The 1,153,433-nt window shown below is 36.4% G+C and overlaps 1 protein-coding gene, 3 non-coding genes and 1 pseudogene across 4 annotated transcripts; 3 read left to right on the top strand and 2 right to left on the bottom strand.

Annotated features, from left to right (window-relative positions):
• The first annotated feature begins 267,226 nt into the window (after positions 1-267,226).
• LOC136154901 (U6 spliceosomal RNA) lies at positions 267,227-267,333 on the top strand. Its single transcript, XR_010660603.1, has one exon. It is a non-coding gene; the product is annotated as a U6 spliceosomal RNA (small nuclear RNA).
• An 18,119-nt stretch (positions 267,334-285,452) lies between these two features.
• DACH2 (dachshund family transcription factor 2) lies at positions 285,453-1,077,062 on the bottom strand. The gene is made up of 12 exons (XM_065915301.1): positions 1,076,433-1,077,062; positions 894,990-895,028; positions 777,647-777,759; positions 589,155-589,286; positions 502,952-503,110; positions 465,456-465,628; positions 449,838-449,973; positions 316,631-316,809; positions 316,388-316,535; positions 304,228-304,374; positions 301,449-301,514; positions 285,453-289,040 (listed from the first exon to the last, which is right to left on the bottom strand). Exons 1-12 carry the CDS (start codon positions 1,076,945-1,076,947, stop codon positions 289,036-289,038), a joined length of 1,812 nt encoding a protein of 603 aa, XP_065771373.1. The 5' UTR covers positions 1,076,948-1,077,062; the 3' UTR covers positions 285,453-289,035.
• LOC136154917 (U6 spliceosomal RNA) lies at positions 606,718-606,820 on the top strand. The gene has a single exon (XR_010660618.1). It is a non-coding gene; the product is annotated as a U6 spliceosomal RNA (small nuclear RNA).
• LOC136153825 (ubiquitin carboxyl-terminal hydrolase 10-like) lies at positions 639,470-643,948 on the bottom strand (annotated as a pseudogene).
• On the top strand, positions 769,869-769,975 carry LOC136154867 (U6 spliceosomal RNA). Its single transcript, XR_010660573.1, has one exon. It is a non-coding gene; the product is annotated as a U6 spliceosomal RNA (small nuclear RNA).
• Positions 1,077,063-1,153,433: the final 76,371 nt, after the last annotated feature.

The following is a 1,153,433-nucleotide window of genomic DNA, read 5'->3' as shown; positions in this document are numbered from 1 at the left end:
CCAGTTTATAATACAGTTCCTGGTAGTAGACTCTTACTACTTTTGCATTTCTGTGGAATCGGTTGAAGCTTTTTTTTTTTTTTTAAATTTCTACTTTTCTTGATTTTAGTCATCTCTCCTTTTTTCTTGATGAGTCTGGCTAAAGGTTTATCAATTTTGCTTATCTCTTCAATCAGCTTTAATTTCATTGACCTGTGGTATCATTTCTTTGTCTCTATTTCATTTATTTCTGCTCTCACCTTTATGATTTCTTTCCTTCTGTTAACTTTAAGTTTTGTTTAGGTTTGTTCTTCTTTCTCTAGTTGCTTTAGGTATAATATTAGGTTGCTTATCTGAGATTTTGCTTCCTGAGTTAGGGCTTCCCTTGTGGCTTAACTGGTAAAGAATCTGCATGCAATGCAGGCAGACCTGGGTCAGATCCCTGGTCTGGATTGGGAAGATCCCCTGGAGAAGGGAAACGCTATTCACTCCAGTATTGTGGCCTAGATAATTCCATGGACTGTATAATCCAAGGGGTTGCAAAGAGTCGGACAAGACTAAGTGACTTTCACTTTCCTGACTTAAGAATATATTGCTATATACTTTCCCCTAAGAACTACTTTTGCTGTGTTCCATTGGTTTTAGATCATAGAGTTTACATTTTATTGGCCTTTAGGTACTTTTTTAAATGTCCTTTTTTATTTCTTCAGTGATCCTTTCGTTGCTTAGTAGCATACCGTTTAGCCTCCACATGTTTGTGTTTTTTACAGTTTTTTTTTCTTTTTTTTCCCTTATAGTTTATTTCTTTTCTCATAGCATTGTTGTGAGAAGAGATGCTTGGTATGATTTCAATTTTATTAAATTTACCGAGGCTTGCTTTGTGACCCAGAATCTGGCCATCATGAGACAATATTCTGTGTGCATGTAGAAAAATGTGTATTATGCTGCTTTTGGAGGAAATGCTCTATGAGTATCAATTAAATCTATCTGGTCTCATGTGTCATTTAAGGCTTTTATTTCCTTATTGATTTTCTGTGTGGATGATCTGTTGTTTTGCAGAAAGTTTTCACTTTTGTCTCAGGTTCAAAAGATTTGTCAACAAAATAGACCACTCATTATATACAGATAAATGATACCAGCATTTATTAGAGAATTATCTAGCTAACTTTTGATATAATAACATTAAAAGAAAGGAGAAATAGAAGCAGCAGAGAATACATCACCAAATTGGGTTTTGACAAACATCCAGACTTAAACAGTGCTGGGAAGTCCTGTGACATGGCACATCTGGAGTCCCAGTTGGGACAAGGTTCCAGGCAGCGTGTCCTCTCCATTGGTGAGACTTCAGAAATTAGAGTTTGGGGCTCCCACTTATAATCCCAGGATGCAAACTGGCATCATCATCAATCAGTAAGCAAATTGCCGCTCTAATATCATGTTAATGCTGTTTGTTTTTTCTTGTAAAATTTTTCTTGTAAAATTTGGAATACTGGTAGCCTGAGGCTTGGCTAAGACCCCCTCCAGGGGCTCAACAGTTTCTATCTTTTCTATGGTGCTGCAAGTCTTGTTCTCATAATGGGCAATCAGGGTAGTCACAGTCAGGGCAGTGTCCAGTCAGGTTAGAAGCAAGATCAAAGTCCTGCTCTACTTTGTCTCTGAAGCCTAAACAAGACTATTTACTTAATGTCCCTATATCTGTCTATTGATGAAAGTAGGGTGTTAAATTCGCCCATTACTGTTGTGTTACATTTGATCTCTCCCCTTATGATTACTGTGTGTGTTTGTGTATGTGTTCAGTCATGTCTGACTCTTTGTGATCCTTATGGACTGTAGCCCAACAGGCTCTTCTCTCCATGGAATTTTCCAGACAAGAATACTGAAGTGGGTTGCCATTTCCTACTTCAGGGGATCTTACCAACCCAGGGATCAAAGCTGTGTCTTTTGTGTCTCATGCATTGGCAGGTGGATTATTTACCACTGGTGCCACCTTGCCTTATATATTGAAGTGCTCCCATGTTGGGTGCATAAATATTTACAAATTTTATATTTTCCTCTTATATTGATTCTTTGTTCTTTATGTAGTGTCCTTCATTGTCTCTTAAAATAGAATTTTTTTATAATTGGATATTTTTCTTATAGGAATATTGTAGCTGCAGCTTTACTTTGACTTCCATTTGCATGTAATACCATTTATCATCTCCTTGGTTTCAGTCTGTAGGTATCAATAAGTCTAAAGTAGGTCTCTGATAGCACATATATAGGTCTTGTTTTTGTATCCATTCAGCCAGTCTGTGTCTTTTGGTTGGTGCATTTAATTCATTTCAGTTCAGTGGTGTCTGACAGTTTGTGACCCTATGGACTACAGCATGCCAGGCTTCCCTGTCCATCACCAACTCCTGGAGCATGCTCAAACTCTTGTCCATCAAATTAGTGATGCTATCCAGCCATCTCATCCTCTGTTGTCCCCTTCTCTACCTGCCTTCAATCTTTCCCAGCATCAGGGTCTTTTCCAATGAGTTAGTTATTTACATCAGATGGCTAAAGTATAGGAGCTTCAGCACCAGTCCTTTCAATGAATATTTAGGATGGATTTCCTTTAGGATTGACAGGTTTGATCTCTTTGCAATCCAAGGGATTCTCAAGAGTCTTTCCCCACACCACAGTTCAAAAGCATCAGTTCTTCAGTGCTCAGCTTTCTTTATGGCTCAACTCTCACATCCATACACGGCTACTGGAAAAACTGTAGCTTTGACTAGATGGACCTTTGTCAGTAAAGTTATGTCTCTGCTTTTTAATATGCTCTCTAGGTTTGTCATAGCTTTTCTTCTAAGGAGAAAGTGTCTTTTAATTTGATGACTGCAGTCACCATCTGCAGTGATTTTGGAGCCCTAAAAAATAAAGCCTGCCACTGCTTTCATTTTTTACCAATTTACTTGCCATGAAGTGATGGCACCCGATACCATTATGGCAATTATTGATATGCATGTTTCTATTGCCATTTTCTTAATTGTTTTGGGTTTGCTTTTGTGGGTTTTTTCTTCTCTTCTTCTTTTGTTCTCTATTGGTTTGATCACCATCTTTGCAGTTGTGTTTGTGTTGCTTTTTTTTCCTTTTTAAGTTTGCTGTTATGACGTTTTTATATATCACTCTATATTTGTACAAGATTGTTTTAAGTTGCTGGTCTCTTTCCCACTTAGAAGAGTTCCTTTAATTGTTGCAAAGCTGATTTGTCGGTGCTGAATTACTTTTGCTTCTTTGTAAAATGTTTGATTTCTCCTTCAAATTTGAATGAGAGCTTTTCTGGGTACAATATTCTTGGTTGTAGGTTCTTCCCTTTCATTACTTTAAATATATCATGCCACTCCCTTCTGGCCTGCATAGTTCCTGCTGATTAATTAGCTGATAAACTTCTGATAGTTTCCTTGTATGCTATTTGTAGTTTCTCTTTTGTTGTTTTTAATATTTATTTGTACTTTTTTAAAAAATGTAATTTGATCGCTATGCATCTCAGCGTGTTCTTCCTTAGATTTATTCTGCCTTGGAATCTCTGTACTTCATGGAGTTGGGAGATTTGTTTCCTTTTCTATGTTAGGGAAGTCCCAGCTATTATTTATTCAAATATTTTTTTCAGATCTTTCTCTATTTTCCTAGGTGTCCTATAATTCAAATATTGGTACATTTAATATTGTCCTAGAGATCTCTTAGACTGTCTTCATTTCTTTTCATTATTTTTTCTTTATTCTCTTCAGCAGCAAAGATTTCCACCATTATGTCCTCCAGGTCATTTAACTGTTCTTCTGCCTCATTTGTGCTGCTATTGATTCCCTCCAATGCATTTTTTATTTCAATCATCATTTTATTCATCTGTTTCTTCTTTAGTTCTTCTAGGCCTTTGTTCAACATTTATTGCATCTTCTCCATCCTTGCCTCCATTCTTTTTCTAAAATCCTGGATCATACTCACTAATATTATTCTGAATATTTTTTCCTATCTCCATTTCACTTAGTTGTTTTTCTGGGATTTCATCCTGTTCCCTCACTTGGGACATAATCCTCTAACATTTTATCTAATCTAACCTTCTGTAATTCTGGTTGTTATTCTGTAGGCTGAAGGTTCCAGAATCATATTGTTTTTATTCCTATAGCTTTGTAATATAGTTTGAAATCAGGGAGTGTGATAACTTTAGCTTTGTTTTTCTTTCTTAAGATTGCTTTGATTATCCATGATCTTTTTTTTTGTTTGTTTTCATGCAAATTTTAAAAATATGCCATTGGAATTTTTGATAAGAATTGCACTGCATCTGCAGATTTCTTTGTATGGTTTTATTAACAATATTAATTTTTACAATCCATGAACATGAAATATCTTTCCAATAATTTTTGTCTTATGCCATTATTTTATCAATGCTTTTAGTTTTCAGTTAATAGGGTAAATTTAATAGGGTAAATTTCAGTTAATTGGGTAAATTTATTCCTAGGCATTTTATTATTTATGATGCAATTGCAAGTTAATTGTTTCCTTAATTTCTCTTTCTTACAGTTTGTTGTTAGAAAAAATAAATCCCACAGATTTCTTTATATTGATTTTTTTTATCTTAAATGAAAAACTTTCAGCTTTTTTACTAGTAATATGGTTCTAGCTGTGGTTTTGTCATATGTAGATTTTATTATGGTAAGGTATGCTTTTTCTATACCTACTTTGTAAGTCTCCCTTTAATTTTATTTATGCTAACTAGTTTTGTTTTAATCCAACATTTAATTAATAGTTTTGAATAACCAGTTTTTTTTATTTTAAAATTTTGCTTTTCTCTTTTCTGATTGGTTAAGTTCTGCCTTCATTTTTCCTTTGGATTGCATTTCAAAGGTTAAGTTATCATTGTTATTGTCTTATTTTTAATTTGGGTACTTCATTTCTCTAATTTATTTTCTTTTTTGTTTGTTTTTTTCTAAACAATATGATTCAATGATATTGCTTCAAGTATAATTCTAGTCAGCTTTCTTCCAAATAAGAGGTTTGCTATTTGCCCATGATGAAGAAAGAGTAACTGAATATACTTGTCTACCTTAAGCAACCAGAATACAGCTCACCTTATATTAGTCAACTGTTCACACATCAGACAATATGAAGTACAGTATTATGATATCCAGATGGATGAATACAAATCATGTGAACCTTATTATTTTTCTGGATTTTTTTCTTTTTTTACTGGAGAGATATTCTGGATTACAGAACCTGGAAGTCTACTATAAGTAGAAGATAACAGTGTTGCTGAGTCTGGGAAAGAGAGAGAGATCAGAGTTTAAAATGTTTGATATAGCATGGTGTTATGGAACATAGATGCAGAAAGTGGAAGACATGCAGAAAAGAATTTTCACAAATCTATATAGAGTTTCCCTTTGAGCCTTTATTGAATATTAAGATACAAAATATATATGGTAATATCCCACAATACAGGGCACAAAACAGTTTGGAGATAATGTTTTATGGTTTCTAAAGTTGGCATATGTCTAGAGAGTTTTTACCAGTCAGAGAGGAGAGTATTCAGTGATCACCCAGGACATTCAATAGAGATCCTACCAGAGTCATGGGGTTACAGTATAACCAGAGTAAAGGCTATTCTATTACCACTCTAAAAATCTTAAAAACAAGTTTCAATGGATTTAACTACACTGCAATTTAACTATTTTCTAGTAGAAAATCTGATTCTCAAAATGAAAGCAACAACAACCAGACATTGAACAAAGTAACATTCACAATGTTCAATATGCAATCAAAATTCACTAGCTAGACTAAAAATAAGAAAATCATTTACCTATAAACATGATAAATAGCTATCAATAAAAATAGACAAAAAGTTAATATCTAAGAGATGAGCATTTTCTGCTAAATTCTGCATGCAGACAGGTACTATAGCTTTCATTATTTCTACTCTTTAAATGTCTAAAATTTAATTTTTAATTATGTATATCATCAGTTCTCATAAATGGCCCATGGGTACTTACAAGAACTTTAACACTGACCTCTAAATGAACATTATAGTCAAAATTATTCCCCCATCCCTTTTCAGGTTGAAAATGCTAAATGAATTTCACTTTAGAAAAGATAACTTTAAATAAAATATTTTGGTACACACCTAAATCATCTAAATCCTTTTCAATAATAGAATTGTGAGATGTTGAGATTCCAGAGAAAGAGCAATGCAGATTAGGTGTTAAGACTAATAAACAGTGGAAAATATTAAGCAATGACGTGTGTATTATATTTTAGTGTTAATTTCTATAGAACAAGTTGGATTACAGAGTATGTAAATCATAAGGGAATAAAAAACTGACCTGGGTTTTAAACAAAAATAGTTGGAATTATGATAGGCCTATGTTCAGACAAAAATATTTAATTAAAAAAAATAATGTGAGTAAGACCCTGATGCTTGGAAAGATTTAAGGCAAGAGGAGAAGGGGATGACAGAGGATAAGATGTTTGGATGGCATCACCGACTCATTGGACATAAGTTTGAGTAAACTCTGGGAGTTGGTGATGGACAGGGAGGCCTGGTGTGCTGTAGTTCATGGGATCGCAAAAGAGTCGGACATGACTGAGCAACTGAACTTAACCGAATCTGAGTAAAACAATGTAGGGTAATGGCCATGGTTCAAAGTTAATATTAGATTCCAATATTTGCAATGCAAAATTTTAAATCATACATTTGAAAATAAAATCACACTATAAAGTTTCCCTAAATTAAACTGCCACTGTAATTTTTCATGCTAATAAAACATTTGGATACCATATATCCAATGCAATTTGGGGTATGGATTTAAATTACTGACATAAGAAAATGCATCTAAAGAGGTAGAAAGTGGGATTAGAAAACCTAGAAAAAATCTGCTTTGATTGCATTTATCAGTTTATTCATCATTGCATGACAAATAGAAAATTAATAGACTACTACAATGGCTAAAATCTAATTACTTATTAACCATAGGAAGTTCTCTACCCTGGTGTCCTGTTTTTAATTTAGCCTATCCTTTAGTGGGGGACCACAGGAACAATCTTTTATTTCCAAGATAAAGTACTTATAGAAAGTTGTATTAATTATGGCTTGGTCTTTCAGGTAACAAATTCCCATTTTGAAGGTATATTGGAGCCCACCACAGTCACCTTATTACAATGAATTAAGGAGCTCAGTGTCAGAAACTGGGATATAGGATCAAATACTAAAACTCCCTAATTAAATAATCTCGGGAATTACAAAGTTTTTAGGAGCTTGGCTAGAAGCCAAGGATGAAAATCAAAATATGTTTCTTGACATTTCACAATATCACACAGCAGTCAAGAGGATCATCTCAAGAATGTTCATATTTTTGACAGAAAAAAAGTTATCTAGTTATTCTTCAAGTTAGCTCCAAAATTCTGCTATTTGTTAATTAATATTTGTGGCACAAAATTGGTATAAATACTCAACAATGACAATCTGTTTGTCATTAGTTGTTATGCATCACTTTTTATGAATACAGAGATGGTTGACAGAAAGTAACATTTCATCCTTTCAGAACCCAAGCTGCTTTACAAAGGGGTGAGTGAGATTTAATTTGGATAAGTTGGATATATTTCAATAATTTGAAGTTAGCTGGACCATAAACATTCCCATACTTCTTCTTTTCCTACAATCCCCAGATACAGAAGTCAGTTTGAGGGATGAAGCACACAGTAACCATTTCCTGTTATTTCGTTCTTTAGTTTTGAGTGGCTTATAGAATTCTGAGGGTCTTGTATGGAATAATAGTACAAAAATACAAATATAGCAGAGATATAAGCAAGGGAGTGCTAAAGTTTTCTTGTAATCTGACATCAGGCCCAGCCCCAGAAAAATACAATTTGGTGATATATGGGCATGCTTTTATGCAAGAAAGAGAGAACAAAGTCAAAACAACATATTGTTTACCACTCAAAGAATTATAGAATTAGAAATAACCTTTTTGTCACACCTTAATAAAGGAATTAACTTGGACAAAAATTATCAATGGTTAAAATAATTAGATGGAAAAACATAATTAGATGGAAGTTTAACTGAGGGACTTTACAAAGGTGGGATCAGGCTGTCACAAACAGATTCATAGAACAATCTTAAGGGTACTAATATCGGGACATATAGACATTCCTTCTGATGTAATGTGATAATAAATAAACAGAAGTGTTCTAATCTAACCAAGTATTCTTAATCTATTTAAGAATTTAGAGATCACTTCTGCTTTACAGGAGTTATAGAAGCTAGGGAATAGGTTAAATGACAGTAGAAGAAAGCAAAGAGACACATCCAGAGTGCAGGGCACTGTATAGATTAATTGACCTAATATCTCCAACTTAAGAAATGAAAATTTAAGGAAAGAACTCTCCTCTTACTTTGCTCAATTTGTGTGTACACATAAAACTGTTCTGAAAATAAAATCCACATATAAATAATTAAAGGAAGAAGAAATTATTATAGAAAAAAAGAGATTTGACATAATGACAAACAAATAGAAGGACTTGGTTTGGATCATGATTTGAACCAATCAATTGCAAAAAGCAAATTTTTAGACAAATGGTGAAAGTTTACTATCCATGAAGTTGATTAATGTGATTTAGTGTTCATCAAGTCTCTGTGTGATTAGGGAATTATTATAAATTTTTAGTGTGATAATGATATCATGGTTATGTACTAATTGTCTGTTCTTTTAAGAAATTCAGACTGAAGTATGAAGTATGCAGGGGTAAAATGAGATAATATGCAGGAGTTTAAAATACTCAAATTTACAAAAAGAAGAAAAATGGATATAAAAATCAAGAGTGGCAAAATCTTGATAATTATACTGTATGTCAAATATGTTTATGTAAGTTCATTATATTATCCTCTATATGGCTCTGTGTTTTTGAAATTTTTCATACTACATTGTTTAAATAGCAAAATACAAAAAAAAAGTACAAAATTTTCAGAGTAAAGGGTATCCCTTCAAATTAAACATATGTTGTTTTATGAAAATTTTCCTATATTGTTATATCTTTTGGTGGAATGTTGCTAACATATCATGAGAGAAAGAGAGAGTAGAAAGCACCAGAAATCCACTTTTCCACCTTGACATCAATTTTGTTGGAAGCTTTCCAAATATTTATTTTGGAAATAGTTTATTTGGATGCTTGAAGCTACTAAGAACAGTTTGATAAGTTGCAATTAATTCAGTACATTTCAGGCATGAGTGCACCGAAAGCTGCACATGCCCAATCCACCATTACAGTGGCAGGGAACTCTCTTAATAGTAACTCAAATTTCTGGTGCATCATGCCGGACTCATTGTGGATTATAGGATGTTGCCCTGGAAAGAACATAGGCAAAACACTCTCCAACGTAAATCACAGCGGGATCCTCTATGACCCACCTCCCAGAATATTTGAAATAAAATAAAAAAATAAACAAATGGGACCTAATTAAACTTAAAAGTTTTGCACTGTACTGAGATTTTAAAAAAAAATGTACAGGGGAACATAGGAAGCCAACATCAGAAGATATTTGAGAAAGCCTGAAATATTCAATGAAAACAGATCCTTGGAATAGAGAAACCTCACAACAAAGACAAAAACAACATAACAATAATAACAACCATAAAACAATAAAATCTAGGGAAGGGGAGAAGCTGATTTTTTAAGTGTTACTGCATTAAACAATTCAAAGCTCCAGGCTTCAACAAGAAAATCACAGGCTCTGAAACAAAGCAGGGAAATATGGTGAAATCAAAGAAATTAAATTAATTGACAGAAAATATATCTGATAAAATCCAGGCCCTGGACTTAACTAATGGCTTTAAAACATCTTTCACAAAATATCTCAAAGTGCTATATGGAGATATGAACATGGCAGTAAAGTAATGCATGGACAAAACAAGAATATCATTAAAAAGATATCAATTATAAAAAAAAAGTATCAAAAAGTAACCCTTAAAATAAAATAACTGATATGAAAAATAGAGAAATTCAAAAGTGGACTTGAACAAGTGGAAGAAATAGTAAATGTGAAAATATAAATACAAAATGGTTGAGTATTAGGAACAGAGGAAAAAAAGAATTAATAAAGTTTAAACAGAGCCATCAAGAGAAACAATCTGCATTTCATGCAGATTCTTCATCATCTGAGCCACCAGGGAAGTAGTAATTACTTAATGTAAATTAATTAAACACTTCAATCAAAATACAAGCTGGCAGAAAGTGTTTAAAGAAATAAAACAAATCATAGCTCCAAAAACACAAAGAGATTGAAAGGATGAAAAAAGATATTATAGGAACCAAAGCTTAATAGCTATAAAATTTACTTTAAATAAGAAAATATATACACCAAAAGTAAGTTATATACTAACAAAAAAGTACCATACAGTAAGAAAGTATAAGAATTACATGTATGTATGCACTAAAACACAGACCCTTTATATATGTAAAGAAAATTGACAAAATCAGAGGGATAGATAGTTCTACAATAATAGCTTGAAAGACTTCAATACTCTACATCTGTCAGTGGACAGACCAACTACACAAAAAAGTGTAATGGAGTAAGTTGTTCCACAAATTCATATGATAGATCCTAAATCTTGGTACCTCAGAATGTGACTTAATTTAATTCAAAAAGGTGGTTAAATTAAAATGATGTCATTAGGGTGAGTCCTAATCCAACATGACCAATGTCCAAAGGGCCAGAGGATATTTGGCCACAGATATGTATAGAAGAAAGACCATATGAAGACACAGGAACAAGGTGGTCATTTACAAAACAAGGAATGAGAATTCTGAAGATACCAATCTTGACAAAATGTTGCCCTGAACGTCTATTCAGAGAAAATATATTTCTGTCATTTAAGCCATCTAGTCTATAATAATTTCATTGCAGCAGTCTTAGTAAAATAATGCAGATTTTGGTACCAATACGTGGTGTACTATTATAACAAATCCTTAAAACTGTGGAAGTGGCTTTGACCCTGGGTAATAGGTAAACAACAATATTGCATAGGAACATGGAATGTTAGTCCATGAATCAAGGTAGACTGGAAGTCGTCAGAGAGGAGATGGCAAGAGTGAACAACAACATTTTAGGAAACAGTGAACTAAAGTGGACTGGCATGGGAAATTTTAATTCAGATGGCCATTGTATCTACTACTGTGGGCAAGAATCCCTTAGAAGAAATGGAGTAGCCCTCATGGTCAACAAAAGAGTCCAAAATGCAGTACTTGGGCACAATCTCAAAAATGACAGAATGATCTCTCCTCATTTCCAAGGCAAACCATACAATATCACAGCAATCCAAGACAGTGCCCAGCCACTAATGCCAAATAAGTTGAAGTTGAATGGTTTTATGAAGACCTACAAGATGTTCTAGAAGTAGCACCAAAAAAAAAAAAAATGTGTCCTTTTATAGGGACTGGAATGCAAACGTAGGAAGTCAAGAGATACCTGGAGTAACAGGCAAGTTTAGCCTAGGAGAACAAAATGAAGCAGGGCAAAGGCGAACAGAGTTTTGCCAGGAGAATGCACTGATCATAGCAAACACCCTTGTCCAAAAACACGAGATGACTCTACACATGGACATCACCAGATGGTCAATAACAAAATCAGATTGATTATATTCTTTGCTGCTGAAGATGAAGAAGCTTTATATGGTCAGCACAAACAAGACTGGGATCTGACTGTGTCTCAGATCATAAACTCCTAATTGCAAAATACCGACTTAAATTGAAGGAAGCAGGGAAAATCACTAGATCATTCAGATATGACCTAAATCAAATCCCTTACAGTGGAAATGATAAATAGATTCAAGGGATTAGATTTGATAGACAGAATGCCTGGAACACTATGGATCAACGTTTGAGACATTCTGCAGGAGACAGTGATCAAGACCATCCCCAAGAGAAAGAAATGCAAAAAAGGCAATATGGTTGTCTAAGGATGCCTTACAAATAGCTGAGAAAAGAAGAAACCCTAAAGGCAAAGGAGAAAAAGAAAGATATACCCACATGATAGTAAAGTTCCAGAGAATACCAAGGAGATATAGGAAACCCTTCCTCAGTGACCAATGCAAAGAAATAGAGGAAAACAAAAGAATGGAAAAAACTAGAGATCTTCAAGAAAATTAGAGATACCAAGGGACCATTTAATGCAAAGATGGGCACAATAAAGGACAGAAAATATATGGTCCTAGCAGAAGCAGAAGATATTAAGAAGAGGTGGCAAGAATATGCAGAGGAACTATACAAAAAAGATCTTCATGACCCAGATAACCACGATGGTGTGGTCACTCACCTAGAGCCAGACATCCTGGAATGTGAAGTCAAGTGGGCCTTAGGAAGCATCACTACGAACAAAACTTGTGAGGTGATGAAATTCCAGCTGAGCTATTTCAAATCCTAAAAGATGATGCTGTGAAAGTGCTGCACTCAATATACCAGCAAATTTGGAAAACGCAGCAGTGGCCATAGGACTGAAAAAGATCAGTTTTCATTCCAATCCCAAAGAAAGGCAGTGCCAAAGAATGTTCAAACGACCTTACAATTGCAATCATCTTGCATGCTAGCAAATTCATGCTCAATATTCTATACATGAGGGTTCAACAGTCTGTGAACTGTGAACTTCCATATGTTCAAGCTGGATTTAGAAAATGCAGAGGAACCAGAGATCAAATTGCCAACATCTGTTGGTGTTGCCCTAATGGTCCAGGAGCGAGCAAAGAGAATGAAGCAGAACACGAAATCTGGTGCAATGGGTCCTGCAGCCTCTATTGGACTGAGGTGCAGAGTTCACCCTGAGTCCAGCTTTTATTCCTAAGTGCAGACTACAAGAATTCCTTTGATCTTATGTTTCTCAAGACACCTGTCATGTCAATCACGTACTCCTAAATTTCAGGGACTGCATTGACTTGGTACAGATCTCCTTCTTTTTACTCCACTCCATTCCCTTCCGGGCTAGTCTCAGGAACAATCAGCAAGTGTGTAGGCAGCGTTCATGCCAGATGCCGACCTGGAGTTCCAAGGTCCATGCTTTCATAATCAAAGTCATACTCCTTTCTGGGTCTGGCCTTAGGGTTTGTAACAAGGTGACTATTCTTAAGGAAAAAATGAAAGATAATCATTAACATAGTTTCTTAATATATGCTGTTTTTGTAGGTGATATTTCTGTGGTATTTCTCAAGGTTGTGAAAGTATATTATTAGGAATTCCCAGTACACATTGGATCATAGAAAAGGCAAGATAATTCCAGAAAACATCAACTTCTGCTTTATTGACTATGCCAAAGCCTTTGACTGTGTGGATCATGACAAACTGTGGAAAATTCTTCAAGATATGAGAATACCAGACCACCTGCCCTGCCTCTTGAGAAATCTATATGTATGTCAAGAAGCAACAGTTAGAACCAGACATGGAACAACGGACTGGTTCCAAATTGAGAAAGGAGCACGTCAAGGCTGTATAATGTCACCCAGTTTATTTAACTTATATGCAGAGGACATCTTGCAAAATGCCAGACTGGATGAAGCAGAAGCTGAAATCAAGACTGCCAGGAGAAGTATCATAACCTCAGAAATGCAGATTACACCACCCTTATGACAGAAAGTGCAGAGGAACTAAAAAGCCTCTTCATGAACCTGAAAGAGGAGAGTGAAGAAGCTGGCTTAAAACTCAACATTCAAAGAAACTAAGAACATGGCTTCCAGTCTCACCACTTCATGGCAAATAGATGGGGAAAGAATGAAAACCACGACAGGCTTTATTTTCTTTGGATCCAAAATCACTGCAGATGGTGACTGCAGCCACAAAATTAAAATATGCTTGTTCCTTGGAACAAAAGCTATGACCAATGTAGACAGCATATTTAAAAGCAGAGACGCTACTTTGCTGACAAAGGTCCATCTAGTCAAAGCTATGGTTTTTCCAATAATCATGTATGGATGTGAGAGTTGGACCATAGAGAAAGATGAGCACTGAAGAATTGATGCTTTTGAGCTGTGGTATTGGAGAAGATTCTCGAGAGTCTTAAAGATAATCCATCTTGAACATTCATTGGAAGGACTGATCCTGCAGCTCCAGTGCTTTGGCCACCTAATTAGAAGAACTGACTCTTTGGAGAAGACTCAGTTGCTGGGAAAGACTGAAGGCAGGAGGAGAAGGGTATGACAGAGAAGGAGATGGTTGGTTGACATCACCAACTCGATGGAAATGAGTTTGAGAAAGCTCTGTTCAGTTGGTGATGGGCAGGGAAGTTTGGCGTGCTGCAGTCCTTGGGTTCACAAAGAGTCAGACAACACTGAGTGACTGAACTTAACCAAATAGATAGACAATGAAATAATTTTGAAATATATATTAGAAAAAGACTAGATACAATTGAACCGCCTTTTGAAAAAAAATATGGGCATTAAAGGCAATTCGGGTGAGGTCTTAGACAGAAAAGACTGATGAGTAAACTAATCATATAGATGGTAAGTAAGGAAGTAGGATTCTTGAACAACATAGTAAGCTAACTGGACCTAGGTAACTATGAGAAATACTCCGCCCAAAAACAGCAGAATACACATTCTTCTCAAATGCACATGGGATAGTCTCCAAAATAGACTATGTATTAGGCCACAAAATAAATCTCAGTACATTTTTAATGTAGGCATGTTTCAAAGTATCTTTTTAACTATAACATGAAAAGGTTAGAATTAATAGCAGAAATAAAACTGGAAAATTTACAAATATGTGGAAATTAAAAAATACTCTTCAATTAAAAAAAAACTTGTTAAAGAAGAAATCACAAGAGAAATTAGAACATACTTAAACACAATGAAAGCAAAACATAACATATCAAAACTTATGGGATGCAATGAAATCAGGGCTTAGAGGAAAATTTATAGCTGTAAATTAGAAATGAAGAAAGATCTCAAATTACTAACCTAACTCTACACCTTAAGGAACCAGAGAAGAAAAAGCTATTCTCAAACTAGTAGAAGAAAAGTAACAATAAATATTAGTATGAAGAAAAACAATATAGAGAAGTAGTGGGAAAAGATTAATGATTCCAAAAGTTATTTTTTGGAAAGTTTGACAGAATTAACAAAACTTTAGCTAGACTAAGGGGAAAAAATGCAAAAAACTAAAATTTTAAAATAACTGAAAACACAGCACTAATGATGAGAAAAGATTTGTAAGTGTGTACTACAAACATTTTTATGCCAACTAATTAGATAATCTAGAAAAAATAGACACATTTCTCAAAACAAATTATAAAATTTGACTCAAAAATAGAAAATTTCAGCATACCTGTAACAAGTTAACATACTGAATTAGTAATCAAAATATCTCCAATAAATAAAATCCCTGGATTAGATGACCTCATTGGTGAATTATACAAAGATAATTATACAAAAGAAGTCTTCTCAATTTCTTCAAAAAATTTGAGGAGGAAGGAGATTTTCATAACTCATATTCTATGAGACTAGTATTAATCTGATAACAAAGACATACAAAAACATCACAATAAAATAAATTACAGGCAGTATCCCTTATTAATATAGACACAAATACTCAATAAATATTAACAGACTAAATCCAACAGCATGTGAAAAATAGTTATTTGCTTGGACAAAGTGGAATTTGTCCTTGGAATGTGAGGGTGATTTAACATAAGAAAATCAGTAGAACTCATTAATTTAGCAGAAAAAGAGGGGGAAATATGTGATCATCATAATTAATTCAGAAATGCATGTGACAAAACCCAACACCCTTTCATTATAAAAAATAATTCTCAGAAAATTAATAATAGAAAGAAAATTCAACAACATGAAAAAATAATTTATACATTAAAAAACTACATTTAACACTATTCCCAATGATGAAAAACTGAAGATGTACCCTTAATATGAGTAACAAGACAAGGATACCTGCTTTTATTGCTGCTAATCAACATGATAATAGAAGTTCTAACTGGATGTATTGACCAAAAAAAAAAAAGAAAATGAAATGAGTACAAATTAGCAAGGAAGTGGTATAACTTTGGGCTTCCCTGGTAGCTCAGCTAGTAAAGAATCTGCCTTCAATGTGGGAGACCTAGGTTCAACCCCTGGGTTGGGAAGATACCCTGGAGAAGGGAAAGGCTTTTTTCTCAGATGAGATCATCTTATATATAGAAATTCCCAAAGAATCCACAATAAAGGGAGTATCACTAATAAATTCTCCAAAGTTGCAGGGTACCTGATCTAAAGCCAATTGTTTCTACAAACTGGCAATAAACAATCTGAAAAACAAATTAAGAAATCAGTTTCAAACCTCAACAAAATTAATATTAAATTAAAAAAAATTTAAAAATGAACAGAAGACTTAAATTGGCATTTATCCAGAGAAACCATACAGATGGGCAACAAGTACATGAAAGGATACTTAACATCACAAATTATTAGAGAAATGCAAATCAAAACCATAATGAGGTATCACCTCACAATGAGGTATCAGAATAACTACCATCAAAAGTAGTTTACAAATAATAAATGCTAGAGAGGGTGTGGGCAAGAGGAAACTCCTAGAGTTTTGGTAGGAGTGTAAATTGGTGCAGCCATTGTGGAGAACAGAATGGAGGTTCCTTAAAAAAAACCCAAAAATCAAAACTATAAATAGAGTTGCCATATCATTCAGTAATCCCACTTCTTGGCATATATTGAGGAAACTATGATTAGAAAAGACATTCATCCCAATGTTCATAGGATCATTATTTATAATAGCCAAAACATAGACATAACTCGAGTCCATCAACAGATGATTAGCATAAGAAGATGTGATATATATGTATATGTGTGTGTCTGTGTACACACACACACACACATATACATATATGTGTTTGTTTTTCAGTCACAAAGTCGTGTCCAACTCTTTGTGACCCCATGAACTGCACTGCAGGCTTCCTTGTTCTTCACTATCTCCCAGAGATCTCAAGATTATGTCCGCTGAGTTGGTGATGCTATCTGTCTTATCCTCTGCTCCCCTTTCCTCCTTTTGCCTTCAATCTTTCCTAGAATCAGAGTCTTTTCCAATGAGTCGTCTCTTCACATCAGGTGGCCAAAGTATTGGAGCTTCAGCTTCAGTGTCAATCCTTTCAATAAATATTTAGGGTTGATTTCCTTTAGGATTGACTGGTTTGATCTCCTTACAGTGCAAGGACTCACAACAGTCTTCTCCATTACCACAATTTGAAAGCATCATTTTTTCAGCACTCAACATTCTCTGTGGTCCAACACTCACATCCATACAAGACAACTGGAATAAAACATAGTTTTAACTAATGGACCTTTGTCAGCAAAGGATATCTTTTCTCTTTAATACACTGCCAAGTTTGTCATACTTTTTCTTCCATGGGGCAAGGAACTTTAAATTTCATGGACGTAGCCATGCACCGTCCACAGTGATTTTGGAGTCTAAGAAAATAATATCTGTCACTGCTTTTACTTTTTCCCCATCTATTTTCCATGAAGTGAAAGGGCGAGATGTCATGATCTTAGTTTATTTTTCAATTTTGAGTTTTTAAACAGATTTTTCAATCTCTTTAACCCACATCAAGAGGCTCTTTAGTTACTCTTCAATTTCTGCCATTAGAATCATATCATCTGCATATTTGAGGTGGTGGATATTTCTCCTGGTAATCTTGATTGCAGCTTTTGATTCATACAGACTAGCATTTTACATGATGTGATATGCATATAAGTTAAATAAACAGGATAATAATATACAGCCTTGATGTACTCATCTCCCAATTTTTTTTTTATTTTTTTAAATATTATTTTATTAGTTGGAGGCCAATCACTTCACAACATTTCAGTGGGTTTTGTCATACATTGACATGAATCAGCCATAGAGTTACACGTATTCCCCATCCCGATCCCCCCTCCCACCTCCCTCTCCACCCGACTCCTCAGGGTCCTCCCAGTGCACCAGGCCCGGGCACTTGACTCATGCATCCCACCTGGGCTGGTGGTCTGTTTCACCATAGACAATATACATGCTGTTCTTTCAAAACATCCCACCCTCACGTTCTCCCCCAGAGTTCAAAAGTCTGTTCTGTACTTCTGTGTCTCTTTTTCTGTTTTGCATAAGGGTTATCGCTATCATCTATCTAAATTCCGTATATATGTGTTAGTATACTGTAATGTTCTTTATCTTTCTGGCTTACTTCACTCTGTATAATGGGCTCCAGTTTCATCCATCTCATTAGAAATGATTCAAATGAATTCTTTTTAACGGCTGAATAATATTCCATGGTGTATATGTACCACAGGGTCCTTATCCATTCATCTGCTGATGGGCATCTGGGTTGCTTCCATGTCCTGGCTATTATAAACAGTGCTGCGATGAACATTGGGGTGCATGTGTCTCTTTCAGATCTGGATTCCTCAGTGTGTATGCCCAGAAGTGGTATTGCTGGGTCATATGGCAGTTCTATTTCCAGTTTTTTAAGAAATCTCCACACTGTTTTCCATAGTGGCTGTACTAGTTTGCATTCCCACCAACAGTGTAAGAGGGTTCCCTTTTCTCCACACCCTCTCCAGCATTTATTGCTTGTAGACTTTTGGATAGCAGCTATCCTGACTGGCGTGTAATGGTACCTTATTGTGGTTTTGATTTGCATTTCCGACCCAATCAAAAAAATGGGCCAAAGAACTAAACAGACATTTCTCCAAAGAAGACATACAGATGGCTAAGAAACACATGAAAAGATGCTCATCATCTCCCAATTTTGAATCAGTTTTTTGTCTCAGGTAAGGTTCTAACTGTTGATTCTTTGACTGCATATAGGACTCTCAGGGAGGCAAGTAAGGTGATATGGTATTCCCCTCTTTTTAAGAATTTTCCACTGTTTTCTGTGACCCACACAGTCAAAGATTTAGCATAGTCAGTGAAGCACAAGTCGATCTTTTTCTGGAATTCCCTTGCTTTCTCTATGAGCCAACAGATTTTGGCAATTTGATCTCCAGTTCCTCTGACTTTTCTAAATCCAGCTTGCACATCTGGAATTTTTCAGTTCGAGTACTTCTGAAGCCTAGCTTGAAAGACTTTGATCATAACCTTATTAGCATGCAGCGTCAGCACAGCTGTACAGCAGATTGTACATTCTTTGGCATTGTCCTTCTTTGGGATTGGAATGAAAACTGAACTTTGCCAGTCCTGGGGCCACTGTTGAGTTTTCCAAATTTGTTGACATATTGAGTGCAACACTTTAACAGCTTCATGTTTTAGAATTTTAATTAGCTCAGCTGGAATTACATTACTTCCAATAGCCTTGTTTGTTGTAATACTTCCTAAGGTCCATTTGACTTCACACTCCAGGTTATCAGGCTCTAGGTGAGTAACCAAACCATCATGACTATCTGCATCAATAAGATTTCTTATAGTTTTTCTGTGAATTTTTGCCACTGCTTTTTAATCTCTTCAGCTTCTGTTAGGTCCTTATAGTTTCTGTCCTTTGCCATGCCCATCCTTGCATGAAATATCCCCTTTACAACTCCAATTTTCTAGTCTTTCTCAATCTATTGTTTTCCTCTACTTCTTTGCACTGTTCACTTAAGAAGGCCTTCTTGTACCTCCTTGCTATTCTCTGAAACGTTGCATTCAGTTAGGTATATCCTTCCCCTTCTCCCTTGCTTTTTCTTCTCTTCTTTCCTCAGCTATGTGTAAAATGTCCTCAGACAACCACTTTGCCTATCTTGCATTGCTTTTTCTTTGGGATAACTTAGGTCACTTTTTCCAGTACAAAATTATGAATCTCTCTCCATAGTTGTTCAGCCACTCTGTCTACCAGATCTAATCCCTTGAATCTATTCATCACTTCCACTGCATAATCATAAGGGGTTTGATTTAGGTCATACCTGAATGTCCTAATGGTTTTCCCTACTTTCTTCAGTTTAAGTCTGAATTTTGCAATAAGGAGCGGATGATCTGAGACACGGCCTACTGTGACTCCTTAATTTTGTATGCCAATCCCCTATGCTGGAAAGAACTTCTTTTTGGTGTTAGTTCTAGAAGATCTTATAATTCTTCATAGAACCAGCTAACTTCAGCTTCTTCAGTATTAGTGGTTGGGGCATAGACTTGGATAACTGTAATCTTGAATGGTTTGTCTTGGTAATGAACTGAAATCTTTCTGTTGTTTCTGAGACTGCATCCAAGTGCAGCATTTCAGACACTTTTCTTGACCCCTTCATGGATCACAGCCTTATCATGGCAAAGGGGCTTGTCAAACTCAATTAAGCTATGAACCATGTTGTGCAAGACCACACAAGATGGACGGGTTACAGTGGAGTGTTCTGACATAATGTCGTCCACTGGAGGAGGGAACGGAAAACCATTCAAGTATTATTTCTGAAAGTACCTCATTAACAGTATGATAACACAAAATGACACCAGAATACAGCCTCCCAGTCAGAAGGTCTTCAGTTGGAACACCTACTGAGGAAGAGCAGAAGGCAATTACTAATAGATGCAGAAAAAATGAAGTGGGTGGGCCAAAGTGGAAATGACTCTCAGTTATGGGTGTGTCTGGTGGTGAGTGTAAATTTTGATGCTGTAAGGAACAATATTGCATAAGAACCTGAATATTAGGTCCGTGTATCAAGGTAAATTGAATGTGATCAAGCAGAAGATGGAAAGAGTGAACACTGACATCTTAAAATTCAATAAAGTGAAATGGACAAAAACAGGTGAATTTAATTTAGATGACTGTTATATCTACTATTTGGGGCAAGAATCCTTTAGAGGAAGTGGAATAGCCCTCCTAGTCAACATATATGTACACACACACACACACAATAAGATGTTACTCAGACAAAAGAAAAAGAAAATAAATGTTATCGTTAGTGACAACATGGATGGACGTAGAGAATATTATACTAACTGAAATAAATCAAAGACAAATATATGATACATGAAATAGACAAATACTAAATTATATCACTTATGTGTGAAATAAAAAACAATAAAAATGAATCTATATACAAAACAGAAACGGACTCTCAGACATAAAGAACAAATTTATGGCTGCCAAAGAGGAAAAGGAGGGGAAGGGAGAGATGAAATAGAAACACAGAATTAACAGATACAAACTACCATACTTAAAATAAGGTAAAAAAAAAATACACAAGAATTTACTGTATAGCACAATTAATGTTTGCATTAACCTAAAATGGGAGATAATCTGAAAAAAAAGCATGAATATATATATATGTATGTATGTATATATATACACACACACACACATATATATATGTATATACACACACACATATATATGACTGAATCACTTTGACAAACAACTGAAACTAGCATTGCATTATAAAATATTTCAATTAAAAAAGAGAAATCAGTTTCATTTCCAGTAGCATCTAAATGAATAAAATGTTTGAGAATATATCTAGTCAGTGAGGTGAAAGACTTGTGTTTGATATCTTTGAAACACTGATGAAAGAAACATCAGTTCAATTCGGTTCAGTCGCTCAGTCATGTCTGACTATTTGCGACCCCATGAATCGCAGCACGCCAGGCTTCTCTGTCCATCACCAACTCCTGGAGTTTACTCAAACTCATGTCCATCGAATCGGTGATGCCATCCAGCCATCTCATCCTCTTTCGTCCCCTTCTCCTCCTGCCCCCAATCCCTCCCAGCATCAGGGTCTTTTCCAATGAGTCAACTCTTCGCAGGAGGTGGCCAAAGTATTGGAGCTTCAGCTTCAGCATCAGTCCTTCCAATGAACACCCAGGACAGATCTGTTTCAGGATGGACTGGTTGGATCTCCTTGCAGTCCAAGGGATTTTCCAGAGTCTTCTCCAACACCACAGTTCAAAAGCATCAATTTTTAGGCACTCAGCTTTCTTCACAGTTCAACTCTCACATCCATACATGACCACTGGAAAAGCCATAGCCTTGACTAGATGGACATTTATTGGCAAAGTAATACCTTTGCATTTTAATATGCTATCTAGGTTGGTCACGACTTTCCTTCTAAGGAGTAAGCATCTTTTAATTTCATGGCTGCAATAATAAAAAGATCTAAATAAATGGAAAGACATTTTATGTCATGTATAGGATTACCTAATATTGTTAAATTGCCTGTACTCCTCAGAGTTTTGCAGATTTAATGCCTAATCAAAATTTCAACAGCGTTTTCACATAAATGAAAACACAAATCCTCAAATTTATTGATTCAAGAGACCTTGAATAGCCTAAAATAATCTTGAAAAAGTAAGATGAATTGGAGTACTCACACTAGCAAACTTCGAAATTTCCTATAATGTTCAGTTTAGTTCAGTCGCTCAGTGGTGTCCAACTCTTTGAGACTCCATCGACCAAAACACGCCAGGCCTCCCTGTCCATCACCAACTCATGGAGTTTACCCAAACTAATGTCCATCAAGTTTGTGATCCCATCCATCCATCTCATCCTCTGTCGTCCCCTTCTCCTCCTGCCTTCAATCTTTCCCAGCATCAGGGTCTTTTCAAATGAGTCAGCTCTTTGCATCAGGTGCAAAAGTATTGGAGTTTCAGCTTCAATATAAGTCCTTCCAATGAACACTCAGGACTGATCTCCTTTAGGATGGACTGGTTGGAGCTCCTTGCAGTCCAAGGGACTCTCAAGAGTCTTCTCCAACACCACAGTTCAAAAGCATCAATCCTTTGGCACTCAGCTTTCTTCACCATCCAACTCTCACATCCATACATGACTACTGGAAAAACCATAGCCTTGACTACATGGACCTTTGTTGGCAAAGTAATGTCTCTGCTTTTAAATACACTATCTAGGTTGGTCATAACTTTCCTTCCAAGGAGTTAGTGCCTTTTGATTTCATGGCTGCAGTCACAATCTGCAGTGTTTGGAGCCCCCAAAAATAAAGTCTGACACTGTTTCCACTGTTTTGCCATCTATTTCCCATGAAGTGATGGGACCAGATGGCATGATCTTAGTTTTCTGAATGATGAGCTTTAAGCCAACTTTTTCACTCTCCGCCTATTATCATCTCATAAAAGCAATACTCAGATTTAAGTCTATATATATCTATATACAAAATTTATGTGAGCAAAACTACAGAATCAAATGGGTAAAATGAAAAGAGCTAAATAAATGGGAAGTTATTCCACGTTCATGGGGAGGAAGAATCAACATGGTCAAGACGTTGGTTCAAATTATGTTTTGGATATCAACAAATTGATCCAAACTGATCCAAAGATGGAGAGACAAAAAACTCACACTAACCAACACAATATTAAAGGATAAGAATAATATTTAAGGGTTGATGCAGAGTAATATTGGAGGGCTGATGCCACCTGATTTCAAGACTTATTATATAGCTACAATACTTAAGACACAAAAGTATTGGGAAAAGAATAGACAAATTGATCAGTAGCACAGAATATGCAGTCCAGAAATAGGCACCAAAATCTATAATAAATCAATTTTTGTCTAAGAAGCAAAAAGAATACAAGGGAGCAAAGAGACTCTTTGAAATAATTGGATATCCACAAGCAAAAAAGAAGATAATCTAGACCCAAATTTTACATCCTTCACAATAATTAACACAAAATTAATCATAGATCTAAGTGCTGAATGTGAAACTATAAAAATCTTAGAAAATAACATAGAAGAAAAGCTAGACAACTTTGAGTATGATAATACCTTTTAAATACAACACCAAAGACATAATTCATGAAAAAACTTGATAAATGGACTTCATTAAAAATTAAAAACTTCTACCTATGAAAGACAGTGTCAAGAGATTAAAAATCACAGACTAGGAGAAAATATTTTTTAAAAGATACATTAGATAAAGTACAATTATCCAAATCAGATAAAGAACTCCTAAAATTCAACAATAAGAAAATAAACAAAAATAGTTTAAAAAATTGGCCAAAGATATTAACAGATACCTCACCAATGAAGATACACAGATATCAATCTGTGATAAAAAATTATCACAATATTGTAATTATCCTCCAATTAAAATAAACTAATTAATTAAAATAAGGCAATAAGAAAACATGATTCAAGGAAAAAAGAAGGATACTGAAAAGTCAAATAAAAAGTTATTCAAAAAACAAAGAAAGAAATAACTATGTGAAAAGATGTTTCATATCTTTTCATCAGGAAAGTGGAAATTAAAACATCAATGTAGTATCATTATATATCTATTAGAATAGCCAAAATGCAAAACTCTGAAAATACCAAACCTGATGAAGACGTGGAACAAGAGCTTTCATACATTGCTGGTTGGGGAGGCAAAGTGGTTCTGATATTTTGAAGGGCAGTTTTGTGGTTTCTTATAAAACTAAACACATTCTTACCGTACAGTCCAGCAGTCACACCTCTCAGTATTTGCCTGAAGGATTTTAAAACCTGTATACACACAAAAACCTGCACATGGATGTTTATAGCAACTTTATTCTTAACTGTGCAAGATTGGAAACAACCAAGATGTAGTTTAGCAGGTGAATGGATAAACTATGGTGCATTCAGACAATGGAATATTATTCAGTGCTAAAAATGAGCTATCAAACTGTGAAAATACATAAAGGAACCTTAAATGTATGCTGCTGCTGCTGCTGCTGCTGCTGCTGCTGCTGCTGCTAAGTCACGTCAGTCATGTCGGACTCTGTGCGACCCCATAGATGGCAACCCACCAGGCTCCTATCCCTGGGAATCTCCAGGCAAGAACACTGGAGTGGGTTGCCATTTCCTTCTCCAGTGCATGAAAGTGAAAAGTGAAAGTGAAGTCGCTCAGTCGTGTCCACACTTCGAGACCCCAAAGACTGTAGCCTACCACACTACTCCATTCATGGAATTTCCCAGGCAAGAGTACTGGAGTGGGTTGCCATTGCCTTCTCTGTTTAAATGTATATGTCTAAGTAAATTAAGCCAATCTGAGATGGCTACATATTGTATGAGTCCATCTACATGACATTCTGAAAAGGGAAAACTGTGGAGACAATAAAAAGATCAGTGGTTTCTGGTGGGGTGGGTGAGGGAGAGATGAAGAGGCAGAGCACAAAGGGTTTTAGTGCAATGAAAACATTCTATGATATTAAATAATGTGCACATGTCTTTATATTACATTTTCCCAAATCCATAGAATATACAACACCAAAAAGGAAATTGTAAGAGAAGACTGAGAGTCCCTTGGACTGCAAGATCAAACCAGTCAATCCTAAAGGAAATCAACCTTTCATTGGAAGGAGTGATGCTGAAAATGAAGCTACAATACTTTGGCCACCTGATTCGAAGAGTCGATTCATTGAAAAAGATCCTGATGCTGGGAAAGATTGAAGGCAAGAGAATAAGTGGGTGGCAGAGGATAAGACAGTTAAATAGCATCACCGACTCAATGACCATGAATTTGAGAAAACTCTGGGAGATAATGAAGAATAGAGTAGACTGCCTGTGTACTCAGTTGCTTCAGTTGTTTCTGACTCTGCAAATCTATGGACTGTAGAGCCTACCATTTTCCTTTGTCTATGGGATTCTTTAGGCAAGAATACTGGAGTGGGTTGCCATGCCCTCCTCCACGGGATCTTACAACCCAGGGATGGAACCCATATCTCCTGCATCTAATGCATTGAAGATGAACTCTTTACCCACTAAGCCACTAGGGAAGTCTCCAGAGAAGACTGGAATGCTTCTGTCCCCATAGGGTCATAAAGACTTGGACATGATTTAATGAATGAACAAGTCCATTTAAAGTTATTACAAAATAGTGATCATATTTCCCTGTGCTGTACAATATACACTTGTTGTTTATTTATTTTATACCTAGTAGTTTGTACCTCTTAATCCCTTATCTCTCTCTAGCCCCTTCCTCCTTCCCTCTTCGTAACAGTTTTTCTCATATAAGTGATCATGTAGAATACTTGTGTTTCTCTGTATGACTTACTTTACAAAGTATAATACCCTCTATATTTGAGAGAAGTGGAATTTTTAAAAAATGCAAATATCTTTATTTTCTAGCTTAATGAATGTTTTGTAATTTTCATATCTGCTTCTGCATGCAATTTGTTTTAAAATGCTGTTTGGGTTGAAATATGTGAAGAAAATGTGGCCTCACATAGACAAATAGTTAAAAGAAAGTGCCATACAGACAATCAGGAAAGTCTCAAGGACACCAGGTGTCTGGGACCTCTATTTAAGAAAGTTTATTTTTTATAACTCTCTTTCATGCTACCCTAGGCTATGCCAAGAAATCAACATCCTAATCTTCTATATTTCAAAAATCTTTTCTTTCAGTTCTGTCTTCTGCATCCTTATGACCACTACTTTCATTTAGACCCTAATCATCTCTCATCTAGAGTCTCAAAATGCCTTTCAATCTAGTCTCTGTATTTAACTTGATTATTGCAATATTGCAATAACCTGATTATTGCAATTATTGTCCTTAGAATGATTTTTCTAACATGCAAATCTGACCTTATCACTCCCCAGTTCAATTGTTATTTATCAATTATCTTTATCAATTCTTTATCAAAAATTTTTATCAATTATCAGATCAAGTCTAATTTTCTTTAGGTAGGCTAGAAGACACCAGCATTCTGGCCTCTTTCTGTCTCACCAATAATTTGTACTATAGTCATATTGAACAAAATGGTATTTTTCATTTTCTACGTACTTTGTATTGATGTTGTACCTGTGTGTTATGTTCCTTCAGTTCATAATGCCCTTTCTATCCCTTATCCACCTGTGAAATCCTACTCTTCTGTCAAGCTTCAAAGGAGGTATAATTACCTAACAATTCCTTCCCTTCCCTTCTCCATTAAAGAATTGGGTGGTTTTTGATATCTCCAGCTGAATAGGACTAGAGGAACCATGTATTAACCCTTCACAAAATTATCATCAAATAAGACACGTGCAATGAATGTCTAATTTTCTTTTTTTTTTTTTTTCATTTATTTTTATTAGTTGGAGGCTAATTACTTTAAATGGAAAACTTGGAAGAAATTGACAAATTCTTAGGAAAGTATAACTTTCCAAAACTGAATCAGAAAGAAATAGAAGATCTTAACAGACCCATCACAAGCATGGAAATTGAAACTGTAATCAGAAATCTTCCAGCAAACAAAAGCCCAGGACCAGGTGGCTTCACAGCTGAATTCTACCAAAAATTTAGAGAAGAGCTAACACCTATCTTACTCAAAGTCTTCCAGAAATTTGCAGAAGAAGGTAAACTTCCAAACTCATTCTATGAGGCCACCATCACCCTAATTCCAAAACCAGACAAAGACGCGGCAAAAAAAGAAAACTACAGGCCAATATCACTGATGAACATAGATGCAAAAATCCTTAACAAAATTCTAGCAAACAGAATCCAACAACGTATTAAAAAGATCATACCTCATGACCAAGTGGGCTTTATACCAGGAATGCAAGGATTCTTTTATATCTGCAAATTAATCAATGTAATACACCACATTAACAAATTGAAGGATAAAAACCATATGATTTTCTCAATAGATGCAGAAAAAGCCTTTGACAACATTCAACATCCATTTATTATAAAAACCTTCCAGAAAGCAGGGATAGAAGGAACATACCTCAACATAACAAAAGCTGTATATGACAAACTCACGTTAATAATTGTATAAGGAATTAGTTATTTTATTTATTTATTTATTTTGGAATCAGTTCTGACAGGTCTACCTGTTCCACTGGTCTATTCTTTCATGAATTCCACATTGTCTTGATTCAGAAAGTGAGTTCAGTCACTCAGTTCTGTCTGACTCTTTGTGACCCCATGGACTGCAGCACGCCAGGGTTCCCTGTCCATTACTAACTCCCAGAGCCTACTGAAACTCATGTCCATTGAGTTGGTGATGTCTTCCAACCATCTCATCCTCTGTCTTCCCGTTCTCCTCCCTCCTTCAATCTTTTACAGCATCAGGGTCTTCTCCAATGAGTCAGTTCTTCACATCAGATGGCCAAAGTATTGGAGTTTCAGCTTCAGCATCAGTCCTTCCAATGACTATTCAGTGCTGATTTCTTTTAGAATTTACTGGTTGAATCTCCTCGATCCAAGAGACTCACTCTCAAGAGTCTTCTCCAAAACCACAATTCAAAAGCATCAATTTTTTAGCGCCCAACTTTCTTTATAGTCCAACTCTCACATCCATAGATGACTACTGGAAAAATCATAGCTTTGACTAGACTAAACTTTGCGGGCAAAGTAATGTTTCTGCTTTTTAATATGCTGTCTAGTTTGGTCATAGCTTTTCTTCCAAGGGTCCAGCATCTTTAAATTTCAAGGCTGCAGTCACCATCCACAGTGATTTTGGAGCCCAAGAATATAAAGTCTCTCACTGTTTCCATTTTTCCCCATCTATTTGCATGAAGTGATGAGACCGGAGGCCATGGCCTTGGTTTTCTGAATGTTGAGTGTTAAGCCAACTTTTTCACTCTACTTTTTCACTTTCATCAAAAGGCTTTTTAGTTCTTCATTTTCTGCCATAAGGGTGGTGTCATCTGCATATCTGAGGTTATTGATATTTCTCCCAGCAATCTTGATTCCAGCTTGTGCTTCATCCAGTCTGGCATTTTGCATGATGTACTCTACATTTAAGTTAAATAAGCAGGATGACAATATACAGACTTGACATACTCCTTTCCCAATTTGGAACCAATCTGTTCTTCCACGTATATTTATATCTGTTGCTTCTTGACCACGATATAGATTTCTCAGGAGGCAGGTAAGGTGGTCTGGTAATCCTGTCTCTTTAAGTATTTTCCACAGTTTATTGTGATCCACAAAGTCAAAAATTTCGACAGTGTCAATAAAGCAGAACTAGATGTTTTTCTGGAACTCTCTTGATCTTTTGATGATTGAACAGATGCTGACAATTTGATCTCTAGTTCCTCTGCCCTTTCTAAATCCAGCTTGAGCATTTGGAGGCTGTTGGTTCATGTACTATTGAAGCCTGGATTGGAGAATTCTGAGCATTACTTTGCTAGCCTGAGAAATCAGGGCAATTGTGGTGTATTTGCCCATTTTTTGGCATTGCCCTTTTTGGGATTGCAATGAAAACTGACATTTTCCAGTCCTGTGGCCACTGCTGAGATTTCCAAATTTGGTGGCAATTTGAGTGCAGCACTTTCACAACATCATCTTTCAGGATTTGAAATAGCTCAACTGGAATTCCTTCACTTCCCCTAGCTATGCTTGTTGTTATGCTTCCTAAGGCCCACTTGACTTTGCATTCCAGGATGTCTGGCTCTAGGTGAGTGATCACACCATCGTTGTTATCTGGGTCATGAAGATCTTTTTTGTATAGTTCTTCTGTGTATTCTTGCCACCTCTTCTTAATGTCTTCTGCTTCTGTTAGGTCCATACGATTTCTGTCTTTTATTGTGCCCATGATTGCACATGAAATGTTCTCTTGGTATCTCTAATTTTCCTGAAGAGATTTCTAGTTTTCCCCACTCTATTGTTTTCCTCTACTTCTTTGTATTGATCACTGCAGAAGGCTTTCTTATCTCTCCTCGCTATTCTTTGGAACCCTGCATTCAAATGTGCATATCTTTCCTTTTCTCCTTTGCCTTTAGCTTATCTTCTTTTCTTAGTTGTTTGTAAGGCACCCTTAGACAACAGTTTGCCTTTTTGCATTACCTTGATTGCTATAGCTTTATAGTGGAACTTTAAGCTAGGTAGTAACAACATTGTTCTTCTTCAATATGGAATGTCTATTCTGGATTTTTTCCTGTCCATATAAATTTTAGCATAAGTTTCCAATATCCATAAAAGAATTTGCCATGGTTTTGATTGAGCTTGCATTGAATCTATAGATGAAGTGTGTATTTTGACAATCTTGAGTCTCCCTGCCCATGAACATGGAAAATCTCTAATTTGTTTTTTCATCTTTAATTTTCTTCATCAGAATATTACAGAAATCCTCATAGACCATGTATATATTCTGTTAGGTTTTTACATAAGTATTTTATTTTGGGGGGAGGTAGAATAAATGATACTGTGTTTTCAATCTCAAATTCCACTTGTTCATTGTTGGGATTTTGTGAAGAAATTGTATATATTAATGTTGTATCACATCACCTTGCTATAATTGAGTATTAGCTCCAGGAATACTTTGCTATTTATTTAAGATTTTTCTGTTTAGATGATACTGTCACATAATAACAAAAACAGTTTCAAATCTTCCATTTCATTCTGTATACTGTTTATTTCCTTTCCTTACCTTATTGCAATAGCAAGGACTTCTAATATAATGTTGATAAATGATGAGAGGGAACATTGCCTTGTACCTGGTCTTAATAGGAAAGATTCAACTTTTTCACTATTCATGTATGTGATTAGCTTCAGGTTTGTTTGTTTTGTTTTGTTTTTTTTTTTTTGACAAGCTTCAAAAAGTTGAAAAAATTTCCCCTATATCCTGGCTTATTGAGACTATTTAATTTTATCATAAATGGGTGTTGAAATTTGTCAATTTTTTTTTTCTATATCTATTGATATAATAGAGTTTCCTCCGTGGCTCAGCTGGTATAGAATCCACCTGCAATGTAGGAGACTTGGGTTTGATCCCTAGATTTGGAAGATCCCCTAGAGAAAGGAATGGCTACCCTCTCCTGTATTTTGGCAAAGAGTCAGACACGACTAAGCAACATTCACCTTGATATAATTACATGATTTTTCTTTTGTTTAGCCTGTTAGTGTGATAGATAAAATTAGTTTCTTTTGGAATGTTAAACCAGTGCATACTAAGGATAAACCATGCTTTACAATAGTATTTAATTAATTTTATGTATATTTTGGATTTAAATATCAAATACTTTGTTGAGAATTTTTGCATCTAAGTTTATGAGAGATATCAGTCTGAGCTTTTTTTTCTTGTAAAGTTTCTGCCTTTTGCTTTAACTGACTTATTTTTAACTGAAATATAATTGCTTTACAGTATTGTGTTCATTTCTACCAAAATATCAACATGAATTAGGCATAGGTTTACCCATGTCCCCTCCCACTTGAACACCCCTCACTCCTCCCTCTCCATCTCCATCTCCAGGTGGTCAGTGAGCCCTAGTTTGAATTCGTTCAGTCATATAGCAAATTCCCATTGGCTATCTAGTTTACACATGGTAATATATGTCACCATGTAACTCTCCACACCTCCCACCCTCTCTTGCTTCCCAGAATGACCCGTGTCAATAAGTCTGTTTTCAATGTTTGTGTCTCCATTGCTGTTCTGCAAACAGGTTCATCGATAACATTTTTCTAGATCCCATATACATATGTATTGAAAGTGAGGTGAAAGTATTAGCCACTTAGTTGTGTCTGACTCTGTGACCCCAAAGACTGTAGCCTGCCAGGCCCCTTTGTTCATGGAATTCTCCAGGCAAGAATACTGGAGAGGGTTGTCATTCCCTTCTCCAAGGGATCTTTCTGACCCAGGGATCAATCCTTGGGTCTCCTGCACTTAAAGCAGATTATTTATCCTCTGAGCCACCAGGGAAGCCTATATGCATTCAGTTCAGTTCAGTTCAGTCGCTCAGTCGTGTCCGAGTCATTGAGACCTCATGAATCTCAGGACGCCAAGCCTCCCTGTCCATCACCAACTCTTGGAGTTTACTCAAACTCATGCCTATCGAGTCGGGGATGCCATCCAGTCATCTCATCCTCCGTTGTCCCCTCCTCCTCCTGCCTCCAATCCCTCCCAGCATCACGGTTTTTTCCAATGAGTCTACTCTTCGCATGAGGTGGCCAAAGTACTGGAGTTTCAGCTTCAGCATCAGTCCTTCCAAAGAACACTCAGGACTGATCTCCCTTAGGATGGACTGGTTGGATCTCCTTGCAGTTCAAGGGACTCTCAAGAGTCTTCTCCAACACCACAGTTCAAAAGCATCGACTCTTTAGTGATCAGCTTTCTTCACAGACCAACTCTCACATCCATACATGACCACTGGAAAAACCATAGCCTTGACCAGATGGACATTTTTTGGCAAAGTAATGTCTCTGCTTTTTAATATGCTGTCTAGGTTGGTCATAACTTTCCTTCCAAGGAGTAAGCGTCTTTTAATTTCATGGCTGCAATCACCATCTGCAGTGATTTTGGAGCCCCCAAAAATAAAGTCTGACACTGTTTCCACTGTCTCCCCATCTATTTCCCATGAAGTGATGGGACCAGATGCCATGATCTTAGTTTTCTGAATGTTGAGTTTTAAGCCAACTTTTTCACTCTCCTCTTTCACTTTCATCAAGAGACTTTTTAATTTCTCTTCACTCTCTGTCATAAGGGTGGTATCATCTGCATATCAGAGGTTATTGATATTTCTCCTGGCAATTTTGATTCCAGCTTGTGCTTCTTCCAGCCCAGCATTTCTCTTGATGTACACTGCATATAAGTTAAAAAAGCAGGGTGACAATATACAGCCTTGTCATACTCCTTTTCCTATTTGGAACCAGTCTGTTGTTCCATGTCCAGTTCTAACTGTTGCTTCCTGACTTGCATGCAGGTTTCTCAAGAGGCAGGTCAGGTTGTCTGATATGCCCATCTCTTTCAGAATTTTCCACAGTTTATTGTGATCCACACAGTCAAAGACTTTGGCATAGTCAATAAGGCAGAAATAGATGCTTTTCCGGAACTCTCTTGCTTTTTTGATGATCCAGTGGATGTTGGAAATTTGATCTCTGGTTCCTCTGCCTTTTCTAAAACCAGCTTGAACATCTGGAATTTCTTGGTTCACATTTTGCTGAGACTTGACTCAGAGAATTTTGAGCATTACTTTACTAGCGTGTGAGATGAGTGCAGTTGTGCGGTAGTTTGAGCATTCTTTGGCATTGCCTTTATTAGGGATTGGAATGAAAACTGACCTTTTCCAGTCCTGTAACCACTGCTGAGTTTTCCAAATTTGTTGGCATATTGAGTGCAGCACTTTCACAGCATCGTGTTTCAGGATTTGAAATAGCTCAACTGGAATTTCATCACATCCACTAGCTTTGTTCATAGTGATGCTTTCTAAGGCCCACTTGACTTTGCATTCCAGGATGTCTGTCTCTAGGTGAGTGATCACACCATTGTGATTATCTGGGTCGTGAAGATCTTTTTTGTACAGTTCTTCTGTTTATTCTTGCCACCTCTTCTTAATACCTTCTGCTTCTGTTAGGTTCATACCATTTCTGTCCTTTATCGAATCCCTCTTTGCCGAAATGTTCCCTTGGCATCTCTAATTTTCTTGAAGAGATCTCTAGTCTTTCCCATTCTGTTGTTTTCCTCTATTTCTTTGCATTGATCGCTGAGGAAGGCTTTCTTATCTCTCCTGGCTATTCTTTTAACTCTGCATTCAAATGGGAATATCTTTCCTTTTCTCCTTTGCTTTTTGCTTCTCTTCTTTTCACATTAGTATATGATGATTATTTTTTTCTCTTTCTGACTAATTTCACTTTGTATAATAGGCTCTAAGTTCATCCACCTCATTAGGACTGAGTCAAACATCTTCTTTTATGACTAAGTAATATTCCATTGTATACATGTATCACAGCTTCTTTATCCATTCATCTGTAAATTGACATCTAGGTTACTTCCATGTTCTAGATATTGTAAATAGAGTTGCAATAAACATTGGAATATTGCAAAAAAATTGAAAAATCATGTGTCTTTCTCAATTTTGGCTCCCTCAGAGTTTATGCAGAGTAGTGAGAGGATAACAGGCAGGAAAGCTATGGATCCCCAAACGGAGGAAACAGGCTGCAAGTGTCAGACTTTTTTTTTTTTTTTAATCTCTCTCTTAAGTGGCAGGAGGAAACAAACTACAAGTGTCAGACTTTTTTCCCTTTCTGTATACAAAATTAAAAGGAGGCTTATTTTAAAATTCTTTGTTGCCATAATGACATCCGGTTCCACCTGAAATTAACTTTTCTCAAACCTTGAGCTAACCAATGCATTTTTCTTATGGAAATATTTTTCTTAAGCTATGTTAATGAGCTATGTATTTACTTTAGACTCTGTCTTTGTTCAAGTCAGTTCCACCTAATACTCAGACCTGTTAATGTTTCAACAAACCTGTATGTTTTACTCATGGAAATGTTCTCTTAAGCTATGTTAATGAAACTATGTATTTGCTCAGAAACCTGCCTTTCTTCAAGATTCATAGCAATTGTTTTTAGCCCAGGATGACTCACCTTGTGCCAATGCTATCTGAAAATGCATGTTGTGGGTGACGGACCTGGTGCAATTCTCTCAGTTTTGAGGCATTCCTTTCTCTAATTAGCAGCTTGCTAATAGGTGTATAACTTCTTGCTATAAACTAGCAAGGGGGCACTCTTTCTGCCCCCTTCTGATGTATATGTCAGATTTCTCTATCTCTTTTATACTTTAATAAAACTTTATTACATAAAAATTCTGAGTGATCAAGCCTTGTCACTGACCCTGGATTGAATTCCTCTCCTCTGGAGACCAAGTATCCTGGCATTATTCACTGCTCATAGCAGCAACCTTTCAGTAGTGGGATTGCTGGGTCATGTGTTGGATTTATTTCTAGTTTTTAAGGAATCGCTATACTGCTTTCCATCAATTGCATTACCACCAACAGTGAAAGAGAGTTCCCTTTCCTTCACACCCTCTCCAGCATTTATTGCTTGTAGATGTTTTGATGATGGCCATTCTTACCAATGTGAGGTGATGCCTCATTGTACATTTGCTTTTCATTTCTCTAATAATGAACAGTGTTGAGAATCTTTTTATGTTTTTACTAGCCATCTGCATGCCTTCTTTGGAGAAATATCTGTTTATATTTTTTTTTTTTGCTAATTTTTGATTAGGTTGTTTGTTGTACTGGTATTGATTTGTATGAACTGCTTGTATATTTTTGAAATTAATCCTTTGTCAGTTGTTTCATTTACTATCATGTTTTCCAATTCTGAGGTTGTATTTTCACCTTATTTATAGTTTCCTTTGTTGTGCAAAAGATTTCAAGTTTAATTAGATTTCACTTTTATATTTTTGTTTTTATTTCCATTACTCTAGGAGGAGGATCATAGAGGATCTTGCTTTGATTTATGTCATAGAGTGTTCTGCTATGTTTTCCTGAAGGAATTTTACAGCTTCTGTCTTATATTTAGGTCTTTAATCTATTGTGAGTTTGTCTTTGAATGGTGTTTGGAAGTGTTTAATTTCATTCTTTTACATATAGCTGTCCAATTTTCCTAGCATCATTTATTGAAGAGGCTCTTTGCCCCATTGTATATTACTGCTTCCTTTGTCAAAAATAAGGTATCCAGAGGCGTGTGGGTTTATCCCTGGGATTTCTATCTTGTTCCCATGGTCTCTATTTTTTTGTGTGTGTGTGGCATTACCATAACTTCTTGATGGCTATAGCTTTGTAGTATAGTCTGAAATCAGGAAGGTTGATTCCTCCAGCTCATTCTTTTTTCTCAAGACTGCTTTGGCTATTTGGGATCTTAGTGTGACCAAGTGAATTGTGATTTTTTGTTCTATTTCTGTGAAAAATGCCATTTGTAACTTGATAGGGATTGCACTGAATCTGTAGTTTTTATTTAGTGGTATAGTCATTTTCACAATATTGAGTTTTTCAACCCAGGAATATGGAATATTTCTCCATCTGTTTATATTGTCTTTGATTTCATTTAGCAGTGTCATATAGTTTACTATATACAGCTCTTTTGTCTCCTTAGGTAGGTATATTCCTAGGTATTTTGCTGTTTTTATTGCAATGGTAAATGGGATTCACTCCTTAATTTCTCTTTCTGACATTTAATTGTTAGTATATAGGAATACATGTGATTTCTGTGTATTGACTTTGTATCCTGTCACTTTTCTAAATTTGTAGATAAATCTATTAATCTTTTGATGTTATCTTTAGGCTTTTCTATGTACAATATCATGTCATTGGAAAACAGTGAGAGTTTGACTTATTCTTTTCCTATTTGGATTCCTTTTATTTATTTTTCTTCTGATTTATTTATTTTCTTCTTATTGCCATAGCTAACATGTCCAAAACTGTGTTGACTAATAGTGGTGAGAGTGGGCACCCTTGTCTTGTTCCTGATCTTGGAATACTTCCTGTTCTTCATCACAGAAAATAATATTTTCAGTGGGTTTATTATATATGGCCTCTATTATATTGAGGTTTGTTCCCTCTATGCTGATTTTTTGAAGATATTTTTTCATAAATGTTTAATTTTGTTGAAAGCTTTTTCTGCATTTATTGAGATTATCATATGTATTTTTCTTTCAATTTGTAAATATGGTGTATCACACTGATTGATTTGCTTATACTGATGAATACTTGCATCCCTGTGATAAACCTGACTTGATCATGATGTATGATCATTTTAATGTGCTGTTGAATTCTATTTGCTAGAATTTTGTTGAGCATTTTTGCATGTATGTTCAATACTGATCAGTTCAGTTCAGTTGCTCAGTCATGTCCGACTCTTTGCCACCCCATGAACCGCGGCATGCCAGGCCTCCCTATTGGCCTTTAATTTTCTTTGTTTGTGTTGTCTTTGTCTGGTTTTGATATCAGGGTGATTGTGGCCTCATAGAATGAGTTTGGAAGTGTTCCTGCCTCTGCAACTATTTGGAAGAATTCTATAAGGAAAAGGGTTAGTTCTTCTCTAACGTTTGATAGAATTCATCTGTGAAGCCCTGGCCCTGGGCTTTAATTTTTGGGGAGATTTTTGGTCAGTCTTTTGATTTCAATGCTTGTAATTGTCTTGTTAATAATTTCTATTTCTTCCTGGCACAGTCTTGGAAGATTGAAATTTTCTAAGAGCCTGTTCATTTTTTCCAGATTGTCCTTGTTATTGACATATAGTTGCTTGTAATAGTCTCATGATCCTTTATATTTCTGCTTTGTCTGTTGTAACCTAATTTTGTTCATTTCTAATTTTGTTGATTTGATTCTTCTCCCTTTTTTTTCTTGATGAGTCTGGCTAATGGTTTGTCAATTTTTGTTTATATTTTCAAGAACCAGCTTCTAATTTTATTCATCCTTGCTATTGTTTCCTTCATTTATTTTTCAACTATTTCTACTCTGATCTTCATGAGTTCTTTCCTTGTATTTTTTAAAAATCATTATCCTGTTGTTTTAGGTGTAAAGTTAGGTTGACTATTCAATGCTTTTTCTTGTTTCTTGTATTAGGTTTGTATTGCTATAAATTTCCTTCTTAGACTTCTTTTGCTGCCTCCCATAGGTTTTCAGTTGTCATGTTTTCATCGTCATCTGTTTCTAGGAATTTTTTATATCCTTTTTGATTTCTTCAATAACCTGTTGATTATTTAGAAATTTATTGTTTAGTATCCATGTGTTTGTGCTTTTTTACAGTTTTTTCCCTATAATTGGCATCTAGTTTCATAGTGTTGTGTCAGAAAAGATGATTGATACAATTTCAATTTTTTTAAAATCCTGAGAATTGATTTGTGACCCAAAATGCTGTCTATCCTGGGGAATGTTCCATGTGCAATTGAGAAGAAATTGTATTCTTCTGCATTTGGATGGGAAGTTCTGAAGATATCAATTTATTCCATTTGGTCTAATGTTTCATTGAAGGACTGTGTTTCCTTATTAATTTTCAGTTTTGATGATTTGTCCATTGATGTAAATGGGGTGTTATTGTGCCCTACTATTACTGTGTTGCTGTCAATTTCCCCTTCATGTCTGTTAGTATTTTCCTTATCTATTGAGGTACTCCTATGCTGGGTGCATAGATATTTACAATTGTTAAGTCTTCTTCTTAAATTGACCCCTTGATCATTATGTAGTATCCTTCTTTTTCTCTTGCAATATTTTTGTTTTAAAGTTTACTTTTTCTGAAATGAGAATTTCCTCTCCAGCTTTCTTTTGTTTTACATTTGCATGGAGTATCTTTTTTCCATCCTTTTACTTTCAGTCTGTATGTGTCTCTAGGTCTGAAAAGGGTCTCTTGGAGACAGCATATGTTGGGTCTTTTTTTTTTTTTTCCTTCATTAAGTCATTCTGTGTCTTTTTGTTGGAGGGTTTAGTCCATTTATATTTAAAATAATTATTGATATATATGTTCCTATTGGCATTTTCTTTATTACTTTGGGTTTGTTTTTGTAGGTCTTTCCTTTCTCTTGTGTTTATTGTCTATATAAGTCCCTTTAATATTCATTGTAAAGCTGTATTTTTGGTACTAAATTCTCTTACCTTTTGCTTTTTTGTAAAGTTTTTGGTTTTTTTTCCCCGTCAATTTTGAATGAAATTCTTGCTGGGTAGAGTAGTCTTTGTTGTAGACTTTTTTTTCCTCAGTACTTTAAATATATTCTTCCATTCTCTTCTGGCCTACAGGGTTTCTGCTAAAGATCAGCTGTTAATCCTATGGGTTTTCCCTTCTATATTACTAGTTACTTTCCCGTTGCTTCTTTTAATATTATTTATTTGTGTTTATTCTCTGCTAGCTTGATTATTATGTGTCTTGATGTGTTTCTCCTTTGTTTTATCCTTCATGGGAGTCTGGTATTCTTGGATTTGATTGACTATTTCCTTTCCTATCTTGGGAAAGTTTTCAACTATAAACTTTTCACAAATTTTCTCACTACATTTCTTTTTCTCTTCTTCCTCTGGCACCTCAATAACTCGAATGCTGTTGTGTTTAATGCTGTTCCAGAGATCTCTGAGGTTATCCTCAGTTATTTTCATTCTTCCCCTTTATTCTGTTCTTCAGCAATTATTCCTACCATTCTGTCTTCCAGTTCACTTATTCATCCTTCTGCTTCTGTTAATCTGCCATTGGTTCCTTATACAGTATTTTTAATTTCAGTAATTGTGTTATTCATCTCTGTTTCTTTATTCCTTATATGTTCTTAGTAATTGCTTTAATCCTGTTGGTTGCAACTTGTATTTTCTCCATTCTATTTTTGAAATTTTGAAACATTTTACTATCATTATTCTGAATTCTTTTTCAGAGAGTTTGCCTATTTCCTCTTCATTTTTTTTATTTTTTTGGTCTTGTGCATTTCTAGTTTGTTTCTTCATTTGTGAAATACTTCTCTGTCTTTTCATTTTTTTTGAATTTATTGTATTTGAGGTATCCTTTTTTCAGGCTTTAAGACCAAATTCCTTCTTCCTTTTGCTTTCTTCCTTTGGTGCACCAAATTGGTCCAGTGCTCTGTGTAGGCTTCTGTTGCATGTGACCTCTGCTTGTGCTCTGGGGGAGGAGGTAATTTGTGGTTTTTCTTGTGTTTTTTCCTCTGTTTGGCAGGACTGTGTGAGGTGGTAATCCTATTAGCTGATGACTGAGTCTGTGTTTTTGTCTTGTTTGTTGCTTGGGGCATTCGTCCTTCCCTGGGTGCTACTGCCAGTTGAGTGATGATGTGTCTTATATACAGGAGGAGGCCTTCATAGGAGTTCTCACTAAATAACACTCCCTAGGGTTAGGAAATTTCTGACAGTCTAGAGTCTTGTTGTCAGCACTCCCACTCCAAAGGCTCAGGGCCCAGTCTCTGGCCAGGGAACTAATTTTCCACAGATGGTTTGTTATGGCATTATATGATACTAAAACAAACACACTAAAACAAGAAATAAAATGCAAGCTTCAGACAAATGAAAATTGCAAAATAAGGAAAATGCTAAAAAAAAAAAGGGGGGGGGATATACACACATAAACAAAACCAAAACAGTCCAAAAAGAAAAAAAAAAAGTAGAGAAGATTGACTTGGTGAGCAAAGGAAACCAAAAATGTCATCAAGCAGTTAAAAACAAAGCTAGCTATAGAATAAACTGGAAAGAATACCAAGGCAATGTGCCAAATGGGGAATGAAAGCAAAACAGACTAGTAACATGGTGAGAAAAAGAGAGAAAAGAAAGAATAGAAAAGCAAAGTTAAATAGATGTAGATAAAGGGGATATATATATAGATATAGATATATATAATAACTGCTGCAGTTACTCATATATATGAATAACTGCAGCAGGAAAAGATTAAGAAAAGCAAGCAAAAGAATATATGTAGCAAAATAATATTTTAAAAAAAATCAGAACGGTAAAAAAAAAACCCTCAAAACCACAAAAGGGGAATGTAGAGACAGATGTATTTAAATGAAACAAAAAATGTGATTAACAAAGAAAAGGAAGAATGTTCAAAATCATAAATAGATTTAATAGTAGTAATAAACAACCACAGCAACAGGAGGGAAAAAAGGAAAGAAGAAAAAAAAAATCCAGAAACAACTGCTAAACAAGTTAAAATATAAGAATAATAATAGTTTTTTGTGGATATAAGCTGTCATCATCTTTTCTCTTGCTCTGAGTCATGGTCCACTTCGCCTCCCTAGAATGCTCCCCTATACTGATCTGGTCTCTGGACCTGTTGTGGGGGCAGTTCAGACTTTAATCTCATCTAAACCTGTATGCAGGACAGGAAGCAACAGTTAGAACTTGATATGGAACAGCAGACTGGTTCCAAATAAGAAAAGGAGTAGGTCAAGGCTATATATTGTCACCCTGCTTATTTAACTTATATGCAGAGTACATCATGAGAAACGCTGGGCTGGAAGAACCACAAGCTGGAATCAAGATTGCCAGGAGAAATATCAATAACCTCAGATATGCAGATGATACCACCCTTATGGCAGAGAGTGAAGAAGAACTAAAAAGCCTCTTGATGAAAGTGAAAGAGGAGAGTGAAAATGTTGGCTTAAAGTTTAAGATTCAGAAAACTAAGACCATGGCCTCTGGTTTCATCACCTTATGGGAAATAGATGAGGAGACAGTGGAAACAGTGTCAGACTTTATTTTGGGGGGCTCCAAAATCACTGCAGATGGTGATTGCAGCCATGAAATTAAAAGACGCTTACTCCTTGGAAGGAAAGTTATGACCAACCTAGACAGCATATTAAAAAGCAGAGACATTACTTTGCCAACAAATGTCCATCTGGTCAAGGCTATGGTTTTTCTAGTTGTCATGTATGGATGTGAGAGTTGGACTGTGAAGAAAGCTGAGTGCAGAAGGATTGATGCTTTTGAACAGTGGTGTTGGAGAAGACTCTTGAGAGTCCCTTGGGCTGCAAGGAGATCCACCCAGTCCATCCTAAAGGAGATCAGTCCTGGGTGTTCATTGGAAGGACTGATGCTGAAGCTGAAACTCCAGTACTTTGGCCACCTCATGTGAAGAGTTGACTCATTGGAAAAAACCGTGATGCTGGGAGGGACTGGGGGCAGGAGGAGGAGGGGACAACAGAGGATGAGATAGCTGGATGGCATCACCAACTCGATGGGTATGAGTCTGAGTAAACTCCGGGAGCTAGTGATGGACAGGGAGGCCTGGCATGCTGAGATTCATGGGGTCGCAGAGTCAGACACAACTGAGTGACTGAACTGAACTGTACTGATTCTTGTGTGTTCTTTCCTGTCTGTTCTCCTAATGTTCACATTTGTCAGTCCTAGTGTGTTTTCTTTTGTGGGACCTCTCATTGTCTTTTTATATATTCCATAGACAAAATTCTGCCTAGTTGATCACGTGGATTTAATGTGAAGCTTGTACTACTGGTGGGAAGGTTTTGATTTTTCTTCCTTAGCCACACTGCCCCTGGGTTTCAATTATGGTTTTATCTCCACCTCTGTGTATGAGTCATCTACAGGGGTTTGCTCCTGAAGCTGTCCTGGAGGACTTGAGCCTGCCCCAGTGAATACTTGGTGTAGAGGTTATGCAGCCACTTGGTTCTCAGGGCACCTGGCACTACCAAATGCTTAAGGGATCCAGTGGCTAGGGCATCAGAAAATATGGTGTTCCTAGAGCTTTTCCTAGCCTCTGGTTGGTCTGTCCCATTGGGGATTTCACGAGGGGGTTGCACAGGAGGATGAATCACGAGGACCCTGGCAATGTTGGATACCCAGGTGTGCTGGCAGCAATTGTTACAGGAAGTATGGCCCTATTAGGGATTTTTCTAGCTTCTGACAGGCTTCCCTGGTACCTCAGATGGTAAAAGCATCTGCCTGCAATACGGGAGGCCCGGGTCAGGAAGATACCTTGGGATAGGAAATGGCAACCCACTCCAGTACTCTTGCCTGGAAAATACCATGGATGGAGGAACCTAGTAGGCTACAGTCCATGGTGTCGCAAAGAGTTGGACATGACTGAGCAACTTCACTTTCTTTCTTTCTAGCTTCTGAAAGCTCTGGCCTAGTGAGGATTGAGCATGGAGGTGGCACAGCTGCTTGCATCATGGGAACTCTGGGGGCAACAAGCATTCGGGGACACCAACTGCCTCCACGATAAGAGCTCTGATCCTATTAGAGTGTTTTCCTAGCCTCTGTTAACTAGCAATCAAAGGGTCTCTCTCGCTGGTCCTTCTCTGTTGCTTGGCCCATTAAGACATTTATAGAATCCCCCAGTTGGGGTCCTTTTCTGTTTCTTGGTGCCTCAGACACTTGACAGCCCACCCTGGCAGGGACCCTTCTCTGTTGCTTTGTGTGTCAAGTGCTTAAAGAGCCACCCTCTCTGGGGTCTTTCAGCTGTCTGGTGCTGACATGTGAGGAGACAGATTACAGAGATGGCTCAGTCCCATGTGTGCGACTCAGCACTGTCGCCCTGCCTCCATGTTTGCCTGGCTTTCTTTCACAAACATTGCCCACGGTAATCTCCTCCTTCAGGTTCCCTTGGGATGTCTCCCCACAGTCAACAGCAGACCTTGCCCTGGGATTACTCTACAATCTCTATGCTCTAGCTCCCAGTCACTGTGTTCTCTAAGGAACTTGAGTCTCTGTTCAGGTACATAAGGCAAGAATTCTCTGTATGATTCTCATTCCATTAAGACTGTCACAGATCAGCTGCTTTACTCTCCAACAACCTCAAATGCTTCACCTCTGTCCCAAACATTTGCCCTAATGTGGGGATCTGATTCCTGTTTCAGTTCCCCCACTCCTTAGGTGCAGATCCAGTCCTACTCACTCTCCTATTTTCTGCTCTCCTTCCTTTGTCTTACTAAGTTTTGCATTGTTCTGTATATTCTTTTCTCATTGTCAGGTACTCCTGCCTGCTCTCAGCTGTTGTTGTGCAAGATCTTCTGTATCTGGAAGCATATTCTTGATGCATCTGTGGAGAGAGATGTACTGCATGTCCACCTACTACTCTGCCATCTTGGGTCTCCTGCCTTCTTTTGATATTTGTGTTATAGTGCCCTCATAAATGGCTTCCCAGGTGGCTCAGTGTTAAACAATCTGCCTGCCAAGCAGGAAACATGGGTTCAGTCCCAGGAGAAGAAAATGGCAACCCACTCCACAGCCTGGTGGGCTATAGTCTATTGGGTTGCAAAAGAGTCAGACATGACTTAGCAACTAAAAACAAACAAGCCCTCAGAGAATGACTTAGGAAGTATTTCCTCGGCTTCCAATGTCTGAAAGAGATTGTTAAGAATAAGTAAAATTTCTTAAATGTTTGGTAGAATTCAGTTATGAACCCATCTGATCCTGGTGTTTTCTGTTTTGAAAAGTTATTTATTATTGATTCAATTTCACTAATGGCATAGGCCTGTCCATTCAAAGACTCCAACTATGGTATTGGATTCATCTGTTTCTTGTTCAGTTCAGTTCAGCCACACAGTCCTGTCTGAATCTCTGTGACCCCATGGACTGCAGCACACCAGGTTTCCCTGTCCATCACCAACTTTCATAGCTTGCTCAAACTCATGTCCATCAAGTCGATGATGCCATCCAACCATCTCATCCTATGTCGTCCCCTTCTCCTGCCTTCAAGATTTCCCAGCATCAAGATATTTTCCAGTGAATCAGTTCTTCACATTAGGTGGCCAAAGTATTGGAGTTTCAGGTTCAGCATCAAACCTTCCAATGAATATTCAGGACTGATTTCCTTTAGGATCGACTGATTTGATCTCCTTGCAGTCCAAAGGACCTTAAAGAATCTTCTCCAACACCACAGTTCAAAAGCATCAATTCTTCAGTGTTCAGCTTTGTTTATATTCCGACTCTCACATCCATACATGATTACTGGAAAAAGCATAGCCTTGACTACATTGGACCTTTGTTGGCAAAGTAATGTCTCTGATTTTTAATATGCTGTCTAGATTGGTTATAGCTTTTCTTCCAAGGACCAAGCATCTTTTAAACTCATCGCTGCAGTCACCATCTGCAGTGATTTTGGAGCCCCCCAAAATAAAGCCTGTCACTGTTTCCATTGTTTCCCCATCTATTTGCCATGAAGTGATGGGGCCAGATGCCATGATCTTAGTTTTCTGAATGTTGAGTTTTAAGCCAACCTTTTCACTCTCTTCTTTCATTTTCATCAAGAACTCTTTCGTTCTTCTTCACTTTCTGCCATAAGGGTGGTTTCATCTGCCAATCTGAGGTTATTGCTATTTCTCCCATCATTTTGTACTAGCTTGTGCTTCATCCAGCTTGGAATTTCATATGATGTACTCTGCATATCAATTTTTGCTTCTTGTAGTTTGATACTCTGTTGTTAGGTTTAGACATATTAGGAATTGTTATGTCTTTTGAGAGAATTGACTATTTTATAATTTTGTACTTGAGCTACAGGGAAATCAAACCAGAAATTCCTAAAGGAAATTAACTCTGAATATCCATTAGAAGGTCTGATGCTGAAGATCCAATTCTTTGGCCACCTAATGTAAAGAGCTGGCCCATTGGAAAAACTCTGATGCTGGGAAAGATTGAAGGCAGGAGGAGAAGGGGACGATGGAGGATGAGATAGTTGAATGGCATCACTGACTCAATGGACATGAGTTTGAGCAAACTCAGGGAGATAGAGAAGGACAGGGAAGCCTGCTGTGCTGTAGTCCACGGGGATGCAATAAGTTGGACATGAGTGAGTGACTGAACAACAACAAAAGGAGAAGGGGGCATCAGAAAATAAGATGGTTAGATAGCATCACTGACTCAATGGACATGATTTTGAACAAATTCCCAGAGATAGTGTAGGACAAAGGAACATGATGTGTTGCAGTCTACGAGGTCAGAAAAAGATTCGGACATGACTTAGTGACTGAACAACAACAACAATGCCTTCCTTTAACCTTGATAACTTTCTTTACATTGATATCTACTTGTATGAAAGTAACTGTTGCTGATTCATTTTGATAAGTGTTAGCATAATATATTCTCCCCATCTATTTACATTTACTTTATATGTGTCTTTATATTTAAAGTGTCTTTCTTGTTGACAACATATACTTGGGTTGCATATTTTATCCATTCTGACAGTTTCTGTTATTTTATTGCTGTATTTAGACCATTGAATTTTAAACGATACCATATTCATTATGGTTTTCTTTTTTGAACTTGTCCAATATTTTTACTTTTGAATTTCCTTCTTTTCCTATCTTTTGTGATTTTAATTTACTGTTTAATATGATTCCAATTTATCTCGTTTCGTAGCATATCAGTCATGATTTTTAAAAGCTGTTTTTAGTGGTTGCCCTTGAGCTTGCAATATACATTTACAACTAATTAATGTCCACTTTCAAATAACACTGTACAATTTCACAAATAATATGAGTACTTTTTAATAATAATATAATCATAATTCCTTTCCTTATGTAATTGCTTTTTATTTCACTTATATATAAGCATAAGTAAATATATGTATAGATATGATAAAGAATAATAATCAAATATGTTGTTGTTATTATTACTTTTACCCAACTATTATCTGATTGGTCACTTAAAACTAAGAGAAATTAAAATTATATCTTGCCTTCTTCAATGCCTTTTCTTTCTTTATGTTGACCTTAGTTTCTGACCTATATTATTTTCCTTTTTCTAAAGAATTTCTTTTAATATTTCTTACAGGACATGTCTACTGACAACAAATTCCCTAAATGTTTCTGTGTCTGAGAAAGTCTTTATTTCTCTTTCTACTTTTGAAGGATAATTTTTTCAGAATACAGAATTTAGCTTAGTGTGTTTTTTCTCTCAACACTTTAAATATCTTACTCCATGCTCTTCTTACTTAGAAGAGATATCAACCTGAGGTTTTCTTCTCTTGTAAAATTTTTTCCTTCTTTTGATATTAGAGGAATAGTATCCACATAGAGGGTTTCCCAGGTGGCTCAGTGGTAAAGAATCCACCTGACAAGCAGGAGACATGGGTCCAACCTCTAGAGAAGAAAATGGCAAGTTTTCTGAGGAGAAATTAAAAGTAGTCATTATTTTTATTCCTCTATATATGTTTTTCACTCTGTCTTCTTTCAGAATATTTTCTTTATCTTTGATTCTCTGTAATTTGAAAATTATATGCCTATATGTAAATCTTCCTTAAAATGTATTCTGCCTGATGCTCTCTGAGTTTCCTGGATGTGTGTTTTGCTGTCTGATATTAATCTGAGGAAATTCCAAGTTATTATTATTCAAATATTTTTCTGTTCTTTTCTTTTTTCCCTTTCTGGAATTTCAGTTATGGCTATGTTACACCGTTTGTAGTTTTCCCATGGTCCTTACATATTCTGATTTTTCATTTTTTTTTCAGTTTTTGTTCTCTTTGCTTTTTGAGAATTCTATTGCTATATACTGTAGCTCAGAGATTTTTTTCCTCAGTCATAGTCAGTCTCCTAGTAAGTCCATAAAATGTATCCATTATTTATTTTACAGTATATTTTATTGCTAGCATTTCTCTTTGATTCATTCTTAGAATTTCCATCAGTCTGCTTACATTTCCCTTCTGTTATTACATGTTGCTCACTTTAATCTTTGGCGCCCTTAGCATATTAATTATAGTTGTTTTAAACTCCCAAAGTTATACTTCCAGCATCCTTGCCAAGTCTCGGTTTCTTGTTTGCTTTACCTCTTCAGAACACTTTTTGGCTTTTGGCATGCTTTATAATTTTTTCTTGAGAGCCAGAATTGATGTACACACATACCCCAGAGCTATTGTGTGTCTGCTTCCAGACCAACGCTCTGAAGCAAATGCTGAAATAAAGCAAGCCGAAGAATATTTTGGTTGCCAAGTGCATATAAAAGTTAAGTTTACACTATATTTAGTCTATTAATTGTGCAATAACTTTATGTCTAATAGTACATACCTTAATTAAAAATGATTTATTGCTAAAAATGCTAACAATCAGTTGAGCCTTCAGTAAGTCATGTTTTTGCAATAATAAGAGTGAAGATCATTAATCACATCACCATAACAAATATAATAATAATGAAAAGCTTGAAACATAGTGAGAATTATCAAACTATGACACAGAGGCACAAAGTGAGCAAATATTTTTGAAAAATGGCACTGATATGATACCTTTGCTTAAGGCAGGATTGCCACAAACCATCAATATGTTAAAAAAAATTTAAAAAAGTAATAGCTGCAAATTGTAATAAAGTGAAGAACAATAAGTTGAAGTATGCATGTACTGGGTAAAAGAAACAGTTATCAATAGGCTTTTATTAATGTGATAGTGAAGTTTGAGGAGAGGGTATGTATTCTATATTCCTATAATTAGGTTGTAGTCCTTCAGTGCAGCTATACCTCTGAACTTGGAACTTTACTAGTTTTTATGTCCTTTTTTTTTTTCCCTTAAGGTGGGACAAGATGACTGCACTTGGCCGGATTTGGGTTATTTCCCTTCCCCAGGTCAGTAAGGTGGTGATAGTACCCAAGAGTTTAGGCTGTGTTTGGCTAGTTTCCTCTGGGGGCCAGGCTTGTGAAGAAGAAGTGAGTGCTGTAAAATATTTCAAAATGGTGTGTTTTCCACTCCCTCTGCCAGAAGTCTAAGGATTCTTTTTCCCTTTTTTTCTGATGCTTACTGTGGGAATCTGGTTTAGCTCTTATAAATATAGCTTACAATATTGTGGGCCACCCCCATAACTAAGTCCATCCTAGAGTTTTTAACTCTTGAATAATCTGCAGTGAGCATCCATTAAATTCTTAAATTATAGATCAAGTTTGCTTTCCTTGGAACTGGTTTTCATGGTTATTTATACTCATTTGTCTCTGCTTCCATATGCTATATCTCCATGTCTTCCCCTATCAGTCTCTCCAACCTTGGGAGCAGTGATTTGTTCTTTGTCTCCACTGTTTTGTGGTTGCAAGAAGAGTTACTGGATGCAAGATTTCCCCATCTGTTCAGCTTTTTACTTGCTCTTGGGAAAACGTGGTGGTGTCCAAACTTCTTATATGTAGAACTGGGAAACTGGAAGTCTAATATTGAGTTTTCAAGGTCTTTAAAGTCCTATATCAAATGAGGGATGTGCTAATTTCTCTCTGAGTCTATAACTTGCGTTTTCTTTCTTTTATTTTTATTTTTCTTTCTTTTTTTTTTTTTTAATTTTATTTTATTAGTTGGAGGCCAATTACTTCACAACATTTCAGTGGGTTTTGTCATACATTGACACGAATCAGCCATTGAGTTACACGTATTCCCCATCCCGATCCCCCCTCCCACCTCCCTCTCCACCCGACTCCTCTGGGTCCTCCCAGTGCACCAGGCCCGAGCACTCGTCTCCTGCATCCCACCTGGGCTAGTGATCTGATTCACCATAGATAATATACATGCTGTTCTTTTGAAACATCCCACCCTCACCTTCTCCCACGGAGTTCAAAAGTCTGTTCTGTACTTCTGTGTTTCTTTTTCTGTTTTGCATATAGGGTTAAGAACTCCTAGAGGAGGACATAGGCAAAACACTCTCTGACATAAATCTCAGCAGGATCCTCTATGACCCACCTCCCAGAATATTGGAAATAAAAGCAAAACTAAACAAATGGGACCTAATGAAACTTAAAAGCTTTTGCACTACAAAGGAAACTATAAGTAAGGTGAAAAGACAGCCCTCAGATTGGGAGAAAATAATAGCAAATGAAGAAACAGACAAAGGATTAATCTCAAAAATATACAAGCAACTCCTGAAGCTCAATTCCAGAAAAATAAATGACCCAATCAAAAAATGGGCCAAAGAACTAAACAGACATTTCTCCAAAGAAGACATACAGATGGCTAACAAACACATGAAAAGATGCTCCACATCACTCATTATCAGAGAAATGCAAATCAAAACCACAATGAGGTACCATTACAAGCCAGTCAGGATGGCTGCTATCCAAAAGTCTACAAGCAATAAATGCTGGAGAGGGTGTGGAGAAAAGGGAACCCTCTTACACTGTTGGTGGGAATGCAAACTGTTTTCTTTCTTTTAAAAATATCTTTCAAAAAACAAAAATTCTCCATTTTAAAGTAGTCCAGCTTTTATAGTTTTATAATTTTAGATCTTACATTTAATTTTACAATCCATTTTGACTTATATTTGCATATACTATAAAATAGGGTTAAACTTTATGTTTTTTGTATTTGGATATTCAGCTGATTCAGCACCATTTGTTGAAAACACTGAAACTTACTGACTAATTTTGGCACTTTGTCAAAAATCAATTTATCATAAATTCTTAGGACTATTTCTGGACTCTTTGTTATGTTCTATTGATATATTTCCCTATCTTTATTCCAATACTTTGGCTTCCCCGGTGGCCCAGTGGTAAATAATCTGCCTGAAATGCAGGAGCCTCAGGAGGCATAGCATCAGTCCCTGGGCCCAGAAGATTCCCTACAAGAGGGCTTGGCAACCCACTCCAGTATTCTTGCCTGAAGAATCCTATGGACAGAGGAGCCTGTGGGCTACAGTCCATAAGTTCACAAGAGTCAGACATGAATGAAGTGACTGGGCACACATGCATACTATACTTTACTGTCTAAATTATTGTAAGATTGTATTAATAATAAGCATTGAAGTCTGATAATGTTAGTTTTATTAATTTGTTATTATTTTAAATGTTTTTTTGACTATTCTAAGTTCTTTGAATTTTTGTATGCACTTTAGATCAAGCTTGTCAGTTTCTACAAAAAGACTCACTAAGATTTTGATAGAAATTGTGTTGAACCTATGGTTCAATTTAAGGAGACTTAACATTTTAGGAAAATTGAGTCCTCAGTTCCGTGAGTGCTTTCTATTCTCCTTTTATTTCTTTAATTTTTATTGATATTTTGTATATTTCAATGTTCAAATTTTACACATAATCTGTAATACTTATTTCTAAGTATTTTGTATTTTATTCCACTTTAAGTGATATTTTAGATTCATTTTCAAACGATTCATTGATAGTATGTGTGTGTGTGTTTGGTTGCTTCAGTCATGTACAACTCTTTATGAACCATAGCCTGCCAGGCTCCTCTGTCCATTGTACTCTCTAGGCAAGAATATTGCAGTGGATTGATATTCGCTCTTCACAGGGACACAGGGATTAAACTCATGTCTCCTGCATTGTAGTCGAATTCTTTACTAGTGAGCAACCAGGGAAGCCCTTCGCTGATAATATACAGCATTCAATTAATTTTTTGTATATAAAATTTGAATCCTGCAACTGTTCTACTTTCACTAATAAGATGTAGCTGGGGGTGGGGGGTTGTTCTTTTTTGTTTTTTAGATTTTATATGATCTGTTAATAGAGATAGGGTTACTTAGTTTTCTTCCAATCTGGAAGCCTTCTCCCCCATGCCCATTCCTCTTGCATTATTTCACTGACTGGAGCTTCCAGTACAATGTTAAATAGAAGTGGTCAGAGTAGACCTCTACTTTGTTTCTGGTTTTAGTTGAAAACATTCACCCTTTCCACAATAATTGTGTGTTATCTGTGGTTTGGTTGAAAATTTTAATCAGGAATCGATGTTAGATCTTCCTGCAACTATGTTAATGACCACGTGTTGTTTTCTGCTTTCTTCTTTTACTACGTGGAATTTCATTGACTGATTTTTTTTTTTTTTTAAAGATTTTCTGGTGGAGAGGTTGAAGCTTGAGCTTCTGGACACTACTATCTCAATACTTAATTGTCACTTCATACTAATTGAAACTTTTAATAAAATATCTATCTGCTCCTATTTTCTCATTTGATAGTTTAGACTATATTTGAGCTGGGAGGATCATTTTGCTTGGACTATCACAGTAGCTACAGAATAGGAAGATTTAAGAAAGTGAATCAATTTTTTAAAAGGACTTTTTTAAGTAAGCTAAGAGGATAAGGGAGATTCTGAAAGGGAAGAGAGTTGTGATGAACACTCCAGGCAGGAGCAAGGGCTTTGAACCTGATTGCTTCTCTCATCAAATGTTTCATGTCAGACACCTTTGTTCAATCTGTGTTCTTGACCCACGCATAAGAACATAACTCTTTCCATTCAGAATTAAGGGATTTAAACTCTCCTTAGAGGCTGAAGTGTATCACTAAGAGCAAGTCGGTACAATATTGAATGTCATGTGTGTTGAAAGAAAGCAAAGTGTGAAAAACTATGAGAACAATGAAGAGGCAGTGATTAAGTCTAATTCAATACAGGCATACCTCAATGATATTGCAAGTCCAGCTCCAGACCACAGCAATAAAATGAATATCAAAATAAAGTGAGTCACACAATTATTTTTTGTTTTTCCAGTGCATATAAAAGTTATGTTTAGACTATATTGTAGTCTGTTAAGCAGATGATAGCATTGTGTCTAAAAAAATGTACATATCTTAATTTAGAACACTTTATTGCTAAAAACTCTTAAACATCATCTAAGCTTTCAGTAACTTACAACCTTTTTACTCATGGACAATTTAAAAAATTGCTAAAATTAACAAAATATGACACAGAGACATGAAGTGAGCAAAAGCTACTGGAAAAAAATAGCACCGATAGACTTATTCAATTCAGGATTGTCACAATTATTTATTTTGTAAAAGATGTCTGCAAAGTGCAACAAAATAAGGTATGTCTATAACTTTTAAAAGTTTTTATATAGAAGATAGAGTGATTGAAAGAATGAGTGTGTGAGTGTTGCATTGCTCTAGTTCATATTGATTGCACACATTTTCTCATTCTGAATGTTTGAAAATACTAGAAGGTGCATATTTCTATATAAGACATTTCCTGGTTCTCTTTCTGGAATTTCTCTTGGTTTCTTATAGTCCTTCCTATTTGGTGCCTGCACATAAATGCTTAGCTCTTCCTGAGATATGGTGTTTGATACCTGTCCCTTCAAGTCTGTGTTGGACAGGCACATGTCTGCAATCTTCCAAAGGATTTTGAAGCCCCCCCCCAACACCCCCTAAGTACAGGATTAAGTATTTTGAAATAGAATAAGAAGACAGACCTTTATCTCCTCTACCTACATTTCCCCCAAATTAGCTTTAAACAAGGTGATAATGTTTAGGAGGGAGGAGCCACCCAACAAGAAGCACAAAGTGATTATTTTCTTCAACATTGGGAAGTAAAGAGTTTGCTTTGAATGCTGTGTATTGAGGGCAGGTTATCATTAAGGAGTTAAACTACTTTCCAAGTTGTTTTTGATGAAATTCTTGCCCCAGGGTTTAACAAATCTCCCTCTCTAATTGATGGTTTTTCATTGACCACTTGTGATCAACAGTTTTACTTAAAAATGTATAAAGACTGGTTCTATTATTGCCACTAGAAGGTTTTGATTTGTAATTACAAACCAGGAAATCTAGAACCACTAGATCTTATAAAGAAAAAAAAAAGACAGACATTTTAGTGCAAACTATGCAATAATGTATTCATCAAGAACAACTGTGCTGTGCTGTTTGTAGCATGAAATACCATGGATTTTTTTTTTCTTTAAAGTTTTTATTGTTCTATTCCACTTGTTTTATAGTGAAATTAGTGATTACATTTATTCTAGAAAGTTTCGTAAGCAATTATCTGAGAATATAGATTCATACAAACAAACTGTTGAGTGCAAGGCAATATGATGAGGAGGACTTGAGAAGGACATATATCAAGGGTTAGAAAAGTTTTCCATTAAGGACTAGACAGAAAATATTTTAAGCTTTGCAATCCATTTGAGCTCTGTCACAACTACTCATGATGTGAAATCAACCATGAGCAACACATAAATGATAAGCATGACTATTTTATGAGAACAGTTTAGTTTATTTATGGACAAGAAATTTAAGTTTTATATAAACCTCACATGTTACAAACATATTTTTTTAAAGTATCCAATATAAGCAAATATAAAAAAATAAAAACAAAACCAAAAATCATTCTTAGTTCACAGAAAAAGGCAGAGGAATAGATTTGGTCCATGGGTCATAGTTTGCTAAATTCTGATTCTCAGGACCCTCTTGTCACTGCTTGAAAAGTACCTGACAGAATGGAAATGAGTATGTATCTTTGCCTCAAGATGTAACCATATATATCAGTCTTACAGAGGCATCAGAGTTGGTAAAATGTTGAAAATTATTTATTTATTCAAACGAGATTTTCTGCATGACACTTCCCAATAGTAACTGTTCCAATAAACACCTTCATATGAGGGGATTTTACCCAATGTCTTAATACAATGCGTTGTGCTAGAGGTAAGAATGTATCACTCTTTCACATTCAGCAAGAGAATCTTCAGTTCCTCTCTGACTTCTGCCATAAGGGTGATGTCATTTGTGTATATGTGGTTTTTAATATTTCTCCCAGAAATCTTGATTCCAGCTTGTGCTTCATCCAGCCTGGCATTTCACATGATGTAGTCTGCATATCAGTTAAATAAGCAGGGTGACAATATACATCCTTGATGTACTCTTTCCCAAGTTGGAACCAGTCCATTGTACCATGTCAATTTCTAACTGTTGCTTATTGACCTGCATACAGAATTCTTAGGAGGCAGAGAAGGTGGTCTGGTATTCCCATCTCTTTAAGAATTTTCCACAGTTCTTTGTGATCTACACAGTAAATGGCTTTGGCGTAGTCAATAAAGCAGAAATATATGTTTTTCTGGAGCTCTCTCGCTTTTTCTATGATCAAATGGATGTTTGCAATTTTATCTCTGGTTCTTCTGCCTTTTTTAAAACCAACTTGAACATCTGGAAGTTCAAAGTTCACATACTTTTGAAGCCTGGTTTGGAGAATTTTGAGCATTACTTTGTTAGGATGTGAGATGAGTGCAATTGTGCAGTAGTTTGAACATTCTTTGGCATTGCCTTTCTTTGGGATTGGAATGAAAACTGACCTTTTCCAGTCCTGTGGTCACTGCTGAGTTTCCCAAATTTGCTGGCATATTGAATGCAGCACTTTTAACAGCATCATCTTTTAGAATTTGCAATAGCTCAACTGGAATTTCATCACATTCCCTAGCTTTATTCTTAGTGATGCTTCCTAAGCCCCATTTGACTCAAATTCTAGGATGTCTGTCTCCAGGTGAGTGATCACAACATCATGGTTATCTGGGTCATAAAATTATTTTTTGTATAGTTCTTCTTTGTATTCTTGCCACCTCTTTTTAATATATTCTACTTATGTTAGGACCATACCATTTCTGTCCTTTATTGTGCCCATCTTTGCATGAAATCTTCCCTTGGTATCTTTAATTTTCTTGAAGAGATCTCTAGTCTTTTCCATTATATTATTTTCGTCTAATTTTTTGCATTCATCACTGAGGAAGACTATATCTCTCCTTACTATTCTTTGGAACTCTGCATTCAAATGGGTATATCTTTCCTTTCTCCTTTGCCTTTGGATTCTTTTCTTAGCTATTAATAAGGCCTCCTCAGACAACTACTTTGTCTTTTTGCATTTATTTTTCTTGGAGTTTATGTTGTAGTATTTCTTCCTGAAATGTTTGGTGAAATTTATGAAAAGAGTCATCTGAAGCTGAGGCTTTCTTTGTGGGAAGTTTTATAACTGAAAACACAGCTGTTCAATAAATATAAATGTATTCAGTTAATCTATTTCTTCTTGAGATGGCTTTGTAGTCTGTGTCTTTCAAATAATTTTCATTTTTATTTACATTATCACATTAATGCTGTAATATTCTTTGTATTATTTTCTTTTTTCTTTTTCTTTTATTCTTTTTTTTAAATTTTTTTTATTAGTTGGAGGCTAATTACTTCACAACATTTCAGTGGGTTGCTTTACAACATTTTTAAATGTAGCCACTTATGTTTTCATTTTGATAGTGTTAGTATTTTATATATTTATGCTTCTTTTGACATGATCTGTATTTAAAGTTAATTATTTTAGACAGCACTCATGAAAGTGTTAGTCTCTTAGTTGTATCTGACTCTTTGCAACCCCATGGGCTGTAGCCTGCCCAGCTTCTCTCTCCACAGGATTCTCTAGGCAAGAATGCCAGAGTGGGTTGTCATTCCCTTCTCCAGCGGACCTTTCAAATGCAAGGATGGATCCCAGGTGTCCTGCACTGCAGATGTTTTCTTTACTGAATGAGCCACCAGGTAAGCCAATCTTATTTTTGATCCAATCTGACAATCTCTGCATTTTAATTAAGTGCTTAGACTACTTACTTTGAATGCAATTATTTTCATTGGTTTTAATTATATCTTGTTACATTTGTTTCATCTGTTTTTACTTGTCTGCTTTTGGATTGGATTAAGTTTGTTTTATACTTTTATCTTTTTTGTAATATTATTAATTGCTTTTCATTTTGTCACTTTAATGCTTTAGTGTTTCAGTTCAATTCAGTTCAGTCACTCAGTCCTGTCAGACTCTTTGCGACCCCATGGACTGAAGCACACCAGGCATCCCTGTCTATCACCAGCTTCTGGAGCTTACTCAAACTCAAGTCCATTGTGTCAGTGATGTCATCCAACCATCTCATCCTCTTCTGTCCCCTTCTCCTCCTACCTTCAGCCTTTCCCAGTGCCAGGCTCTTTTCCATTGAGTCAGTTCTTCGCATTGGGTGGCCAAAGTATTGGAGTTTCAGCTTCAGCATCAGTCCTTAGAGTCAAACTTTAAATTCATCACATGGCCAGGGAGGCCTGGCATGCTGCAGTCCATGTGGTTGCAAAGAGTCAGACACGACTGAGTGACTGAGCTGAAATTAAATTTAACACAATTTATTTAAGTCATATTATCAGGCATTCTGGCCTTCACTATCTCCTAGAGTTAGCTCAAATCCATGTCCATTGAGTTGGTGATTCTATCTAACCATCTCATGCTCTGCCACCCTCTTCTCCTTTTGCCTTCAAGCTTTCCCAGAATCAGGGTCTTTTCCAATGAATCACCTCTTCCCATCAGGTGGCCAGAGTACTGGATCTTCAACTTCAGCCTCAGTCCTTTCAATGAATATTCAGGGTTTATTTCCTTTAGGATTGACTGGTTTGGTGTCTGTCTTGTACAAGGGGCTCTCAAGCATCATCTCCAGCACCCCAATTCAAAAGCATCGACTCTTCCAAGTACTCAGCCTTATTTATGGTCCAAATCTCACATCTATACATGATTACTGGAAAAAACATAGATTTGACTATATGGACCTTTGTTGGCAAAGTAATGCCTCTTGTTTTTGATGTACTGCCTAGGTTTATTATAGTTTTCTTTCCAAGGAGCAAATATCTTTTTTTTTTAACTTTTTTAAAAACTATTTTTAATTGAAGGATAATTGTTTTACAGTATTGGTTTCATTTCTGCCATGAATCAAAATGAATTAGCCATAGGAACAAATGCCTTTTAATTCCATGGAACCAGTCACCATTTGCAGTAATCTCAGAGCCCATGAAAATAAAATCTGTCATTGCTTCCACATTTCCCCTTCTATTTGCTATGAGGTGATGGGACCAGATACCATGGTATTAGTTTTTTGAATGTTGAGTTTCAAGCCAATGGTTTCACTCTCCTATTTCACCCTAATCAGGAGGCTCTTTAGTTCCTCTTCATTTTCTCCCATTAGAGTGGTATCATCTGCATATCTGAGGTTGTTAATATTCCTCCTGCAATCTTGATTTCAGCATGTGATTCACCCAGCCTGGCATTATAGAGCATGTACTCTACATATAAGTTAAATAAATAGATTTACAACATACAGCCTTGTTACTCTCCTTTCCCAATCTTGAACCATTCACTTGTTCCATGTAAGGTTCTAACTATTGCTTCTTGAGATGCATACAGGTTTCTCAGGAGGCAGGTAAGGTTGTCTGGTATTTTCATCATTCGAAAAATTTGTAAAAATTTGTTATGATTCACACAGTCAAAGGCTTTAACAATGAAGTCAATGAAGCAGAAGTAGATTTTTTGTCTATATTTCCCTTGCTTTCTCTATGATGCACTGTATGCTGTCCATTTGACTTCTGGTATACTATGAATAAAGTCTGATGCTGTGAAGAACAATATTGCATAGGAATCTGGAATGTTAGGTCCATGAAACAAGGTAAATTTGACGTGGTCAAACAGTAGATGGCAAGAGTGAACATTGACATTGTAGGAATCGGTGAACTAAAATGTACTGGAATGGGCATATTTCATTCAAATGACCATTATATCTACTTCTGTGGGCAAGAATTCCTTAGAGGAAATGAATAGAGTAGGCCTGATAGTCAACAAAGGGTTCCAAAATGAAGTACTTGTGTTCAGTCTCAAAAACAACAGGATGATTTCTGTTCGTTTCTGAGGCGAACCATTCAGTATCACAGTAATCCAAGTCTATGCCCCAACCAGTAATGCTGAATAAGCTGAGTGATTCTATGAAGACCCACAAGACCTTCTAGAACGAATACCCAAAAAAGATGTCCTTTTAATTATAGGGGACTGGAATGCAAAAGTAAGAAGTCAAGAGATACCTGGAGTAATAGGCAAATTAAGCCTTGGAGTACATAATGAAGCAAGGCAAAGGCTAAGAGAGTTTTGCCAAGAGAATGCAGAGAAAATTTGGAAAACTCAGCAGGGGTGACAAGACTGAAAAAGTCAGTTTCCATTCCAATCCCAAAGAAAGGCAATGCCAAAGAATATTCAAACTAAGGCACAATTGCTCTCATCTCACATGCTGGCAAATTAATGCTCAAAATTCTCCAAGCCAGGCTTCAACAGTACATGAATCATGAACTTGCAGATGTTCAAGCTGGATTTGGAAAAGGCAGAGGAAAAAGAGATCAGATTGCCAACAATTTAGATGATATAAAAAGCAAGAAAGTTCAAGAAAACATCTACTTCTAGGTTGATAACAGAGCCACTGTATCAACAATACAGAGGAAATTCCTATTGACTATCTATTTTACATATGGTAATGTAAATTTCCATGTTACTCTTTCCATATATCTCATCCTCTTCTCCCCTCTCCCCATGTCCATACGTCTATTCTCTGTGTCTGTTTCTCCATTGCTGCCCTGTAAATTCTTCAATACAATTTTTTTCAGATTCCATATACAGGCAATAGAATATGGTATTTATCTTTCTCTTTCTGATTCATTTCACTCTTTATAATAGGTTCATCTACCTCATTAAGACTGACTCAAATGTGTTCCTTTTTATCGCTGAGTAATATTCCATTGTGTATATGTACCAAAATTTCTTTATCCATTCAACTCTTGATGTACATCTAGGTTGCTTCCATGTTCTAGCTATTGTAAATAGTGCTACAATGAACATTGGGAGGTTCTAACCAATCTCTTTCAATTTTGGTTTCCTCAGGGTATATGCCTAGGAGTGGGATTGCTGGGTCATATGGTGGGTTTTTTCCTAACTTTTTAAAGGAATTTCCATACCATCTTCCATAGTGGTTGTATCAACTTACATTCCCACCAACAATGCAAGAACATTCTCTTTTCTCCACACCCTCTTCAGAATTTATTATTTGTAGACTTTTTGATGAGGGCCATTCTGACCAGTGTGAAGCCATATTTCATTGTAGATTTGAATTGGATTTCTCTAATAATGAGTGATGTTGATCATGTTTTCACGTGTTTGTTAGCCATCTTTACGTATTCTTTGGAGAAATATCTGTTTAGGTCTTTCCCCCACTTTTTGATTGGGTTGTTTGTTTTTCTGGTATTGAATTGTATGTGCTACTTGCATATTTTGGAAATTCATCCTTTGCCAGTAATTTCAGTTGCTATTATTTTCTCCCTTCCTTAGGGTTGTCTTTTCACCTTGCTTATAGTTTCCTTTGCTATACAAAAGATTTTAAGTTTAATAAGATCCCATTTCTTTATTTTTGCTTTTATTTCCATTACTCTAGGAAGTGAATTAGAGAGGATCTTGCTTTGATTTCTGTCACTGACCATTCTGCCTACATTTTCCTCTAAGAGTTTTATAGTTTCTGGTCTTACATTTAGGTCTTTAATCCATTCTGAGTTTATCTTTGTGTATGGTATTAGGAAGTGTTCTAGTTACTTCGTTTATATGTAGCTGACCAGTTTTCCCAGCACCATTTATTGAAGATGTTGTCTTTGCCCCATTGTATACTCTTGCCTCCTTTGTCAAAAATAAGGTACCCATAGGTGCATGGGTCTATTTTTGGGCTTTCTATCTTGTTCCATTGGTCTATATTTCTGTTTTTGTCCCAGTACTATACTGTCTTGATGACTTTGTAGTATAATCTGAAGTCAGGAAGGTTGATTCCTCCACCTCCATTCTTCTTTCTTAAGACTGCTTTGGCTATTTGCAATTTTTGTGTGTGTTTACATATGAATTGTGAAAATTTTTGTTCTAATTCTGTGAAAAATGCCACTGGTAACTTGATAGGTATCTCATTAAATCTGTAGATTGCATTTAGTAGTATAGTCATTTTCACAATATTCATTCTTTCTACCCAGGACATGGATTATCTCTCCATCTGTTTATATCATCTTTGATTTATTTCATTAGTGTCATAATTTTCTGTGTACAGTTCTTTTGTTGCATGGGTTAAGTTTATTCCTAGATATTTAATTATCTTTTTTTGCAGTGGTGAATGGGATAGATTCCTTAATTTCTCTTTCTGATTTTTTATTGTAAGTATATAGAAATGCAAGTGATGTCTGTGTATTGATTTTGTGTCCTGAAAATTTGCTAAATTCTGTGATTAGCTCTAGTAATTTTATGACACTATATTTAGGATTTTCTATGTACACTATCATGTCATCTGCAAACAGTGAGAGCTTTAGTTTTTTTTTTTTTTTTTCCTAATCTAGATTCATTTTATTTCTCTTTATTCTCTGATTGTTGTAGCTAGGACTTCCAGAACTATGTTCAATAATAGTGGTGAAAGTAGAAACCCTTGTCTTGTTCCTGGTCTTAGGGGAAATGCTTTCAGTTTTTCACCATTGAGAATAATGTTTCCTGTAGACTTATCATATATGGCCTTTACTATGTTGAGGTAAGTTCCTTCTGTGCCCATTTCTTGAAAAGTTTTCATCATAAATGGGTGCTGAGTTTTGCCAAAGGCTTTTTCTGCATCTATTGAGATTATCATATGGTTTTAATCTTCCAATTTGCTAATATGGTATATCACATTGATAGGTTTGAATATACTGAAGAATCCTTGCATCCCTGGAATAAACCCAAGTTGATCATGGTGTATGAGCTTTTTGATGTGTTGCTGAATTCTGTTTGCTAAGATTTTGTTGAGGATTTTTGAATCTATGTTCATCTGTGATATTGGGGCATAGATTTCTTTTGTGTGTTATCTTTGTCTGGTTTTGGTGTCAGGCTGATGGTGCTCTCATAGAAAGAATTTGGAAGTGTTCATTCCTCTGTAATTTTTTGAAAGAATTTTATAAGGATAGATATTAGCTCTTCTCTAAATATTGGATAAAATTCTCCCTGAAACCATCTGGTCCTGGGCATTTGTTTTTCAGGAGATTTTTGATTACAGCTTCAATTTAAGTGCTTGTAATTGGGATTTTTATAATTTCTATTTTTTTCCCTTGTTCAGTTCTAGAAGATTGAACTTTTCTAAGAATCTCTCCATTTCTTCCAGGTTATCTATTTTACTGCCATATAGTTGTTCATAACAGTCTCTTATAATCCTTTGTATTTCTGCATTGTCTGCTGTAACCTCTCCCTTTTCATTTCTAATTTTGTTGGTTTTATTCTTCTGTCTTATTTTCTTGATGAGCCTGGCAAATGGTTTGTCAATTTTGTTTATCTTCTCAAAGTGAAAATGAAAGTGAACTCAATTAGTCGTGTCCGACTCTTTGCAACCTCATGGGCCGTAGCCTACCAGGTTTCTCCATCCATGGGATTTTCCAGGCAAGAGTGCTGGAGTGGATTGCCATTTCCTTCTCCAGGGGATCTTTCCAACCCTGGGATTGAACCCGGGTCTCCCACATTGCAGGCAGAAGCTTTACCATCCGAGCCACCGTGGTGCTAATCTTTTCAAAGAGCCAGCTTTTAGTTTTATTCATCGTTAGTGTTGTTTCTGTCATTTGTTTTTCATTTGTTTCTGCTAGGATCTTTACAATTTCTGTCCTTCTACTTATTTGGGTTTTTTCCTTCTTCTTTTTCCACTTGTTTTAGGAATAAAGTTAAGTTGTCTATTTGATGCTTTTCTTGTTTGTTGAGGTAGGATTGTATTGCTGTAAACGTCCCTCTTAGAACTGCTTTTGCTGCATCCCATATGTTTTGAGTTGTGTTTTCATTGTCATTTGTTTCTATATATCTAGAAATCTATATTCTAGAATATATATATATAATATATGTACAAATATTTTTATATTATATACATAATATATAATTATATATATATTTCCCTTTTGATTTCTTTAGTAGCTTGTTGGTTATTTAGAAACGTATTGTTTAATCTCATTGTGTTTGTGTTTTCTACACTTTTTTCTTGTAATTCATATCTAGTTTCATAGTGTTGTGGCCAGAAAAGATGCTTGACGCAATTTCAATTTTCTTAAATTTACTGAGGTTTGATTTGTGACCCAAGATGTGGTCTATCCTGGAGATTGTTCCATGTGCACTTGAGAAGGTGTATTCTTCTGCATTTGGATGGAATGACCTGAAGATATCATGAGATCCATCTCTTCTAATGTATAATTTAAGACTTGTGTTTCCTTTTTAATTTTCTGTTTTGATGATCTGTCCATTGGTGTGAGTGGGGTTTTAAAGCCTCCTGCTATTATTGTGTTACTGTCAATTTCTCCTTTTATGTCTGTAAGTGTTTGTTCTTATGTATTGAGGTTCTCCTATGTTGGGTGCATAGATACTTGCAATTGTTATGTTTTGTTCTTGGTTTATCCCTTGATCATTATGTAGTGTCCTTCCTTATCTCTTGTAATCTTTTATTTTTTCTTAAGGTCTATTTTGTCTGATATGAGAATTGGTACTCCAGCTTTCTTTTGCTTCCCATTTGCGTGGAATACACTTTCCCATTTTCTCACCTTCAGTTTATGTGTGTCCTGAGATCTGAAGTGGGATTCCTGTAGATAGCATATATATGGGTCTCGTTTTTGTATCCATTCAGCCAGTCTGTGTCTTTTGGTTGGAACATTTAATCCATTTACATTTAGAGTAATTATTGATATATATGCTTCTATTGCCATTTTCTTAATTGTTTGGGGTTGATTTTGTATATATTTTTCCTTCTTGTATTTCTTAACTATATAAGTCCCTTTAACATTTGTTGTAAAGCTGATTTGGCGGTACAGAATTCTTTTAACTTTTGCTTGTCTGAAAAGCTTTTTATTTCTCCATCAATTTTGAGTGAGATCTTTACTGGGCACAATAATCTTGCTGTCTCACACACAGGATTATCATTACCACCTTTCTAAATTCCATATATATGTGTTAGTATACTGTATTAGTGTTTATCTTTCTGGTGTACTTCACTCTGTATAATAGGCTCCAGTTTCACCCACCTCATTAGAACTGAGTCTTTTTAATCGCTGAGTAATATTCCATTGTGTATATGTACCATAGCTTTCTTATCCATTCATCTCCTGATGGACATCTAGGTTGCTTCCATGTTCTGGCTATTATAAACAGTGCTGCGATGAACATTGGAGTACACATGTCTCTTTCAATTCTGGTTTCCTCAGTGTGTATGCCCAGCACTGGGATTGCTGGGTCATATGGCAGTTCTATTTCCAGTTTTTTAAGGAATCTCCACACTTTTCTCCACAGTGGCTGTACTAGTTTGCATTCCCACCACAGTGTAAGAGGATTCCCTTTTCTCCACACCCTCTCCAGCATTTATTGCTTGTAGACTTTTGGATAAAAGCCATTAGGACTGGCGTGTAGTGGTACCTCATTGTGATTTTGATTTGCATTTCTATGATAATTAGTGATGTTGAGCATCTTTTCTTGTGTTTGTTAGCCATCTGTATGTCTTCTTTGAAGAAATGTCTTTTTAGTTCTTTGGCCCACTTTTTGATTGGGTTTTTTATTTTTCTGGAATTGAGCTGTAGGTGTTGCTTGCATATTTTTGATATTAATTATTTGTCCATTGCTTCATTTGCTATTATTTTCTTCCATTCTGAAGGCTGTCTTTTCACCTTGCTTATAGTGTCCTTTGTTGTGCAAAAGCTCTTAATTTTAATTACTTCCCATTTGTTTATTTTTGCTTTTATTTCCTACATTCTGGGAGGTGGGTCATAGAGAATCTTGCTGTGGTTTATGTTGGAGAGTGTTTTGCCTATGTTTTCCTCTAGGAGTTTTATAGTTTCTGGTCTTACATTTAGATCTTTAATCCATTTTGAGTCTATTTTTGCATATGGTGCTAGAAAACGTTCTAGTTTAATTCAGTTTTCCCAACACCACCACCAGAAAATTACTAGAGCTAATCAATGAGTGTAGTAAAGTTGCAGGATATAAAATTAACACACAGAAATCCCTTACATTCCTATACACTAGCAATGAGAAAACAGAAAGAGAATTTAAGGAAACCGTCCCATTCACCATTGCAACGAAGAGAATAAAATACTTAGGAATAAATCTACCTAAAGAAACAACAGACCTATATATAGAGGACTATAAAGCACTTATGAAAGAAATTAAAGATGACACAAATACATGGAGAAATATACCATGTTCATGGATCAGAAGAATCAATATAGTGAAATGAGTATACTACCCAAAGCAATCTATAGATTCAATGCAATGTCTATCAAGCTACCAAAGCTATTTTTCAGAGAACTAGAACAAATAATTTCACGATTTGTATGGAAATACAAAAAACCTTGAATAGCCAAAACAACCTTGAGAAAGAAGAATCGAACTGGAGGAATCAACCTGCCCAACTTTACTCTCTACTACGAAACCACAGTCATCAAGACAGTGTGGTACTGTCACAAAGACAGAAATAAAGATCATTGGAACAAAATAGAAAGCCCAGAGATAAATCCACGCACCTATGGACACCAAATCTTTGACAAAGGAGTCAAGCATATACAATGGAGAAAAGACAATCTCCCTTACTGCTTTTAATATTCTTTCTTTGTGTTTAGTCTCTGTTAGTTTTAGTATGTGTGTTGGCCTATTTCTCCTTGGTTTTATCCTGTATGGACTCTTGTGCCTCTTGAACTTGATTGGCTATTTCCTTTTTCATGTTGGGGAATTTTTCAGCTATAATCTCTTCAAAAATTTTCTCATACCCTTTCTTTTTATTTTCCTTTTCTGGAACCCCTATCATTCAAATATTGGTGCATTTGATATGGTTCCAGAGGTGTTTGAGACTGTCCTCAGCTCTTTTCATTCTTTCTGCTTTATTCTGCTCTTCAGAAGTTATTTCCACCAGATTATTTTCCAGCTCACAGATTCATTTTTCTGCTTCAGATATTCTGCTATTAATTTCTTCTAGAGTATTTTTAATTTCAGTAATTGTGGTGCTTGTTTCTGTTTGTTTATTCTTTAATTCTTCTAGGTCTTTGTTAATTGATTCTTGCATTTTCTCCATTTTGTTCTCAAGGTTTTTGATCATCTTTGCTATCATTAAAATGAATTCTTTTTCAGGTATTTTATATATTTCCTCTTCATTTATTTTGAGTTCTGTGTTTCTTTCTTTCTTTCTTTTTTTTCTTTTTTTTACTTCTGTGTTTCTAGTTTTTTCCTTCATTTGTGCAATATTTCTCTGTCTTTTCATTATTATTATTTTTAAGTTATTGTGTTAGGTCTCCTTTTCCCAGGCTTCAAGGAAAGTTGGATTCTTTCCTTGAAGAAGGTTGAATTGTTTCTTCCTTTTGGATTCTGCCCTCCTAATCTTGGTCCAGTGGTTTGTGTGAGCTTCATATATGGTGAGATTTGTGCTCAGTTTTTGTTTGTTTGTTTTTCCTATGATGGGAAAGGCTGAGGGGGATTGCAAGCCTGTCTGCTGATGATAGGGTCTGTATTTTTGTTTTGTTTGTTGTTTAGATGAGGTGTTCATCACAGGGTTCAACTGATGGTTGGGTGATGCCAGGTCTTTTATTCAAGTTGTTTCCTATGTGTGAATTATCACTATTTGATACTCCCTAGGGTTTGTTCTTTGATAATCTACGGTCTTGGATTCAGTGTTCCCACTCCAAAGGTTCAGGACTTGATCTCTGGTAAGGAATGAAGATTCCACAAGTGATTTGTTATGGCATTAAGTGAGATTAAAACAACTGTTCAAAAAGGAGAGACCAAAGATGAATCCCTGAGAAATGGCAGTTACAAAATCAGGCAAATAATAATTAAAATGATGGAAAATATACATATACATTCATGAGCAAAGTGAACATAATTCAACAAAGATAAGGTTCAGTAGAAAACAAAGGAAATCAAAATTATATTTGCCAGTTAAGAACAAAGCTAACTTAATCACAAACTGGCAAACAAAGCTAATAAAAGGTGCCACATAGGGAATAAAGCAATGAAAACAAAACTAAAAAATGTTTTGAGAAGAAAAGAAAGAAAGTAAAGAAAGAAAGAATAGATATGCAAAGCTAAATAGAGGTAGATTAAGAATATTTATATACATTAAAGATTAACTGCAAGGGGAAAAGAACGATAGGAAAGGCAAACAAAATAATAAATGTAGAAAAATATAGTAGGCTTTAAAAAATTAAAATTATAAAAAAGAGAAAAGAAGAAAAAAACAGAAGAAGAAAGGAAAACTCCACAGAGCTGCAAAAGCCCAATGTAGAGACAGAGGTTTATAACAACAATAGAAACTGTGTCTGAAAATACACATATGCATATACACGCATAAGAGAAATCAATACAATCCAACAAAATAAATTGCAGTAGACTGAGCCGGCAAACAAATGAAATAAAAAATTATATCTACCAGTGCAAAACTAATTAAACCACAAACTGGAAAATAAAACTAAAACAAGGTGCCAATTGGGGAATAAATTAATGAAAAAAAATTAAGAAATGTGTAGAGAGGAAAGCAGTGAAAGAAATGAAATAAAAAATAGATATGCAAAATCAGGTAGAGGTAGATAAAGAAGATTTATATATGTTAAAGATTAACTGTAAAGGGAAAAGAACAATTAGAATAGCAAAGGAATAAATGTAGGAAAAATAATAATAGGTTTAAAAAATTAAACATTAAAATTAAAAAGTAAAAAAGAGGAAAAAGCCACAGAACTGCAAAAGCCCAACATAGAGGCAGAGATTTATGACAACAATAAAAATGTGACTGAGAAAAAGAAAAAAAAAAAGCTCAAAAACCTAATTGCATTTCTTAGTGCCAATAAAATTGAAAATTACAATGGGGAGAGGGGGAGAAAAAGAAAAAATCCAAAATATAAGAATAATAAATGTTTTTCTTGAGTCACTGTGGTCTGAGTCCTTTCCCTTGCTGGGAGTCACAATCCACCTCACCTCCCTAGGATGCCCTCCAACACTGTGCTGATCTTTGGACCTACTGTGGGAGCAGCTCACATTTTTTTTTTTTTTAACCATGTAACTTTCCTTCATTCCAGACCCTAAGGAATATATAGAAAAAGAGAAAAAGGGGTGGGTGTGGTTAATGTTCAGGGCTTCTTTGTGCTGATAAATGAGGGTCAGGGATTTGTGGTCTGGGAGGAAGGAAGTTTAAGGCTTGTAGTGTTGATTTTTTATTTTAGCCGTCAGGGTCTCAAGCAAAGAATAGTCTTCACTTGGTCTCGGGAAATGGCTTGGATTCAGTCTTGGAGGAATCTCTGAAAAGATTAAACAAAGAAGGTCCAGAGGTGAGTAGGACCATGATAAAAATGAATGATCCAAGAAGGGGTAAAGGTTATAAAAGGTTTTTTGTAGTCACAGGGGAGATGTAATCTTCAATGTGTTCGAACATGGATCTTTGAGGACTTAAGACCCAGATATTTGTCAGAAGTTATTCTAGGAATAATTGTATCTGTGATACTGGCAGGGTCATCCATTGCCATTTGAGGCTGGTGGAAACCGTGAGAACTTTAGAGTTGTAGGGCCTGTGTGAGAAACTTGATAAGTGTTAGTCTGGCAAGCATTTTCATCATTGGGCTATATAACCTTTTTTAACCGGGTGATGCGTGTCCAAGGGGTGATTTTTTTTTTTTTTTTTTTTTTGCAGCATTAGGGATCAGCAGAATTACCATGTGGGGTCTTTGTCATTTTGGGGTTAGATCTGAGTGGGACTGAACTGTCATATAGACTTAACCTCTTATTTGAAGAGATGGGTATGGAAGATTGGGGTGTGGTCGAGGGAATAAGTTATCTATATGTCATCAAATGACATCTCGTATCTGAGCAAGTAAAGGGAAAGGAAGTTGGGAAGACAGTTTGGGACTGTCTTGGGAGGGGGAAAGACCCAAAGGTATGGGCCTCCCATACATGGCCTCGAATGGACTGATATTTAAAGGTTTTTTTGGTAAGGCCCAGAACTTTAAGAGGGCTAAAGGGAGGAGTTTAGTTCAGTCTTGATGAAATTCGATCACTAATTTGGTCAGAGTTTCTTTTAGAGCTTGGTTGATTCTCTCAACCTTTTCAGAAGACTGGGGATGATAAGGAATGTGAAACCTCCAAGGAACTGGAAGGGCTCATGCAATATTTTGGGTGATTTGGGATGGGAACTCAGACCCGTTGTCAGACTGGAGGGAGGAAGGCTTTCCAAACCTTGAGAATATTTCAGTAAGAATAAGCTGAGCCACATTAGGCCCTCATTTGTTAGTAGTTGGGAAAGCTTTAATCTACCTAGAAAATGTATCTACAAAGACTAGGTGAAATTTAACCCTTTTTACAGGTGGCATGTGGGTGAAACCTACCTGCCGGTCTTGTGTGGGAAGATGTCTGTGAATTTGGTGAGTGGGGAAAGGAGGGGGGCAAATGTTAGAATTAGGATTTGTCCATTGACAAATGGTGTAAATTTGGGTCAGATTATTTAAATAAGTCATATCATCCTTAGTCAGTTTAATAAAGTTCTGAGGGAAAACGTTGAGTACTTTTGCAGAGGGGTGGAAAAGGGAATATAAAAATGAAAGAAATGTGTGCATGTTAGGCTCACCAATTTGGACTATAGTAAAGACAGGACTAACAGAGGCAGCATGCTGCTTAGTTTCGTGATCTGTTATATTGTTATAAAAGGAGATAGGACTATGTCACTGATGTCTCTGGCAATGTATTACAGCAGCTTGTTTTGGGAACTGAGCCACATGGAGGAGTTCAGAAATAAAAGAAGCACTGAGAATAGGTGTGCCCTTCTGAGTAAGCCATCTCCTCTCTTTTTAGATTATAATGTTATAATGTTAATTAATATGTTATAGACATATTTGGAGTCAGAGTAAATGCTTATCCTTTTGGTTTTGGCTAGGGTCAAAGCTTGTGTAAGAGTTAATCAGTTCAGCCTGTTGTGAGGTTGTGTGAGTTGGGAGTGTGGCTGACTTGATGAGGTGAAGGGGGTAACTTTGTTGGGCTGTCCCTGAACTATAGTGTATCAAGCCCCAAATGAGGCTTGTTTTTGGGCAGTGTCATCTGTAAACCAGGATAGGACTTTGGGGTCAGTAAGGGACTGATCAGTTATATGTTCAAAGGGATTAATTGTCAAACCTAAGGTCTGAACACAGTCATGAAATAGGTGTTTTGTTTCTGGGTCTGGAGCTGGTGTAGGGAGTAAGCTAGCAAGATTAAGAGGTTTACAAGGCATAAAAGAAAGGGATGGGTTGAGGAGGTGTGTATGGAGGATTTGTAGTCAAGCAGGGGACAGAGAAAGAAAAGCCCGATGAGAGAGTAAATTTTTGAAGGAATAAGGTGAGCATACATTGAGAGGAGAATTTTGGGCTAGTTTTTGGACTTCAGATATTAAGAGGGTGGTTGCAGCTATGTAGGAGAGAGTCTGTTGTAGAGGTTGTGGGTAATAAGCTGGCGGGGTTAAGGGGAGAGCAGGGGAATAATGAGAACTGAGGGTCAAGGACAAAGGCATGTAGTACCTGTACCCTGGAAAGGGGGAGGGAGAAGAAAGCCCGATGTGATAGTAAGTCTCGGAAGGTGTGTGGAGAACAGACTGTTAAAGGGGCATGTCTAGAGAGTTTATTTGCTTCAGGTACGAGGGCTGCAATAGCAGCCATGTCCTGTATGCAGGGAGGCCACCCCTTGGTTACCATGTCAAGCTGTTTTGACAGATAGGCTGTGGGATCCCAGGTGTCTCCAGCCCGCTGACATAGAAGTCTCAGGGCTGGTCCTTGGTTGGAATGGGCAAAGAAAAAGAATGGTCTGGTGTGATCTGGCAGATGGAGAGTTAGCACTCGGAGGAGGCTCTGGGTGAGCTGGCAAAGAGGATTGGCCAGTGAGGAAGGGTTAAAGAGGGGTTCATCCAGACATCTTTTAGTTGCTTCATAGAGCAGCTTTGCAATAAGGGAGATGTTAGGGATCCAGATATGGAAAAAGTTTAGGAGGGCGAGGATAGACAGGAGTTCTCTTTTTGTTTTTGGAAGTGTACAGTTAATTAAGGCCTGAGTTCTATCTGGGGGAATAGTTTTTTGTTGGTGGAATATGGACAGTCCCAGGTAGGTGGCATCTGTCTGTATTACTTGGGCCTTGGATTGGGACACCTGATAACCCCAGGATCCCAGGGTCACAAGGAGTTTGGCAGTATGTTGGAGGCAGAGTCTTTGTGTTGGGCTACAAAGGAGGTCATCTATGTATTGGAGGAGATGACTTGGGGCTAGGTCGAGTGTCTGTAGGTCCTTTTGTAAAGCCTGTCGAAAATACGTGGGGGCTGTCTCTGAACCCCTGGGGGAGAACTGTCGATGTTAATTGTTGGGAAGCATGAGCCTCGTGGTCTTGCCAGGTGAAGACGAAAAGGGGTTGGGAAAGGGGATGGAGGGCGATGCAGAAAAAGGTGTCTTTGAGATTTAATAACGTGAAGTGGGTTGCAGTCAGGGGTATGGCAGACAGAAGGCTGTAAGGGTTAGGGACTACTGGGAATGTCAGTGTGATGGCCTCATTGATTTTTTGCAGATCCTGGACCAGTCTCCAAGAGTTTGGTCTCTTCTTTACTGTCAGAATAAGGGCGCTATGTGGTGAATGGGTAGGAATTAAGATAGAAGCCTGAAGAAGATGGTTTCTGATAGGCTTAAGTCTCTTGTAAGCCTCCAGGTTGAGAGAGTACTGTTGTTGGGTAATTATAGTTGAGGGGTCCTTTAGGGTAATGTGGACTGGGGGATGATGTTTGGCTATGGATGGGTGATCAGTGTCCCAGACTTGGGGTCTAACACAGGTAGATCCAAGGGAAGGTCAAGAGTGAGTGATAGGGATGGTCTAGGTGTCATCTGCATGCAGAATATAGAGACTGTATTGAGGGGGGTTATGGTAATAAAGACCCCCAGTTTGGATAACAAATCTCTCTTTAGGAGTGTCATCAGGTACTGAGGCATTATGAGGAATGAGTGTATGAGGTCAATTTTCTAAATTGACAGAGTAATGCAGGGCTGATTTTTGGCCTTAAGGGAACTCCAGAGGCCCCCTTGATTGTGAGTTTTGTGTCTTGAGTTGGGCTAGAGTAGGAAGTTAGGAGAGAAAAAGTGGCTCCAGTGTCTACTATAAAAGAGATCTTTTTTTTTTTTTTTTGGCCACTACCCAGTCTACCCTAAGTTCTGAGCTCGTGTCTGAGACATGTGCCAGGGGGCTGGAACCTGGGCCCCATCATTAGAGCAATTCTCGTAGGATTGGGCTGGGGTTTGGGGGAGAAATGGGGTCTCTCCAGGGGCGCCAGGACATCCCTGTGGATATTTCACTCTCCGGGTCTGGGAGGTTGGGACCTCCCCAGGGGAGTCAGGGCGTCCCTGGGGACAGTCCACCCTCCAGTGTCCCCACTGACCACAGGTTGGGCATGTTTTTGTGGGGGGCCGTAGGTTCAGGCATGTCTTTGTCCAGTGTCTTGACTGGTTGCCTCAGAAGCAAGGTACGGGGGGGTCTTAAATTTCAGTCTGGGTTGACTTGGGCCGGGCTGATCTTAATTGTTGCTGCCAAAAGGCATATTTAGCTTTTCTCTCATGATCTTTTTTTCTCTTAGCCTCTTCCTCTCTATTATTGAACATCTCGAAGGCTATTTCTAGAAGGTTTCTTTGGGGGGGGGTCTCAGGGCCCTTTTCTAGCTGGCATAGTTTTCAGTGAATATCAGCAGCTGACTGGTTTATGAACTGGACATGTAGGTACAGAAGTCTGGCGGGGGTGGAAATATCTAGATTAGTGTAGTTTTGGAATGCCTCAGTAAGCTGTGAAAGAAAAAGGGCAGGATTTTTATCTTTTTTGTTTGTTTGTTTGTTTGTTTGTTTGAGTCATTTCTCTAATCTTATCATAGTTAATATGAATGTGAGATCTTTTTAGCATTTTTTTTAATAAACAGGTGATCACATGATGTAGGTACTGGATGTCAGCATCACCTGCTTGATATGTCCACCGTGGCTCAGTTAAAGGGACTGAATCATCAACCACTGGATTAGTCTTATCTTGGTTATGGAGCTGATCAGCATGAGTCTGGACTGCCTGTCATATCTGTTTCTTTTCATCAGGGATTATAGTGGCATTTATGATGTAATAAAGATCGTTTTAGGTTAAATGATACGTTTGTGTAAGGTGGAGGAATTTTTTTTTAATCTAGCAAAATCTGAAAAGGATTCCATTTTTTTTTTCCAATTTGGCTCATCAGAAATTGAGAAAGGCACATGAATCCATGTAGGGCCCTCCAGTCCCTCTGCCTCTCTGAGAGGAAATGTGTTTGCTTCAGGTCTTGGCCAATGAAGGAGGGGTGGAAATCTCTTTTGGGGTTTTGGAGTCATCACTTTCTGTTTTGGAGGAAGAAGGGATAGAGGATGGGGTCTCATCTCATCTGGAAGCTTTTTTCTGGGGGGGTTGGTAGGGACAAGACTCATCTGTCTGGTCAAAATTGGGGGCTAAAGGTTTAGGGGGTCTTTTAGGGACTTTAGATTTGGATTCTTTTGTAATGGAGGGGGAGAGAGAGCAGAGGAGGATTTGCTAGGTAGAACAGTCTTTGTAGAGAGGACTGCTTTTAAGGTCTCAGCAAGCTTGAATATAGGGGATCTTTGACCATTTGCCATTCCATTTGATGAAGTTAGTGAGATCTGATAAAAATACTGAAATCAAAAGTCCCGAACTCAGACCAGAGGTTTTGGTTGTCTAATCGGTATTGAGCCCATATCTGTATACAGAGTTATTTTAAGCAGTTAGCTTTGAGTTTGGTGAGTAAGAGTGGCTTGAGATTTTTGAGAACACAGGTCAGAGGGGAATCCTTTGGGACATATTGGCCAGACCCCATAATTGAAAGGCAAGTAGAGGCTCATATTGGGAGCTCGAGTCATCATTTGTAGTCGCAATAGGAGTTATGAGAAGAGAGCTCTGTGTTAAGGTGGAGCATTCCCCACCATCGCCTACAGAGTGGCCCTAGGCCGGGTGTCCCTGGGACCTGGAGAGGACTGAATTCTAGGGCGCCTCTAGAACACCGTCTGGATCTGACCTTAATCTAGGGGCTGGCTTGAGTGGAGTGTTCCATGTAAAGTGGTCAAATGGAAAAAGGCCACTGTCCTGGAATTGGTCGGTCTCATGGAAAAGAAAGTGTAGAGAAAAGAGGAAGAGAGAGAGAGAGAGAGAGAGGCCAATATTCTTCGGGTTATGTGAAAAACCAACAAAGTCCTTACACAGGACTTGTACCATTCACGAAGGCACAGGGCGTCCTCTCAAGGATATCTTGAAAGCCTGGGCAGGAAAATGAGCTCAGCAGGTTTCCATGCTCTGAAGAGCTGGTGGTAGAGAATGAGATGGAACCTCCACCTCGCGGGTTTCGGCAGCAAAAATGTAAGGTAAGGGAGTTAGAGAAGGAGAGGTTCAGAAAAAGAACGAGACCAGTACTTTACAGGACAGATCACCTTTAATGAGGCGAGAAGGGGCAGCAGTCAGAATAGTGAGCTGCTGCACTTATCCAAGAAAAGAGTAAGTATATATAATCATGTATGTGGAAAGTTAATGTCTTAAGGGGACCTGTTCTTCTCCAAGGTTGTTCAGAGTAGTTATCTCTTGAAGGGCTGGGGCAAGGAATTTAGGAGATCGGCCAGAGGCTGGACTAGCTGGGATCTGGGTGTAATCAAACTTAATGCCATTTTTTTTTTTTCCTTCAGGTGAGAGAGTTCTTAGTTTTGCATAGAATGGTTGGAAGGACCTGGAAGGGAGTTTTAACTCCAGGTTATTTTGAGCCATGTAACTCTCCTTCAATCCCACCCTCACTTTCTCCCAGAGTCCAGCTCAGATTCTAATCCAGTCCTACTCCTGTGTGTTCTTGCCTCCAATGTCCACAGCTATCAGAGCTAGTGTGTTTTCTTTTGTAGTAGCTCTCAGTGGCCTTATAGGTGTTGCATAGACACAGAGTCTGCTTAGTTGACCATGTGGATTTAATCTGCAACTTGTACAGCTTGTGGGAAGGCTTTGTGTCTTCTTCCTTAGCCACACTGCCCCTGGGTTTCAATTGTGGTTTTATTTCTACCTCTACATGTGAGTTGTCCACTGGGGTTTAGCTTCTGAGGCTGTCTTGGAGGGCTTGGGTTTGCCCCTATGAGGGCCAGGTGTGAAGGTGGTGCAGTTGCTTGGGTCACAAGGGTTCTGGCAACACCAGGTACTCAGGGGATTGGTGGCCAGGGCAGCAGGAAATATAGTCCTCTAGAAGGGTATGGAAACCAGTCTTGGCCAATATGCTCCAGTATTCTTGCATGGAGAACCCCCTCTCTGACAGAGAATCCCGGCAGGCCACAGTCTTACAGGGTTGCAAAGAGTCGTACATGACTGAAGCAACCCTGTGTGCATAGACACAAAACATTTTTTGCCTGTCAGCTCTGCTCCAATGAGAGTTGAGTGTGAAGGTGGCACAGCTCCTTGGCTTGTGGGGACCCTGGTAGTGCCAAGTGTGCAGGGACACATACTGACTCGGCCACAGGAATTATGGCCCTATCAAAGATTTTTTTCAAGCATCGTATAGCTGGCAACCAGAAGGCCTCTTTGAGCAGTCTTTCTCCATAGTTCCACCGTTCAGTCTCTTAGAGGGCTCCCTTACCTGGGGGTTCTTCTCTGTTTTTTCAGCATGTCAGGCACATAGAAGGCCCACACTGATTGGGGTTTTTTTCTGTAGATCGTCATGCCAGGCACTTAAAGGGGCACCCTGGGTGAGGTTCTACTCTGTACTTCAGTGCATGAGGTGTTTGATGGGCTAGCCTCTCTATTGTTTAGCTGCGAATGCTGGTGTGTGGGGCGAGAGAAGCTATGGAGATGGCTCCACCCACTTTGCATGACTCAACAGTATCGCCTTGCTTCCATGGCTGCCTGGCTCTTCTTCACAGGTATTTCCCACCACGATTTCCTCCCTCACATCCCCTCAATCCATCTCTCCACAGTCAACATCAGCCTTCACCCTGAGATTGCTCCATGGTCCCTAAACTCCAGCTCCCAGCTGCTGTGCCTTCCAGGAGACCAGAGTTCCTGTCCAGGCTATGCATGGCTGCAGCAAGGACTGTCAGATTCTCATTCCATTTAGGCTGCCACAGATCACTCTCAGCCTTAAATGTTTCTCCTCTTACTCAGACAGTTGCCCCACTGTGGGGATCTGACCCCCTGCTTCAGTTCCTGCACTCACTGAAGGCAGGTCCAGTCCTACTAACACTCCTGTATTTCCCCCTAAGTTCCTTCTTCCTACCAAGTTTTGCATGGTTCTACATATTCTTTTCCACTGGTCAGGTATTCCTGTCTGCTCTCAGCTGGTGTTCTGCATGCACTTCTGTGCCCGAAGGTGTATTCCTGATGTATCCTTGGAGGGAGATATACTTCATGTCCACCACAATATTTATCTTTCTCTTTCTGACATACTTCAATCTGTATAATAGGTTCAAGGTAGGTTCATCCACCTCATTAAAACTCACTCAAATGCATCCCTTTTTATGGCTGAGTAATATTTCATTGTGTTTATGTACCACAACTTCTTTATCCATTCATTTGTCGATGGACATTTAGGTTATTTCCATGTTCTAGCAATCATAAATGGTGCTGCAATGAACAATGGGGTACATGTGGCTCTTTCAACTTTGGTTTCCTTAGGGTATATGCCTAAGAGTGGGATTGTTGGGTCATATGGTGGTTTTATTTCTAGTTTTTAAAGGAATCTCCATACCATCTTCCATAGTGGCTATATCAATTTACATTCCCACCAACAGTGCAAACTCTCTCCAGCATTTATCATTTGTAGACTTTTTGATGATGATCATTCTGACTGGTGTGAGGTGATATCTCATTGTAGTTTTGATTTGCATTTCTCTAATAATGAGTGATGCTGAGCATCTTTTTATGTGTTTATTAGCCATCTGTATGTCTTTTATTTGTGAAAGACATTTTTGCTGGGTAAATAATTCTAGGCTGATATTTTTCCTTTCAGTATTTACAAGATTTTGCTCCACATTCTTTTATCTTACACACTGTTTTGAGGTTTATTTTAAATTTAGATATAGTTGATGTACAATATTACACATTAAAGATGTACAACATAGTGAATCATAATTTTAAAGGTTATGCTACATTTAGAGTTATTATCAAATATTATCTATATTCCCCATTATGTATAATATATCCTTGTAGCTTATTTATTTTATATATCATAGTTTGGACATCTTTATCCCCTAATTCTATCTTGCCTCTTCACTCTTCCTTCTCTCACCTGATAACCACGAGGTTTTTCTCTATATCTCCTTTTGATATATTCAGTGGATTATTATTTTTTTTTTTGATTCCACATATAAGTGATATAATATATTATTTGTCTTTCAGGACCTGGATTATTTTACTTAGCATAATATCCTCTAAGTCCATACATACTGTTACAAAGGGTGAATTTTAATTCTCTTTTATGACCTAGTAAAATTCCTTTGTATATAACTACCACATCATCTTTATCCTTTCTTCTGTTAATGGATACTTAGCTTGCTTCCATAACTTGGCAAATGTAAGCAATGCTGGTATGAACATTAAGGCACATGTATTCTTTTTTCAAGTTGATATTACTGTTTTTTGATTACATACTTAGTAGAATTTTTGAATCATTTGGTATTTCTAATTTTAGTTCTGAGAAACCACCATACTGTTTTCCAAAAGTAGCTGCATTAAATTCACATTCCCACCAGTAATGTAGGAGGGCTTTATTCCCTTCACATCTTTGCTGATATTTGTCTTCTGTGGTCTTCTTGATGATAGCTATTCTAATAGTTGTGAGGTAATATCTCATTGTGATTTTATATAGCATTTCTCTGACGATAAATGATGTTAAGCATCTTTTCATATGCCTATTGGCCATCTGTATATCTTCTTTGGAAAAGGATTTTTCTAGTCCATCTTCCCATTTTTAGAAATGCTGTTTGTTTTTTATATTGAGTTGTATGAGCTTTTAATACCTTTTGGATATTAACCCCTTGTTGGTCATAACATTAGCAAATACTTTCTCAGATTCAGTAGGTTGATTTTTCTTTTGGTTGATGATTTTCTTTGCTGTACCACAATACTTGCCTTAATGGGTTCTGTTATTTGTTTTTGCTCTTATTTATTTTGCTTTAGCAGATAGACTTGAAATATAGTCCTATGATTTATGTCAAAGGGTATTCTGCTTGTGTTTTGCTCTAGAGTTTTTATGCCTTCCAGTTTTATGAGTTTCCTTTTGTATATGGTAAGAGAAAATGTAAAATTTTCATTATTTTACATGAAGCTATCCAGTTTTCACAGCATCAATTATTTAAGAGTGTGTTTTGTCCATTGTAGATTCTTGCTTCCTTTATTGCACATTAATAGATCATAAATGCATGGTTTTATTTCTAGGTTTTCACATCTATTTTTATTTTTTCAAGTAAAGCGTAGTTGGTTTACAATGTTTCAGGTGTATAGCAAAGTAATTAAGCGTGCTCTCTCTCTCTCTCTCTCTCTCTAACAAAATGTGACCATGGCATAGCAACAGACACATAGATCTATGGAAAAGAATACATGTGTGTGTGTGTGTGTGTGTATATATATATATATATATATATATATATATATATATATATATATATGTATGTATTCTTTTCCAGATTCTTTTCCATTATAGGTTATTACACGATACTGAATATAGTTGAATACAGTTCCCATTGCTATACAATATATTCTTGTTGCTTATTTATTTTATATATAGTAGTTTGTATCTGCTAATCACATACACCTAATTTGTCACTTGCCACTTTCTTCTCCCCATTGGTAACCAAAAGTTTGCTTTCCTTATCAGTCAGTAAGTTTCTGTTGTTCATATATGCTCAAATAAATTCATTTGTATCATTTTTAGATTATACATATAAGTAATATGTAATATTATATTACATATTAATTATTGATATGTAATGTCTATAAAAGTCTTCATCCCATTTTTTGATGGGGTTATTTTTTTTTTCTTTTTACTTGAAATTGTGCTGTGTGAGTTTTTTTGTATATGTTGGAAATTAATCTCTTGCTGGCCACAGGTGACATAGTTTGAAAGCATTTCTCCCATTGCCTATGTTGTCTTTTCATTTTCTCAATGGTTTCCTTTGGTGTGGAAAATATTTTAAGTTTAATTAGGTAGCACTTGTTTATTTTTGCTTTTGTTACCAGTACTCAAGAGGTGCATCCAAAAAATTTGCTGCAATTAGTGTCAATTTTATTCCTATGCTTTCCTCTAGGAGTTTTATAGTATCCAAATTGCATTTGCATTTAATTATTTAATCATTTTGAGTTTATTTTTGTTTATGATACCATATGATGTTATAATATTATTCTTTTACATGTAGCTATTCAATTTTCCCAGAACCACTTAGCGAAGAGACTGTCTCTTCTCCATTTTATATTCTTGCCTCTTTTCTTATCTAATTGACAACAAGTTCATGGGTTCATTTCTGTGTTTTCCATTCTGTTCCCTCAATCTATGTGTCTGTTTTCATGCATGTACCATAAAGTTTTGATTACTGTAGCTTTGTAGTATAGACTGAAGTCAGAGAACTTGATTCCTCCAGCTTCATTTTCCTTTCTCAAGATTGCTTTGGCTTTTTGGGGTCTTTCTTGTTTCTATTGAAATTTAATAATTTTGGTTCTGGTTATATGAAAAATGTCATTGGCAACTTCATAGAGATTGCATTGTATCTGTAGACTGCCTAACGTTTTAAGGAGATTGAGTCTTCCACTCTAAGAACATGATGTATCTTTTCATTTGTTTGTGTCATCTTTAATTTCTTTCAACATTTTCTTATAGCTTTTGGAGTACAAGTCTTTTTCCTCTTTATGTGTGTTTATTCATAGGTGTTAAGAGAGTTAACTTAGGCAGGTTGATAAGGAGCCCAAGCTTAAGGACCCTTTCAGGAGTAGGTAAATATTTTTCTTTCTTTTTCACATTCTTTTGCCTTAGACGAGTAGGCCTCATAGGCCACAGTATCTCTTGTTCAGGATACGCTTTTGTTTTTTTGTTTTTTTTTTATTTGAATATATATTATGGGAGAAGGTCTGGATAAAAACTGCCTCAGCCTTGTGCTCTGGGCTAACATCTTCCTTCTGGCTAATCTCATGCTGATGTCATCCCAGGATATATGTTATGGGAAAGGGTCAAGGCAAAATTCTCATAGACTTGAGGCTTTCTTTTTTTTTTAATCTATTCTCAGCAGCTAGCTGAGAAGTATATAAGTTCCATTTAAAGTAGTGAGGCCAATACTCTTTCTACTCACTTCTGATGTCTATGTCAGAAGCTTTCTCTGTCTTGTCACTTTAAATAAAATTTTGCACACAAAGTTCTGAGTGACTGAGACTTTCTTTGGTCCTGGAGTTAAATGTTCTCCTTCAGAGACCATGAATCTGGCTGCACCATTCATCGTAAGCTATCAGTGTTTGCTCTTTTGGATACAATGCAGAACAGGATTACTTCTTTAATTTCTTTTTCAGATAGTCTGTTTGTAGTGTATAGAAATGCAAGATTTCTGTATATTAATTTCATATCCTGAAACTTTACCAAATTCATTGATTAGAGCTAGTATATTGCTTATTGCTGATTGTCTTTATGATTTCTATGTATAATGTATCATCTACAAACAGTAACAGTCTTGCTGCTTCCTTTACAATTTGAATTCCTTTTATTTCTTTTTCTTGTCTGATTTTGGTGTCTAGGGCTTTCAAAGCTATGTAGAAAAAGAGTAGTGGGAGTGATCATCTTTGCCTTGTTCCTGATCTTAGAAGAAATGCTTTTAGCTTTTCACTGTTGAGTTAGATGTTAGCTGTGAGTTTGTCATATACAGTCTTTATTATTTTAAGATATATTCCTTGCATGTCAACTTTCTGAGATTTTTTTATCATAAATGGATTTTGAATTTTGTCAAAAATTTTTCTATATATAATGAGATAATCATATGGCTTTTATTTTTCAATACGTTAATTTTGTGTATCACACTGATTTGTGGATATTGATTATTCCTTGTATGCAAGGGATAACTTACATTCGACAACTATATATAATTTATTAATGTATTGCTGTATTTGACTTGATAATAGTTTGCTGAGGACTTTTGTATTCATATTCATTAGTGACATTGGCATGTAATTTTGTTATTTTGCTAATCTTTCTCTGTTTTGGGTATCAGTATGATGTTGGCTTGATAGAATGAGTTCAATGAGTTCAGAAATCTTTTATCCTCTTCACATTTTAGAAATGGTTTGAGAAGAATAGGTGTTAACTCTTCTCTAAATGTTTGGTGGCATTCAACTCTGAAGCCATCTGGTCCTGGACTTTTGTTTATTGGTAGTTTTAGATTTACTGATTTAATTTCATTACTGGTAATTGTGCTCATCTTTTCTGTTTCTACCTGGTTCATTCTTGGAAAAAATTTACATTTATAAAAATCAGTCCACTACTATGTTGTTGTTTTTTTTTTTTTTTTTTGCATGTAGTAATTCATAGTAGACTCTTTTGATCATTTCTATTTCTGTGGTGTTGGTTGTAAACCCTCCTTTTTCATTTCTGATTTTATAAATGTGGACCCTTTCTCTTTTAAGTTTCTCATTGAGCCTGAATAATGTTCATCCATTTTGATTCTTTTTTTAAAAAAAAAAAAAAAAAAAAAAAAAAAAACCTTCTGGAGGTCTGTGGTTCCTTTTTATTGTGGAGGTTTTACCCAGTGGGTGGGGTTAGATGATTGGCTTGTCAAGGTTTCCTGGTTAGCGAAGTTTGCTTCAGTGTTCTGGTGCATGGAACTTGATTTCTTCCCTTTGGAGAGCAATGGAGTGCCCAGTAATGAGTTTTGAGATGGGTCTATGTGTTAGGTGTGACCTTGGGCAGCCTGTATGTTGACGTTCAGGGCTATGTTCCTGAGTTGCTGGAGAATTTGTGTGGTATGTCTTGCTCTAAAACTTATTGACTCTTGGGTGGTGGTTGGTTTCAGTGTAGGTATGGAGGTTTTTGGACGGTCACTTATTACTTAAAGATCAATGTAGTCAGGAGTGTTCTGGTGTTCTCAGGTTTTGGGCTTAAGTCTCCTGCTTCTGGATTTCAGTTTTATTCTTCCTGTAGTCTCAGCACTTCTCCAACTATACAGCACTGATAATAAAACTTCTAGGTTAATGGTGAAAAGATTCTCCCCCGTTAGGGACACACAGAGAGGTTCACAGAGTTACATGAAGAAGAGGAGAGGGAGGAGGGAGATAGAGATGAGCAGGAGGAGAAAGAGGGGGACTCAAGAGGAGAGAGACAGATCTACACAGTTGTCTGATCCCAGAGTGTTCTCCGTAGCCCAGACACCCACAAAGATTCACAGAATTGGCTTGGGAAGAGAAGGGGAAAGGAGGAAATAGAGGTGTTCTGAGGTAGAAAACAGAGAGTCAAGATTGGGAGAGAATAATCAACACACTCCTGAATAAAAATGGGAGCAAAATACTGGATTCTTAAGTGTTCACAATTTATATCACATACTGAAAAACAAAAATTAAAAATCTAGAGTAGAGTTTAGACTCTTAAAAATACTATATTAAAAACAAAAACCAAAACACACACAAAAAATTTTAGAATATATGAAATTTGGTTTAAAAATAGGGCTTCTCATTTTTTTTTTTTTCTGTAAGGTTATAGCGTATTGAAAATGAAAATTAAGGAGTAGTAGAGGAGTACTAAAGGACGTCAAAAGAAATAAGACAAAAACAGAAATAGAAAATAGAAGAGAAGAAGAAAAAAGAAAAAAAAAGAAGGGAAAAAAAGAAAAAAAATTGTTTTTCCTAATTAAAAAAATCATAAAAATCTATGAAAATGAAAGATAAGGAGTAATGGAAGAGTAATAGGGAATTTTAAAGGAAAATAAAAGAGAAAAATGAAAAAAGAAAAAATTAAAAAAAATTTTTTTTTTTCCTTACTTAGAAACAAAAAAAAGGTAAAAATATATCTAGGAATTTCTCTGGAGCTGTTGCAGTCAGTGTGGGTTCGCTTCAGTTTTAGATAGCTCCTCGTTCCAGCTTACAATGTGAAACGCCCCAACATTCGAATAATAGGAGTCAAGAAGAAGACGAAAAGAAAGGCCATGAGAAAATACTCGAGGAGATAATAGCTGAAAACTTCCCGAAAATGGGGAAGGAAATAGCCACCCAAGTCCAAGAAACCCAGAGAGTCCCAAGCAGGATAAACCCAAGGCGAAACACCCCAAGGCACATATTAATCAAATTAACAAAGGTCAAACACAAAGAACAAATATTAAAAGTAGCAAGGGAGAAAGAACAAATAACACACAAAGGGATTCCCATAAGGATAACAGCTGATCGATCAATAGAAACCCTCCAGGCCAGAAGGGAATGGCAGGACATATCTAAAGTAATGAAAGAGAATAACCTACAACCTAGATTACTGTACCCAGCAAGGATCTCATTCCGATATGAAGGAGAATTCAAAAGCTTTACAGACAAGCAAAAGTTGAGAGAATTCAGCACCACCAAACCAGCTCTTCAACAAATGCTAAAGGATCTTCTCTAGACAGGAAATGCAGAAAGGTTGTATAAACGTGAACCCAAAACAACAAAGTAAATGGAAACGGGACCACACCTATCAATAATTACCTTAAATGTGGAATGCTCCAACCAAAAGACAAAGATTGGCTGAATGGATACAAAAGCAAGGCCCCTATATATGCTGTCTACAAGAGACCCACCTCAAAACAAGAGACACATACAGACTAAAAGTGAAGGGCTGGAAAAAAATATTTCACGCAAATGGAGAACAAAAGAAAGCAGGAATCGCAATACTCATATCAGATAAAATTGACTTTCAAATAAAGAATGTGAAAAAAGACAAAGGAGGACACTACATAATGATCAAAGGATCAATGCAAGAAGAAGATATAACAATTATAAATATATATGCATCCAACATAGGAGCACTGCAATATGTACAGCAAACGCTAACGAGTCTGAAAGAGGTAATTAATAGTAACAAAATAATAGTGGGAGACTTTAATACCCCACTCACAACTATGGATAGATCAACTAAACAGAAAATTAACAAGGAAACACAAACCTTAAATGACACAATGGACCAGCTAGACCTAATTGATATCTATAGGACATTTCACCCCAAAACAATCAACTTCACCTTTTTCTCAAGTGCACACGGAACCTTCTCCAGAATAGATCACATCCTGGGCCATAAATCTAGTCTTGTTAAATTCAAAAAAATTGAAATCATTCCAGTCATCTTTTCTGATCACAGTGCAGTAAGATTAGATCTCAATTACAGGGAAAAAATTGTTAAAAATTCAAACATATGGAGGCTAAATAACACGCTTCTGAATAACCAACAAATCATAGAAGAAATCAAAAAAGAAATAGAGGATCTTAACAGACCCATCACGCACAAGGAATTCGAAACTGTAATCAAAAATCTTCCAGCAAACAAAAGCCCAGGACCAGATGGCTTCACAGCTGAATTCTACCAAAAATTTAGAGAAGAGCTAACACCTATCTTACTCAAATTCTTCCAGAAAATTGCAGAAGAAGGTAAACTTCCAAACTCATTCTGTGAGGCCACCATCACCCTAATTCCAAAACCAGACAAAGATGCCACAAAAAAAGAAAACTACAGGCCAATATCTCTGATGAACATAGATGCAAAAATCCTTAACAAAATTCTAGCAAACTGAATCCAACAACATATTAAAAAATCATACACCATGACCAAGTGGGCTTTATCCCAGGAATGCAAGGATTCTTTAATATCTGCAAATCAAACAACGTAATACACCACATTAACAACTTGGAAGATAAAAACCATATGATTATCTCAATAGATGCAGAGAAAGCCTTTGACAAAATTCAACATCCATTTATGATTAAAACTCTCCGGAAAGCAGGAATAGAAGGAACATACCTCAACATAATAAAAGCTATATATGACAAACCCACAGCAAGCATCACCCTCAATGGTGAAAAATTGAAAGCATTTCCTCTGAAATCAGGAACAAGACAAGGATGCCCACTCTCACCACTGCTATTCAACATAGTGTTGGAAGTTTTGGCCACAGCAATCAGAGCAGAAAAAGAAGTAAAAGGAATCCAGATAGGTAAAGAAGAAATGAAACTCTCGCTATTTGCAGATGACATGATCCTCTACATAGAAAACTCTAAAGACTCTTCCAGAAAATTACTAGAGTTAATCAATGAATATAGTGAAGTTGCAGGATATAAAATTAACACACAGAAATCCCTTGCATTCCTATATACTAACAATGAAAAATCAGAAAGAGAAATTAAGGAAACAATACCATTCACCATTGCAACAAAAAGAATAAAATACTTACGAGTATATCTACCTAAAGAAACAAAAGACCTATACATAGAAAACTATAAAACACTGATGAAAGAAATCAAAGAGGACACAAGCAGATGGAGAAACATACCGTGTTCATGGATTGGAAGAATCAATATTGTCAAAATGGCTATTCTACCCAAAGCAATCTATAGATTCAATGCAATCCCTATCAAGCTACCAACGGTATTTTTCACAGAACTACAGCAAATAATCTCACAATTTGTATGGAAATACAAAAAACCTCGAATAGCCAAAGTAATCTTGAGAAGGAAGAATGCAACTGGAGGAATCAATCTGCCTGACTTCAGACTCTACTACAAAGCCACAGTCATCAAGACAGTATGGTACTGGCACAAAGAGAGAAATATAGATCAATGGAACAGAACAGAAAGCCCAGAGATAAATCCACGAACCTATGGACACCTTATTTTTGACAAGGAGGCAAGGATATACAATGGAAAAAAGACAACATCTTTAAAAATTGGTGCTGGGATTACTGGTCAACCACTTGTAAAAGAATGAAACTAGAACACTTTCTAACACCATACACAACTATAAACTCAAAATGGATTAAAGATCTAAATGTAAGACCAGAAACTATAAAATTCCTAGAGGAGAACATAGGCAAAACACTCTCCGACATAAATCTCAGCAAGATCTTCTATGACCCACCTCCCAGAATATTGAAAATAAAAGCAGAAATAAACAAATGGGACCTAATGAAACTTAAAAGCTTTTGCACAACAAAGGAAACTATAAGTAAGGTGAAAAGACAGCCCTCAGATTGGGAGAAAATAATAGCAAATGAGGAAACAGACAAAGGATTAATCTCAATAATATACAAGCAACACCTGAAGCTCAGTTCCAGAAAATTAAATGACCCAATCAAAAAATGGGCCAAAGAACTAAACAGACATTTCTCCAAAGAAGACATACAGATGGCTAACAAACACATGAAAAGATGCTCAACATCACTCATTATCAGAGAAATGCAAATCAAAACCACAATGAGGTACCATTACAAGCCAGTCAGGATGGCTGCTATCCAAAAGTCTACAAGCAATAAATGCTAGAGAGGGTGTGGAGAAAAGGGAACCCTCTTACACTGTTGGTGGGAATGCAAACTAGTACAGCCACTATGGAAAACAATGTGGAAATTTCTTAAAAAACTGGAAATAAAACTGCCATATGACCCAGCAATAACACTCCTGGGCATACACACTGAGGAAACCAGATCTGAAAGAGACACGTGCACCCCAATGTTCATCGCAGCACTGTTTATAATAGCCAGGACATGGAAGCAACCTAGATGCCCATCAGCAGACGAATGAATAAGGAAACTGTGGTACATATGCACCATGGAATATTTCTCAGCCATTAAAAAGAATTCATTTGAATCAGTTCTAATGAGATGGATGAGACTGGAGCCCATTATACAGAGTGAAGTAAGCCAGAAAGATAAAGAACATTACAGCATACTAACACATATATATGGAATTTAGGAAGATGGTAATGATAACCCTATATGCAAGACAGAAAAAGAGACACAGATGTACAAAAGAGACTTTTGTACTCTGTGGGAAAAGGTGAGGGTGGGATGTTTCCAGAGAACAGCATGTATATAATCTATGGTGAAACAGACCACCAGCCCAGGTGGGATGCATGAGTCAAGTGCTCAGGCCTGGTGCACTGGGAAGACCCAGAGGAATCAGGTGAAGAGAGAGGTGGGAGGGGGGATCAGGATGGGGAATACATGTAACTAATGGCTGATTCATATCAATGTATCACAAAACCCACTGAAAAAAAATAAAAATAGAAAAAAAAACATGACTTGGTTTCATTGTTATTCTCTATTGATTATTTGGTTTCTATTTAATTTATTTTTGCTCTGATCTTTATTATTTATTTCCTTCTATTATTGTTTTTTCTTTTTGTATCTCTTTTCTTTTTCCTGTTCTTTAATATGTAAGGTTAGATTGTTTATTTGAGGTTTGTTTTTATTTGTTTGTTTTGTTTTTTTCTGTTTCCTGAGATAAGCTTTTATTGTATCTTTATCTTTTTCTTGTTCTTGTTATTTTATGCATAAGGGTAGATTGTTTATTTGAGGTTTTTTGTTTGTTTGTTTGTTTTCCCTGTTTCCTGAGATAACCTTGTATTGTTAGAAACATCCCTCTTAGAACTGCTTTTTCTATGTACCAAAATTTTGGATTGTTGTGTTTTCATTTTTTTTTTTTTCTCTAAGACTTTTTATTGGGGGGATTGGCTTCCCTAGCGGCACAGCTAGTAAAGAATCTGCTTGCAATGCAGAAAACCTTGGTTCAACCCCTTGGTTGGAAAGGTTCCTTGGAGAAGGGAAAGTTTACCAGCTTCAGTATTCTGGCCTAGAGAATTTCATGGACTATATAGTCCATGGGGTCGCAAAGAGTAGGACACAACTGAGTGACTTTCACTTTCAGGATTTTTTTTTCTCTTCTATTTCTTCCATAATCTGTTGATTGTTCAGTAGCATATTATTTGATCTTTATGTGTTTGTGTTTTTTGCAGCTTTTTTCTAGTAGTTTATTTCTAGTTTCATAGCATTGTGATTGAAACAGATGCTTGACATAATTTCAATTTTCTTAAATTTGTCAAAGTAGTGGCCTGGCATATGATCTATCCTGGTGAATATTTTATACACATTTGAAAGCAATGTGTATACTGCACTTTCAGATAGAACACTCTGTAAATCTATTAAGTTGATTTGGTCTAATGTGTTATTTAATATCAATGTTTCCTTATTGATTTTTCTGTCTGGATGATCTGTCCATTGATATGAGTAGATTGTTAGTCTTTTGTGATTATTGTGTTACTGTTGACATTCTACTTTAAGTTTGTAAATATTTTTATGTATTTGTGGGTTGATGCTCCTCTTTTGGGTGCTATATATTTACAGTTATTATAAATTATTGGATTGATCCATTGACTATTATGTAATCACTTTTGTCTCTTTAACAGCCTTTTTTGTAAAGTCTATTTTGCCTAATATAAGTATTGCTTCTCTAGCTTTTTTTTACTTCCATTTTCATGGAATATATTTTTGCCATTCCATCCCTTTCAATCTGTGGCTGTCTTTAGATCAGAAGTGAGAATATTGTAGGAAGTATTTATGCAGATCTTTTAAAAAATTCATTCAGTTACTCTCTCTTTTGATTGAACATTTACTTCATTTATATTTACAGTTGCTGTTGATATGTATGTCTTATTGCCATATTGTTACTTGTTTGGGGGTTGTTTTCATAGATTTTTTTCTTCTGTTTTTTCTTTTGCTCACTTGTTATTTGATGACTGTCTTTAGTGTTGTGTTTGAATTCCACTTTTTTTCCTGTATATACAGTAAAGATGCTTGATTTTAGTTACTATGAGGCATATATATTTGTGATTATTTGAAGTTGCTGATCTCTTAATTTCAAATGCACTTTAACAACTCTTCATTGGTACTCTCCTCTCCTCACAATTATAGTTTTTTATATCATATTTTATATATAGTTGGTTTTTTTGTGTCCCTTAATTGCTTATTGGGGATACAGATGATTTGTATTACTTTTGTCTTTTAAACTTCAAGTTTTGTGTGTGAATTATTTCTTCTTTACTACATGCTTATCTTTATCAGTGAATTCTTTTTATTTGGTATTTCATTTCTAGTTGTGACTTTTTATTTTTTGCTTAGAGAATTTTGTTTAATATTTATTGTAATTTTGGTGTGGTAGTGCTGAACTCTTTTAGCTTTTGTTATTTTGTAAAGCTTTTGATCTCTCTATTAAATTCAAACGAGAGTCTTGCTGGTAGAGTATTCTTGGATATAGCTTTTGCCCTTTTATCAGTTTAAGTATATTTTGCCACTCCCTTGTTTGCAGAATTTTTGATAAAATATAATCTGATAGCTTTATGATAGTTGTTACTTTTCCCTTCTGGCTTTTAATATTCTCTCCTGAACTTTAATCTTTTCCATTTTAATTACAATGTGTCTTGTTGAATTCCTCTTTTGTTTAATACTGCATGGGACTTATTGTGCTTTTTGGACTTGGGTTATTCTTTTCATGGGTTAGAAAAAATTTCGGTTATTATGCATTCAAATATATTCTCAATCCCTTTCTTTCTCACTTCTCCTTCTGGGATCCACATAATGTAAATATTAGTGTGCATGATGTTGTCTCAGAAATCTTTTTAACTGTCTTCATTCCTTTTCATTATTTCGTTTTTCTTTTTTGTTCAGCATCAGTGATTTCCACTATTCTGTCTTCCAGGTTACAGATTTATTTCTCTGTATCATTTAGTCTACTGTTGATTCCATCTAGTGTATTTTTCATTACAGTTATATTTTTCATCTTTGATTGTTTATATTTTCTAACTATTTGTTAAAAACTTCTAACTTCTTGCTCTGTGTACCCATTCTTCTCCTGGCTCTTTGATACTGTTTACAATCACTACCTTGAACTCCTTCTTGGATGGATTGCCTATCTCCAGAAACTTATCTGGAACATGTTCTTATGTTGCATCATTTTGCCTAAGCTGTTGTTTCCTTTCCTTTTCTTTTTTTTTTTTTATGTATCTAGTAGGTTAGATATATTTCCTGATCTTGGAGAAATGATCTGTTGCAGGATATGTCCTGTGAACCTCAGCAGCACACTCATCTGTCATCATCTGAGTTATATGTGCTAGGGATTCTCCCTATGAGGGCTGTGGGAGGTCCTTCTGTTTTGCTGAACTCACTTTGTGGAGGCCTGAGTTGATCTGTGTTCCACTTGCTTGCCAGGCCCTGACATGTATGGAGACTGAAATCTACTTGTTAGTAGGACTGGGAAAAGTCAGCTGACTGCAGAACCCATGGTCTCTGGAGATTATACCAGCTCACTAGTAGGCAGAGTCATGGTCCAGAATATTCTAAGGCTGTTGATTATGCACTTGTGAGTGAAGCCTCATGCTGGGGTTATTGATAGTTTACTGGTGGGTATAATTGTATTCTGCAATTTGGTTATAGGACCCAGAGATCCAAGAGTGGGTGTTGGATCAATGTGCTGGAGGTTCCTGGCACATTTAAGGACATGGTCTGTGGTCTTGAAACATGTGTTATAGACAGGGTCAGAGTTCAGATAGTCCTAGGTAGACTGTATCTGCAAGCTATTGGATTGTAGCTTTCTTGAAATCTGATATCTGTCCCTGCTTGAAAAGACTGGTCCAGAGGCAAAAGTAGCCTCCTTGCAAGGAGGGCCAGTACCCAGAGAATTCTGGGGCTGATGCCTGTCCACTACTTGTTGTAACTGGATCTTGGTCTCTCCAGTGGGTAGTACCATGCCAAGGCAAAGTTGTGGGCTCGGTAGGACTTAAGGCAACCTATCTACAGATGGGTGGGATTGTGTCTCTGCTCAGTTAGTTGTCTGGCTTGATGCCTCCCAATACTGGCACCTACAGGCTATTGGGTAGGTCCATGTCTTGGTGCTAATGAGCAAGACGGAGGATTGCATAATTGTGCTTGTCAGCACTAGTGTCCTGGTAGAAGAGATCCTTAAAATGGCTTCCACCAGTGTGTATGTTACCATGGTGAGCTGCAAGTTGCCTCCTGTCTTTCTGGAGACTCTCCAATAACAGTAAGTAGATCTTACCCAGACTTCTCTCAAATTACTGCTTCTACTCTGGGTTCCAGGGCATGTGAGATTTTATATACTCCCTTTAAGAGTGAAATCTGTATTTCCCCTAGTTCTCTGGGTCTTTCAATATAAGTGCTGCACACATTCAAAGCTAAATGCCCTGGTGGCTCATCTCCCCTGTACAAGACACCCAAGGCTCAGATTTCTCAATCCTTTGGAAGAGCCTCTGCAATGCAATCATTTTCCCGTTTGTGTGCTGTCCATGCTTGCTTCTTGGAAGAAAAGCTATGATCAACCTAGACAGCATATTCAAAAGCAGAGATATTGCTTTGCTGACAAAAGTCCATCTAGTCAAAGAAAGTGAAAAAGTGAAAGTGAAGTCACACAGTTGTGTCCAATTCTTTGTGAACTCGCGGTCTGTAGCCTACCAGGCTACTACAGCCATGGGATTTTCCAGGCAAGAATACTGGAGTGGGGTGCCATTTCTTTCTCCAGGGGATCTTCCCCACCCAGGAATCAAACCCGTGACTCCCACATTATAGGCAGACGCTTTACCATCTGAGCCACCAGGGAAGTCCAGTAGTCATATACGGATGTGAGAGCTGGACTGTAAAGAAAGATGAGCCCCGAAAATAGATGCTTTTGAACAGTGATGTTGGAGAAGACCCTTGAGAGTTCCCTGGACTGCAAGGAGATCAAGCCTGTCAATCCTAAAGGAAATCAGTCCTGAATAGTCATTGGATGAACTGATACTGAAGCTAAAACTCCAATACTTTGGCCACCTGATGTGAAAAACTGAGTCCTTGGACAAGACCGTGATGCTGGGAAAGATTGAATGCAGGGGGAGAAGGGGATGACAGAGGATGAGATGGCTGGATGGCATCACCAACTTGATGGACATGACTTTGAGCAAGCTCCGGGAGTTGGTGATGGACAGGGAACCCTGGCGGGCTGCAGTCCATGGAGTCGCAAAGAGTCAGACACGACTGAGCAACTTAATTGTCTGACTGAAGTGCTGTCCACCCAGTAATACAGGACTTGAATGTAATGTGAGTTCACTTTCCTATCCCATTTTGTTCTAATCTCTTATTTATGTCTTTAGCTGCAAAATATCTTTTTGGTAGTTTCCTATATTTTTTCAGTGGTTGTTCTTCAAGTAGTTGTGATTTTTGTATGTCTTTGAGAGAAAGTAAACAGAAGATCTTTCTATTTTGCCATCTCCATTCATGCACAGTTTTTGATAAGCAGTTTGTTGTCATCTTATCTTTGTCCCTCTGTATGTAACTGACCTTCTCTACAACTAGTTAATGACCCTTCATAGTACTTCACCTGATGTCCCCTGAATTATAAGACTTTCCACTCTTGAGTAGTGGTAACAGAAACTATTTTAAGACTTGTGTGAACTTCATGCAGAACTTTCTCTAATCTTTTCAAGTGGTTTTTTCCTTGGCCTTGGGTAGGTAGTTTCCTTATACACATTCATTGGTCAGTACTCAACTGAATAATTAACAAATAATGTCTATAGCTCTCTAGATTTCTCTTTATGTGCATGCCTGTTTTCACAATACTGTGAACTCTAGATACTTTGGCTTGCACATATTCTCCACACTTTACCTTCAACTCAGATGAATTGTCAATCTTGGTCAGGTTTTTCCTCCCTGTGTAGCGGACTGGAAACTTTCTCCAGGAAATAGTCCAGTGCATTCATAGTATTATTTTGTTTGGTTTTGTAGTGTTTATAGGTATAACAATTACCATGTTATTCCATCTTGGTCAGATATTTTTATAAAGTTTTTTCTGCTGTCTTAAGATACTGAACAACTAAACTGATGGCTGGTATCTAATATCAACAGCTGGGCAACTAAAATTTTTCCACCTAAACCTTGGTGAAACATGGAGAGGAATAAAGATTTAGATTGCTAAAGCAAATTTGATTAAAATTAAATTTTCAGCTTTCAAAAGTTTTCCATATATTTTGTGAAATATTTCACTGAATGAACAATATCTCACTTGGTAAGCACTAATAATCATAAACATTCATAGGAGAATAGAGACTTTCAAAAGATGATATTACTCAGCACAGTGTTAATTAACTGACTCTATGGGTCATAGAATTTTCTTAGTAAAAATCATCAAATAGCTGTTGCTGAGAAGGTATTAAAGATGCTTTGCTAATATTTCTTCATAAAGGTAAAGTTTAGAGCATTCTATTTGCACTCTGAAATTACTTCCATTATACAGCAAGCTGCTATACTCATAGTATCAATCGTGTAAAATTAAATATAAAAGATATTGAAATCACTGACTATCTCTGGGGCACCCTGTGTTATTCACATAAGTTTGTTTGAATACAAGACAAATGCAGGCTTTCTTTTAACCAGAAATAACATTGTCATCCACTCTTATTTAGGCATGCAGATAATATAAAAGAATTACCTTCTTAATGACTAAGTTTTGTTAAACTGATTTTGAAACTTACCCCAACAAATCTGACATTTTATTCTGCTGTGAAGAAAGCTATAAATGAGTCCCTGTTTTGAAACAGCAAAGTAGCTTCCAGTGTAACAATTAACTAGTAACATATGCCACTGCTGCCAAGATAATTTTTAATCCTGTTAAACATTAATGCAGCATTTTTGCTTCTGTCACAATAAGGCAATCATCTGTGTTTGAAGCTGCTGGGAAACTGGGCATATGTTTACAAAGGAGAAGAAACAAAGAAAGGCAAATAAGCAAGAAATTCACATTTATAAATCTGGTATCTAAGCTCAATCGACCAGAACACTGATGCAAGCTTCCCTAACCAGGAAACCTTGACAAACCAATCGTCCAACCCCACCCACCGGGAGAAACCTCCACAATAAAAAGGAACCACAGACTACCAGAATACAGAAAGACCACACCAAACACAACAATCTAAATAAGATGAAAAGGCAGAGGAATACCCAGCAGGTAAGGGGACATGAAAAATGCCCACCAAGCAAAACAAAAGAGGATGAGATAGGGAATCTACCAGAAAAATAATTTAGAATAATGATAATAAAAGTGACCCAAATCTTGAAAAAAAAAATGGAGATGCACATAAATAGCCTGGAGACAAGGATTAAAAATATGCAAGGAATTCTTAACAAGTGCCTAGAAGAAATAAAAAAGAGTCAATTAAAAATGTATAATGCAATAAATGAGATAAAAAAACACTCTGGAGGGAACCAACAGTAGAATAATGGAGGCAGAAGATAAGATAAGTGAGGTAGAAGATAAAATGGTGGAAATAAATGAAGCAGAGAGGAAAAAAGAAAAAATAATAATCAAAAGAAATGAGGACAACTTCCGGGACCTCTGGGACAACATGAAACGCCCCAACATTTGAATCATAGGAATCCCAGAAGAAGAAGACAAAAAGAAAGGCCATGAGAAAATACTTGAGGAGATAATAGCTGAAAATTTCCCTAAAATGGGGAAGGAAATAGCTCACAAAAGTCCAAGAAATCCAGAGAGTCCCAAACAGGATAAACCCAAGGAGAAACACCCCAAGACACATGTTAATCAAATTAACAAAGATCAAACACAAAGAACAAATATTAAAAGCAGCAAGGGAGAAATAACATACAACACACAAGGGGATTCCCATAAGGATAACAGCTGATCACTCAATAGAAACTTTTCAGGCCAGAAGGGAATGGCAGGACATAACTAAAGTAATGAAAGAGAATAAACTACAACCCAGATTACTGTACCAGCAAGGACCCCATTCAGATATGAAGGAGAATTCAAAAGCTATATAGACAAGCAAAAGTTGAGAGAATTCAGCACCAACAAATCAGCTTTCTAACAAATGCTAAAGGATCTTCTATAGACAGGAAACACAGAAAGGCTGTATGAACGTGAACCCAAAACAACAATGCAAATGGCAATGGGATCATTCTTATCAATAATTATCTTAAATATAAATGGGTTGAATACCCCAACCGAAAGACAAAGCCTGGCTGAATGGATACAAAAGCAAGACCCCTATATATGCTGTCTACAAGAGACCCACCTCAAAACAAAGGACACATACAACTGAAAGTGAAGGGCTGGAAAAAAAATCATGCAAATGGAGACCAAGAGAATGCAGGAGTTGCAATACTCATATAAGATAAAATAGACTTTAAAATAAAGACTGTGAAAGAGACAAAGAAAGACACTACATAATGAGCAAAAGATCAATCCAAGAAGATGATATAACAATTATAAATATGTATGCAGCCAACATAGGAGAACTGCAATATGTAAGGCAACTGCGAATGAGGATGAAAAGGGAAATTATCAATAACACAATAATAGAAGAAGATTTAATACCCCACTCACACCTATAGATAGATCAACTAAACAGAAAATTAACAAGGAATCACAAGCTTTAAATGACACTATGGTTCATCTAGACCTAATTGATAGCTCTAGGACATTTCACCACAAAGCAATAAATTTCACCTTTTTCTCAAGTGCACACGGAACCTTCTCCAGAATAGATCACACCCTGGGCCATCAATCTAGCATTGCTAAATTCAAAAAAATTGAAATCATTCCAATCAACTTTCCTGACCACAATGCAGTAAGATTAGATCTCAATTACAGGAAAGAAAAAAAAAAAGAACTATTAAAAATTCAAACATATGGAGGCTAAATAAAATGCTTATGAATAACCAACCAATCATAAATGAAATCAGAAAAGAAATCAAAATATGGACAGCAATGAAGGCAAATGAAAATATAACAACCCAAAACCTATGGGACACTGTAAAAGCATTGCTAAGGCCAAGGTACATAGCATTACTGGCTTACCTGAAGAAACAAACACACAAACAAAAAAAAGTCAAATAAACAACCTAACTCTACAACTAAAGCAACTAGAGAAAGAAGAAATGAAAAACTCCAGGGTTAGTAGAAGGAAAGAAATTTTAAAAATTAGGGAAGAAATAAATGCAAAAGAAACTAAAGAGACCATAGCAAAACTCAACAAAGCTAAAAGCTGTTTTTTGAAATGGTAAACAAAATTGATAAACTCTTACCCAAACTCATCAAGAAACAAAGGGAGACGAACTAAATCAACAAAATTAGAAATGAAAATGTAGAGATTAAAACAGACAACACTGAAATAAAAAGGATCGTAAGAGACTACTACCAGAAACTATGCCAATAAAAGGGACAACTTGGAAGAAATGGACAAATTCTTAGAAAAGGATAACTTTCCAAAACTGAACCAGGAAGAACTAGATCATAACAGACCCATCACAAGCATGGAAATTGAAACTGTAATCAGAAATCTTCCAGCAAAAAAAAAGCCCAGGACCAGGTGGCTTCACAGCTGGATTCTACCAAAATTTAGAGAAGAGCTAACACCTATGTTACTCAAACTCTTCCAGAAAATTGCAAAAGATGGTAAACTTCCAAATTTATTTTATGAGGCCACCATCACCCTAATACCATAACCAGACAAAGATGTCTTAAAAACAGAAAACTACAGACCAATATCACCAATGAACATAGACGCAAAATCATTAACTAAATTCCAGCAAAGAGAATCCAACAACATATTAAAAAGATCATGCAGCATGACCAAATGGGCTTTATCCCAGGAATGAAGGGATTCTTTAATATCCACAAATCAATTAACGTAATACACCACATTAACAAATTGAAAGATAAAAACTATATGATTATCTCAATAGATGCAGAAAAAGCCTTTAATAAAATTCAACATCCATTTATGATAAAAGCTCTCCAGAAAGCAGTCAGAGAAGGAACATACATCAACATAATAAAAGCTATATATGACAAAACAACAGCAAGCATTATCCTCAGTGGTGAGAAACAGAAAGCATTTCCCCTAAAGTCAGGAACAAGACAAGGATACCCACTCTCACCACTACTATTTAACGTTGTGTTGGAAGTGTTGGCCACAGCAATCAGAGCAGAAAAAGAAATAAAAGGAATCCAGAGAGGAAAAGAAGAAGTAAAACTCTCACTGTTTGCAGACAACATGATCCTATACATAGAAAACCCTAAGAACTCCACCAGAAAATTACCAGAGGTAATCAAAGAATATAGTAAAGTTTCAGGATATAAAATTAACACACAGAAATCCCTTGCATTCCTATACACTAACAATGAGAAAACAGAGATAAATTAAGGAAACAATATCATTCACTATTGCAACAAAAAGAATAAAATACTTAGGAGTATATCTACTTAAAGAAACAAAAGACCTATATATAGAAAACTATAAAACACTGATGAAGGAATCAGAGGACACAAATAGATGGAGAAATATACCGTGTTCATGGAATGGAAGAACCAATATTGTGAAAATGAGTATACTACCCAAAGCAATCTATAGATTCAATGCAATATCTCTAAAGCTACCAACAGTATTTTTCAGAGAAATAGAACAAATAACTTCACAATTTATACGGAAATACAAAAAACCTTGAATAACCAAAGCAATTTTGAGAAAGAAGAATGGAACTGGAGGAATCAACCTGCCTGACTTCAGGCTCTATACAAAGCCACAGTCATGAAGACAGTATGGCTCTGGCACAAAGACAGAAATACAGATCAATGGAACAAAGTAGAAAGCCCAGAGATAAACCCACGTATCTATGGACACCTTACCTTCAACAAAGGAGGCAAGAATACCCAATGGAGAAAAGGCAACCTCTTTAACAAGTGGTGCTGGGAAAACTGGTCAACCACTTGTAAAAGAATGAAACTAGAACACTTTCTAACACCATACACAAAAATAAACTCAAAAAGAATTAAAGGTTTAATTAAAGACCAGAAACAATATAACCTCCTAGAAGAGAACATAGGCAACACACTCTCCGACATAAATTACAGCAAGATCCTCTATGGCCCACCTCCCAGAATATTGGAAATAAAAGGAGAAATAAACAAATGGGACCTAATTAACCTTAAAAACTTTTGCACAACAAAGGAAACTATAAGTAAGGTGAAAAGACAGCCTTCAGAATGGGAGAAATTAATAGCGAATGAAGCAACAGACAAAGAATTAATCTCAAAAATATGCAAGCAACTCCTGCAGCTCAATTCCAGAAAAATAAGTGACCCAATCAAAACAATGGGCCAAAGATCTAAACAGCCATTTCTCCAAAGAAGACATACAGATGGCTAACAAACACATGAAAAGATGCTCAACATCACTCATTTTCAGAGAAATGCAAATCAAAACCACAATGAGGTACCATTACACGCCAGTCAGGATGACTGCTATCCAAAAGTCTATAAACAATAAATGCTGGAGAGGGTGTGGAGAAAAGGGAACCCTCTTACACTGTTGGTGAGAATGAAAACTAGTACAGCTACCATGGAGAACAGTATGGAGATTCCTTAAAATACTGGAAATAGAACTGCCATATGACCCAGCAAACCCACTCCTGTGCATTCACACTGAGGAAACCAGATCTGAAAGAGACAAGTGCACCCCAATGTTCATTGCAGCACTATTTGTAATAGCCAAGACATGGAAGCAACCTAGATGCCCATCAGCAGACGAATGGATAAGAAATCTATGGTACATATGCACAATGGAATATCACTCAGACATTAAAAATGATACACTTGAATCCATTCTAATGAGATGGATGAAACTGGAGCCCATTATACAGAGTGAAGTAAGCCAGAAAGATAAATACCAATATAGTATACTAATGCATATATATGGAATTTAAAAAGATGATAATGATAACCCTATATGCAGGACAGAAAAAGAGAGACAGATATATAGGACAGACTTTTGGACTCTGTGGGAGAAGGCGAGGGTGGGATGATCTGAAAAATAGCATTGAAACATGTATATTATCTCGTGCATAACAGATCGCCAGCCCAGGTTGGATGCATGAGACAAGTGCTCAGGGCTGGTGCACTGGGAAGACCCAGAGGGATGGGATGGGGAGAGAGGTGGCAGGATGTATCAGGATGGGGAACACATGTAAATCCATGGCTCAATCATGTCAATGTATGACAAAAACCACTACAATACTGTAAAGAAATTATCCTCCAACTAAAAAAAAAACAAAAACAAAAACAAAAAAAAAAAACAAAACCTTGTATCTAAAGTCTAAGTCTTAAAAAAAAAACACCAAACATTATTTATGGAGTTTGATGGCTATATGAACACTTTGGATCTGCGATTGCAGCAGCAACTGCTTTTTAACTTTTACATAAATAAGTAGATTTTTATTGCATTATAGGACACGTATTCATCCATCTAAATCTGGAGTTAAAGAATGTAATTTCACCTAGAAGCTTTGTTAATAGTGGTTTACAGTGTTTGCTTAGAGCTGAGCTTCACATATTCAGAAAGAAGAGGTGTGAGTGTTTCAAAAATTGCTTAAATTCAAGTGTGGTAGACCTATAATTTAGAGACTTCTTAGGAAACTCAGTGATAAAATACATGAAGGGAAAAAAATGTTAGTTTAAGGAGGTTAATCTGTTTACTAGTCACAAATGGTTATTAACCCGTTGCATGGTGAAATAGTAGCTTTTGAATTGTTACCAATCTGTGTATGTAACTGCTAGCCATTGCCTTATTCATTTGTGGCAAAGTGAATGAACCTTGAGAGCATTATGCTATGTGAAATAAGTCATACAGATAAAGAGAGATATTGCATAATCTCATTTTTCTCTGGAATCTTAAAAAGTTGAATGTGTATAAACAGTAGAATAGCGGTTGCCAGGGACTGGAGGTTGGAAAACATGGTCACAGATACTGGTTGTTGTTGTTGTTGTTCAGTCGAACAGTTATGTCCAACTCTTTGAAACCCTATGGACTGTAGCACATCAGGCTTCCCTGTACTTCACTATCTCCTGTGGCTTGCTCAAACTCATGACCATTGAGTCGGTGATGCCGTCCAACCACTTTATCCTCTGTTGTCCCCTTCAGAAGACAGATACTGGTTAGAGGACACAAATTTTAGTTATAAAATAAGTAAGTTCTAGAGATATAATGAATAGCATTATGATTATGATTAATACTTATATACCTAAATCAAATCCCTTATGATTACACAGTGGAAGGGAGAAATAGATTTAAGGGACTAGATCTGATAGACAGAGTGCTGATGAACTATGGATGGAGGTTCATGACATTGTACAGGAGACAGGGAGGAAGACCATCCCCCAAAAAAAAGAAATGCAAAAAAGCAAAATGGCTGTCCGAGGAGGCCTTACAAATAGCAGGAAAAGAAGAGAAGTGAAAAGCAAAGGAGAAAAGGAAAGATATATCCAATTGAATGCAGAGTTCCAAAGAATAGTAAGGAGAGATAGAAAGCCTTCCTCAGCAATCAATGCAAAGAAATAGAGGAAAACAACCGAATGAGAAAGACTAGAGATCTCTTCAAGAAAATTAGAGATATCAAGGGAACATTTCATGCAAAGATGGGCTCAATAAAGGACAGAAATGGTATGGACCTAAAAGAAGCAGAAGATATTAAGGAGAGGTGGCAAGAATACACCAAAGAACTGCACAAAAAAGATTTTCATGACCCAGATAATCACAAACGTGTGATCAGTCACACTCACCCAGAGCCAGACATCCTGGAATGTGAAGTCAGGTAGGCCTTAGGAAGCATCACTACAAACAAAGCTAGTAGAGGTGATGGAATTCCAGTTGAACTGTTTCAAATCCTGAAAGATGATGCTGTGAAAGTGCTGCACTCAATCGGCCAGCAAATGTGGAAATCTCAGCAGTGACCACAGGACTGGAAAAGTTCAGTTTTCATTCCAATCCAAAAGAAAGGCAATCCCCAAAAATGCTCAAACTACCACACAATTGCACTCATCTCACATGGCAGTAAGTAATGCTCAAAATTCTCCAAGCCAAGCTTCAGCAATACGTGAACCATGAATATCCAGATGTTCAAGCTGGTTTTAGAAAAGGCAGAGGAACCAGAGATCAAATTGCCAACATCTGCTGGATCATGGAAAAAGCAAGACAGTTCCAGAAAAACATCTATTTCTGCTTTATTGACTATGCCAAAGTCTTTGACTTTGTGGATCACAATAAACTGTGGAAAATTCTGAAAGAGATGGGAATACCAGACCACCTGACCTGCCTCTTGAGAATCCTGTATGTAGGTCAGGAAGCAGCAGTTAGGACTGGACATGGGACAACAGGCTGGTTCCAAATAGGAAAAGGAGTATGTCAAGGCTGTATGTTGTCACCCTCCTTATTTAACTTATATGCAGAGTACATCATGTGAAATGGTGGGCTGAATGAAGCACAAGTTGGAATCAAGATTGCCAGGAGAAATCAATAACCTCAGAAATGCAGATGACACTACCTTTATGGAAGAAAATGAAAAAGAACTAAAGAGCCTCTTAATGAAAGTGAAATAGGAGAGTGAAAATGTTGGCTTAAAGCTCAACATTCAGAAAACTATGATTATGGCATCCGGTCCCATCACTTCATGGCAAATACATGGGGAAGCAGTGGAAACAGTGGCTGACTTTATTTTTCTGGGCTCCAAAATCACTGTGGATGGTGATTGCAGCCATGAAATTAAAAGACACTTGCTCCTTGGAAGGAAAGTTATGACCAACTTAGACAGCATATTAAAGAGCAGAGACATTACTTTGCCAACCAAGGTCCATCTAGTCAAGGCTATGGTTTTCCAGTGGTCATGTATGGATGTGAGAGTTGAATTATAAAGAAACATGAGTGCAGAAGAATTGATGCTTTTGAACTGTGGTGTTGGAGAAGACTCTTGAGAGTCCCTTGGACTGCACGGAGATCCAACCAATCCATCCTAAAGGAGATCAGTCCTATGTGTTCATTGGAAAGACTGATGTTGAAGCTGAAACTCCAATACTTTGGCCAACTGATGTGGAGAACTGATTTATTTGAAAATATCCTGATGCTGGGAAAGATTGAGGGCCAGAGGAGAAGGGGGCGACAGAGGATGAGATGGTTGGATAGCATCACCGACTCAATGGACAGGGGTTTGGGTGTACTCCGGGAGCTGGTGATGGGCAGGGAGGCCTGGTGTGCTGCAGTTCATGGTGTCGCAAAGAGTCGAACACGACTGAGTCATTTAACTGAACTGAACTTGAAAGTTGCTAAAATTGTAGGTCTTAAATATTGTTACCAATAGTCACGTTGTACAACTTGTACTCTCACATTATATGTCATATATATATATATATACACTAAAGAAGGAGAAAGGCTTTTCTTTCAGTGAATCTTATATTTTTGGCAATAAAGACAGGAAATAAGTGAATAAATGAAATAATTTCAGATAATGATGAACACTACGAAGGTAAAAAAGACAAAGTATTACAGTTTGATTGCAGGGATTAAGAATAGATGGAGAGACAGACAATACTAAACAATGTGACCAACTGGGCTAAGAGTGTTCCAGGATGAAGAAACAGCAGAAATACTCTTGAGACAGGAAAAATGAATAGTATGTGTTGTCATGTGCTTATTGGTTTCACATTACTTGTTCTCTAACTGCTTTATTTGTGTTTTTTTGTCATCACATGTTAATTGTAAGTTTTCTGAGAGTATGGATACTGTTTTATACTTTAGATTTATACTATAGAACTTAAAATGGAATGTTCTGCATAAAATAAATTTTAAATAAGTGCTTATTGAGTATTTTTATTACTTAATGTTTTAAATAAAGCAATTTCTTTCCTATTCTTGCAATAAATAAAAAAACACCTGGAAAATTTCTTAATTGTCTATATTTAGAAAAAGTAATTGCCTCTTTTCTTTATTCTTTGAATGTTTATTAAGCCATTACATCTGCTTTTATAGTTAAAAAATAACACTTAATTGCCAAGACTATATCTACATACCATAAGACACTTTACTAAGATGTGAAAAAAGATATATCAACAGAATGGGAAATATGGAGGAAAGGACTTGCCTCATATAACTATTCAGAAGGGCCCCCAAAAGGTCTATTGGCCTAAAAATTCACTTTTTCCCAATGGTGCTAAAAGTTTGACATCAAAATCATTACTTTTCACCCATGGCTGATTCATGTTGATGTATGGCAAAACCCACCACAATATTGTAAAGTAATTAGCCTCCTATTAAAATAAATAAATTTTTTAAAAAATCATTACTTTTAGGGGAGTATTCTCTGTTAACATCAAATACTCTGAGAGGAACTTTACAGTCAATCAGTTGCATTTATGTATCATTAGTGTGCCAATACGTTTTTAATTATCAGCTGGGTACGAACAGTGTAAGTGCTTAGGATATGAAGCAAATGTGATTAAGAATGCAGAGAATGAGCCACAACACTCCCATTTTCCTCTTTGATTAATATAAGTAGAATGTTATAGTATTCTCTCCACTCCTAGATTTATGATTTCTTTATAATAGTAATTTTCAGTGGGTGGACAACAGTATCTCTTTGTAAGTTTAAAAGATCTTCTGGCCCTCCCAGCACATCATGGGCTCCTAAGCAACTACTGCAGAGGATTCAACTCCCAGTCACTGAGGATGAGGAGGCTCCCAGTCCCTGTGTGCCATCCATCACCTTACTGGACATTTGGTGAGGGAGTGAGAGCATCACCTGTATAGCCTTCAGAGAAGACAAAGGCATCATCATCTCAGCTACTGCTGCCATTTTCGCCTGCAGCTGCTTGCTGAATTCTCAGTCATCCACAGTGAACCCTGTTTATAGTCCCTTGCAGTCCTGGGGCTCCTTATGGCAACCCAAAGAACATGACTTACATAGGTTACCCCATAGCCTATCCAGTTGCAGCCCCTGCCTACAATCCCAGCCTATACCCTGCCAGTAGCTCCCCTTATGCTCCAGCAATTCTGCTGATGAAATAAACCTGGCCAGAGAGCTCATCTTCCTGTGCCACTGAAGCTACCTATTTCCACCTCCCAGTGGACACCAGGACTGAGAGCCAAACTTACCAAACATCCTCTGTGCCTTTCAGATATACTGAGGGCACATCATACAAGGTCCTACCAACCCAGAGTAATACTGCTCCAATCCCCCTACTCCTCTTCACCCAAACCCTATCAGATGGCCACGAATCCAATCATAAGTGCCTACCCCCAGCAGAATCTGTATGCCCAGGGAGCCTAGGACATACAACCAGTGTATGCTGCCCAGCCTCATGTCATCCACTACACCATGGTCATCCAGCCCAGCAGCACTCACTCTGCCATCTATTGGACACCAGTCAACCCTCCCAAGACCAATGTCATGGCCATGGGCATGGTGACTGGCACCACCATGATGGTGTCAACATGCACCCTGCTGATTGCATCACAGCACACAGCAATTGGGGCATACCCTGTCTTCATGCAAACATACAGGGTGCCAGGGACCCTTGCATACAGCTACATGCCCCACACTGATAAAGCCTGCAGCCCACCCAAATCTAGAGTTACACATTTGTATGCAGCTATTCAAGTCCTACACGGGTGCTGGAGCAGCTCCCTGGCAGCACCACCTCTATTTGCAAGAGAAGACAACAGAAGTGCAAAGGTCACTTTATGCATCTTTAATGGTTTTGGTTTTTAATTTTGGCTTTTGTAAAAACTGCTTTTTCTAATCTCCTGCCTCTACCCACTCTCCCCCTCTGAGGTGCTGCCCTCCCAATTCCACTACCGCTCCTACTTGACCAGGCACATCCTCTTGCCTCCTCTTTCCTTCTCCAAGCATCCAGTCCCTAGAAGCTTAGTTTAGTGGCAGACAGAGAGTGGGGTTTGTTGCAGTAGTTCACCTGAAAGCATGATTTCCTTTTCAAGACCATAATGAATGTGACCCTTGTGTCCAGGGTAGGAACTCAGCTGTTAAGCAGGTGGATTTTTTTTTTTTTCATTTTTCTCAAGCAAGATTAGTTTCAGACCTTACCATATCCTGACATAAATGAAATATCTTCTGAGAACCATCACAACAGACCAGAACAAAACCACCTGATTTGATAGGAGTTTTAATAGTAGCTTAATAATACCCCAGATAAGGACCTAGGAAAACCAGATCCTTTCTTTAGGAGAACTTGGGGGAGGCAAGGGGGACACTGTGGGACGGCAGAAGGAAGAGAGTCGAGAGGCACTTGCCTGCTGGCTTTGGTTTATAAGGTCTCTGGTAGAATTGCCTTGGCCTGGACCCTCTAATTTGCACAGTGATATTAACAGACCAGGCAATTCTTCAGAAGGTGATTTTGACCTCAGAGCTGCCAAGCAGTTGCAAGATGGTGGGATCCCAGCCTTCCAAATCTTTGGAAGCCAGCTTCCCTCTGTAATCCAGACCTTAGTCTTTGAGCCCACATGGATCCACTCTGATGAGGAGTTTGCTCCTGATTAGAGTGGAAACCTATGGCATTTCTCTCCTTTCCCTTTGCCCTTCCCAGTGCCATGGCTCACCTTGGGGCTCATTTGCTTATGGTACTGGAAGACAGGCCAGGTTCTTGGTTACCTTGTGCCATTCCCCACCAAAGTGAAGGAATCACATTCCAGGTTGGTGCTGGTGGCTCTGAGGGTCAAAACAGTGAAAGAAAAGCAATAACAATAGACATTTCATAGACTCATTGAGCTGAAGGGATCTTAGCAATCATCTCAACAATTCCCCTATTTGATATGAGAAAACAGAGGCCCAGAAAAGAGGAAAGGACTTCCCCGGAACTTGCAGTAAGTTAGCATTTTTTAAATTCAGCCTTCCTGCCTGGAGCATGTTGTTCAGGAAAATTTACTTAGGGATGGATTGACTTAGTTTTGTAAAAATGAAGTCAGAAGCGCCCACACCTGGTGGCTCTGGAGCAGTCTCTGGCCTTTTGCTTCTGCTCTTTTCCTCCATGGATTTCAAAGGCAGAGACTGAAGAGTGGGTGGAGGTCACATGGGGGCAAATTGGAGGAACAGAAATTGCAAATGATGAAACAGCATTTGGAAATTCTGTGAAGACTTCTGGAACTCTCATCCTATATCTGACTCCAGCCCTAGGAGAAGGAGCAGGTGGACTGGCTAAAGAGGAGCCCATGCTTTTAAGACAGTAGTCCCTCATCCTGAGAGGAGAGGAGAAGTAGACATGGGGTCTTCTGGGAGAATAGGAACCCCTGAGTCAGAAGGACTCATTACTCTCAGCCAGGATCCCAATTGTCTAACACTGCCCACCCTGCACCCAGTACTTGGCTAGGCCGGCAACTCCTTTGGGGGTGGGGGGACAGAGGAACATTTTATTGTACAAAATGGGATCATTGATAACATTTAGAACTTAAATAACTCTCTTCATTTTAAATTCATGCATCCTTACGCCTACTGCTCATGTCTCCATAAAGGAGGAAATAATCAGGAAATCCCTTTGACAGAAGGACCGCAGAGACGAACTAAATCAACAAAATTAGAAATGAACATGGAGAGATCACAACAGACAACACTGAAATACAAAGGATTATAAGAGCCTACTACCAGCAGCTATATGCCAATAAAATGGACAACTTGGAAGAAATGGACAAATTCTTAGAAAAGTATAACTTTCCAAAACTGAATCAGGAAGAAATAGAAGATCTTAACTGACCCATCACAAGCACAGAAAATCAAAACTGTAATCAGATATCTTCCAGCAAACAAAAGCCCAGGATCAGATGGCTTCACAGTTGAATTCTACCTAGAATTTAGAGAAGAGCTAAGAGCTATCTTACTCAAACTCTTCCAGAAAATTGCAGAAGAAGACAAACTTGCAAACTCATTCTATGACACCACCATGGCACTAATACTAAAACCAGACAAAGATGCCACAGGCCAATATCACTGATGAACATAGTTGCAAAAATCCTTAAATAAATTCTGGCAAACAGAATCCAACAACATATTAAAAAGATCATACACCATGACCAAATGGGCTTTATATCAGGAATGAAGGGATTCTTTAATATCCACAAATCAATTAACATATTATACCACATTAACAAATTGAAAGATAAAAACCATATGATTATCTCAACAGATGCATACAAGCCTTTGACAAAATTCAACATCTATTTATGATAAAAACTCTCCAGAAAGCAGGCATAGAAGGAATATACCTCAACATAATAAAAGCTATATGTGACAAACCCACAGCAAACATTATCCTCAAAGGTGAGAAGCTGAAAGCATTTCCCCTAAAGTCAGGAACAAGACAAGGGTGCCCACTCTCACCATTACTATTCAACATAGTTTTGGAAGTTTTGGCCACAGCAATCAGAGCAGAAAAAGAAATAAAAGGAATCCAGGTTGGAAAAGAAGTATGAAATTCTCACTGTTTGCAGAGGGCATAATCCTCTACATAGAAAACCCTAAAGACTCTACCAGAAAATTACTAGAGCTAATCAATGAATATAGTAAAGTTTCAGGATATAAAATTAACACACAGAAATCCCTTGCATTCCTATACACTAACAATGAGAAAACAGAAAGAGAAATTAAGGAAACAATAAGATTCACCATTGCAACAAAAAGAATAAAATATTTAGGAGTATTTCTACCTAAAGAAATAAAACACCTATATATAGAAAGCCATAAAACACTGATGAAAGAAATCAAAAAGGACACAAATAGATGGAGAAATATACCGTGTTCATGGATTGGAAGAATCAATATTGTGAAAATGAGTATATCACTTAAAGAAATCTATAGATTCAATGCAATCACTAACAAGCTACAAATGGTATTTTTCACAGAACTAGAACAAATAATTTCACAAGGTGTATGGAAATACAAAAAACCTCGAATAACCAAAGCAATCTTGAGAAAGAAGAATGGAGCTGGATGAATCAACCTGCCTGACTGACTTCAGGCTCTAATACAAAGCCACAGTCATCAAGACAGTATGGCACTGGCACAAAGACAGAAATATAGATCAGTGGAACAGAATAGAAAGCCCAGAGTTAAATCCATGTACCTATGGACACCTTTTCTTTGAAAAAGGATACAACAATATACAATGGAAAAACGACAACCTCTTTAATAAGTGCTGCTGGGCAAATTAGTCAACCACTTGTAAAAGAATGAAACTAGAACACTTTCTAACACCATACACAACTATAAACTCAAAATGGATTAAAGATCTAAATGTAAGACCAGAAACTGTAACACTCCTAGAGGAGAACATAGGCAAAACACTCTCCGACATAAATCACAACAGGATCCTCTATGGCCCACCTCCCAGAATATTGGAAATAAAAGCAAAAGTAAACAAATGGGACCTAATGAAACTTAAAAACCTTTTGCACAACAAAGGAAACTACAAGCAAGGTGAAAAGACAGCCCTCAGAATGGGAGAAAATAATAGCAAACGAAGCAACAGACAAAGGATTAATCTCAAAAATATACCAGCATGTCCTGGAGCTCAATTCTAGAAAAATAAATGACCCAGTCAAAAAGTGGGCCAAAGAACTAAAGAGACATTTCTCCAAAGAAGACATACAGATGGCTAACAAACACGTGAAAAGATGCTCAACATCACTCATTATCAGAGAAATGCAAATCAAAATCATAATGAGGTACCACTACACGCCAGTAAGACTGGCTGCCATCCAAAAGTCTACAACCAATAAATGCTGGAGAGGATGTGGAGAAAAGGGAACCCTCTTATACTGTTTATGGGAATGCAAACTAGTACAGCCACTATGGAGAACAGTATGGAGATTCCTTAAAAAAAAAAAAAAAAAAAAAAAAAACTCCTAATAGAACTGCCATATGACACAGAAATCCCACTCCTGGGCATAAACACCGAGGAAACCAGATCTTAAAGAGACACATGAACCCCTATGTTAATGGCATCACTGTTTATAATAGCCAGTACATGGAAGCAAACTAGATGCCCATCAGCAGACGAATGGATAAGGAAGCTATGGTACATATATATAATACATAATGAAATATTACTCAGTCATTAAAATGAATTCATTTGAATGATTTCTAATGAGATGGGTGAAACTGGAACCCATTATGCAGAGTGAAGTAAGCCAGAAAGATAAAAATCAATACAGTATACTAACACATATATATGGAATTTTAAAAGATGGCAATGATAACCCTATATGCAAAACAGAAAAAGAGATACAGATATATAGAATAGTCTGTTGGACTTTGGGAGAAGGCGAGGGTGGGATGTTCTGAGAGAATAGCACTGAAACAAGTATACTATCAAGTGTGAAACAGATTGACAGCCCGTGTTGGATGCATGAGACAAGTGCTCAGGGCTGGTGCATTGGGAAGACCCAGAGGGATGGGATGGGAGGGAGGTGGGAGGGGGCTTCAGCATGGGGAACACATGTAAATCCATGGCTGATTCATGTCAATATATGACAAAAACCACTAAAATATTGTGAAGTAATTAGCCTCCAACTAGTTAAAATAAATGCAAAAAAAAAAAAAAAGTCAAAGAATTCTTTGCCTAACACAAGGTCAAAAAGATCTATTTCTATTCCTTTGTATTCTTTTGGTAGTTTTAAGGTTTTAGCTTTTATGTTTAAGTCTTTGATCCATTTAGGGTTAATTTTTGTGTATGGTGAGGTGAGGGTTTAAGTTCATATCGGTAGCCTACTGTCCCATCATCATTTGTTGACAAGATTGATCCAATGTTCAAATGTGCCCTGACAATTCTACAAGACACTGAATTGTCTTTGTACTTTTGTTAAAAATCAATTCAGCATATATAAATTTCATGGCTTTCTTAAAAAAAAAAAAAAAAAAAAAAAGGCCATCCTCCAGAAAAGAAAATGCAAAAAGCAAAATGGTTGCTTGAAGAAGCCTTACAAACAGCTTAAAAGAGAAGAAGAGAAGCTAAAAGCAATGGGGAAAAGGAAACATATCCATCTGAATGCAGAGTTTCAAAGAATAGCAAGGAGAGATAAGAAAGCCTTCCACAGTGACCAATGCAAGGAAATAGAGGAAAACAATAGAATGGGAGGGACTAGAGGTCTGTTCAAGAAAATTAGAGATACCAAGGGAATATTTTATGCAAACATGGGCAAAATAAAGACAAACAGTTTGGACCTAACAGAACCAGAGTATATTTAGAAGAGGTGGCAAGAACACACAAAAGAACTATACAATAAAGATCTTAATGACCTAGATAACCACGATGGTGTGATCATTCACCTAGAGCCAGATTTCCTGGAGTCCCAAGTCAAATAGGCCTTAGGAAGGGACACTATGAGCAAAGCTAATGGAGATGATAGAATTCCAGCTGAGCTATCAACCTCTGCTTCTTTGACTACTCCAAAGCATTTGACTGTGTGGTTCACAACAAACCGTGGAAAATTCCTAAAGAGATGGGAATATCAGACCAGCTTACCTTTCTCCTGAGAAATCTGGATGCAGGTCAAGAAGCAATAGTTAGGTCTTCCCAGTGCACCAGGCCCGAGCACTTGTCTCATGCATCCAACCTGGACTGGTGATCTGTTTTGGAACAATGAACTGCTTCCAAATTGAGAAAGGAGTATGTCAAGGCTGTATGTTGTCGCTCTGCTTAGTAACTTATATTCAGTGTACATCATGCAAAATACCAGGCAGTAAGAAACAAGCTGGAACCAAGATTGCTGGGAGAAATATCAATAACCACAGATATGCAAATGACACCACCCCTATGGCAAAAAGTGAAGAAAAGCTGAAGAGCCTCTTGGCAAAAGTGAAAGAGGAGAGTGAAAAAGCTGCCTTAAAACTCAACATTAAAAAAAGTAAGTTCATGGCATCTGGTCCTATTACTTCATGGAAAATAGATGGGGAAACAATTGAAATAATGCCGAACTTCATTTTCTTGTGTTCCCAAGTCACTACAGTTGTCAACTGCAGCCATGAAATTAAAAGATGCTTACTCCTTGGAAGAAATGCTATGACAAACCTAGACAGCATATTAAAAAGCAGAGACATCACTTTGCCAACAAAGGTCCATCTAGCCAAACTATGGTGTTTCCAGTAGTCAAGTATGGATGTGAGAGTTGGACCATAAAGAAAGCTGAGCACCGAGGTATTGATGCTTTTGAACTGTGGTGTTGGAGAAGACTCTTCAGAGTCCCTTGGACTTCAAGGAAATCCAACCAGTCCATCCTAAAGAAAATCAGTCCTGAATATTAATTGGAAGGACTGATGTTGAAGCTGAAGCTCCAATACTTTGGCCACCTGATGCGAAAAACTAACTCACTGGAAAAGACCCTGATAGGAAAGATTGAAGGCAGGAGGAGAAGGAGATGACAGAAGATGAGATGGTTGGATTGCATCACTGGCTCCATGGACATGAGTTTGAGTAAGCTCCAGGAGTTGGTTATTTATAGGGAAGCCTGACGTGCTGCAGTCCATGGGGTTACAGAGAATCAGATACAACTGAGTGACTGAACTGTACTGATGACATATGATTTGGAACATCTTTTAATATACGTATTTGTCATCTGCATATTTTTTTTGGTAAGATGTCTATTAAGGTCCTTGTCCCATTTTATAATTGTCTTGTTTTTTTTGTTTTTCTTTTTTTTTCCTTGAGTTTTTGAGTTGTTTGTAAATTTTTGGTTAAATTTTTATTTATTTAATTTGATTAACAGTAAAAGTTATATTATTTTAAAAGTGTGATGCCCCTTATACACATAGATAGTGAAATAATTGCTATAATAAGGTAATTTACATATATATCCTCACATATATCAAAATAGTTGCTGTTTTGTTTGTGTATGTGTGCTGAATGCATGTGAAATATACTCTTTTAGCAAATTTCCTGTATATAATACAGCATTAACTGTAGTCATTGTGATATATGTTTGATTTCTAGAACTTATTATCTTCAATACCTGGAACTTTGTACCGTCTAACCAACATCTCATTTTCTTTACCTTCCCATCTCTGGTAACCACCATTCTATTCTTTACTTCTATGAATTTAAATTTTTAGTTTCCACACATAAATTCATGAGGTAATTTTCTTTCAGTGTCTGGTTTATTTCACTTGGCATAATGTCCTCTGGCTTATTTCCTTCTATATTGGGATAACAGCATTTTATCAAATGGGGATTTGCATGTATTTTCTTCCAACCTGTTGCTTACCTTTTCATTCTTCTGACAGTGTCACAGATCAATTTCTCATTTTAATGATATCCAATCCATCAACTGTTTTTATCAAGGGTCATAACTTTTGCAATGTATCAAAAATTACTGCAATAGAGAGTCATTTAGGTCTACTCTCATACTGACTTCTGGGAGTTTCATAGTTTTGTGTTTTATGTTTAATGTATATGATCCATTTGAGTCATTTTTGTGAAGGATATGATGCTTATTTTTAAGTTATTTTTACTTTTCATTATTTTGGCATATGAATGTTGTGTTTATCTATCGATATTTGCTATTGAATACACTTGCTGCATTTGTTGCTTTTGCCATTTTGTCAAAGATTAATAGACTACATTTATAAGGATCTATATTTAGACTCCCTAATCTGTTCCATTGATCAGTTTGTCTATTCTTTCACCAATAACACAGCCTTGATTATTGAGACTTTAGAGTAAGTCAGTCTAAGATAGAGTCAGTCTTTCAACTTTATACTTCTTCAATATTGAATTGGCTACTCTAGGTCTTTTGTCTCTTCATAAAAACTTTGGAACTATTTTGTTAATGTCTACAAAATAACTCGCTAGGATTTTGATTAAAATTGCATTGGATTTATAAATTATACAATTATGTTAGAAAGATGGACATCTTGATGATATTGACTCTTCTATTCAAGAATAATTAGTTTCTCTTCATTTATATATTTCTTCTTTGATATCTTTCAATTAGTGGTTTCTAATATGCACTGTGTATATATTTTCTCATCATTTTCACCATAGGGGATTGGAATGCAAAAGTAGGAAGTCAAGAGATAGCTGGAGTAACAGTCAAGTTTGGCCTTCAACTAAAAATGAAGCAGGGCAAAGGCTAACAGAGTTTTATCTTAAAGGACATACTGGTCATAGCAAACACCCTTTTCCAACAACACAAGAGACAACTCTATATATTAACATCACCAAATGGTCAATACCAAAATCAGATTGCTATATTTTTTTTGCTGACAAAGATGGAGAAGCTCTATACAGTCAGCAAAAACAAGACACGCAGGTGACTCAGATCATTGCCTCAGATAATTAGTTCCTTATGCAAAACTTAGGTTTAAACTGAAGAAAGTAAGAATCACAACTAGGCTATTAAGGTATGACCAAAATCAAACTCTTTATGATTACACAGTACAAGTGATGAATAGATTCAAGGGATTAGATCTGATAGACAAGAGTACCTACAGAACTATGGACAGAGGTTCATAACATTGTATAGGAGGCAGTGGACCAAATTATCCCAATGAAAAAGAAATGCAAGAAGGAAAAGTGGTTATCTAAAGAGGCTTTTCAAGTAGCTGAGGAAAGATGACAAGTGAGAAGCAAGGGGAAAAGGGAAACATATACCCAACTGAAAGCAGAGTTCCAGAGAATACCAAGGAAAGATAAGAAGGCCTTCTTCAATGAACAATGTAAGGGAGCAGAGGAAAACATTAGAATGGGGAAGACAAGAGATTTCTTCAATTGAAGACATCAAGGGAATATTTCATGCAAGGATGGGTATGATAAAGGACAGAAATTTAAATGACCTAAGAGAAGCAGAAGAGATTAAGAAGAGGCAACAAGAATAGTCACCTCTTCACAGAAGAACTATGCAAAAATGAAGACTAATGACCCAGATAACAATAATGGTGTGGTCACTCACCTAGAGTCAGACATCTTGGAGTGGAGATCAAGTGGGACTTAGTAAGTAATACTACCAAGAAAGTTAGTGTATGTGATGAAATTCCAGATGAGTTATTTCAAAACCTAAAAGATGATGCTGTTAAAGTGTTACATTCAGTATGCCACCAAATTTGAAAAACAGCAGTGACCAAAGGACTGGAAAGGTCAGTTTTCATTCCAATCCCAAAAAAGGGTAATGTCAAAGAATGTTCAGACTGCCATATAATTGCACTCATTTCTAATGCTAGTAAGTTTATGCTAAAAATCCTTCAAGCTAGGCTTCAGCAGTATGTGAACTAAGAATTTCTAGATGCACAAGTTAAGTTTAGAAAAGACAGAGGAATCAGAGATCAAATAACAACATCCATTGGATCATAGAGAAAGCAACAGAATTCCAGAAAAATACCTGCTTCTGTTTCATTAACTACACTAACACCTTGGACCTTGTGGATCACAACAAACTGTGTAATAATCAAGAGATGGGAGTACCAGATCACCTTACCTGTCTCCTGAGAATCTTATATGTGGGTTAAGAAGCAACAGTTAGAACCGGACATCAAACAATGGATGCTTCAAATTTGGGAAAGGAGTATGTCAAGGCTGTATATTTTCACCCTGTTTATTAACCTTACGTGCAGAGTCTTCTTGTTCTTCTTGAAGTTGCTCAGTTGTGTCCAACTCTTTGCGACTCCATGGACTGTAGCCTACCAGGCTCCTCCATCCATGGGATTCTCCCAGGCAAGAATACTGGAGTGGGTTGCCATTTCCAGAGTATATCATGCAAAAGGCCAGGCTGGATATGTCACAAGTTGGAATGAAGATTGCCGGGAGAAATATCAACAGCCTCAGATATGCAGAGATACCATTTTAATGGCAGAAAGTGAAGATGAACTAAAGAGCCCGTTGATGAAGGTAAAAGAGGAGAGGGAAAAAGCTGGCCTAAAATTAAACATTCAAAAAACTAACATAATGGCATTCAATTCTATCACTTCATGGCAAATAGAAAGGACAAAAGTAGAAGCAGCTCAGATTTTCTTTTCTTGAGCTCCAAAATCACTGTGGATCGTGACTGTAGCCTTGAAATTGTAAGACACTTGCTCCTAGGATGGAAAACTATAACAAAACTAGACAGTGCATTAAAAAATAGAGACATCACTTTACAGACAAAAGTCCATACAGTCAAAGCTATGGTGTTTCTTGTAGTCATGTGCAAATATGAGAGTTGGATCATAAAGAAGGCTGAGTGCCAAATAATTGATGCTTCTAAAGTGTGATGCTGGGGAAGTCTCTTGAGAAAAGATTTCTGGGGAAGACTTTTCAAGGAGATCAAAGAGGTCAGTCTTAAAGGAAGTCAACTCTGAATATTCATTGAAAAGATGATTACTGAAATCAAAGTTCCAATACTTTGGCCACCGATTCCAAGAGTTGACACTGAAAAAGACCGTGAGTATGGGAAAGATTGAAGGTAAAAGAGAATGGAGTGGCAGAGGATGAGATGGTTAGAGAACATCACCAACACAATGGATATGAATTTGAGCAAACTCCAGGAGATAGTAAAGGACAGAGGAGCATGGTGTGCTTCAGTCCATGGATTTGCAAGAAATGGAATGACTTAGTGACTGAACAGTGGCTGATTTTGGTTCTTAACCCTGTCTCTTTGAAGTGTGTGTGGATTTGTTTGTTTGCTTTGCTTTCTGTTATGGCTTATAATTTTTTATAATGTCAGAAATGATGCATTGCATGAGAAAGAATATATAATGTTACTTAATATATCAACTGGAGATAAATAAATTTTATAAGTATTATTATAAAATATAACTTAAGCACTTGTTTTAGGTCTAGAGCACTTGGTCTACTCATTTGGTCTACATACTGAAATTCAAGTTGTTGTAATTTTTAAAATATAGATATTCCAGTCAACATATTTGCAATTTGATTAGACAATAAGATTATTTTACTTTCTATTCCTTCATCACTTTATGTCAAATATAATCTTCTGTGGATGTTTTTTATTTCACAATAAAATTATCATGGAATAAGAAATTCATCTTAAGTTTGTTTTCTAGTGAATATAATTATAATTCTGAATTTAACATGAATAAGAAGCCATGCTATTCTTTCACAAATTGAAATGCTTTATATTTTTTCTTTAATAAAAAATGATTTTCAGATATACAAACCATATTGATATACAAAAACTATACTGACATCAAGACAATATGGTACTGGCACAAAGATAGAAATATAGATCAATGGAACAAAATAGAAAGCCCAGAGATAAGTCCACGAACCTATGGACACCTTATCTTCAACAAAGGAGGCAAGAATATACAATGGAAAAAAGACAACCTCTTTAACAAGTGGTGCTGGAAAAACTGGTCAGCCACTTGGAAAAGAAGGAAACTAGAACACTCTTTAATATCATACACAAATACAAATGCAAAATGGATTAAAAATCTAAATGTAAGACCAAAAACTGTAAAACTCCTAGAGAAGAACATAGGCAAAACACTCTCCGACTTAAATCACAGCAAGATCCTCTATGACCCATCTCCCAGAATATTGGAAATAAAAGCAAAAATAAACAAATGGGACCTAATTAACCTTAAAAACTTTTGCACAACAAAGTAAACTATAAGCAAGGTGAAAAGACAGTCCACAGATTGGGAGAAAATAATAGCAAATGAAAAAACAGACAAAGGATTAATCTCCAATATATACGAGCAACTCCTGAAGCTCAATTCCAGAAAAATAAATGACCCAATCAAAAAATGGGCCAACGATTTAAACAGACATTTCTCCAAAGAAGACATACAGATGGCTAACAAGCACATGAAAAGATGCTCAAAATCACTTATTATCAGAGAAATGCAAATCAAAACCACAATGAGGTACCACTATACGCCAGTCAGGATGGCTGCTAGCCAAAAGTCTACAAACAATCAATGCTGGAGAGGGTGTGGAGAAAAGGGAACCCTCTTACACTGTTGATGGGAATGCAAACTAATACAGCCACTATGGAGAACAGTGTGGAGTTTCCTTAAAAAACTGGAAATAGAACTATCATATGACACAGCAATCCCACTCCTGGGTATACACACTGAGGAAACCAGATCTGAAAGAGACACGTGCACCCCAATGTCCATTGCAGTACTGTTTGTAATAGACAGTACATGGAAGCAACCTAGATGCCCATCAGCAGACGAATGGATAAGGAAGCTGTGGTACATATACACCATGGAATATTACTCAGCCATTAAAAAGAATTCATTTGAATCAGTTCTAATGAGATGCATACAACTGGAGTCCATTATACAGAGTGAAGTAAGCCAGAAAGATAAACACCAATACAGTATACTAATGCATATATATGGAATTTAGAAAGATGGTAATGATAACCCTATATGTAATACAAAAAAAAGAGACATGGATGTGCAGAACAGACTTTTGGACTCTATGGGAGAAGGTGAGGGTGGGATGATCTGAGAGAACAGCATTGAAACATGTATATTATCAACTGTGAAACAGATCACCAGCCCAGGTTGGATGAATGAGAGAAGTGCTTGGGGCTGGTGCACTGGGACGACCCAGAGGGATGGGATGGGGAGGGCAGTGGGAGGCGGGTTTGGGATGGGGAACACATGTAAATCCATGGCTAATTCATGTCATTGTATGGCAAAAATCACTACAATATTGTAAAGTAATTAGCTTCCAACTAACAAAAATAAATGGGAAAAAAATTGTTATATTTTTTAGTACACTTAAATATAGAGACATTCATGTTTTTTGATTACTTATTCTATTTATTTCCTCGATCTTTCTAATATGAAAAATTTTATTTCATTGCAAATTTATTTAATATAGTAATTTATTAACAATATGAACTGGACAGCTTTGCAAATGGCTTGCCTTATTACATTTTGGCACTTGAATAGCCTTATTAGCCTGACTTAAAGCCAGCACAAAAATTCAACTATTAATCCAGGGATACATAAACATGAAACTGCAATAAATCTATTAAAGTTTTAAGTAAGGCTATTTAAGTAATGGTTTTGAATTTTTAAGGTTACTCTAATGATACTACTTACAAGATGATTACCATGCTTTTATATAATTCATATGGCATGAAAAATTTTAAATCAATTATCTGCTGATCAAGACCATATTTATTTCAACTGTAACTTGACCTTTATTATTTCAAACAAGACCTTCTCCTTTATCTAATGTCTAAAGTAAATTTGCAATTTGCTTAATCATTTACTTTTGTCTACCACTTTAACTAGTTCATAATGTTAAGAAAAATACTCTAATCTCATTTATGAAAAAATTGGTTTAAAAATAATGGTTATATCATGCATCAGTTCAGTGCAGTTGTGTCTGACTTTCTGTGACCCCATGGAGTGCAGCATGCCAGGCTTCCTTGTTCATCACGAATTCCCAGAGCTTGCTCAAACTCATGTCCTTTGAGTTGGTGATGCCATCTCACCATCTCATCCACTGTCATTCTTTTCTCCTTCTGCCTTCAATCTTTCCCATCATCAGGGTCTGTTTCAATGAGTCAATTATTTGTACCAGGTGGCCAAAGTATTGGAGTTTCAGCTTCAGCATCAGTCCTTCCAATTAATATTCAGGACTGATTTCCTTTAGGATGGGATGGTTGTATCTCCTTGCAGTAAAAGGGACTCTCAAGAGTCTTCTCCAACACCACAGTTCAAACACATCAATTCTTCAGCACTCAGCTTTCTTTATAATCCAACTCTTGCATCCATATATGACTACTGGAAACACCATAGCTTTGACTAGACGGACCTTTGTTGGCAAATAATGCCTCTGATTTTTAATATGCTGTCTAGGTTGATCATAGTTTTTCTTCCAAGGAGCAAAGCGTGTTTTAATTTTATGGTTGCACTCACCATCTGCAGTGATTTTGGAGACCCCCAAAATAATGTCTCTCACTGCTTCTATTGTTTGCCCATCTATTTGTCATGAACTGATGGGACCAGATGCCATAATCTTAGTTTCCTGAATGTTGAGTTTAAGGCAATTTTTTCACTTTCCTTTCACTTTCATCAAGAGGCTCTTTTGTTCTTCTGCACTTCTTGCCATAAGGGTGGTGTCTGAGGTTCTTGACATTTTTCCCAACAATGTTGATTCCATCTTGAGCTTCATCCAGCCCAGCATTTTGCATGATGTACTCTGCATATAAGTTAACTAAGCAAGGTGACAATATATAACCTTGAAATATTCCTTTCCTGATTTGGAACCAGTCTGTTGTTCCATGTCCAGTTATATCTAACTGTTGCTTCTTTAAATAATAATAATAATAATAATTTCTCTATTTTAATTGGAGGCTAATAACTTTTTAATATTATAGTGTTTTTGCCATACACTTTATGGGAAATGGATGGGGAAACAATGGAAACAGTGTCAGACTTTATTTTTTTGGGCTCCAAAATCACTGCAGATGGTGATTGCAGCCATGAAATTAAAAGACACTTACTCCTTGGAAGGAAAGTTATGACCAACCTTGATAGCATATTAAAAAGCAGAGACATTGCTTTGCCAACAAAGGTCCGTCTAGTCAAGGTTATGAATTTTCCAGTGGTCATGTATGGGTGTTAGAGTTGCACTATGAAGAAAGCTGAGTGCCAAAGAATTGATACTTTTGAACTGTGGTGTTGGAGAAGACTCTTGAGAGTCCCTTGGACTCCAAGGAGATCCAACCAGTCCATCCTAAAAGAGATCAGTCCTGGGTGTTCATTGGAAGGATTGATGCTGAAACTCCACTATTTTGGCCACCTCATGTGAAGGGTTCACTCATTGGAAAAGACCCTGATGCTGGGAAGGGTTGGGGGAAGAAGGAGAAGGGGCGACAGAGGATGAGATGGTTGGATGGGCGTCATCGACTCAATGGACATGAGTTTGGGTAAGCTCTGGGAGTTGGTGATGGACAGGGAGGCCTGGTGTGATGCCATTCATGGGGTCACAAAGGGTCGGACACGACTGAGCGACTGAACTGAGCTGAACTGAACTGAATCAGCCATGGGTATACATGTGTCCCCCATCCTGAACCACTCTCCCTCCCCATCCCATCCCTCAGGGTTGTCCCAGTACACCGGCTTTGAGTGCTCTGTTTCACGCATTGAACTTGAACTGGTCATCTATTTCACATTTGGTAATATGCATATTTCAATGCTATTCTTTCAAATAATCCACCCTCGTCTTCTTCCAGAGTTCAAAAGTCTGTTTTGTTTTTTTTTTAAATATCTGTGTCTCTTTTGCTATCTCTCATACAAGGTCATTGTTACCATCTTTTTAAATTCCATATATATGCATTAATATACTGTTTTGGTGATTTTCTTTCTGACTTACTTCACATTGCATAATAGGGCTCAGGTTCATTCACCTCATTAAAACTGATTCAAATGTATTCTTTTTAATAGCTGAATAATATTCTGTTGTGTACATGTACCACAGCTTTCTCATCCATTCATCTGCCAATGGACATTTAAGTTGCTTCCATGTCTTAGCTACTGTAAGTAGTGATGTGATGAACATTTGGGTACACTTGTCTCTTTCAATTCTGGTTTCCTCAGTGTATATGCCCAGCAGTGGGATTGCTGGGTCGTATGACAGTTCTATTTCCAATTTTTCAAGGAAACTCCACTGTTCTCCATAGTGGTTATACTAGTGTGCATTCCCACCACCAGTGTAAGAAGGTTCCCTTTTCTCCACACCCTCTCCAGCATTTATTGTTGTAGACTTTTTGATAAAAGCCATTCTGACTGGTGTAAAATTGTACCTCACTGTGGTTTTGATTTGCATTTCTCTGATAATGAATGATGTTGAGCATCTTTTCATGTGTTTGTGAGCCATCTGTATGTCTTCTTTGGAGAAATGTCTGTTTAGTTCTTTGGCCTCTTTATTGATTGGGTCATTAGTTTTTCTGAAATTGAGCTGCAGGAGCTGCTTGTATAATTTGGAGATTATTTCTTTGTCAATTGCTTTCTTTGCTATTATTTTATGCCTTTCTGAAGGCTGTCTTTTCACTCTGGTTATAATTTCCTTCACTGTGCAAAAGCCTTTTATTTTAACTCAGTCCTGTTTGTTTATTTTTACTTTTATTTCCATTTCTCTGGGAGGTGGGTCATAGGGGATCCTGCTATGATTTATGTCAGAGTGAGTTTTGCCCATCTTTTCTTCTAGAAATTTTATAGTTTCTTGTCTTATATTTATATCTTTAATCCATTTTGAAGTTGTTTTGTGTGTGTGTGTGTATGTTGTTAAAAAGTGTTCTAGTTTCATTCCTTTACAAGTGGTTGACCAGTTTTTCCAAAGAGATTGTGTGAAAGAGATTGTCTTTTGTCTATTGTATATTCTTGCCTCCTTTGTCAATGATAAGGTGTCAATAGGTGTGTGAATTTATCTCTGGGCTTTCTGTTTTGTTCCACTGATCTATATTTCTCTCTTGTGTCAATACCATACTGTCTTGATGACTATAGCTTTGTACTATAGTCTGAACTCAGGCAGGTTGATTCCTCCAGTTCCATTCTTCTTGCTCAAGATTGCTTTGGCTATCCGAGGCTTTTTGTATTTCCACACAAATTTTGAAATCATTTACTCTAGTTCTCTGAAAAATGCCATTGTTAGCCTGATAGGGATTGTGTTGAATCTATAGATTGGTTTGGATAGTATACTCATTTTCACTATATTGATTCTTCCAATACATGAACATGGTATATTTCTCCATCTATTTGTGTCCTCTTTGATTTCTTTCATCAGTGTTTTATAGTTTTCTATATAGAGGTCTTTGTTTATTTAGGTAGACTTATTCCTAAATATTTTATTCTCTTCGTTGCAATTGTGAATGGAATTGTTTCCTTAGTTTCTCTTTCTGTTTTATCATTGTTAGTGTATAGGAATACAAGGGAATTCTGTGTGCTAATTTTATATCCTTCAAATTTACTGTAATCATTGATTAGCTCTAAAAATTTCCTGGTGGACTCTTTAGGTTTTACTATATAGAGGATCGAAGAGTTGACTCAATGGAAAAGACACTGATGCTGGAAGGGATTGGGGGCAGAAGGAGAAGGGGCGACAGAGGATGAGATGGCTGGATGGAATTGCTGACTCAATGGACATGAGTTTGGGTAAGCTCCGGGAGCTGGTGATGGACAGGGAGGCCTGGCGTGCTGCAATTCATGGAGTCTCAAAGAGTCAGACACCACTGAGCGACTGAACTGAACTGAACTGAACTGAACTGATGTAGAGTATCATGTCATCTGCAAACAGTGAGAGTTTTACTTCTACTTTTCCAATCTGGATTCCTTTTATTTCTTTTTCTTCTCTTATTGCTGTACCCCAAACTCCCAAAACTATGTTGAATACTAATAGTGAGAGTGGGCATCCTTGTCTTGTTCCTGAGTTTAGGGGAATTGCTTTCAAAGTTTCACCATTAAAGATAATGTTTGCTGTGGGCTTATTATATATGGCTTTTATTATGTTAAGGTATGTTCCTGCTATGCCTTCTTTCTGGAGGGTTTCATCATAAATGGATGTTGAATTTTGCCAAAGGGTTTCTCTGCATCTATTGAAAAAGTAATATGTTTTTTAACTTTCAGTTTGTTAATGTGGTTTATCATATTCATTGAATTGTGAATATTGAAGAATCTTTTTCTTCCTGGGATAAAGCCCACTTGGTCACGATGTATGATATTTTTAATATGTCATTGGATTCTGTTTGCTAGAATTGTGGTGAGGATTTTTGCAGCTATGTTCATCAGTGATATTGCCCTCTTGTTTTCTTTTATTTTCTTTTTGTGGCATCTTTGTCTGGTTTTAATGTTAAGGTTATGGTGGACTCATAGAATGAGTTTGGGAGTTTACCTTCCTCTGCAATTTTCTGGAAGAGTTTGAATAGGATAGGTGTTAGCTCTTCTCTAAGTTTTTGGTAGAATTCCCCTGTGAAACCATCTGGTCCTGCCCTTCTGTTTGTTCAAATAATTTTGATTACAGTTTCTTTTGTGTGCTTGTGATGGGCCTGTTAAGATTTTCCATTTCTTCCTGGTCCAGTTTTGGAAGGCTATACTTTTTCTAAGAATTTGTCCATTTCTTCCAAGTTGTCCATTTTATTGGCATATAGTTGCTGATATAGTTGCTCTTAGTATCCTTTGTATTTCTGTATTGTCTATTGTGATCCCTCCATTTTCATTTCTAATTCTGGTGATTTGATTCTTCTCCCTTTTTTTTTCTTGATGAGTCTGACTAGGGTTTTGTCTACTGTATTTAACTTCTCAAAGAACCAGCTTTTAACTTTGTTGATTTTAGCTATCGTCTCATTTTCTTCTTTTTATTTCTGCCCTAATTTTTATGATTTCTTTCCTTTTCCTAAACATGGGGTTCTTCATTTCTTCTTTTTCTAGTTACTTCAGGTATAAGTTTAGGTTATTTATTTGACTTTTCTCTTGTTTCTTGAATTAAGCTTGTGTTCCTATGAACCTTCCACTTCACACTGTTTTTACTGAATCCCAATGCTTTGGAATGTTGTGTTTTTATTTTCATTTGTTTCTATGCATATTTTGATTTCTTTCTTAATTTCTTCTGTGATTTTTTGCTTTTTCAGAAGCTTGTTTTTAACCTCCATATGTTTGTATTTTAATAGTTTTCTTTCCTGTAGTTGACATCTAATCTTATGGCATTGTGATCAGAAATGATGCTTGAAATGATTTCATTTTTTTTTTTTAATTTTACTGAGGCTAGATTTATGGCCCAGAATGTCATCTATCCTGGAGAATGTTTGATATACACCTGAGAAAAAAGTGAAATTCATTGTTTTGGGGTGAAATGTCCTATAGATATCAATTAGGTCGAATTGGTTCACTGTATCATTTAAAGTTTGAGATTCCTTGCCAGTTTTCTGTTTAGTTGACCTATCCATAAGTGTGAGACTCCCAGTATTATTGCATTACTTATTGTATTGTATTACTGTTATTTTCCACTTTCATACTTGCTAGTATTTGTCTTACATATTGTGATGATCTTATGTTGGATGCATATATATATTTATAATTGTTTTATCTTCTTCTTGGAATGATCCTTTGATCATTATGTAGTGTCCTTCTTTGTGTCTTTTCAGAGCCTTTGTTTCAAAGTCTATTTTATCTGATATGAGTATTGCTACTCCTGCTTTCTTGTGGTCTCCATTTGCCTGAAATATCTGTTTCCAGCTCTTCATTTTCAGTCTGTATGTGTCCCTTGCTTTGAGGTGGGTCTCTTGTAGACAACATATATAGGGGTGTTGTTTTTGTGTTCCATTCAGCCAGTCTTTGTCTTTTGGTTGGGGCATTCGTCCCATTTACATTTAAGGTAATTATTGATAAATATGATCTCATTGCCATTTACTTTGTTGTTTTGGGTTCACGTGTATAAACCTTTCCTGTACTTCTTATCTAAAGAAGATTCTTTAGCATTTTTTAAATTTTTTTTTAAATTTTATTTTATTAGTTGGAGGCCAATTACTTCACAAGAGCTGGTTTGGTGGTGCTGAGTTCTGTAAGCTTTTGCTTGTCTGTAAAGCTTTTGATTTCTCCTTCATATTTGAATGAGATCCTTGCTGGGTGTAGTAGACTGGGCTGTAGGTTTTTCTCTTTTTTCACTTAAAGTATATCCTGCCATTCCCTTCTGGCCTGAAGAATTTCTTTTAAAAGATCAGCTGTTATCCTTATGAGAATCCCCTTGTGTGTTATTTGTTGCTTTTCCCTTGCTGGTTTTAATATTTGCTCTTTGTGTTTGATCCTCACTATCTTTAATAATATGTGTCTTGGGGTGTTTTGCCTTGGGTTTATTCTATTTGGGACTCTCTGGCTTTCTTGGTAACTGTTACTTCTTGATCTACATACATATTACTCAGGAGGCAGGTAAGGTGGTCTGGTATTCCCATCTCTTGAAGAATTTTCCACAGTTTGTTATGATCCACACAGTCAAAAGCTTTGGTGTATTCTATAAAGCAGAAATAGATGTTTTTTCCTCAAATTCTCTTGATTTTTTGATAATTCAATGGGTGTTAACAATTTGATTTCTGGTTCTTCTGCCTTTTTATAATCCAATTTGAACATCTGGAGGTTCATGATTCACATATTGCTAAAACCTCACTTGGAGAATATTGAACATTACTTTGCTAGCATGTGAGATGAGTGTAATTGTGCAGTAGTTTGAACATTCTTTGGCATTACCCTTCTTTGGGATTGGAATGAAAACTGAACTTTTCCAGTCCTGTGGTCACTGCTGAGTTTTCCAAATTTTCTGACATATTGAGTATAGCACTTCCCCAGCATCGTCTTTTAGAATTTGAAATAGCTCTATTGGAATTCCATCACTTCCACTAGCTTTGTTCATAGTGATGCTTCCTAAGACCCACTTGACTTCACATTCCAGAATGTCTGGCTTTAGATGATTGACCACACCATCGTGGTTATATGGATCATGAAGATCTTTTCTTGTATAATTCTGTGTATTGTTGCCACCTCTTCTTAATATCTTCTCCTTCTGTTAGGGCCATACCGTTTCTGTCCTTTATTGTGCCCATCTTTGCATGAAATGTTCCCTGGTATCTCTAATTTTCTTGAAGAGATCTCTAGTCTTTTCCATTCTACCATTTTCCTACATTTTCTTCTTTTTTTTAATAGTTGAGAAAAGAAGAGGAGCTAAAGGCAAAGGAGAAAAGTAAAGATATAGCCATTTGAATGCAGAGTTCCAAAGAATAGCAAGGATAGAGAAGAAAGCCTTCCTCAGTATATCATGCATACAATTTTTTTTAAATTTTTCCAAATTAAATATATTGCTTGCAAAAGGTCTCTTGTGGAAATGTATTTCTGTGTGGTTTATTTTTTTTCTTTTATATTTATCCTTTACTTTTAAGTATTAGATAAACCTTCCTGAGACTGCCTTTTACAGTTGTGTAGTGGTTGCATATTGTTGGTGTCTCCACTCTTTGCTCAGGTTGATCCAAGAAACAATAACCCCACTTCAGGCAAACATCAGGGAAGTATTGGAAGCCCCAGGATTCTCCAAAGCCTCTGTTTGATATGAATGCATACAGGTGGTTGTGCCTGAGAGCCTTCTATAATTATTTTGCTACCAAATACATTACAGTTTAACTATGTGTGTGTGAGGGATGTGTGTATTTATGTATAGAATCATCTGCAAAGACCGTGCAGTACTAGGCACTCAGTTTGCAAAGGAGGTAAAATGGCCTTGTATACAAAAGAATGCCCAAGGAATTGACCTTTTAACAGTTTTCCTTGTTTCCATTTATTAAGGTTTTTTTTTTTTTTTTTTTTTGTAAAGTTTAAAACAACCAAAAATTGTCTATCTAGGAACTTTTAAAAGGGAATTCATAGAGAAGAAATAATGAGTCAATGTGTTTTTGGACAGTGCAATATCTTTCAAGTACAAAATAATATGCACTTTAGGATGTGCATTTTCTTAGTAAGTGAAAAATGAAAAATTGAATTCTACACTTATTGTAAATTAGCCTAACAAAATATGAGTCGATAGGTTGATAATTTTAGTAAAGTTTATGTTTATATGGGGTGTTTTGAGTAAGATGTCCAATTATGGAACCTTAATTATTTTCTCATTGAAGCAAAAGTTAGTAAAGAAGTTCAAAACATTTTATGTAATTGACCAGATAGTAGATAACTCTGGATTTGTGGGCCATGCCATCTCTATTAGAATAGAATGAATGAGTCCCAATCAAACTTTGTTTACAAGTACAGGCAACAGGTTAGATTTGGCCCAAAGGCCAAATGATAGAAAAATAATGGATGCTTTTTTTAAAATTTATTTATTTATTTTTTTTCAGTGGGTTTTGTCATACATTGATATGGATCAGCCATAGAGTTACACGTATTCCCCATCCCGATCCCCCCTCCCACCTCCCTCTCCACCGGATTCCTCTGGGTCTTCCCAGTGAACCAGGCCCGAGCACTTGACTCATGCATACAATGGATGCTTTTTAACACATTGTAAGTATAGTTCTGGGCTTCCTTGGTGGCTCAAATGGTAAAGAATCTGTCTGCAGTGCAGTAGACCTGGGTTCGATCGTTGGGTCCAGAAAGTCTCCTGGAGAAGGAAATGGCGACACACCCCAGTCTTCTTGCCTGGATAATCTATGGACAGAGGAGCCTGGTGAGCTAGAGTCCATGGGGTTGTGCAGAGTCAGACACAACTAAGCAACTTTCACTTCCCTTCAAGTATACTTCTAACTTTGGAAGGTACTGCCATAGATTAACATTATAAGCAAAATAAGTGCAATGCTGATTTTCAACAGTGTCCTTTTGACATATTATCTTAAGGAATTTCATGATAGATATACCACCACTTGTAACAGTGTTAAATATCATTTTACTGTTGATTAAAAGCAATCTTATATATAAAAAACATACAGCTGAATATTAGCAAAGCCAATTATATGTATAAAAAATCAAGTAGGTTGCATCTGTTAAGTTCAAAGAGATTGATTAGATTCTGTAAACCTTAATGTTGAACTAAAATGTTGATTTAACTATGGGATATCTCACTTGAAGATAAACTATCAAGTAAAAATACAGATATCTTTTAAAAAAAGATAATGAAAGTTCAAAATTCATGGTAATCACATGAATTACTACTCTTTCTAATTCCATGAGGGTTGGTGACTCTGGGAGTAAAGAAAATGAAATTAAACTTATATTTATTGTTATTGCAAAGTATTTGTAAATAATTCTGGGTATATGTGTGTGGAATGGGTCATGTGGGAAATGGAGGAAGTAGTTACCAGGGACAGACAACTTAACTATACAAAGATATCTATTGTGTTGTTGAAGAATCAACTATTGAATAGTACTATGATAGAAGACCAACTCATTGGAAAAGACCCTAATGCTGGGAAAGATTTAAGGCAGGAATAGAAGGGGATGACAGAGGATGAGATGGTTGGATGGCATCATCAACTCAATGGACATGAGACTGGGCAAGCTCCCGGATATGGTGAAGGACAGGGAAGCCTGGCGTGCTGTAGCCCGCGGGCCCATAAAGAGTCAAACATGACTGAGTGAACAAGAAGAGCATTTTCTCTAGAGACATTGCAGATAAATCTAAAAAGTATACAGAAAATACATAGCAGTGATCAATAATGAAAAAAGCAGTGAAATGAAGCAGATATGCTATCTTTTCATCCTGTAATACATTTATTATCTATATTTTTTATGCATAATTATAAAAGGAAAAATGAAGACAAGTATTTAAAGGGAAAATATTAATTAGCACGTTCTTGACTAGTGATAATAAATACAATACCATGACAGTTTCTGTATGATATGGAAGCAAATATTTCTTGGATATTTTAATATTGAAAGAATTAAAGTGGACACAGGGGAGATATTAATGACAGGTAAGAGCAAAGATGACACATTAGACTTCAGGTCTTTTTTCAAATGAACTCTGTGGCTTTCTCCACTGGTAAGCCTGCTTTCAGAGCTACTTCCATGATATCTATAGTCTTGAGCAAGAATTCTATGTAAATTATAATCATTTTTTTGAAATTTTAATGACTTAAATTTCATCTACTCCCTTTTTATTTCTAATCTGCAAAACAGTAGAAATTATTGAATTTAAATTTTTCAAAGAGTTCGCTATACACATGGGTAATTCTTTAAAATAAAAGAGTGTAAATCTTTTAAATTTGCTACTCATTCTAGAGCTATTCGAAAGACATTTTGTAATTACTTACGATTCATCTAAGCAGGAAGACTGTATTTCAAGCTTTTACTACAGGTGATTTTTACTGAACAGAATTCAGGGAATTTTTTTTTTTCCCTTTCTTTTTATGTGTCACATTAAATAATGTTGAGAAGAAAAAAGGTTTTGTGGTACACAGCCTCAGGTTAAAATTTAAACAAAAAGATAAAGAGCTTTGAAAATAAGTCCACATTCTGCAAGATGTGAACAATATACAATATTTAATGCTAAACAAGTTGAAATTTTTTTCCATTTATTTTTGTTATTTGGAGGCTAATTACTTTACAATATTGTAGTGGTTTTTTCCATACATTGACATTAATCAGTCATGGATTTACATGAAAATTTTTGATTTATTTTTATGTTTTGATAAAAATATGAAAAAGGTGAGATCTCTGACATACACTCAAGCAAGTCACAATCTATGTGTCATACTGTTTGCCTAATATGCAAGTTTGTTGTAGATGGAAGATCAACAGCTATAGCCTACAAGTATTCATTTTGATATGTAAGAATGCAATAATTACATGAGTACATGTACTATGAGTACCTATGTACTAAAACCTTCACTTGGAACAAGAATGTGTTTGAAACACAATACACTCAACAAGAGGAAATATATCTGATATAGTATAGTATTTCTATATTATACTGATATCGTATTTCTAATTAATCATAGTTTTAAATAATATTTCTCTAAATGTTTTTTTTTTCTTTTCTTTATGAAAGTAATAAAAGCTTGAGCATTTCCAGCTATCTAGTTTGACATTCATTGTTGTTCATTGTTGATTAGTAGGAAACTCCAAATGGGAATTTTATCTCATTAATCATGTCATATTACAGGGATTAGGACAGAAAAAAAAAAAAAAAAAACTCTTCATGCCTCACAGCAGACATCAACTGTCCAGTCAGACAAGTGAACAAATACAATATGAATAGAATATCTTCACACTAATTAAAGGTCATCTGCTATAAAATCGTGAGCAAGAATTGCTTAGATTATGCTCTAATTTCCACTCTCTGCATAATGAATAATATGAGAACATACTACTAGCCTTTCAGTTTCATGTTATTTTGTCCCAGCCCACAAATATGATTATTTAAAAATCCACACCAAAAAAATTAGAGGCACATCATCACATTAAATTGTACAACAGCATATAGCATGAAATAAAATTATGAAATTGCAATACTCTCTTTTGGTGTTAAGCTTTGCATGTACCTTTTTATTAATAGAAGAAGATACTTATTCCTAAATTCAAGATGAAAAACAATTCAAGTGTATCAAAACTAAAGTTAACAATAACATTTATAATCGACTCGTGGCACTTAGCATCTTTTCATTATGAAGTTCAATAATGTATAAAGTGCAGTTCAAACCATAAGATCATTCATCAACTAGTTGTTAATCACCTTGGCTATTGGAAGTCACTAGGCACGAGAGACTTCCCTGGTGGCTCAAATGGCAAAGAATCTGCTTGCAGGGCAGGAGCAAGTCCTGGGTTCAGGTAGTTCCCCTGGAGAAGGGAATGGCTTACCCACTCCAGAATTCTTGCCTGGAGAATTCTATGAACAATGGAACCTTGCAGGGGCTACTCTCCATGGGCTCACAAAGAGTAGGCATGGCTGAGCAACTAACACTTTCACATTCAAGCCTGAAAACAGAGATCCTGTGACTCTTCCTTTGGTTTGGCACAGATATTGCATCTATGAGATATACTTAGTGATTCCAGAGCTGCCTTAAAACTGCCTTCATTTTCTCTTACACTCAATGTCTTATAAAGCAAGACTGTGGCTAGGATTAATTGAATGTTCTCCACTTAGTTGACAGTTAATGTTATCAACCAAATCCAGAGATGAGAATGATAAAAATAAAAACTATCTATGAAATACTCTAACTATTATTTAGGCCTTATTCATTAGCACCTTATGGCCAATAGAGTAATATTAGGGATGATAAGGCAGCTTTTCTATATGATACATTAAGTAGTATATGTGCTGACTCAAAATTAATATTCCATGAAGAAAGTGGCAAGTAAAATCAGAAATACATTGGTCTTAACACTCAAAATGTCTGACAAAAACCGTAGCACTTGAGAAAGTAGTGTAAATACATTCTATAGTTTGGCCATTTCCCAATCCCAAATGAACATGCTTGTGGATTCTAGCATCCACACACCCACATACAAATACTTACAGAAATGCATGCATTTACACACACTGTGACAGGCAGAATTTTAGGATGATTCCCAAGATTCCTGCCCTCCTATTGCACACAACCTATATGACTCCCTCCACTTGACTGTAAGTGAGAAATGAATGGGATGGGTATCACTCCAATAATTGTGTTACATTATACTGAAAAGAGAATTTGAGTATGTTAGTAATTTTTCTAATCAGTTGACTTTGAATTAATTAGAAGGGAAATAACCTTGACCAAATGTGAGGAGCTCATAAAAGAGAGAATAAGCAAGAGATGTTCTCCACTTACCTTGAAGAAGACTGCCACTTTGTAGAGAAAATGATCTGGTAGGGAGCAAAGTGCAGCCCTAGGAACTAAGGGCTCCAGGCCTACAACCACAAAGACTTGAATTCCTCTGAGAACCAGTGAACTTGGAAGATGACTCCAAGACTCAGATAAGATCACAGCCTCAGCCAACATCTTGAGTGCAGCCTAATGATATCCTAACAGAGAACCCGGCTAACCAATGCGCAGACACCTGACTCAGAAGATAATAAACTTGTGCAATATTAAGCTGCTGAGACTGTATTTATTTATTATGCAGCAATAGAAAATACTATATATACACATATATACACACACTTTTATGATCATATTTCCCCACTTAATGCCTGATATTATTGGGCATTTTTTATGCATGTCTTAATCATTAAATAACCAAGTCTGATAGACATTGGAACATTATAAATGTTGCTTATTCTTACACATCTCTAGAATGTTTCCTCTGGCCAATGCAATTTACTTTAAATCCAAGAAATGTGGGATCAAATATGAAATCCAATAAGCTAACTTTCTTGTTTTGTTTTTGTGAGGAGGATACATCATTCAGAGAAATCACTAATATATCCTGTTATTTTCATTTTTTCCTAATATGCTATTTTGAACTTGACCTGAAATCTTCAAACTGTCTAAACAATCACAAAAGTGAGAAACTACAGAATTGCCCTTGAGACAGCCATTGATTTTATAGTAGTCTCATGGGATTCACCTACTAATACCTCTAAAAAGACTTTGCTAAAATACATTCATCCTCTCAAATGACTTCATCAACTACTCTTAGATAATGCTGACAGAGATAACAAGCATGAGTACTGTGTGTTTTCTGATTCTATACTCATATTTTCCTCCTTCAAATTAAAATCTCACGTGACACATATTTTTAGCTATCTTCTGAGCATTTCCATGTGCATACAACCCTAGATATCACAAATCAAAAAATTCAAAACAGAACTCAGTCAGTTTTTCTCCATACAGCCAAATTTTGTTGCCCAATTTTATTTTCTGCATTGGTGAACATCATTATCATCCTTGTAACTACAGAAGTTCAAAATTTTGTTGCCATAACTATAGTCTATCAAATATTTTCTTTTGAATATGTTGAATAGTTCATAACTATTTTCATTTGAATAAAACATTTAAGATATACAGTGAAGTCTCCCTACCATTTCTGTTCCACATCTGCTCATTTCTACCCGACTCTCAATCAGACAAAAGTAATCATTTATATTAGTTTATTTTGTGTACTTCCAAAGATTTTTGTGCATGCAAAGATGAAAAGATATCCTTATTTCCCTTACTCTTTACACAAAATGTAGCATATCAAACATTGATTTGTAAGTTTTTTTTTTCTTTTAATGTCTTGTTTTCATTTCCTAGGCAGTGCATTGACAGTCTCTTCATTCTATTATTGGTGAATAATATTCCATTGTATGTATGTAATAGTCTTAAAATCTTCCTTTGATGGAAATTTCCATAATTTCCAATATTTTACTATTAGAAAGAAGCCTTCAATGAAAACTTCAGTACAAATGCCATTTTTCATGTGTGCTAGTAAACATGCAATAAATTCATTCAAGTATAAAACTCCAGTAAATTGAATTTGTAACTTGATAGTTATTATTAAATGTCTTTAATAAATTGTGCACTAAAGTGCATTCCTACTCACAATTCGTGTCAATTTCCCCAAATTTAAACAAATCTTCAGAATTTTTGAATGTCTTATAATAAATAAATGCTAGTTCAGTGTAGTCTTAATTGCTTTCACTTAATATAGGTTTCACTAAACAACTATTATTTTTTTTAATATTTTAACAGCTGTATTGGTATATAAGTCACATATCACACAATTTAAATCCACACATTTAAAGTGTACAATTTGATGACTTCTGATATATTGTTGCTATTATTATTATTATTAAAATTAATTATTAAAATTAAATGATTATTTAATTATTAAAATTTAATATTTAAAATTTAATAATTTTTAATTTAATATATTTAATTTAATTAAATTAATTAAATTTATTTATTTAATTAATTTAATTAAATAAATAAATTTATTTAACTTAATAATATTTAAAATTTAATAATTAAAATTATTGATTATTAAAATAATTTAATTTTTTATTTACCACAAATGATCAAAAAAGATGTTTAAGATCCCTGTAATCCTTTAAACTTAAATTTTAGTTCATTTATTTTATTTTTTTACATTTTTAATTTTTGTTTCATTGTAATGTATTTGATATGTAACATTTTTGTTTTAGGTATACAACATAGTTTGATACATATTAATATTGTAAAATAATTACTACTATAAGTTAATATCTATCACTTGCAGTTACCATATTTTCCATTTTGATAGGTTTTTTTATTGTAAGAAAACATATTTAACACAAGATTTGCCATTTTAAATATTAAATGTACAATTCACAGCACTAAAGACACTCACAGTGCTGTAAATTATACCCGAGTGCAATCCTTTTCATCAAGCTATAATATTAATAATATGTCTTTCAATTATTCATTATTGTAGAACCAATTCATTGAGGTATCACTGAAATACAAAAGTTGTATGTATTTACTCTGTCTTCTCAATGTGTTTCAGGTTTTACCTGTGAAACTATTACCACCATCAAGGATATAAACGCATATCAAGCTTCCTAAAATTTCCTTACACTTTGTTTACCATTATTACTTTCAGTATTACTTTATTTCATTTTTGTTAAGGATACTGAACATAAGATCTATCCTCTTAGCACACTTTAGGTGTAAAATAGAATTGTTGTTGTTGTTGCTGCTCAGCCACTAATTTGTGTCCAACTCTTTGCGACCCCATGGACTGCAGCATGCCAGGATTCCCTGTCCTTCACTATTTCCAACCGTACTTTGAGAGCCATAATCCTAAACCCATGCTCAAGTCCGTAGCTTCTTCTCCCTTCCTACTGGCTACTTCTTTCTTTGGGTTGGGTATTCATTTAAATCCTAATTTGACCTATTCTGACTTATTTTAAGCCTTCAAATTAATGTAATGGAAATTTTAACTGATATTGTTGCTTATGAATTGAGTTTATCTTTGTTAAAATGGACAAATCAGCATAATGATGATTCTAAAATTAGTACACAGAGGTGGGATGTGAAAAACATTTCAGAAAAATTGGCAGGAAGAGGTTTTCCAACTACATAATGCTACTTCCCATATTCTGATGCACCCACAGAGGCCCTGTGTCACCCTTTTGTCACTTCATTTTTCATGCATGCAAATTACTGTCTAGTGAGCAGTAATTATTATTGATGGAAATAGATTGTGTATTTTGGTTTTATAGAGCAAAAGTAGATTGAAAATCATAGGCCAGTAACTTCTAAATAATTAAGGGTGAATTCAGAAGTTATAGCATTATTAAAATTCATTTGTTTAAATCACAAATATTACTGTAGACAAGGAACAGTTGGTTATGCAAATAAATAGAATCTAAGGATATCTTATTTTAGATTCAAATTCTATTTGAAAATATGAGGTAAATAGCAAAAACTTTAAATATCTATTTATTATTTTCTTAAAAGAATGTAGAATTATGCTTTTCTCTTTTAGTTTTGTATCTTTCTATTATTGATCAATAACACTGAATTTAAAACTCTGATTTTATCTAAAGTGGTTTAGCACTAATGAGCAAAAAGAAGCAATTAGAAATGTTGTGCTACAATTGGGCAGGTGAGGTGAAATTTTCTCACACTGAGGACACCGTGGCAGATGAGAGGGTCACACATATCCTTGGAAGAAAGCCAGCTTATTAACGGATTTGACCATGCAAAACTTATTGAAATCCCACTAGAACATCAAATGCCACATTATAATATCTTTACCGAAACCTCTGTCATCCCATATATAAATGACATTATCTTCCTTTTCTTTTTTCACTTCTTCCTTCATTTCTTTCTGTATTTCTCTAATTATGTATTTATTCTTTCTTCTTTGAACCATACATTTTCATTTACAACAGAGTACAATCAATGAGGATAAGTTTTGAGGTCTCATTTTTTATTAATGATTACTTTTTTGGTTAAATATTGCATTACTCAAGAAAATATTCAGATTGGTGTATCAGCTTAGTGTTTTTTAATATTAATTAATGTATTTTAATTGGAGGCTAATTACTTTAAAATATTGTAGTGGTTTTTGCCATAAATTGACATGAATCAGCCATGGGTATACATGTGTTCCCCATCCTGAACCCCCCTCCCACCTCTCTCCTCATCCCATCCCTCAGGGTCATCCCAGTGGACCAGCCCTAAGTACCCTGTCTCACGCATCAAACCTGGACTGTCGATCTGTGTTACACATGATAATATACATGTTTCAATGCTATTCTCTCAAATAATCCCACCCTCACCTTCTCCCACAGAGTCCAAAAGACTGTTCTTTACATTTGTGTCTGTTTTGCTGTCTTGCATATAGGTTCATCATTACCATCTTTCTAAACTCCATATATATGTGTTAGTATACTGTATTGGTGGAGAATGAAATGGCAACCCACTCCAGTATTCTTGCCTAGACAATCCTGTGGACTGAGGAGCCTGGTTGGCTGCTGTCCATAGGGTTGCACAGAGTCGGACACAACTGAAGTGACTTATCATGCATGCATATATTGAAGAAGGAACTGGCAACCCACTCCAGTATTCTTGCCTGGAGAATCCCAAAGACAGAGGAATCTGGTGGGCTGCAGTCTATGGGGTCACACAGAGTTGGATATGACTGAAGTGACTTAGCAGCAGCAGCAGCAGCAGCATACTGTATTGGTGTTTTTTCTTTCTGACTTACTTTGCTCTGTATAATAGGCTCCAGTTTCATCCACTTCATTAGAACTGATTCCAATGCATTATTTTTAATGGTTGAGCAATATTCCATTGTGTATATGTACCACAACTTTCTTATCCATTCATCTGCCGATGGACATCTGGCTATTGTGAACCGTGCTGTGATGAGCATTGGGGTATGCATATCTCTTTCAACTATGGTTTCCTCACTGTGTATGCTCAGCAGTGGGATTGCTGGGTCATATGGCAGTTCTATTTCCAGTTTTTAAAAGAACATCCACACTGTTCTCCATAGTGGCTTTACTAGTTTGCATTCCCACCAACAGTGTAAGAGGGTTCCCTTTTCTCTGCACCCTCTCCAGCATTTGTTGTTTGTAGACTTTTTGATATCAGTCATTGTGACTTGCATGAGATGGTAACTCATTGTGGCTTTGATTTGCATTTCTCTAATAATAAGTGATGTTGAGTATCTTCACATATGTTTGTTAGTCATCTGTATGTCTTCTTTGGAGAAATGTCTGTTTAGTTCTTTGGCCCATTTTTTGATTGGGTCGTTTATTTTTCTAGAATTGAGCTGCAGGAGTTGCTTGTATATTTTGGAGATTAATTCTTTGTCAGTTGCTTCATTTGCTATTTTTTTCTTCATTGTGTAAAAGTTTTTAAGTTAAATTAGGTCCAATTTGTTTATTTCTGTTTTTTTTTTTTTTTTTCCATTACTCAGGGAGGTGGGTCATACAGGATCCTGTTGTGATTTACGTCAGAGAGTGTTTTGCCTATGTTTTCCTCTAGGAACTTTATAGTTTATGGTCTTACATTTAGATCTTTAATCCATTTTGAGTTTATTTTTGTGTATGGTGTTAGATAGTGTTTTTGTTTGCTTGTTTTTTTTTTTTTATAACAGGTAAACAACTGCTTTACAATGTTGCATTGGTTTCTGCCATACTGCAATGCAAATTAGTCATAATTAACCTAGAGAGGGGTAGGAAGGAAGTGGGGGAGGCTCCCTCTTGACTTCCTCCATCCCACCCCATTCTAGGTCATCACAGTGTCAGGCAGAGCCCCGCTGTGTTATATAATAGCTTCCCACTAAGTTACATATTTTACACATGATAGTATGTATATGTCAATGCAACTTTCTCATTCCATCCTACCGTCTCCTTACACCCACTGTGTCCACAAGTCTGTCTCTAGGTCTGCATCTGCATTTTTCCCTGTAAATAACTTCATCAGTACTTTTTTCTAGATTCAATATGTATAAGTACGTGTGTTAACATATGATATTTATTTTTCTCTTTCTGACTTCACTCTGTATAACAGACTCTAGGTTCACCCACCTCACTAGAACTGACTCAAATCCATTCCATTTTATGGCTGGATAATATTCCACTGTATATATGTATCACATCTTTATCCATTCATGTGTCAATGGACATCTAGGTTGCTTCTATGTCTTGGCTATTTTAAATAGTGCTGAAATAGACATTGGGGTACATGTATCTTTTTGAATTGTGGTTTTCTCAGGATACATGTCCAGTAGCGGGATTGCTGGGCTATATGATAGATTTATTTCTGGTTTGTTAAGAAATCTCCATACGGTTCTCCATAGTGACTGTATCACTTTACATTCCACCAACAGTGCTATAGAATTTCCTTTTCCCAATATCCTCTCCAGCGTTTATTCTCTGTAATTTTTTTAGATAATAGCCACTGTGATTGGTGTGAAATGATACCTCACTGTAGTTCTGATTTGCATTTCTTTAATAATGAGTGATGTTGATAATCTTTTCATGAGTTTATTGGCTATCTATAGCAGCATTGTTTTCTAAATATTAATGATTAAATATTTTGTTTTTTAATAAAATATTAGAGATTAATACTCAGAAATATATCTTCCTAAAACTGTGTTTAAAGTTTGAAGAATTTTTCCTAGAGGAAGGAGATCAAGTTGGCAGAGTAGGAATACACTGACTTCACCTCCCTCTATTAACACATCAAAAATATATGTATATAGGAAGCAACTCTCACTGAAAAAAACCTGGAGACTGGCAGAAAGGCTCTTCTACAACCAAGTTTGTAAAGATCTACAGTGAATCAGGTGAGAAGTGAGAAGAAGTGACTGTGTTGTGCCCTTAGCAGGGAACACAAAGAGGAAGGATATGTTACAGGCCCAGGATTTGACTCTGGGGAGTGGGGAGTTTGAGCCACATATTAAGCATGCCAGTCCTAGATCTAACACAGGAAATGTGAGTTTATTTGCTTAGTTTGAAGAGCAGTGAGTCTTACTAGAGGGCAATAAGAAACCAAGACTCTGCTCATGAAGACCATACACACACACACTTGCTTAATCCTGGGAATAGTGCAGAGGAAGCAGATTGTCCCTGTGGCCACCACAGCATGCAACCCAGCCTGTTTGGGGCATTTGCTCAAACTCTCCTTCTTTAGCACAGCTCTCTAGCAGGGCAAAATTTCTATTGACAAGGTGAGTGTGTAAACTGGAAGAGAACAGAACCAACTTGGACTTGATCCTACCTCTGAACAGGACAAAGGAAGCCATTAACAGCCCAGCCCACACACAAAGGCAGGAGAAAAACTCTCTGGGACTTTTATCAACTTCACAGGGCCATCCATCCCGTATGCACCCTGGCATGAGCCATGCACTCAGTCCAGTTCCCCTCACTCCAGCACTGCTTTCCAGTCAGGCAGAGGTTGTTATTGCCAAAGAGAGTGTACAAACATAGAGAGAATAAAATTAGCTCAAACGCAAACCTAAGAGCTTCTGCTCCAGCACCATGGGCCCCAATCTTGCCCCCAGTAGAGTTGTAACTGTCACTAATCACAGAAGAAGCCAAGGCTCACACAGAGCACACATAGCTCAAATCCCACCCACCCAACTCCAGCCCAACCTCCCACCAAGGTGAAAGCTGCCAGCCCACCTGGCAGATGTGACCCATGCTCATTTTAGATGGTATTGGGTGCATTCACAGTTATATAGCCATAGACTCATACTTCTTTTGTTGCTGGCAAAAATGGCTTTCTTTGCCCACTAAAGCTGAATAAAAAATACAGAGTTTGGAGGAAATAGAAATGTGTCTTTAATTTCCAGCTAGCAGAGAAGGGAACACAGTAGGCTCATGCCTCAAAAACTGTGCCCTCTCCATGAGAAGTCTAGGGGCTTATATAAGATGAGGGCTTACAGTCAAGGGTTGGTTATGAGGAACAAAGGTATATTGATTTCTTCCTCTTGCATTGTTTCAAAGACAGTCATAAGCTGATATCAGTAACCCAGTAATTGAGTCTTGTAGTTCTGTGTCTGTGTGACCTTCTTCCTGATATGTAAAAAGAAGAACTATAAGGGGAAGGGTTTTGTAAGGGTATACGCCAGATACAGGGTGTATCTAGCATATAGTCAAAGAAGAATAGGTGCAAAGTATAGTTCCAACAGAGTTGGAGGGCAGAAAAGCAAACTTAGTTACAGACATGTAGAGTTAGTAGCAGTTACAGTAAAAAAAAATAAAAAAAAAAAGAAGTGTTCAGGCCTGCTCACTGTTCTCTTTAAATTCTTTGTTCTCAGGAACCAGAAAAAAAAACAACTCATTCTTCTTGTTCCTTTTCACTGCAACAATTTCAGAGACAGTTCTCCCACCAAAGTCACTGGGCAGATACAGACTGCATAGGGATATTTTCACACAATGAAATCAATTCAAGCCTGGAATAGGAATTGCTTTACCTAATTTCTTATAGACAAAGGAAGTTAAACAAGATGAGAAGTCAGAGGATATGTTTCAAATGAGAGAACAAAAAAACTGAAAACAAACAAACAAAAAAACACCTAATGAAATAGAAATAATTTACCAGAGTTCAAAGTGATAGTAATAAGAATGTTAACTGAAGTTTGTAATGGACTATATAAACAGAGTGAGCATTTAAACAAGGAACTAGAAAATTTAAAAAAGATCAACCAATATTCAAAGCTGAAATAAAAAAAATACACTAGAAGGAAGTAACAAAAGTATAGGTGATACAGAAGAATGTTTAAGCGATATGGAAGGTACAATAATGTCAATTATCCAATCAGAGGAACAACAAGGAAAGACAATTTAAAAATCAATTAAAACAATCTAAAAGAACTCTGGGACAACAACAAGCATACCAACATTTGCAAAATAGGGGCACGAGAAAAGAGAAATGGGGGGAAGGGAGATGAAAAATATATTTGAGTAAATTATGTTCAAAAACTTTCCAAACCTGAGGAAGGAATAAATATCTAGGTATAGGAAGCACAGAGGGTCCAAAACAAGATAAATATAAACAGATCCATATCAAGACACACCATAATTAAAATGGCAGTTGTTGTTGTTGCTGTTTAGTCATTAACTCGTATCTGAGTCTTTGTGACACCACTGACTGCAGCGTGCCGGGCTTCCCTGTCCATCTCCCAAAGTTTGCTCAAACTCAAGTCCATTGAGTCAATGATGTTATCCAACCATTTCATCCTCTGTCAGTCCCTTCTCCTTCTATCTTCAATCTTTCCCAGCATTAGGGTCTTTTCCTGTGAGTCAGTTCTTTGCATCAGGTGGTCAAAGTATTGAAGCTTCAGCTTCAGCATTGGTCCTTCCAATGAGTATTTAGGACTGATTTTCTTTAGGATTGATCTCCTTGCAGTCCAAGGGACTCTCAAGAGTCTTCTCCAACACCACAGTTCAAAAGCATCAATTTTTTGGCGCTTAACCTTTATGCCCCAACTGTCACATCCCTGCATGGCTACTAGAAAAACCGTGCCTTTGACTAGACGGACTTTTGTCAGCAAAGTGATATCTCTGCTTTTTAATAAACTATCTAGGTTTGTCATAGTTTTCTTCTAAGGAACAAGTGTCTTATAATTTCATGGCTACAATTACCATCTGCAATGATTTTGGAGCCCAAGAAGATAAAGTCTGTCACTGTTTCCATTTTTCCCCATCTATTTGACATGAAGTGGTGGGACTAGATGCTATGATGTTAATTTTTTTAATGTTGAGCTTAAGCCAGCTTTTTTCACTCTGCTCTTTTACTTTCATCAAGAGGCTCTTTAGTTCCTCTTCACTTTCTGCCATTAGGGTGGTATCATCTCCTTGTCTGAGGTCGTCAATATTTTTCCTGGAAATCTTGATCCAACTTGTGATTTATCTAGCCTGACATTTCCGATGATTTACTCTGCATATAAACTGAATAAGCAAGGTGACAACACACAGCCTTGTTGTTCTTTTCTCAATTTTGAGCCAGGTGGTTATTCCATGTCTGTTTCTAATTGCTGCTTCTTGACCTGCATACAGATTTCTGAGGAGGCAGGTAAGGTAGTCTGGTTGTCCCAAATCAAAAATAAAGGAAGTATTGTAAAGGGGGCAAGAGGAAAACAATCATATAAAAGGGAATTCCCATAAGGCTATCAGCTTTGTTCTCTGCCGAAACGTTGCAGACCAAAAGGAGCTAGCATAATTTATTCAAAGTGCTGAAAGGGAAGAAGCTGCAACCCAGATAACTCTATCCAAGAAGATTATAATTTAGAATAGAAGGAGAGAGAAAGAACTTCTCAGACAAGAAAAACTAAAAGAATGTATCAATGCTAAACTTACCCTAGAAAAATGTAAAAGTTTCTGTAAGTGGAAAACAAGTAAGAAATTATAGTAAAGAAAACACTCACCAGGAAAGGTAAATGTATAGTAAGGACACTTATGTAACCAGGACAAAGATTAAAAGGCAAAAATTATATATACAGATTTAACAATGGCAAACACTTAAGGGATCTGCTATGGCTGATAGGATAAGACTGAAAGTAAATGGATGCAAAAAGATATGCAATGCAATTGGAAATAAAAAGAAAGATGGGATAGTGATAATCATGCTAGACTTATAGACTTTAATCCAAACTATATAATAAAAAACAAGGAAGGAAATTAAGGGGTCAATCCAAGAAAGTGATGCAACATTTGTAAACATATATGCATATAATATAGGATAACCTTTAATATATAGAACAAATATTAAAAACATAAAGAGAGAAATTGACACAAATAAAATATTCATAGGGGCCTTCACACCTTAATTACATCAATGGGTAAATCATCTATATAGAAAAACAATAAGGCAGAAATAGGTTTAAAAGACACACTATGTCAGTTGGACTAATAGATATCCACAGGACATTCCACTCAAAATCAGGAAAATACACATTCTCTTCAATTAGACACAAAATATTCTCCAGAATTGACTGCATGCTAGGCCACAAAATTAGTCTAAACAAATTTAAGAGGAAAGAAATCATATTAAGCATATTTTTTTAATGACAATGCCATGAAAGTAGAAATGTATCACAGAAAGAAAAGTGGGGAAACCACAAGCATGTGGAAACTAAACAATGTTACTAAAAAACCAAAGGGTCAAAGGAGAAATCAAAGAGGAAATCAGAAAATGAAAATGATTAGAGAAATCCTAAGGGATGCAGCAAAAGCAATTCTAAGAGAGAGGTTTATTACTCTATAAGTCTACCTCAAGAACCAAGAAAAATCTCAAATAAACAACCTAACTTGACATGTCGGAGAAGGCAATTGCACCCCCACTCTAATACTCTTGCCTGGAAAATCCCATGGATGGAGGAGCCTGGTAGGCTGTGGTCCATGGGGTCGCTAAGAGTTGGACACAACTGAGCGACTTCACTTTCTCTTTTCACTTTCATGCATTGGAAAAGGAAATAGAACCTACTCCAGTGTTCTTGCCTGGAGAATCCCAGGGACTGGGGAGCCTGGTGGGTTTACGTCTATGGGGTCGCACAGAGCCGTACACAACTGAAGTAACTTAGTAGCAGCAGCAGCACCAACTTGACATATAAAGGAATTTAAAAAAGAACTAACAAAGCCCAAAGTCAGGAGAAAGAAGGCAATAATAAATATGAGATTGGAAATAAACAAAATAGGGACACCCCAAAAGGAAAAAAAAAAAATCAGAAAACTAAAAACAGTGTTTTCTTGAAAAAGTAAATAAAATGAATTAGCCTTTAGCCAGGCCATTAAGGAAAAGGATAGTAAGGACTGCCCCCCCCCCAAAAAAAAAAAAAAAGTAAGAAATGACAGAGGGGAACTTCCATATCCTATCACAGAGATACAAAAAAAAAAACAAACAAAAAAAAAACACCATAAGACATACTATAAACAGTTACATGCCAACAAATGGGGCAACTTTGAAAAAAAAAATATTTCTAGAAATAAACACTATCTCAACTCTGAACTGGGAAAAAATGATAAGCTGAGTAGACTGATCACTAGAAGTGCAATTGAATCAGTAACCAAAAAATCCTAGCAAGCTAAAGACCCAGGCTACACTGTGTCACAGGGGAATTACATCAAACATATAAAGAATAGCTAATATCTATCATTCTCAAATTATTTTAAAAAGTTCAAGTATGGAACACTTACAAATTAATTCTATGATGTCATCTTTATCCTGACACAAACCAATAATGTCAATACAAGAAAAGAAAATGATAAGCCAATATCTGAAATGAATCCATCCAAAAATCCTCAAGAAAATATTATCAAAGAGAACCTGGCAATATATAAAAAAGAAGAAGATCATGAAAGATGGTGGGAGAGTAAGATGTGGAGATCATCTCCCTCTCCACAAACACAGACAAAAAGTATAGCTGCATGTGAAATAGCTCCTACAGAACACCTACTGAATGCTGGCAGAAGACCTCATACTTTTAAAAAGGCAACATAGGAGTAATGGGTCTTATACTGTTGGTGGGAATGCAAACTAGTACAGCCACTATGGAAAACAGTGTGGAGATTTCTTAAAAAACTGGAAAAAGAATTGCCATATGACCCAGCAATACCACTTCTGGGCATACACACCAAGGAAACCAGATCTGAAAGAGACACGTGCACCCCAATGTTCATCACAGCACTGTTTATAATAGCCAGGACATGGAAGCAGCCTAGATGCCCATCAGCAGATGAATGGATAAGGAAGCTGTGGTACATATACACCATGAAATATTACTCAGTCGTTAAAAAAAATTCATTTGAATCAGTTCTAATGAGATGGATGAAACTGGAGCCCATTATACAGAGTGAAGTAAGCCAGAAAGATAAAGATCATTACAGCATACTAACACCTATATATGGAATTTAGAAAGATGGTAATGATAACCCTATATGCAAGACAGAAAAAGAGACACAGAAGTACAGAACAGACTTTTGAACTCTGTGGGAGAAGGTGAGGGTGGGATGTTTCGAAGGAACAGCATGTATATTATCTATGATGAAACAGATCACCAGCCCAGGTTGGATGCATGAGACAAGTGCTCGGGCCTGGTGCACTAGGAAGACCCAGAGGAATCGTGTGGAGAGGGAGGTGGGAGGGGGGATCGGAATGGGGAATACGTGTAACTCTATGGCTGATTCATATCAATGTGTGACAAAACCCACTGAAATGTTGTGAAGTAATTAGCCTCCAACTAATAAAAAAGATTTTTTTAAAAGGCAACATAATCTCTGCATTAAACAAACAGTAAGGAGACAGCAATAAGAGAGAGAGAGAGAGAGAGAGAGAGAGAGAGAGAGAGAGAGAGAGAGAAGGAGTTGGGTCAGGGGAAAAGCTGTAAAGGAGGAAAATGTTTCTGCATGCTCAAAAACCCCTCATAGGTGGGGGCTGGGTGAGCTTCAGAACCTCAGAGGGGAGCACAGCAACAGATGCTTAGAAGGCAAAATGGAGAGAAGTCAGCACAGGGGTTGTTGTCGACCAGCACTTCAAAGCTGAGACAGTTTACATACCTGCTGCTGTGAGGGGGATTGGATGCTGAGGCTCAGGTTTTGGAGACTGGACCTCACGGAGAGGACTTGGGTTGACTGCCATGAAGATAATCTGGGCAGGCTAGTACAACACAGCAGAGAGAGTCCTGCGAAAAGCCTGGGCCTGCAAAAGAGATTGTTGTTACAGGGACTCTCTAAATCTGCATGCTTGCAGATCACAGGACTTTGCATTCACAAGTGCCACAAATGGGATGAGCTGGTTGTGATCTGAGAGTCCAGGGGTGGGCATGCCCTCAGACCTGACACCACCAAGGCTAGCATGAGTTCTGGAGGTGGGGAGATGATATGGGGATGTGGTCTATGACCATAGAGGTGGGCATGATTGATGGCTGCCATAGTGGTCAACAAGCTGTGAGCAGGTACAGGTCACTACACACAACTTCCTGGGAGTCTATGAAGTTTGGCACTTCAGAGGGACCCATGTCTTGGGTCCAATTCCCTTGAGAAAGTACACAACTCACTTCCAACTGGCAATTTCCAGCAGGTCTCTACCAGCACAGGAACTTTCCACACACCCCAGTTGTGTCTGCCTTACCCTTTGTTCTTCCCAGCCTAAGTGAGCCTTAATAAGACTTGTCCTTCAATCCTTCTTGTCTGGGCAGGAACAATTACCAGAGGGCGGCCTACAAGCAAAGACTGGGCCAAAACCAATGCATAGAACCAAAAGTTGTGTTAACAAATAAGAGAATTCACTCCTGTACCTGCAAGTTCAATGAATTAAATTCCCACAGTTAGCTTAAAACTGTGGGGTTTGGGAGCACTTGTAGATTTTGGAAGCTAGTAAAAGCTGGATTAAGGCCAAATCTGAGTTGAAGCTAATCCCAAATCATCCATAGCACATTCAGAGACATTCCAATAAATATTGGAGGACTTTCAGAATAGGCAGATTGGCTGGAGTTCACTGCATGGTGAGGAAAACTATCATCACAGCATAATGTTCTTACTCCCACTCTATAAATTTTTCTGTTTTTCCTTTTTTGTTTCATTCTCTTGTTCCTTATTATTAATCTTTAATTTTTATTGTTTAATTTTGGCTTTTTTAATGCTTTTGCTTTTTTAATTAATTTATCTATTTTTTTATTTTTTATTTTACTTTATGTTTTTCATTTATTTTTATTAGTTGGAGGCTAATTACTTTGCAATATTGTAGTGGTTTTTGTCATACATTGACATGAATTAGCCATGGATTTACATGTATTCCCCATCCCAATCACCCACCTGACTCCCTCTACACCCGGTCCCTCTGGATCTACCCAGTGCACCAGGTCTGAGCACTTGTCTCATGCATCAAACTGGGCTGGTGATCTGTTTCACCCTAGATAATAGACATGTTTAGATGTTGTTCTCTCAAAACATCCCACCCTCGCCTTCTCCCACAGAGTCCAAAAGTCTGTTCTGTACATCTGTGTCTCTTTTTCTGTCTTGCATATAGGGTTATCATTACCATCTTTCTAAATTCCATATATATGTGTTAGTATGCTGTAATGATCTTTATCTTTCTGGCTTACTTCACTCTGTATAATGGACTCCAGGTTCATCCATCTCATTAGAAATGATTCAAATTTATTCTTTTTAATGGCTGAGTAATATTCCATGATGTATATGTACCACAGCTTCCCTATCCATTCGTCTGCTGATGGGCATCTAGGTTGCTTCCATGTCCTGGCTATTATAAACAGTGCTGCAATGAACATTGGGGTGCACGTGTCTCTTTCAGATCTGGTTTCCTTGGTGTGTATGCCCAGAAGTGGTATTGCTGGGTCATATGGCAGTTCTTTTTTTTTTTTTTTTTTTTAAATATTATTTTATTAGTTGGAGGCCAATCACTTCACAACATTTCAGTGGGTTTTGTCATACATTGACATGAATCAGCCATATAGTTACACGTATTCCCCATCCCGATCCCCCCTCCCACCTCCCTCTCCACCCGACTCCTCAGGGTCCTCCCAGTGCACCAGGCCCGAGCACTTGACTCATGCAGCCAGAAAGATAAAGAACATTACAGTATACTAACATATGGCAGTTCTTTTTCCAGTTTTTTAAGAAATCTCCACACTGTTTTCCATAGCGGCTGTACTAGTTTGCATTCCCACCAACAGTGTAAGAGGGTTCCCTTTTCTCCACACCCTCTCCAGCATTTATTGCTTGTAGACTTTTGGAGAGCAGCCAGCCTGACTGGCTTGTAATGGTACCTTATTGTGGTTTTGGTTTGCATTTCTCTGATAATGAGTGATGTTGAGCATCTTTTCATGTGTTTTTTAGCCATCTGTGTGTTTCCTTGGAGAAATGTCTGTTTAGTTCTTTGGCCCATTTTTTTATTGGATCATTTATTTTTCTGGAGTTGAGCTGCAGGAGTTGCTTGTATATTTTTGAGATTAATCCTTTGTCTGCTGCTTTGTTTGCTACTATTTTCTCCCAATCTGAGGGCTGTCTTTTCACCTTGCTTATAGTTTTCTTTGTTGAGCAAAAGCTTTTAAGTTTCATTAGGTCCCATTTTTTTTTTTTATTTTTGCTTTTATTTCCAATATTCTGGGATGTGGGTTATAGAAGATCTTGCTGTGATTTATGTCGGAAAGTGTTTTGCCTATGTTCTCCTCTAGGAGTTTTATAGTTTCTGGTCTTACATTTAGATCTTTAATCCATTTTGAGTTTATTTTTGTGTATGGTGTTAGAAAGTGTTTGAGTTTCATTCTTTTACAAGTGGTTGACCAGTTTTCCAGCACCACTTGTTAAAGAGGCTGTTTTTTTTTTCTATTGTATACCCTTGCCTCCTTTGTCGAAGATAAGGTGTCCATAGGTTCGTGGATTTATCTCTGGGCTTTCAATTCTGTTCCATTGATCTATATTTCTGTCTTTGTGCCAGTACCATACTGTTTTGATGACTGTGGCTTTGTATTAGAGACTGAAGTCAGGCAGATTGATTCTTCCAGTTCCATTCTTCTTTCTCAAGATTGCTTTGACTCTTCAAGGTTTTTTTGTATTTCCATGCAAATTGTGAAATATTTGTTTTAGTTCTGTGGAGAATACCGTTTGTAGCTTGATAGGGATTGCATTGAATCTATATATTGCTTTGGGTAGTATACTCATTTTTACTATATTGATTTTTCCAATCCATGAACATGGCATATTTCTCCATCTATCTGTGCCCTCTTTGATTTCTTTCATTAGTGTTTTATAGTTTTCTATATGTATATCTTTTGTTTCTTTTGGTAAATTTGCTCCTAAGTAATTTATTCTTTTCATTGCAGTGGTGAATGGGATTGTTTCCTTAATTTCTCTGTTTTCTCATTTTTAGTGTATAGGAATGCAAGGGTTTTCTGGGTGTTAATTTTATATCCTGCAACTTTACCAAATTCATTGATTGGCTCTAGTAATTTTTTATAGAGTCTTTATGATTTTCTATGTAGAAGATCATGTCATCTGCAAACAGTGAGAGTTTTACTTCTTATTTTCCTATGTGGATTCCTTTTATTTCTTTTTCTGCTCTGATCGCTGTGGCCAAAACTTCCATAACTGTGTTGAATAGTAGTGGTGAGGGTGGGCACCCTTGTTTTGTTCCTGACTTTAGGGGAAATACTTTCAATGTTTTAATATTGAGGATAATGTTTGCTGTGGGTTTGTCATATATAGCTTTTATTATGCTGAGGTATGTTCCTTCTCTGCCTGCTTTCTGGAGAGTTTTTATCATAAATGGATGTTGAATTTTTCAAAGCCATTTTCTGTATCTCTTGAGACAATCATATGATTTATATCTTTCAATTTCTTAATGTGGTGTATTACATTGATTGATTTCCAGATATTAATGAATCCTTGCATTCCTGGGGTAAAGCCCATTTTGTCATGATATATGATCTTTTTAATATTTTGTTGGATTCTGTTTGTTAGAATTTTATTAAGGATTTTTGCATCTATGTTCACCAGTGATATTGGCCTGTAGTTTTCTATTATTTTTGTGGCATCTTTGTCTGATTTTGGTATTAGGGTGATGGTGGCCACATAGAATGAGCTTGGAAGTTTACCTTCTGCAGTTTTCTGGAAACGTTTGAGTAAGACAGGTGTTAGCTCTTCTCTAAATTTTTGGTAGAATTCAGCTGTGTAGCCTTCTGGCCCTGGGCTTTAGCACTTTGATTTCATGTTTGGGTTCTCCAAGTATCTTGTATCTTTAAATTTTCAGTAAACTTTAGAAAGTCTTAACCATATACTTTTTCAAATATTTTTCTTCATCAGTATTTTTCACCTTAGCTTTTAAGTATCCAATGATGCAATTGTTAGACACTGCTATTTTCTCCCATTTTCTTGACTCTCTTGTTCATTTTTCTTTGTGTTCTTAAGTTTGGAAAATTTCTGTTAATCTGTCTTCATGTTTGCTATTTCCTCTATTGCCATATTTTGCTTTTGAGCCCAGTCAATAATTTTCTTTCAAATATCCATTTTAAGTTTTTAAATGTTAATTTTACTTTGAATAGTTGTGCTGTAAAATTTCTACTTTATGCCACTAACTTATAGCTATTAATGCATCTCAAGAGTGCTAACCTTCACTTCATGAAGCATGGTTATGACAGCTATTTTAAAGGTTTTGATAATTCTAGCATCTGGTTTTTCTTACAGTTCCATATATTATATTTTCCTTTGAGGATTCAGATTTTTTCTGTTTCCTCTTTTAATATCAAGTAATTTTGCATTATATTCTAAACATTTTGAATATTATGGAATAAGTGTCTGGATCCTATTAAAAATCTGTACATAAGATAAATTCTTTTATTTTTGTTGTTGTACCAGAAAAATCTCCCTTGTTGGAGTCAGTCTTCAAGTTCTGTCTCACCTTTTGTAGGCAATTGTTCCAATATCAGTTCAGTTCTTAAATTTTGTTATAGTATTTTGCTGTGCCCAGGGAATGTATCAAAAAGAAATTTTCTGGTACTTAAATCGCAATTTGTATCAAGTTCAGTTCTCAAATCCTTTCTTATAATTCTTTGGGTCTGTTAATGTATGCATAACTTGTGAGTGAGACCAGAATGCATAGAAATTTACACACTTTAGAGTTACCTTAAGGAAAAAAAATTGCACATGATAAATGAAAAATTTTAATCTCATCCAAAATTTCATATTTATGATGTTCTCTGATATATCTTTTAAGGAACATAGTACTGAAGAAAACCTGAGGAAGCCATATTAATTAACTGATTTCTTGCATTTTATTTTTGTCAAGAACTAAATAACAAATTAGATACATAGGTAAAATAACATACAATCAAAGGCATTAATGTGAAAATTATAAAGAAACTCTTTAAATAAATAAGTTAAAGAAAATGTATGGAAAAGTGTGATACGGTATTTTAAAAGACCCCAAGACTATATCTAAATGGAAATACAAAAGATTTTCATAATTTATAACAATGTATGCATTTGAAAAAAATGAAATTAAAAACCAAAATGAATTAAAGAGGATCCAAATTAAAAAAAGGTAATTCTTTTCTGGAGTTGATTTAAATTCAGAAAAATCTCTTGCTTTACTTACACTATTTTAGTTTCAAATTTGAATATTTTAGAAAGCAAAGGATTTCTAGATTTCAAAATATTTAACAAAGTCTATGAAGCTAACTGCTTAGTTAGAGAATCACCTTTTATGTAACATTAACTACAGAATATCAAGCAATTACCTGAATAAGATTTCAGAAAACAATATCCGTAATAAGCAAGTTTGGAATGATTAGGTTTACTGTTGGAGGGCAGTATGGCACAGTGGTTAAGAAGGCATGATCTGAAGTCCCACAACACGTTGCTTTTCTGTTGTTGTTTGTTTTTGTTTTTTGCTTTTAATTTAGTTACTTACTATCTCTGTAGTATTAAACAGATCACTGAAATTTACTGTCCATTAATTTTCTCATCTGGAGAAGGCAATGGCACCCCACTCCAGTATTCTTGCCTGGAAAATCCCATGGACAGAGGAGCCTGGTAGGTTACAGTCCATGAGGTCGCTAAGAGTCAGACACGACTGAGCAACTTCACTTTCACTTTTCATTGTCATGCGCTGGAGAAGGAAATGGCAATCCACTCCGGTGTTCTTGCCTGGAGAATCCTAGGGACGGGGGATCCCGGTGGGCTCCTATTTATGGGGTCGCACAGAGTCGGACACAGACTGACGTGACTTCTCAGCAGCAGCAGTAATTTTCTCATCTGTCAAAAGAATAATAATTATAAAGACATCATAGAGCTGTTGTAATGATTAAATGAGTTAATATAACTAAAGTATTATCTGTCAATAATTAATTAGTAAATGGTAGCTATTATCAGTATACTAAAAAATGAGAAATGGCTTATAGTTGGTCCCACATGGTCGTTACATCACAATTCAAACTTTAAAATTATTTTTTTTTTTAAATTTTATCTCTCTTGATCTAGATGAATAAAGACAACTCCATATTGCTAAAGTTCATGCTAAATTCAGCATAAAATTCACTTTTTAGCACTAAATATCAGATATGTTTTGAAGTCCTTTTGAGCATCTATCACCTGACCTTGGAGTTGCCACTACTGCACATATATAACCTTGTAAATGATAATGTGTCAGTACAGTTCTCAGATGCTAGCTAGAGACATTTAGGTTTTAGAAGCAAAAGAGCAAACTAATACAGAACAAACTACAGTGAACACACCTTGCATTACTTCTTGCTATTTAGGGGAATCTATATAAAATGAAATTTCAAGGTAATAACATGTAAACTCATAATATGTCAAATATTTTTAGCTCATTTTGTAATATTCTTACAATATACAATCATTCAGTTACTTGTTTCACAAAATTTGTAAATACTTGTGCCTCTTTCCTTTACTTAAATAGTGATGCTGGGACAAGGGTGTCAAAGTTGACACACTAACTAAAAGAAGCTAGCCAAAGAAACTGAGAAATAATTTTTTTCAAGTGTTATGTGGTGGTGAGGATGTATTAACAACAATTTTATGAAAATGGAAATTATAAATATATTTGGTGAGAATTCATTTATACCTTTTTACATTTTAAACAATCCAGTATTTTTAACTCTCTATCCTCTCATAAAGAGCTCAATATAGTACAACTCAGCTGGAAAATATCAAATCTATTATGTAGTCCACAAAAGTATAAATCAAAGCTGGAAATGATTTGGGGCTCAACATTTTCAGGAAAGGCAGTGCAAATATTGGAAATAACTAGCACAAAGAACCAGACTTCAAGGCTTGGAGGATTTATTTGTACACTTTATAATGACCCATATATGAGGGAAATAAAATGGACAGGGTGTTGTGTAGGTTCTGAAACCAATTCCTAGCTACTGATTTGTGTAACCAAATGCTTTCATTACTTGTAATACCATAAAGGATGAAGATCAGATGTAAGAACATGATTTTCATGGAAAATGTTAACCCCTTCAGGCTTTGTAGTAATATTTCTAACATCTTATTAGGCTCATGAGTAAGATAGTGAAATGTTTTGTCAGCCTGTCATGAAACAATCTATCTACAGCTTAATAATATTGCCCATGAATTAAGTTTGTTCATCTTAATATGTAGAACATCCATAAGGAAATCGCAGATCAAATAGTAATTAAATGCTCTAGCTTACATCCTTATTTTTAGCATGTGTAAAATGTAAAAGATTATATCCCCAAAAGAAAAACTGGACAGCCAAGGTAAAAACAATGAAATTAGAACACTACCTAGTACCATACACAGAGATAAACTCGCAATAGATTAAAGACCTAAATGTGAGACCAGAATCTGTAAAACTCTTAGAGGAAAATATAGGGAGAACACTCACTGATATAAATCAAAACAAGATCCTCTATGACCCACCTCCTAGAGTAACAGAAATAAAACAAAAATATACAAGTGAGACCTCATCAAACTTAAAAGCTTTTTCACAGCAAAGGAAACTATAAACGATGAGAAAAAACAACCTTCAGAATGGGAAAAAATAATAGCAAATGAAACAACTGACAAAGGATTAATTTCCAAGATATACAAGCAGCTCACACAAGTCAACACCAGGAAAACTATCAACCCAATCAAAAAGTAGGAAAAATACATAATCTGACATTTCTCCAAAGAGGATATACAGATAGCTAACAAACACATGAAAAGATGCTCAACATTGCTTATTATTAGATAAATGCAAACCAAAACTACAATAAGATATCACCTCAAATCAGTCAGAATCGACATCATCAAAAAATGTAAAAACAATAAATGCTAGAGGGAGTGTGGAGAAAGGGGAACCCTCTCACACTGTTGGTGGGAATGCAAATTGATACAACCAATATGGAAGATAGTACAGAGATTCCTTAAAAATCTAGGAATAAAATCACCATATGACCCAGCAATCCCACTCCTGGGCATATACCCTGAGGAAACCAAAACTGAAAAAAATTCACATGTATCCCAATGTTCATTATAGCTCTATTTACTATAGTTAGAACATGGAAGCAACCTAGATGTCCATCAACAGATAAATGGATAAAGAAGCTGTGGTACATATATATATTGGAATATTACTCAGTCATAAAAATGAACACATTAGTCAGTTCTAATGAGGTGGACAAACCTAGAGCCTATTATAGAGAGTGAAGTAAGTCAGAAAGAGAAAGAAAAATATCATATACTAACATGAATATATACGGAATCTAGAACGATGGTACTGATGAAATTATTTACAGGACAGTAATGGAAACACAAACATAGAAAACAGACTATGGACACAGTGGGGAGTGGGGTAGGAAGGAAAGAGTGTAATGTATGGAAAGTCTAACATGGAAGCGTATATTACCATATGTAAAACATATAGCCAATGGGAATTTGCTGTATGACTCAAGGAACTCAAGCCGGGTCTCTGTCACAATTTACAGGGTTGGAATGGGGAGTGGGGGAGGGGACATATGTATATTTATGGCTGATTCACATTGATGTTTGGCAGAAAGCAACTAAATTCTGTAAAGCAATTTTCTTTCAATTAAAAAATAAATAAAAATTTTAAAAATATTATATTTCCAAAAGAACAATTGTTTTTCATTGTTTAAGATGTATATTGCCTTAATATTATACTTTGTCCTTGTGTTCTTAAAAATAAAAGTTAATCACCTGTATATATGACATTTAATTACGTGTGTTGTTAAGAATTAATTGTAATTCAGTTACTTGAAACCTGTGTATTGTCAAATTTGGTCAAATCACCTGAATTATAAGTGAAGATATTGGCCTTTGGGTGAATTTGGTTTTGATATCAATATTCCCCTTACCAAAGTAGAATGTTCTAGTCAAATTCCATTATAATTCCATTTTGTGTTTCCTTTCTACTCTAGTAAAAGAAGATAGAACATTACATTGATTTATTTTCTCTAAACCAATAATATATCTTAGTGAGAGGATCCTTGAGTAATCTATTTCTAGATACCACTCATCAGTTTTATTGAAATCTGAGAATGTGGTTTTAAGCATTCATTTATTTGATAAATAATTATTGAATACTTACATTGTGTCAGGCACTATTATAGAAGCTGATGATTTACCAGTGAACATTAACAAAAGCAACAACAAGCTCCTGTCCTTATTGTACTCAAGATCTAGTTGGAAGAAGGTGTGGAAAAGGGAGACAAAGAAAAACCATAAATATAAAAAATACTACTTGTATATTGCCTAATTTAAAGATACTCTTTTACCAACTCTGCCTCATGCATTGGTGTTAAGACACTGTAGTGACAAAGAGGAACTCTGATCTATTTACATGGTTCACCTTCACAAAGTCCCCATACTTTATCCATAAAAGTCCTAACGATTGCAGCAAGAGTAAAATTTAGTTTTTAATTAATAAGCAGTAGTCATTGAATAATGGAAAGATGAGTCTACATAATCATTTAATAGAAAAACCAGTTACACCTGTTTTCTTAACCATTATTTCATCATGCAAAATAATTAGAACCAACATTTAAATATATTTTTCACTGCAAGCAATAAGATGACATATATAGATATAGAAGGAATGACAATGACTAAACTCGAAGAATTTCATTTTAAAAATTTCAATGGGCCATTAAGTTATTTTTTACTTTAGAGATTTTTTAACAGTGCCCAAATGGAAATATTGTTTATAATTTTACAAGAAAACTTTGTGAATGTTAATGGAACTATTATTCAATACTTAACACTTTTTCACATCTCTTCCCACTGATTATGGGCCACCTGCTAAAGCATGGAAATAGCCTCATTATAACAAACAAGATGTTATAACGGTCACTGTTTAAATATCATTCCCCTGTAAAAGTGTTTACCATTCTACTGTTTGCTTGCAGGTCAAAAAAATGACAATGGTCACCAGTTTATAGAAGCACTTTCAGATATGCATTAGCAATTTAATTCCTTAAATCGGCCTTGAGATAAATATAGGAAATCTCTTTTTCCAGTTGAAGATGATTTCATCTTTACTTTTCCTCCCCCAATATTGGGAGGATACTGCTCTGGGCACATTATTTTAAATGCATTTTTATCTTTCTGGCTTACTTCACTCTGTATAATCCCCAATACAGTATATTAACACATATATATGGAATTTAGAAAGATGGTAACGATAACCCTATATGCAAAACAGAAAAGAGACACAGATGTGCAGAACAGACTTTTGGACTCTGTGGGAGAAGGCAAGGGTGGTATATTTCGAGAGAACAACATTGAAACATGTATATTATCTAGGGTGAAACATATCGTCAGTCCAGGTTGGATGCATGAGACAAGGGCTAGGTGCTGGTGCACTGGGAAGACCCAGAGGGATCGGGTGGAGAGGGAGGTGGGAGGGGGGATCGGGATGGGGAATACATGTAAATCCATGGCTGATTCATGTCAATGTGTGACAAAAAACACTACAATATTGTAAAATAATTAGCCTCCAACTAATAAAAATAAATGGAAAAAAAAAAGAAAGAAAAAAATGCATTTTTATTGGATGTCTAAGAAAAGCTTTATTTTGATTGATTTCTACTATACCTGCCTTCTAACTTTCTGCTACACCTGCCTGCTACTATACCTATTGAGACCTTGGTAGGTCAGATGGTAAAAAGTCTGCCTGCAATACAGGAGACTCGGGTTCAATCCCTGGGTTAGGAAGATCCCCTGGAGAAGGAAATGGCAACCCACTCCAGTATTCTTGCCTGGAGAATTCCATGAACAGATGAGTCTGGCAGGCTACTGTCCATGGAGTCACAAAGAGTCGGGCACGACTGAGCGACTTTCATTCACTCACTCGTACTTGCCTATCATGTGGGTTTTGTAAAACAATAGATATTATTAACACCTTAATTCATTATTTTTATCTTAAATAAATACATGGATTGAGTATTTACATGACATGAAGAAAGAAAAAGTCATTTTATGGTAGCAAATATATACATTTCCAAGTCTTCTACTTACAATTTTGGTATTTCTGTTCTATTTTTCCCAAGCTGTCTACATTCACAATGCTAAACAACTAACAGTACAATTTTAATGATGTTAACGATTTGCATTTGAACCATGCCAATAATTATAGTAGCTAATATTAGTATGATTTATATTAATTTATTATTTTCTCTATGTCACTCCTAGTTATTTCATAGGAATATTTTCTAATATACGGAATAGTTCTATTCACCAGAATTGAATTCTATACAGTTGTGTGGCTACAACTTTTATTCTTGCAAGTCCACATGTGTGTATATATTTGAACTGTCAGAGAGTGATCTCTGGAATCAATGGGGGTACAGTTGTTCAATAACATAATTTATAGTGTCTTATGCAACAGCTATAAATGCAACTACTGTAAACAAAGAGCTGATTGGCTAATAAACAACAAATATGTATTATGCAAACAAAATTCTACAGATGTCAGGCATTTTAGTATCTCAGATCAAGCATTTTGGATACATACATAAGACTTATATATGCAATTAAATGGTGCATTTTCCTAAGAAGCAAATTGCATTTCAGCACATTTGTAGGTGTGTCTTTCTAATTTAAGTATGGAGTATTTTAAAAAAATGTATGAGAGGATTCATGAGAGCAGTGACTATCACAATTTTTAAGAGGATTGTTTAATATAAATAATAGAAATTAATATGTTTATGAAGACCATTGATATATAAGTGAATTCATAGTCATAACTAACATATCAATTAGTTGACTCAAAGTTATGTTTGTAGCAATACAGAGACTATTTCACTTGAAAATCTACATTAAAATGTAAACAGATGATAAAGGTTTATCATTGGGTTGGAAACTCCTATTCCACATTAGAAACAAATGTAAATATCCAAAATTATTTTTGTCCTTAGCCTATTTAAGACATAGGCAAATGGATATGTAAATAAATATTGTCATTGCTTCTGCAGCACTTAATATTAATTTTTTTCTCTTGTTGGCATAAAATGTAAGCAAACTGGAGAGTCTAAGAACATTATTCTGATAATTGAGTACACATGAGAATCATTGTACATGAGATTTCATTGTGTAATATGATATAAATCTTTCTGAGAGCTCAACTTTTACTAAATTTACAAATGGTGATTTTTCTTATTAAATACAGAATAGAGGGAGGATTGCCAGAGGATTCAAACCTTTTAAACTATTTTCATGATGATTTTATTTCTGCCTATTCTAGAAGTCCTAGCAAACTGATAAAAGAAAGTAAGCATTCCTCAACATTTGCCTACTGTATATAATAAAGGTGAGATCTAAAGAATATATTCTGTTCTTTCAGTGGAAAAACAATTTTGCATTTAAACATGCAGTATTAGTCTGCTAAAATACAATAACCTTAAAAATATTTGGATCTCAACAAATGAATATAATTAATTAAACTAATAGTATGCTATGTTTATCTATGCTTAAAAAACTGAAAATGTGAAAATAAATGGTTAATGAAAAATGAGAAATGTCCATAATTGGGCCTCAGCATAATAGTGATTTTTGTTTTAATCAAGTTAAAACATTTAAATATTTTATCATTAATTTATAATAAAGATATTTCTTATCTCCTCAAAATGTGATTTTCTTTCCTCAAAATACCAATTTTATAATTTTTGGATAGTTAGCAGACATTTTTCTCTGTATTCCTTTGGTTTAAAGCTTTCTTTTTTATTTTAATTTTTAAAACAATTATTACCATTTTTTGTTAGCCTACAGGAGAGGAGGGAAGCTCAAGGAGTGGATGTACGTAAACATATAGCAGATTCACACTGTTGTACAGCAGAAACAAACACAACATTGTAAAGAAGTTATACTCCAATTAAGCATATGTATGTGTGTATATATATATGTATATGTATATAATCATGAAAAAAGATATATATATATATAAAAATAATCATGCAGAAAAGTTACTCTTCACATCATTGAACACTGCATCAAAACCTTAGTATTTTACTGAAAACAAGATCCTGAAAGCTATTTCATCAAAGGGATATGTTTCTCATTACTTTAGAAAAAATGCAGACTGTCTAAAACTCTGTTAATGCATTTGAAAATGAAGGAAAATTTTAATTAAAATATTTTCCACTGACAGTCTAAACACAAATTTAATTAAAATTTTATGTATTAAATGCCTGCTATGTACATAACATTAATTTAGTATGTTTCTTAATATAATTCAAATTGTGTTTTCACAATAAAGAAATACTTCAATCTTATCTTCAATGAGCTGTGAAAAGTATTTAGAGTTGGTAACCTAGGTCTATGCATATATGTGTGTGTTTATGTTAGCAAAGCAACAGTACACTTTGTAGAAAGATCCAAATGCATTTAAATATGCAATGTTAAAAAATGCTTGTGTTAACTATATCAGTAGACACAAGACATCATTGAACTTGAATATTTTTGTAATGTACAGAATATTTTTTTAACCTGTCAGTGTTAACCCTAATGAGAATTCATGAGACATATTCACATAAAATATATACCTTTGCTTTAATTTTAAACTCATTCAAGATGTAAATGATTGCTTTAAAGAAGAAACTGAATATTAATCTATGAAAGAAAGTAAATAAGAGATTTAGCACTGGTTAAGTAAGCAAATTATTTGACTGGCTTATTTGACAAACATCCTATTAATTTGTTTTCAATCATTTCATCCTTCCAGTCATGCATTTTTTTTTCATTTACTCATAGAACAAAGAGCTATTGACACACTCTGTTCTGTGTGCCATGGTAGATATATAAGACTATATCAGTGAAAATATATTATGTACTTGTTCTCCTGGACCTTCCAGCTTAGATAAAGAAACAATTATTTTCCTGTCAGGAAGCATTTAACAAGAGGCTTCCTGTGTGCTGTTTTGGATCTGTCAGGAACCCTCTGGCCCTTATTAATTCCTGAATATTTAGAGGAGAGGCATGCCTTTCCCAGGACTGAGGAATCCAGGCATTTCTCATTAAAGCGATAAGTACCCTCTTCCTTTTTATGAACCATAAGGTAAAAGGTGATTGTTTGTAACTCTCTCTTTGATAGGGATCACGTTGTTTTGTAAATCTGGAATTTTAATCTTTATCTTTGTTGAGAATAACTACCTTATATATGCCCACACCTTGTTGATTAAAACAACTTTGCTCCATCAGAGCTTTGGTCCCCATGTCTGCCTTTCTTTCTTTCTTTCTTTCTTTCTTTTTTCTTTCTTCTCTCTCTCTCTCTCTCTCTCTCTCTCTCTCTCTCTCTCTCTCTCTCTCTCTTTCTCTCTCTCTCTCTCTCTCTCTCTCTCTCTCTCTCTCTCTCTCTCTCTCTATTTCTGGCTGATTCCCTGGAGCTCAGAAGCCAGCTACATAACCCAGAGAATATTAGCCTCTTTACTTATTTCACTCTCTCATCGTTGACTCCAGACCACCAGGTTCCGGTCCATTAAAGGGCCAACATTTTCCTACATCAAAAAAAAAAAAAAATTACTATTCTGATATATGTTATGAGTAAACAATACAGGGTGCTGTGAGAGTATGTGACACATAGACTTTACTATTCCAGAAGAAAACAGAGGATATGAAGGAATAAATGGTATGATTCTGAAGAATGAAGAGGTATAAGCCAGGTGAAGAATTTAGGGAAGAAAGATCAAGCAGAGTGGCAATGTCTACATATAAAACTGAAGCAGTGGTTGAAGGAAGTAATAACCAAAGAGAATCATCTAAGCAAAAGACAGGAAATAATTTTAATCAATGATATGCAAAAATAAATGTTACTGGATTTTTCTCCTTAGATCCAAATGCACAAGTTTTCTTACTATTTTCCCCATAGAAAAGTAGTATTGTACAGGCAACATCTTGTGAAATAATACACTACACAATTGCAGCTCCAAACCAAACTTATGAGAATTGTAATAATTCCTAGAAATACATTGTCTCACAGATATTGCCACTTGAGAAGGTAACTCATAGTTATTTTTCTTTTTAATTCTCACATTTCTACAAGGTTCTTGAGTGACGAATTAGACAAGTTACAGATATTTACTGACTTCTCAGGGGTTGGATGGAATATCAAAGGTATTCACATGTAATTTCTTTTAAAATTTTGAAAAAATAAAGAAACAATGTAGGTGATCAGTTTAGAGAGTCTAGTGTTACTTCTCAGAGGTTTATTGAGTTCTGATGAAGAGTAAACCATATACTGTGCAAGAGTTTAAGTTAGAATACATGTTAGATAAAACCCAAGGCCACAATTTATCAGAAAGTTGACTTTCTTTTCGTGAGAGTAAGGGGAGATTTTCTTTGATTTAAATGGTCTTCTCATAGCATATCTCCCTCTAAAATCACTAAATGAATACATCTAACATGGAAATAATGGAATAGTTTAGTATGCAACTTGTCCCCTTCATAGATCACAAGGTTTTCACGGGAAAGGGGCTTGCATAATTCAATGAAGTCATGAGCTATGAAATGCAGGGACACCCAAGACAGAAAGGTCATAGTGAATTGTTCTGACAAAACATGGTCTACTGGAGGAGGAAATGGCCACCCACTCCAATATTCTTGCCTGGAGAATCCCATGGACAAAATGAAAAGGCAAAAATATATGATCATTTATACCTACTACTATGGGCAAGAATCTCTTAGGCAAAAAATGGAATGGCCTTCATAGTCAATAAAAGAGTCTGAAATGCAGTACTTGGGAACAATCTCAGAAACAACAAAAGGATCTTAGTTCATTTCCAAGGCAAACCTTTCAACATCAAAATAATCCAAGTTTATTCCCCAACCACTAATACTGAAGAAGGTGAAGCTATGAAGGCCTTCAAGACCTTCTTGAACTAATACCAAAAAAGATGTCCTTTTCATCATAAGGAATAGGAATGTGAAAGTAGGAAGTCAAGGGATACCTGGAGTAGGCTGGTTTCGTCTTGGAGTACAAAATGAGGCAGAACATCTCATTAGAACTGATTCAAATGAATTCTTTTTAACGGCTGAGTAATATTCCATGGTGTATATGTACCACAGCGTCCTTATCCATTCATCTGCGGATGGGCATCTAGGCTGCTTCCATGTCCTGGCTATTATTGGCCTCCAACTAATAAAATAAAATTAAAAAAAAAAATAAAGGCAAAGGTCACATGCCACCTCAAAATGAGGCAGAACAATTGTTAACAGAATTTTATCAAGAGAACACGTTGGTTGAATGATGACGTTGTAGAAGGAACCATGTCCAACTCTTTCTGCAAGGGCACCAAAATCCCAACGAGCTATTGAAAAACAATTGACAGAAGGAGGCTGGAACCCAACAAAAAATAGATACTCCATATCCAAAGTAAAAGAAGACGCTGCAACAAGAAAATAGGAAGGATGCAATCACAATAAAATAAAATCCTATACCCAGGAGGTGGGAGACTCACAAACTGGAGAATAAAAATACGAAAGTTCTACCACTGTTGTGAAGATTCTGATTCCCACTTCAGTCTTCTCAGCATGGGAATCTAGCAAAGAGACTGGGAATCCCCAGGGAATCTGACATTAAAGGCAAGAAGAATTTGATTACAGGACTTACAAAGGACTGGGGGAAATAAGAGACTCCACTCTTGAGAACACAAACAAAATCTGGCCCACACCAAGACCCAGGGAAAAGGAGCAGTGGTCCCACAGAAGACTGAACCAGCCCTAACTGCCAGTGTTGGAAAGTCTCTAGTGGAAGCGTGGGTTGGCAATGAATCAGCATGGGGATTGGGGCACTGTCAGCAGCAGTCCTGAAAAGTGCCCTTTGGCATAAGCCCCCTTAAAGGTCACCATTAACCCTACCACAGAGCCTGTAGATCCCAGGGCTGGGTCACTTCAGGCTAAACAATTAACAGGGAGGGAGACCAATCTCAATCAATTTTACTGAGGTGAGTAAAACTCAGGAAAAATTTAAGTTTTACTGAGCAAGTTCCTGCCCACCAGAAGAAGACCCAGTTTTTCCTACCACTAGTCTCTCCCGGATGCTGGGAAAAATTGAAGGCAGGAGGAGAAAGAGACAACAGAGGATGAGATGGTTGGATGGCATCACCAACTCAATGGACATGAGTTTGGGTAAACTCCGGGAGTTGGTGATGGACAGGGAGGCCTGGAGTGCTGCAGTCCATAGGATCCCAAAGAGTTGGACACAATTTAGTGACTGAACTGAGCTCCTTCCCATAAGGAAGCAGATACAAGTCTCTTAGCCTCATCCCCCAGAGGGAAGACAAAAGAAACAAGAAGAACCACAATTCCACAGCAGCTGGATAGAAAACCACATCAGAAAAAGTTAATTAAAATAAAAAAGTAGAGGATTATGCCCCAGATGAAGGAACAAGGAAAAACTCCAAAAAAAAAAAAAAAATCTAAATGAAGTGAAGATAGGCAAACTTCCAGAAAAATAATTCAGAATAATAATAGTGAAGATGATCCAGGATCTCAGAAGTAAAATGAAGATGCAATAAATGTTTACCAAATACCTAGAAGAATTAAAGAACAAACAGCAATGAACAATACACTACAAGGAATCAATAGCAGAATAACAGAGGCAGAAGAACAGGTAAGTGACCTGGACAATGGAATGGTAGAAACCACAACCACAGAATAGAATATAGAAAAGAGAACGGAAAAAAAAATGAAGACAGTTTAAGAGATCTGGGAGACATCATTAAATGTACCAACACTTAAATTATAGGGATCCCAAAAGCAGATGAGAGAAATGACTCAAGAAAATATTTGAAGAGAGATTAAAATCTGAAAAATTCCCTAACATGGAAAATAATCAACCAAGTTCAGGAAGTGCAGTGTCCCAGGCAAAATAAATTCAAGGAGGAACACACTGAGAACCATACATAAATCAAAATTGGCAAAAATTAAAGACAAAGATTAACTATTAAAAGCAACAAGGGAGAAGCAACAAGGGAACTCCCGTAAGGTTATCAGTTGATTTCTCAACAGAAATTCTACAAGCCAGAAGGGAATGGCAGAATATATTTAAAGTGATGAAAGGAAAGTCCCTACAACCAAGAAGACATCACCCAGCAAGACTCTTGTCCAGCTTTGACAGAGAAATCAAAAGCTTTACAGACAATCAAAAGCTAAGAGAATTCAGCACCATCAAACCAGCTTTACAACAAATGATAAAGGAACTTCTCTAGGCAGGAAACAAAATATAAGGAAAAGACTTACATAATATAAACCCGAAGCAATTAAGAAAATTATAAAAGGATTATACATACAGTTAATTACTTATGTAAATGATCATATGTACCAACCAAAAGATATAGGTTGGCTTGTTTGATGAAAAATTGTGCATGTATGCATCTCCACTTACCACTTCATTCTATTTAACCATCCTAATTTTATGCAATTATTTTGTATTGTTAGGTTAATAATGTTTCCATTATGGCTTGCAATTTTAATTATATTTTATTTTTTACCTGACTATTAATTGTGAAAACCGTCAAACATCTTTTACTGTTATGATAATGTAACTATTACTTGCTTAATACCATCATATCATGACCAGTCTACAAAAAATAATTGAATTCTTTATCATTAAAGCTACCATTTAATAGAAAAAAGAGCCTGTGATCACTCTCTAAAATCCAGATGCGTATCAGAATTATCTTGGAATATTTTTTGAAAAATACAAATATCCAGGTACTGCTTTTTTTCTCCAAAACTCCAAATGTGATTCTAGTGAGCAATCATGTTTAAAAACAACTAAACAATCTGATGATCTATGTATATAGTTCTATGTATTTTAGCAGCTAGTATTACTGTCAAAAGTTTAGAAAGTTTATTGTTTTAGTTATTAAAAATTTTTTGGAATGAGGCTTGAAACTTCTAATCCAAATTTGAGAATATAAAGAAATACTAGGTTGTAAAAACAAAACAAGAAATTAACATGATACACTATTTTTTTTAACATGATACAGTATTAATTAAAGTAAAAGCTTTGTTCAAATTTCACAAAATTTTATGCTAGTGTCCATTATTTATTTTCATAACTTATTCAAGATTCTATATTGCATTTAGTTGCATTGAGCAACTTCAGCTGCATGCAACAGATTCTGGTAATTTTTTTTTACTCTGTTGCAAACATTTTATAATATTCCCTGTTATGACTTCACTAAATAATTTTATGGCATCATTTAAAAATGGAGATTTAATTTCCAAATACATAAGTTTTGAAACATATCTTTGATATTAATTTCTCATTTTGAGATTTCTCATTTAAATATTTTCTTCTTGCAATCACCCTCTGTGTTTTTCAGTTTTTTATCATTATTGAGGCTTACAATGGCTAAATCTAAGATCTCTCTTGGTAAATGTCACATTGCACTTGAAAATATGTGGAATATTTTCAAAATATCTTTTGATATTTATTTCCAAAATAATTCCACAGAGATAAGAAAACAGATTCTGTATGATTTCATTACCCTTAGACTGTGATATTTTTGCACCATGTTTTATGTCACTGGATATGTTCCAGTTGTCTCCTAGTTTATAGTATACAGGAACTTGAATAGAATTTGCATCCTATTGCTGTGTAAAAATTGTATAAATCTTAACTATATTGAGTTGATTTATGGTGGTTTTCAGGCTACTATAACCTTCTATTTTTCTATATATTCATTCTGTTAATTTTTGAGTTTGTTATTGAAACTCCAATTTATCTATTTTTAAAGTTGTTGTATAGAGTGGAACTATATGAAACTTTTTTCTTTATTTTCCAAGTCTCCTATAAATGTGTCACCATTATTTCTTAATTTAAATAATATAAAAAAGAGAGTGCACTGCTCATAGTAAAAACACTTTTCAAAGAGGCCAAGAGAAAGTTCTCCAGATCGTCAATACCAAAGTCAGGCTGATTATGTTCTTTGCAGGCAAAGATGGAGAAACTTTATATAGTCAGCAAAAGAATACCTGGAGATGACTGTGACTCAGAACATGAACTTCTTATTGCAAGATTCAGGCTTAAATTGAAGAAAGTAGGGAAAACCACTAGGTCAATAAATTATGACCTAAATCTAATCCCTTATACAGTGGAGGTGACAAATAGATTCAAGAGATTAGATCTGGTAGACAGAGTGCCTGAAGAACCATGGACATAGGTACTTAACATTGTACAGGATATGGTGACCAAAATTATCCCAAAGAAAAAGACATACAAGAATGCAAAGGGGTGGTCTGGGGAGGCTTTACAAATCATTGTGAAAAGAAGAGAAGCAAAAGGCAAGGGAGAAAGGGAAAGATATACCCAACTGAATGCATATTTCCAGAGAAGAGCAAGGAAAGATAACAAGGCCCTCTTCAGTGAACAATGGAAGGAAATAGAGGGAAACAATAGAATGGGAAAGACCGGAAATCTGTTCAAGAAAATTAGAGATATCAAGGAATATTTCAGTCAAGGATGTGCACGATAAAGAAAATAAATGGTCTTTACCTAACAGAAGCATAAGAGACCAAGAAGAGGAGGTAAGAATACACTGAAGAACTATACAAAAAACTACCTGGATAAGGACTATGGTGTGGTCATTCACCTAGAGCCAGACATCCTGGAGTGTGAGGTCAAGGGGACCTTAGGAAGTATTACTACAAACAAACCTAGTGGAGGTGACAGAATTCCAGCTGAGCTATTTAAAGTTCTCAAAAATGATGCTGGTAAAGTGCTGCACTCAATATATCAGTAAATTTGGAAAACTCAGAAGTGGCCACAGGCATGAAAAATTTCAGTTTTCATTTCAATCCCAAAGAAGAGCAATGCCAAAAATAGTTCAAACTGCCACACTATTGCACTCATCTCACATGTTAGCAAATTTGTGCTCAAAATCCTTCAAGTTTGGCATCCACAGAATGTGAACTGAGAAATTCCATATGTACAAGCTGAATTTCAAAGAGGCAAAGAAGCCGGAGAACAAGCTGCCAACTTTCATTGGATTATGGAGAAAGCAAGAGAATTCCAGAAAAACATCTACTGCTTCACTGACAACACTAAAGCCTTTTCGTGGATAACAGCAAACTATGGAAAAAAAAATTTTTTTGAAAACTTCTTTAAGAGATGGGTCTATCAGACCACCTTACTTTCTCCTAACAAACCTATATGCAAGTCAAGAAGCAGCAGTTTGAACTGGACATGGAACAACTGACTGCTTCAGAACGGGGAAAAAGTATGACAATGCTGTATATCGTCACCCTCCTGATTTAACTTACATACAGAATGCTGTGCTGGATAACTCACAAGCTGGAATCAAGATTGCCAGGAGAAATGTCAACAACCTCAAATATGCAGAAGATACCATTTGAATGGCAGGAAGTGAAGAGGAACTAAAGAGCCTCTTGATGAGAATGAAAAAGGAGAGTGAAAAAGTTGGTTGAAACTCAACATTAAACTAAGATCATGACATCTAGTCCCATCACTTCATGAAAAATAGAAGGGGGGAAAGTGGAATCAATGAAAGATTTTCTTTTATTGGGCTCCAAATTTACTGCAGAAGGTGACTGCAGATATGAAATTTAAAGATGCTTACTTCTTGGGGGAAAAAGTTATGACAAAACTAGACAACATATTAAAAGCAGAGACATCACTTTCCTGACAAAGATCCATATAGTCAAAGCTATAGTTTTTCCAGTAATTGTGTACGGATGTGATAGTTGGACCATAAAGAAAGCTGAGTACTGAAGAAATGATGCTTTTGAACTGTGGTGTTGGAGAAGACTCTTGAGAGTCCTTTGGACTGCAAGAAGATCAAACCAGTCAATGCTAGAGACAATCAACCCTGAATATTCATTGGAAGGAGTGATACTGAAGCTTAAGCTCCCATACTGGCCACCTGATGTGAAGAGCAGACTATTTGGAAAGATCCTAATGCTGGGAAAGACTGAGGGCAAAAAGAGAAGGCAGAGGATGAGATGGTTAGATAGCATCACTAATTCAATGGACATGAATTTGAGCAAACTCTGGGAGATATTTGAGGATGGAGGAGCCTGGTGTGCTACAGTGCATGAGGTTTCAAAGAGTTGGACAAAACTTATGGACTGAACATCAACAATAACAAATGCAATTTGCAATAAAAAAAAATTTAGAATCTACTTCACAGAAGCAGCAGACATAGAGACAAAATAAATGAGGAAATATTAAGTTGGATTTTAAATAACAGTTTTTTTGTAAATTGATTCCTGAGTGTGAATATAATCATCCATCTTTTCTTTAACAAGTATATATAATATGCTTGTACAAAGTTTTTCTGGAGGCTTTGAGAAAAAGATTTGTAAACTTTCTGTGTTCATTTCTAAACATAAAAGCAAAAATCTCTCTCACACATGACATTTCTGATGAAGCTTAAGAAATATAATCGGTCAACTTTTTTTATCATCAGCTGGTACCACTTGAATGAAAGACAGATCACTTTTTAAAACTAAGTTTTTCTATTTAAAAAAATCTATTTTAAAGTATGTTAGTGAAAAATTTAGGTCCTTTTTCTTCTTCTGGCACATTATGCAGCTGTTTGGAAAACTTCCAATTTCCTTACACTGGAAGATACCCAGAGTTCAGTCAAAAAAATAACTATTTCATAATTTTGCTTACTAATTAGAGTGCTCATATACCTTCTTGTTTTATTGAAAACCATTTATTTCCTGGGCTATTTTTAAAATACAGTATACATTGTCTTGTTATTACCATTTATAAATATTCTGTAATACAAAATAAAATGTAATATGTCACACTACTAACTTGACACTTAATTTTTATTTCAAAAATAATAATTGACACATAAATGTTAATAGAATTACTCTTTGCAACTCCTTGAGCAGCACAATGCCAGGTCTCCCTGTCCATCACCAACTCCCGGAGTCTACTCAAGCTCATGTCCGTTGAGTTGGTGATGATATCCCACCATCTCATCCTCTGTCATCCCCTTCTCCTCCCACCTTCAATCTTTCCTAGCATCAGGATCTTTTCAAATGAGTCAGTTCTTTGTATCAGGTGGTGCAAGCATTAGAGTTTCAGCTTCAACATCAGTCCTTCCAATGAACACCCAGGACTGATCTCATTTAGGATGAACTGCATGGACCTCCTTGCAGTCCAAGGTACTCTCAAGAGTCTTCTCCAACACCACAGTTCAAAAGTATCAATTCTTCAGTGCTCAGCTTTCTTTTTAGTCCAGCTCTCATATCCATACATGACTACAGGAAAAACCATAGACTTGACTACATGGACCTTTGTTGGCAAAGTAGTGTTTTTGCTTTTTTTCTTTTTTTTAATTGGAGGCTAATTACTTTACAATATTGTGGTGGGTTTTGCTATATATTCACATGAATCAGCCATGGGTGTGCATGTATTACCCATTTTGAATCCCCTTCACACCACCCTCCCCATCCCATCCCTCAGGGTCATCCCAGTGCCCCAGTCCTGAGCACCTTGTTTCATGCATCGAACCAGGACTGGAGATCTATTTCACATATGATAATATACATATTTCAATGTTATTATCTCAAAACATCCCACGCTCGCCTTCACCCACAGAGTGAAAAAGTCTGTTCTTTACATCTGTGTCTCTTCTGCTGTCACGCATATAGGATCATCATCATGAGCTTTCTAAACTTCATATATATGCGTTAATATATTGTATTGATGTTTTTCTTTCTCACTTAGTTCGCTCTGTATAATAGACTCCAGTTTCAACCACCTCATTAGAACTAATTAAAATGCATACTTTTTAATAGCTGGGTAATATTCCATTTTGTATATGTACCACACCTCTTACCCATTCGTCTGCTGATAGACATCTAGGTTGCTTCCATGTCCTGGCTATTGTAAACAGTGCTGCAATGAACATTGGTGCACACGTGTCTCTTTCAATTCTGGTTTCCTTGGTGTGTATGGCCATCAGTGGAATTGCTTGGTAGTATAGCAGTTCTATTTCCAGTGTTTTTAAAGAAATCTCCACACTGTTCTCCATAGTGGCTGTACTAGTTTGCATTCCCAGCAAGAGTGTAAGAGAATTCCTTTTTCTCTGCATGATCTCCAGCATTTATTGGTTGTAGACTTTTTGATACCTGCCATTCTGACTGGTGTGAGATGGTACCTCATTGCAGTTTTGATTTGCATTTCTCTGATAATCAGCATCTTTTCAAGTTTTTGTTAGCCGTCTGTATGTCTTCTTTGGAGAAATGTCTGTTTATTTCTTTGGCCCATTTACTGATTGGGTTGCTTATTTTTCTAGGTTTAAGCTGCAGGAGTTGCTTGTATATTTTTGAAACTAATTCTTTGTCAGTTGCTTAATTTGCTATAATTTTCCCATTCTGAAGCCTGTCTTTTCACCTTGCTTATAGTTTCCTTCATTGTGAAAAAGTTTTAAGTTTAACTTAGTCCCATTTGTTTATTTTTGCTTTTATTTCCACTACTCTGGGAGGTGGGCCACAGTAGATCCTGCTATGATTTATGTCAGAGAGTGTTTTACCTATGTTTTCTCCTGGAAGTTTTACAGTTTCTGGTCTTACATTTAGATCATTAATCCTTTTTGAGTTTATTTTTTGTATAGTGTTAGAAAGCGTTCTAGTTTCATTCTTTTAGAAGTGGTTGAAAAGTTTTCCCAGCACCACTTGTTAAACAGATTGTCTTTTCTCCATTGTATATTCTTGCCTCCTTTGTCAAAGATAAGGTGTTCATACCTGTATGGATTTGTCTCTGGGCTTTCTGTTTTGTTCTATTGATCTACGTGTCTGTCTTTGTACCATTACCATACTGTCTTGATGAGTGTTGCTTTGTTGTATAGCCTAAACTCAGGCAAGTTGATTCCTCCAGTTCCATTCTTATTTCTCAAGATTGCTTTGGCTATTCAAGCTTTTCTGTATTTCCATACACCTTGTGAAATTAATTGTTTTAGTTCTGTGAGAAATACCGTTGGTAGCTTTATAGAGATTACATTGAATCTATAGATTGCTATGGGTCGTATACTCATTTTCACAATATTGATTCTTCCAACCTATAAACACGGTATATTTATCCATCTATTTGTGTCCTCTTTGATTTCGTTCATCAGTGTTTTATAGTTTTCTATATATAGGTCTTTGGTTTCTTTAGGTAGATATACTCCTAAGTATTTCATTATTTTCATTGCAATGGTGAATGGTATTGTTTCCTTAATTTCTCTTTCTGTTTTCTCATTGTTAGTGTATAGGAATGCAAGGTATTTCTGTGTGTTAATTTTATATCCTGCAACTTTACTATGTTCATTGATTAGCTCTAGTAACTTTCTGGTAGAGTCTTTAGGGTTTTCTATGTAAAGGATCATGTCATCTGCAAATAGTGAGGGTTTTACTTCTTTTCCTATCTGGATTCCTTTTATTTCTTTCTCTGCTCTGATTGCTGTGGCCAAAACTTCCAAAACTATGTTGAATAGTAGTGGTGAGAGTGGGCACCCTTGTCTTGTTCCTGACTTCAGGGGAAATGCTTTCAATTTTTCACCATTGAGGATAATGTTTGCTGTGGTTTTTTATATATAGCTTTTATTATGTTGAGGTATGTTCCTTCTATGCCTGCTTTCTGGAGACTTTTTATCATAAATGGATGTTGAGTTTTGTCAAAAGTTTTTTCTGCATCTATTGAGATAATGATATGGTCTTTATCTTTCAATTTGTTAATGTGGTGTATCACATTCATTGATTTGTGAATACAAAAGAATCCTTGCATCCCTTGGATAAAGCACACTTGGTCATGATGTATGATCTTTTTAAAAAGTTGTTGAATTCTGTTTGCTATAATTTTGTCAAGCATTTTTGCAACTACATTTATCAGTGGTATTGGCCTGCAGTTTTCTTTTTTTCTTTCTTTTTTTTTTTTGTGGCATTTTTGTCTGGTTTTGATATTAGGGTGATTATGGACTCATAGAATGAGTTTGGAAGTTTACCTTCCTCTGCAATTTTCTGGAAGAGTTTGAGTAGGATAGGTGTTAGCTCTTCTCTAAATTTTTGGTAGAATTCACCTGAGAAGCCATCTGTTCCTGGGTTTTTGCTTGTTGGGAGATTTCTAATTAGAGTTTCAATTTCTATGCTTGTGATGGGTCTGTTAACATTTTCGATTTCTTCCTGGTTCAGTTTTGAAAAGTTGCACTTTTCTAAAAATTTCTCCGTTTGTTCTTGGTTGTCCATTTTATTGGCATATAGTTGCTGATAGTAGTCTATTATGATTCTTTGTATTTGTGTTGTCTATTTGGATTTCTCCATTTTAATTTCTAAGTTTGTTGAACTGGTTCTTCTCTTTTTTACTCTTGATGAGTATGGCTAATGGTTTGTCTATTTTATTTACTTTCCCAAAGATCCAGCTTTTAGCTTTGTGGATTTTTATTTTGGTCTCCTTTGTTTCTTTTGCATTTATTTCTGCCCTAATTTTTATAATTTCTTTCTTTCTACTAATCATGGGGTTCTTCATCTTTTTCTATTTGCTTTTTGTATAGAATGAGGTTTTTTATTTGGTTTCTCTCCTGTTTCCTGAGGTAGGCTCGTATTGCTATGAACCTTCCCCTTAGCACTGTTTTTACTGAATCCCATATTTGCGGTTGGTGTGTTTACATTTTCATTTGTTTCTATGCATATTTTGATTTTTTTTTTATTTCTTCTGTGATTTGTTGGGTATTCAGAAGTGTGTTTTTTAGCTTCCATATGTTTGTATTTTTAATAGCTTTTCTTTCCTGTAGTTGACATCCAATCTTACCACATTGTGATCAGAAAAAATGCTTGAGATGATTTCAATTTTTTGAATTTACCAAGGCTAGATTTATGGCCCAGGATGTAATCTATCCTGGAGATGGTTCCGTGTGCACTTGAGAAAAAGGTGAAATTCATTCTTTTAGGTTGAAATGTCTTATAGATATCAATTAGGTCTAACTGGTCTATTGTATCATTTAAAGTTTGTGTTTCCTTGCTAATTTTCTGTTTAGTTGATCTATCCATAGGTGACAGTGGGGTATTAAGGCCTCCCACTATTATTGTGTTACTGTTAATATCCACTTTCATATGTGTTAGAATTTGCCTTACATATTGCAGTATTCCTAAGTAGGGTGCATATGTATTTATATATATATCTTTTTAAATTTTCTTCTTTAATTGATCCTTTGATTATTATGTAGTGTCCTTCTTTGTCTCTATTCACAGCTTATATTTCAAAGCCTACTCTATCTGATATGAGTATTGCTACTCTTGCTTTCTTTTGATCTCTATTTGTGAAGAATACCTTTTCTCAGTCCTTCACTTTCAGCTTGTATGTGTCCCTTGTTTTGAAGTGGGTCTCTTGTAAACAACATATATAGGGGTTTCATTCATCCAGTCTTTGTCATTTTGTTGGGGCATTCAACCATTTACATTTAAGTTAATTAGTATAATAATCCCATAATTATATTATTATATTATATAAATAATTATATATATGATTATATAATTATATTATAATAATCCCTTAGTCCTGGGATGCCACAGGAGCGGCCGAGAGGAGCTACCACATGCCCGAGGGCAGGGGCGGCAGCTGAGAGGAGCTACGTCACGCCTGAGGTCAGGGGCGGTGGCCAAGAGGAGGAACCCCAAGTCCAAGGAGTTGAGGCTTTGCAGGCACAGGAGGGCTAAGAAGAGCTACTCCAAATTCAAGGTCAGGAGGGACAGCTGTGAGAAGATATTCCCCATCCAAGGTAAGGAGCAGTGGCTGTGCTTTGCTGCAGTAACTGTTAAAAGATATCCTATGTCCAAGGTAAGAGAAACCCAAGTAAGATGATAGGTGTTGCAAGAGGGCATCAAAGGGCAGGCACACTGAAAACATAATCACAGAAAACTAGCCAATCTGATCACATGGACCACAGTCTTGTCTAACTTAATGAAACTATGCCATGCCGTGTGGGGCCACCCAAGACAGATGGGTCTTGTTGGAGAGGTCTGACAGAATGTGGTCCACTGGAGAAGGGAATGGCAAACCACCTCAGTATTCTTGCCCTGAGATCCCCAAGAACAGCATGAAACAGCAAAATGATAGGATACTGAAAGAGGAATTCCCTAAGTCGGTAGGTGCCCAATATGCTACTGGAGATCAGTGGAGAAATAACTCCAGAAAAGATGAAGGAATGGAGCCAAAGCAAAAACAATACCCAGTTGTGGGTGGGACTGGTGGCAGAAGCAAGGTCTGATGCTGCAAAGAGCAATATTGCATAGGAACCTGGAATGTTAGGTCCATGAATCAAGGCAAATTGGAAGTGGTCAAACAGGAGATGGCAAGAGAGAATGTTGACATTCTAGGAATCAGCCAAAATGGACTGGAATGGGTGAATTTAACTCAGATGACCATTATATCTACTACTGTGGGCAGGAATCCCTTAGAAAAAATGGAGTGGCCATGATGGTCAACAAAAGAGTCCGAAATGCAGTACTTGGATGCAATCTCAAAAATGACAGGATGATCTCTGTTTGTTTCCAAGGCAAACAATTCAATATCCTGGTGATCCAAGCCTATGCTCCAACCAGTAATGCTGGTAGAAGCTGAAGTTGAATAGTTCTATGAAGACCTACAAGTCCTTATAGAACTAGCACCAAAAAAAGACATTCTTATCATTATAGAGAACTGGAATGCAAAAGAAGGAAGTCAAGAAACACCTGAAGTAACAGATAAATTTGGCCTTGGAGTACAGAATGAAGCAGGGCAAAGACTGATAAAGTTTTGCCAAGAGAACACACTGGTCATAGCAAACACCCTCTTCCAGCAATATAAGATGCTACAGATGGACATCACTAAATGGTCAATATCAAAATCAGATTGATTATATTCATTGCAGCCAAAGATGGAGAAGCTCTACACAGTCAGCAAAAATAAGGCCGGGAGCTGACTGTGACTCAGATCATGATCTCCTTATTGCCAAATTCAGACTTAAATTGAAGAAAATAGGGAAAACCACTAGAACATTCCAGTATGACCTAAATCAAATCCCTTATGAATATACAGTGGAGGTGAGAAATAGATTTAAGGGACTAGATCTGATAGACAGAGTGCCTGATGAACTGTGGATGGAGGTTCGTGACATTGTACAGGAGACAGGGATCAAGATCATCCCCATGGAAAAGAAATGCAAAAAGGCAAAATGGTTGTCTGAGGAGTCCTTACAAATAGCTGTGAAAAGAAGAGAAGTGACATGCAAAGGAGAAAAGGAAAGATATTCCCATTTGAATGCAGAGTTCCAAAGAATAGCAAGGAGAGATAAGAAAGCTTTCCTCAGCGATCAATGCAAAGAAATAGAGGAAAACAACAGAATGGAAAAGACTAGAGATCTCTTCAAGATATTTAGAGGTACCAAGGGAACATTTCATGCAAAGATAGGTTCGCTAAAGGACAGAAATATTATGGACCTAACAAACAGTAGATATTAGATAGAGATGGCAAGAATACATAGACGAACTGTACAAAAAAGATCTTCATGACCCAGATAATCACGATGATGTGATCACTCACCTAGAGCCAGACATCCTGGAATATAAAGTCAAGTGGTCCTTAGAAAGCATCACTATGGACAAAGCTAGTGGATGTGATGGAATTCCAGTTGACCTATTTCAAATCCTAAAAAAAAAAAATTAAAAAAAAAAAGATGCTGTGAAAGTGCTGCACTCAATATGCCAGCAAATTCAGAAAACTCAGCAGTGGCCACAGGACTGGAAAAGGTCAGTTTTCACCCAATCCCAAAGAAAGGCAATCCCAAAGAATGCTCAAATTCCCACACAATTGCACTCATCTCACATGCTAGAAAAGTAATTCCCAAAATTCTCCAAGACAGGCTTAAGCAGTAGGCGAACCATGAACTTTCTGATGTTCCACTTGGTTTTAGAAAATGCAGAGGGACCAGAGATTAAATTGCCAATATCTGCTGGTTCATTGAAAAAGCAAGAGAGTTCCAGAAAAACATCTATTCCTGCTTTACTGACTATGCCAAAGTCTTTGGTTGTGTGGATCACAGTAAACTGTGGAAAATTCTGAAATAGATGGAAATACCAGACCACCGGACCTGCCTCTTGAGTAACCTGTATGCAAGTCAGGAAACAACAGTTAGAACTGGACATGGACCAAAAGTCTGGTTCCAGATAGGTAAAGGCTATATATTGTCACCGTGCTTATTTAACTTATATGCAAAGTACATCATAAGAAGCGCTGGGATGGAAGAAACACAAGCTGGAATCAAGATTGCCAGCAGAAACATCAATAACCTCAGATATGCAGATGACACCACCTTTATAGTAGAAAGTGAAGAGGAACTAAAAAGCCTCTTGATGAAAGTGAAAGACAAGAGTGAAAAAGTTGGCTTAAAGCTCAACATTCAGAAAACTAAGATCATGGCATCTGGTCCCATCACTTCATGCGAAATGGATGGGGAAACAGTGGAAGCAGGGTCAGACTTTATTTTTCTGGGCTCCAAAATCACTGCAGACGGTGACTGCAGCCATGAAATTAAAAGATGCTTACTCCTTGGAAGGAAAGTTTTGACCAACCTAGATAGCATATTAAAAAGCAGAGACATTATTTTGCCAACAAAGGTCCGTCTGGTCAAGGCTATGGTTTTTCCAGCGGTCATGTATGAATGTGAGAGTTGGACTGTGAAGAAAGCTGAGTGCCAAAAAGTTGATGCTTTTGAACTATGTTATTGGAGAAGACTCTTGAGAGTCCCTTGGACTGCAAGGCGATCCAACCAGTCCATCCTAAAGGAGATCAGTCCTGGGTGTTCATTGGAAGGACTGATGCTGAAGCTGAAACTCCAATACTTTGGCCACCTGATGTGAAGAGTTGACTCATTGGAAAAGACCCTGATGCTGGGAGGGATTGGGGACAGGAGGGGAAGGGGACGACAGAGGATGAGATGGCTGGATGGCATCATCGACTCAATGGACATGAGTTGGTGATGGACAGGGAGTCCTGGCATGCTGCGATTTATGGGACTGTAAGCTGTCGGACATGACTGAGTGACTGAACTGAACTGAACTGATGATCCCATTGCCACTTACTTTGTTGTTTTGGGTTCAAGGTTATATACCCTTTCTGTGTTTCCTGTCTAGAGAAAATCTTTTAGCATTTGTTGGAGAGTTAATTTGATGGTGCCGAATTCTCTTAGCTTTTTCTTGTCCATAAAGCTTTTGATTTTTCCTTCATATTTGAATGAGATCCTTGCTGGGTTAATAATCTGGGTTTTAAGCTTTTCTCTTTCATCACTTTAAGTATGTTTTGCCATTCCTTTCTGGCCTGAAGAGTTTCTATTGAAAGATCAGCTGTTATCCTTATGAGAGTCCCTTTGTTTGTTATTTTTTGTTTTCCCCTTGCTACTTTTAATATTTATTCTTTGTGTTTGATACTTGTTAATTTGATTGATATGTGTCTTGGGCTGTTTCACCTTGGGATTATCCTGTTTAGGAGTCTCTGGATTTCTTGGACTTGGGTGACTATTTCCTTCCCCATTTTATGGAAGTTTTCAACTATTATCTCCTCATGTATTTTCTCATGGTCTTTCTTTTTGTCTTCTTGTCTGGGACTCCTATGATTCGATTGTTGGGACATTTAACATTGTGCCAGATGTCTCTGAGGTTGTCCTTGTTTAATTCTGTTTTCTTTTTTCCTCTTTGCTTCATGTATTTCTACCATTCTATCTTCTACCTCACTTATCCTATTTTCTCCTTCCATTATTCTACTGTTGGTTCTTTCCAGAGTGCTTTTGATTTCATTTATTTCATTATTACTTTTTGATTGACTATTTTTATTTCTTTTAGGTCCTTGTTAAACATTTCTTGCATCTTTTCAATCCTTGTCTCCAGGCTATTTATCTGTAACACTATTTTGTTTCCAAGATTTTGAATTATTTTCTCTATCATTATTCTGAATTCTTTTTCATGTAAATTCCCTATCTTTTCCTCTTTTGTTTGGTTTGGTGGTGTTTTTCCTGTTCCTTTGCATGCTCAGTATTTTTCTGCCTTTTCATGTTATTTATATTGCTGTGTTTGGAGTGGCCTTTCTGTATTCTGGCAGTTGGTGGTTCCTTTTTATTGTGGAGGCTCCTTGCTATGGGTGGGGTTGGACAGGCGGGCTTGTCAAGGTTTCCCAGTTAGGGAAGCTTGTGTCCATGTTCTGGTGGGTGGAGCTGAATTTCTTCTCTCTGTAGTGCAATGAAGTGTCCAGTAGTGAGTTTTGAGACGTCAGTGTGTTTGGTGTGACTTTGGGCAGCTTGTATATTGAAGCTCAGGGCTATTTTCCTGTGTTGCTGTAGAATTTGTGTGATATCTCTTGCTCTGGAACTTGTTGGCTCTTGGGTAGTGCTTGGTTTCAGTGTAGTTATGGAGGCTTTTGAATGAGCTCTTATAGATTAATGTTCCCTGGAGTCAGGAGTTCTCTGGTGCTCTCAGGTTTTGAACTTAAGCCTCCTGCCTCTGGATTTCAGTCTTATTCTTACAGTAGTCTCAAGACTTCTCCATTTATACAGCACTGATGATAAAGCATCTAGGTTAATGATGAAAAGTTTCTCCACAGTGAGGGACACCCGGAGAGGTACACAGAGTTATATGGAGAAAAGAAGAGGGAGGAGGGAGATAGAAGTGACCAGAAGGAGGAGGAGGTTTCAAAAGGGGAGAGAGTTAGCTAGCCAGTAATCAATTCCCTATGTGCTCTCCACAGTCTGGACCCCTCAGAGATATGCATGGAGTTACACAGAGAAGAGAAGATGTAGGAAGGAGACAAAGGTGACCAGGAGGAGAAAAGGGGAAATCAAAAGAGAGATGCAGATCCAGCCAGTAATCAGTTCTCTAAGTGTCCTCCACAGCCTGGAACACACAAAGAGATTCACAGAGTTTGGTAGAGAAGAGAAGGGGGAGGGAAGAGATAGAGGTGACCTGGGTGATAAAAAGGAGAATCAAAAGGGAGACAGAGAAATCAAGCAAGTAAACTCGCACCAAAGCAAAAATGAGTCCTGAAGATTGGGTTCTTAAAGGTACAAAATTGATAACAAATACCCAAAAGCAAAGATTAAAAATCTAGAGTAGTTGTTAGACTCTCAAAAATACATTATTTAAAAAAAAACAAAAACAAAAACAAAGTCACAAACATTATAGTGTCTTTTTTTTTTGCAACATAACAGTAGATTGTAAAAATGAAAATTAAAGGAGTAATAGAGGACTTAAAAATTTTCGAAATTTAAAAAATGATAATAGTAAAAATATATCTAGGAATTTATCTGGAGCAGTCGCAGACAGTGTGGGGTCACTTCAGTTTCAGATAGCTCCTTGATCTGGCTTATATTTCTCAAGATCTATGGGCCCCTTCCATGTAGTCGGTGCTAACAACAGGGTTTTATTCTGTTGCACCTGTCACTTCTGAAGTGGTTCCCTCTGTTTGTTTTAGCTTTTTCTGTTTGTTGGTCTCTTCAGTGTTTAATTTCTGCCCTGACACAAAGGGGTGAAGGTGGTTACTTATTTAGGTTCACTTATTCAGTAGTGCTGTGGGGAGGGAGGAACACTGCAAACAAATATCACTGGTGTATGTGGGGAGTGCTCACAGTATTTCAGCCGCACTGGGTTTGCCCACCACTCTCGGCATATGTGCTTTCATGGGCCACACTTCTCAGACTCTAGGTTGCTCTGCTGGGAACTGTCTGAGGCGGGCCATGGGTTGCATGTACTTTAAAGGTCTAAGCTGCTCAGGTTCAGGTTCTCGTGTACTCCCCAAAGGCCCAGACTTGGTTTGGCCTGCATTTTGTGCCCTTCCCCGACCCGAGCAGCTCAGATGACCAGGTGCTTGGCGAGCAGTCTTCCCCAGTTGGAGGCTGTGTCTTATCACCTCCTCAGTCCTAGCTGCTTGGTTTTCTGGCTGTACAAGAGGTGCGCCTTCTCAGGTGTGCCGTGTGTCTCTTCTGGGGAGCTGATCTCTGGTTGCTACTCTCCCGGTGGATGTCAACCGTCCAGAAACTCAATAATTCTTGGTTAGCAACAGAGCCTGTTTGCAGTTTCATAGAAAATGCCTCTCTGGAGCCGCGATTGCACCTTTCCAGCTCTGGCTGCCCCCTGACTGCTTGTTTCTGGTGGGGGATGGGCCGATCCATGCCTGCTAAGTTTCCTCTTATAGTCTCTCTGTCCTTTGTTCTGTGAGCAGGCCTGGCAATGCCTCAGGTTAGGGGTTTTCATAGAATCGTTCTCTCTCTCGCTTGCTCTCTCTCTCTCTGGCTATTCCACAGTTTGGGCTGCTATCTCATGTTAGTTCCCTCAGATTGCCCTCAGGGCATTCAAGTCCAGTCCTTACCCTAAGCAATGCAGTCCACGCCAACCTGTTCAGTCCCCGCTTGCTGGTGGTGGCTGTGAGCACTGGGAGTTGCTATTAGGCACATAATTTGTGGGTTTTAATTAATTATTTATTTTTCTTCCCAATTATGTTGCCCACTGAGATTCCAAGATTCCTCACAGACCCGCCAGTGAGAGTCTTTACCGATGTTTGGAAACTTCTATTTTAAGACCCCCTCCCGGGAAGGATCTCCATCCCAATCTCTTTTGTCTATCTTTTTATCTTTTCGGTTTTGTTCTACCTCCTTTTGAAGACAATGGGCGGCCTTTTGGAGTGCCTGATGTCCTCTGCCAGCATTCGAAAGTTGTTTTGTAGAATTTTCTCAGCGTTCAAGTGTTCTTTTGATGAATTTGTGGGGGAGAAAGCGGTCTCCCTGTCCTATTCCTCCGCCATCTTAGTACTGCCCCTATGTGGAATCTTTAGGGTTTCCCATGTATAATATCATGTCATCTGCATGTAATGACAATTTTACCTCTTCCCGTCCAGTTTGGATACAATTTCTTGTCTGATTATTGTGGCTAGAACTTCCACTACAATGTTTAATGGAAGCGATGAGAGTAGGCATCCTTGTCTTCTTTCAGATTTTAGCAAGATTTTCATCTTTTCACAATTATGTGGGTTATGAATTTGCATAAATATACACATTGCGATAAGAGATTTTATTACCATGAATGAAAGTTGTTGTTCAGTTGCTCATTCATGTCTGACTCTGCAACCCCATGGACTGCAGCACTCCAGGATTCCCTGTCCTTCACCATCTTCCAGAGCTTGCTCAAACTCGTGTCCATCGAGTCAGTGATGCCATCCAGCCATCTCATTCTCTGTCATTCCCTTTTCCACCTGCCTTCAATCTTTCCCAACAAATGGGTCTTTTCCAGTGAGTTGGGCCTTTGCATCAAGTGGCTAAAGTTTTGGAGATTCAGCTTCAGCATCAGTCCTTCCAATGAATATTCAGGACTGATTTCCCTTAGGGTTGACTGATTGAATCTCCTTGCAGTCCAAGGAACTCTCAATTGTCTTCTGTAACACCACATTTCAAAAGCATTAATTATTTGACACTCAGCTTTCTTTATGATCCTACTCTCACATCCATACATGATTACTAGAAAGAATAGCTTTGACTATACAGACATTTGTTGGCAAAGCAATGTCTCTACATTTTAATATGTTGTCTAGGTTTGTCATAGCTTTTCTTCCAAGGAGCAAGCGTCTGTTAATTTCATGGCAGCAGTCAGCATCTGCAGTGATTTTGGAGTCCAAGAAAATAAACTCTGTTACTGTTTCCATTGTTTCCCCATCTATTTTCCATGAAGTGATGGAACCATAAGCCATGATTTTAATTTTTTCAATGTTGAGTTTTAAGCCAGTTTTTTTTTCTTCTTCTTCTCTTATTTCACCTTCATCTAGAGGTTCTTTTTTTTTTTTTTTTTTTTTTCCTTTCTGCCATATGGGGGGTGTCATCTGCATATCTGAAGTTATTGATATTTCTTCCAGAAATCTTGATTCCAGCCTGGCATTTTGCATGATGTGCTGTGCATAGAAGTTAAATAAGTAGAGTGACAACATACAGCCTTGACATATTACTTTCCCAATTTGAAACTAGTTCATTGTTCCATGAATATTACCAATTTTTTTCCTGCATCTTTTGAGATGATTATGTGGGTTTTGCTTCTCCTTTTGTTGAAGACAATATTACATTGATTGGTTTGCATATTTTGAACCATCTTTGTGAACCTGGGATGGCATTTTCCACAGATAATCCCAAAGTTTATATGGAACCATAGAAGATCCAGAATTCCTAAAGCAATCTTAGGGCAGGGGAACCTAGAAGCATGATCCTTCCACACTTCAGACAATACTACTAAGCTTCAGTAATCAAGAGAGTGAACCATAAATAAGGCTGACTGTAAAGCGAGTGCAGAGAAAAAGAGAGCAAGCCAGGCAGTCAGGCAAGAAAAGGGAAATTTATTAGAGGGAAAAGAGAAGGTGACTGGCCCTTAAGGAGAACCTGTATCCTCCCTTTCTGGTGGAGTCCTTCTTATAACCCACCAATGAAAAATTCTCTGAAGGGATGGTCACATAACTCGAGGTATAGAATCTGGTCTTCTCACAGCTTTGAGAAGATAGGCACCCAGTGAGATGACAGGATGCCATTTGGGCAATCTGGTCAGTCTCAAGGATCACTGTGATTTATTCTTTGTTTGTGAGGTTGACATAACAAACCATCTTATCAATGAGACCCCATGTGGGCCCTATCATTCCAGCCTTTTTGATTTACGATAAGGGCCGAAGGTCAATCTTCTGTAACTGCCTCCTGTGGGACAGGGGCATCATGGGGGTGAGATAAGAAAAGTCTGGAATGTGGGTCAAGGGGATTCATGTGGGGTCAAAGTTTTTGATAATCTGAGTAAGTTAGATGCAGCTCATGGATAGATTGGTTGGTGAAGGCTTGTAAACGATCCTGAAGAAATTTTGAAAAAAAAAAATATATTAAACATGGGCTGAAAGTTAGAATACGGATAAGTAGAGGGAGAGAGCCTACAAAAGGTAGGACCCAGGACATCCAATTCCAATTGCTTAACCAGTTTTCCCATGAATTACTGAGGTGTTGGTGTGTTCTTGAGGCCCTGTTTGTCAGATTTCTTGCTGCTTCTTTTACAACGCCTGATTTATTGGAGTAGAAACAGCAGGCTTCCTCCAAAAATAGGCATAGGCCTCTTTTTCTGCTGTAAAAAGGTCTAATCCTCCTCCGTTTTGGAGGACCCCAGCTGCTAGAGAATCTAGATGGTTTTGAAAAGTGATAAGGCTGTTAGCTATTTCTTCTAGGCTGTCAGTGAAGTCTTTACAAAGGCTTTGATGGTAATTTAAAGAGGTTGTGAGTACTGTGGTCTCTGCCCCAATCCCAGCAGCTATTCCTAAACTGATTAACAGAGGAATGAATTGAATTGGCTGTCTGGGTCAGTTATGAGTTAGCGGGATAGGAAGGGTCTTATTGTTAGGAGCAATAGAAATATCTGGGGTCAGATATACCAGTGTACATGTTCCTGTCCAGTTAGTGGGAACACATAAATAGGTAGTGGTTCCACATAAAAAATATATTCTAGGAGTAAGAAGACAACAGCTGAAATCGATAGCAAATAGGAGTCTTTCTGGGAACTTGTTAGTAGTCTCTGAAATGGACAGTGAACTCACCAGTGTAGCCCCTTCAAGAGGAATACTTACACCATATGCAGAAGGGAGTCTCCATGAGAAAGTAAGAGAATGCCCTGCAGTTCTTGAAACGTGGTGGACAGATCGGCCTGAGGGAAGGAGAGATGTGAAGTGTGATTACAGAAGTGTGGTGGTATAGTTCTTAGTTGTGGGTAAGAATAGTTTATAGAGTTTTGCTTGGAAAAACAGAAAAGAGCCTGTTGTAGACGAATGTCAGAAGTGGTGGGTCCTTCTATAGCTGGTCCTTTATGAATAGAATTGAGATCCGTAAGGAGGGAGGTCAGTATCTTGTCAGGATTGTGAATTTGATCAATTGAATATAAATAACATATGTATGATAAAAAGAGAGATTTTCCTCTATATGTGTGATAAACAGAAGTGTTTATGTGAGTCCATTTATCCGTGGAAATGGGGAGTGCCGATCCTATGGGTGAGGAGATGGATCAGCATATCCAGCAATCACTGGCCAAGGTTGGGTTTGAAGTACTGAGCAAATGATTGGTCAGATTTAGAGTTCTGAATAGGTAGGCAAGATTTGGGGCAGGGTGAGTTATAGGCAGGGTATTAATATGAGCCAGGCTAGATCAGAGGTGGGCTTGGGATAGTAATAGAGGCTTAGAACTTTGAGAAAAGGTCTCTCCCAAGAGTAGGAGTGGGACATTTTTGGAGTATGAGAAAAGAATGGGGAAATGAGTAGAGGTAGAGGCTGGGTGCAAGGTAGAGGCTCAGTTATTTGTGGCATAGATATTAAACTGTCAACCCCCATAATGGAGACCTGAAAGACCTTGTTTTTTTCTGGAGTAGGCAGGCATAGCAGAGTAAGTGGTGCCCCTGTCAATGAGAAAGATTGGCATACCTGCCACTGTAAGGTAGAGGTGATGAGAGTCGGGGCCTGGGGCCCTGGGCACCTCCAATCTTCAGTGGTGAGTCTGAGGAGGCTGGGCAGAGCTGGGTCAGAGAACTCCTGCTTGGGACTGGGAGGGGATCTCCAGATCCCTAGAGGGGTAATTGGGCAGTCGATCTTCCAATGTGCCTTTATGCCACAGCTGGGACATGGACCTGGAGGGGGCCTTGGCTTTAGGCATGAGCAGGTCCAGTGGCCTTCTTTTCTGCATTTGAAGCAGGGCCCAGGAGGCTTCCTTTCTTTGTTGGTTGACGGAGGCTTGGAGCCATGTAGGGCAGTGGCTAAAAGGTGGTATTTGGCTTGATCTTGTTGGGCATTCTCTAGCTTTGTTTCTTCTTCCCGGTTATTAAAAATCTTAAAAGCTAAATTTAAAAGATATTGTTGAGGGGTTTGAGGGCCTTCTTCTGCCTTTTTTAGATTCTTTCAGATATCTGGGGATGACTGGGAGATAAAATGGGTGTTAAGAACAATGGTGCCCTCGACTGAAGTGGGGTCTAATTTTGTATATTTTTGTAGTGCTTCTGTTAACCTGACTAGAAATTGTGCCCAGTTTTTGTCTAGTCATTGAGCTATTTCCTGGAGCTTATCTAAGTTGACAGCTTTATGCCCTGCCTTTTGAAGGCCAGCAATGAGACAAGCAATCATATGAATACAGGCTGCTCACCCAGGTCTCCCTGCCTGATAACTCCAGTTGGGGTCACCTTGGGGGACAACCATTTCCCCTAAGGGCTTAGTGTCATCTGTCCTGTGTATCTCATCAGTATGTGCCTGAGATGCTTGCCATACCTGTTTCTTCTCTTCTAGGAGAAGAGTGGAGGAAAGGATGATGTAAATATTGTGCCAGGTTAAGTCATAAGACTGGATAAGATACTTGAATTCTTTCAGATAATTGCCAGGGTCTGAGGTGAAGGAGCCAAGACACTTTTCAATCTGAGATAGATCGGTGAAGGAGAATGGGACAGGAACCCAAACAATGCCTTCTGCTCCAGCTACTTCCCATAAAGGGAGGAGTGGAGCAGGGGAAAGAGCGGGGTCCTGCAGTGAAGTTTCCTGTTTTAAAGTTATTTGGGTCTTGGTACACGGAAGGGATCTAGGAGGTTGGGGTAGAGCCTTTGGACCCTCAGGGTAGAGGGTGGGTGTGAAGTCTCAGAGCTTATCTCAGACACAGGCTGGGGAGGGGTGTTGGGAGCTGCCGCCATGGCAGAGACCTGCACTTGAGAAGGAGGGAGGAAGCGGGGGACATAAGGTGGAGGTTGTGGAACTGGATCTGGAGTGACTGCAAGAGGACTGGGAATGATAGAGGGTAGGCTGTGGTGGGAAGGGTGGAAGGAAGAAGAAGAAAAGTCTGAACAGGGATCGGGAGACACTGTATTAGGAGGATGTGGCCCAACGTGGGCTAAGAGTATTTGAGAAGTAGAACAGGATTCACAGAGAGAGGGTCAAGAGCAAAGAAAGCCTGAACATAAGGTATTTCTCCCCACTTGCCATTGTGGCGGCAGAAGCTGTCTCGTAGAGTATTATAATGGAGAGTTCCACTTTCTGGCCATTGGGACCTGTTATCAAGTCTGTATTGCAGCCAGAGAATGTTAGAATAGTAAATAAGTCTTTTTGATCTTATCTCCCCTTGGAATCCCAAAGGTTTTAGGTTTCAGAGAAGGCATTCTAGAGGAGTAGATTGTGAGAATTAAGATTGAGAATTTCCCATTGTGGCAGAATAGGAAGGGTAGACAAGGGTGAGGGAAAGTGAAGTGAAAGGTCCAAGAGAAAAGGCATCCCTGTTCTCAGGACCTTCTCAGAGAGTAATAATAGTCTGCTTTGAAATGGGTTCCCCCTACTTCAAAGTCAGATGAGGCACAAGGCCAAAGGCCTGAGGGTCATGGGGATCCTCCCGCCTAATGGTGGGACTTGGAAACAAGGCAAGGGAGACAGACGATCCAAGAGAATGGGGTTTCACTCCCTTGTAACCGATGGATGAAATGTGGGCTGGTGTGTGGGTGTCAGTCCAGCAAGGCAAGTGGAGAGTCCTATCCCGGAGCTCGTCTCAATTTCTTGGCAAGTTGCAAGGGAGGGGGCTACCAGAGGTGGGCTTGTGAAAGGAGCCCATCCAGTTGTGGTGGATCTTCCTTCCCAGGCTCTGGCACCAGAATGTAAGGTGAGTGCAAAGAAAGAGAGAGTGAGCTGGGCAGTCAGACAAGAAAAGGGAAATTTATTAGAGGGAAAGTAGAGGGTGACTGGCCCTTAAGGAGAACCTGCATCCTCCCTTTCTGATGGAGACCTTCTTATATCCCACCAATGAAAAATTCTCTGAAGGGAAGGTCACATAGCTGCAGGTCTGGAATCTGGTGGTCTCACAGCTTTGAGAAGATAGGCACCAGTGAGAAAACAGGATGCCTTTTGGGCAATTTGGTCAGTCACAAGGATCACTGTAATTTATTCTTTGTTTGCAAGGTCGATATAATGAGCCATCTTATCAATGAGACCCCATGTGGGCCCTATCACTGACCACCAAAGAACAGATGGTTTCCAATTATGGTGCTAGAGAAGGCTGTTGAGAGCCCCTTGAACAGCAAGGAGATCAAACCTGTCAATATTGAAGGAAATAAACCCTGAATATTCATTGGAAGAACTGATGCCGAAGCTAATGCTCTAATATTTTGGCCACCTGATGCAAAGAGCTGACTCATTGGAAAGGACTCTGATGATGGGTAAGATTGAGGGTAAGAGGAGAAGAGGGCAACAGAAGATGAGATGGTTGGATGGCATCACTGGCTCAATGCAGATGAGTTTGAGAAAACTCTGGGAGATGGTGAAGGACAGGGAAGCCTGGCATGCTGCAGTACTTGGGGTTGCAAAGAATCAGACACAACCTAGTGACTGATCAGTGAAAACCCTTCTCAAACAAGATGGCATAGTAGAAGAACATGAACTCACTTTTTCTTACAAAAACATCAAAAATAGTAACTAATGCCTGCACAACCATTAGCAAAATAATAATAATAATAATAATAATCTGGAACCCATCAGAAAAGATATCCTACATTCAGAGAAAAGAAGAAGCCACAAGAAGAATTTAGGAGGGATACAATCATGATAAAATAAAATCCCACACTTGCCTGTTGGGTGGTCCACAAACTGGTAAATAATTATATCACTGAAGCCCTCCCACAGGAAGTTATGAGCCATACATCAGGCTCCCAAGCCTGGGGTCTGGCAACAGTTTGAGGAATCCCCAGTGAACCTGCTTTTGTAGGCCAGTGGAGTTTAATCACAGCAATTCCACACACTGGAATAACTCAGGCCAAAAAATCAACAGTGTGGAATCACAGACCCAACCATCAGCAGATAGACAGCTTAACATATTCCTGAGCACACTGCTGCTACTACTGCTGTCACTTCAGTCATGTCTGACTCTGTGCGACCCCATAGATGGCAGCCCACCAGGCTCCCCTGTCCCTGGGATTCTCCAGGCAAGAACATTGGAGTGGGTTGCCATTTCCTTCTCCAATGCATGAAAGTGAAAAGTGAAAGTGAAGTCGCTCAGTTGTGCCTGACTCTTAGCAACCCCATGGACTGCAGCCTAGCAGGCTCCTCTGTCCATGGGATTTTCCAGGCAAGACTACTACCCACTAAATACACACCTTGACACAACTCTGCCCACCAGAGGGACAGGACCCAGTGCCATGCACCAATAGGTAGGAACCAGTCCCTCCCACCCGAGAGCCTGCACAAACCTTTTAGACAACCTCACCCACCAAAGGACAAACAGCAAAAGGAAGAAGAATTACAGTCCTGAAGCCTGCAGAACAGAAACCACAATCACAGAATGTTAGATAAAATGAGATGGCAGAGGAATATTTCCTGGATGAAGGAAGAAGATAAAATCCTAGAAGAACAAGTAAATCAAGTGGGGATAGATAATCTACCAGAAAAAGAATTCAAGGTAATGATAGTGAAGATGATCCAAGATCTCAGAAAAAGAACGGAGGTACAGATCAAGAAGATTAAAAGAAAAAAAAAAAAGTTTAACGAAGACTGAGAAAAACTGAAGAACAAACAACTCATGCAGCTCAAGGTCCAAAAAAAAAAAAAAAAAAAAACCAGCAACAGCCAAGAAATGGACAGATGACGTAAATAGTCATGTCTTTAATGAAAGTGAAATAGATCACCAGTCAAGGTTTGATGCATGAGACAGGGTGCTCAGGGCCACTGCACTGGGATGATCCTGAGGGATGGGATAGGGAGGGATGTGGGAGGGGGGTTCAGCATGGGGAACACATGTACACCAATGGTTGATTCATGTCAATGTATGGCAAAAACCATTACAATATTGAAAAAGTAATTAGCCTCCAATTAAAATAAATAATTTAAAAAAAACACACATAGCAAAGAGGACATGAAAATGTGTGTATCATTGCTAATTATTAGAGAAATGCAAACCAAAACTGCAATAAGATATCACCTCACACCAGTCAGAATGTCCATCATCAAAATGTCCACAAACAATAAATGCTGGAGACAATGTGTAGAAAATGGAATCCTCCTACACTGTTGGTGGGAATGCATTGAATTAGTGGTACTGCCACTAATGACAATAGTATGGAGTTTCCTCAAGAAACTAAAAATAGAGCTAGTAAATAATCCAGCAATACTATTCCTGGATATATATCCAGAGAAAATCATTGTTTGAAATTATATGCCCCAGTGTCCATAACAGTGCTGTTTACAGTAGCCAAGCACAACCTAAATGACCATCAACAGGGGAATAGATAAGGAAGAAGTGGTACATATATACAATGAAGTATTACTCAGCTATTAAAAAGAATGAGATAATGTCATTTGTAGCAACATAGATGGACCTGGAGGTTATCATACAAAGTGAAGTAAGTCAGGCAGAGAAAGACAAATGTAGTATGATATCACTTATGTGCAGAATCTATTAAAAATAATACAAATGAACTTATTTACAAAACAGAAATAGACTCACGGATTCAGAGAATGAACATTTGGTTACCAGTGTGAAAGGATGGGGGATGGGATAGATTCAGAGTTTGGGATTGACATATACTCACTGCTGTATTTCAATAATCAACAAGGACCTACTAATGCAAAGCACTCTGTTCAATATTTTGCATTAACCCAAATGGGAAAATAGTTTGAAAAATATTAGATACTTGCATATATATAAGGTATTCACATTGCTTACACCTAAAACTAATGCAAAATTGTTAATCAGCTCTATTCTAATATGAATTAAAAATAAAAAAGAAAAGAAAATATTAACCCTTCTTTTTAATTTTTTTTAAACTCTTCTTCATATTTCTTTATCTTGAGATTGTTTTAGTTCTTCTAGGTCCCTTCAATTTCTATATGATTTTTATGATCAGCTTGTTAATATCATCCAAAAAATTAGCTGAAATATTTTATATGGATTTGACAAAATCTGTAGGCCTGTTTGAGAAGTACTATCATAAAAAGCAATGTTATCTTTAACGCATGAAAATGGGATGTATGTTTACTTAGTTATTTAGATCTTTAATTTCTTTCAACAAAGTTTTGTTATTTTTGGAGTCTAAGTTTTGCATTTAGTAGTTTGCTAAATGTATTTCTGAATATTTTCATTGTTGTTGATATCATTTTAAATAAAGCGGTTTCTTAAATTTCATTTTGCATTGTTTGTTGATAGTGTGTAGAAACAAAATCCTTATTGTATATAGATCTTGTGTTCCACGAATTTGCTTAACTCATATTAGCTCTAATAATTTTTGTGTGTATGAGTGGATTCCTTAAGAATTAGAGCATATGGGATAGGGAGTCCAATTTTCTTGGCCACACCAGTTTTGAGTAATCTCTGTCACACTGAGCTGGGTTGTAGAAAGACAATATGTAGCTCATAGCTTAAGTGCCACAGATTCTTTATATACTTCCCAACATTTTCTTGAATAACAGTTTATTCATTTTCCTTATCCCCTTAGGACTATTTTCAAAGATGTTAACACCACCTCCTACCACATCCACATAGTCACTTGCCCTCTCTCCTTATTTTGCAATGAATGCTCTTTAGAAAATTTCTTTTCAATTTTCTTTTCCACTATATATGGATGTTTCTATGAATAGCAAAATTTAATGCACATAGCTGAACTCTTACCATTTACAACAATATGATAAATTAAATTTTCTCTTTATGAAACATAAAATATAATAGGTCATTGAGTGAGAAGGGAAAACACATTTTGACATTCATTTTGCTGTAACATTGACTGGGCATGTGTCTTCTCCCCTTGGCTTATTTTTTGCTGATGTGCTTATAAAGGCTTCCCTTGTGGCTCAGCTGGTAAAGAATCTGCCTGCAAAGTGGGAGACCTGGGTCCAATCTCTGGGTTGGGAAGATCCCCTGGAGAAGGAAAAGGCTACCCACTCAGCATTCTGGCTGGAGAATACCATGGACTGTATAGTCCATGGGATCACAAACAATCGAACATGACTGAGTGACTTTTTTTTTTTTTTTTTAATAAAGGCTAGGGCTGCATTTGTGCCTGTAACCAGGCAGTGCTTTTCCCAGGAATCTCTCTGGGGCCACAGATGAACAAAAGCCAGTATGCTGTTTTTTATTATACTGTGTTTTTATGTATGTTATCTCATTTAATTCTTACAGAAATTCTGTATGTAAATATTATGCCTAGGGCTTCCCTGGTGATTCAGTGGTAAAGAATCTTCCTGCCAATACAGGAGACGTGGGTTCAATCCCTGATTTGGGAAAATTCCACATGCTGCAGAGCAATGAAGCTCATGAGCCACAACTATTGAGCCCATGTGCCACAACTACTGAAGTCTGCATGCCTTTGAGCCCATGGTCTGCAACAAGACAAGTCACTGCAATGAGACAACCCCACACTACAGAGTAATCTCCCCTCTCCACAACTACATAAAAGTCTATGCAGCACAAAGACCCAAGTCAGCAAAACAAATTAAATAAATTTTAAAAACCCTTAAAAATATTATGTCTGACCTACAAACAAATAAACATCCTGACAAAAATTTTAAAAAAAGCAACTAGATGTGGAGGGAAAGGTTTATAACATTTTGAGGGGGATCCAGGATAACGTTATGGTGTTCATTAGGTTGGGTAGGATTTATTTAACTATACACAAAGAAACTATGCATACAAAAAATGGAAAGTGATAAATTGGCCACTCTAAACTTAAAATATTTTTCAACATAAGATGTCAAAACAAAATTGATAGTAGGTGACATTAGCAATGTACACTGCTGGGGCAGGATGCAGAAATAACACTTCCAAATTAATAAGATAAACATAAATCAATAAAAGGGGCAATGTCTGCAAATAGGTAATTAAAAAAAAAGAATGGCCAATGAACGTATAAAAATACTCAACTTCCGAATTAATCAAATAAATGCAAAATATAAAATGAAGATATCATTTCACATCCATTAATGCTGGTCAAAACATCAATCAGACAATAAATGTTGGCAATGATATAGAGAAACAGAAAGTCTAACAAAATGAACTTGGGATCATAATTTGGTACTATTATTCTCAAGAGCAATTTGACAATATCTAGTAAAGTTCAGGATGCACATATTTAACAACCTGAGATTTTCACTTATCAGTAAATTCCAATTTAACATATTTAAAAGCGGAACATTTATAGAAAGAAATGTATAAAAATGTTCATTGTAAGCCTCGTGGTGACAGAAATGAAAAGAAAAATCAATAACTTATAAAAGAATAATTGAGTCTAAATATGCACCAATTGAAAAGTGGATAAATATATTTTGGTATACATTTAATAGAATCTATTCAGCAGTGAAGATGAATTAACTAGATCAAATGTATCAATATGGATAAATCTTTACCACATTAGATAAAACATGTTACATACCTAAGTGCAATATCATATCATGTATATAAAAAGTTACAACATCAAATAAATTTACTATATTATTAATCAATAAACAGATATACAATGAGTGATTACACAAACTCGCATATGTATGAACAGGCGTGAAATTCAATAGTATTCAGTAGAGCAATCATTGATGAGGAGAAAGACAAATATCATAGATGAGAGGCACACATGGTACTATAGCTATGTTTATAGCATTTTCTTTCTTTATGTTTTGCTTGGTATTATTAGTCTTTATTTAATGATGTAATTTTCAGGTATACCTCATTATAATTCTATATCTGTACACACTACAAATTGATCACCACCGTGAATGTCATCATCCATAACCACACAGTTGACTTTCTTCACTCATTTTGCCAACCCCAAAACACCTTTTTCTCTGGTAACCACTAATTTGGTTTATGTATTAGTTTGTTCTTGTTTTATTTTGTTTCTTCATCTGTTTTATTAGTTAGATTCCTCATATGAGTGAAATTGTATAATATTTGTCTTTGACTTTTTGCATTTGGCATAATACTTTCAAGGTTCATCTATATTATCACAAGAGGCAGGATTTTATCCTTTGTTATGGTGAATACTTTTTCCTTTTAGATACAAGTATAGATATCTATATAATTAGGTATGCACACATATACACCACATCTTCCTTACCATTGTATTCTTCAATGAACACTTATATTGTTTCCATATCTCAGCTATTGTAAGTAATAGTACAATGAGCATGCAGGTGCACATATCTTTTTGATTTAGAATTTTTGGATTTGATACCAAAAGAAAAGGCAGAAAAGACAAAAATATTAAACTAAACTAAAAGCATCTGCACAGCAAAGGAAATCCTTGAAAAATTAAAAAGATAACCTACTGAGTGGGAGACACTATATGTAAATCATATATCCAATAAAGTTTAATATGCAAAATGTATGAAGAATTCATATAATTCAACAACTGAAAAACAAACACCTGATTTTAAAATGGGCAGAGGATCTGAACAGACATTTTTCCAAAGAAGAAATACAGATGGCCATCAGGCACATGTAAAGATATTCAACATCACTAAGTTTTTGGAAAATGCATATCAAAACCATGAGATATTGCCTCGCACCTGTTAGCTTGGCAATTATCACAAAGATATCCCTGTGTGTGCTCAGTCATTTCCAACTTTATGCAACTCCATGGACTGTAGCCCACAAGGCCCCTCTGCCCATGGAATTTTCCAGACAAGAATATTGGAGTGGGGTGCCATTTCCTGTTTCAGGGGATCTTCCCAAACCAAGGATCAAAGCCACGTCTTCTACATTTCCTGTATTGGCCAGTGCATTCTTTACCACTAGTGCCACCTGGGAAACTCATCAAAAAGATAAGAGATAACAAATGTGGGAGAGGATGTAGAGGAAACAGAACGTTTGTATAGTTAATGGGACAGCAAACTGGTGCAGGCACTATGGAAATCCGTATGGAGATTCTTCAAAAAAAATAAGATTTAAACTATCAAAAAATAAGATTTAAGCTATCATATAATCCATAATTCTACTTTGGGGTATTTATCCAAAGAATATGAAAACGGTAATTTGAAAAAATATATGCATCACTATGGTCACTGCAGTATTTTATTTATTTAAGAAATAATTTGAAAAAAATATGGGATAGTATTAAATTTGGAAGTTCACACATGGTTACTTGCTTATAATATTATTTTCTACATGTTCTGCATTTGAAATGCCTCATAACACAAACCATGTTAGAAATTTTGAAGAATTTCATATGTTAATTTGAAAAGAGAAAACAGAAGATAAATATTATAGCTCTTTTAAGTATTAGAAGATTGTGGGATAGAATATTGATGAGTCTCATTCTGTGTTTATCTCAATGGTAGAACAGAAAAATGAAAGCTTGACATTATATAGAGAAATATTATGATACAAAAGAAGAATTTTTAAATACCTTGACTAGTAGAAATGTGTGTTCCTTTTCTCTAATCCGGCACTCTTACACATCAAGGAGAAACTTTTTTGGATGCTATAGCAGGGATTCCTGTACTAGATGGAAAACTGTATTAAAACTTTTTGATTATCCTCTTTGTCTTTATGATTTAATTAAAAGATCATCCTCAAGGAGAAATAAGAGATTGTAATACAACTCAAAATTTGGTGGCTTTTGTGATTCCTTGACTTTAATTTTTTTTTAGTAACTTCACAGCATGTTGGTATATTTTGTGACCAGAAGCAATATTAAAAGAAGGGAAAGGCTACCCATTCCAGTGTTGTGGCCTGGAGAATTCCATGGACTATATAGCATCAGACATGTCAGACACGTCTGACAGTATATATATAGCGTTGGACACATCTGACAGCATCGGACACTACTGAGCAAATTTCACTTTAACAGAAAAAAGTTTCAAATGATCTTGATGGGCAGAATAATGTGGCCTAAAATAACAAATATTACATATAAAAATAGGACATTTACAACATATACCCACAGCCCAATTTAAAAAAAATCTATACAATACAAAACAAGGGATTTTTTTTTTTTTTTTTTTTTTTGCCCTTGTGAAGAAAACAATGGTGAACTCCATCCCAGACTAAAGATTAAGCATAATGACAAGATGGTCATTTCATTCTTACAATGCACTAATATATATCACTGTCTAGAAAATTGAATTGATAGTACAACAGTTATAGATGACATAGTTAAAAATATGAAACCAGAGACAAATTACCAGATGCTAAGGGTATTCACAGCATTGATATGTGAAGAAAAATTAGAGGAACTATAGAACTGGAAAAGGTAACTTAAAGGGAAGGGAAAGCAATAGCTCTTGCCAAAGATAAAAATGCTCTCATGTGGAAGAGGTATTAGCTTTAAGACTGATGATTATTTCTGATCAATTTAAAGAGAAAAAAATGTTCTAAAGATGTAAAGATATCCTACAACGCAAAAGACAATCTATTTTGTGACATAGTAAGTTTTTAAGCATTGAGGGCGTTTAAGCTTATATTGGATGACAATTTTCAGGAGAGTTGTTTCTGGCATTTTTGCATGAGGTATGATTCTCCCTAAAGAACAAGGTGAGCATATATTAGTACCAAATTATTACCAACATTAGTGGTAAAAGTAAAAGTACCTTTTTATGAAGTCTTGGAAGATTATTATTTATTTAAAAATAATAGAACCATTCCACTTTGCTTTATCAAATTGCTTTTGATTTTGATTTTATAATTACTTTTTGTTTTGAAAAATAGTATTATATCTAATTTAAGAAATCAAGAAAATGTATGTAGGAAAATGGAAATAACACAGTTTGTTGTACCATACCAAATTAAGCACACCAGCTGAATATCATTCTAGGTAATGAGTTAGAAATATATAAAGGTAGACGGATGGATGGATGGATGGATAGGTAGGTATTCAAATAAATAATGATAGATATATAAACTAATAGTAGGAAATGCTTTAAAAGTATTGGACCATAATGTATGGATTATTTAAAAATTATATTCAATGGAAATTTACATGCATTTAACAGAAGAAGAAGGGCTTCCCCGATGGCTCAGTGGGTAGAGAATATGCCTTCAATGCAGGAGACTTAGGAGATGTGGGTTTGATTCCTCTATTGGGAAGATCCCCTGGAGAAGGGAATGGCTACCCCCTCCAGTATTTTTACCTGGAGAATACCATGGACAAAGGAACCTGGAGGATTCAGTCCAAAGGGTCACAAAGATTCAGACATGACTGAGTAACTACACACACATAAACCAAACAGAGCAAGAAACTGAAAATGAAGGAAATACTAAAGATTTAGGGAGGGGGCATTCTGTTTTTTTCATTTATTTTTATTAGTTGGAGGCTAATTACTTTACAATATTGTAGTGTTTTTTGCCATACATTGACATGAATCAGCCATGGATTTACATGTGTTCCCCATCCTGATCCCCCCTCCCGTCTCACTCCCCATCCCATCCCTCGGGGTCATCCCAGTGCACCAGCCCTGAGCACTTGTCTCATGCATCCAACCTGGACTGGAGATTTGTTTCACACTTGATAGTATACTTGTTTCAATGCTATTCTCTCAGATCATCCCACCCTCGCCGTCTCCCATAGAGTGTAAACGTCGTTCTATGCATCTGTGTCTCTTTTTCTGTTTTGCATATAGGGTTATTGTAACCATCTTTCTAAATTCCATATATATGCGTTAGTATACTATATTGGTGTTTATCTTTCTGGCTTACTTCACTCTGTATGATGGGCTCCAGTTTCATTCATCTCAATAGAACTGATTAAAATGTATTCTTTTCAATGGCTGAGTAATATTCCATTGTGTATATGTACGATAGCCTTTTTATCCATTCCTCTGCTGATGAGCATCTAGATCACTTCCATGTCCTGGTTATTATAAACTGTGCTGCAATGAACATTGGGGTGCACGTGTCTCTTTCACATCTGGTTTCCTCAGTGTGTATGCCCAGAAGTGGGATTGCTGGGTCATAGGGCAATTCTATTTCCAGTTTTTTAAGGAATCTCCACGCTGTTCTCCATAGTGGCTATACTAGTTTGCATTCCCACCAACAGTGTAAGAGGGTTCCCTTTTCTCCACACCCTCTCCAGCATTTATTGCTTGTAGACTTTTGGATAGCAGCCATTCTGACTGACATGTAATGGTACCTCATTGTGGTTTTGATTTGCATTTCTCTGATAATGAGTGATGTTGAGATTTTTTCATGTGTTTTTTAGCCATCTGTATGTCTTCTTTGGAGAAATGTCTGTTTAGCTCTTTGGCCCATTTTTTGATTGGGTCGTTTATTTTACTGGAATTGATATGCAGGAGATGCTTGTATATTTTTGAGATTAAACCTTTGTCTGTTGCTTCATTTGCTATTATTCTCTCCCATTCCTAAAGCTGTTTGTTTGCCTTGCTTAAAGTTTCCTTTGTTGTACAAAAGCTTTTAAGTTTCATTAGGTCCCATTTGTTTATTTTTGCTTTTATTTCCAATTTTCTTGGAGGTGAGTCATAGAGGATCTTGTTGTGATTTATGTCAAAGAGTGTTTTGCCTATGTTCTCTGCTAGAAGTTTTATAGTTTCTGGTCTTACATTTAGATCTTTAATCCATTTTGAGTTTATTTTTGTGCATGGTGTTAGACAGTGTTCTAGTTTCATTCTTTTACAAGTGGTTGACCAGTTTTCCCAGCACCACTTGTTAAAGAGATTGTCTTTTTTCCATTGTATATCCTTGCCTCCTTTGTTGAAGATAAGGGGTCCATAGGTTCGTAGATTTATCTCTGGGCTTTCTATTTTGTTCCATTGATCTATATTTCTGTCTTTGTGCCAGTACCATATTGTCTTGATGAATGTGGCTCTGTAGTAGAGCCTGATGTCAGGCAGGTTGATTCCTCCAGTTCAATACTTCTTTCTCAAGATTGCTTTCGCTATTCAAGGTTGTATGTATTTCCATACAAATTGTGAAATTAATTCTTCTAGTTCTTATGAAAAATACTGTTTGTAGGTTGATAGGGATTGTATTGAATCTATAGATTGCTTTGGATAATATACTCATTTTCACAATATTGATTCTTCCAATCCATGAACAGGGTATATTTCTCCATCTATTTGTGTCTTCTTTGATTTCTTTCATCAGTGTTTTATAGTTTTCTATATATAGGTCTTTCGTTTTTTAGGTAGATATACTCCTAAATATTTCATTCTTTTCATTGCAATGGTGAATGGTATTGTTTCCTTAATTTCTCTTTCTGTTTTCTCATTGTTAGTGTGTAGGAATGGAAGGGATTTCTGGGTGTTAATTTTATATCCTGCATCTTTACTATATTCATTGTTTAGCTCTAGTAATGTTCTGGTAGAGTCTTTATGGTTTTCTATGTAGAGGATCATGCCATCTGCAAACAGTGAGAGTTTTACTACTTCTTTTCCTATCTGGATTCCTTTTATTTCCTTTTCTGCTCTGATTGCTGTGGCCAACACTTCCATAGCTATGTTGAACAGTAGTGGTAAGAGAGGGACCCTTGTCTTGTTCCTGACTTTAGCAGAAATTCTTTCAATTTTTCACCATTGAAGATAATGTTTGCTGTGGGTTTGTCATATATAACTTTTATTATGTTAAGGTATGTTCCTTCTATGCCTGCTTTCTGGAGTGTTTTTATCATAAATGCATGTTGAATTTTGCCAATGCCATTTTTTAATCTATTGAGATAATCATATGGTTTTTATCTTTCAATTTGTTAATATGGTGTATTACATTGATTGATTTGCAGATATTAAAGAATCTGTGCATTCCTGGGATAAAGTTCACTTGGTCATGATGTATGATCTTTTTAATAAGTTGTTGGATTCTGTTTGTTAGAATTTTGTTAAGGATTTTTGCATTTATGCTTATAGTGATATTGCCCTGTAGGTTTCTTTTTTTGTGGCATCTTTGTCTGGTTTGATCATTAGGGTGATGTTGGCCTAAAAGAATGGGTTTGGAAATTTACATTATTCTGCAGTTTCCTGGAAGAGTTTGAGTAAGATAGGTGTTAGCTCTTCTCTGAATTTTTGGTAGAATTCAGCTGTGAAGTCACCTGGTCCTGGGCTTTTGTTTGCTGGAAGATTTCTGATTATAGTTTCTATTTCCGTGCTTGTGATGGATATGTTAAGATCTTCTATTTCTTCTTGGTTCAGTTTTGGAAAGCTATACTTTTCTAATAATTTGTCAATTTCTTCCAAGTTGTCCATTTTATTGACATAGAGCTGCTGGAGGTATTCTTTTATGATCTTTGCATGTCAGTGTTGTCTGTTGTGGTCTCTCCATTTTAATTTCTAATTTTGTTAATTTGGTTCTTCTCCCTTTGTTTCTTGACGGGTCTGGCTAACGGTTTGTCAATTTTATTTATCTTTTCCAAAAAACAGCTTTTAGCTTTGTTGATTTTTGCTATGGTCTCTTTTGTTTCTTTTGCATTTATTTCTGCCCTAATTTTTAAGATTTATTTCCTTCTACTAACCCTGGGGTCCTTCATTTCTTCCTTCCCTAGTTGCTTTAGGTGTAGAGTTAGTTTATTTATTTGACTTTTCTGTTGTTTCTCAAGAAAAGCCTGTATTGCTATGAACCTTCCCCTTAGCACTGCTTTTACAGTGTCCTATAGGTTTTGGCTTGTTGTGGTTTCATTTTAATTCATTTCTATGCATATTTTGATTTCTTTTTTGATTTCATCTATGATTTGTTGGTTATTCAGAACCGTGTTATATACCCTCCATATGTTGGAATTTTTAATAGTTTTTTTTTTTCCCCTGTAATTGAAATCTAATCTTACAGCATTGTGGTCACAAAAGATGACTGGAATAATTTCAATTTTTTTGAATTTACCAAGGCTAGATTTATGGCCTAGGATGTGATCTATTCTGGAGAAGGTTCTGTGTATACTTGAGATAAAGGTGAAATTTATTGTTTTGGTGTGAAATGTCCTACAGATATTAATTAGGTCTAATTGGTCCATTGTGTCATTTAAAGTTTTTGTTTCCTTGTTAATTTTCTGTTTAGTTGATCTGTCCTTAAGTTGAGTGGTTATTAAATATCCCACTATTAATGTGTTATTGTTAATTTCCCTTTTCATACTTGTTACCATTTGCCTTACATTTGTGGTGCTCCTATGTTGGGTACATATATATATATATATATAATTGTTATTTCTTATTTTTGGATTGATCCTCTGATCATTATGTAGTGTCCTTCTTTGTCTCTTTTCACATCCTTTACTTGAAAGTCTGTTTTATCTGATATGAGTATTGTGACTCCTGCTTTCTTTTGTTCTCCATTTGCATAAAATATTTTTTTCCAGCCCTTCACTTTCAGTCTGTATGTGTCCCTTGTTTTGAGGTGGGTCTCTTGTAGACAACATATATAGGAGTCTTGCTTTTGTATCCATTCAGCCAGTATTTGTTGGTTGGGGCATTCAACCCATTCACATTTAAGGTAATTATTAATAAGTGTGGTCCCGTTGCCATTTACTTTGTTGTTTTGGGTTTATGTTTATACAACCTTTCTGTGTTTCCTGTCTAAAGAAGATCCTTTAGCATTTGTTAAAGAGCTGGTTTGGTGGTGCTGAATTCTCTCAGCTTTTGCTTGTCTGTAAAGCTTTTGAATTCTTCTTCATATCTGAATGAGATCCTTGCTGGGTACAGTAATCTGGGTTGTAGGTTATTCTCTTTCATTACTTTCAGTATGTCCTGCCATTCCCTTCTGGTTTGAAGGGTTTCTATTGAGAGATCAGCTGTTATCCTTGTGGGAATCCCCTTGTGTGTTATTTGTTGTTTCTCTCTTGCTGCTTTTAATATTTGTTCTTTGTGTTTGATCTTTGTTAATTTGATTAATATGTGTCTTTGGGTGTTTCACCTTGGGTTTATCCTATTTGGGACTCTCTGGGTTTCTTGGATTTGAGTGACAATTTCCTTCCCCATTTTGGAGAAGTGTTCAGCTATTATCTCCTCAAGTATTTTCTCATGGCCTTTCTTTTTGTCTTCTTCTTCTGGGACTCCTATGATTCGAAAGATAGGATATTTCACATTGTCCCAGAGGTCCCTAAAGTTGTCCTCATTTCTTTTGATTCTTTTTCCTTTTTTTCCTCTCTGCTTCATTTATTTCCACCATTTTATCTTCTATCTCACTTATCCTATCTTCTGCCTCTGTTATTCTACTGGTGGTTCTCTCCAGTTTTTGATCTCATTTATTGCATTTTTCATTTTTAATTGACTTCTTTTTATTTCTTCTAGGTCCTTGGTAAACATTTCTTGCATGTTTTCAATCCTTGTCTCTAGGCTATTTATCTGTATCTCCATTTTGTTTTCAAGATTTTGAATCATTTTTATTATCATTATTCTAAATTATTTTTCAGGTAGATTCCCTATCTCCTCCTCTCTTGTTTGGCTTGGTGGGCATTTTTCATGTCCCCTTACCTGCTGGGTATTTCTTTGACTTTTCATCTTAGATTCCTGTGTTTGGGGTGGCCTTTCTGTATTCTGGTAGTCTGTGGTTCCTTTTTATTGTGAAGGTTTCTGCCAGTGGGTGAGGTTGGACGATTGGCTTGTCAAGGTTTCCTAGTTAAAGAAGCTTGTGTTGATGTGGGTGGAGCTGGATTTTTTCTCTCTTGAGTGTGATGGAGTGTCCAGTAGTGAGTTTTAAGATGGGTCTATGGGTTTGGTGTGACTTTGGGCAGCCTGTATATTGATGCTCGGGACTATGTTCCTGCGTTGCTGGAGAATTTGCATGGTATGTCTTGCTCTGGAACTTATTGGCTCTTGGGTGGTGATTGGTTTCAGTGTAGGTATGGAGGCTTTTGGATGATCTCTTATTAATTAATGTTGCCTGTTGTCAGGAGTTCTCTGGTGTTCTCAGGTTGGGCTTAAGCCTCCTGCCTCTGGATTTCAGTCTTATTCTTCAAGTAGCCTCAAGACTTCTCCATCCATACAGCACTGATAATAAAACTTCTAGGTTAATGTTGAAAAGATTCTCCACAGTGAGTGACACCCAGAGAGGTTCACAGAGTTACATGAAGAAGAGGAGAGTGAGGAAGGAGATAGAGGTGAGCAGGAGGAGAAACGTGGGACTCAAGAGGAGAGAGTCAGATCTAGGCAGTACTCTGTTCCCTAAATGTTCTCCACAGCCCAGAACACCTGCAGAGATTCACGGAAATGGATTGAGAAGAGAAGGGGGAGGGAGGAAATAGAGGTGATCTGGGGGAGAAAAAGAAGTGTCAAAAGGGGGAGAGAGTAATCCAACCAGTAATCACACTCCTGAGTAAAAATGGGTACTGAAGATAGAATTCTTAAATGTCCAAAATTGATATTAAATACTGAAAAATAAAGATTAAAAATCTTAAGTAGAGGTTAGACTCTTAAAAATGCAATATTAAAAAATAAGCAAAACACAAAAAATGTAGGAAATATATATGAAGTTCGCTTTAAAAATAGGGTCCTTTTTTTCCCAAGGTTATAGTGGGTTAAAAAAATGAAAATTAAGGAGTAATAGAGGAGTAATAGAGGACTTTTTACAAAAACAAAAAAAAATTAATTAAAAAATAATAATAGTAAAAATGTATCTCGGAATTTCTTTGGAGCTGTTGTGGACAGTGTGGGTTCAGTTCAGTTTCAGATAGTTCCTTTTTTCCAGCTTATAGTTTTCAGTATCTATAGGCCCTTTCCAATGTAGTCAGTGTTAACTACAGGGATTCTAATCTTTTGCACCTGCCACTTCTAAAATGATTCCCTTCATTTATTTGGCTTCTGTTTGCAGGTCTCTACAGTGTCTAACTTCCGCCCTGACACAAGGTGGGGGAGGTGGTCTCTTGTTTGTGTTCACTTGTTCAGTCGTGCTATGGGGAAGGAGAGGCACTGCAAACAAATATCACTGGTGTGTGGGGGGAGTACTCGCAGTGTTCCAGCCACACTGGGTTTGCCCCCACTCACGGCATGTGTGCTCTCCCCATCTACACTGCTCAGGCTCCAGGTTGCTCTACAGGGAGCGGGCCCTGAGTTGCGTGCATTTCCCAGGCCTAAGCCACTCAGGTTCAGGTTCTCAGGTACTCCACAAAGGCGCAGACTTGGTTGGGCCTGCGTTTTGTGCCTTCTCTGGTCCAAGCATCTCAGGAAACCAGGAGCTCGAGAAGCGCACTCTCTTCAGGTGCAGTGCGACTTCTCCCCTCCCCAGTCCGAGCCTCAGTTTCTGGGTGCGCCCGGTTCGGTGTGCCTTGTGTCTCTTCTGGGTAGCTGATATCTGGCTGCAACCCTCCTGGCAGATGTCAACCATCCAGAATCTCAGGAAGTCTTTGGTAAAATCTGGAAGCCTGTTTGCAGTTTGGTAGGGGATGCCATCTCTGGGGCCGAGTTTGCCCCTTCCCAGCTCTGGCTGGCGCTTTCCTCCCCCCTGCCTCCTACCTCCAGCAGGGGATGGGCCGGTCTGCAACCGGCTAGCTCTTCTCTGGTATTGTTCAGTCTTTTGTTCTGCCAGCAGGCTGGCTGTGCCTTGGGTTAGGGCTTTTCACAGGTTAATTCTCACTCTCTCTTTCTTACTATCCCACAGATTAAGTTGGTATCTCACGTTAGCTCCCTCAGATTGCCCTCAGGGCATTCAGCTCTGCTCCTTACCCTAAGCAATGCTGCCCGTTCCTCTCCGTTGAGCCCCCACTTGCTGGTGGTGGATGCGAGTGTCTGGGGTACTTTTCTGCTGGGAGTTGCTTTTAGGCATGTTATCTGTGGGTTTTATTTATTTTTCCTCCCGGTTAGGTTGCCTTCTGAGATTCGAAAACTTCCCCCAGACCCTCCGGTGAGAGTGTTTCCTGGTGTTTGAAACTTGCTCTATTAAGACTCCCTTCCTGGGATGGATCTCCATCGCTACCTCTTTTGTCTCTCTTTTTATCTTATATTTTGTCCTACCTCCTTTCAAAGGCAATGGGCTGCTTTTCTGGGTGCCTGATGTCCTCTGCTAGTGATCAGAAGTTGTTTTGTGGAGTTTTCTCAATGTTCAAATGTTCTTTCCATGAATGTGTGGGGGAGAAAGTGAGCTCCCTGTGCTATTTCTCTGCCATCTTAGCTTCTCCTCCCAAGATTTTTAAAAATATTACTTCATCATAAGAAATTATTTCTTTGACTAATAGCTCTCATGTATATTCTCTGCTTCTATGATTTAAACTATTTTAGATTCCTCATGTAAGTAGTAGCATATAGTATTTGTCCTTCTGTATCTGGCCTATTTTACTTAACCCAAGTTCTAGAGAACAGCTATGTAACATAGCACCTATAGTTAATAATACTGTATTATATACTTTAAAATTAGTCAAGAAGGTAGATCATATATTGTGTTCTTATCACACAAAAATATTAATAGTAAAAAAATGACAGAAAGAAAACTTTTGGAGGTGATGGATATGTTTATGGCTTTGATTTTATGGATGTATAAAAAAAGTGAAAATGTTAGTCACTCAGTTGTGTCTGACTTTTTGCAACCCAATGGGTACTTGCTAGGCTCCTCTGTCCATGGAATTCTCCAGGCAAGAATACTGGAGTGAGTAGCCATTACATTTCCAGGAGATCTTCCTGACCCATGGATTGAACTGGGGTATCCTGCATTGCAGGCAGATTATGTACTGTCTGAGCCACCATGGATATATATTTATCTCCAAACTCATCAATTTGTATTCATTATGTATCGCTTTTTAATATCAATAATATTTCAACAATGTTTTTTTTAAAAAAGTTGTTTCTTGATATTTATCTGTAAGTATAAGAAAATAGATTCTGAAAAGAAAAGTTTTCATTTTGTATCTTTAATTCCTCTTAAGTTTACAGAGTATCTGTTGGTTCTGTGGTATAAAAGACAGACATAGTATTCTTACATGTTGTCCTACCTCCCTCTCTTCCTTTTCCTGACTTGAGATTTATGCTATTATTTTTACACCATCAAGATTTATAGTATTTAAATATCTTTTGTTATTCTAATTTGCTCCTTTATAATTATATGATTTGTTTTTATTTTATATTTCTCTTATTCACTTCATTTCATCATTAGGGTGTTTTTTTTTTTTTTTTCCTCAAAAACCTTTCACAAGTATTACTTCTTCAATTCTTTCATATCTTTGAATGCTTACTGCCTTTATGTTTCACCATTTTTTTCCTTAGGGAAGAATCATTGGGTCACATTTTCTTTAGGAATAAAATGTTTTTCTTGAAATTCAGTCACCTAACCATAAACATGTCTTACTGTGATCATTTCATGTCAATTATTCCTGGAAACTTTTTGTAGCTTTTTCTTCATTTCCTGGAAAGTCACTTATACTATATATTTTAATAATTTTCCTAATCTGTAGGTTGAGTTCTTTATTTTAGACACAGCAGTTATCCACATAAGAAATGGTTTTTGTCTTCTATATCTATTTTGTTCTGCTTGTTTGGTCTTTCATAGTTGTGTTCACTGTAATTATCTTAAGATTTTCTTTCATATTAGTAACTTGCTTTTTATCCATATATGTTATTTACTCTTTCTAGTTTATTAATTATCTAAAGAAGTTTTGATTCTTGATTTATTGTCAATAATCTCATTTGTTTAATCCAAGCTGATCTAGAATAAACATATTTATGGTGACTTTCCTTGTGTTCCTTGGCTTATGTTTTCTTTAGGTATAATTTCGTTCTCTGTCTTTTGTATTAACAATGTCTCATTTTTTTTTTTTTTTTTTTTGTAACACATTGCCACAATACCCATGCTAAATGTTTTTTTTTTAGCTTGTTCACACTGTGGAACCCCTGAAACTTTGTTCTCATTTAAGATAGGTGATTTTAACTCCCTTGCCAATGCTTTTGAGAGTTAAATATTTCCTCTAAGGACTAGTTGCTTGAGACTGGCCCCATCCACTTTTTCTGTAGCCTGCTTTCATGGAGAGAAGAAAGGACAATTTTGTGCTGGGATTCCTTTTCCCAGGTTTTGTTTTATCTGCTACACCAAGATATACTCTCCTAATTGAAAAATGTATTCCATTCACTTAGTATATATCCTCCAACTTAAAATTCACTCCATTAATTCTTCAGTTAGCCTTAGAATATTCACTTCTGTCAGAAAAATTCAGTCTCACAGCTTCCTGTTTTACACTTGAGAAATTGAACGTTTTCTGCCGTATCAATAAGCAAAGGATGTCACTGTCATCAGCAATTGTAGCCACAGTTGATAGTGAGCTTGTGAGCCCTGAGGGAATGCAGGAAGTAAAGAATACCTGCCACCTAGCAGGCACCAGGCTGAAGCCTCTCCTTATGATAAGTCTTGAGGAAACTCAGGATGTGAAAAAAACAGGATACTGACTGGAAATAACTGAAATGTATATCAAAGAAATTATTTCAGTGAGCCCAGATTGTTGCATCTTCTCATACATAATAAAATGTTGAATTCCTTAACTTGGGATATCTGGTTTTAATTTATAATAAGTTTTTGATGCTCAAACAACCTGACCTTTGTTGCAACACGTCTATGTAATCTGATTCCTCCTCCCCATCTCCTCAGAGCAGTTCTCTCAGGGTGACTTGAGGTGCTGTCTCCTGGGCTTAAGTCCTAAAAATTCCCACAGATTAAAACATAACTCTTAACTTTTAAGTTGTGAAAAAGTTTTTTTAAGGACACACACTTATGTCTCCCGCATCTGTTTTCTCTAAGAGAGTCAAAATGTGCTGTCTGCTTGGTCGCTCAGCATTGTCAAACCTTTGCAACCCCATAGACTGTAGCCCGCCAGCCTTCTCTATCCATGGGGATTCTCCAGGCAAAATACTGGAGTGGGTTGCCATGCTTTCCTCCATGGGATCTTCCAACCCAGGGATCGAATCCAGGTCTCCCACATTGCAGGCAGATTCTTTGCTGATGAGCCACCAGGGAAGCCCAAGAATACTGGAGTGAGTAGCCTATCCCTTCTCCAGAGGATCTTCCCAACCCAGGAATTGAACTGGGGTCTCCTGCATTGCAGGAGGATTCTTTACCAGCTAAGCTACCAGGAAACCCAAGAGAGTCAAAATAGGGATACCCAATTAGTCTGCTTTTCCATTTGGCAAAATGTGTGAAAATTCTCAGGGTTTTGCGGAATCACCATTAGTTTCTAAAATGTTGGAGTGAGGTGGACCTTGTTATATTTCTCTCTAATAGCTGTTTCTCCACAATATCACTTCTTTCTTTTCTTGGTTACCACTTTTTAAAACTAATTACATTGGGTTATGCCTCTAGTTTAGGTTTTGATTTTTTTCTTATTAATTAAAAAAAAATGTGTTTTTGTTATTTCCCCCTTGTTAATATTTGTTGAGTTTTATTAATCATTCTTTTAAATAAGAATATGAGAAAGATTAGAGGAATAATATTCTCTTAGGGAGTTTTCTTCTCTTCCATTTAAAACTGAAGATCTGAAGATTTGCCTTTGTATGGCCCAAATTTAAAATCATTAGAAAATGAGAAGATGACCTTGAGCCTTATGACTAAGTGATTTTAAGAAAGTTTCATTGCAAACAACATCTTCTGAACTGTTCTAAAATATAAAGATGCACTACTCACAAAAGTATGAAATTTGTTTCCCATAGAGATAATGCACACCTAGATCACAAAAACATTATATGAAAAGTATAAGACTTTGCTAAGTGAACATGTTTTACGTGTGCAAGTAATGTCAGAAGTTTTATTTAAAGTCAAAAAGCAAAGATCTATAGTTTCCTTGGAGTTATTTATATTTATTTTTCATTACTATTTCATTTTGTTCTCATCCACTATATTTCCAGTATCAAAATATTAACATTTATTCCTATGGAATCATTGTGGTCTTTGATATAACCTAATACAGCAAGAATGTGAACAAATGGAAAAAAAATTGCCACTTAATTGCATAAATTAGAGATAAAAAAGATATATTGATTACCTTGTCCAGTGTCTTTCATTTTCTCTAAATATTTGTTTTATTTTTTATAAAAGTCATGGTTTTGCTACTAGACAAAAAGCACATTTATTTGGTTTTATGCTGAATGTTTAAATAAAAATTCAACCTTATCAGCCAATACAAAGTCCTATTTTAAATTTATGATGTTCAGCTAATTTTATGCATTTTATCCTCCTAGCAATCATGTGTGCATGCTATCATTTTTTTTTTCCAGGAAGAAAATGCTGTATATGAGTTCCAAGTTATTTCAATGTAACCTAAAGCCTGACTCAGTAAATATTCTGACAGGAAGAGAGTAAACTCTAAGTGATTTTGGCAGTTATAATATTATGCCCAATTGTTACAGCAGGCAACTGACTGGGTAAGAGCAGAGAAATGGGAGCAGGGGCCAGGTGGCAGGAAATCAGGCATCTTGTAAACAGCAGGGGTTCATGGACAGACAAAGAAAAGCAGGAAACCTCCAGACCTAGACTGACAGGAAACCACACACTTTAGGTGATGAGTGTCCTGGTAGCAGACAAAGAAAGGTGGAGAAAGATGAGAATCTCCTGCATCCAAACATAAACTTACGTTCCTTATGCTCTCATTACAATAAAATTAGCCTTACCGATAAGAAGTACCCATCATGCTCTGAGGACATAACACTTTTGATCTAAGTTAAATAAGGACGAAAGTCCCTCCTACCCTGAGGAAGATGGAGCCAAGAAGAAAATCAGGGAATACGACCCCTACACTCCCCCTTCCCCAGTGAATACTCTGCTCCTTCATTTGTATGTCCCTCATAACTGGCTTGCCAAGAAACCCAGGGTAGCGACTTCTCGCCTTTTTACCTGCTCTCCCTCTGAAAGTATATTCTGGCTTAAATAAACTCTCACTTTACTTTCTCAACCTCCCTGCTTCTCTGAATTCTTTCACTATGAAGAAAGAACCTCAAATTTACTGGGAACACAATAACAAATTTTACTTCTATGTAATTAATCTGTAGGACACACATTCCTAGGCAGTATGTTAACAGCCAGAATTATATATAACTTCAAAAATACTTTAACTACTCTCTCACATTGCTTTTTAATATAAGTTCCTATTCTGTTTTAGCATAACACAAAATCTAGAAATTTGTTAATGTTGAATTTTCACTGAGGTAGTAAAGTCCCTGAAATTATGAATGCATATCATTTGTAAGTATAAAGTCAGAATTAAGAACTTAGATGCCAAAAGTAATACTAATATGTATGTCCATCAAACACAGAAGCAAAAACAGATGAGGAGTCATTGGCTATATGTATTATTTAGACAGTTAACATACAGGGAATATACTCACCAAAGAAACAGATAAGGATTGAAACAAACAATGTAAAAATAATTCTGGGAAAATCTGAAGATAAAGAATAGTGGGTATAATAAAAAGTGTTACCCTAAAGAACTGGACATAACCTGGTGGGAAATAGATGTACTACTGATCTCAGGTGGCCTCAGCCTGCAGCAGCTTGAAGTGAGGTTTCAATTCCTAAGCCAGAGATTGAGGATTGAGGTCAGGTCACTGCATCAAGAACACCAAATCTTAGTCACTAGACCAGGGGTCAGTGACCCTTCAGCTTTGCAGAAATAGAATTCTGACAAATATGGAATGTAATGAAACAAGTAAAATATTTATTAGGAGGAAAAAGAGTACAGTACATGTGGATGAACACATGGGGAAACTCAGAGAGTGTCCCTGAGTTCTGCCCTAGTGGCAGTTTAAATCACTTATATGGGGCATTTCTTCTGGGATTCCTTTTGCCAATCATTTTGAGTGTTCTGGTTTAGAGTCCATATTTCGTATCTCTCAGGATCCTTCTATGTGTGTACATACATCTCTTACCTACATGGATTCTACTGAAGATGTCTATGGGTAGAACATCCTTTTGTGTCACTCTGCTTTTGCATCACTCCCCTTTTGGATCACTCCCCTTTGCATCACTCCATCACATCACCTTCAAATAGTCTTTTCATGTATGTGTAATCACCTTACTTGGAGAAAGAGAAATATGCTGTTTGGAAGTCCCAGCCTCCTGTCTCAATTGTCCTGCTATTCTTGTTCTGGAATTTCAGTCCACAGGGAATGAGTTTGGTCAAATAACTCACACTGTCTCATTCAAGTGACCCCAGAATGTCGGCTTCTGTTGTTCTTTCAGTAGGATCTGCTATGGGAAGTGACTAGAGTCCCTGTATCATCATTGTCCTGTGATGCCCTAGAGAAAACAAACTAAATAATCAGATTAGGGAAGCAGGGGATAAAGATCAGTAAAAGACTATTATAAGCAGAGGCTCAAGCAAGGGTCGGAATCTGGTTGAATGAGGTCAGCATATATTTATTAATCTCAGGTTTGAAATGTAGTATCTTTATCTATTTCTAAAGTAGAAGGTCGGAACCTCTTGGTCCCAGGCCTCTTTCTTGGACTGAAAGGTCTTAGCTGCATATTTGCAACAGTATGAAAGGCAATAAAGCACTAGGAGAAATATAGCATAAATTAGTATGACTGAGAAGAGGAAAGTTTTAAGAAAATGGAAACCTCCCATTAGAAAATTTGCAATACTTTGTGGAATCGATGAGAAAAAGTTAAGAGAACCAGTTTTCCATTTCCCTGCCCATATTGAATAGTGAGGATTGGTGGTTAATTGTTGAAGCCAGGTGTCTTATCATCAATTTTTTTTTTTTTTCAATATTGGCCTCTACCTGGAAAGAGATGTTAATGTATGTGCAACAAGAAGTGTTGGCAATTGCACATATCCTTCCTTGTTCTGCTAACAGATAATCCAGGGTCAGATAGTTATTAAATATCACCTTGGCTAGTGAATCTAGAGATTTCTATAAATTAGTAAGACAGCATTATTGTTAGCTGTAGCAGTAAGAGTAAGAGATATGTTTTTAAGAATATGTTGGTGGGTGGCTACTCCCCAACGTGGTAACAAGATTTACCCAAAGAAATAGGCATCTCCATCTGGGATGCCACCAAGAAAATCTCCAATTAGTCAAGTAAATGTGTTTAATGAACTAGAGCAGTGCATGGATTTGTTTAAGGGCTGGATTGAGAAAGGAGTAATCAAGGTTCCCAGCATATACTGTGTGGACATGGAGACATTGTTTAGGCAATCAGTGGCTCATGGTTTCTTATCTACCTGTCATACAAGAACATATCCTGGCAGGGCACTAATGGGCTTAAGTAAGGTTTTAAGACCTAGCCATGCAATCCTATTGTTATGGAAGTGTTCTCCAGCAATATACTGAATGCATTCCATCCATGTCCATCCTAATACCTGTTCCTTAAATGTGGATCATTCTTCCTTCTGATAATGAATTAAAGTTTGAGAACAAATATGTAACTGGAATTATGGTTTAGAAGGGGCCATTAAAAAGTTCTGGGGTACTTTATGCCAATCATTCATCCTACCAGTTTGACTTCACATTTTCCTTCTGTTGCTAACAGGATATTTAAAATTATAATTTTATTCATCAAGAAAAACAATTTTGACCCAGTACATTACTGTTATAAGTCTTGGGTCTCTGGCAGAAGACCAATTTTCATCAGGAACTTGGCTAAAATTTCTTATGGGATGGACAAATGTGTCACCATGGCCCATGATGGACTTAGCTCAGGGTAAAAAAAATTCAGCATTCTGAGTAAAGGAAGCAAGAGTTTGTGCAATGCGAACCAGTGAGTTGTCTGTCCATCCTGTGCTGCTGTGCTTAGTTGTTCAGAAATATCTGATTCTTTGTGACACTATGGCCTATAACCCGCCAAGTACTTCTGTCCATGGGGATTCTCCTGTAAACAATACTGGAGTGGGTTGCCAGGCACTCCTCTAGGGGAACTTCCCAACCCAGGAATTTAACCCAGGTCTCCCACATTCCAGGCGGATTCTTTACCATCTGAGATACCAGGAAAGCTCATCCTGTAGGTAAGGGAAACAGACATAGAAAAGTTAAGGTAATTGGTAGCTTCATAGTAACACGAGTCAGGGTTATATGTAAATTACCTGGCTTATGCAGAGAAGTTCAGTGAATTCCAAGAGCAAAGGTGAGAGCAGAGACAACAATAGTTACATAAATCAGTCAAAGAATATTAATTATTATTCTATAAGTGGATTGGATAAGCACGATGGTGTGATCACTCACCTAGAGCCAGACATCCTTGGATGCAAAGTCAAGTGGGCCTTAGGAAGCATCACTACAAACAAAGCTAGTGGAGGTGATGGAATTCCAGTTGAGCTAGTTCAAATCCAAAAAGATGATACTGTGAAAGTGCTGCACTCAATATGCCAGCAAATTCGGAAAACTCGGCAGTGGCCACAGGACTGGAAAAGGTCAGTGTTCACTTCAATCCCAAAGAAAGGCAATGCCAAAGAATGCTCAAACTACAACACAATTGCACTCATCTCACATGCTAGCAAATAATGCTCAAACTTTTCCAAGCCAGGCTTCAACAGTACATGAACTGTGAACGCCCAGATGATCAAGCTGGATTTAGAAAAGGCAGAGGAACGAGAGATCAAATTGCCAACATCTGTTGGGTCATCGAAAAAGCAAGAGAGTTCCAGAAAAATATCTAGTTCTGCTTTACTGACCATGCCAAAGCCTTTGACTCTGTGGATCACAGAAAACTGTGGAAAATTCTGAAAGAGATGGGAATACCAGACGACCTGATCTGTCTCTTAAGAAATCTGTATGCAGGTTAGGAAGCAACAGAACTGAACATGGAACAACAGACTGGTTCCAAATAAGGAAAGGAGCACGTCAAGGCTGTAAATTGTCACTCTGCTTATTTAACTTATATGCAGAGTACATCATGAGAAACGCTGGGCTGGAAGAACCACAAGCTGGAATCAAGATTGCCAGCAGAAACATCAATAACCTCAGATATGAAGATGACACTACCCTTATGGAAGAAAGTGAGGAAGAACTGAAGAATCTCTTGATGAAAGTGAAAGAGGAGAGTGAAAATGCTGGCTTAAAGCTCAACATTTAGAAAACTAAAATCATGGCATCTGATCCCATCACTTCATGGCAAATAGATGATGAAACAGTGGAAACAGTGTCAGACTTTATTTCTCTGGGCTCCAAAATCACTGCAGATGGTGATTGCAGCCTTGAAATTAAAAGACGCTTACTCCTTTGAAGGAAAGTTATGACCAACCTAGATAGCATATTAAAAAGCAGAGACATTACTTTGCCAACAAAGGGCCGTCTGGTCAAGGTTATGGTTTTTCCAGTAGTCATGTATGGATGTGAGAGTTGGACTGTGAAGAAAGCTGAGTGCCGAAGAATTGATGCTTTTGAACTGCAGTGTTGGAGAAGACTCTTGAGAGTCCCCTGGACTGCAAGGAGATCGAACCAGTCCATCCTAAGGGAAATCAGTCCTGGGTGTTCATTGGAAGGACTGATGCTGAAACTGAAACTCCAATACTTTGGCCACCTGATGTGAAGAAATTACTCATTGGGAAAAACCCTGATGCTGTGAAAGATTGAAGGCAGGAGGAGAAGGAGATGACAGAGAATGAAGTGGTTGAATGGCATTTCCGACTCAACAGACATGAGTTTGAGTCAACTCCGGGAGTTGGCGATGGCCAGAGGGGCCTGGTGTGTTGCAGTCCTTGGGATTACAAAGAGTTGGACATGATTGATCGACTCACCCGAACAGAAGTGGATTGGAGTACCTGGAGGTAAAAGGAAGATAGTAGCTATTCGTTCTTAGCCTAGGGTCTAATAAGTTATTTTGTCCTTTTTGAATGGTAGCTTCAGGTCTTGTAGTGGCTCACTCTTTATCCACCTGAAATTTTAGCTTGTCCTGCAGATCCTGTGGAGATTTAGAAGAAGGGATGGATTCACTGGGATAGCTGAAATGTGGGCATTCACGTTCCTATAACATATTAGTGGAGGTTTAATCAGGACAGGTGAAACTATCTGGTGACCCCTTGGAGTTTTACTGTCATAGTGGTGCTCAGCAAGACTTGGTAAGAACCCTTCCATTTTGGGAGTAGCTGATCACCAAGGGCCTCATCCCATGGACATAAGAGCAGAGCAGTATACAATCCATAGGGTCACAAAGAGTTGGACACAACTGAAACATTTTAGCATGCATGCAGGCCTAATATAACTTGTTTTCTATATGGAAAGAACTGTGTTGGGGTTTACAATATATCCCAGATACTTAACTTGTTGCTTTAAGATTTGTGTCTTTGTTTGAGGAACTCTGTAGCCCTGGAGCCCAAGGAAATTAAGGACTTCAATGGCATTTTGATCTGAGGCTTCCATGGAGGGACTATATATTAAAATGTCATCTACATACTGTAAAATGGCAACGTCTTTTAGATGTATTTCCCTTAGTGCCTTTCCTAGGACCTGCACAAACAGGTGTGGGCTATCCTGAAATCCCTGAGGCAATACCGTCCAGGAATATTATTGCAGTTGGCCTGAGTCAGGATTAGTCCACTCAAAGGCAAACAAACTGTGATGAGGAATGAACTGGGGATACAAAAGAAGGCATCCTTGAGATCAAGTACAATAAATCATTAGCATTATCAGGGATTTGGGTTAATATGTTAAAAGGATTGGCTACTAGGGGTTGTATGGGGACCACTGCATTGTTTACTATTCTAAGTTCTTGGACCATCCTATATCCCCCATTTAGCTTAACAGCTGGCAGAATAGGAGTGTTGCACAGAGACTAGCAGGGCACCAAGGGGCCATGCCTTAAGAATTTATACATGAGGGATTATAAATCCTTCTTCACTTCCAACTTCATAAGATATTGTTTCTTGTTAGGATAGGAAGTTTCTTGTCCATAATTCTTACAGCTTGGTCATTTATGACCTGTCCAGGGATTCCTTTGTCCCATCTTGAATGGTCTACTCCTTGTAATATAAGACTGGAAATAGGATCTTACTCTTCTGGCCAGTCTCTCTTAGTTAACATCAAAATAAAGGGCTGCTTGAGGCCTCATAACTGGAGTATTGCCCCAAGGGAGCTCAGAAAGGCCCTCCCACAGAGAGAGGTAGGACACTGAGGCACAAATAAAAAAAACATGTGAAATCAACCTCTGCTCAAATTGGCAAGTGAGAGGCCCAATAATGTAATGAGTGCAAAGCTTTCCATTGACACCAACCACAATACAGCTTTTGGAGGAAAAAAGTCCAACATGAGAGATTAAGACAGAGTAAGTGACCCCTGTATCAATTAAAAAATCAGTTTTCTTCCTGTTATGTCAAGGACTACCTGGGGCTCCTCGTTGGAGATAGATATCTCACTGAGTGGAGATACCTAGGCCAAGGGAGCTCATTCTGGCAATCTTGGGCCTGGTGGCCAGTTGACTTGTGTTTGTAGAATTCCCCCTTTTGGTCCTACCTCCAGATGAATAGTTGGACTTTCTTGATAGCTGAACTTTCTTGGCCCCCTTGGGTTGCCTGGAGATCAAAAGGCATGTCTGACAGCAATGGCTATCAGTTTTGCAAGAGTGCTAGCCTGTCCTTTCTCACATTGGGATTCTCTCTTCCTCCTGATCTTGGTCTCAATTATTAAACAGCCCAAAGGCCACATCGAGGAAGTGGGGCACAGTCATTTGTAGGCCAAAATGTAGCTTTTGGAATTTCCACCTAATATCAAGGGTGGACTGGCTAATAAAGTGCTATCCCAGCAGGGACTGACCTTCAGAAGTGGAGGGATCTATATTGGTATGTTTCTTAAGTGCCTTCATAAACCATTCATGAAATTTCTATTTCTTCTCGGGTCACTCCTTTAACCTTTTCATAGTTAACTGGCTTTTTAAATATCATTTTGCATCCCTTCTGTAACACAATGGATCATGTGCTTCCTGGCTTTAGTTCCCTCCCTACTGTTATAATTCCAAAAGTGTTTGTGATTTGGGACTGCATCCTCATCTATAGCATAATATTCTGGTTGGTCTCTGGCAAGCTGGTCAGTGTGAACCCTGGGCTGCTATCCAGATTTTCTGTTTTTTCTCAGGAGTAGAGCAGGTAGATATAATTACTTGGACATCCTTCCAAACTAAATCATAGACCAGAGTGACTGCATAGAACACTTCAGCAAACTTACTAGAGTCTAGAAAATCGACTCAGTTTCTGTTTGCCTTGGGATAAGTCAGTTAAAGAGAAAGGCACATGTTGCCATTTTCCTCTTCCCTTGTTGTTCAGTCACTAAGTCGTGTGAGACTCTGTGACTCCATGGGCTGCAGCACACCAAGTCTCCCAGAAGCTCTGGAGAAGTGGGAATGTCATCATGAGTAGGAGGAGCTAGGTTTCTGTCTTGAGAGATGGGAGAGCTTAGAAGGGAATCATCTAAAATGTTGGGAGAGTTTTCTGGTTCCCCAAGTTTTGAATTATAATAGCCAGATAGGGTAGGATTTTCATAAAGGACCATGAAGCCTGAACATAGGCAGTCTCACTACACTTTCTCATCCTTTGGCAATAAAGATTCAATTGCAGAATGGTATTATAATTTAGAAACCTGTTTTCAGGCCATTTTTCTCCATTCTACAACTTATACAAAGGCCAGGCACTGCTATAATAGATTTAAATTTATTTTTTAACCTTTCAATTAAAACAAATGCAATTCTTAAGGATACCCTCCAGAAGTGTTTGTTCTGGCTTGATGGGGGATCTTTCCATGTTGAGCAACCTACAACTGAGAACAAGAGAGTGCTCAAAGAATGAAATTCAGTGTCCTAAAAACGTTTACCAGGAATCTCTAACCTAAAGTTGTTCAGGTTGTCCCCCAAATACCCTTTGAACCTGATGGGGTTTCAAGCATCCTCTACTCTCACCTCAATTTCTGGCCAGGCACCTGTGGCCCCTGTGATACACTGTGCAGGACACCCAGCCCAACATGGCCAAAGAAGGGCCTTTGAACCAGTGTAGACCAGTTGCCAGGACTTTCCTCAGTGGGGATTCCTTGTCTATAGAGTTTATGTCCTATGATAAGTTTCCCTATGCAACTGTGCATCTATAAAATATATTTCTGGTTTTCAGCCAGCCTGATAGGCTGTCCATAACAGTAGGTAGGCTGCCAAGGCCTGAAGTGAATAGGGTCTGATGGATGCAAACAACCCTTGGAGAAATTGGAGTTGGGCGCTATGAAATATGGCACTGGGTTCAAGGCTCAAGGTCAGCCTTCTGAGAAATTTTCATAGTAGATTTCTGGGCATTGAATGAGGTGAGAGACTAGACAGCAGAAGAACACAAAATCATTTGCCCTATCTTCCTGACAGCTAAGATAGAATTGCGAATCATCTGATGAATTCATCTAATACAGACAGAACAAATTTTGACAGTGGCAGAGACAGAGTTTAGAAGTGCTATCTAGGAAATCCTTCCCTAAAAGGGTGCAGAGATAAGAATTGAGAAAGAGAGCTTGTTGTGCAAGTAAAGTGGGAAAGAAAAGTGTAATGGAATGTTCCACATGGAACAGTGAGAGAGGTAGAGCAAGAGTAGAAGAATGAGAGAGAGGTCCCTTGAGCACCTGCATGATGGAAAATTACATTTCCATCATGTCCCAGAGAAATAGTGTCAGCTGTCACCCAAGCATTATTTGAATCTGCCTGACCTGGGGAATTTCCCTGCCACCTCCATTGTTGTTGTTATTGTTGTTGTCTCATTTATTTCTATTAGTTGGAGGCTAATTACTTTACAATATTGTAGTGGATTTTTGCCATACATTGACATGGATTTACACGTGTTCCCCATCCCAATCCCTCCTCCCGCCTCCCTCCCTATCCCATCCCTCTGGGTCTTCCTAGTGCACCAGCCCTGAGCACTTGTCTCATGCATCTAACCTGGACTGATTATCAGTTTCACCCTTGATGGTATACTTGTTTCAATGCTATTCTCTCAGATAATCCCATCCTCGCCTTCTCCCACAGAGTCCAAAATTCTGTTCTGTACATCTCTTTTTTCTATTTTGCATATAGGGTTATCGTTATCATCTTTTTAAATTCCATATATATGCATTAGCATACTGCATTGGTCTTTAGCTTTCTGGCTTGCTTCACTCTGTACAATGGGCTCCAGTTTCATCCATATCTTTAGAACTTATTCAAATGAATTCTTTTTAATGGCTGAGTAATAGTACAATGTGTATATGTACCATAACTACCTTATCCATTCGTCTGCTGATGGGCAGGTTGCTTCCATGTCCTGGCAATTATAAACAGTGCTGTGATGAACATTGGGGTGCACATGTCTCTTTCAGATTTGTTTCCTCAGTGTGTATGCCCAGCAGTGGGATTGCTGGGTCATATGGCAGTTCTATTTCCAGATTTTTAAGGAATCTCCACACTGTTCTCCATAGTGGCTGTACTAGTTTGCATTCCCACCAACAGTGTAAGAGAATTCCCTTTTCTCCACACTCTCTCCAGCATTTATTGCTTGTAGACTTTTGGATAGCGGCCATCCTGACTGGCGTGTAATGGTACCTCATTTTGGTTTTCATTTGCATTTCTCTGATTGTTGAGGGAAGCCATAATGCTGCAAGGAGACAGAGGTTATGTGCTGTGTGTCTTGGAAAAAAAAAAGTGAAGGTGAGAGCCAGAGAAGGAAAGCAAGAGCAAAAGTCAGGAGCCTTAAACTGCAGGTGGGCAAAGTCCCTGGTTTACCTTGGCTTCCCAAATCCCCAGGCTTCAGTACCACTCTGACTTTTATTTTATTCATTTATTTTTATTAGTTGGAGGCTAATTACTTTACAATATTGTAGTGGGTTTTGTCATACACTGACATGATTCAGCCATGAAGTTACATGTATTCCCCATCCCGATCCCCCCTCCCACTTCCCTCTCCACCCACCATGGAATATTACTCAGCCATTAAAAAGAATTCATTTGAATCAGTTCTAATGAGATGGATGAAACTGGAGCCCATTATACAGGGTGAAGTAAGCCAGAAAGATAAAGAATATTACAGCATACTAACACATATATATGGAATTTAGAAAGATGGTAATGATAACCCTATATGCAAAACAGAAAAAGAGACACAGATGTACAGAACAGAATTTTGGACTCTGTGCGAGAAGGCGAGGGTGGATTGTTTCGAGAGAACAACATTGAAACATGTATAATATCTATAGTGAAACAGATAACCAACTTTTATTTTAAATTACCTGTGTTCTAGTATAATAACTTTAAAAGATTAAATATTATACTTTGGCTTATAAATCATTTTACTATGTAAATTTTCACTCTTCATATATAACATGCACAAAGAGAGCAAATGTCTTATAAACTGGTCTCCTAAATAGTGTATAAATTGCTTAGTTTCAATTGTTTGATAATCTTTGATGTTTCTGCATTCTGTGCACTGGAGAAGTATGCAGACATTATAATACGATGGAAAATCTTAATTTTTCTTTCGAAAATTGGCAACAACATGAGTTAAAAGCATGATAATGCAACATAATCTACTTCTAAATGCTTTACATTTTAATATGGTTAAAGCTAAAGCAATAAGTAATTTTAGAGATTTCCCCTTGAGCTACATAGTTCTTTTCATATGTAATTATTCTCTCAGTGCATTAAATAATGCTATAGTTCCCACAGCTGTATGCACATCTATAAATCATTAATGAGGCAGTTAACTGAAGCAAAACTATAAAAGATTTTCATTACCCAGCAGAGCCATGCTTTAATTGATTTCTAGCTATTTACAATTAATTTTTCCTTTTGGAATAATGGTTGAAAATAATTTAAGATTCTCTTATTCACACAGAAATTAGAAGTTGTCTACTCATCCAAAGTTTTCTTTTTTTTTTCCCTTCTATATAACAGAATCTTCAGTGACCACTATGGAGCCTGAGGAGATATTTTTTACTAGATTAAACCCCATCTCACTTTCCATTTAACCCTCGCTATTTGTCTCCCTCCCACTTAAAATGGGAAAAGGAGATTTGGGGGAGTCCAGAAAGGAAAAGAAAACTCTTTTGCCCCGAAATGGGATATGGATAATGAGCTCAGTGATAGATATTTTGGGGAAAACATTTATTGATTATGGTTTGAAGGGCTGTCTTTATTTAATTTTACTTATAAATAGAAGGTAAATGCTTACAGTGTTATTTTTATTTCTGTCATACAGCAACACAAATCAGCCATAAGTATACTTAAATCCCCTCACCCTTGAACCTCCTTCTCCCCTTCCACCCCATTCCACCCTTCTAGGTTGTCACAGAGAACTGGTTTGAGCTCCCTGTGTCATAGAGCAAATTCCCACTGGCTATCTATTTTATGCATATGTGTCAATGCAAGTCTTTCAAATCATCTCACCATTTCCTTCCCCAACATTGTCCACAAGTCTGTTCTCTGTCTGTGTCTTCATTGTTGCCCTGCAAATAGGCTCATCAGTACCATTTTTCTAGATTTTGTATCTAAGTGTTAATACAGAATATTAGTTTTTCTCTTTTTTGGCTTACTTCACTTTGTATAATAGGCTCTAGGTTAATTGACCTAATTTGAACTGACTCAAATGCATTCCTTTTTATGGCTGAGTAATATTCGATTGTATATGCATACAGCTAATTTTTCCATTCATCAGTCAATGGACATCTAGGTTGCTTTCATCTTCTAGCTATTGTAAATAATTCTTCAATGAATATTGCTGTACATGTTTCTTTTTGAATTATGCTTTCTTCTCACACAATAGCGGCATTATTGAATCATAATAGTTTATTCCTAGCATTTGAAGGAATCTCTATATTGTTTCCATAATGGTTATATCAATTTACATTCCCACCAAGAATGCAAGAGGACTCCTTTTCCTCTACAGCCTATCCAGCATTTATCACTGATAGAATTTTGACGATGGTCTTTCTGACCAGTGTAAAGTGATACTCCCTTATAGCTTTGATTTATGTTTATCTAATAATGAGTGATGTCGAGCATCTTTTCATGTGTTTATTAGCCATTGGTAAGCCTTCTTTGGAAAAATGTGCTTATGTGTTCTGCCAACGTTTTGATTGGGTTCTTGGTTTTCTTCCACATTGAGCTGCATGAGCTGTTAATACATTTTGGAGATTAACCCTTTTGTCAGTTGTTTCATTTGTTATCATTTATTCCCATTCTGAGGGCTGTCTTTTTAACTTGTTTACATAGTTTTATTTGCTGAGCAAAAGCTTTTAAGTTTAATTAAGTCCTACTTTATTTTTGTTTTTATTTTCATTATTCTAGGAGGTGGATCAAAGAGGATCTTGTTGTGATTTATGTCAAGGAAGGTGCTGCCTCTAGGATCTTTATAGTTTCTGGCCTTACATTTAATTCTTTAGTGCAGTTTGAGTTTATTTTTGTGTAGGTTGTTAGGAGGAGTTCTACCTTCATTCTTTTACATGTAACTATCCAGGTTTCTCAGCATCACTTATTGAAGAGGCTGTATTTTTCTCCATTACATTTTCTTGCCTCTTTTTTTCACAAATGTTTCCCATAGCTCCATGGGTTCAACTCTGGATCATCTATCTTGCTCCACTGGTGTATATATATATTGGTATATATATATATATATATATATATATATATATATACCTATACCTATATATATATATATATATTTTGTGTGTGTGTGTGTGTGTGCCAGTTCTATACTGTTTTGATGACTGTAGCTTTGTAGTGTAGTCTGAAGTCATGGAGGTTGATTTCTCCAGCTCTGTTTTTCTTTCTTTAGATTGCTTTGGCTACTCAGGGGCTGTTTGGATTGATTCCTTCATCATCATGTAGTGTCCGTCCTTATCTGTTTTATATAATTTCCTTTTAGATTACACATATAAGGAATGTCATAAGGTATTTCTACTTCTCTGTCTGATTTACTTCACTCCATATAACAATTTCTAGGTCCATCCCTGTTTCTGCACATGGCATCATTCCATTCTTTTTAATTATTGAGTAATATTCCATTGAATATAGTTACCACATCTTCTTTATGCATTCTTCTATTAACAGATATTTAGGTTGCTTCCATATCTTGGCTATTATGAATAGTATGCCACAATCAATACTGGGTGCATGTATCCTTTTGGATCATGTTTTTCTCCAGATATATGCACAGAAGCGGGATTTTAGAATCTTATCGTAACTCCATTTTTAGTTTTTGTTTCTTTGTCTCTTTGTTTTTGTTTTTAAGGAATCTCCATACTGTTCTTCACAGTGACACTGCAAATTTACTTTCTGTCCAAAAGTACAGGATGGTTTGTTCTTCCCACACTCTCTCCAGTGTTTATTGTTTGTGGATTTTTTGATGAGAGCCATTTTGGCTGGTGTGAGGTGAAATATTATTGTAATTTTTATTTGAATTTCCCTACTTATTAGCTATGATGAATATCTTTTTGTGTGGCTATTGGCCACCTGTATGTCTTCTTTGGAGAAATGTCTATTCAGGCTTTCTGCTCATTTTTTGAGTGTTATTTTGATGCTGCTAAGCATCTTAACTTGTTTGTAAATTTTGGAGATTAATCCCTTATCCTTCACATCATTTGCAAATATTTTCTCCCAATCTGTGTGTTGTCTTTTCATTTCATTTAGTGTTTCCTTTACCGTGCAGAAAACTTTTGAGTTTAATAGGTCCCATTTGCTTATTGTTGCTTTTTTCCCACTATTCTTGGAGATGGATCCAAAAAGATGTTGCTGTGATTTATCTCAGAGAGTGTTTAGCCTGTTTTCCACTAAGAATATTATAGAGTCTGGTCTCATATTTAGGTCTTCAATCCATTTTTAACTTTTTTGTATTTGGAGTTAAAGAATGATCTAATTTCATTTTTTCCATGTGACTTTCCAGTGTTCCCAGCACCATTTGTTGAAGAGACTCTCTTTCTAACATTGTGTAGTCTTGCTTCTTTTGTCATAGATTAATTGACCATAGGTACATGGGCTTATTTCTGACTTTTCTATCCTGTTTCATTTATCTATATTTCTATTTTTAGGCCAGTGCTGTACTGTTTTTATGACTGTTTTGTAATACAGTTTGACGTCTGTGACTTTATCCAGCTCCATTTTTCTTTCTCAATATTGACTTGGTTATTCAGTGTCTTTTATGTCAACATACAAATTCTGAGGTTTTTTTTGTTCTTGTTCTTTGAAAACTTCCTTCGGTTATTTGATAAGGACTGCATTGTACCTACATATTTTCTTCAGTAGTATAGTCATTTTAACAATTTTGATTCTTCTTATCCAAGAACATGGTATATTTGTCTATCTGTTTATATCTTCTTCCCTTTCTTTCTTCAGTATCTTATAGTTTTTGGAGCAAAGTGTTTTTGTCTCCTTAGGGAGGCTTATTTCTAAGTATTTTATTCTTTTTGATGTGATGGTAAATGGAATTGTTTCTTGAATTTCTCTTTCTGATCTTTGGTCATTGATGTATAGAAATGCAACATATTTCTGTGTATTAATTTTGTAATCTGCAACTTTATCAAATTAATTGATGAGTTCTAGTAGTTTTTTGGTGGCATCTTTAGGATCTTCTATGTAGAATATCACATCACCTGCAAAGAGTGGCACTTTCATGTTTTCATTTCCAATTTGAATTCCTTTTTCTTCTTTTTATTCTCTGATTGCTATATCTAGGACTTCCATAATTATGTTGAATAAAAGTGGTGAGTGTGGATATTCTTGTCTTCTTCCTCACCTTAGGGTGAATGCTTTCACCACTGAGTATGATACTAGCTGAAAGTTTGTTGTATATGGCCTTTATCACATTAAGGCATATACCCTCCATAACCACTTTCTGGAGACCTTTTATTTTTAATAATAAATGGGTGGTGGACTTTGTCAAAAGCTGTTTCTGCATCTATTGAGATTATCATATCATTTTTATTCCTCAATGTCCTCCTGATGTGGTGTATCACATTTATTGCTTTGTGGATGTTGAAAAATCCTTGCATCTGTGGTATGAATCCCACTTGATCATGGTGTATGATGTTTTAATATATTGCTTGTTATGGATTGCTATTATTTTGCTGAGGACTTCTGCATCTATATTCATCAATAATATTGGTCTGTAATTTTCTTTTTTTGTGTGGCATCTTGGTATCAGGGTGATGGTGGCCTCATAAAATTAGTTTGGAAGTTTTCTTTATATAATTTTTTGGAACAGTTTCAGAAGGATAGGTGTTAACTCTTCCCTAAATATTTGATAAAAATTCTCCTGTGAAGTCATCAGTTTAATCACTGTTTCAATTTCAGTGCTTGTGATTGGTCTGTTCATATTTTCTATTTCTTATGGGTTCAATTTAGGGGGACTATACATATCTAAGAATTTTTTTTCATTTCTTCCAGGTTTTCTATTGCATTGTCATGCAGTTGTTCATAACAGTCTCTATGACCCTTGGTATTTCTGTGGAGTTAGTTGTAACTTCTCCTTTTTCATTTTTAATTTTATTGATTTGGTTAAACTCCATTTTCCCTAATGAATCTGGCTATGAGTGTATCAATTTTATTTTTTCTTTTTAAGGAATCAGCTTTTAGTTTCATTGCTCTTTGCAACTGTTTTCTTTATTTCATTTATTTCTGCTCTGATCTTTATTCTTTCTTTCTTTCTACTCACATTAGGTTTTGTTTGTTCCTCTTTCTCTAGTTGTTTTAGGTATAAGATTAAGTTCTTTATTTTAGATTTTCTTGTTTCTTGAGGTAGGATTGTATTGTTATAACCTTCCCTCTTAGGACTGCTTTTATTTGTCTATAGGTTATTTTTAAAATTTTCTCTTTGAACTCTTGAGTCATCCATAGGATCCCTGGTTCAGGAAGTTTCCCCTGGAGAAAGGAATGGCAACCCATTCCAGTATTCTTACCTGGGAAATCCCACTGACAGTGGAGCCTAGAGGGCTGCAGTCCACGGGGTTGCAAAGAGTCAGACACAACTGAACATCTAACACATTTGTTGTTAAGTAGCAAATTGTTTAGCTACCACATATTTGTGGTTTTTTGAAGATTTATTTTTCTTTATAGTTTATTTCTAATCTCCTAGTGTTGTGGTCAGAAAAGAGGCTTGATATGATTTCAATATTCATAAATTTATGAACTATTGTCCTGTTGTCCAGAATGTGGTCAATCCTGGAAATATCCCATGTGCCTTGGAAGAATGTACAGTCTACTGCTTTGTGATGGAATGCTCTATAAATATCAATTAGGTCCAACTCGTGTAAATTTTCATTTAAGGTCTGTGATTCCTTATTAGTCTTCTGTATGGATGATCTGTCCACTGATGAAAGTGGTGTTTTAACGTCCCTCACTATTATTGTGTTACTGTCAGTTTCTCTCTTTATGGCTTTTAGTATTTGTCTTATACATTGAGGCACTTCTCAGTTGAGTGCAAATATATTTACAATGTTTATATCTTCTTATTGGATTGATCCAGTGATCATTATGTACTATCCTTCCTTGTCTCTTATAACAGTCTTCATTTTAAAGTCTATTTTGTCTGATATGATTATTGCTATTAAAACTTTCTTGTGGTTTCCAATTCAGTGGAGTAGTTTCTCCCATCCACTTTCTTTCAGTATGTAAATGTCCTTAGGTCTGAGATGGGTCTCTTCTAAATAACATGTATATGGGTCTTATTTTTGTGCACACCTAGGACTGTGAGGAAAGCTGAGTGCCGAAGAATTGATACTTTTGAACTGTGGTGTTGGAGAAGACTCTTGAGAGTCCCTTGGACTGCAAGGAGATCCAACCAGCCCATCCTAAAGGAGATCAGTCCTGGGTGTTCATTGGAAGAACTGATGTTGAAACTGAAACTCCAAGACTTTGGCCACCTCATGCAAAGAGTTGACTCTTGGAAAAGACGCTGATGATGGGAGGGATTGGGGACAGGAGGAGAAAGGGATGGCAGAGGATAAGATTGCTGGATAGCATCACCGACTCGATGGACATGAGTTTGAGTAAACTCTGGGAGTTGGTGGCTGACAGGGAGGCCTGGCTACAATTCATGGGATCACAAAGAGTCAGACACGACTGAGCAACTGAACTGAACTGAACTGAGGCAATCTATGTCTTTTACTTGGTGCATTTAATCCCTTTACACGTAAGGTAAGATATGTATGATCCTATTACCACAATCTTAATTGTTTGGAGTTTATTTTTTGTAGATTTTTTTTCTTGCTCTCGTGTTTCCCTGCCTAGAGAAGTTCCTTTAGCATAAGTTCCTTTCCCTGCTATAAGTGAAAGCCCACCTTCACCTCCCTAGGAAGCTCTCTAAAACTCAGGGGGAGGGGCTGGTCTCTGGACCTGCTGTGGGGACAGTTTAAACTCTAATCTATTCCTACTTTTGTGTGTCCTTATGTCCAATGTCCACAGATGCCAAAGTTAAGACTTTTTTTTTTCCCCTCATGAGAAGACTCATTGTCTTTTTATATATTCCATGGACATAGAGTCTATTTAATTGATCATGTGTATTTGATCTGCAGCTTATACAGCTGGTGGAAAAATTTTTTATTCTCTTCTTTAACTACTCTGCCCTTGGAGCTCAAGTGTGGTTTTATCCCTACCTCTGTATGTGGGTCATCCACAGGAGTTTGCTCCTGAGGCTGCCTTGGAGGTCTTAAGTCTGCCCTAATGAAGGTCTCACATGGGGATGGCTCAGTCGCTTGGACTGTGGGAACCCTGGGTGCTCTAGGTGTGCAAGGACGCCGACCACCATGGATTTAAGACATATTGCACATTTAGATTTTCTTTTCTAGCCTCTGACTACTCTGCCCAGTGAGGACTGAGCATGGGGGTGGCAAGGCTTCTTGATTCACAGAGACCCCAGTGGTGACAGGCGTGCAGTGAAGCCAACATCCACGGGCACAGAAGATATGACAATATTAGAATTCTTTTCTAGCCTCTGAAGCTGAAGTTCAAAAGAAGGACACTGACTGCTCCTTTTCTATTGCTCAGCACAGCAGATACTCAAAGGGCAACCCTCACTGGCATCTTTCTCTATTGGCCAGCTTCCCACACCAGCATTTGGGGAGAAAGTCTATAGTGATGACTCCAACACTTGCATGCAACTCAGCAGTCATACCCTGGCTCCGTGGCTGTCCAGCTTTCCTCCAAAGGTATTGCCCACCACAGTCTCCCTCCCACATTGTGGGCCATCTCCCTGCCATCAACAGCAATCCCTGCCGTGGAACTGCTCTCCAATCCCTATGCTCCAGCTTCTACCTGCCACACATTCTGGTGGACTGTGTCCTGTCTGGGGTATGTAGGGACATGGAATGAACTGTCTGTGTGATTCTCACTCCATTCAGACAGTCACAGATCAGCTGCTTCACTCTCCAACTGCCTCAAATTCCTCCCCTCTGTCCAAACTGGCTGCACTGATATAGGGATCTCACCCCTGATTCAGCTTCTCTACCCTTTGGGTGCATATTTGGTCCTGCTCACTCTCCTCCTTTCTTTAGTCCTATTGAGTTTTTCATGGATCTATATATTCCTTTCTGTAGGTCAGAGGCTCCTTCCAGCTCTCAACTGGTGCTCTGTGAGATCTTCTGCATCTGAACGTACATTTGTGATGCATCTGTGAAGAAAGATGTACTTCACTTCTGCCTCTTCCTCCAGCATCTTGTCTCTTTGAAGGACTATTTTTCATTATTCCTTAATTCATGAAAAAATTCAATGTTAGTAGTGAAGACCAAATAAAAGTTTGAATGTAATTAATATAAGTATAAATGAAACTACCATGTGATAATGAAGGATATGTATAAAACAATTACCTTTCAAATATAGTAAAAAAAAATGCTTTGATATTTATAAAATCATTTTATTTTACTATACCTTAATGCTGTAATACTAATATTCATATGCCACATTTTTATATTTCATTTTTCTATAGGTCATCATCTCCCATACACTGTTATGCAATAGTCAATCAAGGCAAAAGGATTATTCTTCTCTTGTTTTACATTCAACAATGTTAGAAATATCATAGAGAATAAAATAAAGAAAAGCAAGAAGACTAAATTATGACTGATATAAAGTTAAGGAACCTATTAAATAAAACTCTCATCACAGTTTTACTATATTTAGGGAAAATTGTATTCTTTTTGAATTTTGTTCTTAATGATCATTCCTATGACTGAAATCATATGTCAGCAAATTTAGAAAGCTCAGCAGTGGCCATAGGACTAGAAAATGTCAGTTTTCATTCCAATCCCAAAGAATGGAAGTGCAAAAGAATGTTCAAACTATTGTTCAGTTGTGCTCATTTCACATGCTGGTAAACTTATGCTCAAATTCCTTCGAGCTAAGCTTCAGCCGTACATGAATAGAGAACATCTGGATGTACAAACTGGATTTAGAAAGGGCAGAGGAACCAGAGATCAAATTGCCAACATTGGTTGGATTATAGAGAAAATAACAGAATTCCAAAAAATTCTACTTCTGCTTCATTGAATATGTTACAGTTGTTGACTGCCTGGGTCACAACAAACTGAAAATTTTTTAAAGAGATGGGGAAACCAAACCACCTTTTCTGTCTCCTTAGAAACCCATATGTGTGTGAGGAAGCAACAGTCAGAACCAAACATGGAACAACTGACTATGCCAACACTGGTAAAGGAATACAACATGTCATCCTGCTTTTTAAATTTGTACACAGAGTACATCATGAAAAATAAAAAGTTGGATGAATAACATGCTGGAATCCAGATTGCCAAGAGAAATATTAACAGACTCAGATATATAGATGATACCACTCTAATGGCAGAAAGTGAAGATAAGATTTAGGGGCCTGTTTATCCGTTAATGAAGATGAAAGAGGAGAGGGGGAAAGTTGGCTTAAAACAATGTTAAAACAAACAAACAAACAAAAAAATCTTCAGATGATGGCATCCAGTCCCAACACTTCATGGCAAATAAAAGGAGAAACAAGGGAAACAGGGACAGATTTTATTTCCTTGGGTCTCCACAATCATTTTGGACTATGATTTCAGCCAGGAAATTTTTAAAAAATGCTTACTCCTTGAAAGGAAAGTTATGACAAACCTAGACAGCACATTAAAAAGCAGAGACATCACTTTGCCGATAGAGCTGCACATAGTCAAAGCAATGGTTTTCCCTTTAGTCATATATGGATGTGAGAACTGGACTATAAAGAAGACTGAGCAGTGAAGGATTGATGCTTTCAAATTGTGATGCTGGAGAATACTCTTGAGAGTACCTTGGACTGCAAGGAGATCAAACCAGTCAATCCTAAAAGAAATCAACCCTGAATGTTCATTGAAAGGAGTGATACTGAAACTAAAATTCAAATACTTTAGCCACCAGATATGAAGAGCTTATTGGAAAGACCTTGATACTAGGAAAGTTTGAAGAAAAAGGAGAAGTCAGCATCAGAAAATGAGATGGTTAGATAGTATATCCAAATCAATGGACATGAATTTGAGCAAACTTGGAGATATTGGAAGACAGGAGCCTGGCATGCTGCAGTCCATGGGTTGAAAAGAGCCATACAGGACTTAGCAACCAAAGAACAGCAACAAATAAATGAAATCTGATTCCTAAGTTTCTACCTATTTAAAGTAAACTACTCTGTTGTTTCCCAACAAAATAGTTATTCTCACTTTATTGTCCCCAGCAGCTCGAGTATTCTTTTAGGAAATCTGATTAGTTGGACTTCCTCTTAGTTTGAAGAGAGTGGCTATTAACACAGATGCAAATAATTTCCTATGAAATTCTTGCGAACTATTTTCCTACATAAACATCAGTATGTAACAACCATCATGAATATCCAGATAGTGAGTTGTCTCTTTACATTTTTTTGGTATAATTTACAATTCAGTTTAAAAAGAGTAAATCTTTGAAACAAAAGCAGTTTTCCTTCACTGGAGAAACAAAAATATCACATTAAGTGGAACTGCTCTAGAAATATAAAAGTGAAATAGATGATCTTTGTCATTATTTCCTCCAAATTCCCCATTTTGTATGTTTCACTTGGACTCAGTAGTTTCTCTGTCTGCCCTATACACATACTTATTTCCTTTTAAACTTCCCAACATATTTTTTTTCTTTCTTTTACTAAGAGTAATAGCTGCAATTACATTTTTTCCTGGTAATATTATTTTAACAGAGACTTATGTACTAAATAATTTTTCCTTCCCTAATTGATCTTTAACTCAGTCTTGCTCCTTGGACCACATTCCTTAATATGTTAAAGCACTTACGTTCTTTTTTTTTAATAAATGTATTTTCAAATGGAGAATAATTGTTTTAAAATATTGTGTTAGTTTCTGCCATATATCAGCATAAATCAACTGTAGGTATATGTATGGTCCTTCCTCTTAAAAATCCGATCCCATGCCTGTAGGTTGTCACAGATCACCAGTTGGAACTCGCTGCATCATACAGCAAACTCCCACTTGCTCTCTATTCTACATATGGTAATGCATATCTTTCAGTGGAACTCTCTCAAATCACCCTACCCTATTCTTCCCCCACTGTGTCCATCTGTCTGCTCTATGTCTGTGTCTTTATTGCTGCCCTGCAAATATGTTCATAAGTACCATTTCTCTAGATTTTGTATATATGTGTTAATATGCAATATTGGTTTTTCTCTTTCTGACTTATTTCACTTTCTATAATAGGCTCTAGGCTCATCCACCTCATTAGAACTAACTCAAAGGTGTTCCTTTTTATGCCTGAATAATGTTCCATTGTATATGTACCACAGCTTCTTTATCCATTCATCTGTTCATGGACATCTAGGTTGCTTCCATGCCCTGAAGGTGAAGGTGAAGTCGCTCAGTCATGTCCGACTCTTTGAGACTCCATGGACTGTAGCCTACCAGGCTCCTCTGTCCATGGGATTTTCCAGGCAAGAATACTGGAGTGGGTTGCCATTTCCTTCTCCATGTCCTGACTATTGTAAATAATTCTGCAATGAACACTGTTGTGCAAGTGTTTTGTTTTGTTTTTCAGTTTTGGTTTCCTGAGGTATATGCCCAGTAGTGAGATTGTTGGAGATTGATGAACCATTTTATTCCTAATATTTTAAGGAATCTCCATACTGTTCTCCATATTGGTTGTATCAACTCACATTCCCACCAAAAATGCAAGAATGTTCCCTTTTCTCCACACCCTCTCCAGCATTTACTCTTAGTAAGTTTTTGATAATGGCCATTATGACCAGTGTGAAATGATACCTCATTGTAGTTTTAATTTACCTTTCTCTAATAATGAACAATACTGAGTGTCTTTTCATATGTTTATTAACCATCCATATGAATTATTTGGAGAAATGTATTTAGGTCTTCTGCCCACTTTTTGATTGCGTTGTTGGATTTTCTGATACTGAGCTGCATGAGCTGATTATATATTTTGGAGATTAATCCTCTGTCAGTTGTTTCATTTGTTATCATTTAATACAATTTTGAGGGTTGTCCTTTCAGCTTTTTACAGTTTCCCTTGCTGAGCAAAGGATTTTAAGTTTAATTAGGTCTTATTTGTTTATTTTTGTTTTCATTTCCATTATTCCAGGAGGTGGATCATAGAGGACCTTACTGTGATTTATGTTAATGAGTGTGCTATCTATGTTTGCCTCTAGGAGCTTTATAGTTTCTGGCCTAACATTAAAGTTTTTGATGCATTTTGAGTTTATTTTTTGTGTATGGTGTTAAAAGGTATTCTAGTTTCCACTCTTTTACAGGTAGCTGTCCAGTTTTTCCAGGACCACTTATTGAAGAGGCTGTTTTTTCTCTATTATATATTCTTCTTTCCTTTATTATAGATAAAGTGCCCATAGGTCAATAGGTTCATTTCTGGGCTTTCTATCCTGTTCCATTGGTCTATATTTCTGTTTTTGTGCAATGCCATACTGTCTTGATGACTGCAGCTTTGTAGTATAGTCTGAAGTCAGCATGGTTGATTCCTTCAGCTCAATTTTATTTCTCTATATTGTTTTGGCTAATCATGTTCTTTTATGTTTCCATAAAAATTATGCAATTTTTTTCTTATATTGTGAAAAATGTTATTGATAATTTGACAGGGACTGCATTGAATCTATAGATTGCTTTGGGTAATATGGTCATTTCCACAATATTGATTCTTCCAGTCCAAGAATATGATATGTCTCTCCATCTGCTTATGTCATCTTTTATTTCTTTTATAACTGGCATATACTTTTCTGCACACAGCTCTTTTGTCTACTTAGGTTAGTTTATTCCTAAGTATTTCATTATTTTGGTTGCAACTGTGAATGGGATTAATTCCTTAATTTCTTTTTCTGCTTTTTCATTGTCAATGTATGGTAATATAATGAGCTTTTTTTATATTACTTTTATATCCTTTGAATTTACTATATTCATTGAGTAGCCATAGTAATTTCCTGGTGGCATCTTTAGGGTTTTCTATGTATACTACCATATTATCTGCAAACAGTGACAGTTTTACTTCTTCTTTCTATCTGAATTCCTTTTATTTCATTGTATTCTCTGTTTTCTGTTGTTAGTACTTCCAAAACTATGTTGAGTAATAGTGGCAAGAGTGGGCGCCCTTGTCTTATTTTTTATTGTAGAGGAAATGCTTTCAGTTTTTCACCATGGAGAATAATGCTTGCTGTGGATTTGTTATGTGTGGCCTTTATTTTGTTGAGTTGTGATCCTTCTATGCCTACATTCTCGAAATTTTTATCATAAATGAGTGTTGAATTTTATCAACAGACTTCTCTGAAACTATTGAGATGATCTTAGATTTTATCTTTCAATTTGTTAATACAGTATATCACTTTGATCAATTTGTGTATGTTGAAGAATCCTTGAATAGTCAGAAAAAACCCACTTGATCATGATATATGATTCTTTTAATGTGTTGTTAGATTATGTTTCCTAGAATTTTCTTGAGTATTTTTTCATCTATGGTAATCAGTGATAATAGCTTGCAATTGTCTTTTCTGTGGCATCTTTGTCTGATTTTGATATCAGGGTGATGTTGACCTCATAGAATATGTGCAGATTTGTTCCTTCCTCTGCAATTTTCTGGAAATATTTGAGCAGTATAGGCATTAGCAGTTGCCTAAACTATTTCTGCTTTATTGACTATGCCAAAGGCTTTGAGTGTGTGGATCACAATAAACTGTGGAAAATTCTGAAAGAGATGGGAATACCAAACCACCTGACCTGCCTCTTGAGAAACCTGTATGCAGGTCAGGAAGCAACAGTTAGAACTGGACACGGAACAACAGACTGGTTCCAAATAAGAAAAGGAGTATGTCAAGGCTGTATATTGTCACTCTCCTTATTTAACTTATATGCAGAGTACATCATGAGAAATACTGGGCTGGAAGAAGCACAAACTGGAATCAAGATTGCCAGGAGAAATATACCTCAGATATGCAGATGACACCACCCTTATGGTAGAATGTGAATAGGAACTAAAATGCCTCTTGATGAAAGTGAAAGAGGAGACTGAAAAAGTTGGCTTAAAGCTCAACATTTAGAAAACTAAGATCAGAGCATCTGGTCCCATTACCTCATGGGAAATAGATGTGGAAACAGTGGAAACAGTGGCTGGCTTTATTTTTCTGGGCTCCAAAATCACTGCAGATGGTGATTACAGCCATGAAATTAAAAAACCCTTACTCTGGAAGGAAAGTTATGACCAACCTAGATAGCATATTAAAAAGCAGAGACATTACTTTGCCAACAAAGGTCCATCTAGTCAAGGCTATGGTGTTTCCAGTGGTCATGTATGGGTGTGAGAGTTGGATGGTGAAGAAAGCTGAGTGCCAAAAAATTGATCCTTTTGAACTGTGGTGTTGGAGAAGACTCTTGAGAGTCCCTTGGACTGCAAGATCCAACCAGTCCATCCTAAAGGAAATTAGTCCTGGGTTTTCATTGGAAAGACTGATGCTGAAGCTGAAACTCCAATACTTTGACCACCTCATGCAACGAGTTGACTCACTGGAAAAGACCCTGATGCTGGGAGGGATTGGGGGCAGGAGGATAAGGGGACGACTGAGGATGAGATGGCTGTATGGCATCACTGACTCTATGGACATGAGTTTGAGTAATCTCTGGGAGTTGGAGATGGACAGGTAGGCCTGGCGTGCTGCGATTCATGAGGTAGTAGAATGTCGGACATGACTGAGTGACTGCACCAAACTGATTGACTGAAACTTTTGGTAGAGTCACATATGAAACCATCAGGTTCAGGACTTTTGCTCATTAGAATATATTTTATTACAGGTTTGACTTTTGTGCTTGTGATGGTCTGTTCATATTTTCTATTTCTTCCTGTGTCAGGTTTGGAAGGCTATAATTTTTTAAGAGTTTTTCCATTTCATCCAAGTTGTCCATTTTAGAGGAATATAGCTGCTGATAGTCGTTTCTTATGTTCCTTTTAATTCCTATGGGGTCTGTTGCAACTTCTTTTTCATTTCCAGTTTTATTGATTTGGGTCTTCTACCTTTTTTGTCCTCAGGAGACTGGATAATGGTTTGCCATTTTGTTTATCACCTCAAAGCTTTCAGTTTTATTTATCTTTGCTAGCGTCTACATTTCTTTTTCATTTATTCCTGCTCTGATCTTTATGATCGTTCCCTTCTACTAACTTTGCGGGGGGAGGGGTTGAAGCAGAAGTTGTTCTTTTTCCAGTTGCTGCTGTCACTCGCCTCTAGTGTATTTTTTTAAGTTATTGTATTGCTCATTGCTGATTGTCTATTTATTTCTTCTAGGTCCTTGTTAAATATCTGTTGTATCTTCTCAATTCCCATCTATTAGGTTGTTTATTTGATGCTTTCATTTCTTGAAGTAGGCTTCTATTGCTATAAACTTTCCTCTTAGCACTGTTTTTATTCATCCCATAGGTTTGGAATTGCCGTATTTTCATTTTCATTTGCTTTTAGGTATCTCATTTCTTCTTTGCTTTCTTTACTGACATATTGGTTATTTAGAAATGTGTTGTTTATCCTCTGTGTATTTATGTTTTTGTAGTTTTTTTTTCCTGTAGTTCATACCTAATTTTATAGCATCCTGTCCAAATAGGCTTGAAATGATTTATTTTTATTTTTTTTTAATTTACCAAAGCTTGAGTTGTGACCCAAGATGTGATCTCTCCTGCAGAATATCCTATTTGCACTTGCAAAAAAAAATAATGCTGTTTTTGTATAGAATGCCCTGTAGATATCAGTCAGGTCCAACTGGTCCAATGTATCCTTTAGAGTTTGTGTTTCATTATTTATTTTCTGTCTGGATGATCTTTTCCTTGGTGTGACTGGGGTCTTAAAGTCCCCCTCTATTATTGTGTTACTGCTGATTTCCCCTTTAATTGGTATTACAACTGGCCTTGTGTATTGATGTGTTCATATGTTGGGTTCATATATAATAGTTCTATCTTACTCTTGGATTAATCCTCTGATGATTATATAGTGTCCTTCCTTTGTCTCTTATGTGGTTTCATACGAATTTTAGAACAGTTTTTTTAATTTTTTTTATTCTGTGAAAAATGTGATTTTTTTAAAATAGAAACTGTGTTAAATCTCTAGATTGTTTAGGGTAGTATGGACATTTTTTTTTTAAGTTCCTTGCTTACTTAACTGTGCCAGGTCTTAGTTGTGGCATGCAGGATCTTCAGTCTTAGTTGCAGCAGGCGGGATCTTTGGTGGTGGCAAGAGGGATCTAGTTCCCTGACCAGAGATCAAATCCAGGCCCCCTGTATTGGGAGCATGGAGACTTTAGCCACTGGACCACCAGGGAAGTTCTTAGTATGGACATTTTAACAATGTTAGTTCTTCTAATTCAAGACCATAGAATATCTTTCGATTTATTTTTAGCATCTTCACTTTCCTTCATGAATGCTTTCTAGTTTTCAGAATATAGATATTTTACATCCTTGGTTAAACTTATTCCTAGGTATTTTTTAAATGTAATTTCAAATGGGATTTTCTAAAAATTTTCTTATCTGATATTTTAATATTAGTGTATAGAAACACTGCATATTAATCTTGCATCCTCCTATCTTGCTGAATTCACTTTTTTGTTTTAATCATTTTTGGTGGAGTCTATAGGATTCTCTGCATAAAGTGTCATGTTGTCTGCAAATAGTGACAGTTTTACCTCTTCCCTTTTAATTTGGATACCATTTATTTATTTTTCCTGTCTGATTTCAATGTCTATGACTTCCAATACTATGCTAAATACAATTGGCAAGAGAGGGGATCTTTGCCTTGTTCTTGAATCTAGAGGGAAGGCTTTCAGCTTTTTATGTGTAGAAAATTTTCAAGGTTGCATTATAGGTACATATGCTTTTCCATTACTATTCTCTTTACATTTTTATGTATTTGAATTTTTTCATATTTAATGGTCTTCTTCACTGCCTTAAAGAAGAAAATAAACTACTCTTACTGCATGTCTTTGCTAAAGTTAGCCTCTCTGCCAGAAATCTCTAATATCCAGCCCTCTTTAACTCATTAACGCCTAGTTGTGGTTATAAGTGCATGATTTGATGTATATGTCACCTCCCAGGTACTATGCTAAGTTAAGTGCCTGTGATCTATATTTCCAGCAGAAAATATTCTTTTATATTTAGCTATTGATTTAGCTCCCACCCTCCAATTCTGCCTACTAAACTGTGAATTCCTTGAGGAGAGAGATTTATTATCATGGTATAAAGCAAATTGCTCAGTACATGGTAGATATTCAAAGAGTTTTGTATAAAATAATCAATATACTAGGGATCTACACTGATGCGATTGCTATAATTGCTAGGATTGCCAAAGGAAACAAAAATAAAAATGCCTGTCTTCAAAAAGTTTACAACATAGGGAGGGAATACATGGATGTGAAAATATATAAATATATAATTGCAATAAATGAGATAAATGCTAGTTGAAGATATTTAGTTAAGATTTGGATGAGCTGAAAACACAGTAGGTTTAACAAAAGCTACTGAAATCACAGAAAGAAATGTTCAATGTGTCATCATGTACATATGTATAAATAATATGGATTTTTAGGAATCAGCATTTTATTATATCACCTGACCTAGCCCCTGACATTAGCATGATGGATATACAGGCAAGATGGACAAGTTTTAGTGGGAAAGTCTGGTTTGTAAAGAGAACATTTCAAAGTAAGGAACACAATCTCAAGATTATAAGTGTGAGTAGAGTAGATTACTACAGTGGGGTTTTATTTAGTACATTTCTTTACCTTTTATTTGTTTTTCTACCCTTCCTCATTCCTACTCTCTCATCCTTATGTCAGTGCTTTGATGCTCTAGATTATTTTTCCATTTTTATGTAAATACCCTTCTTCCATGGCTTAACTTGGATCTAAGAATTAAATTTTCTGAATAATAAATGGTATGTACTTTTCATGAGATATTTTCTTGTCTTTATTTTCACCATGTATACGTATATTTATTTTCAAATTAAAATACAAATAATTTAAAACAACAACCATAAAGTGCAATTTCTAACAAAGTAACTTCAGATGTCTTGGAAATAAGAAGTAGGTTTTTCTGCCATTGCTCCTGTCCTTTTATTTAGGCAACTGGTATCTTTGCCAACACATGGAACACTGAAAACACTCTTCACCTATATCACATTTTAACCTCACGTTAAGTTAGCTGTGGGACTTTCTTGGTGGCTCAGAATGGTAAAGAATCTGCCTGGAATGCAGGACACATGGGTTCTATCTCTGACTTGGGAAGATCTTCTAGAGAAAAGAATGGCAACTCACTCCAGTATTCTTGCCTGAAGAATCCAGTGGACAGGGGAATCTGGCAGGCTATAGCCCATGGGGTCAAAAACAGCAGGACACAACTGAGCGATTAACACTTTCTCTTAAGTTAGCTATAATTAGCAATGGATACTAGAACTTCTAAAGTCACATGCTTAATATTGATGCCTTAAAATAAAAACATTGTATTAGAGATTTAGAAAAACATAATTGTGAAAAATACATTTCCTTTCCTGAATAAATTCAGTTTTATTGCATGGTTTTAGCTAATATGTAAATGATAATTGTATATATTTATAGATATCTCAGTAAATTATGTAAAAAGCAAATAATTTTTCTGTAGATACATTCAATCTTGATCATTAAATATAATTGTTCACAGGAGTGTTTTCAAGGTTCATAGAATTACTTTTAATGAAAACGCTGTGACTGATTAGCAGATATCAAGGCCTTTAAAAAACAGATTTCTTCTTGGAATTTTACTAAGTAGCTATATTCACACATCTATAATATTTTTGTGCATATGGAAAAGTTAGGTTATGTTTTTTTTAAATATTTGAAATCTAACAATTCTCTAGCTCCACTTCATAATTGTCAAAGTAGCTAGAGCTAGAGGCAACTAGGGTTCTTCAACTGTCAGAATATGAATACAGAGGAGAATAGCAAGAATAGCAAGGAGAGATAAGCTTTCTTAAGCGAACAATACAAAAAATAGAGGAAAGCAATAGAATAGGAAAGACTAGAAAGCTCTTCAAGAAAATTAGAAATACCAAGGGAGCATTTCATGCAAAGATGGGCACAATAAAGGACAGAAAAGGTATGGGCCAAACAGGTATTAAGAAAAAAAAAAAAAAAAAAAGATCATACAGAAAACTTGCAGCACTGTGAAAGCTAAATGAAGTACAAAGGAAATATAACTGTGGGTCATATAAAGGATGCAATTTTTTTTGAATTCCCAATAAATAACCTTCAGCTCAGAAAAAAAAAAAAAGCAAAAAAAAAAAAAAAAAGAGGTGGCAAGAATACACAAAATAATTATAGAAAAAAAGATCTTAATGATTCAGATAACCACAATGGTGTGATCACTCACCTAGAGCCAGACATCCTGGAATGCAAAGTCAAGTGGGCCTTAGGAAGCATCACTACGAACAAACTTAGTGGAGCTAATTGAATTCCAACTGAGCTATTTCAAGTTCTAAAAGATGCTGCTGTGAAAGTGCTGCACTCAGTATGACAGCAAACTTGGAAAACTCAGCAATGACGCAGGACTAGAAAAGGTCACTTTTCATGCCAATCCTAAAGAAGGGTAATGCCAAATAATATTCAAACTACCACACAATTGTGCTCATTTTTCATGCTAGTAAGATAATGCTCAAAATCGTTCAACCTAGGCTTCAACAGTACAGGAACTGAAAAGTTACAGAGCTTCGCAGGTCAGATCCCAAGGAGAGGACTGGATGGGCTACCATGAAGACAGTCTGAGGGGTTTAGTTGGACACAGTTGAAGGAGTCAAGGAAACAATCTAGGCTTGCCAGAGAAGCAAAATATTATTTTTGTGGGATGTGAGAGGGGAAGGATATGCTAGCCAGGAAGATTCCAATTTCATGTACTCACAGATGGAAAGGTACTGCCCTCATGAGCTCCAGAGGTGGAATGAGCAGTGGCTGCGATCTCCAGCTCCATAGGTGGGTATGATGGCTAATGCTGCCATCAAGCTGTGAGAAAGCACAGATCACTTCCTATATCCTCTGTGGAGCCTGTGCAGCCTGGCACTGCTGAGAGTCCCATGAACTGTGATCAACTCCCCCAAGAGTACACATGGCCAACTTCAGGTCCAGACACCCTAAAATACACCTCTAGATACAGCACTGCCCAACAAAGGAAAAATATCCAGCTTCACCCACCAGAACACAGGCAGCTGTCCCCTCTACCAGGAAATCTTCACAAGGCACTGGTCCAAACCCACCCACTGGGGGCAGACACCACAAGTAAAAGGAACTATGACCTTGCAGAAAAGGAGATAAAAAACACAATAAGTTAAATATAATGAAAAGAGAGAAAGAGAAATGAAACAGATGAAGGAGCAAGGTAAAAGCCTACAAGATAAAACAAAGGAAGAGGAAATGGGAAGTCTAACTGAAAAAGGATACTGATTAATAACAGTAAAGTTGATCCAAAACCTCAGAAATAGAATGGAGACACACACAAGTAGTTTGGAGGCACAGAACAGAAAGATACAAAAAATATTTTGCAAGGACATAGAAGAACTAAAGAACAGGCAATCAACAATTAACAAAACAATAACTGAAATTAAAAAAAATACACTAGAGGGAACTGGTAGCAGGATAAATTATTCAGAAGAGTGGGCAAGTGAGCTGGAGATGGAAATAACTAAAGCAGAGAAGAATAAAGGGGAAAAAGAAAGAAAAGTAATTAAGACAGTCTGAGAGACCTCTGGGATAACATTAAGTGCACCAACATTTGAATTATAGGAGTACCAGAAGAAGAGAAAAAGAAAGTGCATGATAAAATCCCTGAGGAGATTATAGTCAAAAACTTCCTTAACATGGGAAAGGAAATATCCACCTAAGTCCAGGAAGCTCAGAGAGTCCCATAAAGGATAAATCCAAGGAGATAAACACAAATGCACATAGTAATAAATAATGAAAATTAAACACAAGGGAAAAAATATTAAAAGCAACAAGGGAAAAGCAATAGGTAACATAAAAAGGAATTCTCATAAGGTTAACAGCTGATCTTTCAGCAGAAATTCTGCAGGCCAAAAGAGAGTGGCAGGATATACTTAAAGTAATGGAAGGAAAAAGTCTACCACTATGATTACCCTACAGAGCAAGGATCTCATTCACATTCAACAGGGAATTCCAAAGCTTTCAGTTCAGTTCAGTTCAGTCACTCAGTCGTGTCCAACTCTTTGTGATCCCATGAACCGCATGACACCAGGCCTCCTTGTCCATCACCAACTCCCAGAGTCCACCCAAACCCATGTCCATTGTGTCAGTGATGCCATCCAAACATCTCATCCTCTGTCATCCCCTTCTCCTCCTGTCCTCAATCTTTCCAATCATCAGGGTCTTTTCCAATGAGTTAGCTCTTCACATCAGGTGGCGAAAGTATTGGAGTTTCAGCTTCAGCATCAGTCCTTCCAATGAACACCCAGGACTAATCTCCTTTAGGATGGACTGGTTGGATCTCCTTGCATTCCAATGGACTCTCAAGAGTCTTGTCCAACACCACAGTTCAAAAGCATCAATTATTCTGTGCTCAGCTTTCTTTACAGTCCAACTCTCACATCCATACATGACTACTGGAAAAACCATAACCTTGACTAGATGGACCTTTGTTGACAAAGTAATGTCTCTGCTTTTTAATATGTTGTCTGGGTTGGTCATAACTTTCCTTCCAAGGAGCAAGCAACTTTTAATTTCAAAGCTTTAGAGACCAACAAAAATTAAGAGAATTCAGCATCACAAAAACAGGTTTACAACAAATATTAAAGGAACTTCTCTAGGCAGGAAACACAAGAAAAGAAAAAATTCTACAAAAACAAACCCAAAACAATGAAGTAAATGGTAATAGGATCACATATATCAACAATTACCTCAAATAGAAATGGATTAAATGTTCCAGTCAAAAGATCACACTTACTGAATAGATACAAAAGCAAGACTCCTATAAATGCTATCTATAAGAGACCCATTTCAGACCCAAAGACACTTACTGACAGAAAGAAAGGTGCTGGAAAAAGATATCCCATGCAAATGGAAATCAAAAGAAAGCAGGGGTTCAATACTCATACCAGATAACATATATGTTAAAATAAAGACTTACAAGAGACAAAGAAGGACACAAGCTAATTATCAGGGATCAGTTCAAGAAGATATAACAATTGTAAATACATCTCCATGCAACATAGGAGCATGTCAATACATAAAGCAAATACTAAGAGACCATATAAGGGGAAATCGACACTAACACAATAATAATGGGGGACTTCAATATTCCACTCACCAAACGACATCATCCATACAGAATATTATTAATAATAAGGAAAAACACAAAAGGGGCAGAGCAGTAAAAAATATAAATATTTTCATGTTTAACTGAATTTAAATAACTAATACCTTAGAAAAAGTACATGCAGTTTTAAGTCAAATATATGTTCCCCATTTGTTGTTCACTCGCTCAGTCACATCCGACTCTTTGAGACCCCATGGAGTGCAGCACGCCAGGTTTCCCTGATCTTCATTATCTCACAGAGCTTGTCCAAACTCATTTCCATAGAGTCAGTGATTCCATCCAACCATCCCATCGTCTGCCATCCTTTTCTCCTCCTGCCTTCAATCTTTTCCAGCATCAGGGTTTTTTAATGAGCCAGCTGTTCACATCAGGTGGCCAAATAACTGGAGTTTCACCTTTAGCATCAGTCCTTCCAATGACTATTCAGGGTTGATTACCTTTGGAATTGACTGGTTTGATCTCCTTACAGTTCAAGGGACTGTCAAGAGTCTTCTCCAACACCACAGTTCAAAAGCATCAATTCTTCAGTGTTCAGCCTTTTTTATGCTCCAACTCTCACATCTATAAATGACTACTAGAAAAAACATTGGTTTCACCATACAGACCTTTGTTGACAAAGTGATGTCTATGCTTTTTAATATGCTGTCTAGGTTTGCCATAACTCTTCTTCTAAGGAACAAGAGCCTTTTAATTTCATGTCTGCAGTGATTTTGGAGACCACAAAAATAAAGCCTGTCACTGTTTCCATTGTTTCTCCACCTATTTGCCATGAAGCAATGGGACCAGATGCCACGATCTTTGCATTTTGAATGCTGAATTTTAAGCCAACTTTTTCACTCTTCTCTTTCACTTTTATCAAGAGGCTCTTTATTTCTTCTGCACTTTATGCCATAAAGGTAGTGTCATCTGCATATGTGAAGCTATTGGTTATTGATATTTCTTGACCTGCATACAGGTTTCTCAGCAGGCAGGTAAGGTGGTCTGATATTCCCATCTCTTTAAGAACTTTTCAGTTTGTTCAGATCCAGAAAGTTCAAGGCTTTAGCATAATCAATGAAGCAGAAGTAGATATTTTTCTGGAATTCTCACTTTTTTTTTTTTTTTTTATGATCCAACAGATGTTGGAAATTTGATCTCTGGTTCCTCTGCCTTTTCTAAAACCATCTTGTACATCTGAAAGTTCTTATTTTACATACTGTTGAAGCCTAGCTTGGAGAATTTTGAGCATTATTTGCTAGTGTGTGAAATGAGTGCAATTGGGTGGTAGTTTGAATATTCTTTGGCATTGACTTTCTTTGGGATTAGAATGAACACTGGCCCTTGCTGAGTTTTCCAAGTTTGCTGGCATATTGAGTGCAGCGCTTTCACAACATCATCTTGTAGGAATTGAAATAGCTCAGTTGGAATTCCATCATATCCACTAGCTTTGTTCATAGTGATTTTTCTTTTCCTAAGGTTCACTTGACTTCACACTCTAGGATTTCTGGCTCTAGGTGAGTGATCACACAAACATGGTTATCTAAGTCATTAAGATCTTGAGCCCCATAGCAACCATAAATCAAAAAACCTAGAATAAGTACCACGAAACTAAAAATGAATGGAAAACAAGTATACTACTAAAGAAAAACACCAAACTATATAGGAAGAAACAAGCAAAAAAGGAAATAAATCAGCAGAGGAGAATCACAAATAATAAAATGGCAATAAGGACATATATAACTAATTGTCTTCAAAGATAGTGAAGTAAAAGGATGTGGGTTCATCTTCTTCTGTGAGAACTCCAAAATGACAACTAGCTGCTGAACAATTATCCACAAGAGGATATTGCAACTCACTAAAAGAAGATATCCCACATCCAAGGACAAAGAAGAAGCTACAAGACTGTAGGAGAGGCATAATCACATTTAAAACCAAACCTCATACCCACCAGAGACACTTGGAGGACACAAACAAACCCTTGTGTGTACCAGGACCCAGGGAAATGAGCAGTAACCCCCACAAAAGACTGAGTCTGACCTGCCAGTGAATGTTTGAGGGTCTCCTGTGGAGACATGAATCAACAGTGGCCTGCTACATAGAAGCGTGGCTGTGGCAAAAATCCTCTTGGAGGAGGTTGTCATTAGTCCCATCATAGACCCTTTGGGCAGCTGATCCACATACTGGAGAATAATTATACCAAAGAAGTTCCTGCACATTTGCGAAGACTCTAGGCCCTACAACACACTTCCCAACCTGGGGTTCTAGCAAAGGGACTAGGAATCCCCAGGGAACAAGAATTTGAAGATCAGAGGGATTTGATTTTAGAATTTCCACAGGACTAGGGAAGCAGAGACTATTGGAAGGCATAAACAATGACCTGTGTGAACCAGGACCCAGGAGAAAAAAGCAGTGACCTCAAAAGAGACTGACCCAGACTTGCATATGAATGTATGGGAGTCTTAGGCAGAAGAATGGGTTGATGCTGGCTTGCTGTGGAGTCAGTGGCACTGGCAGAAGCATTCCTGGGAGGTGCAGAATATTAGCATAAGTCCTTTTGGAGGAGGTTACCAGTAGGTCTAACACAGAGACTATAGTTCTTCTGAACAGAATACAAGACTCCAGGACTGGGCTGTCTCAGGCCAAACTACAAGGAGGGATCACAGACCCACCCGCCAGCAGAAAGTTTGATTAAAAATTTATTGAGTATGGCTCTGCCCAACAGAGAAAGACCCAGTTTTCCCCACAACCAGTCCATCCAATAAGGAAGTTTCATAAGTCTCTTATCCTCATCCATAAGAGGTCAAACAGAATGGAAGCCACATTCACAGAAAACTAACCAAAAAGATCACATGAATTATAGCATTGTGTAACTCAGTGATACTATGAGCCATCCTGTGAGGGCCATCCAAAATGGACAGGTCATGGTGGAGAGTTATGACAAACGTGATCCACTGGAGAAAGAAATGTCAAGTTACTTCAAAATTCTTGCCTTGAGAACACCGTGAACAGTACAAAAAAGCAAAAACAGTTGACACTGAAGGATGAACTGCCCCAGTTCCAGAGGTATCAAAAATGCTACTGGAGAAGAATGGAGAACAGTGCCAGAAAGAATGAAGAGGCTGAGCCAAAGCCGAAATGAGGTCCAGTTGTGGAAGTATATAATAGTGAAAGTAAAGTCCAACTCAGTGAAGAACAATATTGTATAAGAACCTGGAATGTTAGGTCTATGAATCAAGGTAAATTGGAAGTGGTCAAGCATGAGATTTGAACAGGACTTCCCTGATAGCTCAGTTGGTTAAAAAAAAAAATCCACCTGCAAAGCAGGAGACCCCAATTCAATTCCTGGGTTGGGAAAATCAACTGGAGAAGGGATATGCTACCCACTCCAGTATTCTTGGGCTTCCCTTGTGACTCTTCTGATAAAGAATCCACCTGCAATGTGGGAGACCTGGGTTGGGAAAATCCTCTGGAAACAGGAAAGGCTATTCACTCCAGTATTCTGGCCTGGAGAATTCCATGGACTGTATAGTCCATGGGTTTGCAAAGAGCTGGACACAATTAAGGGACTTTCATTTTCACTCACCTCATTTCAAACATGAGGTGGCAAGAGTGAAAGTCTACATTTTAGGAATTAGAGAACTAAAATGGATGGGTACAGGTGAATTTAGTTCAGATGATCATTATATCTACTACTGTGGGCAAGAATCCCTTAGAAGAAATGGAGTAGCCCTTATAGTCAATAAAAGAGTGCAAAATGGGTGCAATGATCTCTCTTCATTTTCAAGGAAAACCATTCAACATCACAGTAATTCAAATCTATGCTCCAACCACTAATGCTAAAGAAGCTGAAGTTCAATGGTTCTATGAAGACCTACAAGACCTTCTAAAACTAATACCAAAAAAGATGTCCTTTCAGAATAAGGGAATGGAATGCAAAGGTAGGAAGTCAAGAGATACTTGGATTAACAAGCAAGTTTGGCCTTGGAGTACAAAATGAGCAGGGCAAAGACTAAAAGAGTTTTGCCAAGAGAATGCACTGGTCATAGCAAACACCCTCTTCCAACAACAGAAGACATGACTCTACACGTGGACGTCACCAGATCATCAATACCAAAATCAGGTTGATTATATTTTTTGCAGAAAAGATGGAGAAGCTCTGTACGATCAGCAAAAACAAGACCAGGAGCTCACTGTGGCTCAGATCATGAGCTTCTTGTTGCAAAATGCAGACTTAGGTTGAAGAAAGTAGTGAACACCATTAGGCAATTCAGGTATGACATAAATCAAATTCCTTATGACTATACAATGGGAGTAGCAAATATATTCAAGGGATTAGATTTGATAGAATTCCTGAAGAACTGTGGACAGAGATAGCAACACTGTATGAGAGGCTGTGACCAAAACTATTTGCAAGAAGAAGAAATGCAAAATGACAAAACGGTGGTCTGAGGAGGCCTTACAAATAGCTGAGAAAAAATAGAGAAGTGAAAGGCCAAGGAGAAAAGGAAAGATATACCCATCTGAATACAGAGTTTCAAAGAATAGCAAGGAGAGTTAAGAAAGCATTATTAAGTGAACAATGCAAAGAAACAGAGGGAAAAAATAGAATGGGAAAGACTAGAGGTCACCCCAAGAAACTTGGAGATACTAACGGAACATTTCATGCAAAGATGGGCATAATAAAGGACAGAAATGGCAAGGACCTAACAGAAGCAGTGGAGATTAAGACGAGGTGGCAAGAAAACACGGAAGAACTGTACACAAGAAGTCTTTATGACCCAGATAACCATGATGATGTCACCTAGAAGCAGACATCCTGGAATGTGAATTCAAGTGAGCCTTAGGAAGCATTCCTATGAACAAAACTACTGGAGATGATGGAATTCCAGCTGAGCTATTTCAAATCCTAAAAGATGACACTGTTAAAGTGCTGAACTCAATAAGCCAGCAAATTTGGAAAATTCAGCAGGGGCCACAGGACTTGAAAGCTCAGTTTCCATTATAATCTCAAAGAAAGGCAATGCCAAAGAATGTTGAGACTAATGCACAGTTGCACTCATTTCACACATCAGCAAGATAATGCTCAAAATTCTCCAAACTAGACTTCAACAGTACATTGACCATCAGATGTTCAGGCTGGATTTATAAAAAACAGAGAAACCAGAGATGAAAATACCAACATCTGTTGGATCATAGAAAAAGCAAGATAATTCCAGAAAAAACATCTACTCCAGCTTCATTGACTATGATAAAGTCTTTGACTGTGTGGATCACAACAAACTGAAAAATTCTTAAAGTGATGGGAATAGCAGACCACCTTACCTGCCTCTCGAGAAACGTGCATGGAGGGAGGTGAGAGGGTGTTCAGGATGAGGGGACACCTGTACACTTGAAGCTGATTCATTTTGATATATGGCAAAACCACCAAATATTATAAAGAAATTAGCCTTCAATTAAAATAAATAAATTAAATTTTAAAAAAGGAAACAGAACGAGACATGGAAAAACGGACTAGTTTCAAATTGCAAAAGGAGTACCTCAAGGTTCTATACTGTCACCGTGCTTATTTAACTTATATGCAGAGGACATCATGCAAAATGATGGGCTGGATGAACTAAAAGCTAGAATCAAGATTGCTGGGAGATATGTCAATAATCTCAGATATGCAGATGATATTACCCTTATGGCAGAAATTGAAGAGGAACTAAACAGCCTCTTGATGAAGCTGAAAGAGGAGAATGAAAAGGGTGGGTTAAAACTCAGAATTAAAAAAACTAAAATCATAGCATCTGGTCCTATCACTTCATGGCAACTAGATGGGGAAACAGTAGAAACAGTGACAGACTTTATTTTCTAAGGTTCCACAATCACTGCAGATGGTGACTGAAGCCATGAAATTACAAGACACTTGCTCTTTGGAAGAAAAATTATGACCAACCTAGACTGCTTATTAAAAAGCAGAGACTACTTTGCCAACAAAGTTCCGTATAGTCAAAGCTATGATTTTTTCCAGTAGTCATATATGGATGTGAGAGTTGGAGCATAAAGAATGCTGAACACTGAAGATTTGATGCTTTTGACTTGTGGTATTGTAGAAGGCTCTTGAGGGTCCCTTGGACTGCAAGGTCGTTAAACCAGTCAGTCCTAAATGAAATCAGTACTCAATATTCTTTGGAAGAACTGATGCTAAAGGTGAAGCTCCAATACTTTGGCCACCTGATGTGAAGAACTCACTCGTTAGAAAAGACCCTGATGCTGGGAAAGATTGAAGGCAGGAGGAGAAGGGGACGACTGCAGATGGGATGGTTGGATTGTATCACCACCTCAATGGACATGAGACTGAATAAGCTCTGGGAGATGGTTAAGGACAGGGAAGCCTGGTGGGCTGCAGTCCATGGCATCACAAATAGTCAGACACAACTGAGTGACTGAACATCAACAATTCGAAATTAATTGTTTTGAATAGTGCAATATAGGAATTCTATTTAATTTGTCTGCATATATCTATCTAGTACATTCAACACCATTTAGTAAACATAATATCCTTTCCCCAGTGAATGTTTTTGACTTCCTTGCTGAGCATTCATTGTCCATATTTGCTGAAGTTTGTTTCCGGGCTCTCTATTCTGTTTCATTTGTCTATGTGTTTTTATGACAGTACCATACTCTTTGATTACTATAGATTCATAGTATTGGAGAAGGGAATGGCAAACCACTCCAGTATCCTTGCCTGAGAATTCCATAAACAGGGGATCCTGGCTGGCTACAGTCCATGGAGTCGCAATGAGTCGGACATGACTGAGCAACTAATGCTACACTACCATACTCTTAGCTTACTATAGATTCATAGTATAGTTTGAAATTAAGAAGTTCAAGATGTCCATCTTTGTTCTTTCTCAGGTTTGTTTTAGCTGTTCTGGGTGTTTTGTGGTTCCAAACAGATTTTAGGAGTTTTTTTCCTATTTCTGTGAAATACGACATAGGAATTTAAGTAGGCATTTCATTTAATTAAAAATGGCTTTGGGTAAGATGGATCTTTTAAAAATATTAATTTTTTCATTTCATATACACGAGGTATGTTTCCATTTGTTTATGTCTTCTTCATTTTTTTCATCAAAGGTTTAAAGTTTCATCTTACAGCCATGAGAATGAAGGAAATTCGTCCATTTACTAGATGGATGGACTTTGCAGGCGTTATGCTAAGTGAGAAAAATCAGCCCAGGACAGAACTCATAAAGTCTGACATCATTTAAATGTGAAGTTTTAAAATTTTGAACTCATAAAAAGAGTAGAATAGTGATTATCAGGGGTTGGGATTTTGTTAATTAAGGAGTTGTTGGTCAAAGGATACAAACTTTCAACTAGATGATGAATGTCTCTGAGGTCTTATGCACAGTTTTGTGATTATAGTCAATAATACTGTATTATATATATATCAAAGTTGCTATAGGTCTAGATTGTAAATGTCTTTAACTCAAAAAATGATAATTACATTACATGACGGATATGTTATCTAATGTTGTAGTGATTATATTGCAATATATAAATGTATCAGATCAACAAAATGTATGTTTTAAACACAGACTACATTATATGCAAATCATATCTCAATAAAGATAAAATAAAAGAAACTACTTGACAGTGCTGAGAACTGATTAAAAAACATCCATAAAATTGGGGATTTTGAAGGGAGCTAAAGTCTCCTGGAGAAGGAGATGGCAACCCACTCCAGTATTCTTGCCTGGAGAATCCCATGGACAGAGGAGCCTGGTAGGTTACAGTCCATGGAATCGCAAAGAATCTGACATGACTGAGCGACTTCACTTTCACTTTCAAAGTGGCCTCAGCTTTGTACCACCCACAACCTCCCAGTAGCCCAGTGGGGAAGAAAGCATTCACCCAATGTGGAATTCTAACAGATTAGCAATAATTGAATACATATTTATCACCAAAAATCACAGAAAACACACAGGCAAAAAATCCACACATTTATATCCTCAGGATTTGTTTATTACAATTATTAAATGCAGAACATGAGATAACTACAGCAAATATATAAGTAATAAATGAAACTCCAAAAATGAGTAAACAAAAATAGTCTACACAAAAACAAAAATAAAAAAGGGGGAAATAATGTCCATGCATTTAAAATGTGAGCTTAATAACAAAGAATCCCACTGGGTCAATTAAAAATAAAATCAGGTAAAGTGGAAGAGGCAAGTAGAAAGAACAAAAGAAATTGTACAAATTCCAAAAGTAGATAATACAAAGAATTTAGGGGAAGCAATATATTTTTATAAAAATATAATTGATATATAACATTATGTTGGTTTTAGGTATACAGCATAATGTATATATGTATACATATATGTATATGATATATGTATACATTGCAAAATGATTATCACAATAAGTCTAGTCAGTATCCATTTCACACATAGTTATGAATTTTTTCTTTTGATGAAAAATCTTCAGATCTACTGTCTTAACAACTTGCAAAATACAATACAGTGTTATTAACCATAGTCACCATCCTGTTGTATACTACATACCCAAGATTTATTTATTTTGGAAATAAGAGTTTGTATCTTTTGAATATCTCCACCTATTTCAACCTCCACCCTCACCCTGTCTTGCACGTCTTATAACCACGGGTTGGTTTTTTGAACCTATAAGTTCACTTTTATCATTTTTTAGATTTCACATACAGTATAAGTGGGATCACATGATATTTGTTTTCTCTTTATGAAATATTTTACTTAGCATAATGTTCTAAAAGTCCATCTATGTTGTTTCAGGTGACAGAATTTCTTTCTTTTTAAGACTGAACAATATTCCACATGTGTTTGTGTATATACAAAATGGAATTCTATTTGGAGATTACACATTCTTCTCAGGCTCACATGAAACATTAACTGAGATATTAATAGTACACATTCTGGACCATATAACAAAGCTTAACAATTTAAAGAATAGAAATGATACAATGTCTACTCCCAGACCACAGGGGAATTAAACTAGAAATCAATATAGAAAGATAGATAGAAAAATCCATAATACTTGAAGATTTAAGAACACACTTCTAAATTAGACAGATGTCAAAAGAAGAACTCTCAAGAGAAATTGTAAAATATTTGAAACTAAATGAAAATAAAAATACAAGCTATTAAAATTTGTGAACTGCAGCAAATGCAGTATCTATTGAAAACCTATGGTATTGATGTATATATCAGGAAAGAAGAAAGTCCAAAATCAATAATTTAAGCTTGTATCTTAGGAAATTAAAAAGTAGAGCAAATCCAAAATAGGAAGAAAAAAAGAAATAACAAATTTAGAGCAGAGATCAATGACACTTGAAACAGGAAATCAGTAAATAAAACTAAAAGTTGCATCTGTGAAAAGATCAATAGAATAAAGTAGCCTTGAGACAAAGTTAACAGCAAAAAAAAATTAATATTAGAAATGAAGCAAAGAAAATCACTACAGGGCCAGACAATATTAAAAGGATAATACAGAGATATTAGGAATAATTCTACATCCACAAAATTGATAACAAGGATGAAATAAAATGGATGAAATCTCAGTTCAGTTTAGTTCAGTTCAGTTGCTCAGTCGTGTCCGACTCTTTGCGACCCCATGAACAGCAGCACGCGAGTCCTCCCTGTCCATCACCAACTCCTGGAGTCCACGCAAACTCACATCCATCGAGTCGGCGATGCCATCCAGCCATCTCATCCTCTGTCGTCCCCTTCTCTTCTTGCCCTCACTCTTTCCCAGCATCAGGGTCTTTTCAAATGAGTCAGCTCCTCGCATCAGGTGGCCAAAGTATTGGAGTTTCAGCTTTAACATCAGTCCTTTCAATGAACATGCAGGACTGATCTCCTTCAGGACGGACTGGTTGGATCTCCTTGCAGTCCAAGGAATTCTCAAGGGTCTTCTCCAACACCACAGTTCAAAAGCATCAATTCTACTGCACTCAGCTTTTTTTATAATCAAACTCTCTCACGCATACATGACTACTTGAAAAACCATAGCCTTAACTAGATGAACCTTTCTTGGCAAAGCAATGTCTCTGCTTTTTAATTTGCTATCTAGGTTGGTCATAAATTTCCTTCCAAGGAGTAAGTGTCTTTTAATTTCAAGGCTGCAATCACCATCTGCAGTGATTCTGGAGCTCCAAAAAATAAAGTCAGCCACTGTTTTTACTGTTTCCAGTCCCATCTATTTGCCATGAAGTGATGGGACCAGATGCCATGACTTTAGCTTTCTGAATGTTGAGCTTTAAGCCAAGTTCACTCTCCTCTTTCACTTTCATCAACAGGCTCTTTAGTTCTTTTTCACTTTCTGCCATAAGGGTGGTGTCATCTGCATATCTGTTATTGATATTTCTCCTGGCAATCTTGATTCCAGCTTGTGCTTCCTCCAGTCCAGCGTTTCTCATGATGTACTCTGCCTATAAGTTAAATAAGCAGGGTGACAATATATAACCTTGAAATACTTCTTTTCCTATTTGGAACTAGTCTGTTGTTCCATGTCCAGTTCTAACTGTTGCTGCCTGACCTAACACCATCAGTTCTGTTCAATTCGCTCAGTTGTGTCCGACTCATTGTGACCCCATGAATCGCTGCATGCCAGGCCTCCCTGTCTATCACCAACTCCCGGAGTTTACTCAAACTCATTTCCATCGAGTCGGTGATGCCATCCAGCCATATCATCCTCTGTTGTTCCTTCTCCTCCTGCCCCCAATCCCTCCCAGCATCAGGGTCTTTTCCAATGAGCCAACTCTTCACATCAGGTGGCCAAAGTATTGGAGTTTCAGCTTCAGCATCAGTCCTTCCAATGAACACCCAGGACTGGTCTCCTTTAGGATGGATGGACTGGCAAGAGTCTTCTCCAACACCACAGTTCAAAAGCATCAATTTTTCGGTGCTCAGCTTTCTTCACAGTCCAACTTTCACATCCATACATGACCACTGGAAAAACCATAGCCTTGACTAGATGGACCATTGTTGGTAAAGTAATGTCTCTGCTTTTTAATATGCTATCTAGGTTGGTCATAACTTTCCTTCCAAGGAGTAAGCATCTTTTAATTTCATGGCTGCAATCACCATCTGCATTGATTTTGGAGCCCCCAAAAATAAAGTCAGCCACTGTTTCCACTGTTTCCCTATCTATTTCCCATGAAGTGATGGGACCAGAGGCCATGATCTTAGTTTTCTGAATGTTGAGCTTTAAACCTAACACCATAGACAAAGGTAAATTCAAAATGGATTAAAGACCCAAATGTACGACTAGAAACTATAGAACTCTTAGAGGTAAACATAGGCAGAACACATTTTTCTTATGTTTTTTTAAAAATTATGATAGTCATAGATGTACAATCCAGTGATTCAGAATTTTAAAAGGTTATACTCCATTTATAGATATTATAAAATGCTGATTGTGTTTCCCATGTTGTACAATGTATCCTTGCAGCCTATCTTACATCTAACATTTTGTACCTCTTAATTCCCTGCCCCTTCTTTGCTCCTCTCCTTTCCTCTCTGGTAAGCACTAGTTTGTTCTGTATAGTTGTGAGCCAGTTTCTGTTTTGTTATATTCTCTCATGTGTTTTATTTTTTTAGATTCCACATATAAGTGATATTATATAGTATTTATCTTTCTCTGTTTGACTTTTTTCTTTTAGCATAACCTCCTTCAGTTCATCCGTGCTGTTGTAAATGGCAAAATTTTCATTCCTTTTGTAACTGAGTAGTATTCCATTTTATATATGTACCATATCTTTACCCATTTTTCTTTTGAGGGACACTCCCACATCTTAAGTCGAGTGTTAGACGTTCAGTCATTTCCAAGTCTTTGTGACTTCGTGGGCTGTAGCCAGCCAGGTTCCTCTGTCCATGGAATTCTCCAGGCAATAATACTGGAGTGTGTTACCATTCCTATCTCCAAGGGATCTTCCTGACCAAGACATTGAACCTGGGTCTCCTGGATTACAGGCAGATTCTTTACCATCTGAGGCACCAGGGAAGCCCAAATTGCTTCCATATCTTGGCTATTGCAAATAATGCTGTAATAAACTTTGGGGTGCACATATCTTTTTAAATTAGTAATTTTAAAAAAATGTATATATACACAGGAGTGGAATTGCTTGGTCATAAGATAGTTGTATTGTTTAGTTGTTTTATAAACCTCCTTACTGTTTTACCCAGAGGCTGTACCAGTTTGAGTTCCCATCAACAGTGTACTAGGATTCCTTTCTCTCTACATCTTCAACAACATTTGTTATTTGCATGCATTTTGACTATCACCACTCTTACAGGTGTGAAGTGGTATCTTTTTGTGGTGTGATTTGCTTTTCCATAATGATTAGTGATGTTGAGCATCTTTTCATGTGCCTGTTGGCCATTTACATTTCTCTGGAAAAACTGCCTATTTAGTTCTCTCTATTTTTGATCTGATTGTTTAGTTTTGTTGTTGAGTTGCATGAACTGTTTAAAAATGCCTGATATTAACCCCTTGTCAGTCATGTCATTTCCAAATATTTTCCCCCATTCAGTAGGTTTTCAACATTTTATCAATGATTTCCTTTGATATACATAAACTTTTAAGTTTAATTAAGTTCTATTTGCTTATTTGTCCTTAGTTCTTTTCCTTTAGGAGACAGAACCAAGAATATACTGTTGCGTGTTATGTCAAAGAGTGTTCTACCTATGTTTTCCTCTAGAAGTTTTATGGTCTCCAGTCTTACACTTAGGTGTTAAATCCATTTTGAGTTTATTTTTCTATATGATGTTAGAGAATGTTTTAATTTAATCCCTTTACATGTTGCTGTCTAGTTTCCCCAGCACCACTTAGTGAAGAGATTGTCGTTTCTCCATTGTATTTTCTTACCTCGTTTGCCATAGGTTAATTTACCATAAGTGTGTGGGTTTATTTACGGGCTCTCTATTTTTTCCCATTGATCCAAATGTCTTTGAAATTTATAATCTCCCAAGGCTGAGCCAGGAAGAAATAGAAAATATGAATACATCATTACCAGTAATGAAGTTGAACCAGTAATTTAAAACACTCAACAAATAAAAATCCAGAACCAGATGGCTTCACAGGTGAATTTCACCAAACCTTTAAGGAAGATTTAATGCCTATCCTTCTCAAACTATTTCAAAATATTGCAGAGAAATTATATGGAGCCAGAATCATGCTTATACAAAAGCCAGAAAAACATTTTTAAATGAAAATTACAAGCCAATCTCCCTGATGAACACAAACACAGCAATCCTCAACATATTAGCAAACCAAATCCAACAGTATGTGAAAAGAATCATATCTTGGGCATGCATGGTCTTTATAATTCCCACAAATCAATCAAGGTGATACACCACATTCACAAACTGAAGGATAAAAATCATGTGATCATCTCAATGAATACAGAAAAATGTTTTGACAAAACTCAGCATCCATTTATGACTAAAAACTCTCCAGAAAGTATCTATTGAGGGAGTATAGCAACATAAAGAAGGCCATATATATTTTCTGGTTTATTTCTGCCCATTTTCGCTATTTTCTATTTCCTTTTATGCTGACACTTTTCATAATATTTTAAATCAAGTGCTTAGTTCACTTATTTTTTATTTCTAAAATAAAAGCACAAAGATTAAAAGAAAAAAAAAGTCACATATGATAAACCCACAACTGGCATGATACTCAATGTTAAAAATCTGAAAGCATTTCCTCTTAAGATAGGGAACAAGACAGTGAAGCTCACTGTTGCCTCATTTTTTCAGCATATTTTTGGAAGTCCTAGCCACAGCAACCACAGAAGAAAAAGAAATAAAAGGAATCCAAATTAAAAAGGAAGAAAGAAAAATATCACTGTTTTCAGAGGACATAATCTTATACACAGCACATCACAAAAGAAGTCACCAGAAAACACACAATGAGTTCAGTAAAGCTGCATGATACAGAAATCAATATATAAAAATCTATTACATTTATGTACACCAATTAACAATTTGAAAGAGAAAATTAATATACAGAATTGAATGGAATTCCTGTTTGTGGTAAAGATTCTGCCTGCCAATGCAGGAAATGCAAGAGACACAGGTTCAATCCCTGGTTCAAGAAGATTCCCGAGAGGAGGAAATTGCAACCCATTCCTGTATTCTTGCCTGGGAAATCCCGTGGGCAGAGGAACCTGGCAGGCTACAGTCCACGAGGTTGCAAAGAGTCAGACACTATTTTGCACGCACAACTGAGCATGCACACACACCCTAGTTCATACCGCAATTCTGTTTTTAACTTTCTAAGGAAACTGTAAACTGTTATCCACAGTATTTGTGTCTTTTGACATTCTCATCTGCAGTGTACAAGGATAACAATTTCTCTATATCTCTACCATCAAAACTCATTTTTTTCTTTTTTGTTGTAAATTATAGTCATCCTAGTAGATGTGATGTGATACTTATATGTCATTGTGTAATTACTGGTGTTGAACATCTTTTCACATAATTAACCATTTCTATATTTTCCTTGGAGAAATGTCTGCTTAAGTACTTCCTCTGATTAGTACTTGGGATATTTATCTTGTAGAGTTGTAGAAGTTCCTTATATTTTCTGGGTTTTAAACCAGTATCTAATATATGATTTGCAAATATTTCCCCATTTTATATGTTGTATTTCATTTTCTTGATATATTTGATTCACAATAGTTTTATTTTTGATGAAGTCCAAATTATCTGTTTTTTAAAATTTTGTTTGTGCTTTTGTTACTGGTGGAATTGTGTCCCCCAACCATTCACATACTGGAATCACAACTCCCAGTACTTTGGAATTTGACTGCATTTGGAGACAGGGTTTTTAGAGAGGTAATTAAGTTAAAATGAATTCATTAGGTTTGGCCCCAATCCCATATGACTGATGTCCTTTTTTTTTTTTTTCCCATTCATTTTTATTAGTTGGAGACTAATTACTTTACAATATTGTAGTCCTTTAAAAAGAGGATATTATGATACAGAGGCACACACAGGGAATGTGAAAACATTTTGCTATGTGAAAACACAAGAAGAAAATGGCCACCTACAATTCAAGGAGAGAGACTCCAGAAGAAGTCAACACTAGTGACAACTTGATCTCAAAATTCTGGCAAATAGAATAGGAAGAAATAAATTTATGTTGTTTTAGCTGCCTTGGATGTGCTATTTTTTATGGCAGCCCTAGCACACTATTACTGTGTCATATCTAAGAATACATAGCCAAATCAAAGTTTATGTGATTTTTTGCCTCCTTAGCTTTCTTATAAGAATTTTATGGTTTTACCTCTTATATTTAGGTTTTCAATGAATTTTGAGTTAACTTTTTATATGATGTGCAGTAGGAATTCAAATTTATCCTTTTTCATGTAGAAATTAGCTTTCTATCTCAACATCATTTGTTTAAGACATTATTCTTTACCCTCTGAATGGATTTGACACCCTTGTTAAAAGTTAAGTGGCCATAAATGTGTGGGTTTACTTCTGGACTATCATTTATATTTCATTGGCCTATATATCATTTTTCCAGTCATACACTGCCATGTAATGTAACTTTAATGTAACATTTAATGTAACTTTGTGGTAAGTTTTGAAATTGGGAATAGAAAATCTTCCAAATTTCCTCTTTTTTAACGCTGTTTGGTTATTTGGAGACTCTTGTGTTCCACGTGAATTTGAGGACTAACTTTTCCATATTAAAACAATAGTCTGTTGGAATATACATAGAATGTGTGAATTTGTAGATTATCAGAATATTGCTAATATCTCAAGATAATTTAATATTCCCAACCATAGCGATGGGCTTTCTTTCCATATATTTAGGCCTCTAGTTTTGTTAAAAAATATTGTCTCATTTTCAGCATACATGTTTTCACCTCCTTGGTTAATTGTATCCCTAGGTGTTTGGATCTTTTAAGTGCTATTGTATTGGGATTGCTTTCTTCAATTTCATTTTGATTATTCATTGTTTACAGTACAATTGATTTTTCTGTGTTGGTATTGCATACCACAAATTTACTGAACTTATTTATTAAATTTAGTAATTTTGTCATTAAATTTTTTGGATCCTTCCATGTATAGAAAAGTGTCAAGTGAAAATAGGAATAGTTTTTCTTCTGTCTTTCCAAATTGGATGCCTATTATTACTTTTTCTTTTCTAATTTATCTGGATAAAATTTAAAGCACAATGTAAAACAGCACCATGGTAAAAATGAGCTTTCTCGTCTTGATCCTGACATCATAAGAAGAGTTTTCACTTTTCATCACGATGTATGAAGTTAGCCTTTGGTTTTTCATTAGTGCCCTACAGTGTGTTGAAGAAGTACACTTTTATATCTAGAGTTCTGAGTGTTTGCATCATGAAAAGGTATAGCATTCTGTGTAGAAAAAAAAAAAAATGCCTCTTCTGCATGAGTTGAGATAATTGTGTTTTTAACCCTTTGATCTATTATGTTTTATTACATTGATTTATTTTCTTATGTGGAGCCACTCTTGTATGTTTGAGATTAATATCATTTGTCAGGATGCATAATCCTTTTAGTATTCTGCTGGATTCAGGTTTCTATTATTTAGTTGAGAATTATCCCATCTATGTTCATAAGGGATATTGATTTGTATATTCTTTTCATGGTGTCTTCATACGGACCTGTTATCATGTTAATACTGGCCTCATACAATCTGTTAAGAAATGTTCTACACTCCTCTATTTCTTCCAAGAGTCTGATAAGTACTGATGCTATTTTTTAAAATGTTTGGTTAAATTCATCAGTAAGGCCATTTAGTGCTAGATTTATAGAAAAATTAATGGGGTATAGTGACGCCACAGTTCCATGTATTTTCAGGTGTACAACATAGTGAATCAGTTATACATATACACATATCCACTCTTTTGTTACATTATTGTCCCATATATGACAGTATTGAGTATTGAGTAGAGTTCCCTGTGCTATACAGTGGGTTCTTACTACTTATCTATTTTATATATAGTAGTGTGCAATTATCAATTTGAGTCTCCCAATTTATACCTCCCACCATCCCCTGGTAAACATAATTTGGTTTCCTACGTCTGTGACTCTACTGTTTCGTAAGAAACGTCATTTGTATCCTTTTTTTAGATTTCACATATAAGTGATATCACATGATATCTGTCTTTCTGTATCTCATTTCACTCATTATGACAATCTCTAGGTCCATTCATGTTGCTGAAAGTGGCATTATTTTGTTCTTTTTTATATCTGAGTAATATTCCACTGAGTGTATTATCACATCTTCTCTATCCATTCCTTTGTTGATGGGCATTTAGGTTGCTTACGTGTCCTGGCTATAGCAAACAGTGCTGCAAGGAACATTGAGGTGTGTGTGGCTTTTCCAATTATGGTTTCTCCAGGTATATGCCTAGGAGTGGGAATGCTGGGTCATATGCTAATTTTCCCCTTCATGGATCACTGCCTTCTCATGGCAAAGGGGCTTGCATAACTTAATGAAGCTATGAGCCATGCCATGCAGGGCCACCCAAGACAGATAGGTAATAGCAGAGAGTTCTGACAAAATATGATCCACTGCTTGCTAGGTTTCAGCATTATGTGAACCAAGAATTTCCTGATGTCCAAGTTAGATTTAGAAAAGGAAGAGGAACTAGAGATCAAATTGCCAACTTTCACTGGATTATAGAGAAAGCAAGGAATTTCAGAAAAACACCTATCTATGTTTAATCAAATAAACTAAAGTCTTTGACTGTGTGGATCATGACAGACTGTGGAAAACTGTTATGAGATGGGAATGCCAGACTATCTTACCTGTATCCTAAGAAAGCTGTATGCAGGTCAAGAAGCAACTGTTAGAACACTGTTTGGAACAACTGATTGGTTTAAGATTGAGAAAGGAGTACAACAGCACTGTTTTCTGTCACCCTGTTTGTTTAACCTATATCCTGAGTACATCATGAGAAATGCTAGGAATCAAGATAGGTGGGGGAAACATCAACAACCTCAGATATGCAGATGATACTACTCTAGTGGCAGAAAGTGAAGGGAAACTAGAGAACTTCTCAATGAGGGTGAAAGAGGAGAGTGAAAGAGTCCACTTAAGACTAAATGTTTAAAAAAAAAAAAAAACTGGGATCATGGCATCCAGTCCCATTACTGCATAGCATATAGAAGGGGGAAATGTGGAAGTAATGGCAGATTTCCTCTTCTTAGGCTCCAAAATCACTGCAGACTGTGATTGCAGCCATGAAATCAGAAGATGGTTACTTCTTGGCAGGAAACCAATGACAAACCTAGAGAGTGTTTTGAAAAGCAGAGACGTTACTCTTCCAACGAAAGTCCATATAGTTAATTAAGGCTATGGTCTTTCTACTGGTCACATACAGTTGTGAGAACCAGACCATAAAGCAGGCAGAATGTCAAAGAATTGATGCCTTCGAACTGTGGTGCTGGAAAAGACTCCTGAAAGTTCTTTGGACAGCAAAGAGATCGAACCAATCTATCTTAAGGGAGATCAACCCTGAATATTCACGGAAAGTACTGATGCTGAAGCTGAAGCTCCAGTGTTTTGGTCATCTAATGTGAACAGATGATTCATTTGAAAAGTCCATGATGTTGGGAAAGATTGAGGGCAGAAAGAGAAGACGTTGGCAGAGGATGAGGTGTCTGGAGGGCATCACCAATGCAATTAACATGAACTTGGGCAAAATCCAGGAGGGGTGAGGGACAAACTCCGTGTGAGGGGCAGGAAGGCCTTGCGTGCTGTAGTCCATGGGGTCACAGAGTCAGACACAACTGAGCGACTGAACAACAATGGTAGTTTCATACCTAGCTTTCTAAGTAAGCTCCAAAATGTGCTCCAAAGTGGCTATACCAATTTACATTCCCACCAACAATGAAAGAGGGCATCCTTTTCTTTACACCCTCTCTGGCATTTATTATTTGTAGATTCTTTGATGATGTCTACTCTGGTGTGAAGTGATACATCATTGTAGTTTTGATTTGCATTTCTCTGATAATTAGCAATGTTGAGAATCTTTCCATGTGTGAGGCCATCTGTATATCCTCTTTGGAGAACCATAAACTTAGATCTTCTGCCCATTATCAAATTGGATTGTTTGTTCTTATGATAATAAGCTGCTTAAGCTGTTGGTGTATTTTGAAGATTAATCCCTTGTCAGTTGTTCTGTTTGCAAATACATTCTCCCATTCTTAGGGTTCTCTGTTTTGTTTATGTTTTCCTTTGTTGTGCAAAACTTTTTAAATTTAATTAGGTCCCATTTGCTTATTTTTTTCTTTTATTTTCATTACCCTAGGAAGTGGATTAAAAAAGACTTTGCTGCAATTTATGTCAAAGACTGTTCTACCTCTTCTCCTTTAAGAGTTTCATAGTATCCTGGCTTACACTTAGGTCTTTAATCCATTTTGAGTTTATTTTTGTTTGTGATGTTATAGAGTGTTCTAATTTCACTGTTTTGCCTGTAGCTGGTCAGTTTTCCCAACACTACTTATTGAAGAAGTTGTCAGTTCTCCATTGTATATTATTGCTTATTTATTATTGATTAGGTGACCATGGGGTTATCTCTAGAATCTATGTCCACTTGCATTGATCTATATTTCTGTTTTTGTGCCAATACCAAGTTGATCTGATTACTGTAGCTTTGTCTTATAGTCTGAAGACAGGGAGCTTGTTTTCTCTGGCTGTGTTTTCCTTTCTCATGTTGGCTTTGAGTATTTGGGGTCTTTTGTGTTTCTGTACAAGTTGTAATATTTTTCTTCTAGTTTTTTGAAAAAATATCATCATTAGTTTGATAGGGATTGCATTGAATCTGAAGATCACTTTAAGTAGTATAGTTATTTTCATAATATTGATACTTTCCATTCAAGAACTTGGTATATTCTCTCCATCTGTTTAAGTCATCTTTTATTTCTTTTATTACTATCTTAGAGCTTCCTGAGGGCAAGTCTTTTTGCCTCCTTAGGTAGGTTTATCCCAAAGATTTCTTTTTCTTTTTGTTTCAATGGTTAGCTTTAAAATTTCTCTTTCTGATCTTTTGTTATGGTATATAGAAATGCAAGAGATTTCTGCATATTCATTTTGTATCCTACAATTTACCAAAATACAATGATGACCTCTAGTTTTCAGGTAGCATTTTTAGGATTTTCTGCGTATAGTACCATACATCTGCAAATAGTGATATTTTGATTCTTCCTTTCCAGTTTGGATTTCATTTTATTCTATGATTGCTCTGGTCAGGATTCCCAAAACAATGTTGAATGATAGTGATGAGAGTGGACATCCTTGTCTTGTTTTTCATCTTAGAGGGGATGTTTTGTTTTCTTCACTTTCAAGAATAATGTTTGATGTGAGTTTCTCATATTTGACCTTTCTTATCTTGAGATAGATTCCCTCTCTGCCCACTTTCAAGAGAGGTTTTAATTATATATGGATACTGAATTTGTGAAACATTTTTCTGCTTATATTGATAGTATGGTTTTTCTTCATCAGTTTGTTAATATGGAGTATCACATTGAATGATATGCATATGTTGAAAAATCCTTGCATCCCTGGGATAAATGTACCTTGATCATGGTACATGATCTTTTATTTATTTATTTTACTTTACAATGTTGTATTGGTTTTGCCATAAATTGACTTGAATCCTCCATGGGTGTGCATGTATTCTCCATGCTGAACCCCCCTCCCAACTCCCTCCCCATCCCATCCCTCTGGGCCATCCCAGTTCACCAGGCCTGAGCACCCTGCCTCATATATCAAACCTGGACTGGGGATTCGTTTCACATATGATAATTTACATGTTTCAATGCCATTCTCCCATATCATCCTGCCCTCTCCCTCTCCGACAGAGTCCAAAAGACTGTTCAATACATCTGTGTCTCTTTTGCTGTCTCATATACAGGGTTATCGCTACCATCTTTCTAAATTCTATATATATGTGTTAGTATACTGTGTTGGTGTTTTTCTTTCTGGCTTAAATCACTCTGTATAACAGGCTCCAGTTTCATCCACCTCATTAGAACTGATTCAAATGTATTCTTTTTAATGGTTGAGCAATATTCCATTCTGTATATGTACCACAGCTTTCTTATCAATTCATCTGCAGATGAACATCTAGGTTGCTTCCATGTCCTGGCTATTATAAACAGTGCTGTGATGAACATTGGGGTACATGTGTCTCTTTCAGATCTGGTTTCCTCAGTATGTACACCCAGGAGTGGGATTGCTGGGTCATATGGCAGTTCTACTTTCAGTTTTCTAAGGAATCTCCACACTGTTCTCCATAGTGACTGTAATAGTTTGCATTCCCACCAACAGTGTAAGAGGGTACCCTTTTCTCCACACCCTCTCCAGCATTTATTGCTTGTAGACTTTTGGATAGCAGCCAGCCTGACTGGCGTGTAATGGTACCTCATTGTGGTTTTGATTTGAATTTCTCTGATAATGAGTGATGTTGAGCATCTTTTCATGTGTTTGTTAGTCATCTGTATGTCTTCTTTGGAGAAATGTCTGTTTAGTTCTTTGGCCCATTTTTAGATTAGGTCATTTATTTTTCTGGAGTTGAGCTGCAGGGGTTGGTTGTATATTTTTAAGAATAATCCTTTGTCTGTTTCTTCATTTGCTATAATTTTCTCCCAATCTGAGGACTGTCTCACCTTACTTATAGTTTCCTTTGTTGTGCAGAAGCTTTTTAGTTTCATTAGGTTCCATTTGTTTATTTTTGCTTTTATTTCCAATATTCTGGGAGGTGGGTCATAGATGATCTTGCTATGATTTATGTCGGAGAGTGTTTTGCCTATGTTCTGCTCTAGGAGTTTTACAGTTTCTGGACTTACATTTAGATCTTTAATCCATTTTTAGTTTATTTTTGTGTATGGTGTTAGAAGGTGTTCTAGTTTCATTCTTTTACAAGTGGTTGACCAGTTTTCCCAGCACCACTTGTTAAAGAGGTTGTCTTTTTTCCATTGTATATCCTTGCCTCCTTTGTCAAAGATAAGGTGTCCATAGGTTCGTGGATTTATCTCTGGGCTTTCTATTCTGTTCCATTGATCTATATTTCTGTCTTTGTGCCAGTACCATTCTGTCTTGATGACTGTGGCTTTGTAGTATAGTCTGAAGTGAGGCAGGTTGATTCCTCCAGTTCCATTCTTCTTTCTCAAGATTACTTTGGCTATTCGAGGTTTTTTGTATTTCCATACAAATTGTGAAATTATTTGCTCTAGTTCTGTGAAAAATACCATTGGTAGCTTGATAGGGATTGCATTGAATCTATAGATTGCTTAGGGTAGAATAGTCATTTTGCCAGTATTGATTCTTCCAATCCATGAACATGGTATGATTCTCCATCTGTTTGTGTCCTCCTTGATTTCTTTCATCAGTGTTTTATAGTTTTCTATGTATAGGTCTTTTGATTCTTTAGATAGATATACTCCTAAGTATTTTATTCTTTTTGTTGCAATGGTGAATGGTATTGTTTCCTTATTTCTCTTTCTGTTTTTTCATTGTTAGTATATAGGAATGCAAAGGATTTCTGTGTGTTAATTTTATATCCTGCAACTTTACCATATTCATTGATTAGCTCTAGTAATTTTCTGGAAGAGTCTTTAGGGTTTTCTATGTAGAGGATCATGTCATCTGCAAACAGAGAGTTTTACTTCTTCTTTTCCTATCTGGATTCTTTTTACTTCTTTTTCTGCTCTCATTGCTGTGGCCAAAACTTCCAACACTATGTTGAATAGTAGTGGTGAGAGTGGACACTCTTATCTTTTTCCTGATTTCAGGGGAAATGCTTTCAATTTTTCACCATTGAGGGTGATGCTTGCTGTGGGTTTGTCATATATAGCTTTTATTATGTTGAGGTATGTTCCTTCTATTCCTGCTTTCTGGAGAGTTTTAATCATAAATGAGTGTTGAATTTTGTCAAAGGCTTTGTCTGCATCTATTGAGATAATCATATGGTTTTTATCTTTCACTTTGTTAATGTGGTGTATTACATTGTTTGATTTGTGGATATTAAAGAATCCTTGCATTCCTGGGATAAAGCCCACTTGGTCATGGTGTATGATTTTTTTAATATGTTGTTGGATTCTGTTTGCTAGAGTTTTGTTAAGGATTTTTGCATCTATGTTCATCAGTGATATTGGCCTGTGATTTTCTTTCTTATTTTTTTTTTTATTTTTGGCATCTTTGTCTGGTTTTGGATTTATGGTGATGATGGCCTCATAGAATGAGTTTGGAAGTTTACCTTCATCTGCAATTTTCTGGAAGAGTTTGAGTAAGATAGGTGTTAGCTCTTCTCTAAATTTTTGGTAGAATTCAGCTGTGAAGCCATCTGGTCCTGGGCTTTTGTTTGCTGGAAGATTTTTGATTACAGTTTCGATTTCCTTGTGCGTGATGGGTCTGTTAAGATCTTCTATTTCTTCCTGGTTCAGTTTTGGCAAGTTATACTTTTCTAAGAATTTGTCCATTTCATCCCAGTTATCCATTATATTGGCATAGAGCTGCTGGTAGTAGTCTCTTATGATCCTTTGTATTTCAGTATTGTCTGTTGTGATCTCTCCATTTTCATTTCTAATTTTGTTAATTTGGTTCTTCTCTCTTTGTTTCTTAATGAGTCTTGCTAATGGTTTGTCAATTTTGTTTATTTTTTCAAAAAACCAGCTTTTAGCTTTGTTGATTTTTGCTATGGTCTCTTTAGTTTCTTTTGCATTTATTTATGCCCTAATTTTTAAGATTTCTTTCCTTCTGATAACCCTGGGATTCTTCATTTCTTCCTTCTCTAATTGCTTTAGGTGTAGAGTTAGGTTATTTATTTGGCTTTTTTCTTGTTTCTTGATGTAAGCCTGTAATGCTATGAACCTTCCCCTTAGCACTGCTTTTACAGTGTCCCATAGGTTTTGGATTGTTGTGTTTTCATTTTCATTCATTTCTATGCACATTTTGATTTCTTTTTTGATTTCTTCTATGATTTGTTGGTTATTCAGAAGCGTGTTATTTAGCCTCCATATGTTTGAATTTTTAACATTTTTTTTCCTGTAATTGAGATCTAATTTTACTGCACTGTGGTCAGAAAAGATGACTGGAATGATTTCAATTTTTTTTAATTTTCCAAGACCAGATTTATGGCCCAGGATGTGATCCATTCTGTAGAAGGTTCTGTGTGCACTTGAGAAAAAGGTGAAGTTGATAGTTTTGGGGTGAAATGTCTTATAGATATCAATTAGGTCTAGCTGCTCCATTGTGTCATTTAAGGTTTGTGTTTCCTTGTTAATTTTCTGTTTAGTTGCTCTATCCATAGTTGTGAGTGGGGTATTAAAGTCTCCCACTATTATTGTGTTACTATTAGTTTCCTCTTTCATACTCATTAGAGTTTGCCTTACATATTGCTATGCTCCTATGTTGGGTGCATATATATTTATAATTGTTATATCTTCTTCTTGGACTGATCCTTTGATCATTATGTAGTGTCCTTTGTCTGTTTTCACAGCCTTTATTTGAAAGTCTTTTTTATCTGATATGAGTATTGCGACTCCTGCTTTCTTTTGGTCTCCGTTTGTGTGAAATATTTTTTTGCAGCCCTTCACTTTTAGTCTGTATGTGTCTCTTGTTTTGAGGTGGGTCTCTTGTAGACAGCATATATAGGGGTCTTGTTTTTGTATCCATTCAGCCAGTCTTTGTCTTTTGGTTGGGGCATTCAACCAATTTACATTTAAGGTAATTTTTGATAGGTGTGGTCCCGTTGCCATTTACTTTGTTGTTTAGGGTTCACGTTTATACAAACTTTCTGCATTTCCTGTCTAGAGAAGATCCTTTAGCATTTGTTGAAGTGCTGGTTTGGTGGTGCTGAATTCTCTCAGATTTAGCTTGTCTGTAAAGCTTTTGAATTCTCCTTCATATCTGAATAAGATCCTTGCTGGGTACAGTAATCTTGGTTGTAGGTTATTCTCTTTCATTACTTTCAGTATGTCCTGCCATTCCCTTCTGGCCTGGAGTGTTTCTATTGATAGATCAGCTGTTATCCTTATGGGAATCCCTTTGTGTGTTGTTTGTTGTTTCTCTCTTGCTGCTTTTAATATTTATTCTTTGTGTTTGATCTTTGTTACTTGGATTAATACATGTCTTGGTGTGTTTCGCCTTGGGTTTATCCTGTTTGGGACTCTCTGGGTTTCTTGGACTTGGGTGGCTATTTCCTTCCCCATTTTAGGGAAGTTTTCAGCTATTATCTCCTCAAGTATTTTCTCATGGCCTTTCTTTTTGTCTTGTTCTTCTGGAATCCTATGATTCGAATGTTGGGGCGTTTCACATTGCCCCAGAATTCCCTGAGGTTGTCCTCATTTCTTTTGATTCTTTTTTCTTTTTTCCTCTCTGCTTCATTTATTTCCACCATTTTATCTTCTACCTCACTTGTCCTATCTTCTGTCTCCGTTATTCCACTCTTGGCTCCCTCCAGAGTGTTTTTGATCTCATTCATTGCATTATTCATTTTTAATTGACTCTTTTTTATTTCTTCTAGGTCTTTATTAAGCATTTCTTGCATCTTTTCAATCTTTGTCTCCAGGCTATTTATCTGAAACTCCATTTTGTTTTCAATATTATGGATCATTTTTATTATCATTATTCTAAATTCTTTTTCAGGTGGATTCCCTATCTCCTCCTCTCTTGTTTGACTTGGTGGGCATTTTTCATGTTCCTTTACCTGTTGGGTATTTCTCTGCCTTTTCATCTTGTTTAGATTGCTGTGTCTGGAGTGGGCTTTCTGTATTCTGGAGGTCTGTGGTTCCTTTTCATTGTAGAGGTTTTACCCAGTGGGTGGGGTTAGATGATTGGCTGGACAACTCATATTTAATGTGACTCTACTTCCTCATGTGTTTTCCTCCAATGTCCACAGCTGCTAGAGTTGAGTGTTTCCTTTTGTGGGAACAATCATGTCCTTTTGTATATTCCAGAGAAAGAGTCTACCTATTTGATTGTGTGGACTTATTCTGCAACTAAAAGACGATGCTGTTAAAGTGCTGCACTTAATATGGCAACAAATTTGGAAAACTCAGCAGTGGCCACAGGCCTGGAAAAGATCACTTTCCATTCAAAACCCAAAAGAACAGCAAATCCAAAGAATATTCAATTCACACAATTACACTCATTTCAGTGTTACAATTTTATGCTCAAAATCCTCCAAGCTATGTTTCAGCATTACATGAACCAAGAACTTCCAGGTGTTCAAGGGCGAGTTTAGAAAAAGAAGAGGAATGAGAGACAAATTGCCAAAATTTGCTGAATCAAACAGAAAACAAGGGAATGCCAGAAAAGCATATACCTCTATTACATTGACTATGTTAAAGCCTTTGTGTGGATCATAACAAACTTATTTTGTTTGAAAAACTGTTAACAAAATGAGAATACAAGACCATATTACCTGTCTCCTGAGAAAACTGTATGTGGGCCAAGAAGCAGCAGTTATAACATTGACTGGTTCAAGGCTGAGAAAGGAGTGCAACAAGGTTGCTTATCATCACCCTGTTTATTCAACTTACACACAAAACACATAATGTGAATGGCCAGACTGGATGAGCAACAAGTTGGAATAAAGATTTCCAGGAGAACTATTTACAATCTCAGACATGCTTCTTGGTAGGAAAGCTCTGACAAACTGAGATGTTGTGTTAAAAAGCAAAGACATCACTTTGCTGACAAAAGTTTATATATAATCAAGGGTTTGGTCTTGTAGTTATGTATGGATGTGAGAGTTGGACCATAAAGAAGGTAGAGCACTGAAGAATAGATGCTTTGGAACAGAAAAACTGGAGAAGACTCCTGAGAGTACCTTGTAAAGCAAAGAGATGAAACCAGTCAATCTTAAAGGAAATCAACCCTGAATACACTTTGGAAGGATGGATGCTGAAGCTAAAGCTCCAATACTTTGGCCACCTGATGCGAACAGCTGACTCATTAGAAAAGACCTTGATATTGGGAAAACTTTAAGGCAGAAAGAGAAAATGGTGACAGAGGTTAAGAAGGTTGGATGTCATGGAGATGGCCAGGGACAGGGAAGCATGGCATGCTGCAGTCCATGTGGTTATGAAATGGAATGTTTTAAATGGATATGCTCAAATTGCAAATAGAACACACATAAATGTAATAAAATATTTTCATAAGTGCAATGAAAATGTCAATTTACCACTCTATGCCATTCCCAAGTATAGTGCCTTGTGTATAAATTGTTGTTGTTTAGTCACTCAGTTGTGTCTGACTCTTTGTGACCCCCATGGACTGCAGCAGAACAGACTTCCTTGTTCTTCACCATTTCCTGGAGTTTGGTCAAACTCATGTTTATTGAGCTGAAGATACAATCCAACCATCTCACCCTCTGTCATCCCCTTCTCCACGTGCCTTCAAATCTTTCTCAGACTCAGGGTCTTTTCCAATGAGTAAGCTCTTTGCATCAGGTGGCCAAAGTAATGGAGCTTCAGCTTCAGCATCAGTCCTTCCAGTGAATATTCATGATTTATTTCTTTTAGGATTGACTGATTTGATCTCCTTGCAGTCCAAGTGACCCTCAAGAGTCTTGTCTAGTGCAAGAGTTTGAGGTATTAGTTCTTCAGCACTCAGCTATTTTATTGTCCAGCTCTCACATCTATATATGACTATTAAAAAACCATAGTTTTAACTGTATGGACCTTTGCAGGCAAAGTAATGTCTCTGCTTTTTAATATGCTGCCTAGGTTGATTATAGTTTTTCATCCAAGGAGCAAGCATCTTTTAATTTCATGGCTGCAGTCTCTGTACACAGTGATTTTTGAGCCCAAGAAAATAATGTCTGTCACTGTTTCCACTGTTCCCCATCTGTTTGACATGAAGAGATGGGAACAGATGCCATGGTCTTAGCTTTTGAATGTCAAGTTTAAAGCCAGCTTTTTCACTCTCCTCTTTCACCTTCATCAAGAGACTCTTTGCTCACTTCGGCAGCACATATACTAAAACTGGAACGATACAGAGAAAATTAGCATGTCCTCTGTGCAATGAGGAAATGCAAATTCATCAAGTGTTCCATATTTTTTTCAAGAGGGAGCAGACATATATACCTATGGCTGATTCATGTTGAGGTTTTTTTAATTCCTCTTCACTTTCTACCTTAAAAGTGGTGTCATCTGCATATCTGAGGTTGTTGACTTTTCTCCCCGCAATCTTTTTTTTTTTTTTCATTTATTTTTATTAATTGGAGGCCAACCACTTCACAACATTGCAGTGGGTTTTGTCATACATTGACATGAATCAGCCATGGAGTTATATGTATTCCCCATCCTTATCCCACCTCCCACCTCCCTCTCCACCCATCCCCACAATCTTGATTCCAGCCTGTGCTTCATCCAGCCTGGTATTTCATATGATGTACTCTGCATATAAGTTAATAAGCAGGGAGACAATATATAGCCTTGACGTACTCCTTTCCCAATTTTGAGCCAGCCCATTGTTCTATGTCTAACTACTGCTTCTTGATTTGCATACACGTTTTGTAGGAGGCAGGTAAGGTGATCTCATATTCCCATGCCAATATCACTGATGAACATAGATGCAAAACTCCTTAACAAAATTCTAGCAAACAGAATCCAACAACATATTAAAAAAATCATACACCGTGACCAAGTGGGCTTTATCCCAGGGATGTAAGGATTCTTTAATATCTGCAAATCAAACAATGTAATTCACCACATTAACAAATTGAAAGATAAAAACCATATGATTCTCAATAGATGTAGAAAAAGTCTTTGACAAAATTAAACATCCATTTATGATTAAAACTCTCCAGAAAGCAGGAATAGAAGGCACATACCTCAACATAATAAAAGCTATATATGACAAACCCACAGCAAGCATTACCCTCAATGGTGAAAAATTGAAAGCATTTCCCCTAAAATCAGGAACAAGACAAGGGTGTCCACTCTCACCACTACTATTCAACATGGTTCTGGAAGTTTTGGCCACAGTAATCAGAGCAGAGAAAGAAATAAAAGGAATCCAGATAGGAGAAGAAGAAGTGAAACTCTCGCTGTTTGCAGATGACATGATTCTCTACATAGAAAACCCTAAAGACTCTACAAGAAAATTACTAGAGCTAAACAACGAATACAGTAAATTTGCAGGATATAAAATTAACACACAGAAATCCCTTGCATTCCTATACACTAACAATGAGAAAATAGAAAGAGAAATTAAGGAAACAATACCATTCACCATTGCAACAAAAAGAATAAAATACTTAGGAGTATACCTACCTAAAGAAACAAAAGACCTATACATAGAAAACTATAAAACACTGATGAAAGAAATCAAAGAGGACACAAACAGATGGAGAATATATACCGTGTTCATGGATTGGAAGAATCAATACTGGCAAAATGGCTATTTTACCCAAAGCAATCTATAGATTCAATGCAATTCCTATCAAGCTACCAATGATATCTCTGACAGAACTAGAACAAATAATTTCACAATTTGTATGGAAATACAAAAACCCTTGAATAGCCAAAGTAATCTTGAGAAAGAAGAATGGAACTGGAGGAATCAACCTGCCTCACTTCAGACTATACTACAAAGCCACAGTCATCAAGACAGAATGGTACTGGCACAAAGACAGAAATATAGATCAATGGAACAGAATAGAAAGCACAGAGATAAATCCACGAACTTATAGACAACTTATCTTTGACAAAGGAGGCAAGGATATACAATGGAAAAAAGACAACCTCTTTAACAAGTGGTGCTGGGAAAACTGGTCAACCACTTGTAAAAGAATGAAACTAGAACACCTTCTAACACCATACACAAAAATAAACTAAAAATGGATTAAAGATCTAAATGTAAGTCCAGAAACTTTAAAACTCCTAAAGGAGAACATAGGCAAAACACTCTCCGACATAAATCACAGCAGGTGATTTATGACCCACCACCTCTATGACCCACCTCCCAGAACATTGGAAATAAAAGCAAAAATAAACAAATGGAACCTAATGAAACTTAAAAGCTTCTGCACTACAAAGGAAACTATAAGCAAGGTGAAAAGTCAGTCCTCAGATTGGGAGAAAATTATAGCAAATGAAGCAACAGACAAAGGATTAATCTCAGAAATATACAAGCAACTCCTGCAGCTCAATTCCAGAAAAATAAATGACCCAATCAAAAAAAAATGGGCCAAAGAACTAAACAGACATTTCTCCAAAGAAGAAATACAGATGACTAACAAACACATGAAAAGATGCTCAACATCACTCATTATCAGAGAAATTCAAATCAAAACCACAATGAGGTACCATTACACGCCAGTCAGGATGGCTGCTATCCAAAAGTCTACAAGCAATAAATGCTGGAGAGGGTGTGGAGAAAAGGGAACCCTCTTACACTGTTGGTGGGAATGCAAACTAGTACAGCCGCTATGGAGAACAGTGTGGAGATTTCTTAAAAATCTTGAAATAGAATTGCCATGTGACCCAGCAATATCACTACTGGGCATACACACTGAGGAAACCAGATCTGAAAGAGACACGTGCACCCCTATGTTCATCACAGCACTGTTTATAATAGACAGGACATGAAAGCAACCTAGATGCCCATCAGCAGACAGATGGATAAAGAAGCTGTGGTACATATACAACATGGAATTTTACTCAGCCATTAAAAAGAATTCATTTGAATCAGTTCTAATGAGATGGATGAAACTGGAGCCCATTATACAGAGTGAAGTAAGCCAGAAAGATAAAGACCAATACAGTATACTAACACATATATACGGAATTTAGAAAGATGGTAATGATAACCCTATATGCAAAACAGAAAAAGAGACGCAGAAATACAGAACAGACTTTTGGACTCTGTGGGAGAAAGCGAGGGTGGGATGCTTTGAGAGAACAGCATCGAAACATGTCTATTATCTAGGGTGAAACAGATCACCAGCCCAGGTTGGGTGCATGAGACAAGTGCTCAGGCCTGGTTCACTGGGAAGACCCAGAGGGATTGGGTAGACAGGGAGGTGGGTGGGGGAATCGGGATGGGCAATACATGTTAATCCATGGCTGATTCATGTCAATGTATGACAAAAACCACTACAATATTGTAAAGTAATTAGCCTACAACTAATAAAAACAAATAAATAAAAAAGAATTTTCATTTGTTGTGATCTACATAGTCAAAGGCTTTAGCGTAGTCAATGAAGTAGAAATAGATGTTTTTCTGGTATTCTCTAGCTTTTTCTATGACCCGATGGATGCTGGCAATTTGATTTCTGGTTCTTCTGCCTTTTTAAAATCCAACTTGTACATCTGGAAATTCTGGAATCATGTACTGTTGAAGCTTAGCTTGGATAATCTTGAGCATTACTTTGTTAGCATGTGAAATAAGTTGAATTGTGTGGTAGTTTTAACATTCTTTGGTATTGCTCTTAATTGGGATTAGAATGAAAACTGATATTTTCCAGAACTATGCTCACTATTAAGTTTTCCAAATTTGCTGGCATATTGAGTGCAGCACTTTCATAGCATCATCTTTTAAGTTTTGAATAACTCAGCTGGAATTCCATAACCTCCACTAACTTTGTTCATAGTGATGCTTCCTAAGGCATCACTACTTTCTAAGGCCCACATATAGTATATAAGCATTCAACAAATATTTAGAGAAAAAAAGGTAAGAAGGAAGGAAGTAAAGAAAGAAGAATAATTCAGAATATTTTTGTTTTCAGATTGGTCAGATACCTCATATAATAATAATAATGATGGTGTTGATAATTGCTATGTTTTTTTCAATGGACTTTAATAATATATAGAATAATAACTAATCTGAATTTTGCTGATGGGCAATAAATGATTTATATCTCTTTTACACTTGACCCTCAAAAAACGTTGACACTCAGGGGCACTGACCCACCACACAGCTGAAAATCATGTAAAGCTTTACAGTTATTCCGCCCTATCCAAAGTTCTGCATCAATGAATTCAACCAAACTTGGATCAGTAGTGCTATGTTTTAATGAAAAAATGTTGTAAATCAACCCTCATAATTCAAACTTCTGTTGTTCAAATCAACCGTACTTGGTATATATGAAATTTAATATAATTTCTTACTTATATTGTAACCATAACCACTACCATTCTACAACTACAAACATAATATTCTGCATAGGTACAGGTATACAAGTCCATTTGTATATCTGTAGGCAAACCAACTCTTTTCCTCTCTTTTATGAGTATCTATATTGTCTGTATAAGAATATGTGTACATGCATGTTAATAACGTGTCTTCACCAAATAATTGATGTCTTAGCTATAATTTTTCACTTTCATGATTATATCCTAAAATATTTAGCAGTGGCTGTTTTTCAAAACATTGCTTGATTCACACATTCAGTCTGGCATTAATCCACTTACATACATTTGAGGACTGCCATTTTAAAATCATAGTATAGTACTATAGTAGCCCGTCAGGCTCCTCTGCTCATGGGGTCACAGAGTTGTACACAACTTAGCCACTGAACAAAAATTTAAAATCATAGTAACACTTTTATATATATTGTTATATTCCATACAGTCAAAACAGACCATATATTAATAATCAGAAACTGTACTTTTGTTACCTGTCATACATCTTCTATATTGATTATCAACTAAAATTTCCTTTAGTAACTATTTTAGATAACTCGTAAATCCAATAAGCCTGTCCTGATGATGATGCTGCTGATGACTTTTAGCCATTTAGTTAAAGGAAACTAATATCAAATAGATGCTTATGGCTTTTAATCTGTACATAACTGGAGACCTTTTAATTTTCAAAGTGGAATCATTTAATACTGGAAAAAAGTAACATGCTCTGTCAACAGTTTTTCACTGGTGATTGTTATCCTGTGAAGAAACTCCTATTTAAAAAACATTCAATAAATCAAAATGCATTCAGTAGCAATCCATTATTACCACTTGTCATTAGGTATTGTGAGACAGGCCATGTTATAAATGAATATTTTAAACATTAAATTGTATAATAGGTAATGCTGTGCAGATGGCTGTTGGAGTAATGCTTTTATGGCATGAAAGTTGCTGCAGTGCCTTAGGGCTTCTACAAATGATTTCTCTGGACTGCAGTCACAGATAAACATTTTGCTCCTTTCTGTATTCATCACTGAGGGCTCCCTCAGATATAGGATACATTCAACATGAAAGAAATTTCCACTGAGAAATATTACTATTATGGAGCTCTTTGGTATCCTTGAAATGTAAATATTATTTATCACTCGGAGATATTTTCTGGCAGCTTGATTCACATAACAGTTACACAAAGGCAATATTAGGATTCTTCTTAATTAATTTTAATGTCACACTTAGGAATCAATGGTTACTTGTTGATAATCCTAATTTGCTCACATTGAATGTATGAAAAAATTCAGCAAAACAAAATATTAATGTCATTTGCCAGTAGCTTGATGCTTAAAAGTCTTGTAATGGTAAATTAGAAATCAACATTTTACTCACCAAGCTAATATCTGTGCAGTTTAGAGAAACATAAAGCAAGGTTTGAAGGAAAGTCTCAGAGATTCCAGCCTGCTAAGCTCCTCTGTCCATGGAATTCTCCAGGCAAGAATATGGGAGTGGGTAGCTATTCCCTTCTCCAGGAGATCTTTCTGACATAGGGATGGAACTCTGTTCCCCTGCCTTGCAGGCAGATTCTCTACTGTCTGAGTTACCAGGGAAGCCCACTAAAATTACAGTTGTGGGAAGTTAAAGAAAAATCAGGCAGGTGGCTCCTGAAGTTCTTTATTAAATGTCTACCATTAAACTTTACTTTTATTCCTTATATTATACTGTTGTAAATTCACATAGAGTTGAGTTGTAAGAGAAAATAGCAATTCTCCTTTAGTCAACACTGAGGGAACTGTGTCCTCACTGTTCCCTGTACACTCTACACTGATAAACTTATGCCCAAAGGCTTCATGCTAACAGGTCGTGGAATGTTAATGATATCGATGAGTCTGAACTGACATTCTAGGTGTGTTAAAAAGTTGGCTGCACTGTGACAGAACTTCAGATGTCATTCCATCAACATTTTCTTTTACCACTAAAGCATAGCAGGATCATAGCTTGGAGTTCTGAAGGATGGTTTATTCTCTCTATTTAATTTATTGTGGAATTCTAAGAGCTAGTCTCAACAAGAAAAGAAAAATAAAGACTTTTATTGGTCATCTTGCACTATGTTATTAAAAAAAAAATCTTGGCCTAAGTCAGAAATCTTTTTAAAACTCCAATATTCACTAAGACAAGAAGGACTGGACACATTTGATAGAAAATATCCCCTCCCCAATATTTTCCTTTTTTTGGCCACTCCACATGGCATGTGTGATATTAATTCCCTGACCAAGGATTGAACCCACTCTGTGCATTAGAAGCATGGAGTCTAAACCACTGAATCAACGGGGAAGTTCCAATAGTTTCCTTTTAATATAACTTCATTTCCTTGCAATGGGAAGGACAACTTGCTTTCAGTCCCACCAGCAATATCCAGCAAAATTGTTCCCTAATTTTGGCTGCAACTGAGAACTGTGACTTTAGCTAAATCTAGTATGTAAAAGAATAATTATTTTTATAAGTTCTAGAAAAATCTGTTTTTAACAGGAGACACAAACGCAGTTTGCTGTGTATTTGTAGCAGTGGATATCAGCTTCAACTGAAATGTACATAATGATGGTTAAAACAATGATTTCTTCAAAATAATACAACACACATTAAGAGAATGTGTACTGCGTGCCAGGTGTTGTGTTAAGAACTCAAGAAAAGAATTAGCTCATTTATTCAGCATACTTCCTTTGAGTGTGCTGAGAGCTATGGGGAATATAGAGGGGAATGCAGAATATAAATGATCTCTAGTATAGTGAGGAGAGGAATACAAATAGTCAGTATAGTGTCACCTGCTAATCATGACAATAAAGCTACCATTTATTGAGTGCTAGACACTGTTCAAATTATTTAAATAATTTTAAGCTTTGTACCAATCTTGTGGGTACTGAAATCTATATTTCAAACAAGGAAATTAAAACTCAGAATGAGTAAATATTGTGTCTAATGACACAGAGACAGAGTCAGATCTCAAACTTAGTTGTCTGGTTCCAAAGCATATGTATATTAACAGGGAAAAGAGCAAAGAGCTATAAAGTCAGTAAAAAGTGGACGTTGTGAAGAATTTACAGAGAGGAATATAATTGTGCTAAGTTTTAAAGACCAGGTAGGAATTAACCCGATGGAGAAGAATTAACTGGCAAGGCTGACTTTTATATTGAAAACTGTCAGCACACACAAAAAAAATTGCATGTTACAATCCATGCTAATAATATTTTTTTCTTTTTTTAAATTTATTTATTAATTTTAATTGGAGGCTAATTATTTTACACTATTGTGGTGGTTTTTTCTTTACATTGACATGAATTAGCCATGAATTATATTAAATGGCAAATAAAAACATGATGTCAGGATAAGAGAGAGGCCATGGAAGAAAGAAAAAACCTTTATATGTACATTTAATGGCACTTCTTCCCTGTTTTTTGAACAAGGTCATACATCTTCATTTTTCACTTGGCCTCACAAATTATGTAGCTGGCCCTAGGTACTAATCATTTTAGACAGAAAGAATATGAGAGATATAGGGAAATGGAGTCATTAAATCTTATATCTTGCATAGATTGTGTGTGCATATTTGGTGTGTGAGGGAATGTAGTAGGAATTAGGGTAGAAGAAGTAAGACTGCCTTGAATGCCATCCTCAATTAAGGAAAATGTATTGAAAAATTAGTATTAATAACAACATGACTTAAATAAGGTCCAGGTAAAATCTCTCTAGTAGGTGGATTTATGATGGAATGAATAAGAAAGACTAGAAGCTGAAAGACCAGATATGCCCTGAAATTCTCTAGGTAGGGGAAAATAGAGATTTGAAGTAATAGAGTGGCAATTTGAAAGAAAATGATTTTGAAAGATATTTCGGAGACAGAACTGATATGTAATGTTCAAATGGATATGTCCAGCAGACACTTGGAAATATGAATCCAGAAATAGCTGTGTTCCATAAAGACTATCTGTTAAGTCTTCATCTATGATCATGAATTATCTGTCTCTGATTTCTGGTCATTCACATTCTTCAGAAGTAGTTTCTAATTCCAGAAATAAGAAAATCAGCTTGAAACAATAAAATATTGTTCACAAATTCTCTGGACTTAAACCATAGAGTGGTTTAAGTCCTTTAGACTGTGATCTAAAGTTTTACTCTTAGTATTAATAATGTTTAATCAGCTTGAGTATCCAACCCTGAGACTCATGTCACTCATGCCATACTTTTTAGAAAAATGTTCTGAAAAGCATCAAGTATATATAATGAAGGACTATAGAGAAATAAAAGAAGAAATGTTCCTTTATAAACATGTCAGATAGTTAACATTAAAGGAAATGGTAAAGACAACTTACCAAATGCCTATACAAATGTCTGCTATGGTAATAGTCATATAAGGTAAAACTGGTCATCCTCATCATTGAGGATAGAGGATAAAACACATATTTTCTCTTCCAACAGTTGCAAATATCATAAGAAATAAGGAAGGGTGACTTAACCTGGGAAGATGTTTTAGCCTTGAAGAATTGGAAGCTTTCAGGGACTTCAGAACCCTTCAAGCCCTATGGACTTTGGAGTGAGTAACTTGTATTTGGGGTCATCTCTAATATTTGAGAAATAGTGGATCACAGAGAAGAGAAAACCAAAGGAAAAATAGAGATGATAATATTTTAGTCTTATTTTTTCCTAGAATAGGAAGATACTGAAAAGAGAAGGATTTTAAGGAACAGAGGTAGAGTTTTTTCTGGAAATAAATTTTATCTTTGCTCTAACACCTAGCTAATGGTGCTCATCCTTGAGGTTGCAAGTGAGATGTCATTTTTTCCAGGAAGTCCTTCTTAAACTCCAGGTCTTAGAAGTGTTCCCCCAGAAACCTTTATTCTTCACCCTCAGACCACACAAAATGTGTAATTATGTGTAAAAGTATTGTGAGGCTTCTGAAGACAATGGCCTTTGTTGTCTTATCCATTACCACATCACAACATACACCAAAGAGCTCTGTAAGTATTTTTTGTATGAAAGAATGAATGAATGAATGGAAGAAATGAGTGAGTGAATAAATGGTCTATTTTGGAGGAATCTTAGTCTTTGTGTAAATGGGCATATTGAACAGTTAGAGACCCACATCAGAAGATTCTGAATGCAACAGATTTCAACCATCAAAAAGTAGGTAGGAGAGAATGGACATTATTAAAAGCAGTCACAGAGACAGTAAAAATTATAGTTGTCTACTGGATATAGAAGGAAAAGTAAAGAAAACTGAAATGCAGATTCCCCAGCAAGTTAGCCCATAAAAAAAAAAGAAAAATACACTCAGTTGTGTCCAACTCTTTGAGATCCCATGGACTGTAGCCTGCCAAGCTCCTCTGTCCATGGAATTCTCAAGGCCAGAATACTGGAGTGTATAGCCATTCCCATCTCCAGGGAATTTTCCCAAACCAGGGATCAAACCCAGGTCTCCTACACTGCAGATGGATTTTTTACCATCTGAGCCACCAGGGAAGCCCAAGTTAGCCCATAAGAAAAAATAATTATGATCCTGAATAATAAAAAAAGAAAATTAAGCCTTAGAAGATGTGGAAGTAGGAAGTGTATATATGTGACTGCTTTTAACCTCGAATAGTTCTCCCCCCAATATTTTAGTGTTTAAAATAACTTTAGTAATCAAAACAGTACAGTATTGACCTAAAAAGAGACATACATATCAATGGAATAGAATATAGAGCACAGAAATAAATATACATTTATAGGATCAACCAATTTACAACAAAAGAGATGAGTATACAATGCAGAAAGGATAGGTTCTTCAATATATGGTGTTGGGAAAACTGGACAGCCAATACAAAGAAAGAAGCTCAACCACTGTCTTACACAATACAAAAAAGGCAACTGAAAATGGATTAAAAATTTGACTGTAAGACTTTCAACCACAGAATTCTTGGAAGAAGACATTTAGTGTAAGCTCCTTGGCATTGGTCTTGCCAATGATTTTTTGGATTTGACACCAACAGCAAAAATAAACGGGACTACATCAAGGTAAAAAGCTTCTGTGTAGCAAATGAAATGATCAAAAAATAAATAACTAAATAAAAAGCAACCTGTGCAATAGGGCTTCCCTGGTGCCTCAGTGGTAAAGAGTCTGCCTGCAGTGCAGAAGACTGCCTGCAATGCAGGAGTAACAGGTTTGATCCCTGGATTGGAAATGACCCTGGGGAAGAAAATGGCAACCCCTCCAGTATTCTTGCTTGGGAAATCCCATGGACAGAGGATCCTGGTGGGCTACAGTCCATGGGGTTGCAAGAGTTGGACAAGACTTAATGATTAAACCACCACCAAAACCTGTGGAATGGAAGAAAATATTTGCAAATCACATGTCTGATAAGGGATTGATATCCAAAATACATAAAGAACTCATATAACTCAGCAAAAATTATTTTTATTAAAAATGGGTCAGAGGAACTGAATAGACAGTTTTCCAAAGATATCCTAGTGGCTCATAAAATGATGCTCAACATCACTAAACATCAGGGAAATGCAAATTAAAACCACAATAAGATATCACCTCATACATATTAGGATAGCTATTATCAAAAAGATAAGAAATGTATTGGAGAGGATATGATTAAAAAAAAAATGAACACTTGTCCATTGTTGGTGAGAATGTTTCCAGTCATTATGGAAACCAGTATGGAGTGTCTTCAAAAAATAAAAATTATAGCTACCATATGATTCAGCAATTCCACTTCTGAGTATTTATCTGAGGGAAACAAAAGCACTGTCTTCAAAAGATACCTGCACCTCTATGTTCATTCCATTATTATTTACAGTAGACGAGACATAGAAACAACTTACCTCTTCATCAAAGAATGAATGGGAAAAAAATGTGATATAGTTCAGCCACAAAAAAAGAAGGAAACTCTGCCATTTGAGACAATTTGGATAGAACTTGATGACAAGTGACATTATGTTAAGTGATAAAATCAGAGAAAGACAAATACTGTACTATCTCACTTATATGTGGAATCTAGAAAACTCAAACTGATAGTTACAGAGAATATTATTAGCAGTTGACATGATGGGGGGGTGGAAGGTAGATGAAATATGGGTAGGTGGTGAAAATATAAAAACTTCCAGATATAAGATAAGTTCTGGAGATGCAATGTACAGCTTAGTGACTAAAAAATAGTTTTAGTTGTTGGGAGAATTTATTTATGACTCCACCTTGTTGCCTGTCAAAGTGGTATTACTATTAGGCAACCCTGGGTTTCCACCTGGAATGTATTCAAAAGTTTCATTGGTGAGTAGGTTTTTCCAAATGAAAAAGGTGTTTTCCCTATCAGTCTTGTCATCTATAATGTCTATCTTTGTAAACCAACAAAAATATAATTAAACCAATAGGATATCTGAACTGTAAATAGAACCACATATCCTTTAAAACTCCCAGTTACTAACAATTTTGTCCATGGGGAAAAATTAGCTTCATTTTGAGTTCTATATTAGACCTAAAAGATATAGCCATCAGTGCATATTTAGTCAGAGAAGGCAATGGCAACCCACTCCAGTACTCTTGCCTGGAAAATCCCATGGATGGAGGAGCCCTGTAGACTGCAGTCCATGGGGTCGCTAAGAGTCAGACACGACTGAGAGACTTCACTTTCTTTTCCCTTTCATGCATTGGAGAAGGAAATGGCAACCCACTCCAGTGTTCTTGCCTGGAGAAACCCAGGGACAGGGGAGCCTGGTGGGCTGCCATCTATGGGGTCACACAGAGTTGGACACAACTGAAGTGACTTAGTAGCAGCATCAGCATCAGCATATTTAGTAGCAGGATATGAAATTATTGATAGTGATGGAAGCAAGGATTTCATTGGACTGGGAATGTTGTAGAGGCCCTGACTTTAGGGTTAGCCTGAACATAGAGGTACAGGTGGTAGGGGATGGACAAATCAGAGAAAGTCAGATCTTGTCTTCTCAGGTGGTAAAACAGTATACATCTAAAAGTAACAAAACCCGTGAAACTTTGGATAGTAGGAAAGGAGATGACAGAAAGATGGAGCCATTTTCATACATTGTTATACTATGTAGAATTAAATAGTTACTAATATTAGTAAAAATGAAAGAATTAAATTGAGTCTTCAGTTGAAATGTTTATTTCAAATAAAACTCAGTTTATGGTTTACGATTTTATGGATTTTTGCAGAAGCTTAAATCCAAATATTAGATCTTGCCAAGAATATTTTCTTGACTTTGATTGACCCACAACATGCCTCACATTTTCATAGTTGACTAGAATTTTAAGCCCTGGTGAAAACTGACAGTAAGTGTGAAATCCTTAATTACAATAAACACTGTTTAAAATTAGAAATATGTAGAGGAAATATGAAAGTTATTTTAAGGCTTGTTACTGTCTCTTCCTGTATCATTTCCATTTAAATCATTCTAGAGTACTTTCAGATTAATCTTTCAAATGGGTTCCTATTATATGCTTATTGCCTACCCATTCACTGTGGTCTATGATTTTGTCCCATATTAACTGATGGAACCCAGGTCTCCTGCATTGCAGGTAGATTCTTTATAGTCTGAGCCACCAGACTATATTAACTATCAAACCTTATCTCCCACGAATTCTGTGTTTCCTTTTAGTGGATTCCTCAGTGTTTCATGATGGAGAAGTCAATGGCACCCCACTTCAGTACTCTTGCCTGAAAATCCCATGGACGGAGAAGCCTGATAGGCTGCAGTCCATGGGGTCGCTACAAGTCGATCCGACTGAGCGACTTTACTTTCACTTTTCACTTTCATGCATCGGAGAAGGAAATGGCAATCCACTCCACTATTCTTGCCTGGAGAATCCCAGGGACGGGGAGCCTGGTGGGCTGCCATCTATGGGGTCACACAGAGTCGGACACGACAAGCAACTTAGCATCAGCAGCAATGTTTCATGAACAGTATCTACCACTCCAATTTCTTACTCTTTGGTTCAGCTGGTACTAATCTCTTATCTTCAACCTCCCCCTTCAGTTCTACTTGTTCTTTAGTACTCTATTCAAGTTTTATAAAGACTATCCATTATTCTTGCATACAACATGTTCTTTCTCCTTTAGCCTTTGAACCATGCATATGGGCATTTAGCTATAGCTTTTATAGTGATTTATAATTATTTATAATGTAAACCCTGTTGTTTCAACTCATAATTTTTTTACATAAAAATCATTTTCAATGTTAAACATTGAATTCTACCTAAATACTTTTAAAATTTCCATTCTTCACTTTGACTAATTAAGACAGATTTTTTTCTTTGGTGTGTTCATGTCGCCTTGGAATTTCAAAATCTTCACAGCTTGCTGATCTCAGATGGCATGGCAATCTAAGAGTCAAGCTCTAACATCTTTTTAAACATAAATTGTATCCAAAGTGTTTTGAGTTTAACTTGTTTTACTAAAAAAAAAAAAAAAAAAAAAAAAAAAAAGTCATCCAAAAGTGAAGAAATACCCTCCCTCATCAAAATACAATGAATTCAGATATAGTCTGAAAAGTTCATTGGTTCAAGTCAATTGGATTTGTGTTTATTGTAGTGTATACTGGTCAGCAGAGGTCTCTGATTAAAATAAGTGATGGAAGTTGTTGATAGGTCATTTCCAAAAATTTTAATAAATATACCTCCTATCCCAGGCAGCCTTATCATTGCTAAATCAGTATATTTGCCTTCCTGGAATTTCTGCCTCCTGTACTTCTAATGTATCAAGGTTTAAAGCAGGGTCCCAGGTCTGTTTTCTCAGTTCTGCTATCATTTTATTTAAACTATAAATGCTAAGGAAGTATTGCAATGCACCTAGATAATGCATAAAAATGGGAAATCTTATATGACTAGTATGGGGCCAAGAAAGGGAACTTTTGTTTAAACTTTTAAAGAGCCAAGATTCAGAATTATCATCACGATTTAGGCATTTTATATTTGAAATGACTACCACTCTTCCCAGTGATAGTCAACTACCTTTATACATGACCTTGCTTTTATATTTCACAATTTAGTTGCTCATCGACTTCAAGGAAGATAATTCTTTTTTTAATTTCCAAAGTTGATTTCAATAATTCATTGATAAAAGAAGACATGTTTTTTGTGTATATACTGTGTGTGTGCACATGCGTACACATGAATGCAAAGAGGAATGAAACTATGTTGAATCATTTTCTATTACCTGTAATAACTGATGGATTGCTATTGTTTTAAATAAGAACCCACTAGCTATGTGTGTAATTGGGAGTGTTTTTCCTTCACCAAATCCAAGTTCAAGTGGCAAAATTTTGGTTCAGTATCACCTTTGACCTTTCTAATATTGAGAGCTGTCTAACAAATAATAGTTCTGTGGCATTATAATTGTTCAAATAGCAATTGTGTGTTTATCTTTGAGAAGTCAGGCAGTTGATAACTTTCAAAGATACTCGCACTCATTCCCTAATCTAACATCCTAAGTTATTGTTTCAATGCTATACACACAGACACTTTTCCCTAAGTAAGAAGGCACAATGTTGGTATTGGTGGAGGGGACCTTCATGACCAGATCCCTTGGGGTGCATTTATATATGTATTAGCTAGTTGGGCAGAGTGACAAAAATTGGACCCCCTAAAAGGTTAGTTGCTTTGAAGGGCATGGGAGGACACTTATACCAAGATTGCAATTATACATGAAGGTACTGTGAGTATGTGTGGAGGTGATAGCAGTTGTGTTCTCCCATCATTACTGCACAAGCAGTGAACTTGAGGTTGCTGCTGCTGCTGTTGCTAAGTCGCTTCAGTCGTGTCCGACTCTGTGCGACCCCATAGATGGCAGCCCACCAGGCTCTGCCACTCCTGGGATTCCCCAGGCAAGAACTCTGGAGTGGGTTGCCATTTCCTTCTCCAATGCATGAAAGTGAAAAGTGAAAGTGAAGTCGCTCAGTCATGTCCGACTCTTCACAACCCTGTGGACTGCAGCCTACCAGGCTCCTCCATCCATGGGATTTTCCAGGCAAGAGTACTGGAGTGGGTTGCCATTGCCTTCTCAGGAACTTGAGGTTAGAGTCCCTTAAATATGTATAAGACTAATCTAGCTCCTTTAGACATAGTCTGAATATAACCTGTATGTTTTCCAAAGAGAGTGCAAGGAGAGTGATGGAACACTGATCCTCCCAACCCTAGAAGAAGGCATGTACCTGAGAAAAAAATGACATACAGTGAAATCACTGCCCTGCAATGAAGGAATTCCTATCCTCTACCTGGCTTCTTTCCTTAAGGTTCTTATGTTGTAGAGGAGAAAATAAGTAGTGAGGAGGAGACTGTGGAAGAGTAGTTAAGGGTTTACCTTGAAATTGCAAGCAGTTTTATCCCAGGAAACATGGTGGTGGAGGGTGGGTTTCATTCTCTCCAGATGGACCAATTAAGTGGGCTTCATATAACCAGTAGATTCCTGTAGTTGCTCTGCTAGTTAAGTCTGGTTATCTATGCAACCCTGAATCAAATCACCCCCATCAATGTTAAGCCAAGGTGGGTAACTTCTAAGTAAGCTTAACTGTAGAAAATATTGAACACTTGGATCCCTGAGAGATGGGCAGTCAATTCCATAGATGTCCTCTGATCATGACATTAAGCTTTAAATAATGTGACTCTGAATATCATATGATTAACTATTTGGTACCCTGTTTATTGTGCTATGGTAAAGATAGGACATACTACCAGAGCAAACCTGTTTAATCAATAAAAATTCTTGGGAATCTTTTCTTCTAGAGTAGAGGAGGAGCTTTAGCATTTTTAGGACTCTTATTAAAATTTTATAAAAAATGATGGTGATGAGGTGATAGTGAGAGGACATATTTGTGGAAGAAAGCAATCTGGTTCACAGACAGAAGACCTACAATCTTTGGCTGACAAGATAGAAGCACTGTGAGATACAACACACCTTTTATAAGAAAGGATGAGGAGTGGAAGTGGCACTGTACAGGAAAAACTGAGGGTTCCTTGTTGAACGAGAATTTGGGTGAGTTCCAGGATTTTAGTGGACATGACCTGAGGAGAAGGTAAAGACAGACTAAACTGTAGGGCCGGGGCTATGGTTTTGGCTTGTGATTAGGTTCTTTTTTTTTTTTTTTTTAAATTTTGCTCTGTTTTTTCATTAGCCTACAATGCTTACTATTTGGAGATACAAGGATACTTGGATTTTGTTTGGGCCTGAGTAGATATGTGTCCTTCACATTTCTGTTTTTCACTGAAAGTGAGAGAAGCTCTTTTGAAATAATAGATATTCAGAAAATATTTTCCAGCTCAATTCACCACATATTTCCTGCTTCCTAGTACATCCCTTCCTCCTTGACGAAGGTTTACTAAGCACACACAGCCAGGAAAAGGAAATCTGGTGTGATTCAATAAGAACAATTGGAGACAAGAATATTGGCCAGTTTAAATAAATTAAATGGAATAAGTTGATTTGTACTATGACTCTCCTTCAATAATTACAGTTGGCAACTTGAAAATAAACACTCAGTTCAATTGACAAAGTCATAATGCTTTTATTTTACTGAAGTCTAGCAAGTACATTTTTAACAAATTTAACTTAATATATAGTAGAACAGAGAAACCATACATGTTTCTAGTCTCTAACACACTACCGCATTTTTTCCCTTAAAAGACAAAAAGCCAAGCTGAAGTGAGCATAGAAAAGCATCAAATATGGTCAAGTTACTTTAGACATTAATATTTAGCTCCTATTAAACTGGTCAATCTAATGCAAAAACAAAGCTTACATCATTGTTTTTAAAATGCACACACATTCTTTTTTATAAAAAATGTAATATAGATTGAATAACTCCTTCAGTAAACAAAGGTTTGCTGATAAAACAATTAAAATAACTCTATGTTGGATAGTTTCAGAGATAAACTGGAATCACAAGCATCTTCATTTATGTAAAGTCAGTGAGGACCTTTCCAGCCAAATAAAACTATTGTGCCATTGCTAAACAGTAATAGTTACCTCCTTTAAAAAAAAGAAAACGAGTTAGTTTTTCTGAGGAATAAACGTAATACGTGGTTTAAAATACTAAATTTCTATCTTCAGGAACTTAAAAGATCTGATGTAGCAGACTTGATTTTAAATTGGTAAAATTAAAATTTCTCAACATTTCTATATGCTAATGTGTCAGTTTTCAAAGATCCTTTGAGTTGCATGCTACAGCTTCTGGTTTTTCCACAGTACTGAAGACATCAAAGACTGAAAAGAATCTTCAAAAACTATGATGTCTATGGTTATCAACATTACTTTTCCTTTTGTACAGAATGCCATTTTGAGATCCTTGTATTTTACCGAAACAAGGAAAAGAGAATATCTGGTTATGATCTAAAGGTGGTGACAGCTTTAAAGAAACATTTTGTTTCCTCTCCCCAGGTTAAACGAGACCATGTATACTGCATGAAAAGAGACAAATTGTGAATATCATTGAAACCATAGTATTTAGTCAAACTGGTATCTATTTAAATATTGATGATCAAGAGAATTCATTCCATCCTAGAGTTAGAAAAATATTTCATGGTAAAAGTTATAATTGGAAACAATTTTCAAGAACAATTCCACCTCTTTGTCTAACCTTCCTCTTTTCTGTAACCATGGCTTATAGTCCCAATATCTATTCAGCTATCTCATAAAAATTGACTTTTGGTGACAAAAGAAGAAGAAAAGAAAGTGTTGGGTGATCAGTACAAATCCATCACTCAGGCTTAAAAAACACTTAAATTCTATGTTTGCATCATCTTGACATATAAAGCAGAATACATTATCATTGTTGGACTGATATGTCTCGTGTAAAATATTAATTCAATCTAGTCAAAGCTTAGAATTGGGAGGAGGATGACAATATACCCCTTTAATTTATAAATTCTTTAAAATACTTTCAAAGATAAGGTAATAGAAGAATAAAGGATGTGGTTCTATGTTAGTCAGACCACCTGAAGGATCAGACTTCATTAGAAGGCAACCAAGCATTTTGCCTTAGAGCCCGTGGAATTCATTTGAACTTTTCCGGGGAATAAGAAAACAAAGCTTGAATTTTGAGAAAATATCTAGTAATCTGTCATTCTAGAGAATCATTTAGACTCCTTTGTGGTGTCTGAGAATATTTATTTTGACAAAATTCACCAGATAGTTACTCAGTTTTCCAGTCATCTCATCCTCTGTATACACAGCCTAAATGTCAAAGGAAAGCACCTCAACATTAAACAGCAGACACTCATTTTACCAGAAATAAAATTTATACAATATAACTAAAACTTAAATCATGCAATACAAATTGTGAACATTACAAATTTGAAAGTAAATAGTAAACAAAATAACATCCTGTTTAAAAAAAAGTACATAAACACAGTAACAATGGCAAAAAGCAATCACCATTTGTCCTCTAGCAAAATGCAATTTCTAAAAATCTCCCTCCTTTAATGTTTATTTTTGTCTTTATTAAAAAAGACAAACATATTTACCCACACTCTTCATTAAATGTGCCAATTTATAAGGCTTATCAGGAATTGTTTCCACAGAAGTTCAAAAATCCAAAGAAAAACTAAGCCAGCAAAAGATAGTATTAATGTGATTTTTTTCTTTTTTACTTAGGATACAGTAAGTTGATGATACACAGTAGTAAAACTTTTTTTTCTCCTAATTTATAGGTTAGTAGCAAAGTAGACTCCTGTGCAGCTTGCTCTACAATGTTGACATAGATTCTGTTTCTATTTTGGATACGCCAATACTGTGATCATAGGGAAAGAGGCAATACTGACCTGCTAACTGACACTGATCCTTGGAGCAATCTCAAAGTTTGCCACATTTCAATCTCAAAATACATTTCAGCTATAATATGAGTGATTTATCACTTAGTAGTAGCTGTCAAAGTAAACTCTGAGATAAAACAAAAACATCTGGAACCATAATCAGAGGAGAACAGTAGCTGAATTTTAATCCAAATCTGGCATGCTCACTTCATTAGGAACAGGAAACAGCTAATTAGTAATTGAATGCTTCATGTTTTTAAAAAGGTTTGTACTTTAGCTCCAAACAGAGATGATCTAATATGCATTTTGGATGCAAACAAAACTAAAGATCAGGAAGAGCAATGAACATAGCCTCTCCAGAGGAATGTTAGGGAGTTTGGGAACTTACAAAGGGTGACAAACTGACATTTCAGGAGAGCTGGCAGAGTTTATTGCTTTAAGATTTATAAGATAATTAAAAGGGGGAGTTCAAATTCATACATAATTGACCATTTTAAAAATAAAAGTAAAGGCCCATACAGTCTATTGCTTAGTACAGTGCTGTTTGACATGGGCATATCCCATGGTACAGGAGTCTGGTGTGTCCTCCATACAGGAGATGAGCCTCTGCTCATCAGTTTTCTTTGAAGGGGAATACCTGGTTGTTCCCAACTCAAGTAAGTGTGAGATTTGCCTTCTGTGGTACATATCTGATGCTTATGAAATAAAAAGCTAAAATCAGGCATCATAAAGAAATTGGATATGTGGCAAAAGGCCAGAAGAAAATACATGGGGATTTCTTATAATTCAACTGAAGTTAATTAAACATGTCTATTTGTAAAAATATATAATTAGTTTTTTTAAGTAGCAGTTAATTTGAAAATACTGTTCAGTTTCCCCTATAGTTCAATATAAGCTGTTTGACTATCAAATAATGAGACATTCCAGGATGTTATTTTTAAGTAACACCTCTTTGTTATTCATTTCAAAAAAATTGATATTAATAAATTTCTAAAAAAATGTATTTGTCTCAGTTCTTCATAATTTATTTTTTTAAAATTTATTTCTTTATTTTAATTGGAGGCTAACTACTTTACAATATTCTGGTGGTTTTTGCCATACATTGACATGAATCAGCCACGGGTGTACATGTGTCCCCATCCTGAGTCTCCCCGGCACTATTTGACTGAAGTGGGTTAAAGCAACATACCTATTCCATACAAATAGATCTTCTACAGTATATAGAGAGCACCAGATGTCTTAAAAAATCCTTCAGAGCATGGAATGACTGGAATGTTACACTGATATGAATTAATGTGATGTTTTATAACATGTAGGGAAAGTGGCAATACCAATAGAAATTGTATGTACTCCCACAGGGAACTGGTTATTGGGGAAAGCATAAAAACTCAGTTGGAATTTTTCATAGAATGTGTGGTATCTCTGTCATATCAGAATTTAATTCTAGAGCAGATGTAAAAATAACATAATGGATTAGTTTTTGCTTGGTGGAAAGAGAGCACTTTAAGAGGCAAATTGAGTTTTTTGATACTATTTAGCACATTGGAGTACTGCTGTATTAGATTCTTTTGTTGTTCTTGTTTATTTGCTAAGTTGTTTCCAACTCATTTGAAACACCATGGACTGTAGCTCCTCCCAGGAGCACCAGGCCCCTCTGTCCATGGGATTTCCTAGGTAAGAATACTGGAGTGGGTTGCCATTCCCTTCTCCAGGGGATCTTCCTGACCCAGGGATTGAACTCACATCTCCTTCATTGGCAGGTGGTTTCCCAAGGGAAGTCCTATTAGATTCCTAGGAGGCATGAACATAATGATAGGTATTTGCCGCCAGTCTTTGGTGGGTATCCATTAAGTAAACAGTTAAATTTACTTGAGGCCATTTCTTGGGCATTTCAAGCAAAATGGCCCATTTGTTTCTAATCAGTCGAGCAGCTTAGGCATCTGGCCATGTCTAGACAGAGGGTGAGCAATGGAAATATCCATGATTTGACTGACCCATAATATCTGCCTTTCTCCATATATATATATATATATATTTCTTGGTCTGTTTACTTGTTGATAGCTTAATGAAGAGGAAACAATATTGAAGATGGAAGGATAGCAGAAAATAATAAAGGGGTATTTTTTTGCTGCTTAGGTATGTGTTTTTATTGTTGCCTTCTATACATGTAAGGAACAAACTAGAAGAAAGGTTTTAAATACCTTGCTCTACCATCAACAAATCAAAGAAAGAACTAGGTGTGATAAAAACCTACAAACTAGAGCTCTCTATATGTCCTTAGAGAACTCTGCAGGCAATGTGTTTCTTTTAGAAAGGTGATCTTCAATGAAATGATAATAAATATTGATTATTTGTACATATGAATTACCTCCTCACATTAATTCCTATTAAATCTCAGGTCACCCAAATATAAAGCTATTTCATAGCAATTACAGCTTAAACTGGGTTTGTCTGCATTTTCATTTCTGTCACACCATTTAGAAATAGCATTTTCTGTGTCTTAAAAATTCTTGCACCTACTTACCCCACTAGGATGATCCGGGTTTAATGTGATAATGTTTATGAAGCACTATAAACTCCGTGGAAGAAAAGGGTTATAAGAGTGTAATGTATCATGTTCAAACATCATTATTATTCCCTAAACATTGTGAAGCCCATTCTCTAGCACGTTTTTCTTGTATGTGCAAGGTTCTAATCATCAGTAATGAACAAATAGTAATCAATGATTCCATATTTTAAGAATTTGAGTATGAATTTCAAAGAATTACAACACTAGATAAGCAGGTAACTGCTACAGCACCCTATTCGTGCCTATGGTCAGTTGGAGTTCCGGCATCAGTGTTCAGGCTGCACAGAAAAAACAATAAAACCTGGTCAAAATTTCATTCCAACAAATGAAATCCAAAATCCACTCCAAAAAAAAAAAAATCCAAATGAATTTCACTAAAAAACACAAACCGACTTTCTAGTATTTTGCTGAGCTATACATTTTCAAGACTTGAATAAAGCTGTGTGCAATAAATGTATTACTTCATTACAAATATCCTTATATCATATGTTCATTTATGTGAGCCTCATTCTATTAAAAGCAAAATTATACAAAGGTTAGCAAAATTGTAGATTTGCATAATTTAAAGCTCAATCAAATACTCTGGGTGTGATATTGACAATATTAAAATTGCCCAAATGATATTCCCTAACTCCAAAATATGCATTATGAGCCCCTTGTGCATGTTCTACTGTTTTACAACCTGCAGTGAAATGCATCACTAGCTTAATAAGCAAGACATTTAAAAAACATATTTATTTCCCTTTCCCAATCTAAAACATGAGTAAAGATTCACACCATTTTCTCTGAATCAAAATTTTTGTTAATGATTGCAATTTCCTTTCAGCATGAGATTTCCTTCCCTAACAGGACGGTTAATTAAAAGCAAACTCTCAATTTAAAAACAAACAAACAAAAAAAGAACAACTACTAAGAAACATGTCTATAATGTTTTTGAAGGCTAAATTTAAGTGTAGAAAATTATTTTTTCTACCCAGGACTCATATTTTCTTCCAAGTGTTGCCTCAAATCTTATTCACTTATATAATATAAACAAAGTGATTGCCTTAAGAACTACTAGGCTTCATCACAGGCATATTTTGAGCTACTAAATCTTTCTTTTTGTGGGTAGCTAACTTATTCATGAACAAATGCCAATATTTTATAAATGATTTACCCTGCTAAGTATTACATTTCTATTTTCTTGAAATTTGTTTAATAAGTGATATGCTTCTAATTTGCAAATGGGCATTATTTTACTTGGTACTAAAATAAAATCACATCTAAAAGATCATGTTATCCTAACTTGAATAAGAGAGAGATAAATCATGCTGGTCAATGGTCCACTTTAGTCTTAGGTTCAATTCAAATTAATTTTATGCAGTTATTTGTCAATTCTGAAATATGTTCAGAATGTGATAAATAAGCAACAGTAATAAGATGACTTTGAGGTCCAGTTAGATATTAGTACAGTAATATTAAAGCAGTGCTTCTAATCTGAGAGTTTGAAAAGTAGACCATTTGAAAATAGTGGCAGATTTAAGGAAAAAAAAAAAAACGAGTAACACTTGAATGCTCTTTCTCTAGAGAAAAGCAAAAGCATTGTTTTAGAATCATTATCAGATTGATCTAGTGTTTATTTTTATAATGTGGTGGTTCTGCAAAAAATAAATAAATAAATAAAAAGGAGATTTAATGAAAATTATAACGACTTTGTCTTACCAGTCCTAAAAGTTTCTGACTTACATGTTAGTCAAAACAAGTACCATTCTTCTTTCTCAAGATTACTTTGGCTATTTGAGGTTTTTGTATTTCCATACGAATTGTGAAATTATTTGTTCCAGTTCTGTGAAAAATACCATTGGTAGCTTGATCTTGAGAAAGAAGAATGGAGCTGGAGGAATCAACCTGCCTGACTTACAGACTATGCTACAAAGCCACAGTCATCAAGATAGTATGGTACTGGCACAAAGACAGAAATATAGATCAATGGAACAGAATAGAAAGTCCAGAGATAAATCCACGAACCTATGGACATCTTATCTTTGACAAAGGAGGCAAGGATATACAATGGAAAAAAGACAACCTCTTTAACAAGTGGTGCTGGGAAAACTGGTCAACCACTTGTAAAAGAATGAAACTAGAACACTTTCTAACACCATACACAAAAATAAACTCAAAATGGATTAAAGATCTAAATGTAAGACCAGAAACGATAAAACTCCTAGAGGAGAACATAGGCAAAACACTCTCTGACATAAATCACAGCAAGATCCTCTATGACCCACCTCCCAGAACATTGGAAATAAAAGCAAAAATAAACAAACGGGACCTAATGAAACTTAAAAGCTTTTGCACAATAAAGGAAACTATAAGCAAGGTGAAAAGACAGCCCTCAGATTGGGAGAAAATAATAGCAAATGAAGAAACAGACAAAGGATTAATTTCAAAAATATACAAGCAACTCCTGAAGCTCATTTCCAGAAATATAAATGATCTAATCAAAAAATGGGCCAAAGAACTAAGCAGACATTTCTCCAAAGAAGATATACAGATGACTAACAAATGCATGAAAAGATGCTCAACATCACTCATTATCAGAGAAATGCAAATCAAAACCACAATGAGGTACCATTACACGCCAGTCAGGATGGCTGCTATCCAAAAGTCTACAAGCAATAAATGCTGGAGAGGGTGTGGAGAAAAGGGAACCCTCTTACACTGTTGGTGGGAATGCAAACTAGTACAGCCGCTATGGAAAACAGTGTGGAGATTTCTTAAAAAACTGGAAATAGAACTGCCATATGACCCAGCAATCCCACTTCTGGGCATACACACTGAGGAAACCAGATCTGAAAGAGACACGTGCACCCCAAATGTTCATCACAGCACTGTTTATAATAGCCAGGACATGGAAGCAACCTAGATGCCCATCAGCAGACAAATGGATAAGGAAGCTGTGGTACATATACACCATGGAATATTACTCAGCCATTAAAAAGAATTCATTTGAATCAGTTCTAATGAGATGAATGAAACTGGAGCCCATTATACAGAGTGCAGTAAGCCAGAAAGATAAAGAACATTACAGTATACTAACACATATATATGGAATTTAGAAAGATGGTAATGTTAACCCTATATGCAAAACAGAGAAAGAGACACAGATGTACAGAACAGATTTTGGACTCTGTGGGAGAAGGCGAGGGTGGGATGTTTTGAGAGAACAGCATCAAAACATGTATATTATCTAGTGTGAAACAGATCACCCGCCCAGGTTGGATGCATGAGACAAGTGCTCAGGCCTGGTGCACTGGGAAGACCCAGAGGGATTGGGTAGAGAGGGAGGTGGGAGGGGGGATCGGGATGGGGAATACATGTAAATCCATGGCTGATTCATGTCAATGTATGACAAAAACCACTACAGTATTGTAGCTTCCAACTAATAAAATAAATGGGAAAAAAATAAAAAGGACACTAATCCCATCAAAAAAACAAAAATACCAGTACAAGTCATCGTTTTATTGTAAATGGTATGATAATGAGTATCAATCCCTCTCATTTGTATTTAACTCACTTTATTTTTGAGAATTAATTCTTTAATATACCATTTTCTCCTTTATTTAATCTCTAGTTCTTGTAAGAAACAACCTCAAAGGGGATGTGGATACCCTGTTATTCTCATATGGAGATAAAATATAAAAATATGTTTACTACAACTATATACTAAAGACCAGATGTTTTATATATCAATTATATGCTAAATAGTCCACCCCTCCTAAAATCTACATACACAAACAGAAATGCTAGCTTCATATGTATTTTATAAGGCATAGTAATAATATCTTGTTATTATATTTGTTAAAGAATATGGATTTAATTTATTGCTGAGGAAGATCAGGCAAACATAATTTTACTAAAATTAAAGCAGAGAAGCTGAATGACTTCTCAAGTTTAATAACTGAGTTAACCAGTTAGTAACTGAGAAACCCTGACTACTAGACCACTCTTCTTCCCACTACTTCATTGTGCCTCCTAGAGATGAGTTTAAAATATCAATAAAACTTAATGTATTCAATACGCAGACCTGAAAATTTTGAGCTACACTAAGTGTTCTAAAAGTTTTTGAACGTTACTTTCCAGCGAGAAAGAGAAAGAAAGGGAAAGGAGAATATAAAAGCTACTATTCATGGGATGCTGACTATGCTAGAAGGCATACTAAGCCATTCTAATCATTTATGTCATATGTGGAATGCCATATCCTTTTACTACTTCTTATTGTAGATCATGTCATGGTAAAAGAGGTAAGCTGCTTATGTTTCTATGCTATTGCAGTAAAAATTCTAGGGTCATATACACCACCTTTTATAAGTACGGAAGTTACAAAATGCTTTGGAAAAGTCAAATTTACTTGAGTTTTGTATAGGATGTACAGTGGAGAAATTTTAATGCAATATTTATAATTATAACTATGTTCTTCTTTTCGTAACTTTTAACTACTTCCTTTTAATGTTGAATTGTTAGAAAAACACTATAAAACTCAAAGTAATCATAATATGAAATCAAAATATGGAGAAAATGTCAATGAGAATAATGTAAAAACATTAAATGTTTACTTGAACATTAAAAATGACCACTTCCAACATTTCCCATTGAAATGCAACTATCAGGAGATTGTAAGATTTGAGTTGCAAGTTTTGACTCACTCATTTTAGTTATTCATCAATGGTGGGATCAACAGGACACTCATTTGTATTGTTTTGAAGAAAGTAAGAGCACTTAAATTTGGAAGAATAGGGAAATAGAAAAGAAAAACATAAAAAAGATGCTTTCTTTATTTTTTTCATTTATTTTTATTAGTTGGAGGCTAATTACTTTACAATATTGTAGTGGTTTTTGTCATATGTTGACATGAATCAGCCATGGATTTACATGGATTCCCCATCCCGATTCCCCCTCCCACCTCCCTCTCCACCCGAGCTAATAGAGGAATTGGTGAACTTGTCCAAATATCCATTTGTAATACTGAAGTAGTATCCAACTTTAATATGCAGGTTATTACCAGTGTTCAAGTATTAAATATGTAAGTAATAAACTTTCAGGTTAATGGATTAAGGAGCATCAAGGAGGTCTGTATAAAATTCTGAACAATATTTTTCTTTAAATTAAATTAAATTTCCAAATGGAATGCTATATGGCCATCAAAAACCTTTATGCTGCTATCCCACAGAAAGGAATCCTAGCATAAAATTAAATAAAAATCTGTTAAGGTCTAGTTCCAATATGGTGATGTGAATTTAGCCACAAATAGAAAATTTCTTTGTATTAGTACTTAAGCTTCTCCTCATAGTTTCAGATAGAAAAGAGAGATTGTATTTGTGTAATTTTTTTTATTTTTTACACCAATCTATGCAAACTTTTAAAGTGGAAGTGATTATTAAATTATAATTGGCTTTAGTCTATTTTGGCTAATTAAATATTACACAGAAATAATCCTGTTAGCAGATCTGTGTAATAATGGCACAAAGACACGATCCTTTTTCTGATGGAATATGTTACTAATGAGTGAGCTAACAGTAAGCCTGAACTTGCAACATTTTGTGCAATAGAACAGGAAAACTTAGCCAATCAAAAAAAAAAAATCTGAGTCTTCAAAGGGAAGGGAGACTGGGAAGGGGGAAATCTTGAATGGATTTATGATTTGGATTTCTGGATTCAGCCATGCCTGAATCTATCCTTTGAAGTGTCAATTAAGTCACTTCATAAGTTACCTTTCAAAATTAAATTCCCCAAGAAAGAAAAAAAAATAGCACAAAGTTCACCAGGTTATACAAATACTAGGTAGTGCCTTTCTTTTCTTTTTGGTCCAATTTTACAGCATCAATCCTCATTCCAAGAGTAATAAGCATCTTGGTGTAGAGCCACCATATATTTGCATGTCAGCAATATAATAATTTTATTTTTAAGTGATGTGACAATAATGACATGTGATTACAGACTTCTATGAATATGCTGGCTGTTTTCTTGAGTAAAATACAAATATGAAAGTAAAAAATAAAACCTAGAGTTTTAATTTAAGAAAGGTTTTCCCTTTGCATGTTCCTCAGCTGTATCTGGCTTGCTAACTGAGATAGGGTGACTCTTAAGCTAAAAAAAAAATTGTATTGCATGTGTAAAGAGAATGGAACATAAAGTGAGTGATTAAATAGTTACGTGCATTGAGTTAACCCTCCTTAGATTATAGTCAGAAAGATCTGTTAATTAATGAATTAGCCCTGTAGTTTCTAAAATGCTTAGTGACAGATCAATCTATTTTGCCTTGTAAGTCTCACTATCTTTCTATCCCTACAACTACACTTTCATCTATTATGTGAGTGATATATAGCTGGAATTCTTAGATCTGTAGATGAGATTTTCTGTTATCATAATTAGCATGACAGCTTTTAGTCACTGCAAATATTCTTTAACAATGCAGTGGTAAGTGGTGTAAACTAATCCACGAAAACCAGCCCTAAAGTACAAAGTAATGTTTGTCACATCTTCCTAAGAAAGAAATATAAGCATAATATATGCTATAATCTGACAAGTATTTCACAGGAAAGAAGTATGATATGGGTTGGGAAGTACAATCAGTTAAAATAATGATCCTTTGGAGGATGAAGAAAATTAGAGACAAATAATTTGTGGGAAAGAAAGTGAAAAGAAAGAGCCTGTTTAATGAATCTTACAAGGAAAAAATACTGCTTTAAATAAAGATGCTATGCTAGGATTTTTTTTCCTGTGGGAGTGTGTGCTACAGCCTTTTTCCAATTATAATGGCAGTTGCAGTAGAGTTTCTCTGGGTGGTAAAAGTCTCTCAATCTTAAAGGAAATATTTAAGAGGAAAGAGGACCCATTTCTCACATTCCTTCTAATTTCTAGCAAACTATGTATTTCTGCTTTATATGAGAACTCTTCCACTTAACAATGGGAATATTAAAGTGCCTGTGTATATTTTCCAACACAGTACAAGACATCAAAGGGGAGGGAAATTAATGGTTATGAGGGTAGGGCAGGAAATAGTCCATAAAGAGAAAGATGTAGACCACACACTGGTGGGACTTAGTAGCAATGACTGTAGAGGAATTCTATCTGTTCTCCTTCTACTTTTTCTTGTCATATCACATATGTGGCTAGAAATCATGCAATTTCTCTTTTCCAGTCCACTTTACTTGCTCCTACCATCACTTTCCTTGATACTTTATCAAATTCTTCAATGACAATTTAGCTCAAGGGTAATTTTTTTCAATAAATATTGATATGTCATCTTAAGATCTTTGGAAAAGTGTTGTTCTAGGTTACCAAGTGAGCAGCAAAGAGAGAAGATAATGAGGTATTAAAGGTTAAGGAAGGAGAGAGCAAAGTTCAAACTGATTTTGAGAAAATAAGAATAGACATATTCATATATATATATTTCACAGTATAATTCTATTTAAAATTATGTATTATAAACATATATACATATATTAAATTACATCGTAAAATATGTGTTCTTTTTAACATAGAGACATCAAGATTATGTCTTCTACTTTTACAGTCAAACAACACTTTATTCACCTTTCTTTTAATTCTTCGGTGACATCTTCACCAAACACTGCATAGATGAGATCATAGGTATTATATATTAAAGTGGTAAGCTTAAATTCTTTGAATAAGCTCTCACATTTTTTTTTCTGAACAAAACTTGTTCACAGAGGGAAAGGGGAGGTTTAATAGGTTTATCTTTTATACCAAAGTTTGGTTTACTTTTGACATGTAAGTTGGATTGAATATCCACTTCTGGTGTGTTAGTATCAAAAAGAAGGAAAAATCATTTAAGATTCCATTCTATTTATTGAAAAATATCAGATTAAAAACATATTCCAGTGTTTAATCATGTTTTGTCATTGTCAAACATGTAGGCAAAAAAGTAAATATGAAAATTAGCCAAAGAAATTGGCATTCTTCTTGCAAAAACAATTCCTAGATTGTTTTGTTTTGTTTTGTTCCCCAAACAAATGCACTGGTAGAAAAGAGAGCAATGTGTCACTGTGCCTTTGTATTTTATGATGTTATTGCAATAAATATTTAAAAATAATATTTTATTTTGCTACTAGAAAGCCAGTTCATGAAGGCTATTTAGGAGCTTCATGTTCTGGATTTGTTTTATCTGTTATTGAGATGATATCAATTTTTAACATTTAAGAAACATGCACTGTACCAGTAGCTCTGAATGATGAAATACAGTCATACAAAAGTTAAATAAGGTATAAACATGCAAAAGGAGAAGTCTCCCTTCAATCATAAAGTGATTTTATTTTCTGTTCAGCAGTTCATGTTACTGCTGTTCATGCTAATTAATTAAAGGAGCTGTTGTTATAATGTGCAAACAGGGAATCTGAGAAACAGAGCGGTTTTAGGTCTTCAAGTGAAGTTAAGTCAATCTTGGCAAGAGAAATCAAATGTAATGAAATCACTTGTCAGTGCTAAGCTTGTGAAAACTGTGAAGTTTGATTAGGGAGTAAAAGGATTATAATTAGATTTCCAATAGGATAATAACTAAATGGCAGAATGCAGTAAAGAGAAGATATCACTTTGTTAGCTAATGGTACTGCATTTTGGCTTTAGTTTTCATCATCTCACTTGTAGTTGTGCTAATTTAATTTGCTTTAATCAGCAAAAATGCACTACACAAATGATATTTGAGTATCATTTGCAAAAACCATGGATCTGAAGGTACACTTAATGACAACCAATATGCTTATTTTATGTGAAAAGGAGATTAGTTGATAAGATGGTTGATGTGTGTCTTGCAGGCCTCCAGCTTTGTTATGAGAATCTTGGTGGGAGGATATTAGTATACATCCTTCACTTCCAGAAATAGTGGACACTGCTCTCAGAATGGGTGTGTATTCATTTTTTGATCACCTTATATTATACAGGAGGAGTTGCTATATAGCCAACTAAAATATAAGGAATACAGAAATCCTTTTATCAGAAGGTGGTCTATGCATAATAACATGTCTGTCAAAAAATACTCAAAGCATAAAAATAATAACTAAGCTGAAGAGATTTAGAAAGCATATAAGTATAGAAGTACATGGGCAGTTTGTGGAAATTATCATAAAACCATACAGGACTTTACTACTTCTGATGATATCCAAGCAACATTCTTCCAAATCCTCTTTAAGCTCTCTTAAGGACATGTCACAATGCAACTAATTGACTTTCAAAGAAAGAGCACTAAGTGAATGACAGATTTCTACCCAACAGATATATTGACAATAGAAAGAAAAAAAGACTTCACTGATGCTGGAATTGTTTGCTGTGATGGAGATGGGTTGTGAAAATAGCATTGTATTAGCATGCATGAATTGACCCTCACAGACAATGCTAGGAAATAATCGTCCAAGTTAAAAAAATTCCTGTTAAAGAATACAGAACAAGCTACCACAAACCAGAAGGATGGAAGTGAAAAAGATGAAAATAGTATCAAAATATGTCACAAAAAAAAATCAAGGTAACACAAAAGAGCAAAATTATCAGGCAGAAGGGAAAAATAATGGCTAAAATTGCATTTTATGTCCACCGACCATTATATATTGTTTCAAGTTCATAGGTACATATAAAAGTACTTTCTCAATTCTGAACATCTTAAACAAAAAAGGAATATTATTGGGATGTTTTGATAATTATTTGAATTGATTGATTCAATGAACTATTTTTAAGATTAACTCTGATAATATTTTCAGGAATTTATTCACCTAGTTAATAGAATAAATCAACTTTTGCTCATAAAGTAATTTCTTCTAGATATTAAATTGTGACCTACTATCATATTAATACAAGGCATTTACTCTAGCTTTTCATAAATTGATGAACTTTATCATTTATCATATTTATATACTGTGCTAAGGAAGATGAGAATGTGAACTTTTACATTTTTACCATATTTATCAAGAGTACTATTTAACATAACCTAAAAATCAGATATTTAATAAAATTATTAACCATAATATTTTACCATATATATGGAAAATGTTAACTACAAATGCTAGAAAATTTGACTTATAATTTGAAAAGTATATATAAAAGTTAATTTCCTTGCTTTAAAATATGTTCTATCTCAATCCTTTTAAAAGTAGACCTAATTTTCTCATATTTAGCTAGCAAAAACTAAGAAAGCTTATTAAAATTATGCTCACTGAATACAAATATTAAATGTGCCCTCTCCTAACCACAAGTTAATATCAAAAGCCATTCTTTGCAGACTTCATTAAAATAAAAGACTGAGCCAAATAGTGAATGTAACTTTTCCTTATATCATCTAATTGGCCTTCTAGGAATAAATTATCTGTTTGTTGCACTGAAACGAACTAACTTTAGGACAGTTCAAAATTTATATTTATTTCAGAGTTAGGAAAGATGCTATTACTGGGGACTAAAGGAATTTATATATAATATAGATAGATATAGATAAAGATACATGGGCTTCCCTAGTGGCTCAGAATCCGCCTACATTGTGTAAAGATTCTGCCTGCATTGTGGGAGACCTGGGTTGGATCTCTGGGTTGGGAAGATCCCCTGGAAAAGGAAATGGCAACCCACTGCAGTATTCTTGCCTGGGAAATCCCATGGACAGAGGAAACACACACACACACACACACACACACACACACACACACACACACACACACACATATATATATGAATAGCTATGAATGGTGAGTATAAGATTAAAGGATAATTAAAGGATAATAAAGATACAACCTGCTGATGGTTTACCTTTTACAGTTCCAAAGATGACCTTATATCTCACTTAAAGGAGGGCCCAATCAAGCTCAACACTCCTTAAAGACTCCGTCTATATTTGTGTTTTACAGATTGACAAGGGATCAAATGCTTTAGACTTGCTCAATACTACCTTGGACCTGTGGTGGCAACCTTAAATAGTGGTAGTCCACAACTAGTGGGGATTTATTTACAAATTTCACAGTGGTAAATTGGATAAACACTGAGTTCCATTCACATTGGCTTTGCTAACACAGAAACAGCCTTTAAGTTGAGAGAAGAAAGTAGGTAAGCAAAAGAGGCATAAGACACAGCAAAAGCTTTATGGGCTACACATGCATGCTTCCACACTTAGTAAAGTTAATACATTAGTTAAGTCTCTCCAACTGCAGCAGAATCAGGCATTTCCAAAAGATCCATGATCTTTGACACCCCTGGATTTGCAAAGATGATGTGCAAAACTTCATGAGTGAGGGTTTCTAAATTTTCTGAAACTGCCACATAAAATGGTGATCCACAGACAAACCCACATGGATCTTTTAGTCATATCTGGTTCTGTTGTCTTCATATAGATCCAGTCATTACACCATGGAAAGGCATTGATTAGTTAAACGTCCAAAAGGCAACATTTCTATGGTTGTGTCCTTTTTGAAAGTTAGGTAACTGTTTTTCTTGTTTGTTTTTTTATTTTATTTTATTTTATTTTATTTTAAATATTATTTTATTAGTTGGAGGCCAATCACTTCACAACATTTCAGTGGGTTTTGTCATACATTGACATGAATCAGCCATATAGTTACACGTATTCCCCATCCCGATCCCCCCTCCCACCTCCCTCTCTACCCGGCTCCTCAGGGTCCTCCCAGTGCACCAGGCCCGAGCACTTGACTCATGCATCCCACCTGGGCTGGTGGTCTGTTTCACCATAGATAATATACATGCTGTTCTTTCAAAACATCCCACCCTCACGTTCTCCCCCAGAGTTCAAAAGTCTGTTCTGTACTTCTGTGTCTCTTTTTCTGTTTTGCATATAGGGTTATCGCTACCATCTATCTAAATTCCGTCTATATGTGTTAGTATACTGTAATGTTCTTTATCTTTCTGTTTGTTTTTTATTAGAGTGAGACATGAATATGAAAATAAATGTAATCTGCATATAAGGGCTAGAAAACTGCATTAGAAAGACAAAGAAAAACTCCAGTGGTCAAATTCAATTTTTATTTTTAGTTGTGTTTGCACTCCAATGAGACTCTATATTAATTTGTTTTGCCTATTTTCTTACTACTAAATAATTTTAAACATTTTAAAGGATCTAAGCAGTTATGGGAATCCTACAAATTATGAAATACAAGTCCTGCTCTTATTTTCACATTTAGTCAGTTTCTAAAATATCTAAAGTTGGCATCAGAACTTAAATATTGATAAAAATGTTGCCTAGAATACTTTGAAAATATTGACAGGTTATGATTATTGTACCATTGTCTTTTACAAACAGTAAAGTAGCGAGATTTAAAAAGTGTATTATTGTACACTGCTAAAAAGGCAAATTATATTCACATTTTGTATTTTTAGACTATGCCTAGCTTATAGATGTACATTATTTTAACACGTAAACATACAAGAAATTTGCTCACGTTGTATATGTAAAATTCTTAGTCCCTAAATACATAGTCTCAATAAACATTACAGACTTTTACCCTATCATGAAATAAGAAAAGTTTTATTTATGTGAAAAGTATTATTATTTATTATGAGAGTATTACTTATGTATTATTATTTAATCATTATTATTATGCATTATTTATTTATGAAAAGTATCAACAAAGGAGCTCATCCCCATCCAACCCTCTGGGATCACATATTGAGTAGTTGTAGAAAGAAGTAGGCTGTTACTGTACCTTGCATAGCAGAACTATCATGAGGAGTTCCAGTGTTCCCTATTTCAATATCCGGAAGCACAGTATCTGAAAGAAGTGACACTCAAGATTACAGTATATTCTATTTTTCCTGATTCCATTTAAGTATAGACTCTCAGCTGGCCAGGGTCTTGGCCCTATAGTAAACATGAGACTTTGAGTGGCATTTTGATTTTTTTTGTTTTGTTTTGTTTTTTTGTATGTCAATATATTTTTAATGGTAGTGTTTAGAGAACCACTGACTGAAACCTCCATGCCTGGCCAGGCACCATAGTAACCACGTGCATGAGTTATCTTACAAAAGGTGGTCCTGGTAAGGAACGCAGAACTAACAAGCTACTACCAACTGGAAGAATTCGGGAAAGGTCAGAAGGAGAGAGGAAACACCAGTCCATATGTCCTACCAACCTCCTAAAATCCTCACTGGAATCTATCTTTGCTGAGTGATGTGCGTGCCACCAGAAAGGACCCTGAGTCAAGAGTGATTGGCCAGAGACAACTTGGAAACTAATCTAGCTATCATAAAATCCAAAACTGTGAGCCACATGGCAAAGCAGTTTTCCTGGGTTCCCTCATCCTCCTGCTCCCCACCTAGGGGGCCCCTTCCCAATAAAGTAACTTGTTCCTCCTTGGATAATCCATTGCCAAGTGTTAGGCAAGAGCTCACTCTTGGGCCCTGGAAGGGGCCCCCTTTCCTACAACAGTAAGAAGGAGGATTATAAACCTTAGCGAAATTCTACAATTGGGCATATATTTCCAGGTATATAGTAAATACCTATTTATTCATTTTACTCTCTAGAGATAAATCTCAGGAAAACAATCTATCCATAAAAACCCCCTCAGACTATCAAGTAACATGCCCTGGCTATGGAATAAGGAAAAAGTTAATATAATTACCCCATTCTTATGTATATTTTCTATTTGTGAAATGTGATAGATGATTATCTCTATGGTAAATGTACATGAACACAAAAACACAGATTATGATTTCTGGTCTTTATTTAGTACTGGCTCTTGGGGCCAAGAGATACATGAATTGTTTAAAACAAATAAACAAAAAAACTTGAGGAGAAGAAACAAGGAGATGGGTTTCTTATTTTCACTTTTAAATATGATTATCTAAAAGTTATTCATATTCATGAAGCACAGCTTAATATGGCCATTTCTGTATATAAATTGCTCAGACACCCTTGGGTAATATGATAACAGATGCCTATGTATCATCCAATGTCATCGAGGATTAATGTGAGAAAGAAATGATTTGAATACAAGTTACCCACATGCTGTAAAAACAGACATTTTTCCTTTGTAACAGAGGACACTGGAGCTACAGTGGAATTCACATATGGGTGGATTTAATATAAAACTCAAGAGTCCTCAGAATTACATCTTCAGAGCCTCAAATCATGAGTGTACTGAACATTTGCTCTATTGTTGGCTCCCATTGTCTAAGATGTTCCACAGTATGAGATATTGATGTATTACTATTTATCCTCTCTCTTCTGTGTCTCAATGAGGCATTGCTGTCGTGAGCTAATAATCTAGTTCTGTATTTCTATTAACTGTGAGGACAATGATTTAAGAAAGTCACAGCAAAAAGGGAATTGAATTTTTAGGAGGTGAAAATATGATTGAGCATTTGTATGGAATTCTCTATTCATTCTTAGTATATGGCACTTGAAGAAACACTCTTTAAGTTCATGCTTGTGTCATATCATGTATGGAATATGTGTACATGTATGTATAAAATTCTTAGGCTTATCCTTATTATATACACATATCAGTTAAATATACCGGCTGTTAATATGCTATGAAAGAAGAACTTGAATAGTCTATGAGATAAAACTATGTTGTAGAGCTTCATAACTTAAAACAGAATCAGAAAAATTTGGAATTAAGAGATTTCATGAGAAGCACCTCTTCTCACAGGAGCTCCAGTAATTTATTTAGAACATTCTTTTTCAACCAGGCACTCTTTCTTTTTTTCAATTTTTTTTTTTAGTTGGAGGCTAATTACTTCACATTTCAGTGGGTTTTGTCATATATTGATATGAATCAGTCATAGAGTTACACGTATTCCCCATCCCGATCCCCCCTCCCACCTCCCTCTCCACCCGATTCCTCTCGGTCTTCCCAGTGCACCAGGCCCCAGCACTCGTCTCATGCATCCCACCCAACCAGGCACTCTTGAAGCCCTCATCACTGATACAATCTACATTAAAGGAGCCAGCCTTCTAAAGCTTATTAAAATAAATGAAACATTAAAACAAAACATCAGCATATTTTAACATGAATGGAGATAAAATACATTTTAAGTGTAGGGAAGGTATCAATATTACTTCTGCAAAAACCAGGAGGATTTCCTGTTATTCCTAAGCTATTATATTTATATCTCCCAGAATAGGGATTATTTTGACAGATTTAATTAATGACCTAAAACACCTGGCTTCAAATTAATGTATTAATTGTGTGCTTAGTCACTCATTCATGTCTGACTCTTTGTGACCCCATGGACTGTAGCCCTCCAGGGTCCCCTTTCCATGGAGATTCTCCAGGCAAGAATACTAGAGTGGATTGCCATGCCCTCCTTCAGGGGATCTTCCCAAGCCAGTGATCAAACCCAGTTCTCTTTACCATTTGAGCTACTTGGGAAGTCCTGATGTATTAATTGTTCCTGAATAAAGTCTCTCCCACTCCACCTCCCTCCCTCACCCCCTCCCCTTTGTGTACCCTGATTGTGAAGTTCCAATTCACACACTACCTTTCAACATCCTTAGTCCACTGTCACTAGTAGTGACTTGCTTAAGTGCTTGCTCCACTTGCTCCCTGCGCTTTGATTCAAATTCCAAGGCTTCTTGTAGCTTTTTCTTTGTTTTTTTCTCCTTCTTTAGGCGCTTTTGCATGGTAGCTAAAATATGGAAAGGGAAGTAGTTTTCAAAGGCTTGGTCATTGAAATCAATTTGCCAGTTTTGATGAATTATAAAAAATAAATACAGATTCAGGTAGATACATAAATGTATGATTAGCTTCTTTTGATTCCAATTATCATCAGACCCAACCAAAGAGTATTCAATCATATAACTGATTTGTTATTGCTTCCAGATCTCCAGTAAGTAAGCTCTATAATACACATACTTTTATACAATGTTGGTGGTATTACTGGAAAACTGTTTTCTACCTTGACTACATGAATTTAGTGATAACATTAAATATTTCATAAATTTGTTAAGAAAAGTATTCTTATTATTCATCAGATTATTCCTTTACATACTTCAAAACACAAAAAAATCATGAAAATCTTCAGTGAGTTTCAAAACATGGTATGTTTTTTAAAACTTACAATGTCTAGGGTCTATTTCTCTGAGACGTTACTACTTTTAAGGGACAATATTTATCTCTTTAAGTATATGCACATATCATCAGACTCTGCATCTCTCCGTATATTTATATTTGAACCTATCTACATATTTTAAAGGGAATAATATTCAGCAATCATTTTATTAAGCAATCTATAAAAGCACAATAGCATTTTTCATAAACAGTAAAGGAAATGAAGAGTTGAAAACAATTATAACTCAACTCTCAATGCTTTATATCCTAACTAGAAACTTTAACTGCCCTAATGTATAATTGTTACTATACTCTGAAACCTTTAAATCTGTGACAATTTCTCAGATAGAATTAGTGAACTTTAGTAATTATATTGGTACACAGCAGGGCTCTAACAGGGTTCTAAGCAAACCAACCTTCACATTCTTCCAAAATCAGTTTTTAAAAATTAAGGTATTAATATCATGGCAATAGAAAATTATTCAAGGAACATTAAGCAAAATTATAAAGTATATGATATTTAAAAAGTTAAAATATTCATGTACATTTAAAATATTTCAATTGCAGTAAACTGAGTAAGATTCTAATTTGAATTTCAATTGCTTTATCTCACATTTCAATGTCTGTTCATATAAATGACCTTCAGCAATTTGAAAACAATCACTCATTTAAATGTGTGCTTATTTCAGAGGACTAAGGTAATAACAAGATGAAAATCTTGAAATAAAGACACAATGAGAATGTATGGTTTCTGTTCCATTTTTGAAAAACAGCTGCTAAATAAGGTTGAACATAAAAAGACCTTACTATTATAATTATACTTAATTATCATTAAAATAAAGCATTCAGTAAATCATTTAACTCAAAAACATAGATTTATTCAAATTAATGTATAATTTAATGTCCATGATAAGACAAAATTTTGCTTCTAGTAAAATTACTTATTGAAAAATATTCCATATGTTAATTCCCTTGAAATTTATGATGCCATATATTATAAACAATGCCAGAGGATATTACATTTATAATTATATAAACATAATAACTATATTTATTTAGGACCTTTCATATATTGAACATTTTCCTGGAACTATGTCTCATTTAAATCTTACCAAAACACAATAAGGAAGACATTGGTATCTCCACCATATAGAGGAAGAAACTTAGTCCTTGAGATGTTACAAAATTCACTCAAGGATGTGAGGGCGATCTGGTTGCGACATCTGTCACCCCACTGATCGCCAGGGTTGATTCAGCTGATCTGGCTGGTTAGGCGGGTGTCCCCTCCCTCCGTCACTGCTCAGTGTGCGTCCCTCCCGAAGCTGCACGCTCGGTTGAAGAGGACGACCATTCCCGATAGAGAACCTGTCCTCGGTCAAGGGTATATGAGTAGCCGCGCTCCCCTGCTAGAAACTCCAAACAAACTCTCAAAATTCACTCAAGATCCCAGAATCAGTTGTTCTCATAGCCTTAGGACCAAAGATCATATAGGTAGTTGCTTCAAAGCCTGAGGTCATATAGTTGGACAAGGACCAAGATAGATGAATTTCAACCTTTCTTGTAGCTCTATCTTTATTTGATTCTAAGTATTTAATTTGTAAATAATATTACTCAGTTCAGTTCAGCCGCTCAGTCCAGTCTGATTCTTTGCACCCCCACGAACTGCAGCATGCCAGGCCTCCCTGTTTATCACCAACCCCCGGAGTCTACCCAAACCCATGCCCTTTGAATCGGTGATGCCATCCAACCATCTCATCCTCTGTCGCCCCTTTCTCCTCCTGCCCTCAAACTTTCCCAGCATCAGGGTCTTTTCAAATGACTCAGCTCTTCTCATGAGGTGGCCAAAGTACTGGAGTTTCAGCTTCAGCATCAGTCCTTCCAATGAACACTCAGGACTGATCTCCTTTAGGATGGACTGGTTGAATCTCCTTGCAGTCCAAGGGACTCTCAAGAGTCTTCTCCAACACCACAATTCAAAAACATCAATTCTTCGGTGCTCAGTTTTCTTTATAGTCCAACTCTCACATCCATACATGACTACTGGAAAAACCATAGCCTTGACTAGATGGACCTTTGTGGACAAAGTAATGTCTCTTTTTTTTAAATATACTGTCTAGGTTGGTCATAACTTTCCTTCCAAGAAGCAAGCGTCTTTTAATTTCATTGCTGCAGTCACCATCCACAGTGATTCTGGAGCCACAAAAAATAAAGTCAGCCACTGTTCCCACTGTTTCCCCATCTTTTTGCCATGAAGTGATGGGACTGGATGCCATGATCTTAGTTTTCTGAATGTTGAGCTTTAAGCCAATTTTTTCACTCTGCTCTTTCACTTTCATCAAGAGCCTTTTTAGTTCCTCTTCACTTTCTGCCATAAGGGTGGTGTCATCTGCATATCTGAGATTATTGATATTTCTCCCAGCAATCTTGATTCCAGCTTGTCCTTCATCCAGTCCAGTGTTTCTCATGATGTACTCTGCATATAAGTTAAATAAGCAGGGTGACAATATACAGCCTTGACGTACTCCTTTTCCCATTCGGAACCAGTTTGTTGGTCCATGTCCAGTTCTAACTGTTGCTTCCTGACCCGCATACAGGTTTCTCAAGAGGCAGGTCAGGTGGTCTGGTATTTCCATCTCTTTCAGAATTTTCCACAGTTTATTGTGATCCACACAGTCAAAACCTTTGGCATAATCAATAAAGCAGAAATAGATGTTTTTCTAGAACTCTCTTGCTTTTTTGATGATCCAGCAAATGTTGGCAATTTAATCTCTGGTTCTGCTTTTTCTAAATCAAGTAACACATTCTTGCTAGGAATCACCTACCTAACTACCTAATAACTACCTAACCAAAGGTAGTTAGATAGAATATTCAAGTATGAAACATCGCTCTCATGGGAGAAAGATACTCAGGGGTTCATACTATATATGTATATACAAATGTGCATATATACAATTTTACATATGTTCTTTATATGTGTATATATGTTGCTACTATATTATCTATAAACTTGAGGAGACATTATCTTTTAACTCTAATATCAATTTTCTCCTTTTTTCTTTTCAATAATATGACTTCGAATAGAGTTCATACTTTGTCAGCAAAAGTAGGATCACTGAATATGAAGTACTTGGTCAGATAGAAAGGAAGTTAAGTGATCATCCAGTAATAGATGATCATGTTGAGATTCACAGAGATGAAGAAGATAGTTTCTCTAAGTCAATGAGGATAATAGGAATAATTTTTATTGTATTCATCATAAGGTGTAAAGTGTTAAAAACAGTGCTTAGCACTTAGCAGTCAGATGATAAGCATTAGCTAACAGTAGTGGTAGTAGTAGTGATGATAGTAGTAGAAAAGACAGTAATGACAGTAATAGTAATGATAATAGAATAATAGTAGTAGTATTACTATTATATCATAATTATTAAATTTATTAAATACAAATGCTTCATGGTAAATCTGATAATGCATCCAATATTAAATCTACAATGTCTAGGAATTTTTTAAAGAAAATAGATGTGGTATCAATTACAAAGACTGACCTGAAGAGTCTATAAGAAGTAAACAGAAATCAGTATGGTTAGATCCCTAAAAGTTAGATGCCAATTTTAATGTATGTAGTTTTTCATAAATCAATTTGTGAGTGTTGCTATATTAAACATAAAATTATTTGTTTTTTGTTGTTGCTTAATCACTGTCATGTCTGATTCTTTTGAGACCCCATGGACTGCAACCTGACAGTCTCCTCTGTCCATGGGATTTTCCAGGCAAGAATACTGGAGTGGGTTGTTATTTCCTTCTCCAGGGTATCTTCCTGACCCATGTCTCCTGCATTGCAGGTGAATACTTTATCACTGAGCCACCAGGGAAGCCCGAAATTATTTGTTACTTTTGTATAAATAATGTCCCTACAAAAGAAATGTGCTTTTATGACTCTTAATCATAATAATTCATAATTGCCCTCTGTTCTTAAACAGTAGCAGATTAGACACCTTCCAACCTAGGGGAGAGGGGAAGCATCTTCCAATATCATATCATTTTGCCTTTTCATACTGTTCATGGGGTTCTTGTGGCAAGAATACTGGAGTGGTTTGACATTCCCTCCTCTAGTTGACCACATTTTATCAGAACTCTTCTGACCCATCTGTCTTGGGTGGCCCTGTACTGTATGGTTCATAGCTTCATTGAGCTATACAATCCCCTTTGCCATGACAAGGCTGTAATCCATGAAGGGGTTAGAGAATAACTTCAGAAAGAATGATGCAGCTGGGTCAAAGTGGAAGTGACACTCAGTTCTGGATGTATCTGGTGGTGAAAGTAAAGTCTGATGGTATAAAGAACAATATTGTATAGGAACCTGGAATGTTATGTTCATAAATCAAGGCAAGTTGGATGTGTTCAGGTAGGAGATGGCAAGAGTGAACATCAACATCTTAGGAATCAGTGAACTAAACTGGGTGGGAACAGGTGAATTCAATTCAGATGACCATTACATCTACTGCTGTGGGCAAGAATCCTTAGAATAAATTGAGTAATCTCATAGTCAACAAAGCAGGTTAAAATGCATTACTTGGGTGCAATCTCAAAAATGACAGAATCTTTGTTAATTTCCAAACCAAACCATTCAACATCACAGTAATCAAGTCTATTCCCCAATCACCAATGCTGAAGAAACTGAAGTTGACTGGTTCTATGAAGACCTACAAGACCTAAAAATAATAACAAAAAAAAAGATGTTCTTTTTGTTATAGCATATTGGAATGCAAAAGTAAGAAGTCAGCAGATACCTAGAGTAATAGGCAAGTTTGGCCTTGGAGTACAAAACGAATCAAGGCAAAGGCTAATAAGAGTTTTATCAAGAAAACACACTGGTCGTAGCAAACACCATTTTCCAACAACCCAAGAGATGACTCTAAAAATGGACATCACCAGATGATCAATACAGAAATCAGATTGAGTACATGTTTGCAGCTGAAGATGGAAAAGTCAGCAAAAACAAGACTGGAAATTGACTGTGGCTCAGATCATAAGCTCCTTATTACAAAATTCAGGTTTAAATTGAAGAAAGTAGGGAAAACCATAAGACAATTCAAGTATGACAAATCAAATCCCTTATGACTGTACAGTGGAGGTGATGAATAAATTCAAGGGATGAGATCTGGTAGCAAAAGTGCCTGAAGAACTATGGATGGAGTTTCAGAACATTGTATAGGAAGCAGTGATCAAAACTCTCTCAAAGAAGAAATGCAAAAAGGCAAAGTGGTTGTCTGAGGAAGCTGTACAAATAGCTGAGAAAAGATGGGAAGCAAAAGGCAAGGGAGAAACAGAAAAATATATGCAACTGAATGCAGATTTCCAGAGAATACCAAGGAGAGATAAGAGGGCCTTCTTAATGAACAATGCAAAGACATAAAGTAAAACAATAAAAAAGGAAAGACTAGAGATCCCTTCAAGAAAACTGGAGTTATCATGCAAGGTTAGGCATGATAAATGACAGAGAATTAAGGATCTAACAGAAGCAAAAGAGATTAAGTGACAGGAATACACAGAACTACACAAAATATCTTAATGACCTGGATAACCATGATGGTGTGGTCATTCACCTAGAGCCAGATATTCTGGAATGTGAAGTCAAATGGGCCTTAGGAAGCATTACTATTACTCCACTAACGAACAAAGTTAGTGGAGGTGATGGAATTCCAGCTGAACTATTTCAAATCCTAAAACATGATGCTGTTAAAGCGTTGCACTCAATATGTTGGAAAATTTGGAAAACACAAATGTGGCCATAGGACTTGAAAAGATATTTTCATTCCAATCCCAAAGAAGGGCAATGCCAAAGAACGTTCATTCAACCAGATAATTGTACTCATTTCACATGCTAGTAGGGTTAGGCTCAAAACTCTTCAAGCTAGGCTTTAGTAGTATATGAACCAAGAACTCCCAAATGTACAATCTGAGTTTAGAAAAGGTAGAGGAACCATAGAAAAAGCAAGAGAATTCCAGAAAAACATCTGCTTCTGCTTCATTGACTATTCTAAAGCCTTTAACTGTGTGGATCACAACAAACTGTGGAAAATTCTTAAAGTGGTGGGCATACCATATCTCTTTATCTGTCTCCTCAGAAACCTGTATGTGGATCAAGAATCAACAGTTAGAACCAGATATGGAACAACTGACTGGTTCAAAATTGGAAAAGGAGTACAACAAAGCACTATGCTCTCACCTTGCTTATTTAAATTATAAGCAGAGTACATCATGCGAAATACCAGGCTGGATGAACCACAAACTGGAATAAAGATTGCCAGGAGAAGTTTCAACTGTCTCAGATATGCAGATAATACCACCCTAATGTCAGAAAGTGAAGAGGAACTAAGGAGCCTCTTGATGAGGATGAAAGAGGAGAGTGAAAAGTTGACTTGAAAGTCAACATTCAAAAAACTCTGATCATAGCATCTGATCTCACCACTTCATGGCAAATAGAAGGGGAAAATTGGAAGCAGTGACAAGTTTTCTTTTATGGGGCTGTAAAATCACTGCAGAGGGTGACTGAAATCATGAAATTAAGAGACACTTTCTCCTTGGATGGAAGCTGTGACAAACCTAGACAGTATATTTGCCAACAAAGTTCCGTACAGTCAAAGCTATGGTTTTTCCAGTAGTCATATATGGATGTATGTGTTGGACCATAAAAAAGGCTAAGCACAGACGAATTGATGCTTTCAAATTGCTCTGCTGGAGAAAACTCTTGAGAGTCTCTTGGACTAAAAGGAGAGCAAACCAGTCAACCCTAAAGGAAAACAACGCTGTATATTCATTGGAAGGACTGATGCTGAAGATGAAGTTCCCATAATTTGGCCACCTGGTGTGAAGAGCCAACACATTGGAAATGACCCTGATGGTGGGAAAGATTGAAGGCACAAGGAGAAGAGTGAGGCAAAGGATGAAATGACTACGTAGCATCACCAACTCAATGTACATGAATTTGAGCAAACTCTGGAAGATAGTGGAGGACAAAGAAACCCAGTATGTTGCAATCCATGGAGTCACAAAGAGTCAGACACGACTTATTGTCTGAACGGCAATCATAATAATACATATTGCATACCAAATATAAAAAATGTATTAATTTCTCCAAAACTTAGAAAGACAATTTAGCCTTTGTTTTCTAGTATTGAATCACTTCAGCAAGATAAAATAACGTTTAATTCTTCTAAAATGCAATTGTTGAATTTCCATTTTGAACTAAGCTTATAATTTCTAGGCCCTAAGGAAAATATCTAGTAAAATTTACTTATTGATACAGATTTCTGAATATAATGTTATTTTGGAATAATATAAAGTTAGTGGATTTTACTCAAATGGTGTAACCTTTCCTTGTTTAGGGAAGTATTATGTGGGTTGTAAATTTTCTCTCCCTTTCTTGCCTCTCCTTCGTACTCTTTAACTGTTACTAACGTTTGCTTTGTGATCATTCTATAGAAGATTAAGCAAAAAAGGAAAAAAGCTAAAAACACAACAACCACTCGCTGTTGTATAGTATTTTATGGAGAATATAAGGAAGAGGTCGAAATTATTGGTTAAAGTAAAATTTTGAATTTTATTCAATTTTGATACAAGCTAGTCTCATTATCCATGTCTGCAGATTATCAAATGTCTACCCATTGTTGGAAAGTTATTTCTATTTCTGAAGAACATGTCTTCATTCTCTCCCTTTTGTGTCCATATGCTACCCTATTTCAGTCCTCTTCACCACTGTCTAGATGAGGGAAATCTCCTTTTATATAGCTTCCTTGTTTCTAACCTCACTCAAGTCCCCTTCCAATCTATTCCCAACACTGGAGTGTTCTATCTAATTCAAATCAGACCAGATCATTTCCCTGTTTATCTTTTAATACTTCTCATAATCTACAGGTCAAAATCCAAGGTAATATTTTCCATGATTAAAACTCTCCTTTATAATTTACCTTCTATTTTCTGCATCATTTCTCAACATTTACTTTATAAAAGTCAAAGTCACAGTAATAAAAATCTGTATACACTTCCCCATGTTTTAGGTTTCTTGCCTCCATGCTTGGGCTTCCCTGGTGGCTCAGTTGGTAAAGAATCCATCTGCAATGTGGGAGACTTGAATTCGATCCCTGGGCTGAGAAGATCTCATGGAGAAGGGAACGGCTACCCAGTCCAGTATTCTGGCCTGGAGAAGTCCATGGACTGTATAGTCATGCTCCTTGTTGCAGAATTAACAAATCACTCAGGTACTCTCATGCCCTTTCTTTCTTGGCTTACTGATTCTTCAAGACTCAGATTCAAGTGGCAGCAGTATCAGAAAGCCTTCCTCAACCATCAAATCCCCAGAGCACCAAGTTGAATTAACTATCCTCTCTATATATAAACATATATAAATTCATCATTGCTCTTACCACTTTGTCTTAAAATTAACTGATTGGCTGTGCTAGTCCTTTAAAATGTAAACCTTTCAAGGACAGGAACTGAGTGTTATTTATCTTCTACCTTCAGAATCTAGTGCTGTTCTTGGCAAAGAGTAAGCATTTCATACGTAAGGATTATTTTTTTTTACAATAGTGAAAGATGTTTATCAGTTTTCACAATCAATAACAACACAAAAAATAAAAGATAATTAAAATTGCAAGCCATAATGGGAACATGATTAACAACAATATAAATAGTTACATAGAATCTTGGGGGTCAACAACTGGAAGTGCATACATATACATGTTTTCATCCGCCCAACCAGTCTATGTCTTTTGGTTGGTGCATTTAATCCAGTTACATTTAGGATACTTATCCTAGATAATTATATGAACCTATTACCATTTTCTTAATTGTTTTGGATTTACTTTACTGTAGGTCTTTTCCTCCTCTGGTGTTTTCTGCCTAGAGAAATTTCTTTAGCATTTGTTGTAAAACTGGTTTGGTGGTGCTGAATTCTCATAACTTTTGCTTATCTGGAAAGCTTTTGATTGATTCCTCAAATCTGAATGAGAGCTTTGCTGGGTAGAGTATTCTTGGTTGCAGTTTCTTCCCTTTCATCATTTTAAGTATATTCTGCCATTCTCTTCTGGCTTGTAGAATTTATGTTGATAAATCAGTTGAGAGCCTGAAGGGAGTTCCCTTGTTTGTTATTTGTCATTTTTCACTTGTTGCTTTTAATATTTTAACTTTGTCTTTAGTTATTTTCTGGTTGATTACTATGTGTCTTGATGTGTTCCTCCTTGGATTTTTTGGTTGATTATTTTCTTTCCCATGTGAAAGAATTTTTCAGCTATTATATCTTCAAATATTTTCTCAGGTCCTTTCTCTCTCTCTTCTCCCTTTGGGACCCCTATAGCGTGAGTGTTGGTGCATTTAATATTGTTCCAGAGGTCTCTTAGGCTATCTTCATTTTCCATTCTTTTTGCTGTATTCTCTTCTGCAGCAATGATTTCCACCATTCTCTCTTCCAGGTTATTTATCTGTTCTTCTGCTTCAGTTATTCTATTAATTCCATCTGGTGTGTTATTCATTTCTGTTTCTTTTTAGTTCTTCTAGGTTTGTGGTGAACATTTCTTGTGTCTTCTGCATTGTTTGCCTGAGATCCTGGCTCATCTTCACTATCATTACTCTAAATTCTTTTTTTCTGAATTGTTGTCTATCTTCACCTCATTTAAGTTGTTTTTCTGGAGTTTTTTTTTTTTTTTTTCTTGTCACTACATCTGAGGCATAATTTTCTGCTTTTTCATCGTGATTACTTTCTATAATATGGTTTTTGTTTTAGCCACTGTGAAACTGTACTTCTTTTTTCTTCTTCTGTCTTCCCCCTGGTGGATGAGGCTAAGAGGCTTGTGTAAGCTTCCTGCTGGGAGTGATTGATGATGGGAAAATCTAAGTCTTGCTCTGATGGGCAAGGCCTTGCTCAGTAAAGCTTTAAACCAATTATTTGCTGATGGGTGGAGTTACATTCCCTCACTGTTAATTGTTTGACCTGAGATGAGTCAGCCTTGGGGTCTATGGATTCTATATCTAGGGTTAATGGTGAATTCCATAGGATTTTACGACAAGGGGGACTTTCCTGGCCTGATGTTGCCAGTGTCCCACCCCTGTGGTGAGCCCCTGCAAACCCACACCTCCACAGGAGACCCTTCAACACTAGCAGGTAGGTTTTGTTCAATCTCCTGTGGGTTCTGACTATGTGAATCATAACAAACTGGAAAACTCTTAAAGAGATGGGAACACCAGACCATCTTACCTGTCTCCAGAAACCTGTATGCAGGCCAAGAAGCAACAGTTAGAACACTGCATGGAACAAATGACTAGTTCAGAATTGAGAAAGGAGTATGACAAGGCTGTTTATTGTCACGCTGTTTGCTTAACTTATATGCAGAGCACATCATGCAAAATGCCAGGCTAGATGAGCTACAAATTGGAATCAAGATTGCTGGGAGAAACATCAACAACCTCAAATATGCTGAAGATACCACTCTAACGGCAGAAAGTAAAGAGGAACTAAAGAGCTTCCTGATGAGGGTGAAGGAGAAGAGTGAAAAAATCTGGCTTAAAACTCAATATTAAAAAAATTATGATCATGGCATCCAGTCCCATCACTTTATGGCAAATAGAAGGTGAAAAGGTGAAAGCAGTGACAATTTCCTATTCTTGGGCTCAAAAATCACTGGGGATGGTGACTGCAGACATGGAATTAGACGATGATTGATTCTTGGCAGGAAAGCTATGAAAAACCTAGACAATGTGTCATTTTGCCAACAAAGATCCATATAGTCATATCTATGGTCTTTCCAGTAGTCATGTATGGATGTGAGAACTGAACAATAAAGAAGGCAGAATGCCAAAGAATTGATGTTTTCAAGCTGTGGTGCTGGAGAAGACTTTTGAGAGTCAGTTGTAAAGCAAGGAGATCAAACCAGTCGGTCTTAAAGGAAATCAACCCTGAATACTCTTTGGAAGGACTAATGCTGAATCTTCAATAATTTGGCCACCTGAGGGAAACAGCCAGCTCATTGGTAAAGACCCTGATACTGGGAAAGCTTGAAGGTAGGAGGAGAAAAGGGCAGCAAAGGATGAAATGGTTGGATGGCATCACTAATTCAATGGACATGAACTTGGGCAAACTCCAGGAGATGGTGAGGGACAAGGAAGCCTGGTGTGCTGCATTTCATGGGGTTGTAAAGAGTTGGACATGACAGTGACTGAACAACAACCTGGGGGCTCACTGCTCCTTTCCTCTGGGTCTTGTTGTGTATAAGATTTTGTTTGTGCCCTCAAGTCTAGAGTCTCTTTTTCTGCCAGTCCTGTGGAAGTCCTATAATCAAATCCCTCTGGCCTGCAAGGCTGGATTCCCTGTGGATTCTCAGTCCCTTTATAGATCCCCAGGCTGGTAATCCTGACATGGGGTTCAGAATCTTCACAACACTGAGAGAACTTCTTTGGTATTATGGGTATGGGATTTGATTTTATTATGATTGCACCCTTTTCACAATCCCAGGCTATATCTGAGAATATTTCGATTACTACTGAAAATATTTCCAACACAATGTTAACTTTCTTAGTTATACTGAACTTGTTAAACTTACTTCTGCTTTGAAGCTCAACTGCCAGTTGTCTTTCAAGGTTTTCTCTAATTTCTCTCTCTCTATAGAGCTCCATTCGCAGTTCCTTTTTTTCTTGTTGAATCTGCTTCTCTTGAATGCGAGCATTATCCAAAGCCACTTTCAGTAAACCCTGTCAAAGTACAGCAAATGACATACAGTTCATCTTATCTGTTTTAATTTCTCAAATGTGAAATAATTGATGTAAGTGCTAATGTCTTGTATTACATTTATTTTGTTTATAGAAATATTGTTGACCTGAATGTTGGTCAACAGAGTCTCCACAGAGGACAGACTATCAGCAAAAATGAATGGTCCAGGGAATCCAGGAGGCAATGCCTGCCCAGGAGTCAGTTGGATCTTGTCCAAGGGTGACTTCATCATTGGAATTTGAACAGGTACCTCTTCTGTAAAAAACAAAATTAATATCAGAAGGTTCATAAACTAATAGCTCAAATATTTCACTATGTTTCCTTCACCTCTAATAGCATCTATAAAGATTTTGTTTCTACAGCTAACTGATGGAAAACTCGTAATTGGAAGTCATACCTATTTTCCACCTGACTCTAATTTCTCAAAAATAAATGTTCCAGTAAAGAATCTGTGAAAATGAAGCAACATTTACTACTAACTGGCATAAAGTTTTTTAAAACAAATTTAAGATATATTCATTACTATCTATAAGTTAAATGATCCAACCATTACTTAGTAAAACATAAATTGCTTTATAGTTTTCTCTTTAAATGTATCTATATATCTATGTCTATATCCATCTATCTCCATGTTTTAATACATTTATTGGAATATAATTTACATATAATGAAATTCACCTTTTTCAATGTATGCATCACTAATTTTTACATTGCACATCCATTACCAAAACTCTATTTCAGAGCACCTCATTAACCTCCAAAATAATCCTTATGCCCATTTATATTAATCTCCTTTCCCACTTCAAGCCCCTGACAACTACTAATCTAATTTTTGTTTCTACAGGATTGCTTTTACTAGGTATTTACATAAATAGAATCATACAGTAAGTGGTCTTTTTGTCTGTCTTTTGCTTGGCATATTTTTTTGAGGTTAATCTATGTTGTGGCAGGTATCAGTGGATTTTTTTTTCCTTTCTATTGCTGAAAAGTTTTCTATCTCGTGGATATATTACTTTGTGTTTAATCATTCACTAGTTTAGGATCTGAACTGTTTTCCAGTGTTACCTCTTATTTTGAAGACTATTTCTTATGAAAAAATAATAATCTATGTTGTAAAGCCACAAAGTATATATTTTCTGTCCTTTTATTTGTATATTAATTTCTCCTACACACTCATGACTTTAATGAGATTCCTTTAAAGCTTCATATGAAGAGAGAGAAATAGAATTTTTGTCTAATAAAATATTTCAGATTTGCTTGGCACAGATACATCTATATACAAAAGGAATCTCCTGTTACTTTGAGAAGCTAACTAATTGACTATCTACTTGAATTCTGGTTGAAAATCTTTTGTGTGAGATGTATAAACCAGTTAGCAAAATTTTCGCTACAATTAGGAATTGGACCTTTTTTGACATATATAAAAATACACTGCTACAGAGGTAATCATGGAAAGTAATCAAAGTCTGATATTCTTAAATGGCTACAATAGCAGTGTACAGTGCATCGAATAACAGCACCTCAAACAAAATTATTCTATTCACCACAGTTTGTTTATTTCAGTAAATGAGCACACGGAAACTTTGAAAGTATGCATCTCTCTGGTCATAAAAATTTTCAGTGACCCTATATATTTTGAGACTTATTCAAAAAAACAAAAATCTAGACTTGAATCTAGACTAGAAATCTAGAATTTTCACATGGTTTGAAAACAAAACTCTAGCTATTGGTTCTGGTCCTTGTAAGGACAGGAATATGGGTTTGTCATAGTCCTCATTTTTCGATTGCCCAAGCAGCCTATATACTTAGTGTGCAGAGTCTTGAACCCCATTGAATTCACAGGCATCATGGTTTGCTGTGGGATGTCCTGTGTGGAAACCTGTGGCATACAATTGTGGGAACCTCTGTGGGATTACTTAATGGGATGGCATTATCTCTGAATAAAGTACTCTTATGTAGATCACCTCTATAATTTCTAATTTTCTAAAGCCTATAGAGATAAAAATGCAAACAATTATTTGAGAGAATAAAGGTTCACATTATTTGAATCCAAAATGTTACAGGGCATTTGAATATTGGTTTTAAAGAATTCAATAGTATGCATAAAATAAACAATGGATTTTCTTTTTGTACAGGAAACTATAAGGAAAATATCTATAGCACTGGCACAGAGACAGAAATATAGATCAGTGGAACAAAATAGAAAGCCCAGAGATAAATCCATGCACCTATGAACACCTTATCTTTGATAAAGGAAACAAAAATATACAATGAAGGAAATATAAATTCTTTTAACAAGTGGTGCTGGGAAAACTGGTCAACCACCTGTAAAAGAATGAAACTAGAATATTTTCTAACAACATACACAGAAATAAACTCAAAATGGATTAAATCTCTTAATGAAAGACCAGAAAAATCTCTTAGAGGAAAACATAGGCAGAACACTCTCTGACATAAATCGCAGCAAGATCCTCTATGACCCACCTCCCAGAGTAATGGAAATAAAAACAAAAATAAACAAATGGGACCTAATTAAACATAAAAGTTTTTGCACAATGAAGGAAACTATAAGCAAGGTGAAAAGGCAACCTTCAGAATGAGAGAAAATAATAGCTAATGAAACAACTGACAAAGAATTAATCTCCAAAATATACAAGCAGCTCAATACCAGAGAAATAAACGACCCAATCAAAAAGTGGGTCAAAGAACTAAATAGACATTTCTCCGAAGAAGACATACAGAAATGTATACAAAGAAATGTAAATCAAAACCACAATGAGGTACCATCTCACGACAGTCAGAATAACTGCCATCAAAAAGGCTACAGAAAATAAATGCTGGAGAGGGTGTGGAGAAAAGGGAACCCTCTTATATGTTGGTGGGAATGTAAACTGGTACCGCCACTATGGAGAACAGTGTGAAGATTCCTTAAAAATCTGGAAACAGAACTGCCAGCAATCCCACTGCTGGACACACACACCGAGGAAACCAGAATTGAAAGAGACACGTGCACCCCAATTTTCACCGCAGCACTGTTTACAATAGCTCGGACATGGAAGCAACTTAGATGTCCATTGGCAGGTGAATGGATAAGGAGGTTGTATATATACACAATGGAATGTGACTCAGCTCTAAAAAAGAATTAATTTGAGTCAGTTCTAATGAGGTGGATGAAACTAGAGCCTATTATACAGTGTGAAATAAGTCAGAATAAGAAACACAAATACAGTATATTAGCGCATATATATGGAATTTAGAAAGAGTAATGATGGGTAGGGTAATGATGACCCCATATGTGAGACAGCAAAAGAGACACAGATGTAAAGAACAGCCTTTGGGACTCTGTGGAGAAGGCGAGGGTGGGATGATTTGAGAGAATAGCATTGAAACACGTATATTACCATATGTGAAATAGATGCCCAGTCCAAGTTCGATGCGTGAAACAGGGCACTCGAAGTCATTGCACTGGAACAACCCAGAGGAATGGGGTGGGGAGGGAAGTGAGAGAGGGGCTCAGAATGGGGGGACATATGTGCCTGATTCATGTAAATGTATGGCAAAACCCACCACAATATTTTTAAATAATTATCCTCTAATTAAAATAAATATTTTTTAAAAGGAACGTATTCCCAGGAATCGTTTTTTAGTAAAACTGACAAATAATATTTTGAACCTAAATGTTTGATGTATGTCTTTTTAAAAAATTTTTTTTTATTAGCTGGAGGCTAATTACTGATGTATGTCAGTAATTGCTTATAAATTAACCCTAACCTCTTACAGAACTTGTCTTTCTTCCTTCCTTCTCTCCCTCCTTCCTTCCTTCCTTTCTTCCTTCTTTGTCAGTAGCAGTTTTGGAAGAGGCAAAATATTCCAGAGAGAATGAACACAAATTCTGTGAACTATTTCAACTACAAGGTTTGAACATTGGAAGTATCTTATTAAAAATCTAATTTATAAAACATGTCTTATGCAGCAGCTGTAATGTCTCAAAAGCTTATTTCTCAACAACTAATGAAGCAGTATTATGCTTTATTTATTGAAGTCTTTATTTAGCTAGCATTTTGTCTTTTGCATATGAGTGCATTAAGTGGATAGACAGAATGACTTCACAATGATTTATCAATATTAATAGTAATTAGGTAGTTTCAACATATTTATATTGATGTTTATAAATCTTCAAGATGAATCTATGTAGCCTGGTAGAAGATCTATTTTTTACAAAATGAATGACTACAAAGTTAGAATGTTGACTTCCTGATGATTCATAGATAACATAAGGTTTCTCCTGAATAAATATTTTGCATCAGGGCAGAGTTCTTAAAAATATGGGTTATTTGTCATGTCTTACTCTACACACACATGTAACCTCAGTGGTCAGAATCTGAGGAGTATTCTATTAACAAAAATCTGAAAAGGAAAGCAGTACATTAAGTATGCATAAAACAACATTAAAACTACATTAAAATCACTAGAAATCTTCTATTTGGAGATTAATGAAATTCCATTAAATTGGCTGAAAGGAAAATTACTATTGACTATGAAGACAGGTTGCATGGTCTATGGTTTGCAATGTTGCTGTACAGTAGATTGAAGTTTCAAAATGGTATTACTCTTCTTTAAAGAGATAGACACAGCTGAATTAGGTGCTGCTTGCTGCAGTGAGGATCAAATGCAAAAAGAATCATATTTCATCAGACCTAGTCAACACCAGGAAAATAAATAGAAATATAAGAGATATGCAGGCAATGATTCATTTTGATAATCTGGCCCAAGAGAGACACATAGAGACAGCACACAGATCTAAGCTTCTACTAAAAGACAAATAGGACACAGAGGGTGGGAACTGAAATGACAGTAGAGCAGAGATCACATCGATTTTCAGCAGCAGTTTTCACATGGATGACATAACCCTGGACTCTATTTGGCCCATTGTTCATATCCTACCTGTCCCACAAGCAATATATTTCCTAGTCCTAGAAAAGGGCAATAAAGAAGAAGGATTCTACTTATGACTTCTTATGATTAAGTTTCTGTGCAAACCAAACATGCTTTTCCTGACCAAGGTCATAGTGCATGTTAAGGTCCATAATAGTCAAAAACTAGTTGAAGTGTATTATATTTTGGTGTGTATACATGAAAACTGTCAAAACATTCATCATTTTTTTTTCTAATTTAAATCACAGGCTACAAAAATGAATGATCTGAGTAGCACTTACATTTTCCTCAGAGTTTGAATAGATGTAATTTTATGTAGGAATTTATTAGGCAGGATTGGAAAATCCTAATTGGCAATGAAATTAAATATGGGCAAATGCAAGAAATATATACTGTTAGTGAAATAAGAGAATCTCTTTGTAATCCAGAGAGAAAGAGTTTTGTTTGAGCAATTTTATTTAAAAGGCTAGTGGTCAAGATACATGTATTAAGATATTTAGCAACATATACGATGCAATGGCATAAATTAAAAGATAAAGATAGAACTACTGCTATCTAGCTGAGGATATGAGCAATGTTTAAATTTATTGAAGCAAATTGGAGACTACTTTTATTGAACGTGTTTGTTAAACCTGCCATACTTTGCAATAGCACTTGGAAATTCATTTAGAGAACAAGCTGTTAATTTTAATATCTTACTTGTAGGGCCCAGATGAATAGATATAAAAGTTGACAAGAAGGTTATTTATAGAAAAAAATATAAACACGTTAAATGCTCAGGATGGAAAATTCATTCTAAAAATTAAAGTCAATGATGCTGGAGACTTTCTACTTTACTCTAGTGTTTTTTTTTCACTTTTCATGGGGTTAAGTGTTTCTTCTTTCCTCTAGGCTTTGAGGATCATGATATAGGAATAGAAATTGAACACAGCTGAATCACTTAGCAGTGGAAAAATGCAGCCACCTACCAGGTCATCAGCTTCCATTCTTTAACAAATAAAGTAAATTTCATTATTTGATTTGAGAGATTTCCCCTAAATAGAGCTACCCCAGGGGACTCTCTTTTGTTGGTGTCATTAGTATTACATTTGGCACAAGCAAGACACCTGCTTCCCTCTTCCAAAATGAGGAATAATAACAACAACAAAATGACCAACTATTGTGAAATGATCTGACCTGCATGAATATGAGGTCATGGTCTGAGTTGAACAATGACTCAAGTGTTGCCATCATTAAATTTGAAAAGAAAAATTTGATTCCCAAATTGTTTTATTTCTTTAGGGAATAAAAAAAATAATAATGCTGATAAATGAAAACAGAAAGTTAGTAGCAAAGGAATGAGGGGTCACCAGCCTGAGAAAGTGAGGCAGAATACTTTTAAACCAATTATGGCCCTGTATTGCTCTAGATGCTTAGATTAGCAATGTGTAAAAACAGACTCCCTTTATAAATGATTAATTAGAAATAAATCATCTTTCAGATAAAATAGTATGCTGATAATAAATATTATATTCAGTGAAGGGTTTGGAGGAAGTATGATACTCAGTCCCTGTCATTAAGAAGCTGACATGTTATTTTGGAAAAAAGTAAGCAAGTTATAGAAGTGTACAATTATGTGTGAAATCATGTGACATAGATTAAGTGCCCCTGTGAGTTCAAAGAATGAGAGATCACTGTGGTCTGGAGTAAGTACTCAAATTAACCTATTGACTCTAGTTGAAAAATGTTCCCAGTGTCCTTAGAATAAAGTCCCATGGAACTTCTCTAGGTTATTAAGTGTCCCAATAAGAAAAAGTTTCCTTGCTCAAACTAGTGTTGAAAAAATTGGTTTGAACAGTATTAAACAGATTTCCTTAAAGCAAGGGCTGCCAGATAAATTACAGGGTGCCCAGTGAAATTTGAATTTCAAATAAACAACAAATTATTTGTTTACTTACTAATAAGTATGCTAAAACATTCTATGGGACATCCTTATGCTAAACAATGATTTGCTTAGCTGAAATTAAATCTTACTGAGCACATTGTTTTCATTTTTATTTGCTAAATCTATTAAAACAGAACATATCAGAACCTTTAAAATGCTAATTATAATATTAACATAGTTACAAGCTAAAACAGATAGCTGAGACCATAGTGACAAAGACTAATATATGCTAGAACTGGACTTTCTGTGTTTGCAGTACTGCTCTGTGATTTGCTAGTCCCTGGAAAATTTCCTTAATCTTTCTGTGCCTCAATTTACTCACCTGTAAAATTAAGATAATAATAATAATTATATTATAGGGTTATCATAAATATTAAGAAAGTAATATTTGCAAAGTTATTCAAAGTAAAGGCAATATATGTGTTTGTTAAATAAATTGTTTATTGAAAATTACCAGGAATGGAAGAGGAGGCTACAGTAATGTATTTGACCAACTAAGCATCCACTAAAAATCCTCTTTTGGTAATAGTTGGATGAGCCTGGCTTCACCCTAAATTAGGCCAATGTTATTTTCTCAGTTATCAAAGGTCTGAGAAAACTTCCTAATCCAAGACCAGTGGTTCTCAGTTGGGAGCAGTTTTCCTGCACAGAGGACAGCTGGCAGTACCTGGAGACATTCTTGACTGTCAAAACTGAGGAGATAGGGGTGTGTGCTACTGGCATCTAATGGTAGAGGCCAGGGATGCCCAGCCCCCTCCTCCATCCCCATCAAATAATTATCTGGCCCAATTGTCAATACTGGTTGAGAACCAGAACTGTTTCAAAATTATATAGGAAAATCTCAATGAATGAACAGTTAACTAGATATCCCTTTCTGTACTAAACTTCTAGAGAGTTTAATATGCTTAATAAGACAATAAGTTAAAGTCAGTGATTTAGAACTAGCACAGTAGTTTACATGGTATGTTTTAGAGTTCTTAGACATTTAATTTCAGGTTCCTGACTTCAGTTCTTTGCTCAAATTTCACCTTATTAGTGAAATTTATGCAAAACATCTGATTTAACATAGCAGCCTGAACCCCATTTCCATCCCCTTTGCATGATTTTCCTATAAAATTGATCACCATTTAATATACAATAACTTATTTACTTGCTAATTTTGTTACATGTTTCAAGGATTCCCAGCTAGCTCAGTTGTAATGAATCTGCCTGCCAATGCAGGAGACATGGATTCAATCCCTGGATCAGGAAGATGCCCTGGAGGAGGAAATGGCAATGAATTCCAGTATCCTTGCTGGGAAAATTCTATGGACAGAGGAACCTGGTGGGCTACAATCTGTGGGGTCGCAAAGAGTTGGACATGACTGAGCACGCATTTGGTGGCAGTGGTTACATTTCATTTTATAACAGTATACTCTCCATAAGAGTGGGGACCTTTTCCTGTTTTTAATTTTCCTATTGCTGTCTATCTGGTATTTATTAACTAACAGGCATCTACAACAGTTGTAATGATTTTGAATACATACCAATAATCTTAAACCATGAGGTAAGACTTCTGATCATCAGATTTATTCCTTTTTTCCCTTTCTATTTAAAAAGGTAATATAGTACATGAATACATAATTTTAAAAGCTTTTTTTTTTGTACAAATATGTGGTGAAAGGAAGGAATAAATAGAGGCCTTAAGTAGAGTTTCTTGTCAACTCTCAGTCTCTGCAATAGAATAAATTATTATAGTCTACAGATGTCATGGATTTCCCTGTTGGCTCAGATGGTAAAATGTCTGCTTACAAAGAGGGAACCCGTGTTCGATCCCTGGGTCAGGAAGATTCCCTGGAGAAGGAAATGGCAACCCACTCCAGTAATCTTGCCTGGAAAATCCCATGGACAGAGGATCCTGGGAGGCTACAGTCCATGGGGTCGCAAAAAGTCAGACACGACTGAACGACTGAACGACTTCACTTTCATAGATGTTATGATAAACTGAAATTTTGCAATTTCAAAAAATAGTTGATATAGTAATCAAAATATGCCTACTCTATATTTATTGAACCAGTCTGCATATCCTAGTCCTTTGAGGGCTAAAAAGAGCAATGGTATATACACATTTTTCTCTCATCTTTGAGATGTATTATTGTATTAAAGCAAATCTGACTGATTTTTTTGAAGTACATCTGTATTTTCTAAAACACAGAAACAGAAAAAAGCTGAGGACTTGGAATAGAAAGAAATTTCATACAGAGAATAGAATTTGATCTAAAAACTGCAAGATAGACAAGAATTTCCAATATACAATCACACAGCACCAGAGGCATGTACAAGTCTGCTTCAGAAAACAAGCCCAGTTACCTCTGTGAAAAAGGCTGCAAAGGGGAGAACATTAAATGAGTGGGAAGTTAATATATAACAGTCTGCATTAGAAACTGGCAAACAGGAGGCAGGTGTGGTTATAGAGGTAAAGTGGGAAGGAAGCTGATGCTTTAAAGAGATGTGTTTAGGAAAAATGGGGGAGAGAGCAAATATTTCCATCAATCAGTTGATCCTTCCAGGTGATAATGTTTCATTGCCCTGGCTTATCTGCAAAATAGCCTCAGGGTTCTAATATAACCCTGCTTTTAAACACTTACTGGAGGTTCAGTCATCTAGCTGACTGCAGATGCTATAAAGCAGATTTTTCATTTTGCTTCCCTGCCAGGAAATGTGCAATCATTTCCATCAAACAGGGAGGAAAATTCTCTTCTTAATCTGGCACAAATCAGGAATAAGAATTTACTGCTCTGATCTGGCAGTCCTGCTAACTTTAAAATCACTGCTTTTTTTTTTTTTTTTCCCACTTAGTTAGCATGTCTAAGTAGATCGGTGGAAGGTACAGGGGAACAACTTATTAATCCAGTACCTTAACAGCAGTGGTTCGTAAACTTTATCATGCATTAGAACGTCCTAAAGTTCTTTAAAAAATCATTTCCAACTCCCAAATTTTCTGATTCAGTAAGTTTAGGGTAGGGCCTAGCAACTGGAATTATTAAGTGCCCAGCTGATGTTCCTGCTGTGGGGATCACAGTTTGAGAAACCACTGAACTATATAAAAGTCAATTTTGCTACATTTAAAGATGATTAATATTGCTTCTTATTACAATATCTTTTAAAAATACTGGTCTTTACCATTTTAAGAAATTTCAAAATGATACTGAATTTTAAACATGTATTTTCACAGCCTCAAGAAATTGTATAAAATTAGAGACACATCAACTAGACTGTTCTACAGACTTAGAGATTATGAAGACCAATTTACACGGCACTAAAAAAAAAAAAAGTGTATAATGAAGCCTATTTGTAACAAAGGATCAGGAAACAACAGTTAAAAAAAAGTGAGTCTATACGGGTAAAAGCAAAATACTTTTCCAAGAATGAATTTAACATAAGCAACTGTTCAGTATGGAAAACAGCAGTTATATGGATTAATCCTTGAGTACTATTTCATTGTATTTGTGAAAGGTAGAAATTGGATATTTTGGTAGGATTAAAATGAAAAATTAAAGATGATTCAAAGTTAGAATGACACTGTCATTTGAATGACAATAACATTTTGGCAAGAACAGTCTATGTGATGGATTATAATTTGTCACCTTCTATAAATTCTGTAATGAGGAATATGTAGATAATTATATAGGTTTGACATTTATATTGACACAATCACTAATAACTCTGCAATTACACCCACTTATGACTTGGAAATATTTATACTTTTGATGTTACCACAGTACCAATGATATAAAATTGAAAACATTCTTTTATTCATTAAGTATCTTTCTCTTCTCTCCATTCCTCTCTCTGTGTCTCTCTCAGACATAGAAAAATGTATGCACAAACATTGAAGAGAATATATACTGATCTTTCTGTTTTAGCTAGTAAATAAAAAAATAAACTGAGGCATAATATTTTTATAATAGAAAGCAATTAAGAGGGTTTTTTTAAATGGATGGGTCTTGAAATCATAATCACAACACTATTGTAAATCTAGTCAGTTCAAAATCATGCCAATCAGTTCAGTTCAGTTCAGTTCAGTCGCTCAGTCGTGTCTGACTCTTTGTGACCCCATGGACTGCAGCATGCTAGGCCTCCCTGTCCATCACCAACTCCCGGAGCTTGTTCAAACTCATGTCCATTGAGTCAGTGATGCCATCCAATGATTTCATCCTCTGTCATCCCCTTCTCTTTCTGCTTTCAATCTTTCCCAGCATCAGGGTCTTTTCCAATGAGTCAGTTCTTCACATCAGGTGGCCGAAGTATTGGAGTTTCATCTTCAGCATCAGTCCTTCCAATGTATATCCAGGACTGATTTCCTTTAGGATTGACTGGTTTGATCTCCTTGCTGCCCAAGGGACTCTCAAGAGTCTCCTCTGACACCACAGTTCAAAAGCATCAATTCTTCAGTGCTCAGGTTTTTTAATGGTCCAATCATTTAATTATTTTACAAAACTGAATTTTCTTTAAATAAATTTTAATTACTGGAGCAAAACACAACAATATTTACATTTTTAAAAAAATTTTCTGTGTAATGTTGGCATTAGGACCATCAAAACTGTTGCTTCTCCTTTGGAAATCTCTGAAGTTTTGTCAAAGAAGCAAGTACCCATTAATAATGCTCAGTTCAACAATCTTCACCAAATGCACAATCTTATTTTTAGATAGTGCCTATTGCCATGAGAGTTTATACCATCTGCTGGACAAATTCTTTTAGGAAAATTATGTAAATAAATGATAACAAAATAATAAAAATATAATTCATAAGATATATCCAAGGAAGCAAGGACGGCTAAACATCATCAACAGAACAAGTAAATATGCCATTTTCTTTCATGTTTCACATTACCTCTTCCTCAACTATGTTTCTAGTTAGGTTGTATGGCTTATTGCAATTTTACTCACTTCTATTTCAACATTCACATCTAACGTTGTGATTTTTATCAGAAGATTTATTGAGTACTCAGTTGTGCATGGTATTGTGGTGCCAATTAAAATGAGTTCACATATTTACAAATTGAAAAGTATTGCAGTGATTTCCTTTAATAATTATATTAGAAATCTCAATTACAAAATTTTCACAAATGTATCATTCAGGGTAACTTCAATAGTTATTCAAAGGTTAATCACCAGATACACCACTTTTTTATTTTAATTCCTTTCTTTCCTGAAATGTATGCTTCTGCTGTTTTACTTAAAACACAACAAAGTTGCCTGAATCTGTGTCTTGGAATATCATATCTCTTAACTTCAATGGCCTTTATTGTAGAATACAAAGAATTACCTGAGAAGTGTTTGTGAGAGGTTTAAGTGGGAAAACAAACGTGGAAGTACATAGCACTGTACATAGCATATGAGGAGAAAAAGTGAAAGTGTTAGTCGCTCAGTCATGTCCAGCTCTTTGTGACCCCATGGGCTGCAGCCCGCCAAGCTCTTCTGTCCATGGAATTCTCCAGGCAAGAATATGGGAGTGGATAGCCATTTCCCTCTCCAGAGAATCTTCCTGGCTACAGTCCATGGGGTCACAAAGAGTAGGAGACAACTGAGCAGGTGTGTGTGTGTGTGTGTGTGTGTGTGTGTGTGTGTGTGTGTGTGTGTGTGTGTGTGTATCCGTCAGTGAGTCAATTCAGTTGCTCAGTCATATCTGATTCTTTGCGACCTCATGGACTGCAGCACGCCAGGCCTCCCTGTCCATCACCAACTCCCAGAATTTACTCAAACTCATGTCCATTGAGTTGGTGATGCCATCCAACCATCTCATCCTCTGTCATCCTCTTCTCCTCTCACCTGCAATCTTTCCCAGCATCAGGGTCTTTTCAAATGAGTCAGTTCTTAGTATTAGGGGGCCAAAATATTGCAGTTTCAGCTTCAGTAACCATCCTTCCAATGAATATTCAGGACCGATTTCCTTTAGGATGGACTGGTTGAATCTCCTTGCAGGAGATATATGTGTATATTATATATATATATATATATATATATATATATATATATATATATATACTATTAAAAGCACATGACATAAAGCACATGACATGCATGATCTAAATTACTTTAATACTACACAAACTGATCAGAACTACCCAGGTAATTTCTTAGTTCTCAACATCCAGTGACAGTTTAGGTTCCTCTGATTTTCTCTGTTTTCTTTACGTATCTGATCCCAAATTTATACATATTCATAATCAATGATATTTCCTGTGAGAAAAAAAATATGTTTTTAAGGTTTACTTTGCACAAAGCCCAACAAAAAACAGTAGTTTATATTAAGTGTAATTCTCTAAAATTTTCTGTATCTATGAATGTATAAATATTGTGAATTCATCCAGAGGAAATATGTAGTGAGGACAAATGGAAATAAAAACAAAATTAAGAACTAATATATCATATATTTAATTATTAATATCTTATAAATGTAAAATGAAGCAGGGCAAAAGCTAACAGACCATTGTCAGAGGACACACTGGTTATAGTAAACATTTTTCCAATAACCAAAAAGACAGCTCTAAAAATTGACATCACCAGATGATCAATGTTGAAATCAAATTGATTATATTCCTTGCAGTCAAAGATGGAGAAGCTATATATAGTCAACAACAACAAAAAAAAAAGACTTGGAGCTGACTGTAGCTTAGATCATCAGCTCTGTATAGCAAAATTCAGATTTAATTGAAGAATGTAGGGGAAAACACAAGACAATTCAGGTGTGACCTAAATAAAATTCCCTATGATTACACAGTAGAGGTGACAAGGGATTAGATCTGGTAGATAGAGTGCTTGAAAAACAATGGATGGTGGTTCATAACATTGTACAAGAAGCAGTGGTCAAAAGCATCCCAAAGAAAAAGAAATGCAAGAAGGCAAAGTGGTTGTCTGAGGAGGCTTTACAAATAGCTGAATAAAGACGAGAAGTAAAAGGCAAGGGAGAAAGGGGAAAATATACCCAAATGAATGCAGAGTTCCAGAGCATGGCTAAGAAAGATAAGAAGGCTTTCTTAAATGGACAATGCAAAGAAGTAGAGAAAAACAATAGAATGGATAAGACTAGAGATCTCTTCAAGAAAATTGGAGATATCGAGGGAATATCTAATATAATGCTGGGCATGACAAATGACAGAAACAGTAAGGATCTAACAGAAGCAGAGGAGATTAAGAAGAGGTGGCAAGAATACACTGAAGAACTATACAAAAAAAAGGTCTCAGTTACCTGGATAACCATGATGGTGTGGTCACTCACCTAGAGCTGGACATCCTGGAATGTAAAGTCAAGTGGACCTTAGGAAGCATTCCTATGAATAAAGCTAGTGGAGGTGATGGAATTCCAGCTGAATTTAAAATCTTAAAAGATGATGCTGTTAAAGTGCTGCATTCAATATGTCAGCAAATTTGAAAAACTCAGTGATGACACAAGACTAGAAAAGGTAACTTTTCATTCCAATCCTAAAGAAGGGCAATGCCAAAGAATTGTCAGACTACCATATACATGGGCTCATTTCACACATTAGCAAAGTTATGCTCAATTTTGAAGAGACAGAGAAACCAGAGATCTAATTGTCAACATTAGCTAGATCATAGAGAAACCAAGGGAATTCCAGAAAAATCATACACTTCTACATCATTGGCTATGGTAAAGCCTTTGACTATGTGGGTCACAACAAACTGCAAAATTATTAAAGAAATGGGAGTACCAAACAACCTTACCTATCTCCTGAGAAACCTGTATGCAATTCAATTATCAGCAATTAGAAACAGACATGGAACAACTAACTGACTGGTTCCAAATTGGGAAAAGAATATGACAAAGTATTTATTGTCACCCTATTTATTTAAGTTATATGCAGAGTGCATGATGCAAAATACCAGACTAGAATAATAACAAGCTGTAATCAAGATAGCTGGGAGAAATGGCAACCATTTCAGATATGCAGATTATACTACTCTAATGGCAGAAAGTGAAGAGGAAGTAAAGAGCCTCATGATGTGGGTGAAAGAGGAGAGTGAAAAAGCTGGCTTGAAATTCAAAATTCAAAAAATAAAGATCATGGCATCTGATCCCATCACCTCAAGGCAAATAGAAGGGGAAAGTGGAAGATCTGACAGATTTTCTTTCCTTGGGTTCAAAATCATGGCAGATGGTGACAGCAGCCATGAAATTAAAAGACATTTGCTCCTTGGAAGGAAAGTTATGACAAACCTACCCAGTGTATTAAAAAGTAGAGACATCTCTTTGCCAACAAAGGTCTGTATAGACAAAGCTATGGTTTTTCCAGTAGTAGTTTGGATGTGTGTGTTGGACTGTAAAGAAGGTTGAGCACTGAGGAATTTTTGCTTTCAAATCGTGGTGCTGAGAAGACTCTTGAGAGTCCCTTGGACTGCAAGGAGATGAAACCAGTTAATCATAAAGGAAACCAGTCCTGAATATTCATTGCAAGGGTTGATGCTGAAGCTGAAGCTTCCATATTTTGACCACGTGGCGCCAAGAGTCAACTCACTGGAAATGACCCTAATGCTGGGAAAAACTGAAAGCAAAAGGAGAAGGGAATGGTAGAGGATGAGATGGCTAGATAGCATCACCAACTCAATAGACATGAATTTGAGCAAACTCCCGGAGATAGTGGAGGGCAGTGGAGCCTAGCACGCTGCAAACCATGAGGTTACAAAGAGTCAGACAAAACTTAGCAACTGAATAACAACAGCAATCAGACTTGAATATATCACCCAAACTTTTGTACTAGATTCCAATTCTATGTTTTTATGATTCATTTATTTGGATAAAGTGCTTTAAGTAGCAACATTCTAACATTTGATTCCAATGAAATTGTATTCATTTTAGTACCATATATCAACCATTTCTGCATTTGACCTATACCTGTCTTCATATTCCTTTGGTTTACTTTAAGGAGCATGAGTTTATCTAGTTCCCTGAGAGATTGTCATTTTCCTAATCTGAATTGATCAGTATGAAAAATCACTTTTCTCACTCCTTCTATGTTGACTGTCACCTCCCAACCATCATTTAGCTCCCATTTGGCATTTTTCCAGTGTTAAAAAAAAAGTTTTTATACAATGTTGGAAATTACTTCCTACTCTTAGTTGCTGACAGTGCAATCCATCCTATCTTCAGTTAAAACACCTATGTTAACAGATAATGAAATATGCCATAGTTAGCCTGTATTTTCAAGCATAATCTACATCACAGTTTCTTGGGAGAATGTTCTAATAACCCAAGTAAACATTTAAGTTAACTTGTCTCTGAGAAAATCTGATTTAATTAAAAAAAAAAAAAAACTTTCAGAGAGTAAAGGCAACACAATATGCTATTCTAGCCTTGACATTAATGTATCAATAATATTATTGCTTGCAACATCCTCTAAGCTATCTGGACACTTATAATATGTATTATTTTTCCCACTTACTAAGAAAGTGAGCGCTATGGTTAGCAATATTCCATTAAAAATACTTCATAGCTTTTTAAACTTTGTCAACCCTTCCAAACATTTAAAGTAATAGAGGCCAAATTTTCAGGTCCCAGATGATATTTATCATTTACTTTTCTAAAAAAATAAAACATCTTATAAAGATACATCTTCTGTCTTTCCCTGTTTAGTCTTCTTATATAGTATATCCCATGCCATCCACTGAAGCCAGAAAGTATAGACAGGCAGTAGTAGGAGTATGACACAGATGTAAAATACCCTAATAAAATAGAGATATACAATTGGAGCAAATTACTCAGGTCTACTATAATAAAAGGCAGGCCTTAAAACGGTATTACACTAGTGATACTGGCATTCCTATGGGTATGTTGCATATACACTTTCAAAGCTATATGCCTTGTTCAAATGACATGGCCTTTTTGCAATAATGTTTATGTCCAAGAAGATCCAGTGCTTATAGAGAATGTAGTGTCTAGGGAGTCATAAAGTTGGTAAAAACATATTTCTCCATAACAGTTTAGTACTTTGAAAAATTCAATCGCAGGGGAAAATATTTTGCTGTAAATATCTTAAAAGGCTTATAAAGGCAATGGCTTCCCATAGCACTTATTTAATAATTTTAAGAACTAGAATAGATATAGATCACAGTTCAAATCCTTTTCCTTGTTTATTTTTTTTCTTTTTTTCTTTTCAAATCCTTTTTAATTTCCTTCATTTTTCTCAGACTTTGTTCATTAATTTAAACAGATTTTAAGTGCAATGCAAACTGTGTGCTAAAATGATAGTGAAAAATTTGGGTGCCAATTTGTAACATTACAATGTTTACCAAAACAAAGCCAAAAATTGCATTTTCCCTCTGCATCATGTTTACTCTTTCCACAGAAGGTATTGTTTGATGACTATAATTTAGCAAAGAAGATTGACATTTTACATATCCAGTGTGCTATGTATGCTTTCATAAGGTTGACATGAGTTAAAGTAGGGAAAAATGACCTGTGCATCCCTCATGGTAGTAGAGTTAGAGTTTAACTTAGAAGCAAAGAGAGTCAAATCCTAAATTCAGGATTTGGAAAGTTGAATTTTGCAGCATATGTTTTTGTTTACAAGCTTTTTCAATTTTTTATAAGTTATTTAAAAATTAAATTCTTCACTGTTATATGTTGTCCCTGTTCAGGTCTCATAAATTTCATTTCCATATTTGTGAACAGGAAATGTAAGTATATGTGTGTTTGCATATGTATGCAAATATTCTCCACTATCATACAGTGAGGAGATCAAAATGATCCAGTAAGAGGATGTGGAACTCACCTCCCTCCACATACACAACACAAATACATCTCCATGTGGAAGAATTCTCACTGAAACCTGGAAACTGAGAGAAGGACTCCTGTTCAAGCAAGGCTGCAAGAAAGATACACACATAATAAGATAGGAAGGACAGATAAATGAGGAGCAGATTGGAAGCTGTGCCCCAGGGAGGGGATTCAGAGGGAGAGCAAGATTAAGCATGTGGATATTCTTCCTGGGGAGTGAGCAGTTCAAGCCACATATTGGGCAACTGAGTCCTGGGATCTGACATAGGAAAGATGAGTCCCCTTGGTTATCTGGAGGACTAGTCCCAGTGGGAGTAATAGGAGGGCTGTGGGAAGCTTGAACCCTGCTTGTGAGGAACACACACACATAAACTTGCTGCTGAAGGGATGGTAGAGGGCAGATTAAAACTGCACAGGTGGCTGACTGGTTTCATGTAACTACACAGGCACATGCCCCCAGCTTGAGGCAAGAGAGAGCGCTAGTGCTGCTTCTTCATTTTGCAGATCCACACTGGAGCAAGAGCTATGTGACCAAGAAAAGAGCTCAGCTGTGGACAAAGAAGTGATTAAGACCCAAAGTAGTGTATAAGAAGGATGTTCAGTTCAGTTTAGTCGCTCAGTTCTGTCCGAATCTTTGCGACCCCATGAACCACATCACGCCAGGCCTCCCTGTCCATCACCAACTACCAGAGTCCACCCAAACCCATGTCCATCGAGTCGGTGATGCCATCCAACCTTCTCATCCTCTGTCGTCCCCTTCTCCTCCTGCCCTCAATCTTTCCCAGTGTCAGGGTCTTTTCAAATGAATCAGATCTTCTCATCAGGTGGCCAAAGTATTAGAGTTTCAGCTTCAGCATCAGTCCTTCTAATGAACACCCAGGACTGATCTCCTTCAGGATGGACTGGTTGGATCTCCTTGCAGTCCAAGGGACTCTCAAGAGACTTCTCCAACACCACAGTTCAAAAGTATCAATTCTTAGGCGCTCAGCTTTCTTTATAGTCCAACTCTCACATCCATACATGACCACTGGAAAAACCGTAGCCTTGACTAGACGGACCTTTGTTGGCAAAGTAATGTCTCTGCTTTTTAATACTTGTGATGAGATCAGCCATTATTGACACTTACAAAGTGAATATATCAGAAGCAGCCCAACCTCTGTGGTGGAGCTTACACAGCTCGAGCCCTAACACATACTGACAGCCCACACAGACCCTGACTACTCTGAAGCACAGTTCTACACAAGAGTAGAGGCACCAGAGGCCAATGGTATAGATTGGTTGTGAAGGACAAAGGGGGCTGAGGCCAAAAGAAGGCATCTAATTTGGCAGGGCAGCCATTGTAGGTGCTTACCAAGGCAGTGCATCAAAAATAACCCTGTCTTGTCTGCAGTTTGACTGTTACAGACCATGCAACATGAGACACCACATGACCATCTATTGCTCCAGCAGTGGTTCCCTCAGGTTCAAGGGGACTCGAACTGGGAAGAGAGAGAGCATATACTTGAAGGGAACAGACTAAGTTCAGACCTAAACCTCAGGACTTCTGATCCAGCAACTTGAAACTTTCCCCTAAACCTAGTAGTGCAATGACAGCCACTAAATAGAGGGGAAGCCACAGCTTCACCTTCTACCAAGGCAAGAGTTGCCAGAACACCCTGGGAAAAACAAAAACATGACTCATGTTCAAATCATATCCAACTCTCCCACCAAAGCTACTGGACACAAGCAGGGAGTATCAGGATGTTCCCACATAAGGACAACCTTCAAGACCTCATCAAGCAAATATTTCACCTAACTTCATAGAGACATAGAAAGTTAAGCAAGGCGAAATGATGGATGAATTGGTTTCAACTGAAAAAACAACATTAAAAAAAATCTGAAAAATCAAATAATGAAATAGAAACAAATAACTTACCAGGTAAATAATCCAAGGCATTAATTATAAGTATGCTAACTGAATTAGGGAAAATAATTTAAAATTCAGTAGGAATTTTAATAAGAAACTAGGAAATAAAAATAACAAGTCAGAATGAAAAATACAATAACTAAAATGAAAAACACACTAGAAGAAATTAAGAACAGACTAGCTGATATACAAGAACACATAAGTGATCTGGAAGGTAGAATAATGGGAATCATCCAAAAGGAACAGCAGAAAGAAAAAAAAAAAAGTAAAGTGATTACAGTATAAGAAATCTTTGGATAACAATGAGTGTACCAACATTCTGGTTCCTCGGAAGGGCAAGATAGAGAGAAAGGCATTGATAATGTATTTGATAAAATTACAGCTAAAAATTTCCCATATCTAAAGAAGGAGCTTGTGAGCTGAGCCACAGTCAGCTCCTGGTCTTGTTTTTGCTGACTTTATAGAGCTTCTCAGTCTTCTGCTGTGAAAAGTATAACCAATCTGATTTTGAACTGACCATCTGGTGATGTCCATGTGTAAAGTTATCTCTTGTGTTGTTGGAAGAGAGTATTTTCTATGACCAGGGCATTCTCTTGGCTAAACTCCTTCCACCTTTGCCCTACTTCATTTTGTATTCCAAGGCCAAACTTGCCTGTTACTCCAGGTACCTCTTGAAATCCTACTTTTGCATTCCAGTCCTTTATGATGAAAAGAACATATTTTGTTGTTGTTGTTAGTCTTAGAAGATCTTGCAGGTCTTCAGAGAACTGTTCAACTTCATCTTCTTTGGTATTGGTGTTTAGTCATAGACTTGGATTACCATGATATTGGGGGCTTCCCTCATAGCTCAGTCAGTTAAGAATCTGCCTGCAATGCAGGTAACCCGGGTTTGATTCTTGGGTTGGGAGGATCCCCTAGAGAAGGAAATGACAACCCATCCCCGTATTCTTGCCTGGAGAATCTCTTGGGCAGAGGAGCCTGACAGGCTATAGTTCATGGGGTCACAAGAGGCAGACACAACTTAATGACTAACCACCACTGTGATATTGATTGGTTTACCTTGGAAATGAACCAAGATCATTCTTGTTTTTGAGATTGTACCCAACTACTGCATTTCAGACTCTTTGTTGATTATGAAGGCTACTCCATTTCTTCTAAGTATTCTTGGCCACAGTAGTAGATATAATGGTCATCTGAATTAAATTTGCCCCTTCCCATCCATTTTAGTCCACTGATTTATAAAACAGTGAAGTTCATTCTTGCCATCTCCTGTCTGCCCAATTTACCATGATTCACAGACCTAACATTTCAGGTTCATATACAATATTGTTTTTACAGCGTCAGACTTTACTTTCACCACCAGACACATCCAGTACTGGATGCCATTTCTGCTTTGGCTCAGCCTTTTCATTCCTTTTGTAACTATTTCTCTGCTCTTTTGCAGTAGCATATTTGGCACCTACTGATCTGGGTGGGTTCATCATTCAGTAACATGTCATTTTTCCTTTTTATACTGTTCATGGTGTTCTCATGGCAAGAATGCTGAAGTTGTTTTCCATTCCATACCCCATTGGACAGAATATACATATTCAACTTATGAGGCCACTATATTACATAAAAATCAGACAATGATACCACAAAAATTGAAAATTATAGTCCAATATATTTAATGAAAATAGATGTAAAAATGCTCAACAAAATATTAGCAAACGGAACCCAACAATTCATAAGAAGGATGGTATATCATGATCAAGTGGGATTTATTCCAGAGATGCAAGAATGATTCAACACTTGAAAATCTATCAATATAATATGACCATATTAACAAAATGGACTACACAAATCACATGATTATCTCAAAAGATTCAGAAAACCATTTGACAAAACTCAGCATCCATTCACAATTAAAATTCTTCTCAAGAGTAGCAGAGATGGAATATAGGTTAACGTAACAAGGTCCATTTATGACAAATCCACAATTATCATATTCAGCTGTGAAAACCTGAAATTCTTTCCTCTAAAATCATGCATAGATCAAAGATGTCACTTTCTCCACTTTTTTCAAAAGTCTTGAAGGTCCTAGACCCAGCTGTCAGACAAGAGAAAGAGATAAAGGCATCTAAACTGGTAAGGAGAAATATGAAAACGGAGAATTAGTAAAAATTAGAGGAAAGTACCAGAGAAGGCAATGGCAACCCACTCCAGTACTCTTGCCTGGAAAATCCCATGGATGGAGGAGCCTGGTAGACTGCAGTCCATGGGGTCAAGAAGAGTCGGACACGACTGAGTGACTTTACTTTCACTTTTCACTTTCATTCATTGGAGAAGGAAATGGCAACCCACTCCAGTGTTCTTGCCTGGAGAATCCCAGGGACGGTGGAGCCTGGTGGGCTCCCGTCTATGGGGTCACACAGAGTTGGACACGACTGAAGTGACTTAGCAGCAGCAGCAGCAGAGGAAAGTACAAGAGTCACTATTTGCAGATGATATGCTACTATGTTAAGAAAACTCTAGAGTATCCACAAAGAAAGTGTTAGAACTGATAAATGAATTTAGTAAATTTCACAGTGCAAGATCAATATCTATTTTTTTCCTCTGCACTAATAAAATGGTATCAGAAAGAGAAAGCAAGAATATAATACCATTTAAAAATACACCAGACAGGAAACTGAGTGACTGGGAACAGGGAGGTGATTGAGACACACCGTACACCTGGGACAGTGTGCTCACCAAGCACCTGGTTGCCTGAGATCCTTGGACATGGGAAGGGCACAAAATGCAGGCCCAGCCAAGTCTGTGCCTTTGTGGAGTACCCAAGAACCTGAATCTGAGCAGCTTAGATGGGGGAAATGCATGCAACCCAGGGCCCGCTTTGGAGAGTTCCCCTTCAGGGCAACCTGGAGCCTAAGCAGACCGGGAAAGCACACGTGCCATGAGCTGGGGCAAACCCACTGTGGTTTATATACTGTGAGTACTACCCACACATGCCAGTGATACTTGTTTGCAATGTTCCTCCCTCCAAATAGCACAATTGAACAAATGAGCCTAAATAAGTGACCAGCTTCACCCTCTTGTGTCAGGGAGGAAATTAGACATGAAAGAGTCTTGCAAATAGAGGAAGCCAAAATAAGCAAACAAGAGGGAGGTGCAATAGATTAAAACACTGTAGTTAGCATTGACTAAGCATTGGAAGGGGCTTATAGAACTTGCAAAGAAGTGTAAGCTGGAACAAGGAACTATTTGAAACTGAACTGACCCCATGCTACCCTCAACAGCTCCAGAGAAATTCCTAGATATATTTTTACTATTATCATTTTTTTTATTTTTAAGTTCTTTATTACTTCTTTAATTTTAATAACCTATTATTACTTGCAGAAAAATACCCTATTTTAAAGTAAATTTCACATATATATTTTTATAACTTTTGTGATTAAATTTGTTATGTATTTTTAATATTATATTTTTGAGAGTATATCCTCTACTCTAGATTTTTAATCTTTGCTTTTGGCATTTGTTGTCAGTTTTGTATCTTTAAGAATCTAGTCTTCAGTACCCATTTTTACTTAGGGGTGTGATTACTGGCTTGATTGTTCTCTCCCATTTTGACTCTCCCTTTTCTCCCCCAGGTCACCTCTATCCCCTCCCACCTCCTTTTTTTCTCTACTGAACTCTGTGAATCTCCCTGGATGTTCTGGGCTATGGAGAACACTTAGGGAACTGACTACTGGATAGATTTGTCTCTCCACTTTCAACTGCTCCTCTTCCCCTCGTGGCCATGTCTATCTCCCTTCTTCCTCTTTTTTTCTCTATGTAACTTCGTGAACCTCTCTGGGTGTTCCAGACTGTGGAGAGCACATAGGGAATTGAATACTGGCAAGATTGCTCACTCCCCTTTTGATTTCCCCTCTTCTCTTCCTGGTCACCTCTATCTCCCTCCTCCTTCTTCTCTTCTCTATGTAACTCTGTGAACCTCTCTGGGTGTTCTTCACTGTGTAGAATATTTTCACCATTAACCTAAATGTTTTATTATCAATGTTGTATGGATGGAGAAGTCTTAAGACTACTGTACAAATAAGACTGAAAGGCAGAAGCAGGAGGCTTAAATCCAAAACTTGAGAACACTACAGAACTCCTGAATCCAGAAAACATTAATCAACAAGAGCTCATCCAAAAGCCTCCATACCTACACTGAAACCATGCTCCACACAAGAGCCAACAAGTTCTGGAGCAAGACATACCATGCAAATTCTCCAGCAACACAGGAACATAGCCCTAAACATTCAAACACAGACTGCCCAAAGTCACACCAAACCATTATACACCTCAAAACTCACTACTGGATACTTCCTTGCACTTCAGAGAGAAGAGATCCAGCTCTATATACCAGAACACCGACGGAAGTTTCCCTAACCAGGAAAACTTGACAAGACACTCGTCCAAACCCACCCACAGGGGGAAAACTCCACAATAAAGAAGAAACACAAACTTTCAGCATGCAGAAAGGCCACCCTAAACACAGAAATCTAAACAAAATGAAAAGGCAGAGAAATATACAGCAGGTAAAGGAACATGATAAATGCCCACCAAACCAAACAAAATAGGATGAGATAGGGAGTCTACCTGAAAAAGAATTCAGAATAATGATAGTAAAGATGATCCAAAATCTTGAAAACAAAATGGAGTTACAGATAAAGAGACTAGAGACAAGGATTGAGAAGATGTGATAAATGTTTAAGAAGAACCTAGAAGAAATAGAGAAGAGTCAGTCAGTAATGAAGAATGCAGTAACAGAGATCAAAAGCACACTGGAGGGAACCAACAGTAGAATAAATGAGGAAAAAGAGAGGATAAGTTACGTGGAAAATAGAATGGTGGAAATAAATGAAGCAGAGAGGAAAAAAGAGAAAAAAGAGTTAAAAGAAATGAGGACAACCTCAGAGACTTCTGGGACAAAGTTAAACGTACCAACATTCGAATCATAGGAGTCCCACAAGAAGAAGAAAAAAACAAAGGCCATGAGAAAATACTTGAGGAGATAATAGTTTAAAAATTCCCTAAAATGGGGAAGGAAATAGCCACTCAAGTCTAAGAAACCCAGAGAGTCACAAACAGGATAAATCTAATGCAAAACATTCAAAGAAACATATTAATCAAAATAACAAAGATCAAACACAGAGAGAAAATATTAAAAGCAGCAAGGAAAAAGCAACAAATAACACACAAGGGTATCCCCATAAAGATAACAGCTGATCTTTCAAAAGAAACTCTTCAGGCTGGAAGGGAATGGCAGAACACACTTAAAGTGATGAAAGAGAAAAACCTACAACCCAGATTACTATACCCAGCAAGGATTTCATTCAAATATGAAGGATAAACCAAAAGCTTTACAGACAAGTCAGAGCTGAGAGAATTCAGCACCTGCAAACCACCTCTTCAACAAATGCTACAGGATCTTCTCTAGACAAGAAACACAGAAAAGATGTATAAACTTGAACCCAAAATAACAAGGCAAATAGCAAAAGGATCATACATATCAATAATTGCCTTAAATGTAAATAGGTTGAAAGCCCCAACCCCCCCCCAAAAAAAATGACTGAATGGATGAATGGATACAAAAACAAGACCCCTATATATGCTGTCTACAAGAGACCCACCTCAAAACAAGGGACAGATACAGCCTGAAAGTGAGGGCTGGAAAAAGATTTTCCATTCAAATGGAGACCAAAAGAAATCAGGAGCAGCAATATTCATATCAGATAAAATAGACTTTAAAATAAAGACTGTGAAAAGAGACAGAAGGACAGTACATAACGATCAAATGATCAATCCAAGAAGATATAACAATTATAAATATATATGCACAAAACATAGGAGCACTGCAATATGTAAGGCAAATGCTACCAAGTATGAAAGGGGAAATTAACTGTAACACAGTAATAGTGGGAGATTTTAATACCCCACTGGTACCTATGGATAGATCAGCTAAACAGAAAAATAACAAGGAAACACGAACTTTAAATGATGCAATGGACCCATTAGATCTAATTGATACCTATAGGACATTTCACCCCAAAGAAATGAATTTCATCTTTCTCTCAAAAGCACAGGGAATATTCTCCAGGATAGATCATGTCCTGGCTATAAATCTAGCTTTGATAAATTTGAAAAAACTGAAATCATTTCAAGCTTCTTTTCTGATCACAATGTGGTAAGACTAGATGTCAACTACAGTAAAAAAAAAAAAAAAAACTATTGAAAATACAAACATATGGAAAATAAACAACACATTTCTCAATAACTAACAAATCATAGAAGAAATCAAAATAGCAATCAAAATGTGCACTGAAATGAATGAAAATCAACCCAAAACCTATGGGATAAGGTAAAAGCAATGCTAAGGAGAAGGTTCATAGCAATACAAGCTTAATTCAAGAAACAAGAGAAAAATTAAATAAATAATCCAACTTCACACCTAAAACAACTAGAGAAAGAGGAAATTAAGAACCCCAGGGTTAAAAGAAGAAAAGAAATCACAAAAATTAGTACAGAAATTAATGGGGAAAAAAAGGATGCCAACAAAAATCAATAAAACTTAAAGCTGGTTCTTTGAGAAGATAAATAAAACAAACAAATCATTACCCAGACTTATCAAGGAAAAAAGAAGAGAAGAATCAAATCAACAAAATTAGAAATGCAAATGGAGACATCACAATAGGAAACACAAAATACAAAGGATCCTAAGAAACTACTATCAGCAGCTATATGCCAATAAAATGGACAACTTGGAAGAAATGGACAAATTCTTAGAAAAGTAGAACTTTCCAAAATTGAACCAGGAAGAAACAGAAAATCTTGATAGACCCATCACAAACACAGAAAGTCAAAATGTAATAAAAAATCTTCCAATAAACAAAAGCCCAGGACCAGAAGCCTTCATATGGGAATTCTAACAAAAATCTAGAGAAGACCTAAAACCTATCCTACTCAACCTCTTGCAGAAAATTGCAGAGGACAGCAAACTTCCAAACTCACTTTATGAGGCCACCATCACTCTAATACCAAAACCAGAGAAAGATGACAAAAAAAAGAAAGAAAGAAAGAAAAAAGAAAACTACAGGCAAATATGAGTGATGAACATAGATGCAAAATTCCTTAACAAAATTCTAGCAAACAGAATTCAACAACATATTAAAAAGATCATACATCATGACCAAGTAGGCTTTATCCCAGGGATGCAAGGACTCTTTAATATCTGCAAACCAACCAATGTGATACACCACATCAAAAAATTGAAAGATAAAATCCATATGATTATCTCAATAGATGCAGAGAAAGCCTTTGGCAAAATTCAGCATCCATTTATGATAAAAATCCTCCAGAATGCATGCTTAGAAGGAACATACTTCAACATAATAAAAACTATATATGATAAACCCACAGCAAACAGTATCCTCAATGGTGAAAAATTGAAAGCCTTTTCCCTAAAGTCAGGAACAAGACAAGGGTGCCCATTCTCACCACTACTATTCAATATAGTCTTGGAAGTATTAGCCACAGCAATCAGAGAAGAAAAAGAAATAAATGGAATCCAAATTGGACAAGAAGAAGTAAAACTCTCACTGTTTGCACATGGCATGATCCTCTACATAGAAAACCCTAAAGAGTCCACTAGAAAATTACTAGAACTAAACAATGAATATAGTAAAGTTTCAGGATATAAAATAAACATGCAGAAATCCCTTGCATTCCTATACACTAACAATAGGAAATCCCTATACACTAACAATGGAAAAGAGATCAGAATACCAGACCGTCTGACCTGCCTCTAGAGAAACCTATATTCAGGTCAGGAAGCTACAGTTAGAACTGGACATGGAACAACAGACTGGTTCCAAATAGGAAAAGGAGTATGTCAAGGCTATATATTGTCACCCTGCTTATTTAACTTATATGCAGAGTACACCATGAGAAATGCTAGGTTGGAAGAAGCACAAGCTGGAATCAAGATTGCCAGGAGAAATATCAATAACCTCAGATATGCAGATGACACTACCCTTATGGCAGAAAGAGAAGAGGAACTAAAAAGCCTGTTGATGAAAGTGAAAGAGGAGAGTGAAAAAGTTGACTTAAAGCTCAACATTCAGAAAACTAAGATCATGGCATTTGGTCCCATCACTTCATGGGAAATAGAAGGGGAAAGAGGGGAAACAGGATCAGACTTTATTTTGGGGGGCTCCAAAATCACTGCAAATGGTGATTGCAGCCATGAAATTAAAAGACACTTACTCCTTGGAAGGAAAGTTATGGCCAACCTAGACAGCATATTAAAAAGCAGAGACATTACTTTGTCAACAAAGGTCCGTCTATTCAAGGCTATGGTTTTTCCAGTTGTCATGTATGGTTGTGAGAGTTGGACTGTAAAGAAACCTGAGCACTGAAAAATTGATGCTTTTGAACTGTGGTGTGTGTTGTAGAAGACTCTTGAGAGTCCCTTGGACTGCAAGGAGATCCAACCAGTCCATGCTGAAGGAGATCAGTCCTGGGTGTTCATTAGAAGGACTGATGCTGAAGCTGAAACTCCAATACTTTGGCCACCTCATGTGAAGAGTTAACTCTTTGGAAAAGACCCTGATGCTGGGAGGGATTGGGGGCAGGAGGAGAAGGGGACGACAGAGGATGAGATGGCTGGATGGCATCACCGACTGGATGGACATGAGTTTGAATAAACTCCGGGAGTTGGTGATGGACAGGGAGGCCTGGCGTGCTACGATTCATGGGGTTGCAAATAGTCGGACACGACTGCAAGAATGAACTGAACTGAACGATGGGATAATAGAAAGACAAATTAAGGGAACAATTCCATTCACCATTACAATGAAAATTAAAATATTTAGGAATAAATCTACCTTACAAAAAGACCTATATATAGAAAGCTATAAAACACTGATGAAAGAAATCAAATACAATACAAATAGATGGAGAAATACCATGTTCATGGATCAGAAGAATCAATGTAGTGAAAATGAGCATACTATACAAAGTGATCTATAGATTCAATGCAATTCCTATCAAGATACCAACGGTATTTTTCAGAGAACTAGAACAAATCATTTTATAATGTGTATAGAATTACAAAAAAAAACAAACAAACAAACAAAAAAAACTAAAATAGCCAAAGAAGTCTTGCATAAGAAGAATGAAACAGGAGGAAACAACCTGCCTGATTTCAGAGTATGCTACAAAGCTACAGTCAGTATACATACAGTCAGTATACATACATGCATACATACAGTCAGTATACATACAGACAGTATGGTACTGACACAATGGCAGAAATATAGATCAATGGAACAAAACAGAAGGCCCAGAGATAAATTCACAAAGCTAAGGATATCTCATCCTTTACAAAGTAGGGAAGAACATACAATGGAGAAAAGACAATCTCTTTAACAAGTGGTGCTGGGAAAACTGGTCAACCACTTGCAAAATAATGAACTAGAACACTTTCTAACACCATACACCAAATAAACTCAAAATGGGCTAAAGATCTAAATATATTACCAGAAACTATAAAACTCCTAGAGGAAAATATAGGCAAAACATTCTCTGACACAAATCATAGCAGGATCCTCTAAGACACAAATTAAAAAGATGGACCTAATTAAACTTAAAAGTTTTTGCACAATGAAGGAAACTATAAGCAAGGTGAAAAGACAGCCTTCAGAATGGGAGAAAATAATAGCAAATGAAGCAACTGACAAAACATTGACCTTAAAAATATGCAAGCAGCTCCTACAACTCAATTCTTGAAAAGTTAACGACCCAATGAAAAAAATGGGTCACAGAACTAAACAGACATTTCTCCAAAGAAGACATACAGATTGCTAACAAACACATGAAAAGATGCTTAGCATCACTCATTTTCAGAGAAACGCAGATCAAAACCACAATGAGGTACCATCTCACACCAGTCAGAATGGCTGCCATCAAAACAGCAAATGCTGGAGAGGGTGTGGAGAAAAAGAAATGCCCTTCATGGTTAGTGGGAATGCAAGCTAGTATAGCCCCTATGGGGAATAGTGTGCAGATTCTTTAAAAAAAAAAAAAGCTGGAAATAGAACTGACATATGACACAGCAATCCCACCGCTGGGCATACATACCAAGGAAACCAGTATTGAAAGAGACACGTGTACCCCAATGTTCATCGTAGCACTGTTTACAATAACTAGGACATTGAAGCAACCTAGATGTCCATCATCAGATGAATGGATAAGAAAGCTGTCGTACATATATACAATGGAATATTACTCAGCTATTATAAAGAATGCTTTTGAATCAGTTCTAATGAGGTGGATGAAACTGGAGCCCATTATACAGAGTGAAGTAAATCAAAAAGAAAAATCCCAATACAGTATATTCAATCATATATATGAAATTTAGAAAGATGGTAACAGTGACCCTATATGCAAGATAGCAAAAGAGACACAGATGTAAAGAACAGTCTTTTGGACTCTGGGAGAAAGCGAGGGTGGGATGATTTGAGAGAATAGCATTGAAACACATATATTACCATATGTGAGATAGATCGCCAGTCCAGGTTCAATGCATGAGACAGGGCACTCAGGGTCAGTGTACAGGGATGACCCTGAGGGATGGGATTGACAGGGAGGTGGGAGGGGGCTTCAGAATGTGGGATACATATACCCCTATGGTTGATTCATGTCAATCTATGGTAAAAACTACTAAAATATTGTAAAGTAATCAACCTCCAACTGAAATAAATTAATTAATTTTAAAAAATGTGCCAGAAAGTATAAAATACTTTAGAATAAACTTAATTGAGGTGGTTAAAAACATATACTTTGAAAACTATAATGTAAATGATGAAGGAATTTGAAAATGATACAAAGAAATGCAACAGTATTCCATGATTTTGATTTAGAAGAAATAGTATTGTTAAAATGTGCATAATACGCAAAGAAATCTACAGATTTAATACAATTCCCTATTAAAAATTGCTGTTGTTCAGCTGCTCAGTTTTGTCCAACTCTTTACAATCCCATGGATTGCAGTATGCCAGGCTTCCCTGTCCTTCACTATCTTCCAAAACTTGCTCAAACTCATGTCCATTGAGCTTGTGATGCCATCCAACCATATCATCCTCTGTCGTCCCCTTCTCCTCCTGCTCTCTTTATTTCTCATCATCAGGGTCTTTTCCAGTGAGTCAGCTCTTCTCTTTAAGTGGAAAACCATTTTAGATTCAGATTCAGCATCATTCCTTCTAATGAATATTCAGGGTTAATTTCCTTAGGATTGACTGGTTTTTGTTCCTTGCAGTCCAAGGGACTCTCAAGACTCTTCTCCAAAACCACAGTTCAAAAACATCAATTATTCAGCACTCAGCTTTCTTTATGGTCCAAATCTCACATCCATACACGACTACTGGAAAATCCATAGCTTTGACTAGGCAGACTTTTGTTGGCAAAGTAATGTCTTTGCTTTTTAATATGCTGTCAAGATGTGTCACAGCTTTTCTTCCAAGGAGCAAGTGTCTAGTAATTTCATGGTAGCAGTGATCCTCTGCAGTGATTTTGGAGCCCAAGAAAATAAAGTCTGTCACAGTTTCCATTGTTTCTCCATCTATTTGCCATGAAGTTATGGGAATGGATGCCATTATCTTCATTTTTTAAATGTTCAGTTTTAAGCCAGCTGTTTCACTCTCCTCTTTTACTTTCATCAAGAGGCTCTTTAGTTCCTCTTCCCCTTCTGCCATAAGAATTGTGTCATCTACATATCTGAGGTTATTGATACTTCTCCTGGTTATCTTGATTTCAGCTTGTGCTTCATCCAGCCTGGCCTTTCACACGATGTACTCCGCATATAAGTTAAATAAGCAAAGTGACAATATACAGCCTTGATGCACTCCTTTCCCAATTTTGAACCAGTATGTTGCTCCATGTTCAGTTCTAACTGTTGCTTCTTGACCCACACACTGGCTTCTCAGGAGGCAGGTAAACTGGTATGGCATTCCCATCTCTTTAAGTGTTTTCTACAATTTTTTGTGATCCACACAGTCAAAGGCTTTGCTGTAGTCAGTGAAGCAGACATAGATGCTTTTCTGGAATTCTCTTTCTTTTTCTCTGATCCAGTGAATGTTGGCAATTTGATCACTGGTTCCTCTGCCTTTTCTAAATCCAGCTGGTACATCTGGATGTTCTTGGTTCTCATACTCCTGAAGCCTAGCTTGTAAGAATTTGAGCATACATTTGCTAGCATGTGAAATGAGTGCAATTGTGTGGTAGTTTAACATTCTTTAGTGTTGTCCTTCTTTGGTTTTGGAATGAAAAGTGACCTTTTCCAGTACTGTAGCCACTGCTGAGTTTTCCAAATTTTCTGCCATATTGAATTCAGCACTTTAATAGCATAATCTTTTAGGATTTGAAATAGCTCAGCTGGAATCCCATCACTTCCACTAGCTTTGTTCATAGTAATGCTTCCTAAGGCCCACTTGAATTCACCCTGCATGATGTCTGGCTCTAGGTGAATGATCACACAATCATGGTTATCTGGGTCATTAAGATCTTTTTTGTTTAGTTCTTCTGTGTATTCTTGCCACCTCTTCTTACTCTTTCTGCTTCTTGTAAGTCCATACCATTTCTGTCCTTTATTGTGCCTATCTTTGTATGTAATTTCCCCTTGGTATCTCTAATTTTCTTGAAGATATTTGTCACTTCCACTGTATAATGTAAGGGTGTTTATTTAGGTCATACCTGAATGGCTGAGTAGTTTTTCCTGGTTTCTCAATTTAAGTCTGAATTTTGCAACAAGGAGCTCATGATGAGAGCCATAGTCAACTCCTGGTCTTGTTTTTGCTGACTGTATAGAGCTTCTCCATCTTTGGCTGAAAAGAATATAATCCATCTGATTTTGTTATTCACCATTTGGTGATGCTCATATATAGAGTCATCTCTTGTGTTGTTGGAAGAGGGTGTTTGCTAAACCTGTACATTCTCTTGACAAAACTTTGCTTTTGCCCTGCTTCATTTTGTATTCCAAGGCCAAATTTGTCTGTTACTCCAGGTATCTCTTGACTTCCTACTTTTGCATTTCAGTACCCTATGATGAAAAGGACATCTTTCTCAGGTGTTAGTTCTAGAAGATCATGTAGGTCTTCATAGAACCATTCAACTTCAGCTTTTTCAGCATTACTGTTTGGGTCATAGGCTTTGATTACGCTAATCTTGAATAGTTTGCCTTGGAAATGAATCCAAATACCCTATCAAGTTCCCAATGACATTTTTCATAGAACTGAATAACTGACATTCAAACTTATGTGGCAACAAAAAAGACACTGAATTTCCAAAGCAATCTTAAGGAGAAAAAGAGCAAAGCTGAAGGTCACGCCCTTGAATTCAGACAATACTAAAGGTCACTGTAATCAATACAGTATGGTACTAGCAGAAAAACAGACAAGATCAATGGAAGATAACTGAGAGCCAAGAAATAAATTCACACATTTATTGTCAGTTAATCTACCAAAAAGGCGATAAGAATCTACAATGAAGAAGAGACAATCTCTTTATTAAGTGGTGCTGGGAAAACTGGAAATCTACATGTAAAATAATGAGATCTCAGAAAATTTCTTCACACCATATACAAAAATAAACTTAAAATCGATTATAGACCTGAATGTAAAACCTGAAACACTAACGTTCCTAGAAGAAAATACAGACAGAACACACTTTGACATAACTGTAGCAATAATTTTTTGAATTTGTCTCCTAAAACAAAACAAATCAATGCATTTAAGTTCAAACACATTCTAAAGGATCAATATTCATTACCCTCCCCCATATTTTGTGTTTTTAGTAACATATTTTACATCTCCATGTTTATCCTTTCAGTGTTTATTGTAGGTTAGTTGCTTTTACAATTTTTTGTCTAGTAATGTACATACTGGCCTATTTAAGGAGGTGATCTTCAATTCTTTCTTTATATTTGCCTTTTCTAGTGAGCTAGTTCTTTTACTATAGATTCTTACTTCCTTTCCATTTAGAAAAGACCCTTCAACAATTCTTTTAAGGTAGGTTTAGTATTGCTGAACTCTTAGCTTTTGCTTGTCTGAGAAATAATTTATCTCTCCTTCTATTCTTTCTCTTAAAATTGAAATATAGTTAATTTACAATATTGTGTTAATTTCAGGTATACAGAAAAGTTATTTGGTTCTACACGTGAATATGTATATATCTATATTTGTTTAAAAAATATTTTCCATTACAAGTTATTACAAGATATTGAATATAGTTCCCTATGCTATAGAGTGAACACTTGTTGCTTGTCTTCCTTCTATTTTAAATGATAACCTTTCTGGACAGAGTATCCTAGGTTGCAGGCGTTTCCATTCAGCACTCTGATGTCATGCCACTCCCTTCTGGCCTGCAAAAGTCTCTGGAGGAAATCAGTTGATAGCTTTATGAGTAATTCTTTTGTAAATGACTCTTTTTTTTTTCTTGCTGCTTTTAGAATGATCTGTATTTAGCTTTTGCTATTTAATTATGATATGTCTTCTTGTGAGTATGTTTGAGTTAATCTTGTTTGGGACCCTTTTAGCTTTTATAACTGGATACAGTTTCCTTTCTTTAGGCTTGGGAATTTGCCAGCCATAATTTCATAAAATACATTTTCTACCCCTTTTCTCATTCTGGGAACCCTATAGTTTGTATGTTATTATGCTTAATGTTATCTTATATATCTCTTAAGCTGTTTTCAATTTTTATGTTGTTTTTCTTTTTGCTGTTTTTATTGGGTGTTCCATCATTCTACCATCCAGATCACATAGGTATTCTTCTGTATCACTTAGTCTACTATTCATTCCTTCTGGTGTGCTTCCTATTTTAGCTATTGAATTATTCGTTCATCGTTGGATTTTTAAATAGTTCCCTGTTCTTGTTAAAATGATCAATGTATAGATCGATTATTTTCTCTAATTCAGTTAATGTTTTTATTATGAATATTTTCAATACTTTATCTGATAAATTGCTTATTCTTCCTTATTTTTTCAGAGGTTTTCTATTGCTCTTGAAATTGAGAGCACTACCTCTGCCATTTCACTTTGCTTAACTTTCAATGCCTCTATGAATTTGGGTGAAACAGTTATCTATTGCGGTCTTGATTGAGTGTACTTGTGTACAAGCATCCCCATGCAGACTATGTGTGCCTAGTGACTATTGTGGGAAGGTTGGATTTGACACCAGTCATATATTTCTTCAGGATGTTATGGCAATTATCATTATGGAAAAAGGTGAGGCTGAAGACAGAGGATCCAGCAATTCATTTCTAAGCATACATCTGAAGAAAATGAAAGCACTACTCTGAAAAGATACATGCACTCCAATATTCATAGCAGAATTTTCTAAAAAGTCAAGGTATGAAAGCAAAGTAAGTATTCATCATGTCCATCAACAAATGAATGCAGAAAGAAAATGTGTGTGTGTGTGTGTGTGTGTACACATATATGGGCTTCCCTTGTGGCTCAACTGGTAAAGAATCAGCCTCCAATGCAGGAGACCTGGGTTTGATCATTGGGTTGCGAAGATTCCCTGGAAAAAGGAAAGGTTGCCCAATCCAGTACTTTGGCCTAGAGAATTCCATGGACTGTAGAGTCCATGGGGTCGCAAAGAGTCACATACACATACGATGGAATACACAGTTCAGCTCAGTTGTTCAGTCATGTCTGACTCTTTGTCACCCCATGGACTGCAGCACACCAGTCTTCCCTGTCCATCACCAATTCCCAGAACTTGCTCAAACTCATGTCCATCAAGTCAAGGATGCCATCCAACCATCTCATTCTCTGTCTCTCTCATCTCTCTCCCTTCTCTTCTCACCTTCAATCTTTCCCAGCATTAGGGTCTTTTCCAATGAGTCAGTTCTTTGCAGCAGGTAGCCAAAGAATTGGAGTTTCACCTCCAGCATCAGTCCTTCCAATGAATATTCAGGACTGACTTCCTTTAGGAAGGACTGGTTTGATCTCCTTTCAGTTCAAGGGAATATTACTCAGCTCTAAAAAAAATAATGGAATTTTGCCATTTGAAATAATATGGATGAATCTAAGGATATTATACTAATAGAAATATGTCTGCCAGAAAAAATTAAATATGATGATAACACTTGTATGTATAATAAAAAAAATTACAAACGAATGCATATAGTGAAACAGAGACTCACAGATAAACAAGAAAATGTAGAGGTTACCAGTAGAGAGAGGGAAGGAGAGAGGGACACATTAGGGATAAGGGAGTAAGAGATACAAACTAATATGTATAAAATTGGTAAGCTGAAATCAGAGACAACATGGCAAAGGAGAAGAACAAGTAAATGAAGTGGACACAGGCAATCTACCTTAAAGAAAATTCAGAGTAATGTCAGTAAAAATAATCCAAAATATAAGAAAAGGAATGGAGGTACAGATTGAGAAGATATAAGAAATGCTTAGCAAAGACCTAGAAGAACTGAAAAACAAACAGAGATGAATAATACCATAACTGATATGAAAAATTCATTAGGAGGAATTAACAGCCGAATAACCAAGGCAAAATAAAGAATAAGTGACCTTGTAGACAAAATGGTGGAAATCACTGCAACAACACAGAATATAAGAAAAAACTGAAAAGAAATTAAGACAGCCTAAGAGACCTCTGAGCCAACATAAAACAGATCAACATTTGCATTATATGGATCCCAGAAGGAGAAAAGAGAGACAGAAGACCTGAGAAAATACTTGAAGAGATAATAGCTGAAAACTTCCTAACTCAGGAAAGGAAATAATCAGCCAAGTCCAGGAATAATAAAGAGACCCAGGCAGAATAAACCCAAGGACACATAGCAATCAAACTGTCAAAAAGTAAAGACAAATATAAAATATTAAAAGCAACAAAGGGAAACCAATAAATAGCATACAAAGGAATTTCCATAAGGTGATTTCATAAGCTGATTTTTCAGCAGAAATTCTGCAGGTCAGAAAGGAGCAGAGAGATATATTTAATGTGATGAAAGGGAAAAACCTACAATCAAGAATACAAAGGCTCTCATTCAGATTCAATGAATAAGTTAAAAACTTTAAAGACAAGAGAAAACTAAAAGAATTCATCATCATGAAACTTGCTTTAGAATAAATGCTAAAGGAGCTGCTATAGCCAAGGGAAGAAGAAAAATAAAAGAGGGCAACAACTAGAAATAAGAATATCACAAGTGGGAATGCTCACTGTTAAAGGCAAACATACAATAAAAGCTGGAAATCATTCATAAACAAACATGATATCAAAACCAGAAACCATGAGAAGAGTACAAATGCAGGAAATGGGAACTGCATGCAACACTAAGAGAGTAACAACTTAGAACAAACTTTATGTATACAGACTGCTTTATCAAAACATCATGGGAAATACAAACCAAAAAACTAAAATATATACATCCCAAAATAGGAAAAAGTAATCCAAATACAGCACTAAAGATGTTCATTAAACCATATGAGAAGGGAACAAAAGAAGAAGGGGAAAAAAAAAAAAAAGAAAGACCTACACAAACAAATCCAAAACAATTCAGAAAATGACAATTGTAACATACATACATATCAATAATTACCTTAATGTAAATAGACTAAGTGCTCCAACCAAAAGACAGAGATTGGCTGAATGAATACAAAAACAAGATTTGTATATATGCTGTCTAAAAGAAAATCACTCCATACCTATGTATACATAAAGCCTGAAATTGAGGGCATGAAAAAAGATATTCTATACAAATGAAAATTTAAAACAAAAACAAAAAAAAACAGGAATAGCAATACTAATATCAGACAAATGGACTTTAAAAAAAAAGCTATTACAAAGAGACAAGGAAAGACAGGAAAGAGACAAGGAAAGAAAGATTGGTCAAGGGACCAATGCAAGAAGAAGATAAAACAATTATAATTATTTATGCACCCAACATAGAGCACCTCAGTACATAAGGCAAATACTAACAATAAGAAAAGGGGAAATCCACAGTAACACAATAATCATAGAGTAACACAATAATCATACTTACACCAGTGGACAGATCATCCAGACAAGAAATTAAGAACAAGCCTTAAATCATACATTAGACCAGAGGGACCTAATTGATATCTTCAAGAATTTTCATTTTAAAACAGCAGAATTACACTTTTCTCAGGTTCACACAGAACATTCTCCAGGATAAATAACATCTTGGGTCACAAATCAAGCTTCAGTTGCTTTAATAAAACAATGAAATTAGAATACCTTCTAACACCAAACACAAAAATAAATTCAAAATGGAATAAAGACCTAAATGTAAAGCCAGACACTATAAAATTCTTATAGGAAAGCATAGGGACAACACTCTTTGACATAAATCACAGCAATATCCTCTTTGATCCACCTCCTAAAGTAATGGAAATGAAAGCAAACATTTGGATCTAATTAAACTCAAAAGCTTTTACACATCAAACCATAAACATGATTAAAAGACAACCCTCAAAATGGGAGAAAAAATTACAAATTAAGCAAGTGACAAAGGATTAATCTCCAAAATATACAAGCAGCTCATATAGCTCAAAATCATAAAAATGAAGAATCCAATCTAAAATAAAATGGCCAGAAAACCTATACAGACATTTATCTAAAGGAGAAATACATTAGCCAATAAACATTTGAAAAGATGCTCAAGATCACTCATTATTAAAGAAATTCATATCAAAACTACACTGAGATATCACCTGACACCAGTCAGAATGGCCATTATAAAATATCTACAAATAATAAATGCTGAAGAAGAAGTGGAGAAAATAAAACTCCACTACACTATTGGTGGGAATGTAAACTGATACAGCCATTATGGAAAAGGGAATGGAGATTCTTAAAAAACAAAACAAAACAAAACAAAAATAGTATTAAATCTACCATATGACCAGCAATCCCACTACTGGACATATACCCTGAGAAAACCGCAATTTAAAAAGACGCATGTGCCGCAATACTCATTGAAGAATATTTACAGTAGTCAGGACGTGGAAGCACACTAGATGTCCATCAGCAGATGAATGGATAAAGAATTTCTGGTACATTTATACAATAGAATATTACTCAAGTCATAAAAAAAGAATGAATTTGAGTCAGTGGTAGTGAGGTAGATGAACAGAGAGCCTCTTATACAAAGTGACGTAAGTCAAAAAGGGAAAAACAAGTATCATATATTAGCATATATATATATATATATATATATATATATATATATATATATATATGGAATCTAGAAAAGTGGTACTGATGAACCTAGTTGAGAATGGATTTCTGGACATAGTGGATGAACATGAGGGCGGGATAAACTGAGAAAGTAGCATTGACATATATATGCTATCATGTGTAACATAGTGGGAAGTTGCTAAATAACACAGGGAGCCCAAACTAGTGCTCTGTGATGACCTAGAGAGGTAGGATGGGGGGAAGGGAGGGAAGCTTATGAGGGAAGGGATATATCAATGCAAAATTATGAGTGATTCATATTATTCTACAGCAGAAAAAAAAAACAGAAAATTGTAAAGCAACTTTCCACCAATTAAATTTTTTTAATAATTGCATAAAACTTTAGAAAAATATAAAATAAAAGCTAAATAAATGGAGAGCTACATAACTTTAATAAATGTATCAAAAATAAAAAGCAGATAATAAATATATATTGTACAGCACACTAGGAAATATAGCCATTGTTTTATAATAATTTTAAATGGAATATAATCTATGAAAATACTGAATCACAGAAAGGATATGGTAAAAGGGTTCTTTCCACATGCTTGTTTTTTCCCCAAAGAGTTTATTCTCTTTTATGCATTTCAACAATCACTTTTTTATCAATTGGCTTCTTTCTTCAAAATTTACTAGTGGTTCCCAACTGTTTATCCAAAAGAATATGTTTACTATTGTGAAATGTAAAACCTTTACCAACTACTTATTCAGCTATCTTTTTTTAAATCAATTATTTGTCTGTCAAAATACTGAAACCTCTTAAATATGTCATACATATTAATCAATCTTTCCAGTCTCCTAAAGTTTTCCAGACCACTGAAGATAGTAAAGATATAGTTAGTTTTTATTTTTCTTTGAGATAGAAAGAATTAATAAGTATCTATCTATTTTAGAAATGATTTGTACCTTCAATTTCCTACTGGACACTTTCACTAAAATATTCAATTATTATGTGAAAACATTGAGAAAGGAAGTCTATTGCTTTATTAAGGTTGATTATCATACAGCATGGCCCAATGCTGTAAAGAGAAATATTGCATAGGAACCTGGAATGTTAGGTCCATGAATCAAGGTAAATTGGAAGTGGTCAAACAGGAGATGGCAAGAGTGAATGTCGTCATTTTCGGAATCAGCGAATTAAAATGGACTTGAATGGGTGAATTTAACTCAGATGACCATTATATCTACTACTGTGGGCAGGAATCCCTTAGAAGAAATGGAGTAGCTATCATAGTCAACAAAATAGTCTGAAATGCAGTACTTGGATGCAATCTCAAAAACAACACAATGATCTCTGTTCATTTCCAAGACAAACCATACAATATCACAGTAATCCAAGTCTATGCCATGACCAGTAACACTGAAGAAGCTGAAGTTGAACGTTTCTATGCAGACCTACAAGACCTTCTAGAACTAACACCCAAAAAAGATGTCCTTTTCATTATAGGGGACTGGAATGCAAAAGTAGGAAGTCAAGAAACACCTGGAATAATAATCAGATTTGTCCTTGGAGTACAGAATGAAGCAGGACAAAGATTAATAGCGTTTTGCCAAGAGAATGCACTGGTCATAGTAAATACCCTCTTTCAACAACACAAGAGAAGACTCTACACATAGACATCACCAGATGGTCAACACTGAAATCAGACTGATTATATACTTTGCAGCCAAAGATGAAGAAGCTCTATACAGTCAGCAAAAACAAGACTGGGAGCTGACTGTAACACAGATCATGAACTTCTTATTGCCAAATACAGATTTAAATTGAAGAAAGTAGGGCAAACCAATAGACCATTCAAGTATGATCTAAATCAAATCCCTTATGATTATACAGTGGAAGTGAGAAATAGATTTAAGGGACTAGATCTGATAGACAGAATGCCTGATGAACAACGGATGGAGGTTCGTGACACTCTACAGGAGACAGGGAGCAAGAATATCTCCAAGAAAAAGAAATGCAAAAAGCAAAATAGCTGTATGAGGAGGCCCTACAAATTGCTGAGAAAAGAAGAGAAGCAAAAGGCAAAAGAGAAAAGAAAATATATACCCATTTGAATGCAGAGTTCCAAAGGATATCAAGGAGAGATAAGAAAGCTTTCCTCAGCTTTAGAAAAAAAAGAAAGAAAGAAAGAAAGCTTTTCCTCAGAAAGAGAGGAAAAGAATAGCATGGGAAAGACTAGAGATCTCTTCAAGAAAATTAGAGATAACAATGGAACACTTCATGCAAAGATGGGCTCAATAAAGGACAGAAATGGTATGGACCTAACAGAAGCAGAAGATATTAAGAAGAGGTGGCAAGAATACACAGAAGAACTAAACAAAGAAGATCTTCATGGCCCAGATAAGCAGGGTGGAGTGATCACTCACCTAGAACCAGACATCCTGGAATGTGAATTCAACTGGACCTTAGGAATCATCACTACGAACAAAGCTATTGGAGGTGATGGAATTCCAGTTGAGCTATTTCAAATCCTGAAAGATGATGTTGTGAAAGTGCTGCACTCAATATGCCAGCAAATTTGTAAAACTCAGCTGTGGCCACAGAACTGGAAAAGATCAGCTTTCACTCTAATCCCTAAGAAAGAAATGCCAAAGAATCCTCAAACTACCACACAATTGCACTCATCTTACATGCTAGTAAATTCATGCTCAAAGTGCTCTAAGTCAGGCTTCAACAATATGTGAATCGTGAACAACCAGATGTTCAAGCTGGATTTGGAAAAAGCAGAGGAACCATAGATCAAATTGCAAATATCTGCTAAATCATTGAAAAAGCAAGAGAGTTGCAGAAAAACATCTATTCCTGCCTTATTCACTATGCCAAAGCCTTTGACTGTGTGGATCACAATAAACTGGAAAATTCTGAAAGAGATGGGCATACCAGACCACTTGACCTGCCTCTTGAGAAATCCATATGAAGGTCAGGAAGCAACAGTTAGAATTGGACACGGAACATCCTGGTTCCTAATAGAAAAAGGAGTACGTCAAGGCTGTATATTGTGACCCTGGTTATTTAACTTATATGCAGAGTATATCATGAGAAACCCTGGGCTGGATGAAGCACAAGTTGGAATCAAGATTTCTAGGAGAAATATCAATAACTTCAAATATGCAGATGACACCACCCTTATGGCAGAAAGTGAAGAAGAACTAAAGATGAAAATCTTGATGAAAATGAAAGAGAAGAGTGAAAATGTTGGCTTAAAGCTCAACATTCAGAAAACTAAGATCATGGCATCTGATCCCATCACTTCATGGGAAATAGATGGAGAAACAGTGGAAACAGTGGCAGACTTTATTTTTGGGGGATCCAAAATCACTGCAGATGGTGACTGCAGTCATGAAAATAAAAGATGCTTACTTCTTGGGAGAAAAGTTATGACCAACCTAGACAGTATATTATAAACCAGAGATGTTACTTTGCCAACAAAGGTCCATCTAGTCAAGGCTATGGTTTTTCCAGTATTCATGTATGGATGTGAGATTTGGACTATAAAGAAACCTGAGCACCAAAAAAAATGATGCTTTTGAACTATGATATTGGAGAAGACTCTTGAGAGTCCCTTGGACTGCAAGGAGATCCAACTACTCAATCCTAAAGGAAATAAGTTCTGAATATTCATTGGAAGAACTGATTTTGAAGCTGAAACTCCAATACTTTGGCCATCTGATATGAAGAATTGACTCCCTGGAAAAGACCCTGATGCCGGGAAAGTTTGAGCACAGGAAGAGAAGTGGACGACAGAGGATGAGATGGCTGGATGACATCACCGACTCAATGGACATGAGTTTGAGTAATCTCCAGGAGTTGGTGATGGACAGGGAGGCCTGGTGTGTTGCTGCCCATGGAGTCGCAAAGAGTCAGACACGATTGAGTCACTGAAGTGAACTGAACTGATCATCCCACTATAATCCTCAACCAACTTTGACTTCATATCATGATTCCTATATTGTCATCATTTTTTTTTTCATTTTCACTATCTCTTACGAAGGCTTGAACCCTCCTAATTGCTTTAACTCTTTTCTCTCTTTTACCGCTTTCATAGTTCATCTGTCTAAACAGAGCCACTTAGTACTACCTTTAAGTTATCTTCTGTTCCAACCACTTCACACTTGGATGGTTAAAACAGTTTCGTTAACTGGAGCTCAGAGCTTTAGCTTTTCTTTACCCTATTTCATTCTGGGCACTGCCAACAGATTAAATTTCCCCATATCAGTTTAATCTCCTGTGAACAAACTAATAGGCTCTCAAGGATCTCATTTACATTATCTTTTATGCTTCATCCACAAATATTCCTTTATGTAATGAAATACAATTACAATCTGTATTTTTCAAATACAAATACAATTACAATTGTATTTTACAATTGTACAAATACAGTTGCAATTCTCAGCTGTAATCAACCTGTCTCCCTGTTAACTACTACTCACAAAACTTTCTAATTTCTTAATTTTTCTCCAATACATATATCTAAAATATTACCCCATCCATTCCACATTTCTAAGTGTCATCTATCTTCAAGATCTTAAATTAATGTTCTCCATTAAAACTTTTCCTGAGTTAATTTTCTGAAGCACACATACAGAAACTTGTGCTATGTACTAAAACATGTCTCCCATAATGCTAATTACAGCTTTTATCTGTAACTAAATATTCATGTTATTACCTTAAATCCCTAGTCACACATTAAATTAGTTGAGTATGGGGGGTATTGACTACTTGCTGTTGTTTAGTTGCTAACTCATGCCTGATTCTTTTGGAACTCCTTAGATTATAGCCTGCCAGTCTCCTCTGTTCATGGAATTTTCCAGGCAAGAATACTGGAGTGGGTTGCCGTTTCCTTTCCCAGAGGATCTTCCTAACTCAGGAGTTGAACTCATGTCTCCTGCACATCTCCTGCATTTCAGGCAGATTATTTACCACTGGGCCACCAGGGGAACTCACTGCCTACTTAGTTTTCACTTTTTCCTCTGTAGATGCTATTTTTGCCATACACACAGTTGACATTGAATGTATACTTGTAGTTTGATTTATAAATTACATAGGACAAAAATCAATAAGTTAAAACGGTTATGACACATCAAGACTTGAAACACAGAAGCAATAAAGCCAAATAGATTTCTAAATTCTGAATCCTTAGGAACTTCCCATGATCTCAATTTAAGGCAAGGACTTCCCTGGTGGCTCAGATGGTAAAGCGCCTGCCTACAATGTGGCAGACCCAGGTTCAATCCCTGGGTCGGGAAGATCTCCTGGAGAAGGAAATGGCAACCCACTCCAGTATTCTTGCCTGGAAAATCCCATGGACGGAGAAGCCTGGTAGGCTACAGTCCATGGGGTGGCAAGAGCCGGACACAACTGAGTGACTTCACTTTCATTTTATTTTGTGGTTAGAGTGGGATGGGATTGTTAGAAATTGTAGATATGTATTGTGGTGAGAAAATCATTAATGAGAATAGGATTTTGAGGTACTAATTCATTACTGAACAAATCTCAAAATCCAAAATGAATAAGTTTTTAGAGGCTGCAGATAAATGCATGATTTCCATAACTTTACTTGAGAACATTTCTTTAGCCAACATTATGTTTGGTTGGAACTAGATTCTTGTTCTCTGACAGGGATTGTATATATATTTTTAATCTTTAATGGAGTTTATTCCTCAATTATACTTAATCTTGAACATTACATTTTCTAAGAGACTAACCATAGTGGTATAAAACTTGAGCTGTTTCTGTACATGCAACTATTTTAATCTTTTTTGTTGAAACTAGTTGGTACACAACATTTAGTAAATTGGGATAAAAAGCATGCGTGCATAGTCAGTTACTCAGTCATGTCTGACTCTTTGTCATGCCATGGACTGTAGCCCTCCACTCCTCTGTCCATGGAAATTTCTAGGCAAGAATACTGGAGTGGGTTGCACAAAATGACAAATTTCAGTGGCTAAAGCAATTTCTTGTGATTTTGCTGTTGAGGTTTCCAAGGTGGCTCAATGGTAAAGAACTCACCTGTTAATGCAGGAAACGCTGGAGGCTTGGGTTCGATACCTGGGTGGGGAATATTCCCTGGAGAAGGAGAAGGCAACCCACTCCAGTACTCTTGCCTGGAAAATCCCATGGATGGAGGAGCCTGGTAGGCTCCAGTCCATGGGGTCACTAAGAGTTGGACACGACTGAGTGACTTCACTTTCACTTTTCACTTTCATGTATTGGAGAAGGAAATGGTAACCCACTCCAGTGTTCTTGCCTGGAGAATCACACGGATGGGGTAGGCTGGTGGACTGCCGTCTATGGGGTCGCACAGAGTTGGACATGACTGAAGCGACTTAGCAGCAGCAGCAGCAGTATGTTGTCATTAAGGATTAAAAAGAAAGTTACATAATTAATTACAGACTTCCTAGATGGTGCAGTGGTAAAGAATCTGCCTGCAGGCAGGAGACACAGGTTCGACCCCTGGGCTGGGAAGGTACCTGAGATTAAATGTGTATATATATATATATATATATATATATATATATATATATATGTTTTTGAACTGTAATGTTGGTGAAGAGTCCCTTGGATTGCAAGGAGATCCAATCAGTCCATCCTAAAGGAGATCAGTCCTGGGTGTTCATTGGAAGGACTGATGCTGAAGCTGAAACTCCAATACTTTGGCCACTTCACTGGAAAAGACCCTGATGCTGGGAGGGATAGGGGTTAGGAGGAGAAGAGGATGACAGAGGATGAGATGGCTTGATGGTGTCACTGACTCGATGGACATGAGTTTGAGTAAACTCCGGGAGTTGGTGATGGACAGGGAGGCCTGGCGTGCTGTGATTCATGGGGTTGCAAAGAGTCGGACACGACTGAGTGACTGAAGTGAACTGATATATATATATATATATATATATATATATATATATATATAATCTTAAAGAGTTGACATGTTTTCTGATTGAATTGATTATTCAATTTAATTTTAAAGGGCAAACTCTGTGTGTGTGCATGTGCATGTGTGATTGAGTCAAGAAATATAGAAAATATAGAATTTCTGTAGCACCGATTTGTTACTCTAAGTTGAGTTTCACCTGGGAAATTGAATTATTGTTGTTTTCCTTTGGTTGATTCCAACCTTCCACTTTTGTCAAACTGTACATCTTTGGGGAAATAGGTGACATCTGTTTTTCGTATCTTTAGAAAAAGTATCTTTATAAATCATTTGGCATTGTATTTCATATGCAGAAATGAAAGTTAATTCTATGCCTCAATATCTCTATGTACAAATCAAATATTTATACATAAATATATAGTACTTGACTGTTTTTTGTCTCTTATCTGCCTTCAGTGTTTCACATATAGAAGTATCTTAAACCTTATTCAAATGAATTTAGAATAACTCGGAGAGATAGTGTTGTGTTCTGTTATTTAAGGCTTAATACATGTCAGACTGTTTTTTACATGTTTAGAATAAACACAATAGTTTAACATTGCCATTGAAGATAGTTGAAAGGCAGAGATATATTTTCCAAATTGTATGGAGCATTTGAAATATGGAGCATCTTTTGGTTTTGCAATTAACATTACTGATACCTGATGCAACCTTTTGGGTCTTAACGATATTCAAGAGGTTGTTACAACCTAACAGTTAGGGGAAACACACCTCTGTTAGCCATGCAAACAAAACACAATCCAAATAGTTTACTACCCCTTTAAAATCTAACCTACTATTAAATACATGAAACTGGAAAGCATGCAAAAATATCCACCAGAGACAAGGTTGATTTTCTCCTTTCATGACGAAGATAAAACTACCTCGTGGGAGCCACTGTCCGTCTCCATTACTGAAACCACAGAGAAGCCTCTAAAATTCAACCATTTGTTATAACAATAACAACTTTGCTTTTCTTTCATGAATCATTAATCATGGTTACACATATTTTTACATTAATGATTAAAATGATCTAGAGAGTTATGTAGGTTGAGAATAAAAATTTGACTTAGGGGAACAATATAAATCCTCAAATGTAGATATGTGGAATTTCTTCCAAAAAGACATTGAAATCCTCACAAGTTAGCAAGTTAGCCCCATATGTAAGGAAAAATCAGTGAGGGAAAAGTATAATTACATGAACTTTTGGAGTAGAAAGAGCCTATGTTGAAAATGTATACCTCCTACATATTCTTAGAACCTGATTCAACTTTAATCAAACAGACATTTTATTAAGATGGGGAGAAAACAAAAGAAAAACTTAAAAGTGAACTCCAGTGATTTAAAAGTTCTGTCTGTGTAATATAATACAACTAAGTTTTCTTTTACTATCTGATTTTGCCTGAGCTATTATTCTCCTCACCTCTGTAATTCAGGCACTGGGAAGAAAAGAATCTTCCTTAAGTAACAGTAAAAGAAAAGGGAAATCCTCATTTGCTTGATGTGGGGCATTATCGATTAAAATAAAGAAATTATAGAAAAAATGAAAATCGGAAAACAGCATTACAAATTTTGTGTATCACTGTAGTTCAACAATTGTGGCAAGGCATACAGCATGCAAAAACACAATGAATTTCATCGACTGTGGTTTCAAATAATATGTTCCATCACAGCTATGTACTTGAGAGGAAAAATAGTATTTTTTATGTGTCACATTCGAGCCAGTGTATCTGTTTTTGTAAAAAACAGAGTAAAATGAATCTTTTAATTTTCACTCAAAAGTGTCAAAACACAAAATCGTTTTCCATTTAATCTTCTAGAGACTTTCTTTGTCGGCACTAGATTTTGATGGTACTTATTTTGAGTACCTCATTAAAGACAATGATGATAAAAGAAAATTATTAATATGTCCTGAGGAAAATACTATTTACTCTATTAGTCTTAATTTTTTTCACAACTCCTGTTCATTAAATGAAAACAGTTTCCCAATCCAATAATCACAATGCCACATTGTAATTGGCACAGGAAGTACTAACAGGAAAATATTACAAGTATTTATAAGAATTTGTAAGGCAAATGGCAATCCACTCCAGTACTCTTGCCTGGAAAATCCCATGGACAGAGGAGCCTGATAGGCTGCCGTCCATGGGGTTGCTAAGAGTCGGACACGATTGAGCGACTTCACTTTCACTTTTCACTTTCATGCATTGGAGAAGGAAATGGCAACCCACTCCGGTGTTCTTGCCTGGAGAATCCCACCCCTGGTGGACTGCCATCTATGGGGTCGCACAGAGTCAGTCAGACACGACTGGAGTGACTTAGCAGCAGCAGTAAGCGATTAACCAGGAGTACAGTGAACATTTGAGATGCTATATATATATATATATATACATTTTTGTTTTATCAAAACATCAGTAAGAATTATCATCAGACTAATTTGGGTATGCTGGTTCCATCTATGTCCTCATCCATCACTTAAAGTAATTGGTTTGGCTACTTCTTTACCATGATGACAACCATGACATCAGCACTAGCTGCTTGTGGTTTGGTCCCTGCAGGATGCAAATATATCAGCTGTGATAAAATCATGCCAAGCATTCACAATCTAACGGTCAGCAGCTTGCTTTTGAGGTCCATTTGTGCATGTGGATCTCATCTCCACTCTCCTACTTAACTTTCCTGGAACTTCTGGTACTGCTCTCTATTCTCCAGCTTGAAGAGAAAGGAAAGAGAACCAAGATTAAGGAAGGAAAGAGGGGGTTCCAATTTCCTCTTTCCCTGGTTCCTCCTGTATATTCCTAAAAAATTTTGCTTCTCATGATGTAACTGTCAATCACTGAGACATAAATAACTGCATCTCGTATACAACTATTTTGGGGGCCAGTTACCTCAGTTTATCTTTTTCTGCAAACTTATGAGAAGATTCTCTAAAATGTAATTTGGAGAAGCATATAGGGCATATATGTGACATATAGAGAGAAATGCCTTTGAAATTCTCAAGTTTTCAAACTCTAGCTCTTTGCAATTTTACCTCTATCCTATTTGCCTTTAAATTATGAAAAAATTCTAAGACTTTCTCATCTTAAAAAGAAACATTTCTTGATCATACCCCCAACTATCATACCATTTCTTTTCTTACTTTTGTATTAATAGCAAAAATCATTGAAAGAGTTATTTGCCAATTCTATTTTTCTTATTAACTTACTTAAATTTTTGTGTCCACGTGTCCACAGACTGCTCTTATCAGTTCAGTTCAGTTCAGTCACTCAGTCATGTCCGACTCTTTGTGACCCCATGAATGGCAGCATGCCAGGCTTCCCTGTCCATCATCAACTCCCGGAGTTCACTCAAACTCATGTCCATCGAGTTGATGATGCCATCCAGGCATCTCATCCTCTGTCATCCCTTTCTCCTCCTGCCCCCAATCCCTCCCAGCATCAGGGTCTTTTCCAGTGAGTCAACTCTTTGCATGAGGTGGCCAAAGTATTGGAGTTTCAGCTTCAGCATCAGTCCTTCCAATGAACACTCAGGGCTTATCTCCTTCAGGATGAACTGGTTGGATCTCCTTGCAGTCCAAGGGACTCTCAAGCATCTTCTCCAACAACACAGTTCAAAATCATCAATTCTTCGGTGCTCAGCTTTTTTCACAGTCCAACTCTCACATCCATACATGATCACTGGAAAAACCTTAGCCTTGACTAGATGGACCTTTGTTGGCAAAGTAATGTCTCTGCTTATATGCTGTCTAGGTTGCTCATAACTTTCCTTCCAAGGAATAAGTGTCTTTTAATTTCACGACTGCAATCACCATCTGCAAGGATTTTGGAGCCCCAAAATATAAAGTCTGACACTGTTTCCACTTTTTCCCCATCTATTCCCCACTCTTATAAAGGTGGCCAATTATTTACATGGTAATATGCAAAGATCAATTATTAGCCCCAATCTTATGTATCAGCTTTTGGCACAGTGGATTATGCCATCTTTCTTTTCTTGTAATTAATTAATTTATTTTAATTGGAGGCTAATTACTTTAATATTGTAGTGGCTTTACCATACATTGAGATGAATTAGCCATGGGTGTACATCTTTCTTAAAGTATATCCTTTATTTGAATTCTGGGGAACTCTTCTCTGTTAGTTTTCTTCTTACTTCATTTACTATGTGCTTTGAGTTTCTTTCATGAGTTCCTCTTTATCTCCAAGACCTATTTTGATGACTTGGGGCTCAGTTCTTAGGCCTCTTCTCATTTCTCTTTAATCATTCCTTTTCTTGATCTCATTCAATATCATGGCATTAAACACCGTCTATGGGCTTATTATTCCCAATTCTACATCTCCAGTCTATCTTTCACTACAACTTTAGACTGTATATCCCACTGCTTACTCAACATTTTCATGGGTGTCTCATTAGTAACTTAAAATTTGCAAGACCAAAACCAAGCTCCTTATTGTCTCCATTTAAATGTTCTTTCTAGAGGCATTCCATTTCGGGCAATAACAATGTCATCCTTCCAAGTGCTCAGAATAAAAAAAGTCTGGCATTAACATTGATTCTCTTCTTTCTTTAACACAACATAACAACTCTTTCAACAAACACTTTGGTCTATACTTCAAAGCATATCCAGAATCGGACCACTTCTGCCCACCTCCACAGTTACCTCTCTGCCAAAACACTATAGTCTCACATCATATCACTGCAGTTTCATTCTAACTCCTCTTGCTGCTTCAGCCCTTCTTAACCAGTATTCAAAGTAATCCTTAAGAAATACAGGTAAAGTTATATATTTCCTCTGTTCAGAACACCTCTAAAGCCTTCCAATTTCGGATATAGGCTAAAATCTTTAAAAAGAGCCTAAAAGGTCTTGGGTTATCTGGCTCCCTTTACCTCTCTGCTTGTATCACCTACTACGCTCCCACTTACTCTGCTTCAGCCATACTCCATCATCAGGACTCTTACACTTGTTATTCTCCTTGGCTAGAATGATCTTCCCTCAGACATCAGTATCATTATGGCTAGCTCCCTCATCTACTTCAGCTCTTTATTCAAATGCTACCTTCTGTGAGATCTTTCATAGCCACCTTATTTAAATGGAATGCATTTCACTTCTGCCAACACAGTCCATCCCACTTTCTATAGCACGTGAAAGTCTCTCAGTTGTGTCTGACTCTTTGTGACCCCATGGACTATCCAGTTCAAGGAATTCTCCAGGCCAGAATAGTGGAGTGGATAGCCTTTCCCTTCTCCAGGGGATTTCCCCAACCTAGGGATTGAACCCAGATCTCCCACATTGCAGGTGGGTTCTTTACCAGCTGAGCCATAAGGGAAGCCCAAGAATACTGGAGAGGGTACCCTATCCTTTCTCCAACAGATCTTCCCAACCCAGGAATTGAACTGGGATCTCCTGCATGGCAGGCAGGCTCTTTACCAACTGAACTATCAGGGAAGCCCAAGATATCACTATGTAACATTCAAATAGGTAGATGATAGATATATAAACATGGATATGTATATACATTATATAAATAGTTTACCTTATGGCCTGTCTCCTCCAATTAAACATACCCTCCTTAGGAGTATATATTTCTGGCTCCTTTATTTAATACTGTATATGTAGCACTCAGAATGCTGACTCGCACATAGTAGTCATTCAGTAAATGTTTGCTAATTTAATACAAGAAAAATTAAAACACTATTATGACTCTATTCAATTTGGGCATAACAAATGCTATTCATTTTACACACTATTATTCATTGAATAATTCAAATATGAGATTGTAATTTTCTTTTCTAAAGTTCTAAACTAGTAATTAAGTTTTTCATTATTACTGGGCATTGCATGCATTTGACTTGTTTACTTAACTAAGTAATAAGTTTGTTGGCAGTAAATACTATTACTTCCACTTTTTAAATTATACTTTATTGCTTCTGTATTTCATGCTTAATGAATGACTATTCAATGATATATATAACTTAAAGGTGACTCAAATTGACAGGTCTGTATGATTTTTACTTCTCTGTTAAAAAGCTTTAATTTGGGATGAAATTTTGATATGTTACCTGAGACATCCTTACAGATATTGTCTATTTATATTCATAACAAACATAGGCTGTATTGTCATTAGAGTTGAAAAATAGAGATTGATCTTTCAAAGGAATGTGGAAAAGGTTAGTAGCAGAAAGTGAGTTTGACAAGATATTTATTTCAGAAATGAAAGAATTTTTGTCTAAGTAAACCATTCAAATATGTCATTTTTATTCAGAGAGAGACAAAAAGTATCATTGGGGATTTTTTAAAACTATCTAAAAGACACAAACATAAATATTATGAATGTATATGCACTTTTTAGGAAAATAAGTACTTCTTATATTTTACCAAAACACTGATATTTAAGGAAATAAGACAAACTCTGAAATAGAAAACAGAAATTGGAGGGTCCCTTAATGTCAAGAAGACTCTCTTTTGGTAAAGTTTCATAATTTAGTAATGCTTCCTCCCATCCACCAGTGAGAACCCAACCCTCTCTTCTCGGACCCTATTAATCTTCAGGGACAAGTATGAAGGTGTACATAAGTATTCTCATCAAAATACTAACCTTCATAAATGGATAAATTTAAGAAAATTATCTTGTTCAAGGTAAGTCTGAGCTTTCCAATTTATTCACCATTCTCAGTTATTTTAAAGTATGTGCCATTTTGGAGTTTTCATGAAAGTAGCGCATGATCTCCTTTACCTCTTGCCTAATGCTTAGGCCAGACAGTCTGGAAAGAAACATGTTCTAGCCATTACGTATGCAGGTTCTGGAGTCAGAAGGTCTAGATTCAAATTAAGTTTCCACCACTTATTTAGTGACCTTAAGAAAATGTCTTCCCTTTAGGCCTTATTTTTATCATCTGTGGAATGGGGATCAAAATAGTACCTATAAGGTCATTCTGAAGTTTAAATGAGTTAATACTTGTAAAGTCCTTAGAGCCAGGCTTGGTCTTAAGTTAGATATTACAAGGATTTGATTGTTACTGCAGATGGTGACTGCAGCCATGAAATTAAAAGACACTTACTCCTTGGAAGGGACATTATGACGAACCTAGATAGTATAATAAAAAGCAGAGACATTACTTTGCCAACAAAGGTCCGTCTAGTCAAGGCTATGGTTTTTCCAGTGGTCATGTATGGATATGAGAGTTGGACTGTGAAGAAAGCTGAGTGCCAAAAAATTGATGTTTTTGAACTGTGGTGTTGGAGAAGATGCTTGAGAGTCCCTTGGACTGCAAGGAGATCCAACCAGTCCATCCTGAAGGAGATAAGTCCCGAGTGTTCATTGGAAGGACTGATGCTGAAGCTGAAACTCCAATACTTTGGCCACCTCATGCAAAGAGATGACTCACTGGAAAAAACCCTGATGCTGGGAGGGATTGGGGGCAGGAGGAGAAGGGGACGACAGATGATGACATGGCTGGATGACCTCACCAACTCGATGGGCATGAGTTTGAGTAAACTCCGGGAGTTGGTGATGAACAGGGAGGCCTGGCGTGCTGCAATTCATGGGACCTCAGAGTCGGACACGACTGAGCGACTGAACTGAACTGAATATTATTTCAAAAATATTTTGGGTGGGATAAAGTGTAAGAACAAAGTCTAAATGTGAATTCAACATTTCCTTGGTAGCAAGCAGCACTGTACTTTAGTTGTTTTATCTGCCTTTAGATTTCTACTGTTCTACTCTGCTTAACAACAATATAAACTGAGCATATTATCATCCTCTATACATTTATTCATATCATATGGAACACTTCATATTTCAATCTACTTAATCAAAACATACTCTTTATTCTGTCGTTAAACAAAGTCCCATCTCCTCCATAAAGCCTTTTGTAACCACCTGAACTCACAGCATTGAGTTGCCTATACTAGTCATTAACAAAGTGGTCCTTTCCTGCTTTGTGGCATTCCCTTTTTAGATGTCCTTATTGTTCCTAAATACACTTTTAAGGTCTTTATAGGGAGAACGTTTTACTAAGCATCTTTATATTAATATAGCACTTAGAACACTGCTTTGCAGACATCGTAGATTCACAAGAAATATTAATGTTTCACTTTATTTTGTATAAGGTAATAATGTAATAAGATGGACATCTCTAAATTTCATATACAAAAAGAAACTTGTCTCATGATTTATATTCAATCAGCTCAGTTCAGTTCAGTCGCTCAGTCGTGCCCGACTTTTGCAACCCCATGAACCACAGCATGCCAAGCCTCCCTGTCCATCTCCAAATTCTGGAGTTGACCCAAACCCATGTCCATTGAGTCAGTGATGCCATCCAACCATTGCATCCTCTGTCCTCCCCTCCTCATCCCGACTTCTATCCTTTCCAGCGTCAGGGTCTCTTCAAATGAGTTAGCTCTCCGCATCAAGTGGCTAAAGTATTGGAATTCCAGCTTCAACATCGGTCCTTCCAATGAACACCCAGTGAACCTCCTTTAGGATGGACTGATTGGATCTCCCTGCACTCCAAGGAACTCGCAAGAGTCTTCTCCAACACCACAGTTCAAAAGCATCAATTCTTCTGCACTCAGATTTCTTTATAGTCCAACTCTCACATGCATACATGACTACTGGAAAAACCATAGCCTTGACTAGATGGAACTTTGTTGGTAAAATAATGTTTCTGCTTTCTAATATGCTGTCTGGGTTGGTCATAACTTTCCATCCAAGAAGCAAACGTCTTTTAATTTCATGGTTGCAATCACCATCTGCAGTGACTTTGGAGCCCAGAAAAATAAAGTCAGCCACCGTTTCCACGTTTCCCCATCTATTTGCCATGAAGTGATCAGACTGGATAACATGGTCTTAGTTTTCTGAATGTTGAGCTTTAAGCCAACTTTTTCACTCTCCTCTTTCACTTTCATCAACAGGCTCTTTAGTTCTTCTTCACTTTCTGCCATAAGGGTGGTGTCATCTGTATATCTGAGGTTATTGATATTTCTCCTGGCAATATTGATTCCAGCTTGTTACTGCAGCCCAACATTTCTCCTGATGTACTCTGCATATATGTTAAATAAGCAGGGTGACAATATACAGTCTTGACGTACTCCTTTTCCTCTTTGGAACCAGTCTGTTGTTCCATGTCCAGGTTTAACTGTTGTTTCCTGACCTGCATACAGGTTTCTCAAGGGGCAGGTTAGGTGGCCTGGTAATCCCATCTCTTTGAGAATTGTCCACAGTTTATTGTGATCCACACAGTCAAAGGCTTTGGCATAGTCAATAAAGCAGCAATAAGTATTTTTTCTGGAACTCTCTTGCTTTTTTGATGATCCAGCAGATGTTGGCAATTTTATCTCTGGTTCCTCTGCCTTTTCTAAAACCAGCTCAAATATCTGGAAGTTCATGGTTCACATATTGCTGAAGCCTGGCTTGGAGAATTTTGAGCATTAATTTACTAGTCTGTGAGATGAGTGCAATTGTGCAATAGTTTGAGCATTCTTTGTCATTGCCTTTCTTTGGGACTGGAATGAAAACTGATCTTTTCCAGTCCTGTGGCCACTGCTGAGTTTTATAAATTTCCTGGCATATTGAGTGCAGCACTTTCACAGCATCATCTTTCAGGATTTGAAATAGCTCAACTGGAATTCCATCACCTCCACAATCTTTGTTCATAGTGATGTTTCCTAAGCCCCACCTGACTGCATATTCCAAGATGTACGGCTCTAGGTAAGTGTGAGTGATCACACCTTCCTGATTATCTGGGTCATGAAAATCATTTTTGTACAGCTCTTCTGTGTATTCTTGCCATCTCTTCTTAATATATTCTGCTTCTGTTAGGTCCATACCATTTCTGTCCTTTATTGAACCCATCTTTATATACTCAATCACATATAAACATAAATGCATTGTCATTTGTATGCATATAAGCATCATGGCATCCAGGCCACATCACTTCATGGCAAATACATAGGGAAACAATGGAAACAGTGACAGGTTTTATTTTCTTGGGCTCCGAAATCACTGTGGATGGTGGCTGCAACCATGAAATTAAAAGATGCTTTCTCCTTGCAAGAAAAGTTATGACAAAACTAAACAGTATATAAAAAAGCAGAGACATTACTTTGCCAACAAAGGTCTGTATAGTCTAAGCTTTGGTTTTTCCAGTAGTCATATATGGGTGTAAGAACAGGACCATAAAAAAGGTGAGTACCAAAGAAGTGATGCTTTTGAACTGTGGTGTTGGATAATACTCTTGAGAGTCCCTTGAACTGCAAGGAGATCAAACCTGTCAATCCTAAAGGAAATCAACCTTGAATATTCATTGTAAGGACTGATGCTGAAGCTGAAGCTCCAGTACTTTGGACACCAGATGCGTAGAGCCAATTTATTAGAAAAGACCCTGATGCTGGGAAAGACTGAAGGCAGGAGAATAATGGCAGGCAGAGAACAAGATGGTTGGATAGTATCACTGACTCAGTGAACATGAGTTTGAACAACCTCCAGGAGATGGTGAAGGACAGGGATGCCTGGCATCGCAGAGTCAGACACAACTGAATAACTGAACAACAAATAACAGAAATCATGCAGATGCACACTTATAAACAGTGTGATGAATAGCCTCTGTTCTCAATGAACTTCCATGAAATAGAACTCAGCTAATACCTCCCACTTATCTTTTCCACTAAAATTATAGTTTGCAGCTTGTTAATGGAAAAGCACTCTGTAAAACACTTAAGCCACTGTGTCAGAAATGCCATTGATTGTCTTTATTACTGGAATAACAACCCCCTCAAACTGTAATAGAAAGTAATATGATCATTGCTTTTGGCAGCATCATTAAACTGGGCAGTGAACTACTTCAAAAAGCTCTGAGTGTTAACCATTAGTTCAGTTTTAAGTATGTAGATTTTAACAGCCAACTATGCACTGCAGTGTACCTGAACATTTAAAAACACCATTCAGACTTAATTTTACTGAAATGTTAATGACCAGAACAAAACATTAAAGGCAGAAAATAGAAGTGATTATTTCAACAGATGAAAGGAAACAGTAAATGAAAGCTCATGTTTTAAAAGGGTGGCAGTAACATCTCTTTTTAAGGAAATGTCCTAAGTTCAAAACACCATGGAGTTATTTAAACTGCTATTTACATAGGATTTTATTTTTTATTTGCAAATACATTTCCCAGGGGAAAAAAGTAACAGCTTTTGTAAATTTGAGTGAATATTTGTTTTCAAAGAAAAACTTAATTAGTTTCTAAATGCCTAATTTGGAAAATTTCTAGTTTTCCACAATGATGAGAAATAGGAATAAATTACAAAGAGATAAAATGAGCATAATCGGAAAAATAAAAGAAAATTATAAAAGCTGATTCTGAAAGTCTCTGGTATGTGGTGGTAAAGGAGCAGACTGTGAGATGTAAGAATTTCATTGACTCTTTCCTATGCCACCAATGGGTGACTGTGAGAACGTGTTCAAGTATTAAAGAGGCAAGGAACATAAATGCTGAAAAATATCATGGACCTGAAATTGTTCTCATTATTGCTATGTTGATATTTACAAGTGGATATTTGAAGGTGTAAATTTAAATCATGAAAGGGTAAAAATAATCAAATAATGGTATTGAAAAGTACTTTGAAAGAAAATTAACAATTATTTGCTAATAAAATATACTGGGCTAAAATCAGGTTCATGGTAAACCACGCCTAAATCATACGTATTATATATAGACACAATAATTTCAGCACTTCATTCGATCAGAATTCTTTCCTTCAGGAAAAATGTAATTTTGTTGCACTGAAACCAATAGCCAAATTTTACTCTGAAAATTTCACACAGAAAATGCAAGTAATGAAAACTAAGCAAATTACCTAGGTATTTTTGTATACCAGGCATTCAAATTTCTAGCCAAGATTTATGATTCCTTCTTAAACACTGTGAGAAACTCTTGTCAGGTTTTACTAAGTTAGAATAAAAACTGGAATCCTTTTCAGGGCATAAAATGGGTTATAGCAGTTTAAAAACTAAAACTACGATGAACTGGTTACCCATATATATTGTCCTTTGGATTAGAAAGAATAATTATTATAGGTAGAAGTACTTTGAAGTTGAATTTGTAGAGGGAATTTTAGCTTTCTAAGTTAGATTTTAAGCTCCTGCAAAGTTAAATATAGACTTGCATAGTTCTTGTGGGTGAGTTATAATTTCCTTAAAAAACAATAACACAAACATGAGCGTCTCTTATAAGTAGGGAAAGATATGTCCTTAGGGATTCTACAAATGTCTTTTACTGATGATAATGTGGCTCCATTAAGGCAACTCAACCAAGGATTTCATTTCATAATGTGTCGTTAGGAGAGCTGTTTCAGAACATTAATTCTATACAATGGGGGTAGAAATATAGGGTGTATTTTTGACAATTAAAATTGAAATAACAACCTTGAAAGTGTCTTCTACATTTATGTGTCTCAACCTATTCAAATATGATGTTCTATCACCACTGTTCTCAGAGGAAGGAAAAAAACACCCACGCCTTATTGTTATAATGATTTCATAAACTCAATTTTTTCATAATTTTGTCAGATATATATAATGAAGACTAGTGGGTACTTTGCACTCTACTTGAAAAGCATGAATGTTACTATAAGTTTGAAATTAGGAACAACAAAAAGCACTATAGCAACAGTAAGAGCTATACAAGTGCCGAGTATTATATTAAGCACTTTATAATTATTATCTCAATTAATCCTCATAACAACATCATAATATTGGTACTATTGTTTTCCCATTTTCTAGTTGAGGAAACAGGCTTTGAGAGGTTAAAGATGCTTTCTCAAATCACACAACAAAGCCCTGACTGACATCAGATTCTGAAATCTTACTAGTTGTCTTTTAACTATGCAGCATAATGCTCGGCTTGCAATAACACTTTATTAATATATAACCAGTTCGCAAACCCCAAAAGTTATACTCTGAAAAATAATAGATGTTAGGATGATGAGGCTTTGGTTTTGAGTTTTCCTTACAGCAAAGATTCTCAGTCATGTTTGCTAATAGGGACATGCCTAAATTATGTGTTTAACTAGGTGAATAGGATTCAAGAAGCCAAGATATGAAACCTAATCAGGTTTAGCTGAACCTAGCAACATACACACTTCTTTAAAAACAATGTAAAATTCAGTCTTCTACAAAAGAAGCAGTGTCATGAGAAAACTTGGGTTTCAAGTTTTGTAAACGTTGCATTTTCAATATTACGGTGTCAGTCTTCATTCACTCTTGACAAGGTTGTCAATCAAATAGCAATCTGGTTTTATAAGACTTTAAACAAAGATCAAATAAATGATACTGCTGAGTTAATATTATCTTCCCACTTAAGCACTTTCATACTCTAACATCAATATTAAATTCAAGCTATTCTTTCAAAGCAAACAAAATGATACAAACTTTAGTATCTCTCTTGCTCATGGAAACCATAATTTGTAGATCGACTTCAGATATTTGTGAAATAGTAGCTTGAACTTATATTTTAAGGAATTGTAATTTAGAAAGACTTTTCAGTGTTTATCTTTAAATATTTTGTATATTTTGTTTAATAGTAAGAGATAATGCAGTTAAATGTGAAATATAATAATTTTCATTCTCACTTTAGATCAATAAAAAATGAAAGGCATCAAAAATCAATTTAATAAGCAAATAAATTCAGCATACCAAAGCAGTGCAAATGCAACATTAACAGCCTCATCATCAAGTTGACTTGTCAGTAACTCTGAGCCCAACTCCTGGATACTATGTCACTATAAACGTAAGTTTTAAGCAAGCTCAAATGATGCTCAAATGAAAAGACCATAATATTTTTGTTTGGTTTTCCAAAAGTGGTAAATGTCACTGTAAACCCCAAAATCTACTACAAGAATAAGCTAGTTAATGTATACACTGTAAACATGTACTGATGTCATATGTTAAGGGATTAATGTTTGAGAACATTAGCCATCTTCAGTGATCACTTTACAAAATTCTCTACTTAACTAGCATTTTCTGTATACCACTGGAAGTATGATGTTGTATTAGGCACCAATGTGTCAACTGAAAACAACGTGTGTGTGCCTAGTCACTTATTCGTGTCTGACTCTTTGCGACCCCATGGACTGTAAGCTGCCAGGCTCCTCTGTCCATGGGAATTCTCCAGGCAAGAATACTGAAGTGGGTTGCCATGCCCTCCTCAAGGGATCTTCCCAATCCAGGGATTGATCCCAGGTCTCCAAATTGCAGGTGGATTCTTTAACATCTGAGCCACCAGGGAAGCCCAAGAATACTGGAGTGAGTAGCCTATCCCTTCTTCAGGGGATCTTCCTGACCCAGTAATTGAAGTAGAGTCTCCTGCATTGCAGGTGGATTCTTTACCAGTTGAGCTACCATGGAAGCCCGAAAATAACTAAAGAAATGCTTCATATTTTAGTTGTTTCTATTATTAGGGCCCTAGAATATTTCAGAACTAAAATAATATTGCAGTATTTGGTTATGGTTATTATAATCAAAACATGTTACTTTCCTTTGAAAAATAAGATATTCGGCCACACTTGAGAATTTGACTTTGTCACCTTATTACCAGTTAGTGATAGAAACTGCTGGGTAAGATAACTCTCTAGCCATTTTTGAGTAAAGGAATTGATAGATTTATAAATGTATTCTTTATCCCCAGGTACCATTTGGTGTTGAGAGTTGGTCAGGAAGAAAAAGCAGAATTTTGTTTTATGTTTGCAACTGTCTGGGGAAAATGAGCTAATTGATGTGGGCAAAACTGATGCAATTCAAGTAAATTGCTTACAACTACCTCAAATCTAAAGTAGCCAAGAATTCTTCATGATTCTTCAAAAGATGTTTCTGAAGCCAAGAGACTGGTATTTGAAAAGTCTTTGACATGATGAACTTATGATTCTTTGGACTCCACAATAATTTTTCTGTGAAATTTTAGTCATCCACATGAATATTGGGCATACTGATGCTTGAATAACAAGTGGCTCATATATAGTCACTGATCGGTATGTGTTTGTGTATGTATGTGTACTCCAAAATTAATGGTGACTTCACTGAATATTTCCCATATAAAATGAGGGTAGAGTAAAGGGTCATTGTAATTACAGCCTTCTACTATGGTATACCAGTAGAATCTAACAGAGCTTCTGGTATTATTTGTGGTGTCAGAATTCATAATAGCATCCTGTCATTAAAATACTAAATGTGACCCTTAAGGTGAAATGACTTTACCTTAACCTACTGTGATACTGCCAAGAATATAAGAAGGTCTATATCCTTGATTTCTATATGATTATATACTTACATGTATATGTTTTATGGTTTTTAAAAAATCATAAAGTCATGTTATAACACTCCAAGCTATAGCAAATGAGATAGTGATATACATATCTTGGCATTTTTCTAAAAATTAGTTGGAATACATGCAAAACAACTTTTTAAAGATATAGATTTATCATTTAAATTAACTTTATCATAAGGCTACTGAATCCTCTCCAAGATCAATTATTTTCAAATAATTGCAAGAAAAGTCTCTAGATTCTGTTGAAGTTTTCTTCCACATAGAGACAGTTAGAAAGACATGAATGCTAATTTAAGCACAACTGACAGTTTTCAGTGTTTTGCTGTCACTTCAGTTGTGTCTGACTCTTTGGACTCCATGGACTGTAGTTCGCCAGGCTCCTCTGTTCAGTTCATGGGGATTCTCCAGGCAAAAATACTGGAGTGGGTTGTCATGCCCTCCTCCAAGGGGTCTTCTCGACCCAGAGATCAAACCCATGTCTCTTATGTCTCTTGCCTTGGTTGGCAGAATCTTTACCACTAGCACAACCTCAGTGCTTTACCTAGAAAAAATTTGAAAATCTTGCAGGGTTAAAAGGGAAATATAAGTATAATTATTTTCAAAAGTAGATATTAATAATGATTCTTGAGTTGTTCTAAGTCTTTGTTAAGTAGATATTAATAATGATTCTTGAGTTGCTCTAAGTCTTTGTTAAAACCTTCTTTCATAGTCTCAATCTTTACCTCTATTCTTTTTTCTGGTTCATCTTTTTCTATCATCTTCACTATCATTACTCTGAAAAGCTTTTTCTGATTGGTTGCCTAAGTCCACTTCAGTTAGTTGTTTTTCTGGGGTTTTATCTTATTCCTTCATTTGGGAGATAGTCCTCTGACTTTTCATTTTGATTAACTTTCTGTGATCGTGGTTTTTGTCCTGGAGGCTGCAGGACTGTGGTTCTTGCTTCTGCTGTCGGCCCTCTGGTGGCTGAAGCTATCTAAGAGGCTTACACAAGCTTCTTGATGGTAGGGACTGGTGGTGGGTAGAACTAGCTGTTGCTCTGGTTGGGTCAGTGGTAAAGAACCCACCTGCCAATACAGGAGATATGAGGCATGGGTTTGATCCCTGGATCAGGAAAATGCCCTGGAGGAGGGCATGACAATCCACTCCAGCATTCTTGTCTGGAGAATCCCATGGACAGAAGACCCTGGTGGGCTACAGTTTATGGCATCACAAAGAGTCAGACACAACTGAAGCAACTTATCACAAACACACTGGTGGGCAGGGCTCAATGAAATTTTCATCCACTTGTTTGCTGATTGGTGGGGCTGCATTCCTTCCCTATTAGACCTGAAGTGATCCAGCCCTGGAGTCTACAGTCTTTATGGTAGGGCTAATGGAGATAACCTCCAGGAGGGCTCATGCCAACAGGTGCTTCCTAAGACTGCTGCTGCCAGTGTCTTTGTCCATGTAGTTAACCACTGCTGACCCACACCTCAGCAGGGGACCTTCCAACGTTAGGAGGCTAGTCTAATTCAATCTCCTATAGGGTCACTGCTTCTTTCCCCTGGGTCCTGGTGTGCACAAAATTTCGTGTGTGCCCTCCAAGAATGGAGTCTCTTTCCCCTGGTCGTGTGGAAGTCCTGCAATCAAATCCCACTGACCTGCAAAGTTAGATCCCCTGGGTATTCCTAGTCCCTTTGCTGGATCCACCGACTGAGAAGCCTGACACGGGGTTGAGAACGTTTACAATAGTGGGAGAATGGTATTATTGTTCTCCAGTTTGTGAGTTACCCACCCAGTGGGTATGGGATATTATTTTGTAATTATTGTGCCTCTCCTACCGCCTCATTGTGATTTCTCTTTTGTCTTTGGATGTAGGATTTTTTTTTGTGGTGGGATCCACTGTCCTCCTGTTGATGGTTATTCAATGGTTAGTTGTAATCCCAGTGCACTCACAGGAGGAGGTGAGTGCATGTTTTCCTATTCTACCATTTTGAACCAATCTCCCCAGACATTACTAATCATGAAGCATTGCCCAACACTCAATCTTTCTCTTTATTTTTTATATTGATAATTTATTGGCTTGCAACAAAATTAATTAATCATTTCAGAAATATAAAATGTGATAATTCATGTTTAAGTCTGGCTTAAAGCTGTGAATAATTTGTTTGTTAGAAATACTATTCCATATACTACCATACAGGAAAAATACTTGTTATGATAGCAAAAATAGAGCAAATTCTTAATTATCTATGCAAACAGAAGATGGCAAAGAATGGAAAAATCTAATACAGGGGATAATTCATTTGATTATGGATTAGAATAGGAGACATTAAGTCCTCTTTTGCTCAGAAAATGGAGATTTTAACTTAACCTTCCTTCCTAATTGCTTTGCTTAAACTACAACATGTTCCCAAATCTCCATTTTCTGAGCAAAAGAGGACTTAATGTCCCCCTATTCTAATCCATACTGAAAATGGACAGTAGATTTACTTTTCAAAGCAGTGTTTTCATCACACTATTCTAAGACTTGTAAAATAAAATATTAACACTTCTGAAAACATCTGATCTATAGCTGGATCCCACTGGTTTTTCCTACCATTTCATCTAGAAGCTTCTAATGGAAGAACTCTTTTTCAACATGAAAAAACAGCAGGCTGTGTCCAGAAGATATTTTGTGAAGGTGGTCAGTCAATGTGTTATAGGGCAAAGAAAATGCACACCTGTGTTCAGATTTTGGTGTAATGCTTACTAGTTGTGTCAAAGTGGACAAATTGCATACTCTTTCTGTTCCCCAATTTTCTCACCAAGTTCTTTGAGTAGAGCCCATATGTTAAACACTTTGAATTTGTCGATTATTTAATTCATTAAATATAGATAAATATAGCCTAGGCCACTTGAGTTAGCCTGAGATATAAATTTGCAATAGAGAATTCACAAAGTGGTAAATAACAGAAAAAGGCAAATTAAGAGTTGACATCAGTTATAACTCAGTTAATAGTAACTGGAGGAGAAGTGTGTAAGAGCCTATACTCTAATTATGCCCATAGATTCTCAGAGTAACTACTCACCCACACTTCTGGCAGGTGGCCTCCAATTTGATGCTTTCTAGAAAAAATACAATTTAATACTTAAGGGACATATCTTTCTCTGTGATATTTTACTTAAACTATGGAGGAAGGGTAGAAATACATGTTTAAATAAAGGTATAAGCTCAGTTCAGTTCAGTCACTCACTCGTGTCCAACTCTTTGTGACCCCATGGACTGCAGCACGCCAGGCTTCCCTGTCCATCACCAACTTCTGCAGCTTGCTCAAACTCATGTCCATCAGGTCAGTGATGCCATCCAACCATCTTGTCCTTTGTTGTCTCCTTCTCCTCCTGCCTTCAATCTTTCCCAGCATCAGGGTCTTTTCAAATGAGTCAGCTCTTCGCACCAGGTGGCCAAAGTATTGGAATTTCAGTTTCAGCATCAGTCCTTCTAACGAATATTCAGGACTGATTTCTTTTAGGATTGACAGGTTTGATCTCCTTGCAGTCCAAGGGGCTCTCAAGAGTCTTCTCCAACACCAAAGTTCAAAACATCAATTCTTCAGTGCTCAGCCTTCTTTATGGTCCAACTCTCACATTCATACATGACTACTGGAAAAACCATAGCTTAACTAGATGGACCTTTGTCGGCAAAACAATGTCTCTGCTTTTTAATATAATATGGTATCTAGTTTTGTCATAGTTTTTCTTCCAAAGAGCAGGTGTCTTTTAGTTTCATGGTCACAGTCACCATCTGCAGTGATCACTTTCCTCTTTCACTTTCATCAAGAGGCTCTTTAGTTCCTCTTCACTTATAAGTAAAATGCAAATTATCATCATTATAGAAAATAAATATTGCCTCAGAGGTTCTAGCCAATGAATTTACCTCCATTCAAATCTTTTGCAGCCCAAAAGTAGTTAAAGCATAGGTATTTAGTGATATTACTTTTCTTACAAAAGTGAAATTTGCTGGTCTGTTAAATCTCTAATGTTTAATTATTAAAGACAATTGTTTACTGCAATGATTAATTAGATATGTCAAGCCTACACAAAGTTAAACAGCTGGGTTTTTTGGTATGGTGTTTGATCTGCTTCAGGGAAACTTGTTCCTTCCACTTTACAAAATGGGGAAGAAGAGAGTTTAAATGCATCACTAAAATACATCAAACCATATTAATCAGCTGCAAGTGAGTGATTGGTTTGTCCATCAGCTCTCAATTTGTTTCAACTGTAGATATTGAGGATATAAGCAAAACTGGACTGAGTACTTCTGGGAGGAAGAACAAATCCTTGGACTCAAGATGATGTATGTCAAAAATCATCACGATATTGTAAAGTAATTATCCTCTAATTAAAATAAATTAATTTAAAAAGAAAGGCAATGTAAAAAGAAGAGACAATCAAAATATTAAAAATATCATAAAAGTATAAAAAAGATACAAAGAACCTTGATTATGAAAAAGAAATAGGTTTGAAATTCGTAAAAGCAACTCACAAAAGAATACAACATAGAGTAAGTTAGCGTGGATATCAGAAAAATCTTCAAGGAACCGGACCTTGGAAAGCTGATTAGGATTCAGTTAGGTAAAGGTGGAGTGTGAGGTTTTTCCAAATTTAGTCAATAGCTTGAACAACATAGCAATTTGTGAAGATAGAGGTAGAAATGTGTGGTGCACACTCAGCAAACAGTGGTTTAATCTAATTCAGTGCAGAAAGAGAAGATAAAGCTGGACATAAAGTCTGAGGACATGGTAAAGACAGTGATGTATTGGAACTGGTTCACACTAGTTTGCCAGAGGAGACTGTTAGCATCTCTTTCCATGCCTTCTTTCAGTGACTTCCTGTTGTTAGCTTGAAACTGACAACAATAGAAGAATTTACATCACAAAATTTGGCAAAGTCTCCAAGTCAACACTGTTATTTATTTATTTATTGAGAGCCAGGTAACAAATCCTTTTCAGGACACTACTGTGCTTAAAAATTTTAATGCCATAGTCAGGAAAATATTTATCGTAGGAAACAACTGTGAAACATTGAGAATTTTAGCAGAGAAATGATAACTTATGAGTTACCTTCCTTTGATCTGAAAGTTAAAGCCACAGACAAGGATAGGGTATTTAAAAGAGAAATTATTTACAGAAAGAAGAGTTCTGAGGAAAGAATGTTAGGAAAGAGAAAAAGCAGAAGCAGTGACAGATTTTATTTTCTTGGACTCCAAAATCACTGTGAATAGTGACTGCAGCCGTGAAATTAAAAGACGCTTGCTCCTTGGAAGGAAATCTATGACAAATTTAGATGGTGTATTAAAAAGCAGAGACATCACTTTGCTGACAAAGATCTATATAGTCAAAGCTATGTTTTTTTCCAGTAGTCATATACAGATGTGTGTTGAATCATGAAGGCTGAGTGCTAAAGAACTGATGCTTTTGAATGATGCGTTGCTGAGAATTGATGTGGTGCTGGAGAGAATGTGAGACTAGAACCCAGGGTTTCTGACTCCAAGATTTATGTTTCCTACAATAAGTTGGTTCACATATTCCCCTTGTCTTAGTACTTATTAAATTGCAAAGTCATGCTCCTTAATTGAGTTAACACGTAAACTTAATGATTTGGTACAATGTCTTGATATACGAGGAATGACTAAGACATAGTGAATAAGAATGTGTTCAATGACTCAGATATGAAACCTAGTTGTTCTTGCATGAGACTTTGGCAAGAATTTTACTTCTCTGTGCCTCAATTTTCTCAAGTGTAAATGAGAAATTTAGCGTGAATATTTAATGAGACAATCCTTTCAAAGCACTTATAACAATATATGGCAATAAGTTGGTCATAAATGCTAGATACATAAATGCTAGATACAGCAGCCCCCTTATCTGTGGGCAATACATTTCAACACTCCCAGTGGATGCCTGAAACCAGAGATAGAACCAAACCCCATATATACTATTTTTTCCTATACATGCATACCTATGATAAAGTGTAACTTGCAAATTAGGTACAGGAATGGATTAATAACAACTAATAATAAAATAGAACAATTATAATAACACAGTATAATAAAAGTTATGTGAATATGGTCTCTGTCTCTCAAAATATCTTATTGTACTGTACTTAAAATTCTTGCAATTATGTGAGATGACAAATACCTAGATGATGAGGTGAAATGAGGTGAATGACATAAGCATTGTGACATAGTATTAGACCTCTACTGACCTTTTTGTTTTTTTCTATTGACCTTCTTATAGTATATCAGGGGGCTCATCTGCTTCGATTGATCTTGGATCATCCAGCCATGACTATGTGGATGACTGGATAGCAGGAGCAGAAAATGTTGATGGTTGTGAATACTGAATGTGATGGAGTAGGATGGCACAAGTTTTCATCATGACACTCAAAATGGCATGCAATTTAAAACTTATCAATTGTTTATTTCTGGGATTATTCATTTAATATTTTCAAACTGTGGTTGACTTTGGTTAACTGAGACATGGAAAATAAAACTGCAGATAAAGGAACATGTGCTTAGATCACAGCATTGTAAAAAGCAAGAGGCACTTACTAAAATTCAACAGTTAAATGTGGTTTTATATGCGGCTGGGATCTTTCCGGATTGATGGCACTCTGATAAGTAAATGCTGGAATTTATTAAAACTCTTCCATGTAAGGTGAAACAGTAAGTATCAAAGATAAATCAGTGATTGTGCTCATCATAGTATATTCTGCCTTAATGCCACCATCTAAAATATAGTGTTCATAAGTTTTTGAAATAACTACAACAGATGTCATGAGAGTACAAATTACATTCAGAAACAATAACAAGGAATAAAATTTCAAACAAAATAAGGAGTTTTTGTGAACATCAATACTTTAGCATGATTTAAAATATGTTTTACGATGCAAACAAAGGTTTTTTTATAGGCACATAATACATTTTCAATAAATTAAATATGGCCATTATAAGAAACACAAAAGATAGCCTTTTAAAATTATTTTAAACCTATGGCTGATTCATGTCAATGTATGGCAAAAACCACTATAATGTTGTAAAGTAATTAACTTCCAACTAATAAAAATAAATGGAAAAAATAAAATAAAGTTATTTTAGCAAATTTGTTTCCATAGCAAGGATTATACATCAGTTTTGAAATCAAACCAAATATTAACAGTGGAAATGCACAAATATTGACACAACGATAAAAAAAATGGTAACCTCTCTCCTTTTCAAATGCAGTTTTGCATCAGATTTACACATTTGTCAAGTTCTTATTTCAAAGCTCAAGCACTGTTAACATACTTTTCAGAAATCATTATACACTGTTTCTAATGATTTCCTCATAGTGGATTTTCTTAAAAAACAAAACAAAACAAAAACAGGAAACATTAATTATCTGTTACCATCACTTTTTACTACTTAATGTTGCATATAACAAAAATGGACTCAAAAGATTGAAAAAACAACAGCTAGTACATTTTTAAAAAATTTTCTATTCCTATATTTTATAGATACCCTCACACTGTGGTATCATTTGTCTTTGTTTTTTAGATGTCTAATCTAATGTAATGGCATGGTTGTCCATTTTTATCATGTCTTCAAAATAAGAATCTTTTTTTCTCTCTCTGTGAGAGGCAGAATAGTGATGCTACTCCACAGATACCCAGATCCTAATTCCTAAAACTTGTGAAAACATTACCTTACAAGGCAAAAGGGAATTTGTAGATGTGATAAAGCTTAAGAACATGAGATCAGGAGATATTCTTGGTTATTAGGATAGATCTAAGATAACTGCATGGATCATTAAAAAAGAAGGGAGAAGAGTGGGTCAGAGAGATACAACATAAGAAGATCTAAGCCCACCATTACCAACTTTGAAAATAGATGAAGGGGGATGTGAACTAAGGAATGTAGATGGCCTCTAGACACTGGGAATAGTACTCAAGGACAAGCCAGTGAGAACACATGGACCTTAGTCCTACAATCACAAGGAACTGAATTATGCCAGCAATCCAAAAGGCCAGGATATAGATTCTTCACTAGATCCTCCATAAAGGAAAACCTACTGCCAACACTTCGATTTTTGGTCCACCATATCAGACTTCCATGACCTACTGAGAAATAAGATAATAAACTTATATTGTTTTAAAACACTAAGTTGGAGGTAATCTTGAAAAGTAGCAATAGAAAACTAACACTTTTTATAATAAATTATTTTATACAGAAGTTTCCATAGATTTTAATTTTTCTTGAAAATATGAATAAAATAAATAAAAATGGGACCTCATAAGGATCACCTGTTATATTTGACTATAAAAATTTCAGCCATTCTTATTTGTTATGTGCTTCACTAAGGAAAATAAAACATGTAATCATCTGAGTTAGGTCAATTAAAATTTATGAAGCAACAGATATTCTGAATCAAGTAAGAATCTAATTCATAGACCTAAATTTTAAGATTTTCTGACTTTCTGAAATTCAAATTCAGATTACATATCTGGAAAGGTAATCTTAGTTAAATATTTTGAAACAGAAAAATCTACACTGACAAGACATCGGGGATATTTAATTGTACTGATGTAAGGCACATCATGGCATCTGGTCCCATCACTCTATGGCAAATAAATGGGGAAACAGTGGAAACAGTGGTAGGCTTTATTTGGGGGGCTCCAAAATCACCGCAGATGGTAACAGAAGCCATGAAATTAAAAGACACTTGCTCCTTGGAATAAAAGTTCTGACCAACCTAGACAGCATATTAAAAAGCAGAGACATTACTTTGTCAACAAAAGTGCATCTAGTCAAGGCTATGGCTTTTCCAGTAGTCATGTATGGATGTGAGAGTTGGACTACAAAGAAAGCTGACTGATGAAGAATTGATGCTTTTGAACTGTGCTGTTGGAGAAGACTTTTGAGAGTCCTTTGGACTGCAAGGAGATCCAACCAGTCCATCCTAAAGGAAATCAGTCCTGAGTGTTCATTGGAAGGACTGATGCTGAAGCTGAAACTCCAGTTCTTTGGCCACCTGATGAAAAGAGCTGACTCATTGGAAAAGACCCTGATGCTGTGAAAGATTGAAGGCGGGAGGTAAAGAGAATGACAGAGGATGAGATAATTGGATGGTACCACTGACACAATGGAGATGAGTTTGAGTAAATTCCAGAAGTTGATGATGGGTAGGGAGGCCTGGCATGTTGCAGTCCATGGGGTCACAAAGAGTTGGACATGACTGAGTGACTGAACTGAACTGAAGGCATATGAGAGATGGAAAGGAGATCTTAACAGGCATGAATCTGTTTCCATTGGTTTCTTTTGGGCTCAAAAATTTGCTTTTAACTATTTTACTAATAATTATGAAAGAATCCTAAAAGTATTTATAGAGAATTCTATTTTTAACACTTTCATTTTTAAAACAAACAAACAACAAAATTACCCTACATATAAGTAATTCTAAATTAACAATGTAAAATGTAGTTTCATATTCATTAATACAACAGGCTTAAGAACAACACTGAGAGGTTAAATATTATTTCCATCTTACAGATAAGGAAACTAAGACTCAGAGAGATTAATTTATCTAATTTGTCATTGATTAATTACTTAATTCATTTATATTATTAAAGGTCAATTATCTACAAGATACACTAGCTAGTATGTTGGAAAAGGACAAAGGACTTACAGCTTTTAATTCCAAATATGTTTCTCATTCTACTACTTTGCTTGTGATAATATTTTTTTGTGTGTGTGGGAGGTTGACATGTTAAGAAAACAAACAAACAAACAAAGAAAAAAACCAACTGTGAATTCCTCAATCTGAATTAGCAGCATGGAGAAAGAGCTCTACTCTTTCTACACATTATAGAGAATAAAAAATATTCAATTTCCCCATTATCTAGAAGTTGGCTTACTGATTCCAGAAATTAGCAAAGCACCTTACCAATAGAAGACTTTCAAAGAAAAAATATGAAAATGTGGGAAATAATCTCACCTTTATCACATTTCCACACTTACTGAGTAGTACAAGATTTATGGAAATTTATTTTAAAAAAAACACTGTTTATTTGAGATTAACTGCCTGTAGATTCTAAGTTAGAGATATAAGCCATTTATCTTGCATTTATCTTTAAATACATACTCCCTTTGTTTTGCTTGGAAAGCAGGATATTAGCTATATGAATATATATGTTTGTATATATACATATAATGATATCAGGCTTAATAGATTTATAATAAGTATCTATCAAAATATATCTATATAAGCATTCTTTTCTTATAGCATCCTATATCTTCAAATAAAGTAGCTTAATAGAATCCATGTTTAATGCTGTTAATGTTTTATTAACTTTTATTAAACTAGTAATTGCTTTCCATGAGAAGAAATGCACTCTTTGTCAATCAGGAAATTGGTGCTAAAGTCATGTATGGACTAAAACAGCAAGAGACGCAAACAAATTATATAGTGCTTTCAAAGTGGCATGCTGGGTACAAATTTAGTCAAAAGGAGTAAGTTAGAAATTAAAGTAAGTGCAACACTAATTGGCGTTTTAGCTTCTCTTTTCAGTGGCTCTCTCAATTTCTACATCTTTTTCAGAACAGTAAACATTAGCTTTTCATATATTTTTTTTTCATTTTTCATTTATCTCTGTATTGTCTATTTTGTAAAGATTTCAGTGCATAAATCCAAGAGAATAGATATCTTAAATGTATTCTGTATTCACAGAAGTATACCGTTAGCCATGTCAGTTACTGAATTCAACAAGATAAAAGTTCTAAATATAGAGGAAAATTAATGCACAGATGTAAAGCTATTGTAGCCTCACTTAATATAGCCTAATCCAATTAGTCTATTATCAAAGCATGGGATTTCTTTTCTACCCAGGAATTTAGGTTATACAAATCTTTACTGGACACAGTTTCATTACCTAGGTGATGTGACATATGAAATTTTCACAATGGCTTCTAATCATCAATCAAAAAATTCTCCTTGTTTTGGAAAAAGCACTCTTGAAGTCTGTTACCCTAATGCCACTATTCACTCATCCCTTCCCATAACTGCTGAACTCCAAAAGGTAATTGAACATTCTATTTCCAACTGTAATACAACACAGATACTTAATTATATTAATTATGGTTCCAGAGATAAGTTCTTGAAAATTTCTTAGCCATTTTCTATTTGAGTATTACCTTTCTTCTGTGTTCTCTATTCCCTTCTTCAGAGAATTCACCTAAACAAGTGTTGGAATGAGGTGCCTTACCCTCATTTCCCTTAAACTTTCATATTTTCCATCTGCTTGTCTATCTTTACTGCATACTACACGATTTCTTCAAATATATCTCCAAGTACACTATTTCTCTCTTTAGGTTTGTCTACTCTGTTGTTTAGCCTATTCATCAAGCTTTTAATTTTAAATATTATATTTATTTCTAACAACTCTATTTTGTATTTTAAAATATGTTGTACTTAAACAATATCAATTAATCTCATTTTTTGTTTCTTTAGGGAATTCATATAAAGTATAAAAGGACTATACATCTGAGTTCCTTAGATGTCTAAATCTATGGAGTTTTCTGTGTGTGTGTGTGTGTGTGTGTGTGTGTGTGTGTTCACAACATGGAGAGGTTCACATCCTCTCTATACATTTTAAAATTAATTTATTTATTTTAATTGGAGACTAATTATTTTACAATATTGTGGTAGATTTTGCCATACATTGAGATGAATCAGCTACTGATGTACATGTGTCCTTTCCGTGCTAAACTCCCCTCCCACCTCCCTCCCCAACCCATCCCTCTGAGTTGTCCCAGTGCACCGGATTTGAGTGCCCTGTTTCACACATCAAACTTAGATTGGTCAGCTATTTCACATATGGTAACATACATGTTTCAATTCCATTCTCTCAAATCATCCCTCCCTCGCCTTCTACCACAGAGTCCAAAAGTCTGTTCTTAATATCTGTGCCTTTTTTGCTGCCTCACATTTACGGTCATCATTAACATCTTTTTAAATTCCGTATATGTGTGTTAACATACTGTATTGGTGTTTCTCTTTCTGACCTACTTCACTCATATAATACACTCCAGTTTCATCCACTTCATTAGAACCGACTCAAACGTGTTCTTTTTAAGAGCTGAGCAATATTCCATTGTGTATATGTACCACAATTCCTCATCCATTTGTCTGCCAATGGGCATCTAGGTTGCTTCCATGTCCTAGCTATTGTAAACAGTGCTGCAATGAACATCGGGGTACATGTGTATCTTTCGATTTTTATTTCCCCAGGGTGTATGCCCAGCAGTGGGATTGCTGGGTCGTATGGCAGTTCTATTTCCAGGTTTTTAAGGAATCTCCACACTGTTCTCCATAGTGGCTGTACTAGTTTGCATTCCCACCAACAGTGTAAGAGGGTTCCTTTTTCTCCACACCTTCTCCAGCATTTATTGTTTGTAGACATTTTGATAGCAGCCATTCTGACTAGCATGAGATGGTGCCTCATTGTGTGTTTGATTTGTATTTCTCTGATAACAAGTGATGTTGAACATCTTTTCATATATTTGTTACCATCTGTATGTCTTCTTTGGAGAAATGTCTGTTTAGTTCTTTGGCTCTTTTTTTTTTTTTTTTTTTTTGATTGGATAACTTATTTTTCTGGTACTGAGCTGCATGACCTCTTGTATATTTTGGAGATTAATTCTTTGTCAGTTGTTTCATTTGCTATTATTTTCTCCCATTCTGAAGGCTGTCTTTTCACCTTGCTTATAGTTTCCTTCATTGTGCAACAACTTTTAAGCTTAATTAGGTCCCATTTGTTTATTCTTGCTTTTATTTCCATTACTCTGGGAGGTGAGTCATAAAGGATCTTGTTGTGATTTATGTCAGAGTGCTCTGCCTATGTTTTCTTCTAGGAGTTTTATAGCTTCTGGTCTTATATGTAAATCTTTAACCCATTTTGAGTTTATTTTTGTGTATGGTGTTAGAAAGTGTTCTACTTTCATTCTTTTGCAGGTGGTTGACCAGTTTCCACAGCATCACTTGTTAAAGAGATTGTCTTTCTTAAACTGTATATTTTGCTTCTTTTGATCAAAGATAAGGTGTCCATAGGTGTGTGGATTTATGTTTGGGCTTTCTATTTTGTTCCATTGATCTACATTTCGGTCTTAGTGCCAGTACCATACTCTCTTGATGATTGTAGCTTTGTTGTATAGGCTGAAGTCAGACAGGCTGCTTCCTCCAGTTCCATTCTTCTTTGTCAAGATTGCTTTGGCTATTCAAGGTTTTCTGTGTTTCCATACAAATTGTGAAACTATTTGTTCTAGTTCTGTGAAAAATACTGTTTGTAATTTATTATGGAGTGCATCAAATCTATAGATAGCTTTGGGTAGCATACTCCTTTTCACTATATTGATTCTTTCAATCCATGAACATGGTATATTTCTCCATCTATTTGTATCATCTTTGATTTCTTTCATCAGTGTTTTACATTTTTCTATATATAGATCTTTTGCTTCTTTAGGTAGATTTATTCTTAAGTATTTTATTCTTTTCATTGCAATGGTGAAAGAAAGTGTTTCATTAATTTCCGTTTTCTCATTGTTAGTGTATCGGAAAGAAAGTGATTTCAGTGTATTAATTTTATATCCTGTGACTTTACTATATTCTAGCAATTTCCTTGTGGTGTCTTTGGGTTTTTCTATGTAGAGGATCACGTCATCTGCAAAAAGTGAGAGTTTTATTGCTTCTTTTCCAATCTGGATTCCTTTTATTTCTTTTTCTTTTCTGATTGCTGTGGCTAAAACTTCCAAAACTATGACAAACAGTAGTGGTGAGAGTGGGCATCTTTGTCCTGTTCCTGACTTTAGGGGAAATGCTTTCAATTTTTTTTGCCATTGAGATAATGTTTTCTGTGGGTAGAATATTGCTAAGGATTTTTGCATCTATATTCATGTGATATGAGAAGGTAGTTTTCTTTTTTGTGGCATTTGGTCTAGTTTTTGTATTAGGGTGATGGTGAAATCATTGAATGAATTTGGGAGTTTACACTCTTCTGCAATTTTCTGGAAGAGTTTGAGTAGGATAGGTGTTATCTCTTCTTTAAATTTTTGGTAGCATTCCCCTGTGAAGCAATCTGGTCCTGAGCTTTTGTTTGCTGGATTTTTTTTTAAATTACAGTTTTGATTTCTGTGCTTATGATGGATCTGTTAAGATTTTCTATTTCTTCCTGGTTCAGTTTTGGATGGTTATACTTATCTAAGAATTCGTACATTTCTTCCGAGTTCTCCACCTTATTGGCATATAGTTGCTGATAGCAGTCTCTTTTGATCCTTTGTATTTCTGTGTTGTCTGTTGTGATTTTCCATTTTCATTTCTAATTTTGTTGATTTGATTCTTCTCCCTTTTTCCCTTGATTAGCCTGGCTAACGGTTTGTCTATTTTATTTATCTTCTCAAAGAACAAGCTTTTAGTTTTGTTGATTTTTGCTATGGTCTCCTTTGTTTCTTTTTCATTTATTTCTGCTCTGATTTTTATGATTTCATTCCTTCTACTAACTCTGGGTTTCTTCATTTCTTCTTTGTCTAATTGTTTTAGGTGTAAAGTTAGGTTATTTATTTGATTCTTCCCTTGTTTCATGAGGTAAATTTGTATCATTAAGAACCTTCTTCTTAGCACTGCTTTTATTGAATCACATCGGTTTTAGGTTGTTTTATTTCATGTTTCTATGCATATTTTGATTTCCTTTTTTATTTCTTCCATGATTTGTTGATTATTCAGAAGCATGTTGTCTAGCCTCCATATGTTTCTGTTTTTAATATTTTTTTTTACCCTGTAGTTGACATCTAATGTTACCACATTGAGATCAGAAAAGATGCTAGATATTATTATAATTTTTTTTGAATTTACCAAGACTAGATTTATGTCCCAGCATGACATCTACCCTGGAGAATGTTCCGTGAGCACTTGAGAAAATGGTAAATTTCATTGTTTGGGGTGAAATGTCCTATAGGTCTAACAGGTCCATTTTATCATTTTAAGCTTGTGTTTCCTTGCTAATTTTCTGTTTAGTTGATCTATCCATAGGTGTGATTGGGTATTATTTTGTTACTCCCAGTATTATTGTGTTACTGGTAATTTCCCCTTTCATACTTGCTATAATTTGCCTCACATACTGAGATGCTTCTGTGTTGGGTGCATACATATTTATAATTGTTCTATCTTCTTCTTGGATTGATACTTTGATCATTATGTAGTGTCCTTCTTTGTTTCTTTTCATGGTGTTTATTTCAAAGTCTATTTATCTGATATGAGTATTGCTACTCCCGCTTTCTTTTGGTCTCCATTTGCATGAAATATATTTTTCCAGCCCTTTACTTTCAGTCTGTATGTTTCCCTTGGTTTGAAGTGGGTCTCTTGTAGACAGCATATGCAGGGGTCGTGTTTTTGTATCCATTCCGCCAGTCTTTGTCTTTTAGTTGGGGCATTCAACCCATTTACATTTAAGGTAATTATTGATAAGTATGATCCCTTTGCCATTTACTTTGTTTGGGGTTTTGTTTTGGGTTCAAGTTTATAAACCTTTTCTGTGCTTCCTATCTAGAGAAGATCCTTTAGCATTTGTTGAAGGGTTGGTTTGGGGGTGCTGAATTCTCTCAGCTTTTGATTGTAAAGCTTTTGATTTCTCCTTCATATTTGAATGAAATCCTTTCTGGGTGTAGTAATCTGAGTTGTAGGTTTTTCTCTTTCATCACTTTACATATGTCCTACCACTCTTTTTATGGCCTGAAGAGTTTCTAGTGAAAGATCAGCTATTATCCTTATGCGGATCCCCTTGTGTGTTATGTGTTTCTTTTCCCTTGCTGTGTTTAATATTTGCTCTTTGTGTTTGATCTTTGTTAATTTGATTAATATGTGTCTTGGGGTGTTTCACCTTGAGTTTATCCTGGTTTGGACTCTCTGGGTTTCTTGGAGTTGGATGGCTCTTTCCTTCCCCATTTTAGGGAAGGTTTCAACTATTATCTCCTCAAGTATTGTCTCATGGCCTTTCTTTCTGTCTTCTTCTCCTGGGAGTCCTGTGATTCCAATGTTGGGGCATTTAACATTGTTCCAGTGGTCTCTGAAGTTGTCCTCATTTCTTTGAATTCTTTTTACATTTTTTTCCTCTCTGCTTCATTTATTTCCACCATTCTATCTTCCACCTCACTTATCCTCTCTTCTGCCTCAGTTATTCTACTGTTCGTTTCCTCCAGAGTGGTTTTGATCTCAGTTATTGCATTCTTCATTACTGATTGACTCTTCTCTATTTCTTCTAGGTCCTTGTTAAACATTTCTTGCATCTTCTCAGTTCTTGTTTCTAGTCCATTTTTTCTGTAACTCCATTTTGTTTTCAAGATTTTGGATCATCTTTACTATCATTATTATGAATTCTTTTTCAGGTAGACTCCCTATCTCCTCTCTTTTGTTTGGTTTGGTGGGTATTTATCATGTTCCTTTACCTGATGAATATTTCTCTGCATTTTCATTTTGTTTAGATTGCTCTTTTTTTGGTGCCCTTTCTGTAAGCTGAAATGTAGTGGTTCCTCTTTATTGTGGAGCTTGATCTTTGTTTGTGTGGTTAGCCTAGTGGTTTTTCAAGGTCCTGGTTGTGGGAGCTTACATCTTTGTTTTGGTGAGTGGAGCTCGATCTCTTCTCTCTGGAATGCAGTGAAGTGTGCAGTAGTGAGTTTGGGGTGTCTATGGGTTTGGCATGTCTTTGGGCACCTTTTCTTTTAATGCTCACTGTCGTGTTTCTGCTTTGCTAGATAATTAGTCTAGTATGTCTTGTACTGGAACTTTTTGGCTCTTTGGTGGAGCTTGGTTTCAGTGTAGGTATGAAGGCTTTGGGGTGACCTGTTTTCTATTAATGTTTCATGAAATCAGGAGTTCTCTGATGTTTTAAGTGTTGGAAATAAGCCTCCTGCCTCTTGCTTTCAGTCCTTCTCTCACAGTAGCCTTAAGACTACTCTATTGATACAGCACAGATGATAAAACATCTAGGTTAATGGTGAAGCAGTTCTCCACAGTGAGGGAAGACCAGAGAGATTCACAGAGTTACACAGAGTAGAGAAGAGGGAGGAGGGAGATAGATTTGACCAGGAGGAGAAGAGTTGGAGTCCAAAAGGGAGAGAACAATCTAGCCAGTAATCAGTTCGCTACGTGCTCTCCACCGCTTGGAACACCCAGAGAGATTCCCAGAGTTAAGTAGAGAAGAGAAGGGGGAGGAAGAGTATAGAAGTGAAATGGGAGAATCAAAAGGGGAAAGATCATTCAATCCAGTAGTCACATCCCTCCTTTCAAAGAGAATGGGCTGCTTTTCTGGGTGACTGGTGTCCTCCACCACAATTCAAAACTGTTTTGTGGAAGTCGCTTAACATTCAAATGATCTTTTGATGAATTTGTGGGGGAGAAAGTGTTCTCCTCATTTTATTCCTCTCCCATCTTGGGAACACTCCAATTACATATATTTTTAAAGTGCTGTCTTACAATAGATAAGAATCAAGTAAACCAAACTCTCCTTTATATTTCTATTAAAATAAATATATTTTCGTTTAGGTTAAACATGAATGTAGATTGTGTAGACTAATAATACTACTCTAATAGCATACTAGAAAGCTTCTTAGACCAGAGCTTCATGAATATGACTGCTGCTGCTGCTAGGTCACTTCAGTCATGTCCGACTCTGTGTGACCCCATAGACAGCAGCCCATCAGGCTCCACCGTCCCTGGGATTCTCCAGGCAAGAACACTGGAGTGGGTTGCCATTTCCTTCTCCAATGCATGAAAGTGAAAAGTGAAAGTGAAGTCGCTCTGTCATGTCTGACTCTTCACGACCCCATAGACTGCAGCCTACCAGGCTCCTCCATCCATGGGATTTTCCAGGCAAGAGTACTGGAGTGGGTTGCCATCTATGAGACTATTAATGTAGAACTTGTAATATCAAGCAAGTTTCTATTATTTGAGCTCTCACATTTAAATTCAATATAATCTCAAATACTTCTTTTAGAATTTAGCTCCCTTAAAAAGGTTAGTGCACACACACTCACACACATACACACACCATGACTCATTCATTATTTAAGAAAAGCTCTTGGTTAAAAATAACAGAAGTACATTTTCATTACATTCAGTTTGTTTTATGTGTTATTTCTGGCTTTGAAACTGATGGTCTAAATAGGACTATTTTAGAACTATAACAAATTTCTACATCAGGTTCGAATAATTTATAAAAAGGGAAACCCATTCACAATGATCACAATAGATCAGTGTCAAAAGTGTTGTAGTCTATCTTGACAAATTTTGATAAGAAGAAATAAAGAACAACAAAAAAAAGGAGTTTCTAAAAGATATAAACTACTAGCTTGATCTGTCTGATTTGAGATTTGTCAAATTACTCCCAGAAGTACTATTATAGCAACACATCCTTATAAGCAGAATCAGATTCTGCTCTAACATGATTTTCAGATATGGGCAATAGAAATTGAGATAAAACTAGGTTAAGTTATTAAAAACTCCATGTCTTTTTAATCTGGAATGCTAAATTAGTGTTATTAAAGACTTTATTTTGTCATCATTTTACAAAATGGGGAAAATGAATGGCTGATCTTTAACTTGTATAGATATTAATTTATAAATATATAGATAGATATATTTACTAGAAAAACTTCACTGATGATGCACATAAAATCATGCCTTGAATGATTTACCTTAAAATGGTATGAAAAAATTCTAACCATGACTGATCCAAACTAGTAGGTCAAAAAATACACAGGTGTTATAAAATAACATTGCCTTTTACAATCTTTGGATTTAATGTGTAGCTTGGTTTCTCAGCTCATTGTGCTTTGTTCACTTCATCTGGATGCTTTCAGGTTAACTGTTAGAAAACTTTCTGGAGATTTAATCCTTATATCACTTTTGCCTATTGCTGTTTCAGGTCTTGTGCACCTGTTTTTTTTTTTTTTCTATCCTTTCATCACTTTAAAAAAATTAATTATCTTTTGTCAAAGGAGTATCTCCAAGTGTACAATATGTTTTTCCTCTAATAATATATGTTAGGCTAAAATGAAGTAACAGAACACTTCCCAAATATTTCTATAAAGCCAGCTTCCCAGTTTATCCTATGAAGCAGTAATTCCCTGATGCTAAAAGTAGACAAAGACATTACTAGAAAGAAAAAATAAACTATTAAAAATATAAATTATGAATATAAGTGCAAAAAGTTTTCAGCAAAATATATAAGGAAGTGAAACTCAAAAACAGAAAAGTAAGTATACACAATGACCGAGAAGACTTTATGAACAAAAGTTTAGTTCAACATAAAAAACAGTAAAAATATCTTTTTGTGATGACATGATATGTCATGTAGAAAACGCTTAATACTCCACAGAAAGCTTATTAGAACTAGTAAACAAATTTACTAAAGTTGCACAATTCAGAATCACCATACAAAAATCAGCTGTTTATTAGTTCTATACACTAATAAAAAAACAATAACAAAAAAGAATTAAGAAATCAATCCTAAGTACAGCTGCATCAAGAAGAATAAAATACTTAGCATTAATTTAACCAAGGAGGCGAAAGACTTGAACACTAAAAACTAAAAAATATTGAAGAAATTAAAAGGCATAAATAGAAAAATAATCTCATATTCATGAGTCAAAAGAATTAATATTGTTAAGATGTCCATATTACTTAAAGTGATCTAGAAATTTAATGCAATTCCAATTAAAGTCTTAATAGTATTTTTATATAAATAAGAAAAAAACAAGTATAAAATAGAAGTTCAAATGACCCCATATAGCAAAAGAAAGAAGAACAAAGATGGCGGCATCATACGTCCTGATTTAAAATTAACCCTAACTCCAACTCTAACACTAACCTCATCCCAAAGTTGTAGTAATCAATAGCATGGCCCTAGCTTAAAAATAAACATGTGGACCAAAGGAACACAGAAATAAACCCATGTATATATGGTAAACTGATCTTTGACAAAGGTGAGAATACACAATGAGAAACAGTCTGTCCAACAAAAAGGTACTGGGAAAACTGGATATTCATATGAAAAATAATAAAGTTGCCTTAAAACATAAACAAAAACTGACTCAAAAAGGATTAAAGACCTGAGATTGTAAAGCTCCTAAATTAAAGCATAGGGGGAAATATTCATGGCATTGGTCTAGGGTATAATTTCTTTGATATGCCACCAAAAGTGCAAGCAAAAAAGCAAAAATGGTAAATAGTTATGCATCATAAGAAAAAGCATCTATATAGCAAAGGAAAAATAAATGTAGTGAAAGGGCAACCTATAGAATTGGAGAAAATATTTACCAACTATATTATGTGGTAACATGTTAATATAATTACCAGGGAAAATCAAATCCAAAGTGACATATAACCTTACATCTGTTAAAGTAGTTTTTTTTTTAAATATAGGAAATAACATAGCATAGAATTTACCATCTTAACAGTTTTAAGTGTACACTTCAGTATATTAAATACACTCACATTGTTGTGCAACCATCACCACCATCCATCTCCATAATTATTTTCATCTTGAAAACTGAAACTCTATCCAGTAAATAATAACTCCCTGATGGCAAATAGGGTAAAGAATCCACCTGCAATGCAGTAAATACAGGAGAGGTGGGTTCAATCCTTGGGTCAGAAAGATTTCCTGGAGGAAGAAAGGTCAACCCACTCCAGTATTTTGCCTGAAAAATCCCATGGACAGAGTAGCCTGACAGGCTACATTCCAAAGGGTCATGAAGAGTCAGATATGACCGAGTGACTAAGCACAGAGCACACCACATTTATCCTTTCCCTAACCCCTGGTAACCACAATTAGATTTCTGTCTCTATTACTTTAAATATTCTAATTACTTTGCAGCAGTGGAACTGTACAATATTTGCCCATTTTGACTGGATTAGTTCACTTGGCATAATGTCCTCAAGCTTCATACATATTGTAGTATATGTCAGAATTTCCTTCCCTTTTGTTTGTTGTTATTCAGTCACTAAGTCCTATCTGACTCTTGTGACCTCATAGACATAGCAGGCTTCCCTGTCCTTCACTACCTCCCAGAGTTTGCTCAAACTTATGCCCATTGAGTCGGTGATGCCATGCAACCATCTCATTCTCTGTCATCTCTTTTCTCCTGCTGCCCTCACTCTTTCCCAGAATCAGGGTCTTTTCCAATGACTCAGCTCTTGGCATCACGTAGCCAAAGTATTGTAGATTCAGCATCAGCCCTTCCAGTGAATATTCAGTGTTGATTTCCTTTAGAATTGGCTGGTTTGATCTTCCTGCTGACCAAGGGACTCAAAAAAGTCTTGTCCAGCACCACAATTCGAAAGAATGGATTCTTCAATGCTCAGTCTTCTTAATGGTCCAACTCTCACATCCATACATGACTACTTGAAAAACCATAGCTTTGACTATATGGACCTTTATCAGCAAAGTGATGTCTCTGCTCTTTAATATGCTGTCTAGGTTGATCATAGCTTTTCTTCCAAGGAGCAATTGTCTTTTAATTTTGTGGCTGCAGTCCCAACCTGCAGTGATTTTGGAGCCCCCCAAAATAAAATCTGTCACTTTTTCCATTTTTCCCCATCTATTTGTCATGAAGTGCTGGGACTGGATGCCATGATCTGAGTTTTTCAAATGCTGAGTTTTAAGCCAGGCTTTTTCACTCTCCTCTTACAGCTTCATCAAGAGGCTCTTCAGTTGCTTTTATCATTCTGCCATTAGGGTGGTATCATATTTTTAATAGAGGTTGTTGATATTTATCCAGGCAATCTTGACTCTAGCTTGTGATTCATCCAGTCTAGCATTTGCATTATGTATTTTGCATATAACTTAAATAAGCAGGGTGATAATATACAGCCTTGACATACTCATTTCTCAATTTTTAACCAGTACTTTGTTCCATACCCAGTTCTAACTGTTGCTTCTTAACCTGCATACAGGTTTCAGGAGGCAGGTAAGGTGGTCTGGTACTCCCATCTCTTTAAGAATTTTTCACAATTTGTTGTGATCCACACAGTCAAAGTCTTTAGCACAATGAAGCAGATGTAGAAGTTTTTTTGGAATTCTATTGCTTCTTCTTTGATCCAAAGGATGTTGGAGATGTGATCTCTGATTCCTCTGTTTTTCTAAACCCAGCTTGTCCATCTGAAAGTTCTCTGTTCACATACTGCTGAAGTCCAGCTTCAAGAATTTTGAGAATTACCTTGCTAGCATGTGACATGAGTGCAATTGTACAGTAATTTGAACATTCTTTGGCAATACCTTTCTTTGGGATTGTAATGAAAATTGATCTTTTCCAGTCCTTTGGCCACTGCTGACTTTTCCAAATTTGCTGACATATTGATTGCAGTTCTTTCACAGCATCACCTTTTAGGATTTGAAATAGTTCAGCTAGAATTCCATCCCCTCTGCTAGTTTTGTTAATAGTAATGCTTCCTAGTGAAAGTCACTCAGTCGTGTCTGACTCTTTGCAACCCTATGGAATTCTCTAGGCCAGAATACAGGAGTGGGTAGCCTTTCCCTTCTCCAGGAGGTCTTCCCAACCCAGGGATCAAACCCAGGTCTCCTGCATTGCAGGTGGATTCTTTACCAACTGAGCTATCAGGGAAGCCCTTTTAATGCTTCCTAAGGCCCACTTGAATTTTACACTCCAGGATGTCTGGCTCTAGGTGAGTGATCACATCATCGTGATTATCTTGGTCATGAAGATTTTGTTTTAATAGTTCTTCTATGGATTCTTCCCATCTCTTCTTAATCTCTTCTGCTTCCTTTTGGCCCTTGCTGTTTCTGTCCTTTATTGTACCCAATTTTGCACAGAATGTTCCCTCGGTATCTCTAATTTTCTTGAAGAGATCTCTAGTCTTTGCAGTTCTATTGTATTCCTTTATTTCTTTGCATTGTTCACTTAAGAAAGCTTTCTTAGTTTTCCTTGATATTCTTTGGAACTCTGTATTCAGGTGGGTATATCTTTCCTTTTCTACTTTGCCTTTAACTTCTCTTTTCTCAGCTATTTTTAAGGTCTCCTTAGACAACCATTTTACCTTCTTGCATTTCTTCTTCTTTGGGATGGTTTTAATCACTACCTCCTGTAGAATGCTATGAACCTCTGTCCATAGCTCTTCAGGCACTCTATCTGTCAGATCTAATCCCTTGAATCTATTTGTCACTTCCACTGCATAATCCTAAGTCATTTGATTTAGGTCCTACCTGAATGGTCTAATGGTTTTCCCTTCTTTCTTCAATTTAAGTCTGAATTTTTCAATAAGAAACTCATGGTCTGAGCCACAGTCAGCTTCAGGTCTTGTTTTTTGCTGACTATATACAGCTCCCAAGATATGCATAAATCATATTTTGCTTGTCCATTCATCTTTAAGTGGAGTCAGGTTTTTTCCTTACTTTAGCAAGTCTAAAATTTTGCTATGAATATGGGTAAACAAATATTTCTTTAAGACACTGCTTCAGTTCTTTTGAGTATATATCTGGAATTCAAGGTGATATGTCAACTCTACTTTAAATTTTTTGAGACACCTCCATGGTGTTTTCCACAGAAGCTATGCAATTTTATATTCCTACCAACAGTGTACAAGTATTCCAATTTTTTTGACATCTATGCCAATGATTTTGTTTTCTGTTTATTTTTTAATAATTGTCATCCTAATGGGTATTACATGGTATCTCATTGTAGTTTTGATTAGAATTTCCTTAATGGTTAGTAATGTTGAGTGCCTTTATCATGCTTTTTGGCCATATCATATATCTTTAGAGAAATGACAGTGCAAGTCCTTTGTCCATTTTTTAATTGCTTTCTTTATTTTTTAAATTCATTTTTAATTGGAGGATAATTGCTTTACAATGAAACAGTAACACTGAAACATACATATTACCATATGTAAAATGTATATCAAGTGGAATGTTGTTGTATTACACAGGCACATTAACATGGTACCCTGTGACAACCTAGAGGGGTGAGATGGGGAGGTTGGAGGGAGGGGTATATGTATACCTACAGCCTATTCACATTGTTGTATGGCAGAATCCAATACAACATTGTAAGATAGTTATTTTTAAAAGATGAGAAGTGTTTGTGAGAATATGGAGAAATTGAAACACTTGTACATTTTAGTGTGAGAATATAAAATTTGGCAGCCACTATGGAAAATAGTATGTAAGGTCTTAATTTTTTTTTTAAATAATTACCAAGTGATGGATTCTTGGTATATACCCAAAATAATTGAAATCAGGAACTTGAAGAGATATCTGAAGTCCCAAATTCATTGCTGCGTTACTTACAACAACAAAGATGTTGGAACAACACAAATCCACATCAATAAAGAAAATGTGGTATGTATACATAATGAACTATTTAGTCATAAGTAAGAAAATTCTGCCATATGCAACAACCTGGATGAAACTGGAGGATATCATGCTAAGTGAAATAAGTCAGTCACAGAAAGAAAAATATTTTATGATTTCATAATATGAGGTATCTAAAATAGCCAAGCCAATAGAAACAGGGAGGAGAATTGTGGTTTGTCAGGGGATAGAGGCAGAAGAGTGGGAAGCTGTTGTTCAACAGACACAAAATTTCAGTGATGCAAGATGAATAAATTTCAAAGATATGCTATAAACAATGTGCCTACCATTAAAGATAGTATTTTGTGCACTTAAAATTTTGTTAAGAATATAGATTTCACGTTAAATGTTCTTATCACAATAAAACAATTGTAATTATTATTTTAGATAAGATTTTCTTTAAAAATTAAAACAATCAATGTAAAGCATTTTGTTAATAGAATAAAGGACAAAAACACATGATCATCTCAATTGAAGCAGAAAAATAATATGACAATATCTAACACATATTCATGATAAATGTGCATGTACAATTAATAAGACCTACAAAGAAACTTCCTTAACCTGATAAAAAGTATCTATGAAAAACCCTCTGACAGACAGAAGTGCATACAGAACACCAGTTGAAAGTGGATAGAAGTACCTGATCAGTGGAAAAGAATATATAGAACCATGCAAAACTCTGTAGAAGGAAGGAACTAGGGGAAAATACAGGAGTGTTAGTAGAACTGGACCTGCCCTCAGCTGGTAGGGGAACTGAAGCAGAGGTCTGATCCCCACGTCAGGGCAATTTTCTGAGTCAGAGGAGAAACATTTAAGGCTGAAAGTGAAACAGGTGATCTGTGGCACCCTAAATGGAATGAGAATCACAGTTCTTGCCGCAGCCATACATACCCTGGACAGGGACACATGGACCCTGGAAGGTACGGCAGCTGGGAGCTGGAGTTTAGGGATTGTGAAGCAATCTGAGGGCAAGGGTTGCTGTTGACTGTGGAGAGATGGATCGAGGGGATGCGAGGGAGGAGATTGTGGTGTGAAATGCCTGAGGTAAGGCCTGGCAGCCATTAAAGCAAGGTGATACTGCTGAGTCACACGTAGGAGGTGGAGCCATCACCAGAGCCTCTCTTCCCCACATGCCAGCATTGGCAGCTGAACAGTAGAGAGGCTGGCCCATCAAATGCCTGATGCACTGGACTAGAGTAGGATTCCACCAAGGGTTGCCCTTTAAGTGCCTAACGTGCCTATCTACAGAGTAGGACCCCAGCCGGGGGGGCCCTCCATGTGCCTGATGCACTGAACAACAGAGAGGGACCCCAGGCAAGGAAGCCCTCTAAGTGCCTGAACAGGCGGAGCTACGGAGGAAGACTGGCCAAAGAGGCCTTCTTATTGCCAGCTACAGGAGGTTAAAAAAAAAATACTCTGATAAGGCCATAATTCCTGTAGCCGAGACAGTCCATGTCCCTGCACACTTGGTGCCACCAGGGTCCCCACAAGCCAAGCAGCTGCGCCACTTTCACGCTCAACTCTCATTGGGGCAGAGTTGACACAGGCAAAAAAAATCTTGTCTATGTGCACAGGGTCACTTCAGTTGTGTCTGACTCTTTGTGACCCTGTGGACTGTGGACTGCCAGGCTTCTCTGTCAGGGAGAGGGGCTCTCCAGGCAAGAATACTGGAGTGTATGGGCAATACTGTTCACCATACCCTTCTAGAGCACTATATTTTCTGCTGCCTTAGCTGCCAACTCCCCCTGAGTACCTGGTGCTGCCAGAAACCCTGCAACCCAAGCAGCTACACCACCTCCACACCTGGCTCTCACAGGGGCAAACCCGAGTTCACCAGTGCAGCCTTAGGAGCAAATCCCAGTGGACAACCCACATGGAGAGGGGGAAATAAAATCACAATTGAAAGCCAGGGGCAGTGTGCCTAAGGAAGAAGACCCAAAACCTTTCCAGCTGTACAAGCTGCAGATTAAATCCACAGGATCAATTAGGCAGACTCTGTGACTATGGAATATATAAAAGGTCACTGAGAGCTCCCACAAAAGGAAACGCACTAGTTCTGATAACTGTGGACACTGGAGTGTCCACACAAAACAAGGCAAGAACACACAGGAGTAGGACCAGATTAGAATCTGAGCTGTCCCCAGAGCAGGTCCAGAGATGTTGTGTTGGAGGGCATCCTAGGGAGTTGAGGTGGACTGTGACTCTCAGCGAGGGAAAGGACTCTGACAGCAGTGACTCAAGAAAAACATTTATTATTCTTACATTTTGTCTTGTTCTGTAAAATTCTTTTGGATTTTTTCCTTTTCTTTTTTTTTCTTTTGTTTTTTAAGCCTCTGTTGTCATTGTCAATTTTATTGGCACTATGAAATCTATAAGCTTATGAGCATTTTCTTTTCCCTCAGTCACATTTTTAATTGTTATAAACCTCTGCATCTACCTTGGGCTTTTGCAGTTCTGTGTTTTCCTTTTTTTTTTTTTAACCTTTTCTCTTTTTAAAATTTTAACTTTTTAAACCTTTTACTATTTTTTCTATGCTTATTCATTTAGTTGCTTTCCTACTCTTCTTTTCCCCTTGCAATTAATCTTTAATGTATATAAATCTTTTTTACCTACCTCTGTTTAAATTTGCATATATCTTCTTTTTTTCTTTTCTTTCCTTCCTTTCCTCTTAACGTGTTTGTTAGTTTTATTTTCACTGCTTTATTCCTCAATTGGCACCTTGCTTTAGTTTTGCTTTCCAGTTTGTGCTTTACTTAAATTTGTTCTGGTAGATATAATTTTTGGTTCCCTTTGTTCACCAGGTCAATATATTGTACTTTATTTTTGTTGGACAGTTTTGATTTTGCTTATGGGTGTATATGTATATGTGTATATTCAGTTACACTTAATGGTGTTATAAACCTCTGCCTCTACATTGGGCTTTTGCATTTCTGTGGAGTTTTCCTTTGTTTTCCTTTTTTCTTCCTTTTTTTTTTTCCTTTTCTCTTTTTTATAATTTTAATTTTTTAAAACCTATTATATTTTTCTACATGTATTCCTCTGTTTGCCTTTCTTACTGTTCTTTTGCCATTGCAACTAATATTATCTTCTTCATCTACCTCTATTTAACTTTGCATATCCATTCTTTCTTTTCTTTCTTTCCTTTCCTCTTAATATATTTGTTAGTTTTCTTTTCATTGCTTTATTCCCCACTTGGCACCTTGATTTAGTTTTGTTTTCCAGTTTGTTCTTTAGTTAGTTTTGCTCTTAATTAGTAAATATAATTTTTTATTTCCTTTGTTTGCTGGGTCAATCTACTGTACATTATTTTTGTTGGACTGTTTTGACTTTGCTCATGGGTGTATATGTGTGTGTGTGTATTTTATTATTTTACTTATTATTTGCCTGATTTTGTAATGGCCATTTGTCAGGGGTTCATCTTTGGTTTCTCGTTTTTGGATTTTTTTAAAAAATTTCATTTAATGTCATAATAAACTACTTGTGGAATCTTTGTTCCTGACAAGAGATCAAGCCCTGAACCTTTGGAGTGAGAGTACTGACTCCAAGAACCTAGACTACCAGAGAAATAACCCTAGAGATGAGAGAGTGAAAGTCTCTCAGTAGTGTCCAACTCTTTGCAACCCCATGGACTTTACAGTCCATGGAATTCTCCAGACCAGAATACTGGAGTGGGTAGCCTTCCCCTTCTCCAGGGATCTTCCCAACCCAGGTATCGAACCCAGGTCTCCCGCATTGCAGGCAGATTCTTTACCAGCTGAGCTACAAGGGAAGTCCAAGGGAAATAACCCTAGGGAGTATCAAATAGTGAGAACTCACACAAAGGAAACCACTTGAATACAAGCCCCAGCATTACCACCAGTAGCAATCTGTGCCAGACACCTCATCTAAACAACAACCAAACAAAAGCACAAACCTAATCATCAGCAAACAGGATTAACACTTCACTCAGCCTTGCCCCTTAGAGCAAAAAAAACAAAAAACAAAAAAACAAAACAACAACAGCAACAAAATAACTCAGCACAAATCTCACCCTATAGGAAGCTTACACAAATCATTGGACCAAACTTAGGAGGGTAGAAACCAAAAGTAAGAAATAATTCAACCCTGAAGCCTTGGAAAAAGAGACCTCAAATACAATAAGTTAAAAAAAAATGAAAAGGCAAAGAAATATTACACAAATGAAGGAACAAACCAGAAACTCAGAAGTTGAAATAAATGAAGAGGAAATAGGCAAACTACCTGAAAAAGAATTCAGAATAACGGTAGTAAAAATGATCAAAAACCTTAAAAACAGAAGGGAGAAAATGCAAGAATCAATTAACAAAGATATAGATGATTTAAAGAATAAACATACAGTGACAAACAACACAATTACTGAAATTAAAAATACTCTAGAAGCAATCAATAGCTGAAGATCTGAAGCAGAAGAACAAATCAGTGAGCTGGAAGATAAAATGGTAGAAATAACTTCTGAAGAGCAAAATATAGAAAAAAGAATGAAAAGAACTGATGATAGTCTCACAGACCTCAGAAAGTGAAAGTTTCTCAGTCGTGTCTGTCTCTTTGCGACCCCATGAACTATACAGTCCACAGAATTCTCCAGGCCAGAATGCTGGAGTGGGTAACCTTTCCCTTCTCCAGGGGATCTTCCCAACCAAGAGATCAAACCCAGCTCTTCTGCATTACAGGCAGTTTCTTTCCTAGCTGAGCCACAAGGGAAGCTGCAGAGACCTCAGGGACAATACCAAACACACCAACATTCTAATTATGGGGTCCCAGAAAAAGAATAGAAAAAGAAAGCGTATAAGAATATTTTTGAAGAGATTATAGTAGAAAATTTCTCCAACATGGAAAAGGAAATAGTCAATCAAGTCTAAGAGGCACAAAGAGTCCCATACAGGATAAACCCAAGGAGAAACACACCAAGATGCATAATAATCAAACTAACAAAGAATAAACACAAAGAAAGAATATTAAAAGCAGCAAGAGAAAAGCAACAAGCAACATTCAAGGGAAACCCCATATGCTTAACAGCTAATCTTTCAGCAGAAAATCTGCAGGCCAGAAGGGAATGGCAGGATATATTTAAAGTACTGAAAGAGAAAAAACTACAACCAAGATGACTCTACTCAGCAAGGATTTCATTCAAAATTGACTGGATAAATCAAAAGCTTTTCAGACAAGCAAAAGTTAAGAGAATTCATTACCACCAAATCAGCTTTATAACAAATATTAAAGAAAATTATATATAGTCAAGAAATAAAAGAGAAGAAAAAAAATCTACAAAATCAACCCCAAACAATTAAGAAAATGGCAATAGGAATATATATATATTTATATTTACATATATAGTTAATATATATTTATTTAAATATATATATTTATATTTAATATAAATGTATATATTCAATATAAATAAATAATATATTTAAATATATATTTATATATATTATATTTATTTATATATATTATATATTGTATTTATATATATTATATATATTAAATATATTTAAATAAATGTATATATTTAATATAAATAAATAATATATTTAAATATATATATATATATATATATATATATATATATATATATATATAATTACTTTAAATGTAAATGGATTAAATGCTCCAAACAAAAGACACACAGGAGTTGAATGGATATATGTTGTCTACAAGAAACCCACTTCATACCTAAAGACGCAAATAGACTGAAAGTTAGAGGATGGAAAAATATATTTCGTGCAAATGGGAAACAAAAGAAAGCTGGAGTAGCATCAGACAAAATAGACTTTAAAATAAAGAATATTACAAGAAATAAGTAAGGACACTACATAATGATCAGGGGAGCAATCCTAGAGGAAGACATAACAATTGTAAATATCTATGCATCCAATGTAGGAGCACCTCAATACATGAGACAAACACTAACAGACATAAAAGGAGAAATTGACAGTCACACAATAATAGTAGGAGATTTAACACTCCACTTACACCTATAGACAGCTCATCAAAACAGAAAATTAATAAAGAAATAAGTTTTAAATGATTTATTAGATGAAATGGGTCTCACTGATATCTTCAAGACATTCCATCCAAATGTGGAAGAATACACACCTTCATCTCAAGTGCACATGGAACATTCTCCTGGATAGACAACATCTTGGGTCACAAAACAAACCTCAGTATATTTAAGAAAATTGAAATCATATCAAGCATCTTTCCCAACCACAATGCAATGAGACTAGATATCAATTACAAGAGAAAATGTAAGAAACACAAACACATGGAGATTAAACAACAAGTTTATAAATAACCAGTAGATTACTGAAGAAATCAAGTGGGAAATAAAAAAAAAAAAAACTTCTAGAAACAAATTACAATGAAAGCATGACAACTCAAAACCTATGGGATGCAGCAAAAGCAATTTTAAGAGAGAAATTTAGAGCAATACAATCCTTCCTCAAGAAATAAGAAAAACATCGAATACATAACCTAACTTTACACTGAAAACAACTGGAAAAAGAAGAAAAAAATCCTCTAAATCTGTAGAAGGAAAGAAATCATAAAATCTGAGCAGAAATAAATGAGAAAAAAAATGAAAGAAGCAATATTAAAGGTTACTTAAACTGAAAGTTAATTCTTTGAGAAGATAAACAAAAATTGACTAACTTTTAGCTAGATGCATCAAGAAAAAAGACAGAAGAAACAAATCAAAAAACTGGAAATGATAAAGGAGAAAAAGGAGAACTTACAACAGATAATGCAAAAGATTATACAAAGGATTATAAGACTATTATGAACAACTATATGGAAGTACAATAGACAACCTGGAAGAAATGCACATCTTAGAAAAGTTCAATCTTCCAAGACTGAACCAGGAAGAAATCGAATTTATGAACAACCCAATTACAATAAATGAAATTGAAGCTGTGATCAAAAATCTCCCAAAAAAAACAAAATCCCAGAACCATATGGCTTGACAGGAGAATTCTATCAAACATTTAGAGAAGAGCTAATGCCTATCCTTCTAAAACACTTTAAAAAAAATGGCAGAAGGAACACTTCAAAACTCTTTCTATGAGGCCACCATCACCCTGATACCAAAACCAAAGACAACACACACAAAAAAAGAAAACTACAGGCCAATATTACTGATGAACACAGATGAAAAAAATCCTCAACAAAATTTTAGTAAACAGAATTCAGCAACACTTCAAAAAGCTCATACACCATGATCAAATTGGGTTTATTCCAGGAATGCAAGGATTCTTCAATATACACAAGCCAATCAATGTGATACACCATATTAACAAATTTAAAGGTAAAAACCATATGATAATCTCAATAGATGCAGAAAAAATCTTTGACAAAATTCAGCATCAATTTATGATTAAACCTCTTCAAAAAATGGGTATAGAAGAAACCTACTTCAACATAGTAAAGGCCATATAAGATAAACCTAGAGCAAACATTAATCTCATTGGTGAAAAACTGAAAGCATTCCCCCTAACATCAGGAACAAGACTAGGGTGTCCACTTTCACCACTATTACTCAATGTAGTTCTGGAAATCCTAGCTACAGCAATCAGAGAATAAAAAGAAATAAAAAGAATTCAGATTGGAAAAGAAAATGTAAAACTCTCACTGTTTGTAGATGGCATGATATTGTTCATAGAAAACCCTAAAAATATTACCAGAAAATTACTAGAGCTAACCAGGGAATTTAGAAGTTACAGGATACAAAATCAATACATAGCAATCATTTGCATTTCTATATAGTAACAATGAAAAATCAGAAAGAGAAATTAAGAATTCAATCCCATTCACTATTGCAACGAAAACAATTAAGTGTCTAGGAATAAACTTGCCTAAGGAGACAAAAGAACTGTATTCAGAAAATTATAAGATAGTAATGAAAAAATTAAACATGACATAAACAGAAGAGAGATATTCCATGTTCCTGGGTAGGAAGAATCAATATTGTGAAAATGACTACATTATCAAATGCAATCTACAGATTCAATGTTATCCCTATCAAATTATCAATGACATTTTTCACAGAAGTAGAACAAAAAATTTCACAATTCATATGGAAACACAAAACACATCGAATACACAAAGCAGTCTTCAAAAAGAAGATTAGAGCGGGAGGAATCAACCTTCCTGACTTTAGATAATGCTACAAAGCTACAACCATCAAGACAGTATGGTTGGCACAAAAACAGAAATATAGACCAATGAAACAATATAGAAAGCCCAGAAAAAACTTAAGCACATTTGGGTAACTTATTTTTGACAAAGGAGGCAAAAATATACGATGAGGAAAAGACAGACTCTTCAATAAATGGTGCCGGGGAAACTGGACAGCTACATGTAAAAGAAGAAAATGAGAACAAGTCCTAACACCGTTCAGTTCAGTTCAGTCACTCAGTCGTGTCCAACTCTTTGCGACCCCATGAACCTCAGCACACCAGTCCTCCCTGTCTATCACCAACTCCCGGAGTCCACCCAAACCCATGTCCATTGTGTTGGTGATGTCATCCAACCATCTCATCCTCTGCCAATCCCTTCTCATCCTGCCCTTAATCTTTCCCAACATCAGGGTCTTATCAAATGAGTCAGCTCTCTGCATCAGGTGGCCAAAATATTGGAGTTTCAGCTTCAACATCAATCCCTCCAATGAACACTCAGGACTGATCTTTAGGATGGACTGGTTAGATCTCCTTGCAGTCCAAGGGACTCTCAAGAGTTTTCTCCAACAACACAGTTCAAAAGCATCAATTCTTAGATGCTCAGCTTTCTTTATAGTCCAACTCTCTCATCCATACATGAATACTGGAAAAAACATAGCCCTGACTAGACAGACTTTGTTGGCAAAGTAACGTCTCTGCTTTTTAATATGCTCTCTGGGTTGGTATAACTTTCCTTCCAAGGAGCAAGCGTCTTTTAATTTCAAGGCTGCAATCACCATCTGCAGTGATTTTGGAGTCCATAAAAATAAAGTCAGCCACTGTTTCCACATCTATTTGCCATGAAGTGATGGCACCTAACACCATACACAAAGATAAGCTCAAAATGGATTAAAGACCTAAACAAAAGACCAGAAACTATAAAACTCTTAGAGGAAAACATAGGCATAATAATCGATGACATAAATCAAAGCAAGATCCTCTATGAATCACCTCCTAGAGTAATGGAAATAAAAACAAAAGTAAACAGGTGGGACATGATTAAACTTAAATCCTTTTGCACAGCAAAGGAAACTATAAGCAAGGTGAAAAGACAACCCTCAGAATGGGAGAAAACAATAGCAAATGAAACAACAGACAAAGAGTTAATTTCCAAAATATACAAGCTGCTTATAAAACTCAATGACAGAAAATCAAACAACCCAGTTAAAAATTGGGAAAATACCTAAATAGTCATTTCTCCAAAGAAGACATACAGGTGGCTAACAAATACATGAAAAGATGATAATCATAACTCATTATTAGAGAAACACAAATCAAAACTACAATGAGATATCTTCTCATACTGGTCAGAATGGCCATCATCAAAAAGACTACAAACAATAAATGCTGGAAAGAGTGTGGAGAAAAGGTAACACTCTTGCACTGTTGATGAGAATGTAAATTGATACAGCTACTATAGAACATAGTATGGAGATTCCTTTAAAAACTAGAAATAAAACCACCATACGACCTAGCATTCCCACTCCTAGGCATATACCCTGAAAAAACCAAAATTGAAAAAGACACATGTACCCCATTGCTCATTGCAGCACTATTTGCAATAACTAGAACATATAAGAAACATAGATGCTCTTCAACAGATGAATGGATCAAGAAGTTGTGGTACATATACACAGTGGAATATTCAGTTCAGTTCAGTTCAGTCACTCAGTTGTGTGTGACTGTTTGCAACCCCATGAATCGCAGCACGTCAGGCCTCCTTGTCCATCACGAACTCCTGGAGTCTGTTACTTAGCCATATAATGGAAAACATTTGAGTCAGTTCTGATGAGACGGATGAAGCTAGAACCTATTGTACAGAGTGAAGTGAGTCAGAAAGAGAAAGAATAATATTGTATTCTAACACATATATATGGAATCTAAGAGAATGGTACTGAAGAACTTATTTACAGGGCTGCAGTGGAGAAACAGACATAGAAAACAGACTTATGGACATGGGGAGAGGGGAGGAGAGGATGAGATGTATGAAAAGAGTAACATGAAACTTACATCACCATATGTAAAATAGGTAGCCACAAACTAGAGGAGTGGGATGGGGAGGGAGATGGGAGGGAGGTTCATAAAGGAGGGGATGTATGTATACCCATAGATGATTCATGCTAAGGTCTGACAAAAAACAACAGAATTCTGTAAAGCAATTATGCGTCAATAAAAAAATAAATTTTAAAAAAGAGAAAAAAAATAAAAATAGAAACACCCACTGATAAAATTATACTCAGTGATTAAAGACTGAATGCCTCCTCCCTAATTCTGGAACGAAAGACAAGAATTTCCACTCTCACCACTTTTACTCAACATTAAATTGGACATTCTACGCAAGGGAATTAGGTAAGAAAAAGAAAAGGCATTCCAGATTGGAAAACAAATCAATAAAACTATTTTCAGATATCATGATTTTATACAAAGAAAGTCTTAAAGCATCTACAGAAAAACCATAGAGCTAATAGTCAAGTTTAACAAGGTTGAGAAATATAAATTAAATATTGAAAAGTAAAATGAATTTCAATACAGTAGCAGTGAACAATTCAAAATTGAAATTAAAACAATCTCATGTACAACTGAATTTAAAACATTAAAAGTAAATATGAATAAACTAAGCAAAAGAAGTACAAAACTATGCTCTGAAAACTACAAAACATTACTGAAGAAATTAAAGAGAATTTATAATAAATAGAAACAGACTCTTGAGGGTCCCTTTTACAGCAAGGAGATCCAACCAGTCCATCCTAAAGGAAATCAGTTCTGACTATTCGCTGGAAGGATTGATGCTGAATCTGAAACTCCAATACTTTGGCCACTTGATGCAAAGAACTGAGTCAGTTGTAAAGACCCTAATGACGGAAAAAATCAAAGGTGGGAGGAGAAGGGGATGACAGAGGATGAGATGGTTGGATGGTATCACTGACTCAAAGGACATGAGTTTGAGTAAACTCTGGGAGTTGGTGATGGACAGGGAGGCCTGGTATTCTGCAGTCAATGGGGTCACAAAAAGTCAGACAAACTGAATGACTGAACTGAACTGAACAAAAATATTAATATTTTTATCATGACAATACACCTCATGCTGATCTACAGATTCATCATACTCCCTATAGAAATTCCTGTTGACTTTTTAATAGAAATGTATCATGAAGTTTTTATGGAAATATAAGGGACCTATAATTTACAAAATAATCTTGAAAAAATAAAGGGAAAAAATTGGAAGACAATTCACAAATTTCAAAACTTACCCTAAGTTTACAGTAAGCAAGACATTGTAATACTGGCATGATAGACATATTGGTCATGGAACAGAATCGAAAGTCCAGAAAAAAGCCTTTAACTTTTATGGTCATGTGTTTTTTTGACAAGGGTGCCAACTCAACAGGGGAAACAATAGTACTTTCAATGCATTGTGCTGGGACATTTTGATACCCACCTGAAAAAGAATAAAAAAGTGTTTCCCTGATTAATACCAAACACAAAAGTTAACAGAGATCATAGGTTCAAGTTTGACAGCTAAAATTATAACACTCATAGATCAAATAATCAGGCATATACGTTTAAGTAGTATAGTTCAGCCTTCAAGGATCAAATGACAGGAGTATATCTTCAAAAAGTTTCCTTTGGTTTTAGGAAATAATTTTTAGATAAGACAAGAAAAGTATATGTGGCCAAAGAAAAATAGATAAATTGAATTTCATCCAAATAAAAAACCTTTTTTCATCAATAATATAGAGATATTAATAATACAGAGATATCAATAATACTGGGACTCTTGAGAGTCCAAGGGACTCTCCTTGATTCTGCAAGGAGATCAAACCTGTCAATTCTAAAGGAAATAAGTCCTGAATATGCATTGGACAGACCTATACTGAAGCTGAAACTCCATTATTTAGGCTACCTGATGTGAAGAACTGACTCATTGTAAAAGACCCTGATGCTGTGAAAGATTGAAAGCAGGAAGAGAAGGGGATGACAGAGGATGAGATGGTTGGATGGCATCAATGCCTCGATGGACATGAGTTTGAGTAAGCTTCAGGAGTTTGTGATGGATGGAAAGCCTGGCATACTGAACTCCATGGGGTAACAAAAAGTCAGACATGACTGAGAGACTGAAATGAATCTCAACAAAAGGGAGAAAACATACTTTGAATAAACAGAGAGATAAAGAAACTACAGAGGTTTCTGGAACTATGACAAAAGATTCGACATTTGTGTAACTGGAGTCTCAGAAGAAGAGGATAAAAAAGATAAGGTTAAAAAACTACTCAAAGAAATAAGTCCAAAATCTTCTCAAACATTGAAAGACATGCATGTACATATTCAAGAAGCTGAACAAATCCCAAAGATAATACATTCAAAGAAATCTTCCAAGATACATCATAGTCAAACGTCTTAAACTAAAGACAGAAAAAATCATGAAAGTAGTCAACCATAATGTATCAAAGGAAAAGCAATTCAAACAGCAATGGATTTCTCATCAGAAATCATAGCAGCCAGAAAGAAATGAAATAATATTTTTCAAGTGGTGAAAAATATTTATAATCATCAAATCAGAGATATGTGAAAATATCCTTCAGGAATGAAGGGGAAATGAAAATATTTTCTGATGAAATAAAACAAGGAAAATTTGTTATTAGCCAACTTAACATTAAGTGAAGTGAAGTGAAAGTTTCTCAGTTGTGTCCATCTCTTTGTGACCCCATGGACTCTACAGTCCACAGCATTCTCCAGGCCAGAATATTAGAGTGGGTAGTTCTTCCCTTCTCCAGGGAATTTTCCCAACCCAGGGATCGAATCCAGGTCTCCTCCACTGCAGGCAGACTCTTTAGCAGCTGAGCCACATGGGGAGCCCAACTTAACGTTAAATGAATGGCTAAATAAAACTGTCTAAACAGAAAGTGAATAAGAGAATGAAATATTGAACATCAAAAAGAAATAAAAAATATAATGGGAAGAGAAAAAAATGAGTAAATATTTATGAAACACTTTGAATTGAATGAAAATAAAATTACAAGACATCAAAATCAGTAGAACTTAGCTAAACTTGTATGGAAATAAATTTTATAACATTAAATATTTATATTAGAAAAGAGAAAGTGTATAAAATAAATCATCTAAGCTCTCACTTAAAGAAACTAGAAAAAGGTAGAGTAAAATAAAAACAAACCAAGCAGAAAAGGCACTAATAAAAGTAAGAGCAGAAATAAATGGAATTGTAAGCAAAGAAACAATTAAAAAAAAAAAAGCAAAGAAACAGATTTTAAAAAACAGATTTTTTAAAAGATCAATAATTTTGGAAACCTCTAGCTGGAATGACAAGTATAAAAGAGAAGTCACAAATTACCATTATCTGTATTTCAGAGATATCAAATAGAGAAAAATGAATACTACAAAAAATACTATACACATAAATTCATCAAGTTAGATTAAATGTGTAAATTCTTTAAAAAGCACAGATAGCCATAACTTGTATAATAGAAAAACTAACCTAACTATTGCCATAACTGTTAAAGAAATTGAAACCTGAATTTTAAAATATCTATAAAATAAAATTTTTGCACTCAAATCATTTCATTGAATAATTCTACAAAGCATTTAAAAAAGAATTGACACCAACTCTACAAAAACTTTTCCAAAAAATAGAAAAAAACTCTTTCCAATGCATTTTATGAGACAAGTGTTACTATGACTCTAAATACAAAACCATTGCCCAGAATAGACTACAGGCCAATACCTCAAGAATATAGATGCAAAACTGCAAGTAAAATATTAACTAACCAAATCTAACAATATATACAAATACTTATATACTATAACCAAATATAGGGAAATTACAAATTAGCCAAGATGCTGTGTTCACACTCTCTCACCCCACGGCCTCTAGCTCTTTTCCCATGTTTTATAAATAATGACTATGTAACAGCTGTTATCGTTTATAGCACTGTGCATGTGGGTCATGAGGTACTCACTTGGTTATGGGTTGTATGCCATAGGGATTTATGAGCTCCACCTAGAATGCAGCAGATTTACTGCTATGTCATGGCTGTGTTGGTGGGGTCAGCCATAAGAGGAGAGAATTGTGGTAGGGCTGCTGCATCAGCTAGGAGAGAATACTGCTATGGCTGCTGTGCCAGTCAGGAGAAAATAAACGTTTCTGCAGTTCCTATGGCTCTTCCTTGTGTTATCTTCTTCCAGCCTCTTAACTCACGCCTTTCCTGCTCTGAGTTCATTGAATGGTGTGCATAGTGTGAACAGCAAAAGAAATGGCACTGTGAGCAGGATGAAAAGCAATACACCAAGTGTGATTTATTCCAGGTTTAACATTGGAAAAATAATCAATCTATTTTACTTCATCAATAGACTAATTTTTTTAAAAAAAAGCATACTATCCTATAAACATATGCAGAAAATACATTTGACAAAATGCAATACCCATGCATGAAACAAACTCAACCAGTTAACAACAGAGCTAAATAACCTCAACTAGATAAAGTGTATCTACAAAGAAACCAACAGATAATATCATACATGATGTTGAAAAATTGAATGTTTTCCTACTAAAATCAGGAAGAAATGAAGGATGTCCACATTCATCACTATTATTCAGTGTAGTAATAAAAGCCCTGGTCAATACAATAAGGCAAGAAAAAGAAATAAAATTTCCATAAATCAAAAAGGCAGAAGTAAATTGCTTTCATTTGCAGATGATGTATCGTGATTGCATATGTAGAAAATCTCAAGGATTAAAACCAGTCAAAAATATTTTAGAGATAATAAATGAGGTTAAGTAAGGTGGCAGTATGCAAGACCACTATGTAAAAATCAGCAGTATTTATATATATTAAGAAAGTTGTAGTGTGAAAACTGAATTTGAGAATACAAAACCACTTATATGAATGATTTGTAATTATACAAATAATGAAATAGGTAGAAATTTAACAAATCTTGTACAGAACTTGTATGCCAAAAGCTAAATTTGCTGAAGAAAGAAATCAAAGAAAACGTAAAAATGTAAAGGCATACTCTACTCATGTATTGGAAGCCTGAAAATAGTAAAGATGCCACCTTTACCAAAGTAATCTGCAGTTTCAATGTAACTCCTATCAAAATCCCAGCAAGGATTTGTACAGATACATGCTATCTTTTATAAGATACATGGAAAAGACACAGTCTCTAGGACAGCCATGCAAGTCTTAAAAAAAAATATTAAAGTAGAAAGAGTACTTCTATAAGTTATTAAAACTTACTATGGAGCTTCAATAATCAAGAGTGTGGTACTGGTAGAAGGACAAATGCATAGATAAATAAAACTGAAAAGAGAAAAAGTCCTGAATAAATACAGATTACTGATTTTTGATAAAAAGTAACAAAAACAATCCTTCACAGATCCTTCACAGATCACTGCCTTGTTGTGGTGAAAGGGCTTGCATAACTCAATGAAGCTATGAGTCATGCCAGGGCTACCCAAGATGGATGGGTCATAGTGGAGAGTTCTGACAAAACGTGATCCACTAGAGGAGGGAATGGCAAATCATCCCAGTATACTTGCTGTGAGAACCCCATGAACTGTATAAAAGACAAAAAAATATGACACTGAAAGATGAGTTTCCCTGGTGGGAAGGTGTCCAATATGCTACTGGGGAAGAGCAGAGGACAACTACCAGTAGCTCCCAAAAGATTGAAGCAGCAGGGCCAAAGCAGAAACAACCCTCGGTTGTGGATGTGTCTGGTGATGAAAGCAAAATCCATTGGTGCAAAGAACAGTATTGCATAGGAACCTGGAATGTTAGGCCCATGAATCAAGATAAATTGGACATTATCAAGTGGAAAATGGTAAGAATAAACATCAATAACTTGGGAATCAGTGAACTAAAATGGATGAGAATAAGTGAATTTAGTTCAGATGACCATTATTTCAGTTACTGTGGGCAAGAATCCTATAGAAGAAATCAAGTAGCCCTTATAATAAAGAAAAGAGATCTGAAATGCAGTACTTGGATGCAACCTCAAAAATGACAGAATGATCTTGGTTTGTTTTCAAGGCAAGCCATTCAATATCACAGTAATTCAAGCCTATGCCCCTACAACCAATGCCTAAGAAGACAAAGTTGACCAGTTCTATGAAGATCTAGAAAACCTCCCATAACTAACATTTAAAAAAAAAAAAAAAGATGTTCTTTTCCTCATTGGGGATTGGAAAGAAAGAGTAGGAAGTCAAGAGATACCTGAAATAGCAGGCAAGTTTGACCTTGGAATAGAAAAAGGAGCAGGGCAAAAACTAACTGAATTCTGCCAAGAGAATGCACTGGTCGTAGCAAACACCCTTTTCCAACAACACAAGTGACGACTTTACACATGAGCATCACCAAATGGTCAATACCAAAATCAAATTGATTACATTCTTTGTAGCCGAAGATGGAGAAGCTGTATACAGCCAGCAGAAACAAGACCTGGAGCTGACTATGGCTCAGATCATCAGTTTCGCATGGCAAACTTTAGGCTTAAACTAAAGAAAGTGGGGAAAACCAATAGACCAGTCAGGTAAGACTTCAATCAAATCCCCTTTGAATATGCAGTTGAGGTGATGAATAGATTCAAGGGATTAGATCTAGTAAGCAGTGTGGCTGAATAACTATAGACATAGGTCTGTAACAGGAGTCAGAGAACAAAGCCATCCCAAAGGAAAAGAAAAGCAAGAAGGCAAAGTGGTTACCTGAGGAGGCTTTACAAATAGCTGGAGAAAGAAGAGTAGCAAAAACCAAGGGAGAAAGGGAAAGGTACATCCAAATAAATGCAGAGTTCCAAAGAAAAGCAAGGAGAGACAAGAAGGCCTTCTTCAATGAACAATGCATAAAAAAATGAGGAAAACAACAGCAGGGGAAAACTATAGATCTCTTCAGTGAAATTGGAAATATCAAGAGAACATTTCACCCAAAGATGTATACAATAAAGGACAGAAACAATAGAGACCTAGTAGAAGCAGAAGAGATGAAGATAACATGGAAAGAATACACAGAAGAACTGTTCAAAAAAATATCTTAATCAACTGGCTAACCATGATGGAATGGTCAGTCACCCAGAGCCAGACATTCTGGAGTGTGAAGTCAAGTGGGCCTTAGGAAGCACTAATGTTGATAAAGCTAGTGGATGTGATGGAATTCCAGTAGAGCTATTCACAACCCCAAAAGACGAAGCTATCAAAGTGTTTCCTTCACTATATCAGCAAATCTGGAAGGCCCAGCAATGGCCACAGGATTGGAAAAGGTCAATTCTTATCCCAATTCCCAAGAAGGGCAGTACTAAAGAATGCTCAAACCATTGGACAATTAGACTCATCTCCCATGCTAGTAAGGTCATGCTTAAAATCTTGCATGCTGGGCTTCAGCATTACTCAAACCAAGAATTTCCAGATGTCCAAGCTGGGTTTATAAAAGGCAGAGGAACCAGAGATCAAATTACAAACGTTAACTGGATCATAGAGAAAGCAAAAGAAGTCCAGAAAAAAACATCTTCCTTGGTTTTATCGATTATGCTAAAACTTTTGACTGTGTGGATCATAACGAACTGTGGAAAGCTCTAAAGATATGGGAATACCAGACCATCTTACCTGTCTCCTGAGAAATTTGTATTTGGGTCAAGAAGAAACAGTTAGTACCTTATATGGAACAACTGATTGGTTCAGGTATTGAGAAAGGAGTAGGGCAGGGCTGTTTGTTGTCACTGTGTCTATTTAAATTATGTGTTGATCACATCATGAGAAATGCTGAACTGGATGAGTTACAAGTTGGAATCAAGATAGGCAGGTAAACAGCAACGACTTCAGATATCCAGATGATACCACTCTAATGGCAGAAATCGAAGAAGAACTAATGAACCCCTGGATGAGGGTGAAAGAGTAGAGTGAAAAAGCTGGCTTAAAAATAAACACTAAAAAAACTAAGATAATGGCACCTGACCCCATTATTTCAAGGCAAACAGAAGGGGGAAATTTGGAAGCAGTGACAGATTTTCTCTTCTTGGACTCAAAAATCACTGAAGATGGTGATTGCAGCCATGAATCAGAAAACGATTACTTCTTGCCAGGAAAGCTATGAAAAACCTACACAGTGTGTTGAAAGGCATAGACATTACTCTGCTTACAAAGGTCTGTATGGTCAAGGCTACGGTCTTCCCAGTGGTCACATATAGTTTTTACTGCTGGTCCATAAAGAGGGCAGAGTATGAAAGAATTGATGCCTTTGAACTGTCATGCTGAAGAAGACTCCTGAGAGGCCTTGGACAGCAAAGAGATCAAATCAGTCAATCTTAAGGGAAATCAACTCTGAACACTGGTTGGAAGGACTGATGCTGAAGCTCCAGTATTTTGGTCACCTGATTCAAACAGTTGACTCATTGGAAAAGTCCCTGATGCAGGGAAATATTGAGGGCAGAAGGAGAAGAGGGCATCAGAGGATGAGATGACTGGGTGGCATCACCAATGCAATGGACATTTACTTGGGCAAACTCCAATATGGTGAAAGACAAGAAGGCCTGGCATACTGTAGTCCATGGAGTCAGAGTTGAACATGACTGGGTGACAATCAACAACAACAAAAACATTTCAATACAGAAGAATAGCCTTTTCAACAAATGGTACTGGAGTAGAAAAGCAGAAAGAACCTTGACTTGATATCATGATCATAAATATAAGAGGTAAAACCATAAAACATAGAATAGAAAACACAGGAGAAAATCTTCAGGACCTAGGCAAGGTGAAGTGATATTAGACTTAACAGGAAAATTAGCATAAAAGAAAAAAATCAGAAATTGAACTTTATCTAAATTAAAAGCATTTATTCTGCGTGTGACTCTTTTAACAGGTCATAAAAAATAAGATGCAAAGTGGGAAAATATTTGCAAACAATATATTTGACAAAGGACTTATATGTAGCATATATAAAGAGCTCTTAAAATTCAGCAATATGAAAACAAACAAATGAGTTATAAAATAAGGAAAAGACATGCCAACAGACATTTCATCAAAAATGATATATTACAAACAAGAGGTTCAAAATAACTAATCACTAGATAAATAAAAATTAAAACTTCAATGAGACAGAAGAATGGATAAGTGAGTTGGATGATAGAATGGTGGAATTAACTGCCAAAAACAGAATAAAGAAACAAGAATGAAAAGAAATGAGGACAGGTTCAGAGACCTCTGCAACAACATTAAGTGTACCAACATTCAAATTTTTGGAGTCCCAATAAAATAGGAGAATGAGAAAAGGTCTGAGAAAATATTTGAAAAGATTAGAGTTGAAAACTTCCATTATATGGAAAAGGAAATAGTCACCCAAATTCAGGAAGCACAGAGCATCCCGTCCAGGAGGAACACCTGGAGAAACATGCCGAGACACATATTAATAGCAATTTTTTATTAAGACACAAACAAAATTATTAAAAGCAGCAAAATAAACAAACATAATAAAAAGGAATCTCTCTTGATTTTTTCAGCAGAAACTCTGAAGGCAAGAAGGGAGTGGCAGGATATGTTTAAAGTGATGAAAGGGAAAAACCTACAGCCAAGATTCCTCTAACCAGCAAAGTTCTCTCTCAAATCTATTTGACAGAGAATTAAAAAGTTTTACAGACAAGTATAAGCTAACAGAACTCAGCACCCCCAAACAAGCTGTACAAAAAATGCTAAAGAAAAAATTTTAGGTGAAAAACACAAGAGATAAGAACAACAAAAACAAATTCAAAACAATGAAGAAAATGGCAATAGGATAATACATATCAATAATTACCTTAAATGTAAATGAACTAAATGTTCTAACCTAAAAACACAGACTGGCTTAATAGATACAAAAATAAGACCCATATACATGCTATCTACAAGAGATCTGTTTCAGAACTAAAGACACACATAGACTGAAAGTGAGGGGAGGGAAAAGATATCCCATGCAAATGGAAATCAATATAAAGCTGTAGTAGCAATACTCATATCAGAAAAAATAGAATTTAAAATAAAAGCTGTTAGAAGAGATAAGGAAAGACACCACATAATGATCAAGGAATCAATCCAAAAAGAAGATATAGCAATCACAATTATTTATGCACCCAACATTGAAGCACCTCAAAACAAAGCAAATGCTAACAGCCATGAAAAGGGGAATCAAGAGTAACACAATAATAGTTGGGACTATAATATCCCACATATTATAGTGTCCATAGTATAGTGTCCATATATCAATGGACAGATCATCCAGACAGAAAATTAGGGAAGAAACACAAGCCTTCACTGACAAATTAGATAGATTTAATTGATATTTATAGGACAGTCTATCCCAAAGTAGCAGAACGTGTTTTCTTCTCAAGTGCCCATGGAACATTCTCCAAAATAGATCACATCTTGGGTTACAAATCAAGCCTCAGAAAATTTAAGAAAATTGAAATCATATTAAACATTCTTTGTGATCACAATACTACAAGATTAGAAATCAATTACAGAGAGAAAAACTGTAATAAACACAAACACAAATGGATTTTACACAATATGACATTAAATAACCAAGAGATTACTGAAGGAATCAAAGAGTAATTCAAAAATGCCTAGAACCAAATGAAAACAAAAAATACATGATCCAAAACCTATGGGATGAAGCAAAAGCAGTTGTAAGAGGGAAGTTTATAGAAATATAATATTTATTTTTAAACATCTCAAAATAAACAACCTAATATTACACCTAAAACAACTAGAAAAAGAATAATATACAAAACTCAAAACTTAATAGAAGGAAAGAACTCATAAAGATTGGAGCAGAAAATATGAAAAAGAGATGAAGAAAACAATAGCAAAGATCAATAAAACTAAGAGCTGGTTCTTTGAGAAAATAAACACAATTCATAAACTCATTAAGGAAACAAGGGAGAGGACTCAAATCTATAAAATTTGAAATAAAAAAGAAGTTACAGCTGACACCATAGAAATACAAAGGGTCATAAGAGAATTCAACAAGCAAGTATATGCCAATAAAATAGACAACCTGGAAGAAATGAACAATTTCTTAGAAAGATAAAACCATTTAAGACTGGACTCATAAGAAATAGAAAGTATGAAGAAATCAGTGTCAAGTAATGAAATTGAGACTGTCATTAAAAATCTTCCAACAAACAAAAGCCCAGGAACAGATGGCTTCAGTTGACTTCTGTCAATCATCTAAAGAATAGTTAATGCCTATCCTCAAACTCTTCCTAAAAGTTGCAGGGGTAGGAACAATCCCAAGCTCATTCTACAAGGCCAACGTCATTGTGATACCAAAGTCAGACAAACATATCACAAAAATAAGAAAACTACAGACCAATATCACTGATAAACATAGATGCAAAAATACTCAAGATATTAGCAAACAGAGTCCAGCAACACATTTAAAGGGTCATACACCAAGAACAAGTTGGATTTATCCCAAGCATGCAAGATTTCTTCAGTATATGCAAATCAATGTGATATCACATATTAACAAATTGAATAATAAAAACCATATGACCATCTCAATAGATGCAGATAAAGCTTTTAACAAAATTCAACACTTTTATGATAAAAGCTCTCCAGAAAATATGCATAAAGGGAACCTACCTGAAATAATAAAGGCCATATATGACAAACTCACAGCAAACAACGTTCTCAATGGTGAAAAACTTAAAACACTTCTTCTAAGATCAGGAACAAAACAAGGATATCCTCTCTCATCACTATGTTCATCATTGTTTTGGAAGTGTAAAGAGAGTAAAGAGTAAAGAGAGATGAAAAAAAATATATAATTATAGTAATTCAACCTGGAAAAGAAAAAGAAAACTCTCACTTTTGAAGATGACATAATACTATACATAGAAAATGTGTAAGATGCCTTCAGAAAATTGCTAGAGCTAATCAATGAATTTTGAAGAGTGACAGGATATAAAATTAACGCACAGAAGTTACTTGCATTCCTATACACTAACAATGAAATATCAGAAAGAGAAATTAAGGAAACAATCCCATTTACCATTCAAAAAAAAATTTAACTATCTCAGAATAAGTCTACCTAAAGAGGTAAAAGACTTCTACTTGTAAACCTATAAGATATTGATGAAAGAAATCAAAGACGACACAAACAGATAGAGAGATATACCATGCTATTGGATTTCAAGAATCAATATTGTCAAAATGACTATACTACATAAAGCAACGTACAGATTCAATGCAATCTCTTTTATATTACCAATGGAATTTTTCACAGAATAAGAACAAAAAAATCTTAAAATTTATTTGGAAACACAAATGACCCCAAATAGCCAAAGCAATCTTGGGAAAGAAAAATCGAGAGAAATAAATCATGCTCCTTAACTTCAGACTATACTACAAAGCTGTAGTACTCAATAAAGTATGGCACTGGAACAAAAACAGAAGTATAGATCAATGGAACAAGGTAGGAAGTCCAGAGATAAACCCATGTACCTGTGGTTACCCAACCTATGACAAAAGAGGCAAGAACATACAATGGAGAAAACAAGTTTTTTTTTCCAATAAACTTTGCTGGAAAACTGGAGTTACATGTAAAAGAATAAATTTAGAACACACCCTAACACTATATACAAAAATAAACTCAAAATGGATTAAAGACTGAGATGGAAGGCTAAACACTATAAAACTCTTAGGAAAAAACATAGGCAGAAGACTCTTTGACATAAATTGCAGCAAGATATTTTTTCCCTACCTGCCAGAGTAATGAAAATAAAAACAAAAATAAACAAATGGAACCTTATTAAACTTAAAAGATTTTTCACAGCAAAAGAAACCATAAATAAGATGAAAAGACAGCCATCAGAATATGAGAAAATATTTTCAAATGAAGCAACAGACAACTAATTAATCTCAAAAATATACAAACAGCTCATGCAGGTAAATATCAAGAGAAAAACCCAATCAAAAAAAAAAAAAAAAAATAGAGAGAAGACCTAAACTGACATTTCCCAAATAAGACATAGAGTTGGCCAACAAACACATGAAAAGATTTTCAACATCACTAACTATTAGAGAAATGCAAATCTAAGCTACAGTGAAGTATCACCTCACACCAGTCAGAATGGTCATCATCAAACAATCTACAAACAATAAATGCCAGAGAGGGTGTGGAAAGAAAGAAACCCTCTTACACTGTTTTTGGTAAGATAAATTCATTCAACCACTATGGAAAACAATAGGTGGTTCCTTATAAAACCAAACATAAAACTACCAAATGACCCAGCAGTCCCATTCCTGGGCTTATTTCCACAGAAATCATAATTCAAAAAGATGCATTCACCTCAATGTTCATTGCAGCACTCTTTACAATAGCCAGGACATGGAAGCAACCTAAACGTCCATCAACAGAGGAATGGATAAACAAGATGTGGTACATATATACAATGGAATATTACTTAAAAGTAAAGGAACAAAATTGTGTCCTTTGCTGAGATGTGGATGAACCTAGAGATGGTCATCCAAAGTGAAGCAAGTCAGAAAAAAAGTTTATATTAATGCATATAATCTAGAAAAATGATATAGATGATCTTATTTGCAAAGCAGAAATAGAGAATAAACATTTGGCTACCACAGGAGGAAAGATTGTGGGATGGATTGGGAGGTTGGGATGACAAATATACATTACTATGTATAAGGAGATAACTAATGAGAACAAACTGTATAGCACAGGGAACTCTACTTAATACTCTGTTGTGATCTAAATCAGAAGGAAACACAAGGAAGTGGTGATAGTTATATATATGTGACTAATTCACTATTCTGTATAGCAAAAATTAACACAACAGTGTACAAATTATACTCCAATAAAAATGAATAATACCAATATAAGAGCAAAAAAATGCAATGTGATATTGCTACACACACCTCTGAGCAGAGCTAACTTGTTTTTACAAAAGGACAACACACAATGCTGATGAAGATGTGGAGATCTTGGACCAATCATATATTGCTAGTGGGAATATAAATATGATCTGGCCACTCTGGGAGATAGTTTGGTATTTTGTTATAAAACTATACATACACTTACCACATGACCCGGCTTTTGAGCATTTGTCCCAGAGAAATGAAAAGTTATATACATAAAAATCTGTACATAAGTTTTCCTAGAAGCTTTATTAATAACAGACAACTAGAAACAGTGAGATTTTGTAAAATAGATAAATGTTAACAAATTCTGGTACATGCACACCATGGGGTACTACACAGTAATAAAAGAAAACAAAACAAAACAGAGAAACTACTGACACATTCAATAACCTGAATTAGTATCAAGGAAATTTTGCTAACTGAAAAAAAAATGTCATTCTCAAAATGTCATATACTATATCATTCCAATTTTAGAACATTCTTAGGATGATGGAATTATAAACATGGAAAACAGTGGTTTGAGGGGTTAGGGATAATTAGAATGGGGAGGGAGACAATAAAATTATAGCAGGAGAGCTTTTTGAGGGTGGCAAATGATTCTGTGGAGCTGACCCAGGAGATGCATCTGCAGTATCCCCTCTTCCACTTCCAATTGCAAACAACAAAGACCATTTGTACCATTAAAAAAAATGAAGAAGAAGAAGAAGAAGGAAACATGCAGACATACACACCAATGAATTCATGTAATATTGGTGAAATTTTTATTAAAGTCTGTGGACATACCTATGTAAAATTTCTGATTTCTACATTAGGTTATAATTATGTAAGATTAAGCCATCAGGGGAAATTAATTGAAGGGTACAAAAGATCTGCATGTACTCTTCTTGCAACTTATTTTGAGTCTATATTAACACGTTCATACTCAATTGTGTTGAGTTTTTGTGACCTCGTAGACTGTAGCCTGGCAAGCTCCTCTGTCTACAATTATTTCTAAATAAAAAGTTTAAAAATGAAAGTAATTCAGAGAAAAGTTCCAGTAAGATATGTCCCTTTTCCCTCTAATTTCTATTTTGAATTATTAGGATAAAATCCAGTAGTGATGTGTGGATGTGAGAGTTGGACTATAAAGAAAGCTGAGTGCAGAAGTATTGATGCTTTTGAACTGTGGTGCTGGAGAATACTCTTGAGAGTCCTTTGGACCACAAGATCAAACCAGTCAATCCTAAAGGAAAGTCATCCTGAATATTCATCAGAGGACTGATGCTGAAGTTGAAGCACCAATACTTTGGCCACCTGATGTGAAGAACTGATTCATTGGAAAAGATCCTGATGCTGGGGAAGATTGAAGGCAGGAGGAGAAGGGGAGACAGAAGATGAAATGGTTGGATGGCAGCACTGACTTGATGCACATGAGTTTGAGCAAGCTCCAGGAGTTGGAGATGGACAGGGAAGCCTAGCATGCTATAGTCCATGGGGTTGCAAAGAGTCAGACACAACTGAGCACCTGAACTGAACTGAGGATAAAATGCACAAAATTATATTATTTACTTTCCTTTATGTGTCTTAATGTCATTGTAAAATTTATTTGTAATGATGTTTGTATTTTAGTTGGTCAAATATAGTAGTGTCTCTTGTTCAAAAAATATAATATTCATCAGATATATTATCCACTTTTAGCCAGGGTCACGATCATTTGCAAACACTTCCAAAAAAAGACAGGATTTCTGCTAAGATGGCAGAGGAATAGGACGGGGAAATAACTTTTGCCCCCATAAATTCATCAAAAGATCATTTGAACGCTGAGCAAATTCCACGAAACAATTTCTGAATGCTGGCGGAGGTCACCAGGAGCCCAGAAAGTCAGCCCATTCTCTTCTAAAGGAGATAGGACAAAATACAAAAGATAGAAACAGAAAAAAAATTTAGGGATGGAGACCCATCTCAGGGAGGGAATTGTGAAGAGGAGAAGTTTCCAAACACCAGGAAACCTTCTCACCCGCGGGTCTGTGGGGAGTTTCGGAATATCAGAGGGCAACATAGCCGGGAGGAAAAAAAAAAAGAAAAAAAGAAAGAGAGAAAAATTCCACAGATACAGGCCTAACAGCAACTCCAAGTGGAGAAGTAGTAGCCCAGACGCTCACGTCCACCTGCAGGGAGCAGGGGCTGAATAGGGAGGCGCAGGCTGCGTGCTTATGGTAAAGAAGGGGCCTGAATGCCTTGAGGACAATCTAAGGGAGCTAACATGAGCTAGCAATGCAAACTGTGGGACAGTCAGAGAGAGAGAAAAAAAATAATAATAAAAAGAGAGAGAGAGAGAACTTTCCCATGAAAAGCTCTAACCTAAGGCACTGCCTGGCCTGCTCACAGAACAAAGGACAGCGAATACCAGAGGAGAGCAAACCAGCTACGAGCTAGCACCTTCCCCTGCTGGAGGCAGAGAGGCAGGTGGGGGGTAGCCAGAGCCAGAAGGCAAGGGGCAGTCTCAACCCCAGAGATAGCATCCTCCACCAAATTGTGAGCAGGCTCGCAGTTGCTATCCGAGTCTTCCTGGGATCCTGGACGGTTGACATCCACCAGGATGGTTGCAGTCAGAGATCAGCTCCCCAGAGGAGACACACAGCACACCTGAGACGGTGCTCTGGAGATGCAACCAGGAAATCAAGCAGCTGGGACCAGGGAGGTGATAAGATGCACCACACACCTGGGACAGTGCACTTGCCAAGCACATGGTCGCCTGAGCTGCTCGGACCTGGGAAAGGCACAAAACAGACTCAAATGAGTCTGTGCCTTTGTGGAGTACCAGAGAACCTAAAGCTGAGCGCCTTAGACTTGGAAAGTGCACACAACCCATGGCCCCCATTAGACAGCTCCCCTGCAGAGCAACCTGGAGCCTGAGCAGTGTAGACTGGGAAAGCACACACACTGAGAGCAGGGTCAAACCTAGTGTGGCCCAGACACTGCGAGCACTCCCCGCACACTCCAGTGATATTTGTTTGCAGTGTTCCTCCCTCCCCACAGCACAACTAAACAAGTGAGCCTAAATAAGTGACCACCTTCACTCCCTTGTGTCAGGGCGGAAATTAGACACTGAAGAGACTAGCGGACAGAGGAAGCCAAAATAAACAAAGAAAAGGGAACTTCTTTGGAAGTGACAGGTACAACAGATTAAAACCCTGTAGTTAGCACTGACTACATTGGAAGGAGCCTATAGTCCTTGAGAAGAAGGATAAGCTGGAACAAGGAATTATATGAAACTGAACTGACCCCACAAAGTCCTCAACAGCTCCAGAAGTATCCTTAGATACATTTTGCTATTATCATTTTAAAATATTTTTTAATTTTTTAAATTTTAAGTTCTTTACTACTCCTTTAATTTTCATTTTTATAACATACTATTACTTTGCACAAAAGACACAGTCTTCAAAGTGAACTTCATATACATATTTTTAATAATTCTTGTGATATTGTTTTGTTTATTTAATAGCATTTTTGAGAGTCTAACCTCTACTGTAGATTTTATCTTTGCTTTCTGGTATTTGCTATCAATTTTGTACCTTTAAGAATCCAATCTTCAGTACCCATTTTTACTTAGGGGTGTGCTTACTAGCTTGATTGCTCTCCCCTTTTGACACTCCTTTTTCTCCTCCAGCTCACCTCTGTCTTCTCCCTCCCCCTTCTCTTCTCTACCTAACTATGTGAATCTCTTTGAATGTTCCAGGCAGTGGAGTACACTTAGGGAACTAACTACTGGCTATATCTCTCTCTCTCTCCTTTTGATTCCTACTTGTCTCTTCCTGGTCACTTCTATCACCTTCCTCCCTCTTCTCTTCACTGTGTAATTCCCTGAGAGAATATGAGTGTTCCAGACTGTGGAGAGCACATAGAGAATTGATTTCTGGCTAAATTGCTCACCTCCCTTTTGATTCTCCCTTTTCTCTTCCTGGTCACCTCTCTCCCTCTCCTCCCTCTTCTTTTCTCCATGTAACTCTGTGAACCTCTCTGGGTGTCCCTCACTGTCAAGAATCTTTTCACTATTAATATATATGTTTTATGACCAGTGTTGTATGGATGGAGAAGTTTTCAGGCTACTGTAAAAATAAGACTGAAAGCTAGAGGCAGGAGGATTAAATCCAAAACTTGAGAACACCAAAAATTTCCTGACTCCAGGGAACATTAATCAACAAGAGCTCATCCAAAAGCCTCCATACATACAGTGAAACCAAGCTACACCTAAGAGCCAACAAGTTTCAGAGCAAAACCACAGTAATTCTCCAACAACACAGGAACATAACCCACAGACACATCAAAACTCACTACTGGACACTTCATTGCAATCCAGAGAGAAGAGATCAAGTTCAACCCACCAGAACACTGATGCAAGCTTCCCTAACCAGGAAACCTTGACAAGCCACTAGTCCAACCCCACCCATATGGAGGAACCTCCATAACTGAATGAACCAGAAACTTCCAGCATACAGAAAGGCAAGCCCAAATACATCAATCTAAACGAAATGAAAAGGCAGAGAAATATTCAGCAGGTAAAGGAATGTGATAAATGTCTACCAAACCAAACATAAAAGGAGGACATAAGGAGTCTACCTGAAAAGAATTCAGAATAATGATAGTAAAAATGATCCAAAATCTTGAAAACAAAATGAAGTTACAGATAAAAAGTTTGGAGACAAGAATTGAGAAGAGGAAACAAATATTAGGAAGGAACTAAAAGAAATCACAAAGGTTAATCAATAATGAATAATTCAATAATTGAGATCAGAAGGACTCTGGAGGGAACCAACAGTAGAATAACTGAGGCAGAAGAGAGGATAAGTGAGGTGGAAAATAGAATGGTGGAAATGAATGAAGCAGAGGGGGAAAAAAGAATTAAAAGAAATGAGGACAACCTCAGAGACCTCTGGGACAATGTTAAATGCACCAACATTTGAATCATAGGAGTCCCAGAAGAAAGAGACAGAAAGAAAGGCCATGAGAAAATACTTGAGGAGATAATAGTTGAAAACGTCCCTAAAATGGGGGAGGAAATAGCCACCCAAGTCGAAGAAACCCAGAGAGTTCCAAACAGGATAAACCCAAGGCGAAAAACCCCGAGACACATATTAATCAAATTAACAAAGATCAAACACAAAGAGCAAATATTAAAAGCAGAAAGGGAAAAGCAACAAGTAACACACAAGGGGATTCCAATAAGGTTAGCAGCTGATCTTTCAATAGAAACTCTTCAGACCAGAACGGAATGGCAGGACATACTTAAAGTGATGAAATAGAAAAACCTACAATCCAGATTACTATACTCAGCAAGGATTTCATTCAAAGATGAAGGAGAAAGCAAAGGCTTTACAGAAAAGCAAACACTGAGATAATTCAGCACCACCAAACCAGCTCTTCAACAAATGCTTAAGGATCTTCTCCAGACAGCAAACACAGAAAAGGTTTATAAACTCGAACTCAAAACAACAAAGTAAATGGCAGTGGGGTCATACTTATCAATAATTACCTTAAATGTAAATGGGTTGAATTCTCTAACCAAAAGACAAAGAATGGCTGAATGGAATACTAAAACTAGACTCCTATATATGCTATAGAGAAGATACCCACCTCAAAACAAGGGAAAAACACAGAGTGAAAATGAAAGGCTGGAAAAAGTTAGAAACCAAAGGAAAGCAGGAGTAGCAATACTCATATCAGACAAAATAGGTTTTGAAATAAAGGTCGTGAAAAGAGACAAAGAGGGACACTACATAATGATCAAAGGATCAATCCAAGAAGAAGATGTAACAATTATAAATATATATGCACCCAACATAAGAGCACTGCACTATGTAAGGCAAATGCTAACAAGTATGAAAGGGAAAATTAACAGTAACACAATAATAGTGAAAGACTTTAAGAAAGGCCCCACTCACAACAATGGATAGATTAACTGAACAGAAAATTAGCAAGGAAACAAAAACTTTAAATGATATAATGGACCAGTTAGACCTAATTGACATCTATAGGACATTTCACTCCACAATGAATTTCACCTTTTTCTCAAGTGCACAGAAAACCTTCTCCAAGGTAGATCACATCCTGGGCCATAAATTTAGCCTTGGTAAATTTAAAAAAAAATAAAATAAAATCATTTCAAGCCTCTTTTCTGATCAGAGTGTGGTAAGATTAGATGTCAACTACAGGGGGAAAAGACTATTAAAAATACAAACATATGGAGGATAAACAACACACTTCTGAATAACCAAGAAACCACAAAAGAAATCAAAATGCATAGAAACAAATGAAAAGTAAAGCACGAATACACAAATTCTCTGGGAATCGGTAAAAGCAGTGCTAGGGGAAGGTACATACCAATACAAGCTACCCTCGAGAAACAAGAGAAAAATTAAATAAAGAATCTAACTCTACACCTGAAGCATCTAGAAAAAGAAGAAATGAAGAAACCGAGGGTTAGTAGAAGGAAAGAAATCATAAAAATTAGGACAGACATAAAGCCAAAAGAAGCAAAGGAGACCATAGCAAAAATCAACAAAGCTAAAAGCTGGTTCTTTGAGAAGATAAATAAAATAGAAAAACCATTTTCCAGACTCATCAAGAGAAAAATGGAGAAGAATCAAATCAACAAAATTAGAAATGCAAATGGAGATATCACAACAGACAACACAGAAATACAAAGAATCATAAGAGACTACTATCAGCAACTATATGTCAATAAAATGGACAACCTGGAAGAAATGAACAAATTATTTGCAAAGTATAACCTTCCAAACCTGAACCAGGAGGAAATAGAAAATCTTCACAGACTTATCACAAGCACAGAAATAAAAACTGTAATCAGAATCTTCCACTAAACAAAATCCCAGGATCAGATGGCTTCACAGGGAATTCTACCAAAAAGTTTAGAGAAGAGCTAACACCTATCCTACTCAAACTCTTCCAGAAAATTAGAGAGGAAGGTAAACTTCCAAATTCATTCTATGAGGCCACCATCACCCTAAGACCAAAACCAGACAAAGATGCCACAAAAAAAAAAAAAAAGAAAGAAAGAAAAAGAAAAAAAGAAAAGGAGAACAGGACAGTATAAATGATGAACATAGATGCAAAAATTCTCAACAAATTTGTAGCAAACAGCATCCAACAACATATTAAAAACATCATACATCATGACCAAGTGGGCTCTATCCCAGGGATGCAAGGATTCTTCAATATTTGCAAATCAATATGATGCATCATATTAACAAATTGAAACCTAAAATGATATAATTTTGTCAATAGATGCAGAAAAAGGTTTTGACAGAGTTCAACACTCATTTATGGTAATAAAAAAGCAAAAAAACTCCAGAAAGCAGACATAGAAGGAACATATTTCAACATAATGAAAATCATATATGATAAACCCACAGCGAACATTATCCTCAATGGTGAAAAACTGAAAGCATTTTCCCTAAAGTCGGGAACAAGACAAGGGTGTCCACTCTCACCACTATTATTCAACATAGTTCTGAAATATTTAGCCACAGTAATCAGAGAAGAAAAGTAAAAGGAATCCAGATTGAAAACAAAGAAGAAAAACTCTGTTTGCAGATGACATGATCCTCTACATAGAAAACCCTAAATACTCCACCAGAAAATTGCTAGAGACAATCAATGAATATGGTAAAGATGCAGGATACACAATTAACACACAGACATCTCTTGCATTCCTATACACTAACAATGTGAAAACAGAAAGAAGAAAAATTAAGGAAAGAGAAAATATTTACATTATAGTGTCAGTATATACCCCCAAGATTTCCCCGAGGCTCAGGGTAAAGAATCCACCTGCAATGAAGGAGATCACAAGTTCGATCCATGGGATGGGAAGATTCACTGAAAGAGGGCATGGCAACCCACTCCAATATTGTTTTCTGGAGAATCCACATGGACAGAGGAGCCTGGTGGCCTGCAATCCATAGGGTCACAAAGAATCGGACACCACGTTGGAACCGAATATATATATATATATATATATATACACATAGTCCAAACACTCCTGAATGGATAGTCATTTCCTTCTCCAGGGGATATTCCCAACCCAGGAACTGAACCTAGGTTTCCCACATTGCAGGCAGATTCTTTACCGTCTGAGCCACCAGACAAACTCCAAACTGAAATTAGCATACTTGTAAAAGAAAAAAGATAGTACCTTTATTTTCATTTATTTTTACACAGATAGGCTAATTTTAGTTTAGCAGAGGGTTTAGGACATGTACTGATGCTATGAGAGTATCTTTATTTCAGACATGATATGATAGTATCTTATTTTGGGCTTCCCTGGTGGCTCAGTGGTAAAGAATTTGCCTGCAGTGCAGGAGACCTGGGTTCGATCCCTGGGCCAGGAAGATTCCCTGGAGAAGGGAATGGCTACCTACTCCAGGATTCTTTCCTAGAGAATTCCATGTACAGAGGAGTTTTGTGGGCTACCGCACATGGGGTTGCAAAGAGTTGGAACTGAATGAGCGACTAACAATTTCACTTTCATCTTAAATATACTTTATGTTCTTAAGATTCTTAAGGATGTTCAAACCATTATCTTTGCATCTGTAGCCTGTGGACTGACTTAAAATGTAATGTTTTAGTTGACTCAAGTATTGGGGCTGATGATAAATTTATTGTTCCAATATTTAGATATCATTTCAAAGTTTGATCATTGGCACTTATTTTACATATAAAGTTTTTAATAGATACAATCAATGCCAAATGCAAACTATCAAAAAACCCCTATATTCCTGCTAGCAGTTTAAGACACCAATGGCTGCCAAGGTCAGAGGGCCTTTCTTTGTGCCTTTGCTTCCACATGGTTAAAGTAGAGTGGATAGTTCCAAAGTCTCTACTCTAGAGAATCCCAAAACTGATTGCTAATAAATTATGTAACACAATGTCATAACATGTAATTGATTTAGTCAATTTGTTTGAATATATGTGGAAAAGTAAAATCAAAGTTTAGTAAAAATATTAATACTTGAGTCAAAACAAAAATATCAATTTTGATAATTGATATTGGACACAATATAAAGGGACATCACTGCCAGGAAAGCCTAGATCATATAGACTATAAAATGTCTGCATATGAAAACTCAAGGCAAAATGCAGATTATCACTTGAGATATATATCACACTGTCTGTCACCTAATTTTACAAGATAGAGCAAGAGGTGGGCTACATGAAGCATATTCTAATGATACTTCATTTTCTGAAAATTTAGACATAACAGCAAAGCTGGCATTTTCTAATTTCCAGAACCATGAATGATATTACTCAATAAAATCATGATGATATTACTCAAAACAGATGTGAAAACATATGTTTGCCACAGTTGTATAAACTGCCTACTTGTCAAACTTAATGAATGTTGAGACTTCTACTTTAAACTGCATTCCCTTTTAAGAACTAAAATCTATTTCAGGAAAATATATTTTATCATAATACCACAAATGCAGCTGGTAGAACTTTACGTAAAAATCTCATTTAAAAGGAAGCTTTTTAATGACCCTGAGGGGCAGTCCTAAGATGACAGAGGAATAGGATGGGTATAACTCTTTGTCCCCCACAAATTCATTAAAAAAGACCATTTGAATGTTGAGAAAATTCCACAAAACAACTTCTGAACACTGACGGAGGACAGCAGAAAGGCAGCCCATTCTCTTTGAAAGGAGGTAGGACAAAATATAAAAGACAAAATGGGAGACAAAGAGTTAGGGATGGAGACCTGGCTCCAGGGAGGGAGTCATGAATGAGGAGAAATTTCCAAACACCAGGAAACCCTCTCACCGGTGGGTCTGTGGGTAGTTTTGGAATCTCAGAGCAACATAACTGGGAGGAAAAACAACAACAAGAAGAACAACAACAGAATATGCGCCTAATTGAAACTCCCAGTGGAGAAGTAGCCCAGATGCTCACGGACACCAGCAGAGAGCAGGGGCTGAACACAGAGGTGCAGTTTGAATGCTTAGGGTAAGGACAGGGCCTGAATGCCCTGATGACAATCTGAGGGAGTTAATGTGAGATAGCAACCCAAACTGTGGGATAGTCAGAGAGAGAAAAAAAGAGAGAGAGAGAGAGAACTTTCCCGTGAAGAGCTCTAACCTAAGGCACAGCCTGGTCCACTCACGGAACAAAGGACTGAGAAAATACCGCAGGAGAGTAAGCCGGCTGTGGACCCGCCCATCTCCCCACCAGAGGAAGAGAGGCAGGGAGGCAACAGTCAGAGATGGAAGGCAAGGGACAATCTTGGCCCCAGATATGGCATCCTCCACCAAATTGTGAGCAGGTTCCAAGTTGCTAAGTCTTCCTGGGATTCTGGATGGTGGATATCCACCAGGAGGGTCACAGCCTGAGATCAGCTCCCCAGGGGAGACACATGGCACACCTGAGATGGCGCTCTCATGGTGCAACCAGGAAACCAAGCAGCTGGGACCAGGGAGGTGATAAGACGCACCATACACCTGGGAGAGTGTGCTTGCCAAGCACCTGGTCATCTGAGCTGCTTGGTCCTGGGAAGGGCACAAAAGGAAGGCCCAAAAGAATCAGTGACTTTGTAGAGTACCTGAGAACTCGAACCTGAGTGGCTTAGACCTGGGAAGTGCATGCAACCCTGGGCCTGCTTTGGACAGTTCCCCTGGGGAGAAACTGGAAATCTGAGCAGTATAGACCAGGAAAGCACACATGCCATGATCAGGGTCAAACCCAGTGTGGTCCAGGCACTGTGAGCACTCCCCGCACATGCCAGTGATATTTGTTTGCAGTGTCCCTCCCTCCCCAAAGCACAATTGAACAAGTGAGCCTAAATAAGTGACCAACTTCTCCCCCTTGCGTCAGAGCAGAAATTACACACGGAAGAAACTTGCAAACCGAGGAAGCTGAATTACACAAAGAAGAGGGAACCGCTTTGGGAGTGAAAAGTGTAACAGATTAAAACCTTGTAGTTACCACTGACTACATTGGAAAGAATTCCAACTGAGCTATTTCAAATCCTGAAGATGATGCTGTGAAAGTGCTGCACTCAATATGCCAGCAAATCTGGAAAACTCAGCAGTGGCCACAGGACTGGAAAAGGTCAGTTTTCATTCCAATCCCTAAGAAAGGCAATCCCAAAGAATGCTCACACTATCGCACAATTGCACTTATCTCACATGCTAGTAAAGTAATACTCAAAATTCTCCAAGCCAGGCTTCAGCAATATATGAACTGAGAACTTCCAGATGTCCAAACTGGTTTTAGAGAAGGCAGAGGAACCAAGATCAAATTGTCAATATCTGCTAGATCATCGAAAAAGCAAGAGAGTTCCAGAAAAAAACATCTATTTCTGCTTTATTGACTACACAAAAGCCTTCGACTGTGTGGATCACAATAAACTGTGGAAAATTCTGAAGGAGATGGGAATACCAGACCACCTGACCTGCCTCTTGAGAAACCTGTATGCAGGTCAGGAAGCAACAGTTAGAACTGGACATGGAACAACATCCTGGTTCCAAAGAGGAAAAGGAGTATGTCAAGGCTGTATGTTGTCACCCTGCTTATTTAACTTATATGCAGAGTACATCATGAGAAACGCTGGGTTGGAAGAAGCACAAGCTGGAATTAAGATTTCCGGGAGACATAGCAATAACCTCAGATATGCAGATGACACCACCCTTATGGCAGAAAGTGAAGAGGAACTAAAGAGCCTCTTGATGAAAGTGAAAGAGGAGAGTGAAAAAGTTGGCTTAAAGCTCAACATTCAGAAAACTAAGAGCATGGCATCTGGTCCCATCACTTCATGGGAAATAGATGGGGAAGCTGTGGAAACAGTGTCAGACTTTATTTTGGGGGGCTCAAAAATCACTGCAGATGGTGATTGCAGCCATGAAATTAAAAGACGCTTACTCCTTGGAAGGAAAGTTAGGACCAAACTAGATAGCGTATTAAAAAGCAGAGACATTACTTTGCCATCAAAGGTCCATCTGGTCAAGGCTGTGGTTTTTCCAGTGGTCATGTATGGATGTGAGAATTGAACTGTGAACAAAGCTGAGCACCGAAGAATTGATGCTTTTGAACTGTGGTGTTGGAGAAGACTCTTGAGAGTCCCTTGGACTGCAAGGAGATCCAACCAGTTCATCCTGAAGGAGATAAGTCCTGGGTGTTCATTGGAAGGCCTGATGCTGAAGCTGAAACTCCAATACTTTGGCCACCTCGTGCAAAGAGTTGACTCATTGGAAAAGACCCTGATGCTGGGAGGGATTGGGGGCAGGAGGAGAAGGGGATGACAGAGAATGAAATGGCTGGATGGCATCACCGACTCGATGGGCATGAGTTTGAGTAAACTCCGGGAGTTTGTGATGGACAGGGAGGCCTGGCGTGCTGCGATTCATGGGGTCGCAAAGACTCGGACATGACTGAGCGACTGAACTGAACTGAACTGAACATTGGAAGGGGCCAATAGACCTTGAGAAGAAGTATAAGCTGGTATAAGGAACCATCTGAAACTGAACTGACCCCACATTGCCCTCAACAGCTCCAGAAAAATTCCTAGAAATATTTTACTATTATCACTATTTAATTTCTAAATATTTTTAAACTTTTAACTTCTTTAAACTCCTTTAACTTTCATTTTTATAACTTACTATTACTTTGCAAAAAAATACCTGATTTTTAAACCCAATTTCATGTGTGTGTGTGTGTGTGTGTGTGTGTGTGTATTAATTTTTGTGAATTTTTCGATATTGTATTTTTTGATAGTCTAAACTCTATTCTAGATTTTTAATCTTTTTTTTTTTCGTATTTGTTATCAATTTTGTATCTTTACGAATCTAATCTTCAGTACTCATTTTAACAGGGTTGTGATTACTGGCTTGACTGCTCTCTCCCCTTTTGACTCTCCTTTTTCTCCCCCAGGTCACCTCTGTCTTCTCACTCCAACTCCTCTTCTCTACCTAACTCTGTGAATCTCTTTGGGTGTTCCAGTCTGTGGAGAACACTTAGGGAACTGACTACTGGCTAGATTTGTCCCTCTCCTTTTGACTCCCCTTCTTCTCCTTCTTGCCATCTCTACCTCCTTCCTTCCTCCCTTTTCTCTTCTATATGTAACTCTGTTACCGTCTCTGGGTGTCCCTCACTGTCAAGAATCTTTTAAGCATTAACCTATATGTTTTATCATCAGTGCAGTATTGATGGAGAAGTCTTGAGGCTACTGTAAGAATAAGGCTGAAGGCCAGATGCAGGAGACTTAAAGCCAAAACTTGAGAAAACCAGAAAACTCCTGACTCCAGGGAACATTAATCGACAAGAACTCATCCAAAAACCTCCATAACTATACCAAAACCAAGCTCTACCTAAGAGCTAACAAGTTTCAGAGCAAGACATACCAAGCTAATTCTCCAACAACACAGAAACATAAGCCTTATCATTAAAATACAGGCAGCCAAAAGGCACACCAAACCCACAGACACCTCAAAACTCACTACTGGACACTTCATTGCAATCCAGAGAGAAGAGATCCAGCTCAACCCACCAGAACACTGATGCAAGCTTCCCTAACAGGAAACCTTGACAAGACACTGGTGCAACCCTACCCTTAGGGAGGAACCTCCACAATAAGAAGAACTACAAAATTCCAGAACACAGAAAGGCCACCCCAAACACACCAATCTAAACAAAATGAAAAGGCAGAGAAATATTCAGCAGGTAAAAGAACGTGATAAATGTCCACGAAACCTAACAAAAGAGGACATAGGGAGTCTACATTAAAAATAATGCAGAATAATGATAGTAGAGATCATCCAAAATCTTAAAAACAAAACGGAGGTACAGATAAAGAGACTAGACACAAGGATTGAGAATATTCAAGAAATGTTTAACAAGCACACAGAAGAAATAAAAAAAGGGTCAATCAATAATGAACAATACAATATTGAGATCAAAAGCACTCTGGAGTGAACCAGCAGTGGAATAACTGAGGCAGAAGAGAGGATGAGTGAGGTGGAAGATAGAATGGTGGAAATAAATGAAGCAGAAAGGAAAAAAGAATTAAAGGAAATGAGGACAACTCAGAGACCTCTGGGACAATGCTAAATGCACCAATATTTTTTTGAATCATAAGAGTCCCAGAAGAAGAAGATAAAAAGAAAGGCCATGAGAAAATACTTGAGGATAGAATGTTGAAATCTTCCCTAAAATGAGGAAGGAAATAGCCACGTAAGTTCAAGAAACCCAGAGAGTCCCAAACAGGATAAACCCAAGGTGAAACACCTCAAGACACATATTAATCAAATTAAAGAAGATCAAACACAAAGAGCAAATATAAAAAGCAGGAAGGGAAAGGCAACAAATAACACACAAAGGGATTCCCATAAGGATAACAGCTGAACTTTCAATAGAAATTTGTGAGGCCAGAAGGGAATGGCAGGACATACTGAAAGTAAAGAAAGAGAAACACCTACAACCCAGATTACTGTACCCAGAAAGATCTCACTCAAAGATGAAGGGGAAATCAAAAGATTTACAGACAAACAAAAGCTGAGAGAATTCAGCACCACAAATTCAGCTCTTCAACAAATGCTAAAGGATATTTTCTGGACAGCAAACACATAAAAGGTTTATAAACTCAAACCAAAAACAACAAAGTGAATGGCAAAGGGATCATACTTATCAATAATTACCTTAAATGTAAATGGGTTGAATGCCCCAAACAAAAGACAAAGACTGGCTGAAAGGATACAAAAACAAGACCCCTATATACACTGCCTACAAGAGAACCACCTCAAAACAAGGGACACATACAGAACAAAAGTGAAGGGCTGGAAAAAGATATTTCATGCAAATAGAGACCAAAAGAGAGTAGAAGTGGCAATACTCATATCAGATAAAATAGACTTTGATATAAAGACCGTGAAAAGAAACAAAGAAGGACACTACATAATGATTAAATGATTGATCCAAGAAGAAGATATAATAATTATAAATATATATGCACCCAATATAGGAGCACTGCACTATGTAAGGCAATGTTAACAAGTATGAAAGGGGGAATTAGCAGTAACACAATAATAGTCGGAGACTTTAAGAGCCTACTCACAACTATGGAGAGATCAACTAAACAGAAAATTAGCAAGGAAACACGAATTTTAAGATACAATGGACTAGTTAGACATAATTGATATCTATAGGACATTTCACCCCAAAACAATGAATTTCACCTTTTTCTCAAGTGCAAAGAAAACCTTCTCCAAGATAGATCACATCCTGGGTCATAAATCTAGCCTTGGTAAGTTCAAAAAATTGAAATATTTTCAAGCCTCTTTCCTGATCACAGTGTGGTAAGATTAGATGCCAACTACAGGACAGGGGATTCCCTGGTGTTTCAGACGGTAAAGCGTCTGGCTGCAATGTGGGAGACTCGAGTTCAATCCCTGGGTTGGGAAGATCCCCTGGAGAAGGAAATGGCAACCCACTCCAGTACTCTTGCCTGGAAAATCCCATGGACTGAGGAGCCTGGTAGGCTACAGTCCCATGGGGTCGAAAGAGTCAGACACGACTGAATGACTTCACTTTCACTTTCACTTCAAAGGAAAAAAAAAACTATTAAAAATACAAACATATGGAGGCTAAACAACATGCTTCTAAAAAACCAACAAGTAATGGAAGAAATCCAGAAAGAAATCAAAATATGCATAGAAACAAATGAAAATGAAAACACAGCAACCCAAAACTTATGGGATTCAATAAAAGCCGTGCTAAGGGGAAGGTTCATAACAATACAGGGTTAACTCAATTAAATTAAATGAAGAACCTAACTCTACACAGGAAGCAATTAGAAAAAGAAGAACTGAAGAACCCCAGGGTTATTACAAGGAAATAAGTCATAAAAATTAGGGCAGAAATAAATCCAAAAGAAACAAAGGAGGCCATAGTAAAAAATCAAGAAAGCTAAAAGCTGTACTTTGAGAAGATAAATAAAATAGATAAACCATTATCCAGACTCATCCAGGGAAAAAGGGATAATAATCAAAAAACAAAATTAGAAATGCAAATGGAGAAATCACAACAGACAAGACAGAAGTACAAAGGATCATAAGAAACTACTATCAGCAGCTATATGTCAATAAAATAGACAACTTGGAAGAAATCGACAAATTCTTAGCAAAGTATAACCTTTCAAAACTGAACCAGAAAGAAATAGAAAATATTCCCAGACACATCACAAGCACAGAAATCGAAACTGTAATCAGAAATCTTCCACTAAACAAAATCCCAGGATCAGATGCTTCACAGGGGAATTCTACCAAAAATTTAGAGAAGAGCTAATACCTATCCTACTCAAAATCTTCCAGAAAACTGGAGAGGAAGGTAAACTTCCAAACGCCTTCTATAAGGCCACCATGTCCCTAATACCAAAACCAGACAAAGAAGCCACAAAAAAGAAAACTGCGGGCCAATATCACTGATGAACATAGATGAGAAAATCATCACCAAAATTCTAGCAAACATAATCCAACAACATATTAAAAACATCATACATCATGACCAAGGGGGCTTTATCCCAGAGATGCAAGGATTCTTCAATATTTGCAAATCAATCAATGTGGTGCACCACATTAACAAATTGAGAGATAAACACCATATTATTATCTCATTGGAGGCAGAGAAACCCTTTGACAAAATACAATCATTTATAATTAAAAAAAAAAAAAAAACCTCCAGAAAGAATGCATAGAAGGAACATACCTCAACATAGTAAAAGACTTATATGGTAAACCCACAGCAAACATTATCCTCAATGGTGAAAAATTGAAAGCATTTCCCCTAAAGTCAGGAACAAGACAAGGGTGCCACTCTCATCACTACTATTCAACATTTTTGGAAGTTTTAGCCACAGCAGTCAGAGAAGAAAAAGAAATAAAAGGAAACCAGTTTTGAAAAGAAGAAGCAAAACTCTCACTGTTTGCAGATGACATGATCCTCTACATAGAAAATCCTAAAGATCCCACCAGAAAATTACTAGAGCTAATCAATGAATGTAGTAAAGTTGCAGGATATAAAATTACACGCAGAAATGCCTTGCATTCCTGTATACTAACAATGAGAAGACAGAAAGAAAAATTAAGTAAACAATTCCATTCACCATTGCAATGAAAAAAAAAAATACTTAGGAATAAATCTACCTAAAGAAACAAAAGGCATATATATAGAAAACTATAAACCACTGATGACAGAGATCAAAGATGACACAAATAGATGGAGAAATATACCTTGTTAATGGATCAGAAGAAACAATATAGTGAAAATGAGTATACTACCTAAAGCAATCTATAGATTCAATGCAATTCCTGTCACGACACCAATATATTTTTCAGAGAACTTGAACAAATAATTTCACAATTTGTATGGAACTACTAAAATCCTTGAATAGCTAAAGCAATCTTGACAAAAATGAATGAAACTGAAGAGATCAATATGCCTGACTTCATACTATACTACAAATCTACAGTCATCGGGACAGTATGGTACTGGCACAAAGACAGAAATATAGATCAATGGAACAAAATAGAAAGCCCAGAGGTAAATCCACACACCTATGGACACCTTGTCTTCGACAAAGGAGGCAAGAATATACAATGGAGAAAAGACAATCTCTTTAACAAGTGGTGTTGGGAAAACTGGTCAGCCACTTGGAAAAGAATGAAACTAGAATACTTTCTAACACCATACACAAAAATAAACTCAAAATTGATTAAAGATCTAAATTAAAGATTTTACTACTTTCATTGATTAGCAACACAGCAGGATCCTCTATGGCCCTCCTCCCAGAGTAATGGAAATAAAAGCAAAAATGAGCACATGGGGCCCAATTAAACTTAAAAGCTTTGGCACAATGAAGGAAACTATAACGAAGATGAAAAGACAGCCTTGAGAATGGGAGAAAATAATATCAAACGAAGCAACTGATAAAGAATTAATTTCAAATATATGCAAGCAGCTCATGCAACTCAATTCCAGAAAAATAAACGACCCAATGAAAAAATGGTCCAAAAACTCAACAGATATTTCCCCAAAGAAGACTACAGATGGTTAACAAACAAATGAATAGATGCTCAATATCACTCATTATCAGATAAATGCAAATGAAAACCACAACAAAGTACCATCCCACGCCAGTCAGAATGGCTGCTATCAAAATGTCTAAAAACAGCAAATGCTGGAGAGGGTGTAGAGAAAAGGGAACCCTCTTATACCATTGGTGGGAATGCAAACTAGTACAGCCCCTATTGAGAAAAGTTTGGAAACTCCTTAAAAAAACTGAAAATAGAACTGCCATACGACCCAGGAATCCCACTGCTGGGCATACTCACCAAGGAAACCAGAATTGAAAGAGACATGTGTACCCCAATGTTCATCGCAGCACTGTTTACAATAGTTAGGTCATGGAAACAACCTAGATGTCCATCGGCAAACAAGTGTATAAGAAAGTTGTAATACATATACACAATGGCATATTACTCAGCTATTAAAAATAATTCATTTGAAGCAGTTCTAATGAGGTGGATGAAACTGGAGCCTCTTATACAGAGTGGAGTAAGTCAGAAAGAAAAACACCAATACAGTATATTAACGCATATATATAGAATTTAGAAAGATGGTAACCATGACCCTATATCCAAGACAGCAAAAAAGACACAGATGTAAAGAACAGTCTTTTGGACTCTGTGGGAGAAGGCGAGGGTGGAATGATTTGGGAGAATAGCACTGAAATATGTATATTACCAGATGTGAAATAGATCGCCAGTCTAGGTTCGATGCATGAGACAGGGTGCTCAGGACCAGTGTACTGGGATGACCCTGAGGGAAGGGATGGGGAAGGAGGTGCGGGAGGGGGGGGGCGGCTCAGGATAGGTAACACATGTACACCCATGGCTAATTCATGTCACTTTATGTCAAAAGCCACTACAATATTGTAAAGTAATTAGCCTTCAATTAAGATAAATAAATTAATTTAAAAATAGAGAAATAAAAATTTAAGAAACAAAAAATAAAATAAAACAATGACCCTAAACCAAATAAATCAAGAAATGAATAAATCAGAAAAAGAGAAAGCTTTCCCTTATAACTGAAGAAATGCATTTTAATATGTCACTCCTGTCTATTAATATCCTCATCAGGATGTGTGACCAACCTATTTCAAATGAGCGTAACTGTGCCATTCCACAGCAAGAGACTCAAAAATGCCAGTGCATACCACTGTGTATTTTTATGAAATTCAGTTACTGTACATCTGTACTAGCACTCCAGCTGATCCTTCATAAGATATACCAGCGTGTCCTTGAGCATTGCAGCACACAAGCCAGTCCTAAATGCCACTGTGACTTATGGAGTTTGCAGTTCTGATGGAACCATGTGTATCTTGTACAGCTTGAGATTTTCCTAGAAAATCTGCTTTACTACCAAGCTGTCCTTCAAACTGTCATGACTTGCTGGGAAAGAGGTTTCAGGAACAAATTGTTGCTGAGTTATGAATGAAGTTTCATCTTTAACTACAATTCCATTACTTCTGTAAGTGTTTGGGTAGTTTAATATGCTCTACTTGACTTCTCCCACCCTGAAAACGTTTCTGAAATCAAGCATTTACAACTTGGGCCCCAGAGAGTATAGTCTTTGGATACAAAATGACAAAACATGTCAAGGAAACCAAACATGGATCAATGAAACTAAAATCCTAGACTATTCCAAATTCTAACTAAAATGCTCATCTAGGTAATTAGAAAGCAAGTTAAGTTTAGAGAAAAAGTAAAAGAAAATTCTCTATCAACTCCTCAGTTGTTCATGGAGAGGTTTTTTTTTTCCCTACATATTATGAGAATCTTTATTAAAGACAGAAAAATGCATCCTAAAAGTAAAGTACAATCAGACCATCTGGTGATCTGACAAGTTATCTGTTAGCTTATGTTCTTTAGCTTAGAGTTAATAAATTCATGATGGCAATCATAATGCATAGCCTATAACATATGCCGATATATTTTCCTTTACTCTTACCTTAAGTCTTTTAAACAAAGTTGTACTCAGTTTTCACATCAAGGAAGTGTGACTGAAATTCTTATTCTCCCTACCTTCTTCAAACAGATATCCTAAGAAAAAGTTGGATGCTGTGCAGAAATTACACATCTGTCAGTTGATTACAAGCCAGACTGATGCCATATCTATCATCATTCCAGGTAAATACCTGACTGGAGTAGCTTGCTAAAATTTCATTTGAAATGTCCAAATCAGCATATACTTTAAAATCACTTTTGCATGTTGAGGAGAACATCTCTCTTGTATGATAGCAACTCAAGTTTTTCAAACATAACCATAAAATGGTGATTAATTTAAATATAGTCAGCAAAGTACAAACATAATAAAACTAGAATCAGATGTCTCTAATCAGGCATAATAAAAAGGGCTTAGGGTAAAACTTCCAACCACAGGCACCAAGAAACTTTGGGTTAATATGTTATTTATAATATCAAATAAAATTCAGGTAAATATTATTTTTTACTACAAAAATAATTTATCCAAAGTCAGTATAGATCTATTCTGACCAAGAAATGTGTATACAATATACAGCAATAGGATGTTAAGTGAGTTAGTGTCCAATCTTTATATGTACATTAAATAAGCAAAAATTATTTTACCTTTATTTTCCCTTTGGAATTTTTTGATAGTTGGTCCAGTATCCTGTTCTTCTCTATTGTTGGGCATCATAACTATAAGTAAAAGATTTAACTGTATAATTTTCTTGCAAAACATCCAAAAGAAGAGCAGAAAAGCATTACATAAGCAGCTATTTTACTCCAATAAATAACTAGCATGAATTTTATACATTTCTACTTCTGAACCACTGAAAAGATTTTTGTTGGTATGATGATCATGCAACTTAAAAATCAATAAGCTGCTCAATCACATGATTTTTAAAGTATAATGTAATAAAGTATAACTAAAGAAAATTAATTGATAAACTGAAATTGGCATGATTTTCCTCTTTCAATATAAAAGTTTTGCGAAGTACAACAATGACCAGAAAATTATATCATCTATTAATTTTGCTATATATTTGCAAAAACTCTCTAAGGTAAATTAGAGTCATACTTATTTTAAACTCATAAGATTAAATGCAAAATCCATTCAGAAGCATTTTTGGAATTATATTATTGATTATAGAGGTAAATAGCTATTTTGCACATGAATTTTAAAAGAAAAAATATTTTAAATGATTTAAGTAATATCAATAAATAATCAATAATATTATTGATAAATAATGTCAATATCATAACCAATAAATATGGCCACTTTAAAATAAAAATCATCAAAACTTTTTATTCTATTATAGACAATCTCATTATCATGCTTCAACAATTGTAAAATGTGCATAGAGAGTATAATTACTGTCAGTGGAATTAGAAATGCTTTATGTTGTCAAGATTTTTTTTTTACAATACTATATTGCTTTGATATATTTTCTTTCTAAACATAAGCCATCCTTTAAAATATGTGTATCACAGAGTACCAATAGTTCCCTATGTGCTCTGCTTATAACCAGTACTCTAAATAATTATCTCTCCCCTTTTCCTCTCCTCCCCCTCCCTCATCTATACAAAGATTATTCTAATAGAAGAATATGTGTTTCCTGATTGCTTAATGGTCATCTGGCTATATCCTAAGACTCCCTTGAATCAGTTGCACACAATATTGTAACAAGTAAATTAGACTGTATCCACAGAACAGAGTAAAACTAGAAAACATGTGTCACTTCATCTAGGAATTAAATTTATTCCAGTATGGATATTAGCTAAAAGTTCTAATTCAGTGGTTCTTAACTCTGGCTGCACATTAGAATCTTCTGAGGATATATTGAAAAACAAATCATAACACTGCTGCTACGCTCTATACCAGACCAGGTACATGAGACTGAGCGTGTGGTATGGGCATCCATATTTGTAAACCCTCCATAGGCGATTATAATGGGGAGACAGATTTGTGACTCACTGAGCTCACTATGAAGCTAAATAGCTACAAAGAATATGCAATGTTGACAAGCTAAATGAGACTTGGATGAATTTCCACAAGAGTGAAATCATCTTTGTCCCTTCCCAGAACAAATCCAGAACCTAAAACCTTCCCTAATCCCTCAAATTCCGTTCTTCCTACATAAAAACATTACTTTGGAGAGACTTGAGGTGATCATTATTATAAAGTGCAAAAATTTAGAGTTTACATGGAAAAATGTTCCAATAGTAAGATTAAAAGAAGAGCAGAAATTATTTTCCCTAGAGGAAATGGATACTTACAAAATTGGACGTGTGTAGGTATAAAAGATTAACAAAGATTTTACTTAGCTCACCTGACTCATAATTATCATATATGAGAATTTGTTATAGCTGAATGCACTGGGTAATATCTGTATACCTGAGTAGGATCAGACAGCAGTTGATAAGCAATCAAGGTAAAGCCACACAGAGAAAAATAATGCTTATTCCTCACATTTCCTTAGTGCTTTAAATTTCTGAAGTGTTTTACCACATATCATTGCATTGACCTCACAAAACTCCAGTGCAATAAGCAGAGCAATAATCATATCTATGCATGTGTGCAGGTTCCAGGTCACTTCAGTAGTGTGTGACTCTGCAATGCCATAGACTGTAGCCTGTCAGGCTCCTCTGTCCACGGGATTCTCCAGGCAAGAATACTGGAGCGGGTTGCTATGCCCTCCTCCAGGGGATCTTCCTGACCCAGGGGTCGAACCCACATCTCTATGTTTCTTGAATCGTCAGGCAGGTTCTTTACTACTAGTGCCACCTAGAAACCCAATCATATTCATATTAGGTAAAGATACGTATGGTGGTTAAGTGACATACCCAAGATCTCATAGCTAGTAAGTGCCAGACTGTGACAAGATTAGAGTCTCCAGTATGCCAGATCACTGACAATATATTATACTATTTATGGAACAATGTCCTAGGTGGAAGACTTTTGAAACAATAAAAAAAATGTGTAAAACATCATGCCAAATATTTTTAATCTAAATTATTGTTGCTGTTGTTCAGTCACTAAGTCGTGTCTGACTCTTTGTGACCCCATGGACACACTATCTCCTGAAATTTGCTCAAACTCATGTCCATTGAGTCAGTAATGCCATCCAACCATCTCATCCTCTGTTAACATTTAAATTGTTGAGATTCTTGAAAATCATATATTGATTCACTTTTTAATCACTTTTACATAATCAACTGCACAAAATATATTTTATCATCCATTATTCAAAGGGTGCTGTGAATATAGCAGGTGATTTGTATCACACTAGCTGCTAAATACCAACACATTGAATTAACCTATATTCTATAAAACTCCCATCAAATTGTTCCTATCAGATTCAGTGATACATTAAATTAAGACTTTCAGAGAACAAATTTCTTAACATTTTTTTTTTTGTTCATATGACTTTCCCAATAAAAATTCACCATTAAAAAAAAAAAAAAAACATTTAAATCAAGGAGGCATCAGGTCCCCCAGATTTCCTCCCCGCCTCACTATTGCCTAATGAAGAATTTCCTGAAAGATTATTTTTCAGTTCCTAGCTTCAGGTGAGATACTTACCTATTCTCTCTGAATGGTGATCCATCTGAGAGGGAGAACTGGACACGCTGCTGCTGGGGTGGGAGGAGGTCTGGCTCCCAGGGTGATGACTCTCTTCCAGAGAGGGAGCAGGAGAAGGACTCTCTGGAATCCGTTCCTTACATAAAAGGAAATACAAAAGGAAATGTCATCTCATACAGAGTTTTTCATGCTGGTGGAGTCCATAACATTCAAAATGCTGACCTCTCATCTTTAAACTGAGCACATATCTGATTTTACAATACCTGATCATAAACACATATCTTTAAACAAAATCATAATTTTTGTTCTTGGGAAATTAATGGGATATTGTGAGGTTTAAATAAAATAAGAAAGAGAAAGGCCTCTGTGCTATGCCAGATACATGAAAGAGTTCAAGAAAGGTTAGCTTGCACTTCCTTTCCTAAGAAATCCACCAAGTGAATTTATGAAGTGAAGTGACTATTATTAGTGAAGGTTTGTTATTATAAGCTTCTACACTGATATAACATTCAAACCATAACTTGGAGGGTGAGCCTACTATCTGAGTAATAAGATCTCTGAAAGGTAAATACTTAGAACCTTGGAATAAAACTCAAAAACTGTGGGAGGACCTGGTACATGTTGTGTCTCTCTGCACTGAAAACTTTATGTCAATAATATGCTTCTAATCTATCAGACCTTAGGAGTTCGTTTTTAATGTTGGCAACAAAACGGTTTGATGGTCACGAGACACAATGACCGGTTTTTTAAACTAACACTAAGTCTAACACTAACACTAAGATCAGTTTTTTCAGTTCAGTCGCTTGGTCATGTCTGACTCTTTGCGACCCCATAGACTGCAGCCCACCAGGCTTCCATGTCCATCACCAACTCCCTGGGCTTACATAAACTCATGTCCATAGAGTCAGTGATGCCATCCAACCATCTCATCCTCTGTCATCCCCTTCTCCTCCTACCTTCAATCTTTCCCAGCATCAGGGTCTTTTCCAATAAGTCAGTTCTTCACATCAGGTAGACAAAGTATTGAAGTTTTAGCTTTAGCTTCAATCTTTCCAATGAATATTCAGGACAGATTTCCTTTAGGATGGACTGGTTTTATCTCCTTGCAGTCCAAAGGACTCTCAAGAGTCTTCTCTAGCACCACAGTTCAAAAGCATCAATTCTTTAGTGCTCAGCTTTCTTTATAGTTCAACTGTTAACCTCATACATGACTACTGGAAAAACTGTAACTTTGACTAGACGGACCTTTGTTGGCAAAGTAATGAATGTCTCTACTTTTTGTTATGTTGTCTAGGTTGGTCATAGCTTTTCTTCCAAGGAGCAAATGTCTTTTAATTTAATGGCTGCAGTCACCATCTGCAGTGATTTTGGAACTGAACTGATTTTTATGAAATTCATAATTTAAAACTATAAAAATTAAATGATACTAGAAGGATGTTCGTTAGTATTGTTTAAATTTTTTATAGTTTTAAATTACAAATTTGATAAAAATCAGTTCAGTTCAGTCACTCTCTCATGTATGACTCCTTTCAAGTCCATGGACTGCAGTACACCAGGTTTCCCTATCTATTACCAACTCCCAGAGCTTACTAAAACTCGTCCATCGAGTCAGTGATACCATCCAACCATCTCATCCTCGGTTGTCCCCTTCTCCTCCTGCCTTCAATATTTCCCAGCATCAGAGTCTTTTCTAATGAGTCAGTTCTTTGCATCAGGTGGCCAAAATATTTGAGCTTCAGCTTCAACATCAGTCCTTCCAATGAATATTCAGGACTGATTTCCTTTAGGATTGGCTGGTTTGATCTCCTTGCAGTTCCAGGGACTCTCAAGAGTCTTATCCAACACCACAGATAAAAAGCATCAATTCTTCAGTACTCAGCATTCTTTATGGTCCAACTCTCATATCCATACATGACTACTGGAAAAATCATAGGCTTGACTAGATGGATCTTTGTCAGCAAAGTAACATCTCTGCTTTTTAACATGCTGTCTAATTTTGTCATAGTTTTTCTTCCAAGGAGCAGTCCAGTTAAATTCAGTCATTCACTCAGGTCTGACACTTTGTGTCCCCATGAACTGCAGCATGCCAGGCCTCCGTGTCCATCACCAACTCCAGGAGTTTACTCAAACTCATGTCCATTGAGTCAGTGATGCTATCCAACCATCTCATCCTCTGTTGTCCACTTCTCCTGCTAACCTCAATCTTTCCCAGCACAAGGGTTTTTTCAAATGAGTCAGCTCTTCGCATCAGATGGCCAAAGTATTGCAATTTCAGCTTCAACATTTGTCCTTCCAATGAACATTCAGGACTGACTTCCTTTAGGATGGACTGGTTTTATCTCCTTGCATTCCAAGGAACTCTCAAGAGTCTTCTCCAACACCACAGTTCAAAAGCATCAATTCTTCTGCACTCAACTTTCTTTATAGTACAACTCTCACATCCATACATGACTGCTGGAAAAACCATAGTCATGACTAGACGGATCTTTGTTGGCAAAGTAATATCTCTGCTTTTTAATATGTCGTATAGGTTTTTCATAATTTTTCTTCAAAGGAGTAAGCGTCTTTTTATTTCATGGCTGCAGTGATATTGGAGCCCCCCAAAATAAAGTCTGCCACTGTTTCTACTGTTTCTCCATTTATTTGCCATGAAGTGATGGGACCGGATGCCATAATCTTTGCTTTCTGAATGTTGAGCTTTAAGCCAACTTTTTCACTCTCCTCTTTCACTTTCATCAAGAGGTTCTTTAGTTCTTCTTCTCTTTCTGCCATAAGGGTGGTGTCATCTGCATATCTGAGGTTATTGATATTTCTCCCAACAATCTTGATTCCATCTTGTGCTTCTTCCAGCCCAGCGTTTCTCATGATGTACTCTGCATGTAAGTTAAATAAGCACGGTGACAATATACAGCCTTGACATACTCCTTTTCCTATTTGGAACCAGTCTGTGGTTCCATGTCCAGTTCTAGCTGTTGCTTCCTGACCTGCATACAGATTCTTCAAAGAGGCAGGTCAAGTGGTCTGGTAATCTCATCTCTTTCAGAATTCTCCCCAGTTTATTGTGATCTACAAGTCAAAGGCTTTGGTAAAGTCAACAAAGCAGAAATAGATGTTTTTCTGGAACTCTCTTGCTATTTTGATGATCCAGCGGATGCTGGCAATTTGATCTCTGGTTCCTCTGCCTTTTCTAAAACCAGCTTGAACAACTGGCAGCAAATTTGGAAAACTCAGCAGTGGCCACAGGACTGGAAATGGTCAGTTTTCATTCCAATCCCTAAGAAAGGCAATACCAAAAAATGCTCAAACTACTGCACAAGTGCACTCATCTTACACACTAGTGAAGTAATGCTCAAAATTATCCAAACCAGGCTTCAACAATACATGAAATATAAACTTCCAAGGAGCAAGCATCTTTTAATTTCATGGTCTCAGTCACCATCTGCAGTCTAGCCCAAGAAAATAAATTCTGTCACTGTTTCCATTGTTTCCCCAACTATTTGCCATGATGTGATGGGACCAGATGCCATGATCTTAGTTTTCTGAATGTTGAGTTTTAAGCCAGCTTTTTCACCCTCCTCTTTCACTTTCATCAAGAGGCTCTTTAGTTCCTCTTCGCTTTCAGCCATAAGGGTGCTGTCATCTCCAAATCTGAGGTTATTGATATTTCTCCAGGAGCTCTTGATTCCAACTTATGCTTCATCCAGCCCAGAATTTTGCATGATGAACTCTACATATACGTTAAATAAGCAAGGTGACAATATACAGCCTTGATGTACTCCTTTCTCAACTTGGATCCAGTCCATTGTTCCATATCCAGTTCTAATTGTTGCTTCTTGACCTGCATACAGATTTCTCAGGAGGCAAGTAAGGTGGTCTGTTGTTCCCATCCCTTTAAGAATTTTCCATAGTTTGTTGTGATCGACACAGTCAAAGACTTTAGCATAATCAATGAAGCAGAAGTAGATAGCTTTTTTTTTCCCTGTAATTCTCTTGCTTTTTCTATGATCCAATGGGTGTTAGCAATTTGCTTTCTGGTTCCTCTGTCTTTTCTAAATCCAGCTTGAACATCTGGAAGGCCTCAGTTCACATACTATTGAAGCCTAGCTTGGAGAATGTTGATCATTACTTTGTTAGCATATGAGAATAGTGCAATTGTGCGGTGGTTTGAATATTCTTTGGCATTTCCTTTCTTTGAGGTTGGAATGAAAATTGACCTTTTCCAGTCCTGTGGCTGGAAAATTATTGATAAAAATAAAATATTTATTTTATATAGCTCTACAATAACTGTTATGGTTCTCAGGACTTTTGTGATAATTAATATTTTTTTTTTATTAGTTGAAGGCTAATTACTTCACAACATTTCAGTGGGTTTTGTCATACATTGACATGAATCAGCAATAGAGTTACACGTATTCCCCATCCTGATCCCCTCTCCCACCTCCCTCTCCACCCGACTCCTCTGGGTCCTGCTCTGAAGTTATTCACTATGTTTATGAATCACAAACCGATGGATAAATCTGACATTTAGTTAATTTGATCAATTAAAAACACATTATTGTTTATCCGTATATCCAGTAAATGTGACTGAATAATAGACATTCGGGGACAGAGAATATTTGCTTTATTATTTAACTCATTCATAATGAATTTCTTAAAGTTCTGTGTATTTATATGCAATTACAATATCAGTATTCTAATTACCATAATATTAAAAATTAGTTTATCAAATATGTGTTTATACATTTTCAGATTGATTTTGCATGAGAAGCCCCAAGCTGATAAATTATTTAAAGAAAAACTGTTTACATAATGCAAAATTAATAATAAGACGGTTAAAGCCTATTATTTCATTAGTACATGTTAAGATTTTCCAAAGTCTATCATTATGGCAGACAGAATAATCTCATCAGCTCAGCCAAAAATGTTTAGTCCGCATCCTAATAGTTGAGCCTGTGAATATATTATCTTATATGGCAAAATGGACTTTTCAGATGTGATTGAGAACCTGGAGATATAGCTATTACATAGATTAACTTGAGGGTAGAAAGGAAGGTCAGAGGAAGATATGATTATTGAAGAATGGTCAGAGAGACAAAGTGGAAAAGGCAAGGAAACTGATACTTCCCCGGAAGCTTACAGAAAGAAATGCAGTTCTGTGATTTTATCTCAGTGATACCCATGTCAGACATCTGACCTACAGAAATGTAAGATAAAAAAATTGCATCATTTTAAGCCATTAAATGTATCATAGCCTGTTCCAGAAGTAATAAAGAACTAATACAGTCATCAGTGTAGTGTGTTCATTTTTAAATGCTATATAATATTATTTAGTATTCAGTAAATGTCTGATAACTTTATTGAAATGAATAGTGGACTTTGAGTATATTAGCTGCAGTATCATATAGTTATTAAATACCATTAATTGTAAATATATTACATCTGGAAGACTTTATAACTTTTGTTATACTTCAAACAGTATTTTATGACAGAGAAACATACATGTATTTATATTTAATATACCGTTAAATATACAGTTGCAATACTCTATATACAGGGAAAGATAAAAAGATACATATAAACAAAGCAGAAGAGAATCATTTTTTCCAAATAATTATATTTGTTGTTTAGAAGGATAGTATGGGCATGGATAACAAATTATATATGGCTTTTATAATATATTTTTAAATTTTTTGAAAAGTTCATCAGTTGTGAAATTCAACCTAAAGTGCAGTGATTAAAAGTATAATCTCTAAATAGCATATGTACACATACACTAATGAAAGCAATTTTATATATGAGGTCAAAATTATTTTTTGACTTGTCACTGTTGTGTAGTCTCAATGATTCTATGCTAAAGTATGTATATAAAGTGTGGAACAGTCTTTGAATTCTAACATTGGCTATTTGCTGAAAAATATGTAATTTAAAGGACTACTTTTGTCTTTAATGGACCGGTAAGTGAATGGATAAGGACAAAGTACAGCAGTTATCTAGCAAAAATAAAACTGAACAAACAAAATCACTGTGTAGTGGTAAACAAGAATCATGCATAGCAATATATCTTACCATAATAAAAATGGAAAATTTGGGAGTGAATTATAAAGTTGATGGTTTACAAAAAAAGATAAATCAAGTGATTTGACCTTGCCCACTGTGCTTAAAAAATGAATGGTCATTCTGAATTTTTTTTTAACTGAAAGAATATCTACACAAATAGAAAATGCTATAAATAATGAGGACATTTTGCAATGCTATAAAGACGAATCCTCCAAAATGTTTTAAAAATACATATGATCAAACATTATTAATTCAAATAATTTACTTTTAAATACATTCTTTGCCATTTTCAACAGCTCATCAGGTGGGTATTATTTCAAATAACTTTGAAAACATGATTTAGAGTTACAATAACATTTGGCATAAAACTACAGTTCATATTTAAGATTTGTAGCCTGCCTTACCAAATTCAATCAAGATTCAATTCATTGTTATTGTTTCCTAAGGCACCACAGAGGTCACATATTTTTTCACCATGTAAACATTAGACGAGTCCAATGTCTTATACTGATTAACAATTAGGTGGGTTTAAAAAATATCGATATGGAACTGGAAACATTAATTTCTTCTAAAACAATGAATAGTTATATAAGCAATTTCTACTTTGCAAGTAAACAGATCCATTTTTCAGTCTTATAATCAGTGTGTATCTATTTAGCTACTTAACTGCAATGTGCTTTGGGTCATTAGGTGGCTACTGTTGTGTCTCAGCCTAGTTAAATTTTCACAGCAAGTTAATCTGTTTTATTACAAATGAGAACACAAAGATAATGTCTTCACCACTTGCCAAATACAGGGTTAACAGTATTTGCAACAAATCAGTAAGGGCATTTAAAAAGGAAAATTGAAAATCTAAAACCCAAATCATTTTACTCATTCATGATTTAATTTTATTTGGCATTTATGGCTTTTACAGTCCTGTTACTTTTCATGTATGTCATTCAAGCTCCTTCAAAAACAGCTGTAGCTCTTCTAAATCACTGCAGAAATCGTCTCCAGATTCAGTCACTGTAGCAGAAGATGGAGATTTCCAAAACTGATACATACTTACCCAATTAAATCCCCACTTTCCCTTGCAATTAGTAAAATTATCTTCAATAATAACTCAAATTCTAGCATATACTTACATAGTTCAAGGCTTATGCCTAAGAAGAAAGAGACATTATAGAAAATGTCTCTAGTTAGTACATGTTATTACTCCTTCTTCTATCATACTGTTTTCATTTTTGATGGGTACATATGATCAAGGAAATGTACCTCATATTAAATCATTTAAGAGTACATTTGAACCTTGAATAAAGAGCAGGGTCAAAGCTAAGGAAAATTAGCTTTATATGGTTTAACACAGTCAATTTAGTATAGAATTTAGTTTATTGGTACTAAGATATCAACTCTACCTTTTTTAATAGAGATCTTTTATTTCATCTCAATGTATTTTTTTACATCCCTAGATATGGCAAAACACAGAACTTGTAAAGTGCTAATGCATGCATATTATACATGTGTTCGCATGTATGTATATATGTGTGTAGTTCCTTTTTAGGAACACCTACTCAGAGTTAAATTGTATCTACGATATTCTCTTATATTGACTCTTCTCAAGCATTTGGTAGGGTTATGTAATATATAATTTGTCTTTTTTAAAATTTAATTGCAACTCAACTCTCACTGTAATTAATCTTCTAAATGTTAATCTATTAATAAGTTCCTAAAGGATTTAATGACATTTCACTGCTGAGGAGTGACTTTTGGAAGTTTAACTGACACTAGATATTTTATTCATGCATTTGTTTTGATATTTTATATTTAACTGATGTGTTGCTTCTGTACTGTTACCAGAGCTCTATAGAAACAGAACAGATTGCAACCTGACAAACTTAAATAATAAAATCAGGAACAAGATTTTAAGTTTGTTCATTGCTTTTATTAACTTGGCTTACCACTAGGCCTGAGAAAGAATTACATGTTCTGTTTTACCTTTGAATATTATTGGATGCATGACACTTTATGAATTTTTATGAATCAGTTTAAGAATTAATATATGTTCCACAATCATCAATTTACATTTGCATTTAGGTTAACACAGATGGATATGGCAAGTTTTCATGAATTTTCGTATGAGAGAGTCCAAAATCATAAGTATGTTCTATCTGTGACCTATGTGATAGCTGGACAAAGTGCTCTCTCACCTCTTCAATGTGATCAACTTGTTCTGGAAGAGGCTGACAGCTTAAAGGGAATCAGTTATAATATCTGTTTATAGCATGTAAATGCCCTCAAGTGGGAGAATGGATAGTTCAGTAGAAATATTTATGGCTTGCAAATTATGTTGTAGGCTTGGATCTCTGCCATCCACCCAAACACATACACACATACACAGCAAACGGCCCTTAATTCTCACACAATGCATCTTCATCTCATGTTCTAAAATATAGTAATAGGTTTTTCTTTCCACGGAGCACTTAGAATAAGATTCAACTAGGGATTTCTCTCAGTGAATTTGAATTATTACAAAACGTGCTCTCCGTGTTGACTAATTTTAATGCCAGATGTTCACATGCTAATGCCATTGCCCTGTGACCATTTCCAATCAATTCATTAATTGCCAGCTGCTCAGGCAAACAAAAAACACAGCTAATCAGATGGTATTGGTAAACAGCCAAATAACAGCTTCCTACTTAAATTTCTTAAATTTGTTATCAGAGAAAACTATGATGAACTTTCCCACAAATATAGACAAAATGCATTATGAGATATTTAAATGTAAGAAAATATGTGTTCATATCAGTCAGGTATTTTACCTATTCTGCTCTCAGGATTTTGCCACATTGAGTAATATAACAGAAGGATAAGACTTAAAAATCTAATGATCATAATACAATTTCCAATTCATGTTATAGCTCTATTAATTATTAGTTGCAAATTCTAATAGCTGAGCCAACAGTAAAGAGATCTGAGTCAGACCTAAGGACTCCATGCCCAGGCACAACAATATTCGCAAACTATTTCTGACTGAAAAACAGAAATAGCAACAAAACTTAAAAAAAAAAAAACTTTTACAACTTACAATGTTTTTTGTCAGTTTTGGAATTAACATCTGTACCATTAATGATCATTGTGTTAAAACACTCCCCAATGTTTAATATCCAATGAATCATTAGTTTTCATTAATTTATGCAACAAACATTTATGGAGTGTGTAATGTACCCATTGAAAATGACAGAAAATCCTACAGGTGTCTTCATATGGTGTGTATATATGTGTAGTTCAGACTAAAGACTAAATAATCCACTTGGAAACATTTAAATAGATGGGGCAAATAGACAGGGAAACAATGGAAGTAGTGAGAGACTTTATTTTGGGGGGCTCCAAAATCACTGCAGATGGTGATTGCAGCCATGAAATTAAAACACACTTGTTCCTTGTAAGAAAAGCTATGACCAACCTAGACAGCATATTAAAAAGTAGAGACACTACTTTGCCAACAAAGGTCCATCTAGTCAAAGCTATTGTCTTTCCAGTAGTCATGTATGGATGTGAGAGTTGGACTATAAAGTAAGCTGAGTGCTGAAGAATTGATGCTTTTGAACTGTGGTGCTAGAGAAGACTCTTGAGAGTCTCTTGGACTGCAAGGAGATCCAACCAGTCCATCCTAAAGGAAATCTTTCCTAAAGGAAAGATTGATGCTGAAGCTGAAACTCCAATACTTAAGCTACTTGATGCAAAGAACTGACTCATTGGAGAAGACCCTGATGCTGGGAAAGATTGAGGCAAGAGGAGAAGGGGAGGACAGTGGATGAGATGGTTCGATGGCATCACCAACTGGATGGACAGGAAAACCTGGTGTGCTGCAGTCCATGGGTTCACAAAGAGTCAGACACTACTGAGTAACTGAACTGAAATATTCAAAGGTAATTTAAAATAGAATAAAAATCAGATCAATTATGATATTAAAATGAGCATCTCTCTCCAGTCCCCACCAGATCCCTAACCTTCCTTTTGTGACACAAGATCAAAGTATTACAAGTAAACAGATACTCTGCAGAGAGTCCAATACCTGTTTATGCATCTAATGGTGGGGACGCCTTGGTCCTATTACTGATAAGAATTTGCACAGACAAATGTATATATGAAAAGCTATTTCCTTCTCAGTTTACCTCTCTGCCATGATCTTAGTTTCAACGTATTACAATTTCTAGATGAATTCTCGAGTATAAAACATAATAAAATATAATTAGCTTACACTGAATATTTACTAACTATAAAGGCACTAAGTGTGTTAACAAGTTTGTCTCATCTAAGTCTTATTTTAACACCCCTTGTTATGAGGTAGATACAATTATCATCCCCACTTCACTGCAAAATAAGGCAAACTGATAGGCAAGTATGGATAGGTTAATTCATTTACCTGAATTCACATAACAAGAAATGGTGCAATCAGAATTCAAATACAGGCATACAATCTGACTTCAGAGCTCATGCTCTTACCCATTATGCCATATTCCTCCACTGAAATCTTCTTCTTAATACATCTTACTTAATTAACAAAGTATGATATCTCTAGAGAGAAACAGTATATAATTCTATAAACTCTTTTGGGGATGGGGTATCTGTTTCTTTCTTTTTTTTTTTTTTTTTTTTTTTGATAAAGCAATGTAACATGATTATTTGCACATATTCAGTTCAGTGCAGTTCAGTTCAGTCACTCGGTCATGTCCAACTCTTTGTGACTCCATGAACCGCAGCACGCGAGGCCTCCATGTCCATCACCAACTCCCGGAGTCCATCCAAACTCAGGTGTCCATTGTGTTGGTGATGCCATCCAACCATCTCATCCTCTGTCGTCCCCTTCTCCTCCTGCCCTCAATCTTTCCCAGCATCAGGGTCTTTTCAAATGAGTCAGCTCTTCGCATCAGGTGGCCAAAGTATTAGAGTTTCAGCTTCAGCATCAGTCCCTCCAATGAACACCCAGGACTGATCTCCCTTAGGATGGACTGGTTGAATCTCCTTGCAGTCCAAGCGACTCTCAAGAGTCTTCTCCAACACCACAGTTCAAAAGCATCAATTTTTCTTTGCTCAGCTTTCTTTATAGTCCAACTCTCACCTCCATACATGACTACTGGAAAAACCATAGCCTTGACTAGACGGACCTTTGTTGGCAAAGTAATGTCTCTGCTTTTTAATATGCTGTCTAGGTTGGTCATAACTTTCCTTCCAAGGAGCAAGCATCTTTTAATTTCATATTATTAGACCTATGCTAAATCAGTTAATTCTGTTCTTGCTCTCTGTTATCTAATAGAAGATGATGACAATAATAATGGAGTAAGCCTCTCGATGATGCTGAAGGTACTGAAAGTGAAGGGAGAGAGTGAAACAGCCAGCTTAAAACTAAATTGTTAACACTAATTTTTTAAAAAAAAATTAAGATCATGGCCTCTAGCCCCATTACTTTGTGGCAAATAGAGGGTGAAAAGATGGAAGTAGTGACAGATTTCCTCTTCTTGGGCTCTACAATCACTGCGGATGGGCACTGTAGCCATGAAATCAGAAGACATTTGCTTCTTGGCAAGAAAGTTATGACAAACTCAGACAATGTGTTGAAAAGCAGAGACATTAATTTGCTGGCAAATGTCCATAAAGTCAAGGCTATGGTCTTCCCAATGGTCACATATGGGTGTGAGAACAGGGCCATAAAGAAGGTAGAGTACTGAAGAATTGATGCTTTTGAACTGCCGTGCTGAAAAAGACTCCTGAGAGTCCCTTGGACAGCAAAGAGATCAAACCAGTCAATCTTAAGGGAAATCAACCTTGAATACTCATTGGAAGGACTGATTCTGAAGCTGAAATTCCAATATTTTGGTCATCTGATGCAAACAGCTGACTCATTGGAAAAGTCTCTGATGCTGGGAAAGACTGAGGGCAGATGGAGAAGAAGGAATCAGAGGATGAGACAGCTGGATGGTATCACCAATGTAATGGACATGATGGCGAGGGACAGGGAGGCCTGAGTGTGCTGCAGTCCATGGGATAGCAAAAGTCGGACATGACTGGGTGACTGAACAACAGTAAGGCAATATTAAGCAACAACTATCATTTCTGGCCAAATTCAAGGCTAATTGCAATACACTTGCTGATTTTTCCAAGTGTATTATCCCTTTTCCCCAAAGATTATGAGTGTTCTGAACTTTGCAACCATCCTATCTAACTTCTTAGAAACAGTGCTGTCTGATAAAACTTTCTGTAAATAGGCAAATGTTCCCTATCTGTACTATCAAATGAGAAGTTGAAATGTAGCTAGTAGCCACTGAGGAACTCAAGTGTCTATTTTATTTAATTAATTTAAATTGACGTAGCCACATGTGGCTAATGCCTACTGTATTAAATAGCATTGCTGTAGTAGGTATGTGCTATGCATCTAAGATTATTTGTTGATTGTTTACCACCACAGAGATAGGAGATTTATTAAAACCTAGGTAAATGCATATTTTCTTTAGATGTCTAAGATTCTAAAAGTCACATCACTTCCCAAAGCTCTAAAAAGCTATGGTTTTCTTTCCTACCTGTGAGAAGGAAATTAAAAAGATGAAGCCAGGTCTAGTCTCCCTTGTGTTAGTTTTCACTGTTTAAGAGCATTTGCAGAAGTCAACACCTCTAGTCACCATTTTGTTTTTCACATTGGGGTGGAAATGTTTACACACTGGTAGAAGAAGAAGGCATAAATAAAATTATGCTCTTTCCAATGTTATTTTATTTTATGTTAAAGTGGCATAATTTCAATAATAGAAAAAAATCCTGTTTACTCATTTTTATAGAGATCTCAAACCTTGAGTTACATGTTACGCTATTCTGAATAAATATAAGATAAGAGGTAAACTACTTTGAAAAGATTTTGTTTGACTTACTGGATATGGGGAAATATTGGTATAGAGAATCTGATTTGATGAACATTTTATATTTCACATAAGGTTTTAAAAGAGAGTATTGCCTTGTTCAAACTAGAGCTAATTATTACATACACAGTAATTCTGTGAGTAAGGTGTTAAGCTGCTATTAACATGAAATCAGCTATGGTGGGAATTACTTATACCACAGTAATTATCAAATGTTATAAATTAGAGGTTTTCATTTTCTTTTCTTTTTCTCATCTATAGGCACACCACTGGATGCTGGCCCAAATACAAACTCTAAAACACTGGACTTTTAAGCCTATTACAGGAATCTGAAGGTTTTTTATTTCATTTTAACATGCAACATTATCAGACTAGTCAAAAGATATTATGAATAAGTACAGTATGTGGTGCGTTCATTTGAGTCTATGAGCGTTGAAACAAACAAAAGTATACTGTCACATTATAAAAATACATATTATATAAACATGCAATCATGGTTGTATGCATTTTACATTTGTCTTTTTAAATAAACTGAAAAAATAAAGACAAATATAACACACTGATAATCATTTACTACTAAAATTTTAAGCACATAGAATATAGGCAAGCATTATATGTAGTTTTCACATGACTCAGGAATCCTGGCTTCATATAGTATAAAAGAAGATCAGCAAAAGCATGTTTTCAAAATAGTACACATTAGTTCATTTTAATCTGTTTACATTTTAGATCAAAGACTATTTTTTGTCTCTCCCTATTAGGTCACAAGCCTTAAAAATCACATGATGCATAATAGGGATTCAATCAATAGAAAAGAAAAAATACAGATGGACCCACAATGCTTTAAAACCAGATATCAGTGTCTTCAGATTCTCCAGAAAGTGAGCATATAGGGAACATATTTCAGCATAATAAAGGCCATATATGATAAATCTACAGCTAACATCATACTCAAATGCAAAAAGCTGAAAGTATTTCCTCTAAGATTAGGAACAAGATAAAGATGTCCATACTCTCATCACTTTTAGTCAAAACAGACTAATTCACTGAGGGCCACAGTCCTTAGAGAAAGCATACTGCTACTTGGCCATGAACATATGTATGGAGCATAATAAAAATTTATCAGTTCTTTCCCTTTCCTATAAAAGTTATATTTTAAATTTTTTTCATTGTTTTAGAAGTTCACCTAACTAGAAGCTAATTTAAAATTGAACAAATATGTCTAGAATCTCACATTTCTTCTGCCTTCAGTTCTTTTTCTTCCATGTTCACCTATTACAATAACATCAATATTGCAAGGCCCAGCTCAAATCCATCAACTGTAATACCATTTGTGATTCCTGCTCCCTCTCTTCTCCAATCTAGATTTGCTCTCTCCCTCCTCTAAATTCATGTAAAGCGTGATGGATTGCTATGCATCACAGTCTGTGTTGTTATGCAAGTTAAATGTGCACTTGTTGTTCATCTAGAATTTAGGTTGTGGGTCCTGGAACTCAGGAACTACATCCTAATTATTTCCCATATTGCCCTATATGATGTATACATATTGAATATAATGTTTGTTGAATAAATGGAGGAACAAAGGAACAAATCAAGGGTTTCCCTGATTAACTATACTATTTGATTCTCTACACCCTTATATTATCTTCTCCACAAAAGGAAAAATGTATTACAAAACTTAGTTCATGTTATACTTGGAGGGCAAAAGGATCATGTGACAAACTAATAGGAAACACAAGGAAGATTATAAAATATTTGTGCTTCATTACTCAATGGTCCTGAAAATTTGAAAAATTTTATTCTAGAATATGATAATGATAAAACTCCAATATTTTGACCACCTGGTGCAAAGAACTGACTCACTGGAAAAGACCCTGATGCTGGGGAAGATTGAAGGCAGGTGGAGAAGGGGATGACAGGATGACATGGTTGGATAGCATCACCGACTCTATGGACAATACTTTGAGTAAGCTCTGGGAGTTGGTGATGGACAGGGAAGCCTGGCGTGCTGCAGTCCATGGAATCGCAGAGTCGGACATGACTGAGCGACAGAACTGAACTGAATATTATAAATTATCATAAGGATTTGTTTAATGTTTCACAATTTTAAACTGTATTTTACTCATATTACCTCCAGACAGCCAATGAAATAGGTGGGATAGATTATGACTTTTATTTTACAGTTGAGGAAAAAGTCAAGGAGGGTTAATTGTTATATCCAAGGTCATTCAGATATTAAGCAGCAGCATCAGAATTGAAATTCAGGTCTTTTTAGCTATAAATCTTTTATGATATATAGTATTCCACAACTGCCTCACAAACACAAAGAAGATGCAGTGTTTACTTTGTTTCACCCCAGTGATGGGAATGGATTTTGCACATTCTTCTGCTCTCTCTTTATCTGGGCACACCTCCCACAGACTGTGCTCATGAATACAAGACAGGATGCTAGAACTAAAGGTAGTATCTGTGGTCATTGAATGAAAACAAATGACAATAACAAAAACACCTTAGCAAGCCTAGTCAGAAATCAAACTCATCAATACTTTATGCTAAGCAACTGAGTTAATGAGCTGTGTGTTTATACTTAAGAATTCATGGAATTATTATTATGTTATCAAAATGTAAATGTTATTAATTGCTTTATCCTCTTCTAAATTACAATTCTTACCTTTATAACTGAGGCCCCAGCTCTGGAGAGTGGACTGTGAATCTGGGCTGCAGCAGCCATGTTGGCAATAGTATTGAGATGGTTCATCTGATTCATTGCCATAGCAACTGATGCAGGAGGTAAGCTGACTGGAAGTAGGGGATGCGGCATCATCATAAATGGCAGATCCAGTCCTAAAAGAGACAGTGCATGTTAAATTACCATATTAGTTACATTATTTGGACAAAGGGAAATCATATCAAAATTGATAAATAGTGAAAAAAAAAAAAGTCTTCACTCTTGTTGAATTTTAAGTGATTTTATCATATCCTAGTATCTACTTGAGCAATTAATAGCATCTATGGAATTTAACATGGTTTTATAATTTAAAAATGCACCTATATTCAGATTTTTATTTAACAATATTCCTTGTTCTTGCCCTCACTTCCAAAATATTTATTTATAAGGTTCAAATTTTTACTCATAAAAATAAACAAAAATCTTTAAGCTGAACATCATCGTGTTTAATAAAAAGAAGCAACTTTCTTTTTAAACATTATAGTGGAGGGAGGAGCCAAGATGGTGGAGGAGTAGGACGGGGAGACCACTTTCTCTCCTAGAAATTCATCAAAAGAATAACTGAACCCAGAGCAAACTTCACAAAACAACTTCTGATCGCTAGCTGAGGTCATCAGACGCCCAGAAAAGCAGCCCATTGTCTTCGAAAGGAGGTAGGACAAAATATAAAAGATAAAAAGTGAGTCAAAAGAGCTAAGGATGGAGATCCGTCCCGGGAAGGGTCTTAATAGAGGACATTTCCAGACACCGGGAAACCCTTGCACTGGCGGGCCTGGGGGAAGTGTTTGAATCTCAGAGTTTGAATCTGACTGTGAGGGATACAATAAATAAAACCCACAGATTACGAGCCTAAAAGCAACTCCCAGCAGAAAAGTACCCCAGACGCCCGCATCCACAACCAGCAAGTGGGGGAGGAACGGAGAGGAGCAGGCGGCATTACTTGGGGCAGGGTCCGGACCTGAGTGCCCTGAGGACAATCGGAGGGAGCTTTTGTGAGTTCCCAGCTTGAACTGTGGGACAGCAAAAGAGAGAGAGAAAATTAACCGGCCCGAACACACTGCCGGTCATTCGCAGAACAAAGGGACCAAGAAAGTCCTGAGAAGAGCTCGCAGGCCGTGGACAGGCCCAGCCCCTCTGGAGGCAGGAGGCAGGGGGGAGGGGAAGGGGGCAGGCTCGGCCCCAAGGACCGCATCCCCTGCCACACTGCAAACGGGCCTTCATCTTCTAATAAAAGACCTCCCGAGATTCTGGATGGTCGACATCCGCCAGGAGGGTCGTGGCTAGGCACGGTACACGAGCCCGGCCGTTGCGGGCGGGGACTGGGGCTGGGGACACGGAGGGCAGAAGGCGCACGCACCTGATTGGTGCGGGTGGAAACTGAGGCTGGGATCGCACAAGGCAGAAGACGCGCTGCACCCGGGGAGAGAGCGCCCGTCAAGCGCCTGGCTGCCTGAGCCACTCGGGTGGCGTAGGGACAAAATGCAGGCGCAGTTTTGTGTACCGCGCTTTTGTGACTCACCCTAGGGCTGGAACCGCACACAGCCTGGAGTGCGCTCCATGCAGAGCAGCCGGGAGCCTGAGTAGCCCAGACGGAGAAAATAGCGCCAGACCCTCCCGGCAGCGCCGGCCCCTCCCTGCAGCGCACCGGAACTAGCTACCTGAATAAGAATCCACCTCCGCCCGCCTGTGTCAGGGCGGAAATTAGGCGCGGAAGAAACCGGCAACAGAAGTCAAATAAACAAAGAGAACTGCTTCAGAAGGGACTGGTACAACAGATTAAAGTCCCTGAAGAAAACACCGACTTCACTGGAAGGGCCTGTAGATGTCGAGAAGTGTAAGCTGGAACGAGGAGATATCTGAAACTGAGCCGAACCCACACTGACCGCAAGAGCTCCACAGAAATTCCTAGATATATTTTTTCTTTTTTTTTTAAGTAAGAAAAAAATTTTTTTTCTTTTTTCTCTTTTATTTTCCTTTAAAATTCCCTATTACTCCCCCATTACTCCTTAACTTTCATTTTCATAGATTTTTATGATTTTTTTAATTAGGTAAAACAATTTTTTTTCTCTCTTTTTCTTTTTCTTCTTTTTCTTCTTCTTTTTTTTCCTTTTCTTCTTTCTTCTTCTCTTCTATTTTCTATTTTTCTTTTTCTCTTATTTCTTTTAAAGTCCTCTAGTACTCCTCTTATTACTCCTTAATTTTCATTTTCAATACACTGTAACCTTACAGGAAAGAAAAAAAAAAAAGAGACGCCCTATTTTTAAACCAAACTTCATATATAGTTCTAAATTTTTTTTTATGTTTTGGTTTTTGTTTTTAATATAGTATTTTTAAGAGTCTAACCTCTACTCTAGATTTTTAATTTTTGTTTTTCAGTATATGATATAAATTGTGAACATTTAAGAATCCAATATTCAGCTCCCATTTTTATTCAGGAGTGTGTTGATTATTCTCCCCCAATCTTGACTCTGTTTTCTACTTCAGAACACCTCTATTTCCTCCTTTCCCCTTCTCTTCCCAATCCAATTCTGTGAATCTTTGTGGGTGTCTGGGCTACGGAGAACACTCTGGGATCAGACAACTTCGTAGATCTGTCTCTCTCCTCTTGAGTCCCCCCTTTTCTCCTCCTGCTCATCTCTATCTCCCTCCTCCCTCTCCTCTTCCTCATGTACCTCTGTGAAACTCTCTGGGTGTCCCTAACGGGGGAGAAACTTTTCACCATTAAACTGGAAGTTTTATTATCAGTGCTGTATGGTTGGAGAAGTCCTGAGACTACAGGAAGAATAAAACTGAAATCCAGAGGCAGGAGACTTAAGCCCAAACCCTGAGAACACCAGAAAACTCCTGACTACATGGATCTTTAAGTAATAAGTGACCGTCCAAAAGCCTCCATACCTACACTGAAACCAACCACCACCCAAGAGCCAATAAGTTTTAGAGCAAGACATACCACACAAACTCTCCAGCAACGAGGGAACATAGCCCTGAACGTCAACATACAGACTACCCAAGGTCACACCTAACACATAGACCCATCTCAAAACTCATTACTGGGCACTCCATTGCTCTCCAAAGAGAAGAAATCAAGATTCACGCACCAGAACACTGACACAAGCTTCACTAATCAGGAAACCTTGACAAGCCAATTGTCTACCCCCGCCCACTGGGTAAAACCTCCACAATAAAAAGGAACCACAGACCTCCAGAATACAGAAAGCCCACTCCAGACACATCAATCTAAACAAGATGAAAAGGCAAAGAAATACCCAACAGGTAAAGGAACATGAAAAAAGTCCACCAAGTCAAACAAAAGAGGAGGATATAGGGAATCTACCTGAAAAAGAATTTAGAATAATGATAAGAAAAATGATCCAAAATCTTGAAAGCAAAATGGAGTTACAGATAAATAGCCTGGAGACAAAGATTGAAAAGATGCAAGAAATGTTTAATAAAGACCTAGAAGAAATAAAAAAGAGTCAATTAAAAATGAATAATGCAGTGAATGAGATCAAAAACACTCTGGAGGGAACAAAGAGTGGAATAACGGAGACAGAAGATAGGATAAGTGAGGTAGAAGATAAAATGGTGGAAATAAATGAAGCAGAGAGGAAAAAAGAAAAAAGGATCAAAAGAAATGAGGACAACTTCAGGGACCTCTGGGACAATGTGAAATGCCCCAATATTCGAATCATAGGAGTCCCAGAAGAAGAAGACAAAAAGAAAGGCCATGAGAAAATACTCAAGGAGATAATAGCTGAAAACTTCCCTAAAATGGGGAAGGAAATAGCCACCCAAGTCCAAGAAACCCAGAGAGTCCCAAACAGGATAAACCCAAGGCGAAACACACCAAGACACATACTAATCAAATTAACAAAGATCAAACACAAAGAACAAATACTAAAAGCAGCAAGGGAGAAACAACAAATAACACACAAAGGGATTCCTATAAGGATAACAGCTGATCTATCAATAGAAACCCTCCAGGCCAGAAGGGAATGGCAGGACATACTGAAAGTAATGAAAGAGACTAACCTACAACCAAAATTACTGTACCCAGCAAGGATCTCATTCAGATATGAAGGAGAATTCAAAAGCTTTACAGACAAAAAAAACCTGAGAGATTTCAGCACCACCAAACCAGCTCTTCAACAAATGCTAAAGGATCTTCTCTAGACAGGAAATGCAGAAAGGCTGAATAAACGTGAACCCAAAACAACAAAGTAAATGGCAACGGGTCCACACTATCAATAACTACCTTATATGAAAATGGGTTCAATGCCCCAACCAAAAGACAAAGATTGGCTGAATGGATACAAAAAGAAGACCCCTATATATGCTGTCTACAAGAGACCCACCTCAAAACAAGAGACACATACAGACTAAAAGTGAAGGGCTGGAAATATATATTTCACGCAAACGGAGACAAAAAGAAAGCAGGAGTCACAATACTCATATCAGACAAAATAGACTTTCAAATAAAGGATGTGAAAAGAGACAAAGAAAGACACTACATAATGATCAAAGGATCAATCCAAAAAGAAGATATAACAATTATAAATATATATGCACCCAACATAGAAGCACCGCAATATGTACGGCAAACGCTAACGAGTATGAAAGAGGAAATTAATAGTAACACAGTAATAGTGGGAGACTTTAATACCCCACTCACAACTATGGATAGATCAGCTAAACAGAAAATCAATAAGGAAACACAAACCTTAAATGATACAATTGACCAGCTAGACGTAGTTGATATCTATAGGACATTTCACCCCAAAACAATCAACTTCACCTTTTTCTCAAGTGCACATGGAACCTTCTCCAGAATAGGTCACATCCTGGGCCATAAATCTGGTCTTGGAAAATTCAAAAAACTGGAAATCATTCCAGTCATCTTTTCTGACCACAGTGCAGTAAGATTAGATCTCAATTACAGGAAAAAAAAAAAAATTGTTAAATATTCAAACATATGGAGGCTAAATAACACGCTTCTGAATAACCAACAGATCATAGAAGAAATCAAAAAAGAAATCAAAATATGTATAGAAACGAATGAAAATGAAAACACAACAACCCAAAACCTATGGGACACTGTAAAAGCAGTGCTAAGGGGAAGGTTCATAGCATTACAGACTTACATCAAGAAACAAGAAAAAAGTCAAATAAATAACCTAACTCTACACCTAAAGCGATTAGAGAAGGAAGAAATGAAGAACCCCAGGGTTGTCAGAAGGAAAGAAATCTTAGAAATTAGGGCAAAAATAAATGCAAAAGAAACTAAAGAGACCATAGCAAAAATTAACAAAGCTAAAAGCTGGTTTTTTGAAAAAATAAGCAAAATTGACAAACCATTGGCAAGACTCATTAAGAAACAAAGAGAGAAGAACCAAATTAACAAAATAAGAAAGGAGAAGGGTGAGATCACAACAGACAACACTGAAATCCAAAGGATGATGAGACTACTACCAGCAGCTCTATGCCAATAAAATGGACAACTTGGATGAAATGGACAAATTCTTAGAAAAGCATGACTTTCCAAAACTGAACCAGGAAGAAATAGAAGATCTTAACAGAACCATCACAAGCAAGGAAATCGAAACTCTAATGAAAAATCTTCCAGGAAACAAAAGCCCAGGACCAGATGGCTTCACAGCTGAATTCTACCAAAAATTTAGAGAAGACATAACACCTATCTTACTCAAACTCTTCCAGAAAATTGCAGATGAAGGTAAACTTCCAAAATCATTCTATGAGGCCACCATCACCCTAATTCCAAAACCAGACAAAGATGCCACAAACAAAGAAAACTACAGGCCAATATAACTGATGAACATAGATGCAAAAATCCTTAACAAAACTCTAGCAAACAGAATCCAACAACATATTAAAAAAATCATACACCATGACCAAGTCGGCTTTATCCCAGGAATGCAAGGATTCTTTAATATCCGCAAACCAATGAACGTAATACACCACATTGACAAATTGGAAGATAAAAACCATATGATTATCTCAATAGATGCAGAGAAAGCCTTTGACAAATTCAACACTCATTTACGATTAAAACTCTCCAGAAAGCAGGAATAGAAGGAACATACCTCAACATAATGAAAGCTATATATGACAAACCCACAGCAAGCATCACCCTCAATGGTGAAAAATTGAAAGCATTTCCTCTGAAATCAGGAACAAGACAAGGATGCCCACTCTCACCACTACTATTCAACATAGTGTTGGAAGTTTTGGCCACAGCAATCAGAGCAGTAAAAGATGTAAAAGAACCCAGATAGGAAAAGAAGAAGTGAAACTCTTGCTGTTTGCAGATGACATGATTCTTTACATAGAAAACCCTAAAGACTCTTCCAGAAAATTACTAGAGCTAATCAATGAATATAGTAAAGTTGCAGGATATAAAATCAACACACAGAAATCCCTTGCATTCCTATATACTAACAATGAAAAAACAGAAAGAGAAAGTAAGTAAACAATACCGTTCAACATTGCAACAAAAAGAACAAAATACTTAGGAGTATATCTACCTAAAGAAACAAAAGACCTATACACAGAAAACTATAAAACATTGATGAAAGAAATCAAAGAGGACACAAACAAATGGAGAAACATACCGTGTTCATGGATTGGAAGAATCAACATTGTCAAAATGGCTATTCTACCCAAAGCAATTTATAGATTCAATGCAATCCCTATGAAGCTACCAACGGTATTTTTCACAGAACTAGAACAAATAATTTCACTATTTGTATGGAAAAACAAAAAACCTCGAATAGCCAAAGTAATCTTGAGAAAGAAGAATGGAACTGGAGGAATCAACCTGCCTGACTTCAGGCTCTACTACAAAGCCACAGTCATCAAGACAGTATGGCGCTGGCACAAAGACAGAAATATAAATCAATGGAACAGAATAGAAAGCCCAGAGATAAATCCACGAACCTATGGACATCTTATCTTTGACTAAGGAGGCAAGGATATACAATGGAAAAAAGACAATCTCTTTAACAAGTGGTGCTGGGAAAACTGGTCAACCACTTGTAAAAGAATGAAACTAGAACACTTTCTAACATCATACACAAAAATAAACTCAAAATGGATTAAAGATCTAAATGTAAGACCAGAAACTATAAAACTCCTAGAGGAGAACATAGGCAAAACACTCTCCGACATAAATCACAGCAAGATCTTCTATGACCCACCTCCCAGAATATTGAAAATAAAAGCAAAAATAAACAAATGGGACCTAATGAAAATTAAAAGCTTTTGCACAACAAAGGAAACTATAAGTAAGGTGAAAAGACAGCCCTCAGATTGGGAGAAAATAATAGCAAATGAGGAAACAGACAAAGGATTAATCTCAAAAATATATAAGCAACCCCTGAAGCTCAATTCCAGAAAAATCAATGACCCAATCAAAAAATGTGCCAAAGAACTAAACAGACATTTCTCCAAAGAAGGCGTACAGACGGCTAACAAACACATGAAAAGATGCTCAACATCACTCATTATCAGAGAAATGCAAATCAAAACCACAATGAGGTACCATTACACGCCAGTCAGGATGGCTGCTATCCAAAAGTCTACAAGCAATAAATGCTGGAGAGGGTGTGGAGAAAAGGGAACCCTCTTACACTGTTGGTGGGAATGCAAACTAGTACAGCCACTATAGAAAACAGTGTGGAGATTTCTTAAAAAAACTGGAAATAGAACTACCATATGACCCAGCAATCCCACTTCTGGGCATACACACTGAGGAAGCCAGATCTGAAAGAGACACGTGCACCCCAATGTTCATTGCAGCACTGTTTATAATAGCCAGGACATGGAAGCAACCTAGATGCCCATCAGCAGATGAATGGATAAGGAAGCTATGTTACATATACACCACGGAATATTACTCAGCCGTTAAAAAGAATTCATTTGAATCAGTTCTAATGAGATGGATGAAACTGGAGCCCATTATACAGAGTGAAGTAAGCCAGAAAGATAAAGAACATTACAGTATACTAACACATATATACGGAATTTGGAAAGATGGTAACGATGGCCCTATATGCAGGGCAGAAGAAGAGATGCAGAAGTACAGAACAGACTTTTGAACTCTGTGGGAGAAGGTGAGGGTGGGATGTTTCGAAAGAACAGCATGTATATTATCTGTGATGAAACAGACCACCAGCCCAGGTGGGAGGCATGAGTCAAGTGCTCGGGCCTGGTGGGCTGGGAAGACCCAGAGGAATCGGGTGGAGAGGGAGGTGGGATGGGGGACCGGGATGGGGAATACGTGTAACTCTATGGCTGATTCATATCAATGTATGACAAAACCCACTGAAAAATAAAAGATAATAAAATAATTGCAAAAAAAAATAAATAAACATTATAGTGTAATGATGTGTTAATAGTTTCTAGCTTAACTCTTTCTTTAGGATACATAACAGTGGTACTGGTATGATAAGATGTATATTCTTTAGACTTCAGAATTATTGAAGAAAATAAGACTTGGAATATGTCCTTCCCTTTTAGCTATAAATCTCTAAGATGAATGCTTATAATTCGAATTTGAAGACTTTGTCCACAAGGAATAACTCCTCTATCAAAATATCAACTTGTTTTCCAGTTTAATAACAAATATCCACATCTTTGAGTAGTCTCAATAATTCTATTTGTTTTATTATGCAAAATTAAATATTTTTCACATATTTTAAATTTCTTAAAGAATATCTTTTAAGTATTATCCATATAACACTTGTGGTAGCCACAGATATGTCATTATGAAAAAAAATAACAAGTTTAAATAGTTGTCTGCTTATCCTTCATAAGGTTGGTATTTGTGAGGAAACAACTTTGAGTAGAGGCTAGGGAAAGTTGGCCTAACATTACGGATGTTAACATGACTACAATAAGTAAACTATAGCACTTTATAATGCATTTTAAACTATTGTCTTGATAGTAATCTTGCCTTTTTTGGACATGATCCCAGAAACAAGTAATCTTTAACAGATGTTCTAAAATGTGCTCCCCTGTAATTTTCCTAAATCATTATAGGCTATTGAAATTCTACTATGGGCAATGTTTATGTTCATTTTACACACAATTATCAAATGTCAATAACATCCCTTTCTCCTCTTTGCATCCCATCTTTTTTTCTTGTTTCCAATATCACAACAGCAAGTGTACAATGAATCTGTAGGAAATATATTCAGAAGCCTCTTAAATCTCATTCCTCAAAACAACAGTAATAGTAATACAAAGGACACAAACAGGGCTAGAAGGAAGAATGCTGTAAATAAATCTCCTGAGCTCAATAAAGATGGTTGAATTAAAGTAATTAACAAAGTATTCAAAAGTATCACAATGAAACAAACTCCTAGATATGACAGGTCTCACATTAAAGTGATCACTCTATTAAAGAAATTCCTAAACAAAGAATACAACAGTCATCAATATTTCTGATAAAGACAGACACAAAATGTACTGTTACCAGAATTATTCAAGGATAAAAAAAAGCTAGAAACAAATTTTGTGTGGAATCCAAGAAGGGAAACATTTCTATACTTCTTATGACTCCAAATCCCCAAAGAGTATTAATAAAATATTTTAAACTTTTCCCCATAACTTCATTTATGGCTCACCCTCTGAATCTCTTTTAGGAGCAATCTTTTAGAACAGACTTTGCAGTTTTGAAACCTTTTTCCTGTGATTACTAATTTAAAGTCTCAATACAGTGCAAACACTGAATTCAAAATGGATTTCTGTGTCCCCTTTTAAATTAGTTTCTTTTTAGTTCACTTTACAAAATTATGTAGATGTATATGCATTTTATGCTTTACCCATAATGCAGCTTTACTATAATGATGGGACACTCCATAACATAAATTAATCACTATTTATCTCTCCCTAAGATCTTCACTTCATGTTCAACTTAGTAGCAACCATCAATAACCTTCACCTTATGTTCAACATAATAGCAACTATCAATAACCCATTTATATAAGGTTAACATTTACCACAAACCCAAGATAATTATGGACTTCCAATTCTTCTTTGTATAGTCAGTATTTTAATAGAAAATTGATCAAACTCTAGATGAAAAGTAGTCATCAGTGTCTCTATTTTTCACTCAAATGATTAAACTTTTGTTGACTTTACACTTCTGTTAACAGTATAATAATCTTTCCTCATCCTTGAAAGGTTTCCAGGATCATCCAGATACCATTTGACCATATCAAGACATATGCCTACTTAAAGTCCAATTGACATGCAAACTACAAACAGAATTTAACAGCCATTGACAGTTTTAAAATATAATTCACTCAAACATTTCAAATAACCATGAAGGACTTAAAAGTCACAACTTCAGACCATGACCAACAATAACTAACCATCAATTGACTATATATCCTGGAATTTAAGTTAATATTTATATTACACGTGAGTTTAATAGTGACCTCACTTGAGATGCACATGCAAAGCATATGCAAATACTGAGTTATGCAAGTTAAACTTTTCTCAAAGCTGAAAACATTAAATTAAGAGCCATCAATAATATATACAATTCCAGCAATCTGGCTCGTTGAGTTACATGTCAGAAATGTACAGAGACTTTTAATATAATGGTAATGAAGACAAACTCTTTTTAAAAATCACTAAAATGTGTTTTTTTTTTCCTGTCAATCACAAGGACATCAGGTGTACCACTATAAGCACTCTTTGTAATGCATCTTGGTATTGTGGCTACTCCTATAACTTTTATGTAAGTGCATGGCACCACCTCTTTTCAGTAATTAAGGCTACAAATTTCATAATACTCTAATCTTCCCTCTAAAATTACACATATATTCAGTTTCCGAGTCATTATCATGTGTAATATCTTGTATTCTACAGTCAGGCACCAATCCCGTCATGCCTAGATGGTAAACTGTCTTCCTGGTTGGTTTTCCTATACCATTATTTCATTTCCACTTCAATTTTAAAGACTTTAAGTGGCTACTCATTATCTCCAGAATAAAATAGAAGCTCTTTGGTTTCATATGAATTTAACTTTCTAGCTTTGATATCTCACTATATTCTTCTATGTATGCTCTACTCTATCTCCTCTGGACCAGCTGCAGTTCTCCACAATTTTAATTCATCTTAGCTTTCACTTTTTTTTCTTTTCTCATTATTATTTTATTTATTTTAATTGGATGCTAATTACTTTACAATGTTGTAGTGGTTTTTGCCATACATTGACATGAATCAGCCATGGGTGTACATGTGCTCCCCATTGTGAACCCCCCTCTCACCTCCCTCCCCATTCCATCCCTCACGGTTGTCCCAGTGCACCAGCTTTAAGTGTCCTATTTTACGCATCAAACTTGGACTGGTCATCTATTTCACATATGTTAGTATACATGTTTCAATGCTATTCTCTCAAATCATCTTACCCTCATCTTCTCTCACAGAGTCCAAAAGATGTGTACTGGCATTCTATGTGTGCAGGCATAATCCTTGTTGCTTCTTGCCTCTCTGAGAGGCTCTCCAAGATCAGCAAGAGTGTCTGACCAAAGCTTGTTTCAAACTATTGCTTCTGTGATGCAAAGGATATAAGATTTTATGTGTGCTCCTTAAGAGCAGAGTTTCTGTTTCCTACAGCCCACTGAATTGCTATACACAAGCCCCACTGGTCTTCAAAACAAGATGTTCCAGGGACTTCTCTGTTGGATGCAAGTTGCCTAGTTTAGGGAACTTGATTGTGGGGCTTGGACAACTTTCTCCTTGGAGAGGATCTCTGTTATTGTGATTACTCTCCCATATTTGGGTTACCTACCCTGTTGTGTGAGTGCTGATGATTTGGCATCTCCACTCATTCTATTTATCTTGTTGTGGTTATTTCTTTATGTCTTAAGTTGTGGAAAATCTTTTCTGCTAGTCTTCAGGTCATTCTATAGATACTTACTCTGTGAATAGTTGTAATTTTAGCGTTCTCTTGAAAGGAGTAGGAACTTGGTTTTCCTACTCTTCCAACTTAGCCACACTGTCTCCAATCTTTTATTTTTAATAAATATGTGTCTTTATACTTAAAGTAAGTTTCTTAAAGACAACAAATTGTTTGTTTTCTTATCAACTTCAATGGCTTCCATATTTGCTGTTGCTGTTTTTTTTTTTTTTAATTGAATCATGATTATATAGGAGGGCTTCTCTAGTGGCTCAGATGGTTCAGAATCTACTTACAATGCAGGAGATCAAGGTTCAATCCCTGAGTCAGAAAGATCCCTTGGAGAAGGGAATGGTTACCCACTTCAATGTTCTTGCCTGGAGAATTTCATGAACAGAGATTACCAGGCTACAGTTCATGGAGTTGCAAAGAGTTGGATATGACTGAGCAAGCACACATGCATAATTATAGTTGGACATGACCGAGCAAGTACACATGCATAATTATATAGGAAGTAGGTTGTTTACATACCAGCAAAATCACCAACACCCTAGGTCACAAATATGCACATCTATGTCTTTAATTGCTATATTAAAATCAATCATATTTGGAATGATTATGATACTTGGATAAGCAGCTATCATATTTTCTATTCATTATCCTTGGTTCTTTTTTATAATCTTGTTTTCCATTCTTTTCTTGCCTTCTGTAGTGTTAACTGACCATTTTATATGATTCATTTTCTCCTCTTTTATCAGGTTAATTATACTTATTTTTACAAAAATTTTAGTGATTTCCTAGGAGTCTGTAATATATATTTTACAACTTATTTAAATCAGCTTTCAAATAACACTAAATCACTTCATGGATTTGAGGTTGTACACAAGAACTGTCTTTTGGAATCTTTTGTTGACTACGAGGGCTACTCTATTGCTTCTGAGGAATTCTTGCCCACAGAAGTGGATATAATGGTCATTTGAATTCGCCCATTCCTATCCATTTTAGTTCACTGATTCCTAAGAAGTTGATGTTCAATCTTGCCATCTCCTTCTTAACCACATCCAATTTACCTTCGTTCATGGACCTAACATTTCAGGATCTTATGCAATAGTGTTTTTCATGGTATTGGATTTTATTTTTAAGACCAGACACATCCACAGAACACATCTAACACCAGAGCTGAATATCATTTCTGCTTTAGCCAAGCTGCTTCATTCTTTCTAGGGTTATTGGTAATTACCCTCTGCTTTTGCCCAGTAGCATAGTGGACACTACCCAACCTGGAGGTGGAGATCATCTTCTAGTATCACATTTTTTGCCTTTTTCTACTGTTAATAAGGGTCTTATGTCAAAAATGCTAGAGTGAGTTTGTATTTCCTCTTCCAGTGGAGCACAAATTGTCAGAACTCAAAAACTACAGAATGATCATAGTTCATTTCCAAGGCAAACCATTCAACATCACAGTAACCAAAGTCTATGCCCCAACCACTAATGCCAAAGAAGCTGAATTTGTCTGCTTCTATGAGGATTTACAACACCTTCTAGAAGTAATGGTAGAAAATGATATCTTTTTCATCATAGGGGATTGAAAAGCAAAAGTAGGAAGCCAAGAGTCACCTCCCCCAAAAAAAACAAGCAAGTTTGGCCTTGGAATACAAAATGAAGCAGGGCAAAGGCTAACAGAGTTTTGACAAGAGAACACACTGGTCATAGCAAACATTCTTTTCTAAAAACCCAAGAGACAACTCAACACATTGACCAGATGGTCAGTACTGAAATCAGACTGATCATATTTTTTGCAGCCAGAGATGGAGAAGCTCTATATAGTCAAAAAGCAAGACATGGAGCTGACTGTGGCTCATATCATCAGCTCCTTATTGCAAAATTGATGCTTAAATTGAAGAAGTTAGGAAAACCACCAGGCCATTCATGTATGATGTAAATTATATACCTTATGATTATACAGTGTGGTTGATGAATAGATTCAAGGGATTAGATTTAGAAGATAAAGTGCCTGAAGAACTACAAACAAAAGTAGATAAAATTATACAGAAGGCAGTCATTAAAACCATCCCAAAGAAAAACAAATGCAAGAAGGCAAAGTGGTTGTCTAAGGAGCTTTTACAAATAGCTGAGGAAAGAAGAGAAGTGAAAGTCAAGGGAGATAGGGAAAGATATAGCTAAGTGGATGCAGAGCTTTAGATAATAGCAAAGAAATCTAAGAAGGCATTCTTAAATTAACAATGCAAAAGAATAGAGAAAAACAGTAGAACAAGAAAGACTAGAAATCTCTTCAACAAACTTGAAGACATCTAGGAAACATTTCATGCAAGGATGGGCATGATAAAGGATAAAAACAGTAAAGATCTAACAGAAGCAGAAGAGATTAAAAAGAGATGTCAAAAGTACACAGAAGAACTGTACAAAAAATGTCCTAATGATCTGGATAACAACGATGGTATACTCACTCACCTAGAGCCAGACATCCTGAAACATTAGCTCATGTGAACCTTAGGAAGCATTACTATGAACAAAGTTAGTGGAGATGACAGAATTCCAGTTGAGCTATTTTAAACCCTAAAAGATGACGTTTATAAAATGCTGCACTCACATGCCAGCAAATTTGGAAAACAGCAATGGCCCCAGGACTAGGAAAGGTCAGTTTTCATTCCAATCCCAAATTAAGGCAATGCCAAAGAATATTCAAACTACCATACAATTTTGCTCATCTCACATGATAGCAAGGTTATGCTAAAAATCCTTGAAGCTAGACTTCAGTAGTACGTGAACAGAGAATTTTCAGATGGACAAGCCGGGTTTCTAAAAGGCAGAGGAATCAGAGAAAACATTGCCAAAAATCACTGGTTCATGGAGAAAGCAAGGGAGTTCCAGAAAAGCATATACTTCTGCTTCTTTGACTATGCTAGAGCGTTTGATTGTGTGGATCACAAAAAACTGAAGCATTATTGAATAGATGAGATTGCCAGACATCCTACCTGGCTTTTGAGAAACTTTTATGTGGGTCAAGAGGCAATAGTTAGAACCGAACATGGAAAAACTGACTGGTTAATTGGGAAAGGAGTACGAAAAGTTTATTTATTGTCACCCTTCTTATTTAAATTATATGCAGAGTACATCATGTGCAATGCCAGGCTGGTTGAATTACAAGCTGGAATCAAAATTACTGGGAGAAATACTAACCACCTCAAATATGCAGAAGATACCACTCTAATGGCAGAAAGTAAAGAGGAAGTAAAAACTTCTCGATCAGGATGAAAAAGGAGAGTGAAAAAGTTTGTTGAAACTCAACATTCAACTAAGATCATGGCATCTAGTCTCATCATTTCATGGCAAATAGGGAAAAATTGGAAATGCATATTTTATTTTCCTGGGCTCCAAAATCACTGTGGATGATGACTACAGCTATTAAATTAAAAGATGATTGCTCCTTGAAAGAAAAACTAACTAAAAAACTAACTAAAAGACAAACTTGACACCGTATTAAAAAGCAAGAAATAATTTTGCTGACAAAAGTCCACATAGCCAAAGTTATGTTTTTCAAGTAGTTCTTTACAACTGTGAGAGTTGGACAATAAAGAAGGCTGAGCACTGAATAACTGATGCTTTTGAATTGTGGTAATAGAGAAGACGCTTGAGAGACTCTTGGATCACAAGGAGATCAAATCAGTAAATTCTAAGAGAAATCAACCCTAAATAGTCATTGGAAAGACTGATGCTGAAGCTCTCATGCTTTGGCCACCTGATGTGAGGAGATAACTCATTGGAAAAGACAAGATTGAAGGCAAAAGAGAAGGAGTGGAAGAGAATGAGATGAGCATATAGCATTACCAACTCAATGGACATGAATTTGAGCAAACTCCTGGAGATAGTGGAAGACAGAAGAGCCTTGAGTGCTGTAGTCCATGGGGTTCACAAAAGAGTCAGACATGACCTAACAACTGAACACCAACAACTTAATGGGTAGAGAAAGTTAACTTAGAGCAGATTATCTCCATAGCTCACTTTTGTGTTTTATAACGCCACTCTCATCTTTTAACACTTATACATGAAGTTTAATAATCCATATTATCATTGCTGTTATTATTTGGAACAGTGTATTTGCTAGATTAACAATAGAGACATAGATATATTAATTTATTGCTTCCCTAACTCTCTCCTTTTCTTTATGTAGATCCAAATTTCTGACCTATATCATTTTTCTTCTCTATGAAGACTTTCTTTTAACATTTTTGCAGGGCAGCAATGATGGTATGGGCACAAATTCCTTTAAATTTTGTTTGTCTGAGAAACTCTTTATTTTCTCACTTTGAAAGGAAAATTTCAGGAAATCTAAAATTCTAGGTTGGTGAGTTTGTTTCTTTCATTATCGAGTATTTCATACCACTCTATTCTTTAGTGCTTGGTTTCTGAAGGTAAATCTAAAGTAATTCTTCTCATACTCCCCCAGCCTAAATGAGTAAAGTGTGCCCCAATCAGTCACTGCTTTCTCCACCTCTCAACTCAGCAGGGAACAGACACATGAGGGTGGCACACAGAGAGATGAGCCCCACAACAAAGCTGAGCCCCATAGGTAGTGCAACTAAAGAAGAGGAATGGAAATCTCTCTGTGGGGCTTCACAAGCTGCAGATTAAATCCCTATGATTGGCATGGTAAATCTTGTGTCTTTGGAATGTATTAATAGACAGAGTGTTCCCACAGCTGAGACCAGTCTAGCTTTAGTAGCAGTGTACTTTGCGGGGAAATACAGGTGGGAATTGGCACAGGTCAAAATCTGACGTACCCGAACGGTGCCCACAGTGGGTCCAGAGACCTATCTAGAGGGTCCAGTGCTGGACATTTCACAAAAACCGCCAGAAAGACAGGAACACAGCCCCAGTGATCAGCAGATGTGCTGCCCAAAGTTGTACTAAGCTCACAGACACCCCCAAACACACAAACTGATGTGTCCTTGCCCATCAGAAGGAAAACAGTAAGCTTCACCCACCAGAGTGCAGACACCAGACCTTCCCACCAGGAAATATACATAATCCTGGATTAGCCTCACTCACCTGAGGACAGACATCAGGAACAAGTGGAACTATGATCCTGAGGGTTTTGGAAAAGAGATTACATAAAAAGTAAATAAGACAAAATGAAATGACAGAGAAATATGTTGCAGAAGAAAGAGCAAGGTAAAAACCCACAAAACCAAAAAGTGAAGAGGAAATAGGGTATCTACCTAAAATGGAATTCAGAGTAGTGATAGTAAAGAAGATCCAAGATCTTGGAAATAGAATGGAGGCATGGATCAAGAAGATACAAGAAATGATTAACAAGGATCTACAGGAACCAAAGAACAATCAGTGATGAACAATACAATAACTAAAATGAAAAACACCTTAGAAGGAATCAACCACAGAATAACTGAGGCAGAAGAACAGATAAATGAGATGCAAGGTAGATTGGTGGAAATAACTTTTGGGGAGCAAGTAAAGAAAAAATAAATAAATAAATGAGGAGGGCTGCAGAGACCTTTTTGACAACAATAAACACAGAAACATTCGAATTATAGGTATCCCAGAAGACAAAAAGAAAGCACCTGAAAAAATACTTGAAGAGATTATAGACAAAAACTTCCATAATACGGGAAAGGAAATAGTTACACAAGTCCAGGAAGCACAGAAGGTTCCATACAGGATAAACCCAAAGAGAAGCACACCAAGACACATATTAATCAAAATAATAAAAATTAAATGCAAAGAAAAAACATTAAAAGTAGCAAAGAAAATGCAACAGAAACATTCAAGGTAATCTGCATAAGGTTATCAGTTGATTTTTCAGCAAACTCTGCAGGCCAGAAGGGAAACACAGGATATATTTAAGTGATGAAAGGGAAAAACCAACAACCAAGATTACTCTAACAAGCAAGGATCTCAATCAGATTTGACAGAGAAAGTAAAAGCTTTACAGACAAAAAAGCTAAGAGAATTGAGCACCACCAAACCAGCGGTAAAACAATTGCTAAAGGAACTCCTCTAGGCAGGAAACAGAAGAGAAGAAAAATACCTACAAAACAAACACAAAATTATGAAAATGGTAATAGGAAAATATATACTGATAATTACCTTAAATGTAAATAAACTGAATACTCCAACTAAGACACAGACTGGCTGGATGGATAGGAAAACAAGATCCATAAATGTGTTTGCTATAGGAAACCCACATCAGATCTAAGGACACATACAGACTGAAAATGAAGGGATTAAAAAGATATTCCATGCAAATGGAAATTAAAAGAAAGGAAGAGTAGCAATACCCATATCAGAAAAAAAAAATAGATTTTAAAATAAAGACAGTTATAAGAGACAAGAAATGACACTAAATAATGATCAAGAGATCAATCCAAGAAGATACAGCAACTGTAAATATTTATGTTTCACAATACAAGAGCACCTCAATACATAAAGCAAATGCTAATAGCCATGAAGCCTGGCGTGTTGCAGTCCATGGGGTCACAAAGAGTTGGACACAATTGAGTGACTGAACTGAACTGATCTGAATAGTCATAAAAGGGGAAACTGACCACAACACAAAAATAGCGGGAGACTTTCACATGGCAGTTTCCAATGGACAGAACATACAGACAGAAAATTAACGAGGAAACAAAAGTTTTCAATGACACATTAGACCAGTTGAATTAATTGATATTTATAACACATTCCACCCAATAGCAGCAGAATACACTTTCTTCTCAAGTTCACACGAAACATCCTTTAGAATAGATTACATCTTAGTCACAAATCAGGCCTTGGTAAATTTAAAAACATTGAAATTGTATCAAGAATCTTTTCTGACCACAAAGCTATGAGATTAGAAATCAATGGCAGGGAAAAAAAACTGCAAAAAAGATGAACACAGGGAGACTAAACAATATGTTAATAAATGACCAAGAGATCACTGAAGAAATTAAAGAGATCACTTGAAGAAATTAAAGAGGAAACAAAAACTACCTAGAAACAAATGACAATGAAAACACAATAATTAAAAAGCCATGGGACACAGCAAAAGTAGTTTTAAGAGGGAAGTTTATAACAATATAATCCTACCTCAAGAAACTAGAAAACCCTCAAATAAACAACCTTAGATTACACCTAAAGCAACTAGAGCCAGACATCCTGGTGTCCAAAGTCAAGTGGGTCTTAGGAAGCATCACTGTGAACAAAGCCAGTGGAGTTGATGGAATTCCAGCTGAGCTATTTCAAATCCTAAAAGATGATGCTGTTAAAGTGCTGCATTCAATATACCAGCCAATTTGGAAAACTCAGCAGTGGCCACAGGACTGGAAAAGGTCAGTTTTCATTCCAATCTCTAAAAAAAGGTAATGCCAAAGAATGTTCAAATTACCACATAATTGCACTCATTTCATGTGCTAGCAAAGTAATGCTCAAAATTTTCCAAGCAAGGCTTCAACAGTATGTGGACCAAGAAATTTCAGATGTTCAAGCTGGATTTAGAAAAGGCAGAGGAACCAGAGTTCACATGGCCAACATCCATTGGATCATAGAAAGGGCAAGAGAGTTCCAGAAAAACAACAACAACAACAACAAATATTTCTGCTTTATTGACTATGCTGAATCCTTTGACTGTGTGGATCACAACAAACTGTGGAAAACTTTAAAGAGGTGGGAATACAAGATGACCTTAACTGCCTCCAGAGAAATCTGTATGCAGATCAAGAAGTAGCAGTTATAACCAGACTTGGAACAACAGACTGGTTCCAAATTGGGAAAGGAGAACGTCAATGTTGTATATTGTCACCTTGCTTATTTAACTTATATGCAGAGGACATCATGGATGAAGCACAAGCTGGAATCAAGATTGCTGGGAGAAATAACAATAACCTTATATACACAGATGATACCACCCTTATGGCAGAAAGCAAAGAGGAACTGAAGAGCCTCTTGATGGAAGTGAATGAGGAGGGTGAAAAAGCTGGCTTAAAACTCAGCATTCAAAAAACTAAGATCATGGCATCCAGTCCCATCACTTCACGGCAAATAGTTGGGAAAACAATGGAAACAGTGACAGACTTTATTTCCTTGAGCTCCAAAATCATTGCATATGGTGACTGCAGCCATTAATTAAAAGACACTTGCTCCTTAGAAGAAAAGCTATGACCAAAATAGACAGCATATTAAAAAGCAGAGACATTACTTTGCTGACAAAGGTCCATCTAGTCAAAGCTATGGTTTTTCCAGCAGTCACGTATGGATGTGGGAGTTGTACCATAAAGAAAGCTGAGCAGTGAAGAATTGATACTTTTGAACTGTAGTGTTGAAGAAGACTCTTGAGAGACCCTTGGGGTGCAAGGAGATCAAACCAGTCCATCCTAAAGGAAATCAATCCTGAACATTCATTGAATGGACTTATGCTGAAGCTGAAGCTCCAATACTTCGGCTACCTGATGTGAAGTACTGACTCATTGGAAAAGATCCTGATTCTGGGAAAGATTGAAGGCAGGAGTAAAAGGGGATGACAGAGGATGAGAATGTTGGATGGCATCACTGACTATATGGACATGAATTTGAGCATCCTCTGGGAGTTGCTGATGGACAGGGAGGCCTGACATGCTGCAGTCCATGGGGTTGCAAAGAGTCGAACACAACTGAGTGACTTAACTGAATTGAAAGCAACTAGAGAAAGAAGAACAAAACAATTTGGTTTAAGGAATGAAATCATAAAGATCAAAGCAGATATAAGTGAAATAGAGATGAAGAAAACAAAGGCAAAGATCAATGAAACTATAAACTAATTCTTTGAAAAGATAAACACAATTCATAATCCTTTAGCCAAATTCCTTGAGAGAAAAGAGAAGAGGACTCAAGTCAAAATTAGAAATGAAAAAAAAAAAAAAGAAATTACAACTGACATCACAGAAATACAAATGATCATAAGAGATTACTACAAGCAACTAGGATTTCCCTGGTAGTCCAGTGGTTAAGAATCTGCCTGCCAATGCAGGGGCTACAAGTTCAATACCTGCTCTGGGAAGATTCCATGTGCCTTGGGGCAGTTAGGCCAGTGCACCACAACTACCAAGGCCAAGTTCTAGGAACCACAAGCCTCAACTGCTGAGTCCAAGAGTGACAAATGCTGAAGCTCACATGTTCTAGAGCCCGTGTTCCACAACATGAGAAGCACCTGCAATGAGAAGCCTGAGCACCACAACTCAAGAGTAACCCCCACTTGCTGCAACTAGGGAAAGCTTGAGCAGTGTACAAAGACCAAGACCCAGTATAGCCAAAAAATAATAAAGCATTTTTTTAAAAGAGACAACTACATGTGACTATATGCCAGTAAGATGGAAAACATGGGAGAAATGGACAAAACTTAGAAAACAGCAACCTTCCAAGACTGAACCAGGAAGAAATAGAAACTATGAACAGACCAATCACAAGTAATAAATTTGAAACTGTGAGTATAAAAGATTCAACAAACAAAATTCCACGACCAGGACCAGAGGGCTTCAGAGGTGAATATTATCATATATTTTGAGAAGAATTTACACACATCATTCTCAAACTCTTCCCCAAAATGGCAGAGGAAGGAACACTCCAAAGTTATTTATATGAGGCCACCAGTACCTGATATCAAGACTAAAGAAGGATATCACAATAAAAGAAAATCACAAGCCATTGTCACTGATGAACATGGATGCAAAAATCCTCAACAAAATATTAGCAAACCAAATCCAACAACACATTAACAGGATCCTAAACTATGATTGAACGGGATTTATCCCAGAGGCACAAAATTCTTCAATATGTGCAAAGCAATTGATGTAATACACCCTATCATTAGTGGCAAATTGAAGAATAAAAACCATATCACTTAAATAGATGCATAAAAAGCTATTGACAGATTTCAACACCCATTAATGATAACAATTCTCCAGAGCATGGACAGAGAGGGAACCTACCTTAATAATAAAGGCCATATATGGCCAACCCAGAGCAAACAGTATTCTCAATGGTGAAAAACTGAAAACATTTCCTCTAAGATCAGGAAAAAGACAAGTTTGACGACTCTCACCATGATTATTCAACATAGTTTTGTAAGTCCTAGCCATGCCAATAACAGAAGAAAAAGAAATAAAAGGAATCCAAATTAGAAAAGAAGAAGTAAAACTGTCACTTTTTGTAGATGAAATGATAACAGTACATAGACAATCCTAAAGATGCCACCAGAAAACATCTAGAGCTAATTAATGAATTTACAAAGGTTGCAGGATGCAAAATTAATACACAGAAACATCTCACATTTCTATGCACTAGAAATGAATGATCAGAAAGAGAAATTAAGGAAACAATCCCATTCACTACTGCAACAAAAAGAATAAAATACCTAGGAGTAAACCTACCTAAGAAGGCAAAAGAGCTATACTCAGAAAACTTTAGTATACTGATGAAAGAAATAACAAATGATGCAAGCAGATGGAGAAATACACCATGCTCTTGGATTGGAAAAATCATTACTGTGAAAATGACTGTAAACACAAAGCAATCTACATATTCAATGCAATCCCTTTCAAACTTCCAATGGCATTTTTTGCAAAATTATAACCAAAATTATACAATTTGTATGGAAACACAAAAAGCCCAAATAGCCAAAGTAATCTTGAGAAAGAAAAAATGGAGTTAGAGGAACCAGGCTCCCTGTCTTCAGGCTGCACTACAAAGTACAGTCATCAAGACAGTCTGGCAGTGACACAAGAATAAAAATTATAAATCAATGGAACAGGATAGAAAGCCCACAGATTAACCCACACTACATATGGTCACCCAATCTATGACAAAGAAGTCAAGAATATACAATGAAGAAAAGACAATCTCCTCAATAAGTGGTGCTTATTGTGGAAAACTGAACAGCTATATGTAAAAACATGAAACTAGAACACTCACTGACACTATACACAAGAAATAAACTCAAAATGGATTAAAAATCTAAATATAAATCAAGGCTCTATGAAACTCATAGAGGAAAACATAAGCAGAACAGACTTTCACATAAATCACAGAAACATCTTTTTTGATCCATCTCCTAGAATAATGAAAATAAAAACAAAAATAAACATATGGAACCTTATTGAACTTAAAAACCTTTGCACAGAAAAGGAAACCATAAACAAGATGAAAAGGGAACCATCAAATTGGAAAAAATATTTGCAAAAGAAGCAACTCACAAGGGATTAATCTCTAATATATAAAATCAGCTTATGTAGCTCAATATCAAGAAAACAAACAACCCAATCAAAAACTAAGCAGAAGACCTAGAAAGATATTTTTCCAAAGAAGACATACAGATGGCCAACAAACACATGAAAAGATACTCAACATAACTAATTATTAGAGAAAAAAATACAAATCAAAACCACAATGAGGGTGGCCCAGTGGTTAAGACTCTTCACTTCAAGTACAGGGTCATGGGCTCAATCTCCAATCAGGGAGCTATGATCCCACATGCCACACAGCATGGCCAAAAACAACAACTGCAACAACAAAAAACTCAAAAGACTAAAATGAGCTATCACTACAGACCCATCAGTATGGCCATCACCAAAAGATCTACAAATAATAAGCCCTGGAGAGGATGTGGAGAAAAGGGAGCCCTCTTGTACAGTTTATGTGAATGCAAATTCAGACAACCACTATGAATAACAGTATGGAGGTTCCTTTAAAACCTAAAAATAAAACTACCATACTACACACCAACACCATTCCTGAGCATATGTCCATAGGAAATGACAATTCAGAAAGATACATGTGCCCCAATGTTCATTACAGCAATATTTACAAATAGCTAGGATATTGAAGCAACCTAAATTTACATAGGCAAATGAATGGATAAAAAGATATGGTACATACATGCAGTGTAATATTACTCAGCATTGAAAGTAAAGAAACTGTGTCATTTGCAGAGGCATGAATGGACCTAGAGACTGTCCAACAGAGTGAAGTAAGTCAGAAAGAGAAAAAACAATATTTTATATTCAGGCATATATGTGGGATCTAGAGAAATAGTATAGATGATCTTATTTTAAAAGCAGAAATAGAGATGCAAGAAACAAATGTATGGATGCCAAGGGAGGAGTGGGGGTGGTGCGATGAATTGGAAGATTGAAATTGCCATATATATTGTTATTCAAGCACTGTCATGTCTGATTCTTTGTGACCAGGCTTGCCTGCCCATCACCATCTCCCAGAGCTTGCTCAAACTCATGTCCATTGAGTCGGTGATGCCATCCAACCATCTCATCCTCTGCCATCCCCTTCTTCTCCTGCCTTCAATCTTTCCCAGGATCAGAGTTTTTTCTAATGAGTCTGCTCTTCGCATCAGGTGGCCAAAGTATTGGAGCTTCAGCATCAGTCTTTCCAATAAATATTCAACACTGATTCCCTTTAGGATTGACTGGTTTGATCTCCTTGCAGTCCAAGGGACTCTCAAGTGTCTTCTCCAACACCACATTTCAAAAACATAAATTCTTCAGTGCTCAGCCTTGTTTATGGTCCAACTCTCACATCCATACATGACCATTGGAAAAACAATAGCTTTGACTAGACAGACATTTTTCAGCTATGTAATATCAATGCTTTTTAATACATTACCTACATTTGTATAATTTTTCTTCCAAGGAGCAAGCATCTTTTAATTTCATGGCTGCAGTCACCATCTGCAGTGATATTGGAGCCCAGGGGAAAAAAAAGTCTTTCACTTTTCCCCATTGTTTCCATTGTTTCCGCAACTATTTGCCATTAAGTGATGGAACTGGATGCCATGATCTTACTTTTTGAATGTTCAGTTTTAAGCCATTTTTCACTCTCCTCTTGCACCTTCAACAAGTCTCTTTACTTCCTCTTTGCCGTCTGCCATAAGTGTTGTGCCATCTGCATATATGAGGTTATTGATACTTCTGCTGGCAATCTTGATTCCAGCTTGTACTTCATCCAATCTGGCATTTTGCATGATCGACTCTGCATATAAGTTAAATAAACAGGGTGACAATATAGAACCTTGACATACTCCTTTCCCAATTTGGAACCAGTTCATTGTTCCATGTCCAATTCTAACTGTTGCTTCTTGACCTGCATACAGGTTTCTAAGGAGGCAGGAAAGGTGGTATGGTTTTCCCATTTCTGTAATAATAATTTTCCAGCTTGTGATTCATACAGTCAAGGGCTTTAGCATAGTCAATGAAGCAGAAGTAGATTTTTTTTTCTGGAATTCTCTTGCTTGTTTTAGTATCCAGTGGATGTTGGCAATTTGATCTTTGGTTCCTCTGCCTTTTCTAAATCCAGCTTGAACATCTAGGACTTCTCAGTTCATGAACTGTTGACTCCTGTCTTGGAGAATTGTGAGCATTAATTTGCTAGCATGTAAACTGAGTGCAATTGTGTGGTAGTTTGAAGATTTTTTAGAATTGCCTTTCTTTGGTATTGGAATGAAAACTGACATTTTCCAGTCCCGTGGCCACTGCTGAATTTTCCAAATTTGCTGGCATGTTGAGTACAGCACTTTAACAGCATGATCTTTTAGGATTTGAAATAGCTCAGGTAGTATTCCATCACATCCACTAGCTTTGATTCTAGTGATGTTCCTAAGGCCCACCTGATTTCACACTCCAGGATGTCTGGCTATAGGTGAGTGATCACACAATCGTGGTTATCTGGATCATGAAGATCTTTTTGTATATCTCTTCTGTGTATTCCTGCCATCTCTTCTTAATATCTTCTGTATCTTTTATGTTCATACCATTTCTGTCCTTTATTGTGCCCATCTTTGCATGAAATATTCCCTTGGTATCTCTAATTTTCTTGAAGAGATCTCTACTCTTTCCCATTCTAGTTTGTCCTCTATTTCTTTGCAATGATCACTGAGGAAGTCTTTCTTATCTTTCTTTGCTATTCTTTGGAATGCTGCATTCAGATGGCTATACCTTTCCTCTTTTCCTTTGCCTTTTGCCTCTCTTCTTTCTCAGCTATTTGTATGGCATCTTCAAACAATTGTTTTGCTTTTTTGCATTTCTTTTTCTTGAGGATGGTTTTGTTCACCACCTTGGGTACAATTTTATGAACCTCCATCCATAGTTCTTCAGGCATTCTGTCTATCACATCTAATCCCTTGAATCTATTTATCAGTTCAACTGAATAATCATTAGGGATTTGATTTAGGTCCTACCTGAATGGTCTAGTGGCTTTCTTTACTTTCTTCAATTTAATTTTGCAATAAGAATTCCATGATCTGAGCCACAGTCAGCTCCTGGTCTTATTTTTGCTGACTGTATAGAGCTTCTCCAACTTTGGCTGCAAAGATTATAATCAATCTGATTTCGGTACTGACCATCTGGTGATGTCCATGTGTAGAGTCATCTCTTATGTTGTTGGAAGATGAGGTATTAAAATAGATCACTGATGAGAACATACTTTATAGAACAGGAAATGCTACTTGGTGTTCTGTGATGACCTAAATCGGAAAGAAATCTGAAACAGAGGGCATCTGTTCACATGGCTTTTTCACTTCACTGTATAGCAGAAACTGACACAGCACTGTATAGCAACTCTACTCCAATTTAAAAAAAAGTTTGTTTTTCAGTTGCTAAGTCCTGTCTGTTCCTTTCTGATCCCATGAACTGCATTATGCCAGGATTCCCTGTCCTTCACTATCTCCCTGAATTTGCTCAAACTCATGTCCATTGATTTGGCGATGCTATCCAACCATCTCATAATCTGTCTTCCTCTTCTCTTCTTGCCCTCAGTCTTTCACAGCACCAGGGTCTTTTCCAATGAGTCAGTTCTTCTCATCAGGTGAACAAAGTATTGGGAGCTTCAGCTTCAGTATCAGTCCTGCTGATGAATATTCATGGTTGATTTCCTTTAGGATTGACTGGCTTGATCTTCTTGCTGTCCAAGGGACTCTCCAGTGTCCTCTCTAGCACCACAGTTTGAAAGCATCAATTTTCTGTGCTCATGCTTCTTATGGTCTAGCTCACATCTGTACACGACTACCAGAAAAACCATAGCTTTGACTAGACAGACTTTTGTCAGTGAAGTGATGTCTCTGCTTTTCTGTCTAGCTTTGTCATAGCTTTTATTCCAAAGAGAAGAGTCTTTTAATTTCATGGCTGCAGTCACGGTCTGCAGTGATTTTTGCAGCCCAAGAAAATAAAAATCTGTCACTGTTTCCACCTTTTCCCTATCAATTTGCCATGGAGTGATGGGACCAGATGCATGATCTTAGTTTTCTGAATGTTGAGTTTTAAGCCCACTTTTCCACTCCCTTTTTATACACATCAAGAAACTCTTTAGTCACTCTTTGCTTTCTACCATTAGAGTGGTATCATCTTCATATCTGAAGTTGTTAATATTTCTCCTGGTAATCTTGATTCCAGTTTGTGCTTCATCCAGCCTGGTATAAAATAAGTAATTCTTCTGTTCATTCCCATATGCATAAATAGAGCTTTTTCCCTTCATCTTCCTTCAAGATTTTTTTCTTTTTAATTTTCCATTTTGAATATAATGTGCATAGCTGTAGATTTTAAAATATTTACCTTTTTTAGTGCTTCATGAGTTTTCTGGATTTGTAGTTTGGTATCTCTCATTATTGTATTATTATTTCAAATATTTCTTCTGTTCCATTCCAGTCTTATCCTTCTTGTATCTCCATTACATATGTACTACACCTTTTGTAATTGCCACACAGTTCTTGGCTATTCTGTTGTATTGTTTTTGCATTCATTTTTGTTTTTCTTTTTCAGTTAGAAAAATTTCTATTGACATATCTCCAAGTTTCCTAATCCTTGCTTTGACCCTGGCCAGTCTACCTATGAGCCCATCTTAGGCATTCTTCATTTTGTTGGAGTGCTTTTGATTTTCAGTATTTCCTTTTAATAGTTGGATTTTCCCTTTCTCTGATTAAAATTTTCATGAATAATTTTGTTTCGCACTTTTTATATTCTCTTAGTATACTGGGCTAAGTCACTTCAGTCGTGTCCAACTCTGTGCAAACCTATGGACTGTAGCCTGCCAGGGTCCTCTGCTTATGGGATTCTCCAGGCAAGAATACTGGAGTGGGTTGCCATACCCTTTTCCAGGGCATCTTCCTGATTCAGGGATTGAATCTATGTCTCATGTCTCCTGCATTGGCAGGTGGGTTCTTTACCACTAGCGCTCCCTGGAGGCCCATATTAATCATAATTATATAAAATTCCTAATTTGATAATTCAAAATATCAACTGTGAGGCTGTCACGGCTAACGCCATGTCAGGCAGCCTAGAGTAGGAGTAGGCCTGGTTTCCCGGAGTAGCATAATTATCAGGCCTCCTGGAGCCAGCCAATCAACATATGCCTAGTCAGAAGAAAGGGAACCTATCAGGGGAAAGCTGAAAGCCCCACGTAGGGTCAACAAAAATTACCTTGCAACTGTGTAACCAATCTGCTTACGCCAACTACCCACTGTGTAACCAATCCGATTGCACCTACTACCTGCTGCTTGTTTTGACCTAATAAATACCCGAGAGAACTGGGGCTCGGGGCCTTTCATCCTCACACACCTGGTGAGGGCGGGAGGCCCTGGCTCGAGTCAGTAATAAATTCCCCTATTGCGAGTTGCATTGTTTCGAGGAGTCTTCTTTCCCGACTGGGGACTCGGACTATGGGCAGAACATTTGGGGGCTCGTCCGGGATCCCTTGACCGGGGAAGAACGCTCTTTGGAACAAAGGGGAAAAAGACAGGTAATAGCACCGGTGCTCAGACAGGTTTAGAAAAAGTCCAGAGTAAAGCCGAGGCCCCGCTGTGAAGCAGGGAGTTTCTGGCGCAGAAAAATCCAGAATAAAGCCGAGGCCCCGCTGTGAAGCGGGAAGGTGTCTGGCGTTAGGGAAAGCTTTCCATAAGGGAATGAACTAGCCGTTCCGGCTGGTGTGAGGCCGAGGCCAGTGAGCACGCTGGGAGGCAGTCAGCTCTGCGAGAAGGAGACCTCCTCTCCTAAGCCCGAATCTGGGGGAACAGTGGACACCATACGGTAAGGTGACCCTTGTTCCAGAGGATCTGTGTTGTCGGCCAATGTATGTCTGTCTGTGTGTTTTTCTGTATAACTGCTGGCATTGTCTCCTGTCTTGTTGTTCTCTGGTGTGTCGTTGTCTACTTCCTATAAAGCCTTGGCCTCATTTCTGTTTCTGGGAGTTTCAGTGAACAGGCTTACAGTTGTCGGGGCAACTGACGAGTCACGGCCAGGGCTACTCCCTGGCGGATTCTGAAGGCCTCCCAACAGGTCCGCCCCAGTTATGGGAGCTCGAGAGGGTGAAACTCCTTTCTTTTTTCTCGTATTCTAAATCGAGAATCTGGCCAAATAAAAACCCGTCTGTGTGGGCACGGGACAGGCACTTAAGAGCCGATAGGGCGCCTGCCACTAGAAGACTCCCGTGAAAGGATAAGGGGGTCATGGAACAGGCTAGAAACCCTTAGGGTGCCCGCCCCCAGCAAGAAAACTTCCGTGCAATGACTAAGGCACTCAAATAGTTCCACGAAATATACCGCAAGCCCAACCTTCTGGCTGCCACCACTCCCGATAGGATTTATTGGTGGTAATTCTCGGTGACTTTCTTCTGACTCTCGCTATGAGGCAAAGAAAATCTACTCAGTCTCTCTCTCATGACTGATCATTTCTCAGATGTCAGGGCTAGAGCGTATGATCTGTTGCTACTGGTTACAAAGAGTAAATTAATAACCTTTTGCTCTGCAGAGTGGCCCGCCTTCCAAGTTGGATGGCCTCCAGAAAGAACTTTTCAACCTTCTATTATTCGGGTGGTGAAAGAAAAAGTTATGGCTCCTGATCCCTGGGGCCACCCGAGCCAAGTCCCATATGTTATGGTCTGGCAAGATCTAGTAGAAGATCCGCCCGAATGGTTAAAACCTTTTGTTCACAAACTCCCTGATTCTCCTAATGTACAGGCCCTGGTTAAAGAAACTCCCACTCCCCCAGAAGAAGCCAAGAAGAATAAGGGCCCAAAACTGGTCTTGCAGGAATCCTCGGACCGGAACCTGATTGACTTGGAGATGGAAATTAGGTCCCCGCCATATGCCCCTCCTCCGTTGCAGGTTCCCCCTGGGGGGAAGAGCCCCCCCCCAGATAAATCAGAAGGGGCGGGAAAGTCCCAACCCTGAAGAGAAAATAGAGGGGGTGGGGGTGAGCGAGATCATGGGGACCCAGAGTTACCTTCATCTACTGTACAGGCACTCCCCATCCGAGTGGGACCAGCTAACCTGGACGGAGAGCGAACCTATCAATTACTGGCCCTTTTCCCATTTTGTTCACTCATAACCCCACCTGGGATGATTGCCAGCAGCTGTTGCAGGTGCTCTTCAACACGGAAGAACTGGAGCGAATCCTGGCAGAGGCACGGAAATGGGTCCCGGGGGTCAATGGGAAACCAACCGCCCAGCCTCATCTCGTGGACGAGGGGTTTCCTCTGTTGCGGCCTAACTGGGATTTTGAGCGAGTAGAAGGTAGGGAGCATCTCCGAGTGTACCGCCAGACTCTAATGGCTGGCCTGCGAGCCGCAGCTAAAAAAAAGCCAACGAATTTGGCAAAGGTAAATTTAGTAAGGCAAGAGCCCACTGAGAGCCCATCAGCCTTTCTAGAGAGGCTAATGGAAGCCTTTAGGCAATATACACCTATGGACCCCCAGGCTGAGGAATCACACGCTGCAGTTCTACTAACATTTGTGAATCAGGCAGCCCCAGATATTAAGAGGAAATTACAAAAGATAGAGGGGTTAGGAGAACAGACAATACAAGACTTACTGAAAGCAGCTGAAAAGGTGTTTAATAATAGGGAGACTCCAGAAGAAAGGGAGGAACAACTTCGTCGGGAGGAAAGGGAACTAGCTGAGAAGATCAGGAAAGAAGATAGGGAACATAGGGCGAAAGAAAACCGGAAGAACCAGAGAGAGCTAGCCAAGATTCTTTTTGCGGGGATAAAGGCCGAAACAGAATTGAGGGAGCCTCGAGGCCCCCAGACGGGAGAAACAGAGAGACCAAAAAGGCAGGCCCTAAAGAAAGATCAGTGCACTTACTGCAAAGAATGAGAGCACCAGAAAAAGGAGTGCCCTAAGAGGAACCTGAAGAGAGAGAATTTCCCCTGGAACTCGAGTTCTATATGCAGACTAGGGGAGTCAAGATTCGACACCCCTCCCCGAGTCCTGGGTAACCATACATGTAGAGGGGAAACCCGTTGGCTTCATGGTGGACACTGGCGTCCAGCACTGTTTTAAATCAAAAACTGGGACCAATGTCTAAGAAAACCAGCTTGGTGCAGGGAGCCATGGGGACAAACAGATATTTTGGACCACAGAACGGAAAGTAAATCTGGGGACCCATTAGGTGTCACATTCGTTTTTGGTGATACCAGAATGCCCAGCCCCTCTGCTTGGACGGGACTTGTTGACTAAAGTTAATGCTCAGATCCATTTTGACCCTGGGGGAATGTCAGTCACGGATGGACTTGGACAGCCGACACATATCTTGTCTCTAGCTTTAAGAGATGAATACAGACTTTTTGTGCCTAAGCCCTCAGAGGTTATAGCACCAGATATACAACCGTGGGTCCACAAATACCTGTTGGCATGGGCAGAAACAGCAGGAATGGGACTGGCTAAACAGAGACATCCGGTCGTCATCGAACTAAAAGCCGAGGCGACGCCTGTGAGGGTGAGGCAATACCGTATGAACCAGGAGGCTCGGTGGGGGATCACTCCCCACATTCGATGGTTCATGGATGCCAGAATTCTCAAGCGGTGCCAATCCCCTTGGAACACCCCCTTGCTACCGGTGAAGAAGCCAGGGAGTACGGATTACAGACCTGTCCAGGACCTACGAGAAGTCAACAAGCGTGTGAGTGACATACACCCTACTGTCCCCAACCCGTATACCCTCCTGAGCAGCCTGCTGCCTGAGTACACTTGGTACACTGTGTTGGACTTGAAAGATGCTTTTTTTCAGCCTACCCCTGGCGGCCCAGAGCCAGGAAATATTTGCCCTTGAGTGGACTGAGGGGGAATTCCAACCGGTAGTACAACTAACGTGGACCCGCCTCCCACAAGGGTTCAAAAACTCCCCTACCTTATTTAATGAGGCTTTGAGTAAAGACATCTATGAATATCAGACTCGCCACCCAGAGGTCATCCTGCTGCAATATGTGGATGACCTTATGTTGGCTGGAACCACAGAGGAGGCATGCAGCTGTGCCACCGGTGACCTCTTACAGACTCTAGGCACCTTAGGACATCGTGCTAGCGCAAAGAAGGTGCAAATATCCCGGCAAGAGGTCACCTATTTGGGGTATAAGATCAGGCAGGGGCAAAGGTGGCTAACTCAGGCCATGAAGGAAACAATATTGCAGATATCAGAGCCCAAGACCCCCCGCCAGGTGAGAGAGTTTTGGGGGGACTGTTGGATATTGTAGACTGTGGATCATGGGGTTTGCTGAGAAGGCCTGGCCCTTGTATGAGGGAAGTAAAGAGACCCCAAACTGGACTTGGACTGAGCCAATGAAACAGGCTTTCCAGACACTCAGACAGGTCCTACTAAAAGTCCCAGCCCTTGCCCTGCCTAACTCAAATAAGCCATTCCAGCTGTTTGTAGATGAAAAGCAAGGAATAGGACAGGGGGTCTTGACACAACAATGGGGACCATGGAAGCAGCCGGTAGCATACCTTTCAAAGCGACTGGACCCAGTGGCCTCTGGGTGGCCCCCTTGCCTCCGCATCATTGCAGCCACTGCCCTCCTCATCCACGTCGCCGACAAGTTGACATATGGACAGCAACTCTGGGTTTACACCCCCCACGCCATCGAAGGGGTTCTAAAGCAGCCGCCAGATCAACGAGGATACCACCCTCCAGAAGGATGACAAAGATGGATTGTACCGAGATCAAAACAACAACCTGATATTGCCTGCCATCCTGGTCGTCACCTATGTGAACACCTGCACACAACTACACACTTGGGAGAAAAAAAAAAGACCTTGACTCTTCTCCAGACAGCCTGCCTGAGGTTCCCTCGACAGAGAAAAGGCAGCACACTAGAACGAGGTACCGAGGGGAAGAGCCAGGGCAACACTGGGAGATAGATTTCACTGAGGTAAGGCCAGGCAAGTACGGGTATCACTATCTGTTGGTTCTGGTAGATACCTTCTCAGGATGGGTAGAAGCCTTCCCCACTAAGGGAGAGACAGCCACAGTGGTTGATAAAAAGATCTTAAAAGAGATAGTGCCTATGTAGGGGCTGCCAGTGACTATGGGCTCTGATAACGGACCTGCCTTTGTGAGCCAGATTGTACAAGGACTGGCCCAAGCTCTGGGGACAAAATGGAAGTTACATTGTGAATATAATCCCCAGAGCTCAGGACAGGATGAGAGAATGAATCGGACCCTAAAAGAAACTTTTTGACAAAGTTGGCAATAGAGACTGGTGGGGACTGGGTGACCCTCCTTCCCTTTGTGCTCTTTCAAGCACGTAACACCCCATATAAGCTGAATCTTACCCCTTTGAGATTTCGTATGAAAGACCCCCTCCTGTGTGTCCTATATTCGAGGGAAAATGCCTACCACCCCCTACCTTGGGACAATTCCAGCAATCACTGATGGCATTAAGTAAGGTGCATAGCCATGTTTAAAAATTAATTCAAAAGATACACGAGGGAACAAGCAAGGAAACCATCCCCTCACATAATATTGACCCGGGTGATTGGGTTTGGGTAAAACGACACCAATCTAAAGCATTAGAACCTAGATGGAAAGGCCCTTATGTTGTTCTCCTTACCACTCCTACTGCTGTTAAGGTCGACGGGATTGGGCCCTGGGTTCACTGCAATCACGTGTGACAAGCCACCCCGGAAGAACAAGAGAAGGTGCAAGCAGAATGAGAGGCAAGACCTCACCCATCAAATCCTTTGAAACTGAAACTCGTACGACGAGAGCCCTCTTAACTCTCCTGCTGATGACAGTTTTCATCGGCCCAGGAACAACCAGCCACAACCCCCATCAGCCAACTAACCTGACTTGGGTGATCTACAATCCTGAGACTGGAGAAGTGCTTAATTCTAGCTCCAACGTGGCCCCCAAAGGGACATGGTGGCCAGTACTGACCTTTGATTTGTGCGTGCTGGCGGCTGACAGTAATGGGTTTGGTCCCCATCAACTGACCAAGTTCTTTGCCCACGGCTCTTTTGGTCTGTTCACCCGTAACTGTGAGCGAAAAGGCCCACAGTACTACGGACAGGTGCATGTCTATGTCTGCCCGGGGGGGTGGGGGGGAGGGATTGGAACCAAATTGAGAAGTGTGGGAGTGTTGACTCTTTTTATTGCGCCACTTGGGGTTGCAAAACCACGGGAACAGCCCATTTCACACCTCCAAGAATCCTTGAGCTCCTTGGCTGAAGTAGTGTTACAGAATAGGAGAGGTTTAGATTTGTTGTTTCTGCAACAAGGAGGATTATGTGCAGCACTGGGAGAAGAATGTTGTTTCTATATCGACCATTCAGGGGTGGTACAAAAATCTCTCCAGAAAGTAAGAGAGGGACTAGCCCAGTGAGAGAATGAAAAGCCCAACAAGGCTAGTTTAAATCTTGGTTTCAGCGCTCCCCCTGGTTGACTACTTTGATTTCCACCCTCCTGGGTCCACTCATAATATTAATATTGTTACTGACCTTTGGTCCATGCATTTTAAACCATCTGGTCTCATTATTAGGGAGCGCCTAAATACCATCCAAATTATGGTATTGAGACAAAAATATCAGTCAATTTCACAGGGTGACGAGAAAGATTCCTCTACAAAAGTATAAAGACAGGAGGGAAATGTGAGGCTGTCATGGCTAACGCCATGGCAGGCAGCCTAGAGTAGGAGTAGGCCTGGTTTCCCGGAGTAGCATAATTATCAGGCCTCCTGGAGCCAGCCAATCAACATATGCCTAGTCAGAAGAAAGGGAACCTATCAGGGGAAAGCTGAAAGCCCCACGTAGGGTCAACAAAAATTACCTTGCAACTGTGTAACCAATCTGCTTACGCCAACTACCCACTGTGTAACCAATCCGATTGCGCCTACTACCTGCTGCTTGTTTTGACCTAATAAATACCCGAGAGAACTGGGGCTCGGGGCCTTTCATCCTCACACACCTGGTGAGGGCGGGAGGCCCTGGCTCGAGTCAGTAATAAATTCCCCTATTGCGAGTTGCATTGTTTCGAGGAGTCTTCTTTCCCGACTGGGGACTCGGACTACGGGCAGAACACAACTATATCTAATTCTGGTTCTGTTGTTTGCTTTATCTCTTCATACTATGCTTTTTCCTCCCTTATTTATGTCTTAGACTTTTTGTTTGAAGCTAGAAAATGCATATTGTGTGTATTAGGAAGTGATTTAAACAAACATTTAGTGGGAAATTTTTTGTTTTCTGGCAATGAGTTAGGATGTTTGGTGCAGCTGTCATATTAGTAACTGTATTTTGCTATCTTCTCTGGTGTCTTTGTTTTTTCCTTGAGATTCCATATTAAATAGGGTCTGAGGCTTTCTGTTCTTTCAATAGTTACCTCCTGCTATTATGTACAGCCCCAGTGTGGTATTACTAAAATGTGTAGGGAGATGCAGCAATCTACAATTTTATGAGTAAGTCTCAGTCTCCTATTGAGACTGCGTGTCCTTGGGCTGTGACTTTCACAAGTGCTTTTCAGCTTCCCCACTTCTCTTAGGTTGGCCAGGAAGGCTAGAAGGGACTACAGTTGACTATTTATTTTCTTTTTTAAAAAATATAAGTTCATTTATTTTAATTGGAGGCTAATTACTTTACAATATTGTAGTGGTTTTGCCATACATTGACATGAATCCTCCATGGGTGTACATGTGTTCCCCATCCTGAACTCCCCTATTTCTAATTCTCCACTTGAGAACTACAGGGGCTGGAATTTTATAACCCTATTCCTTCACATTAACAGCTACAGGATACTGGAGTTTAGTGTATCCCTTCTTCTAGGTTATGCTGTGGTAAAACCAAATAGCTTAAGCTCTGGGAAAATAGTTTCCTTTGAGGATGGGCCTCTGTTAAGAAGAATAGAATATTCTGGACATATTTTGAAATGGTTACTTTTCTTTCCCTTTTCCAGAACATGAGGACAATTTCCTCAAATTTATATCTGAGAACCTCATGGGGCTTCTGGAAGTAAAATTCATGAAAATGTAGAGACCCCCTTAAGAATGGCCTCCTAGGAGATTTTATTTCTCAAGCTAGATCCACACTGAATCTTCAGAAATAACTCAATTATCCTTTAAATGCTTCTACCATGCTCCAACTCTGGCTTCTTTCCCCAGTAAGCTGTGATTCTCTGTATCTGCCTATCTATTTAGTTTAGGGGATAGCTGTGCCCCATGTACTCAATCTCTGATGAATTTAAAAGAGTTGTTGATTTTCAGATTGTTCCATATTTTTTCTTGTCATGTAGGCAAGAATGACAATTTATAAGATCTTTACATGTCAAACAAGAAATCAGAAGTCTTCTAGGCTCCCCTTTGTTTATGACATGGCTACCTCTAAATCAGCTGTTTTTGATTTCTTGTAACATAATATTTACAACTTTTCAGGCATTCATTTTATTTTCCTTTGCTTAATATGACATTTTAATAAGACATTTAACTCTTTAGATTATAATCTCCTTAAAGGATGACACTATAACTTATTTTATATCATTAATAACTGATGAATTTAATTACAATTTAGATTATGTTAAAGTTTCTCAGAATTCCTCTGTTTTCTTCATTCTAGTGAGAGACTGAAAGTCTTAGAGAAAGGAATAATGAAACTTTTCTGTTATATTTACTGTCTGTAGGAAAAGTAAGAGTTTGTCCAAGTAATTTATATAAGGCCTGCTCTTCTAAAAATTTCTGAGTCTTCGAAGTTTCTAAAAACATCTCTAAACATGAATTTGTATAATTCAGCTGTAGTTTGACTACTGACTAATAAGTACTTACTATATGCAAGTCACTGCTAACAGTTTTTTTCCTTTATTATTTTTAGTCCTCTCAATAGCCTTAATGATTGGGTATATTTGTATTCCTATTTTACAGTTTTGGAAACTGAGACTTGAAAAAGTTATCTGACTTCTTCAAATCCAAACAGTGATACGGGATTCAAAAGATGTAGAATTCAAACCCAAGTTTATGTGACTATAGCCAGAATTCTTAATTACTCTGTTACATAGCCTCCTATGTACCTCTACTCTGCTACATGGCCACTCAATCTATTTCTCCTTTAAAAACCTCACCTTGTCAAATGAATCCCTCTCTATATACCTCCTAACTTCAAATTGTAAAATCTTATTAAAGAGAAATAAATTCTCCCTGATATCCCAAGTTGTCCAGTGGGTCTTGGGTGGTATTTTTCTTACCAAATTCTGGGAGGACAGTATACATACTATTGGTCAGTAGGTGGTTCGGCTGCAGTGGATTGAGGGTAGGAGCACCTCCAATGCCTGGCTGGCCAGCCAGGGATGCATGAGCAATTCCATGTTGGGGTCCAGGAGCAACAAGAGGAGACTGCATCTTATCCTTATCCCAGGAGGATTCACTTCCACCTGAAAAACATTCACATAAATAGATTTGAAGTTGACAACTTTCTAAAAGAAGGACTTATAAACTCCCTTTGTAAGGTTGTAATTATTAATATTACACCATAGAAAATTATTAATAAATAAAAGTGACTCATTCTTATCATGGTTTCAAAACTTTCAATGGTCTTGGATTTAAGTTGACTCTGGGAAGACTAGACAACTCTCACTAATAATATAGGCTCATTTGCCTTACAGGTAGTCTAAACAAGTCTGGAAATATAATGAATAACTTTAGAAAGCATGTATATGTTGAAGGCCATTAACTGAACACTACTGCCTCCTCTTGCAACCCTCTAACATACATGCACTATATCTTAATGAAAAGCAGTTGCTATTCACTCAAAAAGAACACATTTATAAGAGCATGATGACATGCAAAAAATATATGGTAAGAAACAAAATGATCAGTTATTTTCTTCTGAGATACAGTCCTCAAAAAGCTAATCTTTCCATACACAGCAGACTTTTATGCAAAATAAACTGGATAAAACATAAAGCCACAGCTCTCAACTTGAAATTGTGCTTTACTTTGATCATCCACGCTATAGAGTGAAATAAAGTATGCATAAATGCAGACTACTATATTATCATAATAAATTATAGTGGCATAGCTATTACATCTGGCACTTAGCATATTGTGGGACAGAATCATTGCTTAAAAGCATATAAGAAACAAAAATTATTTCCAGGGTGTCCTTTTAAGAGGAATACTTTAAACAGACTGGTCAGGGATTGAATTACAATCACTGAAATAGCAGACAATCTGGCCTTAGAAAACAAAGTGGTTGTATAGGCAGCCCTATTGATTCACTTGATGTGTTTCATTACTTGAGAGTTCCGCGCTTCTGCTCCTATTCCCATACTGGAATTGTGACATTAGGATCTCTACTTGGCTGACTCTGTCCCATCTGCTGCCCAAAAAATACACCCTGTTGTGTGGAGAAAGTTAGGCCTGGAAATCTTGCACGTACTGGTCTAAGAAGAAAAGTAAAAAAAATCAAGGTGCCCACATCCCTAACATTAAACATTGTAACTTTTTCACTTCTTTGAGTTCCCTCAAACATCTTTGCCATTCTGCTTCAGGTATTATATTTTAAAAGTATAATGGCTATAAAGTAGTCTACTGAGTTAATGTAACATAATTTATTAAAAATTGGGTTTTCTTTTAAATTTGTCACTATTATAATAAGAGCATTCATTTGAATATTTTCTTAGACTCAAACAATGTCCTAGAGTGGGATTTCTGGGTCAAAGGAAATGAATGTTTTTACTTATAAAATATTATTTATTTTATACTTCTTTCTAGTATCAAATTTGTAAAAATCAGCATTTAGAGTTTAACACTTGTTTTCAATTTTTTTTAATTTGTTGGAGGCTAATTACTTCACAACATTTCAGTGGGTTTTGTCATACATTGATACGAATCAGCCATGGAGTTACATGTATTCCCCATCCCGGTCCCCCCTCCCACCTCCCCCCCCAGCCGATTCCCCTGAGTCTTCCCAGTGCACCAGGCCCAGCACTTGTCTCATGCATCCCACCTGGGCTGGTGATCTGTTTCACCATAGATAACATATATGCTGTTCTTTCGAAACATCCCACCCTCACCTTCTCCCACAGAGCTCAAAAGTCTGTTCTGTACTTCTGTGTCTCTTTTTCTGCTTTGCATATAGGGTTATCTTTACCGTCTTTCTAAATTCCATATATATGTGTTAGTATGCTGTAATGTTCTTTATCTTTCTGGCTTACTTCACTGTGTATAATGGGCTCCAGTTTCATCCATCTCATTAGAACTGATTCAAATGCATTCTTTTTAACAGCTGAGTAATATTCCATGGTGTATATGTACCACAGCTTCCTTATCCATTCATCTAATGATGGGCATCTAGGTTGCTTCCATGTCCTGGCTATTACATACAGTGCTACAATGAACATTGGGGTGCATGTGTCTCTTTCAGATCTGGATTCCTCAATGTGTATGCCCAGTAGTGGTATTGCTGGGTCATTTGGCAGTTCTATTTCCAGTTTTTTAAGAAATCTCCACACCGTTTTCCATAGTGTCTGTACTAGTTTGCATTCTCACCAACAGTGTAAGAGGGTTCCCTTTTCTCCACACCCTCTCCAGCATTCATTGCTTGTAGACTTTTGGATAGCAGCCATCCTGACTGTCGTGTAATGGTACCTCATTGTGGTTTTGATTTGCATTTCTCTGATGATGAGTGATGAGCATCTTTTCATGTGTCAATAAACTCAAAATGAATTAAAGATCTAAATGTAAGACCAGAAACTATAAAACTCATAGAGGAGAACATAGGCAAAACACTCTCTGACATAAATCACAGCAAGATCCTCTATGACCCACTTCCCAGAATATTGAAAATAAAAGCAATAATAAACAAATGGGACCTAATGAAACTTAAAAGCTTTTGCACTACAAAGGAAACTATAACTAAGGTGAAAAGACAGCCCTCAGATTGGGAGAAAATAATAGCAAATGAAGAAACAGAAAAAGGATTAATCTCAAAAATATACAAGCAACTCCTGAAGCTCAATTCCAGAAAAATAAATGACCCAATCAAAAAATGGGCCAAAGAACTAAGCAGACATTTCTCCAAAGAAGACATACAGATGGCTAACAAACATATGAGTTTAACACTTTTTAGGGAAATGTTTTCAAGGCAAATTGGGGTTCTCCCTGAAGATTTTAAATTTATTTAAGCAAACTGCTAAATCTCTGAGAGATTTTTGTTCATTTTTTTGTTTTGTTTTGTTTTGTTTTTCAACTATTCTACCTATCCATTTACTCTTTCCTCAGATCTGGGATTCAATCGCTTTTGCAGGACTCTTTGAAGCCCTCTTAAGTACAAAGTCAATTTTTAATCCAAAAGTTGTAGTCTTGGCTAACCTCCAACTAGGTAAGTTCCAGAGAAGGAAATACCAGATTCTCCATCAGCATATATAAAGGCTGAGTGGTACCAGCTCATGATTATAAAGACAAAGTTTTTCAAATCAAATGGGGAAAATATAAGTAGCTAATTGTTCAGTTTCTGATTTAAGTAGCTAATTGTTCAGTTTCTGATTTAAGCCATTCAGTTAATATGCAGGGGAGCTTAAAAGGTAGGACATTTGGTTGAATTTGATAGACTAGCTTAAAGGACCAGAAACCATTCCCTTGATCATGTTAAGGTTTAGTATGAAAACATGCATCACACTTATGATTACTCCAATTGGTTTCTCTTTTATCCAGATATTTGCTGTTGTATAGTCACTGCCTAAGGGCAGTGAGGTATAACTTTTTTATTATTATTAATTTATTTATTTTAATTGGAGGCTAATTACTTTACAATATTGTAGTGATTTTTGCCATACATTGACATGAATCAGCCATGGGTGTACATGTGTTACCCATCCTGAACCCCCCTCCCACCTCTTTCCCCACCCCATCCCTCAGGGTCATCCCAGTGCACCAGCCCTGAGCACCCTGTCTCATGCATCGAAACTGGACTGGCCATCTATTTCACATATGGTAATATAAATGGTTCAATGCTATTCTCTCAAGTCACCCCACCCTTGCCTTCTCCCACAGAGTTCAAAATTCTGTTCTTTCCATCTGGGTCTCTTCTGTTGTCTCGCATATAGGGTCATTGTTACCATCTTTCTAAATTCCATATATATGCATTAATATAGCAGTGAGATATTTCATGGTTGGTGCATTGACATAATTTAGGATTCACAAATTTGAAATTCCAATTAAAATCAATATGATATTTTTGTGCTGTAGTGAGCAGAAATGGTGGAGGAGAATTAGGATAGTATCTTAATAAATGATGAAAGTAACCACATTGCAACACTGAGCTTCTTTATAGTAACATTGTGCCAATAAACATGATTAATACCAGAAAATGCAAAATTTTGAAAGATCAATTGCTGAGAAAAAAACAGAACCACTTCATCATTTTAGCGCTATTTCCAAAATATGAATTACCTCACCATTACAGAACTGTAATTTGTAAAATGATGAACAATACATTGAAAAAGAGAGATACGTTTAGAAGACACTAATATTATACCTTTGATATTAACATGGTATTGCGCCATCACAACAGCAACGGCATATAACAATACTAGGATTGAGACTGTCAATATTTATTTTATAAAGTGAAAACCCTTTAGTCAATTTTCAATAACAAATGTACATTAGGTGTTAGTTTAATATTTTATATATTATATATTCCAAATAACTTGAATATAAATGATTTTTAAACTGCATAAAAATATTCCAGGTGTTTTAGTGTCTGCTTTGATGAGAGCTTTAGATGAACTTTTCCCAACAACTCTCATCTTTTTAACTACTGTGTTAAAAATAATACAGGGAGGCTGGATACCAGGTATGCCCATCTTTGCCAAGTATAAATATATGAAATTATCCTGCATTCTTAATGTAACTATATATAAAGTGAGTGAGAGCAGAGTATGGGACATCCTTGATGTTTGCATAAGAAGCTCTGGACACATTTTTGTCTTTTGACCTAAAACACTTACCATTTTAAAGTCTATACAAATTGACTTATGACTAAGTATTCAGGCTTTGGTAGCCTCAAACTTTATATTTCCTTATGCCTTTGTGCCAATCTGTAATAACATCCACTGAACTTAAAGTTAACACAATCTTTTTACCAATCTAATCTAGAGTCAACCTTTTTTGTTACTATTATGTGACAGACTTGGATATTCATCTTCTTTTTTCTTTCTATCTAATATACATATATATATATATATGTACATATATGTGTGTACATATATGTACATATATATGTACATATACATACATACATATTATATATATACATGTATATATATATATTATATATATATACATGTATATATATATATATATATATGTTTGCTAAGGCTGCCAAAACAAAATATATACTATAGACTGAATGTTTGTGACCCCCAAAATTCATATATTAAGTACATATTCCTGATACGATGGCATTTTATGATGGGTTCTTTAGGAGGTGATGAGGTCATGAATGGGATAAGTGTCTTTATAAAGGATATCCCAAAGAATTTCTGAGTCTCCTTATACCATGTGACGACACAGCAATAATATGCTTCTCTGTGAACTAGGAACTGGTTCCTCATCAGATACTAAAAGGGCCATTATATTGATATTGGTCTTCCAACCTCCAGAATTATAAGAAATAAATTCCTGTTGTTTGTAAGTCACCAGCTCCATGGCATTTCTGTTCTAGCAGACGAAATGAACTAAGATACACCATAGAATGCATAAATTAAACAACCAAAATTATTTTTATTAGAGTTCTAGAGGCTAGAAGTCCAAAATCAAGGTGTCAGTAGATTTGGTTTCTCCTAAGGCTTCTCTTTTCCCTGTGTCCTTACATGGTCTTTCTTCTGTGTGTTCAAATTTCATCTTCTTATAAGGATACCTTTCAGATTGGATAAGGGGACACTCTAAGAGTTTCATTTTAACATAATTACCGTTTTAAAGATGTTATTTCCATATATGGGCACATTGTGAAATACTGGGTGCCTTCAACATATGAATTTTGGATGCACACAGTTCAAGCAGTAATCCTAGATTATGTACTGTTTACTGACTCAGATAATATTAGCTTTATGAAGGAATCCCTCTAATAAAGAGAATAAAAACTGGATAACATTTCAACAAGGCAAGTCTAAGAAACAAAGCATGCAGTAGGTCAGGGCAAACAGAGAAGTCTCATCAAAGGCTTCACCTTTAATTCAAGGAACTTCATATCAGGTATAAAACTGATACAGCACAGTCCTCAGTAGAGAAAGATAATGTATAAAACACAGAAAATTCTTAAGAATTGAATAAGTGACTTAAGCTTTTCCAGATCATCTAATTATCACTACTTCAGCTCAATGTTTAGAAAAACTAAAACTAGGAAATAAGCAGGATAGGGACTGTCATTACATTAATACTATACTTAACTAATTAATATGGTCACAATTTTTCCAATGAGAAAAATAGATAGAACTACATTTGTATAATGTTCCACTTAGTAGAAAGTTATTATTAATTAGAATCAATGTAAGAATAAATAAGTGATGAACAATGAAGGGATATTAATTTGACAAACCATTTGACAAACTTTCGTTGCCACAGTTAAAAACTCTTTAATTTGCAATTTATTTTTTCTTTCAAGATCCATTGTAAATGTTAGAGTTCCCAAAGGACTGTTTATTTTTGCTGCTTTTTCTTTGTGGGAGCAGTGGCCAGAAAAAGGAGACTTCTGAATCATGCAGACTTTGTGATAGATACATAACACTTCAGAGATGGACAGATTTTTATATCCATTTACTTAAAAATAATAAATTTGACAAGGAGAATGAACATGAGTAGGGCCCAAGGAAGTATTTTAAATCACCAAAATTTTGCCTAACTGGTATTCTTTCAACCCTGTTTTTTTGACACAATCACCAAATGCTATCTGTGGTCAGATTCATGAAAAGTAATGGAAAATAGTGTATATTTCAAACAAATTAACATAGGCCTACAAGCCATAACCCTCAACTTATTTCAAATGAGTATAAAGAAAATCCAGCAGTAAGGCCCTAAAGACCTTTAGAAAACATCATTCTTAACCTTAACACTCTCATTTTACCAGACTACTGGTCTTCACTTAATGTGCTTTGCTCTTAAGAATGAATGAAAGGAGCTAATAAAACATTGACAGAAATCACAGTGAAGAGTATCAGAATAATTTAGTAATCAGTGATCCTTTTCCCTCTTAGGGTGAGTAATCCTCTATAAATGCATAAACTTCTACTGTGGGTTTGAGTTTTTAAGACTACTAGATTTAAGTGAGATATCTATAAGGAATTTATACTTAAAAAGGATCTCTGTCTTCTGACTAACATTGAATGTGTCTTGAAGTTTAAAGGGATAATATAGTAGGAGTTGCTATTATAAATTGGAAAGCAAAATTATAAAAGCTACTTGTTAGAAAATATAAATTATTAAATGTAACAGTATGCTCTGGCTATTCAGTCGCTCAGTCATGCAACCCCACGGATAACAGCACACCAGGTATCAAAAAATGTGAACATTTATAACAAGCTACCCTTAGTTTCAAAGTTTTATAGCTACAACAAAACATATAATTCAGATTATTTGAAATATGGGTCTAAATTAATCACGTTTCAAGTAATCTTATATATGTAAGGCACAAAGCAAGCAGTCAAATAGGAAGAAAAATCTATGTAGCATGTGACCTAAGTCAAGCTTGTTTTCTTATTCATAGGATATTTTGTTTAGCTAGAGTCTTAAATGAATGTACATTGCTTGATGAATCTAAACAGCATGTAGCTTTTAGAATTTAAAAAAGTAAAAGTCATAATTAAACCAGTAAATTGGAAGTGATCTAAAAAATATGGAGATTTCCCTGAGTAGTAGGAATTTGTACTCAACATCAGCGCCCCAAACATTGAGACTTACACTGAAGAGATGAGCCCTCAGCATGTTTATCTCTAAAATCCAATTAAGTTTACATGCAGAATAACCAAAGAGAACTTGGGAACTGAGATTCTACTCTTAAAGCACTCACTCACAGTCTGACTTACCGCGGAACTCAGCACAAAAACAACAGTTTGAATAGAGCTTAAGCTATATGTAAAGGAGATTTAGCTGCTAATCTTAAAGCATGTGGTGAAAGAGTAAGGGTCTGTTGGAACTCTCTTGAGATGCAGAGACATTGGAGGTTACCATTTTTGCACTCTACGTCTACCTGACTAGTACTAATACTGGCAGGCACTATTTTTGCACTGTTCCTCTTCTATGGTAGCATCAACTGGGATTCAGAGTCACAGCACTCTTCCAATGTCCCACTAAAGCCTGTGGGCATGCCCTGCCCTGTGCTCTCCCAGTTACTTATTAAAACAGGTGCCAGCCCTTGCTTATTAAACTCCAGCCCTGTACACTCTGGATGCCTTGCTAAATCCAGCAGGTACACCCTGATTCTGTGATTTTCTGCTGCCTCACTAAAGCTAACGCCAGCAGACATGCCCAAGCCCTGAACTCTCTCTATGTCATGGTAAAGCCAGCAGACATACAGAGTCCACACAGGGGATGCTCCATGCTCAGCTGGCTCTTTTGGCTAGGGGGATTTGTGTTGCTGAGATAGACGTGACTTAAACAATTGGACAGACAGTTCTTGGTGGGCTACCACCTACAGGACACTTCAGAGCAGACTGACACATCCCCGATTTTCCTGTGAAAACATCTGTTTACTAACCTAAGTGGCAGGCTTCAGGTTTGGCACATTTCTAGAGGTTAAGAGGAGCTCTCAGGAAACAGGCTAGGAAATGCCATTTTTTCATGTTTTCCTTGGCCTCACTATAGCTTGTTAGCTCCCAGAAAGGAGTGCACAAGTATTCACCTGAAACAATTCACCTCAATTTTTGAAACTGTCACTCAGGAGATACCTCCAGATAACCTAGTGAGGAGACAAGCATGATTTACAACTGGGACTCACAGGAATTTACATATTTGCATAGTTTAAAAGTTGCAGCCTGAGAATCTAACTTCCACTCAACCTGAATCTAGGTTCTGACTGAGATGCCTCCCTTTGCAACACTGATAAGTATTGGCACACATTCAATAACCAAGACCCATCAAGAATAAAACAAGCTGCTTAGACAATCACAAGATTTGAGAAGACAACCAAGAGCTAGAGTAAGGTTGAACATCAAGGTTTATAAGTTCATATACTATACAAGTTCACTCCAAGATTGGGAAATGTAGCTGTTTCACCTAATACACAGAAACAAACAGAGATTCTAGCAAAATGAGGGAACAGGAATATGCAACAATAAAAGGAAAAGATAAGACATCACAAAAAAAAATCCTAAAGAAACATCCATAAATTATGTAATAAAGAGTTCAATGTAATCATCATAAAGATGCTCACCAAAGTCAGGAGAAGAATGTATGAACACAGTGAAAACTTCAACAAAGAGACAGAAAATAAAAGAAAGCACAAAATAGAAGTGACAGAACTAAAGAATACAATAAATAAACTGGAAAAATAAATGCACAAGAGTAGTTCTACAGAAAACTAGATGAAGCAGAAGAGATAATCATTGATCTGGAAGACAGGCCAGTGGAACAGCAAAAAGAAAATTTGAAAAATTTAGCTAGACTCACTATTTAATAAAAAGAGTGAAAACTTAAATAAAATCAGAAATTAAAAATAGTTTTTAATTGGCCCCAGAGAAATGTGAATGAACATAAAGTACTGCTTTGAACAATTATATGCCAAAAATTGAACCAGCTAAAGAAATTAACTCCTAGAAACATATAGCCATCAAAGACTGAATCAGGACAAAATAGAAAATCTGAATAGAGTAATTACTAGTAAAGAGGTTGAATCAGTAATCAAAAATCTTTCAACAAACAAAAGTCCAGGACCACACAGCTTCACTAGTGGATTCTACCAAATGTTCAGAAATTTAATACCTATCCTTCTCATATTATTTTTAAAAACTGAAGAAGAGGAAATGCTTCCATACTCATTTTACTAGGTCAGTATTACCCTGATACCAAAGCCAGACAAGGACACCACACACACATACACACACACACTACAAGTCATTATCAACGAGAAGCATAAATGAAAAATCCTCAACAAGATACTAACAAATTAAATTCAATAATACATTAAAAGGTCCATACAATAAAATTAAATGGGTTTTATCACAGAGTTGCAAAGTTGTTTCAGTATTCACAAATCAATCCTTGTGATATACCACATTAACAAATTGAAGAATAAAAATCATATGATCATCTCAATAGATGCAGAAAAAGCATTTGACAAAATTCAACACCCTTTATGATTAAAAACTCTTAACAAAGTGCATATAGAGGGAACGTACTTCAACATAATAGAGGTCATATATGCCAAGCCCACAACTAACATCATACCCAATGTTGAAAAGCTCAGAGCTTTTCCTCTAAAATTAGAACCAAGACACTTTAACTCAACATAGTAGTAGAAGTCAGCCAGAGCAATTAGTCAAGAAAAAGACATAAAAGACATCAAAGTTAGAAAGGACAAAGTGAAACTACCAATATCTGCAGATGACATGATTTTATATATAGAAAATTCTAAAGACTCTACAGAAAAACTGCAGGAATTAATAAAAGAATGAGTAAAGTTTCAGGACACAAAATCAATATATAAAAATTTATTTTTTTTCATTTTTATACAGTAACAAATAACTATGAGAAAGAGAAAGTAAGAAAACAATTTCATTTACAAATGCATGCAAAAAGAATAAGATAGCTGGAAGCAAATTCAACCATGATCTGTACACTGAAAACTAATACACTGATAAAAGAATTTGAAGAAGACACAAATAAATTCTGTGCTCATGGACTGGAAGAATCCACACTGTTAAAATATCCATATTACTCAAAGCAATCTACAAATGCAATACATTCCCTGTCAAAATCAATGACTCTTTAAAAACGGAAATAGAACCAAAATATCCTAAAATTTCTATGGAAACACAAAAGACCCTGAATATCTGAAACAATCTTGAAAAGGAAGAACAAAGTTGGAGGTATCATTCACCCTGATTTCAAACTATATTGCAAAGCTACAATAATAAAAAAAATGATATTGGCATAAGAGCAGATACATAGATGAATGGAACAGAATCAAGAGTGTAGAAATAATCCCATGCATATGTGATCAATTACTTTATGACAAAGGAGGCATGAACACACAATTGGTAAAGAACATTCTCTTCTATAAATAGTGCTGGAAAAACTGGACAACCGATTCAACAGGATAAAATTAGACTATCAGAGCTTACACAAAAATTAACTCAAGATGGGTTAACATGAATGTGATATCTGAGAGGAGAAGGGGATGACAGAGGATGAGATGGTTGGATGGCATCATCAACTTGATGGACATGAGTTTGAGCAAGCTCCAGGAGTCGGTGATGGACAGGGAAGCCTGGCGTGCTGCAGTCCATGCGGTCGCAAAGAGTCAAACAGGACTGAGCGACTAAAGTGAACTGTGATACCTGAAACTATAAAACTCCTAGGAGGAAGCATGGACTGTAACACTTTGACATTTGTCTCGGTGATGATGTTTTGGATTTGACTTAAAAAGTAAAGACAACAAAAGCAAAGACAAACAGATGGGACTATATCAAACTAAAAAGCTTCTGTGCAGCAAAGAAAAAAAAAATATATATATATATATATATAAATGAAATGGCAACTTAATGAATGGAAAAATGGAAATCATATATCTGATAAATGTTTGATATCTAAAATATACAAAGAACTCATAAAACTAAACCTCAAAGAAGCAAAAAATTGGATTAAAAATGGCCAGAGGACCTAAATAGATATTTTTCCAGAGAAAATAAACAGATGACCAATATACACATGAAAAGATGTTCAACTTCACTATTCATCAGGGAAATGCAAATCACAACCACAATGAGATATCTCATTACACCAGTCAGAAATGTTATTTTCAAAATGATATCAAATAACAAGTGTTGGTAAGGATGTGAAGAAAAGCCAACTGTCATGCATTGGTAGGAATGGTAATTTGGTAGGAATGTAAACTGTTGTAGCCAGTATGGATAACAGTATAGAGGTTCCTCAAAAAATTAGAAATAGAACTACCATATGGTTTAGCAATTCCATTTATGGATATTTATCTGAAGACAACAAAAACATCAATTTGAAAAAGATACATACACTCTTCTGTTCATTGAAGCATTACTTACAATAGCCAAGACAGGAAACAACCTTCATGTCCATTTTTAGATTAATGGATAAAGAAGATTGGTATACATGTACAATGGAATATTAGCCAGACAAAATGAAATATTACCATTTGCAACAACACAGCTGGATCTGGAGGGTATTATGTCATGCAGAAAGAGATAAATACCATATAATTTAATTTATATATGGAAACTACAAAACAAAACAAATACAAAACTACAAAACAGAACAGAAAAGCAAAATAAAAGTTATATATACAGAGAATAGGTTAGTGGCTGCTAGACAGGAGGGCTTAGGAAGCAGGGTGAAGGGGTTCAAGAGGTGCAAACTTCGAGTTATAAAATAAATAAGTCATGGGAATGTAATGTACAGCATGGTGACTGTAGTCAATAATAATTTATTGCATATTAGAAAGTTGCTCACAGAGTAAAAGTTCTCAAAAAAAAGAATTTGTAGCTTTGAATGGTGATGGATGGTATCTAGACTTATTGTGGTGAACATTCTGCAGTGCATGCAAATATCAAATTATTAATGTGTATACCTGAAACTAATATAATGCTCAGTTCAGTTCACTTCAGTCTCTCAGCCATGTCTGACTCTTTGTGACCCCATGAATCGCAGCAAGTCAGGACTCCCTGTCCATCATCAACTCCCAGAGTTTACTCAAACTCATGTCCATCGAGTCGGAGATGCCATCAAGCCATTTCATCCTCTGTCGTCCCCTTCTCCTCCTGCCCCCAATCCCTCCCAGGATCAGGGTCTTTTCCAAAGAGTCAACTCTTTGCATGAGGTGGCCAAAGTATTGGAGTTTCAGCTTCAGCATCAGTCCTTCCAATGAACACCCAGGACTGATCTCCTTTAGGACGGACTGTTTGGATCTCCTTGCAGTCCAAGGGAGGCTATACATCAATTATTCCTCAATTTAAAAAGGTACCAATATATGAATGGAAAGTTAGGAGTATGTGTGCAGACCTGCTATAATATACATATTTTCTTATTATGCTTTTATCTGGTTTTCTTACATGCTTCACAAAAGTGAACATTTAGCAATTTTCTAGATTGGTCTAGATTGGTAATGCAAAATATGCACCGTTTCTGGACTTTCAAATGATATTTATAGAATATAACAAGTAACTATTCAAAAATGTTGAAGAGGTCTCTAAATCAGCTTGTCTTCTATATGATTTGAAATATTGTCTATAAGAACAACCACGTCCTGGGGTTGTAGGCTATGAGTTTCAAGTTTCCTCAGAGGTAAAAATTGTGGTTCAGATCTCTAGGGCTGTAGTCTCCAATATAGTAGCCAGTCTTCACATGAGGCTATTTAAATATTTATTTTAATAAATTTAAATGAAATAAAAAATTCAGCTTCTCAGTTGCACTAAGTCACATTTAAAATGTTCAAAAGCCACATGTAACTAGTGACTACCATATTGGAAGATGCAGGTATTGATTATTTCCTTTGCTGCAGAAAGTTATATTAGATAGCACCATTCTAGAGTATAAGGAGTCAGCATTTTGTGTAAAACAAATACACAGAGGTATCCACAGCATCTTTAGTTCACCACGAAAGTGAAAAGGGGATGTGTTAGTCGCTCAGTCGTGTCCAATTCTTTGCAACCCCACGAACTGTAGCCTGCCAGGTTAGGCTCCTCTGTCCATGAAATTCTCCAGGCAAGAATTCTGGATTGGGTAGCCATTCTCTTCTCCAGGGGATCTTTCCAACCCAGGAAGGATTGAACCTGGGTCACCTCCATTGCAGGTGAATTCTTTACCATCTAAGTCACCAGGCAAGGCTCTCAGTTCACCATATGCAATACTAAATTGACCCTTATTCAATGAAAAAGATTTTGTCCCTTTACTCTATATATCTGGTAGAAGCATAATTTAATTGTTTTATCTGGAACGTTTTGAGTTCCCAATATGTATCAGGTGCCATTTTCAAGTACTCAGAATACAGAATACAGATCTTTATCCTCAAATATCTCTATCTAATAAGTATCACTGATATCTCTCCATCTCTTTGCTTCCTGTTAAAGTGGACAAGTCTCTGCACTTGGCCTTGCATTTGTTTCCTTTCCATTGCCACCACCTTCATTTGGACCCTTGTTACTCTCACTTATCTCGAATCACTTAGCTGGCTTTCCTACCTGAAGATCCTGTTGGATCTTCTTCTCCATGTGACCTTTGTCACTGCTGCCAAAATAAGCTATCAAAAATGAAAATAAAGAAGGTGGAGTTTCAGGAAGGACAATTAGAAAAGTAGGGGGAAACAACACAGCAGTATGCAAAAAGCAAGAAAGGAATACCTTGATTCCATGACAAACAAGTTTACATAGAATGAACAACAGTATAGAAGAGTTAATATGGATAGGTATGCTCCATAACTGTTGAATCAATGCATCAGTATAACTCTAATTATGAAATTAAAACAGCTTTACATTTTGATCAACATCATCATTCTAAAGGATGTGAAGTTAAGCCCCAAAGTTTATATCTGGGTTTAATGGGAAACTGTTGCTTAAAAGTATACTTATTAATTAAAAATTAAGTATTCACCTCTAGCTTACCCAAATAAATTGCACCTGACTCGTTCTAAGTATTAGGCCGACATGTTTCACTAAGTAAATGTGAAACTCAAAGTCCCAGTACATTTGTTTCTAAATTAAAATGCTACAAGGTTTACATATTCACTGTGTGTTATTTCAAAGCACAGTGGCCAAAATATGAATATCACATTATTGAGTTTCAAAGATTAGTTCAGATAAATACAGAATTAAATCATATGTATTGAAAACACAGTGCTTGCCTATAAAGACCTGCTGAGTGTGATGACAGGGTCAGAGAAATTCTTGCAAGCTGTTAGTCTATATAACTTGAAAAAGACTCTAGTTGAAAGGAATTTTGCTGAAGACAGGAAGAAAATGAGATTTTGTCTGCTATTAGTTTGTAATTCCAAATGATAAATTTTTCTTAATTTCTCTCCTGTGAATCCCACAGGTGTTTTAATTGTCCTTATATTTATACTAGTGTAACTTTGCATTTCCTGGAGCCAAATTTTAAAAAATCCTGCAATTTCATATAAAATGTGTTCTATGGCTTGTACAGAACATTTTTGTCTCTAATGTGACCTTGGACTACAAGGAGATCAAACCAGTCAATCCTAAAGGAAATCAACCCTGAATGATTCATTGGAAGAACTGACGCTGAGGTTGAAACTCCAATTCTCTGGACACCTGATACAAAAAGCTGACTCACTGGAAAAGACCCTGATTCTGGGAAAGATTGAGGGAAGGAGGAGAAAAGGATGACAGAGGATGAGATGGCTGGATGGCCATCACCGACTCAATGGACATGGGTTTGAGCAAACTCCAGGAGATGGCGAAGGACAGGGAAGCCTGGTGTGTTGCAGCCCATGGGGTCACAAAGAGTCTGACATAACTTAGTGACTGAAGCACAATAACAGTTTTTTTGAAATTTGGATTCATCTCTTGCTAGTGTATGTAGCACAAGTAGAAAGATCCTCAAAAACTAATATAATTTTAAGCCACTGACAGTACTTTCTTATCTTAATTTTAGTTTTCTCTGTCACCCTAAAGGCATGTGGTATGTCCAAATGTCAACCATATTATTGTCACTTTGCAATAAATAATCATATAACACCAGTATATATCTTACCCCTTTTCTGTCATATTTTAAGAAATATGAAAATACTGAATATCTGCTGCTGAGAATCAATGCTAAAAATTTATTTTAAAGATATGGGTACTAGATTTCCTAAATTGTGACATATTCTTTTGTGAAATATATTTTAAATTGGAGGTCCCTAAAGTGAGGCATGCATATCTCAGGAAATACAAAAGATGAAGATAAAGCAAGATATGCAGATTTTATTTTCTAACTAAAAAGAAAGTACAACATTATGTTTCACTAATTTTTGAGATATAGATAACCACCAATGCCTTCATCAGTCAAGTACTAGAAGTATCTCAAAGGAAACATGGGAATTTGAAGCAGAGCAACTGGTTGGCAATTAGCAACTCCAGTCTTACACTTACCTCATTGTAATGTGATCTACGTATGCCCCATTGGGTGGATAAATGGGCTACCTTATTTATTTTTAACCAAGTCATATTACTTAATGGATAACACAACCACAGACTTAACATAATGGAAGCACAGGGGTAAAACAATAAAATAGCAGAACTTATACGTCTTCTTATAGTAGGAACTCTTTGTCAACTTTATTGTCAGGGTTTTAAGATAAGACATATTAGTTGTACTGTTCTTATTGCTATTAATAAATTGATAAATGCATTGGTTAGAATCTTTTTTAAATCTTAGTCTATCTAATTTCCACCTTGTATATATACATTTATATATATATATATGTGTGTGTGTGTGTGTGTGTGTGTGTGTGTGTGTGTATTCAACTTATGCTATTAAAAGAGAATGCTTACTATTTATCTGATGGGGTATATGAACAAAAGATTTCAGAAAATTACCTTAAATTTGAAAACAATTAAAAGGAAGCAGAAACTTACATTTCTTTTCACAGTCTATAAGAAATCCTCTCAAAATATACATTAAGGATGCTCAGTGTTACAACTTTCATTTTTCATTTTTGTATACAATAGAGCTGTGATCTACAAACCTTCCACTTACATAATTTAAGTATTGTTTCTATTACACTATTAATTTAATCAAATGAGACATTCTTTTGACGATAATGAGTTAGATCTAAAAGCATAAGACAAGACTGGCCACATGGATTGAGGCATGATAATTCATCTTTTCTGGTTTTCACCCCTCCTCAATAGTGATATATTGTACATAATTATCATATGTATATATATGATTAATATGTATAATGCATACATGCTAAGTCGCTTCAGTCATGTCTTACTCTTTATGACTCTATAGACTATAGCCGCCAGGCTCCTCTGTGCATGGGATTCTCCAAGCAAGAATACCAGAGTGGGTTGCCATTTCCTACTCTAGGGGATCTTATGTCTCTTGTATCTCCTGCATTTGTAGGCAGATTCTTTACCACTAGTGTCACCTGAGGGGGCCCAGTATGTATAATATATATGCACTAATATTATCTCTACAAGTAATACTGCTTTCTGCCAGAATAATCCTTAAAACTATCAATAATTATTTGGGGGAACTATAAAGTGGTTTCTAGATAAAAGAATTAATTTATCCCAGGAAACTGAAGTGAAGCCATTATGATCTTTTAGAGATAATGAGGAGACTTAATTACTACTCACACAATTACTTTTCTTGTTGGGATTTTTCTGCCTTTGCTTGTGAGTTTAGAGTGATCTTACTTGACTGGCAGTTGAAAACTAGTGAGTGTTTAAGAAAAAATAGTGGCAGATAGAGACAGCTGCAAAATAGAGAATGAAGGACTGTATCCTCCCCAGACTAGGATAGCACACTAAAAAGAGCATCAAGCAGACTTAAGGTTGAATCTTGGCTCCTCCAATTAATATTTACGTTGTTTCTATATATAGTATGGAGATCATTATATCTACCTATTTAACAGTTGTTGTAAGGATGAAATGAGATATAACAGAAAACATATAGGTTCGATTCCTGATTCTGGAAGATCCCCTAGAGAAGGAAATGGCAACCCACCCCAATATTCTTGCCTGCAGAATCCCATAGACAGAGAAGCCTGGCAGGCTATAGTCCGTTTGGTTGCAAAGTGTCGGACACAACTGAGCGCGCACACACACACACACACACACACACACACACACACACACACACACACACTCACTCATACATGTAAAACAGCACACTATCTGGACATAATAAGCATTAAATTAAGTGTAAACAATTGCCATTTAAATTATTTTAGAATATAAAAGAAAAATAAAATGTTTTTAGGTATTAATATCATTAAATTATCTATAGGGTAAATATATTTTTAATGATGCTACCAATATGATGAAGAGCACCAGTGACCCCAAAGACTGAATAAATAATCCATAAAGGTAAAATTTCATTATTTTTGCAGGTAGAACGTTTATTTGCACAGCCATATGCATTTTAACATATTGTCCTTAAAATGATCTGTATAATCAGGTATGTTAAAGATTGAAAACCAAGAACTCCAGATATGATTTTACTGGGCTACTTCCAACAACATATTAAGTTGTTCAGCAGATGTAATTACCACCAAACCTTGCCAAGGTTTTGAAATGTGCCCATTAATTAGCAATTCCCAATCTGTCCATCAGTCAATCATACTTTAAAAATATGCCTGTCACCATGTAGGTGAAGGAATCTATTGATTATTATAGAATAATAATCATTCTATAATAAAAATAACAAAATCATTTTCAATATTTAAATATATAATCCAAACTTTCTCTTTAAAAAATCCCATTATCAAAATCAATCTTTGTCTCAGGAGCAGGTACAAAAAGAGATACTGAAAATTGTGAGAAGATCAAAGTTATTCACAAAACAACTGATTGTGCTGAGGTTGAATAATATTTAAACAACCACTTGTATTTTGGTATCCTCTTGGGAAAGCAGAAGCAAATTGTTTGTTTGTTTTTCTCTCTCTGTACACAAGAGACTAAATTTGGTTGGCAGAGAGTGGATATTAATCCTAGAATTTCCTGAAAGAAAAATCATAAGAAACAGCAACATACTTACATACTTAATAAGATGAAATAAGCACTAATATGAAAAGAATCTTGGTAGAAAAAAATGGATTATAACTTTTTAAAGTTTTCTCATGTCACTCTAAAAGAATGCAAAGTATAATAAAAGATAAGAGAGGAAAGAATCAGCAAACAACGCAAAACTACAATATCTACAGGAAAGGAGAATTTCACTAGGAATAAAACCATAATTGTACATAAATAAAGACAAACTCTACACTAGAGAAATGAGATAACACATTTAGGGCTTTCAATTAAAGATCAAACTTCACAGAAATCTATAAAATTGGGCAAAATATAATAAATTGAAATACAAGGCAGAATCTAGGATAACAAACACAAAGTGAAAAACATATTTTGTTAAGTGGAGACATTAGAGTGAATACACAAAAATCTATTTTATATGGAAAAAAGAGATGATAGAACACAACTTTTTATAAGGGAAAAATAGAAAGGAGAAGAAAATGGAGTAGGAGAAGAGAAATGAATAGAATAGAGTAGAATCAAAGTAACATGAGTACGTAACAATTATGAATTTGACAGGAAACATTTACTAGGTCTGAGTTCTTAATTCTTACAGATGCATGGCATTAGTCTTTCACTTTTTTATGAGGGGATTTGTGAGTTATTGCTGATGGTACCAAATAAGTTCATAAATGTACTTTATTATTATTTTAGAAATTAGAGCTAATTAACAATTATGGGCCACTACTTAGAATAAATGCAATAGATACCTAATATATGCAGGAATCACATTTATTAAATGCTTATTATGTGCAAGAAAAATGTTCAAAGCATATTGGATACTTGATATGAGCCAGAAACTACTCATCTAGCACTCAGGACAGCCCTATAGGTTAATACTATACTCAGTCACATTTTATAGAGAAAACTTGGGCTGAAAAATATTTCACAATTTTCCCAAACTTAATCAGCCAAGAAGTAATTGAACCAAAATGAGCTCCAGAATGCACACACTGGACCACCATCATCAACTGTTGTTAATATTGATGTAAATACTTTTAACTGAAACTATTTTTACATGTGCACCCTGTTTCCACTCTGAGGAACAAAATGAGGCACTTGGTGAAGAGAACTGAGAAAGTGGGGGTTTTAAAGACAGGTTTACTCATGTGGAATCTAATTTAAAATTATACAAATGAACTTATTTACACAACAGAAACAAGTGCACAGACATTGAAAACAAACATATGGTCACCAAAGGGGAAACTTGGGTGGGGGGTGGAATAAATTAGGAGCTTGGGACTATGCCAAAGCCTTTGACTGTGTGGATCACAATAAACTGTGGAAAATTATGAAAGAGATGGGAATACCAGACCATCTGATCTGTCTCTTGAGAAATCTGTGTGCAGGTCAGGAAGCAGCAGTTAGAACTGGACATGGACCAACAGACTGGTTACAAATAGGAAAAGGAGTACGTCAAGGCTATATATTGTCACCCTGCTTATTTAACTTCTATGCAGAGTACATCATGAGAAACGCTGGGCTGGGAGAAGCATAAGCTGGAATCAAGATTGCCGGGAGAAATATCAATAACCTCAGATATGCAGATGACACCACCCTTATGGCAGAAAGTGAAGAGGAACTAAAAACACTCTTGATGAAAGTGAAGGAGGAGAGTGAAAAAGTTAGCTTAAAGCTCAACATTCAGAAAACTTTAAGATCATGGCATCTGGTCCCATCACTTCATGGGAAATAGATGGGGAGGCTGTGGAAACAGTGGCTGACTTTATTCTTCTGGGCTCCACAATCACTGCAGATGGTAACTGAAGCCATGAAATTAAAAGACACTTACTCCTTGGAAGGAAAGTTATTAACAGCCTAGATAGCATATTAAAAAGCAGAGACATTACTTTGCCAACAAATGTTCATCTAGTCCAGGCTATGGCTTTTCCAGTAGTCATGTATGAATGTGAGAGTTGGATGGTGAAGAAAGCTGAGCGCTGAAGAACTGATGCTTTTGAAATGTAGTGTTAGAGAAGACTCTTGAGAGTCCCTCGGACTACAAAAAGATCCAACCAGTGCATCCTAAAGGAGATCAGTCCTGGGTGTTCATTGGAAGGACTGATGTTGAAGCTTCAACTCTAATACTTTAGCTACCTCATGTGAAGAGTTGACTCGTTGGAAAAGACCCTAATGCTGGGAAGGATTAGAGGCAGGAGAAAAAGGTGATGACAGAGGATGAGATGGCTGGATGGCATCACTGACTTGATGGACATGGGTTTGGGTAGACTCCGGGAGTTGGTGATGGACAGGGAGGCCTGGCGTGCTGTGATTCATGGGGTTGCAAAGAGTCTGAAACGACTGAGTGACTGAACTGAACTGAACTGAACTACTATATATAAAGTAGATAACCAACAAGAAACTACTATATAACACAGGAAACTCTGCTCAATGTTATATAACAATGTATATCGGAAAAGAAACTGAAAAAGTATGAACATATGTGTACTTATAACTAAATCATTATACTGTACACCTGAAACTAACACAACATTGTAAATGAACTATGTTTCAATAAAATTTTAAAAAGAAAGACAGGTTTGCTAGACTAGGCCAAGATCTGTAGTAAGCAGACGTATGAGTCATGAAGTACAAAATCTTTACAGAAAACCTCTCAAATGCAAGTAAGTACAAAAACTACATTTGTATTCAGGTCTCTCTTTTAAAAGCAAATCTTAAAAAAAATACAAATCATATGGGCTAACTCTGGGTAGTATATTCTCTGTCTTTTGAAAACAAGGGACACTGCAAAGCATCAAGAATAAAATGGCCATCTTGATGCCTGAAGAGGAAACAAAAGAGTGGGAAAATAATGGCATTTCTTGGAAGTCAATCATTGAAAAGAGGACAGAACAAATAAGGGCTAATACTACAACTGAAAAGGATAATTCAAGTAGAAAAAGCTGCATTATTACATCCAATGTGATTGTCAACACTTATTTAATTTTCAGGAAAAATGATAAAATCCATGGGTTTAAAGTAATGAAAATATACCAAATTCAAACTACAATAAAAATACCATAAGTAGAGAGAATATCTTGATAGTTTTGTTTTTTAACCTCAATTCTCAACCTCTATTTAACCAGTAGCAATTTTTTTCAAGAAGTATACGAGACAGACATTAGAACTAAACAAAAGAATACATCATTTTAGTAGCTGCATTCTTTCAATATATCAAAGCATATCATAAGGAAATAAATTTTATAAAATCATATGAAACATGGCAGAATGGAGTCAGACATACATATGGACTTATGAGTTTGAAATATATCGCCTCAACTCCCTGCAAACTGAGTCCAAGATAAGGAAATGTCCTGTTTTAAAATTAAGGGAAAATGAGTCATTTACTGGCTTTAAAGCCACTAAATTTTTTAAAGAAAATAATAATGAGTGTAGTCAAGACATTCACTACATTTTCAAGCGATTAGGAAAAGCAGTACTATTTGCTCTCCAAATGGCCATTCACTGGACGCATGTGTGCGTGCTCAGTTGCTAAGTCATGTCCGACTCTTTGCAACCCCATGGACCCATGGCCAACCCCATGGCCCACCAGGTTCCCCTGTCCATGGGATTTCTCAGGCAAGAATACTGGAAGTTGCCATTTCCTTATCCAGAGGATCTTCCTGACAGTAAAAATAAGTATCTGATAGTTTGTTCTGATTCTAAGTTATTCCTTTGAATACATTTTTCAAAGAAAGAAATAAAACATTACATAAAAATACTTAATATGTCAATAGTTTAGCATGATTGTTTACTACACATACATACATGGAATAGGTAGACGTTTCAAAAATATGATTATATATTTTCTGTTAATGGATGGATGGTCCTTAGTTAACTTTAACACATTTTAGTTACATAGGAGCAGTGCAATACTTAGAAAAATTTTAGAAGCTTTCAGTTATGTTTCAATGCTCATTTTCAAAATTCAGCAAAATTTGGAGGGGTGAAATTGATCTCAAAACAAAAATAATGCAATTTAGTATGTTTGGAATTTTTCCATTAAAAATTTAGTATTTCACCCTCATTAACTTATTTGACTTGATTTTCTCATATATGTAAGATATGCTCAGAAAAGACAGTAGAATTTAAATAATGCAATTTTTTCTAATACATGTATTTTAGCTTGTGAATTATTAGTAGACCATATATTCTTTCACATGCAAGCCCTTATTCAGTTACATGGTGTAATTCGGTATACGATTTTCTTTTTATTGTTCGCGGTCTACTAAATCCCAATACATAACCACTATTAAGCTAAGATTCGTTCCTGTAAGAATGAAAGGTTCAATATGCACCAGCACATCACAGAGGTTCAGCTTATTAGGGCTGGCAAAGCAGCACGGTGGCACAGCAGCTGCAACAGTGCAGGAGCGCAGCAGATATGACAACATAAGAGCGCGGCTGAGAGGAGCTACCTCACGTCCAAGGTTAGGGTCGGAAACCGAGAGGAGCTACCCCAAGTCCAAGGTCAGGGGTGGTGGCTGAGAGGAGCTGTCCCACTTCCAAGGTCGAGGCAGTGGCCAAAAGGAGCTACCCCATGTCCAAGGTAAGGAGCAGTGGCTACACTTTGCCTGAGCAGCTGTGAATAAATACCCAATATCCAAGGTAAGAGAAACCCAAGTAAGATGGTAAGCACTGAGAGAGGACAAACATATTGAAACAACAATCATAGACAAATAGCCAATCTGATCACGTGGAACACATAATTGTCTAACTCAAGGAAACTAAGCCATGCCATGTGGGGCCACCCAAGATGGACGGGCCATGGTGGGAAGGTCTAACAGAATCTGGTCCACTGGAGAAGGGAATGGCAAACCACTTCAGTATACTTGCCTTGAAAACCCCATGAACACTATGAAAAGTCAAAAAGATAGGACACTGAAAGATAAACTCCCAAGGTCAGTAGGTGCTCAATATGCTACTGGAGATCAGTGGAGAAATAACTCCAGAAAGAAGGAAGGGATGGAGCCAAAGCAAAAACAACACCCAGTTGTGGATGGGACTGGTAATAGAAGCAAGGTTCGATGCTGTAAAGAGCAATATTGCATAGGAACCTGAAATGTTAGGTTCATCAAGGCAAATTGGAAGTGGTCAAACAGGAGATGGCAAGAGTGAACATCGACATTCTAGGAATCAGCAAACTAAGATGGACTGGAAAGGGTGAATTTAAATCAGATGACCATTATATCTACTACTGTGGGCAGGAATCCCTTAAAGAAATGGAGTAGTCATGATAGTCAACAAAAGAGTGTGAAATGCAGTACTTGGATGTAATCTCAAAAACAGCAGAATGATCTCTGTTCATTTCCAAGGCAAACCATTCAATATCACAATAATCCAAGTCTATGTCCCCAAAAGAAGCACTGAAGAAGCTGAAGTTGAACGGTTCTCTGAAGACCTATAAGATCTTCTAGAACCAACACCACAAAAAAGATGTCCTTTTCATTATAGGGGACTGGAATGCAAAAGTAGGAAGTCAAGAAACACCTGGAGTAACAGGCAAATTTGGCCTTGGAGTACAGAATGAAGCAGGGCAAGGGGTAATAGAGTTCTGCCAAGAGAATGCACTGGTAATAGCAAACACCCTCTTCCAACAACACAAGGAAGATTCTACACATGGACACCACCAGATGGTTAACATTGAAATCAGATTGATTATATCCTTTGCAGTCAAAGATGGAGAAGCTCAATAGAGTCAGCAAAAATAAGACTGGGAGCTGACTGTGGCTCAGATCATGAACATCTTATTGCCAAATTCAAACTGAAATTGAAGAAAGTGGTAGAAAGCACTAGACCATTCAGGTATGACCTAAATCAAACCCCTGATGACTATACACTGGGAGTAAGAAATAGACTTAAGGGACTAGGTGTGATAGACAGAGTGCCTGATGAATTATGGACGGAGGTTCATGACATTGTACAGGAGACAGGGAGCAAGACCATCCCCAAGAAAAAAGAAATGCAAAAAAGCAAAATGGCTGCCTTAGGAGGCCTTACAAATAGCTTTGAAAATAATAGAGGCAAAAGGCAAAGGAGGAAAGGAAAGATATACCCATAAGAATGCAGAGTTCCAAAGAATATCAAGGAGAGATAAGAAAGCCATCCTCAGCAATCAATGCAAAGAAAGATAAAATAATAGAATGGGAAAGATTAGAGATCTCTTCAAGAAAATTAGAGATACTAAGGGAACATTTCATGAAAAGATGGGCTCAATAAAGGACAGAAATTGTGTGGACCTAACAGAAACAGAATGTATTACAGAGAGGTGGCAAGAATACACAGAAGAACTGTGCAAAAAAGATCTTCACGACCCAGATAATCATGAACGTGTGATCACTCACACTCACCAGAGCCAGACATCCTGGAATGTGAAGTCAGGTGGGCCTTAGGAAGCATCATTATCAACAAAGCTAGTGGAGGTGATGGAATTCCAGTTGAGCTATTTCAAATCCTGAAAGATGATGCTGTGAAAGTGCTGCACTCAATATGTCAGCAAATTTGGAAAACTCAGCAGTGGCCACAGGACTGGAAAAGATCAGTTTTCATTCCAATCCCTAAGAAAGGCAATCCCAAAGAATGCTCAAACTACCGCACGATTGCACTCATTTCACACACTAGTAAAGTAATGCCCAAAATTCTCCAAGCCAGGCTTCAGCAATACGTGAACTGTGAACTTCCAGATGGTCAAGCTGGTTTTATAAAAGACAGAGGAACCAGAGGTCAAATTGCCAACATCCGCTAGATCATCGAAAAAGCAAGAGAGTTCCAGAAAAACATCTATTTCTGCTTTATTGACCATGTCAAAGTCTTTGACTGTGTGGATCACAATAAATTGTGGAAAATTCTGAAAGAAATGGGAATACCAGACCACCTGACCTGCGTCTTGAGAAATCTGTATGCAGGTCAGGAAGCAACAGTTAGAACTGGACATGGAACAACAGTCTGGTTCCAAATAGGAAAGGAGTATGTCAAGGCTGTATATTGGTCACTCTGCTTTTTTAACTTGTATACAGAGTACATCATGAGAAACGCTGGGCTGGATGAAGAACAAGCTGGAATCAAGTTTGCCCAGAGAAATATCAATAACATCAGATATGCAGATGACATCACCCTTATGGCAGAAAGTGAAGATGAACTAAAGGGCCTCTTGATGAAAGTGAAAGAGGAGAGTGAAAAAGTTGACTTAAAGATCAACACTCAGAAAACTAAGATCATGGCATCCAGTCCCATCACTTCATGGCAAATAGATGGGGAAACAGTGGAAACAGTGGCTGACTTTATTCTTCTGGGCTCCAAAATCACTGCAGATGGTGATTTCAGCCATGAAATTAAAAGACGCTTACTCCTTGGAAGGAAAGTTTTTACCAACTTAGACAGCATATTAAAATGCAAAGACATTACTTTGCCAACAAAGATCCATCTAGTTAAGACTATGGTTTTTCCAGTGGTCATGTATGGATGTGAGAGTTGGACTATAAAGAAAGCTGAGCACAGAAGAACTGATGCTTTTGAATTATGGTGTTGGAGAAGACTCTTGAGAGTCCCTTGGATTGCAAGGAGATCCAACCAGTCCATCCTAAAGGAGATCAGTTCTGGGTGTTCATTGGTAGGACTGATGTTGAACCTAAAACTCCAATACTTTGGCCACCTGATGCGAAGAGCTGACTCATTTGAAAAGACCCTGATGCTGGGGAAGATTGAGGGCAGGAGGAAAAGTGGATGACGGAAGATGAGATGGTTGGATGGCATCACTGACACAATGGACATGGGTTTGTGTGGGATCCAGGAATTGGTGATGGCCAGGGAGGCCTGGCGTGCTGCAGTTCATAGGGTCGCAAAGAGTCGGAGAGGACTGAGGGACTGAACTGAGCTGAATGCAGCAAAGGTAACAAAGGCTTATAGCCAAAGAATGTCTGGTGCTTTGGGCCTAAAGACTTCCATTTCCAAGGCTGATAATCTCAAATGATAAATACATTTGGAAAAAAAAAAAAAAAAACCAATATATCACCTATACCTGGAACTGTAAGCAAAGTCCATATGTTAAATCTTAAAACTAACTCTTTGAAGTTTTATAAAGTAATAGTAGCTTCAAACTTATTAACATCAATTTATAGGCATCTATACCTGTGGTGAATGAACTGAACTGATACCTGTGGCAGATTCATGTTGATATATGACAAAAATCATCACAATATAGTAAAGTAATTATTCTCTAATTAAAATAAATTAATTACTTTAAAAATTTTGAATTTGTCTACAATTTTTGCATTAAGAATAGTAGTAATATATATTTTCCCCAGATTTTAGAACAGAAAACAGCACAAATAGGATCTCCAAATAAAGAGTGGAATGAGCTCTTGTTAGATCTGTAGGAGGGCAATTCATCCTTGTGTATTCCTTAACACTCCCAACCTAACACTGAACATTACAAAGTAGCTTTTGAAAATGGGTTTCAAATTAAGGAGCCACAAGAACATTTTTTTTAAGGCTAAAATTTATTATTCTCCAAGCTTTATTAACAACTCAATTCATATCTGTTTACTTCATGCAGTCTAGATAGTTCAGACACAATTTATAAAGTAAGCCTGAAATTTTTAAATTATTGCAGAAACTGAGATGAGAAGGAACATAACTGGGGTGTAACTTGCATAAGACTGTAAGAGATGGATGATGATGTAAGATTGTTGCACAAGCATAATCTAAGAAAAGAACATAGAGATCAGGAAACTTTGATGCCAAGGGAGCAGGGAGCTCCATATATTTGTCCTTAGTCCCTCTTCTTTTTCACTGACCAAAGGCATCTAGTTTGCAAACATTCATTTCAATTCAGCTTCTAGTATGCAAGTTACAAAGATGAAAGAGACACCTACTCCTTAAGGAGGTCAGAAAAGTTCAAAGATAAATCCACTAGCCCTTGTACATATGTTTTCAACTTAATAAAACGCACTTAAGTGGTCTATTTTACTATTTTATATTCTAAAGGTTACTCTTATTTCTTTCACCATTACACCTATGTAAAAATGTCTATAGTTCATATGTATCTGAAAGTTAAATTTATAAAATGTACTCATTATGCAATTATTGGTACAAATCAACAAATGTTCTGATAAAATGAAGTTATTTAAATTTCTGCTCTGATATTTTGTAAATGATATGAAACTTGGTTTCTTATTCTGTCTCATTTTTATGAAGTAAAAAATTTTAATGTTTTGAAACACTTTTCTCACTAATATGTTTTCTTTTTGATATTAAGTTTGTTTTCCAATTTTGAAGTATATTTTCCGTTTGGAAATATAAAAAATAAATATTTCACATTCTGTTATCTGATTGTAAAGAAAAATAAACAATATGTTGTCTTTAAATAGAGAATGTGTGTACCTTTCTTCAAATGAAAATAGGTCACTTATTATCATAAAATATTATAGCCTAAAAAGATTCATGGCTAGAGTGATCAGTAGGAAAATAGCATCTAAAAATGTATTAATCATCTGAAATGTGAACACCTGCACCTTTGCATTTTCTCCTTAAAATATGGGTTATATTTTTATCATGTACCACCTTGATTACCTATTTAAAAAATATTAACAGCTTGCCTCTTCATTCCAGTGCCCAGTTAAAAATTCCAAATATTTTGTCACATTTCTTGTGAGCAATGCCATCTGCCAGAGGTGGCATTTCATGGCTGTTTACCCCTAACTCCCTTCAAGAATTCATCTGCCACTATCTAATGCTGCCTGAATAAAGGGGATTAAGACTCTGATGCAACAGAGACTATTGATAATTTGGTATAATTGGGAAGAAATGAAGATAAATGAGGTTGAGGATGGAGAAGCAATTAGTTGAGCTCCCTGTACAGCTGTGTTCTCGGCCTTGCTCCCCTGGCCTTTTCTTCAATGAGGTTGTGCAAATTAACCATAATGACAAATACACACTTCCCAAAGCTCTTGTACTTTCTAAAACTTGAGAATTCACTTTTCACTTCTGAAAACTGAGTTGGTTGTTTAGTAAATTTGTTTTAACACAGTCTCCTAAAGTCCTTATAACAAAAGACTACTGCACCTGCTCTATTTCAGGAATCATGCCCCAGCCCTACAAACACATACTATATTTTGCTTTTAGTTGAACTCAGGCTATATTTACAACCTGAGTACATTGAAGACCCAAACTCTTAATTACCTTAATTTTAATCCAGAGTTTAGGACAGATAGACAATATTTTCACTTTTAGATGATTAGAAGCCAAGAGAACTCTTTAGTCAATGAAAAGAAGCTTCTCATTAATTTTAGGAAATAGTCTATAAATAAATTCTTTTTGACAGTTTTCAGTGAAATGGCAGGGATAGCTTTACAAAAAAGCTCTAAGGGATCTTTAGAGATTGGCGGAACCAGTATTTCCGAGGATAAAATTTACATATTCATATAAAAATTATTATTGTCATTATTACTATGTTTCCTAAATGAAAAGAAAAAAAAAAAACTTAGTAAAAAGTTATCCATTAAAATGTTTAGGCACTAATAAATTTAACTCTAAGATCCCTTTTTCTAACCACAGAAACGTTTATGTGGGATATTTAGTTAAATATGCTATCATAGGAACTAAATATTTTGAAGTCCATATTTCTATTGGCAGCTTTTCCTCTATTTTGTTTTTGGAATTATTCTTATTATTCCTTGTTTTAACTGGGAATCATATCACTGTGTGTCTCTCAGTTGTTACTTGTTACACAAGAATGACAAATCTACACTAATAAATAATAAAGTGTGAGATGATGGATGTCTTTCCCCAGTATGACAAAATCCACTGAAAAATAAAAAAAATAAAAAAATTTTAAAAAAAATGTATGAAAATAAACATTTCTTCAGAGGATGGTTCTAAGACAGTGGGGGAATAGGATGGGGAGACCACTTTATCCCCCACAAATTCATCAAAAAATTATTTGAATGCTGGGCAACTTCCTCAAAACAACTTCTGAATGCTGGCAGAGAACACCAGGCACCCAAAAAGGCAGCTCATTTTCTTCGAAAGGAGATAGTACAAAATATTAAAGACAAAAAGAGAAACAAAAGAGTTAGGGACAAAGACCCATCCTGGGGAGGGAGTGGCCAAGGAGGAAAAGTTTCCAAATGGTAGGAAACTCTCTCACAGGTGGGTCTGTGGGGAGTTTGGAATCTCAGAGGGTAAAATAACTGGGGGAAAAAAAAAAAACCAGAATATGAGCCTAATCACAACTGCCAGCAGAGAAGTAGCCCAGACTCTCACTTCCCCTCCAGCGTGTGGAGTCTGGACAGGGAGTCACGGACTGTATCATCGGTGCTATAGGGTAAGGACCCAGCCTAAATGCCATGAGGACAATCTGAGGAAGCTAACATGAGAGAGCAACCCAAACTATGGTATCACCAGAGAGAAAAAAAAAAAAAGAGAGAGAGAGAGAGAGAGAGAGAGAGAGAGAGAGAGAGAGAACCTCCTTGTGAAAGGCTCTAATGCTCAGCCTGGCCAGCTCACAGAACAAAGGATAGAGTGAATATCAAAGGAGAGCTAGCCAGCTGCATACAGGTCCCTCCCCGTCACTGGAGGCAGAGAGGCGAGCATGCAACAGTCAGAACCTGAAGGTAAGGGGCAATCTCCACCCAAGAGACCTGCATCCTCCACCAAACTGTGAGCAGGCTTCCAGTTGCTAATCAAGGCTTCCTGGGGCCCTGCACGGTTGACATCTGCCAGGAGGGTCACAGCCTGAGATCAGCTCCCTAGAGGAGACACACAACACACCTGAAACAGTGCTTTCACCACACACCTGGGAAACCAAGCGGCCAGGACCAAAGAGGTGATTAAGATGCACAGCCCACCAGGGACAGTGTGCTCGCCAAGCACCTGGTCGCCTGGGCTTCTCGGACCTGGGAAGGGCACACAACACACAAGCAGCCAAGTCTGTGCCTTTGTGGCATACCAGAGAGCCTGAACCTGAGCGGCTTAGACCTGGGAAGTGCACAAAATTCAGGGCCAGCTTTGGACGGTGCCCCTGAAGAACACCTGGAGCCTGAGGAGTGTGGACCCAGAAAGCACACTCCATGAGCTTGGGCAAACCCCGTGTGGTCTGTACACTGCAAGCACTCCCCACATATGCTAGCAGTATTTGTTTGCATTGTGGCTCCCTCCACACAACACAACTGAATAAGTGAGCCTAAATAAGTGACCACCTTCACCCCCTTGTATCAGGATGGAAATTAGACACTGAAGAGACTTGCAAACAGAGGAAGCCAAAATAAACGAAGAGGAGGGAATCACTCTGGAAGCGACAGGTGCAACAGATTAAAACCTGCAGTTAACATTCACTAAGAACTGGAGGGGGCCTATAGACCTCGAGAACAAGTATAAGCTGGAACAAGGAATTATTTGAAGCTGAACTGAATCCACACTGCCCACAACAGCTGTAGAGAAATTCCCAGATATATTTTTACTATTATCACTTTTTAATTTTTAATGTATTATTTATTACTCCTTTAATTTTCATTTATAACCTCCTATTACCTTGCAAAAAAGATCATATTTATAAAGCAAATTTCATATATATATATACACACACACATATATATACACACATATATATACACACACACATATACATGCAATTTTTGTGACTGATTTTGCTTTGCATTTTTAATATTATATTTTTCAGAATCTAACCTCTACTCTAGATTTTTAATCTTTGCTTTTTGGTTTTTGTTATCAATTTTGTACCTTTAATAATCTAATCTTCAGTATCAGTTTTCACCTAGCGGTTTGATTACTGGCTTGATTGCTATCTCCCGTTTTGACTCTCCCTTTTATCCCCCAGGTCACCTCTATCTCCTCCCTCCTCCTTCTCTTCTCTGCTAAACTCTGTGAATCTCTGTGGGTGTTCCGGGCTGTGGAAAACACTTAGGGAACTGATTACTGGTAGATCGGTCTCTCCCCTTTGACTACCCCTCTTCTCCTGGTCACCTCTATCTCCCTCATCCCTATTCTCTTCTACACGTAATACTGTGAACCTCTCTGGGTGTCCCTTGTTGTGAAGAATTGTTTCATCATTAACCTAGATGCTTTATCATCTCTGCTGTATGGATGGAGAAACCTTGAAGCTACTGTAATAAGACTAAAAACCAGATTCAGGGGGCTTAACTTCAACACTGAGAACATCAGAGAACTCCTGATTCCAGGGAACATTAACAGACAAAAGCTCACCCAAAGCCTCCATACCTACACTGAAACCAAGCTCCACCCAAGAGCCAAAAAGTTCCAGAGCAAGACAAACCACGCTAATTATCCAGGAAAGCAGGAACACAGTCCTGACCATGAAAAGACAGGCTTCTCAAAGCCATGCCAAACCCATAGACACCCTAAAGCACACTACTGGACACTCCATTGCACTTCAGAGACAAGAGCTTCATCTCCACCCACCAGAACACAGAAGCAAGTTCCCCTAACCAGGAAACCTTGACAAGCCACTAGTCCAACACAAACCTCAGGGAGCAATGTCCACAATAAAGAGGAACCATGACCTTCCAGCCAACAGAAAGGGCACCCAAGACAAAGAAATCTAAACAAAATGAAAAGGTTAAGAAATACTCACCAGGTAAAGGAACATGAAATATCCACCAAACCAAACAAAAGAGGAAGAGATAGTCTATCTGAAAAAGAATTTAGAATAATGATAGTAAAGATGATCCAATATCTTGAAAACAAAATGGAGTTACAGATAAATAGACTAGAAACAAGGATTGAGAAGATGCAATAAGTGCTTAACAAGTACCTAGAAGAAATAGAGAAGTACCAATCAATAATAAAGAATGCAATAACTGAGATCAAAAGCACTCTGGAGGGAACAAACAGTAGAATAACTGAGGCAGAAAATAGGATCAATGAGGTGGAAGATAGAATGGTGGAAATAAACGAAGCAGAGAGGGAAAAAAATTATATTTAAATGAGAAGAACCTCAGAGACCTCTGGGGAAATGTTAAATGCCCCAACATTCAAATCATAGGAGTCCCAGAAAAAGAAGACAAAAAGAAAGAGCATGAGAAAATACTTGAGAGATAATAGTTGAAGACTTCTCTAAAATGGGAAAGGAAGTAACCACCCAGGTCTAAGAAACCCAGAGAGATCTGAATAGGATAAACGAAGGTGAAACACCCTGAGACACATATTAATCAAACTAATGAACATTGACCACAAAGACGAAATAGTAAAAGCAGCAAGGGAAAAGCAACAAATAACACAAAAATGGATCCCCATAAGGATAACAGCTGATCTTTCACTAGAAACTCTTCAAGCCACAAAGGAATGGCAGGACATACTTAAAGTGATGAAAGAGAAAAATCTAGAACCCAGATTACTATACCCAGCAAGGATCTCATTCAAATATGAAGGAGAAATCAAAAAATTTCCAGAAAAGCAAAAGCTGAGAGAACTCAACACCACCAAACCAACTCTGCAACAAATGCTAAAGGATCTTCTCTAGACAGGAAACAAAGAAAAGGTTTATAAACTCAAACCCAAAACAACAAACTAAATGGCAATTGGATCATACTTATCAATGATTACCTTAAATATAAATGGGCTGAATTACCCAAAGAAAAGAGAAATACTGGCTGAATGGACACAAAAACAAGACTCCTATTATATACTGTCTACAAAAGACCCACTTCAAACCAAGGGATGCATACAGACTGAAAGTAAAGGGCTGGAAAAAGATATTTCATACAAAAGGAGATCAAAAGAAAGCAGGAGTAGCAATACTCATATCATATAAAATAGACTATCAAATAAAGAAGGTGATAAGACACAGAGAAAGACATTGCATAATAAACAAAGGATCAATCCAAGAAGATATAACAATTATAAATATATATACACCCAATATAGGACCACCACAATACATAAGGCAAATGCCAACAAGTATGAAGGGGGAAATTAACAGTACCACAATAATAGTGAGAGACTTTAATACCCACTCACACCTATGGATATATCAACCAAACAGAAATTAACAAGGAAACACAAACTTATATGCTACAATGGACCAGTTAGATCTAACTGATATCACAGGATATTTCACCAATAAACAATGTATTTCACTTTTCTCTCAAGTGCACACAGAACCTGCTCCAGGATCAATCACATTCTGGGCATTAATCTATCCTTGATAAATTCAAAAAATTGAAAGCATTTCAAACTTATTTTCTTCCTGATCACAATGCAGTAAGATTAGATGGCAACTACAGGAAAAAAAGAAACTATTAAATATATGAACATATGGAGGTAAACAAATCACTACTGAATAACAAACAAATCACAGAAGAAATAAAAAAGGAAATCAAAATATGAATAGAAACAGATGAAAATGAAAACACAACCCAAACCCTATGGGATTCAATAAAAGAAGTGCTAAGAGGAAGGTGCATAGCAATACAAGCTTACCTCAAGAAACAAGAGGAAAAATCAAATAAAGAACCTAACTTTACACCTAAAGCAACTAGAAAAAGAAGAAATGAAGAACCACAGGATTAGTAGAAGGAAAGAAATCATAAAACTTAGGGTAGAGATAAATGAAAAAGAAACAAGGTGACTGTAGCAAATCAACAAAACTAAAGCTGGTTCTTTGAGAAGATACATAAAATAGACAAACCGTTAGCCAGAGTCATCCAGAAACAATGGGAGAAGAATCAAATCAACAAATTTGGAATGAAAATGGAGAAATCACAACAGACAACACAGAAATACAAAGGATCATAACAGACTATTATCAGCAACTATATGCCAATAAAATAGACAACTTGGAAGAAATGGACAAATTCCTAGAAAAGTATATCCTTCCAAAACTGAGACAGGAAGAAATAGAAAATCTTAACAGACCCATTCACAAGCACAGAAATCAAAACTGCAATAAAAAATCTTCCAGGAAACAAGAGCCTAGGACCAGATGGCTTCACAAGTGAATTCTACCAAAAGTTTAGAGAAGAGATAACACATACCCTACTCAAATTCTTCTGAAAATTGCAGACGAAGGTAAACTGCCAAACTCATTCTATTAGGCCACCATTACCCTAATACTAAAACCAGACAAAGATCACACACACACACACACACACACACACACACACACACACACACACACACAGAGAAAACTACATGCAAAAAAAAATCACTGATAAACACAGATGCAAAATTCCTCAACAAAATTTTAGCAAACAGAATCCAACAACATATTAAAAAGATCATACATCATGACCAAGTGGGCTTTATCCCAGAGATGCAAGGATTCTTCAATATTCGCAAATCAATCAATGTGATACACCACATTAACAAACTGAAAGATAAAAACCATATGATTATCTCAGTAGATGCAGAGAAAGCCTTTGACAAAATTCAACATCCATTTATGATAAAAACTCTCCAGAATGCAGGCATAGAAGGAACATACCTCAACGTAATAAAAACCATATATGATAAACACACAGCAAACATTATCCTCAATGGTGAAAAATTGAAAGCATTTCCCCTAATGTCAAGAACAAGACAAGGGAGCCCACTCTCACCACTACTATTCAATATAGTTTTGGAAGTTTTGTCCACAGCAATCAGAGCAGAAAAAGAAATAAAAGGAATCCAGATAGGAAAAGAAGAAGTAAAATTCTCACTGTTTGCAGAAGACATGATCCTCTACATAGAAAACCTTAAAGACTCCACCAGAAACTTACTAGAGCTAATCAATGAATATAGTAAAGTTGCAGGATATAAAATTAACACACAAAAACGCCTTACATTGCTATACACTAAAAATGAGAAAACAAAGACAAATTAAGGAAACAATTCCATTCACCATTGCAACGAAAATAATAAAATACTTAAGAATATATCTACCTAAAGAAACCAAAGACCTATATATAGAAAGCTATAAAACACTGATGAAAGAAATCAAAGAGGACACAAATAGATGGAGAAATATACCATGTTCACGGGTCAGAAGAATCAATATAGTAAAAATGAGTTTAATATCCAAAGCAATCTATAGATTCAATGCAATCCCTATCAAGCTAACAACGGTATTTTTCACAGAACTAGAACAAATAATTTCAAAATTTGTTTGGAAGTACAAAAAACCTCAAATAGCTAAAGCAATCTTGAGAAAGAATAATGGAACTGAAAGGATCAACCTGCCTGACTTCAGACTATACTATAAACCTACAGTCATCCAGACAGTATGGTACTGGCACAAAGACAGAAATATAGATCAATGGAACAAAATAGAAAGTCCAGAGATAAATCCACACACCTATGGACAGCTTATCTTTGACAAGGAGGCAAAAATATACAATGTAGAAAAGACAATCTCTTTAACAAGTGGTGCTGGGAAAACTGGTCAACCATGTGTAAAAGAATGAAACTAGAACACTCTCTAACACCATACACAAATGTAAACTCAAAATGGATTAAAGATCTAAATGTAAGATGAGAAACTATAAAACTCCTAGAGGAAAACAGGCAGAGCACTCACTGACATAAGTCACAGCAAGATCCTCTATGACCCACCTCCCAGGGTAATGGAAATAAAAGCAAAAATTTGCAAATGGGACCTAATTAAGCCTAAAAGCTTTTGTACAACAAAGGAAACTATAAGCAAAGTCAGGAGACAGCCTTCAGAATGGGAGAAAATAATAGCAAATGAAGCAAATTATAAAGAGTTAATCTCCAAAATATAGAAGCAGCACCTGCAGCTCAATACCTGAAAAATAAATGAACCAATCAAAAAATGGGCCAAAGATCTAAACAGACATTTATCCAAAGAAGACACACAGATGGCTAAGAAACATGAAAAGATGCTCAACATCTCTCATTATCAGAGAAATTCAAATCTAAACCACAATGAGGTGCCATCTCAGACAGGTCAGAATGGCTGTTATCAAAGTCTACAAACAATAAATGCTGGAGAGGGTGTGGAGAAAAGGGAAACCTCTTACACTCTTGGTGGGAATGCAAACTCGTACAGCCACTATGAAGAACAGTCTGGAGATTCCTAAAAAAAAGCTGGAAATAGTACTGCTATATGACCCAGCAGTCCCACTACTAGCCATACACACTTAGGAAATCAGAACTGAAAGAGACACGTGTACCCCAATATTCATCACAACATTCTTTACAATAGTTAGGGCATGGAAGCAACCTAGATGCCCATTAGCAGATGAGTGGATAAGAAAGCAGTGGTACATATACACAATATAAAATGACTGATTCATGTCAATGTATGGCAAAAACCACTACAGTATTGTAAATTAATTAGCCTCCAACTAATAAAAATAATTGGGAAACAATAACATTACTCAACTATTAAAAAGAATGCATTTGAATCAGTTCAAATGAGGTGGATGAAACTGGAACCTATTATACAGAGAGAAGTATTTCAGATAGAAAAACACCGATACAGTATATTAATGCACATATATGCAATTTTGAAAGATGGTAACAATGATTGTATATGAAAGTGAAAATGAAGTTGCTCAATCGTGTCTGACTCTTTGCAACCCCATGGACCTAACAGGCTCGTCCATCCATGGGATTTTCCAGGCAAGAATACTGGAGTGGTTTGCCATTTCCTTCTCCAGAATCTATTCCCAACCGAGGGGTCGAACCCAGGTCTTCCACATTGTAGAAAGACGCTTTACCATCTGAGCCACCAGAGAAATCTTTATATGTAAGACAGAAAAAGAGACACAGATACAAAGAACAGACTTTTGGACTCTGTGGGAGAAGGCGAGGGTGGGATGATTTGAGAGAATAGCATTGACAAATGTACATTACTGTATGTGAAATAGATCACCAGTCCAAGTTCAATGCCTGAAACAGAGCACGCTAAGCTGGTGCACTGGGACAACCCAAAGGGATAGAATAGGGAGGGAGTTGGGTAGTTGTTAGGCATGGGGGACACATGTACACCCATGGTGTCTGATTCATGTCAATGTATGGTAAAAACCACCATAATATTTAAAAGAAATTAGCTTCCAATTAAAATAATAAATAATTTTAAAAAGATGAAAATAAACACATCTTCAATTTTTATTTTATTTACATGAGAAACTAACCTAAATGTATTTATTAAAAAATCATGATGATTACAAATGCATGTCAACTCAGACAAACATACCCAATAGGATGTTTCTTTATGATTATAACTTTATTTCTTGCATAGCTCCCAATTAGCCTTTCATTATTTTTTATCTGATATTCCCTGATGGTTCAGATGGTAAAGAATCTGCCTGCCATGCAGGAGGCATGGGTTCGACCCCTGGGTTGAGAAGATTCCCTGGGGAAGGGAATGGCAAACCACTCCAGTACTCATACCTAGAGAATACTATGAACAGACGAGACTGGAATGGCAGGCTATGGTCCATAAGGCCGCAAAGAGTCAGACACAAGTGAGCAACTAACACTTTCATTTGATATGTCCAATAAAGCAACCATAAGCCACATGTTGCTATCTAAGATATTCAAATAAATTAAAAATTCAATGCCTCAATCACACTAACCACATTTTAAGTGCTATAGAGTCCCATGTTTCTGGTATGGACAGTATGTAAAAACATTTCCATCATCAAAGAAAGTTCTATTGGTCAATCAAAGTGAAAGTCACTCAGTCGTGTCCGACTCTTTGCAACTCCATGAACTGTATAGTCCATGGATTTCTCCAGGCCAGAATACTGGAGTGGGTAGCCGTTCCCTTCGCCAGCAGATCTTTCGAACCCAGGGATCGAACCTATGTCTCCCACATAGCAGGTGGATTCCTTACCAGCTGAGCCACAAGGGAAGCCTAGTGGTCACTGTTGGTGGGAATGCAAACTAGTACAGACACTATGGAGAACAGTGTGGAGATTTCTTTAAAAAACTGGAAATAGAACTGCCATATGACCCAGCAATACCACTTCTGGGCATACACACTGAGGAAACCAGATCTGAAAGAGACACGTGCACCCCAATGTTCATCGCAGCACTGTTTATAATAGCCAGGAAATGGAAGCAACCTAGATGCCCATCAGCAGATGAATGGATAAGGAAGCTGTGGTACATATACACCATGGAATATTACTCAGCCATTAAAAAGAATTCATTTGAATCAGTTCTAATGAGATGGATGAAACTGGAGCCCATTATACAGAGTGAAGTAAGCCAGAAACATAAAGAATATTACAGCATACTAACACATATATATGGAATTTAAAAAGATGGTAATGATAAACCTATATGCAAAACAGAAAAAGAGGCACAGATGTACAGAACAGACTTTTGGACTCTGTGGGAGAAGGCAAGGGTGGGATGTTTCGAGAGAACAGCATCGAAACATGTATATTATCTATGGTGAAACAGATCACCAGCCCAGGTTGGATGCATGAGACAAGTGCTCGGGCCTGGTGCACTGGGAAGACCCAGAGGAATCGAGTGGAGAGGGAGGTGGGAGGGGGGATCAGGATGGGGAATACATGTAACTCCATGGCTGATTCATGTCAATGTATGACAAAACCCATTAAAATATTGTAAAGTAATTAGCCTCCAACTAATAAAAATAAATGACAAAAAAGAAAAACAAACACGCCAGTGTCTTTTTAATATTTCAAAAAACTTTATCAAAACTACTTAGCAAAATCAATGCCATTTTACCTACAATGCCCCTTAAAAGAATCCAGAAGCCAATATATGGAGTGAAAAAATGAAGAGGAATCCGAAATAAGTCTTAGGTTATCAATTATATAAGGAGATGACTGGGATGTAATAATGTGCTACAATTTCTAGGAACTGTTTTGGAAACTAATACTCTACTTTGCTTACACTTACTTGAACTCATCACATTAGTTCACGAGTTCACCACACTGTTTTAATGTTTGCAGTGATATAATTTAAAGAAAACCAGCATAGAGTTTATTTTCAACAGAAATTATTTTTCATTGAGATATTTCTTCTATAAGAATTTACTACACATTTTAAAGTTTGCTATTATCTAATGAGACTGACACTATGTCTATATATAAATAAGAGACTAATATATAACATGTATAACTTTAATTTATAGGCAGCTTTTCTGTAATTAAGTCCTTATATAGTTTACATATTTTAATATACAAAGATATCTAATTTGAGAAATATTAATGCCTAGTTTTATTAAGTATTCAATATCAATTATTATGATGGAGTTATCACTGAATGGATATTGGATTCACATAATATTAATATTTTTCCAACCTTCAAATGATGACATACACTCACTTAAAAGCTAGATATTCTCATTCAACCTTATGTGAAGTTCAGTTTTCTTTTAAGAAGCGTTGTAGCTCTGTCAATCTATAAGGAGAAAGGTAAAAGACTGGGAAAAGATAGAGGCAAATAAATAAAGGCAAGTTTTGTATATTTTAGTTCTTGGATTGCTTGGTGGGTTTACTGATACTATTCTTATTATACTTTATAATGTACATTTATGTTATGTATTTGTTTTCTATATTTTAAATATTTTTAAAATAACAAAGGGAAAATACACACTGGCCTCTGGAAAACCCATTTAATTCTAAGAATCCAATTATTTAGTGCTAAGATGTGCTACATCAACTTTAGGGCAAGACTGCTTTTAATCAAATATTTGTGGGAGAGGAGTAGATATGTCCAGATATCACAGAGTGAGGAAAACTAATTTAAAATGCTTGTCATTTTCTGGATTCAAGATCTGAACATAAGATGAGAAACTATTAAACTCCTAGAGGAAAACATAGGCAAAACACTCTCTGACACAAACCACAGCAGGAACCTCTATGACCCACCTCCCAGAATATTGGAAATAAAAGCAAAAATATAAAAATGGAGCCTAATTAAAAGTAAAAGCTTCTGAACAACAAAGGAAACTACAAGCAAGGAGAAAAGACAGCCTTCAGAATGGGAGAAAATAATAGCAAACGAAGCAACGGACAAAGAATTAATCTCAAAAATATACAAGCAACACCTACAGCTCAACTCCAGAAAAATAAAAGACCCAATCAAAAAGTGGACCAAAGAACTAAACAGACATTTCTCCAAAGAAGACACACAGATGGCTAACAAACACAGGAAAAGATGCTCAACATCACTCATTATCAGAGAAGTGCAAATCAAAATCACAATGAGGTGCCATTTCATACCAGTCAGAATGGCTGTTATCCAAAAGTCTACAAGCAATAAATGCTGGAGAGGGTGTGGAGAAAAGGGAGCCCTCTTACAATGGTGATGGGAATGCAAACTAGTAGAGCCACTATGGAGAACAGTGTGGAGATTCCTTAAAAAACTGGAAATAGAACTGCCATATGACCCAGCAATCCCACTTCTGGGCATACACACTGAGGAAACCAGAATTGAAAGAGACACGTGTATCCCAATGTTCATCGCAGCACTGTTTATAATAGCCAGAACATGGAAACAACCTAGATGTCCATCAGTAGATAAATGGATAAGAAAGCAGTGGTACATATACACAATGGAATATTACTCAGCCATTAAAAATAATACATTTGAATCACTTCTAATGAGGTGGATGAAACTGGAGCCTATTATACAGAGTGAAGTAAGCCATAAAGGAAAACACCAATATAGTATACTAATGCATATATATGGAGTTTAGAAAGATGGCAACGATAACTCTGTATGCAAGACAGCAAAAGAGACACAGATAGGTAGAACAGTCTTTTGGGATCTATGGGAGAGGGCAAGGGCGGGATGATAGGGGAGAATGGCATTGAAACATGTAAATTATCATATGTGAGATGAATCGCCAGTCTAGGTCCGATGCATGATACAGGATGCTTGGGGCTGGTGCACTGGGATGACCCAGAGGGATGGGATGGGGAGGGAGGTGGGAGGGGGGTTCACGATGGGGAACACATGTACACCCATGGTGGATTCAAGTCAATGTATGGCAAAACCAATACAATATTGTAAAGCAAATTAAATAATTTAAAAAAGTACTTGTCATTTTCTTTTTTTTTTTAAATTTAAATTATTTATTTATTTTACTTTACAACATTGTATTGGTTTTGCCATACATTGACTTGAATCCGCCATGGGTGTACATGTGTTCCCCATCCTGAACCCCCCCTTTTTTTTCTGAACCCCCCTCTTATAAGGTAGAAATCTTATATTTCTATCAATTAAGAGAAATCAAAATGCAGAAGAGTAACAAATTTTTAATGTGTGGAATGTCATTCCTGAGTCAGAGAAGATAAACACTGAAAATCCAAAAGATTTGTATTTACAATGATGTTACTTATCCTTAACATGTACTACATCTTAATGAGTGTGTCCTGATTTATATTAAACTTGATTCTATTCTGCACTTTGGACCACTCAGCTGTAAAGATCAAAACCAACTGTCCGTAGTCACCAATAAAAATCAATTCAAGATAGAACAAGTTTGACATTGAGACTGCAGCCTTCTTTGCTGGTAGAACATTTGGATATTTACAGCTTCTAAATTTCCAATCACATATTTCCTGAGTCCTGTGGCCAGTAAAGTCTAATGAATTGTGACTTCCAAGGTTGTCAAATCCTTTATGGTTATACAGTGGAGGTGACAAATAGATTCAAGGAATTAGATCTGCTACACAGAGTGCCTGAAAATCTATGGACAGAGGTTCATAACATTGTAAAGAGGCAGGGACCAAAGTAATCCCAAAGAAGAAATGCAAGAAGGTAAAATGGTTGTCTGAGAAAGCCTTACAAACAGCTGAGAAAAGAATAGAAGTGAAAGGCAAAGGAGAAAGTAAAAGATATACCCAACTGAATGCAGAGACTAGCATGGAAAGATAAGAAAGCCTTCTTAAGTGAACAATGCAAAGAAATAAAAGAAAATAATAGAATGAGAAAGACTAGAGATGTCATCAAGAAAATTAGAGATACCAAGGGAATATTTCATGCAAATACGGGCACAATAAAGAACAGAAATGACAATGGCCTAACAGAAGCAGAGATTTAAAAAAGGTGGCAAAAACACAGAAGAACTAAAACACAGAAGAACTGTGAACTATAACCTGTGCTATACTAAACTATAAACTATACTATAAGCTATAGACACAGAAGAACTATAAGACGAAAGGTGTTAAGGACTAGGATAACCATGCTGATGTGGTTACTCATCTAAAACCAGACATCCTGCAGTTTGAAGTCAACTGGGACTTAAGAAGCATTAATATGAACAAAGTTAGTGGAGGTAATGGAATTCCAGTTGAGCTATTTAAAATTCAAGGGATGATCCTCTTAAAGTGCTGCACTTAATATGCCACCAATGAACCAGTGAAGTTGCTCAGTCGTGTCCAACTCTCTGCCATCGCATGGACTGTAGCCCACCAGGCTCCTTCATCCATGGAATTTTCCAGACAAGAGTACTGGAGTGGGTTGTCATTTCCTTCTCCAGGGGATCTCAGACATAGGGATTGAACCCAGGTCCCCTGCATTGCAGACAGACGCTTTACTATCTGAGCCACCAGGGAAGCCCACTTAATATTCCAGGAAATTTGAAAAGCTCAGCAATGGTCACAGAACTGGAAAAGGTCATTTCTTTCCAATACCAGAGAAAGGCAATGCCAAAAAATGTTCAAATTACTCCACAATTGTGCTAATTTCACATGCTATCAAGTTAATGCTCAAAATCCTTCAAGCTAGGCTTCAACAGTACATGAAACAAGATCTTCCAATGTACAAGCTGGGTTTAGAAAAGGCAGAGGAACCAGAGATCAAATTGCCAACATTCCTTGGATCATAGAAAAACAAAGGGAATTCCAGAAAAAAACATCCACTTCTGCTCTTCTGCTTCATTGACTATTATAAAGCCTTTGGCTGTGTGGATTACAGCAGACTGAGGATAATTCTTAAAGAGATGGGAATACCAGATCACCATACTTGCCCCCTGAGAAACCAGTATGCATGTCAGGAAGTGGCAGTTAGAAATGGACATGGAACAACGGACTGGTTCCAAACTGGGAAAGGAATAGTCAAGGCTGTATATTGTCGCTCTGTTTATTTAACTAATACACTGAGCACATCATGCAAAATGCCAGCCTGGATATGTTACAAGCTGGAAACAGAAATGCTAGGAGAAATATCAATAACATCACATATGCAGATGATATCACCCCAATGCCAGAAACAGAGGAGAAACTAAAGAGCCTTTTGATGAAGCTGAAAGAGGAGACTGAGAATTCTGGCTTAAAATTCAACATTCAAAAAATGAAGATCATGGCATCTGGTCCCATCACTTCATGGCTAACAGATGGTGACAAAGTGGATACCATGGCAGATTTTATTTTCTTGGGCTCTATAATCACTGCAGATGGTGACTGTAGCCATGAAATTAAAAGATGTTTGCTCCTTGGAAGAAAAGCTATGACAAACCTAGACTGGGTATTAAAAAGCAGAGACACCATTTTGACAACAAGGCTGTATAGTCAGTATGGTTTTTGCCAAAAATCAGGTACGGATGAGAGAGGTGAACCAATAAGATGGCTGAGCACCAAAGAATTGATGCTTTTGAATTGTGGTGCTGGAGAAGACTCTTGAGAGTCCCTTGGACAGCAAGAAGATCAAACTCTGTCAATCCTAAAGGAAATCAACCCTCGATATTCATTGGAAGGACTGATGTTGAAACCGAAGCTCCAATACTTTGACCACCTGGTGCAGCGAGCTGACTCACTGACAAAGACCCTGGTACCGGGAAAGATTGAAGACAGTAGGAGAAGGGGACAGCAACAGATGAGTTGGTTAGAAAGCATCACTGACACAATAGATATGAATTTGAGCAAACTCTGGGAGATAGTGGGAGACAGAGGAACCTAGCGTGCTACAGTCCTCGAGGTTGCAAAGAGTCAGATATGATTTAGCAAGTGAATAAGAAGAATAACACTCTTGGTGCCAATGTAATGAGCTAGAACTAATCAAATTCTTATTACTAAATTAATGCTTTTTAATGTTAATTGCTAAATTAATGCTAGTACAATGCATGGATTTTAACAAGCTAATATGGAATATAGATGAGCCTAACTGAAATAGAAGTTAAATATATATACAGTTAAGATCACTGAGAACTGTAGTGTTAGAAAATGTATCTATTTTATTTTTTGTTTTATTTCACCCATTTGGTACTCATATAGTATATATGACATACAGAGTTTTTTGTCACTGTACCAAATGATATTCAATTGGTTGTGTCACTAAAACAAAGGAAAGAATTCAATCAAATTAATACACATTACGAATTTGGTTTGTGAGGCAATTACTATTATCATATTTAATATCTCACCCCATCCCCACTGATTTCTGTCACCAGCAGTTATATCTCTACCAAGTAAAACTAACTCCTTGGAAAAGAAAACTGATTCACAATAAGGGGTAAATTAAAATATACTGGCTAGTTTTGTAACTATAGGATTTGTTGTTGTTTAGTCACTATGTTACTTTCAACTCTTCGAGATCCAATGGGCCTCTGTCCATGGCAGAAGATTTTACAGGCAAGAATACTGGAGAAGGTTGTCATTTCCTTCTCCAGGGGATCCCAGATCAGGGATCGAACTCTTGTCTTCTACATTTGCAAGTGGATTCTCTACTGCTGAGTCACCAGGGAAGCCAACGATCATATTGTTGTTGTTCAGTCTGTCAGCCCAACTCTTCATGACCCCATGAACTGCAGGACGCCAGGCTTCCCTGTCCTTCACCATCTCCCAGATACTTGCTCAAACCATGTCCATTGAGTCAGTGATGTCATCCAACCATCCTGTCCTGTTGTCTCCTCCTCCTGCCTTCAATCTTTCCCAGCATCAGGGTCTTTTCTGAGCTGGCTCTTCGCATCAGGTGGCCACAGTATTGGAGCTTCAGCTTCAGCATCAGTCATTCCAATGAATATTCAGGATTGATTTCCTTTAGCATGGACTGGTTTGAGTTCCTTGCAGTCCAAGGGACTCTCAAGAGTCTTCTCTAAAACCACAGTTCAAAAACTACAGCATACCTTCATGTTAAACGTAAAGAAGAGAAACAACAAATTCTAATTTGTACTCATAGTAACAGTATATTTCAGCTGGAAGGAACTTTTAAAATGATCATGTTTTAGATAGGAGAAACTGAGATTCACACAGAAGAAAATCAAGATCCCACTGTCACTTAGTGGCTGGACCATCAATTTACTGCTAAAACCTCTTTCTGCTCATCAGTCAAAAAATATAAATATATAAATGCATCTGTACTAGGATGCAGGGTCAGGATAGGAATCAAGCTTAGGTTGGCAAGTAGGCAGATTTCATAGGGGCTATGAAGGTGGTACCTCGCCTCTGGGAGAAAAACTATCTGCATTCTCAGGTAAATAATTACCACTCATATATATTTTACAATTAGAATCTGTAAAGTATATTTCACATCCATAGTCTCCTTTGATTTTCACAGCATGAACTCAAAAGACAATGGATATAAAACTGCCTTGAAATTTAAAAGTTCTATATAACCTGTATAACTAAAAAAATTATTGTAGCTATACAGAAAAGCTTGCTATCCATTTTCCTCCCACATATATTTTCCAGAAGTACTTTAAAAATAAGAAAAAGATAGTGATGAGGTCTAATTCATTTAGATGAACTGTATGCACTATTCAAGTTTATGAAATAGTCATTCCACACACTGGGAGTTTGCAATAAAAATACTTAGCGTTTGTAAAGTATTCTTAGTTTTTCAAAGCACCTTCAAAGCCATTATTTCATTTATCTTCACAACATTTTTTTGGGTATCTCTAGGAAACAGGCTCTTACTTTCCTTTACATCAGTATCACAGAGTAGGCAATCAATAAATATTTATTGAAAGAATACATTAATTAAAGGAAAGAAGAATAAATGGATTGTGTGAAAACAAAGGGAATCTCATTTAAAATTGAGTCAGGAAGCCAGTAATGGGGAATTTTCAGGCACCACCACTCAGACTCCAGGAGGAGGAAAGAAGAATTTCTCCTTGCCCAGTCAGTCAATTAGAAGCAGAGTTGGACACTACTGAGCAACTTTCACCTTCTACTTTCACCACCCTCTTAGACATAGCAACTCCAAACTCACTCCTCTATAAAAACAAGCCCTTTTCCTCTGTTCCCCAGACTTGCCTATGATGAACCATAGTTTTCTTGTCCCAAATTGCAATTCTCTGCTATTTCTGAAAAAAATCATTTTACAAGTAAAGAACTGACTATTTTTTTTAAAGTCAACAGTTTCATGGATGTACAAATTAATAAAAAAGAAGCATTTATTTTTATTTTATTTCTTGGCAATGCATCTATAATCTGTCTCTCCAACTCTATATATGTAACAATGTTTTAGATAATTGAGTACTCAATCTGGCCCTTATTTTTCTTTAGTATTATAGTTTGAAGTCTATTTCCTTTCTGATTTATACTGCCTTCCTATCTTTAGGAATACCCTAATTCAGTATACTTTGCATAACTGAATTAACACACACATGAGATTATCTGAATGCTTTCATAAATGGGTGAAAAATAAAAATATGCCTCAGACAGTCAGTCAGTTCAGTCACTCAGTAGTGTCCGACTCTTTGCAACCCCATGAATCGCAGCACGCCAGGCCTCCCTGTCCATCACCAACACCCGGAGTTTACTCAAACTCATGCGCATCAAGTCGGTGATGCCATTCGGCCATCTCATCCTCGGTCGTCCCCTTCTCCTCCTGCCCCAATCCCTCCCAACATCAGGATCTTTTCCAATGAGTCAATTCTTCACATGAAGTGGCCAAAGAATTGAAGATTAAGCTTCAACATCAGGCCTTCCAATGAATATTCAGGATTGATTTCCTTTAGGATGGACTGGTTGGATCTCCTTGCAACCCAAGGGACTCTCAAGAGTCTTCTCCAACACCATAGTTCAAAAGCATCAATTTTTCGGTCCTCAACTTCCCTCACAGTCCAGCTCTCACATCCATACATGACCACTGGAAAAACCAGATGGACCTTTGTTGGAAAAGTAATGTCTCTGCTTTTAAATATGCTATCTAGTTTGGTCATAACTTTCCTTCCAAGGAATAAGTGTCTTTTAATTTCATGGCTGCAGTAACCATCTGCAGTGATTTTGGAGCCCAAAAAAATAAATTCTGACACTGTTTCCACTGTCCCCCCCATCTATTTCTCATGAAGTGATGGGACCAGATGCCATGATCTTAGTTTTCTGAATGTTGAGCTTTAAGCCAACTGTTTCACTCTCCTCTTTCACTTTCATCAAGAGGCTTTTTAGTTCCTCTTCACTTTCTGCCATAAGGGTGGTGTCATCTGTATATCTGAGGTTATTGATATTTCTCCCAGCAATTTTGATTCCAGCTTGTGCTTCTTCCAGCCCAGCGTTTCTCATGATGTACTCTGCATATAAGTTAAATAAGCAGGATGACAATATACAGCCTTGACATACTCCTTTTCCTCTTTGGAACCAGTCTGTTGTTCCATGTCCAGTTCTAACTGTTGCTTCCTGACCTGCATACAGGTTTCTCAAGAGACAGGTCAGGTGGTCTGGTATTCCCATCTCTTTCAGAATTTCCACAGTTTATTGTCATCCACACACTCAAAGACTTTGGTGTAGTCAATAAAGCAGAAATAGATGTTTTTTTTCTGGAACTCTATTGCTTTTTCGATGATCTAGTGGATGTTGGCAATTTGATCTCTGGTTCCACTGCCATTTCTAAAACCAGCTTGAACATCTGTAAGTTTGTGGTTCACGTATTGCTGAAGCCTGGCTTGGAGAATTTTGAGCATTACTTTACTAGCGTGTGAGATGAGTGCAATTGTGTGGTAGTTTGAGCATTCTTTGGGATTGCCTTTCTTAGGGATTGGAATTAAAACTGGCCTACACTTGTTCTTATTTTCTCCTTGCTTATTTTACTGATCATTCTAATTCAGTATTCCTGGATTTTATTTTATTTGAGCCTCTTTATATTCAATATCATGATTTTTCACAGGTTTCCAGTGACTTCATTTCAACCATCACTTGATTTATGCTTTTGCGATAGCTAGGCACCACTCACTTGGTTTAAGCTGTTCCAATTTTGTCTGGCTTTGTATCTACTGGCCAACATCCACCAATTTTTTCCTCCATTTACCCTGACACATGCTATCAAAACTATCAGCAGCAGGTCAAAACATGTTAAAATCATGTGCTCTAAGTGATTTGATTTTTCCCCAAATTCTCTATGATCAGCTTTTTATGTTACATAGTGTTAGTCACTCAGCCATGTCTGATTGTTTGCTACTCCATGGATTGTAAAAGCGCCTTTGTCCATGGGATTCGCCGGGCAAGAACACTGGAGTAGATCGCCATTCCATTCTCTAGGGGGTCTTCCCAAGCAAGGGATCAAACCTGGATTTCCCACATCACAGGCAGATTCTTTACCATCTAAGCCACCAGGGAAGTCCTTTTACGTTACCTTCCATGCCTAATACCTAAATTTCCCTGTACTAATGCTTCCATCACTAAGACAAGCTTATCTTTCAAATTGGAAATGATTCACAATAATCCATTTCTAATTACTCTGTGACATACTTTGCTTAATTGTGGTTGTAGATATTTATTTTTTACTAATTAATTCATTTTAATTGGAGGCTAATTACGTTACAATATTTTTTGTGGTTTTTGCCATACATCACCATGACCTAATTAAACTTACAAGATTTTGCACAATGAAGGAAACTATAAGTAAGGTGAAAAGGCAGCCTTCAGAAAGGGAAACAATGATAGTAAATGAAACAACTGACAAAGAATTAATCTCCAAAATATACAAGCAGCTGATGACTTTGTTTTCAGTAGCAATCCACAGCAACAAATTCAACTTTTTCTTTGAAGTTTCTAAGTTGAAACTAATTAAAAAATTGTTCATTATAGCTATTTTACCTTAAAGTATACTTTTTCTGTAGGATGTTTAAAAGGAAAAATAACGTTAGTCATAAAAATTTGTTTCAGACTTCAAAGGGAAGTGCAGTCTTTTGTTTTTATTGACAATAATATCTTTGTCAATAATGAAGACAGAGCTAGAATGACAATATAATGTAGTAATCCATAGAACTCCAGTGTAATGTATAAAATATGATGCACATTACCTTATCAGCATTCAGTAAACATTTGGTATTATTCAATAAACCTACTATGTGCTAGGAACATACATTAAGCTCAATATGATTGATCTTTCCTTTATATATTTATCATACCAACTTTATATTAAGATATTATTTTAGGCTAATGAATATAAACAGGAAAATTAGAAAATTGCTGTATTGCTGCATAATTAAAAAGAGTTTTCTCATATTCAATAATAAAGCATCTCAAATCCTTACAGTTAATTTGTACATTGGAGCTCAAACAGGTCACTTTATTAGCACTTATAGCTTACCGATTATGTGTACAAATAACAAAGAAATCGATTTTAAAAGTTGGAAAAGAAAATCAAATTAAAACCTCCAATAAAAATATGTTGGTGCTTGCAATAAATTGCAACAGGAGTGGTAAAGTGCACATGCCTTATTTTTAACCTTATGAAACAAGCATTTTATAATTGTTGCTTTGTCATTGATATGATCTTTAATTTCTTTTGCAAGGAAAGAGTAAGCACCCTAGTGGTGATCCTACGTTTCATGCAAAAAATGCTAGTTATCATAACAAATAAAATATTCTGTTAATCAACAGCAAACTAAATCCACTCTATCACTTTGAAATGTGGGCAGAGTTATGAACCCACTTTACGGGGATATTCCAATTCTAATTACACTGTGTTCTTATACATGATGGAGTCACCAAGATCTATTAACGGGTATATTGACAGAACCATATGCATTCTCAATTTAATTTCTTCACAGCGAGTTATTTTGCTGTGGAAAAATGTTGGTTTTGGCATTAAAAGTAATGTATTTGACAACATACTAATTGCTTGAACTTAACCAAATCTTTGAGCCTTTTGTGGCTCTGGTTTCTTCAACTAACAAAAAAAGGGATAATAATAATACCCACTCTGCTTACTTTATAGGAATTTTGTGATAACCAAAGAAAATTAAATATGAAAACTGCTTTGTAAACTAAATTGCTAAACAAATTTGAGATTCTGAGGAAATGATCCACTATACTTTTCCTCTTTTGCAAAGTCTTAGATCTACTGAGTCCAACATATGAATTAGAAAGCAAAGGAATGCAGTAACACGTCAATTGATGAACATATACTATCGAGTGCATACTAGTCAGGGCTTCCCAAGTGGCACTAGTGGTAAAGAATCTGCCTGCAGATACAGGAGACACAGAGACTCTGGTTTGATCCCCAGGTCAGGAAGATACCCTGGAGAAGGGCATGGAGACCCACTTCAGTGTTATTGCCTGGAGAATCCCATGGAAAGAAGAGTCTGATGGGCTATAGTCCATAGGATTGCAAAGAGTTGGACACAACTAAGTGACTTAACACACACAGACATACTAATCAAAATCTCCAAGAAAGTGTCTGAGTGTACTCACTATTATAAATGTCAATAACACACATGTTTGAAGTGACAATGAAACCTATACATGACACAACTAATTTCTTTGTATGTATTTTTGTGGTTATTGGGATCCATTTAACATTAAATATAAAAGCATCTAATATCTACAAACACTACAGTATGATTTGTGACAGTATGATTTGTGACAGTAGCATTTACTGGCAACGAATAATATGATGTACAAAGAGCTGTTGCTTTCAGTTTGCCCACTGTTTAAATTATTTGTATAAATATAAAATTTGTTTTTTAAAAGATGATATTAGTTATTTTGCATAATTATCCTGACACAAAATATATGCTGCAATGATATGATCTCTGTCACTTAATCAAACTTTTCTACCTAGTCTTTGCAATAACATTCAAAGATCATTACCAGGAAAAAAACAAGAAATCTAAAACTCTTGTTTCCTAAAAACAAAAACAAGTAACATGCTCTTTCCCTCCCTTGCTGCACTATGTTGAAAGTAAAACTAAAATATTTAGATTGGAAGTTTTTATTAGATCTTATTTTCCTTTTAAAAATCAATTACTTCCTCCTTGCACATATCTCCTGTCAATAAAATGAAAAATGATATAGATTTAGGAGGATAGTGGTCTCAGTGTAGTATCTCTCATATTATTATTCCAGTATCATCTGTTACAAAGTAAGTCCAATTCCCACATCTAATTACAAACAGGATTTCAGAGTCATTAAACAAAATACATTTCCATTAGTGCTGCTGTAAGAAGATAGAGGGAAAAATGAAGATTAGTTCATGACACACCTCTGTTTTTTATGCTTTGAAGATTTAGACCTTTGTACTCAGAGAACATACATTTATAGAAGATCAGCAAGGTTATAGATATGTGAAAATATTTATTATAAACAGTTTAACAGTGCCACTTGCATTTTTATTACTAGTTTTTGTTTCACTACATTTAGTTCCTGTAGTAAATATAGCATGAAACTAAGAGGTTCCTTCCCTATTACTTGGCAGGTGCCTGGAGTATCTCCTTGTGCTCTACAAAGATATGTTCCTTATACTTCAAAGTAAATTTGGTACAACAAAACTTACATATGAGAATAAATTACTTGCAAACCGGTAGTTTTCATTTAATGAGTCAAAGTTATTTTTTCTGCTATTAAAACATAGAGTCAGTTCTTAAATGTAAGGAAGGTTACAAACTAGATAAATCAAGTAAAGTAGATCATTTGATTATGACTAAATTGCTGAAATACAAGCTAAAAGGTATATATTTTCCTTCAATGAGTGCATGAAGTTCCCATTAACATTAATGCATTCAGGGAAGACTATACCCTGAAGCACTCCTGAATAACTGAAATACAAAATCTAGTGCGCTTTACCTAGTTACAATTGTTCTCACAGAAAGTCTGTTCAAGTAGTTCAAAGAGAGCTTGAAAGTTTTGCTCTCCACAGTATGTTAAGCCATACACTTCATGGAAATCAGAATTATTCTAAACTGAAGGAGATAAATACAGTTGACCTGGTACTACAAGCAAAGGAGATAGAAGGCTTCTCACTTGAGTCTTAACTCTTTCAAGAACAATGCCAAACCCAGTTATTCTTCCAGCATATATTATATTAATTCTTCTACCTTTTTATTGTGAGTAGAGGAGGATTTTGGTGAGGATCACTTTATCATATACTATTGAGATGCATTACATAGCAATTCAGCATTATCTAATATGTATGAATTCAGATGTATTCTAGTTACACTCAAATTCTAGAAAAGAAACAGGGTTCACAATAAAGCCATATCTGCATTATCCCTTTTCTAAAATCTATTTACAGGCAGTCTCTGAACTAAACAGCAACACTTATCTATGCACAGAACAATTTTATTGCCCCCTTCTGAAATCAGAGTGCCAGAAACAAGCACTTAGCCTGTGCACAAAGGTAGAATCACCACAGCTGGAGTTGTCCTTAAATGTCATCTAGTTCCACCTTCTATTTTTACATGTCAAAAAGCACAGGGTCAAATACAAGAAGAAAATTGCTTAAGATCTCAAAGCTACTTCTTCGCAGAATTGGTTATAGAACTCATATCTCCTAACATTTAATAATCTGCTGCCTTTTTCTGCAACTTTCCAACTTTGCCTCAAATGCATCCTCTTATTTTTGTTCATTTCAAAACCATCCTGGGAGTTCTTGTTTTTTGCTTGAGGGCAGAGCTTCAATTTGATCAAATATAATCAATTTATGTTCAATCAACACAACTACTTGATAAAGTGAAGTATGTACCAAATAAATTTTTAAAAAATAACTGTAGCAGATCATGATACCATTCAAAGTGGAAAATAATCAGAAATAATTAGGAAGACCTAGCCTAGGAGGAACATCTTTCTCTCCTCTTTTCTCTCTTTCTTTCACACAAACCTCCAGAAATATTACTACAGGACAGGAAATGCTCTTATTAATGTATGTGGTTGTTATTTACAAAGGTAGACACAACTCAGAAAGAGGGTAAAAAGAGATTTCTGAAGAAGAAAAAGAGATAGAGTCTGAAAACATCAACAAGAGACAAAGAAGCTAGATAAAGTGGTAATTTAGACCTCAGACCATTCCATAGGTAGAACTGAAAATATTGTTAACTCTCTGTGAATTTCACTTATTTTGATTTTGTCAGTAGAAAGAGCAGGTAATGGTAATGATGATGAATTTTCTGTAAATAAGAAATGCATATTGATGCTCCTCTTAAAGGAGTCTTTGTAATACAAAACACACAAGAACTTATGGAAAGAGAGTTTAATCATCTATATGTCAAAGTATGCACATCTCTCTCCACAGAAAGGCTGTATGTACGCATGCTCAGTCGATAAGTCATGTCTGATTCTTTGCGACACCATGGACTGTAACCCACCAATCTCCTCTGCCCATGGAATTTTCCAGGCAAGAATACTGGAGTGGGTTGCCGTTTTCTCCTCCACAGGATCTTCCCAACCCAGGGGTTGAACCTGTGTCTCTTGCATTGGCAAGTGGATTCTTTACCACGGAGCTACCAAGGAAGCCCCCACAGGAAGGTTAGAGACCCAGAACATCGAATAACATGCATTTTATAAATTGTTTGTATTCATTATTTCCAGTGGCAATAATATCAAAGGCTTATCATTTTCTACCAAGATAAGGTGCAGTTTTAAATTAGACCACCTCATTATCGATTTTACTTCTACAATCTATCTGCATAGACTTCCAAAATATAGATGACACTGAAAATCTTATTTTCCAATTTTACACAATTACTACCACTTAGCTCGTTATGTGATTTTTTTTTCCTTTGTTGTCTATAAATTATCAGCTAATAACCAGTCAGTCCTAAAGGAAATCAACCCTGGATATTCACTGGAAGGAATGATGTTGAGGCTGAAGCTCCAATACTTTGGCTACCTGGTTCGAAGAGCCGACTTATTAGAAAAGACCCTGATGCTGGGAAAGATTGAGGGCAGGAGGAGAAGGGGGCGACAGAGGATGAGATGGTTGGATGGCATCACTGATTCCATGGACATGAGTTAGAGCAAACTCCGGGAGATAGTGAAGGACAGGAAAACCTGGTGTGCTATAGTCCATGGGGTAACAAAAAGTAGAACACGACTTAGTGACTGAACCACAAGACACAGAGGCAAACTGAACACTTATAAATGCACAGCAACTTACAGAGAAAAGTCTGGATGTAACAATAGCATAGAAAGTCCACTAGGCTCAGTCGGCTGAAACGTAAAATCTTGTCTCTATTACCATTCGTTTTCTACTATTATTAAGCTTTGTAACGTTAAGGAAGGCACTGTATTTCTTTGTGTCTTTCTTTTAAACAATAATAGGAAGAGTATTGCCTTCTTACTTGTCTCAAAGGAATAATACAGATCACCAGCCCAAGTGGGATGCATGACACAAGTGCTCGGGCCTGGTGCACTGGGAAGACCCAGAGGAATCGGGTGGACAGGGAGGTGGGAGGGGGGATGGGGATGGGGAACACATGTAACTCCATGGCTGATTCATGTCAATGTATGACAAAACCCACTGCAATGTTGTGAAGTAATTAGCCTCCAACTAATAAAAATAAATGAAAAAAAAATAAAAGGAATAATACAAGGGCATGGGGGGGTCAATAACTATATTTTTGCAATATATTACCTAGAGAGATGAAAAAAATATGTATTTAATAATAATAGAATTATTTTAAATGTGGATTTCCTTGGTGGCTCAGATGGTAGAGTCTGCCTGCAATGCTAGCAGACCTGAGTTTGATCCCTGGGTTAGGAAGATTCCCTGGAGAAGGGAATGGCAACCCACTCCAGTATTTTTTTTTTAATATAAATGTGTTTATTTAAGTTGGAGGCTAATTACATTATAATACTGTAGTGGTTTTGCCATAAATTGACTTGAATTCACCATGAGTGTACATGTGTTCCCCATCCTGAATCCCCTCCCACCTCCCTCCCCATCCTATGGGTTATCCCAGTACAACAAACCTGAGCACCCTGTCTCATGCATCGAACCTGGACTGGCAATTCATTTCACATATGATAATTTATATGTTTCAATGCCATTATCCCAAATCATCCCACCCTCGCCCCCTCCCACAGACTGTTCTATACATCTGTGTCTCTTTTGCTATCTCGCATACAAGGTTATCATTACCATCTTTCTAAATTCCATATATACGCGTTAGTATACTGTATTGGTGTTTTTCTTTCTGGCTTATTTCACTCTGTATAATAGGCTCCAGTCTCATCCTCCTTATTAGAACTGATTCAAATGTATTTTTTTATTGGCTGAGTAATATTCCATTGTGTATATGTACCACTGCTTTCTTATCCATTCATCTGCTGATGGGCATCTAGGTTGCTTCCATTTCCTGGCTATTATAAACAGTGTTGCGATGAACATTGGGATACACGTGTCTCTTTCAATTCTGGTTTCCTCAGTGTGTATGCCCAGAAGTGGGATTGCTGGGTCATATGGCAGTTCTATTTCCAGTTTTTTAAGGAATCTCCACACTGTTCTCCATAGTGGCAGTACTAGTTTGCATTCCCACCAACTGTGTAAGAGGGTTCCCTTTTCTTCACACCCTCTCCAGCATTTATTGCTTGTAGACTTGTGGATAGCAGCCATTCTGACTGGTGTGAAATGGTACCCCATTGGGGTTTTGATTTGCATTTCTCTGATAATGAGTGATATTGAGCATCTTTTCATGTGTTTTTTAGCCATCTGTATGTCTTTTTTGGAGAAATGTTTGCTTAGTTCTATGGCACTTTTTTGATTGGGTCTTTTATATTTCTGGAATTGAGCTGCAGGAGTTGCTTGTATATTTTTGAGATTAACTCTTTGTCAGTTGCTTTGTTCCACTCCAATATTCTTGCCTGGAGAATTCTGTGGTCAAAGGAGCTTGGCAGGCTACAGTCCATGGAATCACAAAGAGTTGGATACGACTGAATGACTAACACTTTCACTTTCTTTCACGTATGCTATCTACATTTTCATTTTTAATACTGATAGAGGATAAAACTTTTCAAGTTTATAAATGACATGCTAGTGTGGTTAAAGCAGTAAAACAAAGGTTTTTCTCCTGTTCTTTGAAAGGAAAATGGCTAAAAAATACTTTAACCATGAGATAAATATGTAAAAATAATACCTACCTTAACAACTGTAAAACACTCCTGGGAAACATGCATAGCACTCATAAAGATGAAAAAGTCTTTCTTTGGCCTTGTCATCTTTACTCAACAGTAAAATAACAGCCTAGACATAAGCTTTTTCAGAATAAAAGACCTACATCTTTTGCCTTTTGAAGCACTTGAAAATTTAAAAGAGAGAGAAAAAAAAAAAAACTCAAAAATGCTGACCACATAATAGCTGACTATTCATGGTGGGTGTAGACATGAAAGGTTACAATATGGATCTGTGCCTACGCGTTTCTTTTCAACTTGAGCAGCATCCTCCTGCTTTTGCTAACTCGGCAATCATACAGCTGACAGATTTCTGGGTTTTCTAAATAATGCATGGGCTTTTCTTTTAACGTGTCAGTGCAAAAGTATCAATTCTGCCCCAGTGTCATTCATGATGCTGATTTGACTTGACAGCATTCCATTAAACTGATGAGTGTTTCCCCTCCTGATGGTTCCTTAAATATTCCTCTGAATGATGTATTTGTGAGCTTAAAAAAAAAAAAAAAAAAAAAAAAAAAAAAAAAAACAGATTGTGAAGGATGCCTGTATTTTTTGAGGAAACTCCACAGCAGGTAGATTTGGAAAAAAGGTACAACAACAATAAAACTTTATAACAGGACACTTCTCCCCATTCTCTGGAGTCCTGAAATGTCACTCCTCCTACCCTCTCCAGGAAAACTTCACATTCAAAACATTTGATCTTCATTAGGAAACACCACTGAAATATTTAGTACTGTTTAATATCTCTCCTGGGAAAATAGAAACACATTTATTAAATCATAGATGTTAATTTCAGAGCCTACACAAGGAAAACAAATGCACTGTTCATTGCTCAGTTCTTTATGGAAGCAGGTTCAGTCACCAGCACAATGCATTAATGCTTCATTGATTATGACCCAGAAAGATAAAGCAGTCCAAAAGCCAGAAAGTCTGAATGAAAGAGAATTTGCGCTCTATTTTTATAATGAGGTATATATTTTTCACAGAAGCTGCTGTCCCATAAAATGCAAACCTTGAGCATATGGAGAAAAAAAAAAAAAATCTTTGCCTCTTGACTGCTGCTGCTGCTGCTAAGTCGCCTCAGTCGTGTCCAACTCTGTGCGACCCCATAGACGGCAGCCCACCAAGCTCCCCTGTCCCTGCGATTCTCCAGTCAAGAACACTGGAGTGGGTTGCCATTTCCTTCTCCAATGCATGAAAGTGAAAAAAGTGAAGTCGTTCAGTCGTGTCCGACTCAGCGACCCCAAGGACTTCAGCCTACCAGGCTCCTCCGTCCATGGGATTTTCCAGGCAAGAGTACTGGAGTGGGTTGCCGTTGCCTTCTCTGGCCTCTTGGCTAGGGATGATTTAATTGCAAATAACTCCTGGAGGTTTCTAGAGGTTGCTTTGCAGATTTCTGCAAGTCATTTAAATAAATATTAGGAACTTATAATGATCACCTAGAGAAGTTTTTCTTTTCTTTTTTTTTTTGGAAACATTCATGACCCAGCTAGAGAGGCTTTACAATTTGATTCATATAGAAAAAAATAAAACATGGTCTGGGAATACACCAGGTATAATAGACATAGATTCAGTTGCATGTGGAGAAGAATTCTTGTGAAGAGACTTTCCTTTTCTTTATTTTTTGCAAGAAAGAAAAGCTACACATTTTCAAATTTATAATTTTTTTTTAAAATTTAGATGTAACTTTTCTTGGGAAATGTTGGTTTAGAAAAGAAAGAGGTATAATGTGAGGGTCATTTAAAAGAGGCCACTAAGTATTTGTGGCTCCAACCTTCAATTCTCTCTTCTCCTGGTTGCACACAATCTCTATCTGTTAGGTTTTGCCAAGAGAACTCCCTCTCCTCATCTGCATCAATTCTCAAACTTCCATTCACTAAGATTTAAACAATTGATAAGTGTGAAAATTATAATACCCTAGAGAGCTTTGAAATGAACTTCATACTTTTGCATTAGACAGGTACTGTGAGTGTTGACAATTACACAAACATTGATGTCATTTCTCAGAGTCCATGAAATCATCTTACTTACAGATCAAGCCACCTCTGATGAACTGTCTTATATTACTTGAATAATACAATCTAATTTTGCTAAAAAGAAACATGTTCTATGAGAATCCAGGCCCAATTAATTTCTCTCAGTAAGTCAGAAAACAAAACTCTCACATGAAAGTGAAATTATTATTTCCTATAGTGAGTATTTATATTAAGTTTCTACCTTGAACTTCTACCCTAAGACCCATTGGTCTTAACTGAGATTTCTGAACTTTCTCCAAATATATTCTTCTTTTATTCCTGAAGACCTACTCATTTTCACTGTGTATACTAAGACTTGTGATTTGTTTTTTATTAGCTTTCTATGCTACTGCTTAATTAATTATTCACAAAATTTAAGCAGAAATGTACTGAAAGTATTTTAATAATTACTTTTGTGTACATACCACAAAATTGCACTCATCTCACAAACTAGTAAAGTAATGCTCAAAATTCTCCAAGTCAGGCTTCAGCAATACATGAACTGTGAACTTCCAGATGTTAAAGCTGGTTTTAGAAAAGGTAGAGGAACCAGAGATCAAATTGCAAATATCCACTGGATTATCAAAAAAGCAAGAGAGTTCCAGAAAAATATCTATTTCTGCTTTATTGACTATGCCAAAACCTTTGACTGTATGGATCACAATAAACTGTGGAAAATTATGAAAGAGATAGGAATACCAGACCATCTGATGTGTCTCTTGAGAAACCTGTATGCAGATCAGGAAGTAACACTTAGAACAGGACATGGAACAAAAGACTGGTTTCAATTGGAAAAGGAGTATGTCAAGGCTGTATATTGCCACCCTGCTTATTTAACTTATATGCAGAGTAAATCATGAGAAACGCTGGGCTGGAAGAAGCACAAGCTGGAATCAAGTTTGCCCAGAGAAATATCAATAACCTCAGATATGCAGATGACACCACCCTTATGGCAGAAAGTGAAGAAGAACTAAAGAGCCTCTTGAGGAAAGTGAAAGAGGAGAGTGAAAAAGTTGGCTTAAAGCTCAACATTCAGAAAACTAAGATCATGGCATCCGGTCCCATCACTTCATGGCAAATAGATGGGGAAATAGTGGAAACAGTGGCTGACTTTATTCTTTGGGGCTTTAAAATCACTGCAGATGGTGACTGCAACCATGAAATTAAAAGATGCTTACTCCTTGGAAGGAAAGTTATGACCAACCTAGACAGTATATTAAAAAGCAGAGACATTGCTTTGCTGACAAAGGTCCATCTAGTCAAGGCTATGGGTTTTCCAGTAGTCATGTATGGATGTGAGAGTTGGACTATAAAGAAAGCTGATTGCCGAAAAATTGATGCTTTTGAACTGTGGTGTTGGAGAAGACTCTTGAGAGTCCCTTGGATTGCAAGGAAATCCACCCAATCCCTCATAAAGGAGATCAGTCCTGGGTGTTTATTGGAAGGACTGATGTTGAAGCTGAAACTCCAATATTTTGGCCACCTGATGTGAAGAGCTGACTCATTTGAAAAGACCTTAATGCTGGGAAAGATTGAGGGCAGGAGGAGAAGGGGATGACAGAGGATGTGATGGTTGGATGGCATCACAGACTCAGTGGACACAAGTTTGGGTAAGATCCGGGAGTTGATGATGGACAGGGAGACCTGGCATGCTGTGGTCCATCGGAATGCAGAGTTGTACTCGAATGAGCAACTGAACTGAACTGAACTGAACTGATGTGTACACCTTATCCTTTTATCATTAAGATGATATATGTGATCATTCACAGACAAAAAAAAATTGTGTGTGATTTTTGGTGTGACAATCACCTTGAAAGTGCTCCTATTTAATTGTTTTAGGGCTTAAGATTCAGTGGAAACAGCGTAAATATTCATCAACATCTGAACTGGGAAACAAAATGTAAAATAGAATATGTAGAATAGTCATATGATGGAATATTATTCAGGCATTAAAAGCAATGAAGTACTGAAAAATGCTAAAGTATGGATGAGCCTTAAAACAGGAAGAGAGGGTAACAGGCAGGAAGACCAGGCGTCTCCAAATGGAGGAAATAGGCTGCAAGTGTCAGACATTTTTTATCTCTCTTAAGCGGCAGGAGGAAACAAGCTAGTGTTATATTTTTTCTCCCTTTCTACACAAATATAAAAAGAGGTTACTCTTAAAATTTTGTGTTGCCATAATGACACCTGGTTCCACCTGAACTTAACTTTTCTCAAACCTTGAGCTAACCAATGCATTTTGCTTATGGAAATGTTTGTCTTAAGCTATGTTAATGTACTGTGTATTTACCCTAGACTCTGTCTTCAAGTGGATTCCACCTAAAGGCTCAGAACAGACTTGACAAACCAGTATGTCATACTCATACATTGTTCTCCTAATCTATGTGAATGAAACCATATATTTGTATGGAAATCTGCCTTTCTTCAAGATTCATATCAATCGTTTTATGGTCCAGGAAGATTCACCTGGTTCCAATGTTATCTCAAAATGCATGTTGTGGGTGAGGAGCCTGGTGCCATTCTCTGAGTTTTGAGACATTTCCTTTCTTTAATTAGCAGACTGCTAGTAGCTATATAACATCCAGCTAGAGACTAACAGGGGGACATTCTTTCTGCCCCCTTCTGATGTCAGAAGCTTTCTCTATCTCTTTCATACTTTAATAAAACTTTATTATACAAAAGCTCTGAGTGATCAAGTCTCATCACTAGCCCCGGATTGAATTATTCTGCCCCAGAGGCCAAGAATCTCTTCATTTTTTGTGGTTCATCAACAACCTTTCAATGTCAAGTTAAAGAAGTCAAACATAAAAGATCATATGTTCTATGATTCCATTTATATGAAATATCTAAAATGGGGAAATCCATAGAGACAATATAATGCATTAATAGATTAGTCGAGGACTGGAGGGACTGGAGAATGAAGAAAAGTGAGTTGACTCTTAATAGGTATGGGTTTCTTTTAGGGGTGAAAAAAATTTCTGGAATTGGATGACTTTGATAATTTCACAAATCTAAACTCTCAAAAGCAGCTGAACTGTGTACTTTAAAAGGGTGAATTTTGTGGTATATGAAATATACTCTAATAAAACTTATAACAAATCACTTTGTGACAACACAGATGGATGTTGATGGCATTATGCTAAGTGAAATAAGTCAGATAGAGGAAAAAAGATATGCTATGATCTCATATATTGAACAACAAAAAGCTCATAAATATAGAGAGTAGATCAGTAGTTGCTGAGGCTAGCTGGAGGAATGGGCAAAATGGGTGAAGGGGATCAAAGGTAAAATCCTCCAATTATAGAATAACTAAAGTCATATGGTTATCATGTATAGCATAGTGACTATAGTGAATACTATCATGCATACTTGAAAGTTGTTAAAGAGTGTTAAAAGTCCTCATTGTTAGGAAAAAAACAGTTAAAAATCTTTTTAACTCTGACAGTGACAGACTATTAACTAGATATATGATGGTGATCATTCTGCAATATATACAAAACTTAAATCATTATGTTTTGCACCTAAAACTAATACAATGCTATAAAATAAGAGATACCAAAGGAACATTTCATGCCTATTTCATGGGCACAATAAAGGACAATCCCAAAGAAAGGCAATGACAAAGAATGTTCCAACTACTGCACAATTGCATTCATTTCATACACTAGCAAATTAATGCTCAACATTCTCTAAGCTAGGGTTCAATAGTATGTGAACCAATAAATTCTAAATGTTCAAGATGGATTTAGAAAAAGGGAGAGGAATCAGAGATCAACTTGTCAACCTTTTTTGGATCATAGGAAAGGCAAGAGAATTCTGGAAAAACACCTACTTCATTGACTATGCTAAAACCTCTGTTGTGTGGATCACAACAAACTTTGGAAAATTCTTAAAGAGATGGGAATACCAGACCACATTACCTGCCACCTGAGAAACGTGTATGCAGGTCAAGAATCATCAGTTAGAAGCAGACATGGGACAACAGACTGGTTCCACATTGGGAAAGGAGTACGTCAAAGTTGTTTATTATCACCCTGCTTATTTAACTTGTACATAATGTGACATGCCAGGCTGGATCAAGCACAAGCTTGAATCAAGATTGCCAGGAGAAAAATTAATAACCTCACAAATGCAGACTACCAATGGTGGTGATGACACCACCATTATGGCAGAAAACAAAGAGGAAATAAAGAGCCTCTTGATGAAGGTGAAAGAGGAGAGTGAAAAGGTTGGCTTAAAACTCAACATTCATTAAACAAAGATCATGGCATTCGGCCCCATGGCTTCATGGCAAACAGATGAAGAAACAATGGAAACAGTGACAGACTTTATTTTCTTGGGCCCAAAAGTCACTGCAGATGGTAACTGCAACCATGAAACTAAAAAACACTTGCTCCTTGGAAGGAAAGCTCTGACAAACCTGTTGCTCCTAAGTCACTTCAGTCATGTCCAACTCTGTGCGACCACATAGATGGCAGCCCACCAGGCTCCCCCATCCCTGGGATTCTCCAGGCGAGAACACTGGAGTACTTTGTCATTTCCTTCTCCAACGCATGAAAGTGAAAAGTGAAAGTGAAGTCACTCAGTCGTGTCCGACTCTTAGCGACCCTATGGACTGTAGCCTACCGGGCTCCTCCGTCCATGGGATTTTCCAGGCAAGAGTACTGAAGTGGGGTGCAATTGTCTTCTCCACTGACAAACCTAGGCAGCATATAAAAAAGCCAACAAAGGTCCAGTAGTCATGTCTGGATGTGGGAATTTGATCATAAAGAAGGCTGAGCATCAAAGAATTGATGTTTTTGAAATTTGGTGTTGGAGAAGACTCTTGAGAGTCCCTTGGACAGCAAGAAGATCAAACCAGTCAATCCTAAAGGAAACCAAACATTCATTGGAAGGACTGATGCTGTTGCTGAAGCTTAAGCTTGAATACTTTGGCCACCTGATCGGAAGAACTAATTCATTAGAAAAGACCCTGATGCTGGGAAAGATTGAGGGCAGGAGGAGAAGGGAATGACAGTATGAGATGGTTGGATGGTATCACTTACTCACTGTACATGAGTTTGAGCAAGCTCCAGGAAATGGTGAAGAAAAGGGAAGCCTGGCATGCTCCAGGTCGCAAAGAGTTGGACTGAGTGACTGAACAACAACAATGTCAATTACATCTCAATTTAAAAGTTGCATGATTCTATTTTCTAGCCCCAAAATCCAGAAAAGAGTACTTGTGGTTGATAGATTAGCATTAATTTGAGTCACAAATGATAGAAGCTTTCTGAATAATTTCTTTCAAAATTGTTTTTGTATAGTAAAAGCTGCTTTTGCAAGATAAAAATTCATTTTATATAATAGAAAACCCTTAAACTTGTTAATAAAAGCACAAGTATGTTTTGAATTTAGATTCATTGTATGCATTTAGTTTTACTGCATACACTGGTATCATTCATACTTCAGTACTGATGATATCCAAGTATGACAGAACTATAAAGGATGGAGTTTATAAAAGCTAGGGATTACTTCCAAGTCCCTTAAACTAATATACTCACTAAATGTGTGTGTGTGTGTGTGTGTGTGTGCTCAGTCACTTCTGACTCTTTGTTACCCCACGGACTGTAGCCTGTCAGGCTCCTCTGTCGATGGGATTGTCCCTGTAAGAACACTTGTATCGGTTGCCATTTCCTCCCTCAGTGCATCTTTCCAAAGCAAAAATCAAACCCAGGTCTCCTGTATCTCCTGTATTGCAGGATTCTTTACCACTGAGCCACTGGGGAAGCCTCACTAAATGTGAATCTTCATTAAATGTGAGATAAAATTTAATATGTCCAGATATATATAAAACTTTATGTATATTAACTTGCCTTTTATAAAAGAAACAGAAGCAATCATGACAGTGCATAGTAATTATTATTTTAATTTTTAAATTACATATATAATTTTAAGAGATAGATATATGTTGTACATCAGCTTTTGAAATCTGGCTCTGCAATAAGCAAAATTACTATTGAATTTTTTGTCAAGTTCCAATTAATTCACAGATGACCTTCTTCAAAATGATAAAATGTACGCACAGTCAACTATTGTAAACTCTATATATGAACACAATCTCTTAAGTAACATATAGAACCAATTATTTACAATAATTTCTCCAAAGGGTTTAGGAAAAGGAGTTAAAATACTATTTTTTGTCCAGTTTAAGAACTATCACTTACATCTTCCTTTCCTGTTATTTTTCACCTTTTTGCACTTAATCTGTAAGGAAAACATGCATTTTATAGATGATACTGCAAATAAACTTGCAAATACCTTGAAGAGAAAAGTCTGCTGGGTAACACCCAGCATGGTTCCTAAAGATCAAGTATTGTCAGATGAATCTAATCTCCTTCTGTGACAGAATGACAGCCTGAGATATCGAGGGGACATGATAGATGTATTATTTTGACTTTATCAAGGTTATTGAGACCAGTCTAAAGAATTGGCTCATCAATAATCTGTGAAAATCCAAGCAGGTGATACACCTACAAAGCGTTCTAGGAGGCAGGAAATGGGCACTCTAAGAGTGGTTGCCCATGGATAAATGTCAGTCTGGGGTTATGATACAAAATATCTCCCAGATTCCCAAGGGCAGGCAAATATTTGCACCAGTGCCCTGAACATGGACATAGGCATAATTTTGTTCGTGTGACACTAGCCAAAAACTTCTGAAGATCAGTTTAGAATTTGAAGTGCCATCACTAAAGGAAGATTCAATAAGAAATTAATGATAGAGAAAGTCAGAGCACTGGATTCAGGAGACCACCCATTAAGTAAAAATAATGCAAACAGATTATGGGGACAAACAGACAATGTTTGAGAACCATAGAAGTGAAATTAGAATTCAAAAGCAATAATAATCTTTCAAACTCCTTTATTGTATCTAAGGCACAAAGAGAGGAAGGGACTCATTCAAAATCACAGGACAAAACTGCACCAGAGAAAAAGGTGAAATTGATTATTTTGGGGTGAAATGTCCTATAGATATCAATTAGGTCTAGCTGGTCCATGGCGTCATTTAAAGTTTGTGTTTCCTTGTTAATTTTCTGTTTAGCTGATCTATCCATAGTTGTGAGTGGGGTATTAAAATCTCCCACTATTATTGTGTTACTATTAATTTCCTCTTTCATACTCATTAGCGTTTGCCTTACATATTGTGGTGCTCCTATGTTGGATGCATATATATTTATAATTGTTATATCTTCTTCTTGGATTGATCCTTTGATCATTATGTAGTGTCTTTCTTTGTCTCTTTTCACAGACTTCATTTTGAAGTCTATTTTATCTGATATGAGTACTGTGACTCCTGCTTTCTTTTGGTCTCCGTTTGCATGAAATATTTTTTTCTAGCCCTTCACTTTTTGTCTGTATGTGTCCCTTGTTTTAAGGTGGGTCTCTTGTAGACAGCATATATGGGGGTTTTGTTTTTGCAGCCAGTCTTCGTCTTTTGGTTGGGGCATTCAACCCATTTACATTTAAGGTAATTATTAATAGGTATGGTCCCGTTGCCATTTACTTTGTTGTTTTGGGTTCGTGTTTATACAACATTTGGGTTTCCTGTCTAGAGAAGATCCTTTAGCATTTGTTGAAGAGCTGGTTTGGTGGTGGTGAATTCTCTCAGCTTTTGCTTGTCTGGATGCCCATCAGCAGACGAATGGTTAAGGAAGCTGTGGTACATATACACCATGGAATATTACACAGCCATTAAAAAAATTCATTTGAATCAGTTCTAATGAGATGGATGAAACTGGAGCCCATTATACAGAGTAAAGTAAGCCAGAAATATAAAGACCAAAATAGTATACTAATGCATATATATGGAATTTAGAAAGATGGTAATGATAACCCTATATGCAAAACAGAAAAAGAGACACAGATGTACAGAACAGACTTTTGGACTCTGTGGGAGAAGGCAAGGGTGGGATGTTCGAGAGAACAGCATCGAAACATGTATATTATCTAGGATGAAACAGATCACCAGCCCAGGCTGGCTGCATGAGACAAGTCTTCAGGCCTGGTGCACTGGAAGACCCAGAAGAATTGGGTGGAGAGGTAGGTGGGAGGGGGGATCGGGATGGGAAATACATGTAACTCCATGGCTGATTCATGTCAATGTATGACAAAACCCACTGCAATGTTGTGAAATAATTAGCCTCCAACTAATAAAAATAAATGAAGAAAAAAAAAAACAAACTGAACCAGAGCTAAGCATTTAGTATTAGAAATATTTAAGGAGTATATAACATGTGGGAATTAAGACAACTAACCTAATACTGGTTAGGTCCGTCCTTCCTCAGAAGTAGATTTCTGCCCATCATTCTATAGATATTGTATGTGAGGGCAGGAGGAAGTTGGGGGATTAGGAAAAATTCAGAATAATAATAGTATGGCAAATAAGATCTATAAGGAAAGATCACATCATTTCAAATTATTCACTATAAAAAAGATGAAATGCTTAGCTTGGCTTGGAGGTATTATTATACAATCTCTCTTAATAACACTGAGATGGGCATACCAGACCACCTGACCTGCCTCTAGAGAAACCTGTATGCAAGTCAGGAAGCAACAGTTAGAATTGGACATGGACCAAAAGACTGGTCCCAAATAGGAAAAGGAGTACTTCAAAGCTGTATATTGTCACCCTGCTTATTTAACTTATATGCAGAGTACATCGTGAGAAACACTAGGCTGGAGAAAGCACAAGCTGGAATCACGATTGCCGGGAGAAATATCAATAACCTCAGATATGCAGATGACACCACCCTTTTGGTGGAAAGTGAAGAAGAACTAAAGAGCCTCTTGATGAAAGTGAAAGAGAGTGGAAAAGATGACTTAAAGCTCAACATTCAGAAAACTAAGATCATGGCATCCAGTCCCATCACTTCATGGCAGATATATGGGGAAACAGTGGAAACAGTGTCAGACTTTATTTTTCTGGGCTCCAAAATCACTGCAGATGGTGATTGCAGCCATGAAATTAAAAGAGCCTTACTCCTTGGAAGGAAAGTTATGACCAACCTAGATAGCATATTAAAAAGCAGAGACATTACTTTGCCAACAAAGGTCCGTCTAGTCAAGGCTATGGTTTTTCCAGTGGTCATGTGTGGATGTGAAAGTTGGACTCTAAAGAAAGCTGAGCGCTGAAGAGTTGATGCTTTTGAACTACGGTGTTGGAGAAGACTCTCAAGAGTCACTTGGACTGCAAGGAGATCCAACCAGTCCATCCTAAAGGAGATCAGTCCTGGGTGTTCATTGGAAGGACTGATGTTGAAGCTGAAACTCCAGTAGTTTGACCACCTGATGCTGGGAAAGATTCAGGGCAGGAGGAGAAGGGGACAACAGAGGATGAGATGGTTGGATGGCATCATCGACTTGATGGACATGAGTTTGGGTGGCCTCCAGGAGTTGATAGACAGGGAGGCCTGACATGCTGTGGATCATTGGGTCACAGAGAGTCGGACATGACTGAGTGACTGAACTGAACTGAACTTAATAACACTGACAAGTTCTTAATCCACTGCATGAGTTATTGAGAGTAGAGACCATAATTCTCCAATAGTGAGAGTTGCTTATTCCTGGAATAAGTTTTTAGAAGTGTCTTTGAAAGTACAATTTCTCCTTGTTTACATCATTTTGAAGGAGCCATGGTGGTTCAGATGGTAAGGAATCTGCCTGCAATGCAGGAGACCTGGTTTCAATCCCTGGGTTGGGAAACTTCCCTGAAAAAGGGAATGGCAACCCACTCCATTATTCTTGCCTGGAGAATCCCATGCACAGAGGATCCTGATGGGTGAGAGTCCATGGGGTACAAAGATACAGTTCTTACTGTTAGGATCTAATGAACAAAAGCATGCCTCACTTGATTCTCTAGAAACATCTTGTTCCATATCCAGTGGGGTGTTTGGATAACATAAAGAAGGTAACCTTGAGATTTTCTAATTCTACTTTGCAAGTTAGCCACTACTTTGATTATTTTCACTATGAATGATATTTTCTAAAAGTCAAAATACTAAATATCTTCTCAGAAGCTAAAGCAACACAAAGTCAAAACAAGCAGGGACTCAAAAGTTAAAGATTTCCATGACTATCACTTTGGATTCTTCCGTGAAATTCACTGTGCACAGTTCTTCCTGAGAAAAACAATGCAGTTAAAAAAATACTCCGTTTATTTCTACAAGTAAATGGGCACGTGTTGAAATCTTTATTACAGTAAAACAAAAATTTACTGATGTATAACTATATTTCTGATTTGACAGTTACAATTATAATCACTCAGGCATCTATTTCCCATAAACTCTCCACAGGCATAACCTTTAGCGATTAATTATAAAGTTCCAGGAGCAATAGTACACAGACTAATTTTCTAAAACAATAAAAGACAGAATTTCTCATTTGGAGCCAAATGAAACACGAACAGGTTTTTATTCATGGAAATCTTGATATAGAGTCATGGTGCAGCTATTATAGAAGCTATTAGACAAAACCTCAAATCAAAGAAAGTATAGATGTTCAAAAGAGAAAATGATTTTCCTGCCAAAGAATCCTCTAAATTGTATGCCTGCTTTTCCTTTTAAAGTTGTGAACTATATTTTCAACTTTTCTTGCCTCTACTCTTTCAGAATCATCCAATAATATCAATATTAAAAAAAAGAAGGAGATATAAGAATTCACAGAAGGAAAAGTCCTACTACTCACGTTCAAACATCTCAACTAAATACAGGCTACCTGTTTTGTTTATTTCAGGATATATCAATAGATTTGTAAATTACCCTGGGTTAGGGATCACATGTTTTGTGACTACCATTGTTAGTTTTTTAAAAGCAAAACAAAATAGGCAATAGTTGATCCTATACTCTGGATGAAGATGTTCCATTCTGTACATTTTCCTGTTAAGTGTGGAAAAGACTGTGCTTCATTCCTTATTTTGATAAAATTTAATGCAAATAATTTTTTTAAAGTTAAATGGCAAGAGTCAAGCATGTAATGGGGATTGGAATAAGAAGTTATGAGAAATGTGCAAAGAAAATAAAATGCAATTATTTTTAAATGACAAAATTATAAACATATTAACACCAAAACATAATTTTAATTGACTACTATATTTTTAGCTTTCATACCTTATCTTCTGGGGATTTAGGAACTAGTAACAATGATAAAGCTGAATGGGAATCCTGCCACAATATGATGTTTAAAATAGAGTATGGTCTTTCTGAAATGAAAAAAAAAAAATATCCTCCTTTTTTGACTTTTCTGGTTATATAGATCATTGTGGAAATGGCTTATAGGAAGTAAACATCTTCCTCTAAGGCAAAATACTCACTTGGCCACAGATAAATAGAATTGAGAGATTATTCATTTCTATTTACAATTTTCCCTTATAAAAAAATGCTGACTGGGGCAGGGGGCGGGGTTTAAAATATTCACTCAGATTGATTTGAAAGCTGAAATTTAGTTATTGAGCTATATTTTTTAAATGATAGAAAATTATATATCATCTTTCATCATTTGTAACATCTGTGGGTTTAGAGTACTTTAATTCAGTTCAGTCACTCAGTCATGTCCAGCGACCCCATAAACTGCAGTGCATCAGGCATCCCTGTCCATCACCAACTCCCAGAACTTACTCAAACCCATGTCCATTGAGTCAGTGATGCCATCCAACCATCTCATTCTCTGTCGTCCCCTTCTCCTCCCGCCTTCACTCTTTCCCAGCATCAGGGTCTTTTCAAATGACTCAGCCGTTTGCATCAGGTGGCCACAATATTGGAGTTTCGGCTTCAGTATCAGTCCTTCCAATGAATATTTAGGACTGATTTCCTCTAGGACGGACTGGGTGGATGTCTTTCCTGTCCAAGGAGCTTTCAAGTGTCTTCTCAAACACCACAGTTCAAAAACATCAATTCTTTGGCACTCGGCTTTTTTGTAATCCAACTCTCACATCCATACATGACTACTAGAAAAACCATAGCTTTGACTAGACAGAACTTGGTTGGCAAAGTAGTGTCTCTGCTTTTTAATATGCTGTCTAAGTTGGTCATAAGTTTTCTTCCAAGAAGCAAAAGTTTTTTAAGGCTTAATTAATTGAACCCAGTTTCAGAACTATAAACATTTCTTTTCTATCCATGCCACATTAATTTAGGAGAAATAAGATAAAATCAAGAAAGAAAATCTATCAGAAATATAGTCAAAATATAATGCCCAGAGTAGATCCTGAGGTCAGGTCAAATCTGACCTTTTAGATAGAACTTCAGTCAGTCAGAATTAGGGACAATCTCCCTTTCAGCTGTATCTCCATCTCCTGGCCTATTGATTGATTGATATGATATAAAGGAATGGAATTTCCCTATATACCTTAGACTATACTGGAATATCAGTTGAAATATCAGAAGTATAATGTTATAACAGAATCAATGCCAGCTTTTATATTACCTATCTGTGTGACCACAGATAAGTCAATTTCTCATCCTCCAAGTACCATCTGTAATAAGAAGGGATTGTATTAATTATTTCAAGTCACTTAGATCTCTAAAATTTAACTTTAGAAATAATTGCCAATAAGAATATAAACAACAGATGTTTTATAGATAACCTAAGAATGCAATTAATCAAAACTTTCTAGTTATCAAATGTAACATTTACTCAAGCAAATAGTCAACACTTATCCGACTCCTAGAGACAAGCTGAGGGCTTTAGGAACTACTCTTTGAAAATGAACGACCTGGAGAATCACTCTTACAATCTCGAAAATACATTATTTAAGGCTATTCATTTTTCTCGTGTTCACTTTGACATCCTTCAAAGACCAATTCAAATGCCACATCCTAAGCTTGAATTCCTTCCTTATTGGGTTATTCAGAAGATTTTCTCCTTTCTCTATATTCTCACAACAGTTTGTTACTCTCATTGCTTTTATCGCATTTCTTCTCAGAGAATTATCATTTATCAGTTCAGTTCAGTTTCCTTACTCAGTCGTGTCTGACTCTTTTGGACCACATGGACTGCAGCATGTCAGGCTTCCCTTTCCATCACTAATTTCCAGAGCTTGCTCAAAGTCATCAATCAAGTCAGTGTTGCCATCCAACCATCTCATCCTCTGTTGTCCCCCTCTTCTCCTGCCTTCAATCTTTCCCAGCAACAAGGTCTTTTCCAGTGAGTCAGTTCTTCATATCAGGTGGCCAAATATTGGAGCTTCAGTTTCAGCACCTGGATTTTCATGAATATTCAGGACTGATTTCCTTTAAGACTGACTGGTTTGATCTCCTTGCAGTTCAAGGGACTGTGAAGAGTCTTCTCCAACAACACAGTTCAAAAGCATCAATTCTTTAGTGCTCAGCTTTCTTTATAGTCCAACTTTGACATCCATAGAAGGCTACTGGAAGAACCATAGCCTTGACTAGATGGACCTTTGTCGACAAAGTAATGTCTCTGCTTTTTAATATGCTCTCTAGGTTGATCATAACTTTCCTTCCGAGGAGCAAGTGTCCTAAATTTCATGGCTACAATCACCATCTGCAGTAATTTTGGAGCCCAGAAAAATAAAGTCAGCCACTGTTTCCACTGTTTCCCCATCTATTTACCATGAAGTGATGGGACTGGATGCCATGATCTCAGTTTTCTGAATTAGAGCTTTAAGTCAACTTTTTCACTCTTCACTTCCACTTTCATCAAGAGGTTCTTTAGTTCTTCTTCACTTACCACCATAAGGGTGATGCCATCTGCTTATCTGAGGTTATTGATATTTCTCCCGGCAATCTTGATTCCAGCTTGTGCTTCATCAAGCCTAGCATTCCTCATTATTTATTCTACACATACGTTAAATGAACAGGGTGACAATATACAGCCTTGATGTACCCCTTTTCCTATTTAGAACCAGTCTGTTGTTCCATGTCAAGTTCTAACTGTTGCTTCCTGACCTGCATACAGGTTTCTCAAGAGGCAGGTCAGGTGATCTGATATTCCCATCTCTTGCAGAATTTCCACAGTTTATTGTGATACACACAGTCAAAGGTTTTGGCTTAGTCAATAAAGCAGAAATAGAAGATTTTTTTGAAACTATCTTGCTTTTTTGATGATCCAGCAGATATTGGCAATTTGATCTCTGGTTCATTTGCCTTTTCTAAAGCCAGCTTGATCATCTGAAAGTTCCCCGTTCATGTATTGCTAAAGCCTGGCTTGGAGAATTTTAAGCATTACTTTACTAGTGTGAGATGAGTGCAATTGTGGGGTAGTTTCAGCATTCTTTGGTAAGGCCTTTCTTTGGGATTGGAATGAAAACCGACCTTTTCCAGTCCTGTGGCCACTGCTGAGTTTTCCAAATTTGCTGACATATTGAGTGCAACACTTTCACAGCATCATCTTCCAGGATTTGAAATATCTTAACTGGAATTCCATCACCTCCACTAGCTTTGTTCTTAGTGATGCTTCCTAAGCCTCACTTGACTTCACATTCCAGGATGTCTGGCTCTAGGTGAGTGATCACACCATCGTGATTATCTGGGTAATGAAGATTTTTTTGTACAGTTTTTCTGTGTATTCTTGCCACCTCTTCTTAATATCTTCTGTTTCTGTTAGGTCCCTACCATTTCTGTCCTTTATCGAGCCCATCTTTGCATGAAATATTCCCTTGGTATCTCTAATTTTCTTGAAGGGATCTCTAGTCTTTCCTATTCTGTTGTTTTCCTCTATTTCTTTGCATTGATCACTGAGGAAGGCTTTCTTATCTCTCCTTGCTATTCTTTAGAACTCTGCATTCAAATGGGAATATCTTTCATTTTCTCCTTTGTTTTTCACTTCTCTTCTATTCACAGCTATTTGTAAGGACTCCTCAGGCAGCCATTTTGCTTTTTAACATTTCTTTTTTCTTGGGGATAGTCTTAATTCCTGTCTCCTGTACAATGTCACAAACCTCCATCCATAGTTCATCAGGAACTTTGTCTATCAGATCTAGTCCCTTAAATCTATTTCCCACTTCCACTGTATAGTCATATGGGATTTGATTTAGGTCATACCTGAATGGTCTAGTGGTTTTCTCCAGTTTATTCAATTTCAGTCTGAATTTGACAATAAGGAGTTCATGATCTGAGCCACAGTCAGCCTCTGGTCTTGTTTTTGCTGACTATATAGAGATTCTCCATCTTTGGCTCCTAAGAATATAATCAATCTGATTTCGGTGTCAACCACCTGGTGAGGTCTATGTGTAGAGTCTTCTCTTGTGTTGTTGGAAAAGGGTGTTTGCTATGACCAGTGCATCCTCTTGGCAAATTTCTATTAGCCTTTGCCCTGCTTCATTCTGTACTCCAAGTCCAAATTTGCCTGTTACTCCAGGTATTTCTTGACTTCTTACTTTTGCATTCCATTCCCTATAATGAAAATGACACCTTTTGGGGGCTATTTCTAGAAGGTCTTGTAGGTTTTCATAGAACTGTTCAACTTTAACTTCTTCAGCGTTACTGGTCAGGGCATAGACTTGGATTACCATGATATTGAATGGTTTGCCTTGGAAACAAACAGAGATCATTCTGTCATTTTTGAGATTGCCTCCAAGTACTGCATTTCAGACTCATATGCAATTATACAACTCAGTTTAAACTCTGTACTAGGGATTATACAACAACAGTATACCCGACTGGAATACAGTTTCTCCTTCCTGAAAAGCTTCTTACTAATCCTGATATCGAGAATGCATATTATGGGAGTGTGTGTGGAAGATCTTTATTGTTAAATTCTAATCTTGTTATCCTAAAATGTAAATTGCTGAAGTATTTCTGGTAAAATTTTCACAAACTTGAGACATTATTTTGATTCATTTTTCAGTTCAGTTCAGTTCAGGGTCTCAGTCTTTTCTGACTCTTTGCGATCCTATGAATCACAGCACACCAGGCCTCCCTGTTCATTGCCAACTCCCAGAGTCTACTCAAACTCATGCCCATTGAGTCGGTGATGCCATCCAGTCATCTCATTCTCTGTCATTCCCTTCTCCTCCTGACCCCAATCCCTCCCAGCATCAGGGTCTTTTCCAATCAGTCAACCCTTTCCATGAGGTGGCCAAAGAATTGGAGTTTCAGCCTCAGCATCAGTCCTTCCAATGGGCACCCAGGACTGATTTCCTTTAGGATGAACTGATACATTGCAATAACTAGTTAAAATATATATATAACCGCATTGCTAACACTAGCAAGGGGATATTCTTTCTGCACCCTTCTGATGTCTATGTCAGAAGTGTTCTCTATCCCTTTGATACTTTAGTAAATCTCTATTACATAAAAGTTCTGAGCGATCAAGCCTCGTCTCTGGCCCCGTTTGAATTCTTCTTCTCTGGAGGGCAAAAATCCTGGCATCTTTCTTGGTGCAACAACAACCTTTCATAACTCTCTGTCTAGATTTTAGGTTTCCAGTTTCTTCCTGTTCAATCTTGGAAGTTTGTAGGTTTCTAGATATTTATTCTTTCTTCTAGGTTGCCCAGTTTGTTGTCTTCTATTGTCTATATATCTGTGCTATTTCTCCTCCATCATTTCTTAATTTGTTTATTAGTGTTCTCTCATTTTTTTTCCTTAATGAGTTAAAGGATTGTGAATTTTAACATTTCAAAAAACTGTTTTCTCTTCCTATTTTGGTCTCTATTTTATTTATTTCATCTGTGATCTGTACTATTTCCTTCCTTTTGTTCACTTTGTTTTTATTTTTCTAATTCCTATACATGGTAGGTTAGCTTATTTTTTGGTTTCTCTTTTGTTTTTAAGATGTATATTTCTTTAAGTAGACCTAGAGGAAGACATCCTGGAATGTGAAGTCAAGTGGGGCTTAGAAAGCATCACTATGAACAAAGTTAGTGGATGTGATGGAATTCCAGTTGAGCTATTTCAAATCCTGAAACATGATGCTGTTAAAGTGCTGCATTCAATAAGTCAGCAAATTTGGAAAACTCAGCAGTGGCCACAGGACTGGAAAAGGTCAGTTTTCATTCCAATCCCTAAGAAAGGCAATCCCAAAGAATGCTCAAACTACCACACAATTGCCCTCATCTCATACGCTAGTAAAGTAATGCTCAAAATTCTCCAAGCCAGGCTTCGGCAATATGTGAACCATGAACTTCCACATGTTCAAGCTGGTATTAGAAAAGGTAGAGAAACCAGAGATCAAATTGCCAATATCTGTTGGGTCATCAAAAAAGCAAGAGAGTTTCAGAAAAACAGCTATTTCTGCTTTATTGACTATGCCAACGTCTTTGACTGTGTGGATCACAATAAACTGTGGAAAATACTGAAAGAGATGGGAGTACCAGACCATCTGACCTGCCTCTTGAGAAACCTGTATGCAGGTCAGGAAGCCACAGTTAGAACTGTACATGGACCAACAGATTGGTTCCAAAGAGGAAAAGGAGTATGTCAAGTCTGTATATTGTCACCCTGCTTATTTAACTTATATGCAGAGTACATCATGAGAAACGCTGGGCTGGAAAAAGCACAATCTGGAATCAAGATTGCCGGGAGAAATATCAATAACCTCAGATATGCAGATGACACCACCCTTATGCCAGAAAGGGAAGAGGAACTAAAAAGCCTCTTGATGAAAGTGAAAGAGGAGAGTGAAAATGTTGGCTTAGAGCTTAACATTCAGAAAACTAAGATCATGTCATCTTGTCCCATCACCTCATGGGAAATAGATGGGGAGACAGTGGAAACAGTGACTGACTTTATTTTTTGGGGACTCCAAAATCACTGCAGATGGTGACTGCCGCCATGAAATTAAAAGACACTTACTCCTTGGAAGGAAAGTTATGACCAACCTAGATAGCATATTAAAAAGCAGAGGCATTACTTTGCCAACAAAGGTCCGTCTTATTAATGCTATGGTTTTCCAGTGGTCATGTATGGATGTGAGAGTTGGACTTTGAAGAAAGCTGAGCACTGACGAATTGATGCTTTTGAACTGTGTTGTTGTAGAAGACTCTTGAGAGTCCCCTGGACTGAAAGGAGGTCCAACTAGTCCATCCTAAAGGAGATCAGTCCTGGGTGTTCTTTGGAAGGACTGATACTGAAGCTGAAACTCCAATACTTTGGCCACCTCACGTGAAGAGTTGACTCACTGGAAAAGACCCTGATGCTGGGAGGGATTGAGGGCAGGAGAAGGAGGCGACAGAGGATGAGATGGTTGGATGGTATCAACGACTCAATGTGCATGAGTTTGAGTAAACTCCGGGAGTTTGTGATGGACAGGGAGGCCTGGCGTGCTGCGATTCATGGGGTCGCAATGAGTCGGACATGACTGAGCGACTGGACTGAACTGAACTGATAAACTTTCCTCTTAGAACTGTTTTTACTACACTCTATAGATTTTTGAAAGTTATGCTTTCATTTTCATTTATCTCAAGTATATTCTTATTTCCTCTTTGACTTCTTCATTCACACATGTGATTTTTAGTAGCATTTTTTATACTCCACCTATTTGTCTTTCTCCCATTTTCTCCCTCTAATTGATCTATGTTTCATATCATTTTTGTCAGAAAAGATGCTTGATATGATTTATATCCTCTTAAGCATTTGTTGAAAGTTGTTTTGTGATCTATCATGATATTTTCTGGATAATGTTTCATGTGCTCTTTAAAAGAATGCATGCACTGCTGATTTGTCCCCAAGAAATCTATTAAGCCCAACTGGTCAAATGTTTCATTTAAAACCACTCTACATTTACTGATTTTATTTGTCTGGATTATTTGTCCATGGATTTTAGTGGGGTGTTAAAGTACCCAACTATTATTGTACTATGCTAACTTCTCCCTTTATTTCTGTTAATATTTCCATTGTATATTTAGGTGTTCCTACATTAGGTGCACATATGTTTATAAATGTTATATCCTCTTCTTTACTGATACATGTATCATTACTAACGCAGTTCTTAGTCTTTTGTTTTAGACTGTTTTAAAGTCATTTTGACATGCATCTTGCTACCCTAGCTTTCTTTTCATTTCCATTTGCATGGAATATCTCTTCCCACACCTCAGATTCATTCTGTGCATGTCTTTACCTCTGAAGTGAGTCTCTTTTAAGCAGCATATAGATTGATCTTTTGTGTTTTATTCAATCAACCACCCCGATGTCTTTTGATTAGAGCAATTAGTCCATTGACTTATAAAGTGACAATTTTTTCATTTATTTTTATTAGTTGGAGATTAATTACAATATTGTAGTGGTTTTTGTCATACCTTGATAGGCATGTAGTTACTGGTGTGTGTGTGTGTATATATATATATATATATTGGCTTGTTTTCTTGTCATTACTGCTGTATTTCTCCATTATTTTTTTTTTCCATGTAGTCTTTTCCTTTAAGCAATGATGATTTTTGTTAGCGTGATGCTTGTATTTCTTTCTCTCTAGTTTTTGTGTATATATTGAAGGTTTTCCTTTTTTCTTTTTTTCTTACTAAGTGACTTTATTTTTTTTTTCATTTATTTTTATTAGTTGGAGGCTAATTACTTTACAATATTGTAATGATTTTTGCCTTACACTGACATGAATCAGCGATGGATTTACATGTCTTTCCCATCCTGAATCCCCCTCCCACCTTCCTCCCCATCCCATCACTCTGGGTCATCCCAGTGCACCAGCCCCAAGCATCCTCTATCATGCATCCAACCTGGACTGGCGATCTGTTTCATACTTGATAATATACATGTTTCAATGCTGTTATCTCAGATCATCCCACCCTCGCCTTCTCCCATAGAGTCCAAAAGTCTGTTCTGTAGATCTGTGTCTTTTTCTGTCTTGCATATAGGGTTATCATTACCATCTTTCTAAATTCCATATATATGCGTTACTATATCATATTGGTGTTTATCTTTCTGGCTTACTTCACTCTGTATAGTGGGCTCCAGTTTTATCCATCTCATTAGAACTCATTCAAATGTATTCTTTTTAGTGGCTGAGTAATATTCCATTGTGTATATGTACCAAAGCTTTCTTATCCATTCGTCTGCTGATGGACATAGAGGTTGCTTCCATGTCCTGGCTATTATAAACAGTGCTATAATGAACATTGGGGTACATGTGTTTCTTTCAGTTCTGGTTTCCTAGGTGTGTATGCCTGGCAGTGGGATTGCTGGGTCATATGGCAGTTTTTTTTCCTAGGTTTTTAAGGAAACTACACACTTTTCTCTATAGTGGCTGTACTAGTTTGCATTCCCACCAACAGTGTAAGAGGGTTCCCTTTTCTAAACACCCTCTCCAGTATTTATTGCTTGTATACTTTTGGATAGCAGTCATTCTGACTGGCGTGTAATGGTACCTCATTGTGGTTTTTATTTGCATTTCTCTGATAATGAGTGATGTTGAGCGTCTTTTCCTGTGTTTGTTAGCCATCTGTATGTCTTTTCAGCAACGGAGTTCATATACATTGCCCTCTCACCATATTTTGCTTGTTTAATCCAATATTTATGTTCAAACACACTCTAAAAGATCTAAAATTTGTACTCCCCTTTCTACTTTTCGTGATCTTGATATTATTTTTGATATATTCATATCTACCCCTTCGTTGTTTATTGTAGTCATAATCAATTTTACAATTTCATCTCAGCATTTGCACTAGCTTATTTAAGTTGTTGATTCACAGCCTTCACTATATATTTGTCTTAACCTGTGGGACTTTTCCTTTCACATAATTCCTTATTTCATGTCACCTTAACTTTTTTGAATTAATTGATTTTTTTTTGCAGGATAACTGCCTTCCAGAATTTTGTTGTTTTCTGTCAAACCTCAAAATGAATCAGCCATAGGTATACATATATCTTCTCCCTTTTGAACCTCCCTCCCATCTCCCTCTCCATCCCACCCCTCTAGGTTGATACTTTTTATCTTAATGAAGAAAGACCCTTTAACACTTTTTGTAATGTTGGTTTAGTGTTGATTAGTTCTTTATATCTTTGGTTGTTGGAGAAATTCTTTTATGTTTTCTTCCATTCTGAATAATAACCTTCTTGTGTAGATTGTGCTAGTTTGAAATCTTTTCCCTTTTAGCACTTTAATTATATCATGCCACTCCCATGTGCTCTGCAATTTTCTGCTGAGAAATAAGTTGATAGCCTTATAGGAGGTCCCTTGTATGTGACTCTCTTTCTCTTGCTGCCTTTTCTCTTTAAATTCTACCATTTTAATTATATGCCTTGGTGTGGGTTTCTTTTGGGTCATCTTGTTTGGAAATTCTGTGCTTTCTGTAGTTGGATATTTCTTTCTTCAGATGTGAGAAATGTTCATCCATAATTTAATCAAATATATTTCTGACCACTTTATTTCCCTGTTTTCCTTCTGGAACCCCTTTAATGTAAACATTAGTACTCTTGATGTTGTCCCAAAGGTTCTTTAAACTATCCTTATATTTTAAACTTTTCTTTTTCCTTCTGATTGCATGGTTTGATTATTCTTTCAGATCACTTATGTCTTCTGTATTACCTAATCTGCTATTAATTCCTTCTAGTGTACTTTTCATTTCAGTTATTGCATTCTTCAGTTTTGATTGATTAGTTTTTATACTTTTTAGTTTTTTTGTTAATTATCTCTGTAATTTCTATTTTATTCCATTGATTCGTATTTCAGTCTTTGTGCCAGTACCATACTGTCTTGATGACAGTAGCTCTGTAATATAGTCTGAAGTCAGGCAGGTTGATTCATCCAGTACCATTCTTCTTCTTCCTCAAGATTGCTTTGGCTATTTGAGAATTTTGTATTTCCATACAAATTGTGAAATTATTTATTCTAGTTCTCTGAAAAATACTATTGGTAGCTTCATAGGGACTGCATTGAATCTATAGATTGCTTTGGGTACTATACTCATTTTCACTATTTTGATTCTTCCAATCCATGAACATGGTATATTTCTCCATCTATTTGTGTCCTCTTTGATTTCTTTCACCAGTCTTTTAATAGGTTTCTATATATAGTTCTTTTGTTTCTTTAGGTAGATTTATTCCTAAGTATTTTATTCTTTTCATTGCAATGGTGAATGGAATTGTTTCCTTTCTGTTTTCTCATTCTTAGTGCATAAGAATACAAGGGATTTTTCTGTGTTAATTTTATATCCTTAAACTTTACTATATTAATTGGTTAGCTCTAGTAATTTTCTGGTGGTTTCTTTAGGGTTTTCTGCGTAAAGGTTCATATCATCTGCAAACAGTGAGAATTTTATTTCTTCTTTTCCAATCTGGATTATTTTTGTCTTTTTCTTCTCTGTTTGCTATGGCTAAAACTTCCAAAACTATGTTGAATAATAAGAGTGAGAGTGGGAGCCCTTGTCTTGTTCCTGTTTCAGTGGAAATAATTTCAATTATTCACCATTGAGGATAAAGTTTGCTGTGGGTTTATCATATATGGCTTTTATTATGTTGAGGTATGTTTCTTCTAAGCCTACATTCTGGAGAGTTTGGGTTTTTTTTTTTTTTAATCATAAATGGATGTTGAATTTTGTCAAAGGCTTTCTCTTCATCTACTGAAATAATCATATGGTTTTTATCTTTCAATTTGTTAATATGGTTTATTACATTGATTGATTTTCAGATATTAATGAACCCTTGCATTCCTGAGATAAAGCTCACTTGGTCATGATGTATGATCTTTTTAATATGTTGTTTTATTCTGTTTGCTAGAACTTTGTTGAGGATTTTTGCATCTATATTCATCAGTGATATTGGCCTGTAGTTTTCTTTTTTTGTGTGGCACCTTTGTCTGGTTTTGGTATTCGGGTGATTGTGGCTTCATAGAATGAGTTTGGTAGTTTACTTTACTCTGCAATTTTCTGGAAGAGTTTGAGTAGGATAGATGTTAGCTCTTCCCTAAAATTTTGGTAGAATTCTCCTGTGGAGCCATCTGTTCCTGGGCTTTTGTTTCTTGCAAGAATTTTGATTACAGTTTTGATATTCGGCCTTGTGATGTGTCTGTGAAAAGATTCTATTTCTTCCTGGTTCAGTTTTGGAAGGTTATACTTTTCTAAGAATTCGTCCATTTCTTCCAAATTGTCTATTTTATTGGCATATAGTTGTTGATAGTAGTCTCTTATGATCCTTTGTGTTTCTGTGTTGTCTGTTGTGATTTTTACAATTTCATTTCTAATTTTGTTGATTTGATTCTTCTCCCATTTTTCTTGATGAGTCTGTTTTATTTATCTTTTCAAAGAACCAGCTTTCAGTTTTGTTGATTTTTGTTGTAGTTTCCTTTGTTTCCTTTTCAATTATTTCTGCCCCAATTTATATCATTTCATTCTTTCTACTAGCCTTGGGTTCTTCATTTCTTCTTTTTCTCATTGGTTTAGGTGTAAAGTTAGGTTATTTATTTGACTTTTCTCTTGTTTCATGAGGTAATCATGTACTGCTATGAACCTTCCCCTTAGCACTGCTTTTACTGAATCCCACAGGTTTTGGGCTATTGTGTTTTCATTTTCATTTGTTTCTATGCATATTTTGATTTCCTTTTTTATTTCTTCTGTGATTTGTTGGTTATTTAGAAGCACTTTATTTAGCCTTCATATGTTTGTATTGTTAATAGATTATTTTTTCTTGTAGTCGACATCTAATCTTACTACTTTGCAATCAGAAAAGATGGTTGCAAACATTTCAATTCTTTTGAATTTACCAAGGCTAGATTTATGGCCCTGGATGTAATCTATCCCAGAGAAGGTTCCTTGTGCACTTGAGAAACAGGTGAAATTCATTGTTTTGGGGTGAAATGTCCTACATATATATAATTATGTCTAACTGGTTCATTTTATCTTTTAAAATTTGTCTTTCCTTTAATTTTCTGCTTGGTTGATATATCCATAGTTGTGAGTGGAGTTTTAAAGTCTCCCACTATTATTGTGTCACTGTTAATTTCCCCTTTCAAACTTGTTAGCATTTGCATTACATATTGCACTGTCCTATGTTGGGTGCATATATATATTTATAATTCTTGTATCTTCTTCTTGGATTGATCCTTTGTCTCCCTTTACACAGCCTTTATTTCAAAGTCTATTTTATCTGATATGTGTATTGCTACTCCTGCTTTCTTTTGGTCTCCATTTGCATGAAATATGTTTTTCAAGCCCTTCACTTTCAGTCTGTATGTGTCCCTTGTTTTGAGGTGGGCCTCTTGGAGACAGCATATATAGGAATCTTGTTTTTGTATCCATGCTGGGACAACTTGTCAACGACTTATTAAAGAATGAAACCAGATCACTTTCTAACACCATATGCAAAAATAAATTCAAAATGGATTAAAGATCTAAATGTAAGACAAGAAACTATAAAACTCTTAGAGGAAAACATAGGCAAAACACTATGACATAAATCACAGCAGGATCCTCTATGACCCACCTCCCAGAGTAATGGAAATAAAATAAAAAATAAACAAGTGTGACCTAATTAAACTTAAAAGATTTTGCACAATGAAGGAAGCTATAAGGAAGGTGAAAAGACAGCCTTCAGAATGGGAGAAAATACTAGCAAATGAAGGAACTGACGAAGAATCAATCTTAGAAATATATAAGCAACTCATTCAGCTCAATTCCAGAAAAATAGACGATGCAATAAAAAATTGACCAAAGAGCTAAACAGACATTTCTCCAGAGAATACACATAGATGGCTAACAAACACATGAATAGATGCTCAACATCACTCATTATCAGAGAAATGCTGATCAAAACCACAATGAGGCACCATAACACGCCAGTCACGATGGCTACTATCCAAAAATCTACAAGCAATAAATGCTGGAGAGGGTGTGGAGAAAAGGGAACCCTCTTACACTGTTGGTGGGAATGCAAACTAGTACAGTCACTACGGAGAACAGTGTGGAGATTCCTTAAAAAAAATTGGAAATATAACTGCCATACGACCCAGCAATCCCACTGCTGTGCATACACACTGAGGGAACCAGAATTGAAAGAGACACATGTATCCCAATGTTCATCACAGCACTGTTTACTATAGCTAGAACATGGGAGCAACCTAGATGTCCATTGGCAAACAAATGGATAAGAAAGCAGTGGTACATATACACAATGGAATATCACTCAGTATTAAAAATAATGCATTAGAATCCATTCTAATGAGGTGGATGAAACTGGAACCTATTATACAGAGTAAAGTAAGTCAGAAAGAGAAACACCAATACAGTATATTAACACATATATATGGAATTAAAATGATGGTAACAATGACCCTACTTGTGAGATAGCAAAAGAGATAGAGATGTAAAAACAGACTTCTGGACTCTGTGGGAGAAGAGAAGGGGGGATGATTTGAAAGAATAGCATGGAAACATGTATATTACAATATGTGAAATAGATCACCAGTCCAGGTTTAATGTATGAGACAGGGCCCTCAGGGCCAGTGTATTGGGATGTCCCTGAGGGATGGGATGGGGAGGGAGGTGAGAGAGGGATTCGTGATGGGGGACACATGTGCATATTCTTGTCATTATATTGCAAAAACCACTACAACACTGTAATTAGCCTCTAAGTAAAATAAATTAATTAATTTTAAACATGTATTCTAAGGGTTAAATAAAATAAAATTCATCTTACAAAACAACATTGAAGTGAAGGAGAATGTGAAAAGGGTACATACTTTGGACTTAAATATATGTTTGAAACTGAGCTCTGCCACTTACTAGCTTTGTGATTATCAGCAAAGCTGAAACACTCTGTGCCTCTGTTTCACAATCTGCAAAATGGAAATTTTGAAAATTCCATTTTCCTAGGAATTTGGTAAGAAATAAATTAGTTAACATGAGAGATAGAAGATGGATAATTTCAAGAGATCTAATGCACAGCACTGTGATTAGAATTAACAGTATTGTATTATATACTTAAAAGTTGTTAAGAGAGTTAATCCTAAAATTTCTCACTACCAAAACAGAAATGATAATTATGACATAATAGAGGTGTTAATATTATTGTTGATAATTATATTGTAATATATAAGTGCATCAAATCAACACTTTGTACATTTCAAACTTATACAATGTAAAACTGAGCATGTTTCCATTTACTCCCTATTGTGAACACTGGTTGAATGCCAATTCTCATTCTATAATTCTCCATGAACACTTCAACTTTAGATGAGTGTATTATGTTGATTTGATTCAGTAATCTATTTCTTTAATTCTTCTTCCCTTTTCTCTTCAAAAGAAAGCCCCAAAATGCTTTAAATTTTAGGAGTCCAATAGAAGAGAGAAAATGCTGCTACCTATTTGCCTATCAAATTATATTGAATTTAACTGCAAAAGCAAAAGCATATTGGAAGCTTGGAGCTCCTAAGACCATCATTGGATGCCCCTTATTATACCCTATTAAAAGTATACTTAATTTATTTGTCTATATACTTATCCATTCATGTGTGTTACACAGATAATTATAATCCCACCTACTTCCTAAAGAGATCTCGAGGGTGATCTTATGACCGCAGTCAAGGTAAATTTTTACAGGATAATGGAAAATAAAACAAAAAACAGTTACTGAGAAGGGAGAGGACATTCCACTTCACAGGCATTTTTCTCATCTCCTTTTTCCCCCATCTTTTTTCTTTGCTTTCTTCTTGTTCTACCACATTTCTTTAGCCCCTACTGATAAAGCCTCGTCTCCCAGCACCTCAAAACAAAGGTAGATTCTCAGTGCCACATTTCAGTGTTAAATTTAGAAAAAAATGAAGAAGGCTGAGGTGAAACTGAAGGAGACATCTTTTAGTAAGCAAAAGATGTAATAGGTAGCACTATAAATATTAGAATTTAACCCCACCACAACAAACAATGGAGATACTAAATATTTCCTGAAATGAGGTTTTGATCTATAATAGTTTTTTAATTTCAATGTACAAGTTAGAGGTAGGATTAAACCTCCTTTTGTGTGTGCATGTGTGATAAATTGCTTCAGTTGTGTCTGACTCTGTGTGACACTGTGAACAGCAGTCTGCCAGGCTCCTCTGTCCATGAGATTCTGGGGGCAAAAATACTGGAGTGGTTTGCTGTGCCCTCCTCCAGGAGATCTTCCTGACCCAGGGATCGAACCCATGTCTTTTACATCTCCTGCATTGGCAGGTGGGTTCTTTATCACTGAGCCACCAGGGAAGCCCCCTTTTTTTGTAGTAACTACTTATAATCAAAGTATACATATTATTCTCTCCTTTCCCTCAGTCCTCCTCTCTCCAATTCCAGAATAAGTCAATGAGAGTCACCTGCCTTTGATTCCTAAAGACACTCACCTGTATTAGAATTAAGATCATCAGGCTCTGATTCAGTTCCATTTTGGCTTCCTTTTCCCTGAAGAGTGTTCATAGCTATAAGTTTCATCTTCTGCAGCTTCATTGCCTCAGCCATTGCTGCAGCTGTTATACCTAAAACCAGAACCATTCCTTTTAAAACAGGGATCATTTCTTAATGTAATTGAAAACAGGATACATTTAACAGGCCTATGCTATACAGCACAAACCAAACGGAAACCCGAGTCTAATTTATGAACAATATCCTTTCAAAAGTTAATTTGTTAATTTTCTACTCTTGCAATAACTTCATCTTATAATGTACAAGTTGAAAATCTGAAAAAAAAAATGTGGGTCTGATTCTCAATTCAAAACAGAGAAAACAATGAGCATAACATGAAAAATTTTGGAAAATACGAAAACTCTTGCTAATGTCTTCTGGTGTCTATTAAGAGCTCTGGATAATTTTTTTAAGACAGAACTCACCATGCACTAAGAACCCATCTAAGACAACACTGTCAAAAGAAGCACTCTGAAATGCTACAGGGGATGACTTTCTAGGGAATATCCTTGTTGACTCTTCTGCTGAAGAATGGGCTATTTTGCCTCTAAAGTTAGCTTAGAAAAAAAGAATAGAGGGGAGGAAACACTAAAATAGTCATCATACTTTTACTGGCCTCCTTCTCATATGCTGAGAGAAAAAAAGAAAGAAAGAAAACATAGTAGATCACTGCAGAAAGTGTGCCAGCCCTTGCAATATAATTACATTTTTTATTATTATAAAGCAATTTTTACGATGCTTGTATAAATTCACCTATATTCATACACAAACTTCCACACATAAATACCACACACATTTCTATGCCCATGTGAACCCATAAATACAGACGCATGTGCATATTACATTCACAGACCAGATTTGCCAATTTAGAAAGAATGTGTGCAGATGGAGGAATGGAAGATTCCTCTTCTTATGAGAGCATCAGAATCACAGTTAACTGTTAAACAACCACTCACAAAAAGACATTAAAATGTACCAAAATGATACCCTACATCCAAAGAAAAATCCAAAACGAAATGAGAAGAGGGACACAATCACAATAAAATTAAATCCCATACCTGCCATGTGGAAGATTCACAAAGTGGAAAACAATTATACCACAAAAGTTCTCCCATTGGAGTAAAGGTTCTGAGACCCACTTCAGGCTTCCCAGCATGAGGATCTGGCAACAGGCAGAGGAGACCCCAGAGAATCTGGCTTTGAAGGCTAACGGTGTTTGCCTGGAAGAATTACACAGGACTTGGGAAAACAGGCTCTATTCTTGGAGGGTACACACAAGGACCCATGTGCACCAGGACCCAGGGAAACAAAGCAGTGACCCCATAAGAGACTGGGCCAGACATACTGGCTAGTATTGGAGGGCATTTCATGGGGTGGTAGGGCTCGGAACCACTGTGGGGGCAAAGACACTTGCAGCAACAATTATAGGGGAGCACTCACTGGTGTGAGATACCACAGAGGTTGCAACTGGCCCCACCAACAGCCTATAGGCACGAGTGCTGAGAAATCTCTGGTCAAACATGCAAAAGGGTGGGGAACATACTTCCACCCATCAACAGAAAAGTGGCTAAAAGTCTTACTGAATATAGCCCTGCCCACCAGAAGGACAAGAACTGCCTCCATTCGCCACCAATCTCTACCTTCAGAAAGCCTACACAAGCCTCTTGATAGCCTCATCAACCAGAGGACAGATAGCAAAAGCAAGAAGAACTACAATCCTACAGCCTGCAGAACAGAAACAACAATCACAGAAAGTTAGACAAAGCAATATGGCAAAGAAGTATCTCCCAGATAAAGTGACAACTACCAGAACAACTAAGTGAAGTAGGCAACCTTCAGAAAAAGAATTCAGAATAATGACAGTGAAGATGATTCAGGATCTCAGAAAAAGAATAAAGGTGAAGATCAAGAAGACACAATAAATGTTTAAGAAAGATCTAGAAGAACTAAAGAACAAACATGAAAAATACAATAACTGAAATGAAAAATATACTAGAAGGAATCAACAGCAGAATAACTTTGGCAGAAGAACGGATATGGAATACAGAAGAGCAGAAATCACTGCCACAGAATAGAATAAAGAAAAAGAAATGAAAATAGCTTAAGAAACATCTGGAAAAACATTATATGAATCAATGTTCACATTATAGGTGTTCCAGAAGTAGAAGAGAGAGAGAGACAGGATCTGAGAAAATATTTAAAGAGATAGTAGCTAAAGACTTCCCTATCATGGGAAAGGAAACAGTCACCCAAATCCAGGAAGCACAGAGTCTCAGGCAGAATAAATCCAAGGAGGAACATACCGAGACATGTAGTAACCAAACTGACAAAAATTAAAGACAAAGAAAAATATGAAAAAGCTACCAGGAAAAAGCGACAAATAATATACAAGTGAACTCTCATAAAGTTATGAATTGATTTCTCAGCAGGAACTCTGCAAGAGAGAAAGGAGTGGTAAGATATATTTAAAGTGATGAAAGGGAAGAAACTGAAGCCTGGAGTACTCTACCCAGCAAGACACTCATTCAAGTTCAATGGAAAATTCAAAAGCTTCACAGACAAGCAAAGTTAAGTGAATTCAGCACCACCAGACCAGCTTTACAACAAATGCTAAAGGGACTTCTCTAATGGGAAAAGGACACAACTAGAAACAAGAATTCAGTGCCACCAGATAAGCTTTGCAACAAATGCTGAAGGGACATCTATAATTGGAAAAAGAAAAGGTCACAACTAGAAATAAGAAACTTATGAATGGAAAAGCTCATTAGTAAAGGCAAACATATAGTAAAGTTAGAAAATCATCCATACACAAATATGGTATTAAAACCAGCAATTGTTAGAGAAGAATACAAATGCAGGATATGGGAAATGAATTTGAAATTAAAAGACCAGCAACTTAAAACAACCTTATTCATATATCATTTCAGTTCAGTTCACTCATTCTGTCGTGTCCGACTGTTTGCAATCCCATGAATTGCAGCACGCCAGGACTCCCTGTCCATCACCAACTCCGGAGATTACTCAAACTCATGTCCATTGAGTCGGTGATGCCATCCAGCCATCTCATCCTCTGTCGTCGCCTTCTCATCCTGCCCCCAGTATCAGGGTCTTTTCCAATTAGTCAACTCTTCACATGAGGTTGCCAAAATATTGGAGTTTCATATATAGACTGCCATATTAAACCTAATATTAATGGCAAGCTGAAAATCAACAATAGATAGATACACACACACACACACACACACACACACACACAAAGGAATCAAAACACAGCACTAAAATTAATTATCACAAGAGAAAAGAACAAAAGAGGAAGGGAAGAAAATACACTTATAAAAACAAATCTAAAACTATTGACAAGATGGCAATAAGAATATTCATATAGGTAATTACCTTAAAGATAAACAGATGAAATGCTCGAATCAAAAGACACAGATTGGCTGCCTGGATACAACAACAAGACTTTTATATATGCTGCTACAAGAGACCTACTTCAGACCTAGGGACACATACAAACAGAAAGTGAGGGGGTATGAAAAGATAATCCATGCAAACAGAAAGCAAAAGAAAGTTAAAATTGCAATACTAAAATCAGAAGAAATACTTTAAAATAAAAACCTTTACAAGAGACAAAAGGGACACTTTATAATGATCAAGAGATCAAGCCAAAAGTAAGATATTACAAATATATATGCACACAACATATGAAAATCTCAATATATAAGGCAAGTATCAATAGCCATAAAGGGAGAAATAGACAGTAACACAATAATACCGGGGGATTTAGCCCATTTACACCAATGGACAGAACATCCAGACAGAAAATCAATAAGGAAAAACAGGCCTTGAAAGTCACATTAGATCAGATAAACTTAACTGATTTTTATAGAGCTTTCCAACCAAAAGCAGCAGAATACATATTCTTCTCATGTGCTCAACCAACATTCTCCAAGATTGACCACATACTGGGCCACAAAATGAGTCTTGGTAAATTTAAGAAAACTGAAATTATATCAAGCATCTTTTCTCACCAAAACACTATCAAATTAGCAATTAACTACAAGAAAATAAAAACTCTAAAAATCACAAACATGTGGAGGCTAAATGATATTGTACACAAGAACCAATTAATCACGAAAGAAATTAAAGAGGAAATTAAAAAAAAAATTACTGGAGACAATGAAACAAAAACACAATATTCCAAAAGCTATGCAAAAATAGTTCTAATATGGAAGTTTATAGAAATACACTCTTACCTCAGGAAACAACAAAATCTCAAATAAGCTACCTAACCTTACCCCTAAAACAACTAGAGAAAGAAAAAACTAACAAAACCCAAAGATAGAATGAGGAAAGAAATTAAAAAATCAGAGCAGAAATAAATGAATTAGAAATAAATAGAAATAATTATAAATAAATAAAGGACATGGTAGAAAAGATCAATGAAACTAAAAATGGGTTCTTTGAGAAGATAAAACTGACAAACTTTTAGCATATACTTTTACTTTTCATACTGTTAAAAGAAAAAGCAAGGAAATTCCACAAAAGATCTACTTATGCTTCATTGACTGTGATAAACCCATTGTGTGAATCAAAACAAACTATGGAGAATTCTTAAAGAGATGGGAATACCAGACCATCTTATTTGCCTCCTGAGAAACATGTCTGCAGGTCAAGAAGGAACAGTTAGAACTGGACATGGAACAACAAACTGGTTCAAAGTTGGGAAAGGAGTACATCAAGGCTATATATTGTCACCCTGCTTACTTAACTTATATGCAGAGTAAATCATGCAAAATTCTGGGTTAGATGAATCCAAGCTGGAATCAATATTTCTGGGAGAAATATCAATAACCTCAGATATGCAGATGACACCAACTTAATTGCAGAAAATGAAGAGGAACTAAAAAGCCTCTTGATGAAGTTGAAAGAGGAGAGTGAAAAAGCTGGCTTAAAATTCAACATTCAAAAAACTAAGACCATGGCATCTGGTCCCATCACTTCATGACAAATAGATGGGGAAACAGTGGAAACGGTGATAGGCTTTATTTTCTTGGGATGCAAAATCACTGAAGGTGATAACTGCAGCCATGAAATTTAAAGACGCTTGCTCCTTGAAAGGAAAACTATGACAAACATAGACAGCATACTAAAAAACAGAGACATCACTTCGCTGACAAAGGTCCATATACTCAAAGCTGTGATCTTTCCAGCAGTCATATACAGATGTGAGAGTTGGACAATAAAGAAGGCTGAGAGACCAAGAATTGATGCTTTTGAACTGTGGTGCTGGGGAAGACTCTTGAGAGTCACTTGGACTGTAAGGAGATCAAACCAGTCAATCCTAAAGGAAATCTATCCTTAATATTCATTGGGAGGACTGATCCTGAAGCCAAAATTTTGACCACCTGATGTGAAGAGCCAAAACATTGGAAAAGACCTGATACTGTGAAAGATTGAGGGCAGGTGGAGAAGGGGGGTGATAAAGGATAAGATGGTCAGATGGCATCATCAACTGAATGGACATGAATTTGAACAAACTTCAGGAGATAGTGAAGGACAAGGAAGCCTGTGGTTCAGCAGTCCATGGGTTGTAAAGAGTTAGACATGACTGAGCAGCTGAAAAACAACAACAAACCTTTAGTAAGACTCATCAAGCAAAAAATAAAGGTGATGGTTCAAATCAATATAATTAGAAATGAGAAAGGAAATGTTACAATGGACATCACAGTAATACAAATGATCATAAGATACTACTACAAGCGGCTATTTACCAATTAAATGGTCAAACTGGAAGAAATGGACAAATTCTTAGAAAGGTACAATCACCGAAGACTGAAACAGGTAGAAATATAAAATATGAACAGAGCGATCACATATACTGAAATTGAAACTATGATTTAAACACTCTCAGCAAACAAAGGACCAGATGGCTTCACAAACAATTTCTATCAAACATTTAGAAAATAGTTAACGTCTATATTTCTGAAATGATTCCAAAAAGTTACAGAGGAAAGAACACTCCCAAACTCAGTATATTAGGTGACCATCACCCTGATACCCAAACTAAACAAAGATAGCATGCACAAAAAGAAAAGTGCAAACCAATATCACTGATGATGGTAGACATGAAAAACCTCAACAAAATTCTATCAATGTGAATTCAATAATAGATTAAAGGGATTATCCACCATGATCAATTGGGAATCATCCCATGAATGCAAGTGGTTTTTAATATTCACAAACCAGTGTAAAACACTGCACTGAAGAATAAAAACAATATGATCATCACAATAGATGCATAAAAAGGTTTGACAAAATTCAGCACCCATTTATGATTAAAAAAAAAAAAAAAAAAAAAAAAAACTCTCCAGAAATTTGGCTTAGAAGAAATGCAACATAGTAAAGGCCATATAAGGCAAAACTACAGATAACATGGTAAAAAGTTGAAAGGATTTCCTCTACAATCAGAGAGAAGACAAGGATATTTACACTCTTCATTATTTTTCAGTATAATTTTCAACATTCTAGCTAAGGCAATCAGAGAAGCAAAAGAAAAGGACTCCAAATTGGAGAAGAGGTAAAACTGTCACTGTTTGCAAATGACAAAGAAATTCCTATAGATGTTACCAGAAAAATACTAGTGTTCAACAATGAATTTGTTTAAATGGCAAAATTAATACAGAGAAATATGTTGTGTTTCTATACACTAACAATGAAAAGTCACAAAGAGAAATTAAAGAAACAAGCCCAGGTACCATTGCATCAAAAATAATAAAGTGTTTAGGAATAAACCTACTTAAGGAGACAAAAGAACTGTTCTCTGAAAACTATGATGCTGGTGAAAGAAATTGAAACCAATACAAACAGATGGAAAAAATATACCCCATTCTTGGATTGGAAGAATCAATATTGTTAAAATGATTACACTACCTAAGGCAATCTATAGATTCAATACAATCCTCCTCAAATCACCAGTGGTATTTTTCACAGGACTAGAGCAAAAAATCTTAAAATATCTATGGAGATACAAACGACCCCAAATAGCATAAACCTGAGAAAGAAAAAGAGAGCTGGAGGAATCAGGCTCTCTGACTTCAGACTATACTGCAAAGCCACAATCATCAAAATGGTATGGTATTGGCACAAAAACAGAAATATAGATTAATGGAACAAGAAAGAAAGTCCAGAAATGAACCCACAAATCTATGATCAATTAATGTACAACAATGGAGGTAAGACTACCTAGTGGAGAAAAGACAGTCTCTTTAATAAATGGTACTGGGAAAACTGGACAGCTACATGTTAAAAAAGAAATGAAAATAGAACATTCTTTAACATCACTCACAAAAAATTAGCTTAAAATGGATTAAAGACCTAAATTTAAAATTGGATGCTATAAAACTCTTAGAGGAAACATAGAAAGAAGACACTGTGATAGAAATCACAGCAATATCCTTTATGACTCATCTCCTGGAGTAATGGGAATAAGAAGAAAATAAACAAATGGGGCCTAATTAAATTAAAAAGCTTTTGCACAGCAAGAGAAACTATAAACAAGATGAAAAGACCACCCACAGAAAGGGAGAAGAGATTTGCAATGGTGCAAGTGAAAATGGATTTATCTCCAAATTTTACAAACAGACCTGGTGTCTCGATACCAATAAAACAAAAACCATGATCAAAAAATTGGCAGAAGAACTAAATATAGACATTTCTCCAAAGAAGACACACAGGTGGCCAAGAGGCACATGAAAAGATGTTCCACATTGCTAATTACAGGAATCAAAATCAAAACCACAATGAGATATCACTTCATACCTGTCAGAATGGGCATCATTAAAAAATCTACAAACAATAAATGCTGGAGAGGGTGTGGAGAAAAGGGAATTCTCCTATACTGTTTGTGGGAATGTAAATTGGTATAGTCACTATGGAGAACAGTCTGGAGGTTTCTTAAAAACTAAAAATAGAACTATCTTATGATAGAGCAATCCCACTCACAGGTATGTACTCAGAAAAAAACGATTTGAAATTATGTATGCACTCTAATATTCACTGAAGCACTGTTTACAGTAGCCAATACATGGAAGTAAGCTATGTGCCCTTCTACAGATGAATGGATAAAGAAAATGTGATACATAAATGCAACAGAATATTACCCAGCCATAAAAAATAGAATGAAATAATTCCTGGATAAAGAAAATGTGATATATAAATAGAATATTACCCAGCCATAAGAAATAGAAAGAAATAATTCCATCTGTAGCAATATGAATGGATCTGGAGACCATCATACTAAGCAAGTCAGGGAGACAAAGAAAAATCTTATATGATATCACTTACATGTGGAATCTAAAAGAAGAAAGATACAAATGAACTACTCTACAAAACAGAAACAAATTCACAGGCTTAGAGAATGAGTTTATGATTACCAGGGAGGAATGTGGGAGCAAGGAGATAGACTGGAAGTTTGAGATTGACATGTACATACTGCTATATTTAAAATAATCAACAACTACCTACTATATATATATGGCAATTTTTTAACTCCATGTAATAGTAAAAAGAGGTATGAATAAAAAATCCAAAGATATAATATGAATGCTTAGGTTTGAAATTTTTCCTCCTACAAAGTCTGTATCAGGTTAAACCATAGAAATATGTCAGGAAAAAGGTACTAAAAATAGATCAATCTATACTTCACCAATGCTCTCCAAAATATCTAGTGAATTCAACTACACTATTTTTATTTTATATTAATTAATTTATTTAGTTTTGGTGGCACTGGGTCTTTGTTGCTACACACAAGACTTTCTCTAGGTGTAGCAAACAGGGGCTACTTCTTGTTGAGAAGCACAGGCTCTAAAGCCTGTGGGTTTCAGTAGCTGTGGCTCACAGGCTCTAGGGTGCATGCCCAGTAGTTGGGGTGTGCAAGTTCAGTTACGCTGCAGCAGGTGGTATCTTAGCTCCCAGACCAGGGAACAAATCCACAATCCACGTCCCCTGCATTACAAGCCACATTCTTAAAAACTGAACCACCAGGGAAGTGCCTAAATTATTTATAGATATTATCAAAATCCCTAACTATCTACTGGTACACTGGTGCCATAAGCCAAAAAGAAAACAAGTTCTTGCTAATTTAAAACAGTATTTTAGAATTCAGTCAAACCCATTCGCCCCTGCAAATGCAAATCAAAGAATGCATGTATTGATTGTTGCAAAAAAGAAAATATAGCTACTATTATTAGAAATACAGATTCTCAGATTCTAAGGGACAGGTGAATTCTTATCAAAGGTATAAGGGGAAGTAACTACAGCCTGGACATCTGCCTATGTTTGGTGGAATAAATGAGCTTTTATTTTGCCACTCTGCACTTTTTGCAATAGATGGAAAACACAAAATAAAGCAAACTTTCTCCACATTAGCTTGTCTATGAATCATGGCAAGCAAAAGATCTGAAAGAAAAGTGCTTTAATCTCTGAAATGATGGTACACGTTTGTGCATTTTCTAGATAGTCCTAGAGATTTTCTTGCCATATTTAGCGTTGCTGAATTCCATTTGCTCAAATTGGCCTATCCAACATCCAAGGGTTACTATGAACAGAAAATATGATGACAATGATTTAAACAAAGGGATCCTGCTTAGAACTGCCAGGGCTGAGTGCCTCAAAACTAAAAATGCATCAGGAAAATTTTCCAAAATTTATATCAGATCTCCTGATGACGAATTCAGAACTGGATCTTAACTATAATACTTACTGAATTATTATTTGTTTCATTATTGGTAGTTTAAGTAGTGGATTTTTATGTACAATATGTGGATTCTTATGATACGAAAAATAAAAGTTGACATAATATCTTATAGACAGATAAGGTAAATGTGTATCTCATACAATGACACTAAGAATTAATGAACAAGGTTCCCCTAATATTTTTTATTTCATAAAAATATGGTAAGTTCCAATATCAATTCATTTGTTCAAGAAAGTGCTACCTGTATGTCACTGCAGAAAAAAATCAGTAAATTCAGAAAGTAATATTAAGGTGGTAAAGAATCATGGTATAATAGTACTACAAAGACATTTAAGAGTCATCTGGTTCAATTTCTTCATTTTGAAGATGAGGAAACTGTCTCACAGTGATGTGTCATAGATAAGTTATTTAGGGGGTAATATGGAGCAAAACTCAAGTTTCCTGATGTGATCTAGATGTATTTAAGTGCTAAAGTTGCTCAAATATAAATTAATGAAAATATCTAAAGGGATATGATCCCCTCATCACTCACAGTCTCATACTTGTATTTTTATACCTCCTTACAATTTATTTGAGGTTTAGAGACCTAGCCTCTAACACATGTTTTGTATTGCCTCATGGTTCATGTTACAGTGACTTTGAACTTAAACAAAATCTTAAATCCTACTTGTTGAATCTTCAATACATCATTTGAATATCTGTCTTCAGGGAAAACCACAAACACATGAAGAGCAGTGGAAAAGATGATATGGTTTATTTGGTATTTCATTAGAAATTCCTCCTCTCATTCAACTGATCAATTAAATTTTTAACCTCAGGATATGGTTCAGATGGATTTAAAACAGTCAATTAGTTCCACACACCAAGTTCTCAAAAAAAAAAAAAAAAAAAAAAAAATAGCCCTGAAATAGAACATAAAAAGAACATGCCGATTTAGGAAATGCTGGGTTAAATTTTACTTGGGAACCAGAGTTTCAGCTCATATCAGACAAGTAGGAAATGGTAAGCTTAATAAGAATGAAGTTTTATGGAGACCTAGAAGACCTTACAGAACTAACATCCAAAAAAGATATCCTTTTCATCATAGGGGCCTGGATTGCGAAAGTAGGAAGTCAAGTGATTCCCAGAGTAACAGGCAAGTTTGACCTTGGAGTACAAGATGAAATAAGGCAAAGGCTAACAGAGTCTTGCCAAGAGAATGCACTGGTCATAGCAAATAACTTCTCCCAACAACACAAGAGAAGACTCCACAGATGGACATCACCAGATAGTCAATACCAAAATCAGACTGATTATATTCTTTGCAGCCAAAGATGGAGAATCTCTATACAGTCAGCACAAACAAGACTGGGAGCGGACTATGGCTCAGATCATGAATTTCTTATTGCAAAATTCAGCCTTAAGCTGAAGAGAGTAGGGAAAACCCCTAGACCATTCAGTTATGACCTAAATCATATCCCTTATGATTATACAGTGGAAGTGGTGAATAGATTCAAGAGATTAGATCTGATAGACAGAATGCCTGAAGAACTATGGATGGAGGTTCATGATGCTGTATAGGAGGCAGTGATCAAGATAATCCCAAAGAAAAAGAAATGCAAAAAATGCAAAATGATTGTTGGAGGAGGCATTACAAATAGCTGAGTAAAGAAGAGAAGTGAAAGACAAAGGAGAAAAGGAAAGATATACCCATCTGAATGCAGAGTTCCAAAGAATAGCAAGGAGAGATAAGAAAAACCTCCTCAGTGATCTATGCAAAGAAATAGAGGAAAACAACAGAATGGGAAACACTAGAGTTCTCTTCAAGAAAATTAGAGATACCAAGGGAACATTTCATGCAAAGATGAGCACAAGAAAGGACAGAAATGGGATGAACCAAACAGAAGCAGAAGATATTAAGAAGAGGTGACAAGAATACACATAAAAACTATACAGAAAAGATCTTCATGATGGCATGCTCACTCACCTAGAGCCAGACCTCTTGGAATGAGAAGTCAAGTGGACCTTAGTACTATGAACAAAGTTAGTGGAGGTGACGGAATTCCAGTTTAGCTATTTCAAATCCTAAAGGATGATGCTGTTAAAGTGCAGAATTGAATATGCCAACAAATTTGGAAAACTCGGCAGTGGCCTCAGGACTGGAAAAGGTCAGTTTTCATTACAATGCCAGAGAATGTTCAAACTACTGATCAGCTGCACTCATCTCACATGCTAGCAAAGTAGTAATCCAAATTGTCCAAGCCAGGCTTCAACAGTAGGTAAACCATGAACTTCCAGATGTTCAAGCTGAACGTAGAAAAGGCAGATGAACCAGAGGTTAAATTGCCAACATCCGCTGGATCATCAAAAAGACAAAAAATAACAGAAAAATGTCTACTTCTGCTTTATTGATTACTTCAAAGCCTTTGCTTGTGCAGACCACCACAAACTATGGGAAATGCTACAAGAGATGGGAATGCCAGACTACCTTACCTGCCTCCTGAGAAATTTGTATGCAGTTCAAGAAGCAACAGTTAGAACAGGACATTGAACAACAGACTAGTTCCAAATTAGGAAAGGAGTACTTCAAGACTGTATATTGTTAGCTTGCTTATTTATCTTATATGCAGAATACATCATGTGAAATCCTGGGCTGGATGAAGCACAAGCTGGAATGAAGATTTCTGGGAGAAATATCAATAACCTCAGACACACATATGACACCACCTTTATGGCAGAAAGTGAAGAACTAAAGAGCCTCTCAATGAAAGTGAAAGAGGAGAGTGAAAAAGCTGGCTTAAAAGTCAACATTCAAAAAACAAAGATCATGGCATCTGGTCCCATCACTTCATGAAAACAGATGGGAAACAATGGAAACATTGAGAAACTTCATTTTGGGGGGCGCCAAAATAACTGCAAATAACTGCAGCAAAGAAATTAAAAAACGGTTGCCCTTTGGAAGAAAAGCTATGACCAAACTAGATAGCATATTGAAAAGCAGAGACATTACTTTGCTGACAAAGGTCCATCTAGTCAAAGCTGTGGTTTTTCCAGTAGTCATGTATGGGTGTGAGAATTGGAATATAAAGAAAGCTGAGCGCCGAAGAATTGATGCTTTTGAACTGTGGTGTTGGAGAAGACCCTTGAGTGTCTCTTGGACTGCAAAGAGATCAAATTAGTCAATCCTAAAGGAAATCAGTCCTGAATATTCATTGGAAGGACTGATGCTGAAGTTGAAATTGAAGTGCTTGGACCACGTGATTCAAAGAGCCAACTCATTAGAAAAGACTGATGCTACGAAAAATTGAAGGCAGGAGGAGATGGAGGACGATAGAGGATGAGATAGTTGGATGGCATCACCGACTGGGTGGACATGAGCTAGAGCAAGCTCTGGGAGTTGGTGATGGACCAGAAAGCCTAGTGTGCTGCAGTCCATGGGGTCACAAAGAGTCAGACACAATTGAGCGGCTGAGCTGGAACTGGAATAAGAATGAAAGATGCCTTTAAAAATGAAAGTGTTATAATTATAGGTAAATATCTACATAAATATCTAGAAGCATAAAAGTTGTTTTCAGTAACTGAATTTGAAAGTGGTAACTTCTACGTTATGTCTAAATTACATATATTTAATTGACTGAAAAAGATTTGGAAAGGCAGAGACTCATTGATATTGGGGAAATATTCACCTTCTGCATTTTCTAATACTTCTGCATTTACTCTTGTAAACATAGCAACTTTCATACTTGTTCACCTACCTTCATAACATTTCATGGCTAGTCAGCATAATTATTGACCAAATCATAAAAACAGCCCTTATAATCATTTACACTCACTCCCTAATCTGCAATTCAACATAACAATATGAAAATGCCCCAAATATCATAATTTCATGTGCATGCACGTGTGCCCCTTGTGTATGATCATTATTATTGTAGCATACAGATATTCAAACTCCAACTTCAGATTTAGACTGGTGAGAAAAGTTCTTAAGAGTAACAAGAACATTAATGAATATCTAAATCAACCTCTTCATCTTACAAATAAAAAATTGGATCCTAAAGAGGAAAAGTGAAAGACAATACAACATAGAGAGTAGGGCTAGGATAAGAACTCAAGTATCCTGATGTGTACCCAAGGTGCTTTGTCCACTAAATCCCACCTTCTTAATCTTGATTTTAATTTCATTAAAACTCTCTAAAATGGGTCTTATAGATATGCATTATAAGTCACTGACTGGAACAAGGGAGAAATTATGTCATATAACTTCTCAGGGCTTTAGATTACTCAATATGCAAAATGAAGGAGTTGGACTAAATGATCCTTACATTCCTTATGAAGTGATGATTCTGATTAGATTTACTTTGTACTGTATAACTTTCTCATACTTCTGGTTTTGTATTATCCATGTATGCTCTAAAGCAAAATTGTTATTGCACTCTTTTCTCACTAGTAAACAAGTGTTAGACTTACAACTTAGTTGATTTATAGCCCTCAAACTAGAAGTGCAATGGGGAAAAAAATTAATGATTGTAGTAAAATTTACAAAGGAAAAAAGTGAATTTGGATTTATAGCACTGAACAAAAATCAAGGCAATTTTATAGTTTCCTATTTGGATGAACTGTGTCCATCTTTTCATATGTTTGAAAGCTTTTCAGTCAAAACTGTGAATAAGTAAAATAACTAAAGGAGAACTATGAGTAATCAAATATTGAGGTTTGCAATTATTTAAATGAAATGGTGGGCCAGTTTACTGCAATATGGTTTTGTTATTAGAATAGCATTTAATTAAATTAATGGTGTTGCATTAATAATATCTCTCCAAAAATGAAAAACAGTTTTATATCTCCCTCATTATATCTCTCTACAGTCAAGTACTGCATGTTGGTTTGTTTATTGTTTACATTCAAAGCTATGTTTGGTTGAGCATGATGTACTAAAATATGAATAATTAAGCATCTGACAATATGAAATGATAATGTGATATACCACGTTGAATCTAATGGAAACAATTTTGAAATTCCCTATAAATAAACTGGGTAGATGTAAGCCTTTACAGAGGTAGTATTCAGGCTCATTTTCAGGAAATGCTTATGCTCTGAACTCTGTTATTTGGAAAAACATATGGACTCCAAAAGATTCAGAACTCAACTAACAGGAAAGCCATACAAATGTAAGAATCGAATGAAAGCAGAGAAGCCGCATGCAAGTAGTTACAGACCACTTAAATGAAGAGCAAATATTAAAGTGATTCTTAGGAATCACCACTCAGGGATAGATACGAAATTAAAAACTACTCAGCTCAGCACCATGGCTATGAGGGAAAGGCTGTCAAACATAGGTATATGCAGAGTTTGTAAAACAATTGCAGCTGTATCTGGGCTAGACATCAGCAAAGCCATCAAATAATGTGAGCACTAGAAACCTGCTATATGGGCATGAATATTTTGTTCAGTTCAGTTCAGTCACTCAGTCGTGTCTGACTCTATGTGACTCCATGAACTGCAGCATGCCAGGCCTCCCTCTCCATCACCAACTCCCAGAGTTTACTCAAACTCATGTCCATTGAGTCGGTGATGCCATCCAACCATATCACCCTCTGTCATCCCCTTTTCCTCCTGGCCTCAATCTTTCCCAGCATCAGGGTCTTTTCAAATGAGTCAGCTCTTCGCATCAGGTGGCCAAAGTATTGTAGTTTCAGCTTCACCATCAGTCCTTCTGATGAACATTCAGGACTGATTTCCTTTAGGATGGAATGGTTGGATCTCCTTGCAGTCCAAGGGACTCTCAAGAGTCTTCTTCAACACCACAGTTCAAAAGCAACAATTGTTCGGCACTCAGCTTTCTTTCTAGTCCTACTCTAGTTTGTACACTTTGCTAAGTCACAGATAGATATGAAGAGAAGATACACTCAATCTTTGCTAAAGTTCAGCTTATTATAAAAAAAACAACATATTGGAGAATGCAAAATAAGGCAGTGAAGTGGCCATTCAGAATGGAGCCAGAGATAGGAAGATGATGATTACTAAGGGTTGGGAGGGCAAGAAGCATTGCACAGTAGGGAGTGCAACCAAACCAGGAACCCAGGAGAAGGCTGACTTCTGCTTTGAGCAAACTGCTAACCTCTAGCCTGAAGTGCCTGACAAAATTTGAGGTTGCCAAGCAAACTTTTATTTTCCTATAGACTATTACAAAAATGAATAAAAAGGCATTTTAAATGCCTTTGAGATTCTAATAATCTCTTCAAATGCTCCAATTACATCTAATGTTAAAAGATTAAAGGCAACGAAGAAACATCATATTGAACTTATACCAATATTTATTATTTTCCGTTTGCCTGCTTGTTCCACGAAATGTTAAGAGAATTGCTGAAAAAAGCGAGGATAGTTCGGAAGGTGAGAGAGTTTCATGACGAATTGAGTTAACACTAGGTTGGAAAGAACAAACATTATATAGCACTTATCATATGCCACATAGTTGCAAGTTCTTTACATATTTACTTATTTAATATTTACAAAACACTTCAGAGGGAAGTAGCATCAATATTTCCATTTCTCAGAAGATGAAACTGATTCACAGAAACTGAGAAACCTGTCGAATGTCAAATGAAAAACCTGTCGCAATTAACCTTCAAGGCTAAGCCTTGAAGTTGGTATTTAAATTCAGTTATATTGACTCCAGGTTTCTTTAATGCAGATATTTTCAAAGTTTATAATATGCTAATATTTATTGTGACTTTCCAAAAGAGGTAGAGAGCACACTATTTTCTAAACTTTTGCAATAATGGAACTTGTTTTTACAGAATATCTATTAAAGACTCAAAAGACACCACTAATCCATAGAATGAAGTTTGAGAAATACTGTTGTAAATCTTTTTCTTTTTAACTTGGATGCATGCTTAACTTCAACTACTTTGACACTATTTATTTCTCTGTTTTTGAAATATATATTTATATAAACATATATCAGGAATTTTTACATAGTTATACATTTAAATTTAGGAGTTTTCAGTTTACATAATGTTAACTACTATCTCAGTTTTCACAGTTTACATACAATTAACTACTATCTCATTGGCTTATACTTGCCCTTGGTGATATCCTTTTAAATTAGAAATGTTCCATGTTTTTAAGCATAGTCACTGACAATTATTATATTGTTAGTACCTCTCAATAGACCATTTTTTCTCATGAAAATTTGAGCTATAAAAATTCTTCAAATGGTACACACAAGTTCTTATAGGTTATACCTGTCCCTAGGTACTTTACTTGAGCATTTTTATACAGTATTATACAGTAGACACGTCAAGATAATTTCTAGTCTTGCAGCCCTGACCTCCAATTGGTCTGATTTTCAAATCAGAATTGGTGCATACAGCAAATATCATTGTAAGTCTAAGGGGAGTGTTGCATTAGACATAGATTAATGGTAACAAAACACTTCAAATTTCTGAAATTAGGGCAAAGAATTAGCTATTCCCAGGAAGGCAGGGACCTAAGACAAGTTGAAGCAGCTCCTTCCACAGCCCTTCCATCCTCAAGTGCAGGATTTTCTCATATAGACTATCCCCCCAAATAAGAAACCAACCTACTAGTCTATGAAATATAGAATCTCAGATAACAGACAACTTCAAAAAGCTACAGAAATAATTAAAAGCTAACACTTCATATATCATAATGACCTTGGAAACTGTTGGACTAGTCAACTTATTTTACTTTTTCTATTTCATTTCAAAGATATTCTTGACACTTTTAAAAATATATTTGGGTATCAGCTTCAGTAGCTCATATACTAAAATTAGAACAAAACAGAGAAAACTACCATGGCCCCTGCACAAAGATAAAATGTGAATTTGTGGAGTGGTCAATATTTTTGGTGATAGTTGCACAACAGTGTACTAAATGCCACAGAATAGTAGTCGTAAAATTGTAGACTTTATACCATGTATATTTTATCAGAGGAAGAGAAAACATAATTGGTTAAGTTAGTGATCTCTTACAAATTAAAAACTTATTATCATGGATGTAAAATAAGAAAAATATTATTCAGTTCAGTTCAGTTCAGTTCAGTCGCTCAGTCGTGTCTGACTCTTTGCGACCCCATGAATCACAGCACGCCAGGCCTCCCTGTCCATCACCAACTCCCGGAGTTTACTCAAACTCATGTCCATCGAGTTGGTGATGCCATCCAGCCATCTCACCTCTGTCGTCCCCCATCTCCTCCTGCCTTCAATCTTTCCCAGCATCACAGTCTTTTCTAATGAGTCAGCTCTTTGCATCAAGTGGACAAAGTATTGGAGCTTCAGCTTCAACATCAGTCCTTTCAGTGAATATTCAGAACTGATTTCCTTTAGGATTGACTGGTTTGATCTCCTTGCACTCCAAGAGACTCTCAAGAGTCCTCTCCAACACCACAGTTGGAAAACATCAATTCTTCAGGGCTCAGCCTTCTATATCATCCAATTCTGACATCCATACATGACTACTGGAAAAACCATAGCTTTGACTAGGTGAACTTCTGTCAGAAAAGCAATGTCTCTGCTTTTTAATATACTGTCTAGGTTTGCCATAGCTTTTCTTCAAAGGAGCAAGTGTGTTTTAATTTCATGGCTGCAGTCACCATCCACAGTGATTTTGTAGGCCAAGAAAATAGTCTGTCACTGATTGCTCCATCTATTTGCCATGAGGTGATGAGACCAGATGCCATGATCTTAGTTTTATGAATGTTGAGTTTTAAGCCAGCTGTTTCAACCTCCTCTTTCACCTTCATCAAGAGGCTCTTTAGTTCCCCTTTGCTTTCTGCCATAAGGGTGGTGTTATCTGCATATCTGAGGTTTCTTATATTTCTCCTGGCAATCTTGAATCCAGCTTGTGATCCATCCATTCCAGCGTTTCTCATGATGTACTCTATGCAAGTTAAATAAGCAGGATGACAATATAGAGCCTTGACATATTTCTTTCCCAATTTTGAACAAGTCCATTGTTCCATGTCCGGTTCTGACTGTTGCTTCTTGACCTGCATACAAATTTCTCAGGAGGCAGATAAGGTGGTCTGGCATTCCCATCTCTTGAGAAATTCCCACAGTTTCCTGTGATCCACAGAGTCAAAGGCTTTAAGTAGTCAATGTAGAGGAAGTAGATGTTTTTCTGGAATTCTCTTGTTTTTTCTATGATCCAACGGATGTTGGCAATTTGATTTCTGGTTCCTCTGCCTTTTCTAAATTCAACTAGTACATGGAAGTTTTCAGTTCAGGTACTGTTGAACCCTCACTTGGAGAATTTTCAGCATTACTTTGCTGGCATATGGAATAAGTGCAATTGTATAGTAGTATGAATATTCTTAGGCATCGCCTTTCTTTGTGATTGGAATGAAAACTGACCTTTCCAGTCCTGAGGCCACTGCTGAGTTTTCTAAATTTGCTGGCATATTGAGTGCAGCACCTTCACAACATCATCTTTTAGGATTTGAAATATCTCTACTCGAATTCCATCACTTCCAATAGCTTTGTTCATAGTAATGCTTCCTAAGATCCACTTGACTTCACATTCCAGGATGTCTGGCTCTAGGTGGGTGATCACACTATCAAGGTTATCTGGGTCATTAAGACCTTTTTTGCATAGTTCTGTGGATTCTTGCCCTCTCTTCTTATCTTCTGCTTCTGTTAGGACCATAACGTTTCTGTCCTTTATTGTGCCCATCTTTGCATGAAATGCTCCCTTGGTAACTCTAATTTTCTTGAAGCAATCATTAGTCTTTCCCATTCTATTGTTTTCCTCTATTTCTTTGATTGATCACTGAGGAAGACTTTCTTATCTCTCCTTGTTATTCTTTGGAACTCTGCATTCAGATGGTTGTATCTGCCCTCTTCTCCTTTGTCTTTCACCTCTTTCCTTTACCCAGTTATTTGTAAGGCCTCCTCAGACAACCATTTTGCCCCTTTGCATTTCTTTTTCTTGGGGATAGTTTTGATCACCGCCTCTTGTACAATGTTACAAACTTCCACCCATAGTTATTCATGCACTCTCTCTATCAGAACTAATACCTTGAATCTATTTGTCACTTCCACTGTATATTCATTGAGGATTTGATTTAAGTCAGACCTGAATGGCCCAATGGTTTTCCCTAATTTATTCAAATTTGAGTCTGAGTTTTGCAATATGGAGTTCATGATCTGAGCCACAGTCATGCATGTTAGGCAAAATTAACTTCTATTTTAAAATGTCCTTTACTTTAACAATGGTGCCAGCAAGAATATATACAATATAACATACAGCCATTTGAACTTTAACTTTAATTTACAGAAACATGCAGCCACACACAAGAGTCATATTCCTAAAAGAAAGCTAAAGAAAACAGTGATCCATTAACTCAATTTAATTTTGATTTGCAAATCAATAATAATAGTAATCAATCAAAGTGAAACATGCATTTAAATGATTTGGAATTGCAATGCAGCAGGTATCACCAATTAATAGAAAGGAGAGAGCATTAACAGAATTAATAGGAAAGAGAAACCAACCTAGCCAAGTTCACATTTATAACAAAAATCAAGTTTCCCTTAAGATAGCTTCCATATTGAAAGGAAATTCAGTTTAGTAAATGTATTTTTGAAATGTGTATTTCAGGAACTCAGAATGTGTTTAGGAGAGAGAGACTTATCACTGAGGATATTAATATGAAAAAGTGATCAGTGGTTGTTATGGAATTTCATTTTCTCTACATGGTTTATTCTGCTCACTGCAACTATAAGACTTTTCTTCCTGCTGCATTTTGGAAAGCTAGTTTTGCCTGTGTGAAAAACCAGCAACATGCTTAAGAGTTAGATAAAGTAAAATATATTATGTCTAGAAGGCAAATTCAAGAGGAAAACTCCCTATCCATTTTCTTTTAGAAATAGAAGAAATGGGAATTTAGCCTCAAACTAAAATGTATTTTTGTCTAACATTGAGCTGAAGTGCTAACTCCTGTGTAGCAGATAACGAAAACTCAAATGTATTTTGTGTTCATTAAAAGGTATCAAAGTGCTACTACAAGAATATTGTTGTTTAGACACTAAATCATGTCTGACTCTTTTGTAGTACAGACTCATTTACTGTTGCTAACCAGCCTTCTTTGTCCTGGGATTTCCTCGCAAGAATAATGAAGTTGGTGTCTTTTCCTAGTCTAGGGGATCTTCCTGACCCAGGAATTGAAACAGTGTCTTCCACATTAACAGGTAGATTCTTTAGCACTGAGCCAGCAGAGAAAATGACCCTTCACATTTTAGGAACCAGTGAATTAAATGGATGGGAATTGGGTGAATTTAATTCAGATGACCATATCTACTGTGGTGGACAAGAATCTCTTAGAAGAAATGAAGTAGCCCTCATAGTCAACAAAGAGTCTGAAATGCAGTACTTGGTTGCAATCTAAAAAATGATAAAATAATTTCAGTTCCTTTCCAAGGCAAACCATTCAACATCACAGTAATCCAAGTCTATGCCCCAACAACTACTGTCAAAGAAGCTGCCACTGAATGGTTCTCTGAAGACATACAAGACCTTCTAGAACTAACACCAAAAAAGGATGTCCTTTACATCATAGAGAATTGGATTATAAAGGTAGGAAGTCAAGAGATATCTGGAAAACAGGCAAGTTTGGCCTTGGAGTACAAAATGAAGCAAGCCAAAAGGTAACAGAATTTTATCAAAAGAACACTGATCACAGCAAACACCCTCATCCAACAACACAAGAGACCACTCTACATATGGACATCACCAGAAGGTGAGTGCTGAAATCAGACTGATTATATTCTTTGCAGCCAAAGATGGAAAAGCTCTATATAGTCAGTTAAAACAAGACCTGGAGTTGACTGCACAAAGACCATGAGCTCCTTATTGTAAAATCCAGGCCTAAATTGAATAAAGTAGGGAGAATCACTAGGCCATCCACGCATTACCTAAACCAAATCCCTTATGATTACATAGTGGAGGTGATGAATAGATTCAAGGGATTAGGTCTGGTAGATAGAGTGCCTGAAGAGTTATGGACAGAAGTTCCTAACATTCTACAGGAGGTACAGATGTGAAAGTTGGACCATAAAGAATGCTGAATACTGAAAAATTGATGATTTCAAATTGTGCTTCTGGAGAAGACTCCTGAGTGTCCCTTGGACTGCACAGAGATCAAACCAGTCAATCCTAAAGAAAATCAACTCTGAATGTTCACTGGAAGGACTGATGCTGAAGCTAAAGCTCCAATACTTTGGCCATCCTAATGCAAAGAGCCAACTCATTGGAAAAGACCCTGATGTTGGGAAAGATTGAAGATAAAAGGAGAAGGGGGCAGCAGAGGATGAGATGGTTAGATAGCATCACCAACTCAATGGACATGAATTTGAGTAGACTCCAGGAGACAGTGATGGCAGAGGAGCCTGTAACATACAATCCATGGGGTTGCAGTCTGACACGACTTAAAAACTCAGTGACAACAAAGAGAATATTAAACTTGATTCCAAATCACCTTCTATAAAGGTAATTCGTTTCCAAAAGGTCACAGTCACTCATGGCTTGTAAGTAGATGGTTTTCCATTGTACATGCCATAAGTGCCAGATAATCAGGTGTGCAATAAATTCATCATTCTTCTATATAGTAGTCCTCAAACACTGCAATGTTTGTCCAGAGGGCTACACTGTTGTCCAGAGGGCTACTCCAATGATTCTGCTATCTGTGTTCAACATTATAACATTTGCAGCCTAAATATTTATGTACTACTTAAACTAAACCCCTAAAATCTACCAAAGCATCTAGAAACGTTGGTTGGTTTTAAAAAAAAAAAACACACACACACACACTTTCTGATAATCTGCATATTTATAATAGTCAAGGTGTAACATATAACATCAAGAAAGACCTGAGAAAACTGCAATGAGAGTGTTTCTCTTATGTGCCAAATTATGTCCCAAATCATGATTTTAATAATACTGCATGAGGAACCTGAAGTGATGCATGTTAAAATTGGACTTTTCTATAGCTAGTTACAAGCCTATATTACCCTCTCTCAGAATCAATATTCTTGTCTTAAAAAATAGCTTCATGGAAACAGCCATGATGTCCTTCAATAGGTAAATGGAAAAAATAAAATGTGGTATATCCAGGCAATGGAATATTATTTAGTGATACAAACAAATGAGTTAGCAAGTCACGAAAAGACATGGAGGAACCTTAAATACATATTACTAAGTGAAAGAAACCAGCCTGAGAAGGCTACATACTATGTGATTCCAACTATATGACATTCTGAAAAAGGACAGATCACTGAAATAATGCAAAGGTAAGTGGTAGTCAGGGATGGGGACAAATAGGCAGATCATGGCACTTTTAGGGCAATGAAAATACTGTGTAATATGATAATGATGCATGTATGTCATTCATTTGTCCAAAACAACAGAATGCACAGCACCAAGAATGAACTCTAAGGTAAAGTGCAGACTTTGGATTACAATGATGTGTCAATGTAGGTTTATCCTTATTAACAAATGCACCATTGTGCTGAGTGATGTTGATAACAGGTAAAGTTAAGTGTTTTTGTGAGGATGTAGCAGAGAAATTGGGATAGTATAGAGTATACAGGAAATCTCTATACTTTTCTCTCAACTTTATTGCAAACCTAAAACTGCTCTAAAAATATTGTCTTTAAAAATATGAGATTCAATTCATTAACTTTCAGTGAATCTGCACGGAAAAATTACTTCAAAGATAGCCATTTATTGAGTTGTTAAGTATTTTTTTTTAATTTATTTATTTTTAATTGAAGGATAATTGCTTTACAGTATTGTGTTGATTTCTACCAAACATCAATATGAATCAGTCAAAGGTTTGCCTATATCCCCTTCCACTTGAACATCCCTCACACATCCCTCCCCATTGTACCCTTTAGGTTGTTACCAAGCCCTGGTTTGAGTTCCCTTACAGCAAATTTTCATTGGCTATCTATTTTACATATGGTAACGTGTGTATATAATGTATGTTATATACATTATGTACATATAATTATAATTATATGTTTATCGTGTTGCTCCTATATAGGATGCAATCTCTTTACTTGAAGAAATTATTATTTTCTTATATTATTCTTAAATTTCTTACATTCCTTGGTGCTTGGCATAGTAGTGGGTACTTGGTAGTGCCCAGTAAACGACTGAAGAATAATCAAATGTGTATTAGAAGGGACAGGGCCAGGAGGCAGGAAAAGGTCTACTTTAGTTTCTGAACAATAGTCATTTTGCTCTAGTTTCATTCTTTTACAAGTGGTTGACCAGTTTTCCCAGCACCACTTGTTAAAGAGGTTGTCTTTTCTCCATTGTATATCCTTGCCACCTTTGTCAAAGATAAGGTGTCCATAGGTTCGTGGATTTATCTCTGGGCTTTCTATTCTGTTCCATTGATCTATATTTTTGTCTTTGTGCCAGTACCATACTGTCTTGATGACTGTGGATTTGTAGTAGAGTCTGAAGTCAGGCAGGTTGATTCCTCCAGTTCCATTCTTCTTTCTCAAGATTACTTTGGCTTTTCGAGGTTTTTTGTATTTCCATACAAATCGTGAAATTATTTGTTCTAGTTCTGTGAAAAATACCGTTGGTAGCTTCATAGGGATTGCATTGAATCTATAGATTGCTTTTGGTAGAATAGCCATTTTGACAATATTGATTCTTCCAATCCATGAACACGGTATGTTTCTCCATCTGTTTGTGTCCTCTTTGATTTCTTTCATCAGTGTTTTATAGTTTTCTATGTATAGGTCTTTTGTTTCTTTAGGTAGATATACTCCTAAGTATTTTATTCTTTTTGTTGCAATGGTGAATGGTATTGTTTCCTTAATTTCTCTTTCTGTTTTTTCATTGTTAGTATATAGGAATGCAAGGGATTTCCGTGTGTTAATTTTATATCCTACAACTTTACTATATTCATTGATTAGCTCTAGTAATTTTCTGGAAGAGTCTTTAGGGTTTTCTATGTAGAGGATCATGTCATCTGCAAACAGCGAGAGTTTCACTTCTTCTTTGCCTATCTGGATTCCTTTTACGTCTTTTTCTGCTCTGATTGCTGTGGCCAAAACTTCCAACACTATGTTGAATAGTAGTGGTGAGAGTGGGCATCCTTGTCTTGTTCCTGATTTTAGGGTCAATGCTTTCAATTTTTCACCATTGAGGGTGATGCTTGCTGTGGGTTTGTCATATATAGCTTTTATTATGTTGAGATATGTTCCTTCTATTCCTGCTTTCTGGAGAGTTTTAATCATAAATGAGTGTTGAATTTTGTCAAAGGCTTTCTCTGCATCTATTGAGATAATCATATGGTTTTTTTCTTCCAATTTGTTAATGTGGTGTATTACGTTGATTGATTTGTGGATATTAAAGAATCCTCGCATTTCTGGGATAAAGCCCACTTGGTCAAGGTGTATGATTTTTTTAATATGTTGTTGGATTCTGTTTGCTAGAATTTTGTTAAGGATTTTTGCATCTATGTTCATCAGTGATATTGGCCTATAGTTTTCTTTTTTTTTTGTGGCATCTTTGTCTGGTTTTGGAATTAGGGTGATGGTGGCCTCATAGAACGAGTTTGGAAGTTTACCTTCTTTTGCAATTTTCTGGAAGAGTTTGAGTAAGATAGGTGTTAGCTCTTCTCTAAATTTTTGGTAGAATTCAGCTGTGAAGCCATCTGGTCCTGGGCTTTTGTTTGCTGGAATATTTTTGATTAGTTTCGATTTCCTTGCTTGTGATGGTTCTGTTAAGATCTTCTATTTCTTCCTGGTTCAGTTTTGGAAAGTTATACTTTTCTAAGAATTTGTCCATTTCATCCAAGTTGTCCATTTTATTGGCATAGAGCTGCTGGTAGTAGTCTCTTATGATTCTTTGTATTTCAGTGTTGTCTGTTGTGATCTCTCCATTTTGATTTCTAATTTTGTTAATTTGGTTCTTCTCTCTTTGTTTCTTAATGAGTCTTGCTAATGGTTTCTCAGTTTTGTTTATTTTTTCAAAAAACCAGCTTTTAGCTTTGTTGATTTTTGCTATGGTCTCTTTAGTTTCTTTTGCATTTATTTCTGCCCTAATTTTTAAGAATTTTTTCCTTCTGCTAACCCTGGGGTTCTTCATTTCTTCCTTCTCTAATTGCTTTAGGTGTAGAGCAACTCCTGAAGCTCACTTCCAGAAAAATAAATGACCCAATCAAAAATGGGCCAAAGAACTAAACAGACATTTCTCCAAAGAAGACATACAGATGGCTAACAAACACATGAAAAGATGCTCAACATCACTCATTATCAGAGAAATGCAAATCAAAACCACAATGAGGTACCATTACACGCCAATCAGGATAGCTGCTATCCAAAAGTCTACAAGCAATAAATGCTGGAGAGGGTGTGGAGAAAAGGGAACCCTCTTACACTGTTGGTGGGAATGCAAACTAGTACAGCCACTATGGAAAAAAGTGTGGAGATTTCTTTAAAAACTGGAAATAGAACTGCCATATGACCCAGCAATCCCACTTCTGGGCATACACACTGAGGAATTCAGATCTGAGAGAGACATGTGCACCCCAATGTTCATCGCAGCACTGTTTATAATAGCCAGGACATGGAAGCAACCTAGATGCCCATCAGCAGATGAATGGATAAGGAAGCTGTGGTACACATACACCATGGAATATTACTCAGCTGTTAAAAGAAATCATTTGAAACAGTTCTAATGAGATGGGTGAAACTGGAGCCTATTATACACAGTGAAGTAAGCCAGAAAGATAAAGAACATTACAGCATACTAACACATATATATGGAATTTAAAAAGATGGTAACAATAACCCTATATGCAAAACAGAAAAAGAGACACAGAAGTACAGAACAGACTTTTGAACTCTGTGGGAGAAGGTGAGGGTGGGATGTTTCCAAAGAACAGCATGTATATTATCTATGGTGAAACAGATCACCAGCCCAGGTGGGATGCATGAGTCAACTGTTCGGGCCTGGTGGGCTGGGAAGACCCAGAGGAGTCGGGTGGAGAGGGAGGTGGGAAGGGGGTTTTGGGATGGGGAATACGTGTAACTCTATGGCTGATTCATATCAATGTATGGCAAAACCCACTGAAAAATTTAAAAAAAAAATAGTCATTTTGCATGATTCTCTAGTAGAAGGTCTATTTTGCACTGTTTCCACAATCACATTCTGCCTGACCCTACCGTCAAGACATGACAGCAAACATGAGAAATGGGGAAAGAGATGGTTCACTCAAATACAAACTACCAATAGTTCTGTTTTGTTTTACTTTCGCTGTCTGATGGTGTCATTCTTTATCATCAGCTTATGCTTATGCTTACTGAAGCAGTATATGTCAAGCATCTGTTTTAGAAGGCAAAGCAATATGCAATATTAAACATAATTATGTCAAAAATTTTGTAACAGAATTAGTCTTATTTGCAATTTAAGAAGCACATGAAGTTAACCATAGGTGTATTGATGTAAATGTATGAATAAATGTATGGTCACATCTCAAAAGCTTCCATTTGTATAATATTTAAATAAATGTGACTGCTAATTCTTTTAAAAATAAAACTTAAAAGATATTAATTCTAAAATTCTGAAGGTATATAGACAAAGGGAAAAAGTCTAAATTATGTCCACTATGATAATAATATTCAATTATATGTATATGTTCCTACATGTTTTCAGATAGATAAATATTTATGTCCCTATTGGCTATCAGAATGTGTAATTACTTGAGGCTACCTGAAACAACCAACAACAACAACATGAACATTTGCCATATGATTTACAAGGGAGAGAAAATAAGTACCATGAGAACCTGGCTCTTATTCTGAAATCTTCAAAGGACACAAGGTATCTGGCAAGACTATTTTCAAAGCTTACATTACTTTGCCTTGTAAAATGCAGTGTGATAATTCAGACTTCTGTCACTTTTGAAACATATCAGTCCATTTCATATTTAACAACCAAGAATAATAAGAAATTTTAGAATTGTTATTTCCATATTAAAACTCCACTAAATTTCTAAGACCAGGAAAACATGTCTGTCAGAGTGTTGACATGGATAAGGGCTCTTCCACATCATATGACATTTTACTTTAAATAGAGCTACCTTCTGGGAATAATATTGCCAGGAAGGACAGGATTTAGAAAATTGTGAGATATTTCCACTCAACACTAAAAATGTATCCACTGACCATGATTTTCCCCTAAAATTTCTGTGGAGAATATTTTCCTCAGTTGAGCCATTATAAAACACGTTTGAACTACAGGCATCCAATATTTCATTACAGCTCAGTAGAATAAAGAGTTACAAAGGATAATTCTGACTCCTATCCATCTTTCTCAAGAACATTATTATCTGACTGCGTACAAGTTAGTGCTTGGGTGACAGAAAAATAAATGGAAATCAAATAATTAGGCCAGAACATTAATAGTGGACACACACACACACACACACAAATGTAAATGTAATAAAAATGATTTGTCATGGAATTGGGGGCTGATGAATGATTTATAAGGTGGCAAATTCTTTCTGGTTTCCTAAATTCTGCCACAGTCTTATTAACAACAAATTTAGAAAGAGATAAAAACCATTTTTTTAAATACTTCAACCAATAACTTGAGGTTGCTAAAGGGGCACACAAATTCAAGTGCATCAACTTAAATAGAAGTCATAAGGAAATTTATCTCTTTCCTAAACATTTTTCCAGTCAGAATTTGAAATATTTTTGGTAATAATATGTCTGACCTCAAAATTGCTATAGCTAGAGTTAAACAAACACACAGCTGGGAGATAGATGAGGACAGAATGGTCTAGCAAAATGTTAGGAAAACTATATCATCTTGATGATGAGACAGGGAGCTCCCTCTTTTGTGGAACTGTGAATTTCCACAGCTTTTATTCCTGTGAATAAGATACTATGTCTAGAACCAATAAATAAGAACAGAAATATCATCCCAGATTCCAGTTTGCTAAACTATGTACTACTTACTCACTTTCATTTCAATTTACTTGTTCCTTTTTCTTTGTTATCCTCCTATATATTTGATGTGGTTGGAAGACTGTGTTTCCATACTGTGTTAATTTGTAGAAACAGAGTGGCTTATCATGGCTTTCTCTAGTATCATTTCAATATGATCTGTACCACCATTCTGTACCATCATTGTTTAGTGATGCCAGTAACGAAGCCATTCAACTCTTCCAAATTAAACATCTTTTAACAAGTTATTACTCTCTTTTTTTTTTAAATAAGATACAAACAGTACATTATGAGTGATAAGTGTGACAATAACTTTATTTTTTTTTCTTTCATTTTTTAAAATTTATTTACTTATTCATTTTACTTTACAGTATTGTATTGGGTTTGACATACATTGACTTGAATCCATGCTGAGTGTACGTGTGTTCCCCATTCTGAACCCCCCTCCCACCTCCATCCATACCCCATCCCTCTGGGTAATCCCAGTGCACCAGCCTCGAGCACCCTGTCTCATGCATTGAAACTGGACTGGCAATTCATTTCACATAATATAATTTACATGTTTCAATGCCATTCTCCCATATCATCCTGCCCTCGCCATCTCCCACAGAGTCCAAAAGACTGTTCAATACATCTGTGTTTATTTTGCTATCTCGCATACAGTGTTATTGTTACCACCTTTCTAAATTCCATATATATGTGTTAGTATACTGTATTGGTGTTGTTCTTTCTGGCTTACTTTACTCTGTATATTAGGCTCCAGTTTCATCCACCTCCTTAGAAGTGAATCAAATGTATTCTTTTTAATGGTTGAGTAATATTCCATTGTGTATATGTACCACAAATTTCTTATCCATTCATCTGCTGATGGGCATAAAGGTTTCTATCATGTCCTGGTCATTATAAACAGTGCTGCAATGAACAATAGGATACCCGTGTTTCTTTCAATTCTGGTTTCCTCAGTGTGTATGCCCAGCAGTGGGATTTCTGGGTCATATGGGAGTTCGATTTCCAGTTTTTTAAGGAATCTCCACACTGTTCTCCACAGTGGCTGTACTAGTTTGCATTCCCACCAACAGTGTAAGAGGGTTCCCTTTTCTCCACACCCTCTCCAGCATTTATTGCTTGTAGACTTTTGGATAGCAGCCATTCTGACTGGCATGAAATGGTACCTCATTGTGGTTTTCGTTTGCACTTCTCTGATAATGAGTGATGTTGAGCATCTTTTCATGTGTTTGTTAGCCATCTGTATGTTTTATTTGGAGAAATGTCTGTTTAGTTATTTGGCCCACTTTTTGATTGGGTCTTTTATTTTTCTGGAATTGAGCTGCAGGAGTTGCTTGTATACTTTTGAGATTAATTCTTTGTTGCTTTGTTAGCTATTATTTTCTCTCATTCTGAAGGCTCGCTTTTCACCTTACTTATAGCTTCCTTTGTTATGCAGAAGCATTTAATTTTAATTAGGTCCAATTTGTTTATTTTGGTTTTTATTTCCAATATTCTGGGAGGTGGGTCATAGAGGATCCTACTGTGGTTTATGCAGAGAGTGTTTTGCCTATGTTTTCCTCTAGGAGTTTAATAGCTTCTGGTCTTACATTTAGATCTTTAATCCGCTTTGAGTTTATTTTTGTGTATGGTGTTAGAAAGTGTTCTAGTTTCATTCTTTTACAAGTGGTTGACTAGTTTTCCCAGCACCACTTGTTAAAGAGATTGTCTTTTCTCCATTGCATATTCTTGCCTCCTGTGTCAAAAATAAGGTGTCTGTAGGTGCATGGATTTATCTCTGAGCTTTCTCTTTTGTTCCATTGATCTATATTTTTGTCTTTGTGCCAGTACCATACTGTCTTGATGAATGCAGCTTTGTAGTAGAGCCTGAAATCAGGCAGGTTGATTCCTCCAGTTCCATTCTTTATCTCTGGGCTTTCTCTTTTGTTCCATTGATCTATATTTTTGTCTTTGTGCCAGTACCATACTGTCTTGATGAATGTAGCTTTGTAGTAGAGCCTGAAATCAGGCAGGTTGATTCCTCCAGTTCCATTCTTCTTTCTCAAGATTGCTTTCGCTATTCAAGGTTTTTTTGTATTTCCATACAAATTGTGAAATTGTTTGTTCTAGTTCTCTGAAAAATACCATTGGTAGCTTGATAGGGATTGTATTGAATCTATAGATTGCTTTGGGTGGTATATTCATTTTGACTATGTTGATTCTTCCGATCCATGAAAAATGGTATATTTCTCCATCTATTTGTGTCCTCTTTGACTTTTTCACCAGTCTTTTAATATATTTCTATATATAAGTCTTTTGTTTCTTTAGGTAGATATACTCCTAAGTATTTTATTCTTTTGTTGCAATGGTGAATGGTATTATTTCCTTAATTTCTCTTTCTGTTGTCTCATTGTTAGTGTATAGGAATGCAAGGGATTTCTGTGTGTTAATTTTATATCCTGCAACTTTACTATATTCATTGTTTAGCTCTAGTAATTTTCTGGTAGAGTCTTTAGGGTTTTCTATGTAGAGGATCATGTACTCTCTACTTTAAAAAAAAATAAGAAATAAAACCTCAGTTTAGTTACATGTACTGTATTTTTTTTTTTTTGACAACTGCCATGCATCTTAGAAAGACTGACACATTAAAAAAAAAAAAGTTTCCTCTGGCTGGTTGCAATTGTATTGAGGGCATAAAAATTATAAAATGTTCCCTATAAAATAATCAGATATTTTAGCTAGAATTTCAGGTACCCAAACTTTCAAACACATCAGAGTTTAAACAGCATTACTACAAACTCATACATTACGAATCTAAATGGGGTTCTTGAGTCCATAAAATGGACTGAGAATTTCAGAACTCACTTTTTTATAGTTCTACACTCCATCTCAACGTGACTACCTAAAGAACTTCCTAAGTGATACCCCAGCCTCTAATTCTTCCCCCACAGTACATCTAATACTTATTTCTCAGTAATATTTTAATAGCATTATTTTCACATTCCTCACTCAAACCAAAAATGTTTAGAAGTTCACTACTGCCTGTAGAATAAAATCCAGAACTGGTAGTTACAACTTCCCACAGTGTGTTCCCACCCTTCTCTACAGGTAAATCTCCACTTTTTTCCATTATATACCACATATTATAACCAGACTGAACACTCTGTTGCCCATACAAACTCAGTAGTAACTCATCTTCACATCTTTGTAGATTATATATTTTCTCTGGAATGCTTTTATTCCTGTCTTGACAACTGCAACCTAAACAATCTTTAAAGCACAATTTAATGCCATCAACTCCAAAAAGCTTTAATTCCTACTCATGGAAATCTCTTCTTTGTAGGTTCCCACAGTACTTTACATAGACACATTCATATGAACATACTTATTACTTTCTGCCCTATTATGAGTATGTCTATAAGAAGCCCTCATTTTCCCACCTAAAATGGAGGTTGTGATGGTTTAGTTTTGTAATCATAGCAGGATACACAATGCTGCCTTGCAGTATGCAGTACTTGATAAATACGTGTCTAATGAATTTACCATTCCATAGAAAGTGGTTTATGAAAAGCATTGTAAAGATCTTTGATACTCAGAATGTAGTCATATATATGGGTAAACAGTACTCACACACACACATATATACATTGACCTCAGACACCACTTTTTTCTATTTAACTCAGTTAATCACTATGTATTCTCACTTCTCTTTTTTCTTTTATGTATCATGGAAATTTCCCTATAGTTTACTTAAAATATGAAATAAGTAATGAAAATTATATAATCCTTCCTAGTGGTTTTAAAATATTTTTAAAACGAAGTTTTTACTGAAAAAATATCTATGGGGAAAATTTTTTCCTTGATTAGCCATAGAGTAGCTATAACTAGTGAGGAGGAAATTATATTACAAATGAGCAGCTATCTGTTATCAAATTACAAGGCATTTTCATCAAAGGACCTGAAAAAGGCAGCAAACTGACCAGTTAACATGCTTTCCCTGACCTGGGGGATTTTTTTCCTGTTAATAGCTTCTGAAGAATGCTTCCTTTTGATTCTTGTCACTGACACAAAAATGATTGTCCCATTTAACCAGTCTTCTATCACATATATCAGAGAATCCTATTTACTCACACACTACTCGAACATTAAACACAATAGAGTGATTCTCTCTAGAAGAAAAATTTAAAGATTGACATTTTTTTTACCCTAAAAGGGGGTTGAGATCAAAAGCTAACTTTAATAGACGTTTGACTAAGGTCATACTCTCAGGAAATGGAACACTGAAGATAAAAGAAAAGAAATAGATTTGGTTTTTTATCTCAGTCAAATTCATTTGGCATTGTTTAGCTTTTATATAATACTTAGTTTTAGGTGATATCATGACTGAAATGAATTAGCATTTTTCTTGATGCTTTAATAGCTCAGTATTACTTTGATGTTTAGCAAAGTTTAGTAAAACAGATTTCTGTTTTTTTTAGCTGGTAATACAATAATAGTTGCAAATATGTTTTCTTCATCTACAAGTGCCTCTATCATATGATAAACATCATATATCTTCAAAAATGTAAAAGAGAGCTCAAAATTCAAAATTTTCCTATGAAATACTCTTCAAAGAAAAGCGTCATTGAAGACACCACAAATTTGTAAATAGCAAAAGATATTCTTATTTTTAAGTACACTTGATTGTACATTTTCCAGAACTGGAAGGGGTTTATTGTTACTTTGTAGCTTATCATTGGACAATGCCAATGTGAAAGAAAAAACAAAAGGTATTATTGAACACCCACTACTATATGTCAAGAACACTTTAGGAACATTATATACAGTATCTTATTTAATCTTCAAAACACCTCTGTGAAAATGCAAGGACTATTATGCTAATAATAAAAATGAGAAAAGTGAGAGTGAAATAAACTGATTAGATATGTCAGATCATATAGTGAATAAGTGATAAGGCATAACTTTGAATCAAGCTTTATCTAACTCCAAAGTTCTATTATTTCCATTCTGCTCTTTAGCATTGATGGTACAGTGGTGACTATAGCTGCCTTCCATTCTGCTTTTTAACTATTAAAATGTTAAAACAAAAATTTATTTTTCTTAGTTCCATGAATTAAGTGAATTAAAACTACACGATATATATGTATATAAAATATGGGGCATTATTTGGGATATCTGGAAGAGTTATACTGTTTATCAAGCACTTGTCAAAATAATGCATGCCCATGCAAATTTACTTTTGTCAAAGGTTTACAGATTATCACCCTTAAGGTTTAGGATATGGTGTTTTATTTAATTATCCTAGTAATTTTCTCAATATGCCACTTCTCTTTAGCAGGTGCAAGCTGTCTATAAATATTTACATGTCATAATGCTTTAAAAAAAAAAAAGAAAAGAGTTTTCTAGGTGACAGCTTCCCGTAATCTATCAGAAGACTTTACTCAGTTGATACTTTAAAAAATTAAAAAAAAAAAGGATCACCACAAAGATAAGTTACTGTAAAGAGAAGCTTGAGTTTCCAAATTAATAGATTAACAAATGATTTTGGAAGGGGAAACAAAAGTCAAATGAAATATCATATACAGTAGCCTCTTTTTAACAGATTTTAAACTTCTGAACTTTATTAAAAGAGAGACCCACAGTTCCTATGTCACACTAACCTCGAAAAAGGTGGATGTCAATCAAAAAGATTAAGGACTCTCTGTACTGAAAATTGACAGCTACCCAGAATTGGAAGTCCCTGCAAATCTACTTGTCTTTGAAAAACATATAGTAGATTAAGATATTCTCTTTTCCCGCCTTTCTTTTATTTACTTTGCTTGCCAAAAAATTATCCAGTGCCATTTTATCCTCTCCTGACTGTCCCCACTCCTCAGTACTCTACCCTAGCATTTTCACAGTCCACCTCAATCACAAATCAGAAGGCACAGTGGATAAAATAACAAAAGAGCTTTCTGACTCTTCTCTGGAACAAATCGAAATTTAAACATCCTAAGAATACAAGGCTCAAATTGAAATACTTTTGAAACTCAGATTTTACAATGTTTGGCATTTTATTTTCAAAGGAAAAACAGACTAATAGGTCAAGGAATCTGAGGGTTTTTTTTCACTCTTCAAGGTGAATAAACTCTAGTAGAGGGAAGGATGTAAAAGATAGAAAGCATACCATTAACATTTACTGGTTATCTTCTCTAATGCCTTTTTTATAAGAATGATGGTGAACAAACTAGGAAAGACTGCTATTCATGTTGCCCATGGAGAAGGAAGAATTATTCTCCATATTTCAAAACAATTAGCCAACTCTAATCCAGAAAGTGACAGGGAGCCAAGTACAAGTGACAATCTCAGCAGTTACTTGATTGATGAGAAGAGGCCATTCAATTTCATATCCTTTGTCTATGTACAAATTTAAAGGTAAGTAGATTTTCCATTTTAAAAGTTATGACCATAAAGGAACCGTTAACAGTTGACTGGAATGATTTTATCTTTAGTACCAAATGGTGGAGGTGGGGCAAAGGGAAATGAAATATATCAATCAATGAAGATTTGAATAAAGCTAAATTCAACCACTTTAATTCTACAGATATTTGCCTGAATATGCCTGAAAAATTATTTTTCAAATAATCATGATTATGTTTCCCTTAGCAGAGTTAAAATTTGCAATCTACATAAAGCAATCAGTGAGTAAAAAAAAAAACCTGCTTTTGTTGCAATTTTTTTCAATAAAAAAAACTACTCATTTGAAGACTCAGTAAATATATATATCAAAAACTGAAATAAGTTGATTTGTGCTTAAAATGATTCCTGATGTTTAAATTACAATAACAATTGTGAGTAGTAAAAGACTTTTATCTTTAGACTGACATATAATTGAAATATTTGATATTTCAGCTGCTAGTGCCTTAACAAATTGGACACCATTTCTCCTCACATCTACCTTTCAGTAGCATTGCAATTTTTTTCTGTTTGCAATGAATTGATATTATAAGTATTTAATGCATGCCTACATTAGCAGAACTCTAAGTATTTTCGTTTTTAAATGTGATCAAACTATCAAATTGATTATAAATGCAACATGTCATGGTACAATGACTAAGGCAAAATAGTGTATTATCAGCCCAAGCACAACTGATTCATATTCATCTTGCTCGAAAGCACTATTATATATCTATATATGAGTTAGTGCTTGGGTGACAGAAAATAATTTGAAATTAATAATTAGGCCAGATCATTAATAGAGGAGATGTGCATGTGCATGTGCACATGCGTGCACACACACACACACACACACACACACACAATCTTTCTCTTCATCCAGCAATTCACTTACACAGTTCCTGTGGGGAAAAGATGATAGGTAGGTATTATACAGCATCTGAAATCCCGAGAACCATGGTTTCTTTAATAGCAATGCCAGTCAGGATCTGTGACTTAAAGAAATCCAAAGTGTTTATTGCTAATTTCACAGACAGCATAGGATAATTTTCAAAACAGTTTCTTCCTAATAGGTAGATAACCTTGAGGTCAATAGGTTGATGCATTTCACTGGTATTTAGGACATTGAATTAAAACAATTTCCCCCATATCCTCCCTTATCACTGACGATTTCAGTAGAAATAAACTCACACAGAATATTTGCCTGGGGATGCCTTTCTGGTTTCCAGTAATATTTGATTAATGTATAGAATATAATATAGGACATAGTTCAATTGTTCAAGTCTAAATCATAGATATTCAAATATAACAGATGCTGCTTTTGCAAAGGAAATTTTTACATAAAATTAGTTTATGCTTTTATGTGATAGGGTTCCTAAAAGACTTATTCAGGCAGATATTTGACTATTACATTTTCTCTTTTTTTTTTTCAAAAATATTTTAGAGATCCTGGTTAAACTTGAGGATCAGGTTTCTTTCCCAGCATTAACAGTAATTTTCCAGCTGAAAGAAATTCACTTTATTTTTTTTTTTAATTTTATTTTATTAGTTGGAGGCCAATTACTTCACAACATTTCAGTGGGTTTTGTCATACATTGACACGAATCAGCCATTGAGTTACACGTATTCCCCATCCCGATCCCCCCTCCCCCCTCCCTCTCCACCCAACTCCTCTGGGTCCTCCCAGTACACCAGGCCCGAGCACTCGTCTCATGCATCCCACCTGGGCTAGTGATCTGATTCACCATAGATAATATACATGCTGTTCTTTTGAAACATCCCACCCTCACCTTCTCCCACGGAGTTTAAAAGTCTGTTCTGTACTTCTGTGTTTCTTTTTCTGTTTTGCATATAGGGTTATCGTTAACATCTTTCTAAATTCCGTATATATGTGTTAGTATGCTGTAATGTTCTTTATCTTTCTGGCTTACTTCACTCTGTAAAATGGGCTCCAGTTTCGTCCATCTCATTAGAACTGATTCAAATGAATTCTTTTTAACGGCTGAGTAATATTCCATGGTGTATATGTACCACAGCTTCCTTATCCATTCATCTGTGGATGGGCATCTAGGCTGCTTCCATGTCCTGGCTATTATAAACAGTGCTGCGATGAACATTGGGGTGCACGTGTCTCTTTCAGATCTGGTTTCCTTGGTGTGTATGCCCAGAAGTGGTATTGCTGGGTCATATGGCAGTTCTATTTCCAGTTTTTTAAGAAATCTGCACACTGTTTTCCATAGTGGCTGTACTAGTTTGCATTCCCACCAACAGTGTAAGAGGGTTCCCTTTTCTCCACACCCTCTCCAGCATTTATTGCTTGTAGACTTTTGGATAGCAGCCATCCTGACTGGCGTGTAATGGTATCTCATTGTGGTTTTGATTTGCATTTCTCTAATAATGAGTGATGTTGAGCATCTTTTCGTGTGTTTGTTAGCCATCTGTATGTCTTCTTTGGAGAAATGTCTGTTTAGTTCTTCGGCCCATTTTTTGATTGGGTCATTTATTTTTCTGGAATTGAGCTTCAGGAGTTGCTTGTATATTTTTGAGATTAATCCTTTGTCTGTTTCTTCATTTGCTATTATTTTCTCCCAATCTGAGGGCTGTCTTTTCACCTTACTTATAGTTTCCTTTGTAGTGCAAAAGCTTTTAAGTTTCATTAGGTCCCATTTGTTTAGTTTTGCTTTTATTTCCAATATTCTGGGAGGTGGGTCATAGAGGATCCTGCTGAGACTTATGTCAGAGAGTGTTTTGCCTATGTTCTCCTCTAGGAATTTTATAGTTTCTGGTCTTACATTTAGATCTTTAATCCATTTTGAGTTTATTTTTGTGTATGGTGTTAGAAAGTGTTCTAGTTTCATTCTTTTACAAGTGGTTGACCAGTTTTCCCAGCACCACTTGTTAAAGAGGTTGTCTTTTTTCCATTGTATATCCTTGCCTCCTTTGTCAAAGATAAGACAAGGATTCTTTAATATCCGCAAGTCAATCAATGTAATACACCACATTAACAAATTGAAAGATAAAAACCATATGATTATCTCAATAGATGCAGAGAAAGCCTTTGACAAAATTCAACACCCATTTATGATTAAAACTCTCCAGAAAGCAGGAATAGAGGGAACATACCTCAACATAATAAAAGCTATATATGACAAACCCACAGCAAGCATCACCCTCAATGGTGAAAAATTGAAAGCATTTCCCCTGAAATCAGGAACAAGACAGGGGTGCCCACTCTCACCACTACTATTCAACATAGTCTTGGAAGTTTTGGCCACAGCAATCAGAGCAGAAAAAGAAGTAAAAGGAATCCAGATAGGAAAAGAAGAAGTGAAACTCTCGCTGTTTGCAGATGACATGATCCTCTACATAGCAAACCCTAAAGACTCTACCAGAAAATTACTAGAGCTAATCAACGAATATAGTAAAGTTGCAGGATATAAAATTAATACACAGAAATCCCTTGCATTTCTATACACTAACAATGAGAAAACAGAAAGAGAAATTAAGGAAACAATACCATTCACCATTGCAACAAAAAGAATAAAATACTTAGGAGTATATCTACCTAAAGAAACAAAAGACCTGTACATAGAAAACTATAAAACACTGATGAAAGAAATCAAAGAGGACACAAACAGATGGAGAAACATACCGTGTTCATGGATTGGAAGAATCAATATTGTCAAAATGGCTATTCTACCCAAAGCAATCTATAGATTCAATGCAATCCCTATCAAGCTACCAACGGTATTTTTCACAGAACTAGAACAAATAATTTCACAATTTGTATGGAAATACAGAAAACCACGAATAGCCAAAGTAATCTTGAGAAAGAAGAATGGAACTGGAGGAATCACCCTCCCTGACTTCAGACTCTACTACAAAGCCACAGTCATCAAGACAGTATGGTACTGGCACAAAGACAGAAATATAGATCAATGGAACAGAATAGAAAGCCCAGAGATAAATCCACGAAATTCACTTTAGACTATCAAGTGTATTTTCATGTGCTCAGTCACTCAGTCATGTTAAAGACTCATGACAGCTCCATGGACTGTGGTCTGCCAGGCTCTTCTGTCCATGGAATTTTCCAGGCAAGAATATTGGAGTGGGTTGCCATTCCCTCCTCCAGAGGATCTTCCCGACCCAGGAATCAAACCTGTGTCCCTAGAGTCTCCTGCATGGGCAGGTGAATTCTTTATTACTAGCACCACTTGGGAAGCCCACAGAAAATTAAAAACTAATATGCATAGCTGAATTATATGGGAGAAATAAATGCAGAAAGAACAAGATTTCAAAAGCTAGAACTGAACCTATGTAAACATGAAAGACAATTCTATGTACATTAAAAAATGAGCAAATAGAGACTTCCCTGGTGGTCCAGTGGCTAAGGCTTCACACTCCCAATTCAGGGGGACTGGGTTTGATCCTGGGTCAAGGAATTAGATACCACATGCTGCAACTAAAGATCATGCACACTGCAACTATGACCCAGTGCAGAAAAAATAAATAAACATTTTTTAAAAAGCTAAAGGGAACTTCAAAAAAAAGAGCAAATAGATGTAGGTAGAACACGGCAGGTAAGCCAATTTTACTGTGAAATTCCATGTGCGTGTGCTCAGTTCCTTTTGTTGTGTACAATTCTTTGTGACCCTATGGACTGTAGCCTGCTGGGCTCCTCTATCCATAGAATCTTCCAGGCAAAAATACTGGAGTGGGTTGCCATGCCCTCCTCCAAGGGATCTTTCCAACTCAGGGATTGAACCCACGCCTCCTGTGTCTTTTGCACTCCAGGTGATTATTTAATGCTGAGCCAACAGGGAAGCCCAAACTTCCATGTAGCTTATATAAATGAGCATATATATATATATATATTTGTATATTAGAAAATTTCTACAAAGTAATCCAATTTAAGCTTACCACATTTCAACAGATATATATATATATATATATATATATATATATATATATATATATTATGCACTATATAAGATATATGTATCCATTTTATCTCTTAAGATATTAAATATTATAGAGGAAAAGCAATCAAAAGCAAACACAGAAAAGTCTTTGTAAAATAGTTACACTTTATTGCATTTTTCTTTTTTATTTATGATTAACAAAATATAGTGGTACATTTTTCACTGAACCACCAAATACCAAAATAATATTTGTTGAACTCATAAAATGTGTCTGGCAGTATGATATTTTTTAAAGATACACTGTCTAAATTCATTCTCCCTAACAATTGCAGTTGTCTCATTTTGCAGACAGGGAAAGTGAAATGCAAAGAAGTTAAAATCTTTGACTGTTCACATAATTAAAGATGATGGAAGCAGAATTCAATGTAAAAGTTTTCATTATGAGGTAATGTTTCAATACATAAGGTACTTCAGGATGCATTGTTCAAAGCTGGACTTTTTAGTAAAAAAAAAATCCTTAATCTGTGCTGAGAGATAATGTTGTTGTTGTTTATTAATGTCTTTCTTAAATTATCTAAAGTTTATTTATGTTCATTTATGAGATTTTATAATTTTTCTGTATAGCAGTTTCACATTTCTTTTTTTCCCCATTTTTTGTTATTAGTTGGAGGCTAATTTCTTTACAATATTGTAGTGGTTTTTGCCATACATTGACATGAATCAGCCATGGGTACACATGTGTTCCCCATCCAGAACCCCCCTCCACCTCCCTCTCCATCCCATTCCCCAGGGTCATCCCAGTACATCAGCCCTGAGCACCCTGTCTCATGCATCAAACCTGGACTGGCGATCTATTTCACATATGATAATATACACATTTCAACTCTACCCTCTCAAGTCCCCCACCCTCGCCTTCTCCCACAAAGTCCAAAAGACTGTTCTTTACATCTGTGTCTCTTTTGCTGTCTCACCTATAGGGTCATCATTACCATCATTCTAAATTCCATATATATGCATTAGTATATTGTATTGGTGTTTGTCCTTCTGACTTACTTCATTCTGTACAGGCTACAGTTTCATCCAACTCATTAGAACTGATTCAAATGCATTATTTTAATGGCTGAGTAATATTCCATTGTGTATATGTACCACAAATTTCTTATCCATTCATCTGCCGATGGACATCTAGGTTGCTTCCATGTCCTGGCTATTGTAACCAGTGCTGCAATGAACATTGAGGCATACACATCTCTTTTAATTCTGGTTTCCTTGGTGTGTATGCCCAGCAGTGGGATTGTTGAGTCATATGGCAGTTCTATTTCCAGTTTTTTAAAGAATCTCCACACTGTTCTCCATAGTGGCTGTACTAGTTTGCATTCCCCCCAAGAGTGTAAGATGGTTCCCTTTTCTCTGCACCCTCTCCAACATTTATCGTTTGTAGACTTTTTGATAGCAGCCATTTCGACTGGCTTGAGATGGCACCTCACTGTGGCTTTGATTTGCAGTTCTCTGATAATGGATAAGTAAGTATTAGTCGCTCAGGCATGCCCGACTCTTTGTGACCCCATGTTGAGCATCTTTTCATGTGCTTGTTAGCCATCTGTATGTCTTCTTTGGAGAAATGTCTGTTTAGTTCTTTGGCCCATTTGTTGACTGGCTCGTTTATTTTTCTGGAATTGAGCTGCAAGTGTTGCTTGTAATGTTTCTGAGCTTAATTATTTGTCAGTTGCTTCATTTGTTGTTATTTTCTCCTTTTCTGAAGGTTGTCTTTTCACCTTGCTATAGTTTCCTTCGGTGTGCAAGAGCTTTTAAGTTTAATTAAGTCCCATGTGTTTATTTTTGCTTTTATTTCCAATATTCTGGGAGGTGTGTCATAGAGGATACTACTGTGGTTTATGTCGGAGAGTGTTTTGCCTACGTTTTCCTCTAGGAGCTTAATAGTTTCTGGTCTTACATTTAGATATTTAATCCATTTTGAGTTTATTTTTGTGTATGGAGTTAGAAAGTGTTCGAGTTTCATTCTTTTACAAGTGGTTGACCAGTTTTCCCAGCACCACTTGTTAAAGAGATTCTCTTTTTTTCCGTTGGATATTCTTCCCTCCTTTGTCAAAGATGAGGTGTCCATAGGTGTGTGGATTTATCTCTGGGCTTTCTATTTTGTTCCATTGATCAATAGTTCTGTCTTTGTGCCAGTACCATACTGTCTTGATGAATGTAGCTTTGTAGTAGAGCCTGAAGTCAGGCAGGTTGATTTCTCCAGTTCCATTCTTCTTTCTAATGATTGAAAAAACATATTTTTCATTTTCACCAAGGGTTTTATTGGGCATTGTAGCCACCATTTTGTTCTACTATCTTCTTCCATATTTCAGCCAACTTAATAATTCCATCTTTCCAATTTTTTTGATCTTTTTGAGCAAAGAATTGTTCCAAGTGCCTTTACAATTTTCCAGGGAATTGAAATTTTTCCATTAAGAGAATTTTGTAAAGAAAAGAAAATGAATGGAAATCTGAAGGTGCAATATCTGGTGAATACAAGTTCTGGTGAATCAGAAATTCCCAGCCAAGCTGTAAAAGTTTTCCCCTGATCATCAAAAAAACAGGGTATCTTGTGTTATCCTGATAGATTATGCATTTTCTGTTGAGTAGCTCCTGATGCTTTTTCTTGAGTACTGCTTTTAGTTGGTCTAATTGGCAGCAATACTTGTTGGAATTAATCATTTGTTTTTTTACAAAGAGTTCATTATAGATAACTCTCCTCCAATTCCATCATATATACAACATCACCTTCATTGGATGAAAATTGGCCTTTTGGTGTGGTTGGCAATGGTTCATTTCACTTGTCCCATGGTCTCTTCCATTCTGCATTATTGTACAGTATTCAGTTTTCATTGCTTATAACAATTTGTTTTAAAACTGGAAGATTTTCATTATGTTTCAGAAGAGAGTCACATATGAAAACATGGTTGAGAAGATTTGTTTCATTTTGCTTATATGGAACCCAAACATCAAAGTGATGAACATAACCAACTTGTTGTAAATGCTTTTTAAATTTGATTTGGAGGTTTTGAGTATGTCAGCTATCTCCTGTGTAACATAACATTGATTGGTCTCAAAGTCTTGATTTTATTGTCATCATCTTCAACTGGTCTGTCTGAACATGGAGCATCATTCAGAGAGAAACCTCCAGCACAAAATTTCACAAACCACATTTGACTTGTTCAGTCGCAGCAGCTTTTCCATGCACTGAACTGAACATTTTTTTTCTATTTCAGTTGCATTTTCACCTTCTTTTAAATAATAAACCATAATATAACAAAAATATTGCTTTTTTACTTCCATCTTCAATATTAAAATGACCATACAAAAGTTTACCAATTTCTATGTCTTTTTTAAATGCACACTGATCTGACATCTGTCAATATACAATCTAAGAAAATTGTTTCAAATGAAGTTAAAGACACCTAAGTGGTACTAGAGCCATCTTATGGAAAACAAAAACAAAAACAAAGAAAGCTTTTGGCCAACTCAATACTATACACAGAATACGCTGAAGTCTCCACTGCAAAACCAGCAGAACAAATAAATTCAGAAAAGTTGAGGGATATAAGAATAATATATAGAAATTTGTTGCTTTTGTATACACTAACAATGAACTACCAGGAAGAGAGAATTTTAAAATATCAAATTTGAATTCACATCAAAAGCAATAAAATACCTACCAGCAAACCTAACCAAAAAGGTGAAAGATCTATACTCTGAAAACTATGAAATAATGAGGAAAAAATTATGCAAAGAAAAGGAAAGATATCCTATGCAATAACACAGGAAGAATTAGAAGAATTAATATTTTTAAAATAACCCAACTACCCAAAGCAATCTATAGACTTAATGCAGTTCCTGTCAAACCACAAAACTAGAATGAATAGTCCTAAATTTAATATGGAACCACAAAAGACTGAATTATTACAGTAATCTTGAGAAAAAAGCACAAAGCTGGAGGTATCATCCTCCCTAACTTCAGACTATACTACACAGCTACTGTAATCAAAATAGTATGATACTAGCACAAAACTAGACACATAGATCAATGGAACAGAATAGGGAGCCCCAAGATAACGATGCAGTTATGCTTAATTTATATATGACAACGGAGGCAAAGATATACAATGGAGAAAGGACAGCCTCTTCAACAAGTGGTGTTGGGAAAACTGGACAGCTACATATAAAATAAAGAAATTAGGACACTTACTCACATCAAATACAAAAATAAACTCAAAATATATTAAAGACCTAAATATAAGATCTGAAATCATAAAGCTTTTAGAAGAGAACACATACAGAACACTATTTAATATAAATCATAGCAATATACTTTTTCTGAATCTCTCTCCTAAAGCACAAGAAATGAAAGCAAAAATTTAAAAAAAAAGAGAGAACTAGTTAAAATTAAAAGCTTTCTAAATTCCATATATATGTGTTAGTATACTGTAATGTTCTTTATCTTTCTGGAGAGTCAAGTGCTCGGGCCTGGTGCACTGGGAAGACCCAGAGGAATCGGGTGGAGAGGGAGGTGGGAGGGGGGATCGGGATGCGGAATACGTGTAACTCTATGGCTGATTCATATCAATGTATGACAAAATCCACTGAAATGTTGTGAAGTAATTAGCCTCCAACTAATAAAAAAAATAAAATAAAATAAAAAATAAATAAATAAAATTAAAAGCTTTTACACAGCAAAGGGAATTGTCAACAAAATGAAAGACAACCTATGGGATAGGAGGAAATATTTGTAAATGATGATATCCAGTAAGATTTAATATCCAGAATATATAAACAGCTCATATGACTTAATATACTTCATTACATACTAGTTATTGCCATATTTCTTAAACCAATATTTCTCTCAAAAGAAAGCCAAGAACTTTTCTGTAATAGCTAATACGTTCCTCAAATTTCAAAAAGTATCTTTGGGTGCATTTATATCCATTGATATGGCTTTTAAAACTGCATTGAAAATACCAACTTTTCATTTTCTCATTAAGGTATATTTTTATCTATCAATCTGTAATTACCATTTTACAAATGTGATCCAAGGCAGTAACTTACTTTCTTCTTCTTCCAGATGCAGAGAGCTACAATTCCAAACTAGAAAGATGACAACCTTTTTTTAAAAAACTTATTTTAGTTGGAGGCTAATTACTTTACAATATTGTGGTGGTTTTTGACATACATCGACATGAATCAGCCATGAGTGTACATATGTCCCCTCCATCCTGAAATCCCCTCTTCTTCCCTCCCCTTCATATTCCTCTGGATTGTCTCAGAGCAGCAGCTTTGGGTGCCCTGTTTCATGCATCAGATTTGCACTGGTCATCTATTTTACATATGGTAATATACATGTTTCAATGCAATTCTCTCATATCGTTCGACCCTCGCCTTCTCCCACATAGTCCAAAAGTCTGTTCTTTACATCTGTGTCTCTTTTGTTATCTTGCATAGAGGGTTGTTGTTACCATCTTTCAAATTCCATGTATATGCATTAATATACTGCATTGGTGTCTTTCTTTTTGACTTACTTCACTCTGTATAATAGGTTCCAGTTTCATCCACCTCATTAGAACTGGCTCAAAATTGTTCTTTTTTATAGCCGAGTATGTGTGGGCACAGGAGGGCCTAAAGAGCGATTTCACATTCAAGGTCGGGAGGGGCGGCCATGAGGAGATACCACATGTCCAAGGTAAGGAGCAGTGGCTGCGCTTTGCTGGAGTAGCCATAAAGAGATACCCCACATCCAAGGTAAAAGAAACCCAAGTAAGATGGTAGGTGTTGGGAGAGGGCATCAGAGGGCAGACACACTGAAACCATAATCACAGAAAACCAGCCAATGTTATCATAAGGACAACAGTCTTGTCTAACTCAAGGAAACTAAGCCATGCCATGTGGGGCCACCCAAGACAGACAGGTCATGGTGGAGAGGTCTGACAGAATGTGGTCCACTGGAGAAGGGAATGGCAAACTACTTCAGTATTCCTGCCTTGAGAACCCCATGAATAGTATGAAAAGGCAAAATGATAGGATACTAAAAGAGGAACTCCCCAGGTCAGTAGGTGCCCAATATGCTACTGGAAATCAGTGGAGAAATAAATCCAGAAAGAATGAAGGGATGGAGCCAAAGCAATAACACTACCCAGTTGTGGATATGACTGGTGATAGAAGCAAGGTCTGATGCTGTAAGAGCAATATTGCATAGGAATCTGGAATGTTAGGTCCATGAATCAAGGCAAATTGGAAGTGGTCAAACAGGAGATGGCAAGAGTGAATATCGACATTTTAGGAATCAGCGAACTAAACTGGACTGGAATGGGTGAACTTAACTCAGATGACCATTATATCTACTACTCTGGGCAGGAATCCCTTAGAGGAAATGGAGTAGCCATCATGGTAAACAAAAGAGTTTGAAATTCAGTACTTGGATGCAATCTCAAAAATGACAGAATGATCTCTGTTCATTTTCAAGGCAAACCATTCAGTATCACGGTAATCCAAGCCTATGCCCCAATCAGTAAGGCTGAAGAAGCTGAAGTTGAATGGTTCTATTGAGACCTACAAGACGTTTTAGAACTAACACCCAAAAAAGATGTCCATTACATTATAGGGGACTGGGATGCAAAAGTAGGAAGTCAAGAAACACCTGGAGTAACAGGCACATTTGACTTTGGAGTATGGAATGAAGCAGGGCAAAGGCTAATAGAGTTTTGCCAAAAGAATGCACTGGTCATAGCAAACATCCTCTTCAAACAGATCAAGAGAAGACTATACACATGGACATCACCAGATGGTCAACACAGAAATCAGATTGATTATATTCTTTGCATCCAAAGATGGTGAAGCTCTATACAGTCAGCAAAAACAAGACCAGGAACTGAAATGTGGCTCAGATCATTAACTCCTTATTGTCAAATTCAGACTGAAATTGAATAAACTGGTGAAAACCACTAGACCATTCAGGTATGACCTAAATCAAATCCCTTATCATTATAGAGTGGATGTGAGAAATAGATTTAAGGGACTAGATCTGATAGACAGAGAGGCTGATGAACTATGGACGGAGGTTTGTGACATTGTACTGGAGACAGGGATCAAGACCATCCCCATGGAAAAGAGATGCAAAAAAGCAAAATGCCTTTCTGAAGAGGCCTTACAAATAACTGTGAAAAGAAGAGAAGTGAAAAGAAAAGGAGAAAAGGAAGGATATTCCCATTTGAATGCAGAGTTCCAAAGAAGGGCAAGGAGAGATAAGAAAGCCTTCCTCAGTGATCAGTGCAAAGAAAAAGAGGAAAACAACAGAATGGGAAAGACTAGAGATCTCTTCAAGAAAATTAGAGATACCAATGGAACATTTCATGCAAAGATGGGCTCGATAAAGGACAGAAATGATATAACAGAAGCAGAAGATATTAAGAAAATGTAGCAAGAAAACACAGAAGAACTGTACAAAAAAAAAAAATCTTCATGACCCAGATAATCACAATGGTGTGATCACTCACCTAGAGCCAGACATCCTGGAATGTGAAGGCAAGTAGGCCTTAGAAAGCATCACTACGAACAAAGCTAGTGGAGGTGATGGAATTCCAGTTGAGATATTTCAAATCATGAAAGATGATGCTGTGAAAGTGCTGCACTCAATATGCCAGCAAATCTGGAAAACTCAGCAGTGGCCACAGGACTGGAAAAAGTCAGTTTTCATTCCAATCCCAAAGAAAGGCAATCCCAAAGAATGCTCAAACTACCGCACAATTGCACTCCTCTGACACATTAGTAAAGTAATGCTCAAAACTCTTCATCCCAGGCTTCAGCAATACCTGAACTGTGAACTTCCAGATTTTCAAGCTGGTTTTAGAAAAGGCAGAGGAAACAGAGATCATATTGGCAACATCCGCTCAATCATTTAAAAAGCAAGAGAGTTCCAGAAACACATCTATTTCTGCTTTATTGACTATGCCAAAACCTTTGACTGTGTGGATCACAATAAACTGTGGAAAATTCTGAAAGAGATGGGAATACCAGACCATCTGATGTATCTCTTGAGAAATCTGTATGCAGGTCAGGAAGCAACAGTTAGAACTGGACATGGAACAACAGACTGGTTCGAAAGAGGAAAAGGAGTATGCCAAGGCTGTATATTGTCAACCTGCTTATTTAACTTATATGCAGAGTACATCATGAGAAACGCTGGGCTGGAAGAAGCACAAGCTGGAATCAAGATTGCCGGGAGAAATATCAATAACCTCAGATATGCAACTGACACCACCCTTATGGCAGAAAGTGAAGAGGAACTAAAAAGCCTCTTGATGAAAGTGAAAGAGGAGAGTGAAAAAGTTGGCTTAAAGCTCAACATTCAGAAAACTAAGATCATGCATTCTGGTCCCATCACTTCATGAGGAAATAGATGGGGAAACAGTGTCAGACTTTATTTTTTGGAACTCCAAAATCACTGCAGATGGTGACTACAGCCATGAAATTAAAAGGGGCTTACTCTTTGGAAGGAAAGTTATGACCAACCTGGATAGCATATTAAAAAGCAGAGACATTACTTTGCCAACAAAGGTCCATCTAGTCAAGGCTATGGTTTTTCCAGTGGTCATGTTTGGATGTGAGAGTTGGACTGTGAAGAAAGGTGAGCACCGAATAATTGATGCTTTTGAACTGTGGTGTTGAGAAGACTCTTGACAATCCCTTGGATTGCAATGAGATCCATCCAGTCAATCCTAAAGATCAGTCCTGGGTGTTCATTGGAAGGACTGATGTTGAAGCTGAAATTCAAATACTTTTGCGACCTCATGCGAAGAGCTGACTCATTGGAAATGGCCCTGATGCTGGGAGAGATTGGGAGCAGGAGGAGAAGGGGACGACAGAGGATGCGATGGGTGGATGGCATCACTGACTCAATGCGAGTTAGTGATAGACAGGGAGGCCTGGCGTGCTGCGATTCATGGGGTCGCAAGGAATCAGACACGACTGAGCAAGTAAACTGAACTGAACTGAATATTCCATTGTGTATATGTACAACAACTTCCTTATCCATTCATCTTCTGATAAGATGACAATTTTAAAATAGAAAAAAAAACTTATTTTAAAATGAGGGTTAACTTTAAAAAAATCAACTTGTTTTTTTATTGATGGATGACAACTTTATACTCCTTGGTAGCAATAACTGTGTACAATTAAAGGTGCAGCATTATAGAGAAGTAGATAGCAAAATTAAACAGTAGAGGCAGGAGAATTTCAATCTTCATTATTTTGCCCGTTTTTCACTATGTGTACACATAAACATGAATGGAATTTGAAGTCCTTTCATGGCAATGAATTTACAATCAACCATCTATGTGAGTAACATCTTAATTTCAAATATTTGATCTGCAATGTGTATATAATCAGTTTCCACTCCAGTATTTTTGGACCCCCCTAGTGACTCAGCTGATAAAGTATCCGCCTGCAATGAGGGAAACCTGGGTTCAATCCCTGTGTCAGGAAGATCCCCTGGAGAAGGGAATAGCTACCCACTCCAGTATTCTGGCCTGGAGAACTCCAAGGACTGCATAGTCCATGGGGTCGCAAAAGTCGGACACGACTGAGTGACTTTCATTTTCACTTCACTTTCAAGAAGCTTCTCTTCGTACAATTATTAAATGCCCTTTTTCCTGTTAAGAACCAGTAAATTATTTTTTATATTTATTTATCTTCTGAAGTAAGAACTATTTCTCTTCTGATAGGTGGCTCATTTTAATCATTTATCAAAAACTAAAGGGTAGGGGAGGAAATGTGATGAAGTAGAAAAATCACTTTTTAACAAATTTACTGGTGTGTGTTGGTGGTGCGGGATTTATTCTACTATGCAATTACACTGGGAATCAGTATTATTTCAGGAATCATCTTTATTTCAGAAATATGTTTTATTGTGTGTATTTTCTTAAGTAGAGCCACAGTCGTTTTTAACCAAATGATTTTCATTTGGAAATTAGAAGTCAAAATAACCTGTTGTGCACAAACTCCAAGGCATCTCCTTTCATTTTAGTCCATTTTTGCAACAAAATATTTCTCTCTAAAGAGCCACTGAAGAGAGGAGAGTACTTGGTGAAACTTGGTTCTCTACAAGCAGCATCAAGTGCACATAGTGATGGCTACAGCAGGTCCACCGAGTGGTAATACAGAACGAGGGCAGTGTACTCAGCAGTGGTTTTCACCACCTTGTACTGGTTAATCACCTCGACCTAATGGCCCTTGATGCACAGCCAGACATTCAGACCTATCTGAGAAATCCATGGTATAGTGGTCACCTGTGGTGTTGCACTCATGGTGGTAGACAACTGCAAATAGCTTCTACGTTCTGTGGCATTTAAATTTTTTATTTTTAACCCCTGAATAAAGCAGTTCTTTATTAATTTTCAAGCCCACAGGATATTCAATATTTTTGATAAGCTTTTGACATTCATTCACCAGTCTTTTGGTAAACAAACTGTTTCAGGTGCAACATGAGAACAGGAGGGAGTTTTTCCAGAGTAACTCTTTGACTGATCTCAACCTCTTGTTTGGTTTTGATGATGCGTAATCCTAGACATACAATCTTGCCACCAGAATTTCCTGGACGGTGTGTATCATGTGGAACTGAATACACTAGCTACAACATGAAGAAAGGCTGCAGGGTGGTGGACTCTTGAATTTTGCTGGGAAACCACAGATCTGATGTGTACACCAAAAATCCCAGTGATTGCAGTGTAAACAAAATCCACCTGGCAAATGACCTAAGTCTTACTTCAGGGGCCCACTTGCTCCCATTCATGCGTATTTCCTTCACCTGGTTCATCCTGCTTGTCTTCATTCACTGCATGGCTTTTGGGCCCATTAGAAATAGTAAGTTTTTTCATTATTTGGTGACAGAAGTTTCTTTGAGTTCAGCATATCTTGTGAAGCCCATTTAGGAAAAAGCCTATGTATCACTTAATGGCAAATAGTGGAAACAGTTAGAGGCTTTATTTTTTGGGACTCCAAAATCACTGCAGACGGTGACTGCAGCCATGAAATTAAAAGATGCTTACTCTTTGGGAGGAAAGTTATGACCAATCTAGACAGCATATTAAAAAGCAGAGACATTACTTTGCCGACAAAGGTCTGTCTAGACAAGGCTATGGTTTTTCCAGTAGTCACGTATGGATGTAAGAGTTGGACTATAAAGAAAGCTGAGCACCGAAGACTTGATGCTTTTGACCTGTGGTGTTGGAGAAGCCTCTTGCAGTCCCCTGGACTACAAGGAGATCCAGCCAGTCCATTCTTTTTTTTTTTTTTTTCATTTATTTTCATTAGTTGGAGGCTGATTACTTTACAATATTATACTGGTTTTTGCCATAAATCGACATGAATCAGCCATGGATTTACATGTTTTCCCCATCCTGATCCCCCCTCCTGCCTCCCTCCCCATCCCATCCCTCTGGGTCTTCCCAGTGCACCAGCCCTGAGCACTTGTCTCATGCATCCAACCTGGGCTGGTGATCTGTTTCACCCTTGATAGTATACTTGTTTCAATGCTGTTCTCTCAGAACATCCCACCCTCGCCTTCTCCCACAGAGTCCAAAAATCTGTTCTGTACATCTGTGTCTCTTTTTCTGTTTTGCATATAGGGTTATTGTTACCATCTTTTTAAATTCCATATATATGCATTAGTATATTTTATTGGTCTTTATCTTTCTGGCTTACTTCACTCTGTATAATGGGCTCCAGTTTCATCCATCTCCTAGATTGATTCAATTGAACTGATACAAATGAATTCTTTTTAATGGCTGAGTAATATTCCTTTGTGTATATGTACCATAGCTTCCTTATCCATTCATCTGCTGGGCATCTAGGATGCTTCCATGTCCCAGTCAGTCAATTCTAAAGGAGATCAGCCCTGGGTGTTCATTGGAAGGTCTGATGTTGAAGCTGAAACTCCAATACTTTGGCTACCTGATGAGAAGAGCTGACTCGTTTGAAAAGACCCTGATGCTGGGAGGGATTGAGGGCAGGAGGAGAAGGGGATGACAGAGGATGAGATGGTTGGATGGCATCACTGACTCAAGGGATGTGAGTCTGGGTGTCCTCTGGGAGTTGGTGTTGGATAGGGATGCCTGTTGTGCTGTAGCTCATGGGGTCACAAAGAGTCGGACATGACTGAGCAACTGAACTGAACTGACTTCGCAGTATTTTTTGTGGACCATTTTCAGATAAGTTTGACTTGATAACTGTTCGAAGTCTATAAATACACATGGGTTTAACAGCAACTCCAGAAGGAATTTTGTTGTTATTGTTCAGTTGCTAAGTCATGTCCAGCCCCATGGACTGCAGCATGCCAGGTTTCTCATCCTCCACTATCTCTTGAAGTTTCCTCAAATTCACGTCCACTGGGTTAGTGATGCTCTCTAACCATCTCATTCTCTACCATCCTCTTCTCCTTTTACCTTCAATTTGTCCCAGCATCAGGGTATTTTCCAAGGAATCAGCTCTTCCCATCAGCCGCCCAAAGCATTGGAGCTTCAGCTCCAGTGTCAGTCCTTGGAAGAACTTTCTTTAAGATTGACTAGTTTGATCTCCTTGCAGTCCAGGGAACTGTCAACAGTCTTCTCCAACCCCACAATTCAAAAGAATCATTTTTTTCCTGCACTCAGCCTTCTTTATGGTCCAACTCTCACATCCATACATGACTACTGGAAAAACCATAGTTTCACTATACAGACCTTTGTTGGTAAAGTGATGTTTCTGCTTTTTAATATGCTGTCTAGGTTTGCCATAGCTTTTGCACAGGTTTCCATGCAGCAAGTGTCTCTTAATTTCATGGCTGCAGTCACTGTCTGCAGTGATTTTGGAGTCCAAGAAAATAAAATCTGTCACTGCGTTCACTTTTCCCCCTTCTATTTCCCAAGAACTGATGGGACTGTATGCCATAATCTTAGGGGCTTTTTTTAATGTTGAGTTTTAAGCCAGGTTTTTTACTCTCCACTTTCACCTTCATCAAGAATCTCTTTAGTTTCTCTTCACTTTCTGCCATTAGAGTGGTATCATCTGCATAACTGAAGTTGTTGATATTTCTCCCAGGGGGCACATATCCCTCATTATTTTATCCCAAAAAGCTTGTATAGGTTTTAGAGGTACTGCCATAAGAGTAAACTCACATTAGCTAAACAAATTTATCTATCATAAGTGTGAACTTACAAAGCCTTTGCACTTTTGAATAAAGGGGAATGAACTTCAGGTGAAACAATGGAGGTGATACATTGGAAGGCAAGCAACCAATGACTGCAGTGTAGTGTTAACGTAGCCCCAGTTTCCTTTATTAATCAGCCCACGAACTTGCAATGACACTAGTTTATGAACCAGGGTTATGTTTTCCAATTACTCTACAATTTTTATGGCTACCAGATCCTCCAAAACTGGAACCACTCCTTCCTTTACTTTGGCCTGCTTTTCAGAGACCAGGCGAGAGGAGGCAGGAAGGGAACACTTAGTTTCCACAGAAACCACAGGGGAAGAGGAGCAATAGGAGGGGGCGGGAGCAGGGAGAGGGGAGGGGAAGAAGGAGGAAGAAGAAGAGGGCTTAGAATCATGAAAAAGACTGGCTCACATATGACTTCATGAGCTGACTAGTAGGGGCGGTGCCTGCCACAGAGCCTGGGCCTCCCACAGGAGGGGAGGTGCTCTTGGCTTTCCATGTCTAAGCATTTCACAGTATGCAACTCCACCCTGTTGGCAGCTATGCCCTCAAGATTCAAGTATTTGTCTGTTGGAAACTCCAGGGTTCTTAGTAATATCAGTCCTAACATAAGGCTGAGACACAACTATCTTTGACAGGGTATCCCTGCCAGCCTCTGCAGTGAGGCAAGGTTGTTCAAAGTCAACCCCATGGCAGCTCTCAGGCTGCCCTGCAGTCCTGGCCCCATTGTCAAAGGCTCTGGGGAAAGAACCACCAGGCACAATGTCACTGATGAAGTCCATTGCATTCTCAGGGCTGCCATAAGTCTTAGGTGTCCCCAACAGGGGCACATTATCCATGAACTCCACATCCTCTACACATACACTGTTCGGGACTGCTGGATTGGCATGGCCATTGACCAGGGCTTCCGTGGAAGTACTACCCTCTCCATCATCATTTGAGTAACTCTAATATCCAGGTGTACATTTTTCTTCCTTTTTATACTTCATTTTTTCTACCACCTGAGATGCCATTGTTGTCTAAAACGTCCACCTCCATATTAGAGCTGCCATATGGAGGAAGGGCAGAGCCTCAGTACTGGTAGCTGGTAAAGCTATAATTCACTTCTTCATCTATGCCATCAGAAATCTTTTTGGAAGTTGTGCAACTAAGGACAAATTCAGGGGCCTATGGATTCAATGTGCTTGAAATGCTGTAGTTGGGCATTCTTAGAGAAAAATGTCACTGGGTTCAATTACTTCATTAACACCAAATTTAATTCTCTGATAACTTCTCTATCAACAACTTGTGCACACAGAACTGTTACACTGTATGGAAGAAACTCAACTGAAGAGCATTGAATCACAAAGAACTGACTGAATTAATCAGGGCTAAAATTCCCCAAATATACTACAGGTTGCAGAGGGCCATGGCAGCCCATTTTAATAAGCCTTGGTGCTCAACCAACTCTTCACACTGTTTCCTCTCTGCATTAGATTTTAATGTATATATATTCTCAATAAAATCCCTTAGGTATCATTACTAAAACTGTTATAGAACAAAAAAAACATACATGTAATAAGTGGTTAAGGAATAAATGAATATGAGGAAGAGGATTGGAAAAAACTAAAGCAAGACAAGTAGAAACTAAGGGTGTTCACAACAATAAGAAAGTAGATTTCAATAGTTTTATAGACACAAAAGAACCAAGGTTCATTTTATTCCACCCTTCATTTTGAAATAAGCACCAAGTATCTAGATACTAATATTTACTTCCCTTTTGCCAATGCTGCCTCCATATTAAATACTCGTTCAAAAGACAAAAATATAATTCTGTCCTTGAGACTGAAAACAACAACAATAAAAGCAACAGCAGTACACACACTATCCCAAGGAAATAGCTCTTTTCCATTTGAAAGAACTTAATATTATGATCCTCAATAATGAAAGGAATCTGCATTGTATAATGAAGTAAAAATAATAAATCTATAATGAAGATTTTTAACCAGGAGTCATGGAAACTGGGCAATTTATTGTCTTCTCTTATTTTTTTGTCAGGATTTTTATTTTAACTGAGAAAGGATGTTTGTATGCCTTGGTTTCTATTGGCCTCAATTATAATTTCCAACTACATTTCTGCACAGATGACTACATATTGTCTTTTCTTCCTGAAATTTCTTTTGGCCAATCAGAACAGAAGAAAAAGATGTCTGCTGTCCTTTGATATACTATTCATTGCAGCGAAAAGTAAATAAGAACTATTTCACCTTCAGAGTACTTTTTCTTATTTTTTTTTAATTTATTTCTTATTTTGGATATGACTTTCCCTTTGTTTTTGTTTTTTTTTTTAAGAAAATCTAGTTCCTTTTTCTAAAGATTTTTTTTTTTTTTTGATGTAGACTATTTTATTGAATTTGTTACAATATTGTTTCTGCTTTGGTTTTTGGCTGCAAGGCATGTGGAATCATAGCTCTTCAACCAGGGATCAAACCTATACCACCTGCATTGGAAGGTGAACTCTTAATCATTGGGTCAAAGGGAAGTCCCCAGAGTTTTTTTTTCTATGACATTAAAATGTAAACAATATTAAAGTCACATTTCAGGTCTTTATTACATTAAAGACATGTAACAGAAGATATGCAGTATTAACACATTTTTGCTTTACTTTAATGCAGTAATAATGGTATCAAGTTAAATAATAGTTTTCACTAAAATAAACATTTGATTTATAAAGAAGAGTTTGCACACATTACTAGAAGCAAATGAAATAAATTTCAAGATTTGAAATTGTGGAGGAAAAGATGTGAGTTGAAATGTACTTCATACTATTATAAACAGGACTCCCCAGTGGCTCAGTGGTAAAGAATCCACCTGCCAATGCAGGAAACGCAGGTTCAATCCCTGGGTTAGGAAGACCCCCTGAAGAAGGAAACTGCAGCCCATTCCAGTATCCTTGACTTAAAAATCCCATGGACAAAGGAGCCTAGTGGGCTACAGTCCATGAAATTGCAAAGAGTCGGGCATGCTGAGTGACTGAGCATGTTGTCATGTCAGCAATATATATTTCCTCTTTCCCTTAGGACTACAAGGGGAAATCAGTAGATTGATAGGTAATCATAACCAAAGTTCATAAAAACTCAGGGCCTTTGTTACAAGTATAGCAAGGACTACTAAAACCATAGGCCATAATTTACATGTGTGATTGGTGGTACAGAAATGGTATACCCTGACATTCAAGGAAAGCCCAAAATACATGCTTTAACAAGGTTGACTGTGCTTCTATGTAAAGGAGGTAAATATATACCATCCTTTTCCTCTCACACAACACAATGATATGTAGACAGAATGCACAATATAGCTCATTGAGAATTCTGAAAATTATATCAGCAGAAAGATAGAGTCAGAACCTCAGAATTCAAAGACTACCAATCTGGTAGTAGGTTTATACAATTATCCCTCCAGTATCTTCTAGCTTGAATTCAACATAGCGTGAAATATATAAATGGGCACTGGTGCAGACAGAGAGGAAAATAGAAGTCCTCTGCTTCTGGCTTAAGGAGTAAGAAAGTGAAGTCACTCAGTCGTGTCCGACTCTTTGCAACCCATGGACTGTAGCCTACCAGGCTCCTCCGTCCGTGGGATTCTCCAGGCAAGAATACTGGAGCGGGTTGCCATTTCCTTCTCCAGGAGATCTTCCCAACCCCCTCCCACATTGCAGGCAGATGCTTTACCATCTGAGCCACTAGGGAAGCTCAAGGAATAAGAAAAGGAACTCCTAATATTCAGACACTGGAAACCCTCAATTTTTTGCTTGTTTTTATTTATTTGTTTTCCTTTCTCCAGTACTTCATGTCCTATGTCTCAATTTGTAATGCAGAAACAAGAGTACAGGATTTTTACCTTCTTATAAAAGGAGATCTGATACCAAGAAGGGCCAGACCCACTGATATATTTTTTTCTTTTTGATTCTCCACCACTTGAAAATGAACACAGGCACAGGAATGGAAGTGTACAAATATAATGGAGTAATTAAGTCTCAAATATCTGTCCAGAGGTCTCACAAAAGGAGACCCAAAGAATTGGAAACCACAGGAGAAATCAGGAAGAGGGAGGGACTCAAGGCAGCGAGCCTATAAAATAATTTATGAAATCCTGGTATCAATTCTGAACTGTGCATACATGGGGATATAATCTTAGTCTGCAAACCAAAGACTTCAAGAAATAAACTAAATTAAACCACTGCCAAGTAACAGACTGTCCAAGATTATGTACACAAAGGATAGATTTGAAAACTACTGCAAAGTCTTTTAACCAAAATTACATCAAAAACACAACATACACAATGTGAATGAGAAGTTGTGGCCTGAAAATAAAAAAGGTGATTTCCTTGATAAAATAAAATATCAACATTCTACACAGGCAACATTCTGCATAGGCTGTAAATAAGTCCTAAAATCTAATATAATATTCATAGTATACAGAATAGAATTCAAAATTATTAGATATACAAAAACCAGGAAAGACCGAGCTTATATGGAAGAAATAATAATCATTGTGAGATGACATCAAGAATAGTGATGTTAGGACCTCTGCAGAATTGTTCCCAGAGGGAAAACATAATTGATAAGAATGATTTAAAACCAAAAATTTTAAGTCTCTAGAAACAGTCCTAATTAAACACAGCAAAAGAAGAAACATTTATCCCCACTTCAATATACTAAATCCCAATAGGAACAGGAAAAGTCAATGACATTTGAGACAGGAAACCCTCTCCCTCTCCCGTCTGTTTCAACTCAATAAACAGGACCTCCATTATGAGAAGTGACCAAAAAATACATGGGCATCTCTTTCTTCAGATCCCAGTTAAAGTGGTGGAATCTCTCTGAGGGGGGGACAGGTCATTTCATACCTTCCCCAGTTCCATGTTGCAAAAGCTCATTCTGAGTGTTCCAGAGCCCTGTTCCTTCACCTAGCCACAATTCAAAAGGCAGAAGCTCTAAAACAGAGTGCAGCAGGAAAAAAAAAAACAGTGCAGCCCAGGTTACCTTCTCCCCAGTTCATTCAAAGGATGAAGCTTTCATCATGGAAAAGGCAAGTCAAGAAGAGAAAAGTTACTACCATATAAAGCAGGAGTGTCATTCAGAGAGACGTGAGCCACCTCCCGGTCCCCAAATTCAGATCAGTGGTGTAGTTTTTTACTAGAGAGACAGAGGTCGGCCATCATAACAGAAAACTAAGATGATCTTTCCAAGGGAATTGACTTTATTTGTAAGAGTTTTGGAAAGTTTAAACTTAATGGTTCTGTTGAATGTAATGTATATTTTCGATGTAAGTCATAAAGAGGAGACTAATAACTCCAAGAGAGCAACCAGATAAACCACAGGCCAGCTGGCTGAGCAGAGAAAACCATGGAGACAATCAAGATGATCCCTCCTCCTGGGGGCTTCCTTCGTAGTTCAGTTGGTAAAGACTCTTCCTGTTAAGGCAGGAGACCTGGGTTAAATTCCTGAGTTGGGAAGATCCCTTGGAGAAGGAAATGGAAACCTACTCCAGTATTCTTGCCTGGAGAATCCTATGGAAAGAGGAGCCTACAGGATACAGTTCATAGTATCACAAGAGTCAAACACAGCTCAGTGACTAAATCACCACTATACCACTCCTGGGGTCAGAACAAACCACAAAGAATAGCCTATAAAAACTACTCCTGCCAAATGATCAAAATATAATTGGGTTAGACTGTATATAGTATTTATACTCCCAGTGAATTGTCAAAAATAAGAGAAAAATCAGCTGGTTATCACTCAGAGCTAAGGGCTGACTGTGATATCAACAGAAGTAATCAGCTTGACAAAAATATCAGAGAAAATAACAGCCAAAGAGAACCATACTAAAACATTGTCATCCCATAGTGGCTGTACTTATGCTAAAGGCTGCACCCTCTGAGGAGGGACAAAATAGACATTTAAAAAATGGTACTAGTGATAAAGAGTGACATTTTATAATAATAATGGTCAACACATCACAAAGATATAATGATTATAGATATATGTGCATCTGCAACAGAGCTCTAAAATGCATAATGCAAAACCTGAAATAGTAAATGTAAAAATAGATAATTCAAATCATAGTGGGAGACTTCAGCAATCCACTTAACAATAACAGAACAACTAGGCAGAATGTCAACAAGGAAATATAAGATTTGAACAACACTCTGAAGGAAATAGACCTAAATTACATCTACAGAATACTCCACCCAAACCCAGCAGAAACATTCTCCTCAAGTACACAGAACATTCTGCAGGAGAGACCATACTCTAGGGAATAAAACAAACATTAATAAATTTAAAAGAATTGAAAGCTTGAAAAGTAGATTCTCTATCCACACTATGGCATTAAATTAGAAATCAATACAAGGAAGAAATCTGGGGAATTCAAAATGTGAGGAAACTAAAACACATGCTCCTAAATTATCAATGCTTGAAAGAGAAGATTATAAGGGAAATTAGACAGTAGTTTCAGATAAATGAAATGAGGAAACAACAAAAAAAAACTGAGAATGTAGCTAAAAACATGCTTAAAATAAATTTGTACATATAAATGGCTATGTTAAATATGAAAATGGACATACACCCCATGTTCATGAATTAAAAGACTTAATAATTGTAAGATGGCAATACTCCCCAAAGCAATCTATAGATTGAATGCAAACCCTATCAATGTGCTAACCGTTCTTTCTTTCTGGAGAAATAAATATATATATATATATATATATATATATATATATATAATATTAAAATTCACATGGAATTGCAAAAGGCTCCAAATGGAAAAAACAAAATCTTGAAAAACGATAACAAAGTTGAAGAACTCAAACTTCCCAATTTCAAAACTTACTACAACACTATAGTAATCATGACAGGATGGAACTTCCTTAAGGATAAATATCTAGAACAATGAAATAGAATTGAGTGTCCAGAAATAACCCATACATCTATGATCACAAGGGTGAAGAGACCATTCAATGGGGGAAGGATAGTATGTTAAACAAGTTATTCTAGGACAACAGGAGCTAACTCTAAAACTTTCAGAAGAAATTATAAAGGCAAATTTTGATAATCTTGGATTTGGCAATGATTTCATAGTTATAACACCAAAAGAACAAAGAACAAAAGGGAAAGCTAGATAAACTGGAATTTACTAAATTCTAATTTTTCTGCATTAAACACTTTCAAAATAGTGAAAAGACAACCTATAAATAGGAGCAAATCATATATTGGATACAATTATTGTATCCAGAATATGTAAAGAATTTTTACAGCCAAAAAAACAAACAAACCATTAAGGAATGGGCAAATGAGATGAATAGACATTTCTCCAAAGAGGATACACACACACACACACACACACACACACACACACATACACACACACACAGAGTCAACAAGGACATAAAAAGATGTCATTCAATGTCATTAGTCATTTGTGAGATGCAACTCAAAACCAAAAGAGATACCACTCCACATCCATGAGGATGACCACATGGGAAAAAAAATAAGTAAGTGTTGGTGAGGATACAGAGAAATTCTAACCCATATGCATTGCTGGTTGGATTGTAATATGGTATAATCATTGTAGAAAACAATTTTGTGATTCCTGAAAAAGTTAAACGTAAAATTATGATATGAGTAGGCAGTTACACTCCTAGATATCATAAATGAAAACACATTATAAACCAAAAGCTTATACACTAATGTTCATAGCAGCACTATCCACAGTAGTCAGAAGATAGGAATAACTCAAATGTTCATCAATTGATAAATGGATAAACAAAATAGTGTGTGTCTATAAAACAGACTATTACTCAGACATAGAAAATAATGAAAACAGATACATGCTACACCATAGATGAACCTTGAAAACACCCTAATGAAAGAAGCCAGATGCAAATGGCCACATATTCTTTTCACATAAAATATCATGAACAGACAATTCCACAGAGAAGAAAGTATAATAGTGGTGGCCAGCGGCTGGAAGATGGAGCATGAAAAGTGACTGCTTAGTGGGTAGGAGATACTACTTTGGGATGATGAAAAAATTGTGTAGCAACACAGTGATTGTACAGTGCTGTGACTCTACTAAACATTCCTGAATTGTACACTTTACAATGGTTAAAATGGTAAACTTTGACTTTTAAAAAAGATTTTCATTTATTTGGATCCCCCACAAGCTTTAACTAAAATGTTCATTTTATTAACATAGTGTAGACCCAGTACTTACACGCATTATTTCACTAAATTTAAAAAGAATGACTAGATTCCATGCTTCAGCATAAACACTGCAGTGGTATTAACCTCAGATTTTAGTAGGCTTTTTAATCAATTTCATACACAAATTTTGTATTACTATGTTCATAGTATTATAGTAAATGTGTCCTCTATTGTAATCTTTTTTTTTTTTTTCATTTATTTTTATTAGTTGGAGGCTAATTACTTTACAATATTGTAGTGGTTTTTGTCATACATTGACATGAATCAGCCATGGATTTACATGTATTCCCCATCCCGTTCCCCCTCCCACCTCCCTCTCTACCTGATCCCTCTGGGTCTTCCCAGTGCACCAGCCCAGAGCATTTGTCTCATGCATCCAACCAGGGCTGGTGATCTGTTTCACCCTAGATAATATACATGTTTCGATGCTGTTCTCTCGAAACATCCCACCCTCGCCTTCTCCCACAGAGTCCAAAAGTCTGTTCTGTACATCTGTGTCTCTTTTATTGTTTTGCATATAGGGTTATCATTACCATCTTTCTAAATTCCATATATATGTGTTAGTATACTGTAATGGTCTTTATCTTTCTGACTTACTTCACTCTGTATAATGGGCTACAGTTTCATCTATTTTATTAGAACTGATTCAAATGAATTATTTTTAATGACTGAATGATATTCCACGGTGTATATGCACCACAGCTTCCTTATCTTAGATTGTATTTAGCAGTAGGTATATATAAATAATGGTTCACATACTGTTGAAGCATGGCTTGGAGAGTTTTGAGCATTAGATTGCTAACGTATGAGATGAGTGCAATTGTGCGGTGTTTCAACATTCTTTGACGTTGCCTTTCTTTGGGATTGAAATGAAAACTGACCTTTTCCAGTCCTGTGGCCACTGCTGAGTTTTCTAAATTTGCTGGCATGTTTAGTACAGCACTTTAGCAGCATGATCTTTTAGGATTTGAAATAGCTCAGGGAGAATTCCATCACCTCCACTAGCTTTGCTTCTAGTGATGCTTCCTAAGGCCCACTTGATTTCACACTCCAGGATGTCCGGCTCTAGGTGAGTGACCACACCGTCATGGTTATCTGGGACAGGAAGATCATTTTGTATAGTTCTTTGGTGTATTCCTGCCACCTCTTCTTAATATCTTCTGCTTCTGTTACACCCATACCATTTCTGTCCTTTATTGTCCTCATGTTTGCATGAAATATTCCCTTGGTAACTCTAATTTTCTTGAAGAGATCTCATAGTCTTCCCATTCTATTGTTTTTCTCTATTTCTTTGCATCTATCACTTAGGAAGGCTTTCTTATCTCTCCCTGCTCATCTTCGGAACTCTGCATTCAAATAGGTATATCTTTCTTTTTCTCCTTTGCTTTTAGCATCTCTTCTTTTCTCAGCTATTTGTAAGGCCTTCTCAGACAACAATTTTTCCTTTTTGCATTTCCAGCTGAGCAGCAAAGAACTGATGCTTTTGAACTGTGGTGTTGGAGAAGACTCTTGAGAGTCTGCCATGAGATCAAACCAGTCAATCCTAAAGGAAATAAGTCCTGAATACTCATTGAAAGGACTGATGCTGAAGCTGAAGCTCCAGAATGTTGGCCACCTCATGCGAATAACTGACTCATTGGAAAAGACCCTGATGCTGGGAAAGACTGAAGGCAGGAGGATAAGGGGAGAACAGAGGATGAGATGGTTGGATGGCATCACTGACTTGATGGACATGAGTTTGAGTAAGCTCTGGGAGTTGGTGATGGACAGGGAAGCCTGGCATGTTGTTGACCATGGGGTCACAAAGAATCGGATATGAATGAAAGACTGAACCACACAGATATATATATTACAGATTTAAATGTAAATAGAAAAATCCAATCTTTGAGGTTGAGAATAAAGAGGAACATGGATAATTCCTTCTTCTAAACTATGTTATGCATGTTTTGTCACCAAAAAAAGATCTCAAAACAACTACCTAACCTTCCACCTTATGAAACCAGATAAAAGAAGAGCAAACGAAATCCAAAGCAAGGAGAAGACAGAAAATGGTAAAGTTTATAGTGGAAATAAGTGAAATAGAGAATAGAAAACAACTAATAAAATCAAAGAAAACAAAAGTTTCTTTGAGAGATCAGAAAAATTGACAATCTGTTAGATAGACAAAAATAGAGAAAATTCAATTGACTTCAATCAGAAATAAAAAAGAGACATTACTAAAGACCTTATAGCAAAGGTCTAAAAGACTATAAGCCTACCTGGAATGGACAAAGTGTAGAAATAGAAACAAACTATCAAAAGTGACTCACAAAGAAACAAAACATGCGACAAGATCTATAACAAGAAATGATTTTTTTTTCTTACAAAGAAAAGTCCTAAATCTGGTAGCTTCCATGGAGAATATTATCTTTTTTTTTTAAGACTTAATACAATTTTTCACAAAAAAATTACAGAAATAGAAGAGGAGAAAACAATTCACAGCTTATCCTTTGAAGAAAGTTTTATCTTGATTTAAGTAAATTTAATATCAAAATCAAAGATAGCACAATAAAAGAAAACTATAAAATAATTTATCTTATGAACCCAAATGCAAAAATCCTCAGTAAAATCATCACAAATCAAATTCAGCAACACAAAAAAGAAGTATACACTATGGTAAATTGAGATTTATCTCAGCAATACAAAATGGCTTAACACAGAAAATCAGTATGCTATATCAATAGAATAAACACCAAAACTACATTATCATATAGATAGATACAAACAAAATAAAATTTACAAAATATAACTCTCTTTCTCTCTCTCTCTCTCTCTCTCTCTCTCTCTCTCTCTATATATATATATATATATATATATATATATATATATATATATATTTCACAACTGGGAATAAAGGTGGCATAAGTGGCAAAGAACCTGCCTGCCAATGCAGGAAACATGAGACACTGGTCCAATCTCTGGGTGCAGAAGATCCCTTGGAGGAGAGAATGACAAACTACTCCAATATTTTTGCCTGGAGAATACTTCAGTATTCTTCCCACGGACAGAGGAACTTAGCAGACTAGGGTCCAAAGGGTCACAAAGAGTCAGACACAACTAAATTGACTTAGCATGCACACATAACATGATAAAGGGCACATACAAAAATTTCACAGAACATTATAGCTAATGCTTTGCTCCAGAGATCATGAAAAGAAAAGGATGTCTCCTATTGCCACCTCAGTTCAAAAATGTACTGGAGATTCAAGCCATAAGTCAAGTAAATGAACTAAAAAGCTATGATACTGGAAAGAAAGACATGCAACTATCTTTGCTTATGTACAAGAAGATATTATATATAGAAAATCTCAAGGAATTCAATTTTGAAAACTATTGAATTAATAAAGTAGGTCTATAAGAATGCAGAACACAAAATCAACATATAAAACAATTGTGTTTATATAAACACCTAAAAATAACACAATGAAATTAAAATGACTATCCATTTATGTTAATATAAAAGGAATGCAATATTTAGGAATACGTGTAACAAAAGAAGTGAAAAATGCATATTCAGGAAACTAAAATACAACTCAATGTTTCAGAGAGAGATGGTTGTTCAGTCACTCAGTTGTGTCTGATTACTTGCAACCACATAGACTGTAGCATGCCAAGCTTCCCTGTCCTTCACCATCTGTCAGAGCTTGCTCAAACTCATCTTCATTGAGCCAGTGAGTCCATGCAACAATATTGTCCTCGGTCATCCCCTTCTCGTCCTGCCTTAAATCCTTCTCAGCATCAGGGTCTTTCTAATCAGTCAGAACTTTGCATCATGAGGTCAACATTCTGGAGCTTCAGCTTCAGCATCAGCCCTTCTGATATATATTCAGGACTGATTTCCTTTAGGATTGACTAATTTGATCTCCTGGCAGTCCAAGGAACTCTCAACAGTCTTCTCCAACACCACAGCTCAAAAGAATCAATTCTTTGGAGCTCAGCCTTCTTAATTGTCCAAATCTCACATCCATACATGACCACTGGAAAAACCATAGCTTTGACTATATGGGCCTTTGTTGGCAAAGTAATGTCTCTGCTTTTTAATATGCTGTCTAGGTTTGTCATAGCTTTTATTCCAAGGAGCAAGTGTCTTTTAATTTCACAGCTGCAGTCACTCTCTGCAGTGATTTTGGAGCTCAAGAAAATAAAGTCTGCAACTGTTTCCATTGTTTCCCCATCTATTTGCCATGAATTGATGGGACAAAATGCTATGATCTTCATTTTATGAATGTTGAATTTTAAGGCAGCTTTTTCATTTTCCTCTTTCAGCTTCATCAAGAGGTTTCTTAGGTCCTCTTCACTTTCTGCCATAAGTGTGGTGTCATCTGTATATCTGAGGTTATTGGTATTTCTCCCTGCAATCTTGATTCCAGCTTGTGTTTCATCCAGCCCAGCATTTTTCACAATGTACTCTGCATATTAGTTAAATAAGCAGGGTGACAATTATCAGCCTTGACATACTACTTTCTCATTTTGGAACCAGTCCATTGCCCCATGACTGGATCCAACTGTTTTATCCACAGTTTATTGTGATCCACACGGTCAAAAGCTTTGGCTTAGTCAATAAAGCAAAAGTAGATGTTTTTCTGATATTTTCTTGCTTTTTCTATGATCCAACGGATGTTGGAAATTTGATCTCTGGTTCCTCTGCCTTTTCTAAATCCAGCTTGAACATCTGAATGTTCTCAGTCCATGTACTATTGTAGCCTTGCTTGGAGAATTTTCACAATTACTTTGCTAGCATGTGAAATGAGAGCAATTGAGCATTAGCTTGAATATTCTTTAGCATTGCCTTTCTTTGGAATTGGAATGAAAACTGACCTTTTCAAGTCCTATGGCCACTACTGAGTTTTTCAAATTTGCTGGCATATTGATTTGAGGACTTTCACAGCACCATCTTTAGGATTTGAGATAGTTCAACTGGAATTCCATCACCTCCACTAGCTTTGTTCGTAGTGACGCTTCCTAAAGCCTACTTGATTTCACACTCCAGGATGTCTGGCTCTAGGTGAGTGATCACACCATCATGGTTATCTGGGTTATTAATATCTCTTTTGTATAGTTCTTCTGTGTACTCTTGCCACCTCTTCTTAATATATTCTGCTTCTGTTACGACCATACAATTTCTGTACTTTATTGTGCTCATCTTTGCATAAAATATTCTCTTTGTATCACTAATTTTTTTGAAGAGATCTCATAGTTTTCCCATTCTATTTTTTCCCTCTATTTCTTTGCATTGGACACTTAGTAAGGCTTTCTTATCTCTCCTTGCTCTTCTTCAGAACTCTGCATTCAAATGGGTATATCTTTCCTTTTCTCATTTTCCTTTTGTGTCTCTTCTTTCCTCACCTGTTTGCAAGGTCCCCCGGAGAACTTTTTCTTTTTTTGCATTTTTTTTCTTGCAGATGGTTTTGATCACCACCTCCTGTACAATGTTACGAACCTCTGTCCATAGTTTTTCAGGCATTCTGTCTATCAGACCTAATTCCTTTACTCTATTTGTCACTTCCACTGTATAATTGTATGAGATTTGATTTAGGTCTTCCTGAATGGTCTAGTGGTTTTCACTACTTTCTTCCATTTCAGTTTGAATTTTGCAATAAGGAGTTCATGATCTGAGCCACAGTCAACTCCTGGTTTTATTTATATAGATTTTCTTCATATTTGGTTGCAAAGAATATAATCAATCTGATTTTGATATTGACCGTCTTGTGATGTCCATGTGTGGTGTCTTCTCTTGTATTTTTGAAAGAAATGTTTGCTATGGTTCTCTTGGCAAAACTCTGCTAGTCTTTGCCCTGCCTCATTTTGTACTCCCAGGCCAAACTTGCCTGTTACTCCAGGCAAGTTACTCCAGTCTCTTGACTTCCTCCTTTTGCATTCCAGTCCCCTATGATGAAAAGGACATCTTTTTTGGCATTAGTTTCAGAAGATTTTTTAGGTCTTCATAGGACTGTTCAGCTTCAATTTCTTCAGCATTAGTGGTTGGCGTATAGACTTGAAATCCTATGATGTGAATTGTTTGCCTTGGAAAAGTACAGAGGTAATTCTGTCATTTTTGAGACTGTACCCAAGTACTACATTTCAGATTCTTTTGTTGGCTATGAGGGCTACTCCATTTCTTCTAAGGGATTCTTGTCCATAATAGTAGATATAATGGTCATCTAAATTAAATTCACCCATTCTGGTCCATTTTACTCCACTGATTCCTAAAATGTCAATGTTCACTTTGGCAATCTCCTGTTTGATCATTTCCAATTTACCTTGATTCACGAACCCTAATATTTCAGGTTCCTATGCAATATTGTTCTTTACAGCATCAGACTTTATTTTCACCACCAGACCATCCACAACTGTACTTTGTTTCCGCTTTGGCTCAACCTCTTCTTTCCTTCTGGAGCTATTTCTCTGCTTTTCTCCAGTAGCATATTGGGCATCTACCGACCTAGCAAGTTCATCCTTCAGTGCCATATCTTTTTGCCTTTTCATACTGTTCATGAGGTTCTCAGGACAGGAATCCTGAAGTGGTTTGCCACTCCCTTTTCCAATGGACCACATTTTTTCAGAACTCTCCACCATGACCCATATATCTTGGGTGGCCCTACACTGCATGGCTCAGGATTTCATTGAGTTTGACAAGGCTGTGATCCATGTGATCAGTTTTGGTTCTGTGATTGTGGTTTTCATTCTGTCTTCCCTCTAATGGATGAAGATAAGAGGTTTGTAGAAGCTTCCTGATGAGAGTGACTGGCTGTGGGGAAACTGGTTCTTGCTCTGGTGGGCGGGGCCATGCTCAGTAAATGTCTAGTCCAATTTTCTGCTGATGGGTGGGGCTGTCTTCCCTCCCTGTAGTTCAGGTCAAACTATGGTAACGGTAATGGTAGGAATGGTGACTTCCTTCAAAAACCTTATACTAACACGCCACGGCTTGCAGGACTAGTGTATTCAGTGCCCTGGACTCTGTGGTAGGCCGATGCCAACATGTGCCTCTGCCAAAGACTCCTGGACACTCACAGACAAGTCTGACTCATTCTGTCATGGCGGGGAGCACTGTTCCTTTCTCCTGGTTTCTGGTATGTAAAAGGTTCTGGTTTTGCTTCGCCAGTCCTGTGGAAATTCTGTGGTTAAATCCCATTGGCCTTCAGAGTCAAATTCCCTAGGGCTTCTCAGTCCCTTTGCTGGATCACTGGGTTGGGAAAATTGTTATTGGCCCTAGAACTTTTGCAACAGTGCATACACTCAGTGGCAGCATTCTAATTGACTTTCAAGAGGGCACCGCCATCTTACCAGTCAATTCTGGTGCCAGCAGCCCAATTAAAAAATAGGCAAAGGATTTGAATCAACCTTTCTCTAATGAATCATATACAGATGGTCAGTAAACACATGAAATCATGTTTAGTATCAGTACCAATTAGGGAAATGCAGGTTAAAACCATAGTGAAAGATATTCTGTAAATTATCACCTCCATCCTGAAAGTAAGGGGGGGGGGAATTAATAAATGAAAATCAAGGTTTCTTCTCAGATCTATTAGATAACTGAGGTCACAGGGTGAACCACTGCCCTCAAAATTATAAAGACAGATGAATATGCAGACTCACAGCTACTAGAACAGAAGTCTAGGAAAATAATTTTAAATACCTGTAAAGCCAATACCAAGGTAGAAGACTTAAACTGTAATTGATAAACTGCCAAAAGCTCAGGGTAGATAAGCATGAGATTTAAAAATTTCAAGGAGTCAGTTTCAGGCTATCCCCACAATATCAGTGGTTTTGTTCCAGGAGATCTACCAGATCCTCAAAGTGAAAATCAGAGAAAAACACAAATGCTTTTGGCAGGAAGAGGAGGAAAGTAGCCATTTTGAAATACACTCAGTGCATCATACTCTTCTAATAAAAAATGCCCTTGGAGATACTGTATTACTAAAGCTCAGCTGACTGGAATTTTACCAGAAACTAACTGACCTAGAGAAGGGAAATATCTAATTCCAGATACCCCTGAAAAAATTCCATATCTAGGAAATATTTAAGAAGTAGTCTCTAAGGAAACCCAAGGTCCACAGAGGAGACAAAAACAAGGAAAATAGAAACAATTTTAGCTTCTGACACCTACAGCAACAGCAAACATTAAACATAGTCTAACAATTAGCTAGACAAAAATAATCTCATACTAAAAGGCCTATTTATCTAAGTTCTGTTATTCAGTACTTCTTGTCCAGCTTGCACAAAGAACACTAAAAGGCACGTTAAAAAAAAATGCATAGTTTAAAGAGATAAAGAGATAGAGCAAATATCAAAACAAGACTCATACGTGGCAGAGTTATGAATTAGCAGACTAAGTATTACAAATAATTATGATTCGTATGCTAAGGATACTAATAGACATATAGACAACATGCCAGAAAAGGTGCATGATATAGGCAAAGAGATGGAAAGTCTTAAGAAACATGTAAAATAAAATGCTTGCATTTTTTTTTAACATTATAACAAAATGATAAATGCCTTTGATATGATCTATAGACTGGAAATGAACAAAGAAAGAATCAATGACCATGAAGAAATGTCAGGTCCATATAAACTTTGCAAATTTAAAATCAAAGAGAATAAAATGAAGATAGAACAAAATATCAAAGAACTGTGCAAAAGTAGAAAAGTTGTGATGTATGATGGAAATATCAGAAAGAAAAGAAAGACAGAGAGAGGAGATACTTGAAGTAATAATTACATTATTATTTCAGACACCAAATTATAGATCCACGGAGCTCAGAAAACAAGTAGCACAATACATATACAGTTGACCCTTGAAGAACATGGGTTTGAACTACACAGGGACACTTACATATAGATTTTTTTTTCAATAAACACTGTAGTACTGCATGATCTATTGTTGGTTCAATCCACAGATGCAGACCCAAGGATACAGAAAGCTGACTATAAAGATTTATGCAGATTTTTAACTGCTTTGGATGTTGTCCCAATAAACCACATGTTGTTCAAGGGTCAACTGTATATATAACTACAACTAGGCATATCATATTCAAACTAGAGAAAATTTTAAAAAAAGAGAGAGAAAATCATAAATGAAAGAATTAGGAGGATAAAGCCATAATTGTAGAGGAGCAAAGACAATATTTAAATCATTTTTTTTTCTTCCAAAACCATCAAGCAAGAAGACAATGAAGTGTTTTTAAAGTGATAAAAAAAAGACAATCAATAATTCAATAACCTTTTACTCCATGGCATTATCTTTAAAAAATAAAGGAGAAATAAATATTTGTTAAACAAACAAAAACTGAGTGATTGTTTTACCTAGTAGACTAGCCATTCAAAAAAAAATGGTAAAAGAAAGGCTTCAGGAAAAAAAAAAAAGGAGAATGATATAGGTCTAAAATCTGAATCCACATAAACAGGGAAAAATTGAATAAACTGAAGTACAAAGCAGAGGCTAGGATAAAAATACAAAAGGAAAAATATATATATATTTTTAAGTAGATGCATTATAGTGAATACACACAAAAAATCTATTTTAGGTGAAAAAAGATAAGATAAAAGAACACAGATTTTTAACAGGGAAAATGTAAAGAGAGAAGAAAGAAATGGAGGAGAAGATGAATGAATAATTATAGTAACAAATAATCAAACTAACAATGACAATACATACTTATGAATTTCACAAGAAACATTTACTAAGCCTGGGTTCTTAATGCATATCGATATATGGAATTAGTCTTTCACTTTTATCATGAATGGACTTGTGAGTTACCACTGACAGTATCAACGAAGTACATACATGTACTTTATAACGACGTTAGAAATTAAAATTACAATGAACAGTTATAGGCCATAACATATACATAAAAAGACAATATATATATCTAACTTCTGTGAGAATCACATTCATTGAACACTTAACTATGTGCAAGTAAAATGCTCGAAGCATGTTGAGCACTTAATATGTGCTAAAAACTATTCATCTAGTACTCAGGACAACTCTATAGATTAGTACTTTGTTGTTTTTCAGTCGCTAAGTCATGTCAGACTCTTTACAATCCTATGGACTTCATGCAGCATGCTAGGCTTCCCTGTCCTTCACTATCTCCCAGCATTTGCTCAAACTTATGTCCATTTAGTTGGTGATGTCATCCAACCATCTCATCTTCTGTCACCCTCTTCTCCTCTTGCCCTGTCTTTCCCAGCATCAGGGTCTTTTCCAGTGAGTCGGCTCTTTGCATCAGGTGGCCAAATTATTGGAGCTTCAGCATCAGTCCTTAAAATGAGTACTCAGGGTTGATTTCTTTAGGATGGACTGGTTTGATCTTCTTGCTATCCAAGGCACTCTCAAGAGCATCCTCCAGTACCACAGTTTAAATTAGTACTATAATCAGTCACATATTCAAGAGAAAACACAGGCTCAAAAAGATTTAGTAATTTTCCCAAACTGACACAGTCAAGAAGGAATTGAATCAAAATGGGATCCAGAATGCACACACTAAACCACTATCATCAACTGTTGTTTATACAAGGCATATTGATGTAAATAGTTTTAACTGAAGCTTTGCTTGTGCATGTGCACCCTGTTTCAACTCTGAGAAACAAAATGAGGCACTTGGTGAAGAGAACTGAGAAAGTGAGAATTCTAAAGACAAGTTTACTCATAAGTCAAATCTAATTAAAAAATATATAAATGAACTTATTTACACAATAGAAACAGACTCGCAGATTAAAAAAAAAAAAATATGCTACCAAGGCGGAAACTTGGGCAGGAGAACAGATAAATTAGGAAATCAGAATTAACACATACACATTACTATATATAAAATAGATAACTGAGGACCTACTGTTCCTCTTCCCTAGCATAGGGAATTCTGCTCAATATTATGTAACAGCCTACTGGAAAATTTAAAAAAATTGAAAAAAATACATTTTTGTATACGCACAACTTAAAAAAAATATGAACTGTTGCTATTTTCAACTGTGATTTGGACAATTTTATACATTCTTATCATATATAACTCTCTTGGTTTTTATACTTTTGCTATTCATTAATTCTTAAGCATTATTTCTGAGAATTTGACATATTTCTTCCTTAAGACTTAAAACATACTGTTAAGTCACAAAAATAATTAAAACCAAAGAAGCCCATATTGTACAGATGAAACTTACACAATGTTTTTGTTGATTACATCTCACTGGAAAAAAATAGACTCATCAAAACAAGAAAGGAAGAGCATTAGATGATGAATAAATGAAAGTAAAATTAAATTATTTTCTTCATTTTTCATTGATTCAGCAATTAAGAGTATGTTCAAAATAGTATAGCAATGATACACTTGACATCTACTAATGTAAGGATAAACAAAAATGAATGACATCAATATTATAAATGAGAGAAGAGAGGAACTGAGAGTGCTCTATTATAAGGTAATTGAACTAACTAAAATTTGGGATGTCATATTACTTTAAAATGGACTTATATTAGTCATAAATGTAGATTGTAAACTCTAGGGCAATCATAAAGATAGTAAAATAAGAATATTACTGGAATACTAAAAGAGAAAGCAAAATGTATTCCTGTACAGGGTTCAGTTCAAATGAGAGGCAAGAGTGGGGAGCAAAAGTAGAAACAACAACAACAAATAGGACAACAAATAGAACAAAGCCACAAATCCAATATATATTAATAGAACTATATCAATAATCACTTTAAGTGTTGATGGACCAAAAACAACAATTAAAAGGCAGAGAGTATCAGAGTTTATTAAAATCATCTGATTAAATGACACAGTCAGTCTCTTCCATCAGGAAGCTTCCATAAGCCTCAAAGCTTTATGCATCAGAGGGCAGATAGAATGAAAATCACAATCACAAAAAACTAAGCAAACTGATCACATGGATCACAGACTTGTCTAACTCAATGAAATCATGGGGCATGCCATGAAGGGCCATCAAAGATGGACAGGTCATGATGGAGAGTTCAGACAAAACAAATGGCCCACTGGAGAAGGGGATGGAAAACCACTTCAGTATTCTTGCCTTGAGAACCTTGTGAACAGTATGAAAAGGCAAAAAGAGATGACACTGAAAGATGAACTCCCCAGGTCAGTAGGTACCCAGCATGCTACTGGAGAAAAGTGGAGAAATAACTCCAGAAAGAAGGAAGAAATGGAGCCAAAGCAAAAACAATGGGCAGTTGTAGATGTAACTGGTGATGGATGTAAAGACCGATGCTGTAAAAAACAACAGTGCACAGGAACCTAAAATGTTAGGTCCATGTATCAAGGTAAATGGCAAGTGGTCAAACAGGAGATGGAAAAGTGAACATCAACATTTTAGGAATCAGTGAACTAAAATGGACCGGAATGGGTGAATTTGATTCAGATGACCATTATATCTACTACTGTGAGCAAGAATACCTTAGAAGAAATGGAGTAAGAAAAATAAATGACCCAATCAAAAAATGGGCCAAAGAATTAAACAGACATTTCTCCAAAGAAGACATACAGATGGCTAACAAACACATGAAAAGATGCTCCACATCACTCATTATCAGAGAAATGCAAATCAAAACCACCATGAGGTACCATTACACGCCAGTCAGGATGGCTGCTATCCAAAAGTCTACAAGCAATAAATGCTGGAGAGGGTGTAGAGAAAAGGGAACCCTCTTACACTGTTGGTGGGAATGCAAACTAGTACAGCCACTATGGAATACAGTGTGGAGATTTCTTAAAAAACTGGAAATAGAACTACCATATGACCCAGCAATCCCACTTCTGGCATACACACTGAGGAATCCAGATCTGAAAGAGACACGTGCACCCCACTGTTCATCGCAGCACTGTTTATAATAGCCAGGACATGGAAGTAACCTAGATGCCCATCAGCAGATGAATGGATAAGGAAGCTGTGGTACATATACACCATGGAATATTACTCAGCCTTTAAAAAGAATTCATTTGAATCAGTTCTAATGAGATGGATGAAACTGGAGCCCATTATACAGAGTGAAGTAAGCCAGAAACATAAAGAATATTACAGCATACTAACACATATATACGGAATTTAGAAAGATGGTAACGATGGCCCTCTATGCAGGGCAGAAGAACAGACGCAGAAGTACAGAACAGACTTTTGAAATCTGTGGGAGAAGGTGAGGGTGGGATGTTTCGAAAGAACAGCATGTATATTATCTGTGGTGAAACAGACCACCAGCCCAGGTGGGATGCATGAGCCAATGCTCTGGCCTGGTGGGCTGGGAAGACCCAGAGCAATCGGGTGGAGAGGGAGGTGGGATGGGGGACCAGGATGGGGAATACGTGTAACTCTATGGCTGATTCCTATCAATGTATGACAAAACCCACTGAAAAATTAAAAAAAAAAAACAAAAAAAGAAATGGAGTATCCCTAATAGTCAAGAAAAGAGTCTGAAATGCAGTTCTTGGGTGCAGTCTCAAAAATGACAGAATAATCTCTGTTTCTAAAGCAAACCATTCAACAACAGAAAACCAAGTATATGCCCCAACCACTAGTGCCAAACAAGCTGACATTGAACGATTCTATGATGACCTACAAGAATTCTAGAACTAACATCCAAAAAAATGAAGACTTCTTCATCACAGGGGAATGGAATGCAAAAGTAGGAAGTCAAGAGATACCTGGAGTAACAGGCAAGTTTGGCCTTGGAGTACAAAATGAAGCAGGGCAAAGGCTAACAGCGTTTTGAGGAGAGAACTCACTGGTCATACCAAACACCATCTTCCAACAACACAAGAGATGATTCTACATATGGACAACAACAGGTGGTCAATACTGAAGTCAGATTGATCATATTCTTTGCAGCCAAACATGGAGAAACTCTATAGTTAGCAAAAACAAGACCAGGAACTGACTGTGGCTCAGATCACGAACTCCTTATTGTAAAATTCAGGTGTAAATTGAGAAAGTAGGGAAAACCACTAGACCATTCAGGAAGGACCTAAATGGTCCTTAAAGGATGTCACGAAGTGACATCAAATCCCTTACGATGAGAGAATGCTGTAAAACTATGTATGGAAATTTGTGACATTTTACAGGAAGCTGTGATCAAGAACATCCCCACCAAAAAGAAAGGCAAAAAGGCAAAATTGCTGTCTGAGGACACCTTACAAATAGCAGTGAAAAGAAAAGAAGTGAAAGGAAAGGTACTCTCGAGACTTATCGAACACTACAGTTCAAAAGCATCAATTCTTCGCCACTCACCTACAAATGCAAAAAGGAAAAATGGTTGTCTGAGGAAGCCTTACAAATAGCTTAGAAAAGAACAGATACTAAAGGCAAAGGAGAAAATGAAAGATATATCCATTTGAATGCAGAGTTACAAAGATGAGCAAGGAGAGATAAGAAAGTCTTTCTAAATGACCAATGCAAAGAAACAGAGGAAACCAATATAATGGGAAGACTATGAGATCTCTTCACGAAAATTAGTGATACAAAGGGAATATTTCATGCATAGATGAGTACAATAAAGGGTAGAAATGGTATGGTCGTAACAGAAGCAGAAGATATTAAGAAGAGGTGGCAAGAATACACAGAAGAACTATGCAAAAGAGATATTAATAACCCAGATAACCATGATGGTGTGATCACTCACCTAGAGCCAAATATCCTGCAGTGTGAAGTCAAGTGGGCCTTGGGAAACACCACTATGACAAAGCTAGTGGAGGTGATGGAATTCCAGTTGAGATATTTCAAATCCTAAAAGATGATGCTGTGAAAGTGCTGCATTCAATAAGCCAGCAAATTTGGAAAACTCATCAGTGGCCACAGGACTGGAAAAAATCAGTTTTCTTTCCAATCCCAGAGAAAGGCAATATCAAAAGTATTCAAATTACCACACAATTGTACTCAGTTCACACACTAACAAAGTAATGCTCAAAATTCTCCAAGCCAGGCTTCAACAATACATAAACCAAGAACTTCCAGATGTTCAAGCTGGATTTAGAAAAGACAGATGAACCAGAGATCAAATTGCTAATGGATCATAGAAAAAGCAAGAGAGTTCCACAAAAACATCTAATTCTGCTTTATTGACTATACCAAAGCCTTTGACTCTGTGTATCACAACAAACTTCAGAAAATTCTTCAAGAGATGGAAATACCAGAACACCTTATTTGCTTTCTGAAAAATATGTATGCAGGTCAAGAAGCAACAAAACCAGACATGAAGCAATATACTGGTTTCAAATTGGTAACAGAGTATGTCAAGTCTGTATAAAGTCACCCTACTTATTTAATTTATGTACAGAGTACATCATGTGAAATGCTAGGCTGGATGAAGTACAAGCTGGAGTCAAGATACCTGGGAGAAATATGAATACCAAGATATGCAGATGAAACCACCCTTATGGCAGAAATCGAAGAGTAACTAAATAACCTCTTGATGAAATTGAGAGAGTGAAAACGCTGGCTTAAAACTCAATATTCAAAAAACGAAGATCCCATGGCATCCAGTCATATCAGTCCATATCAAATATATGCGGAAACAATAAAAACCGTGACAGACTATTTTCTTGGGCTCTAAAATCATGGCAGATAGTGACTGCAGCCATGAATTTAAAGATGCTTGCTCATTGGAAGAAATTCTATGACAATCCAAGAGAGCATATTAAAAAGCAGAGACATTAGTTTACCAACAAAGGTCCATCTAGTCAAAGCTCTGGTTTTTCGAGTATTTGTGTATGGATATGAGTGTTGGACCATAAAACATCTGTGAGCCAAAGAACTGATGCTTTTGAACTGTGGTGTTGGAGAAGACTCTTGAGAGTCTCTTGGACTGCAAGGAGATCACACCAGTCAATACTAAAGGAAATCATTCCTGAATATTCACTGGAAGGACTGATGCTGAATCTGAAGCTCTAATATTTTGGCCATCTGATGCGAAGAACTGACTCATTAGAAATGACTCAGATGGTGGGAAAGATTGGAAGCAGGAGGAGAACTGGACGACAGAGAATGAGATGGTTGGATGGCATCACTGATTTAATGGACACGAGTTTGAAGCTGATGGAGTGGCTGATGGACAGGGAATGGCTAATGGACAGGGAATCCTGGTGTGCCACAGTCAATGGGGTTGCAAAGAGTTGGACATGACTGAGTGACTGGACTGAACTGAATTAGAAATCATTTACAAGAAATCAACTTTAAATACAAATGCATATTTAAAATAAAAGTATGGAAAAAGACATCACCCTAATACCATTCAAAAGAAAGTTGAAGTTGTTTATTTTTTAAATTTATTTTTGAACTGTAGGAAAATTGCTTTACAATGTTATGATGGGAACCTAGAGCCTGTTGTACAGAGTGAAGTCAGTCAGAAACAAAAAAGCAAAATTGTATATCAACATATATATATATATATATATATATATATATATATATATATATGGAATCTAGAAAAATGGTATTGATGAACCTATTTGCAAGGAAGGAATGAATGTGCAGATGTAGAGAATGAAATTATGAACACAGTAGTGAAAGGAAAGTGTGGGACGAATGAAGAAAGTAGCATAGACATATATACACTATCATGTATAAAAGAAAAAGCTGATGAGAAATTGTTATATAACACTAGTATAGCAGCCAGAAGTTGTTTTATTAATTTCAAACAGAAAAAATACTGCAGTACATTGAAAATTATTAGGGATAAAAAAGGCACTGCATGACAGTAAAGGGGTACATTCTCCAAGGAAATGTAATAATTCTTAAGGTGAATGTGACTAACAACAAAGCATAAACATACTTGAGGGAAAAACTGATACAACTTCAAGTAAAAAAAAAAGAGCAAAAACAAAACCTAATCCATTCTTACAGTTAGAAACTTCAACACTCATCTATCACTAATTGACATATCCACCAGGCAGAAAATAAGGACAGCATTGAACTGAACCGCACCATCAATCAACCAGATATAATTTAAATTTAAATTTATTCATTCAACAACATCAGAATACACATTCTTCTCAAAATACTTTGAACATTCTTCAAGATTGACTACATTCTGGCCCATAAAACATACTACTACAAATTTAAAAAACTAAAAATAATACAAAGTACGTGCTCAGATTCTGACTAAAATAGAGATAAATGATAGAGAGATACTTGGACAATAGCAACATGTAGAAATTAAACAGCATACATAACATGTGGATTAAAAAGAGTTTCACGATAAATTTAAACTATTTTAAAAAAAGTGAAAATGAAAATTTATCAAAATCTGTATAATGTGATTACTGCAGGACTTAGAGGGAAATCTATGAAATTGCATGAAAATCTTATTAAAAGAGACATAAAACAAATTATGTAAATTTTTATCTTAGGAAATTAAAAGAGAAAAGTCAAGTTAAATCTAAAGAAAGCAGAATAAACATAACAATAATATTAGAGCTGAAAACAATCATTGAATACAAAATTAATAAAACCAAAACTCAATTATTGGAAAAGGTCTTTTGTAAAACTTCTAACATTGGTAACTAAGAAAAAATAAGGGAAAACATATTACTAATATTGTAAATGAAATAGAGGTCATTACTACTGTTCCTATAAACATTAAAAACTAATAAAGAAACATTGAAAATTACTATGTTCACAAATTTTATAACATAGGTGAAATGGAAAACTTCCTAGAAGGCACAAATTATTGACAGCAAAGAAAACAAAAATAAACAAATGGAGCTACATCAAACTAAAAAGATTTTGCAGAAAAAAGGTGAAAAGACAATCTACTGAATAGGAGAAGATGTTTGCCAATATTATTTGATAAGGAGTTAATATCCAAAATATACAGAAAACACACACAACTAAATATATATATTTTATATATACATATATATATATATTATATTTAATATTAAAACAGAGGAGAACAAGATGGCAGAGGAATAGATGGACATGGAGTACATCTCTCTCCATGGATACATCAGGAATACACCTTCAGACACAAAAGTGCATGAAGAACACCAGCTGAGAGTAGACAGGAGAAACTGACCAGTGGAAAAGAATATATGAAAATGAAAGTGAAGTAACTCAGTCATGTCTTAATCTTTGTGATCCCATGGACTGTAACCCACCAGGCTCCTCCATCCATGGAATTTTCCAGGCAAGAGTACTGGAGCGGATATATCAGATCAGTTCAGTTCAGTAACTCAGTCAAGTTCGACTCTTTGCAAACCCATGATTCTCAGCATGCCAGGCCTCCCTGTCCATCACCAACTCACTAAGTTTACTGAAACTCATGCCCATTGAGTTGGTGATGCCATCCAGCCATTTCATTCTCTGTTGTCCCCTTCTCCTCCTGCCCCCAATCCCTCCCAGCATCAGGGTCTTTTCCATAAGTCAGCTCTTTGCATGAGGTGGCCAAAGTATGGGAGTTTCAGCTTCAGTATCAGTCCGCCCAATCAACACCCAGGACTGATCTCTTTTAGGATGGACTGGATGGATCTCCTTGCAGTCCAAGGGACTCTCAAGAGTCTTCTCCAACACCACAGTTCAAAAGCATCAATTTTCCGGCACTCAGCTTTCTTCAGAGTCCAACTCTCACATCCATACATAACCACTGGAAAAACAATAGCCTTGACTAGATGGACCTTTGTTGACAAAGTAATGTCTCTGCTTTTTAATATGCTGTCTAGGTTGGTCATAACTTTCTTCCCAAGGAGTAAGCTTCTTTTAATTTCATGGCTGCAGTCGCCATCTGCAGTGATTTTGGAGCTCCAAAAAATAAAGTCAGCCACTGTTTCCACTGTCTCCCCATCTATTTCCCATGAGGTGATGGGACCAGATGCCATGATCTTAATTTTCTGAATGTTAAGCTTTAAGCCAACTTTTTCACTCTCCTCTTTCACTTTCAAGAGGCTTTTTAGTTCCTCTTCACTTTCTGCCATAAGGGTGGTGTCATCTGCATATCTGAGGTTATTGATATTTCTCCCAGCAATTTTGATTCCAGCTTGTGCTTCTCCCAACCCAGCGTTTCTCATGATGTACTCTGCATATAATTTAAACAAGCAGAGTGACAATATACAGCCTTGACGTACTCCTTTTCCTATTTGGAACCAGTCTGTTGTTCCATGTCCAGTTCTAACTGTTGCTTCCTGACCTGCATACAGGTTTCTCAAGAGGCAGGTCAGGTGGTATGGTATTCCCATCTCCTTCAGAATTTTCAACAGTTTATTGTGATCCACACAGTCAAAGGCTTTGGCATAGTCAATAAGGCAGAAATAGATGTTTTTCTGGAACTCGCTTGCTTTTTCGATGATCCAGTGGATATTGACAATTTGATCTCTGGTTCCTCTGCCTTTTCTAAAACAAACTTGAACATCTGGAAATTCTCGGTTCACGTATTGCTGAAGCCTGGCTTGGAGAATTTTGAGCATTACTTTACTAGTGTGTGAGATGAGTGCAATTGTGCGGTAGTTTGAGCATTCTTTGGGATTTCCTTTCTTTGGGATTGGAATGAAAACTGACCTTTTCCAGTCCTGTGGCCACTGCTGAGTTTTCCAGATTTGCTGGTATATTGAGTGTAGCACTTTTACAGCATCATCTTTCATGATTTGAAATATCTAAACTGAAATTCCATCACCTCCACTAGCTTTGTTCATAGTGGTGCTTTCTAAGACCCACTTGACTTCACATTCCAAGATGTCTGGCTCTAGGAGCAAATATATAGAATGATGCAAAACTCAAGATCAAGCCCTGAGTCATTGGAGTGGGAGCACTGACTCCTAGATCCTAGACTATCAGAGAAATCATTCAAGTGAGTATCAAATACTGAGAACTCACACAAAGGAAACCATTGGAATACAAGACAAATCATCAACCAACCACCAGTATCACCCTGTACAGGATGACTCATCTAGATAACAAACAAAACAAAAATACGAACCCAATCATTAGCCAACATGATGACCGCCTCATTCAGCCTTGCTTATCAGAGGAAAAACAAACAAACAAGATATACTCAGCACAGAATCCCACCATATATGAAGCTTACACAAACCACTGGAGTAATCTTCAGAGGGCAGAAACCAAAAAGAAGAAAGAGTTTAACCTTGAGGCCTGGGAATAGGAGACCTTTCCTAAGTGTAAGTAAGACCTTATACTTACACTATAAGTAAAAATAATAATAATTATGAAAAGGCAGAGAAGTACCAAACAAATGAAGTAACAAACTAGAAACACAGAAATCCAAGTAAATTAGGAAAAAATAGGCAAACTACCTGAAAAAGAATTTAGAATAATGATAGTAAAAATGCTCAAAAACCTTGAAGACAAAATGGAGAAAATGCAAGAATCAATTAACAAAGATATAGATGATTTTAAAAATAAACATACAGTGACAAACAACACAATTACTGAAATTAAAAATACTGTAAAATGAATCAATAGTGGAATATCTGAAGCAGAAGAATGAATCAGCATACTGGAAGATAAATGGTGGAAATAACTTCTGAAGAGCAGAATAAAGTAAAAAGAATGAAAAGAACTGAGGATAGTCTCAGCTACCTCTGGGACAATATCAAACACACCAACATTCAAATTATAGTGGTCCCAGAAGAAGAGAAAAAGAAACGGTATGAGAAAATTTTTGAAGAGATCATAGTTGAAAATTTCCCCAACATGGAAAAGGAAACAGTCAGTCAAGTCCAAGAGGCACAAAGAGTTCCACACAGGATGAACATAAGGGGAAACATGCCAGGACACATGCATACTAATCAAATTTACAAAGACTAAACACAAAGAAAGAATATTAAAAGCAGCAAGGTAAAAGCACCAAGCAACATGCAAGGATATGCCCATATGCTTAACAGCTGATCCTTCCGCACAAACTCTGCAGGCCAGAAGTGAATGGCAGGGTATATTTAATGTACTGAAAGGGAAAAATCTACAACCAAGATTACAGTACTCGGCAAGGATCTCATTCATCCTTGATGAATTGATAGAGAATTGACAGATAAATAAAAAGCTTCTCAGACAAGCAAAAGTTAAAAAAGAATTCAGTACCACCAAACAAGCTTTACAAGAAATGTTAAACAGATTTATATAGTCAAGAAATACAAGAGAAGGAAAAAAAGCTACAAAATCAACCCCAAACAATTAAGAAAAAGGCAATATATATAAGCATATATTGATATATATTATAATAAGCATAATCAATAAACATATATATCAATAATTACTTTAAATGTAAATGGATTAAATGTTCCAACCAAAAGACACACACTGGCGGAATGGAAACAAGAAAAAAACCCATATATATACTGTCTACAAGAAACCCACTTCAGACCTCAAGACACATATAGACTGAACGTGAGAAGAAGGAAAAATACATTCAATGCAAATGGGAAACAAAAGAAAGCTGGAGTAGCAACTCTCATATCAAACAAATAGACCTAAAATAAAGAAAATTACAAGAGATAAGGAAGGACACTACATAATGATCAAGGGATGAACCCAAGAGGAAGACATAACAATTGTAAATATCTATGCACCCAACTTAGGAGCACCTCAATACATAAGAAAAAAAAATAGACATAAAAGGAGAAATTGACAGCCATACAATAATAGTAGGAGACTTTAAAACCCCACTCATACCAATGGACAGATCATTCAAACAAAAAATCAATAAGGAAACACAAGTCTTAAATGATACATTAGATGAGAGGGATCTAATTTATAACTTCAGGACATCCCATCCAAATGCAGAATACACCTTTTCCTCAAGTGCAGATGGAACACTTTCCTGGATAGACCATATCATGTGTCACAAAACAAACCTCTGTAAATTTAAGAAAATTGAAATTGCATCAAGTATCTTATCTGATCAAAATGCCATAAGACTAGATATCAATTACAAGAGAAAATGTAAGAAACACAAACACATGGAGATTAAACAACATATTTCTAAATAACCAACAGGTTATTGAAGAAATCAAAAGGGAAACCAAATTGTCTAGAAATAAATGACAATGAAAACATGACAACTCAAAACCTATGGGATGCAGCAAAAGGAGTTTTAAGAGGGAAGTTTATAGCAATACAATCCTACCTCAAGAAACAATAAAAACATCGAAAAGACAATCTAATTTACACGTAGAACAACTGGAAAAAGAAGAACAAAAAAACACAAAATTAGTAGAAGGAACGAAATCATAAAGATCTGAGGAGAAATAATTGAAAAAGAAATGAAAGAAACAAAAGCAAAGATTAATAAAACTAAAAGCTGGTTCCTTGAGAAGATAAACAAAACTGACAAACGTATAGCCAGATTCATCAAGGAAAAAAGAGAAAAGAATCAAAACAACAAAATTGGTAATGAAAAATGAGAGGTTACAACAGACAATGTAGAAATATGAAAGATTATAGGAGACTATCATGAACAACTATATGCCAATAAAATGGATAACCTGGAAGAAATGGACAGATTCTTAGAAAAGTTCAATCTTCCAAGACTGAACCAAGAAGAAATATAAATTATAAACCATACAGGTACAAGCACTGAAATCTAATCTGTGATCAAAAATCTCCCGAAAACAAAAGCCCAGAACCAGATGGCTTCACAGGAGAATTCTATCAAACATTTAGAGAAGAGCTAATGCCTATCCTTCTAAAACTCTTTCAAAAATGGCAGAGGAAGGAACACTTCCAAACTCACTCTACAAGGCCACCATCACCCTGATACCAAAACCAGACAAAGAGAACACAACAAAAGAAAACTATAGGCCAATAAAACAGATGAACATATATGCAAAAATCTTCAGCAAAATTTTAGAAAACAGAATTCAGTAACACATCAAAAAGCTCATACATCATGATCATGTTAGGTTTATTCCAGGGATGCAAAGATTCTTCATTATACACAAATCAATCAATGTGATACACCATAGTAACAAATTGAAAGATAAAAACCATATGATAGTCTCAGTAGACACAGAAAAAGGCTTTGACAAAATTCAGCAACCATGTATGATTAAAACTCTTCAAAAAACGGGCATAGAAGGAACCTACTTCAACATAGTAAAGGCCATATATGATAAGGCTACAGCAAACATTATTCCCAGTGATGAAAAACTGACAGCATTCCCCCTAAGATCATGAACAACACAGGGTTTCCACTTTCACCACTATTATTCAACATAGTTCTAGACGTCCTAACTACAGTAATCACAGAAGAGAAACAAATAAAATTAATCCAGATTTGAAAAGAAGAAGTAAAGCTCTCACTGTTTGCAGATGACTTGATACTGTACATAGGAAACCCTAAAGATAGTATCAGAAAATTACTAGAGCTAATCAGTAAATTTAACAAAGTTGTAGGATACAATATCAATACATAGAAATCACTTGCATTTCTATATACTAACAATGGAAAATCAGAAAGAGAAATTAAGGAATCAATTGCATTCACCATTGCAAAAAAAGAAGTAAGTAACTAGGAATAAACTTACCTAAGGAGATAAGAGAACTGTACCCAGGAAATTATAAGGCACTAATGAAAGAAATCAAGGAAGACATAAACAGATGGAGAGATATTCCATGTTCCTGGGTAGGAGGAATCAATATTGTGAAAATGAATAAACTACCAAATGCAATCTACAGATTCAATGTGACCCTTATCAAAATACCAATAAATTTTTTCCCAGGACTCGAACAAAACTTTTCACAATTCACATGGAAACACAAAAGACCCTGAATAGCCAAAGCAGTCTTGAGAAAGAAGAATGGAACTGGAGGAACCAAATTTCCTGGCATTATATTATACTACAAAGCTATAGTCACCAAGAAAGTATGGTACTGGCACAAAAACAGAAATACAGACCAGTGGAACATGACAGAAAACCCAGAAATAAACCCATGCACATATGGTTACCTAAGTTTTGATAAAAGAGGCAAGAATATGCAATGGGGCAAAGAGAGCCTCTTCAGTAAATGGTGCTGGGAAAACTGGACAGTTACATGTAAAAGAAGGAAAGTAAAACACTTCCTAAAACCATACACAAAGATAAACTCAAAATGGATTAAAGACCTAAATGTAAGACCAGAAACTATAAAACTCTTAGAAGAAAACATAGGCAGAAAACCTGATGACATAAATAAAAGCAAGATCCTCTATGACCCACCTCCTAGAGTAATGGAAATAAAAACAAAAGACAAATGGGACCTGGTTAAACTTAAAAACTTTTGCACAGCAAAGGAAACTATAAGCAATATGAAAAGACAACCCTCAGAATGGGAGAATTTAATACCAAATGAAACAACTGACAAAGGATTAATTTCCAAAATATAAAAGCAGTTCATGCAACTCATTATCAGAAAAACAAACAACCCAATAAAAAAGTAGGGAAAAGACCTAAACAGGCATTTCTCAAAAGAAGAAAAACAGATGGCTAAGAAACATACGAAAATGTGCTCAACATCACTCATTATTCAGTTCAGTTCAGTTCAGTCGCTCAGTCATTTCCGACTCTTTGCGACCCCATGAATCTCAGCATGCCAGGCCTCCCTGTCCATCATCAAAACCCAGAGTTCACTCAAACTCATGCCCATCAAGTCGGTGATGCCATCCAGCTATCTCATCCTCTGTCGTCCCCTTCTCCTCTTGCCCCCAATCCCTCCCACCACCAGGGTCTTTTCCAGTGAGTCAATTCTTCGCATGAGTTGGCCAAAGTATGGGAGTTTCAGCTTCAGCATCAGTCCGTCCAGGGAACACCCAGGACTGATCTCCTTTAGGATGGACTGGTTGGATCTCCTTGTAGTCCAAGGGACTCTCAAGAGTCTTCTCCAACACCACAGTTCAAAAGCATCAATTTTTCGGCACTCAGCTTTCTTCAGAGTCCAACTTTCAAATCCATACATACCCACTGGAAAAACCATAGCCTCGACCAGATGGACCTTTGTTGACAAAGGAATGACTCGGCTTTTTAATATGCTGTCTAGGTTGGTCATAACTTTCCTTCCAAGGAGTAAGCAACTTTTAATTTCATGGCTTCAGTCACCATCTGCAGTGATTTTAGAGCCCAAAGAAATAAAGTCTGACACTGTTTCCACAGTATCCCCATCTATTTCTCATGAAGTGATGGGACCAGATGCCATGATCTTAGTTTTCTGCATGTTGAGCTTTAAGCCAAGTTTTTCACTCTCCTCTTTCACTTTCATCAAGAGGCTTTTTAGTTCTTCTTCACTTTCTGCCATAAGGGTGGTGTCATCTGCATATCTGAGGTTATCTCCCAGCAATCTTGATTCCAGCTTGTGCTTCCTTATCCTATTTGGAGCCAGTCTGTTGATCCATGTCCAGTTCTAACTGTGGCTTCCTGACCTGCATATAGGTTTCTCAAGAGGCAGGTCAGATGGTCTGATATTCCCATCTCTTTAAGAATTTTCCAGTTTATTGTGATCGACACAGTCAAAGGCTTTGGCATAGTCAATATAGCAGAAATAGATGTTTTTCTGGAACTCGCTTGCTTTTTTGATGATCCAGTGGATGTTGGCAATTTGATCTCTGGTTCCTCTGCCTTTTCTAAAACAAACTTGAACATCTGGAAGTTCTCGGTTCACATATTGCTGAAGCCTGGCTTGGAGAATTTTGAGCATTACTTTACTAGCATGTGAGATGAGTGGAACTGTTCAGTAGTTTGAATCTACTTTGGGATTACCTTTCTTTAGGATTGGAACGAAAACTGACCTTTTCCAGTCCTGTGGCCACTGCTGAGTTTTCCAGATTTGCTGGCATATTGAGTGCAGCACTTTTACACCATCATCTTTCATGATTTGAGATATCTCAACTGGAATTCCATCACCTCCACTAGTTTTGTTCATAGTGATGCTTTCTAAGGCCCACTTGACTTCATATTCCAGGATGTCTGGCTCTAGTTGAGTGATCACACTATTGAGATTATCTGGATTGTGAAGTTCTTTTTTGACAGCTGTTCTGTGTATTCTTGCCACCTCTTTTTAGTATCTTCTGCTTATGCTATGTCCATATCATTTCTGTCCTTTATCAAATCCATTTTTGTGTGAAATATTCCCGTTGAAGAGATCTCTAGTCTTTCCCATTCTGTTGTCTTCTTCTATTTCTTTGCATTGATCGCTGAGGAAGGCTTTCTTATCTCTCCTGGCTATTCTTTGGAACTCTGCATTCAATGGGAATGTCTTTACTTTTCTCCTTTGCTTTTTGCTTCTCTTCATTTCACAGCTATTTGTAAGGCCTTCTAAGACAACCATGTTGCCTTTTTGCATTTCTTTTCCATGGGGATGTTCTTGATCCCGGACTCCTGTACAGTGTCACAAACCTCCATCCATAGTCCACCAGCCTCTCTGTCAGATCTAGTCCCTTAAATCTAATTCTCACTTCCACTGTATAATCATAAGGGATTTGATTTACGTCATACCTGAATGGGCTAGAGGTTACCCCTACTTTCTTCAGTTTAAGTCTGAATTTGGCAATAAGGAGTTCATGATCTGAGCGACAGTAAGCTCCCAGTCTTGTTTTTGCTGACTGTATAAAGCTTCTCTATCTTTGGCTGCAAAGAATGTAATCAATCTGATTTCAGTGTTGACCATCTGGTGATGTCTATGTGTAGAGTCTTCTCTTGTGTTGCTGGAAGAGGGTGTTTGCTATGACCAGTGCGTCCTTTTGGCAAAACTCTATTAGCCTTTGCCCTGCTTCATTCTGTACTCCAAGGCCAAATTTGCCTGTTACTCCAGGTGTTTCTTGTCTTCCTACATTTGCATTCCAATCCCCTATAATGAAAAGGATATCTTTTCTGGGTGTTAGTCCTAAAAGGTCTTGCAGGTCTTCAAAGAACCATTCAACTTCAGCTTCTTCAGCATTACTGGTTGGGGCATAGGCTTGGATTACCGTGATACTGAATGGTTTGCCTTGGAAATGAACAGAGATCATTCTGTCATTTTTGAGATTGCATCCAAGTACTGCATTTCAGACTCTTATTCGCCTATTATTAGAGGAATGCAAATCAAACCTACAATGAGATATCACTTCAAACTTGTCAGAATGGGCATCATCAAAAAGTCTACAAGCAATAAATGCTGGAGAGGGTGTGGAGAAAAGGGAGCATTCATGCACTGTTGGCAGGAATGTAATTTGATACAGCCACTATGGAAGACAGTATAGAGATTCCTTAAAAAATATAGGAATAAAAGCACCAAATGACCCAGCAGTCCCACTCCTAGGCACATATCTTGAGGAAACAAAAATTGAAAAAGACACATGTACCCCATTTTTCTTTACAGCACTATTTACAATAGCTAGATCACGGAAACAACCTAGAAGTCCATCAACAGATGAGTGGCTAAAGAAGTTGTGGTAGATATACACAATGGAATATTACTCAGCCATAAAAAGGAACACATGTGGGTCAGTTCTAATGAGGTAGATGAACCTAGAACCTATTATACAGAGTGAAGTGAGTCAGAAAGAGAAAGATAAATATCACATTCTAACACAAATATACAGAATCTAGAAAAATGGTACTGAAGAATTTATTTACAGGGCAGAATTGGAGAAACAGACATAGAGAATAGACTTATGGACATGGGGAGTGGGGAGGAGAGGGTGAGATGTATGGAAAGACTAAAATGGAAAGTAATTACCATATGCAAAATAGACAGGCAACAGGAATTTTCTGTATGGTTCAGGAAACTCAAACAGGGGCTCTGTGTCAACCTAGAGGGGTGGGATGGGGAGGGGGATGGGTGGGAGGGGATATATGTATACTTATGTCTGATTCATGTTGAGGTTTGACAGAAAACAGCAAAATTCTGTAAAGCAATTATCCTTCAGTTGAAAATAAATTATATATATATATATAATATTTATATAATATATAAATAATTTATATATAATATATATATATATATTTATATATGAACAAGATTCTAAAGTGAGCAAAGGACCCAAATAGACATTTCTCTCTAGAAAATATACACATCACCAACAGACACGTGAAACGATGCTCAATATCACTATTTATCACTGAAACGCAAATCAAAACAATGAGTTATGAGTTCACAACTACCATAATGGTTACTGTTAAAAATACAGTAAATAATGAGTTAGCATGGATGTATAGAAAATTGGTGCAGCCACTATGGAAAACATATGGACATTCTTCAGAAAATTGAAAACAGAACTATCCTGCTGCTACTGTTGGTGTGTGTTCAATCATGTCTAACTCTTTGCAACACCATGCACTGTAGTCTACCAGGCTCCTCTATCCATTGAATTTCTGAGGCAAGAATACTGGAGTGAGTTGCTATATCCTCCTCCAGGGGATCTTCCAAAGCCAGGAATCAGACACGTGTCTCTGGCTTCTCCTGCATTGACAGGCAGATTCCGTACCACTGGGCCACCTGGGAAACACCAGGTACCCTACATTACAGCAATTCCACTTTCAGGTATTTGTCCAGATAAAACAGAAAGACTAATTTTAAAAATATATATATGTACCCTTATGATCATTACAGCATTATTTACAAGAACCAAGATATGGAAGCAACCTAAGCCAAGATATATAAGATATCCTATAATTAGCAACCTAATCAACAGATATATATTGATAAAGAATATATGAAACATTATTCAATGAACTATTGAAAGTGAAAGTTGCTCAGTCGTGTCTGACTCTTTGAAACCCCATGGACTATACAGCCCATGGAATTCTCCAGGTCAGAATACTTGAGTGGGTAGCCTTTCCCTTCTCCAAGGGATCTTCCCAACCCAGGCCTTAAACCCAGGTCTCCCTCATTGCCGGCAAATTCTTTACCAGCTGAGCTACAAGGGAAGTCCAAGATTACTTGATTGTGTAACCTATTCTTTCTCCAGCGGATCTTCCTGACCCAGTAATTGAAAGGTGTCTCCAGCATTGCAGGCTGATTCTTTAACAACTGAGCTATCAGGGATGACCCAATGAACTATTTTTCAACCATAAAATGCAATGAAATTTTGCAATTTGTGACACACAGAGTAGTGTGTTAAGTAAGATAAGTCAGAAGGAAAAAGACAAAACTTTATGATTTCAATTATATGTGGAATCTAAAAAACAAACAAAAATGAACAAATATAACAAAATGGAACAATCTCATAGATACAGAGAACAAACTGGTGATCGCCAGAGGGAAGGGAGGTGGGTAAGTGGATGAAATAGGACGAGATTGAGAAGTACATATTCAAGTTATAAAATATCTAAGTAATGGAAACATTATATATGACATAAGGAATATGATCAGTAAAACTGGAACAATTTTGCATGTTGAAAATTATTATTAGACTTATCATGGTTATACTTTTGTAAATAGTTAAATGTTAAAATAACATGTTTTATAACTGAAACTAACATAATTTTGTATATCAACTATACTTCAATAAATAAAAAAGAAATAGATAACATGAATAGGCCCATATCTGCTTAAATTTTAATCAACAGTTAAAACACAATTAACTCAAAATCAAAAAGCACAAGACACAATTGTTACACTGGTAAATAAACCAAACATTTAAGGAAGAAATTGCGCCAATTCTTTACAATCTTTTACAGAAAATAGATGCAGGGGGAATACTTCCTAATTCATTCTTTGAGGCCAGCATTACACTAACACCAAAACCAATGACATTAAAAGAGATAAAAACTATAGATGAATATCTCTCATAAACATAGGTGCAAATGTCCTTATCAAAATATTAGCAAATTGAATCCAACAATTTATACAAGTTATACACCATGATCAAATGAGATTTCTTTCAGATATGAAAGCTTGCCTCAGCATATGAAAATTGGCAAATGTAGTCTGTTCCATCAAGAGTAAGAGAAGAAAAATCATGTAATAATATAAATATACACAGAAAAAGGATTTGACAAAATTTAACACACATTCCTGTTAGAAACTCTCAATAAGGCACAAATAGAGGAGCACTTCCTCAACTTGGTATAAAACATTCACAGATATTTTACAGTTAATACCATAATTAATGGGTACAGACTAAATTATTTTCTGTTGAGATTAAGAATAAGCCAATGAATGCCCACCTGTGGGTAAACACCAGTTTCAGGACCACCACAGTCCTGCAAACTCCCATGGCAGATCCCAGCACACCTATCAGCAGACTGGCACCATCCATGGAATCCCCACCCTGACTTCATTCCTAACCACCAGCAGTCAAGCCCTTCTCTGGGATACCTTGAGCCCCTCAGCCAGTGGCCCCTAAAATTCAGCTCCAATCACCTACAAGCAAATACAAGCTTTAGGAATCCCAGTGCCATATTATCAGTGACCCCAGGCCCAGTAACCCCTAGCAGTGAGCTGGCACCAACCCAAGCACAACTTGGACACCAGCTTCACCTATCAGCAGGCTGACACTAGTTTCAGGATACCTTGATCTTCTCAGCTAGCCACTCTGAGATCCAGCTTCACCCAACTGCAACTTTGGAACAACCTGTAGGACACCTTGGATCCCCCAGTCATCCATGTCAGGAACAGGCCCCACCTACCAGCAAGTAAACAGTGGCTCCAGAAACACAGTCTCATAAACATCCATTCCAGAACCAGGCTCCATCCACGAATGGGTCAGCACTAGCCCTGGTATCCCTCAGGGTTCCACAGCTAGGCTTCATAACCCAGTCACACCAACCAGCAGCTAGCAGTCTTTACACAAGGCAGGTCTTGGCAAACAAATGGACTAGGGGCCGGCCATGCCTAACAGGCTACTCATAGTTTTCTGTCAGACACAACTGAAAGACCCATACAGCCCACATAAGTCACAAAATAAGTCTTGTAAATTCAAGAAAATTGACATCATTGGAGAACAGTAAGGAAGTTCATTAAAAAACTAAAAACGGAGCTATCATATGACCCTGCAATCCCACTCCTGGGCATATATCCAAAGAAAAACATGATCCAAAGAGATACATGCACCCCAGTGTTCACTGTAGCACTGTTTACAATAGCTAAGGCATGGAAGCAACCTAAATGTCCATTGACAGAGGAATAAAGAATATGTGGAACACATAGATACAAGGGAATATTAGCCATTAAGAAGGAAATAATGTCATTTGCAGCAACATGGATGGACATAGAGATTGTCATACAGATAAGGAGAAATATCATATGACGTCTCTTATATGTGGAATTTAAAGAGAAATTATACAAATGAACTCAGTTACAAAACAGAAAGACTCACAGATTTAACAAACTTATGGTTGCTGGAGGGAAGGGCAGGGGAAAGGGAAAGTTAGGGAGTTTGGAATGGACAGGTACACATTGCTGTAATTAAAATGGATAATCAAAAAGAACATACTGTATAGCACATGGAATTCTGTTCAATATTATGTGGCAGCCTGAATGGGAAGGGAGTTTGGGGGAGAATGGTCACATATATCGGTATGGCTGAATCCCTTCACTGTTCATCTGAAAGTAACACAATATTGGTAATTGGCTATATTCCAACACAAAATATTAAACAAAGAAAATTTAAATCATATCAAGCATATTTTCTGACCAAAATATCTATGAGACTAGAAATCTACCTGGAGACAAATGAAAATGAAAACACAACAAACCAAAATCCATGAGATGCAGCAAAAGCAGTTTTAAGAGGGAAGTGTATAGTGATACAGGCCTCCACAAGAAAGAAGAAAAAATTCAAACAACCTAACTTTACACCTAAAAGACAAGAAATGGAAGTAAAAAAAACAAAGTCTAAAGTTTGTAGAGGGAAATAAATCACATAAAGACCAGAGTAGAAATAAATGAAGTTAAGACCAAAATAATAATAATAATAACAGAAAAGATCAATGGAATTAAGATTTGGTTCTTTGAAAAGAGAAACAGAATCAATAAACCTTTAGCCAGACTCATTAAGAAAAAAAGAGCTCAAATCAATAAAATGAAAAAGAATTTACAACCAACATCACAGAACTGCAATCACTATGAACAACTATATGCCAATAAAATGAACAATCTCAAAGAAATGGACAAATTCCTAGAAACGTACAACTTTCCAACACTGCACCAAGAAGAAATAAAGAACATGAACAGAACAATTACCAGTAATGAAACTAATAGAAATATTTTAACAAAAAAGGCCCAGGACCAGATAGCCTCATAGGTGAATTCTATTAGTTTTGAAAAGAGTTAACATCTATTCGTCTCAATCTATTCCACAAACTGTAAAGAAAATAAGGCTTTCAAACATTCTACAAGACCAGAATCATCCTGACACCAAAACCAAATTTAACACACACAAAAGAAAATTATAGGCCAATATCACTGGTGAATATATATGCAAAAATCAACCAAAAATAGTAGCCTAACAAATTCAACAATCCATGAAAAGGATTATACATCATGAACAAGTAAAATTTATTGAAGGAATGCAAGAATGTATCTAATCTCTACAAATCAATCAAAATGATACAACACATTAACAAAACGATAAAAATGATCTGATCATGTCAAAAGATGCAAAACAAGCTTTCTGACAATCCAACGTCCATTTACGATAAAAACTCCACAATGAAGGTACAGAAACAAAACCCCTTGACAAAATAAAGGCCATATATGATAGGGTCATAGCTAATATCATCTTAACAATAAAAAGTTAAAAAGCACTTCCTCTAAGATTAGGAACAAGACAAGGATGCCCACTCTCAACAATTTTGCTCAATATAGTATTGAAAGCCCTAGTCAGAGTAATTAAACAAAAGAAATAAAGAAAAGGAATCCAAATTGGAAAGGAAGAAGTAAAATCATCACAGCTCTCTGATGTTTGTTTGCAATGTCCTTCCCTCTCAACAGCACAACCAAGAAAGTGAACTGAATAAGTGTCCACTTTTGCCCCCTCGTGTCAGAGTAGAGATTGGACACTGACAAGATCTGCAAGCATAAGGTGCCAGTCTAAGCAAAGAAAAGAAAGGAGAATCACCCTAGAAGTGACAGGTACAACAGATTAAAATCCTGCAGTTAAGCTGAGACTGCACATTTGAGGGGCAACTGTAGAATTTGAGAACAAACATAAGCCAGAACAAGGGATTATCTGACACAGAACAGACCCCAAAATACTTTTTTTAATTGTTGTGTTTGATTTTTTAAATATTGTACTTTTGAAAGTCCAATCTGTATTCTAGGTTTTTAATCTTTGCTTTTTGATATGTTATTAATTTTGTACCTTTAAGACACTAATTTTTAGTATTCATTTTCACTTAGGGATTTGATTACTGACTTGATTGGTCTCCTCCCTTTTGACTCTCCCTTTTCTTCTCCTGGTCACCTCTATCTCCCTCGTACCTCTTCTAAGTAATTAGCCTCCAATTGATAAAAATAAATGAAAAAAAAAAATAAAAAAAGAAAGTGACAGGAAAAAAAAAATCAAACCAAACAAAAGAGGAGGGAATAGGGAATCTACCTGAAAAAGAATTCAAAATGATGATAGTAAAGATGATCCAAAATCTTGAAAACAAAATGTATCAACAGATAAAAAGGTTAGAGACATATGCTGATAAGATGCAAGAAATGTTTAACAAGGACCTAGAAGAAATAAAGAATAGTCAATCAATAAAGAACAATGCAATAATCGAGAGTAAAAACACTCTGGAGGGAACCAATAGTAGAGTAACTGAGGCAGAAGAAAGACCTGTATACAGAAAACTACAAAACACCGATGAAAGAAATCAAAGATGACACAAATAGATGGGGAAATATGCCGTGTTCTTGGATTGGAAGAATCAATATAGTGAAAATGAGTATACTATCCAAAGCAATCTACAGATTCAATGCAATCACTATCAAACTACTAATGGCATTTTTCACAGAGGTAGAACAAATGATTTCACAATTTGTATGGAATCACGAAAGACCAAAATGGCCAAAGTAATTTTTAGAAAGAAGAAAAGAACTGGGGGGATCAAGCCTCCTGACTTGAGAATATATCACAAAGCTCCAGTCATCAGACATTATTGATATTGGCACAAAGACAAAAATACATATCAGTGGAACAAAATAAAAAGTGCAGAGATAAATCTATGCACTTGTGGACACCTTATCTTTTACAAAGGAGGCAAAAATATAGAATGAAGAAAAGGCAGTCTCCTCAATAAGTGGTGCTGTGAAAACTAGTTAACTACATGTAAAAGAAGGAAACTAGAATACTTTCTAATACCATATAAAAAATAAACTCAAAATGGATTAAAGACTTAAATGTGAGACCAGAGAGCATAAAACTCTTGGAGGGAAACATAGGCAGAACACTCTGACATAAATCACAGCAAGACCCTCTATGACCCTCCTCCCAGAGTAATGGAAATAAAAACAAAATAAACAAATGGGACCTAATTAAATTTAAAAGCTTTTGCACAATGAAGGAAACTATAAACAAGGTGAAGAGACAGCCCTCAGAATGGGAGAAGATAATAGCAAATGAAACAACTGACAAAGAACTAATTTCAAAAATATACAAGCAGCTCATGCAGCTCAATAACAGAAAAATGAACAATCCAATCAAAAGGTGGACAAAAGACCTAAACAGACATTTCTCCAAAGAAGACATATAGATAGCTAATAAACACATGAAAAGTTGCTCAACATCACTCATATCAGAGAAATGCAAATCAAAACCACAATGAGTTATTATCTCATGCCCATCAGTATGTCCATCATCAAAAAGTCTACAAACAATAAATACTAGACAAGGTGTGGGGAAAAGGGAATCCTCTCACACTGTTGTTGGGAATACAAGCTGGTACAGCCACTGTGGAGAACAGTGTGGAGATTCCTCAAAGAGCTTGGAATAGAATTGCCATATGACCCAGCAATCCCACTGCTGGGCATATACCCCAAGGAAACCAGAACTGAAAGAGACACATGCACCCCAATGTTCATTTCAGCACTGTTTACAATAGCTAAGACATGGAAGTAACTTAGATGTCCATAAGCAGATGAATGGATAAGGAAGTTGTAATACATATACACAATGGAATCTTACTCATCCATAAAAAAGGAATGCATTTGAGTCAGTTCTAATGAGGTGCATGAACCTGTAGCCTATTATACAGAGTGATGGAAGTCAGAAACAAAAAGACAAATGCTGTATATTAATGCATATACATGGAATTTAGAAAGACAGTACTGATGATCCTACATGCAGGGCAGGAAAGGAGACACAGAGGTAAAGAACAGACATTTGGACTCAGTGGGAGAAGGTGAGGGTGGGATGATTTGAGAGAATAGCATTTAAACCTGTACATTTGCTTATGCAAAATAGATGACCAGGGCAAATTTGATGCATGAAGCAGGGCACCCAAAGCAGGTGTTCTGGGACAACCCAGAGGGATTCGGTGGAGAGGGAGGTGGGAAGGGGGTTGAGGATATGGGGGATACATGTATACCTGTGACCAATCCATGTTGATGTATGCTATAAGCCATCACAATATTGTAAAATCACTATTCTCCAATTAAAATAAACTAATTAATTAAAAATAAATAAAACAATCATACTACCAAAGGTAATCTATAGATTCATTATAATCCCTTTCAAAGTACCAACGACATTTATCACAGAACTAGAAAAAAATATTCTAAAATTTGTGTGGAAATAAAAAAGACTTCAAATAGAGAAAGCAATCTTCAGAAGAACAGATCTAGGGGTATCATTCTCCCTGAGTTCAGACTTTATTACAAAGCTCCAGTAATCAAAACAGCATGGTACCAGCACAAAAACTGGCACTTAGATCAATGGGAAAATAAAAGAGCTAAAAATAAAACCACGCATGTATGGTCAATTAGTCTCTAACAAAGGAGTCAAGAATATACAATGGGGAAAGACAGTCTCTTCAACAAGTGATGCTGGAGAAACTAGACAGCTACATTTAAAAGAATGAAATTGGAACATTTTCTTACACTATGCACACACACACACACACACACAAAAAAAAAAAAAAAAAAAAAAAACTTAAAATGGGCTAAATACTGGAAGCCATAAAACTCCTAGATGAAAACATAGGCAGAACACCCTTTGATATAAATATTACCAATATTTTTTTAAATCTATTTCCTAAGGCAAAGGAAAGAAAAGAAAAACTAAGCAAATGATGACTAGTTAAACTTAAAAGCTTTTTCAACCGCATAGGAAACCACTGACAAAACAAAAAGTCAAACTAAGAATGGGAAAAATATTTGCAAATGCTATGACGGATAATGGGTTTACTTCCAAAATACATAAACATCTCATACAACTCAATACCAAAAGACCAAACAATTCAATTAATACATGGCTAGAAGACCTGAAAATATGTTTTCCCAGGGAAGAACCATAGACGGTCAACAGGTACATGAAGAGATGCTCAACATTACTAATCATCAGAGAAATACAAATCAAAACCACAAATATCACTTCACACATGTCAGAATGGCTATTATGAAAAAGACTACAAGTAACAAATATTGGAGAGGATGTGGAGAATAGGAAATTCCATTACACTGTTGGTGGGAATGTAAATTATTACAGCACTACAGAAAACATTATTGAGGTTGCTTAAAAATTCAAAAATCGAACTACCATATGATTCAGCAATTCCACTCCTGGGTGTATATCAGAAGAAAATGAAAACACTAACTTGAAAAGATACATGCACATGCACTCCAATGTTTATTGCAGTGCTGTTACCAATAGCCAAGACACGGAAGCAACCCATATTTTCATCAGCAGATGAGTGAATAAAGAAGATATGGTATACACACACACAATGAAATATCACTCTGCCATTAAAAAGAATGAAATAACATCATCTGCAGTAACATGGATGGACCTAGAGATTGTCACACTGAATAAAGTTAGACAAAGATGAATATCATGATATCACTTCTATGTGAACTCTAAAAAAATGGTACAAATGAACTTTTTTACAAAACAAAAATACAGTCACAGATGTAGAAAAAAAAAACTTATGGTTACTGGAGGGAAGGGTGGGAAGGAGGGATAGACTTGGAGTTTGAGATTGACATGTACACACTGCTGTATTTAAAATAGACAATCAACAAGTATCTACAGTATAGCACAGGAAATGCTCCCCAATATTCTTCAGTAACCTAATTGGCAAATAATTTGAAAAATGATATATATAGATATAGATATGAACAAATTTGAAAAAGGATATATATGATATATATATATATATATATATATATATATATATATATATATATATGAACAAATTTTCTTATGACCTAAAAAACTAGCACAATATCATTGTTAATCAACTATATTGTCACCCTGCTTATTTAACTTGTATGCAGAGTACATCATGAGAAAAGCTGGGCTGGAGGATGCACAAGCTGAAATCAAGACTACTGGGAGAAATATCAATAACCTCAGATATGCAGATGACACCATCCTTATTGCAGAAAGTGAAGAAGAACTAAAGGGCCTCTTGATTAAAGTTAAAGAGAAGAGTGAAAAAGTTGGCTTAAACCTCATCATTCAGAAAACTAAGATCATGGTATCCGGTCCCATTACTTCATGGCAAATAGATGGGGAAACAGTGGAAACTGTGGCTGATTTTATTTTGGGGGCTCCAAAAATCACTGCAGATGGTGACTGCAGCCATGAAATTAAAAGACACTCTTTGGAAGGAAAGTTATGATCAACCTAGACAGCACATTAAAAAGCAGAGGCATCACTTTGTCAACAAGTGTCTGCCTAGTCAAGGCTATGGTTTTTCCAGTAGTCATGTATGGATGTGAGAGTTGGACTACAAAGAAAGATGAGTGTGGAAGAATTGATACTTTTGAACTGTGTTCCTGGAGAAGACTCTTGAGAGTCCCTTGGACTGCAAGGAAATCCAACCTGTCCATCCTAAAGGAGATCAGTCCTGGGTGTTCATTGGAAGGATTGATGTTGAAGCAGAAACTCCAATACTTTGGTTACCTGATGCGAAGAGCTGACTCATTTGAAAAGACCCTGATGCTGGGAAAGATTGAGGGCAGGAGAAGAAGGGGATGACAGAGGATAAGATGGTGAGATGGCATCACCGACTCAATGGACATGAATTTGAGCAAACTCTGGGAGTTGGTGATGGACAGGGAGGCCTGGCGTGCTGCAGTTCATGGAGTTGCAGAGTCGGACATGACTGAGTGACTGAACTGAACTGAACTGAACATCCAATGTTCACATCAGCTTTATTTATAATAGCCAAGGTATGGAAGCAACCTCAGTATCCAACAGCAGATAAATGGATAAACATGTGGCATATATATACAATGGTGTATTGCTCAGTCATAGAAAAGGAACAAAATTTTGCCATTTGCAACAACATGGATGAACTGAAAGGTACTATGCTTAGTGAAATAATTCACACAGAGAAAGATAAATACTCTGTCATTAAGATAATTTTATAAAAACTGAAATAAATGTAAATTAAAAAGTACAATGTCTGATGAACATGGTGGATGAATATGGTGGTTGAATCAGAACTTTCCAGTCAAGCTGCAGCTTACGAGAGTTTTTGCCAGATCATCAAAGAAACATGAGGTCTTGTGTTCTCCTGATGAAAGATTATACATTTTCTGTTGACTAATTCTGGAGGTTTTTTGTCAAGTGCTGCTTTCAGTTGGTCTAACTGTCAGTAGTACTTGTCTGAATTAATCATTTGGTTTTCCAGAAGGCGCTCATAATAAAGGACTCTCTTCCAACTCCACCATATACACAACATAATCTTCTTTGGATGTAGATCAGCCTTTGGTGTGGCTGGTGGTTGTACATGTTGCTTGCCCCATGATCTCTTCTGTTCTATCTTATTTTACAGTATCCAGGTTTCATTGCCTGTCACAATTTGTTTTAAAATGGAGTGTTTCCCTTAAGTTTAAGTAGAGAATCTCATGTGGAAATAGTCAAGAAAGTTTTTTTCACTTAAGCAGAACCCAAACATCAAAGTGGTGAACATAACCAAGCTGGTTTTTCAAGCTTGACTTGGGTATTTTGCATATGTTGGCTATCTCCCAAATGGTACAAAGTTGGTTGTTCTCAACCAATGTCTCAGATTCAGTTCAGTTCAGTTCAGTTATTCAATCCTGGCTGACTCTTTGCAACCCCATGGACTGCAGCACACCAGACTTCCCTGTCCATCACCAACTCCCAGAGCTTACTCAAACTCATGTCCTTTGAGTTGGCGATGTCACCCAACCATTGCATCCTCTGTCGTCCCCTTCTCCTCCTGCCTTCAATCTTTCCCAGCAGCGAGGTCTTTTCCAATGAGTCAGTTTTTCATATCAGGTGGCGAAAGTATTGGAGTTTCAGCTTCAGCATCAGTCTTTCCAAAGAATACATTTTCAATATTAAAATAGCTACACAAAAAATCACAAATTTTGATGTTTTCTTAAATGAATGCAAATATGACAGTTTTCATAATACACCCTAACAAAATTGTTTCAAATGAAGTTTAAGACAACTAAGCACTATTGGAGCCATATTACAGAAAGAACTGAACAAACTTTTGTGCCAATCCAGCATTATTTTGGGCTTCTCGGGTAGTGCAGTGGTAAAGAATCTGCTTGCCAATGAAGGAAATGCAAGAGATATGGGTTCAATCCCTGGGTCAGGAAGATCTCCTGGAGGAGGAAATGGCAACCCATTACAGTATTCTTGCCTGGAAATTTCGAGGGGCAGAGCAGCCTGGCAGGCTATAATCCATGGGATCACAAAGAGTCAGACATGACTGAACACACATACACATTATTTCATCTAAATTAGATGTTGCACTCTATGTCAATATGTCAGTACCTGACATATAAAAAGTAAATATTTCTTGAATGTAACTCATGTAATAACAAATGCTAATTATTAATAATGGATACTAGTTATTGGTTATGACTAATTGTTGTAACTAGTTATTCATTATAACTAGTATAATAGTGAAAGTAAATGATGGTATCATTTGATATGAGCCTCAAACTTACTTATGAAAGACTTTTTTAAAATGTTTTTAGATAAGCCTTATCATTCAGATGAAGGAACAGAGTGGCTAAATTAGAAATTATCAATTGCTATAAACATTTCCTAACCCAAATCTATTCTACATATTTTATCTTGTGTTCTATACTGTGAAATAATTCAGGGACAAATCATTTATTTTAATATATACCAATAAAAATGTATGTTAAAAAAAGATACCTGTGTAAAGTTAAGGCAAAATATGTTAAGGCATATTAGGCAAAATCAGATACCATTCTCTTATATCTAACTTCTTAATATCATCTTTATAATACATGTCCTGACCCCCTCACAAATATCACTCTTTTCTTTGCTTCTCACTTATAGTATTTATATTCAGTATTGACTATTTGTGACTTATCTTAGACCCCTAAAAATTTTAAGCTCTTTAAGGGCAAATAAAACCCTCTTTATTAATGCTCTGTATTTAGCACAGTGCTTGGTTCTTAAAGGTACAAAATATACGTTGAACAAATGAACTAGTGGATGAATATATGAATAATTATTGCCATGGTATTTATTTTGAACATTTGGCTTCAGAAAGTAACACTGCAACTTCATTGTGCATCTATATATGCATATGTGCAACAAGTAAGTGGTTTTCAACATTAATGGAGAAAGATTTTTAACTGTCCCATCTTTAGTTTACATAGCTCATTCTTCTGTGACCAGTACCACACATTTTCAAAATGGCTAGTTGAGGGGAGCCACAATTTATGACCATGGAACTAACTGCCCCAAAAGTCTTATAATCTATCGTTTTCTGTATAGTGTGAAGCCTCATTGAACTGAACAGCCATACCTTAATGTCAATATACACTGAAGCCTCTGTTTAACATTGCACTTCAATCAATATTTACTTATTTATGAACTTGCTTAAGTGAGCAGCCTTGTATGTCTATTGTGTTCTAATGTATTTTTCTTTTATTACTTCAATAACTACCTACCCACTTCTAGGCATAAGAGAGATTCAGGATTTAGTGAATTCTGCTCTCACTAAAAATTATGTTATAGTGAAGTTCTAAGGAATTTAAGAAAAAATTAAGAGCACTACAGAAAATTCATTTTCAAATTAAGTAGAGTACTCTTCAAGGTTAAATCTCCTGCTTAGGCCCCTTCTGTTAAATGGCACATGCAATTCAACTAAAACTCTGGACTAATCACTTGCCAACTTTCATTGAAATCATATTCATTGTTTGGCTTTTAAGTACCCTCCCTCAAATTGCAGTTGAATATAATTAACAATTTGTTCTAATTCGCTGTAACTCAAAAACAAGCCAGATCAATTTTTTGGTCATTAAAAGTTGTAAAGAATAAATTACTTTCAAGTGCCAAATCTATTATAGAAAGAGTTTAAAGTTGGCATCAGTCTTTTTAGTTTATTTTTTTAACTCACTAAAATGATGTTTATAATGGAAACACAGTTCCTTACCAACAAGTACCCAACATGACACATCAGAAAACAAATGTTCCACTTTCAAGTAAAAAACAAATCCCTTCCTTCTATTAAAAAATGTTTTTCTCACCTATTTTTCATATTGATATAGCAATAATGATAACACATTAAAAACAAAGTAACTGTTAGTAACAAAAGTTTATGTACTATTTTTGTTTACCATGAGATTTTTTTAACTTCAGATTTTATTGTTCTTCCATTAGCTACTAACAAAGATATTTTAAAGAGAGACAGAATAAACAACTGAGTTTATCAGAAAGCTCTAGTCATCTTCCCCTACCTCCTTGATTATCTGTCTCAATCACTACCTTACATCTCTTGGTATTTCGATGTAAAGGTTTTCCTAGGAAATAGTGACAATCATTTTGAAATGAAAACAAAACTAAAATTATGCTTTATAGTTTTATTAAGAGAAAAGGAAAAACTTCTCAGGTTCTGAAGTAGAAATAAAATAACCAGGGAAAAGTAGTATATGTAAATATCTGTTCATAACCTTACCTTTCAAACTTTTACACATTCAGTGTCCTCCACAGTAAAAAGGAAGTTAAATAACTTTCCTGGCCTGTATCCCCAACAAACAATTTACTTTCATGAAATAACTATGGCATAGAAAATCTATGATTTCTTTCCACTTTTACAGGCAACCAACAGCATGCACAAGATCATGCTAACATGAATCTGTATTATATGCTCTGCTCTGTGAGGCTTTGATGTGCACTTCTCATCATTACTTGATCGTCTCCTCATAACAGAGTTCAGGTGCCAGGGATTGAAACTAAAATCTTCTTACTTTCTCTATTGGAGTCTTATTTCAGGATAAGAACATAATAGAGACCCCAATCTGATTTGATATACATATTTAATAAATACAGTTGATGCTTGAACAAAGTAGGGGTTAGGGGCACTCCCCAGCAGTTGGAAAATCCATATATAACTTTATATTTGTCTCTCCCTATCTGTGGTTCCACATCAGGGATTCAACCAACCACAGATTATGTAGTAGTGTGGTATTTATTTGAAAAAATTTCACATATAAGTGAACCCCCACAGTTCAAGCCAGTGCTGCTCAAAGGTCAACTGTAATTCAAAACTTCTATATGTAACACTATCTTCTTTTATCTTAATATTTAAAACACTTACCTTAAGTTTAAAATGTGCAGAATGTATTGTATAGTTCTCAATGCCTGCCCATCGAGATGGGCATGAAAAGAGACAGTTGTACACAATGAAAATCTCAAAAATGACAATATGTGTATCTATATGCCTAGACACATGCATTTGTTAATATAAGGGATATCTGTAGGTTATATCTTTCAATTTGTAATTATAAAGATTGGGTAGTAATAGTAATGGCTCAGGCAGACCTCACCCATTAAATGTCATCACATAAAGCAATATCAGTCCATAATTTTTTAATTAACTGTAAAAATGATGGCAACTGACAGATACTGTTCATGTAGCTACTAAATAAGAGCTATTTTGGTACAGATACCTGAAAGCTGCTTTTGTCTCCCATGCTATGCAGCCCAGACCCCAGATACAGAAATCATCTTTAACCATCTTCTCTTTTTCTCCCCCTGCCTTAGTGATCTCCCTCCCTTCCTTCATTTCTCCCTTCCTTTCTTCCTCCCACATCCCTCCTTCCTTTCCTCCCTTCCTTTCTCATTCACTTCTTTCATTCTTTCACTTTAACTGAACATTTGCTATGTGCTTGACTTAAAAAAAAATACAGAGATAAAACTCAAGAACCCTAGCCACAGTAGTCAAAATTTGATAACAGAAGAAGGAAAAGACAATTAACAGACATACGAAGGGCTATACTTTCAGTAAACACATGGTCCTCAGGGGAGGATAAATGAAGAACACAAGACAGATAGCAGTAGGAAATGAAGAAGTGTGTGGGCAAAGGAAACATCAAGTGAAGTCATTAACGTTTTCCCTGAAAAGGGGAGCATACTGAGATGAACAATGAAGAATTTATAATTAGCTATATAATGCTAAGGGCACAACATTCCAAACAACAGATCAAAAGATTTATGTAAAGGAAGTTTGAAACAGTATAGCATGTTCAGAATTACAACATGATATACATAACAATGAAACAATGGTGTGGAGGATGAGAATGAAGAGTCATGCAGAAGTCAGATTAAGAAGGACCTTACAAAACCAGATCTGAAAGAGACACGTGCAACCCAATGTTCATCGCAGTACTGTTTATAATAGCCAGGACATGGAAGCAGCCTAGATGCCCATCAGCAGATGAATGGATAAGGAAGCTGTGGTACATATACACCATGGAATATTACTCAGCCGTTAAAAAGAATTCATTTGAATCAGTTCTAATGAGATGGATGAAACTGGAGCCCATTATACAGAGTGAAGTAAGCCAGAAAAATAAAGAACATTACAGCATATTAACACATATATATGGAATTTAGAAAGATGGTAATGATAACCCTATATGCAAAACAGAAAAAGAGACACAGAAGTACAGAACAGATTTTTGAACTCTGTGGGAGAAGGTGAGGGTGGGATGTTTCCAAAGAACAGCATGTATATTATCTATGGTGAAACAGATAACCAGCCCAGGTGAGATGCATGAGACGAGTGCTCGGGCCTGGTGCACTGGGAGGACTCAGAGGAGTCGGGTGGAGAGGGAGGTGGGAGGGGGGATCGGGATGGGGAATACGTGCAACTCTATGGCTGATTCATGTCAATGTATGACAAAACCCACTGAAATGTTGTGAAGTAATTAGCCTCCAACTAATAAAATAAAATTTAAAAAAAAAGAAGGACCTTACAATGAATAAAACTGACCTAAGAAGAAAGAGAAAACAAAAATAGCTTTAGATTAAGTAAATTACATCTGAATTAAAACATTTCCAAAATCAAAATGCCTGCCTAAAATAGCTTCACTGGTGAATCTGATTAAACATTTAAAGAGAAATAATAACAATCCAGAAGAGCAACTGGATTGCTCGAGCTGCTGGTAGGAATGCAAATTAGTTGAGCCACTTGAGAGATTTGGCAGTTTTCTTCTAAAGTTACATATACTTACCATATGACTGAGCAATTCTACTCCTACTTTTACACTCCAAGAGAAATGAAAGCATATGTCTAAAAAATTGTAAGTATAACCCTATAAGATCAGAGTACCATTAATCATAATAGTAAAACTGGTAGCAAGCCAATCATCATCAATTAATGAATGGATAAACAAATTTTGGTGTGTCCATAAAAGAAAATTTAATGAATTACTAATACAGGAAGTGTCATACATAAATCCCAAAAAGACTATGCTGAGTAAATGAAGCTAGAAGCAAAAGACTACAAAGTGTATGCTTGCAATGGAAATCAATCAGTAGGCTGAGATCAGAGGAGGGGACTGGACTGCAAAGAGGGTAAGAAGTATTCTGAATCTTGATTTTGGTGCTTATTACTACATACAATTGTGAAACTCATTTTGTGGTACATATAAATTGGCAATATTTATTGTCTGTAAATTATATCCCAGTAAAGGTGGGGGGACTTCTATGGAGGTCAATTGAAATCCATTAAAGGGGTTTTAAGTTGTTGCCTATGGAAAAGTGAAGAGAATTTTTAGGGTATTGCCAGTGAGAACAGAGGGGAAGAAATAGATATAAGAGGGTTAAAAGATAAAATCTATAGGATAAGTTGATTGTTCACTTGAGTGAGAATTTAATGATGACTTACAGATTCCTGACTTGGCCAGAATTGTATCACCTTCTTTGAGAAAGAAAACTCAGGGTAAATGATAAAATATTGAAGGCAAAGAAAATGGATTTGGTTTTGTATATGTTGGATCTAAGTGGCATTTTAGACACATAGGTAACCACAAAGGGAATGAACATATAGTCTGGAGCTTAGGTGAGAGAGGTCTAGAATGGTGCTCAGTCACCTCTTGTTAATTTTTAGGAATGGTTAATTTTCATTTTATTTTTGTTAGTTTATTTTGGATAGTGCAGTTGACTGAGACCTTAAAGAGCAAGCATAATGACAAATTATACTTTTGTCACAAAACACGGATGATTCCTTAATTTCAGAGCCTATTAGATTTGTATAACATTAAAGTGAGCTGCCAAGGTGTTCCCTAGGATAACTGTGGAGCTCATCAAAAATGAGAAATATCTGCCTTAGCATATTGCCATCATAAACCAAACCTAATCTACTGTGGAGATGATGTGTTTGATGTAATGAATATCAACCAGGAATAAAAATATTTGCCTAATCAAAGCTCTGAAGAAACAATTTACAGTATCATTTGGTAGTAATACATCCAAAGATTCAGCTAAATCCTCTCTGTCACATTGGACTTAAAAATAAATGCATGTATTTTAAACATTTTGAGTTTTAAATCTGTTTAAATATATATGAGATTCTATAGTGAAGATAAGGGAAAAGTAATATCCTACCAGGAAAAAAATCCAAAGGTGAAACTGAGAGTGATCATGACTGATATAACTAACTTCTTCCCAAATTCATTTCTCAATTACTTTAGATTTTCTTATATTTTATTTACCTACTTATTTTCCTTCCCACATATCAATATTTGTTAATGACAAAATCATCACATTTATTAGTGTGTGTGTTAGCCGTGCCCAACTCTTTGCCACCCCATGGACTGTAGCCTGCCAGGCTCCTCTGTCCATAGGATTCTCCAGGCAACAATACCAGAGTGGGTTATCATTTCCTTCTCCAGGGGATCTTCCTGACTCAGGGATTGAACCAGGGTCTCATATTTATTAAGTAGCTATGATGGGCTATCTAGGAAGTTTTGGTATAACTTTTTCTAAAAAGAGGTAATTCAAACATTCAGTGTAAACTTCCACTCTAACCTTAATGTCCCTTGATTCATATGTAAACTAAAACTAAAGTTTCAGTAACAAATGGAATTTTAAAAAATCTCAACTACAAAGTCCAACCCTAAAGTTATAAAAATAAATACCATTATTACCCCATTTACTTTAAACACAACGAACATTTCATGCAGCTAGCTAGTCAACGATATTTGCCAGACATCTACAATAAACAAAGCACTTTATTTGACAAGCTCTATGGGAAACATGTATAAATTTTTAAAGCTGTACATAGGAATCATCAGGATCTTACAAACAAGGAAAAAAGGTAGCATACTCCACACATGTACAGATAAAGAAAGCACGTATCACTCTTTTCTTTTGTCACTATTGAAGTTCTAGCTCAGGCCTCATCTCAAATTGGGATCATGGCAAACTCTAATTAGAGCCCAAAGTCTAGACACTCTTCCCACCTACAGTTCTGTTTCAATAAAATTATCTATAACTGCCAGATAAATCTCCATAAAATTTTTATTCCACCATCCTCTATTCATAAGAGATTCATTGGCATCCTATAAAGTTCAAACATCACTTTGGAAGAGGACACTTATCATAACCAACCTTAATCTATCTTTCCAATCTCCCACTTCTCTCTCTCCAAAGTGCATTTCATTAATTACACATTCATCAATATTACTTGGCTTAAACTACATCTATTTTTATTATAACTCCAACCTAGACTTGTTTGTTTTTTTACTTAATACCCTAAAAAACACTGGAATGTGTCATACAAATATACCAAGCATAATGTCTGATAGACAGTAGTCAGTCTATACATTTTAGGTGAATGAAACTGAATCTGTACAAGTATGGGAGAAGTATAATAAAGTGGAAAAAGCACTTGGCTAGCATTCAGGCAACTTAGGTTCTACGGCTAGTTTTGTCATTTCAGTTATCTGGATCTTGGTCTCTTCATCTATAAAATAAGAATCATACCTGTTTGAACTACCTTATAAGATACTGTGAGGATGAAATAAATTTAATATCAAAGTATTTTGAAACACATAAAGGTTTTATTATGACAGTATGATGATAAAGATATTCATGTATATATAATAAGTTGTCTATTTTTTAAAGTCATAATAAATATAACCACATTGTATGGGCATACACATAAGTTCATATCCCACAAATAACTGCTTTTATCTGCATGTACATGATGAATATTATTTATGATGTTCTTACACAATTGCTAATACTGTTTAATCTTCCAAGGCTTATTTTTTGCTTCTGAAAAGCACATACATTCTCTAAATGGAATGACAGAAAGTTTATATTAAAATATCATTTGAGTTTGTTTGACTTATATATCTGAAAGAGCCCCTCCAAAAAATGCATTATATTCTTAAGAAATGTGTTAAAAGTCTAGAAGGAGGCTGCTCAAGTAGATTCATGTTATTAATATAAACAAACTTTAAAGTTAATAGAAGGGAATAAAGAACACTTAACCATTGTTAACATACATTCTTTATTTTATAGTTGAGATTAATGTAATTTAAGAGATAAAATGAACTTTTCAATGATTTCAATGTAGTTTGATAATATCTATATTTTTTCTGGTCCCATTTATCTATATATTACTTATCTGTATTACTGTATTCACTTGATAACAAATCAATTTTATAGAATCTTAATACCCACAGTCAAAATACCAGGAACATACAACATATGCTATATTATGCAATGCTCAAGTGTTAGCAGAATGTTATAAGTTTAACAAAAGAATGTTAATTTTAATATTTAAAATAATTAGACTAACTTTGCTGCATTACATGGTCAATGTTTTTGTTTTTGTTTTTACCCAAAACATTACTCCCAAAGATAATCAATATAAAACTTCTGAGAATATCAGTAATCATGCAAACATATTTTTGTGGGATTTATTTTTGTTGCACAGAAAGAATTGACATATTGATCATTTATGCCCTTGATTTCACTATTTAAAATACAGAATCTACACATATAGGGAGACAGATTTTTCACTTTATTTGGATAAAGGGGTAATTTGGAAGTCACTTGATTTTTCATAGCTTCTCTAAGATTTGCCATTTTTGCATACCATTTATTACATCTTCCCATAACACATTCATTGAAAAAATATTATTAGTACTTATTATGTGTTATTATTGGCCATGCAATGAAGATTTTTCAAATGAGTAAGTTTTTGCTATGCCCACAAGGTGCTCGCAATCTAAATGCCTCTCAAAATCCATCAGAATCACCTGCATGGTTTATTAAAACAGATTGCAAAACCCCACCCTGGAGTTTCTGATGCAGTAACTATGGGATGAAGACTGAGAATTTGTGTTATTAACAAGCTCCCAGATGACGCAGATATTGCTGGCCCCAGAACCACACTTTGTAAACTGTTAGTTCAGTGGTTGGAGGCAAGCATGCTAACAGAAATAAAAGGCAGTGAAGAAAGTGAAATGATAGAAGAGTCTAAAGTGTTGAAGTAGAATAGAAAAAAAAAAAAAAGGATGAAATTTGAGGAGTGTCAAATAAAACCTCACAGAGGTGACGGTAAATAAGCAAAGAAAGGGTTGATAAATCAGGAAAAGGAGCTACAGGCAGCAAAATTTATCACCTTCATTTATCTTCCAAGTTTATAATTAAGTTTAAAACAGTAGATTAAGGGCCAGAATGTGAGAGAATTTTTATGTCATGCTAGGAAATTTCAACTTTATCTTCTGGACAATAGATAGCAATGAAAGTTTATATCCAAGATGGTTACAAGATAAGATTTATGTGTACACTGAGGGTGGGTTGCTGTTGGGGTTGGGCAGATAAGTAAAAAGAGATGATAGTTGTACTAAGTCAGTGGCATTAGGGATGGAAAGAATGGGATGGATTTATCACCTATTTTCCCTGTTCTTCCCTATATAAAGTCAATAAAATGATTACTTTTCACATGGCACACCTGTTTCCTAGAACTAGAGGAACAATTATATGAAGTTTAAATCTAAAGTGCAACCCCTGGTTGTGTAGCAGTATACATGGTTGCTGCTGTTGGAATAGTTCACATTACGTCTTTAATTGTGGGCATTTAGCAGACAGCCTCTTATTATTAAGATACTGCTGACTTTTATTGTCAATGTGGCCACAGGACAAAGCTAATGATTACCAGCACCAGAAGCAGCTTGTGATTTTATATTACATTGAGGTAAATTACACTGGAATTAGAGTGGATTACTTTTATCAAATGGGGAATAAACTGTTAATTAACTCCCTGCTGTAGCAATCTTTTTCTGAGCTTGCAACTGTTATTAGGCCCAGATTAAACTGTTGAATTAATTTCCCACTTACTATTTCAAGAGTTTTTAATTTAACTGGCAGCAGTTTTAATGGGAAATTGCATTAGTGACTATAAATTGTTTTGGGGAAGGGTAAACAGTTTGTGATAATGTTTATTAAGTCGTTTTGTTTGAGCAAAAATATAATTGCGGTTTTAATTAGTGCATGGTTGTTGGAGTATTAGGTTCGAGATTACATTATGGCTTTCTGAGAAAACACTCAGGTAATCCCAGCATTTATGCTGTTGCTGCTGCTGCTAAGTCACTCCAGTCGTGTCCGACTCTGTGAGACCCCATAGACGACAGCCCAACAGGTTCCTCTGTCCCTGGGATTCTCCATGCAAGAAAACTGGAGTGGGTTGCCATTTCCTTTTCCAATGCATGAAAGTGAAAAGTGAAAGTGAAGTCGCTCAGTCACGTCTGACTCTTAGCAACCCCATGGACTGTAGCCTATCAGGCTCCTCCATCCATGGGATTTTCCAGGCAAGAGTACTGGAGTGGGTTGCCATTGCCTTCCCCGTCCCAGCATTTATAATTGATAACAAATAGAAAAACTATGTCAATGTGGCACTGACTTGGATTTTGTACCATAGTTCAGGAAGGAAAATGGGAAAGTATCTAAGTGTCCCTCCTTCAATTACCTTAAGATTTATTGGCTGCTCCTGAATATCAATTCCCACTGTGACAGGTATATAAGATATAGTACATATGGAGGGTTAACTAAAAAAAAAAATTAAAAACTAAAAGGTACAGTTTCCTTTAAGGTAAAACAAATGTGGAAATCAGGATTTTTTTTTTAGAAGATCAATAAAACTTTTTGTGCTTTATTATTGGTTATAACGCTGGCATTACTATTTGTCTTAAAATACCAGCAATAATCATACAATATGTTAGTCTGGTGTTTTACAGAAGTGAACTAATGGATAAAGAACTTAGGAGGAACTTGCGAGATAACAGTGCACATTGAAAACTGAGGTCTAAAGAGAATAAAAATATCTTCCCCAGGATATAAAGCTAGTGACTAAAGTAAAACAAAACATGGGGCTATTTGCATGACTACAAATATCTCGGTCCAACATCTAGGTTCCATTCCTTTCCCAAATTAAAATTGGCTTTCATTGTAAATAGCAAATAGAATTTTATATCCCAAAGAAGTCTAAAATGCTTCCCTCTGACAATTTTAATATTACACCTTCAAATTAATATTATACTTGTTTTCAATGATACAGTTTCCTGATTCATACAAAATTAGTTTGTAGCCAAATTCATTATAATAATCAGTGACGGGAGGGGGATGGTCCTAAGATGGCAGAGGAATAGGATGCGGAGACCACTTTCTCCCCCACAAAGTCATTGAAAGAACATTTGAACGCCGAGCAAATTATACAAAACAACTTCTGAATGCTGACAGAGGACTTCAGGCACCCAGAAAGACTGCCTATTGTCTTCGAAAAAAAGGTAGGACAAAATATAAAAGATGAAAAGAGAGACAAAAGAGGTAGGGACGGAGATCTGTCCCAGAAAGGGAGTCTTAAAAAAAGAGAGAAGTTTACAAACACCAGGAATCACTCTCTCCGGCAGGTCTGTGGCAAGCCTTGGAATGTCAGAGGATAAAATAACTGGGAGGAAAAATAAATAAATAATTAAAACCCACAGATTATGTGCTTAACAGCAACTCCCAGTGGAGTAGTAGCCCAGACACTGGCATCCCCCACTAGCATGTGGGGGCTGGACAGGGAGGCGCAAGCTGCATTGCTTAGGGTAAGGACCCGGTCGGGTCTAAATGCCCCAAGGGCAATCTGAGGGAACTAGCTTGAGACAGCAACCCAGACTGTGGGATAGCTATCCCACAAGAAGCCCTAACCTAAGACACTGCCAGGCCCATTCATGGAACAAAGGACTGAACAGAGTTAGCTGGCTGTGGACCGGCCCATCCACTGCCAGAGACAGGCAGGCGAGGGCAGCCAGAGCCGGAAAGGGGCAATCGCAGCCCCAGAGAGAAATCCTATACCAAACTGTAAGCGGACTTTGTTGCTAACCAAGACTTCTTGAAATACTGGATGGTCAACATCCGCCGGGAGGGTCGCAGCCAGAGATCAGCTCCCAGAAGAGACACATGGCACACCTAAGAAGGCGCACCCATTGTACGCCCAGAAAACCGAGCGGCTGGTATGGGGGAGGTGATAAAGCACAGCCTTCAACTGGGAGCAACTGCTCTCACCAAGCACCTGGTCACCTGAGCTGCTTGGACGAGGGATGGGCAAAAAACGTAGGCCCAAACAAATCTGCACCTTTGTGGAATACCCGAGAACCTGAACCTGAGTGGCTTAGACCTGGGGAGTGCATGCAACCCAGGGCCCGCATCAGACAGTTACTGGCAGAGCAACCTAGAGCCTGAGCAGTGTAGACTGGGAAAGCACACACACTGTGAGCGGGGGAAAGCCCAATGCTGTTGAAACACTGTGAGCACTCCCCACACATGTCAGTGATATTTGTTTGCAGTGTTCCTCCCTCCCCACAGCACGACTGAACCTGTGAGCCTGAAAAAGGTGACCACCACTGCCCCCCTTGTGTCAGGGCAGAAATTAGACACTGAAGAGACCAGCAAACAAAAGAAGCTAAAATAAACAGAGGGAAATACTTTGGAAGTGACAGGTGCAATAGATTAAAAGCCTGTAGTTAGCACTGACTACAAAGGAAGGGGCCTATAGATCTTGAGAAGTATAAGCCGGATCAAGGAACTATATGAAAATGAACTGACCCCACACTGTCCGCAACAGCTCCGGAGAAATTCCTAGATATATTTTTACTATCATCATTTTTTAATTCTTTTTTACTTTTAAGCCCTCTATTACTCCTTTAATTTTCATTTTTATAACCTATTACCTTGCAAAAAAAAAAAGACCCTATTTTCAAAGTTCATATAGATATATTTTATAATTTTTCTGACTTTTTTTATTAATATTGTATTTTTGAGAATCTAATCTCTACTCTAAATTTTTAATCTTTGCTTTTTTGGTATTTGCTAACAACTGTGTTCCTTTAAGAACCCAATCTTCTGTACCCATTTTTACTTGGGAGTGAGATCACTGGATTGATTGCTCTCTCTCCCTTTTGACTCTCTTTTTTCTCCACCAGGTCGCCTCTGTCTTCCCTCTCCCCCTTTTCTTCTCTACCCAACTCTGAATCTCTTTGTGTGTCCCAGGCTGTGGAGAACACTAGGGAACTGATTACCGGCTGGAACTGTCTCTCTCCTTTTGATTCCCCCTTTTATCCTCCTGGCCACCTCTGTCACTTTCCTTCATCTTCTCTTCTCTGTGAAACTCCGTGAACATCTCTGAGGGGTCCAGACTGTAGATAGCACATAGGGAAGTGATTACTGGCTAGCTTGCTCTCTCCCCTTTTGATTCCGCCTCTTCTCCTCCTGGTCAGTTATATCCCCATCCTCCCCCTTCTCTTTTCCATGTAACTCTGTGTACCTCTCAAGGTTTCCCTTACTGTGGAAAAATGTTTCATCATAAACCTAGATGTTTTATCATCAGTGCCATATAGATGGAGAAGTCTTGAGGCTACCGTAAGAATAAGACTGAACACAAGAGGCAGGAGGCTTAAGTCCAAATCCTGAGAACACCAGAGAATGCCTGAATCCAAGGAACATTAATTGATAGGAACTCATCAAACACCTCCATACCTACACTGAAACCAAGTACCACCGAAGGGCCAGTAAGTTCCAGAGCAAGACATACCACGCAAATTCTCCAGCAACACAGGAACATAGCCTTGAGGTTCAATATACAGGCTGCCCAAAGTCACACCAAACCCACTGACATCTCAAAACTCATTACAGGACACTTCATTGCACTCCAGAGAGAAGAAATCCAGCTCCACCCACCAGAACACTTATACAAGCTTCCATAACCAGGAAACCTTGACAAGCCACCCATCCAACCACAACCACAGCAAGAAACCTGCACAATAATGAGGAACTACAAACTGCCAGAATACAAAAAGTCCACTCCAAACACAGCAATATAAACAAGGTGAAAAGGCAGAGAAATACCAGTAGGTAAAGGAACAGGATAAATGCCCACCAAACCAAACCAAAGAAGAAGAGAGAGGAAATCTACCTGATAAGGAATTCTGAATAACGATAGTGAAAATGATCCACAATCTTGAACACAAATTGCAGTCACAGATAAATAGCCTGGAGACAAGCATTGAGAAGATGCAAGAAAGTTTTAACAAGGACCTAGAAGAAATAAAAAAGAGTCAATATATAATGACTAATGCAATAAATGAGATAAAAAACACTTTGAAGGGAACTAACAGTAGAATAATGGAGGCAGAAGATAGAATAAGTGAGGTAGAAGATAGAATGGTAGAAATAAATAAAACAGAGAGGAAAAAAGAAAAAAAAATAATTAAAAGAAATGAGAACAATCTCAGAGATCTCTGGGACAATGTTAAATGCCTCAATATTCAAATCATAGCAGTCCCAGAAGAAGACAAAAAGAAAGGCCATGAGAAAATACTTGAGGTGATAATAGTTGAAAATTTCCCTAAAACAGGGAAGGAAATAATCACCCAAGTCCAAGAAACCCAGAGAGTCCCAAACAGGATAAACCCAAGGTGAAACACCCCAAGACACATATTAATGAAATTAACAAAGATCAAACAGAAAGAACAAATGTTAAAAACAGCAAGGGAAAAACAACAAATAACACACAAGAGGATTACCATAAGGATAACAGCTGATCTTTCAATAGAAACTCTTCATGCCAGAAGGGAATGGCAGGACACATTTAGAGTGATGAAAGAAAATAACCTACAGCCAAGATTACTGTACCCAGCAAGTATCTCATTCAAATATGAAGGAGAAATCAAAAGCTTTACAGACAAGCAAACGCTGAGAGAATTCAGCACCACCAAACCAGCTCTCCAACAAATGCTAAAGGATTTTCTCTAGACAGGAAACACAGAAAGGGTATATAAACTCAAACTCAAAACAATAATGTAAATGGCAATGGAAACATACTTATCAATAATTACCTTAAATGTAAGTGGGTTGAATGCCCCAACCAAAAGACAAAGACTGACTGAATGGATACAAAAACAACTCTCCCATATATGCTGTCTACAAGAGACCCACCTCAAAACAAGGGACAGATACAGCCTGAAAGTGAAGGGCTAGAAAAAGATATTCCAGATAAATAGAGACCAAAAGAAAGCAGGCATAACAATACTCATATCAGATAAAACAGACTTTAAAACAAAAGCTGTGAAAAGAGATAGACATGACATGATGATGAAAGGATAAACCCAAAAAGAAGATATAGCAATTAAAAATATATATGCACCCAACATAGGAGCACCACAATATGTAAGGCAAATGGTAACAAGTATGAAAGGGGAAATTAACAATAACACAATAATAGTGGGAGATAATACCCCATTCACACCCATGGATAGATCAACTAAACAGAAAATTAACAAGGAAACACAAACTTTAAATGATACAATAGACCAGTTAGACCTAATTGATATCTATAGGACATTTCATCTCAAAACAATGAATTTCACCTTTTTCTGAAGTGTACATGGAACATTATCCAGGATAGATCACATCCTGGACCATAAATCTAGCCTTGGTAAATTCAAAAAAATTGAAGTCATTCCAGGTATCTTTTCTGACCACAATGTAGTAAGATTAGATGTCAGTTACAGGAGAAAAACTATTAAAAATTCCAACATATGGAGGCTGAACAACACGCTGCTGAATAACCAACAAATCACAGAAGAAATCAAAGCAGAAATCAAAATATGTGTAGAAACGAATGAAAATGAAAAGACAACAACCCAAAACCTATGGGACACTGTAAAATCAATGCTAAGGGGCAGGTTCATAGCAATATAGGGTTACCTCAAGAAACAAGAGAAAAGTAAAATAAATAACCTAAATCTACACCTAAAGCAATTAGAAAAGAAAGAAATGAAGAATCCCAGGGTTAGTAGAAGGAAAGAAATCTTAAAAATTAGGGAAGAAATAAATGCAAAAGAAACAAAAGAGACCATAGCAAAAATCAACAAAACCAAAAGCTGATTCTTTGAGAGGATAAATAAAATTGACAAATCATTAGCCAGACTCATCAAGAAACAAAGGGACAAAAATCAAATCAACAAAATTAGAACTGAAAATGGAGAGATCACAAAAGACAACACAGAAATACAAAGGATCATAAGAGACTATTATCAGTAACAATATGCCAATAAAATGGACAACTTGGAAGAAATGGACAAATTCTTAGAAAGTATAACTTTCCAAAACTGAATCAGGAAGAAATAGAAAATCTTAACAGATCAATCACAAGCACGGAAATTGAAAGTGTAATCAGAAATATTCCAGCAAACAAAAGCCCTGGACAAGACAGCTTCACAGCTGAATTCTACCAAAAATTTATAGAAGAGCTAACACTTATCCTACTCAAACTCTTCCAGAAACGTGCAGATGAAGGTAAACTTCCAAACTCATTTTATGAGGCCACCATCACCCTAATATCAAAACCTGAAAAAGATGCCACCCAAAAAGAAAACAACAGGCCAATATCACTGATGAACATACATGCAAAAATCCTGAATAAAATTCAAGCAAGCAGAATCCAAAAACATATTAAAAAATCATGCATCATGACCAAGTGTGCTTTATCCCAGGGAGGCAAGGATCCTTCAATATCCACAAATCAATCAATGTAATACACCACATTAACAAACTGAAAAATAAAAGCCATATAATTACCTCAATAGATGTAGAGAAAGCCTTTGACAAAATTCAACATCCATTTATGAGAGAAACGCTCCAGAAAGCAGGAATAGAAGGAACATACCTCAACATAATAAAGCTATATATGACAAACCAACAGCAAACATTATCCTCAATGGTGAAAAATTGAAAGCATTTCCCCTAAAGTCAGGAACAAGACAAGGGTGCCCACTCTCACCACTACTATTCAACACAGTGTTGGAAGTTTTGTCCACAGCAATCAGAGCAGAAAAAAAATAATAAAAGGAATCCAGATTCGAAAAGAAGAAGCAAAACTCTCACTGTTTGCAGATGACATGATCCTCTACATAGAAAACCCTAACGACTCCACCAGAAAATTAGTAGAGTTAATCAATGAATATAGTAAATTTGCAGGATATAAAATCAACACATAGAAATCCCTTGCATTCCTATACACAAACAATGAGAAAACAGGAAGAGAAATTAAGGAAAAAAGTCCATTCACTATTGCAACGAAAAGAATAAAATACTTAGGAATATATCTATCTAAAGAAACAAAAGACCTATATATAGAAAACTATAAAACACTGGTGAAAGAAATCAAAGAGGACACAAATAGATGGAGAAATATACCATGTTCATGGATCAGAAGAATCAATACAGTCAAATGAGTATACTACCCAAAGCAATCTATAGATTCAATGCAATCCCTATCAAGCTACCAATGGTATTTTTCAGAGAACTAGAACAAATAAATTCACAATTTGTATGGAAATACAAAAAACCTCGAATAGCCAAAGCAATCTTGAGAAAGAAGAATGGAACTGGAGGAATCAACCTGCCTGACTTCAGGCTCTACTACAAAGCCACATGTCATCAAGACAGTATGGAACTAGCACAAAGACAGAAATATAGATGAATTAAACAAAATAGAAAGCCCAGAGATAAATCCACGCACATATGGATACCTTATCTTCGACAGAGGAGGAAAGAATATAGAATGGAGAAAAGATAATCTCTTTAACAAGTGGTTCTGGGAAAACTGGTCAACCACTTGTAAAAGAATGAAACTAGAACACTTTCTAACACCATACACAAAAATAAACAAAATGGATTAAAGATCTAAACATAAGACCAGAAACTATAAAACTCCTAGAGGAAAACATAGGCAAAACACTCTCCAACATAAACCACAGCAGGATTCTCTATGACCCACCTCCCAAAACATTGGAAATAAAAACAAAAATAAGCAAATGGGACCTAATTAAACTTAAAAGCTTTTGCACAACAAAGGAAACTATAAGCAAGATGAAAAGACAGCCGTCAGAAAGAGAGAAAATAATAGCAAACGAAGAAACAAATGATTAATCTCAAAAATATACAAGCAACTCCTGAAGCTCAATTCCAGAAAAATAAACGACCCAATCAAAAAGTGGGTCAAAGAACTAAACAGAGGTTTCTCTGAAGAAGTCATACAGATGGCTAACAAACACAAGAAAAGATGCTCAACATCATGCATTATCATAGAATTGCAAATCAAAACCACAATGAGGTACCAGTTCATGACAGTCAGAATGGCTGCTATCCAAAAGTCTACAAGCAATAAATGCTAGAGAAGGTGTGGAGAAAAGGCAACCCTCTTACACTGTTCATGGGAATGCAAACTAGTACAGCCACTGTGGAGAACAGTGTGGAGATTCCTTAAAATACTGGAAATAGAACTGCTATATGACTCAGCAATCCCACTGCTGTGCAAACACACCGAGGAAACTAGAATTGAAAGAGACATGTTACCCCAACATTCATCGCAGCACTGTTTATAATAGCCAGGACATGGTAGCAACCTAGATGTCCATCAGCGGACGAATGGAAAAACAAGTAATGGTACACATACACAATGGAATATTACTCAGGCATTAAAAAGAATACATTTGAATCAGTTCTAATCAGGTGGATGAAACTGGAGCCTATTATACAGAGTGAAGTAAGCCAGAAAGAAAAACACCAATACAGTATACTAATACATATATATGGAATTTAGAAAGATAGTAACAACAACCTTGTATGCGAGACATCAAAAGAAACACAGATGTATAGAACAGTCTTTTGGACTCTGTGGTCGAGGGAAAGGGTGGGATGATATGGGAGAATGGCATTGAAACATGTAAATTATCATATGTGAAATGAATCGCCAGTCCAGTTTCTATGCATGAGACAGGGTGCTCAGGTCTGGTACACTGGGATGACCCAGAGGGATGGGATGGGAGGCAGGTGGGGGGGGGTTCAGGATGGGGAACACATGTACACCCATGGCAGATTCATGTCAATGTATGGCAAAACCAATAAAATATTGCAAAATAAAAAAATAAAAAAAAATAAGCAGTGGGACTTCCAAGATGGCAATACACATTTAAATTATCTATACTATAAAATTAATATTCTTTCTTTAATGTTCATTTCTAATCCACAAATAATTGATGTTTCTATACTGGTGCAGTAAGCATACGTGAAATAATAAAATTTCCTTAAAATTAGGTCGGCAGCTTTGACTTCATTAAAACCACCTACTACTCTATAGAAAGTTAATTTCCAGTATCTTCTGAAAATCCATATCATATATTATACAATTCTTTTTCAGAAAATAATATAAATTTCCCTATATAAGGCTAATAAGGAACAAACATAGATTTCCTTTTCTCTTTTAAGAAACCCAGATCAGTCTAAAACCTTGTGCAACAAAATATAGTCATAATGTCCAAATCCTCTGCATGTGCCTGTCAAGTTAATATTGGCTATTTATCATTTATATCTTTGAATATTTAAAGAAATGGAAATACAATCATATTTTTGTTATTGAATTATTTTCATGTATTTACTTCCCAATACATGTTGGATTTTGAATGAGGAAATTAAGATGATAAAAAGGCATTAATGATACAATACAGACATTACCAAGAAATCCTGTAGTTGTTAAGGATAATAACTTATAAAAGGAGTGCCTGGGAAACTGTGTGCCCTTTTATAGCTGCATATCAATTAACTTCGTTCAAACACAAACTTTCTGGGCTACCATTCAAATTTAGGATGAATTTCAGAAAACCATCTTAATGGTTTTCTTTGGATTAAAATTATAACATTTAAAATATAATCTTTTGATTAAAATTATAAATTCATTTGTTTTGATTTTTTTTGTTTGAAAGTTATATGTCATAAAACAGTGTTACTGCTCTGAAAAAGTTTAATTAGGAAATAGGAAATTTATATATATATCTCCATACCAAACTAATAAGAAGTTTCCATGTTTTCCATTAATTTGCTATTAATATATATTTATTATATGTATACATACTTTTAAGTAACATTAAGCAGGTGGCTCAAATATGAAATGTAGGTCATTTATGTTAAAAGTTTTCAGAAAACCTTGATATGATTAGGTATATATTTCTCGTTATAATGAGAAAAAGAAGAACTCTTTGTTGCTCAAACCTTCCTAACCCTTCTTTTAAAGCTATGAGCCACTCATAAGAATCATGTACCTGGGAAAGCACCCTAAGTTGTTTCCAGCAAAATGAGGTTGTCTTGTCTCCTCACAGTGAAACAGACAATCTCACTGTCACAGATAAATTGAGAGGAAATAAAGAACCAAAACAAATCTTACAGGCAAAAAAGTGCAATTTTTTCCTTGAAAACTCAACCTTCCATACAGGCAGCAATATAATAGTACTCATCTCCATGAACAGAAAAATAATAAAATACCATCTCACTCTTAAATATTGAAAAATGAGGAAAATAAGAGAAGCATGTATTATTGGGATGTTTTGCCTTAGTTTATAAAATCATTTACAAGGCCACTGACTTGTGGATATAAATGTATTTTTCAGAGCCCACTCATGTCCATGCATGCTCACTTCAGTGGTGTCCGACTCTTTGAGACCCTATGGATTATAGCCTGCCAGGGTCCTCTGTCCATGGGATTCTCCAGAATACTGGAGTGAATTGCCATGCCCTTCTCCAGGGGATCTCCCCAAACCAGGGATTGAACCCACATCTCATGTCTCCTGCATCAGCAGGCGGGTTCTTTACCACTAGCGCCAGCTGGTCTTACCAAATTTTGTTCTCCCAATGACCTACAGACAGAGATTATCATCCCCATTTGATAGATGAAGAAATGAGACACAATGAAATTAATTAAGCAATTTATCCCAGTTCAAAATAGGCTATAGGCACAGCATAAAAAAGGTACCTGCTCTTTTTGCTGTTCCAGTATCCCACAGTGACTGGCAGATACTACACAGTGACTGGAATTTAGAACTTAAGAAAGGTAACGTGGCTCAGTAGCTAAGAGAAGGATCTTGGAAAACTCAGATAGATTTAACATTGATTGACTAACACTGTGACTTCTCTGAATTGGTTTCTTCATCTATAAAACAAGGATAATGATGACTATCTCATAAGTTTTTGTGAAAGTTAAGTGAGATAATGGATAGAAATCACCCAGCACAGTTCCTGACATATAGTAAGCACTTGTGAAGCTCTTTCTATTGTTGTTACTTGATCACTATGGACTGAATGTTTGTGTCCCCCCAAATTCATATGTTGAAGCCCTAATGTTGAATGTGAGGCCTTCAGGAGTTAATTAGGTCATGGGGTGGGGGAGCCCCATGATGGGATTAATATCATTATAACAAGAAAAAAAGGACTCCTTTTGCTCTCTTTTTATTTCTCTCTCCGCCTCCTTTGGCCATGTGAGGATACAATGAAAAGGCAGTTGTCTATAAAGCAGAAAGCCAGCCCTCACTAAGAACTGAATCTGTTAGCACCTTGATCTTAGACCTCCCAGGACTATGAGATTTAAATACTTGTTGTTTAAGTCACCCAATCTATGGATACTTTTTATAGCCCAAACTGACTAAGTGAATGATTATGATAACATACTTTTTAAATTAAAAAGAAATGCCTATTCTGACTATAGGGTGCCCAACAATTTTCTTTTAGGCCATGAATTAGTATCATCTCCCTGCTTCTATTGAGTGACTTACCTGTGTGAAAAAGAGAAGAGTTTTCCCTATTTCAAACTTCCATCACTCCCATTCTCCAGTACTGGAGTTTGGCACTATGTACTACATGAGTGATTGCCAACTCTAGCTTTCTAAGATTCTATAAAAGTTCTATTATCAAAATGAATACAAGCATCATTAGCATAGAAAAGTGATGCCTTTAAGTTGGATGCCTTATTTTTACTCATTATCACTTAAGGTATTTTGAGAGCCTGTGGGTTGAAATAACTACTGCACAAATCATAGTTTCTGTATTGGTTGGGAAATTATGCAGATCAAATATAATTTAGACACTATAGATGGTGGAATTAAAGTGCATATTAACTTAGTAAACACATTGGGTTTAAAAACTGAAAATAAATGGTGCTTCACACAACATTGGCACTATTTTCCCTTGCACTGCATTAAATTTTGGTGGGATGAACAAGTTAGCCACTGTCACTAGTTCTGAAAAGCCTACAATGCACTTTTTTAAATGCATACAAAAACATAAAAATAAAAACATTCAATTGGAATTTATTCAATTAATTATAGCTTCTAATTCATAAAGTTTTTATTATTTAATCAAAGGAAAATAAGAATTAAAAATGTGTTTGAAGACATGATATACTGACACCCAGCACAATTTTATAGCCTTTTTAATATTGAAGTAATTTTAAAAATAGGCTTTAAATAGTAAAAAACCAAAACTACTAGTTCTGCTAAATTGCATTTTTATTACATGGTTGCAATTAGCTATTTTCTTCTCAAAGATATAAATTATGCTTTAATTTATACTGGAGTAAATTATAGGATGATAGAAACATGAAGAAGACTTTTTCCAAATGGTGGCTGATTGCCCAACAGATAGCAGTTATAGCATTTATGGTTTCCAGAATGGTTTGCTCTTGTAAATAATGAAAACATTAACTCTTGAGAGCATACATGAGCTTCGAATTATATATCTCATATATGGAAAGGAATATCTTTCTACAAAACTCATCTCTTTTACATTTAACATAGAAAATCCACAAAATTACAAATAATAAAATATTTTCAGCATGCATGTGATTTTGGATAGGTTTGAAATCATTAGAAGTATGCTTTGGTATTACTTAGGTATTATGCTATGGCATGAGGAACTTGTCACATGGCAGGTGTATAGAAGATTTATTCCATATGCTATTAGCCATCTGGGTTATAAAGAGTGGATGAGTGATACATTTTTGGTGGTAGTGAAATATATTTTATAGGTCAAGGAAAAAATCATTCAACTCATGAGTTAGTGTATGACAGCCACAAAATCAATATATTCTCCTTCATATTAGAAGGAATCTACCTCCTAATTATGCAATATAGCATACATTCATATTAAAATATTGACAAAGAGTAAAAAAAAAATCAAAGAACAGTAAGAATAGTACTAAATAAAATATTTTGTATCATTCCATGTATTTTCAAACACCATTCATTCATTTGTACCACATAATAACTTAAACAAGGCAAGCGTGACTGTGTACATCTTACAGATTAGAAAAATATTCCTTGGAGAAGATAAATATGACTTACCAGAAATGACACTTAATTTGTTGTTAGCTAGCACCCAGTCCAGTCTCATTTTATATCATCATGCTGCCATAACAGAGTCAGAAGAAAAGAAATATCATGATACCCTCTAAGTAACAATAGAAGCTAGGACAACTATTTTCTCTTGTCCAGTTCCATCCCAATTTATAATTTATGAGTAAAATAATATATGCCCTCATTTCTATACAAAGACATACTAACATAGGCTAATAATGCCCCTGTTAAAAAATCTGTTCAAAGGTAGAACTCTTTGTGTAATACAGCATTTGATCTTGTATATGTACATGGACAAAAATATTAATAATAAAATGAACTGACAGTAAAGCAAAACATACATTTCCAATAAGAAAATGTTTTATACTTTGTATAATATATTATTATTTATTTTATACAGACTTCCTCTGGATGATATGATTACCCCTTTCCATTTGATATTTATGAAAACAATAACAAATTCAACTAAAGCATAAAAACATTTGCATTACCTTCTCATTGAGGTCTGTAAAACCTTTACATAATAAATATATCAATCATCAAGTGTTTCTAAATTAGCTGCATTAGGGAAATCAAATATTACCATACACATGCAAACATACACACACACACACACACACACACACAAGAAACCTATTTTAAAGCACATTGGCAAACCAAAAATTCGTCCTGAATAGTTACTAAATGTGGTGCTCTGACCTCAGTACTCAGACATGTTGTTTTTATTTTTCCCCTGTTGTTATCCATGAATTATTTATACTTGGTGAGTGAGTGAAAATCACTCAGTCGTATCAGATTCTTTCTGACCCTGTGGACTATAGCTTGCCAGGATCCTCTATACATGGACTGTAGCCTGCTGGGCTTCTCTGTCCATGGAATGCTCCAGGCAATTCTACTGGAGTGGGTAGTCATTCCATTCTCCAGGGAATCCTTCCAACTCACGGATTGACCTAGGTCTCCTGCATTGCAGGCAGATTCTTTATCATCTGAGCCACCAAGCAAGCCCTTATAACTTGATATATATAGTTAAGGGGTGTTTTTTAACTGATGGTCAAGAAAGGCTATTTGCTACCAAGATCTAAGCAATCTGGAAATAAGAATCAACTGTTCACTGAATTTAGACTTACACCCAACTGGATGAAATAAGTTATATCCAGTACATTTGACTTCTATATTTACCTAACTACTTACTTAACTTTTCTATCTATCTACTAAATATCTAAACTCACCTACTTATCTATCATTGTTATGTACATTTTTTTTTCTTTCTTTGAAATAAACTCTGTCCCCTAAATGTGTCTGTTGCTTGGATCTTGATTATATATTACACAATATATTATCTGATGTATATTTAGTTATTGCAATATACTACATAAGTAACAATAAACATTATGTTAGGAACATTTTGTTTTCCTATGGGACTTTCAATGCTGTCAAGCTGCTACTATACACTGAAGATAGAATACAGGAAAGTCCATTATTTTATTTTAAAGTTGGAGGGGGGGAGAATTAACAACCATCGGATTAGATTAGATTCACAATAACTTTACATTCTGTGTAACAAATCCTGCTATAAATTTAATGAAGACGTTTTCAACCAAATTATAGCCATTTTTACTTCATATGTAGCTATAGTCAAGCATACCATGTATTTGCATAGCATGGATTGTATTGTTACCTTTGTTTTTATATGTTCAAAATTTCTGATTAAAGCAATTCATACTTTCTTTGCATTTTAATTTTCCTAAGAATAGACCCATCTTTAGCTCCCTCATTAGTTGCGCTTCCTGGGGTGTTTTGCAATAATGCCAAATACAATGAATAGAAATGTATCATTAATTATGTCTTAGCACTTCACAGTATGATGATCTAGAGAAAATTTGTAGTAGTTAAAGTGCTACTTTACAGCTAGTTTAGCCATTGGAAAGGGTGAGGATCAATGGTGGGTACAAAAATTTTTTAAGACCCATTTTAGCATTCCAATTGTCTCTATATGAGTATCTAAAATGAGGTAACTGCTATGCATAATGTGCCTCTTTTTTTCTTCTAGTCAGAAAAGTGCTAATTGATAGGTATTGGCTATGGAAGTGAGAGGAACAATAAATAATATTAGAATTCACTTCTATACATGTTAAACTTCAAAAGACACTAAGATAAATTTACTTATATAAAGATTAAATGGTTTAATAACTATATAATTTATCTTTCAAAAAATGCACTTTTTGTTTAAATAAGTGCACTTTTGAGAGTAATCAAACACAAAAGAAGACAGGGAATCAGAACAATCATAGACCAAGAATATCTCAGGAAAATGAATCATCTTTATTTTAACGCATAGATCTCCTAAAATTAAATTGAAAGGGAACCAAGAAGCACTTAGAATCAGGCCTGCAAAAGCTGAAAGTTTCAAGGTCCCACAACCTCGAAAAAGCATGCTCAGATCACATTTTCTACTAAGCACTTAAGCTATTTTCACAAGATAAGAAATGATACAAATTGGATTTGTGTCATCAGGAAGAGAAACTTCATATATTGAGGTAAAAAGGAAAAATAACAACATGAAACAAGTTACTGATTCGCTGAAAAAAAATAAAATTGTTCTGCTACAGAAAGAATATACTTAGAATTACCTATATAAGAGGCTTCACATCCAATATCATGCCTTCCTAATGTAACTCATAAGGAAAGGAAGTTTTAATGTAGTTAGATACAAAGTACTGACAGAAAAATCTCCTTGGTGACATTTAACAACAATGCTACAAATCCTCAAGGGACAGAGGCATCAATCTTCTATTATACCTCGGTGTAAAATTTTTTTTCAACTCAATTGGTGATTTGTAATCAGTTTCCTACATTAGTTACTGACTGATGTTGGAGATCATGTGGCAAAAAGCTGTGAACACAATTCAGAATCAGCGATATTCTGTATGAGGCAGCTATACTGTAACACTTCAGTGATGCCTTTGAATTCTAATGGTTTCAAGCTGCTTCAAACTCCTGTAGCAATCAAAAATAATCTGTCATGGGAACAAGGGCTATGAACATCATGTCATAGCCACTCTGCTGTTAGATTTATTGGAGAGTAAAGCATATCATTTATGCATCAACTCACAGGAGAAAAAAAGCAATCCCTATGAAGTTAATCTAATAATAGACTGGAAAGCAATGATTACCGTTTCATGTACACTAGCTATTTGTAGCAGTGGTTAGCCTAATTCTTCAGGCCTCGCTTGTCAGAGCTTTGGGATTAACAAGTGTTCAGCTCAAAATCTATTGGGAAACATCAAGAAATAGCTTAATGAAGAACAAATCTTTTATTTGTTGCCACTGAGAGGATGCTTTGAAAAGTAAATGGCAACCCACTCCAGTATTCTTGCCTAGAGAATCCTGTGGACAGAGGAGCCTGGTGGGCTGCTGTCCATAGGGTCGCACAGTCGGACAAGACTAAAGCGACCTAGCATGCATGCATGCATTGGAGAAGGAAATGGCAATCCACTCCAGTATTCTTGCCTGGAGAATCCCAAGAACAGAGGACCCTGGTGGGCTGTCATCTATGGGTTCACATAGAGTCGGACATGACTGAAGCGACTTAGCACCGAAAGGATGCTAAAACCATACTTCCACCTCCCACTTTACTCCTCTTTTTAAAAGCTTGTTTTAAGAATCACATTTTCCGTGTAAAACAAACCACTGGGAATTCACTTTAGCAGATACACAATAACTAGACCTTTTCCCTCACATAAAACAGGATAGTTTTCACAATAGTTTTCTTTTAGTAGCAGTACACAAACACTTGACAATGGTATGCACCACTGACCTCTTTGTGGGGCATTTTCTTCTTGTAACACTGATAAAGGGAAAGCAGATAGCATTACCTACAACTTGATTTTAATCCATAAAAATCTCTGAATCCAAGATATTTTTTCCTTTCAAGAAGGCCAACATCACTGGGCTCTCACAACCTGAGAATGGATCAAGGACATAACAATTTGGCCCCAATTTGAAGAAGAAAAATAAAGGATTTCTTTTTATATTCTAAGCTTTTACACTTAATGAGGGTTTTCAATGCTAAGTTACACAGTGAAAAAAATCACCATTTATGATACAAAACACTTTATTTCATCTATCTAATAGCTTACTCCCAGAAGATTTTATTATGAATTTAGGTTACACAAACATTTCTCCCACCTTGTCATGGAGGAGAAAAATCAAATGCACTCATTTGAAATAAAAGTTTTCCATAGATTAAATTCAATTTTCTTTACAAAGTATTGTAAAACTCCAAGAATTTAAAATCGTATCATTCAAAATAATCATCTCTGTATTGCCTTGTATACTTTTCAAGAGTCTTGATATACATAAGTTTTAAAGATCCATCGTAGTGGTTTAATCTCTAAATTATGTCTGACTCTTGTGATCTTATGGACTCTAGCCTGCCAGACTCCTCTGTCCACGGGATTCTCCAAGCAAGAATACTGGAGTGGGTTGCCATTTCCTTCTTCAGGAGATCTACCTGACCCAAGAATTGAACCTGGGTCTCCTGCTTACAGGCAGATTCTTTATCCACTGAGCTTTGAGAGAAGATCAAATATCCAAATATTGCAATATAATTTTCTCAGTATCATTAAGAAATCTGCAACGCTTCAGTTCCAATTTTACAAAGGTATACAACTTTGCATTCAAAGGTGACCTCCTTTAGACTCCAAAGATTCCAATTTTCAGTACAAAGATTAGTGTTATTATTTTTATAAATCTGATATTTATAAGCCAGGAAAATAAAATTTATCTTTTGATAATAAAAGGTTTCCCTAGTGGCTCAGGCAGTAAAGAATCTGCCTATAATGCAGGATATCTGGGTTCAATCCCTGGGCCAGGAAGTTCCCTTGGAGAAGTAAATGGCAACCCACTCCAGTATTCTTGCCTGGAGAATTCCATGGACACAGGAGTGTGGTGGGCTACAGTCCATGGGGTCATAAAGAGTCAGACAGGACTGGGTGACTAACACTTTCTTTTGTTAATAAATAAAAGTTTTCAAAGAAAGTGATTGAAGATTATTTACTTTCTCAGTTTAAGTCTAGTCACTCATTAAAGGTAAGTGTTGATTGATTAATAACTAATTAATGTATTCCTTGACTCCAAAATTTACTCATGGAATTTAAGTTGAAAAGTGAACATTCAAATTAAACATCTTAATATGTAAGTGCATTTTACTCCAACTAATTATTCTTAGGAATATACCAGTAATATCAATGTAGACTTAGATCTGAGTAAACTTTTAGGTAGATTTTCTAGGTTAAAAAAGTCTTCATAATTTCAAAATTATGTACAAAAATAGTGTTTTTAACTAACACCTGAAAGAATATGGAGAAAGAAAAGCTTTTTTTCCTGATACCTGATCTTTTTAAAATATATATTTTTTAATTCATTCACCATATACATAACAGAATTCAATGAAAATTTTAAATGATTGTTAAATCAGGGCATAATTTATGCAGTATTCATGCATTTTAAATAAGATTTTAATAAAAATAAATGAAAAAAATATTTTAAATATCCCTCTTACATGTTACTAGAATTATATAATACTATATTTAAAAACTGTGGGAAATGCTATTAAACATGCCAAAGACTATGTTTTAATAAATGCCTTACAGAATTTGAAAACACTTCTACCAGGAACAAACCATATATTATGGTTTTGAACTCTGCTATCTCAAGGGGGCAATTAACATTATTATTATTACAAAAATCTCAGGCATAATTTGGATATACTGTTCCAAGAGTAAAGGACTCATACCTGTATATCTCAAAATAAACAAATGCCTCTTCACATGTCAAACAAAATATGTAGAACATGGGATTTTGGTTCTTAGCTGTCAACCAAAAGAAATGCATGTGTGACATTTGATGTGACATCTAACATCCTATAGTTCATCCACTTTTGCAGGTGCAAGCAAATCTTATTAAATGAGCATATGTAGGCAGAAAATTTTCAGTTCAACTGCTATTTCCCAACAAAATTTTAAAGGACATTCTGTAGAAGGAGAACAAATCTTCAAATAGTCTTACCAAGTCACTAAGAAAATGCTCCTAATCATAGAAATATATGCAAACATTAGCTATTCTTTAAAATGCTGGTCTCAAGTTCAGGTGTTTGTTTTTTTAAAAAAAAAATATTTATTTATTTTAGTTGGAGGTTAATTCCATTACAATATCGTGGTGGTTTATGCCATACATCAACATGAATCAGCGATGGGTGCACATGGGTTGCCCCCATCCTGAACCCCCTCCCACCTCCCTTCCCATCCCATCACTCTGGCTTGTCCCAGAGCACCAGCTTTGAGTATCCAGCTTCATGTATCAAATGTACGCTGCTCATTTATTTCACATATGGTTATATACATGTTTCAATGCTATTCTCTCAAATTGTCCCACCCTCGCCTTCTCCCACATGGTCCAAAAGTCTGTTCTTTACATCTGTGTCTCTTTTGCAGTCTTGCATGTAGGGCTGTCATTATTGTCTTTCTAAATTCTATATATATATGCCTTTATATACTCTATTCATGTTTCTCTTTCTGACTTACTTCACTCTGTATAATAGACTCCAGTTTCACCCAGCTCATTACAACTGACTGGAATGTGTTCTTCTTTATAGCTGAGCCATATTCAATTGTGTATATGTACCACAACTTCCTTAACCATTCATATGCCAATGGACATCTAAGTTGTTTCCATGCCCTAGCTACTGTAAACAGTGCTGCAATGAATATTGGGGTACATGTGTCTCTTTCATTTCTGGTTTCCTCGGTGTGTATGCCCAGCAGTGGGGTTGCTTGGCTGTAATTGCTACAAAATAGTACATTTTCCTATTGCTGTTGTTCAATCACTAATTCAGTTCAGTTCAGTCGCTCAGTCAAGTCCAACTCTTTGTGACCCCATGAATGGCAGCACACCAGGCCTTCCTGTCCATCACCAACTCCCGGAGTTTACCCAAACTCATGTCCATCGAGTAGGTGGTGCCATCCAGCCATCTCATCCTCTGTCATCCCCTTCTCCTCCTACCCCAATCACTAAGTCATGTACAACTCCTTGCAACCTCAAACTGCAGCATGCCAGGCTTCCCTGTCCTTCACTATCTCCCAGAACTTGCTCAAACTCAAGTCCATTGAGTCCATGACGCTAAACCAACTCAAACTATGCTTACCCCTTCTCCTCTTGCCCCCAATCTTTCCCAGCATCAGGATATTTTCCAATGAGATTCCTCTTTTCATCAGGTGGCTAAAGTATTGGAGCTTCAGCTTCAGCATCAGTACTTCCAATGAATATTCAGGGTTGATTTCCTTTAGGATTGACTGGTTTGATTTCCTTGCTGTTCAAAGGACTCTCAAAAGTCTTCTCCAGCACCACAATTCAGAAGCATCAGTTCTTCAGCACTCAGCCTTCTTTATGGTCCAACTCTCACATCTGTACATGACTACTGGAAAAACCACAGCTTTGACTATAGAGACATTTGTCGGCAAAGTGATGTCCCTGCTTTATGATTTCCTATTACAAACAAGCAATAAGCAGAAGTGGATAGAAAACTGCATGCTACACAAAATATTTGTTAAACATTTTTAAATGGTACATTTTCTTTGTCCCATTCCAATAATAAACAGAAGTTGATGTGCATATAAGGATTCTATTGTCCACTTTAATTTTTACATATATGGACAAATAAAACAATGATTCTGTTAAGAGTTAAATTTGATCCAACAATTCAAGTAGGTAAGGAACTAAAGAGAGATTTATTTCAGACATAGGCAGGAGGCACTCTTTATTTAATCAAGAGTATATTATCTCTTACTTAAGAATCTGCATTTAACTAAAATTATGTTCCTTTTTCTAAAGTTTAAGTGTTTCTACACCTACTAAAAATTTAGTAGGAGTAAAATTTCATTAAAGCTCATCTTATTTAATCTTTTCTTCCCCATTGTGTCTCATTTTAAATCGTTTTACTTAATAACTGTATAGATCATAATAAATTTTGGATGTTTCCTAAATGATTGCAACTCTAAAGTATTTCAGCACCAGTAGATGAAGAAGTTGCATATCTAAACCTACACAAGCACACTGACTGATTCACACTCACTAAATAGATTAGGTGAAATAAGCATAATAAATGATAGAGAATAAAATAAAAAACAATTTCACACTAAGAGAAGGCTTGACGTGGCAACTCTTAAGTGGTAACTCTGGTGGCCCAAGGCATAAAATTAGTTTTTCCACTTGATAATTTGACTGATTCACTTGAGTGGACAGAAGAGGACATTTTCTGCCTAATTTCAGTGTAATCAAGTCACCTGCTCAGTGATTGCTAGGGCCAAGTCAATAGTACTCCAATGAGCATTGAGTGTTTGCAGGGAGTAACAAGAACAGCTTTTGGCATATACGTGCAGAACCACTGAGAGTTAATGATAGTGGGGATTAACTCTTCCTAATGCATTGTTGTGTTTTCCTTTCCATGTAATACGTTATGTGAAGAGGAGATAGCCACTTTACATCCTTAAGTTACCACCCATTCCAATCACTGCAAATGGTAGGTTTGTTTCCTTTACTACTAGATTTTAAAATACATTTTTTAAATCATCCAAAAAAGTACAAAGGAAAACACTGTGACACCATCTTTTCCTTAAAACTGAATCATGTCAATAATGTGTTTTACTGTAGGCAGCTGTGGGGTATGTGTGGTGGCAGTGGTGGCAATGGTGTGTGTTTGCTGCAACACTTTAGGCTTCATTTCTTCTAAAAGCTGACTGAGGAAATACCATCTCAACACAAAGCAAAAAATATATATATATCAGATGACAAGATTTGATCATAGAAACAATTAAGAAAACAACAATAATGAGTTATAAATACAAACTTTGATTCATAAATGTGATCTTTACAAAATGTATTTCCATTCATTACCAATGCATAACAGACATTCCGACTGGCCAATGAATTTATAAATGCTATCTTAGGAAACTCCAAGGATTTACTTTAATTGCTACTCACTTAGCAAGTTTTCATTAACATTTCACTGAATGCATTTATATTTGATTTTACAAGTTAACTTCTTTATTTTACATAATAGATATTCTCTCTGGTAAGTCAAAAGGTCATAAGGCAAAACAACTAGATTAAGGCATTGGAGAATTTTCACTACTTTCACTCTTCCACTAAAAACAGATGCGTCTAATCCCCAGGCATGAGCCCAAATTTTTCTACACTCTATAGATCCAATATCTAGATAAAGGGGCCTCAGGAATGAGGTTAAGGTTGACAATATTAAGGCAAGAGAGGAGAGGGTCAAGTTCCACACTGCTAATATTAAGGAAATAAAAGAGGACACAGTACAGTTGATTTATATCAGCAAAAAGCAGATAAGTAGATTCTGGCTAACAATGGCCCAGAGGTTTCTAGCCTCCCTCCATTATCCACAGTTTGAAATGGAGGTATTACAGATGCTTCAGATGCAAGACAATCAGCTCACCAAGCCAACCACAGAATACTGACCAGCTTAGGTTGAATCCATCTGATACTAGAATTTTGCAAATACTTCATTTGAAAGGCATAGCCAATCAATCGGCACATGAATTACTCCCACATTAATTGACTCATTCAAGTGAAAAACCTGCTACAATATAATTTAAAAATAATGTATACTATTACATTCCATTTAAATTGCTACTATTTAAGCCCATATTTTATTTCTTATTCTGTGATACGATTCATCCACTTTTTTCCTTAGGAATAAAATACATAACCTTGCAAACCATTTATATTAGTAAAATGAAAAGGTAATCTTTTCTAATTTAATAAGAGAATATAGAAAAATTCTTTCAATATGCTAAGACTTATGAACGATTGTATCTTTCCTTTCTTGAGGTTATTCTTTCCCTTCAGGATTCACTTTTTAATCTACCCATATTTCTCAGATACAAAAAATGTTATAGAATGTGATCTGCTCTTACTAAATTTTTCTGAAAATATATCTCATTTCTAATTTAAGTTACAGGTATGAAAATAGCAGTAATATTATGTATCAAATTTGTCAAAATAGACTTAAGAATTGGAAGAAATTTTTGATGTATACAAAAAAGACCATGAGCTCTCAGTTTGGTTGAGTTCAATTCAGTCGCTCAGTCGTGTCTGACTCTGTGCGACCCCATGAATCACAGCACGACAGGCCTCCCTGTCCATCACCAACTCCCAGAGTTTATTCAAACTCATATCCATCGAGTCGGTGATGCCATCCAGCCTTCTCACCCTCTGTTGTCACCTTCTCCTCCTGCCCCCAATCTCTCCCAGCATAAGGGTCTTTTCCAGTGAGTCAACTCTTCGCATGAGGTGGCCAAATTATGGGAGCTTCAGCTTCAGCATAAGTCCTTCCATGAACACCCAGGACTGATCTCTAAATAACTTTAAAAGTTTTCCCCTTAGTTATGTTTATCAGCCTGGAGGGATTATATTAAATCCTAGATATTCTGTGTTATTGAGTGGAAGAGTGGTTGAAATGCAAAGTTAAATCTGATATTTTATTCTTGCTCCAGGGAATTTTGTTTTGTTTTGCTACTTTTACCTGTCTAGCAGAGAAACAAACAGAAACAGACAAAAGGCAGAAAAGTAAGATGGAAGATAGTATGAGAGATGATCCTATATCTTTATAGCACTACCTCTACAATGAAGCAAACAACTTCTTCATAATGAAATAATGGGGCAAATACTGGCTGGAGATGGGGTATGTGTGTATATGAAAAATTTTATTATATCATGAGAAATGCTGGACTGGATGAAGCACAAGCTGGAATCAAGATTGCCCAGAGAAATATTAATAACCTCAGATATGAAGATGACACCACACTATAGCAGAAAGCGAAGAAGAACTAAAGAGCCTCTTGATGAAAGTGCAAGAGGAGAGTGAAAAATTTGGCTTAAAGCTCAATATTCATAAAACAAAGATCATGGCATCCGGTCCCATCACTTAATGGCAAATAGATTGGGAAACCGTGACAGACTTTATTTTGGAGGGCTTCAAGAGATGGGAATACCAGACTACCTGACCAAACTCTTGAGAAACTTATATGCAGGTCAGGACGCAACAGTTAGAACTGGACATGGAACAACAGACTGATTCCAAATAGGAAAAGGAATACGTCAAGGCTGTATATTGTCACCCTGCTTATTTAACTTATATGCAGAATACATCATGAGAAACGCTGGGTTGGGAGAAGCACAAGCTGGAATCAAGATTGCTGGGGGAAATATCAATAACCTCAGATATGCAGATGACACCACCCTTATGGCAGAAAGTGAAGAGGAACTAAAAAGCCTCTTGATGAAAGTGTAAGAGGAGAATTAAAAAGTTGGCTTAAAGCTCAATATTCAGAAAACTAATATCATGGAATCTGGTCCCATCACTTCATGGGAAATAGATGGGGAAACAGTGGAAGCAGTGTCAGACTTCATTTTGGGGGGCTCCAAAATCACTGCAGATGATAATAGCAGCCATGAAATTAAAAGACGCTTACTCCTTGACAGGAAAGTTATGACCAACCTAGACAGCATATTAAAAAGCAGAGACATTACTTTGCCAACAAAGGTCCATCTAGTCAAGGCTATGGTTTTTCCAGTGGTCATGTATGGATGTGAGAGTTGGACTGTGAAGAAAGCTGAGCGCCGAAGAATTGATGGTTTTGAACTGTGGTGTTGGAGAAGACTCTTGAGAGTCACTTGGACTGCAAGGAAATCCAACCAGTTCATCCTAAAGGAGATCAGTCCTGGGTGTTCATTGGAAGGACTGATGCTGAAGCTGAAACTCCAATACTTTGGCCACCTCATGTGAAGAGTTGACTTACTGGAAAAGACCCTGATGGTGGGAGAGATCGGGGGCAAGAGGAGAAGGGGATGACAGAGGATGAGATGGCTGGATGGCATCACCGACTCGGTGGACATGAGTTTGAGTAAACTACAGGAGTTGGTGATGGACAGGGACGCCTGGCGTGCTGCAATTCATTGGGTCACAAAGATTCGGACACTACTGAGCAATTGAACTGAACTGAACTGACTGAAAATCACTGCAGATGGTGACTGCAGCCATGAAATTAAAAGACACTTGCTCCTTGAAAGAAAAGCTATTACCAAACTAGACAGCTTATAAAAAAGCAGAGACATTACTTTGCCAACAATTAACCATCTAGTCAAGGCTATGTTTTTTCTAGTAGTCATGTATGGATGTGAGAGTTGGACTGTAAAAAAAAGCTGAGCACCAAAGGATTAATGCTTTTGAACTGTGGTGTTGGAGAGCCTCTTGGACAGCAAGGAGATCCAACCAGTCCATCCTAAAGGAAATCAGTCCTGAATATTCACTGGAAGGACCGATGCTGAAGCTGAAACTCCAATACATTGGCCATCCGATGCGAAGAACTGGATATGAGTTTGGGTAAACTGCAGGAGTTGATGGTGGACAGGGAGGCCTGGCATGCTGCAGCCCATGGAGTTGCAAAGAGTCAGATAAAACTGAGTGACTGAACTGAACTGAAAGTCACTCAGTCGTGTCCGACTCTTTGCACCCCCATGGATTATACAACCCATGGAATTCTCCAGGCTAGAATACTGGAGTGGGTAGCATTTCCCTTCTCCAGGGGATCTTCCCAACCCAGGGATCAAACCCAGGTCTCCCACATTGCAGCCAGGTTCTTTACCAGCTGAGCCACAAGGCAAGCCCAAGAATACTGGAGTGGGTAACCTATCCCTTCTCCAAAGGATCTTCCCACTCCAGAAATCAAACCCAGGTCTCCTGCACTGCAGGCAGATTCTTTACCAACTAAGCTATCAGGTAGATGGGGTATTTCTTTTAAAATGTACCAAATTCTTTACAATGCTTAAACATCTCCTAATACTCAAAAGTTCCTTTTTATCCCAAAAATGCAAGCATTAAGATTATAAGCACCAGAGTCAGGAGTTCTTGCCGGAAATCTTATAGACAATGCACATGGCAGATTTTTTTGTGTATGAAAATCACATTACCATCCCCCATACTAGTGGTATAATATCTTGATATAACATTAGAATAATAACAGTTCCCATCTCACAAATTAAATGATATGGTGTGTGTGTATAGTACAGTATTGGACATTCAAATTATTCAGTAAGTGTTATCTATTATTTTATAAATATAATCTCAAATACATTTAGTATTATTGATCTATTTGTTTTTTTAGTAATAATTCTTAGACTAAAATCAGCCATTTCTTTTCTTTTGTTTTATAAACTAAGGGTATAAATGTTAACTCAAGGAAGCCTGCATTCTAATAAGGGACCAAGTTTCACCTCTTTGTTTTTTTTAATTTTGCCTATTTAATCATTTGTCTTTATATACATATTTCCATTTAACAAACATATTCAGCAGATATTAAAGGCAATATATAATGTCAGACGCTGGCAGGGAGGGGAGATAGAAGGGAATAAAACAGACTTGGATCACAAACAGTCCATAAACTGGGGTGAGAAGAAAGCAATTATTACATTATTCAGTATAGATGTAAAGAATTTTTATCACAGAGGCCAAAATTGTATGGTGTGGAGAACATATTCTAATATAATCAAGCAACAATTGCATTTTCTTGCATTTTGTAAATTCAGTACAGTAGGAATGACCTGATATTTGAGAGCGAAAAAGGAAGCCTGTTTTGCATATCAATGTGTTTCTTATTTATAGGGTTAACCAAACATTGTAATCATTATATTAGCACCCATATTTTTGCAATACATTGCTTTTCATAGGTAAGCATTTGGTCCTGAATATTTCAGTCCCTTGGCTCATTAGGACTAAAGAGTGAAAGATAAAATTCATTACTGGGTGAAAACTTTTCTTAGTCCTAACATTCTTGGATAGCAACTAGGCATCCCATCAGCATTCATAGACATATGGACTATTACTTCTCTAGCACAGTAGTTTCCATTAATTTATTATACTTTTATGTAGTAAAGACCCAACATCTCTTTCATAGCCTGTCAGAACAGCAACAAATGATAGCAATAATAACACTAAAAATTACAGCATAACATAAATATTTATCTAATTTGGAGTTTGTAATTTTGAAACTAAGTGAATCAGTTCTATGCTATATAAAGCGAGTAAATGAGTGAATAAATGAATACCAGTCCAGCAATTTAATTTCCAGATCAGCAGCCACAATTTGGATATTCCCCAAAAGATGTCACTCTACTGAATGTGCCAGGAGAATAGATCAAGGCACATGTTGTCATTCTTCATACCTGACAATGACTCTGTTGATTTGGCTACTTCTTATGCATACAGATATGGTTACAGAAATGGATATGAAGCTGGTAATGTTTTCAACACAGTTTAGTTGATTCAATTTTTCTTTCCATTATGATTATAGATGCTGCCCTCAGGATCTTTCACATTCTATATACTGTTTCTTAGTTTGTAGTAGGCCCAGTATAGACTGCTGAATATTTATATATGCTGCCTACCCTTGATTTGCCTCAAATGTGGAAAAAGGTCAATTGAGATGTATTTAGGACTATCTGGAAATTGGCAGGCAGCATATACCCAACAGTGGGAAAATGAGGAATCAAATGCATTCTCTAAAATGCTATGACAAAAAAAAGTATAATCATGTAATATTCAAACAGAGACTTTTTAAAAAGATATATTGAGTATATCACAGTTAAATATATTATTTTATAATTTTTTAGGTTGAGAAAAATGAAACTGCTTTATGACCATAATTTTACAATCGAACATTTTTTAATAAATAATTTTGCTGTTTCTTAAACTTCCCAAGTCAAGTTGTAAATGGAGAGCCCTCTTTGCAGATGGATCAACAGTCTTTATGTCATGGCCACATAATTTTAAGTCAGATTTCCAAAACAATAATAATAATAGCAATGGCTGACTATTATTGAATGTTTATTATATTAGACACCATGTTAAGTTATTTATATGCATAATGTCATTTAACTCTTACAGCACACTTATTAGGCCAACAGTATTGTTACCTTCTTTTTACAGGTGAGGAAAGTCATGTCCAGAAAAGAAAGTGAAATAGGCTCACAGTCACAGAAATAGTTATGTAACATCTTTGTGTGCCTCACATCTAAATGCATTCACTCATTCAATACAGCAGTTTTCACCTTTCTGCCATTGTGAAAGCACTAAATATGGACTCAGAAAAGTTATATTTCTATTCTGATTCTACTGCTAATTCCATACTCTTGTATGCATGCTAAGTCACTTCAGCCGTGCCCAACTCGTCGCAACCCTATGGACTACAGCCCAACTGGCTCCTCTGTCTATGGGATTCTCCAGGCAAGAACAGTAGAATGGGTTGCCATGCCCTCCTCCAGGGTATCTTCCCAACCCAGTGATCAAACCCCCATCTCTTTCTTGCATTGACAGGTGGGTTCTTTAACAATAGCACCACCTGGGAAGCCCTCCATATTCAGGCATACAATTTCATTAGTCTATGACTCAGTTGCATTATCAGCAAAAATTTTAAGAGAAATACTCTACTCTGCCTATCTCAAAGGATTTAATATGCTAATAGTCACCAAAATTATTTTAAATTTCTATGGTACCATGTATGCTTAAGAGACTAATCATCAACAACAATAAAATGGGAGGGGGTCCTAAGATGGCGGAGGAATAGAATGGGGAGATCACTTTATCCCCCACAAATTCATCAAAAGATCATTTGAACACTGAGCAAATACCTCAAAACAACTTGTGAATGCTGGCAGAGGACAGTAGGCACCCAGAAAGGTAGTTAGGAGGACAAAATATAAAAGACAAAAAGAGAAACAAAAGAGTTAGGTACGAAGACCTGTCCTGGGGAGAGAGTCGTGAAGGAGGAGAAGTTTCCAAACACCAGGAAATCCTCTCACAAGAGGATCTGTGGGGAGTTTTGGAATCTTGGAGGACAACATAACAGGAAGGAAAAAAAAAAAAAAAGGAACCCACAGGTTACAGGCCTAGATGCAATTCCCAGTGGAGAGGTAGATAGGATGCTCGTGTCCACCAGCAATGAGCAGGGGCGGAACAGGGAGATGCTGGCTGCAAGCTTAGGGTGTGGACTGGGTCTGAATGCCCTAAGGGCAATCTGAGGGAGCTAAAGTGAGATAGCAATCCAAACTGTGGGATAGCCAGAGAGAGAAAACTAGAGAGAGAACCCTCCTGCGAAAAGCTCTGAGGCACAGCCTGGCCTGCTCACAGAACAAAGGACTAAGCGAATATCAAAGGAGAGCTAGCTGGCTGTGGATGGCCCCTCCCCCTGCCTGAGGCAGACAGGTAGGCAGGAGACAGCCAGAGCCAGAAGGTGACAGGCCATCTCGGTCCTAGAGATGGCATCCTCCACCAAACTGTGAGCAGGCTCCCAGTTACTAGTCTTCCTGGGATCCTGGACGGTTGGCAACCACCAGGAGGGTCACAGTCAGAGATCAGGTTCCCAGAGGAGACACACAGCACATCTGAGATAGTACTCTTGCCGCACACCCAGGAAACCTAGGGATTGGGACTGGGGAGGTGATAAGACTCACCGCACACCTGGGAGAGTGTGCTTGTCAAGCACGTGGTCACTTGAGCTCCTTGGACCTGGGAAGGGCACAAAATGCAGACCCAACCGAGTCAGTGGCTTTGTGGAGTACCCAAGAAAATGAACCTGAGTGGCTTAGACCTGGACAGAGCACACAATCCAGGACCCAGTTTAGACAGTTCCCCTGCAGAGCAACCTGGAGCCTGAGTAGTGTAGAATGGGAAAGCACACAAGCCATGAGTGGGGTCAAACCCACTGTGGCCCAGACACTGTGAGCACTCCCCACACACACCAGTGATATTTGTTGGCAGTGTTCCTCCATCCCCACAGCACAACTGAACAAGTGAGCCTAAATAAATGACCTCCAACACCCCCTTGTGTCAGGGCAGAAATTAGACACTGAAGAGACTTGCAAACAGAGGAAGCCCAAATAAACAAATAAGAGGGAACTGGTCTGGAAGTGACAGCTGCAACAGATTAAAACCCTGCAGTTACCATTGACTATATTGGAAGGGGCCTATAGACCTTGAGAATAAATATAATCTGGAACAAGGAACTATCTGAAACTGAACTGACCCCACAGACTTCAAAAGCTCCAGAGAAATTCTTAGATACATCTTATTATTATCATTTTTTAAATTTTTTTTAAAGTTCTTTACTGCTCCTTTAATTTTTATTTTCATAACATACTATTACCTTGCAAAAAAATACACTATTTACAAAGCAAATTTCATATATATATATATATATATATATATATATATATATATATAAAATTTTTATAACTTTTGTGATTTTTTTTTAAATCTTGTATTTTTGAGAGTCTAACCTCTATCTAGATTTTTAGTTTTTGTTTTTAGTTTTTGTTATCAATTTTGTACCTTTAAGAATCCCATCTTCAGTACCCACTTTGATTTAGGACTGTTATTACTGGCTTGATTGCTCTCTCCCCCTTCTGACTCTACTTTTTCTCCCCCAGGTCACCTCTATCTCCTCCCTCCCCATTCCCTTCTCTACCCAACTCTGTGAATCTTTTTGGGTATTCTGAGCTGTGGAGAACACAGGGAACTGATTACTGGTGAGATCTCATTCTCTCCTTTTGACTCCTCCTCTTCTCCTCCTGGTCACCTCTATCTTCTTCCTCTCTCTTCTCTTTTCTATGTAACTCTGTGAACTTCTCTGAGTGTTCAAGACTGTGGAGAGCACATAGGGAATTGATTACTGGTTAGATTGCTCTCTTCCCTTTTGATTCCCCCTCTTCTCCTCCTGGTCACCTCTATCTCCCTCCTCCTTATTCTCTTCTCCATGTAACTCTGTGAAGCTCTCTGGGTGTCCCTTACTGTGGAGAATTTTTTTTCACCATTAAACTAGATGTTTTATCATCTCTGCTGTATGGATATAGAAGTCTTGAGATTACCGTAAGAATAAGACTGAAAGCCAGAGGCAGGGGGCTTAAATCCAAAAATTGAGAAGTCCAGAAAACTCTTGACTCAAGGGAACATTAATTGACAAGAGCTCAGCTAAAAGCCTCCTTACCTACACGGAAACCAAGCTCCACCCAAGAGAAAACAAGTTTCAGAGCAAGACATACCAAACTAATTCCCTGACAACACAAGAACATAACACTGAGCATTAAAATACAGGCGGCCAAAATTCATACCAAACCCATAGACAATTCGAAACTCACTACTGAACACTTAATTGCACTCCAGACAAAAGAGACCAGCTCCACCCACCAGAACACCGACACAAGCTTCCCTAACCAGGAAACCTTGACAAGCCACTCGTCCAATCCCACCCCACAACTCCCAGAGGGAGCAACCTCCACAATAAAGAGGAACCACAAACTACGAACACACAGAAAGGCCACCCCAAACACAACAATCTAAACAAGATGAAAAGGCAGATAAATACCCAGCAGGTAAAGGAACATAATAAATGCCCAACAATCAAACAAAAGAAGAGGAGGTAGGGAGTCTACTGGGAAAAGAATTCAGAATGAAGGTAAAAATGATCCAAAATCTTGAAAACAAAATTGAGTTACAGACAAATAGTCTAGAGACAAGGATTGAGAAGATGCAATAAATGTCTAACAAGGACCTAGAAGAAATAAATAACATTCAATCAATAATAAATAATGCAATAATGGAGGTCAAATGCACACTAGAGGGAACCAACAGTAGAATAACTGAGGCAGACGAGAGGATAAGTGAGGTAGAAGATAGAATGGTGGAAATAAATGAAGCAGAGAGGACAAAAGAAAAAAGAATTAAAAGAAATGAGAACAACCTCAAACACCTCTGGGACAATGTTAAATGCCCAAACATTCGAATATTAGGAGTCCCAGAAGAAGAAGACAAAAAGAAAGGCCAGGAGAAAACACTTGGGTAGACAAGAGTTGAAAACTTCCCTAAAATGGGGAAGGATATAGCCACCCAAGTTGAAGAAACCCAGAGAGTTCCAAACAGGATAAACCCAAGGCAAAACACCCCAAGACACATGTTAATCAAATTAATGAAAATCAAACACAAAAAGCAAATATTAAAAGCAGCAAGGGAAAAACAACAAATAACACACAAGGGGATTCCCTTAAGGATAACAGCTGATCTTTCAATAGAAACTCTTCAGGCCAGAAGGGAATGGCAGGGCATACTTAAAGTAATGAAAAAGAAAAATCTATAATCCAGGTTACTGTATCTAGCATTGATGTCATTCAAATATGAAGGAGAAATCAAAAGCTTTACAGACAGGCAAAAGCTGAGAGAATTCAGCACCACCAAACCACCCTCTTCAACAAATGCTAAAGGATCTTCTCTAGACAGGAAACACAGAAAGGTGTATAAACTCGACCCAAAACAACAAAGTAAATGGCAACAGGATCATACTTATGAATAACTACCTTAAATGTAAATGGGATGAATGTCCCAACCAAAAGACAAAGACTGGCTGAATGGATACAAAAGCAAGATCCCTATATATGCTGTCTACAAAGACCCACCTCAAAACAAGGGACACATACAGATTGAAAGTCAAGGGCTGGAATAAGATATTTCAGGCAAATGGACACAAAAAATAGTGGGAGTAGCAACACTCACATCAGATAAATAGACTTTGAAATAAAGGCCGTAAAAAGAGACAAAGAAGGACACTACATAATGATCAAAGGATCAATCCAAAGAGACATAACAATTATAAATATATATGCACCCAACATATGAGCACCGCAATATGTAAGGCAAATGCTAATGAGTATGAAAGGGGAAAATAACAGTAACACGATAATAGTGGGAGACTTTAATACCCCACTCACACGTATGGATAGATCAACTAAACAGAAAATTAACAAGGAGACACAAACTTTAAATAATACAATGGACCAGTTAGACCTAATTGATATCTATAGGACAGTCACCCCAAAACAATGAATTTCATCTTTTACTCAAATGAACATGAAACCTTCTCCAGGATAGATCACATACTGGGCCATAAATCTAGACTTGGTAAATTCAACAAAATTGAAATCATTCTAAGCATCTTTTCTGAAAACAATGTGGTAAGATTAGATGTCAACAACAGGGGAAAAAAACTGTTAAATACAAACTTATAGAGGCTAAGCAACACACCTATGAATAAGCAACAAATCACAGAAGAAATCAAAATATGCATAGAAATGAAAGAAAATGAAAACAAAACAATCCAAAACCTATGGGATTCAGTAAAAGCAGTGCTAAGGGGAAGGTTCATAGCAATACAAGTTTACCTCAAGAAACAAGAGAAATAGCAAATAAATAAAATAACTCTACACCTAAAGCAACTAGAAGAAGAAGAATTGAAGAACCCCAAGTTTAGTAGAAGGAAAAAAATCATAAAATTTAGGGGAGAAATAAATAAAAAAGAAACAAAGGAGACCATAGCAAAAATCAATAAAGCTAAAAGCTGGTTCTTTGAGTAGATAAATAAAATAAACAAACTATTAGTCAGATTCATCAAGAAAAAAAAATTTAATTTTTTTTAGAAAAAGAAATCAAAGCAACAAAATTAAAATGAAAATGGAGAAATCTCAACAGACAACACAAAAATACAAAGAATCATAAGAGACTGCTATCAGCAACTATATGCCAATAAAATGGACAATTTGGAAGAAATGGACAAATTCTAAGAAAAGTATAACTTTCCAAAACTGAACCAGGAATAAATAGGAAATCTTAACAGACCTATCACAAGCATGGAAATCGAAACTGTAATCAGCAATCGTCCAACAAATAAAAGCCCAGGACCAGAAGGATTCACAAGTGAATTCTACAAAAAATTAAAGAAGAGCTAACAACTATACTACTCAAATTCTTCCAGAAAACTGCAGTGGAAGGTAAACTTCCCAACTCATTCTATAAGGCCACCATCACCCTAATACCAAAACCTGACAAAGATAACACACAAAAAAGAAAACTACAGGCCAATATCACTGATGAACATAGATGCAAAAATCCTTAACAAAATTCTAGCAAACAGAATCCAACAATGTATTAAAAAGATCATACATTAAATAAATAAATAAAAATATCATACATCATGACCAAGTGGGCTTTATCCAAGGGATGCAAGGATTCTTCAACATTGCAAATCAATCAATGTGATACTCCACATTAACAAACTGAAAGATAAAAACCATATAATTATCTCAATAGATGCAGAGAAAACCTTTGTCAAATTTCAACATTCATTTATGATAAAAATGAATGGGCTTTCTGCCTCCAGACAGCAGGTATATAAGGAACATACCTCAACATAATAAAAGACAAGTATGATAATCCCACAGTAAACATTATCCTCAATGATGAAAAATTGAAATCATTTCCCCTAAAGTCAGGAACAAGACAAGGGTGTGCATGCTCACCTCTACTATTCAACGAAGTTTTGGAAGTGTTAGCCACAGCAATCAGAGAAGAAAAAGAAATAAAAGGAATCCAAATTGGAAAAGAAGACTTAAAATTCTCACTGTTTGCAGATGATATGATCCTCTGTATAGAAAACCCTAAAGATTAAACCTGAAAATTACTAGAGCTAATCAACAAATATGGTAAAGTTGCAGGATATAAAATTAAAATAGAGAAGTCCCTTGCATTCCTATACACTAACAATGAGAGAACAGAAAGAGGAATCAAGGAAACAATTCCATTCAACATTGTGACAAAAAGAATAAAATATTTAGGAATAAATCTACCTAAAGAACGAAAGACCTATATATAGAAAACTATAAAGTACTGATGAAAAAATTCAAATATGACACAAATAGATGGAACAATATACCATGTTCATGGATTGGAAGAATCAATATTGTCAAAATGACTGTATTACCCAAAGCAATCTAGACATTCAATGCAATCCCTATCAAGATACCAACAGTATACTTCAGACTACTAGAACAAATAATTTCACAATTTGTGTAGAAATACAAAAAACCTCAAATAGCCAAAGCAGTCTTGAGAAAGAAGAATGAAACTGGAGGAATCAACCTGCCTAACTTCAGACTATACTACAAAGCTACAGTCACCAAGACAGTATGGTACAGGCACAAAGACAGAAAAATAAATCAACAAAATAAAACAGAAAGCCCAGAGATAAATCCACACACCTATGGGCACCTTATCTTTGACAAAGGAGACAAAAATATACAATGAGAAAAGACAATCTCTTTAACAAGTGGTGCTAGCTGTTTACAATACCCAGGACATGGAAGCAACCTAGATGTCCATCAGCAGACAAATGGATAAGAAAGCTGTGGTATATGCATAGAATGGAATATTACTCAGCTATTAAATAATACATTTGAGTCTGTTCTAATGATGTGGATGAAACTGGAGCCTATGATACAGAGTGAAGTAACTCAGAAAGAAAAACACAAATACAGTATATTAATGAATTTATATGGAATTTAGAAAGATAGTAACAATGACCCTATATGCGAGACAGCAAATAGACATAGATGTAAAGAACAGACTGTTGGACTCTGTGGGAGAAGGCGGGGGTGGGATGATTTGAGAGAATAACATTGAAACATGTATATTAACATATGTGAAAAAGATCGCCAGTCCAGGTTCGATGCATGAGGCACAGGGCTTAGGGCTGGTGCACTGGGATGACCCTGACAGGTGGAAAGGGGAGGGAGGTAGGAGGGAGGGTCAGGATGGGGAACACATGTACAGCCATGGCTGATTCATGTTAATGTATGGTAAAATCAACACAATATTGTAAAGTAATTAGCCTCCAATTAAAACAAATAAGAAATGATGTCCCAAAAGTAAAAAAAAAAAAAAAAAAAAAGAAAGAAAAAGAAAAATAGAAAAGAAAGAAAAGGAAAAAAAGAAAAGAAAAAACAAGTGGTGCTGGGAAAACTGGTCAACCACTTGTAAATGCATGAAACTAGAACACTTTCTTATACCATACACACAAATAAACTCAAAATGGATTAAAGATCCATATATAAGACCAGAAACTATAAAGCTACTAGGAGAAAACATAGCCAAAACACTCTCTGACATAAATCACAGCAGGATCCTCTATGACCCACCTCCCTGAGTAATGGCTATAAAAGAAAAAATAAACAAATGGGACCTAATTAAACTTAAAAGCTTTTGCACAACGAAGGAAACTATAAGCAAGGTGAAAAGACAGCTTTCAGAATGGGAGAAAATAATAGCAAATAAAGCAACTGATAAAGAATTAATTTCTAAAATATATAAGTAGCTCCTGCAGCTCAGTTCCAGAAAAATAAATAACCCAATCAAAAACTGGGCCAAAGAACTAAGCAGATATTTCTCCAAAGAAGGGAAACAGATGACTAACAAACACATGAATAGATGTTCGACATCACTCATTATCAGAGAAATTCAAATCAAAACCACAATGAGGTACCATCTCACCCTGATCAGAATGGCAGCTATCAAAAAGTCTACAAACAATAAATGCTGGAGAGGGTGTGGAGAAAAGGCAACCCTCTTACACTGTTGGTGGGAATGCAAACTAGTACAGTCACTATGGAGAACAGTATGGAGATTCCTTAAAAAACTGGAAATAGAACTGCCATACGACCAACCAATCCCACTGATGTGCATACACACTGAGGAAACCAGAATCGAAAGAGACACGTGTACAGCAATGTTCATTGTAGCACTGTTTAAAATAGCCAGGACATGGAAGCAACCTAGATGTCCATTGGCAGATGAATGGATAAGAAAGCTGTGGTACATATACACAATGGAATATTACTCAGCTATTAAAATGAATGCATTTGAATCAGTTCTAATGAGGGGAATGAAACTGGAGCCTGTTATATAGAGTGAAGTAAGTCAGAAGGACAAACACCAATACAGTATATTAGCACATACATATGGAATTTAGAAAGATGATAACGATGACCCTATATGCGAGACAGCAAAAGAGACACAGATGTAAAGACCAGACTTTTGGGCTCTGTGGGAGGAGGTGAGGGTGGGACAATTTGAGAAAATAGCATTGAAACATGTATATTATCATATGTGAAATAGATCGCCAGTCTAGGTTCGATCCATAAGACAAAGTGCTCAGGGTTGGTGCACTGGGATGACCCTGAGAGACGGGATGGGGAGACAGGTGGGAGGGGTTTCAGGATAGGGAACATATGTACACCCATGGCTGATTCATGTCAATATATGTCAAAAACCACTACAATATTGTAAAGTAATTAGCTTCCAATTAAAATAAATAATTTTTAAAAACAATAAAATAAACCATTTCAAGTTACTGTAAAATAAAAGTAGGAAAGTGATACACTCAATGTGTTTTTTCTGGAGCTGTCCTCTAAAGAACCCATACTTATGGCGAACACCAATATCTTTCTTTGGAAGGTATGCCATGACTCTCCATTTTTCACTCCTTCTACTTAGAGAAACATGCCAACTGCCCTTCTTATGGTAAATTCCTTTGTCTCCCTATACATTCAAAACTATCAAAAAATTGTTTCTTTGGTCTGAAACATTCTCAATCTCTCTTTTATAGTGTCCTCTCTTTAATATGCAAAGAGACCTAAATAAAATTATCTAATAACTTCAAGTTTATTGAGACACTCTCCCAACTTGCAGCGTGAGTTATTTGAAAGTAGGTGTCACGTGAATCCCCACTGAACAAATGCTAAATAAATGAGTTGAATGAAATGAGACATTACATAACTAAAGTCACTACTTTCATCTCAAAAAAAAAAAAAAAAAAACAATTTTCTTTAAATAAAGTGCTTTGTAAAAAGAGCTATGAATAATTTTTAATTATGTGTGGTTTGGCATGTCACAATTAATTGAAAAATTTCTACATATTGGCTGTCTTTTCCATCTATGCTTTCACTAAGGAAATTTGTATGTGACAGGAAAATTATAAGCCTGTTCAATATAGTCAGATCACTGGATTTCCTTTATATTTAGTTGAGAATCAGTGTAAATTTGACAGGAAAATTGAAAATTAGGGATTATCTTGAAAAAAAGATAAACTCAGTTTAAAATAGCAAGTAGTAAGCTGCCTGAAATGATATTAAAAAGGTACAAGAAGGAAATAAACACAAAATGAGATTTATTAAAACAAAAATTAGGAATTGTGTATAATCATAAAACATATAAGATTTTCAAGAAGAAAGAGACTGTCAAATACTAAAGATTCATAAAAAATAAACAATTATAAAAGAGAAAGCATTTTATTAAAATCATGGGGCTACTTAAAATAGAATTTTAGTTCATTCTTAGATGGATCAACCATAGAAAGAGGAATACTCTTGAGTCTAGAAAGAAGGATAAGTGTAATCAAATGCATGATTTAGCCCAAGTTGAATATAGTTTGGCCAGTAGAACTCAAATACAAAATGTTGGGCATACAGTCTTCAGTGCACATGGGTTTTTATTTTTGTTTGATTAATATAGAAAAACTAATGAAAGAAGAAACATGTTATACCTTTCAAATAATTTAATCCTTTATCTGTTTGCCATCTACTGTACCCAACACAGTGATAAAATTCAGTTTTTCAGTTTCCTATCCTGTAAATGGAAATACAACATACAACCCACAATATTTACTAGTTAGACAAACACAACTGGCCAATTAACTTCTTTTTTCCCTTTCTATAACTCCATGTAATGATAGCCACACTGTGTTGAAGTTTCATCTTTAAGTACTTTCCATCTTTGATTTCTACTTTCTTTTCAGGTGCTCCCCAACTCCATCATGCAATACTTCAGAAAAAATGGCTGGGGCTTCAAATTAATAGATTAAAATTTTTAAAGTAATCAGGCTACAGGGAATCTGCTAGCAGATAAATCAATGTTCCAGAGTAATTTTACTAGTCTCAAGTTGTCAGTTCATTTTTCAGGGTAGCAGAACATGTTCACTAAGTAATTCCTAGCAGTTCACAAATGTTGGCAGTACCTTTTTTCAAGTAATCAGATCAACGGAGATTGTATCATAGAAGTTACTGCTTTTGCACACATGTAACACAAAATGGATATCATTTGGCTTATGTTTAATCCTTAATCCTGACGTTCTGGAACCAAAACCTTAAAATAGCATATAATTAGTGACATCAAAGTGGTTATTAGAGTGAATAATGTAACTGAAGCTCGATATGTATTCATTAAATACTTTTTTTAAAGAGAGTTCTGAGAAAGCATTTATTCCAATATCCTCATTTTCAGAATCATAAACTGGCCTTGAATAAATTAAATATTAGGGTAAATAATACCTAGAAAGAACCAAGAGTGGAATTACATGAAATGGTATTTTTTGTCTTATTATTTTTGTGGTACAATCAAGTAATATTTTATTTTGTATTCTCACCAGAGTATCAGCCCCTCAATGATCAAACCAATCTTTGTTTTCTCTATATTTATAGTAGATAAAATATTTTGATGTCATGAATGAGTGATATTAAATACTTTTGTTAAAAGAACTTGATACTCAAAGCAAATTGACAAAATTTGTCACACTATACAAGTATTTTATTTTTATTTTAAAGAGAATAAAATAGTTGTATGCAATTACTATCTTGCTGTGCTAACTAAGACATTTCTATGTCAAAAGTGATTTTGTTTTGACCATAATAGCCTTTGTTCACCTTTGTAAGCAGAGCAGACCAGAGGGCAGAGCATACACAAAGCCAAGGATGTGGGGAAGAGCATGGGATAGCTGAAGAATAGAGAGAAGTTTAATAAGGTTATACAGTACACAGTATTTGAGGAAGAAGTTGTAGGAGATGATGATAAAAAGGCATGCTGAGGCAGGATCAGAAAGACTCTTTTTCCATGTTAAGAAACTTGAACTTTACTGTCAATAACAAGGCATAGAAGAATTTCAAGCAAAGAATAATAAAAGATGTGTATTTCTGAAAGATCTGAAGTGCTACTGAGAGGGTAATAGGCAAGAAGGCTGCTGCTGCTGCTGCTGCTAAGTTGCTTCAGTCATGTCCAACTCTGCGCGACCCCATAGATGGCAGCCCACCAGGCTCCTCTGTCCCTGGGATTCTCCAGGCAAGAATACTGAAGTGGGTTGCCATTTCCTTCTCTGGCAGGAAGGCTAGGGGTCTCCAAATGGAGGAAATAGGCTGCAAGTGTCAGACATTTTTTCCTCTCTCTCTTAAGCAGCAGGAGGAAATAAACTATAGGTGTCAGATTTCTTTTCCCTTCTCCATACAAAATTAAAAGGAGGTTTATTTTTAAAAGTCTGTGTTGGCATGACAACACCTGGTTCCACCTGAACATAACTTTTCTCAAACCTTGAACTAACCAATGCATTTTTCTTATGGAAAAGCTATGTTAGTGAACTATGTATTTACCCTAGACTCTCTCTTTCTTCAAGTCGGTTCTGTCTAAGACTCCGAACCAATAATGGCTCAGCAAACCAATAAGTTTTACTCATACAATTGTTCTCATAATCTATGTTAATAAGACTATGGTATTTGCTTGGAAAGCTGCCTCTCTTCAAGAGTCATGTCAATCGTTTTATTCCCCGGCGAAACTCATCTTGTGCCAAAGCTATCTCAAAATGCATGTTGTGGGTGAAGGGCCTGGTGCCACTCTCTGAGTTTTGAGACATTTCCTTTTTCTAATTAGCAGCCTTCTAGTAGGTATATAACTTCCTGATAAAGAATAACAGGGGGTGGGGGGCACTCTTTCTGATCCCTCCTGATGTCTATGTCAGAAGTTTTCTCTATCTATTTTATACTTTAATAAAACTTTATTACACAAAATCTCTGAGCAATAAAGCTTTCTCACTGGACCCAGATTGAATTCCTCTCCTCTGCAGGCCAAGAATCCTGGCATCCTTCGCAGCTCAGCAATAATTTTTCACTACAGAGGGTTGATCTGTTAACTACAAGTAGGACTAATGTTAAAGTACTGTCCTTTTGGAATTTTAAACATGGACACAATTATGAAAGCTATACATTCTATCTTCATTTAATGCTTATGTTTAATTTTTGGAAAACCACAATATATCAGTTACTATTAGTTGGAAGTTACTAATATAAAATCAATATAAAATATAAAATAAATTTGAATATGTAACTTTAAAGGAGTGTTCAAATGAACAAAACTAATATTTAGGCAAACATACTTTTATTTGGAATTCCTCAAAAACATACAAAAGAAAAAAGAATTTTATTTTACATAACTCTTCAAAAATGCTATTTTTATATTTTTTATTGCTTTATAATACTGTGCTGGTTTCTTCCATACATCAACATGAATGAGCCATAGGTATATATATGTCCCCTCCCTCCTCAACCTCCCTCCAAACCCCACACCTCTAGGTTGTCACAGAACACTGGGTTTGAGCTTCCTGTGTAATACAGCAAATTGCCACTGGCTATCTGTTTTACATATGGTAATGTGTATGTTTCAATGCTATGCTCTCAATTCATCCTACCCTCTCCTTCTTCCACTGTATCCACAAGTCTGTTCTCTATGTCTGCATCTCTGTTGCTGCCCTGCAAATAGGCTCATCCATACCACCTTTCTAGATTCCATATATATGCATTAATATACAATATTTTTTAAAAATTAGTTTATTTTTTATTGAATGATAACTGCTTTGCATAATTTTCCTGTTTTCTGTCAAACTTCAACATGAATCAGCCATAGGGATACATATAACCCCTCCCTTTAGAAACTCCCTCCCCACCCCATCCCTCTATGTTGATACAGAGCCCCTGTTTGAGTTTCCTGAGCCATACAGCAAATTCCTGTTGGCAATCTATTTTATATATGGTAATGTAAGTTTCCATGGTACTCTTCCATATATCTCACCCTCTCCTCCTCTTTCCCCATGTCCATAAATCTATTCTCTATGTCTCTTTCTCCATGTCTTCCCTGTAAATAAAATCTTTAGTACCATTTTTCTAAATTCCACATATATGTGTTAGAATATGGTATTTTCCTTTCTCTTTCTGACTCACTTCTCTCTGTATAATAGATTCTAAACTCATCCACCTCATCAGAATTGACTCAAATGTATTTCTTTTTATGACTGAGTAATATTCCATTGTGTATATATACCACTACTTCTTTATCCATTCATCTGTCGATGGACATCTAGGTTGCTTCTGTGTTCCAGCTATTGTAAATAATATTGCAATGAATAATGGGATATATGTGTCTCGTTCAACTTTGGTTTCCTTAGTGTATATGCCTAGGAGAGGGATTGCTGGGTCATATGGTGGTTTTATTCCTAGTTTTTATGGAATCTCCATACCATCTTCCATAATGACTATATCAATTTACATTCCCACTAACAGTGCAAGAAGTTTCCCCTTTCTCCACACCCTTTCCAGCATTTATTGTTTGTAGACTTTTTGATGAGGGCCATTCTGACTGGTGTGAGGTGATATCTCATTGTAGTTTTGATTTGCATTTCTCTAATAATGAGTGATGTTGAGCATCTTTTCATGTGTTTGTTAGTCATATGTATGTCTTCTTCGGAGAAATGTCTGTTTAGTTCTTTGCCCCAGTTTTTGATTGGGTCATTTATTTTTCTGGAATTGAGCTTCAGGAGTTGCTTGTATATTTTTGAGATTAATTCTTTGTCCATTGCTTCGTTTGCTATTATCTTCTCCCATTCTGGAGGCTGTCTTTTCACCTTACTTATAGTTTCCTTTGCTGTGCTAAAGCTTTTGGGTTTAATTAGGTCCCATTTGTTTATTTTTGCTTTTATTTCCAATACTCTGGGAGGTGGGTCATAGAGGATCCTGCTGTGGTTTATGTTGGAGAGTGTTTTGCTTATGTTTCCTCTAGGAGTTTCATAGTTTCTGGTCTTACATTTAGATCTTTAATCCATTTTGAGTTTATTTTGTGTATGGTGTTAGATAGTGTTCTAGTTTCATTCTTTTATAAGTGGTTGATCAGTTTTCCCAGCACCACTTGTTAAAGAGATTCTCTTTTCTCCATTGTATAATATTGTCTCCTTTGTCAAAGATAAGGTGTCCATAGGTGCATGTATTTATCTCTGGGCTTTCTATTTTGTTCCATTGATCTATATTTCTGTCTTTGCGCCAGTATCATACTGTCTTGATGACTGTAGCTTTGTCTGAGTCAAAACTTCAGGCTATGACTGAGCCTGAAGTCAGGCAGGTTGATTCCTCCAGTTCCATTCTTCTTTCTCAAGATTGCTTTGGCTTTTCGAGGTTTTTTGTATTCCCATACAACTTGTGAAATTATTTGTTGTAGTTCTCTGAAAAATACCGTTTGTAGCTTCATAAGGACACCTTTCTTTTGTTATATCTTTAACAGGATATGCAAGGATGATTTGTGGTAAATTGTGATCATTTACGCCACCAAATGTCACCTTTGTAGGGAATGGAAATGGGCTTATCATGAACAGTCCTAAAATTTCTTAATCATTCTCCATGACTTTTTTATATGGACAAGTTCTAACAGACCATTCACTGGACTATAATTGAGACAAACTTATAAACCAGAAAATCAATCTCTCTCTCCTTTTCAGCCTATAAAATTTTCAAGTATTATTCCTATAGCCTCCTCCAACTCCGAGATACTTATTTTGCATTATGAAAATTTGTAAACAAGTCTTCAGTAATTCAGTATATGTCTCTAACAGGCTAATATTCTTAGACAACTATTCTCTGCTAAATTTTATCTATTTTGCATAAAGGGTACAATTCAATTTAAATTGCTTCATATGCAAGTGTATTCATACCCTCAGTCATTTTAGTTATCTTTCACAAAATACTTGATAAAAAATAAAATCAAATAATGTTGGCCTGGGACACAGTTTTTTGTTTTGTTTTGTTTTTTAAGTAGTAGGCATAGAATTCATGCTTAGAACATGTAAAAGTCCACTTCTATAAGCTATATATTCTTCACTAAAATACACACCATAAAATGTCTGACTTCAAACTTTGATTTCCTTTGATAGTGTAATGTAATATGACATATTTCTCATAGTTTAAGGGCAATGTTCTTTGCCATTTATTAATCTATTTATCTAATTAGTTTAACTAAGCTTTTAATTCATTTAACACTTTCACAATGAGTGTAATGTCTTGGGACCTTTTCCTGAAAATCTAGACTTAGATTTTTTATCACATGTGACTAAAGCATCTAAGTCCTAATTATGTAGTCTATATATAAAGCTCTTTACATAGATGAATTTGAAAAAAAAAAAAAGTATTTTTTTTCTTCTTTAGACTTGTGGGAAGTTGTCTTTTTCCCCTAGAAATAACTGTTTCTGCTTTCAAGTGTGATCTTGATCAAAGACCAAACTATGTGAAACAACAAAATCATAAAATGCATGATTTCATCTTTCACCTTGAAAATACTTGTCTATTTCTATGTAGGCTAACTCTAGGCAAACAGAGATGCAGGAAGAATTCGTTTAGGTTATTCTTCCAATCTTTCTAGTATTGCTTCTCTCCCCTACTTCCCCTTTTGTTCCTCTTCACAATGTCAAAATCCACGATGTTGCACAGAAACAAACCACTTATCATCCCCAAAGAATAGGCCCTCCACTCTGGTCTTTAATCGTCATTCCTCATTGACTATAATCCTACACTTAGGCAGAAATATATACCCATTTTTACTAAGATCTCACGATTGAACAAAGCATAACACTTTAATTCAAGGATCAACCTTTAAACATGATAATACTTGATGCAAAGGCTTGAATTCAGGATTTAGGGACAGAGTGTCAAAGAATGTATTTCTAAAACCAACCACATCAAGCATGAATGTCTGTAATCTTTACACATTACTAATGGAAATGTAAACAGTACAACTTTGAAAAACTGTTTTAAAGCTACAAATAAGCTTAAGCATACACTTACCATACAACCAAGTAATCCCAGTATGATATTTATTTAAGAGAAATAAAAATTCACAAAAAAAAATGTATAAGCAAAGCATTAAAGCAATATCACAATAGACAAAAGCTTAGAAATTCAAATATCTACAAAAGGGAAATGTAGGAATAAATTGTGGCGTATCCATATCATGAACTATTACTCAGCAATGAAAATGAAAAAGCCTATTTATACATATAATAACCTGGAATGTGAATATAATTATGATAAGTAAAAGACATTAGGCAAAAATAAGGCATGTTCTTCTGCCATATGATGCAGCAATCCCACTGCTGTGTATACACACTGAGAAAACCAGAATTGAAAGAGACACGTGTAACACAATGTTCATTGCAGCACTGTTTATAATAGCCAGAACATGGAAGCAACCTAGATGTCCATTGGCAGATGAATGGATAAGAAAGATGTGGTACAGATACACAATGGAATATTACCCAATCATTAAAAAGAATACATTTGAATCAGTTCTAATGAGGTGGATGAAACTGGAGCCTATTATACAGAGTGAAGTAAGTCAGAAAGAAAATTACCAAAACAGTATACTGATGCATATATATGGAATTTAGAAAGATGATAACAATGACCCTATATGAGAGACAGCAAAAGAGACACAGATGTATAGAACAGTCTTTTGGACTCTGTGGGAGAAGGCGAGGATGGGATGATTTGAGAGAATAGCATTTAAACATGTATATTATCATATGTGAAACCAGGTTTCACCAGTCCAGGTTCGATGCATGAGACAGGGTGCTCAAGGCTGGTATACTAGGATGACCCTGAGGGATGAGATGGAGAGGCAGGTGGGAGGGGAATGGGGAATACATGTACACCCATGGTTGATTCATGTCAATGTATGGCAAAAACCACTACAATATTGTAAAGTAATTAACCTCCAATTAAAACAAAAAGAAAAATAAGTAAATAAATAAATATGCAACTCTTTCAAAAAAAAAAAAAGAATCTGGAGGATATTTTGATTAATTGTTGCTAATTTAATCACATTTTACTCAGTCTCTCTCCATGTACAAAAATTCTTTGATAATTGTTGAGATTCACTTTGTGCTTTAGTATGTGAAATATTTTTGTTAATGGTGCACTTTCCCCAACACAACATTTTACTAAAAGAGATTTATATGGATATGTATGTAAAAAAATATGTATGTAATGTATGGATATGTATGTAAAAAAGTAAACAATGTATATGCATACTTAAAAAAATAAGGCATGTTCCCTTTATGTAATATTTTATAAAATACAAGCTACAGTGACAGAAAGAAGATTGATGGCTGCCTTGAGGACAGAGAGCGAAGTAGGGATAGGGCAAGAGGAAAGTTTAGGATATTGAATATGTGCATAATCTTGATTGTGATGATGATTTCATGGGTATGCACATATTACAAAGCAGCAAATTGTATATTTAGATATGTATATTTTATCCTATGAAAGTTCTATCAACAACAACAAAAAAAGCTTTTTAAAAAGAATGTATTTTTAGCAAGTAATTTTCTCAATCTTTTTTAAGTAGAGGTATGCAGACAACAATCTTCAGTTGCATATGATGACCCACTATCCACCAAATGACTGGCCCTTTCCATGTTGTCACTTAAAGTCAGGATTCTAACTTTCATTTCTAGTGTTCATAAAGGAAGAATATCATATGATTTGCCACCTCGGATTCATTTTACAAAAAGACTGAGAAAAAAAAAAAAAACTTCTCACCTAGCCATTTCAAGTATACATTAAAGGATTAAGTGAAACCATTCAGAGACTAAAAGCATATATTAGAACAAATGTAAGCTCTATATTTGGGGCTCCCTGGTAGCTCAGATGGTATAGCATCTGCCTGCAATGCGGGAGACCTGAGTTTGATCCCAGTGTTGGGAAGATCCCCTGGCGAAGGAAATGGCAACCCACTCCAGTACTCTTGCCTGGAAAATTCCATGGATGGAGGAGACTAGTAGGCTACAGTCCATGGGATCAGAAAGAGTCAAACACGATTCAGCAACTTCACTGGTTCAAGCTCTATATTTGGGCACCATCTACATTGATTCAGGCATGTATACAAAACCAATTTTTTTTTTTTTTTTTGCATTTTGAGAACTCTCAGGATTTTGCCTATATTGAATATAAACGAAATGAGCTCAAAATATGATCTTAGAGACTGTACACTGCAAAAGGGGGAACAAAGAAGTCATACTAAAGTTTTTCACCACCTCCAACACCACTGTAACCAACTCCTACTTCCAACATTTGACTGATAATAAGGGCAAGACATCTGATGGTGTCTAGATATTTTAAAGGTAGAAATAAGGTATCAAGGCTATTTTTATAATTGTGTGTGTGTGTGTGGGTATATAAATATACATATATATATATATATATATATATATATATATATAAAATGGAAATATAATTGACTTAAAATGTTTCAGATGCACAGCGAGGTGATTCAGTTATATATATATATATATATATACACACACACATATAAGTTTAAAATTATTTTTCCATTATAGGTTATTATAAGATATTGATAATGGCTTCCTGTGCTATATAGTAAATCTTTTATTGCTTGATACACATCTATTTTTTTAATTAGAAATATAGTATTCTATTAATACTAAGTCAAACAAATGGAACTAACATGTCATGAATTTTTAAATTAGACAAAAATTCATGTTTACTAAAATACATGTATTATACATATTATTTATATATATGTAAACAAAGAATTTGAACTATGCTTGACAAAGGCTTGAGAAAGAACATAAAAACAAAATAAGATGGAGAAATTGAAAAACATAAACTAAATGAAATGGGAGTACTGGATATGAAATATAAAAAGTGAAACAAACTAGATAAAAGATCATCACATAGTCCAGTTGTCTTTAAACATGATTGCTCATTAGAAACAGTCTGGAGCTCTAGAGAAAAAACAACCCAATACCTGGGCATTTGTATTTTTCAAAAAATTTCAAGATAATTCTGATATGCATCTGGATTTTAAAAAGTAATTACAGGTTTTTATGTTAAATCCTAGTTTTGGTGATATAGAGTTCTATCATTTCTCTGTTTACCAGTCATGATACAATCGTATGAAGTGAGTAACAGTTACACAATCACAATAATAAGAAATGTTTATCAATTTTCACAATCAATAACCAGACAAAAAATAAATAATAATTACAATTCCAAGCCATAACAGGAACAGGACTTACTTAACAATATAAAATATTTACGTACAATTTGGGAGGTCAGGCAGACTGATGTGGTAAATGGAAGTGCATATATGAACATGTTATTATCTGCCCAGCCAGACTATCTCCTTAATCCATTTACATTTAATATAATTATCAATATGCATGATCCTATTACCTTTTTCTTAACTTTTATTTTCTGCTTTATTTTCTTAACTGGGTTTATTTTTTGTAGGTCTTTTCCTTCTCTTGTGTTTCCTGCCTAGAAAAGATCCTTTAGCAATTGTTGTAAAGCTGGACAGGTGGTGCTGAATTATCTTAACTGTTGCTTATCTGGAAAGCTTCTGATTTCTCTGCCAAATCTGAATGAGAGTCTTGCTGGGTAGAGTACTCTCACTGTAGATTCTCTCAATTCATCATTTTAAATATATTGAACAATTCCATTCTGACTTTTAGAGTTTCTGTTGAGAAAACAGCTAAGAGCCTGATGGGAGTTCCCTTGGATGTCAATGGTCATTTTTCACTTGTTGTTTTTTTGTTTTGTTTTCCATTTATTTTTATTAGTTGGAGGCCAATTACTTTACAATATTGTAGTGGTTTTTGTCATACATTGACATGAATCAGTCATGGATTTGCATGTATTCCCCATCCCGATTCCCCCTCCCACCTCCCTCTCTACCCGATCCCTCTGGGTCTTCCCAGTGCACTATGCCCGAGGACTTGTCTCATGCATCTAACCTGGGCTGGTGATCTCTTTCACCCTAGATAATATATATTGGAAGAATCAATATTGTCAAAATGACTATACTACCCAAAACAATCTATAGATTCAGTGCAATCCCTGTCAAGCTACCAATGGTATTTTTCACAGAACTAGAACAACTAATTTCACAGGTTGTATGGAAATACAAAAAACCTCGAGTAGCCAAAGCAATCTTGAGAAAGAAGAATGGAACTGGGGGAATCAACCTGCCTGACTTCAGACTATACTACAAAGCCACAGTAATCAAGACAGTATGGTACTGGCACAAAGATAGAAATATAGATCAATGGAACAGAATAGAAAGCCCAGAGACATATCCACAAACCTATGGACACCTTATCTTTGACAAAGGAGGCAAGGATGTACAATGGAAAAAAAGACAACCTCTTCAACAAGTGGTGGGGGAAAAACTGGTCAACCACTTGTAAAAGAATGAAACTAGAACACTCTCTTGCTGCTTTTAATAGTTTATCTTTGTCTTTAATTTTTGTCAGTTTGATTACAGCGTGTCATGGTGTTTTCCTCCTTGGGTTTATCCTTCCTGGGACTCTGTGTTTTCTGGACCTGGCTGACTATTTCCTTACACATGTGAGGGAAGTTTTCAGCTATTCAGTTCTGTTCATTCACTCAGTCGTGTCCGACTCTTTCCAACCCCATGGACTGCAGCATGTCCGGCTTCCCTCTCCAGCACCAACTAATGAAACTTGCTCAAATTCATGTCCACTGAGTCTCTGATGCCATCCAACCATCTCATCCTCTGTTGTCCCCTTATCTTCCTGCCTTCAATCTTTCCCATCATCAAGGTATTTTCCAATGACTCAACTCTTCACATCAGATGGCCAAAGAATTGGAGTTTCAGCCTCAACATCAGTCCTTCCAAGGAATATTCAGGACTGATTTCCTTTAGAATTGAATAGTTTGATCTCCTTGCAGACCAAGGGATTCTAAAGAGACTCCTCCAACACCACAATTCAAAATCATCAATTATTCAGTACTAAGCTGTCTTTATACTCCAACTCTCACATCCATACATGACTACTGGAAAACTATAGCTTTGACTATATGGACCTTTGTTGGCAAAGTCATGTTTCTGTTTTTTAATATGCTGTCTAGTTTGTTCATAGCTTTTCTCCCCAAAAGCAAGTGCCCTTTAATTTCATGACTATAGTCACCATCTGAAGTGATTTTGGAGCCCAGGAAAATAAAGTCTCTCACTGTTTTCATTGTTTCCCCATATGTTTGCCATGAAGTGATGATGGGACCAGATGTCATGATCTTCGTTTTCTGAATAATGAGTTTTTAGCCAACTTTTTCACTCTCCTCTTACACTTTCATCAAGAGGTTCTTTAGCTCTTCTTCCTTTCTGCCATAAGGGTGGTGTCATCTGCACATCTGAGGTTATTGATATTTCTCCTTGCAATCTTGATGTCAGCTTGTGCTTCATCCAGCTAGGCATTTCACATGATGTATTCTGCAAATAAGTTACAATATACAGCCATGACATACTCCTTTCCCGATTTGGAACCAGTCTGTTGTTCCATGTAAAGTTCTAACTGTTGCTACTTGACCTGCATACCAATTTCTCAGGAGGCAGGTGAGGTGGCCTGATATTCCCATCGCTTGAAAAATTTTCCACAGTTGGTTGTGATCCACACGTCAGACGATTTGTGTAGTCAATAAAGCAGAAACAGATGTTTTTTTTTTCTGGAACTCTTTTGCTTTTTTGATGATCCAACGGATGTTGGCAATTTAAACCTGCTGCAGGGTCGGGGGCACTGAGTGTGGAAGTGCAGGCACAGGACCTTTTGAAGGAGGTCCCCATTATATTCTTTACCTTCACCATAGATTGGTCTCAGGTCAAACAACAGAAAATTGGATTAAAGATTTACTGAGCATGGCCCTGCCCATCAAAACAAGACCCAGTTTTCACCACACTCAGTCTCTCCCATCAGGAATTGTCTGTAAGCCTGTTATTCGTATCCATTAGAGGAGAGACAGAATGAAAACTGCAATCACAGAAAACTAACCAAACTGGTGACATGAACCACATCCTTGTCTAATTCAATGAAAACTATGAGCAATGCCGTGTAGGGCCACCCAAGACAGACTGGACATGATGGATAATTCTGACAAAATGTGGTCCACTGGAGACGGGAATGGCAAACTACTTCAATATTCTTGCCTTGAGAACGCCATGAACAGTATGAAAAGGCAAAAAGATAGGACACTGAAAGATGAACTTCCCAGGGCAGTAGGTGCCCAGTATGCTACTGGAGAAGAGTGGAGAAATAACTCCAGAAAGAAAGAAGAGATGGAGCCAAAGCAAAAACAATGCCCAGTTGTGGATGTGACTGGTGATGGAAGTAAAGTTCAATGCTATAAGGAACAATATTCCATAGGAACCTGGTATGTTAGGTCCATGAATAAAGGTAGATTGGAAGTGGTCAAAGGAGATGGCAAGAGTAAATATCGACATTTCAGGAATCAGTGAACTAAAATGGACTGGAATGGGTGAATTTAACTCAGATGACCATAATGTATAGTAACGTCGGCAAGAATCGCTTAGAAAAAATGGGGTAGCCCTCATAGTCAACAAAAGAGTCTGAAAGGCAGTTCTTGGGTGCAATCTCAAAAATGACAGAATGATCTCTGTTCTTTCCCAAGGCAATTCAACATCACAGTAATCCAAGTCTATGCCCCAAGCCATACCGGTAAATAAGCTGAAGTTGAATGGTTCTATGAAGTCCTACAAGACCTTCTAGAACTAACACACAAAAAAAGATGTCCTTTTCATTATAGGGGACTGGAATGCAAAAGTAGGAAGTCAAGAGATACCTGGAGTAACAGGCGAATTTGGCCTTGGAGTATAAAATGAAGCAGGGCAAAGGCTAACAGAGTTCTGATAAGAGAACACACTCGTCATAGCAAAACCTGTCTTGCAACAACACAAGAGAAGACTCTACACACGGACATCACCAGATGGTCAATACCAAAATCAGATTAATTATATTCTTTGCAGACAAAGATGGAGAAGTTCTATAGAGCCTGCAAAAACAAGACTGGGAGCTGACGGTGGCTCAGATCATGAACTCCTTATTGCAAAATTCAGACTGAAATTGAAGAAAGTAAGGAAAACTACTAGACCATTCAGGTATGACCTAATCATATCCCTTACCATTATACAGTGGAAGTGATTAATAAATTCAAGTGATTAGGTCTGATAGAGTGCCTGAAGAACTATGGATGCAGGATTGTGACCTTGTACAGGAGGCAGGGATCAAGACCATCCCCAAGAAAAAGAAATACAAAAAGGCAAAACGGTTGTCTGAGGAGGCCTTACAAATAGTTCAGAAAAGAAGAGAAGGGAAAGGCAAAGGAGAAAAAGAAAGATATACCCATCTGAATGCAGAGTTCCAAAGAATAGCAAAGAGAGATAAGAAAGCCTCCCTAAGTGATCAATGCGAAGAAATAGAGGAAAACAACAGAATAGGAAAGACTAGAGATCTCTGCAAGAAAATTAGAGATACCAAGGGAACGCTTCATAACAATATGGGCACAATAAAGGAAAGAAATGGTATGGACGTAACAGAAGCAGAAAAATCTTAAGACGAGGTGGAAAGAATACACAGAAGAGCTATACAAAAAAGATCTTCATGACCCAGATAACCACAATGGTGTGATCACTCACCTAGAGCCAGACATCCTGGAATGGTAAGTCAAGTGGGCTTTTAGGAAGCATCACTATGAACAAAGCCTCTGGAGGTGATGGAATCCCAGTTGAGCTATTTCAAATCCTAAAATATGATGCTGTAGAAGTGCTGTACTCAGTATGTCAGCAAACGTGGAAAACTCAACAGTGGCCACAGGACTGGAAATGATCAGTTTTCATTCCATTTCCAAAGAAGGGTAATGCCAAAGAATGTTCTAACTACCACACAATTGCAGTCATCTCACATGCTAGCAAAGTAATGCTCAAAATTTTCCAAGCCAGGCTTCAACAGTACATGAACCATGAACTTCCAGATGTTCAAGCTGGATTTACAAAAGACAGAGCAACCAGAGATCAAATTGCCAATATCCGCTGAATCATTGAAAAAGCAAGAGTTTCAGCTATTATCGCTTCAAATATTTTCTCAAATACTTTCTCTCTTTCTTCTCTGAAACCCCTATAATGCAAATGTTAGTATGGTTAATATTGTCCCAGGGGTTTCAGGCTGTCTTCAATTCTTTTCATTCTTTTTTTCTATATTATGTTCTGGGGCAGTGATTCCCACCATTCTCTCCTCCAGGTTATTTATCTGTTCTTCTGCCTCAGTTATTCTGCTATTGATTCCTTCTAGTGTATTTTTAATCTCTGTTTGTTTAGTCATTAGTTCCTGTAGGTCTTTGGCAAACAATTGTTGCATTATCTCCATTGTTTTCCTGAGATCATGGATAATCTTCACTATCATTATCCTGAATTCTTTTTCTGGGAAGCTGCCTATCTCCACTTCATTCAGTTGTTTTTCTGAGGTTTTATCTTGTCTCTTCATCTGGGACATAATTTTATGCTATTTCATGTTGATTAACTTTCTGTAACATGGTTTCTGTTTTAGCTCCTATGGAACTGTGCTTCTTCTGTCTACCCTATGATGGATGAGGCTAAGAGGCTTCTATACACTTCCTGATGGGAGGGACTGGTTATGGAAAAAACTGGTCCTTGCTCTGGTGGGCAGGGCCTTGATCATTAAAACTTTAACCCAATTATTTGCTGATGAGTATGTTGCACTCCCTCCCTAGTAGCTGTTTGGCCTGGGGCAAACCATTCCTAGTGTCTATGGGTTCTATGGTAGGGTTACTGGTGAAATCCAAAAGAGTTTATGAACACTGGGACCTTCCCAGCCTGCTGCTTCCAGTGCCCCCATCCCTGTGGTAAGCACCTGCCAACCCACAACTCCATAGGAGGTTTTCCAAAACTAGTAGGCAGTTCTGGTTCAGTGTCCTGTGGGGTCCTTGCTCCTTTCCTCTGGATCTTGATGCACAACAAGATTTTTTTTGTCCCTTTCAAGACTGGAGATTTTGTTTCCCCCAACTCTGTGGAAATCAGGTATCAAGACAATTTTTTTGCTGCTCATTTCTGATCACTAAATAACTGTGATGTTTACAGAGGCCAAATCTTATTACTGATAAATTATTTAATTGAAAAAAAAAAGAAATGTATTTTGATTTGTTTTGTTGTTGTTCAGTCTCTCAGTCATGTCCTACTCTTTGAAATCCCATGGATTGCATCACGCCAGGCATTCCTGTCTTTTACAATCTCCCAGAGTTGCTCAAACTCACGCCCATTGAGTCAGTGATGCCATCCAAACATCTCATCCTCCGTCGTTCCCTTATCATTCTGTCTTCAATTTTTACCAGCATCAGGGTCTTTTACAATGAGTTGGCTCTTCACATCAGTTCAGTTCAGTTCAGTCATTCAGTCGTGTCCGACTCCCTGCGACCCCATGAACCACAGCACAGCAGGTCTCCCTGTCCATCACCAACTGCCAGCGTCTACCCAAACCCATGTCCATTGAGCTGGTGATGCCATCCAACGGTCTCATCCTCTGTCGTCCCCTTCTTCTCCTGCCCTCAATCTTTCTCAGCATCAGAGTCTTTTCAAATGAGTCAGTTCTTCATATCAGGTGGCCAAAGTATTGGAGTTTCAGCTTCAACATCAGTCCTTCCAATGAACACCCAGGACTGATATCCTTTAGGATGGACTGGTTAGATATCCTTGCAGTCCAAGGGACTCTCAAGAGTCTTTTCCAACACCACAGAACAAAAGCATCAATTCTTTGGCACTCAGCTTTCTTTATAGTCCAACTCTCACATCCATACATGACTGCTGGAAAAACCATAGCCTTGACTAGATGGATCTTTGTGGACAAAGTAATGTCTCTGCTTTATAATATGCTGTCTAGGTTGGTCATAACTCCTTCCAAAGAGTAAGTGCCTTAACTTCATAGCTGAAATCACCATCTTCAGTGATTTTAGAGCCCAAAATTATAAAGTCACCACTGTTTCCCCATCTATTTGCCATGAAGTGATCAGGTGGCCAAATATTGGAGCTTGAAGGTCAGCACCAGTCATTCAAATGAATATTCAGGACTGATTTCCCTTAGGATTGACTGGTTTGATCTCCTTGCAGTACAAGGGACTCTCAAGAGTCTTCTCCAACATCACAGCTCTCAAGTATCAATTCTTTGGTTCTCAGCCTTCTCCATGGCCCAACTCTCACATCCATATATGACTACTGAAAAAACCATAGCTTTGGCTATATAGACCTTTGTCAGCAAACTAATGTCTCTGCTTTTCAGTATGCTGTCTAAGTTAATCAGAGCTTTTCTCCCAAGGAGCAAATATCTTTTAATTTCAAGTCTGCAGACACCATCTGCGGTGATTTTGTAACCCTAGAAAATAAAGTCTGTCACTGTTTCCATTGTTTCCCCATCTATGTGCCACAAAGTGATGGCACTGGATGCCATGATCTTAGTTTTATGAATGTTGAGCTTTAAGCCAGTTTTTTAACTCTCCTCTTCCACCTTTATCCATAGTTTCTTTATTTCCTCTTCACCTTCTGCCATAAGGGTGGTGTCATCTGCATATCTGAGGTTATTGATATTTCTCCCGGCAATCTTGATTCCAGCTTGTAGCTTCATCCAGCCCGGCATTTCATATGATGTACTCTGCATATAAGTTAAATAAACAGGGTGACAATATGCAGCCTGTACCCACCCCTTTTCCAATTTGGAACCAGTATGCTGTTCCATATCTGGTTTTAACTGTTGCTACTTGACCTGCATACAGGTTTCTCAGGTGGCAAGTGAGGTGATTTGGTATTTCCATCTCTTTAAGAATTTTCCACAGTTTGTTGTGATCCACAAAGTCAAAGGCATTAGCATAGTCAGTGAGGCAGAAGTAGGAAGTAGATGGACAGGCAAGCCTTGCATGTTGCAGTCCATGGGGTCACAAAGATTTGGACATGACTGAGTGACTGGACTGAACTGAATGAGGCAGTATTAGATGCTTTTTCTGGAATTCTCTCGCTTTTTCTATGATACAATGGATGTTGGCAATTTGATCACTGTTTCCTCTGCCTTTTCTAAATCCAACTTGAACATCTGGAAGTCCTCAGTTTGTGTACTGTTGAAGATTAGCTTGGAGAATTTTCAGCATTACATTGCTAACATGTGAGATGAGTGCAATTGTGTGATAGTTTGAATATTCTTTGGCATTGCCCTTCTTTGTGGTTGGAATGAAAACTGACTTTTCTAGTCCTCTGGCCACTGCTGGGTGTTCCACGTTTGCTGGCATATTGAGTACAGCACTTTCACAGCATCATCTTTTAAGCTTTGAATTAGCTTAGCTGGAATTCCATCATCTCCACTAGCTTTGTTCCTCATTTCCTAAGGCCCACTTGACTTTACATTCCAGGATGTCTGACTGTAGATGAATGATCACACCATCGTGGTTATCTGGGTCATGAAGATATTTTTTGTATAGTTCTTCTGTGTATTCTTGCCACCTCTTCTTAAGATCTTCTTTCTGCTTCTGTTAGGTCCATACCATTTCTGTCCTTTCTTGTGCCCATCTTTACATGAAATCTTCCTTTGATTTTTCTAATTTTCTTGAAGAGATCTCTAGTCTTCCCCATTCCTTTGTTATCCTCTACTTCTTTGCATTGATCACTTAAGAAGGCTTTCTTATCTCTCCTTGCTATTCTTTGGAACTCTGCATTCAGATGGGTATATCTTTCTTTTCTCCTTTCCTTTCATTTCTTTTCTGAGGTATTTGTAAGGCCTCCTCAGACAGCTGTTTTGCCTTTTTGTATTTCTTTTTCTTGGGGATGGTCTTGATCCCCACCCACTGTACAACGTTACAAACCTCCGTCCATAGTTCTTCAGGCAGTCTATTAGATCTAATCCTTTGGATCTATTGTCATTTCCACTGTATAATCGTAAGGGATATAATTTATATCATACCTGAGTCATAGTGGTTTCCCCTACTTCCTTCAATTTCAGTCTGAATTTTGCAATAAGGAGTTCATTATCTGAGCCACAGTCAGCTCCCAGTCTTGTTTTTGCAGACTGTATAGAGAGCTTCTCCATCTTTGTCTGCAAAGAATACAATCAATCTGATTTCGGTATTGACCATCTGGTGATGTCCTTGTGTAGAGTCTTCTCTTATGTTGTTGGAAGAGTGTGTTTTTTGTGACCAGTATGTTGTCTTGGCATAACTCTGTTAGCCTTTGCCATGCCTCATTTTGTACTCCAAAGTCAAATGTGCCTGTTACTCCAGGTTTCTCTTGACTTTCTTAATTTTCATTCCAGTCCCCTATGGTGAAAAGGACATTTTGCTCTGTAGGGTTTCTTGAATGATTAATACAAGTATATTTTCAGTAACTAAACAGAATTTCTTTTATTAACTTAACTACATGCTTTAGTATAATGGGTTGTTTCAATACAGCCATCCACTGCCTCCAATAAAATAAAGTTGTAACTAGGCAGATTATCATCTGTCAGGCATATTGTACAATGGGAAGTTTTATTCTGCTACTTAAATGTAATCTTTCTTCCTTGGGAAGAAACAAGCCAGCATAAAGAGCAGACAATGAAAGAGTGACCTATGTAGTAGGTGAAGAGTTGTGTATTTCATTTCATGTAAGTTGCCTATGATGGGGAAGACTAGGTTGGGGGATGGGCCCTGAAGAGACTAATTGTATCTTTCTGTAGTCCACTAGGTTTGACTTGTGATGATGTGATTTTTATGAGATCTATCATTTGGGGATGATTTGAGTATTGACCAAATGGAAAGCAGGGGCAATGTGCAATACGTCAATTATCACAATAACAATCCTTTCAACACAGTGGAAAGCTAGAACTGTAAATTTGGAGGAGCATTATAGCCATACTATTAGAGTTTGGCAACATGTCTATTTGTCATTAACATAATCATATTAATCATTAGCCAGATATATCAAAGCAATTAACTCAAGAATTATCACAAGAAACAATTTAGAGCTGTTATCATTTTCTACATGAAAAGTAAGTTGCAATCATTTAAAAGGTGCTTCCCAGGTGGTGCACTAGTAAAGAATCTGCCTGCAATTCAGGTGCTGCAAGAAACAAGTTAAATCCCTGGGTTAGAAAGATCCCCTGGAGTATAAAACAGTAATCCACTCCAGTATTCTTGCCTGGAAAATTCTATGGACAGAGGAACCTTGTAAGCTACAGTTCATGTGGCTGCAAAGAGTCAGACTTGACTAAGTGACTGAGCACAGTCATTCAAAAGATTATCTTTGTACTTTTTGAAAAGAGAAAATACAGCCACATCTAATTGTAATATCTGCCCTCACTGTAAACTTCTATAAGAGTGTTCAAAAAAAGGAAAGGAAAAGATCAAAACTTTAATATATTGAAATTATACAATAACCAAAAGTGAATTACATGGATTTTTCCAAGAATTTCCTACTTCCAAAACACAAGACAGCCTATCATATTTAATTTAAGCAATTCTGTTATGATCCTAAAGATTTATAACCTCAATTTCCAATGCCAAGTTTTTGCTTGAGAGGTAGTATAACTCAGTGTGATTGTAAAATTATGGTATTAATGGTCAAAAGACCTGGACTTTAAAATTCTGACTCCACTCAATACTATCTCTAAGATTTGGGGCAAGTCATTTAAATTCTTGAACATCCATTTTCTTCATTTGTTAATAAGTAATATTAATGTTAAGCTTACAGAATTGTTGAGGTATCAAATGAAGAAATATTTGAAAGTCATTATTTTAATTATTATATAAATTTAATGTACACAAAACTATAATTCAAGATCTGTGTATACTAAGAAGTGATTACCAACACAAGCCAACCATCAACTTACAGTTGACCACCTTCACCCATTTTGCACCCCCCCATGCCATTTCCCCTCTAGTAACAATTAATCTGTTCTCTATAACTGTAAATTTGTTTTTATTTTTTGTGTCTTTATTCAGACTCCAATACGAGTGAAATCACACAACACCAAGACATTTTGTAATTAAAATAGTACAAAAATAAATAGAATACTAAATGGAATCAAGGGAAAACCAGGAAGTATATACAAGGAAATGACCATAATAGGAAATCTAAAGACCAGAGGGAGTGGCATGATATTTGCACATATGAAAAGGAAAATCTACAAATATGAATTATTGTTCAGTCACTAAGTCATAACTGACTCTGCAACCCAATGGAGAGCAGCACACCAGTCTTCCCTGTCCTTCACAATGTCTCAGAGTTTGCTCACACTCATATCCATTGAATCGGTAATGGCATCCAACCATCTCACCCTCTATCGTGTCCTTCTCCTCTTGCCTTCAATATTCCCCAGCATCAGCGTCTTTTCCAGTGAGATGGCTCTTTGAATCAGGTGGCCAAAGTATTGGAGTTTCAGACTCAGCATCAGTCCCTCCAATGATTATCCAGGCTTGCTCTCCTTTAGGATGGACTGATTTGATCTCCTGGCAGCCCAAGGGACTCTCAAGAGTGTTCTCCAGTATCACAGATTGAAAGCATCAATTCTTCGGTACTCAACCTTCTTTAAGGTCCAACTCTCACATCTGTATATGACTACTGGAAAGACCATAGCTTTGACTATATGGACCTTTGTTGGCAAAGTAATGCCTCTGCTTTTAAATACACTGTCTAGTGTGGTCATAGTTTTTCTTCCAAGGAGCATGTGTCTTTTAATTTCATGACTGCAGTCACCATCTGCAGTGCTTTTAGAGCCCAAGAAAATAAAATCTGTCATGGTTTCAACTGTTTTCCCATCTATTTCCCATGAAGTGATGGGACTGGATGCCATGATCTTAGTTTTTTGAATGTTGAGTTTTAAGGCAGTTTTTTCACTCTGCTCTTCCACCTTCATCAAGAGGTTCTTTAGTTCCTCTTCACCTTCTGCTATAAGGGTGGTGTCATCTGCATATCTGAGGTTATTGATATTCCTCCCAGCAATCTTGATTCCAGCTTGTGCTTCATCCAGCCTGGCATTTCACATGATGTACTCTGCATATAAGTTAAATAAGCAGGGTGACAATATACAGACTTGACGTATTCCTTTTCCTATTTGGGACCAGTCTGTTGTTCCATGTCCAGTTCTAACTGTTGCTTCTTGACCTGTATACAGATTTCTCAGGAGGTAGGTAAGATGGTCTGATATTCCAATCTTTAAGAATTTTCCATATTTTGTTGTGATCTACCCAGGCAAAGGCTTTTAACATAGTCAGTGGAGCAGAAGTATATATTTTTGTAGAATTCCCTTCCAGCTTATGGCAATGTGATCTCTGGTTCCTCTGCCTTTTCTAAATCCAGCTTATGCATGTGGAATTTTCGGGTCACGTACTGTTGAGCCTAGCTTGAAGGATTTTGAGCATCGATACAACAAAGATTTTATTCAGATTTGATGGAGAGAATAAAAGGTTTACAGCATCTTTGCAAGAAATAAACAGACCTCTCTAAGTTAAAAACAAAAGGACATAGATAGAAATATGACAATTAAGAAAGGAAAAATATCACAAGTACAGACAAATATTCAGTTGTTGTTACTGTTTAGTCACTAAGTTGTGTCCAACTCTTTGCAGCCCCATGGACTGCAGCATGGGTTTTCTGGGTGGCTCAGCAGTAAAAAATCTGCCTGAGATGCAGAAGTCACAGGAGATGCAGGTTCAATCCCTGGGTTGGGAAAATCCTCTGAAGGAAGACATGACACCCCACTCCAGTATTCTTGCCTACAGAATTCCATGGATAGAGGAGCCTGGTGGGCTACAGTCCATAGGGATGCAAAGGGTCAGACACAACTGAAGCAATTTACCACACATGGTGCAGACTGCAGCATGCAGGCTCCTCTTTTTTTACTATCTCCTGGAATTTGCTCAAATTCATGTTTATTGCATCGGTGATAGTATCTAACCATCTCATCCTCTGCCGCCCCCTCCTCTTTTGTCTTCAATCTTTCCCAGCATCAGGAACATTTTCAATGAATCGACTTTTCCTATAGGGTGGCCAAAGAATTGAAGCCTCGCCTCAGCTTCAGTTCTTTCAATGAATATTCAGGGTTGACTCCTTTAAGATTGACTGGTTTGTTCTCCTTGCAGTCCAAGGGACTGTCAAGAATTTCTCCAGCACCACAATTTGAAAACATTATTTTTTTGGTGCTTACATTAGTTTATGATCCAACTCTCACACTCATACATGACAACTAAAAAAAAAAAAAAAAAAAAAAGCTTCGACTATACAGATTTTTGTTGGTAAGGTAATGTCGCTTCTTTTTAATATGTTTTCTAGATTTATCATAGCTTTCCTACCAAGGAGCAAGCATCTTTTTATTTCATGGATCCAGTGATTTTGGAACCCAAGAAAGGAAAATCAGTCACTGCTTCCACTTTTTCCCCTTCTGTTTGTGATGAACTGATGAGACTGTATGCCAAGATCTTAGTTTTTTTTAATGTTGAGTTTCAAGCCAGTTTTTTCACTCTCTTCTTTCATGCTCTTCAAGAGGCTCTTTAGTTACTCTTTACTTTCTTCCATTAGAGTCGTAGCATCTGCATATCTGAGGTGGTTTCTATTTCTACTGGAAATCTTGATCCCAGCTTGTGATTCATTCAGACTGGCATTTCGGATGAGGTACTCTGCATATAAGCTACATAAGAAGGGAGAAAATATACAGCCTATTGTACCCCTTTCTCAGTTTTGAACCAGTCAGTTGTTCTATGTCTGTTGCTTTTGGACCCACATATAGGTTACTCAGGAGACAGGTAAGTTGGTCTGTTACTCCCATCTCTTTAAGAATTTTCCAGTTTGTTGTGATCCCCAAAGTCAAAGGCTTTAGCATAGTCAATGAAGCAGAAATCAGTATATTTTTGTGGAACTCCCCTGCTTTCCCCATGAGTCAGCAAATGTTGGCAATTTGATCTCTGGTTCCTCTGCCTCTTCCTCTGACCCAACTTGAACATCTGAAAGTTCTTAGTTCATGTAATTCTGAAGCCTAGCCTGAACGATTTTGAGCATAACCTTGCTAGCATTATGAAATAAGCACAATTGTACAGTAGCTTGAACATTCTTTGGCATTGCCTTTTTGGGGGATTGGAATGTAATCTGAACTTTTCCAGTCCCGTAGCCACTGCTGAGTTTTCCAATTTGCTGACATATTGAGAGGAGTGCTTTAACAGCATCATCTTTTAGGATTTTAAATAGCTCAGCTGAATTCCATCACTACCACTAGTTTTGTAGTAATGCTTCTTAAGGTCCACTTGAGTGCACAGGCCAGGATGTCCGGCTCCAGTTGAGTAACCACACCATCATGGTTATCCAAATCATTAAGACCTTTCTGTATAGTTATTTTGCGTATTCTTGCCACCTCGTCTTAATCTTTTCTGTTTCTGCTAGGTCTTTACTGTTTCTGTCCTTTTTCATGCCCATGCTTGTATGAAATGTTCCCTTGATGTCTCAAATTTTCTTGAAGAGACCTCTAGTTTTTCCTTTTCTTGTTTCCCTCTATTTCCTTGCATTGTTCATTTAAGAAGGCCTTCTTATTTACCTTGTTAATCTCTGTAACTATGCATTCATTTGGGTATATCTTTCCCTTTCTCCCTTGCCTTTTGCTTTGCTTCTTTCCTCACCTATTAGTAAAGTCTCCTCAGATGACCACTTGCTTTCTTGCATTTCTTTTACCTTGTGATGGTTTTGGTCACTGCCTCCTGCAAAATGTTACAAACTGCTGTCCATAGTTCTTCAGGCACTCTGTCTATCCAGATCTTATCCCTTGATTCTCTTCATCACCTCTACTTATAATCATAACAGATTGATTTAGATCATACCTGAATGGCCTACTGCTTTTCCATATTTTCTTCAATTTATGCCTGAATTTTGCAATAAGGATCTCATGATCTGAACCAGTCAGCTCCAAGTCTTGTTTTTGCTGACTGTATATAGCTTCTCCATCTTTGTCTGCAAAGAGCATAATTTATCTGATTTCAATATTGACCATCTGGTGATTTCTATGTGTAGAGTCATCTCTTGTTGGAAGAGGGTGTTTACTATGACCAGTGCTTTCTCTTCACAAAACTCTATTAGATCTTGCCCTGCTTAAATTTTTTCTCCAAGGCCAAACTTGCCTGTTATTTCAGGTATCTCTTGACTTCCTACTTTTGCATTCCAATCCCCTACGTTGAAAAGGACATCTTTTTTGTTGTTAGTTCTAGAAGATCTTATAGGTCTTCATAGACCCAAGCAACTTCAGTTTCTTCTGCATCAGTTGTTGGGGCATAGACCCAGATGACTGTCACATTGAATGCTTTTTCTTGTAAATGATCCAAGATTATTCTATAGTTTTTGAGATTGCACCCTAGTACTGCATTTCAGATTAATTTGTTGATTTCCTCACAAAGTGGCTACATGGATACAAAAGAAGATTCATATATATGCTGTGTATAAGAGATTTATTTCAGATCTAAAAACACACACACTGAAAGTAAGGAAATAGAAAAAGTTATTACAGCAAATGGGAATTAAAAGAAAGCCAAGGTAGCATTACTTATATAAATCAAAATAGGCTTTAAAACAAAGATTGTAATGAGAAACAAGATGGACATTGCATAATGATCAAGGCATTGATGATACAACATTTTTTAAGTATATCTGTACCCAGCAAAGGAACATGCAATCACATAAAGCAAATATTAACAGACATAATGTGAGAAACTGAAAGTACAGTAAAAGTAGGAGCCTTTAATACCCTTACTTCATCAATAGACACATCCAGAAAGTAAATCAATAAGGAAACACTGGTCTTAAATATAGGAAGACTTGTCTTAAAAGACACATTAGACCAGATGGACTTAACAAATATATAGAGACTATTCCACCCAAAAGTACACATTTTTTTTCACATACACATGGAATATTCTCCAGGTCAGATCATGTGTTAGTCCACAAAATGTCTCATTAAATTCAACAACTCTGAAAATACATAAAGTATCTTTTCTGGCCACAATACTATAAGACTAGAAATCATCTTCAAGGACAAAAGACTACAAAAAAAATACAAATATGAGGAGGTTACACAGTATGCTACTAAACAACCATTACTGAAGGAATCAAAGAAAAAATTTTTAAAAATACCTGGAGACAAATAGAAATGATAACACAACAATACAAAAAGCATGGACAAAAGCAGAGGCAGGTAAAAGCAGTTCATAAAGGAACTATATAACAAACCAACCTAATTCAAGAAACATGAAACATATCAAATATCCCAAACTTACACCTAAAGTAACAAGAAAAGAAGAGCAAACATAACACAAAGTTAAACAAAGGAAAGAAATAATAAAGATCAGAGCAGAAATAGAGGCTAAATAAATATAAATGATCAATGAAAGTTAGAACTAAGTCTGAAAATATAAACAGAACTGATAAATTTTAGACATACTCATCAAGAAAAAAAGAGAGCTGATATCAATAAAATTATCAATGAAAGAGAAGATACAACTGACACCACAGAAATACAAAGGATAATGTTAGATTACTATAAAATTATATACAAATAAAGCAGAAAAACTATAAGAAATAAGTTCATAGGAATTTCCCAGAAATGTACAATCCCCCAAGAGTAATCCAGGAAGAAATAGAAAATACAAATAAATCAATTAAAAGTAATAAAAGAAACATCCCACCCTCGCCTTCTCCCACAGAGTCCAAAAGTCTGTTCTGTACATCTGTGTCTCTTTTTCTGTTTTGCATATAGGGTTATCATTACCATCTTTCTAATAGAATCTGACAGTAACAAAAAGCAAACAAAATTCCAGGACCAGATGTCTTCACAAGTGAATTCTAACAAACATTTAAGGAAGAATTATACCCAAACCTTCCATGTGGAAGGTTTCCCAGGTGGTTCAGATGGTAAAGAATCTGCCTGCAATGCAGGAGACTTGGGTTTGATCCCTGGGTCAGGAGGGTCTCCTGGAGGAGGAAATGGAAACCCACTCCAGTATTTTTGCCTGTAGAATCCCTTGGACAGAGGAGGCTGTCAGGTTACAGTCCATAGGTTCTCACAGAGTCGCACATGATTGAAGCTATTTATTAGTAGTAGTATACCAAAACGAGACAAAGATGTCAACAAAAGAAGAGAAAATTTTAGGTCAATATTACTGATGAACATAGACACAAAAATTATTAACAAAATATTAGCTAACCAAATCCAAGAACACATTAAAAGGATTATACACCATGATCAAATGGGATTTAACCCTGGGATGCAAGGATTCAACATACTTAAATCAATCAATGCAATACACCATATTAACAAATCAAATAATAAAAACCTATGATCAGCTCAACAGATGCAGAAGAAGCTTTTGCCAAAATTCAACACCCATTTACAATTAAAAAAAAAAAACACTCCATAAAGTGGGCATAGAGGGAACATACCTCAACAAAATAAAGGCCATATACCAAAAAAAAAAAAAAAAAAAAACCCACAGCAAATGTCATTCCCAAACAGTGAACTACTTGAAAGCATTTTCTCTAAAATTAGGAACAAGAGGATGATGTCCACTCTCACCAGTATTATTCAACATGGTTTTGGAAGTCTTAGCCATGGCAATGATAGAAGGAAAATGATTAAAACGAATCCAAATTAGAAAGGGATTAAAACGGTCACTGTTTTCAGATGACATGATATTATACAGAGAATATCCTAAACATGCTCTCAGAAAACTACTAGAGCTTATCAATGAATTTGGTAAAGTTGCAGGATACAAAATTAATATGCAAAAATCTCTTGCATTCCTATCAGAGAAGGCAATGGCAACCCACTCCAGTACTCTTTCCTGGAAAATCCCATGGACAGAGGAGCCTGGTAGGCTGCAGTCTGTGGGGTCGTTAAGTGTCGGACACAACTGAGCAACTTCACTTTCACTTTTCAACTTTTATGCATTGGATGAAATGGCAACCCACTCCAGTGTTCTTGCCTGGAGAATCCCAGGGACAGGGGAGCCTGGTGGGCTGCCAGCTATGGGGTCACACAGGGTTGGGCAAGACTGAAGTGATTTAGCAGCAGCTTGCATTCCTGTACACTAAGAATGAAAGATCAGAAAGAGAAATCAAGGAAACAACCCCACTTACTGTTACATCAAAAAAGAATAAAATAAATAAGAATAAATCTACATAATGAGGCAAAAGATCTGTAGTTGGAAAACTGTGAGATGCTAATGAAAGAAATTAAAGATGGCACTGAAATCTCTGGAGAGGTATACCATGTTTCTGGATTGGAAGGATAGATATTGTCAAAATGACTATACCACCCAAAGCAACGTACAGATTCAATGCAATCTCTATAAAATTATCAATAGCATTTTTCACAGAATTAGAACAAAATAATTGTACAATTTTTATGGAAATACAAAGGACCCTGAATAACCAAAGCAATCTTGAGATAGAAAAAAGGAGCTGGAGGATTCAGGCCCCCTGACTTCAGACTATACCACAAAGTTACAGTAATCAAGATAACATGTTACTGGCACAAAAACAGAAATATAGATCAGTGGAACAGGATAGAAAGTCCAGAGATAAACACATGCACATATGGTCACCTAATATACGGCAAAGGAAGCAAGAACATACAATGAAGAAAAGACAGTCTCTTTAATAAGTGGTGCTGGCAAAAAAGGACAACTACACGTAAAAGAATGAAGTTAGAACATTGTCTAAAACCATAAACAAAAGTAAACTTAAAATGGATTAAATTTAAATGTAAGATGAGACATATAAAACTTTTAGAGGAAAAAACACGCAGAACATTCTAACAAAATCACAGCAAGATCTTTTTTGATCCACTTCCTAGAGTAATGAAAATAAAGACAAAAATAAACAAAAAACATAACATAAGGAAGGTTTACCACTTATCCTTCTCAAACTATTCCAAAACACTGTTGAGGTAGGAATGCTTAAAATCTCATTTTATGAGACCAGCATTACAGTGATACCAAAATCTGACAAAGACATCACACAAAAAAGGAAATTACAGGCCAATACCACTTATGAACATAGATGCAAATACCCTCAACAAAATACTAGCAAACCAAATTCAACAACACAGCAAGAGGATCACATACTCTGCTCAAGTGGGATTCATCCCAGGGATACAAGGATGGGTCAATATATGCAAATCACCCAATAACATACACCATATTAACAAATTGAAAAATAAAAATCATATAATCATCTCAATCGATGCAGAAAAAGCTTTTGATATGATTCGACATCCAAATAACAAGGTCCTGTTGTATAGCAAAAGGAACCATATTCAATATCCTGTGATTAATCATAATGGAAAATAATATGCAAAGGAATGTGTGATACATAAGATAAACAGTAGAAACACACAAACATTGTAAAACCACTAAATTTCAATAAAATAATTTTTTTAAATCAATATCCATTTATGATAAGAATTATACAAAGTGAGTATAGAGGAAACATAATTTGACATAATAAAAACCTTATATGACAAGCTCACAGCTTGTCAACTGTGTCAACATCATACTCAACTGTGAAAAACTGAAAATATTTCCTCTAAAATCAGGAACAAGACAAGGATGCCCACTCTCACCACTTTTATTCAACATAGTATTGGAAGTCCTAGCCACACCAACCAGAAAAAAAAGAAGAAGAAGATGGAATTCACATTGGAAAGGAAGAAATAAAATTGTCATTGTTATTATGCATATGGCATGATACTATACATACATAGAAAATCTTAAAGACCCTAAAGGCATGATACTATACACAGAAAATTCTAAAGACACCAGCAAAGTACTACTCCAGGGAGCAAAGTACTGGAATTCATCAAATATTCAGTAAATTTGCAGGATATACAATTAATATATATATAAATCTGCTGCATTTTTAGGCACTAAAAATGAACTATCAGAAAGAGAAATTAAGAAAACAATCCCTTTTACAATCACTTCTAAAGGAATAAAATTCTATGGAATAAATCTAACTAAGAAGGAAAAGACCTGTTTACTGAAAACTATAAGGCACTGATGAACAAAACTGAAGATCACACACACACACACACACACACACACACACGAGGAAAGATATACCATGTTCATGGACTGGAAGAATTAATATTTCTAAAATGACCACACTACCCAAGACAATCTACAGATTCAATGCAGTCTCTATCAAAATACCAATGGCATTTTCATAGAAGTAGAAAAAATAATTCTACAACTTGAATTAGAACAGAAATTCTAAAATTTGTGTAGAACCACAAATGAACCCAAAGAGCTAATATAACAGTGAGGGAAAAGTGAAAAACTAGAGATATTCATGCTCCTGATTTCAAACTATGCTATGAAACTGTAGAGTAATCCAAACTGTAGGGTACTGGCACAAATACAGACACATAGATCAATGTACAGAATAGTGAGCCCAGAAATAAACTCACACACTTATGATCAATTAATCTAACAGAGACAGTATGAATATAAAATGGGGAAAAGACAACCTGTTCAAAAAATACTGTTGTGAAACTGAACAGTTACTTGCTAAATAAACTGGATTACTATCTCAAACCATGCACAAAAGTAAACTCATAATGGATTGACATCTTAAATGTAGGACCTGAAACCATAAAACTCATTGAAGAAAACAGGCAATAAGCTCCTTGACCCTGGGTTTAATAATACTTTTTGGATATATCTCTTTGGGCAAAGGAAATAAAAGCAAAAATAAACACATGGGACTACATCAAACCAAAAATTTTTTGGACAGTGAAGGGAACTATCAACAAATCATAAAGGCCACCTACTGAGTGGGAGAACATATTTTTAAAGGATATATCTGATAAGGAGTTAATAGCCGCACAAAAATAAACTGCATACAATTCCACATCAAAAGAGCAAACAATTCAATTAAATCTGTATAGACATTTTTCCAAAAGAAGACATACAGATTGCCGATAGGCATGTGAAAAGATGCTCAACATCACTAATCATCACTAATCAAATCAAAACCACAATGAAGTGCTCAATTTGGCAGCACATATACTAAAATTGGAATGATACAGAGAAGATTAGCATGGCCCTTGCCAAAGGATGACACGCAAGTTCATGAAACGGTCCATATTTTTACAATATTGTAAAGTAATTATCCTCCAATTAAAATTAGTAAATTTAATTTAAAAAATCACAATGAAGTATCAACTCACAGCTCTCAGGATGGCTATTTTGAAAAGGCAACAAATAAAAAGCATTGGCAAGGCTGTGGAGAAAGCAAATCCCCATGCACTGTTGGTGGGAATTAATTGATATGGCCATTATTGAAAAATTATGAAGTTTCCTCAAAAAATTAAAAATAGAACTACCATATGATCCAGTAATTCCACTCCTGGATATTTATACAAACAAAACAAAGCACTAATTTGAATATACATTTACACACCTATGCTCATTGCAGCATTATTTACAGTAGCGAAGATATGGAAGCACCCTAAGTTCCTATCAATAGATGAATGATTAATGAAGAAGTGTTATACATATAAAATGGAATACTACTCAGCCATAGAAAAGGATAAAAACCTGCCATTGGGAAAACACGAATGGGCCTTGAAAAGTATTCTTTTTAAAACTTAAGGTTTAGCTACATGCATACACATAGACAGACTTCCTCAATGGCCCAGTGGTAAAGAATCCACCTGCTAATGCAGGAGACATGGGTTCAATCCCTGGGTCGGGAAGATCCCCTGGAGAAGGAAATGTCAACCCACTCCAGTATTCTTGCATGAGACAGCCCATGAAGAGAGGAACCCAGAAGGCTACAGTCCCTGGGGTTGCAAAAAGAGCCAAACACAACTTGGCAACTAACCAACAACAACAATACACACTGACACACCTTAAAGATGTGGGAGTGGTTTATAAAGCACTATACATTTTTATCATCATCATCATCATCACCATAATCCTTCAAGGTTTGCTTAAATTCCAAGTTTTTCCCTCCACCTACATTGGAAATAAGCAATAGGTTTTGCTCTATGAGTCTTCAAGGCAGTACAAAAATTGGTAGGAGTCTAAAAAAGTGGGTGGGGACACTTTTTAGGTTATGATGTTTATACAGAGGATAAAAATATATTAAAGATAATAAAATAAAAGATAAAATGAAAGATATTAAAATAAAAATATTTGGAAAGTCATATTTAACTAAAATAATGGATGAAGTTCCTGTTATTAAACTGATAAAATTAACCTTTTGGTTAGTAGAGAAACCATAATTGTATGAAGTCTAAGCTAACTATTAGAAAATATTAGTCATTTAACTCTGGCTCCTATCAGGCCAATGATTCTTCCTGGGCACATGAGAAATAAAGATAATAGTTACTACCATTTTTCACATAAAAGCGGTTACCATTTGTGTGACATGGAGAATGCTTGACAATATTAATCATTGAAAAAGTCAAAGATAGTCATAGGAAAAAAATGTTTTAAGTTAACCATTGAAAAGGTTGGTTTGTTTCTTTCTAGATCGATTTCTCCTGTGTTACACTCACAGAGAAAAGGCTTAGGACCACTCTGTCCTACTTATAACCACTTCTTAGCAATCAAACTGAGTAATTATATAAAACATGACTTGTAAAGGGAAGCTGATTCCAATCATGCTATCAGGTTAACTGGCATTATATCATGTCATAAAATTGATATATCACTATGAAGATTTGGCAGGATTCTACTTATAGCTCAGCCAATCCTGAGTTGATTGTTGAAGCTACTATTACTGGATTGGATATTCATGGGCTCAGTTTCCCAGGAACATGGATGGCAGCTGAAATCCCTAAAAATATTTTATCACAATAGAACTCAAAGAAAAAAGAAAACAGTTGAAGAATCTTCTACCTTTTAAGAAATGAACACTTAGAAATTTCATTTGAAGCTCTTTATTACTTCCTTGTAAGGTGTCAGTTTAAATCTCTCTCAGGCCAAATTCCGCATCTGTCTGTCTGAACCAGTTCATAAGCCAAGGAAAGGGGAGTAGTCATCTTTTGGGAAGTTCAAAGGCACATATGACAAATCCATCCTTTGAATATGATTCAGGGATATTAACACTTTTGCAGTTTTGCCGAGAAAGATGGGGATAAAAGTCCTTCCTTTTCCCCTCTATAACAAAAAACATTTTTTAAAAAATACTAGGTAATAGAATTAGTATATGCTAATGACCTATCAGGGAATTAAGATACAGATTGTACAATAAAAATAGAGACAGAGACATGAAATGAGACTATCAGCAGTGCAATATATGAAGGCAAAATACAATTAAATTTCATCATCAACCTCAGTAAAAGGTTGGATGAAATTTGAGAAAATTTTAATGTGTTGTGATGTTTTTTCATATTGTTTGGTCCATAATGGATGTTCAAGAAATATTATATGTTAAATGAAAACCATAAATACATATATATCTTTATCTAAAGATAGATATTAATCAATAGATAGATATTAATAGATACTATATCTCTGGGTCTATAGTTATATAGATATTCTCTAAATGAAATACCAGAAAACATTGTCAAGAATACCTCCTAAGGATCCTATCTCAGTGAAAAAAGTATTATCATCAGTAATTAGTATGTTAATTATTTTGTATAGAAATAAATTATTTAAAGCAATTTTTAGATACCTAAGTACATTTAAATTTCCCAAGTATTTTAGTATGGAATATGGAATGCAGAATGTTCTCAGTCGTGTCCAACTCCTTGCAACCCCCATGGACTGTAGCCCAACAGGATCCTCTGTCCATGGAATTTTCCAGGCAAGAATACTGGAGCATATTGCTATTTTCTTACTCCAGGGAATCTTCCTGACCCAAGGATAGAGCCTGCATTTCTTACGTCTCCTGCATTGGCGGGTGGATCGAATCCTTTATCACTAGAGTCACGCAGAAAGCCAAGTATTTTAGTAACTCAATACCAATATATACAAACACATTTTATTTATACTTTTAATTGGCTAAATAAGATACATTTATTAATATCAGAGACTTTAGCATAGCGACTCTGAATTATCTCAAAATTTTAATTAGTGGGATTGAATGAACTGGTTTCTATTATATAGGGGAAATATGACCAAGAGGAAAATAAACACATTTGAAATTAAAAGAAAACAAATCAAAAAGGAATAAAGTCATATAAAATAGAAATTTTAAAAATTACCCATATGCTAAGCAGATAAAACAACATGGCATACCTGACATTATTCAATATTATTCTGCATTCTTAAGAATTTACATGTCAAGCTATATGAATAGAGAACTCTTCTTAAATCTAAGCATGATGACTTAACCATTTGTGAACCTTTTCACTTGCATGTTTTTGCTTGCAACTGTTGGGAAGGAACAATTTAAAAGCAAAATAATATACAAAAAACATCACTATATTTAAAAAGAAACATTGGGATCACTGCATTTTGTTACCCTTAGACCCCATTTTCAACTTACAAATGCAAATAAACAATATAAACAAAAGGAAAACAAGTTTCATTTACTTAGGCAGGGTTCAAAATAGGTTCTCCAGACATATAACATTGAAACAGAAGGTAGCAGCACACTCACCAATAATTAGTCAGTTATATGCAAAATTATACACAGCTGTAAAATATTATCTCTCTTTACAAAAAATGTTGAGACTTAAGGACCTGAAACCTTATTGGAAATCATTTTAATAATCATTTGAGAAAAAAGATAATTCTCAACCCATAACACACCATATTAATATCAACTGAATTCTTCAAAAGTATATTTAAATAAATTAATGAAAATTAAGCTTGCAATGAATAGTAAGTATAATATCAAATATGATATTTGCTGATAGCTAAATTGAGAACTGATTTTATCTCAATTATCTTTGCTAATGGAGGGGTGAAATGGTGTGTCTAATGCAAAATAATGTATAATCCCAGAATTCTCTCTATTTGGTTCATAGAGCTTTTTTTTTTCTTATATGCTTATAGTTGAGTAGGATGTCCTTAAGCATGTAAAATAAACTAATGTATTCTAAGAAAATAAATTACTACAGAGTTGTGCAGACTCCTCTTCCTCCCCCTATTTAATGATTTTCTACTGTCTGCCATTTAGACAGAAGTATTCATGCCTTTTCCTACTTAATCCTTTATCTATCTCTATCATCTCTTTCTAGGTACAAGCAAAGGGTTTTGAATTGAGGAGTCTTTTTCTCCCCAGAGTTTCTCACTGTGGTAAATTCAAGTTGTAGGAAGGAAGGTCAAGGTTTTAACCCAAGGAAGGAGCCTCCATTATCTTGGAGGAGTTGAAGCATACATGCCAAGTAAATTAGGAGCAGATTAATACCTCAAACTAGATTTTAACATGCACTATAAGACATCATGATGAGGAGATAAAAGTATTGGCCCTGGACTTTAAAAGACCTGAGTTTGAAACCCAGTTTTGTCACTCAATTGCTTTGAAATCTTAAGCAATTAATGTAAATACACTGAGCCATGTATTATTTACTTGAAAAATGAAGACAGTATTCATAAACCTACTATGAAGATTAAATGAAGTACATATAAAGCACCCATGTATGGTGCATAATAGAAACTTAATATATATTACAGGTTTTTCTCAACAAATAAGGTACCAAAGTTTACATGAGTACATTACTTTCAAGGCAATTATAAAATCCTTTGTTTTCTTTCATCTACACAGGACACATCTTTGATCAGGACATAGATCTAATTACTTATATGGTTCTAGTCAAGGCTATGATTTTTCCAGTAGTCATGTATGGATGTGAAAGTTGGACTACAAAGAAAGCTGAGTGCCAAAGAATTGATGCTTTTGAACTGTGGTGTTGGAGAAGGCTCTTGAGAGTCCCTTGGACTGCAAGAAGATCCAACCAATCCATCCTTAAGGAGATCAGTCCTGGGTGTTCATTGGAAGGACTGATGCTGAAGCTGAAACTTTGGCCACCTCATGTGAAGAGTTGACTCATTGGAAAAGACCCCAATGCTGGAAAGGATTGGGGGCAGGAGGAGAAGGGGACAACAGAGGATGAGATGGCTGGATGGCATCACCAACTCAATGGACACGGGTTTGGGTAGACTCCGGGAGTTGGTGATAGACAGGGAGGCCTGGTGTGCTGCAATTCATGGGGTTGCAAAGAATCAGACATGACTGAGCAACTGAACTGAACTGATTTCAGGCTCTGTCAATGTGCTTTAAAAATCAGAAGGCGACGGTGGGATGTTTCGAGAGAACAGCATCGAAACATGTATAATATCTATGGTGAAACAAATCACCAGCCCAGGTTGGATGCACGAGACAAGTGCTCGGGCCTGGTGCACTGGGAAGACCCAGAGCGATCGGGTAGAGAGGGAGGTGGGAGGGGGGATTGGGATGGGGAATACATGTAAATCCATGACTGATTCATGTCAATGTATGACAAAAACCACTACAATATTTTAAAGTAATTAGCCTCCAACTAATAAAAATAAATGAAAAAAAAAATCAGAGACATAACTTTGCCAACAAAGGTCCATTAGTCAAAGTTATGTTTTTTTCCAATAGTCATGTATGGATGTGAAAGTTGGACTATAAAGAAAGCTGAGCACTGAAGAATTGATTATTTTAAACTGTGGTGTTGGAGAAGACTCTTGAGAGTTCCTTGGACTGCAAGGAGATCAAACCAATCAATCCTAAAGGAAATCAGTCCTGAATATTCATTGGAAGGAATGATGCTGAAGCTGAAACTCCAATACTTTGGCCACCTGATGCAAAGAACTGACTCATTGGAAAAGACCCTGATGCTGGGCAAGATTGAAGGCGGAAGGAGAAGGGGACAACAGAGGACGAGATGGTTGGGTGGCATCACCGACTCAATGGACATGAGTTTGAGTAAACTCTCGGAGTTGGTGATGGACAGGGAAGCCTGACATGCTGCAGTTCATGGGGTCGCAAAGAGTCAGACACAAATGATCGACTGAACTAAACTGAACTGAATGTGTTTTAAGTCAAGAAATAGATTTATTAAGCATCCATGATAATATATTTCAGGGGATAATATGTTATCCCCTCTATATTCATTTATATGTGAAGGTCTGCTTTCTTCTTGTATCAGAATTTGCTTACAAATATTTAAAGTCTAAAAAATTATTATCTAATCCCCAAAGCCTAAGTCTCTTCCTAAATTCTCTATCTTAGCTAATGACATTATCATCCAACTTATAACATGATTCATCCTAGACTTCATCTTCTCACTCTCTATTTTCATCAAGTATCAAGTGTGAATAATTCTAATTATGAAGCAGCTCTGAATCTCTTTTTTAATCTATTGAATTTTCCTTAGTTCAGGTCCTCGGTATTTCTCCCTTCATTGCTACTTTCCCTCAACAGCAATTTTTTTTAGTGCATTTACTCATTTACTTATCAGTGGTCCTTCTACCTATAAGAGTTGTTGTTGTTGTTTTAATTTGAACAAAATCCTATATGAAATAGAACATTTAAAATTCTGAGACAGAATTGGGAAACTTAGAAGTATTTCTGCAATTCTGTGTAAGCCAGTAAGGAAAGTGCTTGAAAGACACTTTGGAAAACCAATGACCCAGGGAAAATCCTAAACTGCTGAACATGATAGCTTCACAAACTTTTTTTTCCCCCCACTTTAACTGTATTGTCTGTAAGTCTCCCATTTTAAATCTCTCCTATGGTCTCTGCCACTTAATTGCTATTGCCCCTAGGATACTAGGCTTTTTCTCGTCATTGTACATCTACATTCTACATTCAGAGGATGTTTTCCCTCCTATTATCCATCTGTGAAACATTCAGCCTATAAGTCATAGCTCAAATCTCTGTGAGCATTACCCAACTTAACAAATTGTTTAGTCACTAACATTCTGTGATATTATAGCACTCTATACATACTTGTATTGTAGTCTCTATCATACTTCAATGAAATTATTAGTTTACATGAACTTATGTGACAAGGACTGCTACTCATTTAATTTTGCATTACCTAGGACCTAATACCCAAAACACAGTAGGTGTTTGTTTTTTAATTTTTTGTATCATTGAAGATATAAAGATAATACTATCATTAAATACATTTTCTACCATATAGTAGCTTTAATTATTTTCAAAGATTCAGTTAGAGAAATAGCAAGCAAGTTTAAGTGTTTTGTGTGCTTTTCTTTTTTTAGAAAACAATAAATGTTCGGTGCTAATTTATGAGATTGGTATTTTTAGGGGAGTAGTGTTTATCACAGTGTTTGATGAAAAAGAGTGAATCATTATTTAAGACAATGACTATTTGCACTTTCTTCTTGTCTAATCGTAATGTGTTACCAGGGATGATACATATTATTTCTACATTTTATCCTAGAATATTAACATAGAAAAGATACACATATGTCCAGAACTTTTAAAAACAAAAAGAATATCATTGAGACATATCAATAAGCAGGTACAGTACATCCCATCAGAGGCTTTGAGAAAATACTAGTTTGGCCAGGGACACCCTCCCCCAATCTCTGCCCTCAACATACAAAAACACACATACATACACAATTGGGCTATGAAAGAGATTTCCTACAAAGAAGTGACAGTTAATTTTTAAGTCATGTCCATTTGATTTGAGTCATTGGAGTAACAAAACTGTTTTCATGAATAGTCAAAAATTCAATAATGTAACCTCTAATAGAGCTTGAAAAGCTCTGAAGGGCAAGGCAGTTAGATCAATATTAGTTTATTTCAAATGTTGGGCAGTATGAAGAGACAAGGCTGATCATTGGATGGACTTTATTACCTGTCGGAGTGATAAGTCCTGGTGATAAGAGTCCTGGGACTGAATGGGGCAGAAGGCGACCACTGTCTTGCAACACTCCCAAAGAACGCTTAGGAGGCCTGCCGGGCCTTGAACTGTTGGAGAAAAAGACAAAGATCAGGTTAAAATACACTCTTTGGAAATACCACCACTTGCTACATCCACCTAAACCTTGTTTAATTGTCAAGAATGATAGAATTTTATATTAAAGACTATTTTCATTTATTACTAAAAGACCAATACTTTTCTTTCTACTAAGCTTCCCAACATACGTATGTGTGCTCAGTTGTTTCAAGACTGCCAAGATTCTCTGCAACCTCATGGACTGTAGCCCACCAGGCTCCTCTGTCCATGGGATTTCCCAGGCAAGAATACTGGAGTGGGGTGCCATTTCTGAGGCCAGGGAACCTTCTTGACCCAGGGATCAAACCCGCATTTCTTGTGTCTCCTGCACTGACAGGCAGATTCTTTACAATGTAGTTATGGCAAGCTTTAAAACCATAAGAGATCAATTTCTAGCTTAGATTCTATTTATAAGCCAGCACTTTGCAATGCAGCTTACCTGTTGTGAGAAACCCAAAGTCACCTTCTGCTCTTAAAGCTATACTTGATCCCTGGTATTTATACATGCAACTGAGATAGGGACTCACGAAATTAAGATGGTACAGAATGTGAAGTGATTAACTCTCTGCTCAGCATGCCAGAGGTGAGGGATAGAAAGTTGAAATGTAGAATAAGACCTGATGTTTATTAACATTTCCACAGCTTCTAGGAGCCCACAAGGAACAAAGATCCCCTACCCTCAGTAGAATTTTTCCTACCTAGTATTTAAACCAAGCTGTATAACTGGCAGTGTTCTCACTTGGAGTGACTTTACTATGGAAACCTGTCACCTTTGTAATGTAGAGTGTATTTTCTCACAGATTGCTTGGTATTTTTAAGTGAGTTGACGCTAAACTTAAAACACTAACCTAACTTATTCTATTTGCATTCTTTACCCTGGTGTGAGTGGTTCAGGAATTGCAATTATAAATGCTAATCCATAAAATAAGGAAATAGAAAGTCAGTATCAGGCTTCCATCTTGTACTCTAACACAGTCAGTGTATGGAATACATTATTTGGAAGCTGTCACTACAATAAGGAGACTTATAAGTCATTGAACATTAGAACCAAGTCATTCTCAAGTCATACAATATATTTCAAATATTTTCAACATTTTTAATGCTGTCTAAAATATTGCTGTTGTTTCTTAGTAGAAATGTAGTTTACAAAGCTGAATAATAGGGATTTTCATAAAATACTGTAAAATACTACATTAAATAGCCCAAGCCACAAAAATTTATAAGGTTCGGACAGAGAACATTTCCAAAAATTACTTTTGTTCACAAAGAAATTTAAGTTAAATCTCACTCTATCAATTTTGCAGCAATAAAGTACTCCATCAATGTGAGACAAACTCTGCTTTTAAATGAAGACAACTTTTAACAACCTTGACCTTACACAGAGGTACTATTACCCAGTTCATTTTTCCTTTACCATTCTGATGCTATTTCTTTTTATTATACATCAATATTGTATATCAATCTAGTATGAAATAGTCATTTTTCTCATTTAATGTTTCAATTTTATAAACTGAATCTCTTCTCCTTCTTTCTACTCAAGTTTGGGCCATAATTTATTGTATTTAATGCAGTGTTGTAATTCTGTTTGCCCTTGCCCTTTTTACGGCTTCCTAACTCTTCCTAATACTGAGAAGAAAGATATCCTATTTACTTTAAATGTCCTAAAGGATTCCAAGATCACTAAACAATATTAGTCAGGTTATATCCAGTCATTAGAAGAAGGCATGTTATTTTGTTGAGTAATCTTCAAATCTGTATTTTCTTTTGGAATTTCTGTATTTTCTATTGGAATATATTTTTGTTAGTTTCTACCAAACAGCAAAGTGAATCATCTCTACATATACACATCTCTACATATTCGTCTTTTTTGGATTTCCTCCCCATTTAGATCACCACAGAGTACTGAGTAAAGTTTCCTGTGCTATTAAGTAGGTTCTCATTAGTCACCTGTTTCATACATAGTAGTGTATATATGTCAATCCCAGTCTCCCAGTTCATCCCCTCCCCACCTTTCCTCCCTTGGTATCCATGCATTTATTCTCTACATCTGTGTTTTTATATCTGCTTTTGCAAATAGGTTCATCATTTTAAGGACACTCTACTCCTATATAGTCAGTCATCTTCTTCTGTTATAATATTTACTGTCTTTCAGGGAAATATTTTATAATGTTTGAGTCTTATTTTAACAGTCACAGGGGAGACAACATCAGATCTGGCTATGGAGTCTCACACCACCTTTTACTGTGTTGGAAGGAAATTTTCAAAATTGTTTGCCTAGTTAAGCAATTAACTACAGAGAAGTCTATACTTTCTAAGTGCTTCTCTATGTCTTTCTATTTATCAGAATTCAAGCCTACTAACTTTATTAAAGCCCACCTGATAACTCTTTGTATTCACCCAGCATAAAAGTTTCAGTGTTGTCTTTATGCTTACAATCACTGAGCTTTATGCTCTCTTTAAGCACTGTCTTTCTGCTCTCTTTCTGATGCTCCCTCTATGTCTGTAAGCCAGTTGTTGACAGTATATTTTGGAAGCTATGAGATTTAAGCAGTTATTTTCCAAATTTCTTGGTCAATCTCATGATTTGATGTTGCAATGACAGCATTGCTTATTCAAACATCCAATAAACAAACATGCAGTAAGTGCCCATTCAGTTTGTGTCTGGCATTGAAACTAGTAATCAGGGTTACAGAGGTTAAAATGTAAGCTTGACAATGGCAATGGGTTTGGTCTATTTTCCGTGATATATTGTGAGAAACTAGAATATAGTTTCTTCTGCTTTTGAAGAGCTTAAGGTGTAGTGATAGAGATGTGTATTTGACCTGCTACTTAAAATTTATGATTAATTCTTTAGTGAGTGTGATTGTGTGATGAATACTTCCAAACTTATTTAAACTTATCAGTGAGCAAAATCATATTCAGATTCCTTTGTTTATACTAGTGGAAAGAAGACTTGTGCCCCTAGAGTAAATTAATTAGAATCAAGATTGTGAAGATGCTTTATAATCAATAGCATTCCAAAAGATAGATTTATTCCTACTTTTAGACCAAATAATCCACAGTAGTAAGATATCCCTAGCGCTAAAGTTCCTGCACTACTTTTCAAAGAACACAAGACTGACAACATGAGTAAAGACTATGGAAGACACTGTAGAAAGTTGGAAAAGATTATTCTTGATAGATGATCTTGCCATACTTATCTTTAAGAGCTTTATTAGCATCAGACAGATGTTTACATATTAATCAAGAAAAAATAAACATGTGGTGGTTTAACTAGAAAATTATTATTTGGATGACAATTTAATCAGCATAGGTTGAAAGGTGCATCATTGCAGCACCCTGTTTCTGCTAAAGTATTAATTGCATTACTAATTTCTGTAATGATTTATTTTACAGGGCACAAATAACCATGTAATTACTCTTTAACTGAATGATAATTGCTTGTTGGCAATTATTTGTTCTCAGTTTAATTACAAGGTTATTTGTACTCTGTAAAATAAAACAGGCCCTTTTTAAAGTTTCCACCCAAATGACTCAGTGGATATATCACCCAAGAACACTATTAACAAAAGTTTATGGACCTTGGCCAACAATCCCCCAAATAACAAAATTCCTATTAAACAGCTCAGCTAAATCTTTGAAAACATCATTTTTATAAAGTCAACATTTATAGGTGGTTTGGAGGGAAATTATACCAAAGAATCATGATTTTCTCTGAGTCCAGGTCATTCTGTAACACAATTTATTCTGTTATGTATTTTACCATTCATTCTGTAAACTTCAGGAGAAATGAAATAGTAACAAAGCTTCCTGAGATTAAAGAATAAATCAAATTGAAATATGTATCAATAGTATTTCATTTTTCTGCAGTTAAAGTGGATTACCATCAGAGTTTACAAACTCTGTAGAGTTGACAGGTCCCTAAGAAAGAAATTCAGTAGGTCTTCTGGTGTCAACAAGATACGACACAGTCTGTAAAACATCCATTCCAAGTTGTAGTAATGTAACTGATACTTTGCTCATTAAGATTATGAAATTTCACTTGGAGCTATTTTCATTTTGTATGATCAGCTATTTGTATATGAATCAAGGACTAAGAATTGAGAAAGGTAATTCTATTTCAAAGAAAAAAATCTTGTTAATGAATTATTAGTGATTTCATGAGCCTTTGATATATTTAATATAAACCATACAGTTAGCACATGATTTAGCAAGGAATCACAAGATCATACTATCCTCTTCAATGAAAGTTTGACTTACTACTCTTTAAAGAAACACACATAACATTTTGGGGCAAACTGAGAAAATTGATGAAGTTATAGTGGCAGTTAAGTGTGGTATTAACAGCGACTTGTAAAGATTGCTGCAATTGGATTCCCAAAGTGAGAGTTGTCAGCCATGACCTGGGATTCACTTTTCAGAGTCATCGCTGATACTTAAAACTCCGCTGTATAGTCCTAAATGTGTCATTTTTTTTTCAACTACATTAGAAGCCAAGATAGCCGAGGATGACATTAGCTTTGAAGGTGTTGTTTACCTGACTGTAAAGTGCTACTTTTTTCAATATGCTTATTAAATTAAATAAGAATCTTTCTTTCAGAACAATAAGACTTTTAATTGCATCATAGTAATCTCTAAGGTCTGACATTTATTACAACATTTCAAGGATGCCAACAGTAGTTAAACTCTACCTGACCTTTCAGTGTTTATGAGGAGAAACAAACTCTGACCTCACAGCAACCTAAATCCATCTTCTTTCAGTGTTGGCAAACTGATCACTTGTCTAACTCTTGCACTGGATTGTATTCTCAACCAGATCAAAGGCAGTAGCAACCAATTCAGCACCAGGGAAAAAGTTATACATGAAAATGGGTGGTTAATATTAATCATATATGAAATTGTTCAAGTTGATAACTGGAACCTGGTCACTATGGTAACTCTCATAAAATGTTGCTTATGTTAAACTGGGCAGCAATCAGCTCTTGGTTTATGGGAATTTAAAGATGGTAACAATAAACCTATATCCAAGACAGAAAAAGAGACACAGATGTATAGAACAGACTTCTGGACTCTGTGGGGGAAGGCGAGGGTGGGATGATCTGAGAGAACAGCATCGAAACATGTATATTATCAAGTGTGAAACAGATCGCCAGTCCAGGTTGGATGCATGAGACAAGTGCTCAGGGCTGGTACACTGGGATGACCCAGAGGGATGGGATGGGGAGGGAGGTGGGAGGGGGGTTCAGGATGGGGAACACATGTAACTCCATGGCTGATTCATGTCAATGTATGGCAAAAACGACTACAATATTGTAAAGCAATTAGCCTCCAACTAATAAAAATAAATGAAAAAATAAATAAAATAAATAAAGTGTGGCTCATCAAGTCTCCAGAAAATTTCAACACAAGGAACAAAAAAAGAAAAAAAACCAGAGTCAAGATCATATACATTCCATTACCATTTACTCCCTTTTTCAGTTCTTATAAGCATATCCAAAACTTAAATTTGAATATATTAAAAGCATCAATACCATCATTCCATTAGAGTTAGGAAAGTTAAGGAAATTTACTTTAACATAAGGGTGTTCATGGGACGAGGGAAAGTAACCCTTGTTAGGGTCACATATTATATCAAGGATCTTGTAGAATAATTCATATTTAGCCTTAATCTTATGATTATGTGTATGCTCAGTCATGTCTGACTCTTTGTGACCCCAAGGACTACAGTCCACCAGGCTCCTCTCTCCATGGAATTTTCCAGGCAAGAATACTGAAGTGTGTTGCCATTTTCTGTCCAGGGGATCTTCCCGAACCAATCATTTTAAACAGTGATGTTTAATTCCTTTGCTAATGCTGAATTTCTATTTTTCCTTCAATAAAAACAGAAATCTGATGTGATAGACAATTTTGGGGTTGACTACTCACTTGATAGTATAAAAGTGAAGCTATTTTTATACTTAATTTGCTTGACTCTGCTCCCTATTTAAATTAAATGCGCTCTAGGCCTGGTTGTTAACACCTTTAAACACGTTTACTTTTTGTCATAAACTGACTGAATTCTAATAAATGTCTTAATGTAAATAACAAAGACTGTAGAACAGAAATTTGGTATATGATGAATTCTTAGCAGGCTCTTTCCTTTCTGATTAACAGAACATTGATAACATTGACAGTATCATTGAATCTTAGTAAATTTTAGTGTAAACCAAATTAAATATCCCCCCTTCTAAAGTGTATCTTTTCACAGTCAGACAGAATTTTGCTTTTTAATTTATTTTTAATTGGAGAACAATTGCTTTACAATGATGTGTTGATTTCTGCCATGTATCAATATGAATCAGCCATAGATATACGTATGTCTCCATCCCTCTAGAACCTCCCTCCTATGCCCCACACCATCCCACCTCTCTAGATTGTCACACAGCACCCATTGAGCTTCCTGCGTCATACAGCAAATTCCCACTGGCTATCTATTTTACAAATGGTAATGTTTCTATGCTATCTCTCTGTTCATCCCACCCTCTCCTTCTGCCGCTGTGTCCACAAGTCTGTTCTCTATGTCTGCGTCTCTACTGCTGCCCTACAAATAGTTCATCAGTACCATTTTTCTAGATTCCATATGTTTTCGTTAATATACAATATTTGTTTTTTTCATTTTCTGACATTTCACTCTAGAAAAGGTTTTAGGTTCATCCACCTCACTAAAACTGACTTGAATTCATTCTTTTTGATGGCTGAGAAATATTCTATTGTATATATGTACCACAACTCCTTTATCCACTCATCTGTCAATGGACATCTAGGTTGCTTCCATATAAAGAAGCTATTGTAAATAGTGCTGCAATGAACACTGGGGTACATGTGTCTTTTTCAATTATGGTTTCCTCGGAGTATATGCCAAGTAGTGAGATCTCTGGGTCATATGCAAAGTTTAGTCCTACTTTTTAAAGAAATCTCCATACTATTCTCCACATTGGCTGTATCAATTTACATTACCATCACAGTACAAGAGGGTTTCCTTTTCTCCATATCCTCTCCAGCATTGATTGTTTGTAGATTTTCTGATGATGGCCATTCTGATCAGTGTGAGGTGATACCTCATTCTAGTTTTGATTTGCATTTCTCTAATAATGAACAATGTTGAATATTTATTCATATGTTTATTAGCCATCTGTGTGTCTTCTTTGGAGAAATATCTGTTTAGGTCTTCTGTCCATTTTTTGACTGGGTTATTTGTTTTTCTAATATTGAGATCCATGAGCTGTTTATATATTTTGGAGATTAATCCTTTGTCAGTTGCTTCACTTGCAGTTAATTTTCTCCTATTCTGAGTGTTGTCTTTTCATCTTATTTTTGGTTTCCTTTGCTGTTCAAACACTTATACATTTAATTAGGTCCCATTTATTTATTTTTGCTTTTATTTCCATTACTCCAGGAGGTGTGTCATAGAAGATCTTGCTGTGATTTATGTCAAAGAATGATATGCCTATGTTTTCCTCTAAGAGAGTTATAGTCTCTGGCCTTACATTTAGGTTTTTAATCCATTTTGAGTTTATCTTTGTGTACGGTGTTAGGAAGTGTTCTAATTTCATTCTTTTACATGGAGCAGTTTGCAGATGATATGATACTATACATAGAAAGCCATAAAGATACTAACAGAAAATAATAGAGCTAATCAGTGAATATAGTAAAGTTTCAGGATACAAAATCAATACACAGAAATCACTTGCATTCCTATACACTAAAAATGAAAAATCAGAAAGAGAAATTAAGGAACCAATCCCATTCACCTTTGCAACAAAAAGAATAAAATACCCAGGAATAAATCTACTTAAGGAAACAAAAGAGCTATATATATAAAACTATAAGACAGTGATGTAAGAAATCAAAGATGACATAAACAGATGGAGAGATATACCATGTTCTTGAATTGGAAAAATCAACATTGTGAAAATGACTATATTACCCAAACCAATCTACAGATTCAGTGCAACTCTTATCAAATTACCAATGGCATTTCTCACAGAACTAGACCAAAAAAATTAAAAAATACACAGTTCATATGGAAACACAAAATACCCTGAATAGCCAAAGCAATCTTGAGAAAGAAGAATGGGGCTGAAGGAATCATTCTTCCTGACTTCAGGCTATACTACAAAGCTACAGTCATGAGACAGTATAGTGGTGGTGGTGTTCAGTCGCCCAGTCATGTCTGACTCTTTGCAACCCCATGGACTGCAGCACACAGGTCTCCTTGTCCCTCACCACCTCCCACAGTTTGTCTAAGTTCATTTTCATTGCATCGATGATGCCATCCAGACACCTCAACCTCTGACACCCTCTTCTCCTGCCCTCAATCTTTTTCAGTATCAGGGACTTTTCCAATGAGTCATCTGTTTGCATCAGATGACCAAAATATTGGAGCTTCAGCTTCAGCATCAGTCTTCCAGTGAATATTCAAGGTTGATCTCCCTTAAGATTGACTGATTTGACTCCCTTGCTGTCAAAAGGACTTTCAGGAGTCTTCTCCAGCACCAAAACAGAAATATAGACCAAGGGAATAAGAGAGAAAGCCCAAAGATAAACCCACACACCTATGGACACTTTATCTTTCACAAAGGAAGCAAGAATATAAAATGGAGAAAAGACAGTCTCTTCAATAAGTGGTGCTGGGAAAACTGTAGAGTTTTGTATAAAAAAATGAAATTAGTACACTTCCTAACACAATTTAATATAGGCTTTCTTGAATTCAAAGAATGTGTCACTGTTCAAAAGTTTGGTGAAGAGAATGGTAAGTTAATATTCACATTTGAATACATTCCACTGGCAACACAAATTCAGAATTTGCCTCCTCAAATCCCACTCCCTTGTTTTATCAGTAACATAAGCAGACTTTTGGTTGCCAAAACTATAAAGTTGAGGGTAATTTTGATTCTCCCTCCACCTCTCCCTTCATTTTCAGTCTCCTATATTTTTATTCCATTGTAATATGTGTTGCAAGTTTCCATCTCTATCCACTCCTGTTTTCAACACCCTACTTCAGGCCCTTAGCACTGCATGCCCAGGTTATGTTCAACAGGTTCTCATTGCTCCAATCTATTCTACATAAACTGTACTCTGAATTTTGGTGAAACATCCCTTTCACCATTCATCTTTTGCTCTTCAATACTTCCTGACTGCATACAAAATAAATTCTAAATGCTGTAGTCTGGCAATCTGCCCCAATATACCTTTCTTCCTTTTTATTGAAGTACTTTTTTTTTTTGAAGGTTAAGAACACTGGGGTTTATTAATTCCATTCTTTTTTTTTTTTTTTCTGAAATGAATGTTTTACTCCAGCTAGATGGATGAGTAGTACTGGATGAGTATGCTAAGCATAGTACTTGATCGTAGAACCCTTTCATTGGGAAATATCTTCAAAGTATTAGGATTCCTGGGGACAAATTTTATTAAGCTCCACTGTCTTCGGAAGGTTTCATTATAATCTGCTGCAAATACTGCTGTGTTTCTGAAAGACTACTGTTTTTTACTTTGTGTCATCATACAGGCTATCTTTAATGATGATCACAATGGGAACTTTAGTGCCAGCATTAAGCATGTGTGTTACAACTAGCCAAAATAATATTTGTCATGTCTAGCAAAAGAAATCACATTGGTAGCTATTAGTATGTGCATAATCCCATGATGATTTCAAGAATTAACATTTCATGCTTGTCAATCAGAAAATTCACAAATATGTTGTTAACATCACAATTCTAAAGATATTAGGAATAAAATTTTTTTAGGAAGCTGATCACTATTAACATGAATCTGTGATTAGGAAAAGCACCCAGAAGCATACATTCAAATGATAAATACAGAAGCCAACTTTCTTGCTGATTTAAAATCTTAAAATTTTGCTCAACATGGATAAATATTAGCAAGCCATATTAAAACAAAACTACTTTAAACAATCTTAGATATTCAGTGTGGTGAGGTGGAAAGCACTAAGACTTAAACCTGAGTTTGGTAGGCAGAATTCCAAAATTCTCCTTCATCCCAAGATTTCCAGTCCTAATTGCTAAAACTATGAAAGTAATGAGATATTATGTTATGTTACATGGCAAAGGGGATTTTCCAGATGTGATTAAAATAACTAATCAGATGACTGAATTAATGGGAAAGAAGATTGTGGCTCAGACGGTAAAACGTCTGCCTACAATGCAGGAGGCCTGGGTTTGATGCCTGGGTCAGGAGGGTCCCCTGGAGAAAGCAATGGCACCCCACTCCAGTACTCTTGCCTGGAAAATCCCATGGATGGAGGATCCTGGCAGGTTACAGTTCATGGGGTCCCAAAGAGTTGGACATGACTGAGCAACTTCACTTTCACTTTCAAGATTATCTATGTGGACCCAATCTAATTGCGTGAACCCTTTAAAAATAAAGAAAATCACAGAACACACCATTACTGGTTTGAAAATGGAGAGGGCTGTGTCAAACAATGTGGGTAGCTTCTAGAAGGCAAGGGCAACCCTGGACTGATGCCCAGCTAGGAAACAGGTATACAAGTTTTACAATTGAAATGAACTAGATCCTGTCAACAAGGTCAATGAGCTCATGAGCAGATTCTATCCCAGAACTTCCAGATAAGAGCCCACCCTGAACAGCACCTCAATTTCAGCCTTGTAAGACTATGAATACAGTCAAGCTTCTCCAGACTCCTGACAAACAGAACTGTGAGTTAACACATGGGTATTGTTTTAAGTTGCTAAATTTGAGGCAACTGCTTGCACGACAGAAAACTAATATACTCATTTTGACATTATTGAGCTGTGTGGCCTCTGGTAAATTACATGACTATTCTAAATGTGTTATTTCATTTGACAGTTGGAGATGTAAACTAAATAATCCATGAGTCTGATCACTAGAATCATGTTACATTTCTGGTCAAAAGCAGATAATTTGTTAACTTCTTTTTCTTTTTTTTTTTTTTTTTTCATTAACTTCTAAGTATATGTAGTTCTCTATCTTCTCACACATCTATTTTAGGTCATATATTAAGTAAAGCTGCTGGATTGTTTATATGTAAAATTACTCCAAAAGTGGGCAAAATGTGTACAAAAAACAATAGCATTGTCTTCATCTTATTGTTGCGTGCAGAAAATTCATCAATATATATGAATACCAGTTGGAAAGGCTAAAAGTTCTATATGACTTAAAAGAATGAAATTATCACACATGCAATAACATGGATGGAACTTGAGGACATTATGCGAAGTGAAATAAGGAAGACACAAAAATACAAATGCTATGATTCCAGTTATATACAAGGTATTTAGAATAACTGGGGCTTGCCTGGTACTCAGGGGTAAAGAATCCACCTACAATGCAGGAGACTTGGGTTTGATCCCTGGGTCAGGATCCCCCCCCCATCCCCCAGAGAAGGAAATGACAACCCACCCCAGTATTCTTGCCTGGGAAATTTCATGGACAGACAAGCCTGGCAGGCCATAGTCCATGGGGTCACAAAAGAGAGGGACATGACTTTAGTGACTAAACAACAACATCTAGAAGAATTAAATACTCATGGAAGCAGAAAGTAGAAATATGTTTTCCAGGGTCTGGGAAGCAGGGGAAATGAGAGTTTTCCAATGGGCATAGAATTTTAGTTTTGCTAGATCAAAATGTTTGGGATTGACACATACACACTATTATAGATAACTAATAAGAACTTAATAGCACAGGGATCTCGTCTCAGTATTCTGTAAACCTAACCCTAAGCCTACCTCTGTAATGGCCTATATGGGAAAAACTGAAAGTGTTAGTTGCTCAGTCATGCCTGACTCTTTGTGACCCTATGGACTATAACCCACAAGGTTTCTCTGTTCATATGGGGAAATAATCTTAAAAAAAAAAAAAAGAGTGTGTATATGTATAACAGATTAACTTTGGTACAAACCTGAAAGCAACACAACATTTTAAATGAACTGTACCCAAATAAAAAGTATAAAAAAATTAAAAAAACAATTTTAAGAAGTCGAGATTTGTTTCACAACTATGTGATTATAGTTAAAATTGCTGATAGCTTGTTGGTTGGTTAGTCGCTAAGTCATGTGAGACTCTTTTGTGACCCCACAAACTGTAGCCCACCAGGCTCCTCTGTCCATGGGATTTTCAAGGCAAGAATACTGGGGTGGGTTGCCATTTCCTTCTCCAGGGGATCTTCTCAACTCAGGGATTGAACCCAAGTCTCCTGCATTGGCAGGCGGATTCTTTACCACTGAGCCACCAGGAAAGCCTTAACATTATTGAATTGTACATTTAAAATGGTATAGAGGATAAATTATATATTACACATATTTTACCAAAAAATCTTAAATAAATAAATAAAATGGTTAAGATTATATACTTTATGACATACTTTGTTATATTACCACAGTTTTTTAAAGTGCTATATAAATGCAACAGTAATATTACTATGTGAGTGAAAGTTGCTCATTTGTGCCTGACTCTGCGACCCCATAGACAATATAGTCCATGGAATTCTCCAGGCCAGAATACTGGAGTGGGTAGTCTTTCTCTTCTCCAGGAGATCTTCCCAACCCAGGGATTAAACCCAAGTCCCCTGCATTGCAGGTGGATTCTTTACCAGCTGAGCCACAAGGGAAGCCCAAGAATACTGGAGTGAGTAGCCTATCCCTTCTCCAGCAATCTTCTGCTTACAGTTAAAATCTCCACTGAAACCATTTTGAAGACCAAAAATGTCTAGCCAGAGAGATACATCCTGCATTACATATTAGAAAAGTAGTTTTCTTATCTGAATGCTAGTACTGAAAGAATTACCATCTCTCTCAACAATCTCCTACAACATATTTAATTTACATCCCAAGATATCCTTACTTGTAAGGCAAAATTCAAGAGCTCAACCTTTACATTTTAATTTCACAACTCTATTTTTTCTTAAGGTAACTGTAATACATGTATATGCAGATATCTTTCTCATTTTCCTACCCCATTTCTTACTTTGACAGGAAAACCTTTTAGGCATTCCTTCAACTCAAAACTTTGCCCCTCCACTGCTTTCCTGCTTTGAAATTAAAATTTTCATCAATGAGAGAATAGCTCATAGCAGTTGACTAGGAAATAGAGAACTAAATTTTAATGCTCTTTGTCACTGATTGTGACATACTCATGGATAACTTACTAAATTTTAGTAAATAGGCATGAAGATCTTCAAGGTGGCCATGGCAATCAAGATTAATTTATAAGGTTCCCTGCCCTCCTCATTTTCATTTTGAAGTCAGGTAAATATGAGCTTTTCTGGTGACTCAGTTAAGAATCTGCCTGTGATGCAGGAGACCTGGGTTCAATCCCTGCGTCAGGAAGATCCCCTGGAGAAGGATGGCATGGCAACCCACTCCAGTATTCTTGCCTGGAGAACCCCATGGACACAGGAGCCTGGCAGGCTACAGTCCATGAGGTTGCAAAGTCAGACACAACTGACAGTCTAACATTTTCACTTTCAAATTTGTGTAGATTCAACCACCACAAGTAAATCTTGACAGAGTGCAACCTGGATACAGTTTAACACATTTTTCTAAAAATACATTTTTCTTCCTAAGCCAAGATTCCCATGAAGCAACACAATTCAATAGGACAGCAAGAAACTGAACCCAGAAACTGGATTTATCTTTGCCATTGATTCAGATTGTGACCCTGAGAAGCAACTTCCCCATACTTCAGTTTCATCATCTGCTGAATGGGCACCAAAATTATTTGATTCAAGGAATTATGAAGAATTGGAAACTCCCCTAAGTTCCTCCACAATAAAAGAATGTGCAAGAAGAGAAACAGCTAATGTTTGAGCACATTTGAGCAGAATTTTCTGATTTAAATAGATTCTCACTTTATTAAAGTAGTCATGTGGTACACCATATACCACTTAAAATGACAAAATTTTTCCCAATATAGGGAAGGAAAGGGTGTAAAAATACATTAGAAACCTTTTCAGTTTACATGAGGGAACTGTGATTATAAATGAGAAATGAGAGCATTTATTTGGTGTGGTTTTGCTTCTGTTTTTTGTTTCATATCATTATCCAGACCATTATTCTTGGTGGTGGTGATGGTTTAGTTGCTAAGTTGTGTCTGGCGCTTGCAGACAACCCCCCTACAACCCCCTGGGCTCTAGACCACCAGGATCCTCTGTCCATGGGATTCTCCAGGCAAGAATACTGGAGTGGGTTGCCATTTCCTTCTCCAGGGGATCTTCCTGACCCAGGAATCGAACCTGGGTCTCCTGTATTGTGGGCAGATTCTTTATTGACTGAGCTAAGAGGGAAGCCCTACACATTACTCTTATATTAATATTATCATAATTATTGTACTAGAAAATACTTTTTGTGACAGAATCTCACAGTGTATATATTCATTGTCTTTGGACTTTCTCTTTCTGTAGGTTATTATTATTTATTTATTTATTTTTTTTTTGCTTTAAAAATGAAACTGAAAGTCACTCAGTCCTGTCTGACTCTTTGCAACCCCATGGACTGTACAGTCCATGGAATTCTCTAGGCCAGAATACTGGAGTGGGTAGCCTTTCCCTTCTCCAAGGGATCTTCCGAACTCAGAGAATGCTATTTTCTGGCACAGCAGGCTAGACAATAACACACATGCAGTTAAATAACATTCCCCCTTAAGGCCGAAGAATATAGATAGAAATAAACTTTTATATCTTAAAATTAAAAGTATTTCATCAATGATAATTTTTCTAAGACAAATTCAACTAACCTGTTTCTAATACATAATTGCAAAATATAATTCAAAACTTGCTCTAAGCAGTAAAAACCTGTTGTTTCTACTTTTTGAGAAAAAAAATACTATTTATTAAGGTCAGAACCACAGAAGATTTAAAATTCTTAAACAATTCTGGCAATTTAACCCCATCAATGGCGCATACTGAGAACAATGTTAGTATCCACCTCATGAAAGAGCTGGTGATGACCTCACTCTAACCCTCTTTCCATTTTCAGAATAGCAGGGCATTTCCTGCATGTGTACAACACTTTAATCCTTCCAGGCATTGCATGAATGTAAATTAAATTCATCTCAGTACCATGGTAATGTTAGCATCTTGTCCCAACCTGTCTGTTGAAAAAAAATTAGATGTGAATAATAGACTATAGCTACTTGTCTAACTCTAAATTTCTTGTCGATAGGGACTATCCCTTACTGAACACGTAGCGCTTGATTGTGCCTAACAAAATCCTTGGTACAAAGTAAACATCTTTTAGGAAGGAAGGAAGGGATGGAGGCAGAATTATTTTTGTTGTTTTATCAAGATGCTTTGTATTGTGCTATATAAGCACTTTTGTGAGATTAGTTTGGAGATTTGGAGGTACAAACAAGAACCAAATACATTTTCTCCTGGACTCTCCCAGAACTGGTTTAAAATACCAAAATTAGCAGGTGGCAGGGTTATCAATTAGTGGAACAGAAGATAATTACACTGAATATTTTTGCAGTCTAAACTTTTGAAAGAAAACTTTTCTGAAAATTGGCAGAATACAAAAACCGAAAATATTTTCCTTCAGTTTTCATGTAATATTTAAATGAAAGGATTGATTCTACTTCAAATGCACTTGGTTAGAAAATCCATCCATGGGTTTAGTTTGAAAAATGGGGAAGCAAAGTCAGTGAGGCAACACAGTTTCTATTTAATTCTCAATTTACATTAAGCCACAGGAAAATTAATCATTTCAAATAAACTTCAAAGTAACAGTGAGGAAGGAAAGGATTTTGTATTCTCCTAAACCCTTTCTGAGGGCTTCCTTGGTAGCTCAGCGAGTAAAGAATCCACCTGTAATGCAGGAAACCCGTGTTTGATTCCTGAGTTGGGGAGATCCCCTGGGGAAAGGACAGGCTACCCACTCCAGTATTTTGGGGCTTCTCTGGTGGTTCAGTTGGTAATGAATCCACCTGTAATTCAGGAGACCTGTGTTCAAACCCTGGGTTGGGAAGATCCCCTGAAAGAGGGCATGGCAATCCACTCCAGTATTCTTATCTGGAGAATCCCCATTGACAGAGGAGCCTGGCAGACTACAGTCCATGGGATTGCAAAGAGTTAGACATGACTGAGTGCCTAGCCACAAACCCCTGCTGAGAAGCTATTGTATCCTTTATCTCCCTGTCTTCAAGAACGTTACTGGTTGCATTAAAGTAGTCATTTACCCTTTAGATACAACATATCATGAGATGTTTTTCAATGACTATTAGCCGCTAAAGAGTACAAACTCTCTGTACAGTTTCCTTTAAGTTCTTGCATTTAGAGGAGCATTTCACAAACCCATCTCCACAACCACACACATTATCATTTACACATTAACTAAAACAGTGCTTCATCTTAGGTCTGTTGCCAAGCATAATCATTTTAAATCTTTTAATCCTTTCTTAAAAGGATAATTATAAATGTGAAAGCAGCAGCAAAGGAAAGATGTTAAGAAAGTATTTAGAATAATCTCTTCCATTTGAATACAGGAAAGCTGATGAAGAATTAGGAGGTGAAAATAGTTTTTTTGGTGAGAAGTAACATGTCAAATGCAAGGCATGACATATTAAACTGAAGGTGTGATAGATCTATCTAATTGTTCCAAGCACACCCAACCTGCCTTTGTGCTGGAAGGACAGGAAAGCTCACAAACATTCTTCATTGGAATCTACCGGTTAAAAACCAGCAATGAAATGTACATGCAAAAGGTTACTTACTGCTTGTACTTCCCATGAGTTGGGACTGTCCAACAACTTAGTAACTATATTTCCCTAAAGATAAATAGCATGCTTACTTAAATGGTCTTTTGTTATAATCTGAATGCATATAGTCTAATCTTGGAGTCACTTCCTCTACAATACAGGTGCTTCCCTTTAACTAATTAAGCATTAACATTGTGCAATTATCAGTGTTCTAAAATTGGTGGTTAATCACCTCTGACTAAGAGTACTACAGAAAGTCTAAGCAAGTTGTGTTCCAGATAAATTGCAATGAATTGCATTTACAATTCACCCTCTAAAGCACTACACTGGAAGTTCATAGTTTAGTTTTCAAGATTTCTACTTTAAATGGCATTGTTTTCTTTTTTACAACTTCATTCCTTGAAGGAATGAACAGTAGTGTGGTATATGAATAAAGGATGTTCTTAGAGGAATGTGAGTCAAAGACATGGGGATTTTGCTCAAATATTCCTACTTGTAGTGTTGGGAAATTCCTTTTTTTTTTAACCAGGAAATGTCATGATTAATGTTAAGGTTTATATCCTCCTATGAGCCAGCATCTATTACTCAAAGTAATATTTTAATATATACAAGAATTAGTAATACATTACCAAAGTGATGGATACTGTGTTTAAATAGAATATAGACAAAATCATGAAATTCACAAGTCAAATGTATGTATCTGTGAGTATGTGTGTACAATAAACTGAAACACAGAACCCAAGTGAGGAAAAAAAGACCTTGACTCAGATTCCCAGTCTGTCATTTGTGCTCTCAAAGCATTGATATGCTAAAACCAATTTTTACCAGATTTCAAGTGCCAGTTGCATCAACTCCTAACTTTACATTGAGGATATTATGTTGGTAGCTTGAAATAGGCTGTTCTGGAAGTGTTAATACCACAGAAGGCAGCAAACACTGCAAATCAGGGCTCCACTCCCACCCTAACCCCTAGCCAGTTATTAAACATTTACTAGCACATAACTGTCTGAAAGGAAAGCATGGTGGTCATGTTTTCTAAATCAAGTAATTGTTTATTTGACTGTGTAATTTTCATATTTAATATAACTGAAGATAAAACTATTCTATCTGCAATGAAATATCATGAAGAAACACAATGTAAATTTTCTGATTTTAGTAAAACTTAACTGTGAGTAACACATTATATATGAAAAGATATGGAAAGCTGTTTTCCTAACCGTTTAGCAGTAGTGAAAATAAGCATATTTAGAAGCATGAGAGTGTTACAACAAACTTGGAACCACCACTATAATCTCCACAATCTTGGGAGAGCCACTTGTACATCATTCCTCTATATTTGTAAGCTGAATAAAGCAGCCTAAATGATTCTTCTGTTCCTTCTATTTAACACTATATAAGGATCTTTGTGATAATACCAAGGAGCCTTCACTTGCCTCCATATAGATAATTCTTTCCTGTCTTTTTTATGGGGAAAATAGTGGCCAGGGTGGCTTATGGAGACTTCGATAGCAACTCCCACCCTTTGGAGTCTCAGGGGCATTTTTGTTTGATCTTCCTACATTTTCAATAATTCGTCTTTTTGTATATTAACTATCCACAAAGGTAGATGGCTAGCACACTAAACCAACTTCATTCTGCACAATAATGTCCTTACTTACAGTAAACATTAACTTTTTCAAATTCAAACTTGTTTTTTATAATCTGAGTAGGATATCTCAAAAGAAATAAGCTGCCCATGTATACACTCTAGTTAATGTTATTAGATTAAAATTTTGATATGCAAACATTCAGAGTACTTATCATTTATTTAAAGCTAAGTATATTTCAACAGTCTACATCATGTGAAATGCCAGCTGGATGAAGTGGAAATGCTAGCATTTCCAAAACATTTAATGCTAATGTTCCTGGAATCAAGATTGCCAGGAGAAATATCAATAACCTCAGATACACAGATGATACCACCTTTATGGCAGAGAGTGAAGAGGAACTGAAGAGCCTCTTGATGAAAGTGAAAGGGGAGAGTGCAAACGCTGGCTTAAAGCTCAACATTAAAAAAACTAAGATCATGACATCCAGTTCCATCACCTCATGGCAAATAGCTAGGGAAACAATCGAAACAGTGACAGACTTTCTTTTCTTGGGCTCCAAAGTCACTGAAGATGGTGACTGAAGACATGAAATGAGAAGATGCTTGCTCCTTGGAAGAAAAGTTATGACCAACCTAGACAGCATTTTTAAAAGCAGAGACATCACTTTGCAGACAAAGGTCCATCTAGTCAAAGCTATGGTTTTTCCAGTAGTCATGTATGGATGAGAGAGTTGGACTATAAACAAAGCTGAGCACTGAAAACTTGATGCTTTTGAACTGTGGTGTTGGAGAAGACCGTTGAGAGTCCTTTACACTGCAAGGAGATCAAACCAGTCCATCCTAAAGGAAATCAGTCCTGAATATTCATTGGAAGGACCAATGCTGAGGCTGAAACCCCAACACTTTGGCCACCTGATGTGAAGAACTAACTCATTAAACGAGATCCTGATGCTGGGAAAGATAGAAGTCACAAGGAGAAGGGGATGACAGAGGATGAGATGATTGGATGGCATCACTGACTCAATGGACATGAGTTTGAGCAAGCTCTTGGATTTGGTGATGGACAGGGAAGCCTGGCGTGCTGCAGTCCACGGGGTCGCAAAGAGTCAGACACGACTGAGCAACTAAACTGAACTGATATGTCAACAAAGAAATACAAAGCAAGTGAGTTATCAACCTTTAACCAGAAACACTTATAAGTAATATATAAATTAAGACTGACTAGATTGAGAGTGACAAGGACAATAACGAATTGATTTAATATTGCAGACTGTGAGATTATATACTTTTGAGAGAAATTCTATTCAACAGGCAGGCAAAAGAGTAAACATTCAAGTGCTAAAGAGAAAATATCAGCATATGAATGAATTGGTTTATGTCTGGTATGATTTCTATAATCATAACTATAAAACCAGCAAATCATAACTATAAAACAGGTATGATTCTTACTTAAACCTTAAAATCCAAAATAAAAAAGGTCAAGGTTGACTGCTGAGTATAATAACTGCCAGTTTCCTAAGCAGGGACAGTTCTGAGGAATGTTTCACAGTATGTATATTGTGGAATGTACAGATAATGTGATATGCAGCAATTAAAAGCATTTCCAAAACATTTAATGCTAATAATATGCTAACATTATGTCAATTCCAGGAACATAGCTATCAATGTTTTGGTAAATCATCTACATGTAAATGCAAACTATATTTGCACAGTCATTTTTCAGACATATGCTAAAACCGTGATTACTCACTTAACTGTTTAATAATAATGGATTTGGTATCAAACAAATAGTTTATCATAGTTCTAGCTTTGATAAGTAATTCACTTCTTTCATTTAAACTATACTTTTATTATAATAGTTACAGCTTAAATACAGAAATTTACACATCAAAATACCCCTTATTTTATGTAGCCCCATTTGGCTATTGAGCAATTGAAATGTGGTGAGTACAAATTGACATGCTGTGAAATAAATATACAAACTGGATTTTAAAATCTTTGTACAAAAAATTAATAATGCAAAATGTATCATTAATAATTTTATATTATTACATGTCACAATGACATCAATTTGGATATATTGGGACCAATAGAATGTATTAAAATTAAATTTACTTATTTATTTTTACTTTTTAAATGTGGAAACTAGAAAACTTAAAGTTACACTAAGCATTACATTTGGGGCTCACATCATATTTCTACTGGACAACACTGGTCTAGAATATATATATATATGAATATATATGAATGTATATATATGAACATATATCATATACATAAATATATATTATATATCATATAATGTATATATTCATATGCAAATATTGGTGCATCAAATGATGCTCTTGTTTTTTAACCTCATTTAACTGATATTTTTTTAAAAGTCTGAGAAAGAGAAGATGAAGAGCAATAAAAGTGTCCTTGGTGATTCAGAGGAAGAAAATATGTATAGTGGCTTATTCCAGAAAAAATACAAGATTAAGTATATTGATTGGAAGATGTCAAAGTTGGGAGTTAGGTGCCCAACCACAGCTCTGAATTTTATTCTTTTATTCGTATTGAACACTTCATTCATTCAATCCACTCATCTTTATTGTGACATTTCTTGTATCCTAGTCAGAAATCTTCATGTAACTCTCCAATTTAAAATGTAATTAATGCTTTACTTTCCTGTTTTTTTTACTTACATACATTACTGATGCTAAAAAAATCTTGGGGTATTAGCAATCATTCACTAACTCTTTGTGAGTTTTAAAAGTTGACCAGAAAATAAATTTTCTAATTTAGAAACAGTTTCAAATCAAGAGCAGTCCTCACAAATAATTTTTGAAATGTGTCTCCTAATACCCTTCTTCAGTTGCTAAAGTCTTGTTCCATTTATGCAAAATATCACAACTACATCTTCATGTAAGTTTGCTATACTATTTTCTCACTTGCAGCCATGTGGATTTCACTGCCATTCCATGGGGCAGAGATAACACCCATGGTCATACTGCAACAGGGCTAGCATGCTCTCCATTTAGGTCACACTAATGGGCTGAAAGCATCTTGTGGCCTTCTAAGTCAAAAGGCATGAAATAGACCTCCAAGAATTATGGCCAGAGTTTGACTTTGGGGCCTTGCTTTGGACAGATCGTTTGTCAGGACAATCAAGATTGCTTCTTTCTTAGTCTCATTCTAAAATCCAAGTGAAAAGGTCTCTAGGAACTAATGAAACTGTCCAGCTCATACCCTTCACCTATCTATCGCATTATTATTATAAAGGCTGTTACTTGAGGCAGTTGTGTAACAAAGAACCAAAGATGTTTTAAATTCCTTTAATATTATATAGACCAGGTTTTGAGCCTATTTCCAACTATACCTAGGCAAGTAATTTGATACTAAGCAAGGCATTTAACCTTTGGGTCTCTGATTCTTAATTTGCAAAATGTCAGTATTAACACCTACCTTTCAGAGTTTTATAAAAGATACACACACACACATACACACACACACACACACAACCTGGTACATTTTCTTTAATAATTGTGCTTAATAATTTGACAACTATTACTGGTAGTAGTGTTGTAATTAAGAATCTTAGAACTGTTAAATTGATATAGTTTATTTAATTGGTATATTTTGCTTTCACTGTAGGGTAGTACATAATGAGTATCTTATTTTGCTTTTCTCAAACTTCTTATCCATATTGTTTGAGTAAACCTCATTAGAACTTCATAAGGAATCTAAAGTTTTAAACCACAAATGATAACATGAAGAAAAACTACTATTCATGGTTCATTTAGTGTTTATATTCACCTTTTTCCTTTTCATTAGACTTAACTCAAGACAGATGCAGGTCTGAGACAGAGAGGAAAATCATTCAAACTGGTTTTAGAGACAGTTGTGTTATAGCAGAAAACATTTGAATCCATCCATACCTGCTATGGTAAATAGCACATACACATAACTGGAAATAACTAGCCTCCAACTAAGAAAAAAAAAAAAAGAGTAAAAGACATTTACTAAATAAATAAATAAATAAATAAATAAATAAATAAATAAAAGACACTTACTCCTTGGAAGGAAAGTAAAAAGAAAAGAAAAGAAAAAAAAGAAATACTTAATTCAGGTTTCAGAATACTATCCTTGTTTTATTTATTTTTATTTATTTAAATAAAACACAAGTGCAAGAAATTTCACTATTAAGAAAAAATTATGATATGGGCCATGTTTTATTTAAAATATAGACAATACATAGATCTTTGAAGACTCATGTATTCAATAGATATTTTACTGAAATGCAAAATGTAGATTATATGGCATTTAGTAAAACTCCCTCATCTTAATGATTAACAAACTGAAAGCTGAAGAGAGGTGAGCTGATCAGTTAAAGATCACCTAAAAAGTAAGCTACCGAGTCAAAGCTAATATCTAGTTTCATCACTTCTAGTATTCTTTCAACTTCATCATTCAATCACCTTTCTTTAATCTTCCTTAAACTTTGAGAGCATCCTTCTGACACTTACAAAGACAACATTTTCAAAATGTTTTTGCTGTTTTCATGGTCAAAATATGTTCTCAGAATATTTCCATAGGGTGATTGGTGGGAAGGAGAGAGGCTCTCTTTGTGAAAATAAAGGGTGGAAGCATTTTGAAAATGCTCTGAAAACATTTGGCTGCCTTAACAGACTTAAAGAAAATATTTATTTTGGCCACCGTGACTAAAACATTTGCTTCCTTTGGAAATGCTTGCTGCCAAAATAAAGATTTGTTTCTTTTTTCATATAGAAGCAAACATTGTGTTAAATGAAATATTTTGTGTTATTGTATAAATTATTTGAATATTGATTATGACCACTCTTAGTGACATCACTGTGCATAGAGGTTGTTCTATAAAGAAATTAGGGATCCTTGTATTTCAAAAAAGATTTAACATTCTGAAGTGGCAACTGTAGTGCAACAAAATACCTACACGAGTAAGGAGAAATTCAGTCACCCGGTTAAAAGAAGTTTATTCTGTATAATGGTTATGTTCATGTAAGTAAAACATCTGGAATAAAATGCACTGTGTGCATCAAACAGCCAGAAGACAGACTGGCTGATTTAACTTTTTTCATTTTAGGCTATAGTTGTATTTTCTTGTGGAATTATTCTATATTCTAAGGATTTCTGTATATTGAGTGCATAAATTATATTAAGAAACTCAATTTGCTTTTACCTGGAGGTTATTTCTGATATCTAGTAGGCTGATTTCAATGTATTTTACATATGCTATAATTTTGGTTAGTGATCTTCAGCTCCAATCCTCCAAATCAAGTCACCTACAATTACATTCATGAATCTATACAGGCATTAATTGAAAGGACCCACTACTTCTATAAGAGATGTACTACAATCCACTACTTTAAAAAATATACCAATGTTAAAACTTTGAGGCTTACAGCAAACCATTACTCACTTAATTTATAGTCTCACTGGGAAAGTAGTTCATCCTGAAGAAAATGGAAAAGGGAGACAATTTTTATCATAGAAATGAGTTACCTGGTGATTCTCAATTCAAGAAATGCATCAGAATTACATGTGAGGCTTTTAAAAATTACAACTGCCTAGCTCTTACTACAGACCTACTGAATCTCTTTTAAAGGTGAGTTTTAAGCCACAGGAAATCATTATAGAACCTAACCAGCACATAGCCACTCAAACTTGGATAACTAATAGGGACTGAAGTATCTAGGTTTGGTCTGATTCTAGTAGAAATAAACAATCTTGACCTAAGTCAATTGCTAGTAACCAGCATTGCATTTCTTGGCATTATTATTCAAACATAGTCAGACTGACATTCTATTTATATTTCTGAGAGCCACCAGAAGTGGCTTTCATATTATATATTGCTTCATATCATGAGACCAATGATAGCACATTGCTCTAGGATCCACAGCTGCCCCCAGCACAGGGATTAGTAATGGAAGTTTACCTTTTTTTCATTTGCTATTACATTCTATAAAGTTAGCCTGGGCTAAGTTTGTTTTTAGAATGAGACCTATAATATTTTAAGGAGACGTCTGCACTTATTCTTTTTTCTACTAAGGAAAAAAGAATACATAATAACTAGTCTCCATTTTACAATGAATGTTCTGAAAATTAAAACAAATGGAGAGGAAATAAGTAGCAAAATGAATAAGAAAACACATGGATGTGCTCTGCAACAATGTCCAAATGGCAACAAGCAAAAAGAGCTTAAGATTCTTTCTAAAGTAAACTGTGACTTCCTGACTTTGATTATATAGCTTTTCCTTAAGTAAACATTAACGACAGAGTAAATATTCTTGTTGTCCAAAGAGGCTAATTTCAAGTAATTTTCTAGACTATTTGTTTTAAGGACTCATGCATACCATACTAAGTAAACATTCTAAATAATAATAAAGAATAGATTTAGAGAGACTTTCTAATTCCATCGGCAGAGAATTTTCCTCTTCTAACAATAAGACATCTTTCCAACCATATAGCGCAACAATGAGCATTTAGCATATAGGAATATAATATGCAAGGATAAGTTATTTGGGGAAGAAATTAATCAGAATTAATCAGAAATGTGATAGTGAAAGTAGTCTAGGCTAAAATGTAATTTATGAAGCGAGGTCGTCTATAATCTTTATCATCCATATTGCCCAATAGTGTTAGTTGCTCATCATGATTTAGGGTGCATTCTTCCATATATATGTATCTAGAGTCATATTAAACTTAAAAATGAGAACTTTGGAATTTTTTAATGCAGTACTCCAGAAAGGATTAAAATCTGTATCATCAATCAACTATTCCTAAGCAGCTACTAGGGCAAGTCTAATGTCAGGTGATCTGAATGAGGGACAATAAGAAGTATAAGACTTGAATGTTGTCCTCAAGTAATTTCAAAATGTAAGATATGAATTCATGGAAGGATATCTAACAATATAAGGAAATATAACATTAGGCCTAAATACAGGTCATTTAGTTCTGTGCAGATTCAAATTAAGATCCCAATATCAAAATATATAGATGAAGTATCATGCTGGATTACTGGCTATACTCACAGACCCACTGCCTTATGAAAATATGCTTGCATCATCAGGATGTGAGATAAGCAGGAACATATTTCATTAGTATATGTCCTCTTCAATTTTGCATAATAATAACATGTAATTTTTACCAGGTACTTATTATATATCTGGAATTCTTTGAAGTTCGTTATGTATGTCGAATCATTTAACACTCTTAACAACATTACAAAGTGTATATGATTACTATCCTGCTCATTTTAAAGATCAGGAAACTGTGGCTCAAGGGATATAAGTGCCTTTCCCAAGTCATACAGCTATTATGTTGGGAAACAGATTAGAGCCCACGCATCCTGAATCTCCAGCATACTGACTCGCTGTGCTATAAGAGCTCAAGACTCAAAGAATCTAAGAATACTAAAAGATTAAAGCTATAAGAATCTTAGGGGACAGTGCAAATTATTCCTCATACACATAAGGAAACTAAAGTTCAAAGAGGTGAAATGGCATGCCTATCTGTAATCACTTAGCTAGTTAGAGACCATGATAGCAAACTATGTTTACTGATTTCCAGCCCATGGGTCTTTCCATAACAATCATTATAAGCATTTCTCCTTTGCTTCATTTTTCCAATCTGGACTATTAAAAATGATGCATGTCTAAAATCATCTGAGATGAATTTGATTGTATAAAAGCAAAAATAAATGGAAATATAGAGATATAAAATGTGATATATAAAGTATGATAAGTGAGAGATAGATGGATAGAGATATAGAAAATATATGGGTGTGTATATATATATATAATAACTGCCAAAACTCTGCTAGCAGATGCTATTATCTTCAATTTACAGATTAGGAATCTAAAGAACATAGAGATAAGATAATCAGCCTAATGTCACCCAGCTAGTAAGTAAATTCAAAATCAAGTCTGCTTGACTTTAAACTCTTATGTCATTTGTACTATCTGAGTAGTGGTTGCAAGAGGAAAATATTTCACAACTTTTACTCCATGGAGAAAAACTTTGTGCACTTTCCTGCTATAACAAAGATCATAATTTATTTCCTATTTTATGTAGTTGATAAGAATGGTTTTAGTTAAGAGGTCATTTATAATTAGACATTTTATTATTTCTAAATGCTATTTTTTAACTAAATGTATGTTATAATGAGGAAGAGAAAGTTTTAAACAAAACTTTTATTGAATATTTTCAATAAAAAATAGTCATGTATAAGAAAGTTGAGCTTGAAAAATAAAGACAGGCAAACAGTCTTATATGCATGCTCTGGGAAAGAGATCTATTCTTAAGGAACTGAAATGTCAAATTGAATAGATTTAGTAAGACCCTAGCTAGTGCAAAGTGCTCTTTAAGACCTCCTTACCACATTAGGTCTACATGGCCAGTTTTGTGTGTGAGGCTTACCACTTTTATCATTGGGCCCACCACGGTTTCTGACATAGTATCTTACACGCAAATAAATATAGGTTATAGAAAAAAATATACTCAAGTCACAAAATCAAACAGAAAAGAGTATATAATAGGCTATTTCAAAGGGTTGAAATGATTACAGTCAGAGAAATTAACACTTGGAAGTGAGTCCAATTCCAATGAGCCACAGTGGAGAAGAGTTTATCTTCTTTGAGATCTGGAAATACCTAAGTATTTATGCTTAGTCAGCTTCCATAGTCTAACTGAAAAAAACCTCAAATAGATGCATCCTGATTTTGGTTCTTTTTGTTTTCTTTAAAAAACAATGGTACGTGTTAAAATTAGGCACCTATACATTCTGGTTCCAGGAGAGGAAATTTGAAAATTCAGTCACACAGTGCTCATGGACAAACTCTCCATCCTTCCCCAGATTTTAGTTAAGGAAGAGTTTTAATTCCATTGTACAGCCATTATTATGAGTTTTGTTACTGTTTTGGGGTGATTAAAAGGAAGGAAATGGACTGACAAATGAACACCTACTATGTGCTGTGTGTGCATGCTAAATCACTTCAGTTGTGTCCGACTATTTGCAACCCTATGGACTGTAGCCCACCAAGGTCCTCTATCCACAGGATTCTCCAGGCAAGAATACTGGAGAGAGTTGCTGTGCCCTCCACCAAGGGATCTTCATGATTCAGAAATCAAACCCATGTCTCCTTTAGTTCCTGCATTGCAGGCAGCTTCCTTTTTACTACTATTTATTTTCTAATTGAAGGTTAATTGCTTTACAGAATTTTGCTGTTTTCTGTCAAACATCAACATGAATCATCCATAGGTATACAGATGTCCCCTCCCTCTTATCTCCCTCCCTATCCCACCCCTCTAGGTTGATACAGAGCCCCTGTTTGTTGGGAGGTAGTGAGTTATCTCAATTGATGGTTCACAGTCAGTTGCAGGCAGATTCTTTACTGCTGAGCCACTGGGGTATGTGCTGAGCATTATGCTAAGGTTCACATCAACTTAATGTGTGTGCTTAGTCGCTCAGTCGTGTCTGACTCTTTGTGACTCCGTGGACTGTATCCCGCTAGGCTTCTCTGTCCACAGAGCTTCTCCAGGCAAGGATACTTGGGTGGGTTTTCATGCCCTCCTCCAAGGGATCTTCTCAACCCAGGGATCAAACCCAGGTCTCCCACATTGCTGGTGGGTTCTTTACCATCTAAGCCACCAGAAAGCCCCAGGAAAAGAATCAGAAATTAATGTAGGCACTTGCATTTCTCTAAATAATTCCATATGATGGGTACTATTGTCCCTACTTTAAGATGAGAAACTAATCCTCAGAAAGGCTAAGTTGCTGAAGACAAGCCAATAAATCCAACCTGTACCTATCATTTGTCTGACTCTGAATCCACTCTATCATATGCATGTATTTCTCAACCTGTTGTTGTTGTTGTTTAGTCACTAAGTCATACCTGACTCTTTGCAACCCTGTGGACTATAGCTCGCAAGGCTCCTCTGTCTATGGGATTTCACAGGCAAGAATACTGGAGTGTGTAGCCATCCCCTTCTCCAAGGGATCTTCCTAACCCACGGATCAAACCTGTGTCTCTGGCATAGCTAGGCAAATTCTTTACTGCTGAGCCAACAGGGAAACCCATTTCTCAACATAGTGGAAGACAGAGGAGCACTTCCTCAAAGTAGAAGAAACAAACTCAACCATGATGGAACAGAACAAGCAGGGGCCTGAAAGTGGGGAGTTGTGTACGGTCATCTCATCTCATCTCACTTGAGGCTTGAAACATGTTGCAGCTCCACAAGTTATCAAACTTTGATAAAGGCCAAACAGATAAAAGGGGTTAGTATTTCACACTAGGAGTAATTTTTAAGTTACATTGCAGAAACCAAATAAGTAGACCCTAGGTTTCACACCTGTAAGCCTGGTGCAAACAAGGGAGATAAGTAAATGATTAAACAACAAAGACTGTGATAGAAGAAAACTAAGAGAAAGTGGAGATAGTTCAGAGGAAAGAGTCAATGAAGATTTTATGGAGGAAAGGAGCCCTTAGTCAGGTCTCAAGTTTGAATGGGACCTGGACAAGAAGAGGATACATGGTAGACCCATTCCAGACTAAATCATAGAGATAAGAATGAAGCTGAACTGGGACCAGAGGAGATAGGCCTGAATGGCAAAAAATGAGAGCATGACAGAAACAGTGGAAACAAATAACAACATAAGTTGCATAGAGCTTGCCAAGTACCAGGGACATTTCTAAGTGATTTATATTATCACCTCATTCTGGCAGAAATCCTGAAACTTAGGCACAATTAAATGATCTGCCCAAAGTCACACAACAGATAGTGTCAGAGCTGGGATTTGGAACCTATGACACATGATTCCAGAGTTTGTACAATTAACTACTACAATGATACATTAGAGGAAAAGCATATTCAAGCAAAGACATATAGGTACCATTTCTCTAAATCAACAATTAAACTTTTCAGTGTAAATTAAGAGAAAGCAAATATATAGGAAAAACAGGTAAGAACTAGGTATAGCCCATAACTATTCGAGATTTATAAATTACTTATAGGCAATGTAATTTACTATAAGCTATAAATAGGTTGAAACATATTTTAAAAGAAATAACAACACTTACAGTAAACTTTAAGTGGCTCTATTAAATTTACATCCTTTTAATTCAAAATGTGATCACATAGAAAGATTAAGTGGAAAATTTCAAAGATTTTTAAATTGCCTCTTTTATACTAATCTTTATATTACATGATGGTAGAAATATTATGATTAAACAGAGGTTAAAACTATACATACACAAAGCTATATCTATACACACTACATATCTAAGAGTAAAGACAGAGAGTCAGCTCTGTCTCCATTGACTATTTTAAGTATTTTTAAGATTGTAACATACAGGATGTCATATACAGTATTAATATTCCAACAGTCTATACTAAGAAATGTCATCTGTAATTACCATTGTTCAATTTTGCATACTAAAATATATGGTAGTATTTGAAATATGTTTAAAATTACATTTACGTTTTAAACCATTAACTTTCAAACCAAATATTTTTCATATCTATCACATGTGACAAACTGCAACCATTGTAATAAAATAGCAGTGTTCTTATAATTAAAGGCAAATGCCTTTTTTCTTTAAATACCTTGATTTTTCTATGAAACAATGACCACATATTTGAAAAATGTGGATAATATGTGTAAAATTTTTATTTAAACCTTCTCCCACTTCTTTCTAAAGACATCAGCCAAAAAACTGAATAAGTCAGGGTGCCTTTGAAGATATTTAATTAAAATCTAATCCCACATTCTTAAAAGCTCACATAAATTAAGCTGTCATTCAGGAGATTTATGCATTCACATTTGCATATTACATACAATTCATCAATTACTCATGTTTGAAAGCAATGCCTTTCCCAGGGTGCTGAACTGCCAACAGTGCCAACAGGCACATGCAACTCACAAAACCATACCTACTCATAACTTGGAGAAAGTTACCTCCATATGGTCCTTTGTTTGCACATCCATAGAGCTCCAAGCACACTTAGAAAACTACTACTACTGTTTGATGGATTCTACTCAGCTAAATTTAACAGAGAGGAAAATTTCACTTAATCTTGGTGAAACTGTATCATGATGGCAATTCAACAATTTTTATTCCACTTATGGAAAGTTATAAGATTAAAGGAAAGATTACATCACTGAGCTTCAGCATCACCAGCCAAACCAGTTAAGCTAAAAATATTATCTTCAAGTTGATAGAAGGTAACCATTTGCTTAACATGACATATTTGAATAAGGTAAAAAAGTAACAGATATATACCTATGTGTGTACATACATACATTATGCATAAATATACATACACAAAGAAAGAAAGAGAGAGATGAAGGTGAAAATATCAAAGTGGGGAATCGACCATTCCGACTTGGAAAGTTTCAGATGTGGCAAAAACAAAATGCCCACAGCATTTCCAGAATGCATGTTTACCTAAATGCTATTTGGATGGAAAATGGAAACTCTTTCATAGCACAATGTCTACAAGCAAACAGATGCAAAGACATATTTTCCCCCATGAGCTATAAGCTATTACAAGATACCTTTAATCTTTCATACATCCTGAGAAAAGAGGTCACTCCAGTAGACTCAAAGGGAAAATGATACACTTATAACTCACCACATATAACAAAAAGAATAACACAAACATAATGGGGTAAGCTGAACAACTGCCACAATATTTTACTTGAATCTATTTCTTAATAGTCAGGATAATTGTTTTAGAATTCCTAACACATGCTTGCTTTAAAAAGTGAGGCCCGTACCAGAGACATTTCTTCTTTCATACACAATGCCTTTCCTTCTCTAAAAGTTGTCACCAATTCCTTTATCACTTACACATTTAGACATCATTTAGAAATCTCCCAAAATTAGAGCAACTGGTAAATTTAAATTACCATCTCTCATTTAACTTATAAGTCTGTGTATTTGCACAAGTGCATACTGCAGCTAATGTTCAGCAAATGACTCATAAGAATTTAACTCTATAAAGATGTTTTGAGTGCCCACTATGCACCAGGCACAGTGCTAGATGTTATGGGGAGTATAAAGATGAATCATACATAATCAGAAACAAAGAAAAAAAGAACAGTGAGAAAAACACACATGTACACTAATGACTAAAATGCTAACATAAACAATGCATTTTGAGCACAAAAAGAAATATTCATCATAAGGTAGCATTTGATCTGGTCCTTAAAGATGAGTAGGATAAATGTGACGACTGTTTCACAAATGTACATGCTCTGTCAAGAGGCCATGCTAATCCTTCCCTGTACTGTTCCAAATTCTAGCATATGTTGCTAGAAAAACATAATCAAAACTAGCTTGAGAATCTGGCCCATGTTCAAAGAAAGAAAAGAACAATAGGAACACAGGAGATAAACATTGCATCTTCTAGTTATATACTATTTTCAATTGTGCTTTCAGCTGGTTCAGTGTAAACTGCTTTTACAGATATCAAACATGACCATTAGACAGTCTTAAAATCAATTGTCATTGGGTATTAACTTGTTGCTGAACATTAGCTGGAATATAATGACAGCAATAATGGTGGATTTATTCTATTAGAAAACAATATTTGCCTTTTATTCCTATCTTCCTCTTCAATTTTCAAAATCCTGATTTTCCCCAACAGGTGATAGTAATAAGTGTATATTACTTTCGTCATATAATTTTAATGCAATACATTCCTATAAGAGACAGTACATTTACTGTCTGTAATGGGAGTAAAGAGTACTGTAGAATAGAAGATTAAATGTATGTGTGTATGTAATGTCACTCTCTCTAGCTGTAATTTAACCTTGAGGAAAAGCATTTGAGTTTGGTTCTGTATGAGAAAACTCTCTCTCATGAGTTCTCAGGTTCAGTTAACAATGTTAGCATAACAACTGATATTTGATGTGTCCAATGCTCTAGCATTCAGTGTTAGTTTGTCAGATCTTCTTCAAATCCTCTACCTCTAAACCCTGTAAAATCTACATGGGTTTTAATTATGATCAAGAAGCTTAAAAAAAAAAAAAGAAGCTAACTGTCAGAAAAAAAATCTATATGGACAGATTTTAGAATAATTAATTATTCATTGTAACAATTCAACTAATTAAATAATGTTTGAAATGTGTTATTTTAAATATTGCAGTGTAGTAGGGACATGTGCAATATAAGGTGATTATATCTGGACAGTTAGTGATCATTTACCATCATAATATTTTTGCCTTACAAGGCAAAAAAAGGTCTTTACTTATATCATAACTGCTATTTACAACTGAAAGTTGTCTTATTACAATATCTTTCCCAAAATGAAGAGCAATGTATCATAACTGCCATCTGTCTCTCTTCAAGAAATATTTCTCTCTTCTTTCAGGAAAAAAAAATTTACACACTACAACCCCACAATTTTGTTTATTCAGATGCATACAGCCCTAATGTTGAATAAAGCCTTATCGAATGACTAGAAAATAGTTCTTCATTTCTTATGCTTACTGTGGGAATTTCCTTTTTTCATAAAGGGAGGAAAATGTTTCCTAGGTGAAAAATCACAGCAGAACTCAAACCAAAGGGAATTCAATTTCTGTTAATAAATAAAACTGCCATAAAGCCAGATAACAAGGTTGACATTTACCAGATATATTAAAGAAAAATCCATCCTAAGTTACTCACTAAATATTAAATTAAACTAAGTAGGGAATTAAAAGTTATTGTAAGCCAGAATAAAGAGGAAAAAAGCCTCTTAATCACTATAAAAATATCAAAGTGACAAAATTCACAAAGTTGTTAGTGTTCTAAGCTTATTTTTAAAAGTATCTTAATAATAGGTTTAAGGGGCTTCACTGGTAACTCAGTTGGTAAAGAATCTGCCTGCAATGCAGGAGACCTGGAATCAATCCCTGGATTGGGAAGATCCCCTGGAGAAGGGAAAAGCTACCCACTCCAGTATTCTGGCCTGGAGAATTCCATGAACCGTATAGTCCATGAGGTTGCAAAGAGTGGGGTATAATTAATCGACTTTCACTTCACTTTCACAATGATAGGTATACTATAAAAATACTTTATGCTATAAATGTGTGAAATGAATGATATATGCTCCATTTAGAGGCTATTCTGATACACTGGTTTCGTTCTAGTCCAATAGTTACAGAGAATCTATAAATTCAATTCCAGTTCTAGCTGCATCATTGGATTAAAAAAAAAAAAAAAAACTTTAGCTCAATTTTTGATTGAGTAAAAAGTATAATGATAATAATTTGGAGAGGTAGTAAGGCTTACTGCATTTTTTGATCATCATTTAGCTTAATTCAAATCCTTATTTTAGATAATAGCAAAGAGCTAGACCCATGATTAAAATACAGCACTGTTGAAAAATACCTTTTGTCTTTTGATATATAATGTGTAAGCATAATATCCTTCCACATTGCATTAATTTTCATTTTACTCCCTCTTTATATTTTATGTCTAACAAAAGTGTCTTAAATTAACTTATGCAACAAATATGTTACATGATAGTTGTCTTCAAGAGTCTAATGATGTTATTATATGATACACAACAGGCTATACAACTTCTGTGCTGGAAAAGGCATCACCTAACAAAAGAGATAAATGTCCTGTCCACTGTGAAACTCTATTATATGTATGTTGTTTAGACAAGAAAATCATTGGAAATGACAGTTATTAAAAATGCTTAAATACATAGATTGATATCCATACTGTGCTAAAAGAAGCTCAATAAGCAGAGCATTTTCTATATTATAAATTTAAGGAAGGTCATAATTCTTGCCCCAAGCATACCTGAATGTGAAACCTTCTTACTACTTTTTTGCAACAGTCTCACCATGAGCACCCATCAATTTTGCTGTCCAGAATGCTGTTTCAATCAAAATAAGATTAACAGTGCCACAGCAGAATATCAATGAAATCTCTAACTTACTGAGAGCATCTGTCAGAACAGAATGAGACAGAGTTTAGGTAGAAAACAGACACTGCTAAACTCTCAAAGTTGGAGGATAAGGCAATAACAATTTCAACTCATTCAACATGATATAGCAAATGTTTACTGAATTATTAATATTTAGCACTGATTAGCAGTCTAGATCTAGTAGAATTTGGAAACTTTACACACAAACATAGGTGCATGCATAAAGTACATATGTATTAACTCTCACATCATCAGAGCCTAGTAGAATGAATGGCACATTGCAAGCACTTAATAAATGTTTATTGAATGACCTAATGATTTAATCAATTTTAGTTTTCTACAGAAAAATTCCTAAAAATGTATTGTCACATCTCTTCTACCAATAGTGTTATCTTTGTGAGGTTTATTGCAGACTACGGGTTAAAATGGAGGATGTAAAATAACTGCTGGGCTTTATTGCTTTGTCCTTACCCCTTCTAAGTCACACAGGCTAAACTAAAGAGTTAAGTCCTTAATTTTCAACATATTAGACAATATAACACTATAACTGTCTTTGGGGTTTTGTTGGACTTTGAATGCAAGTCTTTAACATGCTGACAAGATATACTTCCTAACCTTGTTTGGTGTGTATATTAATTTCCAGGAGTAACAAGCTTGGAATCAACATAAAGAGTGGTAATTTACAGATGCTCTAACTAGAAATGAGATGAGTTTACATCTTAAGCAAAAAGTTCAAAAAATAATTAGGGATATGCCCACTATCTTTAAGCTAAGATCAAAATTAAGAGAGTCCCTGACACCTTACAAGAAGGAATTAGAATTAAATCAGCAAGTGAAGACATGCACAATGAGAAAATGGAATAAAGACAAATGGTAGATGGCATACTAATAAATAATAACAAGAAAATAGCAAGATAAATAAAATGGGCAATAGCTTACAAAGTTACAAATGTAACCAAATGAAAAGGATAACTCTGTAAATGGTATCCAAATATTCAGAACATTATTTTAGCCAGCAATACTCTAACACCAAAATGTAAACATGTGCCATTATCTATTTCATAGTATTTTGCTTATATTCTATTATCTAAGCACAAATGAACTTGACTCATGACCATTGATAGTTACTATATATTTCTAGATTGAAATATTGTCCAAATAAGAATGCAGTAACCAAGGCTTGCTTTGGCAATTCTTTTACATCTTTCATTCTTAAGCAGAATTGGAACTTTCTAATCACTTCTTGTTATTGATAACAAGAAGCAGTAAGTTACTTAGAAAAAACGAAGGGAGAGTTTGGCATCATTTCTGCTGCCGCCATGATTGCACCCTTATAACACTTTCTACATTACAAGGTTAGGTATTTGAAACCAGTTACTCCAACATGTAAAAAGTAACATATGACAACAGCTGTATGAGCTTGAAGAAGCCTCACCAACCACATTCTATCATTGTAAAGTACCAACTCCACTTCTACCATTCAACAACTTATCCATTTAGCCTGCTACTTTCATCTACAAGGTTAGATATGCATTTAGATTGTGCACCCATGGGGAACCATAGAGTACAGTCTTTAACCCCTCCAGCCTCCTTGCCCCAAATTTGCAAAATAAAATTACTCTCTCAAGGTCTTTATGGTTACCCTCAAAGGTCATAGTGTAGGAAATCAATAACGTACAGGCAAAACAAATACAGTATTCAATGTTTGTAATACTATACAGAGAGCCCCAACTCTTTGAGCTCTTTGAGCCCCAACTCAAAGTGCTTCAGATCATTCATTCTGAAAAAAAAAGCATTGAAAATGAATATATTAAAGCAATTCTTCTATATATTGAGATTATCAGTAAGTAATTCTTTCTGAAGTAACAAATACCCTAAAGCATATTTTTAAAGCTAGTAGGAATCAAGTCAGGGTGCAGAAACTTAAGACATCAAAGTGATATCCTACAACATCATGTACACATCTTTTCTATTTACTCAAATTTATGGTGAGTTTCATTGGATCTGGTGCCTCTTACTTCAATGAACCTACAGATACCTGTCCTAATCTATGGTATGTGGATGTGTATTCTGCTAGTCAAGAATATCACAAATTCAAAGCCATAATCTTGGGTACTCTAAGAATTTAAGCATGATCTCTGATGGACACATAGGCTCCTTTCAAAATGGAGTTGCTAGGAACACGCAGGTATTCGTGACAGTATCGAGGCACAGAGCTTGCAAAGGAGGCAAATATAGCTCACCTCTTTTTTGGACTTGGGCAACCATGCAAATCTCTATCCACACCTCTATTCTGAAAGGATGGAAGAGTTACAAATATACTAAAAATTCCCAATTGTGCACTTTGACTTTAGTTAAACTTTAAGACATTATCAAATATTTTGCAATTTGTCTCTCTTTCTCTGAATTTAAAGTTGTACTATATTTCAAGTATTATTTTTCCACTAGAGTAAAAAATCAAATATTGTCATGGGATATCCCTGAAAAAAACTATCCATATATTTTCTTACAGAGAAAAGCAGCAATGTAAATTTATAAAAATTGTTTAGCTTTCAATTGTGATTTGTAGAAATGTAGGAGTCAAGAAAAAGTATAATACTGAGTTCAGCTCTATTCTTTTCTTAATATAATAATATGCATTTCTTGTCTTAGTGACACTGATTTTCAGTCATTTTTATTCACTGTAAGCCTTTCTATTCTTAGCAGCTAAAAGCTGTTCATCCTTATAAAACTTATTTACCTGCTATTTTCTATCTTTTTCTATATCTATCTTAAGCAGTTAAACTTCTTACCTTTTATTTAAGTAATTAATACAGAAATATATGAATTATTTCTCCTACTTCATTAATCAAGGGACAGGCAGGAAAAATATGTGCCTTCATATACTCCTATAGTGCCCAGTATAGTTCTCTGAATATTACCATATACATGAAAATAGAATTCTACACATATAATACATTTAATAATAGCTAACATGTTTTTCAAAGTATAATAATTAGCAGAATTGTTCAGGGAATAGAATATTATACTTAGCACATTATAGAACTTTGGTAAATCTGCTCAAAATGACTATTGAACGAATGTTTAAAGACCTGTAGTTTAATATCTTTAGAAATATGTTTGAAAAAATTTCTAACTTTGTAAATACAAGTTTATAAATAAAGTGGAACATTTTTCAGATGACCAGAGATCTTGCTATAACTTAGTGTCATCACTGTGAATGTAACCAGCTCTGTGCCATAATAACAATGCAGAGAGAAAACAAAGTTGAAATCAAAAGCTAGCCTAAAACTCAACATTCAAAAAACTAACATAATGGCATCTGATCTCATCACTTCATGGCAAATAGATAGGAGAAAAGTGGGAAGAGTAATAGACTTTATTTTCTTGGGCTCCAAAATCACTGCAGACAGTGACTGCAGCCACTGGAAGAAAAGCAATGATAGACAGCATATTAAAAAGCAGAAGCATCATTTTGTCAACAAAGGTCCATCTACTCAAAACTATGGATTTTCCAGTAGCCATGTACGGATGTGAGAGTTCGACCATAAAGAAGGCTGAGTGCCAAAGAATTGATGCTTTTGAATTGTGGTGGTGGAGAACACTCTTGAGAATCCCTTGGACTTCAAGGAGGTCAAATCAGTCAATCCTAAAGGAAATCAACCTTGAATATTCATTGGAAGGACTGATGCTGAAGCTGAAGCTCCAATACTTTGGCCACCTGATGCGAAGAGCTGATTCATTGGAAAAAACCCTGATGCTGGGAAAGACTGAGGGTAGGAGGAGAAAGGAGAGACAGAGGATGACATGGTTGGATAGCATTACCAATTCAATGAACATGAGTTTGAGCAAACTCCGGGAGACAATGAAGGACAGAGAAGCCTGACAGGCTGCAGTCCATGGCTTGCAAAGAGTTGGACACAGCTTAGTGACTGAACAACAACAATTGATCCCAAGATACTTCTTGAACTGCCTTATCTTACCATATTCTTATCAAAGTTAAGTACAACTCCCCAGAGAAATTTGCTCAACTGAGAATTTCAAGTAGTTGTTTTTCTGTTATGGTTTTGCTGTAACATCATCAAGAATAGCATTTCCTACCAGCTCTACAGAATGAGCAAGACATCCATATTTCACTAAAAATATATTATGCAACTATATATGTATATATATGTATGTGTTTTCAGTTTATTCAGTCATGTTCAACTCTTTGTGAACCTATGGACTATAGCTAACCAGGCTCCTCTGTCCATGGAATTCTCCAGGAAAGAATACGGGAGTGGATTGCCATGCCTTCCTCCAGGGAAATCTTCCCAACCCAGGGATCAAATCTGCATCTTCTGCATTGCAGGCAGATTCTTTACCACTGAGCCAAGGGGGAAGTCCCATATATATGCATGATTATAAATTATAAATGTATAAATACATATATACAAAAGTTACAAATGTATAAATACAAAAATATAAAAAATCATATAAAAACATATATACAAAATAATTCAAAACTATTATGATAGCAAACAACTTATAACAATGAATAGGCATTTGGCAATTTTTCATGTTACTGGGGACTTGTGAATTTGCAAAAAGGAGCGAAGAATGTATTAATTAGGTGAACAATACATGTACAATCCCTTTCCTGCAAAAATGCTCTCATTTGAATGGTAAAATCTAATGATGGATGCCAACTGATTTTCAAATTTTAGTTTTGTGTTCTCTACTATTCATTTCCCACTCATCATCTTAATTAATTTCACTCTATTCATTCTGCTTTCATGTCAATATAATGCAAAAGTATAACAACCAAAACATCATTCCCAAGGAAGGAATTTACTGTTTTCTAAGTATTCTTGCCTGGAGAATCCCATGGACAAAGGAGCCTGGCAGGCTATAGTCCACGGGGTCACAAGAGCCAGACACGACTTAGTGACTAAACCACCACCAAGGATAATGTTTGTTTTATACAAAAATGTATCTAAGAGAAATGTAAAGAAACTATTCAAGTCAGAGTGAGCTACTGAAGTAACTTACAAATTTATAGTTTAATCTGTTATTTTCCTTCCCTCTTATCTCTATCTTATTATATTTTTTTAACATCACAAATGCTTTCAATTAAATGGGAAATCATCAATGCTTTCTTCTCTCTATATATAGATGGGAACCCTTCAATGACATTTCTATATGGATAGCCTTCCATAATTTGTACATAATAGTTTTTGGTCAAGATCTTGCAAATACTTTCCAAAATAATTACCTTTTTGCCAAGAAGTTCTGAGTGTATATTATTTTTCCATATGTGAAAGAGAAAATTACCCAATAAATGAGAGACCAAAACTTTGAAAGGGTAAATGTTAAAAGTAAATTAGACCTCTGATGACATGAACTCCAAGGAAAATCAAATACAATATTTCTTCTATGAATCTGTAATTGCATACCAGAAAGTAAAAAATAAGATAAACATTTTTTCTGTTTGTTTTTCACTTTCACAGAAACTCCATCCTTATATGCTTTTAGATGGTTACATTTTGCTGACATTTACAAACATTTCATGTTGATCTTACATGGGTCACATCAATCATCTATACAGTTTCAATGACACTTTGTTAAATAAACTGTCATGAAAGATTTATAGAGAATTTGATAAAAGTAAAGAAGATGTAGTTTAGCTTTTAAAGATGCATTACCCCTTTTCTGAAGGGTAATATCACTTCTAACATACCACTAAGGTTTTCTAGCAATAAATACAGAAAGAAAAAAATAAAAAGCCCTTTCCCCCATACTTTTATTTGTATAACATTCCTCTTCCAAACATAGGGGGTGGGAAGGGGGAAAACACCATCCCAATTCAATGCTCCTTAGATTTAATGGTTGTGCATTGATCCCATTTTAAGAAACATTATATGTAAGTTAACAGCATTCAAAATGTATCCACTAAAGAATAATTAAATAAATATGAATCCTTAATCCATTCATGCAAACAAGTGCTTCCCTCAAACACCTGGATACTTGTATTCTGAATTGGATTCTATATGATGACAAAAATGACACAAATTATTCCTCACACACTATTGAGGCATTCAAGTGAAAAAGGGTTACAATGGAATTCATAGATTTATTTTAGCATGAATAATTACAATATGCAACCATTTAATTGAATTTTAAACTAGCAGCTGCCTTAGGCACGTGGCTAGTTTTGTTGCTTGTTTTTTTCATGAAATTAAAACCAGGTTATTTTGACTTTGACTTTTGAAGTCACTCAGCCTCTAGCACGCAAGCAATAATGAAGCCACGTTACAATAATGCTCACAATTATATATCTCATTGTGGCAGCAGGGTAGGCAATAAAGATGTTGTTAACGCCACCATTATGGCAGAAAGTGAAGAGGAACTAAAAAGCCTGTTGATGAAAGTGAAAGAGGAGAGTGAAAAAGTTGGCTTAAAGCTCAACATTCAGAAAACTAAGATCATGGCATCTGGTCCCATCACTTCATGGGAAATAGATGGGTAAACAGTGGAAACAGTATCAGACTTTACTTTGGGGGGCTCCAAAATCACTGCAGATGGTGACTGCAGCCATGAAATTAAAAGACACTTCCTCCTTGGAAGGAAAGTTATGACCAATCTACTACCAACAGATAGCATAATAAAAAGCACAGACATTACTTTGTCAAAAAAGGTCCGTCTAGTCAATGCTATGGTTTTTCCAGTGGTCATGTATGGATGTGAGAGTTGGACTATGAAGAAAGCTGAACGTTGAAGAATTGATGCTTTTGAACTGTGGTGTTGGAGAAGACTCTTGAGAGTTCCTTGGACAGCAAGGAGATCCAACCAGTCCATCCTAAAGGAAATCAGTCCTGACTATTCATTGGCAGGACTGATGCTGAGGCTGAAGCTCTAACATTTGGCCACCTGATGTGAAGAACTGACTCATTTGAAAAGACCCTGATGCTGGGAAAATTTGCGGGCAGGCGAAGGGGACGACAGAGGATGAGATGGTTGGATGGCATCACCGACTCAATGGACATGAGTTTGAGTAAACTTCGGGAGTTGGTGATGGACAGAAAAGCCTGGCATGCTGCAGTTCATGGGGTCGCAAAGAGTCAGACACAAACTGATCTACTGAACTGAACTGAATCTCATAATAATAAGATAATATCATATATAGATATAATACGTAAAAAACATTTTTCTATTTCAAGTCTACATTTCTCCTCTAATAAGAGTTACTAAATTTTTCTTACACATTTTAGTGTCAAAATATCTTTCTCTTAAACGTCTTTATGAAACCACAATGATCCCTAATATTTTTTACTCATGTGAGAGTAGGCTGTTTTCAGGTTTTGGTTCTTTTATTCTTAAGGAACCACCTCTTCACTTATTATGAAATCAAGGCAGAAGTTTCTGAATTGGTAACGTTGAAGGAGGAGTAAAATTGATTTTTAAATTAAGTCGTGACTTAGCATTTCAGTAGTGGAAATACGTTTGGAGAATCACTGAGCAATTTTATGCTCCTCAGGTGGCACAGTGGTAAAGAATCTGCCTGCCAATGCAGGAGAAGCAGGTTGGATCCCTAGGTCAGAAAGATCCCCTGCAGTAGGAAATGGCAACCCACTCCAGTATACTTGCCTGGAAAATTCCATGGACAGTGGAACCTGGCGGGCTAAAGTTCATGAGGTCACAAAAGAGTTTGGCACAACTGAGAGATTGAACATGGACAATTTTATAGTAGTTAAAAACTAAGTAATAAGGGCAATATTAATATAATACAAAAGCAGCTTATTATTATACTCCTATATATAAAAAGACATTCACTATCTTGTTCATAGCATTTTTATTTCATCAGAATAATTTTGAGTAAGAGGAATTAGCTTTTGAAATAGAAAAAGATAAATAAGCACTCTACTTAATAGCACCATATCTGTACCCTTACTATTTTGTCTGAGTTGTTTTCATTACAAAACTATTACAATTTTAATCATTAGCTTTGGTAGACTGAAATTTAAGAGATTCTTATTCTAAGTAAAACTAAGCATTATCTACGAAAGTAGAGACTACAAAAAATGAAACATGGCATTTTAATTATCTTTAATATTTTCAAGTTAAGGTTGCTAAGTTGAAGTACAGTGTAATATATTTGCAGCCTATATTAGTTGGTCACACAAACTTAGAGGTTAGTAAAATATGTTTGAATCCTCATGAATCTGAATGAGCAAATATATAAAGCCTACAGCATGGTGTCAGGTACATGCTGAGTGCTCAAATGTTGATTTTAAATAACTAAAAGAATTCTCTCAGAAAACATTTTAAAGAAACAGCTAGAACTCTTGCAAAAAGTACAATTAACTTTTCATTAAATTTTTGAGAAGCATCCAGATGCCTTTTAACTGTCTTTAAGAGTTTATACAGCATCTATAAATATCTCTCCTGATCTACAATGTTAACTACTTATGGAACAAGCTTTACAGGGCAAAACATGTGTCATGAAACAAATAAAGAACAAAATAGCATGTTATTTTCATGTCTGATGTGAAAAAAATGTTTATATTTGGAATGCTTACATGATTTGAAAGCAATTGTTTATAATTAAACCATCCCTCAATTCTTATATTTTAAAATAGTTTAAGCCCTTATATGATAAGTAATTCTTCTGTACAGCAAATTTTGCCTCACAATGTTTAACCCTTTATCTACAGAAAATTCTAAAATTTGTCCAATTATACTATATCTGACTCTTACAAATTCTTTGGTACAGACTTGAACATGAAACCAACTTCTAAAATCCATTATAAGCATATCTTATTTAAAAATACTGAATATTCATTAAAAACTAAAATGTTGTATTATTTCATGACCACACAGTCACTATTAGAAGTCCTGGGTGATCCCAAGATGGTGGAGGAGTAGGACAGGGAAACCACTTTCTCCCCAACAAATTAATCAAAAGATCATTTGAATGCTGAGCAACTTCCACAGAACTCCTGAACACTGGCGTAGGACAGCAGGCAACCAGAAAGGCAGCCCATTATTTTTGAAAGGAGGTAGGACAAAATTTAAAAGACAAGGAAAGGAAGGTTAGTCACACAGTCGTGTCTGACTCTTTGCGATCCCATGGACTGTAGCCTGGCAAGTCCCCTGTCCATGGAATTCTCCAGGTAAGAGTACTGGAGTGAGTTGCCATTCCTTTCTCCAGGGAATCTTCCTGACCTGGGGATTGAACCCGGGTCTCCTGCATTGCAGGCAGAGTCTTTACCAACTGAGCTACTAGAGAAGCCTCAAAAAGACAAAAAGAGAGGCAAAAGAGTTAGGGATGGAGACCCGTCCTGGGGAGGGAGTCATGAAGGAGGAACAGTTTCCAAACAGCAAAAAACCCTCTCACTGGCAGGTCTGTGGGGAATTTTGGAATCTCAGAGGGCAACATAACCAGGAGAAAAGGAAAAAAAGAAAAAGAAAAAAAAAACGCAGAAAACATGCCTAACCCCAACTCCCAGCAGAGAAGTAGCCCAGACACTCTCATCTACCACCAGCAAGCAGAGACTGGACAGGGAGGCACAGGTTGCATGCTTACAGTAAGGACCAGGTCTCAATGCCCTGAGGACAATCTGAGGGAGCTAACTTGAGATAGCAACCCAAACTGTGGGATGGAAGAAAGTGAAAGTCAAGTCGCTCAGTATGTCTGATTCTTTGCGACCCCATGGACTGTAGCCTACCATGCTCCTCTGTCCATGGGATTTTCCAGACAAGAGTCCTAGAGTAGGTTGCCATTTCCTTCTTCAGAGGATCTTCCAAAACCAGGGATCGAACCCAGGTCTCCTTCATTGTAGGCAGATGCTTTGCCATCTGAGTCACCAGGGAAGTCAGTCAGAGAGGGTGGGGGAAAAAAAAAAAAGAAATTTCCCACAAAAGGCTCTAACCTAATGCACAGCCTGGCCTGTTCACAAAAAAAAAAAAAAAAAAAAAAAAAAGGACTGAGCAAATACTAAAAGAGAATTAGCCAGCTGCATACAGGCTCCTCCCATGCCACTGGAGGCAGAGAGGCAGGTATGCAACAGCAAGAGCCAGAAGGCAAGGGGCAATATTGGCCCCAGAGACCTGCATCCTCCACCAAACTGTGAGCAGGTGCTCAGTTGCTAACCAAGTCAGCCTGAGATCAGCTCCCCAGAGGAGACACATGGCACACCTGAGATGGTGCTCTCCAGGTGCACCTGGGAAACCAAGGATTCAGGACTGGGAAAGTGATTAAGATGCACAGCCCACGTGGGACAGTGTGCTCGCCAAGCACCTGGTCACCCGAGCTCCTCGGACCTGGGAAGGGCACAAAATGTATGCCCAACCGAGTCTGTGCCCTTGCAGAGTACCTGAGAACCTGAACCTGAGCAGCTTAGACCTGGTAACTGCACAAAACACAGGGCCTGGTTTGGACAGTACCCCTGCGGAGCAACCTGGAGCCTGAGCAGTGTAGACCGGGAAAGCACATGCACTGTGAGCTGACGCAAATCCAGTGTGATCCATACACTGTGAGCACTCCCCACACATGCCAGTGATATTTGTTTGCAGTGTTCTTCCCTCCCGACAACACAACTGAACACATGAGCCTAAATATGTGACTACCTTCACTCCCTTGTGCCAGGGTGGAAATTAGACACTGAAGAGACTTGCAAACAGAGGAAGTCAAAATAAACAAAGAAGAGGGAACTGCTCTGGAAGTGACAGGTACAACAGATTAAAACCCTGTAGTTAACACTGACCAAGCATTGGAATTTAGGTCATACCTGAATGGTCTATAACCTCAGATAAACAGATGACACCACCCTTATGGCAGAAAGTGAAGAGGAACTAAGAAGCCTCTTGATGAAAGTGAAAGAGGAGAGTGAAAAAGTTGGCTTAAAGCTCAAATATTTAGAAAACTAATATCATGGCATCTGGTCCCTTCACTTCATGGCAAATAGATGGGGAAACAGTGGAAACAGTGTCAGACTTTATTTTTTTGGGCTCCAAAATCAGTGCAGATGGTGATTGCAGCCACGAAATTAAAAGACACTTCCTCCTTGGAAGGAAAGTTATGAACAACCTAGAGAGCATATTAAAAAGCAGAGACATTACTTTGCCAACAAAGGTCCGTCTAGTCAAGGCTATGGTTTTTCCAGTGGTCATGCATGGATGTGAGAGTTGTGAAGAAAGCTGAGCGCCGAAGAATTGATGCTTTTGAACTATGGTGTTGGAGAAGACTCTTGAGGGCCCCCTGGACTGCAAGGAGATCCAACCAGCCCATCCTACAGGATATAAGTTCTGGGTGTTCATTGGAAGGACTGATGCTGAAGCTGAAACTCCAGTACTTTGACCACTTAATGCGAAGAGTTGACTCACTGGAAAAGACCCTGATGCTGCGAGGGATTGGGGGCAGGAGGAGAAGGGGACGACAGAGGATGAGATGGATGGATGGCATCACCGACTCGATGGACATGAATTTAAATAAACTGCGGGAGTTGGTGATGGACAGGGAGGCCTGGCGTGCTGTGATTCATGGGGTTGCAAAGAGTCAGACACGACTGATTGACTGAACTGAATTGAACTGAACTGAAGCATTGGAAGGGGCCTATAGACCTTGAGAAGATGTAAAAGTGGGAACAAGGAACTATCTGAAACTGAACTGACCCCACACTACCCACAACAGCTCCAGAGAAATTCCTAGACATATTTTACTATTATCATTTTTTAATTATTTTAATTTTTATGTTCTTTATTATTCCTTTAATTTTCATTTTTATAACCTACTATTACTTTGCAAAAAAAGTCCCTATTTTTAAAGCAAATTTCATATATATTTATAATTTTTGTGATTGGTTTTGTTTTGTATTTTTAATATTGTATTTTTCAGAGTCTAACCTCTACTCTAGATTTTTAATCTTTGCTTTTTGGTACTTGTTATCAATTTTGTATCTTTAAGAATCTAATCTTCAGTATCCATTTTCATTTAGGGGTGTGATTACTGGCATGAGTGCTCTTTCCCCTTTTGAGTCTCCCTTTACTCCCCCAGGTCACCACTGTCTCCCCATTTTCTTCTCTATTTAACTCTGCAAATCTCTCTGGGTGTCCTGGGAGAACACTTAGGGAACCGATTACAGGCTAGATTGGTCTCTCTCCTTTTGACTCTCCCTCTTCTCCTCCTGGCTACCTCTATCTCCCTCCTCCCTCTTCTCTTCTCCATGTAACTCTGTGAACCTCTCTGGGTGTCACTCACTGTGGAGAATTTTTTTCACCATTAACCTAGATGTTTTATATTCTGTGCTGTATGAATGGAGAAGTCTTGAGGTTACTGTAAGAATAAGACTGAAAGTCAGAGGCAGGAGGCTTAAATCCAAAACTTGAGAACACCAGAAAACTCCTGATTCCAGGAAAGATTAATCCACAAGAGCTCATCCAAAAGCCTCCATACCTACACTGAAACCAAGCTCCACCCAAGACCCAACAAGTTCCAAAGCAAGACATACCAAGCTAATTCTCTATCAACACAGGAACATAGCCCTGAGCATTAAAATACAGGCTGCTCAAAGTCACGCCACACCCATAGACATCCCAAAACTCACTACTGGACACTTCATTGCTCTCCAGAGAGAAGAGATCCAGCTCCACCCACCAGAACACAGACACAAGCTTCCCTAATTAAAGTATATAACTCCCTTGCTAACACTAGCGAGGGGGGCACTGTATGTCCCCCTTCTGATGTCTATGTCAGAAGCTTTCTCTATCCCCTTTCTTACTTTGATAAAACTCTGCTACACAAAATCTCTTGAGTGACCAAGACTGGTCCCTGGTCCTAAAGCTAAATCTTCTTCAGAGAGCATGAATCTGACATCGTTCACCATAAGCTATCATCTTGGGGGCTTGTCCGGGATCTTCAGGACAAGGTAAGAAGACTCAGAGCTCTAGCCTATCTGCTTTCTCAGTATGCACATTTTCTGCTATATTTTGGTGTGCTTGTGTGAATAAATGACACGCCCTGCATGAAGCAAGTGATGAGCCCTGGTCTGCAGTTTTGTGGTGCCTTGTAATGACTGAAGGCAGCCCCAAAAAGGGGAGCCTTGTTGGGGGTTTATACCAACATACCAAGGCCAAGGGACACCCAAGATCTCTGCTAGGCGAGCGGCCAGAGATGGGCAAAGCGTGTGGACCAAACTTTCCTTTCTCGGTCACCTTTTCCTGGTCTCTTGGGCCATTTCATAACTGTGTGGGGAATTAGAACTACTAACCTAATCTGTCAGATCATAGACTTTCAAGGGAATTGTGATCCATGCTGTTACTATTGTCAAATACAAATTGGCACTTATCAAGATCATTGCCAATGACTGAACAACAAAAGTGTTTGCCACCTGCCTCTATGGAGATTGAAACTCATGCTGCTAAAGCTGTTGACCTTCAACAACCCCTGAGGGAGTTCAGGATGGAGTGAGGCACTCTGTGCTCCAGGGAATCTGGTGGGACTGGTCTTTAGATAAGTGGATGTTTTTAGGAACAGATTTTATGATCTCAATCCTTACATTTCCTATCTAGAGACGCACCAAATCCCTTCATGGTGATATCGGATCCTCATGACTAACAAAAAGTCTTTTGTAAAACCAGTGCTTCATGGTATTGAACTCCCACTTCACCAATACCTTATATATTGTCTTTCCCCTACTGCTGCTTTGGAGCAGTCTCTCAAAGCTACCTGAGGTGCTGCCTCCCAGGCTGCAGTCCTCATTTTGCCCCAAATAAAACTTAACTCACAACTCTCAAGTTGTACATCTTTTTTTAGTCAACACTATGTACTTTTACTTAGACCCCAAGTATGGAAGTGTCTAGCCTTGCTGGGTGAAGAAGGCAGTGGCACCCCACTCCAGTACTCTTGCCTGGAAAATCCCATGGATGGAGGAGCCTAGTTGGCTGCAGTCTATGGGGTCGCTAAGAGTCGGACACGACTGAGCAACTTCACTTTCTTTTTTGTTGTTGTTGTCGTTAATTTTTTTTTATTAGTTGGAAGCTAATTACTTCACAACATTTCAGTGGGTTTTGTCATACATTGACATGAATCAGCCATAGAGTTACACGTATTCCCCATCCCGATCCCCCCTCCCCCCTCCCTCTCCACCCGACTCCTCTGGGTCCTCCCAGTGCACCAGGCCTGAGCACTTGTTTCATGCATCCCACCTGGGCTGGTGATCTGTTTCACCATAGATAATATACATGCTGTTCTTTCGAAACATCCCACCCTCACCTTCTCCCACAGAGTCCAAAAGTCTCTTCTGTACTTCCATGTCTCTTTTGTTGTTTTGCATATAGGGTTATCGTTACCATCTTTCTAAATTCCATATATATGTGTTAGTATGCTGTAATGTTCTTTATCTTTCTGGCTTACTTCACTGTGTATAATGGGCTCCAGTTTCATCCATCTCATTAGAACTGATTCAAATGAATTCTTTTTAATGACTGAGTAAAATTCCATGGTGTATATGAACCACAGCTTCCTTATCCATTCATCTGCTGATGGGCATCTAGGTTGCTTCCATGTCCTGGCTATTATAAACAGTGCTGCAATGAACATTGGGATGCACATGTCTCTTTCAGATCTGGTTTCCTCAGTGTGTATGCCCAGAAGTGGTATTTCTGGGTCATATGGCAGAAATGCAACTTCACTTTCAGTTTTCACTTTCATGGATTGGAGAAGGAAATGGCAATCCACTCCAATGTTCTTGCCTAGAAAATCCCAGGAACGGGGGAGCCTGGTGGGCTGCCGTCTATGGGGTCGCACAGAGTCACACACGACTGCAGCGACTTCACAGCAACCTTGCTAGGAGCTGAAATGTGTACAGGAACACATTTGGGAGCGAGGTGGAACTCTAGCTCCAGGAACGTCTCTCAGGCTAAAGATCACTCTCTTGACTACCTGCCTCAAGAGCCAGAGTCCTAAAAGTGAGTCTTTGTCACCGCTGTGTCTCCTATCTATGTGGATAGAAGCACTGCTAGTGACCATGAGGTTTTTGATGACACAGACCGGGAATAGCAGTATCTGCTCAGTTTGGAAATGCAGTGGGCTTCTTCTTTTGGTAGTGCTAGCTCTTAGTGGGCCAGAGGAGGCTCTCTGATAGCTTTTGTCTCAACTACTTAGATATTTCTTTCTGTGTAATCTGTGGAAATGAACTGGAAGAATTGGTCCTAGTAGCTCAAAGACAAAAAAAATCACTTTTTCCTCACTGGCCAACCTTCCACTGCCTCTTTTACTCTACTGGTGTGGTGATACTCAGAGAAGGGGCATCTTGGTTGTTGTTCATCCCTTTATGACTCACTGCTTCTACTGCAGATAGGACTGTATTCAGGAATGTGCACGGGCACATGTAAGCTAGTAGTCCTAACTTGGGAAACATTCTGGGAAACTACTCTGGCAAATCAAACAAAGGTCTTGGTGGTATGGCACTAAATCAATCTGAGATGCCATCAGGTTTACCCCTGGTGCATCTCCTCCCCACCTCAGTGGTAGAACTGGGAGGTACGAGTAAGGCATCTGTTTCGGTAAGGGACAGACTAAGTCCAATCAGGGAAGGAAAACTTTGGTGGAGAGTCTGTCTACACCCCTACCTAGAGCAGGGAAAGACGTTTCTGGTGAACAACAACAACAACAAACAAACAAACAAACAAAAAAGCCATGTCTATGGATGCCACTTTTTCCTCTCTTACAGATGGGAGATAGCAGTTGCAGAACCACTTCTTTAAAATGTATTTTAAAAGCTGGGACAAGTTCAATTCCCAGAATTTAAAACTAGACCAGTTCTGCAGAAAACAAGAGAAATGGGTAAAAGTGCTATATGTGTTGCTCTTTATCTCTCTGCAAAATATATCAGATCTATGTTCTAAGGGGGGAGGTTTGGATGTGGAACCTTCAATTCCTTCCTGTCCTCTACTTTGCTCCTGTATCTGGGACTCCCAGCTGAACAGGCTGAGCATTAGGGCACCCTTCCAGGAGGGATTGCCTCAGTCTTGGTAGAAATTCAAACAGTACCAATTGCAGTTGAGACTGTCTAGAGAATCCAGAAAAGTATATAGAAGCCTTTACAGGGCTAACTTTACTTTATGACCTTACTTGGAAAGATGTAATATATGTCTTGGGACAGACGCTGACTCCTGACTCAAAAACTTGAATTTTGGGGGAAGCTCCTACTTTTAGAGATGAGTGGCTTGAACATGAGACAAGGGGAAAGAGGGAGCATGAACTAACCCTCCTTCCTACTAGGAGCCAGGCGGTTCCCATAACAGACCCACTTTGCCAAATGTATTCTTGTAGGACTTAAGCAAGCACATGCTAAGACTTTAAACTATGCTAAGTTGGTTGACGTAGAACAGGGAGAGAAGGAAACTCCTGGTAAATTCTTAGATAGACTATGGGAGGTTCTCCACAAGATCAACGTTGATCTTGAAAGTACAGGGAAAGATTGCTTTTGTGCACAGATACTGTCACAGATCCTGAAGTCTCAAAATTGACTATGTGACTCAGCTTTTAGTGTTTCAACAGACATTACCAGGAGGTTAACTTCTGACCCAGCCTTTGAGTCAAACAAGCAAGTCGCTGTTTGAGCCAGGAACCAAGATAGGCCTAAGAATCTAGGTAGGCTTGCTTCTGCTGACTCCAAAAGTCCTAGTTTGCCATTTGACCCTCAAGACAGCGCCTTCCTGTCCTGGACTCATTCCGATGCTGCATTCAACAACTGACATAATTGCTGGGTCTGCAGAACACTGCCCTCCTCATCAACTGAAGACTTCCCATGGTGGGTTTCTCCACTTCAAGGAAAGTAATTTCTTCAACTCTGAGAATACTTTCACCAACAACAATCATATGTGATGCCTCTTCTTGATCTGATGACATCTAACAATCCTAAGAAGGAATGGTGTAACTATGGACATAATGTAACTTTTCACTTTGATTAGGTTTTAATTGTGTTTAATGACTCATTTGCCTAACATTTAAAACTGTAAAATGGGGTTTGTTTCTAACCATATGAAAGTTTTAAAGTTACACATGGTTGTTCAAGCTCCTATGAGCGCCACAACCTCCTCCAACTATTACTTGGGGCCCCTGGATCAGAGACCCTCACTATGAGGGCTAGAATATGTTACCTCAACAATTTAGGGGCCATGCCCCTCAACAGCAGGAAGTAGTTATGGAATGAAAACAATGCCCCTTTCCGTTGGCAACATTATTCTCCTAAAAGAAAAGAGGGGAATGAGAGAGTCAATTCCTAGGCAGATTGATAAGAAGTCTGGGGTCCCCAAGGAGAAGATAGTGGTCTGGGGGTCTTGAAGCAAAGATAATGATCTGGAATTCTCAAGGAGGAGGAAACGACAAACAAACATCTTTTCTTCTCTACATTCCTTAGTCTTAGTAACATGAAACATTTTTTTTTCTTTAAGCCTGGAACTGATGATTAGACAACAAACAACTCAGTTTAAACTCTGTACTAGGGATTATATAAGAACAATATACCCTGCTTGAGGACAGTTTCTCCTTCCTGAAAAACTTCTGGTTAAACCTGTTATCTTAAAATGTAAAATATGGGAGTGGGTCTAGCAAGATATTTTCAAACTTGAGACATTCTTTTGATTTATTGTAATAACTAATTAAAGTATATAACTACCTTGCTAACACTAGTGAGGGGGGCACTCACCATCCACCTACTGATGTCTATGTCAGAAGCTTTCTCTATCCTTTTGCTTAGTTTAATAATATTCTGCTACACAAAAGCTCGTGAGTGAGTTAACCCTTGTCCAGAAGCTAAATCTTCTTCTTTGAAGGTCATGAATCCAACCTCATTCACCATAAGCTATCAAAAGGCCACCCCAAACACAGCAATCTAAACTAAATGAAAAGGCACAGAAATATTCACCAGGTAACGGAACATGATAAATGCCCAAACAAAAGAGGAGGAGATAGGGAGTTTACCTGAAAAAGAATTCAAAATAATGATAGTAAAGATAACCAAAAATCTTGAAAACAAAATGGAGATACAGATAAATAGACTATAGACAAGGACTGAGAAGATGCAAGATATTTTTAACAAGGACCTAGAACAAATAAAAAAGAGTCAATCAATAATGAATAATGCAATAACTGAGATCAAAAGCACTCTGGGGGGAACCAAGAGTAGAATAACTGAGGCAGAAGAGAGGATAAGTGAGGTGGAAGATAGAATGGGGGAAATAAAGGAAGCAGAGAGGAAAAAAGAAAAAAAAATGAAAAGAAATGAAGACAAACTCAGAAGACCTCTAGGACAATGTCAAATGCCCCAACATTTGAATCATAGGAGTTCTAGAAGAAGAACACAAAAAGGAAAGGTGATGAAAAAATACTTGAGAAGATAATAGTTGAAAACTTCCCTAAAATGGGGAAGGAAATAGCCACCCAAGTCAAAGAAAGACAGAGTCCCAAACAAGATAAACCGAAGGTGAAAAACCCCAAGACATATATTAATCAAGCTAATGAATATAAACACAAAAGGCAAATATTAAAAGCAGCAAGGGAAAAACAACAAATAACACACAAGGGGATTCCCACAAGGATAACAGCTGATCTTTCAATAGAAACTCTTCAGGCCATAAGGGAATGGCAGGACATACTTAAAGGGATGAAAGAGAAAAACCTACAACCCAGATTACTACACCCAGCAAGGATCTCTTTCAAACATGAAGGAGAAACCAAAGCTTTACAGACAAACAAAAGCTGAAAAAATTCAGCACCACCAAGCCAGCTCTCCAACAAATGCTAAAGGATCTTCTCTAGGGAGCAAATACAGAAAAGGTTTATAAACCCAAACCCAGAACAACAAAGTAAATGGCAATTGGATCATACTTATTAATAATTACCTTAAATGTAAATGGCTTGAATCCCCCAACCGCAAGACAAAGACTGACTGAATGGAAACAAAAACAAAATCTATATATGCTGCCTACAAGAGATCCACCTCAAAAAGGGACACATACAGACTGAACGTGAAGGGATGAAAAAGATATTTCACACAAATGGAGACCAAGACAAAGCCAGAGTAGCAATATTCATATCAGATAAAATAGACTTTGAAATAAAGGCCATGAAAAGAGACAAAAAGGACACTACATAATGATCAAAGAACCAATCCAAGAAGAAGATATAACAATTATAAATATATATGCATCCAACATAGGAGCACTGCAATATGTAAGGCAAATGCAAATGAGAATGAAAGGGGAAATTACCAGTAACACAATAATAGTGGGAGACATTTATACCCCACTCACACCTATGGATAGATCAACTGAACAGAAAATTAGCAAGGAAACAAACTTTTAAAGATAAAAGGGACCAGTTAGACATAATTGATATCTATAGGGCATTTCACCCCCAAATAATGAATTTCACCTCTTTCTCAAGTGCACAAGGAACATTCGCCAGCATAGATCACATCCTGGGTCAAAAATCTAGCCTTGATAAATTCAAAAAAAAATTGAAATCGTTTCAATCATCTTTTCTGTTCACAATGCAGTAAGATTAATGCTAACCACAGGACAAAAAACAATAGTTTTTTAATAAAAAAAACACAAACATATAGAGGCTAAATAGCATGCTTATGAATAACCAGCAAATCACAGAAGAAATCAAAATGCATAGAAACAAATGAAAATGAAAACACAAAAACCCAAAACCTATGGGATTCAGCAAAAGCAGTGCTAAGGGGAAGGTTCATAGCAGTACGAGCTTACCTCAAGAAACAAAATAAAAATGAAATAGATAACGTAATTCTATACCTAAGGCAACTAGAAAAAGAAAACATGAAGAAACCCAAGTTAGTTGGAAAAGAAATCATAAAAATTAGGGCATAAATAAATGAAAGAGAACAAAGGAGACTATAGCAACAACCAACAAAGTTAAAAGCTTATTCTTTGAGAAGATAAATAAAGGAGACAAACAATTAGCCAAACTCATCAAGAAAAAAACGGAGAAGCATCAAATCAACAAAATTAGAACGTAAAATTAAGTAATCACAACAGACAAAACAGAGATGCGAACGATCTTAAGAGACTACTATCAGCAACTATATGCCAATAAAATGGACAACATGCAAGAAATGGACAAATTCTTAGAAAAGTATAACCTTTCAAAACTGAACAAGGAAGAAATGGAAAATATTAATAGACCCATCAAAAGCACAGAAATCGAAACTGTAAAAAAAAAAAAAATCTTCCAGCAAACAAAAGCCCAGGACCAGAGAGCTTCACAGCTGAATCCTACCAAAAATTTAGAGAAGAGCTAACACCTCTCCTCCTCAAACTCTTCCAGAAAATTACAGAGGAAGATAAACTTCCAAACACATTCTATGAGGCCACCATCACCCTAATGCCAAACCAGACACAGATGCCACAAATAAAGAAAACTACAGGCCAATATCACTGATGAACATAGATGCAAAAATTCTTAACAAAATTCTAGCAAACAAAATCCAACAACATATTAAAAAGATCATACATCATGACCAAGTGGGCTTTATCCCAGGGGTGCAAGGATTCTTCAATATTCACAAATCAATGAAATATACCACATTAACAGATTGACATATAAAAAACATATGATTACCTCAATAGATGCAGAGAAAGCCTTTGACAGAATTCAACATCCATTTATGGTAAAGGCCACCCAGAAAGCAGGCATAGAAGGAACATACTTCAACATAATAAAAACCATACATGATAAACCCACAGCAAACATTATCCTCAATGGTGAAAACTTGAAAGCATTTCCCCTAAAGTCAAGAACAAGATAAGGGTGCCCGTGCTCACCACTACTACTCAACGTAGTTTTGGAAGCTTTAGCAATAGCAATCAGAGCAGAAAAAGAAATAAAAGGAATCCAGATTGGAAAAGAAGAAATAAAACTCTCACTGTCTGCAGATGACATGATCCCCTACATAGGAAATCTTAAAGATTCTACCAGAAAATTACTAGAGCTAAGCAATGAATATAGTAAACTTGTAGGATATAAGATTAACACACAGAAATCCCTTGCATTCCTAAACACTAACAATGAGAAAACCGAGAGAGAAATTAAGGAAACAATTCCTTTAACCATTGCACCAAAGATAATAAGCTACCTAGGAATAAATCTACCTAAAGTAACAAAAAACCTATATATAGAAAACTATAAAACACTGATTAAAGAATCAAAGATGACCAAAAAAAAAAAAAAAAAAAAAAAGATGGAGAAATATAACAAGTTCACAGATCAGAAGAATCAATATAGTGAAAATGAGAATACTATCCAAAATAATCGATAGATTCAATGTAATCCCTATCAAGGAACCAACGGTATTTTTCACAGAACTAAAACAAATAAGGAGATCCAACCAGTCCATCTTAATGGAGATCAGTCCTCGGTGTTCATTGGAAGGCCTGATGCTGAAGCTGAAACTCCAATACTATGGCCACCTCATGCAAAGAGTTGACTCATTGGAAAAGACCCTGATGCTGGGAGGGATTGGGGGCAAGAGGAGAAGGGGACAACAGAGGATGAGATGGCTGGATGGCATCACTGACTCGATGGACATGAGTTTGAGTAAACTCAGGGAGTTGGTGATAGACAGGGAGGCCTGTCGTGCTGTGATTCATGGAGTCACAAAGAGTCAGACACGACTGAGCCAGTGCAATGGAATGACCCTGACAGATGGGGTGGGGAGGTAGGTGGGAGGGGGATTCAGGAAGAGGGATACAGGTACACCAATGGCTGATTCATGTCAATGTATGGGAAAAACCACTGCAATATTGTAAAGTAATTAGCTCCTATTTAAAATAAATTAATTTTAAAAATTAAAAATAAAAAGTGGCACTGGAAAACTGGTCAACCACTTGTAAAAGAATGAAACTAGAACACTTTCTAACACCATACACAAAAATGAACTGAAAGTGGATTAAAGATCTAAACATAAGACCAGAAACTATAAAACTCCTAGGGGAAAACATAGGCAAAACATTCTCTGATGTAAATCACAGCAGGATCCTCTATGACCCACCTCTCAGAGAAATGGAAGTAAAAGCAAAAATAAACAAGTGGGACCTAATTAAACTTAAAACCTTTTGCACAACTAAGGAAATTATAAGCAAGGTGAAAAGACAGCCTTCAGAATGGAGAAAATAAATGCAAACGAAGCAACTGACAAAGAATTAATCTCAAAAATATACAAGTAGCTCATGCAGCTCAATACCAGAAAAATTAATGACCCTATCAAAAAATTGGCCAAAGAACTGAACTGACATTTCTCTAAAGAAGACATACACATGGCTAACAGACACATGAAAAGATGTTCAACATCACTCATTATCAGAGAAATATAAATCAAAACCACAATGATGTACCGCCTCACACCAGTCAGAATGGCTGCTATCAAAAGCCTACAAACAATAAATGCTGGAGAGGGTGTGGAGGAAAGGGAACCCTCTTACACTGTTGGTGGTAATGCAAACTATACAGCCACTACGGAGATCAGTGTGAAAATTCCTTAAAAATCTGGAAATAGAATTGCCATAAGACCCAGCAATCACACTGCTGGGCATACACACTGAGGAAACCACAATTGAAAGATACGTGTACCCCAGTGTTCATCACTGCACTGTTTACAATAGCTAGGACATGGAAGCAATTTAGACATTCATCATCAGACGAATGGATAAGAAAGATCTGGTACATATACACAAGGGAATATTACTCAACTATTAAAATAATGCTTTTGAATCCGTTCAAATGAGGTGGATGAAACTGGAACCTATTATACAGAGTGAAGTAAGTTGGAAAGAAAAACACCAATATTGTATATTAATACATTTATATGGAATTTAGAAAATGGTAATGACGACCCTACACTCGAGTAGCAAAAGAGACACAAAGAACATACTTTTAGACTCTGTGGGAGAAGGCGAGGGTGGGATGATTTGTGAAAATAGCACTGAAACATGTATATTACCATATGTGAAACTGATTGCCAGTCCAGGTGTGATGCATGGGGCTGGGCGCTCAGGGCCAGTGCACTGAAATGACCCTAAGGGATGGGATGGGGAGGAAGGTGGGAGAGGGTTTCAGCATGGGGGACACATGTCCACCTATAGCTGATTCATGTCAAGGTAAGGCAAAAACCACTACAGTACTCTAAAATAATTAGCTCGAATGGAAATAAATAAATTAATTTTTTTAAAAAAGAATTCAACTTTGAAGCCTGGGAAGAAGAGACATAAACCACAGTAAGTTTAAAAAAATGAAAAGACAAAGAAATACTACACAAATGAAGAAACAAACTAGAAAAATAGAAGTCAAAAAAAATGAAAAGGAAATAGACAAACTCCCTGAAAAAGAATTCAGAATAATGATAGTAAACATGATCAGACACCTTGAAAACCTTGAAAACAAAATGAACCTGGATGAATTAAGGAGCACAAATACAGACAAACAACACAGTTCCTGAAATTAAAAATACTCTATAAGGAATTAATAGCAGAATATGTGAGGCAGAAGAATGCATCAGTGAACTGGAAAATAAAATGGTGGAAATAACTTCTGAAGAGCAGAATAAAGTGAAAAGAATTAAAAGAACTGAGAAGAGTCTCAGAGAACTCTGTGACAATATCAAACATTCAAATTATAGGGGTCCCAGAAGAAGAAGAGCAAAAGAAAAAAAAAAAAAAAAAAAGACTATGAGAAAATTTTTGAAGAGATTATAGTTGAAAACTTAAAGTACTGAAAGGGAAAAATCTACAACCAAGATTACTGTACCTGGCAAGGATCTCATTCAAAATTGATGGAGAAATCAAAAGCTTTTCAGACAAGCAAAAGTTAAGAGAATTCAGTATCATGAAACCAGCTTTACAACAAATGTTAAAGGGACTTATTTAGTCAAGAAATAAAAAAGAAGAAAAAGGATCTACAAAATTAACCCAAAACAATTAAGAAATTGATAATAGGAACATACATATCAAGAATTACTTTAAATGCAAAGGATTAAATGCTCCAACCAAAAGACCAGACTTGCTGAATGGATACAAAAACAAGACCCATATATATGCTGTCTACAAGAAACCCACTTCAGACCTAAAGACACATATAGACTGAAAATGAAAGGATGGAAAAATATATTCCATGCAAATGGGAAGCAAAAGAAAGCTGGAGTAGCAATCCTCATATCAGACAAAATAGAGCTTAAAATAAAGATTATTACAAAACATAAGGAAGGATACTACAAGAGTAAGACATAATAATTGTAAATATCTATGCACTCAACATAGGAGCACCTCAATACATAAGAGAAACAGTAATAGACATAAAAGAAGAAATTGACAGTAACTCAACAATAGTAGGATACTTTAACACCCCACTCACACAAATGAACTGATCATCAAAACAGAAAATGATTAAGGAAGCACAAGTCTTAAATGATACATTAGATGAGATGGATCTCACTGATATCTTCAGGACATTCCACCCAAATGCAGAATAAATCTTCTCAAGTGCAAATGGAAGATTCCCCAGGATAGACCACATCTTGGGTCACAAATGAAACCTCAGTAAATTTAAGAAAACTGAAATCATACCAAGCATCTTCCCTGATCACCATGCTATGAGACTACATATCAATTACAACAAAAAAAACTGTAAGAAGCACGAACACATGGAGATTAAACAATACATTTCTAAATACCCAACAGGTTACTGAAGAAATAAAAAAATTTCTCGAAAAACATGACAATCAAAACACGACAACTGAAACCTTATGGAACACAGTAAAAGCAGTTCTAAGGGGGAAGTTTACAGCAATAAAATCCTGCCTCAAGAAACAAGAAAAACACAGAATAGACAACCTAACTTTACATTTAAAACAGCTGGAAAAAGAAGAACAAAAATTACTGAAAGTTTGTAGAAGGAATGAAATCATAAAGATCCAAGAAGAAATAAATGCAAAAGAAATGAAAGAAACAATAGTAAAGATTAATAAAACTAAAAGTTGCTTCTTTGAGAAGATAAACAAAAGTGACAAGCCTTTAGCCAGACTCATCAAGAAAAAAAAGAGAAAAGAATCAAATCACCAAAATTGGAAATGAAAAAGGAGAAGGTTACAACAGACACTGCAGACGTATGAAAAATTATGAGACTATTATGAATAACTATATGGCAATACCGGAGAAGGTAATATAACCCCACTCCAGTATTCTTGCCTGGAAAATCCCATGGACTGAAGAGCCTGGTAGGCTGTAGTCCATGGAGTTGCTAAGAGTCAGACACAACTGAGTGACTTCACTTTCATTTTTCACTTTCATGCATTGGAGAAGGAAATGGCAACCCACTCCAATGTTCTTGCCTGGAGAATCCCAGGGACGGGGGAGCCTTGTGGGCTGCCGTCTATGGGGTCGCACAGAGTCGGACATGACTGAAGTGACTTAGCAGCATATGGTAATACAATGGATAACCTGGAAGAATTGGACAGATTCTAATAAAAGTTCAATCTTCCAAGACTGATCCAGGAAGAAGTAGAAATTATGAAGAACCAAATTACAAGCACTGAAATTGAAGCTGTGATCAAAATCTGCAAAAAAAAAAAAAAAAAAAAAAAAGCCCAGAACCAGATGGCTTCACAGGAGAACTCTATCAGATATTTAGGGAAGAACTAATGCTTATCCTTCTAAAACTCTTTCAAAAAATGGCAGAGGATGGAATACTTCCAAACTCATTCTACGAGGCCACCATCACCCTGATACCAAAACCAGACAGACAAAACAAAAAGAGAAAACTACAGGCCAATATCACTAATGAACATAGAAGCAAAAATCCTCAACAAAACTTTAGCAAACAATTCAGCAACACATCATAAAGCTCACACACCATGATCAAGCTGGGCTTACTCCAGGAATGCAAGGATTCTTCAATATATGCAAGTCAATCAATGTGATACACCATATTAACACATTGAAAGAGAAAAACCATATGATCACCTCAAAATATGCAGAAAAACCGCTTGACAAAATTCAGGACCCATTTATGATTAAAACTTCAAGAAATGAGCACAGAAGGAGCCTACCTCAACACAGTTAAGGCCATATATGACACACCTATAGCAAACATTATTCTCAATGGTGAAAAACTGAAAGCATTCCCCCTAAGATCAGGAACAACACAAGAGTTTCCACTTTCACCATTTTATTCAACCTAGTTCTGGAAGTCCTAGCTACAGCAATCAGAGAAGAAAAAGAAATAAAAGGAACCCAGATCATAAAAGAAGTAAAGCTCTCACTGTTTGCAGATGATATGACACCGTACATAGGCAAACATAAAGATAGTATCAGAAAATTACTAGAACTAATCAGTGAATTTAGCAAAATTTCAGGTGCAAAATCAGTACACAATCATCACTTGCATTTCTATATAATAACAATGAAAAATCAGAAAAAGAAATTAAGGAATCAATCCCAGTCATGATTGCAGCAAAAAGAATTAAATATCTAGGAATAAACTTAACTAAGGAGACAAAGAACTGTACAGAGAAAATTATAAGACACTAATGAAAGAAATAAAAAATGACATGAATAGATGGAGAGATAATCCATGTTCCTGGGTAGGAAGAATCAATATTGCAAAAATGTCTATACTACCAAATGCAATCTACAGATTCAGTGTGATCCCTATCAAATTGTCAATGGCATTTTTCACAGAACTAGAAAAAATTTCACAATTCACATGGAAACACAAAACATCCCAAATAGCCAAAATAGTCTTCAGAAAGAAGAATGAACCTGGAGGAATCAACACTTCTCACCAGATTATACTACAAAGCAACAGTCAAAAGGACCGTATGATGCAGGCACAAAAAAAAAGAAATATATACCAATGGAACAAGACAGAAAGCCCAGAAATAAACCCATGCACCTATGGGTACCTTATTTTTTTACAAAGGTGGCAAGAATATACAATGGGGAAAAGACAGCCCCTTCAATAAATGGTCCTGGGAAAACTAAGCAGCTACGTGTAAAAGAAATGAAATTAAGAACACTTCCTAACACCATACACAAAGATAAACTCAAAATGGATTAAAGACCTAAATGTAAGACCAGAAACTATAAAACTCTTAGCGTAAAACATAAGCAGAACACTTGATGACCATAAATGAAAGCAAGATCCTCTATGACACACCTCCTACAATAACGGAGATAAAAACAAAAGTAAACAAGTGGGACCTGATTAACCTCAAAAGCTTTTACACATCACAGGAAACTAGTAGTAGGTGAAAAGAAAACCCTCAGAATGGATGAAAATAATAGCAAATGAAACAATTGACAAAGGATTAATTTTCAAAATATTCAAGCAGCACATACAATTCAATACCAGAAAAACACATAACCCAATCGGAAAGTGGGAAAAAACACTAAACAGACATTTCTCCAAAGAAAATATACAGATGGCTCACAAATACATAAAAAGATGTTCAACACTGCTCATTATTAGAGAAATGCAAAATAAAACTACAGTGAAATATCACCTCACACAGGTCAGAATGGCCATCATCAAAAAGTCTACAAACAATAATTGCTGGATAGAGTGTGGAGAAAAGGGAACACTCTTGCACTGTTTGTTGGTGGGAATTTAAATTGATACAGTCACTATGGAAGACAGTATGGAGATTTCTTTAAAAACTAGAAATAAAACCACCATATGACCCAGCAATCCCACTCCGAGTCATATACCCTGAGGAAACCAAAACTGAAAAAGACCCATGCATCCCATTGTTCATTGCAGCACTATTTACAATAGCTAGAACATGGAAGCAACCTACATGTTCATTGACAGATGGATCAAGAAGTAGTGGTACACATACACAATGGAACATTCAGTTCAGTTCAGTCGCTCAGTCATGTCCAACTCTTTGAGACCCCATGAATCGCAGCACGCCAGGCCTCCCTGACCATCACCAACTCCCAGAGTTTATTCAAACTCATGTCCATCGAGTTGATGATGCAATCCATCCGTCTCATCCTCTGTCATCCCCTTCTCCTCCTGCCCCTAATCCCTCCCAGAATCAGGGTCTTTTCCAATGAGCCAACTCTTCGCATGAGGTAGCCAAAGTATTGGAGTTTCAGCTTCAGCATCAGTCCTTCCAGGGAACACCCAGGACTGATCTCCTTTAGGATGGACTGGTTGGATGTCCCTGCAGTCCAAGGGACTCTCAAAAGTCTTCTCCAACACCACAGTTCAAAAGCATCAATTATTCGATGCTCAGCCTTCTTCACAGTGCAACTCTCACATCTCACATTCTCACATGTGAAAGATATTCCCATTTGAATGCAGACTTTCAAAGAATAGCAAGGAGAGATAAGAAAGCCTTCCTCAGCGATCAATGCAAAGAAATAGGAGAAAACAATAGAATGGAAAGGACTAGAGATCTCTTCAAGAAAATTAGAGATACCAATGGAACACTTCATGCAACGATCGGTTTGATAAAGGACAGAAATGGTATGGACCTAACAGACGCAGAAGATATTTAGAAGAGGTGGCAAGAATACACAGAAGAACTGTACAAAAACTATTTACACGACCCAGATAATCACAATGGTGTGATCACTCACCTAGAGCCAGACATCCTGGAATGTGAAGTCAAGTGGGTCTTAGAAAGCATCACTATGGACAAAGCTAGTGGATGTGATGGAATTCCAGTTGAGATATTTCAAATCCTGAAAGACGATGCTGTGAAGGTGCTGCACTCAATACGCCAGCAAATTTGGAAAGCTCAGCAGTGGCCACAGGACTGGAAAATGTCAGTTTTCATTCCAATCCCAAAGAAAGGCAAAGCCAAAGAATGTTCGAACTACTGCATAATTACACTCATCTCACACGCTAGTAAAGTAATGCTCAAAATTCTCCAAGCCAGGCTTCAGCAATAGGTGAACTGTGAACTTCCAGATGTTTAAGCTGGTTTTAGAAAAGGCAGAGGAACCAGAGATCAAACTGCCAACATCCGCTGGATCATCAAAAAAGCAAGAGAGTTCCAGAAGAACATCTATTTCTGCTTTATTGACTATGCCAAACCCTTTGACTGTGTGGATCACAATAAACTGTGGAAAATGCTGAAAGAGATGGGAATACCAGACCACCTGACCTGCCTCTTGAGAAACCTATATGCAGGTCAGGAAGCAACAGTTAGAACTGGACATGGACCAAAAGACTGGTTCCAAATAGGAAAAATAGTATGTCAAGGCTGTATATTGTCACCCTGATGATTTAACTTATATGCAAAGTACATCATGAGAATCACTGGGCTGGAAGAAGCACAAACTGGAATCAAGATTGCTGGGAGAAATAACAAAACTTCGGACATGCAAATGACACCACATTAATGGCAGGAAGTGAAGAGGAACTAAAAAGCCTCTTGATGAAAGTGAAAGAGGAAGAATGAAAAAGTTGGCTTAAAGTTCAACATTCAGAAAACTAAGATCATGGCATCTGGTCCCATCACTTCATGGGAAATAGATGGGGAAACAGTGTCAAACTTTATTTTTGGGGGCTCCAAAATCACTACAGATGGAATATTACTCAGCCATAAAAACGAACACATTTGAGTCAGTTCTTATGAGGTGGATGATCCTGAACCTATTTTACAGAGTGAAGTGAGTCAGAAAGAACAAAATAAATATTGTATTCTAACACATATATATGGAATCTAGAAAAATGGTACTGGAGAATATATTTACAGGGCAGCAATGGAGAAACATACATAGAGAATAGACTTATGGACATGGGGAGAGGGGAGGAGAGGGTGAGATGTATGGAAAGAGTAACATGGAAACTTATATTACCATATGTAAAATAGTTTTCCAATAGGAATTTGCTGCATGGCTCAGGAAACTCAAAAGAGTGTCTCTGTATCAACCCAGAGGGTTGTGATGGGGAGGGAGATGGGTGGGAACTTAAAAAAGGAGGAGTTATATGTTTACCTGTGGCTGATTCATGTTGAAGTTTGACAGTAAACATCAAAATTCTGTAAAGCAATTATCTATCCTTCAATAAAAAAATAATTTAAAAAACTGGACCATATGATGGTCTTTTACTTTTATCTAATTTGTTTCACTTTTTCTACTTCATATTCCATGCTCCTATTTCATGTAGCTTATGTTTCACAATTTCTCCATCTCTTCTTGCTGTTGTTCTTTCTCAAGTCTTTATCAAGTGTAGTAGAATAGCTTTTTTGCATGTGTATATATATATATATATATATATATATATATACACAAATATATGTCATATAAAATATATATGTATATTAGAAAAGTTATGATTTTTTGCTTTGCTAAAAATTTATGACGTTTTGGTTACACTGTTTTGGTTAAGTATGAATAGAATGCTAGATTTCTAATTTATATTTACTCAAAATTTTGATATAGTTCCATTAATTCTGGCATCTAGTATTACCATTAAACATCTAGAAAGCTTATTAGTTTAGTGATAAAAAAAAAAATTTGAATGTAAAAAAAAAAACTTGAATGACACTTGAAACTTCTAATCCAAATCTGAGAATATAAAGAAATATTATGTTTTTAAAAAACAGGAAATTAGCATGTGATATAGCTGTTGCTGTTCAGTCTCTAAGTTGTGTCCAACTCTTTGAGACCCATGAACTGCAGCATGTCAGGCTCCCCTGTCCTTCACTATTGTCTGGAATTACTCAGATTCATGCCCATTGAGTCAGTGCTGCTGTCTAACTATCTCATCATCTACTGCTCCCTTCGCCTTTTGTGTTCACTCTTTTCCAGCATTAGGATATTTTCCAATGGTCTCTTGGCATCAGGTGGCCAAAGTATTGGAGCTTCGACTTCAGCAACTATCTTTTCAATGAATAGCCAGTGTTGATTTCCTTTAGAATTGACTGGTTTGATCCCCTTGTAGTCCAAGGGACTCTCAAGAATCTTCTCCAGCACCACAATTCGAAAGCATCAGTTCTTTGGTCTCAGACTTCTTATGGTCCAACTCTCATATCTGTACCTGACTACTGGAAAAACCATAGCTTTGACTATACAGATCATTATAAACAAAGTGATGTCTCTGTTTGTTTGTTTGTTTTTATATTTTAATTGGAGACTACTTACTTTACAATATTGTAACGGTTTTTGCCATATATTGACATGAATCATCCATGGGTGTATGTGTGTCCCCCATCCCTCAGGGTTGTCCCAGTGCACCGGCCCTGAGCACCCTGTCTCGTGCATTGAACCTGGACTGGCAATCTATTTCACATGTGGCAATATACATGTTTCAATGCTATTCTTTCAAATCATCCACTCTTGCCTTCTTTTTAATACACTATCTAGGTTTGTCATAGCTTTCCTTCCAAGGAGCAAGAGATTTCTAATTTCATGGCTACAGTCACCATCCACAGTGATTTTGGAGCCCAAGAAAATAAAATCTGTCACCGCTTCCACTTTTTCCCTTTCCATTTGCCATGAACTGATGAGACTGAATGACATGATCCTGGGGGGTTTTTTTTTGTTTTTGTTTGTTTGTTTTTCCATTTATTTTTTATTAGTTGAAGGCTAATTACTTTACAATATTGTAGTGGTTTTTGCCATACACTGACATGAATCAGCCATGGATTTACATGTACTCCCCATCCCGATCCCCCCTCCCACCTCCCTCAGCAGATCTTAGTTTTTTGAATGTTGAGTTTTAAGCTCGCTTTTCCACTCTTCTCTTTCACCCTTATCAAGAGGCTTTTTAGTTTCTCTTCACTTTCTGCCATTAGACTGGTATCATCTACATATCTGAGGTTTTTTATATTTCTCCTGGCAATCTTTACTCCAGTTTATGATTCACCTAGTGATACAGTATTAACTAAAGTAAAGATTTTGCTCAAATTTCACAAAATTTCATGCTAGTGTCTACTATTTGTTTTCAAACCATATTCAAGATTTCAAATTGCATTTCATTGCATTGAGCAGCTTCAGCTGCATTTAAAAAATTCTGATAAATTCTCTTTTCGTTTTTATTGTTACAGATATTTACTAATTTTCCTTGTTATGTCTTAGATACACCCATCATTTAAAAGTAGAAATTTAATTTTCAAATATATGGGGTTTTAAAAGTATCCTTGATATTAGTTTCCCATTTTGATACTAATTTCTCATTTAAATATTTTCTTCTCTGCAATCACCCTCTGTGTTTTTTTGTTTGCTTGTTTGTTTTTGGTCTTTTAGTTTCATTGAATCTTTTATTGGTCAATCAAAGATCTCTCTCAGCAAATGTCCCATTGAACTTGAAAATATGGGGGTTGTTTTCAAATATCTTCTGATATTGATTTCTAACTTAATTCCACAGTGGTAAGGGAACAGATTCTATATAATACCTTTAGACTATGAAATTTTTGCACACTGTTTTACATCACTGGATATGTTCTAGTGTCTCCTTGTTTATAGTCTATGGGAACATGAATAGAATTTACATTCTACTGCTGTGTGAAACTGTGTAAATCTTAATTAAATTGAATTGGTTCACAGTGATTTTCAGGTCTACTATATTCTTCTACTTTTCTATCTATTCATTCTATTAATTTTTGAGAATTTGATATTGGAATTCCAACTAAAAATCTTAATTTATCTACCTTAAAAATAATTGCAATATATAGTGGAACTATAGGTAACTTTCTTCTGTATTTTCCAAGTCTCCTGTAAATATGTTTCATACTTTCATAATTTAAAAAAGAAAAAAATACTGTATTTGAGCTGTATGTATTTAACCATTTGGACCTAACCAGGCAAGGTTTTTCTGGATACCATCACAGGAAAGAACGACCTATAATCTCATGGATTAAGGCTGAAGTAATTTCTTCCCCCAATTCTATGTATGTATTTAACAGACACATGTACTCTTCCTATGTACCAGAAACTATCCTAAGGACTTCACAAATAATGACTCATTTAATTCTTAAAACAGCCTTATTATTATCGTCACCATCCTTCTTTTACAAATTCAGAGACTGAAAGAGACAGTTTAAGCCATTTGACCAGGACCACATTGCTAGCAAATGCTGAGTTTAGGGTAAGAGTCTCCACATTCTGACTCCAGAGCCCATGTGTTCAACCACCACACTATGCTTCTTCTAAGTATGATTTTACTGATTGTCTCTAATTCTCAAATAATAGAATTGTATTTTCTTGTATTAATAATTTTGCTTTCATAATGTGTTTCAAAATCTACAAATACAACTTTTAATTAGGGTACAATTCTCATCTGGCCATGTAAGAGCAAAATTCCACAAATCTAAAACTAATACTCCAGATGGAAGTCATTTCATAGATTTGGTTCTTTAGAGATATTCACAGTAATAAACCCACAGGGTGGAGAAAAACAGACCTATCTTATACTAAATTCCAGTCTATAAATAAGATATATCATTTTGAATCTCCAAAGTACATTATAATGTACATAGTTTTATGTATGTACATAACATACATATGTATGAAGAAATTACATCAGCCTTCATCCATGAGATTATAGGTTGTTATTTCCTGTGGTGGTATCTAGAAAAATCTTGCCTGATTAGGTCCATGTGGTTAAATACATAAAGCTCAAATACAGTATTTTTTTTTTCAAATACAGTATTTTTTAATTATCTAAGTATGATACAAAACAGTGTATGTACACATGTATGTACATAACTTACATATGTTATGCAAGCTATACACCGAAACTATAAAGTCTGCTAAACAAGTATTTGCTTAGATTATTCAAAGTGAAATGAACCAGAAAAAGTAAACTACTGATCTTACTCATATGTGGAATCTAAAAACATTGAACCCATAGAAACAAAGAGTAGAATAGCAGTTGTCACTAGCAGAGGTATTGGAGAAATGGGGAAATGTTAGTCAAAGAAGTACAAACAATTAGTTACAAGATAAATAAGTTCCAGGGCTATAAAGTATAGCATGGTGATTATAGTTAGCAATATTGTATTGCATATTTGAAAAATGCTATGAGAGTATAAGCTTTAATGTTTTCACCATAACAACAATAACAATATAATGTATAACAATATAATGTGAGGTTAAGGATGTATTAACTAACCTTATTGTGATGAACATTTCCAAATTCATATGAGTATCATTTCATCACATTGTATACCTTAAATATGCACAGTGTTACTTATGAACTATATTTCAATAAAGCTTGAAAAATATATATGTGCCTGGGACATTTGTAACACTCGACAACTCTTCCAAGTTTCACATAAACTGTATTTCTTCTCAGTTTGGTATTTCTGATTCTTCCTATCTTTCTCAATGTGCATTACAGGCTACAGAGGGATCTACCTAACAGCTTTGACTAATGACAGAAATCCTCTTTTGTCAGAGAGGATTACTGTTACTCAGTATCAGGAGAAACAGAACCCTGAGCTCATTTGGTGGTATTTATTTAATATTATACTCTAACTTGTTTAAAACTGTGGCAATACAAAATGTCTTGGGAAGATATAAATACTCACTAAATTCTTTTTTGTACCTACAAACAAACCAAATGGAAAACAAATACCCAGTATGTTTCCTGTCACTCAAACTTTTTCAAGATTTAACATTTCAGCTGACTTGGGATTTTGTGGACTTCTCTGATGAAGAGGCAGCCAACAATGTATCTTGGGCATGCTTGTCAATCCAAATAAAACTAGCAGATAGATTTTTTTAAGTGAGTTTTCCCTGAACTTAAAACTTCCTTTTTATTATAGAACTGAGAATCCAGAAAGAAAAAATAATATTTCTCACTAAGACCAAAGAAACTCAAACTAAACATAGAAAGTTCTTTGTTAATCCAAGCGCTTTTGTCCAAATACCATTTTAGAAGATTTATCATGAACAGAATGATCAATCGTACTTTTACAAGTTCAACTTCTATGAGTTGTTTAAAGAAGAATGTAAAGTCTAATAGATGACTTGTGGGAAATTCAAAACAACCATTGTTTACTTATGGTATAAATTATACAGCTAGTCTTAAGCAAATAATCTAATGATTCATAACCTTAAATTTTAAGAGACTGTAAAAATGACCACTGGAATTATTCTCATTACACAATTATTATGCTGTTTTTATTATTATTGTTATGATTCTGTGATGACATAATGCTATTACAACAGGGCAGCTGAGTCACTCTGTGTATGATATTCAGACTCAAGCATTTAAATAACTGGATCATTTCTTTCACTACACTACTTGTACCAATCATCACATTCACACTCACTATCTGATCTTTCATGTTCTCAGTTGGATATAAGTCTTCAAACGCTCATAATATTCTTCTAATTGCTGACTATATAATATTAAATCTTTCATGGTAATTACATCCATTTGAACATTCCTTCTAAGTGAGACACCATTTGTTTCATTTTTCTTTTTCACCTATTTTCTTTAATTTGCTTTGAAAAATTATGCTGGGCATTACATAACCCATTTCTTCATCCTTAAGTAATTCAGTAAAACCAAATTGGCTGAAATGGTTCTCCCAAGGAATGCAAAATTTACAAAAGGGTGGCTACGTACTTTTAACTTATAAAAACCATCATGAAAGAAATATAATTTTGCTTTCTGTAGCTTCTGTTCTCTCCTTGGAGGACTATAAATCCATAAAATAATCACTATGTATGATTGCAATGTCCAAATTTTTCACTCTCAAGCTCCAAAGGGCAGAGGAAATATATGCAATGAATATGAAAATTCATACAATCTCAAGGCATATTAAAAGCAGAGACATTACTTTTCCACCAGTCTATATAGTTGAAATTATGGTTTTTCTAGTAGTCATGTATGGATGTGAGAGTTGGATCATAATGAAGGCTGAGCACCAAAAAATTAATGCTTTCGAACTGTGGTGTTGGAGAAGACTCTTGAGAGTTCCTTGAACAGCAAGATCAAACCAGTCAATTCTAAAGGAAATCATCCCTGAATACTCAGTGGAAGCACTGATGTTTAAGCTCCAATACTTTGGCTACCTGATGTGAAGAGTTAACTCATTGGAAAATACACTGTTGCTGGGAAAGATTGAAGGCGGGAGAAGGGGCAACAGAGGATGAGATGGTTGTGTGGTATCACCAACTAAATGGACAAGATTTTGAGCAAACTCCAGGAGACAGTGATGACAAAAGTGAAGGACAGCCTGTCATGCAGCAGTCCATGGAGTCACAAAGAGTCAGACACGACTTAACAACTGAACAAAAGCAGCTCAGTTAAGTTCAGTCACTCAGTCATGTCCGACTCTTTGCGACGCCATGGACCGCATCACGCCAGGCTTCACTGTCCATCACCAACTCCCATAGTTTACTCAAACTCATGTCCATTGAGTCAGTGATGCCACCCAACCATCTCATCCTCTATCATCCCCTTCTTCTCCCTTCAATCTTTTCCAGCATCAGGGTCTTTTCCAACGAGTCAGTTCTTCGCATCAAGTGGCCAAAGTATTGGAGCTTCAGCTTCAGCATCAGTCCTTCCAATGAATATTCAAGGTTGATTTCCTTTAGGATGGACTGGTTGAATTTCCTTGCAGTCCAAGGGACTCTCAGGAGTCTTCTCCAACACCACAGTTCAAAAGCAACAATTCTTTGGAACTCAGCTTTCTTTACAGTTCAACTCTCACATCTATACATGACTACTGGAAAAATCATACCTTTGACGAGATGGACCTGTGTTAGCAAAGTAATGTCTCTGCTTTTTAATATGCTGTCTAGGTTAGTCATAACTTTTCTTCCAAGGAGCAAGCATCTTTTCATTTCATGGCTGCAGTCACTATCTTCAGGGATTTTGGAGCCCAAAAAATAGTCTTGTCATTGTTTCCACTATTTCCCCATCTATTTGCCATGAAGTAATGGGACCAGATGCCATGATCTTAGTTTTCTGAATGTTGAGTTTTAAGAAAGTTTTTTCATTCTCCTCTTTCACTTTCATCAAGAGGATCTTTAGTTCTTTTTTGCTTTCTGCCATAAGGGTGGTGTCATCTGCGTATCTGAGCTTATTTGGTATTTCTCCCGACAATCTTGATTCCAGTTTGTGCTTCATCCAGTCCAGCATTTCTCATGGCGTACTCTGGATATAAGTTAAATAAGCAGGGTGACAATATACAGCCTTGATATACTCCTTTCCCAATTTGGAACCAATCTGTTGTTCCATGAACAGTTCTAAATGTTGCTTATTGACCTGCATACAGATTTCCCATGAGGCAGGTGAGGTGGTCTGGTATTCCCATCTCTTGAAGAATTTTCCAATGTGTGTTTATTGTGATTCACACAGTCAAAGGCTTTGGCATATTCAGTAAAGTAGAAGTAGATGTTTTTCTGGAACTTTCTTGCTTTTTTGATGGTCCAACAGATGTTGGCAATTTGATCTCTGGTTGCTCTGCCTTTTCTAAATCCAGCTTGACCACCTGGAAGTTCACATTTCATGTTCTGTTAAAGCCTGACTTGGAGAATTTTGAGGATTACTTTAGTAGCATGTGAGATGAGTGCAATTGTGCACAAGTTTGAGCGTCCTTTGGCATTGTCTTTCTTTGGGATTGGAATGAAAATTGAACTTTTCCAATCCTGTGGCCACTGCTAAGTTTTCCAAATTTGCTGGCATATTGAGTGCAGCACTTTCACAGCATCATCTTTAAGGATTTGAAATAGCTTAACTGGACTTCCATTGCCTCCACTAGCTTTGTTCATAATGATGCTTCCTAAGGCCCACTTGATTTCATATTCCAGGATGTCTGGCTCTAAGTGAGTGATCACACCATCATGATTATCTGGGTTGTGAAGGTCTTTTTTGTATAGTTCTTCTGTGTATTCTTGCCACCTCTTCTTAATACCTTCTCCTTCTGTTAGATCCATACCATTTCTATCCTTTATTGTGCCCATCTCTGAACGAAATTTTCCCTTGGTATCTCTAATTTTCTTGAAGAGATCTCTAGTGTAGAGATCTCTAGACTAACTAGATCTCTAGAGAACAAAAACACCAAGATATCAAACAATAGAGTTTAGTCACTCACAACAGAGTTGATCATACAGAAGGGGCATGCACACAGGCAGTGACAGTGAAGAGGACCACCAGCTAAGGCTTCTAGGTAGCAAAACCAGGCCATATTTTACAAAACTTCAACATTACATAAAGAAACTCTAAGCATGCATCTTATCACTATTGGTTGGAACAGATGGATAGCTTTTGACTTACATTAGCACAGTATTACAAAGTAAAATGTAATCCTCCCAAACCTATAGGTTACATTTGAAATCAGTATTTATTTCAAAACCCCAAGTATTTTTCTTTCCCCAAGTCAAAATAAAAGTTTGCCTATTTGAATCTTAGTGGGCACAATTTAGAGAAAATATGGGGAACATTCACTAGAAAACAGGAAAAAAAAAGTAATAGGGCCATGTGAAAGTGAATTCACAAAGAAAGATTACCTACTCTATTCATACAGCTTTGTTAGCATCTCAATTTTTGTGTTCATCACAAAAGAATATAAATGTCTTCTTTGCATTTTCCCAAGTCCACAAAATTTAAACTTCCATAAAGGGCAAATTTAGAGAACCTAATCTGGTCTTTATTGATATATTCTATGACCTGTATATACAACGCACCATAGAAGGGGCTAAGAATACAATCAAAAGCAAGCTAGACCTGATCCTAAATTAATGGATTCAGTTGCTACACATTTGGCTCTTAAATCTCCAACTTATCTTTCATTTGTACAAAAGGGGATAATTACCACTCAATATTATCTTAAAATTATAAAATACATTAAATAAGTTTAGGTGCCTGCTTCCATAGTATTCATAATGACTTATGAGACAAGTTCAGATTATTAAAATTTTGATATATTTTACTTTAAAAAAAGTGAATAGGAAATTAAGAATATACCATATTTTTTATCTGTAATGAAAATTCTATACCAACTAAATTAGATGTCAAAAATGTTTTTAAAATGACTAAAGAGGATAGTGCCAACTCAGCATTTCACTCTAGGCCACTCATTTGACTGCTTTCCAGTACTAATAAAGAGATATTTTCAGTTAGCAGCAGGAATTTTATTTGCAGAATTAAAATAGCTCATAAAAAATAAATAAAATAGCTCATAAACTCCTAATATCATCAATAATAATTAGTCATTCATCTCAAGCAGAGCAAAAATGAAACACGCATTAGCAGTGGTGGTTTTTATAAAAATAACAAGCCAAACAGCAATTTAACAATTAAACTCAGTAACACTATGAAAATACATACCTATAAATTAAAATTTTAATAATGTATATTAGTACTCTGAAGTTTATTAGTAATAATAATCTTCATTGTTTTGTTTGAAATTTTGTACTGACATTTCTTGAAGAGTATTTGTAGGACCTAGTTTCAGTGGCTATATTTTAACTTTAAATTTTCTACCTTTATTAGGGATTTTATAAAATATGTCTATATTATATTTATGCTACTATCTTAGTAATTTGTAAATTGTATAATATAGTAGTTAATAGTTCTATTTCATCTCTCCTGAAAAATTTTAGCATATTCAAAATTTTAAAATCTCACTGTAGTTAGTATAAATTCCACTGTAGTTTTGAAATAAACAAATAGTATTCTAATTTTTAAATAATGTACAAGCTTCTGTTTAGAAGAACTACAAATTGATGAACCCTCCAAATCTCTCTATTACTCAACCTAAAAAGATCTCAAGGTCAGTTTCTGAAGTTAAAGAAATACTTATATTACATCAATCTTTTTCTTTCTACAATAAACCTTGAACCGTTAATTTTTCTTGGAAGTAGAAAAAGGAAACTTAAGTCCAAATCAGTTCAGTTCAGTTCAGTCATTCAGTAGTGTCTGACTCTTTGCAACCCCATGAATCACAGCACACCAGGTCTCCCTGTCCATCACCAACACCCGGAGTTTACTCAAACTCATGTCCATTGAGTTGGTGATGCCATCCAGCCATCTCATCCTCTGTCATTCCTTCTCCTACTGCCCCCAATCCCTCCCAGCAACAGGGTCTTTTCGAATGAGTCAATTCTTCCATGAGGTGGCCAAAGTATTGGAGTTTCAGCTTCAGCATCAGACCTTCCAATGTACACCCAGGACTGATCTCCTTCAGGATGGAGTGGTTGGACCTCCTTGCAGTCCAAGGCACTCTCAAGAGTCTTCTCAAACACCACAGTTCAAATGCATCAATTTTTTGGCGCTAAGCTTTCTTCACAGTAGAACTCTCATATCCATACATGATCACTGGAGAAACCATAGCCTTGACTAGATGGACCTTTGTTGGCAAAGTAATGTCTCTGCTTTTTAATATGCTATCTAGCTTGGTCATACCTTTCCTTCCAAGGAGTAAGTGTATAATTTCATGGCTGCAATCACCATCTGCAGTGATTTTGGAGCCCCCAAAAATAAAGTCTGACACTGTTTCCACTGTTTCCCCATCTATTTGCCATGAAGTGATGGGACCAGATGCCATGATCTTAGTTTTCTGAATGTTGAGCTTTAAGCCAACTTTTCCACTCTCCTCTTTCACTTTCAACAAGAGGCTTTTTAGTTCCTCTTCACTTTCTGCCATAAGGGTGGTGTCATCTGCATATCTGAGGTTATCTCCAAGAAATTTTGCTTCCAGCTTGTGCTTCCTCCAGCCCAGCGTTTCTCATGATGTACTCTGCATATAAGTTAAATAAGTAGGGTGGCAATATACAGCCTTTTTTACAGTACTCCTTTTCCTATTTGGAACCAGTCTGTTGGTCCATGTCCAGTTCTAACTGTGGCTTCCTGACCTGCATATAGGTTTCTCAAGAGGCAGGTCAGATGGTCTGGTATTCCCATCTCTTTCAGCATTTTCCACAGTTTATTGTGAGCCACACAGTCAAACGCTTTGGCATAGTCAATAAAGCAGAAATAGATGTTCCTCTGGAACTCTCTTGCTTTTTTGAAGATCCAGCGGATGTTGGCAATTTAACCTCTGGTTCCTCTGCCTTTCCTAAAACCAGCTTGCACATCTGGAAGTTCACGGTTCTTGTATTGCTGAAGCCTGGCTTGGAGAATTTTGAGCATTACTTTACTAGCGTGTGAGAATAGTGCAATTGTGCGATATATACATTAAAATATCCCTTTTATTCAGGAGACCTAGGTTCGATTCCTGGGTTGGGAAGACCCCTGGAAAAGGCAATGGAAACCCACTCCAGTATTCTTGTCTGGAGAATTCCATGGACAGAGGAGCCTGGTGGGCTACAGTCTATAGGGTCTCAAAGAGTCAGATACAACTAAGCAACTAAACCACCACCACATCCCTTGTATTATTAACTAGATCATTTAACTCAAATTTCTCTATCCTTGAACTATTCCCATTTCCTGAATCAAGTTAGTAAATATTTAATGATATTTGCTTCTTACAGATTATCTATTTATGATTTTTCATTTATATTTGAAAGATCTACCATTATTTCTTGACAACTGTGGCTAGAAGAACACTTTGTTTTATACACAAACTTTTCTTAGGGATCTAGAATCAGCTTCATCAAAACAACAACAACAAAAAAAAAAAAAACTACAGTTTAGAGCATTTCTAAGTATCAAGCAACCCATAATCTAAATCTGTGGAAATACTTCCAAGAGACTGCAGAACAACTGCCATTCCTAACATTTGTAGTCCCAAAATGGACTTCTTTCCTTAGAAAATTCATCACATATTGAAACCAAATTTACTTCATAGGAATAAATCACTTATAATAAAAAAAATAGCAAAAATCTTTCCTTGGAGTGGTAGAACGAATCCTCAACAATTTTTTATTGATCAGAGTGTCAAATCCTGAATTTATAGAGAATTTTGCCCAATTTTCAGTGTAATTTCTGAAAAAAAAAAAATGAAACCTACATCTCACCATCAAACATAAGACAATACTTTGTGAACCAATTAAGAGGTATGATCCATGTTCAATATACAACCAAACCTAGACTTCAATCCACAGCACAGCCTGTCTTTGAAGACAAATGGTAGAGTAATTAAAGCAAGAGCAAATTATTCTCGTAACTTATTAAATGTAACAAAGAGCTCCTATCATCTGGATTGAATTGTTTTGAATGATATAAGTGGAATCATCAGGCAAAAGAAATAGCAAGTTCCCATTGGCTATCTGTTTTACATATGGTAATGTAAACAGGGTCTGTGTATCAACCTAGAGGGGTGGGATGGGGAAGGAGATGGGAGGGACATATGTATACCTATGGTTGATTCATATTGAGGTTTGACAGAAAACAACAAAATTCTGTAAAGTAATTATCCTTCAATTAAAAAAACAAATTAATTTTAAAAAGAAATAACAAAAGAAAACTGACAAAAAAGGATCTACTCTAAATATTTAATGCTGCTTCTGTATTTTGACTGATAGGAACTCTCTAAATGAAATCTATTTTGAGAAGCAAAATCAGCTCTTCTAGAGGGTCCAAATTGGACTTATTCTCATTAAATGTTTTATTTAATTTCTAATTTACATATTTATGCTTATTTTTCATTTGTTTTTACCTATTTTATAAATAAAAGCAAAGAAAATTATTCAAAATGCATAAATACCTTGAGGAAATCCTATATCTTGTCTCTTTGGGGTTAGACTGAACAATGAGGCATAGACTGAGAATGCTGGTTCTACAAGCCAACATTCTGGTAAGGATAATGAATTGAAATATTTTAATCAAAATGACAAGAAATTAGCCTTTCTCTGTTTGAAAGAGAAAGCTGGGGGCAGAGAGGCAAATAAAGGCACAATTTATTTTAATTCTGCATTTAAGTATCTAGAACTGGGGGGGGGGAGCGGAATTTAATAACTATAAATTTAGCAAAGCTGCTCAGAGTTAAGAATACATTACATTACAAAATCATCTAATGAATCTTCTACAAAAAGCTTTTCTTTAAGTAACTATAGCTTGAAAAAGAACTTCTTGTAATGATTTAAAAAAAAAAAAAGTTTGTAGAGAAACCCCCTAGATGACATAGCCAAAGCAACCCTCAGAACTGATAAGATCTGTTCTTAAGTAGGGAGAGAAAGCAAGTCAGAATTTAAGGAAATAACTGTAGCTCCCAAAGGAGGAAAAGGGTACACACAGGGTAGGGGAAGAAACCTGTGAAGGTGTACATGTACGTGTGCTCATGCACACACGCTGCATATACATGCACACAAGTAATGTCATCTCCATCAAGAGATGGAAACTTCAGCAACACCATAAACTTCAATACTCTAATAAGTATATTTTTGTCTAGCTAATTTTATGCAAACATCAAGTCCAAATAGGGAAGAAGAAAAAAAAAAAAAGCTCCATGTTCATCATTCAATTCCATGGCTAAAATATTTGCTATTTTAAAATCCCAACATTATTACATAAATTTTCCAATATATCAGTCTCCTAAGCATGCAGTTTCAGTATTAAAAGCATTCCTTTGCACTAATTCATGTTTTGATCCTACACCTGCTTATCCCAAATAGTATAATTTCCAAATTGTTCTTTCCCCTTTAACACCACAAAGTATAGTTATTTGCTAATGTCAAGAAAGCTATCATCCTAGCCTATTATCTGAATCATATCATACCTTAAACCTTACCTAATCCTAGTTTATGACCTCACTTTAATTTGTGCTTCATAGCTCTTCACCAGAACTCTTTACACCAAGTAAAGCTTATCTTTTAATCCTATATCCCTAAATGCAATTTAGGTTGAGGATGGCAAATTTCTTTCCTCTCCTTTAAGGGCTCCACCTAAGCATAAGAAAAGCTCCTCCTAGGATTGCAAAGATTCTAAAATCTTTTCATTGCCATTCCTACTAATCACCCTTAAAAATCCTTCCCCTTCTTGAAACATTCTAGAATGAATAAAGGAGGAAAGATCACCTCCCTGTATCCAATTAGAGTCAACATATGAACTCTCAAAATTAACTGTATCTTTTCTACTTACAAATGAATGTATCTACTATCTTCATACCTAAAATACATTTAGCCTTCCCCTGTACATAATGCATACATTTTAACTATTTGAATTTTTCTTCAATGTTTTCATCCTGTCATATACTTTCAGTGTTGATGTACATCAGATTTGCCTTCGATTTTAAAATCCTTCAGGAAGATGGTTAGATAATCTGCACAGTTTCTACCTTGCATGAACTGATGACAAATACATGCTTACTGCTTAGTATGATAAAAATGATGAATCTGAATCTGATCATTATGATTATTTTCCATTATACACCAATCTTAAGTGTATGAAGTTATTTCTGAAGGCTGCATGCATGAACTCCTTGAGGACAGTAGGGCAGTATAATAAATAATGATTCAAGTGTAATAATAGTTCACTGAGGACTTGTAATTTAGCATTTGACTCATCATGAATACAGATGAACACTAGGTTAGGCCAAAGCAAAGGTGTAGTTCCCTACATGGACCAACAATTACAGACTGTCTCCTAAGTCAGTTTTCTGCAAAGACACATTACTGAAAAAAAAGGAGGTAGCCCAGATGAGATAATATAGACTGAGCTAAAACAAAATAACTTTTTAAGAAACATCAAAAGCAAGACTCAAAAGGGTGATTTTAATATATGAGAAACAATCAATTATGAGGTAATTTTCCCCCATAAATATCACAAAAGATTCCAAATACAGCAATGCAATTCTGTCAACTTCCTCCAGAAGAGGAAGGAAAACTGTAGCCAAAGAAGGCAAATAATGAAATCATAATATAAAACAAACCAAATACAAATTAGTCTTTTGAAACTATCTTACCAGAGTTGATTCAAAGAAAAGATAAATACCAAACAGAAACTTGGATATGCAAATTCCTTCCCAGTAGAATATTTACTTGACTCATTTTGCCATGTGTACTATATATGCCAGTCCTTTTCTGTTCTGTACTAACTGCACTAGCTTAAGAAAAAGTCTGTTAATTATGAAGATGTCATATCCTTAAATAACTAACAATGAACTATACTTACACAGTGAGTTTTTCCTCCAATTTTCATTGTAGCTCCTGCATACACATTATTGACACAAGTTTAAATTTTTCAGCTTTATTCTGGCCCATTGCCTCAACGCTCCCCAATAGGCTTCCCTCATTTTCTATTAAACTATGAAGCTATTTACATAGCTCTAATGTCAACGGTCAGAGAAAGCAAAAGCAACCCACTCCAATACTCTTGCCTGGAAAATCCCATGGGCAGAGGAGCCTGGTAGGCTGCAGTCCATGGGGTCGCGAAGAGTGGAACACGACTGAGTGACTTCACTTTCACTTTTCACTTTCATGCATTGGAGAAGGAAATGGCAGCCCACTCCAGTGTTCTTGCCTGGAGAATCCCAGGGATGGCGGAGCCTGGTGGGCTGCCATCTATGGGGTCGCACAGAGTCAGACACGACTGAAGCGATTTAGCAGCAGCAGTAGCAGCAGCAGCAGCAATGTCAATGGTATAAGAATTTAAGTATTATAAGCACTATCCTATATGACTAAGCAGGTTTTATTTCAAGTTGGAATTTTTTAAAGTATTTAAACAATAAACAACCTTCAGGAATAAACAAAGTGAAGATTTTTTTCCCCTCTAACTAAAATTAAGCTGCATTCCAAAACCTGAATTATTTTTATAAGTTGATATCACAAAGAAAGGTGATACCTATACATTTATACTACAAAAGGGTTTTAAAATTAATTTAGAAATTAGTTATAAGTATTAATAATCTGAAAAAATTTCCACTAACTAAGCTTCTTTTCAAAATGATAAATTTCTGTGTTGAGAATTTAGATTTATCTTTAAAGAGATTAATAAGGCAAAGAAAATTATTTTACCAGGTCTTCACTCAAAAACCTTTTCTCTTTTTAGCCAAACAGAATTGTTCTGCATTTCTACGCTTTCTCATCACTTCACTCTTGCTTGTGCAATTCCCTCCACCTGGAATATCCTTAATCCTAATCTACACCCATTCAAATCAATTACTCTTTAGGGCACTGCTCAAATACTATGCTTTAAATCTTCTTTCAGTCATTAATAATCCTGGCATCCTTAATCTGTCACAATTAAAGGACTCAACCTAACTCTTAGGGCTGCTATAAAGATCTATGAGATAATGTATGCCAAACTTACTAAATTATAAAGCACTAGACAATTGTGAACTGTTGCAAGTGCTCTAAAAAATACTTGTTGGGTACATATATGAAAGCATGTGCTCATACTCATGAAATATTTTAATCTTCAAGTTTTATAGTGAAGTGAAAGTTGCTCAGTCGTGTCTGATTCTTTCTGACCCCATGGACTATACAGTCCATGGAATTCTCAAGGCCAGAATACTGGAGTAGGAAGCTTTTTCCTTCTCCAGGGGATCTTCCCAACCCAGGGATCAAACTCAGGTCTCCCACATTGCAGGCAGATTCTTTACCAGTTGAGCTATCAGGAAATTCTTCAAGCTTTGTAAGGATATACCATAAAACTTACATTTATAATATACAATTTACTTATACTGAAAATCAGGCTGCAAGTGTATATTTTAAAGCTTTGTGTGCTTTGGTGCATGATAAATGGATAGAACAGGAAAAGTCTAAAGGAGAAACATTCACTCTATGGTTGGATAAGTGGCTGAAAATTAGCTTCCACCATCAGTTCCTAAAAACTCCTACATAATTATGTATATTTTTATATTATATATTCTCTTTGTATGTGATTCATTATGTAAAAAGCCATTAAAAATGTAAAGGCAGCATACAATATACTAAATGTCTTTAAAACTATTCAAAGTGTTGTATGGCTAACAAATAAAATACAATCAAAATTACTGGACTCTAGGAGACAGAATTCATAAATTCAAAATCTTTATTAATTTGTGTCTTAATGAAGCAAATAACTTTAAATGTTTATAATTTCTTGTATTCTTTCAATTTTACATTAATGTAAATGAGAGATATTATTATTATTAACTTCTGACATTAAGTAATACAGTTTAGGTGCATGCAAATATGATTAAAGGTTAGACAGAGGGTAAATTTCCTGTAACGCAATTATAGAATAAAAATAAGCTGCTGAGAAAATGTGACAAGTTCTGGTGTGTGTTCATGTAAATGTGTTCTATTACAAAAAGAAAAGTGCTTGGGCACAAATACATGTACAGTACTTGGCATTTTATTAGAAAAGGCATAATTCCATGGAATATTTTAAGGAAAGTGAAAGTCGCTCAATCGTGTCTGACTCTTTGCGACCCCATGGACTGTATAGTCCATGGAATTCTCCAGGCCAGAATACTGGAGTGGGTAGCCTTTCCCTTCTCCAGAGGATCTTTGCAAGCCAAGGATCGAACCCAGGTCTCCCACATTACAGGTGGATTCTTTACCAGCTGAGCCACAAGGGAAGCCCAAGAATACTGGAGTGAATAACCTATCCCTTCTCCAGCAGTTCTTCCCCACCCAAGAATCGAACCGAGGGCTCCTGCATTGTAGGCATATTCTTTACAAACTGAGCTATGAGGGAAGCCAAAGGAAGCCCTCTCTAAAGACAGTAATTTATAATTCTGTAAGGAAAAGTAAGTGTGCGTGTCTATGTATATCACAAAAATTTATTATTTATGCATCATGAGACAATAAAGTAATCACTGATGCTAATTTCTGGTCAAAAGAAAAATATCTTATTTAGAGACCTAGAACATAATAAAAGTAATAAAAGACACACAGAAAGTGCAGTTGCTTGTTGGACTGGCATATGGCCCTGGCACCATGTGTTTATTTGCATGGCTTCCTATCACTGCGGTCACTATGACTGATCAGTACTTGTTGTTTAGCCACTAAGTCGTGTCTGACTCTTTGCAGCCCCATGGACTGTAGACCACCAGGCCCCTTTGTCCATGGGATTTCCCAGGCAAGAATACTGGAGTGGGTTGCCATTTCCTTCTCCAGGAGATCTTCCTGACCCAAGGATACGACCTGTGTTTCATACATTGGCAGGCAGATTCTTTACTGCTAAACCACGGGGGCAAGCCCCCATGACTGACTATCTGCTCTGCATTATTCCCTAACTGTTTTTGTTCTCTATCAGGAACTGAAGCCAACTGGAAAACTGCAACTAGGAATGTTCACTGCAGGTGAGACTGACATTTATTGATCACTGATATGTGTCAGGTATCAATCTTCATACAGTGACCCTTTGGGTAATGTTGTTTCCATTTTGCAGCTGAGCTTACAGAATGTGAGAATTTTGCACCAGTTCACAATAGCCAGAAGAAATAGTACATGGGTTTGAATCAACGTTTCTCTGATGTCAAAATCTATATACCCTTTCTATTAGACGATGCTAACTCCTTGAAGCTGGGTATCACCAGTATGATCTTATGGCTGCTTTGCCTCAATCCAAGAATCAGCAACTCACTTACAAAAGCACCTAGTTAATGGTGTTATTGTTCCACAAAATTTTCTGAAACTCTCAACAGCTACACTTTCTTGAAATTCCCACTTAACATTGCACAAGCTAAACATGAGATAGTAGCCTTTTAAATAATTAAGTATATTTAATAGAGTTATGCACTCCCACCTTCCAAATGAACAGATATTTCTGCATCCTTTTTTTTTTCTATATCTTTTTGCTGCTATTATAAACAAATTCAATTTGAAGGGACTCAAGTCTCTGTTAAGTAACAGAAAGCTCATTTATACTTAATGAGTATACACAAACACACATTTTTTTCACACACACTTTTATATTTAAAAATATCACATGTGAAATGTAACAAGAAATATATATATATATATATATATATATATATATGTATATGTATGTATGTATATATCAGTTAGTTCACTTCAGTCGCTCAGTTGTGTCCTACTCTTTGCGACCCCATGAATCGCAGCACGCCAGGCCTCCCGGCCATCACCAACTCCCGGAGTTTACTCAAATTCATGTCCATTGAGTCGGTGATGCCATCCAGCCATCTCATCCTCTGTCATCCCCTTCTCCTCCTGCCCCCAATCCCTCCCAGCACCAGGGTCTTTTCCAATGAGTCAACTCTTTGCATGAGGTGGCCAAAGTATTGGAGTTTCAGCTACAGCATCAGTCCTTCCAATGCACAGGACTGATCTCCTTAAGAATGGGCTGGCTGGATCTCCTTGCAGTCCAAGGGACTCTCAAGAGTCCTCTCCAACACAACAGCTCAAAATCATCAATTCTTCGGTGCTCAGCTTTCTTCACAGTCGAACTCTCACATTCATACATGATCACTGGAAAAACCATAGACTTGACTAGATGGACCTTTGTTGGCAAAGTGATGTCTCTGATTTTTAATATGCTATCTAGCTTGGTCAAAACTTTCCTTCCAAGGAGTAAGCATCTTTTAATTTCATGGCTGCAATCACCATCTGCAGTGGTTTTGGAGCCCCCAAAAATAAAGTCTGACACTGTTTCCACTATTTCCCCATCTATTTGCCATGAAGTGATGGGGCCAGATGCCATGATCTTAGTTTTCTGAATGTTAAGCTTTAAGCCAACTTTTCCACTCTCCTCTTTCACTTTCATCAAGAGGCTTTTTAGTTCCTCTTCACTTTCTGCCATAAGGGTGGTGTCATCTGCATATCTGAGGTTATCTCCAAGCAATCTTGCTTCCAGCTTATGCTTCTTCCAGCCCAGTGATTCTCATGATGTACTCTGCATACAAGTTAAATAAGCAGGGTGACAATATGCAGCCTTTTTTATAGTACTCCTTTTCCTATTTGGAACCAGTCTGTTGGTCCATGTCCAGTTCTAACTGTGGCTTCCTGACCTGCATATAGGTTTCTCAAGAGGCAGGTCAGATGGTCTGGTATTTCCATCTCTTTCAGCATTTTCCACAGTTTATTGTGATCCACACAGTCAAAGGCTTTGGCATAGTCAATAAAGCAGAAATAGATGTTCTTCTGGAACTCTCTTGCTTTTTTGAAGATCCAGCGGATGTTGGCAATTTAATCTCTGGTTCCTCTGCCTTTCCTAAAACCAGCTTGAACATTTGGAAGTTCACAGTTCATGTATTGCTGAAGCCTGGCTTGGAGAATTTTGAGCATTACTTTACTAGCGTGTGAGATGAGTGCAACTGTTTGGTAGTTTGAACCTTCTTTGGCATTACCTTTCTTTGGGACTGGAATGAAAACTGACCTTTTCCAGTCCTGTGGCCACTGCTGAGTTTTCCAAATTTGCTGGCATATTGAGTGCAGCACTTTCACAGCATCATCTTTCAGGATTTGAAATAGCTCAACTGGAATTCCATCACCTCCACTAGCTTTGTTCGTAGTAATGCTTTCTAAGGCCCATTTGACTTCACATTCCAGGATGTCTGGCTCTAGGTGAGTGATCACACCATCGTGATTATCTGGGTAGTGAAAATCTTTTTTGTATAGTTTTTCTGTGTATTCTTGCTACCTCTTCTCAATATCTTCTGCTTCTCTTAAGTCCCTACCATTTCTGTCCTTTATTGAGCCCATGTTTATATGAAATGTTCCCTTGGTATCTCTAACTTTCTTGAAGAGATCTCTAGTCTTTCCCATTCTGTTGTTTTCCTCTATTTCTTTGCATTAATCGCTGAGGAAGGCTTTCTTATCTCTCCTTGATATTCTTTGGAACTCTGCATTCAAACGGGAATATCTTTCCTTTTCTCCTTTGCTTTTCACTTCTCTTCTTTTCACAGCTATTTGTAAGGCCTCCTCAGACAGTCATTTTGCCTTTTTGCATCTCTTTTCCATGGGGATGATCTTGATCCCTGTCTCCTGTATAATGTCATGAACCTCCATCCATAGTTCATCAGGCTCTCTGTCTATCAGATCTAGTCCCTTAAATCTATTTCTCACTTCCACTGTATAATCGTAAGTGATTTGATTTAGGTCATACCTGAATGGTCTAGTGGTTTTCCCTAATTTCTTCAATTTAAGTCTGAATTTGGCAATAAGGAGTTCATGATCTGAGCCATATATATATTCAAATTAAGGCAATGAAGATATTAAAACCAGAGGATAAGTGACTGGAATCCACTTATTGCAAGTCAATATTCTGAGCTGTACTCCTCCCACCCTGCCCAAGTCAATTTCTTCAGAACTGAAGCTGATCATTTACTTCATCAAATAAGTACAAAGTCACATTTATCTCATATCTCTGTAGAATCTCATTTCAGGGACCAAAAAAAAAAAAAAAGAAAAAAGAAAAAAAGAGGTTTCTGTATATATAATCTTGTTAAACTCCTAAATCTATGTCCTTCAGTCTCCCACATTTTGCTTGACTTTTATGTTTCCTAGTTATGACTCTCATTTTGGCCCACCAGCTTCTCAATAAGGACCAGCAAACATTGTTTGACTGCAAATCAGGACTATAAACAGAAAGAGATCGAGAATCTTTAAAATAGGAATAAAACTAATGAGTCCATTTTCTTTCTTCCCCTCAGAAACCTGGTAGTTGATAGAGATAGTAATATCTTCTTATACATAGAAAATGTTTTGGTAGAGTTTCTCAGAGTATTAGATGGATAACTCTCTCAGATATCCTCTGACTATTTCCTCCTGGTTAGAGAAAATATTCTAATTTCTCTCTTGTTAGAAATTCTGGATTTGAGCCAAGGCACAGTAGGAGCCATACATTTTCTGCATATGAAATTTTGTGTTGAGTACAAATCACTAGTAACATTTTATATTTTATAAATTTGAAGAAAATCAATTTTTTTTCTTTTATAAACTTGAGGGAAATTTTAAAATTATTCTCATATGATGCAGAAAGTTGAATGTCAGTACCAAGAATGGAGGGGAAAAGAGAATAAATGAGGAAGAACTTTAAGATAAAACTGCACCAAGCCAAACTCAGAAACAAAATAACACCCTGAACTAAAATTAAAAATTCATATCTTGTTGTCTAAAATTAAGCTATTACTATTATGAAAGCAAATAGTCAGTTCCAACTAGGAACAGCTGTTATTTTCCAATTAAAATTCACAAGACCAAAATATTAATTTATTAGTCAACAATATTTAATTTAGGCAATCAGAGCAATATTTTCTAGCAAAGTATTATTTTTGAAAAGGAAGCTGTCATGATTTTTTGGCGCAAATAATTTAATAAGACAAAACAATTTCTTGTTTGCTGTTAATATGTAAACAACTTCACCCCATATTGTGAAACAGCTCCTTAACATGAACCCAAGTTTAAAAGATTGTTCCTTAGTAAAAACTGAGCAACACTGACAGCTTCCTAAATATTTCACTCAGTAAAGTATTGCTGTTTTAGACAGTGGAATGACTATCTTTTGCTATCAAAGAAGCAAGTTAATAAAGTGGTAATAACAAAGTGATGTATCTGTCAAAGTTTATAGATAAGGTTGTCAAGCTATAGGTTATCACCCTACAGCATTGACACTGTTCATATATCATAGCTCCCCAGTACACTCTGTCAGCATTGTTTATTTTCAGTCAGGGGTTAAATAATGACCATGTACTAAGAATGCCTTTGGGGAACTGCTTTGTCTTGCATTCACCTGTTTACTTCAAAGCAAGTTTTCAGTTGTTTTTGTTTAGTATTTTGTTTGGATAGAGGCATTTATCAATTTGAAAGAAACTTTAGGTCAACTATATGAAAAATATGTTTTACTATTTTTCCATATGTACAAATCACTCTTTGCATATCAAAATGATGTGCTACTCTACCCAGTTATTGCTCCAAATGCTTCAGTTATCGTCACTTAATTATGAATAGTGACTTTTTTTTTAAACACTTGCCTCATGCACCATATCTATGTAACCTAAGAAGGATGACAGGATACGTGATAGTCTGTAAAAATAACTAAAAAGTATTTGTACTTGGCTTCCCTGGTGGCTCAGACCGTAAAGAATCTGCCTGCAATGCAGGAGACCTGGGTTAGGAACATCCCCTGGAGGAGGGTATGGCAACCCACTCCAGTATTCTTGCCTGGAGAATCCCCACAGACATAGGAGCCTGGCCGGCTACAGTCCATGGTGTCGCAAAGAGTTGGACACTGCTAAGCGACTAAGAACAGCAGAGCACACATTTGGCCTTGTATGAGTAACTTGACAAGCCAACAGAAAAGAAGAGTGATGGTTAGTTCTTGCTATTCAATAGATAATTAGCCAAATATTCTTCTCATTTTACTAATCTCAAAAACTAAACTTATCCCTCGGATTATTCTGGATGGAAAAAAGAAGGTAGGTTTTTGAAGGACCTGGGCTAAAGCCTCAGGATACATCTATTTAATTCAATGTCACCTTCTGCCCTAGTTCAACCAGTTTTTAGTCAATTTGTATTTATTTGATGATGCATTTACTTTTATTTATTAAAGATCTATTAAAGCGCACATTATTGGATCTAGGTTATCCAAACAACTTTCTTGACACCTCTCTTCCAGAGGTTACAGCGAAGTTAGGGAAACAAAACATCTATGGCACATGTGACTAAAAGCAATTCAAGTGTTGTCTTGGGTCCACTTCCTAACATAAATAACTAGCAAGCACAAATCCTCCCAGATATTTTCTTTCTACTTCAATTCAATTACTTCTTTTCAAATCCCAATGTCCTCACACAAAATGCAGCTGATTTACCCATGGGGTTAGCATTAAATTTTCTAATAGAAGCAATTCTAGCAAAACTATACAATATGCTATTTTTGGTGTAAAAGACAATTTTATATAGGAACAGTACTTTTAGGGACTTCACTGGTGGTCCAGTGGTTGAAAAACCACGTTACAATGAAGAGGATTCCTGGTTGGAGAAGTAAGATCCTACATGCTGCAGAGTAACAAAGCCTGTGTGTTGCAATTACTGAGCCCAATCTTCAGAGCCCGAATGCCACAGCTGGAGAGCCTGCATGCTGCAATTAATGAGCCCATATGCCACAACTAGAGAGTCCATATGTTGCAATGAAAGATCCCACATGATGCAATGAAGATCCCACATGCTGCGACTAAGACTCGGCACAGCCAAATAAATAAAAAATATTAAAAAATGAAAAAATAATGTCACATTTAAAAAAGAACAGTACTTTTAGAGAAGCAGTCGTGTTATCTACTTAATGTGTGTTTGAGTCTCTTGTCCTAATTTAAAAGTAGGGAAAGGAATCCTCTCATGCGTTCTCATAGCACTTGAATCATAAACCACTAGCATACAATTTAACATGCTTATATAAAAAAAAAGTTTCCCACAACTGCTCTTTATCTTCCAACTATTTGAACCCAACATTCACAATATATTGAGGTACTTGACAGTAGAGAAAAAGTTATATTCATCTTTGTATCCTTTCTATCCAACACATTTTCTGCCATATTAAATATATGTCACAGATTGCCAAATCTGGTCATAGTGTATTCAAATGTTGTTATAGGCTAGACTTTATAGTATCTAAAGGATGCAATTGAGAATCCATCACTATAAAACTCCTAGAGGAAAACATAGGCAAAACACACTCTAACATAAACCAGAGCAGGATCCTCTATGACCCACCTCTCATAATATTGGAAATAAAAGCAAAAATAAATGAACGGGACCTAATTAAAATTAAAAGCTTCTGCACAACAAAGGAAACTATAAGCAAGGTGAAAAGACAGCCTTCAGAATGGGAGAAAATAATAGCAAATGAAGCAACGGACAAAGGATTCATCTCAAAAATATACAAGCAACTCCTGCAGCTCAATTCCAGAAAAATAAATGACCCAATCAAAAAGTGGGCCAAAGAACTAAACAGGGGTTTCTCTGAAGAAGACATACAGATGGCTAATAAACATATGAAAAGATGCTCAACATCACTCATTATCAGAGAAATGCAAATCAAAACCACAATGAGGTACCATCTCACGCCAGTCAGAATGGCTGCTATCCAAAAGTCTACAAGCAATAAATGCTGGAGAAGGTGTGGAGAAAAGGGAACCCTCTTACACTGTTGGTGGGAATGCAAACTAGCACAGCCACTATGAAGAATAGTGTGGAGATTTCTTAAAAAACTGGAAATAGAACTGCCATATGACCCAAGAATCCCACTGCTGGGCATACACACAGAGGAAACCAGAACTGAAAGAGACACATGTACCCCAATGTTCATCACAGCACTGTTTATAATAGCCAAGACATGGAAGCAAACTATATGTCCATTAGCAGACGAATGGATAAGAAAGCTGTGGTACATATACACAATGGAATATTACTCAGCCATTAAAAAGAATACATTTGAATCAGTTCTAATGAGGTGGATGAAACTGGAGCCTGTTATACAGAGTGAAGTGAGCCAGAAAGAAAAACACCAATACAGTATACTAACACATGTATATGGAATTTAGAAAGATGGTAATGATAACCCTGTATGTAAGACAACAAAAGAGTCACAGATGTATAGAACAGTCTTTTGGACTCTGTGGGAGAGGGCGAGGGTGAGATGATATGGGAGAATAGCATTGAAATGTGTAAATTATCATATGTGAAAAGAATCACCAGTCCAGGTTCGATACATGATAGAGGGTGCTCAGGGCTGGTGCACTGGGATGACCCAGAGGGATGGGATGGGGGGGTGGGGTTCAGGATGGGGAACACATGGACACCCATGGCAGATTCATGTCAATGTATGGCAAAACCAATACAATATTTTAAAGCAAATAAATAAATAAATAAAACTGGAAAAAAAAAAAAAAAGAGAGAGAGAGAATCCATCACTATTTAATTGTATTTAGTCCCAATAGTACTATTTTGTTCTGAACCCAGCGCATGTGACATTAAATAGAACTCCAGTTGCGCAGTACAGTGAAAGGTGTATTACACTGCATTCAAATTGTATCTGTTTAAATCCCAACTCTGCCAGTTACTAATTATGAAACCCATAGTGTTTATTTCCTTACCTGAAAAAAAATAAGAAAAACTATTATTATTGCCTTCTTCACATAAATAGCCTGAGAAACAAATGGGTTGGGAGTAGTAAAAAGCTTAGTAAAATAGAAAAAAACAAGTCACAGATGTACAATTTTCAATTGCTCAAAAAATTTTTCTGAAAGACTGTTTAAATCTGCTGGAAAATCTTCATCCATCCTTGATATTGGATATTATACCTATCCTTTTCATATGTAATACTCATGCTCTTAAACCTTTGGGCTTCAAGGATCTAGAAAAAAATTGTCTCAACTTACTTATCAAAACCTGCCTTCCAAAAATTGTGGCAATGTTTTTTTGTAGGTCAGTCTCCCAAGGCAATAGAAATTAAAGGAAACAAACAAACAAACAAACAAATGGAACCTAATCAAACTTGTAAGTTTTTACAGCAGAGGAAACCATAAGCAAAACAAAATGAAAAGACAACCTACAGACTGGGAGAAAATATTTGCAAATGATGCAACCAACAAGGGCTTAATTTCCAATATACATAAACATCTCTACAAATCAACAACAAAATAAATAACCCAATCAAAAAACAGGCAGTAGACCTAAGTAGAAATTACTCCAAAGAAGACATACAGATGACCAAAAAACACATGAAACATGAAACACATCACTAATTATTAGAGAAATACAAATCAAAACTACAATGAGGTATCACCTCACACAGGTCAGAATGGCCATCATCAAAATGTCTACAAATAAATGCTGGAGAAGGTGTGGAGAAAAAAGAACCCTCTTGTACTGGTGAGAATATAAATTGGTGCCACCACTATGTAAAATATTATGGAAGTTTCTTAACTAAAATAGAGTTGCCATATGATCCAGTAATCCCACTCCTGTGTGTATAGCTGGAAAAACTCTGATTTGCAAAGATATATGTACAGCCAATGTTCACAGCAGCACTGTTTACAATAACCAGGACATAGAAGCAACCTGAATGCCTATCAACAGATGAACAGATAAAGAAGATGTGGTAGATATATACAATGGATTATTAACCATAAAAAGAATGAAATAATGTCATTTGCAGCAACATGGATGAACTACGAGATTATCATACTAAGTGAAGTAAGTCAGAAAAAGAAAGACAAATATGATGTGATCACTTATATGTTGAATCTAAAATATGAAACAAATAAGTTTATTTATGAAACAGAAGCATACTCACATAGAAAACAAATTTATGGTTACCAAACAATGGGAGAGGGGGTTGGGGAGGCATAAATTGCAGGTTTGGGGCTAGCAGATATAAGCTACTGTATATAAAATAAACAACAAGATCCTATGTATAGCATAAGGAACTGTATTTAATGTCCTGTAATAAGCCATAATGGAAAATACGAAAAAGTATATATATTTACAGATATGTATATATAACTGAATCACATTGCTGTACACCAGAAATTAATACAACATTGTAAATCAAGTATACTTCATTTAATTTTTTTTAACTTGTCTCTCTTCCTTTCTCTTCACCTTTGAGTATGGTGTACCTTCACTTAGAAGCTCTTCCCCAACCATTAGCAACTGAACACAATTCAACATTCAAACAAAGTTCAATGCCATTCCCTCATCTATGGAGTCACAAAGTACTGTAGGCCACTGTGATCTCTCTCTCCTCAAAACTTTTGTCTGTACTAATCATGTCAAGTTTGTAATCACAGACAATGAATTGAAATATAAAGAGAAAGCCAGCTTTTGTAGGTGGAGTGCTGAAAGACAGATACTTTACATGCATCATATATTCCCACAACAAAGCAGTTTCATAGAGAATATTATTATCCTTTTCTATAAATAAGAAAATTGAGGCTCGACAAGATTATGTAACTGGCAAAAAGGTCACAGAAAAACGGCAGAGCTGGGGATATAAATTCAGGTTGGTCATGCTCATTCAATTTTGCTGTATTGTCTTCCTAATTAGATTTCCAAACTTCCAAGCTTTGTTTCCTGAACCTAGCACAGTATTATCAGTTCTGAATAATATTGAAAAATGAATAGATGAATGCATTGTTTTAGCTGATTATCACATTATCATATTAACTAAAACTTTTCAAACTAAATCATGTTATTTCAACTTTCTGTTTTCAAAGAGCTTTACTCTATGCCAATAAAAGAAGAAAAACAATTAATCCAGTCTGACACTAATTCTAAAGTTTGTGTTTCATGAGTTGATCCACATACATTTCCCCTCCTCTACATTTCCCTTTTAGGTGTTTAAAGTTGTTCATATAGGAAGCTTTCATTTTTTAAAAATCCAGAGTAAGTAAATCTAATTAGTTTAAAAAAAATGTATCTAAAAACTTAGACCATTAACCAGATATGCACACTGTTCTCTCCAGATACTTTGAAAATAGGGATGTATATCTGTTTCTGACATAAGAACTTAAGTGAAAATCTGGAATATATTTTTCCTATTAGTCAACTCAAAGTTTATTATAGGGATTAGTCATTCTCTCATATATTATAGACAAATATTAACATTTCTTAAATAACATAAACTGTCTATGTTTTAATGAGGCCAACATAACACAAACTAAAATCATGCCAGTTTCATTATCAACACCTTTAACAGACTTCTTAATTAAATTTACAGTACTGTCAATACCACATGTTAGTGTTACTTTTCATAATGAGTCTTATGAGCATCTTTGTTTTCTGTTATTTTCCCTTGCTATAAAAACTCAGTGTTCTTTGGATATGTCATATGTAAGGTTTATTGTGTTTTCCTATTTAAGAAGATGAAATAAACCTTACATATGACATGTCTTATTACTCAAAGTATTTTTCTTTTTTTTTTTTTTTTGCTTTCTCAAGTTTCTCTGTATGCTTATGTGACTTCACTCTGTCATAAAAGAACTTTACTTTCTCTCTTTTTTGCAATCTATTGTGATCTATACTACTAATACTTTTTTAAAGTAACCTTGTTCTGTGAAGAATACACCAAGGATATTATGATTGATCATTTTGTTGTATTTTTGCTTTTTTTTTTTTTTTTTGGCTGTACCATGTGGCTTGCAGGAACTTAGTCACCTGACCAGGGATCAAACCATGGTGTCTAGGAGAGGAAGCATGGAGTCCTAACCACTGGACTGCCAGGGAATTTCCTGATTCATTATTTTAAAAGACAACTATGTGTGAAGTTTGGTTTCCTTTACAAAAAACTTCCTGAACAATGACCTTGCCCTTGTCCACAGGACCTTACAAATACAGTGAGGTAAGTGTACATATTATATACTTAACTATATAATCTGGAGACCTGTGCATTTCCACACTTTTGTTCAATCTTATTTGTAGGACTTGAAGTGTATCTGAGTGTATAAGACCTACGTGTGTGTGTGTGTGTGTGTGTGTGTGTTAGTTGCTCAGTGTGTCCAACTCTTTGTGACTCCATGAATTCTTCTGTCCATGAGATTTTTCAGGCAAGAATACTGCAGTGGGTTACCATTCCCTTCCCCAGGGATCTTCCTGACCCAGTAATCAAACCCAGGTCTCCTGCATGGCAGGCAGATGTTTTACCATCTGAGCCAACAGGGAAGGAATAGCTACCCACTCCAGTGTTCTTGCCTAGAGAATCCCATGAACAGAGTAGCCTGGTGTGCTGCAGTCCATGGAGTCACAAAGAGTTGGACAAGACCTACATAGAACCACCAGTTAAAAGTTCTATAACGTGGTTAAAATATATGAACTGACTCAAGTGTTGGCTGCTTACTCTTCACACACCTCATACTACTGGGCCCAAGGTGAAGTAGGTGTCTTCCTTGTTCCTCATTATTGCTTCCAGATCATTTCCACTTTTTCCATAAACATTCAGCTTTGAGTCGCATGTTATCAAAAGATTCATCAAACAGTCCTCTCTTTAGACTCATCTACTGACTTATAGGTCATTCTTTTTAATCTCTTGAATATTGTAGATACCTGGATCATTCTCTGACTTTATATATATTTGTTTTAATCCTTGGTTAAATTTTCTAGTACACAAGATCTTTCCACAGAATAATTCTATTAAAACCTAAGTAATAGCATGTCACTCCTCTTTTCAAAACCCTCCAATGGCTTCTCATTTCCTTAAAAATAAAAGCAGGGGCTTCCCTGGTGATGCAGTGGTAAAGAATCTGCCTGCCAATGTAGGAGACACAGGTTCGAGTCCTGGTCCAAGAAGATCCCACATGCCTCAGAGCAACAAGCCTGTTTGCCACAAGTATTGAGCCTTTGCCCAGCCTACAACTACTAAAGTTCATATGCCCTAGAGCCCATTCTCCAAAACAAAAGAAACCACTGCAATGAGAAGCCTGTGCACTGTAGCCCCCAATCACCACAACTAGAAAAACTCCGTGCTGTGAGGACCCAACACAGTCAAAAATAAATAAAATTATTATTTTAAAAAGTAAAAGCAAGACTCTACATGTTCTACTCCCTTGTCTCCTCTTTCATCTAATCTCTTACCACTGGCCCCATCTTTCACTCCACTCCAGCCACACTGAACTTCTTGTTCCTTGGAGAACTCAGTCAAAGCTCTTGCCTGAGGACTTCTGTGCTTACAATTCCTGTACTGGAGGATTCTTCCCCCAGATACCCACTTGGCTGGTTCCATCACATCCTCAGGTCTTTCCTCAAAAATCAACTGAGAAAGGATTTCCCTGGTCACCTTATCCAAAATTCCAATTTTCCTCTTTCTCAAATTTCAAATCCCCCTTTTCATCTTTTATCTCTTTAGCATTTATTACTGCAAAATAATATAATAAACATTTTACTAGTTTATCTTGCTTGTTACCCGTCTCCACCCACTAAAACATAAGTTTCTTGTATGCCTAAAACATAAGTTTTTTTTTTTTTTCTACTTTGTTCATAACTGTATGCCAGCTACCTAGAACAGTACCTGGCACATATGGGTTCTCAATAACTGTTTTTTAATAAAGTGAAAAAAATAATAAATATGAATGATACACAACAAAGACTATAAGACGACTTTAGAGAAGGAGGAATATATATATATATATATATATATATATATATATATATATATAGTTGTTGTTGTTGTTCCCTTCCCTTCAAGAAGGGTACATGGAGGAAGTTACTTAAAAGTAATTACAATCGTTCAATTGTTCTTTCGAGGGATCAGGTAGAGAGGGAGGTGGGAGGGGGGATCAGGATGGGGAATACATGTAAATCCATGGCTGATTCATGTCAATGTATGACAAAAAGCACTACAATATTGTAAAGGAATTAGCCTCCAACTAATAAAAATTTAAATAAATAAATAAAAAGAAGTTGAGTTGTTCAATGAAAAAAAAAAGTAATTACAATCGAAGGCACTTATCCCTTTATAATTCAAGAAGTTGAATTTAACTATGTTTAAATATCACTCAAGTTGCTTAAATAAACAGTTCAATAATAGGATGATTTCTGGTCTATAATGTGTTTATACATTTATGAAATTATATTTATTTGTAGCCCTTGTCTCTTACCTATTCTGAGGAAGTCAACCAAAAATTTAGATAGATAGATATTTATGGAATACTGCCTCATTACCTTACCTCTTTTAGTTACCTTTGAATCAACTAAATGTCACTGCTTGTTGATGCAAGTTCATGAATGGTGCAATAAATATTGATACTTTTTCATGCAATGATCCCTATTTATGTAACATCCAGGTAAGTCCACCCTTTCTCTTCTTTGAAGAAACTATCAACTTCTTCTGAGATATGTGCATCTGCCTAAGAGTAAATCACATCAAAGAAACTATCCCAAATGGCAAAAATAACTTGATTAATTATGAACCTCTTAACTAAGGCTACTGAACACTTGGAAAAATTTCTGTTTTTATAAGATTAGAGTGACACTGATTGGAAGGAAATGCTGTAACATACTAAAACTATATCTTCTAAATGGCACTTCACCTAGTCCTTTGATGTTATATATTAGAGCTGGTTATTAGAAATCAGAGTATGCTCATCGTAACCTTTCAGTTAAGACTCATTTATTATATTTCCCTGCTTATACATGTAAACCAAAGTCAAAGTATGTCCCCTAAGATGTGCACTTGAAGTCCCAATTAAATTCAATGGTTGCTGAAGGCTGGTCCAACTAGGAATCATGAAAGTGAAAGTTGCTCAGTCGTGTCCAACTCTTTGCAACTCCGTGGACTATATAGTCCATGGAATTCTCCAGGCCAGAATACTGGAGTGGGTAGCCTTTCCCTTCTCCAGGGGATCTTCCCAACACAGGGGTCGAACCCAGGTCTTCTGCATTGCAGGCAGATTCTTTACCACTGAACTATCAGGGAAGCTCAACTAGGAAACATGCCCACATATAATAAGATACAAATATAAAACACTTCTTTGTGCACAAAAAAATATGTTGAATCACTGAATCAAAGTAAACTCTGTGCAAAAGTCATCAATGAACATCTTATACTGAAGTGCTTAAGTTATTTAATGCAACTACAAAACTTCTCAAATATTCGTGGGCTATATTTTCTGAACTTAGTTCGAACCTATATGATGTTTTATATCTTCAATCTCAAGGGAAGCCACAAGGGATGTGAATTCTTGGAAATTCATAGATTTTGACTACTTCATTTTTTAAAAAGTCCATCTTTTAATACAAATATTTTTAATCATTTCTTCAAAGATTTGGCATTAAAATAAAAAATATTATTTCATAGCTTATAAGTAAAAGACTTTTAAGTATTACACAATACTGTAACAATATCTAATTTAAAAAAATACACTTTATTCATGTATGTTTCCAATAATAATGAAATCTGACTAGCATCAATTAAATAAACTGAAATTATTCAAATTGCTTAGTACTTAATCTAAAACTATGTTCTGTACGATTTTGTAAAACATAATTAATGCTCTTTGAAAATATTAAGAGCATTGATACTGAATATAAATGACAGAACAAATTATTTCTAAGAATCACCTATCACACCTTAGTGTTTCCCCAAACATAACAATAACAATGACAAATAATTATCATAACCTACCACTTATTTAGCACTTTCTATAATTTATATGAAGAAAAGATGAGCAAGCCATAGTCTTACCCTCAAGAAACTTACAATATAAATACATGTGCAAATGTAGGACTGGGCATTATGAGTGAAACTTTTAAAAAATGTTGCTAAACTAAAATGCTATAGAAGTTTAGAGGAGGAAGGTTTCCCTTGAATCACTATAAAATGTTTCATGGAAAAAGGCAGTATTTATGTATCATAGGAGATTAAATTTCAAAAGGCAAGGACCAAAGAAGGAAAGGACACACACAGCAAAATAACAATAACAATAGCTAACATTTAAGTGTTAACTATATATCTAGCAATGTGATGAGTGTGTTTTTTTTTAATGAGTGCTTGTGTATGTCAAACTGCTTTATTATATTAAAAATAACAGAACAGTTGAATGCAGAATCTATCTATATTAACTCATGTAATACTTATATGCAGAGTACATCAAGAGAAATCCTGGGTTGGAGGAAGAACAAGCTGGAATTAAGATTGCCGGGAGAAATATCAATAACCTCAGATATGTAGATGACACCACCCTTATGGCAGAAAGTGAAGAAAAACTAAAGAGCCTCTTGATGAAAGTGAAAGAGGAGAGTGAAAAAGTTGGCTTAAAGCTCAACACTCAGAAAACTAAGATCATGGCATCCGGTCCCTTCACTTCATGGCAAATAGATGGGAAAACAGTGGCTTACTTTATTTTTCTGAGCTCCAAAATCACTGTGGATGGTGATTGCAGCCATGAAATTAAAAGACGCTTACTCCTTGGAAGGATAATTATGACCAACCTAGACAGCATATTGAAAAGCAGACATTACTTTGCCAACAAATGTCCATCTAGTCAAGGCTATGGTTTATCCAGTGGTCATGTATGGATGTGAGAGTTGGACTATAACGAAAACTGAGCACAGAAGAATTGATGCTTTTGAGCTGTGGTGTTGGAGAAGACTCTTCAGAGTCCCTTGGGCTGCAAGGAGATCCAACCAGCCCATCCTAAAGCCGATCAGTCCTGGGTGTTCACTGGAAGGACTGATTTTGAAGCTGAAACTCCAATACTTTGGCCAACTGATGCGAAGAGCTGACTCATTTGAAAAGACCCCGATGCTGGGAAAGATTGAGGGCAGGAGGAGAAGGGGATGACAGAGGATGAGATGGTTGGATGGCATCACCGACTCAATAAACATGGGTTTGGGTAGACTCCAGGAGTTGGTGATGGACAGGGAGGCCTGATGTGCTGTGGTTCATGGGGTCACAAAGAGTTGGACATGACTAAGTGACTGAACAGAACTGAACTGAATACTTGTTGTTTCATCACTAAGTTGTGTCTGACTCTTTGTGACCATATGAACTATATATAGCTCATCAGGATCCTCTGTCCATGGAATTCTCCAGGCAAGAATACTGGAGAGGGTAGCCTTTCCTTTCTCCAGGGGATCTTCCCGACCCAAGGATCAAACCTGTGTCTCCTGTATTGACAGGGGATTCTTTACCACTGAACCCATGTAATCCTTACAATCACCCAATTAGGCAGGTAATCATACTTTCCCCATTTTACAGATAAAGAAACTGAGGTTAGATGACCACAGAGCTAGTAAGTTCACTCAGACTGAAATACTTTTCCTGCTATATATAGATATCAGTAAGTCAATGAAAGTATATTCTCATTATCTGACTCCTCAAGATTAAGCTTCCTTCCTAACTCCCCCATTTCTGTTTCTAGTCCCTCAGCCTACCTGGTTTGTAGAAATCGTCTTTGACCCTCCTGTTACAATCCACTTCAAATCATTTAAAAATCTAAGAAAATTCTCGCTTTGCAGTCTCTCTCATATTTACTTTTTCCTCTTCATCCCCCACATGGGCTTCCCTGATAGCTCAGTTGGTAAAGAATCCACCTGCAATGCATGAGATCCCCGTTCGATTCCTGGGTTGGGAAGACCCGCTGGAGAAGGGATAAGCTACTCACTCCAGTGTGTTGGCCTGGAGAATTTCATGGACTATATAGTCCATGGGATCGCAAAGATTCAGACATGACTGAGTGACTTTCACTTTCACTTTTGGGCATAACAGAATTTTATCAGCTTTCCTGGCTTCTCCCCACTAGATGCCACAAGCATCACCCCTCTGTGTGACAACTGGAAAATATCACCAACATCACCAAATCTGAGAAAAATCACCTCCAGATGAGAACCACTGATATAAAAGCCTTGAAAGTCATGTTAAGGTACTTGGACTTTATTCTAGTGTCGGGGGAGTAGTGTGCAGCAGTGTGGAGGACAGAGTAATTCTTGAGATCAGTAAAAAATAGAGGTAGAGAAGCAAATAAGGTGACTATTCAATATCAAAGTGCTATTCTCACTGTTCCCCAGTGCTATCCCTTCAGTGTAAGTCTGGTAGAGTTTTACAATGTTCCTAACATATGCCATGATTATGTGTATCTCTGTGACTTTGTTCATGTGGGTTCTTAAAACCTAGAGTAGCACTTTTCCGACAATTCAAATCTCCCAAATTCATTTAAGGTCTAAGTTGAAATAGTCTTACTTCCTAACTTATTATCCTCTATGAAATCATTTCAGACTTGTTCCCTTATCACAAACAGTTTTATTTCTTATACCTCTGGTCTATATATAATACAACATTACACTTTCTCAATTTAGTACTTTGGATTTATTTTCTGGTTGATTCATGCTTATAGTTAGTATCTTGGTCAATTAAGTTATAAAATCCTAGAAAATAGAGACAATGTGTTCTATATCTTATGTATTGATATATTCCAAATCACTGAGTAAAATCTTGATCCGAAAATAGGTGTCATTTTAATGAAAAACACGTTCTCTTGTGATTTCTCCACCATCTGGAAAAAAACTGACAATCAAAATTAACTTATTTTACTATATAAACTGAGGCAAATCAATATTACAATGAATGGTAAACTGAACTTTAACTAATTAACAGGGAGCAAAATTACTAACTCTGAGGACAGTCAGTTAATTAAGGATTTTATATCCCTTCCAAAGCCTTGTGGGAAAGGTACAAATAAAACATATTAATGAATAGATACCAAAGATCTTACTCAATATACTTGGCTTATCTAATCCTCTGAATGAAATGAGTATTATGTATTTTTATCCTTAGAATGGTTTAAATTAGATAAGAAGTATTTGGAGAATTCCTTACATTCATACTTTTAAAGTCTGATGTATAAAAGCTTCATTAATTTTGATAGGCATGCTTATTATATACCCGTCATTTAAAGTTAGATAGTTTCAGTATATTTTGCATTGAATATCTCCAATTCTTGATGTTTCTACAACTCCTTATAAATCATAGACTCATCCCTCTGACTCCTTTGTTGACTATGAGAGCTACTCCATTTCTTCTAAGGAATTCTTGCCCACAGTAGTAGATATAATGGTCATCTAAGTTAAATTCACCCATTCTAGTCCATTTTAGTTTGCTGATTCCTAAAATGTCAATGTTCACTCTTGCCATCTCCTGTTTGACCACTTCCAATTTGCCTTGATTCATGGACCTAACATTCCAGGTTCCTATGCATTATTGCTTTTTACAGCATTGGACTTTACTTCCATCACCAGTCACATCCACAACTGGATGTTGTTTTTGCTTTGGCTCTGTCTCTTCATTCTTTCTGGAGTTATTTCTCCACTGATCTCCAGTAGCATATTGGGCACCTACCGACCTGGGGAGTTCATTTTTCAGTGTCCTATCTTTTTGCCTTTTCATACTGTTCATGGGGTTCTCAAGGCAAGAATACTGAAGTGGCTTGCTATTCCCTTTTCCAGTGGACCATGTTTTGTCAGAACGCTCCACTGTGACCCGTCCATCTTGGGTGGCCCTACATGGCATGGCTCATAGTTTTATTGAGTTAGACAAGGCTATGGTCCATGTGATTAGATTGCTTCTTTTTCTGTGATTGTAGTTTTCAGTCTGTTTGCCCTCTCATTGAGAAGGATAAGAGGCTTATGGAAGCTTCCTGATGGGAGAGACTGACTGAGGGGAAACTGGATTATAAAGTAAGCTGAGCACCAAAAAGTGATGCTTTTGAACTGTGGTGTTGGAGAAGACTCTTGAGAGTCCATTGGACTGCAAGGAGATCCAACCAATCCGTCCTAAAGGAAATCAGTCCTGAATATTCATTGGAAGAACTGATGTTGAAGCTGAAACTCCAATACTTTGGCCACCTGATGCAAAGAACTGACTCATTGGAAAAGACCCTGATGCTGGGAAAGATTGAAAGTGGGAGAAGAAGGGTACGACAGACAATGAGATGGTTGGATGGACCAACTCAATGGACATGAGTTTGAATAAACTCTGGGAGTTGGTGATGGACAGGGAGGCCTGGCATGCTGCAGTCCATGGGGTCGCAAAGAGTCTGACACGACTGAGCGACTGAACTGACTCACTGACTGATCCCACTGAAAGGATCTCAAAATAATTATCTTATCTAGTCCTTCGTTTCAATCAAATAGGTGGCGGAAAAATCAAGGAAACTTTCTACAGGTCCAAATATTGAATAATTTCACTTTTGATAAATTGACAATAAAACCAAGGCAAAGGTTCACTACATTTCCAATATCTTAAATCACCTACAACAGAAAATCTTATAGATGATCCCAAGTAATGGTAACATGTTTTTCCTCAATCTACCAAACACACTCAAGTCATCTTTGAATATACAATTATATATTTATTCCACTTTAGAAAAAGTTCAACATTAAAACCAAATTTAAAAATCACCTTTCATGTGTCCCCCATCCTGAACCCCCCTCCCACCTCCCTCCCCATCCCATCCCTCTTGGGTCATCCCAGTGCCCCAGCCCCGAGCACTTGTCTCATGCATCCAACCTGGACTGGTGATCTCTTTCACACTTGATAATATACATGTTTTGTTGCTGTTCTCTCAGATCATCCCACCCTCGCCTTCTCTCATAGAGTCCCAAAGTCTGTTCTATACATCTGTGTCTCTTTTTCTGTCTTGCATGTAGGGTTTCTGAGTTCAAAGCAAGTTCAGTGCACACCACTCTTTCTCCTTCTCCCACCTCCCTATATAAGGATATTATCAGTTACCATAACTTTAAACAACCTAACAGATTTCTCTCAAAAAGAGCAGCATTACAGATTTTCTTTGAATGGTTAAGTGACAGAAACAAATTCGTCCATTTTCAGCTACTGAACGTGCTTACTAGTTTAATAGTTTTTCTTTGTAACCAAAGATATTGCCAGCTTTCACTTTGTCAGATGATTTGAAAATCTCCACCACAATTCTACCCTGCATTAAATGAGATCTAATGGATTAAGAGAGGAGTAGACTTTCTTGTATGTCATGTTGGAAACTTTTCACAGGTACCCGCAAGCCCTGATATAAAAGTAACCTAGGGGTGCCAGTGATGAAAGACTTTGTTGCCATGGTGTCATCTCATAAATCATCAATTATTGTCTGTTATTATAAACGTGACAGCCACATACTGTCATAAAAGGATTTGCATTTTCATCTAGTTTTCAGAATTTTTTCCAGACATCAATTGCTTTGTAAAAGAAATGCCATGACAACCGTTGAAGCATTCATTTGGACTTTTGTCAGTTTGGTATGTCCGCATCCAAATCTCTTTTGCGTTATTGAGTAGTTCATAGTTCATAAAAGTATCTAAACATGGGTATATAGCATAATAGGCTAATACAGAAGCAGTGGAACTCTTTTGGTTGCTATGACAACCAAACTTATCAATTTCCTGTCACTGTTTTAAAAGAAACACTCTCCAACAACCGTAAATACTAATTACAAACGCAAGCCATTTGCTAACATGTTCAGTTTACAGATTAAAACAGTTCATGCCTAATTTATCATTTAACATGTCCTCCCACATCTGTAGTGTGGTACAGAATGAATAATAACTTTACTTGTTTACAAAATTTCCAACCATATTTAACTATTTTTACAGTTGTTGGAATCTAGCTGTGCCACCATAAATTCAAAAAAACTCAATGAATTTTTAAAGTGCAAGGAAAGATTCTGAAAGGTAATTTCTGGATTAAGGTTGAAATGTTTGCTTTAACTCTTTCCTATAAATGCTTATATTAAAGAAGACTATCGTATTTTATGTAAAAAATAGTTGTAAAATTTTCAAAAGAACATGTGAAAGAATGTCTTGTCGCACAATCTATTCAGCTAAATGACTAGTAAAATTGGTTAAAATCTGCAATGATTAATTTAGTGAAGGTACCAGCTGAAACTCTGGGAAATCCATCTTTTGAAAGAAAGTAGTAGATTCAGGGGAAAAAATTAAAAATCCATCAGGCAATATAGTCAAAGTACTGTATAATCTAATATTATGTCCTCCCTTCTCCACTCACACACATTTTATACAGGCTTTAAAGTACATACTTCATCTTTTGATGAGGAAGGAGATATGGGCAAGTATTTCTATTTAAGAGAGTAAATAAGAGCAGTGCTACAAAATATTAAACTATCTTTGGAGAATTTCCATATTTGACTAACACTTGTGAAAATAACAGGATACCATTATCTTATATAGATTTTTTTAACTAAAGTTATTTTTTCAGCATTCATAAATCACATGATGAAAAAAACTTTGCTAGTGTGCATTATTTTGATTTAAATATTAAGAAAGGAAAGAACCCTGCACTGATCTTGTCTATTGTTTTCCTAACTAATCAACAAATCTAGAACTTGATTAAAATACTTTCACAATTTCCAAAGCTAAATGGGTTCTTCCTAGACTTCACATAATCATCTAGCATTTCTAGAGAGGCTGAAAATTTTTTCAAAATCAAATATAATACACATGATCCAGTTGATTCCCTAAAAAGGAGAAACTGCAACTTAAAATGTTCGCCTCTGAAAATACCTACAGAATGTGCTGTTTTGTGGGGAATTAGGCAAAACAGATGACGTGAGGGCCCTGTCCCTGTTACTATCTGAACAATACTATTCTTACCAAAATATATATCTTAACAGGGCCTTCTCTGCCACTCCCATGACAGTTTCACTCCATAACTCCTGTTAATCAAGACGGATTATACATCCAAAGAAAATAAAAATCCTTAGTGGGTCTCCTTTGGTTGCACAAGAAGGAGTGACAAAGTGCTTCCAACTGCTTCTTAACCCAGCAGCTGTAGCCTCAACACTTTAGGGCTCAGAAGGCCTTCAGACAGCCCGTACTCACAGCTGCTCCTCTTCTACCACCAGCTCAATGACTCAGAAGCAGGAATTTTATATCACCACAGTGTTTAAGTGAAAGCTCCAGTGCCTTTATTTCAAGAGGAAATTTGGTCAGCTTGAAGCAATGAAAACTAATCTGAATGCAGCCAGTCATTGGCTGGAAGCATATGCTCAGGAAAACAAATACTGAAATAAAGTTTGTTTGTTTGTTTTTTTCTTCACATGTATAGCCACTTCAACTGTCCTTTTTTTGTTTTTTTTTTTTTTTTTTTTTTTTTTTTTTTTTTGCATAGACTCCTCATTTCCGAGTGCTATGAGAGAAATAGAAAATAATGTAAATGACAGTAACATTCAATTGCTCAATAAATATTTATTGGATTTGAAGACTAAATGTAGGAAAATTTGCTGGATACTGGAGATAACAGAGGTCAGCAAAACAAAGGCATGGTCCCCACCTTCACAGAGATGATTAAATTTTGTGAGACACGACAATCTTGTGAGAAACATCCACTGGTCCATCTGATCAATAAGAAAACAAAGACTTAAGAGATTTTAAGTGGTTAGCTTGTGATCAGAGAGCTAGTTATTTGCAGTGACGGATTAAACACAAGATTTCTGACTACAAACTAAGTACTCCTACCACTATAACAGTATTTTCAAAAGTGTATTTCATGGGATGCCAGTTTTCTAAACCAAAGTTTTTTTAGTCAAAATACTGAGAAATTGTGTATATTACATCTTATAGATTCATAGAGCAAATTAACGAATTACAAGCCCTGAGAAGACCTGTGATATATGAACTTGCTTATTTTTATTTAACACCATATTTAGCAAACTTATTTGACCCAAAACTCTCTCTGAGGAAAAAAGGGATCCACAGTGACTCAGGAACTAATGATAAATTTAGTATATTGGATACGGGGGGGAGGGTGTTTTACAGAAAGGACATGTATGCTGGAGAGGTGCATGGTACTTTTTAAAATCTATGCATTACCATGGATGGGTATGACTAGAGAAGACTATGATATATTCTAGATATCATAGATGTAGCATGAAATTACTAGATATTATGAAAGAAATGAAGAGATACATTTGGTAAGATAATGAGGTCTATGTACATTGTCAAGATGATGGAAAATTTAGAGTATCAACAAGAAAATGGAACTGAAGAGTTCCCCTGACCTTCTTTTTTAGCCACGTCTAACACTTACTCAGGATTGAGAAGATCAAATCTTCCCCTAACCAAACTTCCCCCTCATGGCTGATTCTAGGACTAGAGCAGTAAATATGCAAAATGAGCTTGGGGCATCTTATAGTGCTAGAAAGTAAAGAAGTGCTCAGAAAAATATACAATGACAGGGACATTTAGAAAGTACATAGCATCCAGGTGAAATAGCACCCAATATTGAAAGCTGGAAAAATTTAAGGAATAAAATGAATAATGTTTCATTGGATTACAAGCCAAAATGTAAATTAAGTACCTATGAGACCATAGTGAAAAAGATGAGTTAATAAATAATAAGAGGCAAATCTCCCTTGCAAAAGAATTCCAAATAATTTCTGCCAATGTGTTGCCCTTATGAATGTGAAGCATAAATAACTACCTACTCCTTAACTGTGGGCTGCACATAGTTACTTCCTTCCAAAAAACTTCAAAAGAGTACAGTATAGACAGGGAAAGGGGAAAAAAAATAACATTATATAGGGGAGAAACTTAGTAAACACTATAGGAGCCAGGTGATCAAGTCAACCTCAGCAATGATAAGTCATAATGATAGTATGTATCTTTGAAGTGTTGAAAATGGCACATTACTGCTGAGGTCTTCTTTCCAAAGACATAATTTAACAATGAGAAAAACATCAGACAAACTCCCATTGAGGGGCATTCCACAATATCTGACCTGTACTTCTCAAAATGGTTAAGGTCATCAAAAACAAGGAAAGTCTGAAAAACTAGCAAAAGGCAACAAGAGTCTAAGGAGACATGATAACTAAACATAAGGTGGTATCTTACATCTTGGGCTTCCCTTGTGGCTCAGCTGGTATAGAATCCACCTGCAATGCAGGAGACCTGGGTTCGATCCCTGGGTTGGGAAGATCTCCTGGAGAAGGGAAAGGCTACCCACTCCAGTATTCTGGCCTGGAGAATTCCATGGACTGTATAGTCCATGGGGTGGCAGAGAGTTGGACATGACTGAGCAACTTTCACTTTACATCCTAGAATAGAAAAAGGACATTAGGGGACATTGAAGAAGTCTAAATAAACCATAAATTGAACAATAGTATATCAATAATGGTTCACTAATTGTGACAATTGATTCATTAAGATATTAGCAATGAGGAAACTGGGTACAGGGTCTTGTACCCTATTATTGGCAAGTCTCTTGTTTTACCTTTACAATTTTTCTGTAAATCAAAAACTATTTTAAAAGATAAACTTAATTAAAATGAAAAACCATCATCTCTAACCATTTTGGTGCCAAGCTCAACTTTATTAAAAATTGCTTTATCTCCACATGAATCTCTAACTTAGTCCCCAAAACCACAAGGAGTGATTTTTGAAGAGGGAGAGCTAGACAAACACGAATTAAGGAAAGCACTATTTGTTTATAATGCAACTGAAAAGTAAAATATGTATATACAATTTTTTAATGGGCTGCTTCAAACAGATGTCACCAATTCCCTTCATGTAATGTTCTGAATATAGTGGGAGCTTTATTGCCACAAGAAAACAAACAATAAAAACCACTAACTTTTTTATACTTAATGTTAGATACATCAATATCAATATAATATCAATATATTGATGCAATATAAATTACAGCAATGTAATTTAAGGGGTTTTTGCAAAATGCTTACAGAATAAAGAATATAAAATAACTATTTTTGTTGTTTAGGTTAATTTCAATTTAAAGCAGCATAAGCATACAGCTCTGTTGACTATATTGCAGAAACATACTACTTAGCTAGAAAAAGCCATTTTATTTTTTTAATATAAATTTATTTATTTTAATTGGAGGTAATTACTTTACAATATTGTAGTGGTTTTGCCATACATTGACATGGATCCATCACGGGTGTACATGTGTTCCCCATCCTGAACTCCCCTCCCACCTCCCTCCCCACCCATCCCTCTGGGTCATCCCAGTGCCCCAGCCCCAAGCACCCCGTCTCATGCATTGAACCTGGACTGGTGATCCATTTCACATATGATAATACACATGATCCAATGTCATTCTCCCAAATCATCCCACCCTCACCCTCTCCCACAGAGTCCAAAAAACTGTTCTATACTTCTGTGTCTCTTTTGCTGTCTCGCATATAGAGTTATAGCTACCATCTTTCTAAATTCCATATATATGCATTAGTATACTATATTGGTGTTTTTCTTTCTGACTTACTTCACTCTTCATAATAGACTCCACTTTCATCCACATCATTAGAACTGATTTAAATGTATTCTTTTTAATGGCTGAGTAATATTCCATGTGCAAATGTACCACAGTTTTCTTATCCATTCATCTGCTGATGGACATCTAGGTTGCTTCCATGTCCTGGCTGAAATAGCCATTTTAAATGAAAATGTCCAAATCATCTGACCTCCATCAAATAAAAATCAATGAATAATATATATATATATACACACACACACACACACATACTGTCTATAAGGAGAATCTTTGGTAATGATGAATCAGTTTGAAATGTTTTAAATTCCTCTAATTGGAACAAATCAAAGCATGGCTGCTATTATTAGTAGGCTTGAATATTTTATATGTTTTCACATCATTTACATATTTTTTAAAATCTCTAACACTACATATAAGATGATCTATCACTTTGTATCATGAATTATGAGCTATCACTTTACATGAATCTATTGATTGAGCTACACATAATTTTAACATCTTAGTTTTCTAGTGGATATATTAAGACAATGTTTTACATTTTAAGGCTGAATTTTTGAACATTATAATTAGTTTTGAACATTATAATTAGTTAAAAAACAAAAATTTCCAATAATAATCCAAAGTAACAACAGATCCTTGAAGTTCTAATATACTGGGAGGAGGTGAACCCTTTGAGCAAGGGTATTTTTTGTACTGAAAACTCGGGTGTTATGAAAAATAGAAAGCAGGGCATGTCTTTAAGGCACTTCACACATATCTGCAGGACTGTTGAGCACGTTGCCATGGAACATAATTCCTTCAAGAACTACAAACCAAAGAACGACCATTTTGGCATAATAGTCCCATTTCTGAACATTACTTCATAGCATTCATCAAGATGTATTACAAACCCTACCAATTTAGGGACAATGCACCGCCTTTTCAAATGCATTCATATTGGGTCTTAGAATCAACTCCATTTTAGCAACTAATTAGTTACACTGACAAACTTTTAAGAATAGGGCTATAGAATTTTAGAAAAGTACCACTTTCTTTGTAAATTAATGATATGTTCCCCATTTCACAATAATAAGTGGTTATCACCCTTTCCTGTTTATCCTGTCTCAGTCATTTAGCTAAATCTACCCAGCACCCTCCAGAGAAATTCATGGTCTGTCACCTTTCTCACTGCTGTCTAGATTTATGGATATTTTAGCAATCCCTTCATTTTCACATCACTAGGCAACTCTTTTAACTATTTAAAAAAAAAAAAAAAGGACAGACTTCACCTGAACAGAGACAAGTATCTTATTTACAAGTCTGTTTTCCTTCTATAAATTCACTTTCCTTTCCTTTATATTAAAGAGACACACAGCCTGAAACCTAATGTATTGTACCGTCACGTTAAATGTAACATGCAGAACATTACATTATTATGCCACACATAGCCAAGAATTTTTTTTTTATTTATGGGATTATGGCAATTAAGTCTTCCTTCACTTTGGGTGATGAGACACTGGCTTGACTATAACATCACTCTACTTAAAGTCTGTGTAAACAACATTATCTTAGTCACTCTGCATTAAATTTCCAACTGTGAGCAAAATTACAAGGTCACAGTGGACAAGAATGTAGGTAATCCCAAGGAAACATCATGCAAATTCCTTGCTCAAGGTTCAAACTGGGTTTTCAATAATAGCAAAAAGGAATCTTTTTATACTAATATTCTAGTATTATTATCTAAATGCCATCCATGGCAAAGCATCTGGGTATTCTTGGAGACATTAGTTAAGACAAAAGTGTCTATGATTTTGGTGTTTCGTGGATAAAAGATAAATGTTTGCCAAGGCTTCCTCCAGGCTAATACAAGCATCTGCACAGAGTAAGGAGTAGTAATAGAACAATTTTAAATGGTTTTGTGAGGCTTCCCCAGTGGCTCAGAGAGTAAAGAATTCACCTGCAATGCAGGAGACCCAAGTTCCATCCCTGGGTCAGCAAGAGCCCCTGGAGAAGGGAATGGCTACCCACTCCAGTATGGCCTGGAGAATTCCTTGGACAGAGGAGCCTGAGGGGCTATAGTCTATGGGATTGCAGAGTCAGGCATGACTGAGCAACTAACACTTCACTTCAAATGGTTTTGTAAAGATCAATTGATATCACAAATGCAAACAATCCTTTTTAGAAATGTGGATGAAAAGACAAAAGAGCAATGCTTAATATTTCCTCCTTTCTTGCTTTTATAAATAAAAATACATTATTTTTATTTTCTCAAAAAAAGCAGAGTGGTAATTTCCCAACAGTCTTCTCTGTTACTTTTTTTTTTTTAACACCCAAGATGTGCTGTCTTGAAAATGCTCTGACCTACAGAAACTAGCTGAAAGGTGTGGGGATATCTCTGTTTTGAGTGATTTACTTAGTGCTTATTGAAAGAGTTAGATTATTTGATTACATCTCCACATAGGATAGGTATGATCAGAGAAAAAATAATCTAGATTAACTTGGCACAAGTTCTTCTTCACTGAACTAGTGGAAGTAGCACAGTAAGCAAAACAGTGGTTTTCAGAGTATGCTTAAACTGTAAAGCAGGATGCCAGTTAGCAAAAATTAGCAAGGAAGTTCTTAAATATGGGACCAAGGGTCAGTTCACAAATACACCAAAATGGATAAAAACACTCAAAGGCAACTTATGTGGGATTTTCTAGGCTGATTGTCACATTTGGACAATGAAGGATACACATGTGATCTGTATTAATCTGGAGGTCATTTGAACAAAGTGTGTGAACCACAATTTTCTTGAAATATCTGATGTTGAAACTCTGTAGGAGGTCAGTTCACTTCCTAGGAATGCAACAGTCAAACATTTTTCTCAAGACTATTCATAAAAAGAGAGATCTCTAAAAATGTCTTCATCACCAGAGATTGACGGATTTAGATTCTGTTTGCCAGAACTGCAAACTTTCATAAGTAGAAGCTTCACTAAAAACATAACTATGTTCAATACTCTCATAGATAAAAAGTTTCCTTTTTAAAAGTCATTGGAAATAATAGGTATTCTGGGTATTCTGTGCTTGAGATAGTATATATACTTGTATTTGAGCGTGTGAGTGTCTGTGTGTTTTATGGTATATTTGCAATTCCAGGAGTTTAAATAAGATCAGTTTCAAGTCTCTCCATTTTATATTTTAATCTCATAATGTTAGATAGTTATGCTTCTGAGTGTTCTTTCTGGTACACATAGAATCTAAGAAATCCTGAAAACTCTTTGTTAAACCTCAGGTTAAAGATCCAGATCTTCCTAATGAAAAGTCTCTTCAAATGCAAAATCCAATTACTTACTCCCCCTCTATCCAAATAGAAATACAAAATAGTCAACCTGAGTCCTCTCAATACTTTAAGTAGCTGTGTGCAGCACCATAAAAGCACTGCTAGAAACAAATCTTAAGTGAGCTGAAAATACTGAATAGTCTCTTTTTTGAATCTGAAATCTGCATAAAGTGAGTTTGAAAAGAAACAAAAAGCCACAATAAATAGTGGTGGAATTTTGATTGCATTTTCAGCATTTGTAATATGATGCTTCAGAGTTTGCAACATTGAAGATTAATTCAAGATGGTGTGTTACGACAGTCTAGTCCTTCAAATGCTGAACACCCACTTCCATCTTCTATCCCACCCACATCCCCAATTGTCCTTGAATTAAGAGACACACAAGATAAACAGGATAAACTCATGATCTTAAATAAGTGAGAGAGTGTTACAACAGTTTTCACAAATTGATAAAATTCAATTTTGCCTTTATGCTTTATGCACAATAAGTAAATTGGGGTTCAAGGAAAGGGGGTGACATGTATCATAGATCAAAGGTTATAGTTTGTTTCTAAGAGATTGCTTAGTCAAACATCTTAATTTTACAGATATAGCAACTGAGGTCCCAAGCCACAGAGTGATTTTCAGGGTTGTTAAGGCCATGAACTTTTGACTTGAAATTTTCCAGAGCTCTTCCTGCTACACCACACTATCTCAACAAATGAGGCTTTATGAGAAAGTGCTTTGTAACCTGAAAAATTGTTTACAAAATTTTACATACTATTTGTATGTTTATCAGAACTTCATATATTTTAAATGAAAAACAGTGACACAAATAGTGTCAGTAAACATTGTTATGTGCACTAAGTGATCAGAATCAATGTTTCATCTGTAATGTATAAGCATGGAAGAGAATCAATATAAAAACAATCATTTTTTCTTCAAAGAAATATTTGTTTAAAAAAATACCTACTACATTTTCAAGAATGTTGGGAAATAGGAACTCTTATATAATGTTAGTGGGAGGGTAAACCAGATCAGCTTTAAAGAGCAATTTGGCAGTAACTATTAAATTAAAGACCACAGTTCAAAAATCTCACTTATGACTTATACACCAGAGAAATTCTCCAACATGGGCACAAGAAAACATGATGTAAAAAACAAAAAAGAAAGAAAAGAAAACATGATGTTCATTACAGTACTGTTTAAAGAAAAAAAAAAACTAAACAAGGTTTATTTTGAAAATTCTGTGAACCTAATTGATCTCCTTTTATAGGTGTTGTCTGATATTTTTTTAACATACATTTATTTTAAGTTCAGCAAATATATTTTTGGTCCCTCTAAAAGTAGTCATGTATGGATATGAGAGTTGGACCATAAAGAAAGTCCGACAGTCAAAGAACTGATGCTTTTGAACTGTGGTGTTGGAGAAGACTCTTCAGAGTCCCTTGGACTGCAAGGAGATCAAACTAATCAATCCTAAAGGAAATCAGTCCTGAATTTTCATTGGAAGAACTGATGCTGAAGCTGAAGCTCCAATACTTCAGTCACCTCATCCGAAGAGCTGACTCACTGGAAAAGACCCTGATGCTGGGAAAGATTGAAGGTAGGAGATGGGGATGACAGAGGACGAGATGGTTGGATGGCATCACTGACTCGATGGACATGATTTTGAGCAAGCTCTGGGAGTTGGTAATGGACAGGGAAGCCTGGCATGCTGCAGTCCATGGGGTTGCAAAAAGCTGGACACAACTGAGTGACTGAACTAAACTGAAAACTAGATTGGCTATCTTGAGACTGCTATGGTAAAACTGTAGTTCCTGATTTTAGGACAGTGGAACAAAACAATAATTTCAAACATTATTATGATATTTTTTAATGTTATAGTACACAATATATTTCAGCTTCATGGCCTCCTCTGAATGTATGGTAAGTATGTAAGTGGGTGGCCCCATGGGAAATAGATGGGGAAACAATGGAAACAGTGAGAGACTTTATTTTCTTGGGCTCCAAAATCACTGCAGATTATGACTGCAGTCATACAATTAAAAGACACTTGCTCCTTGGAAGAAAAGCTATGATAAATCTAGACAGCATATTAAAAAGCAGGGATATTACTTTGCTGACAAAGGTCCATAGAGTTTTTTCAGCAGTCAAATATGGATGTGAGAGATGAACCATAAAGAAGGATGCTTTTTTTGAGCAAACTCCAGAAAATAGTGAAGGACAGGGAAGCCTGGAGTGTTGCAGTCCATGGGGTTACAAAGAGTCAGACATGACTGAGCAACTAAAAATAATATACATATATACATATACATACATAAATGAAATTAGGTGTTTGGGTAATTAGTTTGATTCTAGTTGTCAGGTTATAAAATATATTGATCCAACATATATGAACTTTGAAATCAAACAGCCTTGATTCAAAAGCTAGCTCAGTATTTATAGGCTGTGGGGCCTCAGATAAATCACTAACCTTCATTGTACCTCAATGTCATGATCTGCAAAACAAGGATCACAATAATAGCCCTTGTTTTATTGGGTTGTCATGATGATTAAATGAACTAATACATGAAAAATCACCAGGGGTATCATGTTTGAAAACTGTTAGATACTATAATGTTCTGGCAAAAAAAAAAAAAAAAAAAAAAAACTAGTTCATCAAAATTTATCCTAAATAAACTTATTTATATGTCTACATTGGTAAAATGCATCAAAAAGTCACTTATTTCTTAGATTCTCTACTTTTGAAGACAAACCAATTAACTAAGAATCTCCACTTAAAGTTTTCAGGGAGTGGTTTTAATTCATTACTATATTTAAACATAATTCATCTGTATCACACAACAGATTACTTGTGATCAAAACTATCTGCTGATCTAGAAAGGGCAGCACTGTCCACCCAAATTTTATTTAAGTAAATAAACATCAGCTATTTTACACGGTGTCATATGTGTTGACCAGTTGTCCAACAGTTTCTCATGTTTCATATGTGTCTGTATTAAATCTGCAAGTAGAATAATATGTCAACAAGTAAAAGGTGGGGATTTTTTAGTTAAGATTTGCCATTTGGCATTCTTTTCTTTCTTTTTCACTTTTCTCTTTTTAAAAATTCCTCTAAGTTTCTCATCAAAAATGACAATGTTAATTTACCATCCTGACTAAGGATTTATGGTATAGATGATAGGGGTTGTTAAAGCAAGTTTAGCAGTGGGTGTTTTTCTTTTCTCTTGATTTCTTTTTTTCCTAGAGATTGGAACTTAATTGTTTCCTTTTTAGACAAATATTCTTTTGGATTGCCAGTGATGAAGAGGTATACAGATGTCAAAAGCAATGTAGAACAGTGGGATTATGTGCTAAGGTCCAGGGCAGGACAGGAAAAACAAGCAAAGTCCAGATCAGTCCAAGCTGCTTCTTAGTAAAATCTCAAATGACCAGCTTTTGTTTTATCTTTGCCAATGCCTATCAAAAGTTCAAATGAAGTTTTGTTGTGTTAACTACTTACATTTCTTTTATTTCTTATTTTAACCATTTGTAAAAACAAAGGAATTTTACTAGATAAGATTGGGAATTTGTTTAAAGGCAAGCCAATTTAAAATAACACATGGCTTTCTTCCTATTAAAGCACCATGAATAGGGCTTTATATAGTAGCCTTAATTATATGACAGAACCTATACCTGAATATTCTCTTTTGGACATAGAAGAAATGATCTTTCATGCTGCTTTGCATTGATAAACATGAAAACAAAAATTCATGATTTTATCTTAGTTTTCAAACCACATTGAGGTAAAACTATCTTGTCTATTTCTATATTGTAAGAAAAATGTCACAGTGTATAACCAAAATTTTTAATATCAGGAGAATTATTTACAAGCACTCCACTTATTATTTATATACTTTATATGAATTTTCCATCATCAAGACCTTTAGGTGCATTTTTAACATACTGTGAATTTTTTTTAAAATCACAGAGGACCTACAATTTAAACTAAAGGTTGCAAACTAAGTCCATAGGCTAAATTCAGACCACAGATGGGTTTTGCTTTGCCTGCATAGTATTGTTTTTTTTGTTTGTCTGTTTGTTATTTTGGTTTTTATTGACTTTGTTTCCAACATTTAAGAATTGGAGAATTTCATATAAAATTCTGGATTCCCAGCTTCTCTTAAACAGTCAGATACTAACAACACTGAGCCTGAATTCCCATTCTGGTAGCAATCAGCTGAGTTGAGTAATAGCTGCCACCTTTGGAGAAGGAAATGGCAACCCACTCCAGTATTCTTGCCTGGAGAATCCCACAGACAGAGGAGCCTAGTGGGCTACAGTCCATGGGGTTGCAAGAATCAGACACGACTGAGCAACTAAACCTACCTTGGAAAGAATATATGCTCTCCTGGTCACCACAGTCCCCACCACTCCCTATTGCTTTTGGCCTTTCATTTATGCTACCATCCTTGCTTCGGTAGGTATTAGAATTTGCAAGTCTCCTGTTTCTCTGTAGTTTCTGCATCAGTACATATGCTTTCAAAACATTTCACAGTTTTTCTCAGATTACAGCAAATGTAACAACTGCATACATAATGTGTGTTCTGATTCATATATCTGCATATGTAATGTGTATTCTGATTAATCTAGAAGTAAATCTATACAGTTATAAAATGTTTTGTTTAATTTAGAGAAAAAAGTTGACATTAATTTGCATGTCATTTTACTTTTAAAAAGTCAATTTCAATGCCTGATGAATTCAATTGCATTTATATAAAATCAAAAACACTTATTTTCAACATCCCAAACTTAACCTCAAAGCTCAATCCATTTAAACTTTTTCAGTTAAAATCATTCATTAATTAAATCTAATGACTTCTAGTCTCCCTAACACTGAAGTTAGAGTTTAAAAATAAGTTTAGCACTTAAGGAGGCACATCCACTGCTTCAGGTCACTTGGATATTCTTTAGTGTGCATGATATTTAAAAGCAACATTCAGTACAGAAAATACCCCAGATATTTGAAACACCACTCTGATGATTTTCATTTTCCATGTTGAAAACCCAGGACAAGTCACATGATATGGCCCCCATCTTTCCAACAACCCTATGACATTTTCCTTGTAGAAAAAAATACAGATAAAACATGCATCATGAGCAGCCCTGAAGGAAGGGGGCAAAATTCACCAAAGGGTGACTTAAACTGAAGAGGGGGTGTTACTGGCAGGCAATATCAAAATGTTCTTTAGAATCATGGGTTGCCCTCCTTGTCCCTTACATCTCTGTTCACCACCCATTCTTTTTTTCCATTACAACCTAAAAGGTATGAAGCCTGGAGAAATATGGTGTCTCTGGTTGCAATTTAGCTGAAATTGTCATATATATATAAAGTATAAATCTTAAGAGTTTCAAATACTTTAAAAATGTATTTTTAGAGTAAAAATAATTTCAAATATTTTAGAACTAGCATCATGCCTACAGCGTATATATCTGTGCCTAATGCTTAGAAAGATTCCAGGAGATTAGAATGCCTGGGTTGTTTTTTTGCTTGTTGGTTTGTTTTGTTTTGCTTTTTTGCATTATTGCTATAGCACACTTAATAGCCTGTGCTGCCCTGCAAAAGTGAATGTACCTTCCTAAGCATTTCAGAGCCACAGGGCAAGTGAATTACTTTCCCATTATTTTACATAGGTGACATTATTTTTATGTCAGTGAACTTACTCAACCCCCATCAACTTTGTAGCCTTTCTCTAGCTTCTACTTTAGTTCCCAGGAAAGGAGATGCTTTCTATGGTGGAAGTCATCTCACACCTGTGTGATCCTGGGATCCACTCTCAGTTAATACAGTATATATGAATGATCATTAACTGGCAATAGTGAAACTGTGAAGACCCCAATTAAATAAAACCCTCAAATAGATAGATGGGTTCTAATCAGGTATTTGGATTTTATTATTAATTAAGGATTAAGCAATATTCAATATTTGCTGCCAAAAATTTTAAACAGTTCTACTTTCCTACCTTAGTAAGTATAGTACAGGGAACAAAGTTATCGAAGTTGGGCTGAATCTGTACAGGCTCCAGGACATTCCCAGGAAGTTGATTTTTAAAAAATAAATACATAAATACCTGTTAACAGCTTGTTTTCTTGTCATTTGCCTCTTCCTTCTAAAAGGAGAGTGTAGCAAAAAATAAATAAATAAAGCTGGTTAATTGAGAGTTCTGGTTAGTTAGTTTCCAATTAATCAAGGCTTTATTATATTTTACAAAAAAATCTTAAATTCTGCAGAAATTTTAGATAGGTTACACACAATGAAACACCAGCAGGGAAGACACAAAGAAAGTAGGAAAGCCTGAAATGCTATCAGATAGTGTTTTAAATATATGAATAATGTTATTACATTTCTGGTCTAATCCCCACTGAGTAAAGAATAATGCGAAATGTCATGTGGTTTAGGGCTTTTCTATGTATGAAGGCAAGGAAATATCATTATAGGTTTATGTTGAAGAAAATGGCCTCGGGTCATACCAATTTCAAAAAATGACTCAGGAATGTTGTGTCTTTTCCCTTTCTCTCAAGAGTCTTCTTTCCCATCCCATTGGGTATGCCAATACTTTTTAGGGAGAAGAATCCTTTCTAATTTTTTTCTCTGACTTTTATCAGGCCAACAGGATGATAAAAGTAAGCCAGTATCAATGCTATGCCTTAATTTCCTAAACATGGAGCCATTAATCACACAGCTCACTATATACTTATTTCTGAAACAATACTGAACTATCTTACATCTTCCCCAAAAGGGTTATGCACACACACACACACACACACACACACACTCAGACACATACACATATACAGTCATACACACATCTGCACAAAATAAGTTAAACATACAAAAGAGATTGATAAAAACCCATGTAGTCATCTTAGTTAACAAAATAACCATTCTTTCTAACAGTATAATAGTTCCCAGTGCTCCTATACCCTTTAAGAACAATGAAATTTAAAATGATAAGCTGGGGAAAAATAAAAACAAAACAAAACAAAACAAAAAACCTGTAAGTAATGTAATTTGGCTATTTTGAGCCTTATTGCATTTCTTAGTAGTACAGAAACAGGAATCTCCCTCTAATATCCACTACAAATATATATGGTCAGTTCATCACCCCTTCAAAATCTCTCCTTCTAATAGCCTTTTTATTAAGATTCCTTTCACGTCTTTCATTGTTTTTGAAAGGCAACTGCTTTCCTCCTTAAAGGTCTATAGAAAGATTTTTTAAATAAACCACAGATGCAAACATATATCTGAGGTTGCTGAGGAAAGGAGGTGGCAGTGAAGGAAAGAGAGCATTCTTCACCTACTCCTGTGTCTGTCATTTAATTGTCAGAACTATTTGCTTTGTTTTATAGTTCACTTACCCAACCTGTTTTGAAATTACATTTTCTTAAAGTAGAATATACTCATACATACCGAGTCAATGATAATGCATGCTTCCTTAATCTAGAGGGCTTTATATTGGAGGACTTTTTTCCCTTTCACCAGAGATCCTCCTTCTTTAACTATAAAACTTTCTGAACTCAACAGAACTTTTTTGACTGTCACCATATGTACATAATTATACTAAGCTAAGAAAAAAATAATTTAAATCTTCTATAGCTTAAGTTTCATAGATTATTCTAAATAGATTTTGATTTTACCAAATTCTGAAACATTCTTATTAGAATTATCCAATAAATATATAAATATCCATGAGCTAACTGTCCTTTTATTAAGGATTTTAAAATTTATTAGAAAATTAGGAGTTTACCTTGACTTTTGAAAATTTCTCATTTGTCTTGTCAGTTGTTTAAGAATGTATTTTACAATACTGCCTAAAACTAGTTATAACTCCAACACCTTAGGGACCATGAGTTAAATACATATACTTTATTTTTGACACTCAAAATAAAACATGATTTCTACATTTCTGAATTTGTTCAGAAACAGTATCATTCAATCAAAGTAGTTGCCATATAGTCAAAATTCCAAAAGGTCAATAAAACATTTTCTATGGTTTAATATATATAAAATGATTGTACACCTTAAAAACGCACAAATTGGGCTTCCATGGTGCCTCAGTAGTGAAGAATCCACATGAATTTGAGACATGAGTTTGAGACATGAGGTTGATCCCTGGTCTAGGAAGATTCTACATGCAAAAAAGCAACTAAGCCTGTGTGCCACAAATATTGAGCCTGTGGTCTAGAGAATAGGAACTGTGACTATAGAGACCACGTGCAGCAACTACTGAAGCTCCTGTGCCCTACAGCCCAGCTCTGCAACAAGAGAAGCCACCGAAATGAGAAGCCAGCACACTGCAACAAGTAAGCAGCCCCCACTCATCATCGCAAGTAGAGAAAGCCCATGCACAGCAGCAAAGACCAGCCAAACAAATAGATAAATAAAATGATTACTGAAAAACATTCAAATTTTGTCAGCTGCCTCAATAAAACTAGAAAAAAATGTTTCCTATGCTTTTAAATGAGAGTCAGCGATTAACTTGCACATATTGCCATACTTTAGAGACTACTAAATTCGGCTTTAGCTGTTCCTCATGCAGACAAAATACTGAGTCATGTAATGTGTTTTCCTGGCCCAATGCAATAAACAAAATGCTGATTTGGGAAACAAATGTAATAAATATGTCCTACCCTGCCTCTATCTCTAACTTTATCTGTAGGGGATAAATGACAAGTAAATCTGTGTTGGTAATTTTTTTTTTTTTTTTTTTTTTTTTTTTTTTTTTTAGTTTCTCTTTGGAGATGTGATTACATCATGGTAATGCGTAACTGTTACATTTCCACTGTTGGAACCTTTAGGAAACTTTCTTCACTCTAATAACTTTCTTCATTTTATATGCCAACTCTTACTCCACAGCAGCTTTTAGAAACCTGTTTAATTTCTTTAGGGATCCTGGAAATTCTTTGACAAGTCTGTATGTCAAAAGAAAAAGGAGGTGAACTTACTTTTCATTTTAAAAATATAAAAATAGAGGCCTGGATATTCTAGGCCTACTTAAGTTTCCAGAGGACATCCAAACAGCCTCTTGATCACTTAAGTTGCCAAAGGCATGATCTTCTCATTCAAGAACCCAAACAATAAAACAACTTCCTCCTTTCCTCCATAAAATTCAGAAATTTACTTTTCCTAGAACTATTTAAGGATAACAAAAACTTTGGTCATATTACATATGTTTCTTCTGAAATACTTTGGTGCATGAGCTTGACTCTTTAAAAAGTCAGTTGAATTTAAAGTCAGTCTAAAGGGAAGAAAAGGAAAATTAAATATGGGATGGATTGATAGTTGATAAATGAGCTTACAGCATTTTAAATTTTTGTAAGAAGGGGGTATCAATAAATATATATTGTAAATAGTAACAAAAATGAATTCTAATTATTAGATAACATATCTGAAATTATTCCTATTGTATCAAGCTTTAAACAGCAAAATTCCTCAAAACCTTCATAAATTTTAAACCATTTATTGTTGTGGAATATTTGTCCACAATAATTCTGTTGGAAATGTTTTTCCTTACAATCTTGTTATCCATGATTGTAAGTTTGGCTAGAGAAAACATGAGTGACCCTTTGAATCCTGTTCTTGGTCCATTTGGGAGTTCTAGCCAGCCTTTCATAAGAGACTTTTTAAACCCTGTTTACACTAGTTATATTTCATGTCTGCTGGTTGATGATTATGTCTTTCTATAGTATATTCATTGTGACTCACAGAAAACACTAAGGAAATGCTCTAGAAGCCAAAGCAAACATTTATGGTAGATGTACATTAAAGCCCCTGAGACACTGAGTTCTATCGCTGCTTTATCAGTTTTTAGTTAACTTGTTTTTGATGATTTGATAACACACTGAGGTAATAGTAAATTAGCCTAATTCTAAACAGTATGCTGCCTACATAAAGAAGTTAGTGGCAGTCTCCAGTTCTAAATTACTGAATGGTGTTTCCTTCATAGCATTTATAGTAATGTGTAAATATTTTATCTATTTATGTATTTTAGATCTAATTTTTCTTTTGAAATAGCATTTCCATTGAAGAATGAGTTTAGGTTTCTTGTTCACAAAGTAAGCATTCAGTAAAAAGTTGTCAAATGAACAGGAAATTAGTCATGTAATGGGACAATTTACTCATTTAAATCCATCATTGTAGAGTCTTCCAGCTTATTTTAATAAAATATATCTTAAGAACATATTTCTTCTATGCTACACTGATTTACATCATTTATGATGGGGCTTAATTTCTATAAGGACAGTCAGGGTGTTTTAGAATTAGTAAACTTACAGTGAGTAGCTAAAGTTGATCAGAAATATCATGAGCTCAAATTTAATTAATGGCATTAAATATTCTGAACTTTGATATGTAAAAATATAGAATCACTATGAAGTTACTCAGGAGAGAAAGAATAGTTTGAAGTTTATTTTAATTATACCTTTACTTTTTTTAACATTTGGCTTATTTGTTTAGTGAAGCTTAAATTAAATGTGAAACACTGACAGTTCTATAGGCAGAACTCAGCTAAGCTGTTTCTAACAAAATGAACTCATTTGTCAGTTGATCATCCTGGTAATCCTATCTGGTTTAGTCTTGCTGCAGATGAAGACATTCAAGCAGAGCGAAGGAATCTTGATCTGGATATGCTCTCAATGTAATGGTAAGGGGCAGGAGTGGGAATAAAGAAAATTTTGTATCTGAAAGTCTATCAAATCCCTTGCATTCCTCCTTTGATTTAATCTCTGACAAGGACCACTCTACCATCATAAAATAAAATAAGATTAAACTAAAAGCATATGATCACCAATTAAGACATGAGAGGCAGGTACTTAACATTACAAATTATTACATTTTGATACAGCTCCTTTTTGAACTCAGAATCTCATTAAATACTAATATCTTATTTAGATTTACAGTAACAAAATACTGTCACACAGTTTTACAATTCTCATCATTAACTAATGCAGTACAACTACTCTATATGCAAAAGTGGGTTCAAAACACTGTCCCATCTGTATATATGTAGAAACTGAGACTGAAGGGTTTTTAATCTGATTGGGTGTTCTTCAACACCGAATCTTCTTAAACTTCCTATTGTTGACAATATTTATCTGAGTATGAATGAAATACCCTCTTCCTTGATCATTTTATCACTTTAATGATATGTAAGGAACCTACTTCTTTAAGAGTTAAGGGGAGCTCTTCAAATGTAGTTATAATTGATATCTAACAGTTTGTGTACTGATCCCACAGAGGCACTTTTATCTCCTTGATAGCACCTTCTTAGCTTAACATATATCTACAAATAATTACAGATCATCAACTATGTACAAAAGGCTCTTTGCTATGGGGCTATGGAGAGTACAAAATCTTCAAACACATTCCCTGTTATCAAGTATATTGTAATCTGAAATGACAGATATATCATAGTCACAAATTATTGCATGGAAAGCCTGCAAGTAGTAAAAATCCACATGATTTCCTGGCATAGAATAGGAACTCAAAAATATCTGATGAATTAAAGTTGAATGCTAATAGCTTAAGAATTTAATAGCTATAACAAACTAATAGCTCTATGAATTTAGATGAAGGCATCATTTATATCTAGAGTGATACCTATAAGAATTTAAAAGCTATAACAAACTAATAGCTATACAAATTCAGATAAAGGCATCACTTATATCTAGAGTGATAGCTATAAGAATTTAACAGCTATAACAAACTAATAGCTATATGAATTTAGATGAAGACATCACTTATATCTAGAGTGATAGCTGTAAGTATTTAACAGCTATAACAAACTAATAGCTATACAAATTTAGATGAAAAAGTAGTAAAAGGAATCCAGATAGGAAAAGAAGAACTGAAACTCTCGCTGTTTGCAGATGACATGATCCTCTATATAGAAAACCCTAAAGACTCTACCAGAAAATTACTAGAGCTAATCAACAAATATAGTAAAGTAGCAGGATATAAAATTAGCACACAGAAATCCCTTGCACTCCTACACACTAACAATGAGAAAAAAGAAAGAGAAATTAAGGAAACAATACCATTCACCATTGCAACAAAAAGAATAAAATACTTAGGACTATATCTACCTAAAGAAACAAAAGACCTAGACATAGAAAACTATAAAACACTGATGAAAGAAATCAAAGAGGACACAAACAGATGGAGAAACATACCGTGTTCATGGATTGGAAGAATCAATATTGTCAAAATGGCTATACTACCCGAAGTAATCTAAGATTCAATGAAACCCCTATCAAGCTACCAATGGTATTCTTCACAGACCTAGAACAAATAATTTCACAATTTGTATGGAAATACAAAAAACCTTGAATAGCCAAAGCAATCTTGAGAAAGAAGAATGGAACTGGAGGAATCAACCTGCCTAACTTCAGACTCTACTACAAAGCCACTGTCATCAAGACAGTATGGTACTGGCATAAAGACAGAAATATAGATCAGTGGAACAGAATAAAAATCCCAGAGATAAATCCACAAACCTATGGACACCTAATCTTCGACAAAGGAGGCAAGGATATATAATGGAAAAAAGACAACCTCTTTAACAAGTGGTGCTGGGAAAAATGGTCAACCACTTGTAAAAGAATGAAACTAGAACACTTTCTAACACCATATACAAATTAAACTCAAAATGGATTAAAGATCTAAATGTAAGACCAGAAACTATAAAACTCCTAGAGGAGAACATAGGCAAAACACTCTCTGACATAAATCTCAGCAGGATCCTCTATGACCCACCTCCCAGAATATTGGAAATAAAAGCAAAAATAAACAAATGGGACCTAATGAAAATTAAAAGCTTTTGCACAACAGAGGAAACTATGAGTAAGGTGAAAAGCGAGCCTTCAGAATGGGAGAAAATAATAGCAAATGAAGCAACAGACAAAGGATTAATCTCAAAAATATACAAGCAACTCCTGCAGCTCAATTCCAGAAAAATAGAAGACCCAATCAAAAAATGGGCCAAAGAACTAAACAGACATTTCTCCAAAGAAGACATACAGATGGCTAACAAACACATGAAAAGATGCTCAACATCACTCATTATCAGAGAAGTGCAAATCAAAACCACAATGAGGTACCATTACACGCCAGTCAGGATGGCTGCTATCCAAAACTCTACAAGCAATAAATGCTGGAGAGGGTGTGGAGAAAAGGGAACCCTCTTACACTGTTGGTGGGAATGCAAACTAGTACAGTCGCTATGGAGAACAGTGTGGAGATTTCTTTAAAAACTGGAATTAGAACTGCCATATGACCTAGCAATCCCCCTTCTGAGTATACACACCGAGGAAACCAGATCTAAATGAATTTTTAAACAACAACCTATTCTGTAAGCAATAGTATTAACAGAAAGAACATTGAACAAGACATAAGGAGACTTGGTACTAGTATCAACTATGCAAGAGTATGATGCTGTATGTTTAACTGATGATGCTGTTAAAGTGCTCCACTCAATATGCCAGCAAATTTGGAAAACTCAGCAGTAACTGCAGGACTGGAAAAGGTCAGTTTTCATTCCAATTCCAAAGAAGGAAAATGCCAAAGAATGTTCAAACTACTGCACAATTATACTCGTGTCACATGCTAGCAAAGTAATGCTCAAAATTCTCCAAGCCAGGCTTCAACAGTACATGAACTGAGAATTTCCAGATGTTCAAGCTGGATTTAGAAAAGGAAGAGGAACCAGAGATCAGATTGCCAAATTCTTTGGATTTGGCAACAAAGAAAAAGCAACAGAGTTCCAGAAATACATCTACTTCTGCTTGATTGACTACACCAAAGCCTTTGACTGTGTGGATCACAATAAACTGTGGAAAATTCTGACAGAAATGGGAATACCAGACCACCTTACCTGCCTCCTGAGAAATCTATTTGCAGGTCAAGAAGTAACACTTAGAACCGAATATGGAACAACAGACTGGTTCCAAATTGGGAAAGAAGTATGTCAAGGCTGTATATTTTCACCCTGCTTACTTAACTTATATGCAAAGTACATCATGCCAGGCTGGATGAAGCACAAGCTGGAACCAAGACTGCTGAAAGAAGTATCAATAACCTCAGATATACAGGTGACACCACCCTTATGGCAGAAATTGAAGAACTAGACAGCCTCTTGATGAAAGTGAAAGAGGAGAGTAAAAAAGTTGGCTTAAACCTCAATGTTCAAAAAACGAAGATCATGGCATCCGGTCCCATTACTTTAAGGCAAATGGGGAAACAACAGAAACAGTGACAGACTTTATTTTCTTGGCTCCAAAATCACTGCAGATGGTGACTGCAGCCATGACATCAAAAGACGCTTGTTCTTTGATAGAAAAGCTATGACATACCTAGACAGTGTATTAAAAAGCAGAGACATTCCCTTGCCAACAAAGTCCATCTAGTCAAAGCTAGGTTTTTCCAGTAGTTAGGTATGAATGTGAGAGTTGGATCATAAAGAGAGCTGAGCACCGAGGAACTGATGCTTTTGAACTGTGGTGTTGAAGAAGACTCTCGAGAGTCCCTTGGACTGCAAGGAGATTAAACCAGTCCATCCTGAAGGAAATCTATCCTGAATATTCATTGGAAGGACTGATGCTGAGTCTGAAACTCCAGTACTTTGCCACCTAATGCGAAGAACTGACTCATTGGAAAAGACCCTGATGCTAGGAAAGATTGAAGGCAGGAGAAGGAGACGACAGAAGGTGAGATGGTTGAATGGCATCACCAAGTCAAAGGACATGAGTTTGAGTGAGCTCCAGGAGTTGGTGATGGACACGGAAACCTGGCATACTGCAACACATGGTGTCACAAAGAGTCGGACACAAATGAGCAACTAAACTGACTGATACAACTGTATGTGTGACCATGAGCAACTGACTTGCCCTTTCTAGATCCCAATATCCTTATTTGTAAAACTGGGGTTAGATAAATTGACCTCTCTGGTCCATCAAGATCAAATAACTTTGTGGTCCTCTGTTTTTTGAGTTGCCAATTACCTGCCTAAAATACAGATAGATTAAATTAAAATTTATCTGAGAAGTTAGTAGCTATTGCAACATAGTTGCCACTCCAGAGACATATTTCTTTCTTAATTCATAATAAGTTATTGTGATGCCTGTCAGTGGTATTCAGCTAAAGGACATATCTTTTCTATGTTCCAGAAAAGTACTGAAGGAAAATTCTTCAGACATTTTACCTCACAAAATAAATCAGTAGAGTGTTGTTCTGTTTGATGCTACAGAAAAATTGGCTTGAAATCCTGAGGAGTACAAATAGTTTGCTTCAGCAAATTTCACTTCTACTGAATTTATACATCTCTTCTGCAACTATCTGTATTGTAATAAAAACAGAATTGGGACCCTCTTGGTGGTCCAGTGGCTAAAATTCCATGCTCCCAATGCAGGGGGCCCAGGTTCTATCCCTGGTCAGGGAACTAGATCCCACATGCTGAAACTAAGACCCAGTGCAGCCAAAAGCAAAACAGAGTTGACATTATATGTATGTTGAAGTGAGTTTATTTTCAATTAAGTCTTCTTCAACTGTTCCCTTTCAAGATTATAGAAATTCATAATTCTATTCTGTTCTGGGTTCTGTCTTCATAGCTAATATCTGGTAGTCCTAAAGTCAATCTAATTCCATTTTTCCAATGCTACATCTTTTTTAAAAAATATGGTAACTAGAACTAACAATAACACTCTAAGTGAGGTTATAGGAATGCTATAATTTCATCATTTATCCCACAGAATTTTAGATCTTTCTTTTAACCCTGAAAAAGTGAAAGTGAAAAGTGAAAGTGTTAGTTGCTTAGTTGTGTCCAACTTTTTGCGGCCTCATGGACTGTAGACTGTCAGGCTCCTCTGTCCATTGAATTTGCCAGGCAAGAACCCTGGAATGGGTAGCCATTCCCTTCTTCAAGGGGTCTTTCCTGATCCACAGACTGAACCTGGGTCTCCTGTATTGTAGGCATATTTTTTATCGTCTGAGCAACCAGGGATAACCCTGAATGTAGGTTAAAAAAAAGACTGTCATTCCTCAAGAACGTCATAGTATTTTTCATTTCTTCTTTAGACAGTTAGTTTTATCTGAAACCTCTTGATTGGAAAATTTCCATAAATAGAAAAAATGAATGACATAGTTTGCCTAACAGTTACACAGATAAAAACACACCACTCCCACCAACTACTGTCTACCATCCCACTTCCTCCCCCTCAGATAAAAGTGAAAGGACCTAACAGTATGTACATTTTCATCTACTTATTGATATGTTCAACACTATCTAACCCCATGTGTATCTGCTGGCTTTATTACATAAAACTCAAACAACTAAAACTAAGAACCATAACTAATACATATTTCCTTATAGTGTCTAACAAAAGACCCTGTAAACAAAGCGTCTAAAACAAAGTGGTGAAAATGAACACTTAAAAGGGCTGTGAAACTTTCTGGTCCTTATATCTGCTGTGAGTAAGTTCTTCTATCCCTTTCTGATAGTAAAATGGAGTCACACAATATGCTGGTCTTAACATTAACCTTGGTTGCTTCATTTTTTTTTTTTTTTTTGTATTTTTTAAACATAAAAAGTAACAATGGCTCCTTCCTTTCTACTCACATAGCACTTTGTGATTGCCTTTGCTATAACATTCAGTCATATGTGCATCTCTCTCACTAGACCGTGATTCCTTGAAAGCAACAAAACCTAGCTACTTAACATCATTTTGATAACAAAACCAGCCGTAACATTATAAAATATGATTAAAGTCTTTAGCTCAGTTCAGTTCAGTTCAGTCGCTCAGTCGTGTCCGACTCTTTGTCACCCCATGAATCGCAGCATGCCAGGCCTCCCTCTCCATCACCAGCTCCTGGAATTTACTCAAACTCATGCCCATCGAGTTGGTGATGCCATCTAGCCATCTCATCCTCTGTCGTCCCCTTCTCCTCCTGCCCCCAATCCCTCCCAGCATCAGGGTCTTTTAGTAGACACATGTTTGATAAAAAGTATTCGAGGTCACAGTATTTATTTCAAATGTAACTGTCAAGATCAATTTCATTTTTCTGGGTCTTATATAAAATATTTGATGCAATATTTCTTTTTAATGTAAATTTAAAACTATTCTTTATTTTTTATTGTCCTCATTATTCCCCAGATTTTAATCTATACTACTAAAATCTTTATGAACACAGTTCAATATTTTTCTTACATTATCTGATTTTATTACTTTTTGTCTTGTTGCAATGCCATGAATTATGAATTATAGAAATTTTCCTCCAACTGACATTTCCGTCCCTAAGTATTACTGTTGTAGTCTTTCCATACTTTCCAAAGTTAGTTTTCTCTTGCCTCAAAAGTGTTCCATATCTTCTCACTTAGGTTTCTTTAATAAAAGTTTTTGTCTTTATCATTTGATCCCAATAAAATAATTATTTCTCCTTGGTGAAAAACCAATATTGTGACACTCTCTTGTATTTCAGATAACATATTTACCATTTTAGTAAAATCAAACAGACCCACCAATAAGGCTTCAAACAAAATTTCCAATATATGAATACCTAGGCAGCTCATTAGGGTCATGATTAGCACTAATTTAATACAAATGAAGGCTATTAGCTATTTAACTACCTAATATTTTCTTTTGGCTATTCTCTGTTTAAGTGATTAAGTGGCGTTTTTCTCTCCTTTTCAGAAGTTGTCTGTATTATTCCTTTTATATATTTACCCTCTTCACTTTATAAATTTATTAGAGGTTACTTCCATAACTGTCTTCTCAAATAATGCATAGCATCTTCCTTATTCATTCATAGCTATGTATATATTCCATCTGTTAGAAGGTATGCCCCCTTAAGCCTAAAACTTCATCAGGCATGCATTTTTTTTCTCTAAATGTTTATCAGCAATACTGTCACAGGGTTTTGGAGAAAACTCTTCCTATCAATTTATCTCTCTCAATTCACATAAAATTTTAAAAGAATGAAAAAAAATAACAATGAAAGAGTGAAAAAAAGGAACTTCATTCTTCTCTTATTTATACAAATATGAACCATAGCTAATAGAAATTATTCAGTACATATGTTGTAGATCCTTTCCACCCATCACATCATACTTCTCCTAGTGTCTCTTTAGAAAGAAAGTGAAATAAAGTGAAGTCACTCAGTCATGTCTGACTCTTTGCGACCCCATGGACTTTAGCCTACCAGGCTCCCCCCTCCATGGGATTCTCCAGGCAAGAGTACTGGAGTGGGTTGCCATTTCCTTCTCCAGGGGATGTTCCCAACTCGGGGATCAAACCAGGGTCTCCTACATTCCAGACAGATGCTTTAACCTCTGAGCCACCAGGGAAGCCCATTATTTAGGACCTCTCCCAGTCCGTCACAGCCGGCGTGCTTCTGCATGGTCCCCACATCCAAGGTAATAGAAACCCTAAGAAGGTAGGTGTTGGCACAGGGCATCAGAGGAAAGACACACTGAAACCATAATCAAAGAAAGCTAGCCAATTTGATCACACAGACACAGCCTTGTCTAACTCAAGGAAACTAAGCCATGCCGTGTGGGACCACCCAAGACGGACGGGTCAAGGTAGAAAGGTCTGACAGAACGTGGTTCACTGGAGAAGGGAATGGCAAACCACTTCAGTACTCTTGCCTTCAGAACCCCATGAACAGTATGAAAAGGCAAAAAGATAGGACACTGAAAGATGAACTCCCCAGGTCGGTAGGTGCCCAATATGCTACTGGAGATCAGTGGAGAAATAACTCCAGAAAGAATGAAGGGATGGAGCCAAAGAAGAAACAATACCCAGTTGTGGATGGGACTGGTGATAGAAGCAAGGTCCAATGCTGTAAAGAGCAATATTGCATAGAAACCTGGAAAGTTAGGTCCATGAATCAAGGCAAATTGGAAGTGGTCAAACAGGAGATGGTAAGAGTGAATGTCAACATTCTAGGAATCAGCGAACTAAGATGGATTGGAATGGGTGAAATTAACTCAGATGATCATTATATCTACTACTGTGGGCAGGAATCCCTTAGAGGAAATGAAGTAGCCATCATGGTCAACAAAAGAATCTGAAATACAGTACTTGGATGCAATCTCAAAAATGACAGAATGATCTCTGTTTCCAAGACAAACCATAAAAATATCACGGTAATCCAAGCCTATGCCCCAACCAGTAAGGCTGAAGAAGCTGAAGTTGAATGGTTCTATGAGGACCTATAAGAACTTTTAGAACTAACACCCCCAAAAGATGTCCTTTTCATTATAGGGGACTGGAATGCCAAAGTAGGTAGTCAGGAAACACCTGGAGTGGCAGGCAAATTTGGCCTTGGAGTACAAAAGGAAGCAGGACAAAGGCTAATAGAGCTTTGCCAAAAGAACACACTGGTCATAGCAAACACCCTCTTCCAACAACAAAACAACACATGTCTACACATGGACATCACCAGATGGTCAACACTGAAATCAGATTGATTATATTCTTAGCAGCCAAAGATGGAGAAGCTCTATACAGTCAGCAAAAAAAGGACCAGGAGCTGACTGTGGCTCAGATCATTAAGTCCTTATTGCCAAAATCAGACTAAAATAGAAAAAAGTAGGGAAAACCACAAGACCATTCAGGTATGACCTAAATCAAATCCCTTAAGATTATACAGTGGAAATGAGAAATAGATTTAAGGGCCTAGATCTGATAGACAGAGTGCCTGATGAACTATGGACAGAGGTTTGTGACATTGTACAGGAGATAGGGATTAAGACCATCCCCATGGAAAAGAAATGCAGAAAAGCAAAACGACTGTCTGAGGAGTCCTTACAAACAGCTGTGAAAAGAAAAGAAGTGAAAAGCAAAGGAGAAAAGGAACGATATTCCCATTTGAATGCAGACTTCCAAAGAATAGCAAGGAGAGATTAAAAAAAAAAAAAAAAAAAAAAGGCTTCCTTAGCGATCAATGCAAAGAAATAGAGGAAAACAAAAGCATGGGAAAGACTAGAGATCTCTTCAAGAAAATGAGAGATACCAAGGGAACATTTCATACAAAGATAGGCTCGATAAAGGACAGAAATGGTACAGACCTAAAAGAAGCAGAAGATATTAAGAAGAGGTGGCAAGAATACACAGAAGAAGTATACAAAAAAGATCTTCAGAACCCAGATAGTCACTATGGTGTGATCATTCTCTTCGCACCAGACATCCTGGAATGTGAAGTCAAATGGGCCTTAGAAACCATCACTACAAACAAAGCTAGTGGAGGTGATGGAATTCCAGTTGAGATATTTCAAATCCTGAAAGATGATGCTGTGAAAGTGCTGCACTCAATATGCCAGAAAATTTGGAAAACTCAGCAGTGGCTACAGGACTGGAAAAGGTCAGTTTTCATTCCAATCCCAAAGAAACGTAACGCCAAAGAATGCTCAAACTACTGCACAATTGCACTCATCTCACACGCTAGTAAAGTAATGCTCAAAATTCTCCAAGCCAGGCTTCAGCAATACGTGAACCGTGAACTTCCAGATGTTCAAGCTGGTTTTAGAAAAGGCAGAGGAACCAGAGATCAAATTGCCAACATCTGCTGGATCATCTAAAAAGCAAGTAAGGTCCAGAAAAACATCTATTTCTGTTCTATTGATTATGCCAAAGCCTTTGACTGTGTGGATCACAATAAACTGTGGAAAATGCTGAAAGAGATGGGAATACCAGAACATCTGACCTGCCTCTTGAGAAACCTATATGCAGGTCAGGAAGCCACAGTTAGAACTGGACGTTGGCCAACAGACTGGCTCCAAATAGGAAAAGGAGCATGTCAAGGCTGTATATTGTCATCCTGCTTATTTAACTTATATGCAGATTACATCACGAGAAATGCTGGGCTGGAGGAAGCACAAGCTGGAATTAAGATTGCTGGGAGATAAACTCAGATATGCAGATGACACCAATCTAATGGCAGAAAGTGAAGAGGAACTAAAAAGCCTCTTGATGAAAGTGAAAGCGGAGAGTGAAAAACTTGGCTTAAAGCTCAACATTCAGAAAACTAAGATCATGGCATCTGGTCCCATCACTTCATGGCAAATAGATGGGGAAATAGCGGAAACAGTATCAGACTTTATTTTTTGGGGCTCCAGAATCACTGCAGATGGTGACTGAAGTCATGAAATTAAAAGACGCTTACTCCTTGAAAGGAAAGTTATGACCAACCTAGATAGCATATTAAAAAGCAGAGACATTACTTTGCCAACAAAGGTCCATCTGGTCAAGGCTATGGTTTTTCCAGTGGTTATGTATGGATGTGAGAGTTGGACTGTGAGGAAAGCTGAGCACTGAAAAATTGATGATTTTGAACTGTGGTGTTGGAGAAGACTCGTGAGAGTCCCTTGGACTGCAAGGAGATCTAACCAGTCCATCCTAAGGGAGATAAGCCCTGGGTGTTCATTGGAAGGACTGATGTTGAAACTGAAACTTCAATACTTTGGCCACCTCATGGGAGGAGCTGACTCATTGGAAAAGACCCTAATGCTGGGAAGGATTGGGGAGGGCAGGGGGAGGGGACGACATAGGATGAGATGGCTGAATGGCATCACCAACTCAATGGACATGAATTTGGGTAGACTCCGGGAGTTGGTGATGAACAGGGAGGCCTGGAGTGCTGCGATACATGGGGTCGCAAAGAGTCGAACATGACTGAGCAACTGAACTTAACTGAACTGACTGAGTATTGCGTTCTTTCTCTTCCACACTGTAGAACATATAGCTGTCTTCACACTGAAAATGAATAGATTTCAGACTGCCTCCTCATCTCTCCAAGCCAACTAGGCCTTCCCTTTTTTCCTTCTACCCACTGCAGCAATCCTACATGTGATCTTCAGCCTTTACTCTGCTTACTTGGTGTAATGCTCTTTGCCTTACAGTGATCACACCTTGAAGAATATTTTTGTATCTGTGAATGCTTCCTCCTAAAACTCACATCAAATGGCAATGAAAGACCACCCAGTTATTTCTTTTTTTCACCCAGTTATTTCTGAAGGTGTATTCCTATTAGGAAACAATATTTTTTTTTTCCTTGCTCACAAATAGCATGTCCTTTCCACCCCACATTCACTATTTACCCATTACAACCTACAGCAAACCAAAATTTTAAAAATCAATAACAATGTCACAATACAAGAAGACAGGTCTTAAATTCTTCATACACAAATTACAGAGCATTTAGAAATGGAGAAAATTCAAAGACATTCTAATCTTTGACTTTCTTTTAAAAGCATCATTTAGCCACTGGCAAATCTACACTATTTTAGAGTCATGGTCTTTTCAAAGTTCAGTAAATGTGTAACATACTGTAGTTATAAGCAGTTCTGTTTGCAAAGGTTCTAGAAAAAGGAGAGATTGATTAAGTGTCTTAGAAAACATAAAAGTGTGCTCTCCTTTCACCTAAAACAATTATTAGAATGAAGTGGGGGAATGTCAAGAAAGTAAGACTTTTCTTTCCTTTGCAAATGAATTCCCCCAAATTATATATTTTAATGGTATATTGCTTATGAATTTTTTTCAAAACAAACCTCCTTTTTAAACTTCATTTTATTTAGTATATTATCTCATATTTGTTTTAATTTATTTAAAAGATGTTGGTGAAAATTCATCACCTTTATAGACTTTACCCATAGATTTTTTAAAGTTTATTTTTTAGCCATCTGCATTTTATGTCAATTCTGCTTATATACATATACATATATACAGACATATATACACACCTATATACATTATAATTCAATGACTTCCATTATTAAAATTAATGCTCTAAAAATATTCTCTCTCTCTCGATATATACCTCACAGTATAACTGAAATCATGGACTAGTCTAAATTTTACATTTATCTTTGCCCTGGGCCATAATGACTATGTAAACTCTCAACACTTTCTCAATTGAATATTTAAGTTTCTAGCATTGTTCTAAAGACCAACACTCATTAAATACACAATGAATATTTGTGCAATGAAAAGCAAAAATAATCCAAGGATTTTTCTGACATAATTCAATATGTTTTACTATAGGTATAATCATTTGGAGGAATTAAAGAGATTTACTAATATGGATCAGATGTTCATGTACTATTTCATATTTGGTACCATCAAAGTAACATCTGGTAAGTAAATTTTCTTATTTCTGAATTTTTAAATGAGTGGTGGTCTCTATTATTTTTTAAATGCTGCAAAAGAAATCCTTTGAATCTGTACTTCCATGGAGAAAATGGATATAATTTAGTCTGTATTCCTCTATTCAACTTCATTTTCATGTCAAAATATTCAACATTCTGTCATATGATACAAGCTGTACACTGGGCTTAGAATATTTTATAAAAATGAACAGTTTATTAAGTTTATATCTTTTGTAGTAATACAAATATGCTTGTATCTACTGAATAAAAAATTATAAAGTCATTGTACACCAATTAAGTTCACTGTATCTTGACACCTTGCAAATAAAGCCCTTGTTTAAACACTATACTTAATTATGAAACAATTTTATATTGCAGAGAGAAAAAATGTTAACAAAATGAATAATAATCTTGCTACGATTATACACACTGAAACATCATTACATCTCTCTTTATCCTGTGATAAGATATCAAGAAAATCACTGGAATTCTCATTTTGAAATATTGGGATCAAATAATGCAATAAAAATTATTGAATAGAAAAAAATCATATATAAGCCAAAAATTATCATTATTTCAATAACCACCATCCTTAGATACCAACCACATATTTTAAAACTATAATATCAAGTAATAGTCACAATTTGCCTCTGCTGATCTTAAACACTCCAATTAAAACAATAATGACAAAAAATAGGCAGAAGGTCTACACACAAAATAATAAAATTATGTATAATATTATAAATATTATATTGTTACTGAAAGATGCTTAACAAGCATGTACACTTTAAAGGGTTTTTCAAATTTTAGCAAATTGCCAGATGGGGCAGAAAAAAAGACAAGCTCTTCTTTCATTTCCAGAAGGTTATTTTAGGTTTTATATGTGTTCTGAACTAATAACATTGTTGTTAATAATGGATTTTTCAAAGGTCCCGAAGAATAACAATGTATACTATACCTCAAAATACACTCATCTGCAAAAAAAAAAATGCATATTCTGGATCATCGTTAAAAGAACTTACAAAACCGAAAGAGACTCACAGACTTAAGAGAAGGAATTTCTTGTTGCTAGTGGGGGAAGGAATAGTTAGGGGGTTTGCGATGGATAGGTACACATTGCACACATATTTAAAATACATAACCAACAAGGACCTACTGTATAGCACATAGAACTCTGCTCAATATTACATGGCAACCTGAAAGAGGGAAGTCTGGGGGAGAATGGATACATGTATATGTATGGCTGAGTCCCCTTCACCGTTCATCTGAAACTATCAGAACATTGTTAATTGGTGATACCCCAATACAAAATAAAAGGTTTAAGAAAAATAAAACAAATATTAAGTATTTTAAAACTAAATATTATTTAGCATGTAAGTATTTTAAAACTAACTATTATTTAGCATGTAAGTATTTTAAAACTAAATATTATTTAGCATGTAAGTATTTTATTTTATTTTTTTATTGACTGAAAATTTATAGAAGCAATATATAATTTTGGTACCTATTATCTGACTCAGTTGACCAAGTACAAATTATTATTCTTAAAGAAATCTTACAAAGACAGAATCTAGAGTCATGAAATTATGATTAGGATATGAAAACTTGACATTTTTTTTTAATTTTTTTTATTAGTTGGAGGCTAATTACTTCACAACATTTCAGTGGGTTTTGTCATACATTGATATGAATCAGCCATAGAGTTACACGTATTCCCCATCCCGATCCCCCCTCCCACCTCCCTCTCCACCCGTCTCCTCTGGGTCTTCCCAGTGCACCACGCCCGAGCACTTGTCTCATGCATCCAGCCTGGGATGGTGATCTGTTTCACCATCGATAATATATATGCTGTTCTTTCGAAACATCCCACCCTCACCTTCTCCCACAGAGTTCAAAAGTCTGTTCTGTACTTCTGTGTCTCTTTTTCTGTTTTGCATATAGGGTTATCATTACCATCTTTCTAAATTCCATATATATGTGTTAGTATGCTGTAATGTTCTTTATCTTTCTGGCTTACTTCACTCTGTATAATGGGCTCCAGTTTCATCCATCTCATTAGAACTGATTCGAATGAATTCTTTTTAATGGCTGAGTAATATTCCATGGTGTATATGTACCACAGCTTCCTTATCCATTCATCTGCATGTAAGTATTTTAAAACTAAATATTATTTAGCATGTAAGTTTTGCTTCTTTTAATGTCATTAGGGTAAATGTGTTTTTTGAAAAAGCTATTTATTGGTCATATATCTGAGTTCAAACTTTTTGCTTTGGAAATCATTTAACATTGGCTTTTTAAAGTTTTTCATTACCAAAAAGATAAAAAGAGACTCAATCTATTCTTAGGAAAGGATGGGAGGGAAATGCACACATATCAAAAAGGAATGTACATTAGCTGCAAGCCTTTGGAAGAATAACCATCATGTAAATAACACTACTGCGCTATTAAACAAAAGGGTGAAAATATGCATTTTGTTGATACTATAAAATGTAAAGGTATGTTTTTTCCTTAAATCTTTATAAAGTGTTCAAAAACGAAAAATTTGTTGATCTTGTTTTCTTGGGGAAAAAACAGAAAAATGTATTGTTAAAAACGTCTATTCTAATCCATGTGCTTGGATAAGTTTCACTCTTATGCTCCATCTATCTCTTCTCCAGTGCTTTATATAAAGATGCCAACAGAACAGAAATATTAAGTTCAGAAGGAAACATCCTTGGGAAAGAGATCATTCTGCAGAGTGGTAATGATCTTGATATAGAAACATCTGATACTATATTATTATCCTGCAAATGCTTATAATGTCTCTAGGAAGAGAAGACATACAGATATGTAACAAAATGGATACCATTATATGGATGCTATGCAAACAATGAATATTTAAATAGAGGAAAACAATCTTAAAGGAACCACAAATCTAAAATGAAAAGATAAATCAAATGTGCAGGGGGAATCATTCTAGTCAATTGAAATCAGAATTTAACACTTTCTTATCTTACCTTCCTTTAGTCTTCTACATGAGCACACAAGTTTATGATTCCTTTCCTTGCCCTAAGGATATCAGAAAATCCTGTGCTCAAGATGTCACAGATTTTGAAGGTGGATATTTTTAATGTATAATATTAAAATTGAGCTCAGCTCACGGATGACATTTCCATATGAAATTTGTATTGCAATATATTTCATCTTAATTCTTCATTTGACTTTGAATTTTTCAAGTTGATAATAGCATTTATATTCTTTATCAGAACCAACATAAATTAATCTTAATTGTAATAAAATTATCTGTAAGAACCTAAAGATATCCTTTTTAGCTAAGAGCACATAAGGTAAACCATGATGGTCATATTGATTCCTTTCTCTTGTGGCATATTCTTTACTGATACATAACATCCATTAACATCTCACTTACTACTGGCTATGCAACCTGGCTCTATGACACTAACTCATCATTTTCAAAGATCTGATCTGAACATTTTAAAAATGGAAATTTTAATGATATCCTGCAGGCCTAGTTTCTTATCCAAGGAGCTGAAGGTTCCATTCAACCTCCATTCATCAGATTGTTACTAGAATTGTTATATAGTAACACTTATATAACTGTTAAAATTGACTTTCTATAGAAAGTGCATAACATTACAGTCTTAACACCATGTTCACAGCATCCTTTCACCAGTCATTAGCAAAACAGAGACTATAATTTTTTTTTTCCTTTTTTCAAACAAGAATAAAGATGAGTTGAGAGGAAGAATGTGGTCCTAAGAGGAGCTTTTTCCCTACCCAGTTTTGTTACCATGCTGCTGGGCAGTCCTTCTGGCTGAAATTCCCATCATGAGTCTGTTCCGTACTGTTTGCAGGAAGCCAAATATTAGAGGTTAAAAAGAGGATTATCAGAGCAGGGTTGGAGGGACTCTATCACAATTCTATTAAATACTACCCAGATCTGGAGTGTGTGTGTGTGTGTGTGTGTGTGTGTGTGTGTGTGTGTGTGTGATAATTTGGAAAACACATTTTTGTCTCAACTAAATCTACTCTGACTAATACTGTAAACAAGTTTGTTTAATCACTGGATAGAGTGGCTGGAAGAAACACACAAATTCAGAGAGCCCTAGCTAGTAAAGCAGATCTTCTAATGAGAATTGTTTCTATCTCTTACAACTTGGCTGAAAGATTCAATTAGTTCTTTGTTTAATTATTATTATTATTATTATATCAATTTCAGGTATACAACATTGTAGTTCAACATCTATATACACCACAGAGGGATCACCGCAACAAGTTTAGTTACCATCCATTACCATACAGTTGACTCCATTCACCCACCCTCAAACATCAATCTGTTCTCCACATCTATGTGCTCATTTTCATTTGTTGTAGTTTGTTTTAATATTCCACAAATGAGTGAAATCATATGCTATTTGTCTTTCTTCATTTGGCTTATTTCACTTAGCATAATACCCTCAAGGTCCATCCATGTTGTCACAAATGGCATAATTTCATCTTTTATACGGTTGACTAGTATTCCATCATATATATATATATATATATATATATATATATATATTCCATATTCCTTAATATTTCATCCATCAATGAATACTTCGGTTGTTTCCATGTCTTGGCTATTGTAAACAATGCTGCCATGAACATTAAGTTCATGTACCTTTCAAATTAGTGTTTTCATGTTCTTTGAATAAATACCCAGAAGTGGAATAACCGGGTCATTTGGTAGCTCTCGTCTTAATTTTTTGAGGTATCTCCATACTGTTTTCCATAATGACTGCACCAATTGACAGTCCCACCAACAGTGTGCAGATGTTTCCTTTTCTCCACAACTTCTCCATCATTTGTCTTTTCAATAATCACAACTCTAACAAGTGTGAGGTGACATCTTGTGATTCTGACTTGCATTTTACTAGTAATTAGTGATGTTGAATATATTTTCATATACTTGTTTGCCATCTGTATATCTTCTTTGAAAAATGTCTACTGGGATATTATTTGCCCATTCTTAATTGATTTCTTTGCTGCTGAGTTGTATGAGCTCTTTATTTATTTTGTATATTAATCCCTTGGATATATGATTTGCAAATATCTTATCCTATTCAGTAGACTGCATTTTCATTTTGATGATGCTTTTCTTGGCTATACAGAAGTTGTTTTTTACTCTGATATAGTTCCACTTGGCTTAATTTTGCTTTTGTTTCCCTTGCCTTTGAAGTCAAATTCACAAAAATATCTCTTAAGATTGAAGTCAATGTGGTTATCACCTAGATTTTCCTCCAAGAACTTTATGGCTTCAGGACTCATTTTCAAGTCTTTAATCCATTTTGAATTAATTTTTGTGTATGTTATAAAAGGACGACTGTCCTTTTACAACATACACAGTTTTCCCAACACCATCTAAGAGACTGTCCTTCTTCCATTATATGCTCTTTGCTCATGTATCATAGATTAATTGTCAATATATGTGTGGGTTTATTTCTGGGCTCCCCATTGGGTTCCACTAAACTGTCATTTCTGTGCCACAGATTAATTGTTCATATATGTGTGGGTTTATTTCTGAACTCCCCATTGGGTTTCATTAAACTGTCGTTTTTGTACCAGTGCTACACTGTTTTTCATTACTGTAGCTTTGTAGTGTACTTTGAAACCAGGTGATATGATACATCCAGTTTTGTTCTTTCTCAAGAATATTTTGACTATTCAAGGTCTTCTGTGGTTCCATAAAAATACGATGATTATTTGTTCTAGTTCTATGAAATATACCATTGACATTTTGATAAGGATTGTATTATATCTATAGATTGGGTAGAATGGATATTTTAAAAATATTCATTCTTCCAACCTATGAGCACAGAGGTTTTCAATTTTGGTCTCTTCAATTTCTTCCATTAATGTCATTAGTTTTCGGTGTACAGGTCTTTCATTTCCTTGGTTAAACTTTTTCCTAGGTATTTTATTCTTTTATAATGGAATTGCAAATGGAGTCATTTCCTTAATTTCACTGAGAGTTTGTTAAGAATGTATAGAAATGCCACAGGTTTCTGTGTATGGATTTTCTATTCTGAAACTTTACTGAATTCCTTCATTAGTTCTACCAGTCTTTTGGTGTAATCTTTAGGGCTTTCTGTATATTATCATCTCATCTGTTAAGAAGGGCTTCCCACATAGCTCAGTTAGTGAAGAATCCACCTGCAATATAGGAGACCCCAGTTCGATTCCCTGGGTCAGGAAGATCCATTGGAGAAGGGATAGGCTACCCACTCCAGTATTCTTGGGCCTGTCTTGTGGCTCAGCTGGTAAAGAATTGGCCTGCAATGTGGGAAACCTGGGTTCAATCCCTGGCTTGGGAAGATCCCCTAGAGAAGAGAAGAGAAGAGAAGAGGCCAGCATTCTGGCCTGGATAATTCCATGGACTGTATAGTCCATGGGGTTGCAAAGAGTCAGACATGACTGAGCAACTTTCACTTTCACTTCACTTTCACTTTCATCTGTAAAAAGTGACAGTTGTACTTTTCTATTTTAAATGCCTTTTAATTTCTCTTTTCTTGCCTAACTGCTATGGTTTAGACTTCCAATACTATGTTGAATAAAAGTGGCAAGAATAGGCATCTTTGTCTTGTTCCTGACCTTGGAGGAAAAGCTTTTAGTTTTTCACCATTGAATATGATACTAGCTGTGGACATGTCAGATAAGGCCTTTATTATGTTGAGGCATATTGACTCTATGACCACTCTGTGAAGAGTTCTTACCACAAATGGATGTTGAATTTTGTCAAAAGCATTTTACGTAGCTATTGAAACGATCCTATATTTGTATCCTTCATTTTGTTAATCACACTAATTGATTTGTAGATTTTAAACCACCCTTACATCACTGGAATAAATCCCACTTCATCATGGTGTATGATCATTCTAATGCATTTTTGGATTAGGTTTGCTAGTATTTTGCTGGAGATTTTTGCATCATGTTCATCAAGGATACTGGATTGTAACTTTCATTTTTGTGGTCTCCTTGTCTGCTTATGATATCAGGGTAATGCTTCATAAAATGTGTTTGGAAGGCTTCTCTCCACTTCAATATTTTTTGTAAGAATGTGAGAAGAATTGGTATTGAATCTTCTTTCAATATTTTGGAGAATTCACCAGTGAGGCTATCTGGCCTTTGGCTTTTGTTGGCTGGGAGCTTTTTGACTACTGTTTTAATCTCCTTATTAGTAATCATTCTATTCAGATTTTCTATTTCTTCATAAACATTCTTGGAAGATTGTACATTTCTAGTAATTTACATTTCTTATAGGTTGCCCAATTTGTCAGTAGAATCATTTCTATACAGAAATATTGGTGTTAAGCAAATATTAAATAGCACACTACACCAGAGTTTATTCAAATCATAATCTGAAACAAAACTCTGTAGGGGAAAAACATAGGGGTGAGGTAGGTGGGGAGGAGACAAGAAGAATGAGAAAAGATAAAATAGGTTGTGAAGAAGAGAGTAACCCATAAGTCTAGTGTCTTCACTGCCTATAATTCCCACCTCCCAATACACACAGACATGCACACATACACCCTTTATCTGCCTAGCAAACTAAAGCCATTGCCTTCTCCTATAATTTACTACTTTTCCTTATTTCTTTAAAAAAAATATTTGGGAGGATAAACACTTTATAACGGTGTGTTGTTTCTGCCATACAATGTGAATCAGCCATATATCCCTTCTCTCTGAAACCTCCCTCCTACCCTTGACCTTGCTCTTTCCCATTCTACACTGCATTTTTTCCCCTCCTTGGTGACTTTATTTCTTAACTGGTTTTCCTCTTTTTCTTTCCTCATTGGAAATGTTTACTATTGTTGTTCAGCCATTAAGTTGTGTCCAACCCTTTGTAACCCAATAGACCACAGTACTCTGAGTTTCTCTGTCCTCCACTGTCTTCCAGTTTTCCCAGATTCATGTTCATTGAGTGAGTGATGCTATCTAATCACCTTATACTCTGCTGCCCCCTTCTCCTTTTGCCTTCATTCTTTCCAAGTATCAGGGTCATTTCCAATGAGTCAACTCTTTGCTTCAGGTGGCCAAAATATTGGAGCTTCAGCTTCAACAACAGTTCTTCCAAAGAATATTCAGGTTTGATTTCCTTGACAATTGACTGGTTTAATTTCCTGGCAGTCCAAGGGATTCTCAAGAGTCTTCTCCAGCACCACAGTTTGAAGGCATCAATTCTTTGGCACTCAGCCTTCTTTATGGACCAGCTCTAACATCCATACATGACAACTGGAAATACCATACCTTTGGCTATATGAACTTTCTGTGGCAAAGTGGTGTCTTTGCTTTCTAATATGCTCTCTAGGTTTGCCATAGCTTTCCTTCTAAAGAGCAAGGATCTTTTAATTTCATGGCTGCAGTCACCGTCCACAGTGATTTTGGAGCCCAAGAAAATAAAATCTGTTACTGCTTCCACTTTTCCCCCTTCTATTTGAAATGACTGGACTAAATGCCATGATCTTAGTTCTTTGAATATTGAGTTTCAATACAGCTTTCTCACTCTCCTCTTTCATCCTTATCAAGAGGCTCATTAGTTCCTCTTCACTTTCTGCCATAAAAGTGGTATCATCTGCATATCTGAGGTGGTCTATATTTCTCCCAGCAGTCTTGATTCCAGCTTGTGACTCATCCAGCCCAATATTTTGCATGATATACTCTGTATATAAGTTAAATCAGCAGGGTGACAATATACAGCCTTGTCACATTCCTTTCTGAATTTTGAACCAGTCAACTGTTCCATGGCTGACTGTAACTGTTGCTTCTTGATCCTCATACAGGTTTCTCAGGAGACAGGTAAAGTGTGTTCTCATCTCTAAGAATTTTCCACAGTTTGTTGTGATGCACACAGTTAAAGGCTTTAGCATAGTCAATGAAGAAGAAGTAGATGTTTTTCTGGAACTCCCTTGCTTTCTCCATGATCCAAGGAATGATGGCAATTTGCCCTCTGGTTCCTCTGCCTCTTTGAAACCCAGCTTGCACATCTGGAAGTTTTCAATTCACATACTGCTAAAGCCTAGCTTGAAGGATTTTGAACATAACCTTGCTAGCATGTGAAATGAGTGCAATTGCCTACTAGTTTGAACATTCTTTGGCATTGCCCTTCTTTAGGATTGGAATGAAAACTGATCTTTTCCAGTCCTGTGTCCACTGCTAAGTTTTCCAAATTTGCTGGCATATTGAGTGCAGCACTTTCACAGCATCATCTTTTAAGATTTTAAATAGCTTAGCTGGAATTCCATCACCTCCACCAGTTTAGTTGATTGTAAAGCTTCCTAAGGCCCACTTGACTTCACACTGCAGGATGCCTGGCTCTAGGTGAGTGACCACATGATCCTGGTTATCCTGGTCATTAAGACCTTTCCTTGTATAGTTCTTCTGTGTATTCTTGCCACTTCTTCCTAATCTCTTCTGCTTCTCTTAGAAAGTGAAAGTGAAAGTCACTCAGTTGTGTCTGACTCTTTGCTACCCCATGGACTGTAGTCTGCCTGGTTCCTCTGTCCATGAAATTCTCCAGGTCAGAATACTAGAGTGGATAGGCATTCCCTTCTGTAGGGGATCTTCCTGACCCAGGAATCGAACAGGTGAGTCCTGCATTGCAGGCGGATTCTTTGCCAGCTGAACTACCAGGGGACCTTCTCTTAGATCCTTAACATTTTGGTCCTTCATTGTGCCCATCCTTGGATAAAATGTTCCCTTGGTATCTCCAATTTTTTGAAGATATCTCTAGTCTTTCCCATTCTATAGTTTTCCACCATTTATTTTTGCCTCCTGTACTATGTTACAAACCTCTGTCCATAGTTCTTTAGATGCTCTGTCTCCCAGATTTAATCTCTTGAATCTATTTGTCACCTCCACTGTATTATCATAAGGGGATTGTTTTAGGCCATACCTGAATGACCTAGTGGTTTTCCCTACTTTCTTGAATTTAAGCCTGAATTTTGCAGTAAGGGGCTTACGATTTGAGCTATAGTCAACTCCAGTCTTGTTTTTACTGACTGTACAGAGCTTCTCCACCTTTGGCTGCAAAGAACATAATCAATCTGATTTCAGTACTGACCATCTGATAATACCCATGTCTCGTGTTTTTGGAAAAAGATGTTTGGTATGACCAGTGTGTTATCTTGATAAAACTCTGTTAGCCTTTGCCCTGATTCATTATATCCACCAAGACCAAACTTGCCTGTTTCTCCAAGTATCTCTTTGACTTCCTACTTTTGCATTCCAATCCCCTATGATGAAAAGGACATCTTTTTTGGGTTAGTTCTAGAAGGTCTTATAGGTCTTCATAGAACCAATCAACTTCAGTTTCTTTGGCATCAGTGGTTGGTGCATAGACTTGGATTACTGCGATATTGAATGGTTTGCCTTGGAACAAACCGAGATCATTCTGTTGTTTCTGAGATTGCACCTAAATACTGCATTTCAGACTCTCTTGTTGACTATGAAGGCTACTCCATTTTTTCTAAGGAATTATTGCCCATAGTAGTAGATATAATGGTCATCTGAATTAAATTCACCCATTCCCATGCATTTTAGTTCACTGCTTCCTAAGATGTCAGTGTTCACTCTTGTCACCTCCCGCTTGACCACGTCCAATTTACCTTGATTCATGGAACTAACATTCTAGTTTCCTATGCAACATTATTCTTCCCAGTTTCAGACTTTGCTTTCACCACTAGACACATCCTGAACTAAGTGGTTGTTTCCACTTTGGCCCAGCTGCTTCATTCTTTCTGGAGCCATTCATAATTGCCCTCCACTTTTCCCCAGCAGCATATTGGACACCTTCAAACTGGGGGGCTCATCTTCTGGTGTCATATTGTTTTGCCTTCTCATATTGTCCGTGGGGTTCTGCAAGCAGGAATACTGGGGTGGGTTGCCATTTCCTTCTCTATATTTACTATAGCCACGTATGAAAACACAAAAACAATTTCATTCACACCCACTATGGTAATTTTGTGGTTTTAATCTCTCTATGGATCAAGAAGTGTACTGTTTTCCTTTTAGTAATGGACATTGTACAAGGACTAAAAGGGCAGAAATCTTAGTCCAATTACATCCTGGCTATTAATTTTCTTGGGAGAGAAGCATGTATTGTACTTATAAGATTATTATCAATAATCTAATAAGGTATTAGGTGTATCATTTGGGAGAGATTTTATTACTTTTATTTTCATTGTTGACCATTTACCAGAAAGTAATATTGGCAACAAAATAAGGAAAAGTGCTCACTTGAAATTGTATTTCCTAGTAAAAATTATAAGAAAGTTATTAACTTCCTTGCAGCTTTGTCTTATAATCAGAAAAATCTTTGCATTTTTTTCTCTTTACCTTCCAATATGAACAAAGTGGTGTGAAATGATTATTTCAGCAGGAGTTGCAGAAAAAGAAATTTAGAAAGGAAAACGACCTCTGATTTTGAGATCTGAGACTCCTGCCTTTCAGTTTTCTCTTCAGTCTCTAAAAGTAGTGTATTTTGTAGACTGTTTCCATTTGTTTATATTTAGCTTTCGGGTTGTTTATCTTTAATTCTTGAACTTCAATTAGATACAAACATCTTTTTTTGCCCCCACTTCCCCTTTTGCTTTTTAAGACAGCAAACTGGAAGGGTTGGGTGATTTTATACATCTGTATTATTCTGACTTATAGAGCTACTAAGTAAAGGCAAACTGTAATTCTTTATTAACTGTCTGCCTCTTTTCTGCTCTTTGTCCTGGAGAAGAGCTGTGTTAAAGATCAGAGTATTGTTGAAAACTTCTGAAAAATAATAACTCATTTGATCCCTCAACCAATGACACAATTCCTTGGAAAAACAGGTTTCTGTGTATGTGTGTATGTGTATTCACCTTGAAGTACTGAAGTGATGTGCTAGCAGTGGACAAATTATTCAGAAATTATTACTCTAAAGTAGTTGAGGAACAGTGGTTTTCATAAAGAGAAACCAAGAGCATCTATATGATAAATACCCTTATAATTAGTGAGATCATTAATATGGACAAAGTATACTTTAGTATCCACAAAGAAGTCTTTAAGTTAAGCAGCTAACTTCACTATGAAGGGGGTGGTGGGGGAGAGCTATATACAGCTGGATGGCTTTTCAGAGTCTCCAGGGAAGTGATTTGTGTGTTTATGGCCAGTGTGGGTGGACAAGTGAAATAATTACTTAACAGCATGTAAACAATGTGAGATGTGAAGTATGCTTTTCCCCTCCCGTCCCACGCCCCCCACCCCAACTCCTTTTTCATTGAGAGAGTTTCTTGTTGCAATGGCTCCACTGGGACAGGCAGCAGAGAAATTTGATTAAATGGATGCCTGGGTCATGACCCTGTCTAAACATGGTGCAGCTCTCAGCATTAATCAAAGAAGTTTTTTTCTTACTTAAAAAAATTCTGACCTTGCTGTATGTGAGTATTAGTGAGCTTTAGGTTTGGTTGTGGTTGAGCAGGGGGCTGTGTAAATCTGCGAGCATTCTGTTCACAGAAAAACAATGGAAGAGGAAAATATCTTCAAACACAATAGAGAAGTATAACATTATTTTAGATCATGTTAGGGGACTTTCACTTGATGATAGTCTTTCAACAGCCAGTGATATTTGGAACTCCATTAGAATTCATTAGGACTCATTTATTGCAAACCACTGTTGGCATTAATCTGAGGTTTAGATGATATTAATACCATGTAGTTGGTATGGGATTCCAGTGTACAGAAATTCTCTGGGAATGCTTTCTTTTTGGGCTACTGTTTGAAAACTCACTGGAAGTTATTTTTCTTAGAAAATAGAGAAATATACATATTTGATGAGAGAACAACTAGAATTGTGGTCTTTGGTGACTGGTGAGAGCAAGAAAAATGGAAATTTCTTGAGCAGGCATATGCCATTGTATTAAGCAGAATATTTGCTTCAGGTAAGAGACTTGTTACTCGTTCTTGTTTTAAGAAAGAAAACAAATTCGATACAACTAGATAGCTGTTTCCCTCACAAGAATTTGCCTAGCAGGGTGTACAACTGATTGTAGATCATCAAGACCATATTTGTTGCAAATAAGAATTATTTTGTGGAATGTAGACTTGTTTACATCAAAAATCTTGATTAACAAGACAAATCAGATAAGGAGGTTCCAGCTAACTGAAGTTAATCAAATATTTGTGTTGCTAATCCTTTTTGAAAATCTTTTTAATAATATTGGTCCATTTTATTGCCTGTCTTATGTAACATACTACAGTGAACATATACATAACTTTATTTGGGTGATTAAATTCTTAGAACCTCAGAATCATCATTCTACTCAGCATTTTGAATGTGGAGCTATGTGGGTAGATAAAAGTTTGGTTTTTACTATATCTGGTGATACGCTTGTCAGTGATGCTTTATAAAACAATTTAAAAATATCACTTCTTACTAATTAAAAATATTTTTTCCTAATGATAGCATATAATTAAATAGGTGGTATTAGTTATTCTAGCTAATTGAATTATAGATAATCAAGTTATTTAATTTGGGTCTTCCTTGAATGGAAGTTGACAGAAGATATTTTTACATGTTTTTTGTGAAGTAAGCAGACTTGTTACAGTGCTTTTGACAATAAACATATGGGATCTTAAGAAATACAAAGGTATAAAACGTCTTTAACACTTATACATTCATCCCTTGAGGTAAAAGTGTTAATTTAATTAATGAATCATTTAGATTGCTTAGAACATGACTACCTGGATTTATTCCCTACTTCATGATTTGAATATCTATGGAGAACTTGATTTCAAATGTACAGAGATCATTTGAACTTATTATACTATATACATAGATTTTTACTTACTAAACCACAATTTCACAATACTCTGAGAATGAGGGAGTGTATTTTTTACTATAGAATTGTGATTCAAACTGATTGTACTGTAAACTGGCTTTGTATTTGAGCATGGAAAGCTACTTCCAATGCTTGTCCATTTATCCTGGAGTTTGTACATGTCGAAGTGAAGTTTTTGATTCATACATCATTGGATGAAAGGTTTATCAAGTTACTATTGTTGGGTCAGTTACAAGAAGCAAGGCTGTTGGTGTCAGTAAATACAGGTTCCATCAACAAAAACTAACCGAATACAGTCAATTATACCATTTGAGGACAACAGTAGTTTAAAATAACAGTAAGGCCACTTGCATAATATTCCAGACAAGAGCTTTTTTCTAGTATTACTTGGTATTACTTATAGTTTTAGAATATTAAATAATCTAAATTACAGTGTAAATCTCTGAAGAAAAACAGAAGCAAGTCTGTCTGGAGTCTAATCATCACTGACTGCTGCCTGTCCTCCAGGTTAACATTGCTATCATATAGGGAATTTTATCTGCCCTCTACTTTACATAGAGGTAAATTGGCAGGAAAATGTACATATCAGGGAATTATTATGGAAACTATCAGCACTTGATTCTATGTGATTTATTTTGCGATCAAATGTCCACTTTCTCTCACAATTAAAAAATCATAGATTAATATTAAAATATACTTAATATAGATGTCAAATCTTTCAACCTGCAGTAAGTGTAATGGGTGTGGTTTGGAGGAAGAGAGTTAAAGACATGACACAATTCCAGGATTTTACCCTTCTCAAACTTGCAGGTTCTTATGTTAATGATGGTATATGTGCCAAGTGAGACCCTGGGAGGTCCTGACCCATTAGGGGGGAAAAAGGGATTTAAATACATTCCCATTCTGAGCTTGTAAGACTATTTGAAAAGATTTTCACCAACTGGGAATTTTCTGAATAACACTCAATTAACCTGAAAATTAAGCTTAACTGAAAACTCACATTCATTTGAAGAGTATGGTAACTAAGGTTTCATTGTAAAATGATGGCAAAATGTTTTAAATGTATGACTCTATAGTCACTGAGTGTAATATTTAGAAAACTATGCAAGTGGTGGGTAAATTTATTTGTGACATATTAGACTATGTGTCTTAGGGCTCTGTGCTACTCATTTGTTATCATAGTTTTTGTATTAAATTAAATAATTTTATTTTGAAAACACCCTGATTCTTCAAGATCAGTACAGATAATAAATGCTATTTTCCAGAACACTAAATTGTCTCTAAGGATCATATTGTTGGTATGGCTTCAGACTGTCAGCTGTTAGTTATATTTATATATGATCAGATCTAGTAGCAAGCAGTATATTTCAATAAGTACTTTAATCTGTAAAGAGTAAAATGAGGAAAAATTTGACTGCAGTTCCACCTTTACTACTGAACTTAATTAACTTCTTAATGAGAGTTAGTCAATCTGTAAATTAATGATTATAACAGTATCTGTCTTCAGCTACTATTTTTGATTGAGACAATATATGAAGTAATTTTGAGTTATTTAAGGAATTATTGTTACAGACACATAACACTAACATGTCTAAAATACAGGGACCTGAGATATGCTGTACTGTTATTATCAGAGGATTAGCTATGATAGTATAATTAAGCTGAAATGAACAATTTTTAAAAGATAGATTGAAATTCTATTTATCTTTTGTGTTTGATTAAGATTAGAAGACTAAAATTCCATAATGGCAGGCTAAAGAATTTCATCAATGTAACATACTATAATTTATTTCTTTTATCTCATCAAATTTATAAGGTTATACTACAGGAAAAATACATTGAGAAAAAAGCATGTATATGTTTGTGCATGTGTTATATTTTGCTTAATGCTGCCAATTTAAACAAATGTTCAATAATTTGTGCTTATTAGTTTCTCATTGATTTGTTGCTATGAATAGCAATTTATAAATTGATATTATATTAACTTTTTTGCAAATAAAAGAAAACAACATATGAAAGTACTCTGTGATTTAGAATATTCAATATCCAGAGATTACTATATGATTTAATGCCTCCAGATGTAGACTTCTTATATTTTCAGAATTTTTTCTCTTATTCTGTTGATTTCCCATTTCTGAGTTTTTTATATTTAGCAATGATCATTTGATCTCATTTCCTGAATCTCAAATGAAAGAAAACCTAAAAGGATTTAAAAATCCTGCACACTTTAAAATAAAGATGAATTTGCTGGATAATTTCAAAAGGCTGTGTCACTGAAAGCCTGCATTTTGTTGAAGGGAAAATGCAATGGAGGCTTACTCCCCATCTTTGTGTGAATTCTCCAGTGAGTCTATGGGGAGGAGCGACCTTTGCCGCCCTTCTCACACTCTTAACAGTACCAAGCGTGGTTATTTAGTCTGAACTGGAAGCAAGGGGATGGTTAAAGAGAGCTTGAAAGTGAACAATGAGAATTAGTAACTAGTGGGTAAATCTACCCATAGGCAAAAGGTGCCCTTGTTGACTTAAATCGAAGAAGCTTGACACTCCTTTATGTACCAGCTTTTTCTCAAAAGAGTGGTAGATATTTGGGAAAAATAGTGAGAGGTACAATTCTATAAGGTTAATATTGATTGAAATATTAGTCTTTGATAGTTATTTTAACATTAAAATGAATATAAATATGACTTTCACTAGCAGGCAAAATATGAAACAGAAAATATCTTTTAAGCTGGTACTCTCTCAAACAGCAATTGCAATACCTGGTGGGACAAGAACTTATGCCTTATAACATTGTTTTATAAGAAATCAGAGCAAGGGAACTCACCAGCCAGATTTCTACATCTTGTAGTTTCATTTAGTAAGTATGGAAAATTTATAGACTTTCTATTCCCATACAGCAAGTAAGGGCTTTCTTGGTGGCTCAGTGGTAAAAAATCTGCCAGCCAAAGCAGGAGATACAGGTTTGATCCCTGGGTTGGGAATATCCCTTGGAGAAGGGCATGACATCCCACTTCATACTGAAGCACAGAAGGCTGAATTACATGCTCAATGTCAGACAGCTAAAAAGTGGAGGAATTTTTTGAATGAAATTCCTAATCCTGGCTTCCAATTCCATGCTCTTTATTTCTGCACCACAGTGCCTCTTAGGTTTGGTGCAAATTTGCCAAGAAATCAGGAAAAGGGAAGGAGTCTGAAGGTCTGCAATAGTTTTAAAAACTTTTTTCTGAAAGAGTCTATAAAAATGCTAATGTGATGTAGATTCACTTTGTGTACTGTGTTTCTTTCCTTCATGAGGTTAAATGAAACTCTAAAAAATAGGAATTGAGATACCTTAATAGCGCAATGTTAATATTTTTTTCAGAAAAACATATCAAAAACTTGTTGATATAAAATACATTAATAACCTTTGTAAATTTTCTTTATAAATAGTTGCCAACATTCTTGAAATCCTTTTAAAAAGGATTGGAAATATTTTCATCACCTTATAACCTGCACAGTTAATAAAAGTTAGTAAAAACATTGTTTTTTACCTCTTACCTGGCAACTATTTTTGGCCTGACTGATTTTCCTAGAATGCCTTAGACTACTGTGTAATATGGTTACTGGCTTATTCTTTATCCAAGAAGATAGATATCAATCAAATATACATTACTGAATAGAAAGAGAATCTGCTTCTGTTGGAGAGATATTTGAAGGGGGACTATTTGACATCTTTTTCGGTACTTCAGATACTAATTTTATAACAGTAGTTCTTGACCAGGAAATTGGAGACTTAATCCTGTCAGCTGCTGATCTGAGTATGTTTATAGCTTCAATTCCAGTTTGCATCATCTGTACCCAAAACTGTACGGTGGCATGGAGCCCAGTAAATTATAATAATAGAGCCTTCTAGTCCTATCCAACGGAAGAAGTATCCATTTTTTTAAAAGACAGGATTCTGCTGTAGTCATCTGTTGTATAGAGCAAAAGAGAGAATGTAGCCCAAGTAGAAAAGGTGAAAAATAACAACTAAAGTGATAATAACACCCTTGGCATTTTAAGCATTGGAGTTTGGTCTTAGAGAATTCAAGAATAAGGGTAAGGTCTTCAAGGATTTAACTGGAGATTGGTAGTACATAATAAAGATTAGCACGTTAAAGTATCTGTGAAATAGTATTCACTATAGTGATGCTCTTGGGAGATATAATTTAAAACATTCTACAATCTATTATATATTGGACAGACAGTGGGAGGTTAGATTAGTATTTTCAAGATTCTAGAATCCTAGAATTCTAGAAAGAAGCAACAAATTTCAAAGATTTAATGATATAGGCCCAATCAAAAAGTAACCATAAGTGTGAATCTATATAGAAATATATATCATGTTGGAAATTGAGGTCCTCTTTGGTCCTTGCCCATTTCCTCTACATCATTATTTTTTTAGTTCTCTAGGCCTGAAACCATACCTTTAGTTTTTTGGCTTTGGTTTCAGTCACTATATCAACACCTACCTATTTTTTTTTTTTTTCTGCATTGTGTTTAGAAAAAAACTTAGGTTTTAGTTTTACTTTCTTATTTTTTTATGCTGACTTAGACTGTTCTCACTGTACATCTGGAACTTCTTTTACCATCTTCTAGTCATACTTCCTTCTATCCACAGTCATTTTCCCTTTCTAATCCTATTGAAAGGTAGTTCTGCATACACTTCATTTCTTCCATATTGTTTCTGTGCTCAAATACCTATGGTGACAAGTCCAAAGATCCCTGCCTGACATTCAGGGCTTTCTTACAGATCTTTTTCCTCTTGTCTCATTGGTCCAAGAGAGCACACACATCTGAGCAACTACATGTCTGTTCAGCTTTCATTTCTGGACCCATAAATCCTAATTAAACTCAACCACCTTCAATGAGTATTGCATTTAAAATACTTGCAGTTTTATTTGTTTCCTGGATTATATGTTACTGATGACATCCTTTGGAGACTGTAGTGTAGATATGACCAGGAATTCCAGAGAATTATGAGCAGTATTACAATGATATTATTTTTCTCTCATTTTAAATCATTAAAATTTTCCAACTATTTCCTATATTTCTATAAAGTTTCTCCCTTCTTTCTGTGAGAGGTAATTCAGAGCAAAATTTAATTTTAATTAACCAATAAGCGTTAATTGAATCAATGTGATCAATGTCCTTCTCCTGATGAAATTGATAGGTCAGCTATAGTTTCTTTATCCTTATGTACTCAGGAAGTGGGAAGTGTTGAAGTTGTGTCACAATTTCTTTTCTATAGCTAATAAAATACATTTTAATAGCATCATGAGCCTACTATTTCACATATGAAATGATGAAAGGTATGACATAAATCAAATTCCTTATGTTCATACAGTGGAGGTGATGAGTAGATTCAAGGGAGTAGATCTGGTAGACAGAGTGCCTGAAGAACTATGGACAGAGGTTCATGTCATCATAGAGGAAGTAGTGATCAAAACCATTCCAAAGAAAAAGAAATTCAAGAAGGCAAAGTGGTTGTCTGAGAAGCCTTTACAAATAGCTGAGGAAAGAAGAGAAGTGAAAAGCAAGTGAGAAAGGGAAAGATATTCCTAACTGAATGCAGAGTTCCGGAGAATAGCATGGAGAGATAAGAAGGCATTCTTCAAAGAACAATGCAAAGAAGAAGAGTGAAAAAATAGAATGGGAAAGCCTAAAGTTTTCTTCAAGAAAATTGGAGAGATCAAGGGAATATTTCATGCAAGGATGGGCGCGATAAAGCACAGAAATTGTAAGGACCTAACAGAAGCAGAAAATATTAAGAAGAGGTGGCAAGAATATACAGAAGAACTATACAAAAAATGTCTTAATAACCAGGATAACCATGATGGTGTGGTCACTCACCTAGAGCAGACATCCTAGAGTGTGAAGTCAAGTGGGCTTTAGGAAGCATTACTACCAACAAAGTTAGTGGAGGTGATGGCATTCCAGCTAAGCTATTTATCTTTATCAATCCTAAAAGATGATGCTGTTATGTAAAAATGCTGCACTCAATATCTCAGAAAATTTGGAAATCTCAACAGTGGACACAGGACTGGAAAAGATCAGTTTTCATTCCAATTCAAAAGAAAGGCAATGCCAAAGAATGTTCAAACTAGTAGACAATTGCACTCATCTCACATGCCAGCAAGGTTATGCTCAAAATCCTTCAAGATAGGCTTTAGCAGTATGTGAATTGAAAAATTCCAGATATACAAGCTGGGTTTCAAAGAGGCAGAGGAACCAGAGATCAAATTGTCAACATTCCTTGGATGGAAAAACATTTACTTCTTCTTCATTGATTATGCTGAATCCTTTGATTACAACAAACTGTGGAAAATTCCTAAAGGGATAGGAATACCAGACCACCTTACCTGTCTCCTAAGAAACTTGTATGCAGGTCTAGAAGCTACAGTTAGACCCTTACATGGAACAACTTATTCATTCAAAATTCAGAAATGAGTATGACAAGACTGTATATTGTCACCCTATTTATTTAACTTATATGCAGAGTACATCATGCAAAATGCCAGGCTGAAATCAAGGTTTCTTGGAGAAATATCAGCCACCTCAGATATGCACATGATACTACTCTAATGGCAGAAAGTGAAGAGGAACTAAAGAGCCTTTTGATGAGGTTGAAACAGGAGAATGAAAAAGCTGGCTTAAAACTCAACATTCAAAAATCTAAATCATTGGAAAAGATCCTGATACTGGGTAAGATTGAAGGCAGGAGGAGAAGAGGACCACAGAGGATGAGATGGTTGAATGGCATCACCAACTCGATGGACATGAGCTTGAGCAAGTCTGGGAGTTGGTGATAGACAGGGAAGCCTGGCATGCTGCTGTCCATGGGTTCGCAAAGAGTTGGACACAACTAAGTGACTGAACTGAACTGATCTACTATGAGCCAGGTAAGGAGTCCTCTTAGGGAGGCAAAGTTGAGTAGGACAAATGCCTGCCTTCAGGGAACTCAGTCTTATAGCCTGCCTTCAAGGAACTCAGCCAATAATACATAACCCAGGACGATCAGAGCTATAATTCATCAGGTACACACAGATGAGAACACAGCTGCCATAGGTTCTAATTCATCAGCACGTATTCCCACTCCTTATCAGTTATTGAATATTTTAACATTACCCCTGATTATAATACAAAACCAATAAATACTGCAAGTAACTGCTACCTGAAAAAATTAATGTTAAAACGGCTCAGAGGAGATGGTGAGACCTGAATTTTCTGGGTTTCTCAGCAAGGACAGTTAGCATATTTGGATAAGGACCTGGTTTCAAGGAGAAGAGAGTAAACAAAAGGCCAGTGGTGGCAATTAGCCCGGTATAGCCCTCCAACTATACTAAGGACATGGTTCAGAGCTGTGCTGTACAGCATGGTAGCCACTTGCCACATGTAGCTATTGAGCACTGGAAATGTGGTGAGTCTCAACCGAGATGTATTAAGTGAAAAGTACACTCCGGATTTCAGTTTCACATGAAAAAAAGCATATAAAGCACCTCAACATTTTTTTAACCGATTATATGTTTATATAATATCATGGATATCTCGATGTAAATAAAGTGTCATGAAAAATCAAAAAAAAAAAAATCTAAGTTATGGGATCTGGTCCCATCACTTCATGGCAAATAGAAGGGGGAAAAGTAGAAGCAGTGACAGATTTTATTTTCTTGGGATACAAAATGACTGTGGATGGTGACTGCAGCCATGAAATGAAAAGACCCTTACTTCTTGGAAGTAAAGTTATGGCAAATTTAGACAGCATATTAGAAAGCAAAGACATCACTTTGCCACAAAATCCATATAGTCAAAGGTAATACTGTTTCCAGTAGTCATGTACAGATGTGGGAGTTTGACTATAAAAAAGCCTGAGCACTGAAGAGTTGATGCTTTCCTATTGTGGTGCTGGGGACAACTCTTGAGAGTCCCTTGGACAGCAAGGAGATCAAATCAGCCAATCCTCAAGTAACTCAACCCTGAATCCTCACTGGAAGGACCTTTGCTGAAGCTCCAATACTTTGCCAATCTGATGCGAAGAGCTGACTCATTGAAAGAGACCCTGATGCTGGGAAAGATTGAGGGAAGGGGGACAAGGGGGTGACAGAAGATGAGATGGTTGGATTGACATGATGGACATGAGTTTGAGCAACCTCTGGGAGATAGTGAAGGACAGGGAGGCCTGGTTTGCTGCAGTCCGTGGGGTTGCAAAGACTTGGACACGCAGATGAATGGATAAGGAAGCTGTGGTACATATACACCATGGAATATTACTCAGCCGTTAAAAAGAATTCATTTGAATCAGTTCTAATGAGATGGATGAAACTGGAGCCCATTATACAGAGTGAAGTAAGCCAGAAAGATAAAGAACATTACAGCATACTAACGCATATTTATGGAATTTAGAAAGATGGTAACGATAATCCTATATGCAAAACAGAAAAAGAGACACAGAAGTACAGAACAGACTTTTGAACTCTGGGGGAGAACGTGAGGGTGGGATGTTTTGAAAGAACAGCATGTATATTATCTATGGTGAAACAGACCACCAGCCCAGGTGGGATGCATGAGTCAAGTCCTCGGGCCTGGTGCACTGGGAGGACCCTGAGGAGTCGGGTGGAGAGGGAGGTGGGAGGGGGGATCGGGATGGGGAATACGTGTAACTATATGGCTGATTCATGTCAATGTATGACAAAACCCACTGAAATGATGTGAAGTGATTGGCCTCCAACTAATAAAATAATATTAAAAAAAAAAAAAAAAGAGTTGGACACGACTGAGTGACTGAACTGAAGTGCAATTTGGATTTTTTGAGGCCATAAAATCAGCAATCACTCACAACAATGTAGCCGAAGTAGTCAGGAGAGTTTCATCTCTGTATTCCTGTGCACTCAGCACCTTGGTACACTTTCACACACATACACACAAGAGCACACACACACACACACACACACACACCATTTCCTTAGTTTTAAAACCTCACTCCAAAAGGTTTCTCTCTTTCTGATTAGATACTCATAATCCATTCAGCCTATTTGCGAAGTTCACAAGTTGATTCCCTCTTGCTCTTTCTCTTGTCTTCTCTGTCTTCAACTAGACAATGAAAACAAAGATACAGTAGAACTCATTTTCTTATTATTGATTTCATGCACCAGCTGCCAGCTGTTTTAGCTTATTCCTTTATATAACCCTCTGGGCAACTTTCTAAAAGTACTTTTCTTTGACCATCTGTTAAATATGTTTGCTTTAATAATTAAAGGCTCGCCATCATCTTTCAAAGAAACATAAATGCTACTGTTGCAGTTGAGATATCAACATTTTAAACTCAAATAAATAGACAGTTTTCATTCCATGAATCAGTATCAAATCAAATGCCTTGGGATACTAGTACTGCATGCTTCCCCTCCTGCCGCCATCCCTGATCCCAGCCCCTGCTCCACCAAACAGTCTATGCTAAGGGGAAAATTTCCTTAATATTTATAACTTAAGCTTTCTGTTTAACGTCTTATTTTCCCCTCACCTTTTGCTTCCGAGTATTAGGGATTGATACTCAAACCTGTTAATATCTCATTTTTATGAATACACATGTAGTTTTTAAGCATATATTCAAGAAGGCACTTTAGGCAAAGTACTCTTAAGACCACCCATTGCTGTGAATGCAGATATTTTTCTAGAGAGACTCAAGCTCATGGATTCTAATGTGAAGGTCTTATTTACAAGTCAGTGTCCCACCATCTGTCTTTTTCTTATTTGAAGTCTTTCTCATGTACTGACAGAATCTGGGAACAAACCTCCTACTCAGACTCTGGTCATCTTGGAATGCTGCTAAAATTGACATGCTTTGCTACTAGGCTTGTGAGTGATGCTGTTTCTTAGATTTCTTAATATGATAGATATCTACAGTTTGTGTTATTGACTCAAGATGTGTAGGTTTTTAACCTTTAGTATTGGAAGTGTATTTATTGAGTGATAATCAAAAGACATCAAACATTGTTATGAACGGTGACCCCAGAGCTTAATTCAGATGTGAAAATGGGTAAAGCCTCAGTTTGAACCCTTCTTTAAAGCTATGACTAAGCTCAAATATTCCAGTGATTTTTTTCACTACTTAAAACGGTTTTTTAAAGAAAATCTTTTTTATGAAAACTTTTGTCTTTTGTCTCTAGTATGTACCAGTCTTATAGAGTTAAAAAGGTATGTCAATTTTTGTGCCACCTTTATACTATTATCAATGCATTTAATTTTTTACAGAATTATTTGTTCATCCCTATAAATCATTGCTCTAAAATTCACATTTACTAAATTTGATATGAGGAAACTTGTAGTATATTATAGATTTTTGAGGTGGAAGTAAGGCTTTCTTTTTGTGAAATCTAACAAAACAGTTTTCTTCAAAATGGAATAAAGGAAATGTTCCCTTAATAGTGAGGACATAATTAGCTTCTGTGAACCTGAGAATTTGGACTTCGTTTAAAAAAGCATTCCCATCTTTAATATTTTTGTCATTATAGACACAGCTTTATTCTGATCAACTTTGGACTCTGGTCCCTGTTAATTTTTAAAATGGAAAAAAACATAAAATAGAAAAGAGCAAGTTGACTTTTTCAAGGTAATGCACATTACACATCAAATTAATCTCATTCAACTTAAGATGTTAAGTTTGAATGGCAAGCTTCATTTTTATAGTTATCTTTGTCTTTCTATGAATCTTCTCATCATAGTTCTTTTGCATCTCATGCAGCATAATCATTTTTAGAAGCATAACCAGAATCTAATGAATTATGGAAGCTAAGCTGAACAGTGGTGCTCTGAACTGGTTTTCTCTGCATATTTGTAGTTATATTAACTTGTCTGTATTGTATTTAATCAGTATTTTTATTAATGCATAGCATTTATTATTTTTATTATGTACAAACAGGATTGCAAATCATTTTTCACTTGGTCCTGTGTTTTAGTTTTATGAAATAGGCACAAAAAGTATTTCCTGACTTTTAGAGTTTTGAAATGCCTTGGCACCCAATGTATTACAAAACAGAAATAATCTGAGCTCTCTATAAGGAAACATACAGGTAAATATTCCTCTTATGGAAGCCACTACAATTATAGGGTCAGGCCAAAAAAAGTAATGCTCTTATCTTTAGAGTAAAATTCTATGTTGTGACATTCATCATATATTTAAATACATTAGAACAGAATAATATTTTTGCTAAACTTTTTCATGGCTTTTCCAAACACGTAGCCTTAATAAGGTAATGCTTGGATATTACCTCTGTGTTTTTAAATTCATTCTTTATTCACCTGCAAATCAAAGGAAGAAACTGAATTGCTACACCTATGTATGCTCCTTCAAATGGAGTGAACGGATGAAAGGATGCCAATAATAGATCCTGTTTATGTATTTTTGTATTTTATTTTCTTCTGAATACCCATGAGACAAACGTATTGATAGCAATCTTCTCCCGTTTTAGGTCTCTAAGACCTAAAACAAAGGTCTTAGAGACAGAGGAAGTGATATCTGAGTGGAGTTTTAAGGATGGTTAGGAGTTTGCTCGGAGAAGGCAATAGCACCCCACTCCAGTACTCTTGCCTGGAAAATCACATGGACAGAGAAGCTCGGTAGGCTGCAGTTCATGGGGTCGCGAAGAGTCAAACACGACTGAGCAACTTCACTTTCACTTTTCACTTTCATGCATTGGAGAAGGAAATGGCAACCCACTCCAGTGGTCTTGCCAGGAGAATCCCAAAGACGGCAGAGCCTGGTGGGCTACCGTCTATGGGGTCGCACAGAGTCAGACACGACTGAAGCGACTTAGCAGCAGTAAATTATAAGGAAGATTGGGAAATACATAAATGCAGAAAACAAAGTAAATAATACAGAAATAAAAATTTAATGTGGTTTGACAATAAAGATTTGTTCTAGTTAGCCCTTATAGCCACGAAGATAAATGAAATAATAAAGGAAAATTGAGGAGAGTGTGCCAGAAAGTACACTGGGCTGAGTCTCAATAACTAGATTCCAATGACTATTACTAAATATCTTAACTACAAAAGGCAAGCCATTTCATTTTCTTTTTAGGTTTAGTTTCCTCATCTATAAAATCAGAGACCAAACTAAATGATCTTTAATGTCCCTTCTGTCTCTTAGTGAAAGTTCTAAGATAACTGAAATCACTGAAATGCATTAATACTTGCATTATTGATTTTTTAAAAATCTTTTACATTCATGATAGCTTCAGTTTATAATGGGAATAGAGGAAAAACAATATATTATTGACTTCACTACTATTCGATATTGGCATTTAGTAAAGAATATTGATTTACAGGAATCACCAATAATTGGAAAACTAATAGGAACCTCAATCTAACACCTATTTTTCTCTCAAAGCCTAGGGTGTAAGACTGGTTTGACAATTATGTGTTTTTTGGTGAAAAGTTAAGCCAGAGGTGGAGAAACAACAAGAATTGGCAAGTGATTAGAAAAGGGGTATTTATATTTAACATTTCCTTCCTTTCACGTTTCACCATCTGTTTAAAAAATGACCAATATTTCATAATGACAACTACAGGAATATTGGACAGATATCCTGATAGAAGGGAAAGCAAAAGATTTCCAGGTCTCTGACCCAGCTTGTATCTAACAGCAGAGAACTCTTATTTTAAAAAAGTAATTATGTAATTTTATCCCTTAAGGTGTTTACTTACTCAAGTTCAAACACACATTTCATCTTCACCCACTTACCTAGAATTGAGTGGCTATGATTGTGTCTGGTACACAGCCAACTCTTGAAAAATATCAGTTAAATGAAAGAATGGATGGATGGATGGGTAGATGGACAAATTGATCATTATTTCCTTCACTTGGCTTCTTCATTACTCACAAAAGGCAGTGTCATTAGAAATGTTCTGAACACAGCCAACCTGAAATTTAAGTCTTTATTATTTACAAAGTAAAAGTCCTTTAATAAAGAAAATTTAAACATGTAAATAATGGCCAAAGTTTGTGCAACTCCAAGGTGTGCCATTCATATCATATTTGTATAAATGGTGATTCCTGGAGAAATTTAAGGGAACAGTCTGACAAGTTGGGAAATTTTTCTAACAGTAACACTAAGGGCCATGTCTCCTATTACCCCCATTTTACAAATGAGAAAATTAAGATTTGAAACATTAAATTACTTCTCAAATTTCACAGGTAATGATGGTAAAGCCTTCATTTAAATCTAGACAATGTTTTTCCAGGGCACATATTTACAGCCACCCTGTTGTATATAATTAAGTTATAAGGAAGGAAGCATCATGGTTATTATTATTATCATTAGTATTTTGACTCTGGTACATGCCTTCTCTCCACTAAGGAAAGAAAATCAATATAAGCTTCTTTGTTTATATATAACTATTATGCACTACTCTCAAATTTATCTTATAAGAAATTTTATCTTTAGCAGTTTATTAATCTTCTGACCTGAGCAGTGACTTGGGTAAACTTTCTGATTAGGGTACCAAAGAGGAAAACTTTTCTCCTTGGCACACCCAAGAGTATTAAAGAACACTCAAGAGAAGATATAAAGAAAAGTTGCAAGAAAACATTTATAAAAGAACAATTCACTATTATAAAAGGTCCTTTCCAATTCCAGAAGAAAGTTTGCAAAAGCATACAATTAATTCTCTGTAATTCAAGTCAATGGAAACAGTAGCCATCTAAGAATTTTTTCATGGTCTTTCTCAATGAATAAATGTCAACCACCAAGTATAAACTCATGACTAGATCATTTCACACATAAATCTATTATTAATCTACTCATAGAGATAGTTATCCTTTCTTAGATTAACTGGAAGATTTCACAGCAGAAAGAAATCAGATACTAAAGAGATCTATTTTCTAGAGTTATGCAAAGTTAAAAAATGAAAAATTTTGTATATAGCTATTTAGATTAAATACTAAAATCGTATCTTTGGCTATTTAGAAGTAATCACTGAATTATCATTCATTTTGACATAAAAAGTGGATCTATTTTATAAAATATTTGTGCAAAATATGGTAAATACAATGTGTTCTTCCAGAGAATGAGGAGAGTTATAGAATAAAAGAGAAAAAGGTAAAACTATGTCCTTTTTCCTTCATTTACCTGACTTCTTGAAGTAGAAGATATTTAAGCCAAAAAGCCTTAAGAAGACAGAAGCTTGGTGAAGTAATAAGGATGTTAACTACATATTAACACTGGGTCAGGCGGTAATTACTGATTCTCCTTATTTTAAGGCTTTATAAAATAGCAGAGGAGAGAAGAGGAAAGAAAATAAGTGGGATCAAAACTACAGATATGCTGGCCTCCCATCAGTATAGATGGCTTTTGAAAATTTTCAGAAATCTTTCTTTGTCTATGCCATATTGGGAACAATTAACATGGTGCAGATATAGATAAAAATTCCAACCATGTAACAAAAATGCAGTTGACAACTTGTATATTATGCAATTATGACTGTCATTTTATTACTGTTATTAATTTATTAGTATAATTGCAATTTTTTCAATGTCATAAAGTGATAATAAAGGACTTGTCATTACTAAGTTAACCTCTGAACATCTCTGACCTCAGGGGAGGTATTTGCATGCTTTCAGTCCAAAATGAGCTGTCAGTTACCACAACAACATTTTGATGACTGCATTATCTCGTAATTAAATGTCTCAACAAACTTCTGCTTTTGATTGACAAGTAGTTAAGACTATCATTGACCACAGGGCAGTTACTTTATATTTCAAGAATAATTTTCTATATATATCAATAAAAATTTTTATCACTGAAGCAGTAAAATAAGGTTTTAAAAATTAAATGCTTTCAATAATATATTTATTAATCTATGTTTGGCTCTGGTAAAAACAAAAAATAAATATACTGCCATGTTGATCTGTTGCCTAATCCATTGTATTACAGTAAAAACTTCAAGGAATTTCTATAATATTATTTGTTAATACTACAGAAAATATAGAATAATCTCATTACACTTCTCTCCCATGTTCGATTTTTTCCATGACTGAAATAATTGAAACCCACAGATAATGCACACTTGTATATATTTTATGATCATTATTCCTCTTACTATTCTTGAGTTCAATGTGTTAGTTCAGTATTCTAAGGACAAGACAGATCACATATAACACAGATACTGCATTCCTTCTCCTTTTCCTTGTTAGCATTCCTTAATATATGCGCCATTAAAGAAATCCATTTCATATTATATTGCTCACAAAACTGACATTAATGTTTGTATTATTTCAGATTGAAAGACAATTTTTGTTAGGGTAAATATTTGTTGCATTTTAATAATTTTTAAATTGTAGGAAACTGAATGAGCAAAAAGTCAGCAAAAATAGAATTGTCATGTACTACACCTTAAGATTACTATAAAGTGCATAGCCAGGTGTTCAAGAATAAAGCCACTGAGAAGTTAAAATAAGATGAGTCTCTTGGATTTTATTTTGTTTTTTTTTTAATTTATACTAGCTTTGAAAAGTTTTATTTTAAAAACTGGCATATTTATAAAGGAAACTTTTTAAAAAATAAAGATCTCTCATGGTTATAATATGTTAGAAGGAACATAACCTGAGAAATTTTACCCATAAAGTGAAATCCCATTAAAACCCAACATTATCAGCACTGAATTAGAGCACCTTTTTTTCAATCTCCATGATGAATATTTTCTTCGCAAAGAAGTGTAGTTCCTTCAAGTTTCTTCACTAAGTGTTTTATATGGAATGACTATATACTAAAAAAGTATAGAATGAGAATCTCTAAAATATGTTTTATGTTGTTACTATCAGCAACCTGTAAATTTTATGGAAAGACTACTTGCATGCAAATACACATACCCTTCTCAAAATGGCAACAAATGGAAGAAGCAAAAAGGGAAGAAGAAATGCTACAAATGGCTTTGATTTTAAGCTGAGCTCTATGTGTATACACATTACTTGGAAACATTTGCTTCTTCATTTGAATGAGCAATATTACCTTTTTCAAGTTATTGAATAACCTGACTTATCAGAATATAAAACAGATTTGGGGGAGGTATTCATTTTTTTCCCTTACTACAGGCAAAACCTAGCCTAAAGCAACCATCACAACCCCTAGTCATCCTGAATATTCCTTAGGTAATCATATCTCAGCATACAAATCTTTGTGACTTACAAAAATAAATTTTATGACCAAATCACATTCAGCAAAGAAGCATCTAATTTGTGCTAAGCACTTTCACAGTCACTGCATAGTTAAACACAACCATTATTTTCACATGTCACCGGAAATAAAAAAGGTGAAATAGAATGAAAATCTTCATTTAGGCAGGGGAGTGAGGTAAAGAGAGGTGACCTTAATTGCATGTAACATAGGAATAATAATAAAACTGCTTCTTATTTACTGTGGAAAGGTTGATTAAGGTAACAATTATAAAATGCAACTGGCATTCCTTCAAAAAGAATTATACTGCATATTCATGAAAAATGGTTGTATAGCTTACAAAACTAATGTTTGAGGCTACCAAAATATGTGGGTACAAAGTAGGAAATTATTTAAAAAGAAACAAAGATGTTGACAGAGTAAAGAGGACCTTTCCAAACTTGACATATCTCAGAATCTAAAGATACAAATTAAGAAATAATGCAAAGTGGGACTGAACTAAGAGAAAACATTGATGATTACATTTCTTATTAGCCAATAAAGAGGGTGGAGTGGCCTTATCTTTCAACAGTACAGTTACACAGTCACAAAAATTTTAAACTGAATTGTTTTTCCTCCAAATGTTATGAAAATTAAGTATATGAGTTATACATTGAAGGTGCAGAACGAGAAACAAATATGAACTAGTCAAGCAGTTCCCAGATAAAATAATTTTTGCCTTCTCTAATTGCTTTAGGTGTAGAGTTAGGTTATTTATTTGGCTTTTTTCTTGTTTCTTGATGTAAGCCTGTAATGCTATGAAACTTCCCCTTAGCACTGCTTTTACAGTGTCCCATAGGTTTTGGGTTGTTGTGTTTTCATTTTCATTCATTTCTATACATATTTTGATTTCTTTTTTGATTTCTTCTATGATTTGTTGGTTGTTCAGAAGCGTGTTATTTAGCCTCCATATGTTTGAATTTTTAACAAATTTTTTCCTATAATTGAGATCTAATCTTACTGCACTGTGGTCAGAAAAGATGACTGGAATGATTTCAATTTTTCTGAATTTTCCAAGACCAGATTTATGGCCCAGGATGTGATCTATTCTGGAGAAGGTTCCGTGTGCACTTGAGAAAAAGGTGAAGTTGATTGTTTTGGGGTGAAATGTCCTATAGATATCAATTAGGTCTAGCTGGTCCATTGTGTCATTTAAGGTTTGTGTTTCCTTGTTAATTTTCTGTTTAGTTGATCTATCCATAGTTGTGAGTGGGGTATTAAAGTCTCCCACTATTATTGTGTTACTATTAATTTCCTCTTTCATACTTGTTAGTGTTTGCCGTACATATTGCGGTGCTCCTATGTTGGGTGCATATATATTTATAACTGTTATATCTTCTTGGATTGATCCTTTGATCATTATGTAGTGTCCTTCTTTGTCTCTTTTCACATCCTTTACTTGAAAGTCTATTTTATCTGATATGAGTATTGTGACTCCTGCTTTCTTTTGGTCTCCGTTTGCGTGAAATATTTTTTTCCAGCCCTTCACTTTTAGTCTGTATGGGTCTCTTGTTTTGAGGTGGGTCTCTTGTAGACAGCATATATAGGGATCTTGTTTTTGTATCCATTCAGCCAATCTTTGTCTTTTGGTTGGGGCATTCAACCCATTTACATTTAAGGTAATTATTGATAGGTGTGGTCCCATTGCCATTTACTCCCAGAATATTGGAAATAAAAGCAAACCTAAACAAATGGGACCTAATGAAACTTAAAAGCTTCTGCAGTACAAAGGAAACTATAAGGTGAAAAGACAACCCTCAGATTGGGAGAAAATGATAGCAAATGAAGAAACAGATAAAGGATTAATCTCAAAAATATACAAGCAACTCCTGAAGCTCAATTCCAGAAAAATAAATGACCCAATCAAAAAATGGGCCAAAGAACTAAACAGACATTTCTCCAAAGAAGACATACAGATGGCTAACAAACACATGAGAAGATGCTCAACATCACTCATTATTAGAGAAATGCAAATCAAAACCACAATGAGGTACCATTACACGCCAGTCAGGATGGCTGCTATCCAAAAGTCTACAAGCAATAAATGCTGGAGAGAGTGTGGAGAAAAGGGAACCCTCTTACACTGTTGGTGGGAAGGCATACTAGTACAGCCACTATGGAAAACAGTGTGGAGATTTCTTTAAAAACTGGAAATAGAACTGCCGTATGACCCAGAAATACCACTTCTGGACATACACACTGAGGAAACCAGATCTGAAAGAGACACGTGCGCCCCAATGTTCATTGCAGCACTGTTTATAATAGACAGGACATGGAATCAACCTAGATGCCCATCAGCAGATGAATGGATAAGGAAGCTGTGGTACATATACACCATGGAATATTACTCAGCCATTAAAAAGAATTCATTTGAATCAGTTCTAATGAGATGGATGAAACTGGAGCCCATTATACAGAGTGAAGTAAGCCAGAAAGATAAAGAACATTACAGCATACTAACACATATATATGGAATTTAGAAAGATGGTAATGATAACCCTATATGCAAAAAAGAAAAAGAGACACAGAAATACAGAACAGACTTTTGAACTCTGTGGGAGAAGGTGAGGGTGGGATGTTTTGAAAGAACAGCATGTATATTATCTATGGTGAAACAGATCACCAGCCCAGGTGGGATGCATGAGACAAGTGCTCGGGCCTGGTGCACTGGGAGGACCCAGAGGAGTCGGGTGGAGAGGGAGGTGGGAGGGGGGATCAGGATGGGGAATATGTGTAACTGTATGGCTGATTCATGTCAATGTATGACAAAACCCACTGAAATGTTGTGAAGTAATTAGCCTCCAACTAATAAAATAATAAACAATAATAATTTTTGCCATCATGTTACAAATTGCACCTGAACTTTGAAACCTTTTTCTATGAAAATAATTCAGAGGCACTGGAACAAGTGATCTAACTGGGTCTTTTCAAAGTTGGGGAAAATGTTTCCAACAGCATTTTGAACTAAGAATTAATGACTCGTGGTTGACTATTTCACATGTAAAGGGCTTAGCTTGTGGTTCTATTGAGATACTACTACTCCACATGGCTATATTGTCTTTCAGCTGAAAAAATCTAAGAAGCTGCACTCACAGTCTATTTTATTATAAAACTTCGTAAAGATGTTAACAAAACCACTTGGTGATTTGCCTTAGAGGTCACAGTGAAACAGCATCAGAGAAAACAAGAGAACCAAGAGTGTTTCTCTCAAGCTTCTCTTTTAACTACAATAACCGTATTAGTCAGATGTGCAATAAAAATAGGGTTCAAAAAGGAAGTAAATAAAACATACTGCATTTTTTAAGACTGTAAATCAATCTCAAACAAAAGTTTAAGAAGAAGGAAATAGAAATTGGAAGTAGATCAAAAAGGTAAAATACACTAGCAGAAATTATGGAATTATGTCACATTTGATGGCAGCCATTGTTATGAATCATTGCCATCCAATCATACTGCAACACCATACCACATTCAAACTTCTTTAGGTTCAGAAGGAAAAACCCATAGGCATAACTTGCTCAGGAACTATACTATATCCTCATGTTATAAACTGAATATACAGCAAGTGGAAATTGGTTCATTAATTCAAATGTCTGGTGACTTCAGGACCAGGCAGATGACAATGGGTTTCACTATCGGTCAGTCCTGAGTCACCTGTGGACTGTCTTGTAGTTTTACATCTTATTCTTAAGGTACTTTTATATCCCAATTTGTCAAAAACAGTCTTTCCCGATTTATGCCCATTGAATTGATGTAATTATTAGTAGAGGTTCCTGTTTCACCCTCAGAAATCTTGCAGTTTGGAAGATAAATTATATGGCCTCCCTCTTAATATTTCATTGTTGTTGTTCTTTAGTCGCTAAGTCATGTCTGATTTTTGTGACCCCATGGACTGTAGCCCACCAGACTCCTCTGTCCACGGGATTTTCCAGGCAAGAATACTGGAGTGGGTTGCTAGGGGATCTTCACGACGCAGGCATTTAACCCACATCTCTTGTGTTTCCTGCATTGGCAAGAGGATTCTTTATCACTGAGTCACCAGAGAAGCCCAAAGCCAATATCTCATTGACCATATATAAATAGGTAGAATTATCTACTAAGTGAATAGCTTCACTAACTCTTGTATCCAGCTATTATTCTTCTGACAGCAGTATGAGTAGAGCATGAAACATTTTCTAAGCCCATAATATGGTGGAACCACTGAATATTACTACTCACAATTCAGCTACCACCAATTTCACACACTTAGCTCCCGATTTCCTTGCCATAAAGTAATTAAGAGTCTCATACAATCTGACCGAATTCCAATAAATTATTTTCTGATTACTCTTGTCAGAAAGAGATTTCACTCAGAAGGCTTCTGAAATGTCTACATAAAATGAAATCACATGGCAACAGGACCACCTATTTCTACTACAACTAACCTCCTATGATGTGGTTGCTGTATGCCTTACTGTTTAGGAAGCTGCTCACAGACCAATACAACTGACTTATTTTTCATGCAAAAAAGCAGAAAGGCACTTGCTATCACTGGGCAGTGATACAGGTTATATCAAATCATATTGACAGCCAGATGTGACCTTGGACAATGAATTTGGTCGCACTTGTTCCTTGGTTTTTGGAGGGATGTATCTAGGAAGGTCAAAGCTAATTTTTTACATTTTAACCCAATAATACCTGAAAATTGAGCTACTTGTCACTCTATTATAAGGTTATCAGATTGACACCTTGTACCGGTAGAACTGGAGAGTTTTCATTGCCTTAAGTACTCAGATTATAATATGTTTGTGTACATAATTGTATATATTTATGTATATTACTCTGAAGCCAGAAAAGGTATATTTGTGAATAGTTGTATTATGGAATGTGGGCACATATGTGCTGCATCTCTGTTTCCAGGTTCACTGTTTTCCAACAAGAGACTGCCAGTAACATCTATTATTTTATCTTCTGTGTGCAGTCTCTACATATCCCTCACAACTTGAATTCTCAAGAATAATCTTATACAATAAAATTACTAAACGCTGCAAAATGTAATTACACCAGTATATACATAATCAATTTCACCAGATCCCTTTATAATTAACATGATATATATTTGTAAAGCTTAAAATCTGCATTTAAAATCAAAGGGATTTCATTTTTATTCAGCTTACAGAAAAATTGAAAGAAAGCACAACAGAATTCCATGGACAGAGAAGCCTGGAAGGCTACAGTCCATGGGGTCACAAAGAGTTGGACAAGACTGAGTGACTAATAAGGAGATTCTAATGTTAAAAAAAGGAGATTAATCTTCTGATATAAATACATGGAAGGCACTGCCACTAATTCTTATATTTTATAGGTAAATTTGAATATGCTCTAGTAATATGAAAGATACAGTGAACCTTCCTACACTGTTGGTGGGAGTGTAAATTGGTACAGCCACCATGGAAAATAGTATGGAGGTCCCTCAAAAAACTAAAAAGAATTGCCATATGATCCAGCAATTCCAGGATTGGGCATATACCCAAAGAAAATTGTATTTCCAAAGATACATACACCTCGATGGTAATTTCAATAACCAAAGTATTCACAATAACCAGGACATGGAAGCAACCAAAATATCCATGGCAGAAGAAAGGATAAAGATGATGTGGTACACACATACAATGCAATAATACTTATTCTAAAACTGAAGAAATTGTGCCATTTTCAGAGATGTAGATGGACCTAGAGATTGTCATACAGAGAGAAGTAAGTAAGAAAGAGAAAGACAAACATCATATACTACCACTTATACGTGAACTCTATAAAAAAAAATAGTACAGATGAATCTATTTCCAAAGCAGAAACAGAGACACAGTCACAGAGAACAAACTTATGGACATCAAGGGGGGAAGGTTGGATAGATTGGGAGATTGGGATTGATGTATATTCACTACTATGTATAAAATAAGTAACTAGTGAGAACCTTCTATATGGTACAGGAAGGAAAAAAGAAGGTAAGATCTGTTTTTAGCACATATAAGTTAACCTTAAAAGTGCATTCCAATATACAGTGGGGACAGACAAATACCTAGACAAATTTTGATTCCACTTATTCAAGGTACAAAAAATAGTCAAATTCATAAAGAGAAAGTACATCAGTAGATGACAGGGGCCATGATGGGGGTGGGGTGGGGAAGGGAGAATGGGGACTTAAAGTTTAATGGGGACAATGTTTCGGCTTCAGTTTAGTTCAGTCACTCAGTCGTGTCTGACTCTTTGCGACCCCATGGACTACAGCATGCCAGGCCTCCCTGTCCATCACCAAATCCCAGAGTCTACTCAAACTCATGTCCATTGAGGTGGTAATGCCATCCAACCATCTCATCCTCTGTCATCCCCTTCCCCTCCAGCCGTCAATCTTTCCCAGCATCAGGGTCTTTTCAAATGAGTCAGTTCTTCGCATCAGGTGGCCAAAGTATTGGAGTTTCAGCTTCACCATCAGGCCTTCCAATGAATATTCAGGGCTGATTTCCTTTAGGATGGACTGGTTGGATCTCCTTGCAGTCCAAGAGACTCTCAAGAGTCTTCTCCAACAACACAGTTCAAAAGCATCGATTCTTCAGTGCTCAGCTTTCTTTATAGTCCAACCCTCACATCCATACATGACTACTGGTAAAACCATAGCCTTGACTAGATGGACCTTTGTTGGCAAAGCAATGTCTCTGCTTTTTAATATACTGTCTAGGTTGGTCTTAGATTTCCTTCCAAGGAGCAAGCATCTTTTAATTTCATGGCTGCAATCACCGTCTGCAGTGATTTTAGAGCCCAAGAAAATAAAGCCTGTCACCATTTCCATTTTTTTACCATCTATTTGTCATGAAGTGATGGGACCAGTTGCCATGATCTTAGTTTTCTGAATGTTGAGCTTTAAGCCAACTTTTTCACTCTCCTCTTTCACTTCATCAAGAGGTTTTAGTTCTTATTCACTTTCTGCCATAAGGGTGGTGTCATGTGTGTATCTGAGATTATTGATATTTCTCCCAGCAATCTTGATTCCAGCTTGTGCTTCTTCCAGTCCAACGTTTCTCATGATGTATTCTGCATATAAGTTAAATAAGCAGGGTGACAATATACAACCTTGATGCACTCGTTTCCTGATTTGGAACCAGTTTGTTGTTCTATGTCCAGTTCTAACTGTTGCTTCTTGACCTGCATACAGATTTCTCAAGAGGTAGGACAGGTGGTCTGGTATTCCCATCTCTTTGAGAATTTTCCACAGTTTATTGTGATCCACACAGTCAAAGACTTTGGCATAGTCAATAAAGCAGAAATAGACATTTTCCTGGAACTCTCTTGTTTTTTCGATGATCCAGCAGATGTTGGCAATTTCATCTCTGGTTCCTCTGCCTTTTCTAATACCAGTTTGAACATCTGGAAGTTCACAGTTCACATACTGTTGAAGTCTGGCTTCAAGAATTTTGAGCATTACACTACTAGTGTGTGAGATGAGTGCAATTGTGCAGTAGTTTGAGAATTCTTTGGCATTAGTTTAGGAACGTGAAAAATCAGAAAACGGATAATGGTAAGAGTTGCACAACAGTGTGAACCTACTTGGTACCACTGAACTGTACAGTTAAATATGGTTAAAGTAGTATATTTTATATTATGTAACTTTTACCACAATAAAAAAAATTTTTAAATAAAAAAGATTAAATTCTACATATAATTGGCATGCTACATTTGTCACTAATTATATCAGTATGATGTATTAAGGTATTCCATATGATTTTTGCAAATAAGTTTTGCTTTCAAAAGTTATCTTAAATTTTTATTCTATTCAATATTTTAATTAAATGATTCCAAACTAGTATCAGACTATAACTAAAAATAAATAATTAAACATGAAAACATTTTTGAAAGGAAAATATCAAAACAGTGATATGGTATCAACTTTCTGCAACAGAAAGTTTACTAAACTACAAAGAAGTTCTAACTTACCCTATAAAGTTTGTGGTATAAATACTTTGTGGTGTATTACTTTATCATATGTAAACAAGGAGGAAAAAAAAGAAAACACTGCAATGCATGCTTCTTTATTCTGCCTGTTTAGTTCCTTCAAGCCTTATCAGCAGGGATCACATTCTCTAAAGCATGCCCATAGAAATGTGCAAAGTCAAGTGTCTCATTTATTTTTATTACATCCTTGGTGGGTTACCTTCAATACTCTGTGCTACATAATAACCTCAAGCCTCAAATTAATTGTGTATTCATTGAAGATGATTTCTATATTTATCCTCTTTTGTGATGCTCTTTGTTTTTACTGATTCCTCTGCCCAACACCTCCAGTTTTTTAAATACTACATGCCCTCAATATTTACAGAAATTAAAATGTTAACATGATTGAGAATTTAAAGTGTCAGCTCACTATAAATCCATCTTAAGACATGTTACAACTCAGGTTTGTAAAAGAAATGGTGCCACTACATCTTTTTTTGGCTAGTACATTCAGCCTGACTGGTCAGTTTTACAATCATTTCCATAAAGTTTTGAAACAGGGCCTGAATTGAAATTGCTTCTCATCTTGTTCAAAATTACATCAGTCAAAAGACACAATAACATCGAGCTGCTTCCCAGTACAGTGTAGGTTTCCTCTATTTAGAAAACTGCAGTGATTCGTCAGTAATTTAACCTATAGACATTTGAAGGTTGGAGAGTACCTCTATGGGACTGTTGACCTTCAGCAACTGAAAGAACTGGAGCTCCAGCCTCAGTCAATATATACTTATTGTTCTGTTGGGACTACTACAACTGTGCAAGTAATGCTGACTTTGAAACTTCTAGGGCAGGATTCACACAAATAAATTTCCCTAAAGAAAAAATATAAACATACCAAACTAGAATACCTAGATCTAAAATGCACATTCAATTAAAAGATCAAAATGAAGTATTCTAAACATTAAAATCAACTATGAAAGCAATAAGCATATTATTTTTATGACCTATCAAGTTTCTCTTAAATATGAATCTTGGTATAACCCTATTAAACCAGAATCACAGAATTTGGAAATGCTAAATATTTCTGATTTTCCCAAAGGTTACTGATATCAAGAGCTTGGCTTATTTTCAGGAGAACTAATTCCATTTCCCACAGTATCATAACAATATAGTTCTCTAAAAAAACATCTCTCTCATTGTTTAACTTTATATAAAATCAAGCTTTTGTTTTTAATCAGAAGAAAATCTAAAAAAAAAAGAAAGAAAGAAAATCTAAATGGTGATATGCTGAAACTTTTGTTAGCAATTTTCCATATTATCTAATGGAATATTTGTCTTGAAGGAGACTTTCCCCCCTTATTAACCATAGTCTGTATTGCCAGTAGGTACCAAATTGGAATATGTGTACTCTTTCAGGAGACTGACTTAAGCATCACTTAGTATATAAAAATTTAAGTGTATTAAATAGAGGTCAAAAGAGTAAGTTAAAATTAACTAAGTAAATTAGAACTGAGTTGTAACTAACAACCAGTAACAGAAATCCTAGGAGAGTTCGTTGGGCATGCTATTCAAATAAAGTAGGAGATTTTAGAAAAAAACAGAAATACTCATTCTTTTATAAACAAATAGAAAAGTAATATATAGGGCTACTTAAAAGCAAAAGTGAAGTAATAAGATCCTTTCAAAGACAGACATAGCTATATATTATTTGTAAAACCATATAACTTATTTTCCTACCATTTTGTTTTCCTAAAATACATATACAGATAACTGGAGCAGTATAAAAATGTCTATGAATGTTAAGAGAGACCTGACTATACAGTTTTTTAAAACCTCTCTATTATCAAATAATTGGTTTGTCTTTTGAGTGGCATGAGGTCATTTGCACATCCCCTCTTTAGATGTCATCTTTGTTACAGACAGAAATAACCACTTGGAGTTGGGGAGAAACTCCTTTGTGGTCCTTTTAGCATTAAAATTATTTAGTCCTTCTCCCACCCCAGGGGAAAAAAAAATGATTGCAACAGACACAAAACCAAGAGAGCGACAGATCTGCTGATATATTGATAAAAGCTACATTATCCTACTGAGAGTCTGGTGGTATTTATAATGTTAGGGAAAGGTTTTGTTCATTCAAAAAAAAAAAAAGGTTTTCAATAATCTTCTTTGAAATAATCAAGTAAATCTTTGCAGGAACTTTTTTCTGATGTACACTACCTCACTTGAGTTGACTTCTGAATTGATCCATACAATTCAACTCAACAGAAATTTAAATCTAGTTGCTATTCAATGGTACTGGTTTATGACATTTTTACTCTGTATCAGAAATGCAAATCACTACAATTATTTAATTAAGTATCCAATCTCTCTCAATCCAAATTATCTTAGTAATGCTCACATAAGATTGTTTCTTCCTCTCTCTCTCTTTGGTTATTGCTTTATCTCTATACTCTAGTGACTTTCAGAGAGTGACTTCTACAATAAATTTAACTTCATTATCATTTATTCTTAAATTCTCCTTTAATCCAAGTTAAATTTTATCATTTTTTACTTTTTCCCCATTTTCTCCAAAATGCTCTCTTCAATTAAAATAATGTATTTAACATCATAGGTATCATTTTAAGAAGGATAATTGAAAACACACCAAGCCTTTTTATAAAGCTATTTTAACAAAGGCATGATAAAATTTGAGGTAGCATATCTTAGGTTTACATTAAAATTCATTGGTTCTGGGGAATATAATGAAAAGTGTAAAAATACCCCTATTATACTCAAAACCCCCTACATTTTAGAATGTACTTTTCTTACTGCTTATGACATTGCCAAATTCAATTGTACACCCATACTGTATTCCTTACTTTCTTCTGCCTACCAGTTCCTACTCATCTCTCAGAGATCACCTTCTATGCAATTTCCATCAATAACAAGTCCATTGAACAAACATACATTGAGGTTCTATTATGTGATAAGCACTGGTGATGGTGGTGGTTTAGTCGCTAAGTCGTGTACAACTATTGCAACTCTATGGACTATAGCCTGTCAGGCTCCTCTGTCCATGGGATTTCCCAGGCAAGAATACTAGAGTGGGTTGCCATTTCTTTCTCCAGGTAATCTTCCTGAACCAAGGATTGAACGCATGTCTCCTGCACTGCAGGCAGATTCTGTACTGACCGACACACTGAGGAACCCCAGACATCTGTCTAAATATTTATTTGATATATCTTAATGCTGTTGTGAAGTAATTAGCCTTCAACTAATAAAAATAAATGAAAAAAAAATAAAAATAAAGCAGAGCTATCTCCCTCTCTGGGGAACCTATAAGCACCCAAAAAGGATATATATATATATATATATATATATATATATATATATATATATATATATATATATATTCACTGACATGTTAAAAGTGAAACAGATGAAATCTGCACAGTCAAATCAAATGGAAAACTATACTTCAGATACTGTTGAGTCTACACCTTATCTTTTTATTATCCAAACGCAATGATGAATTTGGCAAGAGTGATAATCAATGAAGAGTTAGAAGAAAACTTGCTAAAATATGTGCAAGTGTAAACAGTGAAAAGATTTTTACATTCTCATGTTTTGAAGCATCAGAATAAATTGACTACTGAGGAAATAACCTTATAAGCTTACAGAAAAATTTGACCTGAAACTAATCCAACTTGTAACTAACCATGTCTTGTAATCCAAATGACTTTTACAGGTGCTGGAAAATTACATGTGATTCATAACTCTTTCATATAGAGTGAGGTATTCACAAGTGTTGCTGTTGTTCACTCACTAAGTCACAGCAGATTGCGATCCCATTGACTATAGCAAGCCAGGCTTCGCTATCCTTCACAATCTCCCAGAGTTTGCTCAAACTGATGTCCATCTCATCCTCTGTCATCCCTTTCTCCTCCTGCCTTCTATCTTTCCCAGCATCAACGTCTTTTCCAATGAGTTGTCTCCCTGCATCATATGGTCAAAGTACCGGAGTTTCAGCTTCAGCATCAGTCCTTCCAATGAATATTCAGGGATGATTTCCTTTAGGACTGACTGGTTTGATCTCCTTGCTGTCCAAGTGATTCTTAAGAGTCTTTTCAGAACCACAATTCAAAGCTATCAATTCTTTGACACTCAACCTTCTTTATGGTCCAACTCCCACATCCATACACGACTACTGGAAAAACCAGAGCTTTGATTAGACAGACCTTTGTCGGCAAAGTGATATCTTTGTTTTTCAATATGCTGTCTAGGTCTGTCATAGCTTTCCTTCCAAGGATCAAGGGTCTTTTAACTTCATGGCTACAGTCACCATCTGCAGTGAATTTGGAGCCCAAGAAAATAAAATCTATCACTGATTCAATTTTTTCCCTATCTATTTGCAATGAAGTGATGGGACCAGATGCCATGATCTTAGTTTTTTTGAATTCTGAGGTTTAAGCCAACCTTTTCACTCTCCTCTTTCACCCTCATCAAGAGGCTCTTTAGTTTCTCTCCACTTTCTGCCATTAGAGTGTTATCATCTACACATCTGAGGTTGTTGATATTTCTCCCGGAACTCTTAATACCAACTTGTGATTCATCCAGCCCAGCATTTCACATGATATATTCTTCATATAATTTAAATGAACAGGATGACAATATACAGAGTTGAGGTACACCTTTTCCAATTCTGAACCAGTCATTTGTTCCATGTCCGGTTCTAACTGTTACTTCTTAACCTGCATACAGCTATCTCAGGAGACAGGTAAGGTGGTCTGGTGTTTCACTTTAACAATTTTTCACAGTGCATATATGCAGAAATTAACTTAATAATCATTGTCTAATTTTCCCTCCAACTTGCTCCATTATCAGATAGTCTCGAAAAGAAATCTATGTTTTGTTACTTTTCTGTATTCAACACCATTCTAGAAACAAGGGCTTTACTATTCAAAGTGATATTTTGTAACAAAATCTAAGGAACAAAGATTTAGATAAAGAATCAGGAGCAATCAGTTCCAACATTAGACTTCAAACTCTACAAGTCATTCGACATTGTTTAACCAAAATACACCCATTTGAAAACATGAATTCCTACAACCTGCATGCATCCCCCAAGCCAATTTTACCCAATTGAAGAATTTTCTGAATATAAATTAGAAAATAGATGTGAGGGTTCATTAATTTTAAGAAAAAATATAATTGAAAGATGAATTTCATCCTAAGTTGTTTTCTACTTAGAGAAGTGAGTAGAGAATCAATACCTATTCACTTATCTGAAAGCTTTACATTTAGAAACAATTGTCCCATTAGCTTAAAAATTTCAAACCTAATAGACAATAATAATGTGTATGTATATGTATATACAATACTTTGGCCACCTGATTTGAAGAACTGACGCATTGGGAAAAACCCTGATGCTGGGAAAGACTGAATGCAGGAAGAGAAGAGGACAACAGAGGATGAGATGGTTGGATGGCATCACCGACTCAATGGATATGAGCCTGAGTCAACTCCGGGAGTTGGTGATGGAGAGAGAGGCCTGGCGTGCTGCAGTCCATGGGGTCCCAAAGAGTTTGACACGACTGAGCTACTGAATTGAACTGAATTGGAGGTAAATATAAATGTCCCCTTAAGAGAAGGAGACCCTACACTCTAGGAACATTGAGAGAATCTGTTTCATCACTCATTCTTCCCACAGTAGTGCTGCCTATGTGTGTTCATTTACAAAAGGAACTGCATCTATTGAAACATGGAAGTACAAGGAACTGTTAACACTCTCTGTAATATGCACTTATCTCTGCATATTTCAATGCTGAGCTTATCAGGTAAAACTTTAGGTTCAGATAGCTTTGGATCTAATGACCATGGAGATTATCTATCCCTTCTCATCTCCTCATGTGCCTTTCTGACTAGAGATATTAGTTATACCCCTCTTATTATCTTATCTCCAGTTTTGTACTTCAGCAAAAGTCATGATAAAGGATATTTCCCAGAGAGAGTTGAGAACTTGGGAATTCTTTTTCTCCAGTTCAAAAGAAACCTTTACAGTGAGGGACAAGTCTGTATAGCACAGTGCCATGAACTATTAAAATGGGACATTAAGGATCTGGCCCCATTTTCAGGCAAGTCATAGATCTTTAAGAGTTAAGGGACATATCTATCAAGTCAACAAATAAATCAACAGAGGCTTAGAGAGATTAGTTTAATCTAGTCACATGACCAACATGCAGCAGAACTCACATCTAATGTTCAGCCCACCAATCCTCTTATAGCACCATAATGTCTCTCTTTCAATAATATTCCCATTTTTATAAAAATAGAAATATATGGAAAGGTTTTTATACTGTTATACAAATGGATGACCATAGTAACTCACTGTTGGTTAAACTGTGAGAGAACAGTTTGTGACATCCTCAGATTTTCCAACTAAAATAAATAAATAATTTTTTTAAAAAAAGCTATTGAACTATTTAATTTAAACTGGATTGGAAAGAACTACTGGTGATACTGAGCCTTTAATATAGAGGATTTAATCTTGTAGTTTCTCCAATGAAATGTTGAATATTTCTGTCCTATCTCACAAAAATTAAATTTGCAAAAACTCAGCAAATAAAATGGCAGGTGAGCTGACTTAACCCACTTGAGGAAAGAAGCTCCTTAAGCACAGTCCCACAACAAAAGTGCATAAATATCTATTCATAAAATAGTATCATAACTGCCAGAAAAGAGCAATTCAACTTACTGAATGCATACGAAAAAATTTTAGCTTTTTGATTCAGTATTCTATGATAGGTTTAGTTTTTGTCTTTTTAGCATTGAAAAAAATATGTAATAAATGAGCTTACATTCAGTGTCCATACAAAACATTATCACTTCAAATTTAATAAACATATCTGACATTATTACCAATACTTTTGGAATGAAGTTTGGTAATAAGAATTACTAATTTTTCTCTTTTTTTCTGGCAGTTCTGAGTGGCTTGAAAGATCTTAGTTCCCTGACCAGGGATTGAACCCAGGCCACAGCACTAAAAGCAAAAATCCTACATGCAAGACAGAAAAAGAGACACAGATGTATAGAACAGACTTTTAGACTCTGTGGGAGAAGGCGAGGGTGGGATGTTCTGAGAGAATAGCATTGAAACATGTATATTATCAAGTGTGAGACAGATCGCCAGCCTAGGTTGGATGCATGAGAAAAGTGCTCAGGGCTGGTGCACTAGGAAGACCCAGAGGGAAGGGATGGGGAGGGAGGGGGGGATCAGGATGGGGAACACATGTAAATCCATGGCTGATTCATGTCAATGTACGGCAAAAACCACTAAAATATTGCAAAGTAATTAGCCTACAACTAATAAAAATAAAGGAAAAAAAAATTCCTAACTGCTGGGCCTCTAAGAAATTCCCAACACTTAATAATTTTAACCAGCTAACATAAATATATTCAAATTATTTTGTCCTCAACAGATATATAACTAATTTCTTAGTGCTGTGTCTGAAACAAAACCATGTACAAAATTTGGAAAGATCAAATTTTTCATCAATGTCACAAATTAATACAGTGAATAGAGAAGATCTCAGTTTGATCCTTGGGTTGGGAAGATCCCCTGGAGAAACATATGGCAACCCACTCCACTATTCTTCCCTGGAGAATCCCATGGACAGAGGAGCCTGGCGGGCTACAGTTCATAGGGTCACAAAGAGTCAGACATGACAGAGCGAATAACACACACATACAAAAACTACATTATGAAAATTTTCTTTCCATCTGACTGATTGCAAGAGAAAAGAAGATTCTTTAGGTTTTTAAAATATTATTCAACAATTTATGACTTCTTTATAAAGTTATTCTATACATGTTAACAATCGACTACTTCTTGAATTTTATATCCTAAAATCTGAAAGAGATACAAGTTTTGGGGCAATGAGGGATTCCATTCCTCTCATTCAACCCCTAACTCAATCCCAGGAGTTGGATCCCTGGGTCGGGAAGATTCTCTGGAGTAGGAAATGGCAACCCGCTCCAGAACTCCTGCCTGGAGAATCCCATAGAGAGAGGAGCCTTGTGGACTACCATCCATAGGGTTACAAAAAAGTTGGAAATGACTGAGGATTTATACAGGGAAGAGAATAAAGCTCTCTTTATCCTAACCAAAAAAGCTCTACCTAATTGTTCTTCAAATGCCTTTAAAGGTCACAGCCTGGGTTTCTACCTGATGTAAGCCATTTGATTTGTACTTAATGAGGAGTCATGGGTAGCAAGCTCTTACAGTCACTCAAGAGAATGAACTACAAAGACACTGGTATCCTGCTGGCAGCCTGGAATGAAGCTAAACACTCTCATTCAATGACATTCCAAAAGTCAGGACACCATTTTTAGTAGCTTGAACTACCACAAGCAAGGAGAGATAAGAAAGCCTTCCTCGGTGATCAATGCAGAGAAATAGAGGAAAACAATAGAATGAGAAAGACGAGAGATCTCTTCAAGAAAATCAGAGATGCCAAGGGAACATTTCATGCAAAGATGGGCACAATAAAGGACAGAAATTGTATAGATATAACATAAGCAGAAGATATTAAGAAGAGGTGGTCAGACGAGATCGGGCGCGTTCAGAGGTGGGTAAGGTGAAAAGACCCAGATTGGGAGAAAATAATAGCAAATGAGGAAACAGACAAAGGATTAATCTCAAAAATATACAAGCAACTCCTGAAGCTCAATTCCAGAAAAATAAATGACCCAATCAAAAAATGGGCCAAAGAACTAAACAGACATTTCTCCAAAGAAGACATTCAGATGGCTAACAAACACATGAAAAGATGCTCCACATCACTCATTATCAGAGAAATGCAAATCAAAACCACAATGAGGTACCATTACACGCCAGTCAGGATGGCTGCTATCCAAAAGTCTACAAGCAATAAATGCTGGAGAGGGTGTGGAGAAAAGGGAACCCTCTTACACTGTTGGTGCGAATGCAAACTAGTACAGCCACTATGGAAAACAGTGTGGAGATTTCTTAAAAAACTGGAAATAGAACTGCCATATGACCCAGCAATACCACTTCTGGGCATACACACTGAGGAAACCAGACCTGAAAGAGACACGTGCACCCCAAGGTTCATCACAGCACTGTTTATAATAGCCAGGACATGGAAACAACCTAGATGCCCATCAGCAGATGAATGGATAAGGAAGCTGTGGTACATATACACCATGGAATATTACTCAGCCGTTAAAAAGAATTCATTTGAATCAGTTCTAATGAGATGGATGAAACTGGAGCCCATTATACAGAGTGAGGTGAGCCAGAAACATAAAGAACATTACAGTATACTAACACATATATATGGAATTTAGAAAGATGGTAATGATAACCCTATATGCAAAACAGAAAAAGAGACACAGAAGTACAGAACAGACTTTTGAACTCTGTGGGAGAAGGGGAGGGTGGGATGTTTTGAAAGAACAGCATGTATATTATCTGTGGTGAAACAGACCACCAGCCCAGGTGGGAGGCATGAGTCAAGTGCTCGGGCCTGTTGGGCTGGGAAGATCCAGAGGAATCGGGTGGAGAGGGAGGTGGGATGGGAGACCGGGATGGGGAATTCGTGTAACTCTATGGCTGATTCACATCAATGTATGACAAAACCCACTGAAAAATTAAAAAATTAAGAAAAAAAAAAAAGAAGAAGAGGTGGAAAGAATACACAGAAGAACTATACAAAAAAGATCTTCATGACCCAGATAACTATGATGGTGTGATCACTCACCTAGAGACAGACATCCTGGAATGTGAAATCAAATTGGCCTTAGGAAGCATCGCTATGAACAAAGCCAGTGGAGGTGGTGGAATTCCAGTTGAGCTATTTCAAATCCTAAAAGATGATGCTGTGAAAGTTCTGCACTCAATATGCCAGCAAATTTGGAAAACTCAGCAGTGGCCACTGAACTGGAGAAGGTCAGTTTTCGTTTCAATCCCAAAGAAAGGCAATGCCAAAGAATGCTCAAACTATTGCACAACTGCACTCATCTCGCATACTAGTAAAGTAATCCTCAAAATTCTCCAAGCCAGGCTTCAACAGTACGTGAACCCTGAACTTCCAGAGGCTCAAGTTGGATTCAGAAAAGGCATAGGAACCAGAGATCAAATTGACAACATCTGTTGGATAATAGAAAAAGCAAGAGAGTTCCAGAAAAATGTCTACTTCTGCTTTCTTGATTATGCCAAAGCCTTTGACTGTGTGTGGATCACAGCAAACTATGGAAAATTCTTCAAGAGATGGGAATACTAGACCACCTTACCTGCTTCCTGAAAAATCTGTATGAAGGTCAAGAAGCAACAGTTAGAACCAGACATGCAACAACAGACTGGTTCCAAATCGGGAGAAGGGTACATCAAGGCTGTATATTGTCACCCTGCTTATTTAATTTATGCAGAGTACATCATGTGAAATGCCAGACTGGATGAAGCACAAGTTGGAATCAAGATTGCTGGGAGAAATATCAATAAGCTCAGATATGCAGATGACACCACCCTTATGGCAGAAAGTGAAGAGGAACTGAAGAGCCTCTTGATGAAAGTGAAAGAGAAGAGTGAAAAAGCTGGCTTAAAACTCAACATTCAAAAAAATGAAAATCATGGCATCCAGTCCCATCACTTCCTGGTAAATAGATGGGAAAACAATGGAAACAGTGACAGACTTTATTATCTTGGGGTCCAAAATCACTGCAGATGGTGACTGCAGCCATGCAATTAAAAGACGATTGCTCCTTGGAAGAAAAGCTATGACCAACACAGATAGCATAGTAAAAAGCAGAGACATTACTTTGTTGACAAAGGTCCATCTAGTCAAAGCTATGGTTTTTTCAGTAGTCATGTATAGATGTGAAATTTGGACTATAAAGAAAGCTGCGCACCAAAGATTTGATGCTTTTGAACTGTGGTGTTGGAGAAGATTCTTGAGAGTCCCTTGGACAGCAAGGAGATCCAGCCAGTCCATCCTAAAGGAAATCAGTCCTGAACATTCACTGGACGGACTAATGCTGAAGCTGAAACTCCAATACTTTGGCCACCGGATGCAAAGAACTGACTCATTAGAAAAGGTCCTGATGCTGGGGAAGATTGAAGGCAGGATGAGAAGGGGACAACAGAGGATAAGGTGTTTGGATGGCATCACCAACTCTATGGACTTGAGTTTGAGCAAGCTTTGGGAGTTGGTGATGGACAAGGAAGCCTGGCCTACTACAGTCCATGGGGTCGCAAAACGTTGGACTCGACTGAGCAACTGAACTGAACTAAACTGATCACAGAGAAAGATTTCTCTTTTACCCAACTTAATTCTGACCATTTGTCGTAAGAAAAAAAATTAATAAATAAAAACCTTAATATTTACTTAATAAAATGTGAGAAAAAATATATCAAGTCCTTATGAATGATTTTCATGTTGTTAATCTAATTGATGGCTATAATCCAAATACTCAGACTCACTGCATTTAATGTAGCCATCCCCAAAGGTAAATAATTAAAACAGAATACTTCTGCAATGAATATTCTTCTAACATCATTCTTTAAAGCTATTTTAGATAAGTGAGATAAAGCCCATTTTAAAAAGCATTGGCTACTTAGGTGTTAAGCATAAGCAGTAAATTCACATTTCTAAATTGCCCCATTTATTATATTTAATCCTCTTTCTATATTAGGAGCACAGAAGTACACATTCATAGTTGCTTTCCTTTGACACAGTTCTTTTTAATACTGTCTCTTTTCCTTATATAATGTCCCGCAGCAGCTGGCCTATTATTATGATGTTTTTTCTCCTGTCTTTTTCTTTAGCAGTTTCACTAGCACAAATAAATGTACTTACCTTCACTGTTTTGGCTGCAACTAAGGGTGCTTTCGGTGCATATCTCTGAGAGTGGAGTTTTGGAGGGGAGCTTTAATGTAAGGGGGAGCTGGGGTTGTTTGTTTCTTTTTATTTTATTTCTGAACAATGACATATTGATGTTTCAGATAATAAATCATTCCAATTTGTTCATCCCTGCAAGCAATGGTTTTAATCTTCATTTACGACTTGCAAAGTCCGTTTTGTTAGAAGCATTTGATAAAATACTCAGTTACCATTTTTTTACACTGTAGTTCAACTGCTGTGTTGCTAAAAGGCTCCAGCTCAGAAGATAAACTGCAAATAATTCCTGAAGAACAAATGTCAGAAGTGTTTTACAATGAATGGGACTTTTTTAAGCAGATTATTCCATCACCAAAGTGACAGGATGGTTCAATATTTATTTTGTTGAGAATGTCATTTAAGTATTTTTTGACACCTGCTCCCTATAGTCAGCTACTTACCACATGACAATTTCAAGGGATTTAAAAGAGAGACCTAACTCCAATTCTGTTAAGAGAAAAAGAAACTCATCTATAAACCAAGATGAAATTACACTGCTGATAGTATGCAAATTATTTAAATAAATGGAAATGCAATCGATTCAGTTTTGTGGGGTTATATAGCAGAAAAATATTTAAGCTTTGACACCCTTTCCTGCCCTTAGCTTTCAAGTGTTTATTTTTGAGATCATATTTGAAATCTAATCAAGAATACCTACCTGTTCATTCATTAAATTGCCTTTCTCTAAACAATCTACTGTTAAAAATGTTCATTTCAGTCACCCTACTTCAATTTTCCTCCACATGCATGCTCTAGTCATGCATTCATTGACTGAGAAGACAGATCACAGTGCAGAATGCTATAATAAACTAAGTTTTCTTAATGGGAAGAGGCTTATTTTTTTTCTCTTCCATTTGCTCAAGTTGAAAAGTTCCTATTAACTACTCAGCAAACAGGAATAGTTATCATTTCAAGCATGGGCCCCAGGACGCAATATACTCTAGTAAGAATTTTCCTCCCAGGAATTCCTCTCTATCCTCCACTCTAAGCCAATCACTTTTGACAAATTTAAATCCAGCACTTTCTGCTATGAATTTTAAGTAGTCAGAAGACATTTTCAGATGAAATTGAGCCTTAATCCCTGCCTCACTCTTTGGAAAGCAGCATGTCAATAGAACATAGAGTGAAGAAAGGAGATAAGAACCTTTAGGGGAAGAAAAACCAAAGAACTGGCTTGTGAAATTTTCTGCTTGTTTTACCCCAGTTGTTTTTCTTAATGCTATATCTTTATTTTCCACTACATCCCCCTGTTTTAAATCATTATATCATCCCAGGGACTGAACATGTCACAGATTCGTATATTATCTCTATTAGAAACAGATTTTCACCCCTTTTGAGTAAAATTGCAAGAAACCACTGCATTCAAGAAAAGAACTGAGACACAACTGAGTGGAAAAGTGTGACCATTTAGTTTCTAATCATTTAACTCTCTGGCCCTTAGAATTTTTCTGATGTATATGGGAACTCCAAATATGAGAAATAATTGGAATTGATCCAACAAAAGGCAACATAGTCAACAGAAATAATCAACCTGTCTCCTAAGTAGATTAGCTACAATTACTAGAATCATTAGAGACACTATTAGACTGAGCAACATTAAGTACTAGAATAAGAGTGGAATCAATGTTGTCAGGAGTGAAGAATTGAGCACCTGTATTAGGTACTCCATTTTTACTTATTGGGATATTTCAGGTAACTTTGCAAATACATAAACTCCTTCCACTAACAGGAAAAAACATGATGTGAAAGAAAAAGTAAGTCTTTGGAGCCCCCATTTGGATTCTAATCCTCATAAATTGGCCAGGAGGCAAGCCACTTAATTTCTTAGAGATTCAGAATTTTCATCTGCGAAATGGAAGCAATAATACCTTATTGAAGGAGTATTTGGAAGGTTAAATGAGATCTTTGGAGTATGTAAAAAGGAAAAGTGAAAGTGAAAGTTGCTCAGTCGTGTCCGACTTTTTGCGACCCCATAGACTATACAGTCCATGGAATTCTCCAGGCCAGAATACTGGAGTGGGTAGCCTTTCCCTTCTCCAGGGGATCTTCCCAACCCAGAGATAGAACCCAGGTCTCCCACATTGCAGGCGGATTCTTTACCAGCTGAGCTACCAGGGAAGCTCTTGCATAAAAAGAAATTAAATAAAAGCATACAGTAAGTCCTCTACATAAGAATGAACTCCATTCTGAGAGCATGTTTGTAAATACAATTTGTTCATAAGTCCAACAAAGTTAGCCAGTGTACCCAACTAACACAATCGTCTGTATAGTACTGTGTTATAATAAATTTATAATACTTTTTGTACAAATATTACACAAAAACAAAATGAAAATATTTTTAATCTTACAGTATAGTACCTTGAAAAGTATAGTAGGGCAGTACAATTGCTAGCATACAGGGGCTGGCATTGAGTGAACAGTGAACAGGCAAGAAGAGTTACTGACTGGAGGAGGGAGAGAAGGTGGGGGATAGTAGAGCTGAAAGATCGTCAGCAATAGGAGATGGAGGGCAAGCTGCAATTTAACTCACACCTGACATTGACAGAACAGGTTCAGGTGCCTTGCTGCATTTAATGCTATCTACCCTCTTGAAAAAAAGACCCAGTGATGTCTGGATAGTAGCTCTTTTTTTCTCATCATAGATGGCATGGTGGCACTGGATTGCAATCTGAATGGCTGCTGTAAGCTTCCTGTGCTGTTCTACATTCAGGTCCTCTGCCTCAAAAAGGAACAATGCCTACTTAAATAAAGAAAATCCCCTGGCCAGTTCCTGTGTCGTGAACTTTGGTTCTTCAGCAGTACCAGCCACATCACCACTGCTTTTACCCTTGATTCCAGACATCCTAGATTTGAAATAGAGATACTGTACTACTAGACTCTTTTCAGTACTATACAATAAAGGAAACAAAGGCAAAACCACTTGCAGAGGTTGCACACACATGATAATATATGCCAGACAAGTGAACTAATGTATGTGACTGAACATGTGAACGCATGTTCACATCTTTGAAAGTTTTCAACTTGAAGGTTCATAAACAGAGGAATTACTGTACTGAATAGATTTACTTTATTAAATTATTTAAATGGTACCTGGTTTCTGTTATTATTTCATGCCACTAGAATTTCACTTCAAAAATTCCAATTCTTGCACTAAACATTAATACTAGTAGCTTGGAAAAGTACATGCTTAATACAAAGATATCTAAAGTAGTTTATCTGTTGGGTGATCTGATATCTGAGGCTCAGTGACCTTATAAAAGCATTCCACAGTCCTTGCTGAGTACTTATATGTTTTACATCTATACCTTCACATAGAAAAGGGTCTTGAAAATATCAGCTTTGTAGGGCATGATCTTCTTGAGAACAAACAAGGGCAATCTCTCAGCACTAAGGATTCTCCACAGTAGTGCAATTTAAAAGGAACAAAATGAGGCCAATTTGAAGACCATAAGCTGCTCCAGGAATGTTACCACAACTATCAAATTTTATCTGATTTAAACTGTTTTATCATAAGGTTTGATTTTCCAAAAAGAGGTATGTGTACAGAATTACCCTATCTTAAATAGATCTTAAAATTAATTATGCTTTTTAAATTAGAGGATAATTACCTTACAATACTGAGGTGGTTTTTGCCATACATCAACATGAATCAGTCATGGATGCACATGTGTCCTCCCATCCTGAAACTCCCTCCCACCTCCCTCCCCACCCAAACCCTCTGGGTTGTCCCAGAGCAACGGCTTTGATTGCCCTGCTTCATGCAGCAAACTTCCACTGGTCATCTATCTCACATATGGAAATATACATGTTTCAATGCTATTCTCTCAAATCATCCCACCCTCGCCTTCTCCCACAGAGTCCAAAAGTCCCTTCTTTACATCTGGGTCTCTTTTTCTGCCTTGCATATAAGATCATTGTTACCGTCTTTCTAAATTCCATATATATCCATTAATATACTGTATTGGTGTTTTTCATTCTGAGTTATTTTGCTCTGTATAATAGACTCCAGTTTCATCCAACGCATTAGAACGGATTCAAATGCATTCTTTTTAATAGCTGAGTAATATTCCATTGTGTATATGAACCACAGCTTCCTTATCCATTCATCTGCCAATGGACATCTAGGTTGCTTCCAAGTCCTAATTATTGTAAATAGTGCTGCAACAAACATTGGGGTAAACATGTATCTTTCAATTCTGGTTTCCTCGGTGTGAATGCCCAGATGTGGGACTGCTGGGTCGTTTGGTAGTTCTATTTCCAGTTTTTAAAGGAATCTACATACTGTTCTCCATAGTGACTGTATCACTTTGCATTCCCACCAACAGTGTAAGAGGGTTCCCTTTTCTCCACATCCTCTCCAGCATCTACTGTTTGTAGACTTTTTGATGGTGACCTTTCTTACCGTCATGAGATGATACCTCATTGAGGTTTTGATTTGCATTTCTCTAATAATGAGTGATGTTGCCCATCTTTCCATGTGTTTGTTAGCCATTTGTATGTCTTCTTTGGAGAAATGTCTGTTTAGTTATTTTGCCCACTTTTTGATTGGGTTGTTCGTTTTTCTGGTATGGAGCTGCATGAACTACTTGTATATTTTGGAGACTAATTCTTTGTCAGTTGTTTCCTTTGCTATTATTTTCTCCCATTCTGAAGGCTGCCTTTCTACCATGCTTATAATTTCCTTCATTGTGCAAAAGTTTTTAAGTTTAATTAGGCCCCACTTATTTAATTTTATTTTTATTTCCATTACTCTGGGAGGTGGGTCATAGAAGATTTTGCTGTGATTTATGTCAGAGTGCTTTGCCGATGTTTTCCTTTAAGAGTTTTATAGTTTCTGGTCTTACATTTAGATCTTTAATCCATTTTGAGTTTATTTTTATGTATAGTATTAGAAATTGTTCTAGTTTCATTCTTTTACATGTGGTTGAGCAGTTTTTCCAGCACCACTTACTGAAGAAACTTTTCTCCACTGTATATTTTTGCTTCTTTTGTCAAAGATAAGGTGTCCATAGGTGCATGGATTTATCTCTGGACTTTCTATTTTTATCCCCTGATGTATATTTCTGTGTTTCTGACAGTAACATACTGTCTTGATGACTGTAGCTTTGTAGTATAGTCTGAAATCAGGAAGGTGATTCCACCAGTTGAAATATGTTGAAAACCTTAAGTACATCAATTTAAAGCTGACCCATGTTCACTAAAAACTTGAAAGGTATTTTTTTAATTACATGATGCAACCTATTTCAATCCTTCAAATATATAATATTTCATATACAAATAAGCAGAAAGAAAATGTCTTATCTTGCTATGGCTGATGCTTAGTCATGTCCAACTCTGCGACATTGCATCAATATGGTCAAGAATATCAAACAAAGGCACAAGAATGGATAGAAAGAGAATTCAAGGAGACTGGTTCAAGAAGGCAGAGGAGAAGGATATGCACTCACCTCCACCTGCAAGAGCACTGAAACTGCAATTAGCTGTTGAACAACCATCGACAGAAGGATGTGGTAACTCACCAAGAAAAGATAACCCACATCCAAAGACAAAGTAGAACTGTAACAAGACAGCAGGAGGGGTCAGTTCAGTTCAGTTCAGTCGCTCAGTTGTGTCTAACTCTTTGCGACCTCATGAATTGCAGCACACCAGGCCTCCCTGTCCATCACCAACTCCTGGAGTTTACTCAAACCCATGTCCATTGAGTTTGTGATTGCCATCCAACCAGCTCATCCTCTGTCGTCCCCTTCTCCTCCTGCCCCCAATCCCTCCCAGCATCAGGGTTTTTTCCAGTGAGTCAACTCTTCACATGAGGTGGCCAAAGTACTGGAGTTTCAGCTTCAGCATCAGTCCTTCCAATGAACACCCAGGACTGATCTCCTTTAGGATGGACTGGTTGGATCTTCTTGCAGTCCAAGGGACTCTCAGAGTCTTCTCCAACACCACAGTTCAAAAGTATCAATTTTTCGGTGCTCAGTTTTCTTCACAGTCCAACTCTCACATCCATACATGACCACTGGATAAACCATAGTCTTGACCAGATGGACCTTTATTGACAATGTAATGTCTCTGCTTTTTAATATGCTATCTAGGTTGGTCATAACTTTCCTTCTAAGGAGTAATCAGGAGGGTTACAACTCCGATAAAATCAATTCCATACTCACCAGGTGGGGAGCCCACAAAGTAGAGAACAATAATACAAAGAAATTCTTCCATTGTTGTGAACGTTCTGAGCCCCATATCAGGCTTCCCAGCAAGGGGATCTGGAGAAGGGACTAGGAATCTCCAGGGAATCTGACTTTAAAGGCCAGCAGGATTTGATTACAGGATCTTCACAGAAGTGGGGGGGAAAGGGACTCCATACTAGGAGGGCACAAAGTCTTGTGCACACCGGGATCCAGAGAAAAGGAACAGTGACCACACAGGAGACTGAACCAGACCTACCTTCTAGTGTTAGAGGGTCTCCTGTGAAGGTGTGGGTCAACAGTGGTTCACCACGGGAATGGGGGCACTGGCAGCAGCAGTAATGGAAGGTGCCCCTTGGCATAAATCCTCTTGGAGTTTTCCATTAACCCAACAATAGAACCTGGAGACTCCAGGACTGGGTCGTCTCAGGGAAAAAAAAAAAAAAACTAAGGGGAGGGAGTGCAGTACCATTATAAGCAGACAATAGGATTAAAGTTTTACGGAGCACAACCCTGCCCACTGGAGCAAGACCCAGCTTTTCTACAGCAAGTCCCTCCTGTCTGGAAGTTGACACAAGCCTCTTAGACTCATCCACCAGAGGACAGACAGAAGAAGCAAGAACTATAATCTTGCAGTCAGCCACCAGAAGGAAAATCACATCACAGAAAGTTAATCAAAATGAAAGGCAGATGGTTATGTCCCAAATGAAGGGACAAGATAAAAGCTCCAGAAAAACAACTAAATGAATTGGAGATGGGCAATATCCAAGAAAAAGAAATCAGAATAATTATAGTGAAGATGATCCAGTTTCTTGGAAAAAGAATGGAGAAGATGCAAGAAATGTTTACCAAGGACCTAGAAGAACTAAAGAACAAACAAGCAGAGATGAACAATACACCAGAAGGAATCAACAGCAGAATAACTGAAGCAGAAGAATGGATAGGTGACCTGGAAGGCAGAATGCTGGAAATCACTGCCACAAAACAAAATATAGAAAAAACAATGAAAAAAAATTAATTCAGCCTAAGAGACCTCAGAAACAACATTAAACACACCAACATTTGGAAGAGAGAGAGAAAGGACTCAAGAAAATATTTGAAAACATGTTAGCTGAAAACTTCCCTAACATGGGAAAGGAAATAGTATATCAAATCCTGGAAGTGCAGAGTCCCAGGCAGGATAAAACCAAAGAGGAACATACCAAGACACACAGTAATCAAATCTACTAAAATTAAAGTCAAAGATAAAATATTAAAAGCAACAAGGGGAAAATGACAAATAACACACAAGAGAACTCCCATAAAGTTATCAGTTGATTTCTCAACAGAAATTCTACAAACCAGAAGGGAATGGCATGATATATTTAAAGTGATGAAAGTTCAGTTCAGTTCAGGCGCTCAGTCGTGTCTGACTTTGCAACCCCATGGGCTGCAGCACATGAGGCCTCCCTGTCCATCACCAACTCCCAGAGCTTGTTAAAACTCATATCCATCAAGTCGGTGATGCTATCCAACCATCTCATCCTATTTGTCCCCGTCTCCTCCTACCTTTAAACTTGCGCAGCATCAGGGTCTTTTCTAATGGGTCAGCTCTTCACATCAGATGGCCAAAGTATTAGAGTTTCAACTTCAGCATAAGTCCTTCCAATGAAAATTCAGGATTTATTTCCTTTAGGATGGACTGATTGGATCTCCTTACAGTCCAAGGGACTCTCAAGAGTCTTCTCCAACACCACAGTTCAAAAGCATCAAATCTTTGGTGCTCAGCTTTTTTATAGTCCAACTCTCACATTCATACATGACTACTGGAAAAACCATAGCTTTGACGAGACAGACCTTTGTCAGCAAAGTAATATCTCTGCTTTTTAATTGTCCTCAAATTAAAATAAATACATTTAAAAAAATAAAATGTAAGATAATACTGTGAATAATTTTGAAAACTTGGACAAAAGCTAGAAAAATATAATCTACCAAACTATCCCAGGAAGAATGGAAATATAAATTGATAGCCTGGCAGGCTACAGTCCATGGGGTTGCAAAGAGTCAGACATCACTTAGCAACTAACACTATCCTTTCCTATGTATAAAATAGATTACTAATATGAACCTGGGCTTCCCTGGTGGCTCAGTGGTAGAGAATCCACCTGCAATGCAGGAGACACAGGAGATGCAGTTTCGATCTCTGAGTCAGGAAGATTCCCTGGAGGAGGAAATGGTAATCCATTCTAGTATTCTTACCAGAAAAATCTCATGGACAGAGGAGCCTGTCAGGCTACAGTACATAGGGTTGTAAAGAGTCAGACATAAGCAACTGAGCACAATGAGAACCTACTGTATAGTACAGGAATTCTATTCACTTTCCTGTGGCAACCTAAATGGGAAGGAAATCTAAAAAATAGAGGCTATGCATATATGTATAACTGATTCACTTTGCTGTATAGCAGAAACTAACACAACATTGTATAGCAACCATATTCCAATAAAATTTAATTAAAAATATCTATGCAGACACATATTTTCCTTTCTGATAATTTTAAATGTCTTCATTATTTACACACGAGAATACTAAAACAAAAATGATTGATTATATCAAGTGTTAATAATTAACTGGAGAGTGGGAGAGAGGCTCAGCAGGGGGAAGGAGGGAATAGGTATAAATATGGCTGATTCACTTTGTTGCACAGCAGAAACTAACACAACATTGTAATTGAAATGTGTATATTACCATATGTGAAATAGATCACAAGTACAAGTTCAATGCATGAAACAAGCACTCAAACCCTGAGGGATGAGATGGAGAGGGAAGTGGGAGGGGGGGTCAGGATAGGGGACATATGTACCCCCATGGCTGATCCATGTCAATGTATGGCAAAAAATATTACAATATTATAAAGTCATTAGCCTCCAATTAAAATAAATAAATAAGTTAAAAGAAAACTATGCTCCAATAAAAACAAATAAAATAAAAATGAAACAAATTGATAAAATTTTTTAAAAAACTGGACTATATGATGATCTTTTATCTAGCTTATTTCACTTTTTCTATTTCATTGTCAGTGGTCACATTTCATTCTAGTTCAGTTGCTCAGTTGTGTCAGATTCTGTGACCTCATGAACCACAGCATGCCAGGCCTCCCTGTCCATCACCAACTACCGGAGTCCACCCAAACCCATGTCCATCGAGTCGGTGATGCCATCTAACCATCTCATCCTCTGTCGTCCCCTTCTCCTCCTGCCCTGAATCTTTCCCATCATCAGGGTCTTTTCCAATGAGTCAGCTCTTCGCAGGCCAAAGTACTGGAGTTTCAGCTTCAACATCAGTCCTTCCAATGAATACCCAGGACTGATCTCCTTTAGGATTGTTGGTTGGATCTCCTTGCAGTCCAAGGGACTGTCAAGAGTCTTCTCCAACACCACAGTTCAAAAGCATCAATTCTACTGTGCTCACCTTTCTTTATAGTCCAACTCTCACATCCATACATGACCACTGGGAAAACCATAGCCTTGACTAAATGGATCTTTGTTGACAAAGTAATGTCTTGCTTGTTATTAGAACATCTATTTCTGCTTTAGTGACTATGCCAAAGCCTTTGACTCTGTGGATCACAATAAACTGTGGAAATTTCTGAAAGAGATGGGAATACCAGGCCACCTGACCTACCTCCTGAGAAATCTGTATGCAGGTCAGGAAGCAACAGTTAGAACTGGACTTGGAACAACAGACTGGTTCCAAATAGGAAAAGGAGTATGTCAAGGCTGTATATTGTCACCCTACTTATTTAACTTATATGCAGAGTACATCAAGAGAAACCCTGGGCTGGAGGAAGCACAAGCTGGAATCAAGATTGCTGGGAGAAATATCAATAACCTCAGATATGTAGATGACACAACCCTTACGTCAGAAAGTGAAGAAGAACTAAAGAGCCTCTCTATGAAAGTGAAAGAGGAGAGTGAAAAAGTTGTCTTAAAGCTCAACATTCAGAAAACTAAGATCATGGCACCTGGTCCCATCACTTCAGGGCAAATAGATGGGGAAACAGTGGAAACAGTGGCTGACTTTATTTTTCTGGGCTCCAAAATCACTGCAGATGGTGATTGCAGACATGAAATTAAAAGATTCTTATTCCTTGCAAGGAAAGTTATGACCATTTCATTTAGTCTTCCCAATTTCTCCATCTCTTTTATTCTTGTTCTTTCTCAAGCCTTTATCAAATGTAGCAGAAAGGTTTTTGTGTGTGTAAATATACACACACACACACACACACACACACATATAGAGAGAGAGAGAGAGACAGAGAGAGAGAGAGTATAATATATATTAGAAAACTTAGGAATTTTTGTTTAGATAAAAATGTATGACACTTTGACTAAGTATGAGTAGAATACTAGATTTCTAATTTATACTCATTCAAAACTTTGATATAGTTCCATTTATTCTGGTATTACTGCAAAAAGTCTAGAAAGCTTATTATTTTAGTGATTTTCTTAAAAAAAATGTGAATGAGGCTTGAAACATCTAATCCGATTCTGAGATTATAAAGAAATACTACGTTGTAAAAAAAAAAAAAAATTAACATGCAATACAATATTATTAGTTGAAGTATAGATTTTATTCAAAGTTCACAAAATTTTATGCTAGTGTTCATTATTGGTTTCCATACCTTATTCAAGACTCCACACTATTTAGTTGCATTGAGCAGTTTCAGCTACATGCAACAAATTCTAATAAATTCTCTTTCCATTTTTATTCTGTTACAGATATTTTCTAATTTTTCTTGTTATGACTTCTTAGACACATCCATCATTTAAAAGTGGACATTTAATTTCCAATTACATGGTGCTTTAAAGTATTTTAATATTAATTTATCATTTTGATATTAATTTCTCATTTAAATGCTTTCTTCTCTGCAATCATTCTGTGTTTTTTTTTTTAATTTTTTAACTTTATTGAGGCTTTCAATGGCTAAGTCAAAGACCTCTCAGTAAATGTAACACTGAACTTGAAAATACATGTGTTATTTTCAAATATTTTTGATATTGATTTCTAACCTAATTTCACAGTGATAAGAAAGCAGACTCTGTACGATTTCAATACTTTTAGACCATGAAATTATTGCACCTTGTTTTATGTCCCTGGATATGTTCCAGTGTTTCCTGGTTTACAGTCTAAGGGAACTTGAATAGAATTTGTATCCTGCTATCATGTGAAAATTGTATAGATCTTAATTATGTTGAATTGGTTCATAGTGCTTTTCAGGTCTACTATATCTCTATTTTTCTGTCTATTCATTCTATTAATTTTGGAGAGTTTGATATTGAAATTCAAACTAAAAAATCTTAAATTTCTCTACTTTAAAATAATTGTAATATATAGTGGAACTATATGTAACTTTGTTCTGTATTTTCCAAGTCTCCTATAAATGTGAGATCATACATTAAAAAATAAAAAAAGAAAGAAATAAAAACTTAAAAAATAGAATCTTAATAATGTGTGGGTACCTGTTGTGAGGAAACAAGGTTAATTAACTGAAGCCAATTAAAAGAAATTGCTTAAAACTTCTCAAAGTTTAACTTAAATTTTATCCAGACAAAAATAAATCATGATCTTCAACTTTAAGTCGTTGCAATTTAACAAATGTTACAGTACTTACTATGTGCAGGGCACTGAGCTATCTGGTTAAATTCCCTCCTCCCCCACGCTTAGTATCGTCAGACTTTTAAAAATCCATGATTGCTTTTCCCTTACCTCCCAAAGAGTATTAAAGATAATGAATCGTGTTTCCAAATGTTTCTCATTTTCCTCTCAACTTTTGTAGTTCAATACAGACATCATTACTTCTCTACTAATACAGTGATTCTGTTTGTCATGCCTGAAACAACTACAGCACAGAGATTAAATACAATCTATACCCACATAAATCACTGAATAAATGAATCATGAAATTAATATGTAAATTGTGTGTTTAACCTCTATTTATACAGCACTGTCTGTCACCATGTTGTAAATCTAAAACTAATTGCAAATTCACAGTTCTTCAAAAAGAACACCATGGTAAAAGCTTGACATATTTATTAACTAAATGTTGAACTATATTGAGTAAGTAATTAACAGTCATGCCAGAACAGGGAGAGAAATATTATATTTAAGCACAGATGTCACCTGTATGAAATGGCTAAAACTATTTTAGATTAGATTTTTATATTAGTCAAAGAATACTGCTATTTAATTTTTGACAGACAAATCTGTTCCCATTTATTCATGATTCCATTAAGTATTTCACATTTAAATGTGCATGTCATAATCATCTATAGAAACAAAAATTCCCTTCAGTCCCCTTAAAAAAAGAAGATTCCCCAAAAATTAGATGATAATAAATCCATTCAAAGTTTAGTCAAAACTTCATCAACTCAGCACATTAATAACACTTTATTTCTGATATAGGGATAGACCACTTAAAATAAACAATGTGTATACATATTTTAATGATATACTGAATAACACTATTTAAATGTTTAATGAGTCATGTCATGACCAACAAGGTATTTTCTGAAAAAGGTATCTTGTTCTATAAAGTTGTTCAAAGAATACAACCCTGAAGTTAAGCATGACATATAAATACATACCCAGGAAAATGTGTTAGACTAAGTATTTATGTTCCCCCATGCATTTTTATCATTGATTTTACGAACTCTTTCTTACTCCTCACTGTTATACTTCTAATCTGATTTTCTCTTCAGAAGTTGCATTCAAAAAAATATATGCATAAACTATAGGATATGGTATTTAAAATATAATATACAATCTTGATTACAATGAAAAATAATCACTTATTTCAAATTGCATTGCACACAAGAGGCAAAATCTGATTCATGTCAAAGTTTCTGATCTAGTTAAATCAAATTCACTGGTTACATTGACAAAGGGCAAAATATAACAAATTTCAAATTCAGCTAAAGAAAACTGCTTCTCAGAGTTTTACATGTGCTTTAAGTTTCCTCGTGTCTGAGCCATTCAGAATGTGCCTAGATACTCTCAAAAAAATCTAAGGTGCAAAGTCAAGCTTACAAGTATGAATGACTTTTTGATAAAATATTTCAAAAAGAACTGCACAAAAAATGAGGCAAACAATACTCATAATTTATATGTTGGCACCTTATCTTAGAAAATACTACTTTGTTCAATATGTAGTAAATGTCATAAATACTCCACAACCAGGCTTCATCTCAGGAATGCAAGAATTCTTTAATATCTGCAAATCAATCAATGTGATACAACACAATAACAAATTGAAAGATAAAAACCATATGATTATCTCAACAGATGCAGAAAAAGCCTTTGACAAATTCAACATCCAGTTATGATTAAAACTCTCCAGAAAGTAGGCATAGAAGGAACATACCTCAACATAATAAAAGCTATATATGACAAACCCACAGCAAGCATTTTCTCAATTGTGAAAAATTGAAAGCATTGACCCTAAAATCAGGAGCAAGACAAGGGTGCCCACTCTCACCACTACTATTCAACATAGCTTTGGAAGTGCTGGCCACAGCAATCAGAGCAGAAAAAGAAGTAAAAGGAATGCAGATAGGAAAAGAAGTGAAACTCTCACTGTTTGCAGACGACATGATCCTCTATATGGAAAACCCTAAAGACTCCACCAGAAAATTACTAGAGCTAATCAACGAATATAGTAAAGTTGCAGGATATAAAATTAACACTCAGAAATCCCTTGCATTCCTATACACTAACAATGAGAAAATAGAAAGAGAAATTAAGGAAACAATAACATTCACCATTGCAACAAAAAGAATAAAATACTTAGGAGTATATCTACCTAAAGAAACAAAAGACCTAAGCATAGAAAACTATAAAACACTGATGAAAGAAATCAAAGAGGACACAAATAGATGGAGAAATATGCCGTGTTCATGGATTGGAAGAATCAATATTGTCAAAATGACTGTAACACCCAAAGCAATCTATAGATTCAATGCAATCCCTATCAAGCTACCAACGGTATTTTTCACAGAACTAGAACAAATAATTTCACAATTTGTACAGAAATACAAAAAACCTCGAATAGCCAAAACAATCTTGAGAAAGAAGAATGGAACTGGAGGAATCAACCTGCCTGACTTCAGACTCTACTACAAAGCCACAGTCATCAAGACAGTATGGTACTGGCACAAAGACAGAAATATAGATCAATGGAACAGAATAGAAAGCCCAGAGATAAATCCACATACCTACGGTCACCTTATCTTTGACAAAGGAGGCAAGAATATACAATGGAAAAAAGACAACCTCTTTAACAAGTGGTGCTGGGAAAACTGGTCAGCCACTTGTAAAAGAATGAAACTAGAACACTTTCTAACTCCACACACAAAAATAAACTCAAAATGGATTAAAGATCTAAATGTAAGACAATAAACTAAAAGACTCCTAGAGGAAAACACAGGCAAAACATTCTCTGACATAAATCACAGCAGGATCTTCTATGACCCACCTCACAGAATATTGGAAATAAAAGCAAAAATAACCAAATGGGACCTAATGAAACTTAAAAGCTTTTGCACAACAAAGGAAACTATAAGCAAGGTGAAAAGACAGCCCTCAGAATGGGAGAAAATAATAGCAAAGGAAGGAACAGACAAAGGATTAATCTCAAAAATATACAAGCAACTCCTACAGCTCAATGCCAGAAAAATAAATGACCCAATCAAAAAATGGGCCAAAGAACTAAACAGACATTTCTCCAAAGAATACATACAGATGGCTAACAAAACACATGAAAAGATGCTAAACATCACTCATTATCAGAGAAATGCAAATCAAAACCACAATGAGGTACCATTACATGCCAGTCAGAATGGCTGCTATCCAAAACTCTACAAGCAATAAATGCTAGAGAGGGTGTGGAGAAAAGGGAACCCTCTTACACTGTTGGTGGGAATGCAAACTAGTACAGCCACTATGGAGAACAGTGTGGAGATTCCTTAAAAACTGGAAATAGAACTGCCATATGACCCAGCAATCCCACTCCTGGGCATACACACTGAGGAAACCAGATTTGAAAGAGACACATGCACCCCAATGTTCATCGCAGCACTGTCTATAATAGCCAGGACATGGAAGCAACCTAGATGTCCATCAGCAAACGAATGTTATAAGAATGCTGTGATACATATACACCATGGAATATTACTCAGCCATTAAAAAGAATTCATTTGAATCAGTTCTAATGAGATGGGTGAAACTGGAGCCCATTATACAGAGTGAAGTAAGCCAGAAAGATAAAGACCAATACAGTATACTAACGCATATATATGGACTTTAGAAAGATGGCAACAATAACCCTATATGCAAAACAGAAAAAGAGACACAGATGTACAGAACAGACTTTTGGACTCTGTGAGAGAAGGCGGGGGGGGGGGAATGTTTCGAGAGAACAGCATCAAAACATGTATATTATCAAGAGTGAAACAGATCACCAGCCCAGGTTGGATACATGAGACAAGTGCTCGGGGCTGGTGCACTGGGAAGACCCAGAGGGATCGGTGGGAGAGGGAGGTGAGAAGGGGGATCGGGATGGGGAATACATGTAAATCCATGGCTGATTCATGTCAATGTATGGCAAAAACCACTACAATATTACAAAGTAATTAGCCTCCAACTAATAAAAATAAATGGAAAAAAAAAATACTCCACAACCCTCAAGGAGAGCTTGTCCTGAGCCATCCATATTCCCCTGCCTGATTGTCCTTATAACCACTGGAATTCATCCTTGACACAACTGACTGGAATTATCAATACACTTCATATTTTTGAGGTGGAATTTCTCTGTGTTTAAGTCTTCCTGGTCCCTACCAGATCTGGACCCATATCTGTGGCATTTCCAACCAAATTAAATAGAGCAAATTCCTCCATCCCAGGAATCCTGAAGAGGGGGTGGGGGAGGGAGAGAGGGCCTTAGGTAATCACATCAAATAAAAGCAGAAAAAAAAACATAATCACAATATTTTTATATAGATAGAATTCATTAGAATGAGTTACAGTGCAATAATTAGACAATTTCCCCTTTGCTTCTTATTTACTAAAAGAAAGAGATGGTCCAATATACCGCACTCCCTTTTACATATGATCTGTTAAGTAGATCTCATGATAGAAAGATTTCAAGGCACACAAAGTAAGATTATTTCCTAGATGAAATAGCTAAACATCTCAAAAATGAATTAAATGCAATAAGGTATGTTAAGAGTTTAGCACAGTGCCTAGACCATAGCTAAGACTCCATAAGTGTTGAATATAATGACAAGAGTGACGATGATGATGAAGATGATAATAACATCATCTCTATTAACAGAATGTTAAAGATGACATATAAGGAAGCATTATACCATTAGTAAATAGCATGTTTCTGAAGATTATTAAAAATACTGCAAATGTGTTAATTATATGGAGTTAAACAAAAAAAGAATGGAGAAATATATATACCTTGTAATTACAATTTTGCGTAAATAAATAGGTAGATGTATGCATAGAAGTAAAGAAGGAAGATCATGCAGTACCTCTGGATGGTAGAAATATAGGCTTATAGTTGCATTTGTGTTCTCTCAAATGTTCTCTAACATGTTTTACTTTTATAATCAGGCCATATATATATATATATATATATATATATATACACATATATATATATATGTAAATTATGAGATGATCTAATCTCTAAACATAAATAAAAATCCTTGTATCTTATTTTAGCAGTTCTGAGAGTTTTTTGGTCTTAGAATCATTTTCCAAATTATTAATTTGTTTAAAATAACAATAATAAAACCAATATATATTTTTAAAAATGAAATCATGTTATAAACCAAAAAATACATTTTTTAACATTTTGTGAGAATGACTTTCTTTTACATTTTTGTAAATCTAGAAGACAGATGGATTGTCTATTGACTTCTATATTCAATGTAATGCACGATGATGTTCTGGATGAAACACAAGTAGAAAATTCAGCTTTATAAACATGTGTAATTGGAAAAGTAGGGGACCTTGTGGACCTCCTGGAAGTATCTTAGGGGTTCCCAGGCAAAACTTAAACCATACTTTGAGAACTGCTGTCTTAACATGTTATTTTACAATAATCTTTTTCCATAATTTTACAATAATTCTCATCTTGGAGAAGAAATTATGACCTATTACTTTCCTAAAAATAGAGTAGGTCAAGGAACAAAATGTTACTCTTCCAGGAGTTATAATTTGGCATAATTTGACTGACAAGTATGATGATTAATTTGTATGTAGATCAATTAGGATTTCCTGATGCTTTTCTTGTTCCCCTAAAAGAGATACCTGAGTCTTTTTTTTTTAAAGGAAAATCCCTATGCAAATCTAGCTTGCCCAGTTGCAAATCATATAAAGCAAACAAGATTGTGCTGGATGGAAAGAAAAACAATTCGCTGCTCATTTCTAACTCTGCTAATAATTCCCTCTGTGGTTTTAGGCAGGTCATTTAAAATCAATATGTGGCTAAAATGATGATGAATAAAGTTACCATCCTCTTCATTTTACAAATTTACTCTAGATATATTGTTAGAAATTTTTCTTCTGTAAATTAGGTGTTTCATTTTGTTTATTAAAAATGCTATCAGTTTTGGTAATGGTGATATATATATATATATCCTAGATGATATTATATTGATGACATAATATTAATTTTTTAAAATAACAAGAAAAAAAGGTTATTTTTGTCATTTAACATTTCTAGGAAAATGCTGGCTATGTAAGTTATTAGCCTAGTGGAAAGGGAAGGAGACTAACATTTTTCAATTAGTTATAATGCACAAAGCACTGTGTTTGGTTCTTTTTATATGTCATCCCAGGAATTTTCCCAGTAATTTATCATCACAATTTACTGATGAGGAGAACTACACTCAAAAAGGGCAATCAATAAGTAGCTTACTTAAAATTGCAGGGTTACTGATGTAGAATCGCAGTTAGCCAGAAATTAAGACCTGGGCTCTATACATTTTACTACATACAATACCTTCTTATAAGTGAATGTCATTCCAACCCAACATAGCTTTCATGCTAAACCAAAAGTGTGAATTCTTTAAAATTTTTGTTTCTGATTTTTTTTAATTAAGAACTAAATTACATCAAGCCAAGTAGAGAATTTTTATCATCATCTACCTATTCTGCTTGCTAGGATGAGAAGGAATTACTGACAGGGAGCATTTTCTTCACCTCGTGTTTAAGTTGGAGGTTGGCACTGCACCGTCTTTCTGCCCCTCCTGGAGATTTATGTTAAAGACATAAAATGTTCTCCTACTTTTTTTGTTTTCATCTGTTTTCTGTCTCTGTCTGACATTTCATCCTGGAAAGGAGAAAGAGCTGCTCATTTCAGTGGCAGGAAAGAACAATCTTCGATTTATAACATGCTAGGAACCTATCACTGTGATAGAGCAATCTTTCCCCCAGACGTCTCTCCATTACTGAAGCTGATGCCTCCCTGCCCTGATGCCACTTCAGTACTGATCTCTCAATCCCAACAGTAGGGCTAATGGCACCACCTGTCCCTGTGTGCATTTCTCATCTTTCTCTCAGGGAAAAACAAACAAACAAACAAACAAACAAAACTTCTTTTGTGAGTTCTTTAAACAAACTGAAAATATATTTCCACAATTTTTGTTTTACAAATCTCCTCCCTCGTATATATATTTGAATGCTAAACCACAAGGCACAAACTTGGCAATGTACCTTAAATTGTACTTGCTTTCCTTCCTTCCTTCCTTTCCTTAATGAGTTCTTTAGTTCTTGGGAATACAAGAAAAACTAAGTAGAGAAGCTTCATTTGCCAAGAACTGCAGAAATAGCAAATCAAGAAATTATTTAATTACCATTGGGAAGTCACTGGAATAGATGCAACCATTCTTTGTTAAAAGTCTCTTTGCTAAAGCTGAGTTTTATTCTTGGCTATCATTTTTCAATTTGGCATATGGTATAAATTAGTTACTGAAATAAGGCTTTTAATTGCTTTTCAAAAAATACTGAAGAGCGAACCCCAAAGAAAGGGAGAGAGCATCACATGAGAATCCCAAGTTTCTAGAAAGGTAATGAATAAGAGAAAGAAAACATGAATAAATGGTCATTTATGTTTAGGCAGTCAGCAACAATTCTGAAGATTATATCTGCCTTACTCTGAAGTAGACAGAAGAATATTAAAGTGATGCTGTTACACATACCTGTACCAGGATCATTTAGAATACATGCTCAAGTTCATTTAAATATGTTAGAAAGTATTAGCCAACTGTCAGAAACTCTAATTTCCCCATGTTTTGAAATGTAGATACTATATTCAAAGTAAAATATATTTTGATTAAAGCTGATCATCTAAAAAAGGTTTAATGTCCCCCTAATATCCAGGGATTGCTCTTACAATTGATTCTTTTCAACTTAGTATTCCTTGACTTAAAACATTCATAGGGATCACTTGAAAATCTAATCAATTATACAAAATATTTGTTAGGATTTAATATATTTCTCTGTAAATATGAGAAGTATACTAACCAGAGTATCAAAAGCACAGATAACATAACCTGCAATTATCTATCACCTCCTTACTAGAATAACCTCCCTAACACAGTAAACATGAAGGATCTAACCACATTTCTGGATAACTTGTATAGTATTTATGAATTTAGCCTTTCTTTATCTTTCCATCCACCTCGGAGTTTCCTGGTTTTCAAAGTCCATCTGGTTCTTAAACTAAAGATGAATGCAAATAAAGGGTAAATGCTAAAACTTTTTTGTTGATGAGTAGCACATTCCTCTGAGTCACGTTTATACTAACTTCCCTTAGAACTCTTAATTGATGCCATTTACCTCTGATGTCAAAATTGGTTTAGAACTCTATTTTCCAGGGCTATTTAGATGTTAAATTTTAATCTTGCTAGGTTTGTTTGAGGTTTTTGTGTTTTTTTAAAAGAAATTCTTGGAGTTGCACATCAACATGCAAAAAAAGCAACATATTAATTGTTTGAGCAAAAACAGTTTAATACAAGGGAATTTAGGAAGTAGTCATTTAAGAGGTGAAAAGATGATCAGTGAATGAGAAATCTCAAACAGATTAAAATATTTCTTCATTTAGTGAAACAGATAAAATTTTCTGCTTTTACATCTTTGATACTTCTATGAAACTGTGAAGACAGATCATCTCCAAGATTAATTTAAAGTATATATCTAATTTCAATAGACAACTGTGCTTTATATAAATTCTTTTAATGATATATTTTTAATATTCACAGCAAATTAAGATGCATCACATAACTGGAAAGGTAATTGTACAAGTTAGGAGTCAGAAATCTTACAGGGAAATGCGCCTTGCTGAAACTAACTGGAAACCTCACATTGCTGCTCTAGTAAGTTAATCACTAGACTTAAAGGTAGGCTGCCTTTTATTTTATCTTAGAAGTAAACCGACAGCAATGAGGCTTTTACAATGATACTGTTATGATCAATGCTGTAGCTTCAGGTGTTAATGCTTCATTTACCTTTAAAAGCAAATGTAATAACCCAGAGAGATCAATACTATAAGCTCTTTATTTGGTGCTAAATTACCGTGGATTCATTGAATTATTATATTGCAGAGATTTTTCAGTGACATTAATTTAAAAACCAAATAAATGTTTTTCAGAATGGCATATCTAATTTCTTTATTTCTAGAATTTTGTAGTTACTATACAAGGAGTTTATAATAAGAATGTTTAGAATTCAGATAACATGTTCAGAATTTATATTAACCTAAAATGAAAAAAATGAGAAAGGATGTAAAATGATGAAAGAGCACAGTCATAAAATATGTAATATCTTTAATAATTGTTTTTATAACTCCAGTAATTGTATGTATCCATATAACAACATGAACCCATTTCCCTAGAACAAAACAATACTCTAAGCTAGAAATAGCCAAATGATAGGCAAGTATTTGATATTCCTCCTGAACTAGTACTAAAATAATAGACAATCAGTTGTCAAACATAACTAGCCATTATATATACATGATCCCACTGATGACACTTTAATTAGCTTTTCTTTGATCATCATGAATTTTCACATTTATTTTAACTCCTTTGCCATGGATGGGAAGAATTGGTGGTGGAGAATTCATAGTGAGGGTTTTTTTTTTTTTTTCAGTATTTCCTCAAAGTAAGACAGTTAAAACAATATTCTTGCTTTACTGGTTTTATCACATTATGTCCTATATTATTTTCTATAATATTAATTTTGTTCTTATAGTCTTGCCTTAAAATCCTTTATGAGACTAACTCTTACTGACAATGCAAAACTTAAATAAATAATTAAAATTGTATAAAGTATATAACACAAGGTACGAATGTATTTTTCTCTTTTATGTTCCATGGTTTTGCCAGTTATCATATATAATGTGTACTCAACAGAAATAACATTTTATTCACTTCTTGTAAAAATTTTAGTAGCAATCTCTATAACCTAAATACATAAAATCCTAGTAACTGTACTACATTTAAAAAGTACTTAAAATTTGTAAATCTTTTTAATGTTTATGATGGGCATATAAGATGATAAGAATAAATATTTCTCCTTTTTTACAGATACAGAAGCTAAGATTGAGAGAAGCTAAGTAACTTGCATAATGTTACACAGATAGGAATAAGACTACAAATGTTCTGCCAGCTATTTCTTCCTTCTGCTACAACATCGGCCTCAAGTTAAAAAATCTTTTCTTCCTAAATCCATGAATTAGTTATAACTATATCTTTCTAAGATATTTATTCAGTACTAGCAGTATTAGGATAATTAATTGATTCAGAGGATGATTATACAATAGAAAGACTTCTATTCTCTTTTTGCATTCAGTGTAGACATAGAATAAACTCACACTGATGTAACCAATGCTCTTGAGTGGCTTTGCAATGTGACCTCTCTTAGGAGCTAATAACAGATTAAACTCTTCTAGGAATAGTCCCCCTTTTATTTAAACAAGATAATCAAGTCTTAAAATATAATACTCTGTAACACTCAATGAATTTCCCAGATAGTCATATATTGACATATGATAAAGTAAAAATGAATTACTCTAAACTATTGACACAACAATTTTAGCAAATATTAAACCTAATGCTACAAAAATACTGCCAATTTTCTAATATTATGGAGATGGGGTGAAAATATAAATAACCTGGTGGTTCCAGACAGAAAAATGTAATGGATTCCATGACTCTGAAAACAATGCCACCTCATGGTTAAATTATGACCTGATGGAATATTATACACTAGCCTTCATAAACAATGATCAGGTATTTTTCAAACATCTCCTCTTTATATGTTATAATTCTAGATTTATTCTAATAGACTGAAAAATAGAACCAGAGACAGTGGAGAACACATATTTCTTGGAAGAAACCCTGAGTGGTAAAAACATCAAAGAAAATATTTTCTGTCTCTGTAAAAATCCACTTCAAGTAGTGGGCAACCTATCACATCAAGATAATCAGCAGATGAAAAATAACCTCTCATAAAGAGGTAATGATCAGGCAATGAAGGCTGACAGAGTAACTATCTCTTCACTGTCATCTAGTTTTAAAAACCATTTGGGGAAGGATGAAGAAGAAGAAATAAAATAATAATACCCTGATACGGTAGCCACAGTGATTAATGTATTCTCTTTTTATATACAATTGAGAAATACATGTAGCTTAAAGGAACGAAGTTTGAGAATATCCAATTATGACACTTCATAGACTTTCAAAATGTATATCCTACTTGTTGATCAACAAAATACATCAAAACTCTGAACTGGTGAGAGTATGTTTAAAATTCAGAATAGAGATTAATCAAATTAATCCTTAAAGATTATTGAATATTTCACTTCCAGGACTGCACCAGCTTACAAGGCTGGTTTCAAAGGACAGTTTAAATAGAGTCACTTTGTTTCTTGCTTTAGTTGTAATTGGTGAGATGAAAAGTTTGAAATAAAGTGAATAACACTGAGCTTTTTCATGGAGAAATAATGACCCTGAGTAGGACACTGGTTCTTCCCACCTTGGGGATTGTGCAGTCATTATCAGGCTATCACATATAGAGCCTCACTGAATAAATTTTCTGTATTTAAAAATCCCTAAGCAATACAATCTCACCTCAAGAAACAAGAAAAATCTCAGATAAACAACCTAACCACTAGAGAAAGAAGAAAAAACAAAACCCAAAACTAGTAGAAGGAAAAAGAATCATAAAGATCAGAGCAGAAATAAATGAAATAGAAATGAAGAAAACAATAGCAAAGACCAATGAAACTGGTCTGGTTCTCTGAGAAGATAAAATAAATAAATCTTTAACTATATTCTTCAAGAAAAATGAGAGAGGATTCAAATCAATAAAATTAGAAATGAAAAAAGAGAAGTTACAACTGATACCAAAGAAATACAAAGGACCATAAGAAACAATATGCCAATAACAATGACAACCTGGAAGTAATGAAAAAGTTCTTTGAAAGGTAGAGCTTCCAAAACTGGGCTAGGAAGAAATAAAAATATGAACAAACCAATTACAAGTAATAAAACTGAAACAGTGATTAAAAATCATCCAACAAGAAAAAGTTCAGGACCAGATGGCTTCACAGGCAAATTGTATCAAATATTTAGAGAAGAGTTAACATTTATCCTTCTCAAATTCTTCTAAAAAATGGGTACAGTCACATGTAACAAAATGAAATTAGATCATTCCTTAACTCCATACACAAAAATAAGCTCAAAATGGATTAAAGCCCTAAATGTTAGACTAGACACTATAAAACTCTTAGAGGAAAATACATGCAGAACACTCTTTGAAAACAGCAATATCTTTTTCAATCTACCTCCCAGAATAATGGAGGGAATGGAAAGGGGGTTCAGGATGGGGGACACATATACACCCATGGCTGATTCATGTCAATGTATGGCAAAAACCACTACAATATTGTAAAGTAATTAGCCTCCAATTAAAATAAATTAATTTATTAAAAAAATACAATGAGATAACATCTCACACTGGTTAGAATGGCTATCATCAAAAAAATCCACAAACAAATACTGGAAAGGATGTGGAGAGAAGGGAGCCCTCCTGCACTGTTGGTGGGAATGTAAATTGGCACAGCCACTATGGACAACATTATGGAGGTTCCTTAAAAAAACTAACACAGAGCTACAATATGACCCTGCAATCCTATTCCTGGGCATATATCCAGAGAAAAACATGGCCAAAAAGATACATGCACCCCAATACTCATTGAAGCACTGTTTACAATAGACAAGACATGGAAACAACCTAAACGTCTATCAACAGAGGAATGGATAAAGAAGATGTGGTACATATACACAATGGAATATTACTCAGCCATTAAGAAGAATGAAATAATGCTATTTGCTGCAACATGCATGGATGTAGAGATTGTCACACTGAGTGAAGTAAGTCAGAGAGACAAAGAGAAATATCATATGATATGGTATGGACCTAACAGAAGCAGAAGATATTAAGAACAGGGGGCAAGAATACACAGAAGAACTGTACAAAAAAGATCTTCACGAGCCAGATAATCACAACAGTGTGATCACTCACCTAGAGCCAGACATCCTGGAATGTGAAGTCAAGTGGGCCTTAGAAAGCATCACCACGACCAAAGCTAGTGGATGTGATGGAATTCCAGTTGAGCTATTTCAAATCCTGAAAGATGATGCTATTAAAGTGCTAGATTCAATATGCCAGCAAATTTGGAAAACTCAGCAGTGGCCACAGGACTGGAAAAGGTCAGTTTTCATTCCAGTCCCTAAGAAAGGCAATCCCAAAGAATGCTCAAACTACCACACAATTGCACTCATCTCACACACTAGTAAACTAATGCTCAAAATTCTTCAAGCCAGGCTTCAGCAATACGTGAACCGAGAACTTCCAGATGTTCAAGCTTGTTTTAGAAAAGGCAGAGGAACCAGAGATGAAATTACCAACATCCAATGGATCATTGAAAAAGCAAGAGAGTTCCAGAAGAACATCTATTTCTGCTTTGACTACGCCAAAGCCTTCGACTGTGTGGATAACAATAAACTGTGGAAAATTCTGAAAGAGATGGGAATACCAGACCACCTGACCTGCCTCTTGAGAAACCTATATGCAGGTCAGGAAGTCACAGTTAGAACTGGACATGGACCAACAGACTGGTTCCAAATAGGAAAAGGAGTACATCAAGGATGTATACTGTCACCCTGCTTATTTAACTTATATGCAGAGTAAACCATGAGAAAGGCTGGGCTGGAAGAAGAACAAGTTGGAATCAAGATTGCTGGGAGAAATATCAATAACCTCAGATATGCAGATGACACCACCCTTACGGCAGAGAGTGAAAAGGAATGAAAAGCCTCTTGATGAAAGTGAAAGAGGAGAGTGAAAAAGTTGGCTTAAAGCTTAACATTCAGAAAACTAAGATCATGGCATCTGGCCCCATCGCCTCATCGAAATAGATGGGGAGACAGTGGAAACAGTGTCAGACTTTATTTTGGTCGGCTCCAAAATCACTGCAGATGGTGACTGCAGCCATGAAATTAAAAGATGCTTACTCCTTGGAAGGAAAGTTATGGCCAAGCTAGACAGCATATTCAAAAGCAGAGACACTACTTTGTCAACAAAGGTCCATCTGGTCAAGGCTATGGTTTTTCCAGTGGTCATATATGGACTATAAAGAAAGCTGAGCGCCGAAAAATTGATGCTTTTGAACTGTGGTGTTGGAGAAGACTCTTGAGAGTCTCTTGGACTGCAAGGAGATTCAACCAGTCTATGCTAAAGGAGATCAGTCCTGGGTGTTCATTGAAAGGACTGATGCTGAAGCTGAAACTCCAGTACTTTGGCCACCTCATGTGAAGAGTTGACTTATTGGGAAAGACCCTGATGCTGGAAGGAATTGGGGGCAGGAGGAGAAATGGATGACAAAGGATGAGATGGCTGGATGGCATCACCGACTCAATGGGCATGAGTTTGAGTAAACTCCGGGAGTTGGTGATGGACAGGGAGGCCTGGCATGCTGTGATTCATGGGGTCACAAAGAGTCAGACATGACTGTGTGACTGAACTGAACTGAACTGACCTGATCCCTTATATGTGGAATACAAAATAAATGATACAAATGGACTTATTTACAAAAAAAGAGACTCATAGAAAACAAACTCATGGTTGCCACTGGGCAAGGGATAGTTACAGACTTTGGGAAGGTCGTATACACACTGCTATATTTAAAATGGGTAACCAACAAAAGCCTATTTTATAGCACATGGAACTCTGCTCAGTATTATATGCCAACCTGGATGAGAGGGAGGTTTGGAGGAGAATGGATACATGTATATGTATGGCTGAGTCCCTTCACTCTTCACCTGAAATTATCAAAATCTTGTTAATTGTCTATACCCCAATACAAAATGCTTTTGGTGTTAAAAAATAAATATAAATTTTTTTTTAAATGCATAAAAAGGTATAGTCATTCTTTGAATGGAAGAATCAATATTGTGAAATGGCTATACTACTCAAAGCAAACTACAGATTCACTACAATATCTATCAAATTACCAATGGTATTTTTCACATAATTAGAACAAAGTGTTGCAATTTGTATAAAACACAAAAGATCTCAAATTGCCAAAGTAAGCTAGAGAAAGAAAAACAGAGCTGGAGGAGTCAAGCTCCCTGACTCAGGGAGCTTGTACTATAGGGAGCTTGACCCTGTACTACAAAGTCACAGTAATCAAAATAGTATGGTTCTGGCACAAAAACAGAAATATAGATCAATGGATCAGGACAGAAAGTCCTGTGATAAACCCATGTATCTATAGTCACCTAATCTATGAAAAGGAGGCAAGAATATACAATGGAGAAAAGACAGTCTCTTCAATAAGTGGTACTGGAAAAACTGAACAACTATGTATAAAAGAATGAATTTAGAACACTCCCAAACACCATACACAAAAATAAGGTCTAAATGAATCACAGACCTAAATGTAAGGTCAAACACTACAAAACTCTTAAAGGAAAACATATGAAGAACACATCTTGCCATGAATTGCAGCAAGATCTTTTTAAATTCACTTCTTAGAGTAGTGAAAATTAAGACATGAATTTAAAAAATGAGACCTAATTAAACACACAAACTTTTGCACAGTAAAGAAAACCATAAACAAAAAGATAACCCTTAGAATGGGAGAAAATATTCACAAATGCAGCAACTGACATGGGATTAATCTCCAAAATATACAAACAGCTCATGCAGCTCAATATAAAATAAATAAATAAATAAATAAATAAGTAAATTGTGGGAACATCTAAACAGACATTTCTCTAAAGAAAACATAGAGACAGCCAAAAAACGTATGAGAAGATGTTCAATATCACTAACCATTAGAAAGAAAGAAAGTGAAAATGAAGGTAACTCAGTCGTGTCTGACTCTTTGTGACCCCATGGACTACACAGTTCATGGAATTCTCCAGGCCAAAATGCTGGAGTGGGTAGCCTTTCCCTTCTCCAGGGGATCTTCCCAACTCAGGGATCGAACTCAGGTCTTCTTCATTGCAGGCAGATTATTTACCATCTGAGCCACAAGGGATGTCCAAGAATACTGAAGTGGGTAGCCTAAACCTTCTCCAGCGGATCTTCCTGGCCCAGGAATCAAACCAGGGTCTCCTGCATTGCAGGGGGATTCTCTACCAACTGAGCTATCAGGGAAGCCCACTAAACACTAATCATTAGAGAAATGCAAATCAAAACTACAATGAGGTATCACTTCACACTAGACAGTATGGCTATCATCAAAAAAATCTACAAACAAAAAATACTGGAGAGGGTGTATTCCTATATTGTTGGTGGAAGTGTAAATTGGTACAGCCCCTATGGAGAAAAGTATGCAGGTTCCTCAAAAACCTAAAAATAGAACTACCATATGACCCAGCAATCCTACTCCTGGCCATATACCAAGAGAAAAACATAACTCAAAAAGATGTATGCAGCCTAAGGTTCATTGCAGCACTATTTACAATAGCCAGGACAGGGAAGCAACCTAAATGTCCATCAACAAGGAATAGATACAGAAGGTGTGGTACATATATACAAGGGAATATTATGCAGCAACAGAAAGGAACAAAATTTTGCCATTTGCAGAGATATGACTAGACCTGGAGACTGTCATAAAGAGTGACATAAGTAAAAAAGATTTTAAAAAATCATATAATGTTGCTTATAGGTGGAATCTAGAAAAATAGTACAAGTGAACATATTTGCAAAGCAGAAATACAAACACAAATGCAGAGAACAAACATGGATACCAAGGGGGGGAGTGGAGTCAAATGGACTGGAGATTGGACTGACATATGTGCACTACTATGTAAGCAATAGGGCTTCACAGGTGACTCAGATGGTAAAGAATCCATCTACAATGTGGGAGACCCGGGTTTGATCCCCGGGTCGGGAAGATCCCCTGGAGAAGGAAATGGCAACCCACTCCAGTATTCCTGCCTGGAGAATCCCATGGAAAGAAGAGTCTGGCAGGCTACAGTCCACAGGGTTGCAAAGAGTCAGACATCACTTAGTAACTAACACTATCCTTTCCTATGTATAAAATAGATTACTAATATGAACCTGGGCTTCCCTGGTGGCTCAGTGGTAAAGAATCTGCCTGCAATGCAGGAGACACAGGAGATGCAGTTTCAGTCCCTGAGTCAGGAAGATTCACTGGAGGAAGAAATGGTAATCCATTCTAGTATTCTTACCAGAAAAATCTCATGGACAGAGGAGCCTGTCAGGCTACAGTACATAGGGTTGCAAAGAGTCAGACACGACTGAGCAACTAAGCACAATGAGAACCTATTGTATAGTACAGGAATTCTATACACTTCTCCGTGGCAACCTAAATGAGAAGGAAATCTAAACAATAGAGGCTATACATATATGCATAACTGATTCACTTTGCTGTATAGCAGAAACTAACACAACATTGTATAGCAACTATATTCCAATAAAAAATAATTTAAAATATTTATGCAGACACATTTTCCCTTCTGATCATTTTAAATGTCTTCATTATATACACATGAGAATACTGAAAACAAAAATGATTGATTATACCAAGTATTAATAATTAACTGGAGAGTGGGAGAGAGGCTCCAGAGGAAGGGGAAATGTGTATAAATATTTTGCACAGCAGGAACTAACACAACATTGTAAAGCAACTATACTCCAATAAAAATAAATAAAAGAAAAATTAAAAGAAAATAATAAAGTAGAGAAACCAGAACTCTAACACACTTCTTGATGATGGGAATATAAAACAGTTAGGCAGCATCTATAAAACTAGGAATAAAAGTATCATGATACAGCATATATATATATTCCTCACATAAAGAATGACGGCATATGTCCACCAAAAGACATTAGGATAAACACACAAATATTCATAGAAACACTACTCATAATAGGCCCCAAAATTGAAACAACCCAAAAGTCCATCAATGTTAGAATAAAAAATAAATTGTGAAATATTATGATATATTCATACAAAGGAGAATTTGTTGTTGTTGTTGTTGCTATTGTTGTTGTAGTTCAGTTGCCAAGTTGTGTCTGACTCTTTGTGACCTCAGGGACTGCAGCAAGCCAGGTTTTCCTGTCCCTCATCATCTCCAGAAGTTTGCCCAAATTCATGTTCACTGCATTGGTGATGTCATCCAGCCATCTCATCCTCTGATGCCCTCTTCTCCTGCCCTCAGTCTTTCCCAGCATCAGGGACAAGGGAGAATTATGCAGTGATAAAAAAGAATGAGCTACCACTGCACATAAAAACTTGAATATATCTCACAGACAGCAATGAACAAAAGAAGCCATATACCAGAGGCTACATATATTGTGATTCTATTTAGAGGAAGTTCAATAATAGGCAAGGGGCTTCCCAGGTGGCTCAGTGGTAAAGAATTTGCCTACCAATGCAGGAGCCATAGGAGATGCAGGCTAAATCCCTAGGTCAAAAATTTCCCCTCTGGAGGAGGAAATGGCAACCCACTCCAGTGTTCTTGTGGGGATAATTCCATGGACAGAGGAGCGGAGCAGGCTACAGTCTGTGGAGTCTCAAAGAGCTGGATATGACTGAGCATATACATACATATAATAATAGGCAAACAGAAATGCAGATGGCAAACAGGCATGTGAAAAGATGCTCAACATCACTGATGATGAGAGAAATTGAAATCAAAACCACAATGAGGTATCACCTCACACCAGTCAGAATGTTCATCATAAAAAAGCCCACAAATAATAAATGCTGCAGAGGATGTGGAGAAAATGGAACCTTTGTCCATTGTTGACAGGAATGTAAATTGGTGCAGCAACTGTGGAAAATAGTATGGAGCTTTCTCAAAAAACTAAAAATAGAACAATATGACCCATCAAGCACACTTCTGGGTATATATCAAAGAAAAGCCCCCACTAATTTAAAAAATGCAAGCACTCCAATGTTCATACCAGCATTATTTACAATAGCCAAGATATGGAAACAACCTAAGTGTCCATTAACAGATGAGTGGATAAAGAACATGTGGTATATGAATATATATATACATATATATGTGTGTGTGTGTATGTATATGTATATACACACAATGGAATATTACTCAGTCATAAAAAGAATCAAGTTTTGCCATTTGTAGCCTCATGGATCAACTTGGTGAGCATTATGCTTAGCAAAATAAGCCAGAGAGTAAAAGACAAATACTGCATGATATCACTTATATGTGGAATCTAAAAATTAAAACACACTAGTGAATAACAGGAAGAAAGAAGCAGGCTCAAAAATACAGAGAAAAAACTAGTGGTTACCAGTAAGAACAGGGAAAGGCAATGCAGGCATAGGGAATTAAGAGATACAAAGTATCATATATAAAACAAGCTATAAGGATATTTTATACAATATAGGGAATACAGCCAATATCTATCATAACTATATATTTTTTTCATTTATTTTTATTAGTTGGAGGCTAATTACTTTACAATATTGTAGTGGTTTCTGTCATACATTGACATGAATCAGTCATGGATTTACATGTATTCCCCATCCCAATCCCCCCTCCCACCTCCCTCCCCACCCAATCCCATTGGGTCTTCCCAGTGCACCAGGCCTGAGCACTTGTCTCATGTACCCAACCTGGGCTGGTGATCTGTTTCACCATAAATAATATACATGTTTCAATGCTATTCTCTCGAAGGACATCACATAATAACTATAAATGGAGTATTTCCTATAAAAATAATAAACAAATATATGATGATAAATATAAGAATACAGCTTAACCTTTATCAGGGTGATAGCATCTGAAAAGGACCAAAAGAGGGGGAGGTTCTGGGATGCTACTGATGCTCTAATTCAGGATGCTGGCTTTACAAGCACAGGTGCATTTCACTTGTGAAAATTAATCAAGCTGTATACTTGTGATTTGCGCACTCCTCTATAGGTATATTTCATTAAAATGGAAAAAAAGAAAATTAACAATCTGAATTAGTTACCTCAAAGTTCACCCCAGTAACCATGAGTGCTTCATCTCATCACTCTCACCTGTAATAATACTACATTAACTATGATATAAACTATGATGGATAAGATTTGGTATTGTGGACTTACTATTTTCTCTATTAGCAGAGAAGTAACTCGCTGACACCAAAAATGCAAACCTAAAGATCTCTCTTTGTTTTCTTTTGATTTTTAGTACTACTCACTTTTGAGCAGCTATCCATTAATTATCATAAATATACACACACTAAAGTCATCCTGTCATAGCTGAATGATTTATAAATACGATTTGTAAAACGTGTATAAATATCATGATGTACATCTGCTTGCTTTGTTTAAATAACAATGTTAAAATATTTTTAATGAAAACCCTGTTTCTTGAATTTTAATATAAAATTCAGTTATCCCACGAATCAACTGAACTCAAAACAAAAGCATACACCCAATATTGGGAAATTTAAAAACCTATAGTTTGAATTATTTCATGTTCTTGCATTATGGGAGGGACACACATTCATTATGTCATGCAAACTGTTATTGTATCTGAACTGCTCTTTTATATTTATATAAGTATAGATACTATCAGAAAGAAGCAATGGAAAATTTTATTACACACTATCCAAATGTTGAATTTTCATTAAGTAAATATTATTACTCTTGTAGAAAATTAATAAATGGGCAATGACTTTTTCTAGAATGCTATATTTTTTACCAATATATACATTATTTTCAAAGTTTAAGAATATGTTTAATAATCATAAAAGCTGCTACTTTGGCATTTAGGGTCTTTTGCTATGAAGAACTTGATTACTTCCTTGTAAGAATGTAACACGTGTGTCTAGTGCTACCAGATAACCATAAAAATACTTGAAGGCTTTCAAATGAGGAAATAAAGGGGTATTTAAATTTATCAGTACAGCAAAACATTAAATCAAGGCTAATGTCCCTCCTCCTTTATTTTAAACCCAATCTGGATTGCTGGAAACATACTATGAATGCTTCCCATAACAGTAGGAAAAACTTGATGATGTTGAGATGGGGAACCTCCCAAAAAGCATCTAAAGATCATCACACAAAAATGAGGCCAATGAGGTAAGAGTGATTGCAGACAAATCATTAGAATTTAAGATACTTATTATAGCTCTGTGAATATGACCCTACAAAATCTGTCAAGTAAAACTAACAGAACTTCAACTAACCAAAAAGATCCACAAATGGATTAATCTGATTTAGGAAATTTTCATTACCTTGCGACTAAGGTGAAAACTGCTTTGGTTTTTTGTCATTTTGTGTTTATTTATTTTTTCTTTTTTATTGTAGTGGTTTTTGCCATATATTGACATGAATCAGCCATGGATTTACATGTGTTCCCCTTCCCGATCCCCCCTCCCGCCTCCCTCTCCATCCCATCCCTCTGGGTCTTCCCAGTGCACCAGCCCTGAGCACTTGTCTCATGCATCAAACCTGGGCTGGTGATCTATTTCACCCTTGATAGTATACGTGTTTCAAAGCTATTCTCTCAGAACATTCCACCCTCGCCTTCTCCCACAGAGTCCAAAAGTCTGTTCTGTACATTTGTGTCTGTTTTTCTGTTTTGCACATTGGGTTATCGTTATCCATCTTTTTAAAGTCCATATACATGCATTAGTATACTGTATTGGTCTTTATCTATCTGGCTTACTTCACTCTGTATAATGGGCTCCAGTTTCATCCAACTCATTAGAACTGATTCAAATGAAATCTTTTTAATAGTTGAGTAATATTCCACAGTGTATATGTACCACAGCTTCCTTAGCCATTCGTCTGCTGATGGGCATCTAGGTTGCTTCCATGTCCTGGCTATTATAAACAGTGCTGCGATGAACATTGGGGTGCACGTGTCTTTTTCAGATCTGATTTCCTCAGTGTGTATGCCCAGCAGTGGGATTGCTGGATCATATGGCAGTTCTATTTCCATTTTTTAAGGAATCTCCACACTGTTCTCCATAGCGACTGTACTAGTTTGCATTCCCACCAACAGTGTAAGAGGGTTCCCTTTACTCCACACCCACTCCAGCATTTATTGCTTGTAGACTTTTGGATAGCAGCCATTCTGACTGGCGTATAATGGTACCTCATTGAAGTTTTGATTTGCATTTCTCTGATAATGAGTGATGTTGAGCATCCTTTCATGTGTTTGTTAGCCATCTGTATGTGTTCTGTGGGGAAATGTCTGTTTAGATCTTTGGCTCATTTTTTGATTGGGTCATTTATTTTTCTGGGATTGAGCTGCAGGAGTTGCTTGTATATTTTTGAGATTAATCCTTTGACTGTTGCTTCCTTTGCTATTATTTTCTCCCATTCTGAAGGCTTTCTTTTCACCTTGCTTATAGTTTCCTTTGTTGTGCAAAAGCTTTTAAGTTTCATGAGGTCCCATTTGTTTAGTTTTGCCTTTATTTCCAATATTCTGGGAGATGGGTCATAGAGGATCCTGCTGTGATTTATGTCGGAGAGTGCTTTGCCTATGTTCTCCTCTAGGAGTTTTATAGTTTCTGTTCTTACATTTAGATCTTTAATCCATTTTGAGTTTATTTTTGTGTGTGGGGTTAGAAAGTGTTCTAGTTTCATTCTTTTACAAGTGGTTGACCAGTTTTCCCAGCACCACTTGTTAAAGTGGTTGTCTTTTTCCATTGTATATTCTTGCCTCCTTTGTCAAAGATAAAGTGACCGTAGGTATGTGGATTTATCTCTGGGCTTTCTATTCTGTTCCATTGATCTATATTTCTGTCTTTGTGCCAGTACCATACTGTCTTGATGACTGTGGCTTTGTAGTAGAGCCTGAAGTCAGGCTGGTAGATTCCTCCAGTTTCATTCTTCTTTCTCAAGATCGCTTTGGCTATTCGAGGTTTTTTCTATTTCTGTACAAATTATGAAATTATTTGTTCTAGCTCTGTGAAGAATACCATTGGTAGCTTGATAGGGATTGCATTGAATCTATAGATTGCTTTGGGTAGTATACTTATTTTGACAATATTGATTCTTCTGATATTTCTCCATCTATTTGTATCCCCTTTGATTTCTTTCATCAGTGTTTTATAGTTTTCTATGTATAGGTCTTTTGTTTCTTCAGGTAGATATGCTCCTAATATTTTATTCGTTTTGTTGCAATGGTGAATGGTATTGTTTCCTTAATTTCTCTTTCTATTTTCTCATTGTTAGTGTATAGGATTGCAAGGGATTTCTGTGTGTTAATTTTATATTCTGCAACTTTATTATATTAATTGATTAGCTCTAGTAATTTTTTGATAGAGTCTTTAGGGTTTTCTATGTAGAGGATCATGTCGTCTGCAAACAGCGAGAGTTTCACTTCTTCTTTTCCTATCTGGATTCCTTTTACTTCTTTTTCTGCTCTGATTGCTGTGGCCGAAACTTCCAAAACTATGTTGAATAGTAGTGGTGAGAATGGGCACCCTTGTCTTGCTCCTGATTTTAGGGTCAATGCTTTCAGTTTTTCACCATTGAGGATAATGTTTGCTGTGGGTTTTTCATATATAACTTTTATTATGTTGAGGTATGTTCCTTCTATGCCTGCTTCCTGGAGAGTTTTAATCATAAATGGATATTAAATTTTGTCAAAGGATTTTTCTGCATCTATTGAGATAATCATATGGTTTTTATCTTTCAATTTGTTAATGTGGTGTATGACATTGATTGACTTGTGGATATTAAAGAATCCTTGCATTCCTGGGATAAAGCCCACTTGGTCATGATGCATGATCTTTTTAATATGTTGTTGGATTCTGTTTGCTAGAATTTTGTTAAGGATTTTTGCATCTACGTTCATCAGTGATATTGGCCTGTATTTTTCTTTTTTTGTGGCATCTTTATCTGGTTTTGGAATTAGGGTGATGGTGGCCTCACAGTTTGGAAGTTTACCTTCTTCTGCAATTTTCTGGAAGAGTTTGAGTAAGATAGATATTAGCTCTTCTCTAAATTTTTGATAGAATTCAGCTGTGAAGCCATCTGGTCCTGGGCTTTTGTTTGCTGGAACATTACTGATTACAGTTTCAATTTCCGTGCTTGTGATGAATCTGTTATGATTTTCTATTTCTTCCTGGTTCAGTTTTGGAAAGTTACACTTTTCTAAGAATTTGTCCATTTCTTCCAAGTTGTCCATTTTATTGGCATAGAGCTGCTGGTAGTTGTCTCTTATGATCCTTTTTATTTCAGAGTTGTCTGTTGTGATCTCTCCATTTTCATTTCTAATTTTGTTGATTTTGTTCTTCTCCCTTTGTTTCTTAATGAGTCTTGCTAATGTTTTGTCAATTTTGTTTATCTTTTCAAAAAACCAGCTTTTAGCTCCGTTGATTTTTGCTATGGTCTCTTTAGTTTCTTTTGCATTTATTTCTGCCCTAATTTTTAAGATTTCTTTCCTTCTACTAACCCTGGGGTTCTTCATTTCTTCCTTCTCTAGTTGCTTTAGGTGTACTTGAACAACATCAATCTAAAATGATCAAAGATCTCACAAGAGCACATCATCAAAATTCTGCATGTTAATGACTGCACAATGTAGAAAGAGAGGACTAAATATGTACTGCAAAATGATACTCCATCATAGTCATCTGTTCTAGATTTTCAACACATATCAGATACATGTCTTTCTTCCATTTTAAATAGGCTTCCTTCTAACAGTAAATTATAGGGGAAATAATTATATAAAACATAATAGATGAGTTTATGTTAACCTTCAATTTCACAGTTCTTTTACTCACTCCTTCATTCATTTATTCTTTTAATAAGCATTTACTATGTGCCCACAAGGTATGAGACATTGTTTGCTGGTTGAGGATACAAATTCAAGACATGGTTCCTTTTTTTTTTTTTTTTTTGAATTTATTTTTAGCTGGAGGATAATTGCTTTACAATATTGTGTTAGTTTCTGCCATGCATTAACATGAACAGCCATAGGTATACGCACGTACCCTCTTTTTTGAATCTCCCTCCCACCTCCCACCCCATCCCACCCATCTAGATTGTCACAGAGCACCAGGTTTGAGCTCCCTGTGTCATAGAGCAAATTCTAACTAGCTATCTGTTTTACATATGGTAATGCATATGTTGCAATGTTACTCTTTCAATCCATCTCTCCCTCTCCTTCCCCCATTGTATCCAGAAGTCTGTTTTCTATGTCTGTGTCTCCATTGCTGCCCTGCAAATAGGTTCATCAGTACCATCTATTTAGATTCCATATATATGTGTTAATATACAATATTTGTTTTGCTGACTTACTTCACTCTGTATAATAGTCTCTAGGTTCACCCACCTCATTAGAACTGTCTCAACTGTGTCCCTTTTTATGGCTGAGTAATATTCCATGGTATATTTGTACTACAGCTTCTTTATTCACACATCTGTCAATGGACATCTAGGTTGCTTCCTTGTTCTGGCAATTGTAAACAGAGATGCAGTGAATAAAGGGGTCTTTTTCAATTATGGTTTTCTCAGAGTATATTCCCAGGACTAGGACTGTTGGATCATATGTTATTTTTATTCCTAGTTTTTTAAGGAATCTCGATACTGTTCTCCAAAGAAAGTGAAACTGAAGTTGCTCAGCCGTGTTCGAGTCTTTGTGACACCACGCACTATAGACTACCAGGCTCTTCCATCCATGGGATTCTCCAAGCAGGAACACTGGAGTGGATTGCAATTTCCTTCTCCAGGAGATCTTCCTGACCCAGGGATTGAATCTGCACCTCCTGCATTGTAGGCAGACACTTTACCATCTGAGCCACCAGAGAAGTCTATAGTGACTGTACTAATTTACTTTCCGACCAACAATGCAAGACGGTTCCCTTTTCTCCACACCTTCTCCATCATTTATTTGTTTGTAGATTTTTTTAAAAATGATATCCATTCTGACTGGTGTGAGGTGATATATCATTGTAGTTTTGATTTGCATTTCTCTAATAATGAGAGGCAGTGAGCATCTTTTCATGTGTTTATTAGCCATCTGTATATAGTCTTCTCCTGGACATTAGGTTCAATGGGAAAGTCAAACAAGTAAAAACAGCAACTGAACAGCTTAGTAAGTGCTTTATAGGAATATGGACATTGTTATTTCAGCAAAGAAAAGGTTCACCTAAATCTGACTGGGCAGAGGCACCCCCAGAGAAGAAACAAACTACATGAATACATGACCTAAGCGAAGAGGGAAAACCAAACAGAAGAACTTCATGCCTAAAAAGATGAAACTGCATAAAGTATGTGAAGTTCAATACAACTTCAGTGAAGGTTGGTCGCAGGAAATGGTGGAAAAGGAGACAAGATAGGAAGCTAAACCAAAGAGTTAAAATTGTATCCCAAAAGGACAAAGTTAACACTTATAACCATGTTGATAGTATCTATTCTTGATATGATGTGATGAAAATGGCACTTTATCGCTTTGGTCTTCCTCCCAATAACTCATAAACCAAGTTTATCATGAGAAAAAATATTAGACAAATCTCATTAAGAATATTCTACAATGAAAGAAATCAAAGATGACACAAATAGATGGAGAAATATGCCATACTCATGGATCAGAAGAATCAATATTTTCAAAATGAGTATACTGCCCAAAGCAATCTATTGATTCAATGCAATCCCTATCAAGCTACCAACGGCATTTTTCAGAGAACTAGAACAAATAATTTCACAATCTGTATGGAAATACAAAAAACCTCGAATAGCCAAAGCAATCTTGAGAAAGAAGAATGGAACTGGAGGAATCAATCTGGCTGATTTCAGACTATACTACAAAGCTACAGTCATCAAGACAGTAAGATAGTGGCACAAAGACAGAAATATCGATCAATGGAATGAAATAGAAAGCCCAGAGGTAAATCCATACACCTGTGAATACCTTATCTTTGACAAAGGAGGCAAGAATATACAATGGAGAAAAGACAATCTCTTTAACAAGTGGTGCTGGGAAAACTGGTCAACCACTTGTAAAAGAATGAAACTAGAACACTTTCTAACACCATACACAAAAATAAACTCAAAATGGATTAAAGATCTAAACGTAAGACCAGAAACTATAAAACTCCTAGAGGAGAACATAGGCAAAACACTCTCTGACATAAATCACAGCAAGATCTTCTATGACCCACCTCCCAGAATATTGGAAATAAAAGCAAAAATAAACAAATGGGACCTAATGAAAATTAAAAGCTTTTGCACAACAAAGGAAACTATAAGTAAGGTGAAAAGACAGCCCGCAGATTGGGAGAAAATAATAGCAAATGAAGCAACAGACAAAGGATTAATCTCAAAAATATACAAGCAACTCCTGAAGCTCAATTCCAGAAAAATAAATGACCCAATCAAAAAATGGGCCAAAGAACTAAACAGACATTTCTCCAAAGAAGACATACAGATGGCTAACAAACACATGAAAAGATGCTCCACATCACTCATCATCAGAGAAATGCAAATCAAAACCACAATGAGGTACCATTACACGCCAGTCAGGATGGCTGCTATTCAAAAGTCTACAAGCAATAAATGCTGGAGAGGGTGTGGAGAAAAGGGAACCCTCTTACACTGTTGGTGGGAATGCAAACTAGTACAGCCACTATGGAAAACAGTGTGGAGATTTCTTAAAAAACTGGAAATAGAACTGCCATATGACCCAGCAATACCACTTCTGGGCATACACACTGAGGAATCTAGATCTGAAAGAGACACGTGCACCCCAATGTTCATCGCAGCACTGTTTATAATAGCCAGGACATGGAAACAACCTAGATGCCCATCAGCAGATGAATGGATAAGGAAGCTATGGTACATATACACCATGGAATATTACTCAGCCGTTAAAAAGAATTCATTTGAATCAGTTCTAATGAGATGGATGAAACTGGAGCCCATTATACAGAGTGAGGTGAGCCAGAAAGATAAAGAACATTACAGTATACTAACACATATATACGGAATTTAGAAAGATGGTAACAATGGCCCTATATACAGGGCAGAAGAAGAGACGCAGAAGTACAGAACAGACTTTTGAACTCTGTGGGAGAAGGGGAGGGTGGGATGTTTCGAAAGAACAGCATGTATATTTTCTGTGGTGAAACAGACCACCAGCCCAGGTGGGAGGCATGAGTCAAGTGCTCGGGCCTGTTGGGCTGGGAAGATCCAGAGGAATCGGGTGGAGAGGGAGGTGGAATGGGAGACCGGGATGGGGAATTTGTGTAACTCTATGGCTGATTCACATCAATTTATAACAAAACCCACTGAAAAATAAAAAAATTTAAAAAAAAAAAAAAAGAATGAAACTAAAACACCTTCTAACACCATACACAAAAGTAAACTCAAAATGGATTAAAGATCTAAATGTAAACCAGAAACTATAAAACTCCTAGAGGAAAACAGGCAAAACACTCTCTGACATAAACCACAGCAGGATTCTTTATGGCCCACCTCCCAGAGTAATGGAAATAAAAGCAAAAACAAACACATGGGACCTAGTTAAACTTAAAAGCTTCTGCACAACAAAGGAAACTATAAGAAAAGTGAAAAGACAGCCTTCAGAGTGGGAGAAAATAATAGCAAATGAAGCAGTGGACAAAGAATTAAGCTCAAAAATATACAAGCAGGTCCTGCAGCTCAATTCCAGAAAAATAAATGACCCAATCAAAAAATGGGCCAAAGAACTAAACAGACATTTCTCCAAAGAAGACATACAAATGGCTAACAAACACATGAAAAGATGCTCAACATCACTCATTATCAAAGAAATGCAAATCAAAACCATAATGACGTACCATCTCACACCAATCGGAATGGCTACTATCAGAAAGTCTACAAACAATAAATGATGGAGAGGTTGTGGAGAAAAAGGAACCTTCTTACACTGTTGGTGGGAATGCAAACTAGTACAGCCACTACGGAGAACAGTGTGGAGATTCCTTAAAAAATGGAAATAGAACTGCCATACGACTCAGCAAACCTGCTGCTGGGCATACCCACTGAGGAAACCACAATTGAAAGAGACATGTGTACCCCAGTATTCATCGCAGCACTGTTTACAATAGCCAGGACATGGAAGCAACCTAGATGCCCATCGGCAGATGAATGGATAAGAAAGCTGTGGTAGATATACATAATAGAATATTATTCAGCCATTAAAAAGAAGGCATTTGAATCAGTTCTAATGAGGTGGATGAAACTGGAGCCTATTATACAGAGTGAAGTAAGTCAGAAAGAAAAGTGCCAATACAGTATACTAATGCATATACATGGAATTTAGAAAGATGCTAACAATGACCCTATATGTGAGACTGCAAAAGAGACACAGATGTAAAAAACAGTCTCTTGGACTCTGTGGGAGAAGGCAAGGGTGGGATGATTTGAGAGGGTAGCATTGGAACTTGTATATTATCATATGTGAAGCAGATCCCTGGTCCAGGTTTGATGCATGAGACAGGGTGCTCAGGGTTGGTGCACTGGGATGACCCTGGGGAATGGGATGGGGAGGGTCAAGATGGGGAACACATGTACACCCATGGCTGATTCATGTGAATGTATGGCAAAAACCACCACAATATTGTAAAGTAATTAGCCTCCAATTAAAATAATAAAATAAATAAAATAAGGTATAAATACTGGTTCATTATTTTAATAAATGTATCTTACTAATGTCCAACAGGGGAGATGAGCTACAGGGTATATAATGTATGTGACATGAAAGTAGCTCAGTTGTGTCCAACTCTTTGTGATCCCATGGACTGTAGCCTACCAGGCTCCTCTGTCCATGGAATTCTCCAGGCAAAAATACTGGAGTGGTTTGCCATTTCCTTCTCTAGGGGCTCTTCCCAACCCACAAATTGAACCCACATCTCCTGCACTGGCAGGCAGATTCTCTACCACTGAGCCACCTGGAAGCCCTATAAGAGGTATAGGATCTAACTCCCTGTATTATCTTCTCACTTTTTTTCATAAATAAAAAACTGTTCTAAAAAAATAAAATCTATTTTTAAAAGGGGGTTAGCCAAGGTTAAAATTTGGTAGCATGCTACATGTGCTCAGGAAATGTGGAGTACTTCAGATTAATTTGTAGGCAGAGTTCATGATGCAAAATAATAATAGCTAGAATCAGAGAAATAAGTCCAATTGTGGTGGACAAGCCTGAAATTTCTCAGAACACATTAAATTATACTAAGCTTTCTTGACTAGGTCACCACTCATTCTGTATGTGCATGTCATTGCCCATGGGGTCAAATGATATAATTTGTACCACTTTTAAAAATCTTCCTCATCCAAAGTTTATGTCCTCTAAGTTCATTTCCCTGAAAAGTACATTCCCAAATGAGTCAAATGCAGATATGTTTATCTATATCTTGAATCACAAACCCCTACACTGAAATTGCCTCACTATTTTCCTATAATGCATTTCCTCTAAAGTTCTCCTCTAGCTTACCTTAAGTCCTCCCAGAGGCACAACCCTTTATCCCCCTAGGTTTATCCTTACTACTATCTCCCACCCTAGAGGACATAGAATTTAGTAAAAAAAAGGGGGAAGAATTGTGCTTGCTCCTTTCTAACTATGAATACTCATCAGTTAAAATAATTTGGGGGCTGGAGGCTTTGGTATCCTGTTTTAGTACCTGCTAGCAGAATTTTGCACCATAGCTCTGGATTTATAGCACTCATTTAGCCATCATGGTATTCAAAACACTGGCTTTAAATATCTGCCACACAGATATGAGTAACAAAAAGAAACAGAATATAGTTATTGTGCCTTCAAAGAAAAGCAATAAACCATTCTGCTTGCTTTCCTTCATGTTCTTTAATTAATTTCATTTAATTTTAACTACTCAGAACAATTTCACCAGCCATTAACCTGGAATGAAACCTTACAAGGGATGATTGTTGTTATCAAGATGGGTTCCAACTCTCCATCCCCCTCTTTTTAATAAGTTTTGGGGCAAATAAGCTACTTTGTAGCCAAGACTTGTTTCTTCAAAGGAGAAACCCTGTGAAGCAAAGGGTAGACAAATTTCAGATCTAGATTTGAAAATTTCAAAATAATATCCACTGAGAAAAAATTTGTGTCACATTTTATAAGTCAAGAACAAATTTATGCAAAAAAATTAATAATAACAGGAGGAAAATCTCTTTGGTAAATTCTAAAACTAGATAACCCCCAGTTTGAATCTGAAATAAAAACATCTCAGCTACTAGTTATCAGAGTCATGAAAATCAGCTAGTTAAAGATGGGGAACACATGTACACCCATGGCTGATTCATGTCAATGCATGGCAAAAACCACTACAATATTGTAAAGTAATTAGCCCCCAATTAAAATTAAAAAAAATTTTTTTAAGAATTTTTTAAAAGAACACTAGCCTCCTAACATGGTAGTAGTGAAGGATGAATATTTTGCAATATTGAACTGGAACAATAAAAGTAGTTGCTGAAAGTTATATACAGAATGACATATCTAAGTTCTCTACACTTCTGGATGCAGGTGATTAGCATATTTGTAAATATAAATTAGCTGTCATTTTAGAGTGTTCATAGATTTTTTCAAGAGAGTTCATGCAAAATTCACAATTTTATTGGAGGAATATTAAGGCCAAAGCCCACTAGAAAGTGAAGAGCATCTCTGACTTTGTTAACAAAGAACATTTCCATTACCTGTCAGTACTGTCAGCTCTAACCAGTCATTTAGAACCCCAGTGAAGGCTTCTGCCACATGCAGGAACTAAACTTTCCAAGTGGGAGGCACATGGAGCTGGGGGTTATATTAGAAACAACAAAGCCCCTTTATTGAGTAAAGCGTATTATTTGTGACGCCAAAACCAGGGGAACTCTTTTAGGTTTTCTTGAAGTCTACATATTTTCCTATTCTTAAACTGTATAAAATGGCTGCATATTAAATCATTATTTTAGGAGTATTATTAACAGAATGGTGAATTAGTTGAAAAGAAAACCCAGTTGTTCTCAGCATTTGAGAAAATCCTTTCCTCTTATAAATGTTTTATTCATTATATTTGCATATTTCACCTCCCAATAAGATATTAAGAAAAAATACTGATTTCAGAAAAAGCCTTGTCATGTCACCTGACTTTTCAAGTAATTAACATCGATTTCAAATAGAAAAATAAGGGTGTTTAATAACCTTATTCTGAAAGATCTGGATAACTTAGGTCATCTCCTAATATTTGTACAATTTAGTGTAGAAGATGGTGATTTGGGATTAATAAGTTACAGAATACACATGCATCAGTGTTAACTGCCAGATACGTATGGAGTATGTTTATCAGGCAAGAGATAGTGAGCACACTAGCAAAAAAAGACACAAGAATCAAATACATTCCCATGACACTTCTCAAGGCTTTTATTCTTTAAAAGAGATGAGTAAAACTTCACCAAAAAAATGCACATGTCCTTTAAAAACTTCTTAAAGTTGAACTCATCTCTAGATAAATGTACATACTTCAGCCCATTTTCAGTTCCTAAGTGAAAAAAAAACAATAAATTTAGAAACTCACATTATTTCTAAATGACAATTCCCCTTCTTGTGGGAAAGGGCAAAGAGCAGATCAATAGCCCAAGACAAAACAGAAACTACATTCCAAACATAGAGAAGAGACTGATGGGGAAATCTATGAAACTAGAATTTCAAAGAGAACCCTTTCTGATAAATGATGAAACACCTTTCCATGTTACCAAAATGTACAAGCTACACCGCAATACACCAAGGCCCTACTTCTCAAGAGATGGTCAGCATCTAGAAATGGGAACATCAGTCTAGAATTCAATGCATTGTAATGTGCACACAACAGAAGATAAATAGCTACAACCCCAACAGTCAGATGAACAGAAAAAGGTTATTTCTCCTTAAAGCTCAAGTCTATCTTTTCCTTGGGCAGGGACGCAAACTGTGATGTCCCTTTCTGTTTGAATTTTCTCTTGAAAACAGAAGTTGTCAGGATGATCTATGAGCTGATAGTGAGCTCCTCATTATAAAGACATCTCCCAATTCTATTTTCTGGTATAAGAAAAAGGGCTTTGTTTTATTTAGGGCCAAATAAAAGATAGAGAGAAAAAGAGATGTACTTTACTATACACATAACAATAATATAAATTTACTTACATAATACACATAACTATTTAAGGTTAATTATTATCATCAAAATTCAGAATATACTTGCACTCAGGAAGGGGAATTCTTCATGGCTAATGTCATCATGCTAATGTAGGAGATTTAACAGAAAGGGTATAAGGCTAAAAGGCACCAACAAAAACCAAAATCTAGAGGTAAGAAAGAGAACATTTTTTTTTTTTTTGAGGTTTGATGTAAAAGGAAGCAAAGTTCTCTATTAAGGACATTACCTTATACATTAAAAATATGAAGTTCAACAACGTGATTATACTTCAATTCCTTACCTTGGACAGGATAATTGGCTATAGAGAAAAGGCCAGTGATTAAGTATCACTTACATATTATTTATTAAGTTCTTATTGTTTACAAAGCAATAACCTATTAATTCATTTATAAGTTATGATATAACTATTCAATATTATGCTTTTTTTGGAATACTCCCCACTTTGTAAGCAGGAGTTATAGCTATCTGGTAGCATAATTTTTGAGGCAGGTTCACATTGCATCATAACACAAAGTTTGTACTCTATTTCCTAGACATTCAACATTTTTCCCTTCCCCCACAAATATCCTTTTTTACAAGGGGTACAATTTAAGGTATTTTCTTCTTTCTTGATCATTTTTAACTGTGGGCTAATAAGCAATTGGACTCCCTTCACATAGGAGCATTGCAATTTTCCTTCTTTCATGTCACGCCCTCAGTCTTTTCTCTCCCTTCCCATGCTCTCCTGGTTGGTAGCCATTCTCCTTGATCCAACTCTGTTCGTTAAGTATCCTGCTTTGTGTCCCACTCCCAGGTGCTCTATTCTCTTCCTTATGCTTCCTTTAAGCACACTTGGGTAAAATCATGAAATTAAGTCTGCCTTTTGGGACTCTTCAACTATCATTTTACTGTAGGTTTCTCCTACCTAGTACCTACCAGTTCCAGTATCTTTCTGTTATCCCTGATTACCTCTAGGCAATCATCCAATGAATTACCCCATGCCCCAGAGCTCTCTTTCTCTACTTGCCATATGGTTGTTACCCAACTCCCAAAGAAATCCACTCTTTACCAACTGATAACTTGGTACCTTTCTTGCACTGTTGGCTCTTAGGTCATTTGTTCATGTGCTCCTGTTAAGCTATAATAGATATTGTCCATCCAGTACTTCCAGAACGGTATTCTAAATAGACCATATGCAGATTTTTTTATGCAACATAGTTCATCAACTAGAACTGACCTAATACTCATAATTTGAAGGAAGAATTTGAAGGAAGAATTTCTAGAGGCCCAACTTATTCTGCCAATAATTGAGAGAATTGAGAGATTCCTGTTCTTATATGTTAATCCAATTAAATTGTTATCTTAGAAAGTTTACATAATGCTATGGACTGAATTATGCCCCCCAATTTTTGTTGAAACCCTAAACCCCAATGTTACTGTATTTGGATATATGGCTTATGCAGAGGCAATTAAGGTTAAACAGGGTCATAAGAGTGGACTTTCAATCCAGTATGACAGGTTTCTCTATAAAAAGAAGAAGAGACATCAGAGATTTCTCTCTTTAGCACTGTGCATACACAGAGGAAAAGCTATCAGAGGACAGAGAGAGAAAGCAATCACTGCAAGCCAAGCAGAGAGGCCTCGAGAGAAACCAGACTTGCTGACACCTTGATTTTGAATGTCCAGTCTCCAAAACTGTGGGAAAATAAAGTTCTGTTCTTTAGTTCATCCAGTCTGTTGTATTTTTGTTATGGCAGTTTGGGTAAACATACATCTGACTTTATAGATTTAAGTATTTCTCTAGTTTGCTATTTATGTTAATAATTACTTGTTTAAAATGTGACTATAAATGCACCAACTATTGGATGGCAGGGATCATAAATTAAGTTTCCCTCAAGGAAAAAGAACTAGAACTCACTACATTCCTATATTTTCATTTAACTTTTTATTTTAATGTAATGTCATTCTATGTCCTAACTTGGTCCATAAATTCCATTATATAAGATTCAATGTTATGTTAAAATAGATAACCATTTTCACTATTCATGTTTCAACTCACCAAATATTTTTACTTAAAAGTAGTTTGGTTACAAACCTTTCTGCACTAAACAATATAATATAAAAAATGATTCCATGGAAAGTTACCTAGGGATCATAAACTCTCTTCTCAGCAATTGTTACATGAGAAATCTATTTCATATGAAGCGTCCCCTATCAAAAATAATGCATAAACCCAAATATTACAATTTTGATGCTTCAACTTACATTCTGAGTTTGTACAAATGTTATGTTAGAAAACTGACATTAAGTAGTTCATCACAGTGCCAGTTTTCACTGAAATTTACTAAAATATAAAGATGGATCATACATCTTATTTCTATCAATGTGCATTTGTCAGACACTCAAACTATTTTCCCAAGTTCTTTCAGGATATCAAAGAAGAAATCAGAACAGGTCAATCCAGCGTGTACTTCTTTAAATTTCCTATTATCACATTTCTAGTAATTACAACCCAGAGATAAGAATTCAGGTTTTGTGTGATTGGGAAACTATTTCACTTTAAACAGATTTTTTAAATAAAATTAAAATTTTAACTTATATGGAATACAAATAATATGTTATTTTTAATTTTTGAGATTTACTCAAATCTCAGAATTCATACAACCTGCAGATCCTAATGGAAAGTCACAAAAAGTTAAAAAGGAGAGATGGTATAAGTCATCATGAACTTTAAAGTTTCACAAGTAAACTGTCCTCCAAAGAATTTTGCTTCATTCTTTTTTAGAGTTCATGTAATTATATACTTTTGTTTTACTATCAACCATCACACTTTAACACAAAGGGTAATCAGAAAGTATTAACCATGCATGGGGAGAGAATTTGAAAAAGAATACATATAGGAATTCCCCTACATATAAATGAATTCTGTTTCAAGAGTGCATTTCTAAGTCCAATTTGTTTGTAAGTCCAACAAAATTAGACTAGGTACCCAACTAACAGAATTGTTTATAAAGTACTGTACCATAATAGATTTATACTTTTCACACAAATGATACCTAAGAAACAAACACAAAAAGTAAAGAAAACTTTTTTTTTTTTTTTTAGTGGAGTGCAGTTTATTACACCAGCAGGCCCAAGGCAGAGTCTTCTCTTAGCCAAGGGCCCCAACCAGCATTTGTGAAAATCTTTTATACCCCATGTGTATGTGTCCAAACCCACCACCCTAAATCCTTTGAGGCTTACAAAGGAAGGGTAAATACAATCACAATAACCCCATCATTCACGTGTTATGTGTTCAAACAGTTAAGAATCAATAAGCCCGTGGTTACATTCCAACCAGTTAATAACTGATAAGCCTGTGATTATATTTCGATAGATACTGTCCAGAGGCAGGGGTGATTAGTGTCTGTTTTTTCTTCCTCAAGATTCCCCTGCCCAGAGGGGGGTCTTATCCTTCCATTGTCATTCCCACAGGTGCTAAGCACAGAGATCAGAGTCCACTGGAGAGGTGGCCGCGCACGATCAGCACGGACAGGCCTGAGATGGAGTCCAGGCCCTATGAATTCCTTCTTCATTCCCCCCTCTTGATGCTCTTAGTTTCCATAATGAGCATCATTTATTGAGATATATTGTACCTTAGCCCTCCTGCCACCCACATAAGAGAATGCTATCAACCTCTGGGTTACAAAATTCACAAGGCATTGTAGTCTTACAGTACTCTACTTCAAAAAGTACAGTAGTATAATACAACAGCTGGCATACAGCGGCTGGCATCAAGTGAACAGGAAGGAGAGCTACTGACTGAAGGAGGGAGAGAAGGCGGAAGATGGTAGAACTGAAAGATTGTCAGCAATAGGAGACGGAGGGCAAGCTGCAATTTCACTCACACCTGAGACTGATGGAACACACATGCACATCTTTGAAAGTTCACAACTTGAAGGTTCATATGTAGAGGATTTATGTACATGCACACACATAACTTAATCACTTGACTGTAACTAATACAACATCGGTAATCAACTACACTCCAGAGCAAAATTTCACTCTCACTAGGAAAGTTTTCTGCTGTAACCAATTTTAGAAAAATCAATAAATGGAAAATAGTTTTCAACAATTGAGGAAAAATTAACAGTAACTTAACAGTTATTTTGAGGAAAACATGTATATAATAATCACTAAAGAAAATACAAATCATTAGTATAGCAAGATAAATACTTATTAATAAACTTTTAATACAAAATAAAATCTAATTTTGAAGACTAAAATGTTTTTGAGGTGTAATAAATTCATATATTCTTCCTGGGTTATTTTTATTTATACACTATCCTAGCTGTAATATACAGCATGATATTCATGCCTTCTCCTCATATTATCTGGGCAGTCACCTTGTACAAAAAAAAGAAAGAGACAGAAATACAAGGAGATTGAGGAGAAACACCATTATATCCTTTATCTAAGCAGTCCTAGCTGGAAGACCAACATGTAATAGAACTACTCTAATTAATGCGCTTTTATAACCATCAGACCTCATCTCACTCCACAGCCTCTGAGGTGACTCTGCATGATATTGGAATTCCAAGTACCACAGTTGGAAAAGCATTGAATCTATTCACCTTTGCATATGTAACCTGGGAGTTTCCAAGATACTGTATTTGTTACCTATATTCACTCTGTTTACAATCTCTATTTTGTTTCTTTTGCGTTCTACATGATCTTTCCTTCTTCATCCACCTGATTTACCCTATAATGTAATTAATACTAAAGTTTATATTTCCTTTTCTAAACTACTAGTATTTCTTTTTAAAAATCAGTTTTACATGTAGTAAGACTCACAATATTTTTCTATTTTGGTGGTTTTTATATTATCTGTCATTCTCAAGAACAGGACCATATTGAAATGCCAGATTTGATTATTGACTTGACTAACATTTTATGCATTTTGCATGAATGTTATTATGCTCCCTGAAATACTAGTATACTATTCAAATTAATAGTTCTTTTATTCTCTCAATACTTATCACTGTCTCAGATTGCCATTGTAAATATTTAGATGTGATAAGTGACATTTTTGTACTTTTATTATTAACAATGAATTTATAGCTTACACATTAATTATCTAAAAGGGCATTTTAAATTTCACTTATAGAAGTTCTGATGTATAACTGTTTTATTATTAGGTTAAGAGTAGAAGAGCAGAATGAGACAGAGTGGTTTTCAAATCAGCTTTTTATTTTTGTAAATAGGATGTTTGGTGTTTTTTTCAATGTTTATTTTACAATTATCTGACACTTACTGTTTTTATCTAGCTTTTTTTAATGCTTAAGTCTAAAGTCAAGTTACAATTTTCTTTGTGCAAGATTTATAAGTGATATAGTCACCTTCTTATTATTCTATATTCTATATGGCTGTCCAGTAGGCTGATGACACAATATATGAAAACAAAGAATAATAACATGCTACACATTCTAAAAATAGAATCAACAACATACCTGATTAACATGGCATTTAAGTTACTATGTTTATTCCATTCTTACCTTTCCCAGTCCTTATATCTTTTTATGTTTCTTTTATTATTACACTATTCTAAAGCAAAATGTTGTATTTCAATATCATTTTGAATAAAGAAGTCCCTGCATAATTATTATAGTCCTGTTATTTTTCAATGTTTATGACTATTGCTATTCATTTTTGCTATCTCCCTCTCTTTTCAACTATATTAATTTTTCCAAACCCCTCTTGAAAAATCACTGGAGCAATATCTGTTGAATTCAGTATTTAATCCAATCTCCCTTACCACAAATAAAAACTACCAAACTACTCAAAAACCTTCGAGTCTAAGAGATGTTAACCTGAATTCTTTTTATATATATATTTGGGTAATGATCTATACTTACTCTTATCCAGTTAACTTCAACCAGCAGAATTTCCCTCACCTGCTACCAAGAACACAAGAACCTAGCTAACCTTGAGGCTACATCCTCACCAACCTCTTCTCATGCTACTCAGCTAATTAGCAAGGGTCAGGTGTTCAGAACTGAAGTGCCACAACCTCCAATAAATGTAACCCCAATCAAAGGGAACTGGGTGACAGGCAAACAGGGATTGATTGAAGGAAGATTTTTTTTTAACACCATAGCCTTTTGTAATTTTTCTTAACGCATGCATCCACTACCTATTCAAAAAGAACCTCAATTTTATAGAAGTCTATTTATATTCTGCAACATAGTGCATCCACTGTTTGTATGAAACTAGATATGACTAAAATACTTGAAAATTCTTTTGCATAGTTTTTAAAATACTACATATTCAGTCTTACCATTATCATTTTGTTTTGCAAAGTCTTCCCAAGGAGAATACCTAACAAACTTCAGTCTGTTCTGGGTACATATTATGAGGAATTCTTAAATGGTAGAATTTCTGAGATTGAACTCATGTTTTGCTTAGATCCAGATTTATAAGATTCTATAGATATGATCCAATTTGTCAACTATTTGCCTTCCAAAGGGTAACTTATTTCCCAAAATGTGTACAGAAACAAAAAAAAGTGGGGGAAAAAATCTCTCCATTAAGAAGGAAATAGTTAATTATGGGGAATACTGTGGACTATAACCAAGAATTAGACAGAAAGAGAAAAAAGAGAAAGGAAACTATCTTACTCCCTACACCTTATGCAATATCCTGACATCATAAAAATTTTCCTCATAATTTAGCGTCAAGCTTGTTTTACAGCATGTTAATTTGCTGCAGCCGTGAAATTAAAAGATGCTTACTCCTTGGAAGGAAAGCTATGAAAAACTTAGACAGAGTATTAAAAAGCAAAGACATCACTTTGCTGACAATGGTCCACATAGTAAATACACATGTATGGATGTGACAGTTGGACCATAAAGAAAGCTGAGTGCTGAAGAATTGGCTGCTTTTGAACTGTGATGTTAAAGAAGACTCTTGAGAGTCCCTTGGACTTGAAGGAGATCAAAACAGTCAATTCTAAAGGAAATCAGCCCTGAATATTCATTGGAAGGATTGATGCTGAAGCTGAAGCTCCAATATTTCGGCTACCTGATGCAAACAGCCAACTTATTGGAAAAGAACCTGATGCTGGAAAAGACTGAAGGCAGGAGGAGAAGGGGGCAACAGAGGATGACATGGTTAGATGGCATCACCGACTTAATGGACATGAGATTGGGCAAGCTCTGGGAGATACTGAAGGACAGAGAAGCCTGGTGTGCTGCAGTCGATGGAGTCACAAAGAGTTGGACACAACTTAGTAACTGAATAACAAATATTCGAATAAAATAAATTTTGTTTTCTATACAAGAAGTTCAGGTTTCTCTCGCTGTATCTTTTACATGATACAAATACTAAATGACTGTGCAATCCTCTCTAAACAGATAAAGAGATGTAAGAAAATTCAGTTCAACCATGAGTTCCTTCACTGTGAACCCAATGACTCTGAAAACTATGAAAGCTGCTAATTTTCATTATCTTGAATCTTAAATAGACATGAGGTAAAAATTCCATAAAAATTTCTAAATTAATAAAGCTTAACTATGCCGTTGGAGGAATGGTGCCTCCAAAGAAAAATCAGGATAAATAAAGGTCTACTTCCAAGCATATGCCATGTACACATCAAGTTTTAAGATTCTATAAAAAGAGACCAAGCTGATAGGGAAGAAATTAAGAATATTATTACAAAGAAGCCAAAATAAGAAAGAATGCCTAGAAACCATTAAATGCCCAACTCTGCTGAGAGGTTAAGGAAAATAAGGAATATTTTGAGAGTTAACTTTCCTCTACTTGGTAAAAACAATAAATACAAACAAAAACATTTATTTTTTTAAGGATGAGGAACAGTAGTATATTGTGTGTAGCTTACATAAAGAAAAAAATTATAATAAACTGAATAGAAACAAAGGAGGATCTAAAACTAACACAGAACACCATACACAAAAATAAACTCAAAATGGATTAAAGATCTAAATGTAAGGCCAGAAACTATAAAAATCCTAGAGGAGAACATAGGCAAAACACTCTCCGACATAAATCACAGCAGGATCCTCTATGACCCACCTCCCAGAATATTGGAAATAAAACCAAAAATAAACAAATGGGACCTAATGAAACTTAAAAGCTTTTGCACAACAAAGGAAACTATAAGTAAGGTGAAAAGACAACCCCCAGATTGGGAGAAAATAATAGCAAATGAAGCAACAGACAAACGATTAATCTCAAAAATATACAAGCAACTCCTGCAGCTCAATTCCAGAAAAATAAATGACCCAATCAAAAAATGGGCCAAAGAACTAAACAGACATTTCTCCAAAGAATACATACAGATGGCTAACAAACACATGAAAAGATGCTCCACATCACTCATTATCAGAGAAATGCAAATCAAAACCACAATGAGGTACCATTACACGCCAGTCAGGATGGCTGCTATCCAAAAGTCTACAAGCAATAAATGCTGGAGAGGGTGTGGAGTAAAGGGAACCCTCTTACATTGTTGGTGGGAATGCAAGCTAGTACAGACACTATGGAAAACATTGTGGAGATTTCTTAAAAAACTGGAAATAGAACTGCCATATGACCCAGCAATACCACTTCTGGGAATACACACTGAGGAAACCAAACCTGAAAGAGACACGTGTACCCCAATGTTCATTGCAGCACTGTTTAGAATAGCCAGGACATGGAAGCAACCTAGATGCCCATCAGCAGACGAATGGATAAGGAAGCTGTGGTACATATACACCATGGAATATTACTCAGTCATTAAAAAGAATTCATTTGAATCAGTTCTAATGAGATGGATGAAACTGGAGCCCATTATACAGAGTGAAGTAAGCCAGAAAGATAAAGAACATTACAGCATACTAACACATATATATGGAATTTAGAAAGATGGCAATGATAACCTTACATGCAAAACAGAAAAAGAGACACAGAAGTACAGAACAGACTTCTGAACTCTGTGGGAGAAGGTGAGGGTGGGATGTTTCAAAAGAACAGCATGTATATTATCTATAGTGAAACAGATCACCAGCCCAGGTGGGATGCATTAGACAAGTGCTCGGGCCTGGTGCACTGGGAAGACCCAGAGGAATCGGGTGGAGAGGGAGGTGGGAGGGGGGATCGGGATGGGGAATACATGTAACTCCATGGCTGATTCATGTCAATGTATGACAAAACCCACTGAAATGTTGTGAAGTAATTAGCCTCCAACTAATAAAAAAAAAAAAAAAAAAAAAAGGAGGGGATATATGTATATGGATGATTCATGTTGAAGCTTGACAGGAAACAACATAATTCTGTAAAGCGATTATCCTTCAATAAAAAAATTTAAAAAAAATAAAACTAACACAGAAAGCTCTTTGGATTTCATTACAGTTGTGATATATATGTTCACTCATGGAAATAAAGATAACTATTCTTAAATAATCATATATAGAGAAAACACTTTAAGACAGTATTTTAATTCAATCAACATTTTTACTAAAAATCTTCTGCATGCCCCGTAGGCATATTTGACTTGTACATACTTACTTGGCTAGAGGTAAAGCCAAGTGATTTGATTCACTGGATTCAGCATTCTTCTACAACATCAAACATAAGATATTAATCTGTGAGCCACAAGCCCATGAGTGATCATTGAAGCTGTAGAATGAAAACCCAAAGACCAGAGAAGTTTTTATAAGTGTTCAGTCACTCAGTCATGTCCAACTCTTTGCAACCCCATGAACTGGAGCATGCCAGGCTTTCCTGTCCTTCATCATCTCTCAGAGCTTGCTCAAAATCACGTCCATTGAGTCAGTGATCCCATCCAACCATCCTGTAGTTGCCATCCAACCACCTCTGTAGTCCTCTTCTCCTCCTGCCTTCAATCTTTCCCAGCATCAGGGTCTTTTCCAATGAGTCAGCTCTTTGCATCATGTGGCCAAAATATCGGAGCTTCAGCCTCAGCATCAGTCCCTCCAATGAATATTCAGGACTATTTTCCTTTAGAATTGACTGGTTTAATCTCCCTGCAGTCCAAGGGACTCTCAAGAGTCTTCTCCAACACCACAGTTCAAAAGCATCAATTCTTTGGTGCGCAGCCTTCCTTATGGTCCAAATCTCACATCCACACTTGACTATTTACAGGTAGGAGTTAATCAATATGAAAAAGACTGAATAATTAGCTTGGGAGTTCAAATTTAATGCTAAAGGTAACTAGAAAGTCACTAAAATTTCACTAAATATTCATAAAGAAAATAACAGCATGTCATAAAATTTTAAAAATCATCATTCTGGAAGTAATATGAAGGATAAACCAGAAAAAGAGGCTGAAAAAGCCAAGAAGCTATTTCAACATTAGAGTTTTTGTGTGTTAGGGTTTGCTGGAAATAGAAAGTAGGAAAGGAGAGAAAAGGGGTGGATGGGGTCAAAAGTCAGGAAAGTGTGAGTAGGAATCATAAATTTTTAAATGAAATCAAGAGATGCTATAAACAACTATGAAAAATGTATACATTATTACATATACAATCAATATTAATAGAGGAAATTATGAAGGCTGATTTAGAGATGAAAATTCTAAAGTTCAGTTTGGGATATGTGAAGTAGAACAGGATAGAAGGCAGATAGAATTTTAAGACAGAAAACAGAAGCTGTTGTTTCTGGAGTTTGCAGATCATTTCTGAAGAGTTAACAATTAAACTCACAAACTCTTCAAGGAAGTGAATTCAGAATTAGAAGAACAGAGGACACAGGACAGAATTTTGTTATTCATTATGTGTGGGGCTAAAAGTGGGACCAGCAAATGATGAAGCGTGATGAAAGAGGTCAAAGAAAACCAGAAAATTAAATTGTCACAGAAGGCAAGGAAGAAAGAATTCCAATCTTTACAAAGGCTGCAAAAGAGCAAGTAAAATGTGACAGAAAGAGATTACTTGAGTTTTATACTTTCTCACTAATATGTACATTTTTGGATTTATAGTGAAAGATAAGCCATACTAAAAGAACTGACATCACTAAGAAAAATAAAATACACGATTAGAATATAATCGCAGAAATGGTGATTCAAAAATGTTATAAGCAAAAGCACTGAGTGGGAAATATTTATATCCAAATAACTAGCTTAGATACATAAATTCTGATCTGTTCATTATATATCACAACATAGACACAATTCATAGGCAAGTGTCTACTCCACCTTTATTCCTTCGTCTATCAGTAGCTTCTTAACTATGATCATTCCTTTACTGGATCAACCTTCCAAAAGTATTTGATTCTGGTTTCTCAGTCTAACCATAGTAAATGGAATTTAAGTGATTAATTTCTATTTTTTTTGTTGGAGTTTGGCCATTGACACTAATAGAATGCTGTCAGGAGACTGCACTGAAGATAGAGCTTGTGTAAATTTAATCACGTCCATTCATTTATGTTTGCTTTTATTTCTTTTGCCTGAGGATACAGATTTTTTAAAAATTGCTACAATGTATATCAAAGAGTGTTCTGCATGTTCTCTTCTAGGAGTTTTATGGTTTTAGGTTTATGGCTTTATGATTTTAGGTCTTACATTTAGATCTTTAATCCATTTTGAGTTTCTATTTATATATGGTACATGGAAATGATATAATCTCATTCTCTTACATGTAGCTGTTTTCCAAGCACCACTTATTGAAAGGACTATCTTTTATCCACTGTATATTCTCGCTTCATTTGTCATGGGTTAATTGACCATAGGGGCATGGGTTTATTTCTGGATTCTCTATACAGTTCCATTAACCTATGTTAATCTGTTTTTGTACCAGTACCATGCCGTTTTGATTACTGTAGCTTTGTAATATTTGTTGTTCTGTCACTCAGTCATTTCCAACTCTTTGCAACCTCATGGACTGCAGAATGCTAGGTTTCCCTGTCCTTCACTATCTCCTGGTGTTTTCTCAAACTCATGTCCATTGAGTCAATGATGCCATCCAACCATCTCATCCTCCATTGCCCTCTTCTCCTCCTGCCCTCAATCTTTCCCAGCATCAGGGTCCTTTCCACTGAGTCAACTCTTCACATTATATGGCCAAAGTACTGGAGTTTCAGTTTCAGCATCAGTCCTTCCAATGAATATTCAAGGTTGATTTCCTTTACAGTTGACAGGTTTGATCTCCTTGCTTTCCAAGGAATTCTCAAGAGTCTTCTCCAGCACCACATTTCAAAAGCATCAATTCTTTGGCTCTCAGTCTTCTTTATGGTCCACTCTCACATCTGTGTATAATGTTGAAGTATAATCTACTCCAATTAAAAATATTCAAGTCAGAACTTCCCTGATGGTCCAATGGCTAAGATTCCATGCTCTCAATGCAGGGGGCAGGGGTTCAATCACTAGTCAGGGAACTAGATCGCACATGCCACAACTAAAGATCCCATCCCTTCAGGGACCACAGCCTTATGGAGAAAAGGCTTATGTAACTCAATGAGGTTATGAGCCACGTTGTCCAGGCCACCCAAGACAGACAGGTGATTGTGAAGAGTTTTGACAAAACATGGTCCACCGGAGGAGGGAATGGCAATGCACTCCAGTATTTTTGCCATGAGAACCCCATGAACAGTATGAAAGGGCAAAAAGATATGACACCAGAAAATGAGCCCCACAGAACAGAAGGTATTCAATAAACTACTGGGGAAGAGTGGAGGGCAATTACAAATAGCTCCAGAAAGAATGAAGTGGCTGGGCCAAAGCAGAAATGACATTCAGTTGTAGATGTGTCTGGTGGTGAAATTAAAGTTTGATGCTATAAAGAACAATATTGCATAGGAATCTGGACTGTTAGGTCCATGAATCAAGGTAAATTGGATATGGTCAAGCAGGAGATGGCAAGAGTGAACATCGACATCTTAGGAATCAGTGAACTAAAATGGACAGGAATGGGCAAATTTAATTCAGATGACCATTATATCTACTTCTGCAGGCAAGAGTCCCTTAGAATGGGACTAGCCCTCTAAGGAGTAGAGGGCTAAATGGAGTAGACCTCATAGTCAACAAAGGAGTCCAAAACGCTGGATGTAATCTCAAAAACTATCCAAAGATCTAGGTTCATTTCCAAGGCAAACCATTCAACATCACAGTGATCCAAGTCTATGCTCCAACCACTAATGCCAAAAAAGTTGAAGTTGAATGGTTCTATGAAGACCTACAAGACCTTCTAGAAGAAACACCAAAGAAACATCCTTTTCATCATGGGGGACTGGAATGTAAAAGTAGGAAGTCAAAGAGATACCTGGAGTGACAGGCAAGTTTGGATCAGAGTACAAAATGAAGCAGGGCAAAGGCTAACAGAGTTTTCTCAAGAGAACATACTAGTCATAGCAAACACCCTCTTTCAACAACACAAGAGAGGACTCTACACATCAACATTACCAGATGGTCAATACCAAAATCAGATTAACTATATTCTTTGCAGCTGAAGATGGAGAAACTCAATACAGTTAGCAAAAAGTAGACCTGGAGCCGACTGTGGCTCAAATCATGAGTTCCCTATTGCAAGATTCAGACTTAAATTGAAGAAAGTAGGGAAAACTATGAGGCCACTCAGATATGATCTAAATCAAATCCTTTATGATTATACAGTGGAGAGGAATAGATTCAGGGTATTAAATCTGATAGACAGAATGCCTGAAGAACCACAGACAGACACTCATAGCACTGTACAGGAGATAGTGAACAAAACCATCCCAAAGAAAAATAAATGCAGGAAGGCAAAGTGGTTTTCTGAGAAGGCTTTACAAATATCTGAAGAAAGAAGAGAAGAGAAAAGCAAGGGAGAAAGGGAAAGATATTCTCAACTGAAAGCAGAGTTCCAGAGAATAGCAAGGAGGGATAATAAGGCATTCTTCAATGAACAATGCAAAGAAGTAGAAGAAAACAACAGAATGGGAAAGACTGGAGATCTCTTCAGGAAAATTAGAGATAACAAGGGAAAACTTCATCCAAGGATGGGCATGATACAGGACAGAAATGGTATGGACCTAACAGAAACAGAAGAGATTAAGAAGAGGTGGCAACAACAGACAGAAGAACTATACAAAATGGTCTTAATGACCTAGATAACCACTATGGTGTGGTTACTCACCAAGACCAGAAATCCAGGAGTGTGAAGTCAAGTTGGTCTTAGGAAGCATTACTTCGAACAGAGCTAGTGAACTATTGGAATTCCAGCTGAGCTATTTAAAAGGATGCATGAGACAAGTGCTCAGGGCTGGTGCACTGGGATGACTCAGAGGGATGGGATGGGGAGGGAGGTGGGAGGGGGGTTCAGGATGGCGAACACATGTAAATATATGACTGATTCATGTCAATGTATGGCAAAAAAAAAAAAAACACTACAATATTGTAAAGTAATTAGACTCCAACTAATAAAAAAAAAATAAAGGAAAAAAAAAAAAAGCAACGCCTGCAAAGCACAATAAAGGGACATGCAACTAAAATAAATAAATAAATAAAATCCTAAAAGATGATGCTGTTAAAGTGCTACACTGTGTTAGCAAATTTGGAAAACTCAGCAGTGGCCACAGGGTTGGAAAAAGTCAGTTCTCATTCCAATCCCAAAAAAACGGCAAACGACCAGATAATTGCACTCATTTCACATTCTAGTGAGGTAATGTTCAAAATCCTTCAAGTTAGGCTTCAGCAGTATATGAACTTAGAACTTCCAGATGTACAGCTGGGTTTAGAAAAATCAGAGGAACCAGAGATCAAATTTTCAACATCCACTGGATCATAGAGAAAGCAAGGGAATTCCAGAAAAACATCTACTTCTACGCTAAAGCCTTTGACTGTGTGGATCACAAAAAACAATGGAAAATTCTTAAAGAAATAGGAATAGCAGACCACCTTACCTGCCTCCTGAGAAACCTGCATGCAGGTCAAGAAGAAACAGAACTGCACATGGAATAAAGGACTGGTTCAAAATTGGGAAAGGAGTACAACAAGGCTGAATATTGTCACTCTATTTATTTACCTTATACGCAGAGTACATCATGGGAAATGCCAGACTGGATGAATCACAAGCTGGAATCAAGATTGCCGGGAGAAATATAAACAACCTCACATATGAATATGATGCCATTCTAATGGTAGAAAATGAAGAGGAACTAAAGAGCTTCTTGATCATGGTGAAAGAGGAGAGTGAAAAAACTGGTTTAAAACTCACCATTCAAAAAACTAAGATCATGGCATCTAGTCCCATCACTTCAAGGCAAACAGAAAGGAAAAAAGTAGAAGCAGTGACAGATTTTATTTTCTTGGGCTCCAATATCACTGTGGATGGTGACTGCAGCCATGAAATTTTTAAAAGACCCTTGCTCCTTGGAAGGAGAGCTATGACAAACCTAGACAGTGTACTTAAAAACAGAGACAACACTTTGCCAACAAAGGTTCTATAGTCAAAGTTATGGTTTTTCATGTATGAATGTGAGAGTTGGACCATAAAGAAGGCTGAGAACTGAAGAATTGGTGCTTTCGAATCGTGGTGCTGGAGAAGACCAGTTCTTTGCAAAGCAAAGAGATCAAACCAGTCCATCATCAAGAAAATCAACTCTGAATATTCGTTGGAAGGACTGCTGCTGAAGCTGGAGCTCCAATACTTTGGCCACCTGATTCGAAGAAGAACTGACTCATTGGAAAAGACCCCTGAGGCTGCAAAAGATTGAAAGCAACAGGAGAAGAAGGAGGCAGAGGATGATATGGTTAAAGAGCAATATTAACTCAAATGACATGAATTTGAGCAAACTCTGGGAGACAGTGAAGGACAAATGAGCCTCACATGCTGCAGTCCATGGAGTCACAAAGAGTCAGATATAGCTTAGTGACTGAACAACAACAACAAAGATTCCACAGATCAGACATTCCACATGCCACACCTAAAACCTGGAACAGCCAAATAAATAAATACATAAAAAGAAATATTAAAAATATCCAAGCCAAGCTGGTTTGATAAATCAAAAAATCAGAGTTTCATGAGTATATACACTGGTGGTGATGGTTTAGTCTCTAAGCCATGTCTTACTCTTGTGACCCCATGGTCACAAGTCCATCCTCCTCCTCTGTCCATGGGATTTCCCAGACAAGAATACTGGAGTAGGTTGCCATTTTCTTCTCCAGTGGGTCTTCCTGACCCGGGGAATTGAGTCCAAGTTTCCTGAACTGCTAACTCAGCTGGTAAAAAAGCTACCTGCAATGCAGGAGACCCTGGTTCTATTCCTCGGTCAGGAAGATCCACTGGAGAAGGTATAGGCAATCCACTCCAGCATTCTTGGAATTCCTGGTGGCTCAGATGATAAAGAATTTGCTTGCAATGTAGGAGTCCTGGGTTTGATCCCTAGATCGGGAAGATCCCCTGGAGGAGAGCATGGCAACCCACTCCAGTATTCTTGCCTGGAGAATCCCCATGGACAGAGGAGCCTGGCGGGCTACAGCCCACAGTGTTGCAAAGAGTTGGACACGACTGAGTGACTAAGCACATAGCACTCCTGCACTGCAGGCAGATTCTTTACAGATTGAGCCATCAGAGAAGCTTATATGTATGTACATTAGGTATACATTATGATAACACAACTTGGGGTGCTATTTAAGCAATAAATTCATTCTAAAATATTCTCATTTCTCTTCACCCATAAAATTCTCCCATTTAAAATATTCAGGATATTAGTTAATGAAATTCACTATAAATAAAATAATAAGTTGTTAATCTACACATGCAAAAAATGGAGACATACAAACCTTAGCTTATTTACACATGTAGATTTTCAATATTCTAGATCTTATAATAATTTTTTGAGAAAACATTACAACCTTGACAAAGAAATTGCAGTGCCACTGCCTGTTAGGCTTCAGAAATAAAAGTGAAATAAGAAAGAAATACAGTAAGATATGAAGTCTGCAACAGAAAATTAGGTGACAATCTCTCAGCTAACTTGAGCCTTGACTTTCTACCAAACAAACTATACATAAAGAGCATTCAATACAAGTCAGGTCTCTTCTAAGAACCTTTGAGATACAGATGTTTTCCTGCTTTAGTAACTTTTTTAAGTAGCTTACAAACAATTAACTGTATTTATAAATTGGACAGGGACAATGTTTCTTGCAATCAACTCCAACAACTGAAATTAGTGTGCTTTCCACACAATACTACAGAATTGCTTTGTCAACTGCTGGTTGAACTATAAAGTAAAACAGGTATGTGATGCTTTGAAGATCATAGTTTTAAATATATACTTTAGATGAAAACCTAAAGGTGCTACTTTTTTTCAATATATAGAATTTTCATACTCATTTCCACATTACCAGGATAAAAGGCATACAAATAGCACAAAAAATTTCAAAATTTATCAATTAATTTGAGGCAAATTCTGTAACTTTAAGGAAGGGAGTTAATACAATGAATACAAATGGTCATTGAAGTTTTGATCTTCCTTTCTTTAATTTTAATATTCTGAATCATTCATAAAAACAAACAAACAAAAAAAAACTGCTGGTCATCAAGAGAACTATGTCAGAGCCAAAAACTCCCCTCTGACTTCCAATTCAAATTATACTAATTAGCTATCATTTAATGAAGTAGCTATGATAGGCATCCCATGGTTCCATCCAAATCAGCCTCAATAATTTATTGAGGCACACTAATAAATGCCAACATCTATTCACAGAATTAAGGCTTACTTAAAGGAAAAACACAAAAATATATCTGAGGAAAAATCAGCAATAATTTATAAGCAGCAAATAATCAGAACAGCAAACTTTTCATGTGTATAAAAATGTAGCTTCCACCCCAACAATGTATCTCAAATGACTTCACTGTGTTCTCAGTACAGATAAAATACCTTTTGTTTGATTATTTCTTTTAAAATCTCCTTTTTTTTTTTTTTTTTTTGGAATTCACGAGAAAAGAAAAGCCCCAAGGTCACCCGTCAATAACAGAACAAACCCTCAGTAAATCACAGTGCTTCACAAATAAATTCCTCATCAGTAATTAAAACCAGGCCTCTCTGGCCCTGTGTTATCAGCTCATCAAATTCATTGCTCATCTAGAATAACAGATCCACATCTGCAGTCATTACAGCACGCCAGATAAATCAATCCCCTCAATGATGCTTTGAGCCATCTCTGCTCCCTTTTAACCAGCCCGATATTTATTTCCCCCTGACACTTCTGACATTCTATTTACTGTAGGCAAATGGAACTCATACGGCACCTTGTAATGGCTTTACCAAATCCCATTGTGGGGAATATCTTAGAAGACTGATGGTTGCAATAAACAAGGTTTTATGGTATAAGTGTGAGCTTCCAACTTTTTTCCCCCTAGAATTTGACTTCTGCAGTGAAGGTTTATTATACTTGATTGCAGATGGAAGACTAGTAACCATTTAGAGCTTTGTTAACTAAATGTCAGCAAAAAAAAAAAAAAAAACAAAAAAAAAACACTTTTGAGTTGATGTCAGTGCTTCTTGTCCTTCTTTTAAAATTTTTCTTTTAATTTAATTTTCTATCAAAGGAATCTTGAACAGAAGTTTGCAGAGCCAAAGTCCACAGTCTAATAACAATTAAGTTACGACTAATTCATTCCTTTACTTTTTGGGATTTCTTTTTTAATTAAGCTATCACAAGATTAAAAGTGATTCTTTAATTATTTATTCTTAAAAGGATATAATCACACAGAAAAATTATACACATCCTAAAAGCAAACATTCATGCATTTAATACAAACTAGAATTTTTATTAAAATATATATTGTGTAAACATTGTATAATAGCAATTCAAGGAAAATATAGATAGTAGTCATGCTTTTGAACAAAGTGGACATTTTTAGAGAGCCCCCTTTTTAATCTTCACAAATGAATCAATACTGTAAAGGAAAAATAAAACTATAAATTGTACACATTGTGTTATTCTAGTCAGCCAGACAAATCTGGGGTAGCTCTGCACAAATCATTCTTCACTGACCTGCACTACCTTTCTTGGTAGCACAGGGCTCAAAGAGATTTGCATTAAATTAATATCACAATGTTACTGGAGCTCACTCTTGGCATATATTAAAGTTATTTCTTATGGCACAATAATATTTGAAAGAAACACTGTAAGTTTATTTTCTGTTCCTTTCTTTTCTTCACAAGAAAAAAGCAAAAGCACATAGTAGGTTGTAAATGCTGATATCACCTTCTGAACATTGATTTAAAATTACAGAATATAGTGTTTATTTATCTTTAATGACAATTCTATATTTATCACTCTATTCTTCTGGTGTACTGATTCGATTGCTCCCAGAGGCCAAAGTTTGAATATATTGGATTTTGAAATAATCACCTAAAGCAAGGAGTTGAGTTGCTGAGCCATGATACACAAGTGGTAGGAGGCTACCCCTCCCCCATAACCTTCCTGCTAACCACATCAAGTACGGAAAGAAAAATACAGATTCTAAGTTGAAACTTTTAGGAAGCGGGTGTTATCTGCACTGAAATGGAAATTATGCATGGGTTTTCCAAGGAGTACAAACAATAAGGATATTCTAAGCAATATAAATCTGCTTACAACAAAGATAGAGTAAATTGCACAAAGTCATCTGTTTGAAAAATAAAATGTTTTATTTGTGCCCTCACTTAACACTGCACACAGCAACAACCTCAAAAAGCCCAATTTTGGTTGATCCTCTAAATTAAAGAAATGTAATCCAAGACAATAAATTCAGCTTGAGAGTTTGTTTGTGTCTATGGTAGGCTAGACAGGATCACTAAACTTATCATTTCTATTTATACACATGATGAAAAGTGTTATTTATTCAAGGGTTGATAGGGGACCTTTCATCTCAGATACTCTTCCTCAATCTTGATTGTCTAATAAGGCTAATCAAAAGAAACTCCCTTACCTTTGTGAATTGCTATCTTACCTATAGTATGATGATAGAAACTCATAGAAACTCAGAACTAAATGAAGTCTTAAAGATAACAGATAAGAAAACAGATGCAAAGTTAATGTGCCCAAAGTCACACAGCTAGATAATACATGAACAATGGAAACTAAGAGCCAGCACCTCAAGCTTCACTCCTGTGAAATAATAGACATGATCATTAATAACTTCAACTGGGCATGCTTTGTTGGGCCCTGTCAACATTCTGCTTTCTTGCATGTACCTGAAGAACAGCAGGACTCAGTTGAGGAAACTTGTGACTTATACCTCTAAGTCTTCCAAAAGCAGAGATAGGGAAGTACCACTTTTGAACTTCCAGCACTAAGCCCAATTCTTGGCACATAGTAGGTATTCAATAAATATTTGTACAATGAGTGAAATGAATAATATTTCAACTTAAGTCAAGAATACAAGATTCCTCTTTCAAGTCCATGAGTAGGGGGAGGGAATACAGAAGAAAGATATCCGAAAAATTCTCTAACTACGTATTAGAGAGAAGATTTTATCTCTCTAATTTATTTATACATGCTGGGAGAAATATCAATAACCTCAGATATGCAGATGACAGCACCCTTATGGCAGAAAGTGAAGAAGAACCAAAGAGCCTCTTGATGAAAGTGAAAGAGGAGAGAGAAAAAGTTGGCTTAAAGCTCAACATTCAGGAAACTAAGATCATGGCATTCGGTCCCATCACTTCATGGCAAATAGATGGGGAAACAGTGGATGACTTTATTTTGGGGGGCCCCAAAATCACTGCAGATGGTGACCGCAGCCATGAAATTAAAAGACGTTTGCTCCTTGGAAGAAAAGTCATGACCAACCTAGACAGCATATTAAAAAGCAGAGACATTACTTTGTCAACAAACGTCCATCTAGTCAAGGCTATGTTTTTTCCAGTAGTCATGTATGAATGTGAGAGTTGGACTATAAAGAAAGTTGAGCACCAAAGAATTGATGCTTTTGAACTGTGGTATTGGAGAAGACTCTTGAGAGGCCCTTGGACTGCAAGGAGATCCAACCAGTCCATCCTAAAGGAGATCAGTCCTGGGTGTTCATTGGAAGGACTGATGCTGAAGCTGAAACTCCAGTACTTTGGCCACCTGATGCGAAGAGCTGACTCATTGGAAAAGACCCTAATGCTGGGAAAGATTGAGGGCAGGAGGAGAAGGGGACAACAGAGGATGAGATGGTTGGATGGCATCACCAACTCAATGGACATGGGTTTGGGTAGACTCTGGCAGTTGGTGATGGATAGGGAGGCCCGGCATGCTGCAGTTCATGGGGTCGCAAAGAGTTGGACACAACTGAGCGACCGAACTGAACTGATGCTAACACTGTCCACAAAGATGTCAGTGAGAATAAAACGTGATAATAACTGTTATAGGCCTTTATATTTGAGAATCTCAAAAAAGGAAAGTTAAGCTTCATAACATTCTGTATGATGTAGTTAAATATTATTATCCACATTTTACAGAAGGTAAATTCAGGAACAAAAGGTGTGAAGTTGGATATTCACAGTCAAATAGGAAGTTTATGACAAAATTGACAACGCAATCCATGAACCCTGATCTTCATTGCTTAACAAACCAACTGTACCAGCTATAATGGCTATGTAATGATAACAAAAAGCTAAAATTTTTTTATAATGCTTTTCCTGCTATGAGTTCAAAGTCCTCTACAAATACATTGTGTGCCCAACAGTTTTGTAAATACCAATCTACAGATGGACAAAGAAAAGTAACCCCAGTCCCAAAACCATACTAAGGTAGCTCTAAATTTTAAAAAAGTTATTATTGTTTGTGGTCAGGAAACATTGTTATACTCAGACACTGTATTAGGAACTATGGGCTTCCCAGGTGGCTCAGTGGGAGAGAACCTGCCTGCCAATGCAGGAGACACCAGTTTGATCCCTGGATCAGGAAGATCCCCTGGAGAAGGAAGTGGCATCCCACTCCAGTATTCTTACCTAGAGAATCCCATGGACACAGGGGCCTGGTGGGTTCAGTCCATGGGGTCACAACTAGTCAGACACAACTTAGAAACTAAACAGCAGCAGCAGCATTAGGAACTGTAGTTTTTTCTAATTGTTAATTATATGAATTTTGAATAACAAAATATCATTACCCAACTGTATTCCAATATATATATATTTTAAATTATATCATTACCTCCTGCAAACATACTGTGGAAGGCAAGCTGCAACACTCAACTTGCTAGGATGAGTTACATTTTTTTTGTTCGTATTTTTTTCATCAACCCAAATCAAATATACTAAGTTATAGGCATTTCTTCCAAGCAATGAAAATGAAAATTATTCAAAAGCAAAATATGTACTTCCCTGGTGGTTCAGTGGTTGAGATTTCACCTTTCAATGCAGAGGGTGCACGTTTGATCCCTGGTTGGGGAGCTAAGATCTCACATACCTTGTGGCCAAAAAAATCAAAACGTAAAACAGAAACAATATTGTAACAAATTTAATAAAGACTTTTTTAAAAAAAATGGTCCATATCAGAAATCTTTAAAAAATGAAAAATAGGTGAATTTACTTTTAAAGAGTAAAACAAAAATATAGTTGATATAAGTATCACAGTATAGGAAATGCTTATGTCCAAATTTTTACCTCAAAACTACTTATGACATGACCAGCTATTTTTCTTCCCTTTTAGGGTGTGTTAACAAGATCATTATGGGTATGATTCATTAAAATGTTTTAATTCAAAGCTTCAGCTCCTATACACATTATAAACCAGTAATTCTCAAACACTGGAGAGCATCACAGTCTGCAGTGGACCATGTTAAACATACATTTGTCACCGAAAGAGTCAGTGGTTTATGGTGGAAGAATCACTGCTCTGTACCTAAGGCCCTTTACCAGAGCAAAACCAAATCATATTCTTTTTCAAACTTTTTACAGATCAACACAAATACAGTTTTATTTTAAAATAGAAAAGTTTGCTGTTGACCTAGTGTTTCAAGATTCATTATGGTCTTCAATCAGAATCATAATTGATAAAAACACCCTGAAAATTTATTTTTAACAGCAGTATATTTTAGCCTGTGCCTATTCATATCTGCAGCCACATCAGATTTGTTAATAAAAATTTGATAGCTTGTACATGAGCTACATACACTAAAATGATCCTGGCACTAGTGCAAAGCAACATGATGCAAAATTACACAAAGACTGATAGGACTGTAGAATCTACAGAACCAGAATACAATGGATCTTGTGTTCTAGGACGTATGAGAATATCACCCAATTTACTTTTCCTCCTCTTGACAACAGAGACAAAAGTATGGCCCAGAACATAAAATAATAGACCCAGAAGCCCTCAGGTGGCACAGTGGTAAAGAGTCCACCTGCCAATACAGGAAACACAAAAGATACAGATTTGACCTCTGGGTTGGGATGATCCCCTGGACAAGGAAATGGTAACCTATACCAATATTCTTGCCTATAAAGTACCATGGACAGAGGAGCCTCGTAGACTATAGTCCATGGGGTCGCAAAGAGTTGGACATGACTGAGCAACAGACACACAACCTTCACGTTTGACTAAATCATTTTACTTCCTTATTCCTTAATCACTTCACGAGTAAAACACAGTTTGTAACAGTGACTTTCACACTCTAAACCACTGAATATTTGGTGACAAATGTGTTTAACAAGATCTACTGCAGACTGTGATGCTCTCTAAAGTTTGAGAATCACTGGTTTACAACCTTATCAAGTGACATTCAGTTCAGTCACTCAGTCATGTCTGACGTTTTGCAACCCCACCAACCACGACATGCCACATTTCCCTGTCCATCACCAATTTCTGGAGCTTAACCAAACCCATGTCCATTGAGTCGGTGATGGCATCCAAGCATCTCATCCTCTGTCATTCCCTTCTGCTCCTGCCCACAGTCTTTCCCAGAATCAGGGTATTTTCAAATGAGTCAGTTCTTCACATCAGGTGGCCAAAGTACTGGAGATTCAGCTTCAGCATCAGTCCATCATTGAATATTCAGGACTGATTTCCTTCAGGATTCACTGGTTGGATCTCCTTGCAGTCCAAGGGACTCTCAAAAGTCTTCTCCAACACAGTTCAAAAGCATTAATTCTTTGGCACTCAGCTTTCTTTATGGTCCAACTCACATCCGTACATGACTACTGGAAAAACCATAGTTTTGACTATAAGGACCTTTCTGGCAAAGAAATGTCTCTGCTTTTTACTTTGCTGTCTAGGTTTGTCATATCCTTTCTTCCAAGGAGCAAGTGTCTTTTAACTTCATAACTGCAATCTTCAGTGAATGTGGAGACCCCAAAAAAAACAGTCTGTCACTGTTTCCATTGTTTCTCAACCTATTTGCCATGAAGTGATGGGACCAGAGGCCATGATCTTAGTTTTCTGAATGTTGAGCTTCAAGCCAACATTTTCACTCTCCTCTTTCACTTTTATCAAGAGGCTCTTTAGTTCTTCTTTGCATTCTGCCATAAGGGTGGGGTCATCTGCATATCTGAGGTTATTGATATTTCTCCTGGCAAATTTGATTCCAGCTTGTGCTTCCTCCAGCCCAGCATTTCACATGATATATTTTGTATATATGTTAAATAAGCAGAATGACAATATACAGCCTTGATGTTCTCGTTTCCTGATTTGGAACCAGTCTGGTGTCCATGTACAGTTCTAACTGTTGCTTCTTGACCTGCATACAGATTTCTCAGGAGGCAGGTAAGAGTGTCTGGTATTCTCATCTCTTTAAGAATTTTCCACAGTTTGTTGTGATCCACACAGTCAAAGGCTTTGGCATAGTCAATAAAGCAGAAGTAGATGTTTTTCTGGAACTCTCTTGCTTTTTCTATTATCCAACAAATGTTGGAAATTTGACCTCTGGTTCCTTTGCCTTTTCTAAACCCAGCTTGAACACCTGGAAGTTCACAGTTCGCATACCGTTGAAACCTGGCTTGGAGAATTTTGAGCATTACTTTGTTAGCCTGTGAGATGAGTGCAATTGTGCAGTAGTTTGAACATTCTTTGGCATTGCCTTTCTTTGGGATTGGAATGAAAACTGACCTTTTCCAGTCCTGTGGCCACTGCTGAGTTTTCCAGATTTGCTGGCATGTTCAATGCAGCATTTCACAGCATCATCTTTTAGGATTTGAAATAGCTCAACTGGAATTCCATCACCTCCACTAGTTCTGTTCGTAGTGATGCTTCCTAAGGTCCACTAACTTCACATTCCAGGATGTCTGAATCTAGGTGAGTGATCACACCATCATGGTTATCTGGGTCATGAAGATCTTTTTTTGTATAGTTCTTCTGTGTATTCTTGCCACCTCTTCTTAAGATCTTCTGCTTCTGTTAGGTCCATACTATTTCTGTCCTGTATTGTGCCCATCTTTTCATGAAATGTTCCTTAATATCTCTAACTTGCTTGAAGAGATCTCTAGTCTTTCCCATGCTATTATTTTCATCTATTTCTTTGCAGTGATCACTGAGGAAGGTTTTCTTGTTTCTCCTTGTTATTCTTTGGAACTCTGCATTCAAATGGGAATATCTTTCCTTTTCTCCTTTGCCTTTCACGTTTCTTCTTTTCACAGCTATTTGTAAGGCCTCCTCAGACAGTCATTTTGCCTTTTTGCATTTCTTTTTCTTTGGGATGGTCTTCATCACTGTCTCTTGTCAATGTCATGAACCTCTGTCCACAGTTCTTTAGGCACTCTATCTGATCTAATCCCTTGAATCTATTCATCACTTCCACTGTATAATCGTAAGGGATTTGATTTAGGTCATACCTGAAATGTCCAGTGGTTTTCCCTACTTTCTTCAATTTCAGTCTGAATTTGCCAATAAGGAGTTCATGATCTGAGCCACAGTCAGCTCCTGGTCTTGTTTTGGCTGACTGTATAGAGCTTCTCCATCCTTGGCTGCAAAGAATATAATCAGTCTGATTTCGGTGTTGACTATCTGGTGATGTCCATGTGTAGAGTCTTCTCTTGTGTTGTTGGAAGAGGGTGTTTGCTATGACCAGTTCATTCTCTTGGCAAAAGTCTGTTAGCCTTTGCTTGGCTTCATTTTGTACTCCAAGGGGAATTTTGCCTGTTACTCCAAGTACCTCTTGACTTGCTACTTTTGCATTCCAATCCCCTATAATGAAAAGGACATCTTTTTTGGGGGTGTTAGTTCTAGAAGGTCTTGTAGGTCTTCATAGAACCAATCAACTTCAGCTTCTTCAGCATTACTGGTTGGGGCATAGACATGGATTACTGTGATATCGAATGGTTTGCCTTGGAAACAAACAGAGATCATTCTGTCGTTTTTGAGATTGCATCCACGTACTGCATTTCAGACTCTTTTGTTGACTATGAGGGCTACTCCATTTCTTCGAAGGGATTCTTGGTCACAGTAGTCAATATAATGGTCCTCTGAGTTAAATTCACCCATTCTAGTCCATTTTAGTTCACTGATTTCCTAAAATGTTCATTCTTGCCATCTACTGTTTGATCACTCTGAGTTTGCCTTGATTCGTGGACCTAATATTCCAGGTTCCTATGCAATAATGCTCTTTACAGCATCGGACCTTGCTTCTGTCACCAGTCACATCCACAACTGGATGTTGCTTTAGCTTTGGCTCAATCTCTTCATTCTTTCTGGAGTTTTTCCACTGATCTCCTGTAGCATGTTGGGCACCTACCAACCTGGGGAGTTTATATTTCAGTGTCATATCTTTTTGCCTTTTCATGCTGTTCAGGGGGCTCTTAAGGCAAGAATACTAAAGTGGTTTGCCATTCCCTTCTCCAGTGGACCAGGTTTTGTCAGATCTCTCCACCATGACATGTCAATCTTGGGTGGCCCTATGTGGCATGGCTCATAGTTTCATTGAGTTAGACAAGGCTGTAGTCCATGTGATCAGTTTGGTTAGTTTTCTGTGATTGTGGTTTTCATTCTGTCTGCCCTCTGATGGATAAGGATAAGAGGCTTATGGAAGCTTCATGATGGGAGAGACTGACTGTGGTGAAGCTAGGTCCTGTTTTGATGGGCAGGCCATGTTCAATAAATATTTAATCCAACTTTCTCTTGATGGGTAGGGATGTGTTCCCTCCCTGTTATTTGGCCTGAGGCCAAACTATGGTGGAGGTAATGAAAATAATGGGGACCTCCTTCAGAAGGTCCCACACACACACTGCTCCCAACCCTCCAGCAGTCCACTGTCAACCTATGCCTCCACCAGAGACTCCTGGACACTCACAGGCAAATCTAGGTCAGTCTCTTGTGGGGTCACTGCTCCTTTCTCCTGGGTCCTGGTGGGAACAAAGTTCTGTTTGTACCCTCCAGGAATCTGTTTCCCCAGTCCTGTGTAAGTTTTGGAGCTCTGTGGTGGGGTGAATGACATTACCAGTTTTCAAATGAATTACAATAAAGATTATAAGGGGATTACCCAATATTGCACCTGTTTCCCTCCTAAAATATGGGAACAAACATCCCAAGTTAGAAAAGAGCACTAACATTTCAGGCCACTGGTCCATTTAATGTTTGGGCAGTGCTCTTGGTTAGAAAACTGCTGTAGGGGTAGGTCCAAGGACAGACTCTCTAACAGTAAACTGTGAGGAAAACAAGACACTTTATATTCAATGAGGCATAAAGGATGGTTATAATTATTCCAATTTTATAAATGAGTATTTACCCTTGCTAAATAATCCTGCCATGGAAACATGTTTATAAGTTCTGGAACCATGACTTGAACTCAGGCCTCCTGACTCTTGTCTAGCTTCTTGTGTCTTTCTATTATATCATGATGCCCTCCTGGTAAGTTGAAGGCATTTTTTGTGTTTTCATGTTCAGAAGGCATGTACAAATCAGTCAACACATTTTACAAATGCAGTATGTATCTTACCAATAGTATTCACTGAGACAAGCAATGCAAGAGGGAAAGCACTAAACAGATTCAGACAAACCATCACTTGGTGCCAAGGATTCCCAATGAAGTTCATTCTTTAGCATGTGCCAACAGAACACTAACTAGGAGAGGATTTGAAAAACAAGTAAACCTAGTTTCTTCTTTTTGGAACATATCCCAGTGAAAATAACTTAATGAAAAAGTTGTATGCATATACCAAGGAATGCAAATTCATATGTTATGCTGACTAAACAAAATGATAAAGTGGGTATGGTTTTACAAGGGACAGATTTCTAGCAAGGGACTGGTCAGTTTGGCTTTCAACACACATAGGACAGATTACACTAGTCCTTTTATCATTTATTAGCAGTAGAATCCAGGCCAGTTTTTTTCCCTCCCCATAAAATGAGGGAAAACTCTATTCTTCATTGAGTATTATGAAGATTCACTGAAAGAATAAATGCAAAACACTTTGTAAAGCATAACAGCTATTGATTTGGAGTAGGCAGCAGGTTAAGAGCTTACAAATCCACTACAGACTTTTGAAGATAAAGAAGCAGATACTAGTTATCTTGAAAATTTCCACAATGCCTTATTCATATGGAACATTATATATACAAGCTGGCATTTATTCTTTCTTGCATTTGTTTCTTTTGCTCAAAAAACCTATTTATTGAATTAAGTTGTTAATTGAATAAAATACTCTAAAAAAGGAAAACATATTTATTCCTCAGAGGTATCATTCTAGTACCTTTTAAAGCATTTTAAATTATTATTTTTTTTTTTAAATATTATTTTATTAGTTGGAGGCCAATCACTTTACAACATTTCAGTGGGTTTTATCATACATTGACATGAATCAGCCATATAGTTACACGTATTCCCCATCCCGATCCCCCCTCCCACCTCCCACCCCACCCGACTCCTCAGGGTCCTCCCAGTGCACCAGGCAAGAGCACCTGATTCATGCATCCCACCAGGGCTGGTGGTCCGTTTCACCATAGATAGTATACATGCTGTTCTTTCAAAACATCCCACCCTCACGTTCTCCCCCAGAGTTCAAAAGTCTGTTCTGTACTTCTGTGTCTCTTTTTCTGTTTAGCATATAGGGTTATCGCCACCATCTATCTAAATTCCGTATATATGTATATATTTTAAATTATTTTTTAAGTATCCAAGGGCTAGAATAAACAGTTCTTCTTTTATAACTAAAAGCATAAATCATATATGGACTGCTTTCTTTATTAACAAGGAGTTAAATAAAAATTATGCTATAATACATGTCATGTATACCTACACAACAGCCTTATTTCTTATCAAGGTCAGCTACATAGGACTTCCTTTCAAGTATAGTCAGTTCAGTTCAGTTCAGTTCAGTCGCTCAGTCGTGTCCGACTCTTTGCAACCCCATGAATCACAACACGCCAAGCCTCCCTGTCCATCACCAACTCCCGGAGTTTACTCAAACTCATGCCCATCAAGTCGGTGATGCCATCCAGCCAACTCATCCTTTGTCATCCCCTTCTCCTGCTGCCCCCAAACCCTCCCAGCATCAGGGTCTTTTCCAATGAGTCAACTCTTGGCATAAGGTGGCCAAAGTACTGGAGTTTCAGCTTCAGCATCAGTCCTTCCAATGAACACCCAGGACTGATCTCCTTTAGGATGGATTGGTGGATCACCTTGCAGTCCAAGGGACTCTCAAGAGTCTTCTCCAACACCACAATTCAACCTTGATTCATGGACCTAACACACCAGGTTCTTATGCAATATTGCTCTTTACAGCATCGAACCTTGCTTCTATCACCAGTCCCATCCACAGCTGGGTATTGTCTTTGCTTTGGCTCCATCCCTTCATTCTTTCTGGAGTTATTTCTCCACTGATCTCCAGTAGCATATTGGGCACCTACCGACCTGGGGAGTTCTTCTTTCAGCATCCTATCATTTTTCCCTCTCATACTGTTCATGGGGTTCTCAAGGCAAGAATACTGAAGTGGTTTGCCATTCCCTTCTCCAGTGGACCACATTCTGTCAGACCTCTCCAACATGACCCAACAGTCTTGGGTGGCCCCACATGGCATGGCTTAGTTTCATTGAGTTAGACAAGACTGTGGTCCTGTGATCAGATTGGCTAGTTTTCTGTGGTTATGGTTTTAGTGTGTCTGCCTTCTGATGCCCTCTCGCAACACCTACCGTCTTACTTGGGTTTCTCTTACCTCGGACGTGGGGTGTCTCTTGAGGGCTGCTACAGCAAAGTGCAGCTGCTGCTCCTTACCTTGAAGGAGGGGTATCTTCTCATAGCCGCCCCTCCTGACCTTGAACATGGAGTAGCCCTACCTATCTCCAGGTTCACATCCATGGATGGATTCAAATAACTGAGAATGAAAAATATTTGGAAAAAAAAATTCCAGAAAATTCCAAAAGCAAAACTTGAATTTGCCACATTTTGACAACTATCCACACGACATTTGCACTATATTTACAACTATTTACATAGAATTCATATTGTATCAAGTATTACAAGTAATCTAGAGATTACTTAAAGTATGTGGAGGATGTGTGTAGGTTAGACTTGAACTACTTCAGAATTTGAGTATCTATGGTGGGAGTGTACTACACACTCAAGGATACTGAGGGATGATTGTACTTCTCTTTTAGATAAAATCCTTCCTCTACTACAGTGTCATTTTCCCAATTTAATCTGGATTACAAACGATTTTCAAGTACCATCTGCTAAAAAAATATTGCCTGAGGAGCTTGATAAAAATACACATTCCTGGGTCTCACTGAGCTGAAATCAGAAATGAGGGAGATTCCTAACACTAAGATTTACTAGCTGTCATCCTTAGAGAAGTTATTTTACCTTTTCAAGTATCAGTATCCTCAGCTACAATATGAATGTAATAATATTTTCTCTCAACTTCAGAGGGCATTTTATGAGAATCACCTATGGCTTCCCGGGTGGCTTGGTGGTAAGGAATTTGCCTGCCAATGCAGGAGACACAGGAGATGCAAGGTCTATTCTTGGGTTGGAAAGATCCCCTAAAGGAGGAAATGACAACCCACTCCACTATTCTTTTTTTTTTTTTTTTTTTAGTTTACTTTTAATTGAAGGATAACTGCTTTACAATATTGTATCAGTTTCTGCCATAGGTTTCTGCCATCGGTTTCTGCTGATTCAACGTGAATCAATCATAGGTATATATATGTCCCCTCCTTCTTGAACCTCCTTCCCACCTCCCACCATATCCCACCCCTCTAGGTTGTCACAGAGCATCAGTTTGATTTTGAGCTACCTGAGTCATATAGCAAATTTCCACTGGCTATCTATTTTACACGTGATAGTATGTATGTTTCAATGTTTAACTCTCTCAATTCATCCCACCTTCTCCTTCTCCCCTGTGTCCCCAAGTCTGTTCTCTATATCAACTACAAATTGTCACTTGCCAAGATGGTTGCCTACGGCTGAACAACAAAGGCATGTGCCATCTGCCTCTGCAGAGACTAAACCCTGCACTGTCAAAGCTGTTGACCTTCAATACCTCCTGAGAGAGTTCAGGGTGGAGTAAGGCGCTCTGTGCTCCAGGCAATCTGGTGGGACAGATCTTTAGATAGATGTTTTAGGAACAGATCTTATGATCCCAATCCTTGTATCTCCTCATGTCTAGAAAAGCACTAGATCCCTTCATGGTGATATCAGGTCCTCATGACTAGCAACAAACTGTTTGTAAAATGAATGCTTAATGGTATCAAAACCCCCGCCCTTCACCAAACCTTATATATTGACTTTCCCCCACGGCCGCTTTGGAGTAGGCTCTCAGAGTTATCTGAGATGCTGCCTCCTGGGCTGCAGTCCTCATTCTACCCCAAATAAAACTTAACTCACAACTCTCAAGCTGTACATCTTTTTTTAGTCGACATCTATGTCTGTGTCTCCACTGGTGCCCTGCAAATAGGTTCATCAGCACCCATCTTTCTAGATTTCACTCCAGTATTCTTGCCTTGGAAATCTCTTGGGCAGAGGTGTCAGGTGGGCTACAGTTCATGAGGTCACAAAGAGTCGGACATTTTTTAGAGAAATTAAATTTTGGCAAATGTAATATTTTAATTAAGTATGAAAAAACCCACTGCAATGTTACGAAGTAATTAGCCTCCAACTAATAAAAATAATTGAAAAAAAAAAAAAGAATACTATAAATCTGTCCAGCAAGTTCTTTTATCAGGTATACTGCAAAGAAAAACATCAACCCAGTTCTGTTCACACAATAACAATTAATAAGTTTCTGAATATCTCTACCTATTCTTTCCTATACTCAATAATGAGGAAGTCAATCAGTAAATTCTTCATGCTTTTATTTGAAAAACAGACTTTTTTTTTTTTGCCCTTGGAGACCTTAATAATCATGTAATAGCAAATCTAATACTCTTTAAAGTTATTGGTATGACATCTGCAGAAACAAGAAAATAAAGTCTCATCTTTTTTTTTTAGTAGTTTATTATTATTTTTTTTTTACTTTATTTTTTTCCATTTATTTTTATTAGTTGGAGGCTAATTACTTTACAATATTGTAGTGGTTTTTGCCATACATTGACATGAATCAGCCATGGATTTACATGTATTCCCCATCCCGATCCCCCCTCCCACCTCCCTCTCCACCGGATCCCTCTGGGTCTTCCCAGTGCACCAGCCCTGAGCAGTTGTCTCATGCATCCAACCTGGGCTGGTGATCTGTTTCACCCAGCAATCCCACTCCTGGGCATACACACCAAGGAAACCAGATCTGAAAGAGACACGTGCACCCCAATGTTCATCGCAGCACTGTTTATAATAGCCAGGACATGGAAGCAACCTAGATATTCATCAGCAGACGAATGGATAAGGAAGCTGTGGTACATATACACCATGGAATATTACTCAGCCATTAAAAAGAATTCATTTCAATCAGTTCTAATGAGATGGATGAAACTGGATCCCATTATACAGAGTGAAGTAAACCAGAAAGATAAAGACCAATATACTAACGCATATATATGGAATTTAGAAAGATGGTAACGATAACTCTATATGCAAAACAGAAAAAGAGACACAGACGTACAGAACACACTTTTGGACTCTGTGGGAGAAGGCAAGGGTGGGATGTTTAGAGAGAACAGCATCGAAACATGCATATTATCAAGTCTCATCTTTATGACGATAATAATCTTCTAGAGAAGAGCTTCAGTCAATCCAGTTAGACAACAAATTAATGGCCACTTACTATGAATAAGGCACTTGCATGGTTCTGATCACAAGACCCAAAAAGGCTCGCTCCACTTTTTCATTCAGTTCACAAGTACTGTTAAATGTTACTTCAGAGATGGCTTTCAAACAAATCCATTCTCCATTCCCACTTCCAAGTCCTCAAAATCTCTTTCCCGAGCACTATAGTAGTTTCCTAGATAATTTCCTAGCCTCTCATCTCCTTTCCTTCACTCCATTCTTTTTTCTTAGAATATTTTTCCATGCTTTTAAAAACTTAATCTTAAAAAAATAAAAATAAAAACCAAACCTTAAACTTAGCCAACTTCTGTAGGATTTCGAGTCAGTTCCCATGCATCTACAATGCACCTCAATAAAACAAGTTACTCAGTCTCTCGAGAATATGCAAAATATTTCCACACATCTCTTCTTTCTCCAAACTCTTCTCTTTCAATTTTCTTTCTTTGTAATTCTGCCTGAAAAATAAAAATCCTACTCATGCCTCAGAAACCAGTTCTAAAGCCATCTTTAAGAAGCTATCTGAATCTCTCAAGTCAGGATCAATAACTTTCCCACTTTCATATTTTTCACATGCCTCTACTACACAGCTCTATAGAAGTATACTGAATTACCCAAAGAGTTCATTTGAAAAACCCAAATATTTAGTTGAATATAGTATAACAGATTTTCTGAATTTAATAGGGATCATGGTATTGATACCACATTCATGGTATGAATAATAAATATATTCAAATAAAATATACTTTAATCCAGTAAAACTAATTACTATGAATAAGTTATATATTATTTATTAACCCATAATTTTTCATTTTCATTCTATAACATTTTTTCATGTAAAATATTTAATACTTGCTCCCTTAAAGAGCAGTTTAAGAAATCACAATAACAGAGTATTTTAGGATGAACAACCAACTGAAATAAATAATTTAACTAAGTGTATAAAATGATATTTCTCAAATATATCTTAGTTATATATTAAAGAGAGACCACATTATAATGAGCTTATAAATTTCTTCATGAAGAACATGCAGGGTTTTTCCCAAGATGCACTAAATTACTCAGCATAAGATGGATTTCACTTTAACCAAGTTCTCCATGGCTTTGATATTTTTATTAAAAAAAAAAAAACTCAATGCTAATTAGTCTCCCTCAGTCAAATTAACTGAACTGGGGCAGTCTGGTTTCTTTCTATGTCACACAGAATCCTAAACAATTCCATCAATTTGTCAATTTCAAGTGATATACATAAAGGTTACTAGCAGGGCAGGAAGACCACATCACAATGATATAAACAGCAAAGCTGACTTATGAAAAACTAGTAGAATTTTCAGTATATTACCTTCAATCTATATTCACTTAAAAATGATATGAAGATCTAGTGGGACTCTGTGGGAGAAGGCGAGGGTGGGATATTCTGAGAGAATAGCATTGAAACAAGTACACTATCAAGGGTGAAACAGACCACCAGCCCAGGTTGGATGCATGAGACAAATGCTCAGGGCTGGTGCACTGGGAAGACCCAGAGGGATGGGATGGGGAGGGAGGTGGGAGGGGGGATCGGGATGGGGAATACATGTAAATCCATGGCTGATTCATGTCAATATATGGCAACAACCACTACAATATTGTAAAGTAATTAGCCTCTGACTAATAAAAATAAATGAAAAAAAAATGATATGAGGAAAAAAAAGAAAAGAAAACTGAAAGAAAAATGATATGAAGATCTTTGAAATACTAATGTCATATACAGGTCTCTAAAGAAAACAATAGAGTTATTCATAAATGGTAGATAGACCCTGAAGTCAGTTGTTCTGTGGCTAACCGCATATAAGGTGCTTGTAACTCAGTCGTGTCCAACTCTTTATGACTCCAGAGTCTGCCAGGCTCTTCTGTCCATGGAATTCTCCAGGCAAGAATACTGGAGTGGGTTGCCATTTCCTTCTCCAGGAGATCTTCCCAAACTAGGGATCGAACCCAGGTCTCCGGCATTGCAGGTAGATTCTTTACTATCTGAGCCACCATGGAAGCCCTTATACCTCTTATACACTTCTTAGGTATATATGCCTTTTATATACTGCATACATCTGTTAGTAAATAAATTGTCTAAAGGAGTTCTTAGTACCTCGACAAAATAATTGGCAAGGGTGTTTACTGTTCTTTTAAAATATTCACCTTGTTTGTTTTGGTGAAGTTTGGTTTACTCTTTGAAAAAAGTCAAGAATTGGGCTGAGGTCATAAAAAGTCTATATTTAAATTCTTAAAATATATCTGTCTATTTTCCCTGACTTGCTATGTTGTTACAAACTACTTTAAACACCAGATAGCTTCTAGTTAAGTCCATAAAAAAAGTAGATTCTACCTCTTTAAGCAAGCATGTTGTAAAGAAAAGGTTAGCAAAATTCATGGCTTAAATACAGGGGAAAATATTGCAACCCAATTTTGACCTGTGATATTTGAGCCTGCAGATCAAATGCTTGCCCCTGTAGAATAATACCTTCCTTGACATTGCTGTATTTTATTGAAGCATCAGTATCAGTACAACCTCTTTAAGAAATGCAAAAGTACTGACTGGCAGCACTATCAATAAGTGCAGGGAGTTTAATTTACTTCTCACACAGGAAGGTAATGGAAAAAAGAAGGCAGGCAAATTTTTATTGTCCTGATTAGAAGAAATTTATGTGGGCTTAAGTCACAATCATTTGAAATTTTTATCATAAATCAAAATATTGTCTTTCTCTTATTCAACATGTCATTATTTTCTGGAAACTGATGAGCAAATAGAATTTATTTTCCAATAATGTTGCATAGAATAACTGATTTTACACACAAAAAAAATCAGTGACATAGAATCCTTACACTGGAATGCACATTTCACCAGAGGGCACTATACTGCATAAAAAAGATAAGCCAAATTCTTGCTAACAGTGTATAGTTTACATGTGTAAAGATAAGGAGACTGTGATTCTCTACACTAGCCCAAAATAAATGAAAAGCAGACTTGTTTTTAAAAGAACTGAGAATATCAAGATCCTCTTCTAAACTTCTACAGAACCTATATAACGTATTTGATCATTATATTCATTTGTTGTTTCATGTGTGCACATGTTGTTTATCCAATGGAATTCATTGAAGGTAGGAAATAGGAACAGATCATTCATATTTTTGGAATCTATCATCTCTGAATTAGTTCTAAATATATTAATGAACCTTACTTGTTAAATTCATTTTACTAGATTAGATGGAGTTATTTGAAGTGGGACGTGTAATAATACTTGGAGCTAAAATTTTTAAATACCTAAAAGACTTCTTCCCCACAAAGTTTTGGATCTGCAACTAACAAAAAAATGAGACTTGTCTATGGAGATTCGCGTTTACAATAAAACTGTCCGAATGACCAAAAAAAAAAAAAAAAAAAAAAGTTTACATAGAGTTAACCAAGACAACAACCTTTAGCAACAACCTACAAAACCTCAATCTCATATCCCATAAAGGAAGACTGGATTTTTTTCAGATATTACTCGTATTAATTACGATTAATTTAGCATTTATTATGTGACAGGTCCTGTGCAAAGATACACAACACACACATACACACACACTTACTTATACAAAATATTGAATTTTCACTATATCATGATTTATGCAATATTTTTTACTGGTAAAGTCAAGCTGATTACAAACAGATTGAATGGTAAAAGTCAAAGCAGCTATTTGCATAATTTAATTATTAGTAAAATATTCATTATAATGTTTCAATTAAACTCAATACTTATTGAGCACCTCCTGTTTGTAAGGCACTGTTTTGTGGAAAAATCAAAACACATAAGGCTTCTTACTGATTCCAAGGTGATAACAACCTAGAAAGCAGCAATCAGGTATACAAAGTGCTCTTTTCTTTGCCTAGGGTCTTTTGGATTATTTTTCAAATACAATTGCTTAATTCAACATTATTCATAATAATGAGAATATGATGCAATATTTTGGTCATTGTTCTATGAAAGTTGACTGTGTATAAATCTGCAATTGCATCCAGGAACACTCAACAGATACTAGACATGTCTGGGACACTGATAGAAGTAAGGTGAACCAAGCACCTAGCAATAAGAGTGTCATAGTATGAATATGGGCCAGCACCGCCTCACCTACAAAGCACAAGTCAGGGAATCCACAGGTGTTGGAAACTACAGTAAGAATAAAGATAAATCCAAGTTGAGTCTTGAAGCTCAAACTCCAATAGTTTGGCCACCTGATGTGAAGAACTGACTCAATGGAAAAGACCCCGATGCTGGGAAAGATCAAAGGAAGGAGGAGAAAGGGACAACAGAGGATGAGATGGTTGAATGGCATCAGAGACTCAATGGACATGAGTGTGAGCAAGCTTCGGGAGTTGGTGATGGACAGGGGAGCCTGGCATGCTGCAGTCAATGGGGTTGCCAACAGTCAGACACGACTGAGAGACTGAACTGAACCTCACCAGCATCAGGGTCTTTCCCATTAAGTTGGCTTTGCATTGAATTTCCTTTAGTATTGACTGGTTTGGTCACAGCCTTGTCATGGTGAAGTGGCTTACATAACTCAGTGAAGCTATGAGCCATGCTGTGCAGGGCCATTCAAGACAGACGGGTTAGAGTGAAAAGTTCTGACAAAATGTGGTCCACTGGAGAAGAGAGTGGCAAACTACTCCAATATTCTTGGCTTGAGAACCCCATGAATAGTATGATAAGGGTCCTCATATAGACTATTAAGTATTGTATATAATATATAGTATTGAAGGAGTGGCAATAGAAAAATTATAAATTTTATTTTTATGATGTTTCACTGCCAGAGGGACATTAAAATATGAAAATCAAAAACTTTCATTTTAATATTTTGTATTTCTAATTCAGCTATAACCTACATAATAACATTTTTAGAATTTTCGTCTCATGGTCAAAGAAAAGTCTTACCTTTGGGTTACTTTTGGGTTTACTTTTATTCTTTGGGTTTAGTTACTTAATGACTATTATGCCCTATCTGAGAGCATTCAGACTAAACTGAAAATTATAGTAGTTTATATAATCCATTCTGAAGCTGTTATAGAGCCATACAGGCTAATATTATTTTAAGCATGCCTATCTGTGATGTGCTCTTGTCCATTATTTGAACCTATCAATATTATGGAGTCTTAATAAGCAATTAAATAAATTGCAACTGCTCACTGACATGGTTTATGAAAGTGAATGCAACCAAGCCCCCCAACCACCCCCAAGTTATCATTCTTCCTATTTAATATTGGGTTTTAATTCCAGCAATAAAAATAGCAATGTGGATTGTCTATAGCATTCAGACAATTCTGCCACAGTTAAATGATAACTAAGTCAAAATGTCTAATGACATTTAACTTCCTATACTTTCTAAATATTTGTGTGAATATGGAGACCTGTAGTATTTTGTATAGAATATAGCTACCTTAATCCTTAATCTATCTAGGGCAAATTCTAGCATTTCACAAAAATTTTGAAGAGTTTTTGAAAACTCTCTACAAATTATATAAAGATCCTCAAAGTCACTTCTAGTTAATCTTTAGCTAGCTTTTCTGGAAATATAGTCAAGCAAATAAATTGTTTTACTATCTACCATGTACTCAGTCATGTAATAGACGTTGTGGGAGAGACAACTGTATTTAAGGTATGTATTAGTTTCTTACTGCTGCTGTAATAAGTTATCACAAACTTAGTGATTTGAAACAGCATACATGCATTTTCTTATAGTTCTAGAGGGCAGAAGTCTAAATTCAAGGTATCGGTATGGCTTGGTTCCTTCAGAGGAGAATCCATTTTCCTACTTTTTTTCTGATCTCTAGAGGCCACCTGCATTCACCTTCCTCACATCACTCCCACCTCTCGCTTCCATCATCACATCTCCTACTACTGACTGATCCTCCACGTCAGTTTTATAAGGTCCCTTTTGATTATATCAGGTCCACTCCGATAATCCAGGAAACTTTCCTTATTTTAGGATCCTTAACCATAATTACATCAGCAAAATCCTTTTTCCATGTAAGGTAACATTCACAGGTTCTGGAGATTAGGATGTGGAAGTCTTTGTGGTTTATATTGAAAAGATAGAAACTGATGTCAAATATCTTATCTGATAAGATCAATGGTGTAGCCACAGATAAATACTCTTATCATGGGCACCATCAAAGAATATCTCCTTATCTGTAATTAGACAGAATGTTGGGAGTAGAGGGCAACACAACTCTTCTCAACTACTGATTTGCCCTGAATTTCAATCACTATCCTATCTTCCCATAGTTCTTGATTTATAGCATTTATATAATGGAACAGAAAAAAGAAAACAGGGACTAGAGAAAAGAAAATGGATTTAACAATTCATGCTAATTACATTCTCAGCAGACATTAGCTTATCTGGAATTACTATTGAGTATCCCTTTTATGTTATCAATTGTACAGATAAAAATACCTAAAATGCTCCAGACCACATAAAATTTTTAAAGCTCCCTTTCTTTGAAGTTAAACAGACTATCTAACTGATAAAACAACCTCCTTCTCTACTGAGGTAGCATTTCTTTACTAATAGCTGCCAAAAGACAGGTCAGTAATTATATGCAAACCATTTTAGATGTATATGACAATAAATCAAACCTAGAAACCCATTATTATTTATTCTATCTCATCTTCTTGGCATATATTTCCTCTCTACTCTAACCCTATTACTACATTTCTGATACACTATATCCTAGAATTTCCTTCTTTCTTATAGTGGAATCTCAGATGTATATACATAGTGGTACCTTCCTGGTATCAAATTGCAAAAGTTATATTAAGTGTTTTCCCCAAAATCATCTAAGTCAAACTGCAAGTTACCTTATTAGGTACTGCTGAAGAGGAAGTATATACCAACTAAAATATCTTGCAGTTTCTCCCTTCTACAATAAGATTTGAAACAGGGACCATTGCTAAAGCTTTTTATATATACTCTTTTACTTTTCTTTCTTTTTCCTTTTAATTGAAGGCTAATTACTTTACAATATTGTGGAGGCTTCTGCCATATATTCACATGAATCAGCCATGGGTTTACATGTGTTCCCCATCCTGACCCTCCCTCCCACCTCCTTCCCCATCCCATCCCTCAGGGTCATCCCAGTGCACCAGCCCTGAGCACCCTGCCTCATGCACTGAAGCTGGACTGGTGATCGATTTCACATATAATAATATATATGTTTCAATGCTATTCTCTCAAATTATACCAACCATGTTCTTTACATATGTGTCTCTTTTGCTGTCTTGCGTATAGGGTTATCGTTACCATCATTCTAAAATCTATATATATGCGTTAATATACTGTATTGGTGTTTCTTTTTTTCTGACTTACTTCACTCTGTATAATAGACTCCAGATTAATCCAACTCATTAGAACTGATTCAAATGCATTCTTTTTTAATAGCTGAGTAATATTCCACTGTGTATATGTACCACAGCCTTCTTATCCATTTGTCTGCTGATAGACATCTAGGTTGCTTCCATGTTCTGGCTATTGTAAACAATGTTGCGATGAACATTGGGGTACACGTATCTCTTTCAATTGTGGTTTCCTCGGTGTGTATGCCCAGCAGTGGGATTGCTGGGTCATATGACAGTTCTATTTCCAGATTTTTAAGGATTCTCCACACTGTTCTCCATAGCGGCTGTACTAGTTTGCATTCCCACCAACAGTGTAAGAGGGTTGCTTTTTCTCCACACCCTCTCCAGCATTTATCATTTATAGACTTTTTGAGAGCAGCCATTCCGATTGGTGTGAGATGGTACGACATTGTGGTTTTGATTTGCATTTCTCTGATAATGAGTGATGTTGAACATCTTTTCCTGTGTTTGTTAGCCATTTGTATGTCTTCTTTGGAGAAATGTCTGTTTAGTTCTTTGGCCCATTTGTTGATTGGGTCATTTATTTTTCTGGAATTGAGCTGCAGGACCTGCTTTTATGTTTTTGAGCTTAATTCTTTGTTGCTTCATTTGCTATTATTTTATCCCATTCTGAAGGCTGTCTTTTCACCTTGCTTATAGTTTCCTTCGTTGTGCAAAAGCTTTTAATTTTAATTAGGTCCCATTTGTTTATTTTTGCTTTTATTTCCATTACTCTGGGAGGTGGATCATACAGGATCCTGCTATGGTTTATGTCAGAGAATGTTTTGCTTGTTTTCCTCTAGGAGTTTTATACTTTCTGGTGTTACATTTAGATCTTTAATCCATTTTGAGTTTACTTTTGTGTATGGTGTTACAAAGTGTTCTAGTTTCATTCTTTTACAAGTGGTTGACCAGTTTTCCCAGCACCACTTGTTAAAGAGATTGTCTTTTCTCCATTGTATATTCTTGCCTCTTTTGTCGAAGATAAGGTATCCACAGGTATATGGATTTATCTCTGGGCTTTCAATTTTGTTCCATTGATCTATGTTTCTGTCTTTGTGCCAGTAACATACTGTCTTGAAGACTGTGGCTTTGCAGTAGAGCCTGAAGTCAGGCAGGTTGATTCCTCCAATTCCATTCTTCTTTCTCAAGACTGCTTTGGTTATTCAAGAGTTTTTGTATTTCCATACAAATTGTGGAATTATTTGTTCTAGTTCTCTGAAAAACACCATTGGTAGCTTGATAGGGATTGCACTGAATCTATAGATTTGGGTAGTATACTCATTTTGACAATATTGATTATTGCGATTCATGAACATGGCATATTTCTCCATCTATTTGTGTTATCTTTGATGTCTTTCATGAGTGTTTTATAGTTTTCTATATATAGGCCTTTTGTTTCTTTAGGTAGATTTATTCCTAAGTATTTATTCTTTTCACTGCAATGGTGAATGGAATTGTTTCCTTAATTTCTCTTCCTGTCTTCTCACTGATAGTGTATAGGAATGCAAGGGATTTCTGTCTGTTAATTTTATATCCTGCAACTTTACTATATTCATTGATTAGCTCTAGTAATTTTATGGTGGTGTCTTTAGGGTTTTCTATGTGGAAGATCATGTCATGTGCAAACAGTGAGAGTTTTACTTCCTTCCTAATCTGGATTCCTTTTATTTCTTTTCTGCTCTGATTGTTGTGGCTAAAACTTTCCAAACTATGTCGAATAATAGCGGTGAGAGTGTACACCCTTGTCTCATTCTTGACTATAGGGGAAATGCTTTCAGTGTTTCACCATTGGGGATAATGTTTGCTGTGGGTTTATCATATACGGCTTTTAATATGTTGAGGTATCTTTCTTCTTTGCCTGCTTTCTGGAGGATTTTTATCATAAATGGATATTGAATTTTGTCAAAGGCTTTCTCTGCATCTATTGAGATAGTCATGGTTTTTATCTTTCAATTTGTTAATGTTGTGTATTATTTTGATTGATTTGTGGATATTGAAGAATCCTTGCATCCCTGGGATAAAGCCCACTTGTTCATGATGTATCTTTTCAATATGTTGTCTTTTCAATATGTTTTCATCTTTTCAATATGTTGTCGGATTCTGTTTGCTAGAATTTTTTTTAAGAATTTTTGCATCTATGTTCATCATTGATATTGGCCTGTAGTTTTCTTTTTTGTCGCATCTTTGTCTGGTTTAGGTATTAGGGTGATGGCGGCCTCATAGTATGAGTTTGGAAGCTTACTTTCCTCTGCAATTTTCTGGAAGAGTTTGAGTAGGATAAGTGTTAGCTCTTCTCTAAATTTTTAATAGAATTCAGCTGTGAAGCCGTCTGGTCCTGGCTTTTGTTTGTTGGAAGATTTTTGATTACAGTTTTGATTTCTGTACTTGTGATGGGTCTGTTAAGATTTTCTATTTCTTCCTAGTTCAGTTCTGGAAAGTTATACTTTTCTAAGAATTTGTCCATTTCTTCCAAGCTGTCCATTTTATTGGCATATAGTTGCTAATAGTAGTCTCTTATGATCCTTTATATTTATGTATTATCTGTTGTGATTTCTCCATATTCATTTCTAATTTTGTTGATTTGATTCTTCTCCCTTTGTTTCTTGATGAGTCTGGCTAATGGTTTGTCTATTTTATTTACCTTCTCAAAGAACCAGCTTTTAGCATTGTGGATTTTGGCTATGGTCTCCTTTTTTCTTTTGCATTTATTTCTGCCCTAATTTTTATTTCTTTCCTTTTACTAACCCTGGGGTGCTTCATTTCTTCTTTTTCTAGTTGCTTTAGGTGTAGAGTTAAGTTATTTATTTGATTTCTCTCCTGTTTCTTGAGGTAGGCTCGTATTGCTATGAACATTCCCCTTAGCATTGCTTTTACTGAATCCCATAGGTTTAGGGTTGTTGTGTTTTCATTTTCATCCGTTTCTATGAATATTTTGATTTCATTTTTGATTTATTCTGTGATTTGTTGGTTATTCAGAAGTTTGTTGTTTAGCTTCCATATGTTTGTATTTTTAATTTTTTTTTCCAGTAGTTGAGACCTAATCTTACCATATTGTGATCAGAAAAGATGCTTGAGATGATTTCATTTTTTTTTTTAATTTACCAAGGCTAGATTTATGGCCCAGGATGTGATCTATCGTGGAGAAGATTCCGTGTTTACTTGAGAAAACAGTGAAATTCATTGTTTTAGGGTGAAATGTCCTATAGATATCAAGTAGGTCTAATTGGTCCATTGTATCATTTAATGTCTATACACTCTTGTAGTGGTTTGAAGTGAGAGCTGTTCAGTCGTGTCCAACTCTTCATGACCTCATGGACTACATCAGTTCAGTTCAGTTGCTCAGTCGTGTCCAACTCTTTGTGACCCCATGAATCGCAGCATGCCAGGCCTCCCTGTCAATCACCAACTCCCAGAGCTTACTCAAACTCATGTCCATCATGTCAGTGATGCCATCCAGCCATCTCATCCTCTGCCGTCCCCTTCTCCTCCTGGCCCCAGTCCCTCCCAGCAACACGGCCTTTTCCAATGAGTCAACGCTTCACATGAGGTGACCAAAGTATTGGAGTTTCAGCTTCAGCATCAGTCCTTCTAATGAACACCCAGGACTGATCTCCTTTAGGATGGACTGGTTGGATCTCCTTGCAGTCCAATGGACTTTCAAGAGTTTTCTCCAAAACCAAAGTTCAAAAGCATCAATTTTTCAGCACTCAGCTTTCTTTATAGTCCAACTCTCACATCCATATATGACCACTGCAAAAACCATAGCCTTAACTAGACGGACCTTGGTCGGCAAAGTAATGTCTCTGTTTTATAATACGCTATCTAGCTTGGTCATAACTGTCCTTCCAAGGAGTTTTTTAATTTCATGACTGCAGTCACCATCTGTAGTGATTCTGGAGCCCAAAAAAATAAAGTCTGACACTGCTTCCACTGTTTCCCTGTCTATTTCCCATGAAGTGATGGGACCAGATGCCATGATCTTAGTTTTCTGAATGTTGAGCTTTAAGCAAACTTTTTCACTCTCCTCTTTCACTTTCATCAAGAGGCTTTTTAGTTCCTCTTCACTTTCTGCCATAAGGGTGGTGTCATCTGCATATCTGAAGTTATTGATAATTCTCCCAGCAATCTTGATTCCAAATTGTGCTTCTTCCAGCTCAGGGTTTCTCATGATGTACTCTGCATATAAGTTAAATAAGCAGGGTGACAATATATAGCCTTGACGTACTCCTTTTCCTATTTGGAACCAGTCTGTTTTTCCACGTCCAGTTCTAACTATTGCTTCCTGACCTGCATATAGGTTTCTCAAGACGTGGATCAGGTGGTCTGGTGGTCCCATCTCTTTCAGAATTTTCCACAGTTTACTGTGATCCACACAGTCAAAGGCTTTGGCATAATCAATAAAGCAGAAATAGATGTTTTCTCTGGAACTCTCTTGCTTTTTTGATGATCCAGCAGATGTTGGCAATTTGATCTCTGGTTCCTCTGCCTTTTCTAAAACCAGCTTGAACATCTGAAATTTCACGGTTCACGTATTGCTGAAGCCTGGCTTGGAGAATTGTGAGCATTACTTTACTAGCGTGTGAGATGAGTGCAATTGTCCATGTAATTCTCCATGCCTGAATACCGGAGTGGGTAGCCTTTCCCTTCTCCAGGGGATCTTCCTAACCCAGGTCTCCCACATTGCAGGCAGATTCTTTACCATCTGAGCCACCAGGGAAGCCCATAGTAGTTTATGCCATGCCAAAAATTTAGGAGACATTTTCCTCTGATGGCATCAATTATAACCTCGAGGTAGCTGGTACCTCTGACTAGGTTTTCACAGTATCTAGTCAGATATCTCACTCTGGTATAATGAAATATCCCTCATTAAATTTTATTGTCATCCTATATAACTGTAATATTCATTAACTACTGTTAATAAGCTATTCCAAAATCCTTAAGTAAATTGAGCTATATGGCAATGAAAATATTATAGAAAATATTGCCCAATGACTAGAGAACTCTAAGTACATTGCAATTTCTTTTCTACCATCACTATTGTCAGTCTGGCTTTGATAGGACCCAGTCCCTTTAAGACTTTGTTTCTCTATTCACAAAATGAGATAGTACTAACTTGACAAAGTGTCAAGAAAATATATGTATGAAGAAGGAAGTCCATATATGCCCTACAATTTAGATCACCAGTATCATTAGGAAAGTGCTAATTGACTTATATATCCTATAACCCAACCTGGTATCTGGAACCCAATTTGTATGGATTCTCACTATTATTTTCCCCAGTATGCTTTCTTTGTAATGTTGAATGAAATGTTATCTCACCTTCTCCTTGAAGTTTCAGCAAATAGCATAATTAAACCCTGCACAGTAGAAATGTAAGACTTTTTTCACTTTATAGCTCCCTATAAACATCCTACTTAACACTCAACAGCCTGAATTATTTTTTAAGAATTGTTGCTACTTGTCTTCAAAACACCATTTTATCATTTAAATGCAGTAGACAAGAGAAACAGAACAATGATAGGTGTCCAGTGACTCTATTCCTCCTTGAAATATATTTTTCAGTATTTGGAATGCTCACTGATAATTTCAAGGAATAAATGACATCAAAATAAATAAATATTCATTATAAAGATGACAATCTCTATTCCATTTATAATCAGAGCCTGATGAGAACCTATCTGAAGAAAACTAGCATTTGCCAATACCCTTCAAAAATGTGCTAGTATATCAATGATTAAGATGTGTTCTATATTCTAAGCAATCAAATATAAATCATTTCAATTTTCTGTCATTATTTCAAATATCTTTTCCTCAAGTCTGATCCAGTTGGTGGCTCACTCTGCCGATGTTTAATTAATGTATTATTTTAGTTAGTACAGAATAGAACAGTCAAAAAGAACATAGGTTTGGTGTCAGAGAATTCCTGGCTCTGCATTGACTAGCTCTTTTACCTAATTTTCCTTAGCTTCAGCTTTCTCAACTGTAAAAAGAGACTAGCAATGGCAAACTTGTATGGTGCTTGTGAGGATTAAATTGGGTAATGAATGGAAAGTCCCAAGCACTGTGTCTGCCTCATAGATGATACTCAGTAAATGGAAATTATTATTATAACTTCAAACCCTGTAAAAAGATTACAGGTTTATTTTTTTCTAGGAACGTCAATCTACAAATTTTCATTTAATTATAGTGCAGCAGCCATGTCTGTTTGGGTACAGATATGTGGTAATGAATGTCATTTAATAAATCAGTTTTGAAACTAATGTTATGGGGCATTAGAATGTTACTCAAAATTTATTTAGTAATCTCTCTCTGTATATATATACATATCAATATATATATCAATAGAGTAGGTATGAAAGAAAGCTATATGATGCTCTACACTGAATAAATATCACTCTGAATGGTTTGTTAGAACTGTGAAAATGAGTAAACTTCAAAAGCAACTACAAAAAATACAGAAATTAATCACCACCACAAAAGTGGTATCAATCAAGGGCAAGATTCTAGAGAATCAGGCATGCCAGAAGGTTCAGTATGCACTGGATAAGGAATCAGGCCCTTTAGCAAACTAAAAGACATGTTCTTCCTCTGCCTCAGCCTCTTAAACTAATTATCTAGAAATTATAGCCTGAAGTTAAGTCCTGTCCCATCTCATTAAGATTCCCTACCACTATACAGTATAAACAACTGGAGAAAAGAAATAGTCACATGAATGAGAGAGTAAAACTATTGATGGTGCTTCCCTATATTCTGAGGGAATGTAGAAACTTGCCTCTTACAGGTAGGGTTCACCAGAGGCATATACTCTTCACCACCAGATGTTTTACTAAGGTTTGACCGAAACCCAGTCTCTGCACATGTATGGCCATCTCAGGTTTTCCAAAGATCACTCACCATTCCCAGTCATTGAAGAAGAGGAAAAATAAGATTGCAGCACATTAATCTTCCATTTCTTGAGTCCTCCTGAGGTATATTACAAGCCCAACTACTTAGAGTTTGGAGTTTTAAGAAAGTGATCCCATTATTCCAGCCCTTGAATGAACAAAAATTAGTAGAATTTTAGATTCAAACTGTTTTCCAACTTTCTTGATAATACTTAAAAAGCACTTAATTGCTCCAAACTCTGTTTTGAAATCTGTTTCTCATAATTCTAGGATTCTGTGAAGGTGTTTTAATAGCCCAGGAGATATGGATAGCGATTGATACTGTGACTGAGTTTCTTAATCAACTAAGGTAGATCTGTTAATCTTCCATGTAAAGAACCAAATGTAAGTCATAAATATATTTTTTATTATAATAACAAAAATGAGTTTGAATATCACAATTCTATCATCATGTACAAATGACATGTAGAAAACTTACTAGAAGCAAGGGATTATAAAATCGCTTACTGCCATTCCTGATATTCAAATCATCCTTCTTTGGCTCCTTTAAAACCAAGGGAACGTCTGTTAAACTTATTTAGACTCATTTTAAAATCATAATAGTGGTTAAGAATTAATTCAATCTCAAAAAAGAATGTATTAATAGGAGACATATTCAGTTCACTGTTTTCTAACATATGTTATGGTAATGCCTGACTTTCCAGGGGTGAGGGAGTTGAGAAATGTAATAATCATGTTAGATTTTGAAGAGGAAAGAGAGATAAAGCTTCATGGGATGGAAATGCAGTGTTAAAAAGAACTCACTCTTCATTGCCACAAACCAACCTTAGCCCTTCTGAATTGAGTGGAATCCTGGAGGCAGTGGTCTCTTCATTGTAGAAATCTGTAAATGGCTGTCCTCTACAGGAATGTATGTCAAATCTCCATCACAAAGTTCAAAAGTGTCAACCTTGGAAAGTCCAATAAGTTAGACTCATTGACTTCAATTGTTCAAATAAATAGCTTAAACAGTTTTCCTCAATAAAAGCATATAAACTATAGTTTGATGCCTACTCTTAACAAGCAAAGATGTTAAATAAATGCTTATATTCACTTGGCATCAATATTGTAAGGACCTGAAACACTCCAATAAATAGCAGCTGCTGGTGATCAATGGGGTCTTCTCAGTGAACTGAACCAGCACATGCAGGAGAATAAGCTCAGTGACAAATAGAATGATAGCACTGGTTTCAAGAACTTGAGAAAATTTATTTGGTACAAATTTGGTACAAAAAAATTTATTCTATTTAGGATATACTTCTTGAGATTTTGTTCTCACATATGTTGGGAAATGGTTTACATTATATAAAGAAAATACCCTGGAGCTCACTGTAATAACCATCACAGAGATCAAATCAATAAAAGACTATATTAAAAGGACATAAATGTTATGATTTCTGACTCCCACAAATGTACCTATAAGAAAGACTTTTAGGAAACTCTAAAATACCCACAGTAATTTTATTGGTATAGCCCGATTTATTATGTTTTGTTTTACATTATTATAAAAACTATGTTAACATATAAAATTTGACATGGTTGCTAAACATCAATAATACTATTTTTTATTATTATAGCTATTAACTGTTAACACAATAAGTATTATTAATAAAGAGACAATCTCTATATTGTATAAAATAATTATGGCCACAAATAATAGAATGATTGTGCTAAAATCTCTTCACAATCAATGTCTAGAAGCAGAAGTACAAAACTTAAAGGTAAGATCTTGCGAATGTATATCTGGAATGCTACTTGGAATTTATACCTAAGTTCCCTAATAGGAGGACTACATTTTTCCTAGGTTTGCATGACCTAACTTGGTTTTATTTTTCATGGAAAAGGGAACTACTTTTGATAAAGTATAATCTGAAAAACCTAGTGTATGTTCATAGTCAATGTACAGTCCCATACCTTTGCTGCAGATTAAATTCCATGGATTAAAAGAGCAAGTCAATTACTTCGTTGGGTGAGATAATAAAACTTCCAGGTCTCCTGAGTGTTCAAGAACGCAGGAAATTTAACATGTGCCTTACTAAGAGTTTAGAGTTAATTTCAAAAAAAGATGTCATCATAGATAAGGAACTATATTTCCTGCCAAAGGAGGACACATGTCAGATCTATGGATAATATGTATAAGCCTTTCCATCTCTTTTTGTGCCGTATATGTAGATTCATCCACTACACATTATTGTATCTTCAGTGGTTTCACTGTCAGCTCCCATTTTCTGCTTCCAGCATTCATCCTCCTGATTCAAAAACATCCCTTTAACACATCATTCCTAATTAGATGATTAGTGCTTAGAAGGGCAGGAGATAAGTCATTTGCATAATTTAATCATAAATAGAAGTTAAAGATACAGATTTTGCCATTCGTTTGTACAATTATCTTCTTCAGCCTGGGGGGGCTTAGACATTAATGTGATTAAACAGTATTTCTGCAAACAGGCAACTGTGTGTCCTCTATTAAAGCAAGGCTAGAGGCAAATGAAAAATTAATTTTAGAAGACAATCAATTTTATTCTACATGACTGTAATAAATAACAGCCCATCTGTAGACAACTCATTAAGCCTTGGGAGGGTACATGTGTCACAAACTCTAAATGACACACAAGGCTGAATTTTCCACCAAAATAGAACTAGGAATAAATGGCCTACCAGCTGCCATATCAGCCTAGAAAGTCAACAGACAAGAATTTCCTAGAAAATGAAGTGCATACAGCGTCACTCACAGTCAACCAGTTAATTGCTATTAGTAGCAAAATCTTCTGAAAACTGGTTCATTTTATTCTGGGATTTGCTCTTTTTCTTGTGTTCTGAATGTATGTATATGAGTATGTTCACACATATTACTGTGATACCACTTTCACTAATAAGAGCTAACATTTACTGAGCTCTTATTATACGCTAAGCATTTTGTGTACATGATCGTAATTAACCTTCTTAACCCCATAAGTTATGTAAATAATAGTATCCCCATTTTTAGATGGAAAAACTGAGGCTTAAATGATCATACATCTAGAAAGTGTTAGAACAAATGTTGCTATCTAAGAAAGAATAATAGCTCCCTAGGCTTTCATTGTACAAGAGGAGCTATCAATCAGAATCAGAAAAATACACCTCTTTGGTATAACAATAAATTTGCTTAAAATATGAACAGTTCCCCTAAGTAAATACATTAAATTATAATAAATCATAGTTACACTGTCAAAGCAACAAACTGAATACATTTTGAGTACTTACATCCATGTACCACATTAGGCACTATGAATGATAAAACAACACATCAGACTATTCTTGAAGTTGAGAAATTTGGAAGCTATTTGGGAAAGGAGAAAACATATGCAGCTTAAAACAATTTATAAAATGAGGAGAAGCAGGAGGAGGAGGTGGAGAGGGGGGAGGGGAAGAGAAAGGAGGAAGAGAGGAAATAAGAAGAAAAGCTATCTGCAGATCAAAGTTTGGAGAAGCAAGAGATCACTGCAGGTGATAAAAGAAGTCCTCATAGAGGAGATAAGACTTTAAAGATAGTTGTTTTTCAATAAGACCTTGAATACTTTCTACTGTGATTCTTCCTGGAAAGGAATCTCAACCTTAACATTTTCTGATATCAGTTTTCTTAAGCAGTTTACATACTTCAGTTCACTTCCATTCAGTTTTAACAAATCTGCCAATGATTCATGCTTGAACAAAATATTCATTTGAAGTTCTAATCTCATCAAATCTGAAATATGGGGCAGGATGAGTAATCACTTGTTCCTTTTGTGGAATACATATTAGAGTCCTCATGCCTAAAATAGTCTTTCCTCAATACTTTGCACAGACTATCCTGATTGAGATAACCCAAAGTCTAGTGTATGCCCATGTCTCTTTTCAGTGCTATATAAAGAAGGGAAACAAGTTTTTTAATCAACCCAATGGGCTAAAATCAATTTTTAAAAATGGAATTGCATTTTTTCCCTAAACAAGAGTCTTAATAGCAGATGTTACTACATATGGCTGCCCTTGCTCTTCTCCAGCTGCAGAAATTAAAACTCAGAATCAGTGACAGAATCTATTAGTTTGCAAATGCTGACCAAACTCTTCTTCCCAACCACTCTATTAACATACCAGGTGAATGTCTGGGCATGCCCCATCAGAGAAACTTCGTTTTAGGTAATTAGTAAGGAATTAAGATTGAGATTAGCAACTTCTTAGCTTTGCTCTGCTATGATTTCACATGAGAACCTCATGTTTAAAGCTTAACTATTTCTTCATCATTAAACCTCCAAGGTCACAGAAATCCCAAGAGTAGTCAGAGTAGTGAGAAGTAGTGACTACAGCAGAAGCTGTTTAAGTATTTAGATTCCATGTGAGGTTAATAATGCATGAATCAGAGAACAGCAGGTGTTAAACATACATTGATTGGGTTTCTGCCACTTTGAAAGCATTATAAACACTCTATAAGTAAAGAACCATGACAATTTCCTAGTTCTGGACCATGGCTAGCAGCTCTGTAGTACTTCACTACATTAGAAAATGTAGTACTCACTCCAACACATTAGAAAATACTAATGTGTTAAAATGAAAGTAGGAACTTAATGCATTCTTTCTGAGTATATGACATACTAATATTAACAAACACACAGCCTAGGACCAAAAATGCTTCTGGTATAAAATCAGTTCATAATAAAATGAAGTATATCACCTATTATAAAATAATATTAATTACAGATGAAACAAATCAAACATTATTTCAATTATTTAGAAAATGTTATTTTTCACCATATTTTTCAAGACAGCTTAACTGAAACACAGCACACCCTTGGCAAAACAGGAATTATTAAGTATTTGTACCTTCATAATATAGTGAATGTGGTTATTTTTAAAGAATGCATTTGTCAAATTGAGCTCCCTGAGTTCTTAATTCCAGTAACTTTAATTTTAATTTTTTTAGAAATTAAATATTTTTTAACAAAGCATACTCTAATAGCATTACTATATGTACTACAAAATTTGAAATACATCAAGACTCCTCTCTTAATCCTTAGCAATTTCAATGAACAATATATACATAGATGACATGACTCTAGTCTTTCAGTTTTGATGACATGACTGACAGATGACATGACCAACACTCCTCTCCTTCAAAGATCTTGTTCTCTTTACTCTGTCACTCATGCTCATGGCTATACCCTAAATTCTGTAGTTACCAGTAATTTCAACTCCTCTATATTCTTAATTTCAGGCATCCTACCCTCTGACCACCACTACTTCTGTTCATTCCTTCTAGTACTCCAACTCCAAAAATTATTTGACCTCTTTTTGGAACCTCCAATTCATTGATATTACCAGTCTTTCACTGTATCTCACTTTATTGAAATCCTATTTTTTCCTTACCAGTTTAAAACTTGTTGCCATTCATTATAATCACTTTTTGCATAAAGCCTCAACTCTCCTGCACACTCTGGTTTTGCTATACTCATACGACTTAGCAAAACCACAGTTCTTATTAAATTCAATTATTTTCCTTTGCAGCAGGACTGATGAAGCTCTATATGGTGGAAATAAAATACACAACCATACTGACCATTTTGAATTTATGATCAGAAACCTCAGTGGGCATTTAATATGGCCTGGCAATCATACTAAACTTTTAAGTAGTTTACTCTCCTACTCATATAGATGGCTATTTCACATTTTGCCTTTCTCCTCAAATCTCCAAAATTTCCTTTCCAATCCTCATTCTTAACGAATGACTTGTCTCCCACTTCACTGGGAAAATTGAATCAGAAAAGGACTTTCATGGAGTCCTTAAACCAGAGCAACCAAAATCTCCACCATCTGTTAATGGAAATACAATAACCTTGCTCCTACCTAAACCCAATGCTTCTGCTTGTGCACTAGATCCTATCTGCTCTCTCCTATTGAAGAATATCACTTTGGGGACTTCTCTGGTGATCCAGTGGTTAAGAATCCGCCTGCCAAGGCAGGGGACACAGGTTGAGATCCCTGGTCTGGGAAAATCACACATGCTGCAGGGCAACCAAACCCGTGCATCACGACTACTGAATCCTTCATGCTCTGGAGCCCACTCACTGCAACTACTAAAGTCAGCATGCCCTAGAGCCCATGCTCTGCAATAGGAGAAACTACCTCAATGAGAAGCCCACACCACAACTACAGAGTAACTCCCACTCGAGGCAACTAGAGAAAGCCCAGGCAAAGCAACAAAGACCCAGTGCAGCCATAAATAAAATTAATAAATATTCCCTTTTTAAAAAAAGAATATCACTTCAGCAATACTACTCTCCTACAACATCATTTTTCTTAATTTCTAATGTATTATTCCTAATAGCACATGCTATAACCTCTTATTTCATTCTTTTTCTTTTTTTTTTTCTTACCAGACTGCAGCAGGCTTAATAGTGGCCCCAAAAGTATGCCCAAGTTGTAACCCCCAGAACCTACAAAGAGGACCTGATTTGGAAAAACAATCTTTGTACATGTGATTGTGGATTTTGAGATGAGATCAATCTGGATTAAGGTGGGCCCTTGTTTGTGCTCTGCTGCTTAGTTGTGTCGACTCTTTGCAATTCCATGAGGTGTAGCCTGTCAGGCTGCTCTGTACATAGACTTTTCCAGGCAACTATAGTGGAGTGAGTTGCCATTTCCTACTCCACTCTTATTTCCTTCTCCCCTACTCTCAAGCTACTCCTTCCCACCTGGAAACAATTATCTATACACTGCTTCCAACTCACCTCCTCCTGATCTCTCTTAAACACATCACTTAGATTTTTCATTCTTATTATTCTACTAAAACTGTTCTCATAAAGCTCACCAATGACTTCCACTGCTATAACCAATGGCCAATGTTCAGTCATGGCTTTTGGCTTATCAACAGCATTTAATATGGTTGATCACCGCCTCCTTTTTGATACATTTTTTGCACTTAGCTTTCAAGAACATGATTCTCCCTTGGTTTTCCTCATACTTCACTGCATGTTCCTTCTTAGGCTTTTGTTAATTTCTCATTTCCCTAATCTCTTTATCTTGGCGAGACCCAGAACTTACTTAGTACTTGAAACTCTTCTTTTTTCTATGTAGAGTCACTCCTGTCCAAAATTTGTATTTCCTGTTTAGATATTTCTTTCAAACACCAGACTTTACATATATACATATATACACACACATATATATATACACACACACACACACATAGATATATATACATATATAGATACATACCCAATGACTACTCTAAAAGGCTGAAAAGGCTAAAACGTATCTAAAAACTAACACATAAATCTGAACACCTGAATTTTCTCCCCAAACCTGCTCCACATACAGCCTTCCCCTTCACAAATGATGGAAACCTCATCCTTCCAGTTGCTCAGACCACAATCTTGGGAGTTTTCTGTGACTCTCCTTTTGCTCACACTCAGTGTCTAGTTCTTAGCTCAGTCAGGAAATTCTGTTGGTTTTATTTTCAAAACGTAACCAGAATCTGACCAATTCTATCTATACTCTATCACAATGGTCTAAGCCACCACCATCTCTCTCCTTGTTCACTGCAGTAGCATCATAACTGCTTCTATCTTGCCCCAACTTGAAGCCTGTTCTCAATCTAGTAGCTAGTCATCATTTAGAAACCTAGGTCAAATCATGTGATAGTCATGCTCAAAACTCTGCAGTGACTCCGCACTTCATTCAAAGTCCTCAAAATGTCCTAAAAGGTCCTATATAACCCCCTCCCAACATTACCATTTAGTTCTTGTTCTTACTATTCCCCTCAATCACTTCACTCCAGCCAAACTAGCCTCCTTACTATTCCTCAAACCTACTAGCCATGCTAGTAGCCAAAGCCATGTTTTAGGGCTTTTGGTCAAACTGTTTTCTCAGCCCGCAACACTTTCCTCAGATTTGGCTAGGCTAACACCCCTCTGTGAACAAAGTTCATGTTCTCAATGAGGCCTATAGCACCCATTCTATTTAAAACTGCAACCAACTCCAATCCTGCCTGCCATACCCTTATTTTGCTCTATTTGCTCTATGCTTTCCATAGCACTTACCACCTTCTAACATACAGTATAATTTACTTCTTTATTATGCATACTGTTTATTGAGTTCCTCATCCACACTACCAGGTGACTCAGTGTAAAAAATCCACCTGCCAATGCAGGAGATATGGGTTCAATCCCTGGGTTGAGAAGATCCTCTGGAGAAGGGAATGGCAACCCACTCCAGTATTCTTGCCTGGAGAATCCCACGGACAGAGGAGCCTGGAAGGCTACAGTCCATGCAGTTGCAAAGAGTCAGACACAACTTAGCCATACCCTAGAATATGATCCTCTTCTCAGGGACAGAATCTTTATTTTTAACAAATATATTCCAAGCACCTAGAAGAATGTTTGACACAGAATAGACACTCAACAGCTATTTGATGAATGAATGAACAACTAGTAATCTTTTTTATGTGTTTATGCCTTGTCTCTATGGTAAGATTTAAATCTCTCTGAACTTAGCCACCGATGCTAGCATAGTATTTTGGACACAGGAGACAATTCATATTGTATTTTAGTAACTATTAATAGATCCCACCTTCATAAATTCTTTCAATTTTATGCTTTGATGAACTATTGCCATTTCTACACGCTTTCTTGAATTACTATTACTTTCATTTTCCATTCAAAATGTTAAGTTTTTGTTGATTCCCAAAATCTTTCTGTACATGTATATGGAACTGAGTCTCCACGGAGGGAGTTCAGTTACTATATTTCTGAAAACATCATCAACAAAAGTCAGTATGTTCCATCAAGCTTGTGCCCTGAAGACATTCTAGGGAAGCTCCTGTGTATGCTTCTCTTTCCTACTAGTTTATCTCTATTTCCCACCACTAGTTTTTCCATAATTTCCTGACTATCTGCAACAATCCACACCCAAACAAAACTTTTTTTTTCAAGTCTGTCTCTCAAGACTTAATACTTCAGAGACAACATAGCGAGGAAATAAAACAGAAGCTTAGGTTCAAGGACTGTCTCTGCCTGTGCTAGATTCTATGGCCTTAAGCAATTCATTTTCCTTACCTACATTTCAATTTTCTCTCCTAAATTCACAATCAGGTGACATGCTTCGTAGAATTGCTGTGAGGATAAATGCAGATAGTGTATGATTAAGCTTTGCAGCCTGTGAACTTCAGCACAAATTTAAGTTACTATTATTCCTAGAAGCACTGTAAGTTTCATTACAACTATGGATGATGCTGATTTAGCATTGAGGGGAAAAGAGTCTAAATGAAATTTAAGTGATGCCCAGAAGTATCATATTGTACAGTGATCAGTCATCTGTTTATTAAAAATTTAGAAATTTCACAACAAAATTATAAAAATAAACCAAGGATTAGATTAAATGAGCTAATGTATATGAAATCACTATATAAACTATAAACCAGTACATACATGTAAAGTTTTTACTATTACACCTAGCTAATAATTTTAAACTTCCAGATATATTTTCAGGGAGAAGGCATGAAGGAAATATTTAAACTTTACTGTACTTATTAACTACAAAAATGCCACTTTGATGTTTTTTAATTCAAATTTTAATGTTCATTAAACAATCTGAATGCAGTGGTTCAAATTACTCCCTAAAATACAAACTTAATCTTGAATACCATAAAAACTTCACACACATACCCAAAGGCAAAATGTAACCCTTTTTAATAAATTCATACTCAACATGTGTTTCAAAAATATGCTATGGCAAGCTAGAATCAGGCTAACAGACCAGTAATAGTAAGGTAACTTACAGAGGAAATATAGTTGGACACTGCATAAAATATTTTAGAAACTAATGTAACATTTACTAGTGCAATAAAGGAATATTATTTTAGTGACAACACATATGCAAATATTCTATCATGGTTTAAAATACTACCAGCTCACCTCAAATAGAATAACATTTCCACATTTTGTCTATAGCATTTTTATTTTTACTCACAGCTAATATTTTTATACTTTCTGTTCCTATTTATGAATCTGCTTAAACCACTATAATAAAATGAATGCAATTAAAGGAAATAATTCATTCAACAGATCTGTGGAAAGGCCTTCATCAGTCCACACTATACTACCTACTTCTCATCGGTCATCTAAATATTAATAGTTCCTGATCCATTCAATATTTCCATGAAAAATATTTTACCATCAAGTTTTTACCCTTATTTAGCTTCATTCCTTTGTTCATGCCTAAATGGTACTATATCAATGCTAGCATGACCCAAAGTATATAGTTCTCCTATGTTTAAAATCAAGAGTCTTCCTAACTGGACAGAAAACTTTAAACTATTGAGCTCCATGGCCCCTTCTTTGATGGACACTTTTACATTTTTTCCACTAATATAGAAAAAGATCTAAAAGTCTGAATTTCTTGAGTTGTATTTACATTTAAAAACTGAGAGCCCGCTTGGGGAAAAAAACTGAAACAATACACAGAAGAGCAGTTATTCAATTCACTGGGGTTAAACTAAAAAGAAGAAGAAAAGCTTTAGACTCTGGTAGAATGGAGATTATGAAAAAGAATATGGCCCTAAAATAACAAAAATCTGTCAGTCTTCTAATATGAAAAGGACCAATCCAAAACAAATGCAAGAAAGTGGCTATCCTACAGTACTTGTATCAATTAAACTCTGGAACAGTTATTACCCTCTTCAGAGACCACAATGCGCAACATGTACCCATGATCAAAATGGCCATTCTTGCAGGACATGATCAGCATCAAGACTACAGCATTCCATTTTTCAAACTGCAAGTGGAATGTCGATTAATTATTCCAATCATAGAGTAGAAACACTTCACAAAAATTTGATTTAGCACTATAGTCATCAGTGTGTTTTAACTCAAAAGCCATGATTCCTCTGATGTCAACACATGTTTATTTAACTTATAGTGAAAGTCGCTCAGTCGTGTCCAACTCTTTGCGACCCCATGGATTATACACTCCATGAAGTTCTCCAGGCCAGAATACTGGAGTAGGTAGCCTTTCCATTCTCCAGAGGATTTTCCTATCCCAGGGATTGAACCCAGGTCTCCCACATTGCAGGTGGATTCTTTACCAGCTGAGCCACAAGGGAAGCCCCTATTAAATGGAAGATGGTTGTTTAGGGGTCCTAAGCACAGGAAACAAGGTTTAAGCCAACAACTGAACTCATGCAGTTTTCCAGGTTTTGATCTGCTAATAGCTATAATGAGTACTACATCCATTAAATGGATAAATGTTTACATAGGCAATATAAGAATAAATTCAAACAAAATATACTAATTTAATTAAGCACTAACATGATCCAGTACACAACTGTTAGCTGTGACATATAATCTCAATGTCTTTGGTCATTTCAGATGTTTTCTATATAAAGCATTTAATTTCAGATTGAATCCAATCTTAGTATGTTTCTGGTCTATCTCTCCTTCCCACCAGTGAATATTTATAAAATGTGAACACAATTTAATAGTAGAATAAGCAAGATAAATTTATACAGGTACCATTTCATACAGGTACATTCATATACAGGTACATTTCATAAGGTACTACAAAGCCTAATTAATGTTATGTTAATTTTCCACAATTTTGAATTGTAGACATCATTTACTGTTTCTTGCATTAATGTAGGTTAGCTGAGAGTCAACCATATAACAATAAAATTCTACCTAGTTAATCTGGAGATGAGATGAAGAATTTGGATAATTCTTAAGATCACTCCTCTCCCCTTGATAAGTAGCCTGGTACAGACTAATAGTAGGAACTTATTTAATATTTGTTTAAGTGAAGTGACAAATGGGTTGAATTGGAAATATATAATATATACATATTACATATACATACACAAACACACACATATATACACTATATATATTGTATGTATATATATGTGTGTGTTCAAATTGAATATTCTAATTGAGTTATAAAATGAGAGCAAAAATTTATGTACTGTGCATAAAACGTACTATGCAGTAAATTTCTTTGTATGAATGAACTCCCCTTTTGTCTTCCTCAAGTGAAAATCCCGAGGGTACTCACAAATTTTTTTACAAAATACATTTAGAAATTTAGCAGATCATAGGCTATTTTCAAGGCAGAAAGCTTAATATTAACATTTAATTATATATGTTTATAATTTTCCAGAGTTATTTATGTTTAAATGTAATACATGTAAGGGTCAATGTACTCTGAATAAATTAAAACCAATATTTTTTTCTCATCTCTGTTTTCATTTTTGGCACATATGGTATAGGACTACATGTAAAAGCATATCAAACTCTTAAACTTGAGCATCTATTTAAAATTAACATAAACGAAGGCAAGTTTTTTTGCATGGGGGAAAAAATCCCATGTGTTTCTAATCCGCAGTTACACATTCTACTATAAAAACTTGTGTCTCATAGAATAACTAATTTTATGAATTTTTAAGGACTCATACCCCTTGCAAAAATACTATATGTCAGAGAAAAGATACTAAAATGAATTAACTGCAGCCATTCTTATGAAAATATGTATTTTATTCCCAGTTCCTCTTGATGAGGATTTTATATAGTTATATCGTAAGTAAAACATAAAACTAAAATATTTATATATTAATAACTATTTTTAGTTCTACCTTTCTGGTATAATTCTAAAGACTGAAAAAAATCTAGTGTTACTGATATAGCACACAGACAGATACAAGATATATAAGGATTATTCAACAATGGATAAGGCAAAAATTTTTAATCTCAAAGATTTCACAATTTAACAAATATAAAAGGTGGGATATAGGCTTTATATACCCTAATCTAAAGACAGCATGATTCCAGAATAAAAGCTTCATGAGAGAAGAGACTGTGGTGTTCACTCTCTTCACCTAGAACACTGCCTGGCACCACAGAATATACTGTATACACACACACACACTCCATTACAACAAATCTAATCATGAGAGGTCAAAATTATTGTGAAGATGTTTTTATTTATTTAAATTCTAGTAATTAAGTGGACAGAATAAGTTTTCCAAATGTCTACAGATTAAAGACAATATTTCAATAAAGATACTCACACTCGGGTCTAACTTATGTCCTCCAGAGAACTATTTCAGGTGAATTCCTCTTGAGATTTTGTAATTAAAATTCCTTGGATTGAATTCAACGGGGAAACTGTATAATAAAGCATCCTACCATATTGTCTATAGTGTTATATAGAGCAAGCCCTCAGTGTCTGAATGTTTATTATCCTTTCAGAAGGATCAAGGCCTAACATACATATATAATCACATTTTATGGATGGCCACATTGCAATTTTTATACCATTTCTGTGAATTTGATGTGCATTAATATGGCATTAAACTCAACATTCTTAAAATAGGTACTGTGTAAATAGCACCTATGTATCCTACTGTCAAAAGCCAATAAGAGATAGTATAGTCTTATATGATAATTAAGTCTGAATTTTTTAAATGTTTTTATTGCAATAAAACAAGGAGCCTCACAATTGATATATAATGTAGATAATGCATTAACAAATGTGCTATGAAATAAATTTATCCAAATATTGTTTATGATGATATTACTGTACTTCTTAAATAAGCAAGTAAGAGACAGACTTCTTCCAAAATAACTAAAAGCTCTGAATCATATTGCTGTAAGCTATAATGGTTATAACTGCTAATCCAATACACCTTTTATACAAACCCATAAACACATGAGTGGAAAAATAGCACAGATGTTCATCTCTAATGCAATTTCCATTCAATTTCCTAAGTGCGGTCCCTGTGTGCAAACTAGCTTAACGTTATGTTTAGCTTGCAAATTCTTTAAATAAATAATGAATGCAATAAAACTAGGAGATCAATGGCAAGCTGAGAAATCATAAAAAAAAGCCCTTTGTATTCAGGCTGTTGCCCATTTCAAACTTTAATCTGGAGACAGATCAATATTACCTTTTTCTTTTTAACATCACATAAATAGCAGATAGACTAAATGTAGACTAAATACTGTTACCACCTAGCAGTTGCCAGCAATCTGATAAGATCATTGGACACAATTACAATTGAATGTTTTATACCTTAACATACATACTACATTATACACTATTAGGCAATTTGTTTAAAAATAAAAAGGTTATTTAGCAATAAAAATACTATGGTTCATTATTTTTTAAGCTTTCCTGTACTACATATTTTTTCCAGCAGTATAATTACAAAGTTTTCACCATGATTTGATCTAATAAACTAAATAATTGTAATGAGTTAGAGTAGTACCTGCATATGAGTAGTTTCAACCTCAGGGGTCTTAGATGAAAGGAAATATCACTCTTCAAAATTAATTACACCTGAAAAAGTTAAGCTATTCCTTTAAATGGGGGTGAGGGGGGAACACCTCATGCATATTTGTATTGCAATTGGATGGGTCCTGAGATTATTCAAGAAAAAAATAAATCACTATACTTAAGTATTCCTCTTTCTATTCACAAACTATAGATAGAATGGAGGAAAACCTTCTTTTTACCAACTTATTTTTCATAAACACTGTTTGAAAAAATATCAAAAGTCAACTGCCTGGTTTAGTGCTGATATCAAGTAGTATACATCTAAATAGTTGAATCATTTTATAGTAGTATTAGAACATCTCCTATGGGTTTTCACTAAAAGAAAATATCAAGAAGTCATACTTTCTTTACAGATATACTTCATCTAAATATTTTAATTTCATATAATAGATTTGTATAGCTTTATATGCATACTTGTGAAAATTTTATGGCATGATTACAAATGGTTTTATAATGGAATTAAATTTTTAGGATTAGTGTCCTTTTATTATTGTACATTTTATGTAACTACTTAGTTTTTCTTAAGCACAATAATTTGTGCAAAGAATTCTAATGAGAAGAATAAATGTGTATGTGTACATGACTGTATTCATTAAACAAGTGTGAATTAGTTGCCTAAATGTATATGATATCAGGCTTACTAAAATTTTACTATAAATATTACTGAAGTTAAAGATAACTCCTCAGAAATTATTATTGCAAATCCAAGGTTTTGTTTTATGTAACAAATTTAGTTTTATTTTAGGGATATCATTATAGGTAGTGATAAATGTATCCATTTGCTGTTTAGTTATGTTATATTCAATTTTGCATAAATCAATGTATGTCACATCTTACATTCACATTCTCGTTATAATAATTTTACCAATTCTAATATATAAATTTATCTTCAAAGAAGGATGTGGCAAGACCTCACAATGAAGACATTCCCACAGTTTAAGCAAAATATGGGAAAAAAAAGCTAATTCTTGTCCATAACTTATTCAACTTACTTATAAACTTCTTTTTAAATCATACTGCAAATCATAACATGTATCCTAAGTTTCCAAGATTAGTCTAACACTGCAGATAAAAGTGTCCTAAAGAATTTGAGACCTCAACTGTATCAGTTAACAGTTTCCTGTTTTCCTATTCTAATAAAGCTAACAGTAAAAATTTGATGGAAGAATACTGTAAAGGCCTGCAAAGAGAACTACCTGAGAGTTGATTTTTAAAAATATACATTCTTCAGAAAGTTGAAGAAGAAAAAGAATTGAATATCCTTTCTAAAATCTGTATTTTCAAACATCAGAGATTAACTTTAAAAGTTATAACACTGACAACATTAAACTCAAAATATTGCACAACAATTAACACAATGGTTTCTCTACAAAAACTAAGGCAATGATGCCATGGATGAAATGAAATAAAACATGATAGTGATGATAGTAAATGCAGGTAGGTAACAAAGTTCACTAGAGTTATACAAAGTACCTTTTGGTGTGCATATATGTTTCTATAGTTTAAGAAAATAAATTATAAAAGTAGCATTTATTGTTATTGAATGATTTTTAATTTACAATTACCCAAAATATAAACAGCTGCGATATACTAAAATAAAATAAACTTTTCTAAGATTTTCAGCACTGTGAAGTGAGGAAATAATGAATACACAATGGACAAGCTGTCTCCTTACTACTAAAAAGAAATATTAAATCCTGAAGGAGTTCTAAATCCCTTGGTAAGAGTATGTTGCAGCTGCATTAAGCCTACAAGAAGCTTATTAGTAAGGATTTAAAAACTAACACCCTTCTGTAATCAATTTGGATACAGCATTATTCTATTTATAGTGACACTTTCAATGTGTCCCAATCATATATTACTTATTCTCATTTTTCCTACCATGGTTAAATATTAATGTGGAGGCACTATTTACTAAGCAGCTACCCTATATTTAGGTTTTAAGATATTGATTTCCACCATTTTGGAAGAGTTAATATAGCATGAAAATTAAGAATCTTTCCCATGAAGAAACTTATGATTGGTTTGATATATTTTTCTGATTCCTAAATAAAATAAAATAAATTTAGTTGTTCTAAAGTAGAAAATGGAAAAAGGGATGCCGCCACTTTAAAAGCTTCGATCTCTTTGACATTGCTGGCAGTGTATGGGAACATTAATGCATCTGTCATGATAACAAGCTAAGAATAACATCTAGACATCAAACCGAGCAGAGAATCCATCTGAAGTGATTCATTCAGATCTGTCTCATTGATTTATTAAACACAAGGCAACATCTGCAGCCTCACAGAGCTGCTTGGTGAAATTAATGCAAGATCAATTCAAATGGAAAAAAGTGTAAAGGAGATAAATCAAAACACAATTTGCATGCAGTTCCACAATCAGGCTTATTGGGTGCAAATGTTCAATTTCCCTTCCAAAGCAAATGTGTTTAAATGTTGTTTTTTCTTTTTAGAATTGTGTGATCTGAAGTGACAGTGAAGAGTTTTGCAGGTTGAGATGGTGAAAGGGAAGAAAAGGAAGAAAAAAATGCTACCAAAGACCTTTTGAATATGCAACAAGAATATCATTAATACCTAATTGTTTTTCTTTGGGGAGAAAGGTTTGGTGTCCTTCCTCTGAAAACATGATATTTTCAGTTTTTTTCAATTAGGGTAGTTTTAGTCTATATCTGAAATGTATAGAGTGGATAAATCTAAATCATTTGTTTCTTGAAATGCATCAGATAAAGCACCACTGTTGATATAGGTTACCAACTGAAATATAATGTATTATGATTAGAGTTTCTCACAATTACATTTGTCTGCTGGAGGCACTTTTAAAAAATCTAGAGATTTCATTAAGACAAAATAAGTTTACTTAATAAAGCATCAAACAATTCAGACTTGCTATTTTATACAAGTATTAGAGAATTCCTGTATGAAACCATCTAAACATTAATGTCTGAAGACCATCACTTCCTAATGACTTATTAGCGTTCATGTACTATACACTGAGATTAAAATCATACATAAATATCCAAAGATATTCTCTATCATATCATGTATCATTTCTTTAATGTAATATCCATTACCTAAAAATGAGTTTTGGGGCAAATATGAAATCCAGCAAAAGTATTTAGATAAATACAAAAGTTGTTATTTATGCAGAAGTTAAAATGAATGTACACGTGGAAGTTCTGTGGACCGGCACATGAGTAGATGGCGTTAATTATAATATGGACATCATTCTCTAATAAAAGACAGTGCATTGTTGACTATGTGACTGATTTTAACAGACATGACTACCCCCTCATTATCCCATGAATTAAAATGTCTGCATTTATTGCCTAGATTAATTGCTGAAACCTTTTTATCATTTCTGAAAATGTAAGTCATACAAAATATTAGCCTAGGAAAGTGATGCAAGTTCTTAAAAAATTTGATTTTGCTTAACTTTACAATGAATGAAAACATATATTTTCAAAGTTGTTATGCTTTGTGGATTATGAACTATATTCATCAAGTGTGAATACAAAGCTAAACTCATTGAATGTTTTAAATAATAGCTGTAGTATTTGAAAGTAGTAGTTTTAAATTGTTGTAAAAGTCATTATAAGTCACATAAAGTTATTCTAAAATGGAAGCCCACTTATGTTCTGTTCACACAGTCAGAATAACAGTAAACCATGACTGGAACATTTAAATTTTTAATTAAAAAAATGAATTATATTAATTTGAATATATGTTGAATCATGTCTCCAAATGCATTAAAATATTTTCTTAGTCATACATTGTGGTCTAAGCATCCATTTAACTATATGTAAATGACTGGATAACATAATCAGTTGGCCCTCAAATGAAATTAAATAATGATTATGAAATTTGACAATGTTACTTTTATATAGATAGGTAGATAAAGAGAGATAACACTAAAATGTTTTGGTTGAGTTTTCACATTTACTGAATAACAATTTTTAATTTAATATTTTACTGCTATATTAAACTTTGAAGAATTCAGTAAGGAAAATCCATTGCATAAAAGTGAGATATTTTAGACATTTGCTTTCTGAATCTGCCTGGACTCTATAATATTAACACTCTAAGTTTGCTTGGGCAAGAAAGGGAAAATAAATACAGAGCTTTATCTGCAAAAAACAAAGATCTAAAACAAGATAACAAGTTTTCCTATTTGGTTTGAGCCTTTTTAATCATCATTTTCTTAATAACCCTCAAAATAATCTTCTTTACAATTAATTTATGAAGCTAAGGGGCATCAAGGAAAAATACTTGGATAGCCATTTTCAACTGCAGCAATGTAAAGCCTGACATTTAATAGAACAATGAATAGTCAAGAGTTTCAGTCTTTCTATTCTCTAGTAGCTGAGGCAGGTATTACTTTCCAACTTCTTTTCTTGGAAGAGAACTTTGAATATTTTAATAATTATTTAAGAAAAGTAGCTAATATAAGGCACTGATTGAACTACTTTTGTGACTTTCAGTACTGTCAAAGAAACAATTATGTAAGTATTTTACTCTTTCATTTTCAGTGGCAACACCTCAAGGTCTCTGAAAACGACCAGTTTTAAAGGCGTCTATTTTGTGTGTTCTGGAATAGTGTAGGAAGCATTCCAAATTAAAATATCCTATATCAGGCCTTGTATCCTTCCCTAGTTATCTGACAAAGAAAAGCAGAAATGTTTATTATGTAGGAAAAGAAAATTGCCAACAATAACATTACAGATAGGCCTTCCATTCAACAATACAGTATGGAAATTGATCCATTAGGAGATGAAGGTGAATCGCTTTTCTCAAATAAGAACAGTAGTGTGTAGGTGTTTCCACTCATCGAACATAGACTTCTTCCTTGCACTTCTCCCCCCTTTTAGCTTAAAGTGCTAGGAAATCATGAGTCTTAAATGACAATTCTCTTTAGCCAAGTCTCCACTGGTATATTGCTTATCTTCTTTGGGCATCTCTGTAAGCTCCTCTGATCCATCTTTCACTCCATCTTATGGCATCATTCTGCTCATATCCTATATCTCTTTTCTCTTACTGTCTCCATCTCATCTATTTTATTTTGTCTCTCTTGGGCCTCATTCCTATTTACATCCTTCACCTTTCTTTTCACTGAATAGAAAAGTCATGGAAGTAATGTTTACTTAAATACTAATTTCACAGATGGGAGGAATGATTTAAGGTACACACATCTGTAAATAATGTTACCTCAAGTCATAAGGTATCCATTATAAATATTATCATATTTTGTAATTTTTAAACTATATGATTATGAGGACAAAATGTGGTAATGTTAATTATACTTTTTCCAGAAATTGTGAGGATTTCTTTACTGTCTAGAAATTGCAACATAGGGTTTCTAGTAGTTTTCCTCATCTTTATTTATAGATTGAATTCATAGAATATATTTCATAAATTTTTTCAACTACATATTGCAACAACTGTAACACAATTATAGAAAATGTGTGTAATAAATAAAATACTCATAAAGAAAAACTGCAGGAGGAAGCACATGCATCATATATCAGATATGTTTCCTCTTATATTTTTAATATTTATCTATCACTTTTACATGTGCACATACACAAAAGCAATCTAAGCCCTCAAAAAAGTTGGCATTGTAAAGGCTTGATAAGGAATAAATAAAACATAACTGAATAGAAATAATAACCTAAAACACATCATATAACAGGGTTCAAATATAGCATAAGAACACTTGACTCTGGATATAGGGAAATTTATTATTTTTCCCTTTAGTAAGTAGCTCTAATAAAAATTAAAGTTTCTATTTACAGAGGGAAACATCAAAATCACATTAAAGTGTTAATCTATTTATTTTTAATGAAAATTATAGATTTTGCTCAAGGGTATGTAAATTATTTATTAAAGAAAGTAGAATTTCCTATTGTAACAATTGTTCATTTCTCTTTAAGAGTGGACATTTGCAAGAGAAACCAGGAAAGGGAGAAAGGAGGAGGACAGAAGATAGGTTTTCAGGTCAATTGTTCAAGTCTTTTCAAATGAAAACAAATAAACTAGATGACCCTCATCTGAAGTCCCTAGTAATCCTCTGAGTTTGGGTATTAGTAGAGTGCTTTGTGGTCAAAATAAAATATCCTTTCTACTCTTAAAACCTATAATTTCTTTTTTTTTATTGAGGGAACAGGTATCCTTTGTGTTTTAAGGCCATCTATCTTCCTTAAAAAAATGTGATCTAATAAGCCAGGTTTTTAAGCCCCTGATATAATTCAGGTAGGAGTTCTTATATAAATAGGTTTCTGCTTAATTGCTAGAACACAGGAGAACACTGCTCAAAGAGAAAAAAAGAAAAACAAAAGGTCCCCTTGTAAGTTCTGTAGCATTATCTTATCGTAGCAGTCAGCAACAGTTTGTCTACAAGTTGTCAGTATACTTTGACTATACATAGTAATTTGGATTTTACAGCAGATGTGTCAACTGGGTTAGTTTTGGTTCATAAACCCAGAGATCTTATGATTTAAAGTTGCATTGTGAGAAAATCTACCTCCACAGATGTTTTCTGCAAAATGATAAACAGTAGTGCTGTTTCACAACAAAAACCTTTGCCCCCTTTAGCTTGGTGATGGTGATTTGGTTTGTATGCTAATCACATCTACCAAATGTTTACTTTCCTAACAGATATTACTATACTAGAGATGGAATAAATACTAGGAAAACTAATTTAAAAGTCTTTAAAAAATTAAATAATCTTGAATATAGTTTACTTTCTTAAAACTCAAACATTGAATAAAATTTGCTTATGGACATATGCAAATAAATATTTGTTCTACAATGTACTTCTAGGTTGTGCTACGAAGGAGGTGCATTTACAACCAGAGAAGCTGACCATCATCATTTAGGGAATCCTCTCTTTGGGGGAATAGGATCCTTCCAACTGTTTGCCTGAGGGAACAGCTGAAAGCATCCTCTCTAGAAAACCTGCCAACTTTTATTGCAATCCCCACCCGGTCCCGGCCCCACTGTTCATGCCCCACATTGCCCTCTGCAGATGACCCAAATGGTCGATCCTAGGAAAGTGACACTTGCCACCGTTCTTAAAAAAAAAAAAAAAAAAGGCTCCATCGACTTTCTTGTATCGTGTACGGGGAAGCTTTGCGCAGCAGGCATGAGCACTCATCTTCATAAGCTTGTTCTGGTTCCCTCTCACAGACACACACACACCAGCACCACCACCACTACCACCATCACACACCAACGCATTCTCACAACAAACATACAGGATGGGGAACGAATCATCCTCTGGGAGGGATTCTAGACTTCCGACCCTCTGCATCCCCAAAATGCTGTGCTCTGGATTGCTAGCTTAGGATCACAGTTTACAGCTCAGCCAGCCCTCTCCTCCGGAAAGCCCTTGGTGTCCGTGTTCAGGAGAAAAATCTATCCGACCCGTATGGCCACAAATGAGCAGGAAAGAAAACCAAATAGAGAAATTAACAAATAATCACAAGCAGCCAGAAAACCAAGCAAGATAAGGGCGAAAGGCTGGAAACTTTCAGTACAGGACCGCAAACTGAAGTTTGTGCGAGACTTTCTTAGACCCAAGCTCTGCCCCTGAGCTTGGACTAGAAGGGACAGGCAATTAATGAGTCTTTCCGGTCCCCTTTTTCCCACCGACTTAGAGCCTGAAGAGTAGAGCAAGCTAGTTAAAACTCACTCTACAAAGTTGGAAGAGGATGAGACATGCAGAAGAGGGCAAAGGAGGAAGAGAGAGCTAAGAAACGAGAATCTCACCTGGCATTGGTGCAATCGGTGAACAAAGTTTCGAAGTCTTTCCTGGTGATGAGTTTGCAGCGGTTGACCCCGGGCTGGATGGCCCCCAGCCCGCGGAGGATCCGGACCTGCTCAACAGTACACACCACCGGGGATATATCCAGTCTCTTCAGCTTGGTGTACACCGTATGCAACCCTCCCACCAGGTGTTTGAGGAAGAGATCAAAGACTTGCGGCAGGCAAATCAGTTCCTGGCCGTCCATCAGGAAGGAAGCCACCTTTACCCCATGCATGTCGACCATCCGGCACTCGTTGGTGTTGGTATTGCCACTGCCTGCGCTGGTACTACCGACCCCTCCACCCCCGGCGCTGCAGCCGTGGTTACTGGCCATGAAACTGTTGATCATACTGGGGGTGAGACGAGAAGGCTCTCCAGGAGTCGAGTACAGGGGTTCCGCCCGAAACAAGCCCCCCGGGACGCCTGCGCCGCTGGAAGTTGCAGAGATTACCGGAGGTACGGAGACAGCCATGGTCATTCAGTCTCAAATCGTTGGTCTTCAGGCCTTTGCTTTCTCGCCCTGTCTCCTCTAGGTCCCCTCCTACTCGCTCCCTCACTCTCTCACTCTCTCTGGCTGGCTCGTGCTCGCTCCGAACTGTTTGCAAGTCTATGGTAGAGGAGCTAACGCTAAGCTCTAGCCCACTCACCACCCAGCAAACAGTGAGCTGCCTGGACCTGCGGCGGCCCGAAACCCCACCCCCACCACACCCCCTCCCGAGACTGGCAGCGCCCCCCAGCCAATGGGTCCCAACCCCTAGGCTCCCGAGCGCGCCGAATGGCTGCCGCCCGTGAGTAGGTGGAGACTCCCTGGCCAGCCTCCCGACTACCTGAGGCAGTTAGGGGCCAGCGAGTAAATGAGGATGGACCCGGAGAAGGGGGCAGTGTAGTTCTTCAGCTTCAAGCCTAGCAGTTTGACTAGAGAACATCCAATTGTTACGCAGAGCTCCCAAAGTGGCCTCCGACACCGAACTATTCCCCTCGGCGCCCCAAGAGTGTCGAGGTGGAAACACAAAGGGGAATTCCAGACTGTCCCTCGCCCCAATCTGCTGCCACCCCGTACCCGGGTTCAATCAAGGAAAGGGAGATGACAGCTCCAATTCATTTGCACATTGTTCCTAAACTCTGCGGGGTTAAGAAACGGCTTTGCCCAACTTCCAAGAGGAAGAATCCAGTGAGTTCCGAAGTAAACAGCCTTCTCCTGCCCACCTGGCGCGCTTGGTGTAAGTTCTCCCACATCCAGTACACAGAGGAACTAGCGTCCAATACCGCACTCAAATCACAGTTGCGGGTTTTTAATCCGCTCCTACGCATTAACAATCAGGAGGTGCAGAAAGCTTGTGAACATTTTGGAAAACGGCAGAGACTTGGTATTTGGGTGGCGAACGACACCTCTTTCTACAGAACTTCCGCCACGGTGTCCTGAACAGACTCGACTTTCTGCGTAGCCATCCCTTAGTTTCAAGATTGTCGTGTCCCATTCTCGGCTAAAATTGAAAAGAAAAGTTCCTTTATGCCTCAAGACAGTCACTACTGAATATGAGAGAAGAACAAGGGTTTGTGCTCTATTAATGCATTTTCTTCCTTCATCCGTGGGCTTGGATGGTTCAGTGATTAGAGCTCCACGTCCTGAGCTGTAGCTGAAAATTTCTCCTTCCCCACTTGTCAAGTGTCCCTAAATGCACTGTAAAGCTCATAATAAGCAAAATATCTAGGCAAGGTACGTTCCAGGGCAAAGGCCTTTTCCACAGTCACGTGGTTAGGTCACTGTAGCAAAGTTGTTTGAAGACTCCTTGTCGACCTTTCAATTCTTTGATATCAAGCCATTTCCTTTCCTGTAGTCCTCTCCTCTAGAGGCTGTTATTTGGAAAGTGAAATCCATGCTTTCCTTTCCTTACAAAACGGTATCAATGATACAGCTAAGACGACTTCTCCAATGCTCTTACAGAATGTAAATAATTTTAGGAACTTACTGAATGTATTCCGATCTCCTTGTATTTACAGTGTCAAAGAGTAGGAATAAGTGGGCTTTCCCCCGCTGAGTTGGTAAGTAGGACTCTTTTGCAACCCCAGGGACTGTAGCCCGACAAGCTCATCTGTCCATGGGATTTCCCAGGCAAGAATACTGGAGTGGGTTGCCATTTCCTTCTCGGGGGGGGGGGGGGGGTGTGGAAATCTTTCCGACCCAGGGGGTCTTCCCAACCCAGGGATCCAACTGGTGTCGACTGAATTGTGCAGGCGGATTCTTTACCACTGAGCCATCGGGGATGCCCTTAATAAGACATAAATGCCCTAAATTGGATTTATCAGCCTCTCTCTTCTATACATTTTCTCCTTTTGTCTTTTCATCAACCAAGTTAATAAGAATTGTCCCTTGAGTCACTTTAAAGTTTCAGTTTTTAATTGTATGGAGTCAAAATGGTAAGATGTTATGATGATTCCTTTTGGAATACTGTGAAAAGTGACTCTAACATAATAGGCTGGAATGGGTGCAGCCACAAAATACTTGTAAAAGACATTGAAATGGTCTTGCTAGTTTGCTACTGTTATGGAAAGAAAAGGAGGAGCAAAAAGAGACAATTGAGAAAGACAAGTACAGGCAGAAAAAAACTTCCACAAAAGGTGGAGGTTTTCAAAAAAGAATAGAAAAGCACTAACAGAAATGTTGGTGTTTACAAGTTTTTTTAAGATAAATCCCAATTGTGTTCAACAAGTTTTTTGATTTAGAAATGTTTATTAAGCTGTGTGCTGAAATAATTCAACTTTGATAACTGATTGTGATTGTGAGTTTCAAGATGAATAAGTTTGACTTTAAAAGGGAAGTGTTTTGGGTTTGGGTGTTGTTGTTTTTTAAGGAATTTTTCTAACTGCATTAAAAATCCCAAGACCAATCTGCTCTCTTGTGTATTGCTATACTTAAATTATCAAATCATTTTTATTTGCACAGTGGTTTGGAGCTTTCAGGAATAGGATGTTGCAGAGATGTTTTGATGTTTCAAATTTAAATTCTGATATATAAAAACAGAAAATTAGAAGTCAGGCTGCAATCACTGTTTGTAATACTGAAAAACAAACATATGTGAACAACTTTTGAAAAGGCTCAAACTAGACATGTCATATACTCAATGTGTCATATACTCAATGTGATATATCAGATATGTAGTTGTATTTTAATTATCACCAGAGATTGATGTTCAAATTTTAGTAGAAATACTGGAGACTAAAATTGGTCATTTGATAATTGAAGGGTTAATGTCCCTTGGACGCTTGAAATACACAAAAGATACTTTACTTCATTATTTGAATTCCCTCCCATCTGCAGCCTTATAGAAAATAAACTTGGTAATTTTCATAAGAGATACTTGTAATTTAAAGATTTAGTTAGATCTAATAGGTCATGTATTGTCTCTGGGTTTTCTTAATATTTTGATTACTCTATTTCTTCTTTTATTATTATCTAGGTTTTGAGATTGAGACAATCAAATTCCACATGGAGAGTTTGTTTTCATCCCTTTCTGGCTTTAATGTCTTCCATAAACCAAACAGATTTCTAAATAAGGCTGGGTTTCTTTTATTTTTAGGGCTGGATTTCTACAAGGCCAGAGGAAGCCTTGTGTGTCAATACCCAGTAAGTTGGAATTGCATGAAGCAGTATAAAATCATAAAGGTTGCAGTAAACAGAATACCCTTGGGAGATGATTCTCTATGGAGAGAGGCACTAACAAAACTACAGAAATACTCAAAGTGTGTGAATTCCAGACACCCTAGCAAATAAGAACAAAATTAATATGAACAGATATCATATCTTATCAGAACAAGAAGTTCTAGATGCCACTATTCAGTGTAATGATTTGGGCCTAAATGTAGCTTCTCATACACTGAAATGCTGTAATCTTCTGAGATTTAATTAGCAATTGACATTTACTCCTAATTCATGCTCAGTTTGGAGGCGGAGCTCATTTGTGACTTTAGGCAAAACATTCCACTTTGTTCCACATTGTCAGTGAAAGCAGGTACTATTTTGATTAAAAATAAATAAATACATTGGCAGTCTAATGCAGGATTAGGAAATGTCCAGAACCATTTGAAGGGGGTGGCTTTTAGAATGGGCACTCAAGCAAAACCCAAGGTAATGAATGGTATTATTTGAAACCTTCAGCCCGCTGAGGGTTTGTGGGCTCTAATATGGCCTCTAATCAGGACCTCTCAGAAGCCCTGTAAGGTTCATTTTCAAGCAAACAATAAAAGGAAGTTGATTGGGCAAGGCAATAAATGTGAAATGAAAGCATTCATATAATCAAGAGTTTAACGAGCTAGAGCCTATAGGTATACCCCACTCAAAGGAATATATGGTTTCCTAGGAAACTAGCTATAAAATGACCTTCTATAATATAAATTCTTTTTTTCACTCAGTTCAAAATTAAATTGAATATGAGTTCCAAGGGAAGCAAAGATGGAGAAGGGGGACCACTGGAGCAAGAAGAAAACTGGTCAAAACTTAAGGAGTAACACTTAAAATCAGATGCTTAAAGGGAAAAAATGAACATTTACTCACTGAAATATAAAAAGAAACTCTCAAAGCACCACAGAAAGTATAAGCACTCGGCAACTTTCAACATATCATACCCCAAACTGCACTCTTCAAGGAAAGAAGATGTGTGAATTTTAAATTCCATCTCTGTCTCTCTATGTATTGTTCCTTTTTAAGTCTTTTGCTTTTTACTCTTCAAATTCAAGCCATTCTAACTTCAGCTGGACTCCCACTGCTACTTAGTATCCTTTTATTGATTTTGTTGCCTCCTTGTTGAATTTCCTGCAGCAGCAACTCCAACCCTTTTCTACTCTGCAAATCACCCTCCCCCCTCCTTCTTTTCAACTATTGCCTCCTACTTCTCTATGATTTTATCACAATGTTACTCAAAAGGAACTCCCTCAACCTCTCTCTTCCTCTAAAAAGCTTTGTCTATATTCTCTCTTATCTTCTACTTCCTCCCTCATTCCTCAGAAAATAAGTCTTCTCTACTGCCTTCACTGATTTTCATGACCCCTTTCTCCTCGAAGTCACTAGTCTACCAAATGTATCCCCATCACTCTCTTTGGCATCTCCAATCTCTCCCTCTCTACTTGATCTTTCCCCTTTTATTATTAAAAATGTTCAAGGCTGGGAATCCTTAAAACAGGTAAAACTTTTCTCAACTTCAACCAGTGGCTCTCAAAGTGTGGTCTCTGGACCACTGGAATCAGCATTAATTGTCTGTCCTGACCCCAGACCCATCAAATGTGAAACTTTGGGAGTGAGGCCCAGAAATCTGCATTGTAAGAAACCCTGATGATTCCAAAGTCTGCAAAATTTTGAGATCCACTTGCCCTGAAGTTACCAACCTTTCTTTCACACACTTACTGAAAATCTATAATTGTTTCTCTTCTTCCTTACCAAACTTTCATACCTTAACCTTTTTCATGCTTAATTTGATTTCTGCTCACTACTTGGCTGAAAGTAAATACTTTCACAGAGGTAATCATTGATCTCCTAAATGCCAAATTCAAAGTCATTTTCAAAATCCTCATCCTTTGAGATTCTACAGCTTTTTACACTACTGACATCATTCTCGATCACCTAGCCCTTGACTTTCATGGCTCTCCAATAATCTGTTCCTCCTCTTCCTTACTCTCCTTTTCCTTTTCATGTCCTTGCTTTTGACCCTAAATGCTAAAATTCCTAGTGTCTATACTCTTATTTGTGGCAATTTCATTAACTTTATACAGCTTCAACAACCACCACTTTACAAATTACCCCAAGTCTTACTTCCAGCTTTGTTAAAACTCTGCTGGCAAATTGGGCATTTCCACTTGGATATCCCATGGTCAGCTCAAACTCAGCATGCCTCAAATTGATTAATTACCTATTCCCTTCAAATCTGTTGTTTTTCACTTCTAGTACTTCTTAATGCTTTCTCCATATAGCTAGTCACCTGATATAGAAACTTGGAAGAAACTTTTGATTTCTCTGTATCCATATGTCCTCACCCAATCAATTAGTCACTATGTTTGATGACTTTCCTTTCAGTAATACTTTTTTCCATTCCTTTCCATTCTCAATGTCGCCAACTTAGTTTTGTCCATTATTTGTTGCTTCTACCATTACAATTACCTCTTACCTATGTACTTTCAGGTACTTCCTTCTCCAATCTAGTGAGTATATCAAGTTCTTTTTTCTACAGTTTCATCTACTATTTAAATATCTTTATTATTAGCTCACTGGCCATGAGATAAATTCCAAACTTTTAAGAATGACATTTAACTTTATTCTCTCAGCTCATCCCACCCTCGCCTTCTCCCATAGAGTCCAAAAGTCTGTTCTGTACATCTGTGTCTCTTTTTCTGTCCTGCATATAGGGTTATCATTACCATCTTTTTAAATTCCATATATATGCGTTAGTATACTATATTGGTGTTTATCTTTCTGGCTTACTTCACTCTGTATAATGGGCTCCAGTTTCATCCATCTCATTAGAACTGATTCAAATGTATTCTTTTTAATGGCTGAGTAATATTCCATTGTGTATATGTACCATAGCTTTCTTATCCATTCATCTGCTGATGGGCATCTAGGTTGTTTGAGTTACCTTTCATACTTTCCTCTCATACTCTTGACATGTTGCCTGTGCACTGGTAAATGGGTATCACTTTCCACTATTCTCAATCCCCTTATACCCTCCCATCCTGGTACCAATGCTTATGTCATTCTTTCCATGTAGAATATGTTGCTGCATACCACCTCAGCTCCACCTATCCAAACACTAATCATCCTTTAAGACTTTACTTCAAGTGACCTTTATAAAGAGCTCCATTTTATCTCTCAGCCAGAAATGGGCTCTCTTCTGAACTCTCATAGCACATTGTGCCTCTCTTAATGTAGCTAAAACATGCTGCCTTGTATTACAGTCTTTTGTATTAGGTTCTCTCATAGAATAAGGCTCAGTCAGGTTAGGGATCACATGTCTCTAACCAATATGCCATTTCTTTTTTAATTGGAGTATCATTGGTTTGGAATGTTGTGCCGGTTTCTGCCATACTACAACACAAATCAGCCATAATTATATATATGCCCTCCCTCTTAAGCTGCCTTCCTCTCTCCCATACCTCCCCTCTAGGCATTGTGGTTGGCTCTTGAAATGGAATGTTGCATAAGAGGGCCAACCACAATGCCTGGCTCATTGTAGGTGCCCATTCATTTATTAAATGAATGATAGGTGATAATTATCCATAAGCTATTAAGTTATATAAATTTTACCAATTCTGAAGCAGAGTCTAAGAGGTTGATGTGCATTAAAGATATTTTCTTGTTAAAAAATTATGATTTGCTTATTAGTATTAATAATTTCTGGATCATTTTAGTGATGGCTAGGTTCTCAGATTTCTTAATAATTACTTCAATTTTTATTTATCTAAGCATTAATATCATCACAAAATCTTTTTTAAATGTGATAAGTTTATATTGTGCTATGTTTTCTTCTATGAACCCTAAAGAATTTGTTATACGTTTGCAATGAATATAAAACAAAATAAATATAATAAAATATATTTAATTTACATATTTGTGTAATAAAACACTTAAATCTCTGAAACCTTATTAAATATTTTATTCTACATATTTTGTTTTATGTAAAGGTACAGTGCTTAAACTAAGGAAGTATACCATTGAGATAAGTATTGCTAATCATTGCTGAAAAAATGTTAAAAATACAGAGTTAATGTAAATTTACTATTGTATGCAAAATAACGAGCTCTGACTTGAGAGATAAAAAGAAAGACTATACCCCTCTTCATCTTGGGTAGGAGAGAAATAAGTACCTTTCTCTGACATGAGGAAAATGTAAACATGAGGGCGTTTATACTCCCAGAGGCATCAGAATACTAGACAATTATTACCTTTTATTGTTGTTATTTTTCCCCTGCAAAAGATGAGTAAAGAAAGCAAAAACTCTAATGTGGTGTTATTGAAAACATAGCTAAGGCCTTCCTTAGGTTTTGCTAGAACAATTCAGACAAAAATGACTGAACCATTTTTGGCTGAGCCAGACATCCTGGAGTGTGAACTCAGGCAGTAATATGAACAAAGCTAGCGAAGGTGATGGAGCTCCTGCTGAGCTATTTCAAATCCTACAAGATGATGCTGTTAAAGTGCTGCACTCAATATGCCAATATCCCACTGGAGAAGGGAATGGTAAACCACTTCAGCATTGCCTTGAAAACCCCATGAACAGTATGAAAAGGCAAAAAGGTATGACAAAGAAAGATGAACCCCCCCGGGTCAATAGGTGTCCAATATACCCCTAGAGAAGATCAAGGAAATGGCTCCAAAAAAATGAATAGGCTAAGCCAAAGCGGAAATGATGCCCAGTTGTGGGTGTATCTGGTGGTGAAAGTAAAGCCCGATGCTGTAAAGAACGATATTGTATAAGAACCTGGAATTTTAGGTTCATAAACCAAGGTAAATTAGAAGTGGTCAAACAGGAGATGGCGAGACTGAACATCAACATTTTAGGAATCAGCAAACTGAAATGAACTGGAATGGGAGAATTTAATTCAGATGACCATTATATCTACTACTGTGGGCAACAATCCCTTAGAAGAAATGGAGTAGCCCTCATAGTAAAAAAAAAAGTCCAACATGCAGTGCTTCACTGCAATCTCGAAAACAACAGCATGATCTCAATTTGTTTCCACAGCAAGCCATTCAACATCACAGTAACCCAAGTCTAACCTTGAGATGCCCATGATGCAGGGAAAGGAGACAGGAAGCATATTTGTCAGAGAATTTTACCTATAATTCTGCTTCTTCTCAGTCTATTTCCATTATTGCAATAATCTTCATCAAGTGCATAAATATTTTTGTATAAACAAAAGAGCTACATATATGCCTGGTCCATAAAATAACTCAATTCTCAGTTAATTTTCAAGTTAGATGTAGAACATGGAATATTGTTCAGTGTCTTAACTTGTTCTGTGCTAAAGCAGAACTGATAATATTGACAGTGGACAGGAAAGCTAAGGAGACCCTGAACATACATACACAATGTTCTTCTCTAGAAATTTCTATAAATGCATACATGTTCTAAGTTTCTGTGAACAGTAATTTATGTAGGTTATAAGAGATATGGAAAAACTAACAGGAAATAGGCTTCCAGAAAGAAGCTTATTCAAGTAATGGAAACCCGAACAGTACACCTTTACAGCTAAGTGGATTATATCCCCAAAAATAAGTGGAGACAAATATAGGAAAGAGAGGCTGTAATTCTCCAATACCCTTTTGCCAACTAGAATGCTGATTTCTCCTTTGTTTACACTTAGAATCATCCATTTTCTTTTTCTGAAAATGATTATGAAAATAGTTTCTTCTCAGAACTAAAAAAGAAAGCTATGGCTTGTGGTGCAGAATTCAGGTGATGGTATTGGGAGCAGTTTCACCATAGTTTTGGCTTTACTAGTATTATTGAAATCAAACTTAATAGAAACCTTAAAGGTAGGAGAAATACTATCTTACATTGTAAGAAAAAAAAATAAGCCCCCTGCTATCTCCAATGACCTACACCAAATAGAATAATTTGCTTTTAAAATTCATTTATACATACAATATTAGATGGAGCCAAGACACCAAGCCACAGGACTACTTGGGGCCTATGGGAAGAGAGAAGAACAATTATAAGGATAGAAATGCTAAGTAATGGAATTTGTTTCCACTATGAACTCCCCTCTTCTAGACACCCTGCTTAGCTTATCCTACTTCCTAACCTGGACCCTGTGAATCATCACACTTTGTTCTCACTACTCTCCTACAACTCAAACTGTTGCAGTCAATATCCTCTAAGCCTACATTTCTCTTCTACATCTTCAAGCCTTTGTGTATGCTATTACTCTGCCTAAAATTATCTCAGCTTATGAAGATCTATCTTGCAAAGTATCAATATTTGGTCTTTTTTAAAGTCTTCCCTGACTGCCACAGGCAAAGATGATACTATTTTCTTCAAAAACCTATAGAACACATTTTCATCATAAAAATTCATAAAAATTTCTAACATTTTTTTCAAGATCAACATTTAGATGGCAAATATTTGTTGCATTCCTATACTGTATACAAGATATTCTTTTAAGCAATGTGCAGGGTGTGTTTAAGTGCTGAAAACTGCACAGTTCTAGAAAGTGATGAATCACTGGTGATCTCAGAGATATATTGTTGAACAGGATATCAAAATTAATGTATTCTTGCTTAAAACCTCAAATTTCTTAGGCCTCCTTTTAAAGGAGACAGAGTTGGTTTGATATTAATATCACAAGTACATTCTTATTTCAGTTTGGATCAACCTTTATTACTCAAATATTTTTTGTTTGTTTTTAAATAAAAACTGATGAATTCAAATGTCTGTATTTGGACAGGAAAATGAATCCTTCTTCTGTGTAATTAAGTGCATTGTTTCAATGTGTTCATAATGTAAAATCAATAAATAATGATTATCACTGATTGAAATTGAATGTTTTCATAATTTTATTGTCAGCCATAATAAATAATCAGTACATTTATACTTCATTAAATTAGTGTGTCATTTCTATTATATACATCATCAATGAAGTAATGCAGCAACATCTGTTTCTAATGTTTTAAAGAAAGAATACCCCTTGTTAAGTAAAAGGAGTTACCAGAGATGTTTTAATGATTGACATTTATGGTGGTATCTTAATAAAGGTCTAATAAAGGCATTTATACTTCTTACAATAACTACATTTTAATCAATTATGAGCAACAATACCCAGGCATAAACTCTGTTGAAATAAATCGGGGAACTCTTGTTACATTGTTCTATCACAATGAAAGCTTATCAATTAGCAGTGGTAGGCTATTCCTCTGCCATTCTAAGATATTGCAGAGTACAAATACAAGCATAGTTTCAGTTCAGATCAGTCGCTCAGTCGTGTCCGACTCCTCGAGACCCCATGGACTGCAGCACGCTAGGCTTCTGTGTCCATCACCAACTCCTGGAACTTGTTCAAACTCATGTTCATTGAGTCGGTGATGCCATCCAACTATCTCATCCTCTGTTGTCCTCTTCTCCTGCCTTCAAAATTTCCCAGCATTAGAGTCTTTTCCAATGAGTCAGTTCTTCACATCAGGTGGCCAAAGTATTGGAGCTTCAGCTTCAGCATCAGTCCTTCCAATGAATATTCAGGACTGATTTCCTTTAGGATTGACAGGTTTGATCTCCTTGCAGTCCAAGGAACTCTCAAGAGTCTGCTCCAACACCAGAGTTCAAAATCATCAATTTTTCAGCGCTCAGCTCTCTTTATGGTCCCACTCTCTTAGCTTAATCAGTTTAAAACAGTTTAATCAGGCCAAAAATGAACAATGGAGAATTCTGTATTGAAGTACACTTTGTAACACTTTGTAATTCGTCTTTTCACAAAAGCCACACTCTTGTACCTTATTAGTATTGAAGGCAAATAATGATAAAGGAATTCTCATCTGGCATTATTTGATAAAGTCAATGAAACATCACATTTTGTAAATGACAAAAATCTGTTAACTAAAGTAAGATTGCCAGATTTAGCAAGAAAAAATACAGGAAGCAATATTTGGGAGATACTTATACAAAAAATTGTTCATCACTGATTGCTGATTTTAAATTCAAAATTAGTTTTGTTTCCAATATCATTATTTGCTAAATCTGGCAACCCTTACATAGGGGGAATCAGGGAAGACTTCTCAGGTAAGCTGATACTTGGGCCACTATGAAAAACCACTTGAAGTTAACTGGTTGAAGAAAGTGGGTAAAGAATCTGGCAAGGCATGTCAAGCAGAGGCATGAAGATAATAGTAAATATGGCTGGAGGATAGGAGTGTGAGAGAGTGATGAAATATAGGGGTGAGCCCTTCGAATTATCTAGAAAACTATAACTTCACAAGGATAAAAAATAAAAGCAACATTAATTTTCAACCTTTTCCTCCAAATCTGACAGGTGTAAACACAGCAACAGTTGTGCAAAAACAGTTGCTTAAAAGAATACAAAATTCTGCTCTGTCCAAAATTCTTTTCTTCTGTCAGAAGCTTCAACAGGTTTCACCTTGCTTTGTTAGAGTTAATCAGCCTTTGATTTTCTCCAGTAAGGAATCTGACCTCTTCTCTTCTTTGAACATGTCACATTCCACATTCTATGCAACTGTTTCCAACTGTCAGGATGTCAAGTCACAATGTAATTTTATGGCCGGAGGAGGAAATTTGAGTGCCCCCAAAGGAAATTTTTCACTGGTAACTGACGGGTGATGAAAGAACCAAATGCCCTTTAATGTAAACTAATGTTTGTATCCTATTTGGGTACTGACTTTGAAAAGTTTTGTTCTAAGAATGAACTGTTGTTCATCATGCTACTCACTAAAATTTCTCACCACGAGGCCATTCTATGGCAAATCACACTTGTCTCTATTGTCCTGGGATGGCTCTTCATACAAAGTATAAATTCCCATTGTTAGCACTTATCACAAAGAATCTCAAAAATTCATTTAAAACTGAGTAAAAAATGTATATTCAAATAACTTACCTAAACTCTCTACCTAAAATATAAAGCCAAATGGATGCATTTTGAGTCCAAAATGTCTGAAAAGACAGAAAATGTCAAGTGGAAGATATGACCTGCTCTTTTATAAAAATGATGTCCTATAATGCCATTTACAGTGGCATGGATGGCTCTGGAGATTGTCATGCTCAGTAAGTCAGGCAAAGAAAGAGAAATGTCATACGATGCCACTTGTATGTGGAATCTAAGAAAATATACAGTTGAGCTTACTTGCAAACAGAAACAGACTCACAGACTTTGAGAAGGAGATTTTGTTTGCCAGTGAGGAAGGTGCAGGAGAGGTGGAGATAGATTGGGAGTTTAAGATTGACATGTACACAACGTATGGCAAAAACCACTACAATATTGTAAAGTAGTTAGCCTCCAACTAATAAAAATAAATGGACAAAAAAAGATTGATATGTACACACTGCTATATTTGGAATAGATGACCAGCAAGGACCTACTGTGTAGCAGGGGAACTCTGCTCAGTAGTCTGTAGTGGCCTAATAGGAAAAGAATCAGAAAAACAAGAGATATGTGTGTGTGTGTGACTGAATCATTTTGCTGTGCATCTGAACCAACATAGTGTTCTTAATCAACTGTGCCCCAATATAAAATAAAAATTAAAATAAAAACATGATGTCCTGATATTATCATTAACAATGACTTGCAAATCATTCTGTTTGGAATATAAATACTAAATGTCCATGTAAAAGGGTAATGTATGAAAATGTTCTATATTTTATCATATGGAGTTTTTATCTTTTTCTCATTCCTTATTTGGTTTTCATATCATATATATGCAAGAAAGTAACCTAAAACAGAGTTGCAATTGTCTTATAAGCCATGGGCAATGTCTTTAACACAAAACCATTCACACACACCCCACCTCCACCTTCCCTTCTCCCACAGACACTCATTCTACCACTACCACTAAAATCTTAATCATCTAACATACCTTTATCTTTGGTGCAAGCAAACAAAACTTTCCATTTCACTGCTTTACTGCAAGAGACCCATCCTGGAGTTACCGCCATCTAGTGACAATAAGGGGTATTTAATCTTTTTATTTTTCAAAACTAAATTGCCTAAGATTTTCAAAAGTAAAAGAAAATGGAAATAAATAAGAAAACAAGTATAAAGACTGAAATATAAATATAAAATATAACTATGTATTTTATATATAAATATTAAATGAAATATGTAAGTATATATTAAATATAAAAACTCTTCATTCTACAATATTGCTGTCACTGTATCATTTGACTTTATATGAAGGTAATTATCTTTGTTTTCAAATAAGTTGAACTTCCTCCATGTTTCTAGTGTGTTAACATTTTAATTTGTGATGAAAATGTAAACTATATTTATATGTATTTCTTTGCATTTTAAACTTTTTGAAATTCTGTGCTAAAATAATATTTCTTTTTATTGACTTACCAGTTGTTTTCAATAATAATAATTTGCTATTTTTATAGAACTTGCTTACATCTGTAGCTCTTATCTTGAGAAGTTTCTGTGTGTGTAGGTTCCTGAGGTGTTGTCTCAGATGATTTCCTCTCATTCATGTCTACATAAATATTGCCTTGAAGGAAAAAATGTGTTAACATTTGGTCAAAATATTTTAGGATTCTTTCAGAAATAAGTTATTAAATAAATTATACAAAATATATCTGTAAAATCTAGCTGTGTAGGAGTAAGAAAGCTTTTTTAAGCAGTGCCCTACTATCATTTTTCAGAGTCACACACATGTTAACCTCAATCTGGAAAGTGACCTCTTGTTTAAACTAGGAAACACAGAGATACTGTAGGATTTCTGTTCAGACCTCTCAACAATCAAATGCAGCTCTATTGATTACAAATGGCAAATTCCAGGTAATGTCCACATTTTATAAAGAACTAGTATTTAGTGTTAAATAGTGCTTATTTTAACATCACCTTACCTGATTTTTAAAAACATGAAGGATTATATATAATATTTTTAGTTAGCTCACTTTTTCATCAAAACAAGATAAAAATATTTACCATGTATACTGACCACTCCAAATGGGCAATTTAATCACTTCATCCAGTTGAAGAAGTGCTGGGGTGCTTAGGCCAGTTCTTTTGTCTCTAACAGTAGGGAAAACCCTTAAATATGAGTGGGCAGGTTCTGGGTCTCTAGGTTAGCAACCACTTTTCATTTTCCAGAGTCACTGGACAAAGTCTCATCAATCTATATCTTGTAAAAAGTTATAGAGGTCACATTAAATGTGTGTGATACAACCATTTCTCCATCTGGGCTAAAAAGGAAACCAAAAGTAAGAGTAGATATCTGAGGCTTAGCTCTTTCATAATTTAGTATTGAATTCAAGAAAAGTGATAGTGATATAATTGAGTCCTAATATTAGGAATGCAAGGATTAAAATCAGTTGATGCCTTAGAAATAGACATCTACTAATTAATTTGAATATTTGGTTTGTGGTTGGATTATATTTTAAATGATTTTGAATTACAATGCCATTTCAATTAGGTTATTTGAGAATTACAAAAATGTGTTTTCCTTACTTAAAAGACAATCTATTTGCATCATGTAAAATACTCAAAGCAATATAAAATAGGCTTCATTCCTGTTCATCTTTCTCTGTTTTCATATTCATGATTATACCCCAAAAGCAGAATCTAAGTTGAGAAATAGTTAATGAGTGCCTGTGGTATATCCTGGATATTATATAACTATGCTGGAATATATGCAAATACAGAATGTGATAGGAATCATGCAATGATTTCAACATTAGAAAAGTCCAAAATCTTTTATGACTAATGTGAAAATTAATGTGGCATTAAAATGATTAAATTGAATAAGCACTATCTCAAACATAAGAAGTACATTTTCTCAGCTTGATGGTTTAAGTGGTCATTGCTTCACCTGTATTATGGGAATATCAAATTTTTAAAAAGGGGGGGTAAAATTTCCTAAGATATTAATATAGCAATAGGAATCAATAGAAGAAGCATTTTGCTTTAGTTAGATACATATAAAAACGTTTATTTTCAGGGGTCCAGAAATCATCAATGAGAATGCTATAGTAGGAATTTAAAGGACATTCTTTAAATAAAAAATTTATTTCTCCATATATGCATGTTAGTTTATTCAATTCTGAGCTAGATATATTGCTTCCAATTTAACATGCATGTTTTGAATTCACTGAGCATTTTTTATTTTAAAATTAGCATGTAGGTCAGGGGTTAGGCTACAGTAATCCATCAGAGGGAAACCTCCCATACGTAAACATTGGAGCAGGAAATTTTGTTGTAGCATCTGGAAAAGCAGTAAAACCTTATATTATTGTATCCTGTGGCCTCATAAGGCAAGAATTAGAAAGAGAGCCATTTCTTAAATTTAAGACAAAGACAACAAACTCAGGCAACTCTGATTGTCTAAATAACCTGAGGCAATTAAGTTCAGAGAAAATTTTGACCTTAACTCATTGACTTAGATCCTAATAGAGAAACTGTACCAAGACAGTGAGAAGCCTTAAAAAATGAAAATCTCACTATGTAACTAAAAATAATTCCCAAGTACAAGAAAAGGAGAGTGAATCTAAAGATGATGTGACCTTATAGAGAACTTTCAGATGAGCTCAGATTACAAAAGGAGACATAATAAGGAGGATAGAAAAATAAACACACTCAATATTTTTAAATGGCACATTTATACACTATTAGGAAGACTGAAGCCAAGTAAAGGAAAACAACTATAAAACTAGACAAAAAATGTAAAACCTCCAAAAGTGCATTTTTAAAAATTTATATTTGTAACAAAAAAGGGCTACACTGATATGTTTCTCAGAATTAGGATGTTTATTTAAAATGCAGATTGCTGGCTATTACAAACGGTGCTGCAATGAACATTGGGGTACACGTGTCTCTTTCAGATCTGGTTTTCTTGGTGTGTATGCCCAGGAGTGGGATTGCTGGGTCATATGGCAGTTCTATTTCCAGTTTTTTAAGGAATCTCCACACTGTTCTTCATAGTGGCTGTACTACTTTGCATTCCCACCAACAGTGTAAGAGGGTTCCATTTTCTCCACACCCTCTCCAGACTTTTAGACTCTATGGAAGAAGGCGAGGGTGGAATGTTCAGAGAGAACAGCATTGAAACAACTATACTATCAAGGGTGAAACAGACCACCAGCCCAGGTTGGATGCATGAGATGGGTGCTCAGGGCTGGTGCACTGGGAAGACCCAGAGGGATGGGATGGAGAGGGAGGCAGGAGGGGGGATCGGGATGGGGAACACATGTAAATCCATGGCTGATTCATGTCAATGTATGACAAAAACCACTACAATATTGTAAAGTAATTAGCCTCCAACTAATAAAAATAAATGGAAAAATAAATAAATAAAATGTAGATTCCTCCCTGTGTACTAAATGAAGACAAATTTCCAGTAATCTGCATTTTAATTGACTCCTCAAGTGAGTCTGATAATTATTTCAAAGTAGAAAGTGAATATAGTTTTAAAAGTCAAGGCGGTCCTAAGATGAGAGAGGAATAAGATGGGGAGGACACTTTTTCCCCCAAAAATTCATTGAAAGAGCATTTGAACGCTGAGAAAATTCCACAAAACAATTTCTGAATGCTGGCAGAGGACATCAGGCATCCAGAAAGGTAGCCCAGTGTCTTTGAAAGGAGGTAGGACAAAATATCAAAGATAAAAAGAGATACAAAAGAGGTAGGGATGGAGATCTGTCCCAAAAGGGAGTCTTAAAAGAGAAGTTTCCAAACACCAGGAAACATTCTCACCAGCAGGTCTGTGGGGAGTCTTAAAATCTCAGAGGGTAACATACCAGGAGGAAAAATAAATAAATAATTAATTAAAACCCACAGATTACCTTCCTAATGGCAACTTGCAGCACTCACAGCTGCCACCAGCAAGCGGGGACTGAACAGGGAGGCCCCAGGATGCATTGCTTGGGTGAGGACCGGCCCGAATGCGCTGAGGGCAATCTGAGGGAACCAACGTGAGATAGCAACCCAAACTGTGGGAAACTCAGAGAAAGAGAGAGAAAAAAACAAAAAGAGAGAGAGAGAGAACTATCCCACGGAAAGCCCTAAGCTAAGACCCTGCCAGGCCCACTCACAGAACAAAGGACTGAGAAAATACCAGAGGAGAGCTAGCAGGCTGTGGACCGGCCCATCCCCCGCCAGAGACAACCAGGCAGGAGGGGGTGGGCGGAGTGGACAGCCAGGGCCGAAAAGGGGCAATTGCAGTCCCAGCAAGGCCGCCTCTACCAAACTGCAAGCAGGCTTTGTTGCTAACCAAAACTTCTTGGGATTCGGGACAGTTGACATCACCAGAAATCAGCCCCCCAGAAGAGACACATGACACACCTGAGAAGGTGCACCCATTGTACACCCAGAAAACCAAGGGGCTAGGACAGGGAAGGCAATAAGACACACCCCCCATCTGGGGGTGACTGCACTCGCCAAGCACCTGGTCACCTGAGCTGCTAGGAACTGGGAAGGGCACAAAACGCAGGCCCAGCTGAGTCTGCACCTTTGTGGAGTACCCGAGAACCTGGACCTGAATGGCTGAGACCTGGGAAGTGCACGCAAGCCAGGGCCTGTCTCAGACAGTTCCCAGCAGAGAAACATAGAGCCTGAGGAGTGTAGACCATGAAAGAACACACACCGTGAGCAGGGGCAAACCCAGTGGGGCTGAAACACTGTGAGCACTCCCCACACACGCCAGTGATATTTGTTTGCGGTGTTCCTCACTCCCCACAGCACGACTGAACAAATGAGCCTAGAAAAGTGACCACCACTGCCCCCTTGTGTCAGGGTGGAAGTTAGACACTGAAGAGACCAGCAAACAGAAGAAGCTAAAATCAACAGAGGGAATTGCTTTGGAAGTGCCAAGTACAACAGATTAAAACCCTGTAGTAAGCACTGACTAGTTTGGAAGGGGCCTGTAGATCTTGAGAAGTATAAGCCGGATCAAGAAACTATCTGAAACTGAACTGACCCCGCACTGTCCGCAACAGCACCAGAGAAAGTCTTAGATATATTTTTACTATTATCATATTTTAATTAAAAAAATTATTTTAAGTCCTCTATTCCTCCTTCAATTTTCATTTTTATGACCTACTGTTACCTTGCCAAAATAAGATCCTATTTCTTTTCATTTATTTTTATTAGCTGGAGGCTAATTACTTTACAATATTGTAGTGGTTTTTGTCATACATTGACATGAATCAGCCATGGATTTACATATATTCCCCATCCCGATCCCCCCTCCGACCTCCCTCTCCACCCGATCCCTCTGGGTCTTCCCAGTGCACCAGCCCCGAGCACCCATCTCATGCATCCAACCTGGGCTGGTGGTCTGTTTCACCCTTGATAGTATACTTGTTTCAATGCTGTTCTCTCAGAACATCTGACCCTCGCCTTCTCCCACAGAGTCCCAAAGTCTATTCCGTACATCTGTGTCTCTTTTTCTGTTTTGCATATTGGGTTATTGTTACCATCTTTTTAAATTCCATATATATGCATTAGTATAGTGTATTGGTCTTTATCTTTCTGGCTTACTTCACTCTGTATAATGGGCTCCAGTTTCATCCATCTCATTAGAACTGATTCAAATGAATTCTTTTTAATGGCTGAGTAATATTCCACTGTGTATATGTCCCATAGCTTCTTTATCCATTCGTCTGCTGATGGGCATCTAGGTTGCTTCCATGTCCTGGCAAATAGAAACACTGCTGTGATGAAAATTGGGGTGCACGTGTCTCTTTCAGATCTAGTTTCCTCAGTGTGTATGCCCAGAAGTGGGATTGCTGGGTCATATGGCAGTTCTATTTCCAGTTTTTTAAGAAATCTCCACACTGTTTTCCATAGTGACTGTACTGTTTGCATTCCCACCAACAGTGTAAGAGGGTTCCCTTTTCTCCACACCCTCTCCAGCATTTATTGCTTGTAGACTTTTGGATAGCAGCCATCCTGACTGATGTTTAATGGTACCTCATTGTGGTTTTGATTTGCATTTTTCTGATAATGGGTGATGTTGAACATCTTTTCATGTGTTTGTTAGCCATCTGTATGTCTTCTTTGGAGAAATGTCTGTTTAGTTTTTTGGCCCATTTTTTGATTGGGTCATTTATTTTTCTGGCATTGAGCTGCAGGAGCTGCTTGTATATTTTTGAGATTAATCCTTTGTCTGTTGCTTCATTTGCTATTATTTTCTCCCAAACTGAAGGCTGTCTTTTCACCTCGCTTATAGTTTCCTTTGTTGTGAAAAAGCTTTTAAGTTTCATTAGGTGCCATTTATGTATATTTGCTTTTATTTCCAATATTCTGCGAAGTGGGTCATAGAGGATCCTGCTGTGATTTATGTCAGAGAGTGTTTTGCCTATGTTCTCCTCCAGAAGTTTTATAGTTTCTGGTCTCACATTTAGATCTTTAATCCATTTTGAGTTTACTTTTGTGTATGGTGTTAGAAGGTGTTCTAGTTTCATTCTTTTACAAGTGGTTGACGAGTTTTCCCAGCACCACTTGGTAAAGAGGTTGGATTTTTCCATTGTATATCCTTGCCTCCTTTGTCGAAGATTAGGTGTCCATAGGTGCATGGATTTATCTCTGGGATTTCTATTTTGTTCCATTGATCTATATTTCTGTCTTTCTGCCAGTACCATACTGTCTTGATGACTGTGGCTTTGTAGTAGAGCCTGAAGTCAGGCAGGTTGATTCTTCCAGTTCCATTGTTTTTCTCAAGATTGCTTTGGCTATTCAAGTTTTTTTGTATTTCCATACAAATTGTGAAATTATTTGTTCTAGTTCTGTGAAGAATACCATTGGAAGCTTGATAGGGATTGCATTGACTCTATAGATTGCTTTGAGTAGTATAGCCATTTTCACAATATTGAGTCTTCCAATTCATGAACACGGTATAATTCTCCATCTATTTGTGTCCTCTTTGATTTCTTTCATCGGTGCTTTATAGTTTTCTATATATAGATCTTTTGTTTCTTTAGGTAGATATACTCCTAAGTATTTTATTCTTTTTGTTGCAATGGTGAATGGTATTTTTTCCTTAATTTCTCTTTCTATTTTCTCATTGTTAGCATATAGGAATGCAAGGGATTTCTGTATGTTAATTTTATATCCTGCAGTATTACTGTATTCATTGATTAGCTCTGGTAATTTTCTGATAGTCTTTTTTTTTTCTTTCCAGAAGAACAAAGTTTATTGGTGACTGACATTGTAAAAGGCATCATAATAGTGCCTAATATGAATTATTTTAACCCTACAATAATCCTACAGAACCAGAATTCTAATTCCATTTTACAAAGAGAGAATCTTGCCTAAAGAAGAGAATACAGAATAGACAAAGACCCAGCATTTTGGACTTCAAAGTTGATCCTCTTTCACTGTAATATGTAGTGCAGTTTTGAAATCTATCTCTATTGATTTTAATCTTGACTTAATGAAACACAAACAGCAAGCTGTTCATTGTTACAATTATGTTCCTTCCTTACATACTTCACACTGATAAACACACATGCACATAGACACCCCGTACACATATATTAAGAATATACATGATAATACTACTTTACTTTAAAAGTATGAGATTATCTATTTCTTTTTTTTTTTTTTTTCATTTATTTTTATTAACTGGAGGCCAACCGCTCTACAATATTGTAGTGGGCTTTGTCATACACTGACATGAATCAGCCATGGAGTTACACGTATTCCCCATCCCGATCCTCCCTCCCACCTCCCTCTCTACCCAATCCCTCTGGGTCTTCCCAATGCACCAGGCCTGAGCACTTGTCTCATGCATCCAACCTGGGCTGGTGATCTATTTCGCTATAGATAATATACATGTTTTGATGCAGTTCTCTCAAAACATCCCAACCTCGCCTTCTCCCACAGAGTCCGAAAGTCTGTTCTGTACATCTGTGTCTCTTTTTCTGTTTTGCATATAGGGTTGTCATTACCATCTTTCTAAATTCCATATATATGTGTTAGTATGCTGTAATGTTCTTTATCTTTCTGGCTTACTTCACGCTGTATAATGGGCTCCAGTTTCATCCATCTCATTAGAACTGATACAAATAAATTCATTTTAATGGCTGAGTAATGTTCCATGGTGTATACGTACCACAGCTTCCTTATCCATTCGTCTGCTGATGGGCATCTAGGTGGCTTCCATGTCCTGGCTATTATAAACAGTGCTGCGATGAGCATTGGGGTGCACGTGTCTGATAGAGTCTTTAGGATTTTCTATGTAGAGGATCATGTCGTCTGCAAACAGTGAGAGTTTTTCTTCTTCCTTTCCTATCTGGATTTCTTTTATTTCTTTTCCTGCTCTGATTGCTGTGGCAAACACTTCCAAAACTATGTTGAACAGTAGTGGTGAGAGTGAACACCCTTGTCTTGTTGAGTGAGCTCCTTGCATCAGGTGGCCAAAGTATTGGAGTTTCAGCTTCAACATCAGCCCTTCCAGAGGATACCCAGGACTGATCTCCTTTAGGATGGACTGGTTGGATCTCCTTGCAGTCCAAGGGACTCTCAAGTGTCTTCTTCAACACCACGGTTCAAAAGCAGCAATTCTTCGGCACTCAACTTTCTTCACAGTCCAACTCTTACATTCATACATGACTACTGGAAAAACCATAGCCTTGACTAGACAGATCTTAGTTGGCAATGTATTGTCTCTGCTTTTTAATATGCTCTCTAGGTTATTCATAACTTTCCTCCCAAGGAGTAAGCGTCTTTTAATTTCATGGCTGCATTCACCATCTGCAGTGATTTTGGAGCCCAAAATAAAAGTCAGCCACTGTTTCCCCATCTATTTGCCATGAAGTGACAGGACTGGATGCCAGGATCTTAGTTTTCTGAGTGTTGAGCTTTAATCCAACTTTTTCACTCTCCTCTTTCAATTTCATCAAGAGGCTCTTTAGTTCTTCTTCACTTTCTGCCATAAGGGTGGTGTCATCTGCATATCTTAGGTATTGATATTTCTCCTGACAATCTTGATTCCAGCTTGTGCTTCTTCCAGTCCAGTGTTTCTCATGATGTACTCTGCATGTAAGTTAAGTAAACAGAGTGTTTAATGTACAGCCTTTATGTACTCCTTTTCCTTTTTGGAGCAAGTCTGTTGTTCAATGTCCAGTTCTAACAGTTGCTTCCTGACCTGCATACAAGTTTCTCAAGAGGCAGGTCAGGTGGCCTGGTATTCCCATCTCTTTCAAAATTTTCCTCAGTTTGTTATGATCCACACAGTCAAAGGCTATGGCATAATCAATAAAGCAAAAATAGATGTTTCTCTGGAACTCTTTTGCTTTTTTGATCATCTAGTGGATGTTGGCAAATTGATCTCTGGTTCCTCTGCCTTTTCTAAAACCAGCTTGAACATCTGGAAGTTCACAGTTCACATATTGCTGAAGTCTGGCTTGGAGAATTTTGAACATTACTTTTCTAGCCTGTGGAATGAGTGCAATTGTGTGGTAATTTGAGCATTCTTTGGGATTCCTTTTCTTTGGGATTGGAATGAAAACTGACCTTTTCCAGTCCTGTGGCCACTGTTGAGTTTTCCAAATTTGCTGGTATATTGAGTGCAGCACTTTCATAGCATCATCTTTTAGGATGTGAAATAGCTCAACTGAAATTCCATCACATCCACTAGCTTTGTTCTTAGTGATGTTTTCTAAGTCCCACTTGACTTCACATTCCAGGATATTTGGCTCTAGATGAGTGATCACACCATCATGATTATCTGGGTCATGAAGATCTTTTTCATACAGTTCTTCTGTGTATTCTTACCACCTCTTCTTAATATCTTCTGCTTCAGTTAGGACCATACCATTTATGTCCTTTATTGAGCCCATCTTTGCATGAAATGTTCCCTTGGTATCTCTAATTTTCTTGAAGAGATCGATAGTCTTTCCCATCCCCTTGTTTTCCTCTATTTCTTTGCATTGATCACTGAGGAAGGCTTTCTTATCTCTCCTTGCTATTCTCTGGAACATTGCATTCAAATGGATATATCTTTCCTTTTCTCCTTTTCTTTTCACTTGCCTTCTTTTCACAGCTTTTTGTAAGGCCTTCTCAGACAGCCATTTTCCTTTTTTGCATTTCCTTTTCATGGGGATGGTCTTGAACCTTGTCTCCTGTACAATGTCACGAACCTCTTTCCACAGTTCATCAGGCACTGTCTATCAGATCTAGCACCTTAAATCTATTTCCCACTTCCACTGTATAATCATAAGTGATTTGATTTAAGTCATATCTGAATTGTCTAGTGGTTGTCCCTACTTTCTTCAATTTAAGTATGAATTTGGCAATAAGGAGTTCATGATCTGAGCCACAGTCAGTTCCTGCTCTTATTTTTGCTGAATGTATAGAGCTTCTTCATCTTTGGCTGCAAAGAATATAATCAGTCTGATTTCTCTGTTGGCCATCTGGTGATGTCCACATGTAGAGTCTTTTCTTGTGTTTTTGGAGAGGGTGTTCTCTATAACCAGTGCATTCTCTTTGCAAGACTCTATTAGCCTTTGCCCTGCTTCAATCTGTACTCCAAGGGCAAATTTGCCTGTTACTCTAGGTGTTTCTTGACTTCCTACTTTTGCATTCCAGTTCCCTATAACGAAAAGGACATCTTAGGCATTAACTTTTCTCTAAATATTTGGAAGAATTTGCCTGTGAAGCCACCTGGTCCTGAACTTTTGTTTGTTGAGAGTTTTTAATCACAGTTTCAGTACTTGTGATTGGTCTGTTCATATTTTCTATTTCTTCCTGGTTCCTTCCTGGGAGATTGCACCTTTCTAAGAATTTGTCCATTTCTTCCATCTTGTCTGTTTTATTGTCATATACTTGCTTGTAGTGGTCTCTTAAGATCCCTTTATTTTCTGTGGTGTCCATGTTAACTTCTTTTTCATCTCTGATTTTTCTTTCTTGACGAGTCTAGCTGAAGGTTTTCAGTTGTGTTTTTATTTTCAAAGAGCCAGCCTTTAGCTTCACTGATCTTTTCTAGTGTTTTCTTCATTTCTATTTATTTCTGCTCTGATCTTTATGATTTCTTACCTTCTGCTAACTTTGGGTGTTTCGCTGTTGTTGTTTTTCTTCTTTTTCTAGTTGCTAAGGTTAGCTTGCTTATTTGAAATTTTTCTTGTTTCCTGAGGTATAACTGTGTTGCTAAAACTTCCCTCTTGGAACTGCTTTTGCTGCATCCCATACATTTTGGATCATTTTGCTTTCATTTTCATTTGTCTCTTATGTATTTTGTTATTTCCTCTTTGATTTCTTTAGTGATTCATTGATTTTTAGTAGCATGTTGTTTAGCTTCCATGTGTTTGTCAGGTTTTTTGGTTTTGTTTTAGTATTAATTTTTTATTGGTGTATAGTTGATTTACAATGCTATGTTAGTTTCTGCTGTAAGCAAAGTGAATCAGCTATATATATACATATACCCCCTCTTTTAAAGATTTCTTTCCCATGTTGGTCAGCACAGAATATTGAGTAGGGTTCCTTATGCTATACAGTCAGTTTTCACTTGTTATTTTACATATAATAGTGTATATATGTCAATCCCAATTTCCCAATTCATCCCACCCACCTTCCGCCTTGATATCCATATGTTTCTTCTTTGCATCTGTGTCTCTATTTCTGTTTCACAAATAAGTTCATCTATACCATTTTTCTAGATGACTCACATAACTGATATAATATTATATGTTTTTCTCTTTCTGACAAGCTTGAATCTGTATGAGAGTATCTACGTCCACCCACATATCTGCAAATGGCACAATTTTTGTTCCTTTCTATAGCTGAGTAATATTCCCTTGTATATATGTACCACATCTTCTTTATCGTGTTTGTGCTTTATAAAGTTTTTTATTTTTTTCCTGTGATTGATTTCTAATCTCATGAAGTTATGGTCAGAAAGCATGCTTGATATGTTTTCAAAGTTCTTATATTTACTGAGTCTCACTTTGTGGCCTAGCATATGGTCAATCCTAGATAATGTTCCATGAGCACATGAGAAGAGTGTGTTTTCTGCCTCTTTTTGCATGGCATGTCCTATAAATATCATTTAACGTCATCTGGCTTAATGTGTCACTTAAGGCCTATGGTTCCTTATCAATTTTCTGTCTAGATGATCTGTGTCCACTGATGAAAGTGAGGTGTTAAAGCCCCCCATTATTATTGTGTTACTGTTGATTTCTCCCTTTATGGCTGTTAGCATTTGTCTTTTATATTGAGGTGCTCCTATGTTGGGTACACATATATTTATTTATATTTGCTATATCTTCTTGGATTGATCCTTTGATCATTGTGTAGTATCTTTCCTCGTCTCTTGCAACAGTCTTTATTTTAAAGTCTATGCTGTCTAATATGAGATTTTCTACTCCAGATTTCCTTTAATTTCCGTTAGCATGGAATACCTTTTTCCATTCCCTCACTTTCTGTCCATATGTGTTTCTAGATTTGATGTGGGTCTCATAGATAGCATATATATGGTCCTTGTTTTGGGGTCCATTCAGCTAGTCTATGTTGATTTGTTGGAGCACTTGCTGTTTACATTTAAGGTAATCATTGATAAGCATGCTTTTGTTGCCATTCTGTTAACTGTTTTGGATTTGTTTTTGTAGGTATTTTTTTCCCTTCCTCTTTTGTTCTCTTCTCTTTTAATTTGATGACTAACTTTAGTGTTGTGTTTCGATTCCTCTTATTTGTGTGTGTGTGTATTTATTGTAGATTTTTGGTTTGCCATTACCATGAATTTTAAATATGACAGCCTATATATAAACAAGATTGTTTTAAGTTGCTGGTCTTTTGATTTCAAATGCATTTCCCATATCCTGCATAATGTTCTCCTCGTCTCACAATTGAAGGTTTTTATATCATATTTGTGTGAGGATTATTTCATAACTTTACTGTGTGCTTACTGTTACTGGTGAGCTTTCCCATTCATAATTTTGTTGTTTCTAGTTGTGGCCTTTTCTACATAGAGAAGTCCGTTTAACATTTGTTGCAAAGCTGCTCTGGTGGTGAGGAACTCTCTTATCTTTTATTTGTCTGTAAAACTTTAATTTCTCCTTCAAATTTGAATGATAGCTTTGCTGAGTACAGTATTCTAGGTTGTAGTTTCTTTCCCTTTGCCACTCTAAATATATTTTGCCACTTCCTTCTTGCCTGCACAGTTTTTGCTAAGAAAATCAGTTGATAGCTTTATGGAGTTCCCTTGTATATCATTTGTTGTTATTCACTTGTTGGTTTTTCCATTTTTTTGTCTTTAGTTTTTTTCAGTTTGAATACCATGTGTCTTGTCATGATCCTCCCTGGGTTTATCCTGCCTGTGATTCACTGTGCTTCCTGGATTTGGGTAGCTATTTCTTTTACCATGTTAGTGAAGTTTTCAGTTATTATCTCTTCATATATTTTTCTCATGTCCTTTTTCTGTGAGACCCCTATATAGTGAATGTTGGTGTGTCTCCCAGAAATCTGTTAGGCTGCTTTCATTTCTTTTCATCCTGTTTTTCCTTATCCTTTTCCAAAGCAGTGATGTTCACCATTCCATCTTCCAGGTCATTTATCCATTCTTCTGCCTCAGTTATTCTTCTATTGATTCCTTGTAGTCTGTTTTTCATTTCAGTTATTGTATTGTTCATCTCTGTTAATTTGTTCTTTAGTTCTTTTAGATATTTGTTAAATATTTCACATGTCTTCTTATTCCTTGCCGCTGTTCTTTCTCTGAGATCCAGGATCATCTTCACTATCATTATCCTGGATTCTTTCTCTGGAATGCTGCCTATCTCCATTTCATTTAGCTATTTTTCTGAGGTTTTATCTTGTCCCTTCATTTGGAAAATATTCTACCATTTTATTTTATCTAACTTTCTGTGATTGTTGTTTCCATTCTGCAGGCTGCTGGATTGTAGTTCTTGTTGCTTCTGCTCTCTGCCCTTTTGTAGATGAGGTTATCTAAGAGGTTTGTGCAGGCTTCATGATGGGAGGGACTGATGGTGGGTGAAACTGGGTCTTGTGCCTCTGGTTGGCAGGTCTGTGTTCAGTAAGACTTAAAGCTACTGGTCTGCTGATGGGTGGGGCTGTGTGTCCACACCCTGTTGGTTGTCTGACTTGAGGTTTTTCAGCACTGGAGACAATAGTTAGTGAGGTAGGGCTAATGGCAACCTCTGGGAGGGCTCAAGTCAATGAGTACTCCCCAGAATTGCTGCTGTGAGTGACTTTGTCCCTGCACTGAGCCCCAGCTGCCCTCCACCTCTTTAGGAGTCTCTCTAATACCACTTGGTGGGTCTGGCCCAATCTCTTTGGGGTCATTGCTTTTTCCACTGGGTCCTGGTGTGCATGGGCCCTTGTGTGTGCCCTCAACAAATGGAATCTTTGTGTCCCAGAATCCTATGTAATTTCTGTGATCAAATCCTGCTAACTTTCAAGACCAGATTCTCTGGAAACTCTTCCTCCCATTGCCAGACTCCCAGGCTGAGAATCCTGATGAAGAGCTCAAAAATTTTCACTCCAATGGGAGAACTTCTGTGGTATAATTGTTTTCCAGGTTGTGGGTCACAAACCTGGCAGGAATGGGATTTGATTTTATTGAGATTGTGCCCTTCCTACTGTCTTATTTGGTTTTTTTGCATTTGGATGTAGGGTATACTTTTTGGAAGTTTCCAGAATTGTTTTTGTTGATGGTTAAACAGAGGAAACAAGGGTTAAAACCTTAGGTTGGGAAGATCCCCTGGAGGAGTGCATGGCAATCCACTCTACTATTTTGTTTGTTTTTGTTTGCTTTATTTTTTACAAATATGATTTTTAAATTTTAATTGGGGGCTAATTACTTTACAATATTGTGGTGATTTTTGCTACCCATTCACATGAATCAGCCATGGGTGTACATGTGTTCCCCATCCTGACACTCCCTCCCACCTCCCTCCCTATCCCATCCCTCAGGGTCATCCCACTGCACCAGCCGTGAGCACCCTGTCTCAAGCATTGAACCTGGACTGGCAATCTATTGCACATATGATAACATACGTGTTTCAATGTTATTCTTTCAAATCATCCCACCCTCGCCTTCTCCCACATCGTCCAAAAGTCTCTTCTTTACATCTGTTTCTCTTTTGCTGCCTTGCATATAGGGTCATCATTACTATCTTTCTAATTTCCATATATATGCGTTTATATACTGTACTGGTGTTTTTCTGACTTACTTCACTCTGTATAATAGACTCCACTTTCATCCACCTCATTAGAACGGATTCAAATGAATTTTTTTTAATAGCTGAGTAATATTCCAATGTGTATATGTACCACGGCTCTCTTATCCATTCATCTGCCTATGGGCATCTAGGTTGCTTCCATGTCCTGGCTATTGTAAACAGTGCTGCGATGAACATTGGGGTATAGGTGTCTCTTTCAATTCTGATTTCCTTGGTTTGTATGCCCAGCAGTGGGATTGCTGGGTCGTATGGCAGTTCTATTTCCAGTATTTCAAGGAATCTCCACACTGTTCTCCTTAGTGGCTGTACTAGTTTGCATTCCCACCAACAGTGTAAGAGGGTTCCCTTTCCTCCACACCCTCTCCAGCATTTATTGCTTGTAGACTTTTGAATAGCAGCCATCCTGACTGGCATGTAATGGTACCTCATTGTGGCTTTGATTTGCATTTTTCTGATAATGAGTGATGTTGAGCATCTTTTCATGTGTTTGTTAGCCATCTGTATGTCTTCTTGGGAGAAGTGTCTGTTTAGTTCTTTGGCCCATTTTTTGATTGGGTCGTTTGTTTTTCTGGAAATGAGATGCAGGAGTTGTTCATACATTTTTGAGATTAATTCTTTGTCTGTTACTTCGTTTGCTATTATTTTCTCCCATTCTGAAGGCTATTTTTCCTTCTTGCTTATTGTTTCCTTTGTTGTGCACAACCTTTTAAGTTCAATTAGGTGCCATTTTTTTTTTTTTTTTTTTTTACTTTGATTTCCAAGACTCAGGGAGGTGGGTCATAGAGGATCCTGCTGTGATTTATGTCAGAGAGTGTTTTGCCTATGTTTTCCACTGGGAGTTTTACAGTTTCTGATCTTACGTTTAGATGTTTAATCCATTTTGAGTTTATTTTTGTGTATGGTGTTAGAACATGTTTTAGTTTCATTCTTTTACAAGTGGTTGACCAGTTTTCCCAGTACCACTTGTTAAAGAGATTGTCTTTTCTCCATTGTATATTCTTGCCTCCTTTGTCGAAGACAAGGTGTCCATAGGTGTGTGGATTTATCTCTGGGCTTTCTATTTTGTTCCATTGATCTATATTTCTGTCTTTGTGCCAGTACCATACTGTCTTGATGACTGTGGCTTTGTAGTAGAGACTGAAGTCAGGCAGGTTGATTCCTCCAGTTCCATTCTTTCTCAAGATTGCTTTGTATATTCGAGGTTTTCTGTATTTCCATACAAATTGTGAAATTATTTGTTCTAGTTCTCTGAAAAATACCGTTGGTACCTTGATAGGGATTGCATTGAATCTATAGATTGCTTTGAGTAATATACTAATTTTGACTATACAGATTCTTCCAATCCATGAATATGGTATATATCTCCATCTATTTGTGTTATCTTTGATTTCTTTCATCAGTGTTTTATAGTTTTCTATATATAGATCTTTTATATCTTTAGGTAGATATATTCCTAAGTATTTTATTCTTTTCGTTGCAATGGTGAATGGAATTGTTTCCTTAATTTCTCTTTCTGTTTTCTCGTTGTTAGTGTATAGGAATGCAAGGGATTTATGTGTGTTGATTTTATATTCTGAAACTTTACTATATTCATTGATTAGCTCTAGTAATTTTCTGGTGGAGTCTTTAGGATTTTCTATGTAGAGGATCATGCCATCTGCAAACATTAAGAGTTTTACTTCTTCTTTTCCAATCTGGATTCCTTTTCTTTCTTTTCTGCTCTGATCAATGTGGCCAAAACTTCCAAAACTCTGTTGAATAGTAGTGGTGAGAGTGGACACCCTTGTCTCATTCTTGACTTTAGGGGAAATGCCTTCAATTTTTCACCATTGAGGATAATGTTTGCTGTGGGTTTGTCGTATAGAGCTTTTATTATGTTGAGACATGTTTCTTCTATTCTTGCTTTCTGGAGGGTTTTTATCATGAATGCATGTTGAATTTTGTCAAAGGCTTTCTCTGCATCTATTGAGATAATCATATGGTTTTTATTTTTCAATTTGTTAATGTGGTGTATTATGTTGATTGATTTGTGGATATTGAAGAATCCTTGCATCCCTGGGATAAAGCCCACTTGGTCATGATGTATGATCTTTTTAATATGCTGATGGATTCTGTTTGTTATAATCCTGTTAAGGATTTTCCGTCTATGTTCATCAGTGATATTGGCCTGTAGTTTTCTTTTTATGTGGCATCTTCGTCTGGTTTTGGTGTTAGGTTGATGGTGGCCTTATAGAATGAGTTTGGAAGTTTACCTTGCTCTGCAAATTTCTGGGAGAGTTTGAGTAGGATAGGTGTTAGTTCTTCGCTAAATTTTTGGTAGAATTCTTCTGTGAAGCCATCTGGTCCTGGGCTTTTGTTTGTTGAATGATTTCTGATTGCAGTTTTAATTTCTGTGCTTGTGATGGGTGTCTTAAGAATTTGTTTCTTCCTATTTCAGTTTTGGAAAGTTATACTCTTCTAAATATTTGTCCATTTCTTCCAGGTTGTCCATTTTATTGGCATACAGTTGCTGATAGTAGTCTCTTTTGATCTTTTTTATTTCTGTATGTCTGTTGTGATTTCTCCATTTTCATTTCTAATTTTGTTGATTTGATTCTTCTCCTATTGTTTCTTGATGAGTCTGGCTAATGGTTTGTCTATTTTTTTATCCTCTCAAAGAATCAGCTTTAGGCTTTGTTGATTTTGGAAATGGTGTCCTTTGTTTCTTTTGCATTTATTTCTGCCCTAGTTTTTATGATTTCTTTTCTTCTACTAACCCTGGGGTGCTTCATTTCTTCTTTTTCTAGTTGCTTTAGGTGTAGACTTAGGTTATTTATTTGATTTCTTTCCTGTTTCTTGAGGTAGGCTTGTGTTGCTCTGAACCTTCCCCTTAGCACTGCTTTCACTGAATTTCATAGGTTTGGGTCTGTTGTGTCTTAATTTTCATTCTTTTTTATGCATATTTTGATTTTTTTTATTTCTTCTGTGATTTGTTGGTTATTCAAAAGTGTGTTGTTTAGCCTCCATGTGTTTGTATTTTTAATAGCTTTTTTTCCCTGTAGTTAACATCTAATTTCACTGCATTGAGATCAGAAAAGATGTTTGAGATGATTTCAACTTTTTTTGAATTTATCAAGGTTAGATTTATGGCCCAGGATGTGACCTATCCTGGAGAAGGTTCCGTATGCACTTGAGAAAAAGTTGAAGTTCATTGTTTTAGGATGAAATGTCCTATAGATAACAATTAAGTATAACTTTTCCATTATATCATTTAAAGTTTGTGTTTCCTTGTTCATTTTCTGTTTAGTTGAACTATCCATAGGTGTGAGTGGAGTATTAACATCTCCCACTATTATCATGTTACTGTTAATCTCCCCTTTCATACTTGTTAGCATTTTCCTTACATATTGCAGTGCTCCTATGTTGGGTGCATATATATTTATAATTATTATAACTTCTTCTTGGATTGATCCTTTGGTCATTAAGTAATGTTCTTCTTTGTCTCTTTTCACGGCCTTTATTTCAAAGTCTATTTTATCTGATTTGAGTATTGCTACTCCTGCTTTCTTTTGGTCTCCATTTGAGTGAAATACGTTTTTCCAGCCCTTCACTTTCAGTCTGTAAGTGTCCCTTGTTTTGAGGGGGGTCTCTTGTAGACAGCATATTTGGGGGTCTTGTTTTTTTATCCATTCAGCCAGTCTTTGTCTTTTGGTTGGGGCATTCAACCCATTTACATTTAAGGTAATTATTGATAAGTATGATCTCATTGCCATTTACTTTGTTGTTTTGGGTTTGAGTTTATACACCCTGTTTCCTGTATAGAGAAGATCCTTTAGCACTTGTTGAAGAACTGGTTTGGTGGTGCTGAATTTTCTCAGCTTGCTTGTCTGTAATGCTTTTGATTTCTCCTTCATATTTGAGTGAGATCCTTGCTGGGTACAGTAATCTGGGTTGCAGGTTTTTCTCTTTCATCACTTTAAGTATGTCCTGCCATTCCCTTCTGGCCTGAAGAGTTTCTATTGAAAGATCAGTTGTTATCCTTATGGGAATCCCCTTGAATGTTATTTGTTGCTTTTCCCTTGCTGCTTTTAATATTTTTTCTTTGTGTTTGATCTTTGTTAATTTGATTAATATGTGTCTTGGGTTGTTTCAGCTTGGGTTTATCCTGTTTGGGACTCTCTGGGTTTCTTGGACTTGTGTGGCCATTTCCTACCCCATTTTGGGAAGTTTTCAACTATTATATCCTTAAATATTTTCTCATGGCCTTTTTTTTGTCTTCTTCTGGGACTACAATGACTCGAATGTTGGGGCATTAACAATGTCCCAGAGGTCTCTGAGTTTGTCCTCATTTCTCTTAATTCTTTTTTCTTTTTTCCTCTCTACTTCATTTATTTCCACCATTCCATCTTCCAGCTCACTTATCCTCTCTTCTGCCTCAGTTATCCTACTTCTGGTTCCTTCTATAGTGCTTTTGATCTCAGTTATTGCATTATTTATTATTGATTGACTCTTTATTATTTCTTCTAGGTCCTTGTTAAACTTTTCTTGCATCTTCTCAGGCCTTGTCTCCAGACTATTTATCTGTAACTGCATTTTGTTTTCGAGATTTTGGATCATTTTCACTATCATTATTCTGAATTCTTTCTCCAATAGACTCCCTATCTCCTCCTCTTTTGTTTGGTTTGGTGGGCTTTTATCATGATTTTTACCTGCTGAATATTTCGTTGCCTTTTCATCTTGTTTAGGTTGCTGTGTTTATGGTAGCCTTTCAGTATGCTGGAAGTTTGTAGTTCTTCTTTATTGTGAAGGTTCCCCTCTGTAGATGGGGTTGGATGAGTGGCTTGTCAAGGTTTCCTGATTAGGGAAGCTTGTGTCGGTGTTTTGGTGGGTGGAGCTGTATCTCTTCTCTCTGGAGTGCAATGAAGTGTCCATTAGTGAGTTTTGAGGTGTCTACGGGTTTGGTGTGACTTTTGGCCACCTGTATTTTTGTGCTCAGGGTTATGTTCCTGCATTGTTGGAGAATTTTCGTGGTATGTCTTGCTCTGAAACTTGTTGGCTCTTGGGTGGAGCTTGGTTTCAGTGTAGGTATAGAGGCTTTTGGATGAGCTCTTGTTAATTAATGTTCCCTGGAGTCAGGAGTTTTCTGTTGTTCTCAAGTTTTAGATTTAAGTCTCGTGTCTCTGGCTTTCAGTCTTATTCTTACCATAGCCTCAAGACATCTCCATCCATACAGCACAGATGATAAAACATCTAGGTTAATGGTGAAAAGATTCGCCACAGTCAGGGATACCCAGAGAGGTTCACAGATTTACATGCAGAAAAGAAGGAGGAGGGAGATAGAAGTGACCAGGAGGAAAAGAGGGGGAATCAAAAGGGGAAAGAGCAATCTAGCCAGTAATCAATTCCCTATTTGCTCTCCACAGTCTAGGACATTCAGAGAGGTTCACGGAGTTCCATAGAGAAGAGAAGAGGGAGGAAGGAGATAGAGGTGACCAGGAGGAGAGGAGGTGGAGTCAAAAGGAGAGAGACCAATCTAGCCTGTGTTCAGTTCCCTAAGTGTTCTCCACAGCCCAGAACACCTGAATAGGTTCACAGAGTTAAGTAGAGAAGGGAAGGGGGAGGGAGGAGATAGAGGTGACCTGGGGAAGAAAAAGGAGAGTGAAAAGGAGAGCGAGCAATCAAGTCAGTAATCACACTCCTAAGTAAAAATGGGTACTAAAGATTGGATTCTTAAAGGTACAGAATTGACAACAAATACCAAAAAGCAAAGATTAAGAATCTAGAGTAGAGGTTAGACTCTCAAAAATACAATATTAAAAAAAAAAAAAATCACAAAAGTTATTATGTGTGTGTGTGTGTGTGTGTATATATATATATATATATATATATATATATATATATGAAATTTGCTTTAAAAATAGGGTCTTCCTTCATGGTAATAGTAGGTTTTAAAAATGAAAATAAAAAATTCCTGGAGAAGGAAATGGCAACCCACTCCAGTATTCTTGCCTAGAGAACCCCATGGACAAAAGGGCCTGGGGGTCTATGATCCACGGGGTCACAACTTAGTGACTACACCACAACAACCATAACAACAAACACACAATCAGGCAGATTATGATTCAGGGAAATACCTTTTCATGAAAATGTGGCATAAAATGGAGAATGAAGAGACCTAGCAATGTGGAATGTAGAGTTTTGTAAGAAATTAAAATATGAGTATAGAATAATAGTTGTTAATATTCAAACAATAAAGTCCATGGCTAAAGGAAAAATAAATAAATAAAAAATAAAAATGAAAATAAAAAATTAAAATTAAAGGAGTAATAAAGAACTTAAAATTTAATAAAGTTTAAAAATAATAATAGTAAAATATATCTCAGAATTTCTCTGGAACTGTTGAGGGCAGTGTGGGGTCAGTTCATTTTCAGATATTTCCTTTTTCCAGCTTATGCTTCTTCTCAAGGTCTATAGGCCCCTTCCAATGTAGCCAGTGCTAACTACAGGGTTTTAATCTGTTGTACCTGTCACTTCCAAAGCGGTTCCCTCTTCTTTGTTTATTTTGGCTTCCTCTGTTTGCAAGTCTCTTCAGTATCTAACCTCTGCCCTGACACAAGGGGGTGAAGGTGGTCATTTATTTAGACTCACTTGTTCAGTTGTACTGCAGGGAGGGAGGAACACTGCAAACAAATATCACTGGCGTGTGTGAGGAGTACTCACAGTGTCTGGGCCACACTGGGTTTGCCCCCATTCACAGCGTGTGTGCTTTCCTGGTTAACACTGCTCAGGCTCTAGGTTGCTCTGCAGGGGCACTGTCTAAAGCAAGCCCTGGGTTGCGTGCACTTCCCAGGTCTAAGCCACTCAGATTCAGGTTCTCGGTACTCCACAAAGGCACAGACTCGGTTGGGCCTGTGTTTTGTGCCCTTCCCAGGTCCGAGCAGCTCAGGCGACCAGGTGTTTGGTGAGCACACACTCCCCAGGTGGGGCGGTGCATCTTATGACCTCCCCCATCCCAGCTGCTCTGTTTCCTGGGTGTGCAGCAGGAGCGCTATCTCACCTCAGGTGTGCTGTGTGTCTCCTCTGGGGAGCTGATCTCTGGCTGCAGCCCTCCTGGTGGATGTCAACCGTCCAGAATCCCAGGAAGCCTTGGTTAGCAACTGGAAGACTGCTCACAGTTTGGTAGAGGATGCCATCTCTGGGGCCGAGTTTGCCCCTTGCCTTCTGGTTCTGGTTGTCGCCTACCTGCCTCCAATAGGGGATGGGCCAGTCCATAGCCGGCTAGCTCTCCTCTGGTATTCGCTCAGTCCTTTGTTCTGTGAGCAGCCTGGTGGTGCCTTAGGTTAGAGCTTTTCACAGGAAAGTTCTCTCTCTCTCTCTTTCTCTCTCTCTCTCTCTTTTTTTCTCTCTCTGGCTACCCCATGGTTTGGGTTGCTATCTCACATTAGTTCCCTCATATTGCCCTCAGGGCATTCAGACCTGGTTCTTACCCTAAGCAATGCATCCCGCACCTCCCTGTTCAGCTCCCGCTTGCTGGTGGAGGACGCGAGCATCTGGGCTACTTCTCTGCTGGGAGTTGCAGTTAGGCGTGTAATCTGTAGTTTTTATTTATCTATTTTTCCTCCCAGTTATGTTGCACTCTGAGACTCCAAAACTCCCCAGAGACCCGCTGGTGAGAGGGTTTCCTGGTGTTTGGAAACTTCTTCTCTTTTACGACTCCCTCCCTGGGAGGGTCTCCGTCCATAATTCGTTTGTCTCTCATTTTATCTTTTATATTTTGTCCTACCTCATTTTTAAGACAATGGGCTGCCTTTCTGGGTACCTGGTGTCCTCTGCCAGTGTTCAGAAGTTGTTTTGTGGTATTTGCTCAGCGTTCAAATGATCTTTCAGTGAATTTGTGGGGAAGAAAGTGGTCTCCCCATCCTAGTCCTCTGCCATCTTAGGACAGCTCCCCACTCTAGTATTCTTGCCTGGAGAATCATATGGACAGAGGAGCCTGGCAGGTTACAGTCCATAGGGTCACAAGAGTCAGACACGACTGGAGCAACTTAGCCCATATGCATGCACCTTCAACGTTTTCTAACACTTTCATAAGAAGGGTAAGTGTCCTTCTATTCTGCCATCTTGTGAGATGTTCTCTCAACTTGTTTTTTCCCACTACATCTATATAAACTTTTTCTCATGAGAAGGAAAAATGCAGAAGTTAATTATGCTCTTAAGTGCCTATTGTATAGGCATTTGTATAGTGTAGTGTTGTGTTAGTGGCTCAGTCATGTCCAACTCTTTGTAACCCCATAGACAGAAGCCTGCCAGGCTCTTCTGTCAATGGGATTCTCTAGGCAAGAATACTGGAGTGGGTTGCCATTGCCTTCTCCAGGGGATCTTCCCAATCCAGGAATGGAACCCAGGTCTCCTGCATTTTAGGCAGTTTCTTTACCATCTGAGCCACCAGGGAAGTCAGGCATTTGTATAATCTAGCTCAAAAATGATGGGTTACATGAAATCAAAAGGTTAGTTCTCTCTACACTACAGTCTCTTTCTTCCCCAAAACACTCAAGTTTCCTCAGTTTCTAGTTCTGCCCAAACTTCCTCAATCCTCATAACAAAATACTAATGCTTACAGATTTAAAAAAGTTACGCCTACACTACCTTTCACAATATATTTAAAGTGGAAAAACAATTGCATAGGTAAAACATTTTAGAAAATCATTGTGAAGTTTAAATTTTCAGCTAGATTTAGTTGGGATATCCAATTGAGAATTTAGGCTATGTATTTTCTAAAAATCAGGCATACCTGGAGGTGTAAGAGAAGTGGAGTGGCCACAGATCTATTACATGTAATTCCTGGGGCAAAATTCAAAGTAAAAGAAGAGGGACTCAAAGCACATAAAGACAGTATAGAAGAATGGATGGGGAGGTACGATTCTGAGTATATCTCCAGGGTTCTCATTCTGCATGGCCCCCTGGGGATCCATGACTCAGGTGATATATATGGAGAGTGCAATAAAAGAATAAAAAGGAAAAGGGTTACTTCTTTAAGTCCTTAGGAGAACTGAGCAGTGCTTCTCTGTACCCTCCTTAGGAGTATATCACACCAATAGATGCTATGGTTACTTACTCTAGTGGGATTTACTTCTAAACCACAGAATGGACAAAATATTGGTGAGTTTCAGTTGATATGGGTGCCTGCTGTAGGCACTGGGCTAAGCTTATGTGTCACAGATGTGCATATAAATTACTTAGCACAATTTCTGACACAAAATATGTGCTCAGAAAATGCTTGCTTAACAACATGGTTATTACTAGTATCAGCAACACTTGCTTTTACGAGCTGAATTGTGTGTGTCCCAAAATTCAACTCAGAATGTGATTTTATTTTCAGAAGGGATCTTTAAAGGACTAATTAAGTTAAATGATGTCATTAGGTTGGAACCTAATCCAAAATGACCATTATCATTATATCTTATAAGAAGAGCATATTTAGACACAGATGTATACAGAGGAAAGATATGTGAGGACACAGGAAGATGGCCATTTACAAGCCAAGGAGGGAAACCTAAAACAAATCCTTTGTCTATGGCCCTCAGAAGGAGCCAACCCTGATGACACCTTGATCTCAGACTTCTAGTCTGCAGAATTATGAAAAATAATATTTCTGTTATTTAAGCCACCCAGTCTGTAGCATTTTATCATCAGCATCACTAATACAGCAGGCATTAGCAGCAATAGGATACATTAAGCTATCAAGCTGGAGGAAACAAAGAAAATGGTGATAGCTGATATGACTAGCTCGTAAGCATTCATTCACTCATACACATTCACTCAATAAATATTGCTTAGTCATTGTATGTGCCAGACATTATTCTAAGTACTAGAAGTGCAAAGCTCAACAAAGCATAGTCCCTACCAGTGAGGAGCTGATAGACTTGTGTATGTGTGGTCATTTGGGAGTTAGAAAAAGAGAAGAAAAAGAAGAGGAATGAGATGACAGAAAAGAAATAGGGCTTCATGTACATAAATCAGTGATTACAATTTCATGATCAACATTGAAAAGCAGGATAAAGTTAGGCATAAGTTTTTGTGGATATACAGAGGCAGGTCATCTAATTCAAAATGGTGGTCAGGTGTTAGCTAAGACAAAAACTGAGAGGAAGGACATTGCTATTTAAGATACACTACTCCTTCTTCTTCCTAAACTCTTGCAATAGTCAAATGAAAAATGTCAGGAAAATTGTTTTGTTGTTCTGATGATATAACTTTCATCCCCCAGCTGGAATGGCCTAGAAAATTCAGGGATTTTACAGATGTGCAGCAAAGTTCAGTTTTGTATTCAAACTAAAAATTAAAAGCTAAACACACTGGCATGCATATTTCCAAATGCTAACAAAGCCCAGTTGCTGCTGCTACTGCTAAGTCACTTCAGTCGTGTCCAACTCTGTGCAACCCTAGAGACAGCAGTCCACCAGGATCCTCCATCCCTGGGACTCTCCAGGCAAGAACACTGGAGTGGGTCACCATTTCCTTCTCCAATGCAGGAAAGTGAAAAGTGAAAAGTGAAAGTGAAGTCACTCAGTCATGTCCAACTCTTCGGGACCCCATGGACTGCAGCCCACCAGGCTCCTCCGTCCATGGGATTTTCCAGGCAAGAGTACAGGAGTGGGATGCCATTGCCTTCTCCAACAAAGCCCAGTTAATGAAGTGTAATCTTCTTTTTATAATGACTATATTGAACGTTGAGAAAAAGAGACTGAAAATAAATTTCAACTCATATTGCAATAATATAAAAATTTTTTTACAGTGGTTTTACCAACCACTATGTAAGAACTCATTTATCCTTCTCTTGATTTCAGCATCTGACTTGTATCTAGTTCACCAATGCTTTAAATGATCTTTCATAAGTTTAGTAATGAGATTTGAAGTCACATAGAATAATACATATACTAATGTTTTCCAATATCTCTTTTCATGTATAATTAGTACTCCTATGAACTATGGAATTAATTAATATATCTGTATATCAGTTTTCTGTCTATAAGAAGGTTAACTTTTCCTCCTAGAAAAATGGCAAAATTGATTTCATCACAAAATAAGTCTTCTAGTTTCATATTGTATTTGAATAATGAATAACATAGGCCTATGAACTGAAAAAGATGATAATAGCAACTCTGAACAGTTCAGAAGATAAAGAAAGCAAATTTTTAAAATAAAAGCATGATAGTAAAAATTAAGGTGAAAAATTAACCTAGGCTCACAAAGATAATGATGATTATGATGACACAATTATATTCAGCCAAAATATTTATTTTAATTCATTTTCTTTTACAAATAAAAAAAAATCACATTTCTTTCTCTTTCAAGAAAGAATGTAATCATTTAAAAATAGGTCTTCTTACCAGTCTCTTTCTAATAACCTGCTTCAGAATGAAGAACTGAATAATCATTCTTTCAGTGTCAACGTTTTCAGTGGATGCTTTGACTTCTATGGAAGGCAGAATACTGGCAGCATGACTGGCTTTGGAACTGCTGGAGTTAGGCTTTTGGTATATTGGAACACATATATTTGTTATAGCTTGGCAAGTTTTTCTTCTTACTTAAGTTCCTAACCTACCATAATAATTTGTCCTTTTTTGAGACAGATTCTATTTATCATGAAAGGATAGAATATGAAAACAGCTGAAATCTTGAAAAACAGTCTATTTTAGACAAAAACCCTGGCAGTTTGGAACTCTTGTAAATTCTGTCCAGGAACCTAGAAACAAAACAAATGCTGGTCCCAATCTGATTATGGAGCCCAGACTTAGTATCTGAGATGGAAACCTCATACAAATACACATATATACGGAATTTAGAAAGATGGTAACAATGGCCCTATATGCAGGGCAGAAGAAGAGACGCAGAAGTACAGAACAGACTTTTGAACTCTGTGGGAGAAGGGGAGGGTGGGATGTTTCGAAAGAACAGCATGTATATTTTCTGTGGTGAAACAGACCACCAGCCCAGGTGGGAGGCATGAGTCAAGTGCTCGGGCCTGTTGGGCTGGGAAGATCCAGAGGAATCGGGTGGAGAGGGAGGTGGGATGGGAGACCGGGATGGGGAATTCGTGTAACTCTATGGCTGATTCACATCAATGTATAACAAAACCCACTGAAAAATAAAAAAATTAAAAAAAAAAAAAAGAATTACAATAAAATGCTAAATTATGTTGGAGGAGGAAATGGCAATCCACTCCAGTATCCTTGCCTGGAGAGAAAAAAAAGGCTAAGTTATGAGAACATCTCCATTACTAACTCAGGTGATGTGAGGATAGACTTTGGGATATCTAAAGAAATGAGAACAAAATTCAAACCATAAAAGATAAAATTATTGACAGAAAATTTTGTGCTCTCTTAAAGAGTTAACTTTTAAAAGGTATGCTTCCAAACCATGAAATAAAAATCTTGTTTTCATAGCTAAATTGGAAATATTGGGAGAGAATCCAGAATGGTGAGTTTTGTCTTGTTGTTTGTTGTGGAAAGCAGACACAGAAATGCCTGGCATGAAATAAAAACTTGTTTCTGTCATTATGTTCCATTCTGTTTCTGTCATTCATACATTCTGTGCAGGAAGAGTGCATTCATGTGAAAATATGACCCCTATCAGGCTGCCAAGTTTAGCAAAATCTAAGGTGAGTTGTTGAGGAAGTGCTAAAAGCAGCTTTAACTTACACACCCAGTTTTTAAAGGTTTTCAAAAAACCTCAAGGAGAATACTAATAACACACTGGTAATTCCCACCTCTTTCTGACTTCCTTTGTCTCAATTTATACACTACATAAATAGATTGTTCCTGAAAGAACTGGAAACATTCTGCTTAACTTGTAACTTGTGCTTTTCAACTTTGTAGCTTGCATATTGTGAATACTAAAGTTTCATATTTGTTTATATCTCTGTGAGTTTAAAATAAGTGTCTTCAAAAAATCTGAGTTTGTAAGAATTCATTTCATATGATGTTTTTATGGCCTTTTGTTTATGATATCTTTTTTAAAGAGTTTAAGTTAAGACATTGCATATGACAGACATCACTGATTTAGCTGATGTAAAGAACCACATTAAACTCTGTTAATTTTGTGATGAACTGTATGGTAAAGTTCAAAAAAGAGTTTAATCAGTTTCAAAATTTGGGGGATTATGAAGGGCTTTATTTTTTGGTTCTGTATAATTTTATTTTCAAGGTTGTAGGAGGGTTTTATTTTATTTTAACTTCCCTGATTTTCCCATTTCTTAAAAAGCACAAACAATTTAAGTTTCAAATTGGAATTTAGCTAGCTGTACAGTGACACAGAGCTTTTAGTATACCCAAAACAATTGTATGTGATTTTGATAAATGTGAGTTGACTCCTGAGAGTGGGTTCAACACTTGTGATCAGAGTTTTGGTGTACCTTCTGTGATGAGTTGGAGAATACATACAGCAGCAGTCACAGACTCACGTATTTACAGGCACCTGGCAGGGAATATAAATGAATGAAGCACTCTGATATAAGAATAATTGTCTTGAAATAGAAATCAGTCATGGTCTTCCATTTTCCTTCTTTTGATGACATATAGCTAAGCTGTTTTGGTTTATTTTCCTTTCAATTACTTTAGGAAAAACAACAATGCAAGCAAAACAAGAAATAGCAATTAAAAATTGGATTCAAAATATGTCAATGTGCAAGATTTGTCCATGTGTTAAGTCATTAATTTGTGACTTCTGGTTTATAGCAAAATATAAAAATTGTTAGGCTACCCAGTCACTGTGATGTCAGGTGCACAGCACCATCTGTGAACTACTCTTGCCAAGAAATTGATCTTGAAACTAATTAAATCTCTAGAATTAACTCTCATTTACAGAAACATAAAGGACAGAGGAGCAAGTAAAATGACACCACAAGGAAGGACACAGGCAAATCTGGAATGTGGACTATTCCATATGAATAACCATGGGGTCGCAAAGCATCAGACATGACTGAGCAACTAGCATTTTCACTTTCAATGGCAGTGAACATAAAGGTGGAGACTAAACAGGCATATCAATCAAATGCAATTGTGGATCTTATTTGAATTCTAAATTGAATATGAATTTTTAAACAAGCAGGAACATTTGTTTATGAACTATTTATTAAATAATACTAAAAATACTGTTAATTTTTTAGCCATGATAATGGCATTGTAGTTATATAAGACAGTATCTATAATTTTTAAAGATATATATAGAATTACATAGAGGTAAAATAATGTCATCGAGTATTTGACTTAAATACTTAAGAAAAATGAGAAAAAGTAGAAAAGAGATAGAAGAAACAAGTGAAGTAAATCTTGATAGTGATCAAGTCTGGTGATAGATATAAGGAGATCCATTGTACTACTTTCCATATTTTTTTTTGTTTGAAATTTTCATTAAAATGTTAAAGCTACATAGAGTTTCACTTCTAGTTACGATAGACTAAGACCCTATGTGACAACTCTCCACCCCTACTCCACTGCACAAAATAACTATAAAACCTGTGCAAAAAAAAAAAAAAAAGAAAACACCTCAACATATTGGAGAGTGAACAGAAGTGTCTACTAGGTTGACAAGGCAAGTTCGTTTGAGGGAAGGAAGACAAATATATCTCCATCTCTTCAGTTTTTAGCCTGACGCTAACTGCAGTCCATATCTGGCTGGGATTCATGTAGAAAAACAGCAATAACAAAAACAAAGCACACAATCTGTCTCTGGCCTGTGAAATAAAACCACTGAATTCAGAAAACTCTGGATGCTGATGAGAATAGAGGAATCCTGCAAGGGAAAGACCCAGAGAGTAGATTTCCCCCAGACTCTGTCCATCCACATTTCTGACTCACCTCTGATTTAGGCATGTGTAGAACAGATTAAGGAATTTGATTTAGGTCATACCTGAATGGTATAGTGTTTTTCCCTACTTTCTTCAATTTCAGTCTGAATGTGGCAATAAGGTGTTCATGATCTGAACCACAGTCAGCTCCCAGTCTTGTTTTGGCTGACTGTATAGAGCTTATCCATTTTTGGCTACAAAGAATATAATCAATCTGATTTTGGTGTTGACCATCTGGTGATGTCCATGTGTAGAGTCTTCTCTTGTGTTGTTGGAAGAGGGTGTTTGCTATGACCAGTGCGTTCTCTTGGCAAAACTCTATTAGCCTTTGCCCTGCTTCATTCTGTACTCCAAGGCCAAATTTGCCTGTTAATCCATGTGTTTCTTGACTTCCTACTTTTGCATTCCAGTCCCCTATAATGAAAAGGATGTCTTTTTTGGGGTGTTAATTCTGAAAGGTCTTGTAGGTCTTCATAGGACCATTCAACTTCAACTTCTTCAGCATTATTGGTTGGGGCATAGGCGTGGATTACCATGATATTGAATGGTTTTGCCTTGGAATTGAACAGAGATCATCCTGTCATTTTTGAGATTGCATCCAAGTACTGCATTTCAGACTCTTTTGTTGACCATGATGGCTACTCCATTTCTTCTAAGGGATTCCTGCCCACAGTAGTAGATATAATGGTCATCTGAGTTAAATTCACCCATTCCAGTCCATTTTGGCTCACTGATTCCTAGAATGTCGACATTCACTCTTGCCATCTCCTGTTTGACCACTTCCAATTTGCCTTGATTCATGGACCTAACATTCCAGGTTCCCATGCAATATTGCTCTTTACAGCATCGGACCTTGCTTCTATCACCAGTCCCATCCACAACTGGGTATTGTTATTGCTTTGTCTCCATCCCTTCATTCTTTCTGGAGTTATTTCTCCACTGATCTCTAGTAGCATACTGGGCACCTCCCGACCTGGGGAGTTCCTCTTTCAGTATCCTATCATTTTGCCTTTTCATACTTTTCATGGGGTTCTCAAGGGAAGAATACTGAAGTGGTTTGCCATTCCCTTCTCCAGTGGACCACATTCTGTCAAACCTCTCCACCACGACCTGTCCATCTTGGGTGGCCCCACACAGCATGGCTTAGTTTCACTGAGTTAGACAAGACTGTGGTCCATGTGATCAGATTGGTTAGTTTTCTGTGATTATTGTTTCAGTGTGCCTGCCCTTTGAAGCCCTCTCACAACACCTTGGATTTCTTGGATTTCTCTTACCTTGGACGTGGGGTATCTCTTCACGGCTGCTACAGCAAAGCGCAGTCACTGCTCCTTACCTTGGAGGAGGGGTATCTCCTCACGGCTGCCCCTCCTGACCTTGAATGTGGAGTAGCTCCGATCGACCCTCCTGCACCCAGGCAGCCACCACTCCTTGGACGTGGGGTAGCTCCTCTCAGCCACTGCCCCTGAACTTGGGCATGGGGTAGCTCCTCTCGGTCGCTCCTGTGCTGTCGCAACCTGGTGCTCTCGGTTCAGTCAAGGGACTAGATTTAAGGGACTAGATCTGATAGACAGTGCCTGATGAGCTACGGAAAGAGGTTCATGACATTGTACAGGAGACAGGGATCAAGAACATCCCCGTGGAAAAGAAATGCAAAGAGGTAAAATGGTTGCCTGAGGAGGCCTTACAAATAGCTATGAAAAGAAGAGAAGTGAAAAGCAAAGGAGAAAAGGAAAGATATTTCCATTTGAATGCAAAGTTCCAAAGAATAGCAAGGACATATAAGAAAGTCTTCCTCAGTGATCAATGCAAAGAAATAGAGGAAAACAACAGAATGGGAAGGACTAGAGATTTCTTCAAGAAAATTAGAGATACCAAGGGAACATTTCATGCAAAGATGGGCTCAATAAAGGACAGAAATGGTATGGACCTAATAGAAGCAGAAGGTATTAAGAAGAGGTGGCAAGAATACACAGAAGAACTGTACAAAAAAGATCTTCACGACTCAGATAATCACAATGGTGTGATCACTCACCTAGAGCCAGACATCCTGGAATGTGAAGTCAGGTGCACCTTAGAAAGCATCACCACGAACAAAGCTAGTGGATATGATGGAATTCCAGTTGAGCTATGTCAAATCCTGAAAGATGATACAGTGAAAGTGCTCCACCTAATATGTCAGCAAATTTGGAAAACTCAGCAGTGGCCACAGGACTGGAAAAGGTCAGTTTTCATTCCAATGCCAAAGAAAGGCAATCCCAAAGAATGCTCAAACTACCACACAATTGCACTCATCTCACACGCTAGTAAAGTAATGCTCAAAATTATCTAAGCCAGGCTTCAGTAGTATGTGAACCGTAAACTTCCAAATGTTCAATCTGCTTTTAGAAAAAGGAAAGGAATCAGAGATCAAACTGCCAACATCCGCTGCATCATCGAAAAAGCAAGAGAGTTGCAGAAAAACATGTATTTCTGCTTTATTGACTATGCCAAAGCCTTTGACTGTGTGGATGACAATAAACTGTGGAAAATTCTGAAAGAGATGGGAATACCAGATCACCTGACGCACCTCTTCAGAAACCTATATGCAGGTCGGGAAGCAACAGTTAGAACTGGACATGGACCAACAGACTGGTTCCAAATAGGAAAAGGGTGTATATTGTCACCCTGCTTATTTAACTTATATGCAGAGTACATTATTAGAAAATTCTGGGCTGGAAGAAGCACAAGCTGGAATCAAGATTGCCAGGAGAAATATCAATAACCTCAGATATGCAGATGATACCACCCTTATCACAGAACGTGAAGAGGAACTGAAAAGCCTCTTGATGAAAGTGAAAGAGGAGAGTGAAAAAGTTGGCATAAAGCTCAACATTCAGAAAACTAAGATCATGGCAACTGGTCCCATCACCTCATGGCAAATAGATGGGGAAACAGTGGAAGCAGTGTCAGACTTTACTTTTGGGGGCTCCAAAATCATTGCAGATGGTGAATGCAGCGATGAAATTAAAAGATGCTTACTCCTTGGAAGGAAAGTTATGACTAACCTAGACAGCATATTAAAAAGCAGAGACATTTCTTTGCCTACAAAGGTCCGTCTAGTCAAGGCTATCATTTTTCTAGTGGTCATGTATGGATGTGAGAGTTGGACTGTGAAGAAAGCTGAGCATCAAAGAATTGCTGCTTTTGAACTATGGTGTTGGAGAAGACTCTTGAGAGTCCCTTGGACTGCAAGGAGATCCAACCAGTCCATCCTTAAGGAGATTAGTCGTGAGTGTTCATTGGAAGGAATGATGCTGAAACTGAAACTCCAATACTTTGGCCACTTCATGTGAAGGGTTGACTCATTGGAAAAGACCCTGACGCTGGGAGGGATTGGGGGCAGGAGGAGAAGGGGACAACAGAGGATGAGATGGCTGGATGGCATCACTGACTCGATGTATATGAGTTTGGGTAAACTCCGGGAGTTGGTGATGTACAGGTAGGCCTGGTGTGCTGCGATTCATAGGGTCGCAAAAGAGTCAGACACGACTGAGCAACTGAACTGAACTTAGAACAGATTAAAAGCATCTCGGCTAAAGACCATGTAATGCTAGACAAGAGATTGTAAGCTGACAACTCATGGGTAATTCCTGAAGACTGACACATCTAAATCCAGTCTGAACTGAGTTAGAATTTCAATCCAGGCTCACCTACAAAAAGAAAAAAAAGAATACAATACTCATCATGGGGAAATAAGAGAATCAAAAATATTCACAACTTAAATTCAAAGTACCAGGATATAATAGAAACTTATGAGGCATATGAAGAATGAAGAAAATGGAACATATTAGAAAGAGAAAAAAAGATCAATTGGATCTGACTTCAAGATGAATCAGTTGTTGGATTAATATACAATAATTTTAAAGTGGCTATAATAATCATCCTCAAAGAAGTAAACAAAATATGATTGAATAAATAAAAATTTCATCAGGGAAAGAGAAACAATAAATGAGAAGTAAATGGAAATCTTAGCACTGAGAAAAATACACTTTCTGAAATTAAAAGTTCAGAGTAGTCTCAACAGTCAAATGGAAACAACAGAGGAATGAGTAAGTGAATTTGAAGATTGCTTAAAATTATCTAATGTGAAGGACATTAGATTTTCTTGGGCTCTAAAATCACTGCAGATGGTGACTGCAGCCATGAAATTAAAAGACTCTTATTCCTTGGAAGAAAAGCTATGACAAAGCTAGACAGCATATTACAAATCAGAAACCTTATTTCACCAACAAAAGTCCGTATTGTCAAACCTGTGGTTTTTCCTGTAGTCATGTATGGATGTGACTGTTGAACCATAAAGAAGGATGAGAGCTTAAGAATTGATCCTTTTGAACTGTGGTGTTGGAGAAGATTATTGAGTGTCCTTTGGACTGCAAGGAGATCAAACCAGTCAGTCTTAAAGGCAGTCTACCCTGAATATTAATTGGAAGGACTGATCCTGATGCTGAAGCTGAAGCTCCAATACTTTGGCCACCTGATGCAAAGAGCCGACTCATTAGAAAAGACCCTGATGCTGGGAATGATGAAGGCAGGAGGAGAAGGGGACAACAGAGGACAAAATGGATTAATGGCATCACCTACTCGATGGACACAAAGATGAGCAAGCTCCAGGAGATGGTGAAGGACAGGGAAGCCTGGCGTGCTGCAGTCCATGGGGTCAAAAAGCGTCAGACACAACTGAGCAACTGAACAACATAGAGCAAAAAGATTGAAAAATAACAGGCAAGAGTCAGGGAACTGATATCAAGCTGATATCAAGTGATTTGACATGTTTGAAAATGCAATACCAGCAGATGAGGAGAAACAGAATGGGGTAGAAAAAATTTTAAAGAGATAATTGCTCAAATTTTCCCAAACTTGATGAAAGTTAGAAATTTGAAGATTCAATGAACATCATGGAAAATAAACAAAAAGTTTCTCATGCCAAGGAACATCACAGACAAGGCAAACTACTGAAAGACAGTCAGTTCAATCGCTCAGTCCTGTCCGACTCTTTGTGACCCCATGAATCTCAGCACGCCAGGCCTCCCTGTCCATCACCAACTCCTGGAGTTTACTCAAACTCATGTCCATCAAGTTGGTGATGCCATCCAGCCATCTCATCCTCTGTCGTTCCCTTCTCCTCCTGCCCCCAATCCCTCCCAGTCTCAGGGTCTTTTCCAAGGAGTCAACTCTTCGCAAAAGGTGGCCAAAGTTTTGGAGTTTCAGCTTCAGCATCAGTCCTTCCAATGAACACCCAGGATTGATCTCCTTTAGGATGGACTGCTTGGATCTCCCTGCGGCTGTGACAGACAGCGCAGAAGCGCAGCCAAGAGGAGCTACCCCTCGCCCAAATTCAGGGGCGGCGACTGAGAGCTCCAGGCTGCGATGGCGCAGGAGCGGCCGAGAGGAGCTAACCCATGTCCGAGGTACTGAAAGACAAAGATAGCCAATCTTGAAAGCAGCAAGAGTAAGACAATATTAGCAGTGGTAGTCGGCAACAATAGGTCAATTAGCACCTGACTTCATCAGAAAGGAAGGAGGCTAGAAAAGAATGCAGAAAATAATTTAATGGTGAAACAAAGAAAATTTTTAACCTGTTACTTTATATTCAACAAAAATATTCCTCAAAAATGAAGTGGAAGTATAGACATTTTCAGAAAAAGAAAGCTAATTCCATCACTATTGTATATGCATGATAAAACATGCTAAAGAAAATAATACCAAATGTAAACTTAGACCATTAGAAGAAAATAAAGAGCACTAGAATGGCAAATATCTGGGTGAATGCAAATGTGACTTTGTTTTTACGCTCTGTTCTTAAATGTTTTACAAATCACATAACTATTTAAAGAAAAATAGCTCTGTTTTGTGGTCATTAGAATGTATATATAGTACATATAACAACTATAGCAGAATGGACATTAATAACCATAAAAAAAAACTATAGAATTTAAGGATTAATAAAATCACAAAAAAATAAAATGCAAATAATTATAGCTAAATATTCATCAAAAAATAGAATTCTAAAAAAATCAATTTGGTAAAAGGCAAGAAAGGAGGGAAAACAATAAAAGACGGAGGATATAAGTTGAAAGCAAAAGCAATTGGTAGAATCACATACATGTCAATAATTACACTAAAAATTACTGAACTAAATATGTCTAGTAAAAGGTAGAAATTACTAAAATTGGTAAAAAGAGAAAAAGACCCAACAACATATAGTTGTCTAAAAGAGATATCAGTTCAGTTCAGTTGCTCAGTCATGTCTGATTCCTTGTGACCCCATGGACTGCAGTACGCCAAGCCTTCCTGTCCATCACCAACTCCTGGAGCTTACTCAAACCCATGTCCATCGTGTAGGTGATGCCAACAATCTCATCCTCTGTCATCCCCTTCTCCTCCTGACTTCAATCTTTCCCAGTGTCAGGGTCTTTTCCAATGAGTCAGTTCTTCCCATTAGATGGCCAAAGTATTGGAGCTTCAGCTTCAGCATCAGTCCATCCAAGGAATATTCAGGACTGATTTCCTTTAGGATGGACTGGTTGGATCTCCTTGCAGTCCAAGGGACTCTCAAGAGTCTTCTCCAACACCACAGTTCAAAAGCATTAATTCTTTGGCACTAATCCTTCTTTATGGTCCAACTCTCACATCCATACATGACCACTGGAAAACCCATAGCCTTGACTAGATGGACCTTTGTTGGCAAAGTAATGTCTCTGATTTTTAATATGCTATCTAGGATGGTCATAACTTTCCTTCCAAAAGGCAAGCATCTTTTAATTTAATGGCTGAAGGCACCATCTGCAGTGATTTTGGAGCACAAGGAAATAAAGTCTGTCACTGTTCCCACTGTTTCCCCATCTATTTGCCATGAAGTCAATGGGACCTTAGCTTTTTGTCTGTAAAGCTTTTGAATTCTCCTTCATATCTGAATGAGATCCTTGCTGGGTACAGTAGTCTAGGTTGTAGATTATTCTCTTTCATTACATTCATTATGTCCTGCCATTCCCTTCTGGCCTGGAAGGTTTCTATTGATAGATCAGCTGTTATCCTTATGGGAATCCCTTTGTGTGTTATTTGTTGTTTCTCCCTTGCTGCTTTTAGTATTTGTTCTTTGTGTTTGATCTTTGTTAATTTGATTAATATGTGTCTTGGAGTGTTTCGCCTTGGGTTTATCCTGTTTGGGACTCTCTGGGTTTCTTGGACTTGGGTGGCTATTTCCTTCCCTATTTTAGGGAAGTTTTCAGCGATTATCTCCTCGAGTATTTTCTCATGGCCTTTCTTTTTGTCTTCTTCTTCTGGGACTCCTATGATTCGAATGTTGGGGCGTTTCACATTGTCCCAGAGGTCCCTGAGGTTGTCCTCATTTCTTTTGATCCTTTTTTCTTTTTTCCTCTCTGCTTCATTTATTTCCACCATTCTATCTTCTACCTCACTTATCCTATCTTCTGTCTCCGTTATTCTACTCTTGGTTCCCTCCAAAGTGTTTTTGATCTCATTCATTGCATTATTCATTTTTAATTGACTCTCTTTTATTTCTTCTAGGTCTTTATTAAGCATTTCTTGCATCTTTTCAATCTTTGTCTCCATGCTATTTATCTGTAACTCCATTTTGTTTTCAAGATTTTGATCATTTTTATTATCATTATTCTAAATTCTTTTTCAGATAGATTCCCTATCTCCTCCTCTTTTGTTTGACTTGGTGGGCACTTGTCATGTTCCTTTACCTGTTGGGTATTTCTCTGCCTTTTCATCTTGTTTAGATTGCTGTGTCTGGAATGGGCTTTCTGTATTCTGGAGGTCTGTGGTTCCTTTTTATTGTGGAGTTTTTACCCGGTGGGTAGGGTTGGACGGATGGCTTGTCAAGGTTTCCTGGTTAGGGAAGCTTGTGTCAGTGTTCTGGAGCGTGGAACTTGATTTCTTCTCTTTGAAGAGCAATGGAGTGCCCAGTAATGAGTCTTGAAATGGGTCTATGTGTTAGGTGTGATTTTGGGCAGTCTGTATGTTGACTTTCAGGGCTATGTCCCTGCGTTGCTGGGGAATTTGTGTGGTATGTCTTGCTCTAAATCTTGTTGGCTCTTGGGTGGTGGTTGGTTTCAGTGTAGGTATGGAGGCTTTTGGACGGTCTCTTATTACTTAAAGTTCCATGTAGTCAGGAGTTTTCTGGTGTTCTCAGGTTTTGGGCTTAAATCTCCTGCCTCTGGATTTCAGTTTTATTCTTCCTGTAGTCTCAGGACTTCTCCAACTATACAGCACTGATAATAAAACTTCTAGGTTAATGGCGAAAAGATTCTTCCCTGTTAGGGACTCCCAGAGATGTTCACAGAGTTACATGAAGAAAAGAGGACAGGGAGGAGGGAAATAGAGATGAGCAGGAGGAGAAAAAGGGGGACTCAAGAGGAGAGATACAGATCTACGCAGTCGGACCTTAGCTTTTTGAATGTTGAGTTTTAAGTCAGCTTTTTCACTCTCCTCTTTCACTTTCATCAAGAGGCTATTCAGTCTTCTTCACTTCATGCCATAAGGGTGGTGTCATCTGCATATCTGAGGTTATTGACATTTCTCCTGGCAATCTTGATTCCAGCTTGTGCTTCATCCAGCCCAGCATTTCGCATGATGTACTCTGCATATAAGTTAAATAAGCAGCATGACAATATACAGCCTTGACATACTCCTTTCCCAATTTGGAGCCAGTCCATTGTTTCATGTCAGGTTCTAACTGTTGTTTCTTGACCTGCCTACAGATTTCTCTGGAGGCAGATAAGGTGGTCTCGTATTCCAATCTCTAGAAGAATTTTCCACAGTTTGTTGTGATCCATACAGTCAAAGGCTTTGGCATAGTCAGTAAAGCAGAACTAGATGTTTTTCTGGAAACCTCTTGCTTTTTTGATGATCCAGTGGATGTTGGCAATTTGATCTCTGGTTCCTCTGCCTTTTCTAAATCCAGCTTGAACATCTGTAAGTTCACGGTTCACATACTATTGAAGCCTGGCTTGGAGAATTTTGAGCATTACTTTGCTAGCGTGTGAGATGAGTGCAACTGTTTGGTAGTTTGAACCTTCTTTGGCATTGCCTTTCTTTGAGATTGGAATGAAAACTGACCTTTTCCAGTCCTGTGGCCACTGCTGAGTTTTCCAAATTTGCTAGCATATTGAGTGTAGCACTTTCACAGCATCATCTTTTAGGATTTGAAATAGTTCAACTGGAATTCCATCACCTCCACTAGCTTTGCTCATAGCGATGCTTCCTAAGGCCCACTTGACTTCACATTCCAGGATGTCTGGGTCTAGGTGAGTGATCACACTGTCATGGTTATCTGGGTAATGAAGATCTTTTTTGTGTAGTTCTTCTGTGTATTCTTTCCACCTCTTCTTAATATATTCTGCTTCTGTTAGGTCCATAGCATTTCTGTCCTTTATTGTGCCCATCTTTTCATGAAATATTCCCTTGGTATTTCTAATTTTCTTGAAGAGAGCTCTAGTGTTTCCCATTCTATAGTTTTCCTTTATTTCTTTGCATTGATCACTGAGGAAGGCTTTCTTATCTCTACTTGCTATTCTTTGGAACTGCATTCAAATGGGTATATCTTTCCTTTTCTGCTTTGCTTTTCACTTCTCTTCTTTTCTCAGCTATTTCTAAGGCCTCCTCAGACAACCATTTTGCCTTTTTGCATTTCTTTGCCTTGGGGATGGTCTTGATCACTGCCATCTGTACAATGTCACAAACCTCCATCCATACTTCTTTAGGGAAAAGAGATATACTTTCAATTATAAATCATGGGTTGAAAGCCAAAGGATGTATAAAGATACACCTTGCAAATATTAAACTCAAAGCATATTGACTTAAAAGAGCAAACACCTATTTCCCAGTTTCTGTGAGTTAACAATACTTTCTGTGGGTCTCTCACAAGGTTGAAATCAAGGTTTGGTTGTGGCTGCAGCCATCTCAAAGCTTCACTAAGAGGTGGATGTTTGTCTAGATTCACTCCTGTGACTGCTGACAGGCCTCAGAAGATCCACTTTAAATTTCATTCATGTGGCTATTGTCAGGAGATAGGTCCTCACTGGCTTTCAAAATTCATGTAAGAAACCATGCCCTTTCATTATAACACATCTCCTCTATTGATCCTCCAGTGTAAACTTGATGTTTCTATGGTGTCCGCGTGTATAGTCCAGGTCCAATCCCTGGGTTAGGAAGATATCCTGGAGAATGAAATGGCAACCCACTCCAGTATTCCTGACTGGGAAATCCCACAGAGAGAGGAGCCAGGTGGGCTACAGTCCATGGGATCAGAAAGAGTTGGACACAATTTAGCAACTAAACCACTAAACCACCAGTATATTTGATGATATGACCTCAGGAAAGGCACGCTGGCATGTGTAAAACCATCTAGATAGAACAGTATGGAATGAAAGATTTTGAACTGCACCTAGCTAACCATTCTACAGTAAGTTCATGAAATTTAGAATTTGGGTAGTGACATCTAAACTATCTTAGCATATATTTCAAAGTATACCAAAGAAGTGAATCCTCTTGTCTCTGTATAATTGTGCCCTGAAAGAGAGCTAAGGGAGTCTAGCAATAGAAAAGAAAAGAGTGAATTCTCATCACAAAAGCAATACAGGAACCACCCGAGTCTCAGTTGCTTAGGGAAAATGAAAATCTCTTGAGCAAATTTTCACATACTAGTAATGAGTTCTCTATAGCAGAGTTTCTCAAGCTGTGCTTATTGATAATTGGGGCTGGATAATTCTTGGTTGGTGGAGAAGAGGCAGAGACTGTCTTGTGAATTTTAGGAGGTTTAACACACATGACCTCTACCCACTAAATGCTAGTAGCTACTCTCCTACCTTCACCAACTCCTGCAATTGCAAGAACAAAAAGTGTTTGTAAACATCGCCCAGTGTTCTCTGGGGGGCAAAACCACCTCCCACTGAGAACCAGTTCCCAGACAGCACTTTTCAAGCTGAAGCATATCCCTTACTGGGTACTGAATTCAGTTTAGAGGACACCAAGCCAGCATTTTTTTTTAATGAAATTGAATAGATAATATAAGAGCACTTAGTCTCTAGTACATCATGTGTGTACTGTGATGCTATCTAGAAGTCTTTTTCCTCAGCCTCAATTTCTCTCTGCAAAACCACAAATATGTTTATATGCCTATAATATGATGGGCATGAAATGCTCCTTTTTAATATTCAGGAAAAAAATGTAGTATGCTTGGTTTGAAAACTCTAAAGGAATTGTAGAAACTCTTAAAATTTAGATAAAGAACCCAGATTGAGGGAGTTTCCTGGTGGTCCAGTGACTAAGAATCCACATTCTAATGCAGGGGACACGGGTTTAATCCCTGGTTGGGGAACTGAGATCACACAAGCCATGGGGCAACTAAGCCTATGCTGCGAAACTAGAGAAGCCTGCACACAACTAAAGAAAGCCCACATGAAGCAACAAATTCCCAGCACAGCCAGGAAAGAAAAAAAAAAAAAAAAAAAAAAAAAAAAAGATTGGTTTTCTTTCATATCAGAATTAAAAGATTCCTCCAGACTCCTGTCAATATGCTGTTCTTTCTCCTGTTTACTGGTCCCTTCTCTTCCTGATTGGAGAAGGAAATGGAAACCCACTCCAGTATTCTTGCCTGGAGAATCCCATGAACAGAGGAGCCTGGTAGGCTACAGTCAACAGGGTCGCAAAGAGTCAGACACGACTGAGCGACTTCACTTCACTTCTCTTCCTGATGATGCTCCTTAAATCTTCTACATAGTAGTTTCAATAGAATCTTACTCTGGGTTGTGACCCCCCAAAAGCTTGAAAGCACCTGTGCCCAGAGCACAACTGAGAGCCCTCAACTAGAATGACTGCTCTGAGGCCATAGACTTTATTTTAGCTGATCTAAGAGTATGATCCTGAACCTTTGTCCAAACTTGACCCAGCCCCACTATACCCTTCAGAAAAATGCTCATGCCTTCCTGTCTTTATCCCTCTTCTCCTAAAGTTTTTCCTGAACTATTTATCAATATTGCCCATCTTTCAAGATCTCTCCAAGTACTCTATGATGTAATACCTGACATTCCAATACAAAATAATCCCTTCATTCTATGAACACTTGTTGTACCTTTGTCCATATTGCAGATGCCCTCTTTTTATTTTTGAAATTACAAAATAAATTACAAAACTGGTCTTAATAGAACATTAAGATCATTCTGAATTTAAATGCTAGAATTTGAACATAGATGTTAAAGCAACAAGAACCAAATTCATAAAACAAGTTTTCATTATTTTGGTGCACTAGAGTGAAAAAAAGAAAAAAAGAACCCTTCAGTAGTTCTTAGGAAATGGTGGATAATCTGGTCAATTTAGTTGTTAGTTGAAACATTGCTGGTCTGTTAAAAAGATAGCCTTGTTATAGATTCCTTACTCCTTGATCTTTTATGGGTTAGATAATGTGACTGTGAGCATATCTTTTGCTTTAGCATTTCAAACAGTCAATAAAGTTCCGATTTGTCTAACATCTGAGCAGTGTAGATGCCCTCTTAAACGATGTAATTAGGAACCATACTTTTGAGGTTACTATTAAAAAATTAATGAAAAATGTGACACATCTAAAACATTTTATGGAAATGCAAATAATATAAAGGGCTTCCCTGGTGGCTCAGATGGTAACAAATCCACCTGCAGTGTGGGAGACCTGGATTCAATCCCTGCATTGGGAAGATCCCCTGCAGAAGAGAACGGCTAACCACTCCAGTATTCTGGCCTGGAGAATTCTCTGGGTTGAGATGATCTCCTGGAGAAGAGAACAGCTACCCTCTTCAGTGTTCTGGCCTAGAGAATTCCATGGACTGTATAGTCCATGGGGTCGCAAAGGGTCGGACTCAACTGAGTAGTGTAGATGCCGCTTAAATGGAAATTAGGAACCATACTTTTGAGGTTACTATTAAATTAGTGAAAGACATGACATATCTGCTAAAACATTTTGTGGAAATGTAAATAATATAAACATACATTAATTTGACAGTCTTTTGATGTAGAGGCCAAGGCTTTTTCTTTGAGTACACATCTGATTCAAGTTCTATAAAGTCAGTTACTATTTCAATTTATTTCTTTAAAATAAGAAAAAAAGCTTTAAAGATCTTTGTGTTAATAAATCTAAATGCAGAGTTCTTCAGATTATGCTTTTTTCCCACCCTGTGGCAGTTTTCCCCCAATTCAACAAGGTCCTTTTTAAAGCAACTAAACTTTATTCAGTCTGCCTGAAATGTTGGACTTAGTTTTCGTAAACTCTCTTGCTACACAACCAGCAGAGCTGAGGTATTCTAGCTGTGAGTATTCAGTGGGCCATGGGCATCATTCAGTATGAGGGATGTGTGATGAACGGCATGAGAACAAGTATTTGTAAGCAATTACCATCCTCATCCTCTCTGGACTCTTATCACCTCACTAATGCCTCAAAGGAGACGTATGGCTAGAGAAGGAGCAGGGTAAAGTGGTTGCTCACCCTTGAAATCTGTCTCCAAAGTATCATCTTACCAATAATTTTAAAGGTAATAACTGTACATTGACTTAAAACTTGGTTAGACCAGTGTTTCTCAAACTATCTGTTGTGAAGTAACTTTTTAAGAAATTTGCAAATCAATTACAGACTGATACCTTGTAAAATACGATTACCAGAAAAATGAAAGACATAAAATACAAACCTAATTATTATATTCAACATACATAAAATTACTGTTAGTTCCTATAAATATTTCTTAATGTTTACCCTCAATTTCTGTACTTATCCTAGGCCAGTGACAGTTTGGGGACAGGTACTGGTCAAAGGACCTTATTTTGAGTAGCCTCATAATATAATGGCAAGACTATAGAGAAAGTAATGTTAATTATGCAATTGAAAAATATAAGTGAGACCGTGAGATGGGAGTAAAACGGTATTACTTTACTCAGGTCCTCAGTCATCTACCAACTAAAAAGTGCAGGTTCTTGCCCATTCTGATACCCCTGTTGGAGCCTGCCAAGTTCTAGCAGGCAAGAGAGTGGAGATTGAGGGTTGCCTTGAATATACCCAAAGGCAACATTGATGTTCATGTCAGCTCTTTCTTAAATTACTGCTATCCTATTCTCCATTACCTACTCCAGAAATTCACCTATTATGCCTGACACACATTAAATAATTACTTCTTTTTAAAATGTCACTTTGTATAACAGAAACCAAGAGAACTGTTAAAAGTAAGCCATGTTTAAAAAAACTTTCTTCTTGAAATTAACACATATTGACCCTTTCGGCAAAAATGTAAATATTGTAAGCACCTTTAAGGCTCTTTCCTTCAACTCTTTTCTCACAGATGGTTTTAAAAAATGATACACAAATAGTGAAGGTAATGAACTCTGTGTCCAGAAATGAGGGAACATTTACCTAAGAAGCAGTTAGTACCCACAGTGTTTCTAAATTTGAACACATTTGGTATTGGAGAGAGACAGAGAGACAGTAATTACATCTACACTTTCAGTAAGTATATTGGATATGTAATAAATGCCAAAAGATACAAATAAGTTTCTTAATTACAATATTCCACTGGACTTCAGAGCTTGTAAAGATAATGATTAGGAACTTTCTTCATTATTTTGGGTTTTTTAAACAGTTTATGCTCTTTGTTGCTAATGTGCTTTCAGCAGTTATTGAACAACGAATTACTTAAGCTAAATCACTCACATTACAATTATTTCTTTTCTCATAGAATTGTGTAAGCTCCAAGAAGTTTAGGACTTTGTTTTTCTGGCTCATCGCTGTATCCTCAGCATTTGTCAGTTTTTGACGCATGGCAAATGTTCAATATGTGCTTATTGAATGAATAATACCACACAATTTTAATGGTATTGCTATAATTGTATTTGGAATATAAATTCTTAAAAGCAATGTCTGTGGGGTTTTGGAGTCTATAGAGTATCTAACCTTATCACATACCAGCAGTCACTATCACTTGTAGGCAGATTTGAACTCTTAAATATATGTGGTGTATATTTCCAAACAAGGCTAATTTTGAGCCACACAGCTATTCCTGAACTTGGAGCTGGGAAGAGATATGGACAGCTCCAGCATACCACTCCCAGGGAGATGTCAGTCCTTACTTACTCTACCCTATCAAAATTTAGATATTAAATCTACAGTTTAAAGATTTCAATATCTCCTAAAACAATGCTTGACAAGCCTGGCATTTTGTTGTTGTTCAATTGCTAGGTCACATCTGACTCTTTGTGACCCCATGGACTGCAGCACGCTAGACTTCCCTGTCCTTCACTATCTCAGATTGCTCAGATTCATGTCTGTTGAGTCAGTTATGCTATCTAACCGTCTCTTCATCTGATGCCCTCTTCTCCTCCTGTCCTCAATGTTTCCCAGCATCAGAGTCTTTTCCAATGAGTCGGCTCTTTGCATCATGTGGCCAAAATATTGGAGCTTTAGAATTAGTCGTTCCAATGGATATTCAGGGTTGATTTCCTTTAACATTGACTGGTTTGATCTCCTTGCTATCCAAGGGACTCTCAAGAGCCTTCTCCAGCACCACCATCCCATGGACAGTATGAAAAGGTCTGGAATTTTACAAGGAGCTCTATTTCCACCAGATGATGAAAGTCTGTAATTAGTGTTGTCGCCACAATCCAGTAGTCCTCTAAGTCCCAAGAGCAGCAGCGTTATTATTACATGAGAGCTTGCTACAAAATTGCAAGGCAAATTCTCAGTTCCCACCCCAGCCCTATCTATCTAATCAAGAACTTTTGTAATGAGTGGCAGAATCTGTGTTTTAAATCTTCCAGGTAATTCTGATACTCAAGCTGGAGAACCCTTGCCTTACTCTCATGGCTGGCCCAGCAGACACAGCCATAATGCAGTCATGACACAGATTCAAGGGCTTTTCAGGTGGAGCTTATGTATGCTTACAGAACAAAAGTGGCCCATGGCCAAATGGGTACATTGTGATCCACATATGCAGTGCTGTCAGTGATCTCAGCTGTTACATAATCATGTATTGACAAAATGTGGGGTGAGAGTGAGAGGGTGTGGGGGTGAGAGACCCTGACCACTGCCATCTTGGTTAATTTGCTCTTTCTATATAGTACCTTTTCTCAAAAACCATATGAAATGGTGATTTTAGGAATGATTTTAGTTTTAAGAGTCTCTAAAACAAAATAAAGGTTTAAAAATTGTGCTCTAAGGCAGCTATAGAGAGATTAAAATATAATGAAGCTACGCAGGTTCGATCCCTGGGTTGGGAAGACCCCCTGGAAGAGGGCATGGCAACCCACTCCAGTATTCTTGTCTGGAAAATTACATGGGCAGAGGAGCCTGGCAGACTATGGTCCATAGGGTCATGAAGAGTCAGACACGACTGAAGTGACTTAGTATGCATGCACATTCCCCAATAATTACTTTCTTAGTTGTCATATTGTAGAAAAAGAGCAAATTAGCCAAGATGGCATGGTCAGGCTCTCTTGCCCCACAGCCTCTCACTCTTGCCCCATATTTTGTAAATAATGATTATGTAACTGCTGAGGTCAGTTATAGCACTGTGCATACATAGCATGAAGTTTATATAACAGCTGAGATCACATGTCATGAGGTACTTGCTTGGACACAGGCTACTTTGGTCATATGAGCTCCACCTGGAAAAGTCCTGGGGGTTGTGTGCGGTATGCCTGTATGAGCTTCACCATGAAAGCCCTGCTTGCTGCTGCATTGGGGCTACATTGGAGCTGCATCATGGCTATGTTATATGAGATTATGTTATGGCTCCGTCATGGCTATATTATGGTTATGTTATGGCTGCTCCTACAGCTGCTGCATCAGCCAGGAGAGAGGCTGTATTATGGCTGCCATGCCAACCAGGAGAGAATAAACATGTCTGCAGCTCTTATGGCACCTGGAGTCTTCTTCCAGCCTCTTACCTTGTGCCTTGCCTACCCTGGGTTCAGTGAACAGTGTGAATAGTGTGAATAGCAAGACAATTGATATCACAAACAGGATCAGCAAGATACATATTCAGTTCAGTCGCTCAGTTGTGTCCGACTCTTTGCGACCCCATGAATCGCAGCACTGCCAGGCCTCCCTGTCCATCACCAACTCCCAGAGTTTACTCAAACTCATGTCCATTGAGTCGGTGATGCCATCCAGCCATCTCTTCCTCTGTCGTCCCCTTCTCCTCCTGCTCCCAATCCCTCCCAGCATCAGGGTCTTTTCCAATGAGTCAACTCTTCGCATGAGGTGGCCAAAGTATTACTTAAGCATTAACTCCTAGGACTTCTCAGAAAAGGCACTTCCCAGAGGCTTCTTCCTCTATCCTGTCCAGGTCTACCACAGAAATATAGAATATATACTAGCAGGATGTATGAATATAAATCACTAAGAAAAAGTAAACCTTATATTTTAAATATCGAGGAACTACAAACAATAATGTAAATTAGTAGAGACCTTGAATTCTGGGGCTTTCCAGGTGGCGCTAGTGGTAAAGAACCCACCTGCCAATGCAGGAGACAGTAAGAGACATGAGTTCGATCACTGGATTGGGAAGCTCCCCTAGAGGAGAGCAGGGCAATCCACCCCAGTATTCTTGCCTGGAGAATCCCATGGACAGAGGCACCTGGAGGGTTACAGTCCATAGGGTAGCAAAGAGTTGGACATAACTGAAGTGACTTAACATACACACACACTTGAATTTTGTGATGTGAAAGATATTAACAGGGTCTAAAAGAAATTGAATTGCATGTACATTTAAAATGTCAGTAAAAATTTTAAATGTAGCCCAATGTATTTTCCTATTCATTGTTTTTTGTGGGAGATGTCTATTACTTTTGCCCCTGAGGGTATTCACTATTCGGTTCACTATATTCACTATTCGGTTTGTGACAAAATGTATTATAATTTCCTCAGAACTCTCTCTCTTCTATTCAGTTTATGTGCTTAGGGTGGAATAGAGTCCATCTCAAGCTTTAGGGGAAACCACCTATGTCTCTTGATCCTTGCCTCTGAGAACATCATATTTCCACAATGATTGGGTCAGAGATGGGCACATGGCCCAGTTGGAGCTAATGAGACTTTCACTGAATCAATTAAAAGAAAAGCAAATTATCTTCCCTGTTGGAAATGTGTTTATCTAAGAGGATCTTGCCACTAGAAAAGGAAAGCCTAAAGTCACTGGAGGGCCACCACAGTCTGAAAAAGAAGTGACATACAGCAGAAGGTAAAGCTGAAAAATGGAGTCCAGTGGAGTTCTAGTGACATGGTTTGGACCGTACTCCTTGATATTTAGTTATACAAGTCAATAAATACTTTTAACTTGAGACAATCTGAGTTTGATTTTCTGTCTGATAGAAATGTATCATCATGAAGTCCCTGAGGAGTAAAGTTGTGAGCTTATATCTACCCCATGCACCATAATGTTCTGAAGGAAGAGTCAAGAAAACTTCAAGGGCACTCAATAAAGTATGTAGAACAATGTAAAATGCCTCCACAGAACAAGCTGAACAAATAAGGTGACAGATTTAGGAGCCTTAGAAACTGGGAGCCAAGAAACTGGGAGAAGGTGAAAAACAACTCTTCAAGGAAAATTGTAGGGGAACAAGTGGATATCCTGTTCTTTTTCTTGAAGAATTCCTCAGAAGCTACACTATTTGGGAAGGAATCAAATAATTAAGAAGATCTATTGGTAAATAAAGGAGAATGTCTCTGTGGATTTTTAAAACCTTATATGAGATATGGCTGATTCATGTTGATGTTTGGCAGAAACCAATGCAATCATGTAAAGCATTATCCTTCAATTAAAAATAAATAAATTTGATTTAAAAAACTTTAGATGAGAAGCTTATACTTACTTTTTTGAAATGTTTTATACCTCAAATTTTCAAAAATAACAAATCAGAAAATGGATTAAATGTACATTTCCTCATGGGAAATTTCATTCAAATAATAGATATCTCAACATAGTTATTTAGTTTGTGTGTGCATATGCATGTGTATGTGTATAGATTGAAGTAATAATTATAAGGATCACAAACTCAAGTATCTACACAGATAAGGCAGGTAATCTGAATGAATGAAGTGGGCTATCTGAGACAAAGAAACAGTAGAGATTGTGGTGAACTGGAAAACCAAATATGCTACTCAATTCAGTTGTCCTGTAGGAATATAGATCCAGTATTGCCATATCATTTGAATTTTCAAGATAGCCTCAAAACCTGTATTTTTACAAGTAATAATCCAATTTTTTAATACTGGCAATTATTCTCTTATTGTCAACACTGTGCATGCCAAACAAATGCCAGCATTCATTTGTGTGACAAATATTTATTGAGCTTCTACTGTTATATTCCAGACCTTATGCTAATCACCAAGGATAACATTAGTAAACAAAACAGACAACATATCTGAGCTCATGGAGCTTACTATCCTAGAATAACAGCATAGGCAACACAATTTATAGTAATGCTTCTTAGGTCCTTGTTCACAAAAGTTAACAAAAAGAGTTTCAATGGAACATGTGTGGAAGTGTAATATTTTTAAGCATGTCATTTTTTCTTCCTCTTCTCTAGTAAGTAAAAGTTAAAATTATGTCTGTATATTAATACTATGTTATTGTGTAACAGAAATGATTGCTATATTTTTCTAATTTTCCACTGCTTTTCAGGGAGTGTGAATAGTGGTAAATTTAGGGACCTTTGTTTGTTGAGCTCCTGTGGGTGTGTATGTGAACTATTGTGAGCTAATATTTTAGATATTTTATCTCCATTGCCTCTATTCCTTGTATCCATTATCCTTTCCCACTAATTGGACAACAGAGATAGCTTTCAATATGCCCTGCCTTTGCTTGCAGGATGAGCCTGTCTTAAAACAAAAATGTCAATTGGGTTGCTAATTGGATTTTGAAGCTTATAGCAAACATGATAACTTAAAAGCCGAATTATTTTGATTTGTAAGATCCAAGTATAGATGATAAAGAAAAATGTCCCTGGAATTTAAAATTTTATGTATAGAACCAAAGCTGAGAACATGGAGTTTATATTATTATCAGCCACTAAGCAAGACTTTTTTTATGCTTTTGTTTTCTGGACTGTGGAAAGCAGACCACCACACACCACTGTCTAGCTTCTCGAGGTTTAGTGTACTAAAAGCTAAAAGTCTCCTAGGGATGTACCATGACAGTAGATGAGCAACAGTGGTGGGAGGTGTTTAGGTAAATAGATCTCAGGGCAACCTGCATACATCATGCCTACCTCATCGTGGTACCTGTAAAGTAACTATGTGCTCCAGAGCCCCAAGAAGAGATAGACAGTGCTGATGGAACCAGTTTTGAAGATAAAAGGAGAAGGAGGAAGTGATAATTTCAAATCCTGCACTGACCACATTTACAACTAGAGGTTACTAAGTTACATTGAAATCACAAGTTCAAGTTTTCTGCCATTTGTGAAAACGGGATTTGTGAATTACAGTAAAATGGAAGTTCTCTTTCTTCATAGCTGAATTTTGAGACAGAAAATTTATATCTCCTGCATGAGTTTGGAAGAACTGAGGTAAGCTTGAACAGTGCTGTTGAATAAAGGAGCAAGATTGAAAGGTCCAGGGGAAAGATCTTAGATCAAAGTATATCCAAGTCAAAAAGACTGGACAGTAAGGAGGAAGATGGCAAGTAAAAAGGAAGGAGAGAATGGAAGAATCACTGCTCCCTCCCTGCTCAGCGCGCGCACACACACACACATTGATGATGCAACTGGTGAAACTTAAAGGGATTTTCATCATTAAATTCTATGCAACATGCAGTGTGTTCCTGTGTACCCACAGATTTTCAGTAAAACTGAAAGCAAAAGAGCAAAGATAAACAACGATATGCTCAACATGATTGGGATTCTTGTGAAAGTCAGTGAAGGAGTCAAGTTTTGTGTCAAGGTTTGTGGGATGCCAGATTATAGTCACATTGTACGAATGGGGTGTGTAACCCAATAAATAAGTTTGAAAAGTTAGTTATCTATGAGAGAGTTCAAGATAGGAATTATGTCTCAAATGTCTTTGTATCTCTCCAAACCTCAGCTATTTAATCTGCAAAATGAAGATGAAGATAATTAACTTGTAAAGTTGCCCAAAGGATTAGAGATAATGTATTTAAAATACTTAACAGAGTGACTGGCACAGCAGCCCCATAAGAAATGATGGCAAGTATTATTATTACCTCATTGCACTAAGCTTTTTTAATATATATATTTTGGCCATGCCATGTGGCATGCGGAATCTTAGTTTCCTGATCAGAGGTTGAAACCATTATTTATTTATTTCTATTATAGCTAGTTTCCTCCCTTGATGCAATCAATATATGAATTATTATATTGTCCATTAAACATTTATGCTGATTAGGACATTGATAAATATAGTTTGAAACGAGTTCCTTTACAATATATGGGCTATTGGTAGTGTTTTAAATGGAAGAATAATGTGTAATTTTGAACAATATATATTTATATTGAGCTTTAAAACTAAATGCAGTATGGGACTTCCCTGGCAGTCCAGTGGTTAAGAACTGTGCCTCCACTGCAGGGGACATGGTTTCAATCTCTGGTCAGATTGACCCCACACACTGTCCTAATCAGCATAAATGTTTAATGGACAATGTAAGAATTTATATATTGATTGCATCAAGGGAAGAAACTGGCTATTTCACCTAATAATTATAGAAACATCCAGAATACATATTTTATTACTTAAAAAATCTTTATGTGAAGAAATAAGTTCTGACAGGTTTATTTAGCTACAGTATGACAGACCTCTTCCTAGTTCTTCAAACATATCTTGACTTTAATGATTCAAACTTATTAAGGATTTCTACCAGACCCCATAGCAGAAGGAAGAACTCCTTCCTTTGCATGTACATGACATTCTGTTTATTCCTTTATAATGGCACTTATGATCTAATGTCTGGTATTATAAGCCATTTCTTGTCTATTTTCTCAAAGAAGGATCTGTCTACTTCTTATTCACATTTTAAACACTGCTGATATGTTATACCTAGTAGGTCTACTCAATATACCTTTTAACATTTTTCAGTTCTTTCTAATTTACACACTCAAATAAATGATGTAAATTTATCTTCTTTTTTTAAATCTTATTTATTATTTAATTGAAGGATAATTGTGATTTTGTTGTTTCTGTCAAACCTCAACATGAATCAGCCATAGGTATACATCTTCTTAAGTAAACTGATGTCAAGATTTTAAAATAACCTTTTCATTATCCTAAATGTGAGGATATTAGTTTGAAGGTCTGCAGTTAGCTCCCAAACAATTAGGGAAATGCAAATAAAAACCATAATGAGATGCTATTTTATTTTTACTAGCATGGCTACCATTAAAAAGTCAGATAATGAGAAGTGTTAGCAAAGATTTGGAGAATCAGAACTCTCGTACAATGCAGGTAGGAAAGAAAAATGGTGCAGTCTCTTTGAAAAACAGTCTTGACAGGTCCTCAGGCATTAAACACGGAATTATCACGTGATTCAATAATCCCACTACTAGGTATACACCTAAAAGAAACAAAAAATATGTCCATTCAAAAATTTGTACATGTTGACTCAGTGGTAAAGAATCCACCTGCCAATGCAGGAGACATGCACTCAATGCCTGATCCAGGAAGATCCCATATGCCACAGAGCAACGAAGCCCCTACACCACAACTATTGAGTCTGTGCTCTAGAGTCCAGGAACTGCAACTACTGAGCCCTCACACCACAGCTACTAGAGGCTGTGCACCTAGAGTTGGTGTTCCACAAGAGAAGCCACTGCAATGTGAAGCCCACACACCACAGTGAAGACCCAGCACAGTCAAAAATAAATAAAATAAAATAAAATAAAACTTGTACACAAATATTTATAGTTTATTCAGTTCAGTCACTTAGTCGTGACTGACTCGTTGTGACCCCATGAACTGCAGCACGCCAGGCCTCCCTGTCCATCACCAACTGCCAGAGTCTACCCAAACCCATGCCCATTGAGTCGGTGATGCCATTCAACTATCTCATCCTCTTTTGTCTCCTTCTCTGGCCCCCAATCTTTCCCAGCATCAGGGTCTTTTCAAATGAGTCAGCTCTTCGCATCAGGTGGCCAAAGTATTGCAGTTTCAGCTTCAACCTCAGGCCTTCCAGTGAACACCCAGGACTGATCTCCTTTAGGATCGACTGGTTGAATCACCTTGCAGACCAAGGAACTGTCAAGAGTCTTCTCCAACACCATAGTTCAGAAGCATCAATTCTTTGGTGCTCAGCTTTCTTTATAATCCAACTCTCACATCCATTGATGCCTACTGGAAAAACCATAGCCTTGACTAGATGGACCTTTGTTGACAAAGTAATATGTCTGCTGTTTAATATGCTGTCTAGGTTGGTCAGATCTAATCCCTTAAATCTATTTCTCACTTCCATTGTATAATCTTAAGGGATTTGATTTAGGTCATACCTGAATGGCCTAGTGGTTTTCCCCACTTTCTTCAATTTTAGTCTGAATTTGGCAATAAGGAGTTCATGATCTGAGCCACAGTCAGCTCCCGGTCTTATTTTTGCTGACTGTATAGAGCTTCTCCATCTTTGGCTGCAAAGAATATAATCAATCTGATTTCAGTGTCAACCATCTGGTGATGTCCATGTGTAGAGTCTTCTCTTGTGTTGTTGGAAGAGGGTGTTTGCTATGACCAGTGTGTTCTCTTGGCAAAACTCTATTAGCCTTTGTCCTACTTCATTCTGTACTCCAAGGCCAAATTTGCCTGTTACTTCAGGTGTTTCTTGATTTCCTATTTTTGCATTCCAGTCCCCTATAATGAAAAGGACGTCTTTTTTGGGTGTTAGTTCTGAAAGGTCTTGTAGGTCTTCATAGAACAGTTCAACTTCAGCTTCTTCAGCAACATTGGTTGGGGCACAACTTGGATTATTGTGATATTGAATGGTTTGCCTTGGAAACGAAGAGAGATCCTTCTGTCTTTTTTCAGATTGCATTCAAGTACCGCGCAACGGACTCTTATTGACCATGATGGCTACTCCATTTCTTCTAAGGAATTCCTGCCCACAGTAGTAGATATAATGATCATCTGAGTTAAATTCACGCATTCCAGTCCATTTTATTTATTTATTTATTTATTTTTATTAGTTGGGGGCTAATTATTTCACAACATTGCAGTGGGTTTTGTCATACATTGACATGAATCACCCATGGAGTTACATGTATTCCCCATCCCGATCCCCCCTCCCACTTCCCTCTCCACCCAATTTCTCTGGGTCTTCCCAGTGCACCAGGCCTGAGCACTTGTCTCATGCATCCAACCTGGGCTGGTGATCTGTTTCGCTATAGATAATATACATGTTTCAATGCAGTTCTCTCGAAACATCCCACCCTCACCTTCTCCCACAGAGTCCAAAAGTCTGTTCTGTACATATGTGTCTCTTTTTCTGTTTTGATATAGGGTTATCATTACCATCTTTCTAAATTCCATCTATATGTCTTAGTATGCTGTAATATTCTTTACCTTTCTGGTTTACTTCACTCTGTATAATGGGCTCCAGTTTCATCCATCTCATTAGAACTGATTCAAATGAATTCTTTTTAATGGCTGAGTAATATTCCATGTGTATATGTACCACAGCTTCCTTATCCATTCATCTGCTGATGGGCATCTAGGCTGCTTCCATGTCCTGGCTATTATAAACAGTGCTGCGATGAACATTGGGATGCACGTGTCTCTTTCAGATCTGGTTTCCTCGGTGTGTATGCCCAGAAGTGGTATTGCTGGGTCATATGGCAGTTCTGTTTCCAGTTTTTTAAGAAATCTCCACACTGTTTTCCATAGTGGCTGTACTAGTTTGCATTCCCACCAACAGTGTAAGAGGGTTCCCTTTTCTCCACACCCTCTCCAGCATTTATTGCTTGTAGACTTTTAGATAGCAGCCATCCTGACTGGCGTGTCATGGTGCTCATTGTGGTTTTGATTTGCATTTCTCTGATAATAAGTGATGTTGAGCATCTTTTCATGTGTTTGTTAGCCATCTGTATGTCTTCTTTGGAGAAATGTCTGCTTAGTTCTTTGGCCCATTTTTTTTTGATTGGGTCAATTATTTTTCTGGAATTGAGCTTCAGGAGTTGCTTGTATATTTTTGAGATTAATCCTTTGTCTGTTGCTTCATTTGCTATTATTTTCTCCCAATCTGAGGGCTGTCTTTTCACCTTGCTTATAGTTTCCTTTGTTGTGCAAAAGCTCCAGTCCATTTTAGTTCGCTTGTTCCTAGAATGTCGATGTTCACTCTTGCCATCTCCTGTTTGACCACTTCCAATTTGCCTTGATTCATGGACTTTCATTCCAGGTTCTTATGCAATGTTGCTCTTTAAGGCATCAGACCTTTTTTCTATCACCAGTCACATCTACAGCTGGATATTGTTTTTGCTTTGGCTCCATCCCTTCATTCTTTCTGGAATTATTTCTCCACTGATCTCCAGTAGCAAATTGGGAACCTACTGACCTGGGGAGTTCCTCTTTCAGTATCCCATCATTTTGCCTTTTCATACTGTTCCTGGGATTCTCAAGGCAAGAATACTGAAGTGGTTTGCCATTCCCTTCTCCAGTGGACCACATTCTGTCAGACCTCTTCACCATGACCCGTCTGTCTTGGGTGGCGCCACACATCATGGCTTAGTTTTACTGAGTTAGACACAACTGTGGTCCTGTGATCAGATTGGCTAGTTTTCTGTGATTATGGCTTTAGTGTGTCTGCCCTCTGATGCCCTCTCACAACACCTACTGTCTTACTTGGGTTTCTCTTACCTTGGACCTGGGGTATCTCTTCACGTCTGCTCCAGTAAAGCACAACCGCTGCTCCTTACCTTGGATGAGGTCGCCCCTCCTGACCTTGAATGTGGAGTAGCTCCTCTTGGCCCTCCTGCGCCTGTGCAGCCGCCACTCCTTTACCTGGGGTTGATCCTCTCGGCCGCAGCCACTGACCTGTGACATGGGTTAGCTCCTTTTGGCCACTCCTGCACCATCACAGCCATGCCAAAGCCTTTGACTGTGTGAATCACAATAAACTGTGGAAAATTCTGAAAGAGATGGGCATACCAGACTACCTGACCTGCGTCTTGAGAAACCTATGTGCAGGTCAGAAAGCAACAGTTAGAACTGGATGTGGAACAATAGACTGGTTCCAAATAGGAAAAGGAGTACTCAAGGCTGTATATTGTCACCCTGCTTATTTAACTTATATGCAGAGTACATCATGAGGAATGCTGGGTTGGAAGAAGCACAAGCTGGAATCAAAATTGCCGGGAGAAATATCAATAACCTCATATATGCAGATGACACCACCCTTATGGCAGAAAGTGAAGGGGAACTATAAAGTCTCTTGATGAAAGTGGAAGAGGAGAGTGAAAAGTTGGCATAAAGCTCAACATTCAGAAAACTAAGATCATGGTATCTGGTCCCACCACTTCATGGGAAATAGTTGGGGAAACAGTGGCTGACTTTATTTTGGTGGGCTCCAAAATCACTGCAGATGGTGATTTTAGCCATGAAATTAAAAGACACTTACTCCTTGGAAGGAAAGTTATGACCAACCTAGACAGCATATTCAAAAGCAGAGACATTGCTTTGTCAACAAAGGTCCATCTAGTCAAGGCTATGATTTTTCCAGTGGTCATGTATGGATGTGAGAGTTGAACTGTGAAGAAAGCTGAGCGCCAAAGAATTGATGCTTTTGAACTGTGGTGTTGGAGAAGACTCTCGAGAGTCCCTTGGATTGCAGGATGATCCAACCAGTCCATCCTAAAGGAGCTCAGTCCTGGGTGTTCATTGGAAGGACTGATGCTGAAGCTAAAATTCAATATGTTGGCCACTTCATGCAAAGAGTTGACTCACTGGGAAAGACCCTGATGCTGGGAGGGATTGGGGGCAAGAGGAGAAGGGGACGACAGAGGGTGAGATGGCTGGATGGCATCACCGACTTGATGGACATGAGTTTGGGTAAACTGGGAGTTGGTGATGGACAGGGAGGCCTGGCGTGCTGCGATTCATAGGGTCGCAAAGAGTCGAACACGACTGAGCGACTGAACTGAACTGAACTGAACTGAGCTAGATTGGTCATAATTTTCCTTCCAAGGAGTAAACGTTTTTTAATTTGGTGGCTTCAGTCACCATCTGCAGTGATTTTGGCACCCACGAAAATAATGTCTGTCACTATTTCCACTGTTTCCCAGTCTATTTGCCTTGAAGTGATGGGACCAGATGCCATGATCTTAGGTTTCTGAATATTAAGCTTTAAGCCAACTTTTTCACTCTCCTCTTTCACTTTCATCAAAAGGCTCTTTAGTTCTAGCATTACTCATAATAGCCAAACGGTAGAAACAATCCACATGTCCATCAACTGATGAGTGAACAAACAAGCTGTAGTGTATTTGTACAATGGAATGTTATTCAGCCATTAAAAAGAATGCATGTTTTCAAGGTTTACTTTTGTCATAGCTAGAGTAAACCTTGAAAACATGCATTATGAAAGAGGCCAGACACGAAAGACCACTTATTGTATGATTCTAATCATGTGTCATGTGAAATGTCCAGAACAAGAACGTTTTAGAAATAGTAGATCAGTGGCTGCCAGGAGCTGAGAATTGGAGGAGGGTGACAAAAGAGAAAAGGGGGTAATAGTTAAAGAGTATGGACTTTTGAGGGAGTGATGAAAATGTTCTAAAATTGTGTTGATGCACAACTCTGTAAGTAAGCTATATACCCACTGTGCTGTAAATTTTAAGTGATTGAATTTTATGGTATAGTAACTATTTCTCAATAAAGCTGTTAATACAAACCCCACTTTATCCTAAACCCTGAGAACACTAGTTTGCAAGCTTACTATTAGTCCTAGACAACTGCTTTTTGTAACAAATAAAATGAAACAGCATAGTAAACTAACACATGTGCTCAGTCGCTTCAGTAGTGTCCAACTCTTTGTGACCCCATGGACTGCAGCCCATCAGGCTCCTCTGTCTATGGGATTCTCCAGGAAAGAAAACTGGCGTAGGTTGTCATGTCCTCCTCCAGGGGATCTTCCCAACCCAGGGATAGAATTACCGTCTCCTGCCTTTCCTTTATTGTAGGTGAATTCTTTACCACTGAGCCAATGGGGAAGCCTGAAGTGGTGGCATTTAAATAAACAATCCTAGTCACTTCAATGGTTTATTATTCAGCTTTACTTGTTCACTTGGTTTTCCCTAAATTTTATTTTCTTACCATTTTTCTTTATCTTTACTATATGGATAACTTGTCATCTCAGAAATCAATGTTGTTAAATTTTTCATTGGCCAATACCAGTAAATGACACTTTCTTAATAAAAGAGGGAAACAGAAACCAGGACTCCTGTCTATATCTGTGCAGGCTGTGTGTTGCACTACTCCAGAGGATGTCATTTATATAGACCACAATGTCAATGGTTCCTCCTAGAACTGGGCAAATTCATAGCCTTGATAAAATACTCTTTGGTTTCATTGCCATTATCCAATCATCTAGGGTGTAGTTTGGCTTACTGCTTCTTCTCATATCCACTCAACAACATATTGACTGGTATGTCATTGCTACTGATAAGTCTCCTAAATTCATTCTTATTCCATTCTCAGTGTCACTGCCCTGGTTTCATTATACATTTTCTTTTTGTCAATTGTTGGAATAGTTTCCTAACTAATATACCTCCTATTTTCCACTATATCCTTCATACCACAAGTAGAATTTTCTTCTAAAGATATAATTATGCCTTTCCCTGTACCAAAAGCTCACAGTGCTTCCAGTTAGCTGTAAAGTCCACAGTTCTTACCCTGTCATTCAAAGTCTATCATGACCTCAGTATACTTTTATTTTTTTTATTTTTATTTTTTAAATTTTATTTTATTAGTTGGAGGCCAATTACTTCACAACATTTCAGTGGGTTTTGTCATACATTTACACGAATCAGCCATAGAGTTACACGTATTCCCCATCCCGATCCCCCCTCCCACCTCCCTCTCCACCCGACTCCTCTGGGTCCTCCCAGTGCACCAGGCCCGAGCACTCGTCTCATGCATCTCACCTGGGCTAGTGATTTGTTTCACCATAAATAATATATATGCTGTTCTTTTGAAACATCCTACCCTCACCTCCCACAGAGTCCAAAAGTCTGTTCTGTACTTCTGTGTCTCTTTTTCTGTTTTGCATATAGGGTTATCATTACCATCTTTCTAAATTCCATATATATGTGTTAGTATGTTGTAATGTTCTTTATCTTTCTGACTTACTTCACGCTGTATAATGGGCTCCAGTTTCATCCATCTCATTAGAACTGATTCAAATGAATTCTTTTTAACGGCTGAGTAATATTCCATGGTGTATATGTACCACATCTTCCTTATCCATTCATCTGCTGATGGGCATCTAGGCTGCTTCCATGTCCTGGCTATTATAAACAGTGCTGCGATGAACATTGGGATGCACGTGTCTCTTTCAGATCTGGTTTCCTCGGTGTGTATGCCCAGAAGTGGTATTGCTGGGTCATATGGCAGTTCTGTTTCCAGTTTTTTAAGAAATCTCCACACTGTTTTCCATAGTGGCTGTACTAGTTTGCATTCCCACCAACAGTGTAAGAGGGTTCCCTTTTCTCCACACCCTCTCCAGCATTTATTGCTTGTAGACTTTTGGATAGCAGCCATCCTGACTGGCGTGTAATGGTACCTCATTGTGGTTTTCATTTACATTTCTCTAATAATGAGTGATGTTGAGCATCTTTTCATGCGTTAGTTAGCCATCTGTATGTCTTCTTTGGAGAACCTACCTTAATGTTACCACCTCCTGTATGTCTTCTTCCATCCTTCTTGGCAGAATGAATAGATCTTTATTCAACAGTCTTATATTATTTTGTTGTTCTTGTTGTTCAGTCGCTAAGTTGTGTCTGACTCTTTGCAACCCCATAAACTGCATGACACCATTCTCCCCTTTCCTTCACTATCTCCCAAAGTTTGCTCAAATTGATGTCCATTGAGTTGATTATACCATCCAACCTTCTTATCCTCTGTCATCCCTTTCTCCTCTTGCCCTCAATCCTTTCCAGCATCAGGGTCTTTTTCAATGAATTGGCTATTCATATCAGGTGGCCAAAGTATTAGAGTTTCAGTTTCAGCATCAGTCCTTCCAATGAAACATGTATATCTCTGGCTGAGTTCCTTTGCTGTTCACCTGAAACTATTACAACCTTGTTAATTGACTATACTCCAATACAAAATAAAAAGTTAAAAAGTAAACAAAAAATATCTTTTTGTAGAAGCTGTTTGATGGTTTCTTTAGATAAAAAGACTCACAACAGAAAATATAAGGAGTAAGTGAATGGGTGAAATTGAGGATAAATAATAAGAAAGGATAATCTTGATAGCATTTATAAACTAAAGTAATTCTTTTTGCAAAGAAATTATAGCAAATCCAAAGTTAAGATCATTTTATATTCATGTTTGCTCATGTTTTCACAACTGTAATATGTATGATTGTGGTTACAACATTTCCCACATTATTCATGCTTCAGCTGCCTTAACAACATTTCTTATTCTAAGACTAGGTCCTAATGGAGCCAGGCAGTTTATAAAGGAAAAAATGAAGACAAATTTACAATTTTAGTTTCAAAGATTAATGCCCTTTGTGGCAATATTAAACTAATATTTATTAGATTATATGAAAAATTTTGTCAACATTGCATTTTGGCAAGTCAAATCCTGCCACTTCTATGAAATTCGCACTGCTCTGTCATTTTATTAAAATAAATGTGTATCTCTTGGATAATAAAAATATAACTATTTCATTTCACTAACAAATACTTTTTTGCACATAAGTTTATGTAATATAAACATTTCAGAGTTCTATTAGGAGAAATCTCTATTAGAGATTCTCTCTCAGCTTCATCACTATTTAACATCTATGGCAAAGGTCAAACCAACTTTTTAGTAGGTCTAAATACCTAGAAACAGACAGGCATAAATATATGGAGGAAAGCAACCATGTTTGTGCAGAAAATGTGCCTTGAGGGCAGGATTTCCAGCTGAGAAAATCTGACAGATTGTAAATCCTAACCTCATATCACTCTTAGATAAGGACATCTTTGCCAGTGATGCAAGCTTTGGTATAATTTTTTTGGAAGAGGAGAAACATACAAAGCATTCATTTCCAGGCATTTAAAAAAGACATCTCTGAGCCAACTTGGAACATATGAAATGTCTCAAAATAGAATGAAGATGAAAGCTTTATTTATATTTCCTTTAACTGTTTTCAAAACGTATAAACAAAAGATATTCCAACTGAATATTCATTAATATTACTTATTAATTTTATTTAAGAATTGTTCCGTGTATTGTGATGAATGCTGCAGTGGACTCAAAGATGATTAGAAAAACACATGAGTTTTGTTCTCTATGTACTTTTGGTGGGGTAGGAAAAGTCAGAACTAACTATAACTTAAGACTGAAATTAGTAAGTGCCCTCAAAAATAGTCTAAAGCAGAATTGGGTTTGCACTAGACATATTTTTCATCCAATTTGGGGTACTACCTCATACCAATCTATGTTTCTGATGATTCTGGAATGTTCATTATTGTGTCACCTTGCCCCACCTAAGTTCTCTTCCCCCAGGGTGACCATGTGACACTAGCTGATCAACCTGATTAGCCTGTCCTGTGCCATAGGCCTATATATGGGGGCATTATAAAGTCGGGTGTCTGAAATATTTTCCCTTCCTCTCTTCAGATTTATTATCTACCTTTTTCTATCCTACTCTAAAGCCCAGAAGGCTGAACTTTATCAAATATATTAATGAACTTCTTTGTCCTCTGTTTTCTTGTTGGGTTTAGCCAATGAGTCGCTTCAAGAAATTAATACAAGGGAGGAAAATGAGGCCATCTAAGGTATTTGTTCCTGTGTTTTTTTCCTTTGCAAGGTTGCTGTGCAATTGGCTACATCCATCTACTGAAGTCACAGCACATGCCAGGTGACCTTTATACAGTTCCCCTCTCTGAGCTCAGTTAACTCTTCCCATCCCTTATCTCTTCTGCTCCAGAGAGGATAACAGCTTTTCACAGTTGTAATTGCTGCAGAATTTGTTGCAGGTTTCCCCAAACTCTGGCAACAAATTGTACAGGTTGATTGTGTCCTCAGTTCCTGTTGGGACCCTGGTAGATAGAAACAGTCAGTCTTCCTTTATATATGGAGGTAGAGAAGAGAGAGAGAGAGAAACAGCTTATGACATTGTTTGAGCCTCAGGATCCAGTCATGGTTAAATCATCTCTATCCCTTGGGTATTCCACTCACGTGAACAAATAAATTCACCTTTTGCTTGAACTAGTCTGAGTTAGGATTCTGTCACTTGCAACTAAAATAGTCCTGAATAATATAGGGCTTAAAAATAAAAAGCTGTATCACCCAGTTTGGGAGATCAATAAAGCTTGCATAAAATGGATGGCACCTGAGAGGGATTATAAAGGAAATGTGACTTTTACAGCAAAGATAGGAAAAGAAAATTCTTTACAGTGAGAGAAAACTATTTGCATGAAGATATGGAGGCATGAAAATGATCATGGGGTAGTGAGGTTGACCAGTTTTGCTGGACCATATAGTATAGATAGTGGTGAAGTAGTGATAGATAAATCAGGAAGGTTAGATTAGGGCTTGACTTGACTAAAATATTTGGGATGAAGTCGGGGCATAGATTTCTTAGATGTAGCAGTGGCAGTCCTCTCCATGAGACAGCATGATTTAAATATCAGTTGCTCAGTTATGTCTGAATCTTTGCAACCCCATGAACTGCAGCTTGCCAGGCCTCCCTGTCCATCACCAACTCCCAGAGTTTACTCAAACTTATGTCCGTTGAACGGAGGGTTTTATTTCTTTTACTAGCTACCTTTTGCTGAATAAGAAATCACTTTAAAAATTAGTATCTTAAAACAATAAATATTTATTACTTTACAGTTTCTGTGGATAAAGAATTCAGGAGCAGCTTCCCTGATTAGTTCTGTTTTGAGGTCTTTCATGAGGTTGCAGTCAAGATGGCAACTGAGGCTGCAGGGCATCTGAAGCTTAACTGGGAATGGAAGATCCACTTCCAGGAGGTCCACTCTCTCACATAGCTTCTGGGAGGAGGCCTTGGTTCCTTGCTGCCTGTGGACAGAGTTACTGGCATGTTGAGCTCTCCTTAGAGTTATTTGAGTGTTTTCGTGAATTGACAGCT

This window comes from Muntiacus reevesi, chromosome X (assembly GCF_963930625.1).
Source record: "Muntiacus reevesi chromosome X, mMunRee1.1, whole genome shotgun sequence".
NCBI lineage: Eukaryota > Metazoa > Chordata > Mammalia > Artiodactyla > Cervidae > Muntiacus > Muntiacus reevesi.
This window is presented reverse-complemented; position numbering and strand designations above follow the sequence as displayed.

Excerpts from the sequence above, each read along its gene's own strand:
- DACH2 (XM_065915301.1), bottom strand. The coding sequence starts at position 1,076,947 with ATGACCATGGCTGTCTCCGTACCTCCGGTAATCTCTGCAACTTCCAGC. Across the intron at positions 589,287-777,646 it reads AGGACTTATCACTCCGACAG|GTATAACAGCTGCAGCAATG; the intron begins GTAATAAAGTCC and ends TTCTGGTTTTAG. Across the intron at positions 316,536-316,630 it reads TTTCTATAAACAAAATAAAT|GGTTTACTGAAAGTGGCTTT; the intron begins GTAATACAAGAC and ends GTACTTTGACAG.